The sequence below is a fragment of the Nyctereutes procyonoides genome, unplaced genomic scaffold (assembly GCF_905146905.1).
Source record: "Nyctereutes procyonoides isolate TBG_1078 unplaced genomic scaffold, NYPRO_anot_genome, whole genome shotgun sequence".
NCBI lineage: Eukaryota > Metazoa > Chordata > Mammalia > Carnivora > Canidae > Nyctereutes > Nyctereutes procyonoides.
In genome coordinates, this window is record NW_026575130.1 from 5,252,894 (window position 1) to 6,196,868 (window position 943,975).

Consider the following 943,975-nt stretch of genomic DNA (forward strand, 5'->3'; position numbering starts at 1 on the left):
TACAGATATGCAACATCTTTCAATTTACTGCAAACATCACACATATTTAGGCTTCTCACCTAGAATATTCCCCCTTCTTCAACCTAATTCTTACTCATTCCTAAAAATCCAGTTTAGAGTATCATCAACTTGATTAAACTTCCTTAGACCATGCTCTAAGCTTGCCTATCCTTTCAATATTGTGTAGTCTGGATCTAGTTCTGCCAGCCATGTGGTTTTGAAAACACATCTTTGTGTCTCCTCTACTGCAGTATAATGTCTCTATAGGCAAGAACTGTGTATTCATCTTTGCATCTCTAAACTCAAAAAGAGCCAGGAAGGGAGAAGCTGTTAATAGTTTTGAACTGTTGGCCAAACCATAAGTGGGAACCTCAAGATGCAATCAGACATTCCTGGGTTTAATGTTGGGCTCTGTCACTATTGTCTTTGACACTCTGAACATGCTGCCTCTTCTCTCTGAACTTTAGTTTCTGTATTTGTAAAATGACAACAAACAGACCAGTCTACTAGGGATATTGTGATGGGTACAAAGTACCTAGGGTAATATTTGGTAGATAACATTACATGGTAGCTTCTATAACTGTTATAATCACAAATAGTAATACTCCCCTTGTTCTTATTAGTCCTTACTCAGGGGAATAGAACATTCTTCTTTTATGGGTTGCTCTCTTTATGTAGGTTTATGGATAGTGCTAAGGATATAGTCATATCAAATGTCTCAGCAGGAAGAATAGAAACACTGAAGAAGATAGTCATCTAGCCAAAAGTAGGGAAAATAACATAGAAATAATCAGTATATTCTAGGAAAACTCTAAAGGAATCTTACTCTTAAGTAACTGAAATTCTGAATCCCTGTATAATCATATCTAATGTAAGGGTAAACATAGATGGCATAACAGTTGAGTGATTTCATTAAAATTCTGTTATCTACAGTTCTTTTAATGTTTTCATGGTATCTCTTGTCAGATTTTAAGACACTAGAATATATAAAAAGATTATTATGAACATTAGCATACTAGGCCACATATCCATGATCTGAACAATAAGCAGTGATACAAGCCACATAGCTGAGACAGCAGCATGAAGCATTTACAGTATTCCTACTTTTCTATCAACCAATTCTCTAAAGTAGGCTGAAATGTTGTCCATTAGACTCTAATAGGAAAAACTGATGAAATTAAGTATTAATATTGCCCCAGAAGTAACTATAATTTTAAAAGCTTTTACTGCTTTACAATACAGAGTCAAAATTTTCTGGTTTGCCCATAAAGATGATTTTAACTTTTTGAAAAAATGTTGCCAACATTTGAGAATCGGAGAGTCCATATAAAAGTTACGATTTCTGGGTTAATTTGAAAAATTGGCACGCTGGTCCCATGTTCACTCATCATAACAGAAAAGCTGATGCCTTTTAGAGGAGACCAAGTGCCCTGCCTCTCCCCACCCACAAATGCTCCACTCCTTTGAATTTGCAAATAGCTGCTGCAGACACTGGAGTTGAACATCTTTCTTAAAGTCAGAGCACTTATTGGCACCTCAGGCTTCAGCGAACATGGTCATTTGGTTTGGACGGAGCAGCTGTCTCCCTATTCGATCTCTCCAGCTAAAGTACCCAGCATTATTTTGACTTCATTTTTAAACAAGAAAATTGAGATCCACAAAAATAAACCCAAAGCACACAATTTTTCTGAGGTACGCTTTGATGTACTAAAGGGAGAACAGCTGCTATTTTCATGTAAAATGATTTATCCCATTCTCAGTCTTGAATGACCAAGAACTGTCAGGTGATTTTTATTGCCAGGTTTATATAGGCAGTGCAGGGTAATTGTGAACCATTTATATAAACCCTAGCAGTGTTCTCTCTGTAACTAGATGTTCAGAAACTGCTTTGGGGTGCAGGAGTGACCATTTACTAAGGCCAGACGGCCTGACTCCGATATTAACACATAATGCAATCTGAACTTAATAACTCCCCTGCTGCTCTCTCCTTCCACTCACCTGGAAACCCACAACCATGCTGACATTCCCCCCAGGCTGGGTAGGCAATGCTCACACTCCTGCTGCTGAATGTGGCTGAAGGGAAGTCCCCAATTCTGCTGACAGCTCTTGCTCTACGTTCATAGCCGTTCACACCCCTCACAGATCCCTGCAGCTGCCCAAGAATTCTGTTTCCCTAGTCCATTTTCTCCCACTCTCCTACCCACTAGGTCAGACTCTCCTTTCTGTCTCCTTCCTCTAACCTGTCTTTCCTCATCATCACTCAGGAGGACTGTGCTTCCAATTTCACTGCAAGAGGTGAAGCAATCTCAGCATCTCTTTCTGCACATACTGCCTTCTCTCCAGTTGCTGTGGATAAATAGCTCACATATCTGCCAAAGGCCAGCATCTATCTCCTAGCACCCACTCCTAGGTATCACTCTAGTGGCCCTCCCCATTTTACCACCACCATAAATCATTTCCTCCTTACTAGCTATCCCCACCCATGCCTGCTTCTTTCCTTTGCAGACTCCTTGAAAAGCCTGTCTGTACTTGCTATGTGTAGTTTCCCCCCTCATTCCTCTTAAACCCACTCCAGTTGCCTTTACAGCTTCACCAGTTTTTCTCAGTCCAGTGACCACCCTGTTAATTCAAAAGATCAATGTTCAGTCTTCATTTCACTTGATCGCTCAAATTGTTTACTATCCCAGTCTTGAAACACATTTTTCTCTTGTCTTTCAGACAATACACTGGCCTGATTTTCTCCCTATCATTCTAGATGCCGCTTTCCAACCTCTAACTGCTCCCTTTTCATCAACTTGACTTTTAATTTTGGAATATTTTTTTGTCTTCACTTGTTCCCAGGATAGTTATGTCCAACTTCAATGGCTTTAGATTATATTAATGATTCTCAAGTGTATGTGTCCAGCCTAGATGACTGCCCTAAATTCCAAACATATAGATCCAACTGCCTATTTGAAATCTACAGTGTACTTATAACAAGTGTCTCAAAGTGAAATGTCCAAAACTGAAATCTTGAGAGTCTGTACCAAAACCTGCTCCCCTCGGTCCTTTCCAGATCTCAAGTAATTGTCAACTCAATTATTCCTTTGATCAGTCCACACAGGCTAGTGTCTTTTTCTAATTCTTCTCTATTTGAAATCCTGTCACTTTTACCTCCAAAATAGAACTAGAACTGACTTCTCACAATGCCTTCTGCTATATCCCTACACCAAATCACCATCATATTCTCTATACTATTGAAATATCCCCCTAATTAGTCTCTCAGCTTCCATTCTTGTCTCTCTTCTCTTTACTCTCAAGGCAGCAGCTAGAATGAGCTTGTTAAAGTATAAGGCAAAACATGTCACTTTTCTGCACAAAACCAGTAATTACCCTTATCGCTCATTAAATATCAAACTTCTTAAAGTGGCCTATGATGATAAAACTAAGTTAAGATTCTCCTTTACCCTTTTCACTCTTCTATAAATGTGCCAGGATTGCTCCCACCTCAGGGCCTTTACACTTGCTATTTAGTGTGCCTTGAATACTCTTCCTCAGAGGTCCAAGTTGCTATCTTCTTTGCTTTCTTATTTATTCCTTTACAGAATTAAGTCACATGGTCAGTAAAGCTTTCACTGGTCATCTCATCAAAGACTTCAAACTTTACTCCCCTACTAGATGGTATCTATGTATTCTCCTTCCTGGAATTTTTTTCCTTAGCACTTGCTATTTTGTTTTCTTAGAACTACATATTGTTTTCTTCATTTTATTGATCGAGACTCTCCTTCAGTAAAAAATATACACCAAGGGCAGAGATTTTTGTCTTTTGTTCATTGATACATTACCAGCTTTTAGAACAGTGTCTGGAACATAGCAACTGCTTAATAAATATTTGTAGTGGAACAAATAATGAATTGCTCTCTTCTTTTACACTTAGAAAAGCTGAGGTTTCCTGCCCATTTAAAAGGTTCCTCAGTAATCCCCAGGGTTGTGCATTGCCCACATAATTACTTGGGGGGGGGGGGGACTCTGCTATAAAAAACTTCTTCTAGCATCCAAGCACAAATTTGGAACTTTTTTGGGCTGCAAGAAACAAAACTTAATTCTAAACATCTTAAATAATAAGGAAAAAAAAAAATATATATATATATATATATATTTTACAGAAGATATAGATGAGTTAGCTCCAGTTGTTTTAGTGACTCGGCAACATAAAAAAGAACCATGTTCTACCCATTTTTTAGCTTGCCCTTTCTAAAGTATAAACTTCATACTCCAGGTTAAGAGACCTAATGGTCCCAAAATGCATGACTTGGGTCCTACTATCACATCCAGACAGGACAACATCCAATGGAAGGGCTCATGCTCTCTCTCTTCCATTCCCCACTCCGTCAGCAAAGAAACATTTCCCAATAGCCCAGTTGGCCTAGAACTGACTCAACTGCCATATCCTGTTTAGCTTCACCTGATTTAAGGACCCAGACAAGAGCTATGAATGGGCCACTTTTCTTTAGACTATGGGTGTTCAGCGAAGGATAGATATCTGACCTAAGACTGAATTTTACTGCTTTTTTAAAGAAAGAATTTGAGAACCAACATTGTCCAGTATACTAAGTACCTCAGGAATTTCAGACCTTTGTTTTTATTGTCCTTTTCAAGTTGCTATTCTATGCATGTCATGGAGGTGGGGCAGAATTTGAGGAAATGAACTCTCTTCTCCAAACTCCAAATCCCATCCACTGATGCATTTAATGTTGTGTACTCCCGATTTGCCCAGTCAGGTCAGTGCTGGAGAGTGCTTTCAGCACAGTGAAGTCTTTGGGACTAGGAAAGTTCAGTCATTTCACTCAGCTTGGATTTCTTCCAGGAGCTCTGGTCCTAAGCAGGACCTGGTAAGCCACATTACATCCTGCCCCCTCCAGATACCCTCTTTGCCTTGCCCTCCTTTCAGTGAAATACTTTTTAAAAACAAAGTGAAGACCATTTGGTACCCAAAACCACATTTAGTGATAACTGTTGTTCAGTTCTGCTTTTCTTTTTGTATTACTTTAAATAAAGTGGAAAATGGCGGGGGATGGGAGGATCATAACAAGTAAACACCAACGATCTTATTCACCATCCACCCACTTGAAACTGCCTGGCCAAGGGAACAAAAGGACAAGCAGTTCATCTCTAGAACCTGTTCCCACATGGTCTGAAACAACAATTTGCTGCTGTGTGGGAAGAAGTGTTTAGCTAACTGATTTGTGATCAAGTGGTGTTACGTGTACAACGCTCCTTTTTGTCAGTACTGCTGTTACAAATCTAGGTGACTCAAAGACATCTACTAAAGATGACTTTGTTAATCACCAGTCTTTTTTTTTTTTAACAGAAGTCTTAATTTGCAGAATCAAGCTTCCTCTCATATTTGCTTTTTTAGCATTTTCATGATTGCTTTTCACCCCAAACAAAATAACTAGATTCTCTGTTGTTCAAACTATGAAGAAGGGATCCCCTCTAGGGCATGGGGCTAAGAGGATGACTTTTTTTTTTTAATCTTTTTTTTTTTTTTTTTTTAGAGCAAGTGAGTGGGGGTGGGGGTTGTGGAGGAGGTGGGCAGAGGCAGGGAGAGAATCTCAAGCAGGCTCCTCGCCCAGCACAGAGCTGGACACAGAGCTGGATCTCACAACACTGAGATCATGACCTGAGCCGAAATCAAGAGTCGAACACTTAAGTGACTGAGCTGGCTAGGATCCTCTAAGAAGATGACTTTAAAGTGATGACTGAGTTTACACACATGCATTCCCTTCTTTCCTGTCATTAAAAAAAAAAAAAAAAAATCAGCAAGTCCATCCTCAGACCCCCTCTGCTAAAAGATTAATATGCACACATGTAAACATGTGAAGAGATAGAAAATGAAGCACTTTAGGATAACAGGCATAGAAGCTAGCATTAGGATTGATGAGTAGGAAAGAAAAAACAAATTTCCGTATAGGCGGCAAACAAGAAGTATCCACTACGTGCCTGCTGGTTAGAGCCATGATGATAAAAATCTTCCTGAAAGGATAGTCTCTCTTTGCCTGATGGCAGCTGTGGGCATCTATCTCATTCTTAATCTGGCTCCACCTTCCTATGATTCATGCTTAGGCCACAAAACTCGTTTAACTTTTGGGAGAAGTCATAGAAAGAAGTCCTTCACACCAATTCATTATTCATCCCCCCCGGGAGCCGTTCCAAGGGTCTGAGACATTGAGGCTAGAGAAGCATCTGGGCCTTGTATTGTGTGATTCTATGCTGATGCTATGATGCCACCAGACAGGAAGAAAGGAATGCAAGCAAGGGAATTTTGAAGCTCCAGATTTTCAGCAGCACAAAATCTTAAGTCTCTCTTTTAGTTAATCTCATTCTGTGCTCCACGTTCACTAATTTTTTTTAACATATCTGTTAAAGGCAGGAGTACCCACATCCTTCCAAGAACAAACATTAATTCTTCCAGGACATAGAAACAAAATACTTTACCAGCTACCTCATGATTAATGCTCTTTCTCATTCTTAGCATGTTTGATTCCTTTCTATTTCCCCAAGCTAAATAGAGAGGTTAAAAAACTTATTGCCCTTATTGTTTCATGAGAGAGGCTTTGAAATACTAAGGATCTTTTCTTCTTATCATTCTGCAGAAAAGAAAAAGGGATGCTCAATTCTCTAATTGCATACATATAATAAAAAGATCATGCTATATATTCTTAAATAACTTGGTTTTTTCACTCACTAGCATATAATAACAAATATCATTTCAAAACTATGCCCCTAGAACATTACTTTTAGTGACCTCATACTAGTCTATTTAAGTGATATGCTATTTATTTAATCAATTACCTATTGTTGAACATGTATGTTTCACATTTTTATGATATGAACAATAAGCATTGAGCATCTATGTAGCTAATTTTTTGCTATTTAATATTTTCTTAGGGAATTGAATCTGCCAGAGGAGAAAATACTGAGTCATCCATTCAATTTTAGCCTCACAAAAATAATGATAGGGCAGATGTATAGGGAAGAAATTATTATAGAGATTAAATTAAATGTCCTGGCTCATTCAGTGACAAATTTTACCAGTTTCCTCATTGCATGTTTACTATATTTCTCCACTGTCCAACTATCTACAGCTTTTTCAAGCTACCATGCCAGACTGTGGTCACCGCATTGGAAAGACAAGACGACACTTACGAGGGAAATCCCAGAGCACTGTTGCTATTCATTGCTTTAGCTTTGAAATGCTGTTCTCAACTTCTTCTTTCCACTTGATTATATTCTTCTCCAGATTTTTTGGTACATGGACCTTGCTGCTTAGTGTCTTGTTTTTGTTTTATTTTTTTCACCTTATCTTAGCTTTAAAAATGACATTTTCCAAGATTTCATCTAGGTTTCTCTTAATTAGTATTTGGGCTGCCAATTTGTTTAGATTGTCAGTTTGCGAACTACACACTGGGGGAAATGACTATGAGAACTCAAAAGATTCCAGGATCCACTGTTTCTTACTCTTTATTTTTGTTCTGTTAGCTATATTAGCCAGGGTTTTATACATATATAAAAGGATACTTATTATAAGGAATTGGTTCACATTACTATGGAGGCTGACAATTCCCAAGATCTACAGTCAGCAAACTGGGGACCCAAAGGAACCAATTGCATGGTTCCAGTCTGAAAGCCAGCAAGCTTGAGACCCAAGAAAAGCCAATGTTTCAATTCAAAGCCAAAAACAAGAAAAGACCAACTGAAGTCCCAGCTCAGAAACAGGCAGGAAGAGTTTCCTCTTACAAGAGGAAGGATCAGTCTTTTTGTTCTACGCAGACTGACAACTGATTGAATAAGGCCCACACACATGAGGGAGGACAATCTGCTATATTCAGTCTACTAACTCAAGTGTTAATCTCATCCAGAAAATTCTCACAGACACACACAGAACATTGTTGATCAAATATCTAGGTACCCTTGGCCCAGTAAAGTTGACACAGAAAATGAACCATCACACCAATATTAGCATTAGTACAAAAAAGAAAAAAAAATCTCACTTCTAAGAACAGATAAATGGCCAGCTTGTAGATGGCATCTAATCTAACAGCCAATCTTATGAGTAAGAAATCTCAAAGAATAGTTACTGCCAATTTTAAAAATGGAATGACATTTACCACATGAATTAAAATGAAAAAGATTTTAAAGCATGATAATATTCAAGCACACCATCTATTAGCCCTTAGAGCAATGATGTTACCAAACATCACTAAGCCTCTAGAAACTCCAGTGTGTAATAATGAGAGAAAAAGAAAACAGGTAGTTAAGACTTCGGTATTATTATAAAAATAGTTTTGACTGGATACAATCCTTGAAAATGTCACAGGTTCCTCTCATGTGTTTTTGGGTCACACTGAGAACTTCTGGCCTACAGGAAGAAAAAAGCATAGAATAACTAATCAAACATGGAGTAATGTTCCTGAAGGCTTAACCACTAACACACCATTTGGAATGTACTCTCCCTCAATACATTTATGGGTGGATATAAATAGAGACATTAAAAAGAGAATTAATTAAAAGTAGGATGAGAACAAATTACAAATTATCATTGATCAACATGACAAGCTGAAAAATAGATTTGGATAGAAACAGGAAGAAAAAGAGTAGCCAAACATAGTAATTAACTGTATGAATATGACATTTGGATGGGGAAGGAAGGAAGAAGCAGCCAAACATCCAAGTTGTTCTAGATCTGCCAAGATGGAGTACCAGGGATTGGGCTTACCACCCTGCTGAAAAAAATTTAAAAAACATATGAAATATATTAAAAAGGTTTTCAGGCACTGGATATTAAGTGCCAGAGGACAGTGATCCAAAGAGACAGGAAGAAACAAAGTGAGCCCGAAGCTAGTTACTCCAGTTTATTACCTTGAGAGAGTTTCCAGCCTATAACACAAAGGGGTCAGGCATTGCTCAATAGTCTTCGTAAGTTGAGCAGATGGAGGTGAGAGAGAATGGAGAGGTCAAAGCAAGTAGAATTCTCAGTGTAAAGCTCTAGAAAGAGAACTGCTATGGAGATTTCAGAGGATCTACCTGAGTCTTCGGCTGAGTAGGCTGGGAAAGAACTCCTGAAGGCTAATCCCCAGGGCTCACATAGGACTGGAAATAGATTGCACTTTCACTAGCCAGAGTAGAAAATCCTTATAATTCACAGGCATCAGAGAGCATACTCAAAAGTGTAATAATCCTATGGTGGGAAAAAAATTAGCCCCTAAAGACTTTCCTGATCCCAGCTAAGAGATGTTGAAAATAAACTTCAAAAAGGATCAAGCTGTTTCCAAGTAACTTTACTGAGCTTGAGGAAAAAAATAAGAATAGAGGAATACCAAATATCTAACAATAAGTAAGTTCAAATTCTCTATGTCTGCATACAACAAATGTTACCAGGCATGCAGAAAATCAGGAAAACATGAACCATCCTGAGGAGAAGAATTAATGAAAGAAACATACCTAGAGAGAATGCAAATGGAACCTTAGTAGACAGAAGCATCAAATTTAATATTTTATGTGTTCGAGAAGGGAAAGAAAAAATTTGTGTTAAGGAGAAAAATCCAAACATAGATAGAAAAAGTTTTAAAAGCTGCTAGACATACAGAGATGTGGATTCTGTGGTAGGAAAAACAATAAATCTCCAAAGATGTCCATAGACTAACCCCTGGAATCTGAGAATATGTCACTTTATATGGCAAAAAGGATTTTGCAGGTGAAAAAGTTAAGGATCTTGAGATAGGAAGTTTATCCTGGATTATCTAGGTGGGCCTAACATAATTGCAAGGGTCCTTATAAGGGGAAAAAAGGAAGGAAGATTAGAGAAGACTACAGAAGCAGACATCAGGGACAGAGAAAGGAGAGGTCTGAAGATGCTATATATACTACTGACCTTGAAAATGCAAGAAAGGGCTACATACCAAGGAATGCAAGTGTCTTCTAGGAGCTAGAAAAGGCAAGAAGCAGAATCTTTCTTTCAGAAAGCCTCCAAAAGGTACACACTGGTTTTAGCCCAGGGAGAGCTCCGACTTTTGGGATTGTAAAAGATAATAAATATGAGTTGTGTTAAACCACTGAGTTTATGGCAATTTGTTATAGTTGTAACAGGACATTAATACAGAGTTCAATTAGGCATTTAATGCAGTAATCCCGGTAAATGTTGGAGACTCCTGAGCATATCACAGTGAGGTGAAGAAGAGAGGACTAGTTACTGTATGAATTACATACTGGGTATTTAGTAGAGTTGTGACTATAGAAATTTAGTATTCTGGTATCCAGATCAAAAGGAAATTTTATCTAAAAAAGAACGTATACCAGGTGACTAATTTGCTGCCACAGATCTTTCTTCTTCACAGTACAATGGTGTTACTGGAAAGTTGCTGCCGGGCCAGGGACTACATTTCTCAATTATCTTGCAACTAGTAGCCACATGATTAGATCTTGTCAATAGAATATGAACAGAAACACATGTCTTACTTCGAAGGCCAAAGTCCTCAAAAACCAGGTGTGCATTATATATCCTCTCCCTTTTCTCCATCCCCTGACTGAATGAGGATTTTGAGTCTCTGGGTGGCAAAGAGAGACAAAGTATGAAAGGTCCCTAAATCTTAACATTGGAGGTCACTTGCTCACCAGAAGCACCCATATCACACAGCTGTGTGAACACCAAGAAATATGCTTTTTTTAAGATACTGATTTTGAGACTTATTTATTTTCATCTTAAAAATTGGTACAACTAGAATGCTATTTTAACAGAATCCTAAACTATGTGCCATCATTCAGTGGATGACACAACTCGATGTAAGATGTAGGAAAGATAGAGTGTAGTGTCGTTATGCAGTGGCAATAGACCTGATAAAATTTGGCTGCCAAGCTGGTAACTCTAAGTTAGAATATTGGTTGTGTTAGCTTGTTACTGACCATTCTTAGCAAGCTATCAGAAGAAAAAGGAGCCCAAGCAGAACTGACCAGTTTGCAAACAAAAATTGAAAGAGAACAGAATCCAAGTACCTGGGGTTTCTCACAACTGAAAAATCTGCATAATTCTAGAACTCAAACATTAATAGATATGGCTAAAAAGATTTTAATATCAGAAGCCTATTTTTCCACTCAAAGAAAGTAATTCAGTCTTAGAACAAAAATCAGAATAAGGATATTTCCTTTCCATATAAGCCCATTGTTTCATGATAGCTATAAAACAGGCACCACTAAATTAAGAGAAAAGCATGGGCAAGAAGTCAAGGAATAAAGCAGGCCTACAGATAAGGTGTAGGGTAAAACTCTAGTTATGAGTTCTGGCACGTAGAACTGCCCAGAAACAATAGAACAGAAATCTACTTGAAAGAGGGAGTTGTATTACCAAAGAAGCCTCAATCCTAAACAAAAATGCTGTTGAATATTAAGCATTATCCTGAAACTACAAAACTTGTGCTAACAGAAAGCTCAACAAAACAATGCTTACTTCAGACATGGCCATTCCTACCAGTAGAATCTCTACTAGAAAGCTGGTTCAATATCTAATCAAGGAACATCACCACCTACTCCCACCCCCAACCAAGACAGAGAAACTTCAAAATGCTACAAACTCAAATGATTTCAGTGTTGTCAGACACTAGTGATTATTGTGTGACTCCCATTCTCCCCCTTATTTGGTGAATCCCCAATAACATGGATAGTCTGTTTTAACAAAAATTAATTTTTTGGAATTTACTGCAGTGTGAGAGATTACCACATTAATGGAGGTTTAACAGTGCCTCAAGAGAGAGAAGTCAGAAGTACCATATTTATAGATTTCAGAGTCTGGGGTCAATTGATTTAAGGGAAGTCATTCAATGTAGGGAATAATTTGAGACAAGAAAAAGTATTTGATGCATTATTTTAGGATTTGTATGTGTAAGTGAAAAGAAGGTCTTGAAGCAAAGCTTTGGGAAGTTAGCTATTATTGGTAACTGAACCCAGATGAGCAGACTATTGTGTCTGAAGAGGGTGGGGGATGATAAGTGGGAATTTCCTAAAGCAAACCATGAAGTTATTTCTTAATTTGCAGCCATGTCTTTCCAGGTCTAAGTTTTCCTGGAAGAAGCAACATAGCTGTAGTCCACTATTATATATATATATACTAATATATATATATATATATATATATATATATATATATATTAGTCACACTGACACAGTCTCAATGATCAGTATTCTAGCTCTCCTGCTCCCACTGTATCACGTATGGGTGTGAACAGGTGCCTGTTAACTCAGATGTTGCCAAATAATGAGAAGCCACATCCAAGCCTGATCCTGAGGACTGCTCTTTACCTACAGATCTAGGATTCTGAGATACAGTGGTTGAAGGGACTCTGGTTCTTTTCAGGTATATTCTCTGTTTAGAGAAAAGTTGGTATGTGGATATTGGCTGCCTGCCCACACGAGTGCACCATGTAAGGAATGTTTAACTGATCACCAAAATCTTGCGCTTCCCTTCTATTGTAGGTTATCTCTGGAAAATAGCTACCCAGGTAGGGATCACATTTCCCAGCTTCTTGCATGACTAGGTTAAGTAAGCCCTGTGACTAGTTCCTGGAAATGTGAACATGATGTTAGTGCAGATGATACAGGTCACTTTCAAACCTAGAATCTGTGAAACAGGTGTGCATTCTCCATTTTTTTTCTCTGTATGGCACTGAAGGCAATACATTTTGGAACTTTAGAAGGCAAAATACAAATGGAAGAAGCCTAGATGCCTGAGTCCACACATGGAAGGTTGCCATTTGGCTTGCGAAGTGAGAGAGGAATAAACTTCTACTGAGGTAAGTGACAGACTTGATAGCATAATTGATAATATTAGGTAGAATTGTCCTAATTGATACATGATGCTTATCATGAAAGATGAAATACATAAACTCAAATGGTAACATTTGATATATTCATTGAAAGAAGCAATGCCAGCATAAATGCATGGAATCATGACATTTTTGTAATAACTTCCTATATAAATGGAAGAATCAAGAAATAATATCCATTCCTTTCTCCATTAAATCTTTAATGTGTATGAACATTGGTATTACTGATAATTCCTTTCTTGATACTTTTCTAAATTTTCTAAATGCTCTTGATATCTTTTGAAGATATTGAAGATACATTTATGCTTTGTATCTATATTAATTACTAATATTTGCTCAATTTTAGATTGAATGGACTTATAATGATTATTATTTTTAAACACAGATTCAGTTTTCAATATATGAAAAATCTATATTTTCATGCAGACCTACAAATGAGTATTAATTCTGGCTCTCACCCCAAATTCCTTTTTTTAATGTGGGACCCATTTGCTCAACTAAGATAAGCCTGTTACTAACTCTTTGAGTCATTAATTTTTGTCTTCCTTATACTTACAACAATCCTATGAAATAGGCAGAGAAGTTTTTATCTCATTTTATGATAAAGAAATTCATATCCAGAGGGATCACAAGACTTGTCTAAGATTCAACAGCCACAAAGTGGTGGAAATAAGATCCCATTTGTGCTGCTCACAGGAAAGTTCTGGAAGAGGAAAATTTTTTACCAGGGAATTCAGCTGCTAGCTCTCAGCACCCCCTTAGGATACCCTCTTCTAATTAATATGAAATATTTTCATATTAGGAAAAAGTTTTTTTTTTTTTTTAAGTTGTACATCTTGAGGTTTGCCGGGGTGGCTGAGTTGGTTAAACATCCAACTCTTGGTTTCAGCTCAGATCGTGATCTCAGGGTCCTGGGATAGAACCTTGAGTCAGGTTCTGCACTTAGCACAAGTCTGCTTGTCCCTCTCCTTCCTCCTCCACTCCTCTCCCCTGCTTGTGGTCTTTCTATCTCACTCTCTCAATCAAATAAATAGATAATAGATAAATGGATAAATTAAAAAAAAAGATGTACATCTCAATAACCAGATATGAGTGTCTCTAACCATTACTACAGGGTCCTGGCACATAGTAGGCCTTCAACTAATATCTATTTGATGATGATGATTGTGGTGGCGGTGAGAGGTCTCACATACAATAGGCTTTAGTTTCTCGTGGGTTATGATACAACAGAGGTGGAGGGTTATGTAGGTGCTTTTTCAGATTTGGATTTGAAGAGGCTTTCAGTCCTAAACAGCAATGTAGAAAGAACCTGAGCTCCCCTCCTCCATGGATACACCAATCTATACCTATCTATAAATAATTATTCCTGAAGAAGAACTGAGAACTGATTGAGGAAACCTCAGCACAGAGCATTCTAGAAACTCTCTGCCTCATGTCCACCTCAGCTCCAGCTTCCCCAGTTGGATGACCTCTGAGCAGAATGTACCTGGACCCTTCCACTTACACACACTTCACCATCATACCATACCAGGATATCTTCTATACAGAGAGTTTCAGGATCCCCTTGATTGCACTGATTTCAGCCTCAGCAGTCCTAGCAATGCACATTCTGTGTGAAGACCCCCAGGACCACCCAAACCCATGCCCACTTCAGCTCTGGCCAGCCCACCAGGGCAGCACAAGAAGAGTGCCACAGGACCCATAGCCTATACCAGCCACAGATTCAGCCACAGCCAAAGTCCCATGCATACATAGTCTGTACAGGGAATGACCTTACAGAAGACCCTTTCTTTAACTTTAAGAGAAGCTATTCTAATTCACAGAAACAAAGAAAGTTAGCAAAATGAGAAGACAGGGGAATATGCTCCAAACAAAATAACAGGACAAAAATCACAGAAAAAGAACAAAATGAAACTGAAATAAGCAATATGCCTAATAAAGAGTTGAAAGTAGTAATCATAAAGATTCTCACTGGACTGGAGAGAAAGGTGGAATAACTCAGTGAAAACTTCAACAAAGGGAAAAAAAAATAAAAGAAAACTTCAACAAAGGGATGGAAAAGATTTTAGGTGGGAATTCTGGAAGATGGTGGAGTAGGAGGACCCTTAGCTCACTCCATCCATGTTAACAACTAGATATCACTCACATCTGAGTACATAAACCAGAGAGCAATCCAAAGACTAACATAAAAAAAACTCCACAACTAAATGTACAGAAGAAGCTGCATTGGAGCATTTAGGAAGGGCAGAAAGGCAGTGGGGAGCTTCCTGCAAGAGGGAGAGAACAGCAAGCACAGAGAAGGGAACATGCCAGGGAACCAACACGGGGAAGATAACATCTGGCCTTGAAAACCAGAAGGGCTGAATTCTGTGAGTTTGCATAACAAGAGGGACTTGGAGCCTGGAGCTCTAAAAGTCAGCTGACTCAGTACTGTGTGAGGCCAGAAAGGCAAGTAAGTGATAGCTGGGTTCCTGTCCTTAAAGAGACCACAGCCAACAGAGAGTTGATGTAGAGTGACAGTTTGCATGACAGGTGCAAATGAGAGGAATCTCTGTTTATATAGACTCCAGAGTGTGTTGGGGGACTTCTCTTGGAACAAAAGAGCTGGCATTTTCCTCCTCTACCCCCCAACATAAACACTGAGCCAGCTGTGGGAGGTGGCATTACACAGATGGTTGCTACCTAACCCACTAGCATGCCTCCCACCTGGAAGTTTTCCTGAGAACTTGTCCACTCTAAACATGCTGGCTTCAACTCTGGGCTCAGCACAAATTTTCTTAATATCCAGTACACAATGCACCATGTCGCTGGGCACTGCTGTCACAAGAAATGCACCCAGAAGCCACCAAGCTTTGAGGATCCAGCCTAGGACTAGCAGCTTAGTACAAATTTTGATAACATGACACAAGCCCCATGCAACTACTGCATACCTAGCCACCACCCTCCACTGAGCACCACACCTCTGGTAGCTACTTTGCTTCAAGGGATCCAGCAGAGGGCTAGTAGCTCAGCACCAATTTTGCTAACACTCCCGCCCTACCCTCCAGCCTCCTATGGTCAAACGCCCTCAGAGTCAGCCTGCCTGGGTCTCGTTAACACCATGGAGAGCAAGCACAGACCCCAATAGGCAAAGAGTCAGTGCAGACGTCTGGACTGAGAAAAGGTGACTCAAACACAATAGCAGGACACCAGCAACACACACAAGGGACTACCTTGAAGTGCCAGGTTCTGGTGAACAGGGCACACTGCACTAAAGAAGATCTCTTCTTCATAAAGCCACTACTTTCAAGAGAAGAAGGTAACATACAGAACCAGACAAACAAAGGTAGACAAAATGAGGAGACAAAGGAATATGTCACAAAATCACAGCAGGAGATCTAAGTGAAACAGAAATAAGAATAAGTAATATGGGGATCCCTGGGTGGCGCAGCGGTTTGGCGCCTGCCTTTGGCCCGGGGCGCGATCCTGGAGACCCGGGATCGAATCCCACGTCAGGCTCCCGGTGCATGGAGCCTGCTTCTCCCTCTGCCTGTGTCTCTGCCTCTCTCTCTCTCTCTGTATGACTATCGTAAATAAATAAAAAAATTAAAAAAAAAAAGAATGTTTAAAAAAAAAAGAATAAGTAATATGCATCATAGAGAATTTAAAGTAATAATTGTAAAGATACTCATGGGACTTTAGCAAAGCATGGAGGACATCATTGAGACCCTTAATAAGGAGATAAAAATACATATTACAGTTGAGGAACATAATACATGAAATGGAAAATACAATAGATGGAATAAATAGTAGACTACAGAAAGTAGAGGAACATATCAGTGACCTGGAGGATAGAGTAATGGAAAGAAATCAAGTTGAACATGTGAGAGACAAACATTGCATAATGAGAATAGAATTAGAGAACTCAGTGACACCATCAAGCATAATAACTTTCACATCACAGGGATTCCAGAAGGAGAAGGGAAAGGGGGGAAGAATTGTATTTGAAGAAATAATAGCTGAAAACTTCTCAAATCTTGGGATGGAAACAGAGATCCAGAATCAGGAGGCACAGAGATCCCCCGACAAACTTAACCAAAGGAGGCCCAAACCAAGGTACATAGTAATTAAAATGGCAGAAAAGAAAAAAAAAGTGGTAAAGAACTTTAAGACTCTAAGAGAAAGACGACTGTTACCATAAAGAGGAAACCCCATAGAGATATCAGCTGATTTTTCAGCAGAAACTTTACAGACCTGAAGAAAGTGGCATGATATATTCAAAGTGCTGAAATGGAAAAATCTAGAGCCAAGAATACTCTATCATTCATCATAGAATGAGAGATAAAGTTTCCCAGGCAGATAAAAGTTAAAATAATTCATGACCACTAAATCACCCCTACAAGAAATGTTAAGGGAAACTCAGTGTATAGGGAAAAATCAACAACAAAACATAAGAGTAGGAATAATAGGAAACCCCAAAGCAAGACGAAATTAAGTATATTTGTAAAACTCAGTCAACAGAAGCACAAAGAAAGGATGTAAAATATGATACCAAATATCTGCCATGTGGAAGGGAAAGGAGTAGAAAATGAGTACAAAATTAAGCGACCATCAGCTTAATATAGAACTGCTATATACGGAAAATGTCATATATAAACCAAATGGTTACCACAAATCAGTAACCATTAACCACAAAACAGTAATAAATATGCAAAAAAGCGTAAAGAATCCAAATATGTCACTAAAGAAAATCAGCAAGATACAATGGAGAGAAAGTGAAGAAAGGATAAGAGAAAACATATAAAGACAAGAGCAAAATAAGTAACAAAATGGCAATAAAGAGAGATCTACAAATAACTACTTTCAGTGTAAATGGACTAAAGGCTCCAATCAAAAGACAGGGTGACAGAGTGGATACAAAGCAAGATCCATCTATATTCTGCCTACAAGAGACTCATTTCCAGATCTAGAGATACCAGCAGAATGAAAATGAGAAGATCGATAAACATTTATCATGCAAATGGATGTCAAAGAAAGCCAGATAGCAATACTTCTATCAGACAAAAGAGACTTTAAAATAAAGACTGTAAAAAGAAACAAAGAACAGTATATCATGAAGGGGACGGTCGAACAAGAAGCTATAACAATTGTAAACATTTATACACCCAACATGGGAGAACCCAATACATAAAATAGTCACTAACAAACATAAGGAAACGAATTGATAGTAATACAATAATAGTAGGGGACTATAACAACCCACTTATATCAATAGATAAATTATTCAAACAGAAATCAGCAACAGTGAAAAAAACAGCTTTGAATAACATACTGACCAGATGGATTTAACAGACATTCAGAACATTCCATCCTAAAATAGCAGAATATACATTCTTTTCAAATGCATACAAAACATTCTCCAGAAAACATCACATATTAGGCCACAATACAAGCCTCAAGAAATTTTAAAAAATTGAAGTCATACCATGTATCTTTTCTGACCACATCACTATGATATGAGAAATCAATTACAAGAAAAAAAATTCAGAAAGACCACAAATACACAGAGGCTAAAAACACGGTACTAAACTGTGAATGGGCCAACCAAGAACTCAAAGATATCAAAAAGTACATAGAAACAATTGAAAATGAAAATACAAAAAGTCTAAAAACTTTAGGATGCAGCAAAAGTTGTTATAAGTTTATAGCAAAACAGGCCTACCTGAAGAAAAACTTCAAATAAACAACCTAACTTTATAATAAAGGAGCTAGAAAAATAACAACAAAAGTAGCCTAAAGCAGTCAGAGAAAGGAAATAATAAAGGTTAAATAAGAAATAAATGATATAGGGGTGTCTGGTGGCTCAGTTGGTTGGGCGTCTGCCTTTGACTCAGATCATGCATGATCCCAGGGTCCTGGAATCAAGCCCCATGGGGGCTCCCTGCTTGGTGGGGAGTCTGCTTCTCCCTCTCCCTCTGTTCTTCCCCTGGTGCTCTTTCTCTCTCTCTCTCTCATAATAAAATCTTAAAAAAAAAAAAGAAGAAGAAATTATATAGAAACAAAAAAAAAGTGATAGAACAGATCAATGAAACCAGGAGCTGATTCTTTGTAAAAATTAATGTAATTGATAAATCTCCAGTCAAACTTATCAAAAAGAAAAGACAAAGGACCCAAATAAATAAAACCACAAATGAGAGAGAGGAAATAACAACCAACACCACAAAAAAACAAACAAACAATTATAACAGAATATTATGAAAAACTATATGCTGGTTGCACAACCTAGAAGAAATGGATAAATTCCCATAAATATGTAAATTAGCAGAACTAAAACAGAAAAAATAGAAAATTTGTTTTCAGACTGACAACCAGCAAAGAAGTCGAATCAGTAATCAAAAACCTCCCAACAAACAAAAGTCCAGGACCAGATGAGTTCACAGGTGAATTTTATCAAACAGTTAAAGAATTAATATCTATTATTCTCAAACCACTCCAAAATATAGAAGGAAAGCTTCCAGATTCATTCTATGAGGCCAGCATCACGCTGATACCAAAACCGGATAAAGACACCACATGAAAAAAAGAACTTCAGGCCAATGTCTCTGATGAACATAGATGCAAAAATCCTCAACAAAATACTAGCAAATCAAATCCAACAATACATTTTAAAAATCACTCACCATAATCAAGTGGGATTTATTCCTGGGATGCAAGGTGGTTCAATATTTGCAAATCAATCAACATAATACAACACAGTAATAAAAGAAAGGATAAGAAGCATATGATAATTTCAAGAAAAAGCATTTGACAAAGTACAACATCCATTCATCATAAAATTTCTCAACAAAGTAGGTTTGGAGGGAACATACTTCAACAAAAGAAAGGCCATATATGAAAAATCTACAACTAATATCATCCTAAATGGGTGAAAGCTGAAAGCTTTTCCTCTACAGTCAGGAACAAATCAGGGGTATCCATTCTCACCACCTTTATTCAACATAGTCCTGGTAGTCCTAGCCACAGAAATCAGATAACAAAAAGAAATAAGGCATCCACATCATCAAGGAAGAAGTAAAACTTTTATTATTTGCAGATGACATGATACTCTATATAGAAAACCTGAAGTAGTCCACCCAAAAACCGCTAGAACTGATAAATTCAGTAAAGTTGCAAGGATACAAAATCAACATACAGAAATCTGTTGCATTTCTATTCACCAGTAATGAAGCAGCAGAAGGAGGAATTAAGGAATCGTTTGCAGTTATAATTGCTACATTAAAAATAAGCTGGAAATAAGCCTAATCAAAGAGGTGAAAGCCCCGTACTCTGAAAACTATAAAGCAATAATGAAAGAAATTGAAAGTGAAACAAAGAAATGGAAAGACATTCCATGCTCCTGGGTTGGAAGAACAAATAATGTTAAAATGCCTATACTACCCAAAGTGATCTACACATCTAATGCAATCCCTATCAAAATACCAACAGCATTTTTCACAGAACCAGAACAAACAGTCCTAAAATTTACATGGAACCACAAAAGACCCCAAATAGCCAAAGCAACCATCAAAAGAAAAACAAGGCTGGAGGCATCACATTTCCAGACTTTAAGTACTATTACAAAGCTGCAGTAATCAAAAGAGTATGGTACCAGCACAAAAATAGACACATAGATCAATAGGACAGAAGAGAAAACCCAGAAATGAACCCATTATTATACAGTCAATTAACCTTCAACAAGGCAGGAAAGAATATCCAATGGGAAAAAGACTATCTCTTCAACAAATGATGTTGGGAAAACTGGACAGCAACATGCAAAAAAATAAAACTGGACCACTTTCTTACACCATTCACAAAAATAAGTTCAAAATGGGTTAAAACCCTGGGGCGCCTGGCTGGCTCAGTTGGTGGAGCAGGTGATTCTTGATCTTGAGGTTGTGAATTCGAGCCCTGTGTTGCATGTGAAGATTACTTGAAAATAAAATCTTTTTTAAAAAATGTATTAAAAATCCTAAATGTAAGACCTGAAGCTATAAGAATCTTGGAAGAGAAAACAGTAATCTCTTTAATATTTACTACAGCTACCTTCTTCTAGATGTCTCCTGAGGCAAGGGAAATAAAAGCAAAAATAAACTATTAGGACAACATCAAAGTAAAATGCTTCTACATAGCTAGAGAAACAATCAACAAAACAAAAAGTAACTTTAGAAAAGGGGACAAGATATTTGCAAATGACATATCTGGTAAAGGGTTAGTATCCAAAATATATGTAGAACTTATAAAACACAACACCAAAAAAAGCAAATAATCCAATTTAAAATGCACAGAAAACACAAACATACACTTTGCCAAAGAAGACATACAGATGGCCAACAGACACATGAAAAGATGCTCATCACTCATCATTATAGAAATGCAAATCAAAATCACAATGAGATATCACCTCACACCTATCAGAATGGCTAAAATCAAAAACACAAGAAACAACAAGTATTGGTGAGGATGTGGAGAAAAATAATCCCTCATACACTGTTCATGAGAATGCAAACTGGTGTAGAACTGTGGAAAATAGTATGGAGGGTCCTCAAAAAGTTAAAATTACTTTAAAATCCAGTAATTGCACTATGGGGTATATAACCCAAAATATGAAAACACTAATTGAAGAGGATACATGCACCCTGTTTATAGCAGCATTATTTATAGTAGCCAAATTATGGAAGTAGCCCAAGTGTCCATCAACAAATGAATGGATGGAGAAGAGGTGGTATATGTATATTTATACACACACACACACACACACACACACACATACACAATGGAATATGATGCAACCATAATAAAGAATGAAGTCTCACCACTTGCAATGACATCAGAGTTTAATGCTAAGGAAAATAATTCAGAGAAAGACAATTACCATATGATCTCACTCACGTGGAATTTTTAAAGAAACAAAATGAACAAAGGACAAAGGAAAAAAGAGAGAGGCAAAGAAACAGACCCTTAACTATAGAGGATGATGGTTACTAGAGAAGAGGGTAGGGGGATGAATGAAATAGGCAATGGATGTTAATTAAGAAGGGCAAGCTTGTCATGATGAGCACTGGGTGATGTATGGAATTGTTGAATCAGTATACTGTACACTTGAAAATAATATAACACTGTATGTTAACTACTGGAATTAAATAAGAGAAAATATTTTTTAAAAGCAATCATACTTGAAGAATACAGTAAGTGAAATGAAAAATACACTAGAAGGAATCAACAGTTTAGTAAATACAGAAGAATGAATCAGCCATCTGGAAGACAGGGTAATGAAAAGTGCCCAAACTGAACAGAAAAAAAAAAAAAAAAACTTTTGAAATTAAGGACAGAGTAAGGGATCTCTTGGATGACTTCAGTAAATGAATATTAGTACTGTAGGAATGCCAGTAGGAAAAGGAAGAGATAAAGGGGCAGAACATTTATTTAAAGTATAGCCAAAAATTCTCCTAACCTGAGGAAGGAAAGACATCCAGGTTCAGGAAGCACAGACATTTCCAAACAAGATGAACCCAAGGTGGTCCACACCACAACATATTATAATTAAAATGCCAAAGGGTAAAGATAAAGAGAGAATTTAAAAGTAGCAAGAGTGAATCAACTGGTAATGTATAAGGGAGGATCCATAAGGCCGTCCGCTGATTTTTCAGCAGAAATGTTGCAGGTCAGAATATATAACACCACTCTCTTCTAAGTGCTCAAAGGAAAAAAACTCACAACCAAAAGTACTCAACCTTGCAAGTTTATTCAAAATTGAAGGAGAAATAGTTTCCCAGGCAAACAAAAGTTCAAGTAGTTTATCACCACTAAACCAGCCTTAAAATAAATGCTAAAGGGACTTCTTTAATGAAAAGCAAAATCCATAATTAGAAGAAAATTATGAAGGGAGAAAAATTTGTGCATAAAAGTTAACATATAGTAAAGGTAGTAGAACAACCACTTATAAAACTAACATTAAAGTTAAAAGAAAAACAATTATATTTTAAAAATTAGTTAAGTGGATTCACACACACAAAAAAGATGTAAAACATGACAGGGTATATAAAAAATGTGGAGGAGGTAGTAAAAATGAAGTCCTTTTAGGATGTGTTCAAACTTAAGTGGCTTTCAGATAATAGACTTCCATATACTTTTCATGTTTTATATGAACTTCATGGTAACCACAAACCCAAAACTTTCAAGAGATACACAAAAAATAAAAAGAAAAAGAAAGCCAAGCATAACACTAAAGAAAGTTATCAACCACAGGGAAAGACAGCAAGAGCACTACAAAAACAACCAAAAACCAATTAACAAGTAAGTACAGACTGAATCACTTCGAATTTATTTATTTATTTTAAAGATTTTATTTATTCATGAGAAACAGAGAGGCAGAGACAAGGCAGAGGGAGAGGCACACTCCCCCGGTGGGGAGTCTGATGCCAGACTTGATCCCGGGATCACAACCTAAGCCAAAGGCAAATGCTCAACCACTGAGCCACCCAAGTGTTCTGAATTACTTTAAATTTAAATGGTTTAAATACTTCAATCAAAAAACATGATGATGGAATGGATTAAAAAACAAACAAACAAAAAAAAAAAAAACAAGACCCATCTAACTATATGCTGCCTACAAGAGACTCACTTCAGACCCAAAGATATAAACAGATTGAAAGTGAAGGGATGGAAAAAGATACTCCATAACAACGGAAGAAAAAAAAGGGGGGGGGGGAACCCTGGGTGGATCCCAGTGGTTTGGCGCCTGCCTTTGGCCCAGGGCGCAATCCTGGAGTCCCGGGATCGAGTCCCACGTCAGGCTCCCGGCCTGGAGCCTGCTTCTCCCTCTGCCTGTGTCTCTGCCTCTCTTTCTCTCTATGTCTATCATGAATAAATAAAAAAATAAAAAATAAATAAAAATAAATTTTAAAAAAGCCAGAGCGGCAATACTTACATCAGATAAAATAGACTTTAAAACAAAGACTGTACAATCGGAGAAGGACAAACAGTGTATGTTCTCATTCATTTGGGTAATATAAATAATAGTGAAAGGGAATATAAGGGAAGGGAGAAGAAATGTGTGGGAAATATCAGAAAGGGAGACAGAACATAAAGAGTCCTAACTCTGGGAAACGAACTAGGGGTGCTGGAAGGGGAGGAGGGCGGGGGGTGGGGGTGAGTGGGTGACGGGCACTGAGGGGGACACTTGACAGGATGAGCACTGGGTGTTATTCTGTATGTTGGTAAATTGAACACCAATAAAAAATTAATTAAAAAAATAAAATAAAACAAAGGCTGTAACAAGAGATGAAGGACATTGCATAATGATAAAGCAGTCAATCCAAAAAATGTATATATCATGTGAAATGTCTATTTACCCAACATTGGAGCACCTAAATGCATAAAGCAACTATTAACACATAAAGAGAGAGACTGACAGTAATATAATAATAGTAGGAGACTTAACACTCCACCTATATTAATGGATATACCATCCAGGCAGAAAATACATAAGTAGTATCTTTGAATGATGCATTATTTTTTTTAAGATTTTATTTATTTATTCACTAGAGAGAGAGAGAGAGAGACAGACAGACAGAGAGGCAGAGACAGGCAGAGGGAGAAGCAAGCTCCATGCAGGGAGCCTGACATGGGACTCCATCCCAGGTCTCCAGGATCATGCCCTGGGCTGAAGGTGGTGCTAAACCGCTGAGCCATCCGGGGTTCCCTCAATGATGCATTATACTAAATGGACTTACACCTGTATAAAAAATTTTCCATCTAAAGACAACAGAATACACATTCTTTTCTAGTGCACATGGAACATTTTCCAGGATAGATCACATATTAGGCCAAAATAAGTATCAGTAAATTTAAGAAGATTGAAATAATATTGAGCATCTTTTCCGACATCAATGGTATGAAACTAGAAATCAATTAAAAGAAAACTCTAGCAAAAAACACAAATAGGTGGAGGCTAAACAACATGCTGCTAAACAACCAATAGGCAAATGAAAAATACCAACGAGGAAATAAATACATGGAAACACATGAAAATAAAAATACAATGGTTCAAAATCTTTGGGATTCAGTGAAAGCAGTTTTAAGACAGAAATGGTGATACCAGCCTATCTCAAAGAACAAGAAAAATCTCAAATAATCTAATCTTATACCTAAAGGAATTAGAAAACGAACAATCAAAGTCCAAAGTTAGTAGAAGAGAGGAAATAATAAAGATCAAAGCAGAAATAAATGGAGACAATAGAAAATATCAATTAAACCAAGACATAGTTCTTTGAAAAAATAAAAAAGAATAGTATACCTTTCACCATGCTCATCAAGAAAAAAAAGAGAGTACTCAAAAAATTAAATCAGAAATGAAGGAAGACAAGTAGCAAACTAACACTACAGAGATATAATGAATTCTAAGAGAATACTATGAAGAATTATACATTAACAAATTGTACAATGTAGAAGAAATGGATAAATTCCTAGGATAAATTCCTAGAAACGTACAATCTTCCAAAACTGAATCAAGAAGAACTAGAGAATCTGAACAAACCAATTACTAGTAACAAAACTGAATTGGTAATTTAAAAACCTCCAGCAAACAAAAGTCCAAGAGCAGAAGGTTTGATAGGTGAATTCTACCAAATATTAAAAAAGAAGTAAGGGGTGCCTGGATGGCTCAATTGGTTAAGTGTCCAACTCTTGGTTTCAACTCTGGTCATAGTCTCAGGATTGTGGGATCAAGCCCCACGTCAGGCTCTGGGCTCAGCACAGATTCTGCTCGGGATTCTCTCTCTCTTCTCTCCCTCTACCCTCCCCCTTCTCATGCATGTATGCTCTCTCTATCTAAAATAAATAAATAAAATATTTTTAATAATTAAAAAATAAAACAAAAAGGAGTTAATACCTCCTGAAAGTATTACAAAAAATAGAAGAGGAAGGAAAGCTTCCAAATACATTATACGAAGCCATCATTACTTTGATACTAAAACGAGACAAAGACATTACCAAAAAAGAAAGAAAGAAAGAAAGAAAGAAAGAAAGAAAGAAAGAAAGAAAGAAAGACAAAGAAGAATGAAAAATTTTTTAAAAAGAATGAAAAATGAAAATGAAAAAAATTGCCTGCTTCTCCCTCTCCTCCCCACTTGTGCTCTCTCTCTCGCTATTTCTATCTCTGTCTCTCTCAAATAAATAAAATCTTTAAAAACAAACAATACAAAAAAACCCCAGACAAAACAATTTAAAAATGGGCAGAGGATCAGAATAGACATTTTTCCAAATGAGACTACAGATGATAGACACATGGAAAGATGCTTAACATCACATCATCAGGGATAAATGCAAATCAAAACCAAAATGACAAAAAAAAAAAAAACACCAAAATGACATCTGTCAGAATGGCTAGAATCAAAATGACAAGAAATAACAAGTGTTGGTAAGGATGTGGGGAAAAAGGAGCCCTCATACACTGTTGGTGGGAATGTAAATTGGTACAACCATTGTGGAAAACTGTATGGAGTCTCCTCCTAAAATTGAAAATAGAATTACCATATGGTCCACAATTCCCCTACAAGGTATTTTTCCAAAGAAAACAAAAACACTAACTTGAAAATATATATGTATTATTTATTTATTTATTTATTTATTATTTATTGCATCCTTATGTTTATAGCAGCATTATTTATAATAGCCAAGATAGGGAAGCAACATAAGTACCCATTGACAGAGGAATAGAGAAGTCCTGGTGTGTGTATACATACATGCACATATATAAATACACACACACATACACAAACACATACACACAATGGATTATTACCCTACCATAAAAAATGAAATCTTGTCATTTGCAACAACATGAATGGACCTAACGGTATTATGCTAAGCAAAATAAGAGAAAAATACCATATGATTTCATTTATGTGTTGAATCCAAAACAACAACAAACAAACTAAGTAGAAATAGGTACATAAATACAGAGAACAAACTGGTGGTTGTCAGAAGTTGCGTGAGCGGATGGGAAAAATGGAAGAGGAATGGGAGTGAGGAACAGGCATCCAGTCATGGGATAATTAAATCACAGGAATTAAAGATACAGCATAGGGAATATAGTCAATATTATTGTAATAGCATTGGATGGTGACAGAGAGTAGCTACACTTGCAGTAAGCATAGGATAATATATAAAGTTGTCAAATCACTGTGTTGTACACCTGCAACTAATGTAACATTGTATGTCTGTAATTCAATAAAAAATAAATATAAACTAAAACTAAACAGATCTGAATTCACAGATACTCTTTTCTCAACAAAAGAGGAACCTTACTAATAAGTTATTTTAAAAAAATAAGTGTCCAGAAAAAAAACAGCCTGATGAACTTTACTCAGGCAAAATTTAAGAAGGGTAAGGCTAAAACAACAGCTCTCCAGACATGCCTGACCTAATACTGCTGTGACTCATAATTAAGAACTGTCATCATGGTAAGCAATTGGTTCCTGAAATCGCCTGGGAGCAGAATGGAGTTTCTGGCACTGGTGTCTTTCTCCCCAGGGAGATGCTGAGTGCCATCCTGTTCTGACTACCACTGAAAACATGCGTTCTATCACCATGGCAGCAAGGCTGATCATCTCATCTTGATTAAAGAGGTTTCTTCTCTCAATCCCGTGAGGGTAAATCAGCACTTCCAGACACAGGATGAGTCATTGTTTTTGGCCTCATTAACATGGTGTAGCCCTTCTGTCTGCTAACAACCAGATTTAAAACAAAACAAAACAAAAAAGAGTTAAATTAGGCAGCCAGGCAGTGAGAATTCCAGTAAATAATTCCAAAGCCCAGTTTTGCTTTGGGAGAAAAGAAGGTGAACTAAAAAAAAAAAAAAAAAAATTTTAAATCAAAATTAAAAAAAAAATTGGAAAAACCACACTAACCCTTTAAATGTGCGTGTTCTTCAAAGAGCCAGAAACACCTGGTTGTCAGAAGAAAATATCAATTAAAGTATGTACAGTGCACAGAAAACCAACACCACCTTCCACTTAGCCCTTTAATACAAATAAGGTTGTTATGATGAAGAGTTCCTACTTGAATGTGCCTCTCCAAAAGAGAGTTGAAACCAGAGAAGAGGCTGTGTCCTCCTGCTGCTAAAAGGGAGGGTTGAGTGGACAGGAAATAGAAACCCCAGTAATAGCTTTGTGCGGAGAGGAGACAATTCAGTGGTTGAGTACATTCTGAAGCAACCATGTGGCTTTTGGAACTGTGAATATGTTTGTTAAGAGAAGAGCCATGAAGAGATTGAGTTGGACCATAAGAAAAAATACAACTGTTCAACTCAAATTTACTATTTCAGTAAGGATTCCATTTTCACAGGTTTACACACACACACACACACACACACAGAGAGAGAGAGAGAGAGAGAGAGAGAGAGAGAGCACATAGAAAATACAGAGTTCAAACAACATTTTTCCTCTTTTTCTCTCCTACATATATTGGCATCCAACAGCACAAATGCCTAATCTAAGCAACATTTTTTTCTTATAAAGATGACACCCTAAATTTTCACAATCTTGAATACAGTAACTGTGCTAGGATTGTTCTGTGGAGACTCCTGCTAAATTCTGGTTCCAAAGAGTGCATCTAGTGGGTTGAAATGTCAGCAGCATAATTCTTCAGTAGGATGAAAAGAGAAGCTAATAATTTGTCAATACTTTGTAAAGAGCCAAGAGTATCTTTAAAGAATCCAAGTGAATACAATCTATTGTTAAAAATGTTACAACAGGAGGGCTCCCTGGGTGGCTCAGTGGTTTGGTGCCTGCCTTTGGCCCAGGGCATGATCCTGGAGTCCTGGGATCGAGTCCCATATCGGGACTCCATCCCTGCCCTCCATCCCTGCATGGAGCCTGAGTCTCCCTCTGCCTATGTTTCTGCCCACCCCTCTCTCTGTGTCTCTCATGAATAAATAAATAAAATCTTTAAAAAAAAATGTTACAACAGGGGATCCCTGGGTGGCTCAGCAGTTTAGCGCCTGCCTTGGGCCTGGGTGGTGATCCTGGAGTCCTGGGATCGAGTTCCACATGAGGCTCCCTGAGTGGAGCCTGCTTCTCCTTCTGCCTGTGTCTCTGCCTCTCTCTCTGTCTCTCACGAATAAATAAATAAAATCTTTTTTTTAAAATGTCACAACGCAAAAGAATTTAGTAAAAAGACAGCAAAACTGAGGAAAAGAGATTCCATTCAGGATGGCACTAAGAGCTGAAATCTACAGCTAATATAAATATAAATATACTCAAAGCTGTAATCAATGGCAATTTAAGAAGTCTCCAAAGATCAAAGATGCAACTGTGGATGGACTATAGCAAGGTAATTCCCAGGTGCTTTGAGAAAATGTGACCATGATTTCTCAGAATAAGGCACTGGAATAAGTCCAAGAAAGTAAATAGAATAGATCCAGGATCCAGAGACCACTAACAAAGTGGGATTCATAAGGAGGAAAAAACCCCAAATGTGAATTGTCAACTAAATAAGCAGAGGAAATAAGGAGCCAGTAACTACATTTAGTCTGAAATAGGCTAGTCAATTGAATTTCACATTTTCTAAGGCAGTCTGATTTTGCTTAGGTTGGATGGATACGTGATTTTTCCATCAAAAAGAACATGACAGTTGTCAATTATAGAGTGCACATTAAGAAGGTAAGGTTGATGGAAACATACTTGTAGAAATTACAAAATTGTCTTTAAAAGTCTGTGGAACTTCAGATCTACTAACATCCTATTGCCCTTTATCCATGTTAAGGACTACCAGCCAACCTCTGAGTACCCTGGGAAAACTACCTTACCTAAGAAATTCAGACAGATAATTAATTGCTCACCAGTGTTTCCTCTCCCTCTCTCTTCCCTTCTCTCTCTCTCTCTCTCTCTCTCTCTCTCTCTCTCTCTCTCTTTTTAAGGTTGCCTTAAATAAGGACATCAGAAAACAGATGTTCTGACTAAATCATGGATATGAACTGTGTTTCATACTCTACCTTAGATAAAAGCATGTTTAAAGATCAAGGAAAGAAATCCCTTTTCATCCATGAGATACATTCAAGTGTCAGATTAATAATTAATTATCTAAATTTTTCACTTTGCTTTTTCATAAATTGAACTGTAAGCCCTCAGTGAAGCAGTACAGAGAATCAGAGATAAGAACATATTTACATTTTTTCCTTTTGGTAGTAAATAGAGTGACCTGAATCAAGAGAACAATTAGAATGTTTGAGGAGTCAAGTAGTATTGAATTTTTACTTTGTAAAGGATTGTTCCCTAGGATAGAAAACGCTTGAGTAAAAGTCAATCCATTCACAAAGTTATCCTTTGTACTTACCAGACTTTATGTTTTTCTCATTTGTTGTTTGGGCTTTTGGTCACCTTGCCATTAGATATGTAGGAACCTCCTTCTCTGAAATCTTTCACATCTACTTTTTACCAAGGGCCATAAAATGCCACCATTCTGGATATCTTGTCTTCTGATTTCAAAGCAATCCTAGAGTCAATAGATTAGAGATAGGAAGGACTCAGACAGCCCCTCTGGCTCAGCGGTTTAGTGCCGCCTTCAGCCCAGGGCCTGATCCTGGAGACCCGGGATCGAGTCCCACGTCAGGCTCCCTGCATGGAGCCTGCTTCTCCCTGTGCCTGTGTCTCTGCCTCTCTCTCTCTGTGTCTCTCAGTAAATAAAATCTTTAAAAAGAGAGAGAGATAGGAAGGACTCATGATCATCATCATCAAGGGATGGTTATAATTAATTCTTTCCCAATCTCATTTCCATTCTGAAAGATCGCAGATTAAATTACCAGGAAGGTAATGATGAGATGGAGTTAGCAGCACAAGATATTTACTAAGGATCAAGATCTTTGAAGAAAAGGGGAGGAAGCAGTCAAGCTACAATGGAGTGCCAAAAAACCTGGGTCAAACACAGTGGAAACTCTTGAGCAAGTGGGCCCATCAGAGTGTCCCACATCAGACTGAAATGGCTGGTCTTTGTACTCCTTTTCCATTTACTCTATGTGGGCTGCCTCAAAAAGGGTATGAACTTGAGTGAGGTGATTCTCTACAGCTGAGGCAGACTGTGAAGGAACTGACAGCATTATAATAGCCAGAAAGTGGAAACCCCCCAGATATCTATCAACTAATGAGTGAATAAATATAATGTGCATCCATCCAATGGAATATTGTTTGTTGCTAAAACAAATGAAGAGCTGATAGATGCCTCAGCTTGGATGAATCTTGAAAACAATGTGGAGAGAAAAAAGCCAGTTACAAGAGACCACATATGATAGCATGTCTTTTATGTAAATGTCTCCAATAGGTAACTCTATATAGACAGAAAGAAGATTAGCAGTTGCTTAGGACTTGGGATAGGATTGCTAATGGATATGGGGTGTCTATGGGGATGATGAAAATAATCTCAACTTAGAAGGTGATAATGCACAGCTCTGTGAACACACTAAAACCACTGATACACTTTACGTTGGTATCTTAAAGCCAATACACTTTAAACTGGTGATGTTTATGTAAAGTAGATCTCAATACAAATGTTTTTTAAAAGGGTCACCCTGAAATAAGGTAGGCAGATGCACTTCCTGGTCTTCTCTGAATGATTCAGCTGATCATCATTATCCTTATCACTGACATCATTATCATCATTAATATTTATAGGCACTTAAACCAGGCACTTTTCTAAAATTCTTTGCATCTATTACTACTATGTTAACCAGCATTTTTTACTCCCATTCTATATAAGATAAAATTGAGGTTTAGAGAGAATTAAGTAACTCTAACAGTCTAAGACTTCAGTTAGTGATAGTAGAACTATTGTTCAATCTCTTTCTGATTCCAGACCTATTTAATGACTATATTACTTGTGTTTTAGAAATAAATCAAAACATCTGTGTTGATTTAGTAGCACTGTCCTATGATGATTTTGCATTTCATATGACCTATCCTCTATGTAGTATGAGAGGGTAAATCATATCTCCTAATTAATCCAAATCAAACTGAGTAAGTTTTAATCTGTTTTTCTACTTCTGGGAGATGACCACTTCCCTTTAGTAAAATAACTACCAACATCTAAAGAAATCTAAGGAGAATGAGGCAGTGATACAGTGTGTCTATTGAAAAATATTGTTTTGGGGACAGCTGGGTGGCTCAGTGGTTGAGGGTTTGCCTTTGGCTCAGGTCGTGATCCTTGAGTCTTGCAACTGAGTCCTATATTGGGCTTCTCACAGAGAGCCTGCTTCTCCCTCTGCCTGTGTCTCTGCCTCTCTCTCTTTGTGCCTCTCATGAATAAATAAAAATATTTTTTAAAAAAGAAATATATTGTTTTCTTTGCATGTGGATATGAGGAACTTGACAAGGAGACTGAGGGTGGAGTGACAAAGTTTATATAGAATATTGTTGAATTTGTACAAAATTGTAGACTAGTGATTTTTTATAGATATTTTCAAACTTCTTGAGAGATGCATAGTAACACTTCTTACACTATGATTTAATATGCCAAGAAGTAGGACTGCAGACAAATGACCTCATGAAGTATAGTCTCAAAATAATGTGCTCTAACAATGTTACTAAAGGCCATGAGGCTATTTATCTGTGATGCTTCTTCAGTTAGGTGGAATTTTAGCCTGTTGTAGATTTGTAAATGTGGGTTTAGAATCTATCTCTGGTGGATACTCCTTGCCCTGGAGCAAAGTGGACCCTGCTTTCATTTATGATATTGATAATTTGTATCTTTTCTCTTTTCTTTACTTGGTGATAATAACTTTTTAAATCTCCATATTTATGTTATTAATATCATAAATGAAAGCAGGGTCCTTGGACATCAAAAAAATAATAAAGGAAAACTATGGAAATTTGATAAACTAATCACAAATTTGATAAACTAAAAAAATAATAAAGGAAAACTATGGAAATTTGATAAACTAATCACAAATTTGATAAACTAAATGGATCAATCCTTTGAAGGACATAAACTATCAAAACTCACACAAGGTCATTTGAATAGGCCTATATCTACTAAAGAAATTGAATCAATAATTATACATCACCCCCGTACGCACAAAAGAAGCACCAGGCCCAGATGGTTTCATTGGTGAATTCTATTTAAAAAAATTACAAACTCTTCAGAATTTATTTCAGAAAAAAAAAAAAACAAGCAGATTACGCACATTCTGACATATCCTCTGAGGTTAGTATAACCATAATTATCAAAACTAGATAAAGACAGTATAAGAAGGAAAAACTATGGGCTAGTACCCTCATCCATTTAGATGTAAAAGCCCTCAAACAATAGTAGAAAACTGGATACAACAATACTTAAAAAGAATCATATACCATGACCAAGAAGACTTTGTTTCAAATATGTAAATCTGCTTCAATATGTGAAAACCAATTAATGTGATCCATCACATCACTAAATAAAGAAATAGAATAATCCAGTGATTATATCAGTTGCAGAAAAAGAAAACATATGACAAAATTCAACACTCACTCATGGCAATAATTCAGCAAACTGGGAACAGGAGTGGCTTTCCTTGAGTGAAGTCAGCAAGATGATGGAGTAAGATACAAGTCCTTGTTCCCCCAACAAAATCCAATAATTATATAACTAACCATGAATGAAAATAGCCTTGGGAGAGCTCAAGAGTCCAATGAGAGCCTGCAGCAACACAGCAGAAAGGGAAAAAAACAAAACAAACAAAAAATAGAATAACTGCATGCAAAGGATCTCTGGGGAGATCAGCATAACTGAAATATCAGGAAATGGTTGGGAATGAAGAAGGGTACAGAATATCACTATCAGCCATTTGTCAGGTGCCACCATGGTCCACACTGACCCTTATAGCAGCTGACATTTTCAGACTCCCCACAGCTTTTACAGCAGAGGGCCCATCAGCATGGACCCCAGTAGCCTGCTCTATGGAATACATAAGCAGCTTTTGCCTCAAGGTAACCAATAGCCATCTTTGCAGCAGACGCCTGGAGAAAGAGACATTACTATGCCTCCCCCTACCCCCAAGAAGGTGCCACTGTTAGCCACCCTAGGATCTCTGTCACCCCTCCTCCCTTAAACACTCTGCCAAGGTCCCAAACTGTAGCCACTCTATGTGTACCCATGCTTCAGATACTGACTCAGCAGCTATTCCATAACTACCCATGCCTAGGACACCTGAGCAAGAGCTCTTCAGGAAGAGAACCTTTATTCCAGACTCTGGGTCTCACTGATGTGGCTGCATGAAAACTATGGGGCTGTTCCCTACCCAGAATTGGAACCACTGGTACTCAGCCAGTGACCTCACACCCACTGGTGGGTGAAGCTCTTTCCCTACCAAAATCAGTCCATACTTTGGAAAAGGTGCCTGCTCAATCAAATGTGCAGATATCAATGCAAAGACCAAGGCAAAATGACACCACCAAAAGAACACAATAATTTTCCAATAACCATCTCTAAAGAAAGGAATATCTATGGATGGCTAGACAAAGAATTCACAATAATTGTTTTAAAGGAAGCTCTAGCTGTAGATAGTATGGGTAAACAAAAAAAATGAAATTAAGGAAAGGTCACATGAACAAAACAAGAAGTTCAATACAAAGATAGAAATTATTATTTTGAGGGGGGGGGCAGCCCTGATGGCACAGCATTTTAGCACCGCCTGCAGCCCGGGGTGTGATCCTGGAGACCTGGGATTGAGTCGCATATCGGGCTCCCTGAATGGAGCCTGCTTCTCCCTCTGCCTGTGTTGCTGCCTCTGTGTGTGTGTGTGTGTGTGTGTGTGTGTGTGTGTCTCATGAATAAATAAAATCTTAAAAAAAAAGAAATTATTATTATTTTTTAAAAAAGAACCAAACAAATTCTGGAGCTGAAGAGTAGAATGAATGGAGTGAAAAGTGTAATGGAGAGTGTCAACAGAAGACTTGATCAAACAGTGGGAAAAAAACCTAAGAATTTAAAGACAATTTGAAATTACTCAGAGGAACAAAATGAAAAAAGAACGAAAAAGAATGAAGAAAACCTATGGGATTTATGCAACACTATTCAACAAAACACATTATGGGACTTCAAGAAGAAGAGAAAAGAGGGTAAAAAGCATATTTAAAGAAAAAAAGGCTGAAAACCTTATATCTAGGAAGAGATATGTACATGCAAATATATGAAGCTCATAGATCCTCAAATTGAAAGGGGACTTCGTGAGGACACATTATAATAAAACTGTCAAAAATCACAGACAAATGGGATCCCTGGGGGGCTCAGTGGTTTAGCACCTGCCTTTGGCCCAAGGTGCAATCCTGGAGACCCGGGGTCGAGTCCCACCTCAGGCTCCTGACATGGAACCTGCTTCTCCCTCCTCCTGTGTCTCTGCCTCTCTCTCTCTCTCTCTCTCTCTCTCTACGTCTATCATAAATCAATCAATCAATCAATCTTTAAAAAAAAATCACAAAGGGAATTGTGAAACATCAAAAGAAAGAAACTCTTCACATACAAAGAACCCCAAAAGGTTTCAGTAAATTTCTCAGTAGAAAACTTGCAGGCCAGGAGACAGTGGGATGATATATTCAAAAGTGATGAAAGGAAAAAAAATGCTAAGTAAGAATACCTTACTTGGCAAAGTTGTCTCCCCAAATGAAGAAAAATTAATGTTCTTAGGCAAACAAAAGCTGAGGGATTTCATCGCCACAAGACTTGTCTCACAAGAAACCCTAAAGGAAGTTTTCTTTAAGCTGAAGAAAAATGATATTAATTAATGACATGGAGCATATGAAAGTAGAAAACTAACTGGTAAAGGTAAATATATACTCTAATTTAGAATATTTTAAGGTGCCTGGGTGGCTCAGCTGGTAAGGCATGTGCCTTTGGCTTGGATCATGGTCCTGGCATCCTGGGATCCAGCCCTGCTTTTGGTTCCCTGCTCAGTGGAGAGTCTGCTTCTCCTTTTCCCTCTGTGGCTCCCCCTGCTTGGGCTCTCTTTATTTCTCTCTATCAAATAAATAAAAAAATAAAATTTAAAAATATATATATATACTCTAATTTAGAATATTTTAATACTCCAATGGTGGTGCATGAATCACTGTTAATTCTAGGATAAGTTGAGCAGGTATCAAAGTATAAAAACAAAAGTATTAAAAATAACTACAGCTACAATAGTTTATTAATAAATACACAATATTAAAAAAGATAAGGGGCACCTAGGTGGCTCAGTTGGTTAAGCAGCTGCCTTTGGCTCAGGTCATGATCCCAGGGTCCTGGGATTGAGCCCCTCATGAGGCTCCCTGATAGGCAGGGAGTCTGCTTTGCCCTCCACCCCTACCCCCTGCTCATGTGCTCTCAAATAAATAAAATCTAAAAAAAAAAAAAAAAAAAGAAATAAGTTCTGATATCAAAAACATGGAAGAGTGTCATCAAAATGGCAACATAGATGATTCCTGACATTGCTCCCCCTCATAAGAACAACTAATATCTATTCAAGAAAACCACTGAGAAAATTTTAGAATGCAAGGATATGGCTAAAATAGCCCCTGTATCTTACAAACCAATAGACTGCATTAGAAAGGTAAAAGAAAGAGCTACATGTTGACCACATCACCCCTTGCCCAGGACAGCACAGCACCATGTGGAGAGATCTCTCCTAAGCCTCTAAATCCTCCAGTGGGAAAAGAGAACCCAGGGAGATAGCCATCCTCTCCCAGCTTTGTGGGTCACTTTATGGGGACCTCTACTCTGCAAACTCATACATTCCTTAGGAATTTCAGAAGAATGTGTAAGGCTCAGGCACTGTGAATCTGACCGTGATGGAGAATAGAGCAACAAACAGCAGTATATCAGCAGGCAGATTTTGTACCTGTAGTACCCAGGTAGTAATCCCAGCCAGCAGTTTTGCCCATCTGCAGAGCCAAGTTGGACACATTCTTACTGGGGAACTTGGCAGAGTACAAAACTGCCTGAATCAGATTCTCAAATGAGTTTTGTCAGCCCTAGAGCCCAGTTTGTCCATGCCCGGGCAAGGTGCTGAGTCACAGACCCACCTACTATGGAGTGCTTTCAGCCCCATATGACCAGAGGGCTGGTAACAACTCCTGGGAGCTCTGCAACCAACTAGCACTTGAGTCAAGAGGTGTACAGAGTGACTGCCCCCAGAACAAAGTCAGTATTGGAAGAGAAGTCTTCTGTGCTACACATGGGTAGAAGGATTAATTTAATGATAAGACTAAGGCCCTTTACAACTGGACAGCCTATCTGGAAAATTGAGAGTAGCCTGGAGCATTCCCTCCTCCTCTAGACCAGGAAAAGGGGCTGAAACATAGCCCCACTTATAGTGGAGAGTGTCTTCTGGCCTCTTCTGAACAGAAATACTGTCAAACACGCTTGAAAGCTGTAGGGGGTGTGGTGCTTTAGCCAAGAAAAGCAGAGACTACAGTTTGCAAAGTAAAACTAATACCTGTTCAGCCAGGGAACTTGGGGTGTGGGTCTGCTCAAGTTAAGACAACAAAGAGCTTTAACAATTTTACAGCTGCTTTCCCCATGGCATGAGAGCAGAGAATCTAATTTGTAGCCCTGATATTACTAAATAGGGTACTTAGTTTGACCAGGGAACCTAACCAGAGAACATAGGAAACTGCATAACCCGTTCAAAAGCCCTATAGACAGTGGAACTTGAATAGAGAGCAAAGTTCAAATCTTCTCCCAATTACAGAGTAAAACCTGTGACCTCCCAACCAAAGAATTTAGTACATACTCAGGCCTCATTCAGACTTCTGAAAAATAAGCTGTACAGGCCCTCGGCCCTAGCCTGGTACCATGGTTGGGCAGGAAAGCTAATTGATCGACCCAGCTACATTTGAATATAGCATGCATTCCTAACAGTCTAGTAAGCCTGACTAGAGAATCCAGGCAATCATGGAGCCCACCTTACAACTTCACTTGTGTAGAAAACCAAGTCAACAGTTATATCCAACTCTTCTCAGCCAGTGGCACAATACTCATCCCTGTCCTAAGAACTCAACTGGTAGCCTCACCCAAAAAGGCCATAATGACAGGCCCCACCTGTGCAAGGACATTACCAGCAGACACACCCAGAAATCCAAACTGAACAGACTGGTGAGAAACTTTCTCTGCCAAAGCAAACCTGTAAAATTGTTAAGAGGAGCCTGATTACTCAAATGAGTAGATACTGACATAAGGAATCAAGGATAATGAAAAATCAGGTAAATAAGACCACTAAATGAAACTAATAAAGCTCCAATAAGTGACACTAAAGAAAAAAGAGATCTATAAACTGCTAACAGAAAATTCAGAATAATCCTCTTAAGGACATTTAGTGAACTATAGGAACAGAGGCAACTAAACAAAATTAGGAAAATAATGTATGAATAAAATGAGAAGATTGACATGGAAATAACTTTAAAAAAAAAAAAAACAAACCAACTCAGGAATCCTATAGTCGAAAAATACAGTAACTGAAGAATCCAGTAGTCTCAAAAGTAGACTGATCATACAGAAAAAAGAATCAGTGACCTGGAAGATATTATTGGAAATTTTCCAGTAAGAAGAACAAAAAGAAAAAATAAATAAAAAAGGAGTGAAGAAAGCCTATAAGAATTATGAGACACGGGATCCCTGAGTGGCGCAGCGGTTTGGCGCCTGCCTTTGGCCCAGGGCGCGATCCTGGAGACCCGGGATCGAATCCCACGTCGGGCTCCCGGTGCATGGAGCCTGCTTCTCCCTCTGCCTGTGTCTCTGCCTCTCTCTCTCTCTCTCTCTCTCTCTCTCTCTGTGACTATCATAAATAAATAAAAAAAAAAAAAAAAAAATTTAAAAAAAAAAAAAAAAAAAAAAAAAAAAAAAAGAATTATGAGACACAATGGAAAGAAACAAAGCTTGCATAATTCCAGAAAGAGAAAAGAAAGAAAGAACAGAAAATATTTTTAAAGCAATAGCGGCTGAAAACTTTCCAAATCTGGGGAGAGAAATGGACATCCAGATCCATGAGGCCAAATGAATCCAATGTAGGTTGAACCTGAAGAAATCTACATCAAGACATATTATAAATTGACAGAAGTCCGGGGTTCCTGGCTGGCTCAGCTGATAGAGCTGATAGTCAGCATATGACTCTTGATCCCGGGGTCGTGAGTTCAAGCCACACATTGGGGATAGAGAATATTAAAAAAAAAAATCTTAAAATATTAAGTAAATTGACAAAAGTCAAAGAATTTAAAGAGAAGCAGGAGCAAAGAAAATTTAAATACAAGGGAACCTCCATAACACTATAGGCATATTTCTCAACTCTTCAGGCCAGTAGAGAATAGGATATCATATCCAAAATATTAAAAGAAAATAACTGTCAACCAACAATTCTAAACCCAGCAAAGCAGTCCTTTAGAAACAAAGGAGGGATGCAGATTTTCTTTCTTGAACAAACAAAAGCTGAGGAAGTTTAATATCATTAGATGAATTCTATTGAAGTTGAGTTCTTATCAGCTTAAAATAATGTTACAGGTTTAAGACATTTTTTGTAAGCCTCGTGGTACCAAAAGGTAAAATCTTTTAGTCTTTACAGAAAGAAAACATGACAAAGAAGTCAATGAATGCTGGTACCCAAAGACATCTGTTGGTGAATATCATCAAAAAGACATGATCGCTGATTGACCTGTGAGCTGAACACAGGCACTGGGATGTTCCTCACTTCCTCCCTGGTCCTTTGAATGTGGGTTCTACTTGCCTTTCCTCTTCCCAGAGGCTTCCAAAGACAGAGTCTTTTTTTTTTTAATTTTTATTTATTTATGATAGTCACAGAGAGAGAGAGAGAGAGAGAGAGGCAGAGGGAGAAGCAGGCTCCATGCACCTGGAGCCCGATGTGGGATTCGATCCCGGGTCTCCAGGATCGCGCCCTGGGCCAAAGGCAGGCGCTAAACCGCTGCACCACCCAGGGATCCCCCAAAGACAGAGTCTTGAGATAATTATATGGGGTTGTGAACATCTTCCCAATATACACGATTGAACCAAGTTAAGGCCTCTTTATAAACTTTTAATATTTGGTGGGTAGGTGTAGGTATCCATTTGTCTTGCTGACACTGAAGAAATGCCTCATATGTAAGTTTCTTTTGCTTATTAAAATTCCCATCTATCAACCTAAAGTGGCCTGCCTCTTTCTTGGTCTCTCCCTGTCCTCTATGTATGAAGAAAACTTTCAGGGTACATCATGGAAATCATGGAAGCTCCTAAAAGTGTTGCAAATGAACAACATCAAAACACAGAGGCAAAAAAAGATAGGGAAAAAAAAGGAAAAAAGGCAGTACAAAACAATTAACAAAACGTTAGTTATAAGTATTTATCAATAATTACCTTCAATGTAAATGGATTCAACTCTCCAATCAAAAGACACAGAATGGCTAAATGGATAAAAAATAGGATCCAATAATATGCTGTCTACAAGAGACTCACTTTAGCCTTAAAGACACATGTAGACTGAGAAGGGATAGGAAAAAACATTCCATGCAAGTGGTAACCAAAAACAAACAAACAAAACAAAAAGCAAGCAGGGGTAACTATACTTATATCACAGAAAATAGACCTGAGGGCACCCGGGTGGCTCAGCGGTTTAGTGCTGCCTCCAGCCCAGGGCGTGATCTGGAGACCCAGGATTGAGTCCCACGTCAGGCTCCCTGCATGGAGCCTGCTTCTCCCTCTGCCTGTGTCTCTGCCTCTTTCTCTCTGTGTGTCTCTCATGAATAAATAAATAAAATCTTTAAAAAATAAAATAAAATAAAATAGACTTGAAACTAAAAATGGACCAAAAAAGGACAAAATCAGGAAGAAATACAAAATCTATTAGCAAGGAGATTAAATCAATAATCAAAAATCTCCCAAGAAAGAAAAGTCCAGGATGATATGGCTTCACTAGTGAATTATGAAAGACTTGAAGAATTAACACCAACCCTTAGCAAACTCTTCAAAAAGAAAAAAAAAATGAAAAGGAAGGAACACTCCCAAACGTATTGTAAGAAGCCAGTATCATCCTGATACCAAAACCAGAAACAGACACCACTAGAAAACTATAGGCCATTATCCTTGATGAATATAGATACAAAAATTCTTAATAAAATACCAGCAAACCAAATTCAGCAGTATATTAAACGGATCATTCACCATGATGAAGTAGAATTTATCCCTGGGACACAAGGATGGATCAACATATGCAAATATAGCAATGTGATACATCACATAAAGAATGCAAGAAAATAATCATGTAATCATCTCAATAGACTCATTTGACAAAATTCAATATTTATTTATAAAAAACTTTTAGCAAATTAGGCATAGAAGGTACATATTCAATATAATAAAGACCATGTATGACAACCCTACAGCTAACATTACGCTCAGTGGCAAAAGGATGATAGATTTTCTTTAAGATCAGGAAAAAGACAAAGGTGCCCACTCTCACCACTCGTATTCAACATGATACTGGAAGTCCTAACTAGAGCAATTAGGCAAGAAAAATATCCGGTATCAAAACTGTAAAAGAAGAAGTAAAATTGTCTCTATTTGCATGATTTTGTAAATAGGAAATCCTAAAGACTCTACCAAAAAATTGTTAGATCTAATCAATGAATTCAGTAAAGGTGCAGGATACAAAATTCACATACAAAAATCAATAGTGTTTCTAGACACGAACAAGTTTTGTGAAAAAAATGAAATTCATCCCATTCACAATAGTATCAAAAAGAATAAAATACTTAGGAATAAATTTAACTAAGGAAGTGAAAGATATCTACAAAAACTATGAGACATTGATTAAAGTAATAAAAAAAGACGCAAATAAGTGGAAAACTATCCCATGTTCAAGGATTGGAAGAATATTATTAAAATGTCTATATTACAGGGATCCCTGGGTGGCGCAGTGGTTTGGCACCTGCCTTTGGCCCAGGGCGTGATCCTGGAGACCCGGAATCGAATCCCACGTCGGGCTCCCAGTGCATGGAGCCTGCTTCTCTCTCTGCCTGTGTCTCTGCCTCTTTCTCTCTCTCTCTCTCTGTGTGTGTGTGACTATCATAAATAAATAAAAATTTTAAAAAAATGTCTATATTACAAAAAGCAATCAATAAATTCAGTACAATCCCTATCAAGATTCCAATGCCATTTTTTTTTTTACAGAAGTAGGAAAAAACATTCCTAAAATTTGTATTGAACCACTAAGGACCCCAATTAGCCAAAGAAATATTGAAAAAGAGCAAAGCAGGAAATATCACATTTACTGCTTTCAAGCTATACTATAAAGCTATAATCATCAAAATAGTATGGTACTGACATAAAAACCAGACAAATAGACCAATGGAACAGAATCAAGAGCCCAGATATTAACCTGAGCATACATTTAGTTAACTAGTATTTGAAAAGGTAGCCAAGAATAGTTAATGGTAAAAAAAAAAAAAACTCCTCTATAAACAGAGTTGAGATAATTAAATATTCACATGTAAAAGAATGAAATTGAACCCATATCTTATAACAGCTACAAAAGTTAAATCAAAATGGATTACAGACTCAAACGTAAGACCTGAAACCATTAAGCTTCTAGAAGAAAATATAGGAACCAAGCTCCTTGACCTGGTTCTTACTAATGATTTTTTTAGATATGATACCTAAAGCATAAGCAAAAATAAAAAACAAGTGGGATCACATCAAATCAAAAAGCTCCCACACAGCAAAGGAAAACATCAACAAAGTGAAAAGATAATCTGTTGAATGGAAAAAAAATATTTGCAAATCATATATCTGACAAAAGGTTAGTATCTAAAATATTTTAAAAACTTATACAAATCAATAGCCCCCCAAAAAAAACCCAGTTAAAAAAATGGGCAGGCACCTCAGTATACATTTCTGCAAACAACCTATATGAAAAACAAACCATGAAAAGATATTCAACATCAGTAGTTATCAGGAAAATGCAAAATAAAACCACAATGGCTTATCACATCACACCCGTGAGAATGGTCATCATCAAAAAGACAAGGAATAATTGCTGGTGTAGATGTGGAGAAAAGGGAATACTTGTGCACTGTTGGTGGGATCGTAAATTGATACAGACACTATGGAAAACACTATGGAGGAACATCAAAAAATTAAAAATAGAACTACTATAAGATTCAGTAATTCTACTTCTGGGAATATATTCAAAGAAAGGAAACACTTGGGGATCGCTGGGTGGCTCAGCAGTTTGGCACCTGCCTTCAGCCCAGGGTGTAATCCTGGAGTCCTAGGATTGAGTCCCGCATCGGGCTCCCTACGTGGAGCCTGGTTCTCCCTCTGCCTGTGTCTCTGCCTCTATCTCTCTGTGTGTCTCTCATGAATAAATAAATAAAATCTTAAAAAAAAAAAGGAAACACTAACTCAAAAAGATATCTGCACACCCATGTTTATAGTATGATTATTTGTAAGTCAACACATGAAAGTAAGTGTCCATTGGTAGATACATGGATAAAGAAGTTTATATATGTATATATATATATATATATATATATATATATATATATATATAATGGATTGTTATTTAGCCTTAAAAAAAAAAACAAGGAAATCCTACCTAGAAGATATTATGCTAAGTGAAGTAAGTCAGACAGAGAAAGAAAAACACTATATAATCTCATTTATTTATTTTTTAAAGGTTTATTTATTTATTCATAAGAGACAGAGATAGAGAGGGGCAGAGACACAGGCAGAGGGAGAAGCAGGCTCCATGCAGGGAGCCTGATGCAGGACTCGATCTCAGGACCCCGGAATCACGACCTGAGCCAAGGCAGACGCTCAACCACTGAGCCACCCAGGTGCCCTATAATCTCATTTAAATGTAAAATATAAAGAAAGGAGGAGATTGAACTCACAGAAAAGAGATCAGACTTATGACCAGAGTAGGGTTTTAGGAAGGGGGAATTAGAAGAAATGGTCAAAAGGTACAAATTCCAGATATGAGTATTAGGATGCAATATACAACATGAAGATTATAGTGAGCAATACTTCGTGATATATGGGAAAGTTGTTAAAGTAAATCCTGAGTTCTCATCACAGGAGAATTTTTTTTTATTCTTTTTTTTTCTTTTAATTTCATCTATTAGAAGATGGAGGTTAGCTGAACCTAATGTAATCATTTGGCAATATATGTAACTCAAACTATCATGCTATGTGCCTCAAACTTACACAATAATATATGATTATTAATAAAACTAGAAGAAGTGATGAGTAATATGCTATATTTGAAAGAAACAAAATGTGGGTAGAAGAGTAAAATGGTAGTTTTTAATGCAAAATTATCAGTTTAAAATAGACTGATATAAAGATGTTTTATGTAAGGTTAATGGCATTTATAAAAAAAAAAGACTATAGTAAACACACAAAAGATAAAGAAAAAGCAATCAATGCACATCAATAGAGAAAGTCAAATAACAAAGGAAGCCAGCAAGAGAGGAATAAAGGAACAAAGAAACAAATAGCTAGAAAGCAATTAACAAAATGGCAATAGTAAGTCTTAATCTATTAATAATTTAAAGATAAATGGATTTAATTCTCCAATCAAATGACAGAAGAGCTGAATGGATTAAAAAACAAGACCCAACCAATTACATGCTGCCAATGAGAGACTTGCTTCAGCGTTAAGGACACCCACAGGTTGAAAGCGAAGGGATGAAAAAATATTCATGCAAATGGAAACCTGATAGAGGAGGGAGCAAGAATTATATCAGACAAAATAGACTTCAAGTCCAAAACTCCAATAAGACTAAGATAGTCATCATATAATGACAAAGGGGTCAATTTATTAAGAAGATATAACAATTGTAGATACAGTTTTACCTAACACTGGAGAACCTAAATATATTAAGAAAGGATATCGAATCAGTTGTCAAAAATCTCCCAACAGAGAGAAGTCTATGACTAGAGATCTTCACTTGACAATTCTACCAGCATTTAAAGAATTAATACCAATCTTTTCTGCACACGTAAAAAATTGAAGTAGTAGAAACACTTCCAAATTTATTTTGCAAGTCTAGCATTACCCTGAGACGATAGCCAGATATGGACACTAAGGAAAAAGTAAACTACCAGGCTAATAGTACTGATAAAAATAGATACAGAAATCCTCAACAAAATACTAGCAAATCAAATTCAACAGCATATTAAAAGTATTATAATAATCAAGTGAGCTTTATTCCTGGAATGCAATAATGAATCAACATAATGAAATCAATCAATGTGATGTATCACATTAACAAAATGAAGAATAAAAATATATAATCCTCTCAATAGATGCAGGAAAAACATTTGATGGAATTCAACATTGCTTTATGATAAAGACTTTCAACAACTTAGGTATGGAAGAAATGTACCCCTTGGGCAGCCCCGATGGCTCAGCGGTTTAGCGCTGCCTTCAGCCTGATCCTGGAGACCTGGGATCGAGTCCCACATCCGACTTCCTGCGTGGAGCCTGCTTCTCCCTCTGCCTGTGTCTCTGTCTCTGTCTCTGTCTCTCTCCCTCTCCGTGTGTGTCTCTCATGAATAAATAAATAAAATCTAAAAAAAAAATTAAAAAAAGAAAGAAATGTACCTCAACATATTTAGACAAGCCCATAACTAATATCACACTCAACATTAAAAAGCTTTTGGGCAGCCTCGGTAGCGCAGCAGTTTAGCGCCGCCTGCAGCCCAGGGTGTGATCCTGGAGACCCGGGATCGAGTCCCACGTCAGGCTCTCTGCATCAGTTACTTTTCTATACACTGAAAACAAATTATCTGAAAACATAGAAGAACGCAACCTCATTTACAAGAGCATCAAAAATAATAATACCTAAGAATAAACTTAGCCAAGTAAGTGAAAGATCCATACATTGAAAACTGTTACACATTGATGAAATTAACTCAAGACCCAAATAAATGAAAGAATGCCTTATATTCATGGATTAGATTAATATTATTAAAATGTTCACACTATCCAAAGTAATCTACAGATTGAACAGAATCTATAAAAATTCCAATGGTATTTTTCACACAAAAAAAATTTTAAAAATCCAAAAATCCATATGACAGCACACAAGACTGCATATAATTAAAGCAATCTTCAGCAAGAAAACCAAAGCTCGGGGCATCACACTTCCTCGTTTGCAATTATATTACAAAGCTAGAGTAATTAAAACTGTATGGTTCTGGTGCAAAGACCAATAGAATAGAATAGAGAGCCCAGGAATAAACTCACACATATACAGTTAACTATCATTGACAAAGGCAGCAAGAATACACAATAAGGAAAGGAGAGTCTTCAATAAGTGGTGTTGGAAAAACTGGATATCTACATGCGAATGAAACTGGACAATTATCTTACACCACACACAAAAATCAACTCAAAATAAATGAAAGACTTGAATGTAAGATCTCAAACTATACAAGTCCTAGAAGAAAATGGAGAGGGGAATCTTGACATTGTTCTTAACAATGATTTTTTGGATTTGACACCAAAAGCACAGGTAGCAAAAGCAAGATAAGTAAAACAAGTTAAACTACACCAAACTATATAGTTTATGCACATCAAAGGAAACAACCAACAAAGTAAAAAGGCAATCTACAGAATGAGAAAAAATACTTGGAAACCATCTATCCAATAAGGGGCAAATATCCAAAATATAAAAGGAAATAACTACTCAATAGCAAAAACAAAACCACATTTGAAAATGGGCAAAAGACTGGATGGAGGGACGCCTGGGTGGCTCAGCGGTTGAGCATCTGCCTTTGGTTCAGGGCATGATCCTGGAGTCCCAGGATGGAGTCCTACATAGGGCTCCTTGCATGGGGTCTGCTTCTCCCTCTGCCTGTGTCTCTGTCTCTCATGAATAAATAAATAAAATCTTTAAAAAAAAACTGGATGAAATACAAATGAGCAACAGTTATATGAATAAAAAGCTAAACATTTCTAATAATCAGGAAAATTGAAATCAAAACCACAATGAGATATCATTCACACTTGTTAGGATATCTACCAACAAAAAGTCAAGAGATAACAAGTGTTGATGAGAATGTGGAGAACAGGGAACCCTTGTATCCTATTGGTGAGAACACAAATTTTATAGTCATTATGGAAATTGTATGGAGTTTCCTCAAAAAATTAAAAGTATAACTATCATGTGAAGCAGCAATATCATTTCTGGGAATATATTGAAAGGAAACAAAATGACTATCTTGAAGAGATAGATAAACTCTAAAACAAAGCCTGTAACAAGAGATAAAGAATAGTATTGCGGGGATCCCTGGGTGGCGCAGCGGTTTGGCGCCAGCCTTTGGCCCAGGGCACGATCCTGGAGACCCGGGATCGAATCCCACGTCGGGCTCCCGGTTCATGGAGCCTGGTTCTCCCTCTGCCTGTGTCTCCGCCTCTCTCTCTCTCTCTCTCTCTCTCTCTCTCTCTCTCTCTCTCTGTGACTATCATAAATAAAATTAAAAAAAAAGAATAGTATTGCATAGTAATAAAGGGGTCAATCCAACAAGAGGATATAACAATCATTAATACATATGTACCCAGCTTTGGAGCACCTAAATAAAGCAGATATTGACAGACATGATGACAGACATTGACGATAGAATAATAATAAAAGGGGACTTTAATATTCCACTTACATCAATGGGACAAATCATCCAAGGAAGAAAATAAATAAGGAAACAGTATCTTTGAATGACACATTAGACCAGACAGATTTAACAAATATATGTGGAACATTCCATCCAAAAATAACAGAACACACATGCTTTTCAAGTGCACATGTACATTTTCCAGGATAGGTCACATATTAGGTCACAAAACAAGTCTCAATAAATTTAAAATTCATATCATAGCATGCATCTTTTTTAACCACAATGGTCTTAAACTAGAAGTTAAAAACAAGGAAAGAATTAGACAGAATGCAGACCTGTGAAGCTAAACAACATGCTACTAAAAAACCAACAGGTCAATGAAGAAACCAAGGAGGAAATTTAAAAAGTATATGGAGACAAATTAAAATGAAAACATAATAGTCCAAAATCTCTAGGATGAAGCAAAAACAGTTCTAAGAGGGAAATTTATAATGATTCCAGTCTACCTCAAGAAACAAGAAAAATCTGAAATAGTCTACCCTTACACCTAAGGTAGAAAAAAGATTAGAAGAAATTAATAAGGATCAGAGCAGGAATACATGAACTAGAGACTAAATTTAAAAAAAATAGAAAATATTAGTGAAATAAAAGGCTGGTTCTTTGAAAAGATAGATACAATTGATAAATCTTTAACTAGACTATTCAAGAAAAAAAGAGAGGACCCAAAGAAATGCAATTAGAAATGAAAAAGGAAAAAAAAAAACAATCAACAACACAGAAACCCGAAAGCTTATAAGAGACTGCTACAGAATTTCTATGCTACAAAATCAGACAAGCTGGAGAAGGAGGCAAATTCCTAGAAACAATCTTCCAAAACTCAATCAGGAAGCAATAGAAGTCTGAACAGACTAAGTACTAACAAAGAAGTTAAATTGGTAATCAAACTCCCAACAGAAGTCCAGGACCAAATAGATTCACTAGTGAATTCTACTGAATATTTAAAGTGTTAGTACCTATTCTCCTTAGTCTATTCAAAAATATAGAAGAGAAAATAAAGCTTTCAAATATGAGGCCACTATTACCCTGATACCAAAACCAGATTAATACACTACAAGAAAAAACAACAACAAAAAATTATAGGCCAATATTACTGATGAACATAGATGCAAAATTAATTATTCAACAAAACATTATCTAACCACATTTAACAATACATTACAAGGATCATTCACCACAATCAAGTGGGATTTATTCTGGGTATGCAAGGGTGATTCAATATTTGCAAATCAATCAATGTGATACAACACATTAAAAAAACAAAGGATAAAAATCATATGATTGTTTTTTAAAGATTTTACTTATTTATTGATAGAAACACAGAGAGAGAATGAGAGGCAGAGACACAGGCAGAGGGAGAAGCAGGCTCCATGCAGAGAGCCTGACATGGGACTTGATCCAGGGTCTCCAGGATCACACCCTGGGCTGCAGGCAGCGCTAATCCGCTGCGCCACGGGGGCTGCCCAAAATCATATGATCTTAATAGATCTTTTCTGCAAAAGCATTTGACAAAATTCAACATCCATACGTGTTAAAAAGTGGGATTAGAGAGACTATATCTCAACATATTGAAGACCATATATGAAAAACTCACAGGTAACATCATACTCAATGGCAAAAAAACAAAGCTTTTCCTCTGAGGTCAGGAATAAGACAAGGATTTTATCCTCACCACTTTTATTCAACATAGTACTAGACGTCCCAGTGACAGCAATCAGACAAGAAATAAAAGCCATCCAAATTGGTAAGGAAGAAGTTAAACTGTCACATAATGCTATATATAGAAAACCCTAAAGAACCCACCAAAAAAACTATTAGAATTGATAAATTAATTTAGTAAAGTTGAGGATACAATAATACACAGAAATAAGTTGCATTCCTATCTAATAATAACAGAATAACAAACAGAAATTAAGAAAACAATTCCATTTATAATTGTGTCAAGGGAATAAACTTAACCAAGGTGGTGAAAGAATTGTACTCTGAAAACTACAAAATACTGATGAAAGAAATTGGAGATGACACACAAATGGAAAGATATTTCATATTCATGGATTAGAAGAATTAATTTCATTAAAATGTCCATATTATCCAAAGTAAGTACAGATTCAATGTAATCCCTTTCAAATACCAATAGCATTTTCCACAGAACTAGAACAAATAATACCAAAATTTGTATGGAACCACAAAGATACTGAATAGCCAAATCATTCTTTGAAAAGAACACAGCCAAAGGTACTACAAACCCAGATTTCAAAATATATTACAAATCTGTTGTAATCAAAACAGTATGGCTAGCCCAAAACAGACACACAGATCAATGGAGCAGAATAGAGAACCCAGAAATCAAACCATGTTTACACGGTCAATTAATCTATGACAAAGGAGGTAAAAATATACAGTGGGGAAAAGACCTTCTCTTCAATAAATGGTTCTGGGAAAACTGATCAACTACATGCAAAAAAAAAAGAAAAAGAAAAAAGAAACTGGACCACTTTTTCACTATTCACAAAAATAAACTCAAAATGAGTAGAGACCTAAATTGGAGACTTGAAATCATAAAACTCCTAGAAGAAAATCTAGACAGTGGTCTCTTACACACCAGTCTTAGTATTTATGGATATACCTCTTCAGGCAAGGGAAAGAGAAGCAAAAATAAACTATCAAGACTGCATTCAAATAATCTCTTGCACCAGGAAGCTATCAACAAAACCAAAAGGCAACCTACTGAATGGGAGAAGATATTTACAAATGATATATCTGACAAAGTGTTAATATCCAAACTATACAAAGTAACTATCCAACTCAACACCAACCAACCAACCGAACAAAAACGCCAGACAATTCAATTTAAAAATGGACAGAGGATCTGAATAGATATATTTTTCTCAAAGGAGATATATAGGTAGTTTTTTTTTTAATTTTTATTTATTTATGATAGGCACACAGTGAGAGAGAGAGAGAGGCAGAGACACAGGCAGAGGGAGAAGCAGGCTCCATGCACCGGGAGCCCGACGTGGGATTCGATCCCGGGTCTCCAGGATCGCGCCCTGGGCCAAAGGCAGGCGCCAAACCGCTGCGCCACCCAGGGATCCCCGGAGATATATAGGTAGTAAACAGACACACGGAAAGATGCTCAGCAAAATGCAAATCAAAACCATGATGAGATGTGACCTGATATCTGTCAGAATGGCTAGAATCAAAATGACAAAATATAATATTGGTGAGGATGTGAATGAAAAGAAATCCTCATGTGCTATTGGTGGGAAGTAAATTGGTACAACCACCGTGGAAAACAGTATGGAGTTTTCCTCCAAAAATTAAAAGTAGAACTACCATAATATCCACTAATTCCACTACAAGGTATTTATCCAAAGAAAACAAAAATACTAATTTGAAAAGATGTATGCACCCTATGTTTGTTAAAGCATATTTATAATAGCCCACATACAAATGCGACCTATGTGTGCACCAATAGATGAATCATTAAAAATATGTCTCAGACACACACACACACACACACACACACACACACACACACGATGGGATACCACTCAGCTATAAAAAAAAAAAGGAGATCTTGCTATTTGTGACAACATGGAGGGTATTAAGCCAAATGATAAAAGTCAGACAGAGAAAAACAAATACCATATGATTTCCATATCTAAAAAACAAAATGAATGTAAAAACAAAAAAGCAGAAACAGATTCATAAATATGGAGAACAAACTGTAGTTGCCAGCAGAGAAGGGAATAAAGGGCAAAATGAATGAAGGGGAGTAGGTGATAAAAGCTTCTAGTTATGGAATGAATAATTTGCAGGGATAAAAGGGAATAGGGAATATAGTGTGTGATACTGTCATAACATTGTCTGGTGACTGATGACTCATGGTGAGTGTAACATAATATATAGACTTGTCAAATCATTGTGTTATACATGTGAAACTAATGTTAACAGTGTGTTAGCTATACTTCAATTAAAAAATACTGTTTAGGGGATCCCTGGGTGGCGCAGCGGTTTAGCGCCTGCCTTTGGCCCAGGGCGCGATCCTGGAGACCCGGGATCGAATCCCACGTCAGGCTCCCGGTGCATGGAGCCTGCTTCTCCCTCTGCCTGTGTCTCTGCCTCTCTCTCTGTGTGTGTGTGTGTGTGTGTGTGACTATCATAAATAAATAAAAAAAAATTTAAAAAAAAATACTGTTTATGGGGCACCTGGGTGGCTCAGAGGTTGAGCATCTGCCTTTGGCTCAGGTCCTGATCCCAGGTCCTGGGATCGAGTCCCACATTGGGCTCCCCATAAGGAGCATCTTCTCCTTCTGCCTGTGTCTCTGCCGCTTTCTCTGTGTCTTTCATGAATAGATAAATAAAATCTTTACAAAAATACTGTTTATAATAGCACTAAAAAATGACATACTAACAAAATATATGCAAAATCTATGTGCAGAAAACTAGGAATTCTGATGAAAGACAAAGAAAGGTATAAATTAATAGAGAAAAATTGTATGGTCATTGTTTTGAAGACTCAATATTGTTAAGATGTGTTTTCTTCCTAACTTGCTCTACAATTTCAATGCAATCCCAATCAAAATCAAACGGTTTTGTAGATAATCGACAAAATGATTCTACAGTTTATATGAAAAGGACCAGCATAGCTAACACAATATTGAAGAAGAAAAATGAAGCTGGAAAACTTACACTACCCAATTTCAGTGCAGACTATAAAACTCCAGTAATCAAATAATCAATACCACTGTGGTATTGTGAAAGAACAGACACACCAATCATTAGACCAAACTAGAAAGCCAAAAACTACACCCAAAGAAATACAGTCAACAGATCTTTGACAAAGCAGCAAAGGCGATTCAATGGAGAATGACTAGTTTTTTCAACAAATGATGCTACACAATTAGATACCCAGTCTCAACAACAACAAAGGAACCTAGACAGAGACCTCACACTTTTCACAAAGGCTAACTCAAAATATATCACAAACATAATATTGAATGGTAAACTACAGAAATACTTCTATATTTTCTCTAAAATATCAAAATTTCTAGAAGAAGAAAATCTATTTAATGTTGGGTTTGGTGGCAATTTTTTAGTTACAACATCAAAAGCATATTTCATGGGAGAAAAAAACATTGTTAAGCTGAACTTTTACTCTGTGGAAGACATCATTATGGGAATGAGAAGACATGTTAGACTGAAAAAAAAAATATTTGCAAAACACATGTCTGATAAGGGACTTGTATCCCAAACATACAAAAAACTCTAACAATAAAAACAAGAAAACACATTTTGAAAATAGATTAAAAAAATCTGAACATACACCTCACCAAAAACTATACACAGATGCCAAATTAACATATGAAAATATGCTTAACATTATATGTCATAGGAAATTGCAAATTAAAACAGCAATAGGGGGATCCCTGGGTGGCGCAGCGGTTTGGCGCCTACCTTTGGCCCAGGGCGCGATCCTGGAGACCCGGGATCGAATCCCACGTCGGGTTCCCGGTGCATGGACCCTGCTTCTCCCTCTGCCTGTGTCTCTGCCTCTCTCTCTCTCTCTCTCTCTGTGTGTGACTATCATAAATAAATAAAAATTAAAAAATATATTAAAAAAAATAAAACAGCAATAGGATAGCACTGCATACTCACTTGATTGGTTAAAATCCAAAACACTTGATAACACAAATTGCTGGCAAGCAACAGGAATTCTCATTCATTGCTGGTGGAAATGTAAAATGGTACAGCCACTTTAGAAGTCAGTTCAGCAACTTCTTTCAAAGCTAACCACAGATTTACCATATAATCTAACAATCTCACTCTTCTATATATTTACCCAAATGGGTGAAAAATGTATGTCTGCTCAAAAATCTGTACTAGAAGGTTTATAGCAGCTTTATTCAAAGCCCAGCCTAGAAGCAGCCAAGTCCTTCAAAAGGTAAGTGGGTAAACAAACTGGTATGTCCACACAATGGAATGTTTTTTCAGCAATTAATAAAAGAGAGCTATTAAGTTACAATTAGCCATGTATGAATCTTAAGTCCATATTGATAAGTGAAAGAAAGCAGTCTTAAAAGGTACTCTATGATTCCAATTATAGGACATCCTGGAAAAGATTAAATTCTAGTGATAGTTAAAAGAAAAAAAATGGTTGGCAGGGGCTTAACAGTTAAATATTTAATGTTTCTATTCAAAATGACATAAGTCATTTTTTTAAGGCTGTGAAAAAATCCCATACAATATTGTAGTAGTGAATACATGATACTATGAATTTGTCAAAATCCATAGGATTTTGCAGTATGAAGAATGAATCTTTATACAAATTTTTAAAATAGCATGCAAGAAATTGGGGGGACCCACAGATGGCACGCAGATGGTGACAGTACAACCTAACTGCATTGCAAATGGCTGAACCAGCCTCACTGAAGAGGGTGAAGGAAGAGATGCTGACCCAGGTAACTGTAGAAGAGTGAAGTCTGTAAGACTAGAAGCAAAACATTATCTACTCTAGTTGAGAAAGTTGTTTCCCCGGGGTGTATAGATTTATAATTCTGATACCACTATACACCAACACTGGGAGCAAACGTTATATAACTGGACAATGGAACAAAGAGGAAAGGAGAAAAAAAAGAGTGGGAAATATCAGAAAGGGAGACAGAACATGAAAGACTCCTAACTCTGGGAAACGAACTAGGGGTGGTGGAAGGGGAGGTGGGTGGGGGGTGGGGGTGACTGGGTGGTGGGCACTGAGGTGGGCACTTGACGGGATGAGCACTGGGTGTTATTCTATATGTTGGCAAATTGAACACCAATAAAAAATAAATTTAAATAATAAATAAATAAATAAATAAATAAATAAATAAATAAAATGAAGAGTGTTATAGTAAAAAAAAAAAAAGGAAAATGGATGGTATGAATGGGAATTAAGATAAATAATGGAGAGTAGAATGATCCATGTAGTGATGGATTCCAGTGGGAAGTATCACTATGAACTCATATTTAGTCCAATGAAGATATAGATGGCTACATATAACATTTGTGATGTATGTATGGGTGATTATACACTTAGACATTTTCTTCCTCTGTGGACTGAGAGGGCCTAGAAGAAACAATACCTCAGTGGCAATAAGTATACCATCCTCCCATGAAAGGAACCAAGGCTCAGAGAAATGGTTGGTTTCTAGGATTTGAACATTCTCAATTTCTCAGTCATTTACCAAATCAGAAAATTGCTTGGAGAATTCTCACGTTCCATAGACCAAAGTTCTCTATCTTAATGACATTCTAATTTGTTCTTTTTAATTCTTAAATATTTTTTAAGTATATGTATTTCCTGGGGCTGCCATAACAAAGTACCATGAACTGGGTGACTTAACAAAACAAAACAGAACATTGTTTCATAGTTCTGGAGGCTGGAAATCAGCAAAGTGTTGAAAGGGCTGGTTCCTTCTGTGGTCTCTAAGAAAGAATGTTTCCTGCCTCTTTCTGGTAGCCTCAGGCATTCCTTCGTTGGAGATGGTTTCCCCCCTGAGTTTTCACATTGTTTTCCATTCATCCTTGTTTATTTTTGTGCCCAAATTTCTTCTTTTAATAAGGAGTCACATTGGACAGGGCCCACCCTCATGACCTCATCTTACTTTGATCATCTACGCAGACTGTATTTCCAAATAAGTTCACATTCACAGACACTGGAGGTTAGGACTTCATCATCTTTTGGGAAGAAAATATAACCCACAAGAAGGAAGAGAAGCAATGTTATTCCAACAATAGGTAAAAGTGTCTCCCCTTCCAAGTTTGACCTTTATAAACTATCACTGTCACCTGATGTTTCCAGTTGGCATAATCTTGCTTTCTTTTTGTTTTAAGCATAATTTTCTTCTCCATTTTTCCTTTTCTCATCACTTCTTCCTATCCAATATGAAAATCTAAGTTCTCAATACAGACTCTTGAGCCTTCTGTGTTTTCTTCTAATTATCTCACTAATTTAGCTAATTGTAGCCAACATGGATCATAACCTGGAATTATATGTTTAGCAGGAATCACTAGGAATATGTAGTACTTAAATCCAGAAAAGAGGAAGAGGGCTAAACCACGAAAGGAAGAAATCAGCGTCTGCATTGAGATGAATAGTGGTCGGAGAAAGGTGAGATTCTGAATGTGTAAATCCATTAATCTGGACTTGAATAATTAAGAAAATTCCTGGTAAAGCTGATAAAATGTCTACAATTCTTCTGGTTATAATAGGACCCTCCCTCACCCCAGATCCTGGCTAATATCATGGAATAACATGGACTCTGATTTCAAATTTGCATTTATGCCAAGTTGCCATAGTGCCTAGGGAACAATCCGTGAATTTACAGCTAGGAAGATAGACATAGCATAAATGCCAATCAAACCCACCAGAAAAATTTATCTAAAACTCCTGGATCTGCGATTGGTCAGCAATCAGCCTTTGTAGTTTGTACTTAGCAGCAAGAAGGATTCTAATGCTGGGAGGCTTGGAGTGTACTTAAAACTTTTTGCTCCTTTAGGAAAGGCATGAGAGAGAAAAGGCGCATGTGTACTTGAACTCTTCACAGATCACCCCCATGTCTTGGTCCTTGGTACCTGTGAGCCTCCTGCCATTTATTTATGCAATATGTCTAGAAGCTGCATGCCATGTGAAAGGGACTATTATTTGACAAATTTGGTAAGAGTGATTTTTAGGCTGCTTCTTTTGAAGTCCAGCTGAAAGATTTTTTTTTTTTTTTGTAATCTTAGGTCTAAGAAGAACTCTGAACTTGTTTTCTTTATGCATTATTGCTCAATATTGATTGTATTTCAATGGTTTTCAGGACTGTAATATCATGAATATCATTCCCTTTCTATCCATTTGTTAAATGTATTCCTTTTATCTCTATTTTTACTTTATATGTAGGTCTATTCCAGATTACACTCTAAGGTTATAAGCTACCGTAGCAGTACTTCCTGAACTGTGGCATACATAAAAATCGTGGAGAAATTTACTTTTTAAAATTCATGTTAGTGTCCATACCTAAAAAAATTCTGACCCAATAGATCTGGAAGAGAAACCCAAGATCTGGAAGAGAACCCAAGATCTGGAAGAGAACTCCAAGGGAAACAAGCAGCCTATAGGGTTCTAATGCAGCTAGTCCTCTGACCCCACTTTAGGAGACAATCTAAAAAGTTAGGGACCAATTTTATTTAAGTTGATTCATAACATTCATGCAGAGAGCCCCATGTCAACAGACATTTAACTAGCTCTAACTGTTGGCTGCTGATCATTACATCTTAGGCATTCCTTATAGCCAACTTGCTATACAGAAATGGTGTTTTGCATGCTTCATTAGCCACTGAGAGACAGAATAAGGGACTGATGGGTTTTCTTCCTTAGCAGTAGAGATGGCCATAAATTCTTAGACAAATTACTGAAACTTTACCTTTGGTGCATACAATTCTTTTTACTATCAGCAGTTCTTCTGAATGGCTAGCCTCTTCATGGTTGACCACGTACAAATGCACAAGTATTTGTTATAGAGATGTACTCATTTCTCCTTTCCTGCTTCTGATCAGCTTATAACCTCTCTTCACATTTGTCTGATGTCAGATGAGGAAGATGCATTTATTTTACGGATCACAAAAACATCACACATGAAGGAAAGTACTCCATTAGAGACCCAGAGCATTGTGCCCTAAATAAAGCTTTACCCAATAGGCAGAAAAAACTGAGGCATAACCATCCCACTGTGGCTAAGGTTTCAGTATGAACAGCCCTATCACTTCAGCAGACCTTTTCTTCTACTCCCTTTGGTGTAGCCAGCACCCTACGCTCCCCTCAAGTCATTTCAGTCCTCCTATAGTAGTGTGTCATTGACAGCTTGTCGGAACTAATTGTCATTTCTACTTGAGGGTAAAAATTATGCCCAAGCCATCTGTGTAGCCACAACTCTTGGCGAAATGCCTGACTTAAAGCTTAAAGCAGGCAATGGAAAAACGATAGTCTAATGAATGAATCAAACTAACCTCCTGGAAAAGTAATGCTAGTTTCTCCTACAAGGTTCTAGGAAAACTCTTAGTATTCTAGTGGTGTGAGATCCATAGTGGAACTCTCGCTGTCTACCCAGCCAGTTCTCCGTGTCTCAACCCTGCATTGCATCCGCTTCACCAGATCTAAGATTGATGGGACAGAGATATTTAAACAAACACCAGCTGAAGCTCCCAAAGACGAAATGCCCAAGATAAAAGGCAAGCTTACAAATATGAAGGAGGCCCATGTGGTATTCTTTTTGGCGTGGGGGAGGGATGTTTAAGACATTGTTACGGCTTATAAAGATTCTGGGGCACCTGGGTGGCTCAGTTGGTTAAGCGACTGCCTTCTGCTCAAGTCATGATTCCAGGGTCCTGGGATGGAGCCCTGGATCTGGGCCCCTCCTCAGTGGGGGAAGTCTGCTTCTCCCTCTGCCCCTAACCCCACTTGTGTGTGTGCTCCCTAATAAATAAAATCTCTTTAAAAAAAGATTTTTTTATAAAAGGTTTATTTGCTTATTCATGAGAGACATAGACAGAGGCAGAGACACAGGCAGAGGGAGAAGCAGGCTCCATGCAGGGAGCCCGATGCGGGACTCAATCCCAGGACACCAGGATCACACCCTGGGCTGAAGGCAGGTGCTAAACCACTGAGCCACCCAGGGATTTCCCCCCGCCTCAAAAAAAGATTCTTGATCTAATTCTCCCCAACTAAAGTAACATTTGTAAATACACATATGTAGATTTGTCCAAGGCCTTAATTTTTTTAAAACATCTTTTTCCTCCCTTGTTTTCACACTTCATCCCTTCTTAAAGATACAGATGTACTTTTATTTTTAAAGCATAAATCAGGCACTAATTGAAAAAGGAAATATGGTGATGTGGGAGGGTACACCATTCACTATCTTCCAAGACATGCTTAGTGCATCAAGGCCCTAGGATGCAACACAAAGACATTTCCTCACTCCCACCAGGGAAGGGTAAAGGAAATCCTCTGGTCTCCTTAATACCTTCATGACCCATTTCTATCCATCCATAGCTCTTGTAGCTGAGCTATTTTCTACCATTGATGCATCCTTAACAGAAAAATAAAAAGATGACATTTATAACTTAGACTCCAACTGTAAATAAAACACTGTAATCTTTGAGGTATAGGAAGAAAGGGAAGGATTTCTTTTAAAATCTGTGTGACTCTGACACCTGGTGGTTTAAAGTTCTGATATTGAGAGAGAGAGAGAGAGAGAATGAGAGAGAACCCTGAAAAGGGAAACACTGCAGAATTTGCTTTTGGGTATAGATTCTGCTCTTGAAAATAAAAGGAGAGAGCACCCCAAAAACTCTCCAGCATCTAGGGTTTCTCCGGCTTTCTAGTTACAAGACAAAAATGGCACAATGATTCAGAGCAGAAATTTTAGAATCAGGGACGCCTATGCTTCAGTGGTTGAGCATCTGCCTTTAGCTCAGGTCACGATCCAGGGTCCTGGGATTAAGTCCCGCATCAGGCACCCCACAGGGAGCCTGCTTCTCCCTCTGCCTATGTCTCTACCTCTCTCTGTCTCTCATGAATAAATAAAATCTTAAAGAAGAAGAAAGAAAGAAAGAAAGAAAGAAGAAAGAAAAGAATTTTAGGATCAGGCAGGAGTAGTCTTGAATGTTGTCCAGGCTTAGGAAAGTTGTTTCAATCCTGGGAAACAATTCCTTCCCACATAAAAATGAAGATAAAGATACATTATGCTGTCAATCTATGAGGTGTCTCTAGACAATATATATAGATCATAAAGAGATTAATGCAAGGATCGCTCCTTGTAAATATTCCACAAAAGCAGCATTGAATTTTGAACCAATGCAAAAAGAGTATCCAGTGTGGAGAATTGGCTCCTGGTCGCTTAGTTGCTCTATTTTACCATTAGAGATCTTTTCTCCCCCACTTTTGCAGGTCTTTGTATAGACCTGGTTTATTGTATTTTTGAACTTTTATGATTTTATCTATTAAATCAGACCCTATGAAACTGCTGATATACCACCATTCTGACAGAAAAAAAAAAAGGCTATTTCATAGGGTTCAACCAAATATCTCTCCATTGGCTAAATGTCCTTGTCGGTTGTTAGAGATTTTTTCAAGAGAATAACTTGTTTGATAAAGTTATTTTCTACAGGCTGAAACTGGTTTTGTTTAGTTCACCTATTGAAATTACATGGGCTCTAGGATATGGGATTTTACTTCTAAAAATCTCTTTTCACAGGTGCTTTAATACAAAGCTTAGAGTAATTACTTCCATTAAAAGGTTCCTTTTCTGTGTTTCACAGGAATAATTTTATAGGAAATTATATGCTATGGTAACTGGGGACTTTAAAGAATTTTTCTATACATACTCCAAAACTGCTTTTTAAATTAAATTAAATTTAATTTTTTACCATCCATAAAAAAAAAAATCAAGAAACAACAAAAACTGTGATTACTGAAAATAAAAGCCTCCTAGGCAACAGCCTCACACAATACAAAAATAATCTAATACTGGCAGAAACGGTCCCTTGGAAATAGTGGCTCATTTGTTTAGAGTTCTGTTATTAACTTCTGGTGATCAGAGAGTAGGAAATGGAAAGGATGCCACAGAGAATCATTAAGAGCAACACACCAGATAGAGAGAAGCCATTTAGCTGACAAACTACATAATATAGTTCGGATTAAAAGCAAACAAACATACAAAAAAAAAAAAAAAAAAAAACAAAAACTCTGCAAATAGCCAAAAAGCTAAAACCACTGCTAGGGAATATGAAGGTCCTAAAAGTCCCGGCAGATTCCTCAGAACTCCACAAAGAAAGAGGCCATTTCAGTGGTATGGTCCCAAACCAGTAACAAATATTGAGTGTTTTTAAAGGAACTGTGAAAATGAAAATATGGTTCTCAGCTAGAAGCTGACAATGTTCAAATGACAGATTTAAATGCCTAGTGGATCTTAACCTTTCATGGCCCTAAGTGCACAGATGCCTCTGCAAGGGCGGAGCTTACAACATCAGGCCTGACCTGAGTGCAGAGCCCCCTATCTGGGGCTTCTATGCATTGCCAGAGACCCTTGATCCCAATCCTTTGGGGTTTTTTGCTGTACTCTGTGCTGTCACTTACTCAAAATAATAGAACCAGGCTTACAACTCCCCAGAACGAAGTTAATCACTGCATCCACATTGAAAAGTTTTCTGAACATTTGTTGAATACAGAAGCTGTACTCACCTTCAATGAATCCAAGGGTGGGTTGTGCCCACTGCAAGCCCTGAACAGAGTGGGGTTCCCTCTCTGGCATAGGACAGACATGAACATTTAACTTCTCTTCTTGGAACTTTGACAGTGTCACCACTGAGCAAAACCATTGGAATTACAGCATCCTTGCTTTTTAAAAAAAATTTTGGAAGATTTATTCATGAGACACACAGAAAGAAGGCAGAAACATAGGCAGAGGGAGAAGCGGGCTCCTCTTAGGAGCCCGATGTGGGACTCGATCCTGGAACTCCAGGATCACGCCCTGAGCCAAAGGCAGACACCCAACCACTGAGCCACCCAGGTGTGCCAACATCCTTGCTTTTGTACCATTTCATTCCCTAGAGTTTCTCATAGTGGAAAACAGGATAATAATTGCATAGGCTCTAAAGTATTTCCCACTGCAGTTATCAGTATATAGAGGGGATGACCAGAACTTTTTCTTTCATGCACAAGAACAGTTTAGAGTGATGCATGGGTGGTTCAGCAGTTGAGTGTCTGCCTTCGGCTCGGGGAATGATCCCGGTCCTGGGATCGAGCCCCACATCAGGCTCCCTGTGAGGAGCTTGTTTCTCCCTCTGCTTATGTCTCTGGCTCTCTCTCTGTCTCTCAGGAATAAAAAAAAAATCTTAAAAAAAAAAAAAAAAGAGAACAGTTTAGGGATGTCCTCAGTCAATAACAGAAGATTCAGAGATGCAGATCATATCAGCCTTGCAAAATGAAGTGCTTGCAAACTATTATATTTATCTGACCCATAAACAGAAGCTGGGAAATCAAGTGAGATTAATTTACTCCTGAAGAAAGATTTTTTACTTGCATTTCATTGGTGATTGCCTAATACCTTCACTCTTTCTCCACAGGAGGCATTTTTTTTTTTACTTGCCATAAAAATAACTGTTTCAAAATGAAATGTAGTTAAGGCAGTTATTTGATAAAAATCAACTTTTGTTTTGCCTGCATTCAACACTAAAATAAGACAGTCAAATCTGTTTGTATAAACATAGCCATTTTAGACCAAACCTTTTGAGATTTCGTCACACTGTTTTATCCTTCCAAACTAATTAATTTTATGGGTGTCTTCATTCATTTGGGTTGCTATAACAAATTGCCATAGTCTGGGTGTGGCTTATGAACAATAGAAATTTGTTTCTCACAGTTTTGGAAGCTGGAGATTGAAGACTAGGATGCCTACATGGTTAGTCCTGTTGAGATGGCTCTTCCAGGTTGCAACTGCTAAATTCGGGTCAGATCCTCAGGGTGGGGGCAGAGCATGAGGGAGCTTCTCAGCCTCTTCTTCTAAGGGCACCAATTCCATTTGTGAGGGCCCAATCCTCATCACCTGATTGTCTCCTAAAGGTCTCCTCTCCAAAGACCATCACACTGCGATTAGAATTTCAGCTTGTGAATCCGAGAGGCACACAGAAATCCCGTCCATCACAATAGGTTTTAGTCATAAACACAACCAATCAGTGTAGAATTGTTGCTCCCTTTACAAAACAAGGACCAAAAAGAGTCTATATAAAACCTCACTCATTCTTCTCTGACCAGGTGCTTCTCCCCACCCAGGGGTGCCTTATTTTCTTGCCACTTGAGTCTCTACTCAAGTATCATTGAAGTAAGACCTTCCCTGCCTTGTTGGTTCAAAACAACAATGCCCTCCCCCTCCCTCCCAACACCCTAGTTCCTATTGTGCTTCCCTGATCTAGTCATCTCAATAGAACCTTTATCATCGGTGTGATTTACCTTATTCATTTAATTTATTTAAGAAGGGTACCCCTTTTTCCATGAGGGAAGGGACTTGGTCTCTTATTTGCTGTCATATCCCTAAGGTCTAAAGTGTAGGTGTATAATGCATAGTAAATAAGGACTTACTGAATGAAGGAAGGAGAGACTGGGATTAAAAATTTTCCTTGAGGGGAGCCTGGGGGGGCTCAGCCAGCAAAACAGCTGCCTTCAGCTCAGGTCCTGATCCCAGAGTCCTGGGATCCAGCCCTGTATCAGGCTCTGTGCTCAGTGGGGACTCTTGCCTCTGCCTCTCCTCCTTGCTTGTGTTCTCCCTCTCTCTGAAATAAAGAAAATTTTAAAAAATATAAACATTTGCCTTCAAAAAAATGCCTTGAAGTGATCTGTGAAGTCACTTAGCTGTAAGTGAAATTTATATATCCATGGAAAACATATCCTAAAAGGTCACCACGGGGCACATCAAACACACTAAAATATGTGTGGGAGGTTATTTTTAGATATTACAAAAGAGAAAGTGTGAGTTCTGTCAGGATGGGGGCGGGGGAACCTATAAAAAATCTGGATTAGAGAGTCCAATTCTCAGAAGTGCCTTCCAAAGCTTGGAACTACAACAGGAAGCAGTGCGTATGACCGTAACTATTCTATATGGGGCATCTGGCTGCAGGTTACTGTGGATTTTCAGTTGACTGAAGAGGTTGCTTAGTCTTATGAGTGAAAACCAAAGAAAAAACTTTCCTGAGCTGCTGGCAGGCTCTACCTGCCAAGAGTTTCATGTTGGAGGTGCAGTTGAACAGCAAAAGATAACTTCCTGTAGCTAATGAGCCCTTTGCAGGTGCTCAGCATTGCTGAGGCCTCATGAAAGTCAACACCATATCAGGGATTGATCAGGGGAACTTTCTGGAGCCTAATTGGGCTTTCCGATGTTTGTCATTAGGCACAGCAATTGGTGTGTTCCCAGCTGACCCAAGCTGCCTGCTCCGGTTCTCATTGCTACCTTGTTTGGCATTTGCTAGAGAAATGCTTACAATCTGTTGAGTTACAGAACAGAAAAAGATTTAGTGTGATCTGCGATGGCAGCCTCACAGAAGATCTCCTTCATCAACTAGGTAGACCAGTCAACAGGAACTCGTACCAGCAGCGTTTCTTCTGTCCTCTGTGTGGGGGGTGAGGGGTATGCCGTGTGGCGGCCTGTCTCTGCCTCCCATTTTTATCTGCTGTAAACTCTCTTCTCCTTGTAGAGTAGAGGGGTGTGGAAGTGTATGGCCATCTAAATTCCATGGTAAGTCGTCACCCACTAATTTGATGAAGACCATTGAGGGAGTGTTGCTCTGATGACAGTTATCAACATAGAATGGGGCTTCTCAGTTCTCAATTCAATAGCTCATTCCATATCTAATGCTAAATTTTGCGGAAAAAGCAAAATTTCACGATTAATTCACTTTCTCAAAAGAAATATGTTTGTCGTATTTTCTTTAAAAACAAGTATGTCACAGTTTGCGGCTGGAATAAGGAGGGCAAAGAACATAAAGGTTCAATTCTTGGGCACTGTAATCACATAGTTCTGCCTCTGTCACTTATTAAGTATGTGTGTTTGGCTACAGCCCAATTTTCTTGACTGTGAAATCGGGGCAATAAAAGTCCCTACTACTCAGGGTTGTAGAGGGAATTAAATGAAACCATGTACATAAAGTATTTAAGACCACACTGGACACGTAATCTCTCAATAAACACTCACTGTTACAATTATTTCTTGTTAACATGTTTGAAAAGAAAAACCTACAGTTCTTTCATACGGTATGGGGGAGAAAACCCACTTTTTCCCCTCCTATGAATCTTTCTCTTGTGTTCTTCTTTCCTGTTTCCTTTACTATTTGCACAGAACACTTTATTTCTGACACTTTGGGCCATAAATGTGAAGGAGCTTTTCCCCCATACCAAGCAATTCTTCACACCAGCTGGGTGTCCTACAATTTAACTCCATTCCGGACACTGCAGATGCAGCATCAAATCTCACAAGATTGGCCAACCCCACCCAAGATGCCAACAGGCAAGCCCAGGTTGTCACCTGTGCTTCTGACCCACCAGCTGTAGATTAGATCTTCCAACACCCCTCTCCTTGGGTTTCTTTAATTTGCTAGAGCAGCTCACTGGGCTAAGAAGACATTTTACTTACCTTTGTTATAAGAGGATATGGGAGGGGCACCTGGGTGGCTCAGTCAGTTAAGCACTGGACTCTTGATTTCAACTCAGATCATGATCTCATGGGTAGGGAGACTAAGTGCTGTAATGGGCTCTGCACCAAGGGTGGAACCCGCTTGAGATTCTCTCTCCCTCTCTCTCCCCTCTTTTTTCTCCCCACTCCCTCTCTCTTTCCCTTAGCCCCTCCCTACCCTCTATTCATGTGCCTGTGCACACTGAATAGATAGATAGATAGATAGATAGATAGAGGAAAAGATACAGATGAACTTCCAAATGAAGAGATGCCTGGTGCCAGTTACCCAGAAAGGAGCAAGGAGGTTCCATGCTGTCTCCAGGAACACCACCTTCCCAGCACTGCCAGTGTGTTCACCAACCCAGAAGCTCTCCAAATCCTCTCCCCTCTTGGTTTTTATTGAGGCTTGATTACACAGGCATGACTGATAAATTCCTTGGCCATTGGTAACTGGTTTAGCCTCCAGCCCCCTTTCTCCTCCCCAGAGGTCAGGAGATGGGATGGAAATGTCTAACTCTCTGATCACATGGTTGGTTCCAATGGCAACCAGCCCTCTTCCTTGAGTGCTTACCAAAAGTTGCCTCATTAGCATAATAAGACAATTGTATAGCTCTCAACACTTAGGAAATTCCAAGGGCTTTAGAATCTCCATGCCAGAAATGGGGATGAAGACCAAATATATATTTCTTATTATAAATCACATTACAACATTACAATGTTACAATTAGAAAAATGCATTAAACTTCTTGAATATGTGATCAATTTACAGTGTTAAATAATCTCAGACACCTTTTAAGTATCTGTGCTTATGCTACTGGGAGAAGATAAAGGATGATTATCCACAGCTCTAACTGCATTTCAGCTGCAGCTGGTCAACCCTATTTTCAACAGTTTTAAGTAATTAACAGGCTTATGTTTATTTTGCCACCTCCATCACCTTCTCCTCACCAACTGGTTCAGATGCGAATCAGCATTGAAACAGTCAAGGGAAAAGAGAAGAAATCAAGAGAAGGTGGAGAAATCAGAGGCCAGTGGCAGATCCCAAGCAAAGCAAAGGCCTTGAGTCAGTGACTAGGAGCCCTTCCACTGTAGTGGCTTTTGGGATTGACTTCTTGGGTCTGCTTGGAGCAGTGGAGGAGCTAGTAAATAATGGCTCTAGGTCCAGGAGCCACTAACAGCACCACACTGAACATTTCTACCATTGCAAAACTAGGGAGATCTACAAAGAAGTAAAATGATGTTAGCAAATCTGTTTGAAAATCTTGGGAATTAGTTTCCTCAGCAGCATAGGCTTCAGTGTATGTGGTAACTGCTACAGGACACAGTTTACTAATAGAGATCATTATCCCTTGTTGTCCGCACCTCTCCAGAGCAATGCAGCTCCACACCCTGGATTAACAATTTTGGCTAAGACTGTTGGTTTGATGCCAAAATGCACCCTTCTCTTCCGCCAGGGCAGTAGAACTTTAACTGGCAAGTAGGTGCGCCCATGTGACTAAAGTCTTATCATTGAAACATTACACAGGTGACTGTGCCACTTCCTGATGAGAGCTTTTAACAGAGAAGCTGGGCTCTCCCACTGCTGGCTGTAATTTTAACTATGAGACCTAGAGTATGGTCTCTGAATTACCATGTGAAGGAAATCTATTCAGTCACCTAAACATCCACACTGAATTGTTACATGATTGAGAAATAAAATTCTGTTGTGTTTGAACCATTGATATGGTGGCTGAACTTATCCACTTATCCTACCTAATACACTGCCTTAAATTCCACTGTTGGAGATGCATGACTTTCTATCTCTGATTGAATCATCTCACTAAGGAGAACATTACTAAGAGAATATCATATATATCCCAGACAAATTTGTCTTTTATTAGGGTTGGACAAAAGAAAAAAGTTGAAATCCAATCAGAGATTTCCCGAGAAGGGATCGTGACATGGGTTACAGAGGAAAGGACCTATAAAAAAGGAGGAATGTATAAGAAGAGATCGGGCCCCTAAAAAGTGACCTTTATGTGCTTCACAACATTGTGTGGAACATGCTTCAACTAGTGGACTTGGTCAGACCAAACCCTATCCTCTCTGTGTCATAGGCTACATGGCTTTTCTCTCAGCCTGGCTCAAAAAAAAAAAAAAAAAAAAAAAACAACAAAAAACAGTCACACATGCATCTACTGTCCTCCAGGGTCATGTTTAAAGGAGTTCCCCTCTATTTGCTGAGCATCCACCACGTGTAAGCCAATGTACACATGTCCAAAGAGCTGCCTTCCCCTCCAGGGCTTATCAGATCTTGATGCTTACTATTAGGCTTCCCACAGAGCAAGGTATTGCTCACATCTGCAACTCAAGGTCACCATGGCTAGACAATCCCACTGGATACACAGATGGTTCATACCGCTTCCAAAGGAGCTCTGATCTATTAGTCTCATATGGCTTTGCTGCTCAATCTAATATTGTGTGATTTGTTTCCTGACACAGCCATTTTCAAACTACCTCAAGTTCCTAGAACAGCATTTATTGAGTATATACTATGTACTGGGCAGTAGACACTTGCTGGGAGCACAAACTTTCCTATTTTCCCTTTAATTTGAAGAACCTTACCTATTGCGTGTGCTGCGGCAACACGATCAGGGTCCTGAGGATAAGGGGATGAGGAAAATAAAAGAAAAATAAAGAGATGGGGACAGGAGGGACACCGTGGATGATGTCCAAGCAGTGCCAGCTTTATTCAAGGTTCTACAACATTTTACAGCATGAGCAAAACAAAGCTAAGAAGGTGTCTATTTTTAGCAGGTTTGTGAAACCCTCCAAAGTTCCCCTTTCTCAGCATGCAAGACAGACTCATGGGTGCCAGAAGACCTTGGTAAATAGATAAGCTTGTTGCTCCAGATGTGCATACTTCAAAGGAATATTAGATATGGTAAACAGACCAGCAAGGACAGCACAGACCCTTATTTACATTTATGACCAGGCCAGAATAAGTTGTATCTATTGTGTTATGTGGGCGATCACGTACAAGCAAGCCCTAAGAACGATTGCTAAAGCCCTTTCTCAAGCGTCAACCAACTATTTACCCTTTAGGCTCCCGAGCCTTTTGAGTGAATGAGGGACGCAAGTCCGGGCCTGGTTTGGTTCAGTTACTCCAGCTAGTCCGTGGTTGCCCACACTTACCCTCATGTCCACATTTCTGCACGTTCTGGGAGATTTAAATTTAGAAGAATGGTTTGACCTCTGTTAATGCAACAGCTGAGGGGAAAGGAGAACATGAGCCATTGTAGAGAAGCAGAGGACGAGGAGTCTGATTCCTCATCTCTGCTCCCATCCTTCCTCCATGGTCAAGGAGAGGCGTTTGAACCTCTCCTCAGCAATTTGCTCTTATTTCAAATTGGCTTCTAATACAAAGCCCTGGATCAACACCAAATCTTGTTTCCCTGAACAAAATCTTGGATCACTGGTGAGGAATGAAGGCCAGAAACAATGAAGACCTTTATTCATCAGTTTCCATTTGTTGCAGGACTCACAGATCGTTTCATGGATGCCCAGTTACCAGATTTTCTTCCCATAGGGAAGCACATGGCTATCATGATCTGTTTACTCCATTTGGCCCTAGGCTAAACAGGGAGACCAGTGTTTTGTTTGGGAGGCAAATTAATACTCAGAGACTGAGCTTGTCTCTGCCAACAATTTATTTAACACGGGTTCGCTGTGTGAATTTCACAGCCAATAACATACAGGATAATGTCTCTTAATGAGCCAATCAAGACACAACAAGTTCCAAATCAGTGATAGATTGATCACACTGTTATTCCAGGCTATGGGAGATAAAAGGAATTCAGTCCAAATGTAGTCGAGGTGTACCTTTATGCCAATGAGGCCCCGGGTGAAATGCCTCAGCCAACACAGAGAGCTGAGGTCCTGAGCAAAAGTAAAAGCCCCTTGTTGCTCAAGCTTCTCCAGGCTGTTGCACAGCTTTTGCTACGCCTGGTAAAACAGTTGCCTTTACAACACAGGAGCCAATTGCTCCAAGGTCTTCAGAGGGCTATTTAGATCAGCAAAGAGCCACCTTGCCCAGACTGAATACTCAGATAGTTCTCACAAACCCTCGGTGTTTATAGTCTAAATATCACCTTGCCACAGTTAGTTGCTTCTTCAGATTTTTTTTTTTAATCCATAAGCCCCCAGCAGGGCCTCTTAGCAACTGAGTTCTTATCAGTGAGAACAGGTGAGATGATGCCATCCCGACAAAACTTATTTCTTGTATCAAAAAAACAAAAACAAAACCTTTTTTTTTCTTTTGGTATTTGTCATAAACAAATGGATTAAAACAACTTTACGTAAGTCATAAACAAGTAGATTTTAAATCATATCAAACCAATACACAACAGTAATGAATAGACATATTGGGCACTCTTCTTGGAAGGTGTTCTTACTCTCAAAATCCTCACCATCTACTCTGTTTATTTTGATGATCATTCAGCCCCATTCATTAAATCCAAAAGAAGAAAATATATGAAATCCTAAGTGAAGCACTATTAAAGTAATCACCAAGGACGTTGTGAGAGGTGATTCACCAATCACATTTCATCTACAGAGTCTTACATTTTTAGCAATGGAAAAAAGCATTCAGACATGTTCAGTAGTAAGCATGGCATTTATTACTTTATTCCTTATTTTGCCAAAGAGGGAGTTCTATTTCCTAAGAATAAACAGCTTTAGAAGAAAACTTTTTTTTTTTTCTTTTCACCATGCATTGGCAGGTCCAGATATTTGCAGAACACATTTCTTCCAGGACACATGCCATGCTACCACATGAAAAGTCAGCCATCAGGGCAAAGCCTTTCCACCCACCCTGGAACCATGTGGAAAAGTCAGAGAAGAAAGCCCAATTTGGGCTCTGAATCTATGCTTAATCCTATTTTATTTTTACTTACCAAAATAAAGCTGATAATAACTCCAAAACTTTCCCCGTCTGGGTAAGAACGCACAAGAGAGAGAGGATGTGATTCACCATTGCCCTCAGACCTCACTCCAGGCAGAAGAATGGATAATTAAGGAAGAAGATTAACTTCCTCATACATATTTCAGATTTGGTTTATAAAAATTATTTCAAAAACTCATTTTTGAATTTTTTGATTTATTGAGTTTGTTATTGATCAAATTCAGGGTTTCCTGTGAATATCACTAGAGATGATAAGACATGTGATACATGAGGCCAAAATATAAGTTCAGAACTCCCAGTTTATGGTGAGATAAATGGGGTAGGAACAAAGTTTTTAAATCACACGTGTGATTCAGGGCTTATGTTGCGATTATTTAAAGGAAAGGAAGAACATTCAAGCATCAATCAAATTTTCTAAATAAATATTTATGAGCCACAACAGTTCCTAATGCCATATAAAGCCCCAGACTGATTTTTTTTTGAAATGGGAAATCATCCCAATTGTAGGGTCTCCTTTTCAATGTATAATAACTAAAAGTATATAAATATTTTTACTGATTTTGTTACATAAATAAGGATTTCTGAAAAGTAAATATCAAAACAAAGTTTCAAAAAAAGAAATTATTTTGATGGGTCATCAGTCATATTAGAGAGAAAATATTTTTTCTCTATGGAATTTTATTAAATTGGAGCAGATAATAGATAAGCAATTTATTTTGCTTATGATTTATTTTACAATATTTACTATTTTGTTATTTGAAAGAGAAATATATTTTCCAGGCAGAGAACTTGGAAAACACAGAAAATATAGAGAAAAAGATTGAGCTAATTCTTGTACTCAGGTAACTATCGTCCACCTAGCCCTTTCTCCATGGGTGTGTGAGAATGTGTGAACACATGAAAGTGTGTGTGTGTGTATGTGTGTGTGTGTGTGTGTGTGTGTGTGTGTGTCAGATGCTAAATTTCCTCCTGACTCAGAGTTTAGAGGTTTCAGAACCCAAAGGTCAACAACTATAGGTGTTTGACTACCGTCTTTGCAAGACAGGCTGTTTGTGAAACCAGTTTGGCAGCTCCAGCTCATCACTTACTTTGCAAGAATCTAACCGGGAGAAAGTAGGGGAAAAGCCAGGCCTGTTGATGTGGAGTACTTTGCCGAGACCGCTGATGTCCTGTGAATTCCTCTTTCACTCCCCAGCTAAGCATGTGGAGCTTCAGGGAAGCCACTTGCAAAAATAAGCTCAAGTCCTCAGAGTTGGGGAGGTTGACCTGGGAGGTCTAAAGCGCTCTCTGGTGGCAGAGCAAAGGGAAGAAACAGCTCTGCTCTAGCAGGCCCTGAACTTTTAAATATTAACAGGGCAAGAATACACAAGAGCCAGTGGACAAGAAAAGGTGACTGGCTTTGAGTTGCTGGAGGACTCGTTATGAGGGCATGGCAGAGAGAGGTGGCCCCCCAGCGCCCAGACTATTGGTAGCTGGGGCTGTGGGAGTGGTTAGCAAGTGGCCAGTGAAGGACTTCAGAGATGGGACCCTCAGTTAGAGGGAGAGAAGGATGGAGGCAGGGCTGCAGGCCACATCTCTCTCAATCTCTCTCTCTCTCTCTCTCTCTCTCTGTCTCACATACACACACAGAGACACACACACACACACCACGCACACACATAGCACAGCACAGAAGACCAACCTGTACTTCTTAATCCCTCTTAGTTTTTTTTCCAAAGCATTAGTCATGTATATACGGGTTTGTATGTGCATTTCTCCTTTGCTGAATAACATTTTACTCCACATACTAGTAACACTCATTTAAAATTCTCAGCTATATGTAAACACATTTTTGTATGAACACATTTATAAACACACATATAAACACATTTTTAAAGACTACTGTCAGCTTTATTTTAACCAACCTTGACCTTGGTAAACTAAATTCTATTTCCAATAACTTTATTTTCAAAATGTTTAATCCTGATAACACGATCAGTATCTCTTTTTCTTTCCAGTGTGTAAGGACCTCATTCCTAGACCACATTCCTAATGTCTCCTGTTTGTACCCCTAACCTCATTCTACCCAGCACTTTCCAGATCAAATAACTGCTGTAGTTATAAATGACCAACCACATAACATCCAAACTTCACAGCTTGGCATTCAAGACCTTCTGTAATTTAACTTAAAAAAAATCTTTTCAGATTTACTTCACTATTCACCAAAACTTCTCTGTCAGGGAAACCCGGCTATTCACACTCCCTGCATATGCTTTGCATGTTCTCTCTTCCCTGCTGTGCTTATACATTTCTCCAGGCTCTTCTCCACCTTTCTAGGAATGTTAGTTGAACATTTTAGTTTGAAAAGACAGAGACAAAGAGAAAGAGCATGAGTGCCTGAGAGGGAATGTATTTTGGGGGGCATGGCAGATTCTAGTGAAGTTTTTTTTTTTTAATTAAGCTAGAAAAAGTGTAAGCATATTTATAGTCAAGGAGGGAGAACTTCATGTCTCAGAGAGATAGAAGAACTGCGATGAGATAGGATGCTATCAAAAATGTAGGTCAATGAGGGAGATTGCTACTTATAGAAGTGTGGGAGGTTGAAGTACATTGAAGACACTGATTCCATATATCTTTGTAAACAGAAGGACATCCATTTTAGAAAGACATTTCACCTAAAGTACCACAGCTTTAATGGAACCTGATGCAAAGACAAGTTTATTTTTTTTTCAAAGACAAGTTTAAAACAAACAAAAACTAGCAGAGCTGACCCAAAGGCATAAAATGATTATCCACCAGGTATAATCCCTGGCTTGAATCCTGAGCACCTGTGAGGAGAAACAATCTAGTTTTAGAATCAGCAAGAATGTTTTCAATCCAGTGACCCCTCAAGCTGGATAAGATGTTTCTGGATGGACGTTGAGTGGTTCTGACTTTAATTGCTTATTCCAAAATTGGTAAGAAGCTACTTCTCCATCTAGCTGGTTGTTTGCATCCCCCAAGAGATATAGGGACTCTCCCACGCTGTACTGGTTTTTGCAGTCCTGCCTCTCCACAATGGATACCAGTTTGTAGGTAGAGATTGCTAATGAAGTTTTCAGCATCAAAAATACCTGGGCATAATGACCTAAAAGATAAAGCAAAACAAAAGAATTGTTATTGCAAACTTATTGAACACTTAAAGTCAGAGAATTATTTTTTCAGAGAACTATGTTTAAGTCAGTCAGAATCATTAAGGTCACTGGCAGGAAAAAAAACCAACAACTATGTAATAGGTAGATTGGTTAAAAGACCTCAGAGCAAAGGTTTAAAAAACCTACATTCATTCATTCATTCGTTCGTTCGTTCGTTCAAAGAATAATTATTATCTACTATATTCCAAGTACTATGTTAGACCTTAGGAGACAAAGATGAAAAGAGAGAAAATATCGAGAGCTTATATCAAACTGGGGAAAGAAAACAAAATAAACAAATACAGTGCAATGAGATTGTTGCCAAAGTAGAGATTTGCAAGAAGGGGAATTTTAGACTGCCTCATAGAATAGGGGGAAAGCTTTACAGGGAGACCACACTTGATGCACGGTTTAGAAGCATGGCCTATGGGGAGGCACTTGGGTGGCTCAGTAGGTTAAGTGTCTGACTCTTGATTTCGGCTCAGGTCATGATCTCATAGTCCTGGGATGGAGCCTGGTGTCTGGTTCTATGCAAAGCAAGGAGTCGGCTTGAGCATTCTCTCTCTTCCTCCATCTCTGCCTCTCTCCCGACACAGGCATGCAAGCATGTGCACTAACACAATCTCTCTCTCTCTAATGAATGAATGAATGAGTGAGTGAATGAATAAAGAAGTATGGCCCATGGGGACAGGGAAGAGCCATTTAGTGAACAGCCTGTGTGAACTGCAGTGGGGCTGGCAGCAAAGCTGTATGGGACACTGCCAGCAGCTATGGAGTTGGGGGTGGGCAGAGATTAGCTCAGAGATCAACAGTCATTGCAAAGGACAGATTACAATGTTTTTATGGTAACCAAATATTGTTTAAGTAGGAAGTATAGGATACAATTGTGTGATTATATACCCTGAAAAGCTCCCACGAAAGTCTTTTTCTATAAGGACAAAGCTATGCTTTGCCAGTCAGATGTAATTATTAAGATTTCATTAGACATTGGGTTTGCCTTTCATTGCACTAGTAGTTTCATTGCATAACCGAGCTTTATAAACTTGGCCTCTGGTATCAGAGCTCTCACATTCTGGCCCTACCATTCCTAGCTGTGGGTAAGTTATTTTGCTTCTGTCCTCACCTTGCTCATCAGCAAAATGGGAATAACAAACTGCATTTACCTCAACAGGAGGGCTATATAAATAACAAGACAAGTAAAGTGCTGAAAACAGTATCTGGCTCATAAGAACTCTCAAAAACTGTTAGCTACTTTTAAAAGAATAGAATAGTATCTAGACAGATTTGGGCTTTAAACTGTTTTTGTCTAATGGTTACACTTTAACACGGTTACATTTTATCAGAGCAGGAGTCACTATAGTCATGTGAATCTACTGTGAGTTAAATCACAGCCTGCAATTCCTGGGAAAGGTCTTAGAGTCTTCTGGTCCACAACCCTCTCTACATTTTGCTGGCAAAGTTGAGATCTAGAAAAGTTCATCAACTTTTTAGGTTGCAAAACTCCGGAGCTGAGTGATGCCATTTCATTGTGGCAGCCACTACCTTGAGCTGTTGGGCAAATGACCTATCGTCTGCTGCCCTCTAATGGCAGACTGAGGAGATTTTTTTTTTTTTTTTTTTATTATGTACAATGATGGACACGAAATCCTAAGAACCACTTATTTATAGAGGGCTCACCAGGAATGTAATAAAGTCTGTATATATTGTCTCTATATTGAAGTGAAAGGTAAAACTGCTAGATTTTTAATTTTTATTTATAAGTAGCTTAAATTTTTTTCATACAAATCATACAAGGGATTTTCCCTCATTTTGAGTATCAACATTTCCATTTTTAATTCACCTCCCCATTTGTTTAAAATTACTTAAGTTTTGGTTGTTTTGTTGTTATTTTAACACCAGCTCATTTCCAGTATCTATCTCCATTTGGGCTTAATCATCTATGTAATAACTGGACCCTCACTCCTGTCTTTCAAGAAGTAGGTGATTTTTTTTTTTTTTTTAAAGAAGAATGAAAGTAAACACAACCAGAGACTACATAGTACTAGGTTAGTCTTCCTTACCTACAGACTTGGAGAACAATCGTTACAGATTTACAACAACACCTATAAATTAAGTTTTACACAGATGTGGGCATATTATGCCCCCCTCCTTTGGACCTTACCTATTCATACTTCTTCACATAGACATACTTGAAGGCAACAGCTACATAGTGTTCCCATTATGCATCTTATTATGGTTATAAAATTTGTCTTCAGTTTTCTCAACTATTATTTTAAAAAGGTAAAATATTTTCCTTCTACATGGAGACTATCAATAAATCCTTTAAAGTAGAACTGTGGAGTCAAGGAATTTGTACACATTTAATTCTGGAAGACATTTTTCATTCTCACTGGCATTCGTGACCCATTTTACCACACTTGGGCTAATACTTGGTCTTATGAAAATTGTAATTGTTTCCAAATTGATTCGTTTAAAAATAGCATCTTAATGATTTAATTTATGATGTCTAATTATAGGTGATAGTGGGCTATTTATGCTAGTTGCTGACATATGCAAACTCTTCCTATAATCGGTAAATTAATAATTTTCCATTTATCTCTTGATTTTATTTTTATTTTTTCCTTGTGGAAATGTTAAATTCTTAGATAGTCAAATGTATGGGTTTTGTTTTTGTTTTTTTCCCACCCAGGCTTCTGTTTTTGTTTGTTTGTCTAAGAAGATCTTCCTCATTGAAGGTAGTAAACAATTTGCCTTTGCTTTCTTTATAGCTTTTACTTTCAAAAAATTATATTTAAATAATTGAGCTATCTATAATTTGTTTTAATAAAGGAAATAAATAAGGGTTTAGTTTTATTTCTTCCTCCAAATAACTAAACATTTGACCTAACACTATGTAGAATGGTCCACCCTTTTATGGTTAATTTGAAAGGTTACATTTATTGTATGGCAAATTTCTTTTTAATTTGGATCAATTTCTCTTTCTGGATTCTCCATTCTATTTCATTGCTTATGTCACCAGCTAGACCCCAAGACCTAGCTTGTACTCATTTACTTTTGTCTCACATTTTTCTGTAAGCTCTTCTTTTCTGCTTACTCTTAACTTAGGCAAAAGACTCCCACAGGATGGACATAATATCCTGGATGGAAACCAAGATTACCCCTCAAATAATAATGACTGCTTGGAGGAAGCGCTCCAGTGGCCCAAACCACCCAGACGAGATTGAGCTAAATTTTCCTGGTTCACAAAAATATCTACCTCTATTGATAATGGCTGCCTCTTGTTTTCTAATTGTTATGCTTTCTTTCTTTGGGGTTTTTTATTTGCACTGATTAATACTCATGATCTATCCTGTATAGTTATAGAAAAAAATAAGCATTTCTGTTTTGTTCACAGTTTTAAAATAGGAATGCTCTCAGTGTTCATTAAGCAAGATGAATTTTGTCATGAGGGGCACATGTCCTCTCTTTAGTGTTTTAATCCATTTTTAAAAAACTCATTTTTTAAAAAAAATTGCAAAACACAAAATAAAAATTATTTCCTATGAAGTACAAATTTGGGCTAAAATTGCAAATTCATTTGTGAACTACATCTTAAATGTAAATTCTTTCTAATTGTATTATGTGATAAGAGTCCTCTGTTGCACATTCATTCTTGCTTTTCTCATGCTTTAAAAGAAATAACTTATTTAATGAATGTATTAATTTTGAACCTATTACATGACAGGATTCATAAACACTCCATAACTGATATTACCTTACACGTAACAACTCAGTTGTGTGTGGTGTGCAAAGGTAAGGTTTACTCTATTATGGCAAATTATTGCAAAAGCTGTGCTAAAATGATCATAACATGGGCAGCCCAGATGGCTTAGCGGTTTAGCACCACCTTCAGCCCAGGCCTGATCCTGGAGACCCGGGATCGAGTCCTACGTCGGGCTCCCTGCATGGAGCCTGCTTCTCCCTCTGCCTGTGTCTCTGCCTCTCTCTCTCTGTCTCTCATGAATAAATAAATAAAATCTTTAAAAAATATAAGGTGAGCATAACTTAAATGTTGTTGTTTATTTAGGGGTGCCTCGGTGACTCAATTGGTTAAGTGTCCCCCTTCAGCTCAGGTCATGATCCCAGGGTCCTGGGGTCAGCACGGCATAGGGCTCCCTGCTCAGGGGGGAGCCTGCTTCTGCCTCTCCCTCTGTACCTCCCCTCCACCTTGTGCTCTTTCCTCGCTCTTGCTCTTGCTCTGCACTCTCTCTCTCAAATAAAATCTTTTATTAAAAATTTAAATTTATTTGAACATTTGTTAAAGAAGTGCTGTTTATATATACATAAACTCTTTGATCAATTTAAGGAAGAATATCTTCTGATTTTCTTAAAAGAATAGAAAAATCAAGAATGAATGCTATATTATACCAAATGGCTCTTGGTCATCTATGGGAATAATAATACATTGTTTTTCTCCTTTGACTTTTTGATGTGGGCACTTGTGTTAACAGCTATTAGTAACAAACCATTTGGGATCTTGAAGACACTTGGTTATAGTTTAATTTTCAAAATGTATGTATGCCAAATTATATTTGCCATTCTATTTGTGACTTTTCCACAGCTATTCCTGAGTGAAATTGGTTTGTGTTTTTGTTATTTTGGATGTTTTGGAAGTGCATTTTGTTCAGTTTTGGTATCAAAGACATATTTACTTCATTAAAAAAGTGGGAACTTTCTTTTCTCCCAGGGCGCTATAGCAGTTTAAATGGTATTGGAATGATCTCTTTACTGATTATGTGACAGCACCTAGATCTGGAGTTTTCTTGTGGGGTTAAATCTTTAGTTACTTTCTCAATTTCTACCATGATGATTGGGTATATTAATAGTGTTCTCCATAAAAACAAAACCAACAGGATATATATGGGTAGATAAAGGTTTATTGAGAGGAATCAGTTGATGCAGTTATGGAGGTTGAGAGGTCCCAGTATCTGCTGTCTGCAGGCTGGAGGCCCAGGGAAGCCAGGGGTGTAATTTTTGTCCAAACCCAAAGGCACCCAAAACCAAAGGTGAACCAGGGGGCCCATGGCGTAAGTCCTGGTAGAAGTTCCATAGCCTAAGAACCAGGAGCATAGATATCCAAAGGCAGAAGTTACATATTCCAGCTAAAGCACATTTGTCCTTCCTCTGCATTTTTGTTCTAGTCAGACCCTCAATGGATTAGATGATGCCCACCTGCATTGATGAGGGTAGGTTTTCATTACTCCATCTACCTATTCAAATGCTACTTGTTAACAGCAAGTAGACATACCCAGATATAATGTTGGACCAGCTTTCTAGGCATCCCTTTGCCCGGTCAGGTAGACACACGGGTTTACCTTTGCTGTATCTTCTGTGGTAAATTTTATTAATTTTCATTTAAAAAAAAAATCTCATTCATTCAGGTTTCTACATTTACTTGCATAAAATTAGGTAACATTTTCTTATAGCTATTTCCTCTGATTATCTAACTAAAGAGGCTCTGCTGCTAATTACAGTATGTGGTGGGTGAGGGAGCTTTCCGTACCAACAAATGATTCTCTGACAGCAACTGGGAGTCCTACAATTCAGCTCAATCCTCACCCTATCCACTTGGAGATAGCTTCAGATCCTGCAGGTTAAGGGTCAGTCCTGCAGGACTTCTCCCCCACCCCCTCACCCCCGACACACACACTAGTCAAAAGCTCACATTAGTATTTGTCCTTCTGACCAACCAGCTATAGATCAGAGGTTCCAACAAACTCCTTGGGTTTGAACTTACTAGAGAAGCTCACAGAACCCAGATAAACATTTCCCTTACTAGATTACTGGTTTATTATAAAAGAGTATAATTTAGGAACACCTGGACTGAAGAGATGCACAGGACAAGGTGTGAGACAAGTAGTGGAGAGCTTCCACGCCCTCTCTAGGCACATCACTCTCCCAAAGCCTTTACATGTTAATCAATCTGAAAGTTCTCCAAACCCCCTCCTTTCGGAGTTTTTATGGAGGCTTTCTTACATAGACATGATTGATTAAATCATTGGCCATTGATTGAATCTCTAGCCCATTCTCCCCTCCCTGGAAATCAGAGGGTGGAAATAAAACTTCCTCCCCTCTGTTTATGGTTGTTTTTCCTGGCAACCAGGCCATGATTCTAGGTGTTTTCCAACAGTCACCGCATTAACATAGACTCAGGTGTGGTGGAAAGGAGCTTGTTAAGAGTAATAAGACACATATTTCACCTTATGGGTCTGAAGGTAAAAGACCAAATATTATAATAAGAGATGCTCTTGTTGCTCAGGAAATTCCAAGGGTTTTAGGAGCTCTGTACCAGAAATTAATGAAAAACAAATATATATTTAATTATTATAAATCACAATATCATACTCCCCAATTTCCTATTTTAACATTGTACATTTCTGCTTGTTTATGTTCATGGCCATTATCTATATTATTTCAAAAAAAGAGTTCTCAGATACATTTTATATTTTTAGTATTTTTCTATTCTAAATAATACATTAATTATTGATAATTCATATTTACCTCAATATATATATATAATATATATATATATATAACATGCAGCATGCTATCTTAAGTTTGCCACAGGCCCCACTAATTCTTATTTCCCATGCCTACACAATTCATTCATTACTTTCCTGTCTGGCCTGTAGGCATTCTAGTTATGACTCTTCCATTTAAGGCTTTGGGTTTTCCTGTGCTCTCTTGAGCCGATCCATATTCTAATACATTAAGTTTTTAGATTCTTCAAAGCCAGGTTGAAGGAAGATTGAAAAATAAGAAACTGGGGAAGAATATGTAAGAGAGAAAAAAGAAAAAAAAGAGAAAGAGAGAGAGAGAAGAGAGCATTAGTTAGATGCAAAGCCAAGATTGCACTATTAATTTTTTTCTCTGCAACCAGGAGAAATCTGAATGAATGTATGCCTCAGCTGGGCAAGAGAGCCATAGAGAACATTGGTGAAAACCAAGAATATGTTAAAAACAAGCCCACAAGTGCAAAATAGAGTCACTGATGCTAAGCCCCACATCACCAAATAAAGACTTAATTACAATTTCAGGTAGTAATTATAATGGAATCTTAAACATCAGTCAGGAATAGCCTGATTGATGTTAATGAGGTAGTGAGGAGCCTGACAGACCCCAGCCATCCCCTAAAGGGAAGTAACCTTTTAATAACTAACCTACTTTCTGCCTAGTATAACTTCCTTTTCCCTGCTCCCTTCTGCCTATAAACACTTTTATAGAGCTCCTTTCTATCTGCCTAGATAGGATGCTGCCCAATTCATGAGTCTCTGAATAAAGCCAATAAGATCTAAAACTAAGTTAAATTTTGTTTTTTAACATGTGCTAGGGTAAAGGGAGATATACGTAATTTTGGAGGTAGGAATAGGAAAGACACTTGTGATGATTAATTTTATGCATCAATTTGTCTGGGACATGGGTGGCAGACATTTGGTCAAACATTATTCTGAATATGTCTCTGAGAGTGTTTCTGGATGAGATTAACATTTGAATTGGTAGGCTGAGTAAAGCAAACTGCCCTTCCCAGTGTTGGTGGGCCTCATCTAATCAATCGAAGCCCTGAATAGTACAAAAAGCCTGACTGTCCCTGAGTAAGAAGGAGCTCTTCTTGCCTGACTTTCTTGACTTGGAACTTCAGTCCTTTCCTGCCTTCTGGGTTGAACTGAAACATCTGCTCTTAGATCTGGGTCTGCCAGTTTTTAAACTAGAACTGAAAAATCGGCTGTCCTGGGTCTCAGCTTGCTGACTACAGATTTTGGTCCAACATATATATATATATATATATATATATATATATATATATATATATATATATTATATACAGGTTCTCTACAGAACCCTGGCCCATAAGGCATTGAAGTAATTTGTGCCCATTCATACCTACTGTCTTATAAAAACAGAGTCAAGGTCATCTGCTGAGAATTATTTGTGAAATTATTGGCTCCATATATCTCCCCTGCAAGATTATAAATTCAAGGGGTAAAGATTGTCTTTCAAAGATGGAGCATGGTTTTCTGTTGGAGCCGTTTGCTTGGGTTCTTATCTCAGATTTTCTATTTTCTAGCTGCGTGATCTTGGGCGAGATACTCAACCTTTCCACTCCTCAGATTCCTCATCTGTTATTACTTCATAGGTTTGTGGTAGAAAATAAAGAAATCTTGAGTGCAGTTTCAATGGTGACTGGCAATAGTAAAAATCATGGTCATCTTGGCCTCAATCTGCCTGAGCACTTAGCACAATGTTTGGAATATAGATCTTGAATGCATGCGTTAGTAGATGGATGAAGACTATTCTTTGGTGGCTTAGCCTCTACAGTTAATGGTTACCAATTCAGCAAAATTTCCACCCTATTCTATAATCTTCTCTGCAGGTTGAGGGAAGATCCTCAGAACTAAATTCTGGAATCGCTTTCCAGTGGAGCTGTGTTAGATTCGGCCAATAATAAGTGTTTGCCCAAAGTTTGAAAGGGAGAGAGAAGGAAAACAATTATCTGTTCAGAAGCAGCTGGACAGTGTGTAGGACTTTGGCAGAAGACAGATGAAGGCTTTCATGCAGCTACATCTGGGCATTATCCATAGACTTCATTGCTACATGAAGCCAAACCCATCAGTGACTGCTTGAAGTTCTGATTTCTGCACTATGGGTTTCTTCAAGGCAGGAGCAACTCCCTTACCTTTTTTTTTTTTTTTCTATTCCAACATTTATATAAGTTTCTAATTCCCTTCTTTAAATGCTTTTCTGCTTAAAATATCTCATGGGTTTTGCCTTTTGGACTAAACCCAATTGTTAAGTGCTGAATTGTGTCCTCCCCAAATTCATAGGTTGAAGCACTCACATCTGGTACCACAGATTATGATTGCATTTGGAAACAGACCTTTAGAGTTGTGATTACGTTAAAATGAGGCCGGTTTGGTGGGCTTAACCAAGTCTGACAGATCGGACATTTGGATACACAAGGAGACACCAGGGATGCACTCGCAAAGAAGAAAGACCACTTGAGGACACTGCTAGAAGGTGGCCATCTGCAAGCCAATGAGAAAGGCCTTAGTAGAAACCAGTCCTCTGAGACCTTGTGGTCAGGTTTCTAGCCTCCAGCATTGTGAGAAAATAAATACCATCCTCCTGGGGTACTTAGTCACATGGCAGCCCTATGAAAAGAATATACCAGTCTGAACAGTAACTGGATTGTTAGAACGATGACTCTAAGCTGTCCCTCTGATTCTTTGGGGTGAGTCAGTGTGGTTGGAAGGATGTTGAAGGTATCGCATATTTGTGAGTCACTTGAAAATTTCACGCAAGGCCCAACTCACCCAGAAGTTGCTGCTATACTAATGCCATGAAAATTCTGAGTTCCGATCAACACTCGGGATAGAGTGGTAGAGTGTGGATGTCATGCAACATGGTCATTCAGTTGTTTCTGCACACCCACAGAGACAGCTAGTCTGTTCCTCCCACCTCCAGGTCTTTGTGGCAGCTCTGCTGGACTTGTTGCTGGTAGAGAACATTCAGTAGGGGAGTTTGGCGGCTTTCTCTAATTCAGCAGTCTATTTTGAGGGTAAAGACAAAAATGAAAGCCTAAAATAGTCTGTGCATAGAGTTTGAAGAAGAGATGGAAACCAGAACTGAATTATGAAGGCCTACTGAGAAAAAGAGATCCTAAAGAATCCTTCCTCAGAGTAGGAAGGGAATGAAAAGGCTTGATTGACAATGACTGTCCTGTGAGCACCTTAGAGGAAGTAGTTAACTTATACCTTCTAAACTATCAGGGTGACAGCCTTCAACTCCCACCTGGAAGATCACCCTTCCCAAAGAAGTGGAATGTCACAAATATAGGTCCATATATCATGGGCTCTGAGAACACACAGGCCCCTGTGGCACTTCCAGATTAACAGGATGACGGAGTGGGGTAGGGGGGCACGGGGGAAGGGCTTGCTGCCCTTCCCTGCATCTGGTATGGTGAGAGGGTTCTCAGGCATTGTTCTCTTTTGTGTTACTGATGAGGATTCCAGAGGGTAAACTTGCACAAAGTCACAGAAGTACCAATGTAGCTGGATTGATTTGAATCCAGGCTTACTCCAGGATCACCTACTGAACAATCTTGTTGTATTGCTTCACCGAAACACTTCCAGGGCTAGCAGCTGAACATTTCCAGCAACTGAAGAGATCTGCTGGAATATTACAAATACCATCTTCTGATGCCTCTGTCCACCAAATATGGCAGCTCTACCCACAGGATACTCATATGTAATCATCCATTCCACTCAGAAGAGCTAATTTAAAGCAAAGGAGTACTTTTATTTTTCCCAGGGAGTCAGTCTAACCAAAAAAAATAAATAATTTGTGTGTAGGAGTGAGGAACAAAGGTTTTTCTTCAGATATTTAAACGATTTTCTCAAATGTTCCATTACTACAGTGAAACAAAAGTTGTGTTACATGTTTACGTGGGTGGTTCATTCTAAGATTGTGATTCTAGCTTTAGTTAGATCAGAAACAGAAGTAAGACCTTGACTGAAGGAAGAGAATTCAGTTCTTAAGCAGAGTGGCAACTGAAGACAAAGACATTTAAGTAATTATTTTCTCATGGTATAATGAAAACAAGCTGACCATCTTTTGCCATTACTCAAGAAAACCTTGTGATTTTGGTTTTCATTAAATATTTGGTTAGCTTCTCTTCATCTGTCTTATTCATGTGCCTGTTTACTTACCCACACCCAGACCCTCCATGCTGACATAAATTGAATCATTCCACTAGCAACCAAAGTTCAAACTCAATTTGAGCCTGTTTCAATGTACTTATATGTGATTTTCACCTCTTTGTATCTAATTCATTTATGAGATGTGCATACTCTTCCCTCAATCTGGAGGGTTCGCCCCACTTTGTATTTTAAATATGTTCCTGTAAAAGGGCAGATGAATCACTGCTCATTTTTTAATGGCGTTTGTACAGCAAGTCATTACATCACTGTAAGAAAACATTGAATATTCCCTTAGTCAAACTCAAAGCAATGGAAGCCTAGAGTTCCTGTCAATAGAAAGCACAGCCCATGAGAAAAATGGGAGGAAGAGGATGGTCACATACTATGGTCACAACCTACTTTGGGATTTTTTTTAACCTAGACTTTTTTTTTTATTATTTTGAGCAATAATTTGTATTTTAATTTCGTGAGATCTCCTAAATCAACTAAGATTTAAGATAAACCAGATCCAGTGAGCTTCACAGCTCATGCTGGATAGGACTTAAGTAAAACCTATTCGGTTTCCTAACCATGCCTTCTTGTACTGTTTTTATGGTAAAAAATACTATAGTAGCACTAAAGGGATTTTTCATAAAAACAAAAACAAAAAACTCTCCAAATACAACTGATTTCAGTTTTGTGTATTTCTGCCCTTTTGTTACTCATATTAATGTATCCATTTAATGTTTAATTCTCAGGCCATGAGATAAATAACACACTCACCCACCCCAGCGAAATGCTATTTCCCAGAGGAAGGTGTTTCTGGAGCACCCCTGCATTAATAAGCGAGAACCGAAATGGGAGACTCCTGCCCAATGAGCCTTAATGTCCTACCAATCTCTGGTTCCCCTCTCCTCATTGCCCCCAGCCTCCAAATTCCTATTTCTTATTTACTAATGATCCCGAAACTAAATATAAATCTTTGTCTTTCTCCTTTTGCATAACGAAAAGTTTTGAGGGCAAGGACAAAAATCTTCTACCCATTTCAGTGCTTATATACAGTGTTGGTTATATAGCATACTCAGTCACTAAATAAAAATTAGAAGGGAAAGAGCATTCTGTGCCCTTTCTGGCTTCATACTCTTTAATAATTAATCCTTTTACCTATGGTCATCTCTTTAATAACCTCTTATCTCATGAAATCACAGACTAAGTGATAAAGAAGAATAAATTACTGTTGCCACATTTAACACTTGTACATTTTATTTAATTAAATCAGCCATTGTACACATTGCAGCTATGTATTGTTAGTGTTGTATTTTTTTTTCCATTAACTAATACATGCCCTCATAGATATATTCAATTAGTGTTATCACCATGGGAACAAGATGCTGATTCATCAACTGAAAATTCACTTCTTCTCACAGTATTCAAGTTTTTTGATTACACAGCAAAAATCAAAAATCAAAAAAAGGTGAATAACCATTATGTTGTTACACAGACATCATCTGCACTGCAAATAACACAACAGAAATGCTTTTCTTGAGCTCCAGTGAAGGTTTTGACAAGAAGGCCATGGCGTGTCTCAAAAAGTTTCACCATGAGCCGCTCTCATTTTGGCTGCCAAAGAAAGCTTTATTTCCTATCCAACTGCCAAAAAGTGCTAGCATTTGAGGCTTAAGAGATTTGGCTTGTGGGAAACCTCCCTCCCAGGAAATTTTCTCCCTTGGCAACATTACTTTAAATGATGAAGTGCCATTGTTTGTCACATTTGTTTTTGACATTCGGAGCAATGAGTCATTTTTGCACAACAGGAAAAGACCAGATAGAATTGGAAAATGTTCAATCCCTGGAGGATAGACTCTTTTTTTTTTTTAATTTCATCTTCATTGAATATACTTTTCTTTAACAAATAACTGATTCGAAATGTATACTGTTTATATGAATATATTTGTGAATATATATATATGTTAAAATGCTACACAGCTTCAACCACTAGAGGAATAAGGAATAGGACATGGAAATCACTCAGATGATTAAAGTTCCTTCTTTGAAACAAAAAAGTGCACAAATGCACTTCAGAGTTTCCAAGGGAGTTTGGATTTCAAATAAATAAATCAAAAATTTTAACCAAAACCAAATTGGTAAGGATTTCTCAACCTTGTCTGCAAGCTAAAAAACAGACCTAGCGGAAAAGTGAAAAGTGCTTGCTCAGGGTCAAAAGAATGAAAACCATCAGTGTGATCAGAAGAGGAGTTTTGACTGTGGTTTTGATTTTTAAATGCTACATGCAGGTATTAGAGAAGATATAAACCCGGGCGGGGGGTCAGGGGAGGGGAACCACTCCAACATGGTGAAGGAGTTTAACCTTTTGCGTAGAGGGTAAATCTTGTTTCCAATGAATTATCTACAGTGCAGTGGCCAGAAGAAAGTACCACCAATAAGACAGCGTGGTTTGCTAAAGCAGCAATGAAAACTGGAAAACTACAGTAGTTATAGCTTTTAAAATACCCTGCCAATGTGTCCAAAATCTAAAAGACCTGAAGATGCTAGAACGCCACCAGCTGTGGCTGCTAGCAGCTGAATACCTCATTGATTCCTTCCTTTAGCCGTCTGCTCCCCTTCTCCCCTCCCTCATAGTGGCTGTTGGGAGAATCCTAAATCAAGGCTGGCCAGCACCAGCAGTAAGTGCTTAGTTAGGATAGTTCCTTGAGGTTATCAACCCATCTTTAACTAGGAGCAATGGCTACTCTGGAAGTTCTAAGGACATGGTAGGTCTGAAGTGCTTCTTTTGCAGTAGAACTGTATTATTCGATTGTGTTAGCAATATCTTAATTAACCATTGTTCAGCAATTTCTAGAGGCCTTTTATTCCATGATGCCCAGTGTAGTTAGGATAGGCAGTGGTTTTAATTTTAATATGTTGTTCATCTGAGCATTTTAGCTATATACATGGTATAAGGATATCCCCTGGAAGGACTCCTAGATAGCATCACTTGAAGAGGTCTGTAGGTGAAGTTCTTCTGATCGATGGATTTTCATGGAGCTTGTGCAGGAGCAAAGAACAATGGAGGTGGCCAGTTCCCAGTTTAGCACAGACACAACAAAGTAGTGGATACAGCATCCAGTCTGAAGGATGCTATCTTTGGTCACAAATTAGCTTACAGTCAGAGAGAGGACGGGGAAAAACTGAAACAAAATGCGGTGTGTATTTGCTCAAAGTGGAAGTGTCAGGGTATCCCATGAGGCCGGTTAGGTCACTCTGCTAATGACGCGGGAAGTTGCATATTGAGTGAATGTGTGGTTTCTGGTGTGAGGACTGCGCAGCCCCTCACTTGGCCTCTGGCTTCGAGTCCTCCTTGCAGAAATGCCGAAGGAGTTGCTGGAGGTCGCGCTGGAGGTCATCTTGGTCTAGTGCTTCTGGTACATCCTCCAGGTGCTCCAAGTAAATGCGTTTTCCATGCTGGTCCTTCACCACAGCCCTCTTCTGTGTACTGGCTTTACTCATTGTTGTCCTGGAGGAAAGCAAACAAGAGAGAATTATGCTTTCTTAAGAGACAGCCACCATCTTTGGAATGGGGGTAACCGTGACATGAAAGTACTTTACTGTCCTACCTCCGGGTAATTCTACACTGAGCTATTAGTTGAACAACAGCCATCTTTCCACATCTGTCTTTGAAACATGGCTTCTTCTATCTGATGTGAGTCATGAAGTGTTTTAAAGTGTTTTGGAACAAAGAGTATTTTCTAAAACTTAAGGAACTATTTCAAATAAATAAAACCATGCTTTAATGTGATTCTCTCCAAAAGTAACCATCCAATCATTCATGTTTTGTTCAAGGCACACTGATTTGAAAAGCTTGGCTTGGGGCGCCTGAGTGTGCAGTTGGTTGGGTATCTGACTCTTCATTTTGGCTCGGGTCGTATTCTCAGGTTCATGGGAATGAGCCCTGCATAAGTCTTCCCACTCAGTGGGGATCTGTTTGAGAATCTCTCTCCCTCCTTCTGCCCTTCCTGCTCATACTCTTTTTCTAAAATAAACAAATCTTAAAAAAAAAAAAAAGAAAAGAAAAGGAAAGCTTGGCTCATCCTGAAACAGGGATTCCATATGTACTTCTTGACAGGCTGAGAATAGTTCTTGATTTTTTTTTTTTTTTTGAAACACCTTCACTGCCAACTTACTCCTTAGACTTGCATCCTGTTCTAGGAAAATTTTTCCATGGACACAGATCTTTAAAACTGGAATCCTCTTCTATCAACATAGAGGAAGGTGACTACCAGTGAGAGATGAAGGTCTGCCCAGATATTGAAACCCCATCTGAAGATGGTGGGGAAGAGAGAGGAAAGAAAAAAAAACACCGAGACAAATTCTTCCTCCATCTGCTCAGATCTCCATGGACTTTGCCCATTTTTGGTCTTCTATGCCACTGAACAGTCTGCTGCTTTCTTGGTTCCCTCTTAACTAGTGATTACTCGACAAAGGGGCTATGATGTACTGTGATATTTTGTACTATTTTCCTGTATCCCTACTTGAAAACGATTATGCTGTAATTTGTACATCCTCTCTTCTTCTCACTACTTCTAAATATAATTATTCATTTCGTAAATATGTGAACATTTTTATGTGCCAGGCACTATTATTATAATGAATAAGGAAAATGAATCTCAGAGATTTTAAGCAATGCTCCAAATACAAAATAACAGTATAAAGTGGGGCCAAGACTCAAAGATTCCAGAGCCTGAATCCCTACCATGATGCCATGCATCTTCATTGAAAACCATGGAAGAAATGAGCAGTTTTCATGACTTTACCCAGCATTTTTCTTATTGATTCCTAGTGTTAAAGAGCTAGAGGTTCTGCTCTCATCATTATTCTGCCTTCTAACACTGTCATGCATTTAAGATCATTTTTTATTTATTTTTTTAAATGACTTCTATTAGCTGAAATGTTTTCAGCTTTCTTTTGGGCATCTTTGTTCCTTCTTCTTTTCCTCTCATGTTCTCTTCTTCTCTCCCTTCCTTTGACACCACATGAATTATTTTGTATCTGAAAACAAATTTGTTCCTTTAAAAATTATTTATATATTTGAGAGAGAGAGGGAAAGAGTTGGGGAAGAGGTACAGGGAGAGAGAATCTTTAAGCAGGCTCCCCACTGAGCATGGAGCTCAATATGGGGCTCAATCCTGGGACCCTGAGGTTATGACCTAAGTCAGACACTTAACCGACTGCGCCACCCAGGCACACTAAATTTGCTCTTCTTAATAAAAGGTCAAATCTGGTTCCAATGGTTGACATCAGATCATGTTTTTTTTTTTTAAAACTATGTAGCACCTATAATTTTTCTTCTCCCAAAAGGCAAATATCTGACTATTTCTGCCAAGAGCTAAGAGAAGCCTTCATGGCACTGGTGTGGGGGGATAAGCTTTATTCACAGGACAATCCCTGATATTTTGTGCAGATATGTGTAGATGAATGTGTTTATGAGTATGCATATGCATATTCTTCAAGCAGTGAAATGAATCTACCCATTATGCAGATCAGGGGAGCAGTGGGCATCATGAAATGTCTTCAGCGACATACAAGATAAAGTGTTATACATGACAAATACAGTTCCAGAACTAAATAGCTATAGAATTTAAGTGAGTTATCTGTATCTTTGGCTTCAAATTCACCAGGTGTAATTGAGAACTTTGGATTAACTCATCTCTAAATGTATTCCAATTTAAACATCTCATGATGCTAGGATATGTACATGGTTTATATGGCTTTTCTGAGTAACTGAATAAAAGACTTAAATGTTTAGAGTACAGGAGTGCCTGGGTGGCTCAGTGGGTTAAGCGTCTGCCTTCTGCTTAGGCCATGATCTTGGGGCCCTGGGATTGAGCACCACATCATGCTCTCTGCTCAATGGGGAGTCTGCTTCTCCCTCTCCCTGTCTCTTTCTTTCTCAAGTAAATAAATAAAATCTTTTTTTAAAAAAAGTTCAGAGTATAAAAGCACTTTATCCTTAGTTTATGTAGCATTTTTATAGTTCTCTTGGCAATTAGACCCTTAAATTCTTAGCTGCTGTGGTTGTTCATATGTGATTGGAGGGCGGAAATGTGATAGAACCTTTAATTCACTGTTCTAATTATTATGTTCTACAGGCTAAAAATAGCTTTGTAGAGTACTATAAATGACAATCTTTTTCTTCTTTACAATGACATGGAAAGCACAATAGTAACTTGAATTTCCATTGTGTCTTTTCACTGAGAAGCAGAGAGCACTTTATTAGCATGGTGCTGCTAGAGGACCAGAGACAAGGGCCAGGAGACAAGGCAAGGGTACTGAAGTTCATACATCAAATTGGTGGTAGGGATGGGCTGACCAGAGAGTTTCACAGCTGGTCCCCTTTTATAGGTGCAAAAGTGAGCTGCTTACTGCTTTTATGATTCTTTCTTAACTTAGTAGATTCCCTGGTTTCAGTACTGCTAGGTACATTCAGGTTTGTTGGTATCAAACTCATGCTCATGTTATTTGCCACTCACATGCCAGATCATGAATTAGCTCAAAGCTTTTAGAAAGAGCTAAAAAAAGAAGAAGAAGAAGAAGAAGAAGAAGAAGAAGAAGAAGAAGAAGAAGAAGAAGAAAACCTTAAGCATGTACCACACAGTTATGATTTGCTAAGATTGAGCTGAAGGCAGCTGGTCACAAGATTAATTTGTGAGCAGTTCATTAGATTCCTCTTCATATGTGCTCCAAATCTATCAACACAATGGACTATCCCAGGCAGTTGGCCTCAGCAAAACTGATGACTTGCTAAAACCCAAGGAGTGATTGTGTAAACAGGTGTCTCATTCTCAAGCCTTAGTATTACCTTCAAAGCATCTATAGGTATGACACATTGACAGATCTACCATTTGACAAAAGTATACAATACAGAGAGAGTTGAAAGTTCCCAAAGGATGTTAGGGTATATGTAGGGGCTCTGTTTTTCTTTTCTTAAAATTGGAGAAAAATTTAAGGTGTTAGTTGGCAAAGCGTAACCCCATGCTAACCCAAACCTTTTAATTATTGATCCATCCTCTTTCAGGATTTCATTCTCTACTAAACTGGGGAGGTGCACTTTCATGTGGCTACCTGTATAACTCAAAGCCTGAAGTAAGAAAAAAGAAAACAGGACAAAACCCATCATAAACCATAGACTTAGAAATAATCTATTACTTTGCTTAATTGATAATAAGTATAAAAATATATATTTGAAAGGATAAGTAAAAACAATAATGGATCAAATGCAAGTATTGAATTTTATTTAAATTTCTTCCACTTGTGAGGGACATGCATTATAATGCTTCATAAATGCTGGTAAATAATAGCTGAACTGATTGACTTTTAATTTTCTCCTCATTTCATCTTCCTTCCTTTCCCAGTGGAGACTCCACTGGTAAATATAATGATCAGAGACACAATAAGCAACAAATAAATACGGCCTACAGTGTACAACTCACATAATTAATCTTTTGATTATCCAAGGTCAAAATGCTTCCCTTAAAAGTATTTCATTAAGGTATGCTTTTCAAATCCCAATGCATTCATATATAATCCTAACGCATACCATGGGTATAGATGAGGACACACATGTAACATTTAACTTCAAAATGTCTCAATAGCAAAAAATGTTTGGTGGATGTTTGCATATGCCCACAATCCCTTAGTCAAAACCCTTGGGACCAGATGTGTTTCAGAATTTTTTCTTTTTGGATTTTAGGAAGGTAGTATGATATACACAATGTACATTCTAATACCCCAGAAGGGGTTGGGACAGCATCCTGCAATCAAACTCATAAATAAACAAATAAACAGCAAAACATATGAATATTCATTCTAGGTAGGACAAAGAAAAAAAAAAACCCTCCATGTCAGCTCATCTTAAGTTTCACTGCCCAATTAGCTTGCTACTAACTTACAAAATTTGTTTTGGTTTTCATAATTTTTGGATTCTTGTATCCTAGGAAGGATCTGTCCCCATAGACTCATTTCCTAATTATTGGAAATTAGAACTTAAATAATTAAAAATGCTTATTTTATTTCTAGGTTTAAAATAAACCTGAACTTTCTTTAATGCCTATCTTTGGAAACATTTGAAAATATCAGCTAGTAATGATAATTTGCAACCTATTCATTTCTTTCTCTTAGTAATTGGGAAGTCACTTCCGGGACTTCCAAGCAAGATGTAAGATCATGACCTAATTCTAAAGATTCTGATTCTGATTCAGCTGAAGTCAATGTTGGTCATCTTGATATTTAAAGCATTTATAGTGGCACCAATGAATATCACAAGTTATGGAAACATTAACTCGCTGTAGAGTTACTCAAACAGGAGTTCTACTCTTGAATTAGTCTGTGCCCTCCCATGAACACATATATGGAATGACATAATGATAAACCATTTTCTTTTTAAATGCAAAGCAAACATAAAACACACAACACAAAACCAAAAAAGTGATAATGCTTCTATACCTCTTCAAAGTCATCTTTGGCTGAAGGAAGATCAGTGGCTAAACTAGAATCACCCAGATGTTTCTCCATCCTCTCTCCATGTACCACAGTTGTTTTAACAACTTTGCTGACTCTACGGCCTTCCACTGGTTCAGCCTGAAATTGTGAAGTACTGGACAAAATGCTGGGCTCAGACAAAGTTACCTAATGAATGAAGGACACATGATACACAGTTTCTGACTGACACAATGTAACAGTGATGAATTTTCCTATGTAGAAAAACAAAAACACCAAAACCCTATAATGATATATATTGGTCTTCTAGAAAACAGTATTTTGGAAAAGAGAAGCAGTTACAAAAAGCATCAATTGGTAATACTGCTATAATGTACGCAGCACCAAACCAACCACTCATGAGTCACTTGAAAGAAAATTTGTCAGGAAGTATTATGAATGAGAAACCGATTGCTCAGTGCAATGTGGACATAACAGCTTGTAGATGAACCCTCTCTTTCCAAGTTTAAATGGTTTTGACATTATGAAAATAAAATTAATTCCCAAAGGAGAAACTCTCAAAGATATGAGAAACTGAAAAGTAGATTTCTAGAGAAATTTTGTGTATAATAATAAAATTTTGAGGATATGAATGAATGCAAAACAGTGAGTATGTCAGAAATTATATGTCAAAGAGGTAAATGTTCCTTAGAGAGAAGTAGAACAGAAAGAATACTATTGATCAGGGATTCTTGGGATCCTGGCTTTAGTGACTCTAAAATGCATAAGCTTAACTCTCAGATATTTATCTATAGTGCCTTACAGAAGGCTGCCATCCCGCCCAGGGAACAAGCACAACAATACAACAGTAGGCGCTTTGTGTGACATTGTTTGCCAGCAAATGAAAATCTGGTTTTCTAAAATTTGACTTTGGATTTCTGTTGTATGTACTTGACTATGAATTAAACAGGAAATAGAAATAAGAAGGGCCAAAGAGAGATAATGACTATAATGGCTATAAATCTCCTCTATGGCTATTTTAAAATTCCACAAAATCATGAAGAGAAAAACGAATGTGAGCTGAAATCAGGGTGCCATATAAGGGGCCAAGAGAGATAAACAACTGCACCCACCTCTTCTGACTCTAATTTATACTTCTCCATAAAACCAGGTTGGAGAATCAGATGATCTTACCTCTGACTGTTCGATGTCACTCTTTAATACAATGCGCTTCATGACTTTGGAATAGCCATCTCCTTCCTCAATGCTGATGGGTCCCTGTGCCGTTCCCTGCATCGTAACCTCCTCTTTCTCTGTGCCATCAGAGGATACATACCGCCTAATGATTTTTCTAGTGACCTGAAAGATATTTTATTCATGCAGCTCGTCTTTGAGTGGCAGTACCGGGGTACTGGTAAGTTTGACATCAACCACATTAGATTAATACCTTCTTTACCACAGTGTGTCCGTGCTCATCAATGTATTCTTCTTCTGTGACTGTTTCTGGGGGTATGTCAGGCATATCATCTCCCTAAATGGTTGAGAGAAAAGGGTCACTTTGGTGTTTGCTACCAATTCTGAGAAACTACTCCCAAGTGCTTATAATGTGAGCCATGTTAGAAAAGGAAGGGAGCTACTAAGAAGCACTGCTGAGATGCCAAGTCCTGTCGAGTAGTATGTTTAAAAGAAAGGAAAAAAAATGGGTAATAACATGCTTAGGAGAACTGGACCAAAGTTAGGTGTAAAACAAACAAACATACGAACAAAAACAGACAAGCGAGGTGAGGTGGGTGGGAGTGAGGAAGCACTCTTGCTCTTGCTGTTCGCTCTCTTGGAGGTGGGCTGCCAATGTCATCACTGCTGCATTTTTTTTTTTTTAAACAAACCAAACTTAGGAGAGTTAAAGGATCTGCTTTTGAATGGCCATGCACTACCTAAAGAGCATGCCAAGCCCTCAATGCTCCAGGTCTATCACTTTCTGAGGGCTATGGGGACAGAAGCGTCCCAGACGTGCAGTAATGTAACTGGTACCTGAATAATCACTCGTCGGCGGACAACCCTGGTAGTTACCATCGCCTCCTCATCTGAGCTGGCCTCCAGCTCACCTAATTCCTCTGTTAGCTCCTGGTGGAAGCATGGAAGCATTGTTTTGTTTAACATGCTAAGGAATGTCTTCACTACTGGTTTCTGCTTTAGTTCACACTGTTTTCTCAAAGTCTCATTCATGGAAGCTTTGGTGGAAAAGCCAGCAGGGCAAACAGGTGTGTGCCTATCTCACATTTTGATAAGAAGATAGTTTTGTGTTCGTGAATGAAAAAAAAATCTGGAATTCTGAAAGCTATCTGAGTACCCATCTGTCAAAATCTGTCAGAAGAAATAAGCAGCTTGTCCACATCACTTCTTGGACTTAAATTCCTGATAAATAACTAGATGTAAACACAGAAGTTAAGCAGCACAAACAACACTTGTAAGCCACTGACACTCAGGCTTAGTCTTGAAATGATTAACCCACAGGTATAGAAATAACTTATACTTGGAGCACAACTTTGTGCAAAAAGTCAGTATTTCCTAATAGTTGTTATCTAGCCAGTAAAGCATCTCCCTGGGAACAAAGGAGGCAGGCTATGAATATGAGACTCATTCTGCAGAGAAGTTAAGGTGCACTGGCCAGTCTGATATTATGGGTCTGGCCCTGAGTCAGAGATGGAATTTAAAACATAATTTTAGATTAGAACATATTTCTTGGGAGCATTCTGTCAATGTACTCTTTCTCAAGGGGATGCTATTTTTTTTTTTTAAAGAAAACTCAATGAAATTTTTCCAACATATTTTTAAATATCTGGTATATTTCTATATGCTTTTCCACTAAAAGAAAACATGTAAAATCTAAGCCAAATTATACTTTAAATATATTCAGGAATCTACTGCCTAGAAATATGATCAGCAAGAAAACTGATTGAAATTGGATCCTCAAGATAGGGTCATGAGAAGTTAAGGCTCAAACTAGGAAGCATCACAGAGATAACTGGATATTCATCACGAATAAATGGAATGGGTCTGTATAAAGTGGAATATAGAAGGACTTATCAAAATTTCTTTATGTGCATTGAAAAAGTAAATGAATTATCCAAATAATTGTTTGAGATCTATACTTCATTTAGCCAATAGATTCTTAGGCTAAATTTAGTTAACTTTTAGGTCCAGATAGCATCTTTGAAACATTTTTACTAGAATTCATTTAAGATAAGAACTTGGGAGATGAATAATTCTATGTAAACTTAAAATAAAATTCCATTCATGGGATGAATTCATTATTTAAGATAACTGCCAAAATTGGGACACAGTTTTCATTCGTCTGAACCTCTCCTAATTTTAGTTATGATTTTAGATAAATCCTGCAGATTTATGAGCAGATGTCATCCTCACGGTGAACAAAAATAAATGTGAGCCTTCAGCCCGCAGATAAGTTGTACTCTTTTCCTCAAAGTTTCAGTTCCTTTATATAACTCATTCTCTACTACTGAGACATATAGTAATGCTTTAAAAACACTTTGATGTAGAAAATGTTTTTGGATTCTAAAAGGAAAAATATAGAATTTAATTGATATTAAATTACGTTTAACGCAAAAAGATCCTGGCACTTTCTTCTGTGCATGAGAATCATCTAGGGAGTTACCTAAAATACAGATTCTGGGTCCCCCTTCCCTCTCTGAGGTTTATTTCGATTCACAAGCTCTGAGGAGGGCTCAGACCCCGCCAGTTAATGCTGAGGATGTGGAGAGATTAGAATATGTTTTGAGAATAAATGGTTTATGTGAATTTCTTAATATGGTCTCCGCCTCTCTTCAGAACATCAAAACTCATTTAATGACAAAGGAAAGGGTGTGATGCCAGCTCCTGTTCCAGTCAGGTATTCTGATATTCTCAATCAGCAAGAAGTTGAGGAACAATGTCCTTTTTTTCAAAATAATTTTAAAAACAGATATAAGGAGATCTATTTTGGAAATCATCTTTCCTTTAATGAGAAAATTTTGTTTGAGGAGGTAAATCCCACTAAATATCCACAATCTGTGTGCTCATCAGCTGACAGCACAGACAGATCTAATCAGAGTCTGCCTGCCACACGTTTCCACGGCTGGCACTTACCTGAGGCCCTGTTCATCCCTCTTACTAGTCTTCAAGTCCATGGTTATCAATTTTGAAAAGTTACATCCAGGTATCTTGTTTCACACCAGGGTTCATTTTCCTTAGCAAATGGTTTTCCAATTAGAGCTCACGATCAAATAGCTAGAATTGGAACGTGTATCATTTTTTTTCTAGATTCTCTAGTCCCCAGGTTTTAAAAGGGATTGAGAGGTTCACATGACCCAGGTTAATTTTTTCAGAGAAAGCATAAGCCATCAGAGAAATGGAAACTGGGGAAGATTTGTAGCTTCACTGCCTGTGGGCAAGGAAATGGAGTAGATTCTTACCTTATGGAAAGCTGCATCTTCATCAAGTCTTTCAAGTATCTGTGACTGGTCATCAGCAGATTCCACTATCACCAGGCTGGTTTTCCGAGGACTCTCCTCCCCACGTTCTGGGGGCTCTTCGGGTTCTTGTATGATAGGAGAATCTCCGTGCTCGCTAGATGTTGGGGTCTGGAGGTATGGCCTCTCCTCCTCAGGAGGGGTCCTGATTTCTTCAGGTGTCTTGCTGGGAGAGGCAGATTCAGCTGTAGGCTTTTGAGTCTCTGACACTTCCGTCCCTGGGGTTGTCACACTGAAACAGAGAAGCCAAGTTATAGCATGAAAGCATATGCATTTTTCGTCCTGCTGAAGCAAGGGAATTGGAAGGAAAGATGGAATTTACCTTCATGGTCCAGGGAAGTCATGTTAAGTTACCGCACATTGATCTAGCATTGACTGAGAAAGGTGTATTCTAGAGATAAAAAATTATCCTAAAATGTATTACCATTTCCTAATTTCTACAAAGTATATAAATTATAATTTCATCTTTTCTTTGATAACTGAAGGTGAACTTGAAGATTTGAGAAAGTTTATATAACAAAGATCTGTAAATAATAAGGTTTTCGAGGCAAGAATCAAAGTTTGGGAAAAAATTTAAAAACCAATATATAAACCCCATGTTAATATCATTATCATAACTGTAAATATATAGAATCTTATTATACCTCTGGAAAACTATATGACTTCATGGAAAGACCTGGTTAAAACTTTTTCTACTGTTATAATTTGGAGTTACTCCAATGCAATCTTTATACTCCGATTTTCTAAATAAGAAAAATCTCTTTTTTTTTTAAACTTACTGTACATTATTGTCACTCCATAGATATTAAATGCCCCAAGTGCTTCTCTGATATGCCCTCTTTGCTTCCCACCTGTTTCTTTCTCTTTCTTTTTCTTCTCTTCCCTAAAATCTAAAGGTAGTTGGGAGGGTGGTGGTTCGGTGGAAATAGAGATGATTTTATTATTCACTTCACTCTCTTTTCAAGTTCCAGTGACCCCAGCACAAAACTCACTTAATGACAAGAGAAATGCTCTGATGCAATCTCCTAACACACTGTTCTCAGATTTCAGGGCTGGGGACACAATTTCCTTTTGCATAGTCTGTTTTCTTTCTCTAAATAACAAGTGCCATTTAAACAACTCTTTCTCCTTCGCTTCTATAAAAGCCCAGAACTTGGGTTCTGAGCTGCCTGTTCTGTAGCTTCCTTTGGTCGGAAGCTCTCCCAAAGACTTTCTTTACTCCCACTCTGATCCCATCCCACCTTATTTTAATAGTCTGTCCGTGTGACACACATAATATCCGTGTGAATAATCTGTGCTGTGTTTCCAATTTTACTGCTGGCCACCCCATCGCTTTGGTGAAACACACTGAGAGCTGCTTCACTGTACGCTGCCACTGTTCACACTCTCAACAAGCCAGGGACAACTGGCACCTGTCCAAGCACTACAGAGAAGTGAGGGGCAGTACTCTAATGAGTAATAAGAATGAGGTCCATATGAAATTTTAGAGTTGAAACAATGCTTTCACGCACACATTCTTGACCTGTGACCCTATGAAATGAATAAGGAATATATTAATATAACTTAGAGAGGTGGAAAGAAAAATCAAAAGGGCTTTGGGACTTGTCCAAGGTCACAGGACTGGAAGTTGGTTCCATCAGATCTACCACATGAGGCTGTCACAATTTAGGTCTCAACTCTTTTGCTCTTTTTCTGTAGTTCTGGCACTTGTTATTGGTGAGGTTATTTGAAAACCACCTGAAAACCATACAGCTGTATATGCCTGGGCACACTTGTCACACTGGCTTGTTTCATAGAATTACATTTGATGGGCTTTCTTTTGACACTCACAAGTACTCTTGCTGACATTCAAGAGATGACTCTTCAGGCAGGCCTTGCGTTTTCCCTGAGAAATCCTGTTGAACTTGCTCCTTGTGAGTTTGGGGAAAGAGCTCTGTTGCCGAGCTGTCTCCCTCAGCTTTGGGGATGCAATCCTGAAAAGTGGAATACCCAACAGAAATGTCTTCCTCTGAGACAATGGGAGGGTGATCACAGGACTCGCTTTCTTTAGAAGCAGCTTGCTCCTCTTTCTGCTTGTGCTGTGCAGTGTTTAGCTCCTCCTGAAGTACTGAGAAGCCTACAGGGGAGAAAATGGAAATTAAGCATTGAATTGAAGCTCACTTATTATTAAACAGGTATTTATTGAGTAACTATTAATGTGCCACATCCTGTGATAGACCCATGGCTACAAAGCTGACCTTCAAGATGCAGATCATCTAGCAATGCTCAGGCAAGTAAGAGTCTATTAAAGTGCAGAGTGACTGGGCCACAGTGCCAGTCAATGAATGCAGGAGCACCCAACTCAGGGTTAAAGAATTAGGAAAGGAAATGCAGAGGGTGTGACATTTTAAGGAGACCTAATGATAAGTAGGCATTGACTGGGATACTGAAGCACAGAAGGTAAGTAGTAAGAATTAGAGTTTAAGAATAATTAATAATAGCTCATACATTCTAAATTGATTATGTGTCAGGCACTGTTCTAGGTGCTTCAAGAGTATTAACTTATATTAACAACACTCTGAAGTTTAATACCCTTTTTATGGAGGGTCTCTCAAGCCAGGCTAAGGAATTTGATTATGTCCAGGACAGTGAGGAGTCACTGAAAAAATTTTAGCAGAGTTATGACTGAGTTATGTCACTCAACAGATACATATTGAGTATCAACGATGTGTTAGGTGCTATTTAGACGTTAGACATACAGCAGTGAACAAGATAAAAAAAACTCCTCATTGAAATCTGATTTTTGCAGATAAGTATTTATGACAAATTTTAGGAGAAAAAGAAACCAGGGTAAAAGTATAGAGCAAATAGGGTTAGTATTTTAGGTAGACTTGTCAGGAAAGAGTCCTGTGGGAGTAGAGGAAACAAAAAGGAGCAGAGCCCCAAAGCCTGAGAATACGCAGCGTGCCCAGGGAACAACAGGGAGGCCAGACGGGATTTATGAAAGAAGGAGAGAGATAGGAGAGGGGATAAGCTTTCACTGAACAGTGACACACATCATAATTTAAATCTAGGAAAAGTATGAAGCTACAGAAAGAAACCAAGGAAGAATAGCCAGTAAAATAGTGGGGAAAAAAACATGAAGGGAGGCTATCATGGAAAGTGTGAAGAAAATACTATAAGGAGAGATTATTTTTTTTGTCAAATGTACTAAGGGGTACATGAGCTAAAGACTGACAAATTACTCACTGTATTTGGGAGAGAAGAAATAATTGGTGAATTTTATGACTGTTTTCCATAGGGTGGTGATGACAAAAGTCTGGCATAGATTCTAGAGATAGTTCTAGAGAGATTAGGAAGACATGAAGTAGATACAGGAAATTTAGGCTATACTTTTAAAGAGATTTTCTATAAAATGGAGAAACAAAACAATCATACAAGGAAGAATATGGGATGAAAGGAGTTGATTTGTTTTGTTTTTAATGCTCAATGCTGTTGAGCACGGTCTAGTTGTAGGAAGCTACAGGGGATAACTATAGGAGTGAGGTCCTTAATTGGATAAAAAGGGGACAAGATCCAGTACAAAACAAGAGATGATGGTTTTAGCAAAGCACAGACATTTTATACAGGAGGGAAAGTAGAGGATAGGCATTGAGATGCACTTAGAGATGCAGATTTTGTGATGAAAGAATATGGGGACTCCTGGGTGAATCAGCAGTTGAGTATCTGACTTCGGCTCAGGGCGAGACCCCAGTCCAGGGATCCCACATCGGGATCCCTGTGAGGGGCCTGCTTCTCTCTCTGCCTATCTTTCTGTGTCTCTCATGAATAAATAAAATCTTAAAAAAAGAGAGAAAGAATATGGACATTTGTTTAGGACGATCCTTATTTTTTCTAAGAAGTAGGAAGCTTGGTCATCAGATTTTAATACAGAGAAGAGAAATGCTAGAGGCTTGAAAGAAGAGAAGGTATAAAATAGAGATAAGAGAGAGAAGAAGAAAGAAAGTGGGTGACCATATAAAAAAATAAGAATGGACTAGAGAAAACTTTAGTAGGTGGTAGGGCCAAAGGCTAGTAGTCCCAGTGGGTTTGGAGAATTGTTGGTGTGGAAGCAGAAGAGGAAGTAAGCATGATTCTTCAAGTTAGGACGCAGAAGTAGTATGGTCAGTGGTAGTAATATAGTCTTGGTTGTGAGCACTGAAGTAGATAGCTAAAATAAAGTGAAAGACCCAAGTATCAGACGTGCCTTTAAGGAACTGAAAAAAAGGCACTGGATAGGTCATCCATGTTGTTGTTTGTATCCCCTTAAGACTCATGTGATGAAACCCTAATCCCAGTGAGATAGTATTTGGAGGTGGTGCCTTTAGAATGTAATTAGGTCACTGAGGGTAGAGCCCTTAATGGGACTAGTGCCTTTATAAGAGGAGGCCAAAAAGTGAGCTAGATCTCTTTGCCCACGTGTGGACAACAGCAAGAAGATGGCCATCTGCAACCCAAAGGAGGGCCCTCACCAGAACCTGACTATACTGGCATCTTGATCTCTGACTCCCACTCTCTAGAACTGTGAGAAATAAATTTCTCTTGTTTAAGCTACCAAATTTATGGCATTTTGTTATAGCAATCCAAACAGGTTAGGACAATAGTGAAATAATAAAGAATGAGCAATGGTTGGTGAATGAGCAATATGGGTACTTATAAAATGAGAAAAATGTGTGATCACCAAAGTCCACAGACCACCCTCTAAATAAAGGAAGATCTGGTCCAGTTGCCTGAATTAAACACAGGTACAACACACCCACACACACTAATTGTTTGACCTTCACTATGATCCAGTGCAATTGTCTGTTCAATTTCTGCATAGCTATGAGTGATGCGCTCCTGGAGAGGCTCTGTGCTGGCCTCCATGAGATGAACAATATCCATTCGGTTGATCTTAGTAAGACATTCAATGAGATTGGTATCTAGAATATCAGAGAAAAAGCATTTAAAAAGTATTCCTTCTAAAATGTCTTTCATTTAGTTGCCTTACTAAAATTTTAATCTTTGCACAGGAAACAATAAAACTTTGTAAAAAGAAGCAAACAGAAAAGATATATGTATGAAAAAGTGGGAAAGCATAGGCATAAGCCCCAAAAGTAGAGTTGCCAGATATTAAACAGGACACTGTCAAATTTGAATTTCAGATGAAAACCCAAACAAATTTTAAAGCATAGGTATATCCCAAATACTACGTGGGGATATACTTATATTGAAAAAGTATTTGTTGACTTATTTTTATTTGCCTAATCTGGCAATCCTACCTAGAAGAATGGCAATAGAAGGAAAGGCAAATGTAGACTGGCTATAAATAAGGGAGGTCTCTAGGTAGATCTTTAGAGAGACATTAAAGGAAGTAGCAAATTTAGACTAGCTGAAGAATGGGACAAAGTAAAGGTCTTTACCACTTCTCACTTTATTTGATGTGGCCAGCATATTACATACAAATCATTATAAAGAATATCTTCTTGACATCTTTCCCTCATTTAAGTTATTTAGGAGTAATTTAGGAGTAAAGGAAGTAGGAATTGAAGGTAAGGCACTACCAATAAAACAATGACAAATAAAGTAACTGTCCATTCTCATATTTAGAAAATTTTAGGACTTAAAAACATTCCTGTTGGCAGCCAATGTTTCCACTACTTGGCCTTGTTCAGGGGAATATAGGGTAAGAATTGTCAGCTTATTTTAGAAATGTCATAGCTTGTTCTCACTTGTTTACAGTAGTATTTCAGATGGATGGCATTCATTATTTTATTATTTTACTGAATTTGCAAGAAAGGGTTGGTGAATAGGCCTTATATCTCAACCTTTAGTCTAATGCTTTTTACATACAGTTCCCCACTTACCTGTAGCATGTTTGCCATCCCTTTCTAGCCAGTACTTCAAAAGCGCATGACTCTGGTCTTGGAGAGAATTAGGGTTCTCAATTCGAATTTGATGAATTTGTTCCTCAGTGAAATCCAGTTCTCTTGCTAATTCTAGAAAAGAAAATATTACTCCATAAGTACCTTAACTTCAAAGTTTGAGTCTCCACACATGGCTTTGTGATTCAGTAAATGATGCATTCTTTGTATTACCGTAACAGGGTTCCTTTTTTCCCCTATGTATTAGAAGTGACTCTCAACATGACTTTGTTCTTCTAGACCTAACTGTAGATGGTTTCCTTAAAACTGGTTATAGAATTGATCACTTTCAGAGTGGAAACACTAAGTTTGAGGCAACTAATGATAAAACATGTATAATTCAGACCCATTTAATTCCAAAGTGCAGACTGGACCATTAATACAGGATTATACTCTTAACCAAGGTAATGGAAAATAAATTACTGAAAACAGGAGTAATAGACTTTCTCACTTTTAATCATCATTAAGTAACATTTTAAGTACTATAAATCCTATTTCTGTATACTTGGATAAATACTGCCTGTGGTTATATTATGGTGGTTGGATAAACTCCTTTCTTTGATTTGATGTCACATAAATAAAAGCTCCGGGAAGCATTAATTGACGTAGGGAAAAAGCCACAAATTTTTTCTTTAAAGTCTACCATTAACATTGTATGTGGACACTTATATATTGTGGTGTGTGTGTATGTGTGTGTGTGTGTGTAAAAATAAGTGTCTTCTTTGGAGGGCAATTGGCCAATATCTTTCAAAATTAAAGATATATATATCCTTTATGCAGATATTCAATTCTATTTCTAGTAATATACTCTATAGAGACAGTCATGAAAATACACCAATGCACTAGGATGTTTGTCATTAACAGGAAACAACCTAAATATCCAGTAATAAAGGCCACTGATAAAATTATACTTTGATACAGTAAAATTAAATAGCCATTTCAAAGAATGAGATAATATGTCTATGCTGATGGAATATTTATAAGTAGTATTGAGGAAAATTGTGCTTATTTTTATTTTTTTTAAATTGTGCTTATTTTTAAATAGTACACATAGATGTGGGTATATATATATATATATATATATATATATATTTTTTTTTTTTTTTCCTGAATACATGAGAAAGTGTAAGCAGTTACTTTTGAGGCATAGAGATAGAATATCAGATGCAGGCATCAGAAACTTATTTACACTTTTCATTGTATACCATTTCTGTATGGTTGTAGGGTTTGCATTTTCAACAAGTATATAGATGTTACATTTTATATGCAAATACACACATACTTAATAAATAAATTAAATAATTCTGAATGTTACCTATTTAATTAGTCAACCGGGGACATTTTGATGTCCTTCCTTCCCCTATAACCCCTATTAAAAAAAATCTGACCAGCATTCAACAATTGTTTAAAAGTGAGATGACTATTCTTTCTGCTTTGTATTACCTTTTTAAGGGTTTTATGGATTTCTATTTATCATATTGATTTTCTAATTTACTTTTCTTTAATAATTTAACATACAATATAATTTATATGCTGAAATAGCCTCATTTATCAGAAAATTAGTGAAACATCGTATTATATATATTTCAACATGCATCCAAAGCAAATTTGAGTACTGTTCATGATGAAGATATCTGATATAAGATGTCTAAAATAAGAAGCCCTAGATTAAATCTCCAACTAAATTCATGACAATTACATCTAACAATGATTTTGAAACACAGTCATCTCCCCAAAGTTTGGATATCCAAAGCTCCGAAAGGAGGATGGTGACATTGATCTATTCTCAAAATCCCCCACTTTAAAGTTCTATTTTTCTAAATTCCAGAGATAATAAAAGGCCTGCCTGGATTTTCCAGTTCATAGTTTATTATTCTTTTTACTATTCCACGTGGTCTTCTTCACTGTTAATGATAGTTGGCTGATGCAATTGTGTTTCCTAAACGAAGCAAGTTCTGTTGAAAAAATGAGTCACACTAATTTTACCTGTCCAGCTGAAGCCAAGGTGATCAGCAATATATGCCAGCCTCTCCTCGATCCGTTCCTGCTCATCCTGTTGATCTATAGAAGGTCAAAAACAGAATGGCCAAAGGTTGTCTATGACAAGAGAGCAACCACAGTACTGATCATCCAAAGAAAGGAAGTCACTTGTCCAAATATTTGATAATAGCACAAGTTAGCTATTATATTTTAAATCATTTTAAATTGTGTGTTTGCCTGATTTCTGGAATGGAATGGGAAATAAATTTAATTATAAATCATGAAAACCAACTGCTTCCATATCTCTTTAATCAAGACTAGTCACAGGCCACATTATACAAGTTGCTGATTTCTAGTAATCTTAGGACTATTTAAAAAAATTATCTGAGAGAATACTGCCCACCAGAAGACAATCATCCTGTTCACCAAAAAACAGAAAAATCATAAATGGGAAACAGAAGTGGAGTAACTGGTTAGGACCTACTATTATTGCCTGTGGCAGCATAGATCACTTCCAGGTCATGTCTGAAAGAAATCACATCCAAGATTCATAAAAGACATAGATCATGGGTTAATCAGGCCATCCTAGGTTTTTTTTTTGTTTTGTTTTTGTTTTTTTCAGGGTGGCCAGAAACATCTTCCTTGGTCCTGGTGACCTTGGAAGAAGGGAGGATAAAAGCATATGTATTTGTGTCTATTGTATCAATAGGTATAGATGTCTTTTGCGTGAAATTTCTGTCTGCTTACTACTAAGTAAGCTTATATATAACTCCCACAAACTATAATTTCCCCATTCATTTTTAAATCCCATTAATCGATGGGCAGCATTTTAGGCATTATGACATTTTCTTACAACACAAATTTAAGAATAACAGTCTTCATTGTAGAGATATTGGAAGACCAGAGGCTACTTCTCAAAGCCATCAATGGTTTCCTTTTTTATAATTCCAAGGGTCATCATCCTCTCACGGTCACTTACATCATGCAAAGTTTGAGTTTTTGTTGTCTGCTGCATCTAACTGGAGTACATTCTCCATTTACCTGACACTCTAATGAAAAGCATGTTTGTTTTGTTTTGTTTTGTTTTGTTTTACCTTATATTTGTATTCTTAAAGTTTTTACCAGTGGCATCTGATATCCAGCCTTTTGAGTCAAAAACAGATCCACAACAATTGGAATTTCATGATAATGTGAAATCTGCTTGGGCAAATGGCTTCCTAATGATTACAGAATTATTAAGTACAAATTATTTTAAAGTACTTGAGGGTAAGAAAAAAAAGCAACGAATCCTTACCATATGAAACAAAGCCCAACATATTCATATGCAAAAGCAAAAGTGCTTAATTTGAAGCTAAGCCCAGGACTTCAGAACAACAAAACTCAAAGCTTGCATGGCCTTACGTGCAGCGGCTCGAGAAAGGCAAGATCACCATTGCCTGTTTATCATGTTTATGTTTTCCATAAGCATTCTCATTACTCAATCTTGAGATTGTTTTCATGGACAAGAGTACACAGAGAAGGCACAAAACACAAAGGGCTTACACAAACACAGTAACCACTACAGAAAGCTTAAAGAAAATGAGACACAAATCACCAAATAAAAGATATACAGAAAAACTATATCAAATTTATGACATGCGTAGCACAGGGAATCCCAGTGGCTGGCAAATACCTTCAGCATGGTCATGGCCATTTTCATCAGGGATGCGTTCAATCAGAGTCTCAATGGACTCATCCCAAATAGGCCTTGTGTCAAAGATGTCCTCAGGAATTGAATGCTCGGTCTCAACAGGTGGCAGATTTTCAATTACTGAAACTTCCAGGGCACTACTACTTTCATCATCTGAAACCAATTCTTGCTCCCTTTCTGACTGTGTAAGTCTATCCACTAACTTGGAAGCCTCATCACTAATCTCCTCAAAGAATTCTATGGAGTTCCTGTAAAGGTCAAAGAAATGCTCCTTACTTTCTTTTGTGGGGCTCACAGCCCCCTTGCAGGAAGATGTGGTGCTTTTGCTCTTAACTGGCAATCGGGATGTAAATATCTTTGGTCTTGTGGCCCCCTCTTCTGATTCTAACTCAAGCTCCTCATCCCCCTCTGTGCTCTCTGTTTCTGTCTCAGTGTAACTTTTAGTTTTTACTGGACATTTGGTCTTTGAGTCCAAAGGACTGGCATCAGATTCAGATTTGCTTCTACTCTCTGGTGTTCTGCTTGTCATGTCCTGACCCTGAGGAGCCACTATTTTCTGGAGAGATGAATCTAGATGCAAAAGCTGCTGTTCTACTCTTTGGACAGGTGCTTTCACAGGGATTTTAGACTTTGGTTTTATTTCATCCTCTTTACTTTCCTCATCCAGGCTGGGTAAAAAATCTTCAGAAAGGGAATTCTCATACTCCACAGATGGAGGTGCTGGGGTTGACATGGGTATAGTCCTTACAGGAATTTTGGATTTGCTTTCAGTAGAAGGCACATTCTCCATGGGTGCAGTGGGAATTTCAATTACAGATCTCTGTTCCTCTGGGGAAGAATCAGGAGAATCATCATTCCGATCTGAATACACAGACCTGGTAACTGTGGGAAAATCTAACTGAACATGTACAACTGGTTCAGGGGGGTCAGGGCAAGATGTATTTTTCACACTAGACTTAGGAGACAGATCACCCATTTGCATGGTGGGGGGGTCCTCGGCACCTGCAGAAGGAGTCTCTTCCATTGATATTTCAACAGAGACTGAATTCCCCACATGGGAGTTAAGCTGAGCATCTGAAGCAGATATTTCCTCTACTTCCTCACTCAGGTCATCTGGAAGTAAGTCTGCTTCATCACTCACTGCTTCTTTTGATTCTAAGAGAGCTAGTGACTCAGCTGATGTTTCCTGTTGTGGGAGCTCAGCCCCAGGACTCCCTTCTTTCATGTCTTCAGAGACAGTCTCTTCCCTGGATTCTTGACCAATTTGGAAAAAGTGAAAACTTTCATCTGCATAGGACCTTTTGGTCATATCAATGGCACCACTTCGGGTCATCTCAAACAATTTTCCTTCCTGAAAGAGAAATGGGTTTTGCTCACTGGTTGGGGTCCCCTCCTCAGTTGGGGTCCTTGCAGGAGTGGTATCAGGGGTGGTACCCTGTGATTGTCTGTCTACCATCAAGCCAAATATCTTTTGCTCTTCCTCTTTCACTCGAGCCTCAAAGGCTTCATCATCCTCACGGATTTCACTCCAGGAATCAGAATCCACATCCGTTTTTGTGATGATGACTTTGCTTATTTGTTCACCAACAACTGCTGATGTATTTGGTACAGAAGGCTCTAAAGATGAAGGGCCTCCATCTGATTGCCTTTCCCACAAGATGCTTTCTTGTTTGGATTCTTTTTCCATGTTTTGGTCCTCAAAATTAGATTCTTGGCTTGAAACAGTTCTATTGGAGGAGCTTGTTATTACCACGTCTTCAACAGAGGATATGGTGGTAACAGAATGTACTTCTGAAGACTGAAAACTTGTGTGTCTTGCCTCTGTTTGGGTTTTGCTTTCTTCACTGGAGAAAAAAGATTGGGAAGGGACATTTTCGTAAGGGCTTATTACTTGAGGATCGTAAATTTCATCAGTATCGGCTGGGTCAGACACTGGAACATCCATGGACAATTTGTCTGTTTGAGTAGTAGTCAATGAGTCTTGAGTGGAAGAGTCCTTTGGTAAGCTTTCAAAAGCTTGGTCGGTTTTGGTATCCTCCGTTTCTGTAGTAGAAGGTGGAGAGAATACGGCTTCATCTAATTCTTGTCCTTCAGATATTGGAATATGAGGCAAAGAGGACAAAGATGAAGGGCTTTCCCTGGGGCAATCTCCTTGTAGAGATTCTACTCTAGAAACATCAAGCTCTTCTCCTTCTGTGATTTTTTCATCAGTGTCTTGCAGAGGTAATGATTCTTCATGGATAACTTGCTGCTCATTGGTATCCTCCCTAGGGGAGCTGTAGAGACCTGAAGATATGGGAGTGACTGAGCTGCCAGGACTCCCAGTCTCACACCCGTGGCCATCACAGACTTCTGTTTGAGCAGCATCTCTGTCCAGATCATCATCAAACATATCTGGGCCATCAGGAGAAATGGTAGGACTCTCCTCAGGTACGCAGGGTACATGATCTTTTTCTTCTTCTGATTTACCTGATTCTTCCTGAGTATCTTCATTCATTTTGAAAGTGTATTGTTTGGAAACAATAGGTTGAAACTGTACTTCTTCAGGACTGGAATTGGAGTCGATGCTGGATGGAAGTGGGGAGGGAGGTTGCACTCGAATAACTGGCTCTGGTAAGAGGCCTGAGTCGGCACCTTTTTTCAGCTGTGCTAACTCAGGTTCACTCTCTGAGGAGGAAGAAGCCTTTCTGCTCTCTGATGTTACTACCACAGGGACATCGCTTTCATCCTCCACACTCTCTGTATGTTTTGATTCCTCCACATCTGCTGTACAGTCAGCATCTGGGTCAGAGGACGAAGAAGATTCTTCTTGCTTGGGTTCTTTTTTGTAGTCCCTTTTCTGCTTTGCTTCTTGTTCAAGTTCATCAAATGTTTTTATTTTGGTTACCATTTTAAACATTTCCTCTTCAGGTGTGAATCTCTTTTTCTCCCCATTTTCCAAGTCATCCTCCTCCGCGCATTCATGAATTACAGCTGGTTTGGGTGTGCTTGCATCTGTGGCTTTGGGTGTGACCTCATAGCTAACTTCTTCAGAGCTGGGGGTGTCAGGAGAAAGGGGGCTCTTCCCTGAGCTCTCTACCAGTGACGTCTGCTCAAGACTGTCGTCCTCAGCACTGCCGTCCGGGTCTCGGAGCAGCCGGGACCGCATAGAGGCCACTTCTGTCAAGAGTTCTGTTTTGGCTACGGCTGCAGGGAGAGGAAAGTGACTTGGGAGAACCCCAGCCTTCATCTTTGGTTCCACGGGGCTACTTTCAAGAGAGTCACGGCAAGGGGATTCTTTCAGAGGACTGGGCTCCAGAGAATCTGGAGTTTTGTGTGAGGAGTTATCCTCCAGCACAGGGCTGGCTTCCAGGGAGTCTCTGTGGCTCACTGCAAACGATTCATCAGCACCGGGGCTGAGGACCTCACTATCTCGGCTAGGGAGTGCAAGTTCTAACCCTTGGGGACTTCTAGCAACTCCCTGGGGCTTTGATTCAGTTCCTGTGCCTGTCTTTACAGAAGCATTAGGCTGCGGGGAGGCCTCTGTCTCATCTGAGGGCTCAGTGGTTGTGGATTTCTGAGCTTCAGTATCGGTCTGTGTCTTGTGGGCGGAACCAATATCTGTTGGTTGAGCCTCATCAGAGGATGCTTCCTCAGTCAATCCTTTGGGTGTTTCCTTTGCTAATAACACACTACAGCTGCCAAGGGAATCATCTTCTCGTTTGAGGCATGTGTCTTCAGAAGAAGGGTCCAGGGTGGCCTCCTTCAGCAAATGCTCCGCTGAGGGCTCTGTGCCTTTAGTGACCACAGCACCTTGCTCTTCAAAACCATCGGTGATGTCTTTGACTGAGGGATGTTCTTTTTCTGAATGAACTGCTGCCGGTGTTTCTACCTTGGTAGTTTCACTTACTTCCCCAACTTGCTCCTCACTTTTCTTTGGTGAGAACGAAAGGCTTTCTGGGCTTGTCTCAGGCGTCTCTGCTAGGCCCTCATGCTTATAGCTTTCTTCCGAACTAATCTGAGGGGTCCCTTCCATCAGGCTGCCACACGGAGAACCTGGCACCCCTTCAGGTTTCAGGCTCTCAGGACTGCCATCCAAAGCACCATTTTGTAAAGACAGAGCCGGAAGAAATTCATCTTTCATGTAATCTAGTGGAAAGGTTGTGTTGAAAGGACTAGTGAGTACTTGATCTAAATGGAGCTGTACTTCTTCTGTCTTCTCACTCATTCGGAATTGTTGGTATTTGTCATTGTCTTCCAATTCTTGCTTAATGACATCAGAAAAGTCAGTGGAGGTTTTCCTATCTGGGCTGATCTGAAGATCCATGTCTCCCTGTTCATCAGCCAGCTTTTCTTTGGGAACTTCATTTTCTTTATGGCTTTCTTCTTCTGGTGCCGACTGAACAGGTTCAGGTGTTTTGTGGCTAAGAGCTTTCTCCTTTTCTACAACTACATCTTCTCTCTTAAACCCTACGGAAGAAGCACGGACTGCTCTCTTGGATTCAGAAACTCCTGTTACCACAAATCTCTGGCTTCGTTTGATGGTCTGACTCTCTGTTTTCTGTGTCTCTCTCTGGTTAGCACCCTTTTCTTTTTCTACTCGAGCTTTGCCTTTTTCTTGTGGCTGCTTCTGTTTTGCTGATTTGTGCTCAAAGAGTCCAGTCTTATGTTTGGATGGGTCCTGACCTGACTGGAAAGCTTTCATCAACTCCCGAACAGACATTGTCTCTTCGATTCTTTCTGTTTTTGAGGTGGGGGATACAGGGGGTTGCTTTTCTATTTTCCCAGAAGGCGACACAGGCAAGTGCTTGTCAGTTTTCCCAGAGGTTGATACAGGTGGATGCTTTTCTAGTCGTCCAGCTGGTGACACAGGCAAACGTTTTTCTGTTCTCCCAGGTGAAACTGGTGCATGTTTCTCCACTCTCCCAGAAGGTGATACAGGTGGGCGTTTGTCCATTTTACCTGAAGGTGAAACAGGTGGGTGTCTTTCTGTTTTTGTAGATGACACAGGGGAGTGCCTTTCAGTTTTTGTCGAGGGTGATACCGGTGAGTGTTTCTCAGTCTTACTTGATGATGACACGGGGGAGTGCCTTTCAATTTTCGCGGAGGGTGACACAGGCGAGTGTTTCTCAGTTTTACTTGATGGTGATATGGGAGGGTGCCTTTCAGTTTTTGTAGAGGAGGAAAGAGAAGAGTGTCGTTCTGTTTTAGAGGAGGGTGACGCCGGTACATGCCTCTCTGACTTCAGAGAGGGTGATGCAGCTGGATGTGTCCTGTGGGTTATCTTTTTCGGCACATCCTCTTTGCCTTTGACTCTGACGGGCAACTTGCTTCGACCTTTCTGTTCATCTTCCACTCGTTTCTGAAGGGCCTTAACTTTGTCCTTTATGGAACCGATGGGAGTTTCTTCTATCAAAGGTGAAGTGGCCTTTACAGTGGGAAGAGGCTCAGGGGCTAAACCTGCATCTTCCTCTAATGACTCTTCTGAACTACCTTTTTTAAGTTCACTTTTTTCTGCACTACCTTGTACGCTTTCCTCTTTTTGTTTCTGTTTTTCCTTTAATTTCCTTCTCACTGGCTTCTTTATTCCCAGGCTTGGTTTCTGTTGCTTCTGTGCACTCTGTGTCTCTGGGGGTGCATCTTTCCCTTCATTTTCAGAGCTCCTGCCAATAGGCGGAGCCTCACGCTTCTCCCCTGCTCTCTCTTGAGCTGTCTGCAGGTGCTTTTCATGAGGAGACACATAGGACTTTAGATCCTCAGTAAGGTAGTTCACTAGCCCAGCTGAGTCTTTCTCTACTTTGACGTTGCTCTCCTTATCTAGTCTAACCTCTACGCACGGGTATTCGGTGACTTCTAAAGGTGCTTTTAGCTTAGCCTCCTCTATTTCCTCATCACTGACAATCACCCACTCCTCTTCCACTAACTCTCTCTCCAGCTGAGACCTTGGCATACTGCCTTCATCTCTCGCGCAGGTTCCACTTCTCAGGATTTCATTCACTTTCTCTAAGTCCTCTTTAACTCTTTCAACAATTTCAAAAGGCTCTCCTGGCTCTTCCTCAGCAGCCTTCACCAGCTCCTTCACTTTGATAGAACCTGCCCTATCAGACACATCTGTGGTCAAGATGGCGGTCATTTTGATCAAATCTTGTTTCATCTCAGAAACTTCAGAGAGCAAGTCCGGACTGGCTAGGACAGGAACTTCATTAACCAGGTGACTTTTCAGGACAGATGTTTCTGTAGACTCTGTCTCATCATCTTTGATGTGAATGAAAAACATTGAAAGTAAAATGGAAATCAAAAAATATATCGGCAAATGTAATCAGGACTCAAACGACACAGTGTCTTTTCCTGTTGTGGCGGGAGGGACAACAGAATGGGCTGGGAATGGTGGATCCACAAGGTCTCAGGATACAAAAGCAAAGCAAGGCTAACGGAAAAAAAAAAAAAAAAAAAAAAGAACCAAAACTGAAAAGGAAAAATGAGCAGGAAATAACTTGCTTAATTTTCTCACTTGTAGCACATCCACACATACAACAAAGCTATAACAAATAGCCAAGACAGACAGACACACACACACACACCACAGATCAAAACAAAGAACGGACGCAGTGAAATTACACAGAAGTATCTCAAGATTGTTCAGATGTTACAGATCGATGTTGAAAAAAATATAAACATGGGAAAAAAAAAAGGAAAAAAGCATTAGAAATTGCAGAAAGTTGATTTCCTCTAGGAGAAAGCCAGTAGTAGCAAACTCAGAATGCCTTCTAATGATGTATATATGTTTTTTAATCATATGAAAATCCAGAATTCAGTATGTTTTGTTCTGTCAATTTACAATGACACATAAAAGATGTCTGAATCAGCTGCAAACCGGCATTTCATCTAAGGGAAATTCACACCTAACAATGAAACGAATGGTCTTGTGCTAAGAGGCATGGTCCTTTCCTTGGAGCAACCTCCTGGTTTAGACACAAAATGGACAGACCAAGGAGGGAAATAAAGGAAAGGAAAGAAAAAATTAACAAAATAACAACTGTGATTAAACTTATTATGTGAGTCCAAAGTTAAAATGTGATGCATGGCAATCCAAATCAGAGACAGTCACACGGGACACACGCACAATTTATGTAAGCCAAGTTATTTCCATGCAAAGCAAAGGTGGAGGAAAACTGGTGGGAGAGATGGCTTTGCTGAAATGCATGGGTAGGAGGATGGTTAAGAAATTAGAACAAGTATGTAAAACATTACTGTGGTGAAGCGTATTTATTTCCCTACAAGTCTGTACATAGGTGCTGAATGTAATATATTCGAGGAATAGGTAGTGGGGACCTGCACCCATTCAAAGAAAAAAGGAAAACACTGGGTCACACTCTTTTAGGATTTGCTCTTGAAAAGAATTAGGAGAGTCCCTTCAATAGAGCCCTTCTTTAGAGATTATCTCATACCTAGATGATTATTTAAGGATGGTCTTTAGACTTAAAAACAAACACAAGTCTATGTTTTAACTTTAAAAAATATTCACAACACTTAGGAGTCATTCAGAAGAATCTGTGGCATTATAGAAATATAGTAACCTTTTCCCTTTCCTTTTTAAATGATTGAGCCAGCTGGATGTATTACACTTCAATTTCTACTATCTGGTATTCAAGAAACAAAGGAAAGGGTGATTTAAATAACATAGTAGTCCCGAAGAAGAAAATGAGATAATAAAATCTTTTTTAAAAAAGGAATGAGGGATCCCTGGGTGGCGCAGCGGTTTGGCGCCTGCCTTTGGCCCAGGGCACGATCCTGGAGACCCGGGATCGAATCCCACGTCGGGCTCCCGGTGCATGGAGCCTGCTTCTCCCTCCGCCTGTATCTCTGCCTCTCTCTCTCTCTGTGTGTGTGTGACTATCATAAATAAATAAAAATTAAAAAAAAATTATAAAAAAGGAATGAAGGCAATGATAATGTCACTTTTTAAGCAAAGAAAGTGTCTTTTCCTGAGAGAACTGTCATTTGTTGAGGAGATAAACTCTGTGACTATGCATATATAAAGATATGTTAAAATGGTTTATATCAATGCAAATTTGTTCACGTACAAACCAATGAAAACACCCAGAATTTCAAATAATCTAGTCCTGAATGGTGATTTAACATAAGAGCAAAGAGACTCTCAATTAAAAGCATTCTACGGGTGCCTGGGTGGCTCAGGCCATTAAGCCATTGCCTTCAGCTCAGGTCATGATCCTGGAGTCCTGGGATAGAGCCCCGCATTCAAATAAATACATAAAATCTTTTTTTAAGAAAAGCATTTTAATAACAGTAATTTACATTGTACTAGGTCTTCAAAAAAAAAAAAAAAAAAAAAGCCCCAGATCATTGCACAGAACCAGATGGCCGTATCAAACATGGTTCTAATTTTTCTCCTTTTAAGAATAGTACCCTGAAATACAGTGACTCAAAATGAATTTTTAAATGAATAAGCAATAAAAATTAGTATTTTTTCCTTAAACTATCTGGGGGCATAAAAGCAAGAAAGAAACCTGAAAAATTCAACTTCTTCCACACAAGAAGCCAGAGTCACCAGAAACAGGCCCCATCGCTTCTCGGCCTTTTGGCTAAGATCAAGTGCAGAAACAGGCCCCAAAACTAAAATGTTAATGAATTGCTACAAACCCAAAATGAGTTCTAAGATAACTCTCTTAAGGTCTGTAAAAACCAGTTCTCTCTGTACAAAATTATGTGTGGGATTTGCATCATTATTTAAAATTAGCCCTATAATGGCACAATGTTGTGATTAATAATTTCATCCAGGAGGTTTTGATTTTTGTATTCTTGGTTCTTACTTTTTTCAAAGTTTCACAAAAATCCGTTAGACCTCAACCCGAAAGAAGTCAGTTATACTTCACCACAGTAAGAGGTGCTAGGGGGTGGGGGTGGGGAAAGGGTTGGCTTTAGCTGAGAACTATTAAGACAGTATCATTTTTGCAAGTGTAGCCTGCAAAATAATGAGCTCTCTCCCAAGTCAGTGTTGCTTGATATCAAAAAGTGATACTGTCATGTCAGTGCTTAAAAAAAAAAAGAAAGAGATGACAATGTTATGCTAACAAATGGACAAAAACAGTAGGGTGGGTTTCTAAACAAGCATAACAGCAATAGCAGGATTAACAGGGGTATCAAAAGAAAGTGAATGCTTAGATGAATAATCATTGCATTTTACTGCTAATTAGCTCACAAATTAGGTATTTTTGTAATTTAACTGGCCAAGCTGCTTTTCTAAGTAGACATTAATGATTAATAAGGACAATATAAAAACATAATTATTACAGTGGTTAGTAATGGCAACTAGCTGCATCTTAATTCATGCTTCTCTTTATTGTAGCCAGTTTTTTTAAAAAAAAACTCAATTTTATTTAAAATCTTACTTTTTTCTGATGTCATATCGATCTGAAAGAAAACATACATAAATTGAATGGTTACAAACTGTGTCTTGTTTCACAGCCCCTGATGTGCAAATAAGCTCCTATTCATAATCACACCCACAGGGAGATACCAGAAGCTAGAGGAAGGTCAGGGTAATTTGCTACAGTTCTTCCTGAGAATCTCCTTGATTCTTATCCTAACTTGGAAAAAATCTTTCTAGACATTATAGGTGGAAAGTACTTTTTAATATGTTATTTCTAGGAAGATATGATCCAGGGTGCGTTTGATGTTAGAAATATTTATTTAGGGAAAAGCCAGGAAAATAGTTAAGTGGAGGTTAAAAAGTGTCAATTTAGTGGAGAAAAAGAAGGAAAGAACAAATAACATGCCAGGGTAATACATTCTACAGAAGTAGTTTCGTAATCATTAATTACAAGCCAAAATTCCAAATCCTGAAAAGAATACAAACTGGATCTATTGCCCTGCATCGCTTCTGAAAATATTCAATAGAAAAATCATAAACTTAATGCAAGAAATTCATTTAAACATAGTAAAAATGGTTTTATAATTGCACTGCTCTTCTGTAAAGGGTGTAGGTACCACTTTGAACAGCTTTGATGATAAGAGTCACCAAGTGCAGGAAGGAAACTATGTAAGACAAAGAGTGGCTCTACAATTGAGGGTAAGGATGACATCTGTCTTGTCATAATTAGTACCGTACATGGTTACATACGGCAGGACAGTGAGTTTACCATCAACCCTTTTGTCCTGCTCTACTGCCGGGGTAGGAGTAAAAAGTGAATTCAGGGTGATTCTCTGCACTGAAAAGGCCTTACATTTTAAGCTGGCGGGTACAAGGGTATTTATTATATTTTTCTTTATGTTTCTGTATTCCAAATCCATCGGAGTAACATTAAAAATATAAAACTAGGGGGATCCCTGGATGGCTCAGCGGTTTAATGCCTGCCTTCAGCCCAGGGCGTGGTCCTGGAGTCCTGGAATCGAGTCCCACCATCAGGCTCCCTGCATGGAGCCTGCTTCTCCCTCTGCCTGTGTCTCTGCCTCTCTCTCTGTGTGTGTCTCTGCCTCTCTCTCTCTGTGTCTCTCATGAATAAATAAAATCTTTAAAAAATTAAATAAAAATATAAAACTAGTATATTTGAAAATATTTATGTGCAACTAACAATAACTACATTTGTCTATCTTAGAAACAGGAACCAATACATAAATAGGAAAGTAGAAGGAATTTCCCAATGACTTCTTTCATTTCTATGATAATGTTTGGGCATCTTCAAATCTTTATATGGGGAAACAAACACAAATGTGCCTGAACTATCAGAGAGGTCTTATTCAAGTGGTTCTTTATTCAAGGTAATCTCTCGAAGACTTGCTTTCCTCATCTATGATATGACAGCACAGACCTCACAGGGCAATTGTGAAGATCAGTGTTGATGAGGTACATGGAGCATTTAAAGAATCTACCTTGTAAGAAGTGCTCATGATCGGCAGAGTTCTGCATTATAATATTATAGTCTAATGGTTGAATTATAAACTCCTTTAAGTTTTTAGTCTCAAACTTTTCGGTCTTAAGATTCCTTTACACTCCTAGAAATTACTGAGGATCTTGAAGAACTTCATTTTATGTTTGATATATACAATTAATTATCTGTTTTATACATTAAAACTAAGAAAATGCTAGAACCCAAGTATACACAACTACACATTCCAGAGTCAGAGCCATGATGTCATCATATGTAATGTAGTCTCTGGAAAACTCTGCTATAGCTTGTGGAGATATGGGAGGTAAAAGAGAAAAAATGTCTCAGTAACCTTTAAAAAAAAAAAAAAAGCTTTGACCTCCAGGCATCTCCAGACCAACCTCTGAGAAATGAAATAATGGCTTGGCCTTTAGTAGTTGGTAGAGAAACACATATTACTACACAGAGACAGGTAACAATTGACAGGGAAAGCTTTACTGTTGTTTGAATTCAGTCCACGAGATGAGAAAACAGAAGCTCAGAGGGGTTAGGTAAACTGTGACCCTCCTATTACTAACATCTGTATAACCCTTCTAAGAACACAGATTATGTGCTCTTATTAGTGGGTATAGCAAATACAGCCATCAACAAGCGACAGTATCATACAATTACCTCGTCTTCCTGTTCTTGATCTGACTCTGATTCCTTGCCGCCCCCAGATGCCATGCGAGATGGAAAAAAGAAAGCAGGAAGAGTAGAGAGTATTTAGAAGAAAAGAAAAGATTAAATACGCTGCCAACAAACATCAACAGGCAAGCATACAGCCAGCATACTCTTGTTTTTTTTTTTCTTACTAACAGTTTATAGAACAGGCAAATAATTTAAAAGGATTGATTTAAATGTGAAAGTCTAAAGATTCAAGAGGAAAAAGACCAAAACTATAAATATACTAATTCCTTAGGCAAAAAAAAACTAAAATTACAAATATACTTATTTCAGATACTAGGTTACTAACATCCTTAAAGTTTGATATTTAATTTGATGCATATGCCCAGAGAAATGGTGATGATATTTCCCAGTCATTACAGATACTGGCTGAAAATGTTAGAAGCCACAAATAAGCATATGGCGAAAATTTTTTGAATATATAGGCAATATTTAGTAGTTCTATTATAATAAAGAACAACTAAATTCTATAGTTTATCTAAAGTGTACAATGTTTGGCATTGTTTTCCTTTTTCCTTTCAGTTACTAAATGGAAAGCTGTCCAGGACCACCGTGGAATTAATGATATGTCTTAACTTAGAAATACAGTGTAATAACAAACACTTTCTTTTATAGCACATTGAGAGTTCACTGAAATCAGAGACAAAGCTCATTCATCTTTACACATCACTCAGGAGGACTGCCCACAGCAGTACACATTTTTTTTGTGTTCTTATTTGGCATTCACTTCGGTGACTCACAAATCCACAAACCCCAAAATACATTTTGCATCACTGGAGTGTGATTAGATTATCCTCACTGAGGTGGATATACCTATTGCTGTATTCCAATGACTGGAAAAACATGCATGTTTACTTATACAGCTAATATTTCACTTCATTTTTATCATATAATAAGAATTTGCAATGTTAAGCATGATGCTATGGGCTTTTCTCTATGTGTCTGATCTCTATTTACAAGATTAATTGGTTAAGAAAGATATACCATGGTGGGTAAAAAGAAGTGTAGAAGATGCTTTGTATTGTGGAATCAAAACTTAGGGTTTTAACTATATTTCTAGGTCTCCAGGTCTTACCTGCCACTACTCATGCCCCTCCCTAACCTCTAGTACACACCATGGCATCCCGCTGCAGCCCTCCATAGACTGCCATGGGGTGGGGGAGGGGAGGTTCTATTGGGAAGAGGTTGGTTAACATTTTTTTTTTAAGTAATAAAAATTAAGTTATCCTCAACATTTAATTCATGTAGTTGTCATCTTCAACTTGATCAAAGTAAGCCAGGAATTCTGTAATGGTGAGTGATCTGAATACAAAGTAATACCTGGTAAGGAGACTTTGGGTCAGGAATTGACAAATTGTTCCTTTTCAACAGTGTTTCAAATCTACTCCTTGTAACATGGGAGTATACTGTATACTAATTATGTTAAAATAGTCAAAAACTTATTTTGATAACCCAAAAATATTATAGATTATAAGATGAACAGGTATTTATTTTAGCAATAAGATAAAATCTCATGAGGTTGCTTTGAATTTAATAATATATAATCCACTTGTGAATTGGCAGAAGCCAATGGACTCATAATACTTTGGTAGGGCCAAATGGACTAGTATGATCCCAGAAGGGCACATATAAACCAATGAAGACAAAGCCAACTTATTTTTAAAAATTAGTCCAAAAAGTTAAACCTTAAATTCACATTTTCTCTCTTTCATATCTAATACAGATTTATAGAAAATTTTCCATCAGAGTCAATATAACTCAAATGGAATATCACAAATCTGACAGGGAATAAAAAATGATTGTTACATGTGCTTGCATTCAGTAAAATGCAAAAAAGCTTTTGCTTTTACTTATTTTAAAGGATTTGAAAATTAAATCCTATAGAAATGGAATTGCACTAAGCAGATTTTACAATACCTTTGTATAAATTGGCAGGGTGATATTCAAATTGCAAATAGCTTGATGCACCAGGCCTCTTGTGGATTTTGGCTCTTTCATAAATGATAGTCGCCCGCAAGGTTCCTGAGTCGTATCACGTACCTTGAACAAGAAAGGCATCCATACTTCACACAGATATGATGTATACTATTTATTTTAATTAGATAATACTCAAAAGAAAGAATGAGGAAAAAAATCAATTCATTTGATAACGCCAAGGATTTAGAGATGTTTCTTTCTCTTTTTCTATTATCATTTAGAATGATTTTTACAAAATCATTTTACAAAGTTGTGGTAAAATAGACATGCCATAAAATTTACTGTTTCCATTTTTTCACTTACCATTTTTAAGTGTTCAATTTATTGGCATTAAGCACATTCACAAACTTGTACAATTATCACTGCCATGCAGAATCTGTCATCATCCTAAACACAAACTCTGTACCTATTAAATGACAGCTCCTCATCTTCTGCCGGCCCCAAGTCACCTCTATTCTACTTTCTATCTCTGTAATTTGCTTCTTCAGATACCCTAATAGAGTTATACAATGTTTGTTCCTTTTGAGTCTGGGCTATTTTACTTAGCATAATATTTTCAAGCTTCAACCATGTTGTAACACATATCAGAATTTCATTCTTTAAAAGAATTATGTTAAAACATACATAACATAAAACTTATCATTTCATCCATTTTTACAACCACAGTTTAGCAGCATTAAGTAGATTCATTCACACTGCTGTACAACCATCACCACCATTCATTTTTGGAACTTCTTTGTCTTCACACACCAAAACTCTGTTTCCATTAAACAAGAACTTTTCATTCCTCCCCTCCCTCATCTCCTGGCAACCACCATTCTATTTTGTTGACTCCAGGCATTTGACCTTTCTAGGTACCTCATACAAGTGGAAACAGAATATTTGTCCTTTTGTGTCTAGTTGATTTCACTTAGCATATATCCTCAAGGTTTATCCATGTTATAGCACATATCAAAATTTCATTCCTTATCAAGGCTGAATAATATTCCATTGTGCCTATACACCATATTTTATTTATCCATTCACCTGTCAATGGATATTTGGGATGTTTCCACCTTTTGGCTACTGTGAATAATGCTATTATGAATGCTGGTATGCAAATAACTATTTGAGTCCCTGCTTTTAGTTCTTTGGGATATATACCTAGAAGTGGAATTGCTGGATCATATGCTAATCTAGGTTTAAATTTTTGAGGAATCATCATACAGTCTTCCACAGTGGCTGCATCATCTTGTATTCCCACCACCAGTGATTGGGGCCCCCATTTTTCCACATTCTTGCCAACGTTTGTTAGCTATCTCATTTCATTTATATATTTATTTTTTAACCACTGCAATCCTAATGGATACGATGTGGTATCTCATTGTGGTTTGAATCTAAATTTCCTTTAGCTGCGGACATCTGTTTGCCTTCTTTAGAGAAATGTCTAAGTCCTTTGCTCATTTCTGCATTTGGTTCATAGAACGACTTTTGCACATCAACAATATAGTATTCGCTTAATCACACCGTCATTTGTGTTAAATGGATCAATTACCCTTCAGCAGTTACAGGTTAATGTGGTGATCTATAAGAACCTATCTTTGATCAGGTAAAACAAACCAGAAATGGCACAACAAAAGACTCAGTAGAGATCTTGGGAAAGCTTAATAGACTTTAAAAAACTTAAAAGAGGTTTACTGACATATACTTGGAAAATCATAATGGAATAAAATGAGTCACTGCTGACAAACTGGGAATTAATAATCTGACATTGGTGTAGTAAAAAACTGATAGAAACCAGCTTCTATCTTATGAGGCTTGAGCATTCAGACTTCTAGATTAGTGAAATACACTGTGAGAAACAAGAAAAAAAATGAGCTGGCTAGAGAAATAGAGAACAGATTTATTACTTCCTTTTCATTACATGAATCTCACCATCACATATTTTTGCCCCTCTTTAGAACTGGAATCCAGAATGAAATGTGTATATATTGCTGCTGCCAAATTCCTAACTTGGATTAATAATCTTAAACAGAGACAACAAATTTACGGTGTACTGAAGTATCTCCATAAATGTTTGCTGAATGAATTTATGAAAATATATCTAGTTCACAGCTCTATCAGGAATAATCTCTTACTAGATTGAGTTCCTGGATCCTTTGAGAGCTTTTACTACAAAAGTTGTCACTTAGAACTCTTTTGGTCTCCACATTAATGAAATTCATACATTTTTAAAATATAAGCATGAATATTTAAAAGAATTAATAGTAAAAAAGAAGAGAGAGAGACTTCTGTAAAATTTGGAAAAATGTCGCTAGTTTTTTAAATTAATGAATTGGCTATTTGTCCTAATTCTTAGCCTTAAACTTAGTTCATATGTAAAAATTAAGGTTGAATTTGAACTTCAAAAATAAAAATGGTTGGGTTTTTAGGACTTTAAAATTTCACAGATATGGTTTTAAGAAATTACTGCAATGACTTAAAAGCCAGTATTATCTCCTACTAAAAGAAATCAAATCCTTACTTGATCTTAAGTAAAATTCATTACAAAATGCCCTGTTTATATTACCTTGACAAAGAGAGGAAGTCGGTTTTCTTTGAAGGCAAAAAAACTGAATATATGATGTTGGCCACTCTTGGTTAATGGCACCAGGTTGCCAAAACAATCAACATAGATGGGTTTTCCTTCTAGTACCTGGTAAAAATAGAAAAATAACAAAGAATATAATAGCTATGATCATTATTGTTATTTATATAAAAAAAGTGGTAGTACTACTTAGAACATCAGAATTCTTAAAATATACATAATCTTTAAATTGCTAACATTTTGTCTTATCTGTGACAAAGCATGTGCCAGTACTCCTTCTTCTTACTGGTACAGGAATCTTCCAGTGCATGGTAGCATTGAATGTTAATGTTTCCATTTCTAACACTGTTTTATGTTACCTCCCACTAACCAGTATCTATAAGTGCTAAATTTAATAAATTCCTGATTGGGTTATTTTTGACATTATAATGAGTCAGGTTACTTGACTTCAATATCCAAAGGCCTGCAGACAGAAAATTATGAAATAAGAATAAGTAATGTAGAAAAGCCCTGGCTATGGTACTTCCACATTTACATAATGAATATACTTCCTGACTGTTTTCTTCAGTACTAAAAATGAAACCAACAGGGAGAGATAAAGATATCTAAATGATTAGTCACATACTTTACTAATAACTCATAATTTTTCCCAAGATAACTTCAAGAGAGTCTTTTTACCTCCTCACATACAGTAAGACTATCCCTATATCCAAACTTCTTAAAAATGGCGGATTTTGGACCTTGGCCTACTAACTGATCAATATGTAGACTGGTTTTTTTTTATGGCTCTATTTATTAAAACTATTTTAAATATATTCTACCAGTAAGGGGATAAACAACAGGTTAACATAAACTATTTTTGTAAATACAGTACCTCTACATCCCTGCTTCTGGCCACTTCAGCAAAGTTTTCCTGTTGTTCAAGGGTTTTATCCACTTTATCATCAGTCATGCAGAAACATCTCAACCTGGCTTCAATGGGGTCATGTGATTTGGCAAACACAACAAATTTGGCCATATACGGTACACAGATAATTTCTCTATACACTTGTGATGCGAAGGTAACAGATTCCTGGATTTGTCGACAATCTATCAGCCAGAACCTACAAAATGGAATAAAGGTCAGGTATCTGAAATTTAAAGTATACCACTGAATAAAAAAAAACAGCCCCTTCACTATGATCAAAATAGTCATTTAATGTTTCTTGGGAAAAGAAGGGAGGAAGATGAGAGAAACTAAAAAGAAAGAAAGTGAAATGAAGCAAGGTAGAAGGATAGATAGGAAGGAAGAAAAGAGTGTGGAGAAAAGAGAAAGATTAGGCGTTTAAGATCAACTATCAAATATTGTATTTGTAATTTTCTTCCCTGGAGACGCTTCTGAGTATTGACTCTTTTGAACTATATATTTCAGTGCTTTTGAATCTTCTAGCATGTAAGCTCTGTATCAAGACATTATGACAAGTATCTCACTGAATGAGAGTTCCTATTTTTCTTGCTTCCCTCTCCTATTCTTTGTTTCATTTCCTGAAACCCTTTTCAATAAAATCTACACAGCTTTTTTTTTTTTTTAAGATTTGTTTATTCATGACAGACACAGAGAGAGAGAGGCAGAGACACAGGCAGAGGGAGGAGCAGACTCCATGCAGGGAGCCTGACGTGGGACTCGATCCCGGGACTCCAGGATCACACCTCAGGCGGAAGGCGGCACTAAACCGCTGGGCCACCGGGGCTGCCCACACAGCTTTTCTTCATCATTCTTTTCCAACAACCTCTCCAATCACCAAGGTGAAATAATGCCATTTTTAAAAATTTGCTTTTGCTCCAGAGCTTCTTAACATTGCTGAATATAATTTTAGAAGAAATCATTGGCCAATTTATGAATTCTAGCCTCAGCTAAGTCTGTGACATTGTCTGGCAACATTTTCCTCAGATATAATTTTATTCAGTATTGTAACTGTGCTAAATCTTTATGACATTCTTTGAGAGTTCCCACCTCACCTGAGGCTCTAAGAAAGATAACTTCACTGAGAAAGTAGAGGCCATCGATGGACATTTTTTCAATTTGCTATGTATACACTTTAAAAGTTTGGTTCACATCCTTTTGCTCTGATACCTTTCCCAACCAATGATTACCCTTCTTCACTTAACTCATTTCCCATAATCTTTCAACATTCCTGAGATTTCCCTATTGTCTTGGCCTCTTTTCTTCAGTTCTTGATCCATCTTTTTTTTTTTTATTGGCTTTTGGTAAAATATATAAAAAATTTACCATTTTAACCATTTTAAGTGTATAATTCATCGGTATTAAGTACATTTACAATACTGACTTTTTTTTTTTTTTTTTTTTTTTTTACAATACTGACTTCTTGGTCTATGCCATGAGGCCTCTGTAAACAATGCACAATCCAGCATCACTTCTGAAATACAGACTAAATGGGTCACTGTTGCTCTCCCCCAGTACCCTTCTGCATTCTGTCTTGGCATCTTTGTTCATGTTACTCTGTCTTCCACTTTTATCTACCTGTAAGGTTCCTACTTGTCTCATGAGTCACCTCTTCTTGGACATTCTCTTATTCTGATGCAAATGCCCTCTGCTGAATTCTTTAGTACCTCTGGTGTACCTCTCATTCAAAATGTCCCATTGTCTTCATTAGAATGTAGATGCCTGAGTGGTAGACCATAATGGCCCACAGAACCCAAGACTAGGTAGTTGAGCCTGAGTGGTAGAAACTATAAACACATGCCACCACACCCAAGTATGTCATGCTCCATTACTAAATTATTCATGAATTTCTATTTTTTCTTTTCCCCCTTGAGTAGAAATTTAAGTTTTAACCACTCTTGACTTTAGTTTTCTCATCTGTAAAATGGACACAATACTTCCTTTCCTATTGAAGCACACAGTAGTTGTAGTAATCAAATAAATGGGAAAATGCTTAGCAATCCCTTAATCCCTATGCAACCGGAAACTAATAGTAATCAACTGAGTTAGTGTGTGCAGGACAGAAAACTAGATAGCTACAGATTTTAAAAGATGTGTGATATGTAAATCAAATATGTAAATGCATTAGAATGCTAAGAGTCACTGAAACCTCTAAACCATTTAAGCAAGCCACAGTGGGCTTTGTGTTTTTATTATTCTGTTGGAGAAAAAGTAGTTCTATTTTTTGACAGCAGGAAATTTATCTTTCCCAAGAACTTTGGGACTGGAAAAATCAGTTGGTGCCAGCAAAGACCAGAGTCAGGGTCACAATCATTTATTTCTCTTAGATTTTAATCTGACCTGATTGCCCTTTGTTATTGTATCATCACTATTATATTTGCTGGCAGATTTAGCTTAAAATATGAAAGTAAATGCAGATCATGTTTAAAAGCAAGCCAAAAAGCTTCACTCTTAAAGAATGTAAGAAACAAAACAAGACAGTGAGGAGGGGCAATCTCACAGTGGGCTACCCTGGGCTGCATAACATACCTGGCAGACACATTAGTTGTAAAGGAAACACATTCATTGACAAATGTTAAAGGCGTAGTTCCAGTAATGTCTTCCCATTGTGCTGGGGTGGTTCCACCTGAAATAATATGATTGTTTAAAAAAAATCAGGCAAAACTCCAGACTTTGAATTGTAAAATAAAGTCTTTGTGGTTCTGGCTGTATCCACTCATAGAATCACACCCACTCCTCAACATGACATATTGGAAACAACAGGTCTAAAAACCATATGCTAAAAAATGGTATGCTGAAAACAAACAGTAGACACTACCTTTCACGGAAACTTAAGGGAGGTTATTTGAACGACTGCCTCAAATTGCTTACTAAGCGTTCTATTTTTTTTTTTTTTTTTACATTTCAAGTTTTTATTTATATTCTAGAAAACTAACATCTAGTGTAGTATTAGTTTCAGGTGTAGAACTTAGTGATGCATCACTTACATAGAACACCCAGTGCTCAGCGCTCAAGTGCCCTCCTTAATCCCTATCACTCATCTAGCCCATCCTCCACCCACCTCCCCATCTCTCCTCCACCCACCTCCCCTCCAGCAATCCTCAGTTTGTTCTCTATGGTTAAGATCTGACTGATATTCTGAAGTTTTTATTGTAATTGCTAGGCTTTGAAGATCATTTTAAATTGTAACAGCTGATGATTTTGAAAGCTACTTCAATCAGCCAAGGAGCTGAATACTTTGTTAAAATAAGAAAAAATCTAAATATTCTTTTGTTCCTGAACTTCATATTTCATGGAATTATTTTAAAGAAATAAAATTTCTTCCCAACTTGCAGTTTAAGGTTGGCAAAAAAAATGCTTGGAAAATATTAAGAGCTCAATAATACTGCACGGTGAATGAATAAATGAATGAGTGCTGAGGGATGGCCTCTGGATACAGAAAGATCACCATGAAGGCTGATGTTGACTTTCATTCTACTGGGAAATTATGCTGGCATAGATCAGGATATAACAGTCTTAAAGCACTGTAGGAGGAATGTATGTTTGAGATGAAGAAAATTGTGACTCTAAAATTCCTTAAAGAAGGAACTGAGTTATCAAAGAAAGTTCATGGAAACTTATTCTAGTAGGCCTCTAATATAGGAATTCTTAGCAGAACCATAAAACAGAGCAAAACCCCAAAATCCAAATACTCTGGTTAACATACTTTTTTAAATTAACAAATAAGTTTAAGAAATTGTTTAGTACAAACCCATCTGAAGATCTATGGCTAGAATAACTATATTAGATGGTGCCTAGGCCCAGGTGGTATCCTCATTTGATCAACTAAAGGGCAGGGTGTGCCACAGTTTTCAGTGTCCTTTTGCTCCCATGCAATTATGTTGCACATTATAGAAAGGTTGTGTACCCATGAAACAAAAAGTTTGGGAATGACACCCAGAGATGCTGGTAACAATCAGAAATGGGTAATTGAGAAAGGGATCATAAGTGAAGCATAAGATTTCCTTCTATACTCATTGTAGTCCATGTGTTTTAAAATTTCATCATATTATTAAACTTATGGGGTAAAATGTCAGTGGTCTCCTATCAGAAGCACACACACACACACAAAAAAAAAACACTAGGAAGAAGGGAGAATTAGAGAATAAAAGTGATCATTCCTTTCAATATGGAAGAGAAATGAAAAAAACTTCTAACAATACCTAAACAACAGGGATGGTGATTATTCCTATTGACAACAATATAAATATTTACTGAATGCCAACACCACATAGTTGTTTTTTTTTTTAATATTTTATTTATTTATTTACTCATGGGCGACAGAGAGAGAGAGGCAGAGAAATAGGCAGAGGGAGAAGCAGGCTCCATGCAGGGAGCCCGATGTGGGACTTGATCCTGGGACTCCAGAATCACACCCTGAGCCGAAGGCAGACATTTAACTGATGAGCCACCCAGGCAACCCCACATAGTTATTGTTAAAGAGGGAAATTATTAGGTCAATGATGTAGTACTAACACAAGTTATCTGTGTGGATTTTTTTCCTCTCACCATTTATTTATTTTTTTCTTCTCACCAATAATACCATTTGTGGTGGTATTATTGAGCAGAAAAAAAACAAACAAACAATGCTCCAGTAATGTCTTTCTGGAATGTGGTAGTTGTCTGAAAGCCATTACAACTTCCAATTGAAAAGACCAAAATTCAGTTAATCATTAATAATCTTTACATTGTTTTTCCAAGATCAATGATAAAGGCAAAACAATTCCTAGACAGAAGTTGAACTGGATATAATAATCCAATATGCTATTCATTTTTCATAAAAGATTTCATATTAAGATGAAGTCTTCAGTGAAGGCTTAAAACTTAGGCTTTGAGGCATGTAAATTTGGGTTTGAATTCCAACTTTGCCAAATATTTATGGTATGATTTCAAGTAAGTTCTAGAACTCCTCTCAGCCTTGACTTCCTTTTCAGTAAATAGGGTTAACATTTCTTTACAGGGCCACTGTAAAGGCTGAAGTGACAGTAAAGGGTCTACTAGTAGGGCATACAGGCTGTATTTTATAAGTATTAGTTCATTTCCTTTCACCTTTCACTTCCCTAATTAGAAGTTTTTTCCTGAATGAATATATAACCTCACAGGTATCTGATGACAAAGATAATTTAATATTTACAGTAACCTATGTTTCTTCCTTCAGAACTTTCTACTAGCACAGTCACATGTGACTCACCTGTTATGCTGCACAGTAATCTTAAGGTTGGTGCATCCCCCCCAAAACCATTCAACATGACATCACTTGAAGCCTTTGGGACAGGAATGGTCATGGTAATTGGCTTGTGGAATTTTCTTCTTCTAGGTTCCAAAGTGACTATTGGGCTGAAGGTAGCTTTGTTGCCTAGAATCTTCTTAACCAGCTCACTGTGCATAGGTTGAGCCTTTTCAAAGAAAAAAAAATGTTAAACAGCATTATCTATATTTACATCAATATATTTATTTGAAAAGCTGATTTCTAATCATTACACCTATGTTAGGTTAACTTGCATCCAACGAGGGCATACCTGGAGGCCTACACGGATCCTCTTGGTTAGTGCCCCCTCTGGGAAGACGGCTTGTACCTGGGGGGCCACCGTGCTGCTGAGCACGCCTCCCTCTGGGCCAATCAGGTTGCTGTCCTGTTTGATGCGAGACACTACTGCAAAGTATTGTGGGAAGTCACGGGTGATGATGCGGCATATTCGCTTCTTTTCTAGGTCTTCCGGGCTATCCAGCACTGAGACAAGAAATGACCCATCTTCATACAGCAAAGGGTTTCCTTCCAAAAGCATTCTAGCAAACTCCATGGCGGAGGTTAATAGTAAACAAGTGTGGGAACAAAACACCTTTTTTTTTTTTTAAAAAAAAAAAAAAAGTAATAGGAAAATTTAAAAAGACTCCCTATCCTGACAACACCAGGAAAAAAACAAAACAAAAACAAAAACAAAAACAAAAAACGCAGTCTTTCAAGACCTATCAGCAATTAGCACATTTTATTTCTTCGTGGACACTAAAAACTTTTCGGGGCACTGTGAAAGGAAAGCCTCCAGTTCCAGATGCAGTGCTGCAGGACCGGCTGCCTTTGTAAATGAGGGGTTTGGAGGGCAAATTTGGAATGGAAATGAACCTGTTCTATTCTTGGTTCACGTGATAGAGAGGAAATTGTTTATGGACTCCTTCTCTTTGTGAATTTCAAAGTTAGCTCAAAAACCAGTTATTGTGGTTTGAAGAAGAAATATGGCCCTTTCAGTCCTCAGGGCCATAGTGCAGGAAGAAAATTTGTCTTCTAAGGGTAAGGTTTGTGTCTGTGTGTTTATTATAGTGACATAATTGTCTCCGAAACAGTCAGATATAAAAAAAAAAAAAATCATGGGATCCCTGAGTGGCTCAGTGGTTTAGCACTGCCTTTAGCTCAGGGGGTGATCCTGGGGTCCTGGGATCAAGTCCCACATTGGGCTCTCTGCATGGAGCCTGCTCCTCCCTCTGCCTGTGTCTCTGCCTCTCTCTCTCTATGTGTGTGTGTGTGTGTGTGTGTCTCATGAATAAATAAATAAAATCTTTAAAAAAAATCAGTGATTATGAATTCAGGGTTTGAGTATTCCCCTGAAACCATTAACTTACCAAACATATCATCTACTATCAGGAAGACAGGATAATGGGCTCTTTGTAAATTGCATTAGTGTAGCTATGTAGGGCAAATCAAAAATCAGACTGGCTTAAAATGTAGAAAATTTGCACTAAGGGGATCACTGAATTTTTAGGGATTATGGAAAGTTATTTATCTTCAGAAACCATTTGCAATCCATTCTAGAGGCAGGAACAGCAACTACCCTTTTTCTTGACAATTGAATATAACTAGATATAGCAAAAGCCAAAAGTCCCAGGATGTGATCATATATAACTGAAAACTGATGTACTGGCAAACACCAGCACATACTCACAAAAGACTGTATTTCCAAGGATAGAGAACATAAAAAATACAAAACTCTGATTCTTTGTTTTACAATAGGCTTTATACACAGAGTTATAGGAGTCCTCATTCCAGGTCAAGATGCCAGTGCTCATGGCGGTGTTAATGACAGGTAAATATCTCAGAGGAAAATATCCTAAACCTAAATGTAGGCAAAAGAAATGGCTTCAAGAAGTAGAAGCGGCTAAATATTGCATGAAACAAGCTTTATCAGGAGAATCCTGATCTTTTTATCTTGCTTGGAAAAATACTGACCTATGTATCTAGAGGGCATAATTTCTTTTTCCTTCTACCTCCTTGCACAGGGTAAGCCTGGACTCTATTCTTATTCCACCTCAGCAGGATGCAGAAAGACTAAAGCAGCTGTTGCCCAGCTACCCTTACTCTCTGAGAGCCACACCCAAGGCTACGGGCAGTAGTCTGCAAGACTGGTGAACATGACAAATGTTCACATACAGCTGTAAGTCCGGTTCTGTACAAAATTTGGTATGCTCTTGGCTCTTAAGAAAAGATCATGCCCTATTTGTGTGGTTCCTTAAAGTGAACACATGTCTCGTTATTAGGACTGAGTCTTTGTTTTTGTGCAGCCTAAGGAGGCCAGAGAATGAGCCAATCCCCTCCAGATATTTCAACCTGTGGCTAGATGGTCCAAGATGGATTTGGGATTTACAGAGATCAAAGCCCTAATGAGAACAATGAATTCCTTAACTCTATGTGTAGGTGTGTAGAACGAAATTCTACCCTGGCAACTCCTTACTTTAATTATATGTAGAAGTTTGAGTGAACTTAATTTTCCTATCTCCTTAGTAATAGCAAGTTAAAAGAAGAAATCATATTATCCTATAATGCACTAGTTACAGGTATATATGTAAGTTTCCCAATTTTAAAAAAAAGCCTAGCACTTTTTATCAGTGTCTTTCTTAAATATCTAAATTTTCCTGTTCAGCATTTTTAAAAAATCATGGATTTATTATCCAGTATCAGTTCATTTTGTAGCCTAAACAGCAATATCTATTCGGTCTCATGTCTTAGGTTTGAAAAGTTTACACTAAAGATAGAGATGTGCTATGCCTCCTTATTAAAATGAGATATTTACTATTGGAAGGGTTTTATTTTCTTGAATATAACAGAGGCAAGACTAGGTAAATATATCATGCATTCCAACCCTGGAGCATACAGACCACTGGAAAATACCAAAATACTTGCCATGATAAAATGACACCAGGAACACCCATACCCAAACCCACCCCCCACCCACACACCCGGAGGTCATAAGAAAGAAATACATCATTTTAGTGCTTCCATTTCAGAATCCTTTTAAAACCCTTACTATGAAGTACCTTCATCCATGCCATTAAGGATTTCATTCAATTCGTCTTCAGTGTATTCACAATAATGCTCTTTCCAGCTGTCCCCATTCTCACTGCGCAGGACCACCAGTTCCCTTTCCTTTCCTCGAAGAGCAGCAAAATGAGGGATCTCCACGATCACAGGCCTGACACAGTAAGGTAGAGTGCTTAGTGTGGACAAGAGCTAACCAATAGCAAGACAAGCACCATGACTCTGTCTGTTGCAAAGTGACCTGGAATCATTCTCTTTCTCGGGACAGGGGCATTGTGGGCTGTCCTCCGGAGCCCAACGGCTAGCAGATGGTCACGCAATAGCACTCCACCTTGGGGCACCATCCTTAGGGACATGCTGCTACCTTAAGCCAAATAAAGTTTCCCTATGAGTGCATGTGGCATTCTGGAACTTCTCCTTTGAGAAATGTTAAGTATAACACATTTAACCAAAAGAAACGTACATGCATATCCATGAGGTGTGCCAATCTCCTAAAACATTTTCTACAAGGTGCGAATGACAAAATGGTTTAAGAAGGAACATGGCTTGTATGTTGCATAATTTGATGTGTTGTAAATGAAAAGATGTCAGAAAAGTTAGCTACTTGGGAACTAAGGAGACATGCACTCGTGGTTTTTGCCTTTTTTTTTTTCATTCAAGGGAACAATAGGCATGTGTACACAGCGTGGCCACAGGTGGCTGAGCAGCACCTCAATAGACAGCCCGGCTATGTCCCATGCCTATTAGCTCAGGATCTGGAACATGCACTGCCCTGACATTGTCAGGTCGCATTCACTTTCAAAATTTACAGAGGCTTTGGATTTTTCAGTCCAGGTTGCTTTGATACAGACTTCAAATTTATCATAACAACATCATAACTAGCACATAGTACAACTAGGCAGATCTCATGCTTTAAACGAAAATGAAGATCACAGCACTTTAAGGGAAAAGATATAAAAAACATCACTTGAAAATAAAAGTCACATACCACAAGGGTCAGAAATGGTCCACTAAAGATAGGTTATACAGAATTTAAATCATAGGGAGGGACATGTCATGGGCACAATGACAAAAAGAGAAATCATATTGCAGAAGAAGGAGAAGAATGGGGGCCAGCAGCCATCAATTTGTTTTAAGTCACTCCTACCCAAGGAATTTGGTTCCAGGAGGCCCCAGCTGAAGGATGCGGCTGACCAAACTTTCTCCCTCATTAAGTGGGGGAGGAGCCGTTGGCAGGTGAAGTTTACTGAGTACATCCAAAGCAGCAGTGAAAGAAAGAACATAAGTAAGCTTCAGGTATTGTTCTCCACAGAACCCCAGCGTCACCGGCTGATCAACAGGGTGAAATCTGGTTTCACACTGCGCTTGGTTCTGTCCCCTCCATTGGTCACAAAGAGTAAGGAACCGAGACCCAGAGTGTACAATGGAGGCACGTGGAAGGAGACCCTTAGGTGTGGAATCTGTCCCTACTTAGGTTCACTGCCAGGGCATGAGCCGAAAAATAAACAACAAAAAAATATGCTCCACAGGAAAGAGAAAGCTGTTGGGAATATAATAAAAACTCTGTAGAGAGGCCAGATGTTTTCAGGGATATTCCTCAACAGATGTGAAGTTTATTAAAAAGCCTAAAACTACCTGAGCACAAGGGCCTGGTACAGAATATGAAAGGGGTCATTGGGGAATTATTCCAACCATAATGGCATTTCTGATGCAACCCAGAACTTCACAGGCTCCTCCTAAATCTCTGGTCATTTAAGGAGGACAAGGGAGGTGGCTTCTATAACTGGGGGATACAGACAACCCTTTTCAGGTGTGAACATAATTTGCAGCAATCTGTTAATAATTTGCTCCAAATTACAGGGCTTTAGAACATTTCTCCAAGTTCTAAAGCAAATCCTCTCCCCCAAACAACACTAGCAAAGCAAAGACTTCATGATTAACAGGATTTTTCTCCCAATTTTTGAGCACAAAGACTTGTTGTGACAAGACTTAAATACAAATGATTTGTTTCAAAATATTTTGAAACTTGTCCCCCTCCAAAGCTTCATCCTTTTTTCAGTTTTCAGTGGTAGTCATTTCTTGGCATGTTGAGACACCACTTCATATATAATACCAGCTGTACAACCAGAGGAAGGAAGAAATGCTAATTTCTGCTCAAAATTGCTAAAATGAAGATGGCAAAAGTGGTCTTGATTTTGTCGTCTTATGAAAACTACAACTAAAGGGACTGCCGGTGTAATTTTCAGACTCAAGATAGCAATTTTGATAGCAGAAAAGACAAATCACATGGAGTAAATTTTTGGGTATCCTATAAAGTTAACACTGCTTTCCAAAGATAATCACTCAGTTTTGTAACTACACAGACTTTAAATTTATGTTTGTAATAGAGTACTACTTCTTCTTTATGACTTTACCATGTGAGTCTCAGGATTAAAAAAAAAATACCTACCATTGGCTAAAACGTGGTTATTCACATTGGAAGTCTAGCAGCTATTGTCACATCCAAAGAGAAGGAATAATAGTTCACCTGAATATCAAACTCATGAATGCCTTAGAATAAGAGGTATGTGACTGGAGTCAAACACTGTGGTGCTACTTCCAATTTTTAAATAATTTCACAGGGGCCAATCTTCTTTCACAACGTCATGACGTACCTTTTTCCATTCCATCCTAGTGATTTCATGTAGAGGACACAAGCTCATCCGTGACTAAGTGGAGGTTTATCAGAAACCCTTACCCAAGGAACTGAGCACCAGAAGGTCCGACTTCGATCAGGCGACTGGCCAGGCCTTCTCCTTCCACCATTGGAGGCATTGTCGCCAGTCTATGGCGTTTGACCAGACGGCAGGTGACTCGAGTTGGGGCGGTACATTTCCGAGGTGGAATAATGATACGGAGCCCATTGTGTCTGCATCCTCGCATAGCACCACCTCGAGCATCCACCATAAAACTAACCAGGAAACTAAAAATTGAAATAGAAGATTAGCTGCATTTTGAAATACTGGAAGAAGATAAACAAGTTTTGTCAAGTTAGTTTGCTTTCGTAATGCTTTGTTCTTTTTAAAATTCATTCACACGGTGGCAAAATATTTGTCCTTAAAAGCTATTTTACTTTATGCTAATGCCTCTATTTCTGTTTGGTCATTGTTTTAGTTTTTGTATTATTTTGATCTGTGACTAAAGAATTCTGCTGATTTTTGTTGACAATGGTGATATTATATACAAACTGTAAATCAGAAATCTGTCTAATTGGCTTAGAAAGTGGAATTATATGATGAACACTGATGAGTCTTCTTTTGTTATAAATGCAATGACTTCTGCTTCTGTCTAGAGGAGTCCTGAAAAATCCACATCTTGAAATAATGTAAGGACAGAATAGAAAGAAAAGACCAAATTGCAGTTTTTCTAAGTTAATCTGACCTGACTTTTCAAAATTACATCTTGTCCAGCCCATTTTAATATAATTCTATGACTTAAAAAAAGATTCATAGGCCTTCTCCCAAGATCAAACCCATGTACATGCATCCTCCTCCAACATTATCTTACCCAGGATGCAGGTTTTTAATTTATTGCATTCTAAAGGAGAAGGAAAAGCAAAAAATTAAATGCTTTGGATAGACTCAATTTATTGGTTGACATTCACTTTTTCAGCTCTTAAGTAGGAATCTCTCTGCTGTACTGGTCTAACTGAAGCAAAGATGGGGTGGTCAGAAAATAAGATCATAAATCCCTTCTATTCTGTGTTTTGAAGTGAAAAACCCTGGGTTCATGAGGATGGAAAAGATCTGTGCCTCATGATTTTCCCCAAATTATAGGAAACTGTATGTGGAAAATCACAACTAAAAAAATTTAGAAATGTAAAGTCTTCTATTATTTTTGCTCTTTTACTACTGAATTAATTTTTCATGCATAAAAGAACGAAAATCCAAGTGACCATTTTAAGTGTACCAAGAGAAAGATTAGTTTTAACTTTAATGTTATTTCCTGTGGGATGATCTAAATGGATCCTGATACAGATTAGTTTGAATTCTTGTCACTCTGACAGTCCTAACACTCATTAAAGTCTTGGAGGCACTCACTTCCTCAAAGAGCAAAAATTAAACCAGACAACCCCAGTGTTGGTCACATATACACAAAGACACCAACGAACAGTGTGTACACCCTTATACAGATTACATTACTATCTTTCCCAATTTTCATCGCATTTGCAAGATTTTATATACCAAAACAAAGAGGAAAGCAACATACAGGTGTATTATGGAAAAACTTATAATTTAACTAGCACAGAACTACACCAGATTCACCACGTCTAGATATTGCATCCATGACAACATTTAAAACATTTGAAAGATATTTTATCAAAGTAAGTTATAGGATAGAATGCAATACATTGATGTTATTTTTTAGACAAGTGATGAAAAATATGTTAGCATCTTCTTCATAGCAGAACACAGAACTCATTAAGCATGCTATTAAACAGAAATCCTGTTGCTAGTAATAAAAATGGATGCGAGGAAGCCTGGAGTGCCTGTCTGAAGCACGTCATGCAGAATGAGACCACGAGAAGAGCTGTCACCATCCTTCCCATGACATGCAGGAGCCAGCCTAGAACTACCTTTCACACCCAGCCCTCTAAGTTTTTAGTAGAGGGCAAAAACTGGGGAGTATCATCAATTGGTCAGTACTCAAGAATGGATGTTCCTGGTCTTAAAACACAATGAAAAAATGTTGGCTGCTTTTCTTATTACTAGCCTAAGAATGAATTCTTTAAAAAAAGTTCTTTTCTATTTGTTTTTTAAAATGTACTATTTTAAAAGAATGAAAAAAACCGAAAACACCTCTAGATGAATACAAAAGTTTCTACTCCATTTTATTTTTTTTTATTTAACTATGCTATTAATGCCAATTTTTATAAAAACTAGGGGCAAGTCTAGTAAGTTTGAACTAGGGCTATTCCAAATGCATTGCAATATTTCTGATTTTCCCTAATTTTTTTTCATCTTTTGATTACTGTCACCACTGATGAATGGAACAGGGACTCAAGCTCTTAAGAAATTATTATAATACATCTAGTCAATATTACCAATCTTTTATACCTTTTGAAGGCACTCAGGAAATCAGCACACGTTACATGCTATTACGTTTCCACTATATTTACTCTAGTAATGACTTATAACCTATAAAATGTCTCCAACTAGAAAAACACATAGAATGTCTTCTAGTAGTGCATCTTCTTAAAAAAAAGTTAATCACAGTAGCTATGTTATTAGTTATAATAGTGTTTCAATAACTACATGGTTGATTACTTTCTCTGATTTTGTGTCATTGATTGTTCCTTTTGAAATTCTCTTTTGCTCTCATTTACTCCGTAGTTTCCATTTCCATGCATGAGAAGCAGGCAATGTCTGTTACCCTCCTATTAAATGCCACCTGCCCTGCTTGGAACCGAGGATACTTAAAGTAAAACCATAATTGCTCCTGCCAAAAAGCTCATGTGTAAGCCCTAGGTTTCACAGGACGGTTTTGCTTACTCGGAATCATTTCATTTCCTGGTCAATAAGAAAGGAATTATAACCACATTCAGGAACCATGTAAGTACCCTATTGGCAGTGATCTTGTTTTTCCTATGTTCCCCTGGTGCCTAGCACAATGTAGATGGAGTACATAGTAGGCAGTCAAACAATTGTTGAGTAAGTGAATGGATGGAAGACAGAAAAGAGCAGGTTGTAAGAAGTTGTATATAATTATCTAATAAAGAGATAAGGCAGGAAAATTGAAGGTAATTTAATTATTTGGTCTCTGGACAACCAATCCAGTTAGAACTTATTCAAATTACTACATTCTGATATTTCAGCTCATAAAATAGCAAAATAGTTGGGAAAGACTATACTCAATGTCAAATATTCTTCTACAGATCTTTTCCTGCTCCCAAATAAGAGACTGGATATATTTATTTCCCCTGATAGGTGATTAGTAGAAAATGGGAGTAATCAAAAATCAAGAGTTTGAATGTAACAAAGGAAATAATTTTATTAGGAGTGAAAATTCCATGAAGAAAGACTGAGATTGGGAAATCAAAAGGAAAGAACTTAAAGACTGAATTTGCAAGGAGATACATTTAACTCTAAGTGTCTCAACATCCTCTAGATCTGGAAAGTAATACTTATGTACCGCACCCAACCACAGCAAATTGGGAAAAGTAAGGTGCCAATATGCGTAATTCAGAAAAAAGAAGAATTACATTTCCAAAGAAAACAAGTCTTTGTGTCTTTCTCAACTAACTGAAGGAACTAAGAGACTAACAAAAGTGACAAATTCGGGTGGGGGGGTGGGTTGGGGGAGGATTGTCTTCAGCCAAAGAGGAAGGGGGAATAGCTGGGGGAGGAAGGTTGGAAGGGAGCGAGGGGAGGGAGAGGGAGAGAGTCAGAGAACTGAGGAGAATTGAGAGGAAAGCAAAACAAAAAGAGGTCAAGAAGGAAACAAAGGCTAGAAGACAGCAAAGAACTGGGCAGCCCTGGTGGCAGCGTGGTGCAGTGGTTTAGGGCTGCCTGCAGCCCAGGGTGTGATCCTGGGGACCCAGGATCAAGTCCCACATCAGGCTCCTTGCATGGAGCCTGCTTCTCCCTCTGCCTGTGTCTCAGCCTCTCTCTCTCTCTCTCTCTGTCTCTCATGAATAAATAAATAAAATCTTTAAAAAAAGAAGACATGAAATAACTGAATATTAGTAGTCAAAATAAATACAAATGTTTATAAATATTCTAAAGAAATCAGATTCAAATAATGTAATTGTAGAACTAACAGAAAAGCTGAATATGCAGAATTGTACAATAAAATAAGTCTTTTCTTCAAATAAGAGAAATGATGACTCAAGTGCTGATGAAAAAGTCTTTTAGATAAAACATGCTACTTAATCCCAATAGTTTATAATATACAATTGGGTAAGTGTATATTTATTAAAAATACCCAAATCAGAAGGTTTCACTATTTGGGTATGTGGTAGAATTAGTAAAGTTATTCTGCAATGTAAAAAACAGACTCTAAGAGACCATTTACTGTTTTGTACCACAGGAAAAAGTGAAAGGCTGGAAGCTATGAGTCATAAAATGAATCAGCTCACATACTAGAGTTGATTAAATAAATATGATTTTCCCATATTTTCAGGATATAAAAATGGGACAAAATAAACCTGTAAACATTGGAGACAAAAGGAGTTAAAGTAAAAGCATATATTTAAATATGTACAGAGGAGACGGTAGATGTACAGCCTGAAGCTCAGCTCTGCTGTTTGCGAGCTTTAAGGCTGAAGCCTAGTCTGTCAGGGACAATCCTACCATTACCACTGAGGGTGTAGTGAGGATTAAATCCTGTGTGGGTAAAGCATTTAGAATTCAATGAATACTTGTTCCCATCATTTTCCTTTCCCTATGCCCATATAATTTTATGTATCTTGAATGTCTTAAAATTTATGGTACAATACAACACCTAAAAACAGAGAAACTGATTTTTATCAAATACCTTAAATGAACTGGGGACTTTGCTAACACGGTTTAATACGAGGGTGGAGGTGTTTTTTTTACTAGTTTTTGAACTTCACTATGTAAATAAACTACAAAAGCACTATTACTAGGTCCCATCTATCATGAAATCTATCTCTGTCTTGAATTATTGCTGTAATCTCACACAAGTCACTTCATGTCTTCAAGTTTTAGTTTTTTCATCCATAAAACGAGAGGCTTCAGCTAAATAAACTCTATGGCTATCTGGTGTTAAAATTCTCTATACCATTTCCTGTTAACTAAAGCTATGAAACCTCCTGAAATGTTTCATGACTGTCAGATGCTCTGTCAGAATTTTTATTTGGAAAATAAACTGCTTTTACTCCAAGAAATATATATTATTTTTGCTGTATGGTTAAAACACTCCACAAACAGTTTTGAAGAAAATGGGTACGCACATTACACTAAACACTGAAGACTGTACAGACAAAATTGATCACAGAATATACTCAGCTGGAACTGCATATCTTACTCTCCAAATGAAATTCAGCAATCATGCAAAATAGAAATTCTCATTGAAGTTTTCTAAATTGTGAGATACAATGTTATCACAATTTAAAAAGAATAAAAGCAAAAGCAGTCCACCATTATTATGCAGATGATTTGCCTGCAAATACACAATTTGATTAGCTAAACAGGTACATGCTTCAGAGGAGGCAGCAGAAAACAATGATTCTGGTCTTTTGAGGACTACATCCTCCACCCCAAAAATTACTAATCCTTAGGTTTACTTTTTAATTCATCCAGGACCATGGGGTGGGGAGAGGGAGGAGATTATAGCATTCAGTTAGTTATTGGGTGAAAATAGGAAAAAAAAAGTCATCAGGGTGCTTCAGTGATCCACACATACATAGCAAGAGGCCCTTAAATTAAATCTGGTTTCTGGGCTTATGTGAGAAAACATCATGAGCGCTTTCTCATCTGTAATTTTCTCCTCTTAATTTCTTCCTCGTCCTCGAAATTCCATAGACTGAAAAGCTGATAGAAAATATCTTTGAAAAAATTGGCTCTAATTTGCTAAAATCACCAATTAATTATCATATGTTCATGTACAGAAACATAATATTTAGTGTGTGTTTCAGAAAAAGTGAAAGGATGGATATAGAATTCCCAAAATTGGAAAATTAAAATTGTCTTATTTGTAGACAATCTGTAGTATCATGGTGGATGACTGTATAATAAAAATGCTATCATCAGCAGTCTGATAAGAACCTTTAAAAATAACCTAACTGAAATAATAAAGAATAATGGATTTTTTAGAACACTGACTGGAATCATCCTATAGCACAATTTCCAAAATATCGAAAGGTTGCACTTAAAGCAGTACTAGCAAGGAAATGCACTATTAATAAACTTTCAGCCTTTGGTTCACCTAGAATACAGCTTTAAAAAAACACCCCAAGCAACACTTAAAATCATAACCTTTAATATAACTTTAAAATAGCTCAACCAATTTGCATAATTGTTGGAAATAACATTCTTCAGTTCTACGTAGCACTTTTTCCTCACAAAAGAAATGCAGACGTGGAGATCTATGGCCAAAACAGGCTTTCGCAGTTAAGACTACATTAATTTCGGTGCAACCCGCCTGCTTTCCAAAGAAATAAAAAATAACCACTTTCTTTCCACCATAGAGAAAAGAGTTTCAGCAATGGCCACAATTTGGAGAATATAAATCTCTCTCTCTGGCTAGGTACCTTCACACTAAAGCATCCTGAGATGGGGTATATGCAGAAGGAGATGGTGAAAGGGGCAGAGGGGGAGGCGACATGTTCAGAGAAGGAATTATGCAGAAGTTCACCTGCTGTTGTCACGATCAAGACATGGAGAGGAGCGGCTGCAACAGAATAGATACTTTAGCACAGAGAAGGAATGGATAAAGTGAAATATAAAGAAGGAAATCAGAAGTGACTTTCAACTGAAATATATTACTTATACACCAATACACTATTCATTGAAAAAAAAGATGGAAATACAAATGAGATATAGCTTTATGCAAATGCGGAGAGAAGAGCAAGGTATGGGGGTTCAGAGTGACTCCCAGTGGAGGGAACTGGGGATATGATAAAACATCCGGATTTGGATTTGTAGCCTTATTCAACACTGGCTGTGGGGAGGTCATGTAACCAAGTTTTGGTGTCTATGAAATTGCAAAACATCAAGGGACACTATAAGGACAGTCACAGAGTCTTTGATTTGATGGACATAGTTTGTCTCCAAACTTTCCGCTCATACTTTAATATTTTCAAAATAATGGTAGTGCCCTTTTGGGCTTCTACTACAAAAATGCAGACAGAAAAGGCTCAATATAAAGAATAGCTTCAACAACAAACAGTAGCATCAACTATAAGGTAGAGCAGGTAATGTTAATTACCTACTAGTAGGTAACAAAAAACTGTGCAGAGTGCTTTTCTCAAGGCTTTCATTGCCTACTTTGTGGTTTGCTGTCCTCACTGGTAATATCGTCTAATCGCACTTTACAATCCTTTCATGCCTCTACCTGAGTCTGCTCTTCTGCAAAACCCTCTGTAAGTTTTCATAGGATTCACTTGTGTTTTCAATACCTGACAATATACAAAAGGATACATGTTTAATGGACCAGAAATCCAACCTTACAAAACAGCTATTTTGCCACTTAGAAAATAATTTTCTCCATCCAAAGGAATTTACCTTCATGTACCTTAAAAAAACTAGGGTGTTTGAAACAAGATAACTAAATTAACTGATATAGGTATTTGATATATATTAATATTGTCAAATGAGGAACAGTCTCGACTTTCTAATGTCAAATTCCACTATTTGAGCTAATTGCCTTCACATCTTTTTTTTTTTTTTACTGATTTTATTTTTTAGAGTAGTTTTAGATTCACAGCAAAATTGTCAACATGTTTTTTATGAAAAAGGAATGCTTTGACAGATCACTTTCTTATCGACTTCTAGTTACTATAATATTTTGTAGCAAAACATCAGGGAATGGCATTTAATTGTTGATACTTGGCTGTCATTAAAGAACTATAAAAATAATACCACTGAAATTATAACATTTAAAATGAATCACAAAACTATTACTAAAAACTGTGACTTTCATTTGTTAATTCATTATGTACTTCTGAAATGGAGAATTATAAAATTCAAATTCTTGCCCAAGCTTATGTTGGTATGATTATTGCTGGGATGCTAAAAATGACTACTGATTAAATTTTGAATCAGTAAAACAATCCAAAGAACAAAAACAAAAAATATTACTGTCAGCCTTTCTTTTCTTACAGGATTGATATTGGCTGTACATATTGGGTAAAGTAGATTTTTAAAAGTACCGATACCTACTCTTTTGTAGTCATGGACATTAGTCATTGGAAAAACAAAAGAACATTACTAATATACTTATTGGTAGAAGCTGTGTCTTCTATTACTCTAAAATCCCTTTTTGGAATCAGATAGAACAATATACACAAAATTAGTGACATGTGCATTAAAAAAAAGCTTTGTTATCTCCTCTGTCTAAAAATCATTTATTTATTACATTCTGGGCAGATTTTGAAGTAGCTCAAGAATTCTCCCTATTAATTAAAGAAAACCTTAGTTCCTTAATAATAGATATAAAAACTACTACACAGGTGACTAATGTATAATGAATAAAATGAAAAAAATCATTATTAGATTATGTGATATTATGAAAGTGACTCATATACCTTAATATCATGGTAGCTTTAAATACCATGACACTCAAAATGATTATGTTTTCAGTGTAATTACTTATCCCATTAGAGTCATCTGTTGAATTGTTTTCAAATTCTAGAGACCTCACTAGATGACAGATTACCTGATAAAAATATCAAGTCAAACATTACCTTACCATTATGAATTGTACTATAGTGGTATTGTCATTTGGAGGATTCAGAATACATTCTGCTTAACTGATTTGGAATTTGTGAAGGATTTGAAAGATGTATGCGGGTTATATAAATATTAATGGCTATCATCAATTGAGTACTTATTCTTTCTAGGCAAAATGTTACTTATTTAAGAAGCATTTAATCCATAAAGCTCCCCTGTGGGGTCCATAATACAACATTCATCTTATGGATAAACTGAAACTCAGAGTTTATATAACCTGCCCAGTGTCACATATTGAGGGTCAGAGTCGGGATCTGAATTCTCATTGGTCTGACTCCAAAGCGTACTCTTAACCACCATGTTATTTCTCTTCCATGGATTGTCTTCCAATGACAGAGAGGTTCTTAAAGGTAAGGGCTAGATCTTACTTATCTACTTTCCTTAGTACCTGGCACAAAGTTTGGTACTTTGTAGAATTTAACAATGTGTGAAGAACAAATAAGTGAATGGAAGAAATTTTAAAAAAAAGCATTAGAGAGAACTAGATGTATGTTAATTACCTAGATCTCCCTCCAAAAATCAAAGCTTTATTAGGCAAAGTTGTTTCTTTCTAACAGTATACATAAAACACACATATTTGGACCTTTGGTGCTTGTAAAAATGCCCATGTTAAGGCCCCAACAACAGAGATTCAGATGTAATTGGTTTGCGTGGGGTCTGGGTACATTTTTTTAAAGCTCTGAGGTAACTCTAATTTATAGCCAGAGTGGAAAATTATTTACAATCAAGTGATCATGTTTGAAGTTCATAGAAAATTTAGTTTATTATGGAACAAGAGTTTAAAGACTCTCATCTTAATTAGTGGTTAACTTCTAACCACTGGATGATCTTGTTTTATCATAAGTAATCAATTAGAACTACTTATGCATGCATCTAGTTTATACGATTGGTATGTAAATGATGTACTTAAACTGAGTATTTTATTGCCCTTCAGTAGTTAAAAGACTTTTTTTAAGAAATTCCTTTTTTAAAGTCAATTATTTATTTTGAAAACTGAAGTATTACCTTAACACTTTGACTCTTACAAACTTGGCTATTGAAAGTTAATCACAGTTGCCTAAAATAATTTTGTCATCTTATAGGCTGGATATAGACTTCAAATATTTTATTATAGGTTTCCAGACTCTTTAATTCTTTGATACTCTAGGTCCACGCCTCTTTCCTTCTTAGAATTGTGGAAAATTTTAGTAGCAGAATGCAATATTACGCTTTTAAGATAATGGGAAGATGTCAGATTTTAATTATCTCACTTTATATCTAAAAAATATGTTAGTAAATTTGGATGAGGTTTTAATTTGGTTTTTATTCCCTTGAAATGACTTTTGCATCAGGAATTGGCTTCCACTTATTTAAAAGGAAAAGAATATTACAGTTATTTTCAATATCTGTATAACTAATTTTATATTCTATGAGCCTGTAGTAGACAATTAGACTGAAAGTTCTCAAGTTTTTATCTACAATATCTTTGAATGCTTTTCTTGACAGAATATTTTAGAATAATAAGGAAGGATCCACCACTCAAAATAGGTCTAGGGATTATGCATAAGGAGTTCGGGATAGTAATTTAAATCAAAGTACTGCACAGATAAAACACATTTTTACGTGAAAATGAAAGTGATTAAGTGAAAAATATTTTTAAAGTTCATATGTGATAATAAAATTACTATACAAATTGAAACTACCAAAATATAAGAGAAAAACGAATTGTGAAGAGGGTTATCATTTAAAACTCCTTAAGGAAATTATTTGCTGCATAATTGAATTGTTAAACCTCATGAATAAGTATGTTTAAAACTATTAACTCAAAGTCCTACTTTTTATTGAGTTTATACAAACAGGCAGCATTTCTTAAGTAATGATTTACATATTATCTGGATGACTTTTAGAAGGTGACTGGGAACCTGACTGGTTGCATTGAAATTTCCTTTTGTTATATCCCTACTTCAAACAGCCTATGAACTCCTCTGTATATTTGTGTGATTCAAACTTCTGTAAACATTATTTTAAATTCATGACTATGTGAGGGTAGGCATTTATTAAACTAGTCAGTTAATCTTAGCACATAGAACTTTCTAGAAAGCAAATAATCCTGCTCCTCTTTTGAAGATGTCTTTAAGACAAAATGTAAACAGCAGGGAGGCCACTGGTATGTTCTTGTTAGTTAGCAAGCTGTCTGATGCAATTCTACTAGTTATTTTAAAACAATAGTCAGTTTTTCTACGCTGAATTCGACCCTTTTTGCTGGTCTGTGTAGAGAGAGTCCACATTGGATAAAGCAATGTTATTTACAAGTTTACATTGGATAAAGCAATGTTATTTACAAGTTTAAACAAAGGTCACTTCCCCTGTAAGCTAGCTATCAGCTAAAGCTACTGGACAAAGCTGTTATTTTCACGCTCATCTCTTTTTACCTCTTGATCTGGATACATAATATTGATGTACTCACCCTGAATGAATAGGGCTGGAAGAAAGAGCCACGTTGTCTAAGTTCTCAGTGCCCCAGCTGAGACGGTAAGAATTCCTTTCTGCCTCCTTGGCTAGAGTTGACACCTAAATACAAAGAACACTGGATTTAATAAAAGGACTTTCCTTCAATTAAATAAAATATAATGAACCCTAAAAAGTGGTATCACAGGAAGGTGATATTACCATCTTTTCATTTAAAAATATAAGACTGAGCCATTTAAAATGTATCTTTTACAATACAGTCCCATTTAAGTTATATTATTGACATTAGACCACATTTGTGCAATTGTCTTGGAAAGGAGTAGGTATTCACATCTATAGCTGTATATCCAACCAGCCAAAACCGATCAAATCACACCTAAAATTAAAATATTCCACAATAACCTCTAACAGTTTTCTGATAACAGATAACACTTTTCAATATAAGATGTAGTTCCACCAGTACCTTTCATTTTCTGCCTTAAGCGCACCCTTATCTTGCTTTTTTTACTTTAACAGAGATTTTTATAAAGAAATTAATTTTTATATATAATCTCCACGGGGGAATTCAGTATAACTGAAGTAGCAAGCAGCATATCACTTTAGAAAAGCCCACCACCTCTTCTGCTAGCTTGTCAACTGAATTAAGAGGATTTCTTTTTAGATTGACAAACTTGCTCCAGACATTTTCAGCAACGGGTAATGTCAAAGAGCTCTCCAGAAAACTGAAGCATAAAAGTAAAAAGTCACATACCTGGTGACTGGGGATGACCATTGTGTCGTCAATCATGGCACTGTCCCTCAGGTAAGAGGCATGGCTCAGGGTGTGAGACCTGTCGGAACTGAAGGATCGGAGGCTGGTAGGTTGGCAGGAGGCCATGGTCATATACCCACAGCAGTAGCAGGGTTGGGAGGATGGGATGATGAGCCGAGCAGGAGAGTGAAAAAAGTGTGCTATTAGCTAACAGTGCAACTTCCAGGGGTACATTAATCGTAATCGTGGGAGAAGAAAATACAGAGCTCTGTGTTGCCCTACCTCTTTGTCCAACAGCTAACCTCACACATCTTTTGACTGGTTGCTAGCACTCAATGGCAAGGGCACAAGGGAATCCAGAAGTTAACATTTGATACTTCTAATCTGATTTATTTTCTTCCCAGAAATATCTGAAACCAGCAACTGTCGTTTACTGACTGCCAGTACAAGAAATTCACAGAGGAAACTATGCCAGGATAGACTGTTTAAATCTGTGTTAAATGTTAATCTCCCTGCAACTAAGAAAAATATTAGAGGGGGAAATAGACCACCCTCGGAGAGAACAAAATGCAAGCACGAGTTTCATTTTCTCTCGTTTTCCATTCTGTCCATGCTTCATTCTCCTCCTCTCCAACTGTGAATGACTGAACATTGGTGCATTCCCCTGGAAGGTACAGAGTGAAATGAACTGTGGCCAGATGCATGCTTCCTGCGGAAGTGGAGTTCCTCTTGTTTGTCTCTGGTGTCTCCAACAATGCTATTTCAAAGGGCAGCATTGTTCCCTTTGCATGTCCTGTGTGTGGGGAGTGAGGCACCAAAGAGTGCCGGTTGCTGTGGCAATAAGATGCAAGAGCACGAGAAACTGTTTCTAAGCACCAACCCAGAACACAGACACATCTGCCAGCACAAAAACAAGCTGCCAATGACACAACCAAAAATGAGGTTTGGCTTCAAAATGGGATTTAGGCCTTGATAACTAATGCTTTGTATTTTTGATAAATCTGAATTTCAAAGTTCCGAGTTGCAGATGCAAATGTGATGGGTAAAACTTGACATTTGCATTAGTGCAATTCATTCCTTCCTAATCAATTTGTACAATCAAATGTAGATTGAGATCTCATATAAGCTGTATTTCATACATGTTAGTTCAAGAATTAAATATCTGCATTCAAAATATTAGCCCAAAGCCCATAGGGAAAAAGAGAGATACGCAAGCTTTCACAATATTTACAGAAGCAAAGTTTAATTTACTTTCAGCTAGTAGGTATTTGGCCAGTGAAGCACCATAGAATTATGGACTAAGTATCAGGTTAGCATATTTATTAGTAGAAACTATTTTCATTTTACAAATATATCTGATTTTGTAAGCCATATGCTGTCTTTTTTATGAGGTATCAATATAGCCAACTTCAATTATCTTTGAGGAAATCACCATTTGGTAGATAATTCATAGTAATTTAGGGCCTTCTCCTTCCTTTTTTTTAAAGATTTATTTATGAGAGGGGTGGGGGAGAGAGAGAGAGAGAGAGAGAGAGAGAGAGAGAGAGAGAGATTGGGAGGCAGAGGGAGAAGCAGGCTCCATGCAGGGAGCCTGACGTGGGACTTGATCCCAGGACTCCAGGATCATGCCCTGAGCTGAAGGCAGGTGCTAAACCACTGAGCCACCCAGGAATCTCTGGGTCTTCTCCTTCCTATTCTAGTAGTTTTTATGCCCCCCGAATAGACCTGGAATATTAGATGGTAAGGAACATGAATTAAATGAGTTGATTGTCTGATCCTATATAAATGTTTTATAATAAGCAAAATCTAAATATAATTTGGTAATTCACTCTTTTAGGTTATATAGGCTCCCAAAGAAGGCTGAGGCTCCAGACATAACCAAGGCGGGGGCAGCCCAGATGCCTTACTGAGCCCATCCATAGGGGTTTTAGTCCTGACAGCAGATATTGGGGCTGGTTTCACGGGTGTGTAGTTGGATTTTGACGGTGCACTTTATAAACAGGCTGCAGGCTGCTCTGATGAACTCTGGGCTAACTTGGAATTTCTACCCGTGGCTTTAGAATTCAAAGATCCAAACTGTAACTTTATACATGTAAAAGTGCTAGATCTATACGAATGAACAGAGCAAAAGGAGCAAGAGGCATTGAGGTATGGGACTAGTCATGGCTGCTCCCAACAGCAAGTAGAGACTCTGTCAGGAGGTAGAAATGACTCTTAAATGCAGCACTGGAACAGAGGAAACAGAGGTCTCAGAAAGGAAAAGGAAATTTAGCTTGGATGGGGAACAAACTGAATGGCAAATAAAGGTTCCTCAAATAAGACCTAGTGACGTAACTGCCACCATTGTAAAGGACAAACTTTGAAAGCAGGCAGCCGGGGCTCAACTGTCACTCTCAGGGAGGTACCAATGTATCAGCAATAAAGGTGGATTTTTACTGATTTTTTAATTTTGATTTTGATATCAATCTACCTAATATCCAGGTCTGTCTCTCAGCTGGTTTGAATCAGGAGGGGGGAAAGGGTATTAGTGTCAGTTTTTGTCTTTCCCAACAGCCCCAACAGGAAAGGAAGAGAAAGGAAGAAGAAAGAAAAGAAAGCGATAAAGTTGACTTAAAACAAAAAAGGAGATTAGGGAAGAGAGAGAAAAATATTAGGATATGGAGAAAAGAGTGAGAAAAGTTGGAGAGACAGAGGGAGGGAGAATGAATAAGTTGGAACTATGCCTGAATAGCTCTACTTCTGTGATTTTATTCTGGCTCAGGGTTTAATGCCTTCTAATGCTAATTCATGGTTTAATCAATATTTATAGTTTCTAAGTGCTCTTTTCTCTGATGTATAGAATTTGCTTAACTAAATAAAATTGGAATATTCCAACAGTAGAGAAATTGTTCTAACGGAATAACAAGCAGCACAAATATCAGGAATAATTCAAGTCCCTGCATAAAAAAAATTGTCTACCCTGACTTAAAACATTACAAACAAGGTTAATTAAATATTTTACAGTCCAATACAATTCATTTTCATTAAGTCAGACATCATCCAGTTCAGTTAATAAATGTATAATAACACATATCTGTGGGAGTATAAATTTATACTTGCTGTTCAGTGGAGGGGTATGCCAAAAGTTATGTTATGGTCTTAAGTTTTACTTCTTAGCACTATATAGTAAACTACTTTATAGACACATAATACATAGTAATTCATTTCATTGAAAGTAGTAATTATTACATCTTTCGATGAAACTACATCTTAGTGAGCTGTAGTATTAGACATTCAATTAATGGAGTTTTTGAATCCTGTTAAACAAGTGAATATCCAGAAATTTCAATATGTTGACTTTATTGTATGGAAAAGCTTCTGTGGCTCATTGTTACTTAGTGTTTTATATTAAATTTAATTTGTAAGCATTAAGAAAATAAAACAGACACACAAATCTAAATAATAAGAACTTGGATATACTTTTATCAATGGACATTAAATTGCATCTATTCTTGTTCTCCTGCATCCATGTACATCTTAGGCATCAGAATGGTTTTTCTTCCATCTCCAACTATACACAGACTGATAAGATAAGGTTCCTCTGGGGAAGTCATGCTAGTGCTTTACCAACCACAAGGTGGAGCTGTGACCATTAACACAAAGTCATGCCAGGGGCATGTCATACATAGACTTATGCTAGTGATAGAGATCCCTTTCTAGCTCAGTTATTCAATTCAATACATAAAAATCCTAATTTGAAAATAAATCCATAATTCTAGAATATAAGCACCTCCTGCCAACACATACACATACACACACACACACACACACACACACACACTGCACAGTGAGCAGGGAAATGTGGGATGTATCCAGGAAGTGTTCTGGTGTTTTCATGCTATTTAATACCTACCTGGGCATGGTACTATTGAAAGCATACCAAATAAATAATGAAAAGTAAAAATGGTTACCAAAAAAAGAAAACTCCCATTGAATTGCATAAACAAAAGTTAAGAAAAAAAAAATCAGTGAAACAAGAAATCCATGAACATGAGATGTTGCTTATAAGTCCATATTGGATATCATGAATACCATCTGGTGTTCTTGAAATGCTAGTGTGGACCTGGAGATCAGACTGTGACCTGTTTGTTTCATATCCTCATCCTTTACATGCTGGTAAATGTTCAATTTAAGTAGAATCATCAAACCATGAACCCCCACTTTATAGAAAGAACTGTAAATTTTCTTAACCTAGTACTTTCAAAGAAGGAAAGAAAAAGGATCAGATCAAGAACTTGATGAAATAGACCATGTTGAAAATAAAGGGTATTTTCTCTGACAGTAATATGATTATTTATACATTATTATGAATTTGTATAAGCCATAAATCTCATTTTATGAAAATTTGGAGTCTCTTATTGAGAATTTCAGATCGTGAGATCCAAATCTATCAGTATGTTAGAATCCAATATATAAGACACTGGCCCTATCACCAGTACCCCCATCTTACCCCCTGGGTGGCTCCTCCTTTTGTCTATTGACCCCAAGAGCCATCCTCTATCAATGTCATGGAAACCAAGGGATCAATCTAATCTTCCTCTTTTTCACCCACCCCCATGAAATCCATCACCAAATTTGGCTGGTTTTACCTCGTGGAAATGCTCTGAAATTTGTCACTTCCCAAATTCTCTCCATGATTGCTATCACTAAGGTTAAAGGTCAAGTCTTCTCTTAAGAGCTTCAGCTAATACTCCTGCAATAGTTTTTCAGATGGTTGCCACTGCCAGGTTTAGCCCTTTGACAGCTCTCCTCTAAAATTCATCCTTATCTCATGGTCAGAGGACACCATCCATCTAAAATGCATACAAGATCTCCCCTCCTTCACATTTACACCCTGCCAAGACAGTGCTATTCTTTCTCTTACACACCATGAGCCTATGCTCACAATCTCATTAAGGCTTTAGATGCCCTCCCCAGATTCCCCACCATCTTTCCCCATCACTGTGTCTCAATTTGGGCTCATTGCCTCCAGGAAGCCTGAGCCCTTGAGCCCCGGGGCTTCAGTTGCACTCTGTGGGGACTCTCTCTGACATCCCATTAGACTACGATTTTAGCAATTGTTTCCTGGTCATGCTTGTACTTCTAGCACCTGCCACAAAGCCAGTCCAGAAAGGCATTTATTACATGCACACTGAATTGTTTGAAAATAAAAAAAAAAGGGAAAGAAGAGGCATTGATGCTCAAGGAAAAGCCCCATGAAAAAAATTCTTTTGCTAATTATTCATTTAGAATTAACTACACTTTAAGGTATTTATTTCTTAGACTGCACATATGTTAGCTACAGCTTTGAATACAGCCAAAATTAAAACTATAAACCTAAGATTATTGATTAGTGAAAAACATTACACTGGATGGACAACCATATGTTAACCTAAATTGCCATTCTTTTGATGAGGTATCATGGAATGTTCTTATTCATCTTACCTCAAATAATAACAAAGGCCAGTTGTGCTAGTTAGTAATAATAAAAAAAATTACATTGATTTTATACTTCAGAATGTGACATAAACCTCTTCAGATTTGTCAGTAGAACTTGTGCTCCTTCAGATTTTGCTCAGATTGCTTTTGTATTCAAGATCTTGAAGGATTCTGGTCTAATTCTTTTTCATGAAAAAGTCAGTTTCAGGCATTTTCCTTTTGTTTCTTTTTTATCCTTTTTCACAACCTATTTTTATTCACAGAAATTATGCCACTAACAAAAATATGCATAAAGCAAAATGGTCCTTTTTATTGGCCTAGAGAAAAATGTGGAAAATGATTACAAACACTATACTGAAATGTAGAGCAGTCTTATCATTGCTCTGCTTCTTACTAGTTGTTGGACTTCTGCTAAGTTACTTAATTTCTCTAGGCTTCAGTTTCCGGTTCTTTAAAATAGGCACTTAAAGTTGCATGAGAATACAGTAAGATAGAACATGCCAAGAGTAGTGCAGTTCCTATTAAGTATCCATAATTATGTCTATTTTTTTTATTAACGTCATGAAAAAGTATTCCATTCCCTCTGGCTGATACCAAGTGTTGGCTTTAGGTGAATACCTGTCGGAGCGAGCTCCCTCCAAGCTATATCGCAGGTAATTCATACCATCCAGGAACTGACTGCTGGGTAGAGAGTCATCACCCAGTTCTTTCAGATCCTCGGGCCGGAGGTATTCTCCACCATCGCCTGTCATCGTGTCATCACCTTGAAGCAATCAGAGGAAGATGGAGGGAGAATTATTTGTTGAATGTCATATTCACTACAAAATATGATGATGATTGTGAAAACCATCAGAATAGCACTGACATCACCAGAACACCACACAGCAGCCAAAAGCAGAACACATGCAATGACCAAGTGCTAAAACTTAGAGAAATAATATTTGACACATTTTCCTATTGCTTACCAAGAAGAATTACCTATTGTAATTCTCTTAATATCAGTCCATTTTTGTTACTCGTTTCTTTATCACTATCGCTGGTTTTTAGCTTGTATTATTTAGCTTTTTCCACCATGTGGACTACTTAACTTCTAGACACAGTTCCACTAATTGTGTACATAATGTCCAGCATTAACAGTCTCTTCATGCCATTGGTAATATGCTAAGAAATATCTACTGCTCTAAAACAAACATGTGAGACAGTATGTGGAGGGATGTGATTTATAAGATTAACAAGATATACACATCGGGGAAAGAGCACTAGAATGAAAGGAGGAGATTGTGACATTTTAATAAACAACCTGGACTTTAATTTTAAAAACATTATGGAACATTAAAAGGATGTTTTGTTGGAAACTAGGTGGCTTCCCAAAGGTGAACTACAAGGAAAAAAGTGACTAAGTAATTAAGTAGTGGCAGAAAGATAAGTAGGTGTAGTAGCTCATATTTAGAAGCCCAAATGGTAAGGGTACATTCCCTGCCTGTGAACAGAAATAGGATGCTTTCAAAAATATCTTTTTCAGGTAACTCAATAAATAATACCTCATTCACAGAAAGGCTTTATATACCATTAATATGCTGAAAAAAATAAAACAGCTGAGAGAAGCTATTTTTGATGACTCTTTAAGATATTACTTAAGTCTTATGATCTATGTAAAGGAAAGCTTGAAGGAAGGTACTTCATTTCTATAACGAAGTTAACTTTTATTTATTTAATTCTCATTTGTTTCAAATAATTGTTCAAAATCAACACTAATTTATAAACATACAGCATTAAAGAATTCTAATGATATGTCTGATATTTCATTGTTTGACTATATATATGATCTTAAGATCTCAGGTATATATCAAAGGATTATTGGCTCTCTAAATTACTTAAAGCTCATGAAAGACTAAATGAAAAAAAAAGACCTTCCAGTAAATGGAGATGTAATCTATTCAGCATAAGATTTTAGTCTCAAAACCAATGCATTTAACATTTGACAGACAGTCATAAGTCTCACCACTGAAAATATTTTCATGGCTCCTTGAGTGACACCATTAGATTTTTATTGAGTTTTAGCACAATGAGTTAGGCTACACAGAGTATTAATTAAAAGTTGAGTAGACCTGGATTCAAATTCTAATCCTATTGGATTAATACTGGCTTATTAATCTTTCAGAGCCTGTTTCCACAACTAGTAAATAGAAATGATATTAATAATCTATCTCATATAATAGTTGTATGAATTAAATAACATATAAGTGCCAGAATAAGTACTAGTTATTGTTTTTATTAATACAAAATAGTGAAAGAATAACACATTAATGAAATATGAGCTCAATTTCATTTACACAAAAAATAGTTTTAAATGTTATAAAGAAATATAATTGTACTGTGTTTAAATATTCACAAATCTGATAACACCAAGGAAAACATAAGTTTTTTTAGGATATTATTTATTTTTTCATGAGAGAGAGAGAGGGGCAGAGACACAGGCAGAGGGAGAAGTAGGCCCTCTGCAGGAGCTCAATGTGGGACTCGATCCCGGACCCTGGGATCACGCCCTGAGCCAAAGGCAGACAGATGCTCGACCCCTGAGCCACCCAGCATCCCGTAAAATTTTCAAAATGTTTGTTAAAGGAGTCCCCTGCCTGCCCCTACATATATTTTCTTCTTCAAATTGTTCCCTCACAAAGCAAGATGTAATAATAACAGCAATCTACAGATGACACTATAGTCAAACACAAAATGCATGATGTTGGTCAACTTTAAGAACCAAAAAGATCAGAGGAGAGAGAGATCATGTTAGGATGGTGTGGTGGGTTCAGTGGTGTCGCCCCAAAATTTCATTTCCATTTGGAACCTAAGGATGTGAACTTATCTGAATATAGGGAGGGCCTTTACAGATGTAAATAAGTTAAGGACTTAGATGAGATCATACTGGATAAATCTAATGTGAGTGCCCTTAGAGATATGGAAAATGCTACATGAAGGCAGAGATTAGAGTGATGTGTCTACAAGCCAAGGAACAAACACCAAAATTGTTGACAGCCACTGGAAGCTGGAAGAGACAAAAGAGACTCTTCTCTAGAGCTGTGAGATGCTAGCATGGACCCGCTATACACTTCTCACTCCCAGAACTGTGAGAGAATAAATTTTAGCCACCAAGTTTGTGATAATTCCTCGTGACATTCCTAGGAAATTCCAGTGAAGCTGGAGGAGGAATCGCTGAAGAAGGAATTGGAGCTGATCATTTGTTTGGATTTGTTTTTAATGGGCAGAGGTTGAGGCTACTTCAGGTGAGGGGTTCATGTGTAAGGGGTCATGGAGGACAATAAAAACAGTATGAATGAAAGAGTAATACATGTTACTTATTTAGAGAGTACTACATGAAATAACCTGGCAAAGTAAAAGTGCATGATGGTGAGGAATGGCAAAAAGTCCAGGAAGAAAGTTAGTGTCTAAACAGTGATAAAACCAAGGTTAGACATTTTATCATAAGCCTTGTAGGACTTACTTGTTCCTGCTATTTCCCTCCTTTTGTGTAATTGGTCAATCTTTCCATAGGAGTATTTTTATGAGTCTAATAAGTTGGGGTCCCCCCCTTGTTTATTTCAGGAAGAAAAAAATTCTAAAATCAATTCTATGAACTGGTTTACCAAAAACAAGCACTGTCTGGTTTGGATATAAGCCTAAATTATTTCCAGGAAAAAAAAAAAAAGCAAACTTGTTAGGGTTTGGGAAGACTAACTCTACTCTTACATATGAAAAAGTGAAAGGAATAATTGGATGCAGAATCTGTCATGTAATGCGAGGAGGAAGTGAGGAGCTCCACTGTCAAGTGTTCGCAGAAGTGTGTCAAAAGGAGTAATAGATGTTTCCCCTATACTTCATCATAACACACAGCCATTCTCTCAATTAGTAGTAGTACACATCATTCCACAGAACTAGTGAAGTTCGTACAAACCATCCATGCACAAATCTTTGAGTATATGGGACACATGGGTCACATTTCTACAGGTATTTTAGTTACCTAAGTGTTATCACCCCTGAGTCCCACCATATAACTTAGTGCTATGGCGCTGAGTCAGCAAAGGTAGGGATCAGTTCATGATCCTATGAAGATGCGGATGATTACATTTACAGCTGTGTTTCCATCTGGACAATACTCTCAGACTGAATTCCCATTTCCACCATTTCCTTCCATTTCTCTGCCATGTTGCTCCATCAGGACTTATTTATAATATGACTGAGCTATTATAACAGCTTTCATACTGCGTTTACATTCCCCATTCACCACTTAATGACTGTGTGCTGTTGAGCAAACTACTTAATGTGTTTAAGTCTTAGCATCCTTCTCTTCAGGTGAGCCTTTCCTTACCTGAAAAAAAATAAGGGGGAAATCATAGCCTATCTCATGCGGATGCTATGGGGATTAAATGAGACAATGCACTTAGCATTGGAAATGTTTAATAAGTGTTTTCTCTTCGGTCAGATATCTGCTTCCTTCCAATTTCTTCCTAATACACTTCTTTAGTATATCTATTACTGCTGGTTTAATCTTTATAAAATCAGATTTAATTGTTTCAATCATTAATCAAAAATTTTAATATGTCCTAATTTCCCGAACTTTTCTGTAAAGAATTTAAACATTCACAGCAAAGCCAAATATGTTTTAATGCATGAGCCAAACCGAATGAGTGGATTATTTTGCCCTTCTCTGTCTCTCTCTGGTGCTTTCCTATCTCAGGACCTTCCATACTGTTCTTTCTCCACTCTCTAAAACCTGTGTCACCTCCTATTAATCCTCCGTTTCAGCAAGTCTATGGAACTGTGCTAGATCTCTCCTTCTCTATCTCCCAAGGCAGATATGAAAAGTGGATGACAGAGCACCTGGGTGGATCAGTGGTTGAGCATCTGCCTTTGCCTCAGGTCGTAATCCCAGGGTCCTGGGATCAAGTCCCGCATCAGGTTCCTCACAGGGAGCCTGCTCTTCCCTCTGCCTATGTCTCTGCCTCTCTCTGTGTCTCTCATGAATAAATAGTCTTTAAAAAAAAAAAAAAGAATATTCTTTTGAGTATTGATATACACACAACTATCAAAACAGAAGAGTTGTTAAAAAAGAAAGCAAGAATTGGCTAATATCTTAAAAAATATATGGCTGTATTTTGTCCATACGAATAATAAGTTCCATGAAAACATTTTAAGCATATAAAACATTAAACGGTTGGCAACATCAACCACCAAATTTCTTTATACTAATTCTTTGTACTAAAAGTTATTTCACAATATTCAAATATATCCTATACATAGAAATTATTCAACTTGAATTTCTTTCTGGGGAAAAAAATGTTACTAAGTTTTTGGCTATGTCTAAAAGAAGGAAAGCTTGTTTTCTCACCATAATGACCATATTCTTGGTCATTAGCCAGTATTTCTCTCAAAGCAAGATCTTTTATCACTAAAAACTCTTAATCTATAACATTTTTAATAAAAGAATACAGGGTATTATAGCTAGATCTTATAGTATACAGTGAGCAGGTCCAAAAAGCTATTTCATATAAGTGGAATGTCTTTAAAGCCAGTCAATACTTTGAATCATTGATATTAGAATTATTTAACAGGAAATTTTTTAAAAATTTTAATTAATCACTCTATTTGACTTATAAATTTAGATTTTCATGTAATAGGTTTGCTTAAAGTGGTACCACATGTACTTTGGAAACCTCCTGGTAAATAGAATATTTTATATTATTCCTTTTTCCCTATATGCTGAAGCTCCTCCTAAATAATTTTTAAAGGTTTTTATTTTTATTCCTAGCTACTTAGGAAAATTGCACTGTAACTATCAATTTCACATTTTTTAACCACATCTAAAACATATCTTCAGCCCAGAATGATCTGAAGTATATTCAGTCAAGCAGTCTAACTTAGTTTTAACAGGTTCATGCTAGTTAAATGTCAGCTTATACAAAGAATTATTTTTTTCTCTGAATTTGTATTCTAAAAAGAGAGATTAGTTTTGGTCAAATATTTATGATGCTCATTAGATAATTTAATTATACTAATAGGTCTCAACAAGAGTGGCAAAATCATTAATAGATTAAGCAATTTATAGCTTTAAGCATCCAAGTTAATGAAATCTACACACTGCCATGCACACATATACAACTCCATCCATAGTACGCATGCTATTTTAAAAGAAACAGATTAGTATTAGACACCCAGATTTAAATACAAAGCAAGTTGCTTCTATCTAGTTAAGAAAAATTAAAAGCAAAGCTTTCACTCCAATAACTTCCTCTAAAGGTACCTGAATCACTAAGCACTTCCCCATCAATAAAGTCACCAAACTGTTTAAAAGCTGTTAAGAAAGATGATCCCACAAAACAAAATATGATGTGCATATACGAATGCTGAAAATTAGCTGGCAAGTATTAGGATGGAACACAAAATTATAATAATACTTGGAAATACTAGCTTTGGCAATTATTAATTTACTTATAATAACATACCAACCAAATATGTGCTCGTTCTTGTCATAAGTTCTTGCAAGAGCTGAGATAACCCAGTGCCTACTACCAGTCAGTGAACAAACTGGCTCCAAATAATGACACCTCAATGTAAAATTTTACCTTCTGATTATATCTTGAAGAACCTAAAAATCTACTCTATTTCTCAGTAAAAGCAATTATTATTGAGAACAGTCCTAATTCTTTTCAGCCTGACTAGTTTTTAGTTCTTTTGTCTCTGCAGTAAAGGACTCCTTAGTGTCTTCTATGCTTTTCTCAAGTCCAGCTAGCATCCTAATTACTGTTGTTTTAAATTCTGGTTCAAGTGTATTACTTAAATCCGTTTTGATTAGACTCCTGGCCATGTACCTCTTCTTATTCTTTCTTTTGAGATGAGTCCCTCCATCCTGGCACTTTGTCTAGATCTCTGTCATCTTCTGTGTATTAGGAAAGCCTGTTATGTTTCCTGCTCCTGAGAGTAATGCTATAGGAGAAGAGGTCCTATATTGTCCAGGGCCTGGTGCTTCAGGAAGTGTCTTTGGTGTATGATGTGTGCATTCTGATGTTGGGTTTTGGCTTCTCCTTCCTTCAGATTAGTCTTCTGCAGAGTTTCTCTTTGCCTGCAGTGGAGTGGTGGGACTTTCTCCAGTATGGAAGCAAGTTTTAACTGGTGTGGTAAGTTTTAACTAGTACTATTTTTTATGGCAGTATTTTTTCAAACATAAACATTTGATCAAAAGCTGTACTACTGAAATTTGGTTAACACTTCATTTGCTGCATTCATGTGTTTTTGGCAGATTTTTTTCACTCAAGAAAAGTCAACTGCTCAAATTGAAGTAGGAAGGAAGCCAGAAACTCTTGTGGAGGGACAGACCTGCAGCACCATGCCCCATCCACACCCCAGGCAGTCCCTTGTACTTCCTTTAGAGCACAGGCTTCTCAAACTTTGACATCCACTGTCTTAGATTATTTTTACCAAATCCTGAAACTATACAGAGCAAAGGTTAGGACTCAAAAAAATCAAATCTTTATGTTGAATTAGTATGACTTACTGACTTGCTATTTTTAACCTTATTTAAACCTCCTTTCCCATAGACTTAAAATGTATTCTGTTGATCTGGCCCAATGAGAAACAGAAATTTCTTGATATACCACTGAGAGAGTACACTTCAAAGTCTTTCACTTTAATGTATTTTAATAAAAAGTGTATTTTAACATAATTAAAACATATATTAATAATTATGGTATTATCCAGTAGATTTTTTTTGACAGATGGTCAATTTCCAGTGTCTTTCTCCTTTTCCAGTTCTGCTATTTAGTAAGGCATTAAAGATAATACCCACTGAAAAGAGATTAATCACTGTCCTCTTTTCCCCAAATGACAAAGGTAGATGTTTTGAAACAAAGGCAAAAAAAAGTGACTTTAAATGTACCAGTTCATTAGTCCCTGAGAAAAAAAGGACTGCTTGCTTGTCTTTGTGTAAGACAATGACAGGTGTCATAGGAGACTGAATAAGTCTTACCTTCTTCATCAGAAACATCAAGAACCTCAGTCATCGTCTCAGGAACATTTAGCTTGTGTTTTTCAGTGATAGTCTGGAAAGAAAAATATCATCAATACATATGTTAAAATCAAACAAAAGAGCAAAAGAATCACAGAGGAGGTCACATGGACAGCATGAACAAGCCATGAGTCCCTGAGCATTTCATCTTTCCACATGTATGCTCTGGAAGCTTATTCTCTTTCATGAAAAGTCATTTGTTCTGTCTAAAGATAAATGATCATCAACTCCAGTGAAGTCTTATGAGAAATTCATTATTTTAAGTTCCTGTTTGAAAAGTAAATTCTTTAACAATGGCATTAATAATTAGTCATATTGGGAAAGCAGATTAATGTTTTCAGGGCTTCCCTAAAATGAACAAAGTAATGTCTAGAAAAGCTTGAAAAAGAAGCAACGAAGATATGCAATTTATTAAAAACAAAGCCATTGGAAAAGAACTTTTAAACAATGTGAAAGACAAACTATTTGGGCAAAAAATGTGATGCATCCCTTCTGGGATCAGAGGATCAACAGTAGAGTCAATTATCCTTATGGTATTTCATTGGTCTACAATTCTGGTTTGTTGCTTATTCATCTTCTGCAAAGGCACTCCAGAGCTGCCAAGTCCACTGCCTTCCATTTCTGATATGTGACGCAATGTTAAGAGACCAAATTCTGGAGACCGGCTGCCTAGGTTCTAATTCTAACTTTGTCATTTATAAGCTAAGAGGCTTAACAAGTTCCCTTATTTCTCTGTATCTCAATTTTCTCATCTGTAAAACAGGAATAATACTAGTACTTCATAAAATTGTTAGGAAGATTAAATGAAATAATATATATAAGAACTCTAAGAAAAGTGCTTGGAATATGTTAGCACTCAATAAATACCAGCTAGTATAACATCATTATTATAATTGTAATTCAATATTAAATTCATCTTAAAACTGAAGAACCTCTGAACTTTTTAGTCATTTAGGTACTCAAGAAAAATTTTGAGTGCCTACCACATGCCAAACATTGTTTTTAGACACCAAGGATACCACAGTGATTTAAAAAAAAAAAATCCAAATCTCACTACTTTAAATATAATCTATTGTCAAGTCTCAAATTCATATCTCTAGTTTCTACACTGAAAATGCAATAAGTGCACGGATTGGCATTGTTATGGGAACTCTAAAAATCTAATCTCTGAAAATCAAATCTTCAACTAAAGTCAATAAAATACAGTAATAAACAGGGTGTCTTAGGTTTTTAAGCTTTGCAACATAGATATTACAGACTTTTTTGAATGGCTACAATGACCCTATCACCAATTATTTTCTTTCCAAAAGCAGTAGAGAACTTCAAATATATTTACAAGGAAATTCAACTAATTTGAAAATATATTCATATATACATGTATAATACCTGTGTGTCAAGAGGGACTGATTAAATCATAATGTGATACTATATGCCCTTTCAGTGGTTCCCCATTTCCTCAGAAAAGAAAGCAAAACAAAGTGGCTCAGAAGACCCAGGTGATATATAGTAAGGAGAAGGAGGGAGGCCTCTTCTCACTTCATGCTCCAGCCATATTCACAGGCTATGTTCCCTAATACCTCTTAAGTTTTTCCATATATTCTTTTCTTTTTTTTTTTTAATTTTTTTTTTATTTAGTTATGATAGTCACAGAGAGAGAGAGAGGCAGAGACACAGGCAGAGGGAGAAGCAGGCTCCATGCACCGGAAGCCCGACGTGGGATTCGATCCCGGGTCTCCAGGATCGCGCCCTGGGCCAAAGGCAGGCGCCAAACCGCTGCACCACCCAGGGATCCCTATATATTCTTTTCTTGACCAGCAATATTCTTCTCTCTTTTCTTGGTTCATATTACATATTATTTCCTGGGAGAAACATTCCCTAATCCTTCCTGATGAATTGTTTAACTGTGATTATCTGGTGTTATGTACTGCTACAACATATATATATATATATATATCTCACATATATCACATCATACACAACTGTATGTGCCCACATAAGAGTGTGAGTCATTAAAGAGTATGTTTCCACAGAACCTGAAACATAGCAGGTGCTTCTCAAATATATATTGAATAAATCAATGATACAAAATTAGGCAAAATATATTTAAAATCCATATTACAACTAAATAGATTTTCTTTTGAGTGATAAAACAGTTGAAGAATGGGGACAAAGTAAGAAAAGTCTCATGTTACCCTGATGAAGGCACAGTTGAAGATTAAAGGATTGAATTCATCTTTCCTGCATGTTGTTTATGATGTTTAAATAATTCCATAGTGTCTTATTCACTGAAAACAAACTAAACTTTAGTAATGACAAAAGCATCCATTCAAAGTTCTGGACAATAATAGCTGGTCAATAAATATTGGTTAAACGAACAAACTTAAGAAGACTATTATAAATGATTATCATTTAATCATTTTAATTTTAAAGATTTATCTATTTATTTGAGAGAGCATGAGTGGGAGGGGCAGAGGAAGAGAGAATCTAAAGCAGACTCTACATGCATTGATCATGGAGCCAGATGTGGGGCTCAATCTCAGATCATGGCCTGAGCCAAAACCAAGTCAGATGCTTAACCTACTGCACAATCCAGGTGCCCCTTCATTTAATTATTTTAATAGTAATTAATTTATAAGTTTAACATGGATAAATTAAAGCCTATATTCATTATCTGTGGTTTTCAACTCTAGCTGCATATTAAAATTATTAGAGAAAAAATTTCAATACCATCACTTGGATCCTATCACAGAACAATTGAATCAGAATCCCTGAGGGCCCAGCTATGAGAAAGTTGCTCAGATGGATTACCATGCAATTTAAATTGCAACCCATTTGGAAAAGTATATAAATTGCAGAAAGTGATTTTTACTTAAAATATAGGAAAGAGACAGTGACATCCTATTAAACTATGATAACCTATTAAGCTTTTATTAAGAAGCATTTAAAAAATATTTTTATTATTTTTAAGCTTTTTATTTTGTTTTATTGTTTAATTTTTTAATTTTATTAAGATTTTTTAAATTAAGATTCTCAAAGGGAGACAGAACATGAAAGACTCCTAACTCTGGGAAACGAACTGGGGGAGTGGAAGGGGAGGTGGGCAGGGGGTGGGGGTGACTGGGAGACAGGCACTGAGGCGGGCACTTGACGGGATGAGCACAGGGTGTTATTCTATATGTTGGCAAATTGAACACCAATAAAAAATAAATTTATAAAAAAAATTAAGATTCTCAGTGTAAATAAATGATTCAAAAATGTGAAGGAATATCTACTGTACTAGACTACACCAGGAATGTTTATTTAAGGGAGGTGTTCTAGAGGATTTGCCCTTCATAGGAAACATTCCACAAGAGGATGCTTCTCTATTTGAAAATAAGTGATGGAAATGTTTTTTAAAATGATTAGATTATATTGCCTGATGTACTTAGTTTACATTTTCAGACACTGATAGTAGGACTATATTTTCTGAATATCTAAGAGTAGAGTGGAATTTTTAAGAGTGGAAATACCATTGCTTTAGTTCGGTCATTGAATACTATCAAAGTAATTACCAGCAAATATATGTAGCAACGGAAAGAGTAACACAATGATCACACAAATCACAGATTTTTTTTTTCCTGTATAGGTAGTAAAAATGCCCCCTATATGCAATGCAGTAAGTATAGTATGTATTAGTTCATGATATAGTGCTTGACCTTTAGAAGGCCATCAATAAATATTTGTTGAATGGATGATAAATAAGTCTTCCTACTTATGAATAATGTTATAAGAAATGAATACATATTTTCCTTTAAAATAGTGTCCTTTGAAAACTTGATTATCAAAATATAAATATGGTTTTATACAAATGCATCTGAATAATACACAGAAAACATATAATTAAATGATCATGGGCAACTCCATCTGCTATAGAATCTAAGATTCTATAGTTAAGATTAGAAACCACTTTAAAGTTAAAATGGGTAGTGTACTATACACAAATTTAATAGTATATAATTAAATCAGATAATACAGCAATAAAAATAGGATATGATAGATGGAAGGCTTAATAATGAGTTTTTAATATTTCATAATGTAGGAAAGATGTAAAAAATAAAGCATGAGCACTTAACATGCTGTTTTGTAAACAGATAACATCTGGTTTGTTTTATGCAAAAGAAAAATTGTATTTAACTGACCTCCACTTAGCCTACTCCCCTTGTCAACCATTTTCTTTGTATCACATACTCACCAAACCACAACAGCATTATGAGTGATCTTGGCTAGTATCCCACCTTCTAATGCCCACATGCAATGGCTCCCATCAGTGGGGTGACAGGCTTAATTTGGTTTTGTTCCCAACCTATTTATACCAAATGTGTATGTTAACAGAATGTCTGTAGTAACTTAAATAGTATGTAAATAATATTTTTCCACAACAACTAATGTAAATAATTTGGAAATCTCAACAAAGATGAGTCACCAAAAATAACTGCTACTCAATTAGGTATGGTTGAGATAATTAAAGCAGATTAGAAAAAAAAGTATGTCAAAAATTTCAAAAGGCTCTGCACTCAGAATAATGTCACTTTAACATAATATACAGGATGAGTACTGGGCACCAGGGTGGCTCAGTCGGTTGAGTGTGTCCAACTCTTGATTTCAGATCCAGTCATGAAATCAGGGTCATGAGATCCAGCTTTGTGTCAGGCTCCATGCTCAGTGGGGAGTCTACTTGAGATTCTTTCTTTCTCCCTCTCCTTCTGTCCCCCACCCCCATGCATGCTCTCTTTCTTTCTACAAAATAATGAGTCAATATTTTAAAATACATATATATGCATATATATATACATACATACACAGGATGAATACTATCAAGATATAAATATCATAGGATATAGTATTAATAGTGATGTTCTTTGTGTAAGGTTGATCATTTAGCCTCCTTCTAATCAATGGGTCTACATTCAAAGGAAAGATCTTGACTCTACCTCAAAAGGTGTCAAATGACTACATGTATTTATTGCATTGCTACTTCTATGATTCCCATTTTAACTGACAGCATCAGATAAAATTTAGGACTTTGAATATTTACATTTTTTTAAAGATTTTATTTATTTATTCATGAGAGACACAGAGAGAGGCAGAGAAGCAGGCTCCATGCAGGGAGCCTGACATAGGACTTGATCCTGGGACTCCAGGATCACGTCCCAGGCTGAAGGCAGGCGCTAAACCGCTGAGCCACCCGGGCTGCCCAATATTTACATTTTCTTAATTATCAAAAATGTCCCCATTATTTAAATGATAATATAAAGTTATTTTTATTTTAATAGTTAACTTAGCAATTTATGATGTCATTTTTATTTTAGGAAGTTTTGGTCTGCTTAGCAATGATTATAAGCAACTTAAAACATGATCATTTTAGGGATCCCTGGGTGGCGCGGCGGTTTGGCGCCTGCCTTTGGCCCAGGGCGCGATTCTGGAGACCCGGGATCGAATCCCACGTCAGGCTCCCGGTGCATGGAGCCTGCTTCTCCCTCTGCCTATGTCTCTGCCTCTCTCTCTCTCTCTGTGACTATCATAAATAAATAAATATTAAAAAAAAAAAAAAAAGAAAACATGATCATTTTAAAATTATGCAAATAATCGATGACAGTTTATCAATAAGTAGAGGGATGAGTCATATCTCAGTCTTCCAAACTTAGGGGATTGAGCTTGTTGGCTTCTGCTGCCAGAAATGTGTACACGGCACTCTGATGTTCATTCCAGCACACACGCAATGATTATAATCCTGGGAGAATGCTGAGCTGCCTCATACCCCTGCTGGGTTCCCCAAAGTAAAGTTAGAAAAGCAAAGGTTAAGGAAACAAACCACAACTCCAAAATGTCTCAAAAATTTCTGAGGCAGTGGCTTCTCCTTTACAGACTGCTGCCATACTCTTCTCTCTACACAATGACTTTATTCATACTTTGGGGTAAAGAACTTTGGAAGGAGAATTAGCATAGGAAACTTTCTTTGATGGAAGAGAACTCTCATGACTGCTCAAATGTCACAGCATATGAATCCAATGAAGTGAAATTTGTACGTTAGTTAACTGTAATTTAAGTATTACACTTAAATGGTAATAACATTAAACTGAATTTAATTTTATTAATTTTACATAATTATTAAATTGTCTAGTGTGCTATACTGACCTATCACCAGTGAGCAGTTCCAAATTCTCTTTAGAAAATAATATTGCATATGATGCCTCCATGAAAATCAACAAAAAGCACTATTTAAGTAGGTTGTTTTTAATAGAAAACTAGGTGAAAATACCTCTTTCACAAAATTCATATTAAGCCACTTTTAGTAAAGCCAAGATCAGTTACATTAGAGTGGTTAAGAACAGGACTTTAGAATGTGACAAGCTAAATTTGAATCCTAGATCTACCTTCAATGCCTGCCACATTTGTAATCACTAAATACTCATTTTAATACCATTAATAACATCATTATGTGAAAAAAAGTATGAATAAAAATCTCTTCCCAGAGAGAGGAAGTAAGAAGTTTCACATAATGGACAGGAATAAATTCATATTTTCAACTCTTAACCCCAAATTCAATTTCACCAAACAATAAAAGTCACAATTCTAAGAGAGGCAGAAAGTAAAAATTTGGCAGCATCAAAACATGGTACCAATACAATTACCCATTTAGACAAAGGAGGTACTCCTTTAGTTAGTGCGGACAATGACTTCTTATCCAACTAAAAGCAAACATGCCATTATGTTTTATATTCATTTGTTGACTCCTTACCTAGAAACTTGGTTTCTAAGTATAGTGGTTTTTATTGGGGAAATGCTCGGCTGGGCAGGGTAGAGAATAATAGTTACCAGAACAGAAGAAAAGCTCACAGGGAGCTCTAAAAGTGGTTTTTGTATTCCACTAAAGCTAGATGTCGCAGAGGTACATTATCTCTAATTTCTGAAAGGTATCTGAACTCGTTTAGTCATGGTATTTAGCAAGCTGATTGCTTCTCTTTTCAAATATAGATCTATATAGTTAAAGACATTCACTCTAAGTCATATTTACCAGCCTGAAATCTCTTTGAAACTGAACATGTAAATTACATAGTTTTGTTTATGTTAAAGAATTTCTTACAAAACAGAAGTCTCATTCTCCACTGCCATTAAACAGTAAGCTTCTGGGGGCAGGGGGTAATGTTTTTACCACTGATGATTCTTCAGCACTCAGCACAGAGCTCAGCATATTTTATATCCAATATATATTGAAGGAATAAATTAGTTAATGAAATGAATGGAAGAAAAGCAGGTCAAGTAGCAGAAAAGACACAAGCCTGCCATCTAGCAGTCATTTGACAAAAAAGTATGCACATGATAACCAGAGAACGGAAAAGCTAATAAAGTTTACAGAAAACATGACTTCTAAGAACAGATGTGCTTGGCCAATCTTGCCACTACAGGCTTCACTTATCTGTGATATGCACATTTTTTCAAAGATGCCAAATAAAGACACATATGTATAGGTCCCTAATATGCAGATTTTTCTGATATAAAAAATCATATAGTAAGAAAAAGCAATTAAGATTCAGCCATATATAGCAACTCAGAAGTATAGTGACAGGCAGTAACAAGACTTGTTTTTCCTCCCATTTAATTTATTGAAGCTATACCTTAAATCTTTAAAAAATATTGTGGTGTACTAGCCAAAGTTTTTAAGATTCTGCTTGAGAAAACAGGCAGTACTATTCTCTCCCATCTGAATTCAGGCTGCGTCTCATGGTTCATTAATAAATCATACTCCACCCTATTAAAAATTTCACATCAGAACAACTGTATTCCATCTACCTCAATGTCAACACAGACTTGGTGTCAGTCTGAAGAGTAAAATTCCTTTCTTTTTCCATATATCTATCAAAAGAAACAAGTGCTCTAAAACTCTATATGCATTTCTAACTTAAGGCATTTACTAGAGCCCCATTCAGATTTTTTATGTTGATTTGTGATCTTATTGTCTCTAAACAACATCTAATGTTCTACTGTCACTCTATTTTTCTATTTTAAAAAGAGAAAGAGCTGTTGTTCTGAGAGTTCATGCTTAAGAAAAAAGTCAATAAATAAGTACAGAGAGAAACAGAACTTCCACTTTCAGCTGTGAGTCTCCCCATCAGGAGGCCTCCTTTAAGCTTTGCTTCAACTGAACGGTATAAGAAAGAGCCTCAGGACTCATTATTCCCATAGTCTTCACTCTCCTAGAGTTTCTCTGGCAAAGGCCATTGATGATCACTGCTCCTCCCAAAGAATCAGCAGACATATTCAAGCCAGCGCAAATAAAAAATTTTAGACCATATGCTCTGTGATACAGATACAGTTTACCTACTAAGTACAACCAATTTCCCTTTTCAACAAAAAATGATAATCAGAAATAAGAAGAACGTAAGGATGAACTGTTCTCATGGGAATGAATCTGACCCAGTCATCAGCACAGTATCAGGAGGATCAGGGTCCTTCCAGAGGCTGGCTAAGATCAGAAGTTTGCTGAGCGTCCTACCACTTTGCCAGCAGTAGGTGTCACACCCAACTACAGTGAAAGTGCAGAGCAGCAACCCGCCCACCCCCCCCCCAAAAAAGCAGTCGGAGAAAAAGGAACTAAATATTTTACAGTTACGCTCACATTTTATATGTATTTGTGTTAACTAAAGGCGGCTAAAACCCCAGTGTTGGTTGTGTAAGTGCATCTGCATTCTACATGCTTCTAGTTGTACCAAAAGCAAGTCATTCACCAAAGTAAGTTCAAAACCAAAAGCTCAACACATTTCATAAGTGAAAAAGTATGTGGCTTGAGAACGAAGACAATGGAACCAAAGCCCATCAGTCCCTTCAACTCACCGTGGTGGTGGTGGTCACCTCTTCCGTCACAACCTTCAGGGTGTCGACCACGGAGATGTAGCCCAGACGCTTAGCAATCGCCAAGGCAGTGTTGCCATTCTAAAGAGAGTGAGAGAGAGAAAGAGTGAGGAGAGAGAGGGAGGACTGCGCCCCGGCCAATGAGCTCACCGGCTGCTCCGCATGAGCCAGCATTTCCGTCCAAAACAAGGCACAGCTTAGGAAAAATCACTAGTTTTTACCATTACATCTGACTCTCTTCGTAACTTCTTTAGACTATAGCCCAGGTCACCATGGTAACACAACAAGCTGCATCTGTCTGCTCTTCTAATAAGAAGCACTTGACGCTTTAACCCTAAGGTGGTCAGACGTCTCTGCAGATACTGCACCCTGCTTGGGAAAGTACCTCTTGAACGGAGGACGATGCCTCCAAAAATTCTCAGCCAGTACCGAGTACTGTTGCTCCTCCTCCGAGGTCAGGCCACCGGCCGCAGGTTAAGATGTCACCGCGGGGAGCTCAGGAACAGGTTTAGCTACAGCTGTGCAGGAGCTCACGGTGCAACACAGTAACACTAGCCAGCGACTCCGGCTGCAGCGCCAGCCACTGGGGATCCCGGTTCGTTTAACTGCACCGCTTAGTTTACATTTCAATGGCTCCACCTCGCGAAGAGCTCAGGGTGAGCCCGCAGCCTCGCTACCCCCCCACCCCCCGGGCTCCCTTAAGAAGGCCCGGCAAGGCGGGGAGGGGGGACTCGCGCGCACATCTGAGCAGCAGCTGCGAGCCCAGCACGTTCCAGCAGCTCGGCGCGGGGCCCCGCTCTCCCGGGACAGGAGGCCGAGTCGGGCCCACGTCTCCCCCGCCCCGGAGAAGTCACGCTGATTTCTGGAAAGGCTTTCCAGAAATCCCGGGCTTTCCAGAGGGGCGGGGCGGGGCGGGGCGGGGCGGGGCGGGGAGGGGAGGGGGCGGGCGCGGGACTTACCGCGGTGGTGGCGTTGGGCTTGGCCCCGTGCTGCAGCAGGACGTTGATGATGTGCGTGTGGCCCTGCTGCGCGGCCTGGTGCAGAGGCGTGTAGCCGTTCTGGGGGTGACGGTGGCCACGGACCGAGCGCAGGTTTGCGGCGGGAGGAGGAACACCAGGTTAGCCTTCATGCTGAATTGCTTAGTCTTATGTTACAACAAACCCGTCAAGGATGCTGTTTATTTGGAGCTCAGTATCTCCCCACCCCCACCCCCCCAACACCAGCCCATTTCTCAACAACAAACCCTCCCTCTCACCTTATGGTCTGCGAAACAAAGAGAAAAAAAAAAACAACTAAAACAGCTTATGAACTAGAAAAACTAACAAACTCCGAGCTATAGCTATTAATATATCTCAACTAATTAGCATTAAAAACGGGTATGCTGAGAGATTTATGACAGAAGAGCGTTATCACAGTGATGTGATTTCTTCGCTAGGGAAAAAGAAAGTGAGACGTTTTTAACGGGAAGCTGCAGATGATCATACAAACCCTTGCTTGTTTGTCAGGACTTGTCTAATAACTAACCTTTGCACCAGCTTTAGGGCTTTCTAAATCAATGGAAGTAAATTTAATCTTGCATTCTTTTCAGAGAGCAGCTTTGGTCAAAAAAGCACATTTGGAGAATGGGAGATTTCGTTGGATGATGACTGGCCCACTTGCAACTAAAAATGACTTTAAAAATGAGATTTTTTTTTAAGATTTTATTTATTTATTCATGAGAGACCCAGAAAGAGAGAAGGGCAGAGACACAGGCAGAGGGAGAAGCGGGCTTCCCACTAGGGGCCTGTTATGGGACTTGTCCCCAGATCCTGGGATCACACCCTGAGCCAAAGGCAGATGCTCAACCGCTGAGCCACTCAGGCGTCCCTAAAAACGAGATTCTTTTAACATGTGGTCTAAACTTCCACACATATGAAAGCTCTGTAATCCATGATTTGTGAGGAATTGCTACTGAGGTAGCAAGACTTGCTTAGAACTCTAGTGGGTGGCAGGTATAGTACAGGTAGGCTGCCTGTTGACATTAATCAAATGCACTGGAATCCTTGGAAGCATTAACAAAACATTAATATCTATCATTAATTTAACGTTTATTGGCTCCAGATACCAAACCCTGGATTTGTCTTTAATCTTTATTAACATCCTAAAAATGAGGGTGCTTGGTACACAGTAGGTGTCTCATAAATCATGAGTGACTGAGTGAATGAATACATGGTTGAATAAATGTTTTCTTCCCAATTCAGAGATGATTAAATGGAAAATAACAGTTCAGTAACTAATTTTGCAGTCATTCTAGATTCATAACCTGTGTAGATCATGATAGCCAATGGGTATCATGCTACTTTTTAAATTATCTAGCTGCCTCACCCTGATAAAATTGTATCCATTGTCTGGGGTCTAAGTTCTGAGTAGCCCATTCATACCATACACTTTTAGGGGTATATGTCCCTTTTATCTTGTGTCACTACTTCCTCATGACCAACCTGTATTTTTGTTACTTCTGTCTACAAAAGATGCCTGTCTATAAATACAAGGTGCTAGCTACATGATTCCTTCTATGCTTTCGCTGTGGCTTTTCCATCCATGGGGATGTCCCTATATGTATGAGAGTCTATCAGTCTGCATGTCCGTCAGTCTGGAACATCATCAGGTCTGCCATGTTTGCTATATATCCCTCCATTGGCATCACCAATGGAAATAGAAGCCAATTACAGGGACTCAGAGAAACTTACTGCCAATGCAGGACTCTGCTCTCAAATGAGGTAATCCATGGACATTTGAGAAGCATAAAGTAAGTGATACCGTTTTCCCTGAAAATTCTTCTCCATTGTGTTTACAAATATTCTACCAACCAAATTTATTTCACCTCTTCCGTATCAGCCAAGTTAATTCATTCAGCAAGCATTTACTAACCGCAGGCTATGTGTTAAATAGGAGACACTCTGCTTATGTAAAGTAATAATGCCAAGAGTAACATTCTTGCCCCCAAGAGCTCACATTTTACGGAGTCCTCAGTAGACACCATGACCAGGAAAATATCTCCCCAGCCTGATTTAATTTAACCTTTACCTATAGCCTCTGGTGCATGAGTATATTTGTTAGGGAAGTCTGGAGCAGCTCAAAAACTTTTACATGAACATTTGGTTGCAGCTTATCCATGGTCTTAAGCCCATTCTGCTAGGCACTCTAGACCCAGTCTACCAACTTCTAGCATATTCCTAAACACCCCTCAACCCTCCATTTCCTCATTTACAAAATGGGAATAGCCAAGATTTCAAGTCCATTGAAGGATTATATGTGTTGTCCATGAAACTTTTCTTTGATTTATCTAAGTTGTATGAAAACCCTAACAATCACTATTTTGCTTTTTTTCTTTCTCATTGAAGAGCTCCATGATCTTTGCAGTATATTTTATAAAGAAAATTTCCTTTTATATGCTGAAGTTCTAAACTTTTGCAAGTTTACCTCAAGCCAATGTTCATAGGCTTTCTTTTTAGTTTTAAACAGTCCCATAAGAGAAGTTCACTTTTTTAGATTTTTACACCAGACCATGAATGTTTGAGGACTAAAGGCAATACATATGCTTACATTTTCATAACAAAACAATTTTAGTAACCATAGTTACATGAGATATGAGGCAGAAACACAAATCCTTTTCCAAAAATGCCATTCTGTGTGGAAAAGAAATTCTAAAGTGTTTATTAAATAATGTCTTTCGATTTATTTATCAGCCCCGCTCCCCAGAAGACCTATCAGAAGATATGTTTGCTTCCAAAGGCAAGTAAACTCTACAGAGTTCACTTAAAAAAAAAAAAAAACCTGAAAAGTTTCTCTCAATCAAATGTCTATTTGAATGCATATCAAACCCCAGGTAGGTAAATGATACTATCTAGACAATATGTGTGTCTTGTGAATATTATTTCAACAATCACACATTTAACAAAAAAATACGGTAACTGTTTTCATGTTCCTCCAAAGTCTCATTGCATTTATTCCTTTCAGGAGAAGACCTGGATTCTAACAAAAATGTCTTTCCTGTAAGCTTATGTGTGATCTGACTCAGCAAAAAATGATGTTTGGTGCTGATATCTGAAAATTCATAGTAGAGCTTTTAAATAATCTCAAAGTACAATTTCACAAGAACTCAATGATTGCTCAGAACCTAGGCAGCAGCTATTCTTGCTAGAGTCATATTAGAAGTTTTGAATCTTGAATGTCAATAGTATTGTTAATCATTTTAAAGTTAACTATTTTTACTTGTCTTGTAAATATACTTCTGTACAGACATGATTTTGTTTCTGCTTTAACTATATAAAAAGACTGACTTCCAAAACTTCTTATGTTTCTAATTATTAGCATTTTGAATGATGACTCTGAAAACTCTTGAATGTGCTCACACTAGTTTAGTTGAGCCCACTCAAGTTCCTTTAAGAATTTCTGACATAGGGCAGCCCTGGTGGCTTAGCGGTTTAGCACCACCTTCAGCCCAGGGTGTGATCCTGGAGACACAGGATCGAGTCCGAAGTCAGACTCCCTGTGTGGAGGCTGCTTCTCCCTCTGCCTGTGTCTCTGTCTCTAATAAAATAAATAAATAAAATCTTTAAAAAAAAGAATTTCTGATATATAAACTTAAAAAAAATTAACAAACATGTAATTATACATTTCTTTGGACCAAGGAATCTGGAGCTGCAAGTTATATCTTGCATAGTAACAGTAGCTATATTATTCATTTCTCTTTCCCTTGAAACAATTTGAGTGCACTGAAGTGTGGTGTTACATCCAACCTTACTTTGCTGAATAGGACCCTTCTCTTGCCACTGGGAAAAAACATTTGGGATCAAGTCAGTGCTGCATTATCCCTGACAACGTCTAACCCACACCTTACACATCATTGCCTCACTATAAGCATTACTATGTGATATTTCAAATGTAACAGGGTTGGTGGAAATGGTGGGGATGCAAAGAAAACTGTTGCAGCCACTATGGAAAACAATATGGAGGCTCTTCAAAAAATTAAAAATAGAAATACCATATGGTCCAGCAATCCCACTTCTGAGTATTTATCAAGAAAAAAAAAACTCAAAGAGATATATACACTCTCATGTTCATTGTAGCATTATTTATAATAGCCAAGATATGCAGCAACCTAAATGCCCATCAATGGATGAATGAATGAAGAAATAAATAAAACTGCATACACACACGGACACACACACACTGTAACATTATTCAGCCATAAAAAGGAGTGGAATCTTGCCATTTGGGACAACATGCATGGACCTGGAGATTATCATGCTAAATGAGATAAGTTAGAGAAAGACAAATACTGCATGATCCTACCTACGTGTAGAATTTAAACAAAACAAAATCTGAACTCCTAGATACAGAAAACAGATTGAGGCAGATTGAGGTTGCTAGAGGCAGGGGGTGGGGAGTTAGGAGAAATGAGTGAAAGGTATCACAGGCTTAAAAACCTTATTTAAGTGAAAGAAAATGGATTTAAATGTTATATGACATTGGGTATCCTGTATTCAGCTATCTCCTCCATATTTAGACGGAGGGATCCTTTCCTCAGATCAAGAGGTGGTGATTAGAACATACTGCATCTTTTATAATGCATCACCAATAAAAACACAAAGAGATTTAGAAGTATGTACTCATGATAAAAAATATGTTTCACAGGTACATTTAAAAAGGAAGCATTACTGTTATTCATAGGATTTAGGAATCAAAATGTTCAAGTAGTTTGAGAAAGCATTATAATGGTTGTAGTTTAAGGATAGATAAGATTTAAATAAGTAAAAAGAGCATCTGAGGAGAGGGAGAGACCATGAGTAAAACGGGAAAATACATAATTGGGAGAAAGTAAAGCACTAATAGTTTAGTTGTAGGGAAGTTATGAGGTGGTCATCTGGGAACTTACATTACAGTAGGTCCCATCATAGAGGCTCAAAATCATGGAAAAGGATGACTAGATCAGAGAACTCTTCAGAAGAGGGAAGCAACAGGATTTGATAGCATGGAATAAATGTCAGGTAGGAGAGTGAATGATAACTGATGAGATTTTAGGTATAGTGAGTTGATGTTAATGACCTGTAGCAATTTGGAAGTTAGAGCAGTTTATTGTAACAGTTAAGAGCACTGGACCCAAGGAAGTCAGGGTTTGAAGTCTAATTCCTCCAACTAATACTCTGTGAATTTAGATGAGCTATTTAAATTCACTATGGAAAATATAGATGGTAATAGCCTCTGACTCTGAGGTTAATTTAAGGATTAAATGATTTAATATATGTAAAGTCATATATAATATATATGTGACTCCTAGCATGTACTTAATGAATATTAGTTTAAAATTTTAAAAAATGAGGGGTGTTTGGGTGGCTCAGTCCGTTGAGTACCAGACTCTTGATTTCAGCTTTGGTCATGATCTCAAGGTTCTGGGATCAAGTGCCACATCAGGTTCTGACTCATCAGGGAGCCTGCTGGAGATCTCTCTCCCTCTCCCCCTCTCCACATTCACATGCATGCTCACTCTCTCTCTCTCTCTCTCTCTCTCGCTTGCTCTCTCTCCCGCTCTCTAAATAAATAAAGTCTTAAAAAATATTTTTACAAATGAAAGGCACAGGGGCATGTGGGTGGTTCAGCCAGTTGGGCATCTGCCTTTGGCTTGGGTCATGATCCCAGGGTCCTGGCATTGAGCCCTGCATGGGGCTCCCTGCTCAGAGGGGAGTCTGCTTCTTCCTCTCGCCTCTCATGCTTTCTCTCTCTCTTAACTAAATAAATACATTTTTAAAAATAATGAAAGGCACACAGTCTAGGGTGCCTGTCTGTATTTCCTCATGTGGATGGAGGAGGTTTTCTGGAAGAGGGTCCAAGGCATTAAAACAAGATAAAGAATTGGCCAGAACATCAAAATGTTCTTTCTAGCAGACTTCTTTTTTTTTTTTTTAAGATTTTATTTATTTATTCATGAGAGAGAGAGAGAGGCAGAGACACAGGCAGAGGGAGAAGCAGGCTCCACGCAGGGAGCGCAACATGGGACTCAAACCCGGGTCTCCAGGATCACGCCCTGGGCTGAAGGCCACACTAAACCACTGAGCCACCCAGGCTGCCCATATCTAGCAGGTTTTTATTGTATTCTGTAGTAAACTGTTAACTGGATATGAGCTACTTTAGCTCTACAATAAAAGTAGTATGTGGCTGAGAAAGGTTATGAGAATGAAAAGTCCTAAACAATTGTACAAAATTATATTGCTTATTCAAAATTACTTTAGAAGAACTGAAAAGAAAAAAAATACATTTGTAGCTATGGTGAACTAGTGAAGTATCCATATAGTTGAAACCATTTTGTTTATAGAAAATGAAAATGAGTACAAGTATTTTATTTACCTTGGTTTTTGCGTTGACATTTGCACCCTGCTTCAGAAGAAAGTTGACCATTTTCACATTTCCATAGTGACAGGCCACAATTAAAGGAGTGTAACCAAGCTATAATAAATACATAAATATATAAATAAATACATATATACTCTAGTGGTTAATACTCAGAAGGATAGGTATTGGTTAGAATCTCAATGTATGAAGGGTCAAAATTCTATTCCATTGTATAAATATTACTAAGCAGATTATTTACATTTCCTGTGGATACAAATATGGACAGAAGTTGATCAAAGAGCACAAGAAACTTAACACCAGCAAAGGAAATCAGACATGTGTGTGACTTGATCTGATAGAGGCTAAGAGAGAGAGACACAAATGGAAGGATCTGGAGGAGATGCAAGAAAATGTAGCTTAGGTGGGCTTGACATTTTAATGGCATAGAGAAGGAAAAGCCATTTCAAGACCAAGGGCTGGAGGCAAGCCAGTAGAGGAAGAAAAGAGCAAGTCATCTGGATTGGCAGAGCAATAAGAAAGAGAGGTACTGGCACAAAAACAGACACATAGATCAATGGAACAGAACAGAGAACCCAGAAGTGGACCCTGAACTTTATGCTCAACTAATATACGATAAAGGAGGAAAGACGATCCACTGGAAGAAAGACAGTCTCTTCAATAAATGGTGCTGGGAAAATTGGACATCCACATGCAGAAGAATGAAACTGGACCACTCTCTTGCACCATACACAAAGATAAACTCAAAATAGATGAAAGATCTAAATGTGAGACAAGATTCCATCAAAATCCCAGAGGAGAACTCAGGCAACACCCTTTTTGAACTTGGCCACAGTAACCGGAGAAGGACAAACAGTGTATGTTCTCATTCATTTGGGGAATATGAATAATAGTGAAAGGGAATATAAGGGAAGGGAGAAGAAATGTGTGAGAAATATCAGAAAGGGAGACAGAACATAAAGACTTCTAACTCTGGGAAATGAACTAGGGGTGGTGGAGGGGGAGGAGGGAGGGGGGTGGGGGTGAATGGGTGACGGGCACTGAGGGGTACACTTGACGGGATGAGCACTGGGTGTTATTCTGTATGTTGGTAAATTGAACACCAATAAAAATTAATTTATAAAAAAAAAAAAAAAAAAAGAAAGAGAGGTTGGCTTAAGTCAGCAAAATTAGAATCCTTTTATAAAGGGTCCTGATATCATGATCTCCATTTGGACTTGATTCAAGCCAAAATGGAGAACCATGATAGATTTGTGAGTAAAAGAGAATCATAATGCAGAATGGGCTTTTGAGGAAGGGTGCTGGACTTGAGATGACCTGAATGGGGGCTACTGGGAGTCATCCAAGTCAGAACCTGTCACAATATTGAAAGTGATTCACTTTTTACCTTCGTGTGAGCATCCTGGTCAGCCCCATGCTTAGTAAGAATGTCAGCAACATTCACTTTATCTTCCTGGGCTGCAAGGTGTAAAGATGTGAGTCCACTCTATAGAAGGAATGGAAGCAAATAGGTACACTGAAAAATGACAATGAAAAAAATATGTTTCATCATCTATAATGTCATGTCTTGAAAAAACCCAGGACAATTCATAGTCTCTCCCTAGAACTTGCAACTTTTGATATTTAAAACAAACTCTCCCAGTTAATATGTCTTTCTAAGACATATTCTCTCATATTCTCTCTTAATCAACTCTTTCAACACATTACATTTTCTTTATTTGGGTCCTTCTATTATGATGTGAGACTTTAAAATAACTCAGCTAATAAGCTTCCAAACACAAATCCATCTGTGCCTTCTGCTGAATCTATTTATTCCCTTAAATAATTAACCAACTACTACTTCTGCTTTATATCCATAGCAAAAATCTATATTTTCATCAATAAAGTATTATATCAAGGTAAAAAATTGTAGAGTTACAGGAAATGAGTTCAGAATAGTTTTCTGTAGTAGCTGAGGATAGTATATTATTTGGGGGGGTTCTCCTAAATGCTAAATAAAAAGCAACCCCATCATTTATATATAGCACCATAAATTCGCCAGTTTTATGTAAGATGTTTGGCAGTTATACCTCAAGTAAATATTCTAATTGTATATTCAATTAAAATACAGTTAAGCATTAATACAAGATGAAAGCCTAGAGAAAGGAGAGGGAAAGAGTGGTTTATTCAGTCAGTACCACAATCTGGCAGCCTCATTACATGTGCAAGTAGCTTCCATCAAACAAAACTGAAATTAAAAGAGTATCTTTAAAACCTAAATCATGTGTGTATTTAACAGGTGTTTTCTGAGTACCTTTCATATGCCGGAAGTATTCTAGGTTTTTGAATATATCAGTGAACAAAAGTTTCTGCCCTATATTCTAGCTAACAGTGTATTTATACCCTGTGTTTCTCTCTCTGCTATTGCTCAAATACTTAGTATATTCATTCCTTCCTGTAAATCCTGCGGCTGTACAATGAGTGAGCTGACTTATGAGCAACCCCCTCTCCCCACACTGTCCCAATTCATGTCCAGTTAGATCCCACCAGCACCCCCCGACTATGGCTTTGCAGATCTGCTTTTACACAGTCAAGTTAGGTTGAGACAGTTGAGCTAGGTTTTTCAAAATTCATGATCTCTAGCCAGAGGGTACTCCTAGAAATGGACAGGTCCTCTGACCTTTAAAAAAAACATAAGTGATATGTACAGAGGGAAAAACATTCTCCAACTAAAAAGAGAAGGTTTTTTTAATTGAGAGCCTGGGGCTTTTTCATCCTTAGAGTTCCAGCTGAGCTCAGCTCTATTTCATAAACCATCAGGATAAGATGGAAGGTACACCCTTTCGCATTAACATGCCCTCACTTCTAAACAAATACTATCTAGTCCTAAAGTATAAACAATATGGATATTGGGACAAAACAGAAGATTCTTTCTTATTTTCATTTTCTTCATGTGAAAATAACAAACGTAAAAATATTTCTCTTTATGTAGACAATTGGTCTTTTAAAAATGTTATGGAAGTGACTGTTAAAGGAAATGACCATCAAATATATCGAAGACATTTTTAATGGTGTGTCAAACATGTATGCTGTTTTCTACACTATCTGCAGAATGGGTTTTCTACAATATAAGATTGCAAACTAACAACCAGTATGAAAATCCTCTACAATTTATTATGATAAATTTGCATACCTAAATCAAATTATGAAAACTTCTCCAATAAATCAAGAAAATAGAAGATGTTGAAAGAGTTCTTTTCAAAAAAAAAAAATTATTTCCTAAGATGCACTAGAGGACTCTACAACTGTATTTTATTACATGGCAATGGATAAGAAATGTAATATCATTTCTATATTTTAGTTCTTACTGAGAAATAAACATTTGGAGAGTATGAAATTAATGATTTCAGTTGGTCTTGAATAGAAAAAGAACATAAGTACTTTTCAAAAGCAATGGGAAAACTTAGTATCGGTTTTGTTTTTTACTTGCAATAATTTTACAGTTGCATTATAATACTGACAAAAAGGCAAGGTTATATTTTTATAGATAGATCGTATATATTATACCATTATTCAGATATATCTGAGCATATTTATTACAGTTTTACTCTAGTGACAAATATATCATACCTTTATTTAGGACAGCACCCAAATCTAATATTGAAATCATTGTTATAAAGATAACATAATTACTTTGTGGTTTAAAATTGAATATATTTCTTCACTGCGGAGCATGCAAGTGGTCTTATAGTGAGAATATCCCTAGTAGAGTAAATGACCACTTGAATGGCATGATTTCAATGGCCACAAGGAAATCCATGCCCCCAGACTTTAAGGATAACTGATAACACTGAATTTCACCATAAGGCTTCATCATGTTCATTTCTGTTAAAATGAAAATATCTTTTGGAGGAATAACTCTATAATTAGCTCTCACTATCCTTATAAAAAATGATCTATGAGAATTTTTGATAGAAAACAAAAAAGTTTATAAGGACAACAGGTTTATTGGAATACTTCTGAGTGATAAAAAGACACAGAATAGGACTCTAGGGGCATTCAAGACAACTTGTCTTTTTCATAGGTATTTCTAAAGGACATAATGCTCCATAACTTATCGATAAACATTATTAAAACCAATTTACAACTGAGTTTCCAAAAGCACTAATTAGTTCAACAGTGAGATGCAGAAAACATAGTACTTGCATATTTGTAGAAAATCCTAAGAAACTTAATTTTCACTAAACCTGTATCTTGTGTTAAAAAAGCATTAAGAGATCTAAATGATGAGCTAATTTCTAAATATAGGCCTCAATTTTTAGTTTCTCAGAAGCTGACTCCAGTGGCGTATGTATAAGTGTAAGATAGATAAACATTAAATAGATAGGTGGGTAGGTACAGTTACAGATATACATGTAGAGAAAGCAGGAGATGTATAGACAGACATGTACTTGTAAAAATCAAAATATTTTCATATTTGAATAATGTCTTTTCCCCTGACTCTTACTCTATTATAGTTAATATGCTTGCCCACAAAGGCTAAATAACTGAGGTTCTTTATTAAAAACACTGCTTCACTGGCTGCCACCACCACAACCACCCAAGCTAAGCTAAAGTTGGCTCAGAAATATATATTTTACTGAGTTCCCTGCATGCCCCCTTCCCCAAGCCCCCCAGGTGCCTCTGATGCTCGGTCGGGCTTGAGAATGGCTTGGGTAGTGGCCATGGACCAACAGCTTAGAAGCAGTTGTTTGGGCCAGAGCCCAGATGAACTGTCAACTCTCTCTCTGTATCTCTCTCTCACTCTCCATTTCTCCGTCTGAAATTTGGAATTAAGACCAGCAGGTACTATGGCAATCTGGACTCACTGCTTGAACTGCAGTGATATCAACTCTTGGGAGCTATAGGGTCACCACTTTGGTCATACACACAGAGAAACAGAGAAAACAGAGATGCAGAGAGAGGTAAATAAAACTAACTTGCAGGAAAAGTCAAAATTCAAAAATGCAGCCATACAGGCAAAGAGCCTGCTTCTTGCTTCCTTGTGGTTTTTTCCTTATAAGGCTCAACTGTTATTATCCTTGAATTCTATAAGTCATCTCTGTTTCCTTTTAATACATCCCCTCTTTTTGTTCCAAGTTTTCTTTGATTGGTTTCTGCTTACATTAATCTAAGAGACCCTTGGCTAAAAACAATACCTTAGTTGACATGTGGATATTGGCTCCCTTATCCAGAAGCAAGGTGACCATATCTGTGTGCCCCTCCTGTGAGGCCAGGTGGAGTGGGGTCACTCCCTGTTTTGTTACAATGTTAGTCTCTGCTCCATAGTTCAGGAGTGTGGAAGCTATCTGCATTTGATTCTTCTTGGCAGCAATATGTAAAGGAGTATAGCCATTCTGTAAAAAATAGAATAAAATAAAACAAATATACTTTATAAGCTTAACACTTGCCCTAATGTGTATGTGTGTATGTATGTATATATATATATACATATATATGACATATATATGTAACATACATATATATATATATATATATATGAAGGAAATAAGAATCTCTAATGAACAGAAAAGTTAAAAAGTGAGTTTATAGTAAATTCAAATTCTTACTCATTACAAGTTCCCATCCAACAATACCCAAATCTTTACAGCCAATATCACAGGGCACCCATCCTACAGTAAGACAGGTATAGACACAAAGTCCCAAAGCTTAACATTTCCTTCTTACAACATTGAGTCTTTCCTGCAGAACACCACAGATAAACCAGGTTCCTCTTCTACATAACTATCCTTCAAATACCTGGAGATGGTTTAATATTTCCCTTCAGTCTTCTTTTCCAGGTTAAACTTTCCAAGTCCTTCAACTATTCCTGATATAAGTCCCATTTATAGATCTCTCCATTAAGGATGACCTGTTCTAGACTGATTCTAGTTTGCCAATATTGCTCTTGAATTGTGTGACCTGGAACTGAATGCTATATTTCAGGTACAGTTTTAGTAGCATAGAATAAAATGGAATTCTTTCCATGATCTTTTCAGAACATTTCTGTTATTATGCTTCTCGCTGGATTATACTTTTTACTCACTCAATAGTTATTTAGTAAGTTGCCAGCATGTGCCAGGCAGTGTGCTAGGTATGGGAATACAAAGGTGGATGATACACAATCCCTGTCTTTAAGGGGCTGCCTGCTAGTGGAGAAAGCTCAAAAGTAGAAATATGAGGCTACTAGTTTTATGTGGCAGTTTGTGGATAGGACCAGAGGAATTCATACTTTGCTTACTAGAGCCAAACTTTAAACCCTATACTTAGTTAAAAGAAAAAACAAGTAAGCAAGTAAGCAAACAGACCTCTAGAAAAAATGTTAGTCTGGAACTTATATTGTTTCCTTTCCTTTTCTATTTCAGGTCTGCTAGAATTTTCTATGAAAAATATGTAAAAGAAATTAAAAACAGTAGCTTTGCCATTAACTGTGATACAATGAAGGTAAAGACTGCAAAATGATCCATTGCTTCTTATGAATCTATCATAAGAGGTAATTTTAGGTTAGGTCATTTCCTGAAGTCTAACTGCAGAAGTTACCAAAAATTAGAAGGGGTTTTGAGAATTTAAATGTCTTTATATGCCATCATCAAATCTTGATCATCAACAGTCCTACCTTATCTAACTACTCTGCCCCCATTTCTCCAAAGAAAACTAAGCATCTGTCAGTTCAGATAAATGATACTTCTCTTTAAGCTGCTGAGGAAATTTGGCAGCTCTCCTTAGGAGCCTGCTCATGATCTGATCATACGTTCAAGATGCTCCCAGGTGTTCTGGAACACTGCACTTGGACCATGGTTCTATTAAGATTAAAGGATACTTAAATCTTTGCAGACCCTGTAAGTTTAGCATCTTTTTTTTTTTTTTTTTTTTTTTTGCCATAGTGTTTTTTTCAGTTCAAATGTCCCCCATTCCTGTACATGGGCTCTACAAAAGTTAGGTGAATTATCAGAGTAAGTCTAACAACGTTAAGAAGTCAGAGACTTGGGATCCCTGGGTGGCTCAGCGGTTTAGCACCTGCCTTCAGCCCAGGGTGTGATCCTGGAGTCCCGGGATCAAGTCCCACATCGGGCTCCCTGCGTGGAGCCTGCTTCTCCCTCTGCCTGTGTCTCTGCCTCTCCCTCTGTCTTTCATGAATAAATAAATAAAATCTTTAAAAAAATTTTAAAAAAATAAAAAAATAAAAAATAAAAAAAGATGTCAGAGACTTATGTGGAAGAGGACAGGAGGTTTTATCGAAATAACATAAGAGATCATTTAAAAGATGATCTCTTATATAAGAGAGTTGGCTGTCCAGCAGTCAAACTATAAGATCTAAATAGCCCTCCTATTCCACATAGAGCAAAAATTCTTGGAACAAAAAAAAAAAAATCCAGTGAAAACTAATAAAAGCTTCCAGGCTCTGGTTGAAAGCAAACAGATTCTAGAGTTTAAGGGATTTCGTCTGTGGTTGGGTTAGGTGGTTGCAGTGAATAGAGAGTCAAAAAGCAGAGATAGGGATAATCAACCAACTGGAAGCCTCTTGGAGTGGTCCCAGCATGGAAAGACTCATGCTTATCACAGGCTGGGGCAGATGAGTGGAAGACACTAGAGGAGCCTCCTGACCACCAGTCTACTCTGGACATAGTAGAGAATTGCTCAATCTGGTCTTATGGACTCTATGTGTATACCTAAGAGTAAGAACCAGACACTGGAGAGGCTAGTGATCATGGCTAGGTTTGTCTTTTTGGGAAAACCATATAGATTATTTTATAATTTAGGTCTTCTCTCCCAAGTAGATTGAAAACCCCTTGTGGGAGGAGAATGAAGTTTTACTACAACCCTTTCTTTATAAATAGTAAGACTTCAAATAAAGTGTTATTGAGTATTGATGAACTCTTTCATATCTATGTTGAGAATGGCCAGCTTGGAGAGTTAATGAAAAAAATACTGGCATGTTGTATGAGGAGGTATTTTTTTTATTCCATTGAAATAGTTGCTTAGTCTCCATTATTTCATTTAAATTTATTGAGAATCCACATAATACTGTATGAGATAATTCAGGGATATGTAAATGAATATGACATGATTACTATCCTCAAGCAATTTATCATCTAATAGGGAGGAAAACCTCAAATAAATGCAGAATTAATGAGACTATTGAGAGAAGGATATAAAGGGATAGAATGATATGCATAATTATAAATATTTGCCCCCCTCTTTGATAGTTTAAATATTTTATTGTTAGTATATATTTATACCAATTGAAATGTATATATAAATGCATATATGTAGATGTGTATGTAGTATGTGTATAAAGTTATGCATATTTATAATATATTTATTTACAAAATATATGGTATTATACAGAGTATAATTTTTATATTGAATATCCCATTTTATTTTATATGTATATGTGTAATTTAAATAGATACTTGGGTACATGTACATATTTATGTAATAGAAGTAGAATAATCCTCTCTCTACTACTTTGGGACACAGTGGACTTAGTGGGTAAGAGCGCTAGTTCTAGGGGCACCTTGCTGCCTCAGTCAGAAGAGCATTAACTCTTGATCTCAGGGTTATGAGCTCAAGCCCTACATTGGGTGTAGAGATTACTAAAAAAAACTAAATAAAAAAAAAAGAGTACTAATTCTAAAGTCAAATTGCTGGAGGTTAAATCTTAGCTTTATCACTTATCAGTCATATGACTTTGGATAAACATATTAACCTATTCAAATCTCACTTCTTTATCTATAAAATAGAAATTTATGATACCAATCTCACAGCATTATTATGAGATTAAATGAGATATTGCATGTAAAGTGGTAGGCACAGTATTGGTAAATAAATGGTAGTTGTGCTGTTTTATTATGTCATCTAACATAGCATGAATATTTTCCTAACACACTAAGTACTTTTTAAATGAATCCTGGTATATTCTCAATATATGTTTGCTGAATGAGTTAATGAAAAATGCAATGATTACTTTATGTATTATATGAGCTTCATGTATATGTTCAGTGTAATAAAGGGGCACCTCAAATGGTGAGAAATGCTCTGTCCATAGGTCCAAGTCTTACTTGACACTGTTTCAGAAATTGGTGATACATACACATCAAAAAGGAATTCCTAGGAACTTAAACGGATGTATATTGTAGTTAACATAGATGAAATACTTAAAGAAAAAAGAAACAAAGAGTCTTTCATATACCACAATGAAAAAATTGAGGTCTAAAAGAACAAGTGAAGAAAAGGTTATGTTTTAACATTCTGGTTATGGGGGAAAAGGTAAAACCTATCCTGCCTTTCTTTTCTTTTTTTTTTTTTTTTAAGATTTTATTTATTTATTCATGAGAGACACACAGAGAGAGACAGAGAGGCAGAGACACAGCCAGAGGGAGAAGTAGGCTCCATGCAGGGAGCCCGACATGGGACTCGATCCCAGGGCTCCGGAATCCGGCCCCAGGCTGAAGGCGGCACCAAACCTTTGAGCCACCCGGGCTGCCCCTGCCTTTATTTTCATTCCTTAAAATTTAAAACTTTAGTCTCTAAAACACTGAATGTTGGTAATAAGAGTCATCTCTGCTGGTTTGTAGGCACAGCCCATTAATCAATGCTGACTTTTAAAAAATCTTAAAAGGCTTTGTGGAAGTAACTGGTAGAAATAAAAAAAAAAAAAAGTCAATACCAAAAGCCACTATCACTAGGACTACTTGCAGTTACACCATACCATGTGTTTAAAAACAATTCCCTGCAACAACATAGAAGGAGCTAGAGAGTATAATACTTTGTGAAATCAGTCAGAGAAAGACAAATACTATATGATTTCACTCATACATGGAATTTAAGAAAAAAAATAAATGAGCAAAGGAAAAAAAGCAGAAGAAAAAAAACAAACCAAGAAACAGATTCTTAACTATAAGGAACAAACTGATGGTAACGCTGGTGGAGGGGGGAGGATGGTTGAAATAGGTGATAGAAATTAAGAAGCGCACTTGTCATGATGAGCACAGGGTGATGATGTATGGAAGAGCTGAATCACTATATCATATACCTGAAACTAATATAAAACTGTACATTAGGGGATGCCTGGGTGGCTCAGTGGTTTAGCGCCTGCTTTTGGCCCAGGATGTGATCTGAAGACCCGGGATCGAGTTCCGCATCAGGTTCCCTGCATGGAGCCTGCTTCTCCCTCTGCCTCTCTCTCTCTGTGTCTCTCATGAATAAATAAATAAAATCTTTTTTTAAAAAAACTGTACGTTAACTCTACTGAAATTAAAATTTAAAAACAATAAAAAAAATTCTCATTTGCAGTCAGATTACTAGTTATACCCTCTATCTGTAAATCCTTTTCTGCGGTCCTCACCTTAGCAGTGGCATGAGGGGAAGCACCCTTCTCCAGTAGCAGCAGTGCCACCTTCTGGTTGTCATAATGAGCAGCAACATGGAGCGGGGTAAGGCCATTCTGTAAAGGGTGTGTTTAAATTCAGCATTAATGAATTAGTGTGAGCTGCCCTGAGCTACCAAAATGCATGGAGACTGATATAGATTAAGTCCATGTTAATTAATTAATACGGTCAATGCAGAATCAAATGAATACCTAATGATTTTCATATTAGAAGCTTAGCTAAAACTGAAAATGTTTGGTGGAGCTTAAGTTAGCACAGGTTATCTTGATATCCACTATAAATAAAAGTCTAAAATGCTATGCAAGAATTGACATTGCAAGGATGCTTCTAAATTTAGAGAAGTTCTGGGCCCTGTTGTGACAGGAACATACACTTGAGGCACAGCTCTGAATGCCTTCTAAATTAGTGTGTATGTGGACAGGTCACGGACAGATATCCCCATCGTGTCTATTGGCATAGTTTCATCAGTTGCTTTCATATTCCTTCCAGAAGAGTGAGAAAAATATCTTGAAGTACAGATCTTCAAAGCTTCCAACCTGACTAAAGTGTTACGTAACTCTCATGTATTAGAAAAACGCTTTACCTTCCCTGCAGAATCTGCGGCAGCACGGCGTTGCAGGAGAAGTTTTGCCACATCCAGGCTTCCATACTTGGCTGCTACATGCAGGGGAGTAAAACCCTTCTGAAAATGTGAAGAACAGAGTAAAATGTAATATTTGTTTTTGTGGTTCCTAACAAAATCTTTTTTCATTTGTTAACATATTAAGCAAACTATGTTGAGTCTCTATGTTTGGGAAAAATACTAGAAGCATTAAATCTGTTAGTCATGAACAAGGACTACAATAGAGAAGGAAACTTAACATGTAAGAGTTTGACTTGATAGCCTGAACAAAACAAATTGTATATTAAGGACTTGAAACTGCTATTTAACTTTATAGGTTTGAGATTTATAAAAGCCACTACTCTCCCTCAAAAGGCTCTGATTAGTGATTGGGTGTAGAGATGGGGAGAGCTTGTCTTTTTCTTGCCCCTAAAATTAATAGGATGGAGACAGGAGCTGCCTTCTCTCCAATCCTTCTCTTTCTTTCTACACATTTTATAATACCTGAATTCTAAATTTCTACCTTTAAATTTTAGTATATTTCAGCAGCCATTGGTAAAAAATTATTGTGATTCAGTTGATTTGTATTTTCTACAGAAATAGCTAGATAAATGGTCAACAGAGAAAAAAATGCTCACTATTAAAAACCACCTCCCATCCTGTTATCCCCATTCCCAGAAGACCCACACTGTATAAAAAAGATCAATTCCTTTTGTAAAATACACTCTACTTCTGGCATAATGTTGAGCTGATTAACATCAGACTTTTAAACACACCAAAGTCTAAAACTTTTTTAAAAAGAATGCTCTGTTATCCATGTTAACATGTACAGATTCAATGTCCTGTGTGCCTAAGTAATGCCATTCTCTGTAATTAGCAGCATGTTACAAAAACAGCCAAGTCCCTGGACTCAGATCTCAAGGATGGCACAGTTCCTACATCATGATCTCAAATCCATCCTCTTGGCCAGACAGTCTAACCACATGCTCTTCTGGCACGAAAGTGAAAGTATGAGAGTTCCAAAGCTGACCAGGGCTTGTAACAACAAAGCAAATGTGCCTGGAGTCGGTGGTCTAAGGTATGGTTTATCCTTGGGACCCCTGAAGTCTTTATCACAACACAGAATATCTCCCAAGAAACAATATTGCCCTTTCACAGTGTCACCACACAAATTATGTTTAATTAAGATGTTATTTTTCTTTTCACTTCCTTTTGAACATTTGGTACTAATAAGTCCTTGGAGAAGAGTGATTCTTTCACTGTCTCCAAATGTGGGACAAATATAGGAAGTATTTCCTCCTCTTGCATTAGTCCGCTGCAGCCAACATTTATTGTTAATGTTCTATCTCTGCTCAAAGTACACAATGATTGGGGTGACAGTCAGGAAGAGGAAGAATTCTTTAAGAAACAACCACATGGTAAAGGAAGAAAAATAAATGCCTTGTCCTTAAAGTCCTGCTGGAATAGAGATCCAGCCCCTTTGTAAATTTGGAACCTATTATTAGACAAAACTACATAGAATCTTTACTGTGGAATCACAAAATAGAGGTTGGAAAGCATCTCTTGAGTCACACATCTTCCTCCTTCCCCTATGTTAATCTCATCAGGATTTCATTTACCCTTTGATATTTATAAACACTCAAATAGTTATAATGATGATGAGTCAACTATTCATCAGAACCCTAGTGAATTCTACTATTGAACTGCTCAGTTTAATAGTTCCTTCTATTTAACCACCCTATTTTACTATTGTTTTAGATAGATCTTTTAAATCCTAAAAATTTTTGCAAGGCACTGTTTTATTCTCTATTCCTGTATTTTACAGATATGAATTTGTCACCTTCATCTGATGAGACAATCACCCAGTGTCTCTTGGGTTGTTCTTGTTATTACTATAATGTTTGTTGATTAGCTTCTGTTTTTTTTTTTTAATGACTTTTAAAATCCTTTCAACTCTTCAGATTTCATCATTTGAATAATTATCTATTTCTTACATTAAAACATGTTTTATAGCCTCAAGCCACCAGATTAAGTCATAATGGCTAGCAGGCTGCTCCTACCTCTAGGAGGACAGATGCCACAACACTATTTTAGTTCATGCTTCTCCCTCCAATGTAGTATTTATGCCTATTTGTTATGAGAACATTGAAAATGTCTTTTAAATAATATGAATCACTGTTGATTTGTGGGAATTATTTCGCCTTGCAAACAATACACTTGCTGTGGGCTTTAAGCGTGTCTCATTTTTCTACTCTTCTGTACCCATCCAATTTCTTTTTCTCTGATTAACTGAGTGTGTTCATGTCTTATTCTAAGTCATATCCAAATAGTGAATTTCAAATAGAATATATCAAGTGGGAAAAAAATTATTCTACCCTAGCATGAAACTTTCAGGCTGGTGTATACAAAGAATATACAACTAATAAAGTGATTGTCCAGCCCAGCTCTCTTAAGGCACTGTAAATAACCAGGCAAGAATATAGCTGATAAAGATTAGAGAGCAGAATGGGAATGACAGCTGGAAAAAATGCAATTAAGTGAATTTCTAGATAGTACTAACACTCTTAACAAATATAGTATTGCCAATTTAATGCGATTTTCTTTTCTTTATTAGTAATACTATTTCAATATATTTGGGAATCTTCTATTTTTTCCCCTTCAGAATATATTATAGATATTTTAATGGAGAAAGAAGAGAAAGTAGCCTTTACTCTATGGAAATAATCTTAGTTAAAGCACTAGATACTTGTATTAGAAACGATACTATTTAGAAGAATGGAATCTAGCACTCTTTATTGAAGATATTATATGGAATTTCACAATCCCCTTTGATGATTTCGGAAATGAATCTAAAATATTCAAATAGAAAGAGGTAAGTCAGAGGCCTACAGAAGATCTTCCCTTCTTGTACAGTAGCACTGGGAAATCCTGACTCAGGATCCCACTTAGTCCATGCTGTCATGGAGCCATCCCCCTTACCTTGGTAGCTAAGGAGTGGGCTGCTCCTGCTTCCAAGAGGACTGATGCCACATCAACCTGGCCTTCCCTGGCAGATATGTGCAGTGGTGTGTACCCATTTGTCGTGGCTGCATCTGGATGAGCCATATGTTGTAGAAGCAGCTGGACAATTTCTGTCTTACCCAGGCGAGAGGCAATGTGCAAAGGTGTCTGTTCCTCCTACAACTCAAGCCAAGTAAAAGATTAGTGCCAGAACAAGCCAAACTTCACTGATAAAATATTTCACTCAGGTGTTTCCTGATGTCTTCTTGGCATCTCTAGGAAGTCCTATCCAAAAGGAAATTATTACTACTCTGACCATGATTTATTTCATATTTTGTTATGGAGGTGACCTGTTTGGTCACAAAATCTTTCTTATATTTTTTTTAGTAGTATGTATTTCCATGAACTTGGTCACTGTTTCCTGGGCACAACAACATGTTTCTCAACTCATTAAGGCCTCAGCTCTTACTTACGCTTAAATACAAACTAGTGTGTGGTTCTGAATAAGAAAGAAATCTAGTCCAGAAGTACTAAGACCTAGATTCTCATCCAAAAGCTTTCACCAAGAGACAGTATTTATTCTGGGAACTATGTCAAGAGGAAAAGAATGAGGGATGCTGGGAAAACTGTTCTTACTCCACTCAAACAAGCCAAGTATAGAAATGCTGGTCATTTCCTTCAAAGAGAGACTGCAGATAAAGAAGATGTTATAATCTGATTTTTTTTAAAATGTTGTTCCAGGAAACATTGCAGATGGTTCTGGGACTTGCATCCAGGACTTCAACATGAAATGCAAGAAGCAAATGAGTACTTGCCAAGTGCTTTCATTTAGAAACACAGAGAAGAAGACATAGCTGGTACGAGGAATAGGGAGGATATGTTGGAAGAGGCTCAAGAAATCATGTGACCCTAATGTATAGTCAGGAAAATGTTTTCATTTCAGTGTTAAGAGAATTAGGATAAACCATTCTTTTATAAAAAGAAAAGTGAGCATAACCTTAGTAATGAAAAAAAGGTATGTCTTTACAATGTGTTCAAGGGCATGTTATAATCAAAGTGAGGAAGGAAAAGCTGGGTTAGCTTCCTAAGCTATGAATGAATGGGAAAAAAAGATAAAGTGGGAAAGAGCTTTTCAAATAAATGTAGTATGTTAAAGTATAAGGAAAAAAAAGTATTCAGAGGGAGCTACAGGAGGAGATGAAATAGCATTGTATGAATTTCAGGGTGGTGAGAAGTAAATAATAAAAAACAATAATACAAGTGTTTTAGCAATAGAATTGGAATCTTTTTTTAAAAATGCAATTTATAAACTTCCTTCATGTATGATGCATACTTGATCCTATTCTTACAAAAGATCCGAGAGGAAGTCATAAAATGTATTAGACCATTTTCTAGAAAACAGGTTAAGAGGAATTAAAGTGGTTCTCCAGGATTGTTTGAGGTCACCAGGTTATTAAAACAGGACTTGAATTCAGGCATTGGATTCCACAGACATTCATTGGCCTACACATACTATAGAAATAGACACAGTCAGTTGGCCACTGAGAAAACCTACTGAATGAGGTGACTCTCAATAGGAAAGGAAATTGACAACACTTTAGAAGATAGAACTGTCTTCTGAAATACAGTGGAGGAGAAGAAGAGCCAAATAGGGAATATTAAGTTACAAGGATAAATGGGAGAGCAAAACAACAATAAAAGAACCGAAAAACTTGAAAATGGTTATCATGAACATCTGCTGTTTCTGGGTTTCCCTTCTTATACTTCTGCCCAGCACAATTTGATAGAGGTGGGCATTGCAAGTGACATAATCTAAAAGGTAGGAGAGCTGGGGCAATAAGGACACCTTCATCCAGAGTTGGTAGCAGCCAAGTATTTGGTTAAATTATCAACTCTTGTCCCTTGGTTCTTAGACCTCAGATTATTAAAGTACTTGATTTTGTTTGTTTGGGTTTTTAATTTTTTTAAAGAAATAAACTGTCTTGTCTACTTTCTTCATCTTTTGGTATAGTTCTCTCTGAAAGCGAAAAAGGAAAGAACAAACAAGTTTGGTTAGAAAGTCCTTCCATTCGTAACTAGGTTATGAAATTTTTTTTAAGGTTTGGGTAATTATTTCCCTGTTGAACTGCAAAAGTTGAATTTGCTGCTCCAAACTAAAGTTAAATTCAAGCCAAAAAATTGGGAAAGTGCAGAAAATAATATTCATGGAAAGGGCTTCAACAAGAGGGAGTTAGCTTGATCTTCTAAGCCTCTTCCAAATATACAGGACAATAATTCCCTCATCATAAAGTGTCACTGACTGTGAGACAGCCTGGACCAGGAAGATATGAGCTCTGCCTTACTACCACAAGCTACAGTCTTCCAAAATTAGGAAGACCTGCTGAGCCCCAACTACTTTACCAAAAGACAAATAGCAATGGCTGGGATAAGGTTCAAATATTTGATAAAATTTCTGCTATTAGTTTCTAACTAACAAGATTCCCATGAACCAAAATTGACTGGTAGCTAACTCAAGCATTAAGGTGAATTATGTTTCAAGTGAGTTTAAGTCTAGGGCCTCCGTGACTGCTCAATCTCTGAAAGCAAATGCCAGCACCCCCATATTGTGCCAACAGAACATGGGCACCTCAAATAAGAGAGCTCCCTGATGGGGAGGCCCCAGTGGTTCTCTCAGTCATATCCATGGAGGATACTGGTCAAGGAAGGACCTTTGTGAGAGCAGGGTCTGAGGGCAAGCACACTGACTGACCAACAAACTTATGCCATTGCAGTCCCTGCTTTCTAGTCTGTCCAGAAAAATATGCCTTATGTTCTTGACTTAGAAGAATATCCAGCTCGCACTTTTAAAATGAGAGACAATGTTATAGTAAATGATTTTTTTATTTCATTATATATTGGGAATAGCACCATGGTTATACAACCATGAGATATTATTTCTAAACCTGATTAAGAATACAGACTTACAGACTATCCAGAGATCTCACCCTTGGAGTTTAGTGTAGTAACCAAGTATAATTGTTGACCATCTCCCCTCTGGGAGGGAGTGAATTATAGAGCAATGTATTAGGTTAAGAGAGAGAATTTTCAGAAGTGTGTGCATGTGAGTATATGTGCTGAGAAACCAGGAGGTGAAACAGAAAAGATAGATTTTTATTTTTCTGTTCAATATCTCCTATAACCTTTTTCTGGGAAGAGCCCTTCCTGCTTTGGGAAAAGAGGGCATCTCACACTATATGTGGCTCTGGAGGGGCTGCCAATCATCTCACCACACTTCATGAATGAACCACATGAAAGAGCATGGAACCTAGGCTTGATACTATATCCTGACCATAGTGATCAGCTCAGGTGGAAATGTGACTAATTTAGAATCCTGTTGTTTGTTTAGATAGGAGAGATAAGGGCTCTCTTTACATCCGAAATGGAGATAATAATGTCAGCAGAAAAAAGCTAGGAGAAAGATACAGAACCAAGGTAAGAACCCTTTTCTTACTCTTTCTAACTCATGACATCAGGCAAGACAGCACAATTTTGGATTTCAGGACCCAAAGCCACCCTAAAACACATATTGTTCTGTGTGTTAAATAAGATAATTTGTGTTAAAATGCTTTATGAAGTATAGACCACTGTGAAAAGGTTAATTAAATCAAAAGATTTCCAGTCAAACCTAAAGGGCTAACAAAAAAAGAAAGAAAGAAAGAAAAAAAGAAAAGAAATTCATAGTGAAAGTAAAACTTAAAATAGAACATTTGAAAAGGAAAACCTTAGCTTCTTGCTGCTCAGTATAATCCCAGGATCAGAAACATGGGCATTGCCTATTAGTTTGTTTGAAATGCAGAGTTTGGGCCTCTCCCCAGATCTTAGAGTTCAATCTGCATTTTGACAAGATCCCCAGGTGATGTCCGACATAATGACTTTTCAGTAGCAAGGCTCTATAAGGCTATGGTAGTTTCTCCTGTCCAGAGCCAGAGAGATAATATAGGGAAGGAATTTTAGTTGCAGCTTAGGATGGGTGGTAGAGCTGAAAAATCACAGGATCATGAATTTTGATATTTAAATAAGGAGGAATAAAAAAATTAAAGACATTTATTTACATACGTAGACCATGACACTAAATGTAGTTGCAAAAGAGAATTAAAATGATAGAATTGGGGGTGTCTGGGTGGCTCACTCAGTTAAGTGTCCAACTTTTGATTTTGGCACTGGTCATGATCTCAGGGTTGTGAGATGGAGCCCCACATAGAGCCTGCTTAAGATTCCCTCTCTCCTTCTCCCTCTGCCCCTCCCCACTCACACACGCTCTCTCTCTCAAAAAATACCAAAACAATAGAATTGATCGAATTTGTGCGGAAAAAATTAAAAATACATAAATGTTATAACATTTCAAAGTAAAGAGTCTGTAGCCAACGGATTGGAGGAAGGGGTTTCAGATGGTGTCCAAAAAAGCATAAGGCAATAATAACAGGTTAAATTGGTAACATAAATTGACAAAGATACATGAAAATAAGCAAATTTCCACTAAAAATAAATTATAATTTGAATATGGACAAATATTAAATAGTTTTATTTTGAGAGATAAACAGGAAATCCTTTTATTATTCAATATAGATTACAAATATTTATCAGAAATATTATCACAATAGTGAAGATCATGATACTCAGAGTACATTGATTGATAACTTTTTTTTAATAGCTGAATGCCAGGTAATCTTGAAAGGAAATGAAAACAGGCAGAGCACAGAAATTTTTTAGGGCAGTAAAGCTAGTCTGCATAATAAGGATGGATACATGTCAATATACATTTGTCCAAACCTGCAGAATGTGAAACACCAAGAATAAACCCTAATGTAAACTATGGATGCTGGGGGATTATGATATGTCAATGTGTGTTCATCAATTGCAACACATGTACCACTCTAGTGGAGAAAATTGGTAACTCAGGAGCCTATTCACATGTAGGATCAGGGCATATAGGGGAAATCTCTGTAACTTCCTCTCAATTTGCTATGAACCTAAAACTGCTCTTAAAAAATTGTCTTGGGGTAGGGGAGAAACAAGAAAAATGCCAAGGCTGGGAAGCATACAGTTTGAATAACAAAAACTCTAAACATATAAGAACATAAAATACCAATGATGATTACCAAAGAACATAAATTACACTACTCACACAATGGATAAAAAGGCAGATAAAATCCAAAAGGACAAGACTAAGGCCAAAGCTGCCCATGTTTCACTGGATTTTTCATGAAGGTCTGTGGAAAAAATGCTATTAAATTCGTGGAGTCAGAGAATGTTAAGAAAGTCTTGAAAGAAGCTTCAAGGTTTCTAAGTCTAACCTTTATATTTTAATGATAAAAACCTAGAAGTGCAATGACTTGCCTGAAATGACAATGGGCAGGACTCTAGCCAGATGCTTTCATTCCAATATAGTGCCATTTCCAAAAGGGAGTCATGATGGCACAATTCAGGTGAACTGAGTTCTAGCTTTGGTACATCAAATATTGAAGGAAAGTGTACAAATAGTCGATGAGAATCCCAAAGATGCTAGTGTAAAAGTTAATGGAATGACATGGAAAAGGAAACTGAAGATATAGTATGTTGATAAAAATTACTAGTGCATTCAGTGTTAGAGGAAGAAGGTGAAAAAAGCAATTGGAAAGTGAATTTAAAAGAAAAGGAAGGAAAAATCAGTCTGTGAAGGGATTAGAAGCCAATTAGAAACAAGAGAATCCAGTCAAGGAATCCTTAGGGCCAAAATTCTTCTATTTTGGAATAGTGGAAGAGCAGAATGTCCAACTACGTAAAGTCAAAGAAGAAAAATAGAACTCATTATAGAAAGGAAGAAAATAAAATAGGTAACATTCAAACTTTGAGTACAATTGTCCTTAAGTAACAAGTAAGTAATGTCTGTGGAAATTTGATTGGCTTTAAGGTATGAAATAAATTTTAATAATCATTGTATCTATAATATAGGTAATTTTGTTTAATTCATGAAAAGAAAAATATATGTAAAAATATTTTCATAGGTTAAAAATGATTAGGTTAGTCAATGACACATTTCTTAGGTCCTAAATTATATATATATATTTCAAATGTCAGTTTATGAAATTGGGCTGCATTCTATTGAGTATATTTACTATACCATTTCCTTCTCTGCTTGAAAAACTATTGAATTGATGCTTTCACTTAAAGTCCATGGCATTTCTAAATCAAGGAAATGAAGAATAGCATTCTCTCTTAAGATAGAACTCATGCACACAAGAGGAGAGAACCCCGAGCACCAGCACCTACCCTGGCTCTGGCATCAACAAGGGCACCATTTCTCAGTAGGCATCGGACCACTTCGACCTGCCCTGCCCGGGCTGCCATGTGCAATGCTGTCTCCCCACGCTGCCAGGAAACAAAGATCATTGAGTCATATGTAAACCCACAGCTCTGTACAGTAAAGGATAAAAATGTGCCTTTTTGTGAAATTCGGCAGTCAATCCAAAGGTTAGGAAATCTATGAAAAGGCATAATTATTTCATATTTAGTCTGGAAGAATACAATTTTGTATCCTCCATCTTCATAGGGATAAAACAAATATTTATTTCATTTTTTTCAGTCTGTGACAAACAAGTGAACTTACCCCAGACATCGAGTATACCCTCAGGTTTAACTTCATAGTCAATCTGGCATAACTTAAATTGCTTTAGGTGATTTGAAGTTGACTTCTATCCTTCAAACCTAAAATCTGTCATTGTCATATTTGACTATGTAATTACAACTTGATCTTATTTTAAGGAGAAACTCCAGATGTGAAAGATCAGGTCAACACAGTGCAAAAAAAATCATGTCATTTGTACCAGACATAAGTCATTCCTTTTCAGAATTCAAAATTTACTTCTGAAATAAACTATTTTACATTGGGTTTGTCTTTGTGTTATAGGCTAGACAATGTCTGTTTACATAAGAAATTTGGTTTGCCCAGGATGTCCCCTTATGATTAATGAGCATATTTAATTATAGACAGTTATTTGAAAGAACTACCAAGAGATGAGTAAAGCATCTGTTAACAGTGTCATCTGTTGAGGTGGGCAGCACTGGGCATCAGGTCATTTTTCAAGTATCTTCATGCCACATCAAGATACAGCACACTGATCAGGAAATGGTAGCTTAAACTGTAGCATGAAGGATGATGGTTAGATGAAAGAAATTTTGTCATTGAGAAGACGGTTAATTACTGCCTGTAAGAGAAAAGGTTTTTGTTTTCATTTTAATCAACCTATTTTTTAAAACCCATGTAGTTCTGGTTCAGGTAAGGGTTCATTCTTCTAAACAATTCTACAGTTATAAAAAAACAAGACACGAACAGAAATGATTACCTCTAGTCACCACAACTATTCTAGAAAATAAAGCTGATTTCATTCAAGTACAGTAAACCTTTCCAAGTAAGCTAAAAAAAATCTTAAGTTGGTTGTGGTAATTGGATACTTCTGACAAATTCTAGTGAATAATTTCTTCTTATTTCTTGTACAACCCAAGTTTGATACATAGCTCACAGTTCATTTTTTCCTAATATCTGAGAACCATTCCTTAGGAAGTTATGAAAAATTTCAAATGATTTGATTTTGAAAGCATTAAACTGGACATCTACTCTAATATTTTTTCTTTTTTTGGTTGATAACTCATTTAGCCTCTAATGGCCTTGTTTAATGATGACATGTTTTGACTTTTGCAAAGTAAATGTATCTGGAGTGTGTTAGCTTATAAAATCACATTATTGGAATAGCAATATCTATCTTAAAATTTGAGGTGTATGGCAAGATTATTTTAGTATAAATGTGTTTCAACTATTGCACAACTATTGCACTATTTCTAACTTTTGTTCTGTGTCACTTAAAACCTATCTCTAAATAGATCAAGTTAAGGTCTAACTATTCAACAACAACAAAAAGCCCTCAAATCCTTGCTCTATTTCTAAGTCTTATAAAAGGATAGCAATTTTACTAGAAATAAAAACAAAAATAAATTTCCTTATAAGAAGTCAAGTCAAAGAGGTATCATAAGTACCTACTTAATGATAGATTTGTAAGTTTTGTTTACAAGCCACACTTTATCAATAAGGGGTTTTCAGAATGTAATATGCTTCCATTACTGATCTTAAGGTTCCCAAAATTCTTATTATATACTTAGAATGAGTTCTCGTTCAATCTTATTAAATGACTCCAGGGTAATTGATTTTTATTATAAATTACCCTTACCCTTTTATATTTATATTACCCTTGTTTATATATAAGTTTAAATAAAAATGAAAGATATATTATAAAATATAAAATATTTTTATGTTAAGCTTATTCACTTAAGTGTTGGAAGAAATTTTAAACATAATATGAAGTGTGAACTTAGCCATGAATCCATTGATTTTTATATGAGAAAACTTGGTAATACCTCATATTGTATCCTAGACAGCCCCCAAAGTGTTTACTTTTCTATCCCCATGGTTGTCAATGAATACTTCGGATTATGGATGTATTACTACTGGTAGTTCAGCTGTCTGTTTTGACGTATATTTATGAGCTTTTCGTAAAGGAAGCTTTCCAGTAATAATAACTGCACATGACTGAGTTATTGGTACATCTCACGCTTGGAGTGAATTTTGAGACAAAAACACGACTGGCAAGAGAATGGGTATGCTCATGTCCAAAGCAGGTACTCAATTTCATGCCCCTCTTCTCAGTTGTTAAAACTGATTTTGCCGACAGCTACATTGACTTCCACTTTGGCTGCATCAGTTGGAAAGCATCAAAGCACAACAGACAACATTGCATTCAAAAATGCAACATGATTTCAGGCAACACACAAAGGCTCCGAGGGTGGGGTACTTTAGGGTCAGGAAATGACCAACTCTGACACAGCAAGCAGGCAGTAAGTGTTCACACGGTTTCTTAAACAACCTGCACAGAGTTTTAGATCTAGTAGCTATAGCCTCATATCCTGAGAATTCACGATTTCACAGGCATCCCACAGCTAAAGAAATTAAATTCCTCTAAATGTAGGATTGTCAGATTTGACAAACAAAAATATAGGATGACCAGTTAAATTTAAACTCCAGACAAACAATGAAGAATTATTTTAGTATAAATGTGTTTCAACTTTTGCACAGTACATACTTATACTAAAAAAAAAATTGTCATTTATGTGAAATTCAAATTTAACTGGGAGTCCTGTATTTTATCTGGCAACCCTATGTATCAACATGGTATCCGCTCCCTGAAGGATATATAATACAAAAATAAAAATGAACAAACAAAAAATAAGTAGGAAATATCTTGAGGAGAGGATTACATTAGCAAGTGCCTCTCAAGTATCTGTTTTGAGAGGACTGAAGGGGAATAATGTGTAATAGACAAATGAGATGATAAAACAAAATAAAGTATCATAGAACATAGTTATATATGTTACCATTATAATATGATAACATAATTTAACACAGTATCACCATTGTTCCTTGATCCTGAAGGCAATGAAATACAAATAAGGAAAATACAGTATGGTGGGAAAGTACATAGGATACTTTTCTTGAAAGTTAGTGACTCATACAGCTCTCAATTTAAAAAAGAGGTGGTTATCATCTCTGCACAGAAAAAGGATGATGATGATTTCTTCTAAGTTCTAAGAAGTAACTAGAAATTCAACTCAAATTGGCATGTATTGAAATTATCCTTAATGGAGTAATTAAAGATTAGTGTATAATATTATTACTTTATGACCCATAAGCTATAATTAGGGAAACAAACATAGACTACATTTCAAATATTTAATGGTTTTATGCTCCAATTGTGAATAATATAGAGTATTAAATAATATTTAAGCCAGATAAATTTATTTCACATGGATTTTGTCCATGCATCAGAGACTTTAGCACATAAACAGTGTGTAAAATTCAAAGAAAGAGAATGTGAGAGGGACTACAAATGAAAAGTGAAATTGAACATTCTGTTTCACAACTCAAATGGAATGATATACCAAAATTTAACAATAGTCAATCAACTGCTTTTGAAAACATGACTCAATAATAAGCACTAATGTTTGGGTAGAATTATTTCTACTGCATACTTTAAAAAATCTCAGTGTTGCAGTGGTCCCTGTTGAGCTTCAAATACATGACTACATCTTGTGCAGAGTAAGGAGAAAATTTGCATTAAATGACCAAAGTTTAAAGGGGCAGACTCCAAGAAAAATGAAACAAATAATAAGGAAGTTGGAAGTAAAAATCCTAATTTGAATTAGGTAAAAGAATTCTAGGATATCCAGTAGTTATGGGCAGAATAAAAGTTGTCTGGAGACTAACATTCATTTCAAGATATACAAAAAAGTTGCAATGGTTAAATTATTTCAAGGAAGAGAGGACTCCACTCTAGCCAACAGAATCAAATCAAAATGAAAAATCAAAGAAAGGTCAGAAAATGAAAACTCCATGTTATTGAAGAGGGAAGGATCTGGTATCAAATAAAAATCCCTCCTATGGATCTATGTCTCATTAACCATTTGGTATGACTTATCTTGTTACTGACTTGGCATCTTATTCAAAATTACCTGGAACGCAATTCACTCAAACTGGAATGAGTCCTTCAGATTTTACTTCAACCAATCTTTCATTCACGTTCCAAGGAGCTTTTGAAATGTATCTTGTTTTAATAAATGTATTGAAGATGCAGGTTTAATCCGTCTGCACCAGGAAGCTGAAAAAGCTTCCCCAGCTCCCATTTTATTTCCCTAACACATTTCTTCTCAGCAAAGTTCTAGTGAGTGTTTCGGTAACCTGGGATCACGGAGGTTCTCCTCAAAGCTCAGCTACTTGCTTTGCTGATGTACACACAAACATCCCTACACACAGCCATCCTCTCTCTTCCTCTCGCTCTTTCTTCCTGTGGTTATTCTGACCCCAGCCATACTCACAATGTTAGTGACATCTGGAGAGGCTCCGTTCTGCAGCAGAAGGAGGACAATGTTCAAGTGGCCCATGAAGGCAGCCACATGTATTGGTGTGAGGCCAGACTGCGAAACAAAGCAACAGTAGTTTTACTCCTCTGCACCCGTGGAGAGGTGGGCTTTGGGGACTTCTTCAGATAAATAAGGCTTGAATGAAGAGGACAAAAGATGGGCGACAGGAAGGGGAAGGAGGAGTAAGCGAAGGAATGTTTCGTGACAAGCTGAAACATTTTTCTACCTCTGTTATAGCTTGGATTGAAGCCCCATATTTCACCAGCAGTTCCATGACTTTGATGCGGTTTTTCTTGCAGGCAATGTGCAGTGGAGTAAAACCATTCTGTGCAAAAGACAATCAAGTTAGTTGAAAACATGCAGGAATGATCTTCACACAACTCCATGCTGGCACACTGCAGGCAATAGTGTTACATCGTCACATAACGTTACCACTTCTTCTGATGCTGTAGGTGCTGGGATTTGGAAAGGAAAGTGGTGGTGTGTTCCTGTGGGCACTGACCCTGGCTTCTATGTGGTGGGCCTGTATGTCATTCCTTTTGTGCGGTTATAGAGCAAAACAGAAGTAGAAGAAACTACATGGGCCTACTCTGCAAAGAAGGAAAACTCGACGGGCAAGGATGCTTTAGAAGTTAAATTTGTTAACTAGTCCCATGCATAATCCTTACGTATAAGTATCATTTTTATTTGAACAATGATCCCTACGTATAGAATAGTTATACCTTTTCTGCCAGTTAGTTATTTTGCTTGTCCCAGTGGGGACTGATCATCAGTCAGTATTTTTCTACACTAGCCGTTCTCACGACAGCATATTGTCTTACCTAACCTAATGACTTATTACACTTCACAGTGTTTGTTAAGTCATTTCCCATTTATGAGCTTCGTAGTAAAGCCAGACATAAATAGCCTAATGTATGTGTAGCACTTAAATGATTTTAATTATATAAGACTGTAATGTTTTATAAGCTTATTGACCACTACCCAATTGAAAATGAGTATTTCGCTTCTTATGAGAAAATAAGTATCCTCACATAATTGTACATAACCCTAAAAGTTTAATAATTCTTATGGCATTCTCCCATTTTAAATATTGTCTGAAGACTAATTTAACCAGCATAAACCATGTAAATGTATAGGATAAAAGGAATGCTTTCAGTTTGTGAATTAGGAAATAAGAGCATAAATTAGTACATGCCTAATATTTCCAATGATTATTGTTAAAGCATAAGTGAAGCAGGGAGATTTATTCAATATTAGACCTTGGGAAATACAGAAGCTGTTCTAAGGACAACCTCATTTAGTTTTTTCTTCAGCAATTCCTGGAATAGTTTCTATAAAATGCTTCCTGAAGCAATAAAATGCTAAGCATCATTTTTCCATTACACTGTGTTTAGGGAATGAAGTCAATAAGGAAATTCTCTAAATGAACTCTTTGCAGGCTTACATTTTACACTATCTTACATGGCCAATCTATTCACCACTTTAAAACCTTCTTTTTTTCCAAATAGAGATTAATAATATTCAACTTTTTCAATCTTTTACTGACTCTTCATAGAGGCATTTAGAATTTATTTTATGATTCCTATTTTCAACTTCTATTTTCCATTCAAAATTGCTTATCACTCCAGAGGTTTCATATCTATCAGCAGCTTGCTAGTTGTGGAAATGTTACCTTAGTGTTTTCCTAAATCTATCCTTCCCCACCATCATTTATAGCAAACTGTGAAGGCATGAAGTAGGCAGGCCACTTGTGGGAGGTAACAAACTTGGTAGAATTAACTATATATCTGTAACCATGATTCGCCCATGTGCCAATGGTCAACCACTATGGTATATTGTCTCAATCTATATTTTCTGTTAATGTGGACTAGGCCAGGTTTACCAGGGCTCTGGCGTTTGGATTAGCTCTCTTGTCCAGAAGGAGTTTGGTCACACGGTAGTGGCCACAGTGTGCAGCAACATGGAGGGCCGTCAGGTAGTCTAGGGTGACATCATCAACAGGTGCCTTGTGCTGTAACAGGTGCTTCACACATTCCACATGGTCCCCCTGTGCAGCCATGTGAAGCGGAGACAGCCCATTCTGCACATCAAGACAAAACGAAACCAAGTCTACATTTCAGTCATGATTTCCAGGTTGTAAAACACAGCAGAGTCAATTCTCAATATTTGGTACAGTTGGTAGGAGAGGAAAAAATAATCTCCATTTAACATCTAAATGTCCAGTGGGTTATGTATGGCACAGAGGGAAGCTAAGAGAACATTATATTTCATAATTAAGCTATTCTTAGGCAAAAACAAATTAATATGCCCTTTGTGAATGAATGCATAGTATTGTGTGACAATTTAGACGGATCTCACAATTATTAAGGCAATATTAGATATATAATACAAGTGATAGCTGAGGCTTTTTGATTCCATTCAATTCATCCCTCTGCAAGAATTTTTTTAGTTTTAAATGACGGGGAGTACAAATGAAGGAAGAGCAAGTGGGTGCATCAGGGAAAGAAAAATATTTTGATCATCTCTTAGAGCCATGCTGCCCTGAAATCCTATGATTCCTTTTTCTAACATGAGACATGAATTGGACTTGGACAAAGCAGTCAGGTAAGAGCTAGAAAAGTGTGAGGCAAATGTAGACCACATGGTCAATGATCTCCCAACTTTTAAACTTTGAGGATAATATAAATTTATCATTAGTGATACTGCCCAAAACAGCTTTAATCTTAATTCTTAGAGAAGGACAACAGCAGGGTAATTCTCTGAGAATTATCAGTCTAGGTAAGACTCTTATTTTTTTTTAAAGTTAAATAAATAAGCTTATACAAAAAAATATGTAAAATTAGGGAAGAAACTAAGTGAGAATACATTCGCCCATTAAGAGGAGTGGAATATGGTCTTTTCTTAACAATCAATGCAAATAATGCAAATACAGTCACTAGGAAATAATTGTTGACCAAGTACCCAGCATGGCGGTCATTACATTCAAAGAAGCAAAAGCTGGGTCTGAATAAAAAGCCAGAATCTGCTAAAGGCCCAATATTCTCAATAAGGAAAGTGATTTCAACAATGAAGGGCAGCTAAAATCAAATACAGCAAAATCTTAATTGTGGTGGTCTCTGGGAGGTAGAAGTATATGTGATTTTGAAATTATTAATATACTTTCTTGGTTTTTGAAGTACTCTTTACTCATAATTATTGCTTTTATATTAATAAATTCCTAAAATGAACTGAGAAGGCACAATGGATTGATAAGGTATTTATGCATGGGGAGAGGGGAAGATAGTGTAAGGACAAAGTGTAGAAGAAATTCAGGTTGTAGCCATGTTTAGACGGTTAGTGTGGCATGTTTTTCTGATATTCTATCAATCTTTAATGTTGTTTGATCCAGTTAAAAGTTATGTGTAAAATAAAATCTTCACCACTTAATTCTTTATTACATTTTACAAATATTTGCTAAGCACCTACTCAAGCCCTGATCAAGTACTGAGGATACAACAGGGAACACAACAGACAGGGAGCCCCTGTCTTCATGAAGGTCATGTTTTGGGTAGTATTCAGACAATGCAAAGAGAATAAGAATTAAAATATATAGTATGTTAGAAGGCCACCGGTGTTAAGAAGAAAACTAAAGTAGAGGATGGCCAAGCAAGTCTGTATATATGGGCGCATTATGGATAGGCTAGCCAGAAATGGGCTGACTGAGAAGGTGAGTTTTAATGAAAGATATGACGACAGTACGAGAGTGGGTCCTGCTGATCTGGGGGAAAAACATTTGAGGGTGAGGAAAATCAAATCCAAGCATATCATGTTGAGCATGACTGATGAAGAGTAGGGAGGAGAATGCAGCTGAAGGCAAGTGAATAAGAGGGTAAATAAGGAGGGGAACTCAGGTGAGAGAACTGCGAGTTAGAATAGTCTTTGATTTATACTCTAAATGAGTATAAGTGCTTATGGAAGGTTTAGGACAACAGGATTACTCTGTTTGCTGTATTGAGAATATACTGAACAGGGTTAAAAGAGAAAAAGGAGGGCCAATTAGTATCTCTTGCAATCATCCAGGTACAGTTGATGGTAACTTGGACCAGGGTGCTGAATTATGAGATAGTTTGAAGGGAAATATGACAAGGTTTAGTGACAGGATATGAAGAGAGAGAAGAGCCAAGCACTGCATGAGGTATTTGACCTGAGAAACTGAAAGAATGGAATGGCCATTATTTAAGATAAGACTGTAAGGGGGTTAGGAATAGGGGTGGGGAAAATATCAGCAGCTGAGTTTTGAACTTACTAAGTTTGATATGCACAGCAGACTTCTACACAACAATGGTGAGTTGACATCTATATAATACAGAATTCTGTAGCTACACAGTCCTGTGTCATCAGTGTCTAAGTAGTATTATTTAAAGATGAAACTGGATGAGATTTCTTAGTGAGTACAGACAGAAAAACATACAAAAAGAGCTCCAGAGGTTCTAACATCCAGAGACCTGGGAGTGAAGAGGAAACAGGAAAGGAGGCTGAGCAGAGGGAAGACAAAGAGGTGTAATGGTCTAGGAGGCATATAAGGAAAGGAGACTATTTTTGAAAAGGGAGGAACAAGGAACTGTGTCAGGGATAGCAAAAAGAGAGAACGTAGACTATATGGGCTGATTCACATAACTGGGTAGATAGGAAGATAGGCGTCTATAGAAATTTCCTCCTGATTGCTTCCATTTTTTCCGCATCATGGAAAATAAAGACAAGGAAAGGAGTCTAAGAAGTCTAAAAAAGAAAAAAAGTATAGAATAGTCAGGTAGCAGGGAGTGAGAGTGAATACGGTTCAGAAATATATTGATTGTTAAGCAGCATTAAAGGCCAACTCGAAGTTAGCAATCATAAATTTAAAGTGAGCCTAGGCAGTATGATTAGGTGTTTTCAGCCAGCACACTCAGCTACAAGAATATGAGTTGGATCTAATCAGGGTAAAATACAGCAAGTGACCCTTTTACAGTGGCTCAGTCTATGAGTATGTCAGGGAGTGATATGAATAATTCTGTTGGGCAGAGGTGAGAGCATAAGGTGAATATGGGATAATAAAACAATGGATGATGGACTCAGAAGAAAAAACACATTTCTGGAGTTGGGGTCTCAGAGAAAGGTAACTGAAACATTGAGGCAGTGTCTGGAGAGTCAGAGATTAGAGGAGGAATTCCATAGGGGTTACAGCTACCAAAACTGACCAACTAAAAAGATCCTCTACTGCTCTAAGATCATTAAAATCATCATGAATTAGAATAGGGGTTGTGGAGAAGAGTCATAGTTTGCCAAAAGCTAGAACTTTCAAAAAATGAGGTGGAATGATAACTAGATAGATGAATATTTGCTTCAAAGGGGAACAGTGGATGATTCAAAACTAAGAGTTTTTATGGAATGAGAAGAATAGTCTGGCATTAGGTGCCTATTCCACTTTCGGGTAAAATGCTATCACTTCACCAACCTGATTAGTTCATTTCTTGGTGTTCTTTACCCTGAATATAGCTCTACTTTTTCTTATTATCTCCTTATCTCCACTCAATTTTGAGCTTCTTGAACAAACAGACCGTGTGTCATTTATCTTGATAGTTCCTTAGTGATCAGAACACTGCCTAATGTACTATAACTACTTACACTATGATAGTTGGATGCTTAGATGAATGAATGACTGAATAAATGTGGCTATAATCATGTAGCCACAGACATTTTATGCTAGATCCTTACGTATAAATGATTTTGCTACAAGAAGGCCAGCAAAAAAATTTCATCTAGGTAATACATTGTCTTCATTAGTAACATAACAATTATAGGTGAACTCTGTATATAAGATTATTTTATAGTTTGTGGGAAAGCAAATCAGCCCATTCTCAATTTGATATATACTTTTTATTGGTTATAACATGACTGGTGAAATTTTGTTATTTCCATTTAAATTTCAACCAGTTTTCTCAACAAAACTTTCTACGGGGTATCCTTCTACAGTGGCTCAGTCGGGTAAGCCTCTGCCTTTGGCTCAGGTCATGATCTCAGGGTCCTAGGATCCAGCCCTGTGTCAAGTTCTCTGCTTGGCAGGGAGCCTGCTTCTCCCTATCTCTCTACCCCTCCCCTAAGCTCATGTGTTTTCTTTCTTTCTTTCTTTCTTTCTTTCTTTCTTTCTTTCTTTCTTTCTTTCTTTCCTCTCTCGCTCTCTCTCTAAAACAAATAAATAATATCTTTAAAAAAAACTTTCTATAATTATCCCTGTATTACTCAGTCCAAAATGTCATATTTTAAAGATAAAACTCTACAACAGTTATGGTATCACTATGAGAATGAAAATAAGACATATGATTTGAAGTCATTATTTCCTAGCCTATTGAGCCCATCTTTAATGATTAAGTTCATTCTACACATATTTTAAATGCATGGTTTAATTTTTGCTCCAAATAATTTCAAATAAATATTCAATTAAAATACAAATTGAAAAATAGTTGCTTATGTTGGCTGTCTATTTTTCTCAATTTACCCTAGTAACATCATCAGTTGATGCCAGCCCTGTTCCGGGGCTATAGGAGAGTCCTAATACAGAGAAAATGTAAGTCCTTTGTACTCAATTTTTGTTGTATTAAGGATACAATGGTTGTTGCATATCCCATTAAATAGTTCTGTGTGATTATCTTTTATTTATGTTTCGTGATATTTTTTGGAAACCCAAAGTATGGCTAGAAACTGGGGACTTAAACAGTAATAATGCTTGTAAAATGCATTTTATAATGAAAACCTCCAATAAATCAGCTTCTGCGGGGTTTTCAGTTAGTTTTCTTCATGGTTGAGCATATTGATGAAATAAGGCAAGAAATGCTAGATGTACTGAGCCATAGAGAACATTATACTTCTTTAATTGTTCTTTGCAGATGGCCTGTCCTAAATTGTGCTTTCCATATTACCTACTAATTCTAAATATAATCACCCATACCACCAGTAAGTCATTCTTTTTACTAGTATTACCTAAGAGGTAAAGATTGGAGAGTTAAGGAACACCTGGTTGGCTCAGCAATTGAGCGTCTGCCCTTGGCTCAGGGCGTAATCCCGGAATCCAGAATTGAGTCCTGCATCAGACTTCTTGCAGAAAACCTACTTCTCCCTCTGCCTATGTCTCTGCCTCTCTCTCTCTCTCTCTCTGTCTGTCTCTCATGAATAAACAATCAAAAAATCTTTAAAAAAATAAGATTGGAGAGTTAAAAGATTATCTTGTATTGCTAATTGTGCTACTTTAAAAGACAATTTTATATGTATTTTACAGCCTCTTAGAGAATCATTAAAGTATAAACCTATAGAATATAAGAAATATTCTCATGTATATACAATATACTCATTTATATATAACATAAATATGTTCAAATATCCATCTGTAGTAAGAGTAGCAGGCAAAAATATAGAAAGAACAGGAAGGTATACAATCAATACATCTTAATGCATGGATTTGTTAATTTTAAATAAGTTTCAAACAGCTTGATGTATATTCCTCATTCCCGGCACACAATTACTGAGTAATTAGAAAACATTTGATGCTTCGATTTCAAGAACAAAGATTTGCAAAAGAGTGGCTTAAAGAGCTTTGTAGATCCCCTCTTACTCAGAATGACCCACCTTAGTCCTTGCCAGCAAGGGAGCTCCCCGTTCCAGCAGAAGTTCTGCGACTTGATCGTGCCCACTTCTTGCAGCACAGTGAAGTGGTGTCAACCCATCCTGCCAAAAGAATGAAAGAATGAAGCCTGAGTTAACTTTAAAAAAAAAAATCAAGATTGTTTCTTTTGCCACTTTAATGAAAGCTGAACTCATTCCTACTGACTCAGTAGATCAGTAATACAATTGCGACTCGTTACTTGATAGAGGAGAGAGTGAGAGAGAAAGTAAGACAGTGAGAGATCCTGACAGAGAGCAGGGGAGAGAAAAAGAATGATAGGGATGAAACAGAGAGGGCAAGGGTGAGAGAGATCTCACATGTGGAGGTTCAATGTAAAAAAAAAAACACATTGCTGGTCCAGTGTCTTAATTTTCAGGAAGATGGAAAAGCAGTTAATTGCAGCTGTTGAACTTGAAAGTACTACTTGCCTGGAACCACAACCCCGAGATTATACTGTCAAGCTATTTTCATTTTGGATGTCCTAATACAACTTTTACCGCCCCCCCCCCAGTTCTTCTTAATATAACATGCCCATCTTTGATCTCTTGAATTGTCACTATTTTCAGAAATCCTCCTAAAATGCTCCCTGTTGCTCATGGAAATTCTTTTCACGTTCTTCCAAAGGTTTCCACACGTACTTCTCAACATTTTACAAACTACGTAATTATTTCTCAGAGATTAAATTTGTTATTAACAATAACAACATTAAAACGGTGTGTCAAACAAAATTATGACACAACTATATGTTACAGTTTTTATAAAACTTTCTGATCTTTATACTTTGCAGGTAGTTTCTGATTCCAGAGCAATCCTCAAATTCCCTCTGTCTTTTGGATTTATTTCTCATTAAGATGACATGGCCAGAAAGCAGAGTAGGTGGGTAAGATGAGACAAAAATGTAACATTGGGTAAGAAGTGAGAGAGAAAATGAAATCCTGAGTATATAAATTAGCTAAAGATTTCAAGTTTAAGACAAAAAAAAACTGTCATAGGGAAATATGTTGAGAAGGTAGGTAGCAGTCAGAGAAAAAGATGAATGGTGAGCAGTTAAGAGGACTTCAAAAGCTTCTGATTTATATCCAGAACTCTATCTAATAGCCTATCTTTTGTGTCTCTGTTTCCAGGACCATCTTTGTGGGTTATGCTTTCCTCTTAAGAAATATAAGTATCTGGGTTACAGTACTCTTCCTGTCCCAACATTCTGGGATTTCTATGCTAGATATCTTCTTCCCTTAGCCCTCCAAGATCCATGCTCTGGCTTTCTCTACTCTGCTCCATGTCTGACAGGAAAAGCTCTTTGGATTGTATAAGTGGGCTACATTGCTCTCTGGCTTCTGGTTGGGTACGGGAAATGCAGCAAGACATGGGAGCCACTCTGTAAAGGATGTCCTTAGTCCTTAGGCTATGTGTCTTTACCAAAGGGTATGCTGCAGCCAAAATCCTCTCCTTGGAAGTGCTGGTACCCTACTTCTCACCTTGGCCTGGGGTTGGTAATGAGTCCTGCTATTGCTAGCTCCGGGAACACTGTACTTCCTCTTGTGCCTTCCCTACAGTCCACCTACAGTGTTAGAAATAGAGCCTTTAATAATCTGTATTCAAATTATCAAATGCAAGCCTGCTCTCTGTTTTCAGTTAGACCCTTGAGTTATAATGATACTTTGTTTTGTTAAATCTACTCAACTAGTATTAAGATACTGAACATCCAAAATAGACCTTGCAATTTTGAATATGTAGGAATTAGCATGAAAAGACTGCATTTCCAGAAATTTTTTTACAAAAGGATTTAACTACTGTAGTTGGGATACCGAGTTATTTTAAAGTTTGCCAGAGAGGAGCCTAAAAAAAGAAACCGTGCAGACAAAGTGATCAGGATAATTATGCTTTTGTATCTTGATAACATACCTTGTGGTGGAAGTATAGAGCACTGGTTGCTATTTAAGTTATATAACTATTAGCTATAGCTTGATTTCTCAATCATATTCTTGGTGGGGGCTTCATGGAAAACTAGAGTTTGAAGAAATCCAACATCATGAATAAAGGCATTATAGGCAACTGTTCTGCATTTGGGCTCTGGAATCAGGGACTCAAGTGTGAGTCTCAGGCAGGCTACCATGGATGATGCTTTCTGATGCTCAGTTTCACAATAAACATAATGGGGTAATTTTTCTTATCCCATTTAACTTACGACCTTGTTTGAAAGATGAGGGGACTCTGCCTTAAATCATTTTTAGGAAAGGTATTGTTTTTCTATGGAATACATGAAATATTCATTGTGTAATTATGTGGAAACCTTCAAATACTCTCAGAATACAACAGGAAAATATGGAGAACCCTTAATAAATCCATAAGAACATCAAAGAGTAATAAAGATTGCATTGATTCTAAACCTGATGCAATTTATCTGCCCTTATATCAAATTCAACTTTCCCAGCATGCTCCATCTGAATAGATCTTAGATATTTTTATTAGTATCTCATTTTTGTCACACACAAAAAAATCTTACCAAGGTTTTGTATTCAAGGACTTTTTTACTTAATCTTTTATTAACTCTTAGGGGCAATGATCTTTTCTCTATCTTTAACTTAAATTTTTAAGACTCTACTTGAAGGTTACTTGCCCTCTACTGCCCAGAGTCCCTTTTCTTGTGTTCTTTTTTTTTTTCCCTTCACTAGAATCAGTTCATATCACACTATGATGTTGATAATCCTTAAAAGATTAGATCAATCAACAGTACAGGGACACCACTTTTCCAGCTGGTAATCCACAGTATTAGCTTTGTACAACTTTCTTTCTTTATCTTTTTCCTTCCTCCCTCCTGCTTAGATTGTAGATGTATCCTGAAGTCTGTGTATTAACATGGGCTCTTCTAATTACCACCCTGTGTGTGGTAGGTCAAGTTACATAATTCCTCTGAGAATCATTTTTCCCCTTGGTAGTCTCATTTCTCAAATGAAGACCTCCATATTTCCTCTACAAGCAGATAATACATACTTTATTGTTAATTGTTAATACATTGTTAATTGTTAATACATACTTCATAAATTGAGGAAATAAGATGATCTCTACAAATATGTAGAGTACGTAGCAGGGTGCCTACAACATCGTATGTATATGACAATTGGTACCCACTACTGTTGCTTAATTATTGTGATCCCTTTTTCATGATATATAGTTTTTGTTCATTATCTTTTAATATTTTTGTAAACTTTTACTGTTTGCATTGCAACATGTATTTCAATATTTCAATCTTATGTGGAGTATCTCCACATTTAAATAATATATGTTTAAAAATAAAAAAGAATAATGCTATTAATAAAACCTGAATTAATAATATCATTTTTAACTAGCTATGAAGTTTCTTTTTTAACATTAAAATGAGGTTTTCAAATACCAGAAAAGCAGAAAAGCAGAGCTCTGATAATAGCATCTTAGTTTCACACTAGATCCTCATCAATAGTGAGAATGTCAATGAGATGTAAAATGTCTCAATGATTGACAAAGTGCTGGTGAAAGTGGGGAAAAAATGGTTAAGATTATTTTTTAATTATCCCTAAGCCTTTGCATATCTTGCTTTTCTCCAGAAAATGAAAATCGTATAAATGAGAAAGATCAAGTGGAAACTTCTTGATAGAATATACTAGATTCAGAATGTTTATGACTAACATGATTGGAGGGAAAACTGAGACCTCTATGATAAAAAAATTAAAGAAAAATATTTTTATTTCCTTATATAGAAGCTTTATTCTGCTACCTAAAAAGATAGTCAAAAGTACATGTAAATTTTTCTATTTTAAAATATATTTTCAAAGGCAAAAGAAAAGGCTAATCAGATTCCTTTGCTTTAATAATAAAATATTACACTTCCAGAACTAGCCTCCCAATTCCAGACCACAGTCCTTGATTTCAGTATTACCTGATTTTGTTTTTGGTAAAAAAAAAAAAAAAAAAAGATACAGGTGTTTTAGTTACAGCCAGAATTAAAAGAATTAAACTGCTTTTAAAATCCTGTTCCTAAAAAAAAAAAAAAAATAAAAATAAAATAAAATCCTGTTCCTTAGAGGTGAGGAAGGACTTTAACTTACATTTAAGGAGTAAATGAAGAGAATGTCCACACAATATACACAATTATAAAATCTATTTTTGCTTTATAAATTCTTGAATGAAATTCAATTTATTTGTATATCTAAAGGCTTCTCTGGATGAAATACAGTCCAAATATTCCCTTCACAGAAGGAACCAAGGCTTACATTTGATCAACTTGCTCAAGGACAATTATTTAATGCCAGAACTAGCATGAGTCCATTTTTCCATATCTTAGTATTCTTTTTATGAAAACGCACTGCCTATTTGGAGTTAGACTTAAATTACATATGCAAATGTATGTAGGCCAGGAAATATTTTGAATAACTAAGGAAATATTGCAATGATCAATAAAAACAAAATCAACTGCTTCAAAAATGAATGAATACTCCAGAAAAATATTAATAAGAATAATGTGAATCTTAAGACACTGGCTAAGATAAAATTCTGTTGATTTACTAAGTGCTTTCTTTCCATTGATACTCTCAATTATTAGAGAGTATCAATAGAAACAGAGATGTAAGTGTAAAGGGAGACATAATGTTAGTAATGTACTTAAAAGAGCAGGCACACAAACTCTTTCCTTTAAACATGAAAAACAAGTGAGCAAAGCATGCAGTGTGTGTGCAATTGTTCCAACTTCTGCATACCTACAACACAGCAAGGGAAAAGGCATGTCAACAAAGCAAAGGGTAGAAATCAGGTAAAACTCTTATGAAAAGACAGTAGACAGTACAACAAAGATCTTGACAGACAAAGCAAACCACTCCAGAACTCCCACATGATAATATGACATAGATACTCTGGACCAAATGTCGTAGAGAAATGGTATTAAGAAAGCAAAATTTTCTGAGGTCTTTAAAAACCAGATTTTATGGGGGCGCCGCCTGGATGGCTCTGTCTGACTCTTGATTTGGCTGCGGTCATAATCTCAGGGTTGTAGGATCCAGCCTAGAGATGGGCTTGGTGCCCAGTGGAGAGTGTGCTTGAGATTCTATCCTTCTTCCTCTCCTCCTCCACCCCTCCTCATGCTTGTGTGCATGTGTATACTTCTCTCTCTCCCTCTCATAAATAAATAAAATCTTTTTAAAAACCCAGAATTTATAGTCTGGGACTGGTGTAGTCCCTTAAAACTCAGAGATGATAAAGCTTATTAAATAAAAACATTTTCTAGCCTCAAGACTTGCAGAGGAATTAGATTTGATCCTTAGTCCTTAGACTATGAGAGTATAAAGTCCCAGGATTAAACAAAGTGAAGATAAAATATCACAAGGGACAAATCTTATCTGCTATCTTTTACAGACTTCTCACATCATATAGTTCAAAATGTTTCACGGAAGTCTATGATTAATCAAGGCTACTCCAGAGAACTAGAGTTGAAGTACTGATTAAATGTTTAAAGAAGTAACAACATATAATTTCAGTAACATAATAAAAAATTATGAGTAGATAAGTAATTGATCCATCCTATTTTACAAAGATAAATAATAATAGCTAAGAGTTAATTCTCTTATAACCATATGAGATGGGTACTGATATTAGCCTAAGTTCAGAGAAGGTAAAAAGAAACTGCCAATATCATACAGCTAGTAAGTAGCAGAAGTAAGTTTGAAATCAAGTAGTCTGCCTTCAGAGGGTACACTTCAAACAATTTTATTTTCCTGCCTATTTTATTATCTATTGTTGGGAGGAGATAAAACTCAGATTTATATTTGACTTTACAAATTTGAAATGAATGAAGGGCACTGCCTCTTACCAAACTGGAATGAGCAAATTTGCAACGTAATAACCAGATGCCTTTGCTCCATTAGCATATAGCAGATCTCCTGCTCAAGTCAGTATAGCATAATCACTTAAGAAAATGATTTAAAAATTGGAAAATTAGAAGCAAAAGACTGTCAACATGTATTTTAACATATTTATGTAAAAGCCACACCCTTATAGCACAATATATGCTTACAAGTTTGGGTTTTTGAAATTTATAGCTAGTAATCAGAGATGCTTCAGTTCAGTCTTTGATCTTTGTCCCTCAAAATAAACAAGGACTTGAAAAACTGTCTCATTGAGGGGCTAGCGTTCCATTCCCCCAGCACTGATAAGCAAATATTAATTCCACTTTACAAGGAGAAACCTTTAAATATTGCATAAGATTTAAATTGAATCCAGGAAAGCAATTTCCTTGAAAACACATTGCTTATATTTAGGGATTGGTATTTTAAGGTGCCTCATTAAAGAATACAAAAAAGCAAAATTGGTAGGAAATTGAAAGAACAGAGACACTCACCCTAGTTTTGGCATCGATCTGACCACCACGATCCAGTAAGAGCTTCACCATGTTTGTGTTTCCCCTTTTGGAAGCCACATGCAGAGGAGTGATTCCATTCTACACCATGGAAAGACCAAACAAGAGCATGTTGGGTATGACAGGGCATGATGCTAGAGACTGCGTTGGAGGGCATAAAGAAGGCTGTGACCCACAGTAATTTGATTCAAGGTTACTAAAGTTTCAATGTCTTTGATTTTTATGGGACAGAAAAGCACATAAACCACAAAGCACTATAGTTAGAGAATGAAAAATGGAATGAAACTGCATAACTAAGTTAGTCCATAACTACGACATATGTATTGAATGCATACATTACATTGTACACATTGTCAAGAGACAAAGGGAGCACTTTTGCATAATAAATATTTCAGATTCTACTTAGGACAGAGCCAGTAGTCCAAAGTCTATCTCTCTTTCTATAGTATCCATGTACCGAAAGATTCTATCTGTGCTTTAAAATAGAATACAAATATACATATTCAATAACCATTAGAAAAATGATTCTTAAAAACACCTTCTTCAGAATAATTCAGTATGAAAAACAACTTGAAAACAACTCAACATAGTTCCAATACAGAAGGTTTCTCAGGACAACACCATATATATGAATTATGGTTATTTATTTTATTGGCTATCCTATATCATCATTATGGCAAGAATATTACCTGACTCTGTATCATAATTTTGCAAATATTCAAATATTGCATTTATTGATTCATTTTAAGTACATTGAGCTTTGTAATTATCATGTAAGTGAATTCTTTCCAGTGATGCGTATCATTAAACATACAATGCAACATGATGTCTTGTAATGTATTTTGGTAAGACACTTTATATGAATTCTGAATTTATTAAAAACATTTTTCTGTCACATTGTGTGCCCCATAATCATTAAAACAGAATAGAAATGTACTTAAACATTTGATTTCTAATGTTCTAACAGTTTATTTATTGACTCGAAGCTGCTCATTTATGATTCATGGAGTGATCTTTAAGTATAACTACTCACACTGATGTCAGAATTAATATTGTCCTTAACTACCGCAAGTGATTTGTTTGCGTGTGGATTTACTCATGCTTATTTTTCATTTATCGAGGCATTATAACTTCATGTGATTCAAAGAAAAAAATGAAAAATCGAATATATCCAACATAGATCCAGACAAGGAAAAAGAAGCAAACCTTTACTATTGTTCATTTTTACTTTAGTAAAATGTCCATTCACTGCTATTTAAAATGAGAAACTATTTTAATCCATACCCTAGCTGTAAAGTCCACAGCAGCTCCCCGGTTTAGAAGAAGAGTTGCTACGTTGACATTTCCATAGTGGGCAGCAATGTGCAAAGGGGTAAAACCACTCTACGGAAAGCAGAGAAAATGACAGTCAGTAAAGCATTTCACTTCCATATGCTGCAGTCCCTGGATTAGTGAAGAAAATCACATGACCTAATATGTGAGCAATACAATTATGATAATAAATGTCTTAATAAGGCTCTTTAAACTTTAGTGCTATGAGGTAGTAAATAACTAGATAAGCAGGTAAATAAATACATTTCTTGGCAAGATTATTTCTAATTAGCTAAATGATTTATCTGTTTACAAGATTTATTGTTTATACAAAACGATGTTTCATGAGCTGGTTTAGCTTTAGAGAAAAATAGAATATGTTTAACAACACAAGGTTTCAGCCATAGGATTAACATAATTAAGAATACAATTTTTTTTTCTCCAGAGAAAGGCTCAAAAACTGTTTTGTTTTATTTGGGGATTTTAATAAAAACAAACAAACAAACAAAATAAATCCCCCCAAAGTCAGCATAGGTTGGCACTGTGTTTTTGGAACTATGAAAATGTTGTGAGGAACTCTTATAGAGGATATACTGTTCATTCCACATCATTTACACTGTCATATTTCTGTCTTCTTTAACTGTGTTTAGTGAGACTATGTTGTTAATAATGAAAAAAAAAAGTTAAAAAACAAAATTTAAACAATACACCTGGCATCGATGTAAATATAAAATAAAGAAAAAAAATTCAGCTGAACACAATTTTAAATGTTAGTTAAAACAAATTTTATCAATAAGATTGTTATAAAATAAAATATGCAGGTTAAATCAATTACATAGGCATTAGAGAACTGTTTACTCTCAGAATGTTTAAAAAATGAGTCTGAAAACCTTCATGGAAGAAAAGTATACTTCCTTTCATTTCTTTTTCTGATGAAATTTAGTTAGAAATTTTTGCCATTTTCACAAGAGAAGTACATTAACTTTTCTTTTTAAAGTATGAAAAATGTATTATCCCTGCTCTCCATAATTTCATAATTCTCTTTACTCAATGAAAGATGATAGGAACAATAAAGTCTGGTCTTACAAAATTGGATATGATATCCTGCAGTTTTGAAGTTATTTTGTATCATTCCCTTTTATTTGAAATGAACTTTGATTTATATAATACTGTTTTTAAGAAATATTATCTAAATCACAACCATTATTTTACTATTCACTTGATAAATAGTTTTTGGTGACTATGTTTTTAAATGGCCTAAATAAGCATTCAGATATCTTACATAGAAATCCCTCTGTGCTATCAGCCAAATTAGCTACAAATAATTTCTGACTATAGAGAAACAAGACACAAAATAAGAATAGTAACCATCAATCCAAATCCCACACTCGTGGTAAAGATATTTTTGTGTCTACAAGATGCCAAATATTCATGTCAAAATGGAGGGAAAAATCAGGTTACAACCTTGCTGTTATTTTTATAAAATGTCAAATTTTTGTATTTTAGGAAACAATTGACGAAATTTTTCATTTTTATGTTGATGTTTCCTGTCATATAGACATATCCTGAGTGTACGTCCATCATTTAAATTGTAAGTTAATTTCAGAAAAAAACAGTGATTGCCGGTGAATCATTTTCAAACTATTATTCTCATTTGCAAAAATAAACCAATTTATTGTGTGACACAGCTTCGTCAACCATCCATGATGATGCCTCAGACTATGACTCTCAGAACAACCAACACAAACCTTCTATAAGTCCCTCAGAGGAACCCTTGCCTCTCTTGAAGGTAGAAAGCTCAGTTTATTTTTCTACAGGGCTATCAATGGAAAGGTTCTCCTCTTTGTTATTCTATTGTCCTTAAAGAAATATTTCTAATTCAGTAAAGCCTTCCCAAACTGTTTTCAACACAATGCTTTAGAGCCAAAATTGCTTTAAAAAGATCTTTTTTTCCCCAGAACAGTATCTTTATTTTTTTTTTACATTTGTTTTTATTTAAGTTCAATTTGCCAACATATAGTATAACACCCAGTGCTTTCAGGGATAATTTCTATAGTTTTTTTTAAAAAAAATCTCTTCAAAAATCACCAAAAATCACCTATAAGTTACAAGTATTAAAATCAGTAGTTAAGATATAATCTTTATGGTTCCAGTATTGAGCAATTTCATCAAGCAATTGGGCCTTTTATAAAATCTATGTCCTAAGTTCCATTCACAGATATAAAACAGAAGAAATAATATGACTAATTCAAGTATATTCACATCTCAATAGGTAAATTTATTAATAAACAAGATATTAGTTTTATAAATACACTACTCTCAGTAAATACTAAATGAATGCTCAAAACCTCTCCAGCTCCACAACTCAGTGATCACCAGATGTTAGTCTAAAGAGTCTTCTTAACAAAGTGAAAATCAACCTACAGAGTCACTTGTCTTTGACTACAGGTTAAATTTTACAATACACTTGCAACAATGTTCGTGTAAGTGCCTCTCTGTAGCAATGGTGGAGGAGTCCGCTAAACGCTCTCTCTCTCTCTCTCTCTCTCTCTCACACACACACACACACACACACACGCACACACACGCACACACACAACCACACACAGAATACTGATAGATTTCTGAACTGAATATTCCTAGTGATCAATGTGATTTACTTTGGTATGCAGAAAATAGATGATTTTATGTCAGGTATTGTTAAGACTTAGCAAGATAAAAGCAAATGCTTTGATTATGATATGCTCAATATCACTATTGATTATATACAATGCGGTTTTAAAAGCACGGAAAAAAAGGGCAACTGCAAGATGAAAGGATAAAACACTGGCAAAGATATCTCCTTAAATTTCACTTTGCTAATCTCTAACCTGAGAAATCTCATTAAGAGATCATATTTCATATTTGCAAAAAGTTAATAGTAAAGCTCGCTCAGAAAATACAGAGTAAGGAAGAGTTTCATTTCATGCTCTATTCTAATAAGCTATTTAAATAGTTTCCCTGATAAAAATAGCTTCCAATACATGTTACATTAAATTTTTTGACTAATTCATTTGCCTTAATTATGGGAAAAGTTTTTAAACTAATTTCCTACTCATGAAAATTCCAACCATTAGTATGAATTAGTGAGCATTTATTCTAATTGGGTAAAAAACTCAAATCAATAAAAATAAGATATATTTTGGTATAACCATAATACCATACCTCAGTTGTCCTATTCACCATCATCTGAAGCAGTGTGGTGTGAGAAAAAGAGGGAAGATATTACACAGTGCAAAATTAAGGAAACCGACAACCTGCCTACTGCAATTGGAGACACCGTTTCAACATGCCAAAATACATTCTACCGAGAAAAGACATTCATAACACTATATAATTCTATTTTATCTAATTTTGTTTCTATTATTTTTTAATACAAATAGAATAAATAAGCAGATTTCTAGAAAGCTGAACCTCATCCTTAAAAGAAAAGTATCTTTAAATTTTTTGTTATTATACCCAATAGACAGTCCCCTTCTTTTTGAAATACCTCTGAAAGTAATTTAGCTCTTTTGATGACCGGAAGTAATTTTGCATTATCACCATGGCCTACTTCTTTCTCATTCCCCAGGAGGAACCTGGCAGCCGAAGAGTTCCCTTCCACAAATGTGTTCAGCTTTTACCTTGGATTGTACGTCAGCATTGTGATCGTTCTGAAGCAGGAGTGCAGCAGATTTGGTGTCATCTTTCCGAGCTGCAATATGCAGAGCTGGCAGCCTCACTTTCCCTTTGGTATCATTCTCTAAGAGGATGGCCACTGCCTGGTTGTGTCCTTGCTGAAGTGCCACAGCTAGTGGCGTGAAGCCATCCTAGCAAAATAGAAGCAGAAAAAAATCTTCCATTGACTTTGGGAAGCATGGGATTCAACTCTAAGCAATGTCCCTAATTTTAAAACAATAATTAAGACAGAGAAGAAAGCAAAAGGATTAAGTATTACTGTGAAGATTAAAGCATGGCTAAAATTAACAACTCAGGGATGCCTGGGTGGTTCAGTGGTTGAGCATCTGTCTTCGGCTCAGGGCGTGATCCTGGGGTTCCAGGATCGAGTCCACATTGGGCTCCCTGCATGGAGCCTGCTTCTCCCTCTGCCTGTGTCTCTGCCTCTCTCTATGTCTATCATGAATAAATACATAAATAAATCTTTAAAAAATAAGTAAAATAAAAAATAAAATCTTTTAAAAAAATAAATAAAATTAACCACTCAGGAAAACAACAGATGTTGGCGAGGATGCAGAAAAAGGCGAAGCATCTTACACTATCGGTGAGAATGCAAACTGGTGTAGCCTCTCTGGAAAATAGTATGGAGGTTCCTCAAAAAGAAAAATAGAGCCATCCTATGACCCAGCAATTGTACTACAAGGTATTTATCCAAAGGATACAAACATAGGGAACAGGCACCTTAATGTTTATGGCAGCAATGTCCAAATAGCCAAAGTATGGAAAGAGCTCCATACTTTGTGTCCGTTGATAGATTAATGAATAAAGAAAAGGTGGAATATATGCATCAGCCATCAAAAAGAAAGAAATCTTGCCATCTGCAATAATACGGATGGAACTAGAGGGTATTATGCTAAGTGAAATAAGTCAGTCAGAGAAAGACAAATACCATATGATTTCACTCATATATGGAATTTAAGAAACAAAACAGATGAATGTAGAGGAAGGGAAAGAAAAATAAAATAGGATGTAAACAGAGAGGGAGGCAAATCATGAGAGAAGCTGAACTCTAGGAAGCAAACTGAGGGTTGCTATAGGGTAGGTGAGTGGGGGAAGGGGTAACTGGGTGATGGGCATTAAGGAGGGCACATGGTGTAATGAGCATTGAGTATTATATGCAACTGATGAATCACTAAAATCTACCTCTGAAACTAATTTTAAAAAAGATGAAAGCAACTGATAATCTGTCAATTGCCATACTATGGACTGGCTCCATCAGATTGTTTCCTTAGTTTCTGTTCTTCTTTGGAAAAACATCTGCATTCCTTAACAAAGCATACTATACATAAGATGTGCTTAAATGTTTAGAATGGGAAAATAAAAATTAGAACCAACCTTAAGTAATACCATCTTACAGAAAGGAAAAGGTGGGAAGGATAGAAATAATGGAAATCAAGCCTGACTGAAAATCAAAGACATGGTAGCCAAGACAAAGAAATAAATTATGTGATTAACTGAGTTGCTAAATAACCCTGTTACTAAATATCTCTGTATTGTTTACAGGAGAACAATAATAACTATCAATGGGATGGTCTATTACCAATTAATTTGGCAAATTTAGGACATAATGTAATCTAACACCTTTTGGTAGATAAGGCTAATTCATTAATTTTGCACTTAGTTAGATTTTATATTACTTAGATCATTTAGATACAAAATTACATGTGCTAGGTAATGAAAAAAAAACAGATTTTTAATTTTAAACTTGGGAAACAACTTAAAAAAACCAATAACACAGATCATCAAAGTCAAAAGAGTTTTAAGATAGATAGATACCATGCTAGAAAAATTAGAAGCTATGTTTTCTCTCTAGAAATAAGCATTCAGTTAATGGAAAGGTGGCAAATAAATACAAAAATAGATATCTCCTAGGCTCTATTTATATTAAAACCTCTCTTACTCCATAAAAGCTTGAAAACAAGTCTCAGAAGGTTCCATTCACAGAAGAGATGAGGCTAATAGGATCGTACATTAACGATACATTTTAGGGACAACAGCAATTTACCATAATCTAACCACTCAATTTGTTTTCAGCAATGATCCTTTAAAACTTTAGATTTTTGAGAGAAAATGATTTCCTATTGCACAAAAGACTTGAATTTCTTTTAATAAGAATTGAATTTTAAATAAACACATTACTGAATAGAATGGAAGAGTAAACCACGTAGGGCTGTAAAAGCGAAAAATAGTAGCCTAAATTTAGAACTTTGGCACAAATTAAGCACTCTGTTATGGAGGAAAGAACAGGCTCCTTATAATATATATATTTGATGATCCACTGCAACACTGTGATAGTTTACATAAAATGAGTGCAAACTTCGTTTTATCTTAAGGATAAGGCATTTGATGACAGTACAGAACCTAATTAAAAAGTTTTTAGCCTTCAATTTTGGTAACACTCAGAAAGAGGAGGAGAGTAAAGAGTTATAAAAATGGTACTGAGGGGACAGAGGATTCCCCTCAGAGAATTTAATTTTGGGTGTCCACCACAAGCATTTTATTCTAATCCATAGTTCATGGGGGAAGGGTGAATATTTGAAAATATTCAAGCACCTCAACTAACTTTATGAAAAGAAAACTCATATTAAAATTCAGTAGCTTCATTTTCCATCATTTATTTACCAATACTAATTACTATAATTATGGGAAATTTCAAATATTTAAGTATTTATTTTCAAAGAGGAGTTTCATTGACATATTGAATAATCTCATAACTATCTGATTTTTAAAGGGGTCACAGTGTCTTGATTAGTAATTAATCTTTACAAGTTAGGTCTACTAATAGGTTCAGAGTAAATGTCTTCTTCGGGCATATTCACACGTGTACATAAGACTGTAGATGGTAATATAACAAAATATCAAACCATAATCAGCCATAAAGCCCTGTATAGATAGTAGGTATTTTTTTACAGAATGATAGATTAAAAGGGAATATAAAGAGGTCAGTCCATAAGTGTGTTTCTTTATAATCATGAGGATGAACGGTGAGAGATTAATCAACTAAATTTATATATGTCTAGCCAGGAAAAAAAAATTTTAGTTATTTAAATGATTAAACAATGAAACAAAAACAAGCATATATGTGTCTAAGCTATGATTCAAAACCTCATATGATTCACTTGTGAGAGTTTCATTTTTGTGTAGAAATCAGAGAGGGTTTTAATTTTCTGGGAATCACATTGTAACATGGGCTCTGCTGATGCAATATACATAAAGGGATATTTGAAACCACACGAAAATGCTACAGAGGGCTAGACCAAATGAGCCTTGAGACAGCTAAGAATACCAGCAATCTGAATTTTCCTAAACCATATGATAGAAATAATAAGTCTATTTGGTAAATAGGAGAACTCTGTAGTGCAACAGTTTCTTTGGGTAAGTGATGCTGCATTCAAGAAAATAAAATAAAATATGCACAGATTGCCTTATTTTGGTATATTTCTCAGTGGTCCTGATACAGAAATAGAGTCTCATCTAGTACTCAGGTTTTGCCTGAAGATAATCACATCCTACTCATTGACATAATTAGTGTCTCAGAAAAAAAAAAATGGCCCCAAATCAAAATTCACACTGTACCCATGTGGTAAGAGTGTAAAATCTGTGTATGTTAAATAGAGAACCTGAAATCATTTTTACATTGGGCAGCTGTGTTTTCCAATCATAAGAAAAAAAGAAACATGGTTCCATTAATAGTGATTTCTTGGGATTTTGTTTTTAACTAATGAGAATAAGCTGTTAAAAAGTTATTGCAATTGGCTCCATAAAAAGTTTTATGCCAAAAGGACTGGAAGTGGATTTAATAGATTACGATGATCTCTTCCCCCAGTACAGGGTATGAGGAAATCCATGTTTATTTCACTGAAAGACTTAATTGTTCAGAAAGGAAGTCATATTGGACATTAAAAATTCTCCAGTTAGTTTCTGGGTAACAAGCACCAGTCATCTTTCACTCCAGGTTGAGTTTTTAAGTTTCATCAGTGGAGACACAGAATATGAAAAAGGAAAAAAAAAAAACATGATCTGGTTAAAAGGGGTGAGGAGAAGCATGGCCCAATGGAACTCTTTTGCCTTCTCTTCTGTGACACCCACTTCCAACCATTTGGTGGCCCCTTGAGGCAATGTCTTCAAACTCAAGGGTTTCTGGGCATCGCTTAAAAGTCACTGTTCTAAGCAACCACTGAACTTGTTCCTTAATCTGCCTAGGTAACAATGAGAAGGAAAATAACAAAGCACATTCTGTTTACTGGAGGATATGCAGAGGAAAAAGAAAGCCATGTTCTAAGTTAGCCCACGCTAACCCCTTCTTATGTCTAGATGTCCTGAATATGTTGATATTGAATTGACTTTGAACATTCTATTTAGTTGTTGCTATAATCAGTCACACAACTATGTGCCATAATTTGTGCTTCAGAAAATCTGAATTTTTTTTTCGTGACATACTCCTCATAAAATTGTGCTAAGACAAATATCTTACAAATCATTTCTGATCATTAAAAGTTATTCCTTTAAAAATTGAATTGGATCTTAACAGATAAAATATTGATGAAAAGAGATGGATAGAATTTACTATAATCGAGTTTTAGAATAGTATAAAAGCTCCTAAAACCAAGAGAATGGCAAATTGATGGAAGCGTGAGTTCATGTAAGAGTAAATGACATGAATCCCAAAACAAGGCATAAGCTCATTGAACTATGTGCATTGGGTCATTCATTCATGGCCACTGTTGTAAATTGTAAAAGCAATGTGAACATTCATAGCATAATTTAGACAAGACAATGGAGATCCTTTGCAGCTAGATATAAAGAACATGGACATTAAGATCAGAGAATTTGAACCTATAGGGTTGCCAGTCTCACCTCGGTAGCGGTGCTCTGATTAGCTCCATTTTCAAGCAGATATTTTACAACATCAATGTGGTTCTCTTGGGCAGCCATGTATAAAGGAGTGAAGCCATTCTGAGGACAAAATATAAAAAATACATCTTTAACCATTTATAAAGTTTAAGCTACGGAAGAATACCAGACAAGGAAAAAGAGAATACTATGGAGTAAGCTTTTGAAATGACAAAACATATAACATACCTCCACAGTAAAATACATATATTTACTATTATAAAACTAACTACAATCAAAGTGAACCAATCCCCACACACAATTCCTAAAAGAATGAGGACAAAGTGATATGGAAGCAGTATTTTCCTCCAGTTCCAGAAATTTACATTTCCCATCACCTAATCATTTCGGTGTCTTCATTTCAGTTCCAGAGATTTACATTTCCCATCACCTAATACTTTGTTAAGGCTAAAAAATATTTAGTATCTTAATGTAATCCTTAACATACATAAAATTCTCACTATATGTAGTATTTTTCTAAGATTTTTTTTTAAAGATTTTATTTATTCATGAGAGACACAGAGAGAGACAGAGACACAGGCAGAGGGAGAAGCAAGCTCCATGCAGGGAGCCTGATGTGGGACTTGATCCTGGGTCTCCAGGATCAGGCCCTGGACCAAAGGTGGCGCTAAACCACTGAGCCACCAGGGCTGCCCTAAAATATTTATATAATATCATCTGTATTTATTAATTCATAAACTAACATTAAATGGACCACCATTAATTGAATGTACTGTTTACTTAGCACCATTAGAGGTATAAATTATTACTCATTCCAGAATAGGCTAGGAGAGATTGCAAATCTGATTGAAAAAGTTTTTATAAAAATCTATCATTTCAGTATTCCAATTGAAGTGTCATAGTTTATACTGAACATCTACGTTATTTTCTAGAGCTATTCTGAAATTCTATCACTCATTAATTCCCATATTCATTTATTCAGTTATTTACTAAAATCTGACTACTGATAGCTGGGATGTCACTGGAATACAATAATAAATAAGACAGACCTCTGCCCTCATGAAGCACATACTATAGTAATATTATAACATTATTATGTAGTCCTATTAAAAAAATCACTGAAATTGAATGACTTGAGTTTAAAATTAAGTTTAAATTGGCAAATTTTCTTTTTATCAGAAACTTTGCAATAGATAACACCTCATTTTAAAAAAAAGTAAAACTGCAAAAAATAGAAAACATGGAGTAATTCATAAACTCTCAAATCTAACAACTTTCTTAAAACAATGTAAGGATCTTAAACATTGTTGATTCCCTTAAAGATTCCATGCATTGATGAGAATAAGCAAAAACACAGACGCGACCTCAGGGATTTTCAAAAACTCAAAAGGAGAAAAAATAAACTTTATAAACTATTTTGAAAAGTTCTTGTATATGCATTGTGTAGGTGTGGAAACATTATTCAAAATGGCCAGGGTCCAGCAAAATATAAAAATACAGAGTATCCAAGTAGAGCAAGAAAAGAAATTTTAAATTTGATTATGAAAGAAAATCTGCAGGCTTCAAATGGAAGAGGAAAATTTAAAACTAAGAAATACTGTAAGAGGAACGAACAGAAAATTTTTTTGGATTTGGGAATAACTTGCTAGCTGGGTAGCATGTTTTTTAAAACACAGCAAACAGGTGAAATGTTGGGTATTTTAAGAACACTGAAGAGGTGGCGGAAGGACAAAATTAGAGATTCATAGGAAAGGAAAGCCAGTGAGGATGGTTAAAAACAAAGAGTGGGTGTGGGATGGGGCTTTTTCATGACAAGTAAAAGGCAGGATGCAAAAAAAAAAAAAAAAAAAAAAAAACCCTTTATATAGAGTAAAACAATTTCCTTCCATGTTTTCCTCTGACAGAATCTTGTGTATAGACCAGGAGAAAGGAAGATAGACTGGTGGCTGGGGGCTGGATCAATAGGGAGAAGAAAAGTACCATTCTTAGACTCCTGGGTCCTGGGCTTTAGAGGGGCCTCCTCTAGCTGAATGGGGCAGGGGATCCAGAGGCCCAGGGGCATATACCCTTCCTGATCCTACAGCTCCTCTGCTTCTAGATCACACACTAGGGATGCAGCCCCCAGGGAGGTGCCAGTGCTTGCTCAGACTCCGTCTTTGGGTTCATTCTCCCAAGGGTCCGTTGTTGCCATGCCTAGAAAGGCCGACTAATGGCCCCCAAATATGTCATCTTAATGTCTGGAGGTTGTAAATGTTACCTTAAATGGAAAAGGAACTTTGCAGATGTGATTAAGGATCTTGAGGTGGGGAGACTATATTGGATGGTCCAGTCGGGTATAATGTGATCACAGGGTTTTTATAAGAGAGAGACAGGAGTTCAGGGAGGAGAGAAGATTCTGCACTGCTGGCTTTGAAGATAGAAGAAGGGGACGTGATCCAAAGGAATGAGATTTTCATTTAGAGACTCCAGAAAGAACCAGGAGTGCCAGCACCTTGGTTTTAGCCCCGTCTGACTAATTCAGAATTCTAAAATGAGAAAATGACAAATCTGTGTTATTTTAAGCCACTGAATTTGTTGTAAATTGTTATAGCAGCAAGAGGAACCAAACAGACACCCCTAGAGTTGTTTGCTAGAGAGGGTGGCAGTAGTAGATGCACAGAGCTTGAATGTGTAGGTCAGGGTGTCCACACCTTCACACGTGATGTTCTTGTGGTATGGATGGAGCCAAGGTGGGCCAGGAAGAGGAATCAGCTACAGGCCTGGGTTTAGAATTACATATCTCCAGCCACAATCCTCCAAGGTTTCTGAGAAATCTAAATTTGGACCTGTCATGTTGTTATGAAGATATTTGTCAAGGTAGAAAGATAAGAGATACATATTTAACAGTTTGATAGACAGCTTTTAATTTAAAAAAATATATTGTAAGTAAGGCTCTTTTTCACTCAAGCCCTGGGCTCTGCAAGTTCAATAGGGGGGCTAGTGATAGAGATAAAAAGGGGGAAATATCCACAAACAGTCCATGGGGAAGGGGAAGAAGGACAGTGACAGACAAACATTCAGGATCTTGGTTAGTCTATATGATGAATCCCATTTGTGCCTGGTGCCACAGCCTCGGTATGCAAGGGTTTTCAGCAGTGTAGGGGTTGTAGATATGAAGAACAATAAAAATAAAAATAATTTACTGAACGTCTGCTATATGCTATTCACTTTGAGAGATGCTTTGAAAATGTCACCTCAAATTGCAGTGACCATGTGTCTCTGTTTGCCTGGGACAGTCTAAGTTTATGTGTAATATCCTGAAGTAATTAACAATAGTGTCTCAGTTGGGATGATAAATTAAATGGCCTAATACTATCTCTAATACTTAGAATAGTGCTGCACATTAATACTATCACCCCCACTTGTTTTTTTAAGTAAACTCTGCCCACAATGTGGGGCTCAAACTCATGACCCCGATATCAAGAGTCACATGTTCCACCAACTGAGCCAGCCAGGCACCCCTAGCATCCCCATTTGAACTGAGGTGGCTGAGGCTCAAACATCTGGGTACCTTGACCCAAATCTCACAGCTAATAAGTGAACTGAAAGTGATGGAAAAAAACCATTCATGAATAGTCTTCTTCCCTGTATAAAAGTTGGGACTTGATCCTGTAGATGCATGGTCCCCAGCCTGGCCCTGTGACAGGACCTGCTGTGGACACTTTTAAGAATGCCTAGGCACTACCTCGTCCCCTACTGAACTGGATTCTCCATGTGTGAAGCCAAAGCACCTGCAATTTTTAAAAAGCTCAATTTCTGAAATCACCTGAAGAACATTGTTACAGATGATGCAGAATAACTGAATGGTTTGGGACAGGTAGTACCATGATCACATCTGCATTTCTGAGAGTTCCCTCTGATGAGCACTGAGTGAACCAAATCCACCCTGGTTTGGAGTGGTACAAGACAAGAAAGTTGGGGTTAATCTGCTTTTGTAGTATTTGCAATAGTGTATTTAAAAGATGGAGGAAGCATGAGCCAAAACAACATCTTGGTGAGGTGAGGGAGAGAGTATTTACTGTTAAAAAATATGTGAAGTACAAAGGCAATAAGATTTACGACAAGTCCTAAAGATGTGGGATATTATCCTTTCCTAACTTACTGATGCTACTTAACAAGAAATCCTCCGCCAGAGAATGTGAAACATGCCTCTGGGTAATTAGGACAGGGCATCGCAGCATTTTAACGGCATTGTAAATTTTATAGGAAAGCTTTTATCTCTTCATATAAACAGGTTAACAACCCAAGATTATTGCCTTTTGTCCATGCATCTAGGTGTTTTCCAATGTATTATGTCTATTTATCTTTCTAAAATAGTCTGGCTGGATGTAGGTATAAAAGTATATGTATTTTCTTCCTGTTGGTATACAAAAGTCAAAAACATCCACAACCTGAGCTGATGCTTGGAATTTGCAAACAAGCACATAATTATCAGCTGTTATAGTAGCTTCCGTGGGACTGACAAGTGCCTCAACTAACCGGTTATTAAATATTTTTAACATGATTCCTCTCCATAGCAAATTATTAATTATTTGCCATTCATTTATTTCATTTATATTTATTTAATAAAAACGTGTTTGGTGACTCTTTACTGCTAGGCATTGTGTTTAGCATAGTGACTCAGAGATGAAAGGCAAAGTCCCTGTTAATTAGGAGCTCACAGTCCAGAGGTTGAGATAGGCAAGTAATATGTCACAGTTCAGTGAACTCATATATAATTAGTTTCTTTTTTTTAAAGAAAGAAAGAAAGAAAGAAAGAAAGAAAGAAAGAAAGAAAGAAAGAAAGAAAAAGAAAAAGAAAAAGAAGTGGGGCACCTGAGTGGCTCAGTCAGTTAAGAATCTGACTCTTGATTTCAGCTGAGGTCTTCATCTCAGAGTCCTGAGTTCAAGTCCTGTGTTGGGCTCCACGCTGGATGTGGAGCCTACTTAAAGAAAGAAAGAGAAGAAGCAAAAGCGAGAAAGGAGGAGGAGGAGAAGTTGTTGTTGATGAGGGATATAGAGAGCATTGAAGGTTACAGAACAAAGCTGGATGAGGAAATTATATCCAAAGGAAGTCTCTAGGAATGATATTTGGTAGACACCGTGAGTGATCTGGTTTGAAATGAATCACGAAAACTGAAGTTTGGCACAGAAGCAGGAAAGGGATTTCAAACAGCGGAAATTCCATGAGAAAACACTGAACATCTAGGGAACTGCAAATAATTCAGTGTGACTAGTAGAGGAGGAGGCTGAGACAGGCAGGGATCAGTTCCCAGGTGCCATGCTAAGAAATTTGAATTTTATTCTGAAGCCTTGGGAATCACAGTTTAAAGCTAGGATTTGACATGATTGCAATTTTCATCTTAAAGAGATGAATTTGCCAGGATTGGGGAGGATGAACTGGAAAATGGCCAGAATATAGTCTGTAAAAGTAGAAATAAGGGTTTTGTAATAATCCCAGCTGATACGTGAGGATTAGGAATATTAATTTGATTCTGATATTTTAAAATGTAATTAAATATAGCTTTTTATGTATTTATTATGTTCTACTTAAAGATTTAAAGTGGTTTTACTCTGTATGATTGATTGACGATATTTAATAAAATTTCTCAGATTTATTGAGAAGTTATAACAGGTTTCTTCAAATCCAGAAATTAGGCTATATTTCAAGAATTCAAATGCAAATAATATTTTTAAAATGTTTTTCCTGTTTTCATTAGTGATATAACTATAAACCAGTAATCAGGTTTTTGCCACTGGTGAGAATTTATTTAGGTAAATGGATGTTCTGGGAAAATTGAATGAACATGAGTCAGTATTTATATATCTACTCATCAAATGTAGATTTATTGAAGCTTTTCAGAACATTTTAAAGTCAACTAGATCTATTGATATTTGTATGTCATTTCAAAGAAATTATATAGAGACAAATAATGTCAGTATGCAAGGCAATGAATGGTTTATAATCATTGTTTTGGACAAGGACCAAAACTCTAAGAACTATCATCATTCCTATTTTTTAAGATTCTTAACTTTTCAGACATAATTTTTTCAGCACACGTAACCTTATTCCTCCCTTATGCAAATGAAGATTCATCAATTAGATGACCTGAAATGATAGATCATATGAACTCATTCTAATCTTAACTAGAGTCAATGTTGCCATTCAATTCAGAGGGTCTTTTTTATAGTGCCAAGTTTATTCTACAGTTTTTCATTTAAGCACTGTTAAGTTACTCTTGAGAGTAACAAATATGAATACAATATTGTTTCTATCGTCATAAGCAGAAAATATAACAGAACTCACAGAATACATGTATATAGGATTATCTGTAGCTCCATATATACTAGTGAGCAAATGCATTACTACCTAGCTAAAGATTTACCTTAGGTAATTTCATGGATCAAGCATAAACTAAAAGAGTGGAAAGTGATTATGGAAATTTCAAATGGTATATCTCTGTAAACTACTCCTTGTTATTTTATTTGTTCTTAATTTTGTTCTTATGTGGCCTAAGTTATTAGGCCACATACATTAAAGATTAAGAGAAACATAAAAGATTAAAAGAAACTGCCCTATTTTTCTAGATGAAAATGTTATAGCTGAAAGGGGACTCATCATTTTACAGTTGAGGAAATTTCAACCCAGAGATTAAGCAGACCACCAAATGGACTCGCCAGATTCATAGATTGAGAAGGGGAGGTAAATAGACACAGATGATGCAGGGATGCCTGGAAACTCTTACTCTTTCCTTTTCATCCTTCAGGCTTGATACAAGAGTTGCCCTCTCTAAGAGGCCTTATTTAGTGCCCATAACAATGCTCATCACATAGTAGATGTTCAATAAATATTTGCTAAATGAGTTACTGAATAAAACAGAATAAAAACCAACTTCCTTTTATGCCTGTGGTGGTTTTAAAACATGTCTTCAAACTCTTTGACACACTTCTCTTCAAAAAAGTTAAAGCCTAATGCCCCTTCCTTTGAAAGTGGGCCAGCTTGGTAATTCACTTTCAATGCACTAATTATGGTAGAAATGACTGAGGCTGGGGTTTAAAAGCCATTGCCTTATTGCCTTGCCCTCTTTTAGGGTCACCTGTTCTGGAGATAATGACTTGCCAAATCATGATAACATTCAAGCAGTCTATGGAGAGACTCAAGTGAGAAGGAATAGACCTCCCACCAATAGCTAGCACCAACTTGCCAACAATGTGAAAAAAACACCTCAGTAGTAAATCCTCCAGCCCTAAGAAAGCCTTCAGATGGTCAAATCTTCATCACAACTTCATGAGTGACTCTGAGCCATGACTGCACAGCTAAACCACTACTAAATTCCTGATCCACAGAAACTGTTATGATAATAATGTTTATTGCTGTTGGAGATAATTGTTATCCAGCAATTGCTTCCTAACACAATGTCCAACAAGGTCATATATGATCTCACCATGCCCTGCCTACCTTGCCAGTCACACCTCTTACCACTCATACTTTACACTGCTTCCTTTCTCTCCAGGAAAGAAATTCATATCCTAGACAATTATTTTCAAATAACCTCATGAAAAGACAAAACAATCTAATATGGTAGTCATGTGTTACTCTTGTTTATAGTATTTTGCAATGGGATAAGATTTAAGTCTTTGCATTTACAAGAAGGAATCAGTGAAATAGGTCAATTGTGTATATTTGCTTAGATGGAGCAATCTATAGCCTAAGAGAGTCTGAAAATTACAGCTTTAAATCTTTATGATATCCTGAATCCCATGTGCCAGTTTTCTAAGAGTATTACATATATGCTTCATATCTACTAGAAAACTAATCAATAAATTACATACCCAATTCCTGCAGTAGAAAATTGGAAATGGCTATAGATAGCTCTGGGTTTGAACTTAGCAAAAGAAGAATTCCCCTTTTGATGAAGCTTTTGTCTTTTGCAGGAAGGTCAGTGATAAAATTTAGGGTTTTTTTCACAGAGCAGAACACTTCAGCAGCCTTAGCCATGACATGCTAGGAAGGAAACTCTTCATCACACAATGGTTATCATAGGTTGATAATTACTCAAGTTAGACCATCCCAGATACTATGTATCATCTTCTTCCTTTGAACTAGCATTATGAGAGATAAGGTTGGGAAGCATCCCCCAATTATCACCCAGCTTTAAGGTCAAGATGATTCAAATTATTTCCTTAAATATATCGTAAATGCACAGCTGCAAAGGATTAAAAAAAACCCAATGAGTATTAATTGTAGTCACAAAAATAAAGACTATTTTGTGTACTCTGAGGGTATACTTAGGGCAAAAGAACAAAAGATATGACCATACACTTGCTTGGTAGTGAAGAAGGCATTTTATTAATTAAAATATCATGTGGATTTTCTCAAGTGATTTGAACTTGACAGTTCTTTACCAAGGTTAAAATATTATGGTTATTTTAACCACTTTCTTCTCTCCAAAGGTCCTCTTTAAAGGATTATAGCTAAACTATTAAATGACATTACAATGACTAACGTTCTACATCTTACAAAGGGGGTTCAACTGTATGGAGTATTTTCCATGTCATCTTGTTTCATCCCCACAACTATGCTGTTAGGACCACTTAACAGATAAGACAACGGCTGGCAGTCATTTACCCAAAGGCGTACTCACAAATGGTGCAGTCTGAGCTCTGGAGGACTCCAAATCTAGTGCTCCTTCCACTCTCTTCAGCTCTTCAACTGAGATCAAACTGTCACAGAGATCACCCACACTTTTATCTAGTAATTGGAAAATTAGTCTTCTTCCATTTTCTCCTAAGCCATTCCCTTAGAGATAGGCAGGGAAGTGCCTAACGAGTGTTGGATTATCATGACTACATAATGTAGTGTCCAAATGTGCTCTTAGGTGTAAGAATTTTTCCAGTGAAATAAGTCATTTATCATTGTACAACACATGGAAATGAACATTCATTGCTATTATGAAGCATGTTAAGTTTCCCACTACTCAAAATATGCAGCTGGGATTTGAACCCACATATAACTAATCCTAAAGCTCAAGTTCTTTCTACGACACTATTGTGTCATGTGCTTTAGCAATATATTTGACAGACACTATTTTATCATATCTGGGTCTTGCTAGAAATCAGAAACACCACTGAAAATACTGTGTTTCCACAAGGTCTACTATAATCCCTGCTTTCAGCTCCTCATGAGTAATAACCAAGAAAACATGAACTATTTTACCAAGCATGACTTAAGATCAGTTTTCACAGACCACAGCTGAAGATCAAGACTTTTTTGTACCTTTGCCCCCAGTCATATTAAGAGCAAATCCTTATAAATTCTGACATTTTTCCAGATGAGCTTTTCTCACCATATTTCTACACTGACCAAGTTGAATTGTACCTCTTAACAATGTTGTTACTAATCTTTCCATGTGGAAAGTCTTCCATTTCAATTTCCCCTCTGCAGGGGAGAATTTCCCTTTATCTCCTTTTCAATGCTCGGCTCAAGACTTTCATGAATTTTTCATTAACAGGGTTTAACCAATTCCAGTTTTCTCTCTGGGATATAGTTGGTTCTATACAATTTAGTACCAAGTCATATACTCTCTTCCATTGTTTGCCTTTTTTCTTGTGTGTTTGTCTTGACTTTGTATGTGGTCTATACACTTTTTAAAAGCAGCTTCCTGTCTAACAATTGTTTAAAGTCCTCCACAGAAATGAGAACTCTCCTGAGTATACAATAAGCACCCAATAAACAGCTGCTGACTAACAGTTTACCCTTACCTGTATTTTACTTGGTTCCTGACAATCACAGAGAACTTAGATTTCTACATTTCTCCTTTATTCAAGTTTAAAATTTAAAGGTACCAGGTGACTCACCATTATTGCATTCTACAAAGAAGTTGAGGTGGCTGGTGATAATTTTAATTTACTCTCATTTAATTCCAAAATATTGAAAACATTTATCTCATGTTTCACTTTGCAAAAATGAATAAATACTTCATTAAACTATTAAGCTGTAACTGAATCATTATATTGTTTATGTCTTTGGATTTGTAAGCCAAAAAACAAGAAGTCAAACTTTTAAGCAACCATGGAAAAAGCAAATAAATTTATAAAGTAAAAAAAAAAAAAATTAAAAACAAAGAAAGCAAATGAATTTGTAAAAAGGAATACCCAAAATATACCAGTGGGCATCTACTTACTACCATGCCTACCCGGTAACCTTCTTTTTTTTGATAGCATCCTGGTTTTTCCTTAAAGTATCTATGCATCCCCCCCATAGTTCATATAAGTTCAATGAAGCTGAATTTTTCTTTTTATCTACTAGCTCCAGTATCAGATGGTTTAAGCCAATCAACAAATTCCATTTTATTGGGTACAATGACTGGTTCAAGTCTGGGCAAAAGAAATGGTCCAATCAGTCAAATTCAGATTCTCTTTTGTAAAGTTGGGACAAGGCTCCCTTATTTTGACTCTGAACAAGAAAAAGTATGGCTCCAATCTTAAGTCTACAAGGAAGATCAGCCTAGAATAAAGCTTGAACTGCAGAAATGATAGCAAAGAGAAAGAGAATCTGAGCCCTTAGTTATGAATAAGCCACTGGAAGGGAAACAAAAAACTGAAACAAATCAATATACTACTGGAGTTTACCTCACCTTTTTAACTTTGTATTCAGAAAAGCCAAGAAAGTCCCTTTCTTAATTACGCAAGTACAAACTAAGATTTTTCTTGTTTGCTACTGAAGGCATTCTAGTTGATACAGACATCTATACTAAAATATAGCTTATCCTACTGTCATTAGTTAAAATGAAGCATTTTCCCAGAAATCCAGAATATCAATAGTACAGAAATAAAAGTATTAAAAGCAGAATTTTCTATTATGTTAAAAATATGTTACTCAGTGACCCTGTAATACATCTGCAGGAAAAGTATAAAATCGATTTTTAAGAATAAGGTTAAAGTACAAAAAACCAGATGGGTTATTTTCAGTAAGGAAATAAATTTTCTCTTCCAAGAGATGAGATTTTAAAAGATTTTTTTCTGTGTGAGTGGCAAACAAAATATTCAGTAGTAGGTTTTCTTCTATTGTTATTTCTGCATATGTAATGCTAACTTTCATTTAAGTTGTTGATAGAAATGGCAAGTTTTTCTATCACTGGATTTAATGCTTTCTCACTATATCACATAAAATTTTATAATAATCTATAAGAATGTTTTTATGTTGTAAATATAATAATTTTAATGAAAAAAACTAAAATTAAATTTGCAGATGTTGTGCCCTAATCTCTATAGATGCAATGAAAATGTCTCAGTATCAGATTAAATTTTAACATAAAGTTAATAAATATTTGAATATTGAAATTGGGTAGAAATTAATTCACTGATATATTTTAAGCAAATTTTTCTAAACTTTCAAATTACTGGACAACATAATTACTAGGTTTGTATCTTTATATGTCTTTATTTTCAAAAATCTCTACTGCAATTTGCTCATTATAAGCAGCAGTTGCTTTAAAAATATGCATTTTTGAGCAACTTCGTAAATGACCCAGTAGCTTAGGAGCAAAAGGAAATGTATCAAAAAAAAAAAAAAAAAAAGGAAATGTATCATCTCCCAAAGAAAAAATATTGACTGCTGAGTATACGCTCATGTATTGAGAAAATTAAGTCTAACAATCACTGTAGGGTGCTTTCATTTTCCCCTTAACATAGTAAGATCCATAAATCTGAAATAATTATTTTTAATTAAGCCATAATAATTTAACTGGTTATTGTTTTATCATTTTGAAGTTGACTGGGCATAATCAAGATCAAAGAGTTTTGACTCTGCATTATAAAATACTCAAAATCAGCTATGACTCTTTTACTTCTCTCATATATTATTAAAAAAATTTTGTAATTAAATGATTACCAAAAGGTTTTCTTATTTCTAACCAACTGTCTTTGAGAAAATAAAATGCTGCTCCAAGTCTTTAAAAGCACATCTACTACCAAAATGCTAAATGGTTCATTTGGACCAACTTATGTAAAGCCACATTTATAATCCTGTCAAAAGGCACAACTAATCGATGTAGCTTTGTTAATAGATACAAAAGGTAATCATACATCTTTTTTATTGCCCAATAACAGGCATCTAGAAAGTCTGAATATTTAATGAAATGAAATTATTGCTTCTTTTAGCAATGCCAATCCATTTTGCCATTTAATGATTGGAGTACTTGGTATTCCAATTTAAAAATTAAAACATAATTGAGGGCATGCAGACACACAAACACACTGGCAAACTCCATTAGGACTCAAACATTTATAAAAAAATTTTCAAAGTAAAAGTTTCCTTTTCTCTGCAAAATGTTTGCTGTAAGTTTTTTCAGTCACTCAAAAGTGGTCAGAATTATAATATTCTTACCTCTTCTCAGACATTAACAGGGATAACCAAAGTTTCAAGTATATCATACTATACGTATTATACCATATTATACCAATAGAAATTGAAACAAGACCTAGGAATACACACAGGTTCAGTAATGTTTGAGAAACAGAGTAGTTTAAGGGCAACAAAAGCCTCAGTATGGAACTTTTCCTTTACTAAGTGTGGGTTTTAGTGCATGCTGACTTGACCTTCTCTGAGCTCTTTTAAAAGTTGCTAGGGAGTTAGAGTAGTGCTGAGACCAAGCAAGGAAATAGATCCATTAAAGTAACCAGTCCCAAGTGATATACTCAATATTTAACAGCTACTTAACACAAGTTCTCGTTCACAGCTTGGCAAAGATATAACCTCAAAGAATGAATATTGTCAATGTAATGATCCCAAAACTCTCATAGACAACACGTGAACCACTTGATCACATGCTCATGCTTAGTGTCCCTTGTAGCACTTTTTAAATAATTTATATCTTGAAATATAATCATATTCACAAAGGATTTAAGGTTATTTAAAACACTTTGTATATAGGGATAGTTAACATATATATCCATAGTGAAGGTAAGGCTATAAAAGCAGACATAAACAATCTGGCTGCAGAGCACTAGTGGAGACAAGCAAAACCCAGAATGGGCTAGGTGCAATAATTGAACTTTTGGATTTTGGCAGCCATGGAAATAAGGAGAATGTAACAGATGATAGGAACTGTCATATTTCTGAAAAACGGAAGCTTGCCGATTGGCCTCTAAAATCTTGATTTCATACACGGGGCAGAGAACACAGAACTTGGTTGTCTAAATGTGCCTTAGGCTGTTCCTTGGAAGAGTTCTGTTAGGTACAAATATGTCACAGAAAGAATCATCATGGAAAGAGAGAGAGGGTCCTTATCCTGGAAAATAAATCTAATTAGAATCTGAGGTGGCAAGGTTGATTCACACTGCTCCTGAAAACTGTGTGACATATCCTCACTGAGACAGAGGCTGCCTTACTACAATCTAGAGGTATCCATAGCAATACTTTCCTTCAAAGTGTTCCACTTGAAAAAGTCGGGTGCAGAGTTCTTGATCTCAAAATAGAGAAGCTACAATTGGCACCTGAATAATTTTGAGGGAGGATGTCACCCCTCAAAGCTCACCATAAAAATACAGAAGTATGCCCTATACACTCTTTATTCTCCCATTATAAATTTTTAATGAAAATATTTTTTGTGGGATGCCTGGGTGGCTCAGCGATTGAGGTCTGCCTTCCACCCAGTGCGTGATCCTGGGGTCCCGGGATCAAGTCCCGCATCAGGTTTCCTGCATGGAGCCTGTTTCTCCCTCTGCCTATGTCTCTGCCTCTCTCTGTGTGTGTCTGACAAATAAATAAATAGAATCTTTAAAAAAAATAAAATAAAATATTTTTTGATAGTCTCACCTGGATATATTGGCTTCAAAATGTACCTAGAAACAACCAACAAGGCTGACCTGTCAAATGTGTTTTCTGGAGCATGCCTACCTACAACAATTGTCATGCCTGTGAGCTAGTAATTATTATTATGCTTTCAAATTATGTTATTTTAACATATCTAACTGCAAAAAAAGGATCAATCCTAGTTTGTGTTCTTAAGGTATTATCATTGCCATTGAACAGAATTCTTTTCTTTTGTAGCAAGTAAATATTTACTGAATCATGTAAGTACAGTTTTAGGTTGTTTATATATAAGTACCTTTAAAGGCCTAAAATTAGAATGTCACCCATCAGTAGACAGTGCGACCCTCTCCTGATGTTAAAAACTGCACTATTTGAGAAAGCTTATCTTGTCTGAGATTGCTGATGGTATCTGATAGTTCAGACTCAGTTTCTAAATATAAAATTAGAAGGTGACAAAAATTGGTAAATGTTTATGAAAATCTATACTCTTTTAACAAGTTTCTCTGTAAATTGAAAGATTATGATAAATATTAGGAATGAGATAGTTTGGCCAAAAATTCCCTGCTTCTCAAGGAAAGTAATACAGTAAGAGACTGGGACTTGAAATGTACCAAGAAAATGGTAGAGTAGCCTGGCTTAACAGTTGAAATAGAAAAAAATAAGGATTTTTCTAAATAAAAAATCCTTATCTTCAGCCTTCAAAATGCATTTTTCATGTGTATGAGGTAAAGAACACCTTTTTCCTTTATTAAATCATATTTAAGTAAATTTGTTAAATACTGGGATTAAAAACAAAAGTTATGTTAAAATAACAGAAAATAGAAAAATGAATTACTAGAAAACACAAAAGAAGTGATGATTTAAATTTGAATGTTTTAAGTACCAAAAGTTAATAAAGCAGAGATTTTGTTCCATCCTCTGTGGATAGAACAGTGCTATGGTATGTGTTCAATGAATATAGTAATTTTTCTTTCTTGCTGTTTGTAGCAAGTGCTTTTTCTAATCATTCAGATTCATGCCCTGTGTGCCAAACCTATATTATATCAAGGACAAGTTACATATTGCTAGTCACTAGAGATGAAATTTCTGTATAATCTTTTATCTACCACTACTTCTAGAACATAATGATTTCTCAGCTCCAATGGACAATCAACCAAAATAACAGTTAATAACAGTTTAATTAATTATAAATTAATTTAACTTCTGCTCCAAACCATGTATTACTTACTCAACAATTTTATATAAACTATTATATCAAATAATTAAGAGAAAAGCTATCATTTATATTACATTTATTATGTACCAGGCACTGTTCTAAGCACTTCACATGTATTAACCTATTTAATCTTCATATTTACCCCATGCAGTGAACCCCCATTTTACAGATGGGGAAATGGAGTCACTGAGAGGTTAAGTAACAAGCCCAAGGTAACACAAATAGTAAGTGAAAGGGCAGCCTGGGTAGCTCAGCGGTTTAGCGCCGCCTTCAGCCCAGTGTGATCCTGGAGACCTGGGATCGAGTCCCACGTCAGGCTCCCTACATGGAGCCTGCTTCTCTCTCTGCCTGTGTCTCTGCCTCTCTCTCTGTTTCTCTCATGAATAAATAAATAAATTTTTAAAACAAAACAAAAAAACAAATAGTAAGTGATAGAGTAGGGCTCCTAATCACTATAAAGTCTCTCATGAAGTCTGTTTATCTATGCATGTAGTATTCCTGGATTACTTAAACATACTTTATTGCCTTTTCTTATTCTGGAGTGGAATTTTCCCTGCCTCTGTGTCTGTCTCTACCTAGAGATGTCCTTACCTTGTTCTCCTGAAAAGATGTGCTTTTGTTGATTTGCAATAATGGCAAGGTGTTATTCTACTGCTTACATTTACTGCTATTCCTATCTTCAAGTCAATTTACATTACTTAAACTTAAAATTTTAAAGGGTTACAATTAAAAAAACTGTACCAAGTTATGTTCAGATAGTTCATTAATGTCTTTTGATGACATCATTGGTTCACTTGTGTTTCAAGTGTTTGTGTTTCCTAATAATCCAAAAGTTTAAAGAGCTACTATTTGCAAATCAAAACATATGTACTTTCAGTATGATTTTGTGACCTTTTAAAATCATTAAACAAAAAAGTATTTCCCAACACACCTGTGCATCAAAAATCTAATTTTATATAGAATATTTAAAGTCCTAATCTAACATTTTTAGATATGGAACTTACTACTTTGTCTTAGTATTAACTTTTTAAAAGAATAATTCATTTCAACTTTTAGGCTGAAGAAAATCTTAGCCAAAAAGACTGTGAAAGTCCAAGTCTGTGATGTGCATGGGATAAAATTAATGCTGACAGTAAAGGCTTTTAATAAATTTATGTAAAAACATCTTAATTTTTTTGCAGATTCTTTTGGGTTACCTAAATAATCACATATGCTATATAAAACATTTTTTCTTTTCTATTCATATTCTTATTTTGTTATATTGGCTAGAGCTCAAACACAATGTTGAATACTATCACTGGCTTTTCTTGTTACTGGCTTTAATGAGAATATTTTTAATATCTTATCATTCTAAATGTTTTTGCAGTAGTTTTTGTATATTTCTTCAAAAAGCAATCTGATATTCCTAGCTGGGTAACTTTATAAAGTTATTAAAAATAAAATTTAATCTTAATTTGAATACATCTTAAACACATCATTTAAAATAATATTAAAATACCAGGCACAAAAATATCTGTAGTAGAGAACTAAAATGACCCATAAAGTTATGATCATTAGTCCTGAAAAATGGTAGCTGCCCAAATAAAAAATATAGAATGGAACTTTATATTGAAAGAAAACCAACCAGATCGATCAAGATCATCAGATGTTTCTTAAAAAGCAATTTAAAGTTGTTTTTCCACATCTTCAACTTGTACACTAGCTTCATTGATAGCTTGTTTTAACTAAGGCACGCTAATACTGTATTTTAGACACTTCAAAAATCTTTTTACTATTTTATTATAAGTAAATGTAAATAATACATTTTTTATTTATGATATTCTATGTAGGGTTTTCTGCATTTGGAATTATCTCTGAAAGTGATTTTCAAAAATAATACTTGGTTAAATCCATATTTTGTTAGTTGTACTTCAATTTTCACCACCTAGAATATATATCTGAGATGAGAATTCTCATATTTTATCCATTAATCCAAACCTGCATGTCTCTAGGTGATCAATGTCTATATTCTAAATATCCTCACTACTGAATTATCTTAATCTATTAAATTACTATTGCAACTGTGTTTAAGATAATGCTATTTCATACACCTGAATTGACAGTGTTCCAAAAAAACATGTGAAAAAATCCTATCATAGCTGTAGATTTCATTTTTAGTAGCAACCTCTTAACCTACATCAAGAAACTGACTTTGTTGCCATCTCCTCTAGGGCCACAGGCAGCCGTGGCATACAGAGTGGCTGCTCTCGCACAAATGAGCTATCACTGAATCTACTAACAATGACATTCATTGAGTTCTTATGCCAGGCATTGTTCTAAGTGCTGTACATGGATTAACTAATTCAGTTCTCATAACCACTATGAGGGAGGTTCTATTATGATGATGCCCCTTTTATAGTTCTTCAGACCGCACCAGGGTGATTTCAAAACCTAAATTTTATCTTTTTCTACCTCCCACCTCTACCTCATACTGGGCTTAGGATAAACATCTTAAAACAAAATCTTTAATATGGCTCACAGAGTCCCGCAGGATCTAATATTCTCTCTCAGCCTCATATATACCCTATTTCCCTTTCATGTTTCAGCTCCCAGATTTCTTTTAGGCTCTTGCCTGTACTGTTTTGTTTTCCCATAGCACACTGCATGTCCTCTTACCCCTGATTTTTATGTTAATTCCTTTTTTTTAAGGGAACAGTTCCTGGGGGGCATTATGCTAAGTGAAATAAACAGAGAAAGATAAATATTGCATGGTATCACTTATATGTGGAATCTATTTTTTTTAATTGAACTCACAGGAACAGAAAGTACAAAAATGGTTCTCAGGGAGTGGGGGGTTGAGAGAAATAGGGAGAGGCTGGTAAAAGTATACAAACTTTCAGTTATAAAATGAGTAAGTTCTGAGAATTTAATGTATAACCCAATGACTACTATGTAGTTGATAACACTATACTGTACAACTGAAATTTGCTACAACAGGAGAACAAAAACGTTCTCATTTTAAAAAAAAAAGAAAGAAAAGAAAAGAGAGAGAGAGAGAGAGAGAAAGCGAATTAAAGGTAACATGTGAGGCCAGGAACATGTTAATTAACCTGGCCTCCTTTCACAACGCATACATATATCAAATCATCACATTGTATACTTCAAATGTACAATTTTACTTGTCAATCATACTTCACTGTAGCTGGAAAAAATAGGTTTAAAAAATAAAATTATCTATGACTTAAAAAATAAACAAACAGAAAGTAGTTCAGTCAGCACTTCCTCAGGCCTCCCCCACTCCCAACTCCATCTTTGTATCTCTAGCAAGTATAAGTGAGCACATGTCAAATACCCAAATACCTTCTGAGTGAGGGAGGGAGAAGGTAGGGGAATGAATGAGTACTCCCACTAATTTTCTATTGGCAAGTTTTATTTAGCTTAATTTAGTGTTATAATGTTTTCACATTTTTTGTTCTGTTTTGTGATATTTGCCTGGAAGGCTGGTTGCTTTGAGGTCTCCCTAGCATCTCAGTTGCTGTAGAGCTTAGACACTGTGCTGTGACATCTGAGGTAAGAAGCAGACTGCTGCTATACTATTTTAACTGTCACCAGAGTTGCTTATCCTCCATTTTAACTCTGAAGGATAGAAAAAGAAGCATCTTCTGTATGAAATGTGAGCTCTATTAAGAGAAATGTAGAGCTATCTCAGCCATTTTATTCTTCTCCCTACAAGTCTTACCTTTCTACAAATGCAGTTTCTTTAAAATGCAATAATAGTGGGCACAGATAGGCTTCTGAGGTGATAAATAAATGGGACATCTACCACAGATTTAGATTCAATGATATTTATGTCTTATTTCCATCAAGTTTCAGGACAAACTGACTAGTTTTCAGTCATTTCACACTACCTGTGGCCAAATAAATGAACATAAAGACAAAATATACATGTATTAATTTTATTTCAAAAATGGAAAATTGCTTTATTTTATTAAAAATGAAAATATGATTATGTCTCTTCAGATGTGTGTATGTGTGTGTGAACAGACTACTACTTTTAATGTTGAAATTCTACTAGAATAGGAGATAATCCATTTTACGTAAAATTTTAAAGATCTCAATTCTCATTATTTCTCTAAATATATCAGAGAAAAGGGAATTGGAGAAAGCACACTTCCTTTGTTTAACTTGGATGCTGAGGAACACAGATGCACTTACAAACATATAATCACCCAGTAACCTGATTTTCAGTCAAGAAGGCTCTGTAACACAAACATGATTAGACTTTATTTTATTAGCTTTTAGTATCCTAAGTTCTTTCTTATCCCCAGTCAAAGGCAAGTACATGCCTCTTAACTTCAGAGAATTGTGTTAGAATAATTTTCTTAATTTTTAAAAAAGAATTTACTTATTTGACAGAGAGGGAGAGAAAGCACAAGCAGGGGGAGTGGCAGGCAGAAGGAGAGGGAGAAGCAGGCTCCCTGCTGAGCACAAGACTGATGTGGGGCTGAATCCCAGGACCCTGAGATCATGACCTGAGCCCAAGGCAGACACATAACCAACTGAGCCACCCGGGTGCCCAATAATTTTCTTAATTAAAATAGCCAAGAACCTTATTAAGAAAGAACCATATGTATGCATTTGGAGGAAAAAATGCTGAAAACAAAACAATTTTTTAAATCTGTAATCCTAGATCCCATTTTATACAGTGTGTGTGTGTGTGTGTGTGTGTGTGTGTGTGTGTGTGACAGAACAGAATGTTCCATTACGAGTTTTTGTTTTGAGAGCCTGGGATGGCTCCATGGCCATATGGAAGCAATTCAGTGTAATGGGCATGCTGGCCAACTGTGTAGGTTTTCTTCCTCTTCACAGCCCAATTCAAATTATTTGTGACAATGGGTGAGGACCAGTGAGGAAAAAAATATTGGAAGCTATACCTGGCAAGACATTTATCATTGCATATAGTGGGCATATGCACTCCTAAAATTCTGGGGGTGTAATTAATGGTAATGTAATCTTGCAACTGGCGTGAATGGTCATGGGTTAAAAATCTAAAAGCTAATAAAATAAAGTCTAATCATATTTGTGTTACAAATAGAAAAGCCTTCTTTTTGGAATGAAATTTCCAGGATTGAAAGAACAAAGAGTAATGAACATAAGCAAAGATGATTCAAGAAAAATAGAAAATATTTTTTAGTAAAATATGATATGAAGAGGGACACCTGGGTGGCTCAGAGGTTGATTATCTATCTACCTTTGGCTCAGGGTATGATCCCAGAGTCCCAGGATTGGGTCCTACATTGGGCTCCCCGCAAGGAGCCTACCTCTCTCTCTGCCTATGTCTCTGCCTCTCTCTCTGTCTCTCATGAATAAATAAATAAGATCTTTAAAAAATATATGGTATAAAGAATACCAAGTCAGAATATTTTATTTGTACTCACCAATAAAATAAGATGAAAAGAAAACAAAACTGTTTCTGGAGTCCTCATGATACTGAAACATAAGGAATTCCAAGAAAAAGTAGAAATATGCAGACATTGATACGAAAAATGAATCAAAAAGACATCACAAACTAAACTTCAGAAAGTATACTTAAGTCTTCCACTGTGTTAAGAACCATGTTTGGTAAAAGAACACTCCAGGAGAATGGATGGCTGAGTGAAAAAGTCCCAACTGTGGATAGGTGTCCCAATGTACATGAATCCCTTTCACTTGCAAATACCCAGCTTTTGTGGAATGCTTTTAGTTATTCCCAGCATCTGAGCAATTAGACCCGGAAAGAATGGATAGCCTCTAAGCCAGGGACCTGGCTCTTGCGGGAGGTTAAGTAATGTCATGAACCTCCCCAGAAGAGGCAGAAATTGTACAGAAAGCTTAAAAGTAAACAGTGAAGTATACAGAAGATTATTGGAAGGAAGGTGTCCATTTCAAATGGTCCTGGATTTGCAACTCCATCACTAATGTGTTATGAGACCTGAGATTTCCTGCTGGTGTCTCAATTTTCCTTATGTCCAAAACGAGAGTAATTATTGCCAATTCACATCATTGTAAAGATAAAATGAGATTAAATAATAAAAAGTAAACTTTAAAATTGAGAGGCTGAGTGTAAGGTATTACTATAGGATTGCAATTAAAAAAAAAAGGGATTGCAATTTTGTGGCATCTAGACTCTATTCTAACCTACGCTTAGCTCCCTGGACACATTCTTCCACATACTTCTTAAAGAGTCTTGTGGGACTTTCTGGCCCACCCTTTCTCCTAATGAAATCTCATTTTACTTTCACTACCAGAGAACTCAAACATCCCAGGCCCCACTGTATAAGGTAAAAAACCTTATACAGTTGACCGCAGGTTTTACTCTACCCACATTTTACAATTTCACTTAGTTTCTGCTGCATGGAGATATTACATATTCTAGAATCCAGTGTGCTCTTTAAATTATTATAGTCAAATATGCATCACATAAACCAGCTTGTTATGTAAAAACAAAACAGTAAATAGATATTTTTAAAGTAACTTTTTATTACAAGAGACATTTTAATTTTAATGATTTTACATAAGAAAATATAATAAAAATCTAAAGGAAAAATACCCTTGTGTGAGAAACAAAAAGTCACATTTTGTTGTAGAGAAAATTAAATAGGGGAAATTTCTCAGGTCAAATTTCTTTGGCAGCAACAACAAAATCTCTTAATGTTTTGAACATTTTTTGCAGAGCTATAGCATTTATAGTTCACAAAATATACTAAAGGGAAAATTTTCACCTTAAATCTTTTGCATGGAGGCTACCTCAGGAAAATCTACTTACCTAGACCTTAATAGGGTTTGGGCCAGAAGAAAAAAAAGAATTATAAAAGCTATTCTGTGGAGTCTGTAGTGAACATAAAACTGTTATGGGAACTATAAGAGGAGCTTTGCCCAGGGATAAAGATTGAGTGAGTAAATGAATCATCTTTGTCTCAGTCTGTCATCGATAAGGACAGAGTAAATGAAGATGCAGACATAATGTACACAATTTACTAGATATAGTGCCTGGCAGTCAGTATTATTTATTGTACTATTATTAACATCTACTGCTAAGAATGATTGGAATATACAACAAAGCTTATTGTTAGACATGCATATGTGTGCAAGGTATTATGTCAAATCCTAAAAATATAAAGAAATGTGAGAAAAAAATATCTGCTCCCAAGAAATTTACCACCTTGCAGAAACTGCATATATATATATATATATATATATATATATATATATATATATTACAAAAAATAAACCTCATGAGATAGGCAAGTATCAAAGGGTAAAAAGTACTACAAAAATTTAAAGGAACTCATCCTTTAAATCCTGAGAGTCTTTTTAATTTTTTTTTCAAAATTTCTTTTATAATATATAATTGGAATGATTTTTTTTAAAAAATCGTATCTCTGGGGCATCTGGGTGGCTCAGTTGGTTAAATGTCCGACCCTTGGTTTTGGCTCAGGTCACGATCTCAGGGTCCTGTGTGAGATCCAGCCCCATGATGGGCTCCACCCTGCCCTACCTCGCACTCAGGTACTCTCTCTCTAAAATAAATAAGTAAAATCCTTTAAAAATAAATAAAAATAAAAGTTGCATCCCTGAGTCTAATAGGCTTATATATCATAAAAGTGACAAATGAATGGCAGTACCAATAGCCAGAAGTACGTAATAGCATCCAGCATTACTTATGTAGGACAGTTTAGAAGATGTTAATATGACTAGTAAAGCTTGTCTGAAAGTACCTGTGTTTTCAGAAAGCAAGGAACCATCCTCAAGGCAAATAGCATTCCTCCAACCACTCTAATTTGACTTTCAGCCGCATTATTCTACGAAAAAGGCTCTCACTGAGGTCTAAATGAGATCTCCATGCCACCAAATCCAGGAGAGCAAAGAACCAAGACAGAGAGCTACACTGTCTGAGCAATATTTAAAATCATACCAAGAACGGACTCAGTAGAGACCACACTGCCACCACTGATGAGCACAGAAACTTAAACACTGGTGGATGGTTATTACACTGATCACATAATTCTGCTTAAAATACTTAAATTGGTTCTGCTGGCATCCTGGAAGTCTTCATGATTAAGGACACCGACTACCATAATCGGCACTGTGTCATGTGAAGGTAAGCCTCACATGGATTTTATAGTTTAGGTAAAGAATGCAGAAAAATCCACAGATGTATACCTCTCCATAACCTATGAGTCCTGTAACTACTTCTGAACATTTATTCCTTGGAGCTTTTCAGAGAGATTTTATCTTCTTAATTCAACAATAACCTTAGTGGTCCATTTCCAAATAACTCAGAAGTTTGTCAAAGGCTAATTATTAGGCAGATATCAACGTTCCTATAGTAACAGACTATCCTGCATTTGCCTTGCATTGTGTTCTTGGAAAGATATTGTATAGAAGGTGCAATTTGAGTATAACTCAGAATTTATCTTGAGCATTTGGCATTCCTATGCCACTTTTCTGATTCTCAAAAGGAAATGACTATCTACCATGAGCATGGTCCTACCCATCAACCTGAAGTCAGCTGTCACGATGTAAGAAATCTGTACCTTAAATAAGATAAGACTAATGAGAATGAGGTATGAAGGACTCATATCCTCTCTTATGGCCCTTGAAACCATACCTTTCGGATTTGTTCACACATAGGAACAAAATAATCAACCTCTTTTATATAAATTCCTGTATTTTAATTTCAATCATTAAGTTATATTTTAAATAATAGTAATTTTTGTTAATTGGTAGTGAAAGCCACCCAAATTCAATATAATAAATAATGTCGTGGGGCTTATCAAATCACTTAATCATTTAGAAAAACATCATAAATTTTATTTATTAATTTTTCTCATTCTAAAACCTTTTCACAAAATAAAATCAGTTTGAAGCTATTTGTCAGAATTCCCTACAATATGAATCTTCAATTGAGCTCATTAAGTATAACACAAATAAAGATTATTTTAATCTCTTAATGACAATACAAATCTTCCTGTAGGATCTATTATAATCTGGTGTGATTATGACTATAAAGAATGGGCTCATTGACTCTTGAAACCAATTACCAATTAAATTGTTTGAGCCTGCTCTTCTTGAAAAATCCCCAAAGCATATAAATTTCCAATAATCACAGTACAATAACTGCTATAACTTTTAACAAGCATTTATCTTGCAGTATTTGCTACCTGTCAACTTTTATGAAATCACAATGTTCAACTGATCATTCTGAGAAAAGTAACTAAGTGCTTTTTATAGATACTAACAGCCCTAACAGCGTATGAACTTTCCATTAAAAGAAACCTCCTATGGGCAATTGCACTTGACCAGGCTTTCATTTCCACACACCTTAAGTACACAAACTATTGATTTATGCACGTTGTTAAATCCATACTAGGTGAATCTCACTGCAAGGTTCTTATGCCCAGTTTTCTCTTACATTCTCTAAAGCAGTGGTTCGCAAAGTGTTCCTGAACCAGCAATGTCAGCGTTACATGAGAACTTGTGAGGAATGAAAATTCTCGGGTCCCATTCCAGAACTGAATCAGAAACTCTGAGGCTGGGGCTAGAATCATGTGTTTCAACAAGCCCTGCAGGTGATTAAGATGCCAGCTAAAGTTTGAGAACTTTTGCTCTAGAGCAACAAGATGTTCTCAGCTATCATAAAGGAAAGGTGTTAAGCCCTTACTTTAGAGCAGAAGATTGTCAAATCCTGTCACTAGCCCCAAGATGCCATTATACTTTATAGACTATATGGGAATTCTTTACAGATGGTACCATTTTTAAAAATTTTTTCATTTAATAAGATTTTAGAATATGGCATATTCTCAATCAGTGTGGAAGTAGAGATATGTTATTTGGGTTTTAAAAGAAAAATGTGGTTATTTAAAACAGTATGCTATTCCAGAAATAAAAGTAAATAATGTCTGTCATAATTTCAACAGGTTCTTCCATATAATCAGTCAAAGAAAATAGGGCTGATTCCAACTTTTGCCCTATAGTATTTTCTGGATCCAGCACTTGTTCCATTTATGCCCTAGAGTTCCATTTCTACCATGTCTGCATGATGAATGAATGAACAAAATCAGTAGAACTATTCCTACACAAAGGCCTTCAAAAACAAACTGGTAAGATTATCCCAAAGAATAGATAGAGAGGAACTGGTTTATTTTGCCAGTAGTCCCCATGGCATGGCCTGTGATATAAAGAAGGCTAGAATCTTTTAAAAAGAGAGAAAATAAATGGATTTATAAAGATATGCACCTCAGTTTCTACACAGATACAGAATAGATACCAAGAGTAGAGCTTTGGGCAAAGTAATAGTTTTCACTCAAGAAATCAGGATCTACTTTATTGTTATTATATGCATCATAGGCTGCGGGTCACGAATTTTCCTGTTTCCTTCAGGAGTTTTGTAAAGTCCATATTTGGGGTGTGAGGTAATTAGTGTGATTCCCACTCCATAGCAGATTTCCTACTGGAATGCTAATCTTCTGAGAATTTTTAAAACTTAAGGAGAGAAAATACTTTTATAGCGCAACGCAGAACTTTCATGAATAATTCATATTTCACAGATGTCACTGTCATTCTGGAAAGAAACCACTTTATATTCTTTTTTAATGCACTTAAAGCAAATGAGAGACCACAGTTGTCAAATTTTCAGTTATATTAAGAGGGAGATCATGATACATCAAAAAAAATAAGAAATACCACAGCATGAGTTAATAAAATAATTGGCTGAAATAAATAACAGAAAATATTTATAGTAAACTTATCTACCCAACAACTGGCTAACCCCATTAAATCAGTTTCACATAGCTGTTCTAATTTGAATTCATTTGGGGCACCTGAGTGGCTCAATGGTTGAGCATCAATCCCATACTGGGCTCCCAAGAGGGAGCCTGCTTCTCCCTCTGCCTTTGTCTCTGCCTCTCTCTGTGTGTCTCTCATGAATACATAAATAAGATCTTTTTTAAAAAATAATTTGAATTCATTTACACAAGAGAAAATCTGAATGTAATACCTGAGACTGAGCGTTAATATTGGCTCCTTCCTTAACAAGAACTTTGACAACTTCCGCTTGTCCAGCCAAAGACGCAATGTGAAGAGCAGTGTTTCCCTTCTGTTTCAGAGAAACAAAATAGAAAATCTTAGAGGTTTCCAAATTTTGTAGAAATCAAATGTACAGGCATTTTCAATTTTGCTAATTACTTCAAGTGGTTAAAGCCTGTCATTCTATCAGTATAGTGGCCTACATCGGGAAGGGATAATTGTCTGCCATCAAAACACTGAGCCTCCCATATAGTGTTTTCCTTTTCTAGCCTTCATAATTCTGGTGAGGTGTTTAAGAACATAAAAAGACTGATTTCTTATTGAATCAAATTTGGGATTCGTGTGCACATGCAGATGTGTGACAATTTATTGCCTATAGTAAACTTGTATTTTAATTTTTCTTTGCAATTGCCAGAGAGCTTTTGGTTTTGTTTTTAAATTTCCACTAGAATTGCTGAATATCATGAGCAGGGCCTGTCTACATTTAGACAATTATGCATGCATGAGGTGTTAGAAATCCAGGTTACCTGGCCATATTCCTAACTTATTCCAGCATTCTTTTTGTGTATCCCTGATCAAAATAATCTCCAGTTGGAGGCTATAGGGCCTGCAGCCTCTCTGCTTCTCTCACAACCATAAATCACATTCCAGCCCTGGGTAACAGGCTTGATTCTCACTGGCTACTGTTTTTCTCCAAATTAAAATTACCCCTCTAAAGACAAATATTTGTTGCCTCTGATGATATTTTAAAAATATATCTGTTGTTTCTGAAATGACTCCCCAAAGACAAGGTTCAAATTTACTTTAGTAAAAGGAATATCAACAACAACAAAAAAGCCAATAGTTTCTGGCAAACCAAACATCTGGTACTTTTCTTTAAAAATGAGTCCAATTTCTCTGTACAAATACACATTACAGTGGCAAAATCAAATTTTCCCAATAATTCAATCCATGATCCAAAATCTCCTTTCCATTACAATATAAAAGATTCTGTATATTCTCTTACCAAGTTAAGTGAATACATTAAAAGATATAAAAGCTTAAAACATGAAAAATACTTGCCCATTTCAACTAAGAAGTTCACTACATCAGTTTATTTTTTTAAATGAATTGACCTTAGGAAAAGAGGTGCTATTGTCTATAGAGGATTATATTAATCTATTCTCTCTGTGAACCAAAGGAAAAAAGGACAAAATATTAGAAACCAGGTACAAAGATTCTTCTGTCTCATGTTTGATAAAGCCCTAAATGAAGCAATTCAAACTCTGCAAAGTTTAGAGGAGTCTCAATTTCAGTTCTGCATTGTCAAGAATCTTGGTGTTCCAGCAAACCTCTGCAAAGCATAACCAGAGAAAGCAACTTTAAATAAATCATTCCTCTTTTCCAAGGAAATAAATTCTACCGGCATGAACGATTACCTTAGTAGCAGAATCCACTGAGGACCCTCTTCCCAGCAGCTCCTGAACCAGGCCCACGTGGCCCTCCTTGGCCGCCAGGTGGAGAGCATTGAGTCCATTCTGAAAGGAGAAGCAAACGAGCTTCAGAAGTGATGTAATAGTTGCCAACAGCAGATTTTTTTTTTTAAAGATTCTATTTATTTATTAGAGACACAGAGAGAGGCAGAGACACAGGCAGAGGGAGAAGCAAGCCCCCTGCCGGGAGCCCAGTGAAGGACTCAATCCGATAACCCTGGGATCACGACCTGAGCCAAAGGCAGAAGCTCAACCACTGAGTCACCCAGATGCCCGGAAAGTAGCTGATTTTTATGCGCATATCTAACCCAGAGACCAGATAGAATCTGGTCTATTTGTTGTACTTTTTCTTTTTGCATTAGCTTGAAGCTGTTAAGTTCAGAGAGACTAATTTCCAGTGATTTTGATTCAGAGAAGCAAAGTGATAAATATCCATTAGAATTGTGGATTTAGAGGTGCCTTGGTAGCTCAGCTGGTTAAACCTCTGACTTCAGCTCAAGTCATGATCTCAGGGCCCTGGAATCCAACCCCTCATCAGGATCTCTGCTCAGTGGGGAGTCTGCTGTTCCCCTCTCCCTGCTACTTTACCTACTTTGCTCTCTCTCTCTCTCTCTCTCTCTCTCTCTCTCTCTCTCTCAAATTAATTTTAAAAATCTTAAAAAAGAAATGTGGACTTGGCAATTTTTCTCAATAAACTTTTTTTAACCAAGAAATATCTAAATACTTTTCTAATGGAAAATAAAGAGCAACTCTGTATCATTTATTGTACTAGCCAGAAATGTAATTCTTTCCAGTTTCTAGAATACCGAGTTTAAATAAATCTTACTTTTTAACAAATGGGAAGGAATGGCTTTTTCATAAAGAATGATTAAAAAGCCGTAGGACAATTCTAAGGTACAACAATTTTGCGATGACAACATTATACTTAAAAGATATTTAGCACCATTATCACAAATTTGCCCTGAGGTTTTTTCCCCCCAAAATTTGAAGTTTATCTTCTAATTTGATAGGACCGTAATATCTGATTCACATCTATCTAGATTCCTGAAAAATTACTCACCATAGCACTGAAAAAACTCTTTGACAATTTAACTAAAAATGGTATCTACATACACTATATTGACCTCTCCCCAAAGTGACTTAACCAGTCAATCTGGACTTTTATTATCAGTGCCAATGAAGTAATCTGTCACATGGGCCCTCTCCATTCCCCAAAGGAAGATGAGGTAATTTAAATGATAAGACCCCCTGTTTTTTCCTTAAGGGAAAGTGACCTTGCCTGGAACATTTCTTTTGCTAGTAACTTTCTTGCCCTACTGTCCTTCCTATAAAAAAGTTCCATTTTTGTGCCACTCCTTAGAGCTCCTAGATGGGATGCTGGCCATTTCATTAACTATATGATAAAGTTAATTAGATCTTCAAATCTACTTAGTTGAGTTTTGAACACATAAGGAAACCAAATACATATACAAATTGTTAGTTGGCAAATTTCCTGTTTGTGGTCACTGTATATTTTACACTGAATGATTTTCTTATGGAAAGCATTCAGGGCTTTATATTTGGTTCAAAAATAAAGTAATATTTGTTTTCCTTCCTGCAAAACATGGTCCTGGTTTTTCAACAAAACTTAACTTAGTAGCCAATATAGTTGTACTATCAATACATGCATGTCACAGTTTCTATACATTCACCAGCACAAAATTATCAGAATTTAAGTACTTTCAAAATTTGTTATTCCTAGAAAATTTAGCAAATGAACCAACAATATAACAAAAACTTGAAAAAGATAGTTTTATGACTCCTGTGTTCTACCAACATGCAAATAATGTTAACTGTGTTAACTTCACATAAATGATAAAAATTGTTTTCCACTCCCTTTACCAGACCAAAGTTGTTTTCTGAGTTAATTATTCAACAATCAGGGTGGCTGGTTTGGAATTGAGCATCCAATTCCACTCTTGGTTTCAGCTGAGATCATGATCTCAGGGTTGTGAGATTGACCCCTTGTGGGCTCCAGGCTCAGTGAGGAGTCTGGGTGGCTCCCTGGTTGACCATCTGCCTCTGGCTCAGGTCATGATCCCGGGGTCCAGGAATCTAGTCCCGCATCCAGCTCCCCACAGAGACACTGCTTCTCCCTCTGCCTATGTGTCTGCTTCTCTCATTAAAATCTTAAAAAAAAAAAAAAAATCATTCAACAACCAATCTCTCTGGTAACAGGAAGTACTTAAGTAGACCTAAACTACTTCACAAATGGTAAACTTATTTTGACACAATGAAGGGAAAGCAGGATCATAGGGTAGGGATTTTTAAGGAGATACTTAACCTGATATTTTAGAGCCTTTAACTTTACTGATATCTTTTTATTTTATATATTTTTCAGCATGACATTTGATTAGTTTTCTTAAGTTGCTTACGGGAAGAAATCTTTTACTGTCATGGACCATTACATAAGTGTTTTTGGAGTTGGATCTGCTATTTCAGTCAGTAAGAAACAAATGTTCCAATCACTGTGAGTTGTTAGATGGCCTAGCAAACTAATATTTATTTATATATTTTTAAAAATATTTTATTTATTTATTTGAGAGAGAGAGAGAGAGAGCACACATGTGATCAGGGGGCAGGGCAGAGGGGGGGAGAGAGAGAATCTCAAGCAGATTCCTCACTGAGCCTGGAGCCCACACAGGGCTCAATCTCACAACCCTGAGATCATGATCTGAGCTGAAACCAAGAGTGGAATTGGAAGGAACTGGATGCTCAACTGATTGAGCCACCCAGGCTCCCCCTAATGAACTAATATTTAAAGAATTTTTCATTTTCAAAGATTTTTTAAATTTATCTATTTAAATTTGTCTATCTATGAGAGACAGAGATAGAGAAGCAGAGACATAAGCAGAGGAAGAGGCAAGCTCCCTGCAGAGGGCTCAGATATGGAACTTCATACCAGGACCAGGGGACCATGACCCTAGCCAAAGGCAGATGCTCAACCATTGAGTCACCAAGGTGTCCCTCATTTTCAGATGTTTAGTGTAAGAAGTTGCCTTTCATTTTCCTCAATTTTTGCATCTGCCTCCATGTGAAGTTTCCACCTTAGAGTCTGAAAGGACCTTTGAGACATCTAACCAGGTGATTTACATAACACCCACCCCATGTCTGACACATAGTATCTACTCCATTAATACTGTTGGATAAATGAATAAACCTAAAGAGAGCATAGAGGGAATATTTTGGTAAAGATTACATTTGCAAATAATCAAAACTACTTTTTAAAATATTTAATTTATTTATTTGAGAGACAGAAAAAAAAATGAGCAGGGGTTAAAGGGGTAGAGGCAGAGAGAGAGAAGCAGACTCCCCACTGAGCAGGGAGCCAGATGCAGGGCTCAATCCCAGGACCTGATCATGACCTGAGCTGAAGGCAGACACTTAACTGACTAAGCCACTCAGGCACCCTAACAAATAATCAAAACTATTTAATATATTGGAAAGAAAAAGACTCTAGAATTTATAAGCTTTCTATAGATCAGGATTTTTGTACAAATGGGATTAGAGATGACTGGTTTGGGGATATTTTTTCTAGGTGCTTGAAGCCTACCCAAAGGACAACTGGACTTTTTTCTGCCCTGGAATTGTCATTGTCACCGGCTAGACCCCAAGATCTGACCTTTACTTCCTATCCACTTGTACCCACCAACCTTTGTCCCACATTTTCCTGTAAGCTCTTCCTTACAGCTTGTCTCTTAACTCAGGCAACTGGAAACCAAAACCACCTCTCAGCTATGGAATTGCCTGCCAAGACCTCCAGCTGGCCCAGATCACCCAGACCAGTTTGTGCTTAACCCCTGACTCAAGCCTGCATAGGTGGACAATTGAGTGACCTCTAGAATGACTGATAACTACATTTACCTCATTATAATGCTAACGTCTCCACACAAAGAGGAGTACAAGCTTCATTTACATAACATACAAGGCGTATACAGGCTCATTTCCTTTTTTTTTTCTTTAAGGTGCATACATGGCCTTACGCCTGCCTCTACATACAGTGACAAGGCTTTTCTATCTAGTCATTCTAACCCTAAATAAAAGGAATGCTGCTAGGGGAGTCACAACTGTGTAAGTTATTACCCATAATTTCCCTATTTGCTGCAAATAAAGTTTACTTTGTGCAACAACTCCAGCTGGTATATCTGTGACTCACCAAAGAGAGAACTCACGTTGGTTTGGTTACATTTTCTTTTTTCTAAAATCTGATGCCATACAATTCAGTGCATTCTTACTTGAGGGGCAAACATTGGCTTGTTCAAATAACAAAACCTCTCCATATATGACATCTGTGTTGATCCATTCTTTCTTCCTTTCTTTCTTTTTTTTTAAATAATCTCTACACCCAACATGGGGCTCAAACTCATAACCCTGAGATCAAGAGTTCCAAGCTCTGCTGACTGAGCCACTCAGGCAGCTGCACCCCCCAACCCTTTGTTGACCCATTCTTTATGAAGTTCCTCTTCAAGACTAGAATGGGGAATCATTTGATTTGTTCTTCTGCAATTCTCTTTTAGTTTTTGGAAAAAAATATTTATCTTCATTAACTTTTATGCCCCATTAGAATTTTCTCAATGGATCATGTTTACTGTTTAGTAATTATTTTATCTGGTGTCAATATTTATTTAACTTAAAATAAAAGTTTAACTTGTTAATTAAAATTCCCAATTGAGGGAATATGGAGGATTTTTCTTTTTTAAAAAGATTTTATTAATTATTCATGAGAGACACAGAGAGAGAGAGGCAGAGACAAGGCAGAGGGAGAAGCAGGCTCCATGCAGGGAGCCGGATATGGTACTCCATCCCCAGACTCCAGGATCACACCCTGGGCCCAAAGCAGGCTCTAAACCGCTGCCTGGAGGATTTCTTACCTCATGTTCTTCAGAGTCCTTTAACCATCCTAAATAGATCAAATTGAAAGAAGACTTGTGGGACTACTGGGTGGCTCAGCAGTTGAGAATCTGCTCCAGCAGCTTAGGGCATTATCCTGGGATCTGGGATCGAGTCCCACATTGGGCTCCCTGTGATGAGCCTGCTTTCCCTCTGAACTATGTATCTGCCTCTTCTCTCTCTGTGTCTCTCATGAATAAATAAATAAAATATTTAGAAAGAAAGAAGAAAGAAAGAAAGAAAGAAAGAAAGAAAGAAAGAAAGAAAGAAAGAAAGAAAGGACTTGAACCACCTACATTTTGACCTCAGTCTGTACTTTATAACTCATTAATTTCTTTCCAGCTTATCTTTAAACTCAGGCAAACGATTTACAGTGGGCAAAGCATCCCGTGATGGGAACTGAAATTACCTTTCAAGCAATATAAGTGCCCTGATCTGACATGAGTGAGACCTGGCATGATTGACCCCTGGACAATGACGAACCTGACCTTTACTGCCCATCTACATGCACCCACCCACTTCTGTCCCACATTTTTCTTATATAAATCTAGAAGTATTTTTAGCACTTTGGAGACAGTCTTTGAGACATTGGCCTGCTGTCTTGCTTGTTCTGGCTTCTCTGAAATACATCCTTTTCTTGTTTCACCCCCACTCATCTCTACTTTTGGATTTTGTCAGGGATGAATGTCAAAACCTAATCTATTTAGGATACCCAAAGTCAGGTATTTTCATACCCTTGCACCCCAGTTACAAGATTTTCTCAGACAGAACCTATGGCTTCTGAGCTGCAATCACTTGAAAAAGGAGAAGGGGAGGGAAAAGAATAATAAAGCATCTCCTCAACATTTTCAATATTTGCCAGTGATTTCTCTTTTAGTTCCTTAATTTAATATTTCTCAGTATCACACCTTCCTATCCTGTCATGGAAATGCTTTACTATGCGAATCAACAAATAATATGCATCAAGGCTTCTTTTCCTCCCACCCTAAGAGCCAGTTGTTAAACATTTACCAGCAATATCACTGTTTGCATGTGAAAGTTTCAGGTTTGAAAGCAGTTTTATCTTTAAAAAATGTGAACTGGAAAAATGGCTCCCCAATGGTCAATTTCTCTAAGGTACAATGGCCTGAATCTGGTCTTCATGTGGGATCAGTCTATAGGTATTCTTGTTTACAAGGTTTTTTTTGTGTGTTTTTTTTTTGTGTTTTTTTTTTTTATAAAGAGTCAAGCATTATTAACTAATCACCAATCCTGTATTGCTTAAAATGGGTGGTCTAGACTGGTTTGAAAATGATCTCAACAGTGGCATTCTGAATATAATTTTCTATTAATTTAAAATAGGTAAGTTTGAGAATTAATATGTTTAAAAGGTATAATATTGGGGTGCCAGAGTGGCTCAGTAGGGTGAGTGTCTGACTCTTGGTTTTGGCTCAGGCCATGATCTCAGGGTCTTGAGATCAAGCCTCACATTGGGCTCTGCACTCAGCGGGAATTCTGTTTGAGATTCTCCGTCCCTCTCCCTCTGCCCCTTTCCCAACTCGTGTATAAGTGTGCACTCTCTCTCTTTTATAAATAAATAAATAAATAAATAAATAAATAAATAAATAAATAAAATCTTTTTTTTTTTTTAAAGTAATCTACATTTTTTTTTTTATTTTTATTATTTAGTTATGATAGTCACAGAGAGAGAGAGAGGCAGAGACACAGGCAGAGGGAGAAGCAGGCTCCATGCACCGGAAGCCCGACGTGGGATTCGATCCCGGGTCTCCAGGATCGCGCCCTGGGCCAAAGGCAGGCGCCAAACCGCTGCGCCACCCAGGGATCCCAATAAAATCTTTAAAAAAAATAAAAGGGGTAAAATTTTCTTCAATTCCATGAGTGGCCAACTCTGATGTTTAGAGGATTTACAATACTCCTCTCAATTTCCCTTCTGGGGAGTCTTTCTCCTTTCACTCTATAGCATCAGGCTCAGCTGAAAGGTTTAACTTGCTGTAGACCAGACCACCAGAATACAGATATTCTATTTTCATGTTTTAATAAACATTGACAAAAACTTTTTCTAAAAAATTGACAAAGCTAACAAGACACTATCTCAAATAGAATACAGCTGACATAGTCTGAAAAGTTATAAAGTTCAAATATATATTTACGTTAAACGTATTTAGGTGAAGCTATCCTAAGGAGGACTCCAATGACAAACTATTTATTTTAGTTTCCTCCACAGCTTTCTTTTCATGAATTAAAAATGTAGCTGACTTTATTTTCACCAGACAAAAAAAAACACTTAAATCCACAAAACAGGATAGAACATTTCCTCAAAAATTAGCTAGCTTTCTTCTCAATTAATTACAAGGTTGGTGGGATCCCCGGGTGGCTCAGTGGTTTAGTGCCTGCCATTGGCCCAGGGCACAATCCTGGAATCCCGGGACCGAGTTCCACATCGGGCTCCCAGCATGGAGCCTGCTTCTCCCTCTGCCTGTGTCTCTGCCTCTCTTTCTCTCTGTGTGTCTATCATGAATAAATAAATAAAATCTTTAAAAAAAAATTACAAGGTTGATGCTCTATGTTAAAATTTTTTTTTCCAATGAAAAAGTACCAGTTTTGGAGGCAAAAAGATTCTGCTACAAATCACTGAAATACAGTTGCATTTTATTGAAAACATTGTCAAGAATATGATTAAAATTTTCCATATGAGGGAATTGTTCAGAAACCAAACTGTATGTAACATGTATAATGAATTAGGATATATGTGTATTTTTAAGATTTCTGTAATACTAATACTACTAAAACTAGAGTAGTTAAAAAGACAGATGATGCATGACATTCTAGTTATAAATGCTATAAATTTTTAATCTGCCTTCTTTTAAAATGCAACCAAATTGGGACTATCATATTATTGCTCTCATATTATTGAATCAGCTGTAGGAAAAAGAAGACAAGCAACTTGCATTATGCTTAATTTTTTGGTTCTAGAATTTCAATAGATTTAATAAGCAATTGAATATGGTGAGTGATTGTTATCAGGAAAAGCAACTCAGTATCAACTAGACTGAAACAAAAACTATTTTATCTTGTGAATATAAGCTAACATATAAGTTAATCATGTTTAAATGAAAAGTGATAAATAATCCCATTCAGTAATACAACGCAGCTAACTCTTTGAGAATATATTTTGCAGTTAACCCATTTTGGTTAGTCCCTAAGGTCATGTTTCTAAAAATCAAATTTCCCACAGGAGCCACACACTGACATGCTTTAGCTTACCATGGTCTAATAGTAGTACTGGCCTACATTTCAATGGATGTTATTTTGTTGTTAGATATTCTTCACTTTGTCAGGTACGGGGAATGAGGAAGTGGACATGCCTAACTAGTTAGTTTTGCTTTTTTTTTTTAAGATTTTATTTATTAATTTGAGAGGAAGAAAACACAAACAGGAAGAGGGTCAGAGGGACAAGCAGACACCCCACCGAGCAAGAAGCCTAACATGGGGCTTGATCTCTGAACCTTGAGATCATGACCTGAGCTAAAGACAGATACTTAACCCCGACAGAGGTATCCAGGTGTTCCTAGTCAGAATTTTTATATCTGGGTGCAAATATAGGGCATGTTCTAGGACTCTCCCAATAGTGCTTCCCACACATATAGTATTTGAGGCGCATATCCAAAACATAAAATATTGTCAGTTTCTGTATTTATTAGAATACACATCATGAGCTTACTGAGTTCCGGCTAAAGAGTCTTCTGAAACAACTCATATTTAACAGAAACAATAACTATTCATTCTCTTAAATTAGTATCAGATTAGACATTCAGTTAGATCACCACAAAACAATGTACCTGGATTATGTTATCTCTATTCCCTACAGAAATGGATCATTGAATTATAAAACATCATTATATATTATAAAGAAATATAAGAAATGTACATTTGAGCAACATTTATACCCTTGTGTTTATTTTATATGGGTTTTCTGGATTAACTATTGCTGAGTTCAATAACAGAAAAAGTTTAGTAAGAGGAAGAGCCTCTAGGCTTCTGTTTACTGAACTTTAACTTAGGAAAACTGCATAAATCACTGTGCTTGTCTTTTTTTCTAATTTCTAAGAAACACAGAATAAATTCAGTATCCATCAGAATTAATTACCACAAGGTTCTCTATTCCTCTTTTCCTTGCTTTTGCCTTTATGTTGCTTAGTTTCATTTTTAATGATATCAGAATCACAGTACATGAGTTGTGTCATCAAAATATTACTATCAAAATTCTTCAGACCTTTTGTATCTTAAAACAGCATTATGCAAAGTGTTTTTACTGTATTTGATGTATTACTCCCTATCTCGCAGGATTTATAGACAGTAATTATGCTTTGATATTTATGGTTGCTGATTCTAATTAGCTACTCATTGGCTCAACATACTAACCAACACTTTGGAAACAACTTAGATGAAAATTTAAAATAATTTAAAAATCAAAAACAAAATCTTAAGAGGAAAATCTAAGAATTGATTAAACCTGGGAAACATTAGTCTAAACAGTGAATTAATATCTTTATTTAGCATGCTTGAGAATAAAAACTGTTGGTTTTCTAACTCTGATGAAGCAAATCTGGAGGAAAATAGATAAATACACAGTAAACAAACAATTGTATGACATATTGGAAGATCATCCTTGGCATTGATTAGAAATCTTTCCTTTTAAAGTTGTTAAAAGGTTAAATATTTTTCATTTGTATGCAACTCACTGAAATTGTTTTCTTTTTCTTTCTTCCCTTCCTTTAATCTTTCTGTTTTCCCTTTTTAAAGACAGTGTGGTCAACTACAGAAATAATAACATGGTGTTGGAAATAAGAAATGCAATCTGGTCCTCGCTCTGCTACTAACTAGATGTGTGACTTTAGGCATATCACTTAAGCTCTTTGCCCTCTAAAGATCTGATTTAAAAAATGATAATAGTGACAATGAAAATGCAAGGACAATGATAAAGAAATAAATGTTTATGAGCAACAATTGTGTGCCATTGTTTTAGCCTTTTTTTAAAATGAATGTAAATTTATTGAAATTGGTTTGGAGGTGGCTGTGTGGGTGAATAGGTGGGGGTTTTCCAAAGAGAACTGTGGAGAGAAGCCAACCTCCAGGAAGGGAGGGAGAAGGTGCTTGGCTACAGATTCTCTCTTAGGTCTGATTTCTTTCCTTCTGCTTCTTGCACATCACATCCAGCTTCCAGTTCTTCCACCTGTTCTTGTGAGGCTTGATGGGGCACGAGCTCACCAATTCCCATTCACTTCACAGAGCACACATAGTCTGTGCATAGTTGCTGGGGTCCAAAAGCTGACTAACCCTTGGTCTTGCCTCAGACTTGTCGCAGATCACATTAGCTAGCCTTAAGAAAGGATGGGAAGTGGCTGAAGGTGTGTGCCAAGATGTCAACATTCACCTCATTGCCCAGATCCCCACAGAAGATGTGGAAGTCATCTGCATTCCACTCCAGCAGGCTAGGATCCTCCCAGGTGCCAAACAAATGTAGCATTTCAACTTCTCTAGCTTTCTTTCCTTCTTGCCCCTACCCAGAGGCTCTGGGACCTCCAAAGCCATGAAGCCAAGGCAAGGCGGTTAGGTCCATGGACTTGGGGACAAGAATCCAGAAAGGCACAGTGGGGCAGTAGGCTTCCCTCTCATACTCCTAATGGGTGGGGCTCAAGCTCAGGAAAAAGCATGGACAGGCCCCCTGGTAGGCTGAGCCCAATGACTTTAGGACCAGCTGGAGTGCCTCCTGCCTCCACCACAACCAATGTACAAGTCTTCCTTAACCCAGCTGCTGCTGCCACCATGCCTCTTCATTCTCTTTCAGGTCCAATGCCAAGGCCTAAGCACAGCTCATGGGGTGTTGTTGGCCCTTCCAGGGGAGGCCTTAGAGCAGCCATGGAGACAGGAAGTGGGAGCCAGCCATTGAAGGCAGGTCCCACAAGGACCTAATGGGAGGGCCCACATAACCAGAGGTGGGGTGACTACCTGCTGCAGAGGGAAGAACATAATCTGCTCTCTGTAGTAAATGGGAAATGAAGGTCAGATGCAGGATAGGGGTCCTCTGGGGAACCAGAGCTGCATGCCATAAGAACAGGGCTTCCTGAGCCCCTGGACTGCCCATGTGACTCCAATCACCAGGACAAAAGCTAAGTGAACCACTCACCACGGGAGAAACCTGAGTCTAAGAGTCTGTTGGACCTGCTGTTATGTTTTGGTCACAATAGTTGGGCGAATCACAGGAGCTGCTGGGACCTGTATGGGTATTACCATGGAGACCTTGGGTACAGCAGGCACAATAACTGGGATTCTAGTACCATAACCCCCAGAAATTTCTGCTCAAATCTCCACCTCCATCTCCTCCAAGCATTCCTTGCTACTCTTGTCCAGGATGCCTGTGCCAGTCCCCAGGACTGTAGGTCCTCCTGTACCTGGGAATCCCAGGGCTGACCCTACCAACTAATGTCACCAAATAACTAAATGGGAACCAATCAAAGCAGGCTACTATAGATGAGTCCTTGCTATTGGCTTTATGTAAATTAATGTTGATAAAATAATATGAATTTGAGTCTTTTGAAATGATCAATAAATATTCATTGAGCTTGTATTGTGGGAAAGGGCTTGTAGATCTGTGAATCCCAGCCAAAGTATCACCTTTGATTCTACAACTTTTGGATATCACTATTTCTAAAGAAAATCGTTAAAATGACTAAATATACCAAATAGTTAAAGAGAAAAGAAAGAAAGAAAGAAAGAAAGAAAGAAAGAAAGAAAGAAAGAAAGAAAGAAAGAAAGAAAGAAAAAAAAGAAAGAAAGAAGAAAAAGAAAGAAGAAAGAAAGAAGAAAGAAAGAAAGAAAGAAAGAAAGAAAGAAAGAAAGAAAGAAGAAAGAAAGAAAAAAAAGAAAAAGAAAGAAGAAAGAAGAAAGAAAGAAAGAAAGAAAGAAAGAAGAAAGAAAGAAAGAAGAAGAAAGAAGAAAGAAAGAAAGAAGAAAGAAAGAAAGAAAGAAAGAAGATAGATAGGTCTTAAGTGCTACTTTGAAACAACCATGTGTAAAAATTTTGGGGAGAGGGAAGAGCCAAAGTGAGAGAAAGAATCTCAAGTAGGCTTCACTGCTACCATAGAGCTAGAGTGGGGCTTCTTATCACAACCCTGAGATCACAACCTGAACTGAAATGAAGTCAAATGCTCAACCAACTGAGCCACCCAGGAGCCCCAACCATATGCAAATTAATCAATCTTAAAGGGCAGGGTTTTTTTTTGTTTAGCACTTCTGTTAAAATTTTATAAAGCAATTTTATAACATTTTGTTTATAATCAGATTTTAGAGTAACCTGTTTCACTATTTCTCTTGTTGATTTTATGAAATATTTTGCCCATTGACTGCTTTTCTATGATCATATAAAACAAGTGCATGAAACCTCAGGTAGAACAGGTAGCCAATAAAAATTTTTATAGAGGGGCAGCCCGGGTGGCTCAGCGGTTTAGCGCCGCCTTCAGCCCAGGGCCTGATCCTAGAGATCCAGGATTGAGTCCCATGTCAGGCTCCCTGCATGGGGCCTGTGTCTCTGCCTCTCTCTCTCTCTCTTTCTCTGTGTCTCTCATGAATAAATAAATAAAATCTTTAAAAAATTAAAAATCATTAAAGAAAAAATGTGACATTTAACAAAAAATTATAGAGCCATTCAAGCATTAGGTACATTTCTGGCACATACAGAAAAGAAATAGAGCAGTCCATCTGGAAAAGTTGAAGAACAGATTCAAGAAGGTAAGCATACATAAAGCTAAATATACATAAAGGTTAAATGTTTGCATCAAAATCCATTAAGCTGTTTTGCATCTTAGTACAAATACATAACCAACAAGTATTTGTCTAGCACCCACCAAGTGGTCATCTCTAGGTGTTAGGTTCTAAGGGACATGTGACATATTTTCTGCTCCCAAAGTACCCTAAAATATTTATTATTAAACAATTGAAAATCATCTCTGTGCTATATATACTTGTCTATGTTTTTTTTTCAAATCTCTAGCTATTCTAATTTGCAAATCTCACATTTTTAAAAAAGAGTTTATTTATTTATTCATGATAGACATAGAGGGAGAGGCAGAGACACAGGCAGAGGGAGAAGCAGGGAGCCCGATGAGGGACTTGATCCCGGAACTCCAGGATCACGCCCTGGGCCAAAAGCAGGCGCTGAACTGCTGAGCCACCCAGGGATCCCCACAAATCTCACATGTTGAGCTTAGGGTACTCCAATCTGTCCAACGAATATCAGAAAAGTACAACTAACTTACATAGCTTCCTTAAATCTACTAAAATGTAAATATTTGAAAGGAGGCAGTTGGAATACATGAATTCTTGAAAAATATTAGAAGAAAACGAAGGAGAGCAAATGGGGACAAAGGGCAGTAATAGAAAAAAAGAAAGTGAAATTTGACCTCCAATCTCCATCACACCCCCACTCTGAATGGGGTTCCTGTGTCAGAGATGTCTTAAACCAGGATCTTCTTTTCAAGAGGAACTACATGCCCACATAGAGAGATACAAGTAATCATGAAACATGATTTCATACTTCCAGTGAGATAAATGATATTAGCAAAAGAAATTATCTATACGTTGAGAAAAAGAACGCAGACTCAAAACAAAAATAACCTCTTATATATTCCCAACCCAATTTCTACTCCTTATACCTAGCTATACTCTAGCTGCACTTTTCCTACCTCTTCTATGGTGGTTGTTCCAAACTAAGACTACTCACTGTCATGGAATTAAAGATTCATTCAGTTTTTAGAACTTTGGGAACATCAAAGCAAATAATGTGTCATTTTTAACTGATTTTAACTGATTTTACTGTGCCTTAGGTTGGTCTCCAAAGGTTTCTAATTTAATAAAGTAAATCAAACTATGGATGACCCCTGAGGAAACTTATTTTATTAGTGAGTTATTCTCAGATCTTCAAGGCTTTCTTTCTAATTCCCAAATGATGAATTTTAGTAAGGTATTTGTTAATTTACAATAGGACTTAGGATTTGGTAGCTCATTGATCATTTCATAGGGAAAATGCTTAGAATAAGAATGCTTTGAAAATATTACTTTGTAAAATTCACTTCCAGATCTCCATTTTATCCTTAGATCCAGGATGATCCAGGGCCACTCAGAAATTTGTAGTGCTTCTGGCTGGTTGCTCCTTTTTGGGCCAAAGGTCTTTCTCCCTTGTCCAGCCCCATCAAATCTTTCTACCATATTATCTCAAAATATAGAGAATTAGAGACATTAGATATGATTATGAGGTAGCCTGGAAGAAGAAAGAGTTGTGAAAATCCTTCAAATCTTACCAAGATCAAGAGGAATGAAGAGGTTATAAGGGCTGAGAAATAAATATTTCATAAATCAAACAATGAAAACCTTAATGACACATATGTCATTATTATATTTTGTATTTAACATATAACATATCACATTATCCTATTTTACAGAGAAGGACCCCATAATTCTCAAAAGTAAAGTGTTTTGCCTCAAAGATTCTCAACACCAAAATAGGAATAGCAAAAATCCAAACTTGATCTAATTTAAAAATTTATGTTTTTTAAGCTAAAATAATTAAGTTCTAAGCCAAGTTTCAAAATGTAGGTCATGATGCATAGTAGGTCATAAAATCTATTTAATGGATTGCCAATCAACATTTTAAAACATAAAGTGGAATAAAGAAAAATAGGACGTGGGGGCTGATGGTTCAATCAGTTAAGCGTCTGCTTTCTACTAGGGTCATGATCCTGGAGTCCTGGAATTGAGCCCCACATAGGGCTTCCTGTTCAGTGGGGAATCCGCTTCTCCCTTTCTCTCTGTCCCTCACCCTGCTCATGCTTTCTCTCTCTGTCTCTTAAAAAAAAAAAAAAAAGAGTGTACTGTGGATGAGCAAGTGTTGATTTTGTTTGAGGTTTTTTGTTTGGCTTTGGTTTTGGTGAAACTTTTCAATATGCAATCATGCACACATGTGTGTCAGAGAGAGAGTGTGTGCACACAGAGTACTCTAGACTACAAAAAGCTAAGGAGGTTTTGGCAAGACTCAAGACAAGAGGGCATCTTAGGGAAACTAGATGTCCTCTCAGACCAAATAAGCAAAACCCTGACTCTCACCAAGACCATTCTAAGAGAGGAGTGGTTTTTATGGTATGCTTGTTTGAATTTCTGAACTTAATAATTCCTATTTTAGATGAGTGCTGAGATGCAAACAGGAAGGATGATGATGAGACATGACAGAGTTCTTCACTTTGAGAATATGGGCTAAATCACTGCAGACCCGCATGCATACCCAGGCTATGACAGGCCACGTGGTGCAGTGGTGGCAATGCAAAACCTGAGTTCCTAGCTTCTCTCCATTACTAACAACACGATTTAGTTTCTTCATTAGTAAACGGGGAAATTTCCCACTCTACCTACTCCAGATAGTTATTTTAAAAAGAACATAAAATCATGTATGTTTATGCTATTTCAAATCTATAAAATAATATACAAATGTAAAATATTATGATTTCCTGGTTAGGTGCAAGAACTAATAAATTCACATACTCCTAACTCCTGTTTTCTATCATCGAGATTTGGTTAAATAGAATGAGTTGAATTGAGCATTTTTGAGTCTAACATATAATGTTTACCTGGATTAGGGAAATTATTAATTCATGCAGAAGTGATTTACTTTAAAAAGTATTTTCAGTTCTAATGAAACCTAGGAAGCAAATGGGAACCTGGTCCATTAGTAATCATCCTTGTCAATAATTCAAAGAGCTACTACTTTACGACTGAAAGCTTTAACTCTCCTAATTTAAATGTTTACACACGGACTCATTACTTTGGTTAATTTTTATGAGAAATAATGGATAAATTATTCCTTTCATATTTGACTTTACATGTGCTACAGGAAAGTATTATATGAAGCTCAAAGAAAGAAATTATTTGAGGTACTTATCATAATAGTCATGGGTTAAAGAGATTTAAATATTAGCTTTAAAAGTCAGCAGCAAATTATTTAAATAATAGCTAAAACTTATTATAACTTATTTTTAAGTGTCAGGTGTGGTTCTAAGCTTTTAATTGCATTAACTCATTTAAAAATCTTCAATTAAATATTATGGGTTATGATCTACCTGGTGATTCTAATATTTTTTTTATTATATATTCATTCAGAGAGAGAGAGAGGCAGAGACAAAGGCAGAGGGAGAAGCTGGCTCCATGCAGGGAGCTGGATGCGGGATTCGATCCCGGGTCTCTAGGATCACACCCCAGGCTGCAGGGGGCGCTAAACCGCTGCGCCAGCGGGGCTGCCCTACCTGGTGATTCTAGCTCAGAAATTATACTCTTAATGCCTACAATTTAAAAAAAATCTGGGACATCTGGGTGGCTCAGTGGTTGAGCATCTGCCTTTAGCTCAGGTCATGATCCCAGGGTCCTGGGATCAAGTCCTGCATCAGGCTCCCCATAGGAGCCTATGTCTTTGCCTCTCCCTTTCTGTCTCTCATGAATAAATAAATAAATAAAATCTTTTAAAAATCTATGGACCCTATATTATAATCCTATTTAGCTTTCTTTAGACTTCAGTTTCTCATTAATTCTATTTGGTATTCTGTGGAATAGGAAATATCTCAGTCTCTCATTATAAGTCAGTAGTTAAGGAGAAAAATTATCTCCTTTCTAGACATAGAATGTACAAGTGTGTCAAAATTAGAAAGGTATTCCATAATGCATTCTAGAATGTTATTATCATATCCATGTCAAGCTTAGCTAGTTTTTATAAAAATCAAGGAAAGGGTTTAGAATGGCTGATCCCTTACGTTTCTTATGCTAATAAAATTCTGTAGTTCTTGGATCAGAGGTCAAGAAATGAAACTGTAATTTCCAGAAGATTTTAAAGAAAATACCCAAGAGAATAAATCTTGTCTTTCTATATTTATCACTGACTCACTTAATATTTCAGTCAGCTCATCTTGAAAGAGGGCATTTAAAACCTGGACTTTGTCTTTCTAACACTGAATTTTTCAAAATTGGTAAGCAAGGAAGGTGTGTGGATCCGAATCAACCAGTAACTCTTTTTTTTTTTTTTAATTATTAATGAAATGGAGTAACTCTCCAGTGCTGCAGCCTGGAGTAGATGTGCCTCCAGGGCCCAAGGACGAGACTGAAGTACAAGAGGGAAAAAAGTGGCAGGATATTAAGGAAATGAAAGAAAGAAGAGAGAACAGAACCTAAAAAAAAGTTCTATAGTTAATTCCAGGCAGTGCCCTATCCTCCTACTTTTTGTTTGTTTGTTTGTTTTTAGATTTTTATTTTTCAGTAGTCTCTACATTCAACAGGGGGCTTGAACTTACAACACTGATATTAAGAGTCACATGCTCTACTGATTGAGCCAACCAGGTGCCCCCCGTCCTCCTAAGGAGGCACAAGTACAAACAATTTGTACACAGTATTAAGCTTAGATAAAAATATGGTATAGACTTTAAATTTAATATAGAATAGAGAAAGCTTAAATTCAAAACAAAGAACTCAATTTCAATTATACACATATTAAAACATTCACTGAACATTCCAAACTGTGCTAAGAATCAAGGTATCCACATAAAAGCCTAGTAATGTTGTTAGAGAATTACAATGACTTCTAATTTTCTCCGCATTTTTTACAATTTTTATTACCAATAAGCCAAATTTGATGTTCTGGACTCTAAAAGAATATGGGGAGAGTGAGGAAGGAGCCATCAAACAATAAAGTTGGCTTTAGGAGTCTTCCAAGAAACACACCATTACTCTGCTTTCCATCATTATAAAATGATTCCTACTAATTGCCTCTAGTATCAATTTCCGATTGCCTAAGACTCATAAGCTGGCATAGTCAGTTCATCCTCTGAGCAATCACAAAGTTTGGTTCCTCTTACAATTTATTGTATTTATGTTCTCTGCTTATCTTCCCAGCAAGGTTTATCACAAGCAAGAATCAAATCCTATTCACCTCTGTAACCTCTACACTTAATATGGTACCTAGCATAAGAAAAAGGATACTTCAATAATGTTTGTACAGTGAGTGAGCTAATGAATGGCATGTACCATACAAAGTTATATAGGAGTCTGCTTAATTCATCCAGTTATTCTACATTTGTCCATAAATGTAGTCAGTGCTTGGACAAATCAGGTACAAATATGTCTATCTCTTAGCCTTTGAGAACACAAGCGGGAAAAGTTCACTATCTGAGGCTAAAGCTGGTTAACATTAACACGTATAAGAGGAAATTAGATCCTGAGACAAGCACTTAATCTAAAAGGGCTTTTCTCAGTCTGGAATCCCTTGATATGTTCCTAAGGATCTCAGGATTCTCTGAGAGTGTTTTATTTGACATTTTCATTTCAGTGCCAATCTAAAAATAAAAATTAATAGAAGTATATTCTGGATCATCTGGATAATCACATTTAATTAAATATCATTTAATAATTTCTTGACCATGCTTATAGCTGCCAATTCATGCCACGTGATCACTGCAGGAACACCCAAATTTTAATGCAGTATTTTTCAAACTGAAGTATATGGATGTATTCTCAGTGTTCCAAAAATAAAAAAAGTCTTCCCTCTACTTAGAAGAAATACTGCCTTAACAGGTGGTTTGTAAACATAACTGTTAAAACCTGGATCTTTCCATTTGGAAAGCAGAATAGATGTTTAAGGAGGCATTACCAGAACTTTCCTCAGTATTACACAGAATTATAAGTTATCTGAAAGAAACAGTGACAGTCCTGATTAAGTTGGAAGGAATAAACTTGTTAGAACTTTCCCCAAACCTGTCCATCCAGCTACTCTAGTTCGAGTGAAATCATCTATTATGGCCATACAGCTTAATTAAATTCTACCTAACTGCAACTGTCAGAGTGATACTTTGGTCTCCCGAGTGTGCACAATACAATGGGTTTTCACATGTATAATTTGAGCCCCTGGTAGTCTCCCTTTTTGGTAAAGAAGAATGTTGAGATTATGAAGTATGCAGCACAGTGATAAGCATATGCAATAAAAGTTACTATTATTTGATATCTTAGGTATTAAATGGGATACTTCTTAAATGCCAGTCCTGGGTCTCAGTCCCTTCCAACACAGTGCTCTTTTTCACTAAATAGCACTGAAGCTTAAATTCTAGTTCATAAACATTCCTTGTCATGGGTCATATAAGTCTGTGCTAGCCTCCCTTCCCCTTAAGTTTAATGTTAGCCATATTTATAATGGTATATTTTATGAACTTCTTTTTAAATCCCTTAACTTTCCTGTGCTGCTAATGTTTCAAGTTCCTATTTTATGAGGTTTGCATTCCTTTCTGCATATTGCTAAATCTTTAGTTGTGAATGCAAATGGTTAATAATCATCTAGTGCCTCTTTAGAGACACACAAAAATCTCACTAAAAGGTGTTGTTAAAAGGGCTGTAGAGTATATGTATAAAAAGGAATATTACTCAGCCATAAAAAAGAATGAGCTCTTGCCACTTGGAAAAACATGGATGGACCTAGAGATTATTATGCCAACTGAAGTAAGGCAGAGAAAGAGATGAGTTCACCTATATGTGGAATCTAAAAAACCAAACCAAACAGAAACAGACTTATAAATAAAGAGAACAAATTGGTGGTTGCCAGAGTTAAAAGAAGTAGAGGAATGGGATGGAGAAGTATGAATTTCCAGTTGTAAAATAAATAAGTCATGAAATGAAAAATACAGCATAGGTAATATAGGCAATAATACTGTAAGAACATCATATGGTTACAGCTGGTACCTACATTTATCATGGTGGGAATTGCTTAACATATAGAATTGTCGAATCACCATATTATACACCTGAAAGTAACAAAAATCTTTGTATGTCAGTTATTTTTCAATAACTCTTTTTTTTTTTTGAGTGCCTGAGTGGCTCAGTTAGTTGAGCATCCAATTCCTGGTTTTGGCTCATGTCATGATCTCAGGGTTGTGAGAGTTGCTTTGGATAAGAAAATATATTCTCAACTCCCTAATAAATTGTATCTTTCTCTCCCTACTTCTTTCCTCTGCCTCCCATGGGCACGACTCATTCCTCAAAGAAACATCATGCCATAAATTCTCTAAAAAATCTCTTTCTCAAACCTTCTTCATTCAGCCCAGCAAAGACTTTGCATACCACTACAAGGTATCATTTTAGACTGTCCCCACTGGTCACAGTGCCCTGCGCAAAGAACTTTCTTTTTTCATTGATGTTGTCTTTTTTTGGGAGGGGGGTGGTAGAAGGGAGGAGCCAGTGGTTGCCTGCTCCAAGGTGTACCCTTATGAGCTTTTGTATCTGCATTTTGAACTCTTTCATCCTACCCTGAAGACCTTTCATTTCTGAAGGAAGAGGCTGGAGAGAAACTGAGTACAGGACTAAAAAGAATTGCCTACATCAAGTTGTACACATGTACACATTCATTTATAGATGGGTAGGTCCTGACCATACCCAGCTCAGCAGACAACCACTTCCTAAGAACAGACTGCTACATTCTCTTCCATACACCTATCTCCTTCATTTCTAAGCATTTTGAAAAAGTTACCATATGAAAATAAGTTCTTCTTTTATTCCCCCTGCTTCTTTTTCTAGAAGACAAAACGCCTTGAAAAGACTAACGATGATAAGATTTAGTTTACTCCTTTACAATCATCAACACGCACACACACACATACACACACACACACAGGGAGAAATCCATGTGGGTAGGAAGGGGTGGGGAAGGACTGGGAAACTTCTACAGAAGGAGGAAAAGACTATGGTGTAAGCAAAGAAAGAGAGTGTTAGACTAAGAGTTCACAAAATTTCAGCTCCTGCAAAGGAGCTGGGATGATTTTTAATGGCATAAAGAAAATAACTGAGCAGAAAAATGATTAGGCAGGAATAGCATCTACATCGTATCTCACACACCACCTGCATTTGCTCGAAGTACACCCCTGAAGAGCTGTATTGAACACACATGTGGATTAAGATCTCCCCTCCGTTGACCTTGGTAGAAGTCAAGGTGGGACTCCAGAACTCTATAGGCTCCTGGCTAGATTCTCCACATACCCTGCCCACTATATCTCTCCCCAGATGACCTCCAAATCTCACCATCACGCTCTGGTTGTGACCATGTAGACTAAACTCATGCTTTTTATCCCTGTGTGTGCCAGTCACCAACCAGGTCAGTCCCCATCCCTCCAAATGCAACCCCTGTGTGCTTCTCTATATCACCTTTCCTGACTCCATCTCTGATCTCTTCTCATTTCCTGACCCTCTTGCACTGAGTCCTCTGGAATACATGAATGTAGTTATTAGCAACATTTCTGCATCCTAAATTTTTTCTCTGAACATATCTCTTAACCTTTTCACTCTAAATATAACCCACAGTCACTACTTCCCTGAAGTCAACTCAAGTGATAGATATTTATCCCCTCACTTAACCACTGAATCTGGTGGAGCTGTGCCAATGCTCCTTACTGCTCATTGTTCTTCCAAACTACTTTCCTCCTCATTTTGCATACATCTGCAGATATCATCAGCCTGTATCTTCTAGACCACTTCCCTCATCCTGGAGGATTTTAGCTACTAGTTCACTGCTGCTTTCTCCAACATTTTTGAAGGTGATTTTTCCCAAACTCCAGACTTCTCTGCCAAGGATTTTTTTCCTTTTCTCTACATCATCTCCTCACATCCATGGTCACACTCCAGACCTTGTCATTTTCAATAATATAACTTCTCTCAGAACTCAAATACAAACATTGACCCTCTGACCACAACTTACTCTCTTGCCAATCTACTGATCCATTTCAAACAATCCTTTTACACCTTACACCTAGAGTCCGTTCACCTTTTCACAGTTCCTGTTTCTCTCCTTGCTCAGTGGAACTACATTCCATGCATAATCTTTAAAATCATTTTATTCATCCCCTTATATACATCCTCAGTTTGCTTGTCTTTCTCTGTCCATACTACATATGCTTAGCTAAGCCACAGTCCTGGTTGTATATAACACTCCATCTGAGTCCATGCCTGAGTATGGCCGCAGAACCCACATCCACGCTAGCTGCTCATGATCCTTGAGTAGGCTCCTAATTACTACCTGGCAGTCACACTCTGCTACCCTTACTCTCTCTCTCACTCTCCTTGATGATTGTTTCCTACCTTCTCTCTCTTCTCCATTAATGAATCTTCAACCCTCATTATTTTCCTGGTGAGTTCAACCTTCATCCCTAACTCCACTCTTTTGCTCTTATCTTACATTAAATCCATAAAAAAAAAAATCCGTCAGCTCTATCTTCAAAATATATCCAGAATCCAACACTCCTGCCTGTTGCCTGGGTCTAGAACATTTCATCTCTTACCTAAAGTATTACAAAAGCATCCCCTCCTCTGTCTTTTCTCCTCTTCAATCTGAGGGTTACTATTTAAACTTAAGTCAGCTTATGTCACTTCTCTGCTAAAAATCCTCTAATCACTTCTCTTCTCTCTCGGAATTAAAGCCAAAGTTCTTAAAATAGCCTATGAGGTCTTACCTGACCTGGTGCCACTGATGGCTCTCTCCGACCTCTACTTCTCTTCCTCTGATCTCCTACTACTCCAGCTACACTGGCCTACTTGCTGGACCTTGGGTACACCAGGCATGCTCCCTCCTTGAAGCTTTCTCACTTATCAAGCCTTCTTCTCAAACATATTTCCTCCAAATAGTGCAGGGCTTCATTGGTCAAATTTTTCAGGCATTTTTTTGAGTATCCTATCTAAAATGACACACTGCTTCCCTTCTGCTCCCTCTGCCTGTCCCTTGCTATATTTTTCTCCTTATCATTTATTACCTTATCTCTTTCACATATTTCATTTTATTTTTTTTGCTTGGTAATTATCTCTTTCTTGTCACATTGTAGATTATAAGCTCTATAAGAGTAGGGGTTTTGTCTCTGTTTTCACTGCACCTAGAACAGTACCTACCATACATTAAACACACATTACATGTATGAATAAGGAGATGAACAAATGCGTGAGTTCCAACTGGCAGAAAGAATGTGATTATAATATCCGAGATGAATTAGGGAGGGTGGAGGGGCTACCTCGGACTTATATATTAAAATCCGTGTCTTTCATAGGAAAAGAATGTTCAAGAGAATTCCCAGAATATGAATTGTGTTGTTTCCATCTAAACTACTGTAGCAGTGTACTTAAGACAGTCACAGAAATACTTTGCATGAAGCTACCCTTGGCATTTTTTAAATGAAATAAGAGTTGCACTTCAAACATCTGCACAAAGCTGTGAGACAAAACTTTTTAGAGTTATGAACAAGTCGCTGATGAAAAGTCTCTACTGGAATTACTTTGCACTGAACAACCATCAACATTAAAACTGAAAATTCTAAGTGCTCGAAATACTACGCAGGCATCATTCAAATCCAACCTGAATTGCCGCTACTCAGCGTAGAACAAAAACCAGTATTAATGCACTGAAGAGAAGTAGAGAATAATACAGAATCCAAAATCAAAAGGGCACATATAACCAGATCCAGACAGATGCACCACCTTTTGCTTCTTCTAAATGAGAGGTCAAATAATAAATAAGTAACAATATTTGAAGTTATATTTGTGCCTCATTGAACTGGTTAGGAAACTGGAGATAGATCATTCCAAATCCCATTAATTCCAGGAGTTCAATCCTCAAGTATTCATCTTCATTGCCTTTATAAATGCCCAAGCTTATATAATTGGTTTTGGTATTTTTAAAGAGAGGTCCAGACTGGATGGACCAAATGACATTGGTAAAAAAGATTTTAGTTGCAGAAAAAAAAATTAGTTTCATTTAACTCAGATAAAAGAAACTCTTACCAAATTGCTACTAAATGTAATCTTTCCTATTTGATGACACAAGCGATGAGAATAACCTTTTTACTGTCTATAAGAACCAGCACCACTTTCACTAAAGCTTAGGTCTAGAATCAATATAAAAAGTGCATATTATTATAAAAGGGATTATCCTTTGCTACTATTTACTGAATGCATATTTTCCTAAGCATTTTGCCACATCTCATTTAATTATGATGACAATCCTATGACTCCAGTGTTGTTATGATCACTATTTTACAGTTGAGGAAATGGAGCCCTGGAAAAACTGAATGCCTAGAGTAACATAGCTGCTAAATGGATAAAATGAGAATTTTGATTCCAGCACCCACATTTTTAAGGTGATTTCCAAAAATGCTTTGTGGTCTGAGTCATAACTATGTGAGCATATGAGAAAGTCATTGTTGGGTGTACCTTCTTGTTGGTAAAGGCCTGGTATTTTAGGAATATTGATATTATTTTGAAAGAGGTGCTTTTGACCTTGTCTCCTGTTTCTGAGAAAGGAAGCACAGGATTTAACTGATAATTTTGGACCTTTACACCTCAGTAGAAAAGGGTAAGACCAAAAGAGCAGGACACATTGAAAACTGTTAACATTCAGTGTCATATATAGGTGTATGTCCAATAAATGACATGTGATATACTTTATTTTGAAGTCACTGCAGTGAAACTAATAAATTTTATACACAGTAAAAGTACTTGAATCTTCTTAGCCTTTTCCTGATTTTATCTGGCTATAAATTTTTTATGAAAAGGTTATAGAGTCTATTTTTAATGTCGGATGTTAACCTTGTTTATAACATTATTAGTGTGAACAATTACTGAAATAAGAAAAGCATTAAATATATATGAGTTTCAGATAGGGAGCAAATGCTGATTTATTCTCTATTCTGAGTATACAAGAGATAATAAATAAATTACTAGGTTCATCTTTTAAAGAAAACAAGAGATTTGTATCCATTTGGAAAAGAAAAATGAAAATTTGACGTTTGTTTTTGGTTGTCTAAGAAAATTGTATTGTGACAAAATTATGAATTTTTTTCATATCCTTTAAATGATTAAAATCCAAATTGTACTTATGGATTAAATTTCAAAATTTTCATGGTAGTTATGAGACGAATTTTAAAAGAAAAAAATTTTCATCCAAATTTCAGTTTAAGGAATCTTAGAACGCCAACACATACGATATTTTTGGAAAGTTGGTACAGTCCAGATTGCCTTTCATTGAGAAATATAGCAGGGTACAGAAAGTCCTGGTTTCTATGTTACATGTCATGATGCTCCCCAGAAATCCAGGTTTACTAGCAAATTAATGGACACATTTTCTTCTATTCCTTCATATGCCTTATTAGCTTTGAGCTTTTACATATTTAGATAAAATGATATTTTGGCTAAAGACTTGCCTCTTTTGCCTTCCTTGGTTTTTGGAAATTATTTTCTGTTCTATATTTTATTTCAGTTTTAGTAGTAATCCTGGTAGTGGTGCTCTTTGACTTAAAAGTTCTTTTAACTATGAAGCACCTAGGTGGCTCAGTTGTTTGGTGGTCGGCCCTTGTTTTTGGCTCAGGTCTAGATCTCATGGATCATGAAATAGAGCCCAGCATCAGGCTCTGCACTCAGCAGGGAGTCTGCTTGAGGATTCTCTCCCTCTGCCTCTCCCCTACTAGTATTCTCTCTCTCTCTCTCTCTCTCTCTCTTTCAAATAAATAAATAAATAAATAAATAAATAAATAAATTTCGAAAAATAAAAAAAAATAAAAGATATTTAAACTACTAAATTTAGTAAATTTAGGTAACATAATTACCTAATGTTAATTTAAGGATGAATAAAGTTCTTTCTGCATTACCAATGGTAGCTTTAAAAAAGATTTGAGGGATGCCTGAGTGGCTCAGTGGTTGGGCATCTGCCTTTCAGTTCAGGGCGTGATCCCAGGATCTGGGATCGAGTCCCACATTGGGCTCCTTGCAGGGATCCTGCTTCTCCCTCTGCCTGTGTCTCTGCCTCTCTCTCTCTGTGTCTCTCATGAATAAATAAATAAAATCTTAAAAAAAAAGATTTGAGATTCAAGATAAAGGAAACTACACTGTATGCTCTGAAAGGAAGATCCCAGTATTTCAGGAACATGTCCTGCAGTAGAAAACGCTTGTACATGGGAGATAGAGAGAACTGTGTGGCTGTAAGAACATCACTTAACCACTTGTGGGTTCTGTTTCTGCATTTATAAATTTCAGCAAATGCCTACTTTATAACATTTGTCTCTTCTGATGAAGCATCAGATGTAAAGTCTCCAGCAGAAAGCCTGATACACAATGGCTAGTTAACATTAGTCACTTTATCTCTCTAACTTCTATTTACTATTCATTCTTGAATAATAATAAAGACCAACACCAGACAATACTTACTTTATACCTAGTAAATTCAGATGATTGAGCAGACTCTATCTCATATGTTGTATGAAGTCCAATTTTAATTTTTCTGATTCTTGGTAAATTACATATAGTAATTGCAGTAAAAAAGTATACCTTAAAAATTCCTTTCCATAATTTCATAATTTAATTTACTTTGCAATAGTGATATAAGATTAAATATATTATTATCTTGCTTTAGAGATTAGAAAAGTGTCACTATCTGAACTGAAATGACTTGATAAAAGTGGAGATAGAATGTAACTTTCAGTCTCTGGGCTCCCAAGTTTTGTGTGGTTCCATGACACCATGTTACCTTTTTACAAAAATAAACCTTTGTCCCATTTATAGCAACATGTTAGTGGACAGTCAGCCACTATAAGCAAAATATGATAGGCATTAAAAGCTTTTTGAGGTAACTCAAGAAGTTAGGTTGGCCTATGAAGCAGATAAGAACTGATTATTTGCTGCTGAAAAATCATTTTTCTAAAAAAAAAATACCCCAAGATTGTTCATACAATTAATGTATCTGTTATAACTTTGGGTTGAGTGCACTTGGTTTGACTGTAGTTAACTACATTTTTCCCTGGGTTGCTTTTTTGACATTGTGTATGATAATTTTACCTAAATGAACTTATAGTTTCATTGCTTATTCTCTAGAATTTTGAAAATTTAGAAACTTAATGACTTGGTATTAAAATTTGGGACTGTATTTCATAATACTTCAAAATATCTAAGGCACTATGCTAAACTTAAAGTATTTCTTACTCAATCTCATAGGCATTTTTGGAAGAAGTTCATATATCTATATGGGAATGTAGATGTTCTTCTTTTAGAGTAACTAATGTACCTAAAGTTCAAGTTATTTGTTCAAAAGAATATGAAAAATATATCAAATAAAAAGACTCATAATGGAAAACAAGATGGATAAATAAAAGAATATAGATGCAGAATATGAAAATCTTACATGTTTGGATAAAGGCATGTGGCCTTATTCCACAGGTCAGTGTCAGTATGTAAGGTCTGTTTGGTTTTATCTTACCTACATACTAAAAAGCTAAACTCTACTCTTTCATGATGCTGATAGAAGATATGAGTCTCCTGGGTCAGAGACAAAGGACTTCATAATTCATAGCAAAAGCTGCTGCTGAGTGTCAACATGCTGCTTGTGTCATTTCCCTGTGCTTCCTTTCCAACACCATAGAAGTGACACACAGGACCAACGACAGATGCCTGCACACACTGTGGGTTATGTTAAAGAAGGGGAACTGATGTGGGGGATTCACAGCTTTTGTAATATGAAAACACAAGCCTACTTTTTGTCTGGAGAGGGGGTGGTACCTAGAGTTGCTCACTGCAAGCGCACCCTAAGAAATGGCCCAGATAAAGAGCATTCAGTGTCTTTTATTTTTGTCATACTCAAAAGAATAGTGGAGATGCTCAGGGCAACAGCAGTTGCTTTTCCCAACAGCAAGTGACTCTCACTATTTTTAAAAAGATTTATTTATTTGAGAGAGAGAGAGAGCATGCACAAACGAGGAAGGGGAGAAGAGGCAGAGAGAGAGAGAGGGAGAAGCAAACTCCCCACTGAGCAGGGAGCCTGATGTGGGCTCAATCCTGGAACCCTGGAATCATGACCTGAGCCGAAGGCTCAGGCTTAACTGACTTAGCCACCCAGGTGCCTGGATTCTCACTGGTTTTAAATGCCAAGAAATGCATTCCTCTAAAGGATAAGAAATATTGCCATCAGTGACAATGCTTTCTACACTGGTAATTCTCATGAGGAGCAAGGGAAATCTTGAAATCTTCACAAAATCCTCCAGGTGATTTTGGTACAACCATCTGGCAGGAGGTGGGGGGGTGGGAACACCATAATCATATTTTTCCTTTAGAAAGGTAACTCAAGGCATTGTATGGAGATTAACCAGATTGGACAAGATGAGGACAGAACCTAATTAAGGAGGCTATATAACAACCATGGTAAGTGACTACGAGGTGATTCAATTAATGCAAATATGGATGTAGAAGACAGACCAAGAAAGGAGTATACTGGAGCAGGGAGAGATAATAGGAGGAGAATTGTTGGAATTGACATTCATGAGGAAATCAGCACATAGAAGTTTGAGATATCAAATCTACTTTTTGAAAAGCTGTATTTTAAAGATTTACTAATTTTAGGGGATCATAGATCTTAATATATACCAGGATAGGAAGAGGCATTCTATAGACAATTTAGAATCCAACAATGAAATTTACTTTTTGTTAACTTAAAATTAGCCAGGACTATTCACTTTCCAGTTAGCTCTATCAAACACACACACACACACACACACACACACACACACACACGAGTGCGCCAACATTTAGAGCACTATAGTGAACAATGAAGTCTACTAGACACTTTATTCATGACATAAAAATCTTAGTCAAAAATAGAACAAAAAATCTCAACATCCATGGAACCAAATAATATCCAAGATGTATAATAATGTCTAAGGTACTTATCAAATGAATGTGATTAATGGATAATCCAAACACTTCATTTAAGCTAAGAGTTTCAAATTCTTCTCATTCTAATCTATATTTTAAAACTAATTAGGGGGAAAGGGGGAAATAATTTTTTTATTTTATTCTGTCATTTCTCTTTTTTTAAGATTTTATTTATTTATCTATTTATTTCAGAGAGAGAGAACAAGCAGGGGAAGCAGCAGAGGGAGAAGCAGGTTCCCTACTGAGCAGGGAGCCTGACACACGGCTCAATCCCAGGACCCTAGTCTCATGACCTGAGACATAGGCAGATGCTTAACCAACTGAACCACCCAGGTGCTCCCTGTCAGTCCTTTCCAAAAGAGAGAGAGAGAGAAAGAGAGAGAGAGAGAGAGAGAGAGTGGATAAGTGGGGGCAGGGGAAAGAAGCAGGGGGAGGGGAGAGAATCTTAAGCAGTCTCTACGCTGAGGTAAAGCCTGATGCAGGGCTCCATATCACCACCCTGAGATCATGACCTGACCTGAAATCAAGAGGCAGACGCTTAACCAGCTGAGTCACCCACGCGCCCCTTTGCTCTTATTTCTTTATCTCAAATTTTAACTATCAGTTATCCATGAGTAAAAGGCATACAGCAGAGAAGAAAAGAAACCAGAGTCTGGATAACTAGTTGATGATAAGTGAGAAATGAAACATCATTCTTGGTCCGTATCCCAGCTAAGAGCAGCCCAGATCATTTCATAGACAAAATGGACATCCGGCTGTTAATTTTGATCTATCTACTTTGCTGCAATATTAGGTTTAGATACAAATGTCTGAGGCCTCACAAGTTGGTAAAGGGATGAAAATGGACATTCATAAGTCTAAATCACTGATATTTTGGTAAATTCAATAGACAAAAAATAGCCTTAGGCTCTTGGAATACATCTACAGACAATGAGTGCTGCCTCATTGTGTATGGAGCCATGCTCTTACCTGATTGCAAGTGTTGATGTCTATGCCCCCTTTCAGGTATTCCACTACTTTGTCCAGGTTGCCTGCTCTGGCAGCACGGAGGAAGCTTGCATTGCTGTCCGACTATGAGGAAAAAAAAAAGAAAAAGCCTTCAGCGAATTATGGATAAAATAAAGACACATCAAAGACAGAAAGACAAAAAATGTTTACACTGCAAATCAGAAAAGCCTTTATTGCAAAATACCTCAATATTGAGTTTAAAACACTGAATCGTATTTTTAGAGAGTTGTTTAAAGTCAGTGGGAGGTATGTTCTGCTATATTGAAGAGTACAAAAGAACTATTAAAATAAAAATTGTTACCGCTTTATTATAAATCTTTTGCCACATTTGAGGATGAATTTATGCTACTCCCAAATCCACTGTTAACCATTCATTTTAGCTTCAAGGTGCTCATGACCTTATAGCAAGCCTAATGTCAAGCCAAAAAAAGGAACCAGAAAAGTAAAAGAAATTAAAGGGACTGGGTTTCTTTTTTTCTTTTCCTTTGCTGTTTGGTTTTCAGAAGAGTCTGAGAGAGAATGCTGAGTATGGGTCACTTGGCAGTCATCTGTCCTCTTTACAAGGGAAAAGGAGAAAGCTCTGAGGATGCTTTGAGGAAAGAGGATAACACTAGTTGGCAGGTGTGGACTCAGCCAATGCAAATTTTGTGATCCCAGTGATTTTGGGAAAACAAGATTAAACTTAACCCAGCTGACACAATACCAGACTAAAATCCCTTGGTAAAGATAAACATTCATCACGGGGCTGCTTTTTAACTCCTCTTCTTCCCCCAGTGCCTCTCAACATCAGATCCTGGAAGAAACAGCTGAATTTCCCCCACAGAACATCCAAAGCAGAGCTGCTCCAAAGGTGAAGCTACAGTCACCCAGCCACCCTAGCTTGCTTGTAAAACCTGACTTTTGAAAATTAACCCAATAATGATGATAAACTTTGTGAGGTACCAGAACAACTTGTGCAACTTTATAATTCTTGTGGTATCGTATCTGACTAAAGAGAACGTGGTAACATGAAAAGGGAAGTGAGACAGTTGTGACAGCTCATAATCCAGCACTCTCCCCGGTAGGCTACACTGCCTCTCTTCCTCAAAGAATATGTTTGGCAGGGGCTCTTGGCACACTCTTTCAAGACCTATTTATTACGACTGGTGATGATGTACAGAGATAGAAATGGAAGTATTTTCTCTGGGAGTCTCAAATAGAGAATTGTTTGCATACTGTTAAAGTGATTTACACATGGGAAGACGGAAAGCCACGGGACCAAATTACCTCAAATTTAACTCAAATACCATAATGACTGATATATTTACAAATCAGACAGATAACTTATGAAGAGTTGAGAGATATGCCTAAAATCCATACAGCTAGAATTCACGTCCCGATGCTTCAGAAGAGTATCACAGTCTGGCTACTAACCGACCATTCTTCCCTCCCTGCATGGCTGCAATGCCTCACTCTTTGTCCCTCCTGAAAGCTGTGCCCATGGCAGGGTGCCCTAAGGGTATCTGCAATGCTGCAGTGACTGACTTGTGACTCATTTTAAAATGACTTCTCTATGGTTTGTGGCAAATTCTAAACTCCAGCGAGATTTTCCACGTCAGGTTTCTTGCCACAGCACTTAAAAGTGAAAGATAATACTGTGCATTGTGTTAGGTCAATAACTCACAGGAAACATTGTTTACTATAAAACAACTAAAATTAAACAATATTAGGTGACAGAAATATGACATTATTTTCCACATATAGTTTTTTAAAAAAAATAAATCTGTGCTATATGTTATATATTATGTTAAAGATCATGCCTAGAAACCACTGCTATCCTGTACACGAAACTTAATAATTATAGTTAACATTCATTGTTTACTAGGGGTCAAGCACAGAGCTAAGGGAGTCAATCATATATACTATATCCTTAATATTCACAATAATAGAATGAGAAAGAAACTATTATTATGTTCATTTGATAAGTGAGGAAAGAGGTTTAGGTAGTTTCCAAGGTCACACAGTTATTCAATGGAAGATCTAAGATTTATTTATTTAATATTCTTTTTTTTAAGATTTTGTTTATTTATTTATTTGACAGCACACATGCACACAAGTAGGCAGAGCAGCAGGCAGAGGGAGAGGGAGAGGCAACCTTCCCGTTGAGCAGAGAGCCCAAACTGGGGCTGGATCCCAGGACCTTGGGATCATGACCTGAGCCTGAGGCATATGCTTAACTGACTGAGCCACCCAGGCACCCCAGAAGATCCAAGATTTAACTTATGTTTATCAGCCTGGAGCTAGTCTTAACTGCTACTCTATCTCAGCCCTCCAAAGCATCAAGGCAGATATTACTACAGGTACCTAACCTATGTGCTATAGGTTTTTTTCAGTTGTGAGAACCACTGTTACGCCCTTGATCTACATATTTGCTCTGTAAATCACGGCACCTGCTAAATAGAGTCCCTTAGCTGCAGAGAGAATTCTTGGCTAATATCCCTGTCCACACATCTCTCAAACATCTATACACCTAGAAAAAGTAGTAGCTGACTTAAAAAAACTACTTAAAAACATAATCACTTGGGAATGAGGAAAAGAGATGGTAAAGTACACAATGCATTAAAAAAGCCATTGACTATCCTTGTCTCCATGCCTGATATGATTAAACTCAGGAACTAAGCAGGGTGCTCTATCATTCCTGTGGGGAAAAGAGTGCCATGAATAAGTAGAGCCAGAGGGAGCACCTGATCTGGAAGGGATGAAGAAACACCTGCAGATATGACTGTGGAGGCTTAAATGAAGATGTTGGTCTGAAGGGAGCTGTAGGCACCACGGAGGAATGTCAAATAGACCCTCTTAGAACCTTCTTAAGATTGCTTTTGCTATTACATAACTGGTTTTCATAACTCGTTTTCTCTTTTCTAAAGCACACTTCTAAAAAGTAGATGTGAGCCGAAGACTTACAGCCAATCCCTGGAATTTTAGCAAAATATATTTCCAGTGTTCTGGAAGATTCTAGACCCAAGGGAAATGTAATATTTCCCGCTAGGGACCTCTTCAACAGTGAGTCATAGTAGCCTTTGCTATAAGTTGGATTCTTTCAGAACCCGTTAAAAAATTTAGCTTTCCCCAAGTGAGAAAATGCATTAAAAATGCATTTTGCAAATGCAAATACATGAAAGTGTCATTAGAAAACAGTTCCAGAACATGGGTTTCGAGAACAAAATTAAAATGAGATTTCAGATGTTATGTATAGATGCTGACATCATTTTAGGTAAAAAGTAGAGACCTGCATGGAAATATGTATTATTTCACCACTTTCACGTAGACACAGGCATACCCTCCTCCACAATGAGGTCAATCTGTGATTAAAGCTCTTGACACAAGAGCTTAAGATAAACAGTAGTCAGTCTGGTTACCTTCAATCAACACAGAGATGAAAAAGGATTCAGGGATTCATGGTGAGAGACGCAGCAACTTTCACCACACTGTGTTTCCCTCTGAGTAGGACAGAAGTAATTATTTCAAAATTAAGTGTACATAGGGGGGAAGTATGCTTTCAAAATAGATTGTTGTCTCCTGGTTCAACCAGGAGATTTCACACATAACAGCTCAATAAAGGGAAAATGAGGCAATAGCAAATCCTCGGGGGAAAGTCTCTGACAAATGTAAAACTAACCTCTTTCTGCTCTACTGCATTATGTCCCTAGGACTCCCAAATCCTAAAACCAATTTTACTTATGCCTATAAAGTCTGATTCTGGGCAAGGAATTCAAATGCTGAGCCCCACTTATTTTAATCTGCAACAGATGGATGTCATTAAAACTTGCCCCTTTTACAACCCTGGTGTGGCATCTCAAGTCGAGAAAGAAAAATTTCCTTTAAAATTCCTCTTGACACAGTTCTGTACATTTTTTGTATCTAAATGTTAGAAAAACAGAATACTTTCTTAGCACCCAGCAGGGTGGATGTGAAAGGCAAAGAAGAATGTGCATTCACAGAGCCACATTATATCCTAAAGAAGTACTTCTCCAAAGTCTAGGGGTCACAGGCGTCCATGAGTTTTCCACAAAATGTTTTCTTTTTTTAAATTCTGTGCTTGCATTTCAATAACAACCTAATAAGAAAAATACAAGCATGTTCCAGGTCATCTAGATGGCTACCCTTTAATGAGTACAATCATGTAATTTTGGTATGAGCCTTTGTGCTTATAATTCAGTGTATAACAAGTGAAGTAGATATTATATACAGATGCATGATTTACAAAACATTTTGCTGTGATGGAGATTCTCTGATCATTATACATGACAGGATGGAATGCATGATAAACCAAAAGAACAGCAGTCAGCAGCCAACACCGTAGCAAATAAACATAAGGTTCAGATGCTATCTTTGCATCAACCGTTAGCAAACCATTGCATTTCTAGTAATAGAAAATCCACGGTGAAACATTTTTCAGTTCCCAATTCTTGCTTTTACTGGATTACAGATGTACAAACCTTTGCCGCAATACTAATTTTATCTCCAAGCAAATAGAGGGAGCTTTAAACGATTATCCAAAGGCATGCCATTAAAATTGACATGAGCAAATTTCTCTAATAGCTTTGTTTTATTACTCTGAACTGAAAGACAAAACCTTAAACGTATTAATGATGATTTGTACGACGTAGACAAAAAAGATATCCGTTATGTTATTTTCATCGGAGTCAAATTCAGAAGCATATTAAATTATAGAAATCTAAGGTTAGATCTTTTTACTATTAAACCCAATATCTGGGACGCCTGGGTTGGCTCAGCGGTTGAGCGTCTGTCTTCCGCCCAGGGTGTGATCCCGGATTCGGGATCGAGTCCCACATCGGGCTCCCTGCAGGGAGCCTGCTTCTCCCTTGGCCTGTGTCTCTGCCTCTCTGTCTCTGTCTCTGTCTCTCTCTCTCTCTGTGTGTGTGTGTGTGTGTGTGTGTGTGTGTCTTATGGCTAAGCAAATAAAATCTTTAAAAATAAATAAACCCAATATCTGTTATTTAGTTTGAGTCAATTCTACTACCCACTCTTAAATTGGAGTCAAGTATTTGAATTTTGCTATGCTCAATTTGCAAAACTTTCTTTTTAGTAATGATCAAAGATTTTAAGGAATTTTGTGCAGTTTTATTTTTACATTTAAAATAACCCTATAATAAAATAACAACCTTGGAGGTCATGAACTTGTTTTTATATTTTGAAAGAGCGGGCTACATGACTGAAGTATGAGAAGCACTGGTCAAGTAGCGTTAAGTCGGTCAGCAGCCTCTACTGGCCTGAGGACAGCTAAGCAGAGCACATCCCCTCAGTCTGGCTTACAGAGTACCCTCCACAAATATTTGCTGATTAACCTGAAGGAAAGCACATGTTCCTTGTGGAATTTTAATAATTTGCTTATTTTCTTAGGATGCAGTTATTCCTTTATAAAAACAGGATGGTTTATCAGTCTAGCTGAGATCCACATTTTTAAAGCAATACAAAATAAATAAAATTTATTAAAATAACTTGGGGGGAATCTTAATAAGAATAGCATGAAATAGAAGACATTTCTACAATTCCTTAGGTCTTTTCCTAAGAATGTTGGATAAGTTAACTCCATGTCCAGCAAATCACAAGTTATATGATCTCAAGTCCTTATGTATCTCAGTTTCCTTATTAAAACATAAAAGTACATTATAGAGTTGCTGGAGGAATTAAATAAGACGACTTGAAGGTGCTTACCAGCCCAATGACAGACACAAAGGACACATGGAGCTTGTTTTTTAATTGTGGTTTTCTTGTAAATGGTGAATGCAAAATAACAACAGCAAATCTAAGTATAAATAAGTATAAATATAAGCATAGATGCATATATATGATCTTCTTTAAATATGAAGGTTGTTGCCAGAAGACCAAAAATATTTGAAAATACTCTGGTGTGCACAAGCATTAAACAACAAAAAGGGAACAAGAATGGGGTGCTTGTGGTCTGTTTCCACTAACAAAGATTTTACAAAGCACACTTTTTGGGATATATTAATACTTTCACTTAAATAATCATACTTTTGTATAAGGATGGCTGGATTATTTAAATAATTTAGATCTTTGAGTAGCTCAAATTGCTATCACTATCCTGTGATAAATCAAAAATTGGGGGACAGTTGAGAACTGCATCTAGAACACTAGGTGCACTAGAATTTTTTAGAAATAATTTCACAAATTGTCTTTCTGCAGTTAGAATACAATATGACAGGTAAAACACTTTATACCACAAAATCCCACTTAATAATTTCTATTCTGCTGCCACTAACAACAAAATCTGCTGTAAACCATTATTTTGTATGCTTTAGCTCAAGCACCCAGATTAGCCTACATTTTTAGTGTCATTTCAATAGGTCTTTAGATTGCTACTAAGTACAAAATACTGACACGTGATCTAATATTCAAAGCGCGTTCATGCAACCTCCCCAAAGACTTTCTCAATCCAGCAACCTATGTGCTAAGAAAATTGGCTGAAATACAGGTGTTCATATTTTGCTTTTAAAATAATACTACACATAAAATGTAGAATTGGGATCAGAACAATAACTAAGTTTAACTAAACAGATAAATTCCATCTGAATATTTTAAGCATATATCTTTTTGTTACATGAGATTGTTTGAAATTACATTTTTTATAAAGACAAGGGATTTTTCCCTAAGTATTACATTTTAACATTGATTTTCACTAGCACAATAGATGAATTATTTCACTCATCAATGCTCTCCTTATTATCACCTCTAAAAATAAGAACCAACTACAGCACACCAATTCCATCCCTTTCAAAGCATTAAGATTATTCACAATACTATGTGAAGATTCATATATTTTAAAAGAGAGTAAAGGTGGAATATTATACAGCAACAGAAATAGGAATGAATATAAACCTCATCTATACGTAGCATCAACAGATCTCACAAAACAATGCCAAGCAAGATAAGTCAGATCCACAAGAGAACATCTTTATAATTCCATTCAAAAACTGACAAAACTAATCTATACTGTTAGGACTCAGTAGGTTCTGGGGGTGCCTGGGTGGCAGAGTCTGTTGAGCTGCTGATTCTTGGTTTCAGCTCAGGTCGTGATCTCAAGGTTGTGAAATGGGCCCTTTGACTCCTCTACATGGAGTCTGCTTGGGACTCTTTCCCTATCCTCCAACCCCTCCCCACCACTCTCTCTCTCTTTTTCTCTCTCTCTAAAATAAGATAATAAATCCTTAAAAAGGAAAAAGAATAGTAGATTCTGGAAGGAGGCAGAAAACACATCTAGTTGCTGATAATGTTCTAGTTCTATTTTCTAGTTCTGGGTGTTATAAACGGGTGTGACAAATATCCAGATGAACATTATAATTTATGCATTTTTGTATATGTTATAATTAAATGAAATGTTTGCTTAAAAAAGATGGTGACACTGACAAGTAAGTTGTTTTTAACTTACACAATGATAACAAAATCACTGAACATTAAATAGATGAAAACATTAGTATTCAAAAGCAGTATGTTTTTCTCACAGTGGAGATAATTTTTCTAATGCAAAATATATTATCCATGGCTTTTAATGAAAATATATTTAAAGTACTACTTGGTCTAAAAAAACAATTCAGAGTTCTTTTTGTTTAACTCAAAAGATTTCCTTTTTTAAAAAAACAAATATTTTATTTATTTATTCATGAGGGACAGAGAGAGAGAGGCAGGGACATAGGCAGAGGGAGAAGCAGGCTCCCTGCAGGGAGCCTGATGTAGGACTCGATCCCAGGACCCTGGGATCACGACCTGGGCAGAAGGCAGATACTCAACTACTGAACCACCCAGGTGCCCTCAAAAGGTTTCCTAAGTCAAATTTTAGAGCACCTTTTTATTAGTTGTTCTGACATTTACTGAGCTTTGCAATTATAAAGGCCTTATGATTCTATTCGGTCATACATTGATTACACTTTTCCATTAGCATTAGTGAAGGTTATTCCACTTTTCTTGTCCTTTGTACACATCATACAAATAGTACTCCCCTGGTCATCAAAATGCTTACTAAATCGCAAAAGACCAGATCTTGTTCAGAGATCTCAGTTGTTAAATCTTCTGGAGTAAATATAAGTGAAGTAACTTGCCAGAGACAATTTTATACCTTAAAATATTTCTGTACATTCATTTTTCTGAAACCTGAACCAAAATATTAATAATATGATGATATCCTTCCTCAATGAATTAGAATTATGACATAAGAACAAAAAATCCTAAACTAGTAGAAACAATAACTCTAAGCCAGAAAAGACATTTATAATGCACACTTGATAACTATTTTATATTTCAAATTCTGTACATGATTTTGAACTTTTCGAAAGTTCTTATACATGTCTACTTTTAAAAGGAATATTGAACAGAGAATATGAATTCCCCAGTTAGTATTTCATGACAGAAGTCTGACTTGAAAAATGACTTTGTTTTGCTGACATTAGTTTGGCTTCAGGAAATTTTCTATATTCAGGCTCATTAATAAGATGCTTATTGTAAGGAGACACATCAACACTTTCACTAAAATGGGAACTTTTACAAATATAGGTGAAAACATTCTTTAAGAAAAAGATTTATTTATTTACTTGAGAGAGAGAGAGTGCTTGTGAGCAGGGAGAGGGAAAGAGGGGGAGGGGCAGAGGGCAAGGGAGACAAACAGACTGACTTGGGACTTGATCCCAGGACCCTGAGATCATGACCTGAGCCAAAATCAAGAGTTGGACATTTAACCAACTGAGCCACCCAGGTGCCCCTGATAGGTAGGAACATTCTTAACTGCTTGCAATTCTAGCTTGCCCATTGAACTTTATGGTGAATTTAAGTAATTCCTCATAAGGCAGAAAAATCCACAGTCTTTGATTACTTGCATGCATGCTATCATATGTTCTACCTATGACTGAAACACCTACAGAATTCAGAAGTTCCATCACTAAATAGAACATATCAATTTTTTCTGAGTTTAAATGGGAAAATGGTAAGTTTGTAGACAAATATTTGTGGCTCCTTTCACAATATTTACAAATCTCTAGCAAGAAAATCAGAATAATAGGGAAAACATTTTGCTATAGCTGTAATTCAAACATCAGATTAAATAACTTGACATTCATCTTAAAGACTTTAAATAGAAGGGCATTGTCATTGAATGCTGTAGATTTTCTCAAGGGATAAGATACACTTTGGCAGGTGTCAGTTACACACATAGATTTAAGACATTACTGCTTCAGTCAGGTAAGAATTTTAATGATTGCTTTAGCTAATAAACTTAACAAGAGTTAGTACGCTATTGTTTGAACTGGTATATTCAAAAGTCTTGCTTCGTTTTTTCCACTCAAGATGCTGATGATGCAAAAGCAAGCAAAATAGTCCACAATTCCACACTGAAAATTATAATTTCCCCATAATATTCCCTAATATATTCAATAACTAAAGTAACACGGAAATCTGCATTTAACATGCCAACAATAAAAATAATGGAAACTTAGAGATCTGCAACAGAAGTTGAATAATACCTACTACATCCATATGTGATTGAATCCTGACAGTTCTCTATATGGCTCAGAGATCACCAACTAGTATTAATTGTGTGAAAAATAATGAAAACAATTAAATAAGTTGTATCCCAAACCAGATCTCTTTTCTAATTTCCAACTAGTTGGACATCTCTGTAAAAATGTTCAGCCAACATTAAACTCAATATGCCTCAAATGAATATGCACCAAAACATGGAAGAGCTTATCAAGCTTTTATGTAGAGTTCACAAATTTCCAAAGGAATTTCTTTTTGGATCGCCATTGGTTATAAAAAGAGCAGGATTTATAAATGAATAATAACCAACTGTAATAACATTAGTCCAGGAGAAAAAAAAAAGAGCTTTTGATACAACTGGGTAACAATATTGAGCCCTTTAAGGAATCTCCTCTACATGAAACTCTTTTCATTCCCTGACTAATCAGCATGTTCAAAATTTACAGGACCTTTGGGAGGGAAAGATATGTCAGAGTTCATCCCACTGCTATACTTAAGGATCAGGCTAAATGGACCTGAATTAGTTTTTAGTCTCCCTTGAAGGCTCTTAGAACTGTCGGGATATGAAAAAACAAACCCAACCAACTGAAAATATCTTTCAAGTTTTTTATGATCCAGGCATCCTACAGTTAATTTACTACTGACCTTTTGAGGTAGGCACTGCATTTTTTCCCCCATTTGTCTGATTATTCTTCAGACCATCTGCTCTGAAGCAGACATCACTCAAACAGAAGCAGCTTCATGACACAGCACAGATGAGGTGCTGACTGCACCACCATGGATGGCACATACTGAAAGGTAGACTGCTTATTTAGCATTGAATTATTCAGGATTGGGAAAAAAAAGTACATTCTTGCAATGAAAGCTTCAAAATGGCTTATTTTATAACATAACCATCTTAAAAGAACTTGCATATATTTTACCTGTCAAGATATGTATCTTATGCAGTTGATTTTTGTGTAGCCCAGTTAAGAAGTACATGGAAACATAGAAGGGCTTTTTGTTTACAACAGCCTAGAGTACATCTATAAGTGTCAGTCAGATTGATTTTTCCAGGGAGTTCACTTAATTACAGCTTCACAGCCACACACTGTGACAACCTGACTCTACGTGTTTAAATGCAATTCTGAACTCATTTATACTGTCTTGGTTTTTTTAAAGATCAACATAGAGCAAATGGATCAGTTACCCAATTCAAATTTTTTATTTTCCTTTTTTTGAGTACATAAGTCCTGCAATATTAATATCTGCTCTAAACAATGCAGGAATTTAAATTCATTACTGTCTAATATAATTTCTTGTCTCAAGACAATATATTTATTTTCTAGGAATAACAGACTCAAGAATTTTAGTTGTACCACCCTTAGAGTTACTTTTTTTCTTTTGGAAAATCTTTCTAATAACTGGGTGTCAGGAATTTCAGCATGATAATTATGTTGTTTATTAGAAATAATTTGTATGTCTCTAGTCTCTTTCATTATACTGTTATTAACTTCATCATCATCTGTAAGATGGCAAGGGCCCATCTTTCTAATGTGCATATAATTTTTAAGAAGTTGTTTATTCACCCCATTCTCTAAAGTATGTAGGTTCAAAAGGGCATGCCTTCAGCCTCTTTTGCACATTTGTGGTGATCTACGTGGACACTGAGTGCCAACAATGAACTTTAGCAGGCAAAATTACAATTCTAATAAGACAGCATTAAACTCAATGTAATATATATATAATCATTTTTACACCGTTTCCTGGCCCCATCATGCTGGTTCAGTGGTGGACAGCAGAATATCAACAAACTTCTTAAAATTAAATTAAAGAATTTGTGGGATGCCTGGGCAGTTCAGTCAGTTAAGCAGATGACTCTTGATTTTAGCTCAGGTCATAATGTCAAGGTCATGGGCTTCAGACCCACATTGAGAGTCTGCTTGGAATTCACTCTGTCTCTGTCTCTGTCTTTCTCTCTCTGTACCCTCCCCCCACTCACACACACTCTCTCTCTCTCTCTCTCTCTCTCTCTCTCAAATAAATAAATAAATAAATCTTTTTTTAAAGAACTGAAGAATTTGTTATATATGCACTGTTTAAGAAGGAAATCACTTCTTAGTTAGACTCATTAAATAGCCTTGATTAAATTATGAAAAGCTCTACAGTTCTACCTATCTAAATGTGTACACACTGTAAAATCATAGCTTCAGTTTGAAAAAAAGTGTAAACAAATTAGTCAAACCACAAGTTATTTTGATAATAAATAATTAAAATAGTTTAACCGGTGCTTGACAATAAATTATTTAGTCAGGATTCAGACAAATATTTTTGAAGCACTTACTGTGTCAGGCACTATGTTAGATATAAGAGATTGAATATAGAAGAAATATAGTCCATCACCTCAAAAGATTTTAAATGAGCAATTTTAGCTGCAGTGCAATCCATAAATTAGAAGTGGACAAAAGTGGAACCAAGAAGATCAATTTAGAGGAAATAGTCCAAGCAACAAATGCTTATCTTGCTTACAAATGTATTACAAAGAAATATATTTGCTCATAAATATATTTAGACATAGAATAGGAATAGCAATATAGTATTTGATAAAGCTCCTGGTGATAAGTCAGGTGGGAAACATAGCAGGCACAGGGACTAGCAAGTGCAAGGTCATAGTAGTATAAAAAATAAAATATAACATAAAATATAGTATAAAAATATAGTATGCAAAAAGCTCTAAGTAATTCAGTGTACGTAGTTCAGTAAGAACATGCTGAAAACAAGAAAGAAGTAAAATTTAAAAGTCAGGCAGTGCTCAGACCATGAATGTTCTTGTATGCCATAATAAGGAGACTGTTAAAAAAAAAAAATGAGGAGACTGTTACCTTTTAAATGGGGGGGGGGGACAAGATCAGAACATTGTTTTAAAACAGTCACTCTAGTAACATACGGAGGATAGTTAGAGGGGAAAGAGTGGAGTTTGTGAGACAATTTGGAATACTATTGCAATAGTCCTGACAAGAAATGCCCTCAGGAAAACAATATGAAAAAGATATCATTTGTCATATGGGGGGGAAAAAAGTTATAAAATTTGGGGAAATCGAATTTGAGGGTTTATGGAAGAGAAATTATACCTTTGGCAGGTAATTACTGACACTTTGAATCAAGAACAGTAATTTGGGGGATAGAATACCCTGAAATTTGAGAGAATATGACAGTTTGGTTTTGGACTGATTAAATCTGAAGTGCTATCACTATATAGTAGTGTGTTAAAAACACAAAACTAAAAAAGTCCAGGAGAGGGGCACCTTGCTGGCTGAGTCAGAAGGACACGTGACTCTTTTTTTTTTTAAGACTTTATTTATTCATGAGAGACAGAGAGAGAGAGAGAGGCAGAGACACAGGCAGAGGGAGAAGCAGGATCCATGCAGGGAGCCTGACATGGAACCTGATCCCAGACCCCTGAACCACGCCCAGAGCCAAAGGCAAACGCTCAACCACTGAGCCACCAGGTGTCCCAAGGACATGCGACTCTTGATCTCAGTATTGTGAGTTCTAGCCCCACGCTGGGCAGAGATTACTTAAAAATAAAATCTTAAAAAAAAAAAAAAAGTTCAGGAGAGAGTACAGACTAAAGAAATGGGCCATAGCATAACCTCTGGGAGATCCCAGGTTTTCTGTAGTGACACTGGATTTTGCTTCACTCCTTACCATTTCTCTATCCATAAAGCTCTGAAGATTAGGGAAGCCCTTTTGTATTGCCTCAGGAAGCAGATAGTATTGGCCTATCAACATCTTGCATGGAATACCAGGAAGTGCTAATAAAGCAGAAATGGCAGTATATATGTATACAGCAGTATATACATACATACATATATATGTATATATGTATAGATACAGTAAACACATAGATACATATATACTTCTGTATCTATACATATATAGATGTATAAAAATATATTTTAGTGGGACTAAAATAGAATTCTGTACAGGAACTTTCTAATGAGATCAAAATACTGGTATCATGCAGCTGACATTTCCCCATAAGACTGGGATACAATTGAGGCATTGCTTTATCCTCAATGGATGTGACCTGCTGTAACTTTCTAAATTTATCTCCATGCTATGAACTGTAATTGTCAAGAATGGTTTGAGCTATTCAATTCTAACCCTATGCAAGGTAGAGAGCTTTTGTGATTTTACACTGAAATTTAAAACATAGGAAGGAAAAATGGCTTTAAAAAGGAATGTGTTTGATTAATTACAGTACATAACACATGGCAGTAGAAAAAAGATTAACAAATCAAGTATTTGTAGCTTGCACCACTCTTTTTCTTTCTAAACATTTCAGCTTATACTACAAAATCCCTCTGTTGGAAATTAGTCAATAAAAACTCCTCTAGTTATTACTGAATTGCAAAGAATATCTAAACTTCTTCTGAAGCAGCTTTCAAAACAAATTCTTGTTGTTGGTATAAGAGCATTGGCATCAACTCTAAAAAGAATTTTGAAAAGGAAACTCCTAATTTAAACAAAAGCAGAGTTAATTCATCTGCTAGAACTAAGCTTTGTTTCAGATGCCCAAGACCCTTTTAAAACATAAATCAGGCCTAAGCCAGGTTTAATGAGAAATGAACAATTCTCTACTAGTTGTTTTTTATGATTTGACTCTACAAGAATTTTTATTAAGTGGACCCTGTGGGTCTATTTCCCAGAGGCTTGGGATAGCTTCTTTAGAATACCTTCCCAACCTACCCTCTTCCTAAGTTTTACTCTGGGGTCCCACAACACTCTAAGCATTCAATCATTCGCCAAGACCCCCAGTTTACCTGTTTACCCCTATCTATCTCCCTAACTAGCCTCCAGGATAAAGAGCATCCATGACTTCTACAGCACAGTGACCAACAAAGAGTAACTCAATAAATATTGGTGGAAATGAAACAAAATGAAGAAGTTCAATAGAGTTAATTTGACCAAAGAAAGGCATGAAGCAGCATTGGTCAATATGAACAAAACTAGTGAAAATTTTGCTGAATCCAGTAAATACTTTTGCAGATTTACTAAAATTTAAAAGTTGGGTTTCAAATCTTGATTAGCAAGATTTATACCTGTTATATTAATTTACCTGAAACTCATTACCATTAAATCTCTTTGATGTTTCCTTTATAATTATATCAGATATCCACAATAAAACCAAATAATACCTAACTCTTCTTTAAGGGTAAATGAATGAAGAGTAATGAGTAAGGATGGCCTCCATCTGTGTCATTATTGTCTTTTGGTTGAAGTCATGACAAAACCACTGTCCATAGCAATGGACTTGATTAGATAGGCTCTGGAGCTCAACATTTCCTCACTCTGACAACAATGAGATTAGCAAAGAAATTAAATATAAAAGCAACTACTATCTTCCTAACTACACAGAACCATTAGTATTCTGGTTTTTTTAGAAATAAGTAACTATAATTTTATTCTTCTTTGAGGAAAGACAAGATTTTATATAAAGCAATACATAAGCTTTTATTATTATAAATTATCCAAAGAAGAGAATTGCTGACTACTCAGTATTTCTGAGTATATCATACAGTAATATCTTCCAATAACCTCAGTAGTTACTATAAGACTAATGAACTTTCTAAATTAAAAAAAAATCATTGGTTTGTTAAAATTATTCTGACCAAGATACATAAGAGAAGTTATTTTCTCTTAGAATTATTATGCATATAAATATACTTCATTTTAGTCACAGAAAATCTACGTATTTAATTCTACCTCTATATTCTTTTTTTTCTACCTCTATATTCTTATATGAATATCTATCTGTGGTATAACATATAAAATTAAACTGTCAAACATGTGTGTATATGTGTGTGTGTAGATACAGAATCATATATCCCATCTTCAGAGCAAAACTATAAATGTACTTAAAGGCAAGAACCATGTCTTATAATTCTTAGAATTTCCAAAGGCTAGTTCAATGGTTAAAATACATTAGCCAATAAAGATCATTAGGTTGATAATGAAACCCTGGGAAGAGCATTATTGTGTTTACAAAGCTCATACAAAGCTGACAACAGGCAAGATAATTACAAGTGATTATAGCTTTAATTGCTCAAAAGTTAAACTTAGAAAATTCCTAAAGAATTAGGTTACTTTTGCACACATAAAAACACAGCATTAGAACTTTTTTGTGAAGCAGTAGTTAACCTTAGCCAAAAAGATCTTGTTCATCCAACAAAATTAACTTAGTTGAAATGTCAAAACTCTTCATAAATATCACCATAGATATCTCATTATTAGTCCTTGACAAAGAACCAAGTGGCAGGCTACCTTTGTCTCCACAATCCAAGAACAAGACATATGAAAATAATAGATCCTGAGAATTTCGTTTAAAAGATGTTTATATTGGGCCATTTCTGATTAGCAACATTTGAAATCGGAACCCAGCTCATAATGTGAAGCGTGATGAGAACTTGGGTATATATTCATATCCCATGGTGATACCTCTGTAGCTGGAGAAGTTCCATTTGTATTTGGTTTATTTTTCCCACATATAAGAATTGTGGGGCATTTTGGTAACTGAGTTTCCTCTACGGATAATATCTTCTCATAAACGTAACTAGAGAGGGACACCTGGGTGGCTCAGCTATTCTGTGTCTGCCTTCGGCTCAGGGTGTGATCCTGGAGTTCCAGGATCAAGTCCCACATTGGGTTTCCTGTGTGGGGCCTGCTTCTACCTCTGCCTGTGTCTCTGTGTCTCTCATGAATAAACAAATAAAATCTTTTTTTAAAAAATGTAACTAGGGAAAATGAGTGGGAAAAATTAGAGAGGGTGACAAAATATGAGAGACTCCTAACTCTGAGAAACAAACAAAGGGTAGTGGAAGGGGAGGCGGACAGGGGGATGGGGTAACTGGGTGACGGGCACTGAGGAGGGCACTTGATAGGATGAGCACTGGGTGTTATACTGTATGTTGGCAAATCAAACTTCAATTAAAAAAAAAGCTAAAAAATGTAACTATTAATTGAGCACTTATTATGTAGAGTAACTATACAAAAGATCTAGCCTGATGTAAAGTCTTTCTCTCTGGTTATGATTTTAAGTAAGAAAATTGATTATACATGTTTTGATTGGGTTTACTGCATTTTTTTCACTGTTTTTTGTTTTAAGATAACTTTCAAAAAGCATTATGAGCAAGCAAGTCAATTCATCATTTTTACATGATTCATGTATATTTATGTCATTTTAGTGATTCTTTTATTGAAATGTATAAATATTTTCCTACAGAATAGGGACTGACATACATCATGTTGAGTCTACATGCCACCTGGACTTGCTTCTTCTAAACTGTTCACCTGTGAGACTCTACGACCTTCAGTTTGCTTTTGTGCGCCTACACTCTGCTAGTCAACCTGTCTGCAAACACCTCAAAGGAATGAACACTATTTTGTATTTCTCTCTCGTGCTTTCTGCCATAATATTAATGGTTAATTGTGTTGTAAGCCAAAAGCATTTATATTCTCATTTAATCCTCATAAACCATCCAAATAAAGAAACTGAGGCTTAGTGAGGTGAAGCCACTTGTCCATGGACTTTTGGCAATAAATGCCAGAGCTAAGACCAGTCCTCAGTCTCTTTCTGGAGGCCATAATCATAACCATCAGGATTACCGTCTCCCTAGCACCCCCACTACAGTTTTTGCTGTTCACCTTTCACTGTTGACTGACCTACAGAAGTCTCTGTTGCTTTCTGTTTTGGGGAAAAGTTAATGCAGCCACAAACTGACCCAATGATCATGTTCTGATCTCTCTTGATGCTCAGTTCTCCTTCCTGTGCTAGGGCCAGAGCCCAAAGATTGAACCATAAGGCACTGACACCTCTAAAATACCAAGATTTCTTTTCTTTAACATTGCTAACCCAAGATTCATGACTTTTAAGGACACAGATATACTATTTTAAAATATTACTGCATATTATATTTGACAAGTGAATCTAGAGCAATGTCTCTATCACAATGATCACTATTACCATACCAAGGAAAAGTGTTTTCAAGCTCCACAGCATGGTAAACTTCAAAGACAACATTTGTTCCTGTTTTTAAAGCAGCATGCAGACTTCTACCAGCTCATACTGACATATTTCCCTGAGTGGGATTTAAACCTGGACTACTTCCAAGAGGGATGAAACCTCTCTCAGCTGTTCTTAATTAATCACCACACCTGCTGTTTAAATGTTGATTACACCTATAAGAAAGGATAATAATAAATCTTATTTTCCCAGTAAAAAGTAGTAAAAATGTACCCATAAAAAGTTAGTTCTTCCAAATCAATTGAAAGCTAAATAACAGTAGGATATAAAGTAATAATATGTTAAGAAATCCAAGGAATAAATATATATCCCATAAGAGTATTTGTCTAAAATCACGTAACTTCCTATGTTCTTTACTTCCTTTTTTGTTCTTATGATCTCCCTTCCCTAAAACAAAGTAGGGGAATCATTATAAAAGCAAATATATTCTCATAGTAGGTCATTCGAAAAATAAATTTTAAAAATCAGCCAGCAGGGGTGCCTGGGAGGCTGGGTCGGTTAAGCGGCTGCCTTCAGCTCAGGTCATGATCTCCAGGTTCTGGGAAAGAGCCCCACATCTGGCTCTCTGCTCAGTGAGAAATCTGCTTCTCCCTCTGACTCTCCCCCTACTTGTGCTCTCGTTCTCTCTCTCTCTCTCTCTCATTCTTTCTATATATATTTTTAATGTCTTTTTTTACTTTTAAAAACTTTATATTAACAAGTTAACATCTTAAAAAGAAAAAAAACAAGTTAACATCTTGTCATATTTGCTGCAAGTTATCATGAGTTTGTTATTTTCTTAACACATCTTTCAACTTTCAGAAGTTTTATTAGAAAGTATAAACCTCACTTTTAGATTTTTATTCCATTGCTTTTAAGCTTCCCAACTCTGAAATCAATGAACTACTTTTCTTCATTTTCTTCTAGCTTTAAAAAAATTACTTCTTTTTTTTCCATTTAACTTTTAATTACCTGAAATTTATTTTTATATTAAGCATAAGTTACAATATTACTTGAAATTTTCCAAGTGGTCAATTTTTTCCAATTGTTGAAAATCTTTCAACTCACTTTAAACTTCCCCTAAGGGATCCCTGGGTGGCGCAGCGGTATGGCGCCTGCCTTTGGCCCAGGGCGTGACCCTAGAGACCTGGGATCAAATCCCATGTTGGGCTCCCGGTGTATGGAGCCTGCTTCTCCCTCTGCCTGTGTCTCTGCCTCTCTCTCTCTCTCTGTGACTATCATAAATAAAAAAAATTAAACTTCCCCTAATGTCTCCTCTTTAACATCTTTCTTTCTTTGAAAAACCAGCATAACATAGTGAGCTTAGATCTTTTCTTCAGGGGATCCCTGGGTGGCTCAGTGGTTTAGCGCGCCTGCCTTTGGCCCAGGGCGTGATCCTAGGGTCCAAGGATGAAGTCTCACGTCGGGCTCCCTGCATGGAGCCTGCTTTTCTCTCTCTCTGTCTCTCTGTCTCTCTCTCTCTCCCATAAATAAATAATCTTAAATGGATTTACAAAAAAAAGAAAACTCGGGCAGCCCCGGTGGCGCAGGGGTTTAGCGCCGCCTGCAGCCCAGGGTGTGATCCTGGAGACTGGGGATCGAGTCCCACGTTGGTCTCCCACATGGAGCCTGCTTCTCCCTCTGCCTGTGTCTCTGTCTCTCTCTGTGTGTCTTTCATGAATAAATAAAAATCTTAAAAAAAAAAAAGAAAAAGAAAACTCATTATTAAAAAAAAAAAAAAGATCTCTTTAATCCTGGTTCCAACCTTTACCAGAAGATGTCTGACCCTGAGCAAATTACTGACCTCAAGCCTCAGTTTTCTGGCCTATAAAACGTATAGAGTTATGTGAATTAAATAAGGTAACATATGTGAAGTCCCTAAGGAGAGTATTGAGGCAAAAACAATCATTAAAAGGAAATCTTAGTACACAAAATTGACTCACAAAGCTATCAACAGGAGTAAATGATATTTATGTTTTGTCAAAGGTATGCAGATGCCATTATAGAATCTTTTTTTTTGCCATTATAGAATCTGATAAATAATAAGAGCTATATAAATGGTAGCTTTATTATTAATAATTAATACAGAATCCCCCCACATTCCTACATTTTATTCATTCATTCATTCTACTGTTATTTTCTGCATCTAACTCAACTTTTGATCCTGAATAGATCTATTCCCAATGCCAGATCAAGAGATTAGGGATGGGACAGAAAGCAACCTAGGATCAATAACTTGGCTGACAATATCATTGGCTAGGCTCTGACAAATAGCTATAACTGTATGGGTTACATTTTATTTACTTATATTTTAAGGATTTATTTATTTGAGAGAGTGTGCGTGAGCAAGCATGCAGGGTGGGGAGAGAGGGCAGAGGGACAGAGAAGAAAAAGTTTGGCAGACTCCACACTAAGCATAGAGTCTGGCATGGAGCTTGATCTCACAGTCCTAGGACCACAACCTGAGCCAAAACTATAGGGTGGACACTTAATTAACACTGTGCCACCCAGGCGCCCCTGTATGGGTCACATTTTAAACAGGATTGGAAGTTAACATGTCCATCTGGATCACTGATTAATTCTTCAAAAAATTAATTGGTGAGTGAGTATATGTAAATCAATACCAAAGAAAAGATTGATTTTTCAGTCTGTATTTATGTTATGTGTACCATGTTATGTATGATTATGTATAATCATAAAAAAGAAAAAAGAAAGAAAGAGAGAGAAAGAACAAAGTGTAGACAATAAAATTCATTATTTACTTTCAATAGATACTGATTAAATACTTAATTTTATAGATCTTCTAGAAATTCCTATATAGGGGCGTCTGGGTGGTTCAGTTGGTTAAGCATCTGCCTTGGGCTCAGGTCATGATCCCAGGGTCCTGGGATTGAGCCCCGCATCAGGCTCTTTACTCAGTGGGGAGCCTGCTTCTAGCTCTTCCTCTGCCTGCTGCTCCCTCTGCTTGTGCCCTCTGTCAAATAAAATCTTTAAAAAAGGGACGCCTGCCTTCAGCCCAGGGCATGATCCTGGAGTCCTGCGATCAGGTCTCACCCTGGCCTCCCTGCATGGAGCCTACTTCTCTCTCTGCCTGTCTCTGCCTCCCTCTCTGTGTGTCTGTCATGAATAAATTTTTAAAAAAAAAAGTGTTTAAAAAAATCTTTAAAAAATGCATATGTAATTTTTAAAGGTTGAAAATACATGGAATGAATATTTGACACTTCACATTAGTTGATGTATTAAGACCTTTTAATGAGACCAGAAGAATTTTGTTAATCATCTGTCCTGTGCTACATGATTTTTTAGGGCGTAAGTGTGGAATTCAACCAGGATATTATATTAGATGTCGATTCCAGGAAAGAATCAAATCATTTGGTACAGTCTTGCTGTTCAAGCTGACTGCTCAACAGTGGAATGAAATTCTGATTTTAAAAAATTAATTTAAAAAATTTGCACAACAGTGTCTTCTAGAACCTCAGTGCCTAGATTTTTGACGGGAGTTTACAAGGTTAAACAATGAATAAAAGGACTCTATATAGGTGTACAGTAACTATTAGCTTCTGAAAGTGGAGCTTAAATGTACTCTAAGTGCTGTGATTTAAAATTCCATTGCAGTGTAATGCAAGCAAGCACTTTCCTCCTTTTAAAATCCATACAGAAGAACTGTAGGAGTTCATACAATATTATGTATTATATGGACAAGTTTGTGAAACATTTGTTAGCAGAGCCAACTCTATTCCCACTTGTACTGCGTGGTCTTGGTTTCTGTAATTGCCACTAAATAGAATTTTGGCAATCAGTTGAGTTAACCTGGATTAGAAGAATCTTAATAAAATGTGAAGGGTTTTTATATTCCTGTGCCCTTTTGCGCTGATGGTTACATATTCAGCCTGTCTCTTCAGTAAAATCAACCTCTTAGAATATAAAACAGTAGTTATCATACTTTAGTGCACTCAAGGGTTACTTAGAGATCATGCTTAATCTTGTTAAATACATATTCTTGGCTCCCACATCAGAAACTCTAATTCTGGAGGTCTGGAGTGGGGCTCAGCAATCCACATCACTTTAAAACACCCCAGATGATTCTTCTGATGTGAGTGGTTCACAGAACACACTTTGGAAGGTGCTGACATAAAGGATTAACTAGATCTTTCATTCTATGTATTTATTACTCAACTCAAATATACCTTATCCCTTATGTCATCATCGATCATTTAGTCAGTCAAAATGTTTGAGGTAGGAATGCATAAGAAGCTGAATATGATAAGCCATTTAAAAAATAATAATGTATTATAGATATATGGACAAGTTTGAAAAACACATACTTTATTGGTAGTAATCTTTTGAATGCCTTTTATTTCTGAAAATTGCCTTTTTCCTTTTGTAAATCTGGGAGAATATAAGAAATGATATGTGACAACTAGTGATTTCCAAAAAGTTACGAGTCACAAATTTTCTTATGCATGTCCTTTTTTTTAAGATTGTATTTATTTATTTGAGAGAGAGAGAGAGAATGCATGCACGCACACAAGCGGGGTGGATAAACTCCAACTTCTCCATTAGCAGAAGGGATATTCAAAATATTTGACAACTGGTATAGCTTAGGCACCAACCAATCACAATGGAGGCTGGCTGTAGCACTAGAGGAAGGTGATCCTGGAGGACCCTGGTGCAGAGGCAGAGGGAGAGACAGGGAGAAACAGAAGCAGACTCCCTGCTGCACAGGGAGCCCAATGTGGGGCTCAATCCCAGGACCCCGCGATCATGACCTCAGCAGAAGGCAGATGCTTAACCGTGTGCACTTCTGTTTTACTAGAGGTCTTAGTAGATGCTTTCTAATTTCCTTCAGAAGGCCATACAACCTAGAAAGATACACTAAGTAGTAAATCTAAAGAGACTTCAACTGTAGTTTTAATACATTATTTCTGCCTGGACAGATCCAATTTCTCATATTTATCCTTGATAAAGAGAGAATTCTTATTTAGACAAATTATCAATCTTAGAAATTTAATTTTAGTACATGATATGTTTAATAGAGTTGTTAACTAGAATATAGAAATTGTTAGAGTATCAGGTATGACATAAAGATTATACCTTAAAGCCCCTTATTGTAACTCATTGATAACTAAGGTAGATAGAGTCCCCCAAAAATCTCGAAACTTAAATATGTCAGCAACATTTATAATTCATCAAAAACACTGTTTAAATACCTGACTTTTGCATAGCTTTTTGATAGAATTTGTTGGCTCAAAGACACCACTGAAATGATTACACTTCAGATGATCATTTCAGTGTTTTTACTTCTTATAAACAAATACAAAGAAAGGCACAAAAGTGTTTTACTATAGTCACATAAGCCCACACAAATATGATATGAATGTAAATTGTGAAAAGTCAAACACTGAAAATTCTGACAGTCAAATATAATCTAATTTCCCCCAAATTTCAAGAACTTTCAAATGAAAATGAAGGAATCTTGTGGCATAATAAATTTTAAGTTTCACCACTAAAAGGGCATTAAATCTAAAACAGCAATTGAAAATGGGTAAGAAGTACAGCAGATGTCCGTGTGGGAAGGAAGCAAAATATGCTCTCTCCACAGAGTAGTTTCAGCTCCATCATACATGTGACCTTGAAAAAGCCACTAAATTGTACAGTAGAACTACTCTTATTAAGTGTAGCAGAAGAAAGACTATTAAAAATTATTACATGGTTCAATTAAAGAATTGTGTTTTATTTGGATGGACCTCATTATAAGAAAAACATAATAGAAATATTATATTAGATATTGCGTATAATGATTTCTCTTATCACAATGTAATCTTTTAATTTCAAACTATTGCATTTTATGTATGACTTGATATAAAAAATTCATAATACTTCAAGAAAATATATACTTTTTATAAAGTAAATATACTTCACCCAATTAATATTTCACAGCAGTAATGTGTAAGCATTTGCAATAAAGGTACATTCCTTTTTTGAAAAGAAGGTTATAATTAAAACTTCTTAGTCACCAAGTTCTTTAAATGTTTTTAGATTTATTTTATTTTATTTTTTTGCCTCTATCACTTTTCAGTTTTCCCAGCCTCTGGTTTCATCTGGGGGATTGTCACCTACAGCTGGAAAATGCCCACAACTATGTTTGCCAGCTTGGGTGATTTCCTAGTCTTAATTTATTCATATTTTCCAAAAATATTTATTAGGCTTCCACTAAGTGCCAGGTACTCTGTTAGACACTGCAAAGAGAATGGAGCTTAATGTACAAACCACTATCTAACTGCTTCTTCTAAAGATTTCGATCAATGACCTTTCCCTAGTATAGAGTCCAAATTCTAAAGCTTGGCTTATAAAGCTCTCGATAATTTTATCCCATGCCTGTTATCCAAATTTCATGAGTTCCCCTCACGTCCAATAGAAACTAGATGTGTCATAGCTGTGGGGGTTTACACACTGTTTCTCTATCATTTCAATGTTACTATTGACTCCAACACTGAGTTTGTGATCTGCCCATAATGCTTCAAGATTTGACTTTTCTGAAACTCTCTGACTGAGTTGTCACCCTTTAGGTATTCCAGAACACCCTGGGCTTTCTTATCCACCATAACAATATTGGGACTTCTGCTTTGTCCATCTTGGATTACATTCCTTAAACCAAGGTTACATGTTTTATTCATCTTGGTAGACCAAGTGCCTGACACTTAGTAGATGTTCAATACATGTTTACTGAGTATACTTTCTTCTCAACAGGAACCAGGATTGTACTCTGCTTCCAAGATCTACTACAGACTCCAACTTCTCCATTAGCAGAAGGGATATTCAAAATATTTAACAACTGGTACAGCTTAGACACAAACCAATCGCAATGGATGCTGACTGTAGCACTAGAGGAAGGTGATCCTGGAGGCCCCTTGCTGATCCAGGCTCTATTGTTTTGTTTGCTCATTTGGGGGATGGAGTGGACTGAGGAATCCTGGAAATAAGTTCCAGATAGCCTCAGTAGAAGGCACAGCTTGTTGGGCTTATAGAAGCAACCGTTTAGCCTTTACGGAAGCATTTCAAAGTGTAGACAATTGGTACAGATGCTGTGCTCCACGCTGGCTGAATATCAGCACTGTCCACGAGACATTCCCCAAACATTTGGCTTGCACTGATTATCACCTTCTTCGGCATCTTGTAAGTACTCATTTCAAAACTAGCATTGTTGGGGCAGCCCCAGTGGCTCAGCGGTTTAGTGCCGCCTTCAGCCCAGGGAGGGATCCTGGAGACCTGGGATTGAGTCCCACATCAGGCTCCCTGCATAGAGCCTGCTTCTCCCTCTGCCTGTCTCTCTCTCTCTCTCTCTCTCTCTCTCTCTCTCTCTCTGTCATGAATAAATAAATAAAAACCTTTTAAAAAAAAACTCGCATTGTCATGTAATTGTGATTTGTGATTGTCTAGAGTTAATTGATTACACGTGGATAATTCTGTTTCTAAACCTAGACTGGAAATTCCTAGAGGATAGAGCCATGTCTTATCTTCTTTCAACATTAATCTTTAAATGAATCATCCAGGGACACCTAGGTGGTTCAGCAGTTCAGTGTCTGCCTTTGGCTCAGGGCGTTATCCCAGAGTCCGGGATCAAGTCCCACGTCGGGCTCCCTGCATGGAGCCTGCTTCTCCCTCTACCTATGTCTCTGCCTCTCTATCTCTCTTATCCCTCATAAATAAATAAATACAATCCTATAAATCAATCAATCAATCATCCAAAAATTACATAACCATGGTCTATATCATTTCTTATTTTTGAAATGCTTTGTCAGAATAGATTTCATTATACTCTTGGCTCTTTTTAGAGGTAATATCAACACCATATGAAGAAAGTTTCCTTACAGCAGTTATAAAAAGGCTACTCAAGATAATGCTCACTATATCACTTCATGTCTCTTACTTCTACCCTCATAGAACTCAAAACTGAAGAAAATTTTTAACTTTTGACATACTGACATGCTGGTTTTATTAGATAAAGAATCATCTCTCTCTCTCTTCTCTCCCTCTCTCTCTTTCACACACACATATACACACACCATTCCATCTTAATAAACAGCACCATCGTGTACCTAGTTACTTAAGCCTAATCCCTTCTCTTTCTTTTACAATGCCAAAACAATCCTTCAATAAGAAAAATACACCCTGAATCTGATCACTTCTGACCTCTCCTGTTAGCCTCTAAATCTGATCCTCCATCAGTTCACCTCAGGGGTTTCCAGGACCACTAAAATTGGCCTCTTTTATTCCACTGGCTGCACTCACCATCAATCCTCCACCAAGGGAAGGAGGGAAGTGTGTGGGAAGATAGGGAGAGAGAGAGAACGTTCAAAGTGTAAATGAGGTCCTACTATTGCCCTGACTAAAACCCTCCAGAGGATTCCCAATATGTTTTGAATGAAATCCAAACTCCTTTACCAAGACCCACTACAATTAGAAAGAAATCCAAACCTTGGCCAATGTAGGCCTGTGCCTGCCTCTCAGACCTCATTGGCATTTACTCTCTTCTTTGTTGACTGTGCTTCAGCCATGCTGTCTTTCTGTCCCTTGAACACACCCGGCATCTACTACCTCAGCTAGGCAGCATGTTCCCCCACCCCCTACATATGTTTAAAGCTTGTCTTTCCACCAAGGGAACTGTTGTTATCAATTCATCACCAGCATTTAGCACTATACCTAGCTCAATTATTGCTGACTGGCGGACTTACTACCTTTTGATTCAGCATAGTATAAAACACTAAAATGTTTTCACAATACCAGAAATCACTGCTTATAGTCTAAAATCACAGGAAAATGTATAGAATAACAAAAAAGTTGATATAAACAAGATAAAATTCTTCACTAAAATCAGAAAAATTGTTAAAATAAATGAAACAAGAAAACAAAAATCTCTGAGAATCAGCTTACAAAAAGTGAAGAATGTAACAGCTCAATAGGCAGCTAGGACAGGTAACCTAAGTAATATTTGTGATGAAGAATCACATTTATGGTTTTGCTTTTGGGACAAAGCAAATTAATCTGACATGGCAAAGAAACTACAATTAAAAATACACAATCTGTAGCGCAAGAAAAATAGAGAGTACATTTGGGCTAATACACAAATCTATAAATGATGCCATAATAAAAATACAAGCCAAGAAGAATATGAGATGAAGGTATATTCTCAATGTTCTTCTGGATTGCACTTTACCAAAGCATGATCAAGAAGCTGTATCTCTGGAGCCTACTTGGAGTCTTTTACCTTGTAATATGTATACCATTTGTCTGCATAAATGAAAATGAAAAGATATCTGAGAGATGGTGCAGTTTTCCCTCTTGAGATCAATAAAAAAAATATAGAACCATTACTAGTACTTATTCTGAATAAGAATTTAAAAACAGATTAACTTTGTTTGTGACTCCTTCCTGCCCCTCATGCTTCCTCTTTACGGAACTGTCAAACCGTTTGTGATACTACTGTATCTTCATCCAAAGAAAATTAAAACACTAATCCAAAAAGTTAAAGGTACTGCTATGTTTATCACAGCATTATTTATAATAGCCAAAATATGACAGCAATCCAGCGTCCATTGGTAGGTGAATGGATAAAGAAGATGTACAATAGATAGACAGATCTTTATATATAATGGAATATTACACAGCCATAAAAAAGATGATATCTTGCCACTTGTGACCACATGGATGGACCTAGAGGGTATTATGCTAAGTGAAGTAAGTCAGACTGAGAAAGACAAATACCATATGATTTCACTTACATGTGGAATCTAAAAAAACAGAACAAAAGACTAAATGAAAAACAGAAGCAGAATTATAAATACAGAGAACAAACGGATGGTTGCCAGATGAGAGGAGTGTGGAAAGATGAGCAAAATGGGTGAAGGAGAGTAGCAGATACAGGTTTCCACTGTGAAATGAATAAGCAACAGGAATAAAAGGTGCAATATAGGGAATATAGGCAATGGCACTGCAATAGCTTTGTCTAGTGACAGATGGCAGGTATCCTTATGGAGAGCATAGCATAACACAGAGTTGAATCATTATGTTGTATGCCTGAAATTAATATGATATTGTGTGCCAATTATATTCAAATTTATAAAAATTGAAAAAAAAAAAAAACTCACAACCTAACCATGATAATAACTGATTCTCAAGTCTTTTCAGGTCTAATGGAAGAGGCAACCACATTTTAAGGAAAATCCTGACATATGTCAGGAACCTAACATCTTCATTAGGAAGGCAGATATTTTCTCAGTGGATTTGGAATGAGGTCTCTCTGGTAGTAATGTTCTCTTGACCCTAAAGTTTAAGTGAAAGGAAGGATGCTAAAAAAAAAAAAAAAAAAAAAAGAGGGCAGCCCTGGTGGCACAGCGGTTTGGCGCAGCCTGCAGCCCAGGGCGTGATCTTGGAGACCCTGAATCGAGTCCCACGTCAGGCTCTCTGCATGGAGCCTGCTTCTCCCTCTGCCTGTGTCTCTGCTTCTCTCTCTCTCTCTGTGTGTCTCTATGAATAAATAATAAAAAAATCTTAAAAAAAAAAAAAAAAAGAGGGATCCCTGGGTGGCGCAGTGGTTTGGCGCCTGCCTTTGGCCCAGGGCACGATCCTGGAGACCCGGGATCGAATCCCACGTCGGGCTCCCAGTGCATGGAGCCTGCTTCTCCCTCTGCCTGTGTCTCTGCCTCTCTCTCTCTCTGTGTGTGACTATCATAAATAAATAAAAATTAAAAAAAAAAAAGAAAGGAAGGATGCTCACAAGCGTTGGGAGAACTCATAACAAATGAATAAGAGTCCAATGCAGCTTATATCTGCAGTTGGTGGTCGGAATCTGCCCAGAAGTTTTGCCTACTCTTTATCTCCATGCAAATACATCCCTGCTACTAGAGTCTTCACTGCACTAAAAAGTGAAAAACAGAAATTGTAACTAGAGTTTGAAATTTATATCTGAATTGCTCTTCAAGTAATTAGAAAAAGTTACAGCATACTCATAAATGTCTACCAGTCTCAACACAATCTTCTAAAACAGTATTATTGTATCTTTGTTAACAGAATGGGAACTTCTGGTGGTCTTAACTGGTATCTTTACAAATGAGAAAAACAGTAACGAAATTAATATTTAGAAATTGAAAAGTTAGCAATTGAATAGTAATAGAAAAACTTCATAATTGTTCAAATACAGCCAGATCTATTTGTTTACCATAGCCCATGGCTGCTTTCACTCTACAACAACAGAGAGAAGTAGCTGCCACAGAGACCAGGTAGCTTGCAACGTCTATAATGTTCACTCTCTAGTTCTTTACAGAAAAAGTTAGCTGACCTTTGCTTTGGAATTCAAACATTAATTTGTATATATGTTAGGAAAATAACATATTTGTCCAGTTAAAGAATTTTTTAATATTTGTGGCATATTAGCTGTTCATCTTTTTCAATATAATTTTTTTAAAGTTGCTTTAAAACTTAGAAAATTATCATATTCCCAAAATAATACTTAGTTTTCTATTTTTTAGTGTAATTTCTGTGTTTTGCTGCATAATACATCTGGAAATTATTCTGGACTGATTTTATATTTTTTATAAAAAAACATAAGCTTTTAAGTGGAATTGCAAATATAGACATACAATAACATTATTCAGGAGGAAATTATTTTTGGTTCCTTACTTCCAACACAATTCCTGATAACTAATTTATTCCTTATTACTATACTTATTACTATACTTACCTACACAAATAAATGTCAGAATATTCAAAATCCTAAGTAAAACTTATAGAAAAGAATGCAGTGTTAATTTATATAAAACCCAGCAGTTTTAGTATCTCAAAATTACATTTTCCCATAGGGTTAATTCTGATTACAAAAAAAATTGGAAAATTCATTTATTTAAAATATTTGGCCTAATAGTAAAATAAATTATCTAAAACATTTCTAAGTTTATAACTATGATAAAAGAGTCAAGTACTTCTGTCTTCCTTCCCCAAAAAATAATACTATACAAATATAAGTTAGGTTAATAACTACTTTGTTATTATCAACTGCTTATCATTATTTGCAACAAGCATGAAGGATAGAAATTCACTAAGGAATATATTTATCTTGTCACTTGTCACTTGTTAGGGAGTGAGTGACTTCAGACTTATAGTACACACTTAACAGTAAAGAAAGAGGATAGAGTTCTTAAGTTTGAAAAACTTCAGCAAGATAGAACCACATATGTAGCTTAAGTCATCCTTGGTATTAAGAATTATTATTATTATTATTATTATTATTATTATTATTATTACTATGGCCCACAGTCAAAGTCTACTCTACTATTCTGAATAGAATATCACTTGGGAAAGTACACAACAGGTGCATTTCATCCTGTACCATAACTTTCCAAGTCCCAGCAATTATTATATGCTACCATCTATAAAATCTTTGGCAGAAGTGTTTATTCAATAATTGGCAGGTTATAAATGTTACTTAATTCAGAGAAATCAAATTGTAATTTATTTTTTAAATCAACTCATATTTTTCAGGATCAGGATCTATGTTAGTAGGGAATAGAAGAATTTTAGCGAAGGAATGATACTGCTGGTGATTATTTCTTCAAAAACATTTTTAATTGTTTTCTGAACTCAGAAGTTTGGGGTGAACTTCTCATTCCGGCCCTTGAACCTCAAAAGCAGGTTGACACTTGCTCTTTGTTTACCTCTATTTAATTTTTAAAGCACCTTTATTTTCATGCATTGCATTTTTCTTAATGATGTTTAAAAGGTGAAAATATAACTGAAAAATATGGAAGGAATTATTAACTAACATTTGAAAGAATGGTTTCTAAATTAATTTTAACATCTTCATAGAAACTAGCTTTTAAACAAGGCATTCACTTCTTAGGGAATATATTTACATGCTGCAATTAAGCAAGCATATAGAGTTAATAAAGTCACCAAAAAAGTTGACCGTTTTTTGCCACCTCAGTTCAGAAATTGCACTAGAAGCAGCCACTTAGAAATCCGTAGTGACTCCTGGTGGGTGTGGGTAATTTAAACCACAACCCAGAAGGAGAAACCTCAGCTGCGTGGTTGTTAGGGCAGGTGCTCTTCCCCACCCCCACCCCCTACCCTCAGGGGTCTGCCTGCCTCCCCACCTTGCTGTTGATTCTCCTGAATTCCATTCTCATTCCCTAAAGCACTGTCCTCTTTCTCACTACAGGGCTGACAAAATTTCTTTTCACTTCTGCTAACTGCAAACACTGCCTCTGCACGTTGTTTTTATTGATAAGTTCTTAGTTTCTGTTTCAGTTTCGCTGGGGCCTGACAGAATGTCAGTGCTGGGGAATTATGAGATTCATTGAAGTCAGGGTAACAGCCAGAGAGCACCTCAGAATCCGCACCTACTTGTTCTCACCCCTGGAAATAGCAGGTTCCACATACCGAATGGGGTACAACCCCTTTGTTTCTTTTACTCAGAAATCCTACATATCATAGTCTCATGGTTTCACTCTGAAATAAATAACTTGCAATAAGACCAAATTCCTGGGTCTGACAGATCAAAGATAAACTCTATTCTCCAGCAAATTTGAAAACCAAAATATCTCAGAAAGAGATTTTTGGCCCTGTCCACCAAAAATCACAATAGGCCTTTGTAACCATTTTAAAGAACATATCATGACTATGAATTATTAAAACCTGAAAGCCAACTTAAATATTTGATTGCTCAACTTTTAAGCCTCTGCACATATTAGCATCATAATTAGAATGGTATTTAAAGGCCTTTTCACTGAAGTTGGTCAAATATTAGAAGTAAAATGCCTTTATAGGCTGCAACTGGGATTCAAAGTTAGCATGTGCTTAAAAAAATGCCCTGTGACCTAATGGAAAATGAACTATATGTGAATATATAAATAGGCAGAAGAATCTGACAGCCTGAATGTAAGTGAATCTCTGCAGTATGGCTGTAAGTCATCCTATAATAAGATATATGTTCAGCTTTGCGCAAAATTTCACATTAAAAAGACAGCATCACCGCTTATTCCCAAATGTCAATTCACAGCTAAAGCCAACTCAGGAGGTACAAACATGTGACACTGCATGGCACGGAAAGGAGACAACAGCATGCCACCGAACCGGAGGCAGCTGGGTATTTTGATCACATTGGTTTTATTCTGTCAACTTCCTTCCAGGAAGCTTAGAGGTGGACCAATGAGCTCCACTGTTGATTGTTATGCCACCATCCTCCCCTCCTTCTCGTTTGTGGCTCAGAACTTACCCACACCCCAAGTTCTTTGGTGTCCTCGCTGTTACAGCCATAGTAGTCTGGGGTTTTATCCAATTCCTGCATGTGTCCTTGTGCTCTTACACTCTTATCCGCATGACAAGATGGGCAGAGAGCTGCATTACCCATCTCAGTTCTACAGTTCCCGCTGTCACTGGGCCTGTGCTTGCCCTCTGTGCTCTGTCCGGGGCTCCCAGGGGGACACTACTGTGGACAATTCATCCAGGCGATCCTTGGCTCCTCTGCTCGATTCCCCTACACGCCCCTCATGGCTTGCTGGTGTCAGAGAGAACTCAAAACCCCAGCAACTGCAGGCTGCATTTGGTGACCATTTCCAATTCAGGCTCTGCCGGTCTATTTTTACACCTACCAGGCCAGCTATGCATGTCAATGGAGTGAGGGGGGTGAGCTGAGACCGAGCAGGGGAGGGGGTGGTGGTGTTTTGTTTTTCACCATGAGAGCAGCCAACTCTACACATGGACTTAAGTTCCTGCTGAGTAAAATATCTCTACATAGAGAATTTTTGCATTACTCAGTGAATGCCTTTGAATCCTTTGACATTCCCCCTCTGTTTCTACTCACACAGAACACCAAATCTGCTAATGATCTCGCTTTACCAGCATAATAGGCAGAAGTTATTTGCGTAATTGTTTAAACCAAGAGGCATCCACTCAGCTTACATACATCATCTTTTTCATGATCATTTACAGAAAACAACTGGCCATCCTTTCAGCATTTAAAATTCATCAGAAACACATCCATCAAAATGGCTCATTTTACAATGGTAGGGATGTTCCGAATTTTACAAAGTATCTACACTTTTCCTTTATTCATGATCGTGCCACAGTAGAGCAAACATTTTTGCCTTACTTATAGTTCTTTTTAATTTTTAATATTTTAAAAATGTTTCCCCCAGCTTTACAAAAAATAATTGAGAATGGCTTTCAAAAACATCCATAGTATCTCTGAAACCATACTACAGATTTTTGAAAGTTGTTTCGCACTGAGATAAGCACAGCAAATGCACCATAGATTTATGAACCCAATTATGATAAACATCAAAACTTTTAGACTATTATTGAATAAATTTCATTTCCTCCATTAAAGTTTCCTCCAAAACTTTATGTATATAATATTTTACTATTAGTCCTATCCTTCCTCATTTGATACTTGCTTTCTCTTTTCATATCTTCAAAATAGGCTTGAAACTACTCAATGGCAGGATGAAGTTAGATTTTTGTATCACCTACCCACATTGTATATTAAGTATTAAATGTTAAAGAAATCTACTGAATTGAAAGCAACCACTTGGGGAAAAAATGATATGAAAGATATTAAGAAATTAACTACAGTTTATTGATAGAATAAAACTCATCTTTCTGACTTGCCATTTTTTAAACTAAAAATGCCAGTCATTATAATTATTTATTTAAATTAAAAACAGCATTTCTGGGCAGCCCCGGTGGCTCAGCGGTTTAGCGCCGCCTTCAGCCCAGGGCGTGATCCTGGAGTCTGGGGATTGAGTCCCGCTTCGGGCTCCCTGCGTGGAGCCTGCTTCTCCCTCTGCCTGTGTCTCTGCCTCTCTCTCTCTCTCCCTCTCTGAATAATAATAAATCTTTAAAACAAAAACAGTATTCTAGAAATAGTCTATCACTCTATATTGCTGTTCAAACCCTTACAAGCTTAAATCCAAGAATGGCAGTTTTGGATGGTTGATTCTTATAACCCCATGCTGGGATATGTTTTGTTTTGTTTTGTTTTGTTTTGTTCTGTTTCATCAATCTTGTTTGAATAGCTCTTTATCCCATAATTTATGAACCTAGATTATATTATTTATTAGAAAGATCCTTAACCTTACATTCCAATTTCTGAGAGGCACCATCAATATTCAGTGAAATCTTTTTTATCTTTCAGCTATAGGTGATGACATATTTTAAAAGCTTTTTTTAATTTATTGACTGACCCACTAATATTATGATAAAAAGGGGGGCATAATTTCTCCATTCATGTGAAAGACCGGTGTAATCTAAACATTCTAAATGTTAAAGGATTAATGAGGATTAAGGAGTGCACTTGTGATGAACACCGGTGATGTATGAAAGTGCGGAATCACTATATTGCACACCTGAAACTAATATATACTGTAGGTTAACCAACTGGAATTTAAATAAAAACGTAGAAAAAAACTAGAGGAAAATATTAAAGCTTTAGGTAAAAGTGTTCATAAAAATCAAACTTTAATATTAGTAACAAGATCAGACTGGTAGCTGAGATGCACCAAGCAAAACCTTTTGTGTTGCTCAAATTATTTTTATAAAGACTAATGATTTATCATAACATGGTCATTTCTCATCAAATGTTACACATACTTGAACGATATACCGTAGAAATTAAGTAAGCAATGTTGTATAATAATGAGTTTGCAAACTCTTCCAAAAAGATGTGTTTTACAATTTTCCTATCTTCTGTCTAAAGTTCTTCACACTTTTAGTGCCGCACAAAGTCTTATAACAGATGCTTCATCTTGGGTATACATCAACTATTTTATTCAGAATGTAAGCCAAGATTTTACTAGCTGTTAAAAGTACACTTTCCTCTGTCTCCTGGAATCAGTTAGTTGACTACTTTTAAAACATAAAAATTTAATATTCAACAATCTTTTTTTTTTAAAGATTTAATTTATTTATTCATGAGAGACACAGGCAGAGGGAGAAGTAGGCTCCATGCAGGGAGCCCAGTGTGGGACTCAGTCCCGGGTCTCCAGGATCAGGCCCTGGGCTGAAGGTGGCGCTAAACCGCTGAGCCACCCAGGCTGCCCAATATTCAACAATCTTTTAACACAGAACCATGCAACTTAAAGCCTGGAAGCAAATCCTAAAAATTCTTTCTGGCTTCATTCCTTCATTCTAGAGTTGAGATGTGAATCCCTGCACTTACACATGTTAAAGGAATACTTACCTACTCCAGCTTAGGAAAAGATGTCCCTAGGTGCTCAATAAATAATTGTGCCATGCTCTAATAGCATGAATCGGTTCCTGGAATCTTTCTGTCTAATTAATACATTACCTATTCTACCGCTATGCCTTCAATTTTGCTTCTCCCTCAGCCAAACTTGCATCCCTCTTTCTTCACCAGTCTCTGTTCATTGGCTCTTTCAAAGGTCACCTTAAAATTCACTTTCCCCTAAAAGTCTTAATTATACCCATGTTAGTCCTTTAACTTGTTCTATCTTTTTTTTTTTTTGTTCTATCTTTTTGAATAAAGGTGGGACCACTATCAGCTATTTGCTCTTTTTACAGAATATGGCTTGCCTCTCACTGACCTTCTCACAGATGTAAAATACACACAGTAGTTTAAATGTTTGCTAAGTAAATGAATAAAAGGCAGCATATATCAGAATACAACTGATAACATCAATATTTAACTGCACTACACTGACCTTTTTACACATTAACATAACAAATTTAATACTTTTAAACATTTTTACACATGACAAATCTTTAATTTCATTTCCACATTTACAAGAAACACTCTTATTAGTCTTTGAAAAAATATTTACATTGTTTGGGGTGAATTTTCCTGGAAAAGAATTTGTAGTGCTTTGTTCCAAAAGAAAAAAAAAATGTTTATAAAGTACACTGAGAACATAAACCAAAAAAGAAATATGTTGACAACACTTATACTCTTTTTTTTTTTTAATTTTTTTTTATTTATTTATGATAGACACAGAGAGAGAGAGAGGCAGAGACACAGGCAGAGGGAGAAGCAGGCTCCATGCACCGGGAGCCCGATGTGGGATTCGATCCCTGGTCTCCAGGATCGCGCCCTGGGCCAAAGGCAGGCGCCAAACCGCTGCGCCACCCAGGGATCCCCACTTATACTCTTTTTAAATGACTATTACTTTTCTACCCTTCTCTCCTCTCTTCATCAGAGGGAAATCTTCTCATTCTTTCTCTAATAGAAAAAAGTCCTACTTACTGAATACAGTAACATCCATGCTTTTTATCATTAGAGCTGCCCAAAATATGCTTCACGGTGGTACCAAAATCTCACGACTAAAGTTTAGTGCCTAAACAAGTATGGGCAAAAGAAAGGCAAATATACACTGCTAGTGCTCCTATGATTGCTAAAATTTCCTATTTTCTGGCAAAACAGATTTAAATTATCAATCTGGAAGATATAGCTGTGAAAACAGAACTTTCAATGAACAGCTTCATACGTGATCACTCCAGACTTTGCCAATTCTGCTTTCTGTATAATCAAAAAAAGGGTGAGGACTTTGCAAAAAAAGAGCATTACTTCAGAGGTTAAAATTTTGCTAGTTCTAGGGGCATCTGGGTGGCTCAGTTGGTTGAGCGTCCAACTCTTGGTTTTGGCTCAGGTCATGATCTCATGGGTCAAGATATCAAGCCCCTCATCGGCTCTGCACTCAGTGGGAAGTCTGCCTGAAAACTCTCTCTCCTGCCCCATCCCCCCCTCATGCATTTGCACACAGTCTCTCAAATAAATAAGTCTCTAAAAACAATATATTGCTAGTTCTATTTCCAAGTGGTTAACTTAAGTCAGACTTGTCACGAAAGTTTGGATGATATGATGACCTATATATCTAACATTTTGCCAACTAGAAGGTAAGGTTAGCGAATACTGTGTAATACTCATGCCTTAATAATGCACTCGTAGACTGTTAGGATCTCTGTGGACATGTGACAAGGGATATGCTTTCTGCCAGGGCAGAACAATGTCACCACTGTTTCTCAAAAATGCTTCAAAGTCATTAGGGCAAATTACTCAGAAAGCAAATATTTGCATGTTTGGCCACACTTAGAGCAGGATACTTGAATTTGGTGCATGATTTAGAATGTGAAATTCAAAGCCCCTATGATGTGACATATTTGCAATCTCCTTCTTAAATTTCCAGGCAATTTTACTGTTATTATTTCATCTTTATTGCTGTGGCTCAAATCCATCAAAAGAGAAAAGCGATTAAGGACTGAGAACAAAGGCCAGCTTCTCAGCTGTAATCTTCCCAAAGTAGCTACTAAAGTCCCTATGACAGCAAAGCTGAAAACCATCCACTGCAGTTTTAAATTTCACCTTTTAAATAACAAGCAATGATTACAGAACCATCAGGAAACTAACACCTTGGAGAAGAAATAACTATCAGTTCCTCCAATTTAATCTAAAGAAATCACAGCTCCTGCAGAGGAATGAAAAGGCCTCTCAGCTAAAAATAATCCCAGATTTTGCTTCTATCACTAATTTACCTGCATGAATTTGTGTAACCTTTATCAAATCTGGGCTTTAGTTCTCTCTTTTTTAAGATAAGGGGTTCAGACTAGATGATTGCTAGATCCCTTCCAGCTCTGAGGCTCTTTACTTCCACACAACAGCACTTGTTTACATTTGAACATATACCTCACAGGTGGTAGTTGAAGCTGACCATCCATTTAGTTGGCTAGCATGAGAAAAAAAAGAAAGAAAACAAGAACTCAATATCTAGCATCCCGGTTCTATGAGTTGACTGCGTTCAGTGGCTATTCCATGGGACACTCACACAATTTCACTCTGTCGGTATTTAGGGGTTCTTTTCCAAAGTGAAGACCCTTTTGCTCTTGCTCCTTTCCTGAATATTAGCCCCACTGAAAAACTAGAAACATTTTGGAAAGCTCACTCTGCCAGCTTTCTATATCTCACAACTGTAAAACAACTTTCACCTGGAAATGGCCTCAGTCTTCGAATCTGATGTTGTAAGACAGGTTTATAGGATTTTGTAGGACAAGTTTTTGCAAATCAACTGCATAAAATAGTAGGGATTTTAGTCTCCCTATTTCAATTAACTTGTTCTTAAAGGGCAAGTGTTACCATATTAATAATATTGAAGAACACATTTTGCCAGGAGTCTTTAAAGTGGAAAATCTGAAAGAACATTTCACTCAGAATCATGGAATTTAATTTTTTTTTCTGTCTTGCAAGTTAAAGGGTTATTCAAGGATATATACCACAAAAATGAAAAAAGCAAAGTCCAATCTCTTAATCTAAACTATCATTACAGCACAAACTGTCCTAATATATAATAGTGTTAGCACTTTGTGCTAACAAAGTGCTTTTTTTTGCAGTTCATCATTAATATGTATAATTTATGTTACCTTTGCCAAATTCAGAAAACTGTTTAGATTATAATTCACCTCCCCCTACAAGCTTTTCCTTTTTTAAAAAACCATGCTACCCATAATTGAAAACTGATTGTTTTGGTTAAATATATTTATCTGATCAAACTAATATTTCATTACTCCTATTGTGTGCAGAATTCTCCATGCCCAATCACGGGAAACCAGGGACAAATTCTTCTAACTTTGGGAATCACTGACCTGTGGAGGAAAAAAAAACTAGAACATTTGGTGCAACAACAGAGACAGCACATTATTTTCTCCTATGTTTGGACACATTAAATATAATTTCTTTAGCTAAAAGTTAAACATGTAATGATTTTCACCAGTTGGGTCTGTTATATAATTGATCAATCAGGAAAACTGTTGCATAATTTATAGATCTACAACAGTCTCTATATTTACATGTGGCATAACTTTTTAAATTGAGGTCAGTATAAATGAGTTTTGCTCTTTATGTTGTGCACAAATTAATCAAAATGGATGTTGTCAAGCTATTTATGTGCCCACAAACATCAATTTACCAATTTAATTTTACATTCCTCCCAGCGATTATTTTCATTCCAGATTGCTGCCTCTTGACTCCTAGTATATAAAGGAGGACATTCTTTAATAAACAGTGCTAACCACTTGAGAAGTTTTCTAAAGGCTACTCCATACAATGCCCTGCACAAAGTGGGCACTCAATAAATGTCGTTGATTGACATTAAAGACACTATGAGGAAAGAAGTCTAGGGTGTCCAAAGCAAGCCTAAAGGGCCCTGTGACTTGTTCAACGCAGTCATATTGGACTGCATTTTGAAACACAACATGAAGAAAACAATTTAGCCACTGTCCACTCCTACTTTTTCTGAAGAAAAATACGTATCCACAGAATACTCAGAAAACGGTTAACTACTACAACAGGGACTCCCCAAAAGTTTTATTTGTAGAAAAAGTCAAGGATGAAAATAAAAAAGTGGGAAGCTCCATTGCAATCTCACTTTAAGAGTTACTTTCTAAAACCTAAGTCAGTACTTTCATTTACTGACATTTCTTGTAAGTTTCCATCTGTAAATTAGGGAGAGTGGAGAGAGGTAATCTGAAAAGGACGCTGTTAAGGGGATATTAAGATGAGTGAATGGTGCACAGCACAACTGTTGATCACTTAATGGGGTAAAGTCCAGTGCCCAAAGGAGCAATGTTCTTATAGGACTTAACTCTTCACAATAAGCTGACCAGTTACGCTCTATAGAATGCATGCCACAGTTGACTTATCTATCAAAATGGTTTCTCACATGCCATGGTAGTTAGACACCATGCTTGATCATTAGGACAAGATAAATAGGAGTGTTGTCCTAATGAGAATTCATAATCAACCTCTCCAAATAATGTCTTAAGCATATAAGAAACTCCACCACTAAACTCAAATAAATTATCCATGACTGAGATTAACAAATAAAAATTCATTTATCCTTTCCATAAGGATATTGTCAAATCTTATTTCACTAAGTATATGGACAGTTTTGCTTTGATGATTCACAGGCATCAATATAAAGTTTCATACATTTATATTCATAGTTTTTACATTCACCCTAAAGGTTCTAGAAAAATAGCAACTTTTCAAGAGCTTTTGGGTTATGACATACAATATGAAGACTTAAATGTTTTGATATATTTGTCATTACTGAAAAAAAAAGTCTTCAGTTTAAAACAGAGCCCAGTTCAGTGTAATCATATACTCAAATATTGTAATCTTTTGGTCTCAAAGAATTTTAAAATAATAATTTCTCAAAACAAATGCACATGTACACATCCACACACACATGCACACACATGTCATTTGAAATGAAATAGGAGACAGACATTTAAAATACACTGCCAGGTGGGGTTGCCTGGGTGGCTCAGTCCATTAAGCATTGGCTCTTGGTTTCCACTCAGGTCATGATCCCAGAGTCACAGGAGTCCCATGTCAGGCTCCAGGCTTAGCATGGAGTCAACTTGAGGTTCTCTCTCTCTCCCTTTCCCTCCCTCTCCCATTTTCTCCCCCTCTGACCCATGCACCCCCTCCCTGCTCGAATGCACACACCTCTATCTCTCTCAAACAAATCTAAAAATCTCTTAAAAAGTTAATTAATTAAATACAACTGCCAAGCTTTGATCAATAGAACAAATTCAAGTTCAAACTAAATTTCTAATACTGGTTCAAACTGGAGAAGACATAAGCATTATCAAAATTACCAATTAAACCTGATTTATTATGAGGTTGGTAACTGTTTCCTTGTACTACATAAAATGTTAAATTAAGACGTTTCTGTGATTGTAAAATATGGTATTATTGGGTTTTTTTTAAAGGGGTGCCTGGGTGGCTCAGGTGGTTAAGCATCTTCCTTCGGCTCAGGTCATGATCCCAGGGTCCTGGGATCAAGCCCCGCATCAGCTCCCTGCTCAGAGGGGAGTCTGCTTCTCCCTCTCCCTCTGCCCATCCCCCCACCACCTTGTTCATGCTTGCTCTGTCACTCTCTCAAATAAATAAATAAAATCTTTTAAAAATAATAATAATAATAAATAAAAACTACATGTTGAGTGTGCATTCAATCAAGAACTCAATTAACTACAATTATAGAATGATAGACTAAATTCAATTTATTTCAAAGGCTGAGAAAACTTAGAACACCAAAAATAATCTGAATTTCATTGTCCAATTGATATTTTATTTGGGTTCCATTTCAAGATCTCTCTAGAGAAAATTTGTTCTATGCATCTTAAAGTATAAATAACTGTTTATAATCCTTTACCTATTATGCATACTGGAATAAACATCCTGATTATACATCATTTGTTCCCCCTGGATATTGGGAAATTTTTTGGTAAAGTTTTTAATTATGTCCTACTTTTTTTGGAAGATGGAATAATTTTACAGGCATCAAAAACCCTTCAAATACAAAAATTAAAATATTATAAAATCGATATCATTAATGCAATTCTTCTAAAATTGTATCATTGTGGTCTTATGTCTGCTGAGCTACAATGTTATTGCCCATATGTTGTGAAGAATGAATTCCTGGCAGAGCACTGCCAGCTGCCACTTTTAACTCTAGTATTCCAATCTATATAATAATGAGCTACAGTAAATAGACTCTTATGCTATTTGTATGCATTAAATCATTAGAGTCATAAGTTTATAAATCATGCTATGAAGTCAGAATATGATTTATCTTCTTTGCAGAATGATAAGAAAGAATTAAAGAAGGAGAAGGAAGGTAGGAGAAAGATTGTAAATATGATACAAAAATACAGATCTATCTCTAAAACTTAAGAAGGGCTTTTTCTTTAAGAGTAGTATTTTTATAATACGTTTTTCTTTTTTACTAGTTCTTTAGAGCTAGTATTTAAATATTCTCGGGGCTTTCCTTGGTCAATAAAGAAATCTCTCCCCTAAGCCAGTGTTCTCCTTAAACCTGCTCCTGGCCCTGCCTTCTCTGGCTCAACTGACCAGCACCCCTATACTCTTTGCTGCTCAAGTTGGAAATGTTAATGTTTTTGACATTCCCTTTTCTACACATCTAGGCCTGAGGAATCTGCTTTTTTTTTTTTTTCCCCATCCCATAGCCACTATTTTAGGTCAGGAATTCATCATTTCCTGACTGAATTACTGTAAATGTCTCCTAAATAGTTTCCTGCTTCTAGCCTTGCTCTATTCCAATCCATTCCCCCACGCAATAACCAGAGCAAGCTTTCCAAAGCTCACATCTATTCAGGACACATCCTATAATCTCCATGAAAAAAGGCAAAACCTTTAATGTGCTATAGAGTCGTCATCTGGTCCTCCTCCTCCATTTCATCTTTGCCTTTTCTCTCATAATTTCTTCTGGACTTTTATAAACCACGAATCCTCCATCTGGATCACCTCCCTCCCTCTCTCTATATTTACAAGACTTCTTTTGGAATCCTTCCTGGCCAACAAGATTAAGGGCCAATTGTAAGTATAGAGCCAGCACAGTGATCGCTACCCTGCACTGTAATCCTCTTTTTACATGCTTGTCTTCTTCACTAGACTATGAGCTCATGATGGACAAACATTATATTTTATTTGTTCCTAGAACTTCTGACAGTGCCTCTAATATAGCAGAAACTCATAATTGATTACGAGTAAATAAACAAAAAAATCTTGCTTATGCATTTAAAATATGATTGGTTTTCACAAACATTTATTTCATTCATCCCATAAATATTTGTTCAGCACTCTACGCCAGGCCAGAACATGTCACTTAAATAAAAAGAGGCAAGTGGGCAATATTTCTGATGTACACATAAATTCTTCAATGAATCTCTGGGAATGACAATCTGCAGCAATCTATTCAATTACCAGTAAATGCCCCTTTGTTTGCTCATATTACTATTCAGTCAACACTTGTTATCTTTTCAGATGTTTGATTTTGTCATGAAGCAGACTACTCACTGAACCTACTCAAAAGCATATTATTGCAAATGGCCTCAAGAGCAACAGTGACCACAAGCCAAAAGATGGTTTACTAAGTAAGGATAAGACTAATGATCACAATAGTATATATTGTGGATATTTCGGCCATACCTAATACCTAAGCAGAGTAATCAGTGCTAATGCCAGAGAAATACCCCTATAATTCACTAGAGGTCCAATAGATTACTCTTACAGACAGTCTACACACACACACACACACACACACACACACCCTTCCATTACTGGTTTGGCCATCATGGGCCTCTAGGGTATTATGTGTGATGGGAACCTCTTTTCATTCCATTTTTTACAAATATAGAGCTGCTCTGTGTTCTTTCATGATTGGCTCCCATTTTTACTAGTGATGATGGGTCATCCATAGATCCCTGTCCTTACTGTCACATCTTTTTTTAAAGATTTTATTTATTTATGAGAGAGAGAGAGAGAGAGAGAGAGAGAGAGAGAGAAGGAGGCAAAGGCAGGGAGAAGCAGGCTCCCCATGGAGCTGGGAGCCTGATGCGGAGCTTGATCCCAGGACCCTGGGATCATGATCTGACGGTAAGGCAGACATGTAACCGACTGAGCCACCCAGGTGCCCCATTACTGTCTATCTAATCGTCTTTACAGTCCTCACTTTCTTTTGGCCATGACCTTCTCTGACATTCTTTCTTATCTATAATGATCAATTATTTCTCCTTCTCTCCACTATTTTTCTTTATTTCTTCATATATACCTTTACTTCTAACATGTTTTACTTTCAATGCAAAACACCTTTTGTAGGCAATAACCAATAATCTAGCAAATTCATAAATGCAAGAATACCTCACAGTTATCATCCTATGGCAAGTAGTCATAGAAAAGACATGCATTTCCTGGTTTTTTTTTTTCCATGATAAACAACCAATCAAAGTGCTCAAGTGGAACTCCCCAATCTTTGCCACTATTAGACATCAGTAATTCAGATATATGTTAACTGCAGTAAAGGTGCATCTTGAAGAAAGAAGCACCATAAAAATTCAAAGTCTTGCCTTCTTTTATGACAACCTAATGTTTAAAATTAGAATTTCCAATTTTTAACTCCCCATGACAATATCATTTATTTCTGACTTCATATTTTGATAACTCGTTAAACTATATGGCAAAGGTCTAATCAAGTTTTGCCAAATTTTATTACACACATAGGTCACATTATATTTGATCAAGAAGTATGTCATGACAATTTAATTTTATACTAAATTCTTTCTAAAAAAGAATCATCAATAAGAGTAAACGCAGTTTCCATTAACCACTGACATTTTAAAATGTCAGTTTTACTGAAATATTTTGTTTCTATTTTGGTAACATTCAATTTTAGCTGCTTTGTTTTATAACCTGATATAGTTCAGTTATTATTATCCCACACTAACATAAGGGAAGAAGGATCTTTCTGTGTTATAAAGGCATCATACAAACCCTTGGCCTCATGGTCCCACAGAGTGGAAATGGCATTTCAAGACTTTTATGCGCTACCTTTTTGTGTCTGTAGCCAGCAGTAGTACCCCAGTAGCCTTCTTTTTCCACTTTGTTATGTATTTATGTCCTTGGGGTCTGTCTGTGGTTTCAGTGAAAAAATTGACTTTCAGGAAATTTTAGTGCTTCTATCTTTATTTTGATAAACTAACTTCGTATTAATCATTTGAATTTTGGGTCTGTGAAACCTACTTCATCTGTCCCCCATTTTTTTTTAAATTTTTATTTATTTATGATAGGCACACAGTGAGAGAGAGGCAGAGACATAGGCAGAGGGAGAAGCAGGCTCCATGCACCGGGAGCCCGACGTGGGATTCGATCCCAGGTCCCCAGGATCGTGCCCTGGGCCAAAGACAGGCGCTAAACCGCTGTGCCACCCAGGGATCCCTGTCCCCCATTCTTATAAGAGATTCCTGTTGAAGACCTCTAGGACTTAGACATCTTCTTTGATACTATTCCAATCGTCAGTGATGCAGGTAGTACAGATGGTTTGATCACTTGATAATTCAACCATTGTGTCTTCCCATAATCTTATTATTGGAGACCCTGTCACCGTGTAAACCACATTAAAACTCTTAAGAGGCTCCCCCTATCCTGTTTGCTTTGTTCCTTGAAATGTTAGAAATATTTTTGTGTATAATTTGATCCCATGCCTGGCATACTCTGCTGGCCCCAGTGTCTGCAGCTAGACTTATACTAAACCCAGATCCCAAATGCCCTCATGGACTGTGTCTGGTAGAGACAGTACCACCATATATCAGGTTATACTTGCAAAGTACAAAGTTGCTCTGTGGAACGATTCTACACTTCAAATTGCAATACTTTTTAACTTATGAAATTTGTTTTCAATTTCACATATTTCAGAAAAGGATCCATCCCTTTGTTAAACCTTATTAAAATGTTCATTCCCTGAAGTACATTTGAAGTACATACTATAGTAAAACGGAAACACCATAACTTCAATATATTGAAAATTCAGAGGAAAAAAAGTAAAGAGAGAGATTATCAAAATACATATAAAAATAAAATTTTGAGAATTATAGATATATATGTATATACATGCATGCATACATATATACATAACATCATACCTTAAAAACAGAACTCCAAGCATGGCTTTTCTCAAGTCAGAACCTACTTTGGATAGCTCAGTCATTAGGCATCTACCTTCGGCTCAGATCATGATCCTGGGGTCCTGGGATTGAGTGCCACATTGGGCTCTGCTCTACGGGGAACCTACTTCTTCCTCTCCCTCTGCCTGCCACTCACCCTGCTTTGCTCTCTCTCTCTCTGTCAAATAAATAAAATAAAATCTTTAAAGAAAAAGAACCTACTTTGAGATGAGCTAATTAGAAAAACAACAACAATCCTCTAATGGAATGGTATTAGAGTTTATGGTCTGATAGTTGTGATATCTCAGAATAGTATTCTATTTTTTCTTTTATATGGTAGAGACATTTTCCTAGTCAACTTTACTACCCTGTGAGGTCAAATTCTTGACCTATTTACTCCATGGTATTAAATGATAATTGAGCTCAAAAAGGAAAGAGAAGGGGAAAAAAAAAGAAAAAGCCTTTGAACCTTTAAAGCTTTTGTCTATACATTTCACTCTTATATCTTGCCCGGATGTGTTTTTATCCCTGAATCATCCATGAAAATCTGTGTGGTTTCACACAGAGAAAAACTACTTCTTCAGTAAATGTGGAATCACAAAGATTCCATTTAACTCCACTATGCTTTGGTGTGCAGGAATGTTAGAAGGTTTTAAACTTAGTTACAATATACTGCTTGTTGGAACAGAAGTTTGTCTTTGGTGCTCTGTTCTACAGGTTTCTCTCCACTGGAGAGTCTGCAAAATACTCTGACATGGCACAATCACGTAACCAGTCTTTAAAGTCTAAATGACCATCATACTTCAATGCCTTGCTTTTTATTCCTTTTGCATTGCAAGGATGGACATGCCTTTTAGCGGCTTTCAAAAGGAAGAAACCTCCATATGTCAGAGGAAGGATTCTTCAAAGGTTTTATAGATCAATGGAACACTGATCCATATGAGAAAGAATAGAATCTAGATGTCAGCAATGTAACCTACATCTACATAACCTGTATATGTGAGTCACTGGCATATAGACACCTCATCACAGGAGCTTGAGCAACATCCATCCAAACAAAGCAGAAGGAGAACAAGGACAGTTACTGAGTTGAACCTGCTTTAGGGCACCTACATAGGCCACTAATAGGTACTGAGTGTGAACAAGAATCAAGGCTAGGGAAAAAACCATGCAATAGGAGTGATGAGAGGATGTTGCCAGCCTGATGTAGTAGCCTTCACATACTCCAGAGGAATATTTCAAGTCCTACAAAGATGAGAAAACTTGTATTGAAAATAGTAAATATTCATAGTATATAATTAAAGGGTTTTTTAGAGTCTTTAAACATTAGTGTCACTTTTACGTGCAAACATAGTGAATTAACATTTAAATATTACTGGTACAGGGATGCCTGGGTGGCTCAGCGGTTGAGTGTCTGCTTTGGGCTCAGGGTGTGATCTTGGGTCCAGGGATCGAGTCCTGCATAGGACTCCCTGCAAGGAGCCTGCTTCACCCTCTGTCTATGTCTCTGCCCCTGTGTCTCTCGTGAATAAACAAATAAGTAAATACAATAAATAAATAAATAAATAAATAAATAAATAAATATTACTGGTACAAAGAAAGATAAAATATATTTGTCCAGAAAATTCTTTTGTCCTATCTTTTGTAATGTCTTGAATTTCCTTGTTAATATACGTAAATGAGAATAGCTGATCACAAGAAATTAAAAGTTCTAGTTATGTCATTCTTTAACAAGTGTTTATGCTTGGTATCGTCTACAAGATGCCCAAACAGCATTTGCTTTCTAGGTTTGATTCAGAAGACTAACCTGTGACAAATTTGAGTTTAAGACACAAAAACAGTAATTTGCAGTAGGGTATTTACTGTGTCTAAGGTGATGTGACATGATAGAGGAAGAAAATCAGTGGTCATTATGGTCACAGCAAGCTGGTCAAATACCATGACACAAGGGCATTAAGCTGTTCTAGGCAGGATATTGTTCTCATTTTGTGTATTACAACTTCAAAGTGCATGGCTTAGAAAAACAACTTAAAGTACCCCTGGGTAAACATGTTTAGGTATCACTATAACATACAGTACGTTACAAAGAGAACATGCATGTTATGTTAATGTAAGTACTTGTGTAGTCTCCGATCAATAGTCAAGTGTTCTTATAGCACTTAAAATATATGCTTAATTTACAATGTCATTATACACTTGATTATAACCAAGAACTTAGTGTCAAGAAGGAACCAACATTACATATCTAAATATTTTACCAAGCTAGATTAAGATAGGCAAGTGAATTACTAAAGGCAGAGAAAACAGAAGGAAAAATTTTATTGAGTTTGGCCATTAGGTAGCAAAGTTAATTAAAATGAGAAATGAAGTGCACTTTTCAGAGAGACCAGGGAGTGATACATTAGCTGTGAGAATATTATCTGTATATGGAGAACAGCTCCCTGCTCATGAAAATTATTAGAGAATCAAGTATGGTAAATAAAAGAGAAAGTTAATTCTCATGGCTAGAGTGAAAAGGGTAACTCAGTCATACATTATCCCCACTGCAACAGAAGCAGTGTATTACACAGGTTCCTGTACAAACTCATGGTATATCTTAATTCCAAGAAAGCAGCAAAGACAGCAAAGGAAACAGTCGACAAAACTGAAAGACAACCTACAGAATGGGAGAAGATATTTGCAAATGAAAGGTCAAAGAACTAATATCCAGAATCTATAAAGAATTTATCAAACTCAACACACAAGGAACAAATAATCCAATCAAGAAATGGGCAGAAGACATGAACAGACTTTTCTCCAAAGAAGACATACATATGGCCAACAGACACATGAAAAAATGTATAGACAAAAGCTTTAAATGTTCAAAGACTTTTTCTTTTTCTTTTTTTCCTTCTCTTTCCTTCTTGAGCTCAATTATCATTTAATACCATGGAGTAAATAGGTCAAGGATTTGACCTCACAGGGTAGTAAAGTTGACTAGAAAAATGTCTCATTTGGCATCAGAGAAATACAAATCAAAACCACCATGAGATTACCACCTTACATCAGTCACAATGGCTAAAATGAACAAATCAGGAAATGACAAGTGTTGGTGAGGATGCAGAGAAAGGGAAACTCTCTTACACTGTTGGTGGGAATGCAAGCTGGTGCGGCCACTCTGGAAAACAGTATGGAGGTTCCTCAAAAAGTTGAAAATTGAGCTACCCTATGACCTAGCAATTGCACTACTGGGTATTTACCCCAAAGATACAAATGGAGTGATCCAAAGGGGCACCTGAACCCCAATGTTTATAGCAACAGTGTTCACAATAGCCAAACTATGGAAAGAGCCCAGATGTCCACTGACAGATGAATGGATAAAGAAGATGTGGTATATATATATATACAATGGACTGCTACTCAGCCAACAAAAAAGTGAATCCTTACCATTTGCAACTACGTGGATGGAATTAGAGGATATTATGCTAAGTAAAAGAAGTCAATCAGAGAAAGACAAGTATCATATGATCTCATTCATATGTGGAATTTAAGACACAAAACAGAGTATCATAGGGGAAGAGAGGAAAAAATAAAACAAGATGAACTCAGAGAGGGAGACAAACCATAAGAGACTCTTAGTCATAGGAAACAAACCGAGGGTCACTAGAGAGGAGGGAGGTGAGGGGACAGGGTAACTGGGTGATGAACATTTAGGAGGGTGCACAAGACTGATGAATCACTGACCTCAACCTCTGAAACCAATATTATACTATATGTTAATTAATTTAAATAAAAAAATTTAATTTTTTTAATTTTTTTTTCCTTTTCATTCATGATAGTCACACAGAATAAGAGAGAGAGAGGCAGAGACACAGGCAGAGGGTGAAGCAGGCTCCATGCACCGGGAGCCCGACGTGGGATTAGATCCTGGGTCTCCAGGATCGCGCCCTGGGCCAAAGGCGGGCGCCAAACCACTGCGCCACCCAGGGATCCCCTAAATAAAAATTTTAAAAGCAAGGAAGACAATTATTCAAGTAATTTCAACTAAGTAAAATGAAATCTTCCACACCAGTAGGAAGATTAAAAAATGCTAAACAAATGTTAGTTATCAATGTAATGTTATATATTAAATATTATTTATCACCAGCAAATAACTAAATATACTTTCACCCATTTCCGTAAAAAACTCCTATCTTTCAAATAACCATTTTACTAAAAAAGAATTCAGGAATAAAATGGAAAAATAAGTAAAGCACTGCATCAGTGTCAACATCATCTATGTCAAGGGTGAAGGCAGGGGTTTCATAAAGACTAAATTCAAATATTTGGAAAAAATTATCACAAACAAAATACTGTTCTGATAATTTTGATTATATCCTTCAATATACTATACAAAAGTTCTTTACATGTTCCATTTCCTAAAAGAGTAATTTATGTAAAACCCTGCAGAAATACATTTTTTAAAAAACCAAAATAATTCTGTTTTGCATTTATGATTTCATTATGTCTTTAAAATAAATCATTAAAAATATCGTAACAATCTCTTTTTCTGAACGTGTCTGGGAGTTAAAGAGAGAACAAAAGCTATTCTAAACTAGGTGATTGTGGCTCTTAAACTTTTCTTTCTGTGATGACTGAGACACCATCATTAAGTTTTACTGAATTCTGTAGTTAAAAACAATTCACTAATAGAACTTTTGATAATCTGAACTATCAAATAGACTAGATTGCTGACCTTTGTATCAATTACAGTTTACATGATTTCTTCCAGATTTGTTAAGTGGAATTCTAGTAGAAGAAAAAGCTTTTCCTTCTTCCTACTTATTTATTCATTTATTCAATGATTTATTTCTGTTAGTAAGAATTCATAGGTATTCATTTTATTCTATGAGTTATAATTTTTTACTTCCATTATTATTTTGTTGCTCAAATTTCTCTCTAGTAGGTCTTTGGGAGCGCCTTCCAGTTGACATGCCCCATTCATTTCCTGAATACTTCCTTACTTGAATCGGCCATTTCCCCAAGAAGTTTCTGGTTCTTCCCATTGGAAAATGGTAATTAGAAAAAATCCGGGTGACATGTTCTCATCACTATTGAGGTATCATTGCTGCCAGACCCTCCCAGTGGACAGAGCTAGGAAACATGCGTATGTACAGACAAATATAACACACATCTCTATACATTTCCCATATATATATATATATATATACACACACACACACACACACACACACACACATATTAGAAGAAATAAGTTAATACTGATGCTTTGATGGACATTTTAATGCTTTGGTAACTATATTTCCTTACATAAAAAGTGGGGAAGCCTAGGAATATAATAATGAATAGTAACATTTTGCATAGTGATTTCAAAAATATTGTTTCATTTTAGTCCTTACAATTACTCTGTGATATATATATTGTTAATTATTAGAGTTAATTATTATTAACCCAGATTGACAAAAAAGAAAACCAATTTGAGGATCAGAACACCAAAATGTGGTAGAGCTGAGCAGTGTATTCTGACTCTACATTTCATACTTCTTCCACTATACCAAACCAGAATGATAACATTTTTATTTTTTGGCCTTTTATATATAAATTTTCTGTATTTAAGTATGACAGACATCATCTTGCCATCATTTCAGTTTCACCATATATAAAGTAATGCATTTTTATTTTCCTCTTGAGTTGTACTTCAACTTTTTCTGTTTCTGTCAATGACACCACCGTCTTTTAAATATCACTAAAATGTGTAATCTTAAATCATGTTTATTTAACTCTCTTTTCTTTCACTATTCCCAGTTGACTGCTAATATCCATCCTATTTCTCTCCCCACTGATTTTCCTGTGCAACTCTTCTAATCTTGCCCTGTTCATATCTCTTGGATTACTTTACAGTCTCCTGGGTGACCTGCACTTTCCTCCCTATAATCTTATGATCTTATATGATCTTCCATAGTTTTGTTTTGTTTCTTTTCTTTTCTCTTTCTTTTTTCCTTATTAGGTTCAGTTACCTCTTCCTTCCTGTACAGTCAACATTATTTCCATCTACCAACTCTTTTTTTTTTTTTTAAGATTCTATTTATTTATTCATGAGAGACACAGTGAGAGAAAGGCAGAGACACAGGCAGAGGGAGAAGCAGGCTCCATGCAGGGAGCCCAACACGGGACTTGATCCCGGGTCTGCAGGATCACAACCTGGGCTGAAGGCAGGGCCAAACCGCTGAGCCATCCAGGCTGCCCCTCCAACTACCAACTCTTCTTATCCAGCCCTGCCACTCTGGTCGTGTCATGCAAGGGTATTCATCAATTCCTATGAGTATACTCTGAGATGTTCCCTCCATGTAAGTCAACCTTAACTATCTTCCCTAGGCCCAATTTGAAGTCCTCAACCTCTATAAAAATAAAAAGCTAGAATATCTGATCTGGGAGTGTCCTCTACTTTATCCCCATTCACGATAACCTTAAATACTTACTTACTTACTTACTTACTTACTTACTTATTTATTTATTTATTTATTTATTTATTTATTATTTATCTATTTATTTAAAATATTTTATTTGACAGAGAAAGAGAGAGCAAAAACAGGGAGAGGGAGAAGCAGACTCCCCACTGAATAGGGCCCCAGATGTGGGGCTCGATCCCAGGACTCTGGGGTCATGACCTGAGCTGAAGGTAGACACTTAACCGACTGAGCTACCCAGGCACCCCTTAAATACCTATTTAGAAGAGAAACTGCTTGAGGAAAACATATTCTTTAACCAAAATCTTGACCAGTCTTAACCTAAAATTTAGCTCATACTAGCTGTTCATTTAATAATTGTTTAATCCACAGGACTGCAGTTTCCTACATTATGTTACACGTGTTATACACATCAAACTCACATCTGAAATAGAGAAGATGATTGATGGAAAATGAAGCATGATCATTTTTTTATCCAACACAAGAAAGAAGAGAAACAAACTATAACTTGAAGGAGCTTCTGGTTGACCCTAGGTGGAAAATATAATCAAAACTAGAAAGCATAATTATCTGAGTTTCTTGATTAATCAAATTTTATAGAATGTTAAAGATCATTGGAATGACTAACTTGTTTCATAAGCTCTTATACAACTTACTATGGAATATATAATCTAGAAGGATCATGTGAGAAAGCCAAGTGCAGGGACTAAAAAGGAATACATCTCTGTTACCAAGTGTCCTTCCATGGCAAAATACTTCTCATATTGGCTTATTACAAATTCTTCTCTCCAGTGCTATTTTCTAATAGAAAAGCCAGAAGTCCTGAAATATTGTCTACCTTGTGTGAAATGACTGAGTATGGGTGTTTTATGTTATATAAAAGGCCCTTATACAATTTGATAAAATGTTTGTAGCCACAGAGTTGGCATCTGCCACTTGGTCCTTTGTCATCTGTCTTCTCCCCAGTAAGGACAACTTATGCTTACACAGATGTCTTTTTTTCTCCCCCCGGCCCACACTTAGTCTTTGATTCCTGTCCCTCAGAGCCCACACTGAAGCCCCATGTTTTGTAGATGACCACCCTGAACAGAAGCTTCTGATTTCCTAAGTGACTTCTATTCTCAAAGGAGCTATTGTTTCCAGGTAACCTGTTCCACTTACACTTTTTTGGTTTCAGTTGTATCAGAATGTGACATGGTTTAATTAAGCGTTCTGGCCCAGTTTGAGGCTGGAACCGTAAATAAGGAGGAAGTTTCTACTCCTGGAAGAACTCAGGCAGTGTCTTATTTTCACTGAGCTGTGCAGTTGAATGGTTTGTGAATCGCTGAGGGTTGTTTACATGGGCTCCAACTCATCATAGCATCCTGCAGTTCAAAGGCAGCTATCATATATGATAGCTGCCTTTGAAGTGCATATATCATATCATATATGATAGCTGCCTTTGAAGTGCAGCTATATGATAGCTATTATATCTTTATAAAATTATTAAAAACAACATGATGATGGTGGATAAAGGATTTTATCCTTTGTGCATTTATAAGTCATGGTATTATCAGTATACAGAGGATCCATAAAAACTAAGGGAACCACAATAAACTTTTTTCTGCAAAGTGACTGAAATAAGTATCTGAAATACAAAAGAAAAATGACCACACAGTTTCATAAGATTACTTCATTTCATACATATCCTGCCTTAACAACTTCCAGAAAATTTCAAGTACCACAACAGGAACTATTTCCTTCCATTATTATTTCTTCTGCCAGATAAGAACTTATTAACACAAGACCTATTAAGAAAACTTACATAATATATATAAAAATAGGCAATCTCTAGTCCAACTTAATGGCCCAAATAACATTTTATTCTTGTTATGTGTATGGGTAGCTTTTACCCCAGGTAGTCTGAGAATCCCTTGGATGAAGGCACTATGACTTGAACATAGTATGAGCTCAAAAAAAAAAAAAAAAAATCCCTATTAAATAAAGAAAAACTTGGAGATCCCCTGAACCTGAATACTTCAATCATTTATAAAAATGAAAAGAGGCAAAGACACAATTAAAAATGGTGCAGTCACACAATATCAGAAAGAATTCTAACATATCTCAGGTCCTGATCGTTTTTTTTTAGCTGTGAAAACTAAGGTCAAGTCAGTTGTTTACCTAACATCACAGTTAGTAGATAGATTTAAACGCGGGTCTCCTAAATTTGCCTTTACGAGCTTTAGAAGTGTCTGGTAATCGTGTATAAATATCAGTTAAGTTAGTAAATACCTTTCTGGTATGTTGCCTATCTTTATAGCCTTACAGTCTACATCTACCTCTAATTATGCTTAATGTCCTGAAAGTATTAACAGCTACACTTGGTTTCAAATGCAAAAGTAATATGTGATCTTTGTATTCATAAGAAAACTAATGCAGGTTCTCAGAGTTCATGTTTGTAATGTTAATATTATTTTTAAAATTTAACCTAGAGGGGATCCCTGGGTGGCTCAGCGGTTTGGCGCCTGCTTTTGGCCCGGGGCACGATCCTGGAGTCCCACTTTGGGCTCCCGGCATGGAGCCTGCTTCTCCCTCTGCCTCTCTCTCAATCTCTCTATATCACGAATAAATAAATAGGTAAATCTTTAAAAAAAATAAAATAAAATAAAAAATAAAAATAAAATTTAACCTAGAACTTAATAACTCCCCTGAAAGAGACATGTGAGAAAATCATCATCACTCCCATACAGACACATAAAAAGAGAAGTCTATGTCTTCTGTGCCTGTGTTTTCTTTCTTTAGATTTATTTTTTTCTTTAGATTTATTTATTTATTTGAGAAAGAAAGAGAACAAGAGCACGTGCACAGGCTAGTATGCATGAGTGCAAGCAGGAGGAGAGGCAAAGGGAGAGGATAAAGGAAAAAAAGAGCAGACTCCCCACAGAGCACAGAAGCCTACATGGGGCTCTATCTCATGACCCTGAGATCACAATCTGAGATCACTACCTGAGCTGAAACTAAAAGTCAGAAGCTTAACCAACTGGGACATCCAAGCTCCCCACGATTTCCACCTTATTTTACAGATGGACTATAAATAAGTGAGTTAAAATTGATAATTAACAGGTCTTTATCCAAAATATATAAAAATCCAAGAAATATATATTAATGTAAAATTATTAATGTGAAATAACACTATTATTCCTGACTAAATAAAGACTAAGTTGAGGGATCCCTGGGTGGCGCAGCGGTTTAGCGCCTGCCTTTGGCCCAGGGTGCGATCCTGGAGACCTGGGATCGAATCCCACATCGGGCTCCCGGTGCATGGAGCCTGCTTCTCCCTCTGCCTGTGTCTCTGCCTCTCTCTGTGTGTGTGTGTGACAATCATAAAAAAAAAAAAGGCTAAGTTGATACATTTATAATAATTTTTATACCCAGATATTTCTCTTCTTTAATACTACATACATGGTTTTCTATTCAGGTGTTCCCCATTACCTAAGAATCATAGTAATGATATACAATAAGGGAACTTCTCTGGAATAAGGTTATATTGAATTACAGTGAGGCTCTAATGGGAATGAAAAAGGTTTTCCCTGGCGAGCTACTAATAAAGTGAGGGGATACGGAAGGAGCAACCAGGAAAAGAATGAAAAAGCAGTTGGTAAAATATTCATGCAAAAAAACCCAAAAACATAACAAACAAACCAACAAAGCTGACACCATAAGAAGTTAATGAGTTAGAAATATTAAAGGGAAATATCTGAAGAGTTAGGGGAGATAATACTTCTATGAGTTTCTCATTCCTTCTTCTTCCCCTACATTCATGCATATGTATATGATTTTTTATAAGATACAGAAAATCTATCAAAGTCAAGTACAAGAAATAAAAAGTAGTTGTGGACTTGCATGAGGAGCTCCAGAAGTGTTGACATCTCTAAAGGTTTGAGGACGTCAAGACTGCTAAGTTACCAATTAAATCCCTAGGACATTTACTTGAGTTTATTCAAAATAGCAAAATCTGTTTCAGACATAACTTTTAAATCACATTTTAGTGGCCTTCCTTCAAAAACCTAGCCTGCATAACTGACTTTTTTTTAGCTTAGTTAACATGGAATTCAGAAACACACAAGCCTCATTCCTGACGATTACTCCAGTTGGGCAGAGATGGTCATACAGATCATGAAGCTTTACAATTTATCTCTTAAACACTTGGTTCTTCCTCTCTATGCTCAGAATTAATTGGTTGTTATATAGACCATTAGTCTCATTAAACTTTCAAAATGTTACCAGGGTGCCTTCTATTAGCAAAGGAAAAATTTTTCTCAATGGCAATTTGGAGTTATAATGATTATTAAAAGTAAATTTGTTATCGTTCCAAATTCAAAGATGGGACAAAGTAAGAGTTGGGGCCGGGGAGGGGGAGGGACAGAAATATTTATTCCAGTAGATTCCAATTCTGGTAGGAATCACCAGAAGAGCTTTAAAAATATATAGATTTTGTTTCCTTTCCCTTTTAGTCTACCTCAGGATTCTGGTTTATTATAACTGGGATGAAGCTGGATCATTCTGATGAGATTTTCCACAATGCTGTACACATTTAAAATCATGAGTCATTTCTACACTAAAACGGTCACACTCATATAGCTGATGAGTCCCCTACTAATTCATGGAGAACTCCAAAATTTGGGAATTGCCTTCCTTGTACTATTCTTTATTTTAATGTATAGTGTCCCTGTAACTGAGAATAAAAGTAAGTATTCCTTGTGAGGAAGAAATTATTTTGAGAGATACAAATGAAAAAGGGTGACATGTTGGAAAACGTAAACCATAAAAAGATTAAGTATGTGTGTGGAATTGTTAACTTCCTTGTATTTTTCACTGACTCTACAACACTCCTAAAATACTTCTACAATATATTCAGTATTCTTTACAATGTCAAAATGTGCTGTAATATTATTGATGAATGGGGTAACTAATAAAATTAAAAGTTTCATAATAAAGATCACCAATGAATTAATTCTGATTTTTTTCAAGATAAAAACATAAAAACTTAGATTAATGTAACAAAAGAGAAAAAATTATACCGGGTTGTATTTAAAGATTTTAGATTACAAAAGTAAACACAGGGAGCAGCCCCGGTGGCTCAGCGGTTTAGTGCCGCCTTCGGCCCAGGGCACGATCCTGGAGACCCGGGATCGAGTCCCACATCGGGCTCCCTGCATGGAGCCTGCTTCTCCCTCTGCCTGTGTCTCTGCCTCTCTTCTCTGTCTCTGTGTCCTTCATGAATAAATAAATAAAATCTTTAAAAAAAAAAAAAAGTAAACACAGATTCATAGTAGCTTTCTTACATTAAGAGTGTGTCTTGGGATCCCTGGGTGGCGCAGTGGTTTGGCGCCTGCCTTTGGCCCAAGGCGCGATCCTGGAGACCTGGGATCGAGTCCCACGTCGGGCTCCCGGTGCATGGAGCCTGTTTCTCCCTCTGCCTATGTCTCTGCCTCTCTCACTCTCTCTGTGACTATCATAAAAAAAAAAAAAAAAAAAAGAGTGTGTCTTTTGGGATCCCTGGGTGGCGCAGTGGTTTGGCGCCTGACTTTGACCCAGGGCGCGATCCTGAAGACCCGGGATCGAATCCCATGTCAGGCTCCCGGTGCATGGAGCCTGCTTCTCCCTCTGCCTGTGTCTCTGCCTCTCTCTCTCTCTCTCTCTCTCTCTCTCTCTCCATCATAAATAAATAAAAATTATAAAAAAAAAGAGTGTGTCTTTTAACAGTCTTCTTAAAAACTTATCTCAAGCCATATAACTGGGACTATTTTTTGCCACAATCCCACGAATTTGACAGCTACAACCGTAAGCTAGTTGTCACCCACTCAATGGTTGAAAGAGGTTCTTTACAATTAAAAACTAATAAAAACTCAAACTTATGGTGTTGGCAAAGAATGCCATTATTTGAGAGTATAAATCACTTATATGAAGATAATTGTCATAGCCAAGACAGGGTTTGTGAATTGAACAAAGAAAGGGAATAGAAGGAGTGTTAAAGATGAAGAAAGTGGGTTTTTTAAAAATCATGATTTCATAGAAGCCTCCACATGTAAATAGATATTTTTACTTGAACATATTATTTAGACTCGAATGGGAAATCAAATCAACAAAACATTTAAGTTTTTATTTATGAGTAGACATTAGGACATAAGAACAGCAAATGTCCAGATAAAGCTCAAGATCTCACCAATCTATCTTATATTAGTGTAGTGTCTGAAAGTACTGACATATTGATAGAGGGGTTTTAAGAAATTATATAAAGACAATTTGATGTAGGCCCTAAAATTGCTATCGGGGAGGCACATGGGTGGTTCAGTCAGTTAAGTGTCTGACTTGATTTCAGCTCATGTCATGATCTCAGGGTTGTGAGATCAAGCCCCGATTCAGGCCCATGCCTGGGTGTGGAGCCTGCTTAAGATTCTCTCTCTCCCCCCTCCTCTGACCCTGTCCCTTTAAAAAATGTTATTGGGATTTGCCATCTTTGAATAGTTTTGGCATGTAATACATTATACAGGACCACATTATTATGTTGTCATCATTGTATTTTTAATCACATTATATTTGGTTTGGTGCCCAGAAATCTTGTGTACTTGGTTCTTGGCTAAGTATCATTACTCTCAGAGTTGGCCTTCCATTTGGAATCAGACTGCTGAGTGCCTAAGGAGGAAGACTCAAGGACAGGAAGAATGACTGGGCTAACCACCTTCCTCCTATATACTGAGGGTTCACCGACAAAACACCAAGGAAATAGTACAGTTGTCCACTATCTTCTATGTTTATTTGCAACTCGTTCTTATAACACAATTCAAAAGTTATAGGATATATTCCTCTCTATACTTGCAAATAAAACATTCTTCCATTTTAATAAAGTATATTAATTAGTAACTTTAAAAAGTCTCCATCTTTCATGTCCCCTTACAACTTGCTGATAGGTGTATTATATATACTGAATAAGTATTCTCATTGTCATCAACTTAATAACCATGTGGACAAGGAGAATATGGTGGTGGTTGTGGCAGGGGATGTTGATGGGTTCCCAAAGGTTATCCTAGAAATGATGAGTCTTGTTCCCTTCAAGATAAAAATTATCTATATAAAAGATAAAAGTAAAGAACCAAACAGAACTTTTTCTATGAAATTCAAAAAAAAAGGACTTCGAAAAAAGTTGGCTCTCATTTTCTACATAATCCCCGGCAGAATCACCTTCCTGTATCAGTTTAAAAAATATTCAAATACATTTCAAGGCCTGATAAAATTGCAACAAAGAATGATAACATATCAAAGTCTGTCATTGACAGCAACTGCTATATCTAAGGAGCAAATGTTGATTTTAATAGTTGATTTTCCAAGAAATCTCATGAAATATTTTGATGCAATTATGATAGAATCACAAACCTAAATTCATAGTATCCTCTCAAACATGATATTTAGGGGATCCCTGGGTGGCTCAGTGGTTTAGCGCCTGCCTTCGGCCCAGGGCGTGATCCTGGAGTCCCAGGATCGAGTCCCAAATCGGGCTCCCTGCATAGAGCCTGCTTCTCCTTCTGCCTATGTCTCTGCCTCCATCTCTCTGTGTCTCTCATGAATAAATAAATAATTTTAAAAAAACATGATATTTAACTTCTTCTCACAGTAATTAAATTTCTTTCAGTTGTAGGAAGGTATTTTGAAGACTACAAAGTTGAAGCATTTGCAAATTAAATGATTTACTTATTCCCTACATTCAGTGTAGGTACAAGACTAAGAAATCATTAACTCTTTTTTTCCCAGTGTACTTTGGAGCCTAAGTTCAAATCCCAATTCTGCCACATAGTAGTTGCATATGATTAAGTAAGTTCCATAAGCCTAAGTTTCCTTATTTGTAACATGGGAGAGAATAATTCCTAATGTATAGACCTGTTTCAGGATTAAATAGTGCAACGTGTTAAAAGTGCCAGATACAGGGCCATATTGGTACTCAATAAGTATTATTATCTTACAATTTTTACAGGAAGCGTGAACTCTGGCTTTTTGAATAGTATAAATTATAATAAAAAAAAGAACTTCTTAAAATGTATAGTGCTGAGAACCAGTCATAGAAATTGCCTCTTGAGATATGATTCCAGTGAGTGTTGTAGACACTATGATGAATTGAAGGATGGTTTGTTCATGCTGAGAAATGGAAAACCTATCTATTGTTTGAAAATAACTGGTTATCATAAGTTTAAATGAGAAAGATTATTTAAATATATGCTTTATGTCAGATGGGATTGTTTTGTTTTTGGCAGATTCTGTGAAATTATGTCTTTCCGAATTACAAAAAAAAGTATGTGATTGAGGAGGAAATATTATATTCAAAATCACTTCCTACAATTAAGTCTTAAAAGCTATGAGAGGTCATTCCTTTTGGTATCCTTCTCAAATCTTAAAATTCTCAGATTCTAATATAGAAATAAGACAGTAGACATACAAAGAAGTGACTTAAGTTAACATAAGCTAATAATCAGAACAAAAATATCCTTATTCCTATAAAAAAAAAAAAAACCTAGAATGTCAATGTACTCTTTTGAGCAAATAAATTTAGTTTGCTTCAACTAATCTTAATCTTGGTCCCTTTGCTTTAAGATGAGTCTTATTCTAGCTCTATCATAGTATGACACATACACAATATATATTGGGTACATACTATATTTAAATATTAGTTATCTACACTATAGCTTGAAGAAGCCTAAACATTTTTATTCTTAGATAAAGTCTGCCTATAATGCAGTTGAAACTAGGTCTCCTACTATACAAATAGAGATATTTAAAAAAAAATACCACTTGGAAAAAAAAAATACCACTTGGTAGAGGACTTATAGCTAAGCATGCAATATGTTTCAAGTTTACAGTAATTAAAATTTATTCAAAATGTTTTATAGAGTACAAAATAATAATGCAAAGATTCTTCTAATCAACAGCAAGTTTACAAAAGAATCTTAAAATGAGATCCAAATATGAAGCTGCCTAATTGATTTAATACTTAATAATTTATACTCCAGTAAAAATCTTTTCAAAATCAGCTTATTTTTTTCAAGCTCCACAGCTGACTCTTATCTGCATTGGGGCAGGTCTCATCTGACTTTTGCAAATAAACAGGTTTATTAGCAAGATACTTTACAAATGTATATATGTGCTACCTTTAGTCATCACTACAACTGATATATTTTTTTATGGTTATAAAATGGCAACAGCAAATAAAGTATAATAATTTTTAGGTTACTTTCTGAAGATGATGTTCCAGAGTGCCACTAATAGGCAAGTATCCTTTTCTCATATCTTTATGAACTACAATTCTACATACCTTAGAGAATAATGTAAATTTTTCCTCTCTCAAACCAAATTTTAGAACTAGCTCAAGAAGTTCTATATGTGGAGGGCTAAAAATTTAATCTGATACAGCTAAAAATCTCAGCCACTCTTCTAGCAAGCATTTGTTGTGCTGTGTAAATCCTCATATAATACCAAATACATCTGCAGTAGAAAGGGAAGAGGTCGGGTAGGTATGTTCAAAAAAAAGAGAGAGGACAAGAACAAGAACAAATAATAGCAATACCATTATTCTCCCAATTTTCTTTGGTTCTAGCTTAATGGTATTATTTAGATGTGAAGAGCAGATAATCCTGTCATACGACCGCATTATTAACCAATGATCTTGCCCACAGTGTTGGATTTAAGCTAAAGCAATGCAGCATCCAAGCAACTGAGATTATCAACAACTATTGGCACTTCTCCATTTTAATGATGTAGTCTTTCAATTTTAATAAAGTATAGGAAAGGGGGGGAAATGAATCATATACAGAAACGATCCAGAGTGAGAACGAGAAATTTTCTAAGTGTATGCATGGTACTCTTGCTATTCAAAGTTACTAGGTCACAACTGAATGCTGAACAAACACTCCTGAGCAGGAAGTAATCTTGTGTTTTGGAGAACATAAGATAAAAAAGATATAATCACAGGAAATTGTTTTATGTAGCAATGTTCCATTTAGAGGATTAGAAACAGAACTGTAGTAGCTGTCAAGAAGGAAGCCAACTCCCACAAAAATGGTCAACAATACTTTCGATGTTATAAAAAAAAAGAATGACTACATCCTTGAAACAAGGCCTTCTAAAGGTCAGACAAGCAATACTAAAGTTTTCCCCCAGAAGGGAAACTATAATATACTGCTAATTTTATTTAATTATGTTGCCTAATAATAGTTACTTAAGCTAACTAGTGGTGAAATAAGTAGTAAAACTTAAGTGGGATGAGTCCCTCTGTAGTAAGACCTCAATTTAATGTGGGGTCCTTGTGTTTTTCCAAAAATGAGGCAAAGATAACATCCCCAAAATGGAAAGATAAACATACCTATGAATGAGGAAGAGAAAAAGAGGCATTGAGCATATGGATTATTGAGCATCTGGATCCGCAGTGCATCCCTAACCCCGGAGTTATGTTTAACAACAGCTTGTGTACAAACCACTATTTTTATGCTTTGCAAATGTAATATGCCATTTATCACATTCTGAAATTATTCAGTGACCTACTTTGTTAATTAAGGCATTTACAGAGATCTTCTTCCCCTTTAGAACCGGACCACTGGCTAAATGACTATTTCGGTTTTACCAGGTTACAAGATTATTTTTATTTTAAAGAAAAGAATATTTTAAAGAACAATTCCATAGCTTCGCGTAAAGGGAAGCAATGTTTTTTCCCCTTATTTAAACCTTGGTCTTCTCACCTAATTGCTATAGTCAGAAGATAAATTCCTAAGATTAATGATGGAAACCAGAAAATAAATTAATTAAAATTTTAAAGATGCAGGGACACAGCTCACTGCACCAATACTCTTAGTGCAGTTTCACACAGAACAGTTTCAACCTTCAGAAGGGGTGGGGGGAGTAAATAAAACCTGTGGTTTATTCTTAATCAGAGATCTACAACAAATACACAGTCAGTGAGAAGGCACAGGGCTAAAGATCTAGTAGTAGAGCCGAGGAACAAGAAGGGGAAAATATTTTAACCTTCCAACCATAAATCAGCCCTTTCCTTCTACTATGACAAGTGTTGAGAGTTACTTAGTGGAATAAAGCACCTGGCTCTGAGATTGAGTACACAGAACTGAGAAAAACGACGGGAAGGCTCTGCGTGGTTAAAGCAAAGAAATTTGCCCTGCTCCGGCATCTCCTCCCAATGCAGCAAATTTGGACATGAGCTATAGGCTGCAAACTGAGCTTGGAAATGGTGCAGGGGAATGATGGAAGGAAGGAAAGATGAAGTTGCCAGTTCTGAGGCTGGATGGTTCTACACGGAGCCTCAGAGGGAAGGGGCTAAAGGGATGCTCCTCATACCTTTCTTTTCCGTTCCATACGTTCCCTGGGGATTTTCCGTTGTTTTTTTCTCTCCCTCTCAAGGGTTTTTTCCTTTTCATCCAGTTCAGCCTCTCGAACTTTTTTAATAGAAGCAGCAGCGTGAGCCATTTTGCAGAGAAAATCAGCAGAAGCAGTTACCGCGGCTCAATTTCCACTCCCCAGCAAGCCAGGTGATTTTTAGAGCTAGATGGAGATGTGATTTTTCCCCACCAGGGCAATGGCTGGCAGCCAGAGCACTCACAAAATAATCCACTCCGCCCCGGAGCTAGGTCATAATCTTGCTCCAGCCCCTGCAGCACCCATAATTCACCAGAACGTACCAAGGTCCCAGGCCAAGCCCCCCAGCAGCGCACACCTGCACACGCGCAGGCATAGGTGTGCACCCACACTCGGAAATGGTCCCGGGGGAAGGCGGAGCACTAGACTTGGAGCTCTTCAGCAGTTGGGTGGCCGCAAGTGCAGGCAAGCATCCTAGTAGTTGAAAAAGCCTTCCTTAGACACACATCACCAATTGGAACAGTCTTTGGGGACTCCTCCAGACAGTCTGTGTCCTCCGACTGGAGCCAGGAAGAGGCCACCTCTGTGGAACTGCTAGGGGGTGGGTAGTTTATTGCCGCTTCCAACCACACCTCTATGCAGGGTGAGAAGAAAATGGTGCAGTCTCACTAAATGACTCGCTGCTGCTGCTGCTGCTGCTGCTGCTGCTAGTGCTGTTGCTACGGCAGCTCTGCTGTAGCACATGACATGAATTCCTGCCTTTTAAATCTCAGCCCTTCCCTCCTCCAAGGTTCATTTCTAGAAAAGAACCAATGCTGCCATTCTGGGAGAAGACAAGCACCGTTGGAGGTACTTGCCAGGCCACCGCTATAGCAATACACGGGTGAGCAGTCTGGGAAGGGCTGGGAGTAGCCCGGTCCTCACTGTGTCATTTACAGACCCACGTGAGGCTGCATTAGGGAGCTGCATTAAGCTGGGACTCGAAAGGAGCTGTCGGTGAGCACACAGCATAATCTGGGCTCAGCCAGGTTATCCCCCACCCCACCCCCCTGGAGAAAGAGGGGGCCCTCAAAAGAGGCAGAGGAGGGCAGAGGTTGAGAAAGGGTGACAGGAAGGCCGGCAAGACCTAAGACAACTCTCTCTCATTCTAACAGGCACACAGGTACTCATTATTTAATTACCAAAGGCTTTTGTTAAATACCAAGGTAACATTAAGGAATGTGATGAAGTAAAGTGGGATTAATGTTTCTAGATGTTCCTGTATATAGACCCGCAAAGGGAAACACAATGAAAGAAGAAGATACAACCTGGTAACTCAGGATGAACCCAGCACTTAATCTGATCCAAAAGTCAGTCAAAGGAAAAAATAATTGCCATGGCAGGGGCCAGCCTTCATGGGCACCGTGACGGTTCACGGGTCAACTAACTTCCAGCCGGCACTATTAGTTTCTTATGCATGGGAAGCATAGCCCTCTCTGACATAAACAGCTGAGAATTCATCTCCTTAAAAGAAATAAATAAAATTAGCTTTTATTAACTCCCTCCTCTGGAAAATCTTGTACGTATTTGCAAGGAAACACACATAGGTATTTAAGCTTCCTGGGAAGATAATATGTGGATGTGGGGAGGATTCCTATATGTTCTTAACTAGGTGAGTCATTGCCTGCCACTTGATATAACATAATTGAAATCTTTTCTCCTCTGAGTTACTTCAAGATAATCAGTGGTGAGGACTTTGAGATAATCAGTGGTGAGGATGTCAAAGCAGTCATTAGGAGGGAAGGTGGTTCAGGGAAAGCAGTAAGACTGGAGCACAATGTGTTCTTAACACCATCTGGCCTTTTTTCTTCATCTAAATACTTTCTTAAAATGTTTACAACCAAGCTAGTCTGTTTTGATTCATGGATGTCCTTTTAACTTAAAAACATGTGTCCCAATAAAAATGTGGCTGAGCTACAGACACACAGTGGTTTCCCTGTTAGTAAGGTTGACTCTTTCTGGCTTCTGCAGGAACAATGTTCTTTTCCCCAGTCCCTCTAGCACCTGTTCATCTTGTCTCACAATATAGTCTCCCCTCTGCAGATTTCCCAGAAGGAAGGTGGAAAATCATAAACACAGCTAGAGAAGAAAGTGGAGAATTCCTGTTGTTTTTTTTTAAAGCAAAAACAAACAAAAACCCAAGTTTATTTCATTAGCCTTTAATGAGCTCGATAGACCTACTTATAAAATTGAACAGTATCAATTGAATTATGTTGTTTTCTAATGCTGGGAAAATTACACATTTTTAAAACTTTAATCTGATAACAAGCTCTTGCAGGATTAACCATTTTAGTCCCCAAGATTCCCTCCCTTTTTCTTTTCTTTTTTCTTTCCTTTTCCTTTCCTTTCCTCTTTCTCTCTCCCTTTCTTTCTTTTTCCTCTTTCTTTCTTTTTCCTTTCTTTCATAAAGTCTGTGCCCAACTGGGAGCTAAAGCTCATGATCAAGAGCCGCATGCTCCAGGGACTGAACCAGCCAAGGGCCCCTGCTTTCCCTTTTCTACAACAGTGTTTGAGAACTTTTTCATTACTTTGTCTTGAAGAAAAGGTAATCAATCAGATGTTACTTTGTTAGGTGTTAGTTTGAATGACATAAATATTTCACAAAGCATGTGATTGCCAAATCTTTAAAAACAATAATTAAACTACTTCGCTTACGTATTTTCATTATATCTTAGATGCAAGGCAGAGGAGCAAAGTCACTGTGTTTTTATAGTACACTAGAAGGCAAATAACTTGTTCCAGATAGCTTTCCCAGGACAGTTTGCAATGGCAAGAGGGCCAAGTTTAAGTACTCTCAAATTGGCCCACCTCAGAAGGAACCCACTCAAAAAAAAAAAAAAAAAAAAAAAATTCTGGGCTCTACTACTCAAATCACAAAACAGGAAATCTCAGAACGGCTGTAAATATTTTTAAATGAAATAAACCGACTACAAGTCCTTTCTTAGTGTACAATGTTTCATTTATCTTTTTTCTAATCATAGAACACATTGCTTCCACCTGAGGTGGGTGGCCCTGTAGAATTCTTTTTGGAGCACCAGGCACATTAGACATTCCCATGCAGTGATAATGTCTCTCTACAACTAACTTATTCAATTGTAAGCTGTTGAGGAAATGATCTTTTAAACCATATCTTCTTGTATATTTGTGTTGCTCAAATTTTCCTATGATTTCTGTTTGAATGGGAAAAAAATCAGTGTCAGTCTTTCTGAGGAAAGAGAGTAGGGCACACTCACCAACTGACCTCTGCACAGACAGGGCACCAGGTTCCAGTCCCAGGAGCTCCCAGCCATTTAAAGGATACATGCGCCACATTAAAGTAGTCTTCCCATCAAGCTTCCAGCAGAGATATAATACTGGCTGAATTTTAAACTTGTAACAAAAGCTGCTTCCTTCCACAAAGCATCTTGGCCATCAATGGGATAAGCTTGTGTCTGCCTTCAAAGTAAGGAACACTGTGTCGTTTACATTTAAACTTGAGAGCCAGCCTACATAGATTGCCCTTCAGAGAGGACATACTTCATTTTAAAGACAAGAGAGAAAATGGCCATTTGCTGTTCTCAGAATCCAGCACTCCATTGATCAGAATCCAAAGAAAATCCTCTGCAGACATCAGGCATCAGTCAGGGCATCGTTCAATAACAACTGAGCTAGCCATATGCAACTTAATCCCCACTCTCTCTCCCAACCTCACCCAGGAGAAGCAGCTATGCAATTAAACAGCATATATTGTCACTCTACCACAAATGGAGTGTGGGTGGTAAGTGGGAAAAGAAACAGATGCACCACAAAGACAGTTAAATCATCACCTAATCAGGAAAAAAAAAAAGAAAGAAAGAAAGGTTCTGCTCACTTGAGCTATCTGCCAAGAGTTCATTCTACTCAAGTTCAATGGTGTTTTTTTTGTATTTGAGGATTCATGTGTGTTCTGAGACTCTCAAATGGTCAGGTAAGGTAAAGCAAACAGAATGAATGACAATGATGATACCTCATTTCCAGTTTGTTTTACTTGAAACCAAATCCAAAAGCCAATTTTACAACACAAAATTAATAAAGCAGAGCTTGCTAAGAATACTAGATCCTGCTTTCTGTTGAAAACAGTTTTGCGAGGAGAGGATTTGATTAAAATTAGAATATCAAAGTGGTGTAGTTCTACTTCTGCCTGAGGAATGGAAGCAAGGACACCCCAGTTCCAAGTCAAAATAAAGTATATTCTATAGTTTAAGATGAGGAAGAAGTGGTCTCAAGATCCCTGTCTTCAAGCCTCTGAAACAAGCTCTGAACACTTCTGATGTTTGGTAGAAACTTTCCAGCTAATAACAAGGGTAAGTACACAAGAAGCAAAAAGCTTCCCTCTGGTGATCGCTTTACATAAAGAAGATAAAGCCACATGAAGTGTAGGTCACAAATAGTTAGCATTTTATCACCATGGACTGTGGCCCTATAAGGACTGTGAGGATGATCAAGGGATTACTGGCAGCAGCCACATCTGCAGTGAGCAGAGGGAAGGAAAAGGCACAGAGAAAGGAAAAAAAAAAAATAGCCACAAGGAAAAGAGAGACACAGCCTATTTCTCCCTGCATCCCCCTGACCCTTATCCCTGGTTCTATTCATTCATCCCCAAGGTGTGAACCCAGGTGAAAAAAGATGAATATGCATTAGCCTAGCTTGCATAAATTGGAGTCAGCTCATGTAAAGGGGCTTGGATTTACACATTGTAAAAAACTCTTCTGACAGAAAAATCCCTTTGCTGAGGCTTCTTAATCAAATTTACTTTCTCTGTGCTCACTTTGACAGGAAATAAAGAAATAAGTTCATACAGAAATTGGAAAAGCCTCACAAGGCTAAAATCTGTCGTCCTTTTAATTTACTATATGTTATTTTAGATTGAAAGACCGGAAATTAATATTTGCCTTTCCAAGACACTTTGTTTCAGTTAAAATTTTTCTCCCTGTCATCTCATTACTGCATGGCTTCTATCTCTGGTGCCACCTTTTTATCAAATACAGTAACTGAGGGTCTAATATGAGCCAGTCAAGAAGGATTGGGGATCCACTAGTGAAAATGATAGTCTTAACAATCCAGCTGTTGTAAGTGAATTATTTTCAGACTTCTACACCATCTCAGTCACTGTGTATGATCTACAGTCACTCTAACTACAGATACTCAGATCTCAAATAGAAAGTGGCTTCACAATCTTCAAATGCTTGGCTTCAAGTGTGAAGCCATTTCTACATATCTTTAAATGTCTTCTCGGGGCTCTTCTCTTCTCATAAATGGACTTTTATTCTGAAAAACTTACTGATCTTGGATCAGAATGCCCCATAGTCCATTAGGGATTAAGACCTTGGAGTTAAGCTCTAACTCCTGCTGACAATTTACTGTCTTGGTTTAAAACACATATAAGTTGCCTTTTGGGTATGTAACAGCTTTTCATGAAAACTCTGGGCATATTTCTGAGCCATTTTGGTCAAATAAAAAGCACTAAACTGTGGTTAAGATGTAAGCCTGTTAGTCCTAAAGATCCCTGAAGACAAGATTTGTGTCTTTATCCATAAAGAAATTTTTATTTTTATTTTTATTTTAGGAATTATATTTTTATTCAGGAATTATACGTTAGTAGTTTTAGCATCTCAAAAGAAATAACTTTATTGGTAATGGAGAGAGAAGTTGGATAAATACTTGAAATTTTTACATTTACATAATGTCAATGAGAAGTGCTACTGGGAAATATGATAGACCATGTTTTAATTAGATTATTTACAAAAGGCAAAGATTAATTTTTCTTGATTGAGACAAAACTATTTTTTAATGGTTACCTGTTAATGTATTTATTTTATTTTGTTTTATTTACTTTTATTTAAATTCAAGTTACTGAACTTAGAGTGCAGCACTGGTTTCAGGAGCAGAATCCAGTAACTCATCACCAGCATACAACACCCAGTGCTCATCCCAACAAGTGCCCTCCTTAATGCCCATCACTCATTTACCCCATATCCTCACCCACCTCTCCTACAGCAACCCTCAGTATGCTCTCTATGGTTAAGGGTCTCTTATGGTTTGCCTCTTCTTTGTTTTCATATTATTTTATTTTCCCTTCCCTTCCCCTATGTTCATTTGTTTTGTTTCTTAAATTCCACATATGAGTGAAATCATATGGCACTGAGACAAAACTATTTTTAATTGTTATTCCTTACATGACTCCAAATTTAAGCCATGTGTATCTTAAATTTTTGTGAAATAATTTATATTTGCATATAAGTCAGTAAGGCTTAAAAGCTAGTAAACATGCATTTTTAATGACTGGGCTATATTAATCCTATACTTTCTATGGACCATGGATTATAGCTTTCTTACTCAGCATTCCTGGCCAATTGTTAGCAAAAATATCTCGTTATTTTCCAAGATTAACAATAGAAAGATGGTAAAATGTAATCTTAGAGTATATCCAAATCTGCTGAAGATCAAACATCAAATCAGTGACAGATGATTCAGATCTCCAGTTTTCCAACCCAATACCCTTATCATTAAAGCATGGAAATAAACACTTTTGGCAATTCCTACAATCAATTCTATACCCAGTAGAGCTTTTGTGCAGTGGATACAGCAATAAATATAAAACACTTATAAAATATGTTGTTTCAATAACACAGCCATTCAAAAAACAATCCTCTTGTGGTTGTATTGCTGGTACCAGAAAATTGAAGTGCTACAAAGTGCCACTCTTGTATCCATGAGTGGTTAGTAATATTTATGAAGGTATAAACATCTGGATTATTACTGCTTCTGGATGCCACCACATTTAGTTAACTATCTCCCCGCCCTCCTCACATAGACACTGATAAAGAGTTTCCATGAACCATTTTCATTTCTTCAGCAACAGATATAAGTTATCCTTTTTATTGCAACCCCTGTTTAATTGACCTATAAATAAAATCTGTTGCTAGGCAGTCAATGTTTCTTGCTTTAGGCATGACCAGCACTTTTCATTTTATACCTACTCATGCAGAGTCATGGTCCATAAATATGGAAACCAAAGCATAAAATTCAATCAAACTTTCTCTGGAAACCACATTTTCAATGCTACAGCATAATCAAACCTTTTTGGCAATGTGGTGTTTCTATCACTTCTAAATCAAATCAATATATATATATATATATATATCGATATATATCGATATATATATATATATATATATATATATATATATATATAGCATATGTTTCCAGTGAATAGAAGCCAGTCATTCAGACCAACCCTCTCCCTGAAACAAGCTAGGAATGTTGGATAAAATATAAATAACTTTTTATAAGCAACAAATAGCTTACATGATAATAAGGATTTTCTGAAGGAAAATGGAACCACTGGGAGATAAACAAGCAGAGAATTTGCTTTTGTTTCCTGAGTATATTTCCCTAGAAAATTTTCACTTTTGTTTTGAAAACATCATAAGCAAGGGGGTAGAAATCAAATGCCAGTATCTATATAAGGTGCAGGGTCTAATGGGGGGCCTCCCTACAATCATCTGAAACCTCAAAAATCTAAAGTCTTAGGCTATGGGTAGAATAATAAATAACCAGCTCTCCAGCAGATTTACAGCCGGGTTTTATTGCCTGGAGTTTCAACAAAACTCAAGCCTTGAACTTGGTTTCGAGTGATGTTCAAATCATTTTTAACCACAGGGCCTTAAGTAAATATATATCTTCTGTGAAGGAGTGACTTTCATCCTTGGCCTCAAATTATTTGCATAAATAATTTTCCAAGAAAGTAATTAGCCAAAAAAATAAAAGACAGCCTAGCATACAGCAGAAACAACAAAACAGAGAAACAGACCCATAAAGACTTATAACAAAACTGTGTATGGACAAGACAATGACACAAAAGGGATGAGTTATAAAAATAAAAAAACAAACATACAGTCTGGTTCCCCCAATGTAATATCACGTAGTTGAGAGGTTCAGTAATCTGAATTCATAGAGTTCAAGCTTATTTCACTTTTTTTTCTACCTCTCTACCAACCTATAGTAATTTGCATAAGAACAGATACTAATAAATGTTGGTAAATGAGCATTTTAAGCACCAAATAAATTGTAGAAACAATATGTACTGTAGGATGATATATATTTTAGGATTTCAGAAGCTTTATTTTTTTCTTAATAAACAGTTTTGATAATGAATAAATCATAACAGAAAATTGCACGCCTAAACATTTGAGAACACAAAAAGTCACCAAAATCTGATAAGGTTAACTGAAAAATTGCAATAGATTATATTTCACATGTTGAAAATTTTATATGAAAACAAACTTGATGGTTTAGGTAAAAACTTTAGCCAATATTCAATCCAACCAACTTAGTAAAATAAAAACTTAAAAAGGGGTGAGATATATACATATATATGATTTATATGTATATATGTATATGCAATGGAATATTACTCAGCCATTAAAAAGAAAGAAATTTTGCCATTTGCAATGTTGTGAATGGAGCTGGAGTGTATTATCCTAAGCAACATAAGTCAGTGAGTAAAAGACAAATACCATTTGGTTTCACTCATATGTGGAATTTAAGAAACAAAACAGATGAACATAAGGAAAGGAAAAAGAGAGAAAGAGAGGCAAATGGTAAGAGATTCTAAACTACAGAGAACAAACTGAGGGTTGCTGGAGGGGAGGTGAATGGGGAATGGGCTAAATGGGTGATAAGTATTTAAGAGGATGCTTGTTATGATGAGCACTGGGTGTTATATATAAGTCATGAATCACTAAATTCTACTCCTGAAACCCAATTAAACTGTGTTAACTAACTAAAATTTAAATAGAAACTTGAAAGAAGGGACTCCTGGATGGCTCAGCGGTTAAGCTCTGCTTTCGGCTCAGGGTGTGATCCTGGAGTCCCAGGATCAAGTCCCACATCAGGCTCCCTGAGGGTAGCCTGCTTCTCCCTCTGCCTCTTTCTCTGAGTCTCTCATGAATAAATAAATAAAATCTTAAAAAAAAAAAAAAAAAAAACTTGAAACAAAAAAAAAAGCTTCTTAAAAAAAAAAAGCTTGTGTATCCTCTTCTCCCACCAACAAATTTGTATGTTTACCAAGAGCCAGGTATGTTTACTACCAAATTTTTTATCCCAGTTGTATTTGTTATTACAGTAACATAATTTAAATAAGTCTTCTATTATGTAATGAACTATAAGTGCAAGAAAGCTTTTGTTTTATGAAAATTAATATGAATGCTTTTCAAGGACTTAATAAAGATGAATACCTGACAAATACCACTGTTCCATTACAGATATGTCCAAAACACGTGTAAAAACCTAGGGAGGAGGTTTTGGGAACCTCTAGAAATTCTGTGATCAGATTGTTTTGCAAGTGTCTTTAAGAGTAGGTATTAGTGCTTATTTGTCAACCAGAATGTTTAAGCCATTAGCACCAAATAGCTCTAAAGTTGACGTGACCCTCTTGTACATGAATCTTGTAGCTTTGGCTTCTTTTCCTCTGTAAGAGGTGATGACACATGGTACCCTAGAATGTGAGGAAGTGCAGACACCAGGTATAAGGAAAAGGAATCATTAAGTTCTGACTCCAATTAAGATAGCAAACTAGAAAATACAAATAATACCTATCAAGACATACCATTTATTCAAAAAAAAAAAACAAAGCAAAACCCCACATGGTGGAAAACTTTTAAACAAAACGCAATCACCCAACATTAAATCATTGGCAAAAGAATTCCAATCTACATGTTTCAGGTTAAAATAAAACACTTAAAGTATGTACACATCATTGTTTATGATTCTTTAACCATTTTCTTAAAGTCTACCTTTTTTATTACCTATAAGCACATTACATAATATTAATATTAATAAACCAACTAGATGTTGTTTACTAAAGGTTTTGATTTAATGTTTGACATTTTCAAAATTAGTACACCAAGGTATAGCTGAGGCATTAACAACTTCCTGTTTAGGTGTTAAAAGCAGATACTCCTAAGCACTATTCACCATTTTCTAGTCTATTTAACTAATTTTTTAAATCAATTAATCATATAACATAGTTTTAATATGTTTTTAATCTTTTTTTCATTTTTATTTATTTATGATAGTCACAGAGAGATAGAGAGAGAGAGGCAGAGACATAGGCAGAGGGAGAAGCAGGTTCCATGCACCAGGAGCCTGACGTGGGATTCGATCCCGGGTCTCCAGGATCGCGCCCTGGGCCAAAGGCAAGCGCCAAACCGCTGCGCCACCAAGGGATCCCCCATAGTTTTAATATGTTATAAAATAGAGCTTTTATTTGTGTGGTGAAGGCTCTTGAGTTTGAATTTTGAATTCCAACTTGGACTCTGTAACTTCAGGTACATTATCTAGCTTTTGTAAGCTCCAATCTCATTTTATATAGATTTTTATATAATGTCTACCTAACAGACCCAAGAGAAATAGCATACATAAAACATCTAGTAAGTGCTCAATAAATAGTAAATACTATGATTATTGTTCTGAGAAAAACAAACAAATATAAAACATAAATACAAAACCATGAAAGAGAAGAAAGGTAGACTAAGTAGACTTTTGAGACAGAAATTCAGGGAATAATAGGAAATAAGATAGGATCACCCCCAAAAATAGTGTGTGGGAAGAAATGCCAGTCACTCTGTATGATCATTATCATTAATAAGTTCACACTTTTTAAGACTATTTGGTAATGATAAAATCTAACACAAAGCTTGTAACACTGTGGAACGAGTCTTAAAAATCAGTGAACATTAGCTATGGTTTGAATGTTTATGTCCCTCCCACAAAATTCATACATTGAAATCATAATGCCAAATGATATTAGTAGAAGTCCTTTAGGAAGTGATTAGGCCATGAATGAGATTCATATCTTTATAAAAGAGACCTCACAGAGCTCCCTACCTCCTTTCCACCATGTTCGGATACAAGAAGTCAGCCACCTGGAAGAGAGCCCTCATTTCACCTGACCATGTTAGCACCCCAATCTTGGATTTCCAGGCTCCAGAGCTCTGAGAGATTAACTTCTATTGTTTACAAACTGCTCAGTCTATAGGATTTGTTATAGCAGCCTGAATAGACTAAGACAAAGTATGTACCTGAGAGCTCAGAGAGCTCCATGCTCAGTGAGGAGTCTGAAGATTCACTCCCACTGCCCTTTCTCCTCCAATAAATAAACAAATTTTATTTTTTTTTTTAATTTTTTTTTTAATTTTTTTTTTTTTATTTATTTATGATAGTCACACAGTGAGAGAGAGAGAGGCAGAGACACAGGCAGAGGGAGAAGCAGGTTCCATGCACCGGGAGCCTGACGTGGGATTCGATCCCGGGTCTCCAGGATCGCGCCCTGGGCCAAAGGCAAGCGCCAAACCACTGCGCCACCCAGGGATCCCTAAACAAATTTTATTTTAAAAAAATATGGGCCTGAGAGAGTATCTATTAACCCCATGATAACACAGCTCTTTACGCTCATTTTACTTAAGTGAATTCAGTACCAGGCCTCAATACAAACAAAGGGACACCACGTAAAAGCTTTGCTTTGAATGGAAAAAACAAAGAACAATTACGATTAGACCACCAAGTAGGCATCATTCCAAAGGGAAGGCTCTATAAGAAGTTCTTCTGCCAATGGATTTATTACTAAGGCAAAGTAATAAATAGTCTGGAGATGGAATACTTTTTCACTCTTTTATAATTAACCCCTAAAATTCAGTTTTAGTAGAAGGCAAAACTGGCTCCATTACCATAATAGATATAGAAGGACACAATCAACCAGTATATCAATGTGGCACACCTATGAAATACTGTGAAGAAAATTTATTAAAATAAATACTTTCTTCACTCATAAGATTGTAGATAAAATGCCATCTTTCCTAAACAAAATAAAAGCAAAAAAGACATACAACCACATAGTAGGAATTACAATGAACTTCCATAACTTGGACATTATTCTGCTTAAGTATTTTCCCTGCAGTGTCAGCATTTGGATTTTTACAGAGGAAAAATATTTACAACTCTACTCAAGAAGAGCTGACTTTGAATTTGGAAGAGTAATTGTGGATAGATCGGAGTGGAGAGTTTCCATTATCCTCGACAGCTTGCTGGGGTTTTTGCAGAGACAGTTCCGACCCCTTCTGCAATTAGAGCAGCTGCAGATATATCTCCTTTACATATTGATAATCTCCATTTTTTAAAGATTTATTTGTTTATGAGAGAGAGTGTGCACAGGGTGCGGTAGAGGGAGAGGGAAAGAGAATCCCAAGCAGGCTCTGCGCTGAGCATGGAGCCCTACACGAGACTCAATCTCACTACCCTGAGATCATTACCTGAGCGAAACCTAAGAGTCAGACACTAAACGGATTGTGGCACCTAGGCTCCCTAATAATCTCCATTTTGAGAAAAACTTACTGCTTAGAAAAAAAGAAAACAAAACAAAACAGAAGAGTAAAATAAACTATATGCTGTCAGTGTGTGTGTGTGTGTGTGTGTGTGTGTGTGTGTGTAAATGGAAAGTAATGGAGTATGATAGCCCTCTGCTGGATGAGAGAGATTAAATCTTGTTACAGGAAAGTACTATTTGAGGAACTCAATGTTTCACGAGATTTAGAGGACTACTCTACTGCTTGCTACCTATATTTTTTATTGTAGTTTAATGGATATTTTTCTGTTTTACAGAAAGACAGGAAATATCCTTTATGCCAAGCCATACAACGTAGCATTAAACTAGAAGAATCTAACGCAGATTATAAATTCAAATATTGTGCAGGATTCTTTTTAATAAAAATAGAAATTGAAACAAAGTACAATTTGAGCACAAAAGATATTTTGAGTTCTCAATTGTCAAATCCCTAGCTGGTATTTCTCTTAACCTCATTCTAGGCTAGATTACAATATTCATAATTAATATTAAAAATCATTTGCTAATATAGTCTCAAATTATACATTAATATGCATTAAGTCAGTTCTAGTCTTACGGACATTTGAGCAGTACAGTATGATCAGGTTTGGGTTTTTTTTTAAGATTTTATTTATTTGAGAAAGAAAGACAGTAAGTACCAGCAAGGGGAGGGCAGAGAGAGAGGGAAAATCAGGCTTCTCGCTGGCCGAACTTGAGTTCAGAACTGGTTCTCAATCCCAGGATCTTAAGATCATGAACTGAGCCAAAGGCAGAAGTTTAACTGATTGAGCTGCCCAGGCACCCAGGCATTTTGTTTAGTGTAAGAAAATTTCTCAATACAAAGGCAGAATCACTCTACAGTATTCAACTCTTAATATGGATATAAAATTTCTGAAGCATGTCCTAGAATATTATTATCATTACAAAAATTGTTTTACAAACGGACCGACCCTTCATGCTTATACCAATCCCAATTGGAAAAGTATTTTATTTGTGTTTGAAAACCTCAATGGTAAGCCTTAAAATGATTGAGTCTTGAAAAAGTCTCAAGATCCTGGGTCAATCATTAATTTTACTTCACATATCTTATCTTTTCAAAATCCCATCTTCCTGTGTTTCACTTAAAACTCCTTATTTTCAGCCCTCTCTGCATATGCCTCACTTCTGTCCCTGCTGCTTCCTAAACCATTGATAAAATTTTGCCTGGTTCAGTCTCTTCAACTTCCACACACTCACGATACTGGCCATTTGATATACACTTCCAAATTCTGCTAATCCTATCTTGAGGCAAAAAGGGATTGAGGAATTCCTTTCCAGTTTGCCAAAATGTAGGATCAATTCATTTCACATTTCATTTTAGATAACTGTGTCTATGCTTTGATGTTAAATTTAATCCCTAACTGGGTTGGTAAAATGTGTAGGACTTCAGAAGTGCTACCTACTGACAAGATTTACCTGTTTACCAACTGTTCATAATTCTACTGAATCGCCAAAGCTCTCCTGAATTTCTGTTTCCACTCTACCTGCCTGCTGGGACACTGCTGTCATGTCCATTAGACTTTCTCAATCTGGGTGGATTATTACCTATTTCCTGGGGCCATTTTATATGAACACCCCAATCATTGAGTATTTGGAGTCTAGCTACTTCCTGTGTCTGCTGTTCATTGTCCTTAATTAGATACTGCCAGGAGGGGTCCCAAGACCCTATATAACAGCACTCCTACTGTTTTTTTCTTTTTTAAGAATTTTTTTTTTAGATTTGTTTATTTATTCATGAGAGACACAGAGAGAGAGAGGTAGAGACATAGGCAGAGGGAGAAGTAGGCTCCCTGTGGGGAGCCCAATGAAGAACTTGATCTCAGGATCCTAGGATCACAACCTGAGCCAAAAGCAGATGCTCAATCTCTGACTCACCCTGGTGTCCCACTCCAACTAGTCTTGAGTTAAGCTTGCTTCAAACTTATGTACTCCTTGCTTGTGACCTAAGTTCCTTACAGACCTAAGTCTGCAGCAGAAATAACTGACATGCCTTGAAATTTGCAGACCAGTGGCCTTGAAGAGTGAAGGACCAGACCTTCCCAGAAGATAAGCCCTGACTACAATCCAAACACACCTGCCCCGGAGAATAGCATGTCTGTTCAGGATCATATCAACAAGCAACTAGCCTGGGTACCTGCATCTCCTGAACATAGGCCCCCTTCCCTTTTTCTGCACCTTCCCCCTTTAAGACCCTCCAGCCTCATCTAGGTGTAGAAGAGGGTCTTTGAATAGTAGTCTAAAATCTCCCCAGGCTGCTGGCTCTCTGGATAAAGCAACCTTTCCTTTCCTACCATCACTTGTCTCTTGAGTATTGATTTTCAAGTGGCAAGTAGCCAAACTTGAGCTCAGCTCAGAACTGGTTCTCTGTCCAGTAACAATACTACACTTTTACCAATATTAGGTTTTTCCACCCTCACCCATTATATTTTATTTTACTAAATTTATTTTATTTATTTTTGAAGGATTGTGGGGTTTCTTTTTTTAAGATTTTATCTTATTAAGAGAGAGCACAAGCAGGGGCAGGGGCAAAGGGAGAGGGAGAAGCAGACTTCTTGCTGTGGGGCTCAATCTCAGGACCCTGAGATCATGGTGTGAGCCAAAGGCAGATGCTTAACTGACTGAGCCAGCCAGGCCTCTCTCTATTTTACTAATTTTAAGTAACAGACGTACTTCACTTGCCGTCCTTTTTTTTTTTTTTTGATCCTATCTTCTCTTTCAATTTTTTCTTAATTACACATTTTTCACAATTCTTTTCTTCAAAGCAACTGTCCAGATTTGTAAAGTTCTTAGTGTGATGAAGTCTGCCAAAATTCTTAAAAGAGCAAAAACTCCTTTCTTGGGATCCCTGGGTGGTGCAGCGGTTTGGCGCCTGCCTTTGGCCCAGGGCGCGATCCTGGAGACCCAGGATCGAATCCCACATCGGGCTCCTGGTGCATGGAGCCTGCTTCTCCCTCTGCCTCTCTCTTTCTCTCTGTGTAACTATCATAAATAAATAAAAATTAAAAAAAAAAAACTCCTTTCTTTTTCTACCCCTTTTCCCAACCCAGAATTCCCACCACGTCTCCATCAAAATCTCTGTTTCTCTGTCTCTCTGTCTCTGTCTCTGTCTCTCTCTCTCTTACACACACACACAGCATTTAACTTTGAAAAAAAAAAAGGATTGTGGTATTTCACTGAGGGAACAAGAACATTATTAAGTAGAGGTTATACTCCTAACTTAATATTGAAAAGAGAAACAGAAAAAAAAAAAAAAGAGAAACAGACTGGAGAATGATAATGTGGACAAAGAAGATTTACCCTTCAGCCTGTTCTAACACTATCAAATACTACAAAACCCCAGGTTTCCGAGATCATTGCTATTTTAAAAATTACTGCCTGGGTAAGCAGTTTGTGTGTCTTCAGAGGGAAAGAATGAGAGGCATGAAGGAGGAAGGGGACAAAAAGAACAACTAATTTTTTTTAACTTGCTACAATTCAAATATTAGTCTTTTACTACAAAGCTAGGCTTATCTTCCTCTTGTTTTAGATTTAAATAAACAGGGATCCCTGGGTGGCGCAGCGGTTTAGCGCCTGCCTTTGGCCCAGGGCGCGATCCTGGAGACCCAGGATCGAATCTCATGCCGGGCTCCCGGTGTATGGAGTCTGCTTCTCCCTCTGCCTATGTCTCTGCCTCTCTCTCTCTCTCTCTCTGTGACTATCATAAATAAATAAATAAAAAATTTAAAAAAAGATTTCAATAAACATCTAGATATTTTTTAAAGATTTTACCTATTTATTCACGAAAGACATAGAGAGAGAGGCAGAGACACAGGCAGAGGGAGAAGCAGGCTCCATGCAGGGAGCCCAACATGGGACTCGATCCTGGGACTCTAGGATCCTGCCCTAGGCCGAAGGTGGTGCCAAACCACTGAACCACCGGGGCTGCCCCTAAACATCTAGATTTACACACATACTCCATTTCCTGAAAAAATGACTAACATATATACTCTATCAACTCCATATAGCTGACTTTTAAAACACTGACAATAAAAGCTTGTCCTCCTGAATGCTGATGAATCATTCAATGTACAAATAGTATTCGGTAATGCATTTCCAGAGATCCTAGGTGCTTCAAAAGTACTAAGCACATATTTCAGCTGGATTTTGCTTAGTGCTAAGCCGGATTCTCCATTATTTTAGCCACTTACAATAAATTCATGGTGATGTATACTAGAGCAACATTTGACTACTTTCAAAAATTGCTGTTTAATATTTCCCTTTATTTCAAAAAATCACTAATATTTCCCTTTATTTCAAAAATTCATTTTCCACTTCGAAGAACTCTATAGTCTTAGATAACACTATTTTTAACAGTTGCTGTTTGGGATGCCTGGGTAGCTCAGTGGTTGAGCAACTGCCTTTGGCTCAGGTCGTGATCCTGGGGTCCTGGGATTGAGTCCCGCATTGGGCTCCCTGCAAGGAACCTGCTTCTCCCTCTGCCTATGTCTCTACCTCTCTCCGTGTCTCTGATGAATAAATAAATATAATCTAAAAAAAAAAAAAAAAAAAAGAAGTATCACAGTATTTGTGTTTCACACTAAGGTCAATTGCATTTTATGTTATGGATTACAGCAATACAAAAAGCCCCATTTGTGATTTAATTACACCAGGAGTAGACAAAACAAGGGTGTATTTTTTTTTAAATTTTTATTTATTTATGATAGTCACAGAGAGAGAGAGAGGCAGAGACACAGGCAGAGGGAGAAGCAGGCTCCATGCCCCGGAAGCCCGATGTGGGATTTGATCCCGGGTCTCCAGGATCGCGCCCTGGGCGAAAGGCAGGCGCCAAACCGCTGTGCCACCCAGAGATCCCCACAAGGGTGTTTTTACATGGGTTTGATGAAAAGTTCCTCTCGGGTCCCTACTGAATTTCAGACAATTCAGATATTAAACAGATATTTTATAATTGAATTTTCTAAGTGGATGAAGGCAAGTAACTTAGGTAAATGTAACAGGAAGGAATAGTAATTCTGTGAAGAACAGAACAACGTAATTAGATGTTGCATGTCTGTTGTATTAACTTTTTCTTTTGTCCTCTACCTCCCCTCTCTCTGCAACATCCTTTTCTTTTTTCTTTTCTTTTTTTTAACATCCTTTTCTTTTGATCCAAAGAGGAGAAAACTTAGAAGTATAGGGGGAAATAATGTGAGACGTCAGTCAGGTATCCAACATTAAAGGATGGTACAAAATAGTTTCACCATCTTAAATATCTCCATGCTTCACCTATCACTCTTCCATCTCAGCACAGAAACCCCGACAAACACTGATCTTTCTATTATCTCTATACTGTTGCCTTTTCCAGAATGGCACATAGTTGGAATCAAATAGCATGAAGTCTTTTCAGTCTTGGTTCTTTCACTCAGCAATATGCATTTAAAATTCTTCCATGTTCATAGCAGCAATGTCCACAATAGCCAAACTGTGTAAGGAGCCTCAGTGTCCATCAACAGATGAATGGATGAAGAAGACGTGGTCTATATACACAATGGAATATTACTCATCCATCAGAAAGGACGAATACCCACCATTTGCTTCGATGTGGATGGAACTGGAGGGTATTATGCTTAGTGAAGTAAGTCAATTGGAGAAGGACAATCATCGTATGGTTTAACTCATACGGGGAATATAAGAAATAGTGAAAGGGATTATAAGGGAAAGGAGGGGAACTGAGTGGGAAAAATTAGAGAGGGAGACAAACCATGAGAGACTCCTCTAACTCTGGGAAATGAACAAGGGGTAGTGGAAGGGGAGGTGGGCGGAGGGATGGGGTGACTGGGTGACAGGCACTGAGGAGGGCATTGACAGGATGAGCACTGGATGTTATACTATATGTTGGCAAATTGAACTACAATAAATACATATATATAATTCTATATAACTCCTCCATGTCTTTTTTGTCACTTGAGAGTTCATTTCTTTTGATCACTGAATAGTGTTCCATTACATAGATCAACACAGTTCACTTATCCATTCACATATTAAGGGACATCTTGATTGTTTCAGGTTTTGCATAATTATGATTAAAGCTGCTATAAACATGCAGTTTTTGTGTGGACAGAAGTTTTCATCTCACTTGGGTGAATACCCAGGAACACGACTGCTGGATTGCATGGTAAAACTATGTTTAGCTTTGCTAAGAAACTGTCAAACTGACTTCCCAAGTGACCGTGCCACTGGCATTCCCACAGTAATAAATAAGGGTCCTTATTACTCCACATCTTTACCAGTATTTGATAGTATCAGGTTTTTTTTATTTCAATAATTCCAATAGGTGTACAATGGTGTCTCGTTATTGTAACTTGCAATTCCTTAAATTTACTATGTCCAGCATATTTTAACATGTGTATTTGCCATCTTTCTATTTCTTTCCCCCAATCTTTTTATACATTCCTTTTCTTGTCTTTTTGTATTAACTAAGCTTCCCCTGTGAGGTAGAATAAGAAAAGTGAGAGGGAACATTCTTGTCTCTTCTCAGTCTCAGGGGAAAGCATTTAATTTCTCACCATTTAATATAATGCTAGCTGTAGGTTTTTTGTATATGTTCTTTTTTTTTTTGTATATGTTCATTATCAAGCTGAGTAAGTTTCCTCTATTGTTAGTTTGCTGTTATATATATATATATATATATATATATATATATATATATATATATATTAAAACTTGATATTGGGAGTGCCTGGCTGCCTTAGTAAGTGGAGCATGTGACTCTTGATCTTGAGGTTGTGAGTTTGAGCCCAATGTTGGGAGTAGAACTTACTTAAAAACAAAACAAAACAAAACTTGATATTGCATTTTGTCAAATGTTTTTTCTACATGTGATTTTTCTTCTTTACCTTGTTGGTCTAATTGATTTTTTTAATGTTGAACCTAACATGTCTATCTAGAATAAATGCCAGTCATGATGTATAAATCTTTCTTATACATTCTCTTTGCTAGTATTTTATTGAGAAGTTTCACATCTATTTTCATGACAGATATTGGTCTATAGTTTGGCTTTTTTGTTATTTCTTTATCTCATTTTGTTATCAAGGGAATGAATATTTGTCATCAAAGCATGCCATCTGACACAATTTGGTACAAAGAGCATAGTCAGGTATTAATCACTTCATATAGATAATTCTAGCACAGCACAGAGAAGGAGTGTCTCACTTTAAACTAATCCAATGAGATAAAAGGAAAAGGAAAAGTGCACTGGACAATTTTTTTAAAAGCATTAACAGACAACCTTAGCCAGAAGAGAAATTAAAGGAGTGGTAATAATTTGTCATACAGAGGACCAAATAAAATAGCCTATGATGGCCTTAAAAGCAATTAATACTGGTTTGGTCTAAGGTTGACTGGTAGGCTGGGTGTTCCAGAAATCTATTTGAATGGTACTGTGAAAAAATCCAATGTCTTTCCTTAGTAGCTGTTCTCCTTTCTTGCTTTGATAAAATCACCATGATAATAATTGGACATGTGGTTGCATAGTAGAAGGCTATATTTTCCAGCCTCATCAGAAGCCAAGTGTGATCACATAACTCTGTGATGACCAATAGGATTTTTTAAAAAGTTGCTTGCAACTTTTGAAATTCTCCTTAAAGACAAAGCATGCCCTCCCTTTCTCCACTCTGCTGGACATAATGGTTAGATCTTGAGCCATCAGTTCAGGCTATGAGGTAGAAACCTCATGGTGAGAATGGCAGAGCAAAAGATAGGTGAACCCTGGATTCCTGACCCAGTCAAGTGCGTATCATACCAGCCCCAGATTATTCATGTCTCGATTTATTTGATGAGAGAGAAATGAACTTCCAACTCATTTAAGCCACTGTTGCTGTGGATCTTCACTGGTTCTAATGGCAAATCAATTATTTAATCAATTAATCCTAATTAATAAAGAGACCAGGGAGCCTTTTGGTAAAGAACTCATCCAAATGGAAAGAGGATCAAATCACAGGAGATTCATGTAGTAACAAGGTCTTCTTCATGAAACAGGAAGAGCTGGCTGCTGTCACAGACATTTAACTCCTTATCAGCTCCCAAGTCTTCCTCATATTTGAACCTTATTCAAGGAATTAGGATGGATTTTGTAAGGCACTGGGACACAAGCAACATTACACCCTTCAACATAACATAATGGGGAATGAACTCCAATCAGATAACATGTATCTTTGGCACCTGAGTGCTGGTGACTCAGTGGAGCCTGGTGATAGAGGAGTAGGCAGTGGAAGAAAAGGGACAATGTGTTCAGACACTCTATGGCAGCTGATAAGATAGTTCACATGACTTGTTCATGAGCACACGTTAGACCCCACCCGGAGAGGCCCCCTCCAAAAAAGAAATACAAGAATAGTGAATGGAACAAGAAGAGCTGGCTTTTCAGGAGATTGAGATGCTGATATGCATAAAAGAAGACATGTGACTATTAAACTAACTTTATTTGGATTCATGGCTGAAGAGACCTAAGGAAACTTGGACATCTGGATATGGTCTCCATCTGCCATTGCCTGAATTACACTTACCTAATACAAACCCACATGTACAAAAACCAGAGAAGAACATAAATGTAAGCATACACAGACAATGAGAGGTACAGTAGAAATCTATTTAGATGAGATACTAGGCAAAAATAAATATTCCAGAGTTCCTGTCCTCAGCCAGAAATCAGAAGGAGAAAGGTATGTAGTGATGGTGGCCTAGAGGAGGTGAGTAGAAAAGTCTGAGAAAAAACCTAAGTGGGCTACAGATACTCATGCCTAACTCATAACTGGCCCTGACCAATTCAAGTATTTGAAGTTCTCTTTTTCCTATGCTGGAGGATTTAATTTTCTATAGACTAATTATTATTACACTTACAACCAGAAAAACACAATATCTGCTTCGCTTATTTTAACCTAGACCCTTTCCCTGGTTTCCCTCATTTTATTTATGATTCCTCTTTTCTACTGCTGTGGACAATAGAATAATAGAAATACTATCAAGAAAGGACATGCTAAAAAATAATCATTTAAAATCTGAATACTGAATACTACTTGTCTTCCTGCCTGATACTAATCACAAGCAAACCTCCTGGTTACCTACGTTCATCATTAAAATAACTTCAAATTAACAATGCCATTGTTATGTAGATCATTGATGTTTACATATACAGGTACAATTTCAGAGTTCTTGGAGTATTTTACCAAAATTAAAAGCTGTAAGAAAAAAACAAAAAACAGGTAATATAATAAAGATAGATAGATAGATATAGATAGATGATAGATAGATAGATTTTATTTATTTGAGAGAGAGAATGAGTGAGAGAGAGAGCACAAGCTGGGGTGGAAGCAGAGGGAGAGGAAGAAGCAGACTCCCCACTGAGCAGGGAGACTGTGGGATCATGACCTGAGCTGAAGGCATGACCGAGCCACCCAGGCACCTCTAATAAATAAATATATATATATATATATATATATTGAGGAAGTATCAGCAGGATAGAGAAAAGATAGCCAGAGAGAATTAAGTGTCTTCTCTTAGAAAATGAAAAGCAGTGTAATTCTTCCTCTATCAAAAAGTTGTGAGCAACAATTGCATTAAAGCATCAGCTAGCATCAGAACACTTTTTCCATTCGAGGGAATCCTGAGATTAGAGGAAAATAGTTCCCACCTCCCATCATGGATGTTCCATTTCACCAGCCCTGCCGATTAGTGCATAGGATCTTAGCTAACGTGTGATGGCTCTTTGCTAAAATCTCGCCTCTTTGAATCTCGCAGCAGTGCTATTCTTCAAAGACACCACTGGAGGCCAGTCATGCTACAGTTTATACTCCAGCCACACCCCGAATTTAAAAATGAATATATCTAATCTATAGTTAGAAATCAGTGCTTTGTGACTAAACACAAATAAATGCAGACAAATCTCACTTTAATGTTAAAATTCAACTCAGTAGTAAAATTTTTGCTGGAGAAAAAATGGAATCTGGTTTTGATATCTCAAATACCACCATCCATCCACAGATCACTAAATATGTTGATTCTCTCAATGTGGTGATGGCTTTTTGGCTTATATATATGTCAAAACATCCAACTGTACCCTACACTAAATATACACACTAAATATCTATATCAATCATATCTTTAAAAGCTGCTGAGAAAAGGAAGATAACTGAGATCCACTGCAGCTTTAACTTTATATTATATACAAGAGCAATACAGTGCTCTCCATGGCAATAAATTCTTTCTGGTCCTCTTGGTGCTGAAGTAATTGTTTTGAATACATAATCAAAGGTTTCCAGTTAAATGTCCAAACTTGTAAACTTTACATAAATGAGATTCCTTCAAGACCGTATCTTTTCTAATGACTTTAAGTCGTTGCCTCAAAGATAGGTTGATAAGTCTTTACTTATTTACTAATCTAATGATTAAGCAAAATAGCATTCCTCTACTTTTTAAGAAACTATTCTTTTTTTTTTTTTTTTTTTTTAATTTTTTTTATTATTTATTTATGATAGTCATACAGAGAGAGAGAGAGAGAGGCAGAGACACAGGCAGAGGGAGAAGCAGGCTCCATGCACCGGGAGCCCGACGTGGGATTCGATCCTGGGTCTCCAGGATCGCGCCCTGGGCCAAAGGCAGGCGCCAAACCACTGCGCCACCCAGGGATCCCAGAAACTATTCTTTTTAAATCACAGAGGAATTCAATAGGATATGACTTGCAGATATATTAGAATAAGCAGAGAAGGGCAGCCCGGATGGCTCAGCGGTTTAGTGCTGCCTTCGGCCTAGGGCATGATATCCTGGAGTCCCGGAATCGAGTCCCACGTCGGGCTTCCTGCATGGAGCTTGCTTCTCCCTCTGCCTGTGTCTCTGCCTCTCTTTCTCTCTCTCTCTCTCTCTCTCTCTCTCTCTCTCTCTCTCTGCCTCTCATGAATAAATAAACAAAATTAAAAAAAAAGAATAAGCAGAGAAAATGACTTTTATTTGCAATTACTTCAATTGCAATTTAATTTAAATATTTATTTAATGTGGGGCACCTGGGTGGCTCAGTCAGTCAGGTGTCTGCCTTTGGCTTAAGTCATGATTTCTGAGTCCTGGGTTTGAGCCCAGCATCCAGCTTCCCACTCAGTGAGGAGTCTGTTTCCCCCTCCCCCTCCTCTCTGCACCCTGCCCCCTCTCATGTGCACTCTCTGTCTCAAATAAATAAATTAAATCTTTAAGACACACACACACACACACACACACACACACACACACACACACGTTTATTTAGTATGTTGGCCATATGTTCACCAGGAAAATTTATCATCATTAATTGAAAAGAGAAACAAAAACAACCAACTAAGGAAGCTAAAGAAGTTCTATTCATTTATGAAAGTTTCATTATACACTCGGGTCCAACATAAACACTGGCTGAATTAATTATGAATTTGAGACAGATTTTCATCAAAGAAGAATCACAGTGAATTCCAAACACTTAAGTTCTTGGTTATCATAGAGTTGACATTTTTGCTACAAGCTCTATTACTAAAAAAAGGAAGCAACAAATTTCAGTGAATTTTCAAATGAAGAACAATTAGGGTGAAGTCACTGTCTTTCATTCAGTGAAGATTTGTTGCATGCCTGCGATAATTCAGCCAGTGTGCTCACATAGTGCCTGGACAATAAGGTGATAGAAGAGAGGACAGAAGACTTTTATCTGAAGCTTCAATGAATGTGTCAATACTATTACATAATGAGCAGAATTTCAAAATAGCAAATTATTTCTTGTACAAATAATGAGTTTGGGACTAAATATAGAGAATTAAAGCATATATTTGTGGCCGAAATGGTAATTTAATAACCTGAAAGCTTATAGAGAATTAAAGCATATATTTGTGGCTGAAATGGTAATTTAATAACCTGAAAGATTTTCTAAAGCTTCTAAAAGTACCCAACCTAGTGCCACAAAACAGCAGCCATCTGAACACCTTATCACAAATTCTTATAGATTAAGATAACAGATGCATAATAATTGGGTTTTGACAATTCTACAAAATCCATTACCCAGGCCTTTGGGAAATCCATTGGAGATTGGATGCATGTCTGACAGAGATAAGCCAAGAGACGGTAGAAGAGAATGATTAAGACCAGACATTGTGAAACACCTGGGTGGCTCAGCAATTGAGCGTCCACCTTGGGCTTAGATCATGATCCTGCAGTCCTGGGATCGAGTCCTACATCGGTCTCCCCACAAGGGAGCCTGCTTCTCTCTCTGCCTGTGTCTCTGCTTCTTTGTGTCTCTCATGAATAAATAAATAAAATCTTTAAAAATATATATACACATATCTTTAAAAAAAATAAGAGCAGACATGGAAATAAAACTGCCAGAAACAGTTTGTCTAGATTCTCTGTGAATCTAGACAAAGTTTTATTTCCTCCCTATGCTGCAATTTCCTCATCTATGAAGCTGGGCTGTCTAATAGGGATAAATTAGTTAATTAATGTGGAATTCTTAATATATTGGCACATAATAAGCACTCAATAATGTTAGCTACTATTATTTAAAGCTAATTTGGACAATTTTCAAAATTATCCATGTTCATCTATTTCATCTCTTTGTTTCAGAAAGTTGAACTACCATCATTTGATAATTTTTCTTCCTAATCAATCTTAAAGTTGCCAGCTGGTGTGAAAATCATAACTTCACTCTGAGAAAAAGTTAACAATGACAAACACAATAAAATTCACAACCTTTAAAATATATATATAGATAAAGTGTTACATCTTAAATCTTTTTTTTTTTTTTTTATTTTATGATAGTCACACACAGAGAGAGAGAGAAAGAGGCAGAGACATAGGCAGAGGGAGAAGCAGGCTCCATGCACTGGGAGCCCGACGTGGGATTCGATCCGGGGTCTCCAGAATCGCGCCCTGGGCCAAAGGCAGGCGCCAAACCGCTGCGCCACCCAGGGATCCCAAGTGTTACATCTTATAAAGACCATACCAACCCAAAATTCGATCAAAGAATTGGACTACTCTTCAGTTTGCCTTAATTTCTGAATTTGGAATTCAAGGCAGTTTGGAGTTATAATTCTTCTTCTCCATTCTTTGAAGTAGTTTTACAGGAATATTTTTTATTTAAACTCAATTAACATATAACATATTACTGGTTTCAGAGGTAGAGGTCAGTAATTCATCAGTCTTATATAACATCCACTGCTCATTACATCACGTGCCCTCCTTAATGCCCATCAAACAGTTACAGAAATATTAAGAGAAGTCAAAATTTCAGGCTGTCTTGGACTGGATATCAATATAATGCTCCTAAAGATGCCTGATAAGCAGCATTTTAAGAGCAGCAGGTGCAATCTGTGCTGAAGTATTACTGCCCAAATCAGCTTTTATGGTATGGTTCGTAGACAGACCGAATCTGTATCACTTATTCAGAGCTTGATCAGGAGGCAGATACATGAACTCTTACGTTCATCTCTTCACTTTGCACCCTGACACCAGAGAGTCTCCACTCTTTGTCACTAATGTACCATTGATATGCCCAGTAGCAGCCCCCAGATTCTTTAGTTATTAAACATCAGGGAGTTTGGCTCTGTTCAGCCATAATTCTGTCACCTTTTCAAACTCAGTACCTCACACAGGCAAGCAGCTTATGTGAGTATGGGAAGTAGGGTCATGGTGACCAGCTTATAAATCCTTTTTGACACATCAATACATTTTTTCAATTTGACCACAGTTGAAACACAATTTAACATTAATTCCAGGCATAAAATATAGTGATTCAACAACTGTATACATTATGCTATGCTCACACTTGTGCTATGCTCACCACCATTTGTCACCATGCAATGCTATTGCAATACCATTCACTATATTCCCTATGCTGTACCTTTTATTCTCATGACTTCTTCATTCCCTAATTGGAAACCTGCATCTCTGAAGGTTGTTAATTTTTAAGAACTTCTTCCTAAATAAAGTCCCAACATCTCACTCAGCCCTCCCTTAGAAAAGAAATCCCGTATCTTTTTTGTAGCACCATTGCAGTTTCTCATTTTAGAACTCATTTTTGCACACTGCAACAATATTTTGAGATGCCAAAAGGAATTATATTTTAGAAGGAGGAATTGGGATTGAGTTATCTGGCATTTCTGCATTAGTCAGGATGATCCCATGTCCATAATATGATTCCACAGACTTCTTGGTGTGGGAGTATCTGGGTCTAATACTATTAACTACCCAAAAGATGGCAAGACTTTGACTTCACACAACTTTTACTCGTTGCTTGATTCTACACACACAAGCAACAAAACATTTAATTTTTAAAAATCACATTTTATTACATTTCAAAAAACCAATAATGCTTCCAAGTCTTGAGGAAAATTTCTATGCCCTATGAAATAGATTTTGTTTCAAATCTCTCTTTCATTTATTTTTAATCTATTAAAAACACCTTTCAACTATAAATCCCAGCATCTTCTAGAAATCTTAATAACACCTTAGCTTACAGAGGGTTCTATTTATAGGCTTTCAAGGTACCTTCACACTCATTTTCTTCTTTCAAATAGCTCCTTCACAGTGATAAAGTAGGACAAAATTAGAAGACACATTTAAGAATCTAAATCTGCATTCTAACATTTTTAAATGCTTTGGTAATAGTGCAACATAATACATCTTAAAAAGCAAAATCGGAAAAGAATAGTGGCTGATTAAGTTGGTCATAGAATATTTGCAATTCTTCCCACAAGAGATAAAATCTATTTTCCACCTGTTGAACCTGGGATGGCCTTATGACTTGCTTGGACTAAAAGAACGTGGTGAAGTGGCACCGTGGGACTTCTAGAGCCTAGTCCTTAAGACATCCTACAACTTCCATTTTCACCTTCTTGGAATGCTGTCCTAAGACTACACTATAAGAAAGCTAATGGAGTCTAGTGGAGCATGACAGAATTTAAATTATTGTTGTTTTAAGCATTAAGTGTTGGGGTAGTTCATTACGCTGTGATAATTAACTATGAGAACTATAGCTGAGAAAGATCAAATGATGCATTTAAGCAGAACTGACAGGTGACACCATACACAGGAGAGCCAGAAAAGCCTGTATTCCAATTCGGGATACAGTCATCCAACTTCTCTGGGCCTCAGTTTACACATTTGTATAGTAGGGTGCTAATTATGTCTGTGTAACAATTGTAGCAGGTCAATGAACTACTGTGTTCCACTAGCAGAGGTAAAGGCCCATATGCAGATAAATGTTACTTTCCTTTCCAGCTCAGGTCATTTGACTTCTGTTTCAGTGTCTTTTGGAGACATACAATGTTCTTCTTTTCTAAATACCGTTTTGTAAAAGATTAATATTCCGAGGTTTTTGAGCTTTGTTACATGAAGTCCATTAAAATAAGACTATGATCATGCTTTTAGAACTGTGAGGCCAATTGTTCATGATGGTGTGCTCTTAAATCCTCACCTTACACAGGTAAACACTTCCACTTTAAAATTATGTTTGAAAATGAAGGATGGTGCTTGCTTTGGCAACACATATACTAAAATTGGAACGAACAGAGAAGGTTAGCATGGCCCCTGCACAAGGATGACATGCAAATTCATGAAGCGTTCTGTATTTTTTATATGTTGGCATATCGAACTTCAATAAAAACAAATTAAAAATAAAAAAATTTTTAAAAAGAAAATGAAGCATGATGCTAATGCTAATACTAATGAAGGCCCTCTCACATAGCCAGAAAGGCGCCTGTGAAAACTCCCAGTGACTCAATTGTGCCTCTCAGGGAGATGCCTCCTCCTCTGGAGAACTCCAGAGTCCCTGAGCTCTACACAGCCTGCAGTTCCCAAAACATTACTAGTTCGCCACAGTACTTATAATAATGAAGAGCATCAAGAGATAGCTGACACAGGAATTTATACATACCCAGTAAAAAAACATTCATGGTTTCTGATTTCTTATAGACAGCATATGATGCTATTCGGGGAATTCTAGAAGCACTTCAATCTTCAAAAAGAGGACCAATGAGGTTTTGCAGATGCCACCAACAATGCTGCCACCCAGCCAAGGTCAATCCATCCTGTTCTTGAACATTGCAGTCAAGGACAAGCCCTTAGATTGCATCGCCTTCACGCTATTTGCAAAGTTCCAAAGACTGCAGAAACCTTTTGCATTCCGAACACTGGGATTTGGTTATAAAGGTTCCACATTTCACGGAATTATTTGGGAATTTATGTGTCAAGGTGGTGATTTCACACACCATAATGGCACTAGTAGCAAGTCTATCCATGGGGAGAAATTTGCTGATGAGAACTTTATCCCAAAACATAGAGGTCCTGGCTGGCATCTTGCCCACAGCAAATACTAAACCCAATACAAATGATTCCCAGTTTTTCACCTGCACTGCTAAGACTGTGTGGTTGATGGCAAGCATAAGGTCTTTGGCAAAGTGAAAGAGGATGTGAAGATTTTAGAAAACATGGAGCATTTTGGCTTCAAGAAAATCAAGAACAGCGAGAAGTTCATCATTGCTCACTGTGGACAACTCAAATAAATTTGACTTGTGCTTTATCTTTCTATCTTTCCCTTTCTCTCCTACAGTCATGCAGCACTCCTAATAAACTGTTTCAGAAGATAAGAATTTATCTCTCTTAAAAGAAAATTAGATAAAGGTTTTTGTTTTCACATACAAAGTCAAAATTTGCAAACATGGATGACATCTAGGTAGGCAATCTATATTGCCCTGGGAATAATGAAAAAAAAAAAAAACCCACAGAAATGTAAGTGCTACAGAAATCTATGAAAGATGAGGGCTGATACAATGAGACTAGGCATAAATAATCAACTAACATACATAATATTTATATACTTATAAGAAAAAAATACATATAATAAGTGCCTCACAGTGGGTGTATGGACATATTTCATTTAGGATAACTAGAGTCAGAACAGGGACAGAGTTAAAGAAAAGGATAAACTTTACAAATCAAGAAATATATGTAGGTCACAATAAGTGAGGAAGTACATAAGTTCAAGTTCATTATGAATCTAACCATATTTATTTCATGCTGACTTTAGCACCTAGTAGTTTTTATTACTTTTGTTTCCCAGTGTTAATGACTTTCTACTGAGCTGTCCTTTAAATATTTTTTTCTGAAGCCCAGATGTGGATATAATATTTTAGACTTATTTTACATTTTAAAAAGCAATACATGTCCACTTGAACTCTTACTCATCCTTCCAGAATCAATTCAAATATGACCTCCTCCAGAACACTTCTACACCACCCATTCTCCATCCTCCCCAAGGCTGTTAACCTCTCTTCCCAGGGCTTATAAGGCTCCCTTCTTTCTTCACCTTTATTAGACTATAAGAATTCTCAGCTTCCTCTCGGTCTGTATCTCATGAGACTGTGATCTTGAGTAAAGGGGCCTTGTCTTTTATCTCTGTACTGAACAATCTAGGCAATAAAAACTCAATAAAGAGGCAACGAATAAAGGATGAAAAGTCAATTGTACGAAATAAAAGCAGTTCTTGAAAATAGTAGAAATAGATCTGGGTTTGTTTAGAAATACATACATTGAAGCTACAGTTTTGATGACTTTCGCCTTGTGGATTAAAAGAAAAAACGCATAATATCTGTCCACTCTTGGAATTCTATCCTATAAATATTTAAAAGCCAATACACAAAATATGCCTGCACCAGCAAAATGAAAAAACCAGCAATGCTGATCTGTCATTTCAGTCACCTTGGTGATGCTCACATTATCTGCATCTGTGGTCATGTGTATAGATTGTACAAACTGAAAAATCTACAATAATGGTCCTTCCCAGTGTCTGGATAGGTATCACTATGGGTCACGAAAACAGCACCATAATGGTTACAGTTCTCACTCATCTAACCTTTATTATCTAAAGGCTTTTGAGATAGCCATTTAAACTCTATGAGTATCTTAAAACAAACAAACAAAAACGCCAACTCTCTATTATATTCCTTGTCCAAAAGGAGAGCTAAAAATACCTATTCTAACTTTCTCAAAGGGTCATCGAGGGGCCCAAGTGGCATAAAGACCTAGAAATACTTTGCAAAGTATATGAGGACATAGTTATTCTTAATCACAGTAATTTATTTTAGCATCATAGAATATTTATATAATCATTTTAACACAAAAAGATGTGTTGTATATATCTTCTAAATAAAACTATCATTCTGCTTAGCAATTTTATTTAAGCTACTGCAGAAAGAGGGATTTTTATCTCTTCACTTAAAAATAATCACCAGAAGTAAAAAAGGGGAACAACTGTTCTGAATTTCTGAAATCTAAGAATATCTCCTTAATCATCTAAATGGGATTCTATTTCATGACATAGCAACCCCTCTAGTTCTAAAACCCTGCTAGTCCTAAACTTACTCAATTACAAATTAATAGTATTTAGTTTCTGGGTTGTTTTTTTTTTTTTTAGATTTATTTATATGAGAGAGAGAGAGAGAGTGAGTTGGAGAGGGATCAGAGGGAGAGGGAGAGAGAATCCTCACGCAGACTCCCCGCAGAGCACAGAGACCAATTCAGGCTGAACCCTGAGATCATGACCTGAGATCGTGACCTGATCTGAAATCAAGAGTCAGAGGTGGGCAGCCCTGGTGGCGCAGCGGTTTAGCGTCACCTGCAGCCCAGGGTGTGATCCTGGAGACCCTGGATCGATTCCTAAGTCAGGCTCTCTGCATAGAGCCTTTTTCTCCCTCTGCCTGTGTCTCTGCCTCTCTCTCTCTCTCTCTCTCTCTCTCTCTCTCTCTGTGTGTGTCTCTATGAATACATAAATAAAATCTTAAAAAAAAAAGAGTCAGAGGCTTAACTGACTGAGCTACCCAGATGCCTCCTAGTTTCCATTTTTAAAAATAGCCTTGTTTTCAATACCATACTCTAACAACAGTTTTCATTGTTGTTTGAAAATGGCAATCACATTCACTCTTAGTAGAGAAGTGAATCACCAAAAACTAATGCTGCCTTTTCATGAAAAAGTGTTGTTTTTGGAAAATGGTCACCCCCCTGAAGACCTCATTTTCTCACACCTTTTTCACTTGGTTAGACCACAAGATAGATTATGGAACCTAAGCGGAAGATTATATATATATATATATATATATATATATATATATATAACCCCTCCCAGAGTTGCACAATCCTCCTTTAGACCCCCTGCACCATCCTCCACATTCTCACCTCCTCATTTGGCAGGTGGATGACAACCCCGAGGGAGATCTCAGAAGCCCAATGTGAGAAGAAGCAGAGTCTCTACCAACCGGAGTCTAAGCATATCAGCCATAACTCTCATATCAGTTAAACTTAGCATAAAATTTCAATATCCTTTGGAGATATAGTCTTAAGAAGAAAAAAAAAACCTTAAGTGAATGGACTCAAAATACCAGATATACAAAATCAAATATTTCCAATTTGCTATCAGCTAGTTTCTTTAATGAGATTAAGATTTCTGGCTGCCTGTTGTCTAGATTTCTTGTTACCCAAGCAACACTAGCACTATCAATGAATGTATCTATGTTGCTGTTTTGACCTTCAATGCCTACAAGACTTTGCTTGGCTTAGAGAGTTTTATAGATTACACAGTGGGAGGAATAAATAGTAATCCTGCTTTTCCACTCCTTATAGCCATGGACCCTGTTTGGGAATGGAGTTGAAAACCAGATGCAAGTAACTTGTGCTATCTAACTGCAAGAGGAATTGAGAAACTACAGAGACATGCATCGTGCTCTCAAGAAAGGGCTGAGGGCATGCATCTGAGAGCTGCCCGGACACATTCCTACCTTCCCGTGTGACTCCCAGACAAATTCTGTAGTTTTAAGCAAGACCACTTTTATAAAGCTGGTTCAACATTTATGGCAGAACTTATATGATATTTTATTTCAAGAAACATAACAATGAGCACTAAATATATAAAATGTAAAGAGAGAACAGGGAATAAAATACTGAGGCATTCTGCACATAATATTCATAAGATGCAAAGTATTTTAAGTCAGAACATTTAAACCATATTTTCTCTCCTTGCTTATATAATATTCACAACTGAAACAATTATCCACAACAGAGGAATAGTCTCATGTATGTTTCAAATACTGAAGGTGAATTGGTCTTATAATCAGTCCAATGGATAAAGTGGAAGAGGAAATTGTGCATTAAAACTAAACATCTGGGCAGCCCGAGTGGCTCAGCGGTTTAGCGCTGCCTTCTGCCCAGGGCCTGATCCTGAAGACCTGGGATTGGGTCCCATGTTGGGCTCCCTGCAGGGAGCCTGCTTCTCCCTCTGCCTCTCTCTCTCATTCTCTGTGTGTCTCTCATGAGTAAATAAATAAAATCTTAAAAAAAAAAAGCTAAACATCTTTCATTAAGTTTTAATAATGATGGGCATTTCATCATTAATAGTGATATTAAATTAATTATTAACTAAATTAATAATATGTATAACTTCTTAAAAATCTAAAAATAAATGTAATCTTAATGAAATAAGAAGTAATGCATCCTAGTAGCAAATAAAGCTGACTTATTGTAGATATTTGCTGCATATTTAGATACAAATTATAAATCATGCAAATTCAAATCCAAGTTAATAGAAAAAGTAAAATTTTTGTATATTACATATAGGTTTTCATGTATTTTTTTAGCAAATATTTATTGAGGACTTGTGTAGAATGTAATGATTAAGTTCACTTAATTATAGGTAGAAAAGATTTCCTTGAAGAAAAAACATCTAAATGGAGACTTGACAGATGAGTGGCCAGTTGTGCTTGTTAATAATAAATAATCTTTCCTCATCATTAAAAACACTTTATCACTTACCATGCAAATCTATTTGAAGTCTAAACTAACAACTATTAAGTATTCTCCACAAGTGATTTAAATAATTTCTTCAAGGGAAATCATTTCCCAAGGTGATTCTTATTTAGAGTCATATCATCAAAACACCTTGATTCTACAGCAGAAAAGCAAGGCAAGATTCTGCTAAGAATAATTGCCATGATAGCAAAAATTTCCCCAAGAATTGTCAGTGATAATGAATTTTTCAATTAAAAAACAGATCTTTCTTTCTATTAAATATTCATCTTCTGGGATGCCTGGGTGGCTCAGTGGTTGAGCGCCTCCCTTGGGCTCAGGGCATGATCCTGGAGTTCCAGGACCGAGTCCCACATCAGGCTCCCTGCAGGGATCCTTTGCCTTCTGCCTTTGTCTCTCTTTCATGAATAAATAAATAAAATATTTTAAATAAATAAATACTCAGCTTCTTACTACTTCATTGCTAAATAGTCCTACATGTCATGCTGCTAGGATCAAGATAGTTCAATTAGTGATTAATTTAAATTAAATGTAAGCCAGCTTTACTAATTGGGAGAAATGCCCCATCATTCTAGCTGGGCACCAAGGAATGTGTTACCCTGGAATGGAATCATCTTCTTTGAAGGAACTAATGACTATTTAGAAGTATACTCCTTTCAAACTTAAAAGCAATCAATGTCTACGGGAACTTCTCACTGATGTCAGTTAACATTGAGTTTTTAAATGTAAAGTGGTGAGTGGTACTAGATACATGCAGTAAAATCTTATTAATGGGACTAATTAAAAGAAAAGACATTCTGGGGCACCTGGATGACTCAGTCAAGTGTCTGCCTTCAGCTCAGTCATGATCTCAGGGTCCAGGAATGGAGCCCTGCCACATGCTCCCTGCTCAGCAGGGCATCTGCTTCTCCCTCTCTCTGCCTCTTGCCACCCCCTCCCTGCTCACGCATGCACATGTATGCTCTCTTTGTCTCAAATAAATAAATAAAATCTTTTAAAAAAAGATATTCTGAGTTAGTGAAAACTCTATATTGAGGTTTTTGTTTAAAGAAATTCAACTTCTTTATAGTAGACAAATTTCTGGAGTCTGATAAGAATAATATATATAAGTAATGCCTTTGAAGGACTTGAAAACAGTTTGCTCATGTATTATATAGGTTAAAGTGTTTCCATACAATTTTGTCCGTATGGTCAATGCACTAATAATAGATCATGTGGAGGTTACTACACTGTCCCTACAGGACTTTCCTGTGTCTTTTTCCTCTGTTCATCCACTCCCTTCCCATCTTTGCTATTTGCTCTTCAAAGCATCCCTGGTTTCATCTTCTTTCACCTCTCCTTTTACTTTTCTGTCATAGAGAAACTGATTCTAAATATAGTCCTACAGAAACAAAGGTTTGATAAAGAAAACAAAATCAGCGGGTCACTCTCACTAACCAACAGGTGACAGGGCATAGATTAAGGAAAATGAGTGAAGCAGACCATGCCAGTTACAGATGTGACAGATATTTTTCCAAGTAGCAGAATGCCTTGCTTCCCCTTTAAAGGGATTCTAATGACCTTGCAGATAGTCATGGTAATTCCAGATTTGAACATTCTAACACGTAAGAGTATAAAGTCATGAGATCGGTTTTCCTGTGTAGCCTAGTCATAATTCATAATCATAAAAAATTGGTCATGGCTCAATTTAGACAATGATCTTTAATTTGATTAGAATCTAAATCTTATAAATAGTAGAGTTTATATTAATTATATTGAGCATATATTCTCAAAACTATATGAAAAGTAGGCATACCAAACTGTGTACTTGATAAACAAAACCGCTTTTCCAACAGTTTTAAAAGGCTCCCAGGAGCTTTGATTTATTATTCCTGATTTTTATAGTCTTCTAGTGATAAAGAATAACAATGGAAAATACCACCATTCTAGGTTGACCGTGAAATGACAGATTGCTTTAAGAAATGAAAACGATTCCACTGCGATAACCACAAATAAATCTCTTCCTTAGGAGAGTAGTATCAACAGTTTTGCTCTAGAGATAATCTTAAAGTCCAGCTAACCCATATGGCAGGTTCATCATTCTCCAAAGTCATGAAGGACCATACTTAGGTTAGTTAGAACTACAGCCTCCAGAAGCAAGACATTAAGAATGTTGGGCTTGCAACTGGCTCTACTCTCTTAAATTAATAGTTAAAACAGCTTTGAGTTTTCATCTTTGGTTATGTTTAAGTATTTTTGCTTTATTATATTTTGTGTATTTGTGGTACACTGAGGGAAAGTCAATTAAGACAAGGACCCATGTGCAATTGAAATATTTATTTCACCTGATCAGATAATTTTCAATAATGACACAATGATTCAGATTAATGAGAAAGAAAGTCAACATATGTTTAAAAGAAATACAGTTATAGGGGGCACCTGGGTGGTTCAGTGGTCAAGTGTCTGCCTTCAGCCCAGGGCATGATCCCAGGGTCCTGGGATCGAGTCCCACATCAGGCTCCCTGCAGGGAGCCTGCTTCTCCCTCTGCCTATGTCTCTGCCTCTCTCTGTGTCTCTCATGAATAAACAAATAAAAATCTTTAAATAAATAAAAGAAAAGAAATACAGTTATAATTATATTCAAGGTGACTCCTTTAAAAAACATTTTTTGAAATGTGCCAAGCAGTGTGCTGAGCAGTAAGAGACCTAAAGCAAAGCATTTTCCTGTCCTCAAGTATCGAACAATCTAAAAGAAAAAAACAAACATAAAAAACAAGTAAATGCAATTTAAAGATGTGGAAATTAAAAGCTCAAGAAACAGTGTAAGTAGACAAAAAGCACTGGTAGCCACTTCCTGATGTATCACCCTAGGGACCTAATCTAGAAAACTGGAATCATCTTTACACCCAGTCTATACTTGTTGATTTTACCTCTTAAATTTTTCTTGAATCCTTCTAATCCCTGACTACTAATGCTCTCACTAAGAAATTCCCATCTGTCTTCTGGATTTTAGTAACTTCCTTCCATGTCTCCCTGCCTGCAGTCCACATACCTGCCAACATGATCTTTCCATGATTATTATTACCATAACTCCCTGTCTTCATCAAAACTCCACTACCTACAGGACAATGAATTTTGGTTTTTAAGGCTTTAAAAATACATGGTGCTGACTCAAGTTTCTTTCCTTACCAGGCTCCAGAAAAAAAAAGTCATAGAATGATCTAGGTAGGGTGTCAGGGAAGGTATAATCAGTAAGGTAGAAAGAGAATCAGAACAGTATACTCCCCATTGTAAAATACATCAATAATATTTCTCCTTTCTCAAAAAGGCAGGAATACTGTTCTATAAATTCAGTAATAAAACAGCTAAAGAAAACAGCAGGATGGGTTCACAGCTGGGTATTTTTCTATTTTGACAAAGAAAAGGAAAATGTCCATCTACCACAAAATTAATAAGCTCTTTGAAGGCAAAAGAAATAAGTGCTGACAACTCTTTGGGACATAAGCTTAATTTTAGAAAGAGAACACATAATCCATTGCGTCTAGCTGATGCCTCGAAAAGGCTGTCACCCCTAAATCATTAGTAACTCAGTACTTCAGTTCACTTGACCTTATTTCCCCAGACACCACTGCTACTATTGACCAAGCAGCATTCAATATGTTCATACGATAATGTCATAAACAATCCTCAGCAATTCCGCCTTCTGGAAGTGCTGCTCCTGCCAATGACATCACAGCTTGTCAGCTCAATATGTCACTGGCATATGGGTTCACTTTAAGTGGTGATAATAAATAGCATCAGGCCATCCAGTTGCACTCCATTTTGAGATCACATTAAAAAGCGGCATGAGTCCTGGGCAAAGCAGGAGGACTGCTGCTATTTTACTGTCTCTTTAGCAACACTATATACAAAGGAAAAGAAAAAAAAATGTGAAAAAGGTGAGTATTATCATGTAACACCGCAGTTTAGAAACCTTTATCTTACAATATTTTATAGGAGATAATCCGAGAAAGTCATTATGATTCCTATTTTAAAGATAAATAAACTGAAGTGCAATGGAGTTTCCCAAGGTCACCCAATAGGATGTGGCCCTTGTTTTGTCTTCAAATTTTACGTATTTATCATATGAACAGAAGAAGACAGAACCACCCTCAGTGGTGTCTGCTTTTTTACGCAGGCATATTCAAGATATCCGAGCAGGCTCACTCTTGAGAATCTTGGACTCAGGCTGTTGTTCTGTGCGACAGCATGGTTGGCCAGCTGCTGGTTTTGATTCAGTAGCTAGTTGTAAAAAGTGAACGCTTGCATAGAAGCAAAGTAAAACAGCCTTCCTTGGGGACAGCTTGAACTCAATAAATAGTCCATTAGTTTAAGGCAGCAGATACGCACAGAGATACGGATAGAACTCACAAAAGCATGGTTTCTTTCTGCCTTTACTAATTGGATAGAATTCCTTTCAGTGGTTACTGGTTAATAGGACTGGGCAGATGGCTAATAGAACTGAAGGACACTAAATGTTCACTTAGCCCATCTACCTGAGTTTTTTTGTTTATTCTGTTTTGTTTTGTTTATTAAGTAAGCTCTCAGCCCAACTCCATGACCCAACCTGGAGATCAAGAATCGAATGCTCTAAAGACTGACCCAGCCAGGAGCACCCCCATCTAACTGTTCTTAAGCAGAGCTACCCATAAAACAACACAGATTTTTGAAGTTATATTTCTTTAAAAATGTTTTCCTAATTTTAAAAGTAATATTAGATCATTCATTAGATCATTGAAGATTTTGCATTATACAAGAAGTTATAAAGAAAAAAAAGTTTAAATCATCTGCAATTCAATACTCCAGATATGATCAATGTTGCACTTTCACTTTGACATGTTTCCATCTGAATTTTTAATGTATATATATCTTTTTTATTTTCAAAATTAACTTTCTTATACCTGTTCTTTTTCTCTTTACATTGTATGATGGGAATCTTTGTATGTTATTTTTGGAAAATACTAATTTAAATGGCTGTCTTTTCCTCTCATATGGATATGCGATGATATGTTTACTCATGTTTCTACAGGTCAATAGTCAAATCTATTATGCTATTGATAAATGATGCTACAATACCTACTTATACAAATCATGCAAGTTTCTAATTATTTCCTGAGACAAATTCCTAGTGAGGGAATTACTAAAATCCCTGATACTTTAGATTTTATGATTTTTATTGCAACACTGACAAGTCGTTTTCAAGAAAGCACCAGTAATATAAAAAACATATAATATATATTATATAATATTAAAAAGGATCCTTTACATTCAACTTTAAATATTATGTTTGTATTTATGTTTTAATTTTGTAAAGATTTTATTTATTTACTCAAGAGAGACATGTAGAGAGAGACAGAGACACAGGCAGAGGAAGAAGCAGGTTCCCTGTGGGGAGCCCAATGTGGGATTCAATCCCAGGACCCCAGAAGCACAACCTGAGCCAAAGGCAGATGCTCAACCATTGAGCCACCCAGGCATCCCATGTTTTACTTTGGTAATACAGAAGTATATATTTCTAAAATATATTTTATTTTTAAAGACATATAGAGAATGAGATTTGACAACCTCCCATGCATGACAAAACCCTGCATGACCGATTGGAGATAAACTATGTGGAATATAACAAAGTCTAAAATGTTGCAAACACTTAGTGCTGTTGTTTGATGCAACATAAAGTTAGGAACAAGAGATAAAGTAATATGAAACATAAAGGATATTTAATCATCTTTTGGTCATACCATAAGTCCCCAAATAGAAGTAACAAAAGTCAATAATATTTTTCTCCCTTATTTCTCAGATAGATCTCAAATTTGTCAACCTCAATATTTAAATTTCTATATCTCCACATATATTAGAAATTCTCTTAGCTCCATTTTACATGGGAATGAAATGAAGTCATTGGCTAGTCATAATTGCAAATATTCACTGCTAAACTGAGCATGAGAAATGGTACAAACTCCACACTCTTCCAAAATTAAAAGTTCCTGACATTGATCCATGTAGCAGATTTACAACAGGACAATTGTCTTCCAATATTTCTCAGTCCACTGAAGCACCTCACAATACACATCACTTATTTTCTTTTTATCCTTCCCTCTCACCTCCCTCCCTTCCTTCTTCCTTTCCTCCTATAATGGTAAGTAACTAAGAAAAACAAACAAAACAACAACAACAAAAAAAAAAAAACAACTTCCCAGCACCAGTAAAGTCAGATATTAATTTATAGGTTTCTTGTAAAAAAAAAAACTCACTTATTTCCTAGAAAAATGCAACATGATCAATAATTAAATATAATGGATTGTATATTTCTTTTTTTTTAATTTTTTTTATTTATTTACAATAGTCATACAGAGAGAGAGAGAGGCAGAGACACAGGCAGAGGGAGAAGCAGGCTCCATGCACCGGGAGCCTGACGTGGGATTCGATCCCGGGTCTCCAGGATCGCGCCCTGGACCAAAGGCAGGTGCCAAACTGCTGCGCCACCCAGGGATCCCAGGATTGTATATTTCAATGCTTAGAATATGAAATCCTACAGTGAATACAAAATCATTTTCTAATATCTCCTTCAGAAAGCTTGCCTGATTAAGTGGATCAATCTACAATTTACTAGGCTTGGTAATAGACTAGCAATTGGGATTTAAATAATACTGATATTGGAGGAAAGTTAGCAATTTCTAAGAACATAATGCCTTAGAGCAATGTCTTTTCAAAATGTGATATTCTTAGCACCAACAACAGAATTTCCTGGGATGCTTATTTCAGTGCAGATTCCTGAGCCTTTCTCCAAGTTACTGAATCAGAATCTCAGTAGGGTTTGGAATATCTTTTCTGATCAACATTCTCAGATCTTCTTTTGCACACTGAAGTTCAAGAAAGGCAGATAGTTTCTGCTAACTAAAGCATATTACAGGGGGAATCCCTGGGTGGCTCAGCAGTTTAGCACCTGCCTTTTGGCCCAGGGCGTGATCCTGGAGTCCGGGGATTGAGTCCTGCATCAGGCTCCTTGCATGGAGCCTGCTTCTCCCTCTGCCTGTGTCTCTGCCTCTCTCTCTCTCTCTCTCTCTCTGTTTCTCATAAATAAATAAATAAATCTTAAAAAAAAATAAAGCATATTATAGCTCTTGTTGCTAAATATCAACCTAAAGGTATTTCACTAGATCACTAAATTAATACTATTTGGGAAAAGAAATATTTTCACAATTATTGGTAAATACACTGTCTTTTCTTGAATCAGAGGCACTGTTGGGAAATAGCCATCCATAAAATATTCTGCTATTTTGCAAACGTTCTCTGAATCACTATTTACAGTTGTTTAATTCAGATTAACAAGGTAAATAATGGGTAAGCACCCAAGCTAGACCCTCTTCCTGTGTGCCGCAGGTTTACTCTGGCATCCATGTTTCCATGGATAGAGTTTTCCAGCCCCTTCCCTTTCTTTCCCATCTGCCATATGTCACCCAAACCCATGTGCAGTGGGATGGCAGGGAGACAACATCTTAGAATAAAACTGCTTTTCAGAGGTGATTTTGAGGACATTCATTTGAAAAGCACAGGAAATATTGCCAATGTCTAAAGTGAAAAGATCCTTATTCAAGACAAGGAGATTGGAACTGTAGAGGAATACCAAGACAAAGTCATGGGAATTTCAATGTGTTCATCAAACTTAAGTAAATTATTACATGGAGATATATAGTATGACGAATATACAAAGCTAACTGATTAAATGAGACTGTTGCCTGTCAACACTATTCATTGTTCACACAGTCCAATAGAAATTTAATCCATTAAAACATATATCTATTTCTCTGCTTCCCCCAACTGATTATGGCTAATTATGTAATAGTAATTTAGATACTAAAGTAGTGTTTCTCAGACTTTAGTGTCCATATAAAAATCTTTTTTAAATGCAGATTTTGATTCATTAGGTCTGGAGTAGAACCCAAGATTCTACATTCTAGCAAACTACAGATGATCCCAATGCCGATGATCTGTGGACCACATACTTTCAATTGCAAGGTACTAAAGTACTTTTTTTAAAAATTTTTTTAAAGATTTTATTTATTTATTCATGAGAGACAGAGAGAGAGAGGGAGAGACACAGGCAGAGGGAGAAGCAGGCTCCATGTAGGGAGCCCGATGTGGGATTTGATCCTGGGACTCCAGGATCACAGCCTGGGCCTAAGGCAGGCACCAAACCGCTGAGCCACCCAGGGATCCCCCCTAAAGTACATTTTTAAATCTATGTCTGCTCCATCATATATTAGGTACTTTCAACACTGTTGTTTTGGGAGTGTGAAAAAAAAAACTACTGAAATATCCCATTTCGTAAATGTATTTGAGTTCTTGCTAGCTAGCTAAAGTTATAAATCCACCGTAACTTCGATAATAGCAAACATTCATTAGTTATCCAGTGTTCACAGAATTGGCTCACATTTAGTTTTGTGTTTGATGCTCATCCTGGATGTCTATCTCTGCTGTTCTTGATAACTTCAGTCTTTTAAATATTTATACTTTTCAAATAGACAAATGATTAAAAATAATGTCCCTTGTCCATAGACCGAGACTTGGCCATGTATTACCTTTTACATCAGTTATTCATTCTCAAATCTGGTTGCATGTTATGGACACGAGGAGACAAACAAAAAAAGACTGAGGCACAAGCCTCACACTGGATGAGTTAAATCAAACTCTCTGGGGAGTGAGAGAATTTTTTTAAGTCTTTTATGGGGATTCTAATGTGCAGCCCCAGTTGAGAATCACTGTCTTAGAGGGGGGCTCTCCAACGGCTTCCACTAGGTCTTATTTGCAAATACTTATAATAGTACTCTCAATTCAACTCAATAAATTCTACTGAGGGTCTTGAACACTGTAGGCACTTAATAAATACACACAAGTCGCACATGAGAATTTGTCATATTTGAATACTGGAAAGAAAAGGAAAGCACATCAATCAAAATTTTTTATTATTTTCACAACACATTCTTTAGTGATACATTGACATTAACAGACCAATCCTTTTGTGCAAAAACAAAAACAAAAACAAAAACAAAAAAAAAAAAAAACCTTCGAAGTTACCGGCATATTCCTCAATTGTCTGTCATCAAATATTCACTCTGTAGATTAGGATTTTCCTTAAGACTAGGTCCATTTTACTTTTCTTTTTTTCAGGAAAGCACTTTTCTCTCTTCAAGTTGAATAGCTATTGCAAATCATTAATGGAATTTTCAGCAGCAACCATACTGGAAATAATCAGCTGGCATCCAAGGTAGGACACACTTTTTGCTGCTGTCAAACAAAATTAATCACCAGCTTCCAGCATGCTGAGTAGAGGCGGCCTGGGCACCATTGGATGAGGTGTTTCCATGGCGTGGCAGCAGTCGATGATCAGCAGGAGAGTCAGGCTGTTTTCAGAAAATACAGCAATAGGTTGCTTCTTTCCCTTCATTTCTTTCGTCTTTTCAATTTCTAAGGGAGAACCTCCTGGCAATGCACCCAGGAGACTTTCTTGCCATGGTAACAAGAGAGTCGGGTGTTTTAAAAGCTGACTGTAGGAAAGAATGCCATTCTCCTTGCTTTGTTCTACCCCAGCCTATAGTCTTCTGCAGAGGAATTATTTAAATAATTCAGGTTGAGATCTAGTTTCATCTGAATTACACAGATGATCCAGGTATACTGCATTGCTTTGGATGTATTATCCAGATATATATATTATGGTATTCTTCAATTTCATTTAGTAGAGATCTAAATTGTATATATTGAACCAATAATTAGTCTATTGACTCATTATTTAAAAAATAAATTAACTGAGCCACATTTATGTGCCACGCATTGTGCAAAACTAAGAATTAAAAGACACAATCTCTGTGACAGTTGACATTGCTACTAACAGCAAGATATAATTGTCATAAATCTTATCATAGAAATAGTTTGAGTAAAGACACTCTGATATCTACAATTATAGCACCCCAAAAAAAAAGTCTAAACCCATGTTTTAGATGCTGGAAAGGCAGGACAGAAAAAAAACAAACAAACCTTTCTTTGAAGGAACAATTTATTTTAGGGGAAAAAATAAGAAAATCAAAGAAGTCATCAAGGTACTATCTTGCACTTCTATTTTGGTTGAGTATCGCATGGGCATTGTTATTGCCTAAACAGCTCCCACAACTTCCCTGCACAACTCAACTCTAAGAAAATAGTCACTGGTATCTTTGAATCCTGAGGATATCTCATGCTCATGTTATTTGGATATCACAAAGACCAGTCCTGTAAAATGGTTTGAACATTGGAAGGGACCGGCACCAGAACTATGTAGCACTGGAAACAGTTTCCCCCCAGAAATCCAATTGTATATGCAGCTTGAAATTGCTAATTTTATGATTCCATGGGACTGAGTCTTTGAATCCTTCCCTCCGGGCTGAATGAGCCCTGAAAAGGGGAGCTGGTTTGGGCATGTAAATATTATTAGAAAAAGCTAGGGTTTTTTATTGGCCTTCTTTTCCATACCAAGTCACCCTTAGATTATCATTAAGCCAGAGTCCTTTTCTACCTATATTAATAGGGCAATTGTAAACGTGCTGGTAAAAGTGTGTGGTTTAGCCTGTCAATGCCTTGCCAAAGGTACTTGTCCTTCTGTTGGACCTCTCTGGCTGTACGGTGTTAACTTTATTCAAAATCAGGGAGGGATTGGGTATACTGCTATCGAAGCCTAGACCAAACTAGAAAGTGATTTTGACAACTAAAAGGAAGTAATGAATCCCACCAGGGTTAAGAAAACCCTAAGTAGGAAAGAGTGAATATATTAGTTGATCAAGCAACGAGGAAATCTGTCTTAAGAAGAAGGTAGATTTGAATTAAGTCTGGGAAGAGTCATCTTGGTAGCCAACGTAGGTTAGAGTCCAGGTAAGACAAAGGTGTGAAATCCATGGAGATTTTTATGAAGCCCTATCTGTCCCTTCGTCTGAGTAGGGACCCATACTGTGAATTTCTGTACCACTCTTTTTTTTTTTTTAAGGTAAACTCTATCCCCAACTGGGGCTTGAACTTACGACCCCAAGATCAAGAGTCACATGCTCTACTGACTGTGCCGGCCAGGTGCCCCTCTCTGTACCACTCTTGAAAAATACGTATCATGGGACGTCTGGGTGGCTCGGTGGTAGAGCGTCTGCCTTTGGCCCACGCGTGATCTGGAGTCCCAGGATCAGGTCCCTCATCAGTCTCCCTGCATGGAGCCTGCTTCTCCCTCTGCCTGTGTCTCTGCCTCCCCCCCTCTCTGTGTGTCTCTCATGAATAAATAAATAAAATATTAAAAAGAAATACATATCATAACCTTTATCACAGTGAACTCTAATTGCGATTATTCTAGCTTACTATTGTCAGCTGACTGACTTTGAAACCATGCTCTCTGCCAGTCCCTGTCCCAAATCTGACTGAAAAGACATAAGGCCTAAGCTTCTGTCAGCTGCTATTTCATTTAAGGCTTTGTTTTTTAAATAAATGTGAGGCAATTTAGTCATGTACAATATACAAGAGAAGCAGTCATTATTTTAGGACTATGGGATGGTTGTCATATCAATTTAAAATGAACCCAATCTTATTCTTACTGCTTCATCCTGTCCGTTACTTCTTTCTAAATAAATCTAACTAGACATTCTTGGCTCATAACTTCTCTGGGGTGTGATAGCCTCCTTTATCCATCACCATTACTGTCATCAAAATCTAATGTTATGATGGGTACTAAGGATTTACTAAGCAACTAAACATAAGCATTTCAAACGTCCCAGGGGCTTATTGTCTTGGATAGAAAAGATCAAGGCAGAAGGGGATGGTAATGACATACTCCATAAATTAATTTAATTAGTGTTTAAGGGTTTTTAAAAGACAGTGCATTCAATGGCAGCAGTAAGTAAAATCAGGAAAGTTATACAAGGGAATGGGGTTAGAGGATCTCTATGGAAAGAAAGGTAGAGTAGTCTGGTTGAGCAGGAATGATTACTACCTGAGGACAAAAAAGAGTGTTTGAGGGATGCCTGGCTGGCTTAGTCATTGGAGCGTGAAACTCTTGATCTCAGGGTTGTGAGTTCAAGCCTCACACTGGGTGCAGAGGTTACTTAAAAATAAAATCTCTCAGGCAGCCCCAGTGGCGCAGCGATTTAGCGCCGCCTGCAGCCCAGGGCGTGATCCTGGAGACTCTGGATTGAGTCCCAAGTCGGGCTCTCTGCATAGAGCCTGCTTCTACCTCTGCCTGTGTCCTTGCCTCTCTCTCTGTGTGTGTCTCTATGAATAAATAAATAAAATCTTTAAAAAAAAATAAAATCTCTCTAAAAAGAAAATATTAAGAGTGTTTGATTGGTTGGCTCCTAAATTGTACTGATGGACTCTTAGGGTAAATGGATACTTCGTCTTCCAGTGAATTTACTGTTTATCTGATGTGCCCAAACCAGGAAATTAAAGTAAGTATATTTTTGTTGGGATTCAAACTCAGAGTCACTAAGTTCACTCAATTAGAAGAAAAAATTAAAACATGGGACAATGCCATTTATACTGATTAATCTCAGAGTAAAAGATGCCACATAATCATGTGCTGGGAGAATCATCACTAACCTTCTGGTTAGGACTCATAGTTTCATGACTTTAGCGATGCCAAGAGTTTTTAAATGATAGAGTGACAAAGTTGGCATTCCAGGAATAGAGCCGATCAACTTTGTCTAGGAGAAAAAGCATACCAAGAGAAGGGAAATGAACAAAGGGACCTACGCTTTAATTTGGAGAATAAAGATGTAGTCTCTCTGAGCAGAAAAGCATGGAGCGGAGAATTTGTGTGCCAGTTCTCTGCAGTGTCCACCCGCGGTCAGGGACAAAAGAGACAAGTGGTGTAAAGATTGAAATGTGGACTGACTCTCAGCACATGAATGAAGTGACAGTGTTGACCAGGGCATCCAATGGGGCTTGGGATGAGTCGGGTTAGATCAGGTCAGATTGTTCTGGTCAAGTGTCAACACAGAGGGAGATAGTATCAGGTAGCAGCATGACCTAATGCTAGTAAGTACCCATGCCTAGAACACAAGACGAAAGGGAGGAGTCAAGCAGAAGAGACAACTCTGGAAGGAGCATTACAGATAGAAGAGTCTCATGCAGTCCTTGTAGGGGGCTAGAGAATGAATGAATAGTGCTAAAGGTAGGAGTGATGAGTTAGAGAAATACACCGGATATTCAACATAAGAAAGAACAGTGAGTCACACATGGATGCAAAGCTAAAGGGAAACATTACCTCTCGATGGAAAAGTGTAGCATAAAGGATGATGCAATAAAGAGATGGGCAGCTCTCTCCTTGTCCTATATAGTCTCATGTGGCAGCAAAACACCCAGTTTAGAGTATCATGTAGTTGTGCAAAGGCCAAATTCATTATTGAACTAATTGCAATATGTAGTTCTCATGAACTCTGATTGTATTAATCTTTGATTGTATTATGTCTCACTCTACTAAAGCACGCTTTCTTCTCACTCAGACTTCGAGATCTGTGTCGCTGTTGCCAATTGTCCACTGTAGTCAGTGCTGAGGACCTGGAAGACGGCCTGCTCTCATTTGGCTCTTTTGATGGTTCGTGCCAATAAATTTTTTAATTCTGCTCTCCAGGTGGCAAGGCTGTTTTATAACAAATTGCTGGCTAATTAGGGCATAAATGTTCTTTTCTTTGTTTCTCCCTGACCTTGCTCATTCTCTGCTTGTGATTACATGCCCAGGCAGCAGGTTCTCACTCCTGGTGTTACATTCTCTTCTGTGATCTGCTTACATCACTCAATTCTTTCAAGACTCCAAATTTCATTTCCAATATTCTTAATCCGTGGAGTCTGAAATCCTTTACTTAACTTTATACTTTTTTAGGGTCCCTTAAACCTAAAGTGGTAGTTTATTATTTGTTTATTATCAAATTGTCTACAATTTTTTTACTCTTCTCATGTCATTATTCTCACTGTAATACAAATATCCAAATATATAATCATATGATCCATTTCTGATCATTCTCTTTATCTTCAAGTGATATCAAACTCTATCTTAAATCTGGAAAGTACATTTAGAAATTTCACAAGGCACTTTTTAAATTCATTACTAAAATAATACTATATACTTATATATATAAGAAATAATATTATTTCTAGATGTTATTTATTTTTATTTTTTTCGTATTACATTGTTAGTTGAAATTTTCCAAAGCTTTTTGTTTGTTCTTCTTTTTAGTAGGCTCTATGCCCAGCATGGAGCCCAACATGGGGCTTGAACTCGCAATCCTGAGATCAAGACCTGAGCTGAGATCAAGAGTCAGAAACTTAACCAACTGAGATACCCAGGTGCTCCAAATTTTTCCACTGCTTTTATGAGAAGCCTATTTATGTTACATTCAGAATATATCAAATGGTAGCTGCAAACAAAGGTAAAATAAATTTAAAGGACTGCCAGGGATGTCCAGTATGCAAACTGTTTAAAAATAACAAAGTAAATATTATAATAATTTCCAACATCATTTTCTTTTTTTTTTTAAGATTTTATTTATTTATTCATGAGAGACACAGAGAAAGGCAGAGACAAAGGCAGAGGGAGAAGCAGGCTCCCTGCGGGGAGCCCAATGCAGAACTTGATCCTGGATCCTGGGATCAGGACCTGAGTTGAAAGTAGATGCTCAACCACTGAGTCACCCAGGCACCCCTCCAGCATCACTTATATACAACTATCCAGTATAGACATAACGAATTGCCTCAATTTTTTATAGCTTTACAATTTTTTCATTGTATGGGTGAAATTCACCCATAAGGGCAGAGAAAACTTAAAAACTTTTATCTGCTACTCATAGGCAATTATTGGCAGATTTGTTTTGTTTATAAGATGTGGTTATAAAGTTCACATCTTTCCAACACCCAGGAGAAAAGAGGAAAAAGAAATAAGAATGTGACAGGGATGATTTGATTTTCTTTAGGAATAGTTGCCCATATGATCTCTTAAATTTGTATTTGCCCCCAGAAATGCGATACACTCATAACAACATGCTTAAAAAGCAACTGGCATCACTGAGTGGCCCCAGAGATAGTTATCGTGTAACCAGAATAAAAGGAGTGCAAGTATGGTCAACCTAACCAGGCAGAAAGATGTGACCAGTTAACTTATTTTCACTGTGGCCATGCAGCCTAGGTGGAGTGATGGCAAACCAGGCAATCTAGAGACGTGTTTTGAGGCTTTGATTTATAAAGTGCAGCCTTAGAGAAACATCTGTTAGAATCTAAGCCTGGCATTCATATGTGAAGAAATCATACCTAGAGGCAAAAAAAAAATGTACATGTTCTCTCTCCTGGTTTTCCTAGGAGCTCTTCTATCTCTTTTCATTGTCTCTCTCCTGTAAACCTCTTTCTTAGTCTTCCCTGTAAATACAGGTATCACACCAAAACCCTGTCCTCCACTGATGAGTGATTTCATTATGTCTTATGATTTCAACCTCACCTTGCTGATGGTTCCCAAAATTATATGCATCCTGACCTTTCTCCCAACTGTCATACTTCAAATGCTTACTAGACTTTTCTACCTGCATGTCCCACAGGAACCTCAGACCCTACATGTGAAAATCAGAACCCAGTACCTTTCCCTCTGAACCTGTTCCTCCTTTACTATTGGCTATGTTAGTTCTTGGTACCACCAGCTACCAAATCACCACAGTTGGACATCTAGGAGACATTTTTTACTTACTTTTCCCCAATCCACCTCATCTCTATGTGCACTCAATGGCCTATTCAGGTTAATTTGTCTTTATCTATCTCTTCCTTGCCACACCTACTGTACTACCTCTCAATTCATTCCCTATCTCCCTAGCATTGTAGTTCCCTAAATAAAATCTGCCTCTAGACTTTCCCATTCTCTGCAGTCTCCACAATAATGAAAAAGATAATCTGGCCATGGTGTCCTACTGCTTAGAGCCTTTCAAAGTCTCCTCCTTAGCTACCCAGCATATAGTCCAAGCTCATCAACATGAGATACAACATTCTTACTCTTGCCTATGTCTTTAGGCTCATTTATCATAAATCTTACTTAATTTTCACTTTATAATTTAGTGACAAAAAGTTTACATGGTGTTCATTATTGCCAAGTCCTACTCTAAGAATTTATATACATTAATTCACATAATTTTCACAGAAACCCTGTTAGGCAAGTCCTGCAATAACCTCAGATTTTATAGATGAAGAAACAGGTGCAGAGAAGTAAGTTACTTTCACACTTTGAACACGTCAGAACATGTGGCCCAGGTTGAGACGCCATGCTGTACCCCATTATGCCCTTCCTCCTTGGGTGTGCAGCCTGGTTCTCACCACCATAACATGGTTAAGGTTGTATCTTCTGACACCCCTGTGCCTGGTTTCACTCCTACTTATCTTTTAAAGCTCAACTCAATCATCATAGCCTATAGTGGTTTGGTCACTACAACTTGCAGAGTTCTTGCCTGACCTCCTCCCCTTCCTTACAGGGGCCACTTCTGTGTTTTTATAGTAAGCTATATTCTGTGCTTCTATAGTAGGCTCTGTATATTCCCATCACTGCAGTTATCATCTAACAATTATGCATTTAGGGGCACCTGGCTGGCTCAGTTGGAAGAGTGTGTGACTCTTGATCTCAGAGTTATGAGTTCGAACTCTGTGTTAGGTGTAGAGGTTACTTAAATAAATAAACTTTAAAAAAAATGATCTTTTAATGAAGGGGACATATTCCTTGAGGAATTCTCTTTAACTGAGGGCAAGGAAGATGTCTCCCACATTTTATTTCATAATTTGCACAGCAGTGTCCAGCAATTAAGAGGCATTCAACAAATGTGTGCCGAGTGAAGAATGAGTAAGTACATAGATGAATAAAGGGCACTCCCACCAGTAATGAAGAACCCTTCCTAATAAGAGTACCGTAGTAACTGAACTACTAGTGCTTACAGAAAGAGTCCAGTGGCCCCTGCAGTCAGTTTATAAAAACTTTAAGAAGCCTAAATGTGTGCGTGCGTGTATGTGTATGTGTGTGTGTGTGTGTGTGTGTGTGTGTGTATGGGGCAGGGGTGGGAACAACATGAACCGAGGGAAGGAGGGACTAAACATAGAATATATATACAGGCTAAGTAAAACCAAGAATTTTTATAGACTAATGTGTATTAATGGTTCAATAAATCCACACCTATTGTTTACATGACACTCGCCTTTGATCAGACCCTATCCTGGATTCCTGAAGGAACACACACGTACTCTAGATCCCTTTCCAGTATAAATCCCCAACCACAAACAATCACAGGATTCATTCTCCTTTCCTTTCCAAGTCTCCTTGACGCTCTGCCTGCTATTCTCTGTCACTCACGCTATTCAATAAACTGTTTTTACTTTCTCCACTTTGCTTGATTTCTCTCCTGCACAAAGCCAAGGACTCTTTTGGCTCCCCACCCTCTTCTGCCAATGTCCTCCGCCCCAGACTGCCTGTATTACCTTAAAAGAAAATGAGTATTAATCAAATATTAAAGTCACCTGTGTGCATACACATTCTCTTACACAAGAGAAAGCACACTCATATATTAATATCAACTGCAATAGCAAAATAATCATTACCTTTATTATACACATAGGATAAGTGACATAATTGATATGTTTCTGTAAAATTCGAGAAGTATTGTGCTCGTTTAAAGTTTGGTTCAAACATTTTTTATTTGTTAGACATTTTACAGATGCACAAGGAAATAATTGTCAATTCACAGCTTCAATCCCAAAAATTAACTTTTTGAAGAAACATACAAGGCTACAATTTTCACAATAGTTTAGATTTTCTTAAAATGGAGGGGAAAGGTGAAGAGGACTGGTACTCTGTGGCAAGGCACAGCACCACAGATTGAGCTCCGAGAGAGAGAGAGAGAGAGAGAGAGAGAGAGAGAGAGAGAGAGAGAGAGAGAGAAGTGGGTAAAACAGGATGGCAAGTGGGGAGATGGGGCTTTTCAATCATGGAAAAAAACAGACAGTGGCTGAAGTAACACTGTTAACTCCTCCTTAATCCTAGCTGAATTCTGACTGGTACCACCTGCTGTTATGTATATGCTCACAGAACAATTGGCACCTGCCTAAGGGAAACATTACTAAATCAGGCAAAAAAATCCCATCATCATGATGATAAACCACACAGAGTATTCTTGAGGGAACTTAATCTGTACAGAGAGATGATGAGGTAGGTAGAAGGGACCTTTTTCTCCTGTGAGACTCACAGAACAATACAGCTATGTCATAACCAAGTTCTAAAGTACCTCATGTCCCTAAAGAATTAATGAGACAAATTTTGGTTAAAATAAGTAATATAGATCTTTAACACCTAAAAGCAACACAGTTTCAATTGGACAGTATTACTATAAACTCCAAAAATAATTTTCCATGGGAAGAAAGGCATTTGTATATATCTACTGGAAAAAAAGTGTGTGTGTGTGTGTGTGTGTGTGTTTATGAAAAACTCAAGTTTCAGTTTAATGTTTTAGATCAACCCCAAAATAAAACATTACATTAAAATCATTTGAGGGGTGAGCTTCCTGTAAGTAAATTGCCATTTGAGCCAGCAAATGAAATAAAGAAACGGATAAGTATTTTTCCCTTTGCAATCTAAAAAATTCAGTTTACCACAATGTCTACTCAAGATAGCTCTGAAATTTATTTTTTAGTCTTACTTTTATATTTACATGGAGTTCAGTTTCATAATTTTAAAAAAGTTGAAATATTTTATAATATGAGCCAAAATACCACTTTCCATCATTCAGCTCTTTGACTTCCACAAATGCTGTTAATTTTCAAAAATTTTTTAAATTATAAATTTTTTAAAGATTTTATTTATTTATCCATGAGAGACACACAGAGAGAGAGGCAGTCATAGGCAGAACAAGATGCAGGTTCCCCACAAGGAGCCTGATGCGGGAGTCGATCCCAGACCCTGGGATCACGCCCTGGGCTGAAGGTATATGCTCAACCGCCGAGCCACCCAGACATCCCAAATTATAAATTTTTTAAATTATAAAAAGTACCTACCTACCACTGCCGGCCGACAAAAGTAATCTGCAATTAATATCATAGATTTAGATTCTATTTATCAGTCTATTTGATCTTTTTCATCCTCTCCCAACTGAGAAAGCAGCCACACAAAAACAATGCCTCTTGATTGTAACAGAAAGCAATTCATTTTTCACTGAGAAAAGATGTATCTGCATCATTAAAGAAATACAAATTTTCACTAGATACATGGAAGAAAGTGAACACAAGTACTACAACACATTTTTTGAGAAAGCAATGCTGAAATCTACATTTCCCAGAATTTTAATAATGACTATTATGAAAGTTATCTGCAATATTGGCTGCAGGTATAATTTGAAAACTTTTACTAAATAATAACCCAATACAATTCATTTAGGAAACATGGCAAATTTTGTGGCATTTTTGCTATTATAGGCAATATCTAAAGATTTATTATGTACACATACATATATTTATGGTCATATATACTCCACTGGTTATATTCATATTCTTTTTTTAAAAAGATTTATTTATTTTTTCATGATAGACACACAGAGAGAGAGGCAGAGACACAGGCAGAGGGAGAAGCAGGCTCCATACTGCGAGCCCGATGCGGGACTTGATCCCAGTACTCCAGGATCGCGCCCTGGGCCAAAGGCAGGCACTAAACTGCTGAGCCACCCAGGGATCCCCCAATATATTCATATTCAATTTAAGAATTTCCAATTCCAAGTAGATATTACACTATAGAACTTGAATTTCAGGCAGCTGTAATACAGACCCTTGTCATCTATTACCTAAATTGGTATAAGCACCTCATTTCCTTGAGGTCACTTCAGGGCCAACAGACATAATTACTTGTCATCATGGTAGGCCCAGGGAAAATAATCAAATTTGTACTGTAGAAAGGAAAGGCAAGGGGTGCCTGGATGGCTCAGTTGTTTATGCGTCTAACTTCAGCTGAAGTCATGATCTCAGCGTCCTGGGATCCAACCCCACCTTGGGCTCCTCACTCAACCAGGAGTCTGCTTGTCCCTCTCCCTCTCCTTCTGCTCCTCTCCCTACTCATGCACTCTCTCTCTCAAATAAATAAAAATCTTTTAAAAAGACAAGATATTAATCCTATTTTTATATATCTAAGCTATATAGCCTTGAAACTACTAAACAAATAGTAAATAAATGTGTACTAGACAGTTGTCATGAAACAGATGCCAAAGATTCGTCTCATATTCCAGAACATTCAATATGTTGAAAGACGTAGCCAACTGTATCTTCCTATCAATCACCCTTGTGATATAATCATTCATATCAAAAATAATTTAGAAGTTCCATATTGGACCACATATTCTCAATTTATTAAATTTATCACAACTGTTCACTTCTGCAATTCATGTAGTACTGAACAATCTCTACTTAAAATAAGGCTCTTCTGGATGTTAAAAAAAGATACTGTAAAAGGGTGATATATATTCATACAGAAGTATACAAACCGCTGTATAGGCAGCAGATATAAAGAATATATAAAGAATATAATATTATCCAAACTCATTGGTCACTGAGTACATTGAAATGAATTTGAGAAACCATTCCAAATAGTAAAAATTCCAAAAACATTACTTTTATTTTAACGTATTAAATGGGGGGGCAGTGCCTGAGTGGCTCAGTCAGTTAAGTGTCTGCCTTTGCCTCAGGTCATGATCCCAGGGTTCTGGGATTGAGCCTGGAGTTGGGATCCCTGCTCAGAGCATAGTCTGCTTCTCCCTCTCCTCCCTGCTCATGCTCACTCTCACTATCTGTATTTGTCTCTCTCAAATAAATAAAATCTTTTTAAAAAAATAAAGTATTAAATGGAAACATATAGAATATTTAGATTATAGATTAGGCTATCCCAGGATACTCTCCACATAACCCTTGACTCTTGTGTCAGAACATGAGATGGCCTTCATAGATCCTGATATACACACACAGAAAAACAGTCAAATCCACATCAGGGGGAGGGAAGCCTGTTTGAATATCTGGAAATTCAACTTATGACTTCTTTTTTTTTTTAATTTTTTTAATTTTTATTTATTTATGATAGTCACATAGAATGAGAGAGAGAGAGGCAGAGACACAGGCAGAGGGAGAAGCAGGCTCCATGCACCGGGAGCCCGACGTGGGATTCGATCCCGGGTCTCCAGGATCACGCCCTGGGCCAAAGGCAGGCGCCAAACCGCTGCGCCACCCAGGGATCCCTCAACTTATGACTTCTAAATTAATAATCCAACTTTAGACAAGAATCTAAAATCTGCATATGACACAGCATTAGGTTTTTAGAAGGATAGTTGTCATTATAAAAATTTTCTATGATACAGCAATAATGAAAACATTTCAAACACCAAGCAACTAGGAATTAGAGTATGGTTATAATTATTGTTTTTAAAAATCCAGTTTCTAATCCATTTCCAATAGTATTGTACCTGAAACCCAGAATAATCCAAATGTTTATCTATGTGTATATATCATTTTTCCCCACACTCTTGACTTTTTTATATAGGCAACCTACAAAAAGCATCTCCCAATTTCCTTTTTGAAAAATGAAAAATTTTAATTGCTCTGCAAAGGATAAATTACTTCCATTCAGCTAACTTTCCTCATATGTAATAAATTATAAATAATATTTTAAAAAATAATCATCCCTCAATATTATTATAAGGAAGAAGCAATAAGATGCTAAACTTCACTCTTTCACTGGACTCTGGCCAGTGAGTTATTCATAAAATTGTCGCAATGATAGTTTTTTATCTGATCAAGGCATTTTGTCAAGATAAGAGTAAGTTCCCAAACCACAGACAACCTATTGCTATTGACCAAGATCTATATTCACAAATCAGGCATGGAAGCCATTTGGGGTCAGGTCATCTGGAATAGTTTCCTGATGGAACTGTTTCCTACCCACTCAAAAAACACTTTAAAGTGCATGTTCCTACATGAGCCAGTATACAAATGCCTGATTGCCCTGTGTAATAGCCCAATCACTCCTACTGATTCTTTAACAACTGGAAAGAAGTCCCTGCTGCGTAATGAGATTATGAAGCACATGATAGATTAGTGACCTTTTGAATTAGGACAAACAACATGAACTCACTAACAAATTCCCCCTTATATTGAACAGGCTATGTTAAGGGTATCAGACAAAAATAGTTGAAGTGCAGATGGAAATATCAACATATAAAGCTTCATTCTTCAGTGTTCCAGGACCTCACATCTGGCTTGAATATTATGAGTGCATCTGATAATTTTACTCTATGACTACACATAAAAAAACATTTTCCTATTTGGATTTATACTTGTTTTGAACTCCATTTGAAAAAACATCAATCCAAATAGCATTTTGGATTCATTGACTAATCAGTGAAGGCATTTTGGGTGGGTTTTGAACATAAATAAACCTCTATTTTTTAAATTCTTGATCCTATTTTAATTGTTTAAAATGTTGCTCTGGGGGATCCCTGGGTGGCTCAGCGGTTTAGTGCCTGCCTTTGGCCCAGGGCGTGGTTCTGGAGTCCTGGGATCGATTCCCACATCGGGGTCCCTGCATGGAACCTGCTTCTCCCTCTGCCTGTGTCTCTGCCTCTCTTTCTCTCTCTCTCTCTCTCTCTGTCTCTCTCTCTGTCTGTCTCTCATGAGTAAATAAATAAAATCTTAAAAAATAAAAAAATAAAATAAAATGTTGCTCTGTCAGCATAGCACAGGGGTTTGGAGATAGGGAGGCAGGTCTTTTTGACTTGGAGTAACATCTTGGGTCCATCATTTAGTAGCTACATGGATTCAATCAGGGAAGTTTTTCAATCCCTCTCGACATTAGTCACCTCCTGATAATATATATAGTGCCAACTCATTGAATTCTTGTGCAGATAAAATGAGATAATATATGTAGAACTCTTAGCACAATGGGTAGTGCATAGTAAGATCTCAATATATATTATTTCTTCTTAATATTGAAAAATGTTCCTATTGTTATTAGTAGTATTATTATAATAAAATGTTTCAATAAGGTATAATATTTTCCCTAATGAAGTTTTCTATAGTTAAACTGTTCAGCTTATTGGAAAAAACACAATTTATTCAAATAAGTTTGAATTAGGTTCACTTCATCATAAAGCCATAGAGGACTTCCATTTTACTTATACTACTATTGTTACTCCTCATGGACCTTCTGGAAAAGGATTAGAATTCTTTTTCATATTGAGGAAATAAGTAATTAGAGGTAATCTTGATATATAAATATGTGCCTATAGAATGTCCATTTTTTTAAGTATGTTTTTTGGGGGTAATAGGTTCAGGTTTGTATACATCTAACAGTATTCTCCTGCCCTGCCTCCCTTTGATCAGTTAGTCTCTGAGGTTAAGAATGAAGTCTATGCCTTTGAGACTAAATGAAGATACTTAGCTTGTATAGAATGTCAGTGGCTAGGTTAGCACTATATCCTGACTAGCTGAGCAATTCAAACGAAAACCTAGTCAGCACTCATCCTAAAACCTCAGTAAACAGACTTATTCTGAGTCTCAGAGTAAGAGTTACTTAATGTGTTACTTACCAACTTTTTACCAATGCTACTCAAACGTGGTCAAGAGTCTAAAATAATGAAAACAAATTAGTAATTCATAGTAAGGTTTTTCATAGTCACTACTATAAATCATAAACTATAAGGAAAAATGCTGCCAATTTCTGAATTCTCAAAGTACATATAAAAATTTCTCAAAAAAGAATTTTATCCCTATATTTTATTTTGCTCCTGTCACATGTTTCATTTTGTTCTGTATTTAGTATTGAGAAAACCAAATCCCTTTGGTAGAGCGTAAACTCTGAAATGTAAATTCTACTCTGATATCAGACTTACATTCCCCAAATCATGAAACAACCATATTACCCTGAAACACATACCAAAAACAAAAACAAAACTGATCTGCAGATAAAGCTTAGGAGTGAATATATTTTATCCTACTGAATCTGCAGACTTCTATACGTAGCTTCTGAAATGGGTGGAAGAAGAGCTACCTACATGACATTTCCTTAATCTTTCTCATGTTATACCACACTGGATAAACATTATAATTAGGATAGAGCAGTAATCTTGACTTTCTACAGAAGGTGGGAAGCTGACAACCATACTGAAAGGCATACCAATTTTCTTCATGAGACTTAGAAGAATTATCACAACTCTGAGTGTGACAAGTTTGCCTTAAGTCTGTCACAGACACACATCCTCATTACATGCTGTGTGATCTAGCAATGCACAGACGTGTGGCATACAGCCACATCAAAGTACCAGGACAGAATGATCTATAAGAATACACCATTATAATAATCTCCTCTTTATGTTAAGGCAGAACAGAACCGATTCCTATAGGCTACTTATAAAGTATGTTCACTGGCCATTTAAAAATGAGCTCTTGAACAACTTTTCTACACAAATGATGCGGCACACCATACTAAGTTTCACAAACAATTTTAAAATATATTTACTACAGTTCATACCAACAATATACACATACCAAAGTCTTATGTAGACCTAGTCTTTTGCATTTGACTGATTCAAGAGGATGCTGGAATGATTTACTGTGACAACTACATGAAAAATACTAAACAATCATGTCAGTTTAATCTGATACAGGTTGGATTGAATGTGAAAAAATTAAAGCAGGTATTCATACTAATTTTAACAAGCCAATAGGATGAATAGATCTGCTAGTTCTAATGGCATCTCCAAACCACTGAAAGCAAAATGTCTGTACTTGTTCTAATTTTTTCCTGATTTTCATTTTAAAATATTGGACTTTATCACTATTGCCACTACCCTCCACACCCACTCCTCACCCTGGTGCAATCATTAGGAGTACTACAAAATAAGAGAGGAATCCTGCCAACATGCCCTCTGAATTCAGGGTAAACGTTTAGAACATCTAAGAAAAGGAATCTTTAGGGATAAGTATTAATTATGTGAAAAGAGAATTGAAATCATGACACAGAAAACACCAAATTTCTCCTATAAAATTTTCATAATATTTCCATTTTTAAAAAAATTTTTAGTATTTTTTTTCCAGTTAGAATATCTTTACCTATACTGGCTCAACTTTCACAGAGAAATATTTATTCTTGGGATGGCTGCATGGCTCAGTGGTTGAGCGTCTGCCTTTGGCTCAGGGCCTGATCCCAGGAACCAGGATCAAGTCCCACATCGGGTTCCTTGCATGGAGCCTGCTTCTCTGCTGCCTGTGTCTCTGCTCCCCTCTCTCTCTGTGTCTCTCATGAATAAATAAATAAGATATTTAAAAAGAAAAAAAGGAAATATTTATTCTTAAAATGTTGTTAAAGATCAGACATACAATAAATTACTACATTATTACATTAAGTACTTATAAAAAGGTGTCACTTACTAGTACTTTGTAAAACATTCTAGAATGGTCCACCTTCCATTTTTAAATTCTTCAAACTTTCAAAATCAACACAGATCCTAACACTTATTTCTGTGTCCATAGTTTTATTTCTAATATGCCCCCTTACTTTTTTCTCTTTAACCTTGAGTGTTCTCTGAAGTGGCAGTGGCTATAATTGTTCTTTTTTTTTTTAAGATTTTATTTATTTATTCATGAGAAACAGAGAGAGAGAGAGAGGTAGAGACACAGGCAGAGGGAGAAGCAGGCTCCCCACAGGGAGCCCAATGTGGGACTTGATCCAAGGACCCTGGGATCATGCCCTGAGCCAAAGAAAGATGTTCAACCACTGAGCCACACAGGTGCCCCTATAATTGTTCTTATGGATAGAAAGTCCAAGGCAGCCAGAGGTAAAATAATTGGCCATGAGTCACTCTCCCTACCAGTGCAGATGAACAAAGACCAAGTGTAGAAATGGACAGATCAGCAAGTAGAAAGAAGGGAAAAGTCATGAATTTTCATGTTTGAAAACCTGAAAATCCAACAGGACTTAGTCACTCAGAACAAACTCAAAAGTATGCCAATACAGGAAATGGGCTAACATATAGCACATGTAATAATAACCAAATGAGAAAAGCCATTTTCAGCTAACATGTAAATGTAAAGACTTAGGAGTTCCTATGTAAATATTCTAGATAATTACAGTCCTAGGGTAACCACAGCCGTTTCCCTAAAGGTAAAGGCAAAGATTATTTGGATAATTACAAAAAGTGTGCCTCCTAGATTAATATTCCTTATTAACTCAGAGGCTTATTTATTGGAATTTACAATGGACTAAAGAAATAATTTATAAACACAAATATATATGAGGCAAGGCTTCATAGATAAGTGATTAAAGAAATATGTGCTCTAAGAGAAGGACACAAAATAAGCCCACCCAAATAAGGTGGGTTCTAAAATGTGAACCTAGAATTGACTAAGGCTCAGAGCATACAGACATGTCAGGAAGAGTTCAGCCACAAAACTTATGGCAATAAACTACGAGAAATTTCTCAACAGTTTTCTAATCTTTAGTATGACTTGTAATTATATGGCTGAAGTTGCCCCATCTAGGCTGCCTATCTGTCCCCTCCCGTCATACTTAATTAAGCACTAGGCATAATTCAAGGCTTAAGGCTCTTGTTCACCCACTTGTAGAGCTTAAGATTTTAATATAATCACACTGACCTCTTGCTCTTCTCCAGTCTCCTATAGAATTTACTTTTGGCACTGCACAGCATAATACTTATAATACTTTTTAAGTGTTACATACTTAAAATATTTCTGAATTGCTCATTACTTTTTTTCAGTAGAAATGTCTCCTCAATGAGATTTTAAACTCCATGAAGGTATCAATTATTGACTTTCAGCCCTGAAATGCCGTAACAGCTAATTTAGTGCTATACACCAAGCAAACCAATACAAAATTGTTGAATTAAGGAGCTTTCCTTTGCGTTAGAAGGAAATATCTAAATTAAACTGAGTTAAACAAGTTGATTCTTAGATATTGAAGCTCATTAAGTAAATGTTAGAAATTAAGGTCTTTGTCTTAATTAGTATAAACACAAATTAGTGGGTAGAAGATGATAGTTGTTTGTGAGTTAACAGAAAACATGAATAAAACCCAGGTCTGACAACTAAGTAGAAGCTCACCTTCTAGATTTAGGTGTATCATTATTTAGAACACATTTTGCTATGTCCCTCTTTTAAAAAACTGATGCTCCATAAAGGGTTGGCAGGTATTAATGGATTAATGGATTAAAGAAAATAATACCCTATCATATTGGTCTCAAGTGTATAAAATAGTTAACTTTTTTCTATCAAAAGATGGTCTTGGGGTGCCTGGGTGACTCAGTTGTTTAAGTGCCCGACTTGATTTCCGCTCAGGTCATGATCTCAGGGTCATGAGATGGAGCCCCCTGTCCAGCTCCATACTCAGCAGGGAGTCTGCTGGAGAATCTCTCCCTCCACCCTTTCCCCATCCTCTCTCTTTTTCTCTTTCAAATAAATACATAAATCTTAAAAAAAAAAAAAAGATGGTCTCATTTGGTTTTTTTTATTTTTATTTATTTTTATTTTTATTTTTTTTATTTATTTATGATAGGCACACAGTGAGAGAGAGAGAGAGAGAGAGAGAGAGAGAGGCAGAGACACAGGCAGAGGGAGAAGCAGGCTCCATGCACTGGGAGCCCGACATGGGATTCGATCCCGGGTCTCCAGGATCGCGCCCTGGGCCAAAGGCAGGCGCCAAACCACTGTGCCACCCAGGGATCCCAGATGGTCTCATTTGATAGCAATCTCAACTCTACCCTTTTAAGTAAAAAGAAATTGAGATGTTAAATTTATGTGTTGTGATGAATCCTGCCAGTGCCCACTGAGATAAAAATAGATAGTGGTTTTGTTTCTGCTACCAATAGGAATTAGAACACAATACAAACAGGAAAGAAACAAAGCTGTAGGCATATTTATAATTTAGTATGCTCTAAATCAGGACAAGATAGTAACAAATACAGATTTAAAAATCTTAATCCTATTTCATTATGCATTCACTTGTCTCTTAGAAACTTTCTTAATAAGGAAAAAGAAATGAGAAACACTTCGGGAAAGAGTATATGAGTATATGAAAACAATTATTGAGAATATCATAATAACAAAGTATCTCAAGAAATTAGAATAAAGTTGCAAAAATAAGACCTTTTTATGCTAGCTCAATTTAATACACCTAAACCGGGCAGCTCCGGTGGCTCAGCGGTTTAGCGCCGCCTGCAGCCCAGGGCCTGATCCTGGAGTCCCGGGATCAAGTCCCACATCGTGCTCCCTGCATGGAGCCTGCTTCTCCCTCTGCCTGTGTCTCTGCCTCTCTCTCTGTCTGTCTCTCATTAATAAATAAATAAAATCTTTAAAAATAATAATAATTCACCTAAACCACATAAAGATACCTGTTTACTTATGTTAACCCGTTCATTTTTGTGGATTTTCAAAGTCTATTATGTGTCCATATAGACTGAAAGAAACATCCACACCAACATAGCACAAAATGTAAGGAAGCAAAGGAAGGGAAAAGAGGAGTCCTGGTTGCAAGAATATTACTTACTGCCAGGAAAGAAATCATCTTTACATATTATCCCCAGATTAGAGTCAGCATTTTGGAAAATGTTGTCAACTGGGAAAGATAAGAAGTAACACTAAGGGAAAAGTTTGGAGGATATCTTAGCAGAAGATGAAACTGCAGATACCTTAGAAACTTTGCAGAAGACACAGAGGTATATCTTAGCACCTGGTTTCCACGGCAGAAATGGTTCAATATATGTCATGTGCCGAATAATACAAAAACATCTATCACTTCTCCAGCACCATGCCCATGTAAAGTTTGAGTCTCTAGTTCCTCATCTACAAAACTAGGGTATTAATACTTGCTGAGAATTATTCTTTAGATCAAAAGAGATGGTGGATATGAAATAATTCTAGGTCCTAAATGTAGAATAATAGTAAAATAAGGGAGAAAAATGCTTTGTATTCTCTTGTCATTGTTGTTGCCATCTACACTTGAAATAAATGTAACTGTAGGAGCCAAGTAATTTAACACATCTAACTGAAATGAGAGATTCTTCTTTCTAAAATAACTCCATTTCATACATGCTGATCACATTCTGACCATATAAAAAACAAAGCGTTGGAAGCCTGTTAAAAATCTCCAAAGTGATTAAGCAAGTCAGAAATGGGTTCTAAGAACTCAGTTCTTTTAGGAGGCAACCCAGGTAATTCTGGTAGTGTGGTCAGCAGACAACACTTTACTCTAAAAAGGATACTTTGAGATTAATATCTAGCTATTACTTGTATGTGAAAATCATCAGTGAAAAAACTTTGTATCATAAAGGTAGATAGAAAAAGTTAGAAACAGAGACAGAAAGAAAACCACAGAATACCAGGTTGTAAGGGATTTTTCTTTCCAATAAAAAAATTTCCATCATCTCTGACAGATGGTCATCCTAAATATCTTCAGTGATGGGGAATTGCTGTCTTCAAGTAACACGTGCTATTTGGGGCTATAAATTCATGTTTTAAAAAAAGGTAAATCATAAGTTATTTGGAAAATTGGAGAAATGGGGATATCATTCGGAATGAATTATACATGAAAGTGTTTCTAGATTTGATTGAACTAAATAAGGCACCAGCTAAATTCAAAACTAATTTGACTGCAAGAAAATGTGAACACCCAAATGTTGGATCTGCTACCTGATTCCACTAAAAAAGCCATACGTTCTGTGGCTGCTGTAAAAATAAACTTTTTTCTATGTCTCTCATTCACATTTCAATGGCGCAACATTTCAATCACACATCTGGTACCACTTTCATCTCCCTACTCAGGTAGTGGCAAGTAAACAGCAATATATATATATATATATATATATATATATATATATATATATATATATATAAAACGAAAACAATTTGCAAAGCCCATGAATATTTTAAAATTATGGCCCAGAACAAAACCTCTTAAGTGAATACAAAATATGCTACAAAGCCATTTTACTTTACTACTCTATTGGAAAGAACAGTATTTATATTTTAATCTTTATATAGATATTCCACCAAATGAGCGAATAGTTATTAAGCCATTTAGTTTTTTACTTGTTTAGAAGAACTCACAAAGCCTAGCAGTTTCAGATGGCCCTGTCATGTGTGATTGATGTTTGGGCATTTCCATTTTCATTTATGTAAATTATCAAGGGCTCCTACAGCTTCGTCTAGTACAAATCCAGTGCCTTATCACTGACACAAAATTGGAATGTGTGGGGTACTGCACACTAATATGGGCTTGAATTATTTTAACCTTATCTGCTAAAATATTGTCCGGAATAAGAGATTTTTATCACATTATCTAGGATTTAGAACCGGTACATTTCATACAGGTCTCTCCTTTTAGGCCCGGATTCCAGGTGAGAATTAGAATAGTTCCCACTGAACAATCCCTAGGACATCCACCCCAAATCTGTACCTTGGGCAATATTTATGTAAAAGAACTGGACCTTAAGTATACTATTTGCTGAGGTAGCAGATGAAAAAGATTTCTACGAATGCTTTAGCAAAAAGGTCTGATTTATTTTCCTTGAACACTAAGAGTATTCAATAATAAATGCATCTCTCTCTCTCACCAAAAGTATCTTTGTGTTCAAGCTTGAGAAAGAGAAAAGAAGCCACCAGCAGCCAGGAACTAACCTGGTACTATCAAATCGGCTTTGTGTTCTTCTACTAAACATAAACAGTTTCACGGAGTGTCATCTTCATACCAGGCCACTCTGTGACCGTGATGGAGCAGGTCAGAAATGGCACCACTCCCTTATCATGTCTGAACACAGACAAAACACATACATTGTCCAAGCCACAAAATACCAGACATGCCCCTCTCTTGCTAAATGAGAGACTGCTGAGTGGTTTTTTTTTTCTATTTCTTTTCTTTTTTGTTTTTTTCTTTTTTACTAACTACAGCCCAAACCCAAATCCTATGAGTCCTTTCTAACTTGGCTCCTCATGACGTGCATCCACCCTCACCACAATGAGCTGTAACCCCAACACATTCAACCACAGGTGTGTTCCTGGTGATCATGCATGGAAGGCATCAACAAGCTCAATTACTGAAACCAGAATAAAAATTTTAAGAAAAGCTAAAATAATTTCTCTCTTCAAGGTACTCGCTACAATTCTAATATAAAATAATTTCCTTAAGCTTATTTTATCACATTGTGGGTTTTGTTGCAAAAGCCCCTTTAGTCCTGTCCCTTGGAAGAATTACTTTTGCAAGCTGTAGAATAAACAAGTGGATTATGGCTCATCTGTTAAATATTTACTAGAGGAAGAGCCATGTTTTCAAGGAATATGATTCATCATGTTAGATCAACACCCAGGCCACAGTGAACCTGGTGGTCCATAGTCCTGGATGGTAGCTAATACAGAAACCTATGATGGATTCAATGTCAATCTCTAGTAGAAAAATAGAAAAACAGACAATTGAATTGATGTGGTTAAGACACTGACATGGCTCAAATTCTTGCTTTTCTCAGATTTTATCCTTATTAGGGATGCTTATCTCTTGATTATCATTTCCTCACCAAAGCACATCTAATGGTCTAGTTTATAAATATGAAAATTTAAGTTGCCTGCTGTAAAAAAAGATGTAAAGCAGTAACCTAAAGACCTGAGGTATAGTTTTTAAATCTCCATATAATTAGTGTGAGATAAAAAGTTTCCAATTTTAGTATATGACTTTTGGCCTTTTGAAAAATGACTACTAGCCTCTGCAAAGCACCAATATATTATGTTCTGCCTCTCTTAAAAATATAAACAGACTTTCCTTCTATAGGGCTTATTCCAATAAATAATTTCCATTCAAGGGAACAGTAGCAATACCTAAAAGTCATTGTCATGAACTGTATATTAAATACTGCTTAAAGAATTCAATGTACATTATTTATAATCATCACAAAATACCAAAAGGTATTTAGAATTGTTCATGTTTTATAGATGAGGACCCTAAATCAGAAAAATTAAATGATAAGCTCCAAACACACTATAGTAAAGGATTCAAGCCCACTTATGTCTGACTTGACAAACTGAAGGATGCTTATTTGTGTGTGCTTGTGAGTGTGGATTACTAGGTGAAATTACTTTTAACCCTCAACATTCACTGTATTTTAATAGCTAACTTAATATATGCCTCTGAATGCATATAAAAATACATACATATACTCAAAACTTACTATTAATTGCTATCATTTCGACTGCAAGTTTGAAAAGAATTTATTCCTAAATAAATATATTTGAGAAAATATACTGAATAAAAATTATAGTTATCACATATAATGATTTCATCTGCTCTGCCCCTCAAATACTTTAAGATGGCTTTGGCCATGTGAATTTAGTATCAACACTCAGAGCTTAAAATCTCCATGATATAAATTCTCCACCCCTTTAGTAGTTCTGAGTATAATGTTTCTAATGCAGCAGAGACTTCAAGAGAAATTTAAGTGGAATATGAAATGACTGTGAATTGAAGCAAAAATTCTTTCTTTCTTTATCCTTATCTCTTGCTCTCTTTTTCTTTTCTATTTGTTTTTTTTTTCCTTTTTTTAAATGTTGATTAGCTAATGCTCTACAAAAATGCCATCGAGGGCTGGAGGATCCAGAATCGTCAGGTACAAAGAGACATTCTACCAATATTCTTGTCTGCCCCGAATTATCCTTTGCCTTTGGCAGACTGCATCACTATTTTTATGCTATCATTTAAGAAATTTCATATCTGGGCATGCTTATTTTTATCAAATTACAAGCCTCCATAGAAATACAGTAATCCCTCATTTGCTAATATGATGATCTTTTCAATATCAGAGGTGTCCAATTACTTCAGATTTTTCAGCCCATGAAACATTTAGCACCAGAGATCTATAATTTTGAAGTGCATTGCGATTCCAAAATTGTCAAAATGAAAAATATTCATCTGTTCGTGATAATTTTTTAACCTGCTCATTCAAAATGCAAACCAGCTAACACTGGAATCCATTTGCATTAGGATCATCCTATATTCTGTCCATCTCATTGCCTCAAGAAATAAATGGATTTTAGGTGAATTTATTTATTTAAAAGATATCTCTGTTAGAGGTGGGGCTCATGTTGCTCTGCAAGGCTGCAACAGTTTACCAGAAGGAGTCAGGCCATAAAGAAAGAAGTGCTGGCATTGGGTGGGGCTGAATAGTTGGCATCTTTTCCCACTGTTTCTCACTGGTATCATTTCCATGAAAATCAAGGGTGTGGGAATGTATGCCAGGCTAAGAAATCCTACAGACTGCTTTGTGTGCCCAACAGCCCCAGCCCATAATATCTCTATCTTAGCCGTTGATCTCAATCAATGAAAAAGCTATCACACTATAACGTCTGGGAAAACTGTAGAGGAGCTAAGCAAACCAAAGAAATATCATGCTGAGGATCATATTTCTCCTGTCACAACAGTCTTTTCTCCTTAGGAAGAATACACTTAGCATGGAACCAAAAGGCGTTTGCTGTCTAGCCATCTCAAGATCATCCGCGAGCAAACATCTGGCCAAAAATCTTCCTTTTGCTGCACAATCCACCTCGCTTAACATTTCCTTTTAAACTCACTCATTCTAAAAATAAAATGACTCTCTCTATACCCAGTTAACACCGGAAGCATCCATCAGTGGCCACAATCCTCAATAATACACATGCAGAGCACACCTCATCTCTGTTCACTTCACCATGCTCCAGTCAATGTATCCATTACGAACCCTGGTTCCTTTCCTATTCTCAGAAAGCAGCAGTCTGCACCTGCCTCTTTAAAAAGCAATGTTTGGCACTGCTAGAGTCTATAGTTACTCATAACGCTCCACGGTTTCTGTAATCTCATTGATATTACACACCAACACATATACACACATATCTATATACAGACATTCCTAATCCCAGCAATTTACCTTTTTGGGTTTTTTTCTTCTCTGACTACCGCCGTTGAACTTCTCTCCACTGTCGCTTTTCTGAGCTGCATCTTCGTTCATCATCTTGAACAGTTTGGAAAGAAAATAGCTCTGCCATTAAACCCTGCTGCCTGCACAGACCACTAGCGAGTATGCACTTACTGGAGGAAAGCAGGAGGAGGAGGAGGAGGAGGGGTGGGGAAGGGGCGCGCGCTGGGAGGGTAAGGACGGTGACGTTGCCATGGCAGCGGCTGCCACAACTGTTTATCTGACTGCATTGTTAAATCTGATTCAACCAATTACCATCAGGGAGCGGTTACAATGAAGAAAGCCTTGAAAAAAGAATGCCAGGGACTGGAATGATTTGGGGACTCTGCTGGTTGGTTCTTGACACACCTTCAATTCGATCAGCTCTCAACCCACGCACAAAACCTGCACTTAATTTTCTTCCTACAGGTACTTCAACACGGAGCAGACACAATGCATAATGAGAAAACTATAACAATCTTTAGAAAACTAAAACAATGCGTCTCTGAACCTGAAGAGATGCATTTCAGCCAGTGAAGAAGCTACTCAAGGAAAAGGGTTAGCTGCTAATATCCTAAAGTGCATATAAGAAAGTTACAGTTTTAAGATGCTATTCACTTGATTTCAAATGATAATCTTGATTTCAAATGATCATCTTTCAAAACTCAGCTCAAGGATGACTTTTGTCATGAAGCCTTGAGAACATGTTCCCCATCAACCAGGTAACACAGACCACTCCTTCTCAGTGTCTCCTCCTTCCACTGTACACTTCTGACAGAGCACCTGCAACACCTCACATAACTGCATGTTTACCCAACAGGAGTTCCTTAAGGCCAGGGATAGTGTGTGTGTGTGTGTGTGTGTGTGTGTGTGTGTGTGTGTGTGTGTCTGCACACGCACGCACTCACGCGCTTACTTGGATTGGAAGGAGATCATTAAATTTCCCAGAACCAAGCATGATGCATGATATATTAAAGGCAGTTAATCAAGGTTTGTCAAATACATATGTAATACGCTGGGGAACACAAATACAAGAAATTCAGGCAGTTAAGACATTCTATAACTAATCTCAACATAATTCTCCTCATTGACTGATAAATAAAACAGAATCCATGCTTTCAAGGAGCTTATATATAAAGCTCCAGAATTATTCTTGATAAGAAAACAGGGCTGTTTTTATCACAAGAAACCCAATTTCATCTTTTGGATCGATGTAGCCATATTTGTGTATTTGAACATATTAAGTTGAGGATGCAACCAGACCCCAATATGTTTTGTGCAAATACACATGCACACACTAAACACTCATCCGTATTCATAGAAAACAAACTCAAAGCATAATACACAGAATACTTAAATGTAAAAATAAAATAAGGATCAAACCAATGAGTTTCAGTACACTTTGAAAACAGAAGGTGCCTATGTAAATGTGTTATTGCTATATGCATATGACACACTCAAAAATTAAGTGACTTCATAGGATTCTTAGAACCATACAGGGAAAGGGTTAATAACAATTACAGCACAGGTGAAAACATTGAGGTAAAAAGTGGTTTTGGTGACTTGCCCAAGATAACAAAGTTAATAAAATTCAGAGCTAAAGAAAAAAATACAGAGCTAAAGTTCTGATTCTAAGGCCACTGTTCCTTTATTAAATCATGGCTCACTCAACAAAGTGCACACTTAATAAAGTGTGATGAGCAAAGACTAAGATGTAAAGTGCCAACTGCAGAAACCACAGTTAGATGACAGTGGCCCAAGGAGAAAAAGGAAATCTTTACTGATTTTAGGCTAAGCATATTTAATAGGCATGGAGTTTTAGAAATTAATATATTAACTTTAGTATGGCTACTCTATATTATTGAACCATTAGAGTTAATAATATTACAAAATATGACACATACTACTTTAAAAAAATCTTGTTTTTTTTAAAGTAGTAATTTTTCAAACATTATTTGAGTGGGGGAATTTTTCAAACATTATTTGAGTGGGGGAAAGCTCCCTGAAGTATAAGCAATTATGTCTTAGAGATAGGTTAACTTCCAAAAGTTCCTTTGTTAGAGTTGTCTGGTTTTAAAAATGCATTTTTTACAAAAACAATGTTATAAATAAAGGCTTAATTATCTAAGACTATCAAAAAAATCTTCACAAGTCTTTCCTATTCACTATTACTTGTGGTAGAGAATCTTAACAACTAGGCAGAGACATTGGATAGTAGTCCATCAATTTCTCTTTTCCTTCAGGTCATTGTCATAGTTGAACTGTGTACTGCAAACCCACTTCCAACAAAACAATATGTTTAAGTCCTAACCCTCAGTACTTATGTAAGTGACCTTGTTTGGGATTAGGGTCTCTGTGGATGTAACCATGTTAAAATGAGGTCATAATGGATTACAGTGGGTCTTAATCCAATGACTGGTGTCCTTATAAAGGGAGAGAATTTTGGACACAGAGACACAGAGGGAAGATAGTCATGTGAAGAAGTCTCAGGCAGAAACTGGAGAAATGTAGCAGCAAGCCAGTGATGACAAATTGCCAGCAACCCACCAGAAGCTATGAGGTAAGGAAAGATTCTTCTCTAAAGCCTTCAGAAGCAGTCTCACCCCGATGACACCTTGATTTCACCCTTCTACCCTCCACAACTGTGAGACAATAGAGTTTTGTTATTTTAAGCCACCCAGTACTTTGTTTTGACAACCATGTCAAATATTTTTTCAATATTTTTCAGCTACTTCTGCCATTGGTTGCAGCCATGTGACTTATTTCTAGCCTGTAGAAAAGATGGAAATGTATGCCACTTTCAGGTCTAGCTAATACAACCCTCCCATGAGTACTCTTCTCTCTTTACCCATATAGTGGCCAAATACAGAGGAAGACATAACCTAGAAGGTGGAAGAGCAACAGGTCAGAAAAAAGCCTAAGTCCCTGAGTCACTTTGTGGAGCAGAGTCTCTCTTCTTCCTATTCCCTCCTCCATTGACCCTCAGTAGACCTGAGTAATTTTTTCTCATAAGTATTTTGTCACTGAGATTATAGTGTGGTTTGTTACAACAGTTAGCCCATGGTAGCTAACCATATCTACTTATATTTTCTAGGGAATATTTAGTTATACTTCTATTTTGAGTTCTTTGCAGTTCCACTATCAGCATCAGCAGAAGGTATTTCCTCTCCTTCCTTGTGATCTGCTCCTTCTTCTCATCTATGACTTCCCATTCCATTGTTCATTTATTCCTTTAGTCATACAATAGATATTTTATTGGGTGACTGACTACTATATGTCAGGCCTCTTGCTTGATATTAAGGCTTTAGCATAAATTAGATGATCTTTGCCTTTAAAGAGCTTACAATCTAAAAGTGGGACAATCATTGAACTAGAAGTGCAAGCAGGACTCTATTTTTAGGAGACATTAAGTACATTATGGAAGCACAAAACAGGGATATCCAACCTTCTGAAAGAACAGGACATGCTTCTGAGAGGAAATGACTCAAATATTGAGAAGATTTAAATGATGAGTAGGAATTATCTAAGTGGAAAGGAAGGTATAGGGTGGGATTTGGGAAGAATGAAAAGAACATGGCATTGGCAGAACTGAGACAAAGCCCATGTGTTTCTACTGTAGTGAATCCACCTTAGGCCTTAAAATATCACTAAGTGCAATACTCCATAGACTGATTATTGTTCCAAGTGAGTTTCCATATGTGATATCTAATCATTATTATACAACTTACAAATCGAGTAGCAAGATGACCCTGTTAGTTTATGGATGTTAAAACCAGGTAATATGTCCAGAAAAGGCAGATTTTGCAACCATATAGCATATCATTTCTACAGTTTCAAGGAACATGTTTGGAGACAGAAAAACAATCCTCAATCTGGAGATGAAAAATTCTATGACCATGTAACTGAGCACATCTCCCATGAACAACAAAGAACACTTAAGAAGCCATACCCAGCAACTTCCCTCAGTCTGATATCACCGAGTCCTTTGGTAAAAGTATATATCCATTGTGCTTACTGCAGCAAATTTATACCACAACAAAGTATTCATAATCACCATGTCACCACCTCAGTCCTGTGGGACAACTCCAGGCTGCTTCTGCAGAGTAAAAGATGAGACTCACATGTGAAATGACAGAGGTGTAGGGAGGGATTAAACAGCAGAGAATCCAGTAAGCCATGTCAGGGGCTTGGGATTCAGACTGAAAAGCCACATGAAGCCATTTCTTATGGTTTAAAGAGAGAAGAAAAATCATAAGATTTGGTGTTTTTGTTTTTAAAGAGCATTCTTTGTAAAGAACTATTGTGTGGGAGCCAAACAGAGAATGGATGAGAAGACATGTGTTTAAGAGGCTCTATCAGCAGTCTGGGAGAAAAAAAAGATGGTGAACAAGTAGACAGACACACTAAGTAGTCTGTCACCATTAATGGTGTTTCACTGTAAGCCCTAGGAGAAAGTAAGAAGCAAGAAGACAATAGTGTGGAGGCCTCGTGACTAAATAGCAAAGGAAAGAGACTTCATCAAAGTCTTGTATTGGGAAGAGGCCTCACAGAAAAACCTTGGAACCCATTTCATTTAACAAATCAGGGAACAAAATTCAGAAAGATTAGAGATTGCTCCCAAGGCTCTACAACTAGTTAGTAGCATAGGGAAGACTAGGATTGTGCCACCTCACTGAGCAACATTGACACATGGACTTAAAAAAGCCCATGTCAAATCTTACCTACTATTATTTGAATTTAAGGAGCCATCAGCCGTTGCACAAGGTATAAGAGACCAGAGAGTAATTAGTCCACTCCCTGAAGGAACAATTAGGAAGAAGGATCCATGTTTCTCAGGTAAATATGCTGTGTGTTCTGACCTGGATAGGAGTGAACTCAACAAATGTTTCATCGAGATAGATCTTAAGGCAGTAGCAACAATTGATTAGGGACCTGCTTCTTTCACTTTATGTCAGTCTTATATAACATTTACTGAGGTGTTTGGTTGCAAAAGTTACCATATCCAACCTGAAAAAAGAGAGCTTTTTGGAACCCATGACATACAATTTTAGCACCTCAATCCACCTGAGGCACAAAATTATTAAAATTAGCATAGTGATTAATTATAATCTCACTTTACATAAACATTAGCAACAATATTTTAGATCAAATCTACTATTCCACAGGAGAATAACAAAATGTGGGTGAGCTCACCATGTACATGTTCCTGTCTAGGTCAGTTTTTTAGGACGCACTGTTACCTGCTTGCTCTACTATAGGGTAGCTCTGCTCAGTCTCCAGTGATATTAGTTCTTGAAAATAGCTGTTATAATTGGTTTCCCTGTAGATGCAAATGAATAGCACATTGGGGTAGGTTGTGTCCTTGACAGATATATTTTTTTCTAGTGGAATTTAACTTAATTATTGTAAATATTTTACAAGTTAAACCAGCTTAAAATTAGGTTATGACAAATGTTTTTGTTTCTTTTAACTATGAAGAGAGAGTATATATCTATTGACAAATCCTGAACACAAAAATTATCCAGGAGCTTCATATTTAAGTTTTATGTAAGTTAAAAACATTTTAAAAGATATGTAACCATGGTGGTAATGGAAGTGACAAAAACACAAAGATTACAATGTAGAAAGTGACTTAGAGACCATGACATCCAGCTCCTCACTTTTCAACAAGAAAATTGGAGCCCAACTTGGTTATGTTACTTACTTAAGGCTCTACCTACACTTTGCAGCAGTTTGAATAAAATTCCAAGTTTTCTCATTCCTAAAACAGTGTAGATGTCTTCTAGTGGAGTGTCTCACCACCAAAATGAGTTTCAAGAGTCCCTCCCTCCTCAGCAAACACACAGACCCAGTGATTGCCCATTTATTTTCAGAATGGGAAAAAAAGAAATTATACAATTCATTATACACAAGCCAGAAATATATCAGGCATTAGAAGCAGACAACTGAATAAGACAAAATAAACATTTTTTTAATGTTGCACAATATCCCAAGTTTAGGTGAACGTTCACTATAAACCTGAATCACAGTAGGAGAGGTAAAGGAGGATTAATGAGTGGATGAGCTTGTTTTCTTACAATGTTACTATTTGCCAAAGAATCTCAAGAATGAGAGAAAAGCAGTGAAAATATGAACAGGAAAGCTTCGGCAAGCCTTTAAACAAGTGGATATAATCAGACAAGAGAGATGACCAATGAAGTCAGTGTGCTGTCTTATTCCTGTGAGTAAATTATTAATGAATGACCACTACTGTTTCTTCCACATTTTTTTAAGTAGGCTCCACAGCCAGCATGTGGCTTGAATTCACAACCAGAGTTTGCATGCCCTACCAACTGACCCAGCCAGGTGCCTCCATTTCTCCCACTTTAAACAAACAGATAAATCTTTTAAAAGGTCAAAATAAAGAGTTTGTTATCTGTTAATACTCTCTAACTTCTAATTGCCTTGCAGTCAAGATCAATGGTATTCCAAATATTTGTAACAAACTACCTCATAAACTAAGTGTCTTAGAAGAATAATTTTATTTTGCTCACAAACTTGTTGGACAAGGATTCAGGAAAGGCTCAACAGCCTTTTCATTCTGATTCATGGGGTGTCAAGTAAGGCAGCAAGGGATGGAGGATCCAGTTCCACATAGACATCCTCACTCACTTACCTGGTTCCTTGTTGCTCACTGGCCTCTCCCTTTATGTGGCATCTCTTTTTCTAGAACCTTTCCACATGGTTCGGCTTCTTACTATTTGGTGGTGTCAATGTGTTTATATTCTTCTATTACAACTGGGTTTGAAGAGGCAGGAAGTAGAAAGCGCCAGGCCACTTAAGGGCTCTGCCATATTTTATCAATCAAGGCAGCCGCCAGGCCCATCCAGATTCAAGTAGTAAAGAAATAGCCTCCACCTCTTGATGAGAAGGAGTAGACAGGTCACATTGCAGAAGAACATATGGGATGGGAACCATCTTGGATTCTGCCACAGATGGCTAGCCAGCAAAGTAGGCCATGAGGGAGATGGAGTATAGGGGCTGACTTTGCATTCTATAAACACAAGGCCTTTTCCCAAATAAGCATGACTCTGCCAGCTAGAAATGCACTGTTCTGCATACGTTTTTCTTCTACAAACAAGGTTATCAATGTTAATGTCTGGAATGGTTAAGTACATCTTACTAGGTCAAAATCTATCTCCTCTCAAAGCAAAGTTTCTGTTGCTCTCCAAAGATGAGTTTCATGTATCACACTTTCTGAATGCGAGCCATTGTGTCTAATACATTCACAGGAAGTATTGTATATTTGAAGTACAGCTTCTTTGGCACTTTTCTCTCTTTTTTAAATATTTTATTTATTTATTCATGAGAGACACAGACTGAGAGAGAGAAAGAGAGAGGGAGAAGCAGGCTCCATGCAGGGAGCCTGATGTAGGACTCAATCCCGGGACTCCAAGATCACACCCTGGATTGAAGGCAGGTGCTAAACCGCTGAGCCACCCAGGGATCTCCAAGCACTTTTCTCTTTACTCTCACTCTGTTTGCACTTTCCTTGGCCTCTCACCCACTCTTGTATTCATTCTATCCATTTATACAATATCAGGATGATCTTAAAACAATCATAAATCCTACTGTACAAAAAATGATTTAAAAAACTTACAAAGGAAATAAAAGTATATTACAGGTTAGAACTAAGCTGAACTAATGTCTAAAAAGAGACATGCAGTGCAAACATATTCATTGTTAGCTTTAAACCCAATGCCAGGAAAATGATTAAACATGCATTAGAGCTAGAGGCAAGATTACTAACTTGTTAACCGCACTATTACCATAGTCCCAAATTTAGTTTGGAGTACTGATTTGTGTAAATTTTGAGTACTATGTTCTGGGCCTTAACAAAGCCTATGTATCTGATAGGGTCCCTTCGTCATTCAATCTTTATGATGTCCTCTTCTGCACAAACATCATATTTAGTGTTTCTAGCTTAGAAGCAAAACTAAAACAGACGTCTATTTTAAATATTCAGTCTGCATAACCCCCAAGAACAAACTATTTGGATTCTTGATAATATGGTAATAATCAGACCTGAAAAGGGAGTTTCCAAATTCAAGTAGGAAGAAGGATCTTCCTCTAGGAAGTTCTTCAAGTCACACAAGCAAAATTTAGAAACCAAAGTATGATCAATCCATCCATTTTGGTCACATGGACTGTCTATACAAATTATTAAATAAAATGTGTCTGCAAGCTTATCCTGCATAATTGTCCCCAAAATAACTTTATTCAACCTATCAATATATAAGAGCATTTAAAATATAACAATACTGTATTGAGTGCTATATAGTTTGTAATGGGTGAGAGCAAGTACTACTTCACAAATCCTATCAGTGGGCCCCAAGATGTTAATAGCACACTTGGATCTTAAGCAGTTCTATCTGAAACTCTAGGAGTCTAACTGAGCAAAAAGTGAAATGCATTTCAAATTTCATTTATATCTAGTTGATTGTCAGATTTTTTCCTGGGCCCATAAACCTCTACACCTAAAAAATGTCAGGAACTGTGAGGGACCTGAGATCCTAATTACAAGCTAAGAAATTAGCCTTATTTTTATTTTTTTGGATACTGCCAGAAGACATGAGACTCCTGGGTCAGAGACAAAGAACTTTATTACTCATAGCACAGCACAATGCATGAGCATCAGCATACGTGTGTTAGTTTTCCTTACTCCTAATTCTCACAGAATTAAGACATAATTCTGGATGGATATGGTCCCGATGGATGCCTCCACACTCAGTGGGTTGAACAAGAGGAACCGTGACTTTAGAAAACCTGAATCTCTTATAATAGGCAGCAAGTATATCTGAACTTCGCTCCAGAGGGAGCCCACTACCTTTATTATACTGGATGGTAAGCATGCCTGATCTTTGCTTCTCTCTCTATAGCTGTTTGCTATACCAACATTCTTGAAAAAAAAATAGTCTGGAACAAAGGCAGCCAATGCCTCTGCTTACAAGCTGTACAGAAATGTAAGAAACCCACAGAAAATTCTTCAACAGGAAGTCTCAAAAAAATACAGGTTATCCTACAGTTGAAGAGATAAATGCCAAATTGCCCTTCGTGACAGTCTAAATTTAAATGGAAACTAAGCAAGATTTCCTGCAAATTCTCTGCAGTCATACATACATGTCTGTGCAGTAAGTTTTAACAGTTAGCTTAGTTATATCATTTGGAAGATTTCACACATTATGTGTAGTTTTGCCAGAATTGCTATGCATACAATAAGGAGCAATAGTTTGAAAGTCAGTACACGTAGGTTTTAATCCTCATGTCATTAACTGTCATTTGTTCACAACATATCATATATTTCACCTGGGCTTCATTTTCTGTATCTCTCCCAAAGTGTGATCATTCTGCTATTTTTCTCCAAGATAGTTTTCTGCATCTTTTTTTTTTTTACTGCTAGAAGTCCTTAAATCTATATGAACCTACATTTTAAGGGGAAAAATGACTCAAAAAGAATTTAATGAACAGATGAAATGGCCAGTGATACAGTATCAAACAGAAGGTAATTTAGCTCTTTTTGTTTCCAATTGTCTTTTTTTTCTACTAGACAACAAGCAAGACTATAGAACCTACTTTTCTCAAGGTCAACAAAGTTGGAAAATGAGGAAAACAGAAATGCTAACATTTATGACACAAATTATTTAGAACTGGAAAACAACTTTGGCACTGGTATAAATGCTGTGTTTACCCACCAGTTTGAACAGGAATAAAAAAGTATCTAGTAAGCTTGAAACTATAGTCACTTTTTCTTTCCTTCTTTCCAGTCTCTCATATCCAGGAAATAAAACTTTTTGTTTCTACTCAGGAAATACATCTTATGTATTCCTTCCATTCTATTCTTATCACCTTGGCACCACCTCTTTTTCTCTCCTACCTGAACTATTTTAATCAACAGGATTTGCTGTCTCATCACCTTCAAGTTTCCTCCTCAAAACTGACCTCCAGACTGTTGCACTTTTATTCTTCACAAAACATTTTTCCTAGTCTTCAAAGTCCTCAGAATAAATTCAAATATCTCCAATTATTGCTCAAATTCATTTATATGTTCCTGTTTCCTAGTTCCTGGCCTATAACAGTAGATATATAATATATAATGTGATCAGATTTCTTAAAGATTTATTTATTTATTTTGAGAGAGAGAAAGTGCACATGAGTAGGGTGAGGGGCAGAGAAAGAATGAGAAAGAGAATCCCAGGAAGACTCTCCACTGGATGCAGAGCCCAATATGAGGCTTCATCCCACAACCCTGAGATCAAGACCTGAGCTGAAACTAAGAGTTAGAGGTTCAACTGACAAACCAAGAAACAGACTCCTAACTATAGAGAACACAATGATGGTTACCAGAAGGGAGGTGGGTGAGGGACTGGTTAAATAGGTGTTGGCATTAAGGAGTATACTTGTGATGAGCATTGAGTGTGAATGGAAGTGTGGAATCATTATATGGTACACCTGAAACTAATATTATACTGTATGTTAACTAACTGAAATTTAAATAAAACTTAAAAAAAACAGGTAGATATGAACTTAACTTAGAAAAATGGTTGTGTTTCCAATTTTGAACACATTTGGTCCTGGAAAGTATGATAGATATGATTTGATGTGTTACTGGATAATCAACAAAATTCCTTGTGCTCCCCCAAAAAGTTTTCAATTATATCTGAACTGCCATCTTAAACATTTCTTCTGTAGGAAAACGAAATTCATACTCCACTAGAGATTCCAAATGCACTTCCTCATCATGGTAGTGGGGAAAAGTAGAGAAGGATTTCATTATATGAAAAAGAATCAAGTAATTTACTCATTCTCTACATTTACTCAGAAAGACTGTCAATACTCCTTCAGCAAATATTATTGTACACCTGCTCAGTGCCAGGTTCTATTCTCCATTCTAGAGATACACAAATAATTAAGACATGATTCTTACCCCCAAAGGTTTGCATGAAAAAGCATTCTCTTCTCACTGAGAACTCTCTGTTCTGCCTTCACTTTAACCTAGGAAGGGTAAAACCAGCCGTAAGAGATTCCTTTATATTGGCTGCAGTCTTTTCTCATCAATACTTCTGCTAGTACTGGTCACATGGCAGGCAGTGCAGATTTCTTGATCAATTGAATAGATTGCAGATAAATCAAGACTATTCAGTTATTATTAGTTTAATTAGAAAACTCCATCTGGTTGTAAGTTAAACAAAAATACAAACAGCATGGATTCCTCTTCTTGGCCCACCTAAGGAATATTTGTGACATAATTAAAATTGATCTTGAGTCCCTCTCTTGATATAATTTTCATCTTCAAATTTGCCCCCATCTTCAAAGCTTCCTGTTCCACCAATCAGTTTTGGTCTTAAGTGTTAGAGCCTCTTCCTCTTGAACTTTTTTTGGTAATTCCCAGGAAATTATTTATTCCATTTTGCCAGTAAATTTGGTACAGCAGCACACTCACAAAAAAAAAAACAGAGCAAGCAGGGAAAGAGATGGTCCCCCCAAATCTACTTACTAGGTCTGAAAACTTGTCTGACAATAGAGGTTCAGCCAGTAAGGCAAGACACATTCTTCAGGATCATTAAAACAGCTCAGACTAATCAGACTGCAACTCAGACTAATCAAGCATGCGAGGTATAGGAAGTAGACAATGTAGGAGAGAGAATTCAGGCAGGTTACTATTGGAGGTTGTCCATACAGGGGTCAAGTGCTAGTAACAAATGGACAGTTAGATTATCCCTACACTGTTGTCTGTCTCAGAACCTATACTCCTAGAACAAATGGAAAATACCACTTAATTTGCTTTGTAACATAAAGCGTCACATACCTGTCTGGGAATCTTGATAATGCTGGATGAAGGCAGTAGTGAAGATGACAACTTCCATCTGACCAAACTTGAAATAAAATCCACAAACTTATTTTGCAAATTGTCAGTTAATATTAGAGAAAGAAATCTCTCTTCTCCAAAAATTTAATAAAAGCATATGATAATATCACAAAGTTACATTTGTTATGGAGGTTTGTTTTGTTTTTTAAAGTACTTTTCTCTACGTTTTTAGACTTAATTCCCTAAAGAGAATTATTTTCCGTATCATGCCATTTTAGACCATGAGTTTTTGGTTTGCACTATAGGATAACTAGTCAGGACACAAGAATCTCATTCCTGGATAGTCCGGGACTGCAACTCCCAGCGAGTCACTTGAATCTCTGTGCCTTTATTTCTATAAAGTTAAACTACGGGTATGATTTCAAAGGTTTTTCTATGAACCTGTAATTCTGGTATACACTCAATCATCCTTACCTTATTAATACAAGATTGTGATATTAACACAGTTAAACTGTGTTACACTACTGGCCACATGCTGTTCCTTGGATCTCTACCATGTTTCTTAAATCCAGATAATGAGCAGTTTTCCAAACACAGGAAAGTATAATCTAATTAAATAGCCCATGTGGGCAAATAGAGCAGTATTTGTGATTCCATAACTGTGCATGCATATGATTTTCCTGGTACTGGAAGCTGTTTTATGGTATGGTGAATGTCAACTGGACCTTCTTCTAAAACTCTTTCCAAAATGCAATTTTTCTGGAGGAACTCATTGCTTTCATGAATCAGAGAAGAATGTTTCACCTAGCTGACAGTAGATGTTTTCAGAAAGGATATATCTACAAGTATTTGAGTGAGTATTCTAATTCAACCTAAGAACACAATTCTATCAGAAAGAAAACACTACAGGGTAGACTGCCTTTTTGGATAATATAGGTGAAATTCATTTAATTATAAAAGAGTACCTTCCTCCTATCCAAGCTGATTCTTAGGTCTTTCCCTAGTATCATTGACTTTGGAAAACAGAAAAAGCTACTTTGTGCAATACTTCTTAATTATGTTACAGCCTGACTCACTGCTAAGATGAAGGTGGGAATAAAGAAGAATTGGCAATAGAAAAAATACTCAAAGAAGGATTTATATCTCATTGAGCTGGAATCCCTCTTATGCTCAAAGGGAAAATGGAGTTCAGTTCCCCAATGAGAAACGAAACTGGTACTGTAGACTTAACATGCAAAGGTGACTTCACCTAGACTACTGTCCGTAGTATAGACCATAACCCTCTATGAACAGGTTCTCCTGTTTTAAATGGGTGGGGACCTGTGGTTCAGAGAGGTTACTAACCAAGACAAACCCCAGTTGGTGGTAGAGAGGGGGCTGTAATGCAGACTTCCTAGTATCCATTCCTACTGCTTCACATTCCTCACAGTTCCATGCCCTTGACTCTCCACACAGTTTGTGCTCAGGTCTGGAACAAATTCATGGAACATTAGGAAATCAATTGGAAAAATAAGAAAGAAAGAAGAGAAAGAAAGAAAGAGAAAGAAAGAAAGAGGGACTAAGAGAGAAAGAGATGAATTCAAAACATACTATGTTTTTCTTCTTCCAAAAACTGCAGACACATGATTTAAGCTGCATATATTTTCAAATAGTGTATGTAGCCAATGAGTAGTATGGTAAATAGAACTATTAATTAGAATCAAAAATCATGCTTTGATTTATGTGTGATAGCACTAATATTCCTGCCATGGATGTTTGGGATGCTTTGGTTACAGAAGTTCTTTATTTCTAAAGTACTCTATCAGATTCACAGATCAAGACTACAACCTGACCACATAGTAATTACCTCTAACTGTGACTACCTCAAAACATGCTTTGCCTATCTTCAGTGAATATAAATGTTTTGTTTAAGAAAAGAAAAAATAAATAAGAAAACACATGTAGGCGTATGGCAGTTTTCACGTATCCTTGTGTTTGATACTAAGAATTTCACTGTTTTATTCATCACGTGTCCCCCATGTTCTAAATAATGGGAGGAAGGGTTCAGATGGGATTTCCCAACTCTTCTTTAATGAGAGGCTTCTCCTAGCTACCTCCTGCTGAATCCTGCAGTTACATCTGTCCAACTCTGATAACAAAAGAACAAAAGAACAAACCACTGGTCTACTTAAGACTTCATCAGGGATAACACAAAGTCATCAAGTCAAACCAGAATACCAAAAAATAGAAACAAGGTGGAGAATGGAAAAGACAAAATAATATCTTTATCTTTAATTATATTTCCATGATTGAGTAAGCTCATTTTAAGTGGCTCCTATCCCTTAGGAAGAAGTTTATAACCATTCCAGCTTACTAATAAGCAAGAAATCAGCCCATCTGCCCATTATTCTGCAACAGTCCCCAGGGCATTCTCTCTCCTCTTAAATAAATAAATCCAAGGCAAGATGAATGGATAGTTCAGGAAAAGACAAGTATCTCCAAACAAGATGAAAATAAAAAGAAATTTTGGGCCAAATAATAAATTCATTATAAAATTAAGATTTTTTTTCCTAATGCATCTCTAGAGAAGTCTCAAAAATAAAGTTACCTAATTCCTCCTTTCATTTATTTTAATTAAAATTTATAATCTATTTCAAAGACTTTTTGGAAAACTTCAAATTATAGTCACAGAGTTGGCAGACAAGACAGTTCGAGTCATCTGCTACGTATTTTTCAATCAAGTAAATATCTCAAATCTTAAGGAAAAACAACCATTCATTATCTTAGTCAGGCTTTCCAGGATGGTAATTTCACTATTCTCTTTGTTCCAATATTTATTACTCTGATAGTCACCAAAATGTCTCTTTGCTTTCACTGAACCCATTTTCCTTTCATATCAGTATAAAAAGGAAAGATCGATGTCCTCCTCACTCAAAAAACAACAAATCCTTTCCTGCACTTAAAAGCATCTATAGAACTAATTTTTTAACTTATCTTCTTTTTAAATTTTCTGACTAGAACCATTTTAATTTCTTAAACCTGTACACATGTGTAACTTCTTTTTTTTTTCTCTTCATTTTAACACTCTTGAGGTTTACCTCTTAGTCCTTAAAGCACCTTGGCCATTCACAGATATGGAATTTAAAAAACAAAACAAAACACAGGCAGCATGGTGTAGACATTTTTAAACAATGGCAAAGTATTGCTGACTCATATTTAGCTTTTTTTTCCAGATTTTTTTCCCTGGTCTTTCATTGCTTATGCTGAATCCAATCCTGTATTTGCATTATAAAGGGCACCATATTTGTGTATAATTTTTATTCTGTTTGCAAAATTGAATTTTTATTTCTATCCTTTGGGGTTTCACCTACTTTAAGCATTAAGTACAAATCTGACAGACATATTCTAGATTCTTTTTTCCAGGTCATCGTAAAGATATTAAATCAAGTGACCTCAAACCCAGCCCCATTACTTGACATCTCCTAAGAAGAGAACTGAGCTATGGAGAACTGTATAGGTTCCTTGCTTCAGGCTCTCTTCTTTTCTCAACAGTTCAGCCAGGCTAGAGATGACCACTATTTAGAAAACTATCAAATGAATCAAATATAAGACTTTCCATTCTTGGAAAGAATGGGTGGCTCAGCGGTTTAGTGCCACCTTCAGCCCAGGGCATGATCCTGAAGACCCAGAATTGAGTCCCCCTCACCCCCTCACACCCCCCCACCTCCCCACCCCCATCAGGCTCCCTGCATGGAGCCTGCTTGTGTTTCTGCCTCTCTCTCTCTGTGTGTCTCTCATGAATAAATAAATAAGATCTTAAAAAGAAAAAAAAAAGACTTTCCATTCTCTGGATGGCTGGCTCCTCCCCTTATAAGTTATTTGATTTATTTTCCTTTTTACTAAAATATGAAGAATGTATTCTCTTCTAATTTTTAGTTCAACAGATGAAACACATGCTTTGTTTTCAAAATTACCCATCTATACACCATCATCCTATTGTATTCTGATAGTTATAATTCACATAGCACACTAGATATTATTTTTTTAATATGTACATTTTATCCTAGGTAATAAATATCATGATTTTCTTTCACTAAAAAAAGTGTACCTCAGTAGCAGGTAAACCAAAAAGTAAACCAGATTTTACATTTCAAGTTCAAATAGAACAATGAGAAAATCATGTAAAATTGTTGACTATTAATCAAGTGGTAAGGTATATATGCCCTTTTTTTTTTGCTAGGTATATATGCTTTATTATTTCTCTCACTTATAACTTAAGGATAAGTCAACAAGCATCCTCCATAACTCTACCTCCTTAATTTCCCAGGGCATTTTGAAGAAAGGCATTTGGGCTGTCAAGCTAGGCTTGTCATCCTGAGGCATGAGAAGTACTGAGAAAAACACAGTCAAGAATTAGGAGAGATGCACATGTCAGGCTGTACTTTGGGTGTGTAGTTCTGAGCACATCACTCCAACTCATTGGGCCTCAGACACTGATCACTATGGTCTTGTAAGATCCAAAGGTCGATTTTATTTTAGAGAAATCTCTGCCACGTTCATTTGCAGTATCTTAAAAAAAAAAAAAAAAACAAACCCAAATCCCCATGTATCACAAAAGTCCTTGCTTTAGAATAATTTTGCTTTCTTAAAATATTATTTTTCTAGGAAAAAAATCACAAGTAATATATAATCTACTTTCATATGTTAAAAATGCCTGGAGTAGTTCCAGTTATTCTGAATCCAGGTTTTTATTTTAATCTTCGAAATTCACTCTACTGTGTTGATAGCAGATATGATCAAGCCTTCAGAAGCTGAGCTACACTAACAGAACACTTAGTAATGTCATTCCAAGATATTAATGTATATTAATATGCAGTACTTGTGCTGACTACGTGCTTCAATCTCGTATCTGAGGAGACTGTGCATATTGGGTTCATATAAAGCAAATTGTAATGTAAGTAGATGGACTTTGATGGATCTCTTGCAACCTTTGGTTAGCAAATTGTTTTTCTCCGTCATGGAAACAATGCGTGTTTTCCTTTTCCTGAATAGAATGTATAGACACTCCATAAGCATCATTCTTCTCATTTATTCTAGGTTTCTTATTCTAAAACCTGCTGCAAAGCAAACATATTGTCTTGGCTGCATAAGATTAAGTTCTGAATTAAGCACCTAAATAAAAGCTTAACAAAGGATCCCTTTACATTTGGGTTGCTGTAAAATAAATTTCCAACCTTCCCTCAAGACTCCAAACATAATTGATTATTTTTCCTTTGCTTTACTGTACTCTTTGTACATATCTCTATTCCAGCACTTATACAATCTCCTGCAATTATTTGTTAATGTTTTAATGCTAAGTTACTTCCTGCCTACATAATAAACACCACGAAGACAGTCACTTCACATATTATAATTCGCAGGGCCTAATACAGCCTTTAGTACATTAATAGGTGCTTAATATACCTGCCTGTCGGATGAAAAGAGTTAATAAATGTTCTCTCCATTTTCTGACTTGCTATGCCCTGACTTCCTCTTGGAAAGCATCACCTGCCTTTCCCTCTGTTCAGAACTATACGTTTGTTTGGCTCCCTCTTATGACTTCATTGGGTCTTATTCCAAAGGTAACTTCCTAAGAAAGCCCTATCCTATTAGATCAGTTGCTTGTCCACTCTGTACTTTCATAGTATTTTGCACCCCCTGGCCATGGCACACGTCACTCCATTGCAATTGCTTGCTTAATTGGCCATGTCTCTTGGTAAATTCAAGTAGACATGTGCAAATTATTTACCATCACCACTAGGGTATAATCCACAGAAGGTACTAAACAAGTGTTGTAGGAAAGATGACTGTCAGTCACCTATTTTAATAGCTTTACCAGAGTAGAAGAAATAAATTTGAAATTTGAAATAAATAAATGGACAAGCTAGAGGAATGCATTTTATAGTGACATAATTTTGTTATTTGTACCATCAACAAAACAATGCCACCACATTACATGACAACACAATAGTGTACTATAAACAAAGAAATCAATCATCTCACCCAAAGTCACCATTTCTAAATAAATCCACTAGTCTCCTCTATTGTACATGAGCTATATGTCTGTCTTTTATGGAATTTCAACAAAAAGAAAGACTCCTATTTCTATTTATCTCCTACTTGCCTCCCAACAGAAGATTTATGTTTATTTTTATCAAACAACAGGCTAGCAGGAATTTTGAAATTTTTGAAAATGGAAGAAGTGTACCATACCATTCAAAAAGGTGGAGCAAAATGGCTATAAGGCACGTTGGGGACATGAGCTGTTCCTTAATTCTTGGCAACTTGATATGATGCTAGTGGGGACAAGAGCATGTGGTTCAGCTTAGGTAATGGTAGTCTCAGGAGGGGACAGATAGAGTTCAGTAAAAGGGCTGCATGTAAACAGTTAGAGATCAGGTACTTCATGGTCAGCAAAAATAACCACAGAACACTCTTGGTTCAGGTTGAGCCCACAGTGATATTACTGAAAGTACAACTCACCTTTAAGGTCTGGAGTCTAGAGACATTATTACATGCTAGAATGACTTTCACACATAGGGAGATACTATTATCTCCAGCAACCTGTGAGTTAGTGAAGGTAATTGAGCTTCTGAATATATGCTGAATATACTGAAATAATAATTCAAAATTGTATTACTCATTCCACACACAAGTTGCCATGAAATGTTGTTTCAACCATTCATACCATAGAGGAGTTCACATATTTCACCAGACATGCAAGTCAAAAGAAGTCACTTACTTTCCAAGACACCAATGACAATGAAGACAGTGTATCACCATCCAGGTTCAAGCAAGCACAGATGTTCCCCATTTTCAATGCACCAGCTTCTCTGAAAGCAATGGATTCCTCCACTTTTATCCCAGTCCCTCTTCTCTTCATATCCAAGCTCTTGGAAAAGCAGCGTACCTCTGGAGCTTCCAGTTTCTCACCTCTAACTCCATTAACCTTCTTCAATCTGGCTTCCATCCCAATTCCTGCAAAGGGCTGCCCCTTCCAAGGTTTCCAATAACCTCCTCTCAGCCAAATCAAATTGCTTCTTCCCTAGGCTAATCATTTTATTTTTTCCCTCCAAAAAGCCAGTCAGCACAGTCCACTACTATGAATATAACTCCTTTCTCCTTGATCCTGCACTTCCAGACATAATCCCACCTTCCCCAGTCATTTCTGTCATTTTTCTTTGCATCCTATTAGATCTTTTCTAACCAGAATTAGACTATGTTTTGAAGCTTAATATTTGGGCCCTTTCCTATAAATGGCTGCTCTCAGAATTATCAATGCTCTCTGTCTGCTGAAAATACCTCAGTAAGTCAAATTTCCCTCTAAAAATTTGATCCAATGAAAGCTTTGATGAAAATATTTCTGGTATTCAGTTGTGTATCCTCACCTCAGTAGCAATGCTCTGTTGATGTAGTTAAAGAGATGCAAGTAGACACTTCCTGCCCCCCAAGGAATTTAGAATAGAGCTCTCTGTCACAAGAAGAAATCTTAGAGATACTCTAGTTTTTAGGACATAGATCATGGCACTCCTTGGGCTGGAGATGGCTTCATTGTATGACCTCTTTGTGTTTAGTTTGGCCCATATAGTTTTTTGTTTTCGTCAGAACTCACTATAAAAAGTCATGAGGGCACTCTCTTGCACTGTTGGTGGGAAAGCAAACTGGTACAGCCACTCTGGAAAAGAGTGTGGAGGTTCCTCAAGAAGTAAAAAATAGAGCTACCCTACAACCCAGCAATTGCACTATTGGGTATTTACCCCAAAGATACAGATGCAATGAAACGCCAGGACACCTGCACCCTGATGTTTATAGCAGCAATGTCCACAATAGCCAAACTGTGAAAGGAGCCTCGGTGTCCATCGAAAGATGAATGGATAAAGAAGATGTGGTCTATATATACAATGGAATATTACTCAGCCATCAGAAAAGACAAATACCCACCATTTGCTCCGACGTGGATGGAACTGGAGGGTATTATGCTGAGTGAAGTAAGTCAATCAGAGGACAATCATCAAATGGTTTCACTTATATGTGGGATATAAGAACTAGTGAAAAGGATTATAAGAGAAAGGAGGGGAACTGAATGGGAAAAATTAGAGAGACAAACCATGAGAGACTCCTAACTCTGGGAAACAAAGTAGGTTGCAGAAGGGGCCGTTGGTAGGAGGATGGGGCAGCTGGATGACAGGCACTGAGGGCACTTGATGGGATGAGCACTAGGTGTCATGCTATATGTTGGCAAATTGAATTTAAATTAAAAAAAGTCGTGGGGGGGGTGCCTGAGTGGCTCAGTCAGTTCAGTGTTGGACTCATGGTTTTAGCTCAGATCATGATCTCAGGGTCATGAAATCAAGTCCCTCATCCCCTCATCAGGCTTCACACTAAGTAGAATCTGGTTGGGTTTCTCTCCCCCTTGGCCCCTCTCTTTCTCTCTCTCTCTCTCAAAAAAAAAATTTTTTTTTAAAGTTAAAAATCAGATTCAGGAGGTTTGATATCAAAACACTGATTTCGTTTAAAAAAATTTTTTTTAGTTTTCTTATTTATTTAAGGAATCTCTACACACAATGTGGAGCTCAAACTCAGGACCCTGAGATCAAGAGTCACATGCTCTTTAAACTGAGCCAGCCAGGTACCCTTAATTTCTTACATTTTTTAAAAACTCAAATCTGGCAACATGGAGCTCAAATCTCTATATGGAAACAATAAGTAGAGCTAAATTGCAGCAGTTCCCTTTAGAGAAGACATTTGCTTTCCACATCTCAGGTCCCAAGTGTCAACTGCCATATATCATAGCACTTGTGTTTGTGAGTTTTGTTTTTCCTTAAGAAATTTATCTCATATTCTGTATCTATCAAAAGTCAAAGTGCAAAATGACCAAGAAACCAAGCAATTCTTATGTTCATCCAACTTCATTTATTTACTTGTCTGTTCCTATTTTAATTTATGTCCCTGGTCTCCTTATTTTATAAATTAGGAAATGAACACACATAAGGATGAAATCATCTATATAAGTTCACCTATGTATAAGTTCTCACTATCTAAAATTACATAGCTATTAGTTATACCACCTATACATCCACATCTCACAAAAACTTCTTCTACACAAAATAATTCCCTCCCCCTCCCACCCCTTGGGTCTCCTTGGTAATTTATATTTACAGATTTCACGTAGAAGAAGAAAGAGGGACTTATTAACCACTCACGAGAACCAAAGAAAAAAACATACAAAGCCTGAATGAGGAGATAGCTTTATTCATTTTGAAGAAATGTAGGTATGATCAAAGAGAAGCCTTGGAAAATGTCACTGAGATTAATTTTAAGCAAAGTTTTCAACAGAAGAAATATACTAGGAACTTGGAAATGAACCACAAAGGTACAAAAAAAAAAGAGAAATTTACATTTGTTTGAACAAAGTGAAGAATACAACTGGAAATAGGCCTATCAGGAAATAAATATGTGAGGAAGGGGTGGCAAGAATGAAATAAGTATTTAAGAATACCCAGGGAGACTCCCACTATCCACATATACTACTTCCTGTGCTGTCATGATTCTTACATCATGGATGTGTGTTGTGAAGGATGAGGGACGGGGGAGTTCATGGAGTCAGTCACCTTATGTATGTTATCTTGTGTTTTTTTTAAGGTGTAATGTGATTAGAGTGGCACCTAAGGATTGATCCTTGCTGTTAGGTTTAGGACAAAATGGGGAAGAAGGGAGAAAAGAGTGTGGAAAAATGATTAGGGGAAAAAAAAGGGAATAACGAGTGATACTTTGCATAAAGATTACGATTCTTACATTAGGGGAAAAAAACATGACTGAGAATTTCAGTTTTTGAATAATAATGAGAGAACATTCCAAGAGGATCAACTGTATGCTACAAAAACCAAGAGGTACAAAACTAATGTGACATACAGTTTCTCAAAATTAACACAATTAGATTATAAATATAAAGACAAGGGGGTCTTTGTAGATTTTCTCATATACAGAGGGAAACCTCTGTATTTACTCTTAATTTTGATGTGAACTTAAAACTACTTTTTAAAAAGTTTTTTTTTTCAAAAGAAAGATTTCTTTTAGTAAACGTATGCTGGAAAAGATTAATCTTTAGCATGTTTATTTTTTTTTAGTTTTTTAAAACTTTTTTATTTATTTGTTCATGAGATGCAGAGACAGGCAGAGGGAGAAGCAGGCTCCATGCAGGGAGCCCAAAGTGGACTCGATCCTGGGTCTCCACCCAGGGATCCCTTTAGCATGTTTAATAACACATTCTTCATACTTTTTACAAGTACCACAGGGCCTGAAATTTTATGACTAACACTGAATTAGAATCAATAACCTGAATTGTACTGTCTTCTAGCCTCAAACAATAATTTATACATGGCATTCATTGTATAAGCTTCGTAAGGCTGCAAAGTGGAGGTGTATTTAAATTTGCATAATGTCCTTGGAATCTTTACTGTACAAGCTCTGCAGTCCTTACAAAGACACGGGGGAATGGTTTGTCCTGGAGTACTTCACAATTACAATGCTGGCCACAGGGCACGTGACTATTGCTATAGTTACACAACTTTTGGCAGGGACAGTGAGGAGTAGTCTCTCAAGTGTCTTGGGTTGTTTTTTATCCCCCTCTTCATATTGTTTCATTTGTTTGTTTTTCTATATCAAGGAAAATGTTTGCATCATTTTAAAAGTGCTTTATTATGTGGCAAATTGACAAACTACATAAGCAGAAAGAAAAACTTGAATGGAGGAAAAGAAATCTGGTATCCTAAGTTAGGATACAGTTACAGACTAATCTCACCTCTGTCTGTCTGAGGGTATGTCTAGCATGTTGGTAATTTTTAATAAGAGTAAAATACATTAACATCTACTGTTCATTATTAAATCCTGCCTCTACAATGAAGGAGGACGCTCTTAGGAAGGGTAAATATATAATTTCATGCTGTTAACAAATTAAGGAATTCCTTTATATATAAGTTCTTTTGTTTCTATTCTCATTCCCTGGGCTCTTTAACCCTGTTAGGAACATATGTTCTGTGTTAAGGATCTGGAATATATGTAAAGTTACTAAAATAAGAAGTTTAAATTGAAGCCTACTCTTTATACAAAACAAGTATTTTAAGTTCGAGGAAGGAAGGGACTTCATCTGTTTCCTTCACTGTTGCCTTTCAAAATTATCTTCTCCTGAAAGAAATGTATTGATTTCCTCCCAATTATGTATTAAGCCCCTGTTAAGTGCCAGGAACTAATCTGGGTGTTAGAGTGGTAGCAGTGAACAAATCAAAGACCCCACTTCACTGCTTACATGGCAGTGACAGGAGGCAGAAAACAAATAAATGAAGTCAGAATATGGCCACTGGTGATACAAAGACAGTACAAAGTGAGGTGATAGAGAGTGATGGGGGCAGGACTATTTTAGATGAGGTGTTCAGACATGACGTCTCTGCGAAAGTAACTTTTGTTCAGGGACCTGAAAGGAGTATGGGCATCACCTACCAGCACATCAGTTCACAGCACGCCTGGCAGAGGATGAGAGTGTGCATGTGTGGAGAAGCTCAGGTGAAGACCCAGGAGGCAGAGGAAAACTATGGAGGGTGCAAGATGGCAAGCAATGGGGTGGTGTAATGGGGTAGTGTAGCTGGAACCACCCATACAGGGCAAGGCACTTCCGGGGTTAGATTATGGGTGGGGTCTCTCCAGAACAACATGAGGGCTTAATGTTGAAATACAGAGTAGTGTGAAATGTAAGCTGTGATCTGAATTCACTCTATTTTTTGGTTCTCATTTATGGACTGACTCACTCCTCTCCCACCTATAATCCAACTAGTTTTGAATATTAGACACCCCCTAGAGCTATGTATAGATTTTTAAAAAATCAATTTTAACACTTATTACCTCTATAAGATTCAAGTAATAGAAGGGAAACCTTCCCTTTTGCTGTAGATTCATTGCACTGATTATGCTAACTTCTTGAAATTCGTCAGCAGTGTCACCACTGGGATGGCAAAAGCATAATGAGGCTAATTTGGCTAATTTTTCAGGACTTATTATTGCATCATCCAGTCAATGAAAGGTGATACAAAGTTTCTGCTAAAAACTGGCCATGGTTCTTATGACACTAAATCCACTCCCTTAACTCCCTCAAGACTAAATGAACTAGTGTCAGTCACATTGACCTATGAGGCAGCAATTATATTTTTAGTTTTTAAATTTCTTTATCATGTTTAGCTCTAAACAGATGCAATACACCCTAAAAATCCACATACAGTCTGTGCCTACTTGCTGGCAACAGTCAAGTGCCTGCAGGATGTGACCAGGATTCAAGGCCTACCAAGTACTAGGCACTAGATAAATCTCTGAACATTCTGTGTCACTGTGAAAAGTAAAGGCTTTGTGCTAGAACCCCTCCCAGTCGGAAAATTCCATTATCTTAGATCTGAATATCAAATACAATATAGATAAGAAATGTACAATTTAAGGATGAGGAACTAGAATAAAATTTATTGGAAATAACACTTTTCCTCTTAAGCTGTAGTTTGCAATCTGGTAAAATATTCACTTCATAAATGGTGGGAACAATGATGCTGAATTTGCCAAAAATACTTATCTGTAGATTTATGTGTGTTATCAAATACATATTATGAGCAATATTATAAGCACAACTTGATCACCTGTCCCAATTTCCCTTCTCAAGGGAAAAAATACACACAAACATGTACATGTGCACACACATATATTCTTTGTAGAAGCAAACTTGCTGGACCCCTGGAAAGCAAAGAATCCCAAAGTTTTTATCTACTAATATAAAATTACCTAAACAGGAGGAACTCTTAGAAAGCTCCAAAGATTTAGAAAAGCAGGGAAATGGAAGAGAGCAAGAAAGCTATCCAAGGACTGTTGACTTCAAAGTAAGAAGCTTAGTGTCACATTGTTTAATTATTATTTTAGGTATTATTGCTAAAATTTTAAAACATAGTTAATTCTTAAAATAGCTTTATTTAAGTGCCTTTTTTTTCTTTTTAGATTCCAAGCTCCTCAAATTACCTAATTACCTCAAATTACCTAACACATATTTGTAAGTAATACAGATTTAACAAACAATCACATAGGAAGAGGTTGCCATAAATACATAATAAAATGTTTCAGTGAATTACAAATACTTGTATGTACTTTAGAAAGTCATCTTCCTATAAAGATGGCAAAGTTATTTCCAAGATAATGTTTCTCGATCTTTAAAAAAAAATCATACAAGATAGATAAAATGGGATCCAGTCCAGTAGAGATAAATAAAAAATATCCAAAGAATTTAGCTCTCTGCTTGATCCTCAGGAGTCCAGTCTGGAATTTCTCCCTGATTCCACTATAAATATGCTTTCTCAACTCAGGATCAATCACCAGAGGGTCTCTGTGTCATTTGTCCCTATATATTTGGGAAGCCATTTCACCATAAAGCTGATGTGAATATTATATATTTAAGGTTTATTTAAAAAAAAACAACAGGAATGAAACATGAAGCATTACCTAGAGTATCAATAGTTGCTTAATTGAGAGTAGTACTCACTATTGTCAGAATTGATACAAGGCTTAAAAATTAAAGCTTATGGGCTACATGACCTGAAAGTTCTGCAGCCTTGAAAGAAAAGCTTCTTTTAATTGTATGAGTTTCTCATAAATAAATCTTTTTTATATTGTGGACTCCTAAACTCCAGTAAATATATTGGAAGAATTCTTACTTAAATCCACATTACCTTAAAAAGAAACAACAATGGAAAATAAGAGGATATTTTTTATTTAATTGCTGGAATAAATGGTCAGTCATTTTAGCTAACTTGGTCTCATCTGGGTCATTAGAGAACCATGAAGCTATTAAACAAAACTCACAAGTGTTTTCAGTGCTAGTTTTGAGTCAAGTTGGGCTGAATCATATGGGTGACTAATGATTAATGGACTGAAAAGACTTTGAAAGACCTACTTCATTTGAACTTGCTATCACAAGAGGAGAAAGAAATTTTTGATAGCCCAAACTGCCTTCATTTAAGAAATCAAGAATGCTTTTATAAAATATGTTTGGTCTCCCTTACAGGCAGAGAACTATTGTGAAACTTGCCAAGGAGCTATTGAAATTTAGTGATGCATCTACATGCGGTAGATAGCAGAGCAAAGCATCTTCTCTATGGAGATTTGCCTTAGGAAGTGAATTCACATTGCCTTCTGTATTAGAAAACGTAGCTTTAAGGAACAAAAGAGCAGAGAATATCTAATAGAGCTCTGTCTGCTACTAAATTGTATCACAATGTTCTTTTCCTCTTTTGAATAATAATTATTTCTTACCCAGTGCTTTATTGTTTATAAAGCTTACTTATATTATTTCATGTGATCTTCTCAAGAGCTCTAAGGTTTCTACTAGCAGCATTAGGGGAACATTTGGAAATGCAAACACTTCTCTCCTCTTCCTAGAATTCTTCCTCAATCCTTTCATGTTTTTTACCCTCAAAATCTCACATTTTGCCATGAGATCACCCCTGGTGAACTTACCTAAAATTACAAATCATCTCACATGTTTCATACTTTCTTTCTCTGTTTTATTTTTTTCTTTGCATCTATCACTCCAATTTATGATGTATTTTCTTTTTTAAACATTTTGTTCATTCACTTCTCCTTAGAACATAGGCCTATAAAGGCCCTGCTTTTGCTGTTTTTGTCTATGTTGTTCACGGCTCCATCTCCAGCTTCAAGAAAACATGTCTTGCACATATTAGATGCCCAACAGGAACTACTTAAATGAATGGAATCAAATTTCTCTCTTGTTCTCTTCTTCTGTATAAAGTTGTTAATAGTTCCTATCACTTAAGGTTGTTTGAAGAATGTAATCAGCTAAGGCATGTAAAGCATTTAGCACAGTACCTAGCATGTAATAAATAGAATCAATATAAGCCATTATAACCTCCATTTTTCAGATATGAAAACTGAGATTTCAAGAAGTTAAATGACTTTTTTAAATCATACAGCCAGTATTTAGTACTGCCTATTCCAGGATAGTTTATAAACAGATCATCCAATACCATGTTACCTTCTGTGCAATGAACTTATTGAAAAATGCTTCAGAAAAAAATGCCACATAAAAAGAGTTACCATTTATTCAGTGTTTACCATGAGCCAGACATTTTGCTTTACATAAATCTTATTTGTTAATATTCATTAAGGACCCAATAGAATTGATTCTATTATCCTCATGCTATTGATAAGGAATTGAGGCACAGAATGTTAAGTAACTTGATCAAGGTCCCAGAGCTAAGAAGAGGCAGATTGGGGGTCCTTCAGCTCCAGAGCCCTTACGGGCCACACTACAGCCACAAGCAAGTTTCTCTCCACTTGACACTGCTCTCTGTCCTCTCGCTGCAGAGGTCTTACTGGTGTTCAGCCAAGGGAGACTCTAGGGGTGTCTGCTTCTGAATGGTTCACAGGAGAACTATTTTGGTCACTGTGTGACCAAAAACCCCTGAAACATCTCACACTAAAAATCTAGTGAAATAATGGGAATGTGCAAAGGGAAGAAGTGTTTCGCTCAAAGAGTACATGGCTCTCTGAATTGTGTATAAAAGCTTCTATTCATTGGGATTTAAGAGAAAAAAATTCTTTTATTCTCTGTGCTTTGAAGAGTTTTATATCATTGCTTCTCACATTCCAGTAATTCAGCAGAAACAGCTGTCCTGCCATCCTGGGCAAGAAGCCATGAACTGCATTCCAAAGAGCATGTTCCATGTCACTATTATTTATAAATTAAGACTATAGCTCCTGTCTTGTAATAAATGAATATCTGCTGAAAAGAGTAAAATGAAAGAAAAATTGTTTGTTATTCCTATTTCTCTAACCCAAAGAAATACCTTGAATTAATTATATTTCTATCTTCTAAATGAACTGCTGTTGTTATTCTCTCATTTTTCAGATAAATGCATTAAGAATCCCTCCTTGTCTTTTGGCTGGATGTAGACCAGAAACATCTTAGCATTACAACTACTCATAAGCAAAAGTGAAGGATTTCTTTGGCTCAGGGGGTCAAAAAATATAAACAAAAAAATCAAAGACCGTGAAAATGAAAAATGTCTTGCATATGAATTTTCTAAATGATAAATATTTAAAATAGAAAAATTCTACACAGCTGATATCTATCTCATGACTGAATAACCAGTTACACAGGTCTTCTGAATCACAGTAAGATCAATATATCTTTAATCCAATAAACAACATCCAGTCTTTGAAGGTAGTTATCTGTATAGTTGTACTACATTTATTAGATAATAGGGAATGCCTCCTTAGTGCACACTTAGTTTAGAAATAAAATCCACAACATAAATATATTTAGTTGTATTTAGGAATACATTCACTATTTTTCTGGATTTTTATGAAACATAAAAAAATAGCTTGGCTACTTCAGATTTTAAAGTAGTGATATAACTCTTCTAGGAAACAGAAAAATAGGAGCTTTCTCCCATTTTTCTACAACATAATAATGGTCCAAACCCAAATTCTCAGAAGTATTGAAATTTTGTTGAATACCATTATAATTTTCTCATGTATGAAGTATTTTTAGGCTTAAATGGCTGTGAATCTGTGTTCATACCTCTTAATTTCTTTTTAAGATTGAATCCATTCTTTCAAAAAAATTTAAATACTAACAAGCAAAAATATTGTATTTACTAAATCATTAAAGAGTATATTTTTTTCTGGAAAATTGTATTTGTGTGTGTGTGTGTGTTTTGTTTCACCTGATTTATTTCTGTCCATAAAATTAAAGGCTACATAAGATCAAATAAAAACTTTAACTGGAAGTATTTTACTTGGAAGAAATGACTTTTATACATCTAGGGCAGATTTTAGATACAAAAAGTGTGTTCACAAGTTTATTTACAAGTGTGGTTAAAGTAACATGTTCTCTTTGAATCTATTTCACACAATATGTGTAGTGACAGAACTGATGAGAACTTTTAACTAGATATTATTGAGAAATACAAAATACTTTCAATAGGGCTAGTTTAAAAATTTTAAAAACCTACTGACACATCATTAACTAGTTCTTTTTATGTAAAGAGTCTGTAAGTACATATATCTTTAAATGTAAGTATATACACATATCTTTAATTGCTAATTTAAATTAAAAGATTTAAAATCCTACCATATATGCTCAGAAATAAGAAGGCCACACTGTTGCTCTAAATTGGTTGATTTGGGAAAAAGTCCTATCATTTAGTATATTTGACTTCATCTTGAATTTATGCAACTTAGATGAAAGAAATAATAAATAATCACAGTTATAGAATTAATACAAGAAATTGATATCCTTGCAAGAATCAACCCAACTCTGCTCATTCACATCTCAAGGAAATGGGGGAAATGAAGAGAAAGGTGCCACCTAGAAATCAGCCCTTCAGGAAAAAAAATAAATTAATAAGGATGAAGTTGCATGTTGATGGCTGAAACACAGTCATGGACAAGCTGGAGAAACATTCCCCCAGCCTCCGACTCCTGTGATTCTGTAGGATGACAGCGAAAGAAACCATGTTGATGCTAGAATTGGTATATTCTTTACAGTTTTGCTTTGGTTGGCCCTGGCTATGGCCCTAAAAAAATCATCTCACTTAACCACATCTAGTACAAATGGTAAAGTTTCCTTTAGACTCTACACCTAAACTAAATTTCAGAACTGGTAAGCTGTCAAATAGTAAAGGATTTAATTTATCTTCCATTCACATAGACTTTTCTCCTAGGAGAATGTGATCAACACAACATTGACTCTTAATACAACGATTCCTTAGAGATTTTGCTACCAAAGTTAAAACCATGCATTTTAATTGTAAACTGGTGTTTTGATTGATGGTCAGTGACTATAATCCCTCAAAGTATGGTCCTTACTCCAAGATAGACTTAATTTCAAATTTTCTCCAAGTCATAACCACTAGCTTTGCAAAATGACTTGCTGTCAAGTTGCCTGTGTTTTATATCATTAATTTCAGCCAGTTGCCTCCAGCTACAGAATACTGGCCTCATCAGTTTGAACACACAGACATGAGACTGACTGACAACTAAAGCACTCTTTAAAAATATAATGTACTAAGCATTTCATTTTGTTGGTTTCCAGGGAAATATCATCAAGAATTGTGATAAATTCCCATTGTTTTCACACATATTACTTTGAACTTTTCTTCTTTGTATCTCATTAAATCCACATAAGAAAGAGTGTCTCAGCAGCCCTTTACTTTTACACCCACCATATCCAATTATTTGGAAAATGAATGTTTTCAACATCTGAGGATCAGGTCTCATGGGTCATTTGACACTGAAATAAAGGTAGAGAGAAAAAGCTTTTCAGAGCAATTGGTATGGATCTCATTGCATCATATACCATTGGCTTCAGAGTGTCTAGTTAATAGGAGCTTCCATAAAAACTGATGCTGCAGCTAAAATTCAACCTTCACTAGTCAAGTTTTTCTAATCCATTTTCAAGTGCACTTGAAACAACTGGAGCATTAAAGGTCCATATGAAAATCTTCATGTTAATGAGATGTAAATCCAAGGTTTGGATGGAACCCAAATAATATGGGTTCCTAAAAGAATTATAGTTGTAGCATACTTCTTAAGAAAGAGTCCATTAACTAAATTTTAGAGTCTTTAGAAAATATATTACAGTTCTCATTTCTGCAATGTTGGTTTTAGCTTTTCTATGATAGGCCAAAGTAGAGAGTTCAGTCTTACAGAACTTTCTCTTTAAAGGAAAAAGATATAAAACTACTATGCTTGCTACTAGGTATTTACACCAAAAACACAAAATTACTAATTCAAAGGGATACATTCACCCTGATGTTTATAGCATCATTATCTCCAAGAGCCAAAATATGGAAACAGTATGTGTCCATCAACTGATGAGTGAATAAAGAAGATGTGATACATATATAAAATGGACTATTACTCAACCATAAAAAGAATGAAATCTTGCCATTTGCAATGACATGGATAGAGGTAGATAGTATGCTAAGCTAAATAAGTCAGAGAAAGAGAAATACCATGTGATTTCACTCATGTGGAATTTAAGAAACAAAACATACAAGCAAAGGGGAACAAAAGAGAGAAAAAAAACAAGAAACAGACTCTTAACTACAGAGAACAAACTGATGGTTATCAAAGGGGAGGTGGAAGGGGGATGGGTGAAATGGGTGATGGGGATTAAGGAATGTACCTGCTGTGATGAGCACTGGGTGTTGTATGCAAGTGTTGGATCACTATTTTGTACACCTGAAACAAGTGTTACACTGCATGTTCACTAACTGGAATTTAAATAAAAACTTTTTAAAAAACCTACTATGCTCATACATGCGTCATACTGGGCTTCAACCTTTGTTTCTTTCTATTTTTATTTTTTGCAGAGTTCATATTGTCAACCACAATGTTGTTTACAAAACAGAAAACTGACAAATTCAGAGTTTTCACACACCCAGACATTTCTTGAAAGTGAAATGGGTGCTTAGAAAAATTTAAATTATATAATGTACTCAAGGAATATGAAATAAGTTTAATGTTTAGCTAAACAAAACAGGAAGATAAGTTTTTACAAAAGACAATCCAGCAGCATACATGAAGGTAAAAAAACTAGCTACAAAGCCTTTGAGACATTTTTATTTTTATTTTTTGAGACATTTTTAAATAAAAAATTAAGCGCTGTTTATTTACTGGGTGCCCAGAAAACATTCAGAAATTGTGTGTCTCATTTCTAATAGTATACTTGCTTAGAAAAAAAAGTGAAGGGAACAGTAGAGAATGCTAATGGTAATTCTCCTTCACCCGCTGGAGAAGAAGAATTAGGCTGAAGGTATGGAGACATGGCCTCTAAGCCCTCTAAGTTGATGTGAGGTGGGCAATCAGAGACAATCCACACCCCTCTGAGCTTCAGACTCAGCAGGGCAGAGGATGACAGTAATAAAAGCAGGCTCTTTGAAATTTCCCTCCTCACTACCTTCCCACAGTCTCTCCACGACTAGTCACTCTGGTAGGATGTTGTAAGTAGACACTAAAAAACCAGAATCATTTTCTCACTGTTACCCTGGACCAATTTTCCTTTTTTATAATTTTCTATTCTTTTAGTCTTGAAGGCAGCTCTTGTAAAAAGCACAAATCATATGGAGGGGGAGATACGCCACAGCTCTTGCCACAAGAGGTAAGAGGAAGGATGACAATAGCTAATGCCGTCAGCATTTTAGCCCTTTGCAAGACCAAGATGGCAGCCCAGCAAAGAACGTGAGACCTGGGGAAGAACATGCCAGGGCAAAGAAGAGACAGTAGGGACACCTGGGTGGCTCAGTGGTTGAGTGTCTACCTTTGGCTCAGGGCCTGATCCCAGAATCCCAGGATGGAGTCATGCATCAGGCTCCTTGCATGGAGCCTGCTTCTCCCTCTGCTTATGTCTCTGCCTATGTGTGTGTGTTTCTCATGAATAAATAAATAAAATCTTTAAAGAGAAAAGAAGAAGAAGAAGAAGAAGAAGAAGAAGAAGAAGAAGAAGAAGAAGAAGAAGAAGAAGAAGAAGAAGGAGAAGAGACCGTGGAGACTCTGAAAAAGAAAAGGGTTGTTGTCAAAAAAGTGTGACAATTTTACCATGCCATCAAAACTGTCTTGCATCATCATCTGGCACTCAAACTAAGAGTTCCTGAGCAGAAGTTTGGTGGGTGAAGAATCTAACAGAATTTGTGCTTCCTGCACGTTAAAAATGTCCATAAAAAATTCTATGGGACACACATCAGATGAGGCTTCTATGTCTCTAAGGCCTCCCGACTTGCCCTCAACCATAGGAAACCGGTCATCTACCAGAACAAAAAAACAAAGGTATCTGATGAGAATTTTCTCTGATGATCCTCTTGAATGCTTCTATATCTTTTTTTTCCCCTGAAAAAGTTTGTGTATGTTTTGCTAATACTGACTCCTAAAGACCATATCATTATATCCTTACTTGCCTATCTCCAGAATGTACAAGATGCTAATCCTCCAACTTTGAGCAAGACTATTTAAATTTATGCTGAATTGGAAATAAGCAAAAATTCATGAAAGTAAATAACATGATGGACAAAAGAAAATACACACAACCAGGAATTCAAAATCTGTCAGGTTTTCATGGTATTTCTAAATTCCTTTTGTGAAATGGCACCCGACATAATAAGAATCATTAGACCATGGAGTTTGCACAGAAAATGGAATATTGTACAATGTGATCTAACAACCCATATATTTTTCATTACTCATGAAGTAAGACTAAGAGTAGCAAAACTGCAGGCAAAAAAAAAAGAACAAAACAAAACAAAAATCTAATAATATTGATATTATGAGTGATTTTATGAATATATTAAATCATAACTTTTAGTTCAACAACTAAAAATGCAGTAAGCAGTGCATAGAGAGCTAGCTATAGGTTGGATGTTCTCAAAATTTGGACATATGATCAGGAAAGTAAAACCTTTTAAAATTTTAGCTAGTCACATTATTTTTTAAAAATCGTTGTTAGCATTTATTTAGAGTTCTGAGCTAGATCTTTTCTCATCCTTAAACTTTATCACAGCCTTGAAAATCAGGTATTATATCTTCTCAAAGGTAGGAAGAAATTAAGGCTTAAAAGAGGTTAGGTATGTGCCAAAAGTTACACATTATTAGGTGTCAGGGCTATTTCTAACAATTTCTTTAAACCTGTTCCGTAAACAACAGGCAAAATGTTATATGATACCCACTTACAGAAATATTGCCTCAATCCAATCAATATGAACAGAGTATTAGCTTAAGAGTACCATGTGACTGACACAGTACTAAGCACTTTGCATACATTTCCTCATTTAATCAGTACAATAGCTTTAAGAGTATGTCTTAGTCCCTTCAGGTTGCTATAATAAAATACCACAGACTAGTGGCTTATAAGCAACAGAAATTTATTTCTCACAGTTATGGATGCTGGAAGTCCAAGACCAGAATGTCAGCACAGTCAATGCCAGCATGGCCTCCTTCAGGTTGCAGACTGCTGACTTCTCATGGCACCCCCACATGACAGAAGGGACAGGGGAGCTTCTTGGGGTCTCTTTAATAAGGCCATTAATCCCTTCCATGAGGGCCCAATCACCTCCCAAAGCCACCTAATACCATCACCCTGCGCAGGTTCTTAGCATACGAATTTGGGTGAGAGGGGGACATATTCAGTTTATAACAGAGAATTACTTACTATTTCTATTTATAAAGATGAGCTAACCAAGGCTTGGAGAATTAACTTTCCCTAGAGGCATACAGCTACTAAGTGGCAAAGTCAGGATGCAACCCAGTCTGTTGGCCTGCAAAACTCATGGTCCTAAGCCACTTTGCAATATGTCCTTAACCTTGTCATAACAAAAGCTGAGCTAATCGCCTGAAGAAGAACCAGTTAATACCAACTGGGTAAGTTTCATCAGTCCTACTGTGAAAAGAAAGTACATGACTCCTTTTTTCTTTCTTGACATCATAAACTCCTAGAATTAAAATCAGAAACAATGAAAATGAAAACTTCTCTTGAGAATTACTTATTCTAATTCCATTTTCACCAGAACTTTTGTCATTTTCACCAGAACTTTTGTCATTTGTCATTCACCAGAACTTTTGTCAGATTTGTCATTTGCTTCCCTGAAGTAGATTTATACAAAGAAAATGAGGTGAGTTCTGCAGAGATGACCAGTCTATGTATCTGGAAAACGTGTTATCTTCCCTTGCAAATGGTTTAAATGGGTTACAAATCCACACTCTTATCCATTGACTCGTTGCAAGCAAACCATTAAAGATAGTGTACCGCTAGATAAATCAACAAAAACCAAAAATGAGTTTCTGGACCAGCAAATCTGTGGATGATATCATGGGCCGTGAATCCAATAGAAAAGCTTAAACAGCGACTCAGTGTCCCCCAGGGCAAAGTACAGTGGTTTTAAAAGAGGGCTCGGGAAGTGAACTCTCATTTTTGAAATTCTGGATCTGATATTTAGTACCATGCAAACTTGGGAACTTGTTTAACTTTACTCTGCCTCCATGTTCTTATTTATACAATGGGAATAACAGAAATCTTATAGGGTTCTCATAAGTAATAGAACCTATATATGGTATCATAGAGCTTGAATGAGTTAACAGTGAAATTTTTATAACAGTGCCTGGCACATACTTATTTCTCAAAAACTGTTAGTTATTATTATCTTTTAGGTCCACAAGCAGCTCAGTCTTAATTGATTAGCCAGCCAGCTAATGCAATCTTCAAATATTTTCTGTTTCATTTCAATTTCTGGATCTCTGTGAAGTGACAAACAAGAGAATGCTACCTATGGTTCATGCATACTTCATTCAACCACATATTCAGCCAACGTAAAACCAGCTTTTCAATCCTCAGTACTCAACCTGTTAAAGTTATTTTAATTCCTAAAATCAAATCAAATTCTATATTACAAAGCTGAAATGAGTCATACAATCTCTTTCCATCACTTAAAAGTGTAGTGACTGAAACAAGGAAAAAATGCTGGTTTTATGTTCCATTAAGATGGTGATTTAAAAAATCCTTAATGAAATATTTTGAATACCTCATAGAATAGGACAGAGCATATCTTTCGTAAACACAGCGGCTTTCAACTCTAATTTCAATGTTTTGAGTGTACTTGCGAAGGAAAAAAAATGTTAAAAACTACAATAGGGCAAACATGGAGAGTTCTAAAGCAGTTTAAAAATCCAATGTAAAGTTACCTTTGAAAAAACATACTGCCAAGGAGACATATACATGTTTTATATCTATTTATTTAGCAACTCTGGATATACATGATTTTTACCACAAGATGTTAAAAGTAGTTAGCTGTTGGTGATTGTTAACTATCCGCTTTATGCTTTCTAAACTGTCCTCATTTAGGTAAGAAGTATGTAAACTAAAATTAGAAAAAAAGCTATTTTCATTTTGGAAAAGAGAGAAGTATGAACACTAATAGAATTTTGTGGAGTCCTAAACATTCTGACGTATGATAGAAATATGAAATGATACCTTTGCAGTCAAATAATCAGTGTGTGATAATTGATGGTCTGGCCACCTTGTGAGCTCTTGGAAGAGTCAGATGGGAAATGACCTTGAATTAGGCAGTGTCTATGAAATCAAAACACTTTAAAAAACAGGCTGTTAGATTACCACCCTCTTATTGTAGATTACATATTCTGAACTGATCACAAACTAGAGTGCGGTTCATTGGGAGTATCATTCCTTTCCAAAGTATGGGATTCCTGCCTTATGCTAGCAAGGATCACTTTAAAATACCACCGAGATAAACAATGTCTTTCACTTATGAATTCCAACTGATTGCAGGGGAACTTTAAAGTCCTAGCAACACTGTTGCTATAGCAATGCAACCTGATTAGATATTCTTAGCAACCAGCCACAACTGACACCCACAGTCCCTTCATTTATTCCAAGAAGAATAATGTTGACATTCCAATTTTTAAAATATTCAGATCTCAGTGATAGACATCTATGGTTGAGAGGCCTGTGAGATCCAAAGGAAAAACGAGTTAATAAATAATGCACCTGGGTCTTGAACACATTCTGTAGGTATAACAATAAACATGTATAAAAGTGTATTGTACACAGTAGTAAGTAAAAAAGGATTTCATTTAGCCCTTGGAGTATATATATGTAAATAATAGCAGAATCCTTGAATTTAATATTGCATAGCTGAAGTTTACATGCTTTTCAGGCAAATTGTATATTCTTTCAGAGTGTAGGAACAGAGATGATAAAACTACATTTGCAACAACAAACAGCAAGAATTTGACATTTTGATTCTAAAGCTTTCATGAGGACTGGAGTCACACTTGAAAAACCAGGTACCACTGAGAAAGAGGGTATGACTCATTATAAGGGTGCATAGCACAAGTGTGGCCTTGATATCACACATGCTTAAGTCAGAGCTGATGTGAGGGACTGATTGAGTTACTGCTTTGAAAGGAAGGATCTGTCACATTCTGAGAAGGATAAGATTTGAAGACTAAATTCTGGAGCTATCCTCAGGCTGATCTTAAACAGGAAGGCCAGATGCATGATCAGATCTATGAAGGCTCAGAGAAGACAATGACAGCCCAGAAATCTGCAAATATGACCCATGTTTCTATAATTAAATGAAGGATGCTTTTCTATAAGCACAGATCCTGAATCACTCTGTTTTGACATGGGAAATAAACCAAATGCATTCCCCCCCTCCCCTAGAGTGGCTACATTTTAGTGGTTAATAATCCAATCTCTCTATATATGTGGTTTCTATTACAAATGGAGATGAGGAGTGAAAAGGAATTAACCAACCAGAAGCAAAGATATGCCTTATTGTTGTTCTCATTGCCTTTAAAAGTCATTAAATTTGAGCCATGAATATGATGTTATGAAAATAATTACTCTCAGCTAAGCTACAGAATTAGGAAGCCCTTTTGAGAGGTCCCCAATTTTGGTAAGTTACTTTAAAAGAGCAAATCTATATAAAATATGCATAAAATTTTTTTGCACATCCCTTAGATAACAATACAATGCTTCCTAAGAAAATCTATACAGTTAGGAGAATGTTCATCCCAGCAGGCTAAGATAACAAATAACTTAAGTGGAGACAGTCTAAAATAAATAAAAATGTGGCATTAATTATGGTGTTTTGTATCATGAAATATCACTCTACAATCCCCTTACCTATGATTTGAAACCTAAAAAGTGCAAAAAAAATCAAAAGTATGTATATTTATATATTGTATATAAACACAATCTCACTAGAACTCATTTGACACCAAAACCTAATTGGAAGTGAGACTACTCAGAGGATTTATTTATCTTACACAGTGTGATTATTCTTATGTTTCACTGCAGAAATATCCCTGTGTTTGATTAGAGGGTGCTGCTCCAGACACTGCTGAAAATGTTATCAAATGAATATACTTAACTATAATATTTCAAAAATTCAAAAAAAGTCTGAATTCTAGGGGCACCTCGGTGGCTCAGTCAGTTAAGCATCCAACTCTTGATCTCAGCTCAGGTCTTGATCTCAGGGTCAGTTCAAGCCCCACACTGGACTCCAGGCTGGGTGTGGAGCCTACTTAAAAAAAAAAATTCTGAATTCTAAAATATCACTACAAGAGTCATCCATAAAGAATAGTGGACACTCCGGACGCCTGGGTGGCTCAGCAGTTGAGCGCCTGCCTTTGGCTCAGGGCATGATCCCAGAGTCCCGCGATCGAGTCTCACATCGGACTTCCTGCATGGAGCCTGCTTCTCCCTCTGCCTGTGTCTCTGCCTCTGTGTGTGTGTCTCTCATGAATAAATAAATAAAATCTTCAAAAAAAAAAGAATTGTGGATATTTATATTTAGGAGAAAAGGGCATGTTAAAAACCATGTATACACCTAGTGTCCTCTCTACCTGAAATATTCTCTCCCTGACTCTTACACAGTTTTTTCCCTCTCATCCTTCAGGTCTGAACTTACAAATTTCCTCCTAGAGCTAGTTCCCTGTACCATGTCTAAAGAGAACGCCTGCATTTACTCTCGTCTCATATGCTGTTTATTTCCCTCATAGCAACTATCACAATCATGGATGAATTTGTTTGTTTCTTCACTTGCATATCTAGTGACTATCTCCCCCAACTAGTGCCAGGGCAGAGACCTTATTTGTCTTGTTCACAGCCTCTAGCAAAACATCAGGCACCTGGTCTGTACTCAGCATACGTTTGCTGAATGAATAAATGAGTAAACAAATGAGTTTTTGTAAAAAAAATGTGCATTAAAAGATGAAAAAAGACCTAATTTAACAATCTGGTGGAAGTAGGGTTCTTTTTTTTTCCTTTGAGGCTTATCTTTATGTTTAAATTTTTCTGTGGGGAAAAATGTATTCTTTTTTGTAAAAGAGGGAATGGGTTTTAAGTGATCAGTATAATAGTGATTGAATTGATTCACATCACACCAAACACTTTTTTCAAAGCACTTATTACAAAAAATACACAATCTTCTATCAAGAATTTCTTCAGTCAAGATCACACAGAGCAATTCTTCTAAAATGAGAAGGCAGGAAAAATAAAAGTGAAAGATAAAAGTAAGCCCCAGTAGAGGTTCCACATTTCTTCTTTTGCCCTCCACCATGTGTGAATTATTATGTTATTTGTTCTTCTGTCTAAATCCCAAACCAAAGTGCTGCCATATTATACCATAAGCATAGCAGTGTGTGTGTGAGCTCTCCTAACAATGAAGCCTTGGAAAACAGGGAATCTAACAAATCTCTGGGTTCATTTATGAAGATAAGATGAAAATGAGAAGCACATACCTACTTTATTAAGGCAAGACATTTTTTTCAATATACAATTAAGCGTTTACAAAAATGATTTATCACAGTGAGTCACTATGGATTACTTTACAAAGGACATATAACAACCGAATGCTAAAAATTCCAAGTCCATTCCTAAGACACTTTCTATCCTCAGGAGAAGTTGAGCACTGAGCAAGAAAATGTACCAGACATCCTCTTACCCAATTGCAGTTCCTAGAACTATAGGATATTGGGAAACAGAAAAGTAAGTCAGTTATTTACAGTTATTTACACAAAATATTCCCAATATGTTTTTCTTCAACCTCCAGACATGTTTTCAGGTAAACTACTTTAAATTTCCTAGTGTTTGTGGACTTTTTGCGTCCTCTGTTTTGTATTTATTTTACCTTTTCCAGATTAACAACTGGGCCCTTTGCTGTAAATTTGGAGGTACTCCAAAAAAATGGATCTGGAAAATGAAGAAAAACACACTGAACACATAAAATATAAAAATAACTGATGTTGAACACGTGGCTGGCTCAACCCAAAGAGCATGTGACTCTTGATCCAGCATAGACTGAGAGTTCAAGCCCCACAGTGGGCATAGATTTACTTATGAAAAATAAAAGTAACTAATGTATATTTAAAATAGTCTCAGACTTTTTTGGACACTGTCGTTTCCAGAATACATTTAAACCAAAGAACAGCATGGATTTGCCATCATTTTGAGGAATCCACTCAACACCACATCCATCACTCAGCTCTTGCTCTAATTCCAGAAGCAGCTCCAAAAAACAAAACAAACAAGCAAGTAAAAGCTCCACCAACCAGAATAGAGTTCTCCTTTAACTGTGTCTCTGTACGTTTATAATTTAAAGTCTTTGGTTCATGCATGGTGGAAGAACCAGTTCTTGACAGCCCTCCATGTATACTTCTGTGGGCAGGTGTGTTGTATTGTCATTTAAAACCTGCTGTTTAGGACAAATTGAATTCTTTCTCTGGGACCTCTTAAGTGAGGCAGCTGAAGATCAGCAGCTGCAAGGTTTTTGCTTTATTCCCCAGCTTGTCTTTGTTAGCTCTGGTCACTGAGGCCTTTTCCCTAATGAACAGGCTCAGTCTGTGGGGCAGCTGGACCAGATTGCTCCCATTCAGCACTTAGACATGCAATACAGAATCACAGAGCCAAATCCGCCGGCAGCCAGCAAGGATTGTGCTTACTTTAAGTAATGCAGAGTCTGAAATATTAGATAATAAAATCACTCCATTAATGATAACAAAATTCAAAGCGACCACTTGATTCAATACTTTTCCCCCTAAGTTCTCCAAATAGTATTTGGATATGTTTATTCCACATTAAGACCCTCAATAACAAAGGCCTATTTCAGGGACCCCAACCCTGTAACAAGCATGAATTAAATGGAAATTCTTATATCACCTATTCTATTTTATTTTTTGTAAGTGACTTTCAAAATTTTAGCCTAAAAGTGGCTTATAATCAGAGGTCACAAATATTCTTTCTGGTATGAGAATTAAATTTCCTGTCTAAAAATTCCAGTCTTAACTAAAACTAAAATAACATTTCCATTGGCATATCAAAACTAAATTCTAAAGTCAGTCTTGCAAAAACAAACAGATGGTAATCATGTGAGGTTCTTCTCTAACTACAAATACAAGACGTATGTACAATAAACTCCACTCAACTGCTTTTAAAACACAATAATGTGTAGCACTCAAAGCATTATGCAGTGTTTAGGGTCCTGTGCAATTGAGAAATCCTGAAATCACAACCTGCGTTCTTTTTCCATCAAAAATGTAGTTTAAAAGGAAAAACAAGAAAATTCCATTCAGAGAAAAAAATGCAGAAACTTAATAAGTGAATGATGTGGGTACAATCTTGCCAGGATAAACCTACTATAAAATGTAAGAATTAGAACTGCACATAATGGTGGCTTCAAAGATGAAAATGTATGCTGTTCCTGAAACTGGAAGATTGTGGAGCAGATGAACTGCAATGCATGAACTCACCAGCCTGGATTTACACGGTCTTCAGAAACAGCACTTTGCAATTCCCGAATGCTGCATTTTCATATTTTTTGATGCCACATTACAATAGTAGGACAGTATTGTCTCATATTTAGTTTGCAATCCACTCCAATGCTGGCTTTCATTTTCGCCATGCTTGTGTTTGTATAACATCGTCTTATTCATTCACTTTTATCTATTTTCTTCTGTTTTTAAATCTTAATGCTACACTTCAAGGTACAAACTTCTTCAGCACCAATAAACTCAGTATGCATGCTCTGTTTCGCAACCCATGTCATTATTTAAATGCAGTGTGATTCTACATAATATTTCCTTACATCGAAGTCTTTCAGAATTCTTTCTCTGAGGAATAGCTTTCTTATAAAGATGGGGAGAATAAAACACTCTCAGTGAAGCACATGGGAATTAAGACATCCCTACCCATTTAGGCACAGGGTATTCTGGGTATCCTATAATAGAACTATTGATTATACACAGTTTCTCAGTGTAGTTGTCAGGTAAAAGTAAATCTTTGGGGACTCCGTGGCCAGGGCCAGACTTAGCCACCTGCTTCTCCAGGACAGCACAGCATGTAGCCATATGTGTGAGAACTCCAATCTGAAAAGCCTAATGCTTACTCTGCTCTCCAGAGGCCAAGATGAAGGTCAAATATTTATACTAACAGCTCCAGAAAACAATCAGGTCAGGTAATTCCATATACTACATATATTTTTTGTTTTTCTTATAAGTTTCTTATAAGTTTTCTTATAACATTTGATCAAAGCATCTACTCTAAAAGATAAAATTGATTTTTGTTTTAAATAAGTGTTTTGGAAAAGCAATGGATGCTATATAACCAATGTATGTTTTATCAGTAATTTTTTAAAACCATTTACTTTCTCAGCCTAAATAAAATGCTAGCATTTCAGTTCCAGAATAGAAGATATGAAGAGTAAACATTTTCCTTCTAAATTTTCTACTAATTGTTAGCAATTTTTGATGTATGTAGTTTTCTAGAGAAATGTATTTGCCAGATTCACAGTGGATTCATAACAAAGTTCTGTATGTTTAAAACAAAATGTAGGGAGAACCTGGACTAAAAGATGGTGAAATGATTATTTTTTAAACAAAAGTTCATTTAATTTTTAATTTAAAAATTTATTTACACTTTAAAATGGGAAATACCTTTACATAGTCCCAGATATATCTGTGAATTAAATCCTTACACATCAAATCACTGGATCAAATAAATGGATTTGTAACTTTTTTTTTTTATTTATTTATGATAGTCACACACAGAGAGAGAGGCAGAGACACAGACAGAGGGAGAAGCAGGCTCCATGCGGGGGGAGCCCGACATGGGATTCGATCCCGGGTCTCCAGAATCGCGCCCTGGGCCAAAGGCAGGCGCCAAACCGCTGCGCCACGCAGGATCCCTGTAACTTTGATTTGTATTGCCAAATTTCTCGCTATAAAAGTTATACCCATTTACACTCCTACCAACAATCCATGAGAAAAGATTGTTTAGCCACATCTTGTAACACAAAATGTTTTCATATTTACTAATCTGAGATAATAAACGGAATCTCAATGTGTTTACATGTGTACTACTCTAGTGAGTAAAGTCATGCTTTTTCTTATTTTGAAGAGACATTTATATTTCCTTTTCTGTGAACTATCTCCTCCTTTATTTCTATCTTTATTTGTTCATTGGTCTTTTTCTTATTAATATTTGAGAGCCCTTTGTATATTAGATAAATTAGCCCTATTTCTGTGATATGAATTACAAATTTTTCCCCCTGATTTGGAGATTATTTCTTGAATTTTATTTATGGTAATCTTTGCGTGCAGAAATTATTTAATATAGTTATCAATTTATCAATTTTCTTTCTTATGGCTTTTTTTTAAATGTCACATAGTTAGAAAGCTTTTCCCTAATTTTATAAAAATATTTTCCTATGGCTTATTGAAATATTTCTTTTATGCTTTCATTCTTCACATTTAAATCTTTAGTTCAATGCTATTTATTGTGGTGTCACATAAGATTATTTTTTCAAAAATGATCATTGTCCATATAGCAATTATTGGTCCCTCCAGACTTGAGATACTACCTTATTATATACTCGATCCTCATATGTACCCCAATCTATTTCTTGACCTTCTATTCTCTTCCATTGGCTTGTATCTTCCTCTATTTCAAAACTATGTTCTATGTTTTATAGTGGTATGATTTTTTTAAATATCTAATACAATATTTTAAAATATTCGAAATATCCAGCCTAGTCCTCTTCCCCTCAATTATTATTCTCCTTTTCAAGCAACTTTTGGTCAATTTTCGATTCTTTATTTTTCATTTGAATGTTAGATTCAATTTGTCAAGTTATAAAAAAAAGAGAAAAACCAGTATTACTTTTGGAGGCATGTTAAATATATAGATTAATTCAGGAAAAAAGTATATGATACTGATTTTCCTATGTGAAAACATAGTGTGCCTTTCCATGTGTTCATGTCTTCTTTTGAGACCTTGGGAATATATATAAAAGTTTTTCATAAAAGACCATACATTTCTCATTTTGTTTATTCCTAGTCATTTTATCTTTTATGTTGCAATTGTAATTGAAGTACAAAGAACTGCAAGATAAGATTTCCATATGCAAATAAAACACACAGGTTACTAAAATATAGTGCTATACAGGAAATAAAAATTTCAGTGAAAACATGTTACAGGAGTGGGATCATGTTGATGACTGCACAAAAGAGTGTCACCTGAAGCATTAATAGGTGTCTCCCAATAGACAAAGAGGCAAAGACACTTCAGATGGATGGAGGAATTTGTACAGAGCCACAGAGAGAGAAAGTCTCTACAGAGCCCGAGAGAAAGAGGTAATTTGATGTATTGCAAATTGTTGCCCTAGAGCAAATCTGTCAGACTCAGACAGAGTGGGAGGAGATGAGGCCACAAAGGTGGACAAGGGCCCAATCACAACGGGGATTTATGTCCTGCCAAAGGCTTTGGACTTTACAGACATTGAAGGGTTATAAACAGACAAGGTCCAAAGTGCTCCCAAAAGGATTAGCAAAATAGAGGCCATTTCAATTTCCAAGGTAGGAAACAACAAAAGTCTGAAATAAGGAGATCAAGGAGTGGATTAAAGAGATGCTTGGGAAGTAGAATGTTAGGACTAATAAATGATAGACTAGGGAAAGTAAGAGAGAAGATTCCAGCTTTTTGGTGTGAGCAGATGCCTGGCCAGGATTAGAGAGAGAACTTCAAGGAGATGGACAAACAGCGTAATTGAAACGTACTATTATAGTCAACATCTTCATTTGGTGATGGTTTATCTCACATTCACTTGAGAGCTAAAGAGAAGTCAGAAGCAGGACAACAGAAATCTAGGAAATCTCAAATGCTGAGTGTAGGTGGAGAAAGGAAATCCTTGCAAGACTTCCTGACTGAGGAATGACCAGATTGGTAAGTGGAATTTTACTCAGTGGTGTCTCAGAATCCAGTACAGGACCAAATTCATAAAGTATGAATGGTCACCAGGGTCAAAGGTAAAATAATATTTGAATAACTTTCACCTAATCAAAAAACATAGGGACACTTGAAACGCTTTGAATCTGGGGTGGAAAGGAGAAATCTTAATTAAATGTTTAGTAATCTGATATTCCTAGAATATTTAAAAATATATCAACCATTGAACACAGTCTTCCCTTTGGGAGTTTTGCTTTAGAATTCATGTTTTTTCTTTATAATAAAGATATTTTTATTAATATCCAATTATAAAGGTTTTTACATTATTACTAAAGAAAAGTGAAAGGATGAGAAAATAAATTGAAAAGGAAGAGGATATTCAACATTCATCTCAAACATGAGCCCAAATTTTGTAGAAACCATTTCCCGTGTCTTTTGTAAACAATTAGAAAAAAACATATAAAAAGATAGTCATTCTGGGGCATCTGGGTGGTGAGTTGGTTAAGCGACCGAATCTTGGTTTCAGCTCAGGTTATGATCTCAGGGTCCTGAGACCTAGCCCTGTGTGGGGCTCTCTGCTCAGCAGGGAGTCTGCTTAAGATTCGCTTTCCCTCTACCACTCCCCACTTTCTCACTCTCTCTGTCTCTCAAATAAATAAAAAAACCTTAAAAGAAATAAAAGTAGCCATTTTTCCTCACAGTGATGATAGTATGGGTAATGAAGACGATAATAATGACAATCAACAATCCTAATGTCATTGATTGGTCATGTAATAAGAACCTATGTAAAGGTACCGGGTGTTTTGAGTGGACTACCTGTGTGCACACATCTAGTTTTCGTGGTTTACTCAAAACATGACTCTAGCTGACATATTCAGGTTTTCTCAACTTCTATTCTCATGGATTTTTTCGTATCATTCTATATTCCTGAAAAATTTGAAGCTCAGTTATCAGAATACCTTTCTTCCATAAACACATTGGCCAGTGCAGTATGATGGGGATAATATTGGACAGTAAATTAAAATATTAGAGAGTAAATTAAAATAACACAAACTTTGGGTCACCTGGCTGGGGTTCAGTCAGTAGAGCATGTGACTCTTGATCTCAGAGGTATGAGTTCAAGCCCCATGTAGGGCATAGATCTTAATTTTTTTTCTAAAAGGAAGAGAATTTATTTTTTTTTAAAAAGAAGAGAATTTAAAACAAACAAACAAACATAAACTTCACTCTCAATTGCCCCAACCTAAGTACATGTTATTGAAAAAGTCCTTTTACTCTCTAGACCACAGTCATTTCTTAGACCCTTCAGATATCACATTCCCACACTAACTTTGCTATAATGTTTGCCAAGAAAAGAGAGAAAGAATTCTAGGGGCATCAAATAAAATTAAAATCTACAGCAAAATACTTCATATTTGGCATTGTGACAGGAGATATAAGCTCTTATTTTTTTTCTTTTTCTTTTCTTTTGTTTCTTTGTTTTTTTGTGTTGGGTTTTTTTTTTTTTTTTTTTGAGGATGAGGAGAAAGAGGTGGGGATGAAGAGGAACACTTCGCTGGAAATTTCCTACTAATTTTGCAGTACAAAATTTTAAATGTTATTTTTTAATTTTTTTATTTTTTTATTTTTTAAATTTTTAAATTAAATGTTCTTTAGTGAATATTGCAGAGGAAAATGGGAGGTGTAATGCATGGCAGGAAATTATTTATTGTAATATTTAAAAAGGCATAATGCACACATATATGGCATTTTGTATAATACATGTGTTACAATATTTAATATATGTATGTGTGTATTTTATACATATACAAGTATGGAGACAAGATTCTTGCTAAATTTATAGTCATTTTTCTGATTTCTCCTATTTTGATTTTCAGTTAAAATATATGTGAAAAAGAACATACACAGAAAGATTTCTCCAAATTAATTTCAAAGTGTGTTCATATTTGGAAGATGAAAATTAGGGATTTTTGAATTTAAAAAAAAGGTACTGTGATCAAATATGCTTAGCCAATGCTTACTTTAAAAAAAAAAAATTCAGTGACATGAAAGGTTCTGAGAAATCCTGCAGTAGAGAAATCTGTTCAATTTTGTTTAACACACAGTTACCAAATTTATTTAATGAAATGCTCTATTTTTTTTTAACCAACCACCTATTAATATCTCATGAACCTCTAGTGCTTTGCATAACACCATTTGGGAAAAGCTGATCAATGCAATGTGTTTCAAATAAGCAGCAGCCATGTATAAAATAAAAGATATTCCCTCAAAAAATTTTAAAAAATTAATTTTTAAAAATGACACCCAACACTGACTCTAAACTAGGCTTGCTGAGCACTTTTTTTCTTATTCACTAACATTTCAACCTTAAAGTCATCCTGGAAAACCCAGCAAATGCATATGATCCATGTGGATGAGACTGAATCAAAGGCAGAGGACGCTTCTGGCAAATGGTACCAAGTATTACAGTTGTTAAAGACCATCACTCATTTTAGGCACCAAACTTCTTATGAATTATACCCTAAGGGCTCAGTGGGCAAGGGGGAAATTGCACCTACAAGAAGGCAGGCATAATTGACTTCTGCATGAAAGAGCCAGTTTGCCCTTGGCAAAACAACCAAATGCACCTTGAAAATGGCAATTATTTATTATCACTGGATTATCTAAGATTTATGAGACACTCACAATGTGTCAGACTCTGTATAAAAATATTAGTCTCAACTAACAGAGTTTGTATAAGTCCAGTAGATTTTAAGAATAAAATATGAAGAATTAAGATCATCATATTTAGGACCACATGCTCAAAAGATGACCTTTGTATAGGTTACAATTTCCCACATGCTATCTAATTAGACAAAGTAGTCAATGGCACCAATGTTTTGTGAAAACTGGCCCCACAATTAGAAAATAATGGCCAAAATATTTGTGTACACATATACTGTGAAAAAAGAACACAATGCAACATTCTCTCCAAGCAGGGAGAATCTTTTTTTAAGTGTTTAGCTAGAAATGGGTGAAAAATCCATGAGATTTATGGATACATCACCTCTGCATCCGAAGGATTTCAAGTGAAGAGCTGGTTGTGTTTATAAAGCATATTTTACATTAGTAGTTTTGAGCAAGGGGAACTCCTAGAGTTGGTCTGTCAGAAATTCCACAGAACAGGGATATATGTGCAACTTGAAATATTTACATAGTCCTACCACAGGAAAATTAATTTTGTCATAATCTTGACCAGTAAGACACATGACAGACACAGAGTACAAGTGCACTAGGAGAGAACCCTAAAATTTATGTGGGTTAAAATAAATGAAATATTATGACAGTTAAGTGAATGGTGCAATAAAAGGAACTATTCTTATTGCATTCTATAAGAATAGGACATGTTTTAAGTGAGTATATGTTTCCCTTTTTTAATATAGTTTTATTGAGGTATAAATGATGTACAATAATCTGTGTATAGAGTACAGTTATATGAGTTTTAATACATATGTATACATGTAAGCTATCACCAGAGTTAAAATAATGAACATATTCATTAATTCGTATCAAATTACAAAACTAAAACAATTTAGTAATGCGTTTGATGTTCTTTCTTTTTTTTTTAAATTTATTTATTCATGAGAGACACAGAGAGAGGCACAGTCTCCAGGATCATGCCCCCGGCTGAAGGCGGCGCTGAACCTCTGAGCGCTCCCCTGGGCTGCCCTGATGTCCTTTCTTCAAGGGGCAACGGTCCATAGATTCAGGGAGTGCAGTGACTCACAAGTAGTGGCACACTCTTCCTGAAGGATTTTGGGTAACAGCCTGTTTTATAGAACATTAGAAGAGACATGGAGAAACAGGGTATGATTGGCTAGGAAGTGAGGATTTCCTTATAAGACTACCAGGTCCTATTTTCTAAGTAAGGTAGACTAACCAAGGCTGAGCTGGAGGATTGTGATTGATGTGTGTCAGTTTTCCTTGACAGTGAGGCATTTGTAGTCTGCAAACGGACTTAGGTTTGGATTTGTGTGGTGGCCCAGGCCACTGGAACTGCCTCCATTTTGTAGGTCCTAATACATAAATTAACTACATCATTTCAAAAGCTTCCTCATAGCCTTTTGTAATCTATGTCTCCCTACTCTTGTTCTCGTCCATAGGAACTCACTGATCTTTCTGTCACTTAGGGATTAGTTTGCATATTCTAGAATTGTATTTATATGGAATAATGCAGTATGTGTTTGTTTTATGCCTGACTCGTTTCATTTAAATAATAATTTTGAGATCACCTGTGCTGTATGTATCAATAGTTTCTCTCTTTTTTTTTTTTAACCCATTTACCAGTTGATGGACTGTTTCAAGTTTTGGACTATTATAAATAAAGCTGCTATAAATATTTGCATACCAGTCTTTGTATGGACTCATGTTTTTCTTTATGTTGGGTATATATTTAGAAGTAAAATGGCTGGATATGATAAATATATGTTTAACTTCTTAAGAAACTGTCAAATTGTTCTTGAGAGTGATTGTTCCATTTTACATTTCCACCAGCACTATATGATGTTGGAAAGGATGTGGAATCCTCACCAATACCCTAGAAAAATGGACCATCCTATCAAAAGCCCAATGTATATATCACAAAGAATTTTTTTCTAAACATATTTCAATTTTTTATTACATATAAATATAATTCTATAACGGACTCTTACATTTTCCATCTTTGAATTATTACATACTACGTAGGGCAAATAGTCAAGAATAAATAGCTCTTTGCTTCACTTTGACTTTCAAATTAGAATTTAGTTTGTGTGAATGGTAAAATTTTCATCTTGAAATTCAGGTTTATAGATATAGACAAAGTCTTTCAACACTAAAAGTTTATATTTACACACCAAGACTAAGGCTTGGGGAATATAAAGTATACTTGGAGGAACAAAATATAAACTTCATTCTGATAAGATCTTTTGCAAGGAGGATGTATGATAGGGAAATGAATGACATGGAAACTCATGATATGATGTAGGGAAAGTCCCTTCTTATAAGAAATGGGCAAGACCATTTAGATACTGAGGGTGGGTGTGAATTAGGGGAGATATAGGTAAATGATGTGGAGAAATGAAAATGTTTAGGAATATTGAAACAAGCATTCTGGCTTCCTATTTACAATGCAAACATCAGGAGCATTGGAAGGAAAAACACCCAAATACATCTGGGATAATCCAAGACTATTGACAGCAAGTGTTCTATTTCTCTAATCATAGAACAGATTTCATTTCAGACCCCAGAGTACAGTCTCCAGGCAAAGTGAACAACTTGTTGAAGGCAGAGGGAAGTCAGCAAAGGACCAAAATGATCCTCTCCCCACCAGGGAGACGAAGGGAAGAAAGGAAAGAATACATGTTGACAAAGGGCAAATAGCACTTACTAGGAGCTGAGCATTGAATTGACTGAATAACCCAAAGAGGATTTTGAGGTGCCACCAAGATGTACTGGATGACTATTCATTGGCAACTTTTGTCTTATCCTTGATCTGTATTATTCCTTGTTCCCTCCACCAATACAAATATAGAAGCATCATAGGCATTGAAACACCATTAAGGAGTAATGGTGCTCTAAGAAAAGGCTATATAAAAAAATGGGAAATCAATGTTTTTTATATCTATTTCATAGTATATGCATTCTACACATCCTACGTATTTGTCAAATTCATTTATTTCTCTCCATTTCCAAACCCCTAGTCTAAGCTACAAACATCTCTTACCTGAAATAACACTACAGCTATCTCCTGAATTATTTCGCTGAACTAATTTTCCCTCATAAAGAATTTTTTGAACTAATGAGACTTGATCACAAAAATGTGCATTCTGAGTGCTGTCAAAACTTATTTTTTAAGGTTTTATTTATCTATTTATTTTAGAGAGGGAGTGTGCAAAAGAGTATGCAAGTTGAGGGAAGACCAGAGGGGGAGAGAAGAGGAGGGGGAAAGAATCTCAAACAGACTCCACACTGAGCAAGAGCCCGACCTAGGGTTGAGATCATGACCTGAGCCAAAATCAAGAGTCGGGCGCTTAAGTGATGGAGCCACCCGGGTGTCCCCAAAAATTTTATCAGTAAAGGAAACTCCATAGTAATTCTTAGCTAATTCTCCCATGAGTAATTGACCTAGCTTACATAATAATATTTAAATTTTGTAAAGAATCCTATGATTTCTCTTTTTGCTATTAGTTGCAATGAATTTACCAGTAAAAGATAGTATGTCTACTTGTTTATTGCAGTTTGTGGCAAAAGCATGGAAAAAGAAATGTCCTTTCTACAAGCATCTAAGAGAATCTGCAAAAATGTTGCTCTCAGAGATTATGTCAAAATTATTACAAGAAAATTGGTTACATCAATATATGTTTTTATTAATTCATTCAGTATTCCACTAGATCCTAGTCTCAGCATGTAAACCTACCTAGTAATGAAGAAGGTGCTCCTGATTGTCAAATGGAAATATGTTTGTGTGTATAGATGAGCTAAGGAATGCAATTACCACTAGAATGTAGGCTTCATGTACATGGGAACCTCATCTGGTTTAGGTCTATACTTCTAGAACCCACAACAGTGCATGGCATTTAGAAGACATACAACAGGAGAGACAGAATTGGTAGGAGGTATATATTAAAATATCTATTACAAGGAATGGCTTTTGCAATTTGGAGGCTGGCGAGGCAGGTCTGAACTCCATAGGTAGATCATCAAGAAAGGCAAACTGGAACTCTCAGGAATAGGCTGAGCTGCTATTCACAAGAGAATTTTTCTTCATTAAGAAGACCTCAGTTCTGTTTTTAAGCCTTTTGTCTGAATTAGGACCACCCAGATTATTTAGGATGATCTCCTTTATTTAAAAGTCAGTAATGGACTTCAATCATATCTACAAAATACCTTTACAGCAACACCTAGTTTAGAGTTTGATGATATAAGTGGGAACTGTAGCCTAGCCAAATGGACACATCAAAATGACAATTATACTAACCATACATATGTAGAGGGCTGGGGTCAGGTGGGGTGGAGGTGGAGAGTGGATAGCAAGAAGGGGAGAGGAGACTGCTGGTGCTCTAAGCATATTCTGTCCTGGGTGAGGGTAGAAGATTTATACAAACAAGCAATGGATTATTCCCTTCTTTGTCTACCCAATCCCAAATTGGTGTTTTCTCTTTTTTTGGAGTGCTATCACTTGAAAATGAAATGTTGATCTACATTGGTACATTAGAGATGATAAATTGGAATCTCTTTCCTGGAAAAGACTCAAGCATGGACATGTAACTCTTAGATACACAAAGACAGGTATAAAAAATTCTCTTGCAGACTTGCTGGACGTTAAAGAACAAAGAAGCATCTGGGATTAATAAAAAAAAAATAATTACTCAGAATGGGGTGTTATCTAACACCTGAGAGAAGGAACTTTCATACATTGACTATTAGAGATTCTGATTATGCCAGCCTTCTTACATCCTGAAAGCTATTGTTTTGGCTTAATACCTACGTTATTTTAGAAAACCATTAGTTCAGTTTGCTAAAATGCTATAATTTAAACAATGACTATTGAGCTATGAAATTAAATGTTAATTTTCAATTTTATCCTGGAAGGATACAGTCATAAACTACCCAAAATCAAAAATGCACATGCATGCATATGTATGTGTGCTTCCTTATAATTAATTGGTTTAAAAGCATTTATTACTTTTACAGTACAAAACTAAGCAGAGTATTAATATACTACATGTTACCAGTAAACCATCAGGCTCCATGACCTCTCATCATGCCTTTTAAAACTAAACTTTTAAACTAAAACTTTTTAAATCATCAAGCTCCCTGATCTCCCTGCATTCCTTTTTAAACTCTACTCTTTCCAAGATCTCTGATGAATTTCCACCATTTTGAGGAGTCGACAAGATTATTCCACAAGGCTTCAGGATATTTTCTGAAACTATTCATTTATCTTAACATCTGGTAATCCAGAGACTTACATTATGAAAGTATAATGAGAACATACTGTACAAAGCTGCTGAGCCTTTCAGAGGTACCAGAGCTTATTTTTATCCCCAGAATCAATTAGCTACAATAAACATAAAACACCACTACAAATAGAAGGAAATTTAGTAGGTAAATATTATGGCTAAGAGGAATCAATGAATCAGTACAACCACATGTTTTATCATATGTTTGTGTCTACAGTCTTCACTTTGATCAATATTATAAATGTAAATTATCTTATTAAAGTTATTTATGAATTTCTGCTATCCTGTTAAGCAAGAATTTTTAACTTGGAAACTGATAACCTCTTTGTATCTCAGTTTTCTCATTCAAAACATGACAACTAGATTTCCACGGTTACCTCTAGTCCTAGTGTTGGTTTTTACCTACTTGAAAAACAACTTGGAGATTTATTTACACATAAATTAAGTAACATTTGCCTATACAGAATCAGCAGAATCATTCCCATGTGACCTGGCACACCTAGAAAAATCTTCCTCCTGGGCAGCCCAGGTGGTTCAGCGGTTTAGCGCCGCCTTCGGCCCAGGGTGTGATCCTGGAGACCAGGGATGGAGTCCCACATCAGGCTCCCTGCATGGAGCCTGCTTCTCCCTCTGCCTGTGTCTCTGCCTCTCTCTGTGTGTGTCTCTCATGCATAAATAAATAAAATCTTTTTTTAAAAAAATCTTCCTCCTCTCATCAGACTGTTTTAAGACCATGCTCTTTTTTTCTCCCACCAGATTTTTTTTTTTTAACCATTTGAATTACCCAGCAAAAGCTTATATATTAGTCTCTGGTTAAAAACTGTGAGTACCTTAAGGACTCTAATCTCCTTCAACTAGTCCATCCACCCATCCTCACACACATAATTAGGTTAATACTACCTTTTCCATATACCCAAAGGATTTCTGCTAGGTTCCAACAAGATAAGTTAGGGACAAAGAAGATTATAGATAATAAGGCACTGTATATATCTTAGCTGTTGCTATTTAACAAAAATAAATACTAACATACAGCCCAAATTAATCAGTCATTGTATCTCCAGGTGCTATTCTCCCATTTCCATTCCTAAATCTAAAGACTGGAGATAACTATATTTGTTTAGCTAGTAGCAAATAATTCACTCTCCCTTAAAGAGTAAATACATGCTGACTTCTCAGCTCAATCTTTCTGTCCATTGACCTCCTAGTTCCTTGCTTCATGTCTCAAAACATGAAATAACAAGTCTACATAAGTCAGAAGTAGAACACCCACTCAAGGTATTTTGGTCATTATCCTGTAGGGGATACTTCTGATGTAGTCACCAGGATAACCAGGACAAAGGTCTATTGAGAACACTTGATTCTCACAAAAATATAAGTACCAAGAGAGCACAGAGTTTTCTGTTTTATTTAATGGTACATCCTAGTTACTGGAATAGTGCCTGGCACATAGTAGATACTCATCAAACATCCAATAAACAAATTAACTGGCCTTAAATATGCTTCCTTAACAGTCTCTAAAGGATTTCTTTTTTCACATAGCAGCCACATACAAACAGCTATTATTACTCTGCAGTGTAAACCACTGATTCCTTTCACTAGAACACTGAAGAAATGTTAGAGTATAAACTACATCTTAATTTGGAACCCATTCATCCCTTGTCATGCTAGGTCTCTGCTCTGGTATCTGAGTCACCTCTCCTGTTTCTTTACCCTTTGCCATTGCATACTTAATATTGTCACTTCCCGGGATCTGAAATGATATGTATAAAATTCCCTATTTTCATACATAATAAATCTGTGAAAAAAAGTGACAAAGTTTATTGTCTCAAAGTTGGGCAATAAATTTGCATGTTATAGTTGTTACCTTAGAAATCAAGCATGATAAATAATTCCCAAACTGAATTTCACTCTGGGGGTGCATGCCTGGGTGGCTCAGCCAGTTAAGCATCTGTCTTCCTATGAAGCTCCATGTCAGCTTCTTGCTCAGCAGGGAGCCTGCTTCTCCCTCTCCCCACTGCTTGTGCTCTTTCTCACTACCTCTCTCTCTTTCTTTCTCTCTCTCATATAAATAAATAAAATCTTTTTTTAAAAAATCATTCTGGAACCGCCTCCCCCAGAGCCATGCAATCTTCTTTTTTTAAGATTTTATTTATTTACTCATAAGAGACACAGAGAGAGAGAGGCAGAGATACAGGCAGAGGGAGAAGCAGGCTCTCCACAAGGAGCCTGATGCGGGACTTGATCCCGGCCCCCGGGATCCCGCCCTGAGCAGAAGGCAGACGCTCAACTGCTAAGCCACCCAGGAGTCCCAAGGGTCGTGCAATCTTGTTGGTAAGTGATAATTTTGAGAGTTGTCTGGAAATTGCTATCCTGGAAGCCAACTGGTCATTTCCATGACCTGCCACATTTAGTCAGGCATTCCCTTCCCCACAGACCTGCCACCTAACATTGGCAGGTCAGAAAGCCAACCTCCAATCTGAACCTGGTTAGTACCTGAAGCAAGGGATCAAGTGTTATTGTTTATCTCCTGCCCCCAACAACCAGAAGTGGTGAGCTCAGAGGGCATCACCAAGCTCCACTGCCACCTGCTTACAGCCCAGCACTCCCCACAGCGTTAGGGTGGAAGAAGTTCAAGCAGAAAAAGCAGATATCTGCCTTGTATGCCAACCTAGTTTGAACAAGATGGGAGGATGGAAGATCTTTTAGCGATAGACCCACGGAAGATCTTGAACTCGCTAGGTAGCTGATATGTGAAAAATGGACTTAGATATGTACAACATGTATTGATGTCCATCTAATGTGCTAAAGTGCAAGTTAAGTGCAATTTGAACAGAAAAGATGAAACGCTGCATAGTCTTGTCTGCAAGTACTCAGTGTTCACTCTAAATGGCTCTACCTATTTCATTGCCCATTATGCTATTACTCTAGTGATTTTTTTCCCACTTGATATTTCACAAATTTAAAATACTGGAAATGTTTAACGGTGAAATACCTTAAAAGCACTCTGTTACTGCCTTCTGTAAGAACGTCACCTACAAAGATATCTGTTGCACACACACAATATAGGGCATCGCCGATGTGAAGATTTTCTAAGCTGAATGTTACCAGGAAAATTCTTCTTCCAAGTCAAAAGCTATTTCTTCTATGAATATGTTTCTTCTCCCACTCTCAACAGTTCCCCTACTGGAGTAACATATGAGAAAACAGTCTGCTGACTACCTCTCTGGGGTTTTTACAATTTGCATTTTATGTTTATGTGGGTTACCAAAACACACGCTTTCCTATAAAACTAGCATTGTAAGTGCTTCAAATCTGTAAGTTTATATTTATTCATGAGAGATGGGCGGGGGGCAAAGACATAGGCAGAGGGAGAAGCGGGCTCCATACAGGGAACCTGATGTGGGATTCGATCCTGGGAGTCCGGGATCATGCCCTGAGCCGAAGGCAGATGCTCAACCGCTAAGCCACCCAGGTGTCCCAGTAAGTTTATATTTTTTATAGATGAAGCTCTACTATGTTTTAAATCTTAAAATACATTTGAAAGGTATATATAGATATAACTTATTCAATTAGGAAAAGAATTGTCTCTTTATATATAGGAGCTATACATTTTTCTAAATGTACTGTGTCAATTATAAACAGAAACTAGAGAGCTAAACTGAACTTACTTGGATCTTGATCCCTCTGATTCTGCTAACCCGGAGTAGAGTCTATTTCTTTAATCAGAGCCTAAGGTATCTGACTCTCAGTCCCAAATTGTGACTTCCAGGGAGAGCTATGGACTCTAATCAGAATGTCCACTGGATAACTTGATAATGAGACTAAAGATACACTTCTATATTATTAAAACAACATACAGATGTCCTCTAAAGCTAGCGGCTTCAAAGAGCTAACATTAAACCAAGCAGATCTTTATGGAATAGCAAATGTCCTCATAAATCTTCAGATGAGAACCACTCTACAAATACAAAGAATAAAGACTATGCTCCAAAAAAGCTCGGGAAGAGTTTTCTTTCTGTTAAAACCACAGCCCAGATAGAAGGAAAGCACAGTCCTACGAGAGCCCTCCGTAGAACCTTTCTGCTCTCACTGACTGTTTTTCACCCTTAGGAAAAGGGGGAGAAGCAGAGAAGAAACAGGCTGGAGTTTGCATTCTTAGTGTAGTGGCACAGGTAGGAGCTGTGTGGTGCTCTAAGTAATAATGAAAATCTCTCACCCGTCAGAGTCACACATGACAACTTTGTAGACACACTTGATTAATACCTGGAACTATATCTCAGTTGGAGTGGCTTAGGCATTGAACAGTATTTCAAAAATGAGTATTTTGAGGAAGTCCCTTAGATAATTCAGTAGACAGGTTAGAGATACAAATAATTCTCTTTTCTTGTCAGTAGAGATAGGAGCAGAGTCCAGTTTCAAATGACAACATCACCATGACTTTAAAAAGCTACATTTAGGGCGGCCCTGGTGGCACAGCGGCTTAGTGCCGCCTGCAGCCTGAGGTGTGTTCCTGGAGACCTGGGATCGAGTCCCATATTGGGCTCCCTGCATAGAGCCTGCTTCTTCCTCTGCCTGTGTCTCTGCCTCTCCCTCTCTCTGTATCTCTCATGAGTAAATAAATAAAATATTAAAAAAATAAAAATAAATAAAAAATAAAAAGCTACATTTAGGGCAGCCTGGGTGGCTCAGCAGTTTAGCACCACCTTCAGCCCGGGCCGTGATCCTGGAGTCCTGGGATCGAGTCCCATGTCAGGCTCCCTGCATGGAGCCTGCTTCTCCCTCTGCCTGTGTCTCTGCCTCTCTCTCATTCTCTCTCATGAATAAATAAATCTTTAAAAAATAAATTAATTAAAAATAAAAAGCTGTATGTAAGTTTAATCATAGAATCAAGGTGGTACATCTATATTCACTACACATTTATTTCAACTTTCTGTATATTTGGAATTTTTCATCATAAAATGTTGGACATGGTAAAGTGATATCAAGCCATAGAGAAGGGGTTAGTTCACTAAGCTCAGTTTATCAGGTACTACGTATAGCTACAAGACATACTGGTGATATAATTGTACAACCTAAATCCAGAGACTGTCTAAACGTTCTCCCCAGGGTGGGGTGAGTGAGCTCACTCTTGCCTGCTAGTATGAACTTTAATAATAGTAACATCTGCGACAACATGCATGAACCTTGAGGGCATTATGCTAAGTGAAATAAGCCAGACAGAGAAAGACAAATACCACATGGTATCACTTATAGCAGCATCTTTTAAAAAGTCAAACTCAGAGAAACAAAGAGTAGAAAAGTGGTTTTCAGGGGCTGGAGGAAACAGGGAGAGGTTGGTAAAAGGATACAAACTTTCAGATATAAGATAAATAAGGTGTGAGATCTAATGTAAAATACGATAGCTATAGTTGATCACCCGGTATTGTATAATTGAAATTTGCTAAGAGAGTAGAACTTAAATGTTCTCATCAAAAAAGATAAAAATGTGAGATGTTGACTGTGTTAATTAACTAGATGGGGGACCTTTTCACAATGTATACACATATCAAATCACCATAATGTACACTTTAAATATCTTACAATTTTATTTTCAATTATACCTCAATAAAGCTGATTTTTTAAATAATAATCTATTAGATTTGGATAAATTTCTTTTGGTTTTTTTTAAAGATTTTATTCATTTATTCATGAGATACACACAGAGAGAGAGAGAGAGAGAGAGAGAGAGAGAGGCAGGGACACAGGCAGAGGGAAAAGCAGGCTCCATGCAAGGAGCCCGATGTGGGATTTGATCCAGGGACTCCAGGATCACGCCCTGCACTGAAGCCAGGCACCAAACCGCTGAGCCACCCAGGGATCCCCAATTTGGATAAATTTCTAAAGGGCTCTACACGCCCAGTCCTCTTTATTCTCCAAGTAGCCAGAAGCCTAGTAATATAGACCTAGGCTTTGAATCATAGTTCAGATCCTAATTGACCCCACTGCTTATACTGATCAAACTTTGTGATCTTTTCTCCATATAACAGAAAAACCAAGATACCAATTTAAATTTTACATAGTTGATGTAAACACACTGTTGAAGACCTTTGGTTATGATTCCGTATTGGCTGAGCCCCTTCCAGGCAAAAAATTGTCTAGAACTTTTAAAATTGCTTTTACGGGCACCTGGCTGGCTCAGTTGGAAGAACTTGCAACTCTTGATCTGAGGGACCCAAGTTTGAGTCCCATGTTGGGTGTAGAGATTACTTTAAAAATAAACTTAAAAAAAATAAAATTTCTTTAGGCAGTAGGATGTCAAATTATCATTTTGTCAAGAATGCTAAAAATATGCATGAATTCTTTTAAGTATACTTTGTCTCATTAACTTCCATACATCTAGAATAAAATACTTGGATTGTCGAATGTTGACCTCGAAGTCCTGAAAATTCTTGAAGTATCTACTGAATCATGGAAGCACAATGGAAGAGAAAAAGAGAAAGATAGCTGTTAACTCTTCTTCTAGAACTCAACACCTACTGCCTTTTATTTTATCCATCGAAATATGAAGAAAGAGGAAAAGAAACACAGGTGATAAATTTATAAAGGGAGTTCAATTTCTTAATTTTAGCTCCCATTTTGCACAATGATGTTAAAAGTCCATACACTTCAAATTAATAGAGATTTAATACACCCAAATACCAAGGGAACATAATCATTTTTGCCACTGTCTGAATAATTATTTTTTTTAATTTTTTATTTATTTATGATAGAGAGAGAGAGAGAGAGAGAGAGAGAGGCGCAGAGACATAGGCAGAGGGAGAAGTAGGCTCCATGCACCGGGAGCCCGACGTGGGATTCGATCCCGGGTCTCCAGGATCGCGCCCTGGGCCAAAGGCAGGCGCTAAACCGCTGCGCCACCCAGGGATCCCTAATTATTTTATAATATAGTGTGTGTGCATGTGTGTGTGTGTGTGTGAACTAGAAAGTAAAATGGAATCTAGTATGTTGAATAAAATATATACTCTTGTGAGGAAATAAAGCCATTAATTTCAGAAATGCATATTATTTTGAAATTCAGTAAGATAGTATTTCTTCAAGACAATAAAAGGGAATTTTGACTTGAAAGATGGCTAACAATACAGCTTAGAGTTAATGAGAAAAATGAAAATGATTACTATTGTTAGTCTTGTTGGGGTGGCTGAAATGCCGTACGGGCCTGGTGCACTGGTTGCCATGGTATATATTGTTGCGTTCTTCAAGCAGAGGATAATACAGTTCTGCAATCAATAGCAAGAGTTGAAAGAATGAATTCTATTGCACAGATTGCAAAACAGTTTTTCATTTCTGCTTTCTCCTTCAACTACCGGGAGGAAACATACAATGTATACTAAATGATGAAACTTTCTGGAACTGCTTAACTGAAAGATGCAAACAGTATGTTCTTGGTAATTTAGTTTTGAATTTGGTCAGCATTTATGCCATTCCTCCCCCCCCCCCACCCCATCTACAGCTTCCAACAGGGATTGATTTGTCATATGAGTTACAGTTCATACCCATGGTGCCTTCTGTCCTCTGAATTTTCAAAAGCCCGTATTTAGGGCTGGCTCCCGTGTTCTCTGTGACTTTTCCTCTAGGACAGAGATCCTAGAAATTCCCCCTTGACCTAAGATATTTCACCACATGGCTTTTTTGATCATTTTTTTAAATTTCTTATATCAATTCAAATTTATTTTTCATGAGCATAGCAACAAATATAGGCCTTTTTTCCTTTTAATAATTATTATTGACTATATTCCCCATGCTATATCTTTCATCTCTACAATTTATTTAACACATAAATACAAGTTTGTACCTCTTAATCCCCTTTATCTCTTTCACCCATCCACCCTTACCCGTTTCACCTCTGGCAACCAACTACCTGCTTGTTCTCTGTATTTTGGAGTTTGTTTTTTTAGATTATACATATAAGTGAAATCATATGGTAGTTCTTTCTATGACTCATTTCACTTAGCATAATACCCTCTATTGGTTGATCCATGTTGTTGCAAATGGCAAAATATCATTCCCTTTTTTTGCTAAATAATATTCCATTGTATATACACCACATCTTCTTTATCCACTCATCTATCAATGTATTGACTATTGTAAATAATGCTGTAATAAACATAGGGGTGCATATACCTTTTCAAGTTAGTGAGGTTTTTTTTGTTTTGTTTTGTTTTAGGTAAATACTCACTAGTGGATTTACTGGATAATATGAAATTCCTATTTTTTAATTTTTGAGAAACCGCCATACTGTTCCCCACAGTGGCTGCACCAGTTTATATTCCCACCAAGAGTAAATGAGAGTTCCTATTTCTCCACATTCTCACCAGCACTTGTTTTTTCTTGTCTTTCTGATTCCAGTCACTCTGATAGGTGTAAGGTGATATCTCATTATGATTTTGATTTGCATTTCTCTGATGATTAGTGATAGTGAGTGTCTTTTCATGTGTCTGTTGGCATCTGTACATCTTCTCTGGAAAAATGCCTAATGAGGTCACCTGCCCGTGTTTTAATTGGATCATTTATACTTGTTAAAGCTAATTTTCATTTGTTTTTTCATTTTGTTTTGTTTTTAGGATTTTATTTATTTATTTATTTATTTATTTATTTATTTATTTATTTATGAGAGACAGAAAGAGAGAGACAGAGACATAGGCAGAGGGAGAAGCAGGCTCCATTCAGGGAACCTGATCTGGGACTCTATGCCAGGACTCCAGGACCATGCCCTGAGCTGAAGGCAGACGCTTAACTGCTGAGCTTCCCAGGTATCCCTTAATTTCCATTTGTTGAGAACAATTCTCTTATGCTATCTAGATTTCAGAATTTGCTGAATTCATATTCTTAATCCAAATTAGATTATTGCCTTCTAAAGACTTTATATGGATAGTTCTACATACGATAATAAAAGGACTTTTCAGTGTCTGTCAAAGATGATGATCACATTTCAAACTTTAGGGATGCCTGAGTGGCTCAGGGGTTGAGCGCCTGCCTTCGGCGCAGGGCATGATCCCAGAGTCCCAGGATCGAGTCCACATCAGGCTCCCTGCAGGGAGTCTACTTCTCTCTCTGCCTGTGTCTCTGCCTCTCTCTCTCTCTCTCTCAAGAATAAATAAATAAAAACCTTAAAAAAAATTAATGTTGGAGATCCCTAACTAAAAACTAACTAAAACTTCTTCCCCTTTTAGCTTCTACAATCCATTGATTTTATGCTTTTCCTTCTGCCTTTTAATGCCCACATCTCCTGCATTCTACTACTTTTCTATCTTTCCATTCAAAAAAGACACCTTCTTGAAGTTTCTTCCTTTGATCAATTTTTGTCTCTGTAATCCTTCCCTCAATGATTTCATCCTCCACCAGGCTTCAAAAATGTCCTTGATGAAGACACCTACTTCATTCTAAGGAAAAGATAGTTCCTAGTCTTTCCCTTTAACATCCTTCATTACTGTATGAGAAGATGTATATATATGCTTTTTATAAATGAATTCATGTATTAGTCTACTAAGGCTGCTGTAACAAATTTTCAAAGATAGAGCAGTTTAAATACCAGAAATGTATTCTCTCAGAGTATGGAGGCTAGAAGTCGAGATCTTCCTTGGGAGGGCTTATGAGGGAAGGATCTGTTTCTGGCCTTTCTCTTTGGCCTGACAACAGCTGCCTTCTTCCTGTATCTTCACATCATCTTTTCTCTGTACATGTGAGTGTTCAAATTACTTCTTTTTATAAGAACACTTGTCATATTAGATTAGGGTTCACTTTACTGGCCTTATTTTAACTTAATTATCTCTGACAACAATCTCCAAATACAATCACATTCTGAGATATTGGGGGTTAGAATGTCAAACATATGAATCAGGAAAGAGAGAACAAGTTCAGCCCATAACAAATATTGTATATTATATTGTATTGAAATGGAATTATTCAGTTAAAACTTACAAAATTAATACTATTTCACACTAACCGTGGAGAATATTATTAGCCAAGTGAGGTCGACATCATGCTGAAGACCCACAAAAGAAGAAAATCCACAGACAAGATAGACCTCAGCTAGGAGTGAAAAAGAGATTGACTAGTCTTTCTTGGCCAAAAGTCTTAAGAAAAAAGATGTTGGGATTGGGGTCCTGTTTTGTGAGTTTGGGGATACTCACATGGAGGAAGACTGGGAACTAGGAAGAGAAACACACCTGTAGCACATCCCAACTAAAGAGAAATTAGGAATATTTTTATTTGTTATGCTTAGGATTTTTAAAAATTATTATTTCAAAATTTCTAACCTCTTTTGACCATGGCCCTCTTTTTTGTCCTCATGGACCAATGATTATTGTGTCTCAGAACACATGGAGAAGGGCTGAGTTTGGTAAAGCTTCTTTGGGATTTTTAAACATTGTTCCAGCTGTTCTCTGAGTCAAAGTGAAAGTTTTGCTGCTTCCACAAGCATCATGTTGGCAGAGACAATTATCAAAAGGCAGAAAAACCCTTTCACACACCCCACTCCCAGGAAAATGCATTTTATGATTATTGAAGAATAAAAATAGAATCACACAACCTGGCCTCCTCTTCATCTTGGAGTTTAAGGATTTGTTTCTAAGGAAAAGGCAGTACTTCACAATCCCAAATTCCTCTCTCTAATCCAGACTCACTTGACTTTAAATAAAATCTTCAAAAATAAAAAAAATAAAAAATTAAAAAATAAATCTTCAAAAATAAATAATCATTTTTAATCTTAGAAAATTTATCATATGAAGTTTAATTTCTAACTTGTAATGTTGCTTTGAAGATCAAATGTGTGTAAACACTGAGACCTGAGCAGGCATTCAGTAAACAGTAATTGTTATTATCATTTATTTAAAAAGATTTTATTTATTTATTCATGAGAGACACAGAGAGGCAGAGACATAGGCAGAGGGAGAAGCAAGCTCCCTGCAGGGAGCCCGATGCAGGACTCGATCCCAGGATCCCAGGATCATGACCTGAGCCGAAGGCAGACATTCAACCAATGAGCCACCCAGGTGCCCTGATATAAATTCTTCTAATCTGAACTCTCAAATGGCCTCTTCTCTGTTCTCAATCTTTTGATCCTTATGTCCCACCTCCCTCTTTTGATCCTATCTACACTTCTACTAGTTAGTTTTCCTGAAGGCAATTCTGACATTTCACAAAACTGCCATTCTCCTGGGATACCTGCTCCACAATTTCCTAGTCAAATTACTTTTTCCAGCTTTACTACTCACTCTTCCCTTTCTCGTGTACCAGTAAAATCTTAAAGCATGCACCACACTTGAGCACATCTCTGCCATTTTCATCCAGAATGTCCTTCCTTTATACTCTTCCCTCATTTTTCCTTCTAGATCCATCTCAAATATTTACACTTTCAAGCTGGAATGTGCTATAGTAAAATAATGAGTACAGATGTGTGCAAGCTTCATAATCAGGCAGATCTTAATCCAACTCAGTTCTTAATAATTCAACTCTGACTCTTGCCAGCTATAAATTCTCTAATCCTTGGTATATTCATACGTAAAACTGGGGGGAAAAATCCTACCACATATGTTATTCATAAAGATTAAAGAAAATATATATACACACACACAGGGTTTCTGGCACATAATCATTATCGTATGATCACTGAAACCTTTCCTGATTTCCTCTATTCTGAAATAGTCTCTCCCTGTTAAAAAATTCACAATTAAAAAATTTCACTTTATACTCAGCTATAATGACATAAATTCTACTTTGCTGTGTTTACTAATTCCTACTATCACTCCCACAGCGACCCTAAGTACCCCAAAAAGGAAGAACTACACCACCTGCTAGCATACAATAGATCACTTAACATGATGTCTTGATTGGAGCACTCAGCCCATACACGTTTTTTTTTTTTAATTTTTTTTTAATTTTTATTTATTTATGATAGTCACAGAGAGATAGAGAGAGGCAGAGACAGAGGCAGAGGGAGAAGCAGGCTCCATGCACCGGGAGCCCGACGTGGGATTCGATCCCGGGTCTCCAGGATCGCGCCCCGGGCCAAAGGCAAGCGCCAAACCGCTGCGCCACCCAGGGATCCCTACACGTTTAAATGAATAAAAGTGGCGTGGCTATTTTACAATACTCTTATCATAGGCAGAATTAAGTGTCTTTTCTTCATTTACCATTCACATCAATCATTTTGCTATTATTTCCATTGTTAAAATGTGGACAACTGAACTCTGGGAGGCTATAACTTACTAGTAATCTGCAGAGTTAAGATTTGAGCCCCTTTAAGGGCCTAACCATACTATGGTCTCACTAGTGTAAGAGGTCAACTGACTACATAAAATTTGTATTTATTGAAGCATTTTCAAATTGCTAAAGTTACAGAAGCATCAAAGTTAAAGAAGCATCAAACTACTGGGAACTTTTTTAAATGGATAGAAACAACCCAAACATCCATCCATGTATAAATGGATAAACAAAATGTGGCATATACATACAATGAGGTATTATTCAGCTTTAAAAAGGAAGGAAATTTTGACACATGCTACAACACAGATGAACACTTACTTATAAGTGAAATGAGCCAGACACAAAAGGACAAATATCTTACGATTTTTCTTATATAAAGTAACTAAAGTAATCAAATTCATAGAGATGCAAAGTAGAATGGTGCTTGTCAGGGGCTGGAGAAAGGGAGAAATGAGGAGTTATTGTTCAATGAATATGGAGGTTCAGTCTGGGAAGATGTAAAAATTCTAGAGACAGAAGGTGGTGATATTCACATAGCAATGTGAATGTACTTAATGCCACTGAACTGTAAACCTAAAAATGTTTAAACTTTATTTTATGGATATCTTACCACAATTTTTAAAAATGGAACAAAATTTCATTGCAGACTCAGTATAAAGCGAGGATAACAAAAAACAAACTTTAAAAAAACTAATAATTTCTTTTTATCAGAATTTTATGAAAAAAATCAATTAATGTTTATTGAGTGCTTAAAGAAGAATAAAGGTAGGGATGCCTGGGCGGCTCAGCAGTTTAGCACCACCTTCGGCCCAGGGCGTGATCCTGGAGTCCCAGGATCAAGTCCCACATTAGTCCCTGCATGGAGCCGGCTTCTCTCTCTGCCTACGTCTCTGCCTCTCTCTGTCTCTCATGAGTAAATAAAATCTTTAAAAAAAAGAAGACACTTTTTAAAAAATAAAATAAAGAAGAATAAAGGTAGATGTTAGGAAAAAAATCACATTTAAGAGAAATTCTGGAAAGATATTACAGTCAATGGTTTAAATTTACTTTTCAAATTTCTTTATATTGATATAAAACTATTCTTCAGTATCCACAAAGCACTTTCTAACAAGTCTGTGCCTTGTTTAAAAGGAAAAGTAGACTTTGCTATTGTTCATTTCAGCAATATTTTTTAAGGAGGAAAGGTAATTGTTCACAATAGATGACCTGAAAGCAATTTTTTTCCATACTGAAATAGCCCAACAATCTGACATAATCAACTCATTTCTTTAAAGATTAAAATAAGGATGGAAGAAAGGCATATAGATGCAGTCTAATTCCTACTGTTTGCTCCTTTCATAAAAATCCAGTTTTTAAAATAAATTTGGGCCAGTATTAACTACTCTTTTAGAATGACAAACCACCACTTTAAGAAAAGAAAACCAAAAGTAAGAATAGAACATAAAATCCTGGTTTTCCAGTCTTCCACATTAAATCTAATTCAACAGTGACTTGCAAGAGCTGACAGCTGACAAGCCCCAGTACTAGGTGCTAGGGGTACAAAAATGGCTAAAACCCTTTCTCTATGCACTTAACAAACTGAATCCACGGGAGATGCAAGCGTGTACATAAATGCATCTCTGCATTGTGGGCAGAGATTCAGGAGGTAGATTTCATCAAAGAGGTAGATTCAAAGTAGAGTAGAGACACAAAGAAGGAATCACCTCTAAGCTGGAGATCTCTTGAAAGGAAGAACAAAGAAACAAAGGAAATTACAAGTGTCTCTGGTTTGGAATGAAAGATCCTCTTCAGAAAGAAACCATTATCAGCATTAACATCACCTTCCATTTCAAACATCCCCCAATGTTTCATTGTCAAATTTATTAAGTGATTTCTTGTACACTGCTTTACTGGATGTAACAACACTACAATAATCACTACTCTGTGATTATTCCCACAGTACAGATGAGGAAAGTATCTCTCAGAGAAGCAGCCAGCTCAAAATTATGCTGTTAGTAAATTCAGGGCTATTTATAATAAACTCTTTTAATTTCTAAAGTGCTTCCTCACTAAACTTCACACTTTTTTGCTTACAAAAGAAAGGCATAAGGAATTTGTGGATTTCAGAAAAAAATAACATGAAGACATGTCAGAAGCACATGCCGGCATGTTAAATCTTCAATCTGAGAAACAGCAACTAAATATAACCACTTAGACAGCTAAATGGAAAAAAAAATGAAATGAAAGCCCTAATGGTTAACTAGTACCAGACACAGATTATTAGTCATATCCAAATGTACCCATATATGGTACTCAGTTACCAATTTTAGAAAATTCTCTAAAAAAGTAATGAATTGGTGCTCTAATCGAATAATCTGATGGTTTAAATAAAATGTCTGCTATACATAATAGAGAGGAACTGCCCCTGAACCATGCTACCTGATTACTGTCAACATTAAGGAAGGCATTTGTGAAAAACAGAGAGAGAGAAAGAAGTGGAGAACTATAAAAGGAAGTTCATTTGCCTCCAGTTCTGTTGTATATTATTTATAGAAGAAATAAAAATTAGAGCAGCTGATGGTGTTTGCTTTCAATTCATAGTTCACATTAAATAAAACTGTCAGCCCTTCCTTTTGATTTATTTCTTCCAGTTTAATTAAACCCATTTTTCTATGTTACTGGATACACCGAACAATGGAGAATTATTTAAAGTTCTGTGTAATATTTTCCAAAATGTTGTTTAAGATCCAATAAGATTTTTTACCTTCCAAGTTTATATTTATCTCAACTATACTGGACAATATGAAAACTGTGAATATATCATTTTTGAAGGAATTATAGCATCTCTGAATTTACACTAGCCAGAAAAAAAATCTTAAGAAATGATTATCATAACTTTAGGAAAATTATGATTCCTGCTGAGTGAACTTAATATCCAATAAAATATACTCATAAAAGTAGCTAAATGGAAGTTCCTACACAGTATATTCCTTTACAAAAAATAATGTCAGTCAGATAAATAACTTGTTTTTCTCAGTGGAAGGGAAAGAGGATTTGAAATAATGAAAAGCAATGCGATTAAGTGAAAAGTGCTGGACTGGGAATGGGTATGATCAGTTTCTAACCCAGATTTACTTTTAACTAAAGGTTTTCACTTTACTATCTTTAAATATAGCTAAGCCACCTGAAAACAAAAATGTTGGACTAAGATGACTGGCCAAATTCCTTCTTATGGCATGCCACTCACCCTTCTTTCAACAACCCTGTCTCCTCACCTTCAAGGAGGCAGAGACCACACCAATGGTCACTTCCTTTCTTCTCTTCCTACTTTTGCCACAGTAAAACCAAGAACTAAATTGGATAGCAGGAGAGAACAAACTGAAAAAGAATTTCGATGGAGACTGTGAGTTCTTTATAGAAAACTAGCTAGGGAAACTAGACCAATTTGTTAATCTCTCCAGACTTCATTGTCCTTGCCAATAAAGTGAAATAGTAAAATTCTCCTGATAATCCATATGCAGTCCCCGATGCATAAAAAGCACTCAATAAAGTCTGGCTATTAGTTCTATTGTTTATTTATAGTGAGGAGACAGAAGGAGAAACAGGACTAGTCCAGGCTTATCTCTGTCTTTGCTTCCTTCATTTTCCCTCTCTTCACAAACATTTTTTTACAAACATTTTATAATTCCACTTCACTCTGTGTAATGATCTATACAACAGATCAGGTAGTATTTTAATTTAGTAACAAGAGAAAGTAGGCCTTTTGGATTAGCACTTGATACTGGTTTTTTTGATCCCCCTAGCTCTTTATATTGGACACAGGAAGTAGCAAGGACCCCCTGGAATGGAAGACATTTTCTTGCTAAATCTGTATTGCTTTCCAATTTAGGTCCTTGTCATTGTGTTCCCACAAATGACACAATTTAACAGTGCATGGGTGGATTCTCTAGAGACTGAGAAGGTTCATGAAAATATTCATAAGAGAGGTGTGTCATTTTCCCTCAACACTACGCACTGCACCCAATTTAGAAAGACAAACTCTCAGCAGATGGGTCTCTGGCTTCTTTCCAATACATGATTTGAATTGTTTTTTTTCAAACACACCGCAAATCAAAAGCCGACTGATGTTGCAACCAATTTTTATGTCTCAGAGAATCAAGTGGCAAGGTCAGTGCAAGGTACTCCTTTAGTCATTATACTTTTAATGGCTTTTTCTACGTGACATAAATAGTTTGAGGCTTTCTTAAGATGATGATGAAATGTTTCTTATTTTCAGTTATCTATCCAGTCACATGGGTAGTGACTGACCCCTAACAACAGTGCAGTGGCCCGTAAGAAATAAGTTTCTGGTTTTAATCTAGTTTCTTAATGGAGAACCATCTACATCATACAACCCATCACCCAAAATGCGGCCATTTAGACCGAAGGAACAACGGTCAGAAGTGGTCCTGCATCTGCATTATTTAAGATTTCAGTCAGTATTCTCAATAAAGGCACAAGAAACAAGCTCATTAACTTGGCATAGGAAGCCAGGCTTAAAGGAAGGCAGAGACCAGCATCTGAGAAAATACTAATCAGCTCTCTGTGACTATATCTAATTGGATCCTTTATCAAACACAACACAACAAGACTCGGCAAGGAGAGTAGAGATAAACATAGTGGGGGAGGAGAAATAAATAGAAAAGCAATAAACTAGTCACAAGTTCTGAGGCCAAGACTTAACTCTGCCATCTCCTAGATAAATATATTATATATTTATACATATATATTTATTCATATATAATATATGTATATTTAAATATATATGTTTAAATCTTGAGCACATCACTTCATTACTTCTTCACTTTAGTCATAAATGGGGATAGAAATGTCCTACCACACCTCTTTGCCAGAGTTTTGTGATATTCAAATGTGATATATATATATATATATATGTATGATAGATATATATATATGTGATCATTTGATTTTGATTTTTTTAAAGGTTTTATTTATTTATTCATGAGAGACACAGAGAGAGAGGCAGAGATACAGGGAGAGGGAGAAGCAGGTTTCATGCAGGGAGCCTAATGTGGGACTCGATCCTGGGACTCCAGGATCATGCCCTGCGCCAAAGGCAGGTGCTAAACCGCTGAGCCACCCAGTAATCCCCCTCATTTGATTTTTAAAATAAAAACATGAAGGGACCCATGGGTGGCTGAGTGGTTGAGCATCTGCATTCAGCTCAGTTCATGATCCCAGGGGCCTGGGGCCTAGGGTCAAGTTCTACATCAGGCTTCCCACAGACAGCCTGCTTCTCTCTCTGCGTATGTCTCTGTCTCTCTCTCTCTGTCTCTCATGAATAAATAAATAAAATCTTTTTAAAAAGTAATAAAAGCATAAAAAATGTGCATTCCAGAGAAAATAACCTCATCTCTGTTGACCTACTCATATCAAGTTCTATTGAGGAAATTATACTTGAATAATTATATTATTATACTAAGAAGTATATTAAAGCTTACTTTATAATAATAATAATTAGAACAATGATAATAGTAGCAAAGTTATTGAACATTTACTTCATGCCAGGCACTAGGCTAAGTATGTTTACTTTATTTTCCTGCGCTGGCCAGACTGCTCTCCTTTTAACTTAACATGCTCTTGACAGAATTGTGAAGAAGTCCCACTGAACTTACGTTATCCTTTCACATCCCTTTGATGAAGAACCACTGCTAGAGATGCATCAAGAGAGCCATCTTGGGCAGCCCAGGTGGCTCAGCAGTTTAGGGCCACCTTCAGCCCAGGGCGTGATCCTGGAGACCCGGGATTGAGTCCCACGTCAGGCTCCCTGCATGGAGCCTGTTCTCCCTCTGCCTGTCTCTCTCTCTGTCTCTCTCTGTGTGTCTCTAATAAATAAATAAAATCTTAAAAATAAATATTTAAAAAAAGTGAGCCATCTTAAAAGTCAGACTCTTGGACTATAATTATCATTTCTTCTCCCTTTTCACTCTACTGGGACTGGTTTCTCCAGGGGGGATTTCAACAATATATCCAAGTTTTCCATCACAGGGTACTTCAAGAAAACAACTCTCTGGCATCTGTTATTTCATTTGATAAATGACTGAGGATTGTGGGATGTGTAATTCCAAGCTCCAACTCTCTGACCCCCAGTATGAAGTTCCTCAGGATACACATGTCTTTTTCTGAAGAGAAACTTTTCTTCCCTGAAGGAATTAGTGTATTTCTTCTTTCTAATCATAAAATCTTCTAACATTTCACATCTTCCATTCAATTTGGCTTCCACAGGACTTACAACTAAATACAAATTTCAAATGTAATAATTATAGAGGCTCTTATTGCCTATGCACTTACATTCCATTTCCCACCTTGATTGTGATCTTTTATACAAATTTTTAAAATTGTCAGAAAAATTATCCAAAATTTGGAAAAAGGCAAAAGAAATTCTTAGGTATGTTTTCAGTGCACTGCTGGACTTGACATTCTATTTAGTGGCCATTTGACAATTGTGTGGGGACAGAGATTAACTTGTAGATTTTGTTTAGGAGAAATATAAACAATGGCTCTCCACTGCAACCCAAAGCTTATGGTTTATGACGCTGTTGGACAGTAGCCAGCTTGTATCTAATCTAGCAATCCAGTAAATTACAATAAATCTAATAAAAATTGAAAGTTCTTTGGATTATTTTTAACATTGTACTGTTTTCCTTATCAATTAATAAGAAAAATGAAATCTGTGATATGCATATATTTTATATTTTCATGAGTTAGGATTTTTCATGTTTAAAGTTATACTTTAGCATATTTTATGTAATCATAAATTTAAATTTCCATTTATACTTTCCTATTTTTTGTATGTATTTTTGTTGTTAAGTTCACCTGAATTATCTATCATGTGTAGAATGAAGTCAGGTAGAAATAAATTAAAATGAGATTATATATATTTACATATGGAAGTACCATATAAATATGTATTACCTCTGTGTGTGTAGGGTGTGTGTGTGTGTGTGTGTGTGTGCGCGCTCGCGCACACGCCCATGGTTTAGCAGTATTGTCAAATACAACAATATAACAGGGGCTTGCATCAAAAACGGTATGTAGGGGATCCCTGGGTGGCGCAGCGGTTTAGCGCCTGCCTTTGGCCCAGGGCGCGATCCTGGAGACCCGGGATCGAATCCCACGTCGGGCTTCCGGTGCATGGAGCCTGCTTCTCCCTCTGCCTGTGTCTCTGCCTCTCTCTCTCTCTCTCTGTGTGTGGCTATCATAAATAAATAAAAATAAAAAAAAAAATATATATATATATATATAACGGTATGTAGGACTAGATACTAGCCCTCTCATACTAGCAGGACTATATTAGTACTATGTGAAGGCTCAGCTATGAAGAAATACAACACTCCTTATCTAGTTTAAAAGAAAGTTGCTGAATAAATTTCTACCCATATCTACCAAGGAGAGAATAAGAAGATATTGGATCACTCCACAGGGCAAAAGTTGGGTTAAATGTAAGAACAAATATTCTATAAAGAAAATGTCTTAAAATATTTCAAAAAACTGGCTAGATGATGTTTGCCTGAGTTTTTCTCCTCCATACCATTCAGTTCATACTCTGCCTCTTTAGAGCATTAGCCTCAAGCTCATTTTTCCTCCTTACTCTTCATTTCCCTTAAGCCTTCCCCTGCAGAGCCTAAACTTGTTGTGGAAACAGCATAAAGCATTCAATATTGATGTCCCAAGTAAAGCCAAAGACATGAGAAGTGAGAAAGAAAGGCTGAAAGGATAAGAATTTAAGAGAGAGATTTGGAAGTAAGGAGGGAAATTTTGACCAACACCTATACCCCAGATTCTCAAGAAATGGTAGACTCTTACTCAGGAGAAATGAGATGCTGCATATCCAAGGCAAACAGTATTTAGGGAAGCTGAAATAGTTCTTACTAACAGAGTTAGTGTGGATTCATGAAGAGAGTTCCAGGGCCTGAAGCCTGAGAGATTTAGATACCACCATTTATTAACTACACAGCCTTGGATAAATCCATCTTCCCATCTGTAGAATATGGATGATTACACCTACGTTGCAAGTTCAAGGTGAAGAATGAACAATGCAGAGCCTCAGCATAGTTCTTGGCCCATACAACATGCTAGCTAACTTATTCTAATCCATAGTTTTTAAAAGACAATTCTGAAATCAGGCTGTGGAAATGGATCCGAAGCCAAGATGCAAAAAGACGCTGTTTTTCCAGGGATCTATCACCAGTTTAAATTGGTGTGAACAATCAAGAAAGGTCAGTGTCAGGAGGAAAACAAGCAACTAAAGAGCAAGTAAAAATATTAACCTCTCTGGAATAGAATGTTTAATGCTTTAGCCCTGTACTAAGCTAATTAAGTCATGAATGTCCAGTATGGAAAAAGCATATAATTTCTAACTTGAGATTCCTTTCCATTGTAGTAAAAATTGCTTTAAAGGTTGTAATGGTGGTTGCTATAGGCAACAGCAATCACGATGTGGAAAAAGATGCAAGAGGGGGAAAAAAGCAATAATACTATAGCGAATCAGTCTTTGCAGAAATTCTGTATTCCCATTTCCCATTCCCTTTCTCTGTTCTGAATTTTGGTGGCAGGATAAATTTAGTAGAGATAAGTAGGAGAAAAGATCTGGCCTAAGGTTGCATAAACTATTCAACAAAAGATGGTCTTTTCTCTGGATAGCCATCCTCTTCAGTCAAGGGGCTGGAGGAGGAGAGCTAAGATAGGAAACAGCACTGTCCAGCCAGTACAACAAGCCCTATCAATTATGGGGTGATAGATGTCCCAGTTGGCCCTAATCTCTGTAAGCAAAATCTTGTGGGTAAAAGGATCAATTCATCTGACCATGATTCAAAAGCATTACTACCTCTTTGAACCCTGTGTGGTAATAAATATTTCAGTTCAAGAATTACACTAACTTACTAATAATTAATGTTAAATACTAATTAATGATTGATAGGAAAGACCTTCAAATGAATCATCGACTAAAAGAGACTTCAAAACTTTTGAAATTTACACATTCTGTGAATTTACTAGGTAAATCTCTGTGGAATAAAAAAGATCAGAGATGGAAAAAAACAAGTAAGTATTATCCAATTTTATCTCTACTAGCATAATAATTTACTAACAACTACTAGGGAAAGATGCCCATAGAAATGGATCAGTTAGATTTTTCTTTATGGGACACAATGGATTCCACAATCTTCCTTGACATATACACAAGTCTCTGTCTATCCACCTCAAGCTGAAAGGGGAGATGATTAAATATTAAAAAAAGCAAGCTGCTATTTCTCCGCTTCTACCACCCTGACCAAGGATTTTGCATTTAAAATCTGAATGTGATTACAGAGTGGAAAATGAAGGCTCTAACTGAAATAAAAATCAGTATAACATCAAAAATATACTGACATGACTGTTTTTTTTAAAAAAAGAGAAATATGAAATCATTAACACTTGATTTGCTATAAATTTGGTTTTATTTCTGATCATTTTTATTTTTTCACACCTTTGGAAATGTATACATCATTTCAGTAGCGTTTTTCAGATTTAAAAAAAAAGCTAAAGCCATTGTAAGAGAGTAATTTTTGTCATCTAAACTACTGTTTTGATTATAAAAGGAAGTGATGATCAAACTCGGTCCTATAAAGGCAAGTTTCAACTCTGACTTGGAACTGAGAATTGTTGGAGAAACCCTTTTTAACTCCTTTTAGCATCACCTTACTCACTTGCAAACGGAAAATGTTGGATTACTCTAATTTTGACTCTTGGTTTCCAGGCCCAGGAAGGCCCAAGAGCTAACCCAACCTTCTTTTGTCTCTGAAAAGGGAAAGCTAAGGCCATACACACAAGCTTGCAAGTTGCACCTTCTTGGAGGGTAGAAATGACATTGCATTTATTTCCTTATTTGGAACTCAATACAATGTCATAATATTTCAACATTTAAAATTTATAAGTACTTCTTTCATGAGGGGTTAACCGAGACACTGTCTAAATTGTCTGTAAAGGAGACATTTTCTCCTACAACTCAGAACTTATCAATGTATCTTAAGAACACTCCCCAAATAACTATTCTGCCAAAACAACTAGCAATTTCCCTTGACATGCTACCCCCAAGTTCTCATCAAGCTTTCTTATATTTTCCTATATTTGTTGACAGTGCTTGTTCAGGCTGAAAATGAGATTTTGCCATTCCAAGAAGAGGGGGTCAGAGGGAGTCACAATTTCATTTAATAAGGTTTTATAGCAAAAAAATAATAATAAGGTTTTATAGCATTTATGCATTGTCAATCCAACACTACAGATCAAGTTTTTTATTTTTTTTATTTTTTTTTTTTTTAGAGGTAATTAGGTTTTATTTATTTTTTTTTTTTTTTATAAATTAATTTTTATTGGTGTTCAATTTACCAACATACAGAATAACACCCAGTGCTCATCCCGTCAAGTGTCCCCCTCAGTGCCCGTCACCCATTCACCCCTACCCCCCGCCCTCCTCCCCCTCCACCACCCCTAGTTCATTTCCCAGAGTTAGAAGTCTTTATGTTCTGTCTCCCTTTCTGATATTTCTCACACATTTCTTCTCCCTTCCCTTATATTCCCTTTCACTATTATTCATATTCCCCAAATGAATGAGAACATACACTGTTTGTCCTTCTCCGGTTACTGTGGCCAAGTTCAAAAAGGGTGTTGCCTGAGTTCTCCTCTGGGATTTTGATGGAATCTTGTCTCACATTTAGATCTTTCATCTATTTTGAGTTTATCTTTGTGTATGGTGCAAGAGAGTGGTCCAGTTTCATTCTTCTGCATGTGGATGTCCAATTTTCCCAGCACCATTTATTGAAGAGACTGTCTTTCTTCCAGTGGATCGTCTTTCCTCCTTTATCGTATATTAGTTGACCATAAAGTTCAGGGTCCACTTCTGGGTTCTCTGTTCTGTTCCGTTGATCTATATGTCTGTTTTTGTGCCAGTACCACACTGTCTTGATGAACACAGCTTTGTAGTACAACCTGAAATCTGGCATTGTGATGCCCCCAGATACGGTTTTCTTTTTTAAAATTCCCCTGGCTGTTTGGGGTTTTTTCTGATTCCACACAAATCTTAAAATAATTTGTTCTAAGTCTCTGAAGAAAGTCCATGGTATTTTGATAGGGATTGCATTATACGTGTAAATTGCCCTGGGTAACATTGACATTTTCACAATATTAATTCTGCCAATCCATGAGCATGGAATATTTTTCCATCTCTTTGTGTCTTCCTCAATTTCTTTCAGAAGTGTTCTATAGTTTTTAGGGTATTTTTTGAGAACCATTTGAATGGTAAATGGTTCTCTAACCTTTTATTTTCAGGTTGTAGGTGTCCTTCTGTCTAAAATGAGTCTCTTGTAGACAGCAAATAGATGGGTCCTGCTTTTTTATCCATTCTGAAACCCTGCGCCTTTTGATGGGGTCATTAAGCCCATTCACGTTCAGAGTTACTATTGACAGATATGAGTTTAGTGTCATCATGATATCTATTTAGTCCTTGTTTTTGTGGATTGTTCCACTGAACTTCTTATTAAAGGGGAGTTTTAAGAGTCCCCCTTAAAATTTCTTGCAGAGCTGGTTTGGAGGTCACATATTCTTTCAGTTCCTGCCTGTCTTGGAAGCTCTTTATCTCTCCTTCCATTCTGAATGAGAGCCTTGCTGGATAAAGTATTCTTGGTTGCAGGTTCTTCTCATTTAGGACCCTGAATATATCCTGCCAGCCCTTTCTGGCCTGCCAGGTCTCTGTGGAGAGGTCTGCTGTTACCCTAATATTCCTCCCCATGAAAGTCAGGGACTTCTTGTCTCTTGCTGCTTTAAGGATCTTCTCTTTATCTTTGGAATTTGCAAGCTTCACTATTAGATGTCGAGGTGTTGAACGGTTTTTATTGATTTTAGGGGGGGATCTCTCTATTTCCTGGATCTGAATGCCTGTTTCCCTTCCCAGATTGGGAAAGTTTTCAGCTAGGATTTGTTCAAATACATATTCTGGCCCTCTGTCCCTTTCGGCGCCCTCGGGAACCCCAATTAAACGTAGGTTTTTCCTCCTTAGAGTGTCATTTATTTGCCTTAATCTGTCTTCATGGTTCTTTAATTGTTTATCTCTTTTTTCCTCAGTTTCCCTCCTTGCCATCAACTTGTCTTCTATGTCACTCACTCGTTCTTCCACCTCGTTAACCCTCGTCGTTAGGACTTCTAGTTTGGATTGCATCTCATTCAATTGATTTTTAATTTCTGCCTGATTGGATCTAAATTCTGCAGTCATGAAGTCTCGTGAGTCCTTAATGCTTTTTTCTAGAGCCACCAGTAGCTGTAGAATAGTGCTTCTGAATTGGCTTTCTGACATTGAAGTGTAATCCAGATTTTGTAACTCTGCGGGAGAGAGGGCTGTTTCTGATTCTTTCTTTTGAGGTGAGGTTTTCCTTCTAGTCATTTTGCTCAGTGCAGAGTGGCCAAAAACAAGTTGTATTGGAACACGGGGGAGTATCACTGGTCCGTCTAGCTGGTCTTCTGGGGGAGGGGCCTGCTGTGCTGATTCTCAGGTGTTAGCACTTGGGGGAGCTGCTCTGCCCCTGCCTGCTGCAGGGCTCAGCGGGGGTTGTTCACCCCGTGGGGCCCCGGGAGGATCAGCCGCAGTTGCTATGGCAACTCTGGAAGCCTGGATTCAGCCTCCGCAGGAACAACGGGGCTCGGGGCTCTCGGTTCTCCGTCTGCAGGGCCTGGAGGCTCCGGGGCGGGGCCGCTGATCTGCTCAGCTCGGGGCAGGAGCGTCCTCGCTGTCCTGGGCCCTCCCGGCCTCTGCCTGTCCCAGGGGGAGGCGGGATCCTGGGCTGTGTCCCGGCGCCCTGTGCTCCGGGGCCTGCGCTGTGGGATTCGCGCTCCCGCCCCGCAGCTCCCTCCCTGGAGCGGCTCCCGAGCCCCTCCGAGCTGCTCCGGTCGGTCCCCGCCGTGCGCGCTGCAGCCCTTAGGGAGCTCGGAGCACTCTCCTGCGCTCGCAGGTGTCTGTTAGTGTCCCAGGGAGCCCGAGGCCATCCCCGCCCTCCTGGGTCCTGCTCCAACTCCCTGCGAGCCCCTTTCCGCCCGCCCGGGAAGGTTGGTGCAGCTCCTGCTCCTCCGGGACGGGACGGGGCTCTCCTGTCCTGGGGACCCTCGCCCCGGCCTCAGCCCGGCTCCTCGCGGGGCCCCTCCCCCTCGGAGGCCTTTTGTTCCTTTATTTCTTTTCCCCGTCTTCCTACCTTGATAGAAGCGCGAACTCTTCTCACTGTAGCGTTCCAGCTGGTCTCTCTTTACATCTCAGGCCGAATTCGTAGATTTTCAGGATGATTTGAAGGTTATCTAGGTAATTTGGTGGGGACAGGTGATTTGGGGACCCTGCTCTTCCGCCATCTTGCCCCTCCCTCCCAGATCAAGTTTTTTAAATGTCTGTAAATCAACTTCACAATATATTTTTAAAAGGCTTATTTAAAATACATTATTTTCTACATCTACCATCTTAAATACTCAAATATGGGCCTCTTTAATTCTCTAAAAATCTATTCTAGGAACAAAAATGTTCACTATAACAATAACTTAAAATAGCAACAAAACAAAACAAAACAAAACACGGATAAGATATTTTCTGTGAATATTTACAAACATAAGAAATTCTCATTATATTGGGGATGCTCGGGTGGCTTGGCGATTGAGCATTTGCCTTAGGCCCAGGGCATGATCCTGGGGTCCCGGGATCGAGTCCCGCATCAGGCTCCCTGCATGGAGTCTGCTTCTCCCTCTGCCTGTGTCTCTGCCTCTCTGTGTCTCTCATGAATAAATAAATAAAGTCTTTTTAAAAAATTAAAAAAAAGAAATTCTCATTATATAATTAAGTTAAAAGATTAATTTTTACTATGATCACAAATTTGCTTTTCTTTTAAATACTGTATATATATGTACACATATTTATTTTAAAAACACTAGAATGAAAAACAAAACATTACCATTAATTTACATGATTAATGTGACCAATGTGAATATATTTCTGTTTTCTACTAGTAATATGGATTACTTTTATAATAAAAAATACATATGAAAAGAATTATCCTCAAATTGCATAAACAAAAATAATTTTAGTATATTTTAATTTTTTTATTTTTTTATTTTAATTTTTTAATGACTCATACAGTCTTTTAGGAAGAAGCAGAAGATACCATAAATTTAATCAAACATTTATAATATAATTTGGTGTCACAGAATTACTCACTTGCAAAAGTGAGTGTCCATGAAGCAATGGAAACATATCATTGTAGTTTCTGCCTAAAGTATTTTAACCTTAATTGATGCAGGTAGTTAATATATATAATCAAAGATGTTTATAGTTTTCAAGTTTTAAAAGTTTTATACTTAATGTGACATATAATCCTATTTAAATATATTAAATTTGAGATTTTCTTAATTTGATAGTGTCATACAATTCTTTTTATGAATTTTGATGGCTTCATAAAATTAGGCAATAAGTATTATTATAAGATACAGTATTGTACTGTTTGCTGTAACAGAGATATTTTAACAAATGCGATTCAAAATATCAACTAGAGATAAAAGGATGACAAAAATTGAAAATGTCATTCTTTTTGTAAATAACATAAGAATCCACAATAGAGATATAGTTGAATAATATAATGCAGGCATCAACACCGTGAATAGGATGACTGTACAGGATCATAAAAGTGGTTACAAAATATCAACATTAGTAAGTATAAACAGTTGGCTACTATAACTAATAGGGATAAAGGCTGCAAAGGGTCAGAAATAATGAAACTGTACTAGTAAGTGAGTATTATCATTTGTAATTTTCATTTTGTTATTTCAAAGTAATGTTAGATATTTTGAATTATAGTAGATACTTGCAATTATCATATTCTATATAGACATGTTTTTTCCATATTCTATGAAAATTTTGTATGCTATTATTTTTCCCTGAAGGAAATATGTGAGAAGTTAATAAATGTTTTATTTTTTTTAATAAATGTTTTATTATTTCTATCTTATAGAGGCACTCATTGAGACTGAAAAATGTCACAGAGAAATAGTGATTGAATTGGGAAAGCAATTCAACTCTGCTCCTTCTCTGAACATCCACTACAAAGCCAAATGCTACTCTCTTACTGTGGCCCATGGATTATTTTTAGTTATTAAAATTTTGAACTAAGAAATTATTTCTGTAATTTCACGAATGACTAAAATGTAAGTAATCTTACCAAAACCCACTCAACCCAGGAGGTATAATTACCTTTGGTGCTGTGATATTTTGACTATTAGAAGTGAAGAGGCGCTAGATGCATGAAACACTGCATTCCCAGAAAAGAATGTTCTTGCCTTATACAGCATAACTATAAAGGTGAAATGGCTTTATTATCATCAAGATAATTAAAAACTAAAAGAATACATCAAGAAAACCAACATATACTTAGAAATACACTTGACTTTGAAAGAAAAAGAATTAAGTCAAAATACATTCTCATATTGCTTTCAGAGGGGAGACAGCTTCAGATCACTTAGAAAGGTCAGTCTCATCACCAGGACAACAGACTCAGAATGTGCCACCACCTATTAAACATTTCTCCTAGGGAATTGACTATGAAGCAGTATTTAAAAAATTAAATGATGGGAAACAAAGTAAATAATTGGGAGTATTCCTCTATTAGCTGGAAAAAAAAGCTGGCGCATAAAAAGGAATAACACTTCAGCACACAAATGATTAGCAGTAACCTACTGGAGATTCCCAGAGTAAATAATTTCCTTCCTTATCACTCCATATTTAAGTCTAATTAAGGTTTAGTGAAGTCATGCCATTCTCCTCTTGCCATAAATCAGTGATTCTCAAAGGCTTTTAAAAAATACAGATGCTGGCAGTTCTCTCCCCATAGATTCGGATTCGTTAAGTTGGGATGGGGCTTAGGCATGTGTTTCCTTAATTAGTCCTCATTATCTACAAGGAACCAAAATTTGAGGACCACAGACTAGATTAGTGGTTCTGAACTACAGCTGTACATTGTAGGCACTTTGAAAGCTTGAGAAAAATTCCTTAAGCCCAGGCCTCATGCAAGACAAATTAAATCAGAATCTCTGGAGAGGGACCCAATATCAGTATAGTTAAAGGACCTCAAGACATTATAATAGGCAGACAGGGTTAAGAACCACTGCGTTATTTTCACTTCCTGAAACAATTCAGTCAGCTCTGGTCGTTATAATTATGCTGGCAATTTTTATCTGAAGATCATCAGCACAATACCTCACATTAACTTGAGAGAAAACCGCTAACAAGACGTTAAGCATAGACGCACAGATCAACAATCTTAAACATGATGAAGAGAAATGTAGCATGCTTTCATTCTAGTTACATAGGTCACAGGCCACAGAAAGCCGATGGTATTTTCAACCTACAATACCTATAGGTAAACCAAGGCCCGGTCTCTGAGGCATTTAAGGTATTTAGAGTCCATTAAAGAAACAGGGAACTTACAAAACACACATTTTTCCTTTCTCCAACCTATGTTCAGGAACGTTTATGTTTGCAGCTTTGAGGCAAAGAAGGGTTCTGTTTGGTAATATTTTTGAGATAGAAACAAGTAACTATCACTCTATATACCTAAAAAATTAAACATTAATTCAGTTCTTTTTCCTATCTACACTGAAAGTAGCACACAGAAGTTTTGTTGCTATTGTTATACTGACTTTTAGAATCCAGAGAAAGTGCTTGTTTTTCTTTGCACAGAATTCATTGCAACTAGATCAAACACTTTCTGTGGGCTGTCTGCCCAGACAAGTAAATAGCTTGTGTACAGAACTGTTTTCCGTAGTGACATTTTTGTAATGGAATTGTATCTGAAGCCTATTTGTCACTATTAAGCCCACTATTATAATAGCAGTTATTTAAATAATTTATATAAACTAAAAAAGTTTTAATATACCTTATAAAAATAACAATGCCATACAAAATTGACATGGAAATTGAGGATTGCAAAAACCTTCCTTATCTGATTACTTGTGAAAGTGTCTGATGATTTTAGGCAATGTGGCAAAGAATAATGTGGACCTTATGTCCTAATGAAAAAAATTGACTTTTCTGAACCTTGGTTTTATCTGTAAATTGCAATGATAATACCTACCTTCAGTATCCTCGTAGGAAAAGGGGAAAAGCATGGCAGGAAGCTTGACAAACCAATTATACATAACAAATTACTCTTATTACTTAGAAAAATGCTATTGTTAAGGAAAATGCTAGTAGACAACCACTAATTAAGAAGAATTATCACTAGTTTATTACTTTATTATTTTTAATTTATTAAGGTTTTATTTTAATTCCAATATAGTTAACATACAGTGTTATATTAGTTTCAGGTTTACAATATACACTAATATTCAACTAATTTATTATTTTAAAGAAAAAATTTATCAAGATATTAGTGCTCGTGGGCTTTTTAATTGATATCATTCTGGTCTTGAACTAAATACAACCTAATTTGGAATGTTATGATTGCCCCAAAGTTTAGAACTAATGAAATCTAAAATAAAGGATGGGTTTTTTAAATTAATTAATTAATAAAGGATGTTTTGGGTCTGGTTCTTAAGAAACAGCAAACAACAGAAGAAAGCAGTGTTTATATTTGGAAGCCAGGAAAACTGTCAGAAAATAGAAACTTCTGGAGTGCCTGGCTGGCTCATTTGTGGAGTTTGTGAGTTTTGGTCTTAGGGTTGTGGGTTTGAGCCCCACAATGAGTGTAGAGATTGCTTAAGAATAAAATATTTTAAAAAAAGAAAAGAGAAGCTTCTTATGTGTTTCATATAATACTCCTCTATTTTCTATATTTTTGAGTGGTTTTGGAAATGAGATACCATAAGAAAACAGTATTTTTAAAAATTACAGAAGATATTAACACTGTAACTTCTCGGTCTTAAAACCTACACCACATGGACACCTGGGTGGCTCAGTGAGTGTCTGAGTCTTAGTTTTGGCTCAGGTCATAATCCCACAGTCATGCCCCGCACTGGGCTCAGTGGAGAGTCTGCTTTCCTTGCCCTCTGCCTCTCCCCACTCACTCGTTCTCTCTCTCTCTCTTTTTTTTTCTCATAAATAAATAAATAATAAATAAATAAATAATAAATACTCTACATTCATTTCATCTATGGTCACCCTATAGACAACCTTACCCAAGAAGAAGGCTCTCAGATAGAGATGCAGGTCCTCAAGCCTAGTGGCACCTCCTGATATCACTGACATGGATGGGCTTAACGTTATTACAGTATGGTTTCCTCATAAAGACTTTTCTCTCCACCTAGGTTATTTTAAATAAATTAGTATTATTACCAGTGTCACGTCACACCAGGATACCAATACACTGAAAGGCTCATCACAGTTATTATTATGCACATTGTTTCTCTGGTTTCAAACTACTTCAGCTGCTTAATATTAAATCAGTTTAAAAAAAATAAAATAAAAAAAATAAATCAGTTTAAGTTTTGGCCTTCAGATTGTAGGAACATTTGTAATTGTTGACAGTTCTGAGACAAATTTCGAAGAAGAGGGCCCCTCAAACTGGTACTCCTAAAAGATCCAGCAAGTAATTGGAGCTGGATTCGACAATTCTTCTCCCATTCTTCCTGCGGTCTATGATCCAGTGTTCCTTTTACTTCTGCTCTTTGATCTCAATACCAGCACTTGCATTAGTAACATTGCTAGTTACAAACATGAAAACTGTAGTGTACATATATTCCTACATATGGACACATTTGAGGCAGGAATTTTGGTCATGAAAGGGAATAATACTACAGACAGAGACTATCTCAAATAGAATAAACCATTATCTAGCTACCTATCCATATACATGTGTCCCATAATATTTCCATGAGGTTCCCAAACTTTCACTTTTTAAACTTTGTATCAATACAATTGAGCAAATGTTGATGAACGCATTAGAGACTCAAAAATAACTTTCAAAATTCCCAAGGAGCATCCTCTTATCTGTGGCAGGTGGGAGGGCTTCACTAAAAAATTAACAAATCTTATAACAAACTCTTTTTTTCCTGTAGAAAATCTGCTTCATTGGAGGTTAAGTTAGGGTTCCACTCTGCTTTTTAACCTCCCTTTTTCCCAGTAAGATAACTATTATCAATGGATAGGGATAAACACTTGGCTCCAAATATTAATAATAATACATTGTAACATGATTTTTGAGTAAAGTCAAAGCAAAAAGGATACCAAACAATTGACCTTATGTAGTATATATTAAATCTTTAAGACAAGGGCAATATTGCAGATTCACGTTTGGGAAATTTAAAAGGCCATCTTTTAAAAATGTATTATAAAATACATTTTATAGTGTTTGTCTTTCTATCTTTAGCCATTAAATTTAATTAACATCCGGTGTGTCTGGCTGGCTCAGTCAGTAGAGCATGCAACTCTTGATCTTGAGGTTGTGAGTTCCAGCCCAATTTGGGTATATAAATTACTTAAAATAAATTTAATTAATAATTTAATTAACACCCAGAGCACTCAATGTCTTTATAAACTTAATGTTCTTCATTCAGTGTTAGTTTTTTCATCAAGACTTCAGATAGTAATGATTGGGGAGATTATCCACAATGATTACCTTAGGGATGCTTAATATTTACAAAATGCAATGGCTCTTTTTGGATGGAAGAATAGAAAAATTATTTTTAATGTTTTTGTGTGTTTATATGAACCACTATCTCTCCTGCATTAAGTCCAGAAATTGGCACGTAATAAGTGATTGATAAGCATCTATTAAGCAAATATGTGAGTAAATAAATGCCTGCATTTGTTAGAAAAAAATTTATTTAGAGAAAAAGATGGTATCCAAATAAACTTTCCTAAATAGGGTTATGAGTCCTTTGTTTTTGTTCATTTCTCAAATTCTATTAATTACAAAAGATTAGCACACAAATATGGTGATTATATATATATATATATATATATATATTATATATAATATATAATATATATATATATGCTGTATGTACCAGAATGCTGGGCATAATAATATGCCCAGCATTCTGGTACATACAGCATGTTTGTTTTCAAGAAGTAGTATTTACGGCACAATAGGCTAGAATCCCATTGTATCAGGCTGCATGTGTACCATGCAGTAAATTGCTAATTCTTTACATAATCAACTGCACAATAACTCCATTTTCATTTTTTAAAAAAGTTATATTAAGATGTTTTGGGGTTTAAAGGATTTTGGACTAAGAATCAAAAGGTTTTAGTCTTTCTTGTTACTACTGTTCTTATATCTGTATGCCAAATGAAAACTTAGAATACATGATCTCTAAGGTTCTGGCACTTTCCCTATTAAAAACTTTAACCTTGAGCATAATTTTAAAATATCATTTGAGTTAAAGATGGCATATACAATCATTAGGACTAGGTTAATTTGATGCCTAATTCTGGGTCAGGAATTCAGCTTCTCATTTTTCCCTTTTTTTTTTAACATTTTATTTATTTATTTATTTATTTATTTATTTATTTATTTATTTATTTATTTATTTATTTTAGAGATAAGGAATGAGAGAGAGAGAGGAACAGGGAGAGGAGCAGAGGGAGAGGGACAAGCAGACTCTCACTGAGTGTGGAGCTCTACGTGGTGCCAGATTCCATGACTCCGAGATTGTGACCTAAGCCAAAATCAAGAGTCAGACCCTTAATCAACTGAGGCACCCAGGTGCCCCCATAATTTTTTTTTATGAAGGCAATATGATCTTCTTAACTTAAAAAAAAGATGAAAGATATTCATAACACAACCAGTATTAACACAGTGAGTATTTTCTTCCAGAGAGTTTAGGTTGTTGCCTGTTTTTAATAAATTTTACATGATTTCATCAAAGAATGATTTCCATCTCTTTTTTTACTTACATTGTCATGTTTCCATTTTATTGCCTTGTTTTTGTTAACATAATTGTAACGTGAACATAGCTGGTATAACTTCATGCCTCTTGCTGAAGACTTACATTTTCAATAATTATAAACATATTTGGCCACATAAGGTTGTTGTTGTTTGGAGTTTTTTGTTTCTTTTTTGGTTTTTGGTGGGCTTTTTTTTTTTTTTTTTGCATATTTAGGATTATTTGCTTAGGACTGATTCTAAAAGTTGACTTTTTGCCTATGTACATTTTCATCTGTTTTAACATGTATTTCCAAATTGTTTTCCAAAAATATCATCCCATCTTACACTCAAACAAAACCCTATTTATAATACTACATACAAAAAGAAAAGATGGCCAGATAATTCTCTGAACTTTTTCATTATAAAATTAGCACCTCCATCAGAGCTCAGGGTGAAGATAAAGCCCTGCATTGGGCTCCTCGCTGAGCATGGAGCCTGCTTAAGATTCTTTCTCTCCCTCTCCCTCTGCCCCTCCCCCTGTTCATACATGCTCTCTCACTCTCTAACAAGAAATAAAATATTTAAAATTAGCACCTTCTTAGCTTAAGACTCTTGTTAAAGACTATATTTATATTTTGCTATTCATATTGTTTAGAAATAAATGTTAATGGTTAATGATCAAATAAAATTAAATCTGTTAAGAACCAATGAAGGATGAGAGTCAGGAATTACTGGTCTAGAGAGCTAAAGCTAGTTTCGACTGAATGAAATCCCAAAGCCAACCACCTGTTTAACAGTTTAGAGTTTTAAGTAGTGTATTTGTATTTGAGTTATGTATTAGATGTGAGCTATCTGGGTTCCTAGTGCACAATCTCCTCCATTTAAATAATTTATCTCATTCTTTCCATTGACAGTAAAAAGCGTAACAAGGGTTCAAAAAAATATTCTGCCTTGGTCAGGAAAATAATTTAATGGAAGTGCTTTTTGCCATTGTAATTCTGTAGAAGGAACTATGCTCTTCAGGACTGACATATTATTGAACTGGCTTTTGGAAAAATGGAAGGAAGGGAAGGAGGAGGGTGGGAAGGATGAAGAAAGGAATAAGAAAAAAAGGGAGGGAGGGCAGTGGGGAGTAAAGTGGGTATCACCCAGTGGTAAATTTAATTCCACAAAAAGAAACCAAATTATTCACATAGCAATAATCGGGTACTGAAATCTTGTTTGGGTTTAAAACATGGACAAAGGGGCACCTGGATGGCTCAATGGTCGAGCATCTGCCTTTGGCTCAGGTCGTGATCCCCGGGGTCCTGGGATTGAGTACCGCATCAGGATCCCTGCAGGGAGCCTGCTTCTCCCTCTGCCTATAACCCTGCCTTTCTCTGTGTGTCTCGAATGAATGAATAAATAAATAAATAAATAAATAAATAAATAAATAAATAAATTCTTTATAAAAAAAACATGGACGGAAGTTTTTGCATTTTTGTGAGTTTATGAAGTGCCAACCTATCCTATATTCTAGTCTTTTTTTTTTTGGCCTTTACATTTATACAAAAGAAGAAAATATCTGTTCATGTAACTTCAACCACCTAAAAGAAACTGAAAAATTGGGATATTTGAACAGGATGGATAAGCTCTCTTGGCTAGTTCTTATTTATTTTCAGAATGTATAAGATGCTTATTAAACAAACCACCAAATGCCTAACAAAAATTTTTACCAAAATTCAAAAGGCAATTTGCTTATTTAGTGACAATAAGCAAAAAAATACCTTCTAGCAGAATGGAGAGCCAGGGAAAAATCAATGAGTTGACCTCTAGAGAATGCCAAAACTTTAATTTCCTTAATTGAAAACTAATATCTATCAGAAAGAGTCTCATATGAGAAACTCTAATGCCAAAACTCTGAAATTAATGCACACTAAACATAAGCAATCCTCTCAAAAAAACTAATGATGGGAGTCTCACTACAGCCATATCAGGAGACTTGGGAACAGTAACAGGGTGGTCCTTACTATGAACGTCTCCCTCATTGGAACATCAGAAAAGAATTCTAGCCTTTAAGTTCCCATAGCATCACATATCTGAATGTAGCACTTTACTTCTTTCTGGCATGATGCAAAATAGGAACATATGTAGCTGAGAACAATGAAGCTGTAGTACTTAGTGGCTACTTGTTTGAATATAGGATATTAAGTTTATCAACTTAGCAGAGGGAAAGTCTCATTCAACCAAAATCAACAAGCTGTGTTGTGTTGTATACACAATAAAGATGTGGTATGATAGAGTATATTTGTTATGAGAAATTAGTTTAAATTATGTCACATGGTGTGCTCTGCTGAGAGACAAAATGATTACTCAGAGTCCAATATCTTGGAATAAAGAAGGGGCTACACCATCAGGTACCACCAAGTGGTGCGGGTATGGAGGTGAAGCCCCGAGTCCAGGTTGGCTCTCGGTTTTATTATTGTAGAATGTAAAGTATGTGAAAACAAGGAAGGAAAAACAACTCAAGAAACCAATCACATGAGGGGCAACAGGGAACATAGGGGACTATCCGCATAAGCCTCAGAGGAACATAAACTAGCGGGCTACAGGGGATAGGAGAACTGACCTCAACAGGCCTGGCTGTCTATCCACCACCACTGCTGGTTTCAGTACATACTGTTTTCAGTACTGACCAATGGCAGGAATAACTGACTTTTGCCACACACATAGAGCTGTTGCCATTCACTGAAATCCCCGTTTTATTATTTTCTTTACCCGCTAAAGTCCTGCTCTCCCACAAAATTATTTGTTATTAAGAAAAGCTATGGGGGGATCCCTGGGTGGTTCAGCAGTTTAGCGCCTGCCTTTGGCCGAGGGCATGATCCTGGAGTCCCGGGATCATGTCCCACGTCGGGCTTCCTGCATGGGGCCTGTTCTCCCTCTGCCTGTGTCTCTGCCCCCCCCCTCTCTACATCTATCATGAATAAATAAATATTAAAAAAAAAGAAAAGAAAAAAGAAAAGCTATGGTGGGGGCACCTGGGTGACTCAGTTGGTTGAGCCTCTCTTGATTTCAGCTTAGGACATGATCTCAGAGTCGAGAGATCGAACCCAGCAAAGGGCTCAACATGCAGTCTGCTTAAGATTCTCTTTCTCCCTCTGCCTTTCCCACTTGCCCACACCCCCACCCCCACTCCTGTGTGCTCTCTCTCGATAAGTAAATAAAATCTTAAAAAAAAAAGAATAGCTATGGTGTATTCTTCCCCTAGATATTAAAATATTCAAAGAGAAATTACTACAATACTTTAATTCTTGGATGAGAAGTCTCTCAGGTAAAGTGAAGGATGAACACGGCAGGTCAAAAGTGTCAGAGGAAAGAAAAGGGGGAAGGGAATGTATGGACACAAAGAAAAACAGTAAAACTGTAATCAAATATAATCTCTGTGTTTTATAAGTAGTATAGTTAGTTTCAGTTGGTGTTATTTCTACCACAAATTTGGGGGGAAATTTTTAATGCCATTCACCATAATTTTTCTGCTTTTAAATAAGGAAAGATATTAAAAATCCCCTGTAGGTTCTTAAAATTAGAGCAATTAGAGCAAGAAATAAAAAGGAAAAACAATTGTGTTTAAGGAGAAAGGTAGATTTAATGATATTTCCCCGAAACTATTTTTGCAATATTTAAGCTATAATAAGTTATACCTGCCTGAGAAATGAATAGAATTTGAAACTGCATTTCTAGTTCTTTATCTACATATGCAGAGGAAAGATTGAGACTGGGGGCAGGAAACTATAGCAGCTCTTAGAGTTAGGTTCTGGGGTCGGGCACACCTGGCTCTAAACCCCATGTTCCCCACTTCTTTTATAATCTTGGGCAAGTTGCTCCATCTCTCTGGTCTGGTTTTCTTACTTAAACAATGGAGATTTATAGGGTTCTTAAGAGGTTAAGTGAAAGATATCTCCCACGTATTTAGAATATTGCTTAGCATATTTTCAGGGCTCAGCCAACCTTTCTGTAGTGACATTGCTGCTGCTGTTATTACCTTTATAATTATAGCTCTCCTAATCTCTCCTGACCTTGGTCAAGTCACTTTACCTCTCTGCATCCCCATTTCCCAACTTGTAAAATGAGAGGAATAATACCCTTCTTAACAAGTTTTTTAAGAGGGTTAAGTGAGACAACATGGAAAAGCAATTTAAAAGTAAAAAGATTACATTATAAAAGTATCTCCAAGAGATAGTTTAGTTTAGATCATTGTATCTGTGTAGTAATAATTTCACTTAAGTAATGGGGAAATTTACATATATCTTTTAGGCTTTCTTCTTTTTTTGTTTTTAACAAGAAGCTCAAAGGCTTAAAACACACGTTAAGGAAGAATAATCTCCATAGTTAGTGCATGTTAAGGAAGCAATTACTCTTCCTTAACATGCACTAGTGATACAAAACAATAAAATGTGCCATAATATACTGCACAAATACAAATGAGAAACTCAAAGAATGGTTCTCTTTTATGGTTCTGCAGTTTTCCTAGAACAATAAAGATAGAAAGCAAAGATAACAGCTATATTCAGGGACGTGCTAGAGCTGACTCACACAGGCTCCTAAGAGCCAAGTGTTAAATTTTCAAGAAACTTGCAAGCCCGTCATTTAAGTTATATAAACTTATAATTAAATAAATTACACTAAAAAGAAAGATAAATATACATTTAAAACTCATCACTTCCTATTTATTACACTATATTTACTACATTTAACTATTATTGATGCTTTTGAAGTTACATCTGTCATATCTGTGTGGTAAAAATACTATATACTGGTGTGCTACTGTGTGTCTGTTCCCAGATCCATGTATAGTGTGATTGGTAGACTGAAATTGACCATGGTCACTGAGGGGGGCACTTGACGGGATGAGCACTGGGTGTTATTCTGTATGTTGGCAAATTGAACACCAATAAAAAATAAATTTATTATTTAAAAAAAAAATGAAATTGACCATGGTGGGAATATTTAAACAACCAAAGCTTACAAGTGCTATACATAAAGGCTTGATTTAGTGCTAAAGCTGAGATCTGAGTTTAATGAATACAATGGGTAAAAGGTTAAAAACATATATAGTAGATCATATATCATATTTAATGTAATTGGAAAAAGAGTTGATGGGGATGCCTGGGTGGCTCAGCGGTTGAGCGTCTGCCTTCGTCTCAGGGTATGATCCTGGAGTCGGAGAATCCAGCCCCACATCAGGCTCCCTGCATGGACCCTGCATCTCCCTCTGCCTATGTCTCTGCCTCTCTCTCTCTCTCTCTCTCTCTCTCTCTCTCTCTATGTCTCTCATGAATAAATAAATAAAATCTTTTTAAAAAATGGAAAAAAGTTAATGGATTGGAATACAGCTTTATGTGTTGATTGATGATTGAACTGCAACTATAGGTTGGCTATAGACACATGAGTTCAGCAAAGATCAATGAAAGCATTTGTGATAATCAATTAGCCATATATCATTTAAATAAAGAGTATTTCTTGTTTTATTATTACTTGTAAACTCTGTTACTGTTACATAAATTGTGTGTATCCTTTATGTAGGTAAAATTTAGTAACTGTTTTTTGGAGAGCTAGTTGTTAAGCATTTACTATACTTCTCTGTTTATTTTGTAAGCTCTTAAGTAAAAAGAGTTATCTTTGGGAAAAAAACAAGCTATAATCTCAAAAAGCCAAAAAGTAAACTAACACTTATCCACTAGGTGGCAGTAACAAGAATTAAGAAAACCTCAGGAAAACAAACTAGAAATTTACAGATATTACTTCATCTGTTTTCTTTTCACTTGATTCATTAAATGATATTTCAAAAGTAAATTATGACCTTTCTAAAAGTTATCTTGTGAGAGCTGGTTATCAAAATAACCCATATTCGGTATAAAAAGTTCAGAAAATAAACAACAGCATATAAAGTAAGGAAAATGACCCATAATATGATTCAAGAATTAAGAATTAAGTACTGTCGGGATGCCTGGGTGGCTCAGGGGTTGAGAATCTGCCTTTGGCTCAGGGTGTGATCCTGGGATCCAGGATCAAGTTCCGCATTGGGCTCCTTGCAGAGAGCCTGCTTCTCCCTTCTCCCTCTGCCTGTGTCTCTGTCTCTCTGTCTCTCTGTCTCTCTCTCTCTCTCTCTCATGAATAAATAAATAAAATCTTAAAAAAAAAAAAAGAATTAGGTACTCTCGATATTTTGGTGAATAACCTTGTAGGAGTATATTAAACACAATTCTTTGTAATTTTATTTTTTTCCTACTGTATCACATTTTTTAATGTCAAGATATATAAATCTATAACATCATTTTTAGTGACTGCATAATATTTGGCTATTTGGATATACTACAATATATCAAATTCCTATTGATTAATAGACATTTTACACTTGCTAATAACTGTTCCCTATTATAATTAATACTTTAATAAACCACATGCATATATTTTTGTGTACTTGCCCAATAATTTTCTTAGGATAAATTCCAAACTACGAAGTTATTTGATGGAAAAGGTGCACATGTGTGGCACCTGGGTGGCTCAGTGAGTTGGGTATCTGATTTTCACTCTGGTAGTGATCTCAGACTGTGATATCCAGGCGAGCAAGGGGCTCCCCACTCAGCACAGGGTCAGCTTAAGATTCTCTCTCTCCCTCTGTCTGTCCCCACCCCTGCTTGCAAGTGCACACACACGTGTGCAGGTGCTCTCTCTCTTTCTCCAAATAAATAAAATCTTTCTTTATAAAAGGTACACACTAGGGCAGCCCTGGTGGCTCAGTGGTTTAGCGCCGCCTTCAGTGCAGGGCGTGATCCTGGGGACCCAGGATCGAGTCCCACGTCAGGCTCCCTGCATGGAGCCTGCTTCTCCCTCTGCCTGTTCTCTGCCTCTCTCTCTCTGTCTCTCATGAATAAATAAATAAAATCTTTAAAAAAAAATAAAAGGTACACACTTTAATTTTAAGGGGTGCACATTTTAAAATGTGAAGCAAACTGTCAAATTTTCCCGCAGAAATAATGTGCTCATTTACACCTCCAGGAATGAGAATACACTCTTTCACCCATGCTTGGTATTTTCAGTTTTTAACCTTTTCAATACAATAGGTAATATTTTATGTAATTGTTTTGATTTACTCTCTATTAATTCTTTCATTCATGTGCACATTATTCACTGATCATTTGAGAGTCTACTGGGACCAGTCACTAGACATACATCAGAAAAAAAACAGAGATTAGGGCCCTGATCTCAAAAAACTTCTATTCAAATGGTGACAGACAGATAGGCAGTAACACAGAGAGTTACTGAGTCAAAGAATATTACAGTGAAGACCTGAAGGAACAGGAATCAAACTTACAATATTTGTGAGAAAAGGGGAGAGGTATTTAAAGCAGACCAAAGAGAAAGTTATCTGTGAGAACTCAATGTAATCATAGTTATGTTTATTGGTCAATTGCATTTCTTTTACATTGAGTTGCCTATTTCTAGTCTTGTTCTTTTTTCTATCATGTTTATATTTTTCTTAGTGATATTTCATTATATATTCAGAATATTAACTCTTTTGCGAAGTATTTCTCCATTGCATAATTAGTCTTTTAACTGTTAATGGGTTGCCATAGAGAAGCTTTTAATTTTTACACATCTCAGTTGAGCAGTCTTTTCCTTTAAGTTTTCTTGGCTTTGGCATGAAATTTAGAAAGGTCTTTCCCAGACCAAGACAACAGTATCTCCTTTTTTCTAGTACTTTCATTAACTTTATCCAGCATTCTAATCTTTAATCCATCTCAGATTTATTTTTGTGTTTGATATTAAAATAGAGATCAAAGTTCTAAGTGTTCAGTAAGAAGTACCAATGCAATTTAGAAAAAAACTTTTTCCAACATATTTGATTATTACATTTGAATAAAGGTTAAATGAAACTCTTTACCTTGGCTCAATTTAAAATTTGTTTTTTGAAGTTTCTTTTTAATTAATGAGAGACACAGAGAAGCAGAAACATAGGCAGAGGGAGAAGCAGGCTCCTCATGGGGAGCCCAATGTGGGACTCAATCCCAGGACCCTGGATCACAATTGGAGCCAAAGGCAGATGCTCAACCACTGAGCCACCCAGGTGTCCCTATATTGGCTCAGAATTTAAACTGAATCCCCAAACTGAGGCAATAGGTCAGCAATATCCACATATATTCTAAAAATAACCAAAAGATCCATCATCTTTACAAAAATTAAAAGACCACAAACCTCAGCCAATGAATATATATGAGAAGCCTACTGAATCATTAGGAAGACTGTTTCTTTGAAGAAAATTTCAGGAAAATGCCCTGTGAGATTTTCCCTCCCTCCAGTTGTCTAGAAAAAGGAGGGACTAAGAGAACCACTCTGGAGATGGTTGCAAAAAAAGTTTTTTAGATGGTTGCAAATTTTATCTAGCTGAGCAGATACCAATTCTTCCTTCAAAATGAAACCAAGAAAAGTAGATTTGAGCACCTAGCTAGACTTCTTGCCATCTTTACTTGACAGGCATTGCTCAAGACAGTTGCTACCTGCTGAGGCAAAAGAGTCACAAGAAATGGCTGGAACTGTGCTGCCTTGGGCAAAAGCTCAGGAGCAAGAGAAACTGTGAGAGTTACTGAGAAATCCCACATATAATCTTCAAAGAACTCTCCGGGCCTCACAAAAGAGACAGCATCTGAATACTTGAAATGAAAAGGGGATTTGATACAAGGAAAGTACCACAAACAACATTACTCATTAGCCTCTTTCTCCCAACTCTAGCAGATCTAAATGTGGGCAGAATATGGGGCAAGAAGAGTGAAAGAACAGGACGTACTCTTCCTCATCCCCTGCCAATTTCAGTGTCAACCATAAGTCCTACCTGAGATGAAAGAAGACAAAGCCTTTATATATTTTTTAAAGATTTTATTTATTTATTCATGAAAGACACAGAGAGAGGCAGAGACACAGGCAGAGGGAGAAGCAGGCCTTATGCAGGGAGCCCAATGTGGGACTTGATCCCAGGACCCCAGGATCACAACCTGAGCTGAAGGCAGACGCTCAACCGCTGAGCCACCCAGGTGTCCCAAAGACAAGGCCTTTAAATTAGATATCAACGCAAAGTTTTTATATACCTGGACCAAATTTGTTTTTTGTTTTTTGTTTTTTGTTTTTTTTAAGTAATCTCCACACCCCATGTCTGCCTGCAACTCATGGCCCAGGGATCAAGAGCCATTTGCTCTATGGACTAAGCCAGTGAAGCACCCCAGACTCCTTAATGTCTGAAAATGAGACCATTTGGCCACATGAGAGTGACGAAAAGCTACCAGATGACTTGAGATAATATCCAGGGCCAGTGAAGACAGATGACAGAGCCTGTCTGAATGAAATGTTGGGGAGAAAAATCAAAGCTGTTTCCTGTGTGCAAATCCTTCACTGAATCAAGCCAGTTACACATTTATCAAATAATCAGATTTCTTTCTGGATTCTATTCTGACTCACTGATCTGTTCTCTTCATCAGAGCCAGCTTTAATGACTAATTATTGTTACTATTAAATTGTTCAAAGACAAATAACAAATATGTTCAACTTTAATCAAAACAGTTAAAATGTTGTGTCAATTCTTACAAAAATGAACCATAGATAGAATGTAGACATTTGGCTTGTCCAAGGCGCTGATTTTTAAGAAATAGATAAAAGCCTGCCAGCTCCTCAAACAGCCTTATCCACTATTAATGCCCAATTTTCCCCGGCAAGTGGCATACAACTGATCCTATGTGATAACACCCCCAACATCTCCTTTTCACATCTTTCCCTGCTCTAATTTCTAATTTGGGCAGAAAAATGTGAAGAGGAAAATTATGATCATTGGTCTGCATGTATACACTAGGAAATGCATGTAATAAAATAATATGGGAGAGGGCCTCTGAGCACTTAGTAGGACCAAAAACTTTAAATCTTGCGTAAGGTTGGCAGATACTATAAGATTCTCCAATTAGCTACAATGTGTTCTCCAGAAAAACAGAAAAGATGGCATCTTCATTAGATTCTTTGACTTATCAAAATTGTGCCATATGTTGGGCTTCAAAAATGATAATAATAGGGATGTCCTGGGATCAAGTCCTGCATCGGGCTCTCCTCAAGGAGCCTGCTTCTCCCTCTGCCTGTGTTTCTCTGCCTCTCTCTGTGTATCTCTCATGAATAAATGAATAAAATATTTTTTAAATGATAATAATAGCAATTACTGTTTACTGAATGCCTGCTCAGGTCTCAATGTTGTACACACACATTTGATCCTCAAAGCAACATTACAAGTTAGAAATTAAACTTCATATAACATATTTTCTAAGGCTCAAAATGATTATTTAAATTGGTACAGGTGACATAGCTATTAGTGAGAGAGCTTGGATGTAAACTTAAGTTGACCTGACAGACTGTCCCATGCCCTTTCCATTACTTCCCACAAGCTCTCTGGCTAATTACTATAAATTGCATTGATTTTTTTCATTTTCTAAATATTGTACTGTATCAGTATAACATCTATGTTAAATATATGCCCTTACTTCTCTGGAAACAATAAAATTATCACCTTCAATTGTGAGGATTTCAGTTGTCTTCCCTCAGCGGCTTTGCTCCAGATGCCTGCACATTTCTTTTTTCCATATTTCAAAGTTATAAAAATAGAGTTAAATAACTCTAGTCATTGTTGGGATAACTGGGAACAAACTGTAAGCAACTTATTTGATAGCAAGATACAAAAGCAATGATTTCCATTAAAATTTGGAACATATATTATCAGTTAATGAGCTACATGAAATGCCTTGCCATAAAAAAAAACTACACTTCATAAAATCAGCCATTAATGGAAGGGCACCACACTAAGAATAAAGGGAGTTAAACAACTGGGTAGCTATGGTTCTTAATCCCAAAGGGCATACAATATTATGTGGAGATAATATGGACTTAATAAGCATGCAGTACCAATTCATGAGTGAATCATTTGAGAGAAAATACTGCTTTGCTGTTTCTGCATATCAGTGTTAATTGGGAAAGGTAGTTTGGAAAATGTGGAGTGAGTAAAAACCTTAAGAAAGATGTAATTCTTCAATTTGAACGAATTGATCCACTGAATGTAATCACCCCTGTAAGCGTATTTCAAAGGAAAGCAGATGTTTGAAGCTGAACACCACCACTTTCCAGCCATACAACTGTGAGAAAACTATTCAATCTCTTTAGGCTTCGACCGTTTATCTATAAAATGGAATAATCATACCTGCCTTATAGGATTGTTGTAAGGAGTCAACAAACAATCTGTATTTGGCATAGTACCAGGCACTGCTGAGTAGCTAGTTTCAAGAAAAAGTAGATTTTTACTATTACAGATTCCAAAATTAGTTTGACATTGTTCCCATACATAAATTATATATACATGATATATAAATGATATACACACCCTTTATTTATAAGTTTGAAACAGTGAATAATGGACATCTGCATCTGATTGGCAATTTTACCCTATTTGCGTTTTAATTCTCCCCCAAGTGCCATCTCCCTCGCTTGGTGATTTGCTTTAAGCACTCCTATAAAGGTCCATTAGCTGTCTGAGCCTTAATCAAATTAGAGGCCGTCTTCGATTTACAAGAATCCTCACCGCCTGTGCCATTTACACCCAGTTCTGGCTTTCGCAGACGTAGGGCGGGGTGGGCTAATCGGATCAGCGAGCCTGCTCACCAGCTCAGCACTCAGGCTCACGAAAGGCAGCCCACCCTCCGCTGCACCACATCTGGGAATCAGGAGGCTGCTCTGCCCCACAAGGGCTCCTTTCCGGGAAGCGCTCTGGTCTTCATCTTCTGGGATATTCCTGGCTCCCAGCCTCAGGAAGAGCCCCTCTCCCAGGCCCAGGAAAAACAACAATTACTGAGCTTCTGTAGCCAAAGCCCAGAAAACCACTAATTTCAAAACACTTCTGTGTTCTGGTAAGATCATGAGCATGACTACTGTGGGATGCCAAGATCACTCTTCCCGGGAGGCCAGCTGATCCGGCTGCACCAGTTCGCTTGATCACTGTCCCCTAAGCCACCCAGGGCTCAGGTATCATGTGGCGCCTTGGTTTTTACAAGCCAGCAGAGTACACAGATGAGCACATGAACTTTGAGGCCAGACAAAGCTCTATTGTTTTTGAACTGTGCTACTTGGGAGATGTGACTTGACCTCTTACAGCCTGGTTCCTCATCTGGAAAATGACATTCTAATACTGCCATCATTTATTATAAGGACTATGTGATATAATCTTGTATTTCTCAAATTTGAGTCTGTTGAACTCATTCCTTTACAAAGGAGATAAACATTTCCTTAGTGAGAATTTGCAACTAACAGATACTTTCAGAAAATGTTGATTTCTTAGACCGAGTGACCCTAGGATTTATTAAATAATTTTTTGTGGGGCACCTGAGTGGCTCAGTTGGTTAAGCATCTGCCTTCAGCTGGGGTAGGATCTTATGGTCCTGGAATCCAGCCCCACATCAGGCTCCCTGTTCAGCAGGGAGTCTGCTTCTCCCTCTCCCTCTGCCCTTGATATCTCTCTCTCTCTCATTCTCTTTCTCAAATAAATATTTTAAAAAGCTATATAAACATATTTAAAAATAATTTTTGTGATTAGTCATTATGTCCATTTTTCCTTAACTAATTTATTACTTTAATAATGTTCATATATTTTGAGATATTATTTGCTCTTTTTGATTGAGGTTTATGCAATTCCCCAATATCTCAGGTTCTCCTCTTTCTGGGTACAAGGTTGGACTGCCCTTTCTTTCACTTGTTTTGGTCAATTAAGTAGAAGTAGAAGTAACAATCCTCTCTTCCAAGGAGAAGACTTTCACAATCAACACACATTCCACCCTACTGCTTCCCAGTGCTGTGGCACACAGCAATATCCCAGATGGTGGAAACTCTCCCAGCCTGTGCCCTGATTGAGGACAATGTGAAGCAGAGTCCCCATCAATGCAAGATGCACATGTGGTATGAGCAAGAGGTAAATCTTTGTGGTTTATAAGTCACTAAGTTATACATTAGTATAACCTAGTCTATTTTGACTGGTACACAGATGGTTAAATATTGTGTAATAACTATATAAAACTTTGGATATCGGCAGCCCGGGTGGCTCAGCGGTTTAGCGCCGCCTTCAGCCCAGGACCTGATCCTGGAGACCCGGGATCAAGTCCCACGTCAGGCTCCCTGCATAGAGCCTGCTTCTCCCTCTGCCTGTGTCTCTGCCTCTCTCTCTCTCTCTCTCTCTCTCTCTCTCTTTCTCTGTCTCTCACGAATAAATAAACAAAATCTCAAAAAAAAAAAAAAAAACCACACAACTTTGGATATCGCACTCTTGGTCTGAGAATGTTAGCTCTCACTACAGCATTGTCTTTTCAGTAAGGTATGTTTTCCTAAAAGGTAATTAGCCCTGAGAAGAAGAGCTATCTACACGAAATCATATTCTTCAAAGGCAAGAAATCATCCTCAGTGGTCCACTGAAGGCTGTGTCACCTCTCATTCCCTCTGACCTCCTCTACAAGCCATATTTTTATTCTATGCTATCTGCCTCAGCTCTCTTCAATGCAAACAAGCTATAGTCTTCTCATTTCTTTTTCTATGTTAAATTTTAACCTTGGAATCACTTCCCAATTCCCATATGCAAACAACTACTCTGCTCATCAAACCTCAGCAATTCGTCCATTAGAGATTCCCACTAATGGAAGAAGAAATGGACATAAAAGAGAAAATTAGGGTTTATTAGGTCCTAGACTCTTAAAATTAAGAGTACCTTTTATATGCTGTAACATTCATTAAATGTATTCATTAATAATAATTTCCCATCATTCCCATCATCCCCATCATCGAATGTTTGCACTTTTTAAAAACTTCAAATTAACATAATTTTACTTACCCAAGTTAAAAAAAATACTATGTTTGGCAAGTCTGTCAACTGCAAAAGTTATTTCCTCAGTTTATTAACTGGAAATGGAAATATTTGTGCAGTAGTCTATGAGTGAGATCATGGTAAACAAATAGACAAGGCAGCTAATTCAACACACTTATTTCTTGTCAATTAGGAAAAGGCCATAACAAAGAGATGCATACCAAGACCAAACACTATCAGAACAATGACTGAAAATCTGGTCCAGAAAGGGAAGAGGGTTTAAGGGCTGCTCTCTATATAGATAACCTTTATACCTGTGTTTTCTAGCCCTTGCTAAATATAAATATCAGTGCAATGGACTGAAAAATCTGCAAAATATACTTCATGTTTCTCTCATCAAGGGCTGCCAAAAACCATTCCCATTTCATATAAAGAGCCTAAAATTATCTAAATTATATCTGACGTACAAATTAGTTTTGAATCCATAAACCTTGTTACTGAATACCAACTCTGCTTTCCTAATTAAAAATTGTTACCCAAGAATGCCAGAAAGCAAATTAAATTATGTTCTCTCACAGTAATCTTCTCCTTCTACCACCCCTACTCCATCCTCTAAATGTTTGCAGCAAAACAAGGTAGAAGAGAAAGAAAAAAAATATAGGTTCAATTTTACTATTATTTCTGTGAAACTTCATTAACCCTGACATCATCTTGTGTAAAAAATGTGCATATACAATCAGACAACTTTAGAGCTGAAAGGGCACTTGGATGCCTAATGCCATTATTGTAAAGATGAGAAAGAATCCTACAGAAATTAGGACTGGAATCCAGATTATGTAACTCCCAGTCAAGGATTTCTTCCTTCATGGCACAATGACCACAAGTGAAAATATACAGAAAAGAGAAGAATAACAGGAATCTGGTTCCCCCAGAATCTTTCATATTTTCCAGCAGTTGTTTAATCATTAGATTGGTCATTGAGGCTACCTATATTTGCAAGTAGATGAAAGAAAGAAGGGAGGGAGGGAATGAGAGAAGACGGCAGAAAAGAAGAAGAGAGAATTAAAAGAGAAGAAAGAGAGAAACTTTCAATTTATGATGAGAGAGTTCTCACAGAGAACTCGCTTTCCATTCAAGTTTTACATTTGAGACCTAAGCACCTATGACCTAGGATGAGAAATAGCCACCTGCTGAAGCCTCTTTTTACTGCTTAAATCTATTCTCAGAGTTGGGAGTCCATTATGAGACTTATGCTCTGCCTGGCCCCGGTTCACAGAAGTCCGAAGAAAGGAAAGAGAGTAAGGGCTGTGAAAACGGTTACCGGGTTTAACTTTATACATTGGGCAAGTAAAATTGGGTTCAAGTTAGCAATTTGTTTTATAGCTAATACTTCAGACTGCAGTTAGTTTTATAAAGCATTCCTCAAAAAATATTTTAAAATATTCAAAAAACAGCTGCCTGGGTGGCCCAGTTTAGTGTGTCAGAGTCCTGGGATCAAGCCCCTGATGGGCTCACTGCTCAAAGGAAAGTCTGCTTCTCCCTCTCCCTACTCGTGCTCACTTGCTCTCTTTCTCTCTCTCTCTCTCAAATAAATAAATAAAATATTTTTTAAAATAGCACCCCTCACTGAAAAAGGTAGTAAGAAATTAATGGAGAAAATTATCTTCTGAATTTTGTTTTATGAATAAGAGGGGATATAGAGATATGCAAGTAAAAACAAAGTGGATACAAATAATAATTACTTGTTTGGGAAATTATAAAGATAGCATGTGTACACACACATACCTATTTGAAAGCATGAGAGATACGCTACATATCCTGTTCCACTCCTCACAGTTTCATTTTTTTAATTCCAATAAATATTTCAAAGGTGTCCTATGTTTTAGTGTAATTCCCTAGATAGTATTACTTTGATCATTTTTCCTAATTTTTCTTATAGGAGGCAATATACTTCAAGGAGATTACCTGGGTTTAAATTCTGACCCCAGACTTGTTTGTTGTCTGTTCAGTTTTCTCATTTATAAGATGGGGGTGATATTAAATGACATAATACATAAACTAAACCTCAAAGTACTAGGTGACTATGAATTACTTTGAATATATCCTTAGCTTCCATTTATTCAACAAGTACTTATTGAGCACCAACCATGAAGTGAAAAAGCATTAGATACAAAGGAAACTAAAATCAGTAAGACCAACACAGCCCTATCAGTGGAGCTTACAGCTTCCTGGAGAAGACAATCCTCAAACAAATAATTCAGTATCGGCCTGTAGGGGCACCTGGGTGGTTCAGTCGGTTAAGTGTCTGCCTTTGGCTCAGGTCATGATCTGGGGTGTGAGGGTCACAGGATTGAGCCCCATGTAGGGTTCTCGCTCAGTAGGGAACCTGATTGTCCTCTGCCTCTGGCCTTGCTCCTCCTGCCACCATCCCTGCATGCTTGCTGTCTCTCCCTCAAATAAATAAATAAAATATTTAAAAACAAACAAATAAAATAATATCAGCATATACTGCAAAGGAGAATGATAGAATCCTATCTATCCCTCCAATATCTAATGACAGAGTTTGGGTAGATAATATATTTTTAAATAACTCAATTATAAAATTAACATGTTGATTATTGAAAGTAATATTTATGCTTAGAACAGGGTCTGACATAAGTGGTAGCTATTATTATTGTTGTTTGCATTGCTATGCATAGTGTTTTATAGACTATTATATATATTTATTTTCTTTTGTTTTCCTCATTTTCCTAATTTTCTATAAGCAACATGATTTTAAAGTATTTTTGAGCATATAATAGGATGTTATATAAATGACCAATATAAAAATCTTAAAGATACATTTAATAACTTCAATGAAAAGCAGCCAAACTCCTCTGACAATTTTCAGCAGGTGTTTTCTCAGTCTTTAAAAATGCCAAAATCTGGGGCACTGGGTTAGCTCAGTCGTTTGAGTGTCTTCCTTTAGCTCAGGTCATGATCTCAGGGTCCTGAGATGAAGCCCTGCATTGGGCTCCCTGCTCAGCAGAGAGTCTGCTTCTCCCTCTCCCTCTGTTTCTCCTCTCCCGTTGCGCTTCTCTCTCTCTCAAAGAAGTAAATAAAATGTATTTTTTTAAATGCCAAAATCTTACTAATAACAACAGGAGAGGGTTGAAAATATCTGTCCCTTTCTCCCACTGATCTTAAGTTCTTAATGGTAATGCAAATATTAAAATCTGTGCTGTAGAACATAAATAAAACATACTTCTCGACATTAAGAATTCTTGTTTTGCTATGCTTTCACCAAGACAGAACAGATGCCTCAGGGACAAATCAATGTGCTTTAAACTGTCTGAACTAAAAATGTTGCCTTTCCATGCAAAAAAAAAAAAAAAAAAAAAAAAGGTTCAAAGATTTCCAATAGATTCCAGAGCTTTGGGTTTCTCTATTTGAAATGTAAATACTGAGCCAGCATTGTAGTTACGATTCAGAGGCTGTTATTCCAAATGAAGTCCTACAACAGTTGTTCAGCTGACCATATGTCAGACAGTCCAAACCCGAGCACATAATATTAATGGGTGTTCTCATTTTCTGTATGATGCCTGCAGCATTTGGGAGATTCTTGAAAATACTAATGATGTCATTTTTCATTATAACAAAATACTGAAAGTAATCTGGTGTCAGTAATTTTTTAAAGTAATTAGACATTCCCTGTGTGTGTTCAGATAGAGCCAATTTTTTAAATGTCACTAGGTTCTTTTATTTATGTGTTCCAAAGTGGAGTTTGTCTCACAAATGCTCTATATAATTATTGAGTGATTTCTACAGTCGCTAGCATAAAGGATTTAAGAATGACTTATCAGGGACACTTGAGTGGCTCAATCAGTTAAGCATCTGACTCTTGGTTTCAGCTCAGGTCCTGACCTTAGGGTAGGGCTCTGTGCTCAGCACGGAGTCCACTTGAGATTCTCTCTCCCTCTGCCTCTGCCCCTCCCTCTCATGCTCTCTCTCATTCTCTCTCCCTCTCTCCACCTTCTCTCTAAGATAAATAAATAAATCTTTAAAAGTAAGAAAATAAACATAATCCAGAGACTACCGACAGGAAGTTTTTTCCATAGGAAAACACTGCCATTTTAATTAATAATTAAAAGCATATTATAACATTTGAGACAACTCTAAGTTGCCTATCTGATTTTGTTCTTTATAATAATATGTACAATTTCATAGAAAGCCATATTCACTCGCAAACACCTAAGATGTCTCAGGAAAGACACATGGAAAAATATCATTGGTGGCTTCCCAGTAAGGTAATCAGGTACCTAGAGGACAGAAATAGGAAGGGAGAATTTTCATAGTATGTCTTTTCTGTACCTTTGAATTTTGAATCATTTTAATATGTCCAATTTTATTTTATTTTTTAAAAAAACATTTTATTTATTTATGACAGACACAGAGAGAGAGAGAGAGAGGCAGGGACACAGGCAGAGGGAGAAGCAGGCTCCATGCAGGGAGCCCGACATGGGACTCAATCCCGGTCTCTAGGATCATACCCCGGGCCAAAGGCGGCACTAAACCGCTGAGCCACCGGGGTTGCCCAATATGTCCAATTTTAAAATAAAATTTAAATTTTAAAGAATTAATTGTTCTCTGATATTGTTTTTTAAATTTATAGTCTCTTGTGAATTTGACTTGATTAATATGCTTACTAGCTTTCCCATTTTCTATTGACTAGCTTGCTATTTCCCAAGCAAATTTAAACACTAGTCATGAAAATATTTCCACAAGTCTTATTTTAGTTTTAAAAAGACATTCGCTTCAATTTCTACCAAAAATTAGCAAACTAACTTTACAGTAGGAGCTGGGATACAAAACTATAAAGCATGAATTAAACTGACAAACTGTTTTCATATATGAACTATAGAAATTTATCCAGCAGAAAGAAATATATGAATAATATTTTTACCTTTTTTTTAGAGAGAGCACACAAGTAGGGTTGGCAGGGGCGGGGTGCAGAAGAAAAGGAAGAGAGAGAATCCTAAGCAGGCTCCAAACCCAGAGCAGAGCCCAATGTGGGGTTTGATCTCACAACCCTGAAATCATGACCTGAGCTGAAATCAAGAGTTGGATGCTCAACCAACTGAGCCGCTCAGGCATCCCTTTGAAAAATATTTTTAATTTTAGAAAAGTCAACTTTAACAATTCATTTAATAAATATTTATTGAGGGGCTGCCTGGGTGGCTCTGTTGGTTAAGTGTCTGACTTTGTCTCAGGTCATGATCTCGAGGTCCTAGGATCAAGCCCTACATCAGGCTGCTATCTCTCCCTTGGCCCCCTCCCCTGCTTGTGTGCTCTCTCTTTCTCTCCTTCAAATAAACAAAACAAAACAAAATAAAATAAAATAAACATCGATGTCCTACTATACATGGTAGGCACTATTCTGAGTTTTGGCAGATACATTGGTGAACAAAACAGGAAAATTATGGCATTTACATTTCAGCCTAATATTTCACTGATGAGTGGTTAACAGAAATCTGGAGACTCTGAGATGATAAATAGATACTATTCTTACAACCACTAATTTCAGCATTTTCCATTTAAGTTTTCACTTCCTCTACTTTTTCTTTCTTAGATTACCTATCTAGAAAAAATCCACTAGGTGGCATTGTCTCATTGATGAGAGTAACTCCTTGTTTCCAGGGGAATGTGTTGTTTCCTTCGGTTTTGTTCTTAACTTGCTTTCTCTGTGACCAAAAGACAGCTTAAAATATAGCATTTTGGGGAAAACAAAATTTATACAAAAAGATAAGCTAGGAGTCTAAGTTTGCTGGAGCACACCACCTTCTAACATAATAAGTTGTAACATGTGATTTTTAACTAATCTATCACTCAATGGTACCCAAACATACATGGTGGTGGACAGATTGTTCACTACCAATGATTAGAACTCTTAAGAAGAAATAGTATACTGTCTAGAGGTATGCATTCAAGTCCTAGCTTTAGCTCCCCTTTAACCCAACCTGAGATGAGCAACCAAGGACAATTCATCTAATCACTATGAACCATAAGTTTCTCATTAGAAAACATAGGAGCAGTATATCCTTACTCACTTACAAGGGTCTCGTAAAGATCAAATGATTTAAATGATTTTAAATTCTGCTATTTTAGACATATTTAGCCATTTAGTTCTAATAAGATATTTTGGCTAAGAGAAAATACGTGATTTTTGGAACTATGAACATAGTAAATAATATTCCTTTACTTTTTCAGTTAGTGCTTACTATGTATCATAAACTGTTCCAACTGCTTTAAAATATTAATTCATTTAGCAAGGTAGACACCTTTATTATCCTCATTTACAGCTGAGAAATAGAGAAAGAGATAGAATGACTTGCCAAAGGCCACACAGCTATCTTTTACCCTGGACCACCACACCCTATACATCACACCTATAACATGAGCTGTTTTTTTTGTTGGTTTGTTTGTTTGTTTTACATGAGCTGTTTTAAAAGCTCCTATAGCACCAAAAACATCATAGACAATGAAACATTTAGGGTACACTGGGGCTAAAAAACAGGAATTCTTTTCAGAGCATGAAAAAGTAATAAATATAACTGCTTCATACAAGGAACTAAAGCTAATCAGACCTAAAAATGCCCAAATTTAAAGAGGTAAGAACTGTGATCATTCAGATAATGTCTATACTCATATATATCTTGAGTAGCTTTATAGCTGCTCCAACACCAAGCCTGCCATCCAAAAGGTAAGTAATTAAAGATAGGATTTTCAACATCTTGCACCACATTACCAATCCTTCAAAGCCCTGCTCAGGTAGCTGCAAACTCTTCAAAAACAAGTTCAGATCTATTTGTTGGGAATTAAAAAAAAAAAAAAAAAAAAACACCAAAGTATAAGTAAACGTTATCCGTAAAGTACTTTGGGACATGATCTCTGTATAGACTGTTTGATTTTTTTTTTAAGATTTTATTTATTTATTTATGAGAGACACAGAGAGGCAGAGACATAGGCACAGGGAGAAGCTCTCTCCTTCAGGGAGCCTGTTGTGAGACTTGATCCCTGGACCCTGGGGATCACACCCTGAGCCAAAGGCAGATGCTCAACCACTGAGTCACCCAGGCATCCCAACTGTTTTAATTTTAATTCTGGCTCCCCACTTGCAAATTACAAGATTTGGGGAAAGTTATCAGCCCCACATTTGTAAAGTAGGATCATTAATAGTACCTCTTAGAGTTGCAAGAGTAAAACAATACATGGAAAATGCTTAAAGAGTAGGACCTAGCACATTGTAAGAGATCAATAAATGTTAATTATTATTATTCTTGTCATTCCTACTTCTCCAATCACATAGTATTTTATACTTGTTGGCCGAATCATCTGACACTTAGTGCTATACAGTGCAGAAACTGCTCCACTTGCAAACTTTCAATTAACACAATTCAAGAAACAAAGCAATGTTCCAGAAGAAAAGCATCTACCATTGATAGATGGTGACAGGGGTCACTGATACTGTTATTTTCAACTAGTAACAGATTAACTAGTCTCAGTCTTTCTGAGACTAACCTGTCTCAGGAAAAACAAACTTTCTCTATCTACATCGTGGCTGTTGCTTTGTTATTTTAAATTTTCAATTTCTGCATGTCTTTCTTTTGCTCCCACTATAAATGATTATAAACTCCTCGAGGCAAAGGTCTTGTATATTTTTATATTCCTCATGATATTGACCAAGGAAGACCCTCAGAGGGCACTTGTTGTTATCCTTTTTATGTTTATTGTATGCCTGAAAAATCACAGAACTGAGAGTTCAAGATGCCAGACAGATGGTCTAGAAGGTGGGAAGTGACTTAGATATCTTTTTCTCCAAAGATTGAGCTCTACAGAAGTGTAGTAGTCCCATAGCAGATACCCAAAAACATTTATTCAAATAAGCAAATGATGAATTATATTTTCTTTCACAGTTTTACTCTAAGATTTTTTTTTTTTAGCTTTTATTTCCAAAAGCAGTAAATTCTGAGTAAACGAAAACATTTAAAATGCAATTCGGATCATTTCCCTTCTCGCCTAGAAATTCTAAGCTAGACCTAACAAGCACCCTATGTGTTAGCACTCCAACTGTACCCTTTACACACATGCACGCACACGCACACACTTTTCTGACTTCAGCTTCCACACTCTCTCTCCTTGCTCACCCCATTCCAGTCATGGTGGCCTCCTTGGAAGTCCTAGAATAAGCCAAGCATGCTCCTACTCAAAGACATTGCCTTTACCTGCACATGGAATGTTCTTTCCTCCAATATTCTATTTGCTCTCTTCCTTCAGATCTGGCTCAAGTGTCATCTGATCACAGAGGCCTTCCCTGTCCATCCTATATAAAAGAACATCCTCCCCTCTGTACTCCCTATTCCCCTTGCTCTCATATATTTTTCTCTCTAGTATTTATTGCTAACAAATATATTATTACGTGTTTGTTTTCTGTCCTCTTCCACTGGAATATAAAATTCATAAAAGCAAGAATAAAAACCACTAGAATATAAACTTCTTTGTTTATTTTGGTCAGTGTTGTATCTCCAGTATGCAAAATATTGCCTGGCATGTAGGAAATGCTCAAATTATTTATTACAAATTAATTTGATATCATTTTCTTTTTTTAATTTTTATTTATTTGAAAGAGAGAGCACAAGCAGGGGAACAGCAGAGGGAGAGATAGAAGCAAGTTCCCACTTGAGCAGGGCTGTGGAGCTAGATCCCAGGACCCTGGGATCATGACCTGGCCTGAAGTCAACACTTAACCTACTGAGCCACCGAAGAGCCCCTGATATCATTTTCCTAATCTGCAACAATACATTTAAGAGAATATGGGCAAATAAATACAATGAATACTGAGGAAAGGGAGGAGGTGAATTGATAATGACCTTTAGTGACTAAAAGAGGAAATGTGATAGTGGAATCTAATAAATACCATTGAAATGACTTGAATGTTGAAAAAGTAGAGATGTTGACTAAAAATTCAAGTAGAGAGGAATTAGAAGACCAGAGGGAGAAGAAAAATGTTAAGAGAGAGTATGTCTTGGATAAAATGAAAAATAGAAAGATATGGAGCAACAGGGATCAATGAAACCACAAACAGCTGGAAGTTTTCTCAGGGCTCAAGAGAATCTAACTTCCCATTTGAAGACAAAAACACCTCGGCAGGATTCTATAGTTGGTCACTAGCTTCAACTGAAAACATCAATCACAGGAATAGTTTTACTCACAAGACAATTAAATTCTATCTGGAGAAAATTCTCATTAAGAAGTTTTTCCAGATTCTGAACCCAAAACTTCTACTTTCTTGCCCATAATCTGATGACAATTCTGCCTTCCAGAACTACACTGATTCCATTGCCACAACTCTTCCAATATTCAAAAACCACTAACAGGCCCAACACCCCCACCCTTTACACAAATCTTCCCTCCTCTAAGCCCAATCTCCCTAGTGTCTTTGGCCATCTCATATAACATGGTTTCCAGATGGTCATCCTCTTAGCTGATCGCCTTTACAGCTATCATAATTTTTCAGTTTGCTTCTTAAAAAATTATTTGCAAAGGACAGGCCCAAGTTAATGATTATGTTTATATTAATAATGTATACTTTATATTAGAAAATCATTTTCTACCTTTTTCAGAGTTCTTTCACATCAATTATATTGTTCAGTCATCACTGTAAAAAGCTTTTTTCCTTCAATTTTAAAGCTGGAAAAACTGAGAATCATTAACAATTAGTTGACATATCCAAAGCTACAGAATGTGGATCACATGTCAGAATACCTATTTCTGATTTTGTTTTCTTTTGGTTTGATTTTTTAAAAGATTTTTTTATTTTTGAGTAATCCCTACACCCAGTGTGGAGCTCGAACTCACAGCCCTTCACAGCATGCTCTACCAACTAAGCCAGTCAGACACCCTTAGTTCTGTTTTCATTTAACTTTTTATTATGAAAAATTTCAGACATACATAAAAGCAGAGAGATTTGTAAAATGAACATCCATATTCTTTCCCCCAAACTCTAACAAGTATTAGCACTGTCTTCATCTAAGTTTTTCTTATCCTTGGATAAAATATTTTAAAGCAAATTCCAGGCCTCCTGGCGTTTCATCACTAAATCTTTTAGGATGCATCTTTAAAATATAAGGACATTTGCTTACATAACCATGAATTGGTATCACATCTAACAAAATTAACAATAATTTCTTAATATTGGGGCACTGGTTGGCTCAATTGGTAGAGCATGCAACTCTTGATCTCAGGGTTGTGAGTTCAACTCCCATGTTGTGTGCACAGCCTACTAAAAAGTATTAATAATTTCTTAATCATCTCTCACTCCACATTTAAATTTCCCTGTGTATATACAAAACAATTCATTTTTTTTACAATTAATTTGTTCATGAGTTATATCCTGTAACTTCTGATACATTCTTATTTCTACCACATCATAGAAATTCTAAATAAAATAGATAAAGGTATGCTTAAGGAAGTAAAGATGAATAGAAAAATTCATTGTTGAATGATCAACAGATTTTTACATTTTTCAGAATATAGAAAGAAATAGAAGAATATCAAATGTAACAGGATATTGACTCCTTAGATTAAATGAAGGAAAAGTATGCTTGCAATTTTATTAAATTTTTTTATTAACACATCATTTTCCCTTACCTATACATTAGGGAAATTTTCATTTTATCTAGTATGAAACTACTTTGAAAACTACTTTAAAGAGATTTTTGAAGAGTAAAATTATATATGATGATCTGGTAAATATGTTCTTTTTTTAAAGATTTTATTTATTTATTTGACAGATAAAGAGAGACTGAGACAGCACGCACCAGCAGGAGAGCTGCAGGGAGAGAGAGAGGGAGAAGCAGACTTCCTGCTGACCAGAGAGCTCAATGTAGGGCTTGAACCAAGGACCCTGGGATCATGACTTGAACCAAAGGCAGACACACTTAACTGACTAAGCCACCTAGCCACCCCTGGCAAATATTTTCAAGTTTTGTTTTTTTTTTTTTTTTTTCTCATTGGCCTTAAAACATTCTATGAAATCTGATGACAACTAAAACTTTGGATTACCACGAAATCTTGTATTACTTGCCAAGCAAAAACTCACGGCTGCAGATGAGAGAATAAGGCTAGCTTGCTTAACATTTCAGGGACACCTGGGTGGCTCAGTTGGTTGATTTCAGCTCAGGTCATGCTCTCAGGGTCACGAGATCAGGCCCTGCAGCAGGCTCTGTGCTGATCATGGAGCCTGCTTGAGATTCTCTCCCTCTCCATCTGCCCCTCCGCTTTCTCTCTCCCTCTCTCAAATAAATAAATAATGTATTTTTTTTTAAAAAGACTCTTCAACATTTTACCCAAATATTTTATGTTTATCACTCTTATCAGGCTAGAGGCTAATCCTTACACTTATCAAATGACAAATTAACACTTGTTGATAAATAACTGGTTCTTAGCAGTACAAACATTATGTTATCCTGCTGTCTTTCAAAAGACATACTTTAGGGGCATCTGGGTGCCTCAGTCAGTTAAGGGAACAACCCTTGATCTCAGCTCAGGCCTTAATATTGGAGTTGTGAGTTCAGGCCCCACAATGGGCTCCATGCGAGGCATGGAGCCTCCTTAAAAAAAAAAAAAAGACACATTTTAAAACATCCATTTTAAAATATGAATTAAATGGAAACCAGAACCTATTTATATTAAGTAGTGATTTTCCATTTTTTAGAGTCACTATTAGCTTTCATTTTCTGATTTCATGACAACTCCCAAATATGAGTGAAAGTTAATTTTGCCTGTTAAAAATGTGTGATTAAAAATAAATAAATAAATAAATAAAGTGTGATTGTTATATGATAGATACTTGGATTATCTGAATCAGTACTGGATGCTGTTTGATGTAATTATCACATGATTCTCCAATCAAGGCATCAAGACCAATCTGCAGTTACTTCAAGTGGGAGAGAAGCCTTCATGGAATTATTAAAGGAAGAAATCTTTGGACTGTGTAAAAAATTAGTAGTATGCAATGAAGCTTGTCATTAACTTGCAACAAACACATGGCTACTTGAATCCCTATAGATTTATGTTGTGAATGTATGATAAAATGGGATTAGAGGACAAACCAATTTTTTAGGGTGCCAGCCTCTATTTCCAACCAATAATACTCTGGTCTCCACAGCCCCGCTCTGCTCAACCACTTGCCAGGAATGTTTCCCTATTACCTGCACCAGGCTTCTTCCCTAGCCATATGCAGAGTCTACTATGGGTGTTAAAGTTCTTATCACCATAAGAGAAAAAGGAATAAAAATCATTACAATTCATCAAACTGCCTGCTTGTTCACACCTCTGATAGCTTGAAGCCCCTAGGTCCTATTCCAAGTGTGCTCTGAGCAAATCTTGGCAGCTTTTCTCAATCCTTACTTAAATTAGTTTCCCTCGTAAGGAATATTACATTTGTAAATGTCTGGAGACCCCATTTGTTATTCCTCTTTGTTGTCCTTTATCACTTAGAGCTTATTCTTATATCTCTTTTTTACCCCCACTTACAATGCAATCCAGCCTTCTCTCTGCCCCTCAAACCCTAACTCTGCCTGGCATTCACATGTAGCACCTCTAGACAACACTTGAACATTTTCAATAAGCAGTAAAATGACTGTAAAAAAAGTGAGCTCTCATTCTAATAAGATCTTCCACAATCAAATATTATGTTCCTCCACCCTTTTGGTACCATCCTATTTTCCAATTCTACTTTATGGGCCTGGAAGCAAAGAGTGCATTATTCTGCTACCAGCAAGACAAATCACTCAAGAGATTGCCTTCCATGAATCAGGGACTGTATCCCAGTCTCTTCAATGTGCAGTGTCTAATTCAATGTACATTGGTTATGGGAGATACTTCCAACATCTGTATAGACTTGCCATTTTCTGAAGAGAACAGGCCACATGTCAATCCTCATTCCACAGAGAAATATCATTAAGTTTGTGGTCATCAGAGAAAAAAATTAAGGTTGCCTGTAGTGCAAATTGTTAGGGTCAGAAAAACAAAAGAGGAGTCTACGTCGGGATGCAAGAACAATAGCTCATTGTAATCCAGACCTCATTTATCTAGGAGTTCACCTAAAAACAGATAATTGGAGAGTAATAAACGGAAGATTTCTTTAGAGAAAATAAGCTTGCCCAGCTGGCTAGTGCCTATGTTAGCCATAACAGAAACAAAAAAGGAAGACTAATGCAATGGCTGCACATGAACACAATAATATAATGAATCCCTCCCCCCCAAAATATAAATATTTGTTAGAGCAAGTCTGTTAGGTTTAGGAGCTTCCCTTCCACAAAGGCCTCTTCATTTCAGTATTTTTTCATAATCCTGAAAGCAATTTGTTTCAACACTGCAAACCTGTATTACAATCGATATATGTCTAGGGAATAAATTGCAGGTCAATCGTCCTTTATCTATCTACCTATCTATCTACCTGTTTATAAAGTAGGCTCCATGCCCAATGTGTGGCTTGAACCCCCAGCCTGAGATCAAGAGTCACGTCGTCTACCAAATGAGCCAGCCAGGCGCCTCCGGTCAATCATCTTCTATTTTTTTTTTTTTTAAGATTTTATTTATTTATTCATGAGAGACACAGAGAGAGAGAAAGAGGCAGAGACACAGGCAGAGGGAGAAGCAGGCTCCATGCACGGGAGCCCGACGTGGGACTCGATTCCGGGTCTCCAGGATCACGCCCTGGGCAGAAGGCGGCGCCAAACCGCTGCGCCACCGGGAAGGCCCTCAATCATCTTTTGAACTAAACGATGCGGGATCCCTGGGTGGCGCAGCGGTTTAGCGCCTGCCTTTGGCCCAGGGCGCGATCCTGGAGATCGAGGATCGAGTCCCACGTCGGGCTACCGGTGCATGGAGCCTCCTCCTCTCTCTCTCTGTGTGTGTGGACTATCATAAATTTAAAAAAATGTTTAAACTAAGCGATGTGTAGTAGTATAAATCAGAGACCTCCTAAAAATACAAGTTGACTTTGACTTTTCCCCCACCTTCCCCCCGTGGCAAAAAGACAAATTTTGATTGGTAAGCAGCACAAATTAACTTACTTATAGACTTTGATATACATGGTTGCCCTAATTTACCTTGAACTCAATGGAAAAAAAAAAAAAAAAACAAAATTAAGCCTGGGTGACTTAAAAAAAAAAAAGGAATTTATTTTCTTACTATTCTGAAGGCTAGAAGTCCAAAATGAAAGTGCTGATAGGGTTGTTTTTTTCTGAAGCCTCTCTCCTTGGCTTATAGATAGCTATCTTTTCCCTGGGTCTTCACGTGGTTTTTCCCCTGGATGTGTCTGGATCCTAAACTTTTCTTTTAAGGACACCAGTCTTATCAGATTAGAACCCACACAATGACCTCATTTTCATCTATCTCTTTAAAGACCCTAACTCCAAATATAGTCACATTCTGAAGCACTAGAGGTTAGGCAACATACAAGTTTGGACAGAACACAATTCAGTCCGTAACAATTACTATGGCCAAAAAATTTTAACTTACATGTTTTAAGAAAAATGTGTATCTTTATGATTGACAATGGAAATATCTCACAGTGCCCTGTGTTCTGTATCACAAGTGCTATTGACATGAGGATGTATTATTTTCCTATTTAGAACATATCCCAATTGTATTAGATTACAAAAATTAAAAGTATTTCCTGTCAATTGCAAATATTTCCAAAGCTAGCTTGAAACGAACAAAAATAGCACCTGTTTTAGTCTGAAATCCAATGTATTATTCTTTTCTCTATCTTTGCATTATTTCAAAACTTAAATGTATTGTCATAAATGATTCTACACTTTGGCAAATATTATTTTCTGATTATTTTCAAAGTGTATTCATTAGTTTCTGATTGTTTTAAATCAAAATAAGACTACTTTGATTAGAAGATGACCATTAGAAAATCAGAAAATGCTTATAAACTTTATAGCCTAATAGCACAGCAGGGGCTTTCTTAAGTACAGAGAGTGTCTAGAGATAGCCTTATATTGGCTATGATCACTTGGTATGAGAAAGTTTATTGGTCTGGAAAGCAAGAGAGGTTATCTCTGAATTGTTTCAAGAGCAAAGTCACATCTCCATATAACAGGTCAAAGAAATAAGTACAATTTACATATAACTTTGACATATTTTGTCTGTTGCCATGGCAGTGAGAAATGCTTCTCCAGTGAACACAGTAGAGTTTATGATTATAGCTTACCAAAAGACATAAAAATGGTTATAATGTAATCAATAGCTGCAAGAGAGTTGATATTCGTCAACAAATCTGCCAGAATATATTTTTCAGTAAAAGTCAGGGTAGATGACTCTATACATTTTTTTTGTATAATACCAGAGAAGAAATCACCAATATATCATCACAACTTATGAAAGAAGCAATGACAGTCAAGGAGGATATACATCCTATCTCTAGTGGCAAGTAGTGAGGAGAAAACAGCCACTGCTTGAAAGAGCATAAGGTGTAGAAATATCGCTGATGGGAAATCCATTCCAAAGGCAAGTATAAGTCATGCAGATATTTATAGTTGTGAAATCATCATTTTCAAAAAGGTAAATCTTAATTACCATTCAAATATTAGATGATACATGTCAAAGGTATAAAGTAGCTAGTTAATGAGAAATGAAAAAATGAGTAAGATGTTAAAACTGGTTCAAAGAATCTGAAGAACAATTTTTTAATTATTTTATTATTTTTTAATAGAAGCACAGTTGACATAAAATATTATACTAGTTTCAGGTGTACAACATAGTGATTTGGCATTTATATATATTACAAAATGCTCACCACAATAAATGCAGTTACCTCTACTACCATAAAAGTTATTACAATATTATTGATGGTATTACCTATGCTATATTTTATATCCCTGTGACTTATTTATTTTATAACAGTAAGTTTGTACGTCCCTCCAAATCCCCCAGCAACTACCAGTTTGTTCTCTGTATAAAAGAGACTGGTTTGGTTTGTTCATTTCTTTTCTTTTTTAGATTCCACATATAAATGAAATCATGGGGTATTGGTCTTGCTCTGTCTTACTTATTTCACTTAGCATAATACTCTCTAGGTCTATCCTTTCATTCTATCTTCAATGGGCATTCATCTATCAATGGGTACTTAGGTCGCTTCCATATCTTGGCTATTGTAAATAATCCTGCAATAAACATAGAGGTGCATATCTTTTTCATTTAGTGATTTTGTTTTCTTATGGGTAAACATCCAGAAATGAAGTTGCCAAATCATATGGCTTTTCTATTTTAATTTTTTGAGAAACCTCCATACTGTTTTCCAAAGTGGAAATTTACATTCCCACAACAGCGCAAAAGGTTCCCTTTTATTCACATACTTGCTAACACTTTTTACTTCTTGTCTCTTTTTTCTCATATCAAATTATTTATTTGGTTATTATTCATCATGGTTAGTGTATTCTTTAATCCCCATCACCTATTTCACCTATCCCCCCCCCCCCGCAACTACCTCCCTCTAGTAGCCAGTAAATTGTTCTCTGTAGTTAAGAGTCTGTTTCTTGGTTTTTCTCTCTCTCTTCTTTTTTTATCTTTATTCAATTGCTGTTTTTTTTTAATTCCACAAATGAATGAGATCGTATGGTATTTGCCTTTCTCTGATTAATTTCACTTAGCATTTTATTCTCTAAGTTGTTGCAGATGGCAAGATTTCATTCTTTTCTATGGCTGAATAATATTCGTGTGTGTGTGTGTGTGTGTGTGTGTGTGTGTGTGTGTGTGACTTCTTTATTCATTCATCTGTGGACACATGCATGGGCTGCTTCCATAGTTTGGCTATTGTAAATACTGCAATAAATATAGGGGTGCATGTATTCTTGTGAATTAATGTTTTGTATTTTGGATTTTCCAAGAGTGCAATTACTGAATCATAGGGTAGTTCAATCTAGTTTTTTGAGAAATCTCCATACCGTTTTCCAGAGTGGCTTCACCAGTTTGGATTCCCACCAACAGGGTACAAATGTTCTTTATTCTCCACATCCCCATCAACACTTGCTGTTTCTGATGTTTTTTTATTTTAGCCATTGCAACAGGGGTGATGTCATATTTCATTGCAATTTTGATTTGCATTTCCCTGATGATGAATGATGTTGAGCATCTTTTCATGTGTCTGTTGGTCATCTGTATGTCTTCTTTGAGAAAATGACTACTTGGATCCTCTGACCATTTTTTAATCAGATTATTTGTTGGTTTGTTTGTTTATTTTCATGTTGAGTTGTATGACTTCTTTATATATTTTCAGTATGAATCCCTCATCAGATATATCATTTGCAAATATCTTCTCCCATTTAGTAGGCTGCCTTTTCATTTGATTGATGTTTTCCCTTGCTGTGCAAACACTTTTCAGTTTGACATAATTCCAATAGTTTATTTTTGCTTTTGTTGCCCTTATCTGAGAAAACTGATCAGATCCCCCCAAAATACTGCGAAGACCAATGTCCAAGTATTTACTCCCTACGTTTTCTTCTAGAAGTTCTATGGTTTGAAGTCTTACATTTAGGTTTTTAATCCTTTTTGGGTTTATATTCATATGTGGTATGTAAGAAAGTGGTCCAGTTTTCCCAGTATCATTTATTGAAGAGAATTTTTTTTCCATTCTATATATTCTTGCCTCTTAATTCATAAATTAATTGACCATATAAGCATGGGCTTATCTGGGGATCTCAGTTCTGTTCTATTAATCTATGAATCTATTTTTGTGCTAATACAATACTATTTTGATTGTGGTAATTTTGTAATATAGTTTGAAATCTGGAAGTGGAATATCTCTAGCTTTGTTCTTTCTCAAGATTGCTTTGGCTATTGGGGTTTTTATGGTTACATATAAATTTTAGGACTATTTATTCTAGTTCTGTAAAAAATGCTATTGGTGTTTTGATAAGGATTGCATTGAATCTGTAGATTGCTTTTGGCAGTAGGGACACTTTTAACAATATCAATTTTTCCAGTCCGTGAACACAGTATGTCTTTCCATTTATTTGCATCATCTTCAATTCTTTCATCATTGTCTTAGAATTTTCAGAGTGCAAGTCTTTTACTTTCCTGATTAAATTTATTCTTAAGTATTTTATTCTTTGATGCAATTGTAAGTGGGATTGTTTTCTTAATTTCTCTTTCTGCTAGTTTGTTATTAGTGTATAGAAATGCAATAGATTTTTTTTAAGTTTTTATTTATTTATTTGAGAGAGAGCAATAGAGAGAGATAGAGAAAGAGCATGAGCAGGGTGAGGAGCAGAGGGAGGGGCAGACTCCCTGCTGAGCAGGGAGCCTGATGTGGGGCTCAATCCTGGGGCATCAGAATCATAACCTGAGTCAAAGGCAGATGCTTAACTAACTGATCTGCCCAGGTGTCCCAAATTTCTTTATACTAATTTTGTAACTGATGACTTTACCAAGTTCTTTTATTGTTTCTAAACGTTTTTTGGTGGAGTCCAAATATATAGGTATTTGGACTCCAAATATATATATAGTCATCTTCAAGTAGTGACAGTTTACTTCTTCCTTACCAATTTGGATGCCTTTTATTTCTTTCTTTTGTCTAATTACTGTGGCTAGGACTTCTAGTACTATGGTGAATAAAAGAGGCAAGAGTAGACATCCTTGTCTTGTTCCTGATCTAAGAAGAAAAGCTTTATGCTTTTCACTATTGAGTAAAAAGCAGTTATGGGTTTGCTGAAGAACAGACTTATGCTCAGGCAACTATATATGCGAAGTACTGAAATGATTTTGCTAGTACATGTAAAACTGGTTAATATCCTAATGGTAATAAAATACTATGTTTGGGATTATATTTCCCATAGGTTAAAATTAATTGTATTCGTACTAGACAAAATTTATTAGCACTTCTATTAGAAATCATTTGCATTACTATCATTTGTCTACAAATTAATTTCTACAAAGTTGTAAAATGGCCTTGAAAGAGAATGAAGTATGCACACCCTTATAAAAGCAGATAATTCCTGGAGTGTGGCTAGGCAACACCCAGTACTCCACTAAATAAATATCCATTAATCTCTTCTGCCCATTTTAGATCTTTGACCATGTATTCTGACATAATTGAATCAATCAGCCTGTTCTTTGCCCTTGTATTCCTGGAATGATATAAACTCAGACAATACACATAAAATCTATCAACATGTGGGTGGAGAGCTCATGACAAAAGAGTATCTTTTGTATTAGAAAAATGAATACTTTACTGATTTGAAAGAGTAGACTCTGAACTGTTCTTTCAGAGGATAATGTAAGGACTAGCCTAATGTTTTATTTCTTTGTATCCACAGTGACTTGCATATACATTCCCAGTCATTGTCAATTTGGGCTACACATCAAAATTACTAGAGGAAGTTTTATGTTTTGTTTTGTTTAAATACAGTCACCCTGACTACTGAAAATCACCAAAATCAGCTTCTTCAGGCACAGAATCCAAGTCCCTGAACTTTTTAAATGACTCTGTTGGTTAGCCACAGAAGAGACACACTGTTAGTTGACTAAAAATAAAAAGGTTCAGGGAAGTTATTTCTAAATAGTGTAAGAGTCCAGAACACAAACTAAAGCCTAACTTTACTTGTAAGTATTCTACTAAAAGCATGATCACTACAAACTTCTTCTCTTCGCTGACCATAGTTCCATTCAACTGTGGAAGAATGGATCAATTACCAGGCAAGTCTAGGAAAGAAACTCATTTCATGGTGTGTAATTTTAATTAAATTACTTATTATATTCTGTACCAGCTAACTCCTCCAAATAATTTCTCAAATTTCCTCCAAGTTTATTCCTCTCAAATAGTACCAAAATGTTTATAGTGCACTTGCAGTAGTTGATTTTATTAATTAAAAATTCCTGTGAGGTTCTTATTACCACTATCATAAGAGGGCAATACCAAGTTCATACTGGCAGGGATTTACCAGATTTAAGCTATGATTTTCTTCCAACCATGTGAAATTTTTCTTTCAAACTATAATTCATAGAGTCAATGGGATCTACATTTGGAAGATCTATCTTTTGTATTGATGATAAAATGAAAGTATACACATTTCTAAAAATATTATACAACTCACTATGGCAGATGGAAAACAGATGGATGTTATTCTTTTACGACAGTGACTACTATGCTTGGGAGGTGAACTGAAGCATTTGATGTTACTTTCAGGGTAACATAGGTATTTTTGCATTCTTTGTTCTTTTCTTCCCCACCCATTTCACCAAAAACTAGCTTTTATCATATGCTATTGAAAAATGATTATTTTCACCACTGTTATTTCCAGTAACATTTGCAATTGGTAAGTTTTAAAAGTGTAGTTCCTAATTATAAAAGGTGATAAATATGTAAGAAAAAATGTAAGAAAAATTTGAAATCCAGGAAAAATTTTAAGAAAAATAAAAAGTATCCAGATAAAACTGCTATTGATACATATGTATTTCTTTTGCATGTTTCTCTGCAAATGGATTATATAGTTTAGGCATAGTAGATACATTTTTTCATCCTGAATTTCTAAATTAATACACAATGAGCATTTTCATGTCACAAAACTTTTAAAAAACTACTTCTAAGTGGATGCATAATATTCCATTTCATGGATATAGCATAAGTTATTTAACGATTTCCTCATTATTAAATGTTATAATTATTTTCAATTTGGGACAATTATAATAATTGTGAGACAGCTTTTAAAAAGCTGTTTTCTCACCAAGCAACTAATTGCCTAAGATGAAGTGTTAGCCATGGATAAAGAACTCAAATTTTCCAGAGATGCTTCAGGAAATCTAAAAAGCCCTTAGTTGTTTGTTTGTTTGTTTGTTTGTTTTTTGCCCTTAGTTTTTAAATGTCAGTATACACTCAGCTTTTTAAATTAACCTTAAAATAATTTTCATGCAAATTAAAACCTTAATAAGGTATCACCTCATGCCTGTTAGAATGGTCATCATCAAAAAAGACAAGAGATAACAAATGCTGGTGTGAATGTGAAGAAAAGAGAGCCCTTGTGTCCTGTTGGTGGGATTGTAAATGGGTACAGCCACTACAGAAGATATCTTGAAAAATATTTTGAGGATCCTCAAAAAAATTAAAAATAGAATTCCTATGATCCAGCAATACTACTTTTGGGAATATACACACACAAAAAAAAGCAAAAACACTAACTCTGAAACATAAGTACACACCCTTGTTCATAGCAGCATTATTTACAATGGCCAAGACATGGAAACAACCTAAATGCTCATCAATGAATGAATGGATAAAGAATTGTGTGTGTGTTTTTATATACTATATTCATATGTTTATATGAATATTATTCAGCCATAAAAAATGAAACCCTTCCATTTGCAACATGTATGAACCTGAAGGCAATATGCTAACTAAAATAAGTCAGACAAAGACAAATACTGCATGATCTCACTTATATGTGGAATTAAAAAAAAAAGAAAAAAACTAATAGAAAAAGAGATCAGACTTGTGGTTACCAAAAGTGGAGCATTCGGGGAGAATGAATTGGATAAAAGTCATCACAAGATACAAACTTCCAGTCATTAGATAAAAAGTACTAGGAATGTGACATACAACATGATGACCATAGTTAACATTGCTATATGACATAGGAAAGTTGTTAAGAGAATAAATCCTAAATAAATCTGATCACAAGAAACATTTTTTCCTTCTCTCCTTTCTTTTTATTGTATTTATATGGGAAGATGGATATTAGCTGAACCTGATGTGATAATCATTTCACAATATATATAAATCAAACCATCATGCTGTACATCTAAAACTTATAGTGATATATGTCAATTATTTCTCAATAAAACCGGAAAAATTAAGTAAATAAATTACTTAAATTTTAAAAATCATTTTTACATAGCAACTTTTCATTTCTTATGCCAAAACTTATACAATTCTATTTTGGGACATTAAAACAAAGGTGTGACAAAAGTGTTTCACAACTGGAAGAATCATTATTTTTAAGTCTGTCCTGAATTTCAGAAATCATTTCCTTTTGGTCTGAATCAAATTCCAAGAATTTGGGCGGTTCATTACAGTCTTTTCCAAATTCCTTCTTTCTCTCTCTTCCAAGATCTAAAGCTGAGCAACAGGACAAAAGTGACCAATCCTTTATTTTTTTACAACTTTACTCAAGAGATTACTTAATGTTAAATTTTGGTTCCCGTTTTGTTCATATATCAGTACTTGGCCCTCTGGGGTACTTAAAATGAATATTCTAATTGTAGAGCAGTCATGAACTTTTTTTTTTGCTTGATATCAAATTCATATTTGCAAAAGACAAAATTTTTTCTTTCCAAAAATATCTACCTTGTATTCTTTTCCCCCCGACTTCATGTATTACTTGAACTTGCTATTTATTGGGATTTTATTAGCTCAATGCTCATTTTAAACAATATAGTAACGATGAGCTTAATAATCAACATCTTTCCAAAAGTAATTCCATATTATGGAGTTTAATATTTAGTTAGCAGTTTAAGTACACAAAACACACAGCACTCTGAACTACAGCAATTGTTTTGGCATTTTATTTGAAAAGGCAAAGAAGACAATATTAAAGACATTGTAAATATAACCCTTCAATATTATCCCTAACAGCAATTATTTAAAGTGTTGGGATATAAATAAACAACTTGTCTGATCTATAGTTTAGTGCTATGTGGTAATGGGGTGGGCTTTAAATCTAGTGCTATTAAATGCCAAAATACAAAAAAAAAAAAAAACAACTAAAAACTAAAAATAGAATAATGTGTCCACTAGAGTACATTGATTAACCAAACTGCACCTCCATTTTGGAAGTATGTATCTTGTGACTTTTAAATCGCCTCTCTAACAATAAATTTAAAGTATTATTTTTCGTATGCTTAGAAAAATAACCTTAGCAGTATAAAAGATTTTTTTCTTTTTTTTAGAGCATTAGAAACAACTTATCCTTTATAATACTAGAAAAAGAGGAGACAACCTAAAATAATATAATCTTTAATATCTTCCCTCTCCTACTGCATCTTGGGATTTGCTAGACAGCTGTCAGTAACAGTGAATATTAGACAGTCATTTTTAATTATAGCTGTTCTTCACGGTTTGACCAAACGTATCTAAAATGCAATATTAATACTGAATTGTCTGAATTGCTTAATGCATTAAGCCAGTATCAAACTCAAAACCTTCATTTTACTATTTCAAAGATGTTCTTTATGAAACTTTTGCTCAAAATAAGTGACTCATCTCATCTCAGACTCCATCACACCAGGCTGAGCAGTTTTGCTACAATCTCAAACATTCCCAAGCAAAAACTACACTATTTAATATGAACTGTAGTAAACTACACTATTTAATATGAACTGGAGTGTTACGAGATAACACAAAATATATATATTGGCCTCTGCCATTGCTTCCTGGCATAAATCTCTTAAAAACCCTTGTAAAGTCTATAACTAGGAGCATCTTCTGTTTTAATATTTGGTCTTTAGCCCTCATTCCTGATACAGAGTTCCTAAATCTCTTGGAATTTCATAGGTGATACAGTGTCTTTTGTTCTGAAGAGGTGATCCTGGATCTTGGTGAAATCGTGGTTGGGGAGCAGTTACCAGAAAGACCAAGCCATGACTGGAAGCTTGAAATTTTCAGCCCTGCCTCCCAGACTGGGAAAAAGGGCTGGAAATAGAGTTAACGATGAATCATGCCTACATGATGAAGCCTCCATAAAAATCCCAAAAGTAGGGGGTTCAGAGAACACATGGAGGTGCGAGGAAAGTGGCACACTGGGAGACAGCATATGACTTCATACCTCTCCCACATACCTTGCCCTATGCATCTCTTCCATCTGGAAGTTCACCCGTATCCTTATATATCCTTTTATATTAAGCCAGTAAACAGTAAGTACACTCTTTTCCTAGTTCTATGAGCTGCTCTAAAATATTAATTGAACCAAAGGAAAATGTTATGAAATCGTCAAATATATAGTTGGTCGGTCAGAGCACTGGTAACAACCTGGGCTTGCCATTAGCATCTGAGGGGTGGAGGTAGTCTTGCAGGACAAGCCCTTGATGTGTAGGGTCTAACTGCATCTCCAGGTAAAGAGTGTCAGATTTGAGTTAAATTGTAGGATATCTGGCAAGTGTCGCAGAACTTTTGGTATGGGAAAACCTCACACACATTTGGTGACCAGAAGTTTCAAGTGAAATGTTCTGTGACAGTAGTAAAGGAGAGACACACAGAAGTGAGCTCTTCCTACTCAAGTGTCATTAAATCAAGTCTTCTTTCAATTCTTTGTATCACTTTGCTCCAGAGCATTAATTGAGAATACTTCAATGTTTGCCAATATACATCCTAATTAGGCTAGGTTAGTTAGCTAATAGGGATGATAAAGAATCCAGTCACAGAACTGAATGTGATATCATCAGTTTCTCTAGAACCCTTGGGCTACATGAAAAAGAGGACTGGACTACTATAAAGAAAATTATAGAAGTTAGTACAATATGACTCAAGTGCTGCCCAATACAGATGTATTCAAACATTGCGTTCTCTCCTCAAAACTCCCAAAGATTCCCTCTCTAAATATCCAGTTAAAGGGAACCAAAGGCGCAAGCGATTGATGTATGTGAACACTCCCAAGATCAATCACATTAGCCCTACAATTTTATTAATTATACTTAAGCTAAAAAGGACCTTAAATATTATCCAGCCCTACTTCTTCATTTAACAACTCAGGAAACTGAGGTCCAGAAATGTTGGTCAATTGTTCAAGGCCACAAGATTAAACTGCACTGAACCTGGAACCGGCATTTGAGTCTTCTGATGTCCAGACCAGAGTTCTGTTCCAGATGTTAGTTTCCAGACAAACGTAGGCAAGAACAAATGAACTAGACCTGAATTGCTGTGAGTCCTAAGCCCAACACACAGGAGCCCATGCTATTTGACATCTAACAAGAAATAAGTGATAAATTCTTCTTAGTTGCTATGGTAACAAACATTTAAACACAGGAACAAATGGAGAAAAATGCAAACAAGTAGAATTGTATCTCAAATTAGCTCTTAAAAATTTGATAAAAATGAGAGAAATGGTGTCTTGCATTTCTCAAAATACCTTTACTTACTCCTGTATCAGAGTATATAACAGCAATTATAAAAAGGATCAAAGAAACTAAATGCAAAAAGTGGTCTCATAAGAAAATAATACATAGAATTATGCATTTGGACTAATCACCATTAAAAATACTCTGATAACATGATGTATTCAATAAATAGGATTCCTTGAATATTTCCTAACAAGAAATCCCTTGAGCTACACAGGCCAAAGTTGTAATTTAAGTTTGCATTTCTAAATATAAAATTAAAATTTTATATTTTAATTTGCCAAATATAATTTGCCAAAATTAAAGCAAATCTACAAAATAAACATGGCAATTCAACTAATAAGAACAGAACAAACCATCCTTGATGGTAGTATTAAAATCTATCCATACTATATCTATGAGGAAAGAAAGCAAATAAATGGCTTCTCTGTGCCTATCTGCACATTGTTTATAACTAATACGGCAAATCTTTCCAAAAGTCCATGGGAATTTAAAATATTAATGTTGAAATCACATTATTTATAACTGAAAATAATATATAATTTTTATTAACCAAAAATCCTTGAAGATTGTTTTACTTTGTTCAGATATTTTTTTGTTCAGATTTTAAAAGCACAGATTTTTCAAAAAATAAAATGCATCTTGTTTCTTCAGTGTTACATTCAATATCCTCCACGTGTGTGGAAAATTTTGAAAACATTTTTTATTTCTTAATTAATTGCTTTCCAATAGGGAACATTCTGTTTGGCTATGGAAGGCTATATGTATACATTAACATTTCTCACTCGAATATCATGAGATTGTGTATCTCACCTGACAACATTAGTAACTACTAATACGCCAGCACATAATATTTTATAAATATTTAAGAAGATAAATGAGCTGAGTCTCCTCAATATTGGGAATGCAGATTGACTTTGGATCTTATAAAAAGTTTAGGAGATATCATAAATCAGTGGCAGCACAGAGTGGTGAAAAACATTCTGGGCTTAGCAACAGGTGATGTGAGCTTTGCATCTTGCTTTGACACTAACTAGCCAGGGGGGGTAACTTTACTTCTATAGTACTTAAAATAAGATCATTGGACCATCTAAGGGCCCTTTTCAAGGGACCTAAAATTCTATAATTTTATTATTCTCTATAAAATAAATTTTGTTATAGGCACATGAGTTCATAAAACTATATGCAGATGGGTAGAGTCATTGATTAAAATGATATTTATTCTTGTCTAGACAAAAATGTTCAATCTTCATCGATAACACACATAGACAATGCATTTAAAGTTCACCTTTGCATTTCTCAACTGGAACTTTAATTTGGCCCCACTCAGCTACATTTGCAAGCATTAGCAAGGCACTTAGTACATAAAGTAAACAGGATTATTCCCTGTTCCAGAAGGATTGACAAAACACTGGTTTATAAATTTCTACTTATTTTTTGCTAAGGGAATTATATTTAGTAATGCACTTATTTCATTTGTCTTAGGAAAAGTAAAGAGAATATTAAAAACTCTATGCAACTCAAGCTGTTAGGACTTAGGTACATTAAAAATAGTTCAACATATATCAAAATTAGTATATGTACTAATTATCCTCTGTTGATCTTCATAAAATGAACTAATAGTTCTATATCCTCACCTGAAAGATTGGGCTTAAACCAATGTTAGTGACCATCAATGAGTGAGCTTAGGTTAAGTTTTTAAAGTTATTTTAAAATACCACTTTCAAAACATAGTTATTACTTATAAATAAAAACATGTATTAAAGAAATCAAACTTGACTAAAACGATTGAAAGTATAAATAGAGGGCAGCCCGGGTGGCGCAGCGGTTTAGCGCCGCCGGCAGCCCAGGGTGTGATCCTGGAGACCCAGGATCGAGTCCCACATCCGGCTCCTTGCATGGAGCCTGCTTCTCCCTCTGCCTGTGTCTCTGCCTCTCTCTCTGTGTGTGTCTCTCATGAATAAATAAATAAAATCTTAAAAAAAAAAGAAAGTATAAATAGAAAAATAATGACTTCAGTAATGCTATTCCCCACTCTATAGAGTCGCTACCAGTTTTCACTGTCACCTATAAATTAATACAAAAGATGATTCTGCCAATTTTCTGTAAGGAGCTAAGGCCAGAGAATAATATTAATATGCACATCCCAGTAAACTAAAAAATTTCTACGGAGATGGGAAAAGCTTTTCTGTAGTCAGCCCAAATAAGGTTTTGCATGTAAAAAAAATGGTAAACAAATTTTTATTAAATATACAGTGGAAGAAAATAGAACTTAATAGAGAGCATAAGAAATCAGTGGTTCATTAAAGCAGAGCATATTCCCATCCCTGATTAGCAGTACACAGAACTCAAATAACTATGCTGAAATGATAATATGCAAACACTAATCCCAGTTTCAGAGGTAGCCAAGTAAACAACAGCCAAGCAAACAGGTGGGAACACAGGAAAATTAATTGCCATGGCAAAACTTTAATATTTTTCAAAAGCATAAAGTAATCAGCAAGAAAGTTAAATGATGCAAAAAAAATTATTTGCAATCCAAAACCAACATGACAAACAACATAAATATAAAATGCAAAATACTAAGAAGATAGTAGGTAACATTAGTATTACTGCCATACTTTTTTATTTTATTTGTTAGAATGTGGCATAATCTTCAGGTTAAGAGGTTCTGAGAGGGAATGTATATGGTATCAACTGATTTATGCCCTACAGAATCCTTTGGGGAAAACAGCACCAATAATATTCAAATTATTGTATTTTGCAAACTATATTCCCTCACATATGTTCCTAAGTAGTTATGACTGTAGGCTTCGTCATTAAAACAGACCTGGGTTCAAATATCATTTAAACATCATTTTTAGCTACCTAACTTGAGCAAATTATTTGGCTTCTGTTCCTTATAAAATACATTTCAAAAGAATATTAGTAATATTCCCTCAAAGATTAGATGTGGGATGCAAAATAACATCCACAAAGTGTCCAGCACATAAAAAGCATCTGGTTAATAAAAGGCCCAAATCTACTCGTTCACAGTTATTTGGAAAAATAACTATGTCCTAAAATAAATTATATACGTAAACATAGTGTCTTATATATAATATAATATTTTTTTAAAATCTTTAACAAGCAAATGAGACTCTGGTCCTTAAAAAGTCTGTTTCCAGAAAAAAAAAATGCTGAAAGGTTCTTAACACTGTTAGTGAGGTGTGCACGCAACTCATGCTATAGTCAAGGACACCCTAATCCCATCCACAGCAAAACTGATGGAAATATAAATAAATAAAAATTAAAAAAAAAATCCCCTCTAGGGCAGCCCCGGTGGCGCAGCGGTTTGGTGCCGCCTGCAGCCCGGGGTGTAATCCTGTAGATCCGGGATCGAGTCCCATGTCGGGCTCCCTGCATGGAGCCTGCTTCTCCCTCTACCTGTGTCTCTGCCTCTCTCTGTGTGTGTGTCTCTCATGAATAAATAAATAAAATCTTTAAAGATTTTTTTTTATTTTTTTTAAATTTATTTATAATAGTCACACAGAGAGAGAGAGAGAGAGGCAGAGACACAGGCAGAGGGAGAAGCAGGCTCCATGCACCGGGAGCCTGACGTGGGACTCGATCCCGGGTCTCCAGGACCGCGCCCTGGGCCAAAGGCAGGCGCCAAACCGCTGCGCCACCCAGGGATCCCCATAAATAAAATCTTTAAAAAAAAATCCCCTCCATTTTGCTCAACAAAACCAAGATTTTTTTAATCTGTTTCTCTTTATTCTTCAAACAGGTAAGGTAATATTCATTTGGAGAAGAAATACATCAGCCACAGTAAAGGCAAGCATAGAAAAACCAGTATCTGAAATTAAATATTGCTGCCATACTTCTTAGCTACTTCTGGTCAAATAGCTTACACCCAGAGTGATGCTGAGTGCAACAAATCTAGGCAGGCGACCTGATCATCTTATCTGTCCTTCAATGAAAATCTGATGATGCCACTTTCCTGCTTATGCTCTTCCAGGTGCTCTACAGAATCTGAACTCTTCATGCAAGGAAGGCAAATCCAGTAAATTATCTCTACTCCCTGAGAACCCAGAATAGCCCTCCAGCACCACCTCCTAGGTACTCTAGCCCTTTGAGCTTGTCTGAGTCTTGGGAGTTCCTCTCCAGACGGCCCGGGCAGCTATATTCAATCAATCAGAGATGGCCCATAAAATAAAACCTATTTATCTCCTGAAGATACTGCTGATCAAGGAATGCTCTGACATTCTTTGAGGGTCTGGGCAGCAGTGGACTCACAGTCAAAGCAGAGACAGAGAAGAAAGATGTTGATAGTGCCATCCAAGCAAGGGAAGTGATGCACAAGCCCCACGTATCCCGCATCCCAATCCTAGTAGCCAGATAGTCCTTTTATTGCAGACAGTGCCTCAGGATACTAGGATACTAATGCCAATGACAATCAAATTATAAAATTACTTCCCCCCTTTCTTTTGATCTCATGCTTTTATAAAAAACCTTCTGATTAATATTTGGTTCCCATATAATTTTGTTTGCCTATAAATTTAGAATACCACACTCACGTTGGCACTACTATTCAAATCTTATGCAATAATACATTGGAATTCTGTTTTACCTAACTTTCTGCAAGGTCAGTTAATGTGAATTCACCTTAAGAATTGCTTGGTGTGCTGACGCACTTAGTTTCTGAGCTATAAAGTCAGGATTCAATGCAAAACTATGATGAACTAACTCCCCAAGATCTATGTTGTCTAATAATTTATCTTAATAACCAAACAGCTGGAGTTTATTGCTAATGTGATAGCTTTCTCACTAGACTCTCAACATGTCACACATGGAAGAAAAGTTCCTCCTGATTTGAGCCCTGCCCTTTTTATTTTTCCAATTTTACCTTCAATGTGATCGAACAAATAGTACCAACAAGAGTACCACCCATGGCTGTGTTGGTGGAGAAGGATGGGATGTTGCTTCACTATTAAATCTAGAGTTAAGCAGCAAAATCTAGAATAGAAGAGTAAGAAACCACACTGGAAGTTGGGAGTATGGAAAGCTTGTAGAATTGACCTGGATGTAATATGACATGGCAACTGAGTTAAGATCCAAGAGTGATCACTAAAGAAACTGTCATGAGCTCTTTTATTGTGATGCTTGTAACTCTGGCAGAAAGATGGCAACTGAAAGCAGTTGTGTGACTCTTAAACCCCACTACTCAAACCCACCTTGTCCACAAACTCTGATTCTAGTAACCATGAATTATTTGGCTGTTCTGAAACTGGCACATTCCACACACTCCTATATACCCTTATATAGAAGAGCAACATGCTCTTCCTTCTTGCCGGGAACACCAACTGGCCTTGCCTCCTCTCTGTTCCCATTGCATTTAAAGCATTGAAATTTGAGTTGTCACTACATATTTCCTTTATGAGTATAAATTCCTTTAAAACAAGGCCCTGTTTGTCATTTTAATTCCACGAAAGTGCTTTTCACAGTAATTACATATAGTAAGGAGATAAGAAATTTGATATTGAATTAGTCATTAAAATACATTGAATGAGGGGCGCCTGGGTGATTCAGCTGGTTGAGCATCGGCCTTTGGCTTGGGTCATGATCTTGAGGTCCTGGGATCAAGCCCCACATTGGGCTTCCTGCTCAGTGGGAAGTCTGCTTTCCCCTCTCCCTCTGCCTATTGTTCTGCCTACTTGTGTGCTCTCTCTCTCTCTGTCAAATAAATAAATAAAATATTTAAAATAAATAAATAAATAAATAAATAAATAAATAAAAGACTGAATGAAATCTTTTTTTTTTTTTTAAGATTTTATTTATCCATGAGAGACAGAGAGAGAGAGATAGAGAGAGAGAGGCAGAGACACCGGCAGAGGGCAAAGCAGGCTCCATTCAGGGAGCTCAACGTGGGACTCGATCCCGGGTCTCCAGGATCACACCCTGGGCTGCAGGCGGCGCTAAACTGCTGCACCACTGGGGCTGCCCCTGAATGAAATCCTAATGCCATTATAATGGTTGAAGATATTCTCATAAGTAATCATTTATTTACTTATCTAGCAAACCTATAATCAAGATTTTTGTTTTTTACTTTTTTTAATGTGTCAGACTTTGTGCTAGGAATGGAAAAGATGGAAGTGACTCAATCTTGACCACTAAGGAGATTATAGTCTTAGTGGAAAGTTGACACTTTTATTCTGAGTCACACTGCTACTCAAATATGCCACCAAATATGCATAGACTACAAACGTTTCATTGAAATACTTTAATAGATTAAAGGCAGAAATTTTAATTTATGCATTATTCATCAAGTCTTTATAGATCAATTTCCTCTGCTTCATAACTACAGCTTAGGTATAGAATTATAATGTACATCAGGGGCATGTGGATGACTCAGTTGGTTGAGCATCTTATCTTGATTTTGACTCAGGTCATGATCCCAGGGTCCTCTGGGACTGAGCCCCATGTCTGGCTCCACATTCAGTGCAGTCAGCTTTTGATTTTCTCTCTCCCTTTCCTTACTGCCCCTCCCCTGTTCTCTCTCTCTCTCTCTCTCTCTCTCTCTCTCTCTCTCTCAAAATAAAGAATATTTTTTTAAAAGAATTATAATGCATCAAAGATGATTTTGATAAATAACCCCACATTCTCCTAATTTTCCATTACTGAGGCTCATAGACCTGCTCAATGGTAAAGATGCAATAGTACATTTAGTGCATTAACCTTTAATAACCAAATTGAAGGCAAATTTTTATTACTTATATTCATAAAATATTAGGTTTAATGTTAGCCCATTTTTTCTGCAAAACCACATCAGAATACAAAAATGCAACAGATTCATTCAACTGGTTTATTAACTCAGAAAATATGTATGACATTTAGAATCCACAAGCTAAAAGTATTGTTTCAGCTCTAAAACAAATATATTTATTAGACAACAAGAAAAACTTTTTGGTCTTAATGAAACATGTATCAGCCATTCTCAATGCAACATTTAAATTCAATTAAAAACATTAAAAAGTAGGAGGAAAGAAAAAATTTGCGTTTTTAAATTAGTAAGATAAGAGGCAACCATTTTACTAAGTATACTTATACTTAATAATTACACTAAGCAAAGTCACATGCCTACAAACAAAATTGCAAAGCCTAAATAATGAAAGCAAACTCAAGACTGAAACCAACACAAACTGAAAAATAATTCATATGATCTTGTTACAAGTTAAAACCCCAAAATATTACTCAAGATATACTCCGTCCAATATTTTCTTTGAGAATTTTAACGTATCCTTTATTTTTTAAAAAGATTTACATATTTATTCTAAAAGAGAGAACATGCTGGGGGAGGGGCAGAAGGAAAGAGGGAGAACTTTTCAAACAGACTCCACTGATCACGGAGTCCAACTCAGGACTCAATCTCACAACTGAGATTGTGACTTGAGCTGAAACCAAGAATTGCATGCTTACCCAACTGCACCATCCAAGCGCCCCTAACTTACCCTTTTAACAAAAGTCTTTGGAGCCTATTGCCCTAGAAGGTCTTATGCTCTCAGGATTTCATTAGACCAAGTTTGATATTTATCACTTACTTGTATATCCCAATATGTTTACTGAAGTTTCATCATGAGTTTTGAGACACTGAGGATCTTGAGGCTAAAAAAGCAGATAAGGTCACTGCTCCAGAGGAGCTTTCTCTAGAAAGCACACAAGGACATGGAAAAAGCAATAATCCCTAGAGAAGAAATCAAAATCTAATTTCTGTAACTCTGTAATTCAGTAGAAATCAGAAACTCATTATCTTGGGAAAATCAGAAAATATGGACCCTAAATTTAGCCAAACTTTAGTCTAGATATATTTTCCAGTAACTATTCAGAAGAAAGCAGCAGTCATTGGGATGCAGCCCCAGAAACACCAATCATTACTGTTATTATGAGACTGTTATATTGAGCTTTCCAAACGTAGGATTCATCTTCAAATTCACGTGTTCATGCCTCCCCAACAAATTCTTTTCCTCCAATGAAGGAAACATGATGTTCTTACTTCAGCTATCATTTCGAACATGAGACAGGAATTTGAATTTTAAAAATTCAGGAGTTGGATTAACTCTCCAAAGCCCCTTCCATCTCTACATTTTAGGAAACAGCAGGCACCATTCTTTCCCAAGTCTTTTTTTTTTTCCCAAGTCTTAATACATATATGCTGTCATCTTTTCTCCCTCAGCTCACAGAAGAAAAGGTAAGCAGGTGTAGGAAGGAAAGATCAGATTTTAGTTCATATTAGATGCTTTATGCAACCATAGGTAATTTTACCCTATGCTAACTCTATAAATAACTGGATGCAATAAAGTTAAAACAAATACACATTCCATTATTGTGTTTACAGATATCTGTGTATTCAGATACAGCTTGATTTCGTGAGGAATCATGAGTTTTGAAACCAGACAGGTGTAGGGTTGAAGCCTAGTCATGTCACAATTAATATGACCCAAACAATTTATATAACCATACCTACATCAATTTCCCTTTCTACAGAATGGAAATAATAAAATCTACCTCAAAGTATGATGCACCTGAGGTCCTTAGCAGTAAGCACCAAAGATATCGGCTATTACTACAATAAAACATTTCCACTGAAATACGGGCTCTTGGGTTGCTCAGTCAGTTGAGCAGTCCACTCTTGATTTTGGCTCAGGTCATGATCTCAGGATCCTGGGATCAGATCAAACCCACACTGCTCAGGCACCGTGCTCTGAGTCTGCTTTAGGCTCTCTCTCTCTCCCTCTCTGCCCCTCTCCCCAGCTCATGCACATGCACATGCACACACACATTCTCTCTCTCAAATAAGTAAATAGATCTTTAAAAAAAGAAAAGAACACAGGATAAACATCTGTGAAAAGTACTCTAATACAATAAAACATAAATGTAGAAAAAATATCTTGAAGATGCATTTATATTTAAAAAAATAACAAACAGTTATTCATAGCAAACTGTTCTGTTTTTATAAGTTTGGATCTCTTGTCAAACTCCATTCCAATTTTTCTATGGTTTCCAAATAGACCTTTCAAGCTACTGAACAAAAATAGGTACATCTGTACAAGTTTATCATACATGTCTAACAAATTTACATGTGAGGTCAATACAGATGAAGATAAAGATAATAGAGGATATGAAGAGATTTTTAAAACTATTAGATAATTCAAGGTATTGACCTCATGTAGAATTCATAATCTAACTGGGGAAAATTCAAGAACAAATATTTTTCAAAATGTATTATTCAAAAACTGATCCTAATAAAAAAATGCTTACAAATTTAGACTTCTATAAACCATAGTATGGACCATCCACTATCCAGTTCTGTGAACTGTGTAATATTTCCCAGTTACTTTTCTAAGAATATACATTCTGTCCTTTGGGAATTCCCACTGAAAAGATAAATAGCTTTTCATGGAGGAAATTAGAGGGACAGAAAAAAGAAAATCATAATTTATACTTTTTAAAAATCATATTGATAATGTTGTGGTTTTTTTACCACAATAAAAAATATTGAATTTCCACCCAAGATTTATAGGATACATGATAAAACCATGGCTTTTCTCAGGGGATGCTAAGACCCAGCCCCCAAGTATGGAACATTTGGTAAAAACGCACTAACTAAAATAGGTCTACTGTTGGAAAGATGTTGTTCATTTCTGACTTGTTTACAAAATACCAAACATTTGTGTCTAAATTTTGAAGACAAATATAAAAAAAAGCATATTGTTGATAGGATCAGTTAATCACTCCATTGACCTGGCCCCAAATACACTCAGGCTTAGCCAAAGAGAACATTTCCAATCAACTACAAAAACATCCACTGAGAAAAGGTAATAGAACCATATAAAATTTAATATATCTAAGAAGTCATCAGCATTTTAGCCCATGTAATTCTATGTAATCTTAATCTGTAGATGATTAATTACAACAAACTATCATACGGTTAGTTTAAAATGAGAATCCCTACCCCCTGGTTCCTTACTTTGCCTACATACCTGATATATATACTCCCTGTTTCCATCAAACATATGAACATAAAACTTTTAAAATTGTAATATAGGGCTTCTGTAATACTTTATGTTTGCTACTACTTTGTCATTACCATTCTTCCTTTTTGTCTCTTGCTAATCAAGTTTTGTTTATGCATTAAATCTTTCACATAGTTGATGGTCTAGAAGTTTACTAAATAGTTTTATTTCTTACAGATTTCACTAAGCAGAAAATATAATAATAAAATGTGAATACTGGTCAGCTAAAGGGACATACAGATACATAGATATAGGTATAGATATATACAAATACACATAATCTAGGAAGCTTAGAACAGTAGTGTAAGAGTTCATGCATGTCTATGCTATAAAAATATTTTTAAATTATCCATGTTATAGACCATATGGAATTTTAACATAGATTTACAGTAGGTGAAACTAATGGACCCAAATCAGAACTCTACATACATTGGGGGTGTCGGTGGGAGAGGGGACCAAATGCTATTTTTTTCCACTCACTAACAATGGCTAATGATGTATTTTGTAACCACCACATACAATCTTTTTATCACATGGATGTTTTTCTGACTCCCTAATTTCAGTCCTTTCAGGGTAACATTTACAAATAGAAACAACATTATGGCAGTGCTACTCTCACAAAGATACTACCTTAATTCTACACTTTTTGCAAAGTCAACCAGATCTATGAGTTGGTAGCCTAACTGTCTCAATAGACCTGCTACATTTTCTAGCTTTTAGAGTTCATAGTTAACAACAACAAAGAGCTAATCTTCCCTTTCTTATTTGTACTTTCAAATAATTCTCATGATAATCATATAAAATAAGCAGATCAATTTACTTTTTATTTAAGATTTTATTCATTTATTCACGAGAGACACAGAGAGAGGGGGAGGCAGAGACACAGGCAGAGGGAGAAGCAGGCTCCAGGCAGGGAGCCTGATGTGGGACTGGAACCCAGGTCTCCAGGATCACGCCCTGGGCCAAAGGCAGGCGCTAAACCACTGAGCGACCCAGGCGTCCCTCAATTTACTTTTTGATGGTCATACAGTTAGTCAATTGCAAAGTCAGGACTAGTAGTCTTACCACTATGCTAGACCCTTTAAACATATATACATATTCCCTTAAATAAAAACATGAGTGTGTCTGTGTGCATGAATACAAACTCAATAAGAAAAAGAGATCCAAACATATAAAACACATTTATAAAAGTGAAAGTCTCCTATGTCCACTCCCAGAGTTTTATTTACCAAAGATAGCCATAATTAACTGTTAGTGTCCTTCAGATATTTTCTATAGCTATGCACAGATATTTATGACAGAAATAGATTCATGCACAGCATTCTACCTCTTTTCTTTTGTCCTTTCTCTTTTGCTTACCTTGACCATCATTCCACCTCAGAAAACATAAATGTATTCATTCCAGTTAAAAAGCTCTCTACCAGCCCACTCTTAAAGTAAATGTTTTTAACTTGTCTATTTTAAGCCCAAATATCTTATAATACCCCAACTGTAACTGAAAAATTTGCAAAATGTGAAAATCGGGAATTTATGTTTTAATTAAATCGGTTCTCTCTACTGTTTTCTGTGATTTAGTTTTTTAAATAAAATATTTAAAATATCTCTATTTGAATTTAGAACACATGGTCAAATTGCTTGTAATTGCTGTAATACTTTGTACTGAAAGACCATGTCATCACCCAATTCATTTACATGCATATAATCAAATATAAAACATATACTATATATTAATATTGATATATACAGTATATTTTCATATATGCCAATATTTTCCAGAAAATACTCTTTGGAGATAAGCTATCTATACTCCTCTGTAGCTTGTTTTTCTGTAATGTAAATAATCTGAGTCAGTAAACAGGGTTTGTCTCATATGGATACATATTTAGAAAATTGACTGCATTGATTCATCTCATAATGATGGAACGATAGCATTAAGTAGCAAGAAAAATAAAAGATATTGAAATAGAATTTCCTTTTTACTTAAAAGGCAAATGACAAAATAAAAGTCTTCAAATTATAAACCATATGGCTCAAGCTTCTGTTAATTATGATAAATTATTTTGGGAGCACAAACGGGTATTAAAAACACTTTTGAAAAAGGCTAAATATAGGTTTTTCTTTCAACATTTTTAAAATGTTGCTTCTAAAATCTCTTAGCAATTGATTGTCTTCCAAATATTACCCTCTTTCTAAGGTAAAACAGACAAAAGATAATTAGTTCCTCTGGAAGTCTCCATGTTTGCTTGATTGTTCTGAGTAGAAATATGCATATTTGCAGATCTGCCAAGTTCAACCCATTTTGCTGGAGAATTCCCAGTGCATTGGATTTTTGCCAAAAAACTAAGCTTGGTTATTGAAAGTTCCTTTTTATCCATCTGCAAAATTTCACTCTTTTCCCTCTGCTGGCGGTCACAGACACTCTTTAGAGATATTAGGTTTAGACATGCAATGAAACACACATTTGTTCCCGTTAAGCTTTACAACAATGAATACTTCAGTACCTCCTTATTATAAGTATTTTACTTTAGAGCAGCTCTCAGTAACTGGAGTTCACCATTCCCTGTGGAGCTGAATAAAGCTTTCTGTGATAGGCTCTTCCTATAAGATTTGCAACTCTTACCATTATTTGAAGAGTTCAGAAGCACTTATAAAAGCTGTAAGCATTTTACAATGTTTTCTTTGCACCACTGAACAGCCCCAGCTGATGAAAGCAAAATGAAAAGGGCCAGATGCATGCTGAGAAGGGTATGCTCTTTTCTGCGAGATCAGTTTTCTCAGCTTTAGTTCACTGATCGGGGTAAGGTCCTGCTTTCCTCTTATGCTCTGCCTGTAAGCATGTGGCCTCAGACACTGGAGATTGATGTGAGTCATATAAGTTTGTGGAAAAAAAGAAGTCCCTCTGACTTTACCAAGAAGAACATGCTTACTCTATCCTTATTTGTTGAAAAATTTTAAACACTAAGACATGGTTGACAACAAAAATTAACATAAATTTTACTGTTGTGCCTCTGGTTAATTACGTGACCAATATAGTAACTGTAATAAGGAGTTACTAGCATTACTAGAATTACAATTAATTTATACAAATTAAATGGAGGAATTATGGGAGCAGCAGGCAAATTCTGCTTTGAAAAAAGTAAGTAATCAATTAGGTTATTAGAGCTTTGTTCACTTTGTCAGATACCAATCTTTTCTGCATGGTCTCTGTTGTACATAGACTGACCACAGAGAGAAGGAATGGTTCCAGTTGTGGTACAGAAAATTTGTCACAGAGTGAACACTTTTTCCCCCAGTTCTTTTCTTAGTACCTTAGTAGTATGTAGAAACATTAGTAGTACTTTGGTTTTCTGAGTCTTCATTTTCTCCTTTTTTCACAATGAGGATGAAAAAGGGATTTTTTTTATTTTTATTTATTTATTTACTTTATTTATTTTTTATTTTTTTAATAAATTAATTTTTATTGGTGTTCAATTTACCAACATACAGAATAAAACCCAGTGCTCATCCCGTCAAGTGTCCCCCTCAGTGCCCGTCACCCATTCACCCCCACCCCCCGCCCTCCTCCCCTTCCACCACCCTAGTTCGTTTCCCAGAGTTAGGAGTCTTTATGTTCTGTCTCCCTTTCTGATATTTCCCACACATTTCTTCTCGAAAAAGGGATTTTTATGCCACCTATAAATAGCCTCAACCAAAACCAAAACACAACAAAAGAGGAAACAGGATGAAACCAAAAAAGATTCTTTTCTCTGGTCACAAGAACTAGAAGTCAAATACAATTACAGTAATGTAATGATCTATTAAACTGAGCTGAGAAGGAGAGACTAGAAAGCTCCCATTTTGATTTGATTGGTTGGTAAGACTAAAATGAATTAAGATGAGCAAATGTAATTCTATCATTCTCTCAATTATATATGTTCTTCACGAAAAAATACCCCAGAAAATACAGAGCTTGAGAGTTTGGAGTTATCTAAATGTAAACAAATTGTGTTATAATCATTGATCAGAACAAAGGACCAATATTCCATCACCATAGGAAATGTTTCAAATATTACATACGATTTACATGAAAAGATAAATTGGCACCACTCAAAGTATAAAAATGTTGACCTCACAGGCAAACAAAAATCATATATTATCAATAATCATGTCAATGCAGGATATTCTATTCCCTAATACCTGAAAAGATTAGTCTCTGCTATTTTCTCCCAGTAGCCCTACATATTTAAGTTTGATTTTACTTTTTTTTTATTTGTTTGTTTTAATGTAAGTAATCCCTACATCCAACCTGGGGCTTGAGCTCATGACCCTGAGAACCTGAGTTGCATGCTCTTACTGAGCCAGCCAGGCATCCTTTTTTAAAGTTTTTTATTATTATCATTTTTTAAGTCCTACATATTTAAACAAGTCTTTAAAAATGCAAAAACTGAAGACTGTAAATATTGTATTTGGCTCATATGATGTCATATTTAACGCTTTTAATTATTCTCATTTCCTTTTGTTACTTGCTTCTCTATAACTAGAACAAGATTTCACGTACCTGTAGATATAGATTCTAATTTACGATTCAAGAATATACATCTGAATAGAAGATGTCAGGGACATAATCCAGAACTGAGCTCCTTCTCATTCCCTGAAATGAATCTTGGAATGAAAGGATAACAGGTGTCCCTGACTTCCAAAGTCAGGGACACCACAGGTTGTTTTCAACCAGCCAGAGCTCATCCCATTGATCTCTATATTAAAAGCTCTTGTTGGCATAGGCCCCACATAGCCTGAGTCCTACAGAGATGGTCTTCTAATCACCACAGGTATTTAGAGGGAGGGCTGTGTGGAAGCAATTAAAAAGGTAGTAGCTTTTAAGGATACAAATCTTCATTGTACTCTCAGAGCCACTTCTTTCTCAGTGAATCACTGGAAGTATTTAACTTCTTGGATAGTACTCTCTGGCATGGAGGACTAAACTTCTTCTTGCTATCTCTAACAGTTTTGAACTTTCCCTTCAAAACTTCAGAAATCCCAGCTGGCTGTTGGGTCTGACTTCACTAGGCCACTTCGGTCCTAAAATTAAATCATCCAGCTAAATTCTGGCTCCATCACATTTGCTGGTAATTTACTGTGTAAATTGGACAAGTTACTTAACTTCCCTGAGTCTCCATTTCATCAAATAGAAAACTAAGTCATAATACCAATTTCACTGCATTGCAATAACACAACTATTAAAACTATTAAAAATAACAACTATTAAAAATAACACAAATAAGTTATTCAATATTGTATGTGTCATGTATCATATGTTTAGTACTGTACCCTGTTAGTTTTATTAGTCTGTCTTTATAACTGTTAGCAAGTTCTACATACTCCAATTTAGCCTTTGTTTGACCATTCCCTCTATCTATCTTATCCATGTTCTAGTTTTCCAACTAGACAAGATATTACTATTTTCTGGAAAACATTCAATTCCATGTCTGTAAATACCATCAGCCCTAGGCAAAGTCAGACCCTAGAAGAGTACCATCTTGGTAACTTACACTCTCATGGTGGCTCAAGATCAAAGCAGCTAAATCCTCTCTACCATAATCATATGTATACCATTTTAGGACAATAAAGAACAGTTCTATTCATGAGCTTAGTCAAGGGCTTCCCATTTACAAACTTTGATCACCCCAACCAGTAGATTTAATTAAATGCAGTGCCTGATTTTTTCAACCCCAGATTTGTAACAGATTTAGCAATGGTTTTTATGGAGCTTTTTTAGCCAAAATCAGTATCTATTATCACTAAAATTACCAATATAAGATAATTATACAATTTGGGTCAAAGTAGACAATAACCTGCTTATTTTATTAAAGAGACAAAAAGTTATCTTCAAACTTACATTAAAATCTTATATTTTGATGTAACTCACTATAGCTGTGATCATCTAGAATTTTAATTTTCAATGTTCCATGGAGGTTCACTGGTGATGTCTCAGAAGACCTATCTGAAAGTGAGATGAGGAGAGGGGAAAGGAGGTGGCGAGAGTAGGTGGGTCCCAGGTCTTCCATGCCTACTGGAACCAGAGCAGTTCTCTTTTAATCTTTGTTTACACCAAATTTTAATTTTCAAAGTGGTTTTGCAGCTAAAAAAAATGTGAAAGTTCCTTAACTAGAAGATGTCTTCAGTCTAATAAAGAGCTGTGCCCTCAAGTAAACACTCTTAAAAATCAAAATGGAAAACGGAATTTAGAGTTTCTAGTGAAATGTTAAAATTAACATTCTTATAATTCAAAGTCAACAAACTGAAGTTCTTCATCTTCTGGGCCTGTTTAACACTTCCACAGCCTAACTGAATTGTCCATAGGATATTCGCCAAAACAGGAAGGATGTGCCAAGCTAATGAGCCTGAGTAGGGACAGTAGGCTCTCTTCTGTCATGGCAAACAGGACACAAGCTTTGGAATTAAAAAAAAAAAAAAGTAATCTTTTCATCAAAGTCAAATACTGTTCTGAAATTTTGCCATGCAAATACTATCATTAGGAGACACACACTAAAAATGAGGACCTGAAAAAAGAATAGTCACTGTCTTTCTTATTCCTTTCCCTGAAGCAGAATACCTCTGATTTTTTAAGTAATATTCATACTTTCATACAGTAATACAGTAATTCATACTTTCATACAGTAATTCAGAATATTACTGAAAGTAATATTCATACAGTTAGTACATTTATAAATATGTATAACATATATTCATGAAAATTAAGGAAAAAGATCACACTTAAATGAATGTCCTTAAATATTGTTACATCTTAATTCAACAGAAGAAAGCCATTATTTACTAGGTTGAAATAAGTCCTTCTACTACCTAACACTTGTCATAATCTACAATGGTTGACTGAAAATTGAAAAGCTTACAAACTGGAAGTTTAAGATCACTGGCAAAATTCAGAGAATCTGATGACACTACAATTCCAAGTCATTGATACCAGCCTACTCTAATAACACAGTCCCCAATGCAACTTTCCCTCTCCCTTTCTATTCTTTATAAACACTATTTCTAATTTTTCTCCTCTCCCCAAATCCTTACTAACTACTCTAGCCATACCTCCTTCATGGAGAAAATAGAGATCATTGTTGATACCCCATAACCTTCCTTTAATGAGTCGGTGAGCCCGTCTGTATCTATACACACCCTACTGTCATTGCCTTGGTTATGTTGAGGTAGGTATCTTCCCATCAGTTATGTCTTTTTTTTTTCCATCAGTTATGTCTAATCCTTTTTCTTGCCCTGCCTACATCATCCCTTCCTTCATTCTCAAGAAACCCGTATTTAAGACCCTCCCCTTCTTCTACATTGTCCCCATTAACATTTAAACATGTCAAGACTCTCTCATCCCAACATCCCTCTCCAGCTACTGGATTCTCTCCACTTTTATTCACAGACAAAATTTTCAAAGAGCTATTATTTTTGCTAACTCCATCTCCTTGCCTCCTATTTATTCCTCAACCCACCTCCAATCTGGTCTCTGCTCCTACCAATCCACCACAACTTCCCTTGCCAAGTCACTAAGGGCATTTACGTGGAAAAATCTAATGGGTTTATTGAAGTCTTCATCTTTCTTGATCTGTCAGCAACATTTGACTCTCCTGTGAACTGATTAGTCTCACCTTTCTTTCAAGTATTGGAATTAGTCCTCAGTCTTTATCAAACTATAATCTCTACAAAAGTGGCCTCATTGGTTCCGAGTCTTAGTTACCAACCATGAGAAAATGACTCCCAAAATCTATCACAGATCTCTCCTCCGAGTTTCTGAGACTCATCTATCCAACTGCTGACTTAGCATTTATACATGGAAGTCTCACTGATAATTAAGTGAAGCAAATTAAATTATATTATATAATATAATATATTAAATTAATCATAACATATTAATATCATAAGACAAGGTAATATCTGCCCTTCCTAAAAATAGCCCAAGCTGATCAGTGCTCTCCCCTTATCAGTATTAATAAAATTCCCTGATTCTCATTTGACACTCAAAAAAACAGCCGCAAAGTAGAGAAAATTTAGGCCAATTAAATGATCACCATTAAAAGAGTATAAACTTGGGATCCCAGGGTGGCGCAGCGGTTTAGCGCCTGCCTTTGGCCCGGGGCACGATCCTGGAGACCCAGGATTGAATCCCACATCGGGCTCCCGGTGCATGGAGCCTGCTTCTCCCTCTGCCTGTGTCTCTGCCTCTCTCTCTCTCTCTCTCTCTCTCTCTGTGTAACTATCATAAATAAAAAAAAAAAAAAAAAAAAAAAGAGTATAAACTTTTTGGTATAAAATTATTTCCCCAACTTTTTTTCAAACTTCTCTTCAAATTAAACCTCTTAAAAAAAAAATTTAAACCTCTTCAGTGGCACCTGTCTGAGATCTGTAAGACCCTTCAGAACATTTCTAAGCAAAATAAGAAATTTTTTTAAAATTCTGATCTTAAAATAAGTTGAGTTGATTTCTCCTCTCTTGATATTCTCATATATCTTCTGTTCATTGAAATGAGTTGTTAATTTAGTATAAAGGGACAATACATGCTTCATTGCATCTAAATATCACAGATCTTTTGCATGACTGCCAATGTTAATGACATCACACAGCTCATCTAACAGTTCATAATGCAATTGTTTCCCCTGTAACAAGACATGATGATTTCTACAGCATTTTAAATGTTTTTGTCTAGAAAAGAGATTCTTCTATACCAGATTTATGACTTAAAAAATCAGATTTCCACAAACTATGCATGTGATAGATAACCAAGACTAAGAATTTTTATATTCTATTATTTCTCTAAGTATAGTATTTCCTTCTTCCCTCTTTCCATTTTATTTATTTATTTATTTATTTATTTATTTATTTATTTATTTATTTGCAGAAATAGATATGGAGAATTCTCCACTATGATCTAATCTATTTAAATTATCCAGAATCAAATTGCTTTACTGATGAGCTTAGAGCAATCAATTTTATGAGCAATTCTGGAGATAATGTTTTGATCACAGAGAAGAAACAATAAGCCCTTAGAGATAATAGAAGACTATGATGCATACATCCCAATGTGTTCATTTTTTCTATGGCATCAAACTTTGCCCCCCACCTCCCACTTTCTACCAGTGAATATGTGGACATAATAATCAATTTATTTATTTTTCCACTCTCAAATAATACTGACAATAATCTCCTAGACTACAGAAAAAAGTCATATATTACATTTCTCATAATTAAAATATTGTTAAAGCTATAACATCTTTAAATCTGTTTACATTAAAAAATATTTTTGCCAAAATTGTATTCAGTTACAAGCTCTGTGTCTTTTATAGGATTCCTTTTACAGTAATATTAAAATACCAAAAGTACCTTTTGCAACATGGCTGTCATTTGAAATATCAGTTCTTCATGTCCCTGTTGAGTTACTTACCTAAAAGAACAAAGAAAGGAAACATAAGTTTGAAATCATTTTAGTTTGTCATTAAGAAGAATTTTTCCATTTCTAATTAATTAGGTTTGTAGTAGGCATTAATTAATTATAAGAAAACTCACTTTATTATAAATACAAAAGAGCAAAACAAAAATATGTAACTATTTCAAGAGCTCAGAAAAGTAGGCAAAACAAAATAGATGAAAACATAGAAAATAGCATATATAAGAAGAACAGATTTGAGAAATTATGAAAATGTACATCTAACCATAAGGAACTTTAAGCAACATTAGTAGATTTGACATGGTCAAGATAATTGTGAACAAAAAAACTCTTGCATTCATAATTGATACCTGTCTCTATTGGCTCAAATTTAGTATGCCAAACAACACTTTGGTCATATTCTATTTCATTTTATTTATTTATTGGAGAGAGAGACAGAGAGAGCATGAGTGGAAGGAGGGGTAGAGAGAAAGGGACAAGCAGACTCTTCGCTGAGTGGGGGACTATAAGTGGGGTGGGGATCTGAGGATCCTGAGATCATGACCTGAGCCAAAGTCAGTTGCTTAAACTGAGCCACCCAGGCACCCCATTGGTCATATTCTATATAAAGTTTATGTAACCTATACTAAAACTTTTATTGTGAGCATATTACAAAAACAGTAAAAGAACTTTAGGAACAACAAAAATCATTCTAATTCTACTATCTAAATTCAACATTGTTCTTATTTACTCATGTTCTTTTTCCTGTACATCTATGAATATGAATATGTACTCAGTTAAATAGATGAATATAATCCTAGCATGAATATATGTATCCTTCAAAGCTAGCATATCCAACACACTATAAATACAGAATTTTGTAATTTTTTAACTTATTATTTATAATTATTTTTCCATGTCACTGCCTAGTGTTTATGCATGTTATGTTTTTTAAGATTTTATTTATTTGTTTATTTATTTATTTATTTATGAGAGACCCAGAGAGAGAGGCAGAGACATAGGCAGAGGGAGAAGCAAGCTCCCTCTGGGAAGCCTGATGCAGGATTCAATCCCAGTATACTGGGATCACACCCTGAGCTAACACTCACCCAGGGCCCTGCTCCCATGCATGTCATTTTAATGTCTGCAAATTTGCCCACCCATTACCTTTTTAATGACATTCAAATTATTGCCAAAATAATTTTTTTAAGATTTTATTTATTTATTCATGAAAGACAGAGAGAGAGAGAGAGAGAGAGAGAGAGGCAGAGGACAGACAGAGTGAGAAAGCTCTCCGCAGGGAGTCCGATGTGGGACTCATCAGGGTCAGGGTCAGGGTCAGGACCGGGATCATGCCCTGAGCCAAAGGCAGACGCTCAAACCACTGAGCCACCCAGGCATCCCAATTGCCAAATTTCTATAAAAAATAATTTAACTATGAGTGTGTATTGTGTGTGTTCATGGGTATGTGTGCGTGTATCCTTCTTTTATCTCTTTTCAGCTCCATTCATCTTTACTCCTAATTTTTACTGATTTATGTGTATTCCTATATCTGGTAGGATATATTCTTCTTTGTTGCTCTTTTTTTTTTTCTCCAGAACAAACTTTTTTTTAAGATTTATTTATTTGTTTGTTTATTTATTTATTTATGAGAGACACACAGAGAGAGAGAGAGAGAGAGGGAGAAACACAGGCAGTGAGGGAAGCAGGTTCCATGCAGAGAGCCCGACGTGGGACTCAATCCTGGGTCTCCAGGGTCATGCCCTGGGCGGAAGGGAGGAGCTCAACCGTTGAGCCACCTAGGCGTCCCCAGAACAAACTTGTAGATTCATGCCTATGTGTTTTCCAATTAAAGCTTGGTATCAATTTGTAGAGTTTAATTCCTTAAAGTCCAACCAGACTTAATAGAAGTGCATTCGGTCTATAAATAGATGACATGAATTGACAGCTCCAACAATTGTTTATCGTCTCATCCAATTCTTATTCACATCTTTCTTTTCATCTCCCAAAAAAGCATTCCAGTTTTCTTTGTATAGTCGATTCACACCCTTTTCTAAGCTCCTTATGAAGTATTTAATTCTTTTTCTTACCATTGTCAACAGGATCTTCTTTCTTGTCGCATTTTCTCTCTGATACACACAAATCTTATTAATCCCTACTCTTATTTTGTATTTATTCTCTTTAGAGTTTATAAACTCTTTAAAGTTTTTGACATTTCTCTGATTACATAACAATTTTTAAAAGCTATTGGAAAATGCACCAATTTTTCCCGAGTATCCCTATGATACAAGTTAATATAATGAGGCAGACAAACTATGATATGCAGAAGAATCTGGAGTCCATGGCAGTGAGGATGATTAAGATGACTTCCTGAGCCACATTTAAAAAGGAGGCTTTGGTCACTCATAATATTCAAGTATTTTATACCTTAGCTTGTATAAAATCAACCTAAACAGCTTCCTTGAACAGATTTTCAGAGAGAATTTACTACACAATTTTATTCTTTGGCTTTTCTCAGAAAGTTATTTTAAGTGTGTTTGTGCTTTATGGGAGAAAAGGTCATAGGATGTGAACTGCAGTTTAACAGTAAGAGCCTGGCTTTGGAATCTTATTGGCCTGGCTTCAAGGCCTAACTCTACCACTTGCTAACCACGGTCCTGTGAAAATTGCATAAACTCTGAGCCTCCACTCTTGTAACGAAATGAGGTTACTTGGAGGATTAGAGATACTCCTGGCATAAATCTGGCACTCCAAAGGTGGTATTTGAGAAAAGGCTATGTCTTGACTTCATTCTAAGCATTTTGCACACATGTATTCATTTAGTCTCACAATAGCCATATGAAATATTATGCACACTGAGTCTATGAGGAATGGGTTCAGAGTCTATACTGAACAAGTTTACAAATGATCAAATGCTGATCTAGGATTCTAGCCATTGTCTCCCTAATGCTAATTCAGTGTTCTCTCCATTTGTAACATCCTGTCTTCTGTTTTCATTCTTTTTCCCCACTAAGATCCAGCTTTTCATAATATTCTAAAGATCTCCTTTTAATTTGTAATAATTGGAAAAGAGTCTTTACAAATTTACTTTAAAATCCAGTGAATAATGTCTGTAATCTTGAAACTGTCATTAAAAATCATCTAATCAAAAAAAAATAAAAATCATCTAATCCATATGATTCAAAATATCTCTTCCATCATCATCACTACTTCCTTTCACTCATCCTACAATCATACCAAATTTCTTGATATTCCTCTCTACATACATGCAAAATTTGATCTCATTTCCCCTGTCTCTATCCTTTATTTCAACATAATTTGTTTAAGACTTTTATTACAAAAAAATAAAATAACAACTGCTTGTGCTGGTTATTTTCTAGGCACCATTGAACTTCCATCTGCTCGTGTCTTTTCTCTGCCTTGCTTGCTCTTGTCCTGTGAAGTTGACCTCTACAGACTGTGTCATACAAGCTTTATTAACCACTGGCTCCTATTTTGGTTTGGCCACTGGGATGCACCAGCAAGAGATCTCAGAGTGGTACAGGAGAGACACCGATATACATTTCCTTCTTATTCTCTCCTTGCTTTCACATTCTGGCAATGGTTGTATCCTTCTAGCACTATGGCTGTATCCTTCTAGCACTTCTAGCACTTCCATCAGATGGCCCCTTTTCTGCACACTAGTAACACAGTTTCCTCAACCTCAGTCCTTCAAGTTTAGCCTAACAGTGATGATGGCTGCCCTGTGGCCTCTTACCACCCTTTTTTGTTCCCTAAACTAACTCACTTCTCTTTACTCTTTTTTGTAAAGGTTTAGTTCTTTTATTTAAGATTTTATTTATTTACATATAGGCACGTAAAGAGAAAGATACTCTTAAAATAATCAAGCTTAAGAAGAATCACGTTACTTCCAAAATTGCTTTATGTACATACATGTTGTTACTACCTGAAAAATATATAATACTGTTTTGGAATTTCCTTTTTTTTTTTTTTTTTTTTTTTGTATTTATGGACCTTGGTCATGCTACTATATACAAACTCACCTCATCTTTTTATTTTTTTATTTTTTTTAAGATTTTATTTATTTATTCATGAGAGACACACTGAGAGAGAGAGAGAGAGAGAGAGAGAGAGAGAGAGGCAGAGACACAGGCAGAGGGAGAAGCAGGCTCCAAGCAGGGAGCCTGACATGGGACTCGATCCAGGGTCTCCAGGGTCACACCCTGGACTGAAGGTGGCGCTACACCGCTGAGCCACCTGGACTGCCCCTCACTTCATCTTTTTAAAAATATTTTCTGGATCCCTGGGTGGCGCAGCGGTTTAGCGCCTGCCTTTGGCCCAGGGCGCAATCCTGGAGACCTGGGATCGAATCCCTCTCTGTGTGACTATCATGAATAAATGAATAAAATCTTTAAAAAAAAAGAAAATAATATTAAAAATATTTTCTTAGCCTTACAGCAAATATGCATGTACCATATACTCAATCAAAGAAAAGGCCTTCTTTTCATTATGTAATTTCCAAAATTAGTTTTAAAATTTCTTAGTTTTAATTTGTATTTCCAAAGGTTGCACTCATAATTTCATATAATAGTAATTATATGAAAGAAATTTGAGGGATGATATTTATTTTCATAGTCAGTCTAAAATCCATACAAAAAGCATTTGCTGAAACTGCAGACCAAGTTATGTTAAGATGGATAAGCATCTCCCATATTACAGTTAAACTGCATGAAAAAAAACAAAAACAAAAACAAAAAAAACTCTGAGATGAGAGATGCCTGTGTCCCATCATTTCTTCTTTAACTACCATTTACTAAAATCTGCAATATGTCAGAAGCTGCATTAGCCCTCTCTCTATATATATTACCTACTTATTCTTCACAACATGTAAGACAGAAATTACTAAGTCCCCAGATGAGAAAACTAATCATAAATACTAAGTAACTAGCCCAGGCTTCGTGTTACAGCCAGTATCTATCCATCTCCAAATCTTTTTCACTATATCCTTTGGCTCCTTTAAGAGACTTGTTTACTTACTTTTTACCTATATATCAGGAGACTTGACAGCTTTTTCACACCAAAATCATGTTATATTAAGTTCTGTTAAATGCTTATCATATTATATCACAATATCATATTTTCATAAGATGTGAATTAGCCTATGACATCAGTAAGCCATTAAAATACTGTAATGGAGGTGCCTGGGTGTCTCAGTGGTTGAGCGTCTGCCTTTGGTTCAGGTGGTGACCTCAGGATTCAGGGATTGAGTCCTGCATCAGGCTCCCTGCTCAGTGGGGAACCTGCTTCTTCCTCTTCCTCTGCCCCTCCCCCTGCTTGTACACTCGCTCTTGCTCGCTCGCACTCTCTCTCTGTCAAATAAATACAATCTTAAAAAAAAAAAAAAAAAGACTTTAAGTAATCTCTACACCCAACTTATAACCCAGGATCAAGAGCCTCATGCTCTACCAACTAAGTCACCCAGGTGCCCCTCACCAGTATAATTTTTAAAGACTTTACAGATTTCTCAAATTCTCAAAGGTGTTCCTTCTGTATATTAAAGTTTAAGAAATATGACAAGAACCACTGCCTTATTTCAGTGGGCCTCAGACCAGCAGATATCAGCATCACTTAAGAACTTGTTAGAGAGGTGAATGCTTAAGCCCCACCTCAGACCTTCTGATTTAGAAATTCTGAGAATGGGGACAATAATTTGTGTTTTAGCAAGCCTTCCAGGTGATTCTGATGTAAGTGAAAAGTTTGAGGAGAATTGCCCTATGTGAAGCAATTTCCTGGATCCTTTGTACTATTTGCATTCTCTCACTTACAGCCTATTCTAGAGCCATTACAGAGCCAGGCATGTTACTCTTCATCTTCCCAGGAGGCTCCTTGAATACTTAATAACAGGACCCTGGCACATACAGTGTTCAAAGCCCACCCTTTCTCCTTCCCTGGCCTATCTTATTTGATATACCCTGTCTAGATTAAAAAGTTAGAGTTGGGGAGCACCTGAGTGGCTCAGGTGGGTTAAGCATCTGACTCTTGATTTCAGCTCAGGTCATGATCTCAGGGTAGACATCCAGGCCTCCTTCAGGCTCCAGACTCAGCATGGAGTCTGTTGAGATTCTCTCCTTCTCCCTCTGACCCTCCCCTTGTTTGCCAGCACATGTGGTGCGCTCTCTCGCTCTCTCTCTCTCTCAAATAAATAGATAAAATCTTTAAAAAAAAAAAAAAAGAAAAGAAAAGTTAGAGTTTCAACAGATGCACTGTTCACATTCACACAACCTTACTAGAAGCTACCAAAATTGTAAACAAGTATTCAGAAATTTAAATCAGAACCATCATTTAAAATTCCCTTAAAATTGCATATGTAACCAGAATTCCTAAGAGGTGTCCATAGAAAAGACCAATCAGATTGAAAGAAGAACATTGCCTCCAGGTGTCCAAAGAAAAAAAAAAGTTCACAAAAACCTTGCCCAATTAAAGTCCAAGGCAAATAAGCAATAACATCACAGAGTATTAATTGTGGACCAAATTGCTTTTCAGCTCTTATATTAGCAAATGCACTAACAAGGACCTGATTCAACATCTCACACAACAATGCAGAACATAACAGGAAAATCAGTATTGCGCACTGCCTGCTGAGCAAAGTGTTCCATCTGACATTTAGAACTGGTTGCACTCAACTACTTTTAATTTTAGTCCCAATTTCAAGAGACTGCCAAAGACACTGAGCTACCGCATGAGGTCCTTGCTTCCAGCTCCTGTTGGGCTGTCCGGTTGAGCCTTTGAATAGTTTGAGCTCCACTGACAGGACACACATTATTTCCTTTTGAAACTGAGAACGAGTTCTTAAGCCTTTGCATACAGGTTTAATTCTTCTCCAAGAGAATCGAGAGCAATTTAAGTCCTCTCTTCTTCACTGTGAGCCTGTAACCCTCCCCCTTTAATGACGCAATGTCTTGTGGTTAGCTAGTTTTAAAATGCTCTTTCTTGGCCCCCCTCGGATCCACAATTCAATTGGATTCTCCTGGCCTCCGACTATGAATAGCTTTCCTTAGTGCAATATATCATGCCTCTTAATTTTCTTCTTTCAAGGCAAAGGATTTTGCTTTGAGGTTGGCAAGGAAAAAACACTGAAAACCATTTGGAACAAATAAAATATTAACTAGACAGATACTCTTAGCATCAGATTCACAAACATCTCTTTTTTTTCCCTAAACTTAATAAAACACCCATATGAAAATACCCACTAATTTCAATCACATTTCCCCTAATTTTAACAACTACTTAAATAGAATAGTAAGTACAGTTGCTTTCCCACATGATCTAGGCATCTTCTGGAATGTATGTTTCCATTCCTACCTTATAGTTGTCCAGTCTCAAATGACTACTAAAAACCATAGCTGAACAACTGGATGAATATTTAGGTGACTGTGCAGGAACCCCAGGAGCTAAAAGTGGTAGGTCTGAAATCTGAAAAACAACTCCTCACAAAACAACATATAGTATCAACAGTGTACAAGGCTCTATTTATTTTAAAGATTTTATTTATTTATTCATGAGAGACACAGGGAGAGAGAGAGAGGCAGAAACACAGGCAGAGGGAGAAGCAGGCTCCATGCAGGGAGCCCGATGTAGGACTCGATCCTGGGACTCCAGGATCACGCCCTGGGTGGAAGGCAGGCACTAAACTGCTGAGCCTGGGATCCCTACAAAGCATTATTTAAATGCCTTCTCATCTAGTTGGAGATGACATAACTATACAAAAATATAATTAAATTAATTATTATATAATTAATTAAATATAATTAATAATAAACTATCACTTCTAGTATTTCCAAAGTATCAAAAATTGGATTGACTAATTTACATAATCTCAATTATTATTTTAAATAACCCCATGAAAATCATCCTATATTTACATTCCATAGACAAGGAAAGTGAAACTCTATGAAGTAAAGGGACTTGCCCAAGACCATATTGCTAATAAGTGGCTGGACTAAGTCAAATCCGGGGCTTCCTGATTTATAAAACCTAGGTCTTAGCCGCTAGTGGTTTTATAAACCAAGGCAATGTAAACTAAGTGTCATATTGGTGGCATTAAATGGCTTGGTGGTATGTAATTTTTTTTTTTTTTTTTTTAGATTTTATTCATTTATTCATGAGAAACACAGAGAGAGGCAGAGACAGGAGAGGCAGGCTCCATGCAAGGAGCCCAACATGGGACTCAATCCTGGGACTCTGGGATCATGCCCTGAGCCAAAGGCAGATGTTCAATCACTGAGCCACCCAGGTGCCCCAGTGGTATGTAATTTTACAGAGGTGATGAAAACTACGCTGAGTTTTGAGGAAGTTAAAATGAAAGAATAGAAAAGAAAATTGGAAGAAAAGAGAAGGAAGCAAAGACAAAAACCCAAAGGAAAATGTAATAAGTTAATATTGGCCTAAGTAAAGATACAGAGCAAGATCACTCAAGGCAAGTTCAAGACTTCAGTCTAGGTATAGTAGACTTAACAAAAAGATAAAATTGAAAGTGTAAGTTAGGGGGGACGCCTGGGTAGTTCAGTGGTTGAGCATCTGCCTTTGGCTCAGGGCGTGATCCCAGGAGTCCTGGGATCGAATCCCACATGGGACTCACTATGGAGACACTGTTTCTCCCTCTGCCTATGTCTCTGCTTCTCTCTGTGTGTCTTTCATGAATAAATAAATAAAATCTAAAAAAAAAAAAAAGAAGAAGAAGAAGGAAAGTGTAAGTTAGGTTTAGATTTTGTAGGTATTAAGTATCAAGCTATGCAGTTTGACCTTTATTGACAGACTATGACAAGTCATGCTTTGGTGTTTTAGTAAGGGAATGACAAGATCAATATGGAGTTTTATGGAACTTCATCTAGTAAGTGGGCAGGCTGACTTGTATTGGGGTTAAAAAGAGATAACTATGATGGAAATAATGTTCTAATAAGGATCTGATAATTGCAAAACACCTTCAAATATTAAGAATTAGATCTTAGCTCCTACATGTTAAATTTGCATCAATTAAACCCTCTGGATTTATTGGGTGAACTTTCCCCAACCCTTACCCCAGGTCAAATCTAAAGCTAACACCTGCAGAGGCTCCAGCCACTCGAACATAAGCTCCATGTTGTTGTTTTAATTGTTGACTCTCTGCACCTAGAACATGCCTAACATTGAGTTGACATTCAATAAATACATACTAAATGAATAAATGTATGAATGAGTCAAAATGCTCAATCATGCAAATGTCTAATTCTAGGCCTAAAGTTATTAAATGTTTATGTAGAACAGAGAAAAAGCAAAGTGGAAATACATTTTTTATGCAGACCATCACTTACCCATCTTTGACATAAACCACACTCCCCTCTATGTGCATATTAAACAGTGCCTCATCATAATCAAATGCAATTTACAGGCCTTGTTTAGGTCCTGATTTGAACAAATCAACTACAAAAAAAAAAAAAGACAGATTTGAGGAATTATAGACATTACATATTTGGCATTAAATTATGTTAAAGAAGTGTGATAATGGCATGATAAAAGAAAAAAGCTTACTAGTTAGAGATATAATGAGATATTTACAAATAAATGGCATGATGTCTGGTGTTTGCCTTCAAATACTCTAGCAAAATCAAACAAATAAATGAACAAACAAACAAAAAGTGGGGTGGGACACAGATGAAACAAAATCAACAAGATGATGAAGATTTTTGAAGCTGATTGGATACATGAGAATTTATTACGCTATTCTCCTTACTTTGGTCTGGGTTGGAAAACTCCCATAAAAGATTTTTTTAAGAGTCTTATGGAATGTAGGCCATAAAACAGAAACAAACACCAAAATTTTACTCTATGCATGGAGATGTACACCAGATAACCTCCAAATATGGCTATGCTCATTCATTTATTCAGCTCATGGTTATTGAGCCTACAGTGTGCTGACAGTCAAAGGTGAATGGGACACTGTCCCTGACCTCAGAGATCTCATAATCAAATAGGGGAGGCAAGACAGAAAGTTAGTGACAGCAATCCAAAGTCTTCACACATGATGTACAGATATGGACAAGTTACAAAGGAGACACAAGAGACATGATTAAATCTAACTTGAGTAGACCAAGCCTAGAAAGTTTCAGACAAGGGTAGGGAAATGCCTTTTCCTTCCCTGAGCAAGGTGTTCTAAAGTGCTGAAAGTACCCCTGGATGATCACTTTTTTAAATGTCTCTCCAATGAGGAATTTATTAGCCCACAGTCATGATCAACAGGGCAACAATTCATTCATGGAGCTGAACACTTCCCAGAGGAAAAAAAAAAAATCATCTTCTGTTTCCTCTCTTTTCATGTCTTGATGTGTCAATTATATAGAAAAAAATTATCACCCTTGGAGAATGGTCTAAGTAAGTCATGAGCTTAGATATCTAACTCTGTGTTGTTTAGACAAGAGAAGGAAAACAAATGTAGTATTTCATTTGTTTTCATTATAATAAAGGCCATTTCCTCATGATAATTTCCAAATTAATTCCCAAATCTAGAACTTTTATTTCAAAAAATAGTCAACACTAGTTTAAAAATAGTTGGCCTCAGTGGAGAAATCTGACAAACACTATTTTAGCCAGATGACTAAGGTTCATGTCAACAGTGATGTTATGTTGATAGCATTACCCTTGACATGTTGTGATGAAAATGGCACTTTATTCTCTAATTTTTCTCTAAAAAACATCTAATCCTATCAAATCCTGAGAAAAACATCAGGCAAATTCCAATGCAGGTGTATCCTACAATATACCAAATCAGTACTCGCAAAACTCTCAAGGTCATCAGAACAAGGAAAGCCTAAAGAAGCTGCCACAGCCAAGAGGAAACTAAGAAGACATGAATATGCATAACGTGGTGTCCTAAATGGGATCCTGGAACAGAAAAGGTGCAGTAGGATAAAAGCTAAGGAGATCCCAATAATAATATAACCTATGACTATAATTAATAATTTAATTAACTGTAAGAAATGTACTATACTTTTGTAAGACGCTAATGGTAGATGAAATGGGTGGGGTGAGAGGGGAAATATGGGAATTCTCTAGTGTCTGCTCAGTTTATTTTTTTATATAATCTCTATACCCAACATAGGGCTTGAACTCACAATCCCAGGATCAACAGTCACATGCTCTACTGACTAAGCCATCCAGGCACTCCTGCTCAACTTTTCTATAGATATAAGCCTGCTCTAAATATAAAGTCTATAATTTTTTTTAAAAGCTTGGCTTCTCCCTTGATGAAATAAGTCAAATATAGTCTTACCTTTTTTATTTATATGTTATGGTTTATAAGTTAATAATGAGGTTTAGATATTAAATCTCTGTTCTTTTGAGATGCTTAAGAGGAATATTCATATTTTCTCCATTACTCCAAAATAGATTAGTCAATCTCAAAAAGTAAATACAGAAGGAATTAGCTCTTATATTATTCTTGGAAATAATGAGAATAAAAAGCTCTTCCAGAGACAGGAGGCCTGACACCTTCTGGAGAGGCATTCTGTACTAGCTGAAACACTGAGCAATAGGAATTGCAGTGCGTTGGTGTTAGAGGTCCCAAACGGATGTTCAACTCATTGATCAAAAAGATGTGCAGTATGGAGAGCTGAGCATCCATCTGTCCTCTCCCACAAGAAGAGAGATCATCACCAGTGCATGGAAATTTTTAGGACTAGAGAGACCCTTAAGCGATCATCTGCTCTAATCCCTTCATTTGCACAGATGAGGAAATTTCAATGGTCAACTAATTTCTGATAAGCAATCCCCTTAATACTTTTTTGAAATGTGAAAAATAAACTGATCCTACGAGTTTAAACAATCAGCCAATTTCTTTATAATCATGTATGCAAATAAATTTTGCTTGAGACAAGTGATCTTTTCCATTTGAATTCCTATTATGGAAAAGGGTCCAATGAAAAAAAAGCAAAGATAAAAACAAAAGTCAGAAGCATTGAACAAAGAGAAAGAGAGAGAACTGGTAGACCAGGTCAATGAACACAAGGCTCATGGGAAATCCATGAGAGGGAGAAACATCTGTCATGGAGGACCAGAAGCTACAGCCATACAAGGTTTCTTGAGGCAGATATGCTTTTCATTCTACCTGAGTAAAAACCTGAATAACCAGATCTCTGAAGAACTCACTAGTTCCTCAATGACCAGTTATCAGGAAGCCCAGGGAGAGGGCCTGGCTATAGGAGGAACAGGACTTGTCAGATCAGCTGGAAGAGGATCAGTAGGAGGGTATACAGGAAAAGGGAGACAGAAATAAGGATTTCACAATTGAGGAATAATCTCCCCTGCACTTTACTTCTTTTAAGATTGTGTTTATTTATTTGAGAGAGAGAAAATGAGCAGGGAGAGTGGCAGAGGGAGAGGGAAAAGCAGACTCCCCACCAAGCAGTGACCCCCATGCAGGGCTCAGTCCCAGGATCCCGTGATCATGACCTGGGCCAAAGGCAGACGCTTAACCAACTGAATCACCCAGGTGCCCTTTCCTCTGCACTTTAATTGGCATATCTGCACATAGTTAGTAAGCTGAGAGCATCCTTACACTTGGAGGTAAGTGGTTTGTTCTCCTCTACAAAAGACCTTTACTATGAAGCCAGTGATGACTGAGTGGAAGGAGCTTCTCTTAGGTAAGTGACCATGCTTCCAAGGTTGAAAACAGAGAGAACCTAATAAGGTCTCAGGTTGGTGACAGCAGAAATGACAACCCACAAAGCCAGCCGTATGAGCCCAGCATTTATGGTTTTTTTTTTTTTCCCAACCAGCCCCCTACCACCAATAACAAACTTGATCAAAAGCTTTTTTTAAAAAAAGATTTATGTATTTATTTATTTATTTATTTATTTATTTATTTATTTATTTATTTGAGACACAGAGAGAGAGAGAGAGGCAGAGACATAGGGAGAGGGAGAAGCAGGCTCCCTACAGGGAGCCTGATATGGAACTTGATCCTGGGACTCCAGGATCACACCCCGGGTGGAAGGCAGACACTCAACCGGGGAGGCACCCAGGTGTCCCCAACCAAAAGCTCTTTAACATCCATTATAGCTTCTGAAATTAACTAAATGAGAAAAAGGCTGTCTTTCTCTACCTGGAGGAAAGGATTACCAGCACCCACACATTCGTTCACCCTTTTTGCAAGGAAGGAAAAGGCTCAGTAAACTGAGAAGTTGTATCCTATGTTCCTCAATCCTTTTTTTCTACCCCTATTTTCTTCAGGTGAAGTGATTTATATTTTGTTTCCAATGCACATATTTTACCTCTCAGAATTGTTACTTGCTTAGACAAACCAAAGTACTTGGCATGTACAGATTGCATGTAGGAGAAATTCATATTTGCACGTGAGAATATGTCCCTGGTGAATAAACACCTTGGCTCTAAGCAACTTTTTCAGACCATAATCTGTATCACACAGGGGGTTAAAAAAAAAGAAAAGTTTTCACAAGTACATTGTAGCTCCTTCCCCTGTAGCTATAAGGTGCAATCAGTTGAGCTCTCCAAATAACCAATGGACATACTCCCAAATCCAGCAATCCTGCTGACCCTTCAAAGCATTCTAACGTGAGATCCTTGTGCTCTGTTGGAGTTTGGACATAGCAGCCTGGCCTGGAGCTGAAGCAGTAGGGTGACAAGAGAATGAGAACAAATGCTTCCATTGTGCAGCCTGCTGAGACGAAATGAGAGTTGGACTCACAGACACAACCCAATTAGGGGCGATGCAGAGGACACAATGTGCCAACATTGAAACACACACGGTTTGAATGCTTTCACTTTGATACTTACTCTCAGAGTTGAAGAGTTTTCTAGCTTGTTTCTGAAATTAGTGCCAACAAAGAAAACTATTTTTAAGCTACTTTTGTTCATATTTGATTTTGGAATTCATAAATACTTAGGAAAATCAACTACTTTATGTCTTATCTGGTTTGTTGTTGCTGTTGTTGTTGGCATTTTTTTAAGCATAGGAGTCTTGCATTACTCTCTAGTTTGGGGATACATTTAGGCACAACAGGCATAATTTCAAAGCAACTAAACTATGTGATGCAGTTGTTTATGAATTAAAAGTGTTCCTTTGGGCTCCTATGATGATTGTTTCACTTTTCTGGAAAATACAGAAATGCCAGCATCTGCAAGCTCTGGTGCTATCTAAGCATAACAGTTAAACTGTGATTTCAGTGGAGCAGTTTAAAGATCTATTTAATTTCCCAAAGAATAGACAATGATAACTTTCCATCACTATGGAGAGAAATTGATGACATTCTTCACCTAAAAGATCATAAAATAGGTGGAGAAAGTAATCCCAATCTTCATTAACAAATTAAAATTGTTGGGGTGCCTGGGTGGCTCATTTGGTTGAGCCTCTGCCTTCAGTTTAGATTATAATCCTAGGATCCTGGGATGGAGCCCATATGGGGCTTCCTGCTTAATGAGGAGTCTGTTCTTCCCTCTGCTCCTTCCCCTGCTTGTGCGCTCTCTCTCTCTCCTTCTCTCTCTCTCTTTCTCTCTCTCTCTCAATTTGTCAAATAAATAAATAGGTAAATTTAAAAAAAATGAATGAAAATTCCTTTTGCAAATTCTGCTTTGAATGATTATTTTTTATTTTAAATTGAAAATAGGCTTGCCTACTCAAGTCTGTGAAAGAGAGGATTCGAAGTCTTATGATCAGTGTATCAGTGTCCCCCTAAGTACTACTGTATTGATGTCATCCACTATGACATTAGGCTAATATGCCTGTTTTTAGTACCATCTGTATCTTTGCCCAGACAAATGGAATATGATAGCAATGATACTAAGTGGCTCAATGCTTATCACAATAAAAATCTCCATTAGGAAAATATGTTTAAGAGTATTCAAGATAACTAAATTACCATTCAGTCATTTACCAGCACATTCTTCATTTCTAAGCAACTCCTTTGGGAGTGGCCTTATTAAGCAATTACAAAAAAATGTGCCTAATGCACCAGCATCCTGATGTAACGGGTGGTATATTTTGTTCATTAACCCTGCCAGGCATTTAGAGAATTACTTGAAATTTTATCATTTGTTAGTCATGAAGACCCAGGAAAAAAAAAAGAAATACCATATATCAAACCTGGCATTCAGATCACGCAACCTCAGCATATCTAAGAGTTCTGTTGTTCTAAAGCCTGATTCATTGGTGTGACTCAAAGAAACCACAGCTAAAACATGAGTATAAAAAACTTCCCTCTTGTTTTCATTCCCGTAGTTATACTGGAGTAGCTAAGGGATAGTGGAAAAACTGGGGCAAGTGACTTAATCCAAGAGAATATTATGCTTCCAGTGAAGAATGACATGGATCTTTGAATGTTTGATTTTACTGTGTTTTCTATATCTCTTAGGCAATTATGGAACATTCTATAGCACACTCAGGGCAAATAGTCAAAAGGCTTTATGTCAGTCAATAGTTTCAATTTCCTTAAAAAACACAAAAGTCTAGCAGGTACCATCTATCTATATAAATGCATGGAGTCCTCTTTCCTTGCTAGATTGAATTTCTCAAAGATACAGCCAGTATTGTATTCACTTTTGTATTACTAGGGTCTATGACTTATCTGGCACATAGTCATTGCTCAAGAAATGAAATAATTAGGTTTTTAAAAGAGTACGCGGGACCTGGGTGGCTCGATGGTTGAGCATCTGTCTTTGGCTCAGGTGGTGATCCTGGGTCCTGGGATCGAGTGCCACATCAGGCTCCCCACAGGGAGCCTACTTCTCCCTCTGCCTGTATCTCTGCCTCTCTGTGTGTCTCTCATGAATAAATAAATTAAATCTTTTTTAAAAAGAGTATGCTTATAATAGTCAACTAAAAATCTTGATTGGAACATCACAGAGCCTAGATAGTAGGAATCAACATAATGTGGTAGAAAATGCATCAGCTTTGGGGTCAGACAGGCTTGTATTTGCATCTTGATTTTGCCATTTCCTTTTTTTTTTTTATAAATTAATTTTTATTGGTGTTCAATTTACCGACATACAGAATAACACCCAGTGCTCATCCCGTCAAGTGTCCCCCTCCGTGCCCATCACCCATTCACCCCCACCCCCCGCCCTCCTCCCCTTCCACCACCCCTAGTTCATTTCCCAGAGTTAGAAGTCTTTATGTTCTGTCTCCCTTTCTGATATCTCCCACACATTTCTTCTCCCTTCCCTTATATTCCCCTTCACTATTATTCATATTCCCCAAATGAATGAGAACATACACTGTTTGTCCTTCTCCGATTGACTTACTTCACTCAGCATAATACCCTCCAGTTCCATCCACGTTGAAGCAAATGGTGGGTATTTGTCGTTTCTAATGGCTGAGTAATATTCCATTGTATACATAAACCACATCATTTCCTATCTGTGAGATGTTGAATAAATAATTCAATCTCCATGGAGATTTTCTCCATTTCTAAAAAGAGAAGAATCTTGCAAGACCATTATAAAATAGAGAACATATGCAAAATGCAGAGTGACAAATGGCAATTATTATGATAGTATTTCCGGAGGTTCTTTATAGCAAGTTAAGACTTAAAGATGCATTATTACTTATATTCACAATAATAATAACATCTCATACTGGTGGGTATAATGTCCTTTTATAAGCACCTTATAAAGGTTATCAATATTAACCCAGTCAACAACCAAGTAAAGTGTTATCTCCATTTTATACCTGAGAAAATTGAAGCTCAAATTCCTAAGCATATCCACAAGATTAGACTATCAGAAAGATCTCGTAGGGACATATTTTTAAAATTCTAAGTTAAAAAAAACTTAGACATTTAACCAAAATGTAGTGGAAATGAGCGTTTTAGGAATATATTATCGGTTTTAATGAATAACTTGTAACAAGTTATGGGAAAGATACTTAAAAAGCATGTCAAAATGCACGGAGATTTACCTCCTCCCCACTTGAAAGCCCATTGTCATGGCAGTATTAAGTATGTGGAGCCAATTGTTTTTTTCAAAAATTGTGATTAAGCTCAAAAGCACTAAAGCCTCATATCCTATGACCTCAGGATTCAGAAGCGTTTAAGCGAAGAGGAATAAAAAGAGCAATTATGCTTTAAAGTTTAACCTCAATACACTCTTAGCATACTCATCAGTCACAACCTTGAATAAATCCTCGATGCTCTGACCACGTGAATAGAACACCATGATTTCCTGAAAGCAGCACACCCAAAGGCCTGGGCTTGTAATGAGGACAATGACAACATTCACAGCAAGTCCCTATCTTTGTAAAGCACTTTACATTCACAAAGAGCAATCAAATACCCGACTTCAAAATGCTACACATCAGGTATTGTCATGAGCCTGACAAATTATAAAAGCCCTCATTTGTTTTCACCAATAACAAACATTATATACATGCATACACAACACACACACACATACACACACACATATACACACACACACGCATGCACACGCATACTTTGTTCTGATCCTTATGACAGCTCCATAAAGTAAATATGATTATCTCTAGCTCCCCAATATGAAGCAGCTGAGGCTGCTTGCCCAAGGGACTTGCCCAAGATTAATAAAGATATTCTTATTTCAAGGACAAATTTTCCTGCCATACCAAAGCTATTTCTCTTCTCCCAGCACACGATGCCAATAAAATCTTTGTGCAAATAACATTTATCTGAGGGCCTCTTCCATTTCTACTTCTTCCTTCCACCTGGAATCTAGAAAAGTTTCACTGGCCCAGAGCTGTCTGGCACATCTCACATCCATCCCACATCCCATCTGAGATGTCTTCCTGGGAATTCCATGCAATATTTCTCCCATGCAAACTCCCATCCTCCCCCTGCCATCATCAAAACTTACCTAACCCATCTCTCTTCTTTTCTGCCTCTTTGAAATACAAGTTATCTTTGTAGCACAAATGGATACTAGTGCATATTCATTTTTTTAATAAATACTTGCTGAGAACTTATTCTGTAGTATTTCTGGAAAACTAATGTTTTTTTAAACATTATTTATTTATTTACTTGTCAGAGAGAGAGAGAGCACAAGCAGAGGGAGCAGCAGGCAGAGGGAGCAGCAGGCAGAGGGCGAAGCAGGTTCTCCCCTGAGCAAGGAGCCCAATGTCTTGATCCCAAGACCCTGGGCTGAAGGCAGACACTGAACGAAATGAAACTCCAAGGTGTCCCCGGAAAATTAATGTTTTAATTCTAGGAAACAATGAAGTTGTATTTATGTTTGAAAAGTCTTTAGATAGCACTTAAAGAAAGTATATTTACAGAAGTCATTTTCTCTCTCTACGTATAACAATATATATACTTGATCTTAGCCAAAAGGCCAACAAGCGATTTATAACAATAAATAATATCAGGTGTTTACTCTGTTTCAATGATATACATGTATTACATCATTTAAAATGCATGAACCTGGGACACCTGGGTGGCTCAGTGGTTGAGCGTCTGCCTTCAGCCCAGGGCGTGATCCTGGAGACCCGGGATCGAGTTCCGCATCAGGCTCCCCGCATGGATCCTTCTTCCCCCTCTGCCTGTGTCTCTGCCTCTGTGTGTGTGTGTGTGTGTGTGTGTCTCATGAATAAATAAATAAAATCTTTTTAAAAAGGCATGAACCTATAAAACAGATACTAATAATATTATTCCTGTATTACATCTGAGAGAATTGAGCACAGTGGTAAGGCACTGGCAAAAATCATTTGGTTGGTAAACTGGAATCAGGGTTTGAACTTAGCTCTATCACAAGAGCTTGCTTTGTCAAGTTTTATGTCTGTTTTTGTTTTTGTTTTATAACTAGGGCACGTATGCATCCTAATTTGCCAGGGATAATTCTGCTATGAGTCTGTTTTTCCAGAATAATTACTAGATATTAGTAATTAGATTTTCACGCCTACACTGTGCTTCTTTGAGGAATAAATTATATTTTCACCCTATTTCCAATAAAAGAGTGACTGTCAACTGGAATAGCTGGGATAGAAAACAATAAAACAAGATTATCAATTTAGTAGATTTTATTGAGCCAGATAAACTAATTTTATAACATATTCACTGGGACACAAAAAGAATATGAAAAGGAAAGAAAAACAAAAAACTAGCAGTCAAAGGAAATTGATTCAAGACCAAGTTCTGCTAACCGATTAAGTTGGGTGTCATCAGGCAAGTCACTAACCTCTCGGAGTCTCCATTAATCTTATCTATAAAATGCAATTAAAAACCCTAACTGCCAGAGCTATGATGAAAAGCAAATAGGATAACACAGGAAAAGTACCTACAGCAGTAACTTTGCACCCAGTACATATAAGATTTCAAAAAAAATAGCTGTTCAGTTATTCTTTTTTTTTTTTTCAGTTATTCTCTGGAACACAGATTCTCAGATACTATACATGATTTTTTCCACTGAAAATGAAAATGAGTTCTTAGAGGTATTAAACAGCCTTTGGAGAAGTGCCTAACATTACAGGACCAATAGAAATTTATAGCATTAATTCTTGCTACAATCTTTATTCTTTAGAGTGATAGCATTGGGAATTATTTCATAATGCATTCCTCGAAGGCCATGTAATATTCTATGGCCCAAGTATTCAGTCATTGAGGGTGGTCTTACCATGTAGGTAGAAGTAGCAAAACCACACCATGCTTTGGATACTTCTTTTTATTCTAGGATCTAAGACTTCAAAGACTAAAGAGCCAAATTTTAAGAGTCATTTTGAAGGATGAGGAAAGGAAATCCCAGAGCAGCAAGATAGGAGGAAGCTCTTTGCTTTTCTCCCACTGTGAAAGAACAGAACTATTTGGCAAGGAACACTGTGTGTGTATCTCCTTTTACTGTATTTAAAGGAAGAAAAAAAGGTGAGAAAGAATGGAGGGGGTCTGAATATACTGCAAACTACTAGATATTATTAGTTTAACATTTCCTAAGCCTATTTAATTGTTTATTTCATCTTTTAAGTAGTCTTTCTTCATAGTATGGCTTTTTTAGGTAGGAATGAGGCAAGACGCTAAAGAATGATGTGTTTTCACTTAACAAACTATTAAAGAAGAAATAAATTTAAAATGGCACTCAACTAAAAAAACAGTACAGTTCCACAGACCTTTGCAACCCTGAATCCTTGAAGAATGTGAATTCATCCAACACTGGCTAACATTACATTGTGGGGTGACTGTGCTTCTTTAAACTCAAATAATTCATGCCAATTAAATAACTCATGCAACTCCCTATGGATTTAGTAACTCCCTAACAGCTGGGATGTGAAATAAAGACCATAAACTCAGTTCTTTCCAAGGACAAATTAAAACAAAAACCTACTGAATCATGATATGCTTTACTAGTAAATAAAATATCACAGTGTACTTTCATTTCTCACATTAATTTTGTAAATGACAAAGTGGTCATTTAAAAAGAAAAAGAAAGGAAAACAATCAGGAACCCACAAGAAAAGAAGGGAAAACATAAAGATCTAAAAATAGATGATAGCCCCAAAAAATCTAAAGTAGGACATCTAACATAAAACTGAGGTAAGTTTATTCTAATCTACTCAGTATAGCTCTGCAGAACTGTGGGCTCCATTGTACCTAGAAAGATTAAGATAGACTGTGTAGAGCATACATCCCTAAATGTGTATCACAGTCTGTAGTATTCTATTATAGAAAAAACATCATGCCTCTTCACCCCAAAGAGAAAAGAGGGCAAAATCTCCCATAGAAGAAACAACCAACAGTAGGCACAGTGTTCAAGTAGAGTTCAAGTTTATCTTTTTGAATGAGTATTTCAAGAGAAACAGCACTCATAGAATTCAAGAACTATAAGTGAAATAGTTTCCATAAAACAAGCTTAATAGACTGGAAAAAAATTATTTTAAAGAAACCTTCATAAATGGAAATTTCAAGGAGAGATTTCAAAAGAGAAATGCCATTTCTAGGGGAATTAGAAATTGCAATTCACAGTTTAATAACACTACTTGATGTTAGCTAGTTGATACATTTACATTAGTCAAAGGGACCCAATATAATATGGAGTTTATACCCGGATTTCTTTTTTCCACTACAATTAACAGGCCTTCCAGGAAACCACCAGAGTTCATAAGGCTCAGTGTACTCGGGTCAGCACTCTGAATCATCCTCCTCTTTGTTTGGCTGTCCTGACATGATACATGTTGGTACCACAACAACGACAGCTGACAACTGCTTTTCCCATTTGAAAAGACTTTACCATTCAACTTAGACCAAAAACATTTGTCATGTTGTAGGCAGTGGATTAGTAATAATCAAACCAAGCCAGTAGTAGTGCCAGTGCCAGAGTGAAAGAATCTGGTAGAACAAAGGCTGGATTTATCTCTTTGAGCCCTGCTGGTTTGTTTCTTTTTTGGGGGGTGGGAGGTTGAAAGGTTAGAAAACAGATGGGGCTCCCTTTCTGTAGAGTCAAAAGAAGATATCAAAATTAAAATAATTTAGGGCTTATATTACTAAAACTTTCCCCAAAAAATATGCTTTGGTACTGGGTATGTACTTAGTTATATTTTAAAATGCAAACCTCTACGTATTTTCAGAATGCAAAAAATCATATGTATTTTTTGTTTGAAAAAATTAATATACAAAATAATATTAATTATTATTAACATTATTAAATGTTAATTAAGTGTAAATAAAAAATATTAACCTATTCTAACTCTGATCCATTCTCTATAACTTTCTGGAACTCATTTTTTATCACCTCTAGTGATTAGATGATCTCTCAGGTACATTTCAGCTTTAAAATATGATGACATTAAAAAATATGATGACATTAAACATTCTATTAACCACTTTCCCCCTCTATATAACTAGACAATTCCCCACCAGCTTATATTTTTTAATTTATGAGGTGTTACCAAAGGGAACATAAAAGTACTATCAGTATGAAATGTATAAATAACAATAAAATGTACAGCTAAGGGACACATGGGGGACTCAGTAGATTAAGTATCTGACTCTCATTTCAGCTCAGGTGATGATCTCATGGGTCACAGAATAGAGCCCTGCCTCTGGCTCCAGCTCATTGGAGAGTCTGCTTGAAGATTCTCTCTCTGCCCCTCCCCTCACTCTCTTTCAAATAAATAAATAAATAAATAAATCTTGTTTAAAAATGTACAGATAAAACCATCTTGAAAGAAAGTAACAAAAAAAGGAAAAGACTACTTATCTTAAACTTTGTTAAAATGTAGATTTTAGTTGATAGGCTTTATATTACAAGAAAAGTTCTGAGAAAAAATATTTTAAAACTCTGAAGCTTTTTTTTTAAGTTGTATTTATTGGGATGCCTGGGTGGCTCAGCAGTTGAGCATCTGCCTTCGCTCCAGGGTGTGATCCTGGAGTCCCAGGATCAAGGCCCACATTGGGCTCCCTGCAGGGAGCCTGCTTCTCTCTCTGACTATGTCTCTGCCTCTCTCTCTCTGCCTTTCATGAAGAAATACATAAAATATTTTTTAAGTGGTGTTTATTTATTTGAGAGAGAATGAGGAAGTATGTGCCTATGCACACATGGGGGGAGGGGCAAAGGGAAGAATCTCAAGCAGACTCCTGACTGCATGTGGAGCCCAACACAGGGTTCGATCCCACAACCCTGAGATCATGACCTGAGATGAAATCAAGAGTCACAGAGGCTTTACTGACTGAGCCACCCAGGTACCCCTGAAAGCTTTTTGTGTAACCCTCAAGTGCTTTAAAATAGATTATCATAAAATGATAAAATGTCTGTCATACTTGTCAAAATGTGGCCAAATATTAATCAACGTTAGACATTTAATATATATTTGTTACTGTTTGGCAGTAACTATGGCATTTTGTAAATGTTTGGCATTTACTTTGTGCCAGAAATTGTTGAAAATATAGAAGATACAAAACAAACTTCTAGTGGAGAAGATAAACTTAGATTTATATTCAATATTCTGGGATAAAAAAATAAGCAATTACTTTTTCCATTTATATGGAGAAAAGATCAATCACTTTATCCTGCTAATTTGTGGAAACTTGTGTAAAAATTCATGATCCATAACATTTAGGATTTTCCATTCATGTATACATGTACATGAGTAAATACAGAATACAAAATTTCAGAAAGTGAATATTTTTTAAACAACAGTATGTAGAACATACATCTTTTACTCATGTATTCAAAAGTAATTACTGAGTGCTTACTATATGATTTTGGGGAGAAAACCCGTTAGTGACTAAAGAGATTTAAAAAAACAAAAACAGCAGTGCCTGGTGGTTCAGATCAATTAAGCATTTGCTTTCGGCTCAGGTCATGATCTCAGAGTCCTAGGATTGAGCCCTGTATTGGCCTTCCCACTCAGTGAGGCATCTGCTTCTCCCTCTCCCTGTGCCTCTGCCCCCTGCTCATGTTCTTTTTCTCGCTGAAATAAATAAATATAATCTTTAAAATAAATAAATAAAAATTTTAAAACATTCAAAACAAAAACAAAAAACCTGATCTCAACCAGGGGGAAAAAAGTGTATATGAAGGTAAATATAGTATACTATAGTATAATAATATAATATAATAATACCCTGGAAAAGACATCAATCAGTGAGAAGTCAAAAGAGAAATAAATTATTTCAAATTGAGGAATTCAGAGAAGCCTCTTTCAAAATTCCTACCATTTGAATAAAATCTTGAAGGATGGATTAAATATTAACAAAAAGAAAAAAGAAAAAAACATGGGAAAAGTGTTTCTATAACTGCCAAACATGTTAATAGGTCTAAGTAATATTTTCATACTCAGGGGAATTTATGAAATGAGACTACATTTGGTTGAAACTTCATTGCCTTTATTTTTTAAATCTCTATTGGAAAACAATCAGTTTCCTATTTTTTTATCTAGAGCAATCAGTTCTATGTGTTCATTATAAATTTAAAAACTTAGAATTGAGAACCATTAAAAAGATATATAAATAACTTAAACATTTTGGGATGTCTGGGTGGCTCAGTGGTTGAGCATCTGCTTTTGGTGCAGGGCGTGGTCCCAGAGTCCCCAGATTGAGTCCCACATCAGGCTCCCAGTGAGGAGCCTGCTTCTCCCTCTGCCTGTGTCTCTGCCTTCTCTCTGTGTCTCTCATGATAAATAAATAAAATCTTTAAAAATAAAATAAAATAACTTAAACATTTTAATTTCATTAAAGATACATTTATTTACCATTTTATTGAGTAGAGTCAAAGCCCTCTGTGTGATTGCTTGTCTGCAATATATGGTTCTCTTCCTTGAAGTCTCCTATTCCAAATTTCAGCTTCTTTAAGTGGAAGGAAAGTATCAAGCCAAATGAGAAGCAATCTGAATACAGACCTTTTAAGATTTTTGATGAATTTCTCCCTAATCTTTTTCAGTTTCCTAACCCACCTTCATTCACCTTCATCAAGTCTTGACAAAGCATTCCATTTTTCATAGAGGTAACTTTTTTCAAACGTTTCATCTGCTAATGTAATAATTAAATTGCACAAGTATAATAACAGATACAAGTGAGAAGAAACATAAGTGACCGAGAGTAGGCACCCAACTCCCAGGCAAACCAGAAAGAGCTCACTAGCTACAAACATTCAGCACATCATGGCTCCACTCAATGTGTTCTGCAGGGGAAAGAAAATATAGGTTGATCCAGCCTGGTTACTTTCCAAGCACTTCCACTGTAATTTGTTACAGGCTAATATGGATTTGGATCATTTGTTTTTGTTTTTAAAGATTATTTATTCATTTGAGAGAGAAAGGGAGTACAAGCAGGGGAAGAGGCAGAGGGAAAGGGAGAAGCAGACCCCCACTGAGCTAGGAGCGTAATATGGGGCTCAATCCCAGGACCCTGGGATCATGACCTAAGCTGAAGGCAGATGCTTAACCATCTGAGTCACCAAGGAACCCCAGTTTGGATCCTTCGTAAGAGATACTCACTTTCATAGAATTTACCTAGAAATATTTCAGGGTTCCTAACTTTATTAAATATATCTGCCTATATTAAGGAATGAAATCAACAGAACCTAGGTTTTTTGTTCTGTTTCTTTTATTTATTGATGCATTAGACCCCATATTCTTGTTTAATTCTAATTTGGAAAATTTCATTTTGTCTACATAAATTTTTCTACATAAAGTTTTAATTAGATATGCCATCCTTTGATTCTGATTCTAAACCAACATTCTTATTGTTCTGAACCACTGAACAGCTGCCACATTCCATTCCTCAGATCAGGTTTCCAACCATTGAAAATTAGTAAACATCATTCAGAATTTGAAATGAAAAACACATTTTAAACTACTAATGAATACTTCAGCAACTAAAAAATGATTTAATTTTTTCTTCTTTTGTAAACTGGTAATCTTGACTCTAATATTGCTAGAAATTACCTCTGTGTATTTTCCCCTATATATGGGACTATAAAAACAATTCAAGGGTCAAAGGCTTAAAAGGAAAAAGTCAAAAAAGTCAAAAAAAAAAAGGAAAAAGTCTTTTTTCACAGTAGCTGATGCATTCAAATATTTACTAAACAACAGTATAAACACTCTCATCAGTTGTTTAAAATTGAGCTACAGAACATATTTGATAACCTAATACACTCCTGATTTAGTAAAATAAGACTTAAAATGTATTTATGTAGTAGTTTTAATTTTTATAAAGGTGAATAAAAATTCTGTTCATACTAAAACATTAGGTAGTTATTTCTGTGTGACTAAGCATCATCATGATTTTTACTTTCTTCTCTTATTTGTACATCTAATTTTAACAATAAGCTTTTGTAATAAGAAACAAACAATTGGAGCTATTTTTTAGGAAAAAAACTGTATTATTCCATTTTCCCCTCAGTATAGGACTCCAAATGAAGTGAAGAAGTAAGAAATGAAGTAAGACCCTTCCTAATTCCATCAACCTCTTGGAAGGAATTATAGGAAAGATACCAAACCCTGGTATAAGTAGGCAAACAAAAAAAGAAAAGGAAACAGGATCAGAAGATAGAGATACAGGATGCTCTGGTCAAATTTGTATCTGATAATTAAATGGAAGGAACAAGTTCTGTTTTTTCCCCTACCTCAATCAAAGACTACAGACTTCTCTTTCAACCTAATAAAGCTAGCTTTTCTAATTATAGTCAGAAGCTAGTTTCCTAGAGGAATATGATGTTTTGCTGTTGGCATTTCACACTGCACAATGGTGTAAACTTGATATACCTTAGCTGATCTGGCAGAGAGATCTCTAAAACCCAAGAATTATCTCATCAACAGCTGTCGATAGATAGAATTGTTTTCCTGTACTACTAGCTTCCAACACTCATGGGCTTTGTAAACAACCCGTTTATTAACTACAACAAAACAAAATAGGGTATCCTTTACAAGACTTAACACCAGCATTTTCCAATAGAATTTTCAGTAATGATGGAAATGTTCTATAGTCTGTCCAGATAAGTAATTTGGGGAAGAGGGGATGAGGTGGGAGGGAGGGAAAGACTACAAAGCAGACTGAAGGTAACTTTTAAGCATAATGTTCACTACCTTGACTGTAGTGACCACGTCAAATTTTATTTTAAATTTATAAAAGTATACTCTGTAAATATGTACTGTTTATTATATTTTAATTATACCTCTAGAAAGGTGTGTGTGTGTATGTGTGTGTGTGTGTCCCGCTGTACTAGAAACATGTAGGGGATATAATTTTTGTTAAAAAGTTCTTTAGGGTATACAGCTAGAGTTTCAGTTCAAGGACCTGATCTTTAGTGATCCTGGAATTCAGAAATATCAGAACATTGATAGAAGTTCAGGGGAACCAGCCCTAAGTGTCTCTTGGCTGGAAAAGCTGAAGAGGGCAGCAGGAGCCAGGTCACATAGACTGGGTAGGTAAGTACAAAGAATTCTAAATGTAAAGGGAAACCATTGGAGGGTTTAGGCAGGGTATTTATTTTCAGAGCTTCCTTTGTAGTTCTGTTGTGTTTGTTTATATAGATAATACACTTCCACAGTTCAAAAGGGTAACACCTACAAAAATGTATACAAGGAAAAGCCCCCTTTATCAGTTAATTTTGCTAAGTAACAAATTACCCCAAAACTTCATCAACACATAAGTCCAGGAATACAAGCATCTGAAGGTTTGCCTGGGGTAGAGGATTTGTATTTAAGAAGGGACACACATGGCTCTTGTCTGGAGGCCCCAGTTCATCAAAAGATGGACCTCTCCACAGAGTTGTTGAGTGCCCCACACCATGGAAAGTGCTTCCTCTAAAACTAGTGATCCAAGAGAACAGGATAGAAGCCACAATATCTTTCATAACCCAGCCTCAGAAGTCAAAATTCATTATTTCACCAAGTAGTGTATGCTCTACAAGTCAGCCCCATTCAGTATCGGAAATAACTATACAGGGCTTAAATATCAGGAGGGGGTATCATTGGAGACCATCTTGACTACACCAAGACTAGCTCTTGACTACCACAGTCACATCCATTTTTTTTTTCTAAAAAAAAAAAAAAATACAATAACATTTTATCTCTTATGCAACTTCTGTCTCACTTTTATCTTTTCACATTTACTCACCTTTCAAATCTTATTTCAGACTTAATATCTTTCCTAAACCCCTTACACTGGTTAGAAAATATAAACCCTCCCTCAAAAAGAAAAAAAATAAAGAAAAGAGAAAATATATTCATCAGTGACTCCTCCGTAGTATTTTGTGCTGAGACATGCCATTAAAAATAAGAACCCCAGAGAAGCAGTAAGTTTGGAGTAAGAAATGGTAATAAGTTTGGTTTTAGACACACTGAATTTGAAACATCAACTGATCAGCCAGGTGAAAATATCTCAGAGGCAGCAAATATATATATATATTTGTGTGTGTGTGTGTAAAGTTAGGGAAAGACCTAGACATAAAGATTTTGAGGTCACCAGTTTACAAATAAACCTGGAGGGATTAACTAGAATAAAGGTATGGAGTAAGTGAGAAAAGAGGACCTAAGAATCCAATGAGCAGGAATCCAAGAATGGTCATTCATTCATTCAATGAATAATTTTCCAGCAACCATAATGAATGGAAGGAAGATGGGAATATATAGGAAGATTAGGTTAAAGCAAAAAGTTCAGGATCCTGGGTGGCTCATGGTTGAGCGTCTGCCTTCGGCCCCAGGTGTGATCCTGGCTGGAGTCCCGAGATCAAGTCCCACATCAGGCCCCCTGCATGGAGCCTGCTCCTCCTCCCTCTGCCTGTGTATCTGCCTCTCTCTGTGTGTCTCTCATGAATAATAAATAAAATCTTTTAAAAATAAATAAATAAAGCAAAAAGTTCAAAATAAGAACCAAAAGATATCTACTGATTTCAGCTAGGTGGTGATCTCATGTGGCATTAAGAAAGAGGAAAAATAGGGATCCCTGGGTGTCGCAGCGGTTTGGCGCCTGCCTTTGGCCCAGGGCGCGATCCTGGAGACCTGGGATCGAGTCCCACGTTGGGCTCCCGGTGCATGGAGCCTGCTTCTCCCTCTGCCTGTGTCTCTGCCTCTCTGTGTGTGTGTGTGTGTGTGACTATCATGAATAAATAAATAAAATATTAAAAAAAAAAAAGAAAGAAAGAGGAAAAAGAGCTTGCGGTGGTTTGAGAGGTGAATGGGAATTCAGTAAGTAAAAATGAAGCATGTGGGAGCACAGATGGGTTCATGATCCTGGGGTCCTGGAATCTGGCCCCATGTCGGGCTCTCTGCTCAGTGGGGAACCTGTTTCTCCCTTTCCCCTCCCTTTGCTGCTCCCCATGCCTGACAAATAAATAAATAAATAAATAAATAAAATCTTAAAAAAAAGAAGAAGTAGGTAGATCCAGAGCCGGCTTCATGCTGTACAACCTATGCAAGCATATAGGGCCCCAGGGCCCATGCTTGGTTTAATACTCTGCCATTGCCATTTAGAAATTCTTAATAATTTTGAATAAGTGCCCTTGCATTTTCAGTTGGCACTGAGTTCTGCAAACTCTGTAGTCAGTCCTGTATAGTCCATACTTTTAAAAAGCTTAATTCTAAGCAAGGAAAGAGAGAGAAAGCAGTAAGCAATAAGACTGATATGTAGACAGCAAAGAGTTCTTCGATTATTGTGGTTATTCTTAGTTGTTGTTAGTTTTTATTTTGGGATGAGAAAGACTTCCAGCGGGGAACCTGGGTGGCTCAGGTGGTTAAGCATCTGCCTTTGGCTCCGGTCATGCTCCCAGGGTCCTGGGATTGAGCCCCAGCTCAGTAGGGAGTCTGGTTCTTCTCCCTCTCCCTCTGCCACTCCCCCTATTTGTGCTCTCTTTCCATCTCTCTCTCACACACAACTAAATAAATAAAACCTTAAAATAAAAAGAAAGAAAGACTTACAGGCTTAGGGAAATGAGGCAATGGTAGAAAGAGGATGAAGGTACAGAAGAGGAGATGGGTGATAGAGTAAAATAGCAATGAGAAAGAAGGGAATGAGAATAGAGTGAATGTGGACACCTAATCTCTGAGACTAGAGGAATTAAAGTGAAAATGGAAAAAAAGAACAGAGCTCTGGTCCAAAGGTCTTATTTATCTCAATGAAGAAAAAAACAAAGTCATCCATTCAGAGAAAGGTGGAGAAGACTGCTGGCTAGAGAACTTGATAAGTAAAATATTAACACCAGAGAGAACTGGAAAGAACATTCACCAAAAGGAGGTGAAAGGGTTGAACATGAAGCTGAGAGCCCAATTAATATTGTAATATTTTACATAGAGAAATCTCAAAATAAATATGTTGAGTAAAAAAAGGTCAATGAAAAATGTAGATATTGTATAATTCCATTTATACAATGCAAATGCACATCCATCTATAGTGACCACAAACCTAGGGATAAGGGAAGGCTGGGAGAGGGAGATTATACAAAGGCATAATCTCCCGAGGTGACTGATATATTCACCACCTTGTCTGTGCTAATGGTGTCACAGTTGTTTTCATAGGTCAAAACTTGTCAAGTTCTACATATTAAATATAATGCACATAAATCAATAAAACTATTTTAAAATTATGGATTGAGTAAATGGATCTGTGTTATTTATAGCTGTCAGTACAACTACACTACACTTTTCCTATATCCAGTGTGACAGATTATCTCTGCTAGTGGGTACAAGGGGACAAGAGTCATTTGAGATAATGCATTATGTGGTATCTGATGTATAGGTTCATGGGGAGACAAATATGTCTGGGTAATATTTCTCTGCAATGAGAAAATTACTCTGTTTAGCCAGAAGATGAAGATATCTTCTTCCCCTTACCAGCCAACAGGCCTTGTACAACAGGCCTTGTACAATCAGTAAGAATTCAAGGCAAGAACTCCAGTCTCAGCCCAGACACACAACATGCACTTTCCCATCACCTTTTGGCTCCCATATATCCATTTCCACATCTGTTTGTTTAGTCCTTTCCTGCAGGGTTAGAGGAAGTGGTACATCTCATTTCAAAATTAAAACCCACACCTGTGCCCTCCGTCCCCCACATTTTTTTCCTTGCTTTTAAAATACCTTCCATTCCCCTGGCTTCCTCCTCCTCTTCAGTTACCTCTGTAAATAGTTCTAACATAAATAAAACCGCCTTAATTTATTCTATTTTGAGTGTGCCAGCTGCTTTCTGTCGGAATCCTGATTGATAATGCTGCATGATCTCTCAAAATGCCCCCACAATATATGTAAAATTGCATTGACTTAAATTAACATAATTAGAAGCACACAGAAATTCCAAGCAGGATTCCCTATTTTAAAGAAGAGATACTGTGATTATCACAGTAGTGAGTCCCTTTAAGTTGCTTTTTGCTCAGTTTATATATTGGCTTTCTATTTATTCAAACTACAAACTTATTTGAAAAATAGCACTAGCAAAGGGCTTATTATGCTCATGCAAGAAACCACTTTAAAATATTGAAAAGACATTGAATGTTCTACAGAAGAAAAAAAAATCCCAAATATCCAGGGACTATTTCACATTTGTTTTAATGATAAAAGCAGAAAATAAAAGTGATTAGAGAGCTTAAACATAATTTCTCAGAATCGCCTTCATTCATCTAAGTGTCTCTTGCCTAAAATCCTAAAAACAAACTAGTTTGCCTGCCTCTGGCCCTCAGTTTCTCAATCCACACTTCCAACTATCAACCAACATATTTTTGTTAAGCTACAATATGGAGTTGTAGGAAAAAGGGGGAAAGGGGGAAAAGGAAATAGGGGGAAAGAACACGACATAGAGTTTTCTTTTAGTCATAATTCATTTTTAAGAAATGTTTATCTTTAAAAAAAAAAAAGGGGGGGGGGGCAGCCCAGGTAGCTCAGCAGTTTAGAGCCGCCTTCAGCCCAGGGAGTGATCCTGGAGACCCGGGATCGAGTCCCACGTCGGACTCCCTGCATGGAGCCTGCTTCTCCCTCTGCCTGTGTCTCTGCCTCTCTCTGTGTGTGTCTACCATGAATAAATAAATAAAATCTTTTTTAAAAATAAATAAATAAATAAGAAATGTTTAGAGTTTAACTCTAGGAACACACCGTAATGTTACCATCTCTTTAAAAAATAATAACAAACATAAGGAAAAATATACATAAAGCTTACACCAGTATTAACATCAAAAATTAACTTAATTGGGGTGCCTGGGTGGCTCAGTGGTTGAACCTGGGTTGGCTCAGATTGTGATCCCTGGGTCCCTGGTCCCACAATGGGCTTCCCGCAGGGAGCCTGCTTCTCCCTCTGTCTATGTCTCTACCTCTCTCTGTGTCTCTCATGAATAAATAAATAAATAAATTTTAAATTAACTTAATTTCTGGGTGCCTAGGTGATAAGTGAACTTTATTATCTCCGGTTTGTTTATTTGTTAAAGTTTTATCATTTTTCTGCAACAGCTAAGTCATTTAAGAATAAAAAAAAATGCTGTACATTAATTTTAGTTTGTTATGTAAATATACCTATGTTTAAAGTACCCGAAGAATACTCAACTTCATATCATTTTCATTCTGTAGTTTAGGTTTAGTCAATCTTTTAATTTTTTTTTTAAGAGTTATTTATTTAATAGACACCTGGATGGCTCAATGGTTGAGCATTGGCCTTTGGCCTTTGGCCCAGGGCATGATCCTGGAATCGAGTCCGGCTTCGGCAACAGGCTCCCTGTGGGGAGCCTGCTTCTCCCTCTGCCTCTGTCTCTCTCTCTCTCTGTGTCTCTCAGGAATAAATAAATAAAATCTTAAAAAAAAAAAAGACTTTATTTATTTATTTATTTAATTGAGAGACTGAGAGCACGAAGTGGGGCCCCTACAATTAATATAATCAGAGAATTATTTGTAGTAATAACCTCATTCTCATGATCTAACCTTACTATTATCCTAATAGGCATTAAAATTATTATTACCACCCTATATTACCTGTATATATTAATTATAACACAACACAGTGAATATACACATCATATCAAAACCATTAAACCAAAAAAAAATAATAATAATAATAAAAATAAATAAATAAATAAATAACCATTAAACCATCTTTCACATGAGAAAATACCCTAATAACTCTTTACCTATTGCCACTACTACCCTTATCACTCAACCCCAAATTCTAGGACCAATTTACTGCAGATAGCTTAACAAAAACATTAGATTGTGAATCTAATAATAAAAGTTCATAACTTTTTATCTACCGAAAAAAGTATGCAAGAACTGCTACTCATGCCTCCTTGCATAAACACACAGCATTTTCAACTTTTATTTTTTTTAATTTTTTTTTAATTTTTTATTTATTTATGATAGTCACAGAGAGAGAGAGAGAGAGGCAGAGACACAGGCAGAGGGAGAAGCAGGCTCCATGCACCAGGAGCCCAACATGGGATTCGATCCCGGGTCTCCAGGATCACACCCCAGGCCAAAGGCAGGCACCAAACCTTTGCGCCACCCAGGGATCCCCATTTTCAACTTTTAAAAGATAGAAGAAATTCATCGGTTTTAGGAGCCAAAAAATTGGTGCAACTCCAAATAAACAAAGGTGTCAGAGGGGGAGAGAGAAGCAAACTCCCTGATGAGCACCAAGCCTCAGCATGGAGCCTGAGCGGGGTTCAATCCCAGGACCCCGAGATTATGACCTGAGCCATAATCAAGAGTTGGCCAACTATCCAGCTGAGCTACCCAGGCACCCCTGTCACTTGATCTTCTTATTGTCATTATATAACCTCATATAAATGGTTCCCTTAGGTATGTGAACTAAAACCTTAACAGGGTCTATTACAACCCAGATTTTGATGTTCTTACCTACCAGCTGGATAAGAAGTAGCCATTGTATTACGCGGCTTTAAAGATTTTCCTGTCTAGGTTTACAGGCAGTGGGAAGAACATAAACTACAGTCACAAAGTGCATGCCTATTAACTGATAGTTAAGAATATTTAATTCTCCAAAAAGTATGTTTCCTTGCTATACCATATACTGCACCCAAACTAAAAACCAGTTTTGCTGGTGTAGAAAAACTACACCGCTCTCTTGTTAAAATAGAATGCTTCATAAATGTAGCAAGATGATCCACCAAAGAGTTAAAGGCCAAATATGTATGTTTGTGTGTCCATGTGTATAATTAATTTTACCTACAAAACATTATTAGACAATTTAAACATGCATTGGTATGGAAAATAATAGGGCACCTAATTTCTTTAAAACTTCAAGCAATGCAGAGGCCTAGATGGCTCAGTAGTTAAGCCTCAGACTCTTGATTTTGGCTCAAGTCATGATCTCAGGGTCGTGAGATGAAGCCCCACATCCAGCTCTGTGCTGGGAGTGGAGCCTGCTTAAAATTCGCTCTCTCCTTCTCCCTCTGCTCCTACCCCCCTCACCATACAGGCATGCCTCTCTCTCAAATAAATAAATAAAAACAAGCTAGAGCAATGATTATTTTGGAATTAATACATAAGAACCTGCTAGACTATCCATACCAATAATAGATCTTTATAAAGTTGCAAGGAAACTTGTAAAACTCGTCCATCTTCAGCATTTTAAGCATATATGTCAGGAACTAAATCTTAAATAAATGACAATATTTCCATTTTTTAAGGTTATAGTATACAATTAGATATCTTATACTATTTTCTATCAGCTCATGGTCTATAAATTCTAGTGCCACAAAACTTCATGCAATTCATTGTGTTCCCCACCTCTACAACCCCACACTACATTTTGTTTTGCCTTAACCATTTTGTAAGTAGTTCATTCATCTATTTTTCATAGGTGAAACCGGCAGCAAATATATATATATATATCCTTTTTAAGTGGCAGAGTAATGCTTTTTATACACTCAGAAAATCTGAATTAAAAACCACAAACAAACATCCTCATTGAGACCTTTTGTAGTTGTGAGTTTGGTATAAAATTCATTGTAACTACAGTAAGAGCTTTCAAAGAGTTGGAAGAAAATGAAAGATGGGAAGGTCATTTTTTGGGGTGGGGGAAGGTTATTTTATTTACTGCAATTTTAAAATCTCTTCACGCTAAGTTTCATGACTGGCTATATTGCTTTTGGAAATTAATGACGTACAATGCGAGTGAGAGTTCTCCACATTACTTTGATGGCAACAGAATGCCCATAGCATTGGGTGGGTTACAGTAATTACAAAGCACAGGTCTTCACCAATGTCATTTCTAAAGTTAATGAATCCCTTGTTTCTACTCTTAACAGCCACTCAAATCAAAGTGCCACAAACACAGCACTTGGTGCTTTTATATGATTTCTAAACATAGTATGAGTTAATGAATCACTTTTGGCTAAGTAAACATAAAAAAAAAAAAAGAGGGGCATCTGGGCAGGTCAGTCAGTTAAGTGTCTGCCTTCAGCTCAGATGGTGATCCGAGGGTCCTGGGATAGAGCCCTGTATTGGGCTCCATCCTCCTCCCTCCTCCTGCTTCTCCTCTCCCTCTGCCTGCTACTTCTCCTGCTTGTGCTAGCTCTCTTTCTCTCTCTCTCTCTCTCTCTCTCTCTCTGTGTGTGTGTGTCTCTCTGTTAAATAAATAAAAGAAAGAAAGAAAGAAAGAAAGAAAGAAAGAAAGAAAGAAAGAAAGAAAAAAAGAAAGAAAGAAAGAAAATCTTGGAGGTGCATATGCCAACACTGTAATTATCTATTGAACTTCTGTCTTTTTCTCTTTTCCAAAACCTTAAGAGAAATACTGCCTGTTTTTTTATTATTATTATTTATAAGCAGTCTATAATGGCAACAGTCACAAAAGAGAAATTTAATTGCCCTAAACTATTAACCTATAAAATCAGCCCATATTGAAAGTCATCTTAAAGAGGCAGAGTAACTGAAGTTAAAATAAAGAGAGGTCCAGAAAGCCCCATGGGATCAGAGAGTTTTGTCTGTTTTGGTCACTACCCCCCTGCCAAGATCAGTGCCTGGTACCTAACAGGATCTCAACAAATATTTGTTGAGTAAATGAGTGACAGTCTTTAAGATCATTAATACTTTGAGACCTCATTAACCATACAAACACATCAAAAGTAAGAATGTGCAATTTCAAATTGGAATTTATCAGTAGTGGAGGAACACAAAAGGAAAAGTCATAGATGCAGATGTTGGCAGTGCCCTTCATAAAAAAATGTTTAAATCCTTATCAATATGTTTATTAACTAGATGGGGTCCTCCCTTTACAACATATATGTATATTAAATCACCAAGGTGTGCACTGCAAATACCTTACTATTTTATATGTCAATTATAATTCAATTAAGCAGAATTTAAAATATTTAATGACAATTTTACTAGTCCTTCCCAAATGTCATAATGTCATAGTGATAAGATATGACACTGAAAATCGGTGATATGTCTGAGTAGAGGATATCTTGATCCTACCTGGAACAAAATCTTTGTTGAATGCTAAATGAATGAAATGTAGTCATGAATTAACCAGACCCTTATTTTAGTCCTCTCTTATTTCACATCTGTTTTTTTCTCACTACAAATAATTTTTGGCTCTTCTCCATAACATCTTATCTATTCCTTGCTGCTACTTCCCATGACCTCTACATTGAAAGAGTTTTTCTGCTTGCATGTATTCCCACATACATGTAAGGCTCTTAGGGATCCTGGACTGTATCATCTTTTATTTTTTTTTATTAATTCATTCAATAACAGTTTTACCATTTAGGTTTTTTAAAGATTTTATTTATTTATTTGAGATAGAGAGTGAGAGAGAGCAGGATAACAAAAAATAACAGTTTTACCATTTAGGTTTTTTAAAGATTTTATTTATTTATTTGAGATAGAGAGTGAGAAAGAGAGAGCAGGACCCAGGAGGCAGAGGGAGAGGGAGAAGCAGGGAGCCCGATGACGGACTCGATCCCAGGGCCTCAAAATCATGACCTGAGCCAAAGGCACACACTTAACCAACTGAGCCCCCCAGGCACCCCTATCATTTAGTTTTTGATCTTTTTTTGTAAATGCCTCATTATTTTCCTCATACTACATAAAATGGAGTTGGCCATTATAGCCAATTCCACATCAAAATAATATAAAGATACTTTAAAATCAGGTATTTTCTCTAATGAGTTACAAAAAAAAGATTTTGTAATTTTTAAGATAATGCTGAAATTTCAGGCTATTGAATTTGTTACATCTTACATAAAGTAAGAAATTATGGCTTTTTAATTTAGGAGTGAAACATGATCATTAAAATGTTTTAAATAAAAACTATTTGAAAGATAAAAAACTTTAAACCACCAACATTTCCATGACCCACATATTGCCAATGTTCCTCCTAGCCTTTTTCTCTATTGAAAGATCACTTAGATCTTTTTAAAGAAAGATCATTTTAAAGATCATCTTTCTATTGAAAGATTCCCTGGTTATCATCATACTGACCAAATAGAAATTAGTATATCAAAATCATTTTTTGAAAGTGAAATGTAACATGTTTTGAGAAAAAAAAAAAAAGATAACTTCTAAACCTTTTGTTTGAGAAAAAAAGAGCAAGTATAGATTAGAATAAATTATGAAATGGCAAAGTATTTGATAAATTCCAAAACTTTACTTTATCACCAAAGATATGTGTGAATTTTACATGTAAAAGCTGTGTTTACAGGAAAATTCAAACCCTCGAATTCCCTGAGTCCTCTAGAGTAAATGGTTCTCATTTAATTTTTCATCCATAGGAAAAACAAGTATCTCATGCCTTAAAAATGGTTCCTAAATCAAATATATAAAGTATTACAAAAACTAATCTAACTATAGTTATAAATAATAAGACATATTTGCATATCTGATTGAGCAATTTTATTGTCATCTAATTTGATGAGAAATAATCCTTTGCAAGGGATTTAAACTTAATCCAGAGTCCATAAACATTTTTCCCACTAGTTTTGTTTCTGTGCTTTAAAAAAAAAAAAATCCCATAAAAACAACTGGGACTCTGGAATACAGCTGCCCTTGTTGAGCATTCCAAAAGTTAAAACTCTGATCTGCCCTGGCCAGGAACACTCCAGAAATAATGAAGCCCAGCTTTCACATGGAAGATTAGCATGTTTAAAAATGTTGCTTAGCACTGTTTTCATTGGACAAACCATCTCTATCTCTTTATGAAATCAAAAAATAATAATTGGATACTAAAAAATAATGAAGTTAAAGTACTTTAAGGGAAAGCATTATTCCTTAAATTTGTCAAACACCACTGTATTAAAGCTCCTTCTCCCTATTTTTGCAAGTTGGGTTCTCCGTAGTTTAATGCCAGTGGCAGAGATAATGATGGTGGCTTTTACTGGCTGCTGAGTATGTGCCAGATATTTTCTTTACATCTTTTAATTCCCTATATCTTCACTGTACTATTATCCTCACCATTTTTAGGGATGAGGATATGAAGGCAAAGAAATTAAATAACTTGCCCCACTCCATTAATAAGTGGCACACTCTAGATTTCAACCAGAGTCAACATTTGAACTCAGTGCCAAACTCTTGCTGCTCGTAAAGGATAAGGAAACATTTTCTTAGTTTCTTGGTTCTCCACCTAGCTGTGAGTCTTGCTCCCATTCGTTCCTCTTTTTCTCTTACCATTGTTTTGTTTGCCTGTTTATTTTTAACAAAGAAGAATTATCTCGGTTCATGTATACAATAAAATATTGCCACCCTGAAAGAGCCGCATTCTAAACATTATACCAAGTAAGAATGAGAAGCCCTATCAGGTTGCCTGGGGCACTAATAATGTCATTAAATTTTATTTAATCCTGCCAATAACCCTGTACATACCCCATTTTAGACATAAACTCAAGTAATCCAAGCAACTACCCTCAAAGCAAATAGCTATTGAGTGGACAGCTGAGATTTTGTATAGCTGAATTGGAAACCCATCTATTGGGATCCCTGGGTGGCGCAGTGGTTTAGTGCCTGCCTTTGGCCCAGGGTGCGATCCTGGAGACCCGGGATCGAGTCCCATGTCGGGCTCCCGGTGCATGGAGCCTGCTTCTCTCTCTCTCTCTCTCTCTCTCTCTCTCTCTCTCTCTCTCTCTGTGTGTGTGTGTGTGTGTGTGTGTGTGTGTGACCATGTCGGGCTCCCGGTGCATGGAGCCTGCTTCTCTCTCTCTCTCTCTCTGTCTCTCTCTCTGTGACTATCATAAATAAATAAAAAATTTTAATAAAAAAAGGAAACCCATCTATTATTTACTCTGGAGTTTATATTCTTGAATCGGCTAAAACATGTGTGCTGCCTACCAAGCCGGCAGTAAAGAAGATATTTAAGACAATCCTCAGTCAGTCAGAGTAATCACATATTTAGTTTGGGTCTTGATATAAAACCTAGTTAGGAGAATACACACAGCCATTGCAAGAATCCTGTATTCCTAAGAAATAGATTTAAGTTCCAAATTTTAAGGAATTCCAACCTAATGAGTATACTATATACAATATCAACCTCTCCTTTCCCTAATAAAATATAAATCCAAGAGCTTGAGTGTAGCCCAGCTAATTAGGTCTTTGGCAAACAATAGTCCTTTTCTTGAAATCCGTGGCTTCTCACCCAGATGATAAAAAGCTATTTCAGCTCAAGATTTCTACTTAATTGGTTTGCACTCTCACAGGGACCTCCTGGGCCCCTCCAGCATATCCCCCACATCAGAGTGTAGGGGGTATGCTCTGCCTCCCAGGAAAGCACAGCTCTTCTAAGATTTATGCGTGGCTTTCATGTTCACCCACTGAATTAATTCGAAAGGCTTTGCTTCTTTTAGCTTCAACTACCTTCTCTAAGCACAGCTTTGGAAACTTGTGCATGTCAAAGGAAGTTTGTTTACCGTTAGAAAAGTCCAGCAGAATTAACAGTGAAGCAATTCTTTTGTACCCTTTGGCAGCCCCTAGGGCTAGGGACCCCAAACCACAATAGGCCCAGTCACCCAATCTTAGAAAGTAAGACTTATATCCAAAAAACAGTCATTGTAAAATCTTTCCACTTTAAAATGTTATCTTCTTATATATTCTACTGGTATTTATGAAACTCACATAATGAAGCAAGCCCCTAATTTATTAAGTATTGCCTTGTTTTGTAAAATGTTTGGTGATCGAATTTTAGACCTAAAGATACCAGAAATCATTTTCTCCGATTACTTCACTTTTCCAGATACTTAGTCTAAGGCCCAGAGGTTTCAAATATCTTTTTCAGTTAGTAGCAGGGTGGATCCAGAACCCAGATCTTTTCAATTATTTTCTAGTGTTCAAATAAAAACTTAAAAACAAACAAGGAACATAACAACACCCCCAAAAAAGCACAAAAAATACAAAACAGACAAAACAAAACGAAACAAAAAAAAAAAAAACAAAAAAAACAGGAGGACCTGGATAGTTCAGTCAGAAGAGCATGTGACTCTTGATCTTGGGGTGGTGAGTTCGAGTCCCATGTTGAGTACAGAGATTATTTAAATAAATAAACTTAAAAAAAAAAAAGAAAAATACTATTTAAACAAAAAAAAAAAAAAACAAAGAGAGAAAACCCTCTGCTAAAAAACTTGGGTCTCATTAAATGATAAATCTGGCTCCAACAAACCGTGTGAACTAGAAGGTGGCTGGGAAGGGAAGTTCAGTAAATGGCACGTAAGCAAATAGATATTTTATTGTCTGAGTGATAGAACACTGTAAAAATAAAACATGGACATGAATTCTCCGTTCACTAGAGCAATTTGCCCCCATAGGATGGATCAGATTTGCTGGTATGTACCACCCTACGGATGGAACAACGCCCCCTTATTTTGCAGAGAATGGTTGCTCTATTATTGGCAGAGCAGCAATCAGCCAGTGTATTCACATCTGTTAGGTAGCAAACAAACATCATGGAAACTAGGACACATTTAGTAAGCAACTAAAATTTCATCTTCTCTTATTATTTTTTTCAAGTAATAAAGGTCATCAGTTCAGGAAAACAAATCCCTTTATGCTAGCCCGCTTAACAATCTAACTTGAAATCAGCCAGGTGAGAGAGAGCCCCAGAAAGGGGTTGTGATCCAGGCAGGGTGGTCACAGAGAAGTAGCAATGCAGCTGCCCCCATTCCTTTTGCACACGTACTTGCTCCTCTGCAGAGACTTTATTAAAGAGACTTTAGGCAGTGGAACAAAATTCTCTGGCTTCCAGCCATATAAGCTGGCAGCAAATAAGAGGCAATAGAAGGGTACAAGCCTAAGCCAAGATAGTTCTCCTCCCTTGAGGGCTGGAGCCTTCCTGGACACAAGGAGGATCCTGCTGAGGCTGGATAATTCAGAAAGACAGACATCTAACTGGGCCTACCTCTTTCTATCCTTTCCCAAATCCAAAAAGCCCAAAAGAAGAGTACCATGAGTTTAAAAGTCATGGTATTTTAATGTAAATATTGAAACAGATGATCATAATTATCTTATGTAAAACTACAATCCTTTGAGAGAGTACAACTAAGAAAAACACTGAGTTCTCTCTTTTGCTTTGCCCAGGAACTGTTTAGCCCTTGGTCAGGCATTATGTGTCTGTCACTCACTTCAAAAAGCATCAAGATAAGCAATGCATTGTACCCTGATTTTAATCCACACCCTGAGGACAGTTAAGTCACGTTTTCCTGGTGTGGTTGTTGGCAATGGACAAACTCCAAGAGGAAACTAGATTCCCAAGGCTGCTTGGGCAAACACTGAACATCTCCATCTCAAGCTGTGCAAAAGAGGTTATTAATTAACAAAAGAGTCTTAGATACTACCTACTACAGGTAAGTGAGTGCTGTCCACATAGCAGAGGCTGGCTGAAAAACACTGAAAGGACAGTTCTGGCCTCCACAGTAAATGAGCACCTGTCTAGCCTATTGGCATAACTACTTTTTGGTAGCTTTTATAATTAGAACTTCATTTGTTCCTGTGTCTGTCACATAGCTAAGGAATCTGGCACCTGATCCAACCACAAGGTTAGGAAACCTACTGCCAGAACATCATTACATTTGCCTCAGATGAACCTTCCATATGCTGGTGATTGCAGGAATGAAGAAAAGACAGTGGAGACCAGAAGTGGCCTTCCAGGTTGTATGACTGCTTTCATGCTTATTCACTATCAAATGTATGTTCATGGGACACAATCTGGCCTGACACATGTATCAGATTACCTGGTGCTGAGGTTATGGATTGGACAGAAGGCAGCTCCCAATCACCTCCACCACTCATAGAGGCTCCTACAGGCACTAGAAAGAACCTGAGAACTGTTGAGTGATTACACTCTAAAAAGAGATGTGCCATTGGATCCCACTATGGCCTACCTCTATTTGTGTTTGTTTTTCCTAACCAGACTGGAAATTGACAGGAAATGATCCATACTATGTCCCTTTCTAGAATAAGGTACCATAAAAGTTGTCACCGTTGTATTCACTTCTATAATGCCCAGGTTAGTTTAAAAAATGATAAACTAGGGATCCCTGGGTGGCGCAGCAGTTTGGCGCCTGCCTTTGGCCCAGGGCATAATCCTGGGGACCCGGGATCGAATCCCACGTCGGGCTCCCGGTGCATGGAGCCTGCTTCTCCCTCTGCCTATGTCTCTGCCTCTCTCTCTCACTGTGTGCCTATCATAAATAAAAAATAAAAATTTAAAAAAAAATTATAAACTAGGAAAGAAAAGAACAATAGATTAGGGTAATATTGGTAGCTGTCCATGGATCAATCCCACTGACTGCTGACGGGATGAATACCATGGGATCGTGGAGTGCCTAGAGGCACCACCTCTGAAGGGTTAGTAAGCTGTGAATCACATGCAATTTTCAATAAATAGGATCCTCCAGACCCCTTCCTTTTGATTTTGTTCTCAGGCCTTGTCAGCTTATCTACCCATCAAATGTTTTGCTGCTGCTTTTTAAAGAACCTACTTCTGTGGAGGAAAAACAAAACAAAACAAAACAAAAACTATGCTGAGTATGATGCTGCCAGTGTGGTAATTCACTGAAAACACTTGTATGTGTTAATTTTTAATCTATCCTTTAGAGTGATTGGTTAGCGTTTGCAGTATGTAATTGTGAATCAATACGTCAGAGGAGGTTTCTTAAACACTTCAATTTATCCTTCCTACAACCTAACTAACCCAGAAGGTTTGTCAATTAATACAAATGAGGTTTGAAATAATTTTTCCTTGAAAAATGAATGGAGACTTGCTTGGGCCCCCAGTTCTTTCCATGTCTAGGAGAGCTTTGCCACCTCATTTCCCACAAGCTTAGCTGGTCCTGTCATGAGAATTTCTTGTGTTTTCCTTAGAGTGAAGTTTTCATAGGAAGTTCTGAAACAGAGTACAAGTACTACAAGTACCTGAGGACAGAAATTGGGGCAAACTCCAGTAACAAGTTCTATAACCCTTCTACTTACTCATATAGGTATTTATGAGTACAACAAAATTTGATCTGAGACTTGCTTTCATTTTAACATAAAAATTTTATGGAAAGAATCCACAGTCCCCATGACATTAACCATAAGAAGCTACTGAGAATATTTTCCAAAAGAACCTGATAATTGTTGACTGGCCAAATACCTCTAGACTGTATGCATCACTCAATCCAAAGGGGGAAAAGAAGATCACCTACAATGTGGAGAGAAGGTTAAGAAAAGAGATATTTTATTTTATTTTATTTTATTTTATTTTATTTTATTTATTTTAGGTTTATTTATTTGAGAGAAAGAACAAGAGAGAGCACAACCAGGGAGAGGGGCAAAAGGAGAAGGAAAAGCAGTCTCCCCAATAAGCAGGGAGCTGGAGGTGGGGCTCGATCCCAGGACCCTCAGATCATGACCTAAACTGTAGGCAGTTAACTGACTGAACTACACAGGTGCCCCAAAAAGAGACATTTTAAAGGGAGAAAAATAAGAGTAAATATTCAAAGATGTTACAACCATAGTCCTAGACAGAATCATTTTGCAAGCTGGTCTTCTTTCCTACTTTTCCCTTTGTTTCAGTCCATACATAAACTAAGATGGATTATAAGGAATAGAATCGTCCTGGGAGAATAAGGGACTTTTATATTATTCCTATTACTACTATCATATTTGCTCTTAGAGATTAGACACAATTTTGAAGCCAAGTAGATTTGAGTTCAAACTTCTATCACTTGCAAATTACCTTAATTCTCTCAACTATGGTTTCTGCATCCATCAATCAAAACATAACATAAACAAACAAAAATAACTATTTTGCAAGGTCATTGTAAGAGCTTATCAATATTATATAAAGAGCTCTTAGAAAAATGTCTAGCGCATAGTCTGTGCTCAATATATGACAGTTTTGTTATTTTTGTTATGGATGTTATTTTTATGAATAATAATACTGTCACTCATTAGGAGCCTGTACCCATAAAAATATGGATCCTAACAAAGGATCCTAGAGCTGAGGAAGCAGTGCTATCTATAAATAATGCACTATCTTTCCATGAAATAACAGTCATCTTCACTGCCTGTAAATAATTTACAATTCTGATCTTCTTCACCATCTGACAAGAATATGATGGGGATCAAAATATGCTACCCAAAATATGCCACTTTGGCATAAGGACTGTTTTGAACTGAAGGCAATTAAAAAGCAGCAAATGTAGAAAAGGTCTTTGCTTCACCCCTATCCCCTTAAAAAGAGAACACAAAAATCCCTTCGTGAAGGTGTTGCCCCTTCCCTTGTCTATCAGGGGGAAGAAAACAATAATTATCAGCAGAGACAGAAAGATGACACTGAAATGGGTCTGCACAAGCAGAACTTACTAAAATAATCCTATCTTCCTTCAGTTTTCCCCATATATTTACCCTCCCACAATTTACTGCCCTTAGGAGCCAAAACACCTTTTCTCTTAATCAATCACTGCTCTGCAATTTATCACCCTTTGTTAAAACGGTATAAAGGCTCTAGGGCCAAATAGGTTCTCTGAATTTTCATTTCATTTAGGAAGGCTTCTGTGCACAAAGAAATTAAAATATTAACAACAAATAAAATACCTTGTCTGCCAACAATCTTCTGTCAGTCCAATTTACACATTCTAGTAAGAAAACTTAAGAGAGGGGCACCTGGGTGGCTCAGTGGGTAAAGGTAAAGCATCTGCCTTCAGCTCAGATCATGATCCCAAGGTCCTGGGATCCAACTCCAACTTAAGCTCTGTGCTCAGCAGGGAGTCCACTTCTCCCTCTCCTTCTACCTTCCCTCCTCACTTATGCTCTCTCTCTCTCTCTCTCTCTCTCAAATAAATAAAAATCTTTAAATTTTTTTAATTAAAAAAAATAAGACAATAGAGGACATATTTTTGTCTCCCTCCCCTACAAGTGTATACATGTGTGTTTTGAAAGTAGGAACAACCTCTTCTAAATTTACGGAGAGGAAAGTAAATAAATAGCTCAAAAGAGCATTTAGTGCTCTTCCTTTTGTTAGATCTTTGCTATTCATCTAAGCGAGGAATCAGCATCATCTGGAAGCCTGAAAAAATTCAAAATCTGAGGTTGTACCCTAGATCTATTGAATCAGAATCTGCATGTTAATTAGATCCCAAGTGATTTGTATACATATTAAAGTTTGAGGCACATTGGCTCTTTCATTATCCATATCCCTCTACTTGTATATTTAATGACACTTCAAACCCAGCCAACTCAGAGTGGTAGTATTTTGTTATTTTCTTTCCCATCAGTAAGAGGTGATTAAGTAAATCATTGCAGCAGAGTAACATATTATTTCTTTTTTGAAAAACCCATTTAGAACCTTGTACAACGTGGAAAAGATTTGGAATATCCATGGTGCCAAAATCTGGGCAAATATATTCTTGTAAACTTAAACATAATACACAAGAGGATACTAGATGAGTATTTCCTAATGTTTCTTTAGCATGCCTACACCACATCATGAGTATCTGCCCTTGGTGCTAAAGCCGTTGTAGAAGAGATCATATTTTCAATAATATATGGTGATGAACTCAGAAGGTAGACTATCTTACAAATGCTAAAAACTAATTTCAACCACAAGTCCTTTCTTTTAACTTTTTTTTAAAACCTTTTTTTTTCTTTTTGCATATTGCATATTCTTTTGGATATTTTTGTATTTTCTCTCCTTAAACAGACTTGGGTCAGGTTCCTCTGGGCCCTTTCCTTAGCTAAGTCTCCAACTTGGTCCCCATCCTTGATGGGCTTGGGTAGCCAAATTTTAGCAAGAATCCTGCTAAGACAGTTTATAAAGAATCCCCCATTCTCAGTTATCTGATCAAATTCCTCATCTTTTACCCTTTATATCTGGTCACCCGGGCTTGTCTTCAACAAGAATCCTGTAAAATCAGTTTGGAAAGAATCTCCCTACCTTTATGTCTCCTCTTAGTAATTTCTCACCCACTGAGCCCCTTACTCTGTTCCTTGGCTGTAAATCTCCAGGTGTCTTTGCTGTGTTTGGAGTGCAGCTCCATCTCTCTCTCTCCTATTACAATAGTTTTGACACCTTTTACAATAGTCCTGAATAGCCTTCCTTGCCAGTTTAGCAAGTGTCAGAATAATTTTTTCTCTAACAATACACTTCCCTAAAAATTCTTAAGAGGCAGTCAGAGCACAGAAAAACATTGGCAAGAAGTATAACTTATCCATAGAGAGCTATAAAACATTGGGAACAGTTTATTTGAATAAAATAGATTTTATTAAAAGTATACTTGGGACTATTTAGCTTACCAAATCCAAGTTAAGTTATGCAAGAGTGTAATTTCATCCAGAATGCTAGATAGGGATAGTCAAAAGAAAATCAAGCATCTAAATGACACTTCAAAAGTGGGAAGTCCCAAAATATTAATGATCCATTTTTGTTTGGAAGATGGATAGAAATGAGCAAGCTGAATAGAGAGGTACTCTGATTCTGCATGAACTCACATTTTAGTCAGGTACCCATGTCTAAGTTTCACTCACACTGTTCATGAAACTCAAATTAAGTCCCAGAAAAGCAATTACATGAGATCTCTCATATCCTTCCAAAGGCCATCCAAATGGCAACAGGGACCTAAGAACCAAAGATAAGTAGTCCAATTCCAAAGATCAAGTATGTTAGGTAACACTACCCCATCACATCAAGCTATTGCATCCCCATCGAGGACGTTTTTGAACAGAATTCTGAACGCTCTGAAGTCTGAAAACTAGCAAAATAGGTCAAAGTAGATACAGTCATTAAAATGTAGGTAGATGATAAGACAATTTCAGGACACTTTTATAGGGATCTCTTTGGCTGTATACTTCTTTATCCATATCTATGTTTCCCAAGGCCATGTTCTATGAACACTAGCCGATGAGATATCTCCAAAAAAATGTTCCTTGATCAAAAAACTTGGGAAAGAATGCATACTCAATCCTCCCTGTTTAAAGGTAAGTTCATTTGCATACAAAAAAATTCGAAATCACTAACTATAGAGAATAAATTGTTGGTTACCAGAGGTGGGAGCCAGGAGAAAGGGGATGGGTTGAGGCAGGGGTGAGAGTGGAGGGTTGGGGCAGGGGTTGGAGCAGAACAGTTGGTTAAATGGATGATGGGGATTAAGGAGGGCACTTACTGTGATGATCACTGGGTGTTGTAAGTGATAAATCACTAAATTCTACACCTGAAACTAATGTTGCACTATATGTTAACTAACCAGAATTTAAATAAAAACTTTTTAAAAATTCTAAATTAATTACCATTTAATGGTTCTGAAAAATCTGAAAAAGAAAAAAAAAGAGCCTGTGCAACTTTGTTTAATCCAGAATTTTCCCAAAGGCAATTGCCACAGAACTCTTTTAAATCTCACATTGTGAATTACTTGGTGAAAATTGCTGAACTTTATGGTGAGGACTTCACCATTTTAGGAAGGAAAAGCAGGAACAGAAGGATGTGTCTTAACACTGAAGCTTATAAAGGAAAGAATGAAGGTATAGCATTTATAACTGCTCCATGCACTGTATGTGCACCACCACCACCACCACCACCACCATCACCACCATCACCACCCTCTCATCTCTCAGGTAACAGGACAATGGGAAAATCTGCTTTACCTTTAAGGGTGGACAGTGCAGAGGTAGAGTGCAGCAGTCCGGAAGAGGCCCTACTGGCCATGCAGTCAAAAAGTGGGAGAAAAGCCCTGCTGGAACACCCAGGTAAGATCCGAGGCATTTCAGCTGGCCCATGTTGCTGGGGTGACACACCTGCAGCTGACAGTTCCAGGAGAGCCCAGACTGCCTGCAGCAGTTCACAGATAACTCCTGTTTATTCAAAATGATGAAACATAATCATGGAGGGTACTGGAAAAATGGGAAGAGAACCAGAGAAAGCAAAGATCGGAAAAGGTGGTAGAGGTGATCAATGTGCCCATTGTTATTCACCACTTGCTGTTTCATTGAAGAGGTAAGCAACAGTGGTTAAAGTCATGGACTCTGGAGCCAGACTGCCTGAATCTGAACCCTGGCTCTGTCTCTCTCCAGATGTGGGATCTTGCATAAGTCACCTAACTCCTGTGCCTCTAATTTTCTCACCTATAAGCATACTATCTTGTTTGTCATTGTTTTGAAGTTAGTATGTATGATTCATTTAGGGTAATGCCTGGCACATAGTAAGTAATAGGTAAGTATTAGTTGTCTTGATATAGCTTGATATATACATTCTGGAAAAAAAAAAAGTCTCTGTATTCTCCAAAACTGTGCTCTAAAAACACAGGGCTGAAGGGGATAGAAGCAGAAAGAATAGACGTACCTCTCAGAAACTATGCAACCTGTCATCAGAAAACTGTATATAAAACGGTATGGCTTAAACTGTCCAGACTGGCAACTTAACATAGCTGAAAGTTGTCCCAGCAGACACTGAAAATCCACAATGACAATAAAGTAGAAATGTTGGTAGTGTCTCAGTCTGAGCAAGCTGATGGTTACTGAAGGCAGAAGGATACAGAGCTCTGGGCCAGTGGTGCTGCTGCTGAGGTATCTTAGGAGGCAGGGCAACCCCACCAGGAATTTGCACAAGGCTGGGGGCGTCTCTGGAGGATGCCCCAGGTCCAGGCACTTGTTTTTAATTTTCACCAAATACAGCAGAAAGCACTCCTGCTAATAAAGCAATTTATTCCAATTCTATTCCAAGGTCTCTATGAGAGAAAGCAAATATTAGGAAGCTTACTGTTTCCACACATCTAAGCCAACTCCTCTCACAGAGCTTTCTTCAGTACTAAAGTTAGTAAGTACTTTGCTGTCCATTTGCCTGAGTCCTTGTCATTCTCGATTTATAACTCACGGGGAAAAGAAAAGTTTTATACATTAGCTCCCTAGTGAATAAGTTTTCCACTCTGAAATGAAGAAATTGAAGAAAGAATAATGAACTTGCCAATGTCATATAGCCAGTGTAGAACCCGCGTTCATGGTCCATACCCAGAGAGTATGCATGTCATAAGTAACGTATTTGCAGGATTAAGCAAGGGAACAACAGTTAATACTTGCATCCTTAGGATCTTAATATTTAGAAACAGATTAAAATCTTTTTTGTGGTTTGGCAATATGTGCTCAACCTAAATCTTTAATAACCAATCAGAAACACAAATAATACAGGAATGTAAATAACCAAAATCAAATCATGGCACCTCACCTTTCATCCTACCCCACTCCTCCCACATTCTCTTAAGCCAGAACTCCTTGATGCCGTCCTAGAATACTACCTCTTCCGTGCAGCCATTCCATGGCGAATCATGTAGATTTAACCACTCTTTCCCTCAGTATTGGTCCTTATCATCTCTTCCCTATAGGCTACTAGAGTCTCCCAATTTATGTCCCTATCTCCTCACCACCATCCACGTAAACTATGTAAACTACGTAATAGTGACCTCCCTAAAACACAACCTCACCAAAGAAGGCATGTCAGGCCATTTGGTTATCCAGCCTGCATTAACTACCATCTCCTACTGTGTGTCTTAATCATAATAAACAGCTTAAAATTCATTAAATATGCCAGATTGGTTCTTATATTTTTGATCCTTCACTCATGTATCTCCTTCTATTTCCAGACACCACTTCCTCCAGTTTTGCAATCTATATCAATCTATAACATCCTAGTAACTCTCTTCCAGGTTTATAAGATTCTGTTTAAGAATCATTTCCTCTCTGGAGCCTTTCCAAATCTCCCCCCAACAGAAGTACCCATTTATTTCTTTGGTCTCCATTCTTTGCCATTTATAGCTAAATTTCGCCCCTGTAACACTATTGTCCTTCTTTTCTTATACATACATTTTCCTCTATTAGATTCTAGGTTCCTTGAGCACAGGAACTGTATATAAATCATTTCAGTATCTCTTGTGCCTAACATTATTCCAAAAATGTAGTTGGTGATTATTAAATGCTTGTTTACTGAATGAATGAATGAATGAATGAATGACATTTATGCATGCTCAGGTATTTGTTTCTACACCATCTTGTGGCCATTCCTAGAAATAGCATCTTCTCCAAAATACTAAAACCCTGCCAATTAAGAAACATTCCCAATTTCTCCTAGATTTCCCCAAATTCCAAAATACTTATTAAGATGGAATTGATTAGCTAATTTTTGATAGGAGTTCTTCTAGGGATGCTTAGGTGTCTCAGTGGTTGAGCGTCTGCCTTTGGCTCAGGACGTGATCCTGGAATCTCGGGATTGAGTCCTACATCAGGCTCCCTGCAGGGAGCCTGCTTCTCCCTCTGTCTATGTCTCTGCCTGTCTCTCTGTCTCTCATGAATAAATTAATAAAATCCTAAAAAAAAAAAAAAAAGAATGTCATGTAGGGGCATCTGGATGGCTTAGTCAATTAAGCATCTGCCTTTGGCTCAGATCATAATCCCAGGACCTGGGATGGAGTCCCACATCAGGCTTCCTGCTCAGCAGAAGATGGAGTCGTTTCTCCCTCTGCCCCCACCTCCACCCCGCTCATGCTCGTGCACTTTCTCTTTCCCTTGCAACAATAAATAAACACAAATCTTGGGGATCCCTGGGTGGCTCAGTGGTTTGGCGCCTGCCTTCGGCTCAGGGCATGATCCTGGAGTCCCGGGATCGACTCCCACATCGGGCTCCCTGCATGAAGTCTGCTTCTCCCTCTGCCTGTGTGTCTGTGTCTCTCATGAACAAATAAATAAATCTTAAAAAAAAAAAAAAATCTTAAAAAAAAGAAAAGAATGTCATGTATTAGATCAGTGGAGAGACACTTAAATGCCAGTTTGCATCTAATCCAAAATGCCACAAATTCATGAACAGTCTTTAGGAACCAAACCAGAAGCAAAGAAGACTAACATATTGGGCATTATCTATTCAAGAATGGCCCAGGGTGCAATCCTGGAGACCCAGGATCGAATCCCACGTCGGGCTCCCGGTGCATGGAGCCTGCTTCTCCCTCTCCCTGTCTCTGTGTGTGTGTGTGTGTGTGTGTGTGTGTGTGTGACTATCATAAATAAATAAAAATTTAAAAAAAAAAAACAATGTTTTAAAAAAAAAAAAAAAGAATGCTAACGGTTGGGCATCCCTGGTGGTTCAGCGGTTTAGCGCCACCTTCAGTCCAGGGCCTGATCCTGGAGACCCGGGATCGAGTCCCACGTCAGTCTCCCTGCGTGGAGCCTGCTTCTCCCTCTGTCTCTCTCTGTCTCTCTCTGTCTCTCTCTCTCTCTCTCTCTCTCTCTCTGTCTCTCATGAATAAATAAATAAAATATTTAAAAAAACAGAATGCTAAAGGTTTGTCACAAGCTAGTGGTAGCAAAATTGGAGAACAAATGAAGCATTTTAAAGAAAACAATGATATTATAATATTCAACTTCATAGCATATGAGGAAAGTCAAGTCAAAGCTGACTCAATGTTTTAGTGTAGTAAGAGCAGTTGGGGATGAGGGGTGTCTTGAAGGTAAATGTGATGAACATGGATGTGAAGTGATAGTGGGATATCTGGATAAAGATATATCTAGGGAAGAGGACAGAAGAGAAATATTCTTTCCGTTCCCAATGTTTCCTCCATGTAGGCAAATACCCAGTAGTGTAGCCCCCTTGGCCCCGCACCACCTCCTCACTCACTCCTTCCTATATGAGGGTGATTGGGGAAGTCGGGAGCAAAGCTGAACATGCATAGTATTGCTCTTTATTTTGGGGTGACAACTGTCAATAGACAGGGCACTCTACCCAACCTGTTTCAGTTTCAAAGTGGATTAAAGTGGACTAGGTCCAGTATTAGGAAGGCAATTTTCACAACCAAAAGCCACATTTTCCAGTTGCAGCTCTATTAGCGATAAAAATTTTATTTTGGTTTATCTGTCTTACTCTTAGTCTATCCTTTAATTGGCTCAGATCTTGGCTGTGTATGATTAAAGCTTTTCTTTGGTCTCCTAAAATTTCACTTATATCCTTCAGGCAAAGAGATCATACACAGAGATGCTGATTTGAGAAATAACAACATATAGGTCTTAGTTGAAGCTGAATTCTCTAGGAGTGAGTGTAAAGAAATAAGAGCAGAAGATGGCAGGCAAATGAATGACCAAAGAAGAGTCATTAAAGCATTCCAATATATTCCAAGCAAAAAAGAATAGTACAATCAGTATCAGGAAATTATGTGACACTATGAGAAAAAAAACAATTAACCCTGTTTGACTAAATTATAAAGTATGTGTGGGTAACGAGAAAAAGGAACAAAAGATAAGGTAAGAAAGGTAGGTTAGAGCCCAATTCTAGATAAATTTAGACATTTCTAGGGAACAATAAAAAAAAGCTTAAGAATTCCGAATGACTTAGACTCTTGTTTAAGAAGCATAAACTAGAGATAGCATATTTACTAGTTTGGAAAGATAATGGATATCAAACAAGCATAAGACAGAAATTCAGAGTTCGGTGATAAACCAAGTGTGTACAGTGAGATGAGAGTGAGGAGAGAGAATGAATAAAGATGACAACTATATAGACCTGAGAGGTCTTAGCAAATTTTAATTATAGGATCTGAGAGAGAAATAACTTCAAGATTTCAAAGGTGTATAACGTAAAGACCAGTCATTAACAGAAACAGAAAGGCCGGATATGACACCAAAAAGCACAGGCAACAAAATAAAATAAAATAAAATAAAATAAAATAAAATAAAATAAAATAAAATAAAATATAAATAGCACTACACCAAACTTAAAACTGCTGCCCACCAAAAAAACAATGAACAGAGTGAAAAAGCAACCTCTAGAATACGAGAAAATATTTGTAAATCAAATATCTAATAAAAGGTTATTATTTAGAATATATAAGAAACCTCTATAATTCAACAACAACGTCGACAAAAAAAAACAAATAATTCAACTACAAAATGAGCAAAGGACTTGAATAGACATTTTGCAAAAAAAAAAAAAAAAAAGACATAAAAATGGCCAATAAGCACATGAAAAGATGCTCAACATCACTAATCAATAGAGAAATGCAAATCAAAACCACATGAAATATCACTTCACACTTAGCAAGATGACAAATATCAAAAGAACAGAAAATAACAAGTGTTGATGAGAATAAGACTTAGGAACACTTGTGCACTTTTGGTGGGAATGTAAAGTGGTACAGCCATTACTGAAAATAGTATGGCAGTCCCTCAGAAAATGTTTGATATATACAAACAATGGAATATTATGTAACTTTAAAAAGGAAGGGCAGACTCGGTGGCTCCGCAGTTTAGCGCCACCTTCAGCCCACGGCATGATCCTGGAGACCCAGGATCGAGTCCCATGTTGGGTTCCCTGCGTGGAGTCTGTTTCTCCCTCTGCCTCTGTCTCTGCCTCTCTGTCTCTCTCTGTGTCTCTCATGAATAAATAAATAAAATTTTAAAAAACTAAATAAATAAAAAGGAAGGAAATCCTGTAACACGCTACAACATGGATGAACCCCCCAGACATTATGCTAAGCAAAATAAGCCAGGCATGAAAGGACAAATACAGTATGGTTCCACTCAAATGAAGTATCTAAAGTAGTCAAAATCAGAAATAGAATGTTAAAGGTGGTTGCCAAGGAAGGGCAGGAGGAAGATGCAAGGGAAAAATTAGTGTTTAGAGGGTATAGAATTTTAGTGTTACAAGATGAAAAAGCTCTAGAGATCTGCTGCACAATAATATGAACACACTTAACACTACTAAACTGTACATATAAAAATGGTCATAATGATCAATTTAATGTCATATGGTTTTTTTAAACTACATTTTTAAAAAAGAAATAGAGAAAAAAAGAAGAAAAATTTGTTTATTTGTTTGGGGCGGGGAGGTGGTATTGGGCTTGATTTGTCACCTATATACCCACTCTGCCACTAGTGCCAAAATGTCCTCTATAAAAATAGCAGATTATGTTGTCAACTCTGAATGCTTGAATGCATCAATTTGTTTTACATGTCACTTTTTTGGGACTGTGCCCCACTTTAACTTTGGCCTCCATACAGATGCTCATGTAAATCCCTTACATGGTTCAATAAACATGGACTATGAAACAACATTCTACCCTATTGATGCCAAAACAAAACACTCCAGGATAAATGCAATTTTGCAGATTGTTTCATAGTCCAGCAGTTGCTATTTCATGTTCAGAATCAGAAGACTGCTCCTTTTTATATTACAAAACAGCATACGCACATCCATCAAAATCTTGCTCCATTCCTTATAGGGAGGATGAGTCAGAGCATGACCTTTATTTTTCTACCGTAAATCCATTTTGATTCAATTCAGTGCAATTCAGTTTAACAGTTACTTCACGTCAATTTTTTCCAGGCACTAAGGATCGAAGCTGAATGAGTCAGGACTTCAACCTTCAACGAGTTGAAAGTCCAGCAGGTATGACAACCACATACATACAAAAATATAATAATTAAAGTTCTCTAATAGAAGCTTTATCAAATAATATGAAAACACAAATTGAAGAAAACTAGTCCTTCCTGCAATGCTCCCTTGACATCTTGAGGCTCCTCTCATGGCCTGTGTATTTTATGCAGATTCTCTTATTAAATCCATTTCTTCAATGAGAGGACTAGGACTCAACTGAGCTCTTTTTCTTTTTTTAAAGATTTTATTTATTTATGAGAGACACAGAGAAAGGCAGAGACATAGGCAGAGGGAGATCACGACCTGAGCTGAAGGCAGTATCATGACTGAGCCCAAGGCAGATGCTCAACCCCTGAGCCACCCAGGCACCCCTCAACTGGGCTCTTAATACAAGTCTGTCTAACTTCAAAACTCACGCTCTTTCAGGTGAGTAATGTGCCCAGTGAAAAATAGGGAGACACTACTTATGACTGAAGGAACAAGAGTGAACACACAGCCCCATGAATGCCTGCCACAGCGAGAGGAGTGATTAATGCCATGCGACTAGAGCAGAGAAGATGATGGGAATACTGACTAAAAATACATTTGGGGGGATCCCTGGGTGGCGCAGCAGTTTGGCGCCTGCCTTTGGCCCAGGGCGCGATTCTGGAGACCCCGGATCGAATCCCACGTCGGGCTCCCGGTGCATGGAGCCTGCTTCTCCCTGTGCCTATGTCTCTGCCTCTTTCTCTTTCTTTCTCTCTCTCTCTCTCTCTCTCTCTCTGTGTGACTATCATAAAATAAATAAAAATTTAAAAAAAATACTTTTGGGAAAGTCAGCTGGTACTGGGTTGTGAAGGGCCTTCTAGTCATTAGCAAGTAATCTGAATTAAAATTCTGTAGGCCAGAAATTTTAAACTATACAGTGAGGACAATGTCCATCCAAGAAGTTCTTCAATTTTTTAATATTGGGTAATTTATTGTAGTACATTTTTTTCTAGAAAAAGAAAAACAGTTCTATTTCTAAAAATCACATTTAGGGGATGCCTGGGTGGCTCAGCGTTTTAGTGCCTGCGTTCAGTCCAGGACATGATCCTGGAGTCCTGGGATCGAGTCCCACGTCGGGCTCCCTGCATGAAGCCTGCTTCTCCCTCTGCCTGGGTCTCTGCCCCTCTCTCTCTCCCTCTCTGGGTCTCTCATGAATAAATGAATGAAATCTTTAAAAAAAAATAAAATAAAATAAAATGAAAAATAAAAATAAAAAAAATAAAAATCACATTTAGGGATCCCTGGGTGGCTCAGCGGTTTAGCGCCTGCCTTTGGCTCAGGGTGTGATCTTGGAGTTTCGGGATCGAGTCCCACATCAGGCTCCCAGCATGGAGCCTGCTTCTGTCTCTCTCTCTCTCTCTCTCTCTCTGTCATTTCATGAATAAATAAAATCTTTAAAAAAATAAAAATTAAAAAAATAAAATAAATTAAAAAATAAAAATCACATTTAAAGAAGACCCATAGTAGCAAGTGGAAAGTCATTACAGACTTAAGAATGAAAATGGGGGCACCTGGTTGGCTCAGTCAATTAAGCATCTAACTCTTGATTTTGGCTCAGGTCATGATCTCAGGGTTGTGCAATCCTGCCCCATGTTGGGCTCTGCACTTAGCAGGCAGTCTGCTTCTCTCCCTCTCCCTCTGCCCTTCCCCCAGCTCACATGCATGCAAACAGGTACCCACATGCCTTCTGCCTCTAAAATAAGGGACATCTGGGTGGCTCAGTGGTTGAGCATCTGCCTTTGGCTCAGGTCATGATACCAGGGTCCTAGTATCGAGTTCCACATCGGGCTCCCTGCAGAGTCTGCTTCTCCCTCTGCCTGTGTTTCTGCCTCTCCTTCTGTGTCTCTCATGAATGGATGGATAAAATCTTTTTAAAAAAATAAATGAAATTAAATAAAATAAATGAATAAATCTTAAAAAAAAAGAATGAAAACAAAATCATCACAAATGTGATTTAGAAAGATAAATACAGTAGCTGTGTGGGAGGAATGGTCATCTGAGGAGACAACTCTTGGGCTAGAGGCCAGTCAGGAGCCTTCAAAAACTATACAATATTACTATCAAAAATATATACAAGACTGGGGTGCTTGCAGGCTCAGTCAGTAGAGCATGTGACTCTTGATCTCAGTGTGGTGAGTTCTAGTCCTACACTAGACACAGAGATTACTTTAAAAAAAAGAAAGAAAAAAAAAGAAATATATATATGTGTGTGTATACATGCATGTGTGAGTGCATGTGTATATACGCGCACACATAAGATAGACCTTCTAAGGCCTAAATAGACACAGACAGTGGTATAAGGATGGATTCAATAATTAAAATACACAGAACTTGGTGACAAATATATTGTGAGAAACAAGACATTCAGAGGAATCAAGAATGACTGAAATTTCTAGTTCAAACCGCTGAATAACGACCATTAACTGAGATGGGGAAATTGGTAGAAGATGTTAGAGAAAACAATTAGTTCAGGGATGCCTGGGTGGCTCAGTTGATTAAGCATCTGCCTGCAGCTCAGGTCATGATCCCAAGGTCCTGGGTTCAAGTCCCACATTGGGCTCCCTGCTCAGCAGGGAGTCTGCTTCTCCCTCTCCCTCTGCTGTTCCCCTTGCTCATTCTCTCTCTCTCACAAATAAAGACAATCCTAAAATTAGTTCAGATTTGTCTTGACATCTTTCATGTATCTTCAGGACTCATAGAAGACATCACATGTGTTAACTAACTGAAGAAGGGAAATCCTGGGACACCTGGGTGGCTCAGCAATTGAGCATCTGCCTTTGGCTCAGGGCATGATCCTGGGTCCAGGGATCAAGTCCTGCATCAGGCTCCCTGCATGGAGCCTGCTTCTCTCTCTGCCTCTCTCTGTCTGTGTCTCTCATGAATAAATAAATAAAATCTTTAAAAAAAGGGAAATCCTTTCACAACATATATGTATATCAAATCACCATGATGTTCATTTTAAATATTTTAACAATTTTATACATCAGTTATGCCTCAAAAAAGCTGATATTTTTATTTTTACTTTTTAAAAATAAACTCTACATCCAATGCGGGGCTTAAACTCAAAATCAAGAGTCATATGCTCTATCAACTGAGCCAGCCAGGCACCCTAAAGCTATTATTTTTTTAAAATCTAATGAACCACTAAAAAAGGCAGAAGACCTCACAGAGTAGACAGATACATGAACCTGGAAAAACAAAGAGTGGGTCTGAAGGTATTTTAGCAGAAACCCTTACTTTTGCCCCCATATTCCTTCTTTTATTCTTCCTCATGCTTATCAAACCAGTTTTTACTGAGGTTCCTGGGTGGTGCAGTTAGTTAAGCATCATGATTCTTGATTTCGGCTCAGGTCCTAATGTCAGGGTCATGAGATAGAGCCCCACATCAGGCTCTGCAAACAGCGTGGAGTCCTCTATGAGTTTCTCTCTCCCTCTGCCTTTGCCTCCTCCTGCCCCTCGCTCTCTCCCTCTCTCTAAAATAAGTAAATAAACCTAAAAAAAAAAATGGGTAGTTTTTACAGAATACATAGCCATTCATTTCCCAGCTTTCCTTGAAGCTACATGTGGTCGGGTGACTGCATCCTCACCAATGTAATTGAAGCAGACATGTCATGTACAACTTCTTTTCACTTCCTTATCAGGAAATTGTTACCTTCAATTCCTGGATGTTGAAACACAGACATGGTGCTATTGAACTATTTTGGATGGTGCAGATAATGACAACACCTTAGGGGATGGTAGGGCAACAAGAGAGAAGAAAATTGAGAGACTCATGGAGCAGAATCACCTATCTGCCTTGTTGTTACAGTAGCACATCCTTACTCTAACTAATGCAGGAGTCATCTGCACATAGTTGAAACCTCAGGATGAATGAGATCAGTCAGGAAAAGAAGGAAGAAAACTTAGAGGAGCACAATTACAAATAACAATCTCTAAAAAGTGAGTAAAGTTCCATTCATCAGATTAAAAAGAAACAGCCACAGATGTAGGAGGAGATTAAGAGAGAGGAGAATGCTTCAGACAAAAAGCCTGGTTCAGAAATGTAAATAGGGCAGGGGAAAACTAGAAGGGGGATTAAAAAGAAGCTAATAGATTTGGTAACTTTTGCCACAACAAAGTCAGTGAAGTTGTAGAGGTAGATGGCCTATTAAGAGTAAATAGGAAGGGATGCCTGGATGGCTCAGTTGGTTAAGCATCTGCCTTCAGCTCAGATCATGATCCCAGGGTCCTGGGATGGAGTCCCACATCTGGTTCCCTGTTCCAGGGAAGCCTGCTTCTCCGTCTCCCTCTACCTGCCACTCTCCCTGCTTATGCTCTCTCTCTCTGTCAAATAAAATCTTAAAAAAAAGAAAGAAAGAAAGAAAGAGAGAGAGAGAGAAAGAAAGAAAGAAAGAAAGAAAGAAAGAAAGAAAGAAAGAAAGAATAGGAAGAGGGGCACCTGGGTGGTTCATGATCCCAAGGTCATGATCCCAAGGTCCTGGGATGAAGCCCCATGTCAGGCTCCCTGTTTGTGGGGAACCTGCTTCTCCCTCTCGTCCCCCCTTGTTCTCTCTCTTGCTATCTCTCTCTCTCTCTCTCTCAAATAAATAAATTAAATCTTTTTTAAAAATACAAAAATAAAGGGAATAAGAGAGATGGGGAAAAAAAGCATTTTGCAAGTCAGGATTACACTTTCTTACATAGACTTAACAAAACCCTTAAATGTGAGTCAATGTAAAGTCATGGTGACTCAAAGGAGTTAGAAACCAAATAAGAAGCTTCATTTGCCATCCTAGATCTGGCTGGGCACCCTTATCAGCCCCAACACTGGAAGTCAGGTCAAGGAGATGAGGGCAAGTTTTTATCCTAACCTTAGAACCTCCACATTCCAAGAAAATTCCCAAGATTTAAAAATAACTTTTGGGAATCCCACATTCTTATAAACCCTTTTCAGTAAATTGATGGATGTTGACAGATACCTCCAAACTGACACTGGTGGTGCCTCTGTGACATGTTGGCAGTATGCAATCCACACAGGCACATAAGAAGGGGAGTGAGTGTCAGTTAATTTCCCAGGAGACCTGCTATTTCCATCTATCACATCCCTGCAGTTAGAGCACTTCCATCTAACTTTCCCTTTCCCTAGAGAGGGCTCCAGGTGCCTGCCCTTCTTTAATTGGTTTCTATTCTCACACCTTCCTTTTAAGTCATCGTTTTCTGGGATAATTGGTATCTGTGAATTCTCACTAGAGTCAGTTTCCTTCTATTGAAAGGAACTTAAATTGCAACCTAAGGAAGAAATATATTCTATGTTAACTGACTTTTCTCTGTTGTTCAACAACTAGTCCTATTTGTTGCATTCTGTAGTAGTTTATACAAAGGGAAAAAAAACACCTTAAGTAAATGATGGTCACCAATATTTGAGCCCCATCTTCAGATAATTGATTATAAAGATCAATTATAATTTATTGATCCTAACAATTAGGCAATAGATGTTGCATGTTCCATACTAGTTTCTTTTCCCTACTAGTGAAATTTTATACCCACATTAATTGCTAATTAGAAATTTTGAAAAACAAAGTTTGATAGCTATTTTGAAATTTTGTTATTAGCATAACAGGATTTCTTGAACCACTGCTTATCCTTTTCTACAGCTGAATTCCTTATTTGGTTATGCCATGATGGTAGGGATGCTATCAGTATAAGCCAAGGGTAATATAAGAAATTCTGAAATGCATTGCTGTGTTTAGTATAAAGATGAATTGAATATATCATTCTTCATATTAAACAGTAAACTCCTTCTGATAACCAATGGGATTAATTTCTCTCTTATCCTCATTGTAGGAATAGCTGTTTCATGTGAGCAACTGACATTAAAATTATCTAGATATTGAAAATCAAAAAACCAACTGCTTCCTTCATAGGCTCTTAGTAAGCTGAGTACAAGTTAATGTCCTCCCCTTACAAATGCATTAAATTTTATGGCATATGTTTTTTTTTAATTTTTATTTATTTATGATAGTCACAGAGAGAGAGAGAGAGAGAGAGAGAGAGACGCAGAGACATAGGCAGAGGGAGAAGCAGGCTCCATGCACTGGGGGCCCGATGTGGGATTCGATCCTGGGTCTCCAGGATCGCGCCCTGGGCCAAAGGCAGGCGCCAAACCGCTGCGCCACCCAGGGATCCCTGGCATATGTTTTTCAGAACTAGGTTCACTCCTAAAACCATTTTAGTTTCTAACCCTTATCCTTCCTTTGTCTTAGTTATCTTACCTATTGTTAATTTAGCTTTTTCCTTACTTTATATATATCCTTGTGAGTTTCCACAAATTAGGGAAGGATTTAAATGGGTATATCAACTGATGGGTGATTGTAGTCCACACCTGATATTTCCATCCTAAGTTAATTCATCCATTCATTCAGTGACTCATCCATTGACAAACACTGGAGGGGAAAGCACTGAGGCAGGCACCACAAAGATATAGTGATGGCTCCTACCATTACATTGGATATAGTGATGACTCCTACCCCTACATTGGTTTTCTTGAGAAGATCATTAATAGGCATTCTTTTAAAAAAGAAAGAAAAGAAACAAAGGGAAATAAAAGATTTCATTATAAAATACATTTGGAATCACAGACAATAGCAAGAATTCTCAGTACATTTCTCACAAGCTAATGTATATTAAAGATAAAAGTTGGTGGGATGGACCTTGCAATGTTCTTAAATCTTATTTGATGCAGAACATTTTTTAACATAGAGTATCTCTTAACATTTTATGCACCATAATATGAGCTTCAGTTTGGAGAATGTTGATCTAGGACCATCCTCACATCACTGTCAGGTATTCTCAGATAAAACAAATCCAAGATCACAATGGAGCTTCTGGTAGTTGGATGAAAACAGAAAGAAGAGTTGAAGGAGAAATGCTAATTTAATATTAATCCCTTAGCAGAGTCATACATCTCTACAGTAGACTTAATAATGCCCTCTTCCCAAGGATGTCCACATCTTAATCCTAAGAACCTGTAAATGTTACCACATATGGCAAAAGGGACTTTCCTGATGTGATTAAACTAAGGACTTTGAAATGGAAAATCATCCAGGTAGGATTCTTATAAAGAGACAAGAGGGTCAACAAGGAAGAAGTCTATGTGGTGACAGAACCAGAGGCTGGAGTGATGTTCTTTGGATACAGAGGATGGCATCAGGAGCCAAGAAGTACAGGTAGCCTCTAGAATTTCAAAAAAGCCTCTAGAATTTCAAAAAAGCAAAAAAGCAACAAATCCTCCCCTAGAGACTTCAGAGGAACCACAATCCTGCCAACACCTTGGTTTCAGCCCAGTAAAACACACTTTGGGGACCTCTGATCTCCAGAATATTAAGTAATATTTTTGTGTTGGCTGCCAAATTTGTGGGAATTTGTTACAGGAGCAATAAGAAACTAACATAATCTCTGAGTAGTTAAAAATAAAGAAATTACTCAGGAATCATTAACTCTAGTCATCACAAGTTGAAGCTATTGCTTTCTTTAGTGGGAATGTGTGTGTGTGTGTGTGTGTGTGTGTGTGTGTGTGTGTGTGTGTGTGTTTAAAGATTTTATCTATTCATTCATGTGAGACAGAGAGAGAGAGAGGCAGAGAGAAAAGCAGGCTCCATGCAGGAAGCCTGACATGGGACTCGATCCCAGGACTCCAGGATCATGCCCTGGGCCGAAGGCAGGTGCTAAACCACTGAGCCACCCAGGGATCCCCAGGAATGTTATTTTAAAAGAAGCACCAGATGTCTGCTGACATTGAAAATAATATGAGGTGAGTGCTGTTCACCTTTTACTTAAAACATGTCTTCTTCTATTGATTTTTTTTTTAAGAAGCACATAATAGGGACACCTGGGTGGCTCAGCAGTTGAGCATCTGCCTTTGGCTCAGGGCATGATCCAGATTCCTGGGATTGAGTACCACATCGGGCTCCTTGAATGGAGTCTGCTTCTCCTCCCTCTGCCTGTGTCTCCGCCTCTCTTTCTGTGTCTCTCATGCATAAATAAAACCTTAAAAAAAAAGCACATACTATTTTTTTAAAGATTTTATTTATTTTTATCTAAGAGAGAGAATGAGTGGAAGGAGGGGCAAAGGGAAAAACAGACTCCCTGAGCCAACTCAGGACTCAATCCCAAGACCCTGGGATCATGACCTAAGCAAAGGCAGACACTTAACTGACTGAGCCACCCAAGTACCCAAGAAGCACATACTATTTTTAATCAAAAATAATTACATTGAAAATAATAATAATAATAATTACATTGAAACTAATGAAAATCAGTGGTATTTGGATATTCAGTAGAGTCTATAGTGATTCCTGAGTTATGAGAAGTTTATGCATCTTTTCATAGCCAAAAATAACCATGACCTACAGTAAATCTAACCAGAGCTAGCACAGGTAGGCGAGGGTATTGGATGAGTAAAAGAATAAGTGTTTATGTAACAAACCTATATCTGAGAATGATTTGGTCAATAAGATAATGTTTTGTAGGTATAACTTTTGCAACAAGAGAAAAAGGTTAAGTTGCCAGGCTGGAGCAAAATTTCCAATGGCAGCCCTCTTGCTCTTCATACTGCAGGGGAAAAGAAGAAAAAAAAAAAAAGAGCCATCTCATAGCTCACTGACTTGCTTCTGATTCAGGGCATCTTTAGATCAGTGTCTAAGCTGGGTCTCCATCATCTGGTACAAGATGCAAAGTAATATAGCTCCTGAAAAATAATTCAAGTTAAACAACTCTTCATGTCAGAAGCTCAAGTGCAATTAAAATGTCTTTCTCCTTGTTACCATTTTTTAAAATTTGTTAATAATTCCCACATTACTGAATACACACACAAAAGCCTTTAGATACCCAATCCGATCTTAAAATCAAACTTAAAAGACTGAAAAGTTTTTCATCCTTCTAAATAGGCACTGCAAATTTTCTTTTTTTTTTTTTTTTTTTTACATCACACACTTGCTTAAAGGCTAAGATGTTGCGGGTTTGTCTCTAAAAATAGTGCTCCAGGCAATGAAGGACCAGATCTACTGTAAAGGGGATTTTCACACGCATCTAGATTATAAGGTAACAATAAAAAGATGCATGTAATCTCTTCTCTAAAACAGAAGAAACCAGGCATCACGGCATTTAAGAGGGCAATTGTCAGGGTTTCCACAAATGTTCTTTGTGTGGCCCATGAGGAAGGATGGGTATTATTGGGTGACAAGCTGAAAGAAGTCAACACTCAAGTAGAACAGTATGAAAGATGTGTGCTTCTGCTTTTACCATTTCCAGTGATAATGCTTCTGAGAGGCAGTGGAAGGCAGTGGTAATGAGTTTATATTCTGCTCCACACCTATCTGTGTTGAAATCCTGGCTCTGCTAGTGGACTTTGAGTATTACATAACCTCTCTGTTTCTTCATTTATAAAACAAAGATGATAGGACTGGCATCAATCTCATAAAATTATTGTTAGGACTGAATGAATATATAAAGTGCTTGAAACAAGCTAGGCATAGCAAGACATTGTATATGTGTTAGCTCTTATAGTTTCATCTCTGCATTTTTCTCTCTTAAATGAATCCTCACAATATTAACTGTTGGCTATGTCCTCCCTCTTAGACACTGCAGGAGCAAAATTACGAATCTTCTAGGGATCCAAATCCTTGGCTCTTATCCTCTCAACCCAGAACATTGGCCCTCAATCCAGGACCATGACTTTCAAGACAGAATTCACACATTCCTTTCCTCTAGCCCTTCAGCCTGCCTCCTCCAGGGGAAGCTTCTTGGAGCCAGGAAGGTATTTCCCTCCTGAAGAGCCTCCCAGAAATGTTAATGCTGAGTAGAAAGCTCTCTCTAAAAGAAGCAATATATTGTATGCTCACCGCTACTCTTCCCATGTACCACCTGACTCCTATCATGCTCTGTGCCAATGCCTAAGAATCATTTGACAAAAATGCAGATTCCTAAGCCTATTCCAAGATTCTTATTCAAAGTTGATGTAGGGGGCCAAGAGAGACCACAGGATGGCCCCAGAGTGAACCCAGTTTGTGCCAGTCAGAGATGCTTGCTCTAGAGCCAGCTGTTACACTGGGGCCATGTCTTGCTCATCTTTGTACCTGCAGCATGAGGCACCAGGCAGAGCACATAATAGTTGCTTAATAAATTACTGTTGAATGAAAATGTGAGAGTAAGAGGAGAAATGCTTTCATTCATAGATTGGGAACAACAATCCATTGCCCAACATACAGAGGAGTGCAAAACTAGCAGAGAAATATCAGAAACAGGCATTTTTAAGAGGTTTTCCCCCTGAAGCAGTCCCAGGCACTGAGAATGAGCAAGAGAAAATTTCAACTATTACATATAATTTTTAAGCCACCCTTTAATCAAAACACTAATAATCTCTATACCCAAAATGAAGAGCAGACATGGATCATTATGAAAGTTGGTTATTGAAATCTGATCTCATCATGAGTTAATCCTAAGATAATTGGAGAAATAAGCAGCCTCCCGGTGCTTGATCTTTTCCCTCTGCTTTATTTTATTTTTTTAATTTTTTTTTTTAATTTATGATAGGCATCACAGAGAGAGAGAGAGAGAGGCAGAGACACAGGCAGAGGGAGAAGCAGGCTCCATGCACCGGGAGCCCAACGTGGGATTCGATCCCGGGTCTCCAGGATCGCGTCCTGGGCCAAAGGCAGGCGCTAAACCGCGCCGCCACCCAGGGATCCCCTCCCTCTGCTTTATACTGCAACTTATTACTTAAGGAGTAGTGCCATTCTATGAGAATTTGTGATGCTCCAAATCTTAATTAATACACCAAACAGCATTTATCTGCTTCTTAAGATTTATTCATTTATTTTAGAGAGAGAGTGGAAGGGAGGAGACAGAGGGAGAGGGAGAGAATCTTAAGCAGGCTCCATGGGGCTTGATCTCATGACCCTCAAGATCATGACCTGAGTTAAAATCAAGAGTCAGATATTTAATTGACTGAGCCACCCAGGCATCCCCCCAAATAGCATTTATTTTAACCAAACCACCTTTTAATACTGAAGAAGTCATTCAAATTTGTCAAAATATGTAGTATCATCACTCTTTAAAGACTCAGCCCATGTTCATGATATCCTTCTTCAAAATAGATGAGTATCATTAGAAGGACCAGACTTGGGGATCCCTGGGTGGCTGGGGATCCCTGGGTGGCTCAGTGGTTTAGCGCCTGCCTTCAGCCCAGGGCGTGATCCTGGAGTCCCGGGATCGAGTCCCATGTCGGGCTCCCTGCATGGAGCCTGCTTCTCCCTCTGCCTGTGTCTCTACCTCTCTCTGTCTCTGTGTCTTTCATGAATAAATAAAAATAAAAATCTTAAAAAAAAAATAGAATGACCAGGCTGTTACTAAAATATGTATGTGAAAAAATAAAATAAAATAAAATATGTATGTGCCCCTTCAGCAGATTTCATTGAAAAACAGCATGATCCTGAACATCAGAGAGCCAAGTGTTCTTTCAAGTCTGCATTGCTGGCTCTATGTTATTATCTTCAACACAACTTTTCAAATCACTTAACCATTTTGCATTCTGTATATCTAAAACCTTGGGATCAGTGAACAAAAGTACAGAGCTTGTGAGGATTACATAGGAACACAGGAAAAAGAAATAAGATAATGGCAAGAAAGCTTTATCCAATCACAGATAAGGAGTGGTGCAAAATATTTCCTCACTTCACAGATATATGGTACTACTAAACATCGAAAAGTTAAGGACGCCTGGGTAGCTCAGCGATTGAGCGTCTGCCTTTGACTAAGGGCATGAATCTGGGGTCCCAAGATCGAGTCCCACATTGGGCTCCCCTCAGGGAGCCTGCCTCTCCCTCTGCCCATGTGTCTGCCTTTCTCCGTGTGTGTGTGTCTCTCATGAATTTAAAAAAAAAAAAAAAGAATTGAAAGGTTATAGGATGTAGGCAGAAAGTAAGAAGAGGGGATGTTAGAAAAGTCCACAGGGGAAAGAGGAAGGAGTGGCCATGATTTGATAGAGGAAAGTAGAGCAATAAAGCTAAGGCCTTAAGATGTTTCAAATATAAGGAATATATGGAAAAGAGAAATACCAAGAGAGCAGATGAAATAGTAATTCTCATGTGTTGCTAGAAAAAAAAGGGACACCTGGGTGGCTCAGCAGTTGAGCTTCTGCCTTGGGCTCAGGGCATGATTCTGGGATCACAGGATCAAGTCCCTCATTGTGCTCCCTGCATGGAGCCTGCTTCTCCCTCTGCCTGTGTCTCTGCCTCTCTCTCTCATTCTCTGTGTCTCTCATGAATAAATAAATAAAATCCTTTTAAAAAAAATTAATCAATTTTCAGGCAAATGCCATGATTTGATGGAATCAAATTTGATGGAAAGATTAATTTGTCATGATTCTATTTAGTTGTTTTTTTTTTTTTTTTTTAAGTAATCTCCACATCCAGTGTGGGGCTTGAACTCAAAACCCCAAGATCAAGAGTCACACGATCCACTGACTAAACCAGCCAGGCCCCCCAATACTTTTTAGTTTTAATTCCCACACTGAATTTAGACAGAGGACAGGGAATAAAACAGACACAGAGTTACATCAGGCTAACTTTTTAATCCTAAAACTGAACTGGAAACCATGGATGAGGCAGAGGGGGCAAGGCAGAGAGGAAGAACACTATTTCCACAGCTCAAGGTTAAAATGCAGTGTGGTTTGCATTCTATCTGGTCCTTTCTGGACTGAGACAGTCTGAAAATTAGCATCCTCAATATGCAAGAAGGTTTCCTGGAATAAGAAGCTGTGACCCAAACAATACCTGGAGGGTCTCCAGAAAGACTAATAGAATTACAGAATGACTTCTCTCAGCAAAAAGCTCAGGGCAGTTGACTCTTTCTTTCTCTTTCTTTCTTTCTTTCTTTCTTTCTTTCTTTCTTTCTTTCTTTCTTTCTTTCTTTTTTATTCCTGAAAATGATTGGGAGAAAGAATAATCTTCATTACTGGGGAAAAGTGAAGAAAGGGAGAAGAGTCGCCTTACTTATTTAGCATCTATTTATAAGGTTCTGTACAATGGACTTTGCACGTGTTATTTCAATTAATTCTCAAATATTAACAAAAATTTTTATCTTATTCAACACTCACTGTATGAATAGGCACTATACCAAGGATTTTTTTAAAGATTTATTTATTTATTCATTCATTCATTCATTCATTCATGAGACACACAGAGAGAGAATGAGAGAGAGAGAGGCAGAGACACAGGCAGAGGGAGAAGCAGGCTCCACGCAGGGAGCCTGACGCGGGACTCAATCCCGGGTCTCCAGGATCAGGCCCTGGGCTGAAGGCGGCGCTAAACTGCCGAGCCACCGAGGCTACCCTATTTTATTTAATTCTTAAAACAATCTCGGAGTCAGATATTATTGTTATTCACAATATAAGAGTCTTAGAAAGAATAAGTAACTTGTCCAAGGTCCTATGATTAATAAGTGATCCAGGGTTAAAATACAGGTCTGTCTGACTCTCTCGCATTTATACTAAGCTAACATACAGAAAGTAAAAATGCAAGAATTTTTCAATTAAAATATAACTCTCTTAAAATTCCATAGTTTTACTACTCACTATAAATACGTAAGTATACAAGGTAAAGCAGTTAGAAAAAAAATATTTATTTATTTTATTATTATTTTTTTTTTTTAGAAAAAAAAATATTTAAAGAAATAGCAAAAGAAACATTCTAAGGGCTGCCTGGTTGGCTCAGTCAGTAGAGCATGTGACTCTTGATCTTGGGGTCATGAGTTTGAGCCCCACATTGGCAGTAGAGCTTAATTTTTTTAAAAATTCTAAATATCCATCCATAGGAGACCGAATTAGGGTACAATAAAATGCTATACGGTCTTTAAGAAGAATAAACCAACTCTATTTAGACTAATCAAAATTTGATGAGGGAAGTGTCTTCGTTGAACAATCCCAGCTGGGGATCCCTGGGTGGCTCAGCGGTTTGGTGCCTGCCTTTGGCCCAGGGCATGATCCTGGAGTCCCGGGATGGAGTCCCGCATTAGGCTTTCTGCGTGGAGCCTGCTTCTCCCTCTGCCTGTGTCTCTGCCTCTCTCTCTCTGTGTCTCTCATGAATGAATAAATAAAATATTTAATAAAAAATAAAATAAATTTAAAAATTAAAAAAAATCCCAGGTAATAAATGCAAAATGAATGAATGAATTAGAAAGTCATTTTGCAACCCTTAATGGAATAAAGGACTAAAGCAAAAAGAATCACTGGATGCCAAAAACATTAGGTGAAACGTTAATGGGAAACTTTATACAGGCAAATCAGACTGATACCACCCAAGCCCTCTGCTCAATCTTAGGATCACTCAAAATGAAACATGAGATGTATGAGCCTTTCAAAGTGATACAGCAAGAAAACAAGAACCACTTAAACAAGAAGCACTTAGAAAGAATTCTTGCCAAAAATATTCAACATGAATTTCATCAAGCCTCAAATACAAGGAATAGAGGAACAAGTGGAATAGTACCTGGAGGAGACAGTCAAACACAGAAAGTGGGGTCTTCTACAGGATAAAAATCTAGATTTTTAGGGGCGCCTGGGTGGCTCAGTGGTTGAGGGTCTGCCTTTGGCTCAGGTCATGATCCCAGAGTCCCCAGATCGAGTCCCACATCAGGCTCCTTACATGGAGCCTGCTTCTCCCTCTGCCTGTGTCTCTGCCCTCTCTCTGTGTGTCTCTCATGAATAAATAAATACAATTTTAAAATATTTTTTAAAAATAAAATACTCCAGAGAGGGGCACCTGGGTGGCTCACGGGTTGAACATCTGCCTTTGGCTCAGTAGTGATCCTGGGATCCTGGAATCAAGTCCCACATCAGACTCCCCTCAAGGAGCCTGCTCCTCCCTCTGCCTATGTCTCTGCCTCTCTCTGTGTGTCTCTCATCAATAAATAAATAAAATCTTTAAAAGAAAAAAACAAAAAACTGTTCCATGTCCAAATGAAATTTACCTCACAATGTAAGTACTACAGATCATTTTCTGTCCTTCCAACCTACTTGGTCTAGCTAAGTATAGATTAACTAACATATACTGTGCTAGCTATCTTTAGGAAGATTTGCCTTTTTCTAAAGTAAATTTTAAAGAATTTAAATATGTTAGTGCCTAAAAACAAGTATATAGTTGTCTGTTTACAGCAACAATGTAGATTTAACTGAGGCAGCATACTGGGAGCTTATAAAGCACCCATACGGGACGCCTGGGTGGCTCAGCAGTTGAGTGTCTTCCTTCAGCTCAGGGTGTGATCCCAGGTCTGAGGATTGAGTCCCACACCAGGCTTTCCTTAGGGAGCCTGCTTCTCCCTCTGCCTGTGTCTCTGCCTCTCTCTGGGTGTCTCTCATGAATAAATAAATAAAATCTTTTTTTTTTAAAAAAAAAAAAAAGCACCCATACATTTCCTTTTAAAATATTTCTTCTAAATTTCCTCTTTTTTTTTTTTTTTTTTGATAGTCACACAGAGAGAGAGAGGGGCAGAGACACAGGCAGAGGGAGAAGCAGGCTCCATGCACCAGGAGCCCGACGTGGGATTCGATCCCGGGTCTCCAGGATCGCGCCCTGGGCCAAAGGCAGGCGCCAAACCACTGCGCCACCCAGGGATCCCTCTCTTTTCTTTTTTTTTTAAGATTTCCTCTTTTCAATCTCAAATGGAAACAAAGCAAAAATGCATAACAAGTAGAAAACCATGGAATGTTATTCCCTGTGTGAGATTTTACAGCAACAATTATTTTTAGTAACATCTGAGCCAAATGTTCTTACAGAATTCCATTTATTCTGAAAGTGAATACCATACAATACCAGAATGAGGTGTTTAAAATTCTGCAGTATTACTCTACAAGTAACTTTACAACTAGAAAGAATATTTTTATATATGGATATCAACAAAGTTTTCATAAGCATAAAATGTACAATGTGAAGGAACAATAGTGCTTTCTGAGTAAAACAAAATAATCGTATGACTGTAAAATGATGCAAAATCTACTCTCAACACACCTTTATTCTTCATTAGGGATGGTTTAATGTTTCCATTATTATAAAACCCAATGATAGGGGTTCCAGGGTGGTTCAGTGGGTTAAGCATCTGCCTTTGGTTCAGGTCATGGTCTCCAGGATCATGGGATGGAGCCCTGCTCAGAGGGGAATCTGCTTCTCCTTCCCCCTTTCCCACTGTGCACTCTCTTTCTCTCTCTCTCTCTCTCTCTCAAATAAATAAAATCTTTTTTAAAATTTTAAAAATAAATAAAAATTTTTTATTTTTATTTATTTTTAAAATTTTATTTATATTAAGATATAAGGAAAAATTATGAATTAAGACATTGATATTCCAACACCAAGATGAGAAAAGATCTAATCATGTGAAACTTTTGGAACCTATTTTTTTCATTAGCACTTGAATACTACATTCAAGGGTATACTTTTAAGTATCACAAACAAAAACCACAACAATGGATAGTCTGATTAGCATAAAAGGATCTGTGAAACTGCTTTGCTAAAAAACAAGACACAAGCAAGTCAGTTTGGATTATTTACATTTTGTTTTCTGGTTTTTGTTCTGTTTTTCCACAATGTGTTCTCTTCAAATGTCAAAGAAATCCTTCTTTGAGCTTCAACCACTAAACTTACACCTTTAAAGAGGTGGGCCTCATGGCAGATGGCAATTTTGAGAATAAAGAACATCCTACACCAATCCCTGTGCTCATTTCTAGGAAGACAAAGGTGATAAAACAGCTCTTCTCTCGAGGAGCATTAAAGAAGTCTAAGGTGGGAGCCTGGGTGGCTCAGTCAGTTGGGCATGTCTGTTTTTGAATCAAGTCATGATCCTGGGGTCCTTGGATTGAGTCCTGAGTGGGGCTCCCTGCCCCTCGGGGACTCTGCTAACCCTCTGCCCCACCCCCTGCTCATGCATGCTCTTTCTCTCAAATAAATAAATAAAATCTTAAAACAAATAGAAGAAGTCTAAGGTAAATGGACAATTAACTACTCAAGTTAGGGAAGATGAACTGATGTGCGAAAGGAGGAAAACATAATAAATATGATACTGTGCTTTTTCAGACTTCTAATCAAAGTGTTCTGTGAAATATTTTTATTAGGGCATTAAGTTATACTGATTACTTTTAGGAAATCCCTAATTATTTCACTGCAAGTTAAACTGACTACAAAGCTACCATGTTTTGGATAGTTAAAAGAACTGTGCTTTTAAGAATAAGGTCCTGTACTACAAATTTTTGTTGAATTATGATATTTTCATTGGGAACTTGCTGTGGGGACTGTCTTCTAGGTACTTATAGCAGAACTAACAAGCAGGCAATTATAACTCCTAAGCATTTGCCATTTCTTTTAACCATATCACACCACAATTTATTGACACAATGAAATCTTACCAAAAATAAAGGCATTCTCTCCTTAGCTATAAGTCAACACACCCCTCCCCAAATCTGTGTGTTATACATAAAAAGGTCTTTGTCACAACCTTTATGTTTGTGTGCACAACTCTATAGAAATCTATACTTGAAACAATAGCATAAGTTATAGATAGAGCTTTAGACTTAGGAAGACCTGGTTGGAATCTGAGCTGACAAGTCATGAACTTTAGTGCAAATTCACCTTACCATCTGTGAAATGTCCATAAATAAATGGAATGTTATTAAGGGTCTAGCATATGGGAAGTGCTCAGCATATGCCAGCTGCTATTGTTGTTATTATTATTACTTTTGATACTTCCTCAAAAACCAGCTTAATCTCATAAAAAAGGCACAAATCAAATTAAGATTAAAACTAAGGAACAAAGATCTAACAATGTCAATAAAACCCAATACTAGGTCTTAAATGATGGAATGTTCTTTTTGACAGAGGACAGTGGATAATCTTTTCCTAAATCATTTTCCACATATATATTTTTCTACCAAATCTTCTCAAAAGTTGTGTTGTGGTGATTGATATTTTCAAGTATGGTGTTGTGCAACAGAACTTCATGACTTCTTTTCCATGCTCAAGATAAAGGAAAAAAATATCCTGAAGACCTACATCAAACCCAAAGACCCAAAAGATAATAAATAAACACAGTTTTCATGAGGAAGCCCTCCATCTAAACAGTTTAGACAGTTGGGTGTAAATTAAGTTTAGGAGATTGTTCTAAAAAATCAGAATTAATCAAAACAGACTGGAGTGTAGGAGCTTAAATTCATGATCAAAGAAATCAATCTATAACTTCAATTGACCCCAAACAGTAATCTCAGATTTCACATTGAAGCTGGCAAAGTTACTAGCACAGTAAACAGTAGCATCTGGCTCTCATGTGGGATGGTGTATACAATGGGCTGATCCATAACTTTAGTCTACTTTAGACATTTAGATGGATGGGCTAAGAGCCCAGTGTGTTATAATAACCCTGAAAAGCTTTTGGCTCTGGCTGTGAACACATTAGCATTAACTTAAATCTGTTGCTTTGTTTACAGCAAGAGATATTCGCTTGTGCTTTCTCCCTAAATGGAACCAGTTAAAGGCATCCAAGACCTTAAAAAGTGGAATTTACAACAAGGACAGCAGCTATTCACTGTATTGGGGTTTCCTTGAACATTATTCTTGCATTTCCTCTTAGATCTGTTTAAAGTAAGTGATATCTTATATTTTAAGTCTTTGTCTTAAATATTAGAAATATTAGAAATTAATACCCGACTTCTCTTTTCTGTTTTCTTTTTTCCCAGTATAACCTGAAACTTAAAATAAGAAATCAGCCAGAGGGTTCCTTGAAGATGTCACCATTTAGAAATGTCACACATGCAGCCATTTGTTTCTGAGCTAGAGAGTGCAGGCTCTTTGGAACAGTGTCCCAATTATTCTTGCTGAAACCACTCAAAGCCACCAGAACTAATTTCTTCCAATATATCACTATAGTTTAATGTCTAGAATGAAAAGATGCTCTCACTAGATCAGGAGAAACTGATTATTACACATTAAGGATAGAATCACAGGTCCTCTGTATTGTAGTCAAGATTTCTAAAAAATGTAATTAAACAACACCCAATCTAATGATATGTTTATTGCTTTTACAAACAGCATTTGTATAGATGAATTACATGTGACATGTATTCATATTTATCTTGATTTCAAACAAATATATGAATCTCACTCTGACTAAAACGAGACCAAGTAATTAACAGATGGGTATTCTAATATAATTATGGAAGAGCATAACATTGTGTTGCCTTTTAAATCTTAATATACTCATAAGCAGGCACTATAATGTTCTGTATATTCTATCATTCAATCAACAACTATTTTTTGAAAATCTCTTTCAGGTCTAGCAGTAATCTAAAGAGAGTAAGTTAAGCTGAAACATCTCTTAAATGGTTTTAAATAGTCACCGTGAATAGGGCCTGCATAAAGAAACAACATTAATATGACTCAGAAAACTACCCAGAGGTGCCTGGCTAGCTCAGTCAGTGGAGCATGTGACACTTGATCTCAGGGTTGTGAGTTCAAGCCCCATGTTGGATGTAGAGAGTACTTAAATATAAAATCTTTGAAAAAAACAGAAAAAAAAAAACTACCCAAATGGGAAGAAGCTTCTCAGTGTTATTGTGATATCTGTTTGCCTTATTTGAATAATGATTACTTTACTAATTAGAGTAGCCCACATTCTCAGCAAGGCAGGATTGGAAAACTAATAATCATGTATTTGAGATCTCATCACATTACCCACAAAGAACACACTACTCCCCTAAGAAAAAATTTAATTTTTCTTTTTAAGGATTTTCCAACCTAGTCTAAAATATTCTTAGGAGGGGATCCCTGGGTGGCTCAGAGGTTTAGCGCCTGCCTTTGGCTCAGGGCGTGATCCTGGAGTCCCAGGATCGAGTCCTGCGTCGGGCTCCCAGCATGGGGCCTGCTTCTTCTCGGCCTGTGTCTCTGCCTCTGTCTCTCTCTCTCTCTCTCTGTTTATCATGAATAAATAAATAAATAAATCTTTTTTAAAAAATAAAATAAAATATTCTTAGGAAAAAAATGTGAAATTGTACTGATTTTACTAGTCCAGTAGTGCCACAGTTAAATAAAATGAAAAAATAACCTAAAATTGGAAAAAAAAAAAAAAAAACCAAACACCTAACTTTGTAAGAAAATGCCTTCTCCTTAAGTTATGTGATTGTGAAAGGTGCACTGAGAGCCAGGAGAGCAGCTCCTGGTCCTGATTCTGTCATTCATGACACGTATAACTTAGGCCAGTCTCCCCCCTCTGTAAAAGAGGATGGACTGGGGCACCTGGGTGGCTCAGTAGGTTGAGTGTCTGCCTTCAGCTCAGGTCATGCTCCCGGGTCCTGGGATCAAGACCTGCATCAGGCTTCCTGCTCGGCAGGGAGACTGCTTCTCCCTCTACTTCTCCCTCGGCCTGCTGTTTCCCCATGCTTGTGCTCTCTCTGTCAAATAAATAAATAAAAATTTAAAAAATAATAATAAGAGGATGGACTGTCAGTCCTTAAGGTCTGTTCCAGTTCTAAGTCTCTGACTGCATCAGCCTTCTCTGAAAAGTAGAAATCTGGGGTGTAGATGGCCCCTATGCATTAATCATGGGCTGCTGAAAACGACGATTAAGACATGAAGAAAACAAAGACACCAAACAGAGCTTTTGTGAGTGAGATGGGGAAATGAGTAATTTTCTTCCATGTCTTTTCATACTAGGGTATTCATTTTTGAAGAAAAATTCTAAAACTCCCCTAAAATGGCATGCCTACCCTGAGAAGCAGGTGGTGTGTGCCTGCAGAGATGAGGACTCCTTGGTTTTATAATCAAAGAATCAATGTGCCAAAGCATGGGCATCAGTTCATCAGGCTTCCCTACAGAGAGATACTGTGCTTGGCATGTAGCCAAAAAAGGGGGTGTGGTCTGGGCTGAGTCAGTAAGAGTATCTCTGAAAACATTTCTCACACTGTGCTCACCTACTCTCCTCCAGCAAGTACCAGCTGCATATCCTGTGCCCTTTGTCAGCTCTTCTGAAATGGCTAACAAAATTACAAACAGTAATAAGGATAAATCTAGCTTCCAGGATAAATCTAGCTTCACTCAACAATATGGAGGGAGAACAAGATGGGGTGGGGCAGGAAAGAGAGAGCCTTCATTTTTCTATGGCTTCATTTTATTTGGCTTGTACTCTGTTTCATAGGACTCAAACAATGAATTAGATAGAACCTTCTCTGCACTTCGTGCTTATGCAGTTCATTGGAATAAAATGGCAAGTGAATAATCCATGTTCACAACATTATGGGTGGGGCAAGCTCTTGTCTGTTGTCTGATGTTCTGTGACTTAAGTCATCTATTGCAAAAGCCTATAAAAAAGAATAGATCTCATCTAAGCATACTTTGTTTGCTCTCATCCCTCCATCTTTCCCACCCAAAAGTTTCTTCAATGCCTAAATGTATCTAGAATCAGGCTTTGCAAAGCCTACAGTTTGTGCAGAGACTCAAAGAAAAGACTAGGGTGATTCCTAAAAACAAAGCAAAAAAAGAATAAATATTCCCCAGTGCTTAAAGACATAGCCTAATTATTTAATTATTTGCTTATGTCTTTCAAGACATCCTACACCTCGACCTAAAACTCTGTCAAGTGTTCACAGAGAAGTGCCAAGGCAAATAAACAATCTCTTCTCCTAATTTTCCCTTTAAAGCCCCTTCCAACTGCACTTACTTTCAGTCTCTCTTAAAACAAATTTAGTGTTATAGGCCCTGAAGGAACAATAAGATGTTACTGAATGTATTCCCTTGCTCTCCAAAAAGACCACACCTAAACATCACAGACGTGAGGCTCTCTTCTGATGTATGAGTGTGGGAATGCAATGCTTGTTACCAGCAGAACAACAAAAAACAGTGCCTAGAAATCCACACTGCTTGCACTTCTCACCACTCTTTAACGGAGCTTCTAAAGCAAGAAAAACAATTTGCTTGCTGGGAAAAGGAGAGAGAACTCCATCATTCTTCCACAACTGGCACCTGTTCTGTCCGTTGACACTACCTAATATAAAACTGACCATTAAAAAGGAATATATTAACAGCATTTCGGTTTACCAGTAAATCCTCAAATCCAACTGCTCCTCACTGCTGGTTCACCCTGCTTTCTTTCTCATCACCTACTTACCCAAAGCAAAAAAGAGGTGGCAACCACTAAATATTTCTCCAGCACAGACACAGCCGATATCTTAACATAAACAGTGATTCTGCCTAAGGGAGACACCACCCTCTTTCCCCTCTCCCTGCTTACCATACAGAGAACGCCAAGACCACTCAAGGGACTGAGAATCTGAAATCAATTCACTTTAACCAGATCTAACGAATCTATCCTACAATTACAAAAATAGAAAATGCAATTCAGAAAAACACATCACATGGAGAACAAACCGAAATCAGGGCTGGGGGACGTTTGCACATCACCGCTGCCTATCAACTCCAGGATGGCATGGAAAGCCACGCTGCCCAGCCCAGACCCTGGGAGAGTGTGCTACAAAGGGTTTCCAGTAACCCCTCATCAACATCAACACTTCCTCCCTGCTTCCAGAATGCTCTGAATAAAAATCTTCTTTAAGTACTTACTGGGAGCAGCAGCTTCTCTCTGCAATGTGCCCGTGAGTCACGCAGCAGGAGGGGCCCCAGAGCAGGGCAAATCGGAGAGCCCCCAGCTTCCCTGCAGGCTGGTGTCTATGATACAGCAGCCCCGGAGCCGACTTTCCCATTACAGCCTCAGACTGTAATCCATGTGCTTTCCGCGGGCCAGTCCCAGCGGCCCACAGAGCACCACATGATCTGCTCTGACATCACATCAGCCAGACGTGACAGCCCATCCACCAGCCTCTTCTACACTAATGGGTTGCATCATTTGGGTGCCTTTGGCTTACATTTAAGCAGGTGTTACAGAGTAAGGAATTGTTGTTTTCTCACAAAATACTTTTTTGCCTGATTCCTTCTGTTGCTAACAGAAGGAAAAAATAAGCAAGAAAAACACTTGGATTTGTTTGCAGCCACAATTTATCAGATAGAGGGAAGTAACTGGAGTTTCATGCCTAGCTCGGGGAAGGTGAAAAATGAGCTACAGTCAAGATGCCAATAACCATGGAAGTAATTTCATCTGCAAATCACTACTACTTCCCCCTACTTTTCTGCAGACTATACATATATACATATATATATGTTTAAGACATAAAATATTGGTGGGTTTTCTGTGAATTTTATTTAAGCTAGTTACCAGTGGTTTTAGTTCATAGAATTTCTCAGGGAGGTAACCACTAGATCCAGTGCCATGTGTAATAATTCCACTGTGAGGCAACTCGCATTCAGTCCAACAGAAATAGACCTATAGACCCAGACAGACAGATAAGCAGGAAGAACCTAAGAATCATCTATTCATGCTTGCATTCATTCATTCAAACCCATTTATTGGTCACCTACTAGGTACCTAGCACAAAGCAGGGATAAGAGATTTGCAGGCAGGGTATTCGAACAATGTGCATGGTTTTAAATAATATTTCTTTTTTTGACACAGGGCTTTTTTTTTTAAGATATTTATTTATTCATGAGAGACACACAGAGAAAGGCAGAGACATAGGCAGAGGGAGAACCAGGCTCCCCGTGGGGAGCCCGATGCAGGACTCGATCCCAGGACCCTGGGGTCATGACCCGAGCCAAAGGCAGATGCTCAATCGCTGAGCCACCCAGGCATCCCTGGCACAGGGCTTCTAATTCTATTTCTGTAATAAGTCAAAGAAGTAATAGCTTTATCAAAGCTGCTTATAACATGTTTTGTGTCTAATACTAAATCTGAAGGCTAGTAACAGAGCCATGTTTCATCTTGGTTTTATGATGATAAATGGCAATAAATGTAACATTTAAGGTAAGAATAACCAAAATTAATAAGCTTTTATGAAGCAAAATCATAGCTAAATTACACTGCAGTGATCAGAAGTATAATTCTTCCGTGGCTAAGAGGAGAATTCACTTAGTCTCCTTTAATTGTATTACTTCCTGTGAATTTAGTTTATCGATTATATTTCACATATTTATGTAGACACAGGATCTCTCTAATCAGCTTATAAATCCATTGAATGTCATGCACCTTGGTATTATTTACAGTGACATAATGTAAATACATGTTAAACACAATAGGTGTTCAACAAGTACTGAGAATAAGTGAATTGACTCAGTTTTATTCTTATATGGTTCATTCCCTATAGAAATCAAATAGACATTAGTTGCCTCCTGGAATCTCATATTGAATTCCATAGTTACAATCAACCTGGTCATCTTTTCTTTTTTTTTTTTTTTTTAAGTTTTATTTACTTATTCATGGGAGACCGAGAGAGAGGGAGAGGCAGAAACATATGCAGAGGGAGAAGCAGGCTCCATGCAGGGAGCCCAATGCAGGACTCGATCCTGGGACTCCAGGACCCTGCCCCAGGCCAAAAGCAGGCGCCAAACCACTGAGCGACCCAGGCGTCCTGCTGGTCATCTTTTCAGGAGAAAATATCACAAGCTTGACACAAAACAAACAGATGACTTAAAAATTATATAAAAAATGACAAATAGGTTATTAGATTAATAATCATAGTTGAATAGATCATTATTAGATTAAATTATTTCCATAACAAAGAGGATATATAGATACTACTTATATATTGATGTTATGGTTCCAGTAAATACATAAAAAATATTGCAATCCATTTTTTTTTTAAGATTTTATTTATTTACTCATGAGAGACACAGAGAGAGGCAGAGACACAGGCAGAGGGAGAAGCAGACTCCATGCAGGAGCCCGATGTGGGACTCGATCCCAGGTCTCCAGGATCAGGCCCTGAGCCAAAGGCAGATGCTCAACCACTGAGCCACCCAGATGCCCCTACAATCTACTTTAAATGTAAGGAATCAAGACAAAATAATGAAGGGACGCTGGGTGACTTAGTAGTTGAATGTCTGCCTTTGGCTCAGGACCGGGATGGAGGCCCACATCTGGCTCCCTGCATGGAGCCTGCTTCTCCCTCTGCCTGTGTCTCTGCCTCTGTCTCAGTGTCTCTCATGAGTAAATAAATAAAATCTTTGAAAATAATAATAATGAAAACTAAGGTTTTCATATTTTGTGATTATTCCATGGGAAAGAGCGTATTAATAAACTAAGGTACAAGAAAAGTAAAATGATCCTTTTTTTACTTGAGAAATATCTTTTTGAGTTTCTTGGCATTTTTTCTCAAACTTTACAAATATAATTAACTTTGAACATTTTAAAATAACACTCCAGGTATATGTCTGTACCAATACCCCACTTAGTGATCTTTTGCCATTATCTCTTATTATATGGGCTAAGTAAAGTGGGAAATTTGGCCTCACAGACAAAATGTTCCTTCCAAAATCTATACAGCTAATAAAAGTTTAATATTCAATTGACTATACTACTACTACTGCTAAAACCCTAGTTCAAACTACTATCATCATTCATCTCCTGGACTATGGCAACTGCTTCCACCCTGTCCTCTAAACAGCAAGTAGAATATACTGTTTAAATATATATATATATACATATATATATTAGGATGCCTGGGTGGCTCAGTTGTTGAGCATCTGCCTTCGGTTCAGGACATGATACCAGAGTCCCGGGATCAAGTCCAGCATGGGGCTTCCTGCATGGAGCCTGCTTCTCCCTTTGCCTGTGTCTCTGCCTCTCTCTCTCTCTCTCTCTCTCTCTCTCTCTCTCTCTCTCTATGTCTCATGAATAAATAAATAAAATCTTTATTAAAAATAATTTTTTAATAAAAAATAAAATATTTTATTCATTTATTTGACAGAGTGAGAGTACAAGCAGTGGGAGCAGCAAGCAGAGGGAGGGGGCGAAGAAGCAAGCTCCCGCAAAGCAGGGAACCTGGTGCAAGGCCTGATCCCAGGACTCTGGGATCATGACCCAAGCTAAAGGCAGACACTTAACTGACTGAGCCACTCAGTCGCCGAACAAGCCGATTCAATTCTTAAATTGAATCACTCTTCTGTTTCTTTAAGGATTTTATTTATTTATTCATGAGAGACACAAAGAGAGAGGCAGAGACACAGGCAGAGAGAGAAGCAGGCTCCATGCAGGGAGCCTGATGCAGGATTCAATCCCAGGATTCCAGGATCATGACCTGAGCCAAAGGCAGACACTCAACCACTGAGCCACCCAGGTGCCCCTAAATTTAATCACTCTTCTACTGAAAACCCTCCACTGGTTTCCACTTTAATTCCTCACCATGGCCAGTAAAATGCTTCAATAATATATGCAGATGTTTCCTAAGTGATTTTCCTCTCTAATATGTAATACTGAACATTATTCTCCTTGGCTGAATTATTGTTAGGTAATTAACACATTTTCTTTTTTTTTCTTTTTTTCTTTTTTTCTTTTTATTATTTTTTTAATTAACACATTTTCTACAATTAACTTATTTCATTAGAATAGTAATCAGGGGGATCCCTGGGTGGCGCAGCGGTTTGGCGCCTGCCTTTGGCCCAGGGCGCAATCCTGGAGAGCTGGGATCGAATCCCACGTCGGGCTCCCGGTGCATGGAGCCTGCTTCTCTCTCTGCTTCTCTCTCTGCCCCTCTCTCTCTCTCTCTGTGTGACTATCATAAATAAATAAAAATTTAAAAAAAAAAAAAAAAGAATAGTAATCAGGGCCAGCCCAAGTGGCTCAGCGGTTTAGCGCCACCTTCAGCCCAGGGCCTGATCCTGGAGACCTGGGATTGAGTCCCACATCGGGCTCCTGCATGGAGCCTGCCTCTCCCTCTGCCTGTGTCTGCCTCTCTCTCTGTGTCTCTCATGAATAAATAAGTAAAATCTTTAAAAATAAAATAAAATAGTTATCAGAAATGGAATTGAGTCAAAGGATATGGTTTTCTTCCTAAGTAACAGTGTTTAAGCCAGATAAACAGTTCCTGTCTAAGAACTGTAGCTCTCAGCCTCCCTTCCAGCTATGTGTGGCCGTGTTAGCAGATTTCTACATTTCTAGCTTAAGAAAAGATTGCTAGTCCTAGACTTCTTTTTTCCCCCTTTATGCAAGCTGAAACCCAGACTTGCCTGTGACCTACCTTCAACCACACAGCTTTAACACTTAGAAAATGGGAAAGGAAGAGAGTGGAAAGAACCAGAACCCTAAATGACCACAGAAAGCAGAGCTGCCCCTCCAACCTAGACTACTCATTTTTAATCTGTTGTATGAGACAGAAAAACTTTTTTAAAATTCTAAGACACTTCATTTGGTACCTCTTTGTCACAGTATCTTAGGCTCTAACCTAACTAGTACAAATAGTTGCAATTTTTTAATATTGCAGCATAATTCATATTGCCCAATGACTTAGCAGGAAGCCAAAAATCAAGTGGCATTTCCACCAATGTGTACAAGATTACATTTTTTACTGCATTCTTGTCAATGTTGAAGCTTATTTCTTTTTTAAAAAAAATCTACTAATTTGATAAAGGAAAAATAATATTCTATTTTTTAGTATGAATAAATTGAACATGATTCAATATTCATTATCCATAGGCATTCCATCTTTTGAGAATTGTCTGTTCATGTTTGCTTGTTTGTTTAACCTCTACACCTGGGGCTTTTTATTTTTTTAAAGATTATTTACTTATTCATTTCAGAGAGAGAGAGGGAGAGACACATGCGGGGAGCCCGACATGGGACTCGATCCCAGGTCTCCAGGATCACACCCCGGGCTGCAGGCAGCGCTAAACCAGTGCACCACCTGGGCTGCCCTGCACCTGGGGCTTAAACTCACAACCGAGATCGAGTTGCATGCTTTACTGACTGAGCCAGCCAGGTACCCTTGTTCATGTTGTTTTTATTTTTGTTAGAATTCTGTTACTTTTCTTGCCCATTCTGTTGAACCTTTGTAGTTTGTCTTTCAATTCTGCATTCAGGAAAACATGTTGAAATGTTGTCTTATCATCAAGTTTGTAATTTTTCTATTGAAATTTGTTTTTTTGAAATCCTTCTTAATGCCCACATTTTGAACCCTAAATACCATTTCCCACTGAAAAGAACTGGGACTCTTTGGGAAAAAAGCTGATTTCAGATCCGAAGGTAGAAAATTTATTTAAAACTTTATTTTTTTTTCATTTTTATTTATTTATGATAATCACACAGAGAGAGAGAGGCAGAGACATAGGCAGAGGGAGAAGCAGGCTCCATGCACCGGGAGCCCAACATGGGATTCGATCCCGGGTCTCCAGATTGCGCCCTGGGCCAAAGGCAGGCGCTAAACCACTGTGCCACCCAGGGATCCCCGAAGGTAGAAAATTTATAAGGTAAGCTTAAGATATCATTTTATGCCAGAAAGCAAGGAAACTATTGAAGAGCATAGGCATCATGTCAAAGGACATGGGAATCAATCTGGGGAGGCTCCTACAGGCCAACTTTATCTAGGTACTGCGGCTATACAAAAAATGACATCAAACGGACTCAAAACACTTATTTTAAAAACTCAATAAACAGGGCACCTGGCTGGCTCAGTCAGAAGAGCATGTGACTCTTGATCTCAGGGGTCGTGAGTTCGAGCCTCATGTTGGGTGTGGAGATTACTTGAATAAATAAAACTTAAAAAAAATTCAATAAACAAAAAAAATTAAAAACAACACTTGTTATTCTCGTAAATTTTCAGTATGGGCAGAGTTCAGTGGGTCAGCTGGGGTCCACTGTACTTGGCATCAATTGAGCAGCTCAAAAGGTAGAGGCTGAAATCTTCTGAAGGCTCACTCATTCATTCACAAGTTTGTTGCCTGACCTGGAACAGGTAAGGGATGGAAGAATTAGGACTCCTTAGTCATCTCTCTATAACTCCATGTTCTCTTTCCATATGCTTTCTCTTACCAAATGTGGTGGCTTCAGGGTGAATGCATTTCACTGAAATCACATATACCAAGAGTGCTGGGCAGAAATAATGGAGAAGTGTCAACATCACATTATAAGAAGAACGTGCGGGACCAAATATATTAGTGTAACTTCTTAGGTAAATACAATCTGTAACAGCATCATAAAGATACCATCACTGATTAATGCACTTAAATATATAAAAATCCTAATAATACTTTCACACAAAAAGAAAAAAAAACACATTCACCAAGAGTTGAGATGACAGTTATACCAAGTACTTATGCAAAAATTGGTAAAGAGAAAAGGGTTTATGTATTATTTCTTTACCATATGGAACTCTATTTCAGAGTTAACAATCGGCTCCAGTTGATGAGGGGAAGCTCTTCTTGACATAAGAATCCTAATTAGTAAATAAATGCAAAAGGATTGACAGAATTGGAAAAATCACCATTTTGCAATCTATAATGGAATAATCAGTTCAGTCAAGAATCAGCAATGAGTGCTAAAAGCACTGAGGACAGGGGCACCTGGCTGGCTCAGTTGGTGGAACGTGTGACTCTTGATCTTGAGGTCATGAGTTCAAGCCCTACATTGGGTGTAGAGATTACTTTAAAAAAACAAAAAGCATTGAGCATAAGGCTGACAAAGTTGTCAACACACAGATTATTTACTTATCTCAAGAGGAAAACTCATAACTTCCCAACGGAGCAATGTGGCAGTTTTCACATTAATCATGAATCCAATGATGGAGGATAACATCATAAAGACAATGAGTCGTACACAACTGATATGATACAATACAATGTTTACAGAATCACTCATGAAATATTCTTTTTTATTATTATTATTCATGAGAGACACAGGGAGAGAGAGAGGGAGAGAGAGAGAGAGAGGCAGAGACACAGGCAGAGGGAGAAGCAGGCTCCATGCAGGGAGCCCGACCTGGGACTCAATCCTGGGTCTCCAGGATCAGGCCCTGGGCCAAAGGCGGCGCTAAACTGCTGAGCCCCCCGGGCTGCCCTGAAATATTCTTGACAAGAATGTTTTACCTGACACCTCATTTTAGTCACAACTTTAATTGGAAATGTCCAGTTTATAGGAAATACAGTGGAGAGTAAACTAAAATTTCAATGAAAGTAATCGTATACATCCAGAAGTTAGAATTCTACCAGAAAATTGACCCAGTCTTTTCAACCAGAAAATGTAATGGAGCTCTGGTTCAAGATGGAAAGATAGGAAGATAACAACCTCATCCTCCTCCTGCAGACTCGCCAAAGCTATAGCTATATATAGAACAATTTCCTCTGGAAAAAAGAAAAAAAAAAAACCTATAAACTGGAAACAAGTAACCTCTGGTGAAACAACCCAGGAGTCAGGAATAACTCAAAACAGGGGCAGCCCAGTGGCTCAGCGGTTTAGCGCCGCCTTCAGCCCAGGGCCTGATCCTGGAGGCCTGGGATCGAGTCCACATCGGGCTCCCTGCATGGAGCCTGCTTCTCCCTCTGCCTGTGTCTCTGCCCCTCTGTGTGTGTGTGTGTGTGTGTGTGTGTGTGTGTGTGTGTGTGTGTGTGTGTCTCATGAATAAATAAATAAAATCTTAAAAAAAAAAAAAAAGGAATAACTCAAAACAGGAACTCCTCCCTAAAGAGCGAGGGGTTTTACCCTACATCAGACATGCCAACCTCTAAGACCAGCATCTGAGAGATGAACCCCCAGAGCATCTGACTTTGAAGACCAGGGCAGCTTGTGTCCACGAGATCCTGGGGCTATGTCAAACTGGGGAACAGCTCTTAAAGGGCCTGTACACAGACTCATTCCCTCCAGGGCCAAGAAACAGTCCTTTGAAAAATGCCCAAGCTTTATGTGAAAGAGATTCATTTCCTATTTTAAATCATTGGTCTGAGGGACAAAAGCCAGCTGAGATATTTTCTGGGGTAGGAGGCTGGTGGGGCACCATCTTCCTGCTCTTACAATGCACTTTTAAAACCAGAAGGTAGCATCCTTTTTTTTTTAAAATCCCTTTCCTACAGGTACCATCTTTATGCTCTAGCCAGCAGGCACCATCTTGGACATTCACCCTTTAGCTTACTAAAGCCAGAAAGGGCCTTCCCTGCCCCCTGCCCCACTTTCCTTTTTTTCTTTTTATTTCCCCTTTTCCTTTTTTACTTTTTCTTTCTTTTTTTTTCCTTTTATTGATGCCATCTTTTCAATTTCCCCTCTGCTTCAATCCAGCCAGTGAGTATCATCTTCACACACTCCCTCTGCTGTACTGCAGAGCACCAGTATCTCCCAGAGGGTAGTTTCTACACATTTATGGTACTCCTCGTTTTTGCAGCTGCCACTCAGGGCATGCCCCTTGATGACCTGGCTCTAGAGGCCAGAAGGACTTTGTTCTTGGGTCCCCTGGGGCTGTCACAATCTGAGAGACTTTTCTTGGCAGACTCCCACTCTCACAGCATCACACGGATGGCAGCCTGAAACACACCCCTTGCGTTTCTATGAAAGAGGCCTATTTCTCATCCAGGAGTTTTGGCTTGAGGGTCAGACTTCTCATTCAGCATATTCAAAGGAGCCTCCGCTAGAGAGGCTAAGGAAGACAACTTTTGCTCTCTCCCTCTACCTCACTCCACTTCACTAGTATCTTCCAGAACAGAGCTTATGCTTTTGTTTGGTGTCATGATTATTGATGTCATTTTTAGGGGACACATTTTTAGGGGACATTTTAGGGGACACTCTACATCACTGGCCCTAGTGACCAGCAGAGGTTATACTCGCAGGTCCCATAGGACTATAACAATGGAGAAAGAGCTCCTAAACAGCTACCACCCTCAGGGCTCAGCAAGAGACAACAAACCCAGGTGCTCAATATTTCTGTGAAAGAGGCCTATTAGCTTTTCATCAGAGCTGCAGACTGAGAGACAGGCTTTTAATTAAACACACATCTAAGGGTTGACCAAAAACCCCTCCTGGGACCTCAGAGGGCAGGCACTATCTTTGCACTCCCCTTCTGCCATGCTGCAAAGCACCAGCTCCTTACAATGGAGCTGTTATATGTGTCTGCTACCCCAGTTTTTACAACCGGTGCCTGGATTTTACTGCTGCTACAGAGGGGTACCTCCTGATTGCCTGGCTGACCAGGGATGGGGGGCAGGGGGAGCTTGCATTTCTGAGTTCCATGAGACTATTACAATTAAAAAGACAGTTCTTGGGGCACCTGGGTGGCCCAGTTAAGCGTCTGCCTTTGAGTCAGGTCATGATCCCAGGGTCCTGGGATCAAGCCCCACATGGGGCTCCCTACTCAGTGAGGAGTCTGCTTTGTCTGCTTCTCCCTCTCCCTCTGTTCTCTCTCTCTCTCTCTCTCTCTCTCTCTCTCTCTCTCTCTCCCTCTCTCTCTCAAGTAAATAAATATTTTAAATAAAAAATAATTAAAAAATAAAAACACACACATAGATCAATGGAACAGAGAACCCAGAAATAAATCCATACATATATAGTCAATTAATTTATAACAAAGGAGCTAAGGATATTCAATGGGGAAAGAACAGTCTCTTCAATAAATGGTGTTAGGAAACCTGGAAAGCCACATGCAAAAATATGGAACTGAACCCCATCTTACATTATACACAAAAATTAACCAAAATGGATTAAAGTCTTGACTGTAAAACTGAAACCTGAAAATTCTTAGAAGAAAACATAGACAGTAAGTTCCCTGACGTTGGTCTTGGCAATGATTTTTTTGGATATAACACCAAGATCATAGGCAACAAAAGCAAAAATCAACAAGTGGGACTACATCAAACTAAAAAGCTTCTGCACAGCAAAGGAAACCATCAACAAAATGAAAAAGCAACCTACTGAATGGGAGAAAATATTTCAAAATCATATATCAAATAAGAGGTTAACATCCAAAATATATAAACAACTCAGTAGCATATAGCTCTTACAACTCAATAGCCAAAAAAAAAAAAAAAAATCCAATTACAAAATTAGTAAAGAACGGATGCATGGGTGGGTAGTTCAGTCAGTTAGGTGCCTGACTCTTGATTTCAGCTCAAGTCATGGTCTCAGGGTCATGGGATCCAGCCCCAAGTTGGACCCTGTGCTCAGCACTGAATCTGCTTGTCCCTCTTCCTCTGCTCCTCCCCCCTGCTCAGGCTCTCTCTCTTAAAATAAATAAATAAAATCTTTTTAAAAATTGGTAAAGCAATTGGTAAAGGTTCTAACTAGATTTTTTCCAAAGAAGATATAAGGCCAGAAGGTATATGAAATGGTGCTCAACATCACTAATCATCAGGAAAATGCAAATCAAAACCACAATTAGATACCACCTTTTAGAATTGCTTTTATCAAAAACAAACAAACAAGAGATAGCAAGTATAAGCAAGGATTTGGAGAACAGAGAACTCTTATACAGCGTTGATGGGTGTAAATTGGTACACCCATTATAGAAAACAGTACGGAGGTCCTCAAAAAATTAGAAGTAGAACAACCATATGATCCTGCAATCCCACTTTTGGGTATTTATCTGAAGGAAATGAAATCAGTGTCTCAAAGAGATACATGCACTCCCGTGTTCACTGTAGCATTACTCACCACAGCCAAGATATGGAAACAATCTAAGTGTCTGTCTATAAATGAATGAATAAATACACAACTCAATATTATTCAACCATGAGAAATAAGGAAATCCTGCCAATTGTGACAGTATAGACAAAACTAGGACATAATGCTAAGTGAAATAAGCCAGAAAGAGAAAGACAAATACTTCATGATCACTTATATATGGAATCCAAACAAAGTCAAACTCCTAGAAACAGAGAATAGAATGGTGGTTACCAGGGTTAGGGAATGAGGAAAATGGTGAGTTGCTAGCCAAAAGTTATAAACCTTTAGTTTTTTTTTTTTTTTTTTTTTTTTTTAATTTATGATAGTCACACAGAGAGAGAGAGAGAGAGGCAGAGACACAGGCAGAGGGAGAAGCAGGCTCCATGCACCGGAAGCCCGACGTGGGATTCGATCCCGGGTCTCCAGGATCGCGCCCTGGGCCAAAGGCAGGCGCCAAACCGCTGCGCCACCCAGGGATCCCAAACCTTTAGTTTTAAGATAAGTAAGTTCCGAGGACCTAATGTACAGTATGATGACTATGCTTAATAATACTGTAATATGTACTTGCAATTTGCTGAGAGAGTAGATCTCAAGCATTCTTATCAGACACACACACACAAACCTAAGTATGTAAGGCAATAAATGTATTAACCTGCTTGTGGTAGGTTTTCATGTAGCAAATCATCACATTGTACACTTTATTTTTTTTTAATTTTTATTTATTTATGATAGTCACACAGAGAGAGAGAGAGAGGCAGAGACATAGGCAGAGGGAGAAGCAGGCTCCATGCACTGGGAGCCCAACATGGGATTCGATCCCAGGTCTCCAGGTCTCCAGGATCGCGCCCTGGGCCAAAGGCAGGCGCCAAACCACTGTGCCACCCAGGGATCCCCAACATTGTACACTTTAAATATATACAATTTTATCTGTCAATTATACATTAGTAAAGCTGGGGGTAAAAAGGATCTGTTGGCTGACTTGTTGGCCTGGCTCACTTCATTGGTTCAGGTTACCTGATATGAAGGTAGGCAACCAACAGCAGTTGGTACAGATATTTTCTGACTTCCTCCCTCCATTTAAAAATGTATGAAACTTGAGGCATCTGGCTGGTTCAATGGGAAGAGCATGGGATGCGTAATCATAAGTTCGAGCCTCCCGTTGGGTGTGGAGATTATTTAAATAAATAAAACTTTTTTAAAAAATACATGAAACTTGGGGCACCTGGGTGGCTCCGTTGGTTAAGTGTCTGCCTTCAGCTCAGTTTCTGATCCCAGGATCCTGGGAATTGAGCCTCAGGTAGGGTAGGGCTCTCTGCTCAGGGGGAGTCTGCTTCTCCCTCAGTTTCTGCCCCTCCCCCACCTTGTGCTCTCTTTCCCTCTCAAATAAACAAATAAAATCTTTAAAAAAAATTTTAATATATGAAACTTAACTGTATCATTTTATTTTTTAAAGGTTCTTTCTTTGGGCAGCCCAGGTAGTTCAGCAATTTAGCGCTGCCTTCAGCCCAGAGCCTGATCCTGGAGACCCAGGATAAAGTCCCACATCGGGCTCCCTGCATAGAGCCTGCTTCTCCCTCTGCCTGTGTCTCTGCCTCTCTCTCTCTCTCTCTCTCTGTCCCTCGTGGATAAATAAATAAAATCTTTAAAAAAAATCTTTTAAAAAACCTGGATTATTAAAAATAAATAAAAGTAAAGGGTTGGTTTTTTTTTAAGGTTTATGTATTTGTTCATGAGAGACACACAGAGAGAGGCAGAGACACAGGCAGGGGGAGAAGCAGGCTCCATGCAGGGAGCCCGATATGGGACTCAATCCAGAGTCTCCAGGGTCACACCCTCGGCTGAAGGTGGCACTAAACCACTGAGCCACCCAGGCGTCCCCATAAAGATTTTTTTTATTTTTATTTTCATCTTTAAGTAATCTCTACACCAACATGGGGCTCAAACTTACAACCCTGAGATCAAGAGTCACATGCTCATTGATGAAAAAAAAGCCAGGCAAGCACCCCTAAATTTCATTTTTTTTTAAAGATTTTTTATTTATTCATGAGAGACAGAGAGAGAGAGAGAGAGAGGCAGAGACACAGGCAGAGGGAGAAGCAGGCTCCATGCAGGGAGCCCGAGGTGACTCGATCCTGGGACTCCAGAATCACACCCTGGGCCAAAGGCAGGCACTTAACCACTGAGCCACCCAGGGATCCCTAAATTTCATTTTTTAAAGCGCTTCTTGTTTCTCTGGCAACTGTGCATCATTCAACATCCACATGATGCAATTATATCTCTTTCCTCTGAAATTTTGAAGCCTACTTTTCTTACAAACCGTGGTCTAAGTCCAGCCTTATTTTCCCTTGCTGCATCACATTCAGGGACAATATGGTCATATAACATCACACCCTTCCCTCAGTGCCAGTCACTTCCAAGTCAACAACCTGTTTCTCCTTGGCATTCAGAATCAAGTTCTGGATATCCATTCTCCTGATTGCTTTCTCACTATTCTGAGAGGTGTAGTTGTCAGCAAAGTTAGTTGAGCATTCATGAAATGCTTTGTTTTCAGCAGAACGATTCTACTGTGCATTAATCTCTGTGTCCATGTTTCAATTTATATTTGGAAAATATTGGTCATGTGCTCTATCTCACCTGGCATTCTCTACTAGGTTCCCTCAATCATTGAAATCTTGTTTGATTCTCCTGCTATTCATATACAATGAATATCCACTCTCCAGTTCCAGGATTCTTTTGAAAGAATGTAGCATCTTAAAATTCATGCTATTGCCACCCACCCCTCCTGGCATAAACACATACACACTCATTGAAATATATACACACAAGGGATCCCTGGGTGGTGCAGCGGTTTGGCGCCTGCCTTTGACCCATGGCGCGATCGAGACCCGGGATCGAATCCCACCTCGGGCTCCCGGTGCATGGAGCCTGCTTCTCCCTCTGCCTGTGTCTCTGCCTCTCTCTCTCTCTGTGTGTGTGACTATCATAAATAAATAAAAATTAAAAAAAAAAGAAATATATACACACAAAACAATACCACCAGAGCTGCTGCTTTTGAACAAAGTATTAAAAAAACTGTCAGATCAAAAATGAATCAATAAATAAATAAAAACTGTAAGATCAGCCACGCCTGGGTGACTCAGCGGTTGAGCGTCTGCCTTTGCATGATCCCAGGGTCCTGGGATTGAGTTCCCTATCTCCTCCTGCGAGAAGCCTGCTTCTCCCTCTGCCTGTGTCTCTGTCTCATTCTCTGTGTCTCTCATGAATAAATAATAAATCTTAAAAAAAGAAAGAAAAATTGTAAGATCAGTCATGTATTGATGATTGTTGAACCTAGGTAATGGATACATGAGAATTTGCTACACTGTTCTCTCTCTGCTTTTGAATATATTTGGAAATCTCAATAATAAAAATACTTTTTAACTATCTGCAAAATTATCATGTCATTTACACCAAACATCCATTTTACTAAATACTGCTAAACAAAACTGAGATGATTAAGACATGATCTCTAACTAAGGGTTACCAAATAAAATATAATTAGGTTACCCACCTAATTAAGTTTGAATTTTAGATAAACGATAAATAATATGTGCAAGTACATTCCATGCAATACTTGAATATTCAGTGTCTCACATTTCTGGAGTTGAAAAGCCTGAAATCAGTTTCACTAGGCTGAAATCAAGGCTCTAGGGGAAAACCAGTCCCTTGTCTCTTTTAGCTTCTGGTGGTGGCTGTTGGCATTCCTTGGCTTATGGCCACATCCCTCCAATGTTCAAGGCAAACACCTTCAAATCAAATCTCTGTCTGCTCCACCTTTGCATTGCCTTCTCTTCTTTGTGTCAAATCTCCCTCGGCCTGTCTCTTATAAGGACATCTGTGATGGGATTTAGGGCCCCAAAATAATTGTCCCATCTCCAAATCTTTAATTTAATCATATTTGCAAAGGCCTTTTTTCCAAAAAAAGTAACATTTAAGGATTTTGGGAATTAGGACCTGATGCCTTTGGGGACCATAATTCAGTCTACGACAGGTGCCATCTACCAGGGAATGCTGGAGAAGCAGAGAAGGAGCTGATAATTCAAAGTGAAAAGTGAAAGAAAAGGCAGATGTCAAGGAAGGCTTCCTAAATAAGGGGCACCTGACTGGCTCAGTTGGTAGAGCATGGGACTCTTGATCTCAGAGCCATGAGTTCAAGACCCACACAGGGCTTAGAGCTTACTTTAAAAAATAAATAAAAATTTATTTTAAATAAAGAAAAATAAGAAAGGCTTCCTAAATCTATGCTGTCAGAGAATATAAATTAGTAAAGCAGTAATAGTAACAAAAATGAGCAAACAGACCAACCGGAACAGATATCAGCTATAAATAACCACCACAGCCTACCAGTAAGCAAGAGTTGAGCATCAGTCTTGTTAAAAAGTGTAATATTGGTAAAATAAAAAATAATAAAAAATTAAAAAAATAAAATAAAAATATATATTAAAAAATAAATAATACAAATAAAATAATTAAATAATAAAAATAAAAATGAATAAAAATAAAAAAATTTTTTTTAAAAAGTGTAATATTGGGACACCTGGGTGGCTCAGTGGTTGAGTATCTGCCTACAGCCGAGGGCGTGATCCTGTAGTCCTGGGATCGAGTCCCACATCAGGCTCCCTGTATGGAGCCTGCTTCTCCTTCTGCCTCGTCTCTGCCTCTGTGTGTGTGTGTGTGTGTCTCTCATGAATAAATAAGTAAAATCTTAAAAAAAAAAGTGTAATATTGGAGTCTTGTTACAGGATAATAAATAAGAAGTAGCAACTGAATGACAAAAATTCTTTATACATGGTTCCTAAGATACCTCTTACAGAGGAAAGAAGGCAGGAAGAGTTGTCCATATAATTTGTCAAACCTCCTTCTCAACTCCAGTCATTTTTTTCCTTCCTATGTCTTCTATATTGCTCTTTGAAATTTTCCCACTCCCTCAGTTATTTTCTTATCAACACAGTCTACTCAAAATTTTTACCCAATTATTTACTCAATAATTTTTATTTAATTATTTTTTTTTATATTTTGTTTACTTATTTGAGAGATCATAACCTGAGCCCAAGGCAGCCACTTAACTGACTGAGCCACTTGGGTGCCCCAATGTAATTATTTTTTTCATAAAGTGCTTTGTGCAAAAATAATTCTAGCATGTTAAGATTATATAAATTAACAACTCCCCTCTCCTCCAACTAATCCTACTTCCCAAAAATAAGCACATCAACAGATATATCAAGATCATATTATCTATGTATATCTAAATATATATGCAATTATATATTTATATAAATGAGGAGCAATCATTTAGCTGTTGGCAGAAAATGATAATCAAAATAATGCTACCTCAGCCCATGATGCTCCCAAGAAGCAGCAAGTTATGTACTCCTTCCTGTTATACTTTTTGGATCCAATTCCACAGGAAATACCTCTAGTTACTAAATTTTTAATTGCATAGTGACATCCTAAAAGGGGACAGGCAGTAAGAACTAAAGTTAAACATCAACAATAATTTCCCCCTAATCTCTCCCTAAAACTTCCACCACGACAGCATTCTTGGTTGTCTCACAGGCACCTCAAATATAAATTATCTAAAATTGAATTTATGATCTTCCATAGGAAACTGTTACTCCTTCTGTTTTCCATCTAACCCAGTGGCCAAGCCAGAAACCAGGAAATCATTCTTTTCCTCCATATCATATACCCAAAAAAGTTACCAAATCCTGGAAAAGAGTGCTCACATTTATAAATTTCTCTGTATTCCTGGATTAGGACAAAAAGCTCATGGTCTCCCAGACTTCCATCTTGCCCTACCCTTTCCCATTCTCCACACTGCACCTGGAGCTATCTTTTCAGAACATAAATTTCATCGTGAGGTACCCTTTCTTCAAGCTCTATAATGAGTCTCCATGCTCTCAGAATGGAATCCTGAAGAGGATTCATAATATCCTAGATTAGTGAGCTCCTGTTTATCTCTCTGGCTTCACCTCACACCCTCACAATGTGGTCTCAAGCCATTCTTACCCTTTTTTCATTTTCTTAAGAATGCAATGCTTACCCATGCTGGGACTTTGTGCTGATTCTTCATAGGAAGGACTTTTCCTTCCTCCGTTAATTCCAATTCAATGGTAGGTCTGAATCTAGTTTCAATTCCTCCAGGAAGTCTCCCCTAATCCTCTTTGTCTATGCTGGGGTCTCTTTTCTGTGATACCTCTGCATCCTGTGATTGCTCTGTTATTTATTCATATTAGCAATTATAATTGTCTATTCATTTGTCTTTCACTACCACTAGGCTACAGGATCAGTTCACCTTTGTATTATTAGGACCTACCATAGTACTGAGTATATAGTAGGATCTCAATAAATAATTGTTAAATGAATGTAATTAAATAGGTAGAAAAAGTAATGCAGAGCCTCAATAGCAAGGTACGATCATTTATATTAAGGGAGGCAGTTCAATGGATAGCTTGAGTATAATAAACCAAATGACAGCATGATCATTTACAGCATTTTCTTGATTGAACATAAGATATATCCCACCCAAAGAAGGAGCCCATTCTTCTCTACAGAAAGAAAGTCAGACTATGATTCAGTTGCAAATATATGTCTTCCTAGCCTTCTGAATTTATAGAGAAAGCAAAGCAGTAATCTAACTGATGTCTTTGGTGTCCTACATGTTTCTATCATTACCATGAACTGCTGAATAGTTTTCAGCTTTGCAGGTTCATATCAATTTTATTATTTCACAGAGAAGTGGAAAGTCACTGAGGCAGACTTTCTCAACAGGGGTTCTTCATCTGAACACAGTATATAGAAAATGATTTGAGTGATTATTTCTCAATTCCCCCAAAGATAGCAAATAACTAGTACCATTCTAGATGAAAAGTTACTTCACTACAAACAATGGAAGTCTTGTAGCCATTTGGGCTTATTTCAATCCCAGAATTCCAGAAAGCCTAAAGTTCATGAAGTAAACCACAGATATAGATATGCAGATATATGTATCTACATGCAAATGTGTGTATTATATGTATTATTTACTAACTTGCAAAAGAAAACACGTCAACAAAACTAGAATATAGTATCATTGGTAATCATGATGAGGCTTTAAAAATATAGATTTTAATGCCAAAAGGGTTAGATTTTTTTTAATGGATACTCTCATTGAACTGCCGTATCTTGGTGACTCAGCCTTCCTCTCTAAAGAGATAACAGACTGTGAGCTCTTTGAGATAATGAACTGCATTTGTCTTGGCTTCACTTTTTATTGAAATTTGAAATCCTAATAATTAACATAGTACATGGCACATATTCCTATTATTGCCTGAATGGATGGATAGATGAATATATTGTATCATAATATTTCTTGTTTTCTATAGATATTTCATTTCATATATGATATGTGAATTCTTGCTCATTCGTTCAATAAACACCAATTATGTGCATAGATCCTAAGCTAGGAAATGAGACGGGTTATGTGTTGTATATCACAATTCATGTTTTTAAGAGTAATCTACCACTTTACACCCATTAGGATAACATTATCTTTTTTTTTAAAGATTTTACTTATTTATTCATGAGAGACACACACAGAGAGAGAAAGAGAGGCAGATACACAGGCAGAGGGAGAAGCAGGCTCCATGCAGGGAGCCCAAAGTGGGACTCGATCCTGGGTCTCCAGGATAACACCCCAGGCTGAAGGTGGCACTAAGCCACCAGGGCTGCCCCAGGATAACATTATCCGAAAAGGAGTATTTGGCTCAGGTTGTGATCCCAGGTTCTGGGATCCAGTGTCACATCAAAGAGAAGGAGAAGGAGGAGAAGAAGGAGGCTAAGATAAGACAAGATAAGATGATAAGATAAGGTAAGATAAGATAAGAAAATGGGACTCCTGGTGGCTCTGGGGTTAAGCGTCTGCCTTTGGCTCAGGGCGGGATCCTGGAGTCCCCAGATCAAGTCCCACATCTGGCTCCCTGCATGGAGACTGCTTCTCCCTCTGCCTATGTCTCTGCCTCTCTCTCTCTGTGTCTATCATGAATAAATAAATAAAATCTTAAAAAAAAAAAAGGAAATTCAGACACATGCCATAATATGGATGAAACTCTAAGACATTATAAGCAAAACAGCCAATTACAAAAGTACAAATACTGTATGATTTCACTTGTATGACGTATCTAGAATAGTCAAATTTATAGGGACAGAGTATAAAATGGTGGTTGCCAACATCTGGGGCTGATAGTTATTATTTAATGAGTACAGAATTTCAGTTTACTTTTTTTAAGATTTTATTTATTTATTATGAGAGACACAGAGAGAGAGAGAGAGAGAGAGAGAGAGAGAGAGGCAGAGACACAGGCAGAGGGAGAAGCAGGCTCCATGCAGGGAATCCAATGTGGGACTTGATCCCGGGTCTCCAGGATCATGCCCAGAGCTGATGGTGGCACTAAACCACTGAGCCACCCAAGCTGCCCAGAATTTCAGTTTAGACACAGCAAAAAAAGTGTTAAAACTGATAGTGGGGATGGTTGCACAACAATGTGAATGGGTTTAATGTCACTGAACTGTACACTTAAAAATGGCTACAATGATCAAGCTTATGATATATACATACATATTTATAATTTTTAAAAAATTTAATCTAGTCATCCTTTTTGATCCTGTCCCTGGATCTTGACATCTACTTTACTTTAGCAATTGTACCTCTTATTCATCTTTCATAGAGAAAAATAGTAACCCACTTTACTTGAGCACTGGGACTCTATAAGCAAATGGGGCCAACCCTGGATTATCTTGTCCTGAAATACAGAACTGGTTATCATTATGTCAAATCTCTGAATAATATTCAAAGATGAAGCTTCTGGAAATTGGTTTTAATTGGGTATGTGCCATCTGCAATTAGAGTTGGGGTTAAGAATGGGGCACAATGGAGAATGATAATCTTGATCCCTCTCCTACATTTATTGGAAGGTAATGTCCACCAATAAGATGGCTTCCATAGTAGCCCAGTGCTCTATTCCCACTTCAATTATTTTGCAGCTTACTCTGCAAAGGAATCCAGAGGAAGTAGAATTGAATTTGTAGGAAGACAGGAAGGTAATTAAGACTTATGCAACATGTACCAGACACTGCCATTGGTGCTTGACATTCATTATTTCATTTGATTCTCATAACAAACATTGTTATCTTCATTTCATAGATAGCTAAATTAAGGCTCAAAACAATTAGTATTTCTCAAAGTTATATTGTTTCAAGTTCTAGGACTAGGATTTAAATCTAATTATTTTTGGACTCAATAGCCCAGGCTCATTTTATTATTCTGTCTCACAGTTGCCTGTAGAGCCAATTTCTGACAATGGCTCCTCCCTGAAAAGAGCTATGTTACTAAGAAATTTTAAAAATCTATACCTAAATTCTCATGTTGGCAGATAAATAAGGCTCCTAGCAGCAAATTTGTTCTTTGACAAAAAGCACTTAAGATTGATTCCCAGCCAGAATAATTAGGATGACAGAAGAAAGTGCTTCATACCTCTGCATTTAGCACCTCCTTTGGTTCAAAAGTATAAAAATTGATTTAAAAAAAAAAAAAAACAGAACCACCAACTTATATTAAGAGAAATTAAACTTGATGCCTGAAAATCACTAAGTTTAAATTCAGGCTTGATATTTTACTCCCTTACAAGCACACTAGACTCTGCAGACTTGATTACACCTAGATTGATTTCCAGGAGTATTTGTTATGAGGTTGGTTTTACTTAAGTGGCTAAGAATAGACAAAGAAATAAATAAGATAACTACATATTCTGTTTTTATTAATCATTTAACCAATTAAGTGTCTTCCAACAAATGATTTGACTCCTCTTCTAGACAACAGGAGATTTGTCTATCAAAATACTGTATTAAATACATAAATTCTTATAAATAAAATCTTAATTCACAGTAGCTGATTTTATAAGACATCCAAGTTAGGAATCTGTACAGATAAACTATTAACTGCATGAATACTTTCCAGCGGAACTTCGTGACCTTCTGTAGCTTGTCTTAAAATAAAATTCACTTTTGTCATAAAGTACTTCAGAGCTCTTTTACATTGTTAAATATATCTTCGAACACACTGGATTGGGGTGGGGAATCAACAATTAGTTATTCTGTTAAAACCCCCACTGAAGAAATGTGATGATGGGGGGCAGAGGGGTTGCTGCTAGTAACCCAAATGGAGGAATTTATTTTATTTCTATCTGAGCTTTAGTTTTCTCATCTATGAATGATGAAATTGAAAAAAAATCATCTCCAAGGATATTTCAGTCTTTGAGTATCTATGATTTAATTATTCATCAATGTGATAAACCAAAATATAAAATAGTTCCTGATTTTTTAAATAATTTTTTTAAAGATTTTATTTATTTATTCATGAGAGACACACAGAGGGAGACAGACAGAGAGAAAGAGAGGGGCAGAGACACAGGCAGAAGGAGAAGCAGGCTCCATGCGGGGAGCCTGACGCCGGACTCCATCCTGGGTCTCCAAGATCACGACCTGGGCTGAAGGCGACATTAAACGGCTGAGCCACCGGGGCTGCCCTAGTTCCTAATTAATTTTTAATAAGTAATGGCATAATAAGATAAAATTCACAACTGTAGAGGCCATTTTTAGGCAATCAACTTGAACAATGGAAACCTGAGTAAGGTAGAAAGCCGGATAATGACCCCCAACCCCCTGGCTGGACATAAACATGCCCATTAGCTGACCCACCGCAAAATATCCATAATCCCTATGATGAAGTTTTGGAATTTGGATGAGGTTTGGTGGGGTGAGGTCCGGAGCCGATGACCAAGAAAGGATTCTTGAGACTTCTTTGGTGCAAAATGGTGGTTTAAAGCATGGGGATAGGACCCATGGGCAGGGAGATCTGCTGTCCGGGCCTGTGAGGGGTGGCTGATTATATATCGGGCAGTTGGGAGGGGTTTGAGGACAGCGTACTCTCTAAGAAATTTTGGAAGCAAGGCTTCCAGGACCTTGAGGGGGCTAGCTATTGTTGGGAAAAGGTCACTTATTACCGTCTAATAAAACCGAGTCATGACACCCTTCAGATGTGTACCAGTGGGCCATGTGCTTGGGGGATGATTGCCAACATGTATCTCGGGGGTTAAGAGATAAAGGGAAATTTCTAAAGGAATTTTTGTATGTTAAAGTAGGCTTAAGGAACCCTGGGTGGCTCAATGGTTTAGCGCTGCCTTCACCCCAGATCATGATCCTGGAGACCCAGGATCGAGTCCCACATTAGGCTCCCTGCATGGAGCCTGCTTCTCCCTCTGCCTGTGTCTCTGCCTCTGTGTGTGTCTCTCTCTCAAGAATAAATAAAATCTTAAAAAAAAAAAAAGTAGGCTTACAGGATCCTGGGGGTCAAGCTAAGATTGCCTTTTGCTCTTAGCAAAGTATTAATATAGAGGCAGTTCAATCTATAGAAGAATGTCCCTTTGTCCCTTCCAAGGACTTGTCAATGTGCTACTCCGGGCTCATGCTTTGTTCTGTTCCCCCATCACCTAGATGACCAATGAGTTACTTACATGTAACCCAGGTACCAAAAAGGGAAAACTCTATACAGCTTCAATACCTCCTCATCTTCCCCCTTTAACTACTGTCTCCCACCACTGCCTCCTAGCAGATAGTCTCCGCTCTGCTGCTCTGCCCTTCCTTGCAGTATAGTCAATAAACTTCTATCTCCCTTGTTCTGTCATGGGTGAATTCTTTCACCAACCACACTGCCTACCTCCACTTGATCTTACCTCCGCTTGATCGGATCTCCCACATTTGGTGGCCCCCATCTGATCAGGAGACTCCACACTAACAAGGGATTTTCAGGGTAAATAATAATGATTAAAAGCTACTTGCCTTATAACCACTTTTCTAAGTTATTATCTGATACTACTATACCCATAAAATAATTAAATTCTTTGTACAAAACATAAATATTATTCCAGCCTTTCATATCAACAATTTTTTTTATTTTTTATCTTTATTTATTTATTCATGAGAGACGCACACACACACACACACACACAGAGAAAGAGACATAGACAGAGGGAGAAGCAGGCTCTCTGCAGGGAGCCCGACATGGGACTCCATCCCTGGATGTGGGATCAGGCCCTGAGCCAAAGGGAAATGCTCAACCACTGAGCCACCCAGGCGACACTTCTTATCAAGAATTTTGATATGAACCACCTTAACATCTTAACTTTTGGCTCATTTGTGATTTATTTTATTTCTTGGACAAAACAAGTTAATAAATTGCATCAAAAGACATAAAATTAATTCAAAGATTTTCTTATGTTTTAAAAATATTTTTAGGTTCTTAATAGTAAAAATTGAGGTTCTTCTCAAAGTAAAACACATTGTTTTCATTTTATTTAAAAATTTTGGATCAAAAGGAATGATGAATTCATAGTGTCCAAAAAAAATCTAGTTTTGAGGTAACAGATGGTTAGTTTAAAAATAATGCCTTTTTTTCAAAGCATTCTATAATAAGCATGTATCAAATTTATAATGAAAGAAAAACAAAAAAATAGCATGACATGCAAATAAAATTCACAACCTCCTTTATATCAGGGCAGAACTATTCTATTTCTATACTTCTGTTGGCTATTCATTGCTCCATGTTCCCAAAGTAGCAGCAAATCAACTGAGCAGTGAAGATGGCTTTGGGAGGAAGACTTTCCTCTGCCCAATGGTCTTTCTAAGCTGGACTTAGAATCAAATGCTTCAAGGAAGCAGATTAACAGGAGAAAATCAAATTTAATAGCTTACTTATGGGGAATCCACAAAGAAATGAAATTCCAAAGAGCATGAGGCAATGTGAGGCCTATAGCGCTAAGGAGAGAGGAATTGGCCTGAGGATAAAAATGTAAGGAAGCTTATTAGCAAGAAGGTGAAAGGAGACATTTGGAAAAACTATGTTGCCCTATTATGCAGATAAGGTTCTGAGGTAAAGGGGAGTCTGTTCTTAGCTCTCTTCCTGTTACAGGCTCTCCTTTCCAGTGTAAATTTAGGCAGTTGAGGGGGAGGCAGAGAGCTTTTCCTGCACCTACTGGGTTTTGATTATTTTTAACTCAAAATAATCTTCATGCCAAAGTGGCCTATCTTGGGGCAGGCTGCCCTGGGCCCTTACAATTAAAATCATATAATGTGTAGCATCTGTACGTTTCTTACATGTCTTGCAGCAAACCAATTTTTTTTGCTATAATTCGCCTAAGTATTAATTTTTGGGAGAATCATAGTAAATACCAAACGCCTAAAATGATAACCATCCCCTCCTAGTAACCATTTTATAGTCATCAACAACACTGAACAATGTAGACTCACTCATTTTTTAATGCTGAATGGATTCAAATTCCATCACAATTCGACCTGTTTATAAGACTGTCTTCAAATAATGCAAATGCTTAGTTGTTATTAGGTCCAATTCTGCTATCCTACTAGATGCAAAATTTACTTCACTGCCTACTGAAAAAGGAAATATGTGCCAGGATGTGTTGAAAAATGAAATGTGGTTTAAGTTCTCTAAAAGTAGTTATCAAAAAAATAAAAAATAAAAATAAATAAATAAAAGTAGTTATCAGCATCTATTAATGACACAACATATCTATAATGTTATTATGAATTTGTCCTTTAAAGAACCAGCTACATGGGATCCCTGGGTGGCGCAGCGGTTTAGTGCCTGCCTTTGGCCAGGGGCACGATCCTGGAGACCCAGGATCGAATCCCACGTCAGGCTCCCTGCATGGAGCCTGCTTCTCCCTCTGCCTGTGTCTCTGCCTCTCTCTCTCTCTCTGTGACTATCATGAATAAATAAATAAAATCTTTAAAAAATAAAATAAAATAAAGAACCAGCTACATGACAAATATGTATGTATGTACCTCCTTTATTTTTATTATTAATTTTATAATTAATTTTTATTATTAATGAAGATCAAGGTATTTGGAAATTCTGTGTAGGTAGATTCTAACATTTTTCAATTTCCATGCCTAACCAAGCAGCTCTAGATGTTAAGAGGTTTTCTTTATTTCTACTTTGATTTTCTAATACCTAATGACTTTGGTTCCTAAGAAGCTCCCAGAATAAGATCAAATCATTTTTTTCTCAAATGTGCACCCTTATATATGCCTAACTCCAATAGCCAGCTTTACCCTATCCTTTAGAGTCAAGGAAACTGTGATTGTCAGATCAAGTCACTCATAGTTTGAGGATTCTCCTCTATGACAGTCCTAACAGATGGCTAACTAGCTTCTATTTAAATACTCCAAAAGTAGGGTTGTCCTGTTTAACTTGTGTCTCCCCAAAATTCATATGCCAAAGCCCTAACCCCAGTATAGCTATGTTTGAAGACTGATTGCTAAGAAAGTGATTGAGGGTAAATAAGTTCACGAGGGTGGGGCCCTGATCCAATAGGATTGGTGTCCTCCTAAGGGACACTGGGCACTTCCACTCACTCCTGTGTTCTCTCTGCTTAGATGCACTGAGGAAAGACATGTGCACATCTGCTGCATCTGAGAACACAGCAAACAGGCAGGCAGGAAAAGAGTTCTCACTAGAAACTAAATTAGCAGGAACCTTGATCTTGATCTCCAGAACTGTGAAAAAAGTAAGTTTCTCTTATCTAACCCACCTAGCCCATGGTAGGTTGTTCTGACTGCCCAAGTTGACAAATACAGCCTGCTTCAGGAGGTGGCCAATTGCACTCTCAAACAACGCTAAGTGTTAGAAAGTTCTTATTTTAAGAATAAATCTGCTTTCTGAAGGCTCTACCCAATAATCCAACTTCTACCTTCTGGAGCTACATGGAATAAATTTAATTCCTCCTTTCAATTAAAAAAAACAAAGACTCTATTTTAAGAATTCTTCCCTGTCTTTTAGGGTCTTTCTTAGAAATGTTCCAACTTATCAAGACTCTCTTTAAAATGTGGCAGCTAGGGCAGCCCGGGTGGCTCAGCAGTTTAGCACCACCTTCAGCCCAGAGCGTGACCCTGGAGACCCAGGATGGAGTCCCACATGGGACTCCCTGCATGGAGCCTGCTTTTCCTTTTGCCTGTATCTTTGCCTCTCTCTCTGTGTCTCTCATGAATAAATGAATAAAATCTTTTTTAAAAATGTGGCAGCTAGAAAGACGTTTCAAATACTCTATAAATATGAATAATACAGGGAAACTATTTTGCTAAAATTAGTCCTAATATGTAGCATTTTCCTGAGGAAAAGCCACTCTTTATGTTTGCACACTCTTAAAAACCCTCAAGAGGAAGGGAACAGTCAACAAGGTCATCTATCTAGAAATAAAAATCTTCTAAAATCCCCCACCACATGCTGCTGTAAATCCAGTGAGCTGGCTCAGATATCAACAAGATAGACTTCAAGATCAACTGGTTGGAGGGATGCCTAGGTGGCTCAGTGGGTTTAAGCATCTGCCTTCAGCTCTGGTCAGGATCCCAGTGTCCTAGGGTCAGGCTCCCTGCTCGATGGGGAGCCTGCTTCTTCCTCTCCCTGTGCTGCTACCCTGCTTGTTCTTGCTTGCTCTCTCTCTCAAATAAATAAAATCTAAAAAAAAAAAAAAAAAAAAAAAAAGATCAATCGGTTGAAGATCTGATATTTCACAAAGATAAATGAGTACATCATCAAGGACAGATTAGTCCTATTTACCTCAAGGTTACTATGGACAAAGAATTCATTCTTCCTTCTTACAAATAAAAGCTCATTTCTATTTTATCATCTTTCTTATATTCAAAATGTCTAAATGAGTTTTCTCTTATTCGTTCTTTTTTCCAGAGTGACTAAGTAGTCCAATAGACATTTACATAAGCTATCTCTACTACATTAGTAGAGCAAATAAGCCTAATTCTTTGGTGTTTAGGAAATTCCTTAATGAATCCTTTGCTGTAACGATCTTGAAACTCTCTGGTGTTGCTTCCAAGGATCAAAGAGATTTTTGCCTTCAATTCCTGAACCTTTTGGTTCATGTCCTCTTCCAGTCCTTATTTTTTTCTTTTTCTCTAGTTTATTTCAATTGCTTTGATTTTTCTTATAAAAATATCACATCTAAGTTGCCAGAAAGAATTACTTTTTTTTTTAAGAATTACTTTAAATACCAACTGCTATGGTCCATAACACAGAGGTCAAAAGCACAGATCCACTTGAGTATAAGAGAACTAATGGACATAAATTACATAGACCTGAGGTAAATCACTAGAGTTAGCCATTCAGTGGTCATTATTGTCCTTGTTATTACACATTACTTCTCTCCCCATGCCCAAGACCAGTATAAATTCAACTCTAAATTTAATAAGTATAATAATGATTTTTATGTTTACATTCCTATAGTCTGTAGAAGTCTTTCATTTCTAGGCCCTTCCCACTTCCTTGCTCTTAAATCATAACCATTTCCTTGATAGTCATCTTACCTACTGACTTAGATGATATATCAGTGCTCTTCCTTCAAGGATCCCCAACGATTTAGTCATCAAGTATCACCTTAGCTAATTCTCCACTTTTGATGTTCTTATTCTGGATGTCTTTGTCCCACCTATCTTCTTCTTATATATTTCGCAGCCTTCTAACATTTGAGGATTTTCTAATGTGCTGTGAGCCCCAGGCTTTGATTCATTTGAAATTGGAGGTTTTCTTCAAGTCTGTTCTAATCGCTTTCTGAACCGACCATCTTACCACAGTACAGTTGACTCCTAAACACCACATGGCTAGGGGCACCCACATCCCCCACATATAACTTTTGACTACCCAAAATCTTCAGTGACTGTGATGATTATGTAATATAAACAGTTAAAACATATTTTGTTCTATGTGTTATATATTGTATCCTTATAATAAAGTAAACTAGAGAAGAGAAACAATGTTATTTAAAAAATCTGGAGATCCCTGGGTGGCTCAGCGGTTTAGCGCCTGCCTTTGGCCCAGGGCGCTATCCTGGAGACCCGGGATCGAGTCCCATGTCAGGCTCCCTGCATGGAGCCTGCTTCTCCCTCTGCCTGTGTCTCTGCCTCTGTGTGTGTGTGTGTGTGTGTCTCTGTCTATCATGAATAAATAATAAATAAAATCTTTTAGAAAAATAAAAAATCTTAAAGAAGAGAAAATGCATTTACAGTACTGTACTATATAAAAATATAGTGGACCTTGCCATTCTAACTTGTGCTATTCAAGGATCAAAATAACCGTAACAGAGCACCCTTCTATACAATGACTTTTTAGTTAAAGTACTACTTTACTCCAAGAAGGTATTTATATTGCTTTTTCATTAGAAATGGATGTGAGGGCAGCCCCAGTGGCCCAGCAGTTTGGCGCCACCTTTGGCCTGGGGTATGGTCCTGGAGACCCGGGATTGAGTCCCACATTGGGCTCCCTGCATGGAGCCTGCTTCTCCCTCTGCCTGTGTCTCTGCCTCTGTGTGTGTGTGTGTGTGTGTGTGTGTGTGTCATGAATAAATAAATAAAATCTTAATTAAAAAAAAAGAAATGGATGTGATATTTTTTAAATTGGCAAAAGGCACCAAACCATAATCTAATACATAGAATCCATGCCCAAAACATGTTAGGGAAAATAAAGACACACCAGAGATTGGCCCCTGCCCACAGAAAATTTTTACTCTACTAAAAATGATTCAATGTATAATTTTAATAATTAACAAATATTAGCATATGATATCTGCTCAGTAATAATCTAATAAAAGATCATAGATTGAAATATGTTAACAGACTACAATATTGGGGTAGGATTTACTTAATATTTTAGATAGAATTAAAATATGTGGCCAGCCCGGGTGGCTCAGCGGTTTAGCGCTGCCTACAGCCCAGGGTGTGATCCTGGGGACCCGGGATCAAGTCCCACGTTGGGCTTCCCTGCATGGAGCCTGCTTCTCCCTTTGCTTGTGTCTGTGCCTCTATCTCTCTCTGTGTGTCTCATGAATAAATAAATAAAATCTTAAAAAAAAGAATTAAAATATGTGTAAATTTATAAAGAATACCCTATGTATAAAAGAATAGGTGTTAGCAAAAGCAGAGAGGTGGAAATACCTTAATCATGTCCTGGACATAACAGTCCCCAGAGTCACACAGAAAATTTAATCCTTCCAACTGAAACTGTCTACCTGTGACAGTAATGTTACTCTATTCTCACATAATTGGACCAGAGTGTGCTTGACCCAAGGGTGACAACTCCAGTCCTGACCCATGAGGACTCTTCCTATTAAGGCAATGGAAATTGGCCCAATCAGACTACATCCCTCCAGAATTTATACTGGAGAATTTAGAGAGGATTGAACAGAAGGAAAAAAAAGAAGAGAGCACTCACCCACGAAAATACCAAAAGATAAAGTCTAAGTCCTGGGTTTATTTTGTTTTGTTTTGTTTTTAATATTTTATTTATTTATTTGAGAGAGACAGCACAAGTGGGGGGAGGGGCAGAGGGAGAAGCAGGCTCTCCGTTGAGCAGGAAGCCCAACACAGGGCTCAATCCTGGGACTCTGGGATCATGACCTGAGCCAAAGGCAGACACTTAATCAACTGAGCCACCCAGGCATCCCTAAGCCCTGGCTATTCACAATAAAACCCTTTATCTTCATATTACATCTTCAAATTAATGTAATATATTTGGGAAGCAATCAATACACAAATTTACCCTGAATGAAGGATTTATCCAGAGAAGCAGAAGTTATGTTTGGAAAAAGTAGATTACGATCTTCACATGTGAAAAACTGAACACTAGCTATATTTTTTCCTTTTTTATCTAATCTTGCTCTAATTTTGCCAATTTCTTACTTGAATTTGGAAAATATTTTTAAAAAGAACCTAAGAGTCTAGACTGAAATTAATTTTTTACAGATATATGACTTAAATGACATAAATCCTTGATTTTATACATATTTTGTCACAGATGACCAAAAGCATTAAAAAGTCTAGCAGTGAGCTGACATAATAAGGAGATGCTTTAAATCTTCCCTTTTTTTCACACACACAAAAGATATACATCTCCTACGAAGATCAGTCCAATGAAAGGATGTCCCCTCTCACCACCATTTTCAACATTGTACTGGCAGTCTTCATTAAGACAATACAGCAAGAAAAGGAAACAGGGAAGGAAGACATAAAACTGTCTTTGGTCACAGAAGACATAATTATCCATTAGAAGATTGAAAAAATTAGACAAATAAAAGTCCCACAACTAATAAGTGATTATAGCAAGGAGGCAGGATACAAGATTAACATGCAAAAGTCAATTACATTTCTATATACCAACAACAAACAAATAGAATTTAAATTTAAAAACACAATTCTAGGGGCACCTGGGTGGCTCAGTGGTTGAACATGTGCCTTTGGTTCACAGCATGATCCCGGGGTCTTGGGATCAAGTCCTACATCAGGCTCCTCGCAGGGTGCCCACTTCTCCTTCTGCCTCTCTCTGTGTATCTCTCATGAGTAAATAAATAAAATCTTTAAAAAATTAAATTAAATAAAAAATTCTATTCACATTACCACCCACCAAAATTAACTACTTAGATATAAATCTAACAAAATATATACAAGATCTGTATAAACAAAACTCTGATTAGTGAACCCAAAGAATAAGTAAATCAACAAGGAAATATTCCATGTCTACAGATAGGAAGACTCAATTTTGTCAAGATGTCAATTCTTCCCAACTTGACATATAGACTCAATGCCATCCTACTGAAAATCCCAGAAAGTCTTTTTATAGATATTGACAAGCTGATTTTAATGTTTATATCAAGAGGCAAAAAGCCCAGCATTGCCAACACAATATTGAAGGAGAAGAACAAAGCTGGAAAACTGCTTCAGGATTTACTAGAAATGCAGTAATCAGGAAAGTGTGGGGGGAGCCTGGGTGGCTCAGTTGGTTAAGCATCTAACTCCTGATTTCAGGATCGGATCCCAGGTCATGATCTCAGGGTCATGGGATTGGGCCCCAATTTGGCTCCACACTCAGCACAGAGTCTGATTGTCCCCCTCTCTCTACTCCCACCTCCCCACTCATGCTCACTCTTCAATAAATAAATAAATAAAAATTTTAAAGCGTAGTAGTAACCAAAGAGTAGACAAATAGATCAATGGAGCAGAATAGAGAGTACAGAAATAGACCCACATAAATACAATCATCTGATCTTTTACAAAGGGGCAAAGGCAATACAATGGAACAAAGAAAGTCCCTTATTTTTTGAGAGAGAGAGAAAGAGAAAGAGAGAGTGCAGGGGCTGGGGGTGCAGAGAGAGAATCTCATTCTCACAAAAGCACAGATCCCATGGGGCTCAATCTCAAGATCATGACCTGAAATCAAGAGTCAGATACTCAATTGAGCCACCCAGGCACCCCAAAGATAGTCTCTTTCACAAACAGTGGTAAAACAACTGAAATCCATGCATAGAAAAGAATGAATCTATATAAAGCTTACACTCTTCAGAAAAACTAACTCAAAATAAACCGTATCTAAATGTAAAATGCAAAAACTATAAAACTCCTAAAAGACAACACAAGAGAAAACCTACATTATCTTGGATATAGCAATGCCTTTTTATATACAACACTAAAGGCACAATCCATGAAACAACTAATTAATAAGCTGTACTTCATTAAAATTTAGAATTTCTGCTCTGCAATAGATTATGTTAAGAGAAATAGAAGAGAAGGCACAGATTGGGAAAATATATTTGCAAAAGACATATCTGAGGAACGCCTGGTGGCTCAGTGGTTGAGCATCTGCCTTTGTCTCAGGTCGTGATCCCGGGGTCCTGGGATTGAGTTCCACATCGGACTCCCCATGGGGAGCCTGCTTCTCCCTCTGCCTATGTCTCTGCCTCTCTCTCTCTCTCTATGTTTTTCATGAATAAATAAATAAAATCTTTTTAAAAAAGACATATCAGAAGGAGGACAATTATCCAAAATACACAAAGAACTCTTAAAACTTAATAATAAGAATATAAACAACCAGATTATAAAATGGGCCAAAGACTTTAACAGATATCTCACCAAAGAAGACACAGATGGTAAATAAATGTATGAAAAGATGTTCCGCTACTTATGTCACCAAGGGAATGCAAATTAAAACAATGAGATACCACTACGTGCCTATTAGAATGGCCAAAATCTAGAACATTGACATCACCAAATGCTGACAAACATGTGAAGCAATAGGAACTGTTATTAATTGCTTTTAGAAAGCAAACTGGTATAGCCACTTTGGAAGACAGTTTTGCAGTTTCTTAGGAATTAAACACACTCTTACTATAAAATCTGGCAATTGTGCTCCTTTGCATTTACCCCAAAAAGTTGAAAACATATCCACACAAAAAACCTGCACTCTAATATTTATAGCAGCTTAATTCGTAATTGCCAAAACTTAGCAATAATCAAGATGTCCTTCAGTAGGTGAATAGATAAATAAACTGTGGTGCATCCAGACAATGGGATATTATTCAACACTAAAAAGAAATGAGTTACCAAGCCATGAAGAGACATAGAGGAATCTTATATGAACTGCTAAGTGAAAGAAGTCAATTGGAAAAGGCTGTGTACAGTATAATTCCAACTATGTGACATTCTGGAAAAGGCAAAAATACAGACAGTAAAAAATAATCAGTGATGCCACCTGGGTGGCTTAGTAGGTTAAGTGTCTGATTCTTGATTTTAGCTCAGGTAATGATCTCAGAGTCATGAGATTCAGCCCCACATTGGGCTCCATGCTGAGCGTGGAATCTGCTTAAGATTCTCTCTGTCCCTCCCTTTCTCCCCATCCCCTTTCTCTCTCTCTAAATAATAATAGTAATTGATAATTAATAATCAGTATAGCTGGGGATGAGGTTGTAGGGAAGGATAAGTAGGCAAGACACACAAGATGTTTAGGGTAGTGAAAATACTCTGTACAACATTATAATGATGGATGGATGTAATTATACATGTGTTCAAACCCATAGAATTAGAACGTACTACATCAAGAGTGAACCCTATGGTAAACCGTGGCCTTTGGATAATTACGATATGTCAGTGTAGGTTCATGCTCAGTAACAAATATACCATTTTGGTGAATGATGTAGATAATGGGGGAGGCTCTGCATGTGTGGGGGCAGGAGGTATATAGGAAATCTCTATACCTTCCTCTCAATTTTGTTGTGAACCCAAAACTGTTCTAAAAAAAAGGTGTACATCTACACCCACACCTCATATTGCCATGTTTTTTTCCACATAGTAAGGGATAGATTTGGCAAGTTAAAATATTTTGGTCTTTATAATTTTACAGGATATCTCAAAAATTGATTCTTCTTCTTGCAGTTGAACTGGAATATTAAGGCTTTAGGGTTCTGGCTGATAATGCATGATAATGGGGTCTCCTCTGATATGGATTTCTAAAGCAAAGCATAAGCAGCAAGAAAGTTAAAGATTCTAAAATGTTTTTTCTTGTGTCTAATTAGTATGTTTACAATTTTTTAAATTGTCATCCTTTAATTAAAATGTCTTCCTTAGCTCTCTCTGAAGTGAAGGCTGAGATAAACACTGAAACCTTTACAAAACAAGCTTAGTGTGCAGATAAAGAAAGCAAACATCCTGTTTTCCATGATGGTCTCAATTAAGAATTTATCTACAATGCAGGAATGTTGACTGCTGAGGATTGCTAAGGTTGGAGTAAGAGAAAAGCTTACACACAATGGTAACAATTTATTTTTATTTATTTATTTTTATTTATTTATTTTTCAAAGTCATTGCAGTACCTATTACCTCTTTGTACAAACGTGTGCACCAACATCTCAAGGGCCACTGCAGCTAGGCAGAGAATATTCATCTTGGGATGCCCAGGATTCATCACTGAACCTCAGACTTCCCTTCACTTTTTCAGGTTTTAGGTAAGAGTCACTACTGAAAAGAGCCTCACCATTGAGGGTCACCAGAAAGATTAACCATAAACCACACTGAGGCAAAAAAAGATATTAGGGATCAAAGAGAGGTAGCAAAAGAGCATGGGAGAGTGGGCAGTAAAAACGGATAAATAGTCCCACTATTTGCATACAGATGCACAAACTTTTCCATTATTTGCATCCACAGCTCACAGACCTTTGAAGATGGATTTCTCTCTAGAGCAAGTTGCTGTCTTCCCAAAGCTACGTTGAGGTAATTTAAGATAATATAACTTTTTCAAGATTTTATGTATTTATTCATGAGAGACACAGAGAGAGAGACAGAGACACAGGCAGAGGGAGAAGAAGCAGGCTCCATGCAGGAAGCCCGACGTGGGACTCCATCCCGGGTCTCCAGGATCACGCCCTGGGCTGAAGGGGGCGCTAAACCGCTGAGCCACCGGGGCTGCCCTCTATTCACATTTTTACTTGCTGTTAAGGGGAGTTATACTTTTTGGTAAGAACAGATGACATGAAGTTTGTCACAAGAATCGGTGAGAACCATCTGGAATACTGTCAGGAAGGACTAAATAAAATCCAATCAAATATGTTCTAGAAGCTAAAGAAGATTAGTGTGGCATTTTTATCTACTAATTTTAACGTTTTTAAACTGTCGCTGTTGATATTCTTTTTTAAAAGATTTTATTTTGGGATGCCTGGATGGCTCAGTGGTTGAGCATCTGCCTTTGGCTCAGGGTGTGATCCTGGAGTCCCAGGATCGAGTCCCACATCAGGTTCCCTGCATGGCGCCTGCTTCTCCCTCTGCCTCTGTCTCTGCTTCTGTCTGTGTGTGTCTCTCATGAATAAATAAATAAAAATATTTTTAAAAAATAAAAGTAAAAATAAAAGATTTTATTTTTAAGTAATCTCTATACCCAACACGCGGCTTGAACTCACAACCCTGAGATCAAATGTCTGACACCCCCCTGACAGCCAGGTATGCACCCCCGGAGTTTATTATTTTAACATACACATACAAGTATTTCACATATATTTGTAGGATCATTGCTTGTCTTAACAAAAGACTGGAAACAACCTGAATATCCATCAGCAGGAAACTGGTTAAATTAGTGTACCCACACAGTGAATGAATACTATGCAGTTAGTAAGCAGAAATGAGGTAGATCTGTATTTCTGCTACAGAAAACATTTCAAAGAATAGTAAGTGAGAGACACCTGGGTGGCTCAGCAATAGGTGGCCTGCCTCCAGCTCAGGACATGATCTGGGAGTTCTGGGATTGAGTCCTGCATCAAGCTCCTGCATGGAGCCTGCTTGTCTCTCTCTGCCTGTGCTCTGCCTCTCTCTGTGTGTCTCTCATGAATAAATAAATAAATAAAATCTTAAAAAAAAAAAGTAAGTGAAAGTGAAAATAAAACGTTTAGTTTTTGTTATTGTATTTTTACCATTGTAAAATATGCCAGAGTATGAGTATACCACAATATATTCATAAACGTATCAACATAAATGTATCTCATAAACATAAGGTGAAAGCCAAAAGCAATCTGTTAAAATACTAATAGTATGATGTCACTTATATAAAATTTTAAAACATGAGAAACAATTCTATGTACTGTTAGGGACACTTACACATGAAGTAAAAATACACGTAAATGCGTGGGAATGATGGTAGTTACTATCTGGGAACTCAGGGTAGGATGTAATTAGGAAGAGGTATTGGGTCAACCTACATGACATTGCCAATGTCCCACCATTTTTGCCCTACAAACACATCACATAATTCAACCTATATGTAAGTGGTCTTTGGCTAAGTTAAAAAGTTTGATCACTTAAGCTGAGAGGCAAATATTCACAGGAACTCATGTGGCTCCACTACTGCTTAGCTCTGTGACCCTAGACAAGTTATAACCTAATTTTTTCATCTGTGAAACAGGGATAATAATAATAATACATATCTCACAGGGGCAGAGTGAGGATCAAATAAGTTAATATACGTAAAGCACTTAATGCCTGACATATGGATAAGCATTATTTAATTAAGCTGCTATTATATTTTATAGCTTTTTAAAAGTTTATTTAAATTCAATTTGCCCACATATAATATATAACCTAGTGCTCAGCTCATCATGTGCTCTCCTTAATGCCTGTATTGTAGACCTTTTGACATGCCTGGAATATTTCATGGAAATATTTTTTGCTACTTATTATAGGAAACTATAAATATAAACAAAAGCAGGGAGACTAGCAAAATAAGCACAGATGTACCAATCACTTTGCTTTAATAATTAGAAAATCATGGCCAGTCACATTTCATTTCTACCCTATTACCTTCCCAAAAACATACATTAGATTGTTTTGAAAGGAATCCTAGATTTTATCCGTAAGTATCTCATTGTATATCCCTAATATATAAGGGCTTTTTAAAAAGATTTTATTGGTGATCCCTGCATGGCTCAGCAGTTTAGCAGCTGCCTTTGGCACAGAGCATGATCCTGGAGTTCCAGGATCAGTCCCACATCGGGTTCCCTGCATAGAGCCTACTTCTTCCTCTGCCTCTCTCTCTCTGTGTCTCTCATGAATAAATAAAATCTTTTTTAAAAAATAAATAAAAATATTTGATTTATTAATTTGAGAGAGAGAGAGCACGAGTGGGGGGTCAGGGGGTACAGAGGCAGAAGGAGAAGTAGACTCTGCACTGTGGGGCCCTATCCCAGGACCCTGAGATTATGACCTGAGCTGAAGGCAGATGCTTAACTGACTGAGACACCCAGGGGCCCCTGCATAAAGACTTTTAAAACCATAACCAAAAAATACTATTATCAGACTTGAAGAATTAACATTTCCTTAATATTATCAACTATCTAGTCACTACTAAAATTTCCCTGATGGAGTGCCTGGCTCAGTCAGTAGAGCATGCAACTCTTAATCTTGGGCTGCTGAGTTCAAGCCCCACAATGGGCCTAGAGCTTACTTAAAAATAAATAAATAAATAAATAAATAAATAAATAAATAAATAAATAATAAATAAAAATTCCCTTGCTTGTTTCACAAATACTTATAGGTAAATTTTGTGTTGCAGTGTTTATAGTATATAGCTTGCTGAATTTTTTTGCCACGTGAACATACCTACATAACCAGCCAGCACCTGGGAGAAGAAATAGAAGATGTCAGGTTTTTTGGTTTTTTTTATAATTTTAATAATTTCTTCCAATCAAGATCCAAATAAGGTTCCATATTCTACATGTGGTTGATGGTCTCTTCCACAGTAATTTTTTACTTTTTTTTTTTTTTTAGTAAGCCTGGGTGGCTCAGTGGATTAAGTGGCTGCTTTTGGCTCAGGTCTTGATCCCAGGGTCCTAGAATTGAGCCCTGAGTCAGGCTCCCTACTCAGCAGGGAGCCTGCTTCTTGTTATCCCTCTGACTCTCCCCTATGCTTGTGCTCTTGCTGGTGCTCTCTCCCTCTTTCTCAAATGAATAAACAAAAAATATATATATTGTTTTGTTTTGTTTTGTTTAAAGATTTTGTTTGTTTATTTATTCATGAGAGACACTCAGAGAGAAGCAGAGACATATGCAAAGGGAAAAGCAGGATCCTTGTGGGAAGCCCAATGCAGGGTACTTCATCCCAGAACCCCAGGATCCTGCCCTGAGCTGAAGGCAGACACTCAACCACTGAGCCACCCAGGCAGCCACAAAAAAAAAAAACTTAAAAAAAAAACAAAACAAAAGTAAGCTCTATATCCAAGAGGAGGCTTGACCTCACAACCCCAAGATCACAAGATCAGGAATTTCATGCTCTACCAACTGAGCCAGTCACCCCATTAACTTTTAAATTAACATTAAAATGGTGAGGAATATGGACCTGTTTCTGCTTTTTAGATAATCTGGGGTTTTTTTCATTTTTTTTTTAAGATTTTATTTATTTATTAATGAGAGACACAGAGAGAAAGGCAGAGACATAGGCAGAGGGAGAAGCAGTCTCCCTGAGGGGAACCCGACCACTGACCCACCCAGGCATCCCTTTTTCATTATTTTTTAAAGAATATTTCAAACACTATTACCTCTGGCAGTGGGAATGGAAGTCAGAAATTCAATAAGGCAAATATTACTTTTCATTTTTTACTCTTCTTAGTGTTCACCTCTTTACTATATGCACATATTAGATTTACTTAAAGTAAAATTTGCCAGTGCAGTCTTTTCAGGCATAACCATCAATTAGCGTCTTTAAAAAGGAAATGCCATTGAAAATTAAAAACAGATTCAACTTACAGTCATTCGAGTGTAACAAACACTAAGAGGTCTATTCTACAGCTAACTCAATATATCGATTCCCTTTAGAATTCACTTATTTCTTTCATAATCCCAATTGCGTCTGTCTTAACAACTGTGGTTCTATTACTCAGGTTTCCAGCCCTGGGTCGAAACTGAAGTGAAAGTGTCTTAATGGTGCTCCAGCAATAGAATTTGAAAATCTTTAGTCCAGGATATTGTAGTTTTGCAGCCGTTACTGGCACTGTCCTTGACTGGAGATGTAGAAGCAAGTTCATTTCCTGTCAGCTTAATCTCTCTGGGACTAATAGGCTTTCCAACTACAGTTTTCACTGCCGGCTAATGACTGGGTGCCGGTGAGGGGCTAGGGAGCACAGCACCTTCTCCTGGCATAGTGCCCTGGGAGAAGAAAACCTTGAAAGATGCACTGCAACAAACCCCTCATTCTGAAAAAGGAAGTCAAGTTCTATCATAAATTGTTTATTTTCCTCCATCATCCTACTTTAGGATTCTTTTCAGGTGAAGGCAAGACAAGACTGTCTGATAAAATAATTGTGAAAAGGTCTGAAATTAAAACGTACAAATGTTTATGTAAAAGAGTCATGTAGAAAGAACGCTCCACCCTCCAGGACTTTGAGAATAATGCTAAATCTTGTGGTAACATCTAAAAATATCTCTCATACATTTGTGTAATTGAGATAATTATGTGAGTCAATGAGAAGAGAATAAGAAATCTATGTACTGGGATCCCTGGGTGGCGCAGCAGTTTAGCGCCTGCCTTTGGCCCAGGGCGCGATCCTGGAGACCTGGGATCGAATCCCACGTCGGGCTCCCGGTGCATGGAGCCTGTTCTCCCTCTGCCTGTGTCTCTGCCTCTCTCTCTCTCTCTCTCTCTGTGTGTGTGTGTGTGTGACTATCATTTAAAAAAAAAGAAAAAGGTGACTGATTTTTAAAGAAAAAAGCAGCATTATCAAAAAATTACATACATATTGTACACTGATATTATAAGATGTGCACAGCTCTAGAGAGCACAGCAGGACCTCACCCAAAAGTGGTTCCACAGTCCAAGAAGACAGCACTGAGAAATGGGGGCTGCAGATCACATACCCTGATGATCCAGAAAGCTCCCACAGGAGCAGGCTTCCAATCTTAACCACTTTGGTACAAACTAGATTTCCCTAGAGTTCCAATTTTATGCAAAGAATAGGCAATTTAAGCTTGCTCAGCAAGTTAGAAATCAGTGGCAAGTACTAGAGCTGCCTATAAATGATAATGCTGAGAAGTTGGAAGTCATTTTACATTCATTTTCCGCCATACAAAAGATTAGCAAACCGACAGATCAGTTGTAGGCGATGGTGTGCTGGGCAGTTGTCTGATGCTCAGCCATTCCCACATCCCATCCCCACCTCCCCCACCCCCAAGCACAAACAGGAACACTCTAACTAGCAATCCTGTTGCAGGCTGGGATTCATCCTCAAACATTCGGTTCCATGACACAGCTCTGACAAGGGAGCAAGCAAGGCATAAGGACCTTCTTCAGAGGAGCTGGACATGATGAGCCCCTTCAGGAGAGGAGCTCTGTGTTCTATTTATCTCTGTCTCCCCAGCCCTTAACACACTAGGGTCTCATTGATTCCTCCTCAGATGTCTGCTGAAGTTACAGTTGACTGTAAATTATAATATCTCAGGATTTGTGTTTAGCCAGCCTTCGCAGTAGCAGGGTACTGCCAAAATTCAACTTACACACATCTGTGAAACAAGTTATCCTTTTTGAAAGCACTTTCATATATACAGCTGGTATCTTTTTTACCATAACTTCCAGAGGGAGCTAAATAGTTGTTATCCTAATTTATAAAAGCTGACCAAGACTACATGGGACACTTCCCTAAAGACACAAAGATAGGTAATATGGGCCTCACTACATTACACTGTATCCAGGTGTGCTTTTCTCCAAACTTCATCTGATGAACTACTGGATTCCAACAACCAGGAATGCCTGGGTGGCTCAGTCAGTTAAGCATCTGCCTTTGGCTCAGGTCATGGTCCCAGGGTCTTGGGCCCAGCTCAGCGGGTAGTCTGCATCTCCGTCTCCCTCTGCCTCTCCCTCTGCTCCTGCTCTCTCTTTCTCTCTCTCACGCTCTTTCTCAATAAATAAAATCTTTAAAAGAAAAACAATTCAAAAAAAGAAGAAGAAGAAGAAGAAGAAGAAGAAGAAGAAGAAGAAGAAGAAGAAGAAGAAGAAGAAGAAAAATAATTACAGCAACCAAAGAAAAGGGCTGCTGACAGCCACCATAACTTGCTCTTCACAGTCTCACTGTTAACAGCAGGATCTTGGTCTTGATTGTGACCAAGATGGAGAACAACTGTCTTGACAATCCCAGAATTAGCTGTGGCCCCAAATCAGCAAAGATTTTGTTCTCACTTTGTTCTGATGAGAGCTGCAGATTGGGAATATTAGCCTGGCAGTGATTAGCCAGATCAAAGATGACAGAAGGCAAAGATAGTTAAATGTCCACAAAAGTAGTTCTAGAATAAGACTCTTTTAGGAGGGTGTCTGGCTGGTTCAGTCAGTGGTGTGTGCAACTCTTAATCTCGGGGCTGTGAGTTCGAGCCCCGTGTTGGATGTAAAGATTACTTAAAAAAAAAAAAAAAGATTACTTAAAAATAAAATCTTAAAGAAAAAAAGAAAGGGGCACCTGGGTGGCTCAGTGGTTGAGTATCTGCCTTGAGCTCAGGTCATGATCCTGGGGTCCTGGGGTTGAGTCCCATATCAGGCTCCCCCTGCCTGTGTCTCTGCCTCTATGTATCTCTCATGAATAAATAAAATATTTTAAAAATTAATAAATAAAATAAAATAAATAAAACCTTAGATCAGAAAGTAGTTGACCAATAAACTAAATTTGATTATCACTTAAAGAAAAAATTGGGGAGAGCCTGGCTGGCCGGTTGGAGGAGCTTGTGACTCTTGATCTCAGGGTGAGTTCAAGCCCCATGTTGGGTGCAGAGATAACTTAAAAATAAAATTTTACAATAAATTTGATTATCACTTATAGTCTAATCATATTTTCGCCTTACTACAGATCATCTCTCTGAGAGCAGAGGTCCCATCTTGTTTATCTCGTAATTTCCCATAATACTTAATATTTTTTAAATAATTTATTTATTTATTCATAAGAGACACACACACACAGAGAGAGAGAGAGAGACAGAGACACAGGCAGAGGGAGAAGCAGGCAGGCTCCATGCAGGGAGTCTGATGTGGGACTTGATCCCGGGACTCCAGGATAACGCCCTGGGCCAAATACAGGCACCAAACTGCTGAGCCACCAGGGATTCCCCAATACCTAATATTTCTTGATAACAGAGTCAATACATGTCTACTATTGAGTATTGTTATAAGTTACACACATAGAGTTAGCAAAAAAAATTGTCCCAAACAGTTGACTCGTGTCTAACAAAAGAAATTGAGAAAAGTAAAACTATTGAGCATATTTGAGCACTAGATGCATCCACCGAACTAAAATATCACTTAAATATCTAAAAAGCAGAGAATGTTGCCAAAAACCAAATTTCTGTTCATGACATTTTAGTAGAAATTCTCTATCATATAAAAAAGAATATTAATATTTACCTCACTATGTTTTGATTAGAATGATTTTTTAAGATTTTATTTATTTATTTGAGAGAAAGAGAGAGAGTAAGCATGAGTAGGGGGGCATAACAGAGGGAGGAGGAGCAGACTCCCCACTGAGCAGGGAGCCCAAGGCATCCCAGGATGCTGAGATCATGACCTGAGCTGAAGGCAGACGCTTAACCAGTTGAGACACCCAGGCACCCTAGAATGATTTTTAAAAGGAAACAACTTGAGGCAATAGTTAAATAAATGATGATACAACCATAAACTAGAATCTAGCGCTGCCAATAAAAATGGGGTTTCCAAAAGGCACTTAATGACATGGACAAATGTCCACATTATAACACTGAATGGAAAAGAATGCGATACAAAGTTGAATCAATTATTTGATTTTAGGGGCACATGGGTGGCTCAGGTGGTTGATCATCTGTCTGCCTTTGGTTCAGGTCATGATCCCAGAGTCCTGGGATGGAGTCCTGCATCAGGATCCCCCCGGGGAGCCTGCTTCTCCCTCTGCCTATGTCTCTGGCTCTCTCTCTGTGTCTGTCATGAATAAATTTTTTAAAAATTATTTGATTTTAATTTTCCAAATATTGATAGACTTCTGAACATGCTATCCCAAAATATGGTAACTTGGTATACTGAATATTTTAAGCTGAAGACGTTTGGGAACCAGCAAGTGCAGAAAAGATTCTCTGACCTCCTTGGACTCCCCTAACACAGGTCATGAGACTCTCATGTGAAAGGTGCCCTCCCTTTATCTGGAGGAAAGAAACATCCTTCATCTCTGAAAACAGAGGGATGCCAAGAGGAATCTGAATGAACAGGCCTTGCTAACTTTTCCCCAGTTTACTACCCTTCATTCATAAAATTTTGTTCTATCCTGTTTTTCCATGACTGTACATTCTTCATCAAATCTAGTATAAAAACAGATTTAATGGCTTCTTCAGGGCTTCATTTCCTTGTGAAGATTCCCATGTCACATAAAAAGTAAATGTGTAGAGGCACCTGGGTATCTCAGTGGCTGAGCATCTGCCTTTGGCTCAGGTGGTGATCCCCGAGTCCTGGGATCAAGTTCTGCATCAGGCTCCTGGCCAGGAGCCTGCTTCTCCCTCTGCCTGTGTCTCTGCCTCTCTCTCTCTGTGTCTCTCATGAACGAACGAATGAATGAATGAATGAATAAAATCTTTAAAAACAAAGAAAACAACTTAAATGTGTATGCATTTTTCTTTTGTTAGTCTTTTTTCAGTCCATTATGCAGAGCCCCAGCAGGCAAACCTAGAGTATAATAGGAAAAATAATTTTTCCTCCCCTACAATATATATAAGACTGGGAAGAAATATACCTAAATTTTCATGGTGGTTATTTCTCAAACAAGAAATCATGGACACATTCTTTTAAAACTAATTTTACTACTTTCCAATATTTTTATTAACAGGGCTTTTTAAATTTTTACTTTGATGAGCATTTACCACAAAGTGATTGTGCTCATCTGCGTCTTCTATATGCATAGTTCTGGTCAGCTGTATGCAGCTTCCCCCTCAAATCAAAACTGTGTATTGAAACAACAAAATTTTTTTTATAAATTTTATTTATTTATTCATGAGAGACACACAGAGAGAGAGGCAGAGACACAGGCAGAGGGAGAAACAGGCTCCACGCAGGGAGCCGGACATGGGACTCGATCCCAGGTCTCCAGGATTACGCCCTGGGCTGAAGGCGGCGCCAAACTGCTGAGCCACCGGGGCTACCCTGAAACAACAAAATTAACGAGTCTATATTATGCCAACAATCACTTATTTTTGTTATTGATGTTATTTTCCTTTTCCTTGTAATAAAAAAAATCCATTTCAATTTTTTAGAAGCAATTCACAGAAAATCTCAAATTATAAATTTGGCTTGATATTTTTTTTAAAGATTTTATTTATTTATTCATGAGAGACAGAGAGAGAGAGAGGCAGAGACACAGGCAGAGGAAGAAGCAGGCTCCACGCAGGGCGCCCAACCTGGGACTCGATCCCGGGTCTACAGAATCAGGCCCTGGGCAGAAGGTGGCGCTAAACCTCTGAGCCACCCGGGCTGCCCCTTGACATTTTTTTTTCTAGTAATGGGTAAGCTCATCATCAGTTAATGAGAGGAGTAGCCACTGAGACCTGTATGTAGTGGATGACTCCCAAACGAAAGTCACTCAGAGATTAAACAGAGTGAGAGGGATTCCTCCAAAGACCAAACTTCCAGGATTCACAGCATTCTCTTTTCCCAGTTCTCTTCTGATACTTCTTATCTAACTGTACACCTGATGTGTGCATATTTAGTATGTAAATAGGTACGCATAATGTACAGATTTAATGTGCAATTATTTTTATGACCATGCAAGGGAACTGTAAGATAAATCTATATGTATCTCTCACTAGTTCTTCTTCCTTCACTTCCTTCTTAACCTAGGCACTCCAGGAAGTCCCACCAGCAGCTCTCTTCTTTCACTACCTATTTCTTTAGGCTGGTACTTCTCAAAGTGTGGTCCCCAGACCAGCAGCATCAGCATCACCTGGAAATGTGTTGGAACTGCAGACTCTTGGGCCCTACCCAGACTGAATCGGAAACCCCAAGGATGAGATTCTGCAATTAATTTCAGCAAGGCCTCCCGGTGGCTCAGATGCAAGCCAAAAGTATGGTAAACTACTGCAGCCAGGCAATCTGATCCACCACCAAGGCTTTAGTCCTTGTTAGCCTCTGATTATAAATCTATACTTGGTGGGGCACCTGCCTGGCTTAGTGAGTAGAGCATGCGACTCTTGATCTTGGGGTTTTGAGATCCTACCTTTGCTGTCTATACTGCAGAGAATCATTTATCAGTCTTTTCACTGCTCATTGGTCCCCAGACAAACCTATCCCCCACACTCTTATTGGACAAAACCCACAAGAGGGGAAGCAGCTGGTAGGAAGACCATGTTGTATATCAATAAAAATCCTCTTTTGGGAGTTCCAAAAAATTATTAACCCTAGTTCCCACAAATAATAGCATGGGTTACTTTTCAGATAAAGCATCTGTCTTGCCCTGTTGAATCTCTTCTTAAAAACTTTCAAAACTTCCATTATCTGGGGTGCCTACCTAAGTTGGTAGAGCATGCAACACTTGATCTCAGGGTCATGAGTTCAAGCCCCACATTGAATGTAGAGATTTCTTAAAAAAAAAAAAAAAAAAAAAAAAAAAGATGGGGCACCTGGATGGTTCAGTTGGTTAAAGTCTGCCTTTGGCTCAGGTAATGATCCCAGGGTCCAGGGATTCAGCCCTGCATCCACATTGGGCTTCCTGCTCAGCAGGGAGCCTGCTTCTCCCTCTCCTTCTGCCGCTCCCCCTGCTTGTCACTCTCTGTCAATAAATAAAATCTTTAAAAAAGAGAGAGAGAGAGAGTTTATTGGGATGCCTAGCCGTCTTAGAACAGCATGAGAATCTTCTTGAACTTGGGGATGTGAGTATAGAGATTAAATACATATACATACATACATAAATGTCTGCTTTAAAAAGTCAAATTTCAAAGTCCATGCATTCATTCAACAAATATTTTACCCACTGTGTGCTAGTGTATCACATCTTGTCAATTAACCCAAGGGGAAATTTTTTTTTAAGATTTTATTTATTTATTCATGAGAGACACAGAGAGAGGCAGAGACACAGGCAGAGGGAGAAGCAGGCTCCAGGGACGCCTGGGTGGCTCAGCAGTTGAGCGTCTGCCTTCAGCTCAGGTCGTGATCTGGGGTCCCAGGATCGAGTCCCACGTCAGGCTCCCTGCATGGAGCCTGCTTCTCCCTCTGCCTGTGTCTCTTCCTCTCTCTTTCTGTGTCTCTCATGAATAAATAAATAAAATATTTTGAAAAAAAGAAGAAGAAGAAGAAGAAGAAGAAGAAGAAGAAGAAGAAGAAGAAGAAGAAGAAGGCGGCGGCTCCATGCAGGGAGCCCAATGTGGGACTTGATCCTGGGACTCCAGGATCATGCCCTGGGCCGAAGGCAGGCGCTCAACCGCTGAACCACCCAGATGTCTCCAACCCAAGAGGAAATTAAGTAGGATCAAGCATTCTTCAACATAGGCTCTATTATTATTTTAGGCATGATAATTCTTAATTGCTCAAGATCATTCCAAGTAAAGAAGAACTTTGCAACCCTCCGCTTTGCCCAATATCCATCAGTAAGGCCCCAGTCACTGTGACAGCAGGAAGTGTCACACATTCCACAAGTTCCCCTAGAGGGCAGTACTACTTCTGATTGAGAAGCACTGAATCTGGGGAAAGATCCAGACCATGACATCATAAACTAAGGATTTTGGAGCCATCAAGGCATATCATGTATATAAAAAATGTCAGAAGTCCCAATGAGGAAAAAAAAAAAAAAAGTAGAAGAGGTAAACTTGTTCCAGAAGGCAGAACAGAGTGGTATCAAGTATTAAAAGGTTAAAGACAAATAAGGGTTTCAATTAAATAGAAAAAAATGTTACAAAAAAGCAAATGATATAAGGACCAACACAGAAAAAAATGCTTGACGGGATCCCTGGGTGGCTCAGCGATTTAGCGCCTGCTTTCCGCCCAGGGCATGATCCTGGAGACCCGGGATCGAGTCCCACATCGGGCTGCCTGCATGGAGCCTGCTTCTCCCTCTGCCTGTGTCTCTGCCTCTCTCTCCGTGTCTCTCATGAATAAATAAATAAAATCTTTAAAAAAAATGTTTTACTGAAGATTAAAAGAAAGTGCACAAGTAATGTAGGACAGGTGAATTTTCACAAAGTAAATATATCCTTATAATAAGCACTTGGGTCAAGAAATAAAACATAAAATATCATAGAATTCATTTTTAACCTCCAAAGAATGGTATATAGGCCTCTCTTCTTGCTTCAACCTTCTTGCTTTCTGTCTCTCTGTCTCTATCTCTGTCTCTGTCTCTCATACACACACTAAATGAATGCCTGAATAAATGACTTAAAAAAGGAACAAAGGAATGCAGTGCAATTAAGAGATTCATGCATTACAGAAAACAAAAGAATTTCAAGAAAGAAGAAAGACTTAACAATGCCAAGACGAAAGGAAGGTTTAAAAAAATGAAAACACTGGGATCCCTGGGCGGTTCAGTAGGTTAAGAGTATGTCTGCCTTCAGCTCAGGTCCTGATACCAGGGACCTAAAACAAATACCAACTTTATACTGCAGTTAACAGCAAGGACTCTGCAGTCACACTTCTTAAGTTCAAATCTCTTTACACTGCTAAATACTAGGAATTGACTTTGAACATATTATTTCACTTCTGTATTCCATCCAATTCCTTATCTGTAATATGAGGCTCATAGTAATACCTCCAACATAAAGTTGTGTGGATTAAATAAAAGACTAACAAAATACGGAAATAGGAAGCACTCAACCTTCCATTAGAAAAAAAAAAAGACAAAGTATGATAAGAGGAAATTTCTGTCTCAGAAATGCTGGCAGTTGTCACTGCTTTCAGTTAAAGAGACAAATTATTTTAATAATTCAACACAAGGTTCTTCTGGCATTCTTTTTTTTAAGATTTTATTTATTTATTCATAAGAGACACAGAGAGATTTTATTTATTTATTCATAAGAGACACAGAGAGAGAGACATAAGCAGAAGGAGAAGCAGGCATCACGCAGGGAGCCCGATGTGGGACTTGATCCCAGGATCCCGGGATCATGCCCTGGGCCAAAGGCAGACACTGAACTGCTGAGCCACCCAGGCATCCCAGGAATGACTTCTTTGAGGGAAAATTTCCTGTTTGCCAGATGATAGATCTAGTCAACGTATAGAAAGAACCGGGATCCCTGGGTGGCTCAGCAGTTTAGTGCCTGCCTTCGGCCCAGGGTGTGATCCTGGAGTCCTGGGATAGAGTCCCACATCGGGCTCCCTGCATGGGGCCTGCTTCTCCCTCTGTGTGTGTCTCTGCCTCTCTCTCTGTCTCTCATGAATAGATAAATAAAATCTTAAAAAAAAAAAAAAGTTAGCAAGGGTTCTATAAACACATGTCATTCAAGACACATAAAGTAATAAATAGTAAACTCTTACTATTGACACATTACAGATGAGAAACTGAAGCCCAGTAAGGATAATGGCAACAGCCAGTTAGATCTGGGGCAAGTGCCCAAACTCAGCATTGAAATTCTGGATCTTTCTTTTTTAAAGATTTTATTTATTTATTCATGACAGACACACAGAGAGGGAGAGGCAGAGACACAGGCAGAGGAAGAAGCAAGCTCCATGTAGGGAGCCTGAAGTGGAACTCGATCCCAAGACCCCAGGATCATGACCTGAGCCAAATGCAGATGCTCAACCACTAAGCCACCCAGGTGTCCTGAAATTCTGGATCTTGAGCCCACCACAAACACAATGGAAATAAGAGCATTTAAAATATTGTGGGCACCTCCCTCTGACAAGTGAAAGGTGATCAAAGATTGATCTTGAACTAGAACCAAGATCTTTTAAAGTTTTTAACTGAATGATTCTGCCTTGAGTTTTCCAAAGGAAACCTGACCAGGTATCTGGTACTCTGGGACTCTACAATCTGATTTCTGGGACAAGGGTAAATTCCAACAGTTACTTATCTTTTTAATGCAGCAGACTACCTCTCCCAGAGGCAGTATTTCCTAATTATCATGAATCTATAGGTGAAATTGTAAAAATTTCACTCCACTTATGTAAATTACACTCCATTTATTATGGTCTCCACATCCTCTTGACTTGATACACTTATCTTCCTAGATAAAATTTCCATGGCATTCAGCTCCAAACTATGTATCTTAATACATTTCGAGAACTGTAACCCACAGATTCTTTTTTTCCTTAAATGCATTGAATATTCATCATGTGTTCCAACAATATTTCTAGGAATTATTACTTCATACTAATCCAAATTAGTACTTCCTTCCCATTAGTTGCAAGCTTAATTTTCTCCTAATGAAATGTTGAATATGCATAAAATCAACTATATCAAGTAGTATTGAGCATTTCCAAAACACTTAATTAAGGATTTAACCATTCATTCCTGCCACTGGAGGGCACTAAAAGCCAAGAAGCACAAGCACAAGCACAAAACACACAGGTTTTCAAATTCGCTACACAATTCCATTTTAAAGTATTAAAAACAAACAAAAAAAAATACAGGTTACACTCTTGAAATATTTAGGAAACCTAACTTGTGCTTAATTGTATTCTTTTTCCATTAGATATTTTCAAACTTATTTTTCAACCTTGCTGCTAAGTATTTGAACCTCTTAAAAAGGAATCAACAGAATAATATAATCAATCCTTGTTGCAATTTCTTTTTATTTTATAAAATTTTATTTATTTACTCATGAGAGACACAGAGAGAGAGAGAGAGAGAAGCAGAGACACAGGCAGAGGGAGAAGCAGGTCCCATGCAGGGAGCCCAATGTGAGACCTGATCCAGGGACTCCTGGATCACGCCCTGGGCCAAAGGCAGACACTCAATGGCTGAGCCACCCAGGTGTCCCTCCTGGTTCAATTTCAAATTGTATGTTACTCTGCCTAACCAAATTGATTACCTCACTTATTAAGACTGCAGAGTTGAGCTTAGTAATTTCCCCTTAACTAGCATGTATCTTTGCATCCTTTCATGTTCCCTTGATTTAATCAAAAGTTAAGAAAAACATTTTTACTTAACACATTTTAAGGAAACACTAACCCTTAGAGATCTGTGTTTTCAATCTTTCAATGCACTAATCAACTAGGACAACTTGGATAAAATCACATCTAAAATTCTGGAAATTAGGCAGCCCCGATGGCTCAGAGGTTTAGCAACGCCTTCAGCCCAGGGCATGATCCTGGAGACCGGGAATCGACTCCCACATCAGGCTTCCTGCATGGAGCCTGTTTCTCCCTCTGCCTGTGTATCTGCCTCTGTATCTCTCATGAATAAATATATAAAATCTTTAAAAAATAGGGATCCCTGGGTGGCGCAGCGGTTTGGCGCCTGCCTTTGGCCCAGGGCGCGATCCTGGAGACTCGGGATCGAATCCCACATCCGGCTCCCGGTGCATGGAGCCTGCTTCTCCCTCTGCCTGTGTCTCTGTCTCTCTCTCTCTATCTGTGACTATCATAAATAAATAAAAATTAAAAAAAAAAAATCTTTAAAAAATAAAATGCTGGAAATCTCCCTACTTTGGTAAGATAATTTACTTTTTATTTTATTTTTTTTAAAGATTGTATTTATTTCTGAGAGAAATTTGGAGGAAAGGGAGCAGAGGGATAGGGACAAGCAGACTCTGTGATGAGTGCCAAGCCCGATTTGGGGCTTGATCTCGGGACACTGAGATCATGACCTGAACCAAAAAACAAGAGTAGGATGCTTAACCAACTAAGCCACCCAGGCATCCCAAAATAATTTCTTTTACTTGGAATGTCCTGTCCCTTAGCCCAGTAATTCAAGGCCTAGGTCAAATATTGGTCCAGCTTTCTCTAGGGCATCACCTGTAGAAAAAGTTATGATTTCTTCTCCCTCTGCCTGTGTCTCTGCCTCTCTCTCTCTCTCTCTCTCTCTCTCTCTCTCTCTCTCTCATGAATAAATAATTTTTTAAAAAAAAGAAAAAGTTATGATTCCTTCTTTTTTGTTTTTTTAAGATTTTATTTATTCATTCATGAGAGACACAGAGAGAGAAAGAGAGGCAGAGACACAGGCGGAGGGAGAAGCAGCCCCCATGCAGGGAGCCCGACGGGACTGGATCCTCGGTCTCCAGGATCATGCCCCAGACCTAAGGTGGCGCTAAACTGCTGAGCCACCGGGGCTGCCCCTGGAAGGAAATATTTCTTAACAATTTACTGTATGCCATGCAAGAGGCTCAGTTTTTCCCTCAAAGAATTTATATCACAGGGCTCAGGACATGCTACCCCAAAACATGGCAGATTTGATATTGAATATTTTAAATATTGAATATTAAATGTGACAAATCGGCATAATAAAATTGAGAAAATGCACCTGCCCAAAGGGCTTTCTGACCTTCCCCTGATAAAGGTCACAAGTCCCAGAGGAAAGAAGCATTCCCACTCCTGCAGAGGAAAGGACAGAGAGAAATCTGAATGAACAGGCCTTGCTAAGTTTACCTAGCTTACTACACTTACTTCCTATCCTCTGTTCCATCATATCTTTCCATGATTTCCCACTCTCCTCAAACCTAGCATGAAAACACTCAGATTTAACCATTTCACTGGGTCTTCACTTTGTCATGAAGGCCATTATGTCACATTAAACTTACATTAAATACACTTGTATGCTTTTCTCTTGTTTATCTTTTGTTGCTGATTGTCCGGTTGAGAACTAAACAGGGTAGAGGAAAAAGATACTTTGCTCTCTTACTATTAGTAATAGAGTGGGGAAATGAGAGGAAGAAAAATACAATTATGTGCAAAAATAGGGGTATAGTAATGAAATAAATAACAAAGGAAGATTAGTAAACACTATGAATTCATTATTGAAAAAGATACTTCCAAGCACTGTCTTTACTTTCACCTTGGAAGACAGTCTCATTTTTATTACCTGAATACCAACTAAGAACACACTCTTAGGCATGTGGAAAAGCATACAAAAGAAATAAGTGGTACTATGTCTAACAGAAGATATGTTAAGCCTACTGGATAAATAAAACATATGTATCCAAAACCTCAAGACATTACTAAAAGCAATATACATTCAAATGTAATGAATTTACTATAAAGAAAATGCATATGTGTTCAGGTAAAAAAAGTATTGTTTTAAAAGAATGCATATTAAACAAACCTAAAGGGATGCCTGGGTGGCTCAGCAGTTCAGTGTCTGCCTTTGGCTCAGAGCATGATCCCAGAGTCCCAGGATCAAGTCCCATGTCGGGCTTCCGGCATGGAGCTTGCTTCTCCCTCTGCTTATGTCTCTGCCTCTCTCTTTCTCTCTCTCTGTGACTATCATAAATAAATAAAAATTCAAAAAAAAATAAAATAAAATAAATAAATAAATAAATAAACCAACCTAAAGCAACTTTGATTTAATTTATGAGTAAATAAGAAGTCTCATTAAGTCTAGAAGAGAAAGCCCAGCTTTACAAAAGTAGAATTTGAAATAGATTTCCCTCCAAGCTTCACAGTAAAGAACTAGAATTGGGGCAGGGTGGGGGTGGGTGGGGGAAACTAAGCAGTCCAACCTTAATTTGTGGGCCTGGAAGGCAAGTGGCCAGGGGACTTGGGGAGTACCTACAATCTTACCAAAGTCATTTAACAATTATATCTCAATACCCTCATTTAAAAGATGAGGAATTCCTATTCAATCGTCTTTAAGGATACTTCAAGCCCCACCATGTTGTGATTTTTATGGTATCAGCTACTGGAATGGAAGGGTTGAATTTAAAAGACATTATAGACAAGAGATCATTAAGAACTTGGCAGTAAATAGAATGGGAGAAAAAAATGAAAGGAAAAGAGACAACATTTAGTACATCATGGATGCAGAAGCATTTTTAAAGCATAAAGTCCTCTATAATATATGGAGCCATAATAATCATTGTTAATCAAATATGGTTCCAGGATTGAATGACGGAAAAATGCTGCACTGATACTGCAGAACCTAATCAAAACAAGTGAAGTTGAAGATGAGAGAGAAAGTGGGCTTTCCTTGCACATGCTAATTGACTCATCTCCCCATTATCTACAGTATTGAGATGGAATTTACCACCAAGGGACAGACCCCAGGGAATCCTCTTATTTTTATGCAACTCCCAACTCTATTCTTATTGTCTGATAACAATTCCTAGAAAGGTAAAGAAAACAGCTATTTAAATTTAGTAATTAGAAAAATTTGCTATCGTTTAAAGACTATTCTGATAATAGATCTGAACTATGGTATGGTTTTCTAAAAATTATCAATAGAAAAACTAATTAGGAAGAAATAACATTTAAAATTGATCAGAGAACAAAATACATTTAGGCTTGTATTTCAATTCCAGATAGACTATAGACAGGAAAAAAAATTTTTTTTCCAACTTATTAGTAAAACTTGTATGTAATTCATTATCAAACACCTAAAACAATGCATCTTTTTTTCGCCAGTAATTTCTACACTCAGTGTGAGGTTAGAACTGACAACCTTGAGATCAAGAGTCACATGCTCTACCAATTGAGCCAACCAGGTACCCCAACTATATATCTTTAAAAGGATTTTACAGGGTTCATAATCAGGACATGCTACCATAATCAGGGTTCATAATCAGGATATAGCACCTTTGCATTTTGAACACTTTAAACTGGAGGAATCTGAAAAACAGCAGATGCAGGAAGGACTTTAACCTTGCCTGAAGCAAGTCTTAAGTCCCTCATGTGAAATATGCCCTTCCTATAGAAAGAAGCATTCCTATCTCTAAACAGAAAGGGACACAAAAATAAATCTGAATTAACAGGCCCTGTTAAATTTCTCCAGTTTACTATAACTACTTCATATCCTTTGTCCTTTGTCCTATCATATCATTCCACAACTTTACTCTTCATCAGACCTACCATAACAAAACTCAGGTTTAACCACTTATTCAGATCTTTTCTTATAAGAGCCCCCATGTTATATAAAACTTATATTAGGGGTAGCCCCGGTGGCGCAGCGGTTTAGCGCCGCCTGCAGCCCAGGGACTGATCCTGGAGACCCTGGATCGAGTCCCACGTCGGGCTCTCTGCATGGGGCCTGCTTCTCCCTCTGCCTGTGTCTCTGCCCCCTCTCTCTGTCTCTGTGAGTAAATAAATAAAATCTTTAAAAAAATAAATAAATAAAACTTATATTAAATTACATTTGTGTGCTTTCTCATGCTAATCTTTGTCAGTCTATGTTTCAGACCTAGCCAGGAAACTTTAGAAGATTAAGGAAAACAATTAACAACTCGAAATTAAGAAACCTCTTATGTTTCTTTTTTCTTCACATATACCACTTTTCAATCCACAGACTTTACTCCTGTGGTAGGACAGTATGACCACAGACACAAAAATAAGATTTGGCCTAAAATCTAGGGGGTAAAATGTAGAAAAATATAAAATATTCATGACTGAGTACCTGCATGCCTTTATTTTATAAAAATTCATAACTGTAAACTCATTAAATAAGTGACTAACTGCCCAAAAGTAATCTACCATAACCTGTGTATCTTCAATTCCTCATCTATAAAACCAGAAATGATAGTAGCTCACACCTCAAAGGATTGATCAAAAAAATAATACATATAAGATGCCTGGACCTGTGCCTGGCACACAGTACAGTACATTGTCCACCAATGTAGACTCTCATTAATCCTGTTAGTTGGGGCAGCCCGGGTGGCCCAGGGGTTTAGCACTGGCTTCAGCCAGGAATGTGATCCTAAAGACCCGGGATCAAGTCCCACACCGGGCTCCCTGCATGGAGCCTGCTTCTCCCTCTGCTTGTGTCTCTGCCTCTGTGTGTGTGTGTCTGCCATGAATAAATAAATAAAATCTTAAAAAAAAAAAATCCTGTTAGTTACTGCTAAGACATGTCACTGCTAGTGTAACAGCTCAGGAAAAGTGCCAGCCTAAATCGTCAGCAATGAAATTATAATATGGGGATTACAGAAGGATATAATCACAAATGCAAAAAGGTGAAATGAGGAGAAGTCAGGGATTGGCTTTAACATACTCAACAACAAAAACAAAGGACAGGAAGAAAGATAAAAATAGGGATGGATGAAGGAAGTGTCAAATGTTGATTACTTGAATCAGTGATGGCTATTGAAAGGATTATTAAATTATTCTCTACTTCTATAAAGGCTTTAAACTTTTTTTCTTTTTTAGGATTTTATTTATTTATTCATGAGAGACATACAGAGAGAAGCAGAGACATAGGCAGAGGGAGAAGCAGGCTCCCCACAGGGAGCTCAACGTGGGACTTGATCCCTGGACTCCAGGCCGAAGGCAGATGCTCAACTACTGAGCCACCCAGGCATCCCGGCTTTAAACTTTCATAGTAAGAAATTTTAATTGTTGGAATTAGAGTTGGAAAAGCAATACAAAGTACACAGCTATTAAAACAACCATGTAATTAATCACTACTATTTATTATTGAGTTTCCTGCTACCTTAAAAAGTTTTAATCAATTCAACAAAGGAATTTTATTTTTGCTGGTTTGTTCTTCATTTCTACTGCCATTAATAATCTTGGCCTTTGCTTTAGGCCAGATTGATTGAACAGAGAGAGAGAGCACACATACAAGCAGATGGAGCAGCAGGCAGAGGGAGGGGAGAAGCAGTCTCCCTGTTGAACAGAAAGCCTGACATGGGGTTCCATTCCAGAGCCCTGAGATCATGACCAGAGCCCAAGACAGACACTGAAGACAGCCACCCAGGCGTTGGCCTTTACTTTAAAACAACTTCCACATAAAACAAAATTAAATTTCTTCAGTGTTAAGGGAAGTCAAGTCACTTCTATGCTTTCTTCTTATTTGGGGTCTTTCCACACATTGAAATTTAAGATTTTCAGAAGAATTAGATGGTGACACAATGTGGGATCCCTCACCTAAGATTGAGGCCAATTCTCTCATCCACCAGCCTTACCTTTCACAATACAATTAACTCATTTCTAAAATTAAGGATTTGGGGGCACCTGGGTGGCTCAGTCCTTTAAGCATCTGACTTCAGCTCAGGTCATAATCTCAGGGTCCTGGGATGGTGCCCTGTGTTGGGCTTCCTACTCAGTGAGGAGTCAGCTTCCTCTCCCTTTGCCACTCCTGATCCCCATTGCTTTCCCCTCTCTCCCCCTCAAATAAATAAATAAGATCTTTAAAATAAATAAATATGTGATTTGAATTCCATCTTTAAGATTCCTTACAGATCTAAAATATTCTTTTTTTTAAAGATTTTATTTATTTATTTATTTATTTGTTTATTTATTTATTTATTTATTATTTGAGAGAGAGAGAAAGCAAGCAGAAGCAGCACATCTGTCCTTTGCTGTCCTGCCCACTGCGCTGCTCTCTTGCAGTGTATTCAATAAAGTTCCATCTCCTTTAAAGACAAAGACAAAAATTCAAAAACACTAAACACTAGCAATGATAATTTGGGGGTTATAAAATTAAGATATTTTTACTTTCTTCTTTTACTTATTTTTTTATTTTTCTGCAATTACAATATATCACTTGTTATTTACATTCAAATATTTTCAGAGACAAAATTTACAAAAGTATACTCCCCCTCCCCCAACATAAGCTCCTCTTCCCAGAGACAACAAATAATATCAGTTTCTCTAGAATCCTACAAGAAATGGTCACTCTGTTTAAAGCAAATACTTGGACACTGTTTTTGTAATATGGAGGAGTGTTTTAAAGAAAATAAATAAATAAAATCACCTACATTTGCTTTCTCTTCTAGGCCCTTTTGCACTGGCCTGTCACTAGATCCCATTTCAGTTGGGTGAAGGCTCCCTAGCCAGAAGCCAGTCCTGCATTCCTGACTCTTTCAAGGGCCTTTGAGCTCTCAGCAAGGAAAGCCCTTTGTTAGAAGGACTGAGGGGTCTTTCTCTCCTGAATATATTTTCTACTCAGTCATTAAGGAGTAGATGATATTTTCTTCTCTTTGTTTAAAACTATCCAGAAACATAGTGACTCATTTTAACAATCATTTCCAGTAAAAAAAAAAAAAAAAAAGATATTGTTACATAGACAGATAATGTAGAATATTTATAAACATAATGGTTGGAAAATAATAATAGAACAGTTTATCTATATAAGAGCATTGGTAAAGTTAGACAAAGTTGTAAATTAAATAAAGAGATTAAAAGAATGCTCATTAACTACCTCTGAGCAATTGCCATTTTACATGTTATGAAAACATGTCATTTTGAATTACAACATCTTAATTTTGTTGTCTTAATACGGTAACCCCTTACCCCTACATCACACTGCTACTCTTAGTTCACTGCCCTTCCTCCTCCCCAGTCTGTCAGCAGTTAAGGGCTAGAAGGGTCCTTTCACATTTTTTTCTTTTTAATATTTTATTTATTTATTCATGAGTGACAGAGAGAGAGAGAGGCAGAGACACAGGCAGAGGGAGAAGCAGGCCCCATGCAGGGAGCCCGAAATGGGACTTAATCCCTGGTCTCCAGGATCATGCCCTGGGCCAAAGGCAGGCACCAAACTGCTGAGCCAACCAGGGATCCCCTCCTTTCACATTTAATACCTTCTCACTTAATGTCATCAACTGAACTATAGAATATAGATGTCGATAAAGTTATAACTATAGAGAACCTTTTGGAGTCTCTATTTTCTAAAAACTGTGGGTGAGTTTATTTTTTTTACCCTCAACAGTCTGATTTTATAAAAGCTAGTACTGTATTTGGTATTCTTCCAACAAAATTTACTACAAGAACAACAGTAGACCTTACCTCAAAATTAAAATAGACATTTATTCCAAAAAATTTTAAAGGTACCAAAATTTGAACTCAGATTGTCTGATACCTAAACACAACAGCCTAAAAATGTTCAGTTGCCTCCCACATCCTACCAAAACCTGTTGAACTAGGGGTGAAGTTGAGGGACTAGAAATATGAAGAAGAGGAATAGCCCCAGTGGATTTCCCTGTGTGAAGTCAACCAAAAAATTTTTTTAAGATTTTATTTTATTTATTTTAAGATTTTATTTTTATTATTATTATTTTTAAGAGTTTATTTTTATTTTATTATTATTTATTTATTCATGAGAATACACAGAGAGGAGAGAGAGAGAGAGAGGCAGAGACACTGGCAGAGGGAGAAGCAGGCTCCATTCAGGGAGCCCAATGTAGGACTCAATCCCGGGTCTCCAGGATCACGCCCTGGGCTGAAGACGGCACTAAATCACTGAGCCACCCAGGCTGCCCAAAATTTTATTTTTAAATAATCTCTACACCCAACATTCGGCTCCAATTCATAACCCCTGAGATCAAGAGTTGCATGCTCCACAGACTGAGCCAGCCAGGTACTTCCACTGGTCTATGTTTGAGGTTCAGGTCTGAATGGGAAGTTGAATAACATTTGATAGAATCTTAGAGTTCCAGAATACCAGAATCATGGAATACTAAAACCATTGACTCTGACAAGTACAAAAGAAATGACACTAAACAGGAGTCAGCAAACGTTTTCTATTAAAGATCAAATAGAAAGTATTTTAGGTTTTGCCAGCCATATCGTCTCTCTGAACTATGCCATCTGAACTACTCACCTGCCACAATGCACTGCAAAAGTGACCATGGACACTACATAAATGAATAAGAATGTCTGTGGTGTCAAAAAGCTTTATTTATGGACATTGACATGTGCATTTCATTGAATTCATACATGTCATCCAATATTATTATTCCATTTTTTCAACCATTTAAAAATGTTAAAAACATTATTTTTGTTAAAGAACAACTACTCATTTGAGTAACTTTGGATATCTCAAAAAAAATTAGAAAAGGCGATCTACAGAATAAACTAGATGACTCTCCTGAAAGAATCTTAAGTGGTACATTTGAATCTCTCTGGCATCCAGAAGTTGTTAGGGAGTATAGATAGACCTGAACAGACCTTGCATCTTTAGATTACTTAAACTTCTTGAAATGGAATTTATTTTTTTTTAAAGTTAAGGCTGGGATCCCTGGGTGGCGCAGCGGTTTGGCGCCTGCCTTTGGCTCAGGGCGCGATCCTGGAGACCCGGGATCGAATCCCACATCGGGCTCCCGGTGCATGGAGCCTGCTTCTCCCTCTGCCTGTGTCTCTGCCTCTCTCTCTCTGTGTGTCACTATCATAAATAAATAAAAAATAAATAAATAAAAAGATAAAAATTTAAAAAAATTTAAAAAAAAAAAGTTAAGGCTTTGATTTCCTCCCCTGTGCTCAGTAGCAGAGGAGACCTGAATAAAAATGTTGATAAGATAATATTGGAAGGACCACAGTCATCTACTCAACATATATTTATGAAGCACTTATCATCTGAGCTTAGAAAACCTAGTGTCTCCTTTTCATTTTTTAATTTTATTTTTTAAGGTTTTTTTTTTTTTTTATTCATTCATGAGAGAGGCAGAGACCCAGGCAGAAGGAGAAGCAGGCTTTCCTTGGGGAGCCTGATAAAGGACTCGATCCCTGTACTCCAGAATCACACCCTGAGCCAAAGGCAGACACTCAACCAATTGAGCCACCCAGGTGTCCCTAGTCTCTCCTTTTTAAACTGTAGAAATCAGGTTCACAGTCTAAAGTTCACTAACAAAGTCATATAACATGCTAATGAACTAGAACCCAATAACCTGACCTAGGACCACTTGAATGAACATCCTCCAGTGCATAGGGACTAGATGCTAGCAAATACATGGTCAGGTATAGTGGAACCATCATTCCAATGGATGCAAATCACATTCATAAACCTCATTCAGGCAAAGACTAGACCAAAAGATTCTAGGAATCAACGTTGAGAAATACTGAAATACATGCATGTTTCAATTATATAAAAAACAATAACCTTAAGATAAATATTTCTCTTATTTCAATTCAATAAACATTTATTCCATACCAGTAGCATTCTGCGGGCTTATAGGGTAATGAAAAAGAGTTGTTCATGCCACAAGGCATGTACCTTGGTCATACATAAGACATAAAATCTTGACAAAGTAAATATTAGCTACTTTTTAAGTTGTCAATGTGCCTTCAAATTTTCATCTTGGATTTTTTTCATTTGTGGATGTCAAAACACAACAGTTTAAGGTAGGAAGTAAAAGATTTCCTTTTCCTTTCTACTCTTCTATTTCTTTTCTTTTCTTTTCTTTTTTTTAATTTTTTTTATTTATTTATGATAGTCACAGAGAGAGAAAGAGAGAGAGGTAGAGACACAGGCAGAGGGAGAAGCAGGCTCCATGCACCGGGAGCCCGATGTGGGATTCGATCCCGGGTCTCCAGGATCGCGCCCTGGGCCAAAGGCAGGCGCCAAACCGCTGCGCCACCCAGGGATCCCTTTTCTTTTTTTTTTTTTTTTTAACTCTTCTATTTCTATTTGCAAGGTAACCACTGTCATCATACTAGAATTTGTCATTTGGGGCACCTGGGTGGCTCAGTCAGTTAAGTGTCTGCCTTTGACTCTGGTCATGATCCCAGGGCCCTGGAATCTAGCTGCATCTGGCTTCATGCTCAGTGAGGAGTCTGCTTCTCCCTCTCCCTCTGCCCTTCCCCATCGTTTCTGCTCTCTCTCTCCCTCTCCCTCTCTCTCTCTCATTCTCTCTCTCAAATAAATAAAATCGTTAAAAAAAAATTGTCATTCAATTCAGTATTTCATTCCCTAAATCTCTACTCTGGATTTTTCATTACACAACCCTTCACTCTCCTACCACTGCCAAGTTTTCTTGGGCAGCCATATGGCAGAGACTACAGACAAAGAACATAAAGTGGCTAGGAAATCACATGAAAGGCTGACACAGCATCAGAGACCTGGGAACTGGTGAACTTTAAGGAGTCTCCATGTGGCAGCCACATGACAGTGATTCCAGCAGCCATTGCCTACCTGAAGGAAAGCAAGCTCAATGTGTCATATTTTTTTGTTTTTTGTTTTTGAGAGAAGGTAGAAATTCACACATTAATATGAAGTCTTTTAATCACTGCAAACTAATTAAAAGTTTGTAATATAAATGCAGAATGCAAGTGAACACAGATGCGCACACACACACACAACAAAAATATGACGTGGACCTAATCCGGACCATAAGTAGTCAGCTGCCTCTGATTTTGATTTATAAGAAGTTTCAGATTGGCCATAAAAATTTAGAACTGGAAAGGATTTTAGAAATAATCAGGAGTAAACACATTGTTTTATAGCAAAAAGAAACAGATCCAAAGAGGGATTGTGGCTTCAGTGCAGGTGAACAAATGTTAACTGGGAATGTATTACTACACCAGGCAGAGGACTTGGATGCCTTCAAGGCCCAGTCTTCAAGCTGCTCACAGTCTCATGGAAGAAATAATCTGTGAATACCTGAAAAGCAGTTTTATCAATGTCCATGCAATAAGATTTTTCAATGTACAGAAACAGAACGAAAATAAAAGTATCTGGGAAGCCCCGGTGGCACAGCGGTTTAGCGCCCCCTGCAGCTGGGGGTGTGATCCTGGAGAACCGGGATCAAGTCCCACGTTGGGCTTCCTGCATGGAGCCTGCTTCTCCTTCTGCCTGTGTCTCTGCCACTCTCTCGCTCTCTCTGAATCATCAATCAATCAATCAATCAATCAAAAAAAAAAAGAAAAAAAGAAAATAAAAGTATCAGGTGTCTATGGCCAGCCAATGCCGTCCTCCAAACCCTACTCTCTTCCTGCATGGAGCCTGCTTCTCCTTCTGCCTGTGTCTCTGCCACTCTCTCGCTCTCTCTGAATCAATCAATCAATCAATCAATCTAAAAAAAAAAGAAAGAAAGAAAGAAAATAAAAGTATCAGGTGTCTATGGCCAGCCAATGCCGTCCTCCAAACCCTACTCTCTTCTCCAACCTCAAACTGTTCCTGCTCTATCATACTGCCTTGTGGTTCCCCAAAAACAACCCCAATCCCTCCCACCAAGGAAATGTAGCAATATAAAATGTGACAATGCTTGCAAATATGGAGAAAACCTGCCAGCATTTAGAATGCCACAGACTAGTATCAGGCAACCTGTGAAAGAGAAGAAACACTTGGCTTTTAATTTTAAAAATATGGTGACTCAGCTAACAAAGCCCTGGAATCAGAAAACAGACGGCTAGTCCTGGCTCAGCCATTAACTAGCTAAAAGACTAGGCAAATATGTAAACTGATGATGTTAGACTGGAAGGCGACCTAAGGAGTTGCCAGTTTGATGATTCTAAGACTTTTTATGACAGACTTCATTGAAGTTCAAAGAAGAAAGATATCATTGTAGGCAGGAAATGTCAGGGAAAACTTTGCAGAGAAGCCACGGATTAGATTAGGTCCCAAAGGATGAGAAGGATTAAGTAGCAGTAGGGGAGGGGAAAACTGAAGAAAGCAGCTTTGGCAAAAATGTAGGGACAGGAATGCACCCAGAGATATGGGAAGGTGTGGAGGGAGTTTACAGCAGATGGCAGAGATTTTATCTCTAAAGGAGGAAGTGAGGTTCATCTGCATAAAGAATCCCAAGAGAATTGTTAAGGATTTAAGTAGTGGGGCAAATTTGGGGATATTTTCTTCTGGGGGGATGTGGTGAAATTTCAAGAAGGGATGTTGCACCAGAGGTGGGAAGCCTGCTTAAGGAATACTGTGAAATTTTTGTGAGTTACTTTTGCTCTCAGTACAAAAGAATAGGAGGACTATAGTTTGGGGTGTGCTCTGGTGTATTTGCCTCCATTTCTAGGACTTCCGTGGTAAATGACCACTGAAGCCAAGACTTCTTATACATGTCACAACCTGATGCCCACTCCCCGGAATGACTACATTTTTAGGAGACAGAAATTAAAAGGGAGGGCAGTCTGCGTGGCTCAGCGGTTTAGCGCCGCCTTCAGCCCAGGGCCTGATCCTGTGTGTCTCTCATGAATGAATAAATAAAATCTTAAAAAAGAAAGAAAGAAAGAAAGAAAGAAATTAAAAGGGAAAAAGAAAATCAACCCTTTATTCATTCATCAGTCCTCTACTGAGTTCTATACTGAACACTTTGTTAGGAACCTCACTCTGTGTTTCTGGTCCTCATTAAATTAACATTACTCTCTGCTCGTTACCATCTGTTTCTTTTTTTTTTTTTTTTTTTAAGATTTTATTTATTCATGAGAGACAGAGAGAGAGAGACAGAGACACAGGCAGAGGGAGAAGCAGGCTCCATGCAGGGAGCCCAACGCGGGGCGCTCGATCCAGGGTCTCCAGGACCACACCCTGGGCTGAAGGCGGCGCTAAACCGCTGAGCCACCCGGGCTGCTCTACCATCTGTTTCAACCCCACCAAACCCTCCCTGAGAGACACTGGTAGGTTACCCGTGATGAACACCCCACCTACACCTGGGATACAGATGGGACAAAGATGAAGCAAGGGAGGCACTTTTTCTTTGGGTCATTAAATTTGAGGCAATAGGCACTTCTTGCTTCATTCTCAGTCTGGTCATAGATGATACATACAGTGTTTCTCACCAGCTGTCTCCTAAGCAACACTTCCCTGGCTGGGACTATCTTTCTCACCACCCATTGCCTTTATTATTTCATACCAGTGCTGTTCTCAGTAGCCTTTCAACTAGTCTGGTCTCTCACTTTCCACAGGCTTACATTCCACCACCACCACCCCCTTTTTTTAAAGATTTATTTATCCACTTGAGAGAAAGAGAGAGAGCACAGGGAGAGAAGCAGACTCCATAAGCACAGGGCCCAATAGGGGCTTGATCCCAGGAACCCAAGATCACAACCTGAGCCTAAACCAGAAGTCCAAGCTTAACTGACTGAGCCACGTGGGTGTTCATCCCCGCCTATTCTTTTTTTCCAGTTCTAGGGACTTTCCTTCTTAGGGCTCCTCATTGATACATCAGGTTCTTCTCTTATGTTCAGAATGCCAGTCTTGATTTATCTGCTGAAATTTGAAAACCTGTGCAGGCAGGTGGTAGAAAGAGCTTTGGAGAAATCTCCAAATCCACAAATATATACAATATATACACTGTATATACTAGTGTGTTTGCATGTGTGTAGAAATATGATAGTAAACAATAAAATTGGTTAAAAGGATGTGTGCTGAGATTCTTATCTGCAGCTATAACTCATCCAGATGTAAATACATAAATCTTTCAAGGGTGATTTTTCTTTTCTTTTTTTTTTCAATAAAGATTTTACCCATTTATTCATGAGAGACAGAGAGAGAGAGAGAGAGAGAGAGAGAGAGGCAGAGACATAGGCAAAGAGAGAAGCAAGCTCCATGTAGGGAGCCTGATGTGGGACTTGCCCTGAGCCAAAGGCAGACACTCAACCAATGAGCCACCCAGGCATCCCAAAGGGTGATTTTTCTTTAAAAGGAGGTAGGTAGACTTTTTCTACTGAGTGAACTTCTGAAGGGCTTCTATTTCTCTGTCTTTCCTTAATATGTGGAACAGGGTAGGGGATTCTAGAGGCTTTCTATAACCACTGACTCCCCCAGTTAATTACTCTTCAGTTAACCTGAGATTTACTCCTTCAACATCTGCTTCCTTTAACAGAAGGCAAGAGTTCTTACAAATAAAATAAATCTTAATAATATCTATGGTCCACTGCATGGAAACAAACAAGTGTGCATATAGTACTGATCTGTTTGGATTTTTCTCATTCATGATCATTAGGGTAATCAAAAAAAGTTGTGCATGGGGCATCTTCCTTGAGATACTTAGTAAAAAACTGTAGAAGGAGGAAATTAATGTGTTAGAAGGTGCTAGAGGTGAATAACCCGAAAATGAACACCTTTTTATTCTATGATAAATGTTGATACAACGATTTGCTTCCTTATTATCCAGCACCATCCAGGAACGATCCTACAAATCCAGGACAATCCTAGAAAATACTGTTGTGATTGTTTTCAATCTGGTGATTCTATTCAGACAATCTAGCTCACAAGTTCTGCTGGGGTGGGGACAGCTGACTTTGGGAAATTTTAGAGTAAACAGCTCATGCTTTTCAATACATTTTCTGAGTGTAACATTTTTCTCCCAAATTCCAAAGTTTATTTTGATCCATTAAAAGTGCTTGCCATTAGTATCTATGGATCTATTTTTAAAGCTAAGCACAGGGACGCCTGGGTGGCTCAGAGGTTGGGCGTGATCCCCGGGTCCTGGGATCTGGTCTGCATTGGGCTCCCTGCAGGAAGCCTGCTTTTCCCTCTGCCTGTGTCTCTGCCTCTCTCTCTCTGGGTTTCTCATGAATAAATAAATGAAATCTTTTTAAAAAATAAAAATGAAAATAAAGCTAAGCACAAGGATACCTGGGTGGCACAACAGTTAAGCGTCTGCCTTCAGCCCAGGGCGTGATCCTGGAGACCCGGGATCCAGTCCCAAGTCGGGCTCCCTGCGTGGAGCCTGCTTCTCCCTCTGCCTGTGTCTCTGCCTCTGTCTCCCTCTTTCTCTCTCTCTCTCTCTGTCTCTCATGAATAAATAAATAAATTTTTAAAAAATAATAAAAAAAGAAAATAAATTAAAAAAAGAAAATAAAGCTAAGCACAGTCAACCCATGACATTTTCCCAACAGAAACTTAATATCCTCATATACATGTTACCATTAACATCAGTGGAGACATTACATATGGTGATAACTGCAGAAATGTGCAGTATTCATAAAGAATCAATTAAAGGTGCTCGAGAATCATGAGTTAGCCCACAGCTTTATTTTAGAGAACCAAACTTACTTTTAACTGCTATTTACTAAGTTGATTGTGTAATAATTCTTGTTTCCAATTCCAAGGTATGTTTCAAGATATTCTCCAACCAAGTGGTTTTCAATTGCCTTGCTTCAGGAGACTATAAAACATGTTCGCAAATGAGTATTTTGTATTCACACACTTTCAGAGCATATCCAGGACAAAAATCACGTAGTGAGAAACTTCAGGCGGAACAGCAGCAGGAATCAGAGAAAAAACAGGAAGGTCAAACAGGAATCTGTTGTCTGTGCATGAAATTAACATACTCTTATAGGTTAAAGAAAAAGCAAACAAGAAGAAAAGCAGATTTGAAAAAGGAATAATTTATCACTATGAACTGACCCTCTACAGGGATTAAGGACACCTGGTCACACACACATTCCTAGAGGAACTAAGCTGCTCAGGTTAATTATGAAGGTGTTCTCTACATTTCCACAGCAGGTTCAGGTCTAGCAAGTCTGAGTTAAATTTACCACCACTTGGGGACCTTGAAACTTATTTCTGACTTGTGCCATCACATTTACTCTATAAAACCCACAGTGATCATTTTAATTTGCCATTTTACAACTCTTACACAGTAAACATGTTGTGTAAAGAGGCAAATCTGGTGGTATTCAGCTCCAGATTAAAAATTAGTTTTGGCTTGGGGAATGCCTTGTCAAGTGGTATGGAAATTCAAGAACAAGACAGTCTTCCAGAAGAGCTTTTAGTGTTATACATCATACAATATTAATCACCATATTTTCCTGATATACTGAAGATATTGAAATCACTTGGGAATATGCCTTACCAAAAAAAAACGTATGTATGAAAACAGCTTTTACTACCTCTCGATGGCTAATGGAGGACTTATATTGTAGGATATTAGCCAAATCTTTTCATCAATGAAAAAAATTCATAAATATATCTATGATATTAGCATTATGAATGCTCTAAAATAGAAGTTCACCCATTGAGCTAGGATTATACTGATAACATCAGCAGTTATCAGTATTTAAAATCATTAGCAATTTTATTTCACAATTAGTATTTCTCTTTTCCAATCCTAAAATACTGGAGGATTACAGTCTATTATTTAAGGTTTGTTGTTACTCTGCTTTATAACCCCTCATAATTCTCCCACCTTCCTTTCATTGTCAGTATGAAGAGGGAAGCTAGATTCCAATAATTAAAGCCAAAATTAGAGAACCATCCTAAGATGTATCACTACAGAACAAAATCACTTTGCTCAACTGTCAACACTTAATATTTACCTTCTAATTTGAGAAATAAATTTACTCTTAAATTCAGTCTTTTCATGTAAAATGAAGCTCCTTTCCCCACCCCCAAGAGTTCCTAGGAGAAAGCAACCGTCTCCCATCTCCCCAACAAAAGGTATTCACCTAATCAATTTGCGCATAAGCCACTCATTTTCACATGCAAATATTCTTGTGTATTACCATTTTGCACATTTGAATGTGATTTTTACATTTAAAGTCTGGTGGCAAGGCTTTAGAGATCCCAGCCTGTGGTCTACGGATTAAGATTTCGTTTCTAATTATCATGTCCTTTTGGTGCTAATGTGTTTGTTCCTTATTAGTGCCACTCACTGACCTGGATGTAAGCCAGATTAAAAGAAATTCCTTTGATTTTCCTGCTTTCAAAGATACAAAAGAATTTCTCACTTTGAAAATCCCCACAGTTTGGGTGAAGAATGTATCACCTCAGGATGTTGATACCCTTTATTATAACTAACGCTCTTAGAAATTCCTTAACCTTAAAAGATCTGGTTACTGTTCCTGTCTTCTTTTAAGGGATTGTAAAGGTAATGTCTGATACTATTAATTGTACTCAATTCCCAAAATAATATAACACATGTTGAAATTCTCTTTAGGGATTTTATAGAAGTGTGAATATGGTTATAAACCTACTTACTGCTTAAAATTGGATATTTGAATATATTTTAAGTATTTGCAGAAAAATAATATCATGTCTTTTGTCATCAAATAATAGGAATAACTTTAATAACCTTTTACCAGGCCTTCTCTGTTGTGCATGATTAAAATGTACATAATACATTATTTAAATCTATTTTAAATTATAAAAATGAATAAATTTCTTTGGATTAATATGTGTCAAATATTTGTTCCTATTTTATAAATCTTCATGTGATACTAATATTACTTAACAGTAAAGCATATGCTTAATCTAAGGAACACATCATCTGTATCTTTCCAATATAAGAGAAATAATGATGTCTTTCTTCAGAAAATTACTCATGTCAGGAGAGGTAGCTATCAAAGGCATTTTCTGGTTCCCTAGTTAACTCTGCTACTTTACAAATCAAACATTTTATTTAGACTCTCCTTTATTTACATCATACGTAAAAGCTAAAAAGGCAGTTTTAACTAAAGTTAAACACAATTTGCTCTTTAGCTATATTTTGAAAACCAATCTATGATTAATATAATTTTTCAATTTTCTTTATTCTTATACATGATGATCAACAGAAGCTGGTTATACATACTAACTTGTCATCTCAAATATGTGTGATCTCATCTAAGAACTTCCAAAATATCTAGGCCACTCGTAATTGAAAATTCAGTAGATTACCTTAATAGGATGAAATGAGAAGGGGTGGATAAAAGGACAAGATTAATACTATATTGCAAAAAAAAAGAGAAAGTTTATTAGAGTTTTTATGTATGATTTACAGTTGATATTGTAATATGTGTTGATGTGTGATATGACCAGATTTAATCTGATGACAAATTTAGAAATACATGTTAATCTAATGAAATTTATTTTGGCTACCAGACTGGCAAAGATAAAAAATAAAATATTTAACGTTGACAAGCATTTGCTGAAACAGGCACTCTCATATTTTTTAAGCAGAAATGTAAATTTGTGTCATAACTACAGAGGACAATTTAGCAAAATATACTATACTAAATGTAGTATGTGAGCTACACATAGTCTGATCTCAAAATTCTACATTTAGTATCTCATCCTAAAGAAATTTTATAGATAACATGAACAACTTGCAAACAATGCAAATGTCTCAAAGAGTAGAATTATCTATTAAATGTAATACTCTGTAGCCATTCAATTTGTGCTATTTTATCCAAAATGTTCAATGAGAGGGGTACCTGGATGGCTTAGTGGTTGAGCAACTGCCTTTGGCTCAGGTGGCTATCCTGGGATCCTGGGGTTGAGTCCCACATCAGGCTCCCTGCATGGACCCTGCTTCTCCCTCTGCCTATGTCTCTGCCTCTCTCTCTGTCTCTCATGAATAAATAAATAAAATCCTTAAAAAAAAAAACAAAAACAATGTTCAATGAGAAATAAAAATATACATCTACAAGTGTTGGTTTAAGCAACAGACATGTGAAAAAGCTGGAAGATTATATACTAAGGAAGTTCTCTTTAGAGAACTATGAAAGACTTTCATTTCCCTTTAATATATTTCTATAGTGTCTGATGTTTTACAAGTATATATTGTGCAGTAAACGAAAATATCCTTTTTTTTTTTAGTTTTTTAAAAAGATTTATTTATTTATTTATTCAGAGAGAGAGAGAGAGAGAGAGGCAGAGGGAGAAGCAGGTTCCATGCAAGAAGCCTGATGTGGGACTTGATCCCGGGTCTCCAGGATCACACCTGGGCTGCAGGCGGCGCTAAACCACTGCGCCATGAGGGCTGCCCAAAATGACACATTCTTAAATAAAATTCATTATGTAGAATTAAAATATGTAAATAATTTAGTAAATTAACAAAGTGAACCATATAAAATTCTACAATCATAGACTTGTCGGGTATCAGCCAAAGAGAACTGCCTGCACTTTCACATTTCTGTCTCAAATGAAAAGGAAAGATTTTAGAAGTATCATTAAATTGGTAAGAGTAGGGAAGAAGCCAATTCCCTAATAACAACATTATTGACCAAGCAAGGTAGTGAATTGATTCGGGAAAATATTTGCTTTTACAGCCTAAGGATGATTAAAGTTCCATATTCTTCATGCAAAGGATCGGGGTCAATATTTGAGTTTTGACCCTATATGGTAGCCCGCATAGATCTCAAAAAGAGATGTGGAATGAGGACTGAAATTGCAATCCCCAAAACCTGTTCTGGATTGTTGTCATTGAATTTTCGATCATCTGACATTTCATTCTGGGGAACTTTTTTTCAATTTTGCTTTTACTTTGTTCTAAGAATGAAGGTATATCTGATCATGTTACTCCTTTACTTGCAAATCTATTATGGGTAACCATTGTACAAAGGATAATGCACAAACTCTTCCTTATCAAGACAAACAAGGCCCTTAACATTCTGGCCCCAACCAACCTGAACCAGCCTTATCTAGGGTCTCTGTTCATCCAACTCCACACACTCCCTTACACACACACACACACACACACACACACACACACACACACATACACTCTTGAGTGAAAAGTTTAATCAGGACACAGTGTTTTTGTGGGTTTTTAAAATTTTATTTATTTATTCATGAGAGACACATACAGAGAGAGGCAGAGACACAGGCAGAGGGAGAAGCAGGCTCCCTGTGGGGAGCCCCACCTGAGACTTGATCCCGGGGCTTCCAGGATCACACCCTGGGCTGAAGGCAGGCGCTCAACTACTGAGCCACCCAGGCGTCCCTCAGGATGTAGTGTTAACATAAAGTAGAAAGAAGACCTTTCTCAGCTTTGTGTGGTATTTATCACACTTTTATTTGTCTAAGTGCTTTTTCTCTGTTCTAAACAGTAAACTATTCAAGTAAAGGGGCCAGGTATTTATCATCTAGTACCTGAAACACTGTTATATCATAACTATTTATACCAATTAGTAAGAAAATGCCTTATGAAGTGTTTTGAGTCCAATGCCAATTATAAAGATTCACAAACCAGCCATTTTACAGGAAGAATAAAATCTAAAGGGAATAGAGAACAAAAGAACAAATTTATAAAATTATATCTAATTTTTTTTAATTTTTTTATTTATTTATGATAGTCAGAGAGAGAGAGAGAGAGAGAGAGAGAGAGGCAGAGACACAGGCAGAGGGAGAAGCAGGCTCCATGCTCCGGGAGCCTGATGTGGGATTCGATCCTGGGTCTCCAGGATCGCGCCCTGGGCCAAAGGCAGGCGCCAAACCGCTGCGCCACCCAGGGATCCCTATAAAATTATATCTAGAACAAAATCTGACTATGAATGTTTTGCACTAGACAACTCTGTGAACCCCAGCACTGTTAAGAGCTGGCTGTGGTGGGTTACGGTTTAACTGCTCTGCCACCCACACTTCCCAGTTCCAGTCCTAAGAGAGAGCATGGACAGGGCAGTCAGGATGACCACGTAAGGAAAAGGAAGCTCTCTGGATAGGGCCAAATGTAGGAGTGCCAGTCTTTGAGAGAAGATACCTAATTGGAAAGTGCTATTGGAAAAGGGGAAGCCTATTGGCTCCTCTTGGGAGCAGTTAGAAAAGGAAGTTGAGCTAATCTCTTTCTCCTGGGTGTTTATGCCTGGGTGAGAAAGGCAAAGCTGAATCTCTGGATACAGAAGCACATGATAAATGATTGTTGCTAAGGAGAGAGTAGTTGTCATATGAGATAATATGCCTTCAGAGAATAATGCCTTTGCCCTTTTGATAACAGCCATTTGTTTCTGCTTTTCCTCTTTTCCTCCCCCCTCTTCAGAACCTGCACTAGAAAAACTGCCAGCTAACCACATTTAAAGGAACCAGTTGGGGCAGCCCTGGTAGCTCAGCGGGTTTAGCGCTGCCTTCAGTCCGGGGTGTGATCCCGGAGACCTGGGACAGAGTCCCACATCGGGCTCCCTGCGTGGAGTCGGCTTCTCCCTCTGCCTGTGTCTCTGCCTCTCTCTCTCTGTGTGTGTCTCTATGAATAAATGAATAAAATATTTTTTTAAAGGAACCAGTTGATGACTGATGATGAGAATTTGGAAAACAAAATAGCCAAGCTAGAAAAATCAGCCCGTAACCAAGATTTTTATTTCTTGAAAAGTTTTTTTTTTTTTAAGATTTTATTCATTTATTCATGAGAGACACAGAGAGAGAGGCATTCACAGGCAGAGGAAGAAGCAGGCTCCATGCAGGGAGCCTGATGTGGGACTCGATCCCAGGTCTCCAGGATCATGCCCTGGGCTGAAGGAGGCGCCAAACCGCTGAGCCACCAGAGCTGCCCTTGAAAAGGTTTTTTACCCTAGAAAACATTACCATTCAGTTAACAATGCATTTAACATGTATCTTGTGCCTTCTCTGCACTGTGCGCTGTGCTAGACACTGGGGATAAGATGAATAAGACATAGTCCATGCCCTCAAGGAGATGACAGCTGTTACAAAAAAGAAATGCATCAAGCTGCTGTAGGAGGCAGCAATGAAAGCCTGTAAAGGTGGAGGCAGAGCACAGAGGACTGATGGATTCATCCTGGGAGACTCAGAAAAGGCTCCCATAGAGGGATGACTCTTGAGATGATTCTAGAAAGAGAAGTAGGATCCCTGGTTGACAGGAATGAGGAAGGCTCTGGATCAAAACACAGGCATTTGGATGAGAAGCAAAAATGCCTGGCTCTTTCAGAGACCTGGGGCCCTGCCCAAGAGGGACAAGCCAAATCCTGGAGGATCTTAGAAGCCTTATTAAGAATTTGGACTTCATATTAAAGGCAATAAGGAATCATTGAATTTTTCAGGCAAGGAAATAAATCTTTATAAAATTTGAAGCTTTGTAAAGATCTCTCTGGTGGTAAAGGATAAGCTAGAACAGCGTGAGACTAGAGACAAGCTAATAAGAAACAAGAGAGTAAGGAAAGCAAAGGAGCAGAGGTGGAGCAGAGACAATACTAGATCATCCTACCAGGGAGGAAGAAACCACAGTGGTGAAGATTTCATTTTAATCGATTTTTTTTAAGGTTTTATTTATTTATTTGACAGAGAGAGCACAACCAGGCAGAGTGGCAGACAGGAGAGGGAGAAGCAGGCTTCCCACTGAGGAAAGAGTTGGATGCTGATGGGAAAGGAGGCTCCATCCCAGGACCCTGGGATCAAGACCTGAGCTGAAGGCAGCTGCTTAACTGACTAAGCCACCCAGGGGCCCCTTAATCAATTATTTAAGTATAAAAATGTCTTGTATGGCTCTTCTCTCAGCCCTAAAATTCTAATTATACCTTTCAGATAAACTGAAAAAAAAAAAAGGCATACTGGTGATTTCTGGCACTGCATGAGCATTAATTACACACTTACATCTAAAGTAGACCATGTTTCTAATTCAGGGCAAACTGTTAGCTTCATGGAAATAAGTAAATAGATAAACCACAAATTAAAAAATTAACCTGACATTTGCTTGGGCTTTCTTAGAGCTAGAATGAATTCCCTAGGATTAACAGTGATCCAATCAGTTTGGAGTATTTTGAAGTTCCCACATCCTTCTGAAGAAAATATAGTAACACATGCTAATACTGAAGAGATTGAAGATTGTCCACCTAAAGTATCTATCGTTCAATAAATATGTCAAATTTGTTTATTGTAAACAAAAGAGTTTACATTTAATCTTAAAAAAGTAAGAATATATATATTTTAAAAATAAAAAATAAAACACTCATAAAAGGTAAATTAGAAAGTTTCTTTCATTAGTGTAGCATTTATGAATTTATACAGCATTCAGATATGTTAGAAGTTACTCTAACATATCTTTCTTTTGTCTTAAGATTTTATTTATTTATTCATGAGAGACACAGAGAGAAAGAGAGAGAGAGAGGCAGAGAGAGCCACAGGCAGAGGGAGAAGCAGGGTCCCTTCATGGACTTGGGACTTGATCCCAGGACTCCAGGATCATACCCCGAGCCAAAGGCAGATGCCCAGCCGCTGAGCCACCCAGGCATACCTCCATCTTTCTTTTTAAATGGCTTACAACTTTATTCACTATTTTTAAAAAATATTTTATTTTATTGGGGCACCTGGGTGCCCCACGAGGGGCAAAGTGGGGCTCAATCTCACAGTCCTGAGATCATAACCTGAGCTGAAACAAAGAGTCGGATGCTTAACCGACTGAGACACCCAGGCACCCTTATTCACTATTTTTAATAGTGTAAATGACATTTGTTACTTCTTTCTCATTATTGATCCAAGATGACAACTGGGGAAAAACAGAAAGAATTAAGAGGAAAATAAAATTATTCAAACTATTATTAATGACAAACCTTGCATCTTCTTGTTCCCTTTCTTTCCCTCACCCACCATATTCGTCAAAAAGATTGTGAACTCTGTCTCCTAAGTATTCAATACCACCCACTTTTCTCTATCTCCATTGATGGCACTAATCCAAATCACCATTATCTCTTCCAGGATTACTGTACTATCTTAACTAGTCTTGCTAACACTCTTGTCCTCATTCCACTGAAGCACCATACAGTAGCAATTGATATATTTTAAAGATAATTCAGATGATGTCACTCACCTCCATAATATCTTTTAATGTGGTGACTGATTACTAATAAGCAACTCCTTATAGAAGTTCTTCACCATGACAGTGACCTTTTGTCCAACAAAAATAACCGTTGCAGTTTTTCTCTACTTCATTTTTCCATGGAAATGACACCCCTTCTTTCCTTTTTGAGGATTATTCTGTCTCGTTTCAATTCCTATCTCCTTATTCCACATTACATTAAGTCCAAAAGTAATTCAGCTGCAAGAGATATTAAAGGTCATAAACTGGGACTCCTGGGTGTCTCAGCGGTTGAACATCTGCCTTTGGCTCAGGGCAATAAAATATTTTTTTAAAAAGAACTTAAATAGATAAATGCATAGCAACCCAATATATAAGTGATATTGGTTGTATTTTATTAGGATAAATGTGTTATATAAATTCAAATAGGGGTGCCTGGGTGCTCAGATGGCTGAACCTCCGACTTTTTTAAAAGATTTTATTTATTTATTCATGAGAGACAGAGAGAGACAGGCAGAGACATAGGCAGAGAGAGAAGCAGGCTCCATGCAGGGAGCCTAATGTGGGACTCAATCCCGGGACCCCAGGATCACATCCTGGACAGATGGCAGGTGCTCAACTGCTGAGCCACCCAGGCATCCCTGAACCTCCAACTCTTAATTTTTGGCTCAGGTCCTGATCTCAGGGTCATGAGATCAAGCCCCACAATGGGCTCCGCTTTCACTTTTTTTTTTTAAAGATTTTATTTATTTATTCATTCATGAAAGGCAGAGACACAGGCAGAGAGAGAAGCAGGCTCCATGCAGGGAGCCTGATGTGGGACTCGATCCCTGGTCTCCAGGATCACGCCCTGGGCCAAAGGCAGGCACCAAACCGCTGTGGGCTCCACTTTCAGCAAGGAGTCTGCTCGAGATTCTCTCCCTCTGCCTCTGTCTGCCCCTCCCCCTGCTCTCTCTCTAAAATAATTAAATGTATTTTTTTTAATTCAAATCTTTTTTTTTTTTTTTTTTTTTTGTAAAGACACTGCATAAGACTCCTCTAAGAAAATAACTGAGCTTATTGTGTGCTTGGCATGTGCTACCTGGACCAGCAGCACCAGTATGACATGGGAACTTGTTAGCAATTACAAATTCTCAAGGCCTAATCAGAAACTGGAGGTGCAGTATCCTTTCATCTCATTTTAACAACCCTGCCACCCCAACCAGGGGCAAGAGTGATACTCCCTGAAATCTGAGTGCCTAGGATGAAGGAAGTGAGTGCAATAACATTTCTGGACAGCATTGAGACCCTTGAGGTTCAGGATTATTAATCTAAAGGACAACCAGGCACCATCATTGTGTATTTTTCTTTGATCAAATTTAACAATGGGGTGCAGGCTTGAAGTAAATGGAGATTTTAATTTAACTCAAATTTGTGGTTTTCAGTTATTAAATTTTGTACTTAACATATTTTGGTGTGTATGCTTTTAAAAAATGTCTATAAATGAAACAAATATATTTGAAAAATAAAACTCAAACTACATGTTTTTCATTCCTAAAGCTGAAACAGTTTTAAACCTAAACTAACAGATCTAATCCAGCTTCCTTATCATACAGGTGAGTAGGCCTAAATTAATTAAATGCATCCTTGTTTTATTCTAATTGACAAAAATTCCTATTTTAAATAGAAAATTGGACAATGATAATATTCAACAATGACAATGATATTTTTTAAAGACTTTATTTATTTATTTATTTATTCATGAGAAACACACACACACACACACACACACACAGGCAGAGAGAGAAGCAGGCCCCATGCAGGGAACCCAATGTGGGACTTGATTCTGTACTCCAGGATCACACCCTGGGCTGAAGGCAGGCACTAAACCACTGAGCCACCCAGGGATCCCCAACAATGATATTTTTATTAATAAATATTTTTCTGGAAACTTCTTAGCACACTTGAATTAAACCAATGGTCCTCTAATATTTTCCTCTGTTAATAAAGAAGAAGGCAACAACACAGATTTGTCAGAACAAGTGATTGGAGGAGAGGTGGGGGGAAATTGCACCCAGATCACCTAGGGTAACATCAAGAATTTGGTAACTTGGCAAAAGGGAGTGGGGAGAACAGAGGTAGCTTTTATTTTTTATTTTTATTTTTGTTTTAGGATTTATTTACTCATAAGAGAAAGAGCAAGACAGAGACATAGGCACAGGTAGAAAAGCAGGCTTCCCACAAGGAGCCCCTTACAGGACTCGATCCCAAACCCCAGGACCATGCCCTGAGCCACAGGCAGAAGCTCAGCCTCTGAGCCACCCAGGTATCACCAGAGGCAGCTTTTAAAAGCTTGCCTCCCTTGCACATTTGCCTCTCCTTCTCTGGAATCCCTTAGGTATTTTGTTGATAACCTCAAGGTTGAAGGGTCAATCCCTAGACTCAGGAGTATCAAATGCACTCCTCTCTGCTTGCTATTTTGTTAGCACGTGCCATGGCCCCAAATTAGAGAGCAGTAAAGTAGTAAAACCCAGCACTCCTGCTACAGAAAGGAACTACTCATTCACACAGGCTTGCTTCCAGGCTCAGCCCTGGGTTCTTTCATCTGGAATGCATCCTCCCCTACACCTTACTATTTTAAGTGTTTCACATAATTTAACAGCAGACAAAATAGAATCTTCCTTGCTTACTTTACCTTTGCTTCTCTACTTTCATCGAACTCCTACAGAATGTATTATTTTTACCTTGCAAATCAGAATTTTCCTGAGCCCACAGACTAAGTTAAGGTGCCTGCTAAAATGCTGGCAGTATAGTTCTTACCAGTCTCAGAGCCCCCATTAAATTATGAGTTAATGAAATCACTTGAATTGCCTGATGTAGGCTTTCTCAAGACAAGGCTCTTGTACATTTTGTTCAGTTATACAAGTGGTATTCCTGGTGCCTACTACATGCGGTGGCACAGGATAGATGCTTCTCCTTCTGCCTATGTCTCTCCTCTCTCTCTGTGTGTCTCATGAATAAATAAATGAAATCTTAAAAAAAAAAAAAAATCAGGGGCAGCCCTGGTGGCGCAGCAGTTTAGCACCGCCTGCAGCCTGGGGTGTGATCCTGGAGGCCCGGGATTGAGTCCCACATCGGGCTCCCTGTGTGGAGCCTGCTTCTCCCTCTGTCTGTGTCTCTGCCTCTCTCTCTCTCTCTCTCTCTCTCTCTCTCTCTCTCTGTCTCTATGAATAAATAAATAAAATCTTTAAATCAATCAAGCAAGCAAGCATTAGGTCCTGTTAGCACTTTTCTCTTAGCCATGAAAAATAACTAATGTTTCTGAAATACTTCCTAGGTACCGGATATCATTTAATTCTCACAACAGCTCTATGCCACACAGATTATCCCTAATTTACCAACGTGGAAACTGAGGATTAGGGAAATGATTTTAGCCAGTCTGAGGTCACATAGTGAGCAAAATTCAGAGCCAGGATTTGAACCTAGACAGATAATCTTCAGAGCCTAGATTTTAAAAACACCAAGGGACACTCTGGAAAGAGCTGCCACCACCACCACTACCCAATAGTCATAAGCAAGTTAATTGTACTCCTTAAAGAAAGATTTGCTGTCAACATCTTCTAACTGCTTTTCTCTCTAGTTTCAGCAATGCTCCCCTAGGGCTACTGAGACAATGGGCAGTATCACTGCAAGTTAGTCCTTCACCAGTGCCTCTGAGCAGGATGATTCATGACCCATTTTATCTCTACAAAGGATTTGCAGGAAAAAAGTTAACCCTACCAATATTCAGCACCTTTGAAAATGATGTAATTGCAAGGAAAAGTCTATGTGACCAAAGATTTCTTCCCCACCTGGTAGATGCCTGAAATATGCCATCACAGAGGGGAAGTGACAAAGATCTGCCATATTCTTCTGTATACCAAGTTCTCTGGACTCAATTTCCTCAACCCCTGCACTACTTACTATCTATAGCATTCATGTGGTATTTATATTCTATTTCCCTTCTTTTCCAATGTGGTAAACAACTTAGAACATAAAACTGGGACTGTCTTGGGGCAGCCCCGGTGGCCCAGCAGTTTAGCCCTGCCTTTGGCTCAGGGTGTGATCCTGGAGACCCAGGATCAAGTCCCACGTCGGGCTCCCTGCATGGAGCCTGCTTCTCCCTCTGCCTGTGTCTCTGCCTCTCTTTCTCTCTCTCTCTGTGTGACTACCATAAATAAAAATTAAAAAAGAAAGAAAGAAAGAAAGAAAAAAAAAATATATATATATATAATTACAACCAGGGCAGCCCGGGTGGCTCAAGAGGTTTAGCACTGCCTTCAGCCCGGGGTGTGATCCTGGGGACTCGGAATCGAGTCCCATGTCAGGCTCCCTGCATGGAGCCTGCTTCTTCCTCTGCCTGTGTCTCTGCCTCTGTGTGTGTGTGTGTGTGTGTGTGTCTCATGAATAAATAAATAAATCTTTTTTTAAAATTAATTAATTAATTAATTACAACCAAGGAAAATCAAATATACAAAATATCAGTCACAAAAAGACTAATACTATATGATATCCCTGATATACGGTATCAAGAGTAGCCAAATTCATAGAAACATACATAAAATGGTGGATACTAGAGGCTGAGGTAAAGGGAAATGGGTAGTTGCTGTTTAATGGGCACAGTTTCAGTTCTGCAAGTTGAAAAAGTTCTGGAGACCAGCTGCACCACAATATGAATATATTTAACACTTCTGCATTGTATATTTGCAATGGTTAAGACAGTCAGTTTTATGTTATGAGTTGTTTACCACAATAAAAAAGTAAGGAAATAGAATATAAATACCACATGAATGGTACAGAAAGTAAGTAGTGTAGGGGTTTGAGGAAATGTGATATCCATTCAGTGTGAACGTCAATGTGACAGGAAAGCCTCTTTGTAGGAAGTAAAATTGGTGACAGTCCTTGAAGATGATTGAATCTTGACAGGTAGAATTTGGGAAGATTGAAGACATGAGAAAATCTGGAAGGTAGAAAAGCCATGGTGTGTTGGGGGATAGGAAAAGAACTACCCTGATTTCACACTAAACATTATATACAGGGAAGAAATACTTAAAGAACCACAACCTAGGGAATTTTTAATTCATTGTAGTTAGAGTTACATTTCCACTGTGTGTCATTTCTTCATAATTGAGAGAATATATGAGATTGCCCTAAGGAATGAACTTCTATTGCTTCAATTCTAAATTGATAAGAACACATTATGATGTATCATTAGGAACAGCTAATAACAGTAATGATTTAATAAGTGTAATGCAATCTAAGACACTTCACAAATAAACAAAAATTAAACCAAACCGGGCAAAATGCCCAGATTACTTCCTACACATACCAACAAAGTACTATAAAAAAGTGAAAATGAAAAGAAGTGTCTTACAGCAATGGTGGGTATTTTGGGGCAGTGAAACAATAGAAGAACTTCTCTGTATTACTTTTTATTCCCATGTTGGTTTTTTTTTAATATTTTTTTTTTATTTATTCATGAGATACAGGCAGAGGGAGAAGCAGTCTCCATGCAGGGAGCTCAACATGGGACTCGATCCCAGGTCTCTAGGATCACACCCTGGCTGAAGGCAGGTGCTAAGCCACAGAGCCACCCAGGCTGCCCCACTCAGCCACCCAGGCTGCCCCCCATGTTTTAAAAATAAGCATGAATATCTTTTCTGATGGAAAAACATTTAATAAAACAAATTGCTATTATAATAAATGACATTGGAAAATGAAGAAGTAGTCCTTGAGATCCTGAAAGAAAAATGATGGGGATCATATTTGATAAAGTGAAGGGACATGTTCTCTTGGTTAGATTCCCTCAGAGTTCTCAGATTACTCTCTACATCTCTGTATCACCAAACAAAGTGGGAATTACAGCTGTTTGGTGGCAAGTGGCTTGTCTTTCATTGATTTTGCATACCCCTAAGAGTTCTTCCCCGCATACGTTCTCAGTAAGTAACTCCTGACAATTAATGAGTTTGATCACATAATATGGAAAGTCACTAAGCCATCCCTGAGATGCATTTTGGCCCTGAACCTAACTAGAAAGAGGGAATAGCAGGAATGATTCTATCACTTACTACATTAACGATAATGTTTTATATAGCTTGAAAAGTCCCATCAGTGAGCCAGTTTGGAGAGTTAGTTTCCTCCCCAAAAGAGTAGAAGATATAGCATCTTCTCTCTCTCTCTCTCTCTCTCTCTCTCTCTCTCTCTCTCTCTCTCTAAAAGCTTTATCTATCTGAGGCGGTAGGAAAGGAGGGTAATAGGGAGAGAGAGTCTCAAGCAGACTCCACACTGAGCTTGGAGCCCAACGTGGGGCTGGAGCTCACAACCCTGAGATTATGACTTGAGCCAAAACCAAGAGTTGGATGTTCAACTGACTGTGCCAAACAGACACCCCCTATTTTTTAAAAAATTTCTATGCCCCATGAGGCTTGAACTCACAAACCAAGATCAAGAGTCATGCTCTATGCACTGAGCCAGCCAGGCATCCCATTGGCATTTTCTTTTAAGGAAAGTATATAGGTAGGCTTGCAACTGAACTCACACTCTTTACTCCTAAAGGAAAGCAATATTATCAGTTTCTTCCATGTCCTTCCACAGATATTCTATGCCTATATATGCATGTTACACAAACACACACATATATCATATTGCATTATATATCTGGTCTCTGTTTCCAATTTTCTAATTTCTTTCCACCCCCAATATTCAACCTATACCCATAATATTAACTCTTGATGATCTCAATAGAAGTTAAATTGCTGCAATGAACTGAAGAAAATTTCATGTATTTCTTCCACAAATGTCTAATTTGAGCTAGATGTTCTGTCTATGCCAGTGAACAAAACAGAGGTCATGCCTTCACTAAGCTTAAAATCTAATTTTCTTTTTTTTAATATATAAATATTAATTATTTAATTATTAATTTTTATTTATTCATGACAGACACAGAAAGAGAGAGATTGAGAAAGAGAGAGAGGCAGAGACATAGGCAGAGGGAGAAGCAGGCTCCATGCAGGGAACCTGACGTTGAACTCAATCCCAGGTCTCCAGGATCATACCCTGGGCTGAAGGTGGCGCTAAACTGCTGAGCCACTGGGGCTGCCCTTAAAATCTAATTTTCAAGATTATGATAAGTTATTAGCCTAAAACTTACCTAATTTGTTAAAAATACATACATATGTAAAACAACTAAAGAAAAATTGCCAATGAACTCAAATGCTTGCTCACTGGTAGAGTTCTAGGCTACCTGTGGAATAGATACTGAATCTCCATTGGAACCAGCGTCAAGAGACAGAAGTGGATAGGCTTTATTTAAGTGAGAATTTTATATCTGGAAGACATTTTAGATATAATCAAATCCAAATTCTTTACTTTTAGATGAGGAATCTGAATTTCAGGAGAAATAATGAGTACTATAGTTAGAGGGAGATCCAGGCTCTTTCCAAACCAGAGTAGCCCATACAGTTTGGTGTTGGTGACTTCTAAGAGTACATTCCAACCTTCAATCGTGAGGCTGCATTCTGTTTTGCAGAAAACACTGCAAGGAGAGAACATTGCTTTAGGAGCAATCAACAGTAACAATGTAGAGTTTAAGACCATGAACTTCAGAGCCTGACTAATACAATAAAAATCTCTTCTGTGCTACTTATTTTTTTTAAAGATTTTATTTATTTATTCATGAGAGAAACAGAGAGAGAGAGAGAGAGAGGCAGAGACACAAGCAGAGGGAGAAGCAGACTCCATGCAGGGAGCCCGATGTGGGTCTCAATCCCAGAACTCCAGGATCATACCCTGGGCCGAAGGCAGGCGCTAAACCACTGAGCCACCCAGGGATCCCTGTGCTACTTACTATCCATGTGACTATGGACAAGTGACCTCAACTTCCCTGGCCTTGATTTCTTCATCTGTAAATTACAATGAGAATGATAATGGTATCCATTTTATGGAGTCATTGTGAGAGTAAGAGGAGTTGGTGCACACAATGGTGTGATGGCAAATGTTTAAAATTGGTCTAGGGGGTAAGACTGCTTTGTAGCAATTGCCAATTTCCTACTGATACAAGGTCAAGCTACCAATGTGAGGTCAATCAGCTCACGGAATTTTTGATATTTTAACAAGACGCTCTATTGAACTGGTAGATGGCACAACACTACATGTAAAACATTTATAAAACAGGCACTTGGTAAGCCTATTCTACCAATTAACTACTTTTGCAGTTTTAATTTTATTATACATAAAATATGTAGATATTAGTTACTATACTATACATAATGACACCATTTCTTCTGATTTTGGAGTGTTTATATACACTGTAATTTTCAGAATAACTAAATTCATAGTGGTGCCTAGGGGGACTCTTCTTCCCTAGAGGCCCCAAAAGAACATACAACCTAACTAAAACAGTCTGTTTGCTCTACAAATGCAGCTTCAAGCCAGATTCCTCCAATGTTTCTGCCCCTTCTAATCAGATTTCCACCTTTAATCTCCTTATAGATGGAGGAGAGCCACTGAAAATGCATGGATAATTCCTACTTGGATGACATTATTAATGATATGTCATTTATAATTTCATAGCAATTAATTGAGCATATCCCATATTCTCTCAATATATTTCAATTAGTCCTTACAGCAACCATATTGGGTGGATATTATTTTCAACTGAAGAAACGGAGTTTCAGAGAGGCTTCATAACTTTCCAAAGAGCTTATATCTACTACATAACATATACTTGGGCAGCCTGGGTGGCTCAGCGGTTGAGCCTTTGGCCCAGGGTGTGATCCTGGAGTCCCAGGATCAAGTCCCACATCAGGCTTCCTGCATGGAGCCTGCTTCTCCCTCTGCCTGGGTCTCTGCCTCTCTCTCTCTCTCTCTCTCTCTCTCAAATAAATAAATAGAGCCTTTAAAAAAAAAAACATATACTTGAACCTCATCTTTTGAGGCTGTCTTATGGTATAATCACATATGTGCCATAATTAGAACAAATTTTGTTTTGTTTTTCAGTTTCATGTAAAAATTTGAGTTAAATAATTTATATAACAGCATTTTAACAATAACTATACTGCACACTACAGTTATATGCTGAACCATGTATATAATATTTAATTTTATGCTTAAAGTTGCTAGTAAACCATTGCTGGATACTTATAAACACTAAGAAAATTCATCTTATTATATATTTTCAGTAAATTACTCAGTGATTCTAAAATCAAGAAGGCTTAGGGCTGTCTGGCTGGTTCAGTTGGAGGAGCATGCAACTCTTGATTTTGGGATTGCTGACTTCAAGCCCAGGTTGGCTGTAGAGGTTACTTACAAATAAAATCTTTAGGGATCCCTGGGTGGCTCAGCAGTTTAGCGCTGCCTGCAGCCCAGGGTGTGATCCTAGAGACCCGGGATCGAGTCCCACGTCGGGCTCCCTGCATGGAGCCTGCTTCTCCCTCTGCCTGTGTCTCTGCCTCTCTCTCTCTCTGTGTCTCCCATGAATAAATAAATACAATCTTTAAAAAAAAATAAAATCTTTAAAAATAATAATAATAAAATAAAATAAAGAGGTCTTGTACTTTGATTTCTGTACTTTTAAATTTGCCCTTGCAACAACAGAATTCTTAAAATAAGCTTAGTTTCTGACTTTGAAGATATAAACACAATACTGTGTAATATGAAAATTTTGGAAAAATATTTCTTTAAAAGACTGTCAAGATGGGATAGAGTGGGAGGTGGTAAGGGGAGTGGAGGAGAATCTCACTAAATACAGTTTAGGGACTGTGTACAGCAATATTAACATTCCTCTGTTAACTGTAGGAGTATAGAGAGCAAAAACATATATGATTTAGGTCAATATAATCATCTGCTTTCAAACAAATGACATTATGCCTACAAGTATAGAGAAATATAATACCTATATTTTAGTCATACCAAGAAGCATTTGTACATGCTCAGTGTCATAACCTGAAACACGATCTGCCTATCCTACTTCCGAGGCCTCATTCTACCTCACCTAGTCCGCTTAAACTACAGTGGCAAGCTCCCTATTCTTGGAATGTATCAAACTGCTCCTACCTCTGCCCATTCTCCTTTGCTTAACATCTGACTAAAATGCTATTCCTCTAGATGTGTGATCCCTCCTTCGTATGCTTCAAAACTCTGCATGACTCACCAGGGAGGTCTTCTCTGACCACCAAATATAAAGTAGTAATCCACACCCCCTTTACCTTCTGTGCTCCCACATCTTTCAACTGTCTTTGTTTTTTCTTTTCTATAAACCATAAAGAGGGGATCCCTGGGTGGCACAGCGGTTTAGCGCCTGCCTTTGGCCCAGGGCGCGATCCTGGAGACCCGGGATTGAATCCCACGTCGGGCTCCCAGTGCATGGAGCCTGCTTCTCCCTCTGCCTGTGTCTCTGCCCCTCTCTGTCTCTGTGTGTGTGTGTGTGTGTGTGTGTGTGACTATCATAATTAAATAAAAATTAAAATATATATATAAAAAAATAAACCATAAAGATATTTCCTTCTTCCCTTCCTTCTTTCCTTCCTTCCTCCTCCCCTTCCCTTCTTATTTTTTTTAATCGTGGTAAAATATACATAACATACAATTTACTGTCTTAACTTTTTTTTTTTTAAGATTTTATTTATTTATTCATCAGAGAGGGAGAGAGAGAGGCAGAGACACGGGCAGAGGGAGAAACAGGCTCCATGCTGGGAGCCCGACGTGGGACTCCGATCCCGGGTCTCCAGGATCACACCCTGGGCTGAAGGCTGCGCTAAACCACTGAGCCAAGCCGGGCTGCCCTGTCTTAACTTAACTATTTTTAAGTACAGTTCAATAGTATAAAGTACATTCACATTGTCATGCAACCAATCTCCAGAACCCTTCATCTTCCTGAACTGAAACTTCATACCCACTAAACAGCTTCCCACTCCACCCTCCCCACAGCCCTGACAACACCCTTCTACTTTCTGTCTCCATGATTTGATTACTATAGGTTCCTCATATAAGTGCCATCATACAGTGTCTGTCCTTTCGTGACTGGCTTATTTCATTTAATATAATGTTCAAGGTTCATACATTTTGTAGCACATGTCATAATTTCCTTCCTATTTAAGGCTAAATAATATCTCATTATATGTATATACCACATTTTGTTTATCCACTAGTCCACTGATGGACACTTTGGTTGCTTTCACCTTCTGGCTAGAATGCTTCTATGAAAATGCATGTACAAACATCTATTCAAGTTCTGCTTTCAACTCATTTGGTTTTATACCTAGAAATGGAATTACTGGATCATAGGGTAGTTCTGTTTTTAATTTTTTAAGGAACTGCCCTACTGTTTACTACAGCAACTATATCCATTTTACGTTCCCATCAGCAGTGCACAAAGGGTTCCAATTTCTCCACATCTTCACCACTTATTTGCTGCCTTTTGATAATAGCCATTCCAATAGGTGTGAGGTGGCATATATTTATTTTTATATCTTTCTTTTCTATCTGTCCTACCAACTACAATATAAACTCCACAAGGCCAAGACTTCATTTTTGTCACTGTTGCTTCCCAAATTCTATAACATTGCCTGGCAGTGTTATATAAGCATAATAGGCATCAAAAAAATATTTGTAGGGGCGCCTGGGTGGCTCACTCAGCTAACATCTGCCTTAGGCTCAGGTCATGATCTCAGGGTCTTCAGATGGGACCCACATCCAGCTCCCTGCTCCTCGGCAAGTCAGCTTCTCCCTCTGCCCCCTCCCCCCATGTGCTCTCTCTCTCTCTCTCTCTCTCTCTCTCTCTCTCGCACACTCTCTCAAATAAATGAATAAAATATTTAAATATATATATTAAAAATATTTGCAGAATGAATTAAGTGTACCACACCTTAAAGATTTCTTTTATCCTAGAAGCATAATTTTCTTTTTTTCTTTCTCTTCTTTTTAAGCTCTATGACCAATGTGAGGCTTGATCTTGAGATCAAGCGTCTCATGCTCTACTAACTGAGGCAACCAGGTACCCCTAGCTTAGCATAATTTTCAAGTTGAAAGATAAGAGAATAGTTATTGTAAAAATTATTTTATAGACCATTGCAACAGATTTGCTCAGAATATAGTGTAAAATTGAGGCTCTTATCTCTATTGATGCTATTTTAAAATTTAAATCCAGATGTAATTTCAGTAATGTAATGCATATATCACATCAACTGAGGAACAAATTCTTTCAAAACACATTCCCAACAATTGTCAAGGACCATTTTTGTTTATTCCTGTGATCATCATCTAAACTATGTCCTTTGCTGTTAGTTCTAAAGAAATGCTCTTAGATGATGATGCTTTTGTTCACCATGGAAACATTAACCACAAAGTTTATATCAAGCTCTTTTAAAGACAGCTAAACAGAAAAAAGAATTTAAAAACTACTTTCTTTCCACTGAGCATGATAAATTGAACATAAGATTCAGTATTTAAGCCAAAGTAGTAAATATCTAGTAAATTAGTTGCAGATTCATAAGATCTAAAATTCAATCAAATTTTAGCTATTTAGGGACACCGGGTGGCTCAGAGGTTGAGCATCTGCCTTTGGCTCAGAGCATGATCCTGGGGTCTCGGGATTGAGTCCCACATCCGGCTCCCTGCGTGGAGCCTGCTTCTCCCTCTGCCTGTGTCTCTGCATCTCTCTGTGTGTGTCTTTCATGAATAAATAAATAAAATTGGTTTTTAAAAAAGTTTTAGCTATGGGGATCCCTGGGTGGCGCAGCGGTTTGGCGCCTGCCTTTGGCCCAGGGCGCGATCCTGGAGACCCGGGATTGAATCCCACGTCGGGCTCCCGGTGCATGGAGCCTGCTTCTCCCTCTGCCTATGTCTCTGCCTCTCTCTCTCTCTCTCTCTCTATCATAAATAAATAAATAAAAATTTAAAAAAAAATAATAAAAAAAGTTTTAGCGATTTAAATGTAGCAGATATTGTTGATTTGCTACCTAACACCTTTCTCTAATCTTCCCCAGCCATTTTGGTTGAATGATAATGTACTCCAACCCAAAAACACATGACATCTTGTTATTCATTCCTAGATATTTTTCTAGGGGTGAACACATTATCCAGTTCTATCAATGAAATGAAAGGTTTTTGTGGGATGGCTTCTAGGAAAGATTTCTTTTCCCTGATAAAGAAAAAAAAGGAGGGATCCCTGGGTGGCTCAGCGGTTTAGCGCCTGCCTTTGGCCCAGGGTGCAATCCTGGAATCCCGGGATCGAGTCCCGCATGGGGCTCCCGGCATGGAGCCTGCTTCTCCCTCTGCCTGTGTCTCTGCCTCTCTCTCTTTCTATGTCTATCATAAATAAATAAATAAATAAATAAATAAGCAAACAAACAAATCTTTAAAAAAAAAAAAAAAGAGTGTCAGCATCTCCTCAGCCCCTAATCTTATTTCCTGCTTTGGTCAACATTATATCAAGATGTCATGCTTAGGGGGAGGGGGCTCCTGGCTGGCTCAGTCAGTAAACCATGTGATCCTGGGGTTGTGAGTTCAAGCTCCATGTTGAGTGTAGTGAGTACTTAAAGGGGGGGGGGGGCAGCCCGGGTGGCTCAGTGGTATATCGCCGCATTCAGCCCAGGGCGTGATACTGGAGACCTGGGATCGAGTCCCACGTCGGGCTCCCTGCTTGGAGCCTGCTTCTCCCTCTGCCTGTGTCTCTGCCTCTCTATGTGTCTCCCATGAATAAATAAATAAAAGCTTAAAAAAAAAAAAGATCTCAGTGGATTATAAGAGTTCCACATCAGGCTCCCTGCATGGAGCCTGCTTCTCTCTCTGCCTGTGTCTCTGCCTTTCTGCCTTTCATGAATGAATAAATAAATAAAATCTTAAAAAAAAAAAAATGAAAGTGGAGCCCATTGTGGGGCTTGATCTCACGACGCTGAGATCAGGACCTGAGCCAAAAATCAAGAGTTGGAGGTTCAGGGATGCCTGGGTGGCTCAGCAGTTGAGCACCTGCCATCTGCCCAGGATGTGATCTGGGGTCCCGGGATTGAGTCCCACATTAGGCTCCCTCCATGGAGCCTGCTTCTCCCTCTGCCTGTGTCTCCGCCTCTCTCTCTATCTCTTTCTCTCTCTCTCTCTCTCTCAAATAAATAAATAAAATCTTAAAAAAAAAAAAAAAAAGACATGATGTCTAGAACTGTAATAGCCATCTTGTGACCAAGAAGGATGACACAGCTTACACCCGAGGATTACAAAACAGACCAGAGAGGCTTCCATCACTGATAACATTATTGAGCCACTGAACTAATAATCCTGGAACTAATAACTTCTGGCCTCTTCCTTGTTGGATAAACAGTAGATTCTTTATGGCTTAAGGTAAGATTAGACGAAACTTTTTTTTTTTTTAAGATTTTAGTTTTTTATTCATAGAGACACACACAGAGAGAGGCAGAGACACAGCAGAGGGAGAAGCAGGCTCCATGCAGGGAGCCCAACGTGGGATCCCGGGTCACCAGGACCACACCCCAGGCTGCAGGCGGCGCTAAACCACTGCGCCACGGGGCTGCCCCTAGACTAAACATTTTAAATGGTGCATGTGTATGTGTGTGTGTTTTAGGTAGACTCTCCCATTAAACAGCTAGGATTCCAGACCACAACTTCATCATTTGCAGAGAGAGAGGGAGAAGGATGGAGAGGAGAGAGAGACTGACTGTTCGGTGTTCCAAACTTTAAAGCTTTGGAGACTGAAGTAAGCATAAATTTTTAAAAAGTAGAGGACCAAACATAAGAGAAACTGCAACTATGTTATGTTTGCTGCAGCTGTTCCTGCTGGCATTCAAGCAATTTAGGGTATGCGGAATGGTGGTAGCTGATTAGAAATCACTCAAATAGGGGTGCCTGGGTGGCTCAGTCGGTTAAGCATCTGACTTCAGCTCAGGTCATGATCCCAGAGTCCTGGGATCTAGTCCCACATTGGGGTTTCCTGCTCAGTGGGGACCCCGTTTCTCCTTCTCTCTGCTGCTCCCCCTGCTTGTGCTCTCTCTCACGCTGTCAAATAAATTAATAAAATTTTTTTAAAAAGAGGGCGCCTGGATGGCTCAGTCTGTTGAGTGTGTGCCTTCAGCTCAGATCACAATCCTGGGGGTCCTGGTATCAAGCCCCATATTGTGCTCTTTGCTCAGCAGGGAGCCTGCTTCTCCTTCCCTCTCTGCTGCTCCCCCTGTTTGTGGTCTCTCTCTCTCTCAAATAAATAAATAAAATCTTAAAAATTAAAAAAATATAAAGAAATGACTCGAATAATATACCTGCAGGGTCAGGGATCTGTGGACATAAAAGTTAAGGAAGCAAATCTCTTTTTAAAGATTTTATTTTTAAGTAATGTCTACATACAGTGTGGGACTCAAATTTACAACCTCAAGATGAAGAGTCAGATGCTTCATCAAATCAGTCAGTCAGGTGCTCCAAAATCTTTATTTAAACAAAATATTTAATAAAAGTTAATTTTAAAAAATGCTTTATGAGATTATGTTTTTTCCATTAAATTTAAGGATAACAAATGAAATCCAATAATAATGCATGTAAGATATGCAAATTCCCTCTCTGATGCTTTCAATTCTCTTCTAGGAGAAATTCACTTTCAGAAAGCATTCTAGATGCCATGAGTGTAGATTAGTGTGATCCCAGATGATTCACCTACTCAAACAATGACTTGCTTTTGATAGTTTAAAAAAAAAAAAATTTGGGGCAGCCCAGGTGGCTCAGCAGTTTAGTGCCACCTTCTGCCCAGGGTGTGATCCTGGAGACACGGGATCGAGTCCCACGTCGGGATCCCTGCATGGAGCCTGTTTCTTCCTCTGTCTGTGTCTCTGCCTGTGTGTGTGTGTGTGTGTGTGTGTGTGTGTGTGTGTGTGATGAATAAATAAATAAAATCTTTTTAAAAAAATCTCTATGCCCAGTTTGGAGCTCAAATTCACAACCCTGAGATTAAGAATTGCATGCCCTATGAACTGAACCAGCAAGATGCCCCTAATATCTTTTAGAATCACTTCCCCTATTTTCTATTTCTCCTATATTCCAATTTGGAGGTTCACAACCTTTTTCCAGGTGTAGAGGAACACTGTCTTCCTTGGGGCAGCCAAACCCCTGGTCAGCTCCAGGATGATAAAGTAGTCTCCAATATCTTCATCACAATGGCAAACTCACTTCTAAGAAGCACAGAAGAACTCTCAATCTCCTGCCCTATCTTTTCCTCAGTATCTTCCCTTTCATGTATCCAACCTTTAGAGTGGCCTGGGAGCATGGGTTTTCGAACTCGAGGATTCAGGGATTTTATTTTCTATGCAGCAAGGAAAGGATAAAAAGAGCCCACAGATACTGGCAGAGGTGTGTGTGTGGGGGGGTGTTTCCTAAATAACTAAAATAAATCCGTAGTACTTTTCAGAAAAACAACAGTAAGTAAAACATCGAAATCATGGAGTCATATGTCCTTTATCCTTCTCTAACAGCCACAAAGTTAAGCTATTTTTAAGTACATTATGGGTTTCTCATTTGCCAACACAATCTTTAGACAACAAATATTTGAGTTATCCATTACATAGTAAAGTGCTTTGAAATACCATAATAAACATACATTATAAAACCAAAGTCTATTTTTTTTCCTTTTATCCAGTCTACATGTATGAAACTTTTTGTGGAGTGGGGAGCAAATAGTGAGATCCTTTTAGACATGTTATGTTTGAAGGGCCTGCAGGATAAAGATGAGAAGGTTTTCAGAAGATGAAAATATTAAGTCAAAAGAGGGGTTGCCACTAAGATAGTGATGGAAGAAAGCTCTGCATATGGGTGGGAATGTAGACTATGAGAGTGAATAATTTGTCTGGTAAGAACTTTAAATATATAAGAGAAGAAAATAAAAAATAGAAAACAGAACCCTGAGAGACACTAATAATAAAATAACAAGTGGGCAGCCCCAGTGGCTCAGCGGTTTAGCACCGCCTTCAGCCTGGGGCGTGATCCTGGAGACCAGGGATCAAGTCCCACATCGGACTCCCTGCATGGGGCCTGCTTCTCCCTCTGCCTGTGTCTCTGCCTCTCTCTCTCTCTGTCTCTGTGTCTCTCATGAATAAATAAATAAAATCTTTAAAAAAAAATAAAATAACAAGTGAAGGAAGAAATGATGGAGAATAATAAAGAACTGCTTGGGAAAGCACTGGGAGGAAAATCATGAACGAGTCATGATCATAAATAAGGCTTTTTATGACCTGGCTCTTACTGAATCACCAGTCTCATCTCCTGTGACCACCTACAAACACTCTGTTCTAGCCATTCAGAACTGCTGATTACTCTGTAAAATGCAATATTCTTCCTACTTCTATGCCATTGTACCTGCATGTCCTCTGCCTGGAATTCCCTCCCTGTCTTAATCATGTCAAAAACCTGTACACTTCCCTCAAGCCCCAGCTTCTCTTTGAGGCCTTTGCTGAATTCCCCAAGTAAATAAAGCCCCTCCCCACCCCCAATGCCTAGGATCATACCTCCATCATCCAAATCATCACAATCTATTTGTTTACTTACCATTATACTGTAAATTCCATGAGTAGTCAGTGTTTTCACCTCTGCATTTCCAGGCCTTAACATGGCACCTGGCATGAAGAGGTGGTATTATATGCTCTATTTAAAGATGTGATACCTTAAATGTGGCTATAAATCCCTTACTCTGCCATTAACTTGGTTGTATGATCTTAAGTAAACTACTAAGCCTGCTTCATTAAATTGGGATAATTATTGTACCTATCTCCTAGAATAGATGGTAGAGTGAAATGAGAGAATACATGTAAAGAACTTGGCTCACACTCAGGCTCAGTTAAGTATGAGCATCATATTTCAGAGGGAGTTCAATATAATTGTGGAATATATGAATGGTGCTCTACAATCCTACCTGGAAGAGTTTCAGGAAGGAAGGAAAAAACAACAGAATCTAAACTGCTGAGAAGTCTAGTAATATTAGATCTGTCAGTTTGATAAATTATCGACCAAAGCATCTTTCTCTTCTCAGCAGTTTGGTTTCTTTAATTTCACCATCAGGCTCAATCCTGCTCCAGTCTCTATAACAATGAAGATAAAAAGTTGGGGGGGGGGGAGGAAACAATTCCTGAACAAAATAACACCCTAGAATAGGCAAAAGGAGTGTGATCAAGGTCAGGATAACTCTCCCTCTGAAATAGGAAGAAAGCAAGAATATGTACAAATAGTATGTTTAGAGGTAGAGGTATGTTTCTAGTCTTCTTTTATATTTGAATAAGGTGACTATAAAAGAGGCATTTATAGATATCACATTTTTTACTCTGAATGAAAGAATTAAGTCAGTAATACAACAACCTAAGCTTTTATCGAAAATAGGAGGGGGGATCCCTGGGTGGCGCAGCGGTTTGGTGCCTGCCTTTGGCCCAGGGCACGATCCTGGAGACCTGGGATCGAATCCCACGTCGGGCTCCCGGTGCATGGAGCCTGCTTCTCCCTCTGCCTGTGTCTCTGCCTCTCTCTCTCTCTCTGTCTGTGACTATCATAAATAAATAAAAATTTATAAAAAAAAAATTCTAATTTAGTTAACAGCTCTAGGGGCAGCCCCGGTGGCTCAGCGGTTTGAGCGCCGCCTTCAGTCCACGGCGTGATCCTGGAGTCTCGGGATCGAGTCCCACGTCGGGCTCCCTGCATGGAGCCTGCTTCTCCCTCTGCCTGTGTCTCTGCCTCTCTCTCTGTGTCTCTCATGAATAAATAAATAAAATCTTAAAAAAAAAAAAAAAGAACCAAGCTTTAAAAAAAAAAGAAAAAACAGCTCTAGAATTCTTGTACAACATAGCTTCTTATATTTACGAATGTGTGTTTAATTATTTTTAGGTGTCTAAATAAACTGTATGAGCACTTTTTAAAAAAGATTTTGTTTATTTATTCATGAAACACAGAGAGAGAGAGAGAGAGAGAGAGAGAGAGAGAGGCAGACTCATAGGCAGAGGGAGAAGCAGGCTCCATGCAGGAAGCCCGATGTGGGATTCAATCCTGGGACTCCAGGATCACGCCCTGAGCCAAAGGCAGGTACTCAACCGCTGAGCCACCCAGCCAACCCTACATGCATGTAATTTTCATTCTATATTGTGAGTTCCATTAGTCCCTATGAATTATTTATTATCTTCATAAGTCCTACATTAAAGAACCTGGGGGTGCCTGGCTGGCTCAGTTGATAGAACATAGGACTCTCCATCTGGGGGTCATGATTCAAGCCACATGTTGGATGTAGAGCTTTCTTAAAAACAAACAAACAAAACACATCTCTTCCAAGCATTGTTATAAAAAGATATCTAGTCTCATACATGGATATTAGTCAAGATCCTGGTGCTCAAATAAGCCAAACCAGATCATCAACTCTATTACAACATTCTTTTTCTTCTGAGTATTCTACAAGTTACATTTGCACAAAATGATCTTAGTTAGAGCTATGATATTAAATCTATTATTGTTCAGCCTTTGAAATAAATTATTCTTTCAACTAAAATCCTTACATGAAATGACAGCTCCAGAATTTCTACTTAGTTGGGACCAAAGGAAGGCAAACCGATAGGAAGACAGGGAGATTCTAAGGAAGCATGGCATGAAGTTACTTATGTAGAATGTAAACATATTGTTTTTCTTGGATTTTATATTACAGAAGTTATGAAAATAGCAATGTTTCCTACTGTTATTTTATTCACATTTTAGTTAAGACTGAAAATATATCTTATCCAGGATTAAGTGATGATGATGATGACAATTATGATAGAGTCAAGCCCTAGCAGGGATTCACTTTCTATAGAATAAAGACCAAACACTAGTGAATTAAAGACTCTCCATGATATACCAATTATCTTTCCAATTTTATCTTTCATTAATCACTCCTTGTCTCCTACTCTGTAGACAGTTTTGATTACTAACCATTCTGACTATTCTTCGATTTTTTCCAATTTCTGTGTGTCTCTTCATGCACTCATTCTATTTTTAAAATTTTATTTAAATTCAATTAATTAACATATAATGTATTATTGGTTTCAGAGGTAGAGGTCAGTGATTCTTCGGTCTTTTGTAACACCCAGGGCTCATTACATCACGTGCCCTCCTTCATGCCTATCACCCAGTTACCCCCTCCCCCCTCACTCATCTCCTCTAGCAACCCTCAGTTTCCTATGATTAAGGGTTTCTTATGGTTTGTCTCCCTCTCTGATTTTGTCTTGCTTTATTTTTTCCTCTCATCCCCTATGATCCTCTCTTTTGTTTCTTAAATTCCACATACGAGGATGCACTCATTCTAAATCTCAAATGCTTTTTATCCAATCTCTACCTGTCAAAATCAAACCAATTCAATATACATCTGAAACTTGAACTACTTCACTAAACTTATTATGATTTCTTCCAACAGTCTTTTATCTGTCCTCTTATTGTATTATTTTTTTTTTTAAGATTTATTCACTTACTTGAGAGAGAGCAAGAGAGAGAGACTGCAGGAAAGGGATGGGCAAAGGGAGATGGTAAGAAGAACCCCAAGCAGACTCCCCGCTGGGCATGAGCCCAACGTGGGAGTGGATTCCACAACCCTAAGACTACAACCTTAGCTGAAATCAAGAATTAGACTCCTAAACAAGTCACCTCTATACTCTATTATTGTATTTACCATATTCTATCTATACTATATAGTAAGCTCTATACACTGCTTGATTTCATCTTCTATAATCGGATAGTAACATTCTTGAGAGTAGTGATAAATCTAAAGTCCTTTTTAAGAAAATTTTCCAAATGAACTATAACTTCTATAATCATGGCTTATCTTTTGAAAAACCTGAGGAAATTATCTCTATAATAACCATATAAGGATATATTCCAGGTGACACCTACAATTTTAAATTTGGTTTTTCATTTTAAGATGGGGTACCTGGGTGGCTCAGTGGTTGAGTGTCTGCCTTCAGCTCAGGTCATGATGCTGGGGTCCTGGGATCTGGTCCCATGTTGGGCTCCCTGCAGGGGCCTGCTTTTCCTTCAGCCTGTCTCTGCCTCTCTCTGTGTGGATCTCATGAATGAATGAATGAATGAATGAATGAAATCTTAAAAAAAATAAGAGCAACCTTTTCAAATGTCCAATGAAAATGTAAAGGAGAGTTACATTGTCGGTGTATCTTCTATCAGGCAATAGTTAAAATTGAAAATGTGACTGTCGATAGCTCTCTTGTTTGAAAGGCAATAAAGAAAAAAAAAAGAAAGAAAGAAAGGCAATAAAGTTCCATTGGTTAAAAGCAAATAGTTACTAATCAGGGCTTTGTTCAGACTGTCATTCATTTGCTAGGTAATCTTGAGCACATTATACTCTATGTGGATCCATTTTCCTTATCTGAAATCTAAAATACAGATTATTTACTTTCCAAGCTGTTACAGATATTAGTCATTAAATGATTGTAAAGAATTATACTGAAAGAAGGAATCTGAAAAATAATCACGAGTACCAGAAATGGTACTTGCTAATAACACTGTGGAGTTTGGGGCACTTGGGTGGCTCATTCGGTTAAGCATGGGACTCTTGATTTTGGCTCAGGTCATGATCTCAGGGTTGTGAGATCAACCCCTGCATTGGGTTCTGAGCTCAGCACAGAGTCTACTTGAGATTCTCGCCTCCTTTTGCCCCTCCCCCTACTCGTGCTTATGCTCTCTCACTCTTTCTCTCTCAAATAAATAAAATAATAAAATCTTTAAAAAAGTAAACACTCCAGAGCTTAATAATCTAAAGTGATCTAAAGGGGCACCTGGCTGGCTCAATCAGTAGAGCATCTGACTCTTGATCTCAGGACTGTAAATTCAAACCTGAATATAGAGATTCCTTAAAATAAATAAATAAATTAATCAATCAATCAATTCCTTAAAAATAAATAAAGTGATCTAAGAAAAGAATGGACTTAAATCAACTTTTCAGCAAAAGTATGTATAATGTATAATGACTCATCACAATATTATGATAGCTCTTTCCCTGATACATTGACATTTAAGCATGTAATAATTAAAAGTGGAAGAAACAAAAAAGGATTTGCAAGATACAAAACTTGGTTGGCAATTGTATACTTAAAACCAAAATTGATGTAATAATTCAGTTTGTTACTCGGGGTTTCTACCATGTTGAAATATAGTACTCAGAAGTGAGAGGAGGTTAAAAACTAGCCTTTTATGCAACAATTTTACTTCTGGGAATTTATCTACCAATACATGTATTCAAAAACACATTATCCTTAAACAAAATGTGCAAGATGTTCACTGTTGCATAACGCTAGAAACAACCTAAATGTCCAATCATAGAGAAAGATTGAAATGAGTTATGATACATTCATTCAATAAAATATGTAATTGAATAAAAAAGGAAGTGTATGTATCAAAATGGAGTGATGACCAAAATAAATTTTTAAGAAAGAAGCAGAGTACAAGCAGTGTGCATAGTAGGATCACATTTTTATGTAAACAAAAGGAGAGAGAGGTATGTACCCAGATACATTTTTCTATAAACACAGAATATTTCTAGAGGGAATACATAAGAAGTGGTTGGTTCAGGGGTAGAGGATTATAGAGTTTTGGTTTGGAATAAGGTTTACTTAGAGTCATTAGAGTCTAATAACGGGCCTATAGGATAGAATGATAATTATTTGCATTTTATAGATTACAAAACTAAGGCTTAGCAAAATTAAATAATTTATTTACTCATAATAATTTATTTATGCAAATAGTGACAGGGCAGCTATATAAACCTGACTTCTGACTTTTAGGTCTACTTCTCAGCAAGAAGACCTTTATGTCTGCTTCTGACACTGTCCTTGGGGAAGGAAAGGGGCTAATATTTATTAAGTATTTCATGTATAATAATATCTAAAATTGGGCAGCCTGGGTAGCTCAGCAGTTTAGCGCCACCTTCAGCCCAGGGTGTGATCCTAGAGACCCAGGATGGAGTCCCACATCGGGCTCCCTGTATGCAGCCTGCTTCTCCCTCTGCCAGTGTCTCTGCCCCCGCCCCCCTCTGTCTCTCATGAATAAATAAATAAAATATTTTTAAAAGATAATAATACCTAAAATTATTTAGTATTTACTAAGTGCTAAGCATTAAGCAAAATGCATTGTGCATTGTATTCATTATACTATTTAATTCTTAAACTAATTTTATGCAATGGATACTGCTATGATCCTCACTCCATAAGTAAAGAAACAAGACACAAATAGGTTAAGTAGTTTGCCTAAGGTTACATGGCATGGCCAGTAAGTGCCTAAACCAGACTTTGCACAGAACATGTACATACCCAGCCTTTACTGTCAAACTTTATCTATATCCTCCACACACAATACTTGGGCCAGAGGTATACACATTGACCTCTCAGTCTGCTCTCTCTTTTTTTTTTTTTTTAATTTATGAAAGAGAGAAAGAGCAAGCAGAAGCGGGGGGGGGGGGAGGCAGAAGGAGAAGCAGACTCCTCTGCTGAGCAGGGAGCCAGACATGGGGCTTGATCCCAGGACCCCAGGATTGTTACCTGAGGTGAAGGCAGACACTGAGCCCACTGAGCCACCCAGGCGCCCCTCAAACCATTCTTTAGAGAACAGACCAGAAGGAAAGACTGGTTCCCACCCAGAAAGCAGACTTGAGGTCATTGGAACAGAAAATTCTAATTCCTGACTACCTAGAGCATAGTTTCAAAGACAAAGTGCTGATTCAACACGAGCAAGTTCTTTGGCTCCACACACTCTTCACTTAGTAGGAAAGGATATCATCAGAGGAGGCCCAGAGTGGGAGCCTCCACAGGCCAGGGCTTCTGCTTGTGTCTAAGGATATTACTGTGTAACTGCCTCCAAACTCCAATGGTAAAACCCAAATCCAGGACTACTGACCAACTGAAACTCAAGCAGAGTATATTTGGTGTTTTCATATAGTGATTGATAAAGATTTAAATTGGAAAATATTCTCTCTGAAATGTTTATTTAACAAATTGTTGTCACATGTATGTTACCTCCTAATCCAATGACAAAAATAATATGAACATACCAGCTTACTTTGTGTTAACTTCATTTTCACTCCCTCTGGTAGATCATGTTTCAAAACGTGGCCAATATCCCACATGCTATTCTTACATTGTAATATTGATATTCATCCCTCTCATAGAGTAATGGGATCTATGTCCTCTCCCCTTGAATATGAGTGAAACTCTGTGATTGCCTCAACCAAGAGAATATGGCAAAAGTGGCCCTATGTGATTTCCAAGGCTCGGTCATAAAGATGCCATTTACTTTTGCTGTGATTTTTGTAGGACTTACTCTTAGAACACAGATATCATGCTGTGAGGAAGAGAAGTATCTATATGGAGAGGATTCATACAGGTGTTCCAACCAACAGCCCAGATAGCATTGGCCACCAGATTTATCAGTAAGCAAAGCTTAGATGATTCCTGCCTTCAGTCATAAAGTCACCTCAAGCCTTCCAGGAATCCCAACTGATTCCCAATGTCCTCATCAAGGCCCTGCTCATTTTACAGGTTAATGAGCAAAATACATGATTACTATTGTTTGAAACTACTATGCTTGGGGTGATTTGTTATGTAGCAATAGATACCTGAAACTTTATTTATATATCCTTGCAATAAAAGCTAAGTTTACAGGGGTGCCTGGGTGGCTTAGTTGGTTGAGTGTCTGACTCTTGATTTTGGCTCAGGTCATGGCTCAGGGTCCTAGGATGGGAGCCCAGTGTCAGGACTCCATGCTCAGTGTGGAGTCTCCTTGAGATTCTCTCTCCCTAAACCACTGCCCCACTCTCCACTCCCCATCTCTCTTTCTCTCTCTCTCTCTCTCTCTCTCTCTCTCTCTCTCTCTCTCGAAAATAAATAAATCCTTTTAAATTATTTATTTATTTATTTATTTTAAAAATTTATTTATTTATTCACAAGACACACACACACACACACACAGAGAGAGAGAGAGAGAGAGAGAGAAAAGCAGAGGGAGAAGCAGGCTCCATGCAGCGAGCCTGAGGCAGAACTCATCCAGGGTCTCCAGGATCACGCCCTGGGCTGAAGGCGGCGCTAAACCGCTGAGCCACCCGAGCTGCCCTCTTTGTTTTTTAAAAGCTACATTTATAGAATACTAAACTCAAGGATGTATGTGTCACTAGGAATAGATGATTAGCTCCTTTTTTAAAAAAAAGTTCTATACTCCACGTGGGGCCTGAATTCATGACTCTGAGATCAAGAGTCTTATGCTTACTGATTGAGCCAGCCAGGCACCCCCCAACTGGCTCCTTAATATATCATAATCTACCCATAAAATAACTTTTTAAAAAATAACTCTTTAAAAAACATGAAATGCCAATGTTCTATAAAACTTATAGTGAGTAAAATTTAAAGTCCCATTTATGTTTCATTTCCTTGTCCATATTGAATATAATTAATCTAGAATTTTTTTCTAAAGCCTCTGGAAAATCTCTGTATTTATCAAGTAGGTTCACAACATGATGCATTATCTTGTCATTTTCCATTTGTTACCTTGATATAGTTTTATTGTATACATATTTCACTTCCATAAATAGCTTCCCTCCCAGACATGAGGGCTTGCCTTATACTTTCATATAATGTTCAGATTGAAAATTATGTAAAAAACATATTAAAAAAATAAAGTCAGGGACGCCTGGTGGCTCAGTGGTTGAGCGACTGCCTTCGGCTCAGGGTGTGATCCTAGAGTTCCTGGATAGAGTCCACGTCTGGCTCCTGCATGGAGCCTGCTTCTCCCTCTGCCTAAGTCTCTGCCTCTCTCCTTCTGTGTCTCTCATGAATGAATAAATAAATAAATAATAATAATAATAATAAATAAAATGTTTTTTAAAAAATAATTTAAAAATTAAGACAAAAATATATTAGTATCATTAAGGTTTCCTAAAAATTACATGACATAGGGGTGCCTGAGTGGCTCAGTTGATTAAGCAGCTACCTTCAGCTCAGGTCATGATCCCAAAGTCCTGGGATCAAGCCCAGCATTGGCCCCTCTCCCTCTGCTCCTCCCATTGTTTGTGCTCTCTTTCTCATTCTCTCTCAAATAAATGAATAAAATCTTTAAAAAAAAATTACATGATACATACCTTTTTCTAAAATCTGAAAAACTCAAAATATCTAATGGGGCACCTGGGGGTTCACTCAGTTAAGTGCCTGCCTTCAGCTCAGGTCTTGATCTCAAGGTCCTGAGATCCTGAGATCAAGAGCCACATAGGGCTCCCTGCTCAGGAGGGAGTCTGCTTCTTCACCTCCCTCTGCTTCTCCCCCTAGTCATGTGCACACACTCTCTCTTTCTAATTTAAAAGAAAAATCTAAATCCAGAAGACAAAATCCTGAAATGGACTCATGCCGATATGTCAATTGATTTTTTTATGAAGATGCAAAAGCAATTTAATAGATAAAGCATAGTGTTATCAACAAAAAGTGCTGGAATAACTGGATATTGATAGGCAAAAAACGGGGGGGAGGATTGAGCTATAAGTTACAAAAATTATCTCAATATGGGTGAAAGACTTAAATATAAAATGTTAAAACTATAAAACTTTTAAAAGAAAATATGGAAGAAAATCTTTGTGACTTTAGATTAGGGAAAGAACTATTAAATATAATAAAAGTGTAGCCCATAAAAGGAACAATTGCTAATTGGACTTCACCAAAATTAAAAATCTTTGCTTGAGACAGACAGTGTAATGGGGATCCCTGGGTAGCTCAGCGGTTCAGCACCACCTTCGGCCCAGTGTGTGATCCTGGAGACCCGGGATCGAGTCCCGTGTCAGGCTCCCTGCATGAAGCCTGCTTCTCCCTCTGCCTGTGTCTCTGCCTCTCTCCTCTCTATGTCTCTCATGAATAAATAAATAAAATCTTTAAAAAAAAAAAAGATAAGAAACTAAGAAAAAATGTTTTCAAATCATATATCTAACAAAGAACTTAAACCCAGAACATGTAAATAACTCTAAACAATAAGAAAACAACAACCCGATTTAAAAGATGGCCAAAGTATTTGGATACTTCGACCAAAAAAAATGTAAGGATTGCAACTAAGTATATGAAAAGTGTTCAACAGCATCAGTCATTAGAGAAATACAAAAAAGAAATTAATATTACAATGCAATACCTCTACACACCTATTAGAATGACTAAAACAAAAAATGATAACACCAAATGTCAACAAGGACGTGGAGCATTAGGAACTCTCATCGTTGAGAGGAATGCAAAATAGTACAACCATTTTGGATAAGAGTTTGGCAGTTTATATAAAGTTAAATATATACTTACCATATGACCGAGTTATCCTATTTCTGAGAGAAATACATCTGAGAGAAATTCAAACTTTATGTTCACATAAAACCTGCACACAAATATTTAATAGCAACTTTATTCATAATTGCTGTAATCTGGAAATAACCCAAATGTCCTTCATATCGATGGCTAAAAAGTGGTACAAGGAAATACTACTCCATAATAACAAGGAACAAAATATTAATGCACGCAGGACGTTAGATGGATATTTAGAGCATGCTGAAAGAGAAAAGTCACTTTCAAAAAGTTATTATTTAGATCATTCCCTATAGAATGCATTCTGGCTTTCTGGCAAAGGCAAAAATATACAGACAAAGAACAGGCAGTGACTACCAGGTGTTGGAGAAGGGAAGATCTGTTTGACTACAGTGGAATTAGCACAAGGGACTGTTTCAGGGAAAGAGAATTTTTCTGAACCTAGGCTGTGGTGGCGGATCCACCACTTAAGTATTTGCCAAAACTCATAAATCTGTATAAAAAGTGAATTTTACTGTATGTAAATTTTTAAAAATTAAAAACTCTACACCAATTATATCAATGTATTGCAATATTATTTTCTTGCCTTGTTCTCCCATCCTTTCCCTGTCTAAAGAAACTATCCTTTTGTAACTCAAATACTTTGCATAACATGAAAATTCAAAATATAAGTTGTCTTGACAACCATAAACAAAGAATAGAATTAATATCAGAAGCACTGAAAAACTTGAAAATATAAGCCTGTTTATTTGTTTGTTTCTTTATGCCTGCTCAAGAAGACTGTCCATTAACCCAACTGATTCTTAGAATGATTTTTTCTCAGGACATCATAGAAACAGAAAGAATAATTGAGGAGTTCTCAGGGGTACTCAAAAGCTAAATGAGGGCTTTAGTCTCTTCTCTCACCAATCATGATGCTAACGAAATGCTCTCTTAGAGAATACAGAAGTTAACATGGAATTCAAGTTATTCTCATTTGAAGAGTAAGAGTAATGAAAATTACTTCAACTGTCCTACAGTTATTTTCAAGGTAACCTGAAGGAGAATTTCATAAGAATGGTTTCAGATAGCTCAAAGTAGCAGGAGTGCTAAGATACACTCCCACAGTAGTCACAATGTCTGAAAATTAGAAGGGGAAGACAATAATAGTGATTGTGAAACAAGGCATGGTTAAGACCACATTTTAAATCCCTGAGTTGCAACTTCCTAGCTATGACCTTGAGCATGTAGTTCAATTTCTGTAAACTCACACTTCTCATATGGAAAAGGAGGCTAGCAATACCGCCTTCAGGGGACCGTTGGGAAAATTGTACGTAGCTTAGCATCACACCTGACTCATAAATATTTCACTATTACCATGCGCAAGTTCTCTAAGTTTCTACAGTAAACAATGAAGGAACACTAGTTTGCTGCCATAAGTGCAATGACACCAACACTACAAATCTTGGAGAAGGATTGATCATGAAACAACAAAGACACTAAATGTTACTGGCACCAATTTATAAAGGATGTCTTATAGCTTACCAATTCTCAAAGCAATCATTGCTTTGGAAACTCCCATCAGAGTTCATCAGAAAAATGGTTAACGCCCAGAAAGATGCTAGCTAAGTATCTTAACCTCAAGATCTCAATAAATACTCATTTAATTAATTGATTTAAATTATCTGGCAATGACCATAGGAATCATGTGGGTCTCTTAATATACATAATACAAACTATTTAAAACTTTAATTTCTTAATATTTTCTTTCACAAAGTGAGAAAATGAATAAAGAATAAACACAAGATGAAATCTAGAAATTTGTCTTTCTATTGGTAACTAATTTGACTTAGATGTTTAAAAAGTAGGTGAAATTCCTGTACCTCAGTTGCATTGCATATAAAATAAAGATGACCTTTTTCTTAAAAGAGAAAAAAAATTACATATCAAGTATCTTAGGAGCCTAAGACAGAGTATATGATCAATTATCTCTCCCCAAACATGACAGAATGAAGCTGAAGGTCATTTTCCCCTGACCTTCTCATTTTTGGAATCTAGGTTTTAACTATACTACATAAAGGCACTGGACTACTTTAGCTATTTCATGCTGCATCAGTATTTCCCAAAAACTTAAAAAAAAAAAAAAAAAAAAAAAAAAAAAAAACTTTGTCCAGAAGATAAAGTTGTAAAATAATATATATAGTATCTGATATGTAATTCTTATATTAAATGATTGAGAGAACAGAAATATATCAAGTAAATGCAAACATGCATCAGCTATACAGTGACTTTTTAGATATATGCAAACTTAGGTATTATTTAGGCTCATTATTAGGAGAATGATCAAAACAAAATCTAAGAAATAAACATTTTTTAAAATAATGTGGAAAGGACCCTATAAGCAGTTAAAATTTCAAACATTTTGTTAGTCTTTATTAAAAATACGTAGGTACACCTCCTAATGGTAAGATTTTTTTTTTTGTCCTCTTCCTTCCTTTATCTTTAGGGCATGAAATATTACTTTATGCTGAATAGATGTTTGTTGAATAAATTAATCTTCACATAGCATATTTGCATGGAGATTAGAAGTTAAATACGCTAATTTAACAATTATATTTATACTCACCAAAAGCCCTTTTTTAAAGTATTTTTATTTCTAAATGTTCATTATATGATTAAAATTCACCCCTTTGGACTTCTATGCTTTCTCAACTATACTTTTTCTCTTAATCATGGTTTAAGAAGGAAGAAAAATTAGATTTTAATTCATTCTGATTCAATCCAGAATTGAGTTGAATTATTAAAAAACAAGGAGAAAGATGTCTGAGAAACAGTGACACAGTTAAAATATACTGGGACTGGGGCCTAACATATTTCACCACTTGCAGGAAAACACTGTTATCCCTTTTGTCTTTTATTTCTAATTTGTTCAAAATCACTTGCAGGCAAATGGTGATACTGCAGTCAGAGGCTGACAGTATTTTTTTTTTTTTCCACTTGCCTGGATGAATCAGGTAGAATGGAATGACCAATAATTTCAGCAACCTATTTCTACATCCTATGCAAATTAATGCACCAATCACTAAAAGAGTGCTTCCATAAGGTCAAATAAATGAAAACCTAAACAGAGGACACCAGTCCATTACTTGAATGTTGCAGCATTATGTCATTTATACAGCTTCTAACTGTGAGTCCTCTAAGTAGAGTATCTACTCTGCAAAATAACAATGACCTTTCTTGCAAATTTTTTCTAGTAATTCTTTTCATACATACTATGTCTTAGGTCAACAGGAGTATTTTAAATATAGAATCAGATTTCATAGGGAATTTATGAGTACCTATATCCTATATAATTAATATGTTTGTCCTTAATGCTTATATAAATATACATACATGCATATTTGGCCAAATAGGTACAAAAATGATTTTTTGCATAGGATGTGCTCTCTCTTACGTTGCAAGTACCAATAATTTCCCCTTCGTTTTTAGATGCATAAATATCACAAAAGACAAATTTAATGATGACTGCCACTACAATTCAGGGGAAAAAAATAGCTCAAGTGCAATTAAAAATGCATTGTCATAAAATTAGAGTCCTGTAACCCATAAGAATTTAAAGCCCTAACAATTTGTTTGGAACACAAAGTGCCATAAAAAAGTATACATTAATTTTTAGTTATGGAATTAAAAATGTACATAAGCAAAGGTTGCCCCTAAAACAACATTACCTATACATAATAAAATTCAAATGTGGCAAAGACCTTGCTAAGTGTCAACCAATTTCACCTTCAGATTTTCAGAAATTCTGCAGCCCTGGTATTCGAAATTTCTACATCACCCTGAAGAAAGACCATTCTGTTGGGTATTCTCTTCCCACCCAGTTTCTACCAACCGCTTTCACCCTATTTCTAAACAGGAATCCAATTCTCTTTGGTAAAGAGGTTGCCTACTTGGAATCAGTGGATCATATTTTCACGCCCATGCACTACTCTGACCAGGGCAAGCGGACACTTGCGTTTCTACCACGATAACCTAAAGTGGTAATGCTGTAGTTCAGGCAATGACAGCAGGAAACAAAAAAAAAAAAAAAAAAAAAAGTCTTAGATACCAAATCACAGATCACAACCAGATGGAGTACTCCCTTGTTTCAATATTACCATACAAACAGAAAACAGGACTCACTCTAACAGTCAAAGCAATGTGCATTCCCCCCCCCCCCTTGCAGTGTTGGGGGAAAAAACTGTCTTTGCACACGAGAGAGCAGGAACACATGTTTTCTAGAGCTGCACGTCTGACACAGGGTTGCAGTTGTCTGGTGTAGCTCTGTTTGAAAGTGAAGAGCTGGAGAGTAACATCCAGACACGGTTCCCTCCCTCCCAAGGGTGGGGAGTGGATGCCTGCAGCAGTCCGAGTCCCCCGCGGATCTGGACCTGGGGTGCATTTCCACCCTGGAGGCACCGCGGGGTCCTTCTAGTGTGTAGCTCCGCAGCGGATCATGTGACATCTGGGTGTGTGCCTCAGTGCGCGGTGGGGGGAGAGGATGGGTTTGCAGGGGTGTGTGTGTGTGTGTGTGTGTGTGCGTGTGCGCAGAAGTTACACGGCTGGTTTGCGGCGACGTGTTTTTCTAGGAGTGTCTGTGTGTGTGTGTGCGTGTGTGTGCGTGTGTGCGTGTGTGTGCGCAGAAGTTACACGGCTGGTTTGCGGCGACGTGTTTTTCTAGGAGTGTGTGTGTGTGTGTGTGTGTGTGTGTGTGTGTGTGTGCGTGTGTGTGCGCGCGCGTGTGTCTGTGCATGAAGTGGAACTAAGGAAAAAGAGGTTCGGAGACCGGTCCTGGGCCGCGCGCTGCGGCCAAGCGCGCCTATGTCAGCCCCGCCTCTCGGTCGGCCTCGGCGCCGGGGCGAGGTGCCCGTCCCGGGGGGAGGCGAGGACAATGGGGGGCGCCCCTCCCGCACTTTGTGCACCCACCTGGCGAATCCGCGGCGGGTTCGGCGGGGTGCAGGCCCCGCCTTCCGGGGCCGGGGAGGTGGGAGAAGCCATCTTCCCGGCGCTCCGGGCTCCTTGCTCCTGTCACGCCCGGGTCCTGGGCGCCGCGCCCGCCGCGCCCGCCGCGCCCGCCGCGCCCCCCGCCCCGCGGGGCCCGGGAGGCTCCGCAGCGCCGCGCCGCGCCGCGCCGACGGGCTGCTCCGCCGCAGGGGGCCGGGCGCCGCCGCCCCCCGAGCTCGCCGGCCGGGTCCTGGCCGCAGCGCCTCGCGTCTTCCCGCGCCGCGCCCACCTACCTCCCGGCGGGGGCACTCCGGGCCATGGCGGGCCGGGGGCGGCGCGACCCTGGCCGCGAGGCTGGGCGGACGGCGGCCGCTCCCGGAGCTCGGCGTGCGGGCGGCGGCGCTTATTCTAGCGGCGCGGGGAGGAAGGAGGCGGCTTCCCTCGCGGCGGCCGCGAGCGCCGGGAGAGCGATGAGCTCATGGACAGCTCCCAGAAATATGTCCATATGCACCACTGACTGCCGGAGCTCGGGAGGTGGGTGGGGACAGGGAGGCTCCTGCGCGGGCCGGCCTCCCCCGGGAGGCCCCGGCCTGGAGGGCACGGCCAGCCCTGCTCCGCCAGTCTGCGCGCCCGCCGGCTCCTTCCATTCACGCTCCTTCTCCCCCTCTCATCGGGATGGGCACGCACGCACGGCCAGCCTCCACCGCACCGCACGCGTCCTTTGTTCGGCCAGCCTTATCTCCACCTATAAGCAGGAATTAAGATATGGACTTTTTTAAAGATTTTCTTATTATTTACTTATTTACTTATTTATTTATGTATTATGAGAGACACAGGCAGAGGGAGAAGAAGGCTCCCTGCAGGGAGCCCGACGTGAGACTCGATCCTGGGTCTCCAGGGTCACGCCCTGGGCTGAAGGCAGGTGCTAAACCGCTGAGCCACCCGGGATTCCCCTAATTTATGGATTGAACGCGGTCTGACATGCACTTCAGTGTCAAATGTGGGCTGATGGAGTGCCTTAGGCAGTGTGTCATTTCCTATTTGGGCTTCTCCCCTCGCATCTTCATTCACTGTGAGAAAACCTCGTCCAGCTACCAGATGGGTAGTGAGGGCCCCATCCTCACTAAAGTGAAGACCACATCCTCTATAGCCCTGTGAATAACTTTTTTTTTAAGATTTTATTTATTTATTCATGAGAGACACAGAGAGAGAGAGAGGCAGAGACACAGGCAGAGGGAGAAGCAGGCTCCATGCAGGGAGCCCGATGTGGGACTCCATCCCAGGACCTGGGATCACTCAAGGGCTGAGCCACCCAGGCGTCCCCCCTGTGAAGAGCTTAAAAGACAGGCCCAGGTTTTGCAGATCTCAGTATGTGCACAAACTTGTGGCAGGAGGAATGAATCCCACACAGGGCCCAGCTTTGTTTGCATTATTGTTCTCAGGGATACAGCTGGAGCTATCATTGACTAAGCGCAAACCACTTTCCAAGACCTGATCGTTTTTTTCCAATTATTGGCTCAGCTGCCCCATTGAAGTGAGCAATTATGAGCAATTATTTCCATTGAGGTGGAAATTATGGCTTTTTACAGATAAGGTGACCCTCAAGAGAATAATTGTTCCCTGTCTCATGCAGCAATTTCCTCTTTCTTATGGATCTAGATATAAACATACTCCTACCTTTAAAAAAACAAACATTAGGGAGTGCTTAGGTGGCTCAGTTGGTTGAGGATCCAGACTCTTGATTTACGCTCAGGTCATGATCTCAGGGTGCCGGCCTTAAGCAGTGATAGGGACCAGCGCTCAGTGCAGTCGGCTTGTCCCTCTCCCTCTGCTCCCCTCTCCCCTAGCCATGCTCTCTAGCTCTCTCTAAAATAAGTCAATAAAATCATTAAAAAAGAAAATGTTACCACAGATACCCTTCCTTGCCTGCCCTCCCCAGCTAGTGTTGCAGTTCTCTACACCTGTATCAGCAAGATCTTCTACAAAGTTTCAGTATCTCCTATCCTTCTCCTTATATTCTCCACTGAACTCAATCTGTCTCAGTCTATCCAAGTATTCCTCCATTTATTCCACCAAACTTTATACTGACAAGGTTCCAATGATGTTCATGTTACCAAATCATTTCTCAAGCTTCATTTGGCTTGATCTCAAAACAATATATATATTTTAGAATTTATTTACTTATTCCTGAGAGACACAAAGACGTAGGCAGAGGGAGAAGCAAGCTTCCGAAGCAGGATTCAATCCCAGGACCCTGAGATCACACCCTGAGCCGAAGGCAGATGCTCAGCCACTGAGCCACCCAGGTGCCCCTAGAACCTGTATTCTGATTCATATTTCCAAATGTTTATCTCTATCCTCAATTTCCCCTTTAAGTTCAAACTCCTATTGCCAACAGCCTCCTCCTCTACTGAGGTATCTAGGAGTTTCAAACTTACCATGGGCAAACTGAGCTCCTTGTTCTCTTCCCCTGCCAAATCAACTGCTCTGCTATAGCTTTACCCACCGTTCAGATGCTCAGGGCAAAAACCTTAGAGATAGTCTTAATTAAGTCCTTGCTTGCTCTCATGACCCACTTTTGATCTAACAGTAAATCCTGTTGGTTCTACATCCATACAGAATCCAACCACTTGGTTATTTCTACCACAGTCTTACTAGTTCAAGTCCCCATCATCTTTCACTTACCTGATAGCAAAAGTCTCTAATCAGTCTGAATTCTTCCACTCTTGCACCTCACAGGTGGCTTGCAACAGAGCAGATAGCCCATTCTCAAAGACCTCCTATGTCTATTCATCTCACTCAGAGGAAAAGCAAAGACCTTTTGATATAAAATGAAGTCTGTGTAATCCAACCTCCCTTCCTCCCCACTACCTTTTTTCTACTTCCTGAGCATTCCTGGCATAGCTGGTTTCGGTCCTTTTGTACCTCAACCACTCCTCTTGGAAGATACCGGCAGACATCATTCCTGCACTTCCTTTAGGCCTCTGAGCCAATATCAGTTTATCCATGAGGGGGAGGTCTCCTTGGTGAATAGTGTCTCCCAAAATTTATCTAATGAGTCCAAGTCCCTGGTACCTCAGATTGTAACCTTATTAGGAAATGGAGTGGTTACAGATATAATTTGTTAAAATAGGGTCATAGTGGGGGGATCCCCAATCCAATATGACTGGTGTCCTCATAAAAGGGGTAAGCTTGGATGCAGATACACACACAGGGAGAATGCCATGTGAACATGAAGGCAGAGATTAGAATGATGCATCTACAGATCAAGAAATGCCAAAGTGTTCCAGCAAACTACCAGAAGCTTGGAAAGTGACATGAAATAGATTTTCCCTCATAGCCCTCAGAAGAACCTCCTCTGCTAACACTGACCTCAGACTTCTAGCCCCCAGAACTGGGAGAGGATAGATTTCCATTGTTTAAGCCCCCCAGTTTGTGGTACTTTGTTACAGCGTTACAGCATCCCTAGAAAACTAATATGTCCTGTAAAATAATAACACTTTCATCTTTCTTCCTCTTCTCCTCAGTATATCCTTCCTGTACACGTATCCCTAATACAGTTTATATATTTACTTGTTTATTGATGCTTATCTATCACTGGAAGGTAAGTTCCATGAATATAGGAATGTGGCCTTATTCACTATGTTGCTTTTTTTTTTTAAGATTTTATTTATTTATTCATGATAGAGAGAGAGGCAGAGAGAGAAGCAGGCTCCATGCAGGGAGCCTGATGCTGGACTCAATCCAGGGACTCCAGGATCATGCCCTGGGCCGAAGGCAGGTGCTCAACTGCTGAGCCACCCAAGCATCACCATTATTTTTTTTAAGATTATGTTTATTTATTCATGAGAGACACAGAAAGAGAGGCAGAGACACAGGCAGAGGGAGAAGCAGACTCCATGCAGGGAGCCTGATGTGGGACTCGATCCTGGAACTCCAGGATCATGCCCTGGGCAGAAGGCAGGCACTAAACCGCCAAGCCACCCAGGGATCCCCTTCACCCATTTATTTAACAGAGAGAGCACAAGAGGGAGAGGGAGAAGCAGGTTCCCCCCTGAGCAGGGAGCCTGATATGGGGCTTGATCCTGGAACGCCAGGATCATGACCCAAGCCAAAAGCAGATGCCCAATAGACCAAGCCACCCAGGTGCCCTTGTTCACTATTTTTTTAAAGATTTTATTTATTTATTAGAGAGAGAGAAAAAACAAGTGAGCACAAGAGAGGATGGGGGGAAGGGTAGAGAGAGAGGTAGAAGCTTTGAACAGGGAACCTGATGCGGGACTCGATCCCAGGACCCCAAGATTATGAACTGAGCTGAAGGCAGTCGCTTAACAAAATGAGCCAACCAGGTGCCACTCACTACTTTTAAAAATGATTTTATTTATTTATTTGAGAGACAGAGAGTGCTCAAGCCTGAATAGGGGGAAGGATAGAGGGAGAGGGAAAACCAGACTCCCCAAGGAGCAAGGAGCCAGATGTGGGGCTCTATCCCAGGACTTGATCCCAAGACCCTGATATCATGACCTGAGTCAAAAGCAGACATTTAACCGACTGAGCCACCCAGATGCCTCTCTTGTTCACTATTTTATTTTATTAAAGATTTTATTTATTTATTCATGAGAGACACACAGAGAGAGGCAGAGACATAGGCAGAGGGAGAAGCAGGCTCCCCATGGGGAGCCTGATGCAACACTTGACCCTGAGACCCCAGGATCAAGACCTGAGCCAAAGGCAGATGCTCAACTACTGAACCACCTGGGTGTCCCTAAGTTAACATTTCTATTCTAAGTATTCTTATATGTGAAATGGAAATAATAGTACTTAAATTACAGGGTCATTGTGATTATTAAATAGATATACAGAAACATTATAAACACACAATGAATGCACTCAATAAGATAGTTATTACTATTAACTTATGTAATGATATCTACCTAGAAAATAGGAGGCTGAGAATAAAAGTAATTAAAAAGGAAACCCTATATTTCAGAGAATAAAGGAAAATTTAGCAAGGCAAGTAAGTGTTATGTAATGCTGCTAAGACTCCCTGCTGTCCTATGTCATGACTGAGCACATCATAATCCAAAGCAGGGTTTTCGATATCTAGTGATTTGAAGTGCCTATTTTATTTTTTTATTCTTTTTTTATTCTTTTTTTAAGTACCTATTTTAAATTAACAAAAAAATGAACATATCAATAAATAACATTAAAGGTTTAAGTAGACAATAGATATGGATAGATAGATAATATAATCTTATAAGTAGGATACTACTCCATTTTTCACTTTCATAAATCTTGGTGTCATTTGTCACTTGCTGCAACAGTTAATAGTGTTTCAGGGAAGGGGTAAGTTGGGTGGTGTGGTCCATTAAGTGTCTTACTCTTGGTTTTGACTCAGGTCGTGATTTCAGGGTCATGAGATGGAGCCCTAGGACAGGTTCTGTACTCAGTGTTGGGTCTGCTTGGGACTCTCTCTCCTTTTCCCTCTGCCCCTCCTGCTAGCTCATGCTTGCTCTCTCAAATAAATAAATGAATCTTTTTAAAAAAGAAAGAAAAAAGAAGAGTGCCTCAGGTAAGTGTTACCTAGCTTCAGTGGGTTAAGAAAAGACATCATTCAGCCCTTAGAATATAAAGCATTCAAAATACAACACATGCCTTTTCCCTTACCCATCCCATCTATCCATCCATATACTTTTTAAATAGTCAGAACCAGCTCCAACCTCTTCATTCCTAATCTACATAAAGAGTCTGACTGTCAGGGCACATGGGTGGCTCAGTTGGTTAAGCATCTGCCTTGGGCTCAGGTCATGATCCCAGAGTCGTGGGATCCAGGCCCGCGATTGGAGTTCCCATATGGAACTTCCACATATGGGAATGTATAATGGAGCTCTGCATTAGGCTCTCCACTTAGCGAGCAATCTTCTCCTTTTGATCCTCTCACCTCTTGTTCTGTCTCTCACTTTATCAAATAAATAAATAATTTTTTTTAAAGAGTCTCACTGTTAACTGAGTCACTCAAACTAGGAACTTTAGTGTCATTCTCCACATCTCTACATGTCTCACATTCTGTAATCTTCACCAAACCCTGTGAATTCTAATATGGTAAAGTCCTACTTCCTTTTCTCCATGTTCATGGCTTTAGTCCAGGTTAGTTCAGCTACACTTAGTGTATTGTTATCGTTTCTTAATAATGGCCCTTCAGAGCTTTTTCTATTCTGGAACATCCTGCATAATTCACTCAGAGTATCTTCCTTAAAAAAAAAAAAAAAAACAAAAACCTCCCATTTCAAAAGCCCTGATGGCTTTCCATTGCCCTCAGGATAAAATCTACAACCCTTTGCTTGGAAGTAAAAGCTCTTCTTAATATTAATATACGTTTCATGTATTCAGGAAGATGTTCCTTAAAATGATAGCTAGAAAAAAACATTTTTATTTTATTTTTTTTAAAGGTTTTTTATTTATTTATTTACGATAGTCACAGAGAGAGAGAGAGAGGCAGAGACACAGGCAGAGGGAGAAGCAGGCTCCATGCACCGGGAGCCCGACGTGGGATTCGATCCCGGGTCTCCAGGATCGCGCCCTGGGCCAAAGGCAGGCGCGAAACCGCTGCGCCACCCAGGGATCCCGAAAAAAACATTTTTAAAGGAGAAGTGATATATTTTTCTATATAAAATTGTAAAACTTCATTATATTAAAACTCATTTTGTTATAGGTTATGAAGATACTTGAGTATATGTTTGCATGTGAACAGAAAGTAATTAAAAGCTAAGTGACCCAAGGAAAAATATTTACACAATTTTTGTGGACAGAGGGAATTAATAACCTTGATATATAGACAAGGCCAGTACCTTATCAAAGGGGAGGAGGACTTTTAGGAGAACTCACAAAAGAATAGTAATTTTCAATGAGCAGATGGAAAAAATGTTTAGTCTGATTAGAAAGAAAAGAAATGCAAATTCAAATGACAAATACTATTTTCACTTATAAATTGGCAGAGAAGAGAATTTTAAGCAATGAAAATCCTTCTAGAGCTTCAGAAAAAATACTCAGGCATTACTGATAGAAATGTAAATTGGTATGAATGTTCTGAAGGGTATCTTGTCAGTCTGTACAAAAAAAGCCATATGGGAGCCTGGGTGGCTCAGTCCATTAAGTGTTCAACTCTTGATTTCAGTTCAGTTCAGGTCATGGTCTCAGGGTCTTGGGATTAAGCCCCACATCAGATTCTGTTCTTAGTGCAGAGTCTGCCTGTGTCTCTCCCTCTGCTCCTCTCCCAGTGCTCTCTCTTTCTCTCTCAAATAAATAAGTAAATAAAATATTTTTTAGAAGCCATAACAATATATATATAATTTTTGAGTTTGAAAATAATCATAAACATGAGCAAAGATCTTTTTTATTGCAGTAGTCTTTATAATAGTGAAAACATAAAATAAATAATAACAACGACCTGGAAATCACCTAAATATTCTAAATGAGGGAATGGAGTATATACATTATGGAACTTCCACGTATGGGAATGTATAATGGAATGCCATTCAGCCATTCGAATAATATTTTAGGCAAATGTTTCAGGTATAGTAGTTATCACAATAAAATCTCTTCAAGATATTAGTTGTTTTTCTTTAATGCCCTTCGTGATCTTTTCTACAACTGGCCTTTTGAGCTTGTTTCCTTCTGCTCCTGACTCACTCTTTGTTCCTGCCACTTTCTTGTCCTTGGAAGCCAGCGTTGACTGTGCCTATGGCCCTCCACATGCTGGGCTCCATCTGTCCAGAATCTCCTCACTTTTATTCTTCACCTAACATCTGTGCACCTTGCAAGACCTAGATCAAGAGAAAGTCTTTCCTTACTCCCTTAGATAGAGTTTTGTTCTCAGTGCCCCCAGAGCAATTTTAGCTGGTTCTATTTTAATATTTGCCCATCTGTAATGTTTCTGTCTGCACAATTATCTCCCCAACCAGATTATGGGATCTCAAAAGTCAAGACTAGGCTGTATTTTTTTTTCTGAGTTTTCAGTGTCTAGCATAGTTTTTCACATTTAGTAAGTGCTCTATAAAGGTTGTGATTTCAAGAAGCACAACTTGAAACAATATTGAATCATAATTTATAACTACAGCTAGCTGTTTGCTTTGAGTTTCCACCAAGCTGCGCATGCGTGTGTGTGAGAAAGAGAGACAGAGAGAGAATGTGTGTATGTATAGGTAGGTTTGTGTGTTTGTATAAATAATTGGGAGAGCATTTTATCAAACATGAAGCAAAGAAACATAACTACATAGTTCTTAACTTACAATTCTCAGGGGTGCCTTGGTGGCAGTAGGTTAAGCATCCAACTCTTGATTTCAGCTCAGGTTATGATCTCGGGGTTGTGGGATCTAGCTGCTCATTGGGCTCTGCGCTCAGTTGGGAGTCTGCTTGAGAGTTTCCCTCTCCCCCTCCCTCTTCCTTCCCCCCATGCTTGCTCTGTCTCAAGTAGATATTTGAGAGAGAGAGAGAGCAGAGTGAGAGAGAGCATGAATGGGGGCAGGTGCGAGGGCAGGTGAGGAGGGGCGGAGGGAGAAGGAGTAGCACATTTCCAGATGAGCAGGGAGCCTGATTAGGATCATGACCTGAGTCAAAGGCAGACAGTTAACTGACTGAACCACCCAGGTGCCCCTAAGTAAATAAATCTTTTAAAAAAATTTTTTTTTCTAAGATTTTTTTAAAAATTATTTATTCATGAGAGACACAGAGAGAGAGAGAGGCAGCGGGAGAAGCAGGCTCTCTGCAAGAAGCCCAATGTGGGACTCGATCCCAGAACTCCAGGATCACACCCTGGGCCAAAGGCAGACACTTAACCGCTGAGCCACCTGGGCATCCCTAAAACAAACAAACAAACAAACAAAGAAACAAAAACCTTATAATTCTCAGAAAACAGTCGTCAACATTTCTCAAAGGTGTAGGCTTTGTCTCCTCAAAGACTTATCTCCTTTTATGGTGATATAGAAATTTAAGCATAAATTTGTAAAGTCTTATATTTTCTTAGATACATAAAACTACCCAAATAGTATTATATACATTATAAATATATTTAAAATCTGCATTAATTACTACTTCAGTCAAGCTTCAGAAAACATAAGGCCTACAACTTCTCAAATGTCTAAATATCTACTGATCTCTATTCCAGAACAGAGACTCTTACCATCATTGGGAGAATATATAGATATTTGTACAGGTCCAAAAACTAAAGGTATGTATTTTAGTGTAACAAACTTAGCTTTAAGTATGGATTCTGTAACTTATAATCTGTAACATTAGATAAATCACCCCTTTATTTTATTTTATTTTATTTATTTTATTTTATTTTAAATCACCCCTTTAAACCTCATAAACTGTGTGTATGTGGTGGGAGTTGGGGGTTTGGATGGGATATAAATCATATATTGTGTCTGGAAACTCAATGACTGCAAATGTTAGGTACTATTTTCTTCCTTAATCTGACATTCTCATATTTAGAATTACTCTTTTTTTTAAAGATTTTATTTATTCATGAGAGACAGAGACTGAGAGAGAGAGAGAGAGAGAGAGAGAGAGAGGCAGAGACAGAAGCAGGCTCCATGCAGGGAGCCCGACGTGGGACTTGATCCTGGGACTCCAGGATTACGCCCTGGGCTGAAGGCAGGCACTAAACCGCTGAGCCACCCAGGGATCCCCCTAGAATTACTCTTTTAAAAAATTTTTTTTTCATTTATTCATGAGAGACACAGAGAGAGAGAGGCAGAGACATAGGCAGAGAGAGAGAGAGAAGAGGCTCCCTTTGGGGAGCCTGATATGGGACTCAATCTCAGGACCCCGGGATCATGACCAGAGCTGAAGGCAGATGTTCAACCATGGAGCCACCCAGGAACCCCTAGAATTACTCATGTATTTGTAAGCTTTTACATGTGTCATATATTTTCTCTTCACAACTACTACGTGGAGTAGTAGGACAGTGTTACCCTTATATTACAAATAAGGAAAATGACATCCAGAGTTTAGATCTATGACCCAAGTGGCATCCTTACTACCGCTATTTTCAGAGCCCTTGTTGGACACTTGCTGCTGAATTATAAGACATTGGAGCTTTATTAAAATTCACAGGTATTTGGGGGGAGAGGGGAGGAAATCCAGTTTTTTTTTTCTGATTCTAAAAGCATTTTCTTTTCTTTGAACTCTGAGGCTTTATTTCCCTCTACCTGCTTTTCCCTATTTGCTAAAATAAACTGAAGACCACAAAGGACATGAAATGCATGCTTCAATTTGTAACCAAATTACATCACCTAAAATGCTGAATCAACTTCCTTGGAAGTTATGGGTCTCCACTAATGTGCCACTACTCAATCCCTTCTGATGGTTATCGAAGGCTCAATTCTAGAGGATCAAATTTATGTGATGGTACCATGTGAATGATAAGTAACCAGAGCTTACAAATGTCAAGTATCAATGTCCTCAGCATATCACCTGGCCACAGTGTTTTAATTCATTTATAGGTGTTTTCTTCTCTAATTCCATGTGTAACTGGGATAAAAGGCTAAGGACTCATCTTATTCATAAGAGAGGATAGTTTTAATAAGGCATAATTGGTATTTTATTTTATTTTTTTTCATAATTGGTATTTTAGGCAGGATTGATAGTCTAAAGACCTTAAACCTTACTATCCACACTAAACTCTAAGATTAAAAAATGTATCTCTATGTGCGTCAACTTTACTCAAAAAAGAAAGAAAGAAGAAAGAAAGAAAGAAAGAAAGAAAGAAAAGAAAAGGAAAGGAAAGAAAAAAGAAAAGAAAGAAAAAAGAAAAGAAAGAAAAAAAAAGAAAACAAGCAGAGTTGCTGAAGGGGAGGGGGATGGGTTAAATGGGTGACGGGCATTAAGGAGAACACTTGGGATGAGCACTGGATGTTGTATGTAAGTGATGAATCACTAAATCCTACATATGAGGGGATCCCTGGGTGGCTCAGCAGTTTGGCGCCTGCCTTCAGTCCAGGGCGTGATCTTGGAGTCCCGGGATGGAGTCCCGCGTTGGGCTTCCTGCATGGAGCCTGCTTCTCCTCTACCTGTGTCTCTGCCTCTATCTGTGTCTCTCATGAATAAATAAATAAAATCTTTTAAACATGAATAAATAAATCCTACATATGGAACTAATATTACACTGTATGTTAACTAGCTGGAATTAAAAAAAAAAAAGCTTGTGGGGGTGCCTAGGTGGCTCCTTTGGTTAAGTGTCCCAACTATTGATTTCAGCTCAGGTCATGATCTCAGAGTGGTAAGATTGAGACCCTAGTAGGGCTCCGTGCTGAGCAGGTGCACTTGCTCTCTCTCTCAGAAAAAATAAGAAAAAGAAAAAAAAATTTAAATCTTTCTACAGCTTCCTGACAAAACTGAGAAGGATAACAAATCTCTAAAGAAAATTGGGCCTATTCCCAAATAAACACATTAAATCAATATGTATAAGGTCCAGAGCAATCTTAAAAGTAATCAACTAAAAGAACAGGAGCTTCACCTACACAAAACAAATCAATAGATTGAAATTCAGATATACCAGCCTACATAGACCTTGATCCAAATTCTATTTCATATTCAATATAGGCTGAATGTTAGGAAGCTGACATTGAGGACTTCACATTAGGACTCCTTTGTTTCTTTCCAATTTTATTTCCTATCTTTTCTCTACATAAACATTTTTTCAGCTGAATTGGTCTGATTCTTAACCCCTACAGAGGCACAGGGCTTGCTCAGTCAGTAGTAGAGCATGCAACTCTTGATCTCAGGGTCTTGAGTTAAAGCCCTGCATTGGGCATGGAGCCTGCCTAAAAAAACAAAACAAAACAAAAACTCCACATTTATTTCTGCCTTCTAGCTAGAGTATTACTGGATTTCCCTGGATTTTGTAGTGGCTTCATCCTTTGCTTATTTATTAGCACTTATTGTCTGTAGCAATCATGTAATTCTTTGTGTATATAATACCTATAGTATAACACTTATAGGTATCTGTATTTTATGTATGTAGTCTATTTCCCAGTTGCTATGTCATTAACATCTTTAAGTCGGGGGTTATGTCATATACTCGCCTTTATTTCCAGAACTTAGCACACATTCTACACAGAATAGGCATTAAATAAATGATTGATACTGATATTTTGAAAAAGTCACCAGAAACGGAAAAATCCCTAGAAATGGGTATTTTTTTACACAAGAACTCTAAAAAGAAAGGATTATTTTCTCATTTTCCAGTCATTCTCAGTTTCTTCAAATTAATAGTATAGAGAGACAAGTTTTGAAGAACACATTGGTCTTCAGTTGACAACTTATACTGTATATATATTATTCATTATATTGCATTACATTCATATATTAAATAACAATATACCTTATTACTTGAAGTTATTCCAGATGTTTTGGACCCTTATACTTATTTATTTATTTATCTTTCTTAAGATTTCATTTTTTTTTCAGTTGAGCAGACGTTTATTGAGCACCTATTAAGTGCAAGGCACTGTGCTAGGTGCCATGGGAAATACAAAGAGTGAACACAGATGGTCCCTGCCCGTGAGGAGCTCACAGTCTAGAAAAGATTTCATTTTTATTCATGAGAGACACAGAGGAAGCAAGAGGCTCCTTGCGAGAAGCCCAATACAGGATTTGATCCCAGGACTCTGGGACCATGACTTGAGCCAAAGGCAAACAGATGCTCAACCACTGAGCCACCCAGGCATCCCGGACCTTTATATTTATAAGCATATCTCAGTATTTTACAAAATTTTATTAAGATTCTAAATAATTAAAAAAAAGATTCTAAATAATTATTAAGCAAGAATCTTTTTTGTAAAATATTAGTTATAGAGGCAATTCGTGTTTGTAATAAACAACATACAACATACAAACAACCTGCAAATTATATAAAGTGAAAAATAAGAGTCCTTTACTTCCCATTACTTTAGTCCCATGCTCCCCCCCCCCCCACCCTGAAGTCAACTACCATAAATTGTTTCTTATTTTTCCTTTTCCTTCCTGGACTCTTAGCATACATGTCTGCAAAGATCTATTAAGTACATTTCAGGAAATATGCTATGCTACTTTACATGGTGGGGTTTTTTTTCCCTTTTTTTCCCCCACAAAGTGCTTTTTTTTTCCTCTTTGCAATATAACACGTTTGCATATCAGTATATATAAATCTACTTAGTTTTTTAAATTTTAATATACTTGATACCCACAAACAACTTATGTAACAGATATATAATAATTAAAATAAAACATGATGAGATGAGCCTATATTGATATAATGAAACCATGAATTCTTGACATTACTTTTCATTAAATTTAACTTTTTGAGATAATCACATGCAATCATAAATAATACAGCAAAACCCCTTGTCCAGTTTGCCCAGTCACCTACACGGTAACACTTAGCAAAGCTATAGATAGCACATCACAACCAGCATGGTGCATTGATGCAATCTGCCAATCTTATTCAGATTTCCTCAGTGTTGTTTTGTACCCATTTGTGTGTACGTGTATGTGGGCATGCATATGTTTATAGTAAGTTCTATACAATTAAAACAAATTTTTTAAAAGATTTTATTTATTCATGAGAGACAGACAGAGAGAGAGAGATTGAGAGAGAGAGAGAGAGAGGCAGAGACAGAAGCAGGCTCCCTGTGGGGAGCCCTATTGGGGGCTGAATCCTGGGACTGCTGGATCCCGACCCAAGCCAAAGGCAGATGCTCAACCTCTGAGCCACCCAGGGGTCCCAAATTCTGTACAATTTTATCACCTATTAATTCAGATATCTACCTATGCAGGCAAGATATTAAACTATTCCCACACATAAAGATCCTTCATGCTAACCCATTTTATAAACAGTCCCTCCTTAACCCTTGCAACTACCAATCCATCCTCTATATCTACAATGTTGTCATTTAAAAAATGTTCTATAGGGGTGCTTGGGTGGCTCAGAGGGTTAAGCATCTGCCTTAGGCTCAGGTCCTGATCTCAGGGTCCTGGGATTGAGCACCACGTGGTGCTCCCTGCTCAGTGTGGAGCCTGCTACTGTTGCTCCCCCTGCTTGTGCTCTCTCTCTCTCTCACTTGCACTCTCTCTCAAATAAATAAAATCTTTAAAAATATATATATTATATAAATGGAATCATACAAAGTGTTGTCTTTTGAGATTGACTTAAAAATTTTTTTTAAATTTATTTAGTAGGCTCCACACCCAGCATGAAGCCCAACATGGGGCTTAAACTCACACCCTGAGATGAAGACCAGAGCTGAGAGCAAGAGTCAGATGCTTAACCTACTGAACCACTCAGGTGCCCCAGGATTGATTTTTCTTTTAATTTTCACTTTTATTTTTAAAAGATTTTATTTATTTATTCATGAAAGACACCCAGAAAGCGGCAGAGACACAGACAGAGGGAGAAGCAGGCTCCATGCCAGGACCCCGATGTGGGACTGTATCCTGGACCCTGGGATCACGCCCCGAGCCAAAGGTAAACGTGCAACCACTGAGCCACCCAGGCATCCCTGACTTTTTTTTTTTTTTTTTTAACTAGAACATTTACTGTGTGAATCTTTGTCATTGAAATGCTTAAGATGAACTGGATGTTCCAACAGCTGCCCTCTTGGTTTAGGTTTTGTTCCTTCACAAAATCCAGGCCTGAATCTGCAGAATACAATTTTTAGGTGCCTTATTCAACCTGTCCCAGTGCTATTTTGTCTTTTAGTCTTGGTACTCCAATTATACTTCCTCCTCCTCCTGGCGGGATAGCCACATTTGCCAAAGGTCAACTTCTGAAGGTGGTAGGTCTTTGACCAGAGCAGCAGTACAACATGTGTATCTTACTGCAACACTTTCCAGATGATAACATCTTCATCATCTTGTTTCTGTAGCTGAGATCAAGCTGTTGAGATACATTTATTGCTTAGAGAAATTCTCTGGAGATTCAATCAGGTTGTTGCATGCATCAATAGTTCATTTCTTTTGATTGCAGTATAGTAGTAAGTCTTAATACCATAAACAATGTGGTATTATCAGACACCATAGCATCTTCTATCACAGTACATTTTAATAAATCAAATAAAAGCGACTCTAAAAGTCAAAGACCGTGTTATAAAATTAACATAGGCCCACTGTGACTGCATGCTTTTTTTTTTTAAGATTTTATTTATTTATGCATGAGAAACACACACAGCGAGGCAGAGACATAGGCAGAGGCAGAAGCAGGCTCCCCATGAGGAGCCCAATGTAGGACTTGATCCCAGGACCCTGGGTTCCTGGCCTGAGCCAAAGGAGACACTCAATCACTGAACTAGCCAGGGGTCCCTGTGACTGCATGTTTTATCATTTGGTCGACATGATACACTTTGACCTTAAGGGACAAAAACAGTAATCTTAGATCGAAAGAAATCTCCAGAAGGCTTCTGACCTTCTTCTCCACTGGAATATTTCTAGTTCATCCAGGGCAATATGCCTGGTACATGAAGACCCCACGTGAAAATCAGCTGAGGAGGTCAAACAGGTGAAGTCTTTTATGGACTTGCTCTAGGGTTTGAAACAACTTCTGTTGAAAGACAGGAAGTATCACAGTGTATTAAGATACTATTACTCCTCACCCCACTAAACAGATAATAGTGACCATTCGGAGCAATTAGAAAACCGTGAAGTAAAAAAAAAAAAAAAAGGAAAACTGTGAAGTAAAAGATACCTGAGGAAAACTGCAAATTGAGGACATATTTCACCTCACAATTGCTGAAACAGCTATAGAAAGTGTTTCTGAAAATGTGAAATAGTGGGTGACAAAACATGAGAGACTCCTAACTCTGTAAAATGAACAAGGGCAGTGGAAAGGGAGGCAGGTGGGGGGATGGGGTAACTGAGTGACAGGCACTGAGGGGGGCACTTGACAGGATGAGCACTGGGTGTTATACTATATGTTGTTAAATCAAACTTCAATTAAAAATACGTATTTTTAAAAATATTTTTATTTATTTATTTATTCATGAGAGACACACAGAGAGAAAGAGAGGCAGAGACACAGGTAGAGGGAGAAGCAGGCTCCATGCAGAGAGCCTGACGTGGGACTCGATCCCCGATCTCCAGGATCACACCCTGGGCCGAAGGCAGGTGCTAAACCGGTGAGCCACCTGGGCTGCCCAAAAAATATGCATATTTTTTAAAAAATAAAATGAAAACCCCTTATTTCAAACCCTGCCAGTCCAATTATAAATGCAAATAAGCCCAAAGCAGTTATGACACACAAGGAGAAAAGTCCATGAGAAGTGAGCTCAGTGCCCTGGAGAAGCCAGAACCGGATGTGCATGCTGTAATCATAATGTTTATGGTGCCGGCCAGCTGTGGGACACCACTCTCGGCTGTTTCCCATGTGCTGGCAGCCAGTACTCATTGGTTTGTTTGTAAATAAACTTGATAGGAACTTAAAAAAAAAAGAAAATGTGAAATAGTACTCTTTCAAAAAGCAGTTTTGTAGGGGCACCTAGGCGGCATAGTCAGTTAAGCATCAAACTCTTGGTTTTGGCTCAGGTCCTGATCTCAGGTTTGTGAGATTGAGCCCCATGCCCAGCCCTGCATGAGGTTCCATGATGGATGGGCAGGAGTCTGCTTAAGTTTCTTTCCTTTTCCCTGCCCTCCCCCCCCTTTTTTGTTCTCTCTCTCTCTCTCTCTCTCTCTCTCTCGTTTATTTGAGAGAGAGCAGAGAGCACAAGCAGGGAGTAGAGAGAGAAAGAGGGAGAGGGAGAAGCAGACTCCTCGCTGAGCAGAGAACCTAATGCAAAGCTGGATCCCAGGACTCCAGGTCCATGACCCAAGCCCAAGGCAGATGCCTAACCAACTGAGCCACCCAGGCGCCCTGCACCCTTTTGTTTAAGTGCTTTAAAAAAGACTTTTCTAAAAGAAGAAAGTAGATCAAAAACAATATTTTAAAATATATAAGAATTTTTGCCATGTGATAGATTTTTCTTTCCTAATAGATATTGGTTCTTGTTGAAGTGATTAAGAAAATAAAAACAGAGGAAATCAAGTCAGATATAATTTTATATATGAGAGAATGTAGATTTGACACTTTATGGTTTTTTTATCAATTAAAACGTGATCTAAGAATCTGTAAATTGAAGCAGAATATTCACAGGCAACTAGGAAAATTTGAATAGCAAATTTCATAGTTTTGCAGATGGCACATAAATGTAACTGTCTAAAAATAGATCAGAGAGACAGCAAAGAAATAAAGACTAATTTACTTCAGTGCCAAAGCAATGTCTAGATCTGCAAACTAAACAATTATTTTCCTGTTTATGTTAAAAGTGCTTTATATGTTACTTAGCTTTTAAGATAAGTATCTCTATTTTTTTTTTCAATTTGACATGCAAGCATAGTTTCAGTTGGTGTCCTTGAAATAATTTCTTCACTTCCATGCCTCTTTTTTTTTTTTTTTAAGTACAAAAGGGGATAAGGAGAAAAATAATACTGAAAGACCAGGATGAGGATAAAACATCCTTTATATAGGTCAACTATTCAGACCCAGCAAGCACCCCACACAGCAGGACCCAAACCAACTTCAGCTGCTTCTCTCAGTACAAACCACAGTGAAACCCAGAAATTCAGGGATTATCCTAATCTCCTTCTTCTCTTCTACCAATCTTCCCCACATCAGTTATTAAATTCTCTTCATACCAACTTCTTTTGTGACAGTCCCTTTCTCTTTCTTCACAGTAGCCTCGATTTTAGGCTCTTGCCTCTTTTTTTCCATTTTACTGCAGGGACTCTTGACTGCTCTCTCCCGCTCTGATCCTGTGAGTTCCTGTGATTTATCCTACAAGGATCTTTCTGAAACAGAAGTCTAATCAGGTGGCACTTCTGCCTCCACTCCTTCAAAGGCACTGCATAGGATTCAGGATAAAATCCAAGCCCATTAGTTTAATTGCACAAAGCTCCTCATGGTCTGGTCCCTGCCCGTGGCTATTGCAACATTGGCTACCATTTTCATAAGGTGCACACTGCACACAGCACCCCGAATATATATCGCTCCTTTCCTCCATCTTGCCTTCAAACACCCTGCTCCCTATGACTCAAATGCTCTTTCCCTATTTCTATAAAACAATGCTTCCTCAAGGTCCTTCTTCTGGATTTTGATATCCCCACCCACATTAATCTAATTTTAAATCCTGTTTTAGGGATCCCTGGGTGGCTCAGCGGTTTAGCTCCTGCCTTTGGCCCAGGGCATGATCCTGGAGACCCGGGCTCGAGTCCCACATCGGGCTCCCTGCGTGGAGCCCGCTTCTCCCTCTGCCTGTGTCTCTGCCTCTCTCTCTGTATCTCATGAATAAATAAATAAAATTTAAAAAAAATAAAATCCTGTTTTATGTTCTTATTTTACCCATGTTACTCTTCGATTCGTTTAACAGATACTTGTGTGCCTACTACATGCCAGGAATTACACAATACTGTCACTATGCCCTGATGATTTATGTGTCTCTCCTCCCTGCTCCAATGTAAATTCCCTGCATAGTGGATTCAATTTGAATGGTGTCTAGTGGATGGATGGAAGGATGGATGGATGAACAGAGATTTTAAAGAATAGCTGACAGTGTTCTTTATAAGCACCAAAAGTCTTTTCGTATTAATCATTTTATGTAGAAAATGTTCTAGGGAAAAAAAAAAAGAAAAGAAAAATGTTCTAGGCTGTATTTTATTTATTTATTTATTTATTTATTTATTTATTTATTTATTTATTTATTTATTTATTTATGAGAGACACAGAAAGAGAGAGAGAGAGAGAGAGAGGCAGAGACATAGGCAGAGACATAGGCAGAGGGAGAAGCAGGGTCCTTGCAGGGAGCTGGATGTGGGACTCAATCGCCGATCCCAGGATCATGACCTGAGCCGAAGGCAGGTGCCCAACCGCTGAGCCACCCAGGTGTCCCAATGAAATCTTTAAAAAAAAAAAAAAACAATAGTCATGAACTCTAGAGTACTGGACTTTATGACAACTATTTTTATGCCTACTCAGAATACTTTCCTTACTTCAAGATTTTTTTGGTTCTGGATAGCAGTGGTCTTAATGTATCAAATTTTAGTACCATTTTAAAAACTAAAATCCACCAAAATAGAAATTAGTGTGTGAACATATACCTGTTTAAAAAATAGTAGTAAGATATAGTATTGTGGGCATGCCTGACTGGCTGCATGGGTAGAGCATACAAGAGGGTTGTGAGTTCAAGCCCCATGTTGGATGTGGAGTCTATTTTTTAAAAAAAGAAAATATAAATAAATAAAAGATATGGTATTGTGAAAAGACAAATTGTAAAATTGATTTGATTTAAATATCTGGCACTGTCTATGATATTCCTCAGTATATGGTGAAATGAAAAGAGCATGAGCTTAAGAAAAGATGATCCAGGCCTAAATCCTTGGTCCCTTTGGGTAACCAGCTATTCTCCCTTTATTTCATTTTTTTTTAAGATTTTATTTATTTATTTATTCATGATAGACAGAGAGAGAAGCAGAGACACAGGCAGAGGGAGAAGCAGGCTCCATGCAGGGAGCCAGAGGAGGGACTGGATCCGGGGACTCCAGGATCGTGCCCTGGACCAAAAGCAGGCGCTAAACCACTGAGCCACCCAGGGATCCCTCTTTATTTCATTTATAAATTCCCTAACCTGAAAAATGAAGACAAAACCACTCTTCTTACTGTGTTATGAATAGACTAAGATAATTTATTCAACAATAATGTATTTTTTTTAAAGATTTTATTTATTCATTCATGAGAGACACACAGAGAGAGATTGAGAGAAAGAGAGAGAGAGAGGCAGAGACACAGGCAGAAGGAGAAGCAGGCTCCATGCAGGGATCCCGATGTGGGACTCGATCCTGAGTCTCCAGAATCAATACCTTGGGCAGAAGGCGGTGCCAAACCGCTGAGCCACCCGGGCTGCCCCAACAATAATGTATTGTACACTTAAACATTTTTTTAAGAGAGTAGCCATCATGTTAGGTGGACTCACCACAAGAAAATGAAAAAAAATTTTAAAGATAATAGTTTGAGAGCAACTGCTTATTGGGCATTTTCTCTTGCAGAAATGAACTCCTCCAAAATAAGATAGGCCTATATATATATCAGTAATTACAGAAAGAAAACTAAAGCCTCACCAAAATGGTAAATCATCAATGTTTTATCAGGTAAATCTTGTAATCCCTTTTAAATTTATGCTATCAGTGCCTCTTTCAAACAATCTTGTAACCTCCACTAAGCTGATTACAGGTTACAGGTTACAGGCTTGCTCAGCCTACTGTCATGAGATCTCCCCTCCTTTACTCTATTTGATTGTCAACCAACTTTGTAGATCTTCCTCTAAGGGCTACCAGGCCGTTTTTTGGAGAAGGTGTGTTTTTGTTTTGTTTTAACTCTGAGTTTGTGCTAAGCACTTTATATCCATTAACTCATTAAATCTCATGAGACAAGTTTTTGGGTTTTTTTAATGTTATCCTTTTATTTATTTATTTTTTGAGCTGTAACTGACAAATAACATTGTATTAATTTCAGGTGTACAACATAATGATTCAATACTTATATATATTGAAAATGATCACCACAATAGGTCCAGTCACCACAGTTACAAATTCTTTTTCTTGTAGTGAAAACTTTTTATGATTTACTCTCTTAGAAACTCTCAAATATACTAATACAGTATTATGAACTATATTTGCCATGCTGTACATTACATCCCCATGACTTACTTTTTAACTAGGAGTTTGTAGTTTTTGTTTTTTAAGATTTTACATATACATTTTGAAGGTTTTTTTTTTTTAAAGATTTTATTTATTTATTTGAGAGAGAGAGAGAGCACAGAGTAAGAGGGAGAAGCAGACTGCTGAGCAGAGAGCCTAAAGCGGGGCTTAATCCTAGGATCCTGAGAATATGACCTGAGCAGAAGGCAGATGCTTAACCAAATAAGCCACCCAGGTGCTCCCATTTTGAAGCTTAAAATATATAATACAAATTTGGAAGATTTTACAAGGTTGGACTCCCATGAGTGGTAAGTATATAGTGACCTTTTCACCATATAAACAGTGTGCATTCATTTATAAAATATTGCCAATTTGATAGGTGAAATATGACATATATTTTTTAAAGATTTTATTTATTTATTTCAGACAGAGAGAGAGCGAGCAAGCATGAGTGGTAGGAGGGTGAGAGGGAGAAGCCGACTCCTTAACAAACAGAGAGCTTGTTGCAGGGCTCAATCCCAGGACCCTGGGATCATGACTTGAGCCGAAGGTAGATGCTTAACCAACTGAACCACCGAGGTGCCCTGTGAAATACTGCATATTGTTTTAATTTACTTTTTTGATAACTAATGAGGTTGAATTTATTCTTTCATATTTTCATGGGTGCCTTTGCTTGGGAGAAACCCTAGAGATTGTTTTCCTCACCTCATATATACATATATGTCTTTGTGATAATAACGAAAGCTAGTATTTGCTGGACACATACTGTGTTTCAGGTATTATGCTAAGTAGTTTATAGACATTATTTGATTATTTTTCTTTTCAAATTTTTATTTAAAGTCTAGTTAGTTAACATATAGTGTATTATTGGTTTCAGGAGAATTTAGTGACTCATACATAACATTCAATGCTTATCTTAACAAGTGCCCTCCTTTTTTTTTTTTTTAAGACTTATTATTCATGAGAGACACAGAGAGAGAGGCAGAGACACAGGTAGAGGCAGAGGGAGAAGCAGGCTCCATGCAGGGAGTCCGATGCAGAACTTGATCCTGGGTCTCCAGAATCACGCCCTGGGGTGAAGGCAGATGCTTAAATGCTGAGCCACCCAAGTGTCCCTACAAGTGCCCTCCTTAATACCCATCACCAATTTAGCCCATTCCCCAACTTACCTCCCTCTATCAACCCTTAGTTTGTTCTCTATCGTTAAGAGTCTCTTATGGTTTGTTTCCCAATATTTCTCTTTCTCTTATCCCCCTCTTTTAATATGTTCATCTGCTTTGTTTCTTAAATTCCACATATGAATGAAATCATATGGTATTTGTCTTTCTCTGAATGACTTATTTCATTTAGCATTATACTCTCTAGATCTATCCATGTCTTTGTAAATGGCAAGATTTCATTCTTTTTTATGGATGAGTAATATGCCTGTGTGTTTGTGTGTGTGTGTATACGACATCTTCTTTATTCATTCATCAATGGACACTTGGTTTCTTTCCATAGTTTGGCTATGGTTGATAATGCTGCTATAGACATCGGGGTGCATGTACCACTTCGAATCTATATTTTTGTATCTTTTGGATAAATACCTAGGTAGTACAATTGCTAAGTCATAGAATAGTTCTACTTTTGGTAGATACTATCTGATTTAATTTCTACCACGAAAAAAAAAATAATTTCTACCACGAGCCTACTAGTTACCTGCTATTATTAGTCCCATTTTACAGACAAGAATACTGAAGTTTGGAAAGTTAAGTCCATTGGCCAAGATCACAAAGTCAGTGAAGAGTTGAATAATCTTTTCATTATTACAGTAATTCATATATGAATAAGGCTTATAATATTCAGTCCACCTAAATTGTCTGAAACAAATATATGGAGCATGCTCTGTGGAACCAGTGTTTCTAGGCAATTAAGACTGCAGCAAGCAGATTGAAATAAAATTTTAGGTCCCCAGGAGTCATATTTATAGAGACACAACCTCAGAAAAATATCAAGCAATGGCTACTACCATATTTCTTCTGTCATAATTTATATATAATTTTCAACATAGATTAATGTTTATCTCTCTCTCTCTCTCTCTCTCTCTCTCTCTCTCTTTTAAAGTAAGCTCTAGACCCAATTTTGGGCTTGAATTCATGACCCTGAGATCAAGAGTCACATACTCTACTGACTGAGCCAGCCAGTAACCACTCAAAATATTTTTAAAAATTCAATGAATCAAAATATTCCTAATTTGGTACACAGGTACATTATAGTATCTTATATACCAGATGTCTAGTAACTCTCATTGTACAGCTCTGCTTACCACATTATCTTATAGCACTAAGACATTTTGGAACTTTTCAGCTTTAAAAACTAAAATTAAAGAAGTAACGAACTTAAGGTATCCTTATTACAAATCTTTGAGATAATTCAGAGGGAAGAACTTATCATTAATGTTTTGACCATTAGTAATTGTGTTGTAGTTTTCAAAAAATTAATTTTGTATATAGCAGGGGAAAACTCAAGAACATCCCTTGCTTTAATGGAGCTTATATCTAGGGAGATGGAAGGGGAGACAGGTGTGGCAAATAAATATATACAATTTCAGATAGTTAAAGGGGCTGTGAAGAAAAAAAGGACAAAGTCACAGAAAATGACAGGAGAGAAATAGATGGGAATAGTGCTACTTTTAATAGAAAGATCTGGGAAGTCCCCTCTGACATGCTGACATTTGTGCAGGGACCTAAATGAAGTGATAGAGCAAGGCTTGTAGTTATTTTGGGAAAGAGCATTTCAGGCAGAGAGCGAAGCAGGTGCAAAGGACCTAGGGCAGGAGCAAAAAGCTAATGTAGCCAGAACGGACTGAAGAGAGGCAGCAGAGGAGGTTAGAGGGAAGTAGGGCAGGACAAGGTGCTTGCAAAGGGCCTGACTAGCCACTTTTGATCATTTAGATTGTCATTGAAAATCATTGGAGGCTCAGAGCACAGGAGTTATGCATTCTGAGTTACACTCTTACTGCTTGTTTGTAGACAGCAAGAATGAAGGTAGGCAGGCCAGCTAAGAAGTTACTGCATTTGCCAAGTTTTACAAGTTTGGTAGTTTATACTAGAATGGTATCAGTGTCGATTACAAAAAAGGTCAGCTTTGGGTTGTGTATAAAGGGAAGGCTGACAAAAGCTGAGAATGATCTGGATGTGAAATGTGGAAACAAGTTAGCAGTTAAAGTGGCCTAAATACACAGGGCTTCATCTTATTTCATTTATTCATTTGTTGATTCTTTTAAAGATTTATTTATCTCATATTTCTGCAAGCTGACAGAAAGCCAATAAATGTGCTGGATGCTGGAAAGGCGAGGAAAGAAAGCCTTTCTGTCTAACAGATTTTAGAAGCATATTTTTCAATACTTTTTTTCTTGATGATAAAACTAATATTTACTAAAGATATATCGTGAGGGAGAAATAGCATGTATAATGCTTGTCTAATACAAAGCATCTACATCCCAATTCTAATAACTATTCCCCTTACATACTCTTCCAATTCTTCCTTATTATAAATAGCACTGAAGGGGATCCCTGGATGGCTCAGCGGTTTAGCGCCTGCCTTGGGCCCAGGGCGTGATCCTGGAGTCCCGGGATCGAGTCCCGGGATCGTGTCCCACATGGGTCCCTGCATGGAGCCTGCTTCTGCCTCTGCCTGTGTCTCTGCCTCTCTCTCTGTGTGTGTCTCTCATGAATAAATAAATAAATAGCCCTGAAGAATACATAAATAAGTAAATAATAGCATTTAAGTAGTGCTCCTTTTTTTTGGATTGAAGTATTGGATCATAATTTAATTAATTAATTAATTTATTTATTTAAGATTTTATTTTTAAGTAATCTCTATACCCTATGTGGGACTCAAACTTAGAGCCCCAAGATTAAGAGTTGCATGTTCTGCTGACTGAGTCAGCCAGGTGCTCTCAAACGTTCATTATTTTGATCCAACTCTCCAAATTAAAATTATGATCTAAAGGGCATCTGGCTGGCTCAGTCAGTAAACCATGTGACTCTTGATCTCAGGGGTCATTGAGTTCTAGCCCCATGTTGAGGGTAGAGATTACTAACAAAAAAAATGAATTCTTTTTCTAATACCTTGAAATTTATTTTAATTATGTCTATTCAATATATGTATGACTAAGACAAAAATGCAACTGAACTTGAGCACTGGGTGTTATATGCAACTGGTAAATTGTTGAACAGTATGCCTAAAACTAATAATGTACTATATGTTGGCAAATTGAATTTATTTTTTCTTAATTTAAAAAAATATTTTATTTATTTATTCATGAGAGACACAGAGAGAGGCAGAGACATAAGCATGCTCCGTGCAGGAAGTCTGATGCAGGACTCGATCCTGGGACTCCAGGATCACACCCTGAGCCAAAGGCAGACGCTCAACCGCTGAGCCACCTAGTCACCCCTGCAAATTGAATTTAAATTTAAAAAAAGAAAAAATTCCACAAGAACAGTCTTTCTCAAATTATTTGATTGGGGCTCAATCCCAGCACCCTGGGATCATGACTTGAGCCGAAGGCAAATGCTTAACATAATGAGCCAGTCAGGCTCCCCTATATCTTTTTTTTAAATGTATATGACAAGATAGTTATTTAAAAACTTTTATTACTATGGCTTTACTGTTATTTCATATCAAAAGCAATATACTTATTTTTAAAAATTTAGAAAGAGGGCAGCCCTGGTGGCCCAGCAGTTTAGCGCTGCCTGCAGCCCAGGGCGTGATCCTGGAGACCCAGGGTCGAGTCCCATGTCGGGCTCTCTGCATGGAGCCTGCTTCTCCCTCTGCCTGTGTTTCTGCCTCTCTCTCTCTAGTTGTGTCTCTATGAATAAATAAATAAAAAATCTTAAAAAAAAATTTAGAAAGAAAGAAGTAGGAAGTAGCTTATTCATTATCCCACGACCCAGTCACTGTCATAGATAGAGAATTCATACATTTCCTTTCAGTTACTTTTTTAATACTTAGATTACTTTTATTTTTTTAAAAAAAACTTATTTTTATTACTATAAATATGATTTTACATCGTGATTTATTCATTTGACATTTTCCTATACTAGTTTTCACAAGAATACTTTAAATGAAAATAATGTTCTGTGGAATTTATTATGGGTATCAATATGATTTGCATTTTACTATTTTTAAATAGGCATCCATCAGAGTTTAACTAGATTAATCTATCAAGTCAAGTGTTGTTTTTGTCCTCCCTTAGCACCTGTCCACCCAACAGACTTCCAAAGAGTGGAGGTATACTTACAGAAGTCTCCATGCCAGATTTTCCTTAACTATTCACTCATTATTTTGAGTTTCCTTAATTCTATTTTGGTGCTACATTTGTCCTTACATAGGCTTTCCAATTTATTTGTTAGTTTTATACTTTTAATATTTTTGTAAGTTTTCATGTATATATATGAATTGTCACTTAAAGAATATTATGAAACAGACAAGGAAAAAAATACAAACACTGTAATCCAAGCAACAAGACTAACTCCTGGAATATACCATTCTACATCTTTAAAAAAATGTTTTTTTAAAAAGGATTTTATTTATTTGAGAGAGAGCAAGCACACAGAGTGAGAGCACAAGCAGGGGGAGCAGTAGAGGGAGAGGGAAAAGCAGGTTCTCCGCTGAGCAGGAAGCCTGACGTGGGGCTCAATCCCAGCATGATCCCTGGGATCATGACTTGAGCCTAAGGCAAACGCTTAACCTGCTGAGCCAGCCAGGCTCCCCTATATCTTTTTTTTTTTTTTTTAATGTATATGTATGTGTATTTGAGCCTTGCACTTCATCTGCACTTATCTGTGTTGTCATTAACAGTGAAGAAAACCCTAATTTTTCATCTTAGAAAAAAAATAAAAGCTGCATCCTTGGAATGAAATTTCATATTCTTGTGATGTTTTTCTCAAAGGGATTTAGGAAGCTTTATCTATTCAGATCAGGAAACAGGAAACACAAAGTGAGAGAAGGTTGATGCTGGATGTAAAATAAAATGGAAATAATGAGTCAAGGTTGAAGAACAGGTTGAGAGGCCCTGGATCCTCAGCTGCTGCTGCTTCTCATCTTGCACCAGGCCTCCTGCCGAACACCAAGTGCCTGCCCTTGAGGAGACACACGTTAAGACATGATAAGACTAAACTCTCGCTCTCCTGTGCTAACCCTACAATGCACATGCCCGTGACATTCCAGCTGGTCCTAAATGATTTCTTAGGGCTTCTAGTGATTGGCATTGCCTTAGGGCACTTCCTTGTGTTTTGATAACATTGGTGCCTCAATAAAAGATAGAACTGTATTGCCACTGAAATACACAATTTAAATAGTTTAATTATGTTTAATGTTCCACTGAATAATTAACATATATATGTGGATTGTATGCTTGATATATATCGATTCTACTTTGTAAAATAGATGTTCTATTTTCTCAGTACCATTTTTTTCTTTCTTTCTTTCTTTTTTAAGACTTTATTTTTTTATTCAAGAGAGACAGAGAGAGAGAGAGAGAGGCAAGAGGGAGAAGCAGGCTCCATGCAGGGAGCCCGACGTGGGGACTCCATCCCAGATCCTGGGAACACGCCCTGCACGGAAGGCAGGTGCTAAACCACTGAGCCACCCAGGGATCCCTAAAAATCTAAGTCTTAAATAAAATAATTTATTCAAAAAGATGAATATATGGCCAGGCAGATAGTTTCTTTTTCTTATTACAGCCAGAATGGTGTCTCATGTACGTGCTGCAACCGAGGGAAATAGATGAGCTCATGTAAACTTGAGTTCAAGTCTTTACTAGCAGAGGCATCTGAGAAATTTTGTAAGGGAGAGAGAAAGCTCCTTGGTCTTTCAATGCTGCAAAATGGTGCTCAACATTGCCATGTACTTATCCCACACTAAGGAGTCTACTTGGGTGCGTGTCAAAGAAAAGAAAGGGATTGGGAATTTGAAAGTGTGGCCAGTAGGACATGCAGGAGTTTTCTAGCATGTTGCCATAGGGTCTGCACTACTGAATTGACAGCAAAGTTACATAGGACTTTGCATTAGCCATCAGCTTCAGAGACTCTGGATATAAATCTGATTCAAGCAGAGAATTTAGAAAGAAAAGAGAAAAGACATAATTTCTCTGCCAGGTCCTAGAAAGAATTTAGGATTCAAAAAGAAAGAGCCATATACATGAGTATGAATGAATATGAAGATCTAAGAGTTGGTCAGCAATCTTTAAAATATTTTATTTATTTATTAGAGAGAGAATGAAAGTACAAGCTGGGGCGAGGGAAAAGCAGGCTCTTTGCCGAGCAGGGAGCCCCACACAGGGCTTGATCCAAGGACCCCAGGATCCAAGGAGACACTTAACCGACTGAGCCACCCAGCTACCCCTCAGCATTTTTTTTTAATGATGAGTTAGCAATAATGGGTTTCCCTTAAGGATGGATTTACAGTAAGAATATTTCTGGAACAATGTAATCTGAAACTTTTTATTTCCTATTTTACCTCTTCTCGCTGAAAGAATAGTTTCATTCTCACACTACCAGCAAAAGTCAGAGCACTGTACGGCTAATGGTGTCTGTAGACAGAGAAAGAGAGAAAATGAGGTATTTCATAAAGACACCCCCTGCCTAAAAATATCTATCTCTGAAATTTTTAATTTAATTTGATTTAATTTAATTTAATTCAATTTATTCATGAGAGACCCAGAGAGAGGCAGAGACATAGGCAGAGGGAGAAGCAGGCTCCTCACAGAGAGCCCCATGCAGGATTCTATCTGGGATCCCGGGATCACAACCTGAGCCAAAGGCAGGTGCCCAATCACTGAGCCACCCAGGCATCCCTAAGATGTTTTAGATCACATTCTTCTTCTTCTTCTTTTTACAAAGATTTTATTTAGGGACACCTGGGTGGCTCAGTGGTTGAGCATCTGCCTTTGGCCCAGGGCATGATCCTGGAGTTCTGGGATCGAGTCCCACATCAGGCTCCCTGCATGGAGCCTGCTTCTCCCTCTGCCTGTGTCTCTGTCTCTGTCTGTCTCTCTCTGTGTCTCTCATGAATAAATAAATAAAATATTTTAAAAAAAGATTTTAATTATTTATTTGACACAGAGAGAGAGAGAGTGCACAAGCTAGGGGAGCTACAGTGTGATCCCAGGAGCTGGGATCATGACCTGAGCTGAAGGCACTTAACTGACTGAGCCACTGAGGATCCTCTAGACCACATTATTCTGTTCAAAACCCTCCAGTGTTTCTCATCTCCCTCAGAATCAAAATAATTTTTTTTTGTAGTGATCCCCAAGGCTCCATGTCATCCGACCCGCAGCATCATGCTTGGTGTCATCTCCTGTTACTCTCCCCCTCATTCATTCCACACCATTCAGGCTGGTCTTCTTGTCATAACTTAATATCTGAGGTACACTCCCACCTCAGGGTTTTTGTATTTGCTCTCCCTGAGCTTGAAAGCTTGCTTTCTCCTGTCTCACAATCTTTTAGGTATCTGCTCAACTGTCATCTTCTCAGTGAGACCAACCCTGAGTACTTTACTTAAAATTGCAATATCTGTATACACGCCACCCAGTCGAACTCCGTATCTCCTTTCCTGGCTTTATTTTTCTTTATAGTGTGTATCATAATCCTACATAGCATGTGCTGTGTGTGCATATGTGTATATATATATATATAATATTTCTTGCTATTTCCCACCCCTAGAATATAAGCACAACCAGGGAAGATATATTATTTTATTGCTGATGCTTATCCCATAATAGCTATACAATAAATATTTGCTGAATGAAAAAATGAATCATTTACATTGCCATTTGTAATGGAAGATCTAGGAAATATTTTAAAGATTATTTTTTTAAGAGAGAGAGAGAACAAGAGAAAGCGAGAGAGAGTGAGACCACGTGCATGTGCATGGGGGAGAAGGAGGGAGAAGCAGACTCCCCCCTGAGCAGGGAGACCAATGCAAGACTCGATTCCAGGACCCTGGGATCATGACCTGAGCAGAAGGCAGACACTTAACCACTGAGCCACCCAGGGCCCTAAGAAATTTTTTTTTTTAGATTTTATTTATTTATTAGAGAGAGAGAATGAGCAGTGGGGCAGGGCAGAGGGGGAGAGAGAGAGCGAAGCCAACTCCCTGTTTAGTGGGAAGCCCAACCTGGGACTCAATCCCAGGACCTTGAGATCATGAGCCAAGCTGAAGGCAGATGCTTAACCGACTGATCCACCCAGGTGCCCCAGAAAATATTTTAATGAAAGTACAATCACGAAAGGCAGCATGAAAATCAGATGGACATCACCCAAGGAGGTGAAGGACACAGAATGGGCAGCCCTTTTTTTTTTCCCTAAGATTTTATTTTTAAGTATTCTCTACTTAAAATATACACCCAGTGTAGAGCTAAAACCCACAACCCCAAGATCAAGAGTCACATGTTCCACTGGCTGAGTCAGCCAGGAGCCCTGAGAATGGGGCAGTCTTAGAGTCTGAAGATAAATCTGTTTACTTGATCATTGTGCAGAAGGCTAACTCTCTGTAGTAGGCCAGAAATAAGACTGCATTAATCCTGCAATTGAGGGGGAGCCTGGGTGCCTCGGTCAGTTAAGCATCTGCCTTCAGCTCAGGCCATGATCCTGGGGTCCTGGGATCAAGTCTCCATGAGGCTCATGGAGTCCTCAGGTCAAGCTCCCTTCTCAGTGGGGAGCCTGCTTCCCCAGCTCCCTCTGTAGCTTCCCCTGACTGTGCTCTCTCTCTGTCAAATAGATAGATAGATAGATAGATAGATAGATAGATAGATAGATAGATAAAAAAAATTTCTGGCAATTGAGGAAAACCCAACCCTCATTTCAAAAATTTCACTGCTGTATTAAAACCCTTTTGTGGCCATTTCTCACTTACGTTATGAGATCCAAAAAAAGGGAAAAAAATTACTTCAAGGGCCTAGAAAGGAATGACTAACTAAATATAGCTACATTGTACTGTAAAAAATAAAGCCTGCCAAAATAAGTCTGCCAAAATAAAAGCCTGTCAACGAGGCACACATTACGGTGTTCCTGGTTTCAACTCCAAGATAGGAAAGTTTAAGAAACTAAGGTTAACAATTCTCTATTTTGCATATAATAATCAGAAATTTTAAAATTATCTGGTATTTGGCTCATCCTTTCAAAGTGCAACCTGGATATTTAAAGGCAAGGACTACGTGACTCCAGGCAAAAATACACTGTATCACGTTGGAAGCTCCGTGTGCCTTCCCAGCTGCTGCAGAACATTTATCATGTGGTGACAGCATTCTCACTTCTGAGAGCTGAGCAGCCTCACACCAGTACCTTGGCCTCTGCTACAGTTTCTGTGTCTTCCTGAAATCAATTTTCAATAAACTTTTGAGAGCAGAACAACATAAGGGAGGTCTTAAGTCCCCTCCTACCTTTTCAAACCATTCCAAAGTTAAGTGTATCATCAGAAGAGGCAACAGTTCAATGATAGGCAGTTTGGGGCCAGAGGTGTGGTGAAACCCAAACACTTCTTCAGGCCTGCACACAGTCTCACAATTTTGGGATTAAACATCAGCTTTGGATGCCAACTAAAGCAGAGTCATCTTGGGACGACTGGGTGGCTCAGCGGTTGAGCATCTGCCTTTGGCTCAGGGCCTTATCCAGGGTCTGGGGTGAGTCCTGCATCAGGCTCCCCGCAGAGAGACTGCTTCTCCCTCTGCATGTGTCTGCCTCTCTCTCTCTGTATCTCTCATGAATAATCAATAAAAAATATATGTATTTTTAAATAAGTGTGGTTCCTGGACAAGCAGCATCAGCATTACCTAGGAACAGGTTTAAGATGTCAGACCTATGCCATCAGAAACTTTGCAGGTAGAGAGTTTAACAAACCTCCCACATGATGCTGATGCCACCTTAAAGTTTGAGTACTACAAGATCTCAACCCTAGTGCAGTAATTCTCCAACATTTAATAAGTGCCAATCAACCTGCTGGTAGATAGATCATAACTGCCAATGCCTTGCACAGAATAGGTTCTTCATCAGTTCTTGTGACTTGTGGAAGACAGGAAAGGAGGGATGGGAGAGCATAGTCACATAAATTGAAGAAGCAGAACTACTCAACTTCCATCACTCTTTCTTACTTTTTGGCTTTTATTATACTCAAACTTACAGAACAAAAAAATAATCTCTAATGCTATTTACATTGTATGAAATAAATGTACATAATATTTTACTGAGTTGAAATCAGTATATACATCCTATTTTGTGATTCAATTTTTATTTTTGTTTTATATTTTGTATATTTATGCTTTAGCTTTATCTATTAATTAGAGGCTCTTGCTTTTTTTTTCACTTGATTTATGTGCCACTTCCATGTATCAGTTTAATCCATATGCTTACTATTTTTATGCTTTACAATCTTTGTTTCCTTTTCAGTGGTTTACAAATGTTAAACAATTAACTCTGACATTTATTTTTTTTTAAGATTTTATTTATTCATGAGAGACAGAGACAGAGGCAGAGACACAGGTAGAGAGAGAAGCAGGCTCCATGCAGGAAGCCCCACATGGGACTCGATCCCAGGTCTCCAGGATCACGCCCTGGGCTGAAGGTAGCGCTAAACTGCTGAGCAACACGGGCTGCCCCAACTCTGACATTTATGACAAGTAGTGGCAATAGCACTGAATCTCCTACAGAGGAGAGTAGTTAGCTACCTAGTGCTAAATTCAGCTCAAATAACAAAGAAATAAGGAATCAGCCCCAGCTCCCTAGAGACAACAGTTACATGAAGTAATTTAAGGAACTTAACAAGGACCATAATAAGAAGCACCTCAGAGCTTAAGCGACTGGGGAATATGCAGGAAAAAAATGATCAGAATGGGAAGGCTCCCCAGAGAAAGTTAAGTTTTGGACCAGCACTGAGAGGAAGTGATGGATACAGATTGGCAGAGAGGGGAAAGCATTCCAGGTTTAAAGGATGGCTTTTCCAAGGGCCACAGAGAGGAACTAGCAAGTCATGTGCTGGGTGCTATCTGCCAATTGACTTGGCTCAAAAAGAAGGTCATGTTAGGGAATGACAAAAGATGAGGTTGGGGAGCTGACAGCAAGCCCAGAATGCTAAGCTAAGAGATACGGTAACCAGTAAACAAGGAATCTTGATAGATTCACAAATGAGTCAGTGACGTGATAAAAAACAATTTTAAAAAAGGCTGACTTCCAAAATGACTATTGATATAGAAATAAAATCCATGAGTTATATTGTTGGCAATATAAGCCATTTAAACCAAGAATTATTGTGAACAAGATATATAATAATATTTTGCACTACTAGTCCTTTCTCCTGTTGTATCCCTAATGTGCTTTCACAGTGCTCTGTCCTATTTCCTCCAGCATCACTGTGTAAAATAGTCTGTTGAAAATTTGTGCTGGAAAGAATAGCCTTTGACTGATACACCGAGTTCTATCATACAAAAGTAGTTCAAGTTTTCTTGAACCAATCTCAACACTGTATTTTTTAAAAAAATATTTTATTTATTTATATAAGAGAGAGAGAGCATGAGCAGGGAGGAGTGGGAGAGGGAGAAGGAGAAGCCGACTCCCCACTGAGCAGGAAGCCCAACATAGGGCTCGATCCCAGGACCCTGGGATCATGACATGAGCCAAAGGCAGACCCTTAACCAACCGAGCCACGCAGGTGCCCCTCAACACTGTATTTCTGAAATACATCTTTTTTTTCTTAAGATTTTATTTATTTATTTATTTATTTATTTATTTATTTATTTATTTATTTATTTATTTATGAGAGACACAGAGAGAGGCAGAGACACAGGCAGAGGGAGAAGCAGGTTCCCTGCAGGGAGCCCAACGTGGGACTCGATCCTAGGACTCCAGAATCACGCCCTGAGCCGAAGGCAGAGGCTCAACCACTCAACCACTGAGCCACCCAGGCGCCCATGAAATACATTTCTGAAGCCCCTCCACCTGCATGGAGCTGTAAAGGCTACGCTGTTTAAGCCTCATCAAAACAGTGCAGTCCTTGCTTGTTATGAGAGACATAGAGAGAGAGACAGAGACACAGGCAGAGGGAGAAGCAGGTTCCATGCAGGGAGCCCGATGTGGGACTCCATCCGGGGTCTCCAAAATCATGCCGCCGGCCGAAGGTGGTGCTAAACCGCTGAGCCACCCAGGAATCCCCCTTCTATGTGGTTTCAATAGATGCTGGCCTCACAAATTAAACCAATGGATAAAGATGTCTCCATTAGTTAAAATATGATTTAAAGAATAACTGAAAAGAATTACACTATTGTGACATAAACTGCTCGGCAGTGCTTCAAGATGGACTAGCAGAGTGCAAGAAAATGTCACTAAATAGGAATCATTTGAAGTTAATAGGATATGTAAATGAATTTTATTTTATTTATTTTTTTTGTAAATGAATTTTAATAAAAATAGTTTATTATTTAATAATTAAAATAAGCTTAGTCTATACTTTTGTCTTTACTTATTTAATATATTTATTTTTTTCACAGAGAGAAAGAGAATGCAAGTAGGCAGAATGGCAGGTAGAGGTAGAGGGAGAAGCAAACTCCCCACTAAGCAAGGAGCCTGATGAAGGGCTCCATCCCAGGACCCCAGGATTATGACCTGAGCGGAAGGCAGAGGCTTAACCAACAGAGCCACCCAGGCACCCTTATCCTTTTTCTTTTTCTTTTTTTTTTTAAGAATTTATTTATTTGCGTGCGAGAGAGAGGGAGAGATAGCATAAGCTGGGGGAGAGGCAGATGGAGAAGAAGCAGACTCTCCACTGAGCAGGTAGCCAGATGCGGGGCTCGATTGGAGGACCCTGGGATCATGACCTGAGCCGAAGGCAGGTGCTTGACCAACTTTTATCTTTCTTAAGCGTAGACAACATAATGATTTATGTATACATTGTGAAATGATGATCACAATCAATCAAACTCATCCATCATCTCACATAGTTACCAATTTTTAATTTTTAAATTTTTCTTCCCTTTTTTTGTGGTGAGAAAGCTTAAGATTTACTTTCATAGTACATTTACTTTCATAGTACATTTACTTTCATAGTACATTTCATTTCATTTCATTTCATATACAATACAGTATTATTTTTTAAAAAATATTTTATTTATTTTAGAGAGAGAGAGAGCACTCACGTGAGTGCGGTAGAGGTGCAGAGGGAGAGGGAGAGTGAATCTCAAGCAGAATCTGCACTGAGCAGAGTGCCATTGGTGGCTCAATCTCATGATCCTGAGATCATAACCTGAGCTGAAACCAAGAAGAGTCAAATGTTTAACTGCGCCACTCAGGAGTTCCTACGATACACTATTATTAACTGTAGTCACCATGTGTACTTTAGATCCTCAGAACTTACTCTGTTATATCTGAAAGTTTATACCCTTTGACTAACATCACCTCATTTCCACCATCCTCAGCCCCTTGCAACCATCATTCTAAGTTATGATTCTATGATTTTGACCTTTTTGAATTCCACATATAAGTGAAATCATAGTGTTTCTGTGTCTGACTTATTTTACTTAGTCACTAATGTCCTTCAGGATCATCAACATTGTAACAAATGGCAGGATTTCATTTTTTATGGCTTAATAATAATCCACTGCCTCCATGTACCATTATTTTCTTTATGCATTCATCTGTCAACAGACACTTACATTGTTTCCATTTCCTGGTTAATGTGAATGTTGCAAGGAACTTGGGAGCCCAAACATCTCTTCAGGATACTGATTTCATTTTTTTTTTTTTTTTTGTATATATACCTAGTAGCAGGATTGCTAGATCACATGGTAGTACTATTTTTAAGTTTTTGAGGAATCTCTATACCATTTTCCATAATGGATGTACCAATTTACATTCTCACCAACAGATACAAGGGTTCCTGTTTTTTCATACCCTTACCAACACTTGGTATCTATTGTTCTATAGATAGCAGCCATGATAACATGTGTAAGGTGATTTTACTGTGGTTGTGATTTTAATTTCCCTGGTAATTACTGATATTTAATATCTTTTTAGGTACCTGCATACAGTACCATCATCTGTATGTCTTTGAAAAAATGTCCATTTGGGTCCTCTGCCCATTCTTTTAATCAGATATATGTATATACATATTTGGCTACTAAATTATATGATTTCCTTAGATATGTGATTTACAAGTATCTTCTCATTACACATGTTGCTTTTCATTTTGTTGGTTGTTTCCTTTGCTGTATGAAAGTTTATTTATTTATTTATTTATTTATTTTTTTTAAAGTGTGAGATACAAGAAAGCCTTTTTTTTTTATATTTTTATTTATTTATTTATTTATGATAGCCAGAGAGAGAGAGAGAGAGAGAGAGAGAGAGAGAGAGAGAGAGGCAGAGAGAGAAGCAGGCTCCATCCACCGGGAGCCCGACGTGGGATTCGATCCCGGGTCTCCAGGATCGCGCCCTGGGCCAAAGGCAGGCGCCAAACCGCTGCGCCACCCAGGGATCCCTGTATGAAAGTTTATTAATTTGACTTTGTTCCACTTGTTTCTTTTTGCCTTTGACGACTAAGCTTTTGATGTCCAAACCCAAAAATCATTGCGAAGACAATAATCAAGGAGTGTTTTCTTTATGTCTTTTTCTAGGAGTTTTATAGTTCCAAGTTTTACATTTAGTGAAGCCTTTATTTATTTTAAAAAATGATTTTTATTTATTCATGAGAGAGAGAGAGAGAAGCAGAGACACAGGTAGAGGGAGAAGCAGGCTCCATGCAGGGAGCCCGATGTGGGACTTGATCCCGGGACCTCAGGATCACGCCCTGGGCTGAAGGCAATGCTAAATCGCTGAGCCACCTGGGCTGCCTGCTTTATTTATTTTTTAAAGATTTTATTTATTTCTTCATGAGAGACACAGACTGAAAGAGAGAGGCAGAGACATAGGCAGAGGGAGAAGTAGGCTCCTTGCAGGGAGCCCTACATGGAACTCGATCCCAGATCCCGGGATCACGACCTGAACCGAAGGCAGGCACCCAACTGGTGAGCCACCCAGGCGTCCCAATAAATATTTTAAAAAGGAGAAATATTTAGCAGCTTCTTACTTAGGAATTCATGGACCACTTCCTTTGTACTCCACCACTTGCCTGTCATGAACACTTCTAGAAATTTTTAAGAAAAGATTTTAGAGAGAGAGAGAATGAGAGCACGAGTGGGAGGGCAGAGAGAGGAGAGATAATTTCAAGCCAACTCCATGCTGAGTGCAGAGCCTGATGCAGGTCCAAGCCCAGGGCCCTGAGATCATGACCTAGGCCAAAATCAAGAGTTGGTTACTCAACTGACTGTGCCACCCAGGTGCCCCAACACTTCTAGGAATTTATCCAAAATGCACACATACCAAATGTCAAGTAATTATGAGTTGATTAATAAGTTATAGCAGGGGATGCCTGCCTGGCTCAAGTCAGCAGAGTGACTCTTGATCTCAAGGTTGTTTGAGCCCCATGTTGGGTATAGAGATTTTTAAAAAAAATTTTTTTAAAAGATTTTATTTATTCATGAGAGAGAGAGAGAGAGAGAGAGAGAGGCAGAGACACAGGGAGAGGAAGAAACAGGCTCCACACAGGGAGCCTGACGTGGGACTCAACTGCGGGTCCCAAGGACGACACCCCAGGCTGAAGGCGGTGCTAAACCACTGAGCCACCCGGGCTGCCCTGTAGAGATTTAAAAATAAAATAAATCTTACAAGCTATAGTAGGTACATAATGGTGTACCAAGTAGCTATTAAAAATAATGATGCTATTGTTGAAAGATGCACAACTGACCAATGACTACCATATGCCAAGCATATGCTAGATGGTACATAACATTACCATCTATAACTTGTAGTTTAAAAATCTGCCTTGGAGGGGCACCTGGCTAGCTCAGTTGGAAGAGCATGGGACTCTTGATCTTGGGGTTGTAAGTCTGAGCCCCATGCTGGGTGTAGAGGTTACTTAAAAATACAATCTTAACAAAACAACAAGAAACCTGACTCAGAGAACATAATATCTATTGACAGAAACATTTTTACTGTATACTATTTAGTAAACACGGGAAGTTAAGAAAGTGTAATAACACATATACAATTTTGGTGACTTCCGTTTCTTTTTTGTTCTCATGTATTTTCTAGTTATTTTTCTTAGTGAATTTGTGTTATTTATGTAACTCAAAGATAAAAGAATTTTAAGAAAAAAATTTTTATTTAAGTAGGCCCAATGCGGGGTTCAATCCCATGACTCTGAGATCAAGAGCTGAATGGAGACCAAAAGTTGGATGCCCAACTGAGCCATTCAGGTGCCCCCCCGCCATTTTTTTTTTTACAGTAGGCTCTATGCTCAACCTGGGGACTTTAGCTCACAACTGCAATGGGAAGCCCTGTTGGCTCATTCCGTGAAGCATCTGACTATAGGTCACAAGGTCATGAGTTTAAGCCCCATATAGGATGTAGGAATTACTTAAATTTTAATTTAAAAAATATAAAAATTTGGCCTAGGCAGTTAAGCATCTGCCTTTGGCTCAGGTCACGATCCCAGAGTCCTGGGATCAAGTCCCACGTCAGCCTCCCTACTCAACAGGGGTCCTGTTTCTCAATCTATCTGCCTCTCCCCCTACTCATTCTCTCTCAAATAAGTAAAATCTTAAAAAAATACATTTTATAAATAAATAATACAAAAATTTAAAGTTATTAGGGTGCCTGGTTGGCTCCATCAGTACAGCAAGTAACTCAACCTCGGGGTCATGAGTTAAAGCTCCACCTTGGGCATGGAAGCTAAAAAAAAGTAGTAATTTACTTTTTAAAAAAATTATTTGAGAGAGACAGAGAGAAAAAGCATGACTGGGGAGGGGAGAGGGAGAAGTAGACTCCCCATAGAGCATGGAGCCTACACGGGGCTTAATCCCAGGACTCCAAAGACTCCATGACCTGACCTGAAGTCAGACACTTAACCAACTGAGCCATCCAGGCACCCCAATAGTTATTTTTAGTGCTTGTAGTAATTTAAAAATATATCTTCATTCCTTTATTTAGTCTTTCTTCCTTACTCTTTATTAGACTTCCTGGCTTTTATTTTTTTTTCTTTTTATATCTAGTGACAGGGCAAATAGTTGGTTTCCTTAGTAATAGCAGCTAAAGCTCCCAAACATTCTTTTCTTTTTGTTTTTTTTCTATTACTTTCTTTTAAAACTGTTTGGATTTCCTGAGTAATAGATATGCATACTAATTATCAGTCTGATTTTATTTTAGGGAACTTGAAAAATCATGACTTTGAAAATGGCCTGATTCAAAGTTAAACCAACAATTTTAACAGTTCAACAATTTTAAGTGGGTCACCAGTTACTCCAAGAATTTTCAGGCCAAAAATGGTCTGTTGAAAATAACAATGTAATTAAAGTTCACGGGCCAATGTCTTATTGCACAGGTGTCAAGAAGGGTTCTCAAATTAAATGTGAGAATTATATTTGAAAGATTCTTTACTTCTTATATTTAAAAAGATGAATAAAATTCATGTTTATTAAAATGTGCAAATAGGGCACCTGGGTGGCTCGATTGTTTTAACCATCTGACTCTTGATTTTGGTCATGATCTCAGGGTCTCAGGATGGGACCCCCAATTTAGGGCTCCATGCTCAGCACTCTGTCCCTCTCCCTCTGTGCTCTCTAACTCCCCACTGCTCAAAGGTACTCTCCCAAACAAAATCTTAAAAACAAACAAAAACAAAACACAAGCAGGACACAAAGACCTAAAATAGTATATTTATTTTAGTTCTTCTTCACCAAAGTGATCAGTTATTGATTTCTTGTGTATTTAAAATTTTTTTTTAAAGATTTTAAAATTTGACAGAGAATAAGTAGGGGGAGGGGCTGAGGGAGAAGCAAATTCTTCACTGTGCACAGAGCCTGTCTCAGGGCTCCATCCCAGGAACCTGGGATCATGACCAGACCCTAAAGGCAGGTGCTTAACCAACTGAGCCACCCAGGCACCCCTATAGTGTATTTAATGAATGTAACAGCACACATTTGATACATGCTTTTTAAAATTACACACATTACCTTTAATATATGTACTCAGATGGGCTCATCATCTATTATTAGTGACTTTTAACATTGTTCCTCCACTTCAATCTTAACCTTTGCAGAGCATTCACAACTGTATAAATGTATGCTGATGTAAAGAACTGGTTTCTTTTTGAGGATTTAGAAGTTTTCTTGGAAACAGCAAATCAATGATACAAAAGAACATTTAAACATTTGATTCTATTTATATAAAGTACAAAATCAGTTGGAAGTAACCTATGCTGTTAAGCCTTCTCCATTTGTGGAGGGAGGGTGACTGGAAGAGAGGTTCAGGGTGCTTATGTTTCTTCATTTGGGGGGTTTATCCAGGTGTTCCTTTTGTAAAATTTCATTGCGCTTTACAAACTTCAAAGCCGTTTTTTTGTTTTTTATTTTAGAACCATTCACCACTCCATCTTTTTTTTTTTTTTAAAGATTTTATTTATTTATTCATAGACACAGAGAGAGAGGCAGAGACACAGGCAGAGGGAGAGGGAGAAGCGGGCTCCATGCAGGGAGCCCGATGTGGGACTCAATCCCAGGTCTCCAGGATCACACCCCAGGCTGCAGGCGGCACCAAACCACTGCTCCATCCGGGCTGCCCCCCCCCCTTTTTTAAAGATTATTTATTTAAAAAAAAACTCGAGGAGAGGGACAGAGGTAGAGGGAGAAGGATAAGCAGAATTCCCACTGTGCCCAGGGCCTGACACAGTGCTCAATCCCAGGACCTTGAGATCATGACCTGAGCCAGAGTCAGAAACTTAACCGACCAAGCTACCCAGGCACCCCTAGTTCTCTATTACACGTTGTACTACTTAAGGTGCTTTATGCAACATAAAGTGCTTAGGTTACTTTTATTGAATTTTAGCTGTGCTTTTGCATATATAAATGACTAGATGACTAATATATAAACCTGGGCAGCCTGTGTGGCTCAGCGGTTTAGTGCCTGCCTTCAGTCCAGGGCATGATCCTGGAGTCCCACGTCGGGCTCCCTGCATGGAGCCTGCTTCTCCCTCTGCCTGTGTCTCTGCCTCTCTCTCTGCGTCTCTCAGGAGTAAATACAATCTTTAAAAAACAAAAAACCCCCACATAAACCTATAGTCCCAGACGATTGCTCTTTCATCACAGCTTCAATAGCAGTTATTTGGGGGAAACCCATGTCCTTGTATTTGGCCTCTATTATCTGATTATAGTTTCTGTAATTGTCAAACAATTTGTTGGACTTTTTCATGTAGAACTCCACCCCCAAATTAACACATATTAAAAAGCTTACAATATCTTTACACCACCAGCCCACCTCCTGAAAATCAACTCTCATTATTATTTTTTTTAAATCAACTGATGTGTTTGGTCACCTAGCCTAAAATCTCCTAGATAGCTTTGGCTATTTCATTCCTACCATTTTTTAAAGATATCTGAGAGAGAGAGAGAGAGAGAGAGAGAGAGAGGGAGGAAGGGAGGGAGGGAGAGAGGGTGCACGCAAGCAAGAGAGAGAGCAAGCATGCGCACACCCGCTGAGCAGGGAGCCAGATGTTGGGCTTGATCCCAGGAAGCTGAAGGCAGATGCTCAACAGACTGAAGTACCAAGGCACCCCTCTACCAACACTTTTATCTGATCAGTCACCAAGGATTGTCAGTTCTTCCAGTGACCCAGGCCTGCATTCACAAAATGTTATTTTCACTGAACTCCCATTTCTTTAAGACTGAAGTATTTTAGTAGCTTTAACCTTGATTCACTGATACCTGTTTCTTCCTTTTTCCCTTCCAGTAGTCAACATATTGATGCTCGTTTTTTGAGACCTATACTTTATCTTTCCCTTGTTTTTTTTTTTTTTTTTTGCTTTCTTTCCCTTGTTTAAAATCTATAGTTGCTACAGGGCAAATCCCTGAATATGACATTCAAAAATTTTCTATAGACCGATCCTTAGCAATCTTTCTCATTCTTTATCTTGTCCCATTTTCTTTTTACCAACTTTCTTCAGCTGGTAAGATTTTTTCACTGTCCCAAACACACCAGGCAAGTTCCTACTTTAGTATCTTTACATATGCTGTCTTTTCTAGTGATGTAAAAGAATTAGTAGGTTTGGTGGTAACAAAGGTCAGCTAACAACCTTTGCCTTCGTTAAGAATGAATTATCAAACCTGTAGTTTTAATGTATTAGAGTATCTACTTCTAATTGGTTAACGTAAGAATGCACCTGATTCAAGCTTGATCATCACGGTCTCCTAATCAGGGAACTGGAATTTTAAACTTAGAGTTCATGAGCCTAAAGAACACAGTTGCTGAGTCAACTTACAGTAATTTGAAGTAGCCTCTCTAAAAACTCCTGTCAGGAAATCCACAGCTGCCTGGTCTCCTGTACTTCATGAGCTTTATTATTCATCTACTTCCTCAGATTTCACAAGTCTCCCACATATTTAATCTTTTCCTTTGCTTAATCTAGTGCAGTTAGTTTCTATTTCTTGCAACCAAAGAATAGTAAATAAGCAGGGTAAAGGCGCCTGACTGTCTCAGTTAGTAAAGCATGTGACTCTTGATCTCAGGGTCATGAGTTTAAACTCCTATTGGGTGCACAGCCTACTTAAAAAACGAGTAAATAATACAATTTCTCACTTGCTCTTAAGCTTTATTCTTTTTTGTTTATTTTTCTTCTCTGGCATACTTATTGTGTATATATATGCTGCTGAGTCCCATACTGACCTATCCTTACTCCAATGGTGAAGTCAGTCAACAATCACTGTTTATTTCATGAACTGGGCAAGTATAGCACAGTACAAAAGCTGTCTGCTTATTTTTGAGTCTTGTGCATGCCTGAGAAGTAGGATGAGACCTACCGGGCTAAGTATGTGGGAGGAACAGGGATACCTATAAACCTGGAGTAAACGAATGACTTGGAACAAACTGGGATGGTGGCCTTCTCAGATAATATGACTGAGACAAATGGGTGCCCCTCCCACTTGGTTTTGCATAAACATCCAGAATGCTGATTCAACTTTAAGAAAAAGGGAGAAAACCCTAAATTGATTAAGAATTTTGTGGGATATGAGGCTTGAAATAAGAGATTAACTTGAATCTTACGAAAATAAAGTTGTATTTCTTGCACACCTTAATTTGTGGGCTATTTATATTGCAACAGAAATAATAGATTTTATAATACTTAAGTACTGTAAGATACACATTATTATTTTAGGATATACATTGTTATTTGACCATATCCATTGGGTTCAAAATCTAATCAGCTGAATAATGAATTTACTAGTTAAGCCATAGGATATCAAGATTAATTTTAATACATCCATCCAATTTTTGTATAAATCACTTTATTTAAAATACAGACTAGGCAGGTATATGTTTGAATGGTTCTTTTTTTAAGTAATTCCAAGAAAAGTTCTTCAAGCATAGGGGGGAAAAAAACCCTTAAATCATGATAATTTTTTTAAAGCTGTATGCCCAACATGGAGCTTAAAACTCACAACCCTCAGATCTAGAGTCACATGTTCAACCAATTGAGACAGCAAGGTACCCCTGACAATTTTTTTTTAAAAAGATTTATTTATTTGAGAAAGAGAGCATGAGTGCAAGAGGGAGAAACTCAAGCAGACTCTTGATACTGATGCAGGTGCTCGATCACATGACCCTGAGATTATGACCTGAGCCAAAATCAGATCTACCCAATCAGAAGTTAACCAAACATATCAAATGGGCTCAAGACATAAAATAGCTTTTTGTTTTCCTGGCATCAGCTACATCTTTTGGAGCACTATAAGCATTTTGATATTGTTATTCAAGAGGCACCTGGGTATCTCAGTTGGTTAAGTGCCTCCTTTGGCTCACATCTTGGTTCTGGAGTCCTGGGATTGAGCCCAGCTGGGCTCCCTGTTCAGCAGGGAGTCTGCTTCTCCCTCTGTATCTGCTGCTCCCCACTCCTTGTGCTCTGTCAAATAATTAAAATCTTAAAAAAAAAAAAAATAGTGAACAAGACTGTATCCCTATTTCCATGAAACTTACCTTCTAGTGATTGTTGTTGCATCTCATGGTAGTGATGTACTGTAGTTTATATAACCATGCTTCTGTTGAACTTGTAGTTGTCTGCTCTTTCTTACTACTATGAGCAATGTGGCAGTTGTCACCCCAACAAGTGAGGTAGCCAATCTCCTCAAATCCCTGGCTCCTGAAAGTAGTTTCCTGACTATAAGTCTTTCCTAATGCATAGAAAGGGCACCAAATCAAAAGTGCACCCAATTTTGGACAAAGCTGATGGAACTGCATATAGTTTATAGCCTAAGGGAATAAACCCCATGGCTGACCAGAGTACATTTTTGATATTCTGATAAGGGATTAAAATGCCAGTAATGAATAGGCCCTGTGGGTTCAGTTCTGAGAAGACCTTAAATACTCCAGGTCTGAAATTTTCCTGAATAAAATATACAGTTTTGCTTATGGTTGATTTTTAGATTTTTTCCTCCCCATGTTCACAGCATCTGGTATATGTTATTTTAGTTAGACAAAATAAAATGTTTAATTTCATTTATAAGAAACAAACTCAATACTTTTAAAGTTTAACATTTTAATTGGGAACAGTTCATATGGCCCATTTAGTGGAAGCTCAGGTAAGCAAAGTGCAAGAAACAGAATGAAATATCACACATATGTCTCTGTATAAATCAACATGAAAAGATATCCTAAACATGTGAAAAACAAAGAGCAAATTACAAAATAAGTATAGTGAATCCAATGTCAAACATTTTTTCTACTATATAGTATTATTTTTGCAAATATTGTTTTTGTAATATAAAAACAACAAAATTAATGATAATGTTGAAAACATTTACTAAATCACTTTGGGGTTGATTTGTGTAAGATAATTTCAGCAAATAGAATGTTTAATGAAAAGCTGTGGTATACATGTACTTGTCTCAAGAAAGTCTTACAAGGAACAAAAGTATTTCTTCTAATTAACATAGGTTTCAAAAAAACATTATTTATTACTATAAAATAAAATGTATTTCCTAAGAAAAGTTCAAGTAACCAGTGAAATCTTAAGAGGTGAAGCAAAATTGCTTTTCAATCATATTCAGAAAATCTAATATGTTTACTTGCTTGTTGAGTCTTCGCAAGTCTTATCTTTTCAGCTTTGGTGATTAACTATGGAGAAAGAAATTAGAAATTAGAATATATTGGACACCTAAAACAAAAAGATAATTAAGAGTAAAAAAATTTCAAAACTATCAGTTTGAATACAATTTTTTTGGAAAGGTGGGGGTGCCTGGGTGGCTCAGTCATTTAAGTATCTATCTGCCTTTGGCTCAGGTCATGATCCCAGGGCCCTGGGATGGAGCCCTCCACTGGGCTCCCTGACCACTGGGAACCCTGCTTTTCCTTCTCCTGCTCCCCTTGCTTGTATGGTCTCTAATAAATAAATAAAATCTTAAAAAAAAAATAAAGAGGGAAAGATAGACAAATGAGATAAATTAAGCTTAGTCCAAATCAATTAGAGGGAGAACTATTTAGGATTATGGTTTATTAAATATAATAGATATTAAATCTTTAGAATTACTAAAACACTCCCACTATAGTACCACATCACTAAGATTTTTTCAATTAAAGATAGCCAATCCATGTTGGCAATTTTTAACCTTTTAGAAGGGTTTGGGACCCATATTTGTTAGTTGTCTCATGTCCCCTTGGGATTCAGTATTAATTACCAAGATGTTTCTTAAAGGATATTCAGTCCTTTGTAAATACATAATAAATGAGAATTCATTATTTGAATGAGACATTTTATTTTGGGCTGAGTGCTACACAAACGTTTGCTTACAAATTTGAAAATTAGAATATTCCAATTAAGGATTTGCTTTTAAGAGTACTTATTATTATTTATTTTACCCTTACATAAAGACTTTAATTTTAAAAAATTTTTTAAAAAGACTTTGCTTTTAATTAATCTATTCACCGAACATGGGGCTCGAAACTCACAACTCCTCACAACTCACACAACACACTACACTGATTGAGCCAGTCACGTGCCCCTTTAATATTTTTAAAGGCGGCAAATGAAATGTAGAAAGCAGACATCAATATTTCGATGTCAAAATATTCCAAAAGTTTTCTTTTTTTTTTTAAAGATTTTATGTATTTATTCATGACACACACACACACACACACACAGAGAGAGAGAGAGAGAGAGAGAGGCAGAGAGGCAGAGGGAGAAGCAGGCTCCATGCAGGAAGCCTGACACGGGATTCGATCCTGGGTCTCCCGAATCACACCCTAGGCTGAAGGCGGCGCTAAACCACTGAGCCACTGGGGCTGCTGAAAAGATTTCTTGATGTAAAATTTTTAATTATATATCCTTGGAAGAAATAAAAGTCTTATTCTCTTAAAAATACAGATTTTAATAAAGTATTCACTAGAGTTTCTTTGAGGTATCTGGTGACTGTGGCTTTGGCAGGAAGTCACTTGATTTATTTTTTAGTTTCTTAAAATGTTTAGTAAAACATTAAAAGTTTACTCAAAAGCTAGAGAGTGAGTCAGTCAATAGACTGGCTGGAAGAGTTAAAAATACAAGTATTTAAAGAAAAAAAAAATTCAAAAGTTGCCCAGGTTACCAAATGATCTGTTTATGACAGAAAACAGTAATGGATGGCCACATTGAGGACCACATTGACCAGCGTCATTTCAAAGGTCTTCGGACTTCAGCAAAGCCAGAATTAAGGCTTGCATCTATGGAAGTAAAGGTTTGGTTACTTTGGAAATGAAAATAGGGGTACTCTGTATTTGTTGTTTTCCTAGGAAGTCACTTTAAAGATTAAACTAAAAGCTTTTTCATCAGTGAGGTGAGTCAAAAATATAAATATTTATAACTGTTCACAAATTTTGTGAATTGTCTTTACTTGCTGAATATCCAAATACCAGTAATTTGTAGAGAAAAGACCATGGTGATAAAAAACATTTCAAGTATGTTTTAAAAGCTAATGACAAATGAGAAAAACTCCGTCTCCAGTTATCTACTCTTACCAAGTGCTCAAAGTGATAGGGAAGACTACAAAGGCTTGGTTTAGCAAGAAGGAGACCCTTTCTGATAGAGATTTCCCTCATCTTACCAATCTTTTGCGGGAGGTCTTACCCACACTTGATTTTTTTTTTTTTAAAGATTTTATTTATTTATTAATGAGAGACACATACACACACACAGAGACAGAGGCAGAGGGAGAAGCAGGCTCCCTGTGGGGAGCCCAATGTGGGACTGGATCCTACGACTCCTGGATCACGCCCTGGGCTGAAGGCAGGTGCCAAACTGCTGAGCCACCCAGGGATTGCCCCCTCACACTTGATTTTTATATGTAAAAATACCAAAAATAGAAAATAACATTTTCCTTCACCTATTCCTCTTTTAATTCCGTATTAGGAAAATCCCCAGTCTCCTGGCTCATAAGGTGAAAATCAAAAACCAAGATTATTATCAATGCTTTTCTTTATTCAATTACTGGCCAAGTAATACAATACTACCGTGGAAAGGTTGAGGTGTCATATGAAAAAAGTGCCAATGTTATACTTTTGGCTGCTAATAACATTTAACTTCTATTACTAAGGTACTTACTCCCAGTATTCTAACTGTAACAGCCTCTTTCCCATCAAGGCTTCTGTACTTTCTGTTGCCTCTGCCTTGAAAGCTGTGCATTTTAAACTCTCTTGCTGGTTTGCTGACTCTCCTAATGTCACTTTCACAGAGTACTTCCCAGACAACCTCACCTGACTTAAAGCTATCTCATGGTATCCTTTAATCTGATTTTTCTACATAGTACTTGTCATCACCTGACCTAAACTGTTCATCTATAAACTTCATGAAAACAGGGAATTTTGTTACTCATGGCTCTATGTCCAGTTCCTAGAACAGTGGTCAACACAAAGAAGCACTCAGAAAATATTAATTTAATGATTATCAAAAAAGTAGACTGACATACTAATTACTGTCTTCTCTGAAAAGCCTGTATAATATCCACTTTGTGTGGCACCTTATGTTCATTTTGTGACAGGAGCCAACTATCACAGTTCCTAGGTTCAGCTAGGATCCTCTATTGTTTACAAATCATGCTAAGAGGGCAGCCCGGGTGGCTCAGTGGTTTAGCGCCACCTTCAGCCCAGGGCCTGATCCTGGAGACCTGGGATAAAGTCCCAAGTCAGGCTCCCTGCTTGGAGCCTGCTTCTCCCTCTGCCTTTGTCTCTGCCCCTCCCTCCGCCCAATGAATAAATAAATAAAATCTTAAAAAAAAAAAAAAATCATGCTAAGAAAACGCTTGGTGGTGCAACAGATAAATGAGATCAGGAAAAAACGTTCCAACTCAATAATAGAGCTATGCATTGTGTTCCAAATGAATTTATAAAACTCCCTAGTCAGTGCCTTACTTCCTTGCCTTACATTTAGTTTACTGAGGTCAGCCCTTTCTGGAAACAAAATGCTTAATTCCTACTTTTAAAAACATATATAACTTACATGAAACTTCACATCAATCAGAAGGATAACTATTATTTACCAAAATAAATTCCATTTTAGTTGTGAGTTCTGGATCAACAATTTTTTGACATCTAAATAATCTCAGGCAGGCTTTAAAATGAACACCTCATAGACTTGAAAAAGTCTTTAGGGAGGAAGGTAGCCTTCCTACATCTCAGCAAATTAAGTCTGTACTCATGCAAACAGAATTAATAAAGATCAGTAGGAAATCTTCCCTCAGTCTCAAATTCCAGTGAATACTAAGCAATGCAAGGTTGATGAAAAAACACTTGGTTTTTATTTAATAAAAACAAACAAAAAAGAGAACTGTACAAATAGAACCCCCAAGCAATAAAAATAGGATACAGGAAGTATGATTTTAAGTGCTAACCAATCATAGAAGAACATAAGTTTTCAGATTTATATTTTATAACACACACATTTTAAAATTTTAATAATAGTATTAGTTTTTATGTGCCCTAATTAGTCCTAAGCACGTACTAATCTTTACATGTAATTTGTTTTAATAGAACAAACGTGACAGCTCACAAGCAACAGTAAGCATGATAAATTATTGTTATTTAAAAAAAATTACTGAGAATCTTGCTTTAAGTTGTTTAATTTATGCTTGTTTGTTTCACCTGTTGAGTATTCTAGAGAAAAAGGAATAAAGCTTATCTTTGCTGTAGCAACTATTATGCATAAAGCCTCCCAATCTTATCTGGGGAGGCTCATATCTTTAAAAACTACACTCTTTAAATACATTGGGTTTTACCAATAAGACAATCTTTAAATAATCATTTACTACCAAACCACAAAACACAACAGCTAGAAATCAATGCTGATTAAATTGCCACAACTAGTTACAATAAAAGAATGGAAAACAAGAAAACTCTAAATTGTGTACCCTTACGGGGAAAATAATTCTAGTTTCATAGAATTCATGTATTTTAAAATCCAGAAAAACAAATGTTCTGTCGCAATCTACAAATCTACCATGTAAGTCTTTGTTGTGTTTGCATATTATTAACTTTCAGAAAATATTTATCCAAATGTTGAATTTAGGCTATAGAACAATAATGATGACAACAAAAACCAAAAAATGAATTACCTTCTCAGTGCCTCTTTTCTTTTCACGAGGCTGATTAAGTTTGGCTTGCCTATCTACCAAAATCTTCTGCCAATACCTCTGCTCATGGTCACCTTAAAAACAAAAACGATGATCACTGATACATATGAAGAACATATTCAAGGCATTAATTGCATTTCAATAATAAAACTATAGTTGTCTGATGGCACTTAATACTACTTTATGTATATTACAATATGAAAAGAAAACTGGTTTCACTAGCCAAACTCCGAAAATCTAACAGAATCACCCCTAAACAAGAATTAAAAAAGATTATTTTGTGAATTTTTACCAGAAAGGATCTCCAGTTTCCAGCAGTATTTCTTTTTAATTTCTGTATATGCATTTATTACTGCTTGAGCATCTTCAGGAGTTTTAAATCTAGCATGGCATTCTGTGTCTCCTTCTAGCAAATCAACATAAACAACTTCTGAGATTGCTGCCAAAGTATCCTGCGTTAGAATTTAGAAAAAAAATGAAATAATAAAAATGTTTCATGAGAATTCTAAATTATTCACATGGTTTTGTCAAAATGTAGTATACAAATAAGCCACATACAGTTTGAAACGAGTAACTTTCCTACATTAAACATTTCTTCTAAAATATACACAAATATATTCTTTTAAAGATTTATTTTTAAGTAATCTCTACACCAGACCTGGGGCTCAAACTCAAAACCCTGAGATCAAGAGTCATACACTCCATGGACTGAGCCATCTAGGCACTCCTCCAAAACTACACAAATACTCTTAAAAATTGACTTGAACAAACTTGAACTCTATTCGTAACTCTTTTAATTAAGCACAATCCTAAAATATTAATTAGAATGGGAACACTGCACAAGGACAATAGATTTGTAGAACATAATGTACAAAAATTTCTCCCAACCCCCAAAACAAGAAGGTACCAAGGTGGTGTAGTTACAATAGTGAATAAAATTAAAAATTATCCACTCACAATGGATTGGTGGGCACAGTGTTTTCATTCACTTGTACAAAATCACTTATGCCTTAAAATGTATGTAAAAGACATTCAACTTTTTCAAACTCACGAATGGAAAAAAAGTTTCCTGGGATTCTACAAAAATCCTAGGTTCTCGAGTAGATCTATGGGAATACCTCACTATAGCTCATGTGTTCTGATGACAGGCTTAAACAATCTCCTCTGAACAAGTTGTGGTCACCCAGCAAGGAAAAGTTTAACCTATAATGCCTGCTGTGAGGGCAAATTAACAAGATTCCTGCATTCCTAATCATTTTTTCCCCAGCAAGTTCTGAGGTGTAAACAATGCAATTATGCAGGAATGTTAACATAATTCTTCATTCATCAACTTCCATTCAGAAAGCTAAAGAAATTACTCGAGATTCCCAACCTAAGAAAAGGTATTTTACTCAACTGGCTTCCTTTCCTTTTGACCCAAATTTCAAGCCACAAGGAATTTAGGTTACTTTTAGCAGTTGGGTTTTTTAAAGTCTGAAATACAGAAAAAACTGAGCAATACGTGAAAATATTATTTCATCATAATAAGGAAAGCTTCTTAGATTTTAATAATGATTAAGCAGTAAAAATCTGTGAAGCCAAGGACTAAATTTTAACTCATCCCTACTCTTAGCATACTGCCTATCTCAAAATATACTTAATTCTTCCCATTTCTCTACATACGTAAGTACTAAATTTAGACATAAAGCAAACCATTAATTGATAGCAAGCTGATGAAATCTGAATGTTAAATGGTAGTATTAAGTTTTATAATAGATTCGATTACTACAATCAAAAGATATTTATGATATATATACATTATAATGTTAGGCAAATCTCCTGAATTAAAAGCCTTCTTAAAATTACAAACTAGCCTGGTAATCACAGGGGCAAGTCAGGCAGCACTAACTAAATGCCTTATCAATATTTAAGAATCTAAATTTACGTGTTAGTGATAGCTACAAGATTTTATAGAATAGAAGCAGGGTTTCAGATAATGAGTGTTTACAAGATTTATGCGAGTTAAGAAACATGAATGATAGGAGTCTATGCAAAACCAAAACATATGATGAATGTCAGTATAACAATTTTAAATATATTTGCCATACCATATGACATTTTACACAGGAATATGCCACTGAGAAAGAAATATTATTGTGTCGGTACAAAAGGCTGTTAAAGAAAATAAAATGTGTAAATAAAAAATGATTGTAAAGTAGATGTTTGTAAACTGTGTAAAAGTATTTGCACACCGATAAAAAACTTTTGTGGCTTTTCACAAAAGATTTGAAGTTTCTCATTTTTAGAACTATCCAGCACAAACTGAAAATAACAAAAACATTTAAAATAAAATTTAACAAAAGCTCTTTTCTCCAAAAAAATCTTGCATTTCTCCCAGGAAAAAAAATGTCAATTTCCAAAAGGATTAACAAAAAGTTTATATTAAAATATCAAAATAGTTCTACTTCTGACTTTCTTTAAGTCACAAAATCGTTTAGGAATGTACTGAAAGCTAAGAGCTCTAATAAAAACACATTACAAACTCTCTAGCTTGCTTCAAAAATCTACAACAGTAGATGATTAAAAGTTCAAAATAGGGATCCCTGGGTGGCGCAGTGGTTTGGCGCCTGCCTTTGGCCCAGGGCGCGATCCTGGAGACCCGGGATCGAATCCCACATCGGGCTTCCGGTGCATGGAGCCTGCTTCTCCCTCTGCCTGTGTCTCTGCCTCTCTCTCTCTCTGTGACTATCATAAATAAATAAAAATTAAAAAAAAATTAAAGTTCAAAATAATTTCAGAGAACTCTAATGCTGATTAAAGTTTTGACAGAAAGTATTTTCTAAAACCCATTTTCTCTGAAAACAGATAGAGTCTAAATAAGGCATATTATAACAATATTTTACCACTTTTATTCTTTTAAGTTATAATGACCACAGTAAGCTTTCGTCATTCAACTACACAACAACAACCATTAAGGGCACCTTGAAAAATAAGAAAAAAGTACAGTTCTATAAAAGGATATTTAAACTGTACTCAAGTCTGATCCAGTGTACAATTTTAGACTTCAGATTTTGCCTCAAATCAAACACAATAATTACTGTGGAATCAAATCCTACAAGTATTTTTCCACAGAGGAATAAATTCTAATTTGATTTGCTTTGTTTTCTATAATGCAAAACATTTTCATACAGGGAAATTTTAAAGAGGAAAGAGTAACAACTACTCTTGACACACAAAAGCATTACCCTGACTTGTTTCCTGCCAGGTAGAGGCTCAGTGCTAATGATCTTCACAATCACGCCACTCACAAACTGTGGTCCCGCTGCATTAACCTTTTCCTGGGGACAACACTCTTCACTGTTTGCTGTTGATTTGAAAAGGAAAGGCCAGAAATAAGCCTCTTACACTTAATAAGTTAACATAGTAGGCCCATTTTAGAATAACAATGAAGACTTAAGCTGATTTAAATAATTAATTCAAACTTAATTTTAAATTAACTGTAAAATAATTTAGTAAGTTATGGTGCCTGTCCTGCTTATTGCAGATTACCATGAAATAAAATACCGTAACTTATACCACTCTAATTGCAAAGTGTTGTTAGAAAAACATTTGTAAAACCTTAAAAAAAAAACCCCGACCCTTTCCCTTAATCAAATAAAAAAGTACTTGACTTAATAGACACAAAATAAGTATAAAGATTCTATAAACATGATTAAAATGTGAAAAAATTATACCTTCAATTTATAAGAATTCAAAATAATATCTTAATATATTAGGATAAGTTACGGATGAGAAATTACAATTTTTGTTACTACAAAACTTGCTTAATTTATAAACTAGGCACTCATTACTAAATCTGATGAAGAATGAAAATTTAATTATATAATGCTACAAAAACTATCATAGTGCTGTTTACTTTTTTCAGTTTTTATTTCAGATGTAGTAGGTACTCCATTTGTTTCCATTTTTGACTCTGATTTCATTTGGGATATTGTTTTTTTTAAGGAAGCCATGCTGGCCTTTTGCAGTGCTAAATACTCTTTTTTCAAATCCATCCATTCGCTCCTGCAATGAAAAGAATGCACTTTTGAAATAGTGAACACAGATGAGCAAAAGTAAATATCTAAATACATACATTCAGTATCTTGTAACCACTCCTAACTTTTCCTTCTTTAAACACACACATTCAAATTACTTCTAGAGTTCTAAGCGATCCAGGAAATATGAAAAGGGAAGTTTCCCCTGACCTAACATTTAGATTAAATGTTTTAAATTTTGCAATTCAATTCTTGAGTATGTTTCAAATATTTTTATTTATGAAAATAAAAAATTTTGAATTAATTAACTAGTAACAATTAGTCATCTCTGAGAGAATAACTGCAGATTATAACTTAAAGATTATTAGTTAAACTGCTTCCAATTTGGGAGATAACATCCTTTATTATTTACCCGAATCAAAAGGAATTTCTAAGAAGAAAAAAACACCCCATGGAAGCAATTTATTTATTTACAGACATTTAACATGTAGATGTTTCTTCAAACAGCTAGAGGTCCTCCAGATAGAAACACAATGCCTCTCCAGGCTCCACAGGAGCACTCATTGTTACTCTAATCTATGCCATCAAACAAGCAGATAGGGGATTTTTTTTTTTTTTAAACAGGAGGATATCTTGTGGTAATGGTCTTAGCTGTTATTATTGACATCTGTATACTTCAAAAAAAAAAAAAAAAGTATCCAGACCCTCCCAGGATCGTACATTCCCTGAGAGCTGATACATTAGAATAACAAAAACCTCTTGTAATGATTCTCAGAGATAAAAAGGCAAAAGGAATTCAGCAGTTAAGAATAGTATAAATACAAGTGCCCGAAGTCCTTGCCTTTTAACCTTCAAGGGGAAGACAAAACGCTGGGCCAGTACCATTCCAGAAAATTAAGAAAATCTTTCTTCCCAAAGGTATGGAATTTTTTTCTTTTAACTTGCCTTCCACCCCTCAAGTGGATTGGACTCCCTTTAACTTTAACATGGAAGTACTTTCTTTGACTTTCAAAATAGTAAGTGCTTCCATGTTTTAGTAGAAGTGAACCCAAATTTTTCCTCCGAATGTAATATGGCAAGTTTGTTAATTTTAGAGCCCCGAGGGATTCCCCTTTGCTTTAACATGGGGGTACCTGCTGTGTAAAACAAAAGTAAGTGCTTCCATGTTTCAGTGGAGGTGTCTCCAAGTGGATACGACTTAATTTCTAAGCTTACTTTACAGGTTAAAGAATCTTCACAATTTACGTTTTTCCAAGACTGGGCTCCCCACCACTTAAACGTGGATGTACTTGCTTTGAAAATAAAAAAGTAAGTGCTTCCATGTTTTAGTGATGGTAAGTCTTACTTTTACATTTTAGAAGTTTATAAATATTTAAGACTGCCTCCCCTAACTGTCTGGTATATTACGCTGTATTTTTCTGAGTCTATAAGGAACGCCCTCTACTTTAACATGGAGGCACTTGCTGTGATATGATAAAAATAAGTGCTTCCATGTTTTAGTGTGGTGGTTTCTTTTTAATCCGCAGTCATCCTAAGCCCATAATTTATGCAGATCTTGGCTACATGCCATGACTGTTGCTAATATGCAACTCTGTTCAATACAAATTGGAATTGCACTTTAGCAATGGTGATGGAGGGTGTCAATCTACACCAGACTGTATCGTCTACCTACTTTGAAAGGACTCTTAATGGTATAACTTCTTCTCCCATCTTGTGCCTCTCTTTGTGTTTTTTCTTATGCTTCCTTTTTGCTTTTAAAAGGGATCCATCTTTTACATCTCCAGTATCCTTTTCCTCTTCAGTAGAGACTTCTAAATCTTAAATGCCAGAAACGAAAGACATAAGTTTAAGAAAACTTTGATTATATAAGCTCAAGATAAATGTTGTTGATACCTTTGTTTTCTTTGGAAACTTCTAAATCTTCTTTCTTAATGTCTTTCTGAGTCACTTTCTTTACTTTTGACCTGGGAGTTGGGGATTCTGCTTCTTCAGAAATACTTCTCTTTCTCTTTCCTGTTCTAACTATAGGTAGGCTGGATACTTCTTGTCTTTCCCGTTTTTTCTTTTTCTTTGAGGGCGGCTTTTGGGGTTCAGTTATTTCTACCTCTGATCCCTCAGATGTGGTCCTCGATCTTTTCATTTTAGCAACACTCTCCTTATCGGTGTCCGTATTTAACTCTTTGGTCTGGATACTGTCTTCCTTCTTCATTCGGCCTTTCTTCTTCTTCTTCTTTTTCTTTTCTTCTGTAACGATGCTATCATTAGTTTTCATTTTCCTTCAACTACATATGCTTAAGTATTAATATTGAATTAAATTACCTGATACTCTAAGGACAGGAATGGGCTTATTTTTTACTGTCTTAGGAAATACACCAGGTTTTCTTGGTGCTTCTTCTGGTGGGTTGTTGAGAAACTGAAAAATCAATAAATTAAAAACCAATAAAATGGTCACTAAAAGTACTCGCTAATTTTTTTGCTTTTCCTTTTAGGTTCTGGACCTACCTCAATAGCTTTTGCTGCTTGTTCTTTTGTTTCAAATTCCACAAAGGCAAATCCCTTTGGATCTCCAGTAGATTTATAATGTGGTATGCTTATATAAACAACATTGCCACATTTCCCAAATACTCTTTCAATCCAGCTGTGATTAACATTTTTGGGAAGTAATTCCTACAATAAATTAGAAGCAATAGTAAAGTCCTCAAGGTTAATAAATTTTTACTAGTAATATTAAAGTGTTTCTGTCATTTTGTCTCTGAGCTTTTTTTTAAAATGGCTTACCACATACACTGTCCGTTCATCCTCATCCTTTGGTCGTTCCCCCAGGGGCTTTTTCCTCCGGATTCTGGTGCCTTCCAAGTCCAGCTTTTAAATGGGTACATGAGGTTAATAAACTAATAAATTATGTGATAAAATAAATTGTGTAACAATTCTTACCTCTACAACAGATGAGCTTTTTAGTGCTCTGGCTATTAATTTTCCATCTGTGGTCAATTTTTTCATTTTGTTGAAAGACACAAGAAGTGATATATCAACATCTAATAGAAATAAAAAAGTTAATACATTACAGAATATAATAAAGTAACAAGCCAGGACTTCTGGATAAAATATTAATCACACTCCTAAACTAAGTTTTGGATTTGGAATAAATAAAATACCTTATGCATAAAACCCATAGGAATTAAGCCTGTAAGCACATAAGAAAAACCCTGGACTTCCAGGCCCAAAGTAATGCTCAATTTGACCCTGAGGTCAAGAGGCTACCTGAGTTGCCAGGAGCTCCACCACAAAAACTAGGATGTTCTCAAAGTAACTGAAATCTAGGTCTGAATTTGTTGCATCCTACTAAGTCCTTTAAGGAAATAAGTGTCCTTTATGAGGGTTTTATGTGGAAAAATAAAAGATGCTCCTGTATATAATATGTGGTGTACCATGATATATATATACTACATTGTTCCATTTGTTGTACAGTAAAATAAACCTACATCCGTCTCTGGACTTTTCTATTTGCTCTCGAAGAAATCTATCTTTGTGTAGATTTGCATCTCCAAACCAGAAGTCCACTTGCTTAGCAATATCTGCAAGCACTTGTTTAACTCGTGACCGTTTCTTTTTTTCTACTTCTTTTTTCTTTTCAGTGCATTCTTCCATTGCCTTTTCTTGATTTCCACCTTCAGTTTCCATTCCTGCTCATTGAAAAAAGGTAAATTTAGGTCCTAAGTATAGGAAGACTTTCAGATAATTATTAGCCTCTAATTGTCCGAAAGCTTAAGAGACTGTCAGCTTTGGGGTGACCCCTAGCAATTAGTTAAGGAAATTTTCATTTGACCCGTGGTTTTTAAGTTTTTGTCTTCAGTCTCTTAATTGTTTACTTTTCATTTTCCTTGTTTTACCTCTGAATCCTAGCTTTACTTTTTGATGCACTTTTACTGCAGAGCCAGATTATCTTCCTATATAGTATGTCTATATTACACCAAACTACACTTTATTTTTTTTTACACTTTTAATTCAACCTGTCAAAGTGTAAGATTAAGGGATTCAGACACTCTCCATCTCAAGCTCCAAGTAAATAATTTATTCCTGATTATTTAAAAAAATTTTTTTTAAAGAACTTATTTTTCAGCAATTTATCCAAAATGTGGCTTGAATTTACAACTGTCAGGTCAAGACTCCACGCTCTACTGGCTGAGCCAGCCAGGTCCCCCTTAACTGTTTTTCTGTTCACTAGAAGCGGAACTTAACTGGTAAGCTATAGAAGCAGGTTTTTCTTTTCCAAGGACCTTTCCCATCCCAGTGTTAAAACCAAGTGTCATTTAGTGCTGAGTAATCTCATTTTTCACCCAAATTCTCCCTTCAACCCATTCTGTCAGGCTTCTCTTTCCACCATTCTAGTGAATTGAAAACCGTGATCTCCACGGACTACTGGAACCCCTCAGGGGCATCTGCAGTTAAACTTCCTTGAAAACTTTTTCTTCATTTGGCTTCTAGGAGAGTTTTCTTAATCTCCTTTACTGGACCATCCTAGTTAGCTCTATCTTTACATGCTATTCAGTCCTGGGTTTCCATCTTATCTCCACACATATCCTTTCTGAGGGTCTCTGGCTTTAAGCTCTTTAGCTCCATGCTGATGTTTCACAAATCTGTATTTTCTAGAGCTGACGTCTCCCATTTGCTCCCCCCCATTCCATCACTCAATTGCTCATTTGACATCTCCACTTACTTAAGAGTTTCTCTTATGTAGAATAACAAACATCCAACTCAAACCTATTTTTTTGCCATGTATTCCCAACTCAGAAGACACTGATCACAACACTGCTGAGAGTAAAATTCTGAAATTCTTTTCCTAATATGCCACAACAAATCTAGGAGCATTTATGTTAGCTCTAACTTTACAAAATATATCCTAAATAAGAATACTTTCTATTTTCACAACCACCTGGTCCACAGTATCATGTCTTCCCTACTCTCCTCCAAGAACACTGTAACTTGTGTTTGCTTCTACTCTTCTTCCATTATCAATTCTCCAATCAATCATTATCTTCCATTTTCATCAATTACCATCAATTCTCCAGATAGTAACCAAAATAATCATTTAAATATGTAAATCAGAGCATGCCAATCTCTGGGACAAAATCCTCCAAAGGTTTATCATACTCGAAATCCAAAGCCCTTACTGTGGCCTGCCTGGCACTATTTGATCTGGTCTGGGGATATCTAACTACATTTCTTACAATTCTTTCCAACAGGCTCACTCCAACTATGACATACCATTCCTTAAACATGCTAAGGCCATTCCCACCCCAAGGCCTTTGCTCTTGCTGTTCTCTTCACCCCCCTCACCACATCTGGAGGGATTACTTCACTGTTCATTCAGGTCTCTATAAATTCTCAAAGAGGCCTTTCACTCAATCTAAAAACATTTCTGTTCTGCCAATCCTAACCCTATCCATTCCATCTGCCACAATTTTGTATCCTTTAAAAAAAAAAAAAAGATTTTATTTAGAGATAGAGAATATGAGAGACAGCACAAGCAAGGGGGAAGCAGGGAGTCCCACTGATACGGGCAGGGGCCATCCCAGGACCCTGAGACCACAACCCAACCCAAAGGCAGCCCCTCAACCAACTGCGCCACCAGGGCACCCTACCACTTTATTTCCTTGTATCCTCTTGTTGCTACCTGGAATTACAATTTTATTGTCTGTCTACCCCACTAGAATGCAAAAACTACAAAGGCAGAGACTTTTTCTTTAATCAAAGGCAGAGACTTAAGCTTAATCACAATCCAACCATTTCTTAAATGGTATATTTAAAAGGATCTCCTATTACAAAGTGTTAAGCATTTCAAGTTCTTTTGAAAGAGGCAGGCTTAAAAAAAAAGGGTAGGATTATAAATAAAATACAAACAGAAGCTATAAATGATCAATACAGCAGGATTCAATGCTAACCTTCTCTTTTGCAAAAACTCCAAATTGTAAAGGACAGACTATCAGCTCTCCAATTCCTTTTGTCAGAACCACTATCTAAGGAAATAGTGGACAGAATTGTAGAAATGCAGAAAGTCCAAATTTTTCCCGAAACCAGATTTTCTCCATCATTCTCATCTGAGAGACCTTCCTTCATTCTCTTTTCTAAGGTTTACTTTTGTGACTTGAAAAACTAAGTTCTAAAACTCTTGCCTAGTGTGCCTAACATTTGTCTGTAATTTGTGATCTTAAGAAACATATCCTGTAGATAATCAAATATATTTTCATATATAAGAGAAAGATACAAGAAGCAACAAGATATGGTATAACTTCACTTCCCAATGCAATGGCTATGAAAATCAAGAAGTCACATAGCAGTACTTTCGCGAGTCTTGATCCTCTAAGTCTACCTTCTCACGTACTTGACAAAATGTAACATTATCGTTATTTTATCATTTACCAATCTGTCACCAAGTCCTACCGATTTAACTTCTGGAATGGTTTTTATTTCCCTCCAATATTTTCCACAAAGAGTATCACTACAATATGGGAACAATTTATAAACCGTTCTAGAAGTCATTCATCCTCCTCATAAGCTGTGTAACTTGTCTAAAACACAGATCTAATTTTATAATTTTAATGTTAAAACTTTTCAACATTAAAAATTCCTTAGTACCTTCTTAGAATATGTAAGTTTAAAAAATTGTTGATGGGGATCCCTGGGTGGCGCAGCGGTTTGGCGCCTGCCTTTGGCCCAGGGCACGATCCTGGAGACCCGGGATCGAATCCCACATCGGGCTCCTGGTGCATGGAGCCTGCTTCTCCCTCTGCCTGTGTCTCTGCCTCTCTCTCTCTCTGTGACTATCATAAATAATTAAAAAAAAAAATTGCTGATGAATCAGTGACATCAAATTGGCTTCTAAACAGGGGCTTTTACACAAACAATAAAGGTACTGTGTAACAATTCCAGTTACTTTACACATATTGTTTTAAATCCTCACAATCACAATTAGGTGGTTCCTTTCAAATTCTTTTTACAGAGGCTTAAAAATTAAGTGAATTGGCCAAAATCAGCTGGGTAAACATGCTCAGTTAAGTGAACAAGCTCTGGTAAGTCTGACTCCCTTACACTGTCCACCTTTTAGTAGAACCTCTTACAGCCTGTCATGATACATTCTGTATTCTGACTCAGATATTCTTAACCTAAAGTCTATGGAATTTTGAGTGAGTTTCAAACATTCTTATGAATTCCGTGAAACTGATGAAAGATAAATTTTATTATTATTATTTTAGATTTTATGTATTTATTCATGAGAAACACAGAGAGAGGCAGAGGAAGAAGCAGGCTCCCTGTGGGGGGAGACCGACACGGGACTCAATCTGAGGAACCGGGTGTTACCACCTGAGCCAGAGGCAAACGCTCAACCGTTGAGCCACCCAGGTGTCCCAAAAGAGAAATTTTAAACAAAGGAACTTAAATATAAATTAACATAAAATATGTATCAAATATTTTATTTTAGTGAAATTAATCAAGGAATTAGTTAAGTGTTAAAAACTAGTTCAGGGGACACCTAGGTGGCTCAATGGTTGAGCATCTGCCTTCTGCCTTTGGCTCAGGGTGTGATCCAGGGTCTGGGGGTGGAGTCCCGCATTCCGCTCCCGGCAAGGAGCCTGCTCCCTCTGTCTCTTCCTCTCTCACAGTGTCTCTCATGAATAAATAAAATCTTAAAAAAACAAAACAAAAAAAAGAACTAGTTCTGGAGGGGGCACTTGGCTGGCTCAGTCAGTAGAACACGCGACTCAATCCCTGGGTTGAGAGTTCAAGGCCCATATTGGGCATGGGGTCTACTTAAAATAGAGTAAATAAATAATAAATTTTAAAATATTCTATTAAAAAACTAGTTCAAAGGAGAATTAAAAGATCTAAGCAATCAGGAACACTGAAATGAATTTGTTAATAGATGCAAAACTGGTTAGGGCCGTAACTGCAAAATTGATTAACTACAGGACTAAGTTCCATTATAATCGTTTCCTACAACTAACACAAATGTAAAATAGCTCAATGATCATGAAAGAGAGAACCTGGAAGAGCCAGCTAGAGAAGACATCCAGTATCTTTTTTCTTGGCCATTTCAAGGTGTTCCACAATTTCCCAACAAAATCATACGTAAAATGTCTTGACGTGCATGCATCTTCCTAGGATGCTCATCCATAGCCTTTACCATTTTTAGAGGAAACGGTGTCAAAAACGTTAAGTCATTGTTCTACCATGGCTGACCATGCAACGGTACCAGAACACCGTGCCTGTTCTTTGAATTAGTCTTGTCTTTACTTGCCTTATAAACTCCTATTCGATTTTCAAGGCCCACGTTAAACGGCATCTTACTCTCTCTAGCTTTCCACCACCACGTCTCCCCTAATTTACTGCCTCCTCATCTATATTCCCTCAAACACATTTATTAACGCACTCAGTACACTCCACTGACATTTATAATCTGTTAGCTCCCTTCCGTAACTGGATTTTTCGATTCTTTGATGACAAAGCCTAGAATCCCGAAAAAAAGAAAATGACTTAACTTTAAAAACTTAAGTGCTCACACTCGCTACCGTTTGTTTGGCCGCCAACGCTCAGATCTACGAGGCCCGGCAATTTCACCTTCGGCTACGGCCCCCCGTCGACACCAGTCCTGTCCCAAGTACGCTGCCAAATACCGGGCGGGCCCCCAATCTCCTAAAGCCGGACGATATGCGCCCCCCATCTCCGAAAACTGGAACTACAAGGGCCGCTGAAGGACCTTTGCGCGTGCGCAGAGAAACAGGACGAGCAAACCGATGGGCTTGTGGGAGGGGACGAAGTGAAAGGGCCGACAGATACAACGGAGCGCGTGACAAAGGACTTAGAAGACTTGAAACCTCACTCAACCTGAGCGACACGATCTACAGTTTACTTCGAACTTACTCTGTCCAGTTCCCAAAATACTGGGCCGGGGACTTCGTCCTTCAACCTTTCCGTCTCCAGATCCTTATAGAGCTGGTTTCCGCGTCATAGGGCGGGCGACACCGTTCTCTGGTACGCCTCCGAAAAGGCGAGTGCGAGTACGGAGACGGTGCGTCCGTCGCTTGCGTCACGGGCGTGAGCTGGCGCAAGGGGCGGGGCGTCGGATTACCAGGCTGGCCGAGGAGGCTCACAGACCACGAGGAGTTTTGATTGGCGGTTTGCAAACGTCGGTACTTGTGGGCGGGCTGAGTAGTGGGTCCTGATCCGGTGCGGTCCCGGGTTGATGACGTCACAGCCCTCCGCGGGAGAAATTCGAAAGTGTGTTTTACGGACAGGTGAAGTCATTTGCTTCTCTGGGAGTGAAGGTGGATGGGAGAGGGGATTTGGACGAGAGGCGGCGTCGCAATTTAGGGCAAAGTGTTGAAAGGATCTATTGCGCCGGAAGCGAACCGTTGCTGGTGCTGTTTGGAGCCAGGTGTGCGGAGTGACAGCCGCGGCTTGCTCCGAATCTCTGTAAAATCGATGCCTCCTCTTCACAGCCTTTCCAGCCTCTGCGTTGCACTTCCGGCACAAGTGTAAGGACCTGAGAGAGTTTTGCTCTTTGTGTTTATTTAGGCCTGACAGAGGGTCAAGTCTCATTGCCATTCGGTTACACAGAATCATGGTAAATGTGGGCTTCTCTTGGTCATTTGGACTGAGTGACTTCTTAACAGGATACTGGGTTTGAGACTCTGGAGCTTTTAAATCTGAACTATTTAGGGATTCTAAAGATCTTGCTTGTTCCAAAACAAAAAGACCAAAAACATCTCCTCGTACTTAAAAATGAATAAGAATGGTTCATATTTTATGGAGAACACAGAATTTTATATATGAATGTATAAAGCAGCATAAGGACGTATGGGTAATATCTTTGGGGAGGTAATGTGCACATCTGTGGTTATAGAATTATTGCAAACATCTGAGGTCTCCCTACCACTTTTAAAACTTTGCACGTTGAACTTTTACCCGTTGGAGGTGGGTCAACATTTGACGTAGATAGATGAAGATTTTTAGAAAAAAAAATTTTTTTTAAAAAGATTTTATTTATTTATTCATGAGAGACACACAGAGAGAGAGAGGCAGAGACACAGGCAGAGGGAGAAGCTGGCTCCATGCAGGGAGCCTGACGTGGGACTCGATCCGGGATCACGCCCTGAGCGGGAGGCAGATGTGTCTACTCAAGGGCTGAACCACTCAGGCGTCCCCAGAATTTTTTTTTTTTTAATTTTCATTTAAAAGTCATGTTGTTAGCTGATATCATTTCAACTATTTAACGGTACACGGTATTTTAACTCCTTTGTTCTTTGTTTTTTTACTCCTTTGAACGTAGGACTTAGGCCTCTTCTAAACGTTTTATTATTTTATTTTTTAAAGATTTTTATTCATTCATTCATTTATTCATGAGAGCACACGGAGAGAGAGGCAGAGACGCAGGCAGAGGGAGAAGCAGGCTCCATGCAGGGAGCCCAACGTGGGACTCGATCCCAGGTCTTCAGGATCACACCCCAGGCTGCAGGCAGCGCTAAACCGCTGCGCCACCCGGGCTTCTCTCCCTTATCCCTCCTATCTCAGCAACGAGAGCGATCTTTGTAAAACCCAAGTTAGATTATGTAATCTTATTCTTAAAACCCTACCATTTGCACTCCCTTTATAGAAAGTTCAAACAACTTGACATAGCATAGAAGGCTCTCTGACTCCTATTGCTCATTTTTTCAATCTTCTCTCTCACTATTCATGGTCTTAACTTGACCCCTTAATTGAACTGAATTCCTTGGTCATGCCTTGGTGTGTCTTTCACAGGACCTTATACATTGATTCCTTTTTGGAAATACATTCCTGGCATCTTCTTTTGGTTATGGTTATTTCAGTTTACAGCTTAGACATTACATTTTTAGGGGGAAGCCTTATTTGATGCCATAGACCCATTTGGGTGCTCCTCCTATGCTTATTTGTGTCATGTTTTATTGTAAATACTGTTTATCAACATGCTTTCCTGAAAATGCCTTGATTAGGAATTGTATTTGTTCATATTAGTACCTCAACCTAGGTGTCTGGCAAGTACTAAATAAATACATGTAATTTATACATAATATGTATGTGGTATATCTTATATGTATGAAGGGGGAATTGAATTCAGAATTGTAAATTATACTTTTATTGAATCTCTCCTAGGTCTTTTAGCCCTGTGTTCTCAAACTTGAGCATGTATCACTAACACCTTCAGGGCATATTAAAACAAAGTATGGGTCCAACCTCAGACTTTCTGATTTTTTTTTAATTTTTATTTATTTATGATAGTCACAGAGAGAGAGAGAGAGAGAGAGGCAGAGGGAGAGGGAGAAGCAGGCTCCATGCACCGGGAGCCCGACGTGGGATTCGATCCCGGGTCTCCAGGATCGCGCCCTGGGCCAAAGGCAGGCGCCAAACCGCTGCGCCACCCAGGGATCCCCAGACTTTCTGATTTAAAAGGTCAGGTGTAGGGGATCCCTGGGTGGCGCAGCGGTTTGGCGCCTGCCTTTGGCCCAGGGCGCGATCCTGGAGACCCGGGATCGAATCCCACGTCGGGCTCCCGGTGCATGGAGCCTGCTTCTCCCTCTCCCTCTGCCTCTCTCTCTCTCTCTCCCTCTGCCTCTCTCTCTCTCTCTCTCTGACTATCATAAATAAATAAAAATTAAAAAAAAATAAAAGGTCAGGTGTAGGACCCAAGAACTTGAATTTCTAAGTAGTTACCAGGTGGTCCTGATCCTATTGGTCCAGGAATCCTATCTTTGGAACCACTTCTTTAGAAAACTTTTTTTTTTCTTTGGCATCTCTGTTCACCAACAGTAGATTTAGATTTCCAGATTTCCCCACAATAACAGTTTTATCCAGTAGCATAGGATAAATACAGTACTTGTTGCAATGATACTGAAAAGAGTGTTCCTCGCACAGGAAATTTGTGTATTAGGTCCTTGGATACTGTGATGTATTGACTTAAAGACATAAAAGGAAAAATTCAAAACACAAGGGGGGCTGTCTTGTGGTGGCCATAGCATTTCAGAAAATGGAAAGTTGAAGCTCTTTCCATAAGGAATTTAAATGTTGGGGGAAGAGGGATCATTTTCTGATGCATGTTAGGGCACTTGGAAAAAAGCTTTGCACACTGCTAATTATTTCATATATTTTACTTAGTTTTTACTTGGCAAATTCATTTTCCACAGGATGGGGTCACTTTTTTATTGTGTGCTTAGTATCAGATAATGTGATTACACCTGGATTTCCCTTGGTAGTCACATAGTCTTAGAATTCTTATTCCTTTTTCATGTCAAGAGTTTATGGGAAACAGTTGAATTTGATATTATTTTCATCAGAGTTGAATATTACTTGTCTATTTTCATTTTAGATCATATAAATAAGTGAATAACCAGGACTATTTTCTGGACCAGACTGATTTATAATTTTAGAAGAAATAATGGAAAGCCAGGAATTTATTGTGAGTTGTACCGGTTTTCAGTATTTCCTTTTTCCTAATTTCTTTTTTTAATCCTCTATTTAAAATTTTTTTTTAAAGATTTTATTTATTTATTTATTCATGAGAGAGAGAGACAGAGAGAGAGAGAGAGAGAGAGAAAGGCAGAGACACAGGCAGTGGGAGAAGCAGGCTCCATACAGGGAGCCTGACGTGGGACTCAATCCCGGGTCTCCAGGATCACACCCTGGGCTGAAGGTGGCGCTAAACCGCTGAGCCACCCAGGGATCTCCATACTCAAAAAATTACCCCAGAGAATTTTGATTTTGGGGCTTATATCTATTGATGTCTTTTATATGAGAAATTATAACAAATATAAAAAATATTGGTTAATTCATTAAAAATAGCCTGTTATATTGAACGTAAATCACTTTTTAAATGGAAATAGCTATATTTTCCAAAACAACAACAGAAAAAAACACACTGAAAAGAGGAGCATTGCTATATATTTTTTTGCAAATCTCCTTAGCATTTGATTTAATAGTAGACAGCTAAATTCTTAGATCCACCCCTGCATTCAGTCTGAAATTGAATCTTGTAACAATGCACCTACATAACCCTGGGAGATGACTATGCATTCCCAAAGAAATGAGAGTAAAAAGACAAATAGCATCAAGAAAATAGTTTTGACCTTAAGACCCCTGAAAAAAGTCTTGGGAATCTCTAGGAGTCTCTGGACTACATTTTGAGTATAGATTATGACTATGTGTAACCCAACAAACTTTTTCCTTCTCACTGATGACCGAGAAGCCCCAAATTATTTTTTTTTGTTTAGTTTTCAGTTTTCTCCTTAAATTTTATTTGTCCTTTCTACCCTGTTTTTTCTTTTACTACCAAGTTTTGTTTTTTGAAATTGATGTTTTGTTATTTATTTATTTAATGTAAGCTCTATGCCCAACATGGAGCTTGAATGCACAAGCCTGAGTCAAGAGTTGTATGCTCTACCGACTGAGCCAGCCAGGGGCCCTGATGTTTTGTTGTTATTGTTATGGTATCTTTTATTTCAATAAAAGATATCTAAATATTTTTTATATGTGGGGAAGGGTATAAGGATGTATAATATTTGATACATATAAATAGAAACCATTTCTTTTGTACTTTTGAAAATAAGGTACTGTATACTCATCAAAAGATGAAGAAGTCAAAAGTGTGGCAAGATGGAATTCTGAAGATCACTCACTTAGGAAACAAAGTAAGTACAAAGCAGTTGACTACAGTGAAAGCTAGATTCTTAAAAAAAAATAAAAAGAAAAAAAAGAAAGCTAGATTCTTGCCTTTCATTGAATATTAAGAAGACGCTGTAGAGGATAAAATGTTGGATATGTCCGTAAGCTGATACAATATGAAAACAGAAGTTGCACATTACACTGATTAATTTGTGCATTTTAAAAGTTCAGTAAACATTATTTAATTTGCTTTTTGATTTTTAAAATTTGAATTAGATTTTCTATAAAACTTTTTAATAATTTTAGCACATTTTTTCTTTGCAGGCAATAAGAATTTAATGATACAAAAAAAAACTATATTAAAATATATTTCTAACACCGTAATGCTCTCAGTGAAATGATACATAGAGTTGACAAACCATTTTAGGAAACTTGCCAATTTTTAAAATTAGGTATAGAGTTCTTCTATTTTCTTTTATTCTTTCTTTTCTTTTCTTTTTTTTTTTTTTTTTAAAGATTTTATTTATTTATTCATGAGAGACATAGGCAGAGGGAAAGCAAGCTCCATGCAGGGAGCCTGACGCAGGACTCAATCCCCAGTCTCCAGGATCACATCCTGGGCTGAAGGCAGTGCTAAACCTCTGAGCCACCTGGGCTGCCCTAGAGTTCTTCTATTTTCACATTTTCTCTGAATCATTTACTTTGATTATGATATGATCCTATCAGTCTTGAGAGAATTATTTACTGAGGTTGTCTTTTACTCTATTAGATATGGTTATCTCCTTTATGGGTTTCTATTCTCATTCCAAGTGTTTCCATGTACTGAATTGTAATATTTTCTTACCAGTTCTCATAACCTTACGCAACATTCTTGGCTCCTCTATTCTTCGCAACAATTCTGAGTTGGAGACTCAGGAAGAGCCAGTGTTTCAGTTTGGGTCAAAAGGCAGGAGAGCACTCCTGTCACAGCTCAGAGACAGGCAGGAATTTTCTCTTACTCAGTGCTTCTGTTCTCTTCAGTCCTTCTGCTGATTGGATGAGGCCCACCGAATTAGGGAAAGCAATCTGCTCTGTTTAGTTTTACTGAGGTATAATTGACATTTAGCATTCTATTAGGGATTCCTAGGTGGCTCAGTGGCTTAGCGCCTGCCTTTGGCCCAGGGTGTGATCCTGAAGTCCCAGGATCGAGTTCCACATTGGGCTCGCTGTATAGAACCTGCTTCTCCCTCTGTCTGTGTCTCTGTTTCTGTCTCTCTTTCTTTGTCTCTCTCTGTGTCTCTCATGAATAAATAAATAAAAATCTTTTTTAAAAAAATATTAGTTTCAGGTATACAGCATAATGATTTGATATTTGTTTATGTCACAAAATGATCGCAATAAGTGTGGTTACCATCTGTCAGCATACATAGTTAAGATTTTTTTCTTTTCTTTTTTGTGTTGAGGACTTTTAAGATTTATTCTTAGCAACTTTTATTTTTATTTTTAAAATATTTTATTTAACTGCTCTTTAGTCCTGATCTTCAGTTAAAGATCTCCCATATTCTTTTTTTTAATTTAACTTTATTTAAATTCAATTATCATATAGTGTATTATTAGTTACAGAGGTAGAGTTCAGTGATTCATTAGTTACATATAACTCCCAGTGCTTATTACATCATATGCCCTCCTTAATGCCCATCACCCAGTTACTCTATCCCTCCACCAACCTCCTCTCCAACAATCTTCAGTTTGTTTCCTATAGTTAAGAGTCTTGGGACATCTAGGTGACTCAGTCAGTTAAATGTTTGCCTTTGGCTCAGATCATGATCCTGGGGTCTTGGGATCAAGCTCTGTGTTGGGCTCCCTGCTCAGTAGGGAGTCTGCTTCTTGGTCTTTCTCTGCTGCTCCTCCTGCTTGTGCTCTCTCTTTCAAATAAATAAAATCTTAAAAAAAAAAAACAAAAAACTTCTTAGGGTTTGTCTCCTTTCTGATTTTGTCTTATTTTCCCCTCTCTTCCCCTATGATCCTCTCTTCATGTGATAATTGTCTTTCTGACTTACTCTATATTCTGTTCTTACTCCATTTATCTATCATTGTGAAGTTATAAGAGAAGCTTTTCAATGTAGAGAGCCTACTTATGATTTGTAAATTAACATTTAATTAATTAAAACAAAAGTAAATGAAAAACTAGTTTTACTTTAAGCCTTCAAGTTCAATTTGCAAATCCTATTAACTTTAACTTTCAATGGGTTTAGTGTTCAGTCAACTTAGTTGTACAAGCTAGATACTTTTTTTTTTTTAAGATTTTATTTATTTGAGATAGAGTGCAGAGTAAGAGAGTGAGCAGAGCTGGGGAAGGGCAGAGGGAGAGGGAAAAGCAGGCTTCCCACTCAGCAGGGAGCCCTACTAGGGTAGATCCCAGCCCGCTAGGATCATGACATGAGCTGAAGAGAGATGCTTGACTGACTAGCCACCTAGGCGCCCCACTAGATACTTTTTTAAAAATGATTTTATCTTATTATTATTTTTTCTTTTGAGAGAAAGAGAGCTCTTAAGCGTGAGTGGGCAGAGGGAGAAGGAGAGAGAATCCCAAACAGGTTCCATGCCCAGTGCAGAGCTTGATGCTAGGCCCAATCTCATGACCCTGAGATTATGACCCAAGCTGAAATGAAGAGTCAGGTGTTCAAACAACTGAGCCACCCAGTTGCTCTAGTTAGATACTTTTAATAATCTGTTAACAAACATAAAAATTTTAAATATTTTAAATTTACAAATTTATTTGATTTTTTTAAATTTTCTTTATTTTTTTAAAGTATTTTTAAGTAATCAATCACACCCAACATGAAGCTTGAGCCCACAAACCTGAGATCAAGAGTCAGATGCTGTTATCAAGTTAGCCAGGAGCCCCACACCGCCCCCGACTCTTTTTAAAAGTGATCTCTCTACATCCAAGGTGGGCTTAAACTCTAACTCCAAGATCAAGCCTCACATACTGTATTGACTAAGCCAGCCAGCTGTCCCTGAGTTTCTTTAGCACTTTAGTTGTCCTAACAAACAACAGCCTCCCAATTAAATCCTTCTAGTGTATCTAAGAAATTAAACATAAACATAATTATTCTTAAAATACTGTAAGTTTTCTAATCCTGTTTATAAACAGTAAAATTAACTTACCATTTTCCAATTAAAAAGTAACACCCAAAATTAATTTCTAAGTTACACATTTAGAGTCATAAATGTGTAATTTGTCTAATCTGTTAGATGCATGTAAAATGTAAATTGAAGCATTATAAGTAAATTTTTTTTGAGAACGAGAGGAAGCAGGGATGGCGGATAGGGGTGGAGGGAGAAGGGGAGGCTCCACACCCAGCACAGAGTCTGATGTGGGGCTTGATCTGATGACCCTGAGATCATAATCTGAGCCAAAATCAAGAGTTGGACACTTAAACCGACAAAAGCACCCAGGTGCCCCTACTTTAAAATAAAAAATATTTTTTGAAAATTAAAATAACACAGAATGCTTTAAAATCATTGGTTGCATAATTACTAAAACGTATTCATGATCTTAATTCAAAACATTGCTATATTTGGTTTGAATTACTGCCTTATCACTGTCCATTTCAAATGTTTCAGGAGTTAAAAGGTACTTTCCCATAGGGGCCACCTGGCTGGCTTAGTCCAAAGAATGTGTGACTCTTGATTTCAGGGTCATGAGTTTGAGCCCCATGATGGGTTGAGAGATTACTTTAAAAATAAATAAAATAAAAAACAAACTTTAAATAAAAATATTACTGTTCCAAGTAAATTGGAGTCCTCATTCATATTTTTTCATCATTTGATTTGTCCTGAACTAATGAATCCATTCACCGTTGATGATATTTTATTTTATGTAATTTTCTTTCTTTCTTTCTTTTTTTTTTTTTTAAAGATTTTATTTATTTATTCATGAGAGAGAGAGAGAGAGAGAGAGAGGCAGAGACACAGGCAGAGGGAGAAGCAGGTTCCATACAGGGAGCCTGAGGTGGGACTTGATCCTGGATCTTCAGGATCAGGCCCAGGGCTGAAGGCGGCACTAAACCGCTGAGCCACCTGGCTGCCCTCTATGTAATTTTCTAAAAAACGTTTTTCCTGTTTGGTTGGGCCAACTCTTCAAAGTCTCACAGATTTTGTAATATTAAAAATCTCTGATTAGATTTTGCATATCCTTCCTGTCTTCCGGTACAAAATTATAATATTGGGTCACACTAGTGTTGTAATCCAATTTTATCTTCAACTATAGCATGTATCTATTGAATGTCCATTTTATCCCTTGCATTGATAAGCCTTCGGAAAACAAGATAAATTCAAGTTAGTCGCAGGGATTTTCTGTGATCCAGGAAAGTTAGTAATCTCACTGTATACTAAATAACACCCTTCTTCTCAAATCCAAGCCAGTGCTTATTCTCTTGCTAGTATTACCTTTACCTGTCCAAGTCTTTGCTGTCAGGGTTGATCATCTTCATTATTTGAGTCATCATTTAATAAACATATTTTGCTGGTAGGCAATGGGACAATTTAAATAAGACATACAAACTCAATGGACCTGAGTTTGAATCCTGGCTTTTCACTTATTAGGTGTATAATCTTGACCAGTTATTTAGCTTCTCAAGGCCTATGGTCTCTTTAAGTTGTCTTGAGGATTAAATGAGAAAATGTATAAACCTCCTCACAAAGTGCTTGGCACATTGTAAGAATGCAATAAATGGTAACATTATAGTTTTTGTCTTCAAGGAGCTTTTATCTAAGAACATAAGGATTATAATATGTATAGAGATATGGTTAGGGTTCTATAGAAGCAATATCAAAGTCTGGTTCAGAGGAGTCTTTCCAGATAAAGAGTATTTTTTGAGTATTTGTTTTTTGTTTTGTAAACAGAATTGATAGGTTGGAGGGAAAGGAGCTAAAGTTGGTGTCATAGTTACAACAACATGGAGGCATGAAACGTAAACATTTGGGGAACTAGAAGCCATTAAATATGCCTGGAATGAAGGGCTCGTATTGGGAAATAGTAGAATGTATGGCTTAAAGGGGTAGTCAGGAGTCATATCATGAGAGAATTTGTATAAGCTTTAGGAGCCAGTGAAGAATTATGACCAGAGAGTAACATAATCATGTTTCTGTTTTAGAAAGATCACTCTGGCAGCAATGTCTAACATAACTATTAAGCTGTGTAGGATGAAAGATTGAATTTAAGAAGACTGTAAGCTAAAGAATAACACAAAAATGATGGGGATCTGACCAAGTAGTCATTAGCAATGACAATGGAGAGAAAGGATGATTAGAGAGAAATTATGAAAATATTATAGAATCTTAAGTTCTTGGATATGGAAGGTGTGAAGAATCCATGATTTTCAGGCTTTTGTATGGTGATTATGGTACTGAATAAGATATCTTGAAAAGAAAAAGCAAGTTAGGGGAAAAATGATTTTTAAAAAAGATTTATATATATATAGGGAGAGAGAGAGAGAGTGCACGTGCGCGCATGTGCTTGCAGAAGCAGGGGGAGGGGCAGAGGGAGAGAAAATCTTAGGCAGACCTTGCCCTGAGTGTGGAGCCCAATATGGGACCAGATCCCATGACCCTGAGAGCATGACCTGAGCCGAAATCAAGAGTCAGATGCCTAACTGAATGAACCACCCAGACACCCCCAAATTAAGACATTTTGTTCCATTTTGAATGTAATGATTTTTTAAAAAAATATTTTATTTATTTATTTATTCATGAGAGACAGAGAGAGGGTAGATATATACGCAGAGGGAGAAGCAAGCTCCATGCAGGGAGCCTGATCTGGGACTCGATCTTAGAACTCCAGGATCACACCCTGAGCTGAAGGCAGATACTCAACCACCAAGCTACCCAGGCGTCCCTTGAACATAATGAATTTGTAGTGTCATAGGACACATTTAAGTAATTGGCTCTAGAGACCTGGAACTCAGCAAAGTTGTGGACTACTAATACAGATTGGGAGTATATGGCATTTAGATGATATTTGAAGCTTCTGGAGGTGATTCATTCATTTATTTCTTTAAAAGATATTTTGTAAGCACGAGTTACACACTGTTCTATGGGATGCAGAGGGAATAAAACACATGAATCTCTGACTTCATGGAAAAAGCAGGGAGGAGACAGGCCAGTAAACTAAATGAATATGTTTTCCTAGTCGTTTAGCAAACAACTAGGAGTAGAGTGAGCAAGGATAAGAATGGAGATCAAGGGGATTATTTAGGCCTTATTGGTCATTGAAAGAACTTTTGTTCTTGTTCTTTGGGAGGTGTGGATATACTGGAAGGATTTGAGCAGAATCATGACATGATCTACTTTGTGTGGATGTTATTACTCAAGAACGGGGTATAGACGGGTGCCTGGGTGGCTCAGTTGGTTAAGCGTCTGACTCTTGATCCTAGCTCAGGTCTTAATCCAGGGTGGTGAGTTCCATCCCTGTGTTGGACTCCTCCATACTGGGTGTGGAGCTTACTTAAGAAAAAAAAAAAAAAGATAGAGTATAGAATGTAAAGAATAGCAGAGAAAAGATAGAGCCTTTGTAAACACCAATCTTTCAAACAGCTGTATTGAGATTTAATTCACATGCTCTTCAATAAACCCATTTAAAGTATTCAGTTCATTGTTTCTTAGTATATTTACAGAATTTTGCAACCATCATTACAATCTAATTTTAGAACATTTGTCACCCCAAAAAGAAATCTATTACCCACTAGTGGTCACTATTTAGTACCCACCTCCCAGCCCTAAGCAATCACTGGTCTACTTACTGTCTCAATAGATTTGCCTGTTCTGGACATGAATGGGATTATATAATTGTGGCCTTTCATTGAATGACTTCTTTCATATAGTGTGTTTTCAAGGTTCATTCATGTTGAAGCATGCTTCAATACTTTATTCCTTTTATTGCTCAGTAGTAGCCTGTTGCATGGATATATCATATTTATCCATTCTTCAATTGATACACATTTGAGTTTCCACTTTTTGGCTGTTATGAGTAATGTTGCTATGAATTTGTGCAGTTTTTTGTGGAGACAGGTTTCCATTTCTCTATATATACTGAGTGGAGTAGAATTGCTATTTTTAACCTTTTAAGGAACTGCCAAACTATTCTCTAAGATGATGGAATCCGCAATATATAAGGGGCTAGAGGAGAAACAATTTAAAAAAAAATGGCTAAAGACACAAGGAGAAACGCAGAAAATTATAATTACCTTAGCTTCCTTTTTTTCCCTTCCATTCAACTTGTAGAGAATTCTTTATATATTTACTGAAACCTTTTTCAGATATGTGATTTGTAAGTATTTTTCCCAGTTAGTAACTTTCCTTTTTAAAGTTTTATTCCTTATACCTCATAAACAAGTCTCCTATCCCAATGCTGATGACTTACTTCAAGCACTGATCATCTCCCCAATCCTCCATGCCACACCATTACTGTAATTTGTTTACTCATCTTGCTTCCTGTTTTGCCCTCTAATGCATTCCAATTCTGTTTTTTTCCCAGTTCCATTCCAGGATCCTCCTGGTAGAGATTAAGTTCATGAATTTCTTATGCATATACTTTTGCTTTTTTGCACAGACTGAATAGTTGCTTAGGAAACATTTGAAGTAGATCCACTTTCTAATCCAGAACAAAGTGGGCATTTCTCTCATGATATGATTTACTTATAGAAACAGTTTTGATTTGCTATTGAAGTGTTTAAGAAAAGCAGAATTATATTGTTTCTTTTTAACATTTATTTTGTTTTAATATAGGCAGTTTTATATGATGACAAAGGAGAATGTTTGGAGAGTATATTTCTTAAGTGCCTTGAGGTATTTTAATGTTTCTATTTTTAAGTTACTTAAATCTCTATATTTAAGTTAAAAAATCTCTTTACCTCCTTTATGAATATTGTTAAAGTCATGGTATCTAAATTCGATACGGTAAAATATAGACAATAAGACAGACTTTATTGTGTTGGTCTAAAAACTTGAAATAATTTATATAAAGTGCAATTTAGTAAGTTTTTTTTAAAGATTTTTAAATTGATTTCAGAGAGAGAGAGAGAGAGCGCTTGAGAGAGCGCAAGCAGAGGGAGGGGCAAAGGAAGAGGGAGAAGCAGGCTTCCCCACCAGATAGGACAGAACAGGGAATCTGATATGGGACTTGATCCCAGGACCCTGGTATCATGACCTGGGCTGACAGAAGACCCTTAACCGACTGAGACACCCAGGCACCCTAGTATGGTGATTCTAAAAGTGTTAAAATGCATATTCTTATTATCGTTATGTTGATTTTGACCATGATGTTAAATCTTTTAAAATTTTTTGTGGCATTGATAGTGGTTGTAGTATTTTTGTATTTATCAAGAGGGTCTATGAAAAGTACTAGCTCAGTAGATGCTTACTTGGATATAACTACTGTTGTTATTACTTCATTTTAAATCATTTCATTAGAAAATACTAAGCACATTATCTGTGATAATACACAGATTTTGTGTATCACCACTAGGTTGATAATCTTTTTTATTTAAAAAAAAATTTATTTATTAGAGAGCAAGTGAGTGTGTGTGCACAAGCAGCGGGGAGAGGCAGAGAGAGAGAGAGAGAGAGAGAGAGAGAGAAGCAGGCTCCCCACTGAGCAGGAAGCCTGGCCTGGGGATGAATCCCAGTACTCTGGGATCATGACCTGAGCCAAAGGCAGCCGTTTAACTGACTGGGCCACCCAGATGCCCTGATAATCGTTTTTATGCTTCAGTCAGAGACAATGGCGAGTGCTATATTTTGGGGGTTTTGTTAGTTTGTTTTGATTTTTCAAAAAAAAAATTTTGTTATTAAAGTAATAAATGCTTTTTTGGAATATGATTTAAGCAACTGTAATTTATAATAATATTTAATTTGTGGTAATTATGAGCATGTAGTTGACATGAATTTATAAAAATGTATCATTGGTATTTGACAGCTCTAATTTTAAAAATTACATTTAGTTGTATGGATTCTTAGTGCGCTCCTTGAGAGAGCGCATATTTGTCTTGCTTGGTGAGCTCCTTGAGAGAGGGCATATTTGTCTTTTCTTTGTACCTCCTGCATACAACAAAGGGTCTCACATGCATAATATTGAATAAGCAAATTAGTGAAAATTTTTTTTGCCATATTATTATCCTTTTTTTTGTGCTTATTGATAGTTAACTGGTACATGAAAATAAATGAAGACTTAGTTATTGATTCATACATTGTAACAATTATTTATTGAATATTGTGTTTTGCTAGTGCTAATGACCTACTGGAACACATAATCAAATAATTAGATGTATATGATTTTAAATTTATTTTCAAAAATTAATTCTTTAAAATTTATTTAAAATTTAGGTGAAACCTGGAGATGACTTAGAAGGTGATCGATACTTAATCACAGTTGAGGAGGTTAAAGTTGCTGGAAGCATTGCTATTAAACCAGATGTCATTAAAGAAACGTCAGAGTTAAATCCAAGGAAATTTATATCCTCTGGGCGGTCCCTTGGATGTCAGCCTGCTGGTTTAAAAAGGAAGTTTACTGTAAGTTTCTCTGTTGAAAATAAGAAATCAATGTATATTTATATTCTTTCAAGAAGTACTGAATTTGAAATTATTGTACTCTATCATTAAATGGTACTTCATAATGCATGTTTAGGTAGACAGGAAGTAAACCCCAATTAGAAAAATCTTATTAGAAATGAGTGTTTACATTTTAATTTTAAAAATTTTATATCTTTATTATTTTACCTTGCAAAGCACACTCCCTTTTCTTTCTTTCTTTCTTTCTTTCTTTCTTTCTTTCTTTCTTTCTTTCTTTCTAGCCAATTCACTTCATAGTTTCTTTCTAGATAATGGAAGAGCTAATAACTGTTTTAATATTTTTAGGGTTTTCAAGGACCACGTCAAGTGCCAAGGAAAATGGTTATTACAGAAAATGATGAATCAGCTGCATCACTTGAGGCTAAGAAACCTGGCTCTATTTTTCTTTCTCCCTTCTACAACACACCTCCTTTGTTTTCTACTGCTGGCAAGAAAGATACAAATAATATGCCGACAGACCCTGAGAACAGTGTCACTTACAAGAACAGAGAGAAAAATGGCTTATATTATTCTTCTGTTGTCTCTACTCCATCCTTTAAGAATAACCCAGAAATGCTATGTGAAGAAAATTATTTTTGCTCAGCTGTCTATTCTGTAAATAAGCATTCAAATTCTTTACTATCCAATGAGGCCATAAAAAAAGATGGTTTGACATCTCACTGTTTAGGAGTTTCACAAAACATCAGAAGCAAAGCACAGATATTAGCTCTTCTGAAGTCCAAATCAACTAGTATGGGTAAAGAACTAGATTCTGGGATTACAGAACATTTCCCTCAGATACTATTACAAGAAAGTGTAAACATTCCTTCTAAACCAAAGTGCATAATTGAACAAGACACGTGTGGTGAGGTGAAGAGCACAGACAATTTACACTACCAGCATCAATCGGAAAATACTATGAGATATAAAAGCAGATGGGCCATGTATCTATCCTCACAGAGTTCACCTGTACATTCTTCTACTGAAGATGGAAATAATATAGAAAGGAAACCCAAAACTCAGGGAGATAATGTAAATTTAAATTTGAAAGATCTGGTACAAAAAAGGATACAATTTTTTGAAACATGTGCTGAAAAGGGTAAAAACTATAATGAAGACAAGCCAGTAGGTGATAATGATCAATCTTGCGATCAGGAAGTAAAATTGGAAATTCCTTCATTCTGTAAAAGCAACAGCTTACCATTTACCTGTAGCAGTGTAGAGAATGATGGCTTATTATCAGAATCTGACATTCAAAAAAATAATAAAATACCTGTTAGTCAGGATGACCAGATGTGTCTAAAAGGATCAATTCTCATTAGAGAAAATGCTCAGAAGATAAATATATGTGGAACCCCAGAAAAGTATGACCAACCCATGTCGTCCCTGCCAGAATCTGAACATCTACAAATCGAGTCTTCTATAAGTAACAATTCTAGGATCTCTGATGACTTTACCAATATGCTTTCTAAAAGTAATACTGATAATGAAAATCTTAATAGTATTCCTGAACCAATGAGTAATGTAACACAGCCACTTGTGGAGGTGACTTTTAATCTGAACAATTTTGAAACCAGTGACTCTGAGGAGGAATCACTAGAAGATAACAAAATTTCCCAGGATTCAGAGGGTTGGGTAAAGGAAACTCTGGTTAATGATAGCAGTTCAAGTGTTCAAAAGAGATGTGAAAATATAAGCTGTAAGAAAGTTGGCAGTGAACATTTGTCTCATTTAACATCTATGGAGGATAAGCCTACAAAGACATTTCCTAAAGAGACTCTGCTGTCACAGTTTTGTGATAAAGCATGTATAGGTTTTGACACAGGACCTTGGAAAACTGGAAACAGAAAAGAAATAGAAGAGTATAATGACACATTAAGCAGTTTTGATTCATCCTTAGAGTGGACTGATGTATATGTAGATAACAATGAAGATGCTAATAAATCTATACAAAAAGTCAGAATTAACTATGATATTACTTCACTACTGAGTAAGTCTAAAGGTATAAGCTCAAATTTACATATTCCTCAGTTAAACATAGCCACTAATCAGATTCCTGAAAACAGCCTATTCTCGGAACAGTCTGGGCTTCAGCCTTTTATAATGGGAAATAAATTAGACAAAAATGATGAACAGGTTTTACTGTCAACTTCTAGCAGTGACATCAGTATCCAACAATTAAATGTTAATCAGAATCACTCTGAAGAACCTGTTGTTCTTGGTAAATCAAATACCCAAGTTTCCAATTCTTTGTTGTACCCTCTGGGAGAAAAGCATCCTATTTCCAAAGAAACAGAAGCATGTATTCCTGAATCCGAAGATTTGGGAAGGATTAGAAGTTTAGACCATGACCATATTGAAGTAGAACCTGCTGGAGAAAGCAAACAACATTGGAATAGTCCTAGGAATCCTTCAGAACTCTCTGGATTAATAAATAACATTTCCCTTTTAAAGTCATTGTCTGAACATAGTACAGCTTTAGAAGGCTTGGAAATATTGAAAAAGAAAAATACTACCTTTAAACAACAAGGAACTCTACAGACATATAATCCAGATAGTAATCCTGAAGGTTAGATTGACATGTTTGTTTTGGATTGTTCTTTATATATCTCAGAGGATGAAAAGTATTTGCTTTGGAAGCTACATTAAAGAATTACAGATTTTTTTTTTTTTTAAAGAGAACAAGAGCAGGTGGAGGGGCAGAAGGAGAAGGAGAGAGAGAATCTTTTTTTTTATTTATTTTTATTTTTTTTATTTTTTTTATTTATGGATAGTCACACAGAGAGAGAGAGAGAGGCAGAGACACAGGCAGAGGGAGAAGCAGGCTCCATGCACCGGGAGCCCGACGTGGGATTCGATCCCGGGTCTCCAGGATCGCGCCCTGGGCCAAAGGCAGGCGCCAAACCGCTGCGCCACCCAGGGATCCCGAGAGAGAGAATCTTAAACAGGCTCCACACCCAGTGCAGAGCTTGACAAGGACTCAATCTCATGATCCTGAGATCATGACGTGCTGAAACCAAGCATCAGTTGTTTAACCAACTGAGCCACCCAGGCTATAATACACATCAAATGGCTTCCAAATTATTACACTATTATCACTACTAGCAAGTTTGTAAAGTTCACAAATCCTTTGATTTTTTTGTTTGGTTTTGCCATGTATCCTACTGAGACTATATAGTTAGAGTATCATGTTCAGAAGTTGCTTGGGTGGGGGCATCTGGGTGGCTTTGTTGATTGAGCATCCAACTCTTGGTTTTAGTTCAGATCATGATCTCAGGGTCCTAGGACTGAGCCCCACATCAGCTCTGTGCAGGGTGGGGAGTCTACTTGAGATTCTCTCCTCTCTCTGTCCCTCCCCTGCTCATGTGCATGCTTTCTCAAATAAATCTTTTAAAAAAGTTACTTGGGTTATTTTCTTTAGTGTGATTATGTTATCATTTGATGTAAATATAGTTAAAGTTCACTTTTATATTCAGTATGAGGACTTTTTTGCCCATCCTTGTTGATGTATGTAAAATATTAATCTAGTTCAGGAATCAAAGCTGTATAAAACCATAAATTCAGATCTCTTCCTTATGCCTTTCATCCTGTTTTTACCTACCTGTTATATATAGCCAATATGTCATCTCTGTGTTTCTTTTTGCAAAAATAAATACCTCCATATTTACATTCTTGTTCCTAACTTTTCAACAAAAGACAGTATACTGTATATATTCTTTAGCACCTTCTTTTCACTAACTATATCTTGGAGATTGCTTCCTATCAATTCAGAGGACATATCTTCATTTTATTGTTTACATCTGTGTAATATCCGACTGTGGATAAACCATCCTTTATGCAACCTCTCCGATACTTTGCTATTACAAATAATGTGATACTAAGTAACCGTGTGTGTGTGTGTGTTTGCACATTGTTTGAAGTGTATCTTCAGGGCAAATGTCTAGCAGTAGGGTCCCTTGGTAAATATGTGCCTTTATTGGATACTTCAAAATTCCCTCCATTTCTTACCTCTACCAGTAATGTGGGAGAGTGTTTGTTTCTCCAGTCTTTCCAAGAGTGTGTTACCAAGCTTTGGTATTTTTGCTAATATGATAGATGAGAAATGGCATTTCAGTGTATTTAAATTTGTATTTCTCTTACTTCAAGTGAAATTTAACATATTTTCATATGTTTAAGTATCAGTTGTATATATTTTTCATAAACTGTCCTACCCTTTTTTCCAGATTTTTAATGGCTGTTGGTCTTTTCTATTCTCATTGATTTTTAAGAGTTCTTTATATATTAGAGATGCTAATCCCTTTATCTATGATATGTATTGGGAAAATAATGAAACCAGAAATAACAGTTGACTAAAAATGAATTTTTAACTAGATTGAGCTATGATTTTTTTTTTACAATAAAGTTTTTTTATTTAATCTCTGCACCCAACATGAGGCTTGAACTCATTACCTTGAGATCACGTGTTTCATGCTCCCCTGCTGAGCCAGCCAGGCTCTTCTGAGTTTCATTTTTACAAATAATAACCACTTTAAAATTATAGTCTTCTTGAAGAAGACTATAGTTTTCTTAAAGAAATTGATATGATCAAATATGTACCTTTTTCTTTAAGAAAAAAAAAATTCCAGGGCAGCCCCAGTGGCTCAGCGGTTGAGTGCTGCCTTCAGCCCAGGGCCTGTTCCTGGAGACCCAGGATTGAATCCCATGTCAGGCTCCCTGCATGGAGCCTGCTTCTCCCTCTGCCTGTGTCTCTGCCTTTCTCTCTCTCTCTCTCCTCTCTCTCTCTCTCCCTCCCCCCTCCCCCCTCGTGTTTCTCATGAATAAATAAATTCTTTAAAAAAAAATCCTATTTTTAAACAGCTATTCAAGCAGGTAGTATGGCGTAGCCACCCTGTCCTCTTTTCCATTCTGCAGACTTGTCAATTCTCCTGTTGGCAGGAGACTCTGCCTGTTCTGACTTTTGTCTGAACACCTTTATTCCTGGCATAGCTGGTAGCTTTTTCTTGTATTCACATCTCAAATGTTGCTTCTCATGAGAGATCTTTCTAATCATCCTATCTAACATTATTCTCTATCATATCAACCTTTGTTATGGAGCTCTTTTGTATCATAATCTGAATTTATCTGGTTGTTTAAATTTTTTGTGGCCTTTCGTTAAAGAGACTACTATTTTCCCAGTGCCTGGTACAATGTACTTAGAAGATAGTTGATTTTTTTTTCCTCAAACCAGAGTCAAATGGGTTTAAGATAGATTTAAAAATAGCATTAAGTGCTTTTTTCTTGTCTGTATTTGCATATAGCAGCAGTGTCTTAGCAGCTTAATAGTCTTAACTTTATTCTAACAGTTAATACTTCATTTTTAGCACATTTTAGTATAAGTTATTAGCTGTTGGCTTGGTATTTATTTTTCAATTAGTTTGAAAAAAGAAAAGGAAACATTTCTACTACTGACTTAGAAAGTAACCAAAAAAGTATTTTTTATTGAATTTTTATCATGAAATATTTGACTACACATACACTACACAGATATACAGAATAGTGAGTGAATCCTGAAATATCCAACAATCCTAAAATATCCAGATTCAACAATTATCAAAGCTACCCTATTTTCAAGCTTAAGTTGTATTCCTTGCTTTATAAAGGAGGATTTTTGAAAAGATGTTATTATTTTTAAGTAAGTGCTATACCCAACATGGGATTCAAACCTATAACCCTGAGATCAAGAGTAAAAAATGCGGGCAGCCTGGGTGGCTCAGCGGTTTAGCACCTGCCTTAGGCCCAGGGCGTGATCCTGGAGTCCCTGGATCAAGTCCCATGTTGGGCTCCCTGCATGGAGCCTGCTCCTCCCTCTGCCTGTGTCTCTGCCAATCTCTCTCTCTCTCTCATGAATAAATAAATAAAAATCTTTAAAAAGTCAAGAATGCTCCACTGACTGAGCTAGCCAGGTACCCCTAGAGATGTTTTTTTAAAATTTAAAAAACTATACGTCTGAGGAATAAAATCATATTTTATTTATTCTAGCTAGGAAACGATCGACTGCAGAAGTTTTACGAGCTTTACCAAAGTTGTCTCCTCTGAACCAGGATTCTCAACAGGTACATTTTTTTCCTATATTGTTTTTTTTTTTCCTATATTGTTTTATTTTGATATAGAATGTTCTGTTCATGTAATGAGATTACAGTAATATAGAGAGTCCTGAGATATTTTGTTTCATGACCTCCCCACTGTATCTCAGTAATTGTTTTCATTACATCCTTTGGGGGAAAAAGAAAAAAAAAAGCCTAGCAATTACATTTATTAGATAGTAGTGAACAACTTACTAAGTATTATGTCCTCGTAATTTTGTAAGCTTTTTATTTTTTCCAATGTTATTGATAAAGTTGACATACAACATTGTACCAGTTTAAGATGTACAACATAATGATTTGATATATGTATATGGATTACTGTAATTTATTTTATTTTACTTTACTTTACTTTTTATTTTTTACTTTACTTTTTAAGTGGTCTCCTTGCCCAGGGCAGAACCTACTATGGGGCTTGAACTCAAAACACTGAGGTTAAGACCTGAGCTGAGATCAAGAGTCGGCGTTTAACCAACTGAGCCACCCAGGCACACTCCCTGACCCTGCCTTTTTTTTTTTTTTTATAAGTATGCTCTACCCGCAGTGCAGAGCCCCATGTAAGCATGTTATTTTTAAATACATACAATAACTAATGGAATGTATGCACTTGTTAGGTATTGCACAGCTTCCCAAACTTTAGAATAGATTAGTTTTCTTGTTCACATTGATTTTCACATGGTAATTGATTTTTATCAGCAGTTTCTGAAAACAGCTTTCAAAAGATATGCCATTGAAATGACATAAGATCTGATGTTGAAACTGAACTACCTTGAGTTAGTTCATTCAATGATCTATAGATGTCAAGTGACACTTTATTTCCCTTAAATTATTTTTTATTTTTTTATTTTTATAATTTTTAACAATTTTATTTATTTGAGAGAGAGAGAAACTACACAAGTGGAGGGAGGAGCAAAGGGAGAGAGAGAGAATCTTTTATGTGGACTCTGCTGAGTGTGGAGTCCAGCATAGGCCTCAGTCTCACAACCATGAGATCACAACTTGAGCCAAAACCAAGAGTCAAATGCTCAACCAGCCGAGCCACCCAGGTACCCCTTCCCTTAAATTTAAAACATTTTGTGGAGACCCTGATGAGTTTACTCTGGCACCCCAAAGTACCTTGTTGAGCAGTTTAGGAACCATGGTAATACTATTAAAATTGTAGCACTAATTAGAATACACTGAAATTCTAGAATAAATCATTTAAATTCGTTTTTGTTCTTGGGGATGCTATTATCATATTTGGAGGGATATTCATTATATGGCACTGCTCTTTCTAGAAGACATGTTTGAAAGAAAAGGAAGTGAAATGTTTCATTTACCCTTATTTTGTATCTTGCTCTATTTTCCATGTTACTTGTTTTGTTTTGTTTTTAATAATCTTGAGGGGTGTTTTCTTTTTTAAATACAGAAAAAAGTGAAGAAAAATAAAACCTTACCACTGATAATTATTACTGTTTCCAGCATTTTTTGGCCTATTTTTAAAAATATGGTTAGATTGATGTGTACAGATAGTTTTGTATCTTTTCCTCTTACTATATTATGTTTTTCTTGGGTTGCCTGGGTGGCTCAGTCAGTTAAGCGTCTGCCTTGGGCTCAGGTCATGATCTTGAGGTCCTGGGATCGAGCCCCACATCAGGTTCCCTGCTCTGCGGAGAGCCTGCTTCTCCCTCTCCTTTTCCCTCTGCCGGCCACTCCCCCTACTTGTTCTCACACACACTCTCTCTCTCAAATAAATAAATAAAATCTTTTCGCACACACTCTCTCTCTTAAATAAATAAATAATAAAATCTTCTCTCACACACTCTTTCAAGTAAATAAAATCTTAAAAAATACATATAATGTTTCTCACATTATTAAAAGACTTCTTAAGTATCATTTATTTATTTATCTATCTATTTATTTTTAAAGATTTTATTTATTTATTATTCATGAGAGACACAGAGAGAGGCAGAGACACAGGCAGAGGGAGAAGCAGGCTCCATGCAGGGAACCTGACATGGGACTCGATCCCGGAACTCCAGGATCATGCCCTGTGCCGAAGGCAGGCGCTAAACCACTGAGCCACCCAGGGATCCCCCTATCTTCTATTTATTTATTTATTTGTTTGTTTGTTTGTTTGTTTAGTTAATTTTTTAGCTGCTTGGTTTGTAAGTTTATTATTGTCTTTGTCTGAAAAATCTTCATAGAAAATTGTGTTTTGGGTTATTAGCTCTTAGCAGTCTGCTGCTGAGCTCTAAGGAAGCTTGCCTTCCTTTTAGCTACCCAGTCTTTCTTCTTGAGCAAGGGGCATTTTGTAATGGCTCCACCTCTTTCTAACTTCTTTCTTAGGCTGCTGCTTCTTTTTTTTTTTTTTTAAGATTTGTTTATTTATTTATTCATGAGAGACACAGACAAGCAGAGATATAGAGGGAGAAGCAGGCTGCCCACAGGGAGCCCAATGCAGGACTTGATCCCTGGACCTGGGATTACACCCTGAGCTGAAGGCAGATGCTCAACCTCTGAGCCACCCAGGGGTCCCTAGGCTGCTTCTCATAGCCTAGATTCTCTCATATAGCAGCATGAGCTTTCTTATACATCTCCATTTTGTCTGGAGTTATGCTCTTTATGTATTGAAAGAGTTGTTTCTTATAAGCATGTTCATATTCTCCCATTAGTAGCACATATAATCTGCAACATTCTGACTCATGATGTGCTTTCGATGCACTTCTGCATTGAATTCCTCGTTTTCTAAATCATAACTAGCAGCGGTTTGGTACCACCTGCAGCCCAGGGCATGATCCTGGAGACCCTGGATTGAGTCCCACATCAGGCTCTCTGTATGATGCCTGCTTCTCCCTCTGCCTGTGACTCTGCCTCTCTCTCTCTCTGTTTCTATGAATAAATAAATAAAATCTTAAAAAAAATAAATCATAACTAGCGAATCATTTGGTACTGTGAGGGACAGACAAGCCTCCATTCACAGCTCCCTGGAGGGCCCAAAAAGCTTTATTTCCAAGAGTAGTTCTGGCAAGCCCTGCATCCAAATAGCAGTTGAAGGTACCAGTTGACCATGAGTTTTCCAGTCACCTCCTCCACTTGGCCTTCATAGAACTCGGCAATGTCAAACCTATTGAGAACCTGTGGGCCAGTAGCCTGCAGGTACAATATGCTGCAGCGTGATTTGTCAGGGCAACCTTCACTCCGTACTCTGGGAGCTCATGATGTAAGTTAAACAAACTATCATATCTCCTATATGGGCCTAAGTAATCTGTCAAATAATATCTCTGTTGGTTACACAAACTATCATCCTGTATTAAGATGTATTGTACCTATTTTTTCTTGAGTTATCAAGTGTTTCCAAGCATAGTAAACAGCTTTGCCCTCTCATCATCTTCTGAATTTCACTTGGTATCTCTTAAAGTAAGCCTTATTCTTGACAACTTTAACAAACCCTATCCTGCAGCACAGAGACCACGTTGACAGCTCACCACAGACCAGCAATTAAATATATCTTTTAAAGGTTACTTACCATCCCATCCTATGGATATCCTATGCTTTGGATAAGCAGTGCCCTATTTTGAACATTTAAGTTATTTCCAGCATTTTTCTAGGATAAATAAAAGTTTAGTAAATGTTTTTGCACATAAATTATTGTTCACATTTTAAATTTTTTCCTTAGATTTGAGTCCCACAAGTGGAACTGATGACTTGAAAGGCTAAGAACAATTTTCTTGATTTATATTGTCAAAGCTAAAAATCTTACAATATGAATATTTATTTTACTTAACATTCATCAGTACTAAGATATTTTCAATTCTGGGGCACCTGGGTGGTTTGGTTGGTTTGGCATCCAACTCTTGATTTTGGCTCAGGTTGTGATCTCGGGATCTTGAGACCAAGATCAGCATCAGGCTCAGTGCTCATTGTGAGGTCTGTTTGAGATTCTCTTTTCCTCTCCCCTTTCCCTCATTCTTGTGCTGTCTCTGAAATAAATCAATCTTTTAAAAGTATTTTCAATTCTTGCAGTCAGAATAGTGTTAAATTAACATTTTGTTTTTACTCATTTGATTATTAGTGATAGTGTTCTTTTATTTATGTCCAATAGAATTTATATTTTATTTTGTAACTTACTAGTACCTTTTAGTTATTCTTATATTAATATTCTGTTCCTAAGAATATAAAAGAAAATGAAGTTGAACCAAATGAACCACTTCAGTCTTTGCAGGTAAGTTAATTTTTAAAATATAAAGTAGCCAGAAATTATAGTTGTATGTATAGATGTGGCATATAATTTTATGTTTATATTTTATATTGTCAGCTTTCAATCTCATTTGTAATTAGTTACCCCTTCATACTTATTTGGATGGGCCTGCTGTCTTATATAAATGGTTAATAGGATTTGGTTAAATAACAAATCTTTTGTCACCAATAAGCTTGTAAACTTGTAAGCATTACTTAATCCAGGAATTGTCATTACATTTATAGCTGTACTTGCAACTCTGTTTCCTACAAGAGAACAAAACAATATTCATATAGTTGTGGCTCAATTATTTTTCATCCTTATATAATAGGATCAAATATATAAAATCATAATTAGCAACTGCCTTATTACAAATGATCACATTCTTTTTTTTTTTTTTTTTTGATCACATTCTTAATTCTTTTTTTCACTTGAAAAAATAGGGCTTAAAGTCTTTCAAGGACAATTATCACAGAGTAAAACTGCAAGTAAATACTATCACTTCCCAGAAGGAGTTGCTATTTAAAACAAATATCATATATATATATATATATATATATATTTTTTTTTTTTTTAAGATTTTATTTATTCCTGAGAGATACAGAGATAGAGGGAGAGAGACAGAGACACAGGCAGAGGGAGAAGCAGGCTCCATGCAGGGAGCCCGACGTGGGGCTCGATCCCAGGTCTCCAAGATCAGGCCCTGGGCTGAAGGCGATGCTAAACTGCTGAGCCACCCAGGCTGCCCCAAATATCATATATTTTTAAAAAGCTGTTGTAATCTCACAGTACAGAAAAACGTTTTACGATCTTTTGCAAAAAAAAAATTTTATTTAAATCTTTAGCATTAATATAGGAGCATATTTGCATTTTTGTAATACCTTTCATACTACAACTTTCTAAAAATCTCTTCATGTACATTAGTATAGAAAAAACTGAAAATTTAAAGTTAGGGTGCTCTTTGAGGATATATTTAATGGCACTGCTGTTTTATTTCTGCTAATTTTATTTCTGTAATTAGTTATACATAGTAAAGCAGAAGAAAAAATGCTGTGCTAATTGATTTTTAAACTCATTGTATTAAAAAAATAAACTCATCGTATTAGAAAATACTAATTCTAAAATATGAATTGAATGTTTTCAAGAACTACTTGGTTGGCAGATGTGCTAATGTATTGTTTTTTTTTTTTAAGATTTATTTATTTATTCATGAAAGACACAGAGAGAGAGGCAGAGACATAGGCAGAGGGAGAAGCATGCTCCTCGCAGGGAGCCTGGTATGGAACCCGATCCCAGATCCCAGATCCCAGGATCACATCCTGAGCTGAAGGCAGATGCTCAACTGCTGAGCCACCCAAGCATCCCTAATGTATTATGTTATTAGTGGAAAGTAACCATTATTTGAAGAAGTACACTACATTACCTCTTCTATTTAGGGAATTTTTTTCTCTGTATTTTTTAATCATAAAAGTTTCTCAGTTAAATTCCGTTTGACTAATTCATAGTAGAAATTATGGTTGTTTTATATAGTTACTTGGGGAACTAAAAATTACTAGTTGCTGTTGTCTATATCTTGTTTTTATAGTTGCTAGAAAATTATTCTTTTCTTTTTTCTTTTCTTTTCTTTTCTTTTCTTTTCTTTTCTTTTCTTTCTTTTCTTTTTTTTCTTTTATTATTTTTAATGTAGCCTGATGTGGGACTCCATTCTGGAACTCTGGGATCATGCCCCAACCCGAAGGCAGATGCTCAACCACTGAGCCACTCAGGCATCCCTAAAAGAAATAAATCTTAAAAAAAAAAAAGTCATATGCTCTACTGACTGAGCCAGCGAGGTTGTCTGATTCATTCTTTAAATAAACAATACTGTTTACAATTTTTCCTTCTTTGGTTTCTTACTAATTTTTGAATGAAATAATCTGCATTAAGTATTAGGTTAGATGGGTAATTACTGGATATGCAACAATTTTTTCTAGTGTTAAAATACTCAATTTTAACTCAAATTCTAAAATTTTAGAATTAGGGGTGCCTGGGGTAGCTTAGTCAGTTAAACGCCTGCTTTCGGCTCAGGTAATTATCTTGGGGTCCTGGGATGGAGTCCCATGTTGATCTCCCTGCTCAACAGGGAGTCTGCTTGTCCCTCGTCTTCTGCTCCTCCCTCTCTCATTTGTGCACATGTGCACATGTACTCTCAATAAAATCTCAAAAAAAAGATTCTTTCTCTCCCTTTCCCTCTGCCCCTCCCTACGGTGTGTGCGTGTTGTTTCCTCCCTCTCTCTAAAAACAAATTTTTAAAAAATTTTAGAATTAGAATTTTTTATTGCTGAGTTTTAAAATTAATTAGCGTAGTACCTTATCTGCTGGAGAACTCCTTTGCCAGAGGTAGCTGTATGCATATGTGTATGTATATATGTGTGTATATATACAGAAGCAAGATTGAAATGGGAAGTATATTTTCAAATGGCAAACTTTAAGTTTTGGGAATATTTTCCCATCAAACTGATGTTCTGCCTATAAAACTATTCTAGCTAACACACCTATTGATATTTTATTCTAGTTCTTTTCCTTTGGAGCTAAAGAGACTGCTTTTCTAGATGTTATGCCTAAACAATCAGAGAGAAAAACCTGTGACCCTAAGGTAAAATTTGTGAACAACTTTGATTTTCTAATCAACTGTCTTTTCATACCACTATCAGTTTTCATAGGCAGAAGGTTAATGAGCATAATGAATTAATCTGGTTGTAGGAATAAGAAAAACTAACTGATGACTGCTACTCCTTGTTAATCTTGAGCCCTTTCTCTTTGCTAATGAACCAAAGAACAAAATGAAGATCTTTACAGTCTAGAACATATTATAGTCTACTACTTCTATTTCTGTAGAAGTACATATAAGCTAAGCTCTAATAGTGCCACCTACTCCAAATCAAAAATTTATAGAGAAAATAGCTGTAAATAGTTGGGTTTCATAAATACTGATTCTATTTAAAACCCAACAGACTTCTAGAAGGTATCTACAGAGAAGCATAGAAAACAAGGCATCTGCTTGTGGAGAATGTGTATTCTGCATAAAACAAATCAGAAATATACAGAGTCTAACAGTTGAGACTTTGTAAATTGAAATGTGTGTGCTTTTAAAATTTAGAATATGGGGATCCCTGGGTGGCGCAGCGGTTTGGCGCCTGTCTTTGGCCCGGGCACGATCCTGGAGACCCGGGATCGAATCCCACATCGGGCTCCCGGTGCATGGAGTCTGCTTCTCCCTCTGCCTATGTCTCTGCCTCTCTCTCTCTCTCTCTGTGACTATCATAAGTAAATAAAAAAAAAAAAATTAAAAAAAAAATAAAATTTAGAATATTTTCAACCAAAGTCTTGTATAAGGGACATTTTAGATTTGATTTTCCTTTCAAATATGTGATTTAGAATCTTCATTGTTATTATTATTTTTGTTTAAAAAGATTTATTTATTAGAGAGAGAGAACGCCTACAGACAGAACAGCAGAGGGAGAGGGAGAAGCAGACTCTGCTGAGCAGGGAGCCTCATGCAGGGCTCGATCCCAGGATCCTGGGATCATGGCCTGAGCCGAAGCCAGAGGCTTAACCCAGGTGCTACAGAATCGTCATTTTTAAATAAGAGAATATTCAGATTATTTATTATTGTAATTTTGTTAATTTATTAGTTAGAAATAAATTTGTCCTTTAGGTGCATTCCTTTGGCTCTATTAGCAATCTTAATTTTCCACTTTCTGGGTAGAGTTTGTCACCCTGTGAGGAACAAAAATTTTAGAACCCTCAAGGGGGCAGCAGAGAAAGCCATTTGAAGCCTGAGAGCTGATCAGGTCTCAAAAGGGATAATAGTACTGCTCTAAGGTACGTGCCTGTATTGGCATCATATTCTTAGGCCTTTGTTCTCAGAGCAATAGGATCAGATATTCTGGGAGGCAGAGAGCCCACCATCCCTCTTCTGTGAAGCCTGATAGTTTAAAAAATGCCTGAACAAAGGAAAATGCTTCCTCTATTTCTTCCCTTACTTCCTATTATCATGTTTATTGACTGCTTCTTATATGCTACGCATGGTGTTAAAGGCACATGATACCCTGATGAAACAAGAAGGTCTCTTCCCTTAAGGATCTTACAGTATAGTTATGATATAGATGAGAAAAAACTTCATTGTAGTATAATGTGACAAGTCTGTAATGGAAAGTTGTATAATGTACAGAGCAAGCATAGAGAAAAGAACAACTATATCTTCCTGGTTTAATTAGTCCATTATAACTATACTTCTTATGCTCATAATAAAAAAGTTCATATTTATTAATGTTGAACTTGAATTCAATTAAAGCAATAACTGAATTATGTTTTATAATTCACATGTGTTAGGATAATAGGAATTTTTCTGGTTTTCAGTATTAGTTACTTAGATTATTTACAGTAAGTAATATTTAATAGAAAGCTGAATTGTGATTTATTTCATGTATAGTGACTATATATTAATATGTATTTATTATAATACTAATTTTTAATAATTTACTTATAGCCTGTTGAGTTTCAAGGGCACCAAGTGAAAGGATCCGCTACTAGTGCTGTAATGATAAGAGGACACAGCTCACAGCTAGAATGCGGTCAATTTCCAGATAGTATTGAGTATGAAAACTGTACAACAGACACTGGTTTATTGACACCAAAATTGACCAGTGGTTGTATGCAGATTGATTTCCTGCAGGTAAAAATATCTTTTATAGTTGTCATTTTCTTTATGTCAATACTAAATTTTTTGAAGAGATTATATTTAAATCTTTGAACAAATGTAAGTTATCTTCTTTAAGTATGAACGAAGCATCTCTCTTTGCTACCAAATAGAGATCATTAAGAGAATGATATGCATATATTCAAAACTATGTCTGTTAAAGAGATTAAATTTTTTTCTTTTTTTTTTAAGATTTTATTTATTTATTCATGAGAGACACAGAGAGAGAGAGAGAGAGAGAGAGAGAGAGGCAGAGACACAGGCAGAGGGAGAAGCAGGCTCCATGCAGGGAGCCTGACGTGGGACTCGATCTGGGGACTCCAGGATCATGTCCTGGGCCGAAGGCATTCACTAAACTGCTGAGCCACCCAGGCGTCCTGATTTTTTTTCTTTTTTATTAACACATAATGCATGTACAAAATAAGTGCAGAATTCAATAATTACCACAAAATGAACACACCCATATAACCTCCACTCTTAAGAAATAGAACATGAAAAAAAAAGAAAGAAATAGAACATTACCAGCATTCCAGAAGTCACCTGGCACCCTTTGAAGATACGCTTTTCTGTTCCCTCTGAAGATAACTATTATCTTGACTTATAATACCATGTTAGTTTTGCTTTTATTTTAAGATTTTATTTGAGAGTGAGCAAGTGGGAGAGAGGCAGAGAGAGAGCACAAGCAGGCACATGAGCAGTGGGGGAGGGAGAAGCAGACTCCCCCCTGAGCAGGAGCCCAGTGCAGGGTTTGATCCAAGGACTTTGGGATCATGACCTGAGCTGAAGGTAGACAACCAACTGAGCCACCAGGCACCCCTTAGTTTAGCTCTTAAAACTTGATGTGAATAGAGTAATATAACAATGTATTTGTTATGTCTGGTTCTTTTTGTTCAACATAGCACTTTTGAAATTCATCCATGTTGTTGCTTGTGGTTGTAGTTTATTCATACTCATTGCTGGTATACTAGTCCATTGTATGAATGCACTCCACAGTTTATCCATTCTACAGTTGTTTGCATTTGGGGCCTATTACTGATAATGCTGATATGGATTTTCATGTGCTGTCATAAATATGTACACACGTGACATTTTTCTGTCAGTTATACTACATTGGGGTGGGATTGTTGAGTCACCAGATGTGCATATCTTTCTTTTAGTATGTAATGCCAAACTGCTTCCCAAAACTGGTTATTATAGTTTATATTTCTATCAGAAGTGTGTAAGAGTCCCCATCACTCTATATCTTCATTAACACTTGGTGCTGACAGTTTTTGATTTGAATTTTAGTTATTCTGGTAGATATATAGTGGTATTTCTTTGTGGCTTTAGTTTGCCACAAACTAAATGAGATTGGGACCTTTTTGTATGCTTATTGGCCTTTTTTGTATTTTCTTTGATGAAATGTTTATTTAGGTTTCTCCTTCAGTTTTTTTTTTTTTTAAAGATTTATTTATTTATTTTAGAGAGATCAAGAGAGTGAGCATGAGGGGAGGGTTAGGGAGAGGGAGAGAAGCAGACTCCTGCTGAGCGTGGAGGAACCCAGTGCAGGTCTTGATTTCAGGCTGCTAAGATCATGACCTGAGCCAAAATCAAGAGTCACACACTTGGGCAGCCCCAGTGGCTTAGCGGTTTAGTGCTGCCTTCAGCCTGGGGTGTGATCCTGGAGCCCCGTGATCGAGTCCCATGTCGGGCTCCCTGCATGGAGCCTGCTTCTCCCTCTGCCTGTGTCTCTGCCTCTCTCTTTCTCTCTCTCTCTCTGTGTGTCTCTCATGAATAAATAAAATCTTAAAAAAAGAAAAAGAGTCACACGCTTAATAAACTGAGCCACTCAGTGCCCCTCTTCCTCAGTTTTTCCTTGATGTGTTTATCTTTTAAAAAATTTTGGAATTCTTTATATAGTGAATATATACTCATTGTTATTTGTATACTTTGTAAATATCTTCTAATTTAAACAAGTGATTATATGAACAGAATGACTAACTTGCATATAGTTTGTTTCACTTGCATAGCAGTGCCAGCTATGTTATGACTATGGCCTGTGTTACAGAGATGTGAAAAATATCATCAGTGTTAGGGTGCATCCGTTGTTTCAGTGATGTTAAGATATAAAAAATGTGAATTATAAGAATTGATGAAATATAATGTACTCTGCTTTCCCTGAATAGAGTTGCCTTCATAACATATTGCTTCTGTTCTTCTGTGTCTCAAGTTATAATCATCAACTGTGTGTGTGTGTGTTTGTGTGTGTGTACTTATAGGAGGTAGATAAAGATACAGATATGTACACATACACTTTTTCTTTTTACTGAATAAACTGAGAAATGGATCTCTGTTTTTCTAGTTCCCAGATGAAGGAAACTTTCCACAAGAAGATGTTAGCTTTAATATTGAAGACAATTTTCAAGTGAGAGCTGAGTCAAATAAGGACTCAATTGAAAATGACTGTAAGTAATTTCTAAGTAAAATATAACTTAAAAGGTTACTTGACATTGTACAAACTGTTGTGTAAAAATCTGTGCTTTTTTTTTTTTCTTCACAGTGATTTTGGATTTCTCTCCTAAAAATTCAGAACATTTCTATCATTATTTGGATTCTAGTTTTAAATCAGCAGAGAAGACTTCATGGGAAGCAAATAAGGTATGATGTAAAGAGAGTTTTAATAGTTGAGAGTAAAAAATCTTGGTAATCTTGGGATGCCTGGGTGGCTCAGTCAGTTAAGCAGCCAACTCTTGATTTTGGCTCAGGTCTTGATCTCAGGGTCCTGGGATTGCACCCCGCATCAGGCTCCTCATTAGCAGGGAGTCTGCTAAAGGTTCTCTCTCTTCTCTCCCTCTGCCCCTCCCCCTGCTCGTGCATGCTTCCTCTTTCTCTCTCTCAAATAAATAAATCAATCTTTAAAAACAAATCTTGGTAATCTTAGAAGAAATGAATCCAGTGGGATCCCTGGGTGGCGCAGCGGTTTGGCGCCTGCCTTTGGCCCAGGGCACGATCCTGGAGACCCGGGATCGAATCCCACGTCAGGCTCCCAGTGCATGGAGCCTGCTTCTCCCTCTGCCTGTGTCTCTGCCTCTCTCTCTCTCACTGTGTGCCTATCATAAATAAAAATTTAAAAAAAAATTAAAAAAAAAAGAGATGAATCCAGCAAAAACTAAAAAGATAAAAATCTTCAGATGATTTTTTTAACATGATCAAGAAAGTTTATCAATAACCAACCAATATTATTTTAGTGTTTAAACAGCATAATTTCTATTAGAATAAATAACAAAATGTGGACGGCTGCTATTTTATTATTCAAAGATGTTTTGAATTTTCTATTATGACATGCTATGAGAAACATACACAATTAGAGAGGAAGAAATATCATTAAAAGAATCAGAAAAAAACGAGAAGTTTAAGAAGAATTTTGTAAGGGAGCTAAAGACAAGGTAAACTTGGAATATTAAATGCCTTCCTAAACCAGTTAGAAAACATAATAGAAAATGTGTCCCAACAATAGTAACAAATGATACACAATGCCTAGACATAGACTTAATTGGAAATGTGTGGAACATGTGTGAAATAGACTATGAAATTTTACTGTGAAATATAAAATTCGTGAATAAATAGCAGTTCAACAATACTGAATGCCCTGTATAGGTCAGAACCATAAGACTTGAGTATAGAGTGATGGACAAAAGAGGTATGATCCGGTCTTTTTTTTTTTTTTTTTTTTTTTTTTTAGAGATTTTACTATCTATTTATTTAGAGCAAGCGAGTAGGGGAAGGAACAGAGCGGAGGGAGAGAATCTCAAGCCTTGCTGAGTACAAAGACAGATGTGGGACTCGAACTCATGACCCTGAGATCATGACCTGAGCTGAAATTAAGAGTTGAATGATCAACAGACCGAGCCATCCAGGTGCTGTGATCTCTGTCTTTACAGGCCAAGGAAAAAGAGGTTGAGTGGGAGACATGTTAATCAAGAGAACAAGCAAACAAAAAAAAAAAAAAAAAGAGAGAGAGAACAAGCAAACAAATTAATGGAGATAATTGCTTTCTAAGAAAGCTGTCAAAGTACTCTAAAATTATAGGGAAATCTACTTTATGCATAATTAGGAAGGCTTCTCCAGCTATGGCAGCAATGAGGGGAAGAACATACCTTGCAATGAAATGGCAAGTGTAAATACCACGAGATTGGAAAAAGTTGAGATGCTTGAGAAAGTGGAAGAAAGCCAAAGTAGTGGGATTATAGTGAGTGAAAAGGAGTGGTAATTAGAGATTGAAAAAGTGAGCAGGTCTTGCAGGTGAGGTTAAGAATTTTGATAATATTCTGTGTTCCACTGGGAAATCCATGAAGGGTTTTCAGCAGAAAATCACCTGACTTAGTATACATTTTTAAAAGGTTTGCTGGCTCTGTGGAAGATGGATTTGGTGGGCACTGCTGGTGGAAACCAGTTAAGAGGAGTCTTGAATGATAAAGACTTGAAGGTGGGGATTGTGGCAGTGAAAGGAGTTAGAAACATGGATGTTCCTGGATTGAATGTAGAGAGTGGTTAAGGAAAAGGGAGAAGAAAGATTCTTGGCTGTCTGACTTAACAGTTGTGTGGACTCAGGTGGTTTTTGCTGGGTGGAATAAGATGGAGGAGTGTATTAGTCTGCTGGGATTGCCATAACAAAATATGGGATGAGTCTCTTAAACAACAGAAATTTATTTTGCCATAGTTCTGGAGGCTAGAAGTCCAAGATCAAGGCGTTGGTTAATTAATTTGGTTTCTGATGAGGACTCTCTTCATGTTGACTAACTTCTCATTATGTCCTGACAAGGCTTTTCCTTGGTGTGTACACATGGAGAGAAAGAGAGTAAGTGAATGTAAGCTCTCTTTTTATAAGGACACTAATTCTGTTGGATTAGGGCCCCACTCTTATGATGATCTCATTTATCATTTATACTTTGTTACCTCTTAGAGGCCCTATCTCCAAATAAAGTTATATTGGGGGTTAGGACTTCAACATATGAATTTGGGGAGGGGGGAGCACAGTTAGTCCACAGCAGGGAGGAGCACATTTGGTGAATATACAGACACAGATAAGGAATGCCTATGAGCCAGGCAAGTAGAGATGTAAAGTTAGAAGTCGGGTACATGGGTCTGGCCTCCGACAGCCTTCTTATACTTTGAGAGAGTTTGGGAACCATTACAGTTTTAATGAAAGGAGTGAAATGATTGAACTTATGTTTAAAAAGAACTCTGGCTAGTTTGTAGAGCATGCACTGCATGAACAAGGTGTGGTAGTAAGTACTGGCTACTTTTGTTGAAAGTGCAATACAGGGCAGCCCGGGTGGCTCAGTGGTTTAGCGCCGCCTTCAGCCCAGGGCCTGATCCTGGAGACCTGGAATCAAGTCCCACATCGGGCTCCTTGCATGGAGCCTGCTTTTCCTCTGCCTGTGTCTCTGCCTCTCTCTCTCTCTCTCTCTCTCTTTCTCTGTGTGTCTCTCATGAATAAATAAATAAAATCTTTAAAAAAAAAAGTGTAATACAGTCAAGACTGCCTCAGTTTTGAATGCCAACTCTATCTTGGTGAATTTAAACAAGTTTAATTGCTTACCTACTCTTCTCAATTTTCTCAGTGGTAAAATAAGGAAAATGGGAGTACCAATCTCATATGGTTGTGGTAAGGATCAAATAAGTTAAAAATATAAGGTGCTTAGGTTAGTTCCTGGTACATAGTAGGAGTTTGTTAATACAGTAAGACTATTACTATGGTGGTGATTCAATGTAATTTCTCAGTGGTTTGTCTGTTTCTTCTACTAGACTGAATTCCTTGAGTGTGGGAATCATGAGTATTCATCTTCACATCCTTATTTCCTAGCACAGCACCTAGAACCAAATAGCTAATCAAGAAAGTGTTTTAAAATTTATATATAAATCTTTTAAAAGATTTTATTTATTTATTTGACAGAGAGAAAGAGAGAATAAGCAGGGGGAGTGGCAGAGGGGCAGGCTCCCCACTGAGCAGGGCCTGATCCTGGATTATGACCTGAGCCAAAGGCAGATGCTTAACCCACCAAGCCACCCAGGCACCCCTATATATAAATTTTATACTTATTGTAATTTACTTAAAAAACAAAACAAAAAACCCAGATACATTCTAACAAGTTTAAATCATTCAGAAGTATGTAAGATTACAAGAACTCTTTCCTCCTAATTCCATCTTCATTAGAAACCAACCATTCTTAACAGTTTGGTATGCATTCTTCCAAACTTTCATTATTTTCATTCTATCGTTATGCAAATATATTAAATGTGATCATCATATTAAGCTGATTAATTTCTGCAAGCAGCGAAAAAATTAAATACTTTTATAAGAATAGCGTAATGAGTAACATGATTATTCAGGTCTAAAATATATCAAAAAAGTTCACTACATTTGGGAGCAATGTTTTGCAGTTTAAGTCAACTATAGATAAACCCTAGAGCTGTGGACATAAGAAAAAGCTGTTCATTTCTTGAGTCTGCAGGAAGTTTTACCTTCACAGTTCCAAACATGAGGTCTAAGTTAGTCTTAAGCCCCATAGACTGGAAATTCATCCTCAGAACCGAATCCCCTTAACCCAGATCTATCTAAATCAGAATTTGATCCATTTCAAATAAATCCAATAGTTTTTATGTTCTGTATTTTACTTTTTATTATTTTTATTGATTTTAGTGAGTTTATTTTATCCTGCCTCTTTGGGAAGAATCTTTGCCCTAGTATAGCTTTACATAATGTGCTTGAAAGCATTATTTTTATAATGTAGATTACTAGAATTCAAACAATAGAAAAAAAGTAATAACATTTTGGTCAATAGTTTTGTTTTTTCTTTCTGAATAGGTAACATCACCAGAACAGAAGATCTCTACATTAAACCCTGATTCTACTTTTTCTTTGAACTCAAGAGATGAAGACTTTGTGCTAGAATTCTCTGAGGAGTCCCTGAAAGAAAGAACTTTACCTGGTGACCTTTACTTCCTCAACTTAGCTACTGTCATAGTGCTGTAATATCTGTGTAAAATTAAGTTTTTTATATGAGAAATTGTTACTAAACTAAAAATATCTTAGAATCAGATTTAATGTCATACCCCTCAAGCCTTCCTACACCCTTTTTCTATTTCAGATGGCTCTTACTTCCAAATACAACATTCCCTTCTAAGTCGCAGATTCCTTCTTTCTTTTGTCAGCATCTCATCATGGACCTCTGAAAGTGTCTTCTGTCATTACAGTTCTTTTCACAGCTCTAACTCCAGAGCCAGGCCCTTCTATTGCCCTCTTCCCTCCCAGGGGAGTGGTTCATTGTGAATGTCTCATCTACACCATTGGTTGACTTTGGTCTAATGTTTCCCCTGTTTTTGCTCTGGGATTGTGGCAGTATCAGGGGGATCTTCAACTCCTGCTTCCGCAGTTGCATTCTCAGGTCTCTGTGTTTTCAAACATTTTGACTCTTCCCTATGAGTAATTTCCTGCTTTTTAATAAGTACAATACATTCTGTAGGATTCTTTCCACTAACTTTTCTTTTCCTTTTTCCTTTCTTAAAATTTCACCTATGGATCTTCCCGATTATTTTGAAAAAGGAAATAAAATCTGATTTTTTTTAAGGCAAGTTGGTACTTTTTCATATACATAGCTACTGGTTTTTAGAGCCTAGGTGATGACTGTAATACATTTTTTTATTTAATCAGCTCTTTTTTCTTTTTTTCAGTTATCAAAAAATCCAGTTCTTTGGAGAATAAGAACTTTCAAAGGCTTCCATTAGTAAGTAGAACCCGAGTTCCACTAACTACTTTGCCACCTGCTGATTCAGGTTCTTGTTCATACGTGATCAACTGTGACAGGCAAGAATTTTCTGGTTCCTCCCCCATATTCAACTTATGTGAAGAATCAGGAGTTCTTTCATTTAGCTTGGGGCTTGAGGACCAAAGTGAAACTTCCTTCTGTAAAGAATCTAGAGAAGTGACTCCACGGGACGTTTTGCTTCTCAATAATATATCTACTCAAAGCAAGTGGCTGAAATATCAGAACATACCCCAGTGCAACTTGACTACTCCAGACAGAGTTGATAAGAAAGTAACAGATGGTTTCTCTGGTAAAGTTATTTCTGGGACACATTTAAGTGATATATGTGAAAGACAGAGTGGTGCTGTGAATGAAAGCTCTTTAGACTCTATATATTTGCAAATGAAAAAAGGCATGCTCTATCAACAGCAGCAGGATTTTAGCTGTCAGGATTTGGTTTTCAGAAAGAAAGCACTCTCATTGAATTTAAACCTGACTTCCCAGACTGAAAAAATTCAAAACACGTTAAGAGAGTCTGCTGCCTGCTACATCTACAGTGTAACAGGAGATTTACAGGTGAGGAAATGTACCAGTGTATTTTGGTGCATTTTTCCCAATAGTTATTTCAACAAAAGAATTACCAAAATCATACAGGAGCAATGATTTTACTCTTGAAGCTGATGGCTTTTTTTCCCCCTTTTTTGAGTTTTCCAAAACTATAGGGACAGTCATATCTTCTTTGACTTAAAATTTTTCCTAGTAGTTGTGAGCATTAAATGAAATTATGTATTTGAAAGTGTCTGGTGCAGTATCTGGCACATAGTAAGTACTTAATAAGTTATAGTTCCAATTGTTTCCACTTTACTACTACTATTAACTGTGATTGTTCTCATTTTTCACTATCAGCTCAGTTTTGCCAATCAGATCATTGTTAAAGTAAAGTTACATCTTATTATGTGTTGGTTGTGCAGCTGTAATTGTAACCAGAAATTGAAATATATAATGTTGTTGTTATCAGCTGAGATTTTCCTAGCAAAAACTAAAAATTTATTAATGGACAGATTAAAAACATTTAATCTTGTTTATATGATTTAAAGTGCCAACCATAGCCATTCTTGTTATATTCAATGTCTCATTTGTTTTTTTTGAAAAATTTTATTTATTTGGGAGAGAGAGAGAGTGATCAAGAGAGCACAAGCAGGAGGAGCAGCAGAGGGAGAGGGAGAAGCAGACTCCCCAATGAGCAGGGAGCCTAATGTGGGGCTCAATCCCAGGACCTGAGACCATGACCTGAGCTGAAAGGCAGACACTTAACCAACTGAGCCACCCAGATGCCTCTCAATGACTCATATAAAATTAGCAAATGATTTTTAAGAATTCTGAAAATTAAAAGACAAATGTGTTAAACATATCTATAGAAAATAATTTACTCATTAGTAAACAGTATTTTTCTGGGTGTGCCTAGATGTGTCAGTTGGTTAAGCATCTGCCTTTGGATCAGGTCATGATCCCAGGGTCCTGGGATTGAGCCCTGTGGTGGGCTTCCTGCCCAGTGGGAAGTCTGCTTCTTCCTCTCCCTCTGCCTACTGCTCACCCTTCTTGTGCTCTCTCTCTGTCTAATAAATATATAAAATCTTTAAAAAAAAATCAAAAAATGAAAACACAGAAAACAGTATTTTTCTGGAGTTGTTATAATAACTTGAATTACTCCATTTCAGGAAATAAATGCCTCTGAGCTATGCTTCCCCAGTGGGCAGAAAATAAAATCTGCTTATCTTCCCCAAAGGCAAATTCATATACCAGCTGTTTTTCAGTCTCCTGCTCATTATAAGCAGATTTTTACATCTTGTCTCATAGGTATGATTGTTATCTATTTTATTATGATTGGTTGCTGCTTAATATAAGTAGTATAGCCTTGAGAAAGCATATCTTACATTGTGAATTTTCATATTAAATTCTCTACTTGAGATTTGTTATTTTCTATATGTTTCTTCCAGTTTTCAACTGTAACTTGTATTCTAATTTCAGATCAAATTGAATTTTGTAAGTGGAAAATGACAGTATTATCTTTTTCAAGTTATAAGTTTTCATGTTTTTAAAACTAAAAGTGTTACAAATGGTTTTGTTAAGAAATTTTAAGCATGATGCATAATTAATTTTGATCTTTTTGCCTTTAAAAAGTAGATACTAGCTTTAGGTTATGGATTACTCTCTTAAAAGGCTATTTTCAAATTTAGCTAACAAACAGGACACATGATACAAACAATTATTTTGTATTTAATTTTCATCTGTACTTATTTTTTTTTCTTTTTTCGTAGAACACTTAAATATATTGTTGTTTGGGTTGGCACAGAGGTTGCACAAAGCTCTTTCAAAAGTTGACATATCATTTTACACATCATTAAAGGAAGAGAAACTAAAAAATGTAGAAAGTAATGTACCATCCTGCCATCATCATCAACCTGCAAAACTTGTCATGGTTAAAAAGGAAGGTCCAAATAAGGTATTGTTCTCTCTTCCTTGCTCTTTGCCCCACCAATACTTGCAAAAAGTTTAGGTACCTATTACTTTATGACAAGCTTAGTTAAAGAGCAAGTCTTGATTAGGAGTCTTCTACCTGGGGTGTTGTGACTAACATACAGTAAACTCCCAGGAAATCTGTGTTCTAGGATCCACAAGTGTGAGTTAAGATCATCCTTCAAATTGCTTAGGAACTCATTGCATAGTGGTGGATGGAGAAAAAGACATAAAAGGTAATTTTATATAGTACTGTAATTGATGTAGTAGGAGGGATATGCCCAAGTTATAGTTAGAGCACTGAGAAGGGAATATGTCCCAACCTGAAGTTTTAGAGAATGCAGAGGTGAGCCTGAAAGAAGTGAAAGTTGAAGTAGTCTGCTATGTGATACCCAGTATGAATAACAGATACGGCCTGAGGAATATAAGAGCGTAGTGATTTAATTTACATTGCTGACAATATTATTATGAAGAAGTCAAGTTAGTAAAATGTTTATGTATTGTATATGTGAATTTTAATTTTTTAAGAGAGTTTTTATTTATTTATTCAGGAGAGACACACAGAGAGAGAGAGAGAGAGAGAGAGAGAGATAGGCAGAGACACAGGCAGAGGGAGAAGAAGGCTCCATGGAGGGAGCCCGATGAGGGACCTGATCCTGGGACTCCAAGATCATGCCCTGGGCTGAAGGCAGACACTAAACTGCTGAGCCACCCAGGGATACCCGTGTATGTGAATTTAGATGTAAATTTAGTTGTCTAAAGCAAGAATTTATAAATAATATAACCATAGAATGAAATATAGAACCATCAAAAGTCTTTTTACCTTTTTAAGATAATTTGATGACATTGTCAGTGTACAGTATGTTGTATATAAAGGTTAGGTTACGGAGTAGAAAACACATCATAATCTGAGTTTCATTTAAAACAAAAAACAAAAACCAAAAAACAGGGATGCCTGAGTGGCTCAGTGGTTAAGCGTTTGCCTTCAGCCCAGTGCATGATCCTGGAGTCCCAGGATCGAGTCCCACATCAAGCTCCCTGCATGGAGCCTGCTTCTCCCTCTGCCTATGTCTCTGCCTCTCTCTCTCTGTGTCTCTCATGAATAAATAAAAATAAAATCTTAAAAAGAAAAAACAGTAGAAGTGTATGTATTCTCATGTGCATATGCACACACTTATGTGAGTGACAAGCCGAAAAGAAATGCACAAGATATTTCTTGTAGTTGTTTCTGGGTAGCTTTCTGGTTTTCTATAGTGAATGTTTTAAATTAGAAAACAACAAATTTTGTTTTTCAAATAAACTTGTATTCTCAAAATAATTTTTTGATAAAGAGAAAGTAAATGGTTTACTTTAATGGTTTTAAACTTTAATGTATTAATGGTTTTAAACTTTAATGTGTTTAAAGTTAATAGAAAGATTAACTTGTATAATGAATAATTTATTGGAATACATTAATGCCCAACAACTTTTTTTTTTCTAACAACTTTTTATGTAAGTCTTGACAGACATAATAAAAAAACAATAAAATACAAAATTTTTCTTACTAAATTGTATATGTTTTTCCTTTTAGGGTCGTCTTTTTTATACCTGTGATGGACCCAAAGCTGACCGATGTAAATTTTTCAAGTGGCTTGAAGAAATGACCCCGGGATATTTGACACAAGAAGAGTCTCTACCTAGCATAGTTTTAAGTGATATAAAGAGTATTGGCTTATACTTAAGAAGTCAAAAGATACCCCTCTTTGAGGAATGTCAGCTTTTGGTGAGGTATGTTTCTTGGTACCAAATAATGAGTGTAGTTATCTTAGAAAATAACCTCATATGATTGTCATCAGGTTTTGTTTAAAGGTTTATTTATTTAGGAGGGAGAGAGTGAGTGTAGGGTGAGGCAGAGGGAGAGGAAGAAAGAATCTTTTTTTTTTTTTTTAAAGACACATTTATTCAGCGTCATGATCAGACTATTACATTTAGCAATCAACAGCATGGGTGCAAAAAAAAAAATCTACATTAAAACCCTTTGTTGGAATGCTTTACGCTTTCCACAGAACAGAAACTAAAATAACCTGTTATACAATTAGTCACAAATACAGTCCTCGAGTTTTTTGCCCATACACATGAGTATTGTCTAAAACATGTCTTCTTTGTAGCAGCTAGGCCCTGCCAACCACTGTGCTTGGCTGAGTTCACAAATCTGTTGTAACCTGTAGCTTCCCTGTCACTTCTCTGGCTCTCCTCTCCTGCTAAGCTTTGTTTCCTGGCAGTAATTAAAACCTTCTGCCACTCCCATAGCTGCTGCTGCTGCTGGAACCGCCATAGCCACCTTGTTTTCGTGGTTTGGCAAAGTATTGGCCTCCACCACCATAGGGGCCAGAGCTTCTGCCTCCAAAATTTCCTCCTTTCATGGGTCCAAAATTTAAGGATTGATTGTTGTAATTGCCAAAATCAGTATAGCTTCCGCCACCTCCAAAGTTGCTTCCATCATTACCAAATCCGTTATAGCCATCCCCACTGCCACCGTATCCACCACCACTTCGACTGCCACCGAAGCCACCTCGACCACTGAAGTTCCTCCACGACCAAAATTGTCATTCCCACCAAAACCACCTCCACGACCACCACCAAAGTTTCCAGAACCCCTTCGGCCTCTTTGGCTGGACGAAGCACTAGCCATCTCTTGCTTCGATAGGGCTTTCCTTACTTCACAGTTGTGGCCATTCACAGTATGGTATTTTTGAATGACAATCTTGTCTACAGAGTCATGGTCGTCAAAGGTCACAAAAGCAAAACCTCTCTTTTTGCCACTGCCTCGGTCAGTCATGATCTCAATCACTTCAATTTTCCCGTACTGTTCAAAATAATCTCTTAGATGATGTTCTTCAGTGTCTTCTTTAATGCCACTGACAAAAATCTTTTTCACAGTTAAGTGGGCACCGGTCTTTGAGAATCTCCTCGGGAGACAGCCCCTTTAGTTCCACGACTCTTCCATCCACCTTGTGCGGCCGAGCATTCATGGCCGCGTCCACCTCCTCCACGGAGGCATACGTGACGAACCCAAAGCCTCTGGAGCGCTTGGTGTTGGGGTCTCTCATTACCACACAGTCCGTAAGCGTCCCCCATTGCTCAAAATGGCTCCTCAGACTCTCATCGGTTGTTTCGAAGCTCAAACCTCCGATGAAGAGCTTCCGCAGCTGCTCGGGCTCTTTGGGAGTCTCTGACTTAGATATGACAGTGGTGGGAGGGGGGACTTTAACGATGCTTACTCGGAGGCGTCCAGGGGCAGAAAAGCAGAAGAAAGAATCTTAAGCATACTCCCTGCTGAGTGTGGAACCAAATGTGGGGCTAGACCCCATGACCCTGAGATCAGGACCTGAGCTAAAATCAAGAGTCAGATGCTTAACTGAGCCACCCAAGTACCCCAGTTGTCATCAGTTTATTTATTTTATTTATTTATATATATCTATATATTTTTTAAGATTTTATTTATTCATGAAAGACCCAGAGAGAGAGGCAGAGACATAGGCAGAGAGAGAAGCAGGCTCCCTGAGGAAAGCCTGATGGGGAACTCAATCCCGGTAGCCAGGATCACACCCTGAGCCAAAGGCAAACACTCAACCACTGAGCCACCCAAATATCCCATCATCAGTTTTAAAAAAGAGATTGAGATAGGAAAAATATATAAAAGTACCTAAAACTTCAATTTTTCTAACTATAAGATAGGAATAATTTTTTTTTAAGATTTTATTTACTTATTCATGAGAGACACAGAGAGAGGCAGAGACATAGGCAGAGGGAGAAGCAGGCTCCCCAGGGTCCCGACCTGAGCCAAAGGCAGATGCTCAACCACTGAGCCACCCAGGCATCCTGAGAATAATTTTCTAAAGCTATTTTGTTCCCCTCTAAACATCAAGCAGTGTCAGCAATATCAAGATGACTCTCAGGCATGGAATTTTTCTAATACTTTATGTATGATCACAATCCTAAGGGAAACCCTGTTGAACAAACCACAAGAATAATTTTTATCAGTGTAGGATAATAGTGGTCATTCACAAGCCTGAACTAGGTAGTTTTATAGGGTAATAGAATGCTACATTTAGGTAGCATGTCTTATAAAGGTGGAATTATCCAAAATGTAGCTATAATAAACATTTGCATTTTAGTAATATCTATGGGGAGTTTATACATGCTACACTCTTCTAAGCACTTTACATGTATAATTTCATTTAATCATAATAATCTATAAAATATGGAACTAATGGGGATAATTTATTTTAGAGTCTTTGAAACTGAGGTACTCTATTATATACTTTTTAGGTATTTTCCTATCTCAGTCTCTTTTAAAACTAATGATAATTCTGTGAGGGTTACTATTATCTTTGGCACAGTATTTTTTTAAATTTGTTTACATGTATAAAGTATATAAACATACACTCACCATGGTTCTTTCCTTTTAATATTGTGTTTTAAAAATAAAAAAAAGATTTGGGGATCCCTTGATAGCTCAGTAGTTTAGAGCCTGCCTTCGGCCCAGGGCGTGATCCTGAAGTCCTGGGATTGAGTCCCACATCAGGCTTCCTGCATGGAGCCTGCTTCTCCCTCTGCCTGTGTCTCTCATGAATAAATAAATAAAATCTTAAAAAAAAAAAAAAGATTTGTACCTTCAAACTTCCACTTTCAAAGTCCTGGGATTGTAATATACAGTATGGTAACTGTAGTTAATAATACTATCTAATACATATAAAAGTTGCTAAAAGAGTAAATCTTAAAAGTGCTCATCTTGGGCACCTGGGTGGCTCAGTTGGTTAAGCATTCAGCTCTTGATTTTGGATCATGTCCTGATCTCAGGATCATGGGATTGAGCCCCACATTTGGCGGGGAGTCTGCTTGAGCTCCTCTCTCCCTCTCTATCCCTCCCCCTACTCAAATACATAAATAAATCTTTAAAACAAAAAAGTACTCATCACAAGGATGGCGGTTTGTAATTCTGTGTGGTGATGGATATTAACTAGACTTACTGTGGTGATCATTTTATAATATATGTATATATTGAACCATTTTATTGTACACCTGAAACTACTATAGTATTGTATGACATTTACATCTCAGCAAAAAATTTGTACCTTAATATTTAAATTCATTTTTATTTTTTACTCATTTTTCAGGAAAGGATTTGATTTTCAAAGAAAACAGTATGGCAAACTGAAGAAGTTTAATACTGTAAATCCTGAATTTTATAGTGAACCTAAAAGCAAACTTTATCTTAAGCTGAGTCGGAGGGAAAGTTCTTCAACTTACAGCAAAAGTAAGTTGATCATGTTGGCGACTTGAGTTGACTTGAGTCTAGCCTTGTATCTCAGTTTTTTAACAGCTCTGTAAATTCTTTAAAGAGGTTTTATAAAGTACTGCTTAATAGTAGCATATATTGTGAATTATTGTATAATAAATTGGATCATTTCCAAAAAACATGTTTTAAAATTTTGGTTTTTTAAAGACTTTACTAAAGGCTCCCAAATCTATTTAATTTTGTTTAAAAAAACATAAATTACTATGTTAATTCAGTTGTATCTAACTTAATATGAAAAATAAACTGAAAATGTAGTGATTTTTATTGGTACTTCTGTTACTGTCTGCACAATTAGACAACACTGGACCATAAGATTTGTATATTTGGAAGTAAAATCCTTAAAAGAATTTTTTCTAAGGAGCTTAGATGCACTAAATGGGATTCATCATTGTCTTTGGTTCTTATCATTGGTCCTCACATTGCTTGCTTTAATTGCTTTAATTATTTAATTATTTTAAATCTGAATCTACGAACCAAAGCAAAATCCAGTACCTTTATAGCTACCTAGGTTTATTTTTATTTTTATTTAAAAAAATTTTTTTAAATTTTATTTATGATAGTCACAGAGAGAGAGAGAGAGAGAGAGAGAGAGAGAGAGAGGCAGAGACATAGGCAGAGGGAGAAGCAGGCTCCATGCACCAGGAGCCCGACATGGGATTCGATCCCGGGTCTCCAGGACCGCGCGCCCTGGGCCAAACAAAGGCAGGCGCTAAACCGCTGCGCCACCCAGGGATCCCGCTACCTAGGTTTAATATAAAGTAACTGCACCAACTCATCTGGCTGTCTCTCCTAACCTAAAGTAATTATCATTTGCATCCCTGTGTTCATCAGCATCTTTCTTTTCTTTGTTTATAGGTTTATGTAAATGCATTTGACCTTTTTTTTTTTTTAACTTCTTCAAAGTTTATTAAGGTTTTCTTAATGACATAGTACATAAGGAAATATTCAGTCCATTTGGAGGGGTTTTTTCTTTTTTTTTTTTTAAAGAGTGCAGATTTGGCACTTTTATTTTTTAAAATATTTTATTTATTTATTTATTTAAGAAAGAGAGAGAGAGAGAGAGAGAGAGAGAGAGAGAGAGAGAGAGAGAGATGGAGAGAGAGCATGAGTTGGGAGAGAGGCGCATGGAAAGGGGAGGCAAACTCCCTGCTAAGCAGGGAGCCTGATGCAGGGCTCCATTCCAGGACTCTGGGATCATGACTTGAGCTGAAAGCAAACACTTAACCCACTGAACCATGCAGGCACCCTTATTATTTTTGGATCGTATACATTGAGGTTATTTTATTTATTTATTTTTAAAATTTTATTTATTTATTCATGAGAGCCACACAGAGGCAGAGATACAGACAGAGGGAGCAGCAGGCTCCCCGCAGGGAGACCGATGCGGGACTCTATCCCAGGACCCCAGGATCATGCCCTGAGCTGAAGGCAGATGCTCATCCGCAGAGCCACTCAGGTGCCCCTGAGGTTATTTTATTAGGTGCATTTTAAATTTATATTTTAAATTGCTACTATCTTCTTAGTAAATTGAAACTTCTTTATGTAAAGGATCTCTTCATTTCTAATAATACTTTTTTCTTGAAATCCAGTTATTAATGTAGCTATGTGAGCTTTATTTTACAAAATATTTGTTCAATACATCTTCTCATCTTTTTGTTCCACCTTTGTATGTTCCTACATTATAGTTGTGTCCCTTATCATTAGCATATGTCTGAATTTTTAAAATTTGACTTGTAAATGGAATAAGTCCAGTGGTTAAATTAATTATAATAATTGATATGTTTGGGTGTATTTCCACGATCTTAACTTATATGTTTATCCCACTTTATCTGCTCTTTTTAATCCTTTCTTGCTTTAAAAAAAAATCGATGCTTAAAATCATACAGTTCAGGGATGCCTGGGTGGCTCAGTGGTTGAACGTCTGCCTTAATCCCGGAGTCTCAGGATCAAGCCCTACATTGGGCTCCCTGAATGGAGCCTACTTCTCCCTCTGCCTGTGTCTCTGTCTCTCTCTCTGTGTCTCTCATGAATAAATAAATAAAATCTTAAAAAAAAAAAATCTTACAGTTCAGTAAGAACTTTAAAGCACTGTCTTCACTTGTTTCTTCCTCTTTTTTTTTAAAAAAAGAGCTTGATTCTTCATCTTTACTTTTTCTTTCTTTTTTTTTTTTTAAGATTTTATTTATTTATTCATGAGAGACCCAGAGAAAGGCAGAGAAAGGCCACGGGAGAAGCAGGCTCCCTGCAGGGAGCCCAATGTGGGACTCCATCCCATCCTGGGATTCTAACATGCCCAGGGTTGAGCCAAAGGCAGATGCTCAACCACTGAATTACCCAGGTGTTCTTGTCTTTACGTTTTCTTTGACTTTTCCCTCCCCTACATCTTGTTGATATTGTCTAGAATAGTGCTACTGGGTGTTATAGTATATGTTGGCAAATTGAATTTAAATTTTTAAAAATTTAAAAAAATAGAATAGTGCTACTCAAAGTATTATTATCAGCACACTGGCTTTGGTATTCTAGTCCACAAATTGTTACTGGTTCCCAAAGAGAGGTGAGGAGCTGCCCCAGAGTATAAATCCATTATGTTAATAAACAGACTAGTTTAGTTGTGTTTCTCTTTCTTTTGTTTGTAGTAAGACTATCTGAATGAAGGAAACATGATGTTGATTTGTTAATTGCATTCTAGCACAAACTTCATGTTGCAGACCAATAACAAAACTATGTAAAACAGACTACTTTGAATAGCACTAATCTAAACTCATAAATTTTAGGTTAGTATGGATTTTAAGCTCTTTTCGTTTAATACTTTTGATCTACAGAAGCAGCAATTTATATATTTTAACCACATATTAATATGCTTGGTAATGTTCTTACTGTTGAAAAATCTGATGGCATTATGATCCTTACTCCTTTATATTGTTATTTGCTCTTTCTGGCTGGCAGCTTTAGAATTTTAATTTTTCTCTGACTTTTATATTTCCCTATAATGTGTCTAAATATGGGTTTTAAAAAGTTTTTTCTCCTCTTGGGCACATTATAGGCCTTTTAAATCTAAAGTCCTCTATCTCCAAACTCATCCAGTACATGTAATAAATACGATAGCTTTTTGTATGCCAGTTGTACCTCCATAAAGTGGTTTTTTAAAAAATGATTGAAGTCTTTTATGGTTTCTCTTTTTTTTTAATTCTGGGAAATTGATTGCCATGATTTCAAATAATATTCACTTTATTTTTCCCTCTCTAGGACTTTTATTATTCCAATATTAGCATCTCTGACTCTCTTAGCATTTCTTTTATATTGTCTGGGTTTTTGTCCTTCTTCCTTCTTCAAAATAGCCTCAATATGGTCTTCTAAATTGCTTAGTTATTCTTCAAAAGTATCCATTCTGCTATTTATCCCATCAATTATAACTTTATTTCAACTACTATATTTTTTCAATCTGGTATTTTTGTTCATTTCTTTTCATTATTTTCTTGTTCTTATTTTGCATTGCTACTATCATCTCTTACCCCTTGTAAGAAAATCTCTTTCCAGGCTAAATTTAAATTATTTGCCCATCTGTTCTGGCATTTTCTTTTCTGTAGGACTCTGTAATCCAGTATGTTTTTCTTTGGAGCCTTTGTTCTCCTTAAATGTCTCATTATTTTGGCCCGTAAACTAATTTCCCCCTGGTGATATCAGCTGTTCTTTCTGGCAATGCATGTAGGTGAAGGCTGACCCCAGTCTGGTCAGTTCCAATGAAGTCAGAGAGTTGAGTTCAGTCCCAGATCTGCCATTTACTGGCCTTGTATCTATGGATAACTTATTTAAACTCCTTTGGGCCTCAGTCCTCCTTCATCAATAAAATGGTGATAATAGCACCTATTTGACATTTCAAATGTCTATTGACCCAGCATATAATATAGGTTACTGTATGAGGGTTTTTTTCTTCTTGGGGTATTGTTTTTTTTTTTTTTTTTTTTTTAATTTTATTTTTGAGTCATCTCAGCACCCAGCATGGGTGATCTTATAACCCTGAGATAAGAGTCATATGCTTCGGGATGCCTGAGTGGCTCAGCGGTTGAGCATCTGCCTTTGACTCAGGGTGTGATCCCTGGATCCAGGATCGAGTCCCACATTGGGCTCCTCCAGGGAGCCTGCTTCTCCCTCTGCCTGTGTCTCTGCCTCTCTCTCCCTCTGTCTCTCATGAATAAGTAAAATCTTTAAAAAAAAAAAAAAGAGTCATATGCTCTACTGGGCCAGCCAAGTGCCCCTGGGTTATTGTGTTTCATTAAAAAACAAAACAAAACAATATTCCCACAGATACATGACTTGCCTGCTAATAGATTCTGATCAATTTACCTATCCCTAGTGCAGTAGTTATGTGTGTTGCCGCCCCATTTCTCTAGCTCAAAGTCCTCCTGGTAGTCTTTGTTTTAGCCAAAGCCTAATTTACCTTCAAGACAAATCCTAGAGTCAACTGCTCCAAGAATGATTGGATTATTCCATCATCCATTAATTAATGTCCCAGCTGACCTTTTACACCCACAATTCCTCCTTGTCCCCTTGGTTGAATTTGGGGTTATCCTGGGAATCTGCTGGGAAAACCCTTTCCTCCATTCCCAGAATTTCTTTCAATCATCTGTAAAGGATTAGGAGTTTATTTATTAAAATCCCTGACCTAAACCAACTTTGAAAATTAATTGACAAATCACGAGTCTTAGCTGCATCAGAAAAGATGATTTACTGGGCTACATTCCCATATTTGAAAGTCCAATGCATATCAGCATGTTTAAGGTTCTGAAAAATCTTAGATTAAGGTTATTTGCTTAACACAGCACTTTCCAAATTTATTTAGCCACAGAAAGTTAGATGTTGTGTTGCTTTATTTACATTGTTTTTAGTATAATTGTCAAATGACTTTAAAAACATGAAAGTAATTGCATTAAAACATGGAAATAAAATGTTATGTATTCATGTCTTAGTTTGGGTGGAATCTGGTAGATGATAAATAATTTTGTGTTTTGAGAAAATAGATGACTGAGCATGTAAGAAATCCAAAGTAGTTTTGAATTGAGCATAGTTCTGAGTTCTTTAAAAAATGTTTGTCTTTTCAGATGATCTTTGGGTGGTTTCAAAAACATTGGACTTTGAATTGGATACTTTTATTGCGTGTAGTGCTTTCTTTGGACCATCATCTATCAATGAGGTGGAGCTACTACCTTTGAAAGGTTATTTCCCCTCTAACTGGCCCACTAACAGTAAGTATTACCATGACCATATTAATTATATTGAAGAATGGTAGATATAAGATACATTGTAAGCAAGAATGCTAATTTTGTGTGGTATTATTTGATTAAAACCAACAAAAAGACAACTACCTCCAGGCACCTGCGTGGCTCATTCGATTAAGTGTCTGACTCTTGATCTTGACTCAGGCCATGATCTCAGTGTTGTGAGATCCAGCAAGGCTCCATGCTGGGCCTGAAGCCTGCTTAAGATTCTCTCTCTCCTTCTCCCTTTGTTTCTCCCCTTGCCCTCCTCCCTGGCTCATGCGCTCTCTCTTTCTCTCAAAAAAAAAAAAAAAAAGCATCCATCTCTACTTCCTACTATTGTATACAATGAGTTCCTGAAAATATATATAAAAGTTGAAGATGGGACGCCTGGGTGGCTCAGTGGTTGAGTGTCTGCCTTTGGCTCAGGGCGTGATCCTAGAGTCCCGGATCGAGTACCACGTCGGGCTCCCTGCATGGAGCCTGCTTCTCCGTCTGCCTGTGTCTCTGCCTCCTGCTCTGTGTCTCTCATGAACAAATAAATAAAATCTTTAAAAAAAATAAAAAATAAGATAAAAGTTGAAGATATAAATATTTCTGCAGTTCAAGTCTCAGAGGGCTAACAATATAATAAAATCTTGAACCCACACTTAAATATTTTGTTAAAGTTGATTCTTTTTTAAAGATCCGTCCACTTATTATTTGAGAGATAGAGAGAGAGGCAGGGGAGAGGTATAGGAAAAGGGAGAGAGATTCTCAAGCAGACTCCCCACTGAGCATAGAGCTGGATATGGGGCTCAACCTCATAGACCACAGACCTGAGCTAAAACTAAGAGTCGGCACTTAACCTATTGTGCCACTCAGATGGTCCCTAAAGTTGATTTTTATATACCTGATTTTTAAAAATATAAACATTAAAAGTATAAATAAGAATTTTCTCAAATAATATCTTACATCAAGTTCTGATTCTCTTGGTTTTTAAATTCTTTTGGTTTGTTAATCTAATAAAGTCCATTTAGTAAACACATCATTTATTTTCACATTGAGAAAGTCTTAAAAAAAAAAGAGAGAGAAAGTCTTATAGATTTTGCAGGGATTTTGCCAGCAGTGGAACAGGATGATATGATTTTTATTTTCAGAAATTTTTAGTAAGATAGTAGGCTACCAGCCTTATTATTATTTTTTAATAAAGGAGCTTTTAGTAGGTTGAATCTCTATCCAGTTCTAAGAATCTATAGCTTTCTATATACATCCTGATCTCTGGAATAATTCCTGATGGTTGAATTTGGTCTATAGCGAATTGGAGACACAACATTTAATGATTCATTTCAAGTATTTCATATACATTTTTAACTTTTGATTTTTTTCAAGAACTGAAAAAACTAGTCAACTAGCTTGAGTCCAGTCAAGTCTAATTACTTAAACATTTGTTAGTTAATTTGTCACTTTTGTATTCATATTTTCACATTTGTTGCAGTTGTTTCACCATGTCAGCATTCTAACTTTCCACTTTCCACATATTCCTTATAAAATAACTGAAGAAATCAAAGAAAATGTTCAAAAATTACACAAATACTACTGTACAACACAAGATGGTATGGTAATTAGTTGGAACTGTCAAGCAGTGTCCCCATATACTAACTCAGAACAGTTGTTCTTGCTCATTAGTTGTATAGAAGTCCAAATTTGATTTAAGTTGTGCAGTTTATGGATACCCATATAAAAAGTATGAATAACTAGGTATTATAGTAGTTTAGTGGATAAAAGGACCTCCACATGTACTTAAGGGTTTATTTTATGTCATGTGATTAATTCAGTAGCTGACCTCTGAGTTACATGAACATTTTTGGAGTGTAGGGGTTGAGGTAGAGGAAGAGAGAATCCTAAGCTAGCTCCACGCTCATCATAGCACCTGACAGGGGCTCGATCCCATAACAATCTGAGCTGAAATCAAGAGTCAGATGCTTAACCAACTATGCTAGCCAACTGAACATTTTTAATAGTTTTTTTTAATACATTTTTTCTCATTAAATGTTCATTTTCTGCATTCTCTCTACAGTAGTGGTACATGCATTGTTGGTTTGTAATGCTAGCACTGAGCTGACGACTTTGAAAAACATTCAGGACTACTTTAATCCAGCTACTCTACCTCTAACACAGTACTTGTTAACAATGTAAGTCATTATTTACCTTTGGGTCATTGGTATTCCAATATGTGACTAAATGTAAATATGAAAATGTAATTGAAGTACATTACATAATTTTGCCAATATTATTATTATTATTGACCATGAGATTAATGTTTGTCAGTAGTTAAAAATAAAAGGATTTTACTGCAAATTTTTTCCCATTTGTCAAGGAATAATATTTTCAGGATCTTTTGAGTGTTGATTTTTTTATTCATTTGTATTTTTATGCCACATATTATTTAATATCTAAAAGAATCCTTTTATAGGTTGAATTCAGTATGTATATTGATAGTAACTTTATTCTTGACATAACCTATAACTTTACTTTTGATTTTTCAAGTACCATACCCCTTTTTAAAATATTGCAAATGAGGGATCCCTGGGTGGCGCAGCGGTTTGGCGCCTGCCTTTGGCCCAGGGTGCGATCCTGGAGACCCGGGATCGAATCCCACATCAGGCTCCCGGTGCATGGAGCCTGCTTCTCCCTCTGCCTGTGTCTCTGCCTCTCTCTCTCTCTCTCTCTGTATGACTATCGTAAGTAAGTAAGTAAGTAAGTAAGTAAGTAAGTAAATAAATAAATAAATAAATAAATAATAATAAATTAAAAAAAATATATTGCAAATGATATTCTTTTTTTTCTTTTAAGATTTTTTATTTATTTATTCATGAGAGACTCAGAGAGAAGCAGAGACATAGGCAGAGGGAGAAGCAGGCTCCATGCAGGGAGGCCGATGTGAGACTCGATCCTGGGACTCCAGGATCTTGCCCTGAGCCAAAGGCAGACGCTCAACCACTGAGCCACCCAGGCATCCCTGCAAATGATATTGTATTAAATTCACTAAAATGGTAGAAAAACTCTAGTTTCTAATTTGAAATTTTATGATCTATCTTGTGGTGTTTCATTTTTCTCACCATAATGAAGTTCCAGGTAAAAAATAAAAATCCTTGTGATTCCATTATTATCTTTGTTACTTAATCTTTGAAATGAATTCATTCTTTATAGAAATAAAACCACTTTGTTTATTGCAGTATTACCTGAATTAGAGGCTATACTAATGACCTGAGTCAGGTTTTATAGTAGGACATGGGCTTTAAAGTCAGTACACCACTTATTATCTGTGTGCTTTTAGGGAAAAATTTATTTCTGTGTCTCTATTTGGGGTGGTTCTTTCCTAGTGTTGTTTTTAAAATTACATCAAATAATACGTAAAATGCCTAGCATAGTGCCTGCACATGGTTGATAGTCGACAAATGTTAGTTCTCTTTCCCCATCCTTCAAATTGGAGCATATATCCATTTGTGCCTTTAAAAAAGTGTTCTCTGTGATGTGTGTGAAATGAAAGTTAAATTATGAATAAGTTTACTTACCTACTTCAAAAACCGTTTTTCTTTTCTTTCTTTCTTTTTTTTTTTTTTTGCTGCCTTTTTACTAGGTCTTCATCAACTATAGTTAGCAACAAGAGAGTCAATAAGAGAAAATTTATCCCACCAGCCTTCTCAAATATCAACACAAAATTTGAACTTCTCAGCCTAGAAGCCACACTACAGTTAGCTAGTGAATTAATTCAGGCACACAACTTAAATAAGGATCAAGCTACAGCTTTAATTCAGATAGCTCAAATGATGGCATCACATGAAAATGCCGAAGAAGTGAAGGAAGTACAAACCCATACCCTCCCTATCACAATCATACATGGTAAGAAGTAAGAAAAATAATAGTTTTAGCAACTATATTGTTATATAAGCTTTTGTAATTTACTTTGCTTGTAATTTTCCTAGTCAGACAATATTCCAGAATAACTCTACATAGATTATTTTGAATCTGAACATGCTTTAATTGTTAGATGAGAGCAGAACTGACGATTCTCAAGGGGAGAATAGGCTGCACATGCCTGATGAATGAGTAACATTATACACACATTATTCACAGTGTATCTGGATGGGATTTAGATATCTACATGTTGCATTATCAGAGTAAACTTCACCTCTAAGCAGCAAAGCCTTTTATTACTTTCTAGTGTGCTCACTCTTTCATCCTCCCACAGCAGCTATTCCAAACCTTCATTCTCATAACCTCTCCTGGCCCCTGCCCCACTCTCTCTGAAATTCATCTTGCTCTAAAATAGGAAATGGAGTTTATAACAGAAACTCCTCTCAATATCCTGCCCTCCGGGGGATCCCTAGGTGACTCAGCGGTTCAGCACCTGCCTTTGGCCTAGGGCATGATCCTGGAGTCCCGGGATCGAGTCCCGCGTCGGGCTTCCGGCATGGAGCCTGCTCCTACCCCTGCCTGTGTCTCTGCCTCTCTCTCTCTCTCTCTCTCTCTCTCTCTCATGTCTATCATGAATAAATAAAATCTAAAATAAATAAATAAATAAATAAAATATCCTGCCCTCCTCCAATTTACCTAAGTTTGAACCTATTTTTAACATCTTTTGGTTCTGTTCCAGTAAAGGAGCTTTACTTTCCCCTCTTGGAGCTGATAATTCTGTGTGGATTCTCTCACCTTCTCAATTCATGTCCTCTCACAGACCTCCACTCCAGAGCCGTTTTGTGCAGCTTTGAGGATTTACATCACATATACCCTGTAGACCAAGTTAGATATCTGGGAGTCATCTTTGATTATTCTTTCTTCCTAGATGAATGACCTTAATCCTCCTCCTACTCTCTGTTTATCTTTCTTCATCAGGTCAGTCACTAAGATATTTTCCTTTTAGTTTCTACTTTTCTTTCATACCAGATTTCTCCTCTCCAGATCAATAGCATCCCCTCAATCCAAGCCTTCATCATACCTTCATATAACCTACTGAGGAGAGGGTGGGCTCTACAGCTAGAATCCTGGATTTATATCCTGCCTCTTTCATTTACAGCTGTATGATCTTGGACAGATTACTTACCTCTTTAATTTCCTGCTTTAAAACATGGAATTGATAATATCTATGTCTTAGGACTGGGGGGATTAAATGAGTTAACTAGCTGGTAAAGGCTTAGAATGGTGCCTGGCACGTAGGAGGCACTCAGGAAAGTTAGCATGTATTATTGTTATGGTTATTTCATATTTCTTCCTAGGTGACCTACCTTTAGTATTACCTTTCTTAATGTTTTCACTCAAGTAGTTTTTATAAAATACAGTCTAAGTAAATTCTATTGTTTAAAATCCCTCAGTGACTTTCCCTGGCCTGCAAGACAAAAGTTAAACTTTTTAGCCATACCGTGGAGAATTCTTATGATTTATCCTCTTGCTTATCTTGTCAGCCTTGTCTCTTGCCTATTTGCTATATGCTGTATAGAAATAGTTAACCTCTACATGCTTTATCATGCCTTTGCCTAGAATGATCCTTTCTTTAAGCAGTCTGGATATGTTATGCTGGAAGACTTAATTCTGCTACTACTTATTTTTTAGGAAACATTCCCATCTCCATCAAAGCAGAAAGAAACATTCTTTTTTTTTTTTTGATATCATAACGGTGTTACTTACATATTATTTTATCATTGTTCCTTTACTTTGTCTATTTTCCTAAGTAGACTAGGATCTCATTAAATTTGGAGGTCGTTGGTTATCTATCTACTTATCTCCTGTGCTAAGCATGTAGTGGTCACTCAGTGAATGTTTTTGAATAAATTTATTTAAATGGAGAGAGGAAGGCAGATGGATGAAATGTTTCTTGTGCTTTCATAAATTTATATTGCCTTTATTTTCCCCCCTTCCTTCAAAATAATTAGGTGTTTTTGGAGCAGGAAAGAGTTATTTGTTGGCAGTGGTGATTTTGTTTTTTGTACAGCTATTTGAAAAGAGTGAAGTTCTCACAGTTGGAAATGTAAGACCTTGGAAACTTCTCATTTCTTCTTCCACTAATGTAGCTGTGGACAGAGTACTTCTTGGGTAGGTATGGCTAGTGTGTTTAAGTAGTTAATATTTTATTTTATTTTAATTTTTAAAAAATTTTATTTAAATAATCTCTACCTGCCACATGGGGCTTGAACTCAGGACCCCCAGATCAAGAGTCACATGCTCCTCTGACTGAGCCAACCAGTGCCCCTGAGTAGCTGATATTTTAAATTATTTGTGAGAGAGGCAATCCATCTTGGTCCCTGAGTATCCATGCACATTTTTGTGGGTGTCTCAAAAATGCAAGACCTTTGTTTCTGAATTAAGAGCCAGCATCCATGAAATCGTAGTAAACTAACTCATTAGGTTGTAATAGGATAAAATCAAATACCAGACCTGACAATTTTGGCACAAGGATAGGATGCTCACTTAAAAATTAAGTTCAGTGAAGAACACATAGGGCTAAAAGTATATTGTTGAGGGACTCAATCTGCTTTGGGATACTGAGCATCCCAGTAGGGTTTCAGTAGGATCCAAGGCCCAGACCACTATTAGCCAGGACATTTCTCAGTGTTTGCAGAAAGCACCTTGATTGACAAGGTCCAGGACAAAGAACAGCTTGCTTACTGATTTATAAAAGTACTGGCTCTCCAAGTTCGGTATTCCTTTTCTACGGCTCAACACCTTGCATGTGCAGGGATCTATCTGGACTCTCTGGTCTTTCCATTGGACTTGGGGACCAAGGGAATTGGGATGCATATTTGTGGATGCTTATACTGCTTCCTGTGCCATGAATAAAAATCCTTTGACTCAAGAACCTTGGAAGTAGGCTAAAACTACAGAGCCAAATTATGGGTTATTCTCTTATATACCTGTCTGTAGGAACATATAACAGTAAAATAGCTGGTCAGTTTAGTCAGATTAAGTTTTTTATTTCAATAAGAAGGATCTAAGGCAGGCAATCACAGTCTGTCCTACAGGTGTAAAATTTTTGTGATTGTGTAAAATTTTATTAAAATGCAAAGAAAGGGGCACCTGTGTAGCTCAGTCAGTTAAGCAGTTAAGTGTCTGACTCTTAGTTTCTTTTTTTTTTAAAAGGTTTTATTTATTTATTCAGAGAGATGCAGAGAGAGACAGAGGCAGAGACACAGGCAGAGGGAGAAGCAGGCTCCATGAAGAGAGCCCGACATGGGACCTGGTCCAGGGTCTCCAGATCACGCCCTGGGCTGCAGGCGGCGCTAAACCGCTGCGCCACCGGGGCTGCCCTGACTCTTAGTTTCTGCACAGGTCAGGATCTCAGGGTCATGAGATCAAGCCCTGCTTTGGGCTCTACCTTCAATGCAGTCAGCTTGTTCTTCTCCCTCTCCCTCTGCCCCCTCCCTACTTACACACCCTCCCTCTAAAATAAAATATATTTTGCAAAATCATCCTTCAGAAAGGATATGCCAGTGTACACTCTTCTAAGTAATCTAAAACAGAAGCTGAAAATATTTATTAATTTAAGACAATGAGGAGTTACTTGGGGGCTAAACAGGAAAAAGCTTAAGATTGCTTAGCTTGAGATGAAATTTTAACTGTATCCTGTTAGAAAAGAGAAATCATAAAGTTAGAACAAAGAAGGAAGGTAAGTATTGAATACTTAAACATTTATGAAAGATTCTTCAGTGTTTAAGTTTCTGATAAGGACCTGAGAAATATGGATCTATAATCCATATTTAGTCTGCATATAGGCTAGACTCACGCATTTCTTCACATTAAAATAACACTTAGCAGTGTATTTGGACAATATATTCTGACTGTAATGGACAGGATGGAACAAAGAGTTTCTTGAGAAGAAATGAAATGTATTTTTTTTTAAAGATTTTATTTATATTAGAGCGCATGAGAGGGTGAGGGAGGAACAGAGGGAGAAGGACAAGCAAACTTCTCACTAAGTGCAGAGCCTGAGGTGGGGCTGGATCTCAAGACCCTGAGATCATGACCTGAGCCAAAATCAAGAAGACACCTAACTGAACCACCCAGGTTCCCCCAGACATGCTTTTTACCCTATTTTAGTGGTATGATGAGGATATTGCATCCTCTGTTACCATAGAATTAACATAAAATTGCATTGAAAAAAATGTAATCTATGTTTTCAGACTAAAAAAGTAGCTGAGTGTTCTCCAAGATGAGGACTATGAAATATGCAGAAGTTAAAATCTATCCATGTATTGACCTTAAGTAAACTACTTTAAAATAATTTTGGAAAACTATATGTGGATAGTTTATTTAGTTTTCTAGTCTTTAATTTCCCATTTGAGGTGACAGAAGGTGTTGTAGAGGACTGGATGCTCGTTGAGCTCCCTATTCTGTTCCTAGCATAGAGCCAGAGCTGTAAGATACAGGAGAGGGAAGGTGGGTGAAAGTTGCTTCTTCACAAAGTCCTAATTGAGGGTGATGTATGTAGAAAAATACTATCATAGCCTTTGGAGGTAGACAGACTTGCCTAGGTTGAATCATGGCTGACCCTACTTATTAGTTTTGTCCTCAGCAAAATACTTCACTTTTGGAGGCCTCATCTCTAAGATAAAATACTACCATGCAGAGCTTTAATGAGTATTAAATGAGATAATGTATGTAAAGATGAGGTATGCATTCCTAATAAATCCTGATGCTAAGTATATGATAGCTATTGTTTTCTTTTTTTTTTTTAATTTTTTTTTTAATTTTTATTTATTTATGATAGTCACACACAGAGAGAGAGGCAGAGACACAGGCAGAGGGAGAAGCAGGCTCCATGCACCAGGAGCCCGACGTGGGATTCGATCCCGGATCTCCAGGATCGCGCCCTGGGCCAAAGGCAGGCGCCAAACCGCTGCGCCACCCAGGGATCCCCAGCTATTGTTTTCCATATTATTATATCATTAGAGACAATTTTATTTGTCATAAATGCTAACATTGATATCTTATAAACATTTAATGAACCTTCAATACAATTAAAAATTCCCTATAAAATACATTATATATAAAGAGGTTTTTTACTTACATTGCATCTACTGAGTTTAAGCATATCAGATTGAATTCTATAACTATAAAATATACCATTATACAAAATTAATTTTAATAACATAAATATTAGATGAAACTTTGCTTTATATTCTTTGAAATGATCAGAATCTATTTTACCTTGTTTTCTTTAAAGGCTTCTCAGTCTTGGTTTTGAAAAGTTCGTCAGAGTTGGGAGTGTCAGGAAGATTGCCAAGCCAATTTTACCTTATAGGTAAGAACACTGAATTCCAAAAGTCACAGTGCTCAAAGAAGTATAATAATTTTATATAATTTTAAATTTAGTATTTTTAAAAAGATTTTATTTATTTATTCATGAGAGACATGGAGACAGAGTCAGAGACGTAGGCAGAGAGAGAAGCAGGCTCCTCGCAGGGAGCCCAGTGTGGGACTGGATCCCAGATTCCAGGATCACTCCCTGAGCTGAAGGCAGACACTCAACCACTGAGCCACTCAGGTGTCCCTTAAACTTAGTCTTTGAAGAAGAGTGGAGAAGGTTTTATCTTTTTTATTTTTTCGGTTAACTGAGAAAATCTTTTACTTTTTTACAATGTTGTGAAAATGGGATCAAGAGGGGTATTCTTTTATGTAATTATTTTTTTAGTTTGCATGCTGGCTCAGAAAATGAAAATGAACAACTAAAAGAACTCCATGCACTAATGAAAGAAGACTTGACTCCTCTGGAAAGGGTCTATGTCAGAAAAAGTATTGAGCAGCATAAACTGGGGACCAATAAAATCCTGCTGAAGCAGGTAGGTTTGTTTCTTAATTTATTTATTTATTTTTTTTTTTAAATTTTTATTTATTTATGATAGTCACACAGAGAGAGAGAGAGAGAGGCAGAGACACAGGCAGAGGGAGAAGCAGGCTCCATGCACCGGGAGCCCGACGTGGGATTCGATCCCGGGTCTCCAGGATCGCGCCCTGGGCCAAAGGCAGGCGCCAAACCGCTGCGCCACCAGGGATCCCCTTTTTTTTTTTTTTTTCTTAATTTATATATACTATTCAGAATTCCTTTATTCCTGCTGATGGAAAATATTTCCTTTAAATAAAACAAATGACTGTGATAGCTTAGATTAAAATAAGGTGTGTGTATGTCTATCCAGTGCATGTTTTATCTTATCAAAGAACATTCTTCAAATTTGTGAACAGATCTAACTCACCAGGTCTGAATTACCTTTCTCCTTTTCCATATTTGTATCTTTTTAAACACTTAAAGAGGAAAGAGAAGAGGTAGGAATAGATTTCCTGGCAAGTTAAAAGAAACCTGTTTTTTTTTTTTTTTTAGGTGAAATGGGGAGGGAAAAGAAGGTCTGACCCTGGGCAAAATACCCAAGTGAAATTTGTCTTTAATGCTTTCCTAGCAAGCCAAGCTTTCCAGGGTCTGTCTATATCTGAGAATCTAGGAGGCTGAGATACTTGCTTCTAAGTATGGGCCAAGACTGAACACACAGGATCCCAAGCTATAACAAGTAGCATCATCCCCTTTATCAGCTTCTGATTCAGGACAGCTCCCTTCAGATGGTAGCTGATGAAAAAGAGGTTAATGAGTAGCTTTCTCCAATGAAAGGAGAGCATAAGGAAAAGAAAGAGGAAGGGAGGAAAAGAAGATTATTGACTTCTTGGACCATGTGGACATTAGTTACTTTCTGCAAAAGATTTGGAAAAATCAACATACTTGGGTCCCCATATTGCTTGGCTATTTAAGAAATAATGCTGCTTAACAAAATCTCAATAAGACAACAAACTTATGACTCTAGAGGTCAATTGACATGACCCCACTGGAGGCTATAGTTCAGGTCTCTTATTCTGAGAACAACAGTTGCCTATGGCATGATGGCTTTCTCTTGATACATGGCAGAAGTGCAAAAAGGCAGGATGGATCACAAAATACATTTAAAGCTTTTGTACATATCGTGTCTGCTGATACTCAGTTTGCTACAACAGGGTCTTATGGCCAAGCCTAACATTAGTAGGACAGGGAAATATACTCCACCTACTTCTCTAGTGGGAAACACTGCAAAGTTACATGACAAAGGGTATGGATGTATAATACTGTCACAGGGAGGGAGGGAGAAATTGGAAATAACAACCAATCTACAAGTTTTGGTTACAGAAGTCCTTGAAAGGCTTCAGACTAGCTTTCTATTTTGAGTTATAGAAGTAACTCTATTTCCTTCTCCCCAACTAAATCCAGAAGGGCTTGGTTTGTGTTCAGTTAATGCAAATTACTTACCATTTTACTCATCCAATATAATATTGATTTGTAAGAATAATTGTTAATGATTTTTTGATAATTTTCTTATCGTATTTTTTTTCTGGTATAGAAAATTTTTTTGTATATATATATTTTTTTAATTTTTTTTTATTTATTTATGATAGTCACAGAGAGAGAGAGAGGCAGAGACACAGGCAGAGGGAGAAGCAGGCTCCATGCACTGGGAGCCCGATGTGGGATTCGATCCCGGGTCTCCAGGATCGCGCCCTTGGCCAAAGGCAGGTGCCAAACCGCTGCGCCACCCAGGGATCCCTGTATATTTTTTTATTGGAGTTCGATTTGCTAACATATAACACCCAGTGCTCATCCTGTCCAAAGCCCCCCTCAGTGCTGTCACCCAATGATTTTTTGATAATTTTCTAAGTGAAAGCCCAGATAGCATAATCTGATATCAGCTCACTTATGTTATCTGTTCACAAATGAAAACTCTTATTTATTTATTTTTAAAGATTTATTTATTTATTTTAGAGAGAGAGAGAGAGTTCATGCTCATGAACACATGTGCGCATGAGGGGAGGGATGGAGGGAGGGAATCTTCAAGCAGGCTCCCTGCAGAGCTCTGAGCTGGATGCAGGGCTCCATCTCACAACCTATGAGATCATGACCCATGAGACCATAACCTGAGCTGAAACCAATAGTCAGGTGTTCAACTGAGCCACCCAGGAGCCCCACATGAAACTCTTTTATTTTTTAAAAAAGATTTTATTTATTTAATCATGAGAGAGACACACACACAGAGAGAGAGAGAGAGACAGAGAGAGAAAGGCGAGAGGCAGAGACACAGGCAGAGGGAGAAGCAGGTTCCATGCAGGGAGCCTGAGGTGGGACTCGATCCCTAGTCTCCAGGATCAGGCCCTGGGCTGAGGGCGGTGCTAAACTGCTGAGCCACCCGGGCTGCCCATGAAACTCTTTTAAAGGGAACGTATTAAAAAAGGTTTTGTCTAACAAATTTCTAAGGTCCAATTAGGCATTCAGAGCTAACACTTTTCTAAAGTGATATGTCTTTACAATAAAATTAAATTTTAAAAATGCCTCATAGTTAATTACTATTTCCTAGATCAATAATAAAATCTCTTCAGTGGTTAGAATCTTAGTAATATAATGACAAAAGAAAAAAATCATAACATTTTAAAGAAAACTTAGTTCCTTAGGCTTTTGTATTAGAAATTTCTTTAACTAAAAAAAAATTGCTTCCTGGTTCACAACTTTCAGGGTCTCATTCTTAGGTTATCTTTATCAGATACAGTTCCTGGCAATTAAATAATGAATGATGTTTGAGAGTGGCACTATGAGCAGTGTACATTGCTACGATGGTGTCTTCTGCTGGATCATTTTAAAAGAGCTGAATATTTAAAAACTGTGGAATTTCTATATAAATGAGGCTTTGGGATTTTTTTTTTTTTTAACAAAAGGAAAACCTGACCGAGGGCTATTGTATATGACAAATGTTATTATTTTTTTTTATGAATGTTATTTATTATTAAATAAAGTATGGTATAATATTTATTATTTCACAGGATATGTGGAGACAGTATTAATTCATAAAGCATATTTGTGTCAAACACATTTACTAACAAAAAATATGATCAGTTTGTGTGGACTGCCCTTGCTACCAGGAAGTGGGACTATATTTCAGATTGTGAGGAGAGAAAATTATGTATGCGTGTGTGTGTGTGTGTGTGTGTGTGTGTAGCTATTAGACTATTAGGGCAATTGACTACATCTAATTAGAAAGTTCAGTGATTTTCCTCTTGTTTATATTTAGTTCAAGAGGTTAAATATTAGCTTTTTTATCAGGCTTTTTGTCTTGAGAATAATGGTATTCTGTTTTAATATTTGAGAATTAATTAAATTCAAATATACTTATAGGCCACAAGTATACTTTAATTTACTGTAGTTTAGAAATAGTTAGGCACCTTTATTTTCTTAGATAAGTCAAAAATCCTAGTGTGCTGAAGGTTAAGCAGAGTACATTAGCAGTTCATTAGCATGTTTGGAGCTCCTTGTGGAGAACTTTGGCCTGTGTTGATACTAATGCATGTTGTATTTATTCAGCTTCCTCTAGAAGGATAAAATATGTATGTCATCCTTAATATTTAAAAAAATCTTTGGTATTGTAATACCTTCCTTGTAATATCAAAACGTGCCTTCTATTTGTTCTTATTAAGGGGGTTGTGGCTTAAGTAGCCTATGTTCTGTGATATCCATTTCCTATGTGGAAATAATGAAAATGTGGAGATAAAAGTGACCTGTGATTTTTGATTGCCGATAAGTAAATAGGACAGCTCATTTCATATTTTAGCCTTAAAAGTTCTTTGATAAATACATTATCTTGTTTTCTAAGAAAGTTGTTAATTAATAATATTCTTGTTGTAATAAAGGTACGAGTAGTTGGAGTTACCTGTGCAGCTTGCCCATTCCCATGTATGAATGATCTTAAATTTCCTGTAGTTGTGCTGGATGAGTGTAGTCAAATAACTGAACCGGCCTCTCTCCTTCCTATCGCAAGGTAACTTAGCTGTCATAATTATTTCAAATAAATTTGTGCTTCAAACTCTTACCAAACTTTTATGAAAATTCTTAGCAATTTAGGTACTAAGCTGATTTTTTTAAAAGAATGCAGAGGAAAATTTAGGGGGGTGGTTAATGTGTCAAAATTTTGTTAAAATCACAGTTGAGATACTTGGATCGCATAATTCTTTTTTTTAAGTTTTCATTTTAATTTCAATGAATTAACATACATTGGTACATTAGTTTCAAGCGTACAGTATAGTGATTCAACATTTCCATTCACCCCCCAGTGTTTATAACAAGTGCCTTCTTTAATCCCCATCACTTATTTAACCCTTCCCCCCCACCAACCTCCCTTCTGGTAACAATCAGTTCTCTATAATTAAAAGTCTGTTTCTTGATTTGTGTCTGTCTCTCTTGTTTTTTCCCTTTACTTGTTTATTTTATTTCTTAAATTCCACATACGACTGAAATCATGTAATTGTCTTTCTCTGACTGATTGCTTAGCATTATACCCTCTAGCTCCATGTGTATCATTGCAAATCGCAAGATATCATTCTTTTTTATGGCTGAATGATATTCCATTACACACACACACACACACACACACACACACACACACACACACCATTTCTTTACCCGTTCATCAATCGATGGACATTTGGGCAGCTTCCATATCTTGGCTATTATAAATAATGCTGCTATAAACATAAGGGTGCATTGTCCCTTTGAATTATTGTTTTTGTATTCTTTGGGTAAATACCAGTAGTGCAATTGGTAGATCGTAGGATAGTTCTACTTTTAATTTTTTGAGGAAGCTTCATACTGTTTTCCACAATGGCTGTACTAGTTTGCACTCCCATCAACAGTGCATGAGCTCCTTTTTTTCCACATCCTCACCAATACCCATTGTTTCTTATGTTGTTGATTTAAGCCATTCTAACAGCTATAAAGTAGCATCTTGTTGTAGTTTTGATTTGTATTTCCCTAATGATAGATCACATGATTTTTTTAAAAATTTTTATTTATTTATGATAGTTACACACACAGAGAGAGAGAGAGAGGCAGAGACATAGGCAGAGGGAGAAGCAGGCTCCATGCACCGGGAGCCCGATGTGGGATTCGATCCTGGGTCTCCAGGATCGCGCCCTGGGCCAAAGGCAGGCGCCAAACCGCCGTGCCACCCAGGGATCCCTAGATCACATAATTTTTTAAAAAGATTTATTTATTTATTTATTTATTTATTTGAGAGAGACAGAAAACATGAGTTGGGGGAGGGGAGGGAGAGAAAGAGAGAATCCTCACGCATACTCCCATTGAGGATGGAGCCCGATGCAGGGCTCTATCCCAGGACCCTGATATCATAACCTGAGCTGAAATTAAGAGTTGGAAGCTTAACTGACTGAGCCACCCAGGTGCCCCAGTTCACATAATTTTTAAAGCCTTGATATTTCTAGTGCTCTAGGATTCTACTAGGACCTTGCAGATTTCTCTACTTGATTAAAGGTTCTACTTTAGTCCTACTTTGAGAATATAAGCCAACTGAAGAAGATTCTTCAGTTGCTTACTGTGATAAAATTCCAGTGTTTAGGTTCTGAAAATAATATTTATATTATGAAAAGATATAAAATATATAAAGAAAAATAAGTTGAAAATGTATCTACTAAAATTTAGAAGACTATGACATCTAAGCTGTATCAGCTAATTGAAACATTATGCTTGTAAAGCATCTCTAATTGAGGAATCCTAAAGGTGGCAGAAAGAGTGCTAGATCAGGACTCAGTAAGCCTGAGTTTTAGTCCTTGCTCTGTCCCCAATTAATGAGGGTACAGGGTACCAACTCTCATGATTTGCCTGGGACTTGGGAGGTCCTGCATCATGGGAATTTTAGTGTAAACTGGGACAGTCCTGGGCAAACCAGGATGAGTTGGTCACCCTTCTCAGGAGCCAGGAATAGAGGAACAGTAAGGCTTTGCATGGAGGATAGTGGAGTATTACTTGTGGAGCACCTACTGTATGCTAAACACATTATATATTTCACTAAGTCCCTAAAACAGTTTTGCAAGGTATTAACACATCCAGGTTACCAATAAGAACACTGAAGCTTGGAAAAGTAGAATAACTTGTCTTGTCCATAGAATATAATAAAGCTGAGATTTGGATATAGGTTTTTCTACAAACATTTTCCCACAATATCCTACCTCTATTTAGAAAGACATTTAGCCCCAGGAGACTAATTTACTTCATCTCTAAGACAAGAGCTTAAGCCAAATAACTTCTAAGAAAACTTCTGAGTTTATAGAATTTAAGAGTTATTGTTTCTCAAAATGTGTTCTGCAAAATGCTAATTCCATGCAGAGGCAGGGGGACATTTAGCAAGTTTTACATGGAAAAAAAGTTGTAAAGGACTTCTTACTGAATAACTTCAAATCCCTTTAATACATTTGTTAACATTATTAAGCCTTGTTAGTGTCCAGAACTCTTTTTTTTTTTTTAAGGTTTTTAATTTTCAAGTAAGCTTTACACCCAGTGTGGGGCTCAAATTCATAACCCTGAAATTAAGAATTGCATGCTCTGCTGACTGAGCCAGCCAGGCACCCCATTTCCCAGAACTCTTTGTGGTATGCAAGTTCTTTGAAATATAGGTTAGAGAATAGTGCAACAAGGGGCACCTGGTGGCAGAGTTGGTTAAGCCTCTGACTCTTGGTTTAGGCTTAGAGTTGTGATCTCAGGGTCGTGATATCAAGCTTGTTCAAGCCCCATCAAGCCTGGTTGGGCTCTGGGCTCAGTGAAGAGTCTGCTTATGTTTCTCTCACCCTCTCCCTCTGTCCCACCACCCCACCCCTGCTTTCTCTCTCTCTCTCTCTCTCTCTCTCAATAAATAATTAAATCTTTATTTTTTAAAAAGATTTTATTTATTTATTTGACAGAGAAAGAGTGAGAAAGAGCACAAGCAAGGAGAGAGACAGAGGCAGAGGAATAAGCAGACTCCGCTGAGCAGGGAGCCCAACTCCGGGCTCCATCTCAGGATCCTGGGATCATGATCTGAGCTGAAGGCAGATGCTTAACTGACTGAGCCACCCAGGCACCCCAAATAAATAAATCTTTAAAAAAAAGAAAATAGTGCAACAAGTGATGTTGATGCATGCTTTTTGTTGTTGTTGCTTAGATTAACTCTTGGAATTCTGTTTTTAGGTTTGAGTGTGAAAAGCTGATTCTTGTTGGAGATCCTAAACAGCTTTCTCCTACTATTCAGGGTTCTGATGCAGCCCATGAAAATGGATTGGAACAAACTCTTTTTGATCGGCTTTGCTTAATGGTACTACCGCTTAATTCAATACATAATCATCATTTATTGATTATACACTGTATAGATTGATAGAAAATTAAAATATTAGAACTACTCTATGCCCTAAAATAATTTTAACTGGAATTGTTTAGAAAGTACTCCTCTTTTTTTTTTTTTTTAAAAAAAGATTTTATTTATTTATTCATGAGAGACACACATAGAGAGAGAGGCAGAGACACAGGCAGAGGGAGAAGCAGGCTCCATGCAGGGAGCCTGATGTGGGACTCGATCCTGGGTCTCTAGGATCACACCCCGGGCTGACGGCAGCGCTAAACTGCTAAGCTACCAGGGCTGCCCCAGAAAGTACCCCTCTTAAAGATTAGTAGAACTCTTTAAGTTAAGTGCCCTTTTAATAAAATGAATCTTTTCCCTATGTACTTTAGCAGTGGGTAATAAATACATTGCTTTTGCTCTAAAATTTTAAAAAATTCTATAATGTCTCTATTATCCATGTCCCCTATTGTAGAGCTGTTGTAGAGTGCTGCTACATATTTAAAAGAATCTTTTAAATTAATTATTAATATATTTTTAAATTGAAGTCACATTCACATAACAAAATTAACTACTCTAAAGTGAATAAGTCAGTGGCATTTAGTACATTCACAGTACTATGTAACAAGTTTCAAAACATTTTATTACCCTAAAATAAAACCCCATACCCATTTAGCAGTTACTCTTCGTTCACTCCTTCCTCCAGCCCCTGGAACCACCAGTCTGTTTTCAGTCTGTATAGCTTTATCTATTCAGGAGATTTTATATCATATAGTCTCACAACTTTCATATCATACAACTTGGAATCTATACAATATGTGACCTTTTGTGCCTGGCTTCTGTCACTTAGTACAGTGTTTCTGAGGTTCATCCATAATGTAGCATATGTCAGTAATATATTACATTTTTTTAAAAGCACATTCACAATGTAGTGCAATCATCACCCTATTCATTTCTAGAACATTTTCCATTATTCCAACAGAAACTTTGTATCCATTGTTTAATGCCCTTCTTTCTTGAACTGATAACCTCTATTTTACTTTCTGCCTCTATGCATTTGCCTGCTCTAGGTATTTAATATAAATAGAATCCTACAGTATTTGTCCTTTTGTGTTTGGCTTATTTATTTGGCATAAGTACATTCAAGGTTCATCCATGTTGTAGTATGTGTCAGAATTTCATTCCTTGTTAAGGCCAACTAATATTCCATTGTGTATAATACCACATTTTATTTATCCAGTGTTCTATGGATGGATATTTAGGTTGTTTCTATCTTTCAGGTATTGTGAATAATGGTGCTATAAACTTTGGTATACAAATACCTGTTTGTGCTACAACTAGATCATATAATAATTTAATGGGTTTTTTTTAATCCATTCTCAGTTTTTTTTTCCATTCTCAGTTTAGTTTTTAAGTTTTTATTCAAATTCAATTGGTTAAAATTCAGGTGTACAATTTAGTAATTCATTTCTTCCATATAACACTGGGTGCTTCTCACAAGTGCCCTCCTTAATCTCTATCACCTGTTTAACCCATCCCCCTACACACCTCCCCTCTAGTAGCCATCAGTTTGTTCTCTGTAGTTGAGAGTGTTTCTTGGTTTGCCTCTCTCTCTTTTTTCCCTTTGCTCATTTGTTTTGTTTCTTAAATTTCACATAGGAGTGAAATCATATGTTATTTGTCTCTTCGGATTGACTTATTTTACTTACCATTATACTCTCTAGCTCTATTCATGTCATTGCAAATGGCAAGATTTCATTTTTTTCTTATGGCTGAGTAATATTCTGCTGTATTATATATACCACTTCTTCATCCGTTCATCAGTCAGTGGATACTTGGGCTGTTTCCATAATTTGGTAACATTGGGGTGCATGTATGCCTTTGAATTAGTGTTTTTGTATTTTGGGGGTAAATATTCACAAGTGCAAATACCCTGGATCATAGGGTATTTCTATTTTTAACTTTTTGAGGAACCTCCATATGATTTTTCAGGGTGCTGCACCAGTTTGCATTCCCACTAACAGTGCACGAGTGTTCTCCTTTCTCCAAATCCTTAATTTTATCTTTAACCACCAAACTGTTTTCCATATCAGCTGCACGATTTACATTCCCAACAGCAATTTCCCAACAAAATGTTCCAATTTCTCCACATCTTCACCAGTATTTGTTTTTTTGTTTTATGTTTCTTGGGTTTTTTAAATAATAATTCTCATTGGGTGTGAAAGTAGGTATCTCATTGTGGTTTCCCTAATGACTAATGACACAGCATTTTTTCATGCACTTATCTTCGGAAAAATGCTTATTCAAGTGTTTTACCCAGTTTTGAATTGGGATGTTTGTTTTTTCGATGTTGAGTTTTATGTATTCTTTATATATCCTGGATATTAAATCCTTATCAGATACATTGTTTGCAAATATTTTCTTCCATTCTTAGGTATTTTTTTGTTCTTTTGACAATATCTTTTTTTTTTTTTTTTTTTGAGAGAGAGAACACATGAGCAAGTTAGGGGGGTTGGCAGAGGGAGAGAGAGACTTTTTTTTTTTTTAAGATTTTATTTATTTATTCATGAGAGGCACACAGAGAGGGAGGCAAAGACACAGGCAGAGGGAGAAGCAGGCTCCATGTAGAGAGCCTGATGCAGAACTCGATCCTGGGACTCTAGGATCACTCCCTGAGCCACCCAAGTGTCCAGAGAGACAGACTCTTAGGTATGCTCTAGGCCAGTACAGAGCCTTACATGGGGTATAGTCACCACACTGAGATCATGACCTGAGCCAAAATCAAGAGTTGGACACTTAACCAACTGAGCCACCCAGGCACCCCTTGACACACAAAAGTTTGTAATTTTGATGAAGTCCAATATATCTATTTTTTTTCTTGTGTTGCTTGTGATTTTGGTGTCATAGAGATGAAATTGTTGCTCAGTCCAGTGTCATACAGATTTCCCCCAATGTTTTCTTTTAAGAGTTTTATAGTTTTGGCTCTTACAGTTAATTCTTTGATCCATTTTGAGTTAATTTTTGTATATGGTATAAGGTACAGTCCAACTTTTTTATTTTCCATGTAGAAATGGTGCTGTTTTTCCCAGCACCATTTGTTGAAAAACTGTCCTTACCCATTGAATGGTTTTGGCATGCTTGTCAAAAATCAGTTGACTATGTGTGAGTTTATTTCTGGGCCCTCTATTCTATTCCATTGGTCTATATGATTAAATTTTATGGCTGAATAATACTTCATTGTATGTATATACCTCAATTTTCTTTTTTTTTTTTTAATTTTTTTTTTTATTTATTTATGATAGTCACAGAGAGAGAGGGAGAGAGAGAGAGAGAGAGAGAGGCAGAGACACAGGCAGAGGGAGAGGCAGGCTCCATGCGCCGGGAGCCCGACGTGGGATTCGATCCTGGGTCTCCAGGATCACGCCCTGGGCCAAAGGCAGGCGCCAAACCGCTGCGCCACCCAGGGATCCCTATATACCTCAATTTTCTTAGCTATGTAATATTACTATCGTTTTGATGCAATAATCTAAATCAAGCTATTTTGATAAGCAGAAGATTAAAATATTAGAGCCAAAAGGATTATAGAATATCTGTTGCCAAAAGAAATTATTGTTATCATTGTTGCTAGTTTATTTATTATTAATTAATTAATTATTTATTTTTCATTGTTGATAGTTTAAGTTGCATTTAAGGGGTTATTTTGCTGTTTCAACTTTCTCTCTCTTTTTTTTTTTACTCTTTGCAATTCAGTTTGGGAAGTTTTTTGTTTTGTTTTTTTAAAGATTTTATTTATTTATTCATGAGAGACACACAGAGAGAGGCAGAGACATAGGCAGAGGGAGAAGCAGGCTCCATGCAGGGAGCCCAATGTGGAACTCCATCCTGGGACTCCAGGATCACGCCCTGAGCCAAAGGCAGATGCTCAACTACTGAGCCATCCAGGTGTCCCTGTTTCAACTTTCAGTAATCTGTACTTTCTTAGCAGAGGTAGAAAAACTGAAAGGAAACTAGAAATGATTAAATCTCAAATAAATATTTTGTCACCCATAAGAGATACTTTTTCCTAAAAGATCCTCTCACAAGAGATTTTAGACAGATTGATTTCTTTGCTCTAAAAGGTAGAGATATTAGCGTTCTTGTGCTTTCCCTTCCTTTCTTATCCCTTCCATGTTCCTATGTTTTAGTTAAATCATTATTCTTTTCATTTTACAATCATAATTTGTACAATTATTTAGAATCAGTTCTATTTTTAAAAAATTCACTACATCTTTTCACCTGGGTGCCTTGGACTTCTTCAGTTTTTTGTTTTTAATAATGGCTCATAGATGCCTACTTTCCTGAGTTCTTTTTGTTTCAAAATGTCTATTGCCTTTAAATGTAAATGGCCCTTTGACTTGTTGAATTGTTGCTATTACTGTGAATTTTAGGACCAGCCTGATTATTTTCCCCTTGTTACAATTTTTTCTACCTGGATGCAAGAACTCTTTATAACCTTGAAGTTGGTAAAATTCACAACTGTATATCTCAGTGTGGAGCTTTCTGTAACTAATCATTCTATCATATAAGTTCTCTCAAAATGGAGATTCTTTTCTTTCTTTGTTTCATGAAAGGTTTTCGTTCCACCTGTTGAATTCTCTATCAGTAGCTTAGTCTGTGCAGCATGCTATAACAAAATGCCATATACTGGATGGCTTAACCAACAGACATTTCTCACAGTTCTGGAGGCTGGGAAGGCCAATGTCAAGGAACCTTCATATTTGCTTCCTGATAAGAACTCTCTTGGCTGTATCGTCACATGGTGGAGAGAAAACTCTGGCCTCTTCCTCTTCTTATAATGAGACTAATCTTTCATGAGGACCCCATCCTCATGATCTCATCTAAACTTAGTTACCTTCCAAAGGTCTCACCTCCAATCACTTTGAGGTTTAGGGCTGCAACATAGGAACTGAAGTGGGGGACACATTCATTCTAAAACAAAGAAGTCTCCCAGTTATTCTTATATTGGGTGTCTTTGTCTTCCATTTATGTTACTTTGGTTTCATCTTTATTATCTGTGAAGCCGTTCTACTATGTCTGTTCCCCTTACATTGAGTTTGAAGTTGCATTGAGTTTTTAATTTGGTTATAGTGAGTTTTATGAAGAAATCCTATTTGTTCTTTGCTGCTCTTAGTTTGTTCATTTTTTAATAATACTATTTTATTTAGAAAATTAGTTTGTTTCTTTAGGATAAAAATTTCCTTTTTAATCTTCTTATCTTTTCATCATCTGACCTCTGAGATTTTATTTCATTCAGTTATATTCTGATTATATTCTAAAGCTTGAATACTTGAAAATTTTCTTGCTTCATGGTTATAGTTTGTCTAGGCTGGGTTATATATATATTGTTTTCATTGTCTTTTTTTTTTTTTTTTTATAAATTTTTATTTATTTATGATAGTCACACAGAGAGAGAGAGAGAGGCAGAGGGAGAAGCAGGCTCCATGCACTGGGAGCCCGACGTGGGATTCGATCCCGGGTCTCCAGGATCGCGCCCTGGGTCAAAGGCAGGCGCCAAACCGCTGCGCCACCCAGGGATCCCTGTTTTCATTGTCTTTATTTCATTAATTTGGGGAGAGAAGCTATAGTATGTTTGCATAGTTACCATTACTGTTTGATTTCTTGATGTTCATGCTTGGGTAGCTCCCTCAGATTTGTATTCTATATTCTCTATTTTCTTAGTATCCTGAAAATATGGTGGTAGTGGAGTATTGTAGGGATGGGATTGGAATAGAACTAAATTAAGAATATGTGCTGTCTTTTTTAGCTTACATGCACTCTCTCATTTCTAAGGTTTTGTTGTATATCCTGTACCTGGATTAACTCCACACGGTTGGAGATATTGTCCCTTTCCCAGATGAGGAATATTCCTGGATTGCAGGTGTCCTCTCAGTTTGATGTTTACTTTGAATTTTGAATTTTGATCTTTTCCCAGGCTAACAATATGTGGTAGGAGGATCCTCTCTCATGATGCTGGGCTACAGCTCCCAGTCAGTCACATGATCATTAGAATAAACAACTCATACACTTATAACCATTCTGCACCCATATAACCATTCTGTTTTTCACTTTCAGTACAGTATTAAGTAAGTCGCTTGAAATACTCAACACTTTATTATAAATTAGGCATTGTGTTAGATGATTTAGCCCAATTGTATGCTAATGTAAGTATCCTGAGCGTGTTTAAGGTAGGCTAGGCTAAGCTATGGTGTTCCATGGGGTAGATGTATTAAAATGCATTTTGACTTTTGATAATTTCAATTTATGGTTTTTCAGGTTGTTATCCCATCATAAGTCAAGGAAGATCTGTACTGCATTTCTCCCTTCCACTTAAAATTTTCTTTCTTGATGACAAGTACTTTTTAAAGTTTATGGCATTGGGTTGGCTATAAACCTTTACCTGTTGCTTGCTTGGCTACTAATTTTTTTTCTTTGTTGTTTTTAGTATTGTTATCTTCGTTCCTTTAGATATTAGAGAATGGATTCTGCAAGGCAGTTTTATTCTACCTTCTTCAGAAGTTTCCCCTTACACTGAGTTTCAAGTTGATTTGAGTTTTGAGTTGAGTGGTACTCAATTTTGTGAAGACTTAAGCTTTCAATTGTCTTGAGATTTTAATTATAACTGAATTGCACAGCTTTCTACCCCTTCCATGTCAGTGTTAAGATTCTTTTGAGCCAGATCTTTCCAGTGGCTTTTTAAAAACCTTAATTTAAAAAATTATTTAGATTCTTACAACTTCTTTTTAAAAGATTTATTTATTTATTCATGAGAGACACAGAGAGAGAGGCAGAGATACAGGCAAAGGGAGAAGCAGGCTCTCTCTAGGGAGCCTGATGCGGGACTTGATCTTGGATCCCAGGATCATGCCCTGAGCCCAAGACAGATGCTCAGCCACTGAGCCACCCAGGCATCACAGAATGTTTTTGAATAGGTTAACATAGTCATGTGATTCAGAATTTGTGAAGAGAACCCAGAAAGTAGAGTGAAGACTTTCACTGCTATCCCCCAACAACTCAGTTTCTCTCCTCCAAAGCAACTGTCACCTTTTTCTTATATCCTTCTAGTGATAATTTATGCCAATGTAAGCAAATACATAAAGTATTTCCCTCTTTTTTTTTATTTTCCCTCTTCTAACAAATGCTAGCATTCTATGCATGCTGTTATATTAAAAAGATTTTTTTTTACTCTTTTTCTATAAAAAATACCTCATCTATGTGATCATTAATCCTGCCTTTTACTATGTGTTATTATTATTAGAGTACCTTGCTGTTATTCAAATGTTCAAACAGGGCTATGGAAGATTTTTCAAAGAAAGAACATGCTCTAGAAGAGTCCTAAAATAGATGGAATATGGATTTTATAGTGCACTAACAAAATTGGAAACTTCTTTGAAGATTCGAAATGAAAGATGGCTTGTGCCCATGGAGCAAAATTAAGAAATGAGTTATCAACAACACTTTCTACTTCTTTTTTTTTTAAGATTCCTTTTCAATTTAGTGTCAGTCCAACTCCACATAGGTTATGAAACCTAGGTTATGTTAGGTGCCAAACTTATTAGATAATAAATTGAAGATTTGACATGTTTTATATTTTATAATTTTGTGATGTAATAACAGTTTACCATAAAACTATTTTAAGTAATTAAAAAATTTATTTATAGTCTATTTCATCATGGTTGTAATTCATTCTCTACGAGTGCAATGTGGAGATACTTTTAAATTTTAAAATGTTATTTTTTTTCCCTGCAGAAAAAAATGCTTCAATTTTTTATTTTTCTGCATTTAAATTTCTTAGGGCCATAAGCCAGTTCTGTTGAGAACCCAGTATCGTTGTCACCCTGCAATCAGTGCTATCTCTAATGATCTGTTTTATGAAGGAAACCTTGTGGATGGCATTTCCGAAACAGAGAGGGGCCCTTTATTGGAATGGCTCCCAACACTATGTTTCTATAACGTTAAAGGACTGGAACAGGTAAATGACATTAATGTTAATGAGAGTCAACATGGTTGAGTTTCCTGCTTTAATTTTACTATTGCTGTTTATATGGTTTTTGTGGTCTTTCCATAGCCTTTCTGGGAAATACAATTTAGGATCTGTTTCTTATTCCAGATTGAAAGAGATAACAGCTTTCATAATGTGGCAGAAGCTGCTTTTACACTCAAGCTGATTCAATCACTGATTGCGAGTGGGATAGCGGGCTCTATGATTGGGGTGATAACATTATACAAATCCCAGATGTACAAGGTTTGTATTATATAGTATGGTACTTATATATTAAATACTATAATTTTATGTTAAATAATTTTTGATATTACATTTGTAGTGGTTTGGTTTGGTGCTTAAAAACTTTTGGGAGTATAGTTAACATATTTTTAAAAATTCTGATTTTTGTCTGTTCTGGCTTTTTTTCTGTATAATTAAATGTAAACCTAACAAGGTTTAATTAAATTCAGTTTACAGCTGTTGGGGCGAAAATGCAAATAAACAAATTAGAGGGAAGAAGATACAGTGTGTGCTTTGTGTTTTGGGACAGATGGGATTCAATCTTTGTTTTCCAAAATGTTCTTTCATTATGATTTCATTTTACTAATCAAAGATAGATACCAGATATTAATGTACACATAAGCCAATTACTCCTAGCTACTTTTTGCTTTTTTAAAAAATATTTTTCATCTTATTAGTTTGTCAGCTCTGAATTAGCATATCCAGATAAATTCCCCAGCAATAGATAAATCATCAATTTGATTTTATTTCCTAATTTATATTTTCCCCTAGTTATTTATGTATCATTTTAGAAACTTTCTACCAAATCTGTGCGAATCATAAAAAAAGAAAATGAAAATTTCCCATTACCAGTTAAATAAAAATGGTTGCTGTGAATAGGTTCAGGGCTGAAGTTCTTCATGTTCCCTCCCCTGTATGATCTCTTCCTTCTTTCCTCCATAGCTTTGTCATTTACTCAGTGCCGTGGACTTTGACAATCCTGATATTAAAGCTGTGCAGGTATCCACAGTAGATGCTTTCCAGGGAGCTGAAAAGGAGATCATTATTCTGTCCTGTGTAAGGACAAGACAAGTAGGATTTATTGATTCAGAAAAAAGAATGAATGTTGCACTGACCAGAGGAAGGAGGCATTTATTGATCGTGGGAAATTTAGCCTGTTTGCGGAAAAATCGACTCTGGGGACGTGTAATCCAACACTGTGAAGGTAAAATAAAAATATGTTTAATACAAGCATTTTGAATTAAAACTGACTTTTGATGGGCACCTGGGTGGCTGAGTCAGTTATGCATATGACTTCAGTTCAGGTCATGATCTCAGGATCCTGGGATTGAGCCTCATATTGAGCTCTCTGCCCAGTGGGGAGTCCGCTTGTCCCTCTCCCTCTGCCCCTCACCCCCACTCATGTTCTTTCTCAAATAAATGAATAAAATCTTTAAAAAACAAAACAAAACAATTGACCTTGAGTTAGCACTTGAAGTGGTTCAGGTGGGAACAGCCCTGGATTTGCCACTGTGGGAAATGACTGAAATAGTAGGGGACCACTATGAAATATTGTCTTATGTTTTATATCTTTTTAAGGAAGGGGAGATGGATTACAACATGCAAGCCAGTGTGAACCACAGCTGAACCATCTTCTTAAAGAGTATTTTGAAAAACGAGCAGAAGAAAAGCAGAAAAAAAGTGAAAAAGATAAATCTAAAGATAAATCACATTCACAAAAGATATGGTATAGATAATTTGTATTTATATAAATTCAAATTCATTTTATACTCTATATTTTTTATTAGCCTAAAACGTTGTTATTAAAAAACTTTATAATATTTAAATATAATTAAATAGCCACATATAAAAAATTTGCTCTTCAAAAAAATGCACTTACTTATATTTATAGATAGGCAGATGTTGAAGGTAATATAAAATCCTACTAATAAAAATACATTTTTTTCTAAAAATTATGGTTTCTGTTTGCTAAAGGAATAAATTTTACAAAGGGCATGGAAAAGCCTTCCTGGAGAATACCAGTGTTACTTCAAAAATAAATATCTAAAAATTCATCTATTAGAACATGGCTACAGAGTTGTGTTAATATACTACTTTCTAAAGTATATAGCTCTATTAGAATCTTTTAAAAATAAATATATATAGGGATGCCTGGGTGGCTCAGCAGTTGAGCATCTTGCCTTTGGCTCAGGGCATGATCCCAGGATCTGGGATCAAGTCCCACATCAGGCTCCTTGCAGGAAGCCTGCTTCTCCCTCTGCTTCTCTGTGTCTCTCGTGAGTAAGTAGATAAAATCTTAAATATATATTATATATATTTAATATATTGTAACAAATATGTTAATAAATATATAAATATATAATAAAATATATAGATATATTTATATATACTTTTATATATTATATATATATATATATATATATATATATATATATATATAATGTCCTGTTATTTTATAAATGAACACATTCACAATAAAACTTTTTAGAAGTATAAAAAGAAAAACACTAGAAATTCACTCCTGGAGATAGCAGTGCCCAGTACCTGGCCATGGCCAATACCCAGCACATACCTGGTAGAGCAGATGCTCAATAAGTATCTGCTGGATGAATGAACAAATGAATGAGTAAAAAGACTACCTCCGGGTCATGTCCTTCTAGTCTTTTTCCTGTGCATTTATTCACACAGGAGTTATTGGCATATGGACTATATAATAGATTTTTTTGAAGTATTTTTTAATACACATATATAGAAAAGTACATAAATTGCAAGTATATAGCTAAGTGAATTTTCACAAAGTGAATATATCTTTATAACAAGCACTCTCTTCATGGAACATAATCAACATCAAGGAAGCCTCTTCATGTCACCAGTGATACTAAACTGTTATTCTCAGGATATCATAATTTCTAAAAATATATTTGTAATGTGTGTTATCACGTGCAGACTTTTTATAAATGGAATCACATTATGCTTTTACATCTGATTTATTAAATATTCTCATAAGATTGATTCACATGTTTTGAATATTGATTGTTTTTAATATTCTCATTCCTGTTTAATATTCTGTAAAAATAATAATTCACTTATTTAGACTACTCTTTTTTCCCCCAGTTTTGAGAAATAATTGACATACATCACTGCATAAGTTTAAGACACACAGTATGTTGGTTTGATTCACATATATTGTGAAGTGATTACCGCAGTGGATTCAGCTAACATCAATCTCCTCATATAGATACAATAAAAAGAAAATATTTAAGGAAAATATTTTCCTTGTAATGAGAACTGTTGGGATATATTAGCTCATCAACTTTCTTGTCTATCATACAGCAGTGTTAGCAGTAGTCATTGTGTTGTGTATTACATCCTAGTACTTATTTATGACATCACTGGAACTCTGTACCTTTTGATCACCTTCCTCTAATTCCTCCTCCCTCTACACTCCACTTCTAGTAATCACAAGTCCAATGTTTTTTTCTAGGAGTTTGGTTTTTTGGTTTTTAATATTCCATGTATAGGGGCGCCTGGGTGACTCAGTGGCTTAAAGTGTCTGTCTTTAGCTCGGGTCATGACCCTAGGGTCCTGGGATCAAAGCCTACAATGGGCTCCTTGCTCAGCAGGGAGTCTGTTTCTCCTTCTCCCTCTGTCCCTCCCCCTGCTCATATCTTGCTCTCTTTCAATTTTTTAAAAAAATCTTACCAAAAAATTTTTAAAATATGCCACATGTAAGTGAGCTCATACAGTATTTGTCTTTGTCTGACTTTTTTTACTTAGCATTATACATGCTGTCACAAATGGTAGGGTTTTCTAATTTTTTATGGCTGAATAATACTCATATAGATAGATTACAACTCCTATTTTTTTTTAAAGTAAGCTCCATGTCCAATGTGGGGCTTAAACTCACAACCTCAAGATCAGGAGTTACACCCTCCACTGATTGAGCCAGTCAGATGCCCCTATATCATAACTTCCTTATCCATTCATCCATCAATGGACACTTGGGCTGTTTCCATGTCTAAGCTATTATAAATAACACTGCTATGAAGATAGGGGAGCAGATACCTTTCTGAGTTAGAGTTTCCATTTCCTTTGGATATATTTCTAGACGCATAGTTGCTGGATCATATGGTACTCTATTTTTTAAATTTTTGAGGAAACTCCATACTGTTTTCCATAGTGGCTGTATCAATTTATAATCCTACAAGCAACAGTGCACAAAGGTTCTCTTTTCTCCACATTCACACTGGCATATGTTGTCTTTTTAATCCTGGCCATTCGAACAGACATGAGGAGACATCTCAATGTGGTCTTAATTTGTATTTCCTTAATGACTAGTGATGTTGAACATCTTTTCATGTACCTCTTGGCCTTTCATAAGTCTTTGAAGAAAGGTTTATTTAGGTCTTTTGCCCATTTTTAAAACTGGGTTATTAGTTTTGTGGCTACTGAGTTGTATAGGTTGTTTATACATTTGGATATTAACGCTTTATCAGATATATGACTTGCAAATATTTTTTCCCATTCTGTAGATGTTCTTTTCACTTTGTTGAGGGTTCCTTTTGCTGTGCAGAAGACTTTTAGTTTGATGTAGTCCCACTTTTTTTTATTTTGTTGCTTATGCAACAAAAAATCATTACCAAAGTCCATGTCAAGGAAGGAAATTTATTCCTATATTTTCTTCTAGGATTTTATGGTTTCAGGTCTTACATTTAAATCTTTAATCCATTTTGAATTAATTTTTGTGAGTATTGTAATATATGGGTCCAGTTTTCTTTCATTATATGTGAATATCCAGTTATTCCAGCACCATTTATTGAAATGATTGTCTCTTCTCTATTGGTATTCTTTTCTCCCTTGTCAACTATTGACTGTATAGCTTGGGTTTATTTTTGAGCTCTTGATTCTATTCCATTAGTCTACTTGCCTGTTTTTGTGCCAGTACCATGCTGTTTTGATGACCACAGCTTTAGTAGGATAGCTTGAAATTAGGAAGTGTAATGCCTCCAGCTTGGTTCTTTCTCAGGAATTCTGGCTATTTGGGGTCTTTTGTGGAGAAAGAAAAAAGCAGGAGGCATCACACTTCCTAATTTTGTATGGTTCCATATAAATTGTAGGAGTGTTTTATCTACTTTGATTTTTTTAAAAAGCCATTAGAATCTTGATAGAGATTATATTAAATCTATAGATGGCTTTAGGTAAGTTCTGACATTTTGACAATATTAATTCTTCCTACCTATGAACAAGAGAAGCCTTTCCATATATTTGTTCTTTGATTACTTTCATCAATGTCCTGTACTTTTCAGAGTAAAAATCATTTACCTCCTTAAATTTATTCCTAAGTATTTCATTGATTTTGATGCAATTATAGTTGAGATCAATCTTTATCTTTTTCAGAAAATTTAGTTATAGAAACACCACTGATTTTTGTGTGTTAATTTTGTATTCTGCAGCTTTCCTGAATTTATTGATTAGATCAAACAGGTTTTTGTTCAGTCTTTAGGATTTCTATATATGTCATGTCATATGCAACAGAGACATTTTTCCTTCTTTGTTCCCAACTCCAATACCTTTTCCTTTTTTAATTTTTTTAAAAAAATTTATTGCCTTATTCTCCTAGCTTAACTTCAGTACCACTTCAATAGGAGTGGTGAGAGGAGGCACCCTTGTTTTGTTCCTGATCTTAGAGGAAAAGCTTTCAGCCTTTCATTATAGAGTGTGATATTAGCTGTGGGCTTGTCATATAAAGCCTTTATTATGTTGAGCTCTGTTCCTCTATGCAAAATTCTTTGTTAAGAATTTGTTGTGAATGGATACTGAATTTTGTCATATTGGTTTTTCTGCATCTGTTAAAATTATAAAATCCTTTTCTTTCATTCTATTTTTGCAGTGTATCACACTGATTTTTATATGTTGAACTATCCTTGCATTCCAGGAATAAATCTCACTTGATTATGGTGAATGATCCTTTTAGTGCACATGTAAATTTGGAAAACAATGCATAAATAAAACAAGTTCAACAAGGAAGTAGGCACCATCTGAAACAAAAAAACAAAGCAGCAGTCTATAGTTTAAAAAATATAACTAAACTGAAGAATTCAATAGTTTCAAAAGTAGACTTAGCCATGCAGAAGGAAGAATTTGTGACATAGAGGACATTGAAACAGATATTGAAAATTATCCAGAGGAGCAAAAACTAAGAAGAATGAAAAAAAGTGCAGAAACCCTATGGGAATTATGACACATGATGAAAAGAAACAATATTCACATTATGGGAATTCCAGTAGGAGAAGAGAAAGAGAAAAGGACAGAAACTATGTAGTTAAAGCAATCAGAGACCCTGTGGGAGAGAAATGGACATTCAGATCCATGAGACCCAAAGGACCCCAAGAAGGTTGAACCTGAATGGCTACACTGAGACATATTGTAATTAAGTTGTCAAAAGTCAAAGACAATTCTAAATGCAGCAAGAGAAAAAAAGAAGTTACATACCAGGGAACTTCCATTAGACTATTGACAAATTTCTCAACAGAAACTTTTCAGGCCAAGAGAGAATGAGATGGCATATTCAAAATATCAAAAGAAAAGAACTGACAACCAAGAATTTTATACCTAGTGAAGTTCTTCAGAAACAAAAGGATAAAAGGATGCCTGGGAGGTTCAGTTGGCTAAGAATCCAACCCTTGATTTCGGCTCAGGCCATGGTGGAATCCATGCTCAGCATGGAATCTGCTTCGTATTCTCTCCCCCTCTCTCTGCCCCTCTCCCTCCCTTCTTGAGAGAGAAACTCTCTCTCAGATAGATAAGTATTAAAAGAAAAGAGGGCAGCCCCGGTAGCTCAGCAGTTGAGTGCAGCCTTCAGCCCAGGGCGTGATCCTGGAGACCGGGATCGAGTCCCTCGTCGGGCTCCCGCATGGAGCCTGCTTTTCCCTCTGCCTGTGTCTCTGCCTCGCTCTCTCTGTCTCTCATGAATAAATAAATAAAATCTTTTTAAAAAGAAAAAAGAAGAAAAAAGAATATGAAAGATTAGAGTTCCTGAACAAACAAAAGCCTAGGGGCTTTATTAGCACCAGATCTGCCTTATAAGAAATGCTAAAGGGGGGATCCCTAGGTGGCTCAGCGGTTTGGCGCCTGCCTTTGGCCCAGAGTGCGATCCTGGAGACCCGGGATCGAGTCTGCGTCGGGCTCCCGGCATGGAGCCTGCTTCTCCTCCTCCTGTGTCTCTGCCTCTCTATGTCTATCATTAATAAATAAATCTAAAAAAAAAAAAAAGAAAAAAAGAAAAAAATGCTAAAGGAAGTTCTTTGAACATAACTAAAAGAATGCTAATTAATACCATAAAAACAGTGTAAATCTCACCAACAATTAACAATCCTAGTTTAAAAGTCTTAAAAATGGCAGGGGGGAAGTCTGGTTTTCTGTTTGATGGTTGCTATTTTCTTGTCAAACTTCTTGGGTTGTTTTTTCTTTAATGCATTGTTTTCCTAATTCTGGTTAGTTGTCTATGTTTTCTTGTAGTTCACTAAACTTTAAGAGAATTATTCTGAATTCTTTGATAATATATAGATTTCTGTTTCTTTAGGGTCAATTGTAGCTTTATTAACTTTCTTTGATGGTGTCATATTTACTTGATTTTTCAAGGTTTTTGTTTTGTTTTTTGTTTTTTTTTCAAAATCCTTGATTCCCTATGTTGGTATCTGTACATTTGAGAAATCAGGCTCCTCTTCCAGTCTTTACATATTTGCTTTGGCAGAGACAGTTCTTCACCAGTCAGCTCAGTTTGGATTTCTTGATATTGTCCTTGGGCAGGTGGGGCATGCTATTGTTTACTTTTGGGTGAGTGCTGAGGATTTGGTGCTGAGGATTTGCCAGCAGTAGGAAACTGACGGACTGATGGGTGGCCGGTCGCCATTCCTGATGCTATTTACAAGCCCTGTGACAGGCGGAGGAATCCCTGACTTGTTCAAGGAAAGAAGTGGGATAAATAATGGTGACAAAACTGGCGGCCAGCGAAGGTGACCATGCACCTCATTGGAACTGCCAGTGAGCTGCAGCGCGGGGACTCAGTTCCTGTTTGGCATGCTTCCAGGAGCATCAAGGGGACCCACTAACCCTGATCAATGAAGCCCGAGGAGAATTCTTCGAGGAGGCTGAGCGGAAACTCGGCGCTGCTGACCCGGCCCACCCGAAGCCCCGCCCAGGCCACGAGGCGGGCAGGGGAGAAGGTTTCCATGGTGAAGGCAAACAAGGCGCAAGCTGGAGGGGGACTGCGGGACTCGAACCCCGGTCGCCATGATCCCCCCTGCGGACAAAAAAAAAAGGGGGGGATCGTGCCCCAGGTGGAGAACGGTTGGTTAGAACTGCTGGCTTGGTTCCTTTACCCAAGTGAGGCTGTAGGATGGTCTTTGCAGTTGCCTGATCTTTAGGTAAGGCTTATTACATGGTTGAGACTAAGTGTTACATTCATTGCTGGATGGGGCTATGAGTGAGCTTCCCTGCCCTGGCAGGGCAGCAGGACAGGATCCAGGGCCTATACTGCTCATTGTTTAGGAACCCAAATCGGGCCAGAGTGTTCGCTGAATTCCCTGGTCACGTGAAGCCACTGATTTTTCTCTGCAGATGGCGGAAGCCTGGGCTGTGTTCTGCTCTAGTGCCAGAGTAAGTAGTCCTGTTGAATGGACTCTGTGGCTTCCTGTGTGTTAGGTTGTCTGGTCAGACAGGCTGAAGGCTGTATTTAGCCGTGAACAGGGCTATGAATTAAATTTTCAGATGCAGTGGGAGAAGGAGCTTTAAAGCTGCTAAAGCTCTTTGTTGTCTTAACTCAAGCCAACCAGTATCCCAAGTTTCCCAACTGAACAGGGCCACTGGCTTTGCTTGTCAAACTATTGGCTCTCCAGCATACCACGTGGTTTGAATGCTGCTGGGCCACACAGTTTCCAGGGGTTGTCACATCCCTGCTGGTCAGTGGGGTCACAACACACTGTTCCAGGGATGGGGCTATGTTGAAGCTCCTTTGTCTTGAGTCGGAAGGGGAGGGGCTACTTCAGGCTGCTCTGAAGAGGTTCTCTCATTGGGAGGTGCCAGGAGTTACCCTCAGTATTGGCTAGGAATTAACCCCTCTGCTTGTGTGTAGCATAGGCAACACTCCACTCCAAGTACTGGCTTTGTTCTGGGGGCAATCAGCTCTGCTGGCCCACTTCTCTGCATTATTGCTGCTGGACTGCACAGATTTCAGGAGCTGTTGCCGGTGCTTCTGATCAGATGGATAAGACACTCCACAGCAGGTGGAGCTGTGGTTAGCTCCTTGATCTGGGCTTGGGGTTAGCCCAGCTTTAGGGATGGCAGAACTCATTTGAGGAACCAAATTAGGCAGGTCTGTACTGCTGAATTCCCCGGCCAGAGTGTGGCCTGGTCTTGGTACTACAGATAAGCAAACCCCCTGGTTGAGATTACTAGTTGGCCACTGCAGGTGTGAACTCAGTCTGCCTGTGCTGGTTATCATAAGACCCTCTCGCCTTTGTTTCTTTCAGATTCCCAGTGGCTGGGTCCTGCAGATTCCCCTGTAGTACCCATGGTGTGAGACCAGCGTAGGGGCTCACAGTGCTAGGGATGACTGGTTGTTCCTCCTGGGTCTCTTTTAGAGAGACTGGAAGATCCAGAGGCTCAGGGCAGACCTCTCCCTGTGCTGGTATGCTGGCCTGGGGGTCGGGCAATGTGGTCAACAAGTAGCCATCTCTTTCTCTTCTAATGCAGTCTGTCTTAGTCTCTGTGTGGCAGGGGATGCTTTTAGTCTCACCTTTGTGTTCTAAGATTCTCTCAGTAATGTCTTGTTCTTGAACAGTTGTTCTTTTTGTGAGGGGGAGCAAAATCAGGAAGAGCCTGTGTCACCATCTTGTTAACGTCACTCCCAAATTTTTTTTTATTCTGGAAAGAATACATTCTCTTGGCAGAAAGTTTGGAAAACATAAAAGAGTATACAATAGAAAACCAAAAGCACCTAGGGATCCACTACCCAGAGATAATCATTGCTAACATGTATATATATTATTAAGTTAATCTGTTTGTTGTATGATTTTAGACATTAACAAAGGAACATTTATTCATTCTATATGAAAAAATGGCAAGGGCTTGATTATAATTAATAACCATGAACTGTATGTCTTTAAAAAAAAACTCTACTTAAATTCAATTTGCCAACATACAACATAACACCCAGTGCTCATCACGTGCCCTCCTTAATGCCCATCACCCAGTTATATCCCCCTACCTGCCTCCCCTTCTGCAACCCTTTGTTTCCCAGAGTCAGGAGTCTCTCATGGTTTGTCTTCCTCTCTAATTTTTTCCCCACTCAGTTTCCCTCCTTTCCCTCATGAAGTGTTTGTCTTTACCAATTAAAAAAATATGTCAGGCAGCTGGGGTGACTCAGCGGTTTAGCGCTGCCTTCAGCTCCGGGTGTGGTCCTGGAGACCCCGGATCAGAGTCCTACATTGGGCTCCCTGCGTAGGGCCTGCTTCTCCCTCTGCCTCTCGCTGTGTGTCTCTCATGAATAAATAAATAAAATCTTTTAAAAAAATAAATAACAAAATAAAAAATATGTCAGTGACCCAGGTCATTAAAGTTATTTTAAAGATGAAGATAATTGCTTACTTGAATTATTTTACAATAAAAAAGACCAATCTACTTCTATATTCTTTTATATTTGGGAGAAAAATAGAGCCAGTATACAAATAAAATGTTACATAATTCTCCAAGCCTTGTCCCAAATATGTTACTGATTGTGACAACAATTGCACTTTTAAGCATTTATCCAAACTGTGAAGAAATGAGATTGTTGATTTCTCTTTGAAGATCTTTGAAGGTCTACATTGCTACTAGAGGATTCAGTTTGCTACCTAATGCAAGAAAAACTGATTATCAACAAAAAATTTTAATAGCTAAGCTAGTGATTCTAAAAAATCTTATTTGCAAAAGTTGATTTAAAAAGAATGTGTATGTTTCATATAATGCTCTGCTGCCAACCCGTCCTTATAGAAATATACATTTCAGTATTTGAGTCACTTGTGAAAAATCACAAGTTAAAATCTGAGATTATGAAGCCCAGCTTTAAACTTAACAGTAAAATGTAACTTTTTGTAGTGTCCTTTAATATTTGAACAAAAAGAATGTTTGATTTGTCAATACCATGCAAATCCCAAATGCTGCGTGCTCCTGCTATGGTTTAATTAAAGACAGCTGTGAAATAGCTTTATACTAATTTGATTTTTTATATTAAATAAGAATGAAATGGAAATTGGTGATTTGCTCGACAGATATTGGACCTTGAAAATTAAATAATTGTTCTAAAAACATTAGCTCAATGCGGATTTGAAATGCCTGCTTTGTAATTAGTCATGAGTGAAATGTGCATTTAGCTCAAGTTATGTTTTTGGTTTATATTAGCATGACTTGATTATAAAGTAAAAGAAAAATACAACCCAAATATCTCTGAAAGCCTCTGAGTTCTTTTCATCCTGAAATACTAGTTAAATTGATATTTTTAACTTTTCTGTTAGTCCTTTCTAATCAGGCAAATCTGGTCCTGACACTAGAGTAAATGAGGGTGTGTGTGTGTGTGTGTGTGTGTGTGTGTGTGTGTGAAAAATCAGGAAGCAGTCAACTTTCAGGTTAAAAATCCCGTAGAGCAAAGACTTCCTAAGTGAGAATCTTAGGGTACCTCTTTTAAAACAAAAACTTTGGGATCCCTGGGTGGCGCAGTGGTTTGGCGCCTGCCTTTGGCCCAGGGCGCGATCCTGGAGACCCGGGATCGAATCCCATGTCGGGCTCCCGGTGCATGGAGCCTGCTTCTCCCTCTGCCTGTGTCTCTGCCTCTCTCTCTCTCTCTCTCTCTCTCTCTCTGTGTGACTATCATAAATAAATTAAAAAAAAAATTTAAAAAAAAAATAAAAAAAAATAAATAAAACAAAAACTTTGAGTACATATACTTTATTGGCTGAATTATGATGGATATGTGGCTTTGGGAAATAGAAAGGATTCTTTGGTTCAGTTGAAGTCCATGCATTCATTAAGCATCTACTCTGTGGCTGGCCCTGTATTCAATGGAGAGCAGACTGGTTAGATATTCTGGAACACGTATGTGTGGCTTGTTTTATTTGTCAGCCCAGGCATGGAGTATAGGTGAATTAGTTATGTACCTTGCCCCTACGTGGAACAAGCTAAAGCTCTTCCTGATAGAGAAATTTGGTGGAATTCTTGAGATAAGAAAATCAAGCTTTTTTGACCCTTCTTTTGGAATGTATAGTTCTAAATAAACCAAGAACTACCAGAGCCATAATGATGTTGGGAGCTCAAACACAGGATTTCTTACATTCTCAGGTTCCTTTACCCTAGAGTCAGTGTCAGGCTTTGAGGTGTGAGGTAGAGGCCAGATCTTTGAAGACTAGCTAAGGCACTGAGAGGGAAAAGACGGCTTTGGGCAGCCTGGGTGGCCCAGTGGTTTAGCGCCGCCTTCAGCCCAGGGCGTGATCCTCGAGACTGAGGATGGAGTCCCACATCGGGCTCCCTGCATGGAGCCTGCTTCTCCCTCTGCCTGTGTCTCTGCCTCTCTCTCTCTCTCTGTCTCTCATGAATAAATAAATAAAATCTTTAAAAAAAAAAAAAGAAAAAAGACGGCTTGTTGTTCATGGAGGGAGGTAACTAGTAGAGAAGACACATGGTTGGCAAATTCTGAGGCATGAAAAGATACCAGATCTTTCAGAAGAGATGGTGTGTGTGTGTGTTTGTGTGCATGTGTGTATAACCAGATGACATCTCCAACTGTTCTGTGACTCTATTTAGGTATCACAGGCCCTATCTAGTGTTTTGAGTGGATAATGATGACCTTTCAGGCCCACAAGGAGACATCACATGAGTACAGAATCTCAGGGTATCAGACAAAGTGTAACGAACAGCATTTCAGGGTAATTGCTGAATCTATTGTTTTATGAGACTTGCTTTCATATGCCAGGCATACCGTACAAGCAAGCTGACTGAATATAAGGGACTAAGAACAAAATAAAGAACATATTTCAAAGGAATTTAGTGCTAATGGCACTCTTCAGAACCATATTTTGCATTTCTAATTTGAGATCAGCATGAACAATAGGTGCTTAGTGTTTAACCATTGAATAATATAAAATCTGGAATGTCCAGGTGTTGTGTTTTCCTTTCTTCTTTTTAAACATTTTCTCCTATATTTTTAAACAAACCAAGCTTATTTATCTTACTTTCTAGTATTTAATATGTATGCCTAATATATATACTTGAAGAATAAATATCTCATTTTGTATTCTGTTTTTATTCATTATGCCATGTTGTCTTTTTCTTTTTTGTTTACTTTTTAAATATTTTTGAATAGGTAATAACATGCACATGATTTGATATTCAAGAGCAACAAAAGGGAGTAGAGTGAAAAGTCTAGTGTCCCCCAGCTACCCAGTTTTTTTCAGAGTCAACCAATATTATAAGATTCTTATATTTCTTTCCAGAAATATTTTACTAACATACAAGTAAATAAACATCAGTGGTGTTGCCCTTTTACATGGTAGTCTACTATACACACTTTCTTGTATGTACCTTGCCTTTTTCACTGAACAATATTATCAGAGTTCATTCCATGTTGTCTATACTTTTTAAAAAAATCACTTGCGATTTGTTATCACCATAAATTACTCCAGTATGCCACTGACCACAGCCTTTCCCTCACTTCCCCAACATGTAACTCCTGGCTTCATCATCATGATCTCTCATCTCCACACTCCTTACTGTTCTGCCAATATATAGGCCTCCTTTGATCTTTTCCTGTCTGCCTAGACAGCATTGTGTCTAATCATGCTCAACTGCCTTGACTCCACTACAAGTGCATTGACTCCACTACAGTTTTTTTTCTAGCTGATAAAACTTTTTTTTTATTTTTTTTTTATTTATGATAGTCACACACAGAGAGAGAGAGGCAGAGACATAGGCAGAGGGAGAAGCAGGCTCCATGCACCGGGAGCCCGATGTGGGCTTCGATCCCGGGTCTCCAGGATCGCGCCCCGGGCCAAAGGCAGGCGCCAAACCGCTGCGCCACCCAGGGATACCAAGCTGATAAAACTTTAACTATGGATTGATTAGTCCAAACATTCCTTTTCCATTTCTCACACCTGGGCTGCTGGGTGCTCTGGAGAAAATTATGCTAATGTGCAGTTGGGTGCCACAACACATTTATGATAACTGATCTCACAGATCTCATGTGCCCAGAAGATCATGTCCCTAATAAGCTCTTCAGCTCATTGTCTCCAGTCACTCTTCCACCAGAATGATTATCCTAACATACAAAAATCCCATGAATTCAATCCCCCCTCCACCCAAGGTTACCACTAATCTACTCTGTCACTATAGATTAGTTTTACCTGCCTTAAAACTTCATATAAATGGACTCATACAGTATCTATTTTTTAAAAAAGATTTATTTATTTATTTGAAAGAAAGAGAGCACAAGTGGAGGAGAAGGGCAGAAGGAAACGTGGATGGCCCGCTGACCAGGGCACCCAATGCAAGGCTCCATCCCAGGAACCTGGGATGATGACCTGAGTCAAAGGCAGATGCTTAAGCACTGAGCCACCCAGGTGCCCCAGTGTCTACTCTTTCAAGTCTTTTTACTCAATGTGTTTTTGAGGTGTATCCATGTTATTAGGTGTATCAGCATTTCATCCCTTTTAATTCTGAGTAATATTCTATGAACATACAGTAGTTGTTTTAAATCTGTTCACCAGTCCTTCACGTCTGAGGTAATTTCACCATCTCTATTTTCTCTGAAACTTGGTTAGATGATGAACTTCTGGACTGATTTAAGCATTTTATTCTTAATGTTGTCTAATATCTTTGACTCCCCCGCCCCTACACTCAAGGAGATTCCTTAGAATTTATCTTTTGTGGTTTTATTTTTTTAATTTTAAATTTTGTTTATTTATATCTACCCCCAACATGAGGTTCAAACCCACCACCCCAAGGTCAAAAGTCGCATGCTCTTCTGACTGAGCCAGTCAGGCACCCTCTTTTGTTGTTTTAAGAAACTTTAGAGCAGTTAGGCTTACAACAAAATTGTTGGAAAAAGGAAAAACACAGATACTCCTGACCCACACATGCCTAACCTTCCCCATTTTCAACATCACTCACCACAATGGTCCATTTTTTTTACCAAGATGAACCTACATGGACGTACCATAATCACCCAAAGTTTATAGTTTACCATAGGGTTTCTTCTTGGTATTGTACATTCTATGGATTTGAACAAATAATGACATATATCCATTATTATCATACGGAATATTTTCACTGTCCTGAAAATCCTCTGTGCTCTGTCTATTCATCTCCTTACCCCTGGAAACCACTGATCTTTTTATAGTTTTTTGTCTTTTCCAAAATGTCATAGGGTTAGAGCCATATAATTATATACTTTTCATATTGGATCCTTTCACTTAGTAATATGCATTTAAGGTTCCTCCATGTCTTTTCATGGCTTGATAGCTCATTTCTTTTAGTATTGAATAATATTCCATTGTCTGGATGGACCACAAGTCATTTATCTATTCACCTACTGAAGAACATCTTGGTTCCTTCCAAATTTTGAAAATTATGAATAAAGTCTCTATAAATATCCATGTTGAGTTTTTTGTTTGGACATTCACTCCTTTGGGTAAATACTGAGAAATGTGACTTCTGGATCATAAGAGAAGAGTATATTTAGTTCAGTTTTTTTTTAAGATTTTATTTTTATTTATTCATGAGAGAGAGAGAGAGAGAGACCGAGACACAGGCAGAGGGAAAAGCAGGCTCCATGCAGGGAGCTCAATGTGGGACTTGATCCCAGGTCTTCAGGATCACGCCCTGGGCTGAAGGCTTCGCTAAACCACTGAGCCACCCAGGCTGCCCTAGTTTAGTTTTTTTGTTTTGTTTTGTTATTTGTTTTTTTTGTTTTTAAGATTTTATTTATTTATTTGAGAGAGAGTAAGAGCAGGGGGAGGGGGAGAGGCAGAGGGAGAGGAAGAAGCAGACTTCCCACTGAGCAGGGAGCCTGAGGCAGGGCTCAATGCCAAGATCCTGAGATCATGATCTGAGCCCAAGGCAGACACTTAACTGACTGAGCCACCCAGGCTCCCCTATATTTAGTTTTGTAAGAAACTACCCAACTGTCTTCCAAAGTGGCTGTTCCAGTTTGCATTCCCATCAGCAATGAATAAAAGTTCCTGTTGCTCCACAGTCCCACCAGCATTTGGCGTTGTTGGTGCTCTGGATTTGGGCCATCTTAGAAATGTGTAGTGATATCTTATTGTTGTTTTAATTCACATTTCCCTGGTTGCATGGTGTGGAGCATCTTTTCATATGCTTATTTGCCATCTGTATATTTTCTTTAGTGAGATGTTAAGATCTTTGTACATTTTGAGACAATAGTTCTTTATCAGATGTGGTTTTTTGCAAATGTTTTCTCCCAACCTGTGGCTTGTCTTCTCATTCTTTCGATCTTTTGTGTGTGTGTGTGTGTGTGTGTGCGCAGAAGTTTTGAATTTTAATGAAGCACAACTTATCATTTCTTTTTTTTTCTAAAGATTATTTATTTATTCATGAGAGACACAAAGAGAGGCAGACATAGGCAGAGGGAGAAGCAGGCTCCATGCAGGGAGCTGGATGTGGAACTCAATCCTGTGTCTCCAGGATCACGCCCTGCGCTGAAGGCAGACACTCAACTGCTGAGCCACCCAGGCGTCCCTCATTTATTTATTTTATGAATCATACCCTTGACATTGTATCAAAAAAGTCATTGCCATACCTAAGGTTCTCCAGGTTTCCTCCTATGTTATTTCCTTGAAGTTTTGTAGTTTTGCATTTCACATTTAGGTCTATGATCCACTTTGCTTATTTTTTTCTGTAGAATGTAAGGTCTGTGTCTTGATTTTTTTTTTTGATATGCATGTCTAGTTGTTCCAGCATCATTTGTCGAAGAGACTATCCTTTGCTCCATTATATTGCTTTTGCTCCTTTGTCAAAGATCCATAGACCATATTTATAGGGATCTATTTCTAGACTCTCTATTCTGTTCCATTGATCTATTTGTATAGTCTTTTTTCAATATCACACTGTCTTGATTACTAAAGCTTTATAGTAAGTCTTGAAGTTGGTAGCATCAGTTCTTCTCCTTCATTAATATGTTGGCTTTCTGGGTCTTATAACTTGCACACAAGCTTTGGAATCAGTTTGTTAGTATCTGTAAAATAATTTGTGGGATTTTGACTGGGATTACATTGTATTGGTAGGTCAAGGTGGGAGGACCTGACATCTTGAGTCTTCCTAAGCATGAAGATGGAATACCTATTTATTTAGTTCTTTGATTTTGTTCTTCAGAGCTTTGTATTTTCTTTTTTTTTAATATATATTTTTTAATTATTTATTTATTTATTTATGATAGTCACACACACACAGAGAGAGAGAGGCAGAGACACAGGCAGAGGGAGAAGCAGGCTCCATGCACCGGGAGCCCGACGTGGGATTCGATCCCGGGTCTCCAGGATCGCGCCGTGGGCCAAAGGCAGGCGCCAAACCGCTGCGCCACCCAGGGATCCCAGAGCTTTGTATTTTCCTCATATATTGTTTATTTTGATAGATTTATACCTAAGTATTTCATTCAATCAAGTGCAAATGTAAATAGTATTGTGTTCCAGATTCCACTTGTTCATCGTCGCTACATAGGAAAACAATTGTTTATTAACCTTGTAACTGGCAACTTTGCTGTAATTGTATATTAGTTTTAGGGAATCTTTTGGATTTTCTGCATAGATCAATCATATCATTTAGGAACAAAGACAGTTTTACATCTTTCCTAACCTCTGTCCCTTTTATTTCCTAGTCCTGCCTTATTGCATTACTAAGGACTTCCAGTATGATGCTGAAAAGGAGTGGTGAGAGGGGATATCCTGCCTTGTACCTTATCTTACTGGGAAAGCTTGGTGTTCCTCACCATTACACATGCTATTAGCTGTAGGTTTTTTTGTAGATAGCCTGTATCAAGTTGAGAAAGTTCCTTTCTTATTCCTCATTTACTGAGAGTTTTTATCATGAATGGGTATTGGATTTTGCCAAATGCCTTTTCTGCATCTATTAAGATAATCATCTGACTTTTCCTCTCAGTTCTTGATGTGGTGGATTATATTAATCGATTTATTTAAGTGATATTATTTATTTGAGAGAGAGAGAGAAAGAAAGAGAGAGAGAGAAAGTATATGAGTAGGGGAGGGGCAGAAGGGAGAAGGAGAGAGAATCTCACGCAGACTCCGCCCTGAGCATGGCGCTCATCAAGGGGCTCAATCTGTAGACCCTGAGATCATGACCTGATCCAAAATCAAGAATTGACGCTTAACTGACTGAGCCGCCCAGGCACTGCTACATTAATTGATTGCTGAATATTGAATCAGACTTTGCATATCTGGGATAAATTCCATGTTGTTGTCGTATATAATTCTTTTTGTGCTTTTTTTGGATTTGATTTGCTCAAACTTTGTTGAGGATTCTTTGCATCTATGTTCATGAGAGAGATTGTTCTGTAGTTTTCATTCCTTGTTATATCTGACTGATTTGGGTATTACGGTAATGCTGGCATCAAAAAAAAAATGAGTTAGGAAGAATTCCCTCTGCTTATATCCTCTGAAAGAGAGTGCAGGGAATTGTTATAATTGATAATCTCTTCCTTAAGTATTTGATAGAATTCACCAGTCTGGTGAATGTCTGGGTCTGGTGCTGTCTGTTTTGGAAGGCTATCCAGTACTGATTAAATTTCTTTAATAAAAATAGGCCTTTTCCGATTGCTTTTCTTCTATGAGTTTTGGCAGATTCTATCTTTCAAGGAGTTGGTCCATTTCCATGGGATCTGTGATGTTTTCCCTTTTATTTCTGATATGATAGTAATTTGTGTCCTCTTCCTTCTTTTCTTAGTCTGCCTAGAAGCTTATCCACTTTAATGATATTTTCAAAGAACCACCTTTTGGTTTAATTTATTGACTTATTTCCTCTTGAATTTCATTGATTTCTGTTTTAATTCCTCTTATATTTTTCCTGCTTACTTTGGGTTTAATTCTTTTTCTAGTTTCCTAGTGTGGAAACTTAGATTATTGGTTTTAGATCTTTTTTTTGTTGTTGTTGAATATGTACACTTCCCTAAAGCACTGTTTTTGCTGCATTCCACATATTTTAATAAGTTGTGTTTTCATTTTCATTTAGTTTAAAATATTTCTCTTGAGATTTCTTCTTTGACCCATGTGTTATTTAGAAGTGTGTTGTTTAGGGGCGCCTGGGTAGCTTAGTCAGTGGAGCATCCCACTCTTGATTTTGGCTGGGGTCATGATCTCAGAGTTGTGAGATTGAGCCCTAAGTCAGGCTCCTTGCTTAGCCAGAATCCACTTGAGATTCTCTCTCTCTCTCTCCTTCTCCCTCTGCCCCTCCCTCTGCACAAGTGCACTCTCTCTCAAATAAATAAAATCTTTAAAAAATATATTATTTAGTCTCAGTTATCTATTATAATTTCTAGTTTAATTCCATTATGGTCTGAGAACAAATATTGTATGATTTCTATACTTTTAAATGTGTTATGATGCTCTATGGCCCTGAATCTGTTTTAGCTTGACAAATGTGTGTGTATTCTGCTATTGTTGGGTGAAGTAGTCTAGAGATGTCCATTATATCCAGTTTATTGATGGTGCTGTTGAATTCAAGTATGTCCTCACTGATTTTCTGCCTGCTGAATCTGCCCATTCCTGAGTTGGGAGTATATTGAAGTCTCTAATTATAATAGTAGATTCATCTATTTCTCCATTTAGTTCTATCAGTTTTTGCCTCCCTTAAGTTGATGCTCTGTGTTAGGTGCATACACATTAAGGACTGTTATATCTTTTGGAGACTTGACCCCTTTATCATTATATAATGCTCTTCCCTATGCCTGACAACTTTCATTGCTTTGAAGTCTGTTTTGTCTGAAATTAATATAGCTTCTCCTGCTTTTTTTGGATTAGTGTTAGTGTGGTGTATTTTTCTCCCTCCACTTACTTTTAAACTATGTTTTGTCTATTTTCAAAGCGGTTTTCCAGCAGACAACATATAGTTTCGTTACGTTTTCTGATCCACTCTGACAAATTCTGTTTTTATTTATTTATTTATTTATGATAGTCACAGAGAGAGAGAGAGAAAGGCAGAGACACAGGCAGAGGGAGAAGCAGGCTCCATGCACCGGGAGCCCGATGTGGGGTTCGATCCCGGGTCTCCAGGATCGCGCCCTGGGCCAAAGGCAGGCGCCAAACCGTTGCGCCACCCAGGGATCCCCAAATTCTGTTTTTTAATTGGTGCGTTTAGACCATTGGCACTCAAAATGTGATTGTTGATATAGTTGGATTAATATCTACCATATTCAGTATTGTTGTTGCCATTGATCTTTATTCCTGCTTTTGTCTTCTTGTCTTTTTATATCTTTCTTGGTTTTAATTGAACATTTTATATGACTCCATTTTCTCCTTCTTCTTATTATATCAACTATACTTATTTTTTGTTGTTGTTTCTTAGTTCTGTTTTACTATTTTTAGTGATTGCCCTAGAGTTTGCAATACATATTTATAACTAATCCAAATCCATTTTTAAAAAAGGTTTTATTTATTCATGAGAGACATACAGAGAGAGAGAGAGAGAGAGGCAGAGACACAGGCAGAGGGAGAAGCAGGCTCCATGCAGGGAGCCCAATGTGGGACTCGATCCTGGGTCTCCAGGATCAGGCTCTGGGCTGAAGGCTGCACTAAACCGCTGAGCCACCTGGGCTGCCTCAATCCAAATCCATTTTCAAATAACACTATACCACCTCTCAGGTAATACAAATACCTTATAATAACAATATAATCCTAATTCCTTTTTTTCATGCCTTGTGTCTTAGCTTTTATCCATTTCACCTATAAATGAGAAGAAATAGGCATATATATATATATATACACACACACACACACACATATAAGTATACATAACAATACATTGTTCTATTATTAGTTTGAACAATTGTCTGTTAGATCAATCAAAAATAAGAACAATAAAGGTTTTCGATTTATCTTCATTTATTCCTTAGTTGATGCTCATCTCCTTTATGTAGATCTGAGTTTCTGAACTACATTATTTTCCTTCTCTCTAAAGAATTTCTTTTAACATTTCCACTAAGGTAGGTCTACTAGCAAAAAACCCCTCCAGTTTTTGTTTTTAGGAGAAAGTCCATATTTTGCCTTCACTCTTGAAGGATAACTTCTCAGGGTACAGAATATTAGGTGGGTGGTTTTTTTTTTTTTTATGTGTCAACACTTTTTTTCTTCTTTAGAGAAAGAGCATGAGCAGGTGGATAGGGCAGAGGGAGACAAAGAATTTTAAGCAGGCTACACATCCATCATGGAGCCTGATGCTGAACTCAATCTCACATCCCTGAGATCATGACATGACCTGAAATAAGAGTTGGGAGCTCAACCAACTGGGCCAGTCAGTCAGGCACCTCAATTATTTCAATACTTTGAATATTTCACTCCAGTCTCTTCTTGCTTACATAGTTTCTGAGGAGTAGTCAGCTGTAATTCTTATCTTTGTTCCTCCACAGGTAAAGTGTCCCCCCAACCCAGCTTCTTTTAGGATTTTTCTTTATCTTTAATTTTCTGTAATTTGAAAATGATAGGCCTAGATGGGTTTCTTTTTTGTGTGTGTATGTGTGTGGGGGAGCATTTATCCTGCTTGGTATTCTCTGAGGTTTCTGGATCTGTGGTTTGGTGTCTAATATTAATTTGTGGGGGGAGTTATTGTTTCAAATATCTCTTCTGTTCATTTCTCAAGGGCATAGGCTTGGAATCCTCAAGTATGGGTACACAGTGTGATAGATCTAGCCTGTGACTGGGATCCTGACCTTTAAAATACACCCTTCAGCCATAGTTTCCTCATTTGTGAAAATGATCACAACAATAATGTCATCCTTAGTATTTCTGTGAGGGCTAAATGAAATAATAATATATTGCAAGTTGCTATCTGGTACACTGCCTGACTCATTGTAAGTCTGCCTCCCCTCTACAAGAAATATTTTCTATTTTCTAAGTTTCCATCAGGTATCAGTCAGAAAACACTCTCTCTCTCTCTCTCTCTCTCTCTCTCTCTCTCTCTCTTTAACACTATGTCTTTTGACTGTTCACTGCAACCTAAAAATTTGGGAAAGACTAAATGGAGAAAAAAGTGGCAAAAGAAATTCATTACTTTAGAAGACAATTTTGTTAAGATCACTGATTTTGATCTGACACAGCCTTGATCTGACACAGCCTTGGCACAGCTATGAACTATGTACTACATAATCAATTTTGATTGATGAAAAGAAAGAGGAGGAAAAAGTGATGATCTTCACCTCTGTGATTACTATGTTAACCTAAATTTTGACCTGATTCTCTACAATGATTAAATTTACTCTGTGCTTTCTAGTTAGATTTCTCCATACATTTCCAATTGCCAAATTGTGATTGAAATCACTAAGTATTCTTTCTTGGCCAAATGCTTGGAACCAAGACATGTATTACTGACTTCTTGTTAGACTCTATTCATATATTTTATTTAATATTTTTTGTTATTTTATTTTAATTTGGGGGGGGTGTGAAGGGCAGAGGGAGGGGCAGAGAGAGATTCTAAAGCAGGCTCCATACCCAGCGTGAAGTCTGACATGGGATTTGATCATACAACCCTGAGATCATGACCTGAGCTGAAGTCCAGAGTAGAAGGTTTAGCTGACTGAGCCTCCCAGGCTCAAAAAAGTCTGTATGTCTTATTTGATTTCATCGCTATCTTATGAGACGAAGAAAAAGCACTTTGAGCTTTTGGTATAAGAGGGAAGGAAAAAGCCTTTATTTAAATGAGACACTGCTTCTGGGGTGCCTGGATGGCTGAGTGGTTGCGCATCTGCCTTTGGCTCAAGTTGTGATCCTGGGGTCCTGGGATCGAATCCTGCATCAAGCTCCTGCAGGGAGCTTGCTTCTTCTTCTGCCTATGTCTCTGCCTCTTTCCATGTCTCTCATGAAAAAATAAAATCTTTTAAAAAAAATATACTGCTCTTTTTTTTTTAATTTTTATTTATTTATGATAGTCACAGAGAGAGAGAGAGAGGCAGAGACACAGGCAGAGGGAGAAGCAGGCTCCGTGCACCGGAAGCACGGCGCGGGACTCGATCCCGGGTCTCCAGGATCGCGCCCCGGGCCAAAGGCAGGCGCCAAACCGCTGCGCCACCCAGGGATCCCAAGATACTGCTCTTTAATTAGTTTATCTTGAACAAAAGAATTGTTTCTAAGCATCACTATGGGGGAAGATAAGCACTGTTGATACCTATTTCATGAGACCTGGGGCCAAAAAAAATATTCATTCAGAGAAGAAACCAAGCATTATGTGATTCTTTGGAAGCAGCCAGCAATTTACCTAAGGAACAATGCAGTTAACCCTAAAACATATTCTTTTAAGCCTTCCAATGACTCATTTTCTGAGAAAGTGTTGACCTCAAATCCAGTGTAACTCAAGTAATTTGAAGTATAAGGATAGAGGTCGTCAGATTCATACAAATAATAAACCATATTTTCCTCTAATTTTTAGGGGCATATTAGAGTCTATGATGCTGGGAACCTTAAAAACAAGCTATATTTTCTTTTTCAGAAATTTCTCAGCACACGTTTATCATTAAACAACTTTAGGGATACCTGGGTAGCTCAGTGGTTGAACGTCTGCCTTTAGCTCAGGGCATGATCTCAAGTCCAGGGATTGAGTCCCACATCAGGCTCCCTGTGAGGAGCCTGCTTCTCCCTCTGCCTATGTCTCTGCCTCTCTCTCTCTCTCTTCTCATGAATAAATAAACTCTTTAAAAAAAAAACTTCAGAAAGTATCTCTTGATTTTCCTGCTCAATATTGAATTGGGAGATTATTCTTTTTTTTTTTAATAAATTAATTTTTATTGGTGTTCAATTTACCAACATACAGAATAACACCCAGTGCTCATCCCGTCAAGTGTACCCCTCAGTGCCCGTCACCCATTCACCCCCACCCCCCACCCTCCTCCCCCTCCACCACCCCTAGTTCATTTCCCAGAGTTAGAAGTCTTTATGTTCTGTCTCCCTTTCTGATATTTCTCACACATTTCTTCTCCCTTCCCTTATATTCCCTTTCACTATTATTCATATTCCCCAAATGAATGAGAACATACACTGTTTGTCCTTCTCCGGTTACTGTGGCCAAGTTCAAAAAGGGTGTTGCCTGAGTTCTTCTCTGGGATTTTGATGGAATCTTGTCTCACATTTAGATCTTTCATCTATTTTGAGTTTATCTTTGTGTATGGTGCAAGAGAGTGGTCCAGTTTCATTCTTCTGCATGTGGATGTCCAATTTTCCCAGCACCATTTATTGAAGAGACTGTCTTTCTTCCAGTGGATCGTCTTTCCTCCTTTATCGTATATTAGTTGAGCATAAAGTTCAGGGCCCACTTATGGGTTCTCTGTTCTGTTCCATTGATCTATGTGTCTGTTTTTGTGCCAGTACCACACTGTCTTGATGAACACAGCTTTGTAGTACAACCTGAAATCTGGCATTGTGATGCCCCCAGATATGGTTTTCTTTTTTTAAAATTTTGGGAGATTATTCTTTTTCTTCCTTCAAGAAAAAATGAACTCTCAAAGCCTTAAAAATAAAAAACCTTGGAGAAAAAGAGAACTTGCTGAGAGGAATGCCATTAACCTCTTGCAAATCCTTTCCTTTCTCTTATTCTCAGTCCTACTCCCTTATGCCTGGACAATAACACAATAACACACTCCCTTATGCCTGGACAATAACACATTTTGGTGCCATAAAAATGCAAAGTTAAATAGAAACCCACAAAAAAAAAAAAAAGGAAAAAAAGAAAAAAAAAAAAAAGAAACCCACAGTAGCCTCCTTCAGGGTAAAGATGGGAAATCCACAACCCTAAAAGCAATGGGAAGCAACATTCAGAATTAAACAATTTATAGATGTTGATTGTTTTTATTTTTTATTCATAGGGACACAGAGAGAGAGGCAGAGATACAGGCAGAGGGAGAAGCAGGCACCATGCAGAGCCCGACGTGGGACTCGATCGAGGGTCTCCAGGATCACGCCCTGGGCTGCAGGCGGCGCCAAACCACTGCGCCACCAGGGCTGCCTGTATCTTGGTTGTTTTTAAAATAGAAGCACTAAATGCTGTATTTTCAAACATAGAATGAGAGAGGAGAAAACTTTTTAATCACTACTGAGAACAGGTCAAGAAGAAATATATTTAAGAAAGATTAGACACAAAGAAATTTCTGTTAACCAGTGTTTTTTAAAAGGGGGGATATTGGAGCAGCCGCGGTGGCGCAGCGGTTTGGCGCCGCCTGCAGCCCAGGGCTTGATCCTGGAGACCCTGGAGATGCTGGATTGAGTCCCACCTCAGGCTCTCTGTATGATGCCTGCTTCTCCTTCTGCCGGTGTCTCTGCCTCTCTCTCTCTGTCTCAAAAAATAAAATCTTTAAAAAAAAAATAAAAAAGTAAAAGGGATATCTTACTTTGAGGCATGGGTAAAATATTTTTCTTTAGATATCCATCAAAATCTTATCTAGGAAGAGATCGCATCTCTTTGGGAAAATTAGATGTGATTTACCCAGAATACAGAAAATAACAGCAACCAGGAGATTTCCTTTCTGTCTAACCCCAAGAGTTGTGATTTACAAAAATATTGAAATTAGCACTAAATGTTTCTCTTCTATATAATGTTTACATTGTAGTTCAAGAACAAGTTTTAGATTTTTTTTTCAAGTCACAGAAGCCCATATCAAACCAAATGGTCCAGCTACTTGTCCTTAATTTTAACTTTGGAGGACTTCTATGGAATCACTCACCTCATCTCAGACATCTGTAATCTGAAACTTATTTCCAATCTTTGACAAAAACTACAAAAGACAAAGGTGGTCTCCAGAAGGCCAGTGGCTTTTAAATGATAATTTCTGATCATGTGTTCTCAAATTTACCTGGAAAACAAAAAGAAGAAAATAGAAATTATGCTACCCAATGGTTAAAAAAAAAAGCGCTATAAATATTTTTCTCTTCAGGGTGTGTTTATATTCCCCTGTAATTATCCAGATATACATATTGTCTACAAATTGGAGTCACAGTAAGCATTACAGCATGATTTTAAAGATTAAATATCTGCCAAAAATATAAATTCTGTATGACATTTCATTATTGTGACAGTAATATAATTTATTATTAGTCAGACTCTACTATTGGTAAATATGGGCAAGCTTAAAAGATTCACAGGTGAAGTGCTAAAAGCCTAAGCCCTTGCCATCTTTGACACTTGGGCATGCACAGTTTGCCTGACAGAGTTAAGGACAAGTAAATCTTGGTGGGAACGACATAAAAATGGGGAGCAGGAATAGGAATTTGGGCATCTCAATATATAGTATGAGGCTATGTGCCTCATAGGCCCTTCCCCTAAGGTGAGTGAAAATGCGTATCGTCTATCAATTTGGAAGAGAAAAACATATACCAGGGGGACAACAAGCAATGTGAGAAGGAATCTGAAAAGTAGCTCTGTGCATGTGAGTGGCTCCGTGTATGGGAGAGAGAGCGAGACTACGTTTTGTTTTTCAGAGGTCCAAAGTCTATCCTAGAACCAAAGTCTATTCTCCCCTTCACCTCTACACGTTCTATAATATACAGACATAATGTACGCCCAGTCAGTGCATATGAAGGCCTTTTAACAGTCTGGAACTGAAGCTCTTCTTAGTGCATCGCGTCTTGGCCTCACTTCTAGCTGTTGGCTAGAGAAATCCTCAAAACAAAAGTTTCGGGGCCTAGGCCCTCTTGTTCCCAAACTTGGCTGCTATGAGGACTGCTGGGGGTGGCGTCTTGTACGTTCATTTCGGCTCCGACGCCCACACCGCGGACGCTTTGGCGTCTGAGGGCTAGAGGCGGCCGGCGCCGCGCGTTCGTAACCCGAGTCGGGACCAAGGCCCTGGAGTGCGCGCCCTCTTCCCGGGAGCCCCTTGCCAGCGCAGGCTCGTTTGCAGCGGGCGGCCCCGGGCGCGGTCGTAGTGCCGCGGGATCCCGCCAGGGGGCGCCAGGGCCTCGCCGCGCACCCCGCTCCCCGGAGCAGCTGCGCGGCCCGTTAGCTCTAGGAGCGAGTGGAGGGGAGCGTGACCCCCGGGGCGCGTCCGGCGGTAGGGGGCGCCTCCTCCAAGCCCATCAGCGTTCGGGCTCCCTCGGACGTCGCCCTCGCGTGAGATCTTGTTTTGTGTTTTGTTTTAAAAGCCTTCCCCGTCCCGGTACTGCTTGAAGGCGTAAATGAGAGACGGTGGGAGGGGCGGGAGGGGGAAACGGAGAAAAGAGGCGCTGGGGGACTGAATGCCTTCTTTAAATTACTGCTGACACCTCGGTTCCAGGCCCCTAAAATCTCAATCAACAATCCATTAGAACTCAACAGGAGTAAAACGAAATCCTCGTTTAAGTGTATTTATCCGATCTCCTTTCTCTCTTTCAAATGCAAAATCCATTTCAGCATATGCCCCCTTCTTTCTCTGGCCTTTCTCTCAAGACTGGCAGCCCATACCACTCTTGTAAATATGAAAGATGCTAATCATATGACATATCACGTCTCCGTCGGAGCCGGAATAAAGCCTTCAGATTTGGGATCATTGCCTCCAGACAACAGCTTCATCAGCCGGAAAGTTGGGTTTTTTTCTCCTTTCCTTCAACCCTCAATCCCTTCTTTGTCTGGAGGAAAATGCAGCCGACTCGAGCCACCCAGGCCATATGGTTCACTCTGTATTTTCTTAGTTGAATTCTGTATTGTTTCTGTGACTTGCGAAGTTTTTTTGGGTGCGTATAAAGACATAGAAGAGCTACTTGTGCAGGGAGCGCGGGCCGGGCGCGCCGCGGCCGCCCCCTCCCGGCCCGGAGACCCCGGGCGGCGGCGCGCGGGGCCGAGCGCGGTGTCAGCGGCCGCGTTCTCGCCCCGACGGCCCCGACCGCCGAGCCCGCCGCAGCTGTCGCCTCCGCTCGCCGTGCGTCTCGCACGGCGCCTGGCACACAGGAGGCGCCCCAGAAACGCTTGGGGGCGATGAAAGCATCGGTAACCCCGGCTACCAGGCTGGAGTCCGGATGTTGGGGGTTCTAGAATAGACTTTGGGCCTCGGGAGAACAAAACGCAGTCTCGCGCGCTCTCCCAGCAGACGCGGCTACCGACACTATTACGCTTACTGTGTCTACGTAAGTAGGCACTGACTTAGGTGATTTTTATTTATTTATTATTATTTTTTACCCGCTAATTTGAATGCAAGCTTGGTGGTGTAGGAATCGTGTCTGGGTTGTGCGTTGCGCGGTTCCCAGAGGTCGAGGCAGTGCTTGGCACACACTGGGTGCCCATTAAGTACATTCTGAACGTAGGAAGGAGGGAGGACGGAGTGAATGGGTCAAAGTGCTAAGCTGATGGCCTATTCTCCAAAGATAACGGTCAAAGAAACTTCTCTCCTGAAGATTCGAATTTCTATACCGCAATCTCACGCTTTTAATCTTTATCAGCAACAATAAAGAATGCATTTTTCCCCCCAGAAGAGGATTCGGTGTTTGGGGCGGGGGGTGTTGTTTTTTCTTTAGCCTGGGGGGGGGGGAAGGGGAAGGAGAGGGGGAAAAAATCAGCTTTCAGATCTTTATCCATTGCTCTGAATAAGTTTTGTGTTTTCCAGGTTCGGTACTGTCCGGGCTGGGGAGCAGGCTGCCAAATTTCCTTTCTCTCCGTCTAACTCCTTACACAAACCCCAAAGGGCCCTTTCACCAAATCATTAAATTCTACAGAGGTGGTCAAGCTCGCACTGCTTTTCATGAAACGGAGAAAGAAAAGGGTCCTTGAAGTTTAGAAGATGCCCAAGGAAAACTCCTTGAATGACATCAAAAGAATGAGTTTCCATAGCTGTTGAAGCACGAGGGCCGTGTATCCGCACAAAGGGGGACCGGGGCACCGGGACGGGCCCAACGCTCTGTCCCAGGACAATTGGGTCACTGAAATAGGGAATTAATTACCATTGGAGAGTGGGCAGCCCATTCACCACTGGCTGAGTTTTATTAAACGCCAATATAAATAACAAAACAACTCTTGTGGCTGCACTATTCCTACACGCCAAAGGAAGGATTATGCTGGGGATTAACATCTTAAAGTCTATGAGACTTTCTGACTCAAGGCTCGGAGCTGGTAATCGTGTTTGTCTCCTGGTTCAGCGATTAGTGCTCTCTTTCTTGCACTTTCCCCTGGATAGCCAATGTCCCTTTTTGCAGGCACAGAGGGGTTGGGGTGGGGGAGCCTTCTTTCACTACTGGGCCCCCGGGGCCCCCATTCACGAGCCGGCTGTTCTTTTTCCCCTTACCTGAGGAAAACAATCAGAAAGCTGGCGGGGACTGGCAAAGTCTTCCAACAGCGATTTCTTTCCTTCCTGGGAAAGAACAGAGGCACTTGGGTCGCGTCGGGGGCCAAGAGAAGCCTGCAAGGCGCTGCCTCTCCAGAGCGGGAGGGGAGCTGGTAGGCTCGGGGCCTCCCAGCACTTGCTGGGCAGATCTCGCCGCCGGCAAGCCGGCCTTGGGCGTCCAGGTCGGTTTCCAGAGTGTTTGGTTTGAGACACCGAAGCCCTCCGCGCCGGCTTGGGGCAGGGGTGTCGGGAAGGGGGCTCCGGGGCCGGGCATGGCCTTCCCTGCCTCGCGTCTCGTCCGGCAAGGGCTGGTGCGGTGAAGCTCGCGCCTCCCCGGACAGACAGGATGCGGGGGGCGGGGGGGGGGCGAGCAGGGGAGACTGAGATTTCTGTGCAGGGGTTCGAGACGAAGCTGGGGCGTGAGTTTACACGGCTATTTCCTCTGGGTTTCCTTGGCTCCCCGGAAGGGGACCACCGAAAGATCCGAGCTCACACTGGCTCCCGGCACTTGTCATCACGCACAAGGAACCCTGGCGGGGCGAGGAGTCCCGGGGGGGCAAGCTAATCCCTCCCAGCCCGGCTGCCCCGGCTCCCCTGCAGGCTGCGTTTGTCGCCCCCCACCCCCAGCACTCCCGGTGCTCGCGATTGGCTAACGTGTTCTCGCCTTTTTTTTTTTTTCCGCCTGAGAGCTCACTCGGAGGATCAGGACTTGGGGTGCAACCCCCCGCCCCCGGCAGGCACGTCACTCTGTCCTTTTAGCAGAGCGTAGACGCACCCTCTTCTTGCAAGCAGGGTGGTTTCCTGGGAATTGGGGGGATAGGCTCGCGGCGCAGGCGAACTTTCCCTGCCGCGCACTCTGGGAAAGGCACCCTCCCTCGCGCCCCCCCCCATTCACCTGCCGCAGCAGGAGTTTGGGGGGAGACCGTTTGTCCTCTTTAGGCCACTTGTGAGGTCGAAGTGTGGATGGGATGTAGCCTATGGCCCCACAGCAACACCTACCCTAAACTTTAGGGCTCTTGGGTCGCCTCAAAGTTCAAGCTTCTTAGAAGCAACAAAGACTTTCTAAAGATCTCCACCCTCCCCTTACTTCACTCTTCTCTGGCTGCACGCATTCGACCCCCTTTCTTTCGAAGGCTTAGGGATGAGTTTAAATCATTGTGCTCCCATTTCTTGATAACTGCCTGCTTTGAGCTTTTGTTCTCTTAAAGTAGGATTGCACACTGAAAGAGGGGCTGAAGATGAACAGTTTGACCCTTTAGGACAGTTCACGCAGTGGACAGGAGCGGCCCGCGGTCACCATCCTCCCTGATGCTATTCACGCGCTCCCCTCCCCCTTCGCATAACATTTCAGCCTCGTTTCATCTGGACAATCTTTTAGACCACACAAGTGCCTCTTGAATTTATTTAAGTTAAAAGAGTGCTAGAAGAGTCCAGCTAAGGATATTTGGGGCTGGTCACGTCTTCGCAAAGCAGAGTAAAGAAATCGAAATTTCTTTCTTTCAGCAAAACTGGGCAAAATGCTGAACAAATAGAATCCTGCGACCGGGTGTGAATAGTTGGCTTCTGAATTTCACTAGCGTTGTTAAACGGTTCTTGAGGTGGTTTCTTTTCTTTTTTAAAATAATATTCTTCATAGTGGGAAATAGTTCCAGAAGTGTTCTATTACTGAGTGACGCTTCTCTTGAAAGCTACAATATAAACATACAACCAAAATTCTTAGAATTCCAAGATGACCCAGGGGTGATTTGTTAAAACTCTTGTACTTGACACAGTAATCTAACATACACTACCGCATACACCCAAAGAAGCCCTTATTTCAAAGACAAAATTCTGTAAAGTCCATGATACCTTTATATTTACATGGATTAGAGGTTGATTGATGTCAATGTTTGAAAATATACAGAACTTTAACTTTCTTGTCATAATTTTTCCTTTTGAAAGAAACTTCTGGAATCAGAAGTGTGTAATTTACCCTAATAATATTATACTTTTACTAAATGTCTGTAGAGGGCACACCTCAATATGCATTATTAACTTCTTACAGACAGTATAAAAAGTTTGGATTTTGACAAGAGAAAGCATGTACCCTTTCCGTGCATCATAAAAACATAAAATCCTGGAGGAACATAAAAACTGGGGAGTCAGACACCCAAATGCTGTTAACAATCAACTAAAGAAATCCATTGTGTGTTTCACTAGCACAAGCATTAGAGCCAGCTTGATCTCTGCCTCCGTTTAGAGTCATACAGAACTGGTCAGGCTTTCCTTTAAGCCTCTTCTTAACTGGTTTCTGATTCTGTCCCCCACCCCCAATATATTTTATCATCAGATCAAACCATCACTTCTAGCCAAACTAAAATTTTAAAACAACCTGTCCAAAGAGGTACCTTTCTACTGATACTAAAATAAACCTTTCTTTGCATTGTTAGCCTATTAGCTTGTCTTTCTTTGCAGGCAACTCCAGCACGAGATGTAGCTACCTACAGACTGACATCACAGGTTCCTCCCATCCTCCCAGGATTGGTTTTTAGCAGTTTTTGATCATTTCCTCAGAACTCAGCTTTCTCATCTCCTGCTGCATTCAAATTAACCCCCAAATCCTACATCTACTCACTGTTCCTGTGTTCTTTCGATCTGAACCTTGCTAGCCAAGACTTTGAAGGCTTTCCTTTAGGGAGACTGTGAAGAATATTTACTTGTTTGTTTGCTATCAGTGATCATCACCTGGAAAATAACGCTAAGGTGTACATGCAACTGCGGTAAGCACTTCTGGTAACTTTTACTACGGACACGTCTTCCGCTTGATGCAACTCTTTTATGAGGTTCTGATTCTGCAGGTTCATGATAGAGAACCAGAGACCCAAAGAAGTGTGAGAGAGACAGATGCTGTATTTTGGAGACCGAAAGTGTCTCCTCTCCCTTCTTTATAAATTTTTGCACTCTTCAAAATGAAGCCCTGAAAAGATGGAGGAGGCCACATGGGGAAACAGAGCTTCTAAATGTAGGGAACTTGTTTTTCAAAAGGGAGAATAGGCAAAACACAAATATCAGCAAGCAAAATGAAAATCGTAGCAGTTTTACAATCATTTCAAGACTGAAGGAGGAGGTCTGGAGCCTGGAGAGCTGAAGTGGGCGAAAGTCTCCTTTGTGGGATTCTAGTTTTCATTTTCTTTACTTTATGCCTTCCAACCCTGCTCATTACTCCCTGCAGAAAATATTAAACAAATGAAAAACATGCCAAAACACTAACAACCATTTTCATCATGCCCTTCTCCGGAATTTCCAATTCCTACAAACTGAGTGAGACAGACCTGCAGACAATTATCTTTTCCTCTTGACACTTTTCAGCTCCCAACATTCCAAATGCGCCTTGCTTAGACTTAATTTGCACGGGGGGGTCTCAAGGGCGTCCTGTCCCATCTACCGGAGTCCAGATGCATCCGCGCTATTCTTGCACAGCCTACCGCTGGGCCCAGCACACACTCCGGGGGGCTCTGCTTCGGTCTCTCCGACAGCCGCGTCGACAAGAGGGTGGGCATGAGCGTGGGGAGGAGGGGACAAGGGGGGGGCTGGCGAGCAATTCAGGACAAGTTTCCTCCCCAAAGTCCGGTAAGCCTCAGCCCTATTTCCCCGTTGAAAAGCCAGGAGTCCCGGGAGGACGGGCCCTTGTCCCTACAACGCCCCCCAGCGCGGAGCAGAGGTCACGGAAGTGTCAGCGCAGCCCGGGCGCGCGCTGGGGCCGCAGGTGGGCCGCCCCTCCCACTCCGCTCGCTGCCCGCGTCGCCGGAAGCCACCTTGCTGTCTGGCCCTGCGGGAAAGTGGGGTGAACCCCAGAAACCGAACAGAACAGGACAAAACCCGTGCCTGCTCCCGGAGACTCCGGCTGTCACAGGTTAAATGAGGGGAGCTCCTTGGGCTCTACCCCGTGGGGCCTTCCTGCTCACGTCCTCCGAGCGCGCGTCAGGCGCTGCCCCACCCGATCCGTCCCCGAGGCGCCCGGTGCACCCGCCGACGTCCTGTCGGGAACCCGCCACCCGTCGCCCGCCAGCCTCTCGGGAACCTAAGCACGCTCGCCCACCGGGGGCCCGCAGCCCGCCACCCGCGGCCCCCATTCCGCCCTCAACCAAACGAGTGCGTTTTAAAATCATTTACTGTTTGAGACAGCTCCTACGAGGCTTTGCCCCAGAGGGTGGCTTCTCCCCGCCCCGGCATTCTGACCCCCATTAACTAATTCCCCGGATCCCCGCGTCCGCAGCGGAGAGGCCGGGCGGCGCCGGGGAGGGCGCGAGCGCGCGCGCCGGGGCCGGGGGCTGGGCTGCGGCCGCCGCGACGGGGGCGGGGGCGGTAGCCTCGGTCTCCCCCACGGCCCCCGGCGCCCCGGCCCCTAATGAGCGGCTGAAAGGGAGCGGGCTCCGGTGCGCGTGGCTCGCAGGCCTCCCGGAGTCCGCGGCGCCCTGATTGGCCAGCTGCGCCTCGCGACCTCCATTCATTAATAAATTAGCGGCACGCTCCAGCCGAGCGCGAGCCACCAATCACAATGGGCAGCGGCGGCGACAACAGCCGCAGCTTGAGCTGAAGCCGCCACCGCGGCTTCAGGCGCTGCGACCGCAGCCCCGAGCTCCAACAGGAGCTTTAGAACCATTTTATGCTGATTAGATAAAGGGGGGGGGGAGGCGGGGGCGGTGGGAGGAGGAGGATGGATGGCAGGCCCGGGGAAGTGGGTGAAGACAGAGAAAGAAATGAATGATGATAATGCAATGAAAAGAATAAACCGGGGGAGGGAAAAGCGGGGGAGGGGGGTCGGCCCGGGGGGGGAGAGGGGGCGGCGGCCGGGGGTGGGGGGAGGTGGGGGCCCCGAGGGCAGAGCTGATTGTCTTCCCGGTGGTATATAAGGGGTTTTAAGGAGAGTCGTGTGCCAGACACGCAGCCACTGAACCACAAGCAGCTTCGCTTTAACTGGAGTGCCCGGGAGTCGCGTGCCAGGAGCCGCACGGCCGAGGACTGACTGACAGACAGACACGCAGCACCACCACAACACACGAGACCCGGGCGGATCGCCGCGGCCGCCGGCGCTCTTGGCAAACTGGTCCGCGGGCCTGGTCCCCCGCGGAGCCGCGCCAGCCCCGCCGTCCTCGGGGCAGAAGGACGCAGCGCTGCGCTCCGCCCGCGGCGCGGAGAGGCGCGGCACACGCCGGGGGGCGAGCGACGTGAGTATCCGCCGTGCGGCTCCCGACTGGGCGAGCTGTTTCCGGCACCCTGTTCCACCAAGCCCGAACACCCCCGGCCCCCGGCTCGAGCAGAGTCTCCGTCCCGGGGGCCGCAGCCGCGAAGCCTGGGCCAGGGGCTCCGCCGCGCGCGCAGAGCACTCCTCGGCCTCGGCGCCCTCCGGGGCCGGCCCAGGGCTTCCGCGGGCGCCGAGGCTGTGCCCCTGCCTCCGCATTCACGTCTCCTTCCTTGCGTTCTTTCTCCCTCCCCGCTCTCCTCGGTAGGATGTTCGTCAAATCCGAGACCTTGGAGTTGAAGGAGGAAGAGGACGTGCTGGTGCTGCTGGGCTCGGCCTCCCCCGCCTCCGCGGCCCTCACCCCGCTGTCGTCCAGCGCCGACGAGGAGGAAGAGGAGGAGCTGGGCGCGTCGGGCGGGGCGCGCCGGCCGCGTGCGGCGGAGGCCGGGCCGGGGCCGCTGGGCGGCTCGCCGCCGGGAGCGGAGGGCTGCCGGCCGGCGCGGCTGCTGGGGCTGGTGCACGAGTGCAAGCGGCGCCCCTCCAGGGCGCGGGCTGCTTCCCGCGGCGCCAAGACGGCCGAGACGGTGCAGCGCATCAAGAAGACCCGCAGACTGAAGGCCAACAACCGCGAGCGCAACCGCATGCACAACCTCAATGCGGCGCTGGACGCGCTGCGCGAGGTACTCCCCACGTTCCCCGAGGACGCCAAGCTCACCAAGATCGAGACCCTGCGCTTCGCCCACAATTATATCTGGGCGCTCACCGAGACCCTGCGCCTGGCGGACCACTGCGGGGGCGGGGGCGGAGGCCTGCCGGGGGCGCTCTTCCCCGAGACGGTGCTGCTGAGCCCGGGAGGCGCTAGCGCCACCCTGAGCAGCAGCGGAGACAGCCCGTCGCCGGCCTCCACCTGGAGCTGCAGCAACAGCCCGGCGCCGTCCTCCTCGGCGTCCTCCAACTCCACCTCCCCCTACAGCTGCACTTTATCTCCCGCCAGCCCGGCGGGTTCCGACATGGACTATTGGCAGCCCCCGCCTCCCGACAAGCACCGCTACGCACCTCACCTCCCCATGGTCAGGGACTGTATCTAGAACTGCCATCCCCGCCGCCGGCGCCAGGCCTTAGCGGGTCCCCGTTGCCGTCCGTCCCTGATCTGGCCCTCCTGCCACCCTTCTCCTGTCCCCTCTTCTGACTATGCCCTGGAGACCATCTCACTTCACCGGGCAGGCAGTTTTAGCCGTTCTGAATCCTGGGTTGTTTGCTGCATTCCTTGACTAAGGGTTTCCTTCTTTAGGACGGTCTCTAATTTATTGACGGTGTGATGGAGCTTGTTGTCAAAGAGGATGGTACAATTGTGGGGGCGTTTCTTAAGGCAAAAAAAAAAAAAAGATGCTGGGAAGCGCTGAAGGTGGCACCGCTAAAGAGTTTGCAGAGCGGACTGACGCTCCTCCCCCTCTCTGTAAGGCCCGAGGGACTCGGAGCGGTTCGTGTGAATCTCCCAGGGGGAATGCAACTGGTTCCTCTGATCTCTTCACCTTTGCTTCTACATAGAGATGTTAATGTCGAGTAGAAAGAAATGTGTCTTAGCATCTGAATGATTTTACCGGTAATAATATTATCCACAGATTTGCAATGGCTGGCATCTGCTTTATTCCCATTGCTGTCTGCGGGCTGTGGGAATTTCACCTGTCAAACCAAACTTTCCCTCTCTGATGTGCACTTTGTTCTGTTTCCCAGATTCGTCACAATGCCCATTGTTCCGTCCTTCTCTTTCCTTTTTCTTCTCCATTTTGCCATCTGTCTCTTATGATTTATAAGGGGAAAAAAGTTGTTTTGTTAGAGGGCCAGGTTAGAAGTCATTGTATAATTTGTAGGCTTTGTAATGATTGAATGCAAGCGTGGAAATTTAGGCTGAACTCTCTATCAAAAGGAAAAATGTGGAGGAAAAGGGAAAAATCAGGAGGGAGGATTGCTTCATGCATTATTTATCTCGACCTTTTAGGGGAGAAGGAACTCCCCCATTCTTTCAAGAGATTAAAAATAAATCAACAGACTGAAAACCTAAGCAGACACGGAGCATTATCAGGATCAGCCACACACGTGTTCCCTTCTATTTATTATAAAGAAATTTTTCATGGGAAAAGTATGTATTTTTTTGTATATTTTACAGAGTTTATTCTAGTATGTATTTACATCTGGAACAAAAAATTGTTCTTGTGATTAAACTATAAATAAATATATAATTTTCATAATTTTTGTGCGTTGTATTCTAACTTTTGTCCACTTTTGTGGGTTTTGTGTGTAGAACTTCACTGACATGTAAAATCTAAGAAATCACAAGAAGCAGAATCGTATTTGAGACACTGACACTGACATCAGAGTATAACTGCGTACAAACAAAACTTGTTTTTTAAGAAATCAATTTCTGAGCGAACAAGATCAGGAAAAGGGGAGAGAGGGTTAAAAGATAATTAAATCATAATAAATTCCACAGTTCAGAAATCTTGATGTAAAAAAAAATAGTGAAGTTGAAGTTTCTTGTTAGAATGTATAGATCTTATACTCTGAGTTTCAGTTATCACCTGTAAATTGTAGGGTTTGGACGGTGATTTCCAAGAGTCCCTTCCAGCTCTAACATCTGTGATGTATTTGTAATTCATTATTGGAAGCTGGTTTTGTATTAGCCATTTTGACAAACTTGTTGGGTTGAAAAGTAAACTGGAGAAAAACTATCCAGAATGAACTGGGATAAAATTGTATCCGAGGGAAATAGCTAAGCTTTGCATTATTGTTAAAATAATTACATAGTCAAAACTTCCTCAGAGAGAAAGCAAAAATGGTTTCCTAATCTCCCAAACACATAATTCTATAACTTGCACTTCAACCTCCAAAGCAGAAATGAATAGCACTATAGATCAAAGATGACCAAGTGAAAGTTGACCACATTATAGGTTTAACCCCTTTCCTTGGCCCAGGGTGTCCACTGGACAACACAAACTAAAAAAAAAAAAAAAAAAAAAAAAAAGTCACCTAAGCAAAGAAAAGTTGGTTGTTCATGCTCCCCTCCCCCACCCACTGTGAATTTCATATCTGCTTCTAGTTTGGGCTAAATCTTCCACTCCTCTGCATTAAGTAACAATAATTTCTCCTGAGATATCTATCTGAAACTCCTCCTCCTCTCTATCTGTATGGAAAATATTAAGTGTTTAATATCTTAATAGCATTTTTTTTAATCAAAGGAAGAACCCAGCCAGGGGTTTGCTTTGTTTTGTTTTCATAGCTGACCATAAAAGAGACCTGTTGGAAAACCCTTCTAATGTAAAGCCTGTGTTGTTCCTAGCCACTCTTGATGAACTGATATGAGGAGAAAGTGCTATATCTTTTATATTCACTTTTATGTTTCTAGGGTTTAAAAAGCTAAGCCAGCAAGTAAAACAATCTTAGTAGGGGAGTCTTAAAACATCACAGTTTTAATGCCAAAAAATTGTTCTAGTGATGATGCTTATGATGATACAGGGTGCTTCTTTTGGAAGTTTGCCAAAGACACATTTCAAGGCACAGGACTGTGGAGACAAACCCTCAGGGACAGCTAGTCTCCCAAGACTATGGGAAACCTCCTCAACTGGTGAGGCGATCCCGTAACCAGGTGACCCTAAGTGTTTAGTTGGAGAGGCACGGATGGGGAGGTGGTCTAACAATCGCAGGCTTGAACGGAAAAACTGAAACCGCTACTTAGCGGAATGGAGCAGCCGCCCCTACACAGGACCAGAGAGGCGCGTGGAGCTGGAGCGTGGAGCTCCGCACACAGCAGCAGCATGTCAGAAATGGCAGGAATCCCGCCTACCATTTGTAACCTATACTCAGGCTTTCCCTTCCTCACCTACAGCAGACCTTATTTTACACTAAATTGGTGCAGTGGTTATTTATGGCGTCCAATCTCTCTCCGCGGTTGAGGATGAGGTTCCCTCTGCCTCCCCGGGCGCTGGAAGTCGCGCAGCCACCTCCGCAGCGGGTGGGCCGCGGCCCAGCCGTCCTGGCCCCTCCAGGGTAAGCAGGAGAACCAGCCACCAGGCCACAGCTTCTGCAGGAGGGAACATAGTCGCTCTTCTCTTTCATTCATTTCCTCCCCACGTCGTTATGACCGCAACCTGATGAGCTGGGTCTGTCTGCGTGGAGCAGGCAGGCGGGCGGCCGAGCAGCCATTCTTCAGTCTTTCTCTGGCAGCTCTCTGATGGCAAACGTCTCGGACGGGGCCAAGATGCTCTTGCAGCGTCAGTCCCACGCGGCCGGGGTTGCTAGATCTTTCCAGCGCCAGCGGCTGCGCTGCGCGTGTTGACTTAGGGGCTGAGAGGTGCGAAGGTTGGTCCTGTCCTCGTTGGAAGCTCCGCTTCGCCATCAGGCTTCCAGGACCGGTGGTATTTATTTGCTCTGAACTCCCCAGGCCTTGTTAACTGACTGATTTTTCCTTCACCAGATGTTTAATGAATCCAGCTGCGGGCCAAGCAAGGAGGAAACAAGCGGCAGAGACGGGCTGCCGGGGCTCGGCCCACGCCGGGACCCGGGCCGGACTCAGCCGAGGCGGGAGGCGAGAGCAGGGCTGAGCGCAGGGGGTCCCGCCGCCCCGAGCAGGGGGCGGGTGGGCGCCCTCGCCGGGGAGCCCTGCAGGCCGGGCTGAGGCCCATGCACCCGAAGGCCCCGGGCGGTCTCGTCCGGGAGAGAGCGAGGGTCCAGTGCGTCCTTCCCTGAGCCCGATTACACAGAAGGACATGTGGGCCCCAGGCCCGCTGTAGCCGCGCCCGCCCGCCAGTCCGGGAGCAGGGGCTCCGGGCTGCGGCAGCCCAGGCCTGCGCGCCCCCACCCGCCTCGCCCTCCGCACCCCCTGCACTGCACAGCCTTAGGCAGGTTGTGACTTCTGGGCACCGACACCTGGAAGGCGTTAAAAGCGCCTCCTCCTTGAGCCCGGCTCCCCAGCCCCCGCCCCCGTGTCCCCACCCCCGCTGTCCCCTCGGCTCTAGGGCTCCCGGGCGAGCTTTGAATGTATTAATTAAATAAAGCAGGCAGCCCTTGAATCGAACCGATGCAGGGCGCTCCCGGGAGCGTGAAAAGTCCCGGCCTCCGAATCCGCAAAAGAAAATGTGTGAAAAGAGAATTAGTGAAATTAGGTTAGACCAATAAAACGTGAGGGCTCCAGCACCCCCCTCCTGGCTCCCCCAGCCTGGGGCTAGAAGGGCTATCTGGTCTGATCTATTGTTTCCCTTCCTGGCAGGGGGTTCATTGTGTGATAAATAATTCCCCTTCCATTTTATTCTTTAAAAAAAAGGGGGGGGGTATTTGCATAATCACTGCTTTGATGTGGCCAGAAATCGGAGGCTTGGTCTCCCCAAGTCTGCTATTGGTAGCGAAGTAACAAAGCTCGATCCAGATCTTTCACTTCGCTAACAGTGTGTGGGGCAGATTGTCAGAAACGGCAGCGTTAAGCTCCCCCCCCCTTTTTTTTTTGAGGATCCATTTTAATGATTACACTTAAGGAATGTCCAAAAATGGGGTGTGTGTGAAAAACGAAGGTTTGCACCCCCCCTCTACTTCTCTCTGTCCTTTAGGGTTCATTGCTCTTGGCAGTTTTTCCCCCAAAGCCTTTGGGGGTGTGTGTGGGGGGGATGCGCCTTCCCGGGGGCCGCCCCACGTGGCGCGCAGTGGGCACCGGCCAGGTCCGCCCGGCGGGGAGGAGCGAGAACGGCAGGAGCGGGTCTCTCCGCACCCCTCCCCCACGCCGCCCCGGTTCTCTTGTCCCAGTTGGGTTTATCCAGCCTGGATGAGCTCCTCTTACCGAGGGACGCCGAAGTGAGTTTGCTCTTTAGTCCCCGAGTCGAATCCGGGGGGTGGGGGGATCCTGGGAACGCAACTTGGGGGCAGTTTCAGATGGTCTCCGACGGGAGAGAGGAGCAAAGAAATGCAGTCATCCGGAAAGCAGAACTGGAAAGCCAGTGTGGCCGAAGCTATTATTTTCCTGCGAGGTGGCGTGAGTCGGGAGGATGGAGTGGGAAAGGATCCTGATGGTGCGCGCACTACAACAGATGACTTTTTTTCTCCCTCTCAGAGCCAGGGTTGGAGGAGGGGGGAGGAAGATGGGAGCGCTCCAGTCCGCCTTCGCTCGCCCCCGGCTGCTTCTCCAGCCCCTCGAAGCGCAAAGAGGGAAAGTCAACTTGGATTATTGGGTAGGAAGGAACACCCCGTGCAAGGCCGGGGGCCCCCGGAGCGCGCGGACAGGCGCCAGCTCTGCGCTGCAGCGGGGGTAGGTCCCACCTGCGGGAGAGACGTTCAGCCCCCCGGGATCTGAGCGCCGGAATCCCGCGGGGAGGGGGTGCAGGCGGAGAAGGGGGATCCGCTGGGCTTTCCTCGCGCTCCCCGGCCCCCGCCTCTCTCCCAGCGGACTCTCGGCCACTCTTCAGGTGTTTGCCCAGCTTTTGGATCGCAGAACTTCAACGGTGGTTAGCTCATTATCAATTCTCTTTTCACTTATTTTTTCCCATTACTTTTCAAGACTGTAACTGTGGAAGCATTAGGTTTTCGTGTCCAGTTTCTCACAAGACCAAAATCATATTAGGAAATAAAAGGACTTCGGGATTTAAGATTCCTCCCCAAAGAAGCATTTTGGTTGGACGTTGGGGACAGTGCTTGAGATTCATGTTACCCGGTAGCCACTGGAGTTTTTCTTCATCTCTCCTTTCTTTTTAATGATTCCATCCTCACCTTCTCTCCTTTGTCTTCACTCCAGTGCCTGGAGGCATACCTAGAGATGTTAAACAATGGAGCAAAGAACCAAAACCTTTCACCTATTTTATTTGATCTAGAAACAATTAAGTAAAAGTGCTGAAGTCCATGTAAAATGGAAACTGGAACCTTCAAAATAAGCAGAGTGAACGCACGGCTGGTTTCCATGGCAGCAGCTTGCAATAAAGCTTAATTCCTTGTGACAAAGAGGTCATCTTCCTTTTCAAACGTGTTTATGATCCTTTTGTGCATTGTATTTTGGCATAAAAGCTTCTCAGCACTGTCAGGGCTCCACGGGCAGCGCTATGACTCTCAAGGGGGTTTATTGCCTCCTTGGTATAAGAATAGCAGAAAGAAGCCAAACTAGTGCCAGTGTAACAAAAGAGTAACCCCACAGGCTTGCCCTTGTTTTCTTTCTGTAATTCATAAATCTTCGTATGCATTGAATAATTAAAAATGAAGGATTCTGGGTATAACTCTAATTTTATTTCGTGTTTTTCAACCTCTTTTATCTACTGAAATACCATATGCAAACAAATACAAGAAAACCAATCAAATGTAAGGATATGATTAATTTTTGTCTTGCCTTATTTTCCAGATAATTTTGGAAAAGAAATCAAATGGGGTTAAAACCTTGAACATACCTTTAAAACTATGTGGAGGAAAGTCTAACCATAACTTTAGATAAGTATGGTATTAACGCATGAATGCATCTTTCATATCACAATGCCTAGAACATGATCAAAAAGGTTTTTAAGTCAAACCCACCTAAACTTATTTTCCTTAACTCTCAAACTGCCATGGCAGAAATGTGGAAATAGACCAGGAAGAAAACATGATTTTCTTGGGGGAGCAGTAAAGGATCTTGAAGTCCTGAGTTCAAATCCAGTTTCTCTTAATTGGAAGAAAATGTTTTGTCACATCCACATGACAGTGGGTATGTGTGCAGGAAAGCCCCTCCTAGTTCTGCTTGGCATTTGCAAAAGAAGCTCCTATCCTTTTCAGGAGACCCAAAGAGTTCATCTGACAACATCTTCAGTCTGGGAAGTTCAGAAAGAGTGCAGTGAAAAATGAGTTTTATTTTTTGCGATCAAATAATTTAAAAAGGACTTCAGTTCCACTTGAGTAAAACTGTTCTAGAACCTTAGACTACTCTGCTCTCCTATAACAGGGGAGAGATTTCTAGACTTCCTAGAGTTTTTTCAAATCAAAAGGGTACCGAACTACAGCAGAAAAAGCTGACCCGATGAAGGCACCCGCCAGTGGTATCTTCCCACCTTCACATTGCTCTGAATCTCTTGAACACTCATGTCTTCCATAACAACATGTATAAGATGATAATGATGATAAGACATTACAAAGCAGGCTGGAGCAAATCTCTGTGGTGGCAACTACTGGTTATTGCTCTCCAGGTAAGTGCTACTTATGTATTTTTCCACCTAAAAGAGACCAAAATTCAATGGTTCCCTGTTTCTACCCAAGCAAAGTAAGTGATATCATAAGATCTCTGGTGAGGGACTAGAAGGAAAATATTCATAAACATAGGCTTCTCAACTTTTTGGTATTCGTGATAGTTTTGAATTTTAGATTTTTTTTAATTTTAGAAATTTTGATGGTATGTTTGAAGGGACTAGGAGTCTTAAAGCAACATTTGACAAGGCAACTATGAATGATACCAGAGTATCCTCACTGCGTCTCACAGAACGTGTAATATTCACAGCCGTTGTCCTTCAGCTTGTGTCATTGAGTAGAACTATTTCTTGTCCTGACAGTGCCTCCCAAATACACTAGCCAACATTCCTGCATGTTCCAGGAAACATAATTTCATTGGTACTATCTTTACACGACTCTGCAACTCTTATTTATTTATTTATTTATTTATTTATTTATTTATTTATTTATGATAGTCACACACACACACAGAGAGAGAGAGGCAGAGACACAGGCAGAGGGAGAAGCAGGCTCCATGCACCGGGAGCCCGACGTGGGATTCGATCCAGGGTGTCCAGGATCGCGCCCTGGGCCAAAGGCAGGCGCCAAACCGCTGCGCCACCCAGGGATCCCTTATTTATTTATTTTTAAAGATTTTATTTATTTATCCACAAGAGACACACAGAGAGAGATAGGGAGGCAGAGACACAGGCAGAGGGAGAAGCAGGCTCCATGCAGGGAAGCCCGACTTGGGATTCGATCTCGGGTCTCCAGGATCATACCCTGGGCTGCAGGCGGCGCTAAACCGCTGAGCCACCGGGGCTGCCCTGCAACTCTTATTTAAAGCTTGTTATTTCATTTCATTCCATCAGACAAAACGCTGCTGCTGGGTATTATGGAGGACCTGCCTAGTCTCCACCACGTATCTGAGATTCCAACTCTACTGGACATGCTCAGGCCCTTTCCAATTGGGTAGGACCCCATCTCCCACCTCCATCTTTGTCTTCTTTTGAGAGGGTGAGGATAAAATATTAAAGCTGGTTGAGCTTTTGAGTGACCATATAAAGAGCAGTGGTTCTCATCAGTCACCTAAACTCACAATGGATGTTGAATTAGGAAAAAAAAAAAAAAACTTGCAAGTTATGGGGATCCCTGGGTGGCTCAGCGGTTTGGCGCCTGCCTTCAGCCCAGGTCATGATCCTGGAGATCCGGGATAGAGTTCCACATCAGGCTCCCTGCATGGAGCCTGCTTCTCCTTCTGCCCCCACCCCCTCTGTGCCTCTTATGAATAAATAAATAAAACCTTAAAAAAAAAAAAACTTGTGAGTTAAAAGCCACTAGGTGGGCACCTGGGTGGCTCAATTGAGTGTCCAACTCTTTTTTTTTGGGGGGGGGTGTCCAACTCTTGATTTCAGCTCAGGGCTCTCCCGGCTCTCAGATGGAGACACATCTTGGATTCCATGCTGTACAGGGAACCTGCTTGAGAATCTCTCTCCCTCTGTGCCCACTGCCTCCAGTCCCATGCCACATGCTGGTGCCCTCTCTATCAAATAAATAAATAAATAAATGTAAATAAATAAATAAATAAATAAATAAATAAAACCATTATAGGATTTGGTGGTTATTGCATTATAACAGCCTACTCTGATTGATACAGGTGTATATTTACGTATTTGTAGCAAAAAAAAAGCTTTATAATTATCTAAAACTTGGTAGCTCATCTCTGAAAAAGTTTGAAGATTCTCTTATAAAAGCCATTTTAATTTTTTTCTTTGGCCATGCAAAGAAGTTTCATTTCTTGGAATCTATAGCCATCCTGAAAGTGATTTTTAAAATCATCTTAACCATTTTGTAAGTGTACAGTCTAATGGCTTTCAGTATATTCACACTGGTGTACAAGTAGTCTCCAGAACTTTTCATTTTGCAAAACTGAAACTCCATACCCATCAAATAACAACTTCTCATTTTTCCTACCCCGGCAACCACTATTTTTTGTGTCTATGAATTTGACTCCTTTACATACCTTATATAACAAAAGCTGTTTTCATTTTTAAAGCACTTGTTGTCCCTGACTCCACTTTTCTCTATTTCATTTTAATAAACTTTAATTTTATTTCTCCATACTGCTGATGTAAAAGTGAACATTGGATAAAGTTCTATCACTTGCCACACCTGCGCTTTCTGCTATGTTGTGGGAAATAATTCATGATAGGGAGCTGTACTCTCCTTTGTATAGAGATGGCTGATTGAGGGCAATTTTGCAGGAGGGCACCATTATCTGGGTATCTGTCCCTCTTGAATGAAGCCACCTAATCTCAAAAGAGTGCTGAAGGTAATTGTTTTTGCCTTATTCTGTCCAGAACGTGACTGAGGTGGTTTGATAGGTTCTGGAGGTTCACTTGAATAGTAGATTGATTCCTGGGACATTGTGGATGAGACTCACTGTGATAATATCATTTGATCCTGTTTTTTACCCAAGCCTAAAGTGGACACGTGGTTAAACTATATGTTTAACTGCAGTACTACATAACTTATTAATTTAGGGTATATGATGAGGCTTTTTCATTTTGGAGAAGCCAGAGCAGTTGATTGAGTCAAGAGGATGAATTCCTGGTGAGAGTTCTTTTTGTTACTGAGTTAGCTGAGTGACCATGAGGAAGTTCCTTAGCCTGATTTGCGTACAGTGGGACTAAGTATGTCCAAAATCTCTTCTAGTTCTGATTATCAAAGGTCTTATAAAATGTAATAGATTTTCTTTTCTTTTTTTTTTAAGATTTTATTTATTTATTCATGAGAGACACACAGAGAGGCAGAGACATCGGCAGAGGGAGAAGCAGGTTCCCTGTGTGGAGCCTGATGCAGGACTTGATCCTAGAACTCGGGATCATGACCTGAGCCGGAGGCAGACGCTCAACCACTGAGCTACCCAGGTGCCCCCCTAACAGTTTTATCTTGATAGAGTTTTAGAAAGATTTACTTTTGAAAGAGACATTGACTTCCAAAAATAGGTGGAGGAACCAAATTTTAAGTCACCTTTAATAAATGTGTCTTTAAAAATGGAAACTGAAGGCTTGAAGAAGACAACAGGGAAGTCCCTCAAGCTAGTCTGGTATTTAACACTGACATATAAGACTTGCCATGCACCTTAAATCCCATCTTATTTTCCATTTAGCACTTGCACTGAACAGAAGCCAATCATTTTAGGTGAGAAAGAAAAGCAAACCTTTGAAAAAGAGTTCTGTCTTGTAAGCTGCTTCCAGGCAGAGGACGACTATTTCTTTTACTCAGACTCATATTCCTTCATCTGTCTCCTTTATTTCTCAACTTTAAAGGCGTCTCTTGATTTGGACATCATGGATCTATAAACACATCACACAAGTAATTTAAAATTGTTCTTCTTGGGGGGGGGAACAGATTAAGTCTCAGGTCCCATGAAAAGCTCTGCTCTCGCCATTTTAATAAAGAAGAGTTGGACCAGTGCTGATGGCATATTTACCTTCATGAGCTAAAAAAAAAAAAAGAAAAGAAAGAAAGAAAGAAAGAAAAAAAGAAAAAAAAGTTAATTACTGCTCCGAGCAAGTTAGTCTGGCTGTCCTGAGCTGTCTTTTATTAGTTGTCCCCTTCATTAATTTCCCTCACTGGATTTGCTGCTAATAGCTGCCTGGTCCCAGTCAGCTCAAAGCCGCATCTGTGCCATTGAGCAGAAAGTAGGAGCCTGGCCAAAGGGGGGGTAGAGATGGGGTGAGGGAGACGCTATTTACAAATCAACTCTTATTAACATGATGGTCTGGTTTGCTGAAGTGTGGGAGAGGGGGGGCCTCAGAGCAGAGAGTTGTAGAAGAGGGGAGAGGTAGAGAAATCTGAACTAAACAGCTCCAAGCACTGCAGTTGGGAATTTTTTCTTCACTCCTATGAACTAGGGTTCCCCTAGTATCAACTTAGAATAATACTTTTTTTCCTGAAGGCTGGATGATGAAGTATACTATTCTGTCACTGAATTTCATGAAAAGTAATAAAAGTATTTTTTTTGTAACAAAAGTATTGATCTTTTAGTCAGAAGGTTTTATTTTCCCTTCATGATGCGGAGACTTTAAGAGATCCAAGTCAATAAGTGACTTTTTTCTTTTATAAACTTGCGGCTTTTTTAAGGTACTGATTCAGTAAGAGACAATGTATTAAATACATATATGATTTTTTTAACTTTTGTTCCAGTTATGAGGTACAGTTACTTTGGAAATGTCCAACCATCATTACTTTTCTTACACTTGTAACCAAAAGTAACATATTTTGTATTTTGCTTACATTGTCATCCTCATTAGAATGCAAGCTCCAGGAGGACAGGTGTATGTGTGTGTGTGTGTGCGCGCGCGCGTGTGTGTGCATGTGCATGAGTTTGTGCTTTGTCCAGTGCTATCTCCATCACCTATAACACTGCCTCCCACACAGTAGGAGTTCAACAAATATTTGTTGTGTTAATGTAGACTAAGTAATTTTTTATAGACAAAGAACAGTCAGTTTGAAATTCCTATTTATATGCATACTCAGTTAAGACATCCAATATCCCCTTTTTTCTTCAAGAAGAAAGTAGTTTTTCTCAAGTGTTAACCTTTCCCCCAACTTCTGTCATAGATGTGGTCATAAATGGGTCTGTCTAAACAATCATTTTTCTTCTTTATACAGCAATTCATCTTTTCCAGCTGCACCTGGAATCTTCCAGAGCTGAGAAAAGCATATTTGCACGAATACTGTGAAGTAGTGGATGAGGTATGAGTTAGGGGTTCAGAATATATTCCTTTTTTAAAGATTTATTTATTTATTTTAGAGAAAGAGACACACGTAGGGGGTTGGGGAAGGGCAGAGGGAGAAAATCTTCAGGTAGACTCCCTGCTGAGCCTGGAGCCCAACTTAGGCTAAAACTCACCATCCTGAGATCATCACCTGAGCTGAAACCAAGTCTTGGGCTCTCAACGGACTGAGCCACCCAGGCACCCTGTTCATAATATATTCTATATAAACACGATTATTTGAATAGGTTATAAGGAAATTGTATTGCCTTTCTACATGCATTGTAATATACCTGAGCCTCCATTCATGTTGCTATCACAATAGAATAAAGTTAAATTCGAATACTCTGAGTATTATATGCTTGGTTTGGGAATCAATCTGCTTCATTTCCAATCCCACTTCTTTTTTTGTTTAAAAATTTTATTTATTCACTCAGGAGAGACAGAGGTGGGGGGCAGAGGCAGAAGCAGGATCTGTGCAGGAAGCCCGACGAAGGTCTCGATCCTGGGACCCCAGGGGCACGCACGCCCTGGGCCGACAGCAGGCACCAAACCATTGAACCACCCAGGGATCCCCTCCAATCCCACTTATAATATATATTATCTGTGTGGTCTTAAGCACCTTAATTTGACCTTAGTTCCCTATGTCTTTTAAAATATTTATTTATTTATTTATTTGAGAGAAAGATAAGAGTAGGACGCCTGGGTGGCTCAGTGATTCAGCGTCTGCCTTCAGCTCAGGGCATGATCCCGGAGTACTGAGATCGAGTCCCACATCGGGCTCCCTGCATGGAACCTGCTTCTCCCTCTGCCTGTGTCTCTGTCTCTGTCTCTCTCTCTCATGAATAAATAAATAAAATCTTAAAAAGAGAGAGAGTGAGCGGGGGGGGGGGAGGAGAAGGAGAGAGAGAATCCTCAAGTAGGCTCCCCACTAAACATGGGGGCTCAACATGGGGTTCAGTCCCAGGACCCTGAGGTCATGACCTGAGCCAAAATCAAGAATCTGACACTTAACCACCTGCGTCACCCAGGTGTCCCTTAGTTCCCTTTTTCTAACAGAGTAAAATGAGCTAATACATATCATTCCTGTGTTTGGCACACAGTAAGTCCTAATAAATGGTTGCTATTATTTTCTTGAAATAGTTGAGTACCAAATATACATGATATTTTAAGTATAAAAATTTTACAGGCTTTAGAATTTTAGTTATTTCAGAAATAACATGAGTATTGAAATATCAAGGAAAATCCATATTAGTAAAAATGTAGAATAATCATAACTACCATTGACTTAATTTCTTTTTTTAAAGTATTCTCCATGCCCAGCATGGGCCTTGAGCTCATGACCCTGAGATAGAGACGAGCAGAGATCAAGAGTCCCATGCTTAACCACCCAGGAGTCCCACTACCATTGACTTTAGAGTGAGGTTATTTATAGTTAATAACTGTAATTAATATAATTTTTTGAGAGATGAAATAATATACTTCATCCTTTGATAATATATCACGAAAAAAGACAGGAGTCTATGTAATGTGGTTTTGAAGGGATTGTTTCAAGAATCAGAAAGCATGTACTCTTAGAACCAGAAATTCCATTTTTAGGAAGTTATCCTACAGAAACTCTCTCATTATCTCTCTGTCTTTACACACACACACGGATGTTTATTATAGTGTTACTTATAAAATAAAAAGCTTGGAGTCAATTTAAATGTTTATTAGAAGGGAATAAGTTAAATGAGGCATGGTGCATTCATGTGCTGGAACACTATACACCATCAAAAAATAATGGAGTATTGCTAAGTGAACTGACTTGCTGGGATGATCACAAGCTCATCTTCCATTACTTATATCAGCAATGTGGTCTCCAGGAACACCGATGGTTTCGTTGTCTGCAAAATTGGCTGATCACCAGAATCACTGGTGTTATAATTTATAGATTCTCAGCCCTTTCCCAGGACTTATGGATGATACTTTTTGAAGCTAGAGCCCAGAATCTATGTTTTTTTAAAGAACTTAAATGATTCTGATGCAACCAATTTGGCACCAGTCTGCGATGAGCATTCAGGAACTGTGGAATAAGACAATAAAAACAAATATGAAGGATTATTTCCAGATGACCTTGGTTAAACTACGTGTATATAATTTGGGAAGCCTCTTTGCCAGAGGGTTGAATTAGCTATAGTCACGCTTCCCATTTACATTATTCCTGGAAAAGTCTGCCTTGGGCAAAACAGGCAAGAGGCAAATTGTCAACAATATTTTAGTAGATGAAAACATCAAGTTGTAGAATATTATATATGGAATTATCCAACTTTTTACATTTTTTTAATTTTTAAAAGTTTTTTGATTTTTTAGTTTTTAAATTTTTAAAAAATATTTTATTTATTTATTCATGAGAGACACAAAGGCAGAGACATAGGCAGAGGGAGAAGCAGGCTCCATGCAGGGAACCCGATGTGGGACTCGATCCTGGAACTCCAGGATCATACTCTGAGCCGAAGGCAGACACTCAACTACTGAGCAACCCAGGTGCCCCTCAACTTTTTTTTTTTTTGATAGAGAACTATTTTTATTCACACGTGTTCCATAGCATTCTAGTTAAGAATACAAAATAGGGGCTGGTCAAACAGCACATGAACATAGCCCAGGAGCCCTCAGCCATCTAGAAAAACAGAAGAGTTTCCAAATCTCCATATACTACTCCCCAGTTAAGAAACCACTAGAACACACTAGACCCTTGGCATTTGGGGATTTAGCATTTACAATTCTGTCATTTGGGAATGAGTCCCAGGGTTTAAGACATGTTTTTGAAACCTAAGTGCTATGAGCCTGGAGTGTGACAAGTCACCAAGCTGATGAACAGATCCACTGTCAACATAGCCTTGCTATTTTCTACCTGTCTTCACATGTCCGAAGATCACATTGTAACTATAACCGCATATCTGAGAACTCACAAAGGACTAGATGATGTGCTGCCCATGAATGTCAAGGGAAACTGGAAACCAACTGGCTCCATACACAGACAAGTTTGTTTTCAGGCAAAGGGACCAAAACACATAAGCGGAGGATAAACTTTTCAGACGATAACAATACTCTCATGATAATATCCTCTCCATGTGGATCTACTTGTTATGGTCACAAAGACCTTGACCCTACATCAAGCATACGCTAAAGGAATGTGACATACACCTTAGCAAAGGGAAGACACACACGTTGAGTAAGTGACTAAAAAGCAATGAGGGAGAACTAAACTTAAAAATATTCCAAGTTACTTTCAACAGTAATGTGTTTTCAGGACAAGAAAATGTTTCTAATTACATTCTGCACCCCTTCTTTATCAGCTCCAGGCTACCACACCCTTTTCCAAACTGTCAGCCACACACACACACACATTCATGCCCTGCACTTTGGATTTGCTCCTCAGGAGATTTTAGCTTGTCATGTCTCCAGGGCCTGGATGTCAGCAAAGCCAGTGCTCTTCCACCCTTGGCACCGCATTCCAGGAACTCCGCTTTGAGGGGCACCTGTGAGAAATCCTTTGCCTTTCCTTCCCAGCTGAGCGGGGTGGAGGTGAGGCACGGGGGAGGCAGGCAGTACTGGAACTGTCCAGTGTGCAGGGACAGCAGAACAGGTGACTCAAGTGTCGAGTTCTTTCTCAAGCTGCTGCTGAATTAACTTTGTGGATTTTGCCATTTTAATGCAGGATTTTGCCAGTGCAAAGCTTAATGCAGGCATTAAAAATCATCCAACCTAAATAAAAATATCAACATATTTTTATCTATACCCATTTGTTCTTATGAGCATAGAAAAGCATATGAAAGAATATACACCAAATAATAATAGTAGGGAAATTCCCATTGGGGAATGGGATAGATTGGTGGAGTGTGAAGGGCCCCCTTTTTTTTTGTACTGTATACAATAGGGTATAAAACATTGAAGTTTATATCACTTAGGTAATTAAAAATAGCCAATAAACACATGAAATACGGTCAAGATGAGTCTCCTAAATTTCTGTCAGGGTGTATATTTGGCACTTGCCAAATTGGGGAATGACTCCTTTATTTTATTTTTATTATATTTTTAAGATTTTATTTATTTGACACAGAGAGAGAGAGAGAGAGAGAGAGAGAGAACAAGCAAGGGGGAGCAGCAGGCAGAGGTAGATGGAGAAGCAGGCTCCCCACTGAGCAAGAATCCGGATGTGGGACTTCATCCCAGGACCCCAGGATCATGACCTGAGCCAAAGGGAGACAACCAACTGAGCCACCCAGGTGCCCCTTATCCCGTTCTTTAAATCATGCCTTACTTTGCTTCAACAACAAATAAAGGGGGCAGCGATTTCAGGACACCAAGAGACCTGGTGACCTGTCATGGGGTAATCTTACTGCCCTTTTATTTTCTGCTTCTGAACATTCAGATTAATCCAATCAGTTTCAGCCCCTTCCTTGGGAAATTTCTTTTTTTTCACATCTATTTAAGCAAATCTAGACTCTCCAGTAGGGTTTTCCCTTAACCTGGCATCTTCTTCAAAGTCACCTTCAAGTCATCTTTGATGCTTCTGCTCAGGCAAATAAGATTGGCAATGGAATCATCCAATCCTAACTTCATTTCTTCATTTTAGTCAAAGTGACTCTTGGTTTTTCAATAAACATTAAATAGTAAGCTGGTATAATTTTTGGAGAAAAAAATTACCCAAAGGAATTTGACAAACATTCCATTCCATTTGTTGCTGTGTTGCGAAGCTTTTTTCTTTCTAAGGAAGATGCACGTTGATAATGGTGGGACTTACCTGAAAATAATTTACGATGTGCCATTTCATTTTTTTAAAAGATTTTATTTATTTATTTGAGAAAGAGAGAGCACAGGAGCAGGGAGGGAAGGCAGAGGGAGAAGCAGACCTCTTGCTGAGCAGGTAGCCACCAGGGGCTAGATCCCAGGACCCTGAGATGGTTACCTGAGTTGAAGGCAGACGCTTAACCTACTGAGCCACCCGGGAGCCCTTATTTCACTTTTTAAAAAATATTTGAGAGGAGGGGGGATTGTGTATGAGCAGGGGTAGGGGGTGGGCAGAAGGAAAAGGAGAATCTCAGTAGACTCCCTGCTGAGCACAGAGCCCCACTCAGTGCTCTATAGCATGACCCTGAGATCATGACCTGAGCCAAAACAAGAGTCACTTGCTTAATAGACTGAACCACCCAGGCACCCCTGTTATTTTATTTTTTTATGAAAAGGGGATAAAGTCATTAAATATATTTTGAGTATTAAGGGGACTTTAGAACTATGAAGGGCAATTTGACAAAAGGTCTCCCAGGATAAGGTGACCACATATTCAAAACATCTGGTGTGCATAAGGCTCCTGATCAGTTGCTAATTTTTTTAAAACTTTTTTTTTTAAAGATTTTATTTATTTAGTCATGAGAGACACAGAGAGGCAGAGACACAGGCAGAAGGAGAAGCAGGCTCCATGCAGGAAGCTCGATGTGAGACTTAATCCCAGAACTCCAGGATCACTCCCTGAGCCAAAGGCAGACGCTCAACCACTGAGCCACCCAGGTGTCCCGATCAGTTGCTGATCTGAGAATAAAGCAGGTGCATGTGTTGGAAGAAGGTTCTAACAGTGGCCTTTTGCTGCGACAACAGATAGAAGAGAGAATGAGAATTCCTGCAAGCTGTAAAAAAGTCTCTCAAAAAATTCAACGTCTAACAAAAGACCTTCTTGCCTATACTATACTAATGGTTAATAGTTTGATAATCAAAAGGAGTATATTGAGAGAAAAGCACATCATTTGTAATGAAAGAGTTTGGTTTGGGTTTGAACTCTCTACGTAATTCTGAGTACCTTCTTTAGCCTTTTTGAACTCTTGGTTCAACCCCTAGAGTGTAGCTATATTTCCTATCACAGGATATTCAAAGTATTTCCAGTTTTTCTCTGGTTTACACATTACTGTAGTGAATAATAGCCTTGTAGCTAAACTATGCACCAGAATTAATTTTCTTACACTGGGGGAAGGCACAGGAATAAGACATTATGTGTCTTTTTATTCACATTGAAACATCTTCCCAATATAACATTAGATTAAAAGGAGCAGATTATAATAATGTGTGTAAAATTATCACATAATAGGCATAGTAACAGCTAAATTTCATCATGGGCTTACTATATGTGAAGGCCATTGCTAAGTCTTTTACATGGATTATTGTGTAAGAGCCTCACAATAACCCTTGGAATGATGTAAGCACTATTATTTCTGTTTTATAGATGAGGACATTCAAACTTTATATATGTGTATGTATTTATTTTTTAGACTGTTTATTCATGACAGACACAGAGAGAGAGGCAGAGACATAGGCAGAGGGAGAAGCAGGCTCCCTGCAGGAAGCCTGAGGTGGGACTTGATCCTGGGACCCTGGGATCATCACATCCTGGGCCAAAGGCAAATGCTCAACCACTGAGCCATCCAGGAGTCCCACATTCAAACTTGAAATATTAACAGTAATCTGTTAGGGTTATGAATGTTTAAAAATTTATAACTTTTGTTTATTTGGTATTTTCTATTTTTTGACATTGAACACATATTACTTTTTTATTTTGGTAAAATATACATAACATAAAATCTACCATTTTAACCACTTTGAAGTACAATTAGCAGCATTAAATACAGTTACAATATTGTGCAACCATCAGCATTATCCATTTCTAGAATTTGTTCATCAACTCAGAAACTCAGTATCTACTAAACAACAGATTCTCACTCTTTTAAATCTTTAAGATAGAACCAGAAAGACTATCTCTATTTCCTTAAAGAGGTACTTTGTACCAGATGAATAATACCAGAACATGGCTACTTTTCTCTTTGTGTCAGGTCTATATCTGTTAGAGAAATTGAATGTGTTACCTTACAAACTTCCCACAAAAGATAAAACAAAAAATAAAACAAAAGTCCAGGCGCAGTTGGTTTTTACTCACAAGATCTTCCAAACATTTAAGGAAGAAATAACACCAAATCTACACAAACATATCCAGAAGATAAAAGAGATTGGAATACTTCTCAGCTCATTCTATGAGGCAAGGATTGCCCTGATAATAAAATCAGACAAAGATATTATCATAAAAGAAACTTATTTTATTAGATAATTAGTTTTATAGTTCATTTTATTAAATATTTATTTTGTTTAGTGAATAAGTAAATATTCTTGATGGATATTGACACAAGACAGCTTAACAAAATTTTAGTAGGTTGAATCTAACAATATATATATAAAATACATCAGGATCAAATAGGGCTTATCCCAGGAGTGCAAAGTTGGCTCAGCATTTGAGTATTTACCAGTGTAATTCACCATATTAAAAAAAACTAAAAAAGAAAATCCACATAATTATTAATAGATGCAGAAAAAGCATTTGACAACATTCAACATTAATTCATCAAATGCTCCCAGGAAACTAGGAATAGAAAGAAATTATGTTGGTAACCCAATGACAGACCCCAGCAAAAAAAAACCTATCATTATTATAGTTAGCAATAAAAGGTTGTATGTTTTCCTTTTAAGACTGGGAACAGGGGATCCCTGGGTGGCGCAGCGGTTTGGCGCCTGCCTTTGGCCCGGGGTGCGATTCTGGAGACCCGGGATCGAATCCCACGTCGGGTTCCCTGCGTGGAGCCTGCTTCTCCCTCTGCCTGTGTCTCTGCCTCTCTCTCTCTCTCTCTCTGTGACTATCATGAATAAATAAATAAATAATAATAAATAAATAAATAAATCTTAAAAAAAAAAAGACTGGGAACAAAGCAGGGATGTTTACTCTCACCACTTATATTCAATATTATACTGGATTTCCTAATCAGTGATAATGGCCAGAAATAGAAATTCAAGGCATAAAGATTAAAAGGGAAGAAGTAAAATACCAGTTTTCAGTGGTGACATCTTTACTTATAAAAAAGCTACTAGAACTAAGATAATTGAAAAGGATCAGAGGATATAAACACATACTGCAGAAGTCAAGTATACTTCTTTTAAAACTTATATATATATAAATATATACATGTATAATATATAGGCAGAGGGAGAAGCAGGCTCCATGCAGGGAGTCTGATGTGGGATCCTGGGACTCCAGGATCACGCCCTGGGTGGAAGGCAGGCGCTCAAACCACTGAGCCACACAGGCTGCCCTAAAGAATATTTAAATCTGAAAATGGGCATGCTTCTTTTATTAGGCTCTCATGTCAGAGGTTGAGTTAGTTTAGCCAGAAGCTCATCTGGGTTTGGGTTTTGTTGTTACTCTCATTTTCTTCATTGCAGTGTAAGCTTGCTTTATTTTTATTGTTTTTTTAAAGATTTAATTAATTAATTTATTTGAGAGAGAGAAAGCATGAACAGGATGGAGGAGCAGACACCCTGCTGAGCAGGGAGCCTGACATTGGGGCTGCATCCCAGGACCTTGAAATCATGACCTCAGCCAAAGACAGTAGCTTAACTGGTTGAGCTGCCCAGGTGCCCTGCAGTCTAAGTTTTAAATTCCTGCAGTGGTGGCTACTGTTCTTCGTGTCTGGAGTTGGGTGGGCCTGGGCCAGTGGACGGTTATTGGTTTGTTTGTTTTTTTTTTCCTTATTGCTCCTGCTCTATCTTCAGCTTTCTATACTTCCTGTATGCCTGTTTCTCTTACATGTGCTTTATCTTCCTTCAGCTATTAGCTACCATTTCTTATTACTGTCTGGTAGGCTCATGGTGGGAAACGGGATTATTTTTCTGGAATAGCTTCAGTCTTCAGCAGACCCTTGGCCTGATTCTCAAGGACAGGGCTTTATCAGTATTTGCCTGCTGAATTCTGATTTGTAATCATGGATAGAAAAGAGTTTCTTATTTATTCCCAGAAATAGTATACCTTTCCTTACACCAGTGCAGGATCCTGAGTCCTAGAGTTTTCCTGCTTTTGCTACGGGGCATAGGGCTTTTGCTTTTATTCAGTTCCCAGAAGCAATAGGTGTGCCCCCTTCCTTCAGCAGGTTCAGGCTTTTTTTGCTTTTTATGAGAGAATGACCCATGTGGCTGGGGGGGCTTTCACACTTTTGCCACAGTGACAGCCCCAAATTTTCTATATGCCTGTAACACTGATCACCTCCTACATGCCTACTCTGTCACTAGTTTTTCTCATGAGACTCCAGGGGAAAAGAACTTGTGAATTACGGCAAAGTCCCCTTGTGTCTTTGACTCCCAGCTATTCCAAACTCATACTTTAGTCCATACTTGTCCTTTAAGACTTAATTAAGTTGGGACGCCTGGATGCCTCAGTGGTTGAGCATGATCCTGGGATCCTGGATCAAGTCCTACATTGCGGTTTCCCGCATGGAACATGCTTCTCCCTCTGCCTAGGTCTCTGCCCGCCACCCCGCCTCTTTTATGAATAAATAAATAAAATCATTTTTTAAAGACTTCATTAAGTTTTTAGTTTATTTTTTCTTAGTGACTTATATCGTGGCCATCTCTTTCTTTTTACGTGTTGCCAAAGGTCAGAGAGTTTGTGTTTCTTATCTCTCCTTGGAGGGGCTTGCAACTATTTGGGATTTAATTCATTTAATGGCCTTGTAACCTCAGCTCTTATATGGGCTCAAGAACAATTTGTAGATTTTCTAGCTTTTCTTGGCTGCTAAGGTGGGAACCATGTCTTTCTTCTGGTATTCTACATCCTAAATAGAAGCAAACTCTAGAAATTTAAACTTGAAAGACAGATGGGAGCCAATCAGGGGAAGTGGCTAAGTTATGTTATGGGAAAAATCACCAGAGCAAAAATCTACTCACACCTGCTGTGGATCCTTGGATCCTTTGTCTGCTCCAGGTCTTGGATTTTCACATGCAACTACTTCCCTTATCATCTCATACGGACTCAACTTAATTATCTTCAAAGAGTGTCTGTTCCTTCCAATTAAAAACCTTAAAACATGCATGAAACTCAGCATCTCAAAATCAGAAGAACTAAACTCACATTGTGTGGTAGGCAGAATTTTAGAAACGGCCCCCCAAGATTCTCATACCTTGGTTATTCAAACACTTACCTAGGTACTGCTCTAAAGAGATTTTGCAGATGTAAAATCTGACCTTAAGATCTGAAGATTATTATAGTAAACTTGACTCATTCAAGTGACTCCTTTCTAAGCAGAAAGTTTTCTACAGCTGGTAGCAGAAGTCGGAGAGATTTGAAGCATGAGAAGAATTTCACTGTACCATTGGCTTTGAAGGTGGAGGGAGCTCTGCGCAAGGACTGGAGAGCAGCCACACGTGGCCTGGAGCAATCCCTAGCTAACAGCCAACAAGGAAATGGGGACCTCAGTTCTATAGCCGCAAGGAGCTGAATCCTGCCAGTAACAGGAATGAGACTGGAAGAGGGACTTAGGCTACACATGAGAACATAGCTAGCTGACACATTGATTTTAGCCTTGTGAGTTACTGGACAGAGATCCTAGCTACACCATTCTGGATTTCTGACCTATAGAATTGGGAGATAACAAATTGTGTTGTATTAAGATGCTACATTTGTAGCAATTTGTCAATAGCAATAGAAAACTAATACATGTTGATTTCAGGTGAATGGAACCTGAGGCTGGGCAATGCTTGCAGCCCTGATCATAAATGATTTTGTGATCCTTTGTTACCAGAATAAGAGGCTTTTGGAAAGGCATGTTTTCAAAATCAGGATGTAAGATTCATGATGTTGAATGGACTTTTAGCAGAGATTGGATCAAAGAAAATATGGAGGAGATGCCATGAAACAACAGTGGGATGATGGGGAGGTAACTATACAGAAAGCAGATTCTATCAGTAAAGAAGAATTAGAGCAACTGGCAATCATATAGGAATAGCCTTAGATCAAGAGGAAAGCAAAACTGAGATACTTAAGTGTGGCTCTGCTTTGGTTTAGAGAATGAAAATGTGGTGGATAAATAATAATAATGGTATAAAACAGCAGCAACAATAGCCATTTACAGAATACTCTGCACCAGACACAGTTGTTGTAACTTCACATATGCTTTTTCTAATCTTAAAATCTTTGAGCTTGATGCTATTAGTCTTCTTTTAACCCTTGGGTGGGGGTGATGAAGAATGATCCTGAGATTAATCAGGAAAAAGCCAGGAAACAATCATAGCATTTTGGTACAGCAAGTTTAAGTGCCTGTTATAGTTTTGCAATGTGCCCTTAGTCTCAATAATGCTTATCTGCTCAGGCTAAAAAGGAAGTAAACTCTTTAATTCATGTGATTTGAAAAATATGCACTTAATGCACTTAAGACAGACTTAAACAGATGGTTTCTGAGCCAGGATCAATAAATTAGACATTCTGTATTTCTAAAATAATCCATATGCTTTATCTAGAGCATAACATATAATATATATATTGTGAGTTAACAATATATATTGATCATCTTTTTTTTAAGTAATCTCTATTCCCAACATCGGGCTTGAACTCACGACCCTGAGATCAAGAGTCACATGCTTTTCTGACTGAGCCAGTCAGATTTCCCAGCTGATCATCTTAAAAAATTAGATTACCAACACTTCTTGATCACACAGTAGTAAAGTACACCTAGGGATAATTATGCCTTATCACTAGGGTCCAAGAAGAGATGGTAATCAATTCTCCAGAGTTATCTAATTAGCAGATATATAAAATATAATAAAAATCAACATTAATACAATACAATGAACCATTAGTTTTTGCCAGTTTTAATTTGCTTCTCACAGATAATTTAATTTTCTTAATTAAATAAGTATTAAAATCAAAATCATGGAATATAAGAGGGAACTGAATCTCCTTAAATGATGAAGCACTCAAGCATTTTTACTTTTGCACGCAGACCAAAAAGACCCTCCAAAACAAATAACAAATAAACAAACAAACAAAAAAAAACCCCTGTCCACCCAAGAGCTAATCCATTTTCCATGCTCATTATCATTCAGATGAGTCTTTTGTAAGACAAAGATGTCGGCATAGCTTTTTCAGTGTCTGAGAACGCCTTTCTTATTTGGATTGTACAAATAAAGAGGACCCTCTGGATCTAATTAAGAGATTTTTCACCTGCCATCATTCATTCATTCAGTTCACAAACATTTATGGAACACGTGCTATATGCATGGCACGATGTTAAACACTGTATTATACTAAGAGTTATCCCACAATGGGCCAATCATAAAACTACACTCTTCATTAATCTTGAAGATTTTTAATGATTTCCTTCTTTCATTCAACAAGGCCTGATTAACAAGCGAGTGCTGGGCTAGGCCTTGAGGCTGATAAAAAGAGCTCATCATCTCTGCTTTCATGTGCTCATAATCTGATGGGGGAGGCAGATTCATAAACAAGAATTTACAGTGTAACTGAGGTCCCACCATGAAGGTTTGTGATGGTGTAATAGAGCCTCTGTGTGTGTGTGTGTGTGTGTGCGTGTGTGCTTGAGTGTGAGGAGAACGGCCAGAGAAGGGCTCCCTGAAAAAGTGACAAGCACAGTGTCTTGATTGACAAGAATTTTCAAGGGGGGAGGTAGGATAAGATACTGCAGGCACAGGGAGGAGCCCTGGGATGGCTTGTGACATTTGGGGAACCACAGTCAGGAGAGGCTGGAGGACGAAGGATTATCTGGGAATGAGGTTGGAGAGAGAGAAAATGAGAGGATCATATCCAGGTATTATTTAGGTTGAAATCATATGAATTTGCCAATATTAGATTATTGACAAATAATCTGACTTAAAAACAGCAATTTGATATGGTTTAAATTATATTCCAAGATGACGTGATCATGATGACTGAGCATCAGTAAATACATGAATAGACTCTAATTCTATTGTTATTGGTGCTGTAATTTGCATTTTCCACTTCCCACCGCCATCAGAAATGACTTGTCCCTAGGACCAGGACTGTTTTTGTGTCTGGGGTGATTCTGAAGTTACACACAGGTAAATGGGCTTGGCCGCCAAAGTCAGCGTGAGTGGGACTGGGAAAAATGGATTCTGTAGGACAGCACTGTGGAAAGAGCATGGATATAATGATAATAAAACTTTCCTTTACTGAACACCAAAATGTGCTGGTTACTGTGCTAAGTCCTTCTCGTGCATTATCTCTAGTCCTCACAACAGCGTCCCTAGGTGGTTTTTTTTTTTTTTTTTTTAGATTTTATTTATTTATTTGAGAGAAAGAGAATGTCAGTGGGTAGGGGGAGGGGCAGAAGATGAAGCAGACTCTCCACTGAGCAGGGAGCCCTATGTGGGGCTCGAGCCCAGGACACCTGGGATCAAAACTTGAGCCGAAGGCAGATGCTTAACCAACTGAGCCACCCAGGCACCCACTAGGTGTGTCTTTTTATACCTATTTGACATCCTGGAACTCTAAGGCTAGGTGCCACTCTTCTGCTAGGGCGCATTCATGTGATTTCACCACCTCCACCCTCCTTCCAGGCGGCCTGATGAGAGTGACTGCTGGTGGAACCTGAAGGGACTGAGCATGAACTGATGTTTAAGTATTGCCCAGAAAAGGAAAGACCAGATGATGGGTGTAGCCTCATGAATAACTTCAGTGTCAGAAGTCCTTGCTTTTTAATTTGAATTGTTTTGGTCTTAGGGCAGACGGGAGGAGGCAGGAGATGGGGTTGGGAGTGTGTAAGGCTTACTTTGGTGATATGGGAAGAAAAGCACAGGCAGGCTGCTCTTTCCTCTCTAACCTCCAGGGCAAGCAACCAGCTGGCTCTGTAACTTAACTCTTTGTTTACTGTGGCAAGAACAGAGCACAGTCTGCTTAGTGAAGTCCTTCCTAACAACAGTCACATAGCAGGGGGAGAAAACAGTGTGGACATCATTTGACGAAAACATTTCTCTTGATTTATTGCCTGAAAAAATGCACATAGAATTTAATATGTGTTTTGCCAAACGTTGTCAGGAAAACTTGAAACATGTTACTAAAGGAGTGTTCTCAGCTTGGGAAATTTGAAAGTTAGATGGCATTTCCATCGCTTTGGGACGGTGGCCCAGTTGAGACCCTGTGGTCCCCTGTGGCCTTGTAATCTTGAAGCCACCCAGCACACTACAATGCGCAGTGGGAACAATGCCTCAGGAGGCCCATGCAACTCATGAGTATAGCATCTCATCTATTATCCAAGTGGCCTATTCTAGAAACCATCTTTTGGGTGTGTCTTTTCATTTGTTTCTTCTGTCCCACATGCTGAGAGTGATGACAAGGGTCATTTCTAGTTAATGTTGTGGACAGTGCACTCAAAGTGACCTTTCCAATTGAGAGGCAGCCATTCATAGTCTGGATTTTTAAACAGCTTTCTCCAAAACAACAGCAAAAAAAGTGAGTGTATTTCCTTAAAGATCACATGTTTGAATTTAGATTTAGGTGCCTCTCTGAGGCTTACCTCTCCCATAAGAAACATGACTTTGTTAGAGTTTGAAAGAGAAAATCACTCTAGGGTTATTTTGCAGGGGCAGAAGGGAAGCCACTTTCAGCAGAGTGGAATAGATAATTAATCCTTCCAATGGAAAACATTACAGTAAATATGCAAACCTCTTAGTAGGGTCCCTTCTGTCTTTTAGCAATTACTATACCAATGAATCAGCTATACCAAACTATAAAATGCTTCCTGAAAACAATATTTTCTTGATAACTTGACCTTCAAAATTTATAAAACATTAACTTTCCTTTCCTTATCTTTTTCAGTTTATTTTTAAAAATCATTTGAGATACATTCTGGTTGGTAGATGTTCTGAGCATGGCATTTGGGGCACAGTTTCAAAACCATCAAGGCAGTGAAATAGTTGATATACATCAAATGACCAAGCGCTTAATTCATCTTGATCTGCATCTGAGCTTAATTTTTAGGTTACAGATGACAAAGTCTGGCATTCTCCTGACATTCAGGGCATTTTGAGGCTGTCTACCTCCCAGTCATCAGTTGCTGTGTAGCCACTGAACAGCAACAACAAAACTGTTATCGGCCTATAGACGAATATAAAGCAGCAATAGTCTTCTTTCTGGTAACCAAGACTAGAGTGTAAAAAAAAAAAAAAAAAAAAACCACTAGTATTTAGCGATGCAGAGTTTTAGAGATGTCAAGTATGTGATCACACTGTCTCCAGATTCTTAGGAATAATCTTTGTTTGTTGAGTGTCTGTCCTTGCTTGGCTCAGACAGTGCAGAGGCTGTGCTGCTAAGGTGGAGGGGCAAGAGGGAATGGGGGGAAGGCGATGAGCTTAGGTCTGTTTTGCAGTAGGTTGTTGAGGCCATGCTGAATTGTAAAGCTTGCTCTAGTATCCAGCTTTGTCTCAGGTCATCTTCCTTGGTGCTTGTCTGAAAGTCCTAGGACTCTGATATTTTAAACTGCCTTTGTCAGAATAATGTATGCCTTCGAGTCTTTGCACAGGCATGTTTCAAAGGCTCCCAGGCTCCAGTGCTCTTAACCTTTATTTATACCCATTGAAGGTTCTTGCTAACTCGCCTATGGTGGGGCAAAGAGGACAGCCACTCAGATGGATGCCCATGTGCTGCTCTGGCCTGGCCTGGCTCCTGCTCCAATATGCCCTGCAGGCTGGGGAAAGCTACAGCTGGCCAGAGGCTCCCGTCCCTCATCTACCATCCTCTCTGTTGCAGGTGGCTCAGTGACTGCTGTCCAGCCCAAGGGAACGTTGCACATGATCCAGGTGCTCAGCCCAGAGAGAATGTTCCCTATTGAAAGCACATTGGGAACACGGCCCCTCAAAGCCAGTCGCTGTGGGTCCTTCTGTTATTTGGAAAAGACCATGTCAAATGTCTAACAAAAGTGTTTAAACAGTCCTTCTCCTTTCTGGTGATTTGTGTTGGAAAAGAAGGTTGAATCTGGTGTCTGTCCTTGGCAGTGAAAGCCTACATATTCCGGTGCTGGCATTCACTCTTACAGAACACTTCTATAACATATAGATCGTTATAGATGAGCAAAGTTTGAAAATTTACTTAGAAGTAGCAGAAGAGGGCATTCTTTGATTCTAAATCCTTTCAACTAGAAAAATGGTCTGTATTTTAAGAAAGCATTTGGCAACAACAGTTGTTTCCTAAAATTCATCAGAACCTGAAAGAAAACCCAATACTCTTTCTCTCTAACCTGCATCATTTACAGGGTTAAGATCTAAATGGCAAAACACATATTAAGCCTTAAAATTATTTTAAGTTTTCAAACATATTTAATTAGAAAGAAATGTATTTTTCCTACATTAATTTCAATTAATGCACTTATTCCAAAATCAAACACTTGGATACTTATTTTTGTCTTTCTCCTTTGGAAAATTACTTTGTAAAAGCAAATATAACAGTTGCAGATTCAATTATGAAAAGAAAATACTATTTTCTGTTATATGATAAATATTTGCCTGGGCTTGGCAAATTAAAGGCTGTCCGTTGTGAGCTCATTTCTGTATGAGATTCATTTAAAATTTTATTACTGTGTGGATCACACAATGGAATAACGGTGTTAATAACTTGATACTGTAGCTGCAGGATTTGCAACCTACTCTTATGAAGCAAACTGCCCCAGGGCCAGCGGCTGCTCATTTATTTCACTATATTTAAATCAATTGAGGAGGCAGTCAGACAATAAATTGTGTGTGTGTCTCTGGTCATAAAATTGGCATCTCAAACTGTAAGGGCTTCCACAAAGATTTAACAGCTCCCCCTTTTGGGACGGACTTTGCTTTGTACCATCTTCCACGGGGAAGGTGTGGAGATGTAAATAACGTTCTTTTTCTGTCTTCTTGTTAAATTCTGTTTTACCACCGTATAGTGGGGGTCCAACTTTTTCGGCTTGTGGAAAGCTCCCACTTACTGCTCGAGGGGAATTCTTTTGTCTGAGCAGCGGAACAAGATAACCGACTTAATCTTCCTAGTAACACGTGAGTCGCCATGTATCATTTTAATCTGCAAAACACTAGGGCTGAGTAGTGTCACATGCTGATTTTACTTTTCTATGAGAAAGTGACTCCCTGGTTCAATGATGGATTGCTTGTTCTCTTTAAACAACAGTCAAGATGGTGAATGCCCCGGGGTGATAGACAGAGTGTGCAATGGGAATGGGGGCAAATCTGATGGCCCGGTTCAAGTTCACCTGACAAAGCTGGAGCAGTCTGCAAGCAGCATTCGAGAAAGGATTATTCACACTGGCATTATAGTTTTGAATGCATTTTTCTCCTCGTGCAGCTGCAAAGCTCCCTCTCACTGAAGGTTTATGCACCATAATAAAGAGATTTATTTTTTTTTTCTCTCACTCTTGCTTCTTACACTTTACACCTAGTTTCTACTGAACTGTGAGGGCAGAGGACATCTGTATAACCAAACTACACGGACCAGACATCATCTCCAAAACAATAACAGTGCAAAAAGACAGTAACAAAAGCCTGCCATTTCTGATGTCTGAAGGGACAAAAATTAATTAAGTCTCTTTAAGTTGAATCCAACTCTTGAAACTTAGCTTTTTACATATTGCCATTTGACACTACACACAAAAGAGTAAACTAAAAATTAATTATTTATTCAATTTAGAGACACGACGATGGAGTTTTTCTAAAAGTTACTTGAAAATATCCCAGTGGCCACTTTGCTGTAAGAAACAAGCATTAAAGAATAGGAGTGGGGGGCAGCCCAGGTGGCTCAGTGGTTTGGTGCTGCCTTCAGCCCAGGGCCTGATCCCGGAGACCCGGGATCAAGTCCCACGTCAGACTCCCTGCATGGAGCCTGCTTCTCCCTCTGCCTGTGTCTCTGCCTCTCTCTGTGTGTGTCTCTCATGAATAAATAAATAACATCTTAAAAAAAGAATAAGAGTGGGGGAGGAAATTAGAAAATTTTAAACATAAGGAAGCAAAACAACTTTCTTCATAAATTAGAAGTAGAACTGAAGAAATCCTTTCCTTCCAACTTTCCATCCTTCTGTCCATCCACTATATCTACCCATATCCTACCTTGTCCTAGAATGGTTTCCTGAAGTCTGGAGAGCTCATTCTTCTGTAATTAAGACATAAAACCTTATTGCCTCTTGCCTTATGTAGCAAGAGGTAGTTAGCTAATAAGCAGTTATTGAGCATTTAAAATGTATAGACTTAACATCTACTTATTCATTCAATTATTTAAACAAAAATGAGCTAAGCCCCAACTGTTAAGCAGACAGTAATATAAACAAGTGCTGCGGGTACAGAGGGCTCCATTTAGGCTGGTGAGATAGAATGATCTCCAAGCCAGCCAAAGATCCCTGATATTCATGCCCTTTGGGTCTCCTCCCACATCATATCACAGCTGATCTGTGCAGCCAACAGTATATAGAAATGATGGTGTGTCACTTCTGAGGTTACGTCATTAAAGACACTGTGACTTCTGTTTCTCTCTTTCCCTCAGACTTTTCACTCTGATTGAAGCCAGCTGCCATGTTGTGCTAGGGACAGGCCCATGTGGTGAGGCACCAAGGCCTCTGAACAACAGCCACCAAGGAAGACACCTTCCATTACCAGTCATGTGAGAGAGCTTGGAGGCAGATGTGTCAGTCCCAGTCAAGCCTTCAGATGACTGCGGCCCCAGCGAAGTTTTTTTGTGATGGAAAAGTTCCATTGTGATGGAAACTTTAGGAGACTCTGAGTTACAT

General features: G+C 37.5%; 4 protein-coding genes, 1 non-coding gene and 1 pseudogene across 37 annotated transcripts; 3 read left to right on the plus strand and 3 right to left on the minus strand.

Moving 5' to 3' along the window:
* Nucleotides 1-84,827: 84,827 nt before the first annotated feature.
* ANK2 (ankyrin 2) lies at nt 84,828-739,726 on the minus strand. Of its 32 annotated transcripts, none has more exons than XM_055342396.1 (49): nt 633,842-633,943; nt 556,914-556,974; nt 282,276-282,377; nt 252,528-252,626; nt 251,081-251,179; nt 225,017-225,115; nt 220,066-220,251; nt 216,377-216,475; nt 215,075-215,173; nt 208,674-208,772; nt 202,918-203,115; nt 201,262-201,360; nt 200,991-201,089; nt 196,341-196,439; nt 190,032-190,229; nt 187,035-187,133; nt 186,409-186,507; nt 181,220-181,417; nt 177,430-177,528; nt 176,040-176,138; nt 169,613-169,711; nt 168,636-168,734; nt 159,726-159,798; nt 158,004-158,054; nt 152,327-152,471; nt 146,252-146,354; nt 145,499-145,602; nt 140,957-140,992; nt 134,337-134,561; nt 131,599-131,753; nt 128,814-129,025; nt 128,486-128,690; nt 125,785-125,881; nt 123,187-123,415; nt 122,295-122,420; nt 119,687-119,809; nt 117,716-117,748; nt 115,568-115,589; nt 104,495-104,569; nt 102,452-102,583; nt 101,384-101,527; nt 98,418-98,703; nt 96,531-96,819; nt 94,090-94,182; nt 93,506-93,589; nt 93,253-93,417; nt 92,086-92,268; nt 90,630-90,721; nt 84,828-87,100 (listed from the first exon to the last, which is right to left on the minus strand). In XM_055342396.1, exons 2-49 carry the CDS (start codon nt 556,932-556,934, stop codon nt 86,917-86,919), a joined length of 6,054 nt encoding a protein of 2,017 aa, XP_055198371.1. In that variant the 5' UTR covers nt 556,935-556,974; nt 633,842-633,943; the 3' UTR covers nt 84,828-86,916. The 32 variants fall into 32 exon arrangements, with proteins under 32 accessions (XP_055198371.1, XP_055198383.1, XP_055198366.1 ...); XM_055342408.1 differs by lacking the exons at nt 556,914-556,974; nt 633,842-633,943 and adding exons at nt 106,161-112,412; nt 314,177-314,404; XM_055342391.1 differs by lacking the exons at nt 556,914-556,974; nt 633,842-633,943 and adding an exon at nt 739,631-739,726.
* LOC129521252 (RNA-binding protein 42-like) lies at nt 262,683-263,431 on the minus strand (annotated as a pseudogene).
* On the plus strand, nt 373,248-373,353 carry LOC129521272 (U6 spliceosomal RNA). The gene has a single exon (XR_008666786.1). It is a non-coding gene; the product is annotated as a U6 spliceosomal RNA (small nuclear RNA).
* Nucleotides 739,727-784,037: 44,311 nt separating the features above from the next.
* Nucleotides 784,038-802,206, minus strand: LARP7 (La ribonucleoprotein 7, transcriptional regulator). 2 transcript variants are annotated; one of them, XM_055342522.1, is made up of 13 exons: nt 802,046-802,206; nt 796,609-796,809; nt 796,061-796,161; nt 795,905-795,988; nt 795,629-795,793; nt 795,446-795,539; nt 795,020-795,367; nt 794,799-794,943; nt 793,006-793,154; nt 792,335-792,453; nt 789,403-789,562; nt 789,093-789,184; nt 784,038-784,632 (listed from the first exon to the last, which is right to left on the minus strand). In XM_055342522.1, the coding sequence occupies exons 2-13, from the start codon at nt 796,805-796,807 to the stop codon at nt 784,552-784,554; spliced, it is 1,737 nt and encodes a 578-aa protein (XP_055198497.1). In that variant the 5' UTR covers nt 796,808-796,809; nt 802,046-802,206; the 3' UTR covers nt 784,038-784,551. The 2 variants fall into 2 exon arrangements, with proteins under 2 accessions (XP_055198497.1, XP_055198496.1); XM_055342521.1 differs by having other exon boundaries at nt 795,020-795,370; nt 802,046-802,205.
* Nucleotides 802,207-802,403: 197 nt separating this feature from the next.
* ZGRF1 (zinc finger GRF-type containing 1) lies at nt 802,404-879,876 on the plus strand. Its single transcript, XM_055342570.1, has 30 exons — nt 802,404-802,659; nt 805,506-805,595; nt 806,743-806,823; nt 814,568-814,627; nt 816,164-816,349; nt 816,695-818,957; nt 822,407-822,480; nt 826,664-826,714; nt 829,284-829,364; nt 831,261-831,446; nt 833,812-833,914; nt 834,010-834,107; nt 838,318-838,441; nt 839,184-839,833; nt 840,976-841,114; nt 841,576-841,760; nt 843,345-843,541; nt 846,934-847,073; nt 852,215-852,358; nt 854,430-854,544; nt 855,993-856,255; nt 858,283-858,442; nt 861,570-861,647; nt 862,038-862,185; nt 866,093-866,220; nt 869,418-869,541; nt 877,394-877,570; nt 877,709-877,843; nt 878,546-878,807; nt 879,182-879,876. The coding sequence occupies exons 2-30, from the start codon at nt 805,575-805,577 to the stop codon at nt 879,337-879,339; spliced, it is 6,531 nt and encodes a 2,176-aa protein (XP_055198545.1). The 5' UTR covers nt 802,404-802,659; nt 805,506-805,574; the 3' UTR covers nt 879,340-879,876.
* A 32,753-nt stretch (nt 879,877-912,629) lies between these two features.
* Nucleotides 912,630-913,448, plus strand: NEUROG2 (neurogenin 2). Its single transcript, XM_055342384.1, has one exon. The coding sequence runs from the start codon at nt 912,630-912,632 to the stop codon at nt 913,446-913,448; it is 819 nt and encodes a 272-aa protein (XP_055198359.1).
* The last annotated feature ends 30,527 nt before the right edge of the window (nt 913,449-943,975 follow it).

What these genes read in the sequence shown, in the direction of transcription:
- ANK2 (XM_055342408.1), bottom strand. Translation starts at nt 314,311, where the DNA reads ATGGGTAATGCAGCTCTCTGCCCATCTTGTCATGCGGATAAGAGTGTA. An exon ending in CCCCTCATGCCACTGCTAAG is followed by an intron (nt 181,418 to 186,408) that starts GTGAGGACCGCA and finishes TATTTTTTACAG; the next exon opens with AATGGCTATACTCCTTTACA. An exon ending in CGATATGACATCAGAAAAAA is followed by an intron (nt 112,413 to 115,567) that starts GTAAGATTTTAA and finishes TTCACATCAAAG; the next exon opens with ATGATGAGACAGAGTCTACA.
- LARP7 (XM_055342521.1), bottom strand. Translation starts at nt 796,807, where the DNA reads ATGGAAACTGAAGGTGGAAATCAAGAAAAGGCAATGGAAGAATGCACT. An exon ending in AAGCAGCAAAAGCTATTGAG is followed by an intron (nt 795,540 to 795,628) that starts GTAGGTCCAGAA and finishes TTGATTTTTCAG; the next exon opens with TTTCTCAACAACCCACCAGA. An exon ending in AGAAAAGAGGCACTGAGAAG is followed by an intron (nt 784,633 to 789,092) that starts GTAATTCATTTT and finishes CTTTCTCCATAG; the next exon opens with TTAATCACCAAAGCTGAAAA.
- ZGRF1 (XM_055342570.1), top strand. Translation starts at nt 805,575, where the DNA reads ATGGAAAGCCAGGAATTTATT. An exon ending in TGAACCAGGATTCTCAACAG is followed by an intron (nt 822,481 to 826,663) that starts GTACATTTTTTT and finishes TCTGTTCCTAAG; the next exon opens with AATATAAAAGAAAATGAAGT. An exon ending in GTGTAACAGGAGATTTACAG is followed by an intron (nt 839,834 to 840,975) that starts GTGAGGAAATGT and finishes ACTCCATTTCAG; the next exon opens with GAAATAAATGCCTCTGAGCT.
- NEUROG2 (XM_055342384.1), top strand. Translation starts at nt 912,630, where the DNA reads ATGTTCGTCAAATCCGAGACCTTGGAGTTGAAGGAGGAAGAGGACGTG.